This window comes from Hippocampus zosterae, chromosome 16 (genome assembly GCF_025434085.1).
Source record: "Hippocampus zosterae strain Florida chromosome 16, ASM2543408v3, whole genome shotgun sequence".
Lineage (NCBI taxonomy): Eukaryota > Metazoa > Chordata > Actinopteri > Syngnathiformes > Syngnathidae > Hippocampus > Hippocampus zosterae.
Genome location: NC_067466.1, coordinates 8,302,698 through 9,387,993, shown reverse-complemented (window position 1 = coordinate 9,387,993; position 1,085,296 = coordinate 8,302,698). Strand labels below are relative to the sequence as shown.

Below are 1,085,296 nucleotides of genomic sequence, written 5' to 3'. Positions count from 1 at the left end.
AAGGTTGTCATAGTGTTGCTGTGAGATCATAGCACTTACCAAGCATCCAATTAGATTCCTCGGAGGTCAAACATACAAATATATAAAGTTTTTGGAGATGTGGGGCTTGTAGTCCTATATGAAGGGATGACTTAACTACAAGTCTTTAAATGGTTTCCTTCTTTGGCTAGGTGACACCGTGCAATTTCTGGTGTTTTAAAAGCTCGGTTTCATTCCAAGGCTTATCTGGAAAATTGTGACTCTTTCTCAGAGAAGCGCTGAGCTAAATATATTCTGTCACACATTGTGCATAATGTTTGATTGGTTTAACATGTGTCTTTGTGGGTTTGTTAAAGGTCAAAAGAATTCATTCATTTAGGAAGTATAAAAGACATTAACTTTGCCGGAGACGATATCTGCCCAAATACTCTGTCTGTCACGAGTCAGTGGTTTCTTGAAATTTACAAATTGCAGCTTTAAGGCCCAATCTGGAAGTGAGATTGCTCATGTGTGTTGAACAAGATGTTCCAACAGCTGGTACTGCGTTCTGTGTTTTAGTGTGAGACCTTTGACGAGGGAGGGCTGAGGCAAGAAAGATTGGGGGGGGGGGGGGGGGGGGCATTGGGTTGGAATTGACATTTTGTCAATGTGTCTCCATATTGATTTGTCATTTTGACATTTCCAGATTGGGGCTTCAACTTTTGGGTTGTACAGGAAGTAAGCGATATTCAGTCTGTGGCTTGCAACCTGAAATTCAGGCTGCCCATAAAATTTATTTTATCTCATCCGCACTCATGTACATTTGTTTGTCTTCTCTCTAATTATGTGTGTCTCTATGCCCCCCCACACACATACATCTCCAACCCATTTCACTCTTTCCATTTCTTTGCCGCCTCATCGCATCTTCTCCCCCTTTCATTTCATTAACCCATGAATGCCCCATAATGCCGCTTTCCTCTTTCATGCCATCCCATCAAGACTCGTTTTCCCTTTTAGAGTCTTTTATACAAACCCCCAAATGTAAATGATGTATTATGATTAAAATTCTAAGGATATGAATGGTGGGGTGGGGGGATGATATTCTGATATCTCATTTTTACCAGCATTCTTGGTGCCAAGTACTGTGATAAAGTTCCTCTCTTGCTGGCATCCAGTGGACTGCCCGGAGAGGTCCACGCTGACTCTTAAACTGAAGGAATTACCATCATAAAAGTGCCAACCTTTTCATTTTTGTTTTTGTGGTCTCTTCTTTTCGAGAACATGGATTCAAGATATCCTAATTTAAGAAAAGAACATGGAGTTTCCTTAACCTGCATTGCACGATGATGTTTCTTGTTAAGAGTGTGGACAGGAACATTTGGATTATTTTTATTTATTTTTATTTTTTATGAGTTTCGGCTCCATGATTTCTTCATAGATTTATTTCAATTCATTTTCTTATTTCAAAGTCAGCTGCACTTTGTGGTACTTGGACAAATCACAAAAGTATTAAGACGTGAATATTGTGTAAAACTAAACCAGAGTTAATAATTCCTCTTTATTTTTTATTTTGTTTTTGTTTTTTTCCAAATCCTAACAAGAGGCTGTGCCCCATGACCACAAAGACTGATCCCCCCCTCAAGCCTCTTTCTGTTTATTTTGCGCTTTCTCTTTATCTTTTGCCAATGGTGATGTTTGCACAGTCGCTGTCTCTGAATGACAAGAAAAAACTTAATGTTACAGGAAGTAAAAGACAACCACCGGTTAAAAAAAAAAAAGAAGAAGCTTGACATGGCTGTCGTCTACATTAGGTTTGTGTATGTGACCAAAATTAGCCACATGCTTTGCGTGTTTGAAGACTGCCTAACACCTATCTCCCCACCTCTTTTGTTGCTTTCCTCAATCAAGCGGGAGAATGAGATCTATTTATGATGGGTGAGAACCTTGCAAAGTGCATTTCCACATCACTTTCACAACTGAATATCGACATTTCTGAAGAAAACCCAGCGACTTTGAGACTGGACTGAATAGCGATTCAGTGATGTGATGGTGAATAAATGAAACTCACAGCAATCAATGCACAGAGGATGCATTTTTAAAAACCTGATTTCAAAAAAAAATCACTGTTAGGCGTTATTCATAGTACAAAATCAAGGGATTTGGGATTCTCTCAGTGTAAAAGTCGTGCATCCTGTGCGCTGAGGATAACAACACACGGAAGCCCTGGACTGTCATTCCTTGCAGGACTTGAGAGGACCAAAAAAAAAGGATACAAAAAACAACACATGGACAAAATTGTACATTTTTTAAATGTAAGAGGACAAACTGGGATTTGTAAATATTATTTGTCGTTTGGTTTTGATTGACTGGCCGAACTTTGTTTGTGACAGCAGGTGCAAAAGTTTAGATGATTTACTTGATTTTAGCTCTTGTGTATGTTTAATTTGTCTTTTTCTTCTAGAGCTCCTGAGCAAAATTCCCAAAGGTTACGGGCAAATGAGTAGACCTACCTAGGAAAAAAAAAATCAGGTCAGTGTAAGCATAATTAGGAGCTCAGGTAAGGTTTCGTATTGTGGTAATAAAACTACATATGACTGTCCAAGGAATTACACGGGATTATCCCATCAGTTGTGAAGGTAGCTTTTGAATAAAATAAGTCCTTTCGTTGGTTGCAAAACCAAAGAACAGATGAAGGAAACCAGTCTGAAAAGAAGAGATAAGGCAGATATTTGAAATGTGCCCCAAAACCATAAAATATTTCCTGTGATGCTGTTGGGTTAAATTGTTCATGTGTCACATTGTCTTGAATTGTCATACAATATAATCAGTAATGGGGAGGTTGTAAAATCTTTTATGCCCTCTTGGTTTTATTTTCAGGATCTTTTCATGGTGATTGGTTTGCTTATCTTTTGCAATTTTGTCTGCACAATGTTCAGAGGTTGGTTCGAAGTTTGTGTAGCCCCCTCATCTAAAATGGCAAAAGGGAGGGATGTACACGGTCTGGAAAAGCCAACGGGAAACGGAAGCACACTCACCAAGTTTACATGTTTACACAGTTTCGATGCTTGGCATTTGGTCATGAGGAGGGGTGGGGAAAAAAAGCATTGAACATATGGCAATTTATTCTTAGTAGCCTACTACATTTGTTGCTAGAGTGTTAAAAAGAAGGCTTGCACCTGTTTGTCTCGTTCATTTAGTCTGATTCAGTAACATGCTTGAAGCTCCAGATACTGTGAGAGAGCATCATGACCACACGGGGGTTGAAATAATTCAAGTTAATATTTCTATTTCAAATAGAGGCTATTACACACTGTATGTTGTGTATCTGAACTGGAAAACATTAAAAAAACCTAAACCAAAAAAAAAAAAACATTGTTAAACAAATTCTTTGCCATCATCTTCTTTGTGACATTGCTCCGAAGAAAAATAAACAATTGTAGTTCGGAGATATCACTATTTTTGCAAATCTGTTCGACAGCATATTTGTAAAACACACATTGTTAAAGAACTGGATGAATTGATCGAGGTGATGGTTGGATCCCAAAGGACATACTTTGTAGTGTTCTGCCAAGCACACCAGAATGTTCGGAATGTCTTACACTGGCGCACACCATTTTTGTTGCATTCGGTTTGGCAGCTGTCTTTCAGTAATTTTTGGGTACAGAATCCAAAACTGATCTCACTTTTTCCCGCTCACATCAAGTTTTTGCGCTATAGGATCCACCTGGAATAAATGTTTATGTATGTAAATAAAAGACTTTGATTGAATAGTTTGGGGAAAAAAAGCTTTGAAAATAAACCAAAAAAAACAGCAAACAAAAAAATAACTTACTATGCACATGGTTACAAGGTTTCGAGAAAAGACAGCACTAACCCTCTTAATTTCTATACTGCTAGCTTTCTGCTTGCAGATATTGATAATACTGACCTACTGGGAGCTGCACACACCTCTCATCACACCGTCTCTGGAGGGCGAGCTGCGGAGAAAAAAACAAACTTGTGCTATAGACATGCCCGAGAAAAACTGACTGTAATTTTAGTTTCAGCATGTTTTGAATGAACGAACCGTCGATCACAATTTGTAAAATGGCGTCAGTGGCAATTGATCACTCTGATTGGCTGTTAGCTCGCGGATCAATTTATGAGGGAGACGTAGCCTACAAAAGCAAAGCAACGGCAAAAAAAATTGTAAATAATAATAATAATAATTAAAGTCAGCAAAGCATTGCTTTTTAGTTTTTTCCTACTTGTATGGTGAGTACGTTGGGAATTATTCTGTACATGTCCGCATTTTATTTCATGATACCCTAACTGCGGATGTTATGGTAAACAATGACTTCTCGGTTACAGAGAGAACTTTACACTCTCGAGTGAGATGTTCTGTCACCCTGGCCACCCTGCTGAAAAACTTCCCTCATCTTTGTCTCCCCCCCCCCCCCCCCCCTGAATTTTCGAAATTTAAAGTTTGAAATAATCGCCTTGAAATATTGCTTCAATAAGAAGTTGACTCCCTAATTTATGGATGGTGCACACAACATTCATTTCCTTTGTCTGAAGCTCGGCACATTCATCATAAATAGATTATATTGTTCAGATGACTGATGCAGACTTTAGTGGCATAATTTTTCTCCTGCGCTCGAGCCAATTACCTCTGAAGATAATAATGCTTTCCTTGGAAGCAACGCTCCGGAAGTACTGCTCGTTCATCACTAGATGGCAACGTACACCGATCATTCAAGGTAATTTGGCTCCAGCGCAACAAGCTTTTTTTTTTTTAATCGCTAAAGAAACAAATAAATGAAGTAATTTGCATTACAATTGATGGCGCAAAGTAGCACAAAATAATTAAAAGCTTTCATTTCAATATAGAATTGATATATTCTGATGTGAACAACGTTTTATTTTTATTTATTTTTTTAATAGACGCTCAGTGGGCAATAGTTGTGAGATTTCTCTCAGCAAATTAAAAGTAAAATAATTACAGGAAAGGATGATCGTAGAAAATGAATTTAATTGAAATAAGTCATGAATTTGTCACATTTTGGTTTGAATGTCGTCCTTCCTCGGTGTGGAGTATGCTTGTTTTCCCCCCTTGTGTTTTGGTTTTTTTTTTGGGGGGGGGGGGGGGGGGCGCTGTTCCTCCCCTATAGAAAGAAGCCAGATATGGTGGCTCAAACATTTGTTTTTCCTCATGTCCCATCAGGAGGAGGCAACACAGGACACATTGGAGAGATGCATATGCTGTTGTGAGAAAAGATGCCCTCCGAAATTAAAACATCAATTAAGGTTTGAGCGTAGCAAAGGTAAAAAGTATTCATATGCTGTATGTGAAGACGGTTCAGTTCGACTGTATATCATATTTCAAAGCTTGTTGGATTCCATTTGACTGCCATGTTATGTATATCCAAATAATTCACCAACACCACAGCAGGAATTCCGCACTCAGCAACAGGGATGTGCAAAATTCCGCATGCTTAAAATGCTGCCAGTTGAAAAAATGTCTGTTCAGATAAATGCATCACCGGGTTCGCCTACATTAATTCTGATTGCCGTAACTCCAGATTAGATTCAAAAGGCAAGATGGTTGATGGTTGGATGAATAACAATGCTCAGTCACTCTAAATGATTTATTAGGGCTGTGAAGGATTGTTGCTCCCACTCATCTGACGAACAGTTTTCATTGGCATGCGGGCTGAGGGAGAGGGCAGCAAAGGACAGCTACGACAGCACATTTGATTTCTATTACCGGTGAAATACATTTTGGATTTGATCCACAGCATGTTTGATCTTATTAAGGACATTTTGAAAGGGCATGTGCTTCCAAACATCCATTTTCTTCCCCTTATCCAGGGGTTGGATCGTGGGGGCAGCAAGTATAGAGGCCTAGACTTCTCTCTCGCCAGGCGTTTCTGGGTGGTTTTTGGGTGGGCACCCAAGACATTCAGTCAGGAGACTTGCTGCAACTGTTTCCATTCAATGGCCTGAGAAGGCCTCATAGTGAGTTCAGCTCCAGGTTCAAAAAATAAACAGCCACTCTGACACAGTGATGCTTCTGGAAATATAAATAATAAAACACATCCTTAAAAAGATAGACATACAAATGAAAATAATTGTCATAGTATTCTGCCTATTACTGACTGCTGGTGGCAAATTGTGTCACATTTACTCTAAACCCAGCCATCCATCCATTCATCCATCCGTGATGCGTTTTCAATGTATTCGGGGTTTAGGGACTTTTAAAATCATCTTCATTGCGAGAACTTCATAAATAAGTCTTATACCAAGCCAAGTAGCACAAATAGGGAATTTACTACAATTGCATTTGTTATCGTCCTGCAGTAGTTTATATTTTCCACTTGGTGGCAGCGCAGGCTCATTTGTTGAGTGTTCCTGTAGTTTGCTGTGGGAAATACTGTACAGTACAAAAGTAGTTTCTCTATAATGTATGTAATAATATATGAATGGATGGATGGTCATGGTGAACGGTAATTTCGGAGGCATCAACGAAATCAAACACAGTTAAATACTCAACAATCTTCGAACAATAACATTATTCGGGACGAATTAATATTTTCTATTCCCTCAGTTTACATGATTAGATCCCAGTTGATGGTGTCTTTTTATTCGTTGGGTAACTGTTTTACTACCTTTTTCCCGAATCAAGTTTGAACATGCTCAGTAAAAATGCTCCAAAAGATGCGTAGTGGCGCACATTAACCCAGCAGGGGGCCACATACAACACATTTTTTTGGCCTGAGAAGCAGTCTGCGTTCGTTCTGCACCAAGGATTGCTGATTGGTCCACATAATCACATGACTTCTGGTAATACCCAATAGGGATTGAGCGGATCCAGGTTGTTGCTATGGCATTTCAGAGACATCTGATAGCAGTTAGCTTTCCTCTGCATTTCATCCATATTTTTTTCTCACACATCGAGCACTTTCGACCGACACTCTAACAATTTTACGACCCAAAATAGGTGAAATAAGAGTGGGGGTGACGGGTGGTCGGTCCCCTACACATAATCCACGGGGCTAAGTACCACCCCCGGGCCCCCTCCCTTTGCTTCCTGTCATGTGGGCTCAGAAAACACTCGCAGCCCTTCCCATCTGTTGAGACAGTCCGAAAAAATGGCCGAAGCCGTGAATAGTACAACACCAACCCACGAGAGCGAAAATCATTCATGAATTAATATTAAACCACCCCCCCCCCCGCGCCCTCCAAGTATAGAATGTGATGTGTCCCCATCTCACTCTCTGTCGAGAACGATACAATCAAAACAATGGGGAATAATTCTGATTCCATCTGCGTTCGGATGAAAAATGTTCGTGCAATATCCACTTGTAGCTTGTTGATAATGTACAAAGCACATAAGTACACGTGAGGAGATTTGTTGCGGATGTGGAATATACTGTCTGGCATATCTATTTCTCGGTGCTGGCTGTGGTCCAACTCTAAAACACACACGCACACACACGCGCACACACACAAACACACACACACAGACACACACACGCACACACGCACGCGCGCACACACACAAACATATGCACACTAAAATTAAAGGGCCCCACACATGCCCCTCCTCCGCCTCAGTCTTACTACACTAGATCACACATTCTATCCTCTGATTGGTTCATGCCTTGAGATTGGCAGTTTGATGGCCCGCCTTCTTCTGGCTGCTCGGTGAGCCGGAGCGTTGCAGAGCGGATTGGAAACAGGAAGAGGACTCGAGGGGGGGAGAAAAAAGGCACGGTGGAGAGGATCGGGTGAGACAAGGTGGTGAGGAGTGAAAGGGAGGTAAAGGGGTGCAGAGGGGTGTGTGTGGACCAAAAGACAGAAGACAAATAAGAGGTAAAAGTCGACTGCACGCCGGCAACTTGATCGCGTTCGATTTACCACTGCCTTCGAGAACGACACAGTTTACATTGTGCGGTGTAGTAGAGCTATTGGTGTCTGCAAATAAGTGTATGTCCATCCGTGCATTTGACGAGTTTCTTTTAGTCTACCTTTGTGTGTGTGCGTGTGTGTGCGCGTGTGCGTGTGTAAATGTGTGTCATTGTCCTGGGAGACACTGCGGTGTGCTGCACATTCAACACACACATGCAATGTATTCTCACGTGCAAAAGATTTTCACGAACACTGGCTGCTGGGTGTGAATTGAGAAGCGAGTGGTGGCTGACTGGGGCTCAACTATTGCAGCTGCTCAACTTAAACTGTTGACTATATGGTGTATGATGCAGTAATAAAAAGTGACATTGGAACGAGTCCAATATAGTCAAAATGAAACCGATTTATCTATTTTCCTATCTATCTGTCAATCTAATCTGATCATCTATCGAATCGAAAGCTTCCTTGCATATCAATCTCTCTAGTCGTCAATCTAATGCCTCCTTGCAAAACCAGCTGTCTGATGTGCACACACCAACACATGCACGTGCATCCTGCAATGAACTCGCGAACCTGTGTCATTGTCTGCTATACATAGAGTTTTGTACTGTTTTTGGCAAACGACACCCCTCCTTCTCGCCCTTGACCTTGCCTTGGTACATTCCAGTACCCCCTCAGAGGGACGTGCTTTCTGAAGCATACAGCCAGAGAAGCTGCCATTATAGAAGGGGATACAGCAGAGGGAGGAAAGCAAGCCTGCTGGTTATTTTTAGAAATGGCATTGATATTCGGCTCCTACTGTACATTCTCCCAATTGGCTGCCATGCTTTTTTTTAAATTTCAAACACGCAATACAATCATACACTGTGTGTGTGAGATATCTGGGGCAGGCTGTCTGCCTCATCCATGTCAGTGCGGACTGTTGTAGATTCTCGCGTTGTCTCCATCTGTTCTCTTCGTGTCTGCTTTTCGTGTTAGCAACCCTGGAAGTCACTGGAGACATTTGTAGTCTGGTGCGGCCCATCCTTCCTTTTATGGTATTGGATCACAGTTAGCCTTCCTGCATGCACACCCATGCACAGTTGCAAACATGCGTCTCAGTGAGAGATGAACGCATGCCGTGTTGCTCTGCAAACCCAAGCCAGCATTGTCAGATTGCAAGAATTGTTTCATCAGGAAGGGATGAACAAAGACGATGAAAAGGTCGGCAGAAAATCTTTCAACCTGAATGTACCGTTCTCCATCAGCTCACTGCTTTTACTCACATCGACTCTGTCGAAAATGCATATGTTCCCCTGCTCGCTATAGGCCTTCCTATCAACTCTAGGCTAAATTATTATTGGTTGCCAAGGATACAAGGGCACATTGTGCAGGAGAAAGGGGAGGGTGAGGAACCAAGATAGCCATAAAGAGCATTTGTAAGGCGCAGTGTTTAAAAGTAACCATCCTAAATCAAGTTATGATTATAGCAAAAGGCAATAAAGGCTGAGTCACGTGAGGGAAAGATATGAGAGGATGTTTATCCATGTCAAAGTCTACCACCCCTTCATTTTTTCTGTCCTTATGTCATTCTTTGGGGAGAAAACACTCACAAATTGAACAATGCATATCATTGTGTGGATGGATGTGATGCAGAAGAAACAGCACGCTTTATTTGGGAAAAAAAAACTCACTACTGACAATGGTATTTCCTCACCCTGTCTGCTCTGTTTGTCTTTGCCAGAGAATGGAGAGGCGGGCATGTCTATTTAAAGGCAGTTGAGACAGTATGGGTCTGCTGTATTTGCTATTTTGGACTGACCGACTGACTGATTGAGAGCCCATCTCCTTTTTTTGACTCATCTTTCATTGCAAAGGAAAGGTGCTCAATATGTCAGTCATTGGCTTCATCATTAGGAACACAAGATTGGCATCGAATACAAGGCCTGGATCAATATCAAGCATTTCTGTTTACACTGACAAAGATATAGTGATTGTAAAATCCAGACAATTTTACAAGGAATACTAGTTTAACATTATTTTTACTTTAAAATAGCATGCAACTGCACTACATCTTACTCATAAAAAGTTGTAATATCTTGATTGTTATTGAGGGGCTATGAAAAATACAACCATTGTGATGCAATGCTGTGGCTAATACACCACATCTATATCGAGAAAACAATACTGAATTTGATCTTAAGCACTGTACTGCGTAATACATAGGTGTCAAACTCATGGCCCGGGGGCCAGATCTGGCCCACCACATCATTTTATGTGGCCCGCAAAAGCAAATCAAACATGTCAACTTCCATGACGCTTGTTAAAATCTCTAACAACATTTTAAATTATCATATGTAATGAACCAGAGACATATTGTAAACTTATTTTGTAGCCAAACCCCTTACTACCGTAACTTAAACATTCATTCATTCATTCATCTTCCAAGCCGCTTGATCCTCACTAGGGTCGCGGAGGGTGCTGGAGCCCATCCCAGCTGTCTCCGGGCAGTAGGCGGGGGACACCCTGAATCAGTTGCCAGCCAATCGCAGGGCACACAGAAACGAACAACCATCCACGCTCACATTCACACCTAGGGACAATTTAGAGTGTTCAATCAGCCCGCCACGCATGTTTTTGGAATGTGGGAGGAAACCGGAGCTAACTTAAACAATAGTTGAAGAAACCATTTTTTTTTTGTTTCAGTCATAATAGCCCTCCAAGGGAAACGGTAATTAAAATGTGGCCCACGACAAATGTGAGTTTGACATCCCTGGCATAATAACATTGGTCTCTTACTGGCAGTCAATAATGGTGATCACAGTGGCACAAGTGTTTGGCAAATAAAGATTTCAGTCGTGTCACAAATGCATTTATGGCTGTCCAGCTTTAAAGGGGAACCTAAGTCAAAACGTTTTGTAAGATCACTGTAGTAACACGGTATTGTGATTAATATTGCAATTGTGCAATACGAATTAATTAAAAAAATCCACCCGTTTTTGTTTGTTGTACCCCCCACCCCCCATCTCAAGGGGATGCCAGTGCCGAAGGGATGAGATAATGATCGTCGCGACTCGCATGTTGTCTGGGTTTGGTCATGTGACATTTGCAAGCTGAGCCCTTGGGCATTGTGATGTCATTTTTAGTCAGCAACAAGTCGCAATACAAGACAAAATGGCACCCCCCACCCCCCAAGATTAATAAAACAAGTAGATTTTTCTGCTTAATTCATATTCTGCAAACACAGTATCAATCAGAATGCCATGTTTAGAACAGTGGGGGTTCATAGAACATATTATTGCAAATATCATTTTTGACTTGGCTTCCCTTTTAATAACAGAGAGATGACCAGGTGTCCTTTGTGATGGCAGAGCAGGAAAATGGTCAGTGTAGCTCGTGAGCGATAACGTTGGCTGTCCATAGATTTTTAAAAAATTAGTCCTATTGCAATGCACTCTTCCATGCTGACTCTACCGTTTTGAATGTGTTTGTCCGAGTGAGTGGTATGGTCTGCATTTTCCTAACATAAGCCCTCATTGCACGTGACATCATTTGGGCCTCAGAGCCAAATTAGAGATGTATGGCGCTAACCCTGCACAGATGGGTTTAATATTGGTCTCTCACACACACAACGCTGTTGTGTTGAGTCAAACTGGAGCTGACGGTCAACTCCCCTTGTATTTTTGTAACAAGAGTGTGCATTCCACTGTGCAATAGAGAGACTCCAAAACAGATGGAGATATCTGTAGTCGGTGTAATGTTGAATCCTCTCAAGTTTAAAGAACTGTAAGATTAGGTCTTTTTTTTTTATCTGGGAGCCAAAGCATCACATAAAACAAGAAGGAAAAAAAAGGTTGTCGCAAATTCGGGCCAGACGTCTTTTGAACTACTATAGTGTATGGGATCTTCCCTGTACTAAACTAATAATTTTGAAGCTATAGCCAAGTATTACTGGAAATTTAACATTTGTTGGCTGTTTAACATGTATTAATGGTGGGCTCAGACTCAATTACCATACACATTCCACCAAAAAGAACAAGTTCAAGCAAGGTCGAAGTGATGAGCAGTTAGTTAAATTACAGGCAGCGAAAAAAAAGAGTATTGTGGTGACTGGAAGCACCAAACAGGAACGTTTTCTCCGCATGGTGCAGCTGTTTTAGGTCACACGGCAATCAATCGTATATCAAGTGCACACTGAATGTCGCAGAGTCATAATTACATGTGCATGGTAATGTATTGCCGAATTCTGAATGCCTGTTGTGCCTTTTTTCTTCTCCAAGAATAAATCTAAATGAAATGGTCTTTACATGGCCTGAAGCCAAAGCAGGAAAAGATGTCTGGCTTTCAGTTGCTGTAGCAACTGGGTAGAAATTGACTCTTGAAGAGCTTCCTCACTTACCTCATTCACCATTCCCAGTAACACAGTGAGGCTTTTAATGCATGGCTGCAAGACACTATATAAACACACTATACGCAAAAAAAAAAAAAAAACGAAACCAGTGAAGGGATTGCCAACAAGTTGCACGCACACACACACACACACACATATATATATGTGTGTATGTATGTTTATATGGATATAATGTGCAACCCTAGAAAGAATAATTTTTTTTAAATTGCAGATATCCGATGATTGAGCAAATATATATATATATATCGATACATCACTGAGTCATATGTTTGGTCTGTTCAGGTGTGAAGTGGAGGGCCTCCTAAACACAGACAGACTGGTAATTACATAGTATTTTTTTTTTTTGAAGTGCTTCATAGGTGCCACAGGTACTTTGTAGAGATGCTCTAATCAAATCACACGTACTCGCTGCAAATGTCAGGATACACATTTGCATATGATGAAGTGAGATCCAGTAGAAGAGTTGCACCAGAATGTTCCCTTTGCCAAGAAACATTGGTTTTGTCACAGGTCTATAACTTTAACAATGCTGTATGGGGTTTTTTTTAAGCGAGGATGCAATTTATAGTTACCTCTAGTCAATATCACAAGACCCAAATGCTGTTCAACTGAGCAGTAAAGCAGTTTTATTTAATAGCAGGAATGGATGAAATGTCTGATAAGTGTATTTCCAACAGCTTACACTGTTCCAGGACCTGATGTTGTAATTTACTCGCTGCTGTCATTGAATTTCACTGACATGCATAGAAGACCAAGTTATTATTCGCCCTACAGACCATTATTTTTTATCACCAGAACAAAATGAATGGCATATTTTACGAAGATGAGAGATTTGTTTCCTTGCTATCTTAGAGCCCTATTTACACTGATAAATAATGTTTCCAGCAATACTATGTGTAACAAAGCGGGTGAAACAAGTCCTTTGATCCAGTGGTTCATCTTAGTGATGCTTTCTTTGCGTTACCTACCAATAATAAATTCTATAAATCCTTGAGAGCAAAACAACTTGCAACATGTCTGTTGCAGGCTGCATGTATCACCCAGCAGAGCTGTACTCGAGCCGTAAAACATGGCACTCCTATCCAGATGGAGGACCAAGCAGAGGACAATGGGCCCCGGTAAACAGTCGGCCTTGGAGCCAAACACAAAGGTCAGCAACGGCATGACAATACACACGGACACTGAGACCAGAGAGTGAAACCATGTGAGGTTGGATGCTGATAGCAACCATGTTGTGGCTTTGTCTTTAAAAAAATAAAATTAAATAAAATACGAAAATGTGTTCATCATTTGGCACAATTTTGCTCCCAGTGCCAATGGCAAATTTAGCATCAGGTTTAACGCCAGCCTCTGTGGCGTTGATTGAAGAGTGACAGGCAGCGACAGAGGTTGATTAAATTTGACAAGCGCATTCAAGAAGAAGCACTTAGCTCAGCAGCAATTCGGAGGGTCCAGTTTCAACATGAGTGAATGAGCCCACATCATCTCCACTGAGAGAAGCCTCGGCGATGCATTACAAGTGAACTGGTGGATTTTGCTCCGAAAAAATCATACTAACCACTTAATCTTCCATACGATCAGTATATACAAAGGAAGCGCAACACGAGCGGCGAAACTTTACTGTACATTGTGAAAGTTAAATGTGAGTGCATGAACAATCTGTTTATCGGTTGCTGCAGATGCAATGGAGGACGCATTCCAGCCGATCATCTCATCTCACCGTCAAGTCGTCAATACCACAGGTGAAAAGTGAAAAAAGAGTGAAACACTCACCTGGACTCTTTCATTAGATGTTTAGTCATGAAAATGGTGACTGTACACTTGGGCTGCTATAGCTAGCATATAACGTCTAATTTAAACCTTGTTTCAAGCAAGTTATGATGTTATATTATTATGGTTGCCTGATCGAGCTCAGAATTGTTCAAGTATTAAAAATCGGAAGCATATTGATTAAAATGCCTCTTATGCAGGCTAACCCAAATAAGGTGCGTGGTGTGTAAAAGGCCCTTTTTTCCCCCCAACTATGCCTTTTGTTTTTGCAATGATAATCTTCAATTCATCCTCCACCATGATGTTTGTTAATCAGTCTGTTTGTTTTGCCAAGGGGGCAACGGACGGTTCACTATCCCCAAGACAAGGGTTCCTCTAAGGGGCACAGGCAGTCTCTCCACGTTTGGGATGGTAAAGAACAGCCATTTGAGGGTCAGAACTGGCATCACAACTCTGGGCGTTCATTCCACAACCGAGCTGGCACCGACAATGGTTATCTAACAAGACCAGGAGAGCGCTACACAAACTGGGACAGCAATGTCAGCAACTCTTTGGTGAGGCCTTCAGAAGGGGGCTTGTGAAGAAAGTATCTTTTCATGGGAGTAAATGCTGTTTGTTCACTTAACATGACGATGAAAGACTGCGATGTTTCTCATCTTGGCTCTAGCACGGGAGTCCTCGTCTGCACCGCAACAACAGAGAGCCCCAGCTCCCCCCAGAAAGATGGGCTCCCTCAGACTTTCGCAGGACCTTCCCCGGTCGAATGATTAATGACAGGCCCGGGCTTTGGAAACGGCCAGCCTCTCACCAGCGCCAAGACCAAATCCACCAGCATGGTTCACCCCCGCAGCACCCGACATCAACGAGGGAGGAGTGTCCGGCCAAGAGGAGCCGGGACTCAGGTCCTGATCAGGTATATGGTGTTCACCAATCATTAGCTTGACGGTTGGATCCCTCAGTCTTTGCCCAAGAGGAATAATCCCAAATGGCTCGTAATGTTCCAAGTGATAATTGAAGACTGAGAGGCAATTATGATGAAGCCAGGAGAATAGGAAGTAGAAAATGTGTGCTATCGTCCAACCCACTGGGAGTTAACCATGCATTGCACACCATCAGGCAAAAAGTGCTTTTTTATTGCGCCTTTGTATGGGACACATGTATTTGAATGTCTGAAGAACGCACCGTACCATTATTTAGCCCTCTTAAACGCACTTAAATGCGGCATTCTGTTCGTCTGAATGAATATTTGTCCCTCTGTCCAGTCATCTCATCCTGGATCAAGGCATTTTGTTGCCCTTCCACCACCCCCACCTCGCCACCACCGTTGTAACCAAGACAACTGGAAGCCTCCTCATGACACGGCAGGTCCTGGCCCTCCCTCTCACCACAGGACCTCAACAACACATCAACAGGTATACATACTCGCGTACTTCTTTTAAAATTGCCCGGTATTTCAGATTCAATTTATTCTATGTACAGGAGACCTCAAAATCACGCGCTGGAGGACATAGCTTTTGCGACGGTGACCTGGCAGTTCAAAACCAGGGTTGCAGCAGCAGGGCTTCACATCTCGGAACCAGTTATCGAAAAATGTCTTCACCAGCAGAACACACCCGTGTGCCTTACAGCCACCAAAATCCTCACTACCACCCGCAGCGGCACACTCGCCACCTCAGAGCTGAACAGCACAAACCTTTGACACACCGCCTTGAGGAAGAAGAGGAGGACTCAAGGAATCATCTCCGCAAGCAAAGCACAGTACGGAATGTTTTGTTTGAATTGTGATACTATGCGTAAATGTTTTTGTTACCGGCTGGTAGTTTTACATCCACTGTACACTTATTTGGGCTTGTTAAAACTCATTCAGGACAGGCCAATTCCAGACCAAGTCTGAAAAGACGTTTAAAAACGGCTTTGGGAGTGAATGAGTTAAGACATTTTGAGGCTATCCACTGTACACTTATTTGGGCTTGTTAAAACTTACTCAGTACCAGCCACGTCTAGACCAAGTCTGAAAAGACGTTTAAAAACGTCTTTGGGAGTGTATGACTCAAGCCATTTTGAGGCTTTGTGTTTTTTGGCCTTGAATAACTTGTTACCAACACAGCCTTGACCTGAACCCCCGTGGTATGATTGCAAACCAGAATTTGCTCCACGAGTAATCTCAAATCTTAAAAATATACGTATTTACTCTGCAGGAAATTCAGCGTAACATCAGAGGCATTTCAAGAGAGCCAGCCAACTTCAGGCCTTCTGCAGAAGAGCCCCCTAAATATTCCTCCCTTTATTCAAAAGAGTCTGCTCACAGTCCAAGTGTTAGCCCTCCAGTACACAAAGCAGCCGGCAGCAGTCAACAACGTATCCCTGGCCACAGTGGCCAACCAAAAATCCAGGGAAGCCCCACTCACATAGCAAAGTTCAGCTCAACCTCGATCCCATCTCATTCATGTGCAGCTCGTCCCAAATCCAAGTTTTCAGATGTCAAATACAAGGAGACCTCGCAGCATCCGCGCTTGTCTCCGCACGGCAGCTCAAGGATAAACAAGTCAGAAAAGGAGTCGGAAGCCCGAAAAACAGTTGAACTGGTGAAAAGGGAACGATGGGATGATGTCACAAAGGCAAAGAAAAAGGCTGAAGACAGAAAGAAATGGAAGAAAAAAGAACGGAAATTAGCTGAGAAAAAGAAAAAGAGGGATAAGGCAGCAAGAAAGGAAAATAAAATAACTCTGAAAGCTAAAAACGCAGTGAGGGAAACTTATGGCTCCTGTCTTTTTTCTAACTCTTCGGAAGAGGAGCGTCTTTCCACCGGTCAATCTTTTCTTCCTAAGGGTACTTCTCCACCACATATGCCCCAAAACAAGCACGGACACTCACTCCCCACGAGAAACATCCCCAGCCTGACCACAGCCTCATCTCAATCAGCCGAGGGACAAAAATCAGAACCGAACGATACCCTGCCTTCCCTTTTGTATGAAGCCTTAGACCCTCCGAGTGCAGCGTGTTCCGTGAGCATCAATCAGTCGGCCCAAGGCAAAGGGCAAGGTGGACCTCTCCATGCCCCGGATCTCCAGCCCGTGGGTGTGATCGGAAATGGCGAAGTGGGAGAAAACCTCGCTAACACTCCCCCTGTACTCAGCTGGCAGGGCTCACCAGTCTCAGACGTGGGAGACGATGACGACGAGATGGAAAAGGGAATGATAAGCAGACCTGCCCTCCAGCCCAGCTCCATTCAGTGTTTTTCCGCTGGGCCCTTCGAAGACGAGAATATTAACGATGGGTTTCAGGGGTCCGTTGAAAGTAAACCGGCAGATCGTTTGGCACCACGCGATCCACCAAGTACAACTCATCCTATTCTTGAAGAGGAGAAGAAGAAAGAAATGACTGAAAAAGCCGCCTCTCTACATCACGAGATCCATCATAAAGCAGGCCTGGATGACGTCTTCAAGAGCCTGGCCACTTTTCTTAGTGGCCAGAGGACCGCGTGTCGAGGGGGTCCATTTGGGGGTTCTCCTGCTTTGACTGCCGACGGGGTGAAGTTTGCTTCCTCTCTTGCTCGGGGACCAGATATCAACTGTCACCAGCAACAAGATTCTGCCCTCGAGTCACAACCGGCATCATCCTCAGAAACTAATAATCAGTGTAATTTACATTTGGAAAAGTGCAGCGAGACAGTTGAGCGTGAGCCCATCACAGACACCCCCACAGGCAAAATAGAGCAGCCTGATGTTGATGTGAAAGAGAGACGAGAGGCTCACGATGAAGACGTCCAAACCTCTGTTTTGGACCACTCGCTGAGTGCGGAGCTGAGACTGACCGCGACCCACAGCACCTCTTTGGACCACCTCCTTGTCTCGAGCAAAGCCAAGAGGCGAAAGAACGCGGAGAGAAATCAACAGCTGCGGGTCAAAGTTAAGATCAAGAAAGAGAGAAGCACCGTCAGCAACAAATCTAAACGCAGACGTAACAAACACAAATCACCTCCCAGCAAAGATGTGCCAAAAAAGCGAGGGAAACCAGAAAAAGCGAAAGCAAACATCATAAAAAAGATGAAAGGTGATGTCAGCGTGCTTGGAACTGCTGTTTCATCATCAGGAGCCGGAATCTCTGATACTAAAAACAACACAAGCGTGTTAGCAACTCTCAGCGCATCCAAATTGTGCACCAGTACCCCTGCGAGTAAATCTCTTGGCACGCCGACTTCTCTTGACCCACTCAAGCTGAAAATGTTGTCCATGGGCTTTAACAAGGAGTTGAAGGTCCTCTTGGTGAAGATGAAGCTCGACGGCATTCGCACGTTCAACACCGCCAAAGTGGAAGAGCAGAAAATCCCACTTTGTCAGATCACGATCCAAAACTCAGCCGCCGATGTGGTGCGAGCTTGCAAGTAAGTACCCCACCAACCACCCCAAAGATCATTCTTGTTCCTTTTCATCCGAAAGAATAATTCAACACAGTCCCACACTTTTGCTTTCTCCTTTACATCAAAGGGGGGCAAAGGTTAAGGAGAAATTCAAGGAGTCGTACCTGCTTCCTTCCCTTTCTGTGAAACCTAAACTTTCCATCCAGATTCCCATACCGCGGGAAAAGCTCAACCCTCCCACGCCAAGTATCTATGTGAGTCCACACAAGTATCGAGCGTCTCATGTTTTATTCAGTCATAGGCCTTCCATAATGCGGTTGAGATTTGACTGACGCTCTCACGGACGTAACGCGCGTGTGTTATGGAGCTTGGCTATCAGTGCATTTGAATATTCATGTACCAGACCCCACAAAATATTTGAAGCAATCAAAAGATATGAAACGAATAGCGCTCCCGCAGTGTGTTGCGTATGATGTTGCTAAAGGTAGAATTTTGCAGTTGGAGAGCAGGAGGGACGCCTTCTCACCAGTCCTGCTTCAGTTCTGCACCGATCCCAAAAATGCGGTGACTGTCATCAGAGGCCTCGCAGGCTCACTCCGCCTCAGTGAGTTTATACACAACACAAATTCTGAGGCTACCAAGCCAATAATTGCTCTTTATTCTTTGTCATTAGTGTGTGAAACCCGACGGTGCAACACATGCAATCCCTTGAAGACGGATCTCGTGGAAGTTTATCCAGTCATGTCATTTACTTGAAATACTTTATGTGTAAATACTGTATGCGTTATATGTATACACTCGGAGATGATTTTACAAATTAAAAATAGATCTAAGATGATTCCAAGAAGGACTGTGTCTTCGAAACCGTGTCACCGTTTTGGGAAAGATCTAAATCAGTGATCACCAAGCTTTTTGAAAGTGAGATATCCTACTTGGGTACTGATCAATGGAGAGGACGACCATTTTGATACCCATTTGACTTCTTAAATAACACATTTTCTCAGACCATCTTGAACAGTGAATATGATTGTATATTTGATGAATAATTAATGATACTCATTTTGTGTTAAGGATTTCTCACAATGACTGGAAAACAGATAAATATGTGCAACACTAAATCGATCACAACATTTCTAGAAAATGACTGCTCCATCACTGGTAAGCTGTTTATTGTGCAGGCCCGTGGGCTAATCAATTGGTCCTTGGGGGCTAGCCAGTGCCCGTAGGCAACATGTTGGTGACCCTTGATTTAGATCCTTCAAGCAGCATTCCCGTTTTTCACATCTTAAAGATTTTTTTTTTTACATAGCCTTTAACCTAATCACCTGTGAATGTCATGCTCGCACAAATGAACAGAGGGTAACAGCAGGTTTTCACTGGCCTCATCTCAAGTGAAATGTGATCAAGAAATGTCAGATACAAATGTTACTGTGTTTTTTTTTTTCTTTATGTGAGACCTTGGCTTGTTTTCCACCAAATCTCTGGTGGAGGCCAATGCAGAGCATGCCGTGGAGGTGAGGACTCAGGTCCAGCAGCCAGCTGATGAAAACTGGGATTCCCGTGGCTCCACTCAGACGTGGCCCTGCGAGAGCAGCCGCTCACATACCACCATTGCCAAATACGCTCAGTACCAAGCCTCGAGCTTCCAGGAGAGCCTGCAGGTAGGCGTTTTTCCTCGGGGCGCCCACACATGTACTCATCAAGCACGCGGTGTTGAGCTTGGTTTTGTGTCTCATCTCTTGTGCGGATGCAAATTGGAAGATCTGTTCTTATCTTCCGTCATCAGCCATGAAAAAAAATCAAATTAAATATTTGAAAATAGTAATATGCACCTTACACCCGAGGTCAGGGGTCGGCAACCCAAAATATTGAAAGAGCCATATAGGACAAAAAACCCCCCCAAAAAACTAACATGTCTGGAGCCGCAAAAAAATAAAAGCCTTCTATAAAACTTACAATGAAGGAAACACATGCTGTATGTATGTAGGTGACTGGACTGTCTCTGAATTGTTATTCATTCCTTTGTTGTGTCTTCACCAACGCCCCATAGAATTTATTTTGTGATTTCCTCACTTGATTTTTTTGTTTTGGTGCATTATTTTCGCCTTTCTTCGTGTCAGTGCAGTGATCATTAATTTTCGCTTTTCAGAGGTTGTCTTTGAACCCCTCTCGAGTCGAACAAGAAGAGAGAAGGCACGGAGTCGGACGCAGACGTGTCTGTGTTTGTCAAAACTGTTAAAAGCATCAATAAAGTGTACGTTTTAAACAACCAACACCACAGCTCTCCTTTTTCGGAGCTGCAACATGTATCTATATCTATTTTAGCTATATTAGCCTACTATCAAAATCTTTTTCCATTTTCAAACATTTTTTATAAAGCTCCAGGGAGCCACTAGATGTCGATAAAAAGCCGCATGCGGCTCTGGAGCCGTGTGTTGCCGACCCCCGATCTAGGTTGTAAAATTAAGTGGAATGTAATGATGGACAGACTTGTTGCCCTTGACCAACCTGCCAGCTTAGCTCATGTAGACGTTTTATAGGAGGAGAAGGAGAGTGAGAATGAAGAGAAGGAGAGTGAGAATGAAGAGGAAGAAGAGCAAGCTGACCCCTCAAATACGTCATCCACTGCTAAAGCAGGTGTGACATCGACAAGCAGTAAAGGCAGCCCGGCCTCTAATGACATCAAAGCCGCTTCTGCACTCCCCTCCAGCAAAAACTCTGCTGCCAACACATCCAGGTTACCATAAAATATGACATCTGCATTTACGAAAAATAATAATCATAATAAATTTTGAGTTTTCTGATATTCAGACTTTACCTTCCCAGCTCAGAACTGAAGTCTGTCGGAAAGATAATAAAATTTGGGACCAACATAGATCTCTCAGACCCGAAACGGTGAGTTCAAAACACTTCTGGCCAGTCAAGCAATGACAGTAGTTGTTTCACACCATCTGCCATTTTTCTCTAAGGTGGAAACCCCAGCTGCAGGAACTGCTCAAGCTGCCAGCGTTCATGCGAGTGGAGTCAGTCAACAACATGCTCAGTCATGTCGGTCACACAATCCTGGGCATGAACACTGTCCAGCTCTACATGAAAGTTCCAGGCAGCCGGACACCAGGTCGGTGCGGCTTTAATTAATGAGCTCTGTCATATTTGCATTCTGTTCTGTGCTAATGTCTCCGCCGACCAGTAGGCACTTTGTATTGGTGATCCTGTTTGTGCAATGGCCATTAAATTTATTTCACTTTTGCTTCTTTTAGTAAAAAAAAACAACAACAACATCCATAGGTTAAGTGGAAGGTATTTAGTGTAACCTAAATGGGACAGGACCCAAATATGTTACCGTAATGACAGGTCCGACCTACTTTGGACCCCACTCGTCTACACCATCAAAATGGCTGCTGTGAAAAAGTTGATCAAAATTGCCAAGCTAATCGTGGCCTAAGAATTTGTGAATATGAATTAAAACTACCAATCTGTCGGTAAACAAGTAATTTTAGAGAAATGTCTTCCCAAAAGTCTGCGTTGTATCCTGGCTTGGAATAAATAGCCTCTTTGTTGTTGCCATGGCGATATCAAATCTCCTTTTATACAGGTCTGTAACAGTGATGGGCCAGACTGTATCTAACGCCCATGTTCTTTAAGTGTTAGCATCTCCATTTATTCGCCAATTTATTTGGACTCTAGTAAAAGAAAGCAATGTACATTTGGATTGAGGGAGATTTTTTAGCGACACTACGACGGTAGTGTCGTTTGTAGGATCGCTGAAATGGTGGCTGCTAAGTTCCTAATTTATTTGGCCTTTTTTATTTTAATTGGACAAAAGAATCTCTCAGAATCCTCATCCATTTGAGAGAATTGACATTTCTTGTTTTTAATGCTGACGATGCGCAATTGGATGACAAGTTTCAAATGCATTGTTTTGTCCTCAGGTCACCAGGAGAACAACAACTTCTGCTCAGTCAACATAAATATTGGACCAGGTGACTGTGAGTGGTTTGCAGTCCATGAGCACTACTGGGAGGCTATCAACACATTTTGTGAGAAGTGAGTGAGGAGGCATGGTTTGAACGGGAGAAAACATAATCCAACAGTCAGTTTCATAAATTGTACTTGTGCCTCAGGCATGGAGTAGACTACCTCACAGGGTCCTGGTGGCCAGTTCTGGAAGACCTCTACAGTTCCAACATCCCTGTGTACCGTTTCATTCAAAGGCCAGGCGACTTGGTGTGGATCAATGCAGGGACTGTGCACTGGGTCCAAGCAGTGGGCTGGTGTAACAACATCGCCTGGAACGTGGGTCCTTTAAACTGTGAGTAATGTGAACGAACCCATTGAAAACATTATAACACAGCTGCTGTATCGTAATCTCTTTGTCTCAATTGACAAATTTTCAGTTTCCTTCCACTGATCTTGACACCGTGTTTGTTTGCGCTGTTTGTTCTGTTGATTAGCATACCAATATCAACTCGCCCTGGAGCGATACGAGTGGAATGAGCTGAAGAAAGTTAAGTCAATTGTTCCCATGATCCACGTTTCCTGGAATGTGGCTCGCACCATCAAAATCACAGACCATGACACCTTCAAGATGATTAAGTAAGTTTGTTGTTGGTGCTAATCATTTTGTTATTTTTATCACCCGATGTCCTATAATCCACCAAGCAGTACAGTTCGGCTCCGGACTTAACTTTTTACACTTTTTTTTAAACTGTACCCGAGAGGTACTAGCAGCAGTGGTACAGGAGTTTAGAATTAGATCCTGGAGTCTTTTAGCATGATCAATATAGAGAAGTGACTTCCTGATTGACAAGTACAATGGAAATTGAATGGGAAGAACAAATATAGATGTCACAGCGGGTTTAGTCATTCCAAATTGTACTGAGATGAGCTGGACCAAACTATACTGCAAGGTGGGAATGTATAGTTTAAATGTTCCACTCTGTTCCTCCTCTGCCAGACACTGCCTACTGCAGTCCATCAAGCATCTCCAGATATTGAGGGAACAATTGGTGACATCAGGAAAGAAAATCTGTTATCAGAGTCGTTTAAAGGATGAGCCGGCTTACTACTGCAATGAGTGTGACGTCAGTTTCCCCCAACTCATCATTTTCCCCCAATGTTGTCCGCTGTGTAGTTGTGTGTTTGATCGGCTTTATGGTATTTTTGCAGGTGGAGGTGTTCAACATGCTGTTCGTGACCAGTGAACATAGCGCTAAGAAGACCTATGTGGTGCACTGTGAGGACTGCGCCCGTGCTAAGAGCCCATCGTTGACAGGAGTGGTGGTGCTGGAACAGTATCGAACAGAAGAGTTGATGAAAACATACGACAGCTTCACACTGGTCAGTTTCATCATTTTCTATACTGCTTAAGGAGTGAAGTGGACTTGCTCACCACAAGCCCGACATTCTTGCACCATGCTCAGAAACTGTAATGCCAACTTTTGCATTGGAAAAATATGTCGGTAACAGTGCGTATCAAAGTACTAAAATTAAAGCTCAAAAATGTCCGTTGTTTAAACAAAATGGGGTAAATAAAAACAGCATTTTTTACCCATAAAACAATACCTATTTTCATTTTAAAGGTATTGTAGAATGTTTGGTACATGAAAAAAGTAATGAAAGAAATATTAATCTTCTTCCGTTGTAATCATTCATAGGACGCCAGGCTAAAAACGCTTTACTATACATGGTCGTTTTTTTTTCAGCTAAATATGCTTTTTTTTGGCTAAAAATTTCTGCTAAAAGTGCTTTATTATACATGGTCGTTTTTTCGGCTGAAAACGCCTTACTATACATGGTCATTTTTTCAGCTAAAAATGCTTTTATTGCCTGTAAAACGCCTTCCTATACATGGTCGTTTTTTTCGGCTCAAAATTTCTGCTAAAAAAGCCTTACTGTGCATGGTCGTTTTTTGGGGTTAAAAAGCCTTACTATACATGATCGGTTTTTTTGGGCTAAAAACGCCTTCCTATACATGGTTGTTTTTTTTTTTCAGAAAAAAACGCCTTACTATATATACATGGTCAGTTTTTTTCAGCTAAAAATGCTTTTTTTCGGCTAAAGATTTCTGCTAAAAGTGCTTTATTATACATGGTCGTTTTTTTCGGCTAAAAACACCTTACTATACATGGTCGGGTTTTTTTCAGGTAAAACGCCTTACTATACATGGTCATTTTTTTCAGCTAAAAATGCTTTTTTTTGGCTGAAAAACGCCTTCCTATACATGGTCATTTTTTTCGGCTCAAAATTTCAGCTAAAATCGCCTTACTATACATGGTCGTTTTTTTTCGTCTAAATATGGTCATTTTTTTCGGCTAAAAACGCCTTACTGTACATGGTCGTTTTTTGGGTGCAAAAAACGCCTTATTATACACAGTAGTTTTTTTGGGCTCAAAATGCCTTACTATAAATGGTCGCTTTGTTTTTTCAGGTAAAAAACGCCTTACTATACATGGTCATTTTTTTGGGCTCAAAATTTCTGCTAAAAACGCCTCACTACAGATGATCGTTTTTTTTGGGGAAAAAAACGCCTTACTATACATGGTCGTTTTTTTCGGCTAATAATGCCTTACTATACATGGTCACTTTTTTTGGCTCAAAATTTCTGCTGAAAACGCCTCACTACACATGATCGGTTTTTTTTCGCCTCAAAACGCCTTACTATACATGGTCATTTTTTTCGTCTCAAAACGACTTACTATACATGGTCATTTTTTTTTGGCTCAAAATTTCTGCTAAAAACGGCTCACTACACATGATCGTTTTTTTGGGGCAAAAAACGCCTTACTATACATGGTCGTTTTTTAGGGTTAAAAAGCTTTACTATACATGGTTGTTTTTTTCGTCTAAAAACGCCTTACTATACATGGTCGGGGTTTTTTTCCGTCTAAAAACGCCTTACATGGTCGGGGGTTTTTTTTCGGCTCAAAACGCCTTTCTATACATGGTCGTTTTTTGGGGTTAAAAAGCCTTACTATACATGATCGCTTTTTTTCGTCTAAAAACGCCTTACTATACATGGTCGTTTTTTTTTTCATCTAAAAACGCCTTACATGGTTGTTTTTTTGGGCTAAAAACGCCTTAATATACATGGTCGGGTTTTTTTTCGTCTCAAATCACCTTCCTACAGATGGTCGTTTTATTCGGCTAAAAACGCCTTACTATAAATGGTTGTTTTTTGGTTTAAAATGCTTTACTATACATGGTCGTTGTTTTCGGCTAAAAATGTCATCCAAAAATGCCTTACTATACATGGTCGTTTTTTTCGGCTAAAAACGCCATACTATACATGGTCGTTTTTTTCGGGTTAAAACGCCTTTCTATACATGGTCGTTTTTTGGGGTTAAAAAGCCTTACTATACATGGTCGTTTTTTTCGTCTAAAAACGCCTTACACTATACATGGTCGTTTTTTTCGACAAAAAAAGCCTTACTATACATGGTTGTTTTTTTCGGCTAAAAACGCCTTACTACACATGGTCGTTTTTTAGGGTTAAAAGGCTTTACTATACATGGTCGTTTTTTGGGGTTAAAAAGCCTTACTATACATGGTCGTTTTTTTCGTCTAAAAACGCCTTACACTATACATGGTCGTTTTTTGGGCTAAAAACGGCTTACGATACATGGTTGTTTTTTTCGTCTAAAGACGCTTATCGTGTTGGTCAAAGAAAGAAGGGATATGGTTGCAACCTCTGGGGATTGAACATCCAACCACTAGTATGGGACATGTTTTCTCTACCCCTGAGCCACACCACCACATAACTTTTTTTTGTTTGTTTTGTGTTTTCTTCAATAAAGCTGCAAATGGTGGTTAAAGAAAAATGTGACCTTGTTGCAAACACTGGGAATCAAACACCCAACTGCTGGATTTGGGACTTCAGCGTTCCACCACTGAGCTAACCCACCACAATGAAGCTTTGGGTTGTTTTGTGTTTTTCCACAAATAAGTTGTATACTGGGTTTAAAGAGGAGACATTGTTGCAACAACCAGGGATCGAAAACTCAACCTCTGGTGTGGCACTCCAGCACTCTACCACTGAGCCAAAGCACCAAATTGAGCAGTTGGGTTGTGTTTTTTTATTATTCATCGTCGTTTCTTTCGGCTAAACTGACTACTTGGTCGTTTTTTTTTTCCGGCTAAAAACGCCTTAATATACGTGGTCGTTTTTTTTTCTGCTAAAAACTCCTTACACTATACATGGTCGTTTTTTTTCCGGCTAAAAACGCCTTACAATACATGGTCGGTTTTTGGGGCTAAAAACGCCTTACTATACATGGTCATTTTTCTTGGCTCAAAATTTCTGATCAAAAATGCCTTACTATACAAGGGGGTTTTTTTCGGCCAAAAACGCCTTACTATACATGGTCGTTTTTTGGGGTTAAAAAGCCTTACTATACATGGTCGTTTTTTTCGACAAAAAAAGCCTTACTAAACATGATCGCTTTTTTTCGTCTAAAAATGCCTTACTATACATGGTCGTTTTTTTCGTCTAAAAACGCCTTACTATACATGGTCGTTTTTTTTCGTTTAAAAACGCCTTACTATTCATGGTCTTTTTTTTCGGCTCAAAACGCCTTACTATACATGTTTGTTTTTTTCGGCTAAAAACGCCTTACTATACGTGGTCGTTTTTTTGGGTTAAAAAGCCCTGCTATACATTGTCGGTTTTTTCGTCTAAAAACGCCTTACACTATACATGGTTGTTTTTTTCGGCTAAAAACGCCTTACTATACATGGTCGTTTTTTTCGGGTTAAATGCCTTACTATACATGGTCGTTTTTTTCGTCTAAAAACGCCTTACTATACATGGTCGTTTTTTTCCAGCGAAAATTTTCTGCTAAAAACGCCTTACTATATATACATGTTCGTTTTTTTCGCCTAAAAACGCCTTACTACCAGGGTCAGTCGGGCGTGTCATAACTAATTGACCTGTGCCTTACCCTCAATGGCTCAGAGGCTCTATCGAACCCCTGAAACCGATTCACTGAACCCCGAGGGTTCGATCGAACCCAGGTTAAGAACCACTGATCTACTGTCTATTATTTTACACTTCTGTATTTTTTAATAAAATACAGACGTGTTGCATGTACAAGTAAATAAAAAATACCTTAATGATATTAATTGAACAATAAGTGTCATTTTAGCTTTCCCTATTGTAGATTGAGACTGCTTCCCAATGCCATCCACTTGATCATAATATCGTGTCCCGTCATACAGCGCCAATGTCTTTATTCGATTGGATACGCACATGAATTTGCTGTGATTCTGTTTTGCCAGTAGGGGGAACTGCTTCACGCAGCTGATCTGCATATTTGGTCATTCATATTAATCCCAGTCTGGTGATTTTTCTGGATTTGTGACTAACATTAAGATTAGCATGTTGAAGAATATGTCGTCTCATTACAAAGCAAAGCAACTTCGGCTTTCTCCAGATCACATACAGGCAATGACTTAACTCCTGCATTTCTGTAGTTTAGAGATAGATAACGCGTTACCTGACATATTTTGCATACATTGCTGCTCTATTTGTGCAAGGCCGTCAAAGTTTACAAAGTTTACCTTTCTTTCAACTTAACATTCCACAATTCCATTAAAAAAAATTGTAATTGAGCAGCCATGGCCAAAGTGGCTAAAAATGCCGCCCGTCACCCTGGGCCCTGTGGTTCCTTCGAGCAATGAACCGATATCCATGTTCTCGGTGACTCGTTGATTTTATATATTAAGTGGAATATGTTGTATTGCCGCACCTGAGCTTGTTTCCCTTTTTTCTCCCCGCCTCCAGGCTCCATCACCCTTATCGAAATGAGGATGTCGCCATGGCGTCTTTCAGCCACAACCAAAACTAAGGGCAGCACAAATGTTGCCTTGAAGGCAATCGATTCCTGCAAGCACGTTGTGAATCAGCCAATCAGCGTTTACTCTGTTGTTTACATCACACAATAAGGTATAGCTACTCAGCCAATCCAAGTACAGCTCACTGTCTTCCCCATACCAGCTGCAGATTGGACTTGTGCATTGAAATAGAATGACTAGAATGGTAAATTTCATGGAAGGAAAAAAAAAAGTAAGCACTGTTAAGACGGAAAATCAGGTTATTTCCATTCAACGGACTCTGCTGTGATTCAAAAGCGTCAAGTAGCCAATTTTATGTATCAATTCAGGTACTTTTATGCAAATTCCGTTTTCTACACCTTTCTAGTTATTCTATATGTCCATGAATTTGCTGTGATTCTATTGTACCAGCAGGGGAAATCGCTTTCACACATGAGAGGTAGCTGATTGTCACATTTGCGTCATATTGATTCCAGTTTGTGTTGATCTTCAGGTAAACTTGAACATGTTATTCATGCCTGTAAACTCTGAGGTGCTATCTACTCCAATCGTATTCATTGTCAGAACAGTTAAAAAAAAATAATAATTCTACCAGCCTGGAAGTATACACCACATTGGCCTTGTGAACTGTGAGAAGTTGTAATTGGAGTGTAAAACTATGCGGATACACTTTTGTTGAACTAAAAAATAAAATAAAACAAAACGACAAAAAAATGCGGATACACTTTTGTTGAACAAAAAATAAATAAAACAAACGACAAAAAAAAAAGATTTCTCTACGATACGGGTTTGTTAGAGAACTAATATGGCTTCGTAGTTGGGGATCAAACAGTCAATTTAGTCTGTGATACACCTGAAAGCAAATGTGGTGTGGATTTTCTATTTCATTCGTTTGCTATGGGAACATAAGCCCAGTTTTATACCTCTTTGTGTTGCTTGATTCTTGTTTTTTTGTTTGTTTTCTAGATTTAATGAACGTAAATAACTGTACATTGTGAATGACTATGGGATTTAAAAAAACGCAGTGCATAGATGAAGTACAGCGGGGGAGATCACCAATTTTGTTGTGTTTTTTTTTCTTTCGGAGTGACCAGAACACTCTGTGAGACAAGAAGGCCATCCATCACAGTACAGAACTTATTTGATGATTTTCTTATGTACAAATCCATGATGTCACAAGAACTAAGGGAAACATTCTTGTCTCGTCATAAGTTCTCAAGTGTCATTGTGCGCATAAAAATTACTGAAGGTTGATTCCTCTGAACTGGAATGTGGGAGAGGCCTGTTGTATAACATCAGAGTTCAAATATGATTCATCCCCATGCTGTTATTCCTCTATGCACACCATATCATGTACATAGTATATCTGTTTTCTAGTTCACTTGAAATAGTTCTCGTTTGGAATCAAATTTTTTGCAAATGGTCAAATTTGTCATCCTGGGTCTCTTGTTTTTGGTGCTGTTGGGGGGAAAAAAATCTGTCTTGAACTATCCTGATTCACTCTTGTTTTAATTACTGCACTGGGAATTTCTTCCTACTTTTATACCTCTTTTGTTGACAGTTTTTTTGTGGGGTGGGGGTTGCAGAGAAAATTGTAAATTGTGACATTATTTATACTGTACATGCTACATATTTATTGCATATCAAATGGTACTCATTCATGGGGCGACAAGGTATTTTCAAGATGTGGAACGGTGATGACGTGGATAGGGGAAGTGCACTGAGGGGTCAGTGTAATCCCCTTGGTGCTAGACCCCTCTTTGCCTCTGCGCCCCTTCGACTGTCATGTTACGATGTTGAATAAGCAGCGATACAACTCAAGCCAACCTGCTGGTGCTTAGGAACATTTCAACACAGTTTACTGTAACTAAAATCAAATCGTTGTACTGTATCTAACTCATAAATGCTTTTTTCTTTTTTTTTTTTTTCATTAACTGTGTGGATTTCATAATCTCGTGTGGCTATATTGGTGATTTTATGAGCATTAGTAGCTGTAGTTGTAACTCTTGACACTTTTTGCAGAGACTTATAGGGATGTGACTTTTAACGGCCAAGGTTTTGTTTTCTGTACGTGTGTGTGTCTTTTCCTCATCCTGGGTTATTATTTGACAGATGTAATGTTTTATTTTCTCTCTCTCATGATGTTCAATTTCTGCTGCACTTCAAATAGGACATGTAGAAGAAAAACCTGAGCCAGACCTGTCTTAAACCCCTCTGTGATATTTCTGTGACATATTGTATTGTATTGTTCAAGACAATAATAATGTTTTGATAAATTATTCAACAATGCAGTCAATGTATGAGTTATATTTGCTTACGATACGATACACTGGCGAAAAACATCGGTCATACCTCGGTTTTCGATCATAATCCGTTCCACAAGGCTGTTTGAAAAGCGATTTGTTCGAAATCCGAAACTATTTTATTAGCCCGTGATCAGGGGCCAATACACTATGCAGGAATAACAGATTTGCGTAAATCACAACAAACACGTCTGCTCACAATGAACGTAGTGTCCTTGTGTAAGGAAGCCGAGAGGAGTCAAAGTGGCGTTTTCATGTTTGCTCAATTTAGTCGAAAACCGTTTTTCGGTTGTAATCTGTGGCGTAAAAATCCCGAATTTTATGGTCGAAATTTGTTTTTGTCGATTACAGAGTCGTTCAAAATCTGAGATTTGACTGTATATAACTACAGTAACCTATGCGACACAAACGAACCATGAATGATATGCTTTCCTTTACGGGTATGACTTCATACGCCATCACCATAAACGCACACTCAGAACCCTGTCATCTATTGTTACCTTATTTTTTTCTTTCTATTTTTAACATTTACGTCCATCCTGGGGCTTGAAAAAAACAAAATGCCTTGCGCTCCACATCTGGACTGGCTGCGGATGCAGCAAGGGATATCCTGGTTCCAAGGACAGGAAAAATGGTTTTTCCTCTAACAAGCCTGCCCTTGCACAGCCTTCACAGAGAGGCACTGACACATCACTTGCACACAAAAACCTGTTTGTTTGTTTATTGAACATAAAACATATACAGTAATAATTTGACAGAAAATAAGGTAGATAAAATAGTTAAAAAAAAGAAATCAGTCTTCATTCAACACAGTTATGTTCAAGGGAGTAGGAAGAAGTAAAGAACTTATCTAGTCCTACCCCGTTATGTGTTTATATCTTAATAAATCATTTTTAAATCAGAAAAGAAAAAAGTAAGAAAGAAGTCTCCATTAAGGCTCATACTTTACCCTTAACCGTGATATGTTTACAACTTTTGGTTTGTGTCGGGATTATATACATCCACACCGTGGCACTCTTGTGTCAATTTTCTCTTGTATTCATAATGGATATTTCAATACATTTCTCTATTTATCAACTTAGTTCTAATTTATCATTATATTTAATGTTTAGAATTGATCATTTTTACTCTGATTGATGTAGGTTGAAACTTAATAGCAAAAGCATCCAAAATGTTCCAATTGTTTTTTTTTGTTTTTGTTTTTAAACCAACATTGCCTCAGGTGTCTGTTTACACTTTTTCAAGCTGTTAAAAAGTCCCCATCTTCTCCCCAAAGTAAACACTGTACAGTATGTAGTGTATCAGCCCTGTGAAGATGTAAATAAATAAATGATAATGCCCGAAAATTAGGCTTGTTATCATCATACCCATTCACGTCTTTGAACTGAGCCCCCAGTGGCTTCTTATCGGGCCCAAAGTGGCTTTTTTCTCCACCAAATTAGTCGAGCTCTACCCCCGAGCTCATTTCCGTACCCGCAGATCTGTTTTTCATCAAAGGGGTCAACGGTCACCCGCTTTGCCATTCCTGCTGCCGGGAAACAGGCCGACTCTTCGTGCCCTTTTTGTTTTACACCTCAGGCTTCTGTGGGAAGTTTTTTGGGAGGGCGGATTACACCTTCTAAAAGCTCGGCTTCAACAACAACCGCTATAAAAGATGTTCAGCTGCAATTCATCACAAAAACGAACAACAAAGGTGAATGAAGTGCCAAATGATGTGCGTGTGAGGTAGCACACCATGACTCCTCTAATCTATCCACATAAACACTTCTCCCTCCCCCTGGATTCACATCTGGGCTCTGGTGTTATCACACAGAAAGCCTCCAGTGCCCAGACACCAGCCCACTAGGCTTCTCGTGCTCAGGATACGAGTGCGCACGCGCACACGCACACAATCATATCTCAAGCTGGAGTCAGACTGAGGAAACAGAATGCCAGGGAAGGAAGCGTTGAGGTCAGGGGGAAAGCAGATTTCTCCTTAAGTCGACACAGCACCTTTTCTCCGAGAGGGCAGAGGATCTTCAGAGTTGCGACGCCAAGAAGATTAAGTAGTTGCTACTTCACAACGGTAACAAAAGTACCATTTTAGATTCAGTTCAATCGACGCCTTTCCGCGGATATCATCAGCCACTGGAACGGGAATTCCACAGAAGACATTCATCGGGAGGAAATTCTTGAAATTCTCTTCATCCCTGACTTTGCACCCCTCCAACTTCAGGTCCCTTCAGTTTTTGTGGCATCAAAGATCCAGAGAACACATCAACGGGTTTGATTCCACGGTGAGTAGAATTGAACAGAAGATAACACTTTTGAACCTTGAAACCGACCGAAATTATTTTTTGATGATGTTTTTTGTGGAAATGGTTTCAAGTCTATAAAATAAAAGTATTTTGCACATGAATCATTTTGTTGCTAAAAATGAAAGTTAAGTAAAAGTAAAAAGCCTCATGTTCCCAATGCAACCCAAGCATTCACATTCAGATACACGGTAATGTATTTCCCAGCTGTTCGTCTCAATGAGACAATAAAATACCTGCTGTGTAAAAAAAACAAACAAAAAAAACCTAACAAAAAACAAAAAGGAGTCATCAACCGCAAGAACATTGTTCTGACTGATTAGTGATTACAGGAATTTTTCGGCTTCTGCTCAGACTCATTGTTCTCGGTTATCCTGCAGCAGTTTGGAGGTGGGGTTGGCAGAGCCCATTTCCTTGCGCTTCAAACTCCCGTTAGCACTGTGGTGACTTTTCACTCCATCTATACCCCCCGATTTTGACCGCACAAAGTCACCTCATCGAGAGAAAATACGGCACTTTAAATGGATTGGAATAGAAAGGAAGTGAAAAGCACCTCGTGGAGCACGCGTGAAACAATGGACGTGGTAATAAAGCCTGTCACTACGGAATTGGATCAAGCGAATACGATATTGTATTTGACATATTAATTTCTGCAGAAAAATAAAAGGGCTTCATTCTTAACCTGTTCATTGCAAGCCCAGAGGCCCAAATTGTAAATTATTCAAATTTCAACAAGCATTAGTACACTTCCCGACTAAATTCAACGCGTCTTCTTTACTCTGCTGCTGTTCTCCACCAGAAACATGAGTCTGTCACGAAACGGCACATTGGAGAAGACATCGGAGCTGCCCCACTCGGAACCCTACTCCCCCTCAAGAGGGGCCGGGGTGGTGGTGCCCCCACCGTACTCCACGGGAGGGAGCGATGGCCCCGACCCCCCACTGGAGTTGAGGGGCTCTCTGGATTGCTGGGCCTGCTCCGTCCTAGTCACGGCTCAGAATCTGATCATCGCGGCAATAAACGGCTTGTTGGCCGGCATCGTGTTTGGCACCATCCTCACCCCAGCGCTCGTCATGATTATATTTGGCTTCCTCTGCCACTCTACGGTCAGTCTGTTGGTCTCATAAAGCGACGTTCCTCAACATTCGTCTTGCTAAGGCACATCATTTCTACATGACCAAAAAAAAAAACATCTCATTACACACCACCAAACAAAAATGTCACAAACAGCATCGACGCCCAAGGGTACAAAGATACATAAGTTGTGGTAAACATTTGACACTGATTTAGAAATCACTGCGAGAGACCACACTGGCCTCCTGCATGTTAATATATACATGGCCTCCTCCTGTTATATATACATGCAGTACATTTTTCCTCAGTGACTTGATACTGTTTTTTTAAGTTTTCCTGGGACTTTCTGGAGATTAGGTTTGTATCGTTTGCAGCTGTGACTAACAGCTTTGATTACATTGTGCAATGCACAGCAGACCAAGTATGAAATTGAATCAGCACTCCACCAGATATTTTCTTAGGTACAGTTCACCTGGAAAATATCATTGGAGCCGGTATAAGAACTGTATAATGAATTAATTCAAGTATAGTGATCGATTTCATTTTATGTCCACCAATACTGAAAATGCATCTCAGGGGGATGCAGCAGTCATTGACACAAATACAATTGAAATTTATTTTAAATTATTTTTTTTAGGAGATTGGCAAATTAAACAGCCCTCACTGGTTAATAATAACATAACAACATGTGTAAGGATACGATAGCTTCCATGCAGCTTGCTCTGGATCGTATTTGGACAGTGATTCTTAACCATTAAATGTATTATTATTATTATTATTATTATTATTGGACAGCAGCACATTCACGTGTCATACGAGATCAAATTCCGCCATTTTTACATAATTGATCCTAAAATTTTTACTTATTTACAACAAATAATGTATATTTATCCAACAAGCCATATCAGTGACGTACAGTCTCGTAACTAGACTCTAGTGAATCATTACAGAACAGTTCAATACTCCTCCACTAAATGGCAGAAGGTGGAATTGACCCATTAATGTAAAATATGTGCTTTGGCTAGGTCAAGGTTTGGAGACAATGTGCGGTGTTCTCCAGCTAATCACGGAATATAGGGCCTCCCTCGAGCTGCGGGCATGCCCAAATAGGTTTAGAATTGTTGATAGATGTCACAGGACATCAGCAAAAACGTCTTTTGTCTTCAATAAACTCAACAATTCATTTCAACATACTGTAGTTCCTCCGGACCAAGATGCCACAAGATGGCAGAAGAGCACACATTTTGCTTGAATGAATCTCTTACATTAACTTCAACATAGTTCCTTGCTACCATGATGCCACAAAATGATCCTAACGTAATACGTTCATTGCTTTAGCACAAAAACTGAAAATGCCATCCTACTCATGTGCAGGCGTTCACTTCATTAAGTGAAACTAGTGTCCCTAATTAAGTGTACAATGAGAGTATTGATTATGTGGAGCCATATCTTGGGCTTGTAGGTTTAGTCGGCTGATACCTCATGACAAAGCCAATTATCAAGAAAGTTTTATGAAATATGTGAGCGTGCCAGTTTCTGTGTGTTCAAGATACATTTGCAGTGTTTCAAAACTAATTGTGTTGAACAAGTTGTTGAAATGTGTTTGCAATATATGTAATTTTTGTACATATTCAAGCTGTGTACTTTAACGCATTCAGTATCAGCCAATTCTGGACCAAGTCTGAAAAGACGTTTAAAAACGTCTTTGGGAGTGAATGAGTTAATGACAAATGTTTTTTATTTTTTTAATTTTGGTGTCCCTCTATGGGGCGGCTTTCACCCATCACTGGCCGGTCGGATATATAAATATATTGGTAATAACTTGAAGGTTTGTAAATTACAACGGTCAAGCGTTACGGTTTGAAATGAGTCCCGTATAAAGAGTAAGAACTCATGAAAAAGCAACCTAAAGTAACGCTTGTGCATTTGATTGCTTTAGGTGCAGCCGCATGGTACCTCAGTGTACTGTTCAGACCTGTTGGATGATGCGGGTTGTGTTGCGCTGCTGGTCGTCGGCTTTCTCCTGCTCACGCCTCTGCTGGTCCTGGCTCTGGCTGCATTCTGTCGCCTGGCTCGCCACCTCCAACTGGGCATGTGCTTCATTCCTTACAGCAGGGCGGTGTACAAGAACCTACCCCTCGCTCGCAGCAGGGAGGCCGGAGTGGCCGGCTGCTGTGGAATGCCCGAAGCTTCAGAGACGGAGGGGAAGGGCAGCGTTTGGGTGTGATGAGAGGTGACTTCTGAGACCGAGGTTTGATTTTTTTTTATTTTTTATTTTTTTAATGTAGGCTATCCCTGCTGAATGAAGTGGGTCATCGTTTTTTTTTTTTAATCGGTTGTAACACTCAATCCACTACAGTTTGTCATTGCAAATGGATGTTTAGCTAAAAGATTTGTATACTATTTCTGTATTTTATAAGCTATTTTTTCCAATAAAACCTTACTCTGATGTCAAGACTTACAGTATATTGAATAGACAGTGTATAAAAGATGTACTCTACTGTTGTAATAGACTATGAGTAAAAAACGAAATTGCATATACCCTATGCTCAAGCGGCGTCAAATGACAACATTCTTTGCAAAAATGCGCATGTCCAACATGCTAACGGTGGACATATTTTCATTGAAATTGAATTTGACAAGAAATTGGCATGTTGACACCATACAAGATGTATTCATCACAAATCATTCTTGTTGCCAATCACACTTCTCCTAAATAAGTCCATGGAGGGGAATATCTTGCTTCCCTGAAACTATTGCCTATTATCCTTCCTGGTTCACATTCCTCCATGTCATTGCTTGCCGACTGCCTTTTATTTTTTTTTGCCATTTCAGGTCGCCAATTTTCTTTTTTTTTGTTTGCATTTTTGTTCATGACATCCATGGAGGTTTAAAAACATAACCAACCTATTTTTGACACAATAAGGTGTAAAATATAGATACTGGTTTTCATATAAGAAGTTAAAGCAAAAAGTCAAAAGGGAAGACACAATACAAGTAAATATTCATTCATTCATTCATTCATCTTCCGAGCCGCTTGATCCTCACTAGGGTCGCGGGGGGTGCTGGAGCCTATCCCAGCTGTCTTCGGGCAGTAGGCGGGGGACACCCTGAATCGGTTGCCAGCCAATCGCAGGGCACACAACAAGTAAATATAACCTTCAAATTCTACTTCAGCACTGTTACAAAGTACGGAATAACTTCTTACGGCTGATCATTTATTTCTTTAACATTGTGACTGTAGCTTGCACTGGTGTCCAACTCCACTGAACCATCATTCACTTTTTTACTAAAACTGGAATATCTCGCCCATTGATTGATGAAAATTGAAACGATAAGTTATGACGCTAAATCAGTTTTTTTTAATCAACTTTTACAGCCATTAGATGTGCTCCTAAAACTTGATGTGTGCCGTCTCCTAACTCCTCATGGTGGGGTAAAAAAAATAAAAATAAAAATGCTTTAGCCAGAATGACTGACAAAAGGAGTGACAAAAGAGATATAATAATCCTTCATTCATATATAAATTACAGACAATGTTTCAGGATTTGTGTTTCTTCACTGGGGTTATAAATTTACTGTTATGTTTTACTGAGATATTATTATCTCATGTAGATTTGTCTTTTGCATTATACAAGGACTTATTGAGTAATCGTGTTCGGGACAGATGTTTTGAGTTAGCATGGCTGGTTGTTGATGTTTGTCAATAATTTGTGATGTGGGGCTTTGTACGGAGCTGTGAACGCGCCGGGTTGCAGGCTGCCACGGCCATCTTCATCCACTTGACCCATGATGATGTAGTTAGCGCCTGCGGTGAAAAAAACAAAACAATAAGGACCAGATGATTTTATGAGTGTGGGGGGAGGGGGGGGGGGTAGTGCACAAAATATATGACAGATATACGGTATATGTCTGCGTGTACCTCTGCGAAGCAATGGGCACTTCCTGCATTGTGACACCAATCGAACGGACATGGTCTCTCCGACTTGCGTGATACTTAGCCGCCCTGCCTTGTAAGTCCGAATGAGGGATACCCCGATGAGAAGGGTGCCTCGGGGCCCAGGGGCCAGAGAGGTCACCTTCCCGGTGATCACTACAAACACAGTGGGTGTGGTTAGAAGGCAACGTTTCACCTCCAGCAGGTATGAAAGCACAATGGGCGATATGGATTCAGTTACAGTCAAGATCCATGCACTACTGCATTCTTTGTCCTCACTAGTAAGGTTATTCAGCACACTTATTTTTCCCCACCGCTGCCTTTTATTACTCAATGATATTTTTAAACACTAGTAAGACATTTTCGGCATACTAGGACAACTACTGTACATATTACTAATGGTCCAATGGTACTGGTGGGGTCCAGGAGGCAATTAGTGACCTTACTAAGGAGCTGAATGTTTTAAATGGTTACTAGTGCCACTTTTTGCCAACTGGTATGCAGTTACTAGTAAACCACTGTGCTGCACTAGTAACACTGTTAGGCCAAACTAGTAGGAACATATCACACGCTAATAGCCTCCGTTTGATCATTTATTTCATATCCAGGTTAAGATCCGTGAACTAGTACTCTTTAAGCCTAGACAACTCTGAAAATAACTCTGGCATACTGTACTAGTACCGGTAGGTCAGATACATGTTACGAGTGAGGCAAAACTGTGCACTAGATGAGAGCTGCACTGTACTAGTGTTACTGGTGAAGTGCTGTATGTTAACAAGTAGAAGTTTACAATGTAAAGTATTGAATTGAATCATTTGTGAAATATTTTTTGTAAAACTGTCAATCAAATAAAATATCAAAGTACAAAAATTGCACTGGTCAACAGCCAATGTTAAGCAGAGATGGTTATATGTTCCGAAATGAGTTTTTTTTAATGATGATTTCCAAAATGCCAGAGTAATTTTACATGGTTCCACAGTCCATTTAATGTTTTTGAACTGGCAAATGAATTCTAAACATTTTTTCAGATGGGATACATTGTTCTGTTACTTATATGCATAAATATTTTGCATACACATTTTTATATATTTTCTTCTTTTTAAACTTATTTACCCATGACCTTGGCCATTGGTCTGATTTAGAAATCCAACGTGACCCTTGAAAACGAACATTTGCCCACTTCTGGTTTAACGGGTTGACTTACCAAATTCACTGGCACAGAACATGGGCTTGATGGTTCCGTCTCTTTTACACGCTTTGGCACACAGTGGATTCTGAGCGGCTAGAAAAAAAAATAGATCAAATACAGTACACTATAGGATGTCCACAAGTGCATTCCAAAATAGCACAACCTGTCGCTTCACTCACCAAGTCGCCCTCCATTTGGTCTCGAGTCAACCGCTCCCCTGCCCTGGCCCGTGGTACCGGCACCACGTCCATTCGTGGGCCTTACAGGTTTGGGAGTCTTAGTTGGTTCCGGTGCAGGAGGGGGCACATATTTGATTGTGGCGGCAGGTGGCGGCGCTGCAGTCACTGGGACTACACGTACGGTGGGTTTGACATCAGGCTTCACTGGAATGGACTTGGTATCGGCACCGGCGCTGTGCACTACAGCTGCGTCAGAACCACGGGGGATGCTTGTGTAAGTGGCCAGGAATCCATCGGATGTCACACTGAGGTCAGACACGAACTGGACCAGCAGCACGTTGCCGCTTGTAGTGATGGGCCTGCGTAGAAAAAGAGCATGACCAGGAATCTGGGAGTGGTTCAGCAAACGTTGAACTTTGGAACGGGTTCTGTTATTCTTACTGTGGGGCTTGATCGCCACAATATTTTCCTATCAGGCGTGAGTCATCTTTCTCTCCACCATTAAAGAAGGCCACATAGTCGAAGCGGCAATAGGTATCCGCCTCCAAGTTAAACTTGCCAAATTTAACGTGGATTACCTAGTATCCAAACAGAAACGATTAAAACCCAAACGCAGTCGTTTGAAAATGGACTCATGCAGGTTAGGTCGCCAAACCTTATCGGGTTCCACAGTAATGAGCCAAGAGCAGCTGGTTCCCGATGGATATCTCTTGTTGGGCCAGTTTGGTGTCATGATCTCTCCCTGAGATTTTGTTGTCTTTCCCCCACAGAACTGCTCATCTAAAACAATCCACAAAATCGCGAAGTAAGAAAGCAGCAGAATGCAGATCAAGATGCGATCAAAATCCGGCCCCGTGATCCAGTCGTTGACCTCAAAGCGCAGAGGTCATGGGTCCGATCCCGGCTCCGGCCCTCCTGTGTGGAGTCTGCATGTTCTCCCCGGGCCTGGGTGGGTTTTCTCCGGGTACTCCGGTTTCGTCCCACATTCCAAAAACATGCATTTGTGTGTCCTTATGACGGTTTATTCATCACGCAGAAGATGAAAAGTGTGTCAAAAGCCACTGCAAGCACACACTTTTTAGCAGTTTGTCTCAAATGGGGGTGACAAATTACTGCAAAAATGCACAACAAATCTATAATGCTGATAAGATACTAATGTTAACCATCTTATCCTTTATTCGCTCTGTGTGGAATATGGAATGTGGAGAGAAGAAAGAATACTGTTGGTGTTATTTAAAAAAAAAAAGCCAATTTAAAATCTTAGACATCTATATTTGCTGAAATTCACCAAGAGTATCAATATTTACATATAGTTACTGCCACAGCATCTGTTTCCATGCAGCATGCCAACTCATTTGCTGAGCATTGCGACACCATGCTGAAACCACCCATTGACACCGTTAGAGATGAATGAATGCCATGTTGTAATTACAGTGGTTGTCGGTTGCTGTGGTCAGAGAACTGAACTGTTTAATACTAATGCCACTTAATATGGATATTTGGACTGTAAAATTATACATCTCCTTCCCAAGGCGTTGTGTTTTTCCCTTTAGTTACATTATTTATCTCAGTCTCATGTCTTACATCACAAAACCTTGCCATTTAGACAGGGGTGTGTAGACTTTTTATATTCATTGTGTGTATCGATAAAACCAGCAGCAGGAACAAGAGGACCACTTCCACTGTCAAATGAGCTCCGGTACAAGAACTGCGTACATTTTTGTATTGACAGATCAAATAATGGAAAGTTTTGATTGACACTGTTAACCGGTATAATGATTGCTCTTTGCAGTGGTGTAGCACTGCACCCCAAAGAGGGGTGAGTTTTGACATTTTCCTGTTTTTACCTTCTCATACCATCCATCCATCCATCCATTTTCCGATCAGCTTTATACTCATAAGGATTTTCCTAGTCGTCTTTGGGCAGTAGAAGGGGGACACCTGTTCAGGGTGTCCCCCACCTATCCGCACACACAATCACACCTAGGGACAGTTTAGAGTGTTCAATCCGCCTGCCGTACATGTTTTTGGAATGTGGGAGGAAACCGGGGTACCCGGAAAAACCCCACATAGGCCCGGGGAGAATATGCAAACTCGACACAGGAGCCTGGGATCGAACCCACGACTTCTTCACTGTGAGGTCGAGACAAGATTCCTTATTACTTCACTGACTAACCCTTTAATCATGACAACCCGCTGTCTACTGTAGTAACCGCTGTCCCTGAAAAGGTTCAATAATATCGTTCATCTGTTCTGAAAAAACGAGGACCTACCCTCAGCATATGGCGTGGCACCACTGAAGTAGGCCACAAACCCTCGACCGTGGGTCTCTTCATCGGTCACCATGTCCAACATCATCGTATTGGTGGTGGAAATAAGAGCACCGGGCCGGAAAGTGCCACAGAACCGGCCCAGTTTTTGCACCGTGTTGGATTTGCCGTTGTAAACATCCAGGTAGTCGTAGCGACATTGCGAGTCCGCCTCCAGGTCGAAAATCCGGAAGGAGAGCATGACCACTTTATCTTCCGGGACCTGGCAGCCAGAGAAAGATCCAACGGGTCAGATGATAAATGTGAGGCAGTAAGGTGGTGTTTTGACTTGTTACAGGGTGACTCACCGTGATGATCCAGGTGCATTTGCTGTTTGGTTTGTAATGATCCGGGAAGCCTTCACTGCCGACAAATCCCGACTCTGCCACAAGAGATCCTCCACAGAGGAAGACCGGCCTGTGATAAAGGCCATGAGAAGATACGGCAGCATTAACAAGCGTTTGGCAAGGAGACAAGAATTGCATGAATGCATAAACTCAGCCAGCCAGTTTTACAATATTGACAGAAACTTCCATTGGGAGTCTCAAACCTTCGCCAAATGCTGAGGTTTGGAATTCAAAATAAAAAATAAAAAAAGGAGTACTCTGTAAGCCTTTAGCTTGAAATTCTAATGCCTTCCAAGAATTATAATTACCGGTAGAAAGAAAGAAATAGAACAAATACATTCAACTAATCATTTTCAGTTGACTCTTTCAACCCTGTCGTTATTGTGCAATAAACATCTTAAAGAGCTCTGCGGGTGTCATAGATAATTACGCAGAAAGCAGCAGTTTTTTTTTTATACACGTACAGATTTGCAATAGCAGAGTCAGCAAGGGTATGTTTCTTATTTGGTTACTTTGAGGTTAATGCCAGAGGTTTTTTTGTTTTGTTTTGTTTTGTTTTGTTTTGTTTTGTTTTGTTTTGTGGCCAGATATTAGACAAAAAAATACAGAAAATACACAAGAAAGTCGTGTTCGCTGTTGTTACAGTCCATGAAAAAGTTTACACTCAAGATTTTGTTTGAGATTACCAGGATCCTGATACAAAAGGTTACATTCCTTCAAAATGGTGACACATAATAATTATCTCCAGCACAACACTCTTGTGCCACTTTGAGTGTTATTTTCAGCAAAAATGCCCCCGTTTTGTTGACTCAAACTTTGGCCACTGTGTGAATAATTCTGGGCTAAACGGTATGAAGCAAGACAGCAGAAGCCCCCCCCACCCCCCCAAAAAAGAGTCATACACTTGGTGATTACAGCCAAGATGTCCAGAGCTGCAGCCAAGTTTCTCGGATTCGACCCCACGGGTAGAAGCGAAAACATTAACATCTGGTGGCTCAGCCATTGTAGACACACGCACAAAAAAAAAAAAAAAACACCAAAAAACAACAACTCAGCGCCCATTCAAACAAACCAACTGGAAGGATTTCAACTGAAGAGACGGAAAGAATTCAGACGAAGACTCCAGTTTGGAGTGCCCTCATCTACAACATCAACACTGTATAGAACTGCGAGTTCATCTTCTTCACACCTTCTTTCAAAACACACCTTGCGCACACTGTGTGTGACCTCACCTGGTGGAGTTTGTCTGCTGCGCCTCCGTCCATCCCAGCGTCAGAGACAGGAGCAAGGAGATGCCCCACATATGGTCTGCGTACACCATGATGCACTCACTGAGATACTATTTGAAGAGAGAGGGGGAGTTTGCTGCATGAGGCAAGAGGTTCAGGAGCGGGGTTGAAGGAGGAGAAAGACGAGGAGGAGGGTGGGTGGGTGGGTGGAGCGACTTGAGAATCGGCGGGGTTAGATAGTTCTCGAAGGGATAAATATTAAAAGAGTGATGCTAAAGGGACAAAGACTGCGAGAAAAGAGCCTGAAGGGGGGCGATCAGTGGTGGGAGGAAGGGAGTACAAGGCTTTAATCTGAACCAGATGTTTTCGCCATCACATCACAGGTTTTGGATGGAATGCATACATCTCGCGCCGGTGGCTTTTACCTTGACCCGTTTCCCATCCGTGGTGGGTCTTACTTATGGTTACGTAATTCACAAGTTGCTCAGGTTGGAAGCACAGCCTGAAGCTCAATGAGGTGAATCAATCACACAAGCAGGACTCCTAATTTTCATATTCTATTGAGTTGAACTTGTGTTGCTTTTACATTTCTTTTTCCCCGTTCTTGTTATTGATTTTTTTTTCAGCGTTAGAGCAAGTATCAGCTCCTGTGGGATCTTGATTTCATTTTATCATCAAACAAATGTATCCTTACATTGTATCTCCCCAAACCCCAGGATGTCCTTTGACTCCATACAGAGTCTGAGCCAGAGGGCGTCTGTTTACACACACACACACACACACACATCCACCCCCTGCAATCCACCAAGACAACACTACAGTGGAGGAGTTCTCACGCATGAGTCAACTCTTTGGTTGACACTGCTGAGGCCTGGAGCAGGTAAGCTGCTCCAATAAATGCTGTCAAACCAGACACTTTCTTGCACTGCTGACCTACAACCGATTGATCAGAGTCTGGAACCACCAAGGCGGACAGCCAATAAAAACACAAGACACACTTTCCAGAGAGTTAGTGTCTCCAGTTACATGTGGCACATTACTTAAAAGGACGTTTTTTTCCAGTTTTACTCTGATTTAATGTTTCACTTTACAAACTTCATGCAATACTTTCTGTTGTCAAAATAAACGCTAAAGAGGTCCGGTAGAGATACAACTATGTGCCGGTCACTGCTGTGCTGTTTGTCTTCAAAAGGGAAGTCCAGATAAGAGACAGCAGAGGCAGGAATGCAGTGATGATGGCATCCCAGTGAGCGGCCATTGCCAATGCATTGCATGCGTGTGTATTGGGGGAGGGGGAGGACCCAAGTCAAGGCAAGGGGTTCTGCAATAACTCCAGATAGATGTATGATTGGCAAGATTTCATTTAGCCGAGATGCGCAACGAGTGTGAGGGGAGGAGTGAAAAAGAATTCTGAGAATAACAACTTGGAGAAGAACGGATCTGACTCAGCAGCATTAGGAAAGTCATTTTGCTTGTGATGCATTCACAACTGTTACTCCTCCATTTGTTTATTCATCCGTTTTTTTAAACATAGAAAAGGGAAATGAAGACAACTAATTGTCTGAGAATCCCATCTGGTCTCTGTCAGATTGGTTCCACTCAAATTCACTCTAAGTAGATTAAAGCAAAACAAAACAAAAAACCATTATCAACAACGACAACAGCAAAAGTGTTTTTAACTTGTGTCAAGAAAACTGATAATTACACTATGACAGACTTTCAAGAAACATCTGGAGAAAAATCAAGCCCGTCTGACTCTAATCTGAAGAGGAATTGTTTTTTTGTTTTTTTTTCTTCTGAAAGTGCGCCGAGAATCTTGACGTATATCATCTGACATCACCATTAAAGCAACGCCACGTAACGCAGTGTACACACTTCATTTTTCATGTTACCTAACGAGCTTGAGATTTATATTACAAACCTGATTCGTAACATTTAAAATATGTGATATTTAACATCATGTGATGTTTACTTTATGATATACCAGAAATAGCATCTTGGTCGTTCATCCATTTTCATTTAGGTGGGCTGGAGCCTATCCAAGTTGACTTTGGGCACGCTGGGCATTACACTGATGCAATCACATTCTCGGCTATGGACCATTTAGACTCCTCAGACGACTTTGAAGTTGGCTTCACGGCTGCGCTCCCCTTCGTGCAGCTGAGATATAATAATGAGTGTGAAACAGGTGAGACAACCAACCACCACCGTTGCTATGGCAGCCGATCAACGTCCCTGTCTTGATCCAAAGTGGGTGCACTCCTGCTTTTGAATATGCAAATGATGCACACTTTGAACTTAATTTATTCCAATTTTCACCAATCGAATTTTTCATGTTGGGTCTCATTTGAAAGCTGGGGTAGTGGCGAATGTGTTTTTTTAAACTGTAGATACGTGAGGAAAAAAAGACGTCTTCCCTCATGCTAACCCGTGGAAAACATTGCCCTCTACAGACGATAAAGCGCAATTGCGGTCTTTTAAGGTAGAATGCAAAGCGGACTTCGGGGTGGTGGTGGTGGAGGGGAAGGGGGGGGGCGCCTACGTGGGCGGTTCAGCGTGGCAGTCTTAAGGGAATTTAACATGCACGCTTTTGGAAACTTGAGTGAACTGTGACTTGGTGTCGCGCATTTGTCAATTTACTCTGACACCTGGTGGTTAAAACGCAGAGGTACCACCTGGCAGTCTCCATTGGAACATTCCATTGGAACGCATCGGTAAGGAATTCTCCCCCGTGCTTGTTTCTCCCAAAACACGTTCTTTACAAAGTTCGCGCAAAATGTCTCGGGATTTTATCATAGTGTGCAAGTCGTTATAGTGATGTGACCTCTCAGTGTTTTTTTTTTTTTTAGTATTTCAGGATCGTGTCTCTTAGGTCACACCACAGACGATACGACTTGGGCTATTATGAGCTATTTATTTTTTATACTTTGCTTTCAATGTTATCGCGACACCAAACACATATGTGGGCTTTTATGTCTTTACAATCGGGAAACTGGGTTTGTTGGTCATTTATAGATACTTGTGTGTTGGCCAAAGCTGTGTAATTAAGCAGTGTCTTGTAGAGTTCATTCGGTTAACTTGAGGTTATCATTTTTTGTAACACGGTGGTTTAAAGTCATGTAGGTATGCCCCTTGCAAGTGTTTATAAATGTATTTTGCACAGAAAGACGAAGAGAACACCCTTGGCCACAAGACTGTTTTCCAATATACATATATTTTATGATGTTCATCAATATAATAAGACATTGATAGATTTACACTACAATTATTTTATACAATTTAGTTTCCCATTCATTTTTCTCTTCTTTACATGGAGCCAACCTTGTTTCGTTTCTATTTCCATATTCAATGACAGCACAACAAATCTATCAATAAATAAAAGCTAAAACAAAAAGTAAGAATGAAATAAGACGGAGGACATTGCCCATGATCCCCCAGTCGGGTCCCTCCAGTAAGACCAGACAAACAGGGGCAATGCCAGTCCCATAGAGAAATTAAAATCTTTCCTCAAAAATAAATATATTCAGACAAAACAAACAAAAAAACCATACAGCATTGTGTGGATGCAAACAGCAATCTGATGTAAACAGCAGAATTCATCTTAAGCTTTTTGGACAATTGAAGGTAAAAATACGTTTCCCCCTGCTGACTTGAGCGATCTTTACCTCGACCAATCAGTGCTTGCACAAGATTCAGATACATTTGGGAGTTTTGTTTTCTTCCTAAATAATAATAATATTAATAAAAAGTGAGCATACAAAACATCTTTCTATGTAGTTTGTAGAATATTGTAAGCCGTCCAGTGACCATTCAGAAACTCAATAGGTTCCCTCCTAATACTACACTCATCCCATTTGGAGTCATGGTGGAGATTTAGATTTGTTATTAAAACAACAGAGCACGTTTATACTCATTCAACAGTTGATTAGTATGCTTATTTCAAGCTTGAATTACAAGATCACAAAGAAATAAAAGCAGGAACACCCCCACTTCATTGTCGTGAAGTGTTTCAGATCACCCAACAAATGGGGTTGAGTGCAGCTTAAATTTGAGACAGCTGAACATTTCACAAGGATGGCGTCAGGCAATATTCTCACATAGAAGAGATGTGCTCCCCCCGAAAGAATGACAACAACAAACAATTACGTGCCACGCTGTTCAAATATAGGTGCACGCCTTTTTTTCACACGATACAGCAAAGCAACGTGAAGAGACAGCATTCGCTTCATTTTCTCCGTTTGTGATCAAATTGGTTGCGCAATCACAGGACGACAGCTGGATTGATGGAATAACACCTGTCCTACCCCAATCAGTGGTGTCACTTCACCTCAGCAGGATGACGAAAAGGGGCTCGTTATTCATAACGGTGTTCCGCATTTATACATTGCCAATTCCCAATTTTTTTTTGTCCCCTTTTACTGTACATCTTTGTTGACTTTGAAAACAAAACAATATAGGCCCCCCTTTACCCTCAAAACAAGTTCTTATTACGTTTAATGCAGATTTCCATCCGATATTTGGAGCCACTTACCGGTAAATGTTTTTTTCACTATTAAAAGTTGGCAGGAAAAGGTCATGAAAACGAGGTTGTGCTAGGATTAAAGGATCCTGTGTCTAAAATCTGGTTACGGATTCAATAATTTCATTTAGACTTGGAACACACAAGGTGTTCCGAGAATCGATGCATGCGGTCTTTAAATTCTGCTTTAACGTGCATAAGGTCGACTCACTGGCCTCACTGACACGCGCTGCGGTGTGTGTGGCAGTAAGAGGTCCTGGAATTGCAGACAACAAGGTTCGGATCATTTGGGTTAACCTGCTCCACGCCGCTTGTTTTTGATGGCAATCGTCAGCACAAGCCCGGGCATGAGGTCTTTGGTTATCTTTTGTTCTGGTTGTAGGTACACTTGAGAGTGTGATATGGGTTACGTTTTTTTTTTCTTTTGGGGTTGGGGGGGTGGGAGCTTGTGGTCTTGTCAAAGGGTTAGGCCCTCAAATCTCTCCCCACTATCCTTGTGTACTACAGTGGGCAAGGAAACAAGGATGCCTTCAACTCAAGAGATTTAAGCGGCCTAATCTGTCGGGATAAACTGGGGCTATTCCTGGGGTAGAGCTATTCTAACACACACCACATGGATGCACCTGCACATGCGCACAACAGTACGATTCAGAATCAGCAACGAGTAAAAGGTGGTGGATCTACCTAGCTGGCTGCTAACATAAAAACCCCAAGGCTACCAAGTACACATAATGAATACACTTAGTTTGAACTACAGCGGATTATGACGGAGACTGAAAGCTAATGCTAAAGTGTGTTTCTTATTCATCTGGACCTAGTCAGCTAAAACTACAGCAAGTGCACCTATTGCTCAGTTACTCATCAAGTAGCCGATGGGGGCCGTATGTACCACCCCAAACCGCAGAAGCTAATAGTTTTGCAACTGTACACGAAAGGGCGCCGTGACAGACAAGTGCAATGAACAAGAGAAGCTCCCCCCTCCCCTCTGCAGCTTGTTGCTTGGCAGTGTATAACGCACACAGCGGAATTATAAAAAGGAAACGCACACGCCAGACAGAAGGAGAGGAATTTCCTCTTCGTCTGTCTGTTTCGCACAAAAATACACGATAATAAAAAATAGAATCTATTACATTTATGGATGCAAAACCATCGGGACAACCACTTTGGAACACTGCCAAGGAATGCCTTGATATTATTTTTTTTTGTTTTGTTTCAATGCATTTTCAACAGTCAATTTTTAAATTGCAAGCAAGGCTTAACTGTTTCATGTGCTCTTCATACGGAGTTGTGGCTGCACACGTTCGGCCCGGTTATATAGCCCAGTGTGGTAGCGCCATCAAAAACAAGCTGGTTCAGTGCACTTTCAATGCTTTCCGTTCTTTTGACCGACAGTAATTAAAAGTAGATGCCAAGGGCTTTTCGTGTGTGCCCGTTTGACTTGGGAAATGAAGATTCATGTCTGTGATGGTGCCACTAAAAGCATCTACAAACCTGGCAATAGCAAATTAGTTGTAGTAGCCAACATAAATGATTCCTACCACAAGATGACATCCTAATCCCGCTTCCCACCAAATATACCCTTAGACCTTATTGTTTTTTTTTCCCCAGTTGTTTGAATGACTGACTTCGGCCTTTAGTCTCATTGCGCACTTGACATATACTTGCAATTACACATGTGCTATAGTAAGAGCATTTTGCACTAGACTGCAATGAAGGAATGTTTTCGAAATAAGACACTACTTACTTAATTTTAAAAAAAGAAGAAAAAAAAAAGAAACAACTACAGACATTGGTCCAACGGTACTATGGCAGTTTTAAAACGATTGGGCATTCAAGCATGCTGCAAGACACGAGGAAGACGGCCGGAGAGCTGAAGACATAAAGAGACATTAAAGAGAAACGTGGGAAGGGAAAAGACCTCCAAAGGAGATGCAACGGTCAGATTTAAAGGACAGGGAATAATAACCAAGCGATAGTGGAAAAATTCACGCGTTAGTTTGTGTTGATCAATACCTGTGAGCAATAACTTAGACCTGAATGAACTCTCAAGTGATTTCAACCTGGAGATTGCGACTGCTAAAAATCCAAACGGATTTCAGTTCTGCGGCTCACTCTTGGATGTTGCCGCCGTTTCAGAAATACAGCGAAACAAAGAGTAAGCGGGGGGACGGACGGGTGATTAGAACATGCAAGATACACACTTGGATTATTAGGCAGTAGTCGACGCTGAAGCATACAGAAAATGAATACAAAACTTAAAAAATACAAAATGCACACACTCGCACGCACACCTACAAAACAGTATATATCAGAATAAAACTCTACAAATGACTAGATATAGATCAGTCATGTAACAATTATCATTGCCAATCAGTTTCCTTTTCTGTTTTTGCATCGTCACAAATGTTTGGCTCTCGTTATGGCAGGTTAGAGAAGCCGAGAGGACCCGGAACGGGACGCGGGGCCACACACTCACGGGACAAATATTTGACAGGGGTCCAGAGGCGAGGTGGTGGAAATGACTGAACCGTATGGCTCTGAAGGGTTTAGGGGTGTTCTATTGAAGCCAATCGGGAAAGATACATTTACTCATTATCTGTGATTCCTTTTTATCATGAATTTCGGGGTTCCTTCTGAAGCAAGGTCGTTGGGATTAGACTGGGGTAGGAAGTGACTCTTCTTAGGTGCTGAAGTACACTGCAGAAAGCAAGAAACGACATCAGGCATGTCAAAGTCTGTTTCTACACTCTGCAACATACACACCTACTGTACTCTAATATGAACACATTTTAACGATCAAGATAAAAACAATTCTTACCAATAATGACAATGAGGACAATCACGCATATCACACCCAGGATAATCATCATCTAGGGTCAGAAGATAAAAACAAACCAAGTTGTTGATATTGTCACATTATAAAAGTGGTGAAAGGAAAATTGGTCATGCCATCAGGAGAATTTTGTGCTTGAACTGGAAATTACAGTTTACATTTCTCATAAACCTCGAGTACATCCAAGAAATACATTTGTTGCTTATGATGAGCACGTGTGCATGTCCCCACCTTAGCATTCTTCCACCAGTACTTATTCTTCAGTTTTGCAGCGCTGGTCTCAAACTGAGAGGCTCCAGCTTGCAGAGCGTCAGCCCTGTCGTCCAGTTCGGACAGCTTCTGATCACGCTCCAGAACCTTATCCACATTTACACGCATAATATCCACCACCTAGGGAGTGAAACAGCACATCTTGACTGAAAAGATGTGGCTTTCATTTTTTTTTTTTTTTTGCTTTTGCTCAGCAGCTCGCAGTGTACAATAAATGAGGCTCCAAGATGACTTGTGCTCACCTCATCCACCTGTGCCTGTGTTTGCTGCAGACGGCGGTTACTGGTGAGGTTAGGAGGAGCCTGACTCCCTCCCTCTGGTGCAGGGGCTCCAGCTGGGGCAGACCTAATTATGGAAAAAAAAAAACTGTCATTACTCACATATTTGCGGTTCGGCATTTGCAAATTCATGTAGCGATGGATTTTTAAACAGCAATCTAACCTCTAGCTCACCCGTTTGCTTTTTTTGTGTCCAGGCCAAAGCCATATCGAATACAAAAATATATCTTTGGCCCCATCTGGTGGTATCTTTGTGCTATGCAACTATGTTGAACTTGATTTCGTCAGACTTTGCCAATAGAAAAAAAGTGCTTTGCTGCTATCTTGTGGCATCTCTAAGAAATTACAAACCTTTGTTTTTTTGTTCTTGTAATTGCCGCAATAAATGGTGCCACACAGTCTCTGAGAGGTCGAAGGTCAAAGCGTGCTCAGCAGGGAATATCAGCATTGTTTTTTTTATTGCTGTTATTTTAAAATGTTTTTACTTTGCGACTGATTTATTTTTGTTCATTTTCAAACAGGAACATAAACAGCAATGTAGATAGAGCACAGTTCGACAGTTGCGAATAATAAATACAATGTGAGGTCAGACAAGCTTTTAACACAATAAAAATTGCACGGAAAATTCCTTGTTTTGAACCTAATGTGCTTGCCACGCTAAATTTAGCATGCTAGACAATGGTAGGTGAATGGTGGCATAGCTACTCCACCACTGTCAGGCAAAACTGTCAAGAAAGGTCACCTTATCACCAACACGCTTTACTAATCCTTCAACAACATAAAATCCTACTGGATAATTGACCAAATGGTCTGGTCTTCCTTGCATATTATTATTGGCAAGGCTAACAAGTGTTGTTGATACTGTTCATTGATCTAAAAACAACATTCGACAATAACATGAGGCTGCCATAGTAACTTTTTATTCATTGCTGTTTATTTTGTGTTTTTATCGCATCCTGAATTCTACCACTTGAGTTTTATTTTCAGTGAAAATCATTGATATCGGGTGCAGTTACCATGCACAAAATTCAAAATGCCAAATTGTATGTGATTTCTATGAAAAAAACACTGCAAGCATTTCATTCCCTTTCCAAATTTTAATCAGCTCAGATCCTGATGAACAGCAACATCAGATCTCATACTACTGACATTGGAAGATGTCATACAGTATTCCTCTTTGCACAGACATCAGACAATACAAAGTTTATTCTTCAGCTGAATATATTCACCTCCTTTACACTTTCAAATATAGCATTGAGTTAATGGCTCTGGAAAATTTCTGGATCCACACTGTCATTAGTACGATGCGTGACTTTCAGCACTGGAGAGAGACATTTCAGCACTGAACAGCACCACTCCAGTCCGGACCAGTATGACTTGGCTCTCTGTCTATTGTGACCTCTCGGACCTTAAACCTTACATTCCTTTCAATTCTATACAACCAAAACCGCGGTCACACGGCAGCCAGTAAAATATCACGTTCCACGGCCTATAAATACTATGGCTGCCTACAGCAGCAGTTGGGAGGTTCCTTGACGGGAGATTTGATTTCAAGCAAAAATGCTCGACTGAAATTTGATAATAAATCGAGATTTGAAGCAGCAAAGTCAGTATACAAACACGGAGTGGCATATAATGATGCCCGATCAAATTTAAGATTGTGGGCTTTCTTACAAACGTGTACGGTTGATTTAGCCATTTTGTTCTTTACCCTCCATTCATTCATTCAGTTCTACCAAAAGCATTTGCTAATACATGTACTTCAAAAACACCAGACGAGCAACGTTCTAATGGCTAGAGTGCAATATGGTGATATATAATTATAGTTAGCTGTCCACCCTCGCGTATCATCGACGACAGAGAGGCTAGGCTATCCCCACCCCCCGATGCAGGCGGTTGCAAATATCAGGCCCAGGCCTAAATTACAGTTAGTAAAATGACAGTATATGTGACGAGTTGTTTTAAATGTGTCCAGTTGTGTCCCGTGGTTTAGACCCCGAAATGGCCTTGTGATTCACGCCATAAAAAATAAGACGGGCTCCACAATATGCCCTTGATGCTTCTTGAAATAGCTCCATCGTCACCCTCGCCTCAACAACCAAAATTACCAACGACAAATGTTAGACATGGGCAAAATGGTTATTTTATAATCAACGTAGCACCAATGAATAGATTAAGTAGCGTGCGTGCAATGATAAAGACGACGTCCTTTCAAACAGAACCGGTCCAAACTGGAAAAAAATGCGTGCGTGCTGGCTGCAGCTAGCGGCACGAGACGAGGCAGAAAATAAACACGGCTCGTCTCTTTTCACCTAAAAAACGTCAAAAATCAAAATCGCAAACGAGACTTATGTTTGCTCCGTGGGTAGACTGAACTATTATTTCCTGCCATTCGAGTAACATTAACGGACAGCTGTCAAATAAAACATCCGCGCAGCACAATACAAACGAAATAGAGACTGATGATATACTCCATCCAGGTGGTCTCCGGCATCTTTTCGTGGAAACCCCATTCATGCCTCTAAATCCACAAAGAATCAAGCTAAAACGCTGTACTTACATTTTTTGTGGTAGCGTTGGCTAAACAGCTGTGCTGAAATCCGGGCTGCAAATGTTAGCGTTTGCTAAGTGGCTGGCAGATGGATGTGGATTGCCTTGTGCGCTCCTCTCTAGCCTTGTGGCACCCTTTGGATGCTTAGCCTGGCGTTCCCTGCCTATATAGCCGAGGAGGGGCACTGGTTTGGGTCCACCGTCGAGATATGTCCACTTAGCTATTAAAACACTACTTTTCCTCTCCGTATATGACTGCACCAGCAGACTGTTACTGTAGGTGACGGGAGATCGAGCCGTGATGAAGGTATAACATACAGTTAGGATTAGCTGGACAAAGATGGCTCGGTGACGTCAGAAGAGGCGCGTTTCATGTTAATAAAATGGCTAGGGACATCTTGGGAGCTGCTTTATCACTTGTGACAACTCAGTTTTAAACTAAACACGTCCGTATTAACATCGTAGGTGTTTCCCCCTGACAGGTGTTAAGTGTCATAGTTATAGCGCGGTTGGAAGTTCGCAGAAAGCAGTTTATTTTGATCGCCTCGGGATTTGTCAACAAAATGGCGTACCTCGGAAGGGGGCGTGGTGAGCAGCACAGCGGGTGTTCATGGATGCTCACTGCTGATTTGATCAAACACGGAGTGGACCCAGGACAACCCACTTGAAAGCGACTTTACTCATTCTCATTCGGAATGTTATTTGGTGCATTTATTCCTAACTGTGTTGAGGAGGTCAGTACTATGGAAAGCCTCTTGAACACGTTTTCAGCATTCTTAATCCAAAGAGATTTCTTTTGCATCCATTTTCTGCACCATTTATTCTCATTCAGGTCACAGGTGAACTGCAGCCCATCTCAGTTGATTTTTAGATGAGGGTGTTCATCAGCCACTGTAATAGTGCACATGGATAAACAACCAATCACATCCACATTGACAACCAAAGGACAAATTTTGAGTCTTTAGTGAACCTAACACATGTTTTTTGGAATGTGGGTGTAAACCAGAGTACCCGGAGAAAACAACAAAAATATGCAAACTTCGCAAAGGAAGGCCAGAGCCTGGATTTCAACCCCGAATTTCTGAACCGTGATGTGAATGTGAAAATCACTCGGTCACCGTGCTACTGGTTTTCGTGAATAAGTTAAATACTTTATTTTTCTTGATTTGATTTGTTATTACTGGCCCCATCTTGTCATGAATAATAATCAAGCAAATTAATTTTAAATACATGACACCAAATTCCAAATCCCCAGAAAAGTATTGGACAAGTAGCGATATCGCACAAATGTAATAGTAAACATACTGACACAAAATGGAATTGATCAAGAAAATACTGGACATTGTATATTACCATAACTACATCAATTCGCTAAAAGTGTAGCACATGGAAAGAAAAGGACTGTAGCACGTGTGAACCTTATTTTGTGTTTCACAACTTTGAAATACAGACGTTGAATCAAAACAGGGAAATGATGACTTCTGAAAGTTTGAATGCTATTAAACTGTGCTCTTAACATAACTTTTATCACCACTGACCTCAGATCATGGATGTACAGTATTATATATATCGGGCATGTTGAAGGTTCCTGGTCAGTGTTTCAACATTCAATAAAATCAAACAAGCAGTTGCAACAGAGCTGAGAAATTTAATATTTGTAAAAGTGCCTCTAAACTGCCTATTAGGTATACAATTTGATGTGACAGTTTTAACAGGTCAAGTTCTTATTGACTGAAATGGTTTGGAGTCAAAAGTTACATACGCGGCTGGACAAACATATTAATGCCCTGTAGTGATAACTAATGACATTATGACGTTAGGATGTCATATTAAATATAATGATTTGAAAAGGGTGGACTTTTTTCACAGTTACGGTCCTATTTTGTATTCAACCACAATACAACAATCACAGTTGTATGGCAATAAAAGCTTCCTCAAAAGCCTAAAACACAAATAACCGATTGAATTATCAACATTCCTGGTGAAGTTCTCAGTTTTCTGATATAAATCTTTCTAAATATTGCTTTATTTTAAACGCGCACACATGCAAAAAAAAGAATTTCTGACAATAAACATTAACCAAAAATAAACCCCATTCAGACTTGGGATATCACTAACTCAGAGGTTTTGTGTAAGAAGTGATATTGCACTGCTTTAAAAAATAAAACGAATAAGATATCACGCTGGAGTCTAACATCGATCAGTACACCCACGAGACAGGCACCCACTGCGGAGTGGAGGTGACCTGCTCCAAGGTTTCTTCCACGACTTTCACACTCTCGTCAACATCGTTGTTGACAATGATCAGATCAAAGAAGTGTCTGTAGGCCGTCAGGATGGCGTCGGACTCCTTCTGGATCATTGTCAGATTTTCCGTCTAGGATGATAAAATGCAGACGATTAGCTGGTGGAGTCAAATATCCTCGTCGGCTATTAGAATAAGGACGTCTCACCTGAGTAGCCGTGTTGGTGGGTGCAATGAAGACCATAAGAGGGGCAAAATCAGCAGTCCGCAAAACCTTCAACGTCTGCCAAGAAATGAAGAAAAGAATGAAAAATACTGGGGAAAAAATGAGCTAGAATAGTTTTTCATAAATTTATTGCATACGCCTACTGTAATTATGACTTTGTTAATGCATTAGGTTAGGAACAGAAACTATACACGCGCTACCTCAAGATTCAATGTGGTGTAACGGAATTCAGTCAACACTGAGGGCCCAACGAGTACAATACAAACCTGTGGTTCTACATCCAGCAGTGCAATTTTGCCCTGCTCGTGGATCTTCTGGATGGTCTCAATTTTGGTGCCAAACATATTTCCCTGGAAGCTGCCGTACTCAAGCAACGCATTTTCGGAGATGCACTTTGTCATGGCGTCGTTGGAGATGAAATAATATTCCTGCCCATTCTCCTCATCCTTCCGTTGCGTTCTGGTTGTGTCTGTAGATGTAAAGTTAGAATTGTGAAACTCAAATCTCTTCCGTGTTGTGCATACAATTGGTTGATCTTCTGTACTACTTACGTGGAACAGGATAAGAAAATTTCTCCGGATATTTTTTCAGCAATGAATTTTTAATGTGACTCCTGCCTACACCAGGTGCACCTGAAACATCAAATTCAAAACACATTTCATTGCTCTCCAATGATGACCAGCATCAAAATATTGCATGTTATTATTCAAAGATTATTAACTCGTTCAGTGCCGGCCATTTTAAGAATGTTCTTTTTCACTAGAATGAATCAAAAACTCAGATGAGCAGATTAGAAAATGAATGGATGGTTGAATAAAAACTGCACATTTCCAAAGTAGAAGAAGAATGTAACTTACCAATGAGCACCAAAGTTTTCCGTTTGAAAGCAGGGAGCCGGACAACCTCCTCGTAAGAAATCACATCCAACTGGTCAAAAACTGAAATAACGTTTGGTTGTGAGCAAACAACACAATGGTGGGGAAAAAGAAAAAACATGGTCCCGGTTATAAACTCACTTGAGCTGTGCTTAGCCAGGTACTTGTCTTTGCACTTCTTTTTCTTTCCGAAGGGGCTCCAGGACTGACTGTCTTTGGCTTTGCTTTTACTTGCCACTCTCCTGTCGGGGGAAACAAAGTTTTGTGCAACGTGCTGAAACAAGGGTAAAAACAATTGTGTCAAGCCTGAGACGGTCCCAAAACACGTTAACTGCATGAAATACCAATCCTGTGCACGCACAAACATGTTTCAAATCAATGCGAAAATGAATACATGCCAATTGAAGCTTCAAGCTATTTTCTGATGGTTCTAATTCACAAGATTTCAACCACAGCTCAGCTGAATGTTATCATCATCCAATTGTGAAGAATTTTCTTGTGTTCACCAAGATAGGAAGCTTTTCAAAGGAGGAGTACTCATTCTTGCAAAGCATTGATGTGCCATTCATCCGAGCACTTCCCGAGCTTCACAGACTGTCCCGGTGTTGTTCATAGGCCCATAAAGGACCAAATTTGCATGGTATAATATTTACATAATGGCTTTTTTTTAATCTGATCTAATGCTATGAAGATTAGAAACGGTGGCCTTGCAAAAGTATTCCACCCTCTTGAGCTTTTTGTGGCAGAAAGTCAAAAAGAAAAAGTGGAACCAACACATTGGCACGGCAATGTGTGCGCGTGTGTATATATAAGAAGCTTAATGTTCATCATCTAAAAATTATGACATTAAAATGAAATGATATATTTGTCCAACCATTCCTGGAGCTCCGGCGATGGTATTAGTCCAGCGAAGTTGGCAGCACTGCTCTCTACTGTACCCTGCCACCAGTTGGGATCCTGTTTGTTGATGATTTGGATGATGTCACCAGTTTGAAAACGTAGCCCGGCCTCTTTGCACGGGATGAGTTCATCGGTGGAGGGGTCATAGTTAAACTGGGCCCTCATGTACGTCTGCAAATCGAGAGGATAACACAGTGAGTTTGGAAGTGTAGATGAGTACAATTTCATTTTGTGCGTTGCCAGCGTGTAACAAAATAATAATACCGTATTGGCCCGAATATAAGACAGCCCTGATTATAAGACGACCCCCTCTTTTTCACATTTTTAATTTGGTGTTCAAAAAAATACTTTTTGAACACCAAATTAATTTTTATTCAGAAAATAATTACAGCACATCTGAAACAAATTATTCTAACAATATATTTGAGAGAAAAAGCATGTTATTTTGCCTCATTCAAATCTTAATGTCTGAACATTTAAATATGTAAACTAAAATGCACTCGCATTTGTAAATGAATGGTTTCTGGTTTTTGAAATGTAAATTACATCATATCTTCTTCTCAGCTGCCGGTTAACCTGGCCGATCTTCGACCCACTTTTCTCCAGATTGTTTTCTGTTATCTCTTCTATTATTTTCTTCTCTTTTCTTTCTTACCGCAATTTTTAAATTTTTTTTTCTTCGTGCGACCGCTATTTTTATTTTTAAAAATTAAAAAAAAAAAAATAATTATTTTTATTTTGTGACAGGGTTTCGCCTTGGCCTGGAGAGTCAAGTCCAGCATTCGCTTCAATGATATCTGGCGCCATCTAGCGTCGTGAATGGGTATAAGGTCTAGACCCGAATATAAGACGACCCCCACTTTTTAGCATTCGCTTCAATGATATCTGGCGCCATCTAGCGTCGTGAATGGATATAATGTCTAAACTCCGAATATAAGACGACCCCCACTTTTTCAGTCTTATTTCAATGTAAAAAACACAGTCTTATATTCGGGCCAATACAGTAGATGCTTTTATGGTAGAGTGGATACAGACTCTCAGTGTTAACAAAAATAAACATATGTACTACTTGTATGAAATACAGGATTAAAAATACTACACTTATACATATATCCAATGCAAGAGTGCATTGTTGCTTTTACAAAAATTACGAAAAAAAACATTTAGTGTTGATTATCATGGCCAAAGGGATTAAGAAACTCTTCCCAAAGAGTCGCAGTGAGCCGGATCAAATTTGATACAAAAACATGAATTCGGTTTTACATTCTACATTCCCGTTGAAAATTATGAACCATCAAAAGCTTACTGAAATTGAGAGCTGATCTAATAAAATGTATTAATCACTACTATGAATGGGATATTTGAAGGATACTTTGTATTAATGCGGCCGTTGGATTAAACGCGTGAGGAAATATGATATTACTAATAGTACTTAGAGGGTTGAAAGAAACACACTAACTACGATTGTCTTGGCCAGTGTCCACTACTTTAAGAGTCACCTTGGATTTTCATCGATTAAGAGAAGATTCACCTAGCGGGCAAAATGTACAGAAAATAATATCGGAAAAGATAGCAAAGCCATGAATCTGTTAAAATATTTCCCACGCTACTGTTTTGAGGCAAGTTTTCAATGTTTCTAGATTACCTCACAAGCTTTGGAGCGGCTTTTTTGGTTGGAAACAATCTTCATTGTGACTATTCCGTTTGTTTCTTTCTGCAGGAAAAAAAAGGCACAGTTTAATTAATGTGTTTTGCGTGTTTCTCTTAATAACTGCGATGATTAATTGAGTGTTAACTCACCAAAATCTTTTGCAGCTGATCGACTGTTTGGTTAGTCACACTTTTGCCATTGATTTCTGCTATCTCATCCCCTTCGTGCAGGGATCCTGGAAAAAAAGGGAAGAAATGAAATGTATTAACAGCATCACAGCTTGAGGAAAACACAACCATATATCAAAATGTCATGACAGCCCTCTCAGCAAGGGTTTTAACCAAACCCCACTGTCAGGTCAATTTTGATTTACTACCTTGTCTATGTATAAATCCTCCGTGCAAAATTCTTGCTACTGTGCACCTTTGCTTGTCATTCATTTTCAGAGTGACTCCCTGTAGAGAAAAGATGATGTTGAGGGACAAATGAGGGGCAATCAAGCAACATGAATCCACATGGTAAATTTGCTGAAATAAAAATAATGTAGATGTGTTGCAAATATCAGATGTACCATTGGCTCCGAGGGATTTTTTTCAAACATGACTTCTTTCATTTTGGTCAGCTCAGTACCATTCACATATTTGGCACTTCCATTGCTATAGACCTCAGCACCTTTATTCTCAAATGTTTGCATGGCTACCTGCAAAACATAAATAAATAAAAAGCAAGGAGAGAGAGAAAGAGAGAGAAAATATCATTATACTGCAAAAAAAAAGAGAATCTTGCATCAGGATTTTTTTCCTAAAAGTTACAGGGAAAGCCTTTTGCTATTTGCTCATGTTTTATTTGCAGTTTCGACACATGTTATCGGTTGAAAATTAACCCAACATTATAACACCTCATTTAACACATCCAATGACCTGGTCCGACAGGTTCGTGTGGTCATGGATACCACCGTGTCATCAAGGGATCCCGTCAGACAACAGCAGTAAATCGAGAGTACTGTCTTGGATGACAATTACAAATAAGTCATTTTTAAGGCTTCCATTCAATATGGGTTGCAAAGATTAGGTCGGATGTGAATTCATGACCTGCACTTGAAAACTAAATGAACTGGAATCAACATGACTGAAAACTGAAACCCTTGTTTTGCCCCTCCCCCCGCTCCCTCCAAAGGGCAAACAGGGAGGCCTCTAATCAAATCTCCACTGGTTAATAGACAACGGAAACAATATGAAAATCTATTCATTAACACCACAGAGAGTAGGAACTAGATACAGTAGTGACATAAAATTTGAAATGTATTCTATCTTTTGATGTTGGTGAAGACAGTGACAACACTAAATCCCAGATGCTATGAAAGTATGCCCCCTAGCGGTTATATGCACAACAGGGGATGACATAAGAGCTATCAGGTTGGACATTTCAGGCAAGGTCATAAAATATCCATCCATTTTCTGAACTGCTTATCCTCATGAGCACCGCAGGCGTGCTGGAGACTGGTTTAGCAGCCACTAACAGGGAGGTATTATTGAGGTTTCCAAAGAAACAGAAAATATCATTTATAATAAATAAACTACTACAGCCAAACTTCATACTTGGCATCTGAGCATAATGTTCCTTTCTTGTCTTAAACCTGCAGGGAACGGTTGACTGAATGGATGCCTAGTTCCATGCAATGTGATATTTAATTCCCGGCCTTGTGCTATTTGAGTTTAACAGACGGGTGACAGAGGAAAATATTTGCAGTTACATCAAGAGATTGAATGACACTGTGTGAAATCACAAACGTCATACTATACTGGTCCTCAACTGTGTGTGTGGTGCGAATAAGCAAGACCATGTTGAAACCACAAACACTTGGGAATGTTCTGCAAATTTCATCAATAGATGATACTGCCCCGCACAATCCACAGTTATGTGATAATGGACAATGAGTGGAGTGAAAGTCCTTTCTAAATGCCGGTGTTGGGTGTGACCCAGCTATAGGACAAACAACTAGCCTTCAGGAAAGGGAACCTTTTGGTATCCGCTAAGTTGGTCAAAAGCAAGTGCTTCCTGGCCCACTATCTATACCTAATTTACACAAAAGACTGCATCAAGCATGTTTCTGAATAAATAAGAACACACTCTCAACCTAGTTTGACATTAAAAAAAGACCTTTGCATTTAACATGATTAACTATTATTGATCTTTTTTTCCCCCTTCAGATTTTTGGGAGTTGAAAATCAACAATTGGCCTAAAATACAGCTGGACCTTAAAATGGCAAATAATAGCTCTATTGGCTTAAACCCTTCCCCTTAATTTCCCACTTTTGGTGTTCCTGTGATAAACAGCAGCCCTAAAATGCATGTTCCAAATAATCCTCCTAAATGCTGACGTTACTATACTTGCCACTAAGCATATTGCTTAGTTGACTTTTGTTGTTGTTCCCTAGCGATCCTAATGCGACCTTTGACCAACATTATGCTCAGCAGTCTCCAGTGTGACGACCTCACTTACTAAATCAGCATTATGCAGAAGACAAAAGTGCTGAGGTAAGAAAAAAAAAGTTTCCTTCCTTTGTCACATTCCTATGTACCTCACCGCCGAGTTGGCAATTTCAATCGATCTATTTTAACAGATCTTTTAACTAGTTATATTAACATGATTTCTCGTTATGACAATTCTTTGCACCATAATCTATTTAAAATAAACAAGTTGTGTATGTCTCGGACAGACTGCTACCATATGATGCAATCAACAACCACTCACTATAGCCTCAAGAGATCCTACTCTGAGTGGAAAACACTGCAATGCTGTATTCTAAAGTTCACTGAACAAACCACCAAAAGACGATGACGTTATCACAAAAATAAACGTAGATTATTCATGACAGAAACTTGTTTACCCCTCAGCTGTTACAAGATTTCCATGTGTATTTTTGGAAAGCGAGTGCAGAAGTGGGAAAGCTTTGGCCATGTCTGCTGGATCCAGTTCAGGCTGAGTGGGCAACTCAGTTGAGGTGACTCAGCTTTCAACCCAATACATTCTATCATTATCCCCTTTGACTTTTTGGGGCCAAGGTGTTCAATTGTGCTGCAAAAAGGAATATTTCTTCGAATTATCTGAAAGCCAAAACCTTTCCCTCCCCACTTCCAACTGTAAGACAAAACAACAGTCATGTGCTGCACCACATCCCCGGAAGCAAACAGAGAAATCCCGAGTATTTAAAGATGAAATGCAAAAGCGACAACTTACCTTGTCAGTCTTTGGTTTGTTTTGCAGAAGCTGCTCTAGGTAGAGATCGGAGAGGGCTGTCCGGACGGAGTCCACGGGCTCCAATATGACAGTAGGTTCGTTTTTATTGGATTTTAGCGTCATCTTTCAGAAAGAAAGGAGAGGGGGGAAAAAAAATCTGTGAACCCGATTTGCCGCCCTGTGCAAGGTCCGCAAGAGGCTGGCTCGAAAAAAAATGCTGCGAGATAGGAAACGGCTGATAACGAAAGCTGACGATATAATGTCACTCTGATAAAGGTACAAGGTTCTGATCGGTCGCGGGCGATCTCCACGAGAGCCACTGCGGGAACACAGCTGACAGAGCAAGGAAACAGGGGCAGGCTCGTGCTGCCTTCACGTGCTCACCACAAGATCCCAAATTTGAATGTTCACTCTAACACCATGTGAAATTGATTTTTTTATGAAGTTAAATGGGACGCTGCACCGTGTTTTTCTGTGGTAGTGTGTTGTAATGGTTCATATTAAGGCGGTGCGTTTTGTGTTTGCATTTGTACACATGCTTGTATTTGTCATGTTCTAGGACAGGGATAAGCAAATGCTAAAATGGGGCGGGGGGTCAGCAGTGGTACTTGGGGACGACATAGCACCAAGCACTTCCTAACTAGATATATGACAAAAATGCAATTTTAATGCAGATATTGTGGTGCATAAGTGCAAAAGACATGCCCTTAATATATTTCATTTTCATAGTCAGCCTACATTTCTCGATGCATATAAAAAAGATCGACGATCCAAAAATAAAACCTAAAATCCGAAAAAAATACTTGTATAATGTTCCAAGAGCACAATAATCTTCGCATTAGAATTATATAAAAAAGTAACAAGAGAGCCACAGCAGAAGGATGAAAGAGACACATGTCTCTAAACTCGTGAAGATGCAGATCCCTTTTAGATTGAAATATATTTTAATGCACCACCCTCGATGCTTTTTGTTTTAATTTGCACTTTGTTGTTTGTACTACACGATTAATACAAGTGATGTGTGAAATTTGCTGCTGTGATTACTTTAGATCCAGTGCGAGGTATCGCTCTATGACTTATAAACACCACAATTTATTTGTTTCTTCGAACAGCAGATCGTTCTATATGACGAAGTGCAAGCCTCCACAACCATTAACACACGTGCATTACATTTCAAAAGATTGGAACGAGGTACCGAATTAAATGTCCAGTGAAGGGTGGTTCTCATCGCCCGTCTTCGCGACTATAAAAGATCAAATATCCGACTGACATTGAAGGTAGCACGCCGCTGCCGTCTGTCCGAGCCCATGCGAATTATCACAGTCAATATTCTCACAGGGCGGCCCGGTAGTCCAGTGGTTAGCACGTGGGCTTCACAGTGCAGAGGTACCGGGTTCGATTCCAGCTCCGGCCTCCCTGTGTGGAGTTTGCATGTTCTCCCCGGGCCTGCGTGGGTTTTCTCCGGGTGCTCCGGTTTCCTCCCACATTCCAAAAACATGCGTGGCAGGCCGATGGAACACTCTAAATTGTCCCTAGGTGTGAGTGTGAGTGCGACTGGTTGTTCGTCTCTGTGTGCCCTGCGATTGGCTGGCAACCGATTCAGGGTGTCCCCCGCCTACTGCCCGGAGACGGCTGGGACGGGCTCCAGCACCCCCCGCGACCCTAGTGAGGATCAAGCGGTACGGAAGATGAATGAATGAATGAATATTCTCACAATCAAACAGGCCATATTGCAACATTTTACACTTGTCTGGGTGCCAATTCAAAGACAGAGATAAACAGTTTGAAATCAGACAATATTGCAGAATGGAATTCGGAGAATGAATCCAAACACGGATGGGTTGATACCAAATGACAAGGAAAGAATGCCCTCCAGGGTAAAGCGAAAAAAAACCCCGTTTTTTTATATCGATTAACTGCACCAAAGGCTGATTTGACAGAACGTACGAAATTTGACCCTTGACAAGCAAGGATTTATTATTATCCTATGTTGAATTGCATTGTGTGTACTGTACGTGTCTTTTATCAACTTTAAATGTCCATATCGCGTTCAGCGTTTTTCCCCCTCGGAATTTCAAACTCAAATACAAGACCTTTTTAATCTGGGTTAACTGGCGCTGTTTAGTAAAAAAATAAATAAATAAATAAAATCCTGACTATTTGAGGACGTAATCGGAAAATTAGTAAAACACAATAGCCTGTTTTACGGTTTCTGATTCAGTATTGGCAGCAGCGCTCTGGGTACTGTTACAAAACAGTGACATCTTCTGGTCAATACGACTACTACTAATCCAAAAAAAAAACACTACAACAACTATTGTACTACTACGACTAGCCTATTACTGAAACAACCATTGATATTTAAACATGACCAACCACAACTTTGTCCATTTACTAATATCTCAGTTTGGTACGCAACATTACCACACAAAAAAATCTAGTTCTTATACTGTATGTGATTTTTTTAAAGCAGTTCCTAATGGAAATTGGGCCTGTGTCTTTAAGAATATGTTCCAAGTTGCCTTTAGGCCAAAGTACGCCTGCAGGTATTACTGTACCGTTTATGCGAATTCGCTCAGTATGCGCACTCCACTATGCACAAGTACCACGTTATCGATTCGAATCGCATGTAAATTCTAACGAGTTTCATATCTAATCCAGGCCACGCGTTACAACCCCGGTCCACCTGTAACGAGAAATTCGATTTGATGAAAGGAAGCAAAGCGCAAGATAGGAGACAGCGGTGCGGTTAATGAACACATTCGTCAGTCAGTGCCGGGGTGAGTGCGCAGTGCCTCAACAGTTGCATTAAAAAATTCTGAAACTGAGTGCTTTTATTGTGAGAGAGGTGCTGTGCGGGATTAGACATGATCGGGATGCTGAGCAGGAGCATACGAGCCGGTGCTACGCAAAAACAGAGTCTCTGCGCTCTAAACCGGACTACATGGAGAAACAAAAAGCTCGTCCGCGGATACGCTGCCCCACCGGCAACTTTGCACTTACATGAAGACTGTTTGGGTGAGTTCTGGAATATTCGTTGAAAAGACAAAAGCTGCTGTTAACGCTCCTCCTCTTCATGCATGTACCAGAACTCCACTACAGAGGAAGTCGGATGCATTTGGACTACGTCTGGTTGAGGGATCACTGCCGCTCTGACACGTCGTTCAACTTCAAAACAAACCAGAGAAATTTGGACACCGGAAGTATTGACCTCAACATTCGCCCCGATCACAGCACAGTGGAAGATGACCACCTCATCCTTACTTGTAAGGCTATTCTGGTTACAGTACTGCGGCAGTACTACTGTAGTAACTTACTACTGCCAACTATCTATCCACTCATAAACTCAAAGTCCAGTGATCCCTCTCTACTTCGTGATTCACTTCTTGCGGATTCAGTGCATCGCGGATCTTTCAAAAATTTTCACCCCCCAATAAAAAGCGAAAATGCCACAAAAGGGCCACGAGAGGCATCGAAAGTCGGCAAAACAACAGCGAGTCACGTAGAGCAACATATACAGTACTACATTTATATTTAATGATTGTTTACTGTATTATAGATAAAGTACATTTTATATCTATATATAGGTTTTACTGTTCAGTGCTTTCTACCGTCTTTGTTACCGATTAGTTTTACTGTTTATTGTATATGTTAAATTGGTCCATGTACAGCACTTTGTATGCAGCGATGGCTGTTCGAAAGCTATTTAAATACAATGGAATTGAATATATAATATATACAGTATATTAGTACAGTATATAGCATTAAGTAATGTTAATTACTACAGACATACAAACACTTCTTTACTTCTACATGCATGCACACCATTAAATTTGGCCTTATAAATATTATATATACACATGTACATTATAGCTCTACATCCATCAGGGGAATACCTACTTCGTGGATTTTCCTCTTTCGTGGGGCTTTCTGGTCCCCATTAACTGCGATAAGCGAGGGATCACTGTGTATAAATCTAATTTGTAACTCTTCATTGCAATAATTATCTGTGTCAAAGTCAAGTCTACGATAGCCTCCCTCTTTTCTTCCCTGAATTGCCACCATGAGAGCAGTGTGAGCCACAAACTCCCGTCAGGCTGCTGAATAAAAATAACAACAATAATAATAATTAAATGATGTGAAAGACAATTGTAAATAGCACTGCGATTTATCCATTTTGTGTTTATATTGCACTTAATTGAACAGTGTTTGTTGTTTGAGAGTTAAGCTCACTGTTTAAAGGTTAGCGGTGTTCCTTAGGTGTGTTCATTTTAATGTCAAATTAACAGCCAGTTAAAGTTAAATGAGTTTTGATATGCAGTTAAAGTTATTCATTCATTCATCTTCCGAGCCGCTTGATCCCCACTAGGGTCGCGGGGGGTGCTGGAGCCTATCCCAGCTGTCTTCGGGCAGCAGGCGGGGGACACCCTGAATTGTTTGCCAGCCAATCACAGGGCACACAGAGACGAACAAACATCCACGCTCACACTCACACCCAGGGACAATTTAGAGTGTTCAATCAGCCTGCCATGCATGTTTTTGGAATGTGGGAGGAAACCGGAGCACCCGGAGAAAACCCACGCAGGCCCGGGGAGATCATGCAAACTCCACACAGGGAGGCCGGAGCTGGAATCGAACCCGGTAACACTGCACTGTGAAGCCGACGTGCTAACCACTGGACTACCGGGCCGTCCCAGTTAAAGTTACCATTTGGTTAAATTTACTTAAACAGTGGGTAAATAAGAACCAAATTTTGAACAAACAGGCATAGTGTTCTGGAAATCTTCTGTTGTAATGCATCGGTTTGCATCATTTCACATTTGTAGTAGCTTTTTTTTATTTTGTTTTGCGTTTTTCTCTTTTCTTGTTGTTTTTCATTTATGTGTTAGATATTGTAGTTTGCAGCATTCGGCCTATGGCAGTATTGCTTACTTGCAGCGTTTTTGTTTTGCGGTTGTCTTTTAGATCTTTAGATTGTTTGTGTTTGCAGCACATTTGCCCTGTCAACCACCCGTCCTCCCGACATTGTTGTGTCAATCATCCACAACTATCACCTATTCTTACAACATGAAAATGAACATCAGCCTGTTTCAAGGATAACTGCAGTTTCGACAAGCTGAAAACCTGTTTCTCTTCTGGCATGGCCAGTATGTTCGCTTATTTACACCCTCTCCTTCACCTCACATATCAACCACGTCACTCGTTCTGCATATTATCATCTTCGAAACATCCACCGGCTCCGCTCTTCTCTCATTCCTCAGTCCACTGCTATACTTGTACACACCCTTGTCACCTCGCGACTCGATTACTGTAATTCCCTTCTGTTTGGTCTCCCTCAAAAAACCCTCCATAAGCTTCAGCTGGTCCAAAATTCAGCCGCCCGCATTATCACACTCACGCCATACATAAACCATATTACACCTGTCCTTCAACATCTCCACCGGCTCCTCATTTTACACCGCATTCAATATAAAATCCTGCTCCTCACATTCAAATCCATTCATGACCTAGCCCCTCCATACCTATCTGACCTCATCCATATTCCTACGCCTGTCCGCTCTCTTCGTTCCTCCTCCTCTGTCCTCCTCTCTGTCCCCGCTGCTCGCCTCGTCACCATGGGAAATAGAGCCTTCAGTCGCTCTGCTCCAGCAGCTTTGGAACTCACTCCCAGTTGACCTTCGTAATTCAGACTCACTAACACATTTCAAATCCCGCCTCAAAACACATCTATTTCGACAAGCCTATTCACTCAGACCATAAAGCCATTATTTTATTTATTTATTTTTGTTGTATTTTTCCTTATCTTATTTGATGTTGTTTTTAACATTGTACTCGTGATTTTAACTGCTTGTTGTAAGGTGTCCTTGAGTTTCTAGAAAGGCGCCCACAAATAAAATGTATTATTATTATTATTATTATTATTATTATTATTTACCTCACTTGGTAGTTTAACCATTGAAACATGCTTGCCAATGGCATGTTCCATCCTCTGTCAATGCTGATAACTGCATTGCACCGAAAAGGGATGGGCCAACATTCTTCAAGTTGCAATTAACATCCTGTTTAAATCTATCGTGAGTGCAAAGTCAGCTGCACATTTTAGAGGAGACTTTTATTGCTTTGCATTCTTCTGCAGCGTTGCGCCGATGACAGCCATTTGGTGTCGAGAACGTACTTCGCATGCAGCACAATCCGTTTATCTATTCCGGTAATTAACCACACTTTGTACTCTTGACTTTGATATAATAACGCTTTAAACAAAGCATGTGTCAAGCATGTGTGTCAACCAACGTTGTCTTTAAAAGTGCAGCGTCATTCTGATCGTTTTCTGAGCCACACCCTTTGACTCGCTTCCAAATACCGGTAATCATCAAAAGTGAAGTGCCACAAAGATACTTTGTGATTCATATCTGCTGATATGCCCTCTGCTTTAAATATGAGGTCGCTAAACAACGTTTGCTTTTCTGCGCCCTAGGGCCCGGTGGTCATACATCCAAGTACAGCCTTTGCTGGCTAGCTGAGAACAGTTATGAGGGGAAGAAGCAGAGCACCATACAGCCGCGCATTCTTTGGAACGCAGACATCTACAATGACTCCCACGTTGCCTCCTCCAAGTGGGACACATTCATGAGCAGCGATGATGAATTGAAGACGTTTCTGCAGAACTATCTTCTCTATGGGATCGCTTTCGTAGACGATGTCCCTGCTACAGTTGAAGCCACGGAAGCCGTGACTCAGAGAGTTAGTTTAATCAGGTATAAAATACTTTAAAACATTTTTTTTCCTACTTTATTACATGTTTCTTCCTGATATCGGTGACCACATTGCTAAGGAATTGAGCATGTATCCAGACTCGCACATTCCCATATGCATCTGTTGCCGTACTGATCCTCTAGGGAGACGACATATGGAAGAATGTGGTGCTTCACTTCAGATTTTTCCAGGGGAGACACTGCCTACAGCCAGCTGGGTCTTGACCGCCACACTGACACAACTTACTTTCATGAACCATGTGGGTAAGTGGGAGAGGGAATCTTTCTTTAAAGGCACGGTAACATTGTCAATGTGTGCTGCTTGTTACACCTTTTTTTCTCTGCCCCCTCCTCCCCGCCCTCCCTGTAGAATTCAGGTTTTTCACTGTCTAAAGCACGAGGGTACTGGAGGAAGGAATCTGCTTGTTGATGGTTTCTATGCAGCTGAAACCATTCGTCAGCAATCACCAGAACATTTTGAACTGCTTTCGCATGTTCCAATCAGACACGAATTTGTCGAAAGCGATGACGGCCACCATACCCACATGATAGGCGTTGGCCCCATTCTCAATATCTATCCTTGGAATAATGAAGTTTACTTGATTCGGTATGTTGATGATATTATTTTCAAATGTTGTGCCTAATCTGTCGCTGAAGATAACAGTTATATACTATTGGCTATGTATTCAGAAACTCATTTTAAATGATGTGCTTTGATCACTATGATCAGGTCACGGATCACTTAAAAAAAAAAAACGACTCTTGGATACCGCTGCTATTTGATATATAAAAAGTGTTTTTTCTTTGTAGATACAACAACTATGACCGATCCGTGATAAACACGATACCTCACAACGTTGTTCGCCGCTGGTATGTGGCTCATCGACAGTTGACCATGGAACTGAGGCGACCGGAAAATGAGCTGTGGATCAAACTCACTCCAGGAAAAGTAAGACCATTGCCCATTTTTCACCAGTAAATACCCTGTAACAAGAACAAGACGAATGTTACACGCAGATGTGATTGCAATGCAAAATTGACTTTCCCCTCCCTTTCACTTTAGGTGATTTTTATTGACAACTGGCGGGTCATGCATGGCAGGGAGGCTTTCACCGGCGTAAGGCAACTCTGTGGATGCTATCTGAGCAGAGATGACGTTCTAAGCAAGGCACGGGGGTTCGGGCTTCAGGCATGAAGCCAGTCTAAGAGAGCCCCTTAAGCACTTTTCATCTCGCGAAAAGCTTCCAGGCATTAATTGATCTGTTAAGTAAAATCATTAATTACACTGCTTTGTAATTTATATCGATGAATTAAATAGACAGTTGCGACATGAAACCTACACAGGCCAGTGCGGGGTAATCCTCCATGACAACCACGTTAATAATTTCTATTTTTGTGAAAACAGACTTTTTGATACTTACATATACATACACACGAATCTAACGGAGTGTCCTTTGTATGTTTGAAGTGTTGAGGGCAAACAGTTTCAATTGGGGACATTTGCATGCAGAAGCACAAAGATGCAGTCACAGCGCGACTCTTATTCCTTCATTGGCTTTGAAGAGACTGCTGTAATCGTAACCATAGAAACAGCTGAGCATACCGAGGCCCGCTTTGTTGTCCTGGTAATTCAGTGAATGAGAGCAGTCTGTCATCAGGCCGTGCAAGGTGGCCATTTTGATCAATAAGTGCATGTGATGATGTCGCCTTTAGGGGAAAAGGTATTGGAAGGGGGCGGCCCGGTAGTCCAGTGGTTAGCACGTCGGCTTCACAGTGCAGAGGTAACGGGTTCGATTCCAGCTCCGGCCTCCCTGTGTGGAGTTTGCATGTTCTCCCCGGGCCTGCGTGGGTTTTCTCTGGGTGCTCCGGTTTCCTCCCACATTCCAAAAACATGCATGACAGGCTCATTGGACGCTCTAAATTGTCCCTAGGTGTGAGTGTGAGTGCGAATGGCTGTTCGTTTCTGTGTGCCCTGCGATTGGCTGGCAACTGATCCAGGGTGTCCCCCGCCTACTGCCCGAAGACGGCTGGGATAGGCTCCAGCACCCCCCGCCACCCTAGTGAGGATTAAGCGGTTCAGAAAATGGATGGATGGATGGGGTATTGGAAGGAATTCAGAATTTCAAAAGATTTCACACGCAATAATTGAGACGACTGTGTAGAAGGGTAATTGACTACAAATGTAAATATTCAACTCGGATTTCAAACAGGCTGAGCAATGCGTTACCTATTGCATCAGAACAGAAACGGTAGTTAAAATATAACAAAAGAGAGTGGGAGCAGCTGCAACAGCAATGTCCGGAATTGTCTCACCTGATGTGAGATGCATCTTATGTGATTGTTTTTTTTTTTTGGGGGGTGGGGGGGTTAGCACAATCGTTTTTGTATGTTTTGAATGGCTCCCTACAAGAGTTGTTGGTACTATATTGATATTCAATAATAAACATAAAATTCATCCAAATATAATTTTCAGTGCGTGGTGCTTTTGTTAAACAGTTGCTCTTGATTATTATTCGAAATGTTTCACTTAATATCACACCCATTGCTCACCCAATATCAACAGGTGGCCAAAACCTCTCTTTGGGTTATTATTTTGCGAGACTACTGTAAATGATTAAACCAACGTGGTGGTAGTTTCGATGGATAATACCAAACGGGTACAAGATAAGATAAGAAAACCTTTATTAGTCTCGCAATGGAGAAATTCCCAATTTAATTAATGAAGTAATATTACCAAATATATAAATTCTGTACAGGCGCATTTCATTTAAACACATTAAAACCTGCATCAACCACCGAATATTTCATTTGGCTACCGATTATCCACTGAAATATAAATTTGATGACATTTTTCAAGACTCAAAGAGGGTGACAGTGAGTAAGGTCTTTTAAAAGTCAACACAGTCTTTTAAACATGTAGATGTTATGTAGCAGGTGAAGGTGACAGCATTGTGCAATTGATTACCTGTCGATGTCATTTATATGACGCTACTTCGCCAAAAGTTTAGCCACAGCTCATAACTCTGCCTTGCTTGCCTTGTATATCAGTCTGGGTCATGGCTGGTGGTTCAGGAATGAATGTAATTTAATCTCCACCTGGTCGTTATTGGTTGCCTCGAGCTTCTGAAAGTTAAAGCACTGCATCATGCCGCTTATTGCCGGGGGAGGGAATCACTCCCCTGTGATGCATACTTAATAAAGTAAGTTTCACCTTCATCATTTTCACGCAGGACACATAGAAGCCAGCTGATGGAGTGAGGGAGGGGGTAAATCACACAAGATTAATTGTCTATCATTAGCAGAAGGTGACAAAGGTGATTAACGGTGTGAAAAGTGTTGAACAGAGGTGAGTGGAGACTGGACAAGTAGAGGGAGGCTTGTCTTGCTTGTACTACTCATGCATGATAGGTGAGCAAGTTTGAGCCAAGGCCACGCACTGGCAAGTTTGTATGTTTGAGCAGAACTAAACTGTACAATGGAGGATACAGTCTAATTAAATCAATAATACGACTCACTGGTAGGTGATCAGTAATCAGTGACCACCACTGATAAACCATGACACTACACCATGTGCGCTGGGAAAATATAAATGAATCTTTTGACCAAGTAAATTGTTTTTTTGGGGGGGTTGAAAAATTTGTGATTATCCGTCAATCCAGCATGCATGGAGCACAGAGGGCAGAGTGGGTAGGCCCACTCTTACTCCTGCATCTTGAACCCGGATTCCACTTTAGAGCATATTTTCAAAAGCAATGCTCTGACAACACTCGGCATTATAATTCCATGAAAGGCAGATTTGTTTTTATACAGCTTCTGTATGGGATTTTATTAAATGGTCTGGGGTGGGTGTATGTAATTTTGCCTTTGGTGACAATGTCTAATTTTTAACGATTGCATTTGCACTGACTTGAAAAAAAATGGGCATTACCATGGCAACCCGAGATCATCTACTTCGCCTATGACATTCTTGAAGGTCTAGAGTACAACCTTCCACGGTTATATGCTATTGTGAGTTTGACCAATTTTTACAACCGAGGAAGGTGGTAAAAATTAATAGAGAGCCTGGCGGTAAATCGAAAGTGGTTGTGTAACACACAATATAAAGTACATCGTTGAACTTGTGGTGTGACAGAGCAAAGTGTCTGACATTGGAATCATGACGTTATCCTACTAACCAATGTAGTGCATCGGGTGGCTTGATAATAATGAACACATGCATGAATGGTTTCCCAGCCTGCCTTACTGGAGAGCCGACGATAAACTGCATATGCTGAACTGTCTGGTGTAGTGAACTTGGGGGTCTCCTCCCGCTCAAACCAGAGTGCTGCTTTTAGTGTAATTCCTCCACACAGACTCATTCATCCACCCACCATATATACTGTACGTTGTTTCACCACTCAGCAGACTGTAAGGAGTGAATCAGCAATCTGGTCAGCAATGCAATGACCAACTACAAATGTAAATATAGTTTTTTCCCCTAATTCACAATATTTTATCACAAATATTAATAATACATCCTCTTTTCCAAGTAATTGCCGATTTCTCCTTTCTAGGCAGACACTGTGCTGTCAAAACAGATTTTTAAAGACCAAAAGGATGCAGTTCACAAGATAGCCAGCAGGTGACAGAAGAGGCTTTTCGAGTTCGAAAAGTGCGCGTGCAACTGCGCGCGCCAGTGACAGACAGAAGGCGAAGATGCTCATCTTAGCTGAACAAATGCTGATTCCCCTGAACCCCAAAACACCTATCGCCCACCTAACAATATTTCTACAGCTTCTAAAAGAATACATTCAGCGTTCACAAATCCTGACGCTCAATGCGCAAATCACAATGGCACACAGTGGCGTGAAGCATCATCCGACTCGCAAACAACAAGGTACTGCGAGCAAATGCAGTGACACTGAACTATCGTCTTCCATCGGCGTCAAAACGTAAGCAAGTGGTGCTTCTGCCTTAACGATTGACACAACCGTGCAAGTAAACCTGATGAAAAACTGGAGCAGTGACAGTCAGGCGCATGATCTCCTGATTCTTTTGTCGTGTGAGAAATTCACTTCACTGTTGCTATAGGTGACAGAGCATGAATTGTATATGGAGGAGAGCGGGGGAACAGTGGACTTTCTTTTGTGTTGCATCACTATTGTATTCGTTTCCTTTCTAATGGCTTGCAGTTAAAAAAGCATAAAGGAATCATTGTTCCTCAAGGGCACATGGTGAACATTTCCAAGTGATTGTTTTGCCTTACATCTGTGTTCGCAATGTACACAGATGTAAAAGCAATGCTTTTAATAAACTTTTCAGCACACCAAAATGACAAATACTACTACGACAAATAACACCAACTTTTCTTTTTCCTTATATTTCATAGCAGTATGAATCCCCCGTGGCATTATACTGCCCCTTATGGGTCAGTCATGGTACTACGACAGATGTCGTTGGGGCAAGGCTTTGTTGTGGTGTGCTGTGTTGGTCATTTCGAGAATGCCACAAATTTTAAGATCAATTCCACACTTGATGATTATGTACTCATTTTGTGGGGTGTCTCAAATTTAAAAAAAATCCGTTAAAGTTTTGAAAATTACTGTGTGGACACTACACTTTCATTGAAAGATTTTACACTGTTAGAGAGAGTATTTTTTTTTTTGAAACGGCATTCTTGACATTTAATGAAAAGTCGAAGCAGAGAGAATGAGAACTGATTGTTCCCAGGTACCTTCTTTAGTTTCCCCCAGGGGACAATGAGGCTTCCCCAGCACAGCTGTGTGACATTGGCCTTAGACTGTCCTAGGTCTGCCCTGAAGCCTTTTCCTGGAGAGATATGCTCAGATCACCTCACCAGGGTGGCAGTCGTAGCAGATGTCTGAGCCACCTCAACACACTTCAGCCACTTGTATCTGTGACCTTACACTTTTAGTCGCTGCCTTTTGAGCAACTAGTATATTGCGAGCTATGCTTTTTGGCTCTGGCGCATTTGACCAGGATAGGTCAACACAATGCACATGTTGGAGTGGGTTTTCATTGGTTCCTGGAATCGTCACTAACCGGGTCAATACCGACTGGCCTTGTCTGTATGTCACCGATGAACTCCCAACTGATGGAAACACACTTGCATATCTTTGTTCACAGGGTGAAACAAGCGTAGATTACTTGGGCTTCCCGAAATGAGGATATTTATTTCGACCTTTGCTGTAGGAAAAAAGAAAAATCTAAACCTTCTTAAATTTCAAGTGGGTTGTGGCAGTGACGGTATTTTTTACTCGGCACAAATACACTGCATTCGCTCTGGGTCAGTTGACTGGATCACAGGTAATTGCACTTACAGTACATGACGTTAATGAATGATGCCTCGAAGGGGAGTTGTGGCCTTGTAATGGTCACACGGCAAAAACGATATAGAGTAGATGTTAATATTTTATTCGCATCACTGAGTTTCTACTCTTCTACATCTTCTCTCTTTGCAAGCTCTAAGCAGAACGTCATGGCAACACAAATGGCTTGACATTTTATCATGTCGTCGTGGATGAATTTCCCGAAAGGGCTCCATTCATATGACCGGATCCAACTGCTAGCATGTATTGACTGAAAACATTTTGGTGGGCTTTTTCTACCAGCCAAATTAAGGAAACCGGAATATTTACTGTACATGTTGGTTTTCTCTAAATGGAAAAGGTCCAAGCTGTCTTAACATGATTTTAAAATGTAATTATTTTTTTTGTTGCAGTTGTTTAAACAAATGAAATGATTTCACGATAGTCAAAAGTACTCTGTTGGCTGTTTAAACGAACAGAAAGATTCAACGGTATTGAAAGGTACCCTGATGAATAAAAATCTAAACCTTTTTAAAGGTCATAATAGGTAATATAATATATAATATAAAATATATAATATTATATAAAAGTTAATATTCAATAGGTCACTTTTAAGAATCTCTGTCCAGTTTAGGTTCACTCAATGAAGACAATGCATTCAAAGGAAGCATGGTTATCCAAAAAACAAAAAACAGAACCCAAACTCACTAAGCCGAACTGCTGCCACTTTCTTTTCTTTCTTCACAGGAACCACCATCAATTCCTGACCCATGTTAATGCATCTTTTCAATATTTGATGTTGTTATATGGAGTGCTGACAATTGAACACGGAAATGGAAAGCACATTTCATGGTGCTGCTTCAGTGGCTCTGCATCCATCTGCTGAACAGAGTTATGCACTCCAGTTCAGAAAGAGCCGACCCGTGCAAAGAGAAGTACAGGCAAATTCAGCAGCGGCAAGCAAACTCGCTTCCGTTTTCATTCGGTCTCAACCAATGAATTCAAACATGATGATGTTAAAGTATTCCATATGCTACATTGGGAACTATTTCATTATCTTGAAGGTATAAAGATTTCATTTTCTTTTTTGGTTCATCTTGACATGTTCGAAATGATTTATATAGTCCTGGTCCTCTGAAGGTGAACTCACTTAGCAGCGTAATCAACTGTCCAAGTTCTCGGTGCAGGCCGCTGTGAGTAAATTAAACAAAATCAATTAGATGACTCTAAGCTGAACATTAAATCTACTTTACGTCTTGCGAAGGACTTGCAACGTGCCAGACGGTTTAACACACAAAAATCATTTTTTTGGACATAATGAAATGAGTCCTTTTAAGTGTCTCAATAGCCCGTCCTTTCCTTTGAGTACCTTTAGGTGACTTGTTCAAATAAATTGCCTTTCACAGTGGTTAAAGCTAATAGCAGACAAAGTAGTGATGTTACAGTATATGTGTATGTATATATATATATATATATATATATATATATATATATATATATAATATATAATATATTCAATGACCTGCTCACATATTGGTGATACTGACCTCTGGATATGAAGGTCTGGTTATCTCCTTGGAATCAATATGTGACCCCTGACCTTCAATTAGTCTTGCTAATATGTTTTGACTCTCATTGGTCAAAGCTCCACAAGATTAATTAGAGGCATTGATCAACTGTTTGAGAGCTTTTGACCTAATACCATTTCTTTATTTCAATACGCAAATGAGCACATGCACACTGCTGTATCATGTCGGACTGGAGAACAGGCAACTTTAATTCATCTACTTAATTAGGATCTAACTAAGAACAAAACAAGAGCGACAATGAATGGAATGGAGAGGTCTGGAAAACTCACACATGAAGCACAACAGCACGCAAAGCCAATAATGTGACAAGGCGTAGCAGAAGTCAGGGTTCTTAAATATACACCCGAGCTTGATGAGGACATGAGGCGCAGGGAAACGCCCTCCACTCCAGCTGGAGCTGGAACACAATCAATACATGACATGACAGTTTCAATGTGAAAAATCCGGGGTTCATCAACCTTTTTGAAGCTGAGCGCTCGATGCTTACTACAAAGAGCAATCACACACTTCGAAAAAAAAACAAATTGGCTCAACTTATGTTGAATCGTACTACAGGTATTGTTATTATACGTTACATATCACTTCTTCAAAATCCTTCGAAACTCACAATGCCTCATCACTGGAAAGCTATTTTGGGAGCAGAACCTTGGGCTACTCACGTGGTCCTTGGGGGCCACCTGGTGCCCCCGGGAAACACATTGGTGACCCCTGGACTGTCGTTTGTAGAAATGAAGATAATGTTCCTTTTCCCCTCAACTGTGCTGGTACAGGCCTTTCTTTGGCCAGATGCATAATTCATATTAAACCATCCATGTCTCAAAAAAGAAACTATATAAAGCACAAAAAGGGTGAGAATGGGGGAACCATGTCATATATGTCAGTGGCTTCTTTTTGGGAGTTGTTTGCGGATTTTATGTTTCTATTTTCGAGCACTCTCTATTAAAAATGGTATTAGCAATCTGAGCAAAACGGTTTTCCGTGTTTAAGTTGAGGTGAGCAGTAAGCCAATCAAAGTTAATGTTAATGAGAAATCCAGCCATCTCATCGAGCAGGCGTTTCGGACCAAATGGAATCGACCGGAAAAAGGATATGCTGGATATTTTCAACCCAAATGATCTTGCAATTGCAATAAAAAGACATCAACATTTATCATTTAAATTAATAAATGAATACATTGGTGTGGGATGGGATCTTTAAGATAGCTGTGTGTGCCTTACTTCACTTTATCGGTGGATCAGCTTTTGTTTTCTACCAAATAGGTCCATTATCATTAATGAAGAATTTGTACCATTTGAGTTTGGTGGGGTCAGACTTTCCAATAGATTGGTTGTAAAATATGTGGCTCGGCTCAGTCAAGATTGAGAAACCGCTGCAAGAATATGATGTTTGAGTATTGAACTGACGTTAAAGCTATTATCTCAACGCGCCATCATGTGCCTTTAAACGGGGATTTCTGTGCTTGTATGGCTTCTTTTGTTCAAACAGTAGCACCACTGCTGCATCTGTATGCACAGGTCTTTTGCACGAGAGGCCGCAATGAACATCTTGGCGCAAAAATCATTCCAGACGCCTTGAACAGATGACTTTATCAAACCCTTAATTCACAATCCACTGTGGCATGATTCTTGTTAACTTTTAAAAAAGCCCTGGCTGATTTTTTTAATTTATTCATCCATCCATCCATCCATTCATTTTCTGATCCGTTTTATCGTCACAAGGGCTGCGGGCATGCTGGAGCCTATCCCAGCTGTCTTCGGACAGTAGGCGGGGGACACCCTGAACCGGTTGCCAGCCAATCGCCACACACTGACAACCAACCAACCACGCTCACACTCACACTTCGGGACAATTTAGAGTGTTCAATCAGCCTGCCATGCATGTTTTTTTGGAATGTGGGAGGAAACCAGAGTACCCGGAGAAAAGCCACGCAGGCCCGGGGGGAACATGCAAACCTCACACAGGAAGGCCCGGAGCCGGGATCGAACCCACAACCACTGCACTGTGAGATCGACGAGCGAACCATTGGACCACCCGGCCGCGAAGTTATTTATTCATTGGCAAAAATGATTATAAATGCACATAAATGTTAGACTTTCATCCATCCATTTTCTAAACTGCTAATCCTGTTTGAGGTCGCAAGAGGGGGCGTAAAAATGTTGCAAGCATCAGGGTGAAGCTCACCAAGGATGTGTCAGGCCAGCAGTACATCACAGAGATAACACGTGTGTAGTCACTCACATTCGCACTCACGTTCGCACCTTCGAGCCATTCCAAGGTCTCCTGCGGGCGAACCGTGTGGGGAAGAGGCCAAGTAGGCCCGAGATGATTGCGCTTATCAGCCGTCACCAACCTGCTAGCCTACATCTCGACATGTAATGACGCACTGACGTTAGACATCAATAGAAGGCATCTTTGACGTGGAGATTCCTCAATGTTTTTATTGGAAGTTACATTTTAAGGTTGCGGCGCGTGTGTGTGTGCGTGCGTGCATGTGTGTGTGTGTGTGTGTGTGTGTGTTGACAGCCTTCCAACGGACCTCTACGATCAATCTGTGAAATCAATGAGCTGCTTCCACCTGCAGTTCATTGTTTCGCATGAACTACACAACATTTTCGATGTCTCACTCCCACACGAGTTCTTCGCGGCTCTCCGTGCACTCCCATTTCGAGGCTGTTCTGTTCCACTTCACCTTCGGCGCCAAAACACTCCAGTTTGAGTGTGCATCCCGGGGAGAAAAAAAATATATATATGTGAGCATACCTCAATCAGGCAAGAGTGCAAACGCTGACTTGTAATGACGGCGCATTGCCCTTCAACGAAACAAATTAATTATCTGCTACTTAGTATGTCCTCTAATTTTTGACTGCACCCCAAAAAGACTGCAGTGCCACTTTGTCCCCACCTGCAGTAAAAAGTCGATCACTTATCCCGTTAACAACAATTTCATTGGATTCCAATTGGGCACGTTACTCTCGTCGGCTAGAGTTCCTTTGTATCTTTAATGAGGACGGATGGATATAAAGGATATAATATCTCAAGTGCGTACATTTTTTTCAGCCCAATTACCATATTTTCCGGATTATAAGTCGCACAGCCATAAAATGCATAATGAAGAACAAAAACACATATGAGTTGCACTGGAGTATAAGTCGCATTTTGGGGGAAATTTACGTGATAACATACAACCCCAAGAACAGACACGTCGTCTTGAAAGCTAATTTAAAAAAAAAAAAAGAAAACAACATGCTGAAGAAGTGTACAATATGTTAACGTTACATGACGCATAAACGACGAACTGAGAACGTGCCTGGTATGTTCAAGTAACATATTAAGGGTTATTCAGATAACTATAACATAAACAACATGCTAACGCGGTCACCAAACCATCAATGTCACTCCAAATCAGTAAATCCAATGGCATCTTCATCCTCTGTGCCACTTTAAAGCAACTCCAGAGGTAGAAGATGCAGCGCTTCCTCTTATACGTCGCTTACGGCAGACTCATCGTGGTTTTATCAACACAGGTCGAGAGCGGCCTCTTGCGGTTCAATGTGAAATTATATACCGGTAATAATGTTTTAAGAATTTCACACATAAATCACTCCAGAGTATAAGTCGCAAAACTACAAAAAAACTGCGACTTACAGTCCGGAAAATATGGTAAATCCTTTTCCTTAGACTTCTCTTACCGTATATTCTTGTTTGTCTTACTTATGGTGAGCGCCCAGTCGGCCAATCTTAGATAGCTGATGTTTTTACGCATTGTCATCAGATATTTACCTTTTGGGGACTAATACCGCAGGAGAAACCTCAAGGAAAATGAACATGTACGGTAGTGATGTTTTTATTAGTCCTCAAAGGGCAAATGAAAAGACAGCTTTCTTTACTGTATAAGCCTTTATTTGTAAAAAGTCTGTTGTTTGAATGATAACCCTTTTTTTAAATACCACATACTTGAACACCTTGTATTTGTAAAAAAAAATAAAATAAAACCAGAAAGCAAAAACTGAAAAAAACCCACATTTTTTTAAACACCAAAAAAAAAAGCCAATTGACACCATAACATTGACTTGCACTGACAAATTAAATAAATTATACAATATCATACCACACAAACATTGATTTCCATGGGTACCGTTACGCCAAATGAAATCAAACACCTCATTACACAACTGAAATAAGCGCTCCAATGTCAACATAAACACACACGCACACACACACACACACACACACACACACACACACACGCGCAAAAAAAGCATTGTTTTTCTTCCAGTGCCACTTATATCTGATGAATTACATTTTCCTCCTCAAGATGAAACAACAAGGGTAACACCCGAGAACAAATGTAACAAATACACTAAATAATAAACAAACACAGGAATGACACAAATCATTTTCTGATTCATAGTCCAAATTAAATATTAATTAATTTAATTTAATTAATATTAAAATAAAATGGTGGTGTTGTTTTGTTGATTGTTGTGTGTGTGTGTACGCATGTGTGTTTTCCCAATTTCCGTCACAGATGGGAGGTGCACTGATGTGTCACTGGGAAGATTCCGGCGTGTATCACCATAGGGCAATCAACAGACCATAAGAACCAAATGCAGCTTCTTACAAGAAAAAAAAAATACGGGGAACACCCACTCAGTGTAGAATCACATGGCTTACGTCGGACGCTACAGGCGGAGCGTCCTTTACATCCTTTGTAGCTGAAGCGTGACTGAAGTTGATAAGCATCCTGAACCTGATCCAAGCACTTTTCTAAACCGTGTGCTTTGCGATTCACACGAATCCCACCATGGATGATTCCATGTTTACATTTGATCTTAATTCATCTGCTTTTATTAAGAAAGTATTTTTTGTTTTTTTCAGTTTTTTTCCCCTCAAAGCTGGCCGTTAAAAACAAGTGCAATTTGAGCATGTAAACACTGGATTGTTCTTTTCCTCGGTTGTGGTGATGAATCATATGCTGCAGAGTTAAAATAAATAAATAAATAGGACTAGGTCAAGAAAATAATTTTCCAGAAGGCAGGTCATGCAAAATAAAATTGCGGTGTGCACAAAATAATGAATGCACCAACTTAAGTTCTTCCAACAGTGAGAAGTCTGCGTGTCAGCCCGGTCTGGGCTTTGGCGGTTGAAATTCTCCTGCTTCGTTCTGATTCATGCTCGCGTTTTAAAGGGAGATCGCTGCTATTATTCACTTATTCCTTTCATCCGTTTATGAATGGAAGTCATGAAGACAACTTTTTGAGGGAATGTGTTCAAAAGATTGAAGACAAAGCAGAATAGTATTTTTGTACGTTTTGGGGGGGATGGGGCGGATAGGGGAGGGGCTCATTTATACAAATAATTGTGAGGGCCAAATGGTGAGAAGATGGCTATAAAGGTAGACGACTAAATGCATGGTTTCAAGAAACACTTCTTCTTGAAAGAAAGTCATCATTTTACGAGAATAAATTGACGAGAATAATATGACAAAGAAAGCATTGGCCTGCGGTAGGATAACCACTTTAAAACATCTTCTCAAATTTAATCAAAGTTGGTGTTTGTTCCTGACAAAGAACAACACTAACCGCCTCTTTTGTCATTCACTAGTGCAGTACCCGTGCTTATTGATATAACCTGATTTCTAAATGTCAGAGGGAACGTCAGTGTGAGAATGACAACATTTGGCATTAGGACTTTATTCTTTTCATTTTCTTTTTGGCCTCAATATTTTTTAAGGAAAACATTAGATTCTGACAATGGAACTTCACAGGAATCAATTTTCCCTTACGATCCTGGACATAATTGGAGCCGAACAAACATATTTACTTCCGTACACGTTAAGATCTATTGTTGGCAAGGCAGCAGCTGCACGAGGACTTGGCTATGTACCTTGCTTAAGGGCACACATGACGTGTTTTTTAAGGGTTTTTTTGAGTTTTGGAGGAACAGGAAAGAACATCCAACTCACCTTCTTAAGGCATATCCTGCTCCTCTAGCCTCTGTAAGCCAGCTTGGCCATTATGCCCCCCCACCCTCCAAAAAGAATAAAGGGAACACTCGGAGTTACATTGCGCTGTTTAAGTGTTCCCATACACGCACACACACATACAGTTGGTTGACTTGGGGGCACGCAATCCCATTTGCTGACAATGAGCCAAAGCCTTGAGTCAACATTAGCTTTGTACATGGGGGGGCAGGTGAATGTCAACAGTCTCCATAAACTTCATCACTGCGAGAAGACTTGTTGAATTCTCCATTATTTTGTCAACACTGGTGTCTTTTTTTGTTGCCTTTTCTTCTTGATTTTGTTTGCTGAAGTATGCCAATGCTCGAGAAGCTGTCCATGCCATTAGCAGTGAGGCTCGTTGGTATTTCAGAACTGCCGTGTTTTTGTTCATGCATTAAGAAGTATTAAGTGAAAGATATCATATTTACAGTACAATTCACATGTAATTACACATATACACTAGAGGCAAGAAAAATTCACATTGAACTCAGATCAACACTCCCACCCCGGTCCCCCCCCCCCCCCCCCCCGCCCCCTTCCACACTTTGAACACGTGTTAAACGAACAGAAGCTCAATCATGTAGAAAGACATGTACTCATAAATCGTCAAAACATAAGGTCCTCACAGCTTTTGGGATGAATGTGCGAATTCCACACCCAGAAAGCCGCGACAGCTCAAGAAGATCATGTTGATGCATGCATTAAGGGCTGCTTTTGTTCATGTAAAGGAGAGTGAAACATTTGATACTTGAGTTAGTTTTCAAATACAAACACAAATCATACTTTTGCAAACATCCATCTCATTGCCAAAAGACACAATCCTTACCGCCTTTTTCTATATTGACCAATGATACTAGGGACATGGACACTGGAGAGAATAAGAGTGATTATGTATATCTCTGGACACTAATTTGAAATACGCTCTTAAAAAAAACAACAACAAACAAACAAAACCTACCTCACCAAATAGGAAAAACTACATGGTGCTGGGCTGAAATATAGATATTCAAATTACAATTAACAGTATGAAAAAAATGTACTTATGTTAAGAAGCGTGGCAGTAACCGTATTTTCCGCACTGCAAGGCGCTCCTAAAAGCATTCAATTTCCTCAAAAGCCGACACTGCGTCTTATAATCCGATGCATCTTATAGATCGATCAATATTCTGATTTCTTGGACGTAGTATTTTAAATGTTCTGTAAAGCGCTTTGTTACAGCTGCAGCGGCTGCAAGCTCGAAATAAATAAAGCTGAATTATATTCCCATTACTCCATCTAGTGGATGCATAACACAACCGCAGCCACTGCTGTAGCCTCTATTCTATGCGTCTTATAATAAGGTGTGTGCCCTACATATGAAAACAGTTTAAAAATAAGCCACTCGTTGAAGGTGCGCCTTATACTCCGGAAAATACGGTACTTATATGGGAGACGTAAGTCATTTTCATTTGGTTATTTGTTCCCTTCGCTTCAAAATGCAGCCTACACATTTTTGGCTTACAGGATGCACTCATCATCAATAAGATGTCACTGCAAAAAAAATGCAAACAAAGAGAAGTGCCACAACAGCAAGAAGTGGGTTGAGTGTACAAAACCCCCATCTCATAAATTGGTGTGATTGTCTTCCAGTGAGTGTCACATTTTGGAGACATCTAATGCATGCGTACTGAGTGGTTTTTTAGGGGAGGCGTCTTCCCCAAAGTTGTTAATATAGTAGAAAAATGAGTGACTCCGTATGTTAATCCGTTTTCATGTCCTGTAGGTGTAATAGCCAACCGTTGCTGTCCATATCATGGTTATATTTCTTCTAATATATGACGAATAAGAATAATTTTCGCTCAGTATGTGGATTAAAAAGAAAAGAACATAAATGTCTGCTACACTGTGTAGGCCTTTCACCCCCTGAAATGCAGTTGAAGTGTCTTTTTTTTTGGGGGGGGGGGGGGGGGAGTGGACCAGACAAGATTGACAGTTCAATTTTGCAATCTAAATCAAACTCAGAGGCTACATCTTGCATCGCAAAGTACAACGAAACTACTGCAGGACTACTTTTGGTTGTCGTATCGATATGAAGCGATTCCCCGGCACTATTTCACGCCAGCTCGGTGTTATACGTGTGCGTTTGTAGTTCCTTTGACTAGCGGCATAACCTTCTAGTTACGCCGCTCTCCAACAAATCCGATCATGAGGAGATGCTGAACATACAAATAAACCATGAAAAATACATAACAAAACTGTGGTTTGATACGTTGACTGTTGAATATACATACCGGTAATTTTTTTTTTTTTTTAAACTGTGGATTGGTTCCCACGAATCACAGAAAGCAACACATCACTCCCGCCCAGCCCCCCTCCCGTCCCATTTCCTTTTTCACAAAGCAGGAATGACGTCCATAAACGCTGCATCTAAAGAGCATAGAACTCGGTCAACAAGAGAAAATAAACAATACAAATATACCTTCATGTTAATACTTAATGATACAATGTACACAATGTGTTCCCCCCCCAAACAATCAAAATGAGTAATGCAAAACTTTTTATCTCGTAATGCCCTAGCTATAGAGCATTTTTCCGACACTCTGAAATCACAGTATTTTTCAAGACAAAATCATATCTACAATAATCAGCACTTGTTTTAAACCCTAACGAAAAGTAGACCCCGCTGCCCTCCCATCACCTGAAAAGAGAATCTATAAGTTTACGCTGACTCTAATGCACAATTGTGGCGACCAAACATCGCGTGATTGATGTCCGATCAATGGAACGCTACCACTTCAAATGAAATATAAAATTTAACAAAAAATAAAATAAAATAAAGAATTACACGTATTTCAAACAGGTTCGCTGTACATGGTGGAACCAGAGATTTTTCGTGCACTTTGTATTCATGGGCTACATGGGGGGAGGAGAAGGTGAGAGGACTGGGGAGGGGTTCAAGGACCTTGCTCAGCTGATGCCTGACCGGACAAGCCACCACTGATTTCATGAGCTGCAGTAGAGGATTTCTGATTACAAGAAGAATCAATAAAACGTCAATGGGGGCATCTTCTCTCTCGCTCTCTCTCTCTCTCTCTCAAGAGCTTTTGCTTCTCTTTTTTTTTTCCTTCTTCTTCTTTTTCCCATTTTTAGTAGCAAAAATATCATGCAGTCTCTAGTTCCAAAAATCCCTGCGGGGATCTTGCGTTTGTTCATTTGTTTGTTTCAGGAGGAAAAAGGAAGTCAAAGCCTTGAAATTCTTCTCGCATTTTTTTTTAAACATTCAAGTCATCCTATTAATACTTTGTACAACAGACAAGTCTTTTAGTTCTCATGTGTATGCATGTGTGTGTGTCTGTGTGTGTGTGTGGGTGTGTGTGTGTATGTGTATATATAAATATAATATACTGTATAGAAATATGCATATACATATGTTCAACCTGTATGTGTATACATATTTTGGAACTGTATCAAAGCCAATTTAATGTGCTCTCAAAATATGGCCAATGATTCCTAGTGGGATGCACATCAATTCACATAGTACAACCAGTAGATTAGGTTGAAAAATCCAAAAGTGATCGGGAATATGACCCGGGACCACTTGTCAATGGTGCTTACATCTGACAGGTTTGGGATTTTCAACTTGAGCTTGGACGAGCGCCGCCGTAGTCGGCAGTTGGCCCGGCTGCGCATGGCGCTACGATCCAGCGAGTGGTGGCTGAAGCCATCTCGGGGCGCCATTGGCTTCCTGAATTGGACCCCAGAGCTGTCAAAGGACATGACTGAATTCCGAGAGTCACTAACGCTGCTTCCCACGTCAGAGGGCATCACCTCGTTGTTCATTTCCAGAGTGGTGAGGAGAATGTTGCCGTACGCATCCACCTATGACGGCGGCAGAGAGACAGAAGTGTCATTGTGGGCTGTTGCCAAGGAGGAGAGCCAAACTAACCCACTATTATCAAACTTCATTAAATCCCGCAGCATCCCGCAGATTTTGAAAGTCAAGCAAAAAGCAGACGTGAACTGGAATGTTATTTCTAGCATGCTCAAAAATAGCTTTTGCTTTAAGACATAAGTGAATTGCAAACCCTGCTTCCAAAACAGTTGGGATATTATTGGTGAAGGCGGTGATCTGTAAACACGTACACCAATCTATCCGAAACACCATCTTCAGTTGTGTTATGTCCACACAGTACAGTTTTTAGCAACAATGAAGACCAAACTGCAATGTTGACTTTGGTTTGTTAATTCATTCTGATTAATTTTGTTACCTTAAAAAAAAAAAAATAATAACATTCTACACAGACACGTTGGATTTGAAAAGTATTGATGTGTTCATATTTTGAGTGGCTACCAACTAATTTGGAAACAGTTTGGCAGTGAAACAACTTGAAGCAAGTGAATCATAGTGAAGGATGGCCTACAGCTGATATGATTTCTAAATACATGTACCCCAACTTTTCTTTGCTCCTCGAGATACAGATTTCTTCTCTGTGTAAATGATCTGAAGGTGTTGGTTTGAAACGGCACGGAAATGGAGTCCTTGCAATGTGAAAGAAAAAATGAAGAGAACATTAAAACGACTAGCAAATACTGGCAAATAAGCACATTTTCATTTGATTACACAACGCAGTCAACACAGAAAAGCTTAGCATTTCGTATCTTACGCACAGAAACAGGGAAGCGTCATTCAGTCTGACCATTCTACCAGAAATCTCATCACTAGGCCCGTAAGCTTGACCGTGCTGTGTTTTGCTAAGTATGCTAACTGCTAAGGTAGCGAGGTGAGAATGAATGAAGCCCACAGTGACAACCACCTAAATAAGAAATGAGAATGTTTACACCACTGTTGGGCTCAATGAATGGCTAGCTTCATGAAAAGGGGGCTATGCTCGATAAAAACTTAACGCTGCTTGAGAAAAAAGCAATGGATGATGGTTGGTGGATTGACTATGGTCGGGGGGCAACACTGTGCTTTGAAATTACTCCAGTCAGGAATTTAAATACAGTAGCTATCGTAAATATTCACAAATATTCATTTTTTTGTGGGTGCTACTTAAAATCTGACTGACATCGTCGAATATAATGGAGACAGCAGATGAAGATGCAAACCTGTTCCCTTAGGCGCTTCTCTTCGTATCGTGTGCGCTCATTGTTGACTTTATTCAGCCTTTCATTGATTTTCTTCTGTTGTGCCGGGCCCCGGCCAAAGAACACATAATTTACAAAGGCATATTCGAGCAGGGCCAGGAACACAAACACAAAACAGCCCATGAGGTAGACGTCGATGGCTTTCACGTAGGGGATCTTTGGGAGAGTCTCCCTAAGGTGGGTGTTAATTGTTGTCATGGTGAGCACCGTTGTCACACCTGAATGCAGCGGCACGCACACACATACACATACATGGACACATGAATCAGTGCAAGCCACATTTTATCGACTTTCTACAAGACCATCTTACGTTCCGATAGCTAAATACAGTAATCCCTCGTTTATCGCGGTTAATGGGGACCAAAACCACCCGCGATAAATGAAAATCTGCGAAGTAGCGACCCCCCCCTCCATATAGGTACATGTACATAATATTTATAAGGCCAAATTTAATGGTATACATACATGTCAAAGTAAATTTTGAAGTAATTAACATGACTTAATTCTGCATACTGATAGATTTAAACATGTATAAGTTAGTTTATGAATAACAAAATACAGAAACATATACATGTAGTACTATATATGTTGCTCTATGTGACTGTGTTGTTTTGCTGACTTTCGCTGCTTCTCGCGGACCTTTTGCGGACTGTTTGGAAAAATCCGCGGTGCATTGAAGCCATGAGTAATGAACCGCGAAATAGCGAGGGATCACTGTCGTTGAGCAAAACTGAATTCGGCCTTTTATACGGTCATTGTTGCTGATGTGCTTTGTCAACATTTTTCTCACATTTAACCCTTAATGGGTAAGGAATGATTAAATAATAAATAAATATGTCAAAAGCATGCATTGCATTGACATTAATCATTAAAAAAGGCCTTTTTTTAAAAACAAAAATCTATTAATATGCTCTAATATATATACACATACATTTAAAAGTACTGTAAATATTTCAATTGAATTGCTGCTGGAATGAGTAGTATAAACAAAATAGTAATTTGGAATAATTTCCACTGCGTCACTGTGGTTCCGCGGGTGGGGTTTGAATTCAAATGGGGCGAGGGGGCATTTTGAAAGTTTTTCAAATACAATGCATATGGATGCAACTTACCTAGGGCCACCCGAGCTGCAGAGGCATCATAATTGATCCAGAAGGAGACCCAGGATAGAATGGTGATCAAGATGGAGGGCATATATGTCTGCAAGATGAAATATCCAATGTTCCTCTTAATTCTGAAACTCAGCGAAAGCCTCGGATATGAACCTGTAAGCAGAAACAACCGAGTGACGGCGTGGATAAGATCAGGGAAGAATGAAAAGGGGAAAGTGTAAGGCGCTCCAAACCCTACACTTGACAACGTGCAGGGTAGTCATTTCTCCGTTTGTTCAGATGGAGCACTTAATTTCCCCAAAGCGATGGATTCCTTTCCAGGGACAAGTTCGATTCCAATTAAACATGGCACAAAGTCGCAAACACGGCAGATTTTTCTGCAAGCCCCTATCTCAGCAGGCCGCGCCAGCATCCCTCTGAGACTTGTCACAGAGAGCTGCTCGCTCCCTCTGTCCTCTAAACATTACTGAAAGGCCATTTTAAAAGGTGATTGCAATGCACGCCTGCACACGAAAGGACAAAACACATAGTGCTAAGGTAGCATCGTTGGTCATTTTAGTGGATATTTTGCCGAGAAATGTCAAATCGTTGTAGCGCAAGTTCATTTAATTTTTTTTTACTGCGGTTAGATTTAAACAAGCCGGTGCATAAAATGCTGATGCAAAAAGGAAAATAAGCAATCAACCAACATCTCTTAGCTTCAGCTCTACAGACCTGTTTGTAGTTTGCAAAATCAAAGAATTACTCTAAATATCATTAGATTGACGGGTATACGCCATCTATGGTTATACTGCATTTTTTGGGGGGCGGGGGGCACTGAAAGAAGCATGATAGGTTTAATGTCATACAAAAAAAAATAAAAATGCCCACAATGGCGGATGACGTCATCTGCACTGTAAATCTTTGTATGAATCAATACTTTTTGCATACATGCTTGGTTCAAAGTGGGCCAACAATTCCCCGTCAAGCAAGTACATCCAAGATTAATCGTAGCACTAAATGTTCACGAATTACACTTAACTCAAACACGAAAATGACATTTTATCACTGCTTTCGTCTCTTTTGTCCGTGCCAGAATTTCGAGAGGCAAAGCAAGAACATTATTGACACGTTTCAACAAAATGTAGGACAAAAAAAACCCCTCCAGATCAACAGAGCAAAGTTCCTGAAGTTATTGGGACTCAAGACTGCTCCTTGTACAACATAAGAAGAAACTTTTTGTCTCATGTTCGATACCCATACATACTATGATCCACATCCATAATTCAACATGTCATGAAAAAAATATAAGGAATGACATTTTTTGTTAAACCGTCAATAGTTGATAAGAGAGACAAAATGAAAAACAAAACAAAACTGAACTTACCGGTAGTAAACCGTACTTCCTTGGAGACCAAGCGGATGTCCACGATGGAGAACTGAGGTAACTCTAACTTGTCCACACCTGTCACAGCGCTGTCCCCTCCTTGCCAGAAGAACACAATGTCATCTGTGGTGTATCCGTCTGTCACAGGAAGAAAATTGGTGGTGAGGGTGGGGGTGGAGGGGGACACAAGGTCAAGAAATAACCATGAAATGGGACAATGTATCTCGTGAAAGGTGCACAGCGCAGACAACTAGTGGAAGTCCCTCAGACGAATGACGCACTCTGCTCTAAAGTCATTCGGATCCGAGCAGATATCTTGACTTTTGAAAACCATTACACGGAGCAACGATATGACATCCCAGAATGACTTCATGGAGACATTTGTTGTTCCCACAAAAACCTGAACTCTTAGCAAACATACCGTCTGATACAGTTACTCACGCTGGAACTGGAACAGACATTTTGATTCTCGCTACCACCCACACGTGAAGCGCACACACTCCAGCACATAGTTTGTTGCTAGTCACCATCGCTTATTTCCTCATGCGTACTTTCGAACTCTTCTTGTGTCTTGAATGATCTCGTGTACAGCACAGCTACTGTAGCCCCTTGCAAGCTTACATTTTAGCACAAACTATTTGTGCATTACCTTACATTTACGGCTTTATTTTTGAGTGGCATAAATCTTGCGGGCGCATGGCGTACCTCTGTGCGCAGGTGGGTTAGACCTAATGGGAATTTCGCAGAATGGCGGATCTGTGAGAGGTAGTGTTGCGGTCACAGCTAGGGCTGCCAGACAGGACTATTTTACTAGCGGACTAGTCACCGGTAGTCATCCCGATTCATCGACTAGTCGCATCATACGTAAATCGCGGCACATCGCATCAGCAAGCAGGTTGCTCTTATGTATAAAAACCATCATTAGCATACGGCTTGAATTCTTTTAGGCATGCGTAAATAATAAAAAAAAAGAGACAATTAAGATAATAGTTCGTTCCACTTTTAGTCATCTATGCAGCTTGTAGCAAAATTCAGAACACTTAAAATTTAATTTGGAGATGACGCTGTGCGTTTTAGAATGGAACCAAAAACTATATACTGTGACATTATCAATACTATGAGACCCTATTTATAAATATAAAAAGAAATACTTTAGGCATCAAGCATTTTTTATGTAGAAGATAATGAAATCAGATGAGTAAAATCAGGACAGCCCCTCTTCCTCTCACTTGCACGCCACTGCTGCTGGGAGCTTTGCCAATGCAATACTGCCACAGTGCCTTGGACTACCTCACTTTAATATTTCCCACTCGCCCACAAAACCTGCCAAATATTAATAGCCCTTTCTACAGCAACACAATCTCATGCATATAGTTTTCAACACTGTTTCTACCAGCCATCATTACTTCAGCCAAACAAGACACATGGCACGTCGGAACATGAAGTGGGTTTAGGTTTGAGGTGGGATCTTTTCCCAGATAAGCACATGCAGACAAACCTGCAGAAGAACAAAACCACTCTGGTTGTCATAAAGCCTGCCTGCATCACATGTTTAAGCTATCCCGACATCCCTCTCCTGCCTCCCACACGGCATGAATATTCATCAGCATGTGTCAGTTGGCCATCCTGCACAATCTCAGTTGGCCGCACAAGTGAAAGTGATCACAGTTGTAGATTATGTAAATGGGCCAGTACGCGTTCACCGCAGCGCCGTCTCTCAGCGCGGTTCATTTGACGACATTTCACCTTCCAGTAGCGACATGTCCAGACTCGTGGCATTAAATTCATCGATAGGGACCTGGAGTCAATAGCCCTGAATCTCTCTCTGGATGCAAGGTGCCTAATCCATCAAACTGATAAGAGTGCACCGCTCACACTCGCACCGGAATCCCAATCGGAATCAATTAAGAATATTCATGCAATGTTTTAAGCAACAGTCCATTTTATAGATCACAAGGATAAACCATTAGCAACCACAACCACACACATGCAGCGTATTGAGAAGGGAGAGGGCACACAGAGACGAACAACCATCCACGCTCACATTCACACCTATCAGCCTGCCATGCATGTTTTTAGAATGTGGGAGGAAACCAGAGTACCCGGAGAAAACCCAAGCAGGCCCGGGGAGAACATGCAAACTCCACACAGGAAGGCTGAAGCTGGAATTGAACCCGGTACCTCTGCACTATGAAGCCAACGTGCTAACCACTGGACTACCGGGCTGCCCATATATATATATATATATATATATATATATATATATATATGATGATATCAGCAGCTCTAAGGTTTGTTTCCAAAGGTCTTGGTGAGAGCAACGGCTATGCTGGCATTTACTTACAGCTTTCAATTTCCAAGGTGCAGTTCTGTTCATCGAGAGGGTATCGCCTCAAGTCCATCATACAAGCAGCCGTGGTGGTTATTCTGCGGGACAAGACAGAAACAAAACCCGCTTTGAAAAGGTTTCTCGGAAATGCCTGTGAAAAAAGTCACGTCATACGGAAAAGAGCAGCATCCGCTTGAAAAGTAGTAGGTGCATAGAGTGGATAGAGAAAGTCTCCAAACCCCTGTTCAAACGTCATGTTATTGTGATGGATAATTTGTATTTATACTGAATGGTTGGCAAGACACTTATAAAATTTATTTTTCTAATTTAACATTTTTTTTTTGGCACTTTGGTTTTATGTGGGTAAATGTCTCCCATGCTGAAACACTCATGCTTGAAGCCCTGTTTTCTCCAAAATTACTCATGATTGAAAAATTTGAGGCCATAATAGTAAAGATCAGCGATAAATACATTCATTTCATGGCAAAGCAGTGCAAATCTGATCTGAGCAAGATTTCTTCAATTTGCATGGGAAAAAAAACATGACCCACGATAACTTCTAATTATGAGCAACAACTTCATTCGATAATTAAACACAATCAGCAGTGAACTTGGGGTTGAAACTTATACTTTACAACAAAGTAATTGTGTAATTTAGCTCTGCAAACTAATTAGACATCAATGAAACATCCATACTTTTGAACAGCATTGCCCATGATGTCAATCGTGATCGACCTGTTGCTCGCCAAGGGAGTGTGGGTCGATCCCACGGCATAAACTTACTCACTGCCACACCTCCCACTTTTATACTATTGATATTTCCAATAGCTGCCTCTATATATATATACTAGCTGGCTCATCAGCTAGTTCCCGCGGAAGGCTGGTAAGGTGGGCCTTCGGCCCACAAAAGTGTTGTTGCTTGGTTCAACTTTTTGTTCATCTTCATTGCGAAAATAAAGAGATGTTTAGCTCTACTAAATAACTAACAATTTCATTGCAATGCTTGTGGGTAGACAACATTTTTTCGCTAAGATGCCCGCGCGATCGTAGTGAGCCACTGCCTGAGCGGCGCAGTGGCGGCGCGCAGCGGCGCGGTGAAGTAGGTACGTTTTGAAAAGGGACAGACGGAAGGACAGACCGCGTGCGGGACAACGCGCAATATATATATAGATATATATATACATATATATATACCGGTATATATATATATATATACATATATACACAGTATATACCTGTTTACCTGTATATATATTGTGTGTGTGTGTGTATGTGCGTGCAATAAAGATTTTTCCGTTATGGTAAAGACATCCACGGCTTCGTAGCAACCATGCGAGTCTCATCATTTACATGTTGCCCTTCTCATTCTGTAAATATAAGTGCATAAATGGTCCAAAGTACTCTTAACTCTTGTCTTTAAACAATCATTATCAAAGTAATGGCAATTGTTTTGACTCGTTCACAGATCCATACATTTTCACAGAGTCAGTAGCACATTTTATGGGGCCTGTGCTTGATTCACATTTCTTTGCATTGGAGTCTGGTGGGACTCATTGAAGGTTTTCCCCTTTAATGCACATTTTTAAGCACTATGTTCAAGCCTATGCCATTGGCACGTCTTTGTTGTTTTAGACTGATGCAGTGCAGAAATGAGTAAAAATCGAGACCCAAGCACCGAAGCTGATAATATCGGGAGGCAGGAGATGAAGCCTAGTAAACGAAATGTGTGTGACTGGTGTGTGATATTTATTATTCACAATGACACTGAGCTGCATTCTGCTGCACAAGCATTCTGCTGCTCAGACTGCATTTGTTACCACTCTGCTGTGCTACACCTCCCTGCTGCCTTCACAGCACTCCTCCACTGACTGCATACAGCGGGGTGACACACTGCTGATACACTATGAGAGGAGATAACATCAGACCTAATTACATTAATCGGAGAGGTCACTTGGCAATTAGACTTCCCCATGTAAAAAGTTACAAACAAGCAACATCGCCATTAATAACATCGGATAGACTCTATGCACAGAGGGAGATACTGTGTACGGCTACACAATAGCAAAATGCAACTTATCATCAAAACACAAACATACACACACCGGCCGCACCATTCAGTCCACATGCAAGTCGCCCTCAAAAGTTGCTTTTCATTTTCATAGAAGTGCGACTTGAGATGTAAAACTGCATTTTATAATACTGAGAAGTGATTTTCAATCGTTGTCTTATATATATACACCGGTGTGTCCATCAGCGAGCTGCCGTCATTATCTCAGGCCGGCCCGGTTTGTCCAAGTCATCGGCAACAGCCAAATGGCGCAGAGAACGGACTTATCGTGACTATTTCACACGCGGGTGTTGCACGATTGCCATCGAGCCAAATGCTGAAAAAGAGGACTATGACGTATGCTCTTCACATGCAGCATTTACAGTAAGTAGCCACTTTGAATGGCGATGAATCAAAATTGCTGTGATCACATCCGCAATGGCTCGAAATGCCTGAAAATCCCCAAACTCGGTTGAACCTGCCCCTGCGTGCATTTAGGGCCGCGTCTCGCTCCAGATTTGCATTGGGCACAAAAGTGTCCGGCAGCACATCACAACAAAGCAAGTAACAAGGCCACCGAGCACCCAACATAAGAATGAGATATGTCACACAAGACACATAAAATATTGAGATTAAACAAAAGCAGAGTTAAGGGCCTATCCCCCTGTAATCAAAAAGACATCCTGTCAACATAAGCTACTGCTCCCGGTAGCACTATGACGTCGAGTAAGCCTGGCAGCAGCTCGGACTAATGGAGAGAGAAGAATTCTTTACCCCCTTGGCACTCAGAACAAAAGCCCACAATGAATAAAAATGTGCTTATATGTGACAGCTAACAAGTCATGGGAGAGCCAAATGGTGAGTAGGCACATGTTAGGTGCCTCCGAGAGAGGGTTTGGGATTTGGAGAAGTCAGTAGATATGGGTCAACAACAGTCAGTCCCACTCGTGACAGATGGCAGCATGTTCAAATTCAAGGAATCAGACATGAATTTCCAGCGTTGGTGGAGCTCATGAGGATGATGTGCAACGCATTGCATGAAGCTTTTCAGGAATGACTCACGAATGTTAAAAAAACATTCATTCATTCATTCATCTTCCGAGCCGCTCGATCCTCACTAGGGTCGCGGGGGGTGCTGGAGCCTATCCCAGCTGTCTTCGGGCAGCAGGCGGGGGACACCCTGAATTGGTTGCCAGCCAATCGCAGGGCACACAGAGACGAACAACCATCCACGCCCACACTCACACCTAGGGACAATTTTAGAGTGTTCAATCAGCCTGCTATGCATGTTTTTGGAATGTGGGAGGAAACCGGAGCACCCGGAGAAAACCCACGCAGGCCCGGGGAGAACATGCAAACTCCACACAGGGAGGCCGGAGCTGGAATCGAACCCGGTACCTCTGCACTGTAAAGCCGACGTGCTAACCACTGGACTACCGGGCCGCCCTTGGCTAAGATCAAGTCTAGTTAAAAAAACAAAAAACAAAAAAAGCAGCCTAGTGTATTTCTATTCATCAAGTCTGCATTTGTTGTTACAGTCTCGGGTCTGGAGGTGGACTCCAGACGAGGAAGACGATGTCAGATGCATGAGCAACACTTCTGACACCTACACAGTCTGCTGATGCAGCTTGCTTGCTGAGGAAAAGGACTTGGAAAATGGTTTTGTTTGAGCTGTTAAGAGTCATATTTAGAGTTCATAATTTAAGAATTTATTAGCTAAACAGTGTGCCGTTTCTACAATTACATTAGCAGCCAGACATTAATAAGTGGTTCAAAATAAATATATCAACATTTTTCTCACACATCATATTTGGTCATAAGGAATGTTACTTGTCACCGCGTGTCAACGTCCTGCCTATTTAAAGTCTACTCATTCAAAGACTAAGTGTCTAAATTCATTTTAATTCATACTTATACTGAAATATACCTATGCATGGACATGATTGGATTCGAAAAGAAAATCAATACAAATCATATACCAGAGAATTAAAATAGAACAATAATTTTGCGTAGTCATTATGTTTTGTTTGTTTCACTCTTCACTTGCATGGCGCGGCCCGACCAGATGTCTTGCTTCTCTATCCTAATTATATGTATTTCATAATGAATACTCATGACTGATTTGATTGCAAAACCAATGTGTCTAAAAATAATTTTTTTTTAGCCGTGCTTATCTGTGTCACTTCCCGTTCCTTTTAAGCTCACTGCGCAGGGGCTCAGTCCCAGTGGCCATATCGTTTGGGATCACGGGCAAGAGGGGCGGGCGACAATTTTATAGCAATTGATAAAAGAATATTTGGAAGAGGAAGCAAAATAAAGAAAAGATGAATAAACGCAATCCCACCGTTCTGCACAGAGCGATAACAACAAATAAGGCAGCTCCGCAGATGTTGGGAGGAAGAGTTGATGCCAGAACCCGTATTAACAAGAATCGCGTTTCTTGCAGCGCACAATCATCGGATGTGCAAGTGCAGGTGTAATTCCATTTTCTTCTGGCTCGCGTCCAATCTTCTCAGCTCGTGATGCTACTTTTATGGCTCCAGCGGAACCTTGCGTACCCTGAGTGGCGCAGCTGGGAATGTTGATTCAGATTAGGAAGCCATGTGGTTTGGCGCCATTTTGTTCTCTTTTCCGGTTGCTTTATTTTAGGCACAGAATAAAACAGGAATTGCAAGGGGAATTAAGGTTTGAGTCAGTAATTATTTGATTTAATCACATATTCAATCGATTGCAACTGGACTGCTCTGGTGGTCTGGGAAGACGTTTCGGGCACCTCGTTCGACCATCATCAATTCAGCGTTAGCATAAGTGTTCGTTTGGAAACCCAATTATTTATACATTCATTCGGCCATGTCGACTCAGAATTGAGTTAAAGTCTATCTGCAAATATCTTAATTCACAGAGTTGATGCTACTAACGACGAACGTGAGAGGAGCCCCTCGGTTTCTTTTTGGCTTTTCCTCCTCATGGCTGATTCAACTGCTGTGATCTGATCAACTACTGAAACTTGTTGCGCAGTTTAAGTTCAACTCTTTAGTCCGAATTTCCTTCTCTGATTGGGTACATTTCCTCTCTGACAAGTTTTTAATTCATATACGCTATTAATAGGTTCCTCTTCCAATATATATATATATATATATATTTGCTTCCCGGAGAGCATTTGTGACTGCAATTGTTATGTCTCAGTTATCACTTCAGAAATGTTCTTGTCTGGCTTCGGTTTGGTTTTGTTTTAATAGTTGTGATATTGATGACCCCTTTCACAGACCTCTTTGGGCAGAACTGTTTCAAATTTGAGGAAGAATTTATCGACTGTACCTTAAGGCGTACATATTCTGTACAAAGAAGACAACCAGCACAGTAGAGTTGCGATTGATTCAATGCCCTGAGAATACAATGACCTTGATGAATGAGCAAATTCACAGGATGAACAATAAATCATTGTGTCCAATATTAAATGCCGTACAATGTTGAAGTCTTGCATTTATATATATATATATATATATATATATATATATATATATATATATATATATATATATATATATATATATATATATATATATATATATATATATATATATATATATATATATATATATATATATATATATATATATATATCTCCTCGGTGAAGTTCTAGCTGTCAACTTGTGAATTGAGTCCAAGCGAAGCTTGAATATTCATCAAAGAGTTCAACTTCTGGAGCATGATACACCACAACACCGATACCGCATATCAATTGTGCTATTACGTTTATAGCCTTCCAAAGAGTCACAAAAGAAGAAAAGAGAAAACTTATTCCTATCCCATCTCCTTCTTTGTCAGAACAAATTCAGTAATTCAGAGTCTGAACACCGATTGTCACATTAATAATTCATCCCTTCGTGTGATCTAAACCTTGCCACTGCCATTTTATTCATAGAACAAAATATATTTCCAGCTCCATCCACTCCTCTACGGCACTTTATTTTGGAGACTTGTGAAGAAAAGCACGAGTATTAATTCTGATTTTCAAACCTCAGGACACTGTGTTAGTTTTCGTGTTCCTCGAAAGGGATCTTAGATATGTCCCGCTGTGCATTTTTACGATTTATTCAATTGTTAGGATGATTCTTGAACATGCTACGTTTGCTATTTTGTGTGTCATGTAACAGAGAAAAGCAATAATTTTATTCCTGAGCAAGAGCACCTAAGCACTAAAACATAATGGTCATTTCTCCTCAACCTTCAGTCCACCTTGAGTAATGTATGTTTGGGTTTAACATCCATCCATCCATCCATCCATGTTCTGATCCACTTATCCTCACAAGGGACGCGAGGGGTGCTGGAACCTATCCCAGCCGTCTTCGGGGAGTAGGCGGGGGACACCCTGAACTGGTTGCCAGGCAATTGTAGGGCACCCCAGACAAACAACCATCTGCGTTCACAGTCACTCCGAGGGATAATTTTTGGTGTTCAATCAGCCTGCCATGCATGTTTTTGGAATGGCAGTAAAATTCAGAAAAAAGTGGCAGTAAAACCGGAGTACCCGGATAAAACCCACGCAGGCCCGAGGAGAACATGCAAACTCCAACAGGGAGGCCGGAGCTGGAATTGAACCCGGTACCTCTCCACTGTGAGGACAGCGCGCCAACCACTGTTCGTTAAAAACAGACCGTGCAGACCCTTCATCGTGGTTACAGGATGACACTACCACACATACAGTAAATGCACCAAATGCAACATGAAGTTGCTAACTACAGCCGCAATCATAGACAAATTGTTCATTTGTTTGTTCGTTGGCAATCCAAACTGGTCATTTGTGATCCAGTTTTCGGATCTGTACCTAATGCTGTGTGGAGTGAGAGATCACAATGCTTTTACCTCAGTCCGTACAAGACGGTCCCGTCGGGGTGAAGTCGGATCATACGGTTTTTAACTGTCACTCCATGAAGAAATGACTTCTTGTCATTCAGGAAGTAGGTATCCGGGAGCCAAAGCTGATCTGCGACACGGTTATCCAGAGTCAGGTTGAGGTTCAGTTCACCATAGGCCAAACGTTTATCTCGCCAACTTTGCTGGAAATACATTGTGATGGTATAGTCCTGGAAAAGGAGGGAAAATTGAATTGTTAATACATTTGTATGATTAAAATTTCTACTTCATCCTTCAAACAAATGCCAGCTTTCTCTGTCACGCCTCCGCGCATTTCTGAAAGGATTTTTTTCTGGGATCATCCATGTGCCGTCACCAAGTGCCCTTGATGATGTCACAGAGTATGGGAAAGATGGAAAAAATAGAAATCACAGGCAGTCGGGTAAGTTGGGAGGCGGCTACAGCGCGGCAATGTTCTTCGCGCGCAGGAAGTGTCAGATGCTCAGGGCGTTGTCAACAGTTGGGCTGTGACGGTGAAGCAGCCACGAGGTGCCCTGCCACAACTTTCGCCTCTTCTCACACATTAAATGAAGCAAAATCTTTTTGGAGACATGCTGGTTGATCATCTGTCCCGCATTTAAGGAGAAAAACTTGTCATTTGGGTTTGAAGAATGTCGTTAGTGAAACCAGCCATGGAACCTTTTGGACACACCTGCAATGTGCTTTTTTTGTTTTCTTTTTTTTTTTAAGAAATGCTACAAATAGTAGTCAACTTTAAATAAAGTATCTACATAAGCTAATTCATTACTGTATGACCATGCTCATTCATGTGATGTAAGCATTACCACCATGAGAAATGAAAGAAATATGTCATACATATATTCATTTCAAATAATGCACACCATCGTGTGCATTACAGAGTGTTTTCACAATTCATAAGATTATCCATAATGTCATAACAAGTAGAACGCAATGTGACAGTCATGCAACTTTAATCCAGTTTGAATGTTTCATTAAACCTGAAGACAAACATCCACCGGATCCCACATTGTGACTCACCATGTTAACTTCTGAGATGGAATCGATGCTTGCTATGTTGATACTCATCCAAACTATGACCGGATCACCTGAATAAACAAACAAACAAACAAACAAACAAAAAAAGGCGTAAGAAATGTGCATTGTGAAATGTGTATAGTAAAACAAAGGTGGACAGGTTATATGATTGGATAATACATTACGTATTGAAAATAATGTGGCGTGTGCATTCATTGCTCTTAATTGATCAGCAGTGATCATCGCTATATATTTTTCTGTCTATCGCTGAGGTGCATCATCATTTCTTGCATATGCACTGTTCCTTTAAATGCGGGAACGCCGCCGCCACTTAAAATGCTCCGTTGTTTATTACACCGCTTACGCAATGCATTATTCACCATTTGCACATATAGAACAAGTACTGCATGATAATGACATTCTCTAGCACACCGCGCACAATTGCAAAGGTTACCCCTTGCGTACCTGTGATCCACTGTGGCAGCGACAAACTACAATGGGTTGTCGAGAGTGTTCTTAAAAGAGAGAGAAAAAAAAACAAGCTCCTCTGTGGGCCATGAAAGAACGTAAAAAACATGCAGTCATCCACGCTAACGTGCACGCTGGAAATTCATGTCGGGCAAGAACAAAACGATACCTCATTTACATGATTGCAGTGCGCCTTGTAAACAGATACGCACAGCAAGTTGCTTACATGTACAATAAACACTTAAAGCCCGCTTACGTATTCAGACAACTCGCTTTACAAGGAGAATCCATTTGTACCGAGCATGTTAACGAACTTGCAAACAATCAACGGTGGCTGACTTCATGAGAAAGATGCTTCTCGCTCGTCATCATCATCAAGCGGGAACCTTTCGTCCTAATTTCAGAAGGTTATAACAATGTAGGGTATGGATGAAAACTCAAAGTTCCTTCTATAATTGTTTTTTTTTCTGTTACAGTACAGTTCTATTTCACCACCACAGCCACAATAATTAACAAATTATGATCTGGGCAAAGAATAGTTGACTATATAGTGTTTTATGTTATGTGTTGTGTTTATTATTTTACTTTATGTTAACTGTTTTGTAAAGCGCTTTGTTACAGCTGCCGCTGTTGTGAAAGCGCTGTATAAATCAGCATGTATTGTATTATATTGTATATATAATAACTGGTTGGGCAACCCTCAGCAGCAAACACTGAAATCAACCATCGGTTTAAAAACAGTGCACCAGTTTGTGAAAGTATCGAAACATGGAGCCAGCTAATATCAACTATGTAAATTCAGGTCTAAAAAGTACAGGTGGTCTGATCTCGGGAGTGTTCTTTTGTATTAAAGGGAGTCTTGCAGAAAACATGAGGTGATAAGCAACGTATTTTCTGCAAGTACTGCATGTGTAATTTGTCACAAAACATTTGTCCGTCTGTTTATCTGGAAAAAATACAAACAAGTCAACAATACAGGCTTCAATTAACATCACGGAATATAAATAACTCGGTCCCAAGATATTTCAATGGTTGTCATTAGCGGTCGTCAAAAAAATCATCCACGACATGTTGTCTCATGTCCTATTATCCTACTTTCTCCTGCAACCCTTGTCCTCCCATTTCTAAATGCCCTGAAGCTTTGTCATATTCCCTGACCCATCTCTTTGCAAAACTGAAAAAAAAATGGCAGGGGAAAGTAGGACCATTTCCATTGCGCTTTGAGAAGGCAACCAGTAACCGTTTTCCCCAGAGATGTCAAAGTACATTTATTCGCTACATGAAGAGGAAGCGAGAAAGCAAAGTCTCGCTCTCTGCATATTTTGATGCCGCTCTCGCTTTGTTAGCAGAGCCTTTTACAAAAAAAAAAAACAAAGAAGGGGGAAAAAAATCTGTTCGAGCTTCACTTGTGGCTCGCATCTTATTTTGGCTTCTTTAAGATATAACATTATTAGATAGAAGGGGAAAATAAGGAAGCTTGCGTCTACTGCAATTAGTTTGTATTAAGGGAGCAATATTTTTTTTTGCGTAGAGTACAAAAGACGCATTTTTCTTCACAAAGGAGAACCCAATCTCCTTGACGCTAGGCTTCACACGACCCAATTCATCCCCGATCTATCACTAGCTATGTGATTATTATTAAATAGCAGAAACCAAAACTAACGTTGGCTAAAAAGGAGCCCCATGCTAAGTTAAATGGAAACGCCATCAGGAATCCTGATGTTGTTTTCATGCGTACATAAGCCAATTGTACAATTATTTATAATCCATCACTTTGATTGGGGAGAAATGATGTTAGCTTCATCTGTTCCCTTCACATTGTAATCACTTTAGTAGCCCTCAGCCACACGCAATCAATCTGATGCCAAACGGTCATCATCAAATTGATCTCCATCAGAGCTGCAGTCATTAAGGTCCGAGTCCGAGTCAAGTCTGAGTTTGTGCATTGGAGTCTCAAAATGGAGGAGCGCACATTTAGAGACTGCCCGATCATTTGTGTGCCCTGCTCATAGCAGTGCCACCAGGAGGGATGATTACAACAACGATAATAATAATAACAGTAACAATGATAATAATAATAATAATATGTTCTGGGAAGGGCGGCCCGGTAGTCCAGTGGTTAGCACGTTGGCTTCACAGTGCAGAGGTACCGGGCTCGATTCCAGGTCCGGCCTCCCTGTGTGGCGTTTGCATGTTCTCCCCGGGCCTGAGTGGGTTTTCTCCGGGTGCTCCGGTTTCCTCCCACATTCCAAAAACATACATGGCAGGCTGATTGGACGCTCTAAATTGTCCCTAGGTGTGAGTGTGGGCGTGGAAGGTTGTTCGTCTCTGTGTGCCCTGCGATTGGCTGGCAACTGATTCAGGGGGTCCCCCGCCTACTGCCCGCCTACTGAGATAGGCTCCAGCACCCCCCGCGAACCTAGTGAGGATCAAGCGGTTTGGAAAATGGATGGATGTTCTGGGAATTAACTTCTACAAAGTGTGAGAAAGTGTGGGGCCCACCGAATAAAATCAGAATGTGCCGTCACATAACAAAATAAATCCCTACAGGTAACCCCTTTTCTTGTGCACATTCGATTCCTTGTTTTTGTTGTTTTAATCATTATTTGCTCACTTACTGTCTGCATAAACATATTTTATCCGGGCAGCCAGGGCATATCATTGTGATTGAATCTCTCTCATTTGCCATCACCGGTGCCCTTCCAGAGTGGCAAATTTAGTTTCCGCCGCAATATTTTCACAATTCCAATATGCTTTGTTTCAGTAGACACTGCAAAAATCAAAATCAAGCTCGAGTGTATGCAACCGACCTAAAAGTGCCCATGCATGCAACGTCAGCCCAATAGTGATAAGTGCTGTCACGATTTGTCGATAGTAGCTAATGTGGTTCCCGTTATCCTGTCAAACAGTGAGTGTTGCTCATTTGGCCTGCACCCAGCTAAACACTAGATGCTTATATTATATGCTATTATAGATTGGTAGTTGCGGCCGGAGCAACCACGATACAATTGGCATGATCGTTAACGATAAAAGACAACAATAAGCCATAGTATTATATTTGGCACATTTGGACAACCTTAATAACAATTTGGCCATTTTTATAGGTTATGTTTGGATTGGGACTGCCATAGAATCAGTTGATTGACATAATTTTGGTATAATCCAGCGCAGTTCTACATGTTCACACGTGTGCACGTGTTATCTGCTTGATCCATTGCTGAATTGAAAGCAACATTAGGTTGTGAGATCCGAGATCCCACTTTAGTGGACTTTAGCGGACACATCAAGGCGTGGTGTTTGTTCAGGTTAACAGTGTTTATTCAAGCCTCATGTAACATGATAAGTCTGCCATTTGGATAATTACAGGCTTTATCAGTTGTCAAGGGAATCGAGTGCTCGTCTGCCAGGAGAGCGTTTGAATGAGAGAGGAGCACAGGTTGGTGTGAATCCTTCATCACACTACTAACGCTGAGCAGACGTCATGAAATTGAAAGTGTTTGTGCTCAGGAAAAGGAAAAAAACAAAACAAACAAACAAAAAAAAAGGATAGCTGGCGAGCCAAAAGCGTGTGCGGTGAAAGTGCCCTGCTGTTTTCATTTGTTTGGTTTTTGATGAGACATTTTGGACTATCAAAGAGTATTGCTTTAAAAAAAAAATGCCAAGAGTTGTGCCACTTGTAAATGCGATGGGGATTCTAAGCACACTAATGTCTGGATGGAGAAAAAAAGCAATGTTTTGGATTAGGCATCAATGTACAGCAACAAAATATGGACTGTAAATGAAATCTGTTTTAAGAGACAACTGAAGTCTCTTAAAACAACATGGTGCTCGTAAATATCGTCTCCCATCTCCAATCATAAGCATATTTATTCATTGCCGTCTGAGTGAGTCCTGCATGTCACGACGCTTGCATTTTATGCAAACGCATGCTCATTTGGACATGCAATGAGAACGATTTCTTTGAATATAATTCATTTCAAACTGAGAATAGTGTCACTGGTATTTGATTTTTTGGAAAGCCAACTGAAAATACATTTGGTGGACAGCAAAGAAAACACCACTCTGCCTCTTGTTAAAAAAAAACCTCAGAAAATAAACCTATTGCCTAGCAACAGAGCGCTGCGTAGCAACCGTGCAGCATTTTCCCGATAGTGTTGCAAGAGAAGCATGATTTATCTCGTCAAGTGTGTATTTGCTTTTGTTTTCAATGGCGACTGTACTCATGAAGCCCTTTTCTCAAGAATCGAACGACTAAAACAAGATGTTGCACCAAATTCCCCCCCACAAATTTAATACAGTGTTTCACATCAATTATTTCTGCCTCTGCCAAAACAAGAAAAGAATTGCAGGAAAGCACACAGTCGGACGCTGTGATTCAACAAAGACGACATGCTTGAAATCAACAGCTTCTCTTGTACCACAATTTGGGGTATTGTGTATCCATCCTTACACACAAATACAAATACGGATAATTTTTAGTGCTCCTATACAACTTGATGCTATAAAATGATCCATCCATCCATTTTCTATGCCGCTCGTGTTCTTTATGGTCGCAGTTGAGCTGGAGCCTAACTCAGCTGACTGTAGGCAAGGGGCCGGGTACATTTATTGCCAGTCAATCACCTCAACTGTGAATTAGATGTGCAAACTGCTAAATCACACTGTTGCATGCTAAAAACAAACAAACAAACAAAACTAACAAAAAACATCCTTTCCTGTATTAGAAAACAGGGCCTCAAAATGTTGGGTTTAAAAAATTTTGATTTGTATAATTGAATGAATAATGTATGACTACATATCTGATTTTGCTCGGGAGCATGTCACCAGTAACTCACAAAGCAGTTTAATGATCCACCTCGCCATGATAAACGGCATAGTTCGCCCAATTGTCTGGTATGATGTTACAACTCCAGTATTACAAGTAGTCAGTCACATCCATCTTCAAAAAGCCCAGGTAGCGCCATAAAACTACTAAAACCCTAAAACTACTGGCTGATTCCCATTTTTTTTCAATTTCTTCAACATGTCCAACCATGGGCAGTATGAAAACTTTCATTCTGCCCTTAGACGCCACTACAGCACAAAACTCAACCACCTCCTCATCTCTGTGTTTTCTCTCCTAAATTGTGGTTGGTATTACTACCGTAACAATAATTGTGGTCAAATGCCTTTCCAAATTGAGCTACTGTATTTAGGTCAATACAGGCACCTATTGTAAATATGATTAATTTAAAACATGATTCAAATTTTGGTTCCTTAGATATTTCATATTGCCAAAACGAAGACATTTAAGCCTCTTCCGTCATCACGCAAAGAATTGTGGCCAAAGCTTTCCTGAACGGAGAGTTCATCTTAGCCAGATCACCATTTTATCACATGGCTGTCACGTCGCGTGCTCGCCAGCAGGTGGCGGGTTCTCCCGCCGCCTGTTCGGCACACCTGCCCGTTATTTCGGGCTGATTACGTGCCTTTATTAGGCGACTCCGGCAGTCATCTCACTGCCGGAGAATTCCTTACCGTGCCATTGCTCGCTATTTGCTATTCTCGTCGTTCGACCATTTCTCGCTGCCCTATTGCCTTACGGCCCCAATCTTCGCGTACTTCATATTGTGATCTAATTGTTATCTCGGTAGTTCCTCGCCCTTTATCGTTTCGCGAGCGTTTTCGGTTATCTTCCTTATTTTTTCCTGGTTCTTATTTGACCAGCGCTTTCTGTTACCGTTTTCCCTGTTCGGGCTCCTTTTGATATTTATTAAAATCCCTTTGTTCTCACAAGATCTTTTCGTTGTCTGCTTCTCCGGGGATCCACCTCGTTTTTTTCTGTTGTGCACGAGGCGATTTCTCATCGCCCCGGGCTCAACGTGACAGAATTCTCCGGCCACCATGGATCCCGCAGACGCCGAAAAGATCTTGTCCGCTCTTGCTCGGCAAGAGCGGCAAATGAGTCAGCACAGCCAAGCCCTTACGGAACTCAGCGGCGCGGTCTCCATGCTGGCTCATCGGTTCGATGATCTCGAACCTCGCCTTATTCGGGTGGAGGAACGAAGACCACCTTCCGGGCTTCGTCCTACCATCCCGGAGGCTCCCTCCTCGTACCCTACTATGTCGAGGGAGCCCTCGCTTCCACATCCCCCTCGTTACGGGGGTGAGCACGGGCAGTGTGGACACTTTTTACACAACTGCTCGCTCGTTTTTGACCAACAGCCGTCCTCCTATGCCACTGACGCCGCCAAGGTGGCTTATATCATGAGTCTCTTGACAGGTCCGGCGGCATCGTGGGCAATCGCGACCAGCGACGCTAAGCCGAATCTCCGCACCTCCTATCCTGAGTTCGTGGCAGCCTTCCGTCGGGTGTTCCACCATCCCGTGCGGGGCAGAGAGGCGGAGGGGCGGCTGCTCGCCCTGCAGCAGGGAAGGCGTTCGGTCGCTGACTACTCCATCGAGTTCCGGATCCTGGCCGCGCAGAGCGGGTACGACGATCGGGCCCTGTGTGGACTGTTTCGCCGTGGCCTGAACTCATTACTCAAGGACGAGCTGGCGACCCGCGACCACAGCACCGATTTGGAGGAGCTGATCGACCTCGCCCTCCTTATGGACAATCGCCTGAGGGAGCGAGGCCGGGAGCGTGGAGGTGATCGGTATCCGTCCCGCCGCACCACGTACCGTGAGGAACATCGTGGGTTCGGTGATCACTCCCGGGACGAGCCGATGCAGCTGGGCGGCAAGGACGGTGGTGCGGAGGAAGGAAGGCGCCGTCATCGCGACCATGCTACAACAAGCGGCGCCCAACCATCCCCCCGCGCCGCAACCAGCCATCCGGGATCGTCCTTCCACGCTTCTCCCGAGTACTGTGAGTCACGGCCCCGCGCGTCGCCCCCCGAGTCTAGGCGAGTAGACAAGCGACCGGGACACCCCAATAGACTCGAGCTCGAGGCGGAGGTATTCGGCGGTTCTCGGTCAAGACGGGTTCGGGCCCTGGTGGATTCGGGAGCAGATGACTGTTTAATGGACACTAATCTCGCGTCCGAACTGGGGTGCTTTTTAGAGGAGTTGGTTGTGGCGAAGCGGGTGCGTGATCTAGATGGGCGCCTCCTGGCGGTGGTAACGCATCGAACGGAGCCGTTAAAGCTTTCGCTATCCGGTAATCATATGGAGCATCGCCGTTTTTATGTTATGCGGTCCCGGAACGCCCCGATCATCCTCGGTTTACTCTGGCTTCAAACGCATAACCCGGTGATCTCATGGGCGCGCCCCGCTATCGATAGCTGGAGCCCCTATTGTTACCAGCACTGCCTGCAGTCAGCCGTCGGGAGGCACGAACGCGTCACGCCCCCCGAGGAGATCTGCCTTGACGGAGTGCCGGAGTGCTATCGGGACCTTAGGGCGGTCTTTAGCGAGGATCGCGCGCGCTCCTTGCCCCCACACCGCCCCTACGATTGCGCGATAGACCTGCAGGCGGGCGCTCCGTTGCCAACCTCGCGTCTGTATCAGGTATCCCATCCCGAGCGCGAGGCGTTAACGGAGTATATTAACAGCTCGCTCGCTGCAGGTCTCATCAGACCATCACGCTCACCGTTAGGGGCGGGTTTCTTCTTCGTGGGGAAGAAGGATAAGTCCCTACGACCCTGCGTAGACTATCGTGGGTTAAATGAAATTACAATTAAAAATAGATACCCGCTACCCTTGTTGGACTCCGCCTTCGCTCCATTACAAACAGCCACAATATTCTCAAAATTAGACTTACGCAGCGCTTACCACTTGGTTCGCATCCGAGAGGGCGACGAGTGGAAAACCGCGTTTAAGACTCCCCTGGGCCATTTCGAATATCTCGTCATGCCTTTTGGCCTCACAAACGCACCCGCTGTCTTCCAGAACCTCATTAATGACGTGCTCCGGGACATGATCAACATCTTCTGTTTCGTTTATCTTGACGACATTTTAATTTTTTCTCGTTCTCTGCATGAGCACCGGCAACATGTTCGGCTGGTGCTACAACGTTTGCTCGAGAACCGGCTGTTCGTCAAGGCAGAAAAGTGTGAGTTCCATGTTCCCGTAATCTCCTTCCTGGGGTTCATTATAGAACAGGGCAAGCTACGGGCGGACCCCATTAAGACGCGTGCGGTCACTGAATGGCCGGTCCCGTCCAACCGTAAGGAGCTGCAGCGCTTCTTGGGGTTCGCCAACTTCTATAGGCGTTTCATCCGTGGTTACAGCCAGATGGCGCTTCCCCTAACCCGCCTTACTTCGACCAAGATCCCTTTTAAGTGGGACCCTGCCGCGGATGCGGCGTTCGCTCGTCTTAAGGCGGCGTTCACTAGTCCCCCGGTTCTGCAACATCCTGACCCTGACCGCCCTTTCGTCGTAGAGGTGGACGCCTCGGATTCAGGGGTGGGTGCGGTGCTGTCCCAACGCTCCCCAGTCGACCAGAAGCTGCACCCCTGCGCCTTCTTCTCCCGTCGACTCAGTGCCACCGAGTCGAACTACGACGTGGGCAACCGGGAACTGTTGGCTGTGGTCACCGCATTACAGGAGTGGCGGCACTGGCTCGAGGGGGCTAAGGAACCGTTTACCGTATACACGGACCATAAGAACCTCGCCTATCTCCGCTCCGCGAAGAGACTTAACGCCCGTCAGGCCCGGTGGGCCCTCTTCCTCACCAGGTTTGACTTCGTTCTCACCTACTCCCCCGGTTCCAAGAACACTAAGCCTGACGCCCTTTCCCGGCTCCACGAACCTGCGGGGAGGGACCGGTCCCCGGAGACCATCCTCCCGACCCAGTGCATAGTGGGGGCCGTCCAGTGGGAGATTGAGCAGCGGATCCTGTCCGCCCTGGTGGGGGTGCAGGTGCCGGCGGGGTGCCCAGCAGGGAAGCTGTTCGTGCCTCCTGCCCTCCGTTCGGAGGTCCTGCAGTGGGGACACGCATCCAAGGTGGCGTGTCATCCCGGGGTGAACCGGACTGTGCAGCTCGTCGCCCAGCGTTTCTGGTGGCCGGAGCTCCGCCGCGACACGACGGAGTTCGTCAAGGCCTGCACCTCCTGCGCCTGCGGCAAGTCGTCGCATCAGCCTCCGGCGGGACTGCTCCAGCCGCTGCCCATTCCTCCTCGCCCGTGGTCTCACATCGCGGTGGACTTCGTCACGGGCCTGCCGCCTTCCCGGGGCCGGACGGTCGTGCTCACGATCGTGGACCGCTTCTCCAAGGCCGCTCACTTTGTGCCCTTGTCCAGGTTGCCGTCGGCGCTGGAGACCGCCAACCTCCTCATCCAGCACGTCTTCCGTCTCCACGGCATTCCGGCGGACATCGTGTCAGATCGGGGGCCCCAGTTTGTGTCCCGCGTCTGGTAGCGGTTCTGCCGGTCCCTCGGAGCTACGGCCAGCCTGACCTCGGGGTACCACCCTCAGTCCAATGGACAGGCTGAGCGCGCCAACCAGGATCTGGGGGCAGCCCTCCGCTGTGTTTGTCTCCACCGTCCGGCATCCTGGGCTGACCACCTGCCCTGGGTGGAATATGCCCACAACACTCTCGTTTCCTCCGCTACAGGCAGATCGCCGTTCATGACGGCCTACGGTTACCAGCCACCGCTGTTCCCGTCCCAGGAGGGGCAGGTGGAGGTCCCCTCCGTGCAGCACCACCTTAAGCGGGCCCATCACGTGTGGAGGGAGGCCCGGGCTGCGTTGTCCCGCACTGCGTCCCGGAACCGGCGGATCGCTGATCGTCGTCGGCGCCCGGCGCCCTCATATGCGGTGGGAGAAAAGGTGTGGCTGGCTGCGAGGGATCTTCGCCTGGCCGGCTCGTCCGCCAAACTGGGGCCCCGGTTCGCTGGCCCGTTCGAGGTCGAGGCCGTCATCAGCCCCGTCGCGGTCAGGCTCCGGCTGCCGGCCTCCATGAAGGTCCACCCCGTGTTCCACGTCTCCCTGCTCAAGCCTGTGTCTTCCAGCGCCTTGGCGCCCCCTCCCGCTCCGCCGCCGCCCCCGCGGGTGGTCGACGGGGACCCGGTGTACACGGTTCGTGCCATCCTGGACTCTCGGCGCAGGGGCAAGGGCTTCCAGTACCTGGTCGATTGGGAGGGCTACGGGCCGGAGGAGCGGCAATGGGTGCCTCGCTCCTGGATCCTTGACCCGTCCCTTCTGCGCGACTTCCACACTGCTCATCCGTCCAAACCGGGTAGTCCGCCGGGAGGCGTCCATTGAGGGGGGGGTACTGTCACGTCGCGTGCTCGCCAGCAGGTGGCGGGTTCTCCCGCCGCCTGTTCGGCACACCTGCCCGTTATTTCGGGCTGATTACGTGCCTTTATTAGGCGACTCCGGCAGTCATCTCACTGCCGGAGAATTCCTTACCGTGCCATTGCTCGCTATTTGCTATTCTCGTCGTTCGACCATTTCTCGCTGCCCTATTGCCTTACGGCCCCAATCTTCGCGTACTTCATATTGTGATCTAATTGTTATCTCGGTAGTTCCTCGCCCTTTATCGTTTCGCGAGCGTTTTCGGTTATCTTCCTTATTTTTTCCTGGTTCTTATTTGACCAGCGCTTTCTGTTACCGTTTTCCCTGTTCGGGCTCCTTTTGTTATTTATTAAAATCCCTTTGTTCTCACAAGATCTTTTCGTTGTCTGCTTCTCCGGGGATCCACCTCGTTTTTTTCTGTTGTGCACGAGGCGATTTCTCATCGCCCCGGGCTCAACGTGACAATGGCCAACTTACTGAATATAGTGACATTTACAACCACCGGCAAATTTCCACTGGGCTTAAGCGACACGTCATTCCTGGAGAGAAAACCTACGAAGGTGGAAAACGTGTAGGCTGCCATGTAACATGTACATGTCACATCAATTTCAGCAGACGTACAGTCGAGTGTCATGAATCACGGAATGTCAATCTCAAGAACATTTTGTCATTTGGCCTCAAAGTTGAAGTCTTCAGCCAAATATAATAATATAAGATAAGAAAACCTTTAATAGTCTCACAATGGAGAAATTCCCATGCGGCCCACAAATGGCCTTCGTTATCCTAAGAGAGAATATCGTATGCATTGGCACCATAATAGCATTTCTCTGTGCGTGAGGATGGATTGTCAATGTATTTGTAGGACTGTACTACGGAATACTGCATTTTTTTAAGGCATATGGAACTGTTCTTATTGCCCGACGTAAATTACTAAAAGGGCCCTACGTAACATCACTATGGAGTCATGTGTGGTGATAAAATATTAAAACAAGACCCTTCGTGCTTTTAACATGATTAATATATAACTTGACGGTGGCTCATTCAAGGCAGTATAAAAATCACAGCGTCGTATAACTGTCACATCGCGGTCACAATGTTTTCACAACCACATATAAATATTTACAGTGCAGATTAATGCAGAGATTGTTTGTCAAGCTGCAATGTTCAGGCTTAATGCAACAGTCCAAGACATGAGTGCAATGACTTGTACATGCTTTGAATAATATATACCGTTGATGCTATATAGTTGTTATATTCCTGCTTTTTCTGTTGCCCATATGCTGTCGATTGATGAAGCGCCACTTAGGAGGGATTACAATGTCTCAACGTGGACATTTTTCAATGAAATACATTCATTTTGCATTGTCGTCAATTTGAGCTATCGTCGTTTAGCTCCTTGCTAGCATGCCACTTCTCATGGAACGCAATAGACAAAAAGCGAAACAGATGTTTTTTACCCACAAGATATTTCAGATACTGAGTTTTAGTCACAAGGAACATGTACAATGTGTAGCTTTAGATCGAGTAAAAAAAACAAACAAACCAAAAGAACCTTCTAGTACTGTGTTGGATAGCAGTGAAGCTGCTGCATATTGCTGCAGCCAGTATGGCTAAAGGAATGCCGGTGAATAAAGGGAAATCATTAAAGCAGCTCTGACACAGGGAACAGAAAGAGCCAGAACAGAAGGCAAGAGAAAATGATGAGGTAAAGCAAGAGAGCAGAGGCAGTACATCACCACGAGTCACAAAGACAGAGGATAAGTAAAGGTGGCATCATCTTATCGTCCTTTCCTGTCACAAAGCTCAGCACTGATGAATGAAACCTACTTAAGAGTTTTCCGCAGAAAAAAACCACATAATATGACCATTCCTTTGTATTTGCATACACTCATATTTGTCATTGAATTATGAAAGCCATATTAGCCGGGGGGACTTTCCAACTCATAAATCATCATCCCACACAAAGCTTTAATAATGCACCTCAACTTGCTAACGGGTGATTAAAAAAAAGTTGATTTAGTGAGTACCTCAGTACTTCAGCAACGTGAAAGAAAGACATTACAAACGTATATTGGTTATCTGTAATGTGCATTTACAACATACTGGGTGTTGCTGTAAAAGTTGCGCAAAACACTGCTTAAAAATAAGCTTTTATGAATTTAACAATGCTTTGTTTTCATTTCAAGAGTTATCAATTGAACGTGTTTCTTGTGGTTTAGTTGACTGGTTGTCGTGAAACGTCTCAAATAGGGACAAGTGGGGAAGGACGGCCGTCTTTTAGCTGACGCCGTGTTCCTTATCTCATCTCCGGACTCACCTTGCGCCTGCAATAAATCCCATACCGATACCTCATACCACAGCCGGCTAAAGCTACATGAACAATAAAGGTAAGGCGGTTTGCACTACAATCCACCGCAATGTTTACATTTTGGATGGGAAGCATAAACATGTTTATTAATTTATTCAAATGTGACCATCACACTAACTCTGCAAGTAATTAGTGTTGCTGCCTCTTGTTTTGACAAACGTTCTAGTTAAAGTACTTGGATGACCTCATTTTGCTTCAATGTATAATTCAGTCAAGTCAAAACAGCTGCAAACACTTTTAAGAGGAACAATTAGAAATAAAGTTTGTATGAACAAATTGGTCTTTAGGTGTTCGCTCATTATCATACATTTGTATTCATAGACTACAGACCATAGATTATCATCATGTGCGACCATGTCAATCTCATTTCTTTTTGTTTCTCCCCTAATGTCAACGAAAGCCATTTGAACATAAAATGACGAGCCACCAAAAGAACGGACAGCCACGCCGCGCAGGTTGAGATGAAAGAATCTTTGAACGTCACATCACCTCGGGGAAAAAAGAAAAAAAAAAACCGACAACCTGACAAACACAAATCTTTGGATAGCAGAGTCAAAGTGACAAAGAAAAAAATCTAATAAAGTAAAAGAACAAGAATATCTAAAACAAGCAGCGCACAGCAAATGAAAGCAATGGACTCAAATAGCGTGACCGTTGGTCAAGTGTGTTTTCTGTCAAATACACCAAAAGAAGGTGGGATGCGACACTTTCAATTCGAGGAGATAATTACAAACATATGTAAAGCAGTACTGTACTGTATTTACTGTGTCATTGTATTTATTCTATTATGAGAGCAGATCGTACACTGAAGTAATGGTACCATGGCAGACCCTTTCCTTCCCTCAAAACTCACCAACAGCTAATCAAATACCTTCACATCAATCATTTTCCCACTTTCCGTGTTTAATTTTCTTATATTATTTTACCATTGATTCACTTTTATGCATACAGTTGTTAAGTGACGACGGCGTTACATACAAGAGACGTTATGCTTCTATTTATTTATTTTACAGTTTACTGAAATTAATTTCTGAATTAGTAAATTTGCAAATGGCTGTATTGTTGGACTATTTGGTCTGATCTTAAATTAGCTTGTTTTGAGGAGGCAGTCCCATCTCATGTAAATGAGTCACTGGCCCTACACTGTGGATATATAATTCATTTTATGTTCCGATAATAATACACAGTCATCCATATCATGTTAGCTTTATACGCTTTACATCGGGATACCAACATAGGAGAGGCTCGAACATCTATCTGCGGGAAATGTCTGTCAACAGTTTTTCACGCCGCCCTCATCATTGCATTGAACGATGAAACCAAAATTAATCCACACCAGAGACTTTGAATGGAGCCGTTGCTTCTTCAAATTTCCATGTCTGGAAATCCGCGTGCGGCACAAACGTACACACAAATAGTGTCAATGCAACGCGCAAAAAAAAATAAAAAATACACCCAAAAAAATGGTTCTACTGTCCGGTATACGGTTTTGCTAAATACTGTCTCGTCCCCTTCCTCTGTAGAATATCTGCATATGTACATCTGTATGCATTCAACGGTTTTGTATTCATTTCAGTAGAGGTCTAAATTTGACGGATCTGAAAATCAACAAGAAAAAAAAAAACACCTGACCTTGATCTAACAGAAAATCATGCACAGTATTTTCTCTACATAATGTCAACTCAAGCTCCTCTGTAGGATTTGTATGTCATATTTATGTGCAAATCTTATTTATATGCTTGCCTGATAGGGTTCAATCATGGGATGGATTTATAAGTGTGTTTCCCGTTAGTGAGGCTGACAACATCTCTCTGTACTATACATGACGGGCTTTGCCTTGTTTATCTTCCAGATGCAATTGAATGGCTACATCTTGCCCTTGGCCATGACTGTCCTGGCAATGTCAAGGGCACACCTCTCATCAATCACCGCACTTTCAAGATCACATGCGCTAGTGGAGGCCAAAAGGTGGGGAGGGGGAGGTGCCAAATAGGCATGTTCCCTCGCCGATATCCTACCCAGTTGTTATTTATTTATTTATTTTATTTTGCAGTCTGGTGTAAACCATCCTATCGGCATTTTCCACCTCCATTTGAAAGTTGCTGAAAACAACACTCTGAATGGGAGGATGAAGAATTTTCCTTTTCCAACACGCTATCTCAACCCGCCCCTCCCCACCCCCTACCTCCGCCTGCCGACATGCACACCTCATTTAATTCAAATCGAAAATCTAAGCGAAGGGAAAAGCGCCCGGCTTGAGCATTTTCTCCTGTGTTTCCTTTATAATAAATCACCGGGCGTTCTCTTTTCATCAGGATAGATATCACTTGTACGTGACCCAACATCCATTCTGGGATTCTGACAACACACTCCCGTTTTGTGCTGAATAGGCATTACTTTGCTACTGAATTATGACGGCCCATAGGCAAAGCAGACCCACCATTTGACATGCGGCAGCAGACAGCCCGAGAGGTTGCCCTGAGTATTGTAAAAGTGTCGACTGGCCTTGGAAGGACTGGCTGCCGTATATCATTTGCAGCTGCAGCAGCCAGAATGTAAGTTGCCACTAATGTCCTGCAAGTATCAGTTCATACAAACAGAGGAAGCTCGAAAGCCGAGTAGCCCTGTTGTCATCCAAACTGGAACTGGACCAAAGGATGCCATACCTGCAGAAAATATTTAGAATTCGAACCTTCTTCATACATTATATAATATAAGATGACCTGCAGAGACCCCAGAAAAATCTCAGAGGAACTCACTTTAGATAATCAAGGGGAAAAAATTGCTCAGTGAGCATTTTGCGCTTGCAACGTACAGTCGCTTTCAACACTTGCCAAAGAAGGACCAACCTTAAAGACTGTATATGGTGTTTGTATAAAGGATAGGTAAAAAATTAGCTTGTTAATTTTTTTTTGTCCAATCAGATGTCAGCTTCGAAGTGCCACCATTGTCTTATAACCGTGCCACTTTTTCAAATAAAGGTTGTTTTTTTTTAAGTCCATCGGCATAATGTGGCCAAAGCTTACACCCTCCCGCAGCGAGCTACATCTCTTCAGCCTCAACCCCGATCAGCCTAAATGGTGAACTTCCCTCCATTTGTCATATTGCGGTTAAACCCGCTGAAACTTCTTCCCTTCATCTTGACTGGTTAACCTTTCAGTGACAGCGGTTACTACAGTCACGCTGGCTGATGAATCCAAACTGCCCCAGATTTTTACCGTATTGTCGGCACTAAAAGGCTCACCTAAAAGCCTTCCATTTTCTGAAAAGCTCACAGCGCCCCTTATATTCCAATGCGCCTTTTTCATGGTCATTACGCTAATGTTTCAACCCCAAAATGGCTCCTTGCTCGAGACATGCTGACAAAGCAGAGTTCAAACTTAAGGCGATGAGTTACGCAGTTGAACACGGAAATAGAGCAGCGGCAAGAGAGTTCAACGTTAACGAGTCAATGTTATAACTTGCTGTTGGTTAAGTGAACATTGTCGCTGCTTTATTCAATACGTTTTACTGACATTTGATCATTCTGTTGGCATTTTCTTGAGCGTAGCTCCATCTAGTGATGCATTGTAGATTGCGTCTTAGAATGCGATGCGCCCAATGTATGAAAAAAAATTACAAAATAGGCTATCATAATCCAGTGTACCTTTTAGTGTGGAAAATATGTTTGTTGGCAATGGTACAGCTGCTAGGTAAGGTACCAAACGCACGGCCCACCACTGCATTTTATTCATCACAAGTCTTAACTTGTTTTTACACTTGCATGACTGTAACATTGTGATTTTTCCAGTCTAACCCTTGGAACGACAGGAAAAAAAAAGGTTTCAAAAACCAAACCACTCAGAGGTCAACAAGGGCCAAAACAGAGAGAAAAAAAAGGGCTTTGCCGTTGTTCGTATTTTAGAGACAGAAAATGCAAACAAATCTGTGTTGCATTTCGTTTAATGATTATTTTAATGTGTCGGTATAAACAGTGAAGACCGCAACCTTTCGGAAATGGATGACACGCACATGCTTAACGTCGACAACATTTTCTCAGCCCTTTCTGTGTGAACAGGGATTGTTTTGACAATGTTGTCTCGAAGTGGAACTTTTTAAAAACATAAAGATACAGAAACTTATCGTACTCCTCCTGCGTGTACGAGATTGTTTCTTCACATGAAAAACACTCTAGTTGATCAAAAAGCTGCAAACACCGAGCAGTATCTTGTTTTATCTGAGTCAATCCAGCTCGGTTGCAATTCCACACCGTCACCCAATACAAAGTGAGATGAATATACTGTCTGGCTCTCCCTTTTATATTCAGTCAATTATCTGTCAATTCTACACACCAATCTCATAGCTGATCTTTGGTTTCACGGCTACATTTAATGCTTTTCCATTCGAAACAAGATCAAGCTGCAGCTGGGACTCATTTGGGTCAATGGGAAATGAAATCAGAAAAAGCCCCGGCTGGTGAGTGGAAGAGATGGTGGCAGGTGACTATACTTTGGTGTCATGGCCGCAGGCGGAAATTCGGCCAAGACAGATCAGACTGATGGAAAAAATAAAAAGAGACCACTGCTAACAGCCTGAGATCAGGTGGTGACAATTATAGCCTTTTTGTGCCTCACAGATAGAGTTTGGCTCTTGCATTCCTAGTGGCTCTGGCACCTGCTGATGCTTTTTAATGTTCGAAATCATTAAAGTGTCACATGTATGCAAATGCTTTTTCAGCTGGAACCATTAAAGCTTAAGTGCATTGTGATGAATATCTCGTCGAGGCAGAGAAAAGCTGCCCCGTTTCAACATACAGTGTACGGCACACTCGCCCGCACTAAATTGACTTCAGCTGAGTCTCTCTAAAGGGCAGCCGGGTGATATGCATCCACTCGGTCAAATGCAATTTGGCTGTTTTAAAGGCTGCACCTCTGGTCCAATTCGTGCCTCAACGTGTTGTACTGCTTTGACAAACAGGCAAAACGAAAGGAATAAGACACAATCTGACGTGTTTGAATATGATCATGTGAGTTATGTATCAAGTCACCGGCAAAGGTGTCGTCTTAATTCTTTATAGAATTGAAATGAATGACCTCAAAATGGGGTGGCACGGTGTTCGACTGGTTAGCACGTTGGTCTCACAGTGCAGGGGTGCAGGGTTCGATTCCGGCACCGGCCTTCCTGTGCGGAGTTCCCATGTTCTGCGTGGGTTTTCTCTGGGTACTCCGGTTTCCTCACACATTCCAAAAAACATGCATGGCAGGTTGATTTGGACACTCGAAATTGTCTCTGGATGAGAGTCTGAGCGCGGATTGGGTGTTTGTCTATGTGTGCCCTGCGATTGGCTGGCAACCAATTCAGGGTGTACCCCGCCTATTGCCCGGAGAGGCTCCAACACACCCCCAACCATTGTGAGGATACGAGGTTTAGAAAACGGATGGACGGATCTAAAAATAAAGTTATGAAAAAAAAATGGTGGAACTAAAATAGCCTCAGATTCGAATATTGCAAAGCCAATTGTTTTTTAGAATCATTAAAAATAGTATCTCAACTCTCAAGTTTGTTCGGAAACGCAGCAATTAAAACTGAACATTTTGCATTTTTCTGCTGATGTGTGCCACAATGACACAATTACTGTGCTGTAATGTGCCCAGGTTGTGAAACCTGACATCTTATGGTCGAACATATCAGGTCTTATCACTGACATTTAACTAAGAGGAAACGGTGGAAAGAGCCTTCAGTGTCCCTTTACAAGGGCAGGTTACTTGCTCCTGCAACCCAGAAGAAACCCTCAGGGACTCAAATAGTCATCTTGTTCTTGGGTTTTACTCTCAGCAGAGTGATTCATTACCCTGACATTGCAATCCAGGCAGCATACTTTTCTCCCTTCTATGCTGTCTGTCTAAAAGCTACAGAAGTGATCATTTATGAATAAAACTTTAACTGAAACCTTTTCTATATCTTTGCCACTGCAATGCTGCATATTAACCAACGCTATCATGGCCAGTACAAAAATCCGCTTCCATCCACACCAGCACGCAATGCTCTATAAACTACAAAAAACGTGCATCCGACATTTAAACGGTCTCCAGATTTGTTGTCCTTTTTATGGAAGTTTCCAAAAAGCTCAATTAAATGGCTTCTTTTTTTAAAATCGGCTGCACAACTGAAGGAGCGGGCACAGCGTTCAAGCAACAGCGCCAACGGCAACAGTCAAGGACATCTAATTCACATGTAAAGGAAGGTTTCAAGAATTATTCTGGCGCAGTTGCATCATGCTGGATTTTATTACTTATCTACTGGGTAGCATTGAGAACCCGAGTTGACTAAACCTTGCGTCACCTCAGAGTTTAATTAACTCAACTGTTGGGTAGCAGTTGAGCTGACGGCTATATACCAGAACGACAGTTTACAGTAAAGCTAGCAGAGGAATTGTGCAGTTTTCCTGAGTAAGGACATCCGATAACGACAGCAAATTCAATTGGATTAACGATGCAACAGGCCCATAACATACTCGCACCCTTGCAGAATTCCAAAATCCACTACAAGAATTGTATTTGTAGTAAGGAAGACCTGCATGAAAACACAGAGGTCCTGATTTACTAGGATCGCAAATCGCATGCACTGAATAGCATGTTTGCACTAAAAGATTGCACATGCTCTAGGCAACAGATTTGAAGAACGATATTTTTTTAAGACGCTTTCGGCAACTTAGATGATTCTACCAATGAAAATTTGGGGAGTGCATCACAGCCACAAAATTAAGTTGAAAAGTGCAAGCGCCAAACATGACATATTGACAGCTGCTCTGTATCGACTGCTCCAGTGTGCTGTCATAACCAGATGCAGAATTCAAAGGAATTTTGTCATAGGTCATAGGGCATTACTCTTTTGTGTGACTGGCTCCAAATCAGCTCTTACATCATTCAGGATATCACTGAACTGTATTTGCTGCCATCACCTTGCATGTTGGTTTACAGCTGCCTTTCAGAAGTGCTATTTCACAATTGGGGGGGGGGGGGGGGGGGGGGAGATCAGTCTGCAAAATTGCTCTCGGGTTTGATGAATCACAAGACGTGAGCTAAATCAATCAATTTGCATACACTCCAACTAGAATGGGCGAAATGAACTGCGCAGCAATTTGGCAGACTTGATCCTGGTTGTACCCAGTTGACAAGCCAACTTCCACTTCTGTTTACGTCAGCGATCAGGTTTGCGCACCGGGTTTGCAGGCGCAAACCTTTAGAAAATTAGGGCTCCTTGAGAGACACGTCCAATATTTTGGTGATCTCATCAAGCCACGCAAGAAGAGCAACATATTGGAAACAGCTCTCAGGACGTTGCAAGACCCGTTCAAAAGCACAATGATCGGCAAATTGTTCATTTTTCAGAGGCTCCTGGCAACGATGAACCCGTTCATTCATTCATTCATTCATATCGGAAAGAGTTAAAATGCATTCCCTCTTCTAGGACAAAGCCTTTGCCCAGACTGCCTCTTGGACATGTGTCGGCTTGATTTAGATGGGTCTGATGATTGTGAGCAGCCTGATCAGCAGTTATGCTTGAACCACAAAAAGAACCCCCCCCCCTTCCCCACTGTCTGCACATTTAAATATTATCTAAGACAGGTGAATGCTGCCAACTAATATATTTTACACAGACTTGGTTCTCTATAATCATGTTTTAGACTGGCATGCCCAAGCCATATGGATATATTTTTCATGGTTTGCAAAATGAGGGGTGCTGAGGTCGTAAGATCCACTCCAGTACATCAGAAACACGAACATCAGAAGGACAAATTTGAGTATTGCACAGTCTATAGTAAAGACAAAAGATGACCTCATGATGAGATTAGAAGATCATATTTGTGGCCAAAATTGTTTCTCTTTCATTCGTCATATAAATTTGTCAAACACTTGTTTGTCTTTTGAATGAATACACAAATCGGGTTCTCCACTTGTAAATTCGGAGCACCTCACACGAACAAGAATGGAGGAAAATGAGAGTCTTAAGAATTGCCGTTACTAAGAAGAGCAGAGTAGGCAAAATCACAAGTCACTAAACTAACTTTAACACCTGTGTCGTTTGTCCATTGCTATATACATAAATATTTTCTATTCCATCCCACTCAAGTGCTTACTACGGTAATATTTCGACCCCAAAATGGCTCCTTGCTTGAGACATGCTAACAACGCAGAGTTCAAACTTAAGGCGATCGGATACATAGTTGGACACGAAAAGAGAGCAGCGAAGAGAGTTCAACGTTAACCAGTCAAAGTTATAACTTGCTGTTGGTTACGTGGACTGTGTCGCTGCTTTGTTAAATAAGTTTTACTGACATCTGATCATTCTGAACCCATTTCCTTAAGCATAGCTCCATCTAGTGGAGGCATTGTAGATTGCATCTTATAATGCGGTGCGCCCAATGAATGAAAAAAAATGACAAAATAGGGCATTCATTGAAGGTGCGCCTCATAATCCAGTTCACCTTTTAGTGTGGAAAATACGGTAGTTGTAAATATATGCAGTGCATACAAAAGATATGTAAATGTAAATAAATGTCTGGAGTTTACTAATCGGATCATCAAAAGTGGTCGGGGAAAAAAAAAAACCTGATTTAGTGATTTTGTGCCGAGGAACGTGCCCGGGTAAAGCCCCCCAATCAAGCTGCCGCATCCAGTGGTTTTAAACGGGTCAGGGCTGACTGCTTGTACTTGTAACGTTGTGTTCAGATGAAAGGCCTCACACAATTGTCAGCTTACACTTTGGATTACTTTGCATGACATATCAAAGAACAAAGCCATCGCTCTGCAAAATAATTCCGCCAGACCCGCCAACAGAATAGCAATGTACTTCTATCGGGATCAGATCTTATCACTTTACATGACCGAAATGCTCATCAGTGCTTCCTACCCACTAATGTGTCAGAGATGTTGGGAAGCGAAGCACGGCTACGTCTGCATCCATATCACATGACATTTTCCGGATGCTAACAGTTCAATTGCATTATGCAGTTCTTTGCAGACCCGACTGCTTTCCACTGCTGTTCCAAATGATGTTTAGGATATTGTTAAAAAATAGACAACATTTTTTGGGAGATTTCAACAATATCTTAGATTCCATAACCAGAGAGAACAGGCAAATTCTGTCCATGGCAATCCTGATTTAATCTGTAAATGTGAAATAAATCTGGTCGATAATCATCACGCCACACTTTAAGGCATCATTCATTGAATCTCAATTCTGTCGTTTCTGACTTGCTTCAACGTAAATCCTTTCTAAATTCATTTGCTTGGAAGCGATGCCTATAAGATGCGCGCAGAGACGTGCGATCTGAGCAACAGAAGGCTTCAATAAACTTGTTTAGCAGAGAGACATTAAAATTAAATTAATGCGGCAGAACATGCGTGATCATAAAATTTGCAAGCACTAGGAGCTTTATCCCTGACGATACGTTTCCGTTTACTGTACATTCACTTCTGCATTCCTTGCACTCATTTAATTAACGTCACACTTCATTAACGTGTGCTTTTAATGAAAAGTCTGCTTTGCACCACTGTGATTTTTAAAAGCAGCTAAGTGGAAAAAGGTTGCAATACAAATTTTCGCAACTGGGAGGAATGCAAAACTTGCATCTTTCTTGTGCAGTGACCGTATACTATACTGCTCTATAGTAATTTGTGCATGTGCATTTGTGCATCCCTTGGGTCAAAAAAAGTACTATTTCCACTGAAAACAATTGGGTTCATGATAAAAAAAGGGCTTTTTTTTGTCTGTACACAAAATAATGTAAGATGCACCCACAGAATATAATGCAGCTGCTCATCGACAGAGTTTGGTTCTTACAGCCGTGACATAACCTGAATCCATACATAAATTCAAACTAGTCTGCACTTAAACAGTAGCAAAGTTATCATTACAGCGAAACAAAATCATGCTTGCATCAAGAATGTTTTCACAACAGGGGACTTTTCACTGTAGTAAATTTGATCTCAGACGTAAACACGAACACACACAAAAAAAACGTATATGTGTACTTTTTATTTTTATTCCAATAGTGCATAAGTATGAGCATGCACTCATTTGACATTTCATATAGCCAGCGTAGAAAGAAAAAAGGGAAAGAAATTTACGCTCTGCATTCAGCATTTACATTCATTTCTTGCATAATATCTTTTATTTTGCTTCCTCGAGCTTTTATTTTTATTACCTTCATCCTGTCTTCAAGCGTTAAAGCTTTTCTTATCTTAACTCCTTGGTATGCAAAGGTCTGTTTTGTCATCATTTTAGCAATGCATCGTTTGTGCTGCATCTGAAACAAATACTTCCTGTACTACTGAGCATGTGCAAACCAGTGTGGTGGTTGCTGTTGCCGTTTCCGAACGAAGCAGTCGAGTTCGCTATGGCATGCTGAGGTTGGATTATACTTTTGCGAAAGGCTTGTTTTCGTTGTAGTGAATCTAGTTGTGAGGCAAGAGCAGAGAAAAAGATTTTGTATAATGGAACAGGGGGACTTTTTTATTGTAGTGGGAGCAGAAAAGTGGGAATGACTTTCATGCATGAAAATGCACACACTAGGGAGTATTTTCGTTATAGCGGAGTTTCATTGTATATGGTATGCCACTCAAGTTTCGGCTCCAAATATGAAATAAACGTAAAAAACTGAAAACAGAATTGGCGCAAGTCCCAATGTGCTGCGCGACAAGATCCTCATATATCATATTTTCAGAATTTGTTTTTGTTTTCGTTTCATTGAGAGGAGGAACTATGCACAGTTTTTTGGTAATAGCTTAATGTGTGTGTTACAACACATCTCCATGTTTGACCCACTTTTATAGGGCAGCCATCTTTTGGTATGTGAACACATGCATGGTAATGGAATGGTTGCAATCACTTCCGAGCAATGTTTTGCCACAGGCAAGCTCTTGGACAGATTCTCAGAGGAGTGACGCATAGATTACACTGCACGGAAACTTTGATTTGGAAATCCATTTGATCGAAAAGAGCTTGGACCCCCCACCCCCCTCCAGCCCCCCCCCAGTGCAGACAGCCACAACACCTACCTCCAAAATCAGGCCTTAAACGGATGTCATATCCCTTCAGCAACTTGTCCACGGTAGTCTTGGCCACAGACATTCCGGTGCTTCCAGTGGAGCTGGGGGCAGAAACCACAAATGAAAATTTACATATTAACAAAAGGCTGTCATGAGTGTTTGTCATGTGGGCATTTCTTTTGTGAGTTTACAATCTCTAAAATGGACAGAAATACACTGACTGACTGGTTAGAGATACAAATGATAAAGTTGTCCTTTGCAGGTGTAACGGTTGCAATCTTCTGGAAAAAAGATTTTCATACAAGATTTTGGAATCTGTCCCTCTCATTTAAAAATTTATGAGGCCAAAGCTCCATCGGGGTCTGGTTCAGTACTAGTCTCTGTTCTAGTTCATTTCAGATGTTCTTGATATGGTTGAGGTCAGGGTTTTGGAGTTCTAATACAAGCATACCTTGAGGAATTTTGCTATATGCGGTGGGCCACAGTCATGCTGGAAGGTTAACTTGTCCCACATTTTCAAAGTGTCTTGATGAGATAAATAATCAAGAGGTTGTAATCCTAATCGGCTGGGAGGCAATATAACATGAAACGTGTAATTGACATTAATCTTACGTTTGGGGTTCAACCCTTTCATGGACAGCGGTTACTATACTTATTGAGGCATGAAATGGTTAAACCAAAACAATGCAAGTCAAAACTGAAGAGAAATGCACAGCAACAACAACAAAGCATCGGTGAGTTCTGTATCTCCCTAAAGGAGTGGTTCGAGGAAGAGTGAGGGCTGAAGCTTCACTCGACCATCTCATAACATGCACAGGCCCTGATACAGCTCGCTATCATGTATATTTATGTCATCGGTTCAAGCAATGAATATGCAGCTGTCTAGTATTTCTTGTAAGCAGGCCATCCAAAATAGTAAATGTTCCAGTCATAAGGCTGCATTTGCATAATCGCATGCAGGGTTACAATAACCGTTTCACACGATGCTGTCGAGACACAGGTTAGGTTGGCCGGAGCGCGGAGACAGAATATCCAGCATCATTTAGTCAGCACGAGCCTGACTGACATCTTTAACCCTCCCGATACGTTGCTTCTCAGGAATAACAAGACCGCTCCGCAACTTCCGGGCATGTTTAATTCCCCTAAACCGTTAAAAAAATAATAATAAATAAAACAAGAACAAACAAACAAAAATCTTAACACGGCTTGCAAAATGTGTGAAATATATTATTACAAGGTGCATTTTATATGCTGATTATACATTTAGCAGATGTATTAATTAAAAATAAAAAAATGTATTTTATCATAAAATATTTGACCTGCCACTCAACAGGGAGGATAACATTTTTTCCTTAAATTTCATCAACTCAAAAAAGACCGGGGCTCCAGCTAACAGGGTAGGTGTGCAATGGGATTTAGCAACAAGGGAACGGGGTGGGGGATAAAAATACCTCCCCTGGTAGGAAGACGATAGCCAGCGGCTTAGTGAGGGGATACGCTGCTCAATTAGCTCGGATAGGAAGTGCAGCTGTTCATCAAGCTGGATGCTCACACAAAACCTGTGGGTTGGACACCCTAGGGCATCATAACAAGAGGGAGCTGTATGACAACTGACAAGATTGCCCACCTGGCTATTTTCCCCCCTCCCAATTCCGGAATATATTCTAATAGAGATGTCAAAAGATGCAATCAAGCCTTAAGAAATGATTCTTGAGGCGGTGGGTGACTGCAGACAAGGCAAAAGAGCAGGCCATAAGGGATTCACCGTACATCACTGCCTTTAACGACAAAATTAATTGTCGGGGGGCCGGGGTAGGGGGTGGGGGGGGTTCTGCGTGCTGTGATTATGCTTTGTGTGATTCAATGGAAACACTTGAAGGTGAAGATTTAATTGAAATCTCACACAGTGCTTTCTGACTGACGTAGAAGATGACCAATGGGGTTATTTGTCGATTTGTTATAATAATATTCAAATGTTCAATATGCATTATGGAAATAAAGCAACAATGTTTACTGGGATCAGGCCGATGCAATCAACTCATCAGTACCTTCTGCAGCCCCCCCCCCCTCCCACTCCCGCCTCCACGAGGTCTCCCTCTTTAGGTGACTATATTGCATTATAATGCACGGAATTGTGAACATTGCATTTTGGTATCGAGGAGGTGCACACATGGCGCGCGCCACGGCGGCGTCTAACAGCGCGCATTGGAAGCAATGGCACTAATAAGCAGGCCTGGGCACCCCTTTATTGCGATTTGTCACATCTCAGCCTCTGATTGACCGATAATCACATCGATTAGTGTGAAAGGTTTTTTGTTTTTTTTTTCCCGAGTGACGTTTTCTTACCTTTGAATAAAGCATGCGAAGGACAAAGCCGCCAGAGCAGAGAAAATTCCACATAATTTATCTTCTTGACGACCCAACATCTCCACAAATCCTTATTTCTAGTATCTATAATCCAACCAGTCCAGTGGTCCCTCCGGTAAATGCACAAACTAAAAACCGGGCAATGGGGGTTCAATGTCGAGTAAACTAGCCTACATCTACGCATGCGACGTCTTCAAGCGGGCTTCTCGGTGTCAAAAAATCTTAATAATTGGCCCCCGCTATGGAAATCCGTGCAGGTCACAGAGCCCCTCGACCAACACCAACAGATCGGACATCTTGCTCAAAAACAAGCGCACGCACTAAATGTTTTTTTTTTAAAGCCAAAACACTATGTCGAGAAACAGACAGAAAGTAGTCTCAAATCGGTGGATGAAATTTCCCGGTCCAAGTGTGCACAAGAGGCATGTTTGCAGCTGCGGCAGCGGTGCTACGCGGGAAACCAGACGTGCTGTCGTTCAACCTTTATTTCTTTGAGCTGGGAGCGGTGGACCCCAAAAAAAAAAGGAAAAAATGAAATCTTCATTCCCCGCTTGCTCTCTCTTGTCGCTGCTGCAGATGATGATGGAGATCAGCGCAAAGTCACTGAGGGGAAAATGCACATTGGGGAGGAACGGAGGAGGGGGTGGAGAGGGGGGGGGGGGTAAGCAAATGGGTAATATCTGATGCAGACGTCACAGCAGCCTATATATCACCGCTCTCAGAGAAAGAAATTCCCCTAATATGACAACGCGTGGATTCGAGATCCCCCCCTCACAGTTGCGAAGATATTAATGAAGTCCACTTGTCTCCCGTGCGGGTCCAGCCTCAAATGGCGATTGGACACCTTCACGCGGTTCACGACTCGTCTCCTCCTTGAACCACCGCACGAGTGACAGACATCCAAGCATCCAAAGATATGGGGTGCATTTCTCCCCACCCTCCTTCACACCTTTCATCTATTTTAAAAGTTCTCAGCTCCGAAATGAAAATAAATATCCGGCTGGATGGGGAGGAGAAAAGAGGAGGAGGGTGAGTGGGGGTGGGGGTGGGGGGGGACACCTAAGGTGAATTCCTGAGCGACAGCCCGCTCATGCGCTCAATTGCCTGTTCTCTCTGAAATCCATGTTTTAGCGTGGCGCGTGCGTTCTCCCGCTTTTACGTTCACTTTTGTTTCATAGGCGTCAAATACCCCCCCCCCCCCCCGTTTCCCAACTCCCACACGCACGCGCGCGCGCGGAATCTGTGCTTTACGCACGGCGCCCCACAAGAAAACATCAGTGACGTGTTTCAATTTGTCTCCATGAACGGCTGTAAACAACCAAACCTTGGTGGCGACGGCTAACAAGCGAGCGGACGCCACCATTCGAGGAGCATACAAGCTTGTGTTTCATACAGAGGAGGAGGTTTTCTTCTGGGATCGCTTTGCTGTCCAGTTGCTAAGCAACCTCATTCGGCACTGATGCAGTTGTGGTGATTCGAAGGCTATGCGCAAAGGCTCATTTAAATGAATAGACCCGCTCCTGTCACCGCCGTGCATGGTGTCAGTGGGACAAAAGCAGACAGCAACCGATCTACCATGTTTCCATTTTGTTGAGAAAAAAAATAGGAGGGGGGTGGGGGTCTTCGCAATAAGACGGACAGGAAATCAAACTGGCTACAGGGCCGCTATATATACATTCTTTTGTGGATCATCAGCGGACGCTTTCTCGTCACACTTTCATGGAGGTTTTATTTTCAAATCCAACAGTTGTCATCTGTTGCCGGAATTTCTCAACAGCCATTTGCCTTCGTCCGCGTTATTGAGGCACAATTTACATGTGCATGACGAAACAGCATGAGCAAACAAGAAAGGGGGAACACTTGAAACATCAAGTAGCATGTCAAAAGCTCCATGTTTGATCTCATATGAGACAATTCTCCCAGGATCTTTCTGACTCATCAATATGCCTTATCCGGTTTCAACAGTTTTTAACTTTTTACCCAGTACACGCAGTTATGCCTATGTGCCCACAACGTGAGGTTTACCTATAGAATGGAAGCGCTTTATTCATAATTCTGCATTTACAAATATAGAACAAACCCGCAGCAGACGTCGTTCTTGGAACTGTTGACAAAAATTCAAAACCAAAAAGTGGAGCGGAATGATTTTCTTTGGCGGTCAAGATGCTCATTCCGGCTCGTTATCGTGATCCACATCATTTGGCACGACTCACACAGAGCGATGCAGACCGGACAAGACGGAACTTGATCATTGCTAACGAATTAACTTTCAACTTGCACGCACACCAATCGACAACCCTGAACTTGCTGCGACCAAAACAATGCCACTCATGGTCTTCTTATCTTAGCTTTAAGTCTCCATATATATAAAACTGGTTACCATTGAAAGCCACAGACAGGCTTTCAAAGACATGCACATGCAAAAATAATCATCATAATAATAATTGAAAATGAATTGAAAATTGACAAAAGGGCACTTTGGGAATCAATGTAAAAAGGTGTGGGTGCTACAGCGCTCAAAGCCCACCATCTGCACTTCAATGCCAGTGAGTGTTATTTGATTAGTTATGTGATTTTTGAGAGGAATTGTACGCACCATAACGTTGCTTGCAACACTCACTTCCAGCATACCGTAATAATACATATTGATCACAACCAGGAAGCCAAAAGTCTGCAAGGTATACTCAGTTATACCTCTAATATGCTTCTCAGAGTGTGAGAAGTGGTATTTTCCGATGTGGACAAAGTTTGTAAAAACACAGGACGGAAGGGAACGACAGCTGATTTAATACATTAAGGAATGACTTTGTTGTGATTCAAATCTGGGTAAAAGTCTACAGTTTCATGTAATGCCTCCCATGGGAGTAGAGGTTTGTAAAAGTTACTGTACATCAATACCTAGTTAGGACTACCGAGGTGCTCCTACTTTTTAAGCATTTTTGTATGAAATAAATATAATAATGGTGCTTAAAGAAAACACGGTCATGTTGATGTACAAAATAGTTTTTAGTAAACACAACAAGAAACCATTTTCCAAAGGGTATATTCACAAATATTCACAAATTATATTTATATTTATTCAATAATATAGCTGAATAAATTGTGAATATATTCACAAATGTAAATGTTAACGTGGAGTAGGCAACGCTGCTTGTGTCCTAAATTATTACGAGTGTTTGGGATAACATAAATCAAAAGTTATCCAATCACAGAAAAAAATTGACAATCCATCTAATATTATACCAGTCAAAATCTCTGTAATATGACCTACAATGTTATTTTTTTTTTAATGTGACTGTGTTTGTGAATGGTTGTTTGTCTATGTGTGTGGCTGGCAACCGGTTCAGGGTGTCCCCCGCCTACTGCCCAAAGACAGCTGCGACAGGCTCCAGCACGCCCGCGACCCTTGTGAGGATAATCGTTTTGGATCACGGATGGATGGATGAACTTGTTCAACACAATTTTTTTTATATGAAACTATTCCTTGAGTCCAGAATGTTACAGTGGAGAAAATTGGCGCCACAACAGCAATGTAGATGAATACAAAGATAATCCACGAGAATGTTTGTGGTGTACCTGGTCACTTTGTCTGATATTAGCACTCCCTGTCATAATTCGTTAACTGTTGTTGGAATTTATGATCTGGGGATTCAAGATAACGCGTGTGCCATGCTCTCTCCGATTTTGCTTCATTCACATGTTGCATAACATGAGAGTTCCCGGGTCAACCTTGTTGCTCTGATATAAATAGCATCACATGGTTAATGCATTGGTGTCTTCCAGTCATTCGCTTTTCCTCTTTCTATTCAAGTCTGTCAGTCAACCTAGTCGTCTCTGGGAAACATAATGGGTCCTATTTTTGGAGACAGGCACACATGCGCTGGGCGTAAAATTAAGCATATCTTCATCTTCGTACTGGCAATAATCCAGTTGACCAAATTGGGGAATTTGGCAAACCGCACTGCGCTTTGCTTGGCTTTCCGGCAGAAAGAGGGGGTTTTCTATTCCATGCCCTCGGCGTGCCCGACGCTTTGGTTTACAGAAAGTAGACGAGACTTGATACCAGGCGAAAACAGGTCGAAGCTGTGGTACAGGTGGTGTCGTGTGATTTTGGATGGATTTGATCCAGGCTGCGCCGATGTGTGTTGGACGTCAATGTATTTCATTCATAAATAGGACAAATACAGTTAACTAGCATCGAACCCTCTAAATCACTGCAGAAATCAATTAATCCAACGGATTGATCACAGCCAACCCCCCCTGGGTACTACCAGGCTTTTTAGAGGATTTTGACCTTTCGTCGAAGGCAAGGCCCACAAAATATCGTCTTCTATGGCTATATAAACATGGAACCCACCAGAAGAATGATTAGACTCTATTCATTAATGAATTACATTTTTAAGGGGTACTAAACATATTTAGTCATTTTCAGCAGTAAAAACTGAATATTTTGTCCCTCATGAAGATGATAACTTGTACAATTAACACTTTAAAAAACACACTTATGCTAGGTTCACACTGCAGGCAAATGCGACCCAGATTGGATTTTTTTTGCCCGTATGCGACCTGTTACAGATTTTTTTTTTCGTAATCGCCTGAACTGAGTTGGGTGATCATATCTGCAAAGCTGTTTTGGATAACAGTGTCGACTTGATATTTGACTTTAATTTAACTCCACTTGAAACACGAAGCATTAAGTGGTGATAGTCGTAATTCAGCCACACAGACGGCTCATTTGTTAGGAGTGACAATGATGTGACGTCATCTTTAGTAAATGTCTTCCAAGATCAAAAAGCCTCACCTCATTTCCCCAAAATATTTACACCTCATTTCGCATTGCTCCTCCGCTACATGCTGAAGCACATCAAATTGTTTAAACACTACATTGTGAGTGATGTCATGTCGGGTCTCTAAGGGGATGCGTTTGGGTCACACACAAGACAGAGGTTGAATCTAATATACAATGTGAATGCTTATACACACAAAAAAATATAAATTCAGCATTAAGACCTGCGGTGTGAATCGAGCCTTACTGTTGACCGAAAATGACGTCAGTTGTGTTCACTCCCACGCAGCGCAAACACCCATTTCTAACTACGTCATGCCATGAAACTGACCCATGCACATAATTACGCTCCACTTTGCACTAGACTTGTGATTGGCACATGAACGGGGCCCAATATGGTGAATTGACTAATTGATGAGACTGTGCATCTGTGATTTTGTCAAGGAAAAATCTCACACACTACAAAGACACTATGTTTGGTACACCCGATGACTATAATAATAGTGAAAAAAATGATGAAGAGACTTTTATTGATTCCTCATGTTTTACCTTATTTTAATACTAGTTGACCACTGTCTCTTCTGAGTTGCATGTTGGTTGAGAAAAGCTATTCCTCAGAGACAATGAAAATGCATGCGTTGAGTCACCGTTGGACATTCAATCACTGCAGCAGGTGTCTCCAGACAAATGCAACCCATACTCTTAAAATGGGAGTATAGTGACTCACGTTACCAATCAAAATACCTAAAAACACGGTTTCTGTATGGTTTTGACAATGAGAGCTTTCGTGACAGCTGAATTGTATTTGCGTTTAACTATGCGACATTATCTTATTTTTTTCTACATGATTGTTTCTTCTGCGGTGGGCACGGGACTAGGTCAAAACCAGCGCAGCCTTTGGACTGTGCCTTGTGCAGACAAAATGAAGGTTCGACCACAACGTATAACCGCGCCCTGTCGTTGGCATGATGATGAGATGAGGGGCTTTGAACAGCTAGCGCGCAGCTCGAAGCAGGACATCCAAGCAGGCTCCCAGCAATTGTTGCTAAGCTACCAGAAGAAGCCCATTCAAAGTGCTGCTCAGGTATTGCTGGTTAAAGCTGAACTGCAATACAATGTTGCGAATAGCTGCGAGATGTTCAGATAGGATACTTGAACCCCAGAAAATAGGGTTAGGTCAAATTTTCCAAACCCCCCAAAAAAGATTCCATCACATCACATTATCATGGAATCACATAAACAGCTAGAATGATGCATCGTATATTTCCTGCCTAGTATTGATCAAAAAATGCCTAATACGTATAGTCCATGATGTCTGATGGAAATCTTCTTTATTATTTATGACCCGAGAGTGGCACGAATTACATCCATCTGTGACCATTAAATAGAATCATAAAAATGAAAGATGCACCGCTTCAATATTTACTACTTGGTTTTCATGCGCAATTGTTCAACTCAGGAGTCTGATTGCTCCTAACGCAGAGTACCACCGTTCCGATGTAATTCGAAATGAATGTCCTGATTGACCATGGAGTGTTGGCCCTTGACAGAAATCAGTGAAATCAGGCCATTTTTTTTCCTTCTAAAAAAAAAAAAAAATCAATAATGATGGCATGAGCAGCTTGTGCCCAAAGGGGCTCTGGATCACACTAATCAGCCAACATAAAGGTTAGATGTGTCATACCACTGTTGCGTTTAATTCTCACTGGGTATTTCTGTGCCCTTAGAAGTGGAACCAGGAAGTTCAACATCCTACCATTTGGATTTCGACCACATTTTTACCTCAGAGAAAAGGTGTCACACAAAATGTCTCATTGGAGACTTCATCATCGAAAGAATTTTGGTCTTGACACTGGCAAATGGGTAACTTATGAAACAAGTCATGTTATTTGCATTGAAAAAAAAACATCCTTTTTTTCTGCTGTCCTTGAAATGAAAATGTCTAAAGCCTGGCACAACGGACCTTGGCACAGAAAAAAAGAATACCAGCGCCAAAGAGAACATGACTTCCCTTCTACTTCCAGGAATATTATATGCCATCTTTCATAAATAATATCATGTGTTGTAAAAATAGCACACATGAACACATTAGCATCCAGCCCTTATTTCCTAACGGTATTCAAAGTGGGATTTCGGCACGGAGCTCCAATAAGAAAGGGTTAATGAATTCCTCACACAGATAGATATTGCCATGGAAACAGCCGCGTGACTGCTTGCAGCTTGTATACACACAGGAGGGGGAAACAAAACAATGGTGCCAAAGGTATTTTAAAATTCAGAGAGCAGCAGCTTTCCAGTGAACATGGCTGCATTTATTTTAAATGTTTCCCTCAGTCGTAAAGTCTCAGGCATGGTTACCTTGCGCACTCGCACATGCCGCCTCCCTCTTGCACCGGCTCATAATCTTTCAAATTCAAAGCCCGGTGATTGGCATTGGACATTCAATTTGCAAAAGCCACGGAATGAATTCATTCCAAAATATGAGGTCTGAAGGGTGCTGGATGGAAAATAATACCCTGTTCCGTCATTTCCTTTGCAAGAACCGAGAGCATGCACACCCACCTGCATGCGTACATACACTCTCCCGAACGCAATTCCAGCAAAGAATGATTAATTTACAATATGAAACAGACTCGAGTCAATGAGCCTCACAGCTGAGCTAAAAAAGTAGGAGTCGAAGGCTGTGAAGTTGTCGTCAAATCCACAAAATGGATGCACGGTTGCACACACCTCCACTTATACCGTGCAATACTCATTCTTCCCTCATCGTTACACAATCGTGATTTTTTAAAATAGATGCGATATCAACCCTATGCTGTTAATCCAAGAACCTTCTTATAGTGCCATTAGGCATTCTCCTAATAGTGAGTCAATACTCGAGTCTGCCCAAATGGAGTCTCTGCTTGAGTCTGCAAATATGACTCCATTGGTTGGCTTGTGTAGCCCTTCCCCAAATAGCACTCAGTAGCTGAAGGAAAAATAACGGTGTTTCAATTCATAAATATTTTGAGATGCATCGAAAAGCTTTTAAGTGCTCGCAGAGGACTTGGCTTGGTGATGCAAGGAACTGTAGGGGAAGCCATCTTGGAGCAGGTGCTCACTGTAGTATAAACAAATACATTAAAAGGATTAATAGGACTATGAATGCATTGAAACAAAAATAGATGGCCCTTGATTTTTGCGCAAGTGTGTGTGTTTGTGTGTGTGTGTTCATGTCTATTATGAAAGAAAAAGTTCAGTCGCATTTTTTTGGTTCTATTAGAATAAAAGGGGTTCTGCAACTAACTATACTCACTTCATTGTCTGCCGGTCTGCTGTCTGTCTTATTTGTACAGTTTCCCGATTCCTAATTTGAACCTGCGCATGGATATACTTTTTGCTTCCATTACTGAGCCGTACTCATCAAGACTAATTAAAAGAGGTGGACTTCAGAAATCTCCCTCATCACACAGTAGGAGGAACTGCGGTCAAGTGTAATTATACAGCAGTGAGCAGACCATAAATGCATAATAATTTACTAGTAATTCCTTGTGGGACCCAATCCTCTGCTGTGGGTTATTTAATTGACAAGATAGCTTTACAGTTGCCAGAAGTTACAAGATTAGGCAACTATCATAGCTAATCAGAGCAGCACAGAGGAGTATGTCATTAAGAAAATCAGTGGGAGGCTCTGTGACAATGTCAGCCAGGTATGTCAAGTGATCTTATCAGGTTTGCTAAATGAGGCATGCATGGACACGATTAATTTTTAGGGCCAGGCACATATGGTGACATGCAGCAGGGGCCTGTGGAAGGTGATTTCAGTTGAATAATGTCTGCTTCTCTTGGTTAATGGAAAGGTAAGTGGATTTGAAGCTCAACGGTCGTACACAATCTCACTGGCTAACCTCAGTTTCATTTACATTTTGGAGAAATGTCACAGGAAAGAAAAATAATATGTCAATTGGTCAAACTTGGTCAATCATAAATGTTTCATTAATTGTGGAGTAATGAGTTGTTTTCTTCATATTTTTATGTTTAGTATTTGGTAAATAAGTTTGACACTATTTATTAATAGAAACTACAAAACACTGTCACTGTTGGGGTGCAATGGAATGTCAATGTAAGTGAAATGCTCACGAATATTTCCGTAAGTCGAGGGTGAAGCGAGGTCTCACTTTGTGCTGAGGCAGGTTAGACCTTGTGTTGGTATTTTTGCTAACGTGCGAGCGGGAAAAGCAAAGTGCATTCAAAAGAGGGAGTTTTGCGCTGTTGTGGGCGTGAACACAGCCAAGTTGATTTGCATCAAAATGAAGCAGCTACTCTCATTCCCTTTCAAACCCGCATTTGAGAGGTGCACAATCTTTGACATGGCAAAAGCAGAAACTGATATGCTGAAGTCTGTGCAGGAGGTTGAAGCACTGTGAAGTGGGCATTTAGAGATTGCCTTACAGCCCAAACATTCATGTCACCACCCCACTCCAACAAGCCCCCACCAACACACATACATACTTGTGAAAACCACACTGCAGTAGACTTTATAGTTTCCTAAAAAACTGGGGCTGGAGACTATCCCAGGCGTCTTTGGGCAGTAGGCGGGGGACACCCTAAACTGGTTCCTAAGGGAACATTATTTCAATAATTTTATTTGCAGCATGTCAACTACATCACTCTCAGCATATACGGTAGCTTGATGCTATGTAGCAATTACAAAATTCATTTACGATCTTATTAACTTGTGATGGGCGAAAGCAGAAAATGTTCATTCGATATGATACCAATTAATTGTTGGGCCATTTTTTTCCCATACAAAAACCAAAATAGTTACTTTGTGTGATTTTTTTTCCAAACACATGGCAATAACATTTTAGTGCTAGCAAACATTATGAAGCATATGTAAAAGCATACACCTCCAAAGCATACTTGAGCTTCAGAACAGCCACCATTACGATCAAAACAAGAATGAATATACAAAAAAATAGCATTAACATGACTTAAATATGAATGAATTAGACAAAACTAATTTTTCATTCAAATGAAATCTACCTTTGGTGACCGGCAGTATGTCCTGACAGAGAAGCAAATAAACAAGAACTTAAATTATAAGTAATTAAGATAATTATAAATGGAACCACAAAAAATGCCGCCTGTGTGGCTGCATGTCATAAATTCCAGGCCTCGCTGTTGTCTATAGCGCTTATTTACTTTTGAATCAACTACAGATTGAACTTTTACTAAATGTGACTCCCGTTGATACGCCACGGCTGGAGCACATATGGAGACTGTGCCGTGTTTTATAGTGAAGCCATGCAGCTTGACTATTTGACCCCCACGAGACCAGCGGGTAGTAGCAGAGCATTGGGCATTAACAGACACTAAGCTGCAAAGATAAATTATTGTACGGATGCACTACGGCGTAGAACAATGAGCTCAGAGCTGCCGCACTCCAGACATTCAACTGTACAATATGTCCCTGGCTGATACTGCACTAAAGGTCACTCACAGGGGCAGGAACTTAAGCCAGAGAGACATCTGCAGGCCACTGTGACATCGATGTTACCTCACATGAGCAAAGGCTTCATCGCAGCCAATCCATCAGTAAAAAAGCAGGGCATCAATCTCAATCAGGGTAAATCTTTTTAAGGAGCAAGGCTGTGGCATTTCATTGACAGCAAATGATTTTTTTCCCCCATGAAATATCTGTTTTACATTGAAATCCAAATAGCTGCCAGTACAACATAACATCTAAAAGTGTCTGTCCAGGGTCATGGTGCTCTCAGTCTCTAGTTTGCCAGTCGACTTCTACGGCATACCAAATAGGGGCGTTTGATCAACTGAGCCCCGAGACACACAACAAGTGACTTGACCCAGGAGAAATGAAAAATAGAATCCGCGCAATTGTGTCGAGCGACGTTATTGAGAAGGTCCAGTTGCCTTTCATGTTAAAAACAAAGAAATGTGCGCAATAATCACAACTGCGTTTGTGATAGCTCATAATGAGTGTTTTCTGAGAATGCTTTGAAACCTGTAAAGCCTAACATTTGTTGTTGTTGTTGTTGGACCTTTCACTGTGATTTACAATCAACTGTATTACAAATAACATTCGATCAAAGTCAAACCGCAAAGCCAAGAGCAAATATAAATCTTTTCTTTTTTTTACTGCTCCGACAACCAAGGTCAAGGGCATGCTCATCATATTCACCGAATCTCTTTTCACACACACCCGTTATCAAACCTTTCATCTTACAGGATGGCATTTCACCAAAACTCTGAGGGCTAACTAATAAATTTGTGCTGCAGTCGATCAACATCAACATTTGTTTCCAAGGATAGGGGACATACTTTGACAAAATTATTGTGTTTGTAGTTCTAACCTATGCATCAATTGCTAAATTGATCACATTGTCAATAGCATTGTCAATATTGGTCGTCGTTCATAAACTGGCCACTCTTTTCACAGAATTTACATGAAAGTAATGACAGTGGCATTGCCAAAAATGGAAATATTTTATTGTGGTGCATTTGTCATTAGCGACAATTTTTTTCCCCTTCCTCTGATTGAGTTGACCCATCCTCACTTAAATCACACAAGACACAACATTGTCCTTCAACGTCGAGTATATTTCGACAGTGATGAAATCCCTCCCGTGAAAGAAACAACAAATCAGGACTGGTCTGTCAGCAGAGCTCACATTTAAGTCCTAATAGCAATTTCGTCCGAACCCTTGGGATGACATCATAAAACTTTCACGTAGATCCTTCCACAAGAGCAATAGTGGAGACAGTCAATGCCTGTTAAGCATGCTGTCACCGCACATATATTATGGGACGGGTGGGCCTTGTTCAGTGGACCATAGTGCCCCTCCAAATTAATTATCTGGAAGCTTCTCACAGCCTCTCTTGCTCAAACACATTCCCACAAGGAAGTAAAAAGTGGGAGGGGGCAGGAGTGTTGATACCTCGCCAATCCAGTCACAAATGAACAAACGCAGCATTTCCCCCAACGCACCTGGATATTTATACCGAATCGAATTCAAGAGCAGATATCATACTGAAAATGAGCAAAAAGTAGACCACAAGAAGTCCACACTAAAAAGCGTAAATTATTGTATTTGCTCTACTAAAGTGTAAAAAGAAAAAAAAAATCTGTAAACCCCTAAGCGTCCGCCCCAACCAGTTTACTCTCCTCCTGTCAGATTATGAATATTGTATTCCCCAAGCACATTCATACATTATCCAAGTATTATTCAGTTCCTGCTTTTACAGTGAGGGAGAAATGTTATCCTTGAGGTCCCTAATTTTTGTGCCAATATGCAAAACAAATCTCAAGGGTTCGTGAAAATAGAACAGATTCATCCTTCCTGACATGGGTTGTGAGGGAGAAACGGCGTACTGTATATAATGCTACAGGAAGATATACTGTATCATTTCTCAACCTGAAAACATCACATCGGATTGAACAGAAACACCGAAGACTGAAACGCAGTCATGCAAGCCGGGCTGCAGATGATTGTGTTGCATTATTGCTCCATGCAACCGAAAATTCTTTTTTTTTTTTAAACGTTCAGTTGCATACCATTTCCTTTCCTTTTTTTTGTTGTTTTATTTTTCAACGATGCTTGGAAAAAATGCTTCTGTGAGACATCAAATGATTTTTTTTACGATTTAATCAAATGATTGATGAAACCGACACCCCTGACAGACATGGCTAGCTAACAATGCTAGTATACATTTTGCTAAAAATCTATTGGCGAGTTATTCCTCCCTTTATTTTTCATTTTAAAAGTCAAACACTTGTCTGTACGATTCAAGACTGGCCAGGTCAATTTATTCCAATGTTTGCGTGCTCTATGCAAATAGATGACATTCCCTGTACAAACAAGCCACTACTACATTATCCGGTTCATACGCTCACGATCCAAGTAAGCAGAGGCATCAGTCGTTTTCTTGTGACACAATTCAGATGATAGGAGACACAACAAGGCAGCATTATCTGCCCAGTTGTCAAGAAGCTAATTATGCCAACAGTTCTCATGTGTGACGCTAACATATGCACAATTATAGTGGCATATTGCCACTTTCAATTCAGTACTTAACCCTTTTATGGATTTTTGCTGTCGTCTCTTTGTTCCTCTGTGTAGATAATGAATCAAGACGTTGTCCTGGTGAGGAGAGAATTAAGCTGTGTTGACAGTTAACTCTACATGGGCTAATTATTTGAGACACTTTAAAGTTTAGGCGGAACTTTTTCTTAGCCCTATTTTTTTCCAATGGGCTCTAAGATTTTGCGCTGAACTCTAAATAGCAACGTTGAAAAAAAAACTGGAATAATTCTGCTGATATATGTTGCTTTTCCTGATGGAGAGTTTCATAAAATGTCACTTATTCGTGCCCTAAGACATATCTCCATGTCTTTTCAGACTCCACGCATTCAATCCCGGGTACTTATTTATGTATTTTTTCGGGACTTTGTGTATAAAAGGGCCTGAAAAAAGGTGACACTAAATTGAAAGGGGTTTAAAGAAAGTTTTTTAAAAAAATGTTTCATGCAGGGACCACGAGTCTAAACTTGGTATGATTGTGTGAAATGTGATTTTTAGCAGCAAAATCCACCCGTTTTTCTCCACCTCAGGGCGCCACCATTTTGCCACTTGCCGTCAACTGAAAATGATATCACAGTTGCTCAAAGTTTAGGTAATGACCAATCATGGCTCAATTTGCGAACATCATATGCCCAAACACAGAAAACGGCTAAATTCATACTCCACAAATTAAATATTAATTCGAATGCCATGTTTATACTCGTGCAGTCACATATCGTCAAGAAAATTATTGACTTGACTTCTCCTTTAAGGTGAGTAATTTTGATGTTCCCTTACCTTTTCACAAAATCATCATTCCTATATTCTTATTTTTATGATTTATCCAGTCACAAAATGTCAGTGAGAAAATTCCTACTTTGATGCAATTATTTTCGTACACATTAACAATGTAATCTGTTTAACACTTGCTACTCACGTCATATTCCTTGGGGTACCTAATTTTTCCTGCAGTGGTGAAAACCATAAACTGGCCTGAGTCGTCGCAGTCAAATATCAACCTGAACAGGAACAGCTGCAGAGCGCACATCAGGGAATTGGGTGTGTGTGCGTGTGTGTGTGTGTAAGTGTAATTGGCTTCAGCCAAGGGACTTGTGCCATCTCAAAGCAGCTGTGCTGCCCTTTTATAAACAATAAAAGCAATGAACTCATCACTTTAATTCTCCGTAACGTTGTGCAACAAAAAATATTAAAATAATACCCGCTATTGTCAAATGTGTGTATTCATTAGGAAGTAACTATTTTAAATAAGTAATATGGGACTGCCTCAGTAAGAAGTCTCTAGTCCACAAATGACTTGCCTTCTCTCTCTGAGACGGTCAGTGTTGAATTAAGCACAAGCCTGATTATGCATTCTTCCGTAATGTGACCTTCAGTGGCCGCTAATTTAGCAACAGAATCTTCCCTGCGGCTTGTTTATGCTTTACTTGGTGTATATGGAGGCCTATATAGATGATTCACTTTGTACAGTATATTGAAGGCAGGCACGGGGCTCCATGCTAGTATATCTTCCCCACAGGGTCAGTATTTGGACTTCCATATTTTGCCAAGCGTGCCAGGCCTCATGCACGGGGCCAGAAAACGAGGGGCTATTTCTCCAGGCAAGTCCAGGTCTTCTCTACTGGTGTCAAACCAAATGTAAGTTAATTTGTCAATCAAAAAACGTGCCGAGGATTCTGCATTCCTCAAACCCGAGTAAAACACCTCATACATTGTTATCTTATCAAGCAAAGACAAGACATGGGTAGCTCACGGATTGGACAGCATGAGAGAAAGAGACGGAGGGAATGCTTGTCATGGGGAGTTAAGGCTTGCATTAAATCTATTCGCTACATGACAAATGTTTAATAAAGCTATTGCTAATACGTTGTAAACTGGAGCCTTCATTTTTTTTTTTTCGTTCCAGGAACATCAGAATGAGGATTATTCTAATAGGGACGTGTCTGTGCAATCTACTTGTCCGATTGCTTCACTATTTCGAGATGTGTGAAGTATCGCCTGTCCCATGGGCTCTGCGTGGCAAAGATCCTGCGCGGAACCAACAAACTGTGGTACATTTGTGGCTTCTGATCCCATCTGACAAGACCGGGGAAAAAAACGGTGCGAACATAACTGTGCTGATTTGTGCAGATGTGGACAATCCTGGGGGAGTCCGAGGGCACACACACTTCCCTCATGTTCCCTTTGCGTCCTGCTGTTTTCTTTTGTTCCGACAGTCTCTTTGGTGGGCGGAGCCTCCTACGTCGCCCCTGCTTTAAATCGGCTGGGTATTTAAGTGTAGCAGAAGCGGAAGGAAGGTGTCATGTCATCGCACTGCTTTCCGATACTACATTTTCTCTGTTTGTTTCTCGATTATAGTTCATCTAGTATCGAGTTGTTGTATTTACCGTTTGTACTTTTGTCTTGTTTGAATTAAAATTTGAATCTTTTTTTTGACATTGCGCCTTTTTGTGATGCTTCTGCTAGCACCATTTGCGCTCCTGGGGGCAGTGTGCTGCATAGCAAAGAGACTCATATCACTCAGATTTGATGAATAAATGCATATCAGAACAGTGTGATTAAGCTGCAGTGACGTAATTTCTTTTTCACAGAATTCCAAGAATACAGCGGATACCCACATGCTCGTAGTTTGGCACAACTGGACAAGTTGTTTCACGGCGTATCCCACCGTTGTCATTTTACTATTTCTACTCCATTAGCAGCGTTACTTTTTATGCTAATTGTGCAGATGTCATTTTCTTATAAATTGGTTCATATTTGGGTGCAAAATGGAAAAAGAAAGCTGCTGACATGATCTCTTGGGCCTATGGTATATTCGGAGTTATCTTGGACAATCAGAATGTGAAAGACAGGATTGATTTAGAAATCTACTTCCTTCTGCCTGGAGGTATTGATGGACGACTTGCTACACTGCATCTCATTACCAGTATTGATTATGTTATATTTCAGGGAGGGTGGGGGGCTTGTTGTATGATGACCTCAGATACTGCTGTGGAATGCCTGCCTGACTGTCACTCACTTCATGTCAAGGCAGCACACTGGCTACAGTACATTCAAGAGAGAAAGAAACAGGAGATCACATTTTTGCAGGAGAGCATGGCGACGATGTCCGTAATGTCATTTGAGAATGGTCTGAAATCTCAATGTTGTGCAAAAAAAATATATACTGTATATATATATATATTTTTTTTATCTTGGTGAAATTATTTTGATTGCACAACCAATTTTGATGCAACTTGTTCAGAGGTGGTGTTTGTACACTTTTTTGGGGGGGGCTTAGACCAGATTTTAGACACGGCTGACTGTCAACAGCCAACAGCTTTTGCAACATTGCGTTATGATTTAGCTTCATTCAGAAGTTTGATGATCCTCTCTTTTGTTTCAGTTGACACTTCTTGTGTTAAACCCAAGAATCATGTCAGTCCACTTGGTGCAACAGTTCTCCAAGGTGTGATCACTCCTGTTTTACTGTAGACTAACAACAAATGGAATCTGTTGCAGGTGTTAGTTTGGGGAATGGAAATTTCCAGGGTCATTTTACATTTGTCATACTCAAAATTGAATTCCATATTTTCCCACCTCGGCATGGTCTCATAATGCAACTCTTACTGAATACCACATTTCTTTCCGGATTTCTTTTCGTGCTTCTTGGAGCCAGAAAGTTGCCATTTGAAATGATTTTAGTTTTGCGTCATGTCTGTGATCTGCTTTTTTTCTGCAAAATCTACCCAAAAAATAATCATAATGAACATCCTCTGAGACTGGTGATTCCATAATTTTTGCCACCGGGTTGTACGATTTTATTTGGTGGTATGCCGAGAGATTTTCCAATCAACCATATGTGGCTTGGCACAATAAAAGGTTGTGAAAGACGTCTCTAGACGGTGATTATAGTACTTGCCGGTGGTGAGCCGCTTGAAGTACTGTCACTTGGACTATGTCTGATTGCATTTCTATTTGTGTTTGGCATGCGTGGGAGATCCCTGGAAGTTTGACAGATGACGCCACCACCTGGTCCCGCCGGTTCCACCTGCTGACCTCCTGCTAGGTGATGGAGAGGAGGGGTCAGTCTGAACAGTGAAAGGCATATTTTCCAGGCAATCTGGAGGCTCACAGGTGAGCACTTAGTTCCTTGGGGCTATTGGTGATACGAAAGGCGACGCGGAATTAACTTCATTATCTCCCCTGGTATTGTCAGTCTGGGGACGAGCTTATTTGTTCTTCCTTTTCAAGGAGCTACAACGGCCGTTTATTCTAAACATGAGGCCATGTACCACTCCGCTGTTCTTTTCATATATTCCTGTCTTCCGCTCACGTTTCAACGGTGCGCGTACACAGAAGCCCCGGCCTCCATGTTGTGATCATATAGCGCCCATGACTCTCCTCTTCTTTACATATCTGTGTGGGTTTTTCTTGCTCCTCAAGCTTCAGAAGCCTCCGTTGTGAGTCGGTAGCGTCACATGGCCACGTGACCACTAGGATCCCCCACAAGCAGAATAGAATGCCCTCTTTCACAAGTAGACAGCTTGAAAATATTTTAATGATGAGATAACTAATGCCTGGGGACCGTGTGAGGAATGCAAGTGGATACTGTTTTGTTTGCGCTGCTTAAATTGATGTAGCAGAGACGCGAGGGGGTTATGTTTGAATGTAGGCTTGGCGGCAGGAGAATAAGAACAAAAAATATTTCATACAGGAAAACATTTCCAGTAAGCTTATAAGGGGGTTAAATTATATCACAAATTCCAATCAGCAGTACAGTGTGGATGTCAAAAGGGGGTGCCATGCTGCAGTGATTGTCAAGCTATGTTTCTCAGCAGCGTCCAGTACACGGAAGAGGGAAGGGAAAAAAAACGGGAACCCCCGCCCCCCCCCCCCCCCCCATCCCTGAACGAAACAAAGCTGACTCTCTCCTCGTGAAAGTGGGCCTCATAGGGGCAGCAAGCTGCATTGCATGTAGAGTGAGTGCTCGCAAGTGAGGCTTGCACTGGTGTACAGAATGACCCTACAACAGCACATTCATTGCCTCGGAGAGAAACAGACTGCTCCGTCCTCTCATCAAGGGACTCGCTGGGCGGAATGTTTCATGTTGATGAACATGAGGATCCTGGAGTAAGTGTGCCGGAGGGTTGGAGAGGCAACACACAAGAATGTCCACCATCTGGATCAGGGCTACTCCGGTCCATGGGAGCCGCTATCCTGCATGTTCTACATGTTTCCCTCCTTCAACATACCTGATTTAAATGCTCAGGATCATTGTGAGGCTTCTGCAGAGCTTGCTGGTGATTTGATTATTTGAATCGGGGGAGTTGGAGGAGTGAAACATCTGAAACATGCAGCACAGCGGCCCACGAGGATCGGAGTTACCGCCCCTGATTTGAAGGGTAAGTGTTGTCAAATCGGACTCACAAATGACATAAGACTCCAAAAAAAACCAACAACACGAAGGGTATATGAGAGACATAAAAAAGAACGATGCTTGACAATAAAGGCTTGCAATATAGTTGCCATGGAGATGAGCAAATCTCCCAAGCCTCGTCATTTCCCTGACTCCTCCTGCAAACGCTTGGATAAAAATAGACATGGGCAGAGAACAAAGAGCTATTAAAAAAAAAGACAACAAGAGTGTCTGGGGTGAGGGTTGGGGGGGGGGGGGGGTTGCTTCAGGAGAATGGGGTACCGAACCCCCTGATACGGGCTGTTCGGTTCCTATATCACCGATATCAGAGTTTGGTTCACATTGCCGTCAGTCGGTCGAATTTGTTCCCAGTGTGGGTTGGACTCGACCAAGGCTGCCCTTCATCACTGATTCTGTTCATAACCTTTATGGACAGAATTTCTAGGGGCAGCCAAGACGTTGAGGGCGCCCGGTTTGGTTGCCTCAGTACCGCATCTCTGCTTTTTGCAGATGATGTGGTGCTGTTGGCTTCTCCAACACTCACTAGAGCAGTTTGCAGCCGAGTGCGAAGCGGTTGGGAAACAATGGTCATCAGTCGGAAAAGGGTGGAGTGCTCTGGTCCGGGTCGGGTATGGGACCTTACCCCAAGTGGACGAGCTGAAGTATCTTGGGGTCTTGTTCACGATTGAGGGCAAGAGGGAGCGGGAAATCGACAGGTGGATCGGTACATCGTAAGCTGTGATGCGGACATTGGATCGGCCTGTCGTGGTGAGAAAGGAGCTGAGCCAAAAGGTGAAGCTCTCTATTTATCGGTCAGAAAGGAAGAAGTGTTGCCCCCTTTGATTTGATCCCGGATAAGCGGTAGAACATGGATGGATGCTCTGCGCCTGCCCTCAGCCCAAGGGAGGGTCTCTTCTCTTGTTTGTCACCACTTCATTTACATCATCACTTCCAATGAGGCCTGATGATTATTGACATATACGGTCATTTTCATTGCATAAGAAGAAAAAAAAAGACAAGTCTTTGACTGAATTTTTCTTTTCAATTCGATACCGGTACTTGAAATTTGACAATGGTCTTGCAATGAGACAATAAATTGGTTTCACGTGGATACATAATGCATGTCATAAATGTCCCAGGGCTGGAGTCACAAAAGATATACAGTATATTCCAAACGATATATTTCCCCATCGATGTGGGCCAAATAATCAACCAGCACTTCGACATACAGATCCTGTGGTGTTTGCTTCATTCAGTGACAAGAGTTGTGCTGGGGAAAGTGCGTTAGACTTCCTAAATTTTTCATTTGAAATACTGTATATCGTTTGTGATGCCAGTCCTGAATTTTTACTGACACAGCTCACACAGAGGCAAAAAAATGAATTGTAATGATCTCTTTTTTTCTTTTGAATGTCGGATTAACTCTTTTTTTCCGACACAACCGATTTACAAAACAAAAACAAGCCATTGAATTAAAACTTTGGCATATCCTGCTTGGACACTGCTTTATAGTGCCACAAGAAAGAGCACTGTAAATCTCAAAAATAATAATACTAATGACCTTAAGAGTCACACAAACACAACCCTTACCACCAGCCAGAGGGAAAAAAAAGCCAATACTCTTATCAAAATGAAAAAGTTGATGAGACGAGTAAGAATGGCCTGAAATAACAGCAACAACTCCATAAATGAAGGCTAATTGTCTCTCCATGGGTCATTTCTACAATGCACCATTCTTCTCTACAAAATAACTGCCAACCTCCTCCTTTTGGTAGATTTACAGCCAGCATCAGCTACGTGTCTAGATTCCAGACAGCGGAGTTATAATGAATATGTGGATGCGAGCGCCCTTCCTCCTGCCTCACTCTTTTAATCAACTGACGGGAGCAGGCATGGCATGCATTGATCAAACGTGCCCTTGCAGCACCATCTGGTGACCACCACTGAGATTCAGTAAGTCTCCTTGTAGATGATTTGGGGGCGCTCACTCGCACAACCACCACCGTGCACCTTCTTGTAGTACCAGCCTTAGCCTCTGGATGGAGTCATGTTCCCTAGGAAATTCTGTGGAGGGTGGTTTTTTTTCCCTATAAAAATATATTTTCAAAAAATTTAAAAGGAAATTGAGTTGCATTCGTCCTTGGAAATGCAACTCGGATCCTTTCATTTAAAAAAAAGGAAAAAGAAAAAGCCTCCGCTCACCCACTCAAGCATGTGCCTTTATGAAAACGTGGCCTCTCCCAAACCAATACTCAATTTTGAGGAATGAATTCAACACACAAAAAACACAGAACATATCTGTTTAGCCCAAACTGAGTTTGGATATAACACTTTAACCTTAACAACAACGTTTTTTTACACGTCAAGGTTTCCTCCTCGTTCTTGATCATCTCTCTTGTTGCAATGTGCCCCTTTTATGTGTATTTTCAGTACGATAAAATTAGCAATACTTGGTCTGGACTAACAAAGAGAACGGAAATAGAAATGGTTCTTGCCACATGTGTCATTTGCACTTCTTTCCTTGTCTGAGTCTTTTTTTACAGTATCTCATGCCAAATAAAGACGATAGCAAGACACAATGAGAACAAAAGACCGGTGATGAATATTTTGCTCCTCAATTTTGTTCATCAGGCAGTCAACCCAAATACCGGAATGCAAATACTAAACCAAATCACTCGAAACACCTCGCTATGGTACAATACCGTTCTACACGACAGAAAAATCTGCATAATAAACACGTAAATGACTACCCCTTTCCAACAGTGTCAGAATTGGCCTTTGTGTCTCATGGTTAGTAAGCAACAACAGCGCATTAAATAACCTGAATTGTTCTCCCTGATATCGTGTGTCACGAAAGAATGCAAACTGACAAAAGTGTTTCTATTCAAGAAAAAAAATATCTGTAGCATGCACTTCATCCAAAAGATAATTTGTGTTGCCTATTGAGATGAAGCAGAAAGGATTCCAATTTGTGATTTGTGTTTTATGGTTTTCTTCATTTTTGCAGGATTCATGCTTGACCACACTCAGTCCGCATTTTCAAGCACATCGCATTTAAAAACACCGTTGGCAATCTAAGATGGGGGGTTTTGTTGTTGTTGTTTATGCATAGCAAAGTACTGCATTGGACGAAATAAATCAGAATGAATAGAAGAGCTTCACTAAATACTGTAACTGTTTTTTGCCATTCAGGGAATGTGTCCATCCACACAGCACATCGGTCATACAATGAAAAGAAACACCTCTTAGCATGTCTCAACACTCTAATTGCCCAAATTTTATTTTTAATTACAAGCTACACACAGCATACTCTTGCAGGATCCATCACATTTATTCAAGCGATGGAAGCCTGTTCTTTTCCATTTGGTCACTCTCATCGACCACCGCCTGCTTGTCAATTTAGTTCTGATGCTAAGTCACTTCAAAGGCACTCCGGACTTACTTTCTTTACGAAGGACGCATGTCATTTAAAGTCTGCGCATAAACCTGTCGTCCTTGCTTCAAGTCCATTCTTGGTCGGAAGACGTATTACTTGTGACCTCTATATTTTCTCTCGTTCAATGACGTATGGCACTCTAATCAGCTAAAACAGAATGTGATTTACATTTGCTGTTTATTTTTCCTCTCCTGTACCACAGGTTTTAGCCATAGTCAAGGGCACTCTGAACCGACTACATGCAACCTCGCACATACCAGCTCAGACTCTTTCCCTGCCAGAGAGGTAATGATTCACGTCCTTAAAGCCAGCCTCTGCAGTCTGGGATCAGACAGATGCTGATTTGCATCGGGGCAAGGAAAAACTTGGTCCACCATCATAAGAGTCTTTAAAATAAGTCTTGAGATGCGCTTTACTAGGTCCCTCACTTTAAACTTTGTGCCCGGGGGGACCCTATCAGGGGTCCTCACAATTTAGCCCAAATATACTCATCAGTGCCTGCAAACCCCTCCAGTACGATAAGGCTACGGCTCGAGGTGCAGCAGTCAGGATTTATTGTTGCCTGCATTTGAAAAAAAAAAAAAAAAAGAAAAAAACCTTCAGCTCATTTTAGCTTTCATTTTGGACTTTGTTCCCAACCGAGGCCCCAAGACAGCATATATGAGGCTGAAGGCTGGAGTATAAAGGATTACAAGGCTTTCAATATACCATTCTAAAAAAATTGTTAAGTGAAGCTTAATGTGGTCAAGATAAGAACTCCATTTTTTAAAAACTTTGCTAAGAGTGCACTGGCTGGCTGTGTAATTGCAGAAGTTGATTGGGAGTTAAACTGATCTTAACAAAAGGAGATGAAAGCAAGGATACAAACTGCTCAGAAAGGGATAATGTAATGGGAAGAGAAAGACAGAGGCGCCTTTTTCACATGATCATTAAAACGAAAAGAGATTGGTATGGTGTCCTGGTGGGTTAGCTCATTTAACGACCATGAAAGCACAGCTCAGGGGGAAAAAAACAAAAACAAAAACCTGCTGTTTTAGATAAAAACATAAGATGTGATGAGATTCTTCCCAATATTTTTCAATTAACCTTAAATTCATCCCAACTGGACACTTTCTCAGCGAGTATCCTTTAATAATACGTGGAAGGTCGTGCATTTCAAATGTCAATTAATCCACCCCTTAAAAGCTCCACAGGGTGCAATTTTACAAAATAATATACAAATTGTACATGGTGAGGTACATCAATAACTCTTTGTCTTCCACCCATCAACTGCAAGCTTCTACGCTACAACACCAGTTGGAACAGTTCACAATCAATATTAATCTGACCCGATTTCAGTCTGTGATCAAATTTTTCCTCTTTGCTGTGATCAATGATTTTCCATTGAGAAGTATAAGTTCAAATCAAAACAGTTTTTCCAGTGCAAATTTACAACAATGGTGCCTTGAGATAAAAGTTTCATCCAATCGATCTCCAAATATTCATACCTCAAATCATCTTTCCCCATTGAAATGAATGGAAATACAATCGATCCGTCGCAGCCACCCCCGAAAAAACAACCCAAATTATTCTTTAAAACGTGATTTTCTTAAGAAAAATTACGCAGGAACAGGATCACACAGTGTTCACATTTTTACACCTAGTGCACCATCTGAGCTATCAAGGCTCGCTCATGCTTTTGTACTTTGTAATTCACCTCATCTTGTAAACCTCTGCCTAAGTAACAAGACGGACGGCATTTATGTTGAGCGTAAATCATAGTCATAATCGATTATGGACACTTGCAAGTGGCCGTGTCAGACTAAAGATTTGACCTATGTCCAGTTTGACAGAAGTGGAGGCTGATCTTGCCTGCGGTAAGTAATCACACAGCTGACTCGGACCCATTTACTCATCTTGCATTTTGGCAGAGCTGTGCAAAGTGCATTCAGACCAGGGAATGACGTCATCATAAAATCATGGCACAAATTTAAAGTAGCGAATGATTGAGGGAATCTGCGAGCGGAAGGCAAATAATTTGCTTGCTGGTAATTTTGCAAACTTAACAAAATTAGATTAGGAAAATATCTAGTCAAGCGCTGTTATTTATTATGTCTATTGCTGGCATCGGGTGGAACCTCCAAAATCATCACTTTTAGACTGGTCAATAATTGTGTGGACTGACCAAGAGTGTAGATTTATGAAAAAACACTCACTTATAAAAATCACTTGTATAAAAAAACATAAGACCAATTTCAACTGAATCACGAACGCCATGAGAATACTTCCCTGTTTTGACACCTTTGGGCAAAAGAATGTGAGCCAACTCCTTCTCTCGCAATCATTTCCAAGGAATACTGATCATTTGTATTGAATGTCTTCCAGCTTCATGTCTGCCTTTCTCACCTTGACATCACGGCGCCATGCAAGCAGATCCAATTTAGACCAAAGCTGCTTGCTCTTCACATTCTGGGCCCAGAGCCAAAAAGCAATTATTTTGTCCAATCCGAAATGTTATTTAAAAAAGTGTCCTGCAGGGTGATCGTATAGTCACCTCATTATGGAATTACTCATTTGCAGAATATGCAGGACAATCTATTTCTATTAAATGCCAGGCCATGTGAACAGTATCAGCTCTGAACACATGACGATGTTCCCTTCAATGTTTCCAATGTGCTTTGTTGGGTGCAATATGTGGTCATAATCTCCGGGCTGCGAAACGCCCCCCCCCCCCCCCCAAAAGGATCAATTTTCATTTCACCAAACAAAATTGAGCTTCCAGACAAGGCCATATGTATTTTTTCTTTCTTTTTTTTTGGAAGGAGACGATGCATCTCCTTCAAACATTATCTTGATCCGGATGATTTTATTTCATGCAACCACTTCACAAAATAAAATGGATTAAATTTAAAACATTTCTTTCAGTGCACATTGAACACCTCTGAAATTAGTCCTAAACAATTGCTGAACGTAAATGTCATATGTTTACAACAATATTACTGAGGGACATGAGATAACTTTACGATTTAGATTGCAGCCCAACCTCGTTAACAGCGTACCTCGAGGGACATCACAAATCTGTACGTTATAACGGTAATTCGTTGTAACCATTTCTAATAAAATGGCCGCCAACTACGATGTATACACATACACTAATATAGTGTGAACACTTATACGTGTAAAAATATGAAGATCTAATACAGAGTAAACATGTCGATTACAATTTGCAATGTTGTGCAGTATTTGCTGTGAAGTACTTAGATTTGAAAATTCAGAGAAGCGAATTCAGTGATGCAACTTATTTTGAACCTTTCCTTGCAAGCCTTGCTATTCCCTCAACTGCACATAAACGCGTGTCCTAAACATTTTGTCCAACATTTCTTTGCTTATGTTGATGCGGTGGCAGGAATTTAAGAAGACAAAGCCTTTTTATTTGTGCCAGTGCTGCAATGATGTACTTTGACATGTGACATTTGAAAATGGACTTTAAGTCACACATACTCCTCAATTCTGATTATTTGCTCTGACAGCGGGAACACGTTCAGCTCACGGCGAAGGACTTTAGGTGACATTGTTCCATTGATCATGCATTCAACCCAAGCGCTGACAAGATAATTGCTCTGAAGCTTTTTAGAATCAAACTGTACATCCTCTGCTGATCATAAAAAGTCAAGAGCACTCTTGTCACCTTCTTTCTTCCATCATGCCTGTTCATTTCATACTCAATTGATCGTGCAAAAACAAGATGTGCGAAAAATTCATAGTGCTTAAATGCGCACGACTGATTTTAGTTCATTTTAATGGACGCCGGGATAGTGATTACAACAGCTTATACTTTCCGTAAATAGGCCGACATTTGAGGAAACGCAACCCGCCCCTATATCATAAATTACCACCAGCAGCTTTCCCCCCTTGAGATGAATGTTCAGACTGATATCCTAGATACAAAGAAAGTTTTTTTTTTCTCTTCTACCACCGCCAGACATTTGTTCTTTTCTTTTCTTTATCTGTTTGGAGAGATCCTACCTTTTGGCTGTTTACGCAAGCCCTGGTCACATTTTTCAAGCTGCTAACGGCTGGGCTCGGGCTTAAAGCTCAGTGTTTCCTCTCTTTATGCATTTTGCATCCATATGGCTGATCTAAAGCGTTCGACACCATCCCTTGGCACCGAAAGCCCTCCAGAGTAAACAAAGACTTGCTGTTAAAAAAAAAAAAGAGTGGGCGTTTGTTTTCTTTGGCAAGAGAGTGGCTTTCTTTGCGCTCGCATTTCCCCGTGGGTGGACAGAGGCTGACCTAAGTTGTGCTTACTCAATAATTCTTATTTCCTTTCCACCTAAATGTCATAATGATGAATGGTTGTCTCTCAACATTCATCTATTATTCATCACTGTTGGCTTACTTTGAATTACTACTTCAATGTACTGCAGCAAACAGTTGACTTTGCTACTGCCAATGGCATCTCGGGAGAGGTTCTTCAAGAATACTGTATAGCAATGGGGACTTCTAGGATTTTTCTTCATACAGTCTATATTCTTCACCTCACCAATTTTCAAATCCAAACAATTCAAGCGAGTGCTGAAAAGCTGCTTTGTCGGCCACGTTTACTTGAAAAGTTGTAATCACAATTCACTCGTAGCTGGAGAAAAACAAAAAAACAAAAAAAAACACTCCGGACACTACAGTAGTTTAACCATTACTCTACGAATGGGATCCATTTCAACTTCTTGTCTTCTCATCTATCCAGCCAGCTATCCATTTTCTATACTGCATAGCCTGGATCCTATCCCAGCTATCACCGGTAAGTTGCGGAGCACATATACAGACAGACATTGAGTCCCTCTTACATTCCCCGATGTTTGGAAACTGAATCCATGAAAAAAAAGGCATGCAATATACTCACCCAAATTTAACATGGAGTTGATTGATTTATGATTTGAGACTTTCTTCATGTTGTAAATTAATTTTGCTGCCATAACAAGGCGCTTGTGATTGTTGCTCTATTTTGTTTCAATATGTAGAAGCGCCTCTTTCATGATCTATGTGAGTGCTGTATGGGGGGGGGGGGAAGATTTCATGAGGATTTATTTTTCCAGGCAGTCCACCCCCCCATAAATTCTGAATACAGTTCCATCTTAAAATCCACAACACAACCGCTACCTCTTTGAAGACTCCACACTGAGCTAGCCGGCGGGCAGGCAGACGGGGTTCCTCAAAGCCATTGATGCTACATGTATCGAAAAACTGCAGGATCCCTCTGAGGATGAACTTCTAAGAAAAAGATACTACGTGACATTTGTGTGTGTGTGGGGGGGGGGGGCTTCATTTCATGAAAAATCAAATGTTATGATCAAGAATAATCGAAATGAAACGTGTTAGAGCTGCATTCACAGTTGCCTTACAGCAAGAAAAGTGTGTGTTGTTTATATGCTCGCTGCTAGCGTCAAGTCTCTCCATCACACCATCTAAAAAAAAAAAGCATGTATGGGCGTTTAAATACTGTAGTTGTGGATGTGAGAAGTGAGAAGTACAATGCAAATTGGCCAGTGTCAAAAGTTGAAGGACACCATCCAACACAGAATGTCACCGTTGCATTGATTCCACTTCAAAAACAAATTACCCGAGAATGTAACACTGACACGTTTGTTTATATTCCTTTTTTTTTTTTTTTTTGCTGTCATGCAAGTTTTGAAGGTGGCCTGAAAACTCTGCGAGGCCACTCAACAGCCAACAGGTGATTGACGCTTGACCATGATGAAACGTTTGGCCTACCCACCAGTTGTCAAAGTGTCAAAAATGAAGGTTCACGTTCACGCACGGACGGACGGACGGATGATACCCTAACCAGAGAAGGTGTAAAGGTCTTGTCAAATATGTAATGTTCAATATGTCTCTTGATCCTGAAAACGAGATGGCATTTCTTTTTGACCACAGATGTTATCCATATCCCGTTGTAATGATGACCTGAATGCATTTAGAATTCAGGAGGACTTGTTCTCTGTTATCGGGGAACAAGCGGGGGAGACTTTTAGCTAAAATATGTTGACGGCCTTCATTTCAGATATTTTAGGGAAGACCGTTTAAAGCGGGGAAACGCTAATAGGATGAATAAGCTTTCCTATTTACAAGGTGATGAAATCGGAAATGGGTGAAAGCAAAGATGGAGTCCTTGTAATAAGCCAAAGGCCGTGACCATCTGAGCGTGGGTCTGTTAGCAGAATACATACACAATTATTTCGGCTTGAGACGACTTCAGGCTGGTGCTGCCACTCTCAAGGTTCCTCATTAGCGTACCATAAAATCGTTTGGTCCGCATGGTCATGTTACCCATCATTATCACCTCGAAACTTTATGTTCCGTTTAACTGTGATGGGTTTTTACAATGTGGCGTTTACTCTCTCGGGATTTACAGGTCATCATGTCTGGAACATTTGGGAATCTACTCAGCACAAAGTAAAACTATTTTCGCATGAAAGACACCAGGCTGAATAATGAATTGTGCAAGGATGTGTTAAAAACCATCAAACTCTTCCAAAAGCAATTAGCAGCAGGCTTCACAAAGTTTATGTACCAATACCTAAAATAGATGCAGATTAATTAATTGTTGTTGTTTTTTTTAATGACTCATCCACCTCACTAAATGATCTAGTAGACTTACAATATGGTCAGCAGTCCCCAACCTTTTTTGCGCCATGAAATGTTCCACATTTAGTCACATTTTAACAGCCCGTTCTTAGAAACAAATCGAAGCAAACAATTATACAGTAGCTACAACGAAACGTCACGCTCATTGCCGCAGTTCGAATTAGTCGGAGCAGTACAGAGTGTTCCACAACAGGTGCATAAGCCTCGTCTTTCATTCATCCCAGAATGAACATGACATTGTCGGTACAACGAAGAGTTCATACTGAGCAACTGAGCAGCAATTGAGCATATACATAGCACGTGGAGAGGGGCGGGTTGCTTTGCAGTGGCGAGTTACGCAGTGATTGATCTCATCTGACAACATCTTGGCCATCTGCACATACAGGTGGCAAATTAAAAAGGAAAATGCATCAGCGGAACAACTGCACCTTGACATGTCCCTGGCATCAAAGGCCATTCCCTTATTTGGTATTGGAGGCATCTTATCAGCAAGATAATTAGCTGTTCCATTGCCATTTGAGTCCCGGTGACATGAAGGCCAAAGCGTTGACATCATTTCAATCCTTATTATGTGTCAAACCGCTCAGACTTAGAAATGTCAGGAACCAGCAACATGTAGGCGACAGAGTATTCTCCAATACATGTTTATGAGCGTACGGGGAAAAGCTGCTACATAACAAATGGAAAAAAAAAGATCGCCCACAATAAGTGCTCATTGTGAAAACGTGGATTTAACTACCGTGTCACCTAAAAATGACTGTGTTTACTGCCAGGTGCAGCTTGACGGGTATGTGTCTTATTTTAAGCATTACACATCCGCTCTTCATATTGAACTGTTAGAGCAGAGGTGTCAAACTCATTCTTGGCGCGGGCCACATGTTAGTTAGCGTTTCACTTGGAGGGCAAAATGTTTTGAATGCATCTCTTCTTTATTATATACAATACAATACAATACATGCTGATTTATATAGCGAATTTAAAATTTTGTAGATATTTTAGAAAGAATCATGGAAGTTGTCATGTTTGTGCTGCTTTCGCGGGCCACATAAAATGATGCGGCGGGCCAGACCTGGCCCCGGGCCTTGAGTTTGACACCTGTGTGTTAGAGAAACATCCTATCCGATATGTTGGCTCTGTACTGACACAGTGGGCTCTACGTTTGTCGCTGGTATAAAAGGAAATGCTGGCATATTCAGATTTTGCTGCAGGCACTACTCTCGTTGGGGCAATTTGGGAATTTGACTTGCCGCTCTGCGCCACCATGGGTCTTTACATCTAAGGGGCCCCATTTGATGTGTGGCCTGACAACCTGTTGGCTGAACGTTGGACTGAACTTACACCTCGACTGACTATGTCTACCATTTGGCGGGATGGAGGTCAGGTAGTCTAAACATGACTTGAATTCATTTGATTGACGTACAGGCAGTGTTTTTGAGTGTACTATATGTCATTTCATATATTTTAAGATGATCCCAATGGCCGGCATTCAGCTCTGGTTGGGGCGGCAAACTATTAATTATGGTGGGGTAGAGAGCAAGATACATGAAGTCTACCTCATCAGGTTAAAATCAGACAGGGATGAATCTGCCTGCAGTAGGGATGTGCACCAGCTGGCATCCTGGTGGTGGAGCCGCAACACCCGGGAAACAAAAGGAGACCCACCTTGTCCCCTTTTGATTTTTAAATGATCATATATGAAATCTAAATTGTGTTTTGTGGCATGAGTTATCTTGAATAATATGTTTTTTTTCTTAAAACAATGTGAAGACAATTCTTTTTGTTACATCACTAGAAAATTGACTATTGGACTGCAATGAGACCCCCTCCTGTTTTATTCATTTCTGCCGTCACATTTGTGGCCATTCGTTGTAGCGATGACTGCCGCTTGCCAAAGTATGTTTGGACAAAAAAAAATCTCTCTGCTATTCTCTTCCAACTGTTGCTTACAAGGCAATTTTGGGGAGGTATTTGTTAAACTGGGTGATATAAATATGAATAACCGGGATGTGGAGGTTGCGGTAGGCTTCTCCGCACTTTCGTTTCGACTCAACAAATAGAGATCCCTGTGTACACATACGCTTTAACTTCAGCAAGCTAAATTTTGATCAACATTCACTCTTGCGCTTCTTGTCCACAAGCAGGGACTAATTAGCAATAGCAGCCGAGACTCGTACGTATCTCGGTGTCAGTTTTTCCAGAGCTTACAGTATAATTGTTAGCTTGAGGGCACGATTACGTCGGCTTAAATGAATTAATGAAAGGAAGCTAACTGTAGGGCGCTTGCTAACTGTTGAAAAGCATGGAAATGGAACATTATGCTTGATTCATTTTACCATTGCTGCCACATGAAATAGATGTAAGATGTTCTTGCTTTCAGCCATGCACAGGTGCTTGGAGAGGGTTGCATTTGAAAACAGAGAAGGAAAGCGATTAATCATATTTTGTGTTTGCAGAGCATGCGGCATTGATGTTGACAGCCAGAGGGCTTTTTTTTTTTGGCTTAAGGGAATTTTACCTTCAAATAAATACTCAAAGCCTACTTAAACTCTCCCCGGCATAACCATTCGGCACAGTCGATTGATTCTATTTGTTCACCATAGCTCATAGCTAATTTATTACATCCATTAATTACTTTCAGAGTCTCAAAGGGTTTCAGTGAAACACTGTACTAAAATGGAACCCCCCCCCCTCCACCCCCAATCTAAGGCCCACAAAGAGAGCAAAGGGAAGCTCCTTGGAAACTTAATTAAGAGTTAGCAAAAGTGGCAAAAGTAGGCTGCTCTCACTACAGAGTTGCTTCGGTTGAAAAAAAAAAAAGTACGGACTGTGATGTAAGTGGTAACCTAGTAAGAAAGAAAATAGAACATCTTTTGTTTATCAGTTGTATACAATGTCTGTTTTGATAACTAAGCACATTGACATAATACAATACAATACAATACAATACATGCCGATTTATATAGCGCTTTCACAACAGCGGCAGCTGTAACAAAGCGCTTTACAAAACAGTTAACATAAAGTAAAATAATAAACACAACACATAACATAAAACACGGACAGTCATGCAGTTCTAACCACTTTTCCATCACACGCTTTGTTGTTTGAAGCAGTTTGAGATGAAAGAGGAGAGAGTCAAAGTGTCCTTTAACCAGTGGATCAGAGACGTCATGCTCAAAATGTGCACACGTCGGCTACAAGCTACGTTTCAAAGTCAACAAGAAGCTGTAGCATCCATTGACGAAAAAAGAGATTGGTTCACTTCTCCTGTCCCATTGAAAATCATTTCAATTCCAAGCGGCGACTCACGGTTCCAAATACGCATCGGCGCTCTTCGCTAACGCTCCTCTCTCCTCATCCTCAACTTCAGCGGACATCCATCCAGCCGCACCAACGCCAACTGTCCAACAGCGCTGACATAGCCACTGAACAAATCGGGGTTGTGAAAAATGCTGCCCATTACTGGCGCAAAAAACACAAGCGCCCCAGGTCTGTCCAGCACCGACAGTCAATGGCGCCGACATTCCTCCCAATCAAAATCTGTGCTGGTACAGGCGTGCTGCCGAGAAGGCGCAACCACCAAGCACAGATACTGCTCCTTTGACGAATGTCGTGGCCAAAAAGCGCTGAAAACAGTCCATATCAGGTCCACACAATGAAACAACAAACAACATGTGACAAAACAAAAGAAGAAAACAGCAAAAAAAGAACAAAAAAGCAAGGCTCTTGAAGAGCACTTGCCGAAGGCTGCCTACTCGGGCGCCATCTTGAAACATCATAAAGAAACAAATATTTCACTAACTATATTTGATGAAGGAAGAAAATAAGAATTTGTAGCCATGAAATAGCTCAGACAGGGAAACAGGAGACCAGATGTTAAAGAGTGTCAAGTTTCGAAAGTTTGTGCTCGTCTTGAAAATAGACTCAGGGGAAGAGGCGTGGTCTGGGCTTGTTTGGGGTTTGAGTTTGGAGGGCAGTTGCGGCATTATAAAGCCAGCAGCCAACGACATACACGTTACTTTTGTTTTACTACATATGCCACGAACATTTCTGATTGATGCAAACAAATGTCAGTTCATATCTTTTACTTATTTTGGAAATGTGTTATTTCATAACGGGCGGGCACTAGCTTTAACAATAGTCACAGCTAACTTGTTGCCATTTTGGTATATGGAAGCCAATACGAAAGCCTCAGTTCTTCACAATGAGTTCCTGCTGCCCGTCTCATTTTTCTTTCTTTCTGTATTGCTGCTGTAAAACACTTTGAACAAACTGTACAATGCTGCTTGCATGTCTTGATTTGTGTTCTCATATAACCTCACCTTTATATGCAGCATAAAGCACATATCGGGTCAGTGGTTCGTATGGGTTTTCACACACTAGTGAGAGTTGGCACAGTCTCCTATGTTGACGACAAGAACAGAGGGATGACACCTTGCACCCTTGAGCCCAATCTGGAAAGAAGACGAATCTCATCCTTCTTCTTCGAGAGGCTTGTCTCTCTGATTAAACCAAAACATCCCCCAAGGTCACACAAGAGGGAGTAATCTTCTCCCATTTCCTACCCCCCCCCCCTCCCCTTTGCACTGAACTCAAGTGAGGTTGCTAAATCACTCTCAGCTCGGCATCTCTTGTCATCGGTAACCGGACCTAGGACGCCTGCCTCTGAACAAAGCGGAACAAGTGGGCCCATCCTCTGCAGTGTTTTCATCAAGCCGCAAGAAGGAGCCAAAAAAAAAAAAAAAACGGGGGGTGGGGTGATCGGGGGGTGTGCTGCATATGCTCGATACTTGTAACGTTTTGTTGGTTGGGGGGTGGGGGGTCCCTTCCAGTTATCGAGCACATTACAAGGCAACGAGGCAAGCTCTCCCGCAAGCATGCGATGCGCGTCCACGTGGCCGGTGGAGCGCGTGACAGATCAGCGCCGCTAACGCAGCCCCCCGCGGCTTCAGGGTTTGCCCCTCCTGAAGAGCACCAATCTGAGATGGCTACACGGAGGGGGGCGGGAAGGATAGTTTGAGAAGGGCTGAGCTTTTTTTTTCTTTTTTTTTGCGCGCGAGGATGCCAATTTCTCTCTTATTCTATCACTGACAACGAGCCCCAAAATAAACAAAACAAAATAAAGGAATCCTAAAAGGCAGCAGAGAGACATCAGCCGGACCACTCGTCAGAACCTCATTAACTCCAAAGACCGGAGGGGGGGAAAGAAGCAGAAACAGCAGGAAGACGATCTGGTGTTTTTTTTTAATTTTTTATTATTTTTTACAAGTGGTGAGAGCTGCTTTTTTTCCCTTTTCATTCCTTCTGATTGTGTTTTGTTGCGATGCGTTGAAGGTGCCGCACATGTGGCGCTCAGTTAACGTGCACGTTTCGTTCGCATGCAACAACTGCGGCTCGTGGCGCGACTGCGGTGTATGGTTTAACAGGTCTCCTCCGTGCATGCATGCGGCTGTGTTGTCTGTCTGCGTGTGTGGGGAACGGTGTTTTTTTTTCCGCGGTAGGATGTGCTTTGAACGACACTGGATTGAAATGAGCGTATTTTGCAGTGGTGTCCAGCTCGAGCCCACTGACAAACCAATGCGACACTAAAGAAGGTAGAGCTGATGGTGACACGTCCTTAATGGGCAATTAAAAACAACGTGACGACGCAGTGACGCAAATTAAAGGTTGGCGCAAATACTGGAAATGCACATGCGGCACTGTCCTTGTTTGTTTGGAAAGCTGGCAGACGCGACCTGCCGCAACCAGTGACAAGGCTGTTGAGCTAACTTAACCTTGGAACCAAAGCTCCAGCAAAAACACCTCCCCCCCACCCCTGCCCCGATACCCCCTCCCTTTGCTTCACACCGTCTTACACCCATCTTTCGGATCAACACCGCTGAAAACAACATGCGCCTAGTAATGTGTTTGTGAAAGCTCAATGTATTTGGTGTGTAAGGTGAAAAAGGCAAAGGTACTTTAACAACGTTAACGATGACATGCTTTGGATTTATCGCATCCTTGCGGATCAGTGGGCTGCCACTGTGTAGCAACCTGGAATCAGATTGAGGGCTTGGTCAAGGGAAGTGGCTGGAAATTTTATTTTGTTTCTGATGGGAAAGCAGCAAACATAAAGGAAGACAGACATGGGAAAACAAATCCACACAGAAATTTTGAGCCAGAGGTCTTGCTCGCATCTTTTTAGGCGTGCGGTAAAAAAAAAAAGGCTGCTACTTTGAAGAATCAAAATTATCAAATATATCCTGTTTTGATCAACATTTTGTGTTTACAAAATAATTCCATCCATATTTCTTAATTGTGTCAAGGATTTTTTTAAAATAATGTAAAAAAATGTGATTTCAAAGGGTGTTTCCTAACTTTTAACTTGTTCTGTGCATGAGTTTGTTTTGATAGCTGTGCCATTGACGTAATTGGTATCACATCATATTAGAGGTCCAATGAATCCAACGGAGAAATTTGGTTGAGTCAACAACAGAGGTCATTGAGAACTTTATGTTCTTTCGTCATGACATCATAACAATATTAATGACAAGAATGCTGAAAGTCACGTTTGTTTTCCCCACGCTTTCCCCATTTCATTAACACAATTGAAAAAAAAAAATGATCGCGATTCTAAAGATCCACGACTGCCGCACAATTTCCGCCTGCCTTTTGCACATTTGTGAAAAATTACAGAACTAATGTTCCTTATTTTAATGTAGTCTGTCCTGTTGAGATTGACTTAGAAATATTGGTGGTCTCTGAGAAAACATGATGCGAACAAAGGAGTTGGGTGCCGGATTTAAGTGGCGCAAATGTTTGTTCACGCTGTAGAAAGTAGATCCGATGTGAAGTGCAGACATTTCACATTAGGAAGTCTATTCATGCGTATTCTTTGTGCGTATTCACACACATTTGCGAGCGGCCGGGCGCTGGTTTTATTTAACGGCTGTCTTACTAAATCAAGACCATAAGACGTCATTCAACCCCTCCCGCCGAAAAGCATCGTTCATTCCTGCCAGAGTCGCCACATTTTAAACTCCCCCAGGCCTCCTCCCCCACCGTCACATAGTCCTGTTTTACCACCGCTCTAATTTGATGTAGTGCACACTCACACGTTCTACCCCACAGCATCCCTATCAAGTTTGCACACTTCAGGACTCAAAAAGCGATGACTGCTTGCGCTCATGAGTGTGACCGCAAGTGAATGACTTTTCGCAGTCTGTTTTCTTCAGCTGTTGAGACGATGTCTTCTCGCCGGAAATATATGCTAGGGAGCTGATTTATTGTGCGGGCAGGTGATATTTTCCGTGAGACTTCCTGATAAACGTGTTTTGTTTCGGTGACATAGTGTAGCTGAAGTAATTTGCAATGGAAGATGGGTTTGCATGACGATGGGCTCAGGAGATGTACTCAAATCCAACATGTAAGGAATAACACTGGATTTGTTGACGGGATTAACTCTGCTCTATCATTCCTTGAGGCAAGTAAGGACTGATGCAGTAAAAACCGCAGAGCATCTCCAATGATTAGAAGATAAATGTCTCCAAGGGACTTGAGGAAAAACATCCTCTTTGCTCAGAGGGAGAGGCAACTATCCCATACTAAATGAAACGTTTACAACATGTTTCAGAAAAGGCTCGGTAAGCGAAAAACATTGTCAAGATACCCGCATTCTACAAGAGGCTACTTTCTGGGACGAAAGCCACCCGGCTCAAGTAGAAGCGTTAGCCTAATGCATAGCTAATGTCTGATGATGGAAAGGCTGATGCCAGCTGACAGGAGGGAATCACAAGAGCCCTCCAAGTGTATTGAAAACTCCACCGGGATCATGTCAGTCGTGACCAAGAGGCTCTGAGCTGGTGTGAGCATCGCGGCTCTGACAGGCGAGAGATGACCAGAAATGGTACAAAGCAAAACAACGAGCGAGCCAGGCGGTGTTTTATACAAATAACAAGCTATAAGAGGTTTTTTTTTAATCTCACAGTCCATGAATCGATAATATCTTATCAATTCTTTGGTCAATTTGTCAGCAACTGCAACTTGCGTAGTTTCACAGTATTTTGGCAGTGGCAGAGGACTCCTGCCAAGACTAATCTCATGTGAACGCGCATCTCAGCAATTTAGGGAATAAAAGTACTCACCAAAACTCAACGAAACATCTTCAACGAGAGCATAATGAGCGGAGAAAATCAATAGCTATTGATTGATGAGCTGCTGTTGGAGTCGTCACTGTAAGCTGCTCGCTGGCCCCGTTTGAATTTGTGATGGGATTGATTCAAGTGTATTTTACTGGCTTTGGAAGACGAAAACAAAATAATGAGACGTATAATACTCGATTAAATCGATTCACACGGAACAAAAGTTCTTTCAGGATGTAGGGGTCAACTCAGATGTGCCCACAGATGTCCTTTTGTTTATCACAATCGCTGGCGCTTGGTTTGAAGTGCAAAGCAACAGGAGGAAGGACTCGCGGAAAAACACCACACAAAAACCCCCGTTCAAAAGTATTGGAACAGTGAACCTAATGACTTCATTCGTACAGTGCACTGCAACCTTTGCTCATATTCATCTTTTGACCCAAAACTCATTGTCAGTATCGAGCAAAAATAAAGAATTTTGTTCTCGCTTTTAACTCATTCACTCCCAAAGACGTTTTTAAACGTCTTTTCAGACTTGGTCCAGAATTGGCTGGTACTGAATGAGTTAAAATACTTTTCTGATAAGAAGAGGCTATTGAAAATATAATACAGCCTTGCCCTTATTTTCACAAATCATAAACTGCAGAGTCTTCCTCAGACCTTTCGGGTCATAAGTTCAAGATAAAGCCTAAAGCTGCATATCTGGGAAGCTCTACTGCAGAGGCAAAACATCCTCAGGTCCTGCAAAAAAAAAAAAAACCTCACACTTGAAAGGTTGCTGATGGAATATAAATTGCCTGAATTACACAATTCACTGGATATATTTTACCTGCGAGTGGAGCGATCAAAATAAAACTTTCAATATATACATAGGGGTTGCTGCTTTCAGAAAATGGGGAAATTTTACAAACCTCTGACAAGTAAAAATTGAATGGAATACCACCGAATCGATGCATCGTGATCTCAGAAAGGTGCAGTCGTCTGATGTGATAAAAGAGTATCAAGGGCCCAGGAGACATTTTTGAAGATATTATTGTGCCTGCTATTTTAACAACCGGTCTGCATAATAGGTGTGTACTTCGGAAATACATCGCTATATATACAGTATATGCATTAAGTTTCATGAAGCAAAACAGCCAAATGGGTGAGGATATGGTTTTGTGAAGACAACCAACAACTAAAGTGTGTTGAAAAAACGGTTCAGTCCATCTGCCCAGTCCTTGTCCTTCTCAGTCAATGTCTTTGGGCTGTCATGGCCTGAGATGGTTTTCAGGCCCCTCCAGACACCAGTGACATTGCTGGCCTGTAACTGGTCCTCCAATTTCATCCTATTTTCATCCTATCCTGTTTTCACCCTAAAACAAAGACTATATGTAGAGATATTATGGACACTTTTGTGTTTCCTTGAGGGAAATAAAATCACTTTTCATTCACGTTGCATTCTTGCAGCTTTTAAACTACTCCTTGTGATACTTAAGTTAGCCGTGCCAACCCCACTTCTTAATTCGGCGCTCATATTTAAGTCCACGTTGAGAGGTAAAATGTCTCTTGATGTTTGTACGGCACAAAGTCAGATGTATTATTGCTGCTTGGTTTGAGTTTCTCCTTGATGGCAGAATCTTGTGACTAACCTTGTTAGTGCGGCGCTCGGCTTCCCCAGGTTGAAATCCCCCTCAGAGCACATTGCAGGGGGGGGACTGCCTGTTGCTCTCTGACTATCGTCATACTGGACAGCTCTTGCAGGACGAAGAGGAGGGAGGATATTTCTTGCTCGTGAATTCCAATTGCACTAAGTGGTGTTGAGAGGCATCATCATCTTGCTGATGACTACTCTGTTCTGGTCTGTAGATGGTTAGACCAGCGACTTACTTACTACAGACATCAACTAAAACAAACAAACAAACAAATGAAATCATATCTGGTGTATTATTTGTCTGGAAGAATGCTTTTTACCAAAACAACTTTTTAAATAACATGCACCGTCAATTTTTATATGAGTTGTCAAATGTGCCAGATATTGACTTCGCATGCCAAACCACTTATTTGCACGTTGCGTTTGAGTCTTTGGCAGATTGGATGACTGAGGTTTTATCGGTAGCAAACAAAGAAACCATACGAGCCACAATTGCATTGGCAACATTTGACAATTGCGACTTATAACAAATTATCAGCAGCCTCAGCAGAAAGTCGAAAAAAAAATTCGACACGGGCACGACCGGCTCGTACCTACTCCTCATGTTATTAACACGCTACTGAGGGATGGCATTGCACTCCTCAAGCAGGAGTCGTCACACAGTCATCAGCCAATGTGGTCTACAACTTACACGTCGTAGTATTTGATAAAGACCGCTCTGCAGGGCAATGGTTGTCACCTTGGTAATTGGAGCTTGGTACTACCGATGGAGATATGGAATTGCCTTCAGTGATTACAAGCCTTGTTTTTCCGGTGATTGACACGCTAGCCTTTATCGTTACAGTACAATCAGGTCCCTTAATTGTCAGCACCGGGGGGCAACCGGCAGCTTAAAACAAGAATCAATAGCAATAGCACAGGGATGCCCAAACTTTTTGGATCGAAGATCTACCTTTTGATCAACTAACCTCATGGGATCTACCCTTACCGGCGCGCACACGCACACACACACACAAATTTAAGACTTACCTGCTTTATTTTATTTTTTAAATATTTTTTTGTGTGAAAATGAGACTGATTAGTGTGCAGTGTATATTAACACAAAAATATATTACTAACATGTACAAAGACACACAAATGGTTGTTTGTTTTTTTTCTTCTCGACACTCCTCGGATCTACTTGGGACCTGTCTTAGATCTACCGGTAGATCAGGATCTACCTAATGGGCACCCCTGTAATAGCAGAACATGATGTTCGGCATCAGCTTTGAAATGCGCAGCAAATTTCGTGGAATTGCGGCTTCCTACTGAGACGACTTTGTTATTTGTCAACGTTTCTCCATAACACTTTTCGTTCTCCGATTACTTAGGAAGCGCCTTCTCTGACCACTCTCGGTTAAAAAAATAATCACTTAAATGGCTTGTACGAGCCAAATTTCCAAAATCAATGCTTCAAAATTACTGTGACATTTCAAACAATGTGAAAGAATGTAAAGAGCAGTGTGGGCAGCAAAATGGGCGATTTTATCATTTACGTAATTATCTTTCCTGAAAGTGTTGATTATGGAGGGTTTTTGCATCAGTTGCTCACTCTTTGGTTTTCAGAAAATTCCACAAAGATGGTGGCCCCGTTTACGTCAATTGAACTTGATTTGCAGCTGGAAGTTAGCAAGCGACTTTTGTGAGCGTGTAACGAAGTGTTTTGAGATTTTCAAATGGATCTGAAGATCTTGTATACGCCGGGCGCCACAACCACAGCGAAGGGGGCACAGGTGCTCTTGGCTGAATGTTTTCATCAAGAAAACAATTCAACCTCCTGTGTGCGTGGGTGGTCTGACTGCGTGCAATGAATCTTTACATCAAAATTACATTGGGATCTCGCTATATGTCCCGCCTGAGTCAGCATCTGCTCCCGTGGTGCCGCAAAACAATACAAGCCTTGTGTACTGCATATGATGCCCCTCAGAGGTTGCGCTGTAAACTGAGTTTTACGACTTCAATCAAAAATGTGCATTATTTGCTTTAAAACAAGCTTGATTGTGTCCTGAAGGTAATTCACAGGCCTATTAGACCTTTAGGACCAAATCCTGTCGAGCAGTATACCGTAGGTGCCTACTTATTGCTGTTAGTTGTTTATACATGGATTTTCTTACGCAAGTGCCTGCAATGTTTCGCATGTCATTTCAAGTACATGGTGCTTTCAATACTGAAATAATCCCCCCCTTTTTTTTCCAAGGGTGATTTCCCAACTAAGACCGTATTATTATTTTTAATCATAGCCTGCCAGATAACTGCAGGCATTTTAATTGTGCAGCATTTGGCCACAGCCTACACTCTATTGCAGTCGGTAAATAGACAAGCTATTTAGATTACGTCACGATTGCATTGGCATGTTCGAATATGGCACCCCAGATGGGACTCACAACAACAACAAAAATGCTGTTGCCAAGCTAAAACAAAACAATTGGCATGCATATGTGACTATTGCAGTCATGAGTGCTACTTCACAAAATCTCAGCGAAATCACCAGAAATGCCCATTGTAGGAGCTGTGAACGGTCTATGGTGTGATGAAAAAAAAAAAAAAATCAAAAAAAAGTAAAGAGGCCAATCTTTCGAACCTGATGAGTGTTTGGACTGAATAGAATGTAAACAAAAGATGTGCATCTTGGATGTGGAGAAAAGCCTTTCTCCGGTCATCGGAAGGCTGGTTGAAAGAATCTCTGACTCCATTGACATGTTTGCCCAATGATTTATTTGGTTGTGAGTAACTTAATTTCAAATCGAATTTCCACAAACAATTTCCACTTTATTTAACAGCCTGGGTTGCTTTTAATACATCCTCATAGATCACATAAAAGGACACCGTGCAATAATACAGATATATAATCCAATCCAAGCTGTGCAAGTAAATTTGGATTGGCTTGAACTCCCCCTAATGAGGACGATCGGTATAAAAATAGATAAACGGACGGATGATTAAGATCATCCATCTATGCCCACTGCTTTGTTTATGTCTTATCCACCACGCTCTGTCAAAATCGCCAACATCACATAAACCATAACAGCTACCGGCCGATCTATGTTGATAACCACAGTATGAATAATAAAAAGAAACTATATTTGTGTCGCCCAATACCATGTTTGTCCACCTCCCCATGTTTATCGCAGATATTTGTTGCAGATGCACCCACTCAGTCAATGGGGTATGGTTGCCATGGAGTAACACAGGAACAGGAACAAAGAAGTTTTGGGTGGCTTTAAATGAAAATAGGACACAAATAAAGTTTCATATAATGAATTGCAAAGTGGAGAGGGGGTGAGAAAAAGTCAGTGCGGGAATCCGGCGGGCTTGTACTACTTTTATTTTTTTGGTACTCCTTAGCTCATGTAATACTGTATTGCTAGTTAGAACATACAAATCATCACTTCGACAACATTCTGAGGATAATCGATTGACATGGTCCTAGTGCTTTGGCTCATTCAACACTCGTGTTAAAACATAGACTCTATTCTTACTTTTTGGGAAGCTTGTGTCGAAAACTTCGAATCAGAACAAGCCCAGTCTGCTCAGATTTAGTTTAGAACCGTCAGGAGTGTCGTGACTGAAGATACGTTTGGAACGTGCTCAGAGAAAAATCTGATTAGAGCTAAAACGAGAAAACAAATTCATGGTAAAAGGTGGCCTGGTGATTGATTTTGATAGAAAGCTCAGTTGAATTATTTGAAGACAGTGTCCTGACACCAGCAGCTACTACCATCGCCGCAATGTTTGACAGCAGAATGAGGTCGGACAAAAGAGGGCTGTAATGGATAACAATCTTTTGCAATCAGCACGGTTGTCATCTTCCTGTTACCAGGCTGCAAAGAAAGACCTCGGAATTGCCTCGATGTCTATCCGCAAACGCCACAAACAGGCTGAATTGCACGGTCGCAAGGCTCTCGCTCCTGTTTTGATGAGTTTGACTTCATCCCAAGAACGTAAGCATCGTTCTCAGCAAGGACAGGACGGCCACTAGCAACAGCTCAGAATTTATCCTCGAGTAGAACGTAGGGAAAGATTGATGCTCAGTATTTTCGCTTGCTTGACAGCCCCACCCAAAATGTCCTCCTGCCTACCGCCTTTGTCAGATACACTGGCGGTGTTCATCATAGCTTCTGCCCAACCGGCAAACTTCTCCCGAGTGATACTTACTGCACTAGTAGTCAAAGCTGCTTTTATCACAAGACTCACTCTTGCCAGCCGCTCCAGCAGCAGCCCCACACAGAGCATCCAGAATTATGTTCAGCGCAGATACCCTGTCACATTTCCATCGTGGGGCTGATGCCGTCACAGTCCAAGGAGCAGAATGCACTAAGCTGTTTTATACAGTCTGCTGCCAGAGTCTCCGCCAGCATTCGCCTGTGCAGCATCCGGCATCATGCTTTTTGGAGTCATAATCAGTCATGCTCACACAGAGTGCTACACAGCCTCAACACCTGGCGCTGTATCCTCCATGAGACCAAGCAGCCATAGCTGGAGTCACACTTGCCAGAGGCGCCTTCAGCGCCGCCATCATTCATACTTAGTGGGACCCGACCGGCCACACAAAAAGCGACTGCGAATATTTCCTTTGTGAGGGCTCACACCAAGGCCATAAGCTTTATCAGAGTGCCCACAGTTAGTTACCTTTGTCCCGTCCCTCCGGGGGGGTAAAGGAGGTCACAAATTAAAAAATACTATTGAATATCTCCGTGCACCGCATCAGGTTCTTTGCATGAAATTGAGATATGTTTTCTATTCAGGAAGCATAATGTGATGGGAATGGAACGTGATGTGTATTTGGGAATTTGGAGCAGAGACTTTTACATCAACATCAGTTCTTGGGATAAGATTTCTTAAAGCTCTGCTTTCAACTTAAGGTATGAAGCCCATCAGTCATATCCTATTGTATCATATGAGAAAGCGGGTGGGCATCTGGACTAAATTCATTTTGAGTGACAGGGTTTTTGTATGAAAATGGATGCTAAAACTCGGGATAGTACCGGTACATCATATATTTTGAGTGTGGTTGGATATTCGTCAAACCATCTAGATTTGAGCACCAGCTTTGGAACTCCATTTCAACTTTGAAACTTTACTGTTACAGTGCTCCATTTTTTTTAGCCCAGAAACTCAAGTACATTCATGTCCTGTCAATTATAGATATCCAGACGTCGTCATCAAATCAACATGTTAGGATGAGGCAAATATAATTTCAAAGAGCAGTTGAAATTATTTTGTTGAGCCAGTCAAACCCAAACGCTCTTTGCAAGGCCTTAAGCAGTTGCATACCAATTACTGCTATGCTACATAGCTGTCATTCATATCAGCAACGGCCGTAACATCTTGACATTGACTCCAAAATTTAAGCTGTATGACTATGTCTACTTAGTATTATTCTCACCCAAAATTACTATTTGAAAACTAAATTGAAAATAGGATTTCATCTGTCTGTCTGTGTCTGTCTATGCCCGTCAACATTTTTATGTTTGCACAAAAATGATGGAGCTTTAATAGCTTGGCAAAAAAAACAAAACAATATCAACCAATTCCGAAGACTGATAAAATGTCTGTCAAACTGACCTGACATGTTCATCCACAGACCCAAGTTAGACCCGTAATGGAAGGGGACATTAGGAGTCTCTTGATTGATGGAAATGACCCGGAAATCCCATCTGAGAATTACCAGCCCATCTCATCGTCTTGCACTATTGACTCCTAACTCCCACTGCAATCACAGAACGGAGCTTGACGTGTTTGGCTAAAGACTTTGGTGAAAAACCCCCCACCATATATGTTCGTGTTATATGTAGGCCTGTTCAAGTATTTTATGCGTTGAGGGATATGAAAAGGCTCACCAAGGAAGACCGAATAAATGAGTAAAGTAAGGTTGATCTTTCCACACACATGGATCACTGAAGATCCATTCGTAATTACTTATCGGCATATTTCTATTTTATGGAATTAACTCAAACGCTCCCCCACACGTCAACCCCCTTTTTTTTTTTTGCGCCATTGGTTGAGTCGGGTTAAAAATAAATAAATAAATAAATTTATTTAAAAAATAACCCGAATATACTGTATGCATTCATTTTACCATCTTAAAAACAAAAACATCATCATAAAAGGTTCGAACACGCACGATCCGATTTACTTCATCCAAGTAATGTTTCATTAGCAGAAGATTTAGATGCTGTGGTTTTGAGAAGCCAATCTTATTGTGTGACATCGACGGTTCATTAACAAACCTAAATAGTGTGAACGCGTTAATAGCGGAACTTGCTGTTGCTTCTGGACTCATCTCAAAATGTATGGTTAGTGATTTTATTGGATAATAAAAAGTATTCAACCCCTCGGTGCCCAAGTGATTCCGTCCTGTTAATTTATCGCAACCTGGCTAGAAGCCAATGTTCTTGTCGAGAGAGCCTCTTAATAAGGTTACAACATAATAACAGCCGGGGCCATCTTTTTGCTCCCACAAATACCCTTCAGCAGGGATGTATAGGTTTATAATTGTCCTGCAGCAACTCGGACACGGTACCGGTATCGTCAGATTTAAAAATAAATAAAAGTATGATTTGATCAGGATTCCCTCCAGAGAAATGAGGTTTACGCTCTACCAAAGATGTGATACGGCCAGCTCATTCCACACTCTCCGACTGTTCCTGGCAAGCAGTCAAAATAAAACGTGAAATATGTCGTGTTTTTGTTCCGAAAGTGGGCAGTACAAGTTAAGTACAGGCAACAAATTGTCTTTAGTGTTTGTTGCCAACTCCGCAAATTTGTTAGTGTATTTAGTGTCAGTTATACACCTCGAGAGACGACCATTCACAAAAGCGACTGGTGACGATGCCAGCAAAATAATGGTAGCATGATTATTATTATTTTGTGTATGGTGAAGGGAGGAGTGAAAATTTGCTCTGATAATGACAGTCCCAACTTGGAACAACTAAAATGATCAATACCTTATGATTTAGTGGTCAGCGCTCATCCTGTCAGCACACTTTAAAAATGCAAACTCTCAACATTTGGGTGAAGATTTATTAAATGGTGATACCATGTGATATGTAAATGTGTAATTTTATTTTGACTGCGTGGACTTATGATAAACATTTGTGTGTTCTCATGCTAATGAGTTTAAGCCGAAAAGCCTTTTGTGCCTTTCAGGAAAAAAAAATAATAATTGAGGACCGCCTACGGGCAGACTGCTCATCACGTCATCAATCAGTGTTGCATTTCCTAACGCTTCAAAACCAACCAATCCCTCTTTTGAAACTTCTCAAAAACAAAGAGCCCATCCATATTCATTTCCTCACGTACGTCCTCAAACATGTCTGCATTTTTGATTGTTCGTTATTGTGCGGCTAAATTAGCTTCACTTGTATTGGAAAGTCAAAGTACGATAATCACACCATCAATTATTTGAGAATGCAATTACCAAAAACCTGATTCCAGAAATGGATCCAAAATGGAATCATGGGGTTCCTGAGCAGGCTCATCATGAAATAATGACTGCCTTGCAAACAAGTGGCACATGCTGTGACTCATGAATCATGTAAACAACTTTACACCAAAATGCGCCGAAACAAAACATGAGACATCCGTTGCCCGGTGTTGACAAAAACTAAAATAGGCACACGATTCAAAAGTTTTCCCTGGTTTGAAGTGTTTCGGTCCATTTCGAAGGCCTTATCCTTTCTTCCACGAGTGGCCTATTGGGTGCTAAATCGATTGCATGTGATGCATTTGTATTCCCATAGCAACCTCACGGCACCGGATTACTAGGTTGACCGGTAAGATCATTCCCTGCACGCCTCACTTCGATTGTTGAACATTTGCAACCATGCAGGTACCTGTGGTAAATGCATATCATATCAAGAGGATTCAAATCGTTTTTTTTTTTTTCCCAATAGAACGCAACCGCAGCTCACACCCATCCATGCATTCCTCGAGGTGCCCACGTGGAACATTTCATCCAGTCTGGTTAACCACCCAAATAAGCAATAGTTTGCTTCACGCTTTATTCAAAATCCGATGAGGACAAACAACCGAACAGTGATATTCATTCATCCTTCACGTGAGGGGTCCCACTCAGTTGACCATGGAATGCCGCCGGCTTTGAAAGAATCCGGTCTGGTTAAGCCTTTCACAAATATTCCATTTGACATGTTCTTCAAGTCAAAGGTGCTGCTTCGGAATAAATTGTTGGAAAATGCGGCACATGTGAAGAGTATGAACTAAACCTAAGTGAATACTAAATAAAATACTAAATACAATCAAGCGAATGACAAGTTATCAAACTATATGTACAGTACGCTGTTTGTAATTTTTGTAGTTTAATAGCAGGAGGGACTACTGATGCTTGCTTTTGCCTGCTTTTTTTTTCCATCACTGAAATACTGACAGACAGCGATTCTCTTAAACCAAGCAGATAATCACTTGCTTTTCCTCTCATCACTATAACAACGCTAATGCATTTCTTCACTCGACATCAGAATAAATGGTGCACTTTTTCAGCCGCCGTAGTCATTCTTATGTTCATTGCTCAACTGCGGCTATTTTTGTTTACTTCCATTATTGCAAACATGACATTATTATGGTGGGGTTTGGATTCACGCCAAAGGTTCACATGGTGAATTGTTAAGGGAATGAGCAGAAATGTCATCAGGCATAAGGTAACACCTGCACAGGTGGTAAGTGCCAAAGGACGCATTGCACTTCACCATCCCTCCTTCATAAACAGCAACAGATTTCTCCTCCAAAGCCAGCACCTCTCACTTAGTTGAATAGCTGCGTTTTTTTTTTTAAATTATGTTTAAGTGATTTGTATGCAGATTTGCAGCGCGTCGGTGTTGCCGCCGAGCCTAATTGCAAAAGTCATACTGATTTAGCTCATTATTCCATTTATCTGATCGAGTTCCCCCATTCCCAACGGGCGCTGGGTTGCGAACCGGGGTTGTCGTCAGGACACTTACCAAACTACAGCATGTTTATTATCGAGTGTGAGTCGAGCAGAAAATGTACAGCACGCAGGTAAAACTCTTTCAGTTATTCCAGCCCGTCAATGAATAATCGAAAACCTTCCGTAAACAAAGCTATACTGCCTCAAGGAAAGTGTTTTTGGATGAATATGGTTCATTGAACTCGTTGTTGCGACTTGGGCATGTGTCAGGGGACAGATGCCGGTCACTTGTACATTGTATACTTCGCAGAGTTGATAAATAGGCAAGGACTGGTCATATAAGAGATCCGGCAGAAGGTCAAGAGAGTATTTTTGATTGTGTTTTTGAAAATACTGAACTCTGTCAGCAATCTAGATTGACTGTAACCTGGAAGGTACCAAATAATGGCAGTCCACAAAATTCAATGTTGGGAGGGTCACTAAAACTCATGTGTGAGAACATATTACAAGAAAAAAAGCAGTCACAAAAAATATATCTCGGACTAAAATCTTGGAAATTCATCATACCACTTTGTACACCCTCTTCATTAAAGTTCAAAGAATGCTTGTAGAGTGAGATCGAAGCAACCCCGAAAAAGATGCGGCTCTGATCCTTCATCTTCCAGAAAATGATTGACCCAAAACAACAAAGGAGTTCATCAAGTGAGGGGAGGAGTGGAACGTCTGCGAATTGACTTTGGCAGACTAATACTGGCAAAATCAATCGCCGGCCCTAAACCCCAAAGCACATGCATTTCTAACCGCTAAAGCCGACACTAAAGTGAGTGACCTTTCCACCATGAATTCGACCAGTAACCAGTACAACTCAAAAGAAAAAAAATGTTTTGAAGAGACGAAAGGATAAATAACCAACTGCGATAATGTGATTGGAACCGCGCACGGACATTCATATCAGGCATGTGGCCGAGTTCAGAATTAATTAATGGTAGTCAGCACAAACCTCCCATCATTTTAAGTGCCAACGATTAACATCCTGCGAGAGTGACTGCCTTTAACAGCAGCTCCTATACTTTTTGTTCTTCTACTTTCTTTCTTTCATAACTTTGCTGCTGTAAATTGAGAATGTCTCCATTGTGAAACGAATAAAGGTTTTCTTATTCTTATTATTCTCAAAAGTTCAGGTGTTGTCGTCGGCTTTTCCTGACACGACTGTCACCACATTTTACAGCGCAAGTCATAGTCCGCAGAGAGCTTCCGCGGCATCAGAGGGACCGCATTGTTCAAAGGCATCAGTCAGGAGAAGGGCAGACAAGAATTTCGAAGGGCACTAAATAGTCGATGGAACACAGTTGACGACAGTCATCACAAAGTGAGGAAAATATGGCGTAACAAGAACTCGGTGCCCCTCGAAAACTGATGATTGAAACTGGTCAGGGAGGTTGCAGAGAGGCTGAAAACAGTAATGAAGGAGCAGCGGGAATTTGTTGGCAAGGACTGGCTGGTGAGTGCATCACCGAAAGAAAATCATACTGACAGTGTGTGGAGCATGTTTGTAGCGGCATTATGCTTTCTTTTCCGATCGGGCTGTTTTTCTTCAGCGGGAACTGGTCACATACTCAAAATAGAGGGAATTCCAGGATGAACAGTTACAGATATAAATCAGTGCGGGCAAAAAAAAAAAAAAGGCCGGATTTTTGCTTTTTGTGAATTTCATTTGGGATACGAGACATTTTAAATATGGTGACATTTGTGTGCTGCTGATTAATTCTGAACCGAGCCCCAACTCCAATTATGCTTGCGCGATTGTTCATTTTTGCTTTCTCTCTCCAAAACATGGATTTTTTTTTTTTAATTACCCAATTTGTTGTTCCGTTGTACTGGTGGATATGGTTTGGTCATGTTCTGTCTGGTCTCATTTATTGTTATGCCAGAAATCTATTTTCAAACTCAAATGTTTTCATTCTGCAATGAAAATAAAGGAACTAGCGCCACTGTTCAAATATTTAAATGTGTCTCTGTGAAAGTTCCGCTTTCTTTAAAAAAAAAAAAAAATAATTCTCCACAACCCAAGGACATTTACGGTACATTGTTTTGCTTTTGAATGTTATGTGTTGTGTTTATTATTTTATTTCATTTTAACTGTTTCGTTAAGCGCTTAGTTACAGCTGCAGTTGTTGTGAAAACGCTATATAAATCAGCATTATTGTATTGTATTGAATGAGAGCCATTGTCACTCTCCTGACAGATTTGATTTAGCACCAATTCAATAATTTGGCGAATCTCCCAAAATTTGGAGGTGATTAAATATCATCATATTTGATGTACCAGACTTTTGGGGGCCTTTGTTTCACTCTTGTGTGACTGTTCTATCAACTGTCAACAGTATATTCTGAGAAAAATACTCGGGCAAACTTTAGCACAGGGAGTTGAAAATTGCATTCTACTTATTTTGTTTCTGCCCTAAATTGTTCACAAAATCTTATTGTCAGATGGCTCCGGGCTCCAATTACAATATCTGTGAGGAACAAACGTAAATCCTGACAAAACACCAGCAGTGTAACATAACGCGCAAATAGACCAACAGGGAAATAACCCAATAAATTAATCACGTGACTGCCGATATAATTATATAATAGCTTGCATACAAACACTTTAAAAAAGGGGCATATAAAAATAGTCAAAACAACAGTTAGAACAAGGCTACAACAAAAAAAAAAGGGATTTAATTCAGCAACATTTCCCAAATGTAACTTACTTGATAACAAGATTTAAGCTTGTGTCTAATAACAACAGCGAACTAATGAAATCCAAGAGACGGATGAACAACAAAGATAATAAGGTTGAGTTTTAAATTGTAATTATTCATTTCTTTTCAGCCTGATCAACATTATTATCATCGTAATTTGCAGAGGCGCGGGAAAACACAAAAGACTAGAGGCTAGATTGCTTGTTTTATTTTGGAGGGGAAGGGGGGGGGGGTCACCGAGGTTTTCGTTTTGTTGATGACCCCCATCCTTTTTGAGAATTCTTTCAATTTGCTCATTTACTCCCAAACTGACAGACTCCTCATACATATTTTTTCGAGAGGGTCTGAAAATGGCTGACACTGAATGAGTTAAGAGAGCATTTAGCCTTCACCCAGTCCCAAAGGGTCTAATCACTCCTCTTTAATGCCGCAATCTCTTTGCAAACACATACAGTCTCAAAATGCTGAAAAATAAATCGAAAATGCTGTTCCGGCTTTTTGACTATGTCAAATAAAATGAGCTGAGTTTTTGTTATTTATGCCTTTTTCAGCCTGCGAAAAGAAACGACGAGAGAAAAGAACATAAACGTTAACAGTGTGAAATGTTGAGCGCTTGAGGTTTACTGTCACCTGAGGGAAGCTATTTTTAATTTGCCGACAAAAGCATTGTTTTGTTTTTTTTGTTCGCGTCTTCCTTTCTTCTTTTGTTTCCAGAGCAGTCAGAGCCCCAGGAAGTGAGCCCTCGATTTGCATGACAGGCATTGGTAGATCAGGTACGCAACTGTATAAACGGTAGGCCGGCAGCACTCTCTGTGTTTGTTCTCGTCAAATGGAAAGGATTTGCAAGACTTTGCCATATTGCCGTCGAGCAAATTTTCTTTGCATTTTTTTTTCTAACTGGGGCTCGTGTCTGACTCAATCCACATTATTTTTCATTTCTATCATGTTTGCGTATTCATCACCTCATGAGTAAACTGTGCATCTTTTTAATGGGACTTTCTTTTTAACAGTTTAACTTTCTTTTTAACAAAACAGCTGCAAGTTCCAGTGGGAGGGATCGAAGTATATTTTAAAATATTGATGCGTCTCCAGGACATTAAGAAGCCCTGGTCATTTGTGTGCATGAGAAGAAATGATGGTCTGTTCTGTCAGACATTAAAAGCCAAGGAAATGACATCCATGTGTCCGCGGGGTATAATTTGGATTCATTACTCAACATAAAACCTTTAATGGTTAATCATGCAGTATTAGCCTGAACAAAATGCATAAAGGAAGGAGTAAAAATAGCGTTTGTATTTACACACACCTTACAAGATCATTATCTTGATCTAATTGGCTCCTTGTATATCGTTGTTGCATCCACTAGGGATGTTATGTTTTCATCGCCTAGTCTTAAATTATTTCTTTTCTGTCATGAAGATTTCCACAAAATGTTTTAGTGCTGTGTAGTATGAGATGAGGATTTTTGGTACATTCTCAATGAATAAAACAATAACACAATGCAGTCGAACCGCTTTTCAACGTTCCCCGTTTACATTTCCACCCCCATAACGTTCACATTTCAAAGTCCCGATTTGACGTTATTCATTTGCCATTTGCCGATTTTAATTACAACAAACACGTTGATTATATGAGCTTCAATACAACGACCAGATTTTTCCCACAAAATAGTGAAAAGGCCTTCGATACAAGGAACCGTGAGAAGCTAATTGCCGCCGTGACCTCGTTTATGAACAAAAATGTACAGCACGGGATTCCCCTCCGTTGCTTAGCAACACTACTGATCGACTTGTACAGTGTTGTACTTAACGGAGGCACGGCGCACATGCCTGGTAAACAGAAGCAAATCTTGCTGTGTGAAGGCTGAAATTGCCATGTCTAATAAAATCATTTTTTTCTTCATACTGTATATGCGCATTTGTAATTGACGTGTTTATACTGGATTACATATTCCTGTTTTTACATCTATTAACGTATATACTGTGGAGCTATAAACGTTAACGATTTGGTGCTCATCCAAATTTGATTCTTTTGCCTTTCTTAAGTAAGTTACTCTGCAAATGCATGTGGACCAACTTGAGTGTGATAAAATTCTCATTTGCATATCCAGTCAGATGTCAGATGTTCATGAAGTTAATATGGGTGCAACATACACATTCGTCATAGTCTAATAGTGTTTCGTTTTAAAGTGCTACATTGATTAATGAGTCGAAGTTGTTACATGACCACGCTGTAACTCAATTTATTCATATCAAATATATTTTCCCCATTCACATCCAGTAAAATGTTGTTAATATGTTCCAGGCCTCCATAGAAAATGCAATTTTTGTAAAGTGTTTTTGTTCTTGTTTTTGGGGCTGGGGGGGGGGGGGGGGGGTTAAAGGACAACTGTATTGTGATGTATTAAAACCAAAATAAAATACATCAAAAAGAGAATGTAAAGAAATAGGCAGTTTGATCATGTGTTCTTACAGTGTGCATTGTAGTATTTGTGAATTGGATGTGAGCCTTTGGCCTATTGCCTGACACAAAAGCACAATGGCAAAGTGCATTCATTGAAATTATCAGCATGCTCCATACATTACGTTACAAAAGCGGAAAGGATCAATGAAGTGGGCCAAGGCCAAGCCAGGCTTTTAAAAAATGAGCCTTTTACTGAGCCGCCGGTGAATGTAAATGGCCCTCCATTAGGTGACAATATTTTTCATTCTCAGCCTGCTTGGCTGCTCCCTTGACCTAAAAATTAAATTAGTTACTGTTGTTTTTTTTCGCAAACTTTGAGAGAATCACAATCTAATAATGTGTGCCAAAGAGGCCTAATCTAACAGCAAGCACATGATGAACTTGGAGGACGTTGATTTGTGGAATTCTGTTCTACAACGCAATGCAATCAAAGTGCAAATGCAAATCAAAAATACAATCGTATGTTTCTCCGGATATAATCAAGCTGCAATACGACAGCTTCCTCTTAAGCATATTCGCCTAATGGCTGCCAAATGAAGTGTAGAGGGCATTTGACGAAGCAGCAAAGCTATCTATATCGCCAATCATTTGTTTGCTCTTCATGCAATGAGAAGTGCTTTCAGTAACAGAGAAAACGCCGATTTCCCCCGAGGGGACCGTTTGATCCCGCTGGCCGTAAACGGGGCACAATCTCACAAAAGCACAATAAAAGCCTTTAAAGGATAAAACAGCTGCGACAGATGTGCGCTCCAGTGACCGTGCATCTGCTCTGCCGAGGTTGTTTGTTTTTTTTTTCCCCCCTTAGAGATGGCGGTTTTCGACTGCATTCAAAATAGCAAATCCGCCGATTTCTGAGAGCAGCCATGAGAAGAGGTAATTTCATCCGTGTGCAAAGTGTAATATGACTGCCATATTACAGTACACGGCTCGCAATTCAAGAATAATGCTGCATGTGCAATAGTGTTCAAAGGTGACACGGCATCACTGACTGGTTACAAAATCAGGCGTGCAAATTCAGTCTGCTGAGATCCAATACCAAAATCAAGTGGTCCGTTTGGTTTGTGTTGGCAGTAGAGATGGCGGTATGAGAATTATGATCTCTGATAGTGTTGTGATAGAGGAACAAAACCGAACATTTCAAAATACAGTGGTACCTCCACTTACGAAAAGGAATTGATTCTGGAAGAAATTTCTTAACTAGAAAAGTTTGGAAGTCGAGATGAGTTTTCCATGTAAATGTCCTAATTCGTTCCAAGCCCCCCCAAAATTCAGACATAAATGTTTCCTAAAGCACAAAAATGCATCAAAATATGGAACAAATAAAAAACACTTTTTCTGGGCAGTTCATATTTACGTAAAACATTCGGAAAGCCTCAAGGCCCGAGGGTTAAATGACGAGAAAGCTGCGTAGACACACAATATCTACACACATACGATTGAGGTCTCTCTTAGCCAATGGGATGCCAGGATGATGCTCGGGAATAGCCACTGGCAGAGCAACTATATGTATGTTGCGTTCAGGAAACTCGGAGCTGCGAGTACTGTATTTTTTTTACCTTTCATGTCTTGAAATTTCTTTCATAACAAGAGGCAATATTTTCCCGTTGAGACGTTTCGTATCTTGAAAATTTCGTATGAAGAGACGTTTGTAAGTAGTGTTACCACTGTAGTTCTTCTCATGTGTCATTTCTAGTGACTCTATATGTTTTACTCATCAGATACTAATTTGGATGTTTTATATCATTGTGTCTAAAACAAATTTGTGTTTGAAATTGTATTGGACGATTATATTCATCCATTCATTCATCTTCCGAACCGCTTGATCCTCACTAGGGTCGCGGGGGGTGCTGGAGCCTATCCCAGCTGTCTCCGGGCAGCAGGCGGGGGACACCCTGAATCGGTTGCCAGCCAATCACAGGGCACACAGAGACAAACAACCATCCACGCTCACACTCACACCTAGGGACAATTTAGAATGTTTAATCAGCCTGCCATGCATGTTTTTGGGATGTGAGAGGAAACCGGATTACCCGGAGAAAACCCACGCAGGCCCGGGGAGAACATGCAAACTCCACACAGGGAGGCCGGAGTTGGAATCGAACACGGTACCTCTGCACTTTGAAGCCGACGTGCTAACCAATGGACTACTGGGCCGCTCCTGGACGATTATAGACATTTTGAAATTACTTCAAATGATCATGTTGAAAACTCATCTTTCATGGTTGGCGAAATCAAAAATGAAAATTTTGCACTGTTTTCATTTGTCAAGAACTACAAACTGTTAATGTTAGATTTGCCTCCACAAAACGTGTGTGTGTGTTTTTGCATGTGTGTATGTGTGTCTTGGTTATGTTTTTAATAAGCACGTATGCGCCACCGCGTATGTGCATGTTGCCCCGGAGTAAAGAAAACATGCGAGCAGTGAAGCGTATCTTCATAAAACAGCAAACGTCCCCAATATTGTCAACCCGAGATAACTCCGCACTTCTTTCTCTGTGTCATTAACTACATTGTCGATATTTGTGAAAAACAGTTTTGAACACCTCAATCAGAGTTTGTAAAACAACATTAAGATGAAAACGTTGAAGTCAACATGACATCATGGTCTGTCATTTCCCGCAGGAGTCCTCTGTCTAAATTGCTATGGCTGCTGCGTTTTGGAAGCTTGAACGCCCGCACTTGGCCTTGTGGCTCTTCCTCCTATGCCTCAGCATGATTCCGCAAGCCAGGTAGGACAAAATGATCTCCTTTCAGACACTCTCTGTTCCACCGTGTGCATTTTACAGTCTTCCATTCTCTCTGCCAGCTATTGTTTACCTGATGTGTTTTATATCACACCTCATTAATCAAGCTGACTGCTACAACTAGACCTTGTCATCGAGCCAACGTAGAAACTCACCCTACACATCATTAGGTACACTTGTGCAATCTTATCAGATATATCAAATGAAAAGAATTCAATGATACTGAATGGTAGTCAAAATGAAAGTGCAGATACATTTAAACAGACTGCCATGTTAGCTCATATTTTGTTTGCAATATTTCCCCGAAAAGTCATTTTGCCAAATGAAGTCAACGTATCGACATTTGATTTCCGTAATATGTTTTGCTCACACTGTTCTCCTACGAACAATATTGAGAATTTCAATGTTGATTAATACAGAACTTGCGCCACCTAACATTGAAGCAAGGTGAGCCTGTCCTCCCCGTCTAAATTGTGCACTCCATTGCACAGATCTGCTGTACATTTTACTGACTGGTGAATTAATTTGCACTGTGCAGCACACCATAGCTGTGATTGTCCATTCACAGCATTTTTCGCTCCTGCTTCTTGTGCACATTTTTGAATGCGTGTGTGTGTGTTAAGAGTCAGCTAAAAGAAAGACCACCCCTTTGTGTCTAGGTGTCATTCTAATCATGCCCCTTGTAATTTCATGGGAAGAGAATGTGCGCTGGTTGCCATGTTAGCATTGTTGATAAGGCAGGATATTATAGCGCGCGGGAGTGGGGGTAGGAGGGGCCGCAAAATGTAAAGCGGTTTAGAGATTTTGAACGCTGAAGCAAAAGCTCACCAAGCTAATAAGAAGACAGGCTGGGGAAAGAAATCAGAATAGTGTGAAGAAGAAGAAGAGGAAGAAGATCAGCCTCGTTTGCTTTGTCATCGTGCCACATGGTTCTGCCTAGTTATTAGGAGCAAGTTGTGTTGTAATGACTTGGTTACATTTTCAAAGGTATATCACCCCATGCCATGTGATTAAATCATCTTGTATGGGAGATGCACACCATCGATATTGTTGATGATTTGTTGTTTCTTTGAATTTAATCAACTTGAATCGTTTGGAGAACTTAAATGAATAAACATACTGTAGCAAATGCAACAGACATATCATTTCGAATCATTATCCTACTGAATTAGATATGAATATATATACACATCTATATATATTTATGTATATATTTATTTGTTTGTTTATTTTTTGCACCTTTTACAGAATCCCAGGATCCCCACTCTCAGCTTTTCTTGGTATTAAAAACTTGATGTGAGGGTGCGGCAAACGATTGGCAGATTTCATTAATTATGGATAGCCATGTGATTCTTTATGAGAGCAGCATATTAATAACATACAGTATATGAAATGCTGACATCCTTCGGGACCAAAAGAAAAAAAAAAACCCAAAGGTGACATTCCTGCCAGTGGAATCCACGTAGCCAGTGGATTTTATTATTCATGACCAGAGCACAGCACTTTACAAAGGTTTGCAGAAATGGGAATTTCTTTCCATAATTACCTAAACCATAATCAAGTGCACACATTCCTTTCCCAGAAATGTCCACTGTCATTTTTTTTGGTGTTTTGTGCCTTAATAAAAAGAAATTGTAATTAACTAGCTCTTAAAGAAACAGCCTGGGTGCTAGTGATACTGTCTTTACTACGTTGAAGTCGAGTAATACCGAAAGTATGTGGGAATAGTCGTTTATATTTAGAATGTCGGCACATCAGAACACAAAATGTCTCTGGATCAGGAGAGATTCCTCAGTCGGAGAGCTGCCACTTCCGGGGTGCCTTCTGATTCTATCATCAAAATCCAAATCGGCTTTAGTACAGTTGAGGAAGAAGACATTCCAAAGCTGACAAAACCCCTTTGGGGAACTGGCATCCTGCAACTCGGCACGTTTTTCTTGCACATTCAAAAAGTAACCTGACATGCCAGATAGTTTGTTTCACAGAAACGCCTGAGACAGAATTGATTGAATCTGTTTGCAAAAGAATAGGCACGCCGCAAAAAAACTAAGAAGGGAATTGGACAAACGCTTCACCTGTCAAACGGGTCGATCAGATCAACATAGAGAAGAATAGGCTTGGGTGTGTCGGTTGGATTCGCCAGTCAGGAAGAGTCAAAATTTATTTTTTGGGGGGGGGATCAAAAGTGCTAACAGCTCATGTCTTTGGATGTGGGTTAACGATAAAAATGTTGTTAAATCTTCAGGGGTGTCACAATTGTTAAAAACCACATCAAATAAAACCATAGCAGCTGCCTTGAGGACCTGACGGGTCCTCCTTGGCTGCATTCACATCTGTTCTCAGCTTGGAAAGATGCATTTGTAACATTACATCTGCATTAGCCATCTGCCTCACAAAAAATTCATTTAAACTTGGAACAATATTATTCTCCATAAACAATGTATGCATGACAAATCCTCCCAAAAAATGCAATAAGGATGAGAATGCAATGTGTACACTTTCCCTGTAGATGGTTTGTAACATTGGCCAAAATTTTCACCTCGTCTTCCATGAATTATTCACCGATCGGCAGCGAGGGGCAAGACTTTTGCGAGATGACCGGGTCAACAGATAACATTCTGTTTCGGCGCCGCCGTCAAGGTTAATGTCAAGGGTCTTGAGAAGGGTAATTTATTCTCATAGCCGAGCCACTTTGCAGATTGAATGTATCAGGGAAACGGGTGCTACTTTGAATGATGGAGTGAAACTGGAGGGCGGGGGGGGGGGGGGTCGAGGTGAAACTAATGGTAAACATAGTTTATCACAGGTACTGTATATGGGTCAGACAGGAAGTATAGTTTGTATTCTGCACGTACTTCTTCCAATGTGAAAACGTAATCACTTTGGTCGTTTTCTTTTTCACGAGATTTCCAATCTCTTCCGCACTCAGCCCCTTCTTATAATACAGTTATTTTGTTCAGTCTTAAAACCCTAGCAAAACTACAATGTTTCAAGGCTACGCATTAGTGCCAGCATTTCAAACGACGTTACACTCAAGCGGATCGAGAGCTCCATTGTTTTCGTCGGATATCTTGCTTCTCCAAAGAAATTGATTCAGACAGGTGGCAAAAGGGAAAATGTAACGAATCAACAATTCTGCCAGCATCCAGTCACAAAGGATCACGCAAACACAACCTTTCAATTGTTATTCAATGGGATTGAAACCATTTTTCTGCCTGGGGAGACGTCACAATGAATGTTATTGTGATCAACTTATAGGATAGAGTACCACACACTAAATGTCAACTGTACAAATTTTGTGTCATGTTATTGTAATGAAATGAGTCGATCGAGCTACACACAAGTCCATGTTGCCACCATTCAGATCTGAAGTACAGTTCTTGTGCTGACATTTTCTTTATAGGAAGGAAGCCATTAGATCAACTAATTAAATTTTAATGAATTACCGGTAGCTTCTCTGTCATTTCTTTCCACAACACCTTACAAGGGTATCACAAATAAACGTGTGGAATATTTTCAGTATGTTTGCCATGTTGTTTCGTGTAATGTCTTTCAAGAGCTGTTGAATTTTGGGGATTTTTTTTTTTTTGCCCAGTTTTTGAGAGAGATGGTTTTTGATTTGGGTGTGCTGCATCCTGCCCCCCCCCCCCAAAAAAAAATTATTGATATTTTTGGTTTGATTAAACAGCATTAATGGAAAGTTTCTTTGCAAGTGAACACTCGCTTATCACCTACTCATCCAGCCTCCCACCCATATTAAAGACTTTATAGTGTTAAATACACGTGACCAGAGCCCAAACGCTGTCTACATGGAAGGTCACTCAAATGCCATGAATGAAACAGTATGGTTGAATACATGGCTGGAAAAAACAGGTTGTGCAACCTGTGCTATTCTGGCTATATGGAAGCTTTTGATTAAATGGCGGAAAATGTGACCTTAAATATGCTAATGTAGAGAATATGTCTGTGTAATTGTGTATATCTCATCTTCTATTTTGAACTGTAAGACTGCAAAATTGTAACATTGAGAGTTGTGATCATTTATATCACACAAAATTAGAGAATAATCCTTTTACATCATTTCAGCACAAACATTTTTTGTGTGTTTTTGTTTTTATCAGTAAAAAAAATATACTGTTGACATGTTGAGCCATCCTGCATGAAAAATAATTAGATTTTTTTTACAGAGTCGGGTTTTAGGTCGGTTCATAGCATTGTGTATTCCGAAGCTTGCCGAAGTTATAAATGATCCCTTCATTGCTGCTGATGCAGTTGATAGCATCTCTGAAATCCCTGCAGATATGAGCGCTGTGTGTTGCGCCGTGGCTTGCTTCCAAAATCAGAGACGAGATTGATGTTACCTGCAATGATAGCACACATCTCAGATCCTATCTCGCTGTTTGATCATTTCCTGCGGTCGTACGAACGGCTTCTGGCTTTCATTTGTGGTGCCACATCCTCAAATTGCTATTCAGGTGCTCTTGTTGAACCTACACTATAATTTTACAACAACAAAAAAAAGTGTAATTGTAATTAGCATGTGACCATAATTTAAAAAAAAGCCCCAGCTGTGCAGTCAAATATCTGTGGTGCATAAAAGTTACCAAGCCACCAGAGACTTCTGTTTTGAAATAATAGACACTCATTATAAAACTTTCACCCCTCAATCCATTTTCGATGTCTATCCTCACTTGGGTGGCAGGGGAATTGCAGTTTATCACATCTGAATTCAGGCGAGAGGCGTGGTACACAGAGAGACAAAAAAAAATTTTTAAACATTCGCTCTGACACCTAAAGACAATTTAGAGTCTTTGATGAACCTGCTATTGCATGTTTTGGGAATGTTGAGGAAGCCGAACGGTTAATGTAATGTAACCTTGCTTTTTTTTTTTCATTTTGATCATTTATTTCTCTCAAAACAGCCTCATCTCCCGCGAGCCATCTGCCTGTCCGTGGCACACATGCGCATTAGTGGTAATCTGGGTCATCCATGATGCAAACAGCAGCACTGTGACTAATGCAGTGTCATGGCTGACCCCGTGTTCGCAACAGAGTCCAAAAGTTAGGGCGCATTTCACCCAAAATACTTAACGTGACGCAAACCTGGTTTTTCATGGCCTCGGGATAGGGAAGCACAAGCATTTAAAAATAATAATAAAAAAACCACACACTGCGGCTGATGTCGGATTCTATTTCTGACATAGGGACAGATCATGTTTGCAAGATAGCGTTAGCTGGCAGCTAACGATGATCATATTAAGAGCAGTTGCTGACTGGTATGATATGCACTGATGGACTTTTTTCATTCATTTTCCAATCTGTTTTATCCTCACAAGGGCCGCATGGGGGTGCTGGAGCCTATCCCAGCCGTCTTCGGGCGGTTGGCGGGGGACACCCTGAACCGCTTGCCAGCCAATCGCACGGCACATACATGCGAACAACTATCCATGCTCACACACTCACACCTAGGGACAATTTAGAGTGCTCAATCAGCCTGCTATGCGTGTTTTTGGAATGTGGGAGGAAACCAGAGTACCCGGAGAAAACCCGCGCAGGCCCGGGGAGAACATGCAAACTCCACACAGTGAGGCCAGAGCTGCAATTGAACCCGGTACCTCTGCACTCTGAGGTCAACACGCTAACCGCTGGACCACCGAGCCGCCACTGATTGACTTATGATCCCATTAATTGACTAAACCCGAGTATTCTCGGTGACTGGTCGACTAGCCAAATAACCATCTGTGGCAGCCTTATTCATTCATTTGTTTATAATGAGAGGTTTTGGATTAATTCAAGAAAGTCTGAATATTCTCATTAATTCCTGAAATAACATTTCATTACCCTGGCGGAGGTCTGTGCTCTCAAAATGGCCTTTGTCTTCTTGTTGTGTCAGTGTTTGATCCAGGAGTGGCAGTGTGACAGCTGCACAGATAAGAAGGAAGCCGAATAGGCTTTGAGGAGCAGAGAGTACACTCTTCAGTCAACTCCTCTTGAAGTGCCACTTTTCTTTTGCCGGCCATCTTTGAGCATGACATTCAAGATTGATTATAGTCTCGGCCGCGGAAATTAGCATACCGGTGCTGTCAACCCGCAGTCAAAAAAAAACATTGAATGACAAAGCGCCTTATTCATTTTGGGAGCTGCATTTTTGCAACGACCTGTCCAACCGACTCTGCGGCGTATTTATAGTGAAAAGGCTGAGAAATAGAGGGCATACTGTACATGAAAGAAGTAGGCAGTTGACAGTGAATTAAATTAAAGAGGAGCACCATGCCAGGAAGGCTGGATCACAGCTGTTGACTAAGACTTTTGCCCGGGTGTAGACCACGTTTAAAAAGCGCGATTAACTGTGCTATATAAATGAATGATGTCACATAAACACTTCTCTGACTTTGCCAAGCAAACCTCACTTGGAGGGATAATAATGTGACGATGTCAAGTCCACAACAAGCAATTCTAAGCTATCTTCTCCAAGCAATCACAGATAGCAGTTCACCTTGACCCCAAATTTTACTGAGTCATGGTCAGCGATTGTCCGTTTGTCTGGCAATCGAGCCGATTCCATCGTACAGCTTCGAAACACGATTCATGAGCCAAGAAGTCACCTTTCGGCCTTCCCCTTGCTGTTTTCAATTACAAAGTCCCACAAAGGGCTGGTTTTGCTGATAGACTGCTGCCGAATACCATTTCACAAGTGGTTTAAGTCCGCTGGGGTAGGCCTCCAGCATGCCCGCGACCCTTGCGAGGATAAACCGGTTTGGATAATGGATGGATAGAAGTCGGCACAGAGCTTGTATAGGCACAATGACACAATGATGCTGAAAAAGAGTTCGGTTGAAAGGAATGAATTTTCTCATCCCTGTAATGCGAGAAGATACAAAATAAAATGATAATTGGTTGAAGGTGCATTTCATCTTAAATGTATTCCTATTTTCTTTTTCTTTTTAATGGTGCAATATTCAAGTCAGCAAGTCACAGGCAAAAGTCAGCAGTCAGAAATTCCCAGTGGTCACATACTCGAGCAGCATCTATAAAAAATCTTAGAGTGTCTAGGATGGTTTCATGAATGGCTCTTGTGCAAAGGCAGAGTTTATACCCTTTGTTTTATTTTCTTCTTTTTTCTAAGCTCTATAACACGACCATATACTTAAAAAAAATTGTCAAGTGACTACAATGTGCAATGTTGTCTATTTAAAATAACCCAAGAATTTTTATCACCCCCGAAAGAAAATAGAAATAAAAACAGATATAAAGAGCAGGCTTTTATTTGGGGATCCTGAAGGAACAGTTCGATAAATTTAGAAATTATACTCGTTACCCGATCGTCTTCGTGATCACAAGAAGTTTAAATTACATTTCTATGTGGTGATTATTTGCGTTTGGAAAAAAATGATGTTCAGGATTTGAAATATGAAACCGGTACAGGTAGCTCATATTCAACAGATGCAGCTGTTACTGACTGTGGGCATTTGACGAAATGTACTTGTTCATGTTCAGCAATGGGGAGAAATTAATGATCAATTCACAATTACACATTAAATGCCTAGTCACCGGCATGGAAAAACATCAGCCAGAAAGCCGCAATGCCAAATGAAGTACTGGTACTTCACTTTATTATTGGGTCGTGTTTCATTTGATCAAATCTCTCTTGAAATGTCCTGAATTCTGGAAAATCTGGATTATTATTGTCAGATTGACAAAGGTTCATATTATACACAATTTTCAGCGTAACTCTTTAAGTGAAGCCAATATGTTCAGGCAGATTTAAAAAAAAAAATGATAGCAGCATTGCCCCTTGAGTGTACCAAAACTGCTCCGTTAGCAACTGCTGTACAGTAAGTCCTCCATCAGTTGTCCTCCAGTGCATATAATCTTCCTCAACAGGAACTTAGACAACAGAGGAACCGAGCAAAGACAAATCCTTCACATTGTTACGGCTTGAAAAAGCTACATGGCGCCCAATGATAAGAGACAAAGTGTTACATAATGCACTGCGACATAACACGCTGCTGCATAGCTATCAATATGTTGTTGATAGCAGGATCTGGTATGAAAGATTAGCTATGTTGGAAAGGGTAACCCATGCATCATTTTCGGCACGGAATTTATTCCGTGCACAAAAATGATGCGTTAATTAGAACACCCCCACTCCTCCACTCATAGATTCGCAGCTTTTGACGATAGGTGCTTGCAGTTAAATATTTATAATATCCAAACTAGGTCTCCAAAAGCCCCAGCCAGGAATGTTATCAGGTTTCAATATTCTTCCTGCAACGCTTCAAGCGGCCTGGCTAATTAACGTGATTTGATTTCACTCGCCCCAGGTGCTCGACAGTAAAACTCTTCAATAAATCCGTCGGCTGCTACTTTTGTGTTTGAACCTCTCCATTTGTAACACGTCATCTGTGGCTCGTTGGATCACTTTCAGACAGGGCGGACGGAAATCAAAACGTGAAAGCGATGTATCCCAAAGTGGCCACGGGGAAATATTTCAGAATTGAATCGGACAATGCTTGGAAGTATGAAATCGTGTCATTGTTAGCAGTTTTGTAGTCAGCAGTCATGCAGGTTCAAACCATTAATCCAATCTTGGGGGGGATGACATCACACTGCACCAATGGGAGCAACGTTACCAATCGATACCATAAATTAATCACACCGATTTAAGCAATTTCACCTTCCTAGCGGTATTAAACTACATAAGCTCATTAGTGAGCACGAAGCATTGATCCATCACCGTCGACTCTGCTGCTCCAATGCACTGTGTAAAATGGAAAGTGGGAATTCCATTCCACAAGACCTCAGAGTTGGTTTCATGTCATACGGGAAGGGAGGAAGACGCTAATTACTCGGGTGAGACCTGAAATGTTTGTCATCCACAGCGGAACCTCAGAATTTGGAAGCGCCGCTGGAGTCTTGATATTTCTGATTTCAAACAACTTTTTAAGGGCAAATATCCCCCTAAAGTCCCGCCATTTTGAACCACCATCATTCATGAGAATCAAATAATTCTATTTGCCCGCGTTTGCTTTTGTGAGCAGTTTTTTTGGGCAACACATATTTGTTTAAAAAAAAAACTAGAATTATTTTTTTTAATATGTATGTGATGAGTGCTCCGTCTTACAGTTAACTGATTTTTAACCCCTACACTTATCCATAATCCACTGATCCAATAACGTAAAGGCGCAACTTTAAACTTTTTTAGTGGGTTTCACAGCAGTTTTCATTATGTTCAGTTCGACGGAAACAATTGTGTTAAAAATCAGAACAACTGAAGGTCAGCACCACAGAACGGAATGAGTCCAACCAACAGTGGTTCCGATGCGGTCTCGAATCATGTCTGCTTGAATTGAGCACGCCGAGTACAAAATTGCTGGTTTACAAATTGTACCCTCACCCAAGTTGCTCCGAAGGCCGTTCCATCAATTACGGTCACACACCTCCGAGTTGGCTGCGGCATTCGTCTGCCCTGAGAAAGAGTCTCGAACACAAAACATCTCGCCAAGCCAAGTCTGCTTTAAACTCTCACTGCTTCAGTGTGCCAACACGAGACCAAATTCTTAACCTTGTCTGCCTTTCAAACACTTTTCATTTACTCTGTCAATCTTTTAGATTTTTCATCTTTGAAATGGAAATGAGAATATCCATCAGAATTTCGGGTGGAATGAACCAAGCATTGGTTAATTACTGCAAGATGAGAATGATGATTAAGTAAACATGTTTATACAGAGTAATGGTTAAATTAAGATCGCTTCTTTGGAGAAGAGTAAAAGATTTGTCATGCACATTGTAAACCGCAGCACGGTGGAGGGGTAGGGGGGGTAGGCGTTGCAAAACTGCCTCACAGTTTTGAGTGGTTGGGGTTCTAATCCAGCCTGTGATTGCAACTTAGTGGTTAAGATGTAAATTTCTTCAAACTGTATCCATTGCCACTGGAACGATTGCTACTGGTGCATTGGCTGTTTGTTGATTGAGAATTACTTGGATACTTTAGCCCTTCAGGGGATTCGATCTTAATTAAAGTGTGTACTCATTAAATCATCAGCGCTCTAATGATATAATAATGGGATTTCTATACCCCCACAGCTCAGTCCTGATGGATCTTATGAGATTTATGGGCCCTATTTTCATACCAAGCGCAAGTCCATGCAAAGCGCAGTCAAACAGTGCGCACGGGTGGAGGTTTTTTTTCAGACTTTGCATAAGTAAAACTGGGCGTAACGGGCCGCGTTTACCTTTGCGGAATGGGAAGTAGTCTCTCGTTACACTGTGAGGTCCCCATGAAGTGTCCACTCGATTTGAAACACCTTTTGGTATGTTACAGTGCAGTTTAACACCACGGCAAAGTTCAATACAACACTTGGGAGGAACCTAACTGTCCTTTTTTTTTTCTGACAAAGCACAAAAATTGCTGCCAGTGGTATGAAAAGATCCAAACACTCAACCAAGCGAAATTGACTATACAACTGCTTTATCATTTGTTTTGCCATTTACATTTTGAATGTAACTTCTGTCCATTTCTTCCTGAAGTGCCGTCGTTGGACACAGAGAGCCGCTGCCCGATGACAGTAATAATATCACAATTTTCACCCGAATCTTAGACAGACTGTTGGATGGTTATGACAACAGACTACGTCCTGGGCTGGGAGGTAAGACTCATACCGTTGCTACTTTCTATTGCATGTCTGCTAGCACGTTTTGATGGCACGCCGATACGATTGTCCTTTGTGTGAAAGACTCCCGACGTGAGTCGCCTCCATATGTCCGGAGAACGCTAGGCCATTTCAACCAATTCTTCCTCAAAGTGAACCCACATGCTTGAGCAGACTTTTCTCAGTCATTCAGCTGGAATGGTTGTTTCTGCTTCAATGCATGCTGTTAAGGCCACAAGCGTAGCTACCAGGCTGCAAGACCACCAAGCTACGAGACTCCGAAGCCGCAACCAGGCAGGGGAATCTGGCACAATGCATTCAAGTCTCTTATTTATCTTCTTCAGAAAATGCGGGGTCGGCTCTGGTTGAAGCGCTACAGTTAGAGAAAAGCAATCACTGCAAGTGATTTCCTCTTTCAGATTTCTCTCTTATAAAAAGTTGTGCAGCTGCGAAATAGCAATCATAGCACATACGGCGGGAGATAATCATGTGCAAACATCTCTGATAACTGCACTGTATAGAAGTCAAAACGGAATGTAATTTACATTTCAGCAACATCTATTCACTTTGCCATTAATTCTCGGATGCATTGTTGTTAACGGGAGCGGGGGGTGTGGGGGTGGGGCGGGGGGGCAGCGTCATTCTTCCTCTGCGGATGCACGCGATGTAAACCGCTGACGAGACGCGGTGATCATCACGTACTTTGCAAGAACTATTTGCGTCTTCGGGGGTGATTCATGTGGAAGTGGATCGCTTCTCTCATGGGGGGGTATCTTCGCCAAAGGGGAGGGGCTTCACCTGTGGGTGGTCTCTTAGGTCTGGGACATAGTTAACACAAAGTATCTCCTTCGCTTTTGGATAAAAGCCTCATCACTCTCTCTTTGTTGCGCGACTGGGAGAAGCTATTTGTCTCAGCAAGAGCCCAAAAGCCTGCTTCACACATCCGCCCCAAAGGAGCTGATTCAACCCGCAAAGAGGCAGACAAATTTTGGTCTTTCTCTCCTCTTGGCTCTTGTCCTACTTTATGCATTCAAATTGTAAGGTGTTTTTTTTTCTTCACCCCCCTTCTAATTAACACAGCAACTCTTAAAACTGCCGCATGCTGATCGTTTGATCATTTTTGCCATTTGAAAGTTTTCCCTGATATGATATGCAGCGATACATGTGATTATTCCAGAATATGAGCAGAAAAGCAATTTGAGAGACGTAATGGATGATCTCATTTCATCCTCATATTTTGCGATGATTTGTGTCTATACAACGGCATAATAGCAACTATTTGTACCCATTATGAAGAACCGACAGAGCCCCATATGTCAGATGGTACGCTGCTACAGATTATTCCTTCCCCAGCTAGACAAAAAGCACATTATTTGGGGTGGAAGAGGATTTCTTTGTGCTGAAGTAGGGTCTGACCTCAAGCTTTTGGTGGGAGGGGCTGAAGTGGACAAAGCAAGTCTGAACTTTGTAAATGTTGGGATCACTGACCTGAAGTCCATCAGTCATTTGTGCATGTTTTGCCCCTAAGCGTTCCTGCGTCAATTAATCCATGTCTCAAGGACAGTTCAGCTCACTACCGTTAAGACTGAAATGCTCAACCGCCATCAAGTTTGTGTTTCTACTCAGGCACGATAATCAAATAATTGCTCGTTAAGAATGATGCAAATTGTGCGGAATGGATTGCTGTTCAATCGTAAGACCACTGAGACTAAATTGGGTTCAATACTTGCAATTCTTGTCAACCAGCAGTAGCGTGGACTCAGATTGTTTGAAGCCTAAAGAACAGCGTCATTTCAAGACGATCGAAACATGAGTTCACGATATTCACCAAGATGATCCCGTTGGGCAATGTGAATATTTCAGTTATTATCTTGGACTTTCCATCGCAGGGCATTTACTGGTAAAATATGCTTTGGAGGAATAGCATTTAACTGATCAATATGTTTCCAGTCGGTCGATCAAAGAAATGCTGGCAAATGACTTCTTCTTTTTCACCATGGGGTGATTTTGCACCTCATACCAAGTACGAGATTGCGTTATCAATGTTAATAAGCAAATCAAATTTGCTCAGTCGTGCTTTCCCGACATTTTTTTTTTCAGCCCCTGAAGCCTGTTTTACATAGCAACATGAAATTTGGTTACCACTGACTACTATTAAGAGAGCTTAGTTAAATGCTAATTTGCAGGCTTGCTGTACACATGAATAATCCGTTTCGCAAGACTGACTGGAAGAATTGCTCTGAGTTTTGTGTTACGCTCATTTCTCCTTTATTTTATTTTATTTTACAGAGAGCGTCACTGAAGTGAGGACCAACATTTACGTGACAAGTTTTGGGCCCGTGTCAGACACCGACATGGTGAGTATTTTGCCCTCCATCTTCATCGCTTTGATGAAAAGCATTTGCATTTGCGAAATCCAAGTGTAGCTCTTTATGGTTATCAAGCCTTGCAATTGTATTTTTTATTTTTTTTACTGGGCATCAATGCATATTGTACATTTTAAGAGTTTATGATATTCAAAACAATAGACCGCCAATCATTAAGTCAGGCATGTGGTCCACTTCAATCTCTTTAAAAACATAATTACGCAGGCTATAACAAAAATCAACATAGAAAACAATCAAAAGACAATTAGAGCACTGGAAATGCGGTGGGCACATAATGAATGTTGGCAACAATGTGGCGAAATGTTGGAATCGAGAATATCATAAGGAGTTGAATTTACAGCGGATGTATTAGCCATCAGGCAGGTCACTGTGCAATGATAAACTAAATAAGAATCAGCAATGGAATCTTTTTTTTATTTTTTTTTATCAGCAGCAGACCACATAAACGAACCAAACTATCCACTTTATTTGTGAAATTCCATGAGTCATTTCAGAGCCGTGGACGAGTGCCTTTAAACAGCAGACAAAAGAGATCGTTCATTTGTCTGTCTCTCGACGTTATGCAGCTTTTGATGTATTTGATCATGCAACTGTAATTGACCGCCTTGGGGTAAGAAGGTTTTTTTTTTTTTAACTTAAACTCTGAGATGGCTCGACATCTTGTATTATGTAGTTGGATTATTGAGCTTTGTGGAGTTCTTTGGTCTCGCAAGAGGTCCACACAAAGTGCTCTGGTGCAGTTCACGACTGTCAAAGTCAATTTCTATACAAACCCACAAGGATATTTTCAAATAGATATATTACTAAAGATAATTACAACAGCTGAGCAGGTCCAAAAAGTCTTTCGGGAGTCTTCCCTTTCTTTCATTAAAGGAATACTGTATTTGCAGCTGTTCTTGCTAGGACATGTCAAGCAATGCAGGACTTCAAAGTCTCGGCCTTGTTTCAAATCCTATAACGTCGTCTCACATTCTCCTCCACTTATCGTTTATAATAGTTATTTAATTCATGTATTCAAATTTTAAAAAAACAAAAGGTAATTGAAGGCCCCGTACTGTGGAAAGCAAATCCTCCCTTTGCTTAAAGTCTCAGGAAGTCGATATTGTCTTGTATAAACTGTACATACATTAAAACATAACTTGCACCCTTCCATGCTATCTGGATGATGATTCTGAGCCATGAGTTTATTCTTATCACAACAGAGAGCACTTTATCTCTTTTAGCAGATAATACCTTTGAGGTTTTCGAGGCCCACTTTTAGCCCCAATCTTCTATTGTATTCGCATGCCCTATTTGGCAGCACAATGAATCAGTGGCGCAATGCCGGAGCATACAAATGTCATGTAGGGTAGACGACATGTGACACACTGTCAAAAAATAGAGCTACTATTGGAGTCGACTTCACGATACAGTATAACCATCTGGCTGCTCATTGGACTTCAAATTAGCGTAAGGGCAGCAGTAGCTCATTTGCGGGCTCATCTGTAATGCTAAAGTCCCGCTGCAGACAAAATGGAAAAAAATATATAACGTCAAGTCGTTGCAGGGATGCTAATCTTACTGATTACTATCAAGGTGCCCTTGAGCAAGACAGCATCCCCACACTCCGACCTTGGGAGGTGCAGCATTGTTTGTGCTCTCCTTTCACTCTGACATCTCTCCTTTCATGCCTGCATTTGTGTGGTTTGGTTCTCTGTGTGTGGTAAGCGACATAAAAATATACATTCGAGTGAGAGTTTGAATTTCCCCTTGAGGGAATGGAATGAGTATAAAAAAGAAAACGATGCTATGGTACGTTTTCTAGGGGACAACTCCCCATACATTTTAGAGTTATTTTCAAGATCCTCTTATTTGTTTTCAAATCTCTAAATAATCTCGCGCCACTCTGAGCTCATCCGCCCCTACACACCTGCCCGGCGCCTCAGGTCTGTGGACCAGACTTTATTAGAAGTACCGGTACCAAGAACTACACTGAGGCTCTTTTTAAAAAAGCAAACTGACACGTACCAGATAAATATGAAATATGTGCGCCAGAGGTACCTTAACAGCTTTTGACAATTTAAAAGAGTTCCCAGGTGTCTTCATAACTAACATCTGTGACATTTTCCAAAATCCCCAAAAGATCAAGAATTGCAGGACACCTCAATTTTCATCTCCTGTTTTTCCAAACCTGTTTTCAATTGGCGGTCTTAACTCAGGCAAGTTGCCCATGTACTGCTTGGCCAAGGACAAGTCCAGAGTATGTTACTATGACGATTAGGGGTGGAGCTTGGTGTGGTTGCATATGGAACCCCAAGTTTAAAAAAGTTGGTATGAAAGGTTAAGCGTGAAAGGCAGTTTGGATTGTATATTCACGGAATTACGCTCAGTTTGTGTGGCGCATGCGAAACGTTGCCTGCTACAAATGGCGGCTCTTCGCCTAGCCAAGTAATGGGCGGAGTCATGGGTGCTCATGGAGATTTGCCAATGATGTCAAAATATATCGAAATTAAGAATACCTTACAATCATAAAGCAAAATATTTATTTTCACTGTTCATTTTAAGATATGAGGTGTGGTCAGACACTCCGGAGACTCTTTGAATATTAATAAAAGAATTTAAGGAGGGAAAACGGTTATGTAAAATTACATTTAAAAAGACAAGCTGTCTTATCTTCTATTTTCCATCGCAGGTCATTTACTCATAAATTATGCTTTGGATTTCAATAACATTGCTAGAATTACACCGCAACCCTCATGATGATAAACAGATTAGAAAATTCATGGATGATTTATAGATATTCTTTGATAATATGCCACCACTGCATTGTTAGTTGTGAATGTATTTGATATCACTGATCATTTCAGGGGGGTTTTTTTGTCATATTTTAGCCCATAAACATAACATCAAGGCTTCAAGCATTCTGTTTCAAAATCTTCCACTGCCTCATCTCAAAGCAGTACCACAAATGCGCAAGATAAAGTGTAGCCGTGCATGTTGTACTTTTGATGGAGAAAAAAAAAAGTGACCGTTCTTTGTACACATTATAGAGCATTGCATCTATTATTTCAAACCGCCATTTGCAAAAGATTTGAAACTGGTCGTTGAGCAGCGAAAGATTTGAAAATAATAACATGATCCACATTAAAATGGGGAAAATACAAATAGTGGGCCAGAATAACTAGCGGAGCTTGACCCCACATTTCAGTAACGAGCAGGATAAATTGCTGAAATTACAAGAAGGGAGGGCGAGCGGCTTTGTGGATGGGCGTCGCAATTTTTAACCCGAGTTCATCAAACGCGCAAAATGGTTTTGGCCACATTTACAGCGCTCTTAAATGCATGATAATGGCCAAGTTATTTTTAGCTTTTTTCATTTGATTAAAGCGTAGTAGGCTATGGAGACAATGAGCGTTTAGGCACTCGCAAGCAATCGTTTCTTTTCAAAGATAATGAATAAAAATGAAAGAAATTGTTGGCTGCAGCACTCACACTTAAATCTCAATGTGGAAAGTGTTTATACAAGGCTGCTTTTTTAAAAATAAACATTTATATATGTTACTCTACTACTTTAAAAACAAGTGAACATTGCCTGGCATCTTCTCCCTGAACACTCGATGCCTTAGATATCGGAAAATCCGCACGGGCTTTTTGCTGATGCAGTGAATTTCCATCGTATGTCATTTTCCACTCGCCGTTTCCATTTCATTTCCATTTGCTTTATTACCTCAATCTTTCCACCTGAAGTAAACATCAATGTCACAGTTTCATTGCTACGAATCCAGAATGTTTTTTTTTTCTTTCAGTATTTATGGTACCTTCAGGAACAAAACAGAAAATGGCCGGCCCTGAAAACAATTGTGGTTAGACACAAGCATTTTTCTGGATAAGTGAAAATGTCATTGCGCTTTATTCTGGGATTCATCCTCAAGTGCACTATGACCGGTTGTACTAAATGGAACAATCTCCCTCCGGCGACACAATGCCAGGCATCAAACGCTTTCAGAAATTGTTGAAAATGAGTTCCGCAAACAGAATACTCTTTATCCCGGGATCTCTTTTGTTTTTTTTACTGTACATCCACTGATCCAATTACCCATCCCCAACCTCAAATGTTCTAGAAATGCATCACTTCGCACCTGTAGCCTTGACCGAAACCCCAACATGTCACACATCTCTTCTAAAGCAAACCAATCATATGGCGATGAAAGTGACTCTGCAAATAGTAACCAATGTTGTTGAAAGCCGGGGTCCATGAGCTTCGAGTTTACGACCATGCCAAATCTCTGCCTTATGTCAGAACAGGACCGGCCGGGAATGTAGGTTATGGTCTTGACACTGATCTTTCCTAAGTAGGCATTGTTGTGCCCCTTCATCTCTTGAATCTATGTACGTTTCTGTCCTCCCTCCTCCCGATACACATTCCATACACAAGTATGCACGTTGATGCATGCTGAGTATATGAACATTAATATTATCTCCCTTCTCTGTTGGGCCAAATCATGTCATTTAAAATGGTGTTATGAGTGAATAAAATGATATGGAAAAATATAGATATTTTTTTCATAGTTGCCGTACAGCGCCAGTCATTGTTGAATAAGTGTTGCAACTTTTCTGACCCCTCTAGCGCCAACTTTGATGGAAAAGCAACATTGAACTTTACCGATCACTAAGAAATAAACATGAGTGGTATCAATGTTGAATTGTTGTCCCTTTGACAAGAAAGGAGGCCAGTGGAAGCAGACTCAATCGCGATGAACATTTCCAAATAGACGACACCCATTTACTGTATGCTTTGCTAACTACCAAATAGACGGACAACTAAATGGAAATGTGGAGTGGCATAGACAAACCAATATATTTCAAAGAGCACGTTGGAGGGGGGGGGGGGGGGGGGCAGAGCAATTCTCTGTCAATTTCGTCATTCTCCAGACGTCTAGTTCTACCCTTAAGGTACAGTTGGCAAGGCAGCTTTACTTATATAGCATGTTTCATACACAAGACAACTCAATGTGCTTCACACAAGCAAAACCACAACATGTAAATGCTGATACAAACAACCAGCGATCGACATTCAAAAGCCAAAGACAAGAGAAGAAAGGTAGCTTACTCAGAATTATGCGTACATTGAAAACAATTAACCACATTTACAGACAGTCTTACAGGCAATCAAAAACACAGTAAAGACATGAAAAGTAGCTTTATAAAATTACTGACAGTGAAATTGATTGTAATGTTCAAAATACTTTCATCAAAGGTATCAGGGCTGATTTCACTTTTGCAGCTCTTTGATGTTTATTTTTTATTTTTAAACAAAAATCAAGTCTGCGGGAGATTAAAACATGGATAAACGTCTCCTGTTCTGCTGAGAGCATGCAACCCTTCAGTTTGGATATATTTTTTCAGCTGGTAAAAGGCTTAAAAGTCTTTGGAAAGGGGGAAATGGCGGTGTTGGGTTTGTTTGTATTTTTCAACAAAAATGATTGGAGGCTAATGAGGTGGCGGGGTAATGACAAGAAAATGCGTAACAGAATATTGATGCAACCAAAATACCATCATTCATTTTGAAATCCGAACTTGCATTACATTTCAGTGTCTTTGTCAATCGATTGTTGTTGATAGTCAGCCACTTTTTTCCTTTTAGCCCATGTGCAGGAATCATCAATAATACTTTGCTCTGTTCAGTTGGGGTTTTTTTCCCCCCAATGGGGCAAAGAAAATGTTGCTCTCACTTTTCTGATCAACATTCCGCTTCAGACTCCCTGAGTGGTTCAAGGACTTCCCAGAATTAACAGAAAAGTTGGTGTGCATAACATTTCAAAATGAACCGAGCATTAAATTAATGACGGACCTAAAGGCTGAACATGCTTCAGTAGGTTTTTTTTCCTCAAAAAGGTAGTTTTGCAAAGATTAATTATTATAGTATTAGTAATTAATATTATTCGTTTCCCCAGTGTGGGACGAATAAAGGATATCTTATCTTAATAAAATGGAATTCTATGGAATTCCTTATTCTTAGGGTATTTTTATTAGAGCATATCGCGGATATGTCATACAAAGAGAAACACGGGCCTCTTTTTTTTTTAATTGCGGAAATACACGCAGATCATAGAACATGACGCCCTCATTCGTGTGTGTGATATTGAACCTAATTTATATGATGCAATTATATTTTGCAATCTAATCCAAAGCATGTTATGATTAAGTAGGACCAACTGGAGAAGTCATAAAAGAGTGATCAAACCAAACAGGATGTGTTTACTTTTACGGTTATTCATGACAAGTTTTAGGAGACGCCGTTATGGACATTGTCCTTCATTTGTTTACTGAGTTGCGATTATATTTGTGGAGCAAAACGTGCCTTTGGCTAAACACAGTGAAGTGCTAAATGTGTTTACGCCTCAGAGCAGAAAGATGAACACTGAAGATAATTGCAGTTGGAAGGCGTTTCACAATTAGTTGCGACTCGCACACAGGTTTCACACTCGGCGGGGGAAAAATGAATTCAGCGAGAGAATTAGCTACAGCAGAAAGTCGAGATTGACCACCTGACATCAATCAAATCTTTGACTAATCATCGGTGACGCTCAAAGGAAGGGAGATAACGGATGCGCTGCCTCAAGGAAGTGGTGTGTGTCATTATCACGCTGGCGAATGTCATCTCTGGCCTGCTGCGTATTGTCAAGAAGACGACATTGTCACATATTTCACCAATAACAGTGCACAATGAGTTGTAGGGACAACAGATCTTTTCTGGGCAGTAAATCACAACTGCCCCACGAGTTTGTTAACGCAGATAAACAGTGCTAGTGCCAATCAAGTTGTCATTTTACACCGAACAATACATTTACATTATTTTTCTTTACTGTAAAGTAACTTTTTGCCTGTATTTAAAAAGAGAAAGGAGGCTGACTATCTACACCCATCTATTGACATAGACATTCAAATCCATCCATCCATTTTTTGAAACGCTTTATCTTCACATGGGTCGCGGGGCGTGCTGGAGCCTATCACAGCCATTTTCGGCCAGTAGGCGGGGGACACCCTGAACCCGTTGCCGGCCAATGACAGGGCAAAGTGAGACGAACAAACATACGCACTCACACCTAGGGAGAATTTTGAGTGTTCAATCAGCCTGCCATGCATGTTTTTAGAATGTGGGAGGAAACCAGAGTACCCGGGGAAAAGATGCAAACTTCAAATGCCTCAGTGGAAATACCTTGCAGTGTGCATTAAAATGACACTTTGGCTTTCGAACCTCTTTTTGAACGCAAATATAAGAGGCTGAGCAAGGTGCGACTTTGGAGACGTTTTATTTTTACATCAAAACCGGGGAGTAATAACAGAAAGGCGTGCATTATGCCTGTAGAAAAGGCAGACCAAACTGCAAAACAAGTCTGACAAGAAGCAGGCAACAATCAAAAATCCAATAAATGCAGGTATTGCCTCTTAGGTAGCAGAGGTGCAAGATATGGAGGGTGGAGAGCAAGTTGTAGCAATATAACTATAAGATTAGAGCTGCTAGGGCCAGGGGCTGTAAACGTGGGTGGCAGGTTCACACAATATTTTTTTTTTTAAGCAAACGTGCATTTTCATTAAGGCAAGCTGCCAAAACTATTTATTGCACAATTGTGAACTGGCTCTCTGCAAACTAAAAGATGAAGAAGCTAATCAACAAACAGCAACATAATACAAGCTGCATGAGAAGACTAGAAAGGCGCGAATGAACAATTAGGCAATCCTCTGTTAATTCTGTAACAGGATAAGACTCACAAAATGTTTACGCAGTGCAATCCCGACGTTACTTTTAGTTCAATTTAATTTGACGGTAGGAGACAGCGCTGGATAAAATGTCAGCCTTTAAAATGGTTGAGAATGGATTGATCGATCTGAATCTGCTTAATTGTTCTTGAGTACTGCGTTTGGATTGGCAGGAGCACGGAGGGAGAACATGTTTTTGCAAAGAAAATTCTTGACATGAGATTCCCTTTAAAGATTATGTCAAGTTAAAGTGTGTGTCTGTATATATGTGAGTGTAACACTTAAATACTAAATACAGTCCCCTGGAAAAAAAAAAAAAAGCTCGCATTGACAGGCAGGCGAAAAGGAATGTTGTTGTATGTGGTTGGCCCAGTTCTGGAATCATATCTGAATTGAATGGGGATGGGGGGGGGGGGGGGGCGGCAGATTATCAACCTCCGTGAGTTCTGAGAAAAATAGCCTAACGGAAGAGAAGTTACAAGAGAAACGGGGGTCCGGGGGGTTGTCAGTTGATTCAGAGACACGGTGACTAATGTTCCCTTTTCGAGATACTGTAATAACTGCAAGTTAGTTTGATTGCAATCGGGTTTAGACAAGTTACACAGTACTTATGCATGCTAGTCTAAATAAGTTTTTCTTCAAGATTCATGCCTCATGATTTGCAGACGTAGAGAAAAAAACCTTTTGTAATTGAAAATAATTTAATCTAGAATCTAGAATCTCAAAAAAAATCATTAGCACAACTGCCCTCTGGTGTCAGCGTGTGCTCATCCGTTTCTGCTGGCCTGTAGCCATCGTTTGTTTGCGCTGGGCCAGCAGCCCTTATCTTCATCTGATGTTATTAGCAGGATAATTGATGGATTACGTTTGCTTTTTATAGGTATATGTGAAGTGATTGCAAAAAACAAACAAACATGGATTTAAGGTTTAAAGCCAACATTTATCACACTGTTCTTGTTTTTCACTTGGCTCGTAACACCAAATTCATGAACGTGTTATTTTAAAGGCTCGGTGTGAGACAAAGCAGTGTAACTGTTTTAAATTGGTTGGCAGGGTGACGCAAGGTCAGTCACAGCAATTAACATCCCTCCCGCACTGTTTAGAGAGGCCATTCTGATGTGTTGAGCAGAGGCTTTTCAAATCCCCCTGCTGAGGACGGCCTTGTTTTGAAGCCACTTTGAAATGATGACGGTGTTTCTTTGTTTTTTTTTTAACCCACGGAGCAGTCAGTTCCGCATCATTGCTCACCAAGAAGCCTTTGAATGTACCAAAAAAAGCTAAATTATCGATCTCCTGTCTGCACAGCTGCTATACACAGCTAATGAGCGGCTCTGTTGCCAGGACACCAACTCCTTTACATGGAATATGAAAGACATTGCCATTTCCAATGGCTCTGTCCTACTTTGTTCTTATTTTATTTGGAAATTATATTCACCAACACATTCAGACAAATTGTTTGAGCCCAACCGGCACCTTTTTTTTTTGGGTGGCGGGTGGGGGGCGGGGGACTTGGGGTCTTATGCTGCAATGCACACATTGCAGCATAAGGTGAAGCACAACCTGTAATGAATCGAATGACCACCAGGGCAACACTGAAATCTTGGGCAAGCTAAGCAGCCACCGCATCGAAAAAATATGAAGTTGCATTCGTCAGTCTGCACTGCAACAAAACTTGACCGATAACAAAGTACGCCTCAGATACATCAACACTGATCAGGTTATTGTCATATTAAGAAGATCACGTGCCAAGCCTCTGCTGAGTGATGTATCACATGAACATGGCCAGCAAATGTTATGGGGGGATTGGGAGCGGGAGTTCCTGATCGATATCAGTTTGGAAAAGCAAGAAGGTATTCGTTATCGGTATTGTTATTAAATAACCATATCAAAATCCTTTGCAACGGCCTTGCAATAAACAAAATCGTGTCTCCATCGTTGCTATGGCAATAACCTGGCTGCGTGTGACACTGTACCTTGTCCTGTATCTCTTGAGAATCAGTGCCATACCAGCGATTGTCTCACTCTAGTTGAATGTGTCGTCTGATTAATCCTTTACTCTCCGCTCCCCACAGGAGTACACCATCGATGTATTTTTCCGTCAGAGTTGGAGAGATGAGAGACTGAAATTTGACGGGCCCATGCAGGTGTTGCCCCTAAACAACCTCCTTGCCAGTAAGATCTGGACACCTGACACATTTTTCCACAATGGAAAGAAGTCTGTGGCCCACAACATGACAACCCCAAACAAACTTCTGCGACTAGTTGACAATGGCACACTTCTCTACACGATGAGGTAAGACGCTTTATTTATACATGTATATAAAGCATTGGCTTCATCGACATCAATTCTTACAGTATATGCATGTGAGGTTTAGTTCTTCTTTTTGTCCACATGGGGTTGTCGTCCGCACATTCTTCTACATCATGGTAAAGAATGCTAATGTCCTTAAAGGGTGCCTGTAGTCGGAATGACGCGGAAGTGAGCGTTATGGATTTTCTACGTCTTGGCTATTTCCTGGCTGCATTAGCCACTGTGGTATATGGTGATTGTGCCGTTTGAGGCTACCTTTTATTTGCTGTATTTCGTTACTATTTGGTTCATTATGTGAATTCAAAACAGCAACAGTAGCTGTTTCCATCTGCCCTCTATGTACTACCCGTTATAGATTCCAATTCATTATATCTGGTGGTGATAGGCTGTATTCAATTAGCGAGCAATGTACTTTTACCCGAAAGGTGCGGCTGAGTAACTGTCCAGCACTGTGCTGTGCTGTATTGTAATGTACTGTACCGTACTGTACTATCCGATAAAACAAATCCATGATGCAATGAATAAGTACATCCCAATACAGCGAGGGATGGTTGTGTGTTTTTAATCAAATACACACTACGTTTGTTCCAAACACAATGATTTAACGCTCATTTAATGCAAACTTGATTGAAGCCAACGTCGCTTCTAAAATCTAAAACGTGGGATGCTTTATTTTATAAGGATTGTTTACTTTGATGAATTGTTCCATAAACGGATTGACACATTCCTGACACAGCGTTACAAGTCTTGCCAGTGCGTGTAATCAGTAAATAGCACATTGACTTGTTTATATTGATTCCCATTAAACTTAAGGTTGACAAATAAAAGAGACCATAAAAATGCACAGCGGACATTGTATATTGACGAGTGTGTATCTCCTCAACCCCTCTTGACTCATCACCTCCATCCTTCAAGGTTGACCATTCATGCCGAATGCCCCATGCACCTGGAAGACTTCCCCATGGATGCGCACGCCTGTCCCCTGAAATTTGGAAGCTGTAAGTTACACTAACAGCAAAAGCTACAGAAGTGTGTGGACTATGTGGGTGTTTTCACATTCAAATCCATTTGAAAAACAAACTAAAGTCAGCCGTCCGTCTCTTGACTCTCATCTGCTTCCCAGATGCTTACACCAACAATGAGGTGATTTATCTCTGGACACAAGAAGATGAGCGCTCTGTTTCTGTGGCTGAAGATGGTTCCAGGCTCAACCAGTATGACCTACTGGGACACGTTATTGGCAAAGAAACCATAAGTTCCAGTACAGGTACAATGCAGAGAATGAAAAGAATATGCAGCACTGGTTAGCACGGTGCTGTGGTTAGTAGTCACTGGCACATCAGGGTAAAAGGTTTCGTGTCGACCGTGTTTAAATTCTAAAGGCCGTCTGGTTGGCGGTTTGAGATTCCCCAAAAATGTGATGTTTGTCTGTGTTATTTCATGAATCTGTACAGGTCAGGATGGGGACTGATTGTTGAAATTCGGCAGAGCACACCGTCAACACTTCAAAGATGGATTGCGCTGATGGAAAATAAGCTCCGATTTCTTTCCATTTTTCTCCGCGATCCAAAAATCAATCCACATTTCCGTCCAATGAGATGCAATTTTTCCTCAAACCTTTGACAACCTCTGCAGGACGGCAACATTATTTTTATAATATAGGATACTGAAGGCTTTGAAAAACAGTTTTCAGTGGGCTTAGAGTCCTGCCTCAGAGTTCAGAACTGATTATCACAAATGCTAGAATGACCATAAAAGTTGGTCAGAGTTCATCAGTGTATAAACAATGAACAGTAACTATGACTGTGGTGAACAGTACAATGTACAGTTAAAAAAAGTCTTACTGGAATGCCTACATAAACAAAAATTTTTGAACTTTTTTTTCTACAGAAAACAATATCAGGCTCCGTTTTGAATTGTAGCCTAAAATGAACAATTCCAAGGACAACAGAATTGGCATTATGTAGCTGAACCAATGGGATCTAGACAAAAAGCCTTGTGTCGGCACTCAGTTGTTATCTGAGCTCGCTCTGAAGGAGTTTTGGCTACACGGGTCAAGTAACAATTGTAAATCGTCAAGACATGAGGAGTCAAAAGCATTTATCTTTATCTGTAGTTCCGAACAAAGTTTAGAAACAACTTTTAGATGGAGAAACGGATTAGTTGTATGTATTCATCAAAAGGTGTGGCTTTGTTGAATATGGCCTGAAGGTTTCTCAAACTGGGGCCAACAATAAGTCAGATAAGCGGTATAAAAATGGGAGGGATGGATGGAAGCCGAACATCACAGACAATTGTAAGATGTGGAAAGTTTTTTGCTACTTGTGACTCTCAGGAGGCAAGTCACTAGGTTACGGAGCTGCGGCAGGTTTGACGAGCGCTTTGAGACTAAACTAACAATGAAACCGCTTTCTTGCAATGCCCTCTGGCCTGTTTTTCCTTGAAGCAAAAGCTGTGCTGTGGGTGGGCAGAAATTCTACTGAGAACTCTTATGTTTGAGATTATCATTATTGTTGTGCTGTATGGTGGATTGAAGGTAAACTACACCGAGGACAAAGGCTTGTTGAAAGAAGAAAAGTGTTGCTACTAAAGGCCAGCGTGAAGATGGATGTTAAATGATTGCTTTAATAAACATTGCACACGCCAAGAAATGTTTTGCTCTCACAAGTCTTTAAAAGAAAAGTCAGCCAGATTTCTTCTCTTAACTCGTTCACTCCCAAAGACGTTTTTAAACGTCTTTTCAGACTTGGTCCAGAATTGGCTGGCACTGAATGAGTTAAGTACCTAACGGGGAGATAGGGAAGTGAGAATGCTATGGTAACCACGGCATTAATATACTTAATTGAATATGTAGAAATGTTCTTGAATTAATGAAGCAGCGTTTCAGCTTGTGTTGCCCGACGATGTCATATAACAGTTTTAATGATGATCTGCTATGTCTTCATTTTTCGTTTTTCCCCTCTCTCCCTCTCTCTCTCTCTCTCTCTCTCTCTGTTGCTTCTCAGGGGAATATGTAGTGATGACAACATATTTCCATTTGAAAAGGAAAATTGGCTATTTTGTGATCCAAACCTACCTTCCCTGCATCATGACAGTCATCCTGTCACAGGTGTCCTTCTGGTTAAACAGAGAGTCGGTTCCTGCACGCACCGTATTTGGTGAGTGCCATCTTGTGCTTTTATTAACCCAGAATGCACCAAATAACAACTGAAGTCTGAGAGGCTGATGGCCGGGTGAGATGGGGCTTTGAAAGGGTGATATAAGAGCAAAACAAATGTGCACGGATGATTTAATTCAATAGGTGGTAATGATCACATTATACAGTCTCCAGATAATCAATCTAATCGAATCCAAACATTGTCATCACTGTCGCAGACTCAGAGATGAGATGCAATTTTCTCATCCCACTTTCTTTCTGTTGCTATTGTGCTGCTCCTATGAGCGAATTACTTTTATTTATTTATTTTGTTTTTTTTTTTTAATAAAGTACAGTTAAATCTGCAATACATTGTTCTGTACAAGGAACAATATTTGGTCATTAATTGGCACCACAGCTGACTATAGTTGGCAGAATGATGACATTTCAAAATAAAACCTCACAAAATATAATTACTGTAACCAGTGGAACTGGCGACCATGTGGCGAGAACGCCTGCCTCACAGTCGAGGGTTCTTTGTCGGAACCTCTGCTCGGTAGCTTTGCATTTTCTCCCCTTGCTTGTCATGTGCAGGTACCGCGGTTAGTGAAGGCTCCAAATTGCTGATACTTGTGGGTGTGAAACTTTTTTTTAAAAAGGTCTACTCGGTGGGGGGCATTGTTTTTGTTGATGATGAAATGTTGATGGAGACAAAATTGCAACAAATGATTTTTTTGCAAATAGAATATGTTATTCTTTCCAATTGCAGTGTTTCCTTTAGTAGGAACACTTCCCTGATATTTTTTTAAAATTCTTTCCTCAGGGGTCACCACCGTCCTCACCATGACGACCCTAAGCATAAGTGCCCGCAACTCCCTCCCTAAGGTTGCCTATGCCACAGCCATGGACTGGTTCATGGCAGTGTGCTATGCCTTTGTCTTCTCTGCCTTGATTGAGTTTGCCACAGTCAACTACTTCACCAAGCGCAGCTGGGCGTGGGATGGGAAAAAAGAGGGCATGGAGGTCAGGGTGAGTGATTGCTGTTTGAAAATTACACATACTGTAGATACGATAGTGATGAACGTGTCCAGCAAAAAAAATGACAGAATTTAGTCTTCTCTCCTCTCTGGCTCCCCACGTTAATTCCGCCTCGAGTACTCCCATCTTTTACCTTTATATTTTTTTTGAAAACCCCTCTCAGAGCTGCTGAGAATGTTGTAAGTTTACACTGGTGGAGGAACAAGGGCAAATTGGAAACTCGGAGCTACCTCTTAAAGTAACCCAGACTACTCTATAAAGGAGCTTTTATTTATTCATTAACAACCAAATGGAACAAGCACAAGTGGGGCGGACCGTGGAGAGCAGAAACAGAGGTAAACTCCCAAAGACACTAGCCCCAATTTAGGATGGCAGCATATGTTCAAGCCCCATTTTAGTTTGCTTAAACCCATTCTGTCAAGATGAGACAGCATCTTGCCGTACAGCATGCTCATTAAAAAAAATAAAAAAAATCACAGGACGCCGACTAAAAAAGTGAGAGTGCATCGAAATGAATCCCTGGAGGCCAATATTACTTTCACGCACAGATTTGTCAATAGCTTGCGCTCTTTTGTGTGTGAGCGGGGAAGACGGAAGAAGTAATTGGATCAGAGCAAGAAAGTTGAAATATAGATGAGTGGAGAAACATTTTGCTGGAAATAGTTAGCCGGGGAATGCTTTTTGTGTTTCAGTCCATTTAGGAATAAGGACTCTGTTCATGCAAATAATGTGGATGCAAATAACGTGGATGCAATAATAATAATAATAAATAGGGTTCATTCAAATTCAGAACAAAAACAGGAACTCAATGTAGGTAATTGGCACCACTGTTCCAATACTTATGGAGAGGAGTGTATTTCTTCAGTCAATAATAACAATAATAATAATACACAAACTCTTTATCTGACCTCATCAGTTTCAACTTTATCAGTGAGTTATGAGTTGTCATTTGGTGCTCTGAGAGGTTGGCAGGAGACAATTTTGTGGCAGAAATATTTTTTCAGTTTTTCAGAATGAAGCAGAGATAAGGAGTCGGGGCTTGGGGAGAGCTGTTTCTTGTTTTCGTTCTGAGGCTTTGTCTTAATGGCAAATGTCTGCGCTCTCTGGGACAATGCTGAGAATGTAGTTGTCATCATAGATAAACAAGAACAGGGTCACGATGGTTGACAAGACACGCTCCCCCGTAATGCCCCACAAGAATTCTACTACTGGAAAGCAAAATGCTCAGACTACTACTATTTTTTTAACCATCTTACAAAAATAAATACATTGTACGAGGGGGATGGGGCTGTAAGGGGAAAAATACTGTCCGCAGTCATCAGAAGCCGAGTTTCAGCCAACGGAACCAAATGATGACTTCATTTGCCACAGGCTCTTTCTTTTTTCGGTCTGATATGGTGAGCTATAGTCGAGTCAGCGTGTACTCATTTACTTTTGAGGTTACACAGCTCCAGTGGCATGTAATTCCCTCTGGGTCGCTAAACAATCTGTTTAACCAACGGGCTAATTAGCTCACCTCAAGCCAGCGGACGGTGGAATATGGCAGGATGGAAGTCTGTGTATTCTTTGATGAAACGAAAAAAGCAACTTGGGATTCATCAGAGCCGATAGGTGCATTTGGCCATTGTGCAATGGGGATGTCCGACATCAAGCTAGTCTCACATTCAGCCCTTGGGATGTCAGACGAGCGACGAAGACATCGATGCTTGTGACCGCTTTGGCTAGTTGGTGCCGTCGACACTCTTTTGCTGAAGCCTTTGTTGCTGCACGTCCTTCTACTGACATTGTACGGGAATAACCGACAAACTCAGCAGACCTTGGACGTTATACCGTAGCTACAGACAGCAATACAAATTGCAACGTGACCTGATAAAAATACAAAAAAAGTCGAGAGAAATCACCATTCACTTTTTTTTTTAAACCAGAAAAATGTCAAAGGCTCCACAGCTACCAGTTTTGCAAGAGCCTAGAATACACCAAATTAATGACACAACCCGCACTTGTAGATCAGTACTTGAGGCAATCAAATATGTCAACACGTCATCTCGAATCATAAAGAAGGTCAGAATATCGCGAGGCTCGGTCTAACACGTCCACACAAAGCCTTGCAAGTAACTTGACATCAAGTGGCACAATCGCCCTCAGGATGCTTAATCACCCCCCCCCCCAAAAAAAAATATGACATTTGCAGATGCGTTGGATTTACTTCATGTGGCAGAGAACAACCAACATACAAGTACAAAAGAATCGTTGGCTGAAAATATGTAGATGAATAAATCTATAATGTGTCGAATTCCGTAAAGCTGACGCGGTATCACCTAATGAAGACATTAGTGATTCCCGACCAGGGTGCCATTGAACACTCATCGTCAGGGGTGCCGTGGGAAATTATAAAATTTTATTTAACGTAATTTGTCCCGAAACTATTATTCCTTTACCCATTACAAATTTGTTCATCTATCTATGCCAGCGACATAATGTGACAGGCTGTGCAATTTAATACTCTTCCGTTAGATGGCAGAAAACAATCAAATAAGTCCTGGTTTATTGCAAGTATATCAACCTTACAAGTTAATTTGTGGCTAAAACTGCGACAAGATTAGTTTTCCCAGGATTCACAATTTTGTGGTATTTTTGTGAGCTCTTTCGGATGTAAATTGGGTGCCTTGGTTCAATCAGGGTTGGAAAACACTGGATTAGATATCCAGTAAATTACAGCAGAAGAAAAACTGGATTTACAGAAGCGGAAAAGGACTATGTGGCTTGTCTGCTAATTTATTGTGCAAAGAACATTTCTAATGCCGTAGACGTTCAGTTATCTACGAATAGAGCCGTGTACTGTAACATATTACAGTGCCATTAGTTTTGCTACTGAGTAAGCCATTTTTTTGATACCCCCACCCGTCAAAAAAGGCACTGCGGTGCTTTTAGGTGTAGTGGAATCAATGTCCTGGAAATGACATCGGTTAGTTATCTAGAGGGCACTGGTGTGACTTTTGTCTTGTCCAAAATTGACTTGAGTTAAACCCCTTTAGGCCTCCTCACTTTTCTTGTATTCGGTGTTCTTCAGTTTTGCAGAGGAAAGTGGAGGGTCAAAACAATGGCAGCATGAAGGGAAAACAACAATTTCATGGCATGGTGATGTCTACTGCTGATAGTATTGTCACAACAGTCATTCGAAAGCGGTCTATTTTTTATTTCGGTGTACAGTTTGGAATAGTAAACCCCATCGTGTGGATTTCAATAGCTGTGTCATTATTATTATGTTAAGCACCGCCCCATGACCTGACTCTAAGTACGCTGCACTCACACTGACAGAAGGGTGGGACAGGTCAGTTATTGCGGTACCCTTTATATTTTTCAGCAATGGGAATGCAAATATTGTGTAAAGAACGTGATTGCTTGGTAGAAAAGGGGCTTCGCAGTTTCTACACGATGGCGAAACTTTGTGGCGTATCGTCGTGGCCGCATTGTGGCTTTTCAAGATTAAATCTTTGAGTTGATGCGAATATTAGGTCGGACCAAAACATTCAGTGATGAGAACCGCATAAAGAGATGCGCCATGAAGCAATCGGCAGCGGAAACAGGGGACATCAGTTATGCTAATGAAAAGATGGAGTGAAGGAAGGAGAGGGGGAGGGAGGGAAGTAAAGTCAAATGAAGCTGAAAAAGTAGAACAAAAATTAAAGCTGTGGCCTCAAAGTAGACAAAAATAGGGAGCACTGAAATGTACCAGGGACTTTACAAATGGCAAGAGTGGGAAGTAAAGGTGTGAATTGAATGGCCACCTTATTTTATGGGACTTTTGTTTCTCTTTTTTGGATGCCATCTGTTATGCCTTGAACACTCCATATAGTACTAGCACATTTACCGTTAATGCATGTACTTAACATGAAATAGTTGCGTCGGAATGTGCTGTAACCATACATAGAGTGTTGCACATCTGCCATGTTGTGAATATTTAATATTTAGTACATGGTCATCAAGAAAGTTGTAAATGTTCTTAATGCGTAGCATAATTCATATGACACACAGTACAGTGGAACTACGGTACAACACGATCCAATTCAAGGTCGCTGTTTGACCTCCAATTGGTTCAGGCCAACTCGTCTCCATTGTATAACTTGCATGAACTGGACAGGCGATGTTTTAATTTTTGTCAAATGTGAACTTTCTCATGTTGCTGCATAAAAGCGGTTAACCAGTGTTAACAGTTAGCATGCGAGACATAAACACTCAGCTGTAACAGTAATGATGTCGGTGCGATGCCCTCGGTGACTTGCAACGCATGTCACCGGAGGAGGAAGTATTGTACATTCAGCAGGGCTGACATTTCTCAATGTTAAGGCACAAATAAGATGTTCTTCAATTGAAATTCTCATGGGTGTGAGGTGCGAGGATATTCTGAGACTCCGTTACAGCCTCACACACACACACAGCCACTGTATGCACTATAGAAAAGTAAAACTTGCGCCGCCATCAATCTTGCTGCCCTACTTGTCCCCCCCCACCCCACCCACCCACTCCCCACCACCCCCCGACGGTGTGTGCAGCCCGTTTTTAGCGCTGCAAGGATTATGAAATCATCCTATGGTAAAGGTTTGGTAAATAAGTGTATCCCTGTGCAAATTCAGCATGACAGTCTGAAGCTTCCTTTCAACAGAGAGTATAATGGTTTCTCCGTACAAGTACAAAGATGTCAGCTTCTTCTCTCATATAGCCTGTGCCATGTTTGTTTTATCGTGAGTTGTTTGCCTGAAGAGGCCTAGCTGCGTTCATTGATTTGTCAGACATGACTACAGGCATTGTTATCCCCCCTATCCCCCCACCTTTTTTTCAATGCTCTATGCTGCAGCTGACAGCAAAGTCACACGCCAGCTGACCCAGTACAAGTGATGCAAGCGTTTTTTTTGTTTTGTTTTTTTTCCAATGGAAGCACTTTTTATACCATTTCACAGCTGAATAATATGGTCATGACCTCTCTTTTTTTTCTGCAATCAAACCTTGTGTGATGCAGATTTAATGGACAATCGTGGAAAATGTACACGCTAGATTGATGAATAGAGCATGTCATTTGGGTAACTTTTAATATAATTGGTAAACTTTTTTTCTTTTCTACTTTTCTTTTCAGGAACCGTTTCAGGCTAACATGGCCAGGATTAACGATATGGTTAGGCTTTTGTTTTGCTCTTGTGTGTGTCGTGTCTCGTGGTGTTGCTTCTATTTCCTCTTTATGAGTTCAAATGGAAGTATTGTGGAGTCCGCTGCCTTTTCTCCTAACAACTATTGCTGCTTTCTCTTCTTTTCAGAGAAGAGAATCTGCAAGTCTCTCCAAAAAGGCAAACAACACTTTCAACATTGTTGGAACAACCTACGCCATCAACGTAGCAAAAGACCAAGGTTTAACAACCATTTCTAAGAGTGCCGCTACCGGGGCACCGGCCAAACACTCCTATCTCCATAAAATGGACGATCCCTACACAGAAGCCAAGAAGTCTTACAACCGAGTCAGCAAAGTGGACAAGATATCGCGCATCATTTTCCCCATCCTTTTCTTCATCTTCAACTTGGGCTACTGGGCCACATACGTGAACAGGAAGCCGGCAATCATAGAGGCAAACAACCCCAACTGAATTTGATCCAAAATCAATCTTGAATGGGTTTAGGAGAAGGAGAAAGGTTTGATGGAAGCCATGAAAATCTTAACGTGTACGTGTGCGTGTGCGTGTGCGTGTGCATACAGTGGTACCTAATTTGCGAGTGCCCTAACTTAAGAGAGGTTCCGGGTTGGAATGTGGCTTGGTTGATTTATGTTTTTGTTTGTTTATTTTGCTTTGTGTTGAGAGTCAAAATTTCCACGATAAGTGAGCTTCAAATACACTGTCACTCAAGTGAAGTAGGAATAAAAAAAACGAGAACATTTGACGTACAGTAATGCCTGCAAAGTTTACATATGTGTGCAAGGGGGTAGAGGCCAAAGTCACTTTCTGTCATTTATTGAACATAAAAATTGAACATACAAATACAAAATGTCTCATTTTCAAAACTGACTCGAGCGCCTGACGTCCCACAAGGCCGTTTCCCTTCAAGGCCGCAGACACACGAATACTGCAGTGCGTACAGTAATTACACTTCATAAAGCGAGTTTGTTTACTTGCGTTGTATTTTTATTTATACACACACGCACACACAATATATATCTATATATATATATGTGTGTATGTGTGTGTGTGTGTGTTAAATCTCATCAAATCCAATAGAGGAGCTGCCTTTACGAAGATAATATTGCAATTGAGGGTGGTGGTTATGAAGATAATTGTGCTAAGGTTTGTAGTGGTGGCATCATGCCAAAATTGTTTGCCCCAATTTTGCTACTATAGACTGCAAATTTCCCCAATGTGGGACAAATAAAGATTATCTTATCTTATCTTATATCATTTCTGTCATATGTCTTAACTCATTCACTCCCAAAGACGTTTTTAAACGTCTTTTCAGATTTGGTCTAGAATTGGCTTAGAAAAAATAAAACATCTATTTTGCATCACAGCAAACAGTAATTGCCAACATGTTGGTGTGTGCTATCACCTCTGACGCTGTCAATTCAAATGGACCCAAATGGACCCTCCGACAAGCATGAAGGCTTTTAGTATTGTTACGATTGTCATTTCTTGATGAGTTTGTTCGCGCCATTATGACCCCCCCAAAAAAACCTGCACAAAATGTTCTGTTTTGTTTTATGGAGTATTGCTACACAAAATCTACAGCATCATGAAACATTTTGATGCTGACCAGTTTTGTTTGAACAGTCAGTATCTCATCGAATGGAGCCGTCTTCTGGGGCATCCAGGAAAAAAAAATGTCACTGCCCATTATTTGTACAGTGACACATCACAGCCATGAAGTGGAAATTCCCATCCTAAATACAAGAAATTAGCACGCTAACGAACATACGGGCATTCTAGTAAATATCTTTGTAAAGGCAGCATTTTTTAGATTGAGAATTAACACTCTGCACATTCTGTGTATGTGTTGTGATATTTTGCTCGCCCATGAACACGGAGGGGCAAACGCTCACATGAAGCTACCATGGCTGTGAGGGAGTTTAATTTCACGATACCCTCTTTTACACAGTTCGGCAATTTGCTGTTAATGTGTTTCCAAGAGAAAGAAGTACAATGCCAACAAAAGGGAAGGACAGAACACAAAGGTTCTGTGTAAAAGTCTACAAAGGACTAGTGGAATGAGTGGAAATATACAGTAAGCAATCTAAAGCCCCCCCACTGGTGTGGCATCACGCTACCTTTGTTCCGTTCTGTGTAAACAAGCAAAGCGGCGTTGCGGCAGACTCATTTCTACTGCGATGTTATGCAATCTCTGCGTCAAAGAGGACGGTGTTGCAGTTGTTTTCTTCTCTCATTGACAGTAGCTCTGGCCCCGTTTCCTGTTGTGAGTAACAAAGTAGTCCATCGTTGTATCTTGACCGCTTGTCATTTTGTAAAATAGTGAAAATTGTTTTCTCTTTCTCTGTTTTGCAAGCACGTGGTTTCAGGTTGTCATCGTTGCGCCCAGGTGAAAACGGGAATTAATAACATGCATGCACGCACACTCACATTATGCAGAGGATGCAATCCAAGACATCCAAAGAGCTGTTCTATGGTTGCTTACGTGTGGTCTGGGAGTAGGGAGCAGCCCCAGTATAGTGCCATATAGGAACATCATTAATAATCTTCGGTGTCTGGACTTCAACTCAAACTGAATCTCATCAGAGCCAAAGTGGTATCATCCAGAATTGCGGTAGCCTGTGCATTTTCACGTCCAGTGGCTCTAGCTTGCTGATTATGGTTTTGCTTAAAAAGGGAGCCAAGTGCCTTGGTGAAAATACGGACAACATAAATGGGGCGGGGGGGGGGGGGGTTATCTTTTTGTGCTTTTTCACACATTCATAACAAAACGCCATCATTAGCTAAGACTGGAGCCCAGGTTTTTTTTCTGTTTGTCATAGAAATTAATACAATTGGGTGTTTTATACTGTCAATGTATATTAAGAGCGAGAGAAGAAAAAATATTGAGTATATTTTTCCTTATAGTTTTACTAAATTGCATCTGCGCTGTCAGTGGTTACTTGTGTTTTTCTGCCTATCCAAAAAGCAATGTTTTTTTTTTTTTTTACTCAAGCAATTTCTGTACTTGTTGAACAACGTTTCTGTTTTTGTCATAGACAAGCGCTTGCCAAATATACAGATAAGCACTATCAATTTGTATCATTGTAGTGACGCCAGACCTAGTGGGGGAAAATATTTGGTCGATTGCTCATGTACGACACTTTTTTGTTCGTTTATTTCAACCAATAGAACTGAGCAGCAAAGTTGCCTTTATGTTGATACTCAACACATATTATGATCCACTAGCAGTTTTTCTGGAAATGTTGCACCATGCTATTTGTCAAAACATCTTTTGAAACAATTTTCAGGAGTGAATGAAAGAATAATTACAGTAGCAGCCTGTGCTATGCCTCTCTTAAAGTTGTCTTACTGTCGCAAAACAAACAAAAAAAAAAAACAATTACAGTGTATCAGTCAAAACTTAATGCAATCTGTACACGTGTGTCCTCAAAACGCAGCCTCACCTAATGTTATATGCAGTATTCCGCTCAAGCAGCTCTTCGTGTCTGTGTTCTTGTGGTTCAGCCAATTTACTCACCGCTGACCCACTCACAGCCCCCGAGACACCGTCATAAATGAAGAAGGCATATTTATGTGATGTTCATTTACACCAACAAGGTTATGAAAGTGCTTTTTACCCACATTTGCCAGCATGCAAATTTGATGAGTCTGCTTTACCTGCAGCTCGGTAACAAATGTAATCCCTTCATGAAAGTTCGTTCCTAGGTAGCGTCATTCAGAGCATATTTTAAGAAGTGACAACAGGGTCAGCATAAATACAACATAGAGAATATTGTCAGACTACAGTGATCAATGGCTGACTTAGGTTATTTACCAACATTTTTTTTTGGTCACATCATGTTGTGACAGGCGGCACTGGTTTCAGCAACTCCACCCCTGCAGGGATTTTAAATTATTTGACTCTGGTTAATTATGCATTGCGGGGGACTGAAATGAACCATTCCATCTCGGAGAGCAAGTGTCAAAAGTCTCTGTCCTCCAAGGGGATCACAGAAGCCTGTGAGTAGTAGTAGGAGTCTACGTAATCATTTCCAGACAAAACGGAGTCAAATAGAACAGTGTAAAAAAAACATTCTAAACCACTTTTGCATCATGGGGGGAATTTAAGAAGCTGTTCAATATTCGGGAAAAAAGTCCTATGTGTCGAACTTAATCAAGACTTGCATTCAATGATATATGACAGGCCGAGAAAAATGGTATATGACAGGGATAGACGGATTATACAATACAATACAATACAATACATTCTGATTTATATAGCGCTTTCACAACAGCGGCAGCTGTAACAAAGCGCTTTACAAAACAGTTAACATAAAGTAAAATAATAAACACAACACATAACATAAAACACAAACAGTCGTGCAGTCCTAACCACTTTTCCGTCACACGCTTTGTTGTTTGAAGCGGTTTGAGATGAAAGAGGAGAGAATCAAAGTGTCCTTTAACCAGTGGATCAGAGACGTCATGCTCAAAATGAGCACACGTCGGCTACAAGCTAAGTTTCAAAGTCAACAAGAAGCTGTAGCATCCATTGACGAAAAAAGAGATTGGTTCACTTCTCCTGTCCCATGGAAATCCACTTCAATTCCAAGCGGCGACTCACGGTTCCAAATACGCATCGGTGCTCTTCGCCAACGCTCCTCTCTCCTCATCCTCAACTTCAGCGGCCATCCATCCAGCCGCACCGACGCCAACTGTCCAACAGCGCTGACATAGCCACTGAACAAATCGGGGTTGTGAAAAATGCTGCCCATTACTGGCGCAAAAAACACAAGCGCCCCAGGTCTGTCCAGCACCGACAGTCAATGGCGCCGACATTCGTCCCAATCAAAATCTGTGCTGGTACAGGCGTGCTGCCGAGAAGGCGCAACCACCAAGCACAGATACTGCTCCTTTGACGAATGTCGTGGCCAAAAAGCGCTGAAAACAGTCCATATCAGGTCCACACGATCAAACAACAAACAACATGTGACAAAACAAAAGACAAAAACAGCAAAAAAGAACAAAAAAGCAAGGCTCTTGAAGAGCACTTGCCGAAGGCTGCCTACTCGGGCGCCATCTTGGAGAAAAAAAAGAAAAAAAAAAAAAAATTGACTTGATTGACTTTTGTTAAACGTTGTCACCAAATGGGCATTTACATGCCACCTCTAGATGCTTATTAACATAAAAAGTAACACATTGTGACTCTAACCACTGACAGCTGTATATATAGCTTTATGCATTCCTGATATTTTATACAGTATTATTTCCACTGATATGAAGTGGCGTATCAAAAGACAGATGTTCAGTTTGCGATGCACTTATTGACCGAGCGTAACCTTCATTATAATTGCAGTCTTAATGAGATCCAAAAGCAAACAACTGACCTCTACAAAGATTAGAGTTCCGCATCATATGTACCTGGACCTTATTTGGCTTCGTAAGACGGGAAAAGGTGAGAGGTACCTTTCAAAAGGCATGTGAATAAATTTAGAGAATTTATAGATCGACTGGGCAGCCAAAGTAAGACACCGAATGTGGACTTGGTTAATACTGTACATCACAGAATATTCAGGCAATCTACAGATGCTGTACTATGCAAACATGCCCCCTAGGGATCATAACAGAAAGAGGATGTCATCGGAGCGATCTCATTTGACACGTGGTACATTTATGATGACAATGACATCATTTTCATTTTAAAACATGTGGAAGAATAACATCATTTGACACCCACTGACGTGCGTAGGTGTTTTTGATGTACAGATGTTGAATTAGAGATCTCACTAGATTGTGCCAGTACACCAAAAGTTGGGTTGGCAAATGTACCCTGATATCTACAATATGTATGCCTGTATGCAAACACACAATTATGACGTAATTTTGAATTGGTCCAATTGAATACTTTTTGTTTTTCCTCAGTACAGAATCCCAGATTAGCTTTTGCTGCAAATCTTGTTTGTCCGTCTGTGCATGGCAAGAACACTCACTTTTACATCTTTTTGTATGGACATGTTTAGCCCCCGAATTAACACTGAAATGTCCAAACTGAACTGAGAGTCAGTGTTCGTGATCAACTGGATTCGACTGCACTATCGACATGCTTGAGTTTGGTGTGTTTTATCATGTTATTTTCCCAATAGGGCCAGAGTTAACTATAATGAAACCATGTCATTGCACCGAGACACATATGAAAAGTATATGAACATACAGTATAGAGATATTTATGCTATTTAGTACCGCTTACGGGTTACACGACCTAACCTCTAAAATGTTGATGCAATGGATGGGTAGCGCAAATACAGTATATCAAATAATACTGGATAGCTGAGAAAAAAAATGTCGTGAATTTGTAGATATTGTGGACTCAATTCCAATAGTTTGTGAATATGGATATGTCACGTCATTTATTTTTTGAATCGGATAACCGTAGCGCTGTCTCATGTTCGGCTCTGTAACACTGGGTGTTATAGTGTTTTTTATGACGTGCAGTAGATATGATTCACGAGTCTACTAACAAGATCGGTATCTTGTGTGCACTTTTTTTTCAACACTTAACTGTGAATTAGCAGCTGTTTGCAAGCAGAGTTGTACATGCTGTGTTCTCTCTCCTGCAATTCCACTGCATGTCTCATTGAGCGATATAAAGACTTCCTCCACAAAAGACAGCTCCAGGAACATACTGTGGTGGACTCTGTCTTGCTGTTGGGAAGTGGCTCTGTCTATGTGCTCAGTGACTGGACTCTGTATGTTGACTTTTCTCGTTCATGTGCTTACTGTTATGAGATGTAGCAAATGGAAATTTAAATAAAAGGATGTTGTATTTTGTCTTGGAGAACACCCTTTTTTGGTCACTATGAACACATTTGAGTCATGCGAAAGGTACAGTATAGATTTTTTTCTGCTGTGCATCACGAGCATTTTACCATCCGACCGATTAATTAAGGAAAACTATACAGTGTAAACCGAAAGCTTCCTACATGGAAGAAACCAAACACAAATATGTTGCGTACATTTTTCATGAATAATATGCATCTTAAATTATTTATGGTGATCTCCTCATACACTTGTAAAAGAGGAACAAAGTGTGCCCATTATTAATCGTGCTTTTACAAATGAAATCATAATAGAAGCACAAACTGAAGGTGGCGGGAGATTTGATTTTCATGACTTCACATAAGATTTGATCACAAGCTGCTGCATTTTAAGTCAAAATGACATATTCTCGACACTTTTTCTATGACAAGTATGGATGAAATAAGGGCAAAAATCGAGCTTGGGCCCAGTTAATCATTTCGACATTGAGAAATACGGAGGCAGAGTTTTCATACTTCACACCCAAATTCACATCACTAATATCCATCCATCCATTTTCAACACCACTTAACCTGAACAGGGTCGAGGGAGTCGCTGGAGCCTATCCCAGCTGATTTTGGACAAGAGGCAAGCTACTTCCTGAACTGGTGGCCAGTCAGTCGCAGGGCACATATAGATAAAAATGACCATTCACACCCACACGCACACCGAGGGAGAACCGATCCCACGCTGCCTGCACACAAGTCAGGTGAGTGTACCACTACACCATCAGCGACCAAATCACTCATACTTCCCACTAAATATGAACTGAACCCGTCAAGCAAGAGAACTACTGCACTGTGATGGACAGCATTCAAGTAAATGGCAAAATCAATTAAACCTTTGTTGTCATTGTTTCACAATGGAATATTATAATTATACTTTTTTTCACTGCTCAAAGTACAGATGACAACTTCATTCCAAAAGCAACTCATGAGCCAGGTCAGTGGACGCAAGAAAACTTACCTGATCGCTTACAAAAGACGAACAGCAAAGGTTCAAGATCCAATTTCATCAACAAATTGGATTTGCCTGCAGAGTGGGGCGCCGGGGGCGGGACGAGGCAAGCCAACAATCAACAAACAGCTAACATTCAGAACACAACAAATCAGAATCGACAGGACTGAATGCCTGGCAAACAGGTGAAAATAATGAGACAGTGAGCTGCGTACAAATCAATGAAAAGTGTGACGACAAACAGCCAACAGTCGTGATAAACCAAAAAGTGTCACCCTGTCATGGGCTCTTGACACGTGACTTTGAAAGAGAAGAAATGAATTGTACTATTTCGGTTAGCCAATGGAAGCGTAGTGAGAATGTACATGCTTGACATTTACCGTGTAATTTCCTGCAAGTAATGCACACCAGGGGGAAAATGTCAATGAAACAAAGTGCTTCTAAAATCACATTATACACAGCGACAAGACGTGCTATAAGCGCAAATACTGCCTCCAAAGAGGCTGCAATCTCATCGAACGTCGTCAAGAAAAGTAATGGCATGACTCACACAGGAAATTCACATGAAGAGAGATGGCCGCTCTATCACTTTGTGAAGCGCAACAATGTGGCAATATATCTTGTTCCTTGGCATAAGTACCAAGGAACAAGAAAAAAAAAAAGATCACGTCAAATCATCACTGGAATGACAATAATGAAGTGAGCATTCAAATATTAGTTTATGTCACACTTAGCTTCCTTAGTCGCATCCCGGCCCACTCTCATTTTTATCAGCTCATTGTTCTGAAAGTACCGATGCAGAAAAAAAGGGCTTGAAACTGGCCTGCGGGTTTGCCTTCTTCCAGGCTCGCATCAGAAGGCAGTGAATGTGAGAGTGAGCTAGTAGTTCTTCCAAAAAAAGATTTGCATAGAACGACATGAAGACACACAGCAGACAAATGTGACAAAGAAGGCAACAAATCCGTGAATCAAAAATTTGTGCCCCTGACAAGTGGAAAAGGGAAAAGCTCCTGAATCGCTTTCTTGTAAGTTGATTTGAGTAAATTCTGGACTTTAAATCGTATGATTGACAAGGAAGCTGAACTGAAGTCTTGAATCTCAGCTTTCACTCTCAAATTGAGGTAAATGTACCTTTGATTTTGTTTATTGAAGAAAACTGGCATAATTCACTGCATTGCTATTAGCTCTGCAATTTTTTTTTATTCTTCACTCCTTTCATGTCAAGAGGTTGATAGGTCAATGCAATAAACAGTCCTGTGGGGTAATCCAGTGCAGGAAATTAATACATTATTGCTAGTAGTAGTAGCAGTAGTCGGAGTAGCAGAAGTTGGAATAGTCATGACCTCTTGGCAGTTATTTACCACATCGGTTCTCTTTTGTCCATGAGGTCTGTTTGAATTGATAACTTTTTTTCATTTTCTATAACCCCCCCCCCCCCCCTCAAATGAAACAACTGTCTGAATTATCATTAAATTTAAAATAATTGTCTCATTGAAATTATTTCATTCTCTCAGACCTACTCGAACGCGTGTTTGATGGCTTCCTATTATGTCTGCCTGGAATTGCCTCATAAAGTCATAACCATAAACCAGGGAAATAACTGGAGTGCAGGGATCATAGAGAAGATGACAAGTTCCCAATGAAAGTAATTGCTGGAAAATAATTACTTTGCACAGAAGGCCAGCAGTAAGCAGTGGCAAGGGGTTCAAACAAGAGAAGAGAACCGGGAGAGGTCCGAGGTGGGCAGTCACTTCAGAGAGGAATTTTAATGCAAAATATGAATGTTAATACAACTGGCATTGTTTAGGTTGCATTGACTAATGAAATGTATTGTTTAGTGTATTGTATACAGCACTTGATATTAGTACATCAATCCACCAAATGCAGCTCAATTTCAATAGTCGTAGCTCTACTGATTAGCCACTTCAAGCAGGTTGAATTTTATGTTCATATTTAATTCTAGTGTAAAAGGCTCAGCTAATCGACAAAATAATAGATTCTGAAAAGATTTGTTAGTGACAGCAACTACTTCATAACAAATTTCTTGGGTGGAGTTTGAAAGTTTCAGTCATGATAATATACAGACTGGGATTTTAGTTACCGGTACATTTTTAGCTCCTAAGGAAGGGCAAAAAATAAGACCTCTTCAATTGATAAATTGCATTTCAGCCTATAGAAGCTATGTTGTTAATTAACTAATTATCTGAACATGTTAAAAACATAAACTGCATCAACAAAAACGTACGCTACAATGGCTCGTCAATGCTGCTGATATGAGATACAACGATGACACGTCAAGTTAAGTCAAATCAAGTCAAATCAAGTCAACGGTATTTATAGAGCACTTTCAAACAGCCATCGCTGCATACAAAGTTCTGTACATGGAGCGATTTAACATACACAATAAACAGTAAGACGAAATGGTAATAAAGGCGGTAGAAAGCACCAAGCAGTAAAATCATGCTGAGTCGAACGCCAAAGAATACAAGTGGGTCTCTTCAAATTTCATTACAATCACTAATAATAATCACTATATACACACAATATACAGTATATAGATATATATATTTTTTAAAAAATCCTCATCTCACCCATCGGGTGGTGTCCGTCCCTCATTCAGCTCGGGTCCTCTACCAGAGGCCAGGAAGCTTGAGGGTTCTGCGCAGTATCCTTGCTGTTCCCAGCACTGCACATTCCTGGACTGAGATGTCCGATGTTGTTCCCAGGATCTGTTGCAGCCACTCATCTAGTTGGGGGTCACTGCCCCGAGTGCTCCGACCACCACAGGCACGACTGTCACCTTTACCTTCCAGGCTCTCTCCAGCTCCTCTCTGAGCCCTTGGTATTTCTCGAGTTTCTCATGTTCCTTCTTCCTGATGTTTCCATCACTTGGGACCGCTACATCCACTACAACGGCTTTCCTCTGCCCTTTATCTATGATCACGATATCTGGTTGGTTCGCCATTACCATCTTGTCAGTCTGGATCTGGAAGTCCCACAGGATCTTCGCTCTGTCATTCTCCAATACACACATACATATATATATATATATATATATATATGCATACTGCCAAGACACAATAAAGCAGTGCCATGCCACAGAGGGTAGGCATGAGGTGGCTCCCGCAAGGCCCACGTGTTGTCTGGGTTTTTGTCGGGTCAAGACGTGTTTATCAGTACCGGTACGCGTTTCCTTGACAACAAAACAGCCCGGTACTCTGTTCACTGACAGTTTTAATTTTCATTCTTCTTTTTGGAACAGTATGCATCTTGTTGACAATTTGCCAGGTGTCAGAGTCTAGATTATACAAAAATAGCGCATTCCATATTCACTGTTTAAATTTTTTTAACTACGACAAGAGGAATAATTGAAGTGTGCCAATTTAAAGTTCTCTTGGTGTTAAGTTTTGAACAATCCTGTTTCGTCATTCGTGTGGTTTGGCATGTTGCACCATACCATTTTAAAGGCTGCAAGCAGACTGCCTAAGCAATAGGTGTCAAAGTTAGGTCCTGGAGGGCCGCTGTCCTGCATGTTTTCCAAGTCTCCCCGTTGCAACACACCTGATTCAAATGAACAAGTTCAATGTCAGGCTTGCGCAAAGGTTGCTGATGATCTGATCATTTGAATCAGGTGTGTTGCAAAAGGGAGACTTGGAAAACATGCAGGACAGCGACGCTCCAGGACCTGAGTTTGACACCTATGGCCTAAGCAATTCATGAGTGATAGTGTACTTTTAAAGGTAGAAAAATATTTATTTGAGGTCATGTTTTGTTTGGTAAGCAGGTAACCATGTTGAATAACAAAATGTGTGTGTGTGTGTTTGCACAAACCATGTTAGCTATGGTTATGGTTATGCTGGTATGCTATGTATGTTTGCATTTTCACTTTTACCTGTTCAATTATTGGTGAGTTCTTAAAACTCGACCTGATGACAGCACACTTGGTTGAAGAAAGGTCACCAGATGGGGCATCTGTATCTTCTGTCTCTAATAAAAGTAACATCACATGTTACAAGTAAAGTGAAACTTGCATCTGCATCAAGACTTTCAAAATAAAGCTTTACATTCCATGAGATATATTTTGTTTGCATCTCGTATACATTCAATTTGATAAAATCACGAATAGTTTTCTAATACATTTGCTAACAAAGTAGCAGTAGTAGTAGTACATACCTCTTTACGGAAAACCCAAACGCAACACCCGTTGAAAAGTGGCGAAACTTTGCCCACGGCATTGTCTTTCAGGCAAAACAAACTCGACTTATGTCGAAGTCAGTTTTACACTTCTCAAACACATAAAGAAATGGAACAGATTACAACTCGATTGCGATTTGAAACTGAGGGCACGGCACTGAATAAGAGAGAGATTGATTGAAGTTGCCTCAGGTTTACGTAATGACATTGCAAAAGGGCAATGAACGCGGCACAGCACGCCATGTTCAAAGTGATTGTAGCTCAGTCGGAAAGCCAAAATTCAGGGTTTACGTAATGTAGGGCTAGTGGCTAAGCTAGCTCGCTACCTGCCGCTGGTGATGTTGCTAACTCGGGCTCAGACTTTCTGAGAGCAACTAAGCATGCTTGCTTCAAATGATGACGCAATTTAAGGGAAGGTGAATGAGGAGGCAGGCTTCCCGGTTATCCCGGCCGCACAACTATTAACCTTGATGTTATCGGCCGCCTCCTGCAGCTAGCTGGAAGTTTGTCAGTTTGTCATCCGCCCCAGGAGGAGGAGGAGGAGGACTTGGGGGGTTCGGCTAATTAGCTAGCTGAGACAGGGCAAGTACATGTATTCCTCTCCACTTACTGCCAAAGAAAAATCTTGCAGTTCATGTTTCGCCAAGAAGTCAGTGTGACGTCTTTCATTCCGTCTTGTTCGTATCTTTTCCACCACGAGAAGAGGAATATGTCCAGGTATAACATATACAGCCTGTTAGACTGGGTCTACGGTGGGGTGGACCCGAAGTTTGAAGGCAACGGTGGCCCAGAATGTGCCGCCTTCCTCGCGCCCCAGCAGCGCATCAGTGAAAGTCTGGTGGTGCTCCTCATTTCCATAGTGGAGATTGGCGTGGCGTTGAAGAAAATAAACATCTCCAAAGAGTTCAAAGTGGTGGGGAAAGAGTGCACAAGATCAAAGGAGGACAGTGTAGGCAAGAACTTGTTGCTTGTTGCACTATGCATGACTTTTGGAGTAGAGGTGGGGTTCAAATTCGCGACCAAGACTGTGATCTACCTGCTCAATCCGTGCCATGTGGTGACCATGATCCAGGTAAGGATAACATCAATCATACTTGCATTTCCGTTCATGTAACACATAAAGTGTGCAGTGTGGTGGTGTCCAGGACTTGAATTCAATCAACCTACAGGTATTTTAATATTTGGTTACCTGATTTAGAAGACTGAGTATAACAAACACTCCTCCATTATTCATTGCAAAGCCATATAACTGTATTGTTGATTGATTTACCGAATGTTTTACCCTCTATTGGTGTTCCTCCTTCCGCAGAGTGAAAGTTTCTACAAACTTCCCTTCTCATCGACATCGTTATGGTCTTTTGCAATTCCTCTTCTCCCCCCCCCCCGCCCCCCCACTTCCTAGTGAAATACTGTAAATGGGACTCATTTCAGTCCTCTCAAAACTTTTTGATCATCAAACAACAATCCAGACTATCCCTTGACTGAAGTATTGTTAGGTGTTGGATAACATAATGTGGGGTGTAGTTTGTACCATTTTTGCCTTTGTATGTGGATAGCTATGATTCATAAAATGATTATGCATCGGGTTCATATATTAAAAGTGGTAGGATTTTGTACTGCAAAAGGTAATTGTTGTCAGGCCTGTTCTCAAGACAGCTGTTTTCTATGCACTGTTGCCATGAGAGTGGTTTTAGTTGGTTCTACCTGACTGCCTGGCCTGCACCGTACATGATTGCATTTTGTTGTGAAAGGTCATGAATATAACTCAGTACAGTGGTAAATGAATAATGTGGTTATAATTTCATTGAAATTTCACATAGTGATTGATTGATTGATAGTGTGTGGTGATCAAATGGTCAAGAACATTAGTAGGCTTTTAACTGTGAACTTTGCCACATCATTGACCGGATCTGCAAAATAAGAAATTACAGCAAACACAATTTCGTTCACTCCAGGGAGATTCTGTGCTGCCCATAATAATCTAAAATGTATCATTTTATAGAGTGAGATTTTTTTCCCAATTTTCTTTTTTTTGGTGGGGGGGGGGGGTTGTGTTGTTAATCTTGTGTTTGGCTGATTTTTTTTTTCCCCACTGTACTTCAGTGAACATCAATTCTACTCGATTTTGGCTATTCGTGCATAGGGTAGAGGTCACATTAATTGTTTAAATCAGTTATGGACAGATTTATTCGGGTTGTTTTTTTTTTGGTTTTTTGAATCATCAAAAACATGACATTTTGAGAGGGGTGTGTCGACTTTTTTTATATATTCAGTCTAATAATTCAGCTACTAAAATGAAAACGTGAAGTATTCCCCTTTGTGCAAACCAAAGTTATGCTCTCATCATCTTTCAGATTGCTTAGGGTGCAGAGCTTCATTCACCATGTACACAAACAGAAACCTAAGCATTTATATTTTAGCTGTAAAATTGGTTCGGGGGATGCAACTATAAAAATTAATTGTGTCTTTAATGCGACATCAGCGGCGCCACGGATAGTTTGCCAACACTCATGCTTGTGGACAAAACATGGCCAAATTCTTTACTGGAGCTGCTGATGCTCATGCGCAGTCGTGATGAAGTTGGTTAATGGTTGCTGAGATGCTGATGGCTTTTTCCTGAGTCCTGCTCGTGACCTTTTTTTAAAAGAAATGCCAGCAAAGTTGTACCATTTGGAATCTGACACAAACATTTATTATTGGGTGTTATTTATTATAATGTTCGATGAATATTTCTTGAATATCTGAGGGCATGGATATATTTGACTCTCTGTTGCTCCTAAAAAAAACAAATGTACTTCATTTTATATGTTGTACAAAACGTGAGAATAGCATCTCAAGAAAATATTCTATCAAGGTCATGTGATTCACAAGGTTAAAAATTAGAGGTCAAAAGGTGACTAAAATATACACAATTCTTCTCATTGATAGCCAAATTGGAATCCTTGTTGAATTCCTTTTCCAACAATATCTGCTTAATGAAAATTGACCCGGTAGTGCCAGAGAGCTCAGGCTTCAAAGGAAGGTGGTCACGCTCCGATTTGCTAAAAAAGCCCAAATGCGGCGGGCCAAATCTTCCATACCCCTGCTCCGATTGACCTACAATTTGAGATTACGTGTTGTGCCTTCGCTATCAAAAAGTACTCTAAGTTTCATTCAAATCAAAATCTGCTTGGTTCAACTGGTTGTGTGATTTGGCATGCAACGACCCCTTGGAGATTGCGGCATTCCAGGACAAGACAATGAAGTTAATTGGGATATGTGGTGGGAAATGTACTTTTTGATTGCTTTCACACAGATTGTTGGCTCAGTGGAGTGCGAGCCAATCTTTTGTGTGCCGCATATTTCTGAAATATCTCTGTGAGCAAAATCGCATGAAAGTCATTCCATTTTCAATATTTCATTTTTTGTTTTCGTTTCTCAAAATTGTCGCATTGTGTTTGAACACAGTGGTTTCCATGTATTCGAAAAATGAATAAAATAGCACCCACACATCAATGTTCAATCCAATGACTTCAATGCAAACAAATAACACATTTGGGATGTATTCATCCTGACATATCACATCCAAATATCACATTCACACCTGTGGACCATTTAGAATTTTCCACTGATCAACCAACCATGGATGCTCTTTGGAGAAAGAGAACTGGGGCGAGCATGCAAACATCCACAAACGAAAATGCAAACACAGAACCCTTGAGACATGCTAACTAATCCGCCATGCTGCCTACTGACAAAACTTTACATGAAAATCCCCGACATCGATATTCTGGTCAAAGCATTTGTTTGACTCAGAAATGATGTTATCCTGTGAGTGAACGCACACACACAAAGTCATCACAACTTCATGCGACAGCAGCCTCGTCGGGGTTTAATACAAGCTATCACATGATCTCGATCTGTCTTTGCCGCACATCATTTGGAACAGACAGATTAGCCTCATCCTTAAAAAAAAACACTTTAAAAAGCATCTACATTCTTGATAAATGTGTCAGCAGTGACACATGAATCTTTAAGCAGTCAATTTGTGAGCAGACGAGCAAACATCTCTTCTTAGCCGGGACCTTCTGACTCAGAATCAGCTTGCGTAGTCATTTGCATGAAATCCATTTCAGAGTGTAATCTCTTGTGTGTGTGTGGAGACTTCAGCAGCAGAGATGAAGTCGTAGCAAAATCCCAGACTTCCACTGGCATCATGCACTGTAACATGTTGCTATCTCTTGTAAGAGCTGTGGTTGAAGTGATTCAAATTTCAATATCAGACTGAGCACGACCACTGAACAGTGAGCAAACTGACATATCACATCAGAGTACATTAGCATGTCGATCCGTTTTAACATGTTTGACAACAGGTGAAGCTTTGACCTGCATTCCAAATCCCTTTCTTTTTTTTTTCCAGCTCCACAGCACTTAATTATTTATTTCCACCTTTCCCGTTCTTGTGACTTTGTCACGCACACGTTACAAGCCATGTTGTCCTCGTCATCTGTTCCGCACTGATCGGAATGTGCCATTAGTGTGTAACTTTGTGTTTCTCTTCCATAGATTTTTCTGCTGGCCTGCCCGCCATGTAAAACTGCAATGGTGGTGTTTAGGTGAGCTCACCATGGAAACCCATGCAGATCACTCCGCTCAACGGGCCGAAGCCTGAGTCCCCCCCGGTTGCACAATCAATTGAAAGCTGATTTAAGAGCTGCATCAATCGTCTCTCAACGGTCTCATGCAATTTCTAATTGAGATGGAAAAAGAGCTATTTTGACGCACGGTGTTAATTCATGTAAACCAAATGAAGTGGCTGGTTTGTGCGGCCCGAAAATATCCACCCACCCAAAAGGCCGCGCTCGCATTGCCAAATGGTGTGGTTCTAATTTTGAATTGCTCCCCGACTATAATAAACAAGACGAATGTCTCCGGCACCCACCACGGTACAGAAACTGCGCAACTTGAGTTGCAAGCCCCTGTCGCTTGCTGTTCCGTCAGCTCTGCAGCTGAAGTGTGACGCTTCTCCACCCACCACACTGCAGCATGCCGCTTCGCTCTCAGACAACCCCCCCCCCCCCCCCTCCAGCAAGATGAAAACTCGTATGCGGCCCCTGATCTGTTGGACCTCATGTGCAAATGAGAACATGTGACAGCCGTTGTTGGAATCGGCACACACATTCAAAGCCCCCCCCCGGGGTTGTGTTACAGTATTGTCTTAATGGTGGAGCTTATGCACACCCTTGACACATCCTCATTGAACCTGGAATGCGACCCGCGTTTGATCTCACAGCTTCATGTAAAAACGTGCTACTCATGCATGCCTTCAAATATGCGGATTTGTTTGTGAGCGTGTCAAAATTCATCCTATAGATGCAAATGAGAACTAAGTCTTAAGTCCCCGCCCGCCCCGATTTTCCTTTTTTTTTTTTTTCATTTTCAAGTTAGGCCGTACATCTCTGGATCACACCGTGTCTGCATACAGGCAGGATGAAGAATACATTCCTACTTGTCAATCGATAGCTCCAAAGAACATGAATAATCATCATCATCGCGATGGCAATTTATGGACATGGCTGGCCCAAGTAGAACCAACTGCCCCTCCCCCCCCAACCCACTCATACAGGCTGCATGAATCTGAACTGCTCAACTCAAACGTAATGCTGTGACGTGTGCAATGCACAAATAGATTTGCAGAAGTGGTAGACTGGGTCGGTGAGTGTGCAAGCTGTGGTCGGCTCTCATGGCGTCTGAAATCTGCGCAGTTCATTAATGAGCACCCGAGGATGTAATCGTGCAAGCCGATTGTCATGATTGCTTGTGTGCTTTTCTAGGCTGCAGGTCCATATGTTGAATGGCGCTCTCTTGGCTTTAATGTTCCCTGTGGTCAACACCAGGCTGGTAAGCAACCATTAAGCTCAGGCAAGATTATGTACAGTATATATGAATATATATATTTTTGCTTTTCCATGATAACCGCGACCATTGTAAATGGTGTGGGGGATAATCAAAATGACGTCATTCTTTTCTCACAGCCCCCAGGGATGAGAACTAAAGTTTCTATACTACTTCGTCATTAAGTGTGAGGCAAGCACGTCTTGATACCATTATGCCAGCCTAAATGCGTTCGATTGGGCATAGCGTAGTGGCGCTCGCTTTTATATGACTCCCAGTCCAAAGGTTGTAGGTCTGAACCCGAACCCCCGTGACCAATTCACAAATATATCAGGATTCCCAAAACCTGGAAAATGAGTGACCAATTTTGCAGTCATAGAAAACACGCGAAAAATGAGAAAAGCAGTCAAATGTCCCGGAAAAACTCAAGTTGTAATTGATTCTCTGCTAGGTGGGTTGAACAGAAACTGGTTGCACAGAAATGTCTCGTTTCAGCTGCCCCAAATAGACAACATTGAGCCATGGTGGTGTTTCGCGTCATCTGTGCTTCTCGCTTACGCAGTGCCCCATGTGACGCTACCCACCAATTAAATTTCATATTCTCTTTGAAGAGTTCTACTGCCCGGTGTTTCCATATGACCCGTTTGCTCGATTTACCGACTTTACAGTCCCAAGTAAGGATTTAGTTTCTCCAAAGAAGCTGCGAAACTGCCAACTTTCGGTACAATGGTGTTGCTGTTGCACTCTATATAGAGTGTGAAGTTTGTCTATTATCTGGTCTGTTGAGCGACAGAAAGCTGTAGTGGGCGTGCCGTCGCTTTTGTCTGCGGGGCTCCGAGGTGAAATTCATCTCTGGTTTCGGTAGAGCTGCAGCGACCATGACAACGGCTTTGTCATAGTGACGGGAAACAGTCGATGGATTGGGTCACATTTCACTCAGTATTTCATCTTTCATTGTCCGACAGCAGAACCAGAAAATATGTGAAGGGGGGGGCGGGGGATTCGGCTCTGTTAAAATACTAGTTCGGTATGTGCACAGAGAGCACAGCTCCGACTTTTTATGCAGTTTTTCGCTCGTTTTAAGCCCCTGGGTCAGTCATATTTTCAAAGCCCCGGGCTGTGGCGGCGCCATGATTGCTACCGTGGGCTTTGACCTCTCTCCAACCCATGGGCAGCTCATGAGTCGGTAAGCCGTATTCCAGTGTCTTGCTTTACTTAGCATTTAAATTCATTTAGATGTCAACTTCCAAATTAGATCTTATTGCGGCGTTTGCGAACGAGCCATTCTTTTGAATGGTTCTTTTGGTGTGAACAATGACAAACATCCATCGGTGTGAGCGACAGGTGCTTTAGTTTTGTTGCTGTATCATGGCAGACGATGACATCAAATATTCCCCGCCATCATTTCTTCGCTCTGACATTTGTGAGTTCTCCTTTCTGTTGTCTCCTCAGCTGCCATTTGAAAAGGAGATTTACTACATTCAGCACTCCATGCTGTATCTGGTGCCGCTTTACCTTTTCAGGAAAGGAGGTAAGGTGTTGACCTCCACTTGCATCCTCCCTTTATTGACGCCAGACTTTTTTTTCCCCTCTCTCTCTCCTTTGACGTCAGTGCCTGCATCGCCTGTGTCAGTTTAACTGTGGTAGCTGTTCCTCTCCGTGTGCCTTGTTTATGTCTCTCTTGACCTCCTCCTATAAAGGTTACCATCCTACTTGGGAACAAATGTTTTGGGGCTTCACGCAACATTAATAAGATGCCCGGAATAATTGCTTTACCATTTGCATTGGAGAGAGCTACTTAGAGTTTCTCCTTGGCGCCTTCACTTTTCCCTTAATTAACCTTTAGGGAAGCTCAAGCAACATGAAGGCCTCTCTATATCGAGCGGGAGAACTTCATTGCGCACCTGACTAACAGCAGCTTTTTGTGTCATCTAAACTGTCGGTGGGAAATTTTTGTCTAGATGGCACCACCAGGGATTTACACTTGTTCATGCGAAAGTGATTTTAGAAGCGCTGTGTTGGCCAGTTACATCAAGGCTTGTGAACAGCGCAGAAGTTTTTACAGTGTACTTCATTACGCTAATGCACTTGCGTGTGGGGAGAGACACGGTCACTGATGCCCTTTTCAGCCATGGAGTCACTAAAAATTACAGTGACCCCACTCGTGCCGAATAAGCTGTCGGACAGAGATCTCGCACGGACACAAGTACACATTGCAACCAGGTTTAATAGTTCATTAATCTTCCGAACCGTTTTATCTTCACTAGGGTCGCGGGGGTCGCTGGAGCCTATCCCAGCTGTCTTCAGGCAGTATGCACCCCAAATTGGTTGCCAGCCAATCGCAGGGCACACAGAGACAAACAACCATGCACATCCACACCAACACCTAGGGACAATTTAGAGTGTTCAATCAGCCTGCCATGCATATTTTTGGAATGTGGGAGGAAACCGGAGCACCCGGAGAAAACCCACGCAGGCCCGGGGAGAACATGCAAACTCCACACAGGGAGGCCGGACCTGGAATTGAACCTCTGCACTGTGAAGTCAACGTGCTAACCACTGGACTGCCGGGCCGCCCGGTTTAATAGTTCTCAACGGGAATTCAGGCCACAGATCTTCTTTCGAAGATTTGCAATTTGGAAAACAAGGGACGGAAAGCGAGACCAGCCTAAGCTTCATTTCATACATTTTTGTATTGTGATGCAGCAAAACATTAGTAGTATTTTTAAATCTTGCACAAAAGACGTGCGCAATTTTTAAAAAACTAAAATATTAAATCTAATTTAAAAAATTAAGCTAAAGCAAAGCATTTTTGGGGGCCGGGGGGGTCAAAACTAAGAAAACAAAACTGACTGGATACATAAGCTACAGTATTGTCTAATTCAAAAAGCTTTGTGGCAATAAGTTTGTTGTGATTGCAATCGTTTAAAAGTGTACATAGATGGGTCTCTAATATTTTGGCTCCCTTCTTTATATCCTACAAAGCCTTTAAAGTCACTCTTGGTTGTGTGTGAACTGTTTTCTAGTACAGTACAATGAAACAATGATGTGTTGTTGTTTTTTAAGCCAATGGCATATGATACCTTGTACTTGCCACCCTTTATTTTATAATTCAATAAAACTAACAGGAATAGCCAGTTTTACAACATATCCTCTCACTGCTTCTTCAGTGTGTTGTGTGGGATAAAAACTTGCTGAAGATGAACAAATATTTTTTTTCCTCTTGCTGCTTCACAAACATTTCTCATCCTGCCATGATGAATTCATTTTTATCCTCCAAACGCAAATTATTATTTTTTAAACAAATGTGTTTCTCTTCATAGGTGTGTACAAGCCTGAGCCCCTGGGGGACATATGGTGGGCGCTTCTGTCCACAGGCATCCTCTTCCTCTATCACTTCCTCTTCTTACAAGTTCTTGGCCTGGTAAGAGGGCGACCCCTGCTGGTCGAATGTGATAGTTCATGGTCGGCTCTCGTTCTTATAGCTGTACTGTTGTGCGCTTGACCAGGGTCATTGTTTGGTTGAGTGGGGGGGGGGGGGTAATAATGTCACCATACAAATGAGATTATTATTTATTCAAAGTAATTCATCATATAGACCTTTGCTGAGCTGTCCTAATATGTGATCTAAACTGCACCTCTGGGAACTTAATAAGAAATAATTTTGGCATACAATGGCTGGGGGATAGAACAATGCCCTCACGGGAATTGATCCTCCTCAAATCGCGGACAGTGTTTGCTTTCCAATTATTTCACAGAGTGGGCAACATATCAAAAGGTTCAAGCTGTGTGGGTGTAATGGTTCAAGGCGCGATACATTTTTGAATGAATCTTCATCTATGTGACGAAGCACTGGTACTTACTAAAAAAAGTATGTTTCAGAAAATAGTTTTGAATAATGAAATATTTGCATAATGTGCATTTTTGTATCTAAAGGCTCCACTTTATTTACCAAAAAAATGTTCAGAACATTAAGAGAATTTACCCGAGAGCACTTTGGCATCATGTCCCAACCTGTCTTTTCTCCCCGAGGTCACAGAAGTGAACCTCAACAACATGCTATGCCCGGCTGTGTCTGATCCCTTTTACGGACCTTGGTACCGTGTGTGGGCAGCTGGCCACCAGACCCTCCTGACGCTCATCCACGGGAAGGTTCTGACACTGCTCTCGCAACACACGGTTCCCATATGTAGACACCTCCTGGATACGCTGCGGCTGCGCAACAAGAAAGTCGATTGAACCACGATACATGCGAGCCTTTCACTCTCAATGCCTTTTATGTTGCTTTTAGTCCCCATTTTAGTACATCTTTTACAGCGTGTTTTACTGTACTCGATCCCACGTGTCGTCCAAATGTATGCAACTTGCACGCACGAAGTTATGTGGGTATTTTAGGGCTGGCAATTGGGTGGGCTAGTCCTCAGTCAGCTTGATATCTTGAATCATTTTTCCAGAAAAATGCAGGAGATCAAGTTTTTTTCTGATGCTGCCTTTTTTGGGGGGGGGCACCACTTATCTGCTGTTGTCATTCTTCAAGTGGTGAATGTGCAAAAGTTGCTAGTTAATGTATCAGCCATTTTATTTGTATCGAGTGTGTTTGTTGTGCGCTGTAAATGTGAATAAGTCATTACAGGAGTATAGTGGGAGGATGGCCATCAACGATCTGTCAGGGTCGTCATCACGCCACCGTGTTTATGTTGAACGGAAGAAGGGAAAAACTTTTTTGTAAGTCAACAAACATTTTTCCCATCCCCCATCGGCCATCAAGTTAAGTGATGATAAGGGAATATTAACTGTATTATTTCAACACTGTGCTAACTGGAGTTTAGAAGGAACTTGATCAAAAATGTAAACGCCACATTCAAGTTCAATGGGTGCACTAAGACTTGTGTTGTAATTTAATGTCTAATTCAAAAACATTAGGACCACACCAAAAATAAAAAATCAATTGTGCCGTTTTTGTTTGAGATTCTTCTAAATTCCAGTGCAAACATTCAGTCGATGTTGAGATGAATGAGGAATGGTCAGATTATTCTGAGATGTCCTCTGCTGAGGAAGTTGTGCTCTTTTGGTTGATTTGTTGACACGTTTGTCGAGAGAAGAAAAACTGCAGTCATGCCTTGTGAAACTTGAATAGCGCGTTGCTCGATCCTCCTGTTAACATTCGCAAGGAACTGTCAGATACTCCGCCAACACAAACCCCAATTATCTGATAATCTGCATGAGGTCACTTTGGGTAATTTATTGACGATGAAAAGACGGTATTAATATTTCATCAGTCACGTTGTGTATCATTTCAAGTGTGTGTGTATGCGTGTGTGGGATACACCATTGTAGCATATTATACAGTCCGCATATATTGTATTTCAATGTCAAGAAGGGATGCTTTTCTACTCTTAAGGGATTATGTTGGTTTTTAATTAAACTTTTTCTCAGTTGCTCAATGTCTTTGTAATGGTCTTTCCGATCCAAATTCCACATCATGCATTTTAATTGTTCCCATTTTTTAGTTAACATTTTACACCGAAATAGTAACTATCTTGTGGTGCAAAAAAAAAAAAAGTGAAAAAATTTGCTCGATTTTCATAAAAATCGGCATGTTTGTACCTTCATTTTCGATTACTCATCCCTTTTCAGGGTCATGATGACACCTCGATGAGGGTGAGAGGCCGCTTACGCTGCATCATAGTAAAATTTGGGGTGGGAGGGGTCCCGCCCCCTCGCATAAACGTGCAACATCTGTGCTGAAAAACAACAAAACACACTATTGAGTTGACTTTTTATTGAATAAATGATTTTAAAATGTAACAGTTTAAAACTACATTTTCTTCACATCCACTGCTTACATACTCAGATAACCCATCTATGTATATATTCTTTCACCCACCCCACCACAGTTGTATTTTTTTTTTTAAATGTTGCTTGTGTTTTGTATCGGTTTTGCTTTTTTTTTCCCTGTTGGGGGTCTTACTATCTTGATAAAAACGCCCGTTTCAAGTCTTACCACACTAACAGCAATTCAAGGAGAGGAAAGCTCTAGTTCTACAGGGGGTGGGATTTTTTTGTTTTGTTTTTTTAGCTTTCCCGATTCTTTTTTTTTTTTTTAAATCTCCATCAACATTTTCATGTTACTAAAGCAGAGTAAAAACAAGATTCCAAAATCAAAATGACAGAAATTAACATTGGTATGAGGAGTTACGCCAGGCAACCCTCTCAGCCCATCAGGCCACTGGAACTAAAAAAGTTCATTTTGTACAGTGACACACCTTTGAAGTCAAGTGTCTCAAAAATTCATAACATAGAAAACCACTCAAATAATTTTGAAACTAGATTCAAAATATTCTTTTGAAAAGAACTTTTGATGTACAAAAACAGTCAGTTTTTTTTAAATCTCATATAGTAAAAAGTTTCAAACAAGTTTATTGTAGTTCTTATTTCATTTGTCATTATTGATTTTCTTTTTCTCCAACTACTCATCTACTGTATCAGTGCGATTGTACACCAGTGCAGCTACTGGGTCCAGAGTAAAGAAAACTGGTTTTCATTTTTAATGGCATAAAAATAAGGGGGGGGAAAAAAATCCATCTTTTATACAAAGTATAACTGCTGGTCTTGTGGGGGGGGAAACATTTATAAACCCATAAAGCTACGAGGCACACCATGGGAGTTTCATTTTTTTTTTTTGAATTAGAGCAATAACAACAACAAACAAAAGTAGAAAGTAACACATTTGCAACCATTTTAGACCATCCTTGATGCCATGAACGGCTTCAGAAATATTTTCAATGACAAGTCATTGAAACATAGGGTTGCTTAACAAGTCCAGACAGTTGAGCGATCGATACTCACACGCAGACACACAAACGAATGTTTTTCATCAACTGCAGATGTCTTTTTTTTTTTTTTTTTTTTTGGAAGGACAGGAAGTCAGGCTTGAAGAGCAGCATTTTGGACATGGCCGCTAGCATCTTTGGTTCAGTCAAACAGAACATGAACTTCAGCATTGCGCTGAAAAACAACAAGCTGAACTCTGAAGCCTCCCTGGGGAGCCGACGCACACACCTGCTACACCAAACTACGAGGAAAAAAAAGTCCAATATCCAATGAGGTATCAATGCTTTGAAATTGTTCAACAGTACACAAGCATTGTGTCATATGCAAAACTCTCACTTGGGCCTTCCGGTTGGGTTTGAATATTTGGACTTGTCATTTCACAAACGATTCAGCAGCTAGAGAATAACAGGATGTGCTCAAGAGTTGTTGGGGTTTCACTCGTAAAAGCAACATCCAACCTACTGCAAGTGGCAAACGACGCATCAACATGTGAACAGACTACACCATGACGTTGGGCCATGGCGTGTTTACGGGTGGGTAAAAAGAGGTGGCTAACGTGTGACTTCTTGTCCTTTCAAACCTGCACGGATGTTGACACTGGTAGGGACAACGTACGGAAAAATAAAGAAAAAAACGCCTGTTAAACAGATCTGCATATTTCAAGGAGAGTAAAGGTAACACATGTAAGATTCTCTCACAACAGATCTCAGTTGAATGCTAACATTACATTCTGTAGTCTGCTGCTGGGAGTCATCCCGCTTCATTATATGTGAAGGAATATCCGTTTTTCCCATAGGGAACTCATCCCAATAGTTACCCACAATGGATTTGATGAAAGCAGGGGGCTACGTTTTTGTTTCCTTCAATGTTAAAATGTGCCACATTTCGCAGCCATGTATGGAAGAGAAAATCTTACATGTAACATCTTTCTTTTTTTTGATGATATGATGGATGAGTCCGCATGACCAGTCACAAGCTGTGACCACCCCAATATGAGGTCTGATAGCACCATATTTGTCTATTAATGCTCTTAACGGTTCATAAGAGTGTCCAAGCATAATATATACTGTATATCATGGAGAAAACCATAGGTCTCATACTCATACATACATGCAACTTAACACATTGCATGTGTACAAAGACATACTGTATGTTTAAAGAGCATGGTCAATTTGGTTTTGCAGCAGATCATTTCCGGTTGTGCCGTGATCAAATGGAGCAGGAGATTGATGCTCGGTTCAAACTATTGGCTGTTCTTCCCCTTCTTTGACTGTCCAAAGGGGGTGGAGCGCGGTGGAAAGTGTTCAAGTGGCGATGGACAACAACAAACCATCGACCAATCCAGAGGTGCCATGATTGGAACGGGCAAAGTCCGAACCCCACATGACGACAAGAACCGAGCGTCCTCTCCTGGTCCATTTGTTGTTAACGCATTCATTTAAGGCAACACAACTTTAAAACGTCATTTCAGGTGAGCTGTGGATGGGGAGTGCCAAAAGCCCTTGACGTTTTTGCATAAAGAAAAAAGTTGACGAATCTGCCAGTTGGTCAAGGCTGTTACAAAAGATGTTGGTCAAGTAACAAGAACCTCTCAAAAAAAAAAAATCCAGTCGGTCAAACCAAATCAGTCTGCAATGTGACACTAAAGCCGCAGCGGGTGCGCATTTGTGTGGACGTGACGCGCATAAACAACAGTTTGACAGGAAAAGTGTTCTTGGGACTTAATTGACTCCAAGCCCCCGTGTTGCAGACATTCTGTTCACTCCAATTGTGTTGTATTTACACAGATGACAAAATGGAGCGTTTCCTATATAGAATGTAAGTGATACCTCTCAAAATTAAGCTATTGGATATGTCATTATATTTAGAACGCTGCATCTTGAATGGGGAGACGAGGTTTCTTCCGGTACACAAAGACAACATACAAGACATGAGAATATGGCTTTAAAGTTTCCCGGTCACGTGGCTCCCTAGCAGTAAACCACTTGCGCCATTTGAGAAGATGAAAAAAATTATTCACCGCACACATCCTTCCTTGACCGATGTAGAAACAAAAAACATATGTACAGTGATGGAGAGGTCTACCGCAAACTACCAAATAGCAATTTGAAATCCAATAATTCAATTCACTGTTTCTTCACTTCGGGGAGCTAATAATCAATGTCGATATCCACGCACAAATCCATAAACAAAAATTGACAGCTCAAGCAATGAATGCAGCCCAAATGTTACTCAGAGGGCATCACTATCATGTCCTGTAGTTGACGCTTTTGGCATATAAAAAGCCCAATGCATCATTTCTTGACTAAACTACCAGTCTACAAAGCCAACACAACCTCAGCATCAGTCTTTTGTCCTTCCCGCCATTTTCTTTTTTTTTTTTTTGAGAGGGATCAAAGTAAAGACAACTCGGCCATTGAGAATAACAATTGCCCCTGCTACATGGTTGGTATAAAGTTAGGAAAAGAAGACAAAAAAAAGATTAAATGTAAAATACTAGCAAAGCCCAAACAATTTAATAAGCAGGGTTAAATCCACTGAAAGAGACGTCCTTCCATCCACAGAATCAAACACCTATTTAGGCTTGCTGAGCAGGCATGATAATCAAGGTTAAAATGTTAAGAATACAAATGAAGGGCCTTTGTAAGCTGCAAAAACCACAGGGCAAGAAAAACAACAAAAGGAGCCGATTTTTCTTGCCGCGATCAATTGATGCTTTGTAGCAGACCGTTGCCAGGTCGACGTCTTGGGAGACAGCCAGCATGGCAACGGAAACTATCATCATAAAATGGTACAGTAGTAGAAATAGCTAGACCAGGAGGGGGCGGGCTCTCCTGGGAAAAGGTCTGCGGAGAGGTCCAATGATTGGTCATGCGGCTCGCTGTCAGGAATAATGGTTGTAGGGTGGAAGAGGGTGCCCGATGCCATTCTGGTAGTGATGATGTTGGCGGTGGGCTATGTATTCCGCATAGCCCATTGTCATCTTCTCGCTACGGTACCTAAGAAGGGGAAAAGACATACTTTCAGAACAACTTCTTTGAGTGACTTTATTCTTTCACGTTACAAAAACAAACATGACTTTTTTATGGGAATACATCTGTGACGTGACATGCTTTTTGTCATCTCGTATCAACAGCCGGGAGGAGGTAGACATATTTTGGGCATATGAGGCAACGCTCCTCCATCTTCTCATTTCATGGAGACACCCACTGAAGGTGATGTCACGTAATTTTCCGTGCATGGTAAATTAACCATCCGCATGGCGGAATTGCTACAATCGCAAATGTTCACTTAATGTTTCAAGTGGGATTCAAATCAAATTGAAAGATCACAACTCTGAATCAAAACAACTTTGCAGATTCACGGATGACGTCAGTAGTCTCCCTAGAACTCTCTCAACGAAGTCATGAAAGCCAGACTCATCACTGACACAGCAGTATATGAGGTGGGAGGGGAGGCTGGCTCACTTGCATGAATCAAAGTCCGCCCCCACCTAAACAGGTTCATGGTGTGAAAAGCACACAGGGTGTGTAAAGCGTGTCATTATCTTTTGACTGTTGTGGTATTTTGACAGAAGCGTGTCACAGATGTGTCCAGACACCCAGTAACTGTTTGTAACCTGTGTGGGGAAGCGGATGTCCCCTTTACTGTCCGTGCTTCATGCTGGTAATCTGACGTGAGCTTACCTGGTTAACTTAATGGTCTTCCTGAAATCATTTGTGATGGGAGCTTTGTAACCTCCCTTTCGTAGTAAGGAATCTATGGTTTGAATGTGGTCCCAACCTACGGGAGAAAATTGCTTCGTTCCATGAATAAGAGGCACACAGGCATGATATTTATCCATGATCCCAAGTATGTTAAGTGACTTCAATTTTTCATTCAGGTTTCCATCGACACTTAACTCCACTGAACGTGTATTTTGATCGTTTGTTAATCTTACATTATATACAGAGTGAGAAAATTGTTGGTACGCCTCTGGTAATGACATTTAAAAATAACAACGGTCACATTCATTTACTGAAACAGTAATTACTTGAAACCCTTTAAAATAGGCAAATTGACTGATTCGAAGTTTGAAGACACTAGTGATGCTGATGAGAGGACACGCCTTAATTTAACACGTCCCTATGGTCAAATTATTTTCAACATTTTCGAGTGGCAACATCGTTGTTGTCCGGGCCTGTTTCATTAGTTTGTGTTTTGAGAATGATTCTGTTGCCTATGTTTCAAAAGCCCGACTTTCATTAGTTACTTTTCAGGAAATTTGTATTTTACTTGTCTCAGTTTCAAGAAATTTCAGAAACCATGGTAGGTTTTTCCTTTCATTAATAGAGAGGGGTACCAACATTCCCACCTGTATACTATATGTATGCCACCGGTGTTGCCAACTTAGCCACCTTACAGACCTAAAGGAGTAATTACCTTCAAAAAATACACAGTATATTTTGTCACATTTTTTATTACAAGAAATTGAAGAGCTTATAACAAGAAACAAAAAAAATCTTACCTTGCTCCTTTGCAACCTCTGGCAGGTAGGTGGCGGTGCGCTTTGATCCTTTCTCATTGAAAAACTCTATCCTAATACCGTGAACACCCACCTACAAAGACAAAACAGACACTAATTTAGAAAACTGTTTTTAGACAGAATCCATTCAAAAATGACAGTGCGACTCATATTGCCATCCTCACAAATACTGTGGCACTCACCTCCCAGTCAAGGTAATCACCGACGTCTTCAAAGTTGGTGAGAAGTGACACTGAGCAGAAGAGGCGAGGCAGCTCATCCCTTGTCATGGGGGGGAAGCGGCTGTCTTTAAGGGCACTGCAGTCAAAACAAAACAAAGAAAACACCATGAGCATCCAACAGATTCACATTTTGATCACATCTCTCCATTTTACTCCCAAGGGATCGTCAACACAGTTTGTTATGTAAAAACTTAAGTAGGGTGTGGTCATTGGAAATCTGGACACAATCCCAGCAGGCCGACATGGAGACTGGAGCTATGTGTTTGGAAAATCAGATGACCCAGATCGGTGACTACAAGTGGAGAAATTACAAACAATGCGTTCATAGACGCAAAGACAATTTTAAAAATAGATTGTTCTAATACATAAACCCAGCAAACTAACAAAAGGCACATTTGCACGATGGAATCGACTGCAATCTTCAAGTTATACAATGTCTGGTACATGAATACCGAGTATGTTCCCAGAGATCACGTTGTTGAAGGACAGCTCTTACCACATGATTTCCCGATTCGAGCAGATCGGTGGATATAAGGCTAGAACACTATAACGAGTACCCAAATCTTCATATCAACGAAAGACAATAAAAATGCGGCCTGGTGAGAGTGGTGAGCACTGCTGCCTTGTCACAAGGTCGCCGGTTTGCTTCAAACTTGAATCACTCAAAAAAAAAAAACTAGTTCCCCCACTGACTAAAAAAAAAAAAAACAACCCAGTGACGTCAACAAGTGCTTTACTTATACAAGGCACGCACTTCTCATTTTACTAAATAAATAAAAGAGGAGCTTTCTGTCCAATTCACAATATTCCAGGATACAGCACAAAGTATGGTTTTTCGCTGTCGACAGGGATTTGAGGGCGCCGCGAATTTTCGTTGCATGAACACCGCAACATGTACAGTAATGAACAATTGCAATTGTCATATTGTGTCTGTAGAGTATTTTTTTCAATTACATTCTACTCTTTACATTCAATAAATAGCAAAAATGACTTCGAACAACCGATAGACATTTGTTAATATGACTCACCTGGTAAGCGTGTACTCCCTGAGTCCTGAGTGCAGATTCATGGCAGAAAATGTACCTATACAACCCCTCAACCGCTTGTCTCTGCCTATTTTCCATGTGACAAACAGCGGGCTGAAAAACAAAAAGAACAGTATACATGCATTTAAATGGGGATTTGTATACTTTTTGGTGACGAAGGAACAGATCACTGGCCTGTAAAAAGGTCTGTTGAAATCACGGTGCTCATAAAAAAAATAAATTAAAAAGGGTGGGGGGGCGACTGAGAAACAATTTGCACTTGTTTGGGTCGTTGTCTGCGAATGAAATTTGTAAAAGCAACTGTGAAAATGTAGAGTGAACGCCGCTGGTACATCCAAGCGTGCACATCTGGCTTCACGTGACTGAACGAATAGAGAATGCCGTGCCACAAATGCTCATCAACGTGCGCTATTCCGGAAGAACGGTAACTCTGATCCAGGACTGCTTGTGCTTTAAACAATCGATTCGCTTCATAGTCAATGGCACAACCCACAGTGAATTGTACACTTTAAACTTTAAATACTAAGATTTACTGGCACGTGCCAAAAATGATTCAGCAAATGCTCATGTGTCATACTTGGCTACCGCCACAATTTTCCATAAAATGAGCCAACAACCAAATGTTAATTTGAAACTCTGCGCGATCGCACTTTCATGGTCAAGTCTTACAGTTTGACCCTGTCCTCATAAAAACAAACTGGGTCCATGAAATTGAATTTTATTCACACCAGGTGAGATCCTTGACTGCTGACCGACAAGTACTTACAATCAGAACACGGAATTCAGTCATTCATGACAAAACATCTAACGCCCAAACCACACAATGACGCACTTAACATGATTACACAGACGACATTATGTGCTGTTTATTGAGGCTCTTTTCTTACAGTGAGCGCTGGGACTTGCAGGGAAAAGGTTTAACTACCACGACTACTGAGACATGGCCTCTGTTGTCCTTCAGTCTTTCATTTGTGGGAAAGTCAGCGGATATTCCTGTTTTGAAAGGTAAAATTAGTCATGCTTACAAGGTCTGTCAGGGGGAAACATTAGGAGCCGTGTTTTCATGAGGAATGGGAAAATATTGTATGGTAACACCCATTTGTTGATTCCAGAAATTTAAGCTTGTATGTAACAAAAGCATTAAAAACACTAATAATCTTTGTTGTATGTGACAGAATAAACAAACATTTTATTGGTTTTACTGTATTACAGCTCTTCCATACTGATTGGTGTACACACAAGGGATGCAGCGATGCCTATAACAGTGTTGGTTTTGGTGCAGATACCGCACGTCTGTATTCAGGTTAGGAAATAGGGTCAACACTAATGCACAAATACCACTTTACCTGCCTGACATAACTTCAGGCAGGTGGATTAATCAACTGTACACAGGTACTCTGAGATACGCATAGATGACAACATTTGTTTTAAGCTGACTAGAAATTATGCCCTGCAAAATAGACAATTCTGAACTCCAATCAGACCATCTGTAAGCACCAAGTTTCTTGGGCCCCGCTGGCGCTGCTCCGGCCGAGCCAGCCGTGCGCCCGTCACAAGGTCGTTGCAGCAGAGGATGTAAAGACAAGCAAGCGATGGTCTGACTCTGATAAAACATCACTTCAGATGGTCAGTCACAGTTTTATTTGGGTATTCTTAACTCATTCACTCCCAAAGACGTATTTAGACGTCTTTTCAGACTTGGTCTAGAATTGGCTGGTACTGAATGAGTTAAGAAGCAGTTTTGTATTCAAACTCACTTTACACAGAGGTCACATGGAATGGGTAATACAGTAGTACCTTTTCCAGGTTACTCAAAGCACTTAACACTGACTACTTATTCAACTACTGATGTAGCAGGAGCAGCGGGCTGGTTCAGTATCTTGCTCAAGGACAATTCAACATGGTCACAAGGGCCGGGGATCTAACCCACACCCTCTGGGTTTGGAGGCGGGCCACTCTACTACCTGAGCAATCCACATTCTTACTTATTGCACAGCAGACTCAGGTTTTTCTGTGTGTCTTATTTCTTCTTTATCCATGTATTCGTTTTACAGACTGAGAAACGACTTAACTAAAATGCCTTGTTCACAGGCTACATTTAATGAAATGTCTCTCTGCAAAACATGCTGTTGAAATGGACTACAGTACAATCTATTTACTTATTTGAGTGACACATTCTGTGTTTTGATCAATATTTGATTAGTTAAAAAAAAAAGCATTGCTAGACATAATGGCACTATCCAGTATCGGTGAATACCCAGTATGAAAAAGTCTACAGGCAGTCTTATAAATATGTGGTTTGTCTGTATTCAAACACTCAAATTCTATTCTACTTTGGGACTCTACAACTTCATCACAAGTGCTTTACTGGGATACACTAATCTAAAGGACACAATAGGGTTTGGGTTTCTTTACAATACAGTCAGTAACCTCTTACATTCATCAGCAACAAGATAGAGTAACAGAAAGCTAGTAATTTAACATTTCACACATCATTCGACAATCCATGATAAAGTATTCCTGCTCGTGCACTTTTGGTCGAATTCATTCCTGAAAACAGATGCAAAGGATTTTGAATAGCTTCTTCGTGATGGTAAACCATTGCAGACTCAACATATCAGATTACGATCTTTGAATGGGGCGTGCTCAAAAAATGTCCGAAGATCATCGTTAGCTTGGTCATTACGGCATTAAAAAACTCCAAACGATTAAAACAACGATTGACAGTTAACTAGACTTACTCAGGACTGTACATACTCATATTAGACAACATGTTGAAATCGGCAGAGCTTAAAAGTGGCCATGTAATCGGCAAGAACCATCTTTCTTTGTTGTTGACGCTAACGGTAGTTATGAACTCTTTGATTCCACTATACTTATCGAAAACAATACTAATGAAAAAAATATAGATGAATTTGGCGATTTTAAAAAACTGCACTTTTAATATATTGGATGCTAGTTAGCAATCAGTTAATAGTTACAATCTCATTAAGTGCTTCCTCGTCGAGCAAGTGGCACCTCTGAGCGAACCAAAGCAAGCTCTGAATGTAGCAATGTGGAGTTCATTGAATGTGGAGCTAACGGGATTAAAAAGTGCACGAAGGCTAAGCGTGAATATACCGTGGTTTGATATATCAATAAAAAATGTAGGCGTCTGTGTGCGAATGGGCTTCTATGTGACTGAATAAATTACAGTGCAATCTTGCTCGTTCCACCCTTTTTGTTGAGGCATGCTAATAATAGCTAGTAGCCATCAGGTTTAGCTACATTAGCCGGCGATAAAAGAGTTAAAAGGGAACACTATAAATTGTGTCTGGAAGCTACCAGATATACCGGATAAAATATTAAAGCTAGTCTTTCGCGTGTATGAATATTAGTGCTCGTCAAATTGTTTTCCAATGATTTCACGATGAAGTAGTATAGGCCAGTCAGTAAGGTTATCTTCGACTAGGCCCAGAATTCCAACTGGCCACAGTCAAGAGGTTTTCACATTAAAATCGTTCACGTCAAATAATTCTCAGATGTGACAGTTTGTGTCCTGAACTACTCGGACACAAAGGCTAGGAAAGCTGCCGATTAACACATGTCTCGTGTCAGAAGAGCAGTTTTCTTTTGGGCATGCAGCAAAACCAACAAGACAATAAGTTGTGACTTACTAGGGATCGTTTGTAAACCTGGGTGTTCTTGGAGGTTGGTATCCGTACAGATGGCAATAGAGCACGTCAAAGCAGAAGCAGCACATCTCCGCCGAAACGACCATTTTTCTGCCTCCACTTCCCGATCCAGGCCCTGGGCTAAGATTCGGACTGAGACCGGATGAGGTGTAACCGGCCGGGGCTGGCGACAGAGTCGACAGGGCGCTTGTGCCGCCGCTACCACTATGACTACCGCCGCCGCTAACGTTACACCCGGGTCCCCCCAGGCCGTTCGCCCTGCTCACGTTCGGCGCTCCTGCAACAGTCGCCGAGGAGCCAATCCCCAACTCCGATCCACAATGTCCGGTTCCTGCCACCCCGCTTCCCGCCCCCACCCCGCCGGGACCCCCCGACCCGGGCGATCCCGACAGCTTCTGCTTCTTCACCCCGCAGCACCCGGCCGCCATCTTGGAACAATCTGCACCTACACACCGCTTCCGACCCATAACCGTCACCGCGGGAAGGGTGGGGGGACGCCGACCACACGTACAAATCCCTATGCGTTGATACGTATGGCGGACGATTCCCTACTCCGCTGTCACGCTGAGTTTTTTCAAGTCGAACGTCGAAATGGGCGATGTGGTGAGAAAGACTGCAGTGTCACCCTAGCGCTGCTTTAACTAAGCGTGACTTTACAAAGCGAACACAACCATTTTTTCCATATCGGTTTGCTTCGAGCCCAAGCAATACAGTCAACACGACACCCTCCGAGGCTGTCAACTCCGTTGTCAACAAGCATGTAAATTTAGGCCGCGTTTGACAGAAGCCGGGCGGTCCAGATGTAAAGCCGACAGGCAGTGGAACCCCACAGCAAACCTCTTCAACTGGAAGCCTGGAGCTCATGTACGACGTACCCATAAAGCTTCAGCACCGATTGCGCACAGTGTCGTGGACGCTCATTCCTATTCCGCCAGCTTGTTTGCTACTGCCTAGACAACTTCTAATTACACAATACTTCGGTGGGATTCCAGACGCTGGGACCACGCAGACTAAAATGGCATCTGTCAATGCGGGGCTGCCATGGCACAATGGACCGCGTCGGCGCAGAGCAAGACATTTCAGGAACATTAGCGCCCAGTTTGCACCTGCATCACGGTCTGCTCTTGGACCTGACTCAACAGAACCCCTAAGAACACATCCGCGTCAAACGCCGAGCGGAAAGTTTGCGCTAAAGGTTTCTCTCAAGGCTGTCATCCGTTTAAGTGGGTACATAACGAAGCACATTCTCGTCCTTGAGCCGTTCGAAATCCTCGCTGCGCACCCGTCTCTCGACTGCGACCATTCGGTGCCGTTTGGGTAAAGAAAGTCCCGGTGATCGGTCTGTGGGCACAGGCGTCGGTGTCGCTGGTACGACGGAACCGGATTCAGGAAAATAGGTTGCGTCCCCTTGGTACGCAGAGTGCGCATTCTTTTTGGGGGGGCTGGTGGGGGTGCGAGTTAGGAAACGCGCGTTCCTCAAAACAGCGCGTCATTCTTAACTTCCGCGCACGTCTTCGCGCGCGTGCACGAAATCGGGACTAAAATGTATTCAATACTAAAATATTGAGGATCTCGTCTCACTTTGCTCACAAGCAAGCTTAATGTGAAATCTGGGCCTGTTTAATTGAATGCAAAACGGCTATACTCACAGGAAGCCATGACTTATTCTGCTGTATGAATGGCAACTGACACGTATTGTACCTTGTGCTATTTTATGGAATAAATGTTACGTCGCTATACATCACTGGCATAGATCAAACAAACATTATTACTTTAGATATGAGCTGTTTTGTGCTTTTGACTTGCTTCTGGTTGTTTCTTACCATGCCAGGTAATGTTACTTTCCTTGCTTCTGGTTGTCTCTTACCATGCCAGGTAATGTTACTTTCCATTACCATTGCTGGTATGAATGTCTGTGTTACAGTTGATTCACACATTGCTTTTTTCATGTAAAAATATACTGTCATTCAGCTTTTCATGCAAAATATATGCTAGTTACAATAAAACTTGTAGGAAGTAGCTAATACATTTTTTTACAGTTAATGGACGCTGCAGCTTCGTGTTTGCTTTCCAAAATTAGCTTGTGGAAGACGTGCACATTTTCAGCATGACGTCTCTGATCCACTGGTGAAAGGACACTTTGATCCTCTCCTCTTTCATCGATAACTGCTTCAGACAACAAAGTGTATGCAGAAAAGTGGTGAAGGTTGCACGACTGTCTGTGTCCTATGTGTTGTGTTGTGTTATTTTTGTTATTTTGACTTCAAAATGGTGCCGCGTGAGTGGCTGCCTTTCCAGCAGCTCCTATATTTTGTTGTTCTACTTCTTCCTTTCATAACTTTGCTGCTGTGAATCCGGAATTTCTCCATTGCGAGACTAATAAAGGTTTCCTTATCGTATCTTATCTTAATATTACTGAGGATGGGGCGAGATGAAATAAGTTCTCTTTTTCCCAGTCCTTTTCAAGTCAAGTTATAAATAAGTATTGAAAGTTTATTTTGGTTGTCTTGTTCAGGCAGCACGGCGGTCGACTGGTTAGCATGTCCGCCTCACAGTGCAGAAGGTGGGGGTCCAGTTCCGGCCTTCCTGTGTGGTGGTTGCATGTTCTCCCTCCCGCATGGGTTTTTTTCTGGGTACTCCGGTTTCCTCCCACATTCGAAAACCATGCATGGACCAAATCTCCTCTTAATGTACTGTATATTCATGTACCGGTAGTTATATAGCTGTAGGCTATATATACACATTACTTATAGTGTGTATATATGATAATATGGCATCCTTGAGTATATAACGTATTGACATTTTACAGAGTAACTCATTAATCTCATTAGGTTGCACTGGTATACAGTACTTGATGCTGTCCTGTGACTGTATACATTTTGTACCAAATTAAAAGAACAAATGTACTTCTCTAAAAGTAATCTCCAGCGAGCGCTTCTTTCACCTCATATTGCTTCTTCAGCTGGGTTATTTCTGAGTGTGACTTCTCCCATTTCCGTGAAGAGCATTCACGGAAATGGCCTGTCGAGGTCATCCACATTTTCAGTGGATGACCTTGACAGTATCAGATGCTCAGTAGCGTGCTGTTCATAAAACTCAGTCAGCGGGATCAAGGCATTTAATTACAGCGGTTCACGCATCATGTAAGGCATGTGCCTGAAAAAATTACTCATATGCTGTCATCTCTCACACCATGCGGAAATATGACTTCATTGCTCGTTAGGTGGAGCTCAAAAGTGCCTGTCACAGAAGAGAAGGCTGAGGCATACATCTCTCTGGTGAATAATGCTGCAGGTCCTGACACAAGGTCATGACTGTGCTGTAGCCGCCTGTTTCATTAATACATTCCTAAAGAGTAACGTACTGGTGCAGCAGAGAGTAACAGAACATGACAAATGTTGAACATAAATATAGCCGTTTGTGATGACTGGTTGTTATGTATGTAGAACTCTGTTTTCTGTTCAGAGACCTTGTCATCAATTTAACCGGACTCAGCTGTTTTCGCTTCTGGCTTCCAGTGTAATGACCTTTTTCCTCCAGCCAGAACAGCGAGTCACTCTCCATTTTTCATGGTAGGCTGAAAACCCATTTCATCAAGAGGGATGATTTGTCACCCACTTACTTCCTAACAGATCTTTCTCCTCTGTTTGCACTTACATATATATATGCAGAGAAATTCTTCTTTTCTTGGCATGTCTATTTTAAGGCACATAAATGTGACCTGCAAAGATTACAATGCCCACCACCTGAATCATTCTGTTCGAAATGTATCCTGCCCACCATCTGTATTCTTCTCAATCAACCTTTGTTTTTTAAGAAAATTGTTTAACTCTCCAGATTGCCCTCAAATGTATGCTTGAATTGTTTCATCATAATAACAAATGCTGTTCGTTTTGAATGTTTTCAGGAGTAAATGACCCCTTTTAAAAATATTTAGAATTACAAAAAAGACCAAGACTGTTAAATTTTCTAATCCGTTTAACCTCACAAGGATCGCGGGCGTACTGGAGCCTGAATGTGTTCATTCTGACTATACTGTACTGATATTTTTTTAATATCGAATGCTTGTGATTTTACAGGAAAGACAAGCTGCTTGACCGTTTGGTGTCAGTCGTGAAACAAAGCGGCACCTATTCTGCCTCATCACTGAGAGAAGAAGAAAAATACGAAGAAGAAGAAAAAGGGGCGGAGCTCGATGTTTGAAAGTCGCGGGTGAGAACTGCACCCAATTCAAAGGGACTGGCCAATTTACTCAGATTAATAATATTTCGATGATTCAGATGTTTCATGGTAGGCTTTCATTTCGTGAAAGTTTGGTTGGTTGTCTGTCATCTTTAGACGTATCTGTTGGAGAATTTCCGTGAAACTTTCAAGCGTCGCTGGAGAAGAAGCGGAGAGGTAATGCAAAGTTATTGTCTTGTGTTTTTTTCAGCACCAGCACTGCGACAAGTGGTTCGTTTTTCCTCTCTCTTTTCCATTTAAAAACACAAGAAAACCTTTATACATAAATTCATTCAGTAAAGTAATTACGGTACTGTACTATCATCACGGTTGTGAAAAGACAAACATCCCTTTTCCACCTCCGATTTAATGGGTTAAAAATAAATTGTAAGTATATTGTATTTGTTTGTATTTAATGCTTGGATATCTAATTGCTTTATTTTTCTGTTGGTATAATTATTTGTGTAATTACCACTATTTTTCTCCGTGATGATAATATGGCCTCCTTAAGTAGTTAACATGATGTATCACAATGCGAGGGAATCGATGTCTCCCTCCCATTTAGAATGATATCCTAACTCAATGGCCTCTTGTGTGTTTTTAAAGATTATCTAAAGTCTCCATCATGACCAACGAGGATGCAAAGGTGATACCAGTGCGGGTCGCCTTGCGCTGTCGCCCTTTAGTGTCAAAAGAAATCAATGAGGGATGTCAATGCTGTCTCACCTTTGTGCCTGGAGAACCACAGGTCTGTATTCGAAGTTTTATGAACGAGATATTACATTTTATTTCGGTGGTACAATAACATGTACTGAGCCTGATTGTAATCATGACTAATATAAGAACATTCACAGTGAAACACTAGACATGATCACCATCCATTCGTTGTCTGTTGCACTTGTACTCATGATGGTCATGGGGGCTATTTTGGTCACTTTTGGGTAAGAGGCATTGTATACCTTGGAATGGGCGCTTGCCCTTATAGACAACCATACTTACAGCCACGGACAATTTAGAGTCTTCAAATAACCTGACAATCATTTTTGGGGGGGGGGGGGGGGGTTGTGGGAGGAAGCTGGAGTAAACCCATAGAATATGCAAACCCCACACAGGAATGCTTGAGCCGAGATTCATATTAAACCTCAGATCTGTGAGGAAGACATGCTAATCTTTAAGAATGTGACTGTACGCTGTAAAATTAGTATGCTCTGCACAGGACAATTTGTACTTATGGACTGAGTTTTTTCACGTTTGCGATTCATTTTGCATTGATTCTAGGCACTTGCGCGCCTGTTGCATGTTCACTCGCTGACAGTTGTAGCTGTATAAAGCTGCAAAGCATACCTCAGGACTAGTGGTAAAACCACTTATACCAGCAGAGGATTGTGTGACAGCAAAGTGTGTGCAGATAGCTGACATCAGAACACCTTTTTTTGTACATTTAAAAGCATATTCCGCAGCTTTATGTTTCCCCTAAGAGCTCCATGGCTTGTTTTGCATGGAAGTCGGACAGGTGTAGCGCAGCGTCTGGCATGCATTCATTGAGCCAAGTTTCAGTACAGAGCGGCAGAATCAGAATCAGAATCATCTTTATTGGCCAAGTATGTAGAACACACAAGGAATTTGTCTCCGGTATAACACGCTGCACTAGTATCATCGTAAACAACAAAATCATTGAACCTTAAATGAACCATTTTAGAGTAACCAGTAGTTTTGTAGTACCATTTTGTGGTGCAAGAAGAGTGACTATGTCAGTGACTGTTTAAGGAGTTAATGGCTAGAGAATATGTGAAGACTTGTCAAGTGCTGGCACTTGTGAGAAGCTCATCCAATTTGGTGGGCAGGGATCATAGATTTGCAGGGTGAATCTATGGGAGCATTGTTCAAAATTCTTTCTCGCTAGGCGGTGTCTAATTTTTTTTAATTTTAATTCCCCCAGGTGGTGGTTGGCACAGAGAAGGCGTTCACGTACGACTACGTATTTGATCCCACTGTAGAGCAGGAAGAGGTCTTCAGTACTGCTGTGTCCCCTTTATTATGTGGGCTATTTAAAGGTAACTGCATCAATTTAACAAATAAATTAAAGGAGAAAAAAATGACCAAATTAGCCAAGAGGTTTAGAGTCATGTTTTTTTCTTTTGTAGGCTACCACGCCACCGTGCTTGCATATGGACAGACAGGGTCTGGAAAGACCTACTCTATGGGGGGGGCGTACACATCGGCTCAAGAGAATGATCCCTCTGTCGGCGTTATTCCACGAGTTATCAGAACCATCTTTGAGGAAAAGGAAAAGAGGACAGACTGTGAATTCTGCATGGGAGTATCATATCTGGAGGTTGTGACTTTTTTGTGTTTGTGTGAATGAAGATTTCTTTGATGTTCGGAAAGGTTTTTGTTAACACAGCCATTTTTGATTTCCTTTTCTAATCACAGATCTACAATGAGGATGTTTTGGATTTGTTATGTACCTCTAAAGATAAATCTGCTATGAACATCAGGGAAGACCCTAAAGAAGGTATCAAGGTAAATGTTGGACACCCTTAGTCAAAAGTTTTTAGTCAAGTGCTAACAGACAATTTCCAATAATAATACTTTCCAATAGCCATTTTTTGTTTGTCTGAAAGTCATGTCTTTCATGTTCATTTCCAGATTGTTGGGCTAACTGAGAAGCAGGTGGTCTCTGCTCAGGAGATGGTAAGCTGCCTGGAGCTGGGCAACTCCGCTCGCACTGTGGGCTCCACGGCAATGAACGCTGCCTCGTCACGCTCGCATGCCATCTTCACCATCACACTGGAACAGCGCAAAGGGAAAGACAAGTCAGTGTCATTTTGATTGTTTTGTTTGATTCTCAGTCACCGTTGTTCACCTGTATCTTGTTCACTTAAGATTTTAAATTACCTGGACAGGTGCAAGACACAATTTACTCAATCACGAGTCCAGATCAAGGGCTGGATTTATATTTGAAGAATGACAGATGACTTTGACTTTTATTCAACTGCGTTTTTAAAAAAATGCATTTTTTATGTTATCTTTGCAGAGCCGACTCAGTTGTTTCCAAACTGCACCTTGTGGATCTGGCTGGATCAGAGAGGCAGAAAAAAACCAAAGCGGAGGGGGATCGTTTAAAGGAAGGTATTGACACCTTGAAGCCTCTGCCTAGCGCAACCTTGAATTAGATGTGCTGTAGAATAAAATGACTGTGCTTTCAGATTGTGTCCCCAATAACATTTTCATTCTCAGGCATCAGCATCAATCGAGGCCTTTTGGCTTTGGGTAATGTGATCAGTGCCTTAGGGGATGAAAGCAAGAAAAATGCCTTTGTCCCTTACAGAGACTCCAAAATCACGCGCCTGTTACAAGGTGGGCTTTGATTTCTTTTCAGCGTCAGAAAATGTCCTCCCTTTGAGGACCTTCAGATCTCTCTGCAAATATTTGGAACCGGTGATATCCATAATGCCCGTGTTGGCTTAATTCACACTTGTTTTTCATCTTTCAATTGTGTTCATTCAACAAGGGAAGCATTTGAGTTGGCCATTTATTTTTTCTCAAATAAAAATGCATTTCATTCACATTCAGAAAATCGACAGAAATAACTATGAAATTTACAGCCACATCCACATACAACCTACAGTACATAAACATAAATGACCTTTTTGTTGTGCGTCACCAGATTCCCTCGGAGGCAACAGTCACACACTGATGATCGCGTGCATCAGTCCTGCGGACTCGAACTTGGAGGAGACCATCAACACGCTGCGATATGCTGACCGAGCTCGGAAAATAAAAAACAAGCCTGTTGTTAATCTCGACCCCAGAGTGGCAGAAATGAGCCGCTTAAAGCAACAGGTGCACCGAAAGCAGGACACACAGTACACAAGATATTCGGACCCCTTATAAATGTCCAATGTGGTGGCCATTGAGTGAGAGTCCTGACAGTCTTATTGTCCACAGGTTCAGGAATTGCAGGTGATGCTTCTTCATGCCCGTGGAGGAGTGGCACCAATGCTCTCTGGGTAAGCAGGAGCGGAATTGTGTCATGATGGATATTGCTTGACAAAAGCTCATGTTTAGTCAGTTCTGCTCATGTTTTCCCCCTCCCCCACAGGTCAGAGTCTGGTGAGAACGTGAAAAAGTTACTGGAACAGAACCGCAGTCTGCAGGATGAGAACAGCAAATTGAGCAAGGAGCTGAGTGAGACTGCAATACAAACCGCTCTCATGTTTGAGAAGTTCATTATGGTGAGTGAAGAAAGATCTCTCCAAGGTTGCCGACCAATTGACAGGAGGCTGTTGCAGTGAATCTGCATAAAAAGTGATTAATTTGGGACATTTTTTCATTGTGCATTTTAGAAAAATCCCTATTGTTTTTTGCCTGTATTTTGTTATAGACTGAACAAACAAATGAGAAGCTGCAAAGCAAACTCGAACAACTGCAGCGCCATGCAGCGTAAGATTTTCAATCTATACTGTGTATTTTCATTTATTGACTCTAGTTATTTTGTAGATGTCTCAAGGATGTGCTTGATCAATATTACAGCTGCAGAGTCGATCTTGAAAAAGTATTGGAGACACTTGAAGATCAGGAGTTGAAGGAGAACGTTGAGGTGATGAAGAACTTGCAAGGTGTTATCTTGGAGCTCAAGGTATGAACATCGCCACGAACCACAAAAATAAAAATACTGTAATGTTCTTGTGTTCAAAAAATTGGTGAAAGAGAAGGATCTAAAACCAAGTTTGATAAGCTCTAATTTTTTTTTCCTCTAAGCGCGAGAGTGCTGGCATTGCCGCCTCTATCGATGCCATGGCTGCAGGAGCAGACGCACCAGATGGATTGGGCACTAGCTGTACAAATGGAGTACACGAGTCCGCAGCCGTAAGTAGATATATATAATTTTTTTATTCCTCCCTCTCCTCACTATGAAAATATTCAGTGTTGTTTTTATTCCATAACCCTAATTTGTGCTTTTCAAAGAATACCAGTACCCACCTCCCTCCCCCCGGTGTTTTCGAAATGGAAAGTACAATGTGTTACCCACCTTTTCGCATTAGGAAAGCAATGCAACGGCTGGCAAGAACTCACCAGATGGCTTCACAGCCCATCATGCGCTGCAACAGGCCCAACTGTCAAAAGAGCTGATTGAGCTCAACAAAGTGTTGAGCTTGAAGGAGGCATTGGTCAAGAAGATGTGCCAGAATGATAGCCAGCTGGAGTCCGTGCAGTCAGAGCAACAGGTGAGAGAAGTTGATTGACTGGTGATGTCATTCTGCATTTTAAAGTTGGAAGGGGGGCGGGGGGTCTTCACACAGTGTATGATTTTGTGGGGTTTCAGGGTTATTATTTTTTCTTCACTTTTATACTTTTGAGAAAGATCACATCAAAATTTGACGGATGACATTTAACCCGTAGAATAATATGCAGGATCTGCAGATGGCTGTGAATTCTTTGCAAAAGGAGAAAGAGGAACTTGTTTTGGCACTTCAGTCCGCAAAGAAAGACACCAACCACGCTAAGTACGCTTTCAAATGGGCCACCGGGGATATGAATCCTAAGGCATTAATTACATTTTCACATCCTGAAAGCCCTTATCTCACTGAGCGGCGAGTATTTTTAAAAGGCAGCGACTGTTGCATTCTCGCCCGTACTTTTCTTGTCTCCAGGAAATTTTTAAACTGCCTTATAATGAGAAAACTCACTAAAACTGATGGCGAACATCTGGTGAATGTTTTGAAAATATTTGTAACCTTGAACGCACCCTGAAGAACTCTGACTTGAATGTGCATTTTGCAATTTTTTTGCTCCTCAGTGGGACAGTGGCTTTAGTGATGGATTAAGACTCTCCCACTCTTCCATCCTCATCTGACTTGCACACTTCTCCCTTAGGCTGAGCGAACAGCGCAGAAAGCGTCTGCAGGAGCTGGAGGGCCAGCTGGTTGACATGAAGAAGAAGATTTTTGAACAGTCAAAAATGCTCAAACTCAAAGAGTCTTCTGTTCAGAAAGTTAGCAAGCTCATGCAGGAAATACAGGTGAATTAACACGCGCACTAAACATCAACTCATTGGGGTCCGCGGTATAGTATTGCAATCATATATAGCGCTGCTTCATTGTCATAGATGGCAACAGATGGAAGTCATGCAGGTTTTTTTTTTTTTTTGCTTTTTAAGTGACTCAATTTCTCATGGTCCAAAAGTGAACTAATATGTTGTACCTACAGGCGATGAAGTCCCAGCGTACACAGCTAATGAGGCAGATGAGGGATGACTCTGAGAAATTCAGACTCTGGAAGAGTAAAAAGGACAGAGAGGTGCTTCAACTGAAAGAAAAGGTACAGTACATGGATTGTCAGACATAGTGCCAGGATGATCACACATTTTAATCAAAAATGTCTACTTTTTACAGGATCGTAAACGTCAATATGAGTTGCTTAAACTCGAGAGGGATTTTCAGAAACAGGCCAGTGTCCTGCGTCGGAAAACGGAGGAGGTGAAGTTTGCTGTTTACTGTGCAATTTCCCATGTGTGAGCTGCACAAAATTACACATTCAGTTAACGTGTTCCGGATAACTGAACAGGAACTGTGAATGTTTTGACCAACAGGCTGCAGCTGCAAACAAGCGACTGAAAGTTGCTCTGCAGAAACGAAGTGAAGTCGTAGAGAAACGTAAAGACTCTCAGAACAGAGGAATGGAGGTTGCTGCTGTCAGAGTGAAGGTAGTATTTGCTCCTCAACATTTTGTAATGATCAAACATCTTTGATGAAATCATTGCTGCCGCTCATCATTGTAGTAAAGTTTTCCTTCGTGCTGTATCGATACTACACTGCATGTGTCTTTTCCCCGTAGTTAATGTAGCCCGCGGGATGTGTTTCTTCATGTGATCAGAATTGGTTTCTCAGTGAAGTCGAGGTTATGGTTAGCACAGAAGAGGCTCGGCGTCACCTTAATGACCTTCTGGAGGACAGGAAAGTCTTGGCTCAGGAGATAACGCAGCTCAAGCAGCAGATTGATGCCGGCGAGCGACCTGCTGCCAAAATCAGGGTGAGTTATCCCTTGTGTGGGGTTGGATGTCCTTATGTGACTTCCCGTCTTGTTTTGAGATGCATTTACTATATTATCCGGTGTCGTCTTTCCGTAAAGCGTCGGACGCTACTCATCTCTGAATTGGAGACCCAGGGGGCGCTGGAGACACCTCTGACCAAACAAGTGGAGAACTTGAACACAGAAATGGAACTCAGGTGAGTCGTCAGGGAAACGGAATCAATGAAAAATGAACTACAAATCTGTTCATTGGATCAGAACTATTTAGTCTGAAGTGACGCCCCAGAGGAGATGCGCAAAACAGGATGTTTGCTGCTCCATGTAACCACGACTTGAATGTATTTAATTTATGAGCGATTTGCGATTTAACAGAGTGCCATTCATTATTTGAACAGGAATGCCCAGATTGCTGACCTTCAGCAGAAGGTCCTTGCCGCAGACAGTGAGGGGCGTCTGAAACAGCGCATAGATGGCATCACAAGCATTGTTGATGCCAAGTGTGCGGTCAGAGTTCTGATGGCTGAGGTGAGGCTTGCTGGTTGGGGAGAGAGAAATAAAACAAAACACGCAGGCATTAACCTGTACAAAATGTCCTTGTGTCCTTTCAATAAGGACACATTTGTTTGCATAATGTTATAACTTCTATGATCAGACTATAATTTAGTTTTCAGGATTTATGTACCGGGTAATCATGAAATTCACCTTAGGTGTCAAATGTGCTTGAATGTTTTTTTTTTTTTCGGGGGGGGGGGGGGGTCTGCCATTTCTTACTTGGTATTTATTCTCTTTTTTAAATACATTTCTTGAGTAAGAAAATAAATAAAAGTGTGTTTTTCTTCTTCAGCTGGTGTCGGCAAAGACTGTTGCAGCCAAGCTGGAGAGTGACCTCCATCAAGAGAAAGCCAATGGACAAGACCTGACTAAAATGTTGGCTGATGAGCGAGAGGTGATGTCCACCATGGACATGGAGCACCAGCAGCAGCTTGTGGAATTAGAGCAGAGGCATCAAGACAAAGTACCCATCCTCCTTTTTGTTGTGTTTTTTTTACACATTTTATTTTTAAAAATCTCTTTGTCTCCAGCATTTGTTTCTCCACTTCTTCCCTGCAGGTTCAGTGTCTCCTCAACCAACTCCAGAACAAACCTATTTGTCGTGAGTCAGATGAACCAAAGCAGAGAGATGAAGAGAACGACACAAAGGAAAAAGAGCTCCTGCAGCGTCTCAAAGTTCAGGTTAGTCCCTGCACAGTCAGAATTGTGAAAAAGAAACTGCACAACCATTCCTGAATAATTGGATTCCTCGCCTTAGGATGAGGAGCTCCACAAACTGCGTGTTCTGTGCGAGCAGAACCAAAACCTGGTGTTGGAGTATAGACAGGTAAGTGCACAATTTTTTCCAAGTTGTTATTGATGCAAAAAATGCTTTCAAGGGAATTTTGTATAGAGTTGGGGTATGGAATTTTAGAGCAGATTATTCTTTTTATTTGTTTTCCAACGCATTGTCCAACTTCGAAGTGACTAATCCCTCAAAGAAAACTTCGCTATAGGAGGAGGGTGTACAATATGGCGATGAGTCAAATTGGGATTGTTCTTCTTGGCAGTGTGTCTGCTCTGCTGAGTTCCAATCTAATGGCTACTGCCATGATGTATAATGATTTCAACTGGCAAGGAACTCACTCAATGATGGGTAACATCTAAGTGATCATAAAAGTTTTAGCCAAAGTAAAGATTTAGTTTTTTGTTTTGTCCTCCCCACCCCTCACAGAAAGAGGACGAAGAAGATGACTGGCATCCAGAGAAACGGGAGAAGGCACGTAGGACATCCAGGAAACCGAGAACAGGGGTAAGGACTGACTTAATTGCTTTGAGGGTGCTTTCAGGGAATGCTTTCACAAAGAGGTTATGCATTAGTCTGCATGTCTGTAAAGTCAGAAAAGTGATGTAATCCTTGACTTTCAATGTGATCACTTACATCAAAAAGTTGATGGGTATTTTTATTTTATTTTTTCACCTTTTGTATGTTTGTGTTTTGTTTAGTGTTCCTGCAAAGGCAGCTGTAGCAACAAGCACTGTCGTTGCCGTAAAGGGAAGATGACGTGCAGTGAGAACTGCCAGTGTGACCACGCGAAATGTCAAAATATGGACGAGCAAGTTGTCGCTGAGGTTTGTATTGATACAGTGATAATACACTCCCGCACCCCATCATTGGGTGCACCTACACGGTATCCTGTTGGTTTACACCAGTGTTTCTCAAATTGTGGGGCGCGCCCCCCTGGAGTGGCGAGAGGCTCCGTCACGGTTTTTATTTTTTATTTTTTTACTGTCCTAAAATAACGTGCAGTTGCACCTCCACTACGTTAGGGGGCAGTGGCGTGCTGTCATTGGCAGAGTTTGCGCAGGGAGCATTCTCGGGGAGGAAGTATGACGAGGCTTATACAATACATGCTGATTTATATAGCGCTTTCACAACAGCGGCAGCTGTAACAAAGCACTTAACAAAACAGTTAACATAAAGTAAAATAATAAACACAACGCGTAACATTTTTATGTGTGTGTACGGACAGTCGTAAAAAGTCGAAAAAAGAGATTGGTTCACTTCTCCTGTCCCATGGAAATCCAATTCAATTCCAAGCGGCGACTCTCGTTTCCAAATACGCATCGGCGCTCTGCGCCAACGCTCCTCTCTCCTCACCCTCAACTTCAGCAGCCATCCATCCAGCCGCACCAACGCCGACTGTCCAACAGTGCCAACATCTCCACTGAACAAAACGGGGTTGTGAAAAATGCTGCCCATTACAGGCGCAAAAAAAACAAGCGCCCCAGGTCTTATGTAGCGCTTGGCTTCAATGTGACTGCGGTGGCAGACGAGGAAAGATCGATGTGCTTACTGTGTCTAAAAATTTTGTGATGAGATGTTTTCCTCTTCCATGGGGGGGCATGACAGACAATAATTCAGAACCACTCGTTTATACTAAGTTACCCAAGAGGAACAAATTATTTAAACAGCATAATTCACTGTCACAATCGTAAACCTATTCGTAAATTACTGTTTTGTGAAGGCATTTGACATTTGATTATCTGAACATTTTATTTATATAATACATACATACACATACTGATATGGCTTTTGTTCCATCCATACATCCATTTTCGGATCCACTTATCCTTACAATGGTCGCGGGGGTTGCTGAAGCTTATCCCAGCCGTCTTTGGGCAGTAGGCGGGGGACACCCTGAACCGCCTGGCTGCTAGCCAGTCGCAGCGCACACAGAGACAAACAACCATCCACGCTCACACCACACATCGGTACAATGTAGAGTGTTCAATCAGCCTGCCATGCATGTTTTTGGAATGTGGGAGGAAACCGGAGCACCCGGAGAAAACCCACGTAGGCCCAGGGAGAACATGCAAACTCCACACAGGGAGGGCGGAGCTGAATTTGAACCTGTTACCTCTGCACTGTGAGGTCGACATGCTAACCACCTGACTACCGGGCCGCACTGGCTTTGTTTATTTTTATTTTTTTAACTTTTCAAAATCTTTCTTTGGTGTGTGTGTGTGCAATAATTTCCCTTATACGTGTATTTTATTCTAGGATGAAAGCCTGAGCGAAAATGTTTCAAGAGACTCTGCCAGTCCAGATACCACGTTCTTCAATCCGCCATCTTGCACACCAACAAAGAAGGTAAGTGATTCCCCCTCTCAAACCTCAGCTGCACATAATAGGTTGATGAAAACGAGTACCACACACACACACACACACACTCACACACACTTGTAAATGATTGATGTAATGTTTCTTTCAGGTATTAGAGGAAATGGGAGACATGGGGCACGACACCACAGACCTAAAGCTCGTACGCAAGCCTATCTTAAAAGAGGAGGACCAGGATGTGGATCAGGAGGAAGACAGAACGACAATAAGAATCCTCAAGAAGAAGAAACGACTCCTGACAAGTTTTCAGAACAGTTTTTTTTCTGGCTGCACTCCAATCACAGAGGAATCTTCTACTACTTCTATTTAGTTATATAAGTTACATGTCTTTGTGAATGTGGTCCGTCCTTTTATATGTGACTTTCAATCTCGCCGTTTGATTTTGCGGGCAGCAAAATGGACTGTGAACAGTGTCCAATTCTGGACTTTTTATTGCACAATGAGATGATTTAGAAAGCTGCACATTTGAGGAGGGATGGCATGTAACAATGAGGAGTCAATGAACTTAGCCTTAGGTTTGGACCTCCAGTGGAGGATTTTTTTTTTTAATCTTTTTGCTCAACTTGTACTTTTAGCAACAAAGGTTAATAAAATCTTACGGTTAAATCTTGATTTATTTTTTATTCTTAACAATGCAATGCAATTAAGTTTTGATTGAGGGATTCATTTAATAATACGTTTGTAGCGTACAGTGGCGCAGAACTGGACTGCATCATACCGAAAGCTGCTCCTCATATATTTCCTAGGCGTGGAAAGGGGAAAAAGCATGCGTCATTTATGGTTCATTTGTTTCGTACATCACTGCAACCACTATAACAAAACATTTCAATGAATTTATACCTCTGACAAAAGCTACATACACTTTTTTTTTTTTACATATCCACTCAGATGTCGTTTTGTTATCATTGCTGTGTCATGCGTTCTGATCACGGACTGAGCAAAAAATCAGTTTGCAGTACATGTACTGTATATCTTAATGAGGCTCACTGACTATTTATTATTTGCAGGCAAAGGTTTAAGTCTATATCTTCCAAATCTTGATATGTTTGTTTACATTTGAATATTCCTTTCATTCCTACATCCATTGTCCTGCTTGCTCTCCGGCAAAGTTATGCACCACCATGCCAGTTTAAAAATAATTCAATCCGAATGTGATAATTTTTCCATGAATCACTTGCACTTGACACACAGCTAGAGAACATCTGTTATTAGCTGTTGTAGATGGAATGAAATTAAACTATTTTTTTAAATAACCATCACTTAAGATGCCGCACCTTCAAGTTGTGACCAAGTTCTGAATTTTGTGAGACCACAGATACCAAAACGTTTGGTTGATGCACCACCATAACCTTGAAACGTGTTATATTAACTAAAACCATTAACTCTAAGTACAGTGTTTGAGATACTTAGAGTGAACTGCAGGTGTCATGGATTCCCTTTGCTTTTCATAGCAATTGTAACGATTAAGTGTAAGGGGAAAGGACACTTTGATTCTCTCCTCTTTCATCTAGAACTCCTTCAAATGACAAAGCGCATGAGGGAAAGGCGGTTAAGTCTGCACGACTCTCTGTGTTTTTTATGTTATGTGTTGTTTATTATTTTACTTTATGTTAACTGTTTTGTGAAGCGCTTTGTTACAGCTGTAGCTGTTGTGAAAGCGCTGTATCAATCAGGACGTATTGCTTTGTAAGTTTGACATGATATATCGGCGAAAGTCTTCATACAGCATTGAGCATTCATGCCAGGGATCTCACACAAATCTTTTCACATACGCATTGATAGATAAGATCCACAGTAAATATCTGTCCTGTACACAGCAGACCACCATCCTGTGCCTGTTAAATACATTTGCTCATTGCTCAGAAAATTACAGAATTACTGATGTGATGCAGATGTACGCCACTGCTAACTATATCTTGTTTCCTTTTGGGGAAAAAATGAGCTCCCTAACAACAGCTCTGTTTGGAGTGACACGTGACCTGCTCAGCAGGTTACTGGTGTTATCTGGTGTAAATTGCATCTGAAATGATGACCATCAATCCAAAGGTGAAAGACAGTGATTTATCAGTGTCACACATTATTGCTGTGCACATAATCCCTCTCCTCAAGGCGTTGGACTCTGCACTCAAAGCATTGCCATGCCTTGAACTTAAAGATAAGATAACCCGAGAATATGAATGAATATTTACAAGAATGTGTAAATATGACTTCACTTTGCAGTAAAACATTTTAAATTTGCCTCGGTGTTCAAGCTCTGGAGCTTGAATTTTGCTGCTTTTGTTTTGTATCGTTGATTTCATCCACCCTGAAGATAGAAACCCAGTCTCCTGTTTATGACAATATACGTTCAGTTTCGTTATGAATTTGGTGCAGACTTTTTATTTGCTGTATCATCTGATAACAACTCAATCTTAGGCGGCAGGCGCTCATCTGACATGTTTAATATTAATAGCTGAGACACACCTTGAATGAGTGAAACTGTAAAATCTTGTGTTGACTCATCATTTTACAGATAAAATGTGTTTTAGTCATTCAAAATGGCTCCATAACCGACATTTCGATCTCAACCTACCTATTCGGAATTATTGATCTGAAGGATTACCCTCATTCTATTGAGTGGTTTTACTTAATTTTATTTCTATTTGACGCGGCGGAATAGTGGTGACAACGTCTGCCTCAAGGTTGGAATCTCTGTGGAATTTGCATGTTGGTGCTTGCACTCCAACTTCCTCCCACATTGAAAAACGTGCATGTGAGATTAAATTGTCCACCGGTGTGAATGTGAACTGTTGTTTCGAGCCTGCGACTGGTACCCCATCTCTCACCCACATGCATAGATCCCCATCTCACCTGTGACAAGGACAACCCGATCGAAAACAAATGGTTTTGATTATCTAAAATAATCATCAATGAATTTGATAACTGCTTAATTGTTGATTAATCAATTAATTGCTGTACCTCACCTTTAATAGTGCAAATAATAGATTTTTTTGTCCTTTTATTAGAATAACTTGGAAGTCAAACCACGGTCACAGAGGAGATTTTGTTCCACTTTAGAGGTTGCATCAAACACCCCCCCCCCCCTACACAATCGCATCAATTTATTGTGTTCAGTGATCACAGGTCACTTTAAATTGATATGATGTCATGCCTCCAATTGACCATGGGCGTACAAGAGAACCCAACGCAGCAAAAATGTGGATCATGGACTCAACTCACATGCTATGTGGCTGTAAAAAAAAAAAAAAGAAAAAGAAAAGAAAAAAATAGCATGTTTGCAAACATCTACTGAGCTGCAGCAGCCAATCAAATGACTTCTGACAGTTGATGAACTCGTGAGGCGTTCAGTGCATTTTTTTACAGCAAGGACAAAAGAGATGCACTTGAAGCTGGCCATTCCCCGCGTCAGTCAGCGTGGAATCAGGATGTTGGAGAGGGGCAGGGCACAAGGCCTGTCAAATATTTACAGCTCGTGTAATCATTAACCTCCCACCAACCCCTGATCTCTTAAAACGGGGCCTCGGCCTGGTTGTCATTCCTGCTCTGCCATGACTAACTTTGACACCAAAATGGCAGATCTTGCTTCACCACCTACACCCTTGTCCATCCCTGAGCTTGCCTGTTCAGTTACTTTGTCTTCTTCTTCTCTCCAGTTTCTCCAACCTACTGCTGCGGCCTAAATGTGGCCGTGCGGTAACACGCTGCTACACTCCAAACTTTGGCCTCATGTGACACATCTCGGTGAGTACAACTCAAATCGTCTCAACTCAAATCAGCATTTCAAACTAACGTGAACACATCTGATTATTTTCTTCACAGGGATTACGAACAACGCAATTTTATTATTTTAACATTAGTATTTTTTTTGTATGAAAGGAAACATGTATAACACAGATATGATTTTTTAAAAACTTTTTGTAATATTTCAAAAATAATATTTAATTAATGTGCTCTCATTTGATTTTCATTGATTGGCCGGTGAAAGGTTTTCAGGGCTTACCCCGCCTCTCATTTGTTTTAAAATCACATGGTGTAGCTTCACTCGTTATCTTGAACAGAACAAGCGCTTGACAATAAAGAATGATTTATTTATTTGCTTTCAGTTGCATTTCCCCTAAATACATCATGTTTGTTTTCCTCAAAGGAGAAGGAAGCAGATTTTTAAAAAACCAACAAAGAAGCAAAAGTAATTGTAACATTTTTGAACAACGTCAGCAGACTGAGTTTGACTGCAACATCAACAAAGATATTGAGCGGGACAAAGAAGTAATATGTCACAGGGTTTCAAATAGAATAGATTGAACATTGTAGAGAAACATAAATGTCAGCAGGAAGTGCAAAGCCTGCAGTTCACAGGTTAGACACGCCCTTATATTCACATATTGACAGGATTCCTCATGACTGCCACCATAAAATGTTATCTTGTCAAGCTTTGGCCCTTTGGCCACGCTGTTGGTTGACGTTGTCTATTTGAGGCAGTAAAACGGGGAGGAGGAAATTAGCAGGTCAAAGTCACCGACCAGAGGACCATCATCGAAAGCAGATGAAATTCTGACTTAACCTCAGCGAACTGTGAACTTTGGTCTTCATGCGCTTGGTCTCCCGCTCTTCTTTTGGGTTTGTGGCAGGAAAGGGCGACCTCGGTCTCGTCACAGATTTGCCTGGATGAGATTTTTGGTGCTCGCTGGATGTAACAGCAACTCCATGTGGATGTTGGATCAAGTTCCAGTGGAGGTGCTGTTACTTGCAGAAGGTTACCACAGATGACTGCAGCTATTACTGTGAGCTAATTTCTTCAAAGGGTATTTAAAAAAAAAAAAAGAATAATGGGGCACAAGGTGATGACCTATGAATTGACAGCCAGTGATGAGAACTTCTGCCTGTCATTTCTGTAGGCCACTGCTGTGTTTGTCCTTCAGAACATAGAGTAGTTTCTTGCATTATCATCATCCATGTTTGAATTATCTTTGGAGGCCTGCGAGGAGGGCAGAAAGATGTTGTGTTGTCCTTGAATGATTGTTGACCATATCCCAATAAAGTTTGGATATTTTCCTTTCTGAGCTTTTACTGTATTTGTGTGGATGCAGGTTACTCCAATTGGCAAACCATTTAAACATTCAGATTCTTGAAAAATGGACTTTATTATTTTTCATATATTTCGCCCTGTTTGGTACAAACCCGTTACAAATACTCAAGCACCCCCCCCCCCCCCCCGATTTTTTTTGAATATCGTTAACCATATCACGTGACTCACTTGCTGTTTACAGTCAGCTTTGTGTGGAGAGGAAAGAGACATGACTTCCTTCCATTTCCTTGTCCCGTCATTTACCTCATCTCTGCAGTAAACACGCTTCAAAAAGGGGTTTCGACTGGCTTAATGCATCCTGTCGACGAAAGTGGAGAATACAGCAAGAGCACGCAACATTTCCCAACATGCTGGGACCCTTGATGTTCACTGCTCTTACTTAGAAGTTGCTGGTATTACATTTGGTGTGGTATTATATGTATATCTTTACATCCATTGTACACAAGCCAATTATAGTAGAATTTATTTTGGGTGGGTCTGCCTCTGTAATCATTTGAATTTTCAGAAAATCTGAAGTTTGTAAATGTCTGCAAATTGCAGAAAGAAGAGTCATGAAAGAGAAATAGTTGTGATAAGATGATGAAAAACACTAAAATGCTGATTGAGGCAAACCTGTTGACATTTTTGTTCTCCAACTTCTGATTAAATCTATAGTTACAGTTTAGCTTGCCTATGGGGTTTATAGTGAGACATGGACTAAGCAAATGCACTCCTTATATCTTTGGTACACATATAGATCTGTGCATCCATTTCCTATAGCACATTTCCTCACGTGGCTCACGAGTGAGCTGCAGCCTATCCTTGTTGGCTTTGAGCAAGACACCCTTGACGTGTTGCCAATCAATTGCAGAACGTGGTAACTATCAAGTACAGGGCAGGTGATCTGAGCACATGCTATAATATGGCGTTGTAAGCACATACATGCAAGTAGGGCTGTAATGCACATGTTTTTTTGTTGTTGTTGTTGTTGTTTGTGGCAGGACTTGCTCTTGAAATGTGTGAATACTACTTGGTTTTCTGACATTTAGATTACCGGTACCTGAGTTTCGCAATTATTTCATTTCAAACAAAAGAATGCTCTTTGTATTAGAAGTGTGCTTGATAGGTAGATCCAATCACAGCACAGAATTTTGTTTACATTTATGTAAATCATTAAATATCACAAAGTTTCTCCTAGGCGGTCCGGTGGTCGAATGGTTAGCACGTCGGCCTCACAGTGTAGAGGTGCAGGATTTGATTCCGGCTCTGACCTTTGTATGTGGAGTTTGCATGTTCTACCCGTGTCTGTCTGGGTTTTCTCCGGTTACTCTGGTTTCCTCCCACATTTCCTCCATCCCACAGTGGCAGGCTAATGGAACTCTCTAAATTGTCCCAAGGTGTGAGTGAGCGTAGATGGCACTTTGTCTATGTGTGCCTGCAATTGGCTGGCAACCAGTTCAGGGTGTACTCCACCTACTGCCCGATGAAATCTGGGATAGGCTACAGCACGCCCTGCGACCCTTGTGAGGATAAGCAGATGATAAAATGGATGGATGGATTGTTGGATGGATAGGTGGATGAATGGACGTTTCTCCATGCCTTTGTTGCAAGTGTTTTTGGTTGTCTCATTTTGTTGTACCAGTGTTCTTTGTTGAACTTTGTTGGTAGCTATTTTTGTTCAGAACCCTTTTTTTGTCTATTCTTTCCGGGTTCACGTTTCTGGAATCCAATTCTGTCCGGATCTTTCCAGAAATCTGACAGGCATTTTATGAAGTTCAGTCCATTGACTTGCATTTGTTTAAGAGCCTATCTGACACACTCAATATGGTAGAAGTGGTTACGTATGCCAGTAATGGCGCCCTCATTGTACAAACGAATTAATAGACGACATCTAGCGGTAGAGCGGAAGAAGCGCATTTCCCGTCGATAAACGCGGGTAAAACGCTATTCCGGTTTTCAGGAGGACAGTAGAATGGCGTCCAGCAGCGACGTGCCAAATGCTAATGGACGAGAGAACGGGGAACCGGTGGTTAAGCGGTCACGAGAAAACGTCACGCCGGAGTTTCCGTTCCGTTCTCCGAAAGAACCTGCGAACAAAGTGACTGTGGTGCTCGGAGCTCAATGGGGGGACGAGGGCAAAGGAAAAGTTGTGGATCTGCTCGCAATGGATGCGGATATTGTGTGCAGGTGTCAGGTACCAGTTGCGGTCATACTAATTATTACACTTGACACATAAACGAAACATGACATTCATATGTCCTCCGACCAATGAAACGGTCAACGGGTAGAGGCCAGAGAAAGTCGTTTCGGATAACCAGTGGTTAAATATTCCTGACGTCGTTCGGAGGTTCCGACACGCTGCGGTGCTAGCCTCGTTTGCTACCATGTGTTCAACGGTCGATCAAAGCCGCCTCGTTTGAGGGAAACGTGTTGTGCGCAGTGCTAATCTGTCCAAACAGTGTCTTGGTAGAAGTCAAATTGCACAAAGTGCTTCCCCGGCCCCCATACGGGTTCTGTGAAATGAAATGATGTAACACAGCGTGCTTTCGCAGTTCCCGTTGCGCAAGATGTGGCGTTACGTCCCCTTCGTGATCGGAACTCTTGATTTTTTGTTTTTCTCCAGGGTGGCAACAATGCAGGTCATACTGTGGTCGTTGACTCGGTGGAGTACGACTTCCACCTGCTGCCCAGTGGCGTCCTCAACAAGAAGGCTACCTCCTTTATTGGTATATTGGTTCTCTAAATTATTGTGACTGAACTTAATATTCAGGCAAGATGAACACACTACTGTACTAAAAAAAATCCCATGACCTTCATTGCTGACAAAAAATATTTGAAAGGGATTTTATTAAAGTACAATAACCTGGTAGCATAAAACCACACTATTACGTTTTTTTGTTATGTTTTGTTTTTTCAGAAAATCAAACAGGACACTTGACAGCACGTCACCATGTGTTTACAATACAATACAATACAATACATGCTGATTTATATAGCGCTTTCACAACAGCGGCAGCTGTAACAAAGCGCTTAACAAAACAGTTAACATCAAGTAAAACAATAAACACAACACATAACATAAAACACGGACCGTCGTGCAGTCCTAACCACTTTTCCGTCACACGCTTTTATGTAAAAAAGTTAGACACAAATGTATCTGTATTTCTTATAAATATTTAATGTAAATATTTAATGTTCTAGGCAATGGAGTTGTCATACACCTCCCAGGGCTGTTTGCAGAGGCGCAATCTAACCTGAAGAAAGGCAAAGGTAGTTTACAACCGTTTGTATAAATATGCATTTGACGAGTTGTCATGTTCAATAAAGCATTTTTTTCCCCGTCACATGTAGGATTACAAGGATGGGAAGATAGACTCAAGATTTCTGATCGTGCACACATTGGTGAGTATATATATTTTTTTATCTGAAGTATTTTTAAATGTAAAAGTGTCTTATTGCGGGTCCCTCGGTCCACCTCCAGTTTTCAACTTCCATCAGGCTGTCGATGGCATTCAGGAGCAGCAGCGACAGCAGCAAGAAGGGAAAAAGTAATTTTGCTCATTATTTAGAGCATTGATGCCTGAATGTGTGTCATGTCTGCTGGAGGGAGTATGTTCTAAATTGACTTTGTTTCATTTACTGTTGCGTGTTTATCTTTGCTGCAGTTTGGGAACGACCAAAAAAGGTATTGGCCCTGCCTACTCCTCCAAAGCTGCTCGGAATGGCCTGCGTGTCTGTGACCTTGTCTCAGATTTCAAAGTCTTTGAGGACAAGTGAGTAGCAGTGTGTATGCATACAATTGGTTCACGTTTTGGTTTTTGGAACACTCAAGAGGCCCCATACCTTAGGAAAAAGCCAACGTCTGTTCCTATTGCTCTGGAGTAGTTGTGGTAACAAAAACTAGGCTAGTTATTAACTGTAAAAAAATACTCTATTAGATGTACATCATCAACTCCTTTATTTAAAATACAAATTCTGGAAAGTAAAACATAACTTCAAACTTTTCATGTGTACTTCTACTTTGGAGAGAAAAATAATCATACACAGCTTTGTTGCAAGATTTTTTTTGCGCTATTAATGATGATAATAACACATCTGCTAGGCATCTTGGTTGGCATTGCATCGCTTATACTTATATGTATAGGAATGAAGGCATTAACTGGAATGTGTGTTTGTCTTTTTTTAAGGTTCCGCATGTTAGCAGAGCATTTCTTGACAATGTATCCAAACATGAATGTGAACATTGAAGATGAACTGGAACAGTTAAAGGTGAGAGGTGATAGAGTCATACACAGTTTTACTCTGTTCTATCGGGGTTCATCATTTGCGTTTTCATTTGATTGTAGCTTTTTGTGCAAATGTTTTTTTTGTGTGTGTGTGTGTGTTTTTTTGTGGGGCTGAGGTAGTGTATACAGGCAAATATGAATATAGAGTTGTGTGCTTTGAATGTACAGTGGAACCTGTTTTCAGCATGCCGTGTGTCATCGGCTGTGTACATAAGTGACTGTTTTACAGTAAACTTCAATTGGTCTTGTGGGTAAAGTTGGAGTGCCAAAACCAACAAAATGTTTTGACGTATGGTCCTGAAACCATCGTGACAAATGGTGTTCAAGGGGTTTGAGATTTGTTGTCCAAACCTTTTCAAAATAACTTGAACGGTCCCTCTGGTACACTCCGAGTTCGGTTACTGATCATTATCTCCTTTATTTGTACTTAACAATGTACAGTATATTACTGTCGTTGATTTGTGATTGCAATAAGATCAGAAATAAGTTTCCAGACATGTTGCTATTGCGTCTTTCAATTTGTCAATTTCTTCAGGGATATGCAGAGCGACTTCGCCCTCTAGTGACAGATGGTGTGTACTTCATGCACAAAGCTCTTACTGGCCCCAGTAAGAAAATCCTGGTGGAGGGGGCAAACGCCGCACTGCTGGATATTGACTTTGGTGAGTGCCTGGAGGATTGGGGATTTAATCGAGCTGACGTATTAGATGTTTTTGGCTCCTTTAGCTAATACACATGTCTCCACTCAGGCACATATCCTTTTGTGACGTCATCTAACTGCACCGTCGGAGGAGTGTGCACCGGACTTGGCGTGCCGCCGTCACACGTTGGAAGAGTGTATGGCGTCGTCAAGGCCTACACCACCCGGGTGGGCGTTGGCGCGTTCCCAACAGAACAAGATAATGTGAGTCATGATGCATTTGAGGACAGGTTTAAAAAAATACTGTATATACTATTACGGTGTGTACATGGGGTCCCTGCGGATCCTTGAAAACTGCATCACATCTATGAATCTAAAAACAAGGCCTTATGCAAATGTCTTCAAGCCAGCAGTGCATTTTATCTTACAGGAGACAGGGGCACTTTTACAATCGCGAGGTCGCGAGGTTGGCGTGACAACGGGTAGAAAGCGCCGCTGCGGATGGCTGGACTTGATTCTGGTCCGATATGCTCACATGGTCAACGGCTTCTCCGCGTAAGCACACATCACTTCTATGAAACTTCTCCTCTTCATTGCCACAACTGAACTCAAGAGCCTTCAATTTGCAGCATCGCCCTGACCAAACTGGACATTTTGGACACCCTGGCGGAGATCAAAGTGGGTGTAGCCTATAACGTCAATGGGGAACCTCTGCCAAGTTTCCCAGGTAAGTAATCAACCCTCAGATTAATGTCTGCCAGCAGTAGGGCTGGGCAATGAAATGATGTAAAAAAACACTCACCATTATTTTGATCGATATTGGAATCATGTTTAATAAACACCATTATTGATGGATTTCAAAACTTAGTATTTATTCAACTACCATAACTGAACTTCAAATACAACTTGAAAGGGTAACCAGAAAATGCATGAATAACTAAGTAGAATAATGTATTCAAATCCAAATTCACAAGCTGTGTCGCCTGAAGGGCGCATTTTCGCCCGCATGGTGCGACTCGACCTCGCATAGTTAATAGATTCACATCAAGCCTCTGCAAATCACTGTTTGTGGTCCATGAATGCTAAATGAGGAGGAGCCCTTAAAGGCGTCGACGCATCCCCAGCCTGCAAATTGTCTTTGTAGAATTTGAAAACCATGCACGTTCTAATGGGATAGGGTAGCTGGGTCTAATGGAGCCTATCCCAGCTGTCTTCGGTCAGTAGGCGCGGGGGACACACCCTGAATCGGTTGCCAGCCAATCGCAGGGCACACAGAGACAAACAACTCGCAATCACACCTAGGAGGAGAGTTCAATCAGCCTGCCGCGCATGTTTTTGGAACGTGAGAGGAAACCGGAGTACCAGTTTTTTTCCCCAGATTATGAAGAATATATTTAAGATAAGAAAATCTTAATTTATCCCACAGTGGAGAAATTTCCATTTTACAGCATCAATCAAAAAATAAATAAATAAATATTTTTTTACTTTTATAATTACCTGTCTATATGTGTTACTAAAGCCTTTGTTTGTGAATGTTATTTCCTGGACCTCAATGGTTATTTTCTTTCTAGTATTAGTACTGGTGATATTTCTAAAATGAAGTTTATTGTATTTACATTTATGATATTTACAGTAAACTCCAACTGGTGTGTCATTTAACCCACTCAGGATGGACAGAATAACATCGGGCACACACTTAGTGCACACACACCACGCCATTCGGTGCATACATTGTTATTCTTCTAAATGCTTTCCTTTTGAGCTCTTTTTTTGCTGTCTGACTTGCATGCCACAAAGCGAGCCTTTATAAACTTGTGTGGTATTTGGTCATTGTGCAGCAAACATGGACGTTCTGACGCGCGTCACCGTGGAGTACAAGACCTTCCCCGGCTGGTGCCGCAGCACTGAGGCGGCCCGCAGTTTTACCGAGCTGCCGATGCAGGCGCAGAACTACATTCGCTTCATTGAGGACTTTCTGCAAGTGCCAGGTTTGTAAAATGTCATTCTGCATTACCGAGGAGGACCCGAGACGCCGATGCACGTTCACACGTTTATTGGACAAGGTAAACTGGTCAAATGCAAATTGACCTTTTGTTCCTTCTTTTTTCAGTGAAGTGGGTTGGAGTGGGCAAGTCCAGGGAGAGCATGATCAAACTGTACTGATCTGTGGACACAGCTGCTGTCTTCCATATTTGTGGCCAAGACGATGTGGCTTTGCCATCATTTTAGATGTTAACTCCCATCATAATTGAAATCTTTCACCAGCCAGGATCCAAGTGAAACGTTTCTGTTTCGCGGCTTTCAATACCGTAATCCTTCACGAGTGAACTTATACGTTCCATCTGATTGTTTCTTTGTTTTCAGGGTGTCAAGTTTTAAAAGTGGGTGTTACCACTCATTCCTTCTCTCAGTGATTAAACTCCTTTTTTTTCTTTTTTTTTTTAAGCAGTCTGCTTCCCCTTTAACAAAATTTCACACATTTACTAGGTTGTTAGGAGTATCGGACTTTTTTGTTTTTAACTGGGGCGCATTAATGGCAACATGAAAACCCGTTATGGAATATCTGAAAAGTTTTTCTGGGGCTATTTTAAATACATTGAGGTTGTTTGTAACAGTGATTGTTGGAGTGAATATTGTGCTTTTGGAAATCATCTTTAGAACAAAAAAAACAGTATATATAACAGAAATGATGGGTTCAAATAAATCTTTCCATGCCATAATTTTTAAAAAACCAAAAAAAAATGTTGATGTAAATGTAAAAACAAAGAATGACTTATAATACTTCATCCAAATAAGTTTCTTATGCCATTGTCAATAAATGGAAACTTTAAACTCTTTAAATGTCTTATTTCTGGTTTGAGTGATTTAAACCAATAATCCTAATTATTCTTCTTAAAAGCCCAGTGTTTTCTTACAAGAAATCTCTAGAAGTATTCACCCTTCCAGTGTTTTTCTCCTTTCAAATCCTCATGTGCAAAGCCCTCTGTGTAAAAGCTTTTCGATGCCTGGAGGAATTAGATTAAACCCTAAAGTGGTTTCCTCTGGAGATCGATGCTGAGGTGTAATTTAGTCCCGTCTCTCTTAATGCAACCAAGGCCCAATACAGACACTTTTTTTTGCACTAAAAGTGATTCACCCTTCAGTTTAGATCTTAGTTAATTGTTACAATTGAGACTACTGTAAATGTATTTTTTATTTTCATTTTTTTGCCATTTAATAATTTGGTCCTTTACAAGTTATAACTATAGTTTTACCTTTTAACTCTATTTCACAATCCTGAGGGGAAATTGCACTTAATTTCAAAAATATTGTTTTCTTGTCATTGGAGTGGAGAAACGATACGACCATGCATCCTCCCAGAAAAGCTTACCTTTTAAAAACCCCGAAAAGCAAGATTCAGTTTTGTCACACAATACCATTAGGAAAATGGTCTCTTCATGCATTTTTTTTCTTAGTGCACCTTCACTTAAATGAGCAAAGATGCAGACGTTTGCTAACCAATCAATTTCCAGCTTCGAGAAGTCTGCATCATCAAAAATGATCGAAAGAAGAGCGCACAGTTGATGTCTTAATTGAAAATAAAGTGCTCCTAATTGCATGGTCGTCAGGGCCGCCCTCCTGCCTCTTATTTACCGCCATCTTCCTTAGTAAATGTCAACACATTTCTGAATCGGCTACCATTTTTTCTAAAATTCCCGTCGAGCTTTTTCACAGGTGTTCTTTGAAGCATCATTTCCGTTTCTCTTCACTGGATGGACTTTAAGCACAAGCGTGTGGAACTGAGGCTAAGAATCGACAAGTAAGGATTTTTTTTTTCATTTGTTTAATGTGGGGATGCCTTTCTCTGTGTCCTAATTGTAAAAACAAATATATTTGAAGATATTGCAGCAGTACAAGTTGGATACTGTAGTTGGTACCTTTAAGGGACTTAACACTTTTTATCTGTATCATGTACAAAATTAATCCATTTGCATTTTGACAATTTATGACTTCTGAAAGGGACCTTTACGAGAAGTGACGGTCTCTGATTTCGTGTTTTTGTCCTGCAGCATTCCCACAATTTCCATTAATCTAATCTTCTATTTAAATTCAACTGTATTGTATTGACCCAACTTGCCTCCGATCTTTTCACTTCATATGGGCTTTTGTGAGAAGACAGAGAGACAGACAGTCAATCAAAGGCAGACTGGATGAAGTCAGATAAATGTATTTGTCTTGCACATGATCTGTTGAGTGCATGAAATAAATCCAATTTCATCTAAGTACGGTGCCAGGATGGAAATAACATTTTGTACAACTGCAGTGCTGTTTTTGCAGCCCTAGATTTTGCTTTATATATGCGCATATGGGATCACATTGATAAGTTTTGATCACTTTATCAGTATTGCAATAAAAGCAATGCAATACCTGGGAAATCCTTGACATCCAAAACACAATTATGCTTTTGCAATTGACAGTAACCCTAATTTCGGATCAGCACTGCCAAAGAGGTTTTCAGCTGAAAATTAGATGTGGTTCTAGTGTGTAGGTCAAAGTTTACGGCGGAACATTTGCATTTAATCATTTGTTAACTTTTAAATAATGCATATTTGAACAATCACATTTAAGTTTACCATTCTTAAGCAAATAATCATACCCTAAAAATTGGTTCGTCCTCATACATAGACTTTGACACGACTGTCCTTATCAACCGGTCCTACTACGCTCTCCATTTCTCCATATATGTACAAATTTAAGCTCGGACTGCGCCAGTTTATTACACAGCACAGGAGATGTTTACAGACCTGCATCTGACATGGGGTGGGTGGGGAGAATTAATTGTGGTAAATTACTCATTTGTGGGTGGCCACAAAGTAGGTATAATGTGCACACGAAATACTAATTTGTGCTCCTGAAGGAGCTGTGACATTCTATTGGACATCTGGATTAAAAACGAACACAAAAAAATCAAATGCTTCATCTCTGGAGATGGTAAGGTGGAGGGAGAAGCTGGGGCTCGAAACGATGGACGGAAATAGATATGATCAAATTTTATTTTCGGCTGGGGATAAGCAGCAGAGACATTTTGAAAGATCTGGAGGTGCAACCCATTGATGAGAGGAGAATAATGAAATAAATTTAGGACATTGTGAACTGGAGTTTGTGGTGTACGAGATGTGCTCCATTTGCGGACACAGACAACAGAATTTTCTGCACACATAACGTCTCACAGCCAAAGCACTACATTGAAGTCAGTTGATGAGTTTCATTTTGAGAAAAGTACTGCTCAGTTCCTATTTTAGGGTTTGATTTGGTTATGGTTAAAAAAGAAATGTAAAGTATGTGGCACTTCAAAAGTTGTTTCTGGTCGCAGGTCGCATTTGTTCTTTTGCAGTGTGAGGGTCAGTCATGTGATGTGCATAAGGGAGTCAATTGTGGGTTTTTTTTTGCTTTTGTCCATTTCAGACATGACTTAGAAATATGACAGTCACCAATTTATCAGCTGTGATTGTGCTTTCCATTAGACACACACGCACACACACACACATTCTGGTTTCCGTATGTTGTGGAGACTATAGGGATACATTGGTGCTCTTTTGTGGACAGCAGTCGTAATGCTGCATTTTTCCCCATGCTTTTTTGAGGTTACAACGCCGGCTTGAAAAGCGGGCGGGACTTTGTGATGACTACAGCTGACAATGACGGGCTGTGGCCATCGCGACGTTCCGGCCTCTCTGCCTGCTGTCTTGAAGCTCAACATTGGAAGTCTGCCTACAGGCTTCTTATCCTGGACACACAGACAGACCTCGATTAAAATAAGCGTACGACTCACTGAATTTGCGTTTAAGCACACTTTGATTGACATTGACGCCACACACACATACACACACACACACGGCAGCTCTCATTCTTCTCTCTCCTCTATGGAGATAAACAGGTGGAAGAGCTACTAAGTGATGAATGCCATCTAGTGGTGAATGGTGATATTACAATATTACAACTTAACAGGCATGGTGGGGGGGAAGCCTTTTGTAATGTTGCCTGTCCTTACACACACAGACACACACACACCACTCCAGCAATTAAATCAAGCAGTATGTAAGGTTATTAAGACAGGGAGGCTTAGCTGGCTCCTGCACTCGACACCGATCAGACCCCAGTGAATCCCGGCATTGATCCTGCCCAAATACTGTATCGACAGTCAGGCAAAGAGGTGACCACGTGATGCAATGTCCATTTCGTCATTACATTTCATTGTGTGGTGCTTTTTCTCTCTTTGTGTCTCATCCACCTCCTAATGTCAGCTTGATTGAGTATTTTCTCCTCCCTTGTGGGTTCAGCAACAGCCTCCCTCCTCACCCACATTCACGCACACACACTCATGCTGACTACGCAGGCACCCAGCCCATATGTGACCGCCTCAGTTCATCAGTTTGTTGCTGCATGAGGCGACTGCAACTCTGGCTTCTTATTATTCTTCATTTTTAAGGTAGGTGTACTTGTAACAGTGTAATGAGCACATTACGGAACACCTCAGGTGTTAATAGAGGACTATTACAGTCATGGCTCGCATGCAGCTGCATCAGCAACATCTGTAGTGCTGTTGGCACGCAATACGAGCCACTTTGTATTTAGCGTTGTTGGGTGGTGTTTAATCCCACCGTGTCACCGGCTGCTGTTTAGAATTGCTTTTGGCGAGAATGTTACAGTACATGCGGCAATCACACTCATGACATGTCATGAAGCTGCCTGGTTGTGTGAGTGGTGTGATGTCAACTTTTTTTGTTGTAATCTGCTCAATTTGATGTCTCTTGATTCATGTTATCAAGCTGAGAGGGCTGCTGGCCAAAGAGTGTCGGTCTTCAAAGACGTTCTGGATATGATCTGTTTCTGTTTGAGAAATGTACATGCATTCTCAACTGAAATTATTGTCATATTACCAAGCAGGGTTCTCAGTCAAGACACTGCACAGGCTTCCTTTTACACAATTTCATGAACGTCTGTTCATAACGTCTGTTGATGTCATTACTATACAATACACGTGGCAATAACCAAAGATGCTTAAACGTTCATATTGAGTTTGGAATGTAAATATCTGGAGTTGTATGACAATAGGCTTATTTTATCATTGTTTGCGGTAGAGTGGAACTCAACTGGCGTAATGGTGAAATACTCATGTCTTGTCAGTCGATGAGTATCTTGCATTGTTGCGTTACAACCAAAAGGTGTGCGAGTTCAAATCCACACTGTGTTATGTGTGACATTGGAATGTTTATTCCCCCCAGCAGTCCAAAACATCTGTCAGAGAATTGTTTGAGCCCACACATACCCTTAAGTTCAGCGCCATTGGCTCTGATACGTCTCCTCCATTCCAACAGTTGAAATGGCCGAGTGTGACTACGCCCAAAGACTGAGAATTATCCATATTCCGAATGTCATTTGAATGGTTGCCTGTTTGTATGAGCCCCGTTATTGACTGATGATCAATACACGGTCAACCCCGCCTCTCACACTTTGTCTAAGAATTGGCGACTATAACAGTAACAATAATGTAAAAGATGAATGGAAGGATTATTAGCCAATTAATGGATGCACCACAATGCAGTGTCATTGTGCTGCAAGCGCAATGGTAAACATGCTTTTAAATGATTGCCTTTCTGACTATGCACATTCAAAGTGAGTATTATTTTCTCTCCCTGAGAAAATAATACATTATATATTGTATATAATAATACATTTTGAATCAGATCTCATTGCATTGCAATAATGTATTCAAAACAGTGTCCAAGGAGTGCATCTCTGATTCAAAATCTCCTCTATCCCCCGCCTGTAGTGTCCCCTCCAACAGAGTGTGATGTGGATGGGCTCCCCAGTGGTTACGGATCAAGGGAGTCCATCCTCAGGCCTGGTGAAAAGAAAGACTGGAAAAGAAGAAGGCGTGGTCGCGATAACAGGTTTGTCGAGCTACTACGGCGACCTGTCTTTGTTTTGCATGTTCGTAACCACGTCTGTTTGTTCATTTGAGCGGTGATGAAGTTGCTTCTCAGAAGGGGGCGGTAGGGCTCGAGTCATTGCTTTTTGGGGATGTTTCAGCTGCAAAGGCTGGGATCCAGGCCACCCCAACGCAGACCCTGGCAGAGCAAAATCGGGCCCCACATTTGAAGTGACTGGAAGTGCAGCCATGCGCTGCTCCACCCTGCTTGCCATCCTCACAGGGGTGCTACTCTACTTGGTGCTGGGTGCCGTGGTGTTCCGCGCTTTGGAGGCGCCGTTAGAAGAGGGCAAGCACAAGCAGCTGCAGGGGACATGTCAGGAATTCCTGCTGAACTTCACCTGTGTTGGTCCTGACAACCTGCAAGCTCTCATAGAGGTACAGTGCAGATCATTTTATACAACCTCAAATCAACCAAATATAAACTAATGTTAGTAGTTTATATTTGTAATGTAACAAATATAAAAACAATGCAAAGTCCAAGTCAGTGTGGCCACACCACAATCGTTTGCGGCATCGTGCATTCACCGTCCGTCCATTTACATACACACATAATGCAAAACACTTTCTAACAAGGAAAATATTATTGAGTAGAAGAAAACCAAGCAATAATTGGAATTTTGTATTTAAAAACGACAAACAACATTTCCTAAAGTTCAGTTTGTATCAGGTTATCAGGTTTCATCAAACAGGGTCAGCAAATGTATCAAAAGATCTTTCGTGGATCTAAAAGATTCCAAAGATGATTGTTTCTCATCTAGAGTAATATCATATCATAGTTTATGTAGGGAGTATAGAAGTGACCATGTGGAAGTTGTGTTGTATTATTTTACACTAGATTCATTTCTGGACACATTCGTTCTCTTTTGAAGAGTGGGTCTTATTTTGGGGGTCTGTGAGACAGTAGTTAGCGCTTGGCGAAAGACTCTGGAATAGATGATCATCTTAAATGGGATGAGAATTATGATGGGATCTGCCCTGTAAGGAACACCGCCATCTGAAAAGTTCAAGAATTGTTCTAGATCACAGGTGTCAAAGTCAAGGCACAGGGGCCAGATCCGGCCCGCCACATCATTTTATGTGGCCCGTAGGTGCAAGTCATGTATGTCAACTTTCATGATCCTTTGCTAAAATCTGTACCGAAATGTCAAATTGTCATGAGTAATAAATAACGTTGAGATTTTGCATCGGCCCTCCGAGGGAAGCCGTAACTCCGAAGTGGCCCGTGACAAAAAAATTGTTTGACACCGCTGTTCTAGATAATATGACGGCATGTTTTAGAACATAATGGGTTTCAAAATGGCCTCTTCTCATTATACGACGTGCAAAGTGACACACACACACACACACACTGTAATCAGAAACGTGTCTTTGATTGTAAGTAATGATATTTGCCTACTGTGAAATTCATCGTCATTCCTGGGTAAAATCAAATAATTAAATCCGGGAATATGACCCCTGCCACAATTCCACGGTAGGAGGTAGCAGAAGCCATCGGTGCAGGTGTGGATCCGAGCAACAACGTCTCCTTTGTCAGCCAGTGGAGTCTGGCTAGTGCCTTTTTTTTCTCTGGGACAGTCATCACGACTATTGGTGAGTATGCAACTGCAAGGCCGTAAGTCACATCCTGCATGGCGATGCGATAATTGTTTATTTTGATTTTACACATGCAGGTTTTGGAAACATCTCTCCGAAGTCAGAAGGCGGTCAACTATTTTGTATTTTCTACGCCTTGGTTGGAATTCCGTTCTTTGGTATTCTTCTTGCTGGAGTTGGAGACCATCTGGGGACCGGGTTGAGGAAAACGGTTGCCAAAATAGAGAAACTCTTCCTGGTCAGAGCCCAAATGGAACTTGACTTAGACTGCGTGTTGGTTTTGTTTGATCGACTGCACTTTGGTTTCTTTTCTACGGACAGAAATGGCGCATCAGTCAAACCATTGTGCGAGTGATTTCTGCCATCTTGTCCATCCTGCTGGGCTGCCTGCTGTTTGTTGCAGTGCCAATCCTGGTTTTCCAAAAGGTGGAAGGTTGGACACTGCTGGAGTCTGCATACTTTGTCGTCATCACCTTGACAACGGTGGGATTTGGGGACTATGTGGCAGGTAAACTCTACTTAGACGTTCGTACTTTTCGGCCATGTCCATTTTGAGAGACCGAGCTTACTCTTGCATATTTTGCATGACGAAACCTCAGCGAAAAAGTCATTTAAAGTGCCACCTGAGTAACAAAGACAGCTATGCTTCTAAGTTTGGCGTGCATAGTGCGACCATGACTGACAAGCATTTCAGGCTAACTAATTAACCATCAATCTTTTAATTTAAAATAATGTTGCTTTAGGTAGAATGTCTTTACATACCGGTACTTGAACTTAGCATGCCTCTGACTTTTTTGAGCTGATGCACTGGGGCTGGCTAAAATCTTTACAAGTCAACTATAAATACGGCTGTATTTATTTCACTTTGCATTGAGAATTTTCATTCGGACATTACATTTTTTCTAGTATGAGATAAAGTATTTATGGTTCCATCTGCTATTTGGTCTCTTCTGGATCAAATTTGCATTCATGCTGCATGGAAGCATTGCTATAACCCACTGACACTCTTCTTGAAGGGGATTCAGGGCTCGAAGGCAGCGACCACTGGTACAAGCCTTTGGTGTGGTTCTGGATCCTGCTGGGCCTTGCCTACTTTGCATCCATTCTGTCAATGATAGGAAACTGGCTACGAGTTCTCTCGAAGAAGACCAGAGCTGAGGTTTGAATTCCTTCCTGTTGGTTTTATCATTCTCGCTGGTTCCGTCATTTCTAATTTTATGCTTCTGTATTAGATGGAGGAACTGCGAGCCCATGCCACAGACTGGAGCCAAAATATACAGAATATGGATTTTCGAATCTCTGGAAAAATTGATGATCCCTTTAGACGGCGCCGGCGAAGGCGGCGCCATCGCGCTCGCAGCCACGGTCATGGTGCTTCAGCTCCCGGGGCTCCCGAGGGAGAAGATCAGAATGAGAGTGAAACGTATTCAGAATCTTACTCCTCTTATACATCCTCCTATGAGTCAGAGTCTGGAACTGAATCTGAAACCACTCAATCCGATCAGGTGCCCGAAGAAAAGAAGGACCCCCTCTTTTCTCAGCCTCTTGACTATTTTGGGGAGAACCTAGCATTCATTGATGAGTCATCTGATGCTCAGAGTGGTCATTTACATTTAGATACTCAATTGGATTCAAAACCACCAAATCCGAAACACGTCCAACCACACAAAAGAAAGCGTCACAGGAGGCCTGTCCCACAAGGAGGCCTCAAAAATGATCGAATCAAACGATCCAGTCTTGACATGAAGGAGCACAACGGAACCCCACACCCAGTTCCAAATATACCGCCGAAGCCTCAAATATAAAACAAAGCATCGAAAAATATGTTACTAGCACAAGAAAGGCCATAACAATATATCCCTGTTGTGGGACTAATGATGGGATATATTAAGGCAAAAAGTGTGACCAAAACAACAATTGGTTTGTTTGTATTGCATAATACAGACAAATGAAACTGAAGAGTTGAACAAGCTTTGGCCGCATGTGGATTGCAGATGATGCTCGTTTACTTTAGCACGTATGCCTTAATGTGAAAATTGTGAAACGTCTCCATGCCTTTGCTGTCGTTGCTGTCTGTGGAATTGCTGCTCTCTGCTGGGCTGAGAGAGGATCAACAGTTTCTATATATATGATTTTTGTCATTATTTATTTATTATGTAATCATTCCAAGCAATGCAAAAAACATTTTTTTTAAAAACCCAGGAAGGAAAATAAAAAAAATCATCTTAATATTTTGGTGGCACTGACCACAGACACTTGCCTGCCAACGGACTTTGAGTGCTACAGTTGTAGATTTTTGTGGTGGCTCACGGGACTTTTAAAATAACTTCAAAAGACAACATTTGTATTTTGACGGCCTTGTGTGCCAGTGTTACTGCACTCCATATACGGTACGTCCTTTTTACAATAAAATACAACCATTGTGTTTTACACTGTCACACTGTCTACTGTGAAAACTAAGTTCATGATGACATTGCTGACTAATGTCATGTCGACTAGTGGACTGTGACCGTTTCTCATGTATTGTCCAAAACACTCCAGAGATTCCACATGTCAGAGCAGAGTTTTTTTTTTTAAATTGGAGATAACTAGCTCATAATATGATCATGAGGCATGACGTATATTATTGAAACAGATGTAAGCCTGAGTGGATAGTTCTATTCTCCCAACTTTATGACTTTGAAGAAAGACTGCAGTGCAAAGGACCACAAAAGGCATGTCTGGATGATGTGGAAGAACTTGAGAACCCTTCAAACAAATATAAGTAAATTGGCAAACATTCCAATGTATGTCAAAATATTACTTCTGTTATGGCTAAAAAAAAGGTGAGACCAACCCTGTAATCCTCCTTTTTTTTTCATTCCATGTGGGTGTATCACCTAGATGTTCCAATACTTTTGTCCACATTGTGCACGCTGTTGAGGACAAATTAAGCCCAAGCTGCAAGACTGGAATAGCACGCATGCTGACAATAACCACCACTCACGCATCGATGGACTCAAAAGACTCAGAACAATGCAGTATCAATCACAATGCTCTTTCATATTTATATTTTTAAAAAAAGGTGATGATAGTCAGGCACTCCGGAATGAACAGACTGGATCCTAAGTGCCAAGAATGAATTGCTCAAACTCATACGTGGTGGGTACAAGTGGCACATGGAAGAGGGAGCACACACACGCACACACACACACACACACACAGACTAAATATACACAAGAGGTGCATGTGATGATGATTGCAGACAGGTGAAACACTTAGAGCCTGGAAGAGAATACAATAACCATGCCTGGAGATACATTGAGAGAAGTGAGGAAAAAAAATACAACAAAACAAGAAATGAAGATAAGCACCTGAATGAAATTGACACTCAATTGTGTGGGTATTTTGTAAGTACCTTACTCTGGGATTTTTATCTTGATAGAATGTTATTGCTGTGTCTCCATGATATTCCACTTTAAATCTGACATGATAAAACTGGACAACGTTTTTTTTTAAATATTTTTTTTAATCAGAGAGTCAAGTAAACTTTTTTTGATTTTTTTTTTTTGCACTGATTCCTACACTGATTTTTTTCTAGCACATTAGGTTTTAACAAAAAATCATAACAATAATGACATATGCCATATATTAGTATTATTTCTGAATTCAGGATTAGGTTCAGCAACAAGTTGACTTTTTTCTGAAATGTCATAGCTAGAAATTAGGACAGATGGTAAAATCTGTATTGTGCAATGTTTTCAAGGTCAAACTTAAAAACAAAAAATTAAAATGTCTCAAAAACCTGATGTGTTCAGAAAAAACATTTTTTAAATTCAGTGTCAAAATATGTTTCCAGACACACAAAGGCATCTCTGATTAAATTAGCTGTTAACCAGGGCCATTTAAGGCAGTGATTGTCTGAAATTGATCTTTCTACTCCCTATGCAAGCGATATAAAGGGGTGCTTGAGATAAGAGGTAAATGAATTCTGTGATCGCGCTCGTAACTCAAAACACTCAAATCACCATTCCGCACTGAAATGAGTGCAAATGCCATTATTCTAGAAATGTATCCTCCTCAAAGACAGCAAAATGTTGCAGGTGCGCCTGCCTTGGCCACCGAGAGGCAGTATACAGCAGTCATGAATCCGCAAACAAACAAGAACAGAATGCATTCAACTACTGTAAATGACTTAGTAAGGTGATTTGCTATTTGGTCATTTTTGTTGTGGATAAAGAATATCAGCATTGTTATACTATCGATCTTTGTGTGTTGCTCCACCGTTTGTGTTCAAATATCCAACCATTACAATATACAGTATAATATGAATAATATACATCACAAATGCACATAAATTAACCTCGTCTTTATTTGCTGCTATGTTGTTGAATAAGAAAAATGCAGAGATGATGTGAGTAATCGGGTATACCCCCTCCCTCCTACAGCAAATGGGACAGTTTACTGTAGCATGTACAGTATAAAGATGACAGGCAGCCTTCTGGCACGGCGCTCAGGAAGTCAGCAGGCTGTGATGATGTGCGCTGGCAGTGGGTGACCTTTTACTGGAGGACACACACCAACGCACGTGCGCGCACGCGCTCCGCCGCTCGAATGGCATGAATACCACTGCTGCACTCTCCCCGCTGCTGCCACCAGAGGGGGAATACTGACTCGTCTGTACACTTCACTCCTGACCTGCAGTTCGAAACAATATTCTGTCTTTGTGTGTGTATTATTTTAAACAAATCCTATGCTGTTAACCTGCATAGGCTGGGGCTACTAATATATATCTTTTAAATAACTAACTGTTCAAATCAAGATCAACTCCATGGAACAAATCTCGCTGACATTGCAGTGTCGGTCATTACTGTGAACTGACATGTTAGCTTGTGTAAATAGTAAAATCATTCTAATCAGCAGCAAACGTTTAACAGAACACTGAGCCTTATCTTCTCGTGTTCTAGTTTATTTGCTGCTTCTGTCTAGGTTAGGAAAACCGCCGTGCCTTAAAAGCTTCAACGTATGCGCCTACTGACCGAGTAACAATTTGTGTCTGCTCATCAGTATGTGTGTAATGTAGTGTATATAACATGGATTCTATGGTAGCTTTGCTATTATGACTCATTGATGCAGTAATGTGTTTTTCCTGTACAATGGCGTCTTGGTATTTATGTAGTCTATCAGCTGTCACCTGTCTAAGGTCAGGACCTTCTGTAAGAGGCACCCCTGGGAGCCCAGATGGCATTCATAGTATCTGGTTCCAATCTATCTTGTGGCAAAATAGATTGTATAATGCAGTCTGTTATATTATCAAATTTTAGGCAATTTTGATGTCATTCTATAAAACCCGAAGCAGGACCGGTTTTGCCAGGTTTATAATTCACACTGCACCAGCACGATGCAGTCCCGCAGAATTGCAGTGTCTGCAGTAGAGACTCAATGACCTTGCTTCAAGGTCGTAATGACACCACCGTCAGTTTTTCCTCTCGTGTGCGCGCGCCACGACCATCCTGCACCCGCAGCCCATTTCACGCGTGACCACAACGAGGCGCACCTTTGACGCAACTACAGTGTTCCGGGAGGGGGATTAGTTAGGAACACGCAGTAGGCTAAATACAGACAAATGTACATCAACGCATGTTCCTAAATTGTCTTTTGAAATCAAGATATGCCTTTTGTGTTTTATTTATGAAATGGACAATAGTGCCAGTATACCCAAGTGTTTCGGCTTTTGACAAAGCATTACAGTATTGGAAAAATATACCTCTATTTATTTCAGTGAAACGGTTGAAATACTTACAATCGAATCTGTATTAAGGGGAATGAATTTCATGTTGCCTTTTTAGTCACTGCGGTGACGGGGCCAGTGTCACGAGACAGACTGCATAGTTTTCACATGTTCTCTCTTTGCAGCTCTCCAATGTCGATTGTAACAGTAAGAATACAAAAAAATCGTACAGTGGCCTAGGTATAATGTGACATAATCAGGAAGTACATTTATACATATTGTTGCATGTTGCAATTAGTGTAGGTTAATTAATAACTAGGAGAAATCTACAGAAATGAGGAAAACGCATCTGAAATTACTTCACTGCCGTAAGTGTTTATTTTTAGTTGATCTAAAAATTTCTCCAGGAGTTGCTTGCCCTCGTTAAGAAGTCTATGACGCTAGTGGATGACACGTACGTGGAGACGTAGCGGTAAAAGCAGACGCAAATTGCTCAGCGGGAGGAGCCGGGGCACGGGACAGGTCTGACGTCGCTTAGTGTACAAAGTTAGTAAGACTTAAGTCATACCGGAAGTTCATGTTACATACGCTAAAATAAAAAGTTGACCCGTTGCAATTGTAATTGTATTAATCGCTAGGTAATACAGATGTGTGTGCAGTATAAATATATATTATATTATCAAATTTGAAATATGTATATTGCCAACCTGACCAAACCAAAACCTTCAGCGTTAAGCGTCAATTGGATTTTATTCTGAATTGGTCGTAACGGGATGCAGTATTGACTTATTTGAAACTGGACTATGTAAAGACAGATTCAGCTGTGTGAGTCGAAGGTGAGGATTTTAATACCTGTGTCTTGCTACCAAGCAGGCGAAGAAGACCGTGTCGCCCGGAGCTGTCATCACGAATTCCTCGGCCAAGTGACCGTCAGGTGTGACAAACACGATATTGCTTAACAGTGCCGTCAGATCGCTCAAGCGAACGGTGGACTTGCTCGTCCCGCAGAGCTGCTTGGCCCCAGATATAAAACCCGGTTTCTGTTGTTCCTGGTAAGTATCAGAATAAATAGCGGGAATCGGAATATATATTTGTGGTTATCTGCTAGTGGTGCATGTGCTGCCGTTTTTATTCCACGGTAGCTTGATTTGTATGCACGCTGGGCCGAGTGAAGTTGGCGTGGTCACGTTATTGGGGGTAGGGGGCACTAGCCGCTGGGGAATTGATCATTGAGTTGTCTTTCCGTCGATAATTTACTGCAGACACCACATGTGCCTGTGCACAAAAGCACTACTTCTAGACGTCATTAAAGGCCTTAAAGTTTCACAATTAAGCCACAATGTCTTTGAAAGCCCTCCATACAATATTTAAACGGGATGTACTGTTCCTAGGACAGAATATGCAGCCGTTTGATTGCATCCAGATTACGACTAATAAAAATGCAGCGGGCCGTGATTTCCAAGCACTGCCCACTTCTACAACAGTCCAGAGTTGAGGGTCCTTAACTTTCACGTGGTTATCATTTTCTGGGTTAATAGACTTCCTGTCTCACCACACTGACCTCTGAATGTAACCAAGCCTGCTGGTCTTGGATTGAGATCACTGATCTGAAGGTATAATCCACTTTGACAATTAACCTTTCACCGGTTCGAGATCAGTAGGCAAGGTCACCCCTGGGTGCTGTTCCTGGTGGCTGCACGGTGCACAGCATATGCAAACCTCGAAATCACTTTTGAATGCACTTATTTGATGTGTAATCACCGACAAAGACCACTATGTGCCAAGTCAACTTTCATCAAAACAATGTCTCACCTAAAGGACATTGTACTTGACACACATGGAGTTTAAGTGTGTCGGCTTCAGCGTCGGCATTCTGATTGCGTATGCTGCACATGAGGTAATAAATAACTGACAGAGTATTTATGTGTTCTTTTGTCACATTTTTTACAACCAATTAATGATGCAATCCAATATTAGACAGAGCTATGAGCAAACTTCAGCTCCTAACTTAGTATGAGTGAGAGACAAGGTGTTGGCTTTACTGTCTGTCCTTGAAGCATTCCTGTGACTTTGACCTTTGGAGTGTATCACGCAGCATAAGGGGGGCGGTTTGTTGAGTCTTGTCCATAAATCTGAATACATCTTGCGTGTTATACGTTTCAGGGATTATGTCCCATTTTTTTTCTATTCACCAGTGCTTTTCATTGCCTCTGGTCACAACTGATAATGTTTTCAGTGGCAGGATTTACGACTACACGTACGATTCCTGTCTTATGAAACACAAATCTTTCTGCAGAATCCCAAAAACCTATGTAGCATTCAGTACAGACCTTCATTTACGTTGCAGGTGTCCCGATAACAGCTGTCGACAACCTACAGCAGACCCTGGGAATCGCTTACTGTATATAGGCTTCCAGTCCAGCAAACAGGTAATGAACGCTCTATCATACCTACTGGTAGTTGTGGGCATGCCATTCACAGTTTTAAACGTGATGAATCATTTACGTCATATTTATGTAGTAAATTGCAATTTAAAGATCAGAACTGGAAGCGGGGGAATTAGTTACAGTTTAGGGGTTCCTATTGTTGCGCCCATTTTTATGGTATATTGTGCTCTTTTGGGTTTGTTTGTTGGCAAATGATAGTGCGGTATTTGTGTTAGGTTGCTGTCTGCATTGTTTGCGGTCCAAACACTTGCAGAGCTGTATTTCTCAAGTAGTATTAAGATTTGAATGATGTCCCGTGTTGTAACTTATGACATTATTGCATAAGTCTATTATTTCACTGGTGTTGCATGCAGACTGTGAATTATAGAAATATAAATCAGATGTCTATTTCCTGGTTTATGCACTACAAGCTATAATAAGAATCCCTATCTCTGCCAAATAAGCACATGCTGGACCGCTCAATAAATGCTTAATAGCATATGGGTTTTTTTTGTCAACTACTAATACCCGAAACTATCTGGTACTGAAATTTTCTCTCTCTCTCTCTCTCTCTCTCTCTCTCTCTCTCTCTCTCACACACACACGCGCGCGCATTGATGATTTAAATATATAGATTTATGTGCAGCTTTAAAAAATAGATGTAAAGTTGGTCATAAAAACCGCTATACTTTGGGGGATGGGATTTTTCGGGGGAGAATTTGCAAGCTGCCCGTGTGACTCCGACATTGCTGCAAATATGTTGATTGACCACTTAGTATTATGAATTCTCCCAGAGAATCCATGACATCATTCCCTTTCTTTCCATGACATAGCCTTCTTGCAGCGACTCAACCATCCCGAATGTGCTGAGCATTTTATTATTTTGCAGTTCCATTCATTGAGAAATTGTGACGCGGTTATTGAGCATGAAATGAGGTAATCAACAGTAATCAAACAAATTGATGTAATTCTTGTGTGAGCGCTTCACAATTAGCATTCATTGTGAGTTCCCATTTTCCTGCGCAAAACCAAATTCAGTGTTGTCCTCATGTCAGGAAATGCAATTTTAATACATTGTAAAATCCAAGTTATTGAAACAGATGCAAAACTGGAATGTGTAATTGAACGACCTGATTCATTTGTGAGTTATTTGGATATGTGAACCGTGATATTGATTCACTCATTCGCAGCATTTAATAACGGCGTCAAACGGCAAATCTGTATTCAGATTGTTCTAATCGTCTCGGAAGTGTTTGTTGACCAAACAGCTGTTTGACTCGGAGACGTAGCGCCGCTTAGCTTGGCACATAGCAACATTGGAGCTCGTAGCGGGGAGCCGGGATACTGCTTTTCACTTTAGTGGAACGCACCCCGGGGACTTAAGCGCCACGACGGTCTTCCCTATCAGGTAAAACGTAGCCTGGTCTGGGTTAGTGACCAAAATAAATCTCGGGCCAAGAGGATGTAGCGTTGTCACTGTGACTTAACCCTTGGGAAATGCTCGCTAGTTAGCAATGGAAGCTAACTTCCCCGTTTAAAGTGCTCGCTAATGTAAACGCAAATGCTAATGTGTTTGTAAATTTCCTAGATTTTAGTTTCTATGGCGAATCAAAACGCCCGTCAAGTGAATGGAACCGGTTTACATTTGGTGTAATGCCGTTAAAGTGCTTTACTTCGACGGCCGCATCGGATTCGAAATGCTTTTCTGTTGAAGAGGTCGGTGGGTGCAACGATGCGCATGGTAAAGCGCTGACGACAGATTCCACACTAATTCACATTAATTGTAATTTGGAATAATCCATTTTGGTGGGACACGGCCACGACCCACCTCTTAACTACATTCACATGTCTGAGGAGGCAAACTCGGGCCGAAGTTACCAGCTGCGATTGCATGGGATTTAGTGCTGGGTTGATGTATGCAAAACATGCAAAGTTAGTTGTGATTTATATTTTGATTTTGTTGGGATTTAGCATCTAGATAAATCCTTGGGATTTCTATGTGTTGTTATGACACACTACCACCACGGCTAAATTTGTCATTTCTATGAATGACTAGTATTCTTTGGCCCATCACGAACTTGTTTCTAAAATGCCACGTCAAGTAAATGCACTCAGTGTTGACGTCGTAGGCGACTCTTGATGGAATGGTATTGTCTTGAACAGGATTGGATCGATTATCAACACAACTGGAAGACATTTCCCACACAGTGATTTAATTCACTGAAGGCAGGACGTCTCATCCTCCTTACAGTCCAAACGTATTGTGTTTATATTGTTTTAAAAGAGTCAAATAAAATCGTTTTAGGTAGAGTATTTCCAATGTCTAAACTTTGGTTGGAACATATCTGGTTCTTAATGTAAATTTTTTGTCTTTGTTTGGCACAATAGTCTATTGAATTTTCAATCTAACACAAATCGGAGCCCACCTGCTTGCCCCCATTAGATTTTATTACCAAAGACAAGTTTGTCCTTTGCCCATGTCTCTGGAATTTAACCACCACTATTAAGACGTCTACATCTTACTCAAGGTGATTAAGGTATAGATAATAGTCAGTATGTTTATTGGATGTTAAAAGGATGACGCGCTGAGAGACTAAAATCGAGTTCAGTTTTGTATTGTGGCATTGTCTTTGCTTCACGCAAGCCTCCACTTATTGCCAATATAGTCGATTAAAATGCAATAATCCATTGAGCCAAATGATGGACAATACTTCCTCTTTTAACTGGCCTGAACGCTTTCATATTTCTTTTGACCATATTTTTGACGGTGAAGTTTTGCTTTGCAGATGTCCTTCTGCGTCTTATCGCATATACAGTACGGACTTTGTGTGCTTAAGCGTGCTTGCTGTCATTTGACTTTTCCACCCAATGGCAGTTATAGACATTGAGAGTAGGGAAAGTGTTATTGCTGCAGCACTCTTACAGCTTCACACATTATAACATTAGTTATGCGTCTGGAAAGTGAAGAGCGAGTCTGCTTTACGAGCAGCGTGACCTTCATCCAGTCACCTTGGCTATTTTAATTTGCGGAGATGCCAGTGACAAAGACTTCACTCTGGCCTGACTTAAAGACAGTGCCGTTTTAATAGGTGTGGAAGGTTTGGGGTTGGCTGAATCCAATGCGTTGATTTCCATGGCTTTAAAGTAATAGTTGAGAAGATGCACAGAAACAAACGAGGCTTTTCTGTGCCACTCTATTTATTTCTTACTTAAGTGGCAACTCTCGATGAGCGCTACGCCAAGTAATTCAGTAGTGATCAGTATAGTTGGAGGGAGATAAGATAATCCTTCATTAGTCCCACAGTGGGGAAATTTCTAACAGCTTAATGTGGCGAGAGTGCTGCTTGGATATTGGCAGGGTCCTGTCGCTCCTCGCGGAAAGCATTTACACTTTGACCGCCGAGGCTGCCGTCTTGATGATAATGAAAATGTCAAGTTAAAGTTAACCTATTGGACCGCAATGCAGTAACAGTGATTTAATTGTATCATATTGTTTGTATATCTATCATCATTCAATTTTCACTCTGCAATATATTTTTGTTGCACACCGCACATCAAACCAGCCCACACATGCAAGCACAAAAGGAGAGATGTCGGTGTGATGGGCTCCAATAAAGGGTGCTGCACCCTTGAGCTTTAGTTAGTTTGCTGCAGGACTCCTTACTGCTGCGCCAAATACTTTAAAACTGTGATTTACTCTGTATATTTTTTTGCCCTCTAGACAACATGTCTTCCAGGGATCGCCGGTCAGATGTCTACATCAAGGCAGAACCGAGCAGTCCAGAGGGAGGTGGTGGAGGTCGGACGAGTCCCGGCGGGGCCTCCTCTGACTCCTCTCAAAGTGGAGGTGGAGAGGCCAGAGGAGACGGTGCTAAACGCTATTCGCCGCCGCTCTACACACCAGCCTTGCGTTGCCACTTCAAAGACGAGAGTGGAGATGGAGCAGACGAGGGATCCACTGGAAATGGAGCCGGGCGGTGCAAGTATGCCCTGAGCACGTTACCCAAGAGGCTGTGTTTGGTGTGTGGGGATGTGGCTTCAGGCTACCACTACGGCGTGGCTTCGTGCGAAGCCTGCAAAGCTTTCTTCAAGAGAACCATCCAAGGTATGGCTTGAGCTGTAAAACAGCTTTGCCTCATTGTTGATTCTTTTTTTTATGCTGACAATGTCAAGTAAAATATAGTGAAGGCACAATTGTTATTATTTTTATTTATTTTTTAAAGTTTCGCATGGACAGCAGGCTGGTTCAGTAAATGTGCTCATAATGCCGAGGACCAGAATATTTACCGTTTTCATGTTTCATAAATACAAGATGGTGTTTATTCGATGGTAGCATATGTCACAACATCACTCCCGGATAATGCCATGGAGGTAAACATAGTCAACGGATGAGTTCCACAAAACTCAGTTTCCATATTTATATCGGACCACCTCAGATGAATTGAAGCCCAGAAAATGGAACTCTGAATTTTGATAATGGAACTGTCACTTTGCATTGGATGCCCTTAACTCGGAGATGCAGAGATGAACAATTCTTATCAAGGTCAAGGTCATATTTATTTTCAAATATGCTTATGTATGACATGCAGCAACAATGAAATATCTTATGGTTTGCAATTGGCACCTTCTGAAATTTTAAGCCACGAAACAGCCGAAGGTTTAAATGTGGAGCCTTAACAATACATCATTTGAACAGTCCTCTGATTCCAGCCTAGGCTCTGGCTTGCCATTTGACTCGGTCATCCTGAAGTAACTCCTTTGACATCTTAGATGTGTGGTTCAGGTTGTTGTCCTGCTGAAAGATGAACCATCACCCCAGTCTGTAGAAACCTCTGGTGCAGGGTTTCATCCAGGGTGTCTCCGTACATTACTGCATGAATCTTTCCCTCAATTCCGACAAGTTCCCCAGTTCCAGTTGGTAAAGAACATCCCCGCAGAAGCATGCTAGCGCAAACCGTGCTTCACTTTAGGGATGGTTTTGGTCAGGTAATGAGTTGTGCCTGGTTTTCTCCAAGCATTGACACCAGAGAGTTCAATTGTTGTCTCATCAGACCAGAGAATTTAGTCTCACCTTTTAGGCTAATTTCAGCCGGACTGACTTGTGGCTTGTTGGCTCCTTTATGGTTTCTAACCACCATACAGGCCTGATTAGTGGGTTGCTGCAGAGATGGTTGTCTTATTGGAAGGGTCACCTCTTTATACAGATCAGCGCTGGAGTTCTGATAGAATGAGCATTGGGTTCTTGGTCACCTCCCTGGGGGGGGGAACTTCTCCTGAAATTGATCTATTTGGACAAGCAGGCCAACTTTAGGCACATTACCAGTACTTCCAAACTGCTTCCATATATGGGCGAGAGAGGCCACTGCGCTAATTAGGAACGTCAAAGCAGCAAGACATTTTTGTCTACCTGTTACCAGATCTGTGACTTGAGACAATCTTGTCTCAGTCTACAGACAGTGTCTTGAATATGATGCTTGGTGTGTGCCCGGTGTTTGCTGTCAACACTGAACCTCATCCAAGCAGGCGTGCGCCTTTCCAAATCAATTCCAATAAACATATATGCTATTCATGCATTTCATTCGCAAAGTTGTAACAATTGTTCAGCTTGTTTATACACACGTGATGTATTTTGCATTCTGGTGATTGGCGAGGATCATTTTCATTCATTTGTTCTCCCTTCATTAATGATTGACGACTAAAACATCTTCACATTTTCTGTGCTTGCGTGAAGGTAACATTGAATACAGCTGTCCCGCATCGAATGAGTGTGAGATCACCAAAAGGCGCAGAAAGGCTTGCCAGGCATGCCGCTTCACCAAGTGCCTCAAAGTGGGCATGCTGAAAGAGGGTGAGCGGGACTTCCACCAAACCCGGAGCAGATTATCTGACTTTTCACCACTAATCTTTTATTTCAAATTTGTGTTTTCTCAGCATAAAACATTACTTTTAATGTGTCCCGGTGCAGGAGTTCGCCTTGATCGGGTCCGAGGTGGACGGCAGAAGTACAAAAGACGCCCTGAAGTGGAGAATGCAACATACCAGAGTGTCCCTCTATCATTGACTAAGGACAACGAAAAGGGTTTGTTGCAACCAAAGCTCCCTACAGAAAAATTTGAAAGTGCAACGCTGTTTCGCAGACCATAACAAACTCGGGAACAAAACACAACGACAAAAACAAATCCGAATTTTTTTTTTTAAAACAGTGCCACCTACTGTACTGCAGTTGCCCCCCCAGTAAGGCACAACACAACCAAGGACTCCTTCAAACAATTAATTCACCCCCCATCGTATTTTATGAATGACAAAGTAGCCCCTCGCAGAATCAGGCCCATCATTTTATCCTGTGATAGACTCGTGTAGATTCATATCATACGAATATTTCACACTTGTCTGAAATATGATTGCACTGCATACTTATCGCTAGCTTCTCTTGTAATATACCGGTCAAGCCAAGTCACTTTGTGATATTCTTAATTGTGATAATTGTATTGAATTTGTTACTTTAGCAAACAATTTGGGTTTGGTTTTTCACAAATGTTATCCTGATATAATCTGAGTTTAGATGCCTCCGCTACATTTTAAGGCACATGACCTTCTACCGTGAGATTACTTATTTTTCTGTTTGTTTGAGTTTTTTAATCATTATTATTATTATTATTTTGATACAGGTTCTTCAAACATCATCGTGTCCCACCTGTTAGTCGCCGAGCCAGAAAAGTTATTTGCAATGCCTGACCCCCTCCAGCCTGACACGGCCCAGCGCACCCTTACGACCCTTTGCGACCTTGCCGACCGTGAACTGGTCGTCATCATTGGCTGGGCCAAACACATTCCGGGTAAGCGACGCAGAGAGAAAACCGCAGTTGTATGATGGGTAAATTTTCATTCTGTAAATGTGCTGATCGTTCGACCACAACGGTTTTAGCTCTTCCGTATGCCGGAGGAGGTTTTCTTATCAAGTGGAGCTCTATAGCTCTGCCGCCAGGACTTGTTGTTCATGTTAGAAGCTGCTGCCAGTTGTCCTCCTTAACATTCAGAACCTTCACTCTCACTTTTTGTATTTCCCCCGCCAGGCTTCTTGTCTCTGTCGCTAGCAGACCAGATGTCTGTGCTACAGTCCGTTTGGCTGGAGGTGCTGGTGCTGGGTGTTGCGTACCGCTCGCTTGGCTGCGAAGACGAGGTTGTCTTCGCCGAGGATTTTGTCCTTGACGAGGAAATGTCTCGTGTTGCCGGCCTAACGGAGCTAAATGCGGCAATCAGTCAACTTGCCCGACGTTTTCGTGCCCTAAATGTGGACAGAGAGGAGTTTGTCATGCTAAAAGCCATCGCGCTCACTAACTCAGGTACAGTGATGTCGTGTTGTTGTGCAGATGGACGCCCGCAAGTCAATTAAATGAGTTACAATGCAATTGCTACGCGTCGTCAGACTTTTGAGAATTTTCTCGTGTTCTCAGCCCTCTCATAGCAAATTAACCCTTTCAGGTATACCAGTCACTATTGTGGACAGCTTATCATGTTACCAGGGTACAGGGTCAATGAAAGGGTTAATGTACCCCAAAATTACCAAGCGCCTCTGTTAGACAGTCAAACCTCGGTTTTCGAACGTCTCGGTTCTCTGCCAATTCGGTTTTCGACCAAAAAGTTTTGAGTTTTTTTTATACCTCGAATGACGAACAAATTTCGGTTCTCGAACAAACTGAGTGCACTTGAATGCACCACTTGACTCCTCTGGCCTTCCTTATACGAGAAAATGACACTTCCTCGGGTAGATGAGGAAATGACGCTTCCTTGTGTCGCTTTCCATTGTGAGCACACGTGTTCAATAAACATTTTTTTTTCTTCAAAAGAGCGTGGTTTCGGTTTTCGAACAGCCTTCTGGAACGGATTATGGATGAAAACCGAGGTTTGACTGTATACGCTGGCAACAACAAGCAGTAAGCACAATATTGGTATGAATTGGATACTAATATGAAACAGGCACAGGAGACGCTTGTTTAGTTGTACTAACAGTTTCCATGTGAATACAACAACATAAGCATAATTCCCCCACCCGCCCGAAAACAAGTCTTCCTGAGCTCTGCATGTTTTTATGTATAGGTGGAAGTATTCAAGTTTACAGTCAAGTCAGCAGGCCATTTAGAAAAGCAATCCAGTGTTTAGTAAATAAAGGTTAGGGAAAGTTGAGAGACAAAACACAGTGGCTCATTCCATCCTCCCTGTTGCTCTGTCAGACTCTGTTTACATCGAGGATATGGAGGCTGTGCAGAAGCTGCGGGATCTCCTCCACCAGGCCCTACTGGAGCTGGAGTGTCAGCGGCGTCCGGACGATCCCCAGCGAGCCGGGCGACTCCTTTTAACGCTGCCGCTACTGCGGCAGACCGCCGGTCGGGCTCTGACTACTTTCTACAGCATCAAGACCCGTGGCGGTATACCCATGCACAAACTATTTTTGGAGATGCTGGAAGCCATGATGGACTCACCCTGAGAAGGGAGCAAGCGGCAAACGTAGGATGACGCAGAAAGTCGATATGAGTGGGTGAATTGTTTGTCACAAAAGAGGTTTTAATAGAGAATTATTCATGAGAAAAAGGATTCTTTTTCCGTTGTAGCCGACGCCAGGGGAAAAAAAGCGGGGTTTAAAAATAAAGACTGCGCCAGCGCTTAAGTTGTAACTGTCAAAGCTTCAGTGAGCACTGTCAAGTTCCACATTTGTGTGGACAAAAACAGAAAAGCGATACAGCCTGAATGCCAAGTTACTTGCTGTGGCCTCCGTGATGTTTCGTCGTAGCATCATTCTGCAGTTGCATAACCACTGGAGAGAACATGGAAGGCGTCAAGAACTGACTGCAGTCATGTGGCTTTTGAACTTTGGAACGAATGCAACAGTGACTCATGAAAGCCATAACATATCCGAAAAAGACTTGAGGGTCCACTTTAGTACACAGGGTGCATTAATTTACTATAGCTTAGTGCCGTTGAAGGCAGTTTTATTTTATTTCAAAGACTTTTCTCGCAATATGCTCAAAGCAATATAATAATTGATTCTTGTCTGTCACCTTAAAAATGAATCATGGTGTAAGTTACTTCCTAGTTGGTCATGGGCTGGTAGTTTTCCACTCTCAGGACCCCAAGTACTTTTATTTCAGCCACGGATGGGTTTGGACCTGGTATGTGGTGCACATTTTTGGCCAAATCCCAATTATTTTGATTAATACTGTCATCCCAATTATTAAATAACAATTATTCACCATGGTAGGGAAAATACTAGTATTTCGACTGCACTGCTTTTCAACAAACTAAAGAGTTTTTTGTGCAAAATTAAACATATATAGTGTATAATTTAGCAAGGGCTAAGTGAATAAATATTATATTCCATTACTTGCCCGGAATTAGAAAATAATTTGGGCCAAGGCCAAGGATGCTGGTCACTTTCAATGCTTTAGCTCCTCCTGATGGTCTTCATCTCGAATTTTTGCTATACGCTCTTCTCTTGCCAAGACTCAGCAGGCTTTTCTCACTTATTTCAGCATCTTAACAACATCTAAACCATGCGTTAGCTCCCTACTGGTTGGCTGACTATTTGTTGAAAAATTGCTTGATAATTTTGCAGCAGAGCCCACCTTTCTTTGCTGATGATCAGAGTCATTTCATCCTGGCAGGCAGCCCTATAGAGACCTATAAGAATGTGAGAATTTTTGGAACTACTGGTTGGAATGTTGCAGCAGTCTTTTTAAATGTATAATCTTGGAGAAGTGCACATGAAAAGCATGCCACTAAAATCCGCTACTTGGACGGTAAATAAAATATCTGTATCCATCTTTATTTAACCAGCGCTTTCACAACAGCCGCAGCTGTAACAAAGCGCTGTAACAAATATACAACAGAACATAAAACATGGACTGTAGTTCAATCAACAGTAAAGGTACTAAAATTTGTTTGTTAATCCTGTTGGCACATAAAAAATGGCTTCCATATGCGACCAATGGGTTCCACTTTTTTGAGTGAAACACAGAGGTTGGACAAGAAATGCATCTGCCTCATTTGCTGTTTTTCCATACTGTTGTTGTCTTGATATGTGTTCTGGACCTCAGCCATGCTGCTCTGAAAACTGGTCTGACTCGTTCCATCCATGTGCTGTAAGAAGATTTGGTACGTTTTGTGCAGTGAGGAAGTGCATTGCAAAGTACCGGTCATCGGTTGTTTCAATGTGTGGTCTACTTTGTGTTTGTACGTGTCTTTAACTTGTAAAGCGCCTGTCATGGGCTCAGGGCAACTAGAAATGCAACTTATGCAACATTGTGTTTTGAACCCTTGTTTTGACTACAACCCTTAATCCCTACCCGCTATTATTATTTTTTTGTATGGTAGACTTGCAAAATAAGTGACCGTCGTCATGAGGTTCACATTCAATGCATCTGCTGTCCAAATCTGATTCTCCTGAAACCCATGTATGTATGTATGTATGTATATTGGCCAAAGTGCCATTAATCCTTCAGCCATGTACAGTTACAGTAATATAACTAGCAACATGCAATTTATAGTGGAAAGTGACGAAGCCAGCAATGTGACAATTTCTTCTTTACAAAATGTACAGTATTTGTGCTGATTATGGTGTATCGAATATTAACAAAATATTTTCCCCGTGTTCCTTTCTCTGACTTTTAAGGTGTTAACGACAATGAAGTGGATTTATACAACTAAATTTGTGAGATGGAGCTTAAGCTGTTCATTTAGGACATTAGAAGTCCTTTTTTTAACAAACTTTTTTCTCTGAAAGTTGTCATAACAGGGATCAAAATAAAGTTTCCACCACAGTAGTGAGGCTTCATAAGTGTAAGAGTATGCCAAAAAGCCAAATAACTGTTTTTTTTTCACATTTGTGACTTGCTCATTTACAGTACATTAATGATTTTGGGGGTACATAAACTGTTTTTAAAGATCTTGTCCCATAAAGTTGAGCTACTTTTTATTGGTTACAGCTTCTGACTTGCTTACTAACCAAATTTGGAGATGCGTGGAAGAAATGTTGTCATTTTACATGAAGATGGAGTGTCTTCATATTATTACTGTATATTTTAGGTCCATGTTAAGATGGTCATAGGAAACCAATGTCAAATGGAATGGGAGTGATTTGCAGTTTTGCAATTGCAATTATAAAGTAATGTGTGGTTTCTGTGTACATTTAATATAAATTAGCAATACAATAAGTTACCAAAACACACTTGTTTCCTTGTATAGCCGCTGTGAATATTTAGCGTTGCCAGTTCTGAGAAATAGCCACTAAACATTATTTAGAAACTCAAATCAATGTTTGTATTTTGACAGACTATTTAAATGATTAAATTCTATTTTTTACTCAATTTACTATTTGTTGACACTGCTTTATTTTGATGCGTGTTGCTGGTTGTGCATTTCAGTGTAGGCTTTGTTTTCTTTTGAAGTTAGATTAATAGTTTTGATGTCCTTGTCTAAAATGTCCACATTAAAAATCACTGTGAATAAAAGTGATATATTCCACTGTTTGAGGAAACGGGGAGTGGATTATTTGAGGTGCTTTGTGCTGTGAAATAAATGGACACACTACCCACCTCATTTCATTGGTCTCATTTCTACAAGGTTACTGTACATGTGATTACAAACTGCCGTTTAGCATCATACATGCCGGCCATGTTCAGTGCAGATTTACAGAAGTATGTTACTGGTCAATTTTGACCTGGGCCAAGAATACTGTATCCCGATAATTTGACTTTCACGTTATGCACCATGGAGCTTTTCGAAATGTATTTAAAGCGTAGTTACCAAATGTATGAGTAATCCTTGATCGATTAAAAGGAATTGTATTTTTGTTCGCTCCATTGCAAGTACAGTATTTGTTTTTGCAGGTGGAGCTTCCCACAAATTTCGTTTTTTTAAACAGTGGCAAATCTCAAGTTCGGATCAAAACAGCCTCCGTATAATAACCCCCGCACAAAGAAATTACGTTTTAAAATAGATTCATGTTTCTGTAGTTTAGATCAGGGTCATTCAATTTCTGTGTTAACGACAGACATTTAGAGTTAAAACGCCCTAATCTCATGCTTCGTGTAGCTCAACTTTGAAGAAATTTAGCTGCAACGTGCTGCGTTCAATGTCATCGGATGTTTTGGTACTCATCACACGCATCGGCCTCCAGGTAGCAGATGGTGCAGTGTAATTAGGTTTTAGCGTGGGTCTGGCCAATGCGGGTATAAAGGTAAAGGTGCGGCTACAGTTGTCAGTTCTCGTGTGAAGCCAGCTTGGAGGCGTGTCTGTCCTCTCGACAAAAATCTTCTGGCGTCTGGACACGCCTCGTCGTCACTTAAGCTTTATTAAACGCAAGCTAGCATAAATGCTTTCCCTTGCTACTACTGTCATTAAACGCACCCGCGTAGAATATTGTGTGAGATTGATCCACTCGTCTTCTTGTGTCAAAATGCCGATTAAGGTAAGATGTAAATGAACAACATAACAGTTGCTACTTGGCAAATGTATCGTCTTGGCCAGTAACGAACTTGTGTGAACACTGTATTTTGGTAGCTCGTCATGCTAATGACAATGATGTCGTCATGACAGCATTTGCTTGCAATGCACTTGTTTACGACCGTTGTTGTGTTTTTACCTGCAGTTTTTCTTCACCAGCCACCTAATACATGACGTAAACGTTGCTCAAACCAGTATATCCGTACTTTACACTCATTAGGGGTCTCCTGCACGTCTCTGCTAACGAGCAGAGATCGCATTACATGTTACGCACGTTTGTTCAACATCGCATTGTCATGTGTAATATATTGATCACAAAAAACAGTTTCACGGTACATTACTAGTTTTAAGAACGTCGAATTATTTAACTTGAATCACAGATAATTGACGGGTACGCTTTGATATCAGCGCTTAATAAATTGTCAGCATGTGCTGTGCTTTGCATCCATGACAGGCCTGGTCAGAAGAGCTCTGAGCACTGAAGTAAATGTAATGAAAACAAAAACTGTACCACTAATTTGTCAATGTCTGGCTTGATGTTTCGTAAAGCCTTTTCGGCCATTTTAAACAGAGTTGCTGCTTTGTGTTTGTTTTGTCGTCCTCTAGCGACTTTCAATCAGAACTAACATGATTACGAAACAAGTCCACAGCAGCGGTTCTCAAACTTTTTACACAAAGAACCACCGAAACAAATTATCTGTCCAATCCTATACCAAAAAAAGTCAATTTAACATGTTATGTTATATTATGTTTTGCTACTCCAATTTGGCTTGCTCTGATCAACCAAATTTACTTATTTGTGCTCCCAGGTGGGCGACTCTCTTCCTGCAGTGCAAGTCCAAGAAGGTGAACCAGGAAATAAAGTGGCAATGGATCAACTGTTCAAGGGGAAGAAAGGCATCCTATTTGCTGTACCAGGAGCTTTCACCCCTGGCTGCTCCCAGGCAGGCACAAACAGAATTAGTCATCATGTCCTGGCTGTCATAATCCTTGCCAACAGACTTGACTGTTCTCTGCTTTTGCTTTCAGACTCACCTCCCAGGTTTTGTGCAGCAGGCAGCAGATTTGAGGAGTAAAGGCGTACAGGAGGTGGCCTGTGTGTCTGTGAATGATGCTTTTGTCATGGCTGCCTGGGGAAAGGCGCATGGAGCAGATGGAAAGGTCCGCTTTAGAGGAAACATTGTTTTCAGCGCTTACTACCATCTCACTGCCCTTTATTTTTCACTGTGATCAGTAGCTGTGATTATTGATCGAAAATGAATTTATTTATCCCATAGGTTCGAATGCTGGCTGATTCGACTGGAGCATTCACGAAGGTAAACCAAGCCTTGTTGTTGAATACAACTTTTTGGGACCACATTTGCAACATGTTTCTATCTAACTTTGTAGGCTGTGGACTTGTTACTTGACAGTGATCAGATTGTGCAGGCACTTGGAAACAAGAGATCAAAGAGGTAAGGTACACATTGTTTCAGTTTTGCAACAACACTCTGCATGTGTAAGCTTCTTTTTGTCAGTTAAATTAAATATAATATTGAAACCTTCACAAAAAGATGTGATTGTTTTGACACCAGACTGGACCGTAACTTAAAATATACCCACTTCTTTCAGTTGCTATTTAAGTCCAAATGAGTACATGGCTCATGTGTGTTGCAGATATTCAATGCTGGTGGAAGATGGAGTTGTGAAGAAGATCAATGTGGAGCCAGACGGCACTGGGCTGACCTGCAGCCTGGCGCCCACTATCATGTCTGAACTTTAAAACTCTTTTCGAACTTGTCTACCAAACGATACAAGTTGCACTAACTAGTCCAAATCTGCTACAGTGCTTCTCCCACATCCCAAAGAGTACCACAAATGTTACATGAGTGTTCGCTTAAAAATGGAGATGCACAGTCATTAATGCGCACAAATGACAGAGAAGATTATGCAAAATTTAATTATGCTTTGTGCTGTTCTTGCTCATGAATAAAAGTTCCCGAACAGTGACTTGTACATTGTACTTAAATGTTTTAGTGAATATTAAATTGGTATGAGTAGATGCATGATCTTAAAATGGAGAGCACACTGTGGAGAGAACTCAGACAGGGTCAGCAATGGAAGAGAAACCCATGGAAAAGTGCTGCAGAGTCTTGTTTGGGCATGTCGAGGGCAATCCGTCTGGTGAGACACTGAGTCATCAGGTAAACCTGAAATAGGGAGTCATACAGGATGGGTGAGTGGAAAAATAATGGTACATGTAAAGTGCACTGGTGACAAATGGCACCAAACTATGACAACTGTAATAAAATACAAGCCCTGCCCTCAACAAGAAACAACAGAACATGTTCAACTCCAGTGCAACAGATACAATGACACGACCACGGGGTGCTTCAACATTAATGTCTTCCAGAGACAGGATTGGCAAACAGGAATGTATAATTATTATGCAGTCGATATTTTAATAGCGCTTTCACAACAACTGCAGCTGTAGCAAAACGCTTTACAGTAATATAATCGCAACACATTTTGCACGTCGGCCTTTTAGTTTGAAGCGGTTATGGATGAAAGAGGAGAGATGCAAAAGTTTCCTTTCACCAGTGTTCACGGATACGTCATAATTAAAGCAGGCATGGCGTCATACACGTCGGCTACAAGCTAAGTTTGAAAGTAAACACAAAAGCTGTAGCGTCCATCGACAATTAAATTTGGTTCAATTCTCCGGTGCTATTTAGATCCGCTTCAATTACAAGCACCGTCACTCAGTTTTAAACACATCTGCGATTAAGCGGACGCTCATCTTTTGCTCCACCAACAGCATCAACATTTCCGCTGAACAAAACGGGGAAGTGAAAAACGTACAAAAAGCGCGGCGACGACAGTATATTAGCGCCGAACCTCCGCCTCCCTAAAACCAGTGATGGTCCACATGTTGCCGACAAAGGCGCAACCATCAAGCACACTTTTTTCTCATTCGACGAATGACACGGCCAAAACCCGAATTATTATAATCATTATTTGTCCGTTTTCTAATGTCCTTATCCTCACGAGGTTCGCGTCATCATCATCACACCATCATTATCAGTTAGCAATTGTATTTGCTTTTCTTCATTTTTAGTTTTTTTTAATTCATTTACTTCGGCACATTTTCTGTCACCACTCCAGTCCAGTTAGCGGCGGTAATGAGCAATTAACCTATTTTGCCAACTGCCAATTACCACCAAAGAAGAAAAAGACTACGAAGAAGTCGACAAGCAGGAAAAAGAAGCGCGTTGCAAGCACAACTCAGCCAGTTTGAAACTACGACGTGACATCGGACCCAGGAGGTAAGATATTGGCCTCCAACAAAAACCTTTATCTCAACTGCCTCCTTTTGACGTTTGACATCAACGGTAAGAATAAAACATGCACGTTTAAACCTCGTTTACAGCTTAGCTAACATGGGAAGCTCATTCAGACATGATCGTATATGGCGCCTTAATGTGCTCACTCTCACTCAAACAAGATTTTCTGCATATCGAGTAAAAACATAAGTCTGAACATTAAGCATGCTAATAGTCTAATCTTTTCCCACCAACAACTAACTCTATTATATGGTTGAATTCAGCCAGTGTGATTTAATGTCGGCGTTACAAATGATTGCGCGCGCAATTCAAGATGACGACCCCATTGTTGCTCGATCTTAGACGCGAACGAACTTGTCCATCTGATTGAAAATAAAAATAAAAGGTGATGTCAATTCTATCTTGGTGCGTATGCGTGTGTCTGTGTTCAGGGGTATCGTTTTTCGTTAGGGTGCTATGTTAAATAATGACGTGGGCCATGTTGGTCATTGATTTAATATCGGTGATTTGTACACTGATTATTTACAATTTTGGGAAATGTATTTATGCATTATAAATGTACAGTTAAGCAACTGCACAAAAAACATCCAAACGAAAAAGAGCTGCCACATTTATTTGTCTTTGAAAAGACAAAAAAATGCTATGTTTACATGTTGTTTTTTAAAGAAAGATGATCGTAATGCGTTGTGAAATATTAATACACGAACATAACAAAACATAAAGAGAATAATACAGAAATAAATAGTTTTTTTAAATTTATCATTTGGTTTGCTTGTTTGGGAGGCAGCCCAGTGGATCTGCTGTTTAAGTCTCGTCCGCCGCTTATCACATGGTTGTTTGCGATTGATTTGTTTTATATTTTTGTGTTCGACTGTCAGTTCAAGAAATAGCTGAAAGTGCGTCAGTGACTCTGGTGTGTTTTTTTCCCTTCAATTCGCTCACAACACCAAGCAAAAATTCATCCAAGCGACAGCTCGAAACTTGTAAAACCCAAAGGTTGGAGCAAAAACAAGTCAGCTGTATTTGTGACCTCTGTCTTGCAGGTTTGTTTGACTTGTGACCTTCAACAAGGCAGCCATGTCCTCAACATCACAGAAACATCGTGACTTTGTGACCGAGCCAATAGGAGAAAAACCTGTGTTTGCTCTTGGCGGCATTGGTGAGGTCCTTGGCAAAAGACTGGAGGAGAAAGGTTTTGACAAGGTAACACATATTTAGTTTGATTCATAGTATTTTTAAATCTTGTGTATGTACTATCACCATGGAGAGATCCTTGGCTTATGATGGAGTTCCTTTTTTTGTTCCTGTGGATCTGTTTTGCAATTTTTGGGTGCGCAACAGTTTGATAGACTCTGATCTGTGCTTATTTATATTTTAATGGATCTTTACCTGAAAAAGCCATCAGACAGAATGAGGTTTGTGAGGAGACATATGGATGACGGATTTCTTTTAGACCTCTATACGTTTTAATTTAATAACTATTCATAAAGAGAGGGATAGACACACACAAATGATTTATAACCGTTTCCGGTTCTATTCTGTGTTCACCAGGCATACGTCGTCCTTGGACAATTTCTGCTGCTAAAGAAGGACAATGAGCTTTTCCGGGAATGGCTTAAGGACACTTGTGGCGCAAACTCAAAACAACAAGGTGACTGCTTCAACTGCCTTAAAGAATGGTGCGACGCCTTCCTATAAAGCTTCGTCTGTTTCTTTTATATTGTTTTTGTAGTTCAAACTGGCCATCAGCTCTTCGACAGATTTAAATCCATGATATATACGAACAAACACTGCAACACGCGTGAGGTTTATTGAAGTAAACTTTTAATTGTGTACACTGTTGATGATGTCATTTATTATTCATCGTCTGTATCACATTTTAATTAATAGCTCATGAATGATCGAAATAAATTTGGAAGTCAAGTTGTTGCTGAAGTTATTTTACCAGACTTTTCAGGTTTACTTCTGGCATTAGAGTTGCCATTTGATGAATAGTGTAATTCTAGACCGTTGTTAGTTAGCCTGCAAGCTCTTCAGCGAGTTTTGGGGCGGTGATTGCTGCATTTATTGACAAGCCCACATCTGTGTTCGCAAGTTTGGCAAATTAGCTATAGAATAATTTCCTCAGAAAAAAACGGACCCGCCTATTCTCCCTTTCTTCAAGCTTTTTCTATTTACCAATAGATTTGCAAGCAACCTGAAGCTGTTAGCACATCATACTACTGTTATCAACGTGCTCTCGGTACACTGCCGATATTTGAGATTTGATAGATTGGCTGTACATTTGTAAACTGCATTTGAAAAAAGGTAAGCTGACACTTGGCTGAATTTTATGATTAACTCTTGTAATTAACGCAAAATAAAGGATATCTTAAAAGTAGTTTGAGTCTGAGCCTCCAACTTGCTTTGTTAAAAATGTATACAAAATAAGATGCTGATGAATGTTTTAAACTTGAAAGCAATGGACTGCGACATTCGTTACACCTCCACAATATACGATCGAGTCCAAGAACTGGCTGATGTCCTGTCACCATTATAATAAAGCTACTAGTACTTATTTTGAAGTTGCCTGAAACAACACTGCGTCATAAAGGGAGGTTATGACACGAGGGCCTGCTGCATGTGACTGACGCTTGTATGTCCGGCTGTAAATTTTATTATATGCGATTAAGAAAAAGGGAAATTAATGAATTTGGACCTTGTGAATGTATTCTTTTGAATGTTCACTGCAGTGGCTGTTTGTCAAATAAAATCACAACTGAAGGAACACGTTCTCATCACAGGTTTGATTTCAGCGTTAATCTTAACCCATCAGACAAGACAGGTGGATCCCACCTGTAAATTGAAAACAAATCCTTGAGATTGAAATAAAAAATGGAGGTAGAGAGATTGCACTAGTGTGCGCACCCTCATAATTTGCTATGTGGTTGTTTCAAATAACAACAATCGTCGTCGGCACACACCTGCCCTAATCAACATCTAATAAAATTCAGCTGTTCTAGTCGGCTTTTCCTGACATGTTTGGAGTCACATCTTACAGCGCATCTTGTTCAAAGACATCCGTTTGGAGAAAGGTACAAATTACTTTCCAAGGCTTTTGATATACCACGGAACACAGAAGACGGTCATCTAGTGGATAAAACATCGCACCTAAGTGACCAGTTGATGAGAAGATAACTGGTCAGGGACGCCGTGAAGAGCTCAACAGCAACACTGAGGAAGATGCAGCATTTTCTGGCAAGTACTGGCTGTTTAGTAACATACTAACATGTGACATAAAGTGGAATGTTTTGGCTGTAATCGTAAGGGGTATGATTGCAGCGAACACAACATGGCTTAACGACGAAAACACCATGACACACTAGCTACTTTGAAAACACGTTGGAACTTGGCAACATCATGCACTGTGGGTGTTCAGTTGCAACAGAGGGGCGGGCGCACACCGATCTAAATATTGTCCTGGGCTGACAACCGCCCGTTTATAAATTGCAACCCCCCCCCGCCCCCCAACCGATGTTGGACTAACAAACGTTCAAAATGATCTTGCATGTACGCTCTTACTTATTCGTGCCCTTTTATTTGTGTGTATGTAGTACACGAAATTGTCCACCCGATGTCGCTGTTGTTAAGCCAAGGTTGTAGTCGAGATCACCCACGTACACGTTAGTATTTGTTAATTTGATGTCACGTGGCCCAGACCAGTAAAAATGATTGCATCACTGAAATAAATAACGACGGTGATATTCTTCACCTTTTTATACGCATAAAAATATCTGCCCAGCTGTAAAGTCTCCCGAGCAAGAAGTTTACCTGCCAATGTCACACACGAACCCCAACGAGTCGATTTATGTTTCTCCCACTGCCCCGATTTTTAACCTAATTGAGGGATACCACAACAATTCGCCTGGACCATTCTAGGTTCCATTCCCAACAGCGCCAACGGCACGTTACACCCAATTCTACCTGTGCAAATTACTAAAAGAAGGAAAACTGCAAAAACAGTTTCTGATTTCAAAACTAGTTGTCCATGAATTTTATATTCATTTTTTGTCCATGAATTTTATATTCATGGACAACTAGCCATATATCAATCATATGGCTTCACAGTCAGACAAAAATAAAATTGACACCCTTGCTATAAAGCATTCATATTATTATTATTATTATTATTATTATTATTATTATTGGTAGTTCAAACTGAAAGGTACAGTATGTGCATGTGATGTAAACCGTCGTCTGTTACTGATGCTACTGTGTTTGGCTGTGAAACATTTTTTCCTGCAAATGATTGCATTTGTACATGTCCACTGCAGTAGCTGTTTAACAAATGAAACCACAAACGTTGGGAATGCTGTTTCACTACAGGTTTTATTTCAGCGCTTCATGTTCTTTGGTGATGATTTTCCTGTCAAATGTTGCCACTGTCATACAAAATGTTGAAAATATTCGCACAAGGATTCCAAAAATAATGACACCAAAATAACAGTGAAGGGTCAGATGTGTCATTCTTGCCTTTTTAAAATAATCCTAACAAGTTATCAGATGTTTTCTTGGTGAAACTGTTGAAGGATGGGAATGACACAGCACCTAGATTGCAACTGCTCTAGCGTATTTAGTTTTAACATTCTGAATGTATATTTACCCTCATGATCCATTTTATGAGGCACACCTACAGAAAATGATCAGATGTAACACAGGAGCTGTATCAAAAGACGGTTGCAATATATTGGCGCGCAAAAATATTTAAACGGAGTTCATTATGATCCACTGACTGTGACAAATAGCTACAACTGACAGCCACAACAATAAACACTGACAAAAGCAAAAACAGAGGGAAACGTGGACTGTGAATATTGATTAACAAATTCAGGCATATGCAGAAAATGGTTTATAATGTTAGCAATTTAGGGGTATAGCGTATGGCTCATTAGTTTGTGTGGGTGTACCTAATGAAGTGGTGATGGCGTTTGGATGCATGTTTGAATGTTTTTGGTGACTCCAGTGTTTATATAAATCAGTTGACCTTTTGCGCTATACCACATATTGGTATATGTGGTATAGCACTAATCAAATGGTTAGCAGCAAACAGACGCACACGCGATCCGAATCCTCTTTTGACCTGATTACAGCTTACTAATGGCTTTTAAGAACCAATAGCCATTCTTAAAAGTCTAATGTCTGACGAACGTCCCAGATAAACATTTATAATGCTCCCACATGAATGCATCCTCTGAGATATTGTTGATCCAAAGTGAGATTGACATTTTTATAAATGATATGTTTTCTTGTGGATGACAGTTTTAAAAAAAAAAAATTAAATAGGTGTATTTTTTTTCAACCTGGCAACTTTCACTGATGGCTCTTACTCATAATCATTTAAACGGGTAGTTCCTTTTGTATTGGACTGTGTACTGTACACAGGCACCATATGCAAGTACCGTAGTCGATGGTACACATGTACTCTCCATTTGTACTTTTTTTGAAACAAGCCCTGATTGAGCTCAAAGCAGAGCGCAAAAGAATTTCTTCTCCCTGAAAGGGTTCTCCGAAGTGGGCACGGGAGTGATCAGGGGGTCGTCGCAAGCGTGGGCGTCGCAGTACGCCATCAGGTCAGCGGCCGCCTTGGATACCTGCAGAGGGTCAGAGTCATCCTCATGGGCCCGTTGTTTGATGACACTTGCTACGAATTAATTCCCTGTGGTTGTTTGTGTACGTTTAATGCAAAGGTGGAAATCAAATTCTATATCGCATGTAGCAGCCTGCTGATTGAAATCTGCACAGCATCAAGACATTGAAGTTTAGGTTCGCATCACAGCAAAAAAGAAAAAAAAAAGATCTGCTGCTCACTACATTTTTATGGCGTTTCTAATCATTTGGTTACCTTATTTGGATGCACGACACGCAAAATGTCAGCCCCCGCTCTGATTCTGTGCACTTCTCATTTGTAAACGCAAGGTGTGCTCTGCATATGATTAATATCGTCTGGTTTATGAGGAGCTCTGTGTTGCTTTACCTTTATCCTGCAGAAACTAGCCTCGATCTTCAGTTGCTCAACCAGCTTCCTTGCCTGGCCGACACTCATGGTGCTGTTCACTGGGGTGTCTCCTTTCATTCTGAAGACAAACGTAGCAAAAGACAGTCAGGCTTTTAGGAAGACAAAAAAACACGATTTGGTGATCATTTGTCCTGTTGAATTGCATTGATTCATCGCTGCGATGCACAAGGAAGTGTTGCCTTTTCATTGATCTAGTCATATTTGTAAATAAACTCTGTATATAATAGCAACTTTATATCAACCATACATCTCAACGAAGGGCTTACACGAACAAAACAATACACAGCACATAACTCCAGTGTTTCGGCTCAAAAATCTGTCATTACGGTCAATGTGTCATATCGCAGCTGTTACATTAGTCACCTTGTCCCTAAAATCAATCCCACAGTTTCAAATATGTTACACCAACAAGGCTAACTGTTTGAATTGCATTCACCCTGACCCGCACAATTTAACCACAAGCAAGAATAACCACCAGGATGAAATTAACACCCCCGCTGCACAATCCTTCCTCAATGACTCAAAAACATACCAACGTGACTGCAAGTAACAACAGCCGGATTGTTAATAAAGAATGCCAGCCGTGAAGTGAATCTGTTCCAGCCATTGTGGATCTTTCCCCATTGTCTTTTTACCCCTGTCCATCCACCTATTTGTCTCCTTACCCGTATGATATTCCTCTTCAGGTGCAATCTCTTCCCCCCCACCCTCTTGTCTCCCGTTTTGTGGGTCTCTATGGCCTTCTGTCAGCTTTGTGTGTGTGTGTGTGCTGTCAATGTAGCTGGACCCCACCCCTTACAGACGACTGCCTGGATGCTCCTCTGCTCTCAACAGTCCAATGCACTGCAATCCTGCCACAGTAAAATCCGGAGGCTCATCCTCTCCGCAGTGAGTGGTATCTGCCAGATGGAGGAGGGGGAGGCACATCATTGATGAGGTTTTCTTAAGGGGCCGGTGGTGGAACTGACCATATTTGTGGAGGGGGATTTGGAAAATGGGGGAATTTCCCAGTCTTACATGCTGTATCTGCCATGCAACAAAATGGTCTATGCGGGGTTCAGATGTTTGTTATTCGGTGTGAAAATGTAATGTACTTATTGATGTCAGCTCAAAAGGTCTGAATCATCACTGCCCCCCTTCCCCCTCTGTAACGCCCTCCCTCTCCTCTGTTGCTATGGGGACTGCTGCAGTCTACTGTAATGGTTTACAATATCACTTTTTTTTTAACCTCAGGAAATTCTTCTCGTGAGGCTTATTTCAATTCTTTTCGGCACACGCGTGAACTAATCAAAATTTGGTTGATGATGCACTGATAGACTAAATACCATTTATTTCATTTTATAATGAATATCCAAAGTAGTTCGGCAGGGGCTGCTTTACATCGCGAAATAGTGCAAACAGCTCAAGCACTGTCGACACAACAAATGAACAAGTTAATAAGACCAAAGTATTATTTCTTTTGGGGTTGAATGGCTCTGATTATGTCGAGCATGTTTCGTCTCCGTCAGCGAAAACCATTTTTCGCGTGACGAGATGTCGCTCAGAAGGGGGGAAAAACGGCTACACTTGTTTTTCCCCCCTTGCTGTCGTAAGCCATAGACATCATACAGTACACAGCTTGGTGTGGGCAACGTACACCAATGATGCCGCCATATTGGATGTGGTAATATGAAGCGCCTTTCGGCGATTGGTGAAGAAGCGCCTTTCGTTTTATAAATTCTCACCTTTTTGTTTGCAGCCACCAATGTATGCAACACTGTAACAGTGATCCTGTATGACTAACATTTATAAAGGTCAAATTTTAAATTCCTTGTCTTAAATGCTTTGTTTAACAAAAACAAATGCAAATGTTGTGTTTAGCGGTGAAACAAAACGGAATTCCATTAAAGAAGATAATTTCGGGTTTTGTTAGCCCGATTAGATTATAGTTTTAAAAAAATCATCCATTTACCCCTAACATTGGTGTACACCGCCCACTGCCTAAAGACGGCTTGGATAGGCTCCAACACTGCTGCGACCCTCATGAGGATAAGCGCCTCAGATAATGGATGGGTGGATGATAATAATGGTTGATTAAGTAGAACTTGATTACCCTCATGACATGGAGAGCCCGCCATTCCAGAGACTCCTGAGATGACTGATTTATCTGACTTTTGCCTTTACATTCAGACAAAAATAAACGGCTTCACTTTTTAACAAAAAAATAAAATGAACAAGTCTAAACAGACTTATCTCTCTCTGAAATACTAGCCGTACGTTTACGCCTCTTCGAATAACCGTTTTAGATCAAACTTGTGTAAAAGGTCAACATATTGTTGACATTGTGAATCCATGCAGCAGATGGTGCACATCTCTGCCTCGAGGTTATAGTCAATAAAGATTAAACCGTATTGTTGAAAGATTTTCATTTCAGCCCATTTGGGCCATTGATTCTATGATGACTGTTTGAGCACTCACATACTGGATGGGTTTCGGGTGAGTGACTGAGGTGGTGCCATTTCACTCACTTAGTCCCATTTTACAAAATTTCTAAGTGCTGATCATCATTCCAGGTTAGGTAAAACAAGGAGAAAGTCCCGAGTCACAATCTACATGTTAGCATAACCCCGTGATTGTTCAGAAGTTAATTCCAACCAGATACTGAATAGGTCCTGTATCGATGTGCCTGCAGGGGCTTGATCACACAGTTGTAAGTACCATCTTTGTGTTATGCAATTCTAAAGCAAGCAGATGTGGGTGGCATGATGATGATCAAAACCATCAATTACAATTGGCTGTCTGTATTGATGGCACAGTTCAATACTAGACTGTTGGCTCATAGGACATGATTGTTGAGGATGTCCATATCATTATTTTTTTTAAATCTTAACTGCATCCCATTTTTCAAGGAAAACAGACAAATAATGCAAAAATACATATGCATTTTCTTATTTTATTATTACAAGCGAGAGTTCCGATGTGTTCACGAGAAATGAACATGAGCAATGTCCTCATCCAGCCATCCTCTTTTGCGCTGCAATCTAAGAGAATCCTTTATGTGTTATTTAATTCATTTAGAATTGAGGAGGGGGGGGGGGGAATGATGTCCTCAAAGAAATCTTCAGTCGCGCCACAAACATTGGTGCCAGTGTCATTACAGTTTCGAAGAAACACATGTAAAATGTCATAACCTTGCCGGTCAACATACAATGCAGTAGAACAGCCACTGTGCACCGAGCAGGCTGGCATGTTGCACAACACGTTCATCCCGGGATGCAAATTTGGCAGAGTGCCAACCTACCCTCTACTTAGGAGCAAGAATAATAATACAACAATGATATTCCAAAGCACATAGGCACCCATTTAGAATTCCTGGATGCATCGAAAATTTAAAACGATCTGGCATGACTGTGTCCCAGTTGGTGTGGACGAACTTGTGTTACTGTCGACGCTGTGTCCCAATGTTTTGATCTCAAAAATGCAAACTGTATCTTTTGTCCATCAAGACCCCAACAAACCTCATGTTTTGGGGCCACTTTAGAGGTTTCTTAAGACAATGGAGGTTCCAATCTGGGAAAGTTATATTTTCTTCCCCTGCTCCAATTACATTTTTGATTGATGTCGTCCTTTTTTTTTTTGCCATGTGCGGACTGCATGGCTCTGGTGGGAGTGCTGGCATCCTCAGCGTGAGAGTTAATGAGCTGGCTAGTTTGTCTTTCTTGATGATAATTTGATGCTGAAAGAAACCACAATCCCTAATGTCTGCTACATCAACACATTTGCAGCAAATGATTTATCTCGCTCAAGCCATATTACGAGCTTTAAGAAATGTCCCCAAAAAAAGTCTCTTCTTCCCTTCTAATACCTTTTCAAGGAAGACGCTACAGATGGTCCAGCTGCGCAAGTAGTCACACTGAAATGAACACGCAGCTTTGAGGCAGCACAAGTGAGTCATGTGCATAAATTGCTACACTTGTGCCCTTTCCCAACCTGCACCGCTTTTTGTGATAAATGTGACGTACAAAGAAGTCTTGGTGATATAGCAGCATCGTATCAGTCACAGTGCACGTGAAATAATTTTTTGAAAACATTGTCTTAAATAGAACGAGAGAGTACTACAGGGTGAAAAGCGAGACAATCGGAAAGGATTGTAATATAATTATCAGTAGCAGTGGGGGTGCAAATCAATAATGTCAGAAAAGGAGTTGTCCAATTCTGAAAGGAAACGGGTAATAGTTGTTTTTTTTTAGCCCTTCAGTTTCAGCCAAACGTGATATCTGGTACAGAAAAGTAACACATTGATTCAAGATAGGCAAAATCCAAATACAAGTATAACAGGTAAGCAATGCACTGGTTTACAATGTTCTCAAAACGGCTACCGAAGACACATCGACACCTTGCAAATCTTTCAGCTTTACAAGTGCAAAATGGATTCGCTCACACGAGTCTGCGGCCCAAAGAGAATATCTCGACAGTAAGTTCATAAAGCATGAAATTAAACAACTTCCTTCTACCGCCATTTGCATATAAAGTCTGTAAAAAACCACGGAGTGATGACAATAGGCCCTTTTCCAATACGGTCTATCAGCTCGGGGAAGACGGAATTGTTTGTTTGGGTGGTTGATGTGTTTCAAATACTAACACTAAATATAAGAAAAGGTATGACTAGAAGAGCAGTAGTGTAAAAAAAAAAACAACAGTTAGCATGATGAGGAAACATAACCGTAGAAAATATATGCAACCTATATAAAACTGACATTATTAATAAACGTAATAAAAAAATAAATACAAGTATTTCCCGGTCATTGTTCTAATACGGACACAGAGTAAAGACGGTGAAGGCGGTTTGTTTTATTTTTGAGAACTTTTGAATAGGATTTTCAATGTCCGATTTAAAATAGTGCAGTATATACCTGCCGAAAAAACATGCTACGCTTTTTGTGTCTCATAAATAAAAGTCATTTGCGAAACAAAAAAAAACAAAAAAAAAACAACAACAAAAGTTAAGCACAATGTTTTGTACCTAATGTGACTGGATACAATGAACACGTATACCTGTTTGATCATCCAAAAAAAAAATCATCATGCATTAATTTTGACAACATGATTTGAATTAAAAAGAAAATGGCCTGTGGTAAGAAACTACAACAATATATCCCAGCAAAAATATCTTTCTTGGTTCAATTTTAGAATACAGCACAGTGTATAGCATCGGAAATGTGCAAAATAATTAGCGCGCCTTATGAGCAGCTCCGAAAATATCAATTCTGTTCCAATACCAAATTCTTTCTATAAAACGAGTTTACAGTATAAATACATGGACTCACAACAGGAAGCAACTACGGTAGGCCTATATATGGCAAACTCCTGCCGATCAACGCTAAATACAGATGACACTAAATACTTTATAGCCCAATGTTTCAATATCACAAAAGGGGGCTATATTTGCCAGCTTTCTGTGAATGTTGAAAATGCCATGTCTTTCGTTGGTCTGTGTTTTTTTTTCTGACATGAGACCCATAAGATGATGCCAAATGGACCCGATTAAAGTCTCGTTCACAGTAGAAGTGTTCACAGTGAATCATACCTTCTCTAATCAAAGCATCCGTCCGTTATCCGAACAGCTTTGGCCTCACGAGGGTCGAAAAAGCCTTCATAAAACAGTGATGCATCGTCACGAGGCCCACAGTGAGGATAAGGCTGCAAAAGGGCTTCACTGGAAAACAGATGATTCTGGCTCCTTCACTTAATGAATTAAATACAAAGCGCATTTGTTTTGCGGGGTCTCTATAAGGGAGACTTGTAAGCGCCCTGATCAAAACATTGTAAACATTTGAAATGGCTCTTTTACTCTCCTCTGCTATGAAATTCAATTTAGGGAGCACATTGGAGTTGAAATTGTCACCAAGCATGTAAAAAAAAAAAAAAATACAATGAAAGGTGGTTACCATTTTTCCAGTGTGACTGTAGTACCGGACCTTTAGTGTAACTGACCACACCATTACACCAGCGCATGATCGCATCATGTATCCAATATCAATTTAGGATACATCTTCACAATTGATTTTCCAATAATGTTTGATAATTTGATACTATATTACAATTATACCAAGGTCCTTTAAAAAAAAAAACTATATTCAGCCCATGTATGTACCAGTGGCTACAATGTACACCCAACAGTAATCAGTTTGACTGCAAACTACGACGACAAAAACATTCTTTACAACTGTGAAAGTGTCTTCTACACTTAACAATACTGAACATGACTTAATTCATTTTATCTTAGTACAGAATTCTTGATAAAACTTTGTATTAGCTCATATAATGTTGGGCAGATGTACCTAATATCTGAATGCGTTTCCAAATGGCATCACTCGGATAATCAACCATCCTGTGTATAAAGTCACTTCCCAAAAGAACAAAAATCTTTCAACCTTTGTTTGTTGAACCGTGCAATTGAGGATGATGTTATTTTGGTGGTTTTACCTGCCCTTTGGCTGCCTCATACTTCAATATCAGTGCACATCATGTACACTTTGAGCCATTTTTAATGAGATGTTTGTCTCTTCTACAATATAGCTCCCAGATTAATGCTACTCACATCTGCATTAGGTCAATGTGACATTTTAGAAATGACAACTTGATCAACCGATGTGTTAAAGTGCATTGTAATAGTGTTGCTACATGTTGGAACGTATTGTATTAGAGTGGCAATGCAATTTTGCATGCAAGTATGGCTTCTGTTAGGCTACGTTTACTTTCTGTTCCCCGGTGACCAGGGCAGCATCGATTGCCCAAAATGTAGTGCATGATGGGAATTCAGCCAATTTTCCCCCTCTGGATTCAAGTCTTGATAACGTTTCTGACAGTATCTATCCATGACAAGCCATATGGGGAGAGCACTACTTAGTCCTGGAGGCTCAAAGGCGCATGGACTCCAATACAATCCCTCCCAGTCCATCCTGTTCGGATGGGGACCCTCCCATTTGTTAACGTTGTGTCAAGGCTTTTTATGGCTAAAACCTGAAGAACATGCAGCGTTGGAGCTCCCCTACCTAGCCTAGCTCCAGAATCAGCATCAGCACACAAAGCGGCATGTGTACTTCCGCTCAATTCCGCTCAATTTTCCGTCAACAACTACCGGTAATTCATTAATCCATCCCGCACGGTTTCTCATTTGCCCGCAATTGTCGTGGCAATCAAAGGTTAGCACATCCCATCACCAACCCAACGATACAATTTTTGTCAATGGTGGCCTGAAACAGGGCTGCCATGGCCACCTGAGACATAATGTAAACGTAGCCTTAACAGTGTTTGTATGGTTGTTCATGTAAATGACAGGAAGAAATAGGCCTGAAGGGGAAAAACAGAGATATTTCAATACAATGTTCCATCTATATTGGCACATTATCTATAAACAGCATACTGGATGATGATCAAGTTAAATAGCTACTTACATGAGGTCATTTATCAGTTTGTCTCATGTTTCACAGTATAAAAGTGCATTAATTGCCAAACATACCCCCAATTTCCTATTAACTGACTCCTCCAAGCCAAATTTAGTGTGCACCAGCCCCTTTCACACTTGGGTCTCGACGCCATCAAGTTTAGGCATCAGGATGCGAGGAGTCAACCCGGAGTTGAGGTCCCTCTCAAACTCCAAAAGCTGCCCCATGAAGTTTAGATTTGGGGACACCACAGGACGGCGGCTGCGCACGTATTTGTAGGCATCCGTCATTGTCATGAGGGTGTGTTTCATTAGGTAGGCGATGACGATGGTTGCGGAACGGGACACGCCTGCCTGGCAGTGCACCAACACACCCTGTCCACTCTGATATGCTTCCTCTGTGGATGATGGAAAAAAAACAAGGCAATTATACAGTGGAAAGGACAATCTGTCAGGGTTCACAGACTTGCGCATGCACACTCATATGTTCTCACAAATGCAATACACAACCCGATCTATCAACATCTTCATTGGCTTCCACCCAACCCATCTCCGTTGCTTTATTATGGTGCACCTGCAGAATGGGATGTGGTGGCGCCTTGTTGGCTATGAAGCCTGCTCTCAGCAGAATGGCTATAATGCTCCCCCTCCCCACTCCTCATTGACTCCAAATCTATACTGTGATCCCCTTGCAGGAGCTCAGTCTGGAGTTATTATTCCCGCCCTCTCCCTTCTTTTTCTCTTTTCATCTTCAAAAATGGTGCAATGTAAAAGGGGACCTGGAGCACTCCTGTTCTGTACCCCCCCCCCCCCCCAGCCCCCTCCAAAAAAAAGCCAAAGACCTCCTTGAAGATGAGATACCAACATCAAACATTATGCTTTGTTATTGTGGTTGTTGTAAGCACACTGTAGACCGAGACCAGTTTTTAATGCAGTGGTACTTTAACTTATAGTCCAAGCAGAGGTGTCAAATCCGGGTCAGAAAGTGAAAAACCCTTCCACAGTTTGTATTTAGCTATGGGTGGAGACCAAAGGTTAGAATATAACGAGCCAGCTCATTAAAGTGTACAGTGAGGGGACGGCACTCCCACTAGATCCTTGCGGTCTCCGTAAGTGCTTCTTCTCAGCCGGGAAGTAAACGAGCTCCCTGGGAGGTCATTAGCCTGCCGGTTGTGTAGAAGCACCTGTGGCTAAAGCCAAAGTGTTGCAAAGTTTTTACTTGACACATTTGAGTAGGAGTGTTCCAGATCACAGGTTAAGAGCTGTCCTTTAATAGATGTTTTTATTTTATTTTTTTTTTGCTTTGCTTTCTCTGCCAAATACTTGAAAAAGGAGCATACAGCTCGAGTCTGACACACTATTTTGACTTATTACTGAACAGGCGAAACAGTCAAATGAAATTAGTAGAACCATCTCACCGATAAACTCAAAAACCTCCTCAAAGTATTGTCGAAGGTTTTGTTTGCTGTTGTCTGTGGCTGGCAGCCTTTTGTAGTGCAGTCCTGATTTGAGGTGGTAGAGGGGGAGGTGCGTGGTCACATTGACCACATAGCCGATGTTGAGGTGCAACAGCAGATCCAGATCTTGAGCATCCCTCTCATTTCCAAGATACAAGAATGGCAGGATGGCACTGACCACAGCGTTCTCCGCATCAGGAGTCATCGCAGACTCCTCAGACAGTGAGGCGGGTAGCGAAGAGGAGAGTGGCAGAGAAAGGTGCACTGTGGAAGGACAAGACGACATCTTGAGAGAATTGTCCTGCTCAAGTTCGGATACATAAAAGCATATTTTCATCAGTTCTTACTAGCTGGAATTTGATCAACAGGTAACATTTTTTTTAATGATGACCCTGAACACCCTGCCCACCACCTTTTCCAGCTACTCCCCTCAGGCAGACGCTACAGATCCATGCGCACCAAATCCAGTAGACACTTAAACAGCTTCTTCCCTCTAGCCATTAACTCCTTAAACAGTCACTGACGTAGTCACTCTTCTTGTACTACAAAATGGTACTACAAAACTACTGGTTACTCTAAAATGGTTCAATGATTTTGTTGTTTACAATGATGCTAATGCAGCGTGTTATACCTGAGACAAAGTCCTTGTGTGTTCTACATACTTGGCCAATAAAGATGATTCTGATTCTGAACACAGAATGAGGGTAAGAATCTTACTTCTGCTCTTCTCCTCATTTTGGTCTCTGTTGAGCGAGTTCAGAGCCAAATGAAGGGACTGAGCCGATGGTAGAGAATGTCCCCCGTCTCTCTGCCAGGGTTTGGGTTTGATGAGTGTGCTGGGAGCGGACGGAGGAGGCGAAAACGAAACCGGCGACGGTGGAGAAGGGGAGCGGGGTGAGGGCGAACAAGGAAATGGTGTCTCTCGATTGCGTTCAAGAGTGCCCGCCATTCCTGCATCATCTGCTTTATTAAGAAGCCTCCTGAGTGAGCTCCGTTGTTCGTCATATCCCGGTCCGGACCTGCAGCCCAAAAAATCCAGGGCGGCCATCTTGTCTTGTTGCAGTCGCCGCCGGCCAGCATGATCTGTGAGCTGAGCGTGTGCGTACTCCTGCAGGTTTTCACAGTCGAGGCGCATGAGCCCAGTTCTTTTGCTTTCATTTTGGATCTGCCTCGAAGTCGTCTTGCCAACTCCGATTCCTATTCCGGCACAGTGATTCTGTTGGGCTGTAGAATGGGTCATCTTTCTCGCCAGTTCTTCAGGCCAAATAGTTCGTACGCTGTAGTCATCATCGTCAGCTTGGAACATAGAAGCCGAATGAGGTGCTCCAATGCTTCTTCCGAGGGGTTTACCTCTGCGAGGATTGAATGTTACCACGATGGGGTCGCTGCTACAATAGCTGCAGGTGGAGCTACCTGTGTGTGAGGCTTTGGGATTACAGCCCGTGACACAGCTTTGTATTGCCCGAAGAGGGGCAGAAGAGGATATTGGGGTACAAGGCAGGCATCCCCCAACCATTTTCTTCCGAAGAATAGCGGGGCTCTCAAAGTTTCCAGCCTCACTGGAGCAGGAGGCACAGCGGATCGGTTTGAACAGGCTTGTTCGGTGTTCAGACACAGTGCTGTTGGTTGAGGAAGTGTTAGAGGTGGAGGCGGTGGAGAGACACCCTCCAAAATTTCTCAGGCCCATTTCTTTGCCTCCTTTTTTGACTGCACCAACGTTATGAACGCAAGAAAATGAGGTGGAAGAGCTACCTCCACCTCCTTGGCAACTTGAGGCATGTCCTTTAGACCCTCTGCAGCGTACCAACCTCCAGCAACCGCATCCGAAGGGTTGGGTGCAGTCGATGGTGCAGGTGTGGTCGGGACTGGGAAACCCTCCTGTGTGGGAAGTGCACGGGGACAGGGGAAGACCATGAAGAATATGAGGATGGTGGTCCCTGTGGCGGGATGGGCGAGGCTGGCTAAATTGTTGGAAGGAGACGGGGATGTGCGCGGGTTGGGCGGGGGAAGAAGAGGGATGGTTGGAGTTTAGGACGGATGCATGGGGAACAGGGACGGAATTGTGGTGGTAGGGAAGACTGTGATGCACGGTGCCCAGCTTGGAGGTCTTGTGATTCAGTAAAGTGAATTGAGGGTCAGGTCTTTTCAGAAGAAGACTTGTGGTTTCGTTCTCTTTTACATCCCTGAGGTTGTACGGCTGTGCCTGCGCAGGGACAAATTGCAGAACTCCGCCGGCTGACTGCAGCTGACCGTGTCGACTTCGCTGTAATTTGTGTTCGCCTCCACCTGCCCGCTCAGCGCCGCCAGTTCTTCCCCCAGTCTGATCTGAATGCGATGGGGCACATTTTCGCTGCGTACCCTTGGCACTTCCGCTGCGGCCGAGGGAGTTGCTGATTTCTGCTCTCCCACCCTTGTCCAGAGTCAATCTGATATCAATGGTATGTGTGTGGGATGGCAGTCGGGGGCTGAGAGTTACGGTTCCATTGCTGTGGCAGTGGCTTGGGATGTTCCTGTAACCCGGAGGCGCTACGGAATGATCGCCCGGGCTTCTCTGTCCGCGGGAAGATCTGCGTTTGCATTCCAAAGTCAGAGCTTTACAGGTGGGTGGGTAGAAATGAGGCTGGGAAAAGTGAGGGCGAGGCGCACGGGTGATTTGTCCATTGGAAGAGGCGGATATCTGAGATGAGTGATGTGGAACGGCTTGCGGGGAAGCCTCGCACAAGGCAATGTTTTTAGGCCGCTGGATGACCACTATACGCTCGTCGAGAGGAAGAGGAGGCATCTGGGTTCATGGGAAGCTGTCCAGTAAAAAGGAAGAGAGAAGAGGCCAAAGATTAGTCACAACCTTATTGTACATTGATTAAAAATAGAAAAGAAAATGTGGGTCAGACTTTAAATCCCATTTGTTTTGGTCCAAAATTAGGATTGTTTGCCTTTTGGCGTTTAATATTTCAAAAGACCCGTTGCTGTTTCATTGTTGGCACAGCTAGTCAATTATTTATGAAATGTAAAGTCAAACCCCACAAGCACCACAGACAACACAACATTGGACATGTTTTCAGTCTGGTTTTTATGTTCTTATGAGTCACCTCTGGTATCCGAGGCAAATGAAAACATACCAAAGGATCAAACGGGAACAATGTCACATCTCATATTGAATATGAACTTGTCACACAGAATTCTTTCATCATTGGCATCACAAATGCGAGATGAAAATTACACCCACTGGTTTGACCTTAATGGATAATGTTGCAGCAAGGAACGACTACTCCCCTTTGCCATATCCATTTAAATGTGCACATCTGTTTTTTGTCTAGCTTATACCCGAGCCACTTGCCAGAAAACGGAATATTCATCGATATATCAAAAAAGTTGGCAACCCAGCAACAGAGGGTGCCTTCATAATGAAACATTAAATCAGAAAAGGTTGCAAGAGTAAGTTAATCAGGTTGGCAATTGGCTTCCTAAAAGCTTGTTTACAAACATTGAACTTGCAACAACCTTCATCCCTCAGAGGACTCATCAAGTCTTAGGAAGACACATTTGCTGATGTGAAGGAGAATGCCGGACCCCGGGAGGGGGTGGGGTAGGCACCTCTGCTCCGAGTGAGCCGTTTTCCTGCTTGTTTTTAACCGGGGGGTCAAATTCATTTTTGTCACTGGGCCACATTGTAATTATGGTTTCCCTTGGAGGGCTGTTATGAATTTTGGGAAATGATCTAAATGTTGAATCCCCTCCACATATTACATACACAGCGCACAATAAATTAATGAATAACTAGTTTTAAAATCTGAAGTTATTGTGCATGACATATGACAATTAGAAATGTTGGTTCATACTTTAGCAAGCATCATGGAACTTGACATGCTTGATTTGCTTTCGCGGGCCACATAAAATGAGGTGGCAGGCCAGATCTGACCCCAGGTGTCGGATCTTGACTTTGACACCTGTGTGTTAGAAGATTCTCTCTTCCACCACACACCATTCAAATGAACAGCTCATCAGGGAGCTCTGTAAAAGCCCGATAAGGACGCCGATCGTTTGAATCAAGTGTGTTGGAAGAGAGAATCTTGTAAAACAAGCAGGAGTGCAGCTCTCTTGGGCCAGAGCGGCCATGTGATAAATGTCTTCTCCTAAACAAAATGGACCGTTTGCCGCTGTGGAGAAGGTGTGCCACACATAAATATTGTTTATTTTTGACAAAATGCTGCTAACTGATTGGCTCAATCTGAAATGTACATTTGTCTTAGCCTTGATATTAAACAAAAATAAACAGGTCACCACATACACAAAACAATTCAACTTTTCCCCCCACCACGACACGGCACTAATAGATCACAGCTCATTAAAAGGCCACATCCTGTTTATTTGAGACATTTAATCACCGCAATCATCGTCATTAACATTTAATGACTTGTTGCTACAACACACAATAGAAAACCCATCCCGATGAACACGCATGCTGATGAATGGGGATTATCTGTGATATGAAATGACTCCGGGAGTCATTCATCTGTCGATTAAATATTTTTGACCACATTCGCTTCTGTATACTGCGCAAAAGGGCATTTTTTTGTTTTGTTTTTAATTACAGAGGCTTATCGGGCCTGGTATAAAACGATGTTTTGATTGATACAGGTGGCTACAGGTTTTAAATTCCTTGTCAAAATGTTCAGAAATAGCTTTTCTGAAGAGCAACTCTCTGCATCAAGTTTTTATGATGAGATGGTGAGATTGACAGAGTGATGTGACAGCTTCTTTTTTTATTTTAATTTTTTAAACGCTTGTGTTGAAAACGTTATCTTTGTGGTCAAATGGTCAAACATGGCGCAGAGCAAGGGTGGGAAGAGCAAAGCCTTACTCACAAAAAGGATCTTACTCATGACACGATAAAATTACAATATTTTTTGACTGATAAAGGAATGGTAATTTGATAGATAGTAAGAAAACCATCAAATCATCTATCAAATCTATGGAACCGAATGGAAAATCTATATGTGAAAATTGGTAGTTTACCAACAATTAAATGCATTTTTAGAATATTTTGTATCATGTTTAGAAGTGGACTTGTAAACATACAAACACACCTACAGCACATTGAGGAGCCGGGTCATAATAATGTCACCCTGAATTTTTAATGAAAGAAAAGTAAGCTTTCCAACGTCACTTTTTTTTCCCCAAGTAGTGCAAATCAAAACATTGCACTACTTACCGTATTGGCCCTAATAGAAGACGGCCCTGATTATAAGACGACCCCCTCTTTTTCAAGACTCAAGTTTAAAAAAAAAAGAACAAACAAATGATTATAACAATATATTTGCCTCAATCTTAATATCTGAACATTTAAATATGTAAACCAAAGTGCGATCACATTCGTAAATGAATGGCTTCTGGATTTTTATATGTAAATGACATCATAAATTCTCAGCTGCCGGTTAACGTAGCCGATCGTCGACCCACTTTTCTCCAGATTGACGCTACGTTTCTCCATTTTCTGTTTTCTCATCTATTATTTTCTTCTGTCGTCTTTCTTACCGCTATTTTTTAATTTTTCTTCTTTGTGGTACTGCTATTTTTATTTTTATTCTTCGTGACGGGTTCACTTTGGCCTGGGGAGTCAAGTTCAGGATTCGCTTCAATATCTGGCGCCATCTAGCGTCGTGAATGGGTATAATGTCTAGACCCCGAATATAAGACGACTCCTACTTTTTCAGTCTTATTTCAATGCAAAAAACCCGTCTTGTATTCGGGCCAATACGGTATTCAAGATTGTTGGCACTTTGTTTATGACAACAAAAGTGATGACAACAAACTAATGAAGATGGGCTGTGATTTCCTTTTTCTGCAATAGGATGAACAATGCGTATCATAGAAACAAAATGTTAGTTTTTAAAACTGCATGTTTAGTTTTCATCGACCGGTGACAATTTGAATATTCAATTCCGGCGTATGAATACTGCACGACATTGATGATGAGATGATCATAGTCATCGTCTTTGGATGTCCTTTACATTTTTACTTGACACATAATTGCAAACATTACTCCGTTTTTTGGGGGGGTATTTTTTTTAAATCAAATTGACCAATACAATCAATTTTAACATTCTGTCAATTACAATATTTTAACAGCATGTGTGTACATCAGGTTAATTTTCAATTGTTCCCCCTTGCGCCATATTTGAAATGATTCTCTCATGGAGTGTAAGACATGGGGGAAATGTGGAGAGTGGAGAATAAACGGGGAGACGGACTGTATCACACTGTAAAAAAAACACACACACAATGGGGGAAGATAAACAAATCTCAACCGACCCAAAGAGAAGGCAACCTGATCTTTGGCATCCTCATGATCACGTCCATGCACACAGTCTGCTGATGGTGTCCTCATCTTTTGTGTTTTTTTTTTTTTCCCTTTGTCAGCTTAGCCTGTGGTAGAAGGGGGTGGGGGTTACATTGACCCAGATTTGTCATGGTGGAAGCCACTATCTCTCTGATCGCCACTCTCTTACATACTGCCACTGAAGGCCAGCTAGTGGCCTTTTCACTTCCTCATCGCTGTATATTTAGCAGACAGTCATAGTCCCTGAGACAAGGAACACACCAAAAAAGGAAGAAGAAAAAAAAAGGCAATCCAAGCATGCTCTTTGTGTCGTCACTCATGTGACACGGTGATGCAATTAAAGTTGGAAGGAGCGAATTTCAACATGTGAGTGGATAACTAGATTGGCCAGAAGAGTTTCTCTGTTCCATGACCAGACAGTTTAACAAATCAACTCTCAACATTCTTTCAAATCTCCATGTTTCATCCAAATAATGTGATTTCTTTAACCACGTTAAATATTTAGAATAGAATTCATTTGAATGTCAAACATACGAGCCCACATGATTGATCTAAAATAAGTTTGATGCATGGATAATAAACAGTCAGTTAGCAAAAATAAAGCTTTCCCCCCTCATTTACTCGCGAATGTCCAAGTCAATACCCCTGTGGCATTATAGGAAAAAAATGTTTGTTGCATTTATCTTACAAGTACGTTCAAACAAAAAATGTGTCCTCCTCGGGCATTTCCATATTGCGTCATAACTCTAAAAGGTATTTTTGAGGCAAACGCAACACTGCACATCACCCCCCCCAAAAAAATTGTTCTAATGTTGTGGCAAGTAAACAAGTATTGCAATATACAAAAGCAGAAAAACTTGACATTTGAGGCATCTTTCACCGTCGCCGGTGATAGTGGTTCCTTGCCAGCTATCTTGCCATCCTAAATAATAATCTCGCTTGCTTTAATGGTGCCTGAGTTACTCACTAGAGTCTGAAGTGTGTTTATTTATTTATTTCATATATTTTATTGCTTTGCTAACAACAGAAGCAAGAGCAGAACTACAGTGATTATCTCTGCGCATTTGGAGTCATCGATCACAGTGACGATTTCTTGTCATGTCAAGTGCGCTTTCAGAGACGTTGCAGCGTTTGGGGAGGAGAAGCTGTTTTATTTTAGGAACCAATGCTTACCAGGCTTTAAAAGATGAAAGACAATGTTTGTGTTTCTTGGGCCTGCGGCTAAAAGACATTACGAGTACCTGAATGCGCCCAGCATGAAACAGAGGACTCACTATGTGGCTGCAAATAGCAAAAACCAAGGATGTGTTCAATCAATAATGGAAGAAATTACACCATATAGAATCATGTTTTTTAGATTTTATGAAACTAGTTATTAATTTATTTTTCCCCACAGTGGAGGCTTCTTGAGTTGTTTGGAATGACATTAATCAATGTTGCCTCTGCTTAATTGTGTGAGCGTGCGTATGCCTCAAAGCAAACTGGACTGACGAACGTGTCCTGACAATGACCAAAGGACAAAAAAAAAAGTCGCTGCATCCCCTTGTATGAAATGGCGGCGCCGTTTGTAATCTGTGTGAAGTTGCACAGTAATCAGCCTTTGAAAAAAACCGCAACCACATGGAAGAATTTGAATATTCGATGAGTGACCATAGCAACACTTCCCGGTTGTGGTTAATGAGCACTTTGATGGGGTTTGTTGCAAAATCTTCTCTCCTGCAAAATAAATCAAACACCTGGAAGAAAGCTTTGCACCGTTCAGTTTATAAAGCAACAATTATACTTCCACGCACTGTGACAAAGCTTCGCCTTTACACCTGTGTTACAGCACCGTGTCGGGTCTTGACCCAAACATTCGAAGAGCAGAAGTGTCGCTTGCCACAGCAGCGGGACTGTGTGCTGAAGGCCAAAGGCAGCTCGAAGAAAATCGGTAAAAACGTAATATAAATGGTAATAAAAGCCTGGCCGCTGTTCGGCGACTGGACAAAGTGGATTTGGATCAGATGTTGCATCCTAAATGCCTTTTTAACTCTTGGGTTCCCAGCACGTCCCAACCACTCACACTGTACATCTTTTCAGTCATTTAAGTTGAAAGCCGAAACAGAATGTTGAAACGCAATCAGCGCTGCACATTTATCTCGTGAGCCGGGCGCAATGGATGCACACAACCCGCATCAAGTACAAGTGCAGCCGCGATGATACAAAACTGCAAATGTTGATATGTTGAGGATGTCGGAGAGCTTATCAGAAATGCGCCGAGCAGCTAAATGAGAACCAGTGTTGTCTGCAGCCTAAGAAGTTGTGGCCAATGCACTATGAGTCACTTTTAATTATGGCCACAATTAATCATGCCGCTGACTTGCCATCCAAAGCGCACGATACTAATGCAAGGAAAGTCTATATTTTCTCATACTGGAGTAGGCCGCATTTAGAAGACGTTTACTTATTATCTTTCGACTTCAGATTGTGCTATTACAGCAACATCCACAAACTCGGACACCCTGATTAGGAAAGGACAGAGCCGACTCTTCCTACTCAGGAAACTGAGGTCTTTTGGGGTTCAGGGGTCACTCCTTAAGACGTTCTATAACTTGGTGGTGGCCTCGGCCATCTATTATGGCATTGTCTGCTGGTCAGGCAGCATCTCGGCCCGGGACAGAAAGAGACTGGAGCGACTGGTCAGGAAGGCCAGTTCTGTCCTGGGTTGCTCCCTTGACACTCTGGAGGAGGTGGGCAACAGAAGGATGCTAACTAAGCTAAAAGCTATGATGGCCAGTCCCTCCCACCCCTCCAGCCCGCCCTGACAGCACTTGGTAGCTCCTTCAGCCAGAGACTGTTACACCCGCGCTGCAAGAAGGAGAGATACCGACGCTCGTTCCTACCGACTGCTGTCAGGCTGATGAATAAAAAATAACAATCATAACAATAATAATAATTAAATGATGTGAAGGTAAATTGTAAATAGTACTGCGATTTATCCATTTGTGTTCATATTGTATTTAATTGAAAGATGTTTGTTTTTGTGTTTTTTTTTTCTCTACTTCTTTCTACATACATTCTTGCTGCTGGAGGCTGTAAATTTCCCCGTTGTGGGACAAATAAAGGATATCTTATTGTATCTTAACATGAACTGAAGCGAAATGACTGACACCAATGCTACGGGCCACTTTCTGAACGCGTTATGATAATCAGCCCGTGTTTGGCTGCCTCATCAGCACTCATGCCCCTCCATCCCAGCCGACTGAGAGGAAGTCAGAATAATTCCATCACTCACTGCGCCACACTCGGCAGACAATGTGATGGACGTGACCAAACAAAATGACCAAATCTTGTTCTCGCCTCATCCGTACAGTCATCACGGACACAAATTTTGAATAGTTATTCAAATGTGCCCTGCCATTGGCGAGAGACAAGTCTAACGTGTGCCCCGCCGCCCACTCAGTCAGTTGTGGGTCATTGTATTAAGCACTGATGGAATGGATGAATATGACTGATTAATATATAGTGGTACCTATACTTTATGAACGTCTCTTCATACGAAATTTTCAAGTGACGAAACGACTCAACAGGAAAATATTGCCTCGAGTTAAGAAATAATTTTAAAGTTACGAATGGTAAAAATACAGTATGGGCTGCTCCTCGCAGGTCTGTGTTTCCTGAACGCAGCATACTTATAGCCGCTCTGCCATTGGCTATTACCGTGCATCATCCTGGCATCCCATTGGCTAAGAGGGACCTCTACCGTATGCGTCGAAATAGATAGATATGTGTCTATGCAGCGTCCTCATCATTCGCCTCTCGGGCCATAAGGTGTTCCGATAGTTTTACGTAAATGTGAATCACCCAGAAAAAGTGTTCACCAGTCGGGCGATCGCTCACTATGCTGATGTTTCCCTTGGGCAGTTTCAAAGGATTGTTAAAAGACGACAAAAGCAAAAGTCGTTGGATCAGTTCTGTACAAAACGCCAGGCAAAAAACACTTCTGAGAGAGACAAAAGAGGGCATAAATCGCAGGAGGACGCCGTTAAAAGTTCAATGACCGTCATTTTTATTCTTTATTCTTTGTTTTTTGCATTATGCACAACTCGTGTATTGTGCAAGAATCTAATTGTAACATTTATTTGCTACAGATTTTGATGTATTTTTATGCTTTAAAAAACATTTCTGTCGGAATTTGGGGGGGTCTTGGAACGGATTAGGGCATTTACATGGAAAATGCGTCTCTACTTACAAAATATTCTAGGTATGAAATTTCTTCCAGAACCAATTATTTTCGTAAGTAGAGCTACCACTGTATTTCGAATAATTACCAGCCATACTAGTAGAACCGTTCGGCTTTTAAAATAATTGGTCTGCAATCAACCTGTGACCTCAGAGTGCTGAAACATCAATTGGATGTCCAATACATTTAAGTCAGAACTCAATAATTCTTTGCAACCCCTTTTTGAGATGAACTCCACAGGAAAAAAAAGTATTACATGTTGACATTATACATGGGCGATGGTAAGTGGAAGATCATATGAGTTGGTGTGCGTAAAAAACATTCACCGCTAATTTATAGACTAACCACAGCTGGTCAGTACGTCTCATCTGAACCAGAAAAGGGTGACATTTTATTCCCACGAAGAGTTCTGATTCGTCTAATCCGTGGCCATGTTCATAAGAAGAAAGAAATAGTGTGGCCTGATATAGACGACTAAGAATAGCAAGAGAGGAAAAGCTCCTTGGAAAAGAAACGTTGGAATTTTGAGTCCTCTGTCAGATAAAGAAAAAGAAGCCCACAGTCTGCTTTAAAGACTAATCTCCTCTAGGAATGGCTTTCTGAAGCCCCGCTGTCATGGCAAGTTATTGGGAGTTATTGTAACGACTTGACAGTTTAAGTCACATCGCCAAATGCCAATAATATTGATGCTTTCAACAAAGTGCTTCCAGTCCTCATCTATTTCATGACACACTTTGCATACAAACCCCAAATCCCGGAAAATTGGAACATTGTATGCAAAATACAATACAATGATTTGCGAATACTGTACTTTTTGTCAACCTGTATTCAATTGAACACATTACAATTGACTAATATTCAAACTGAGGAAAGTTTTCGGGTTTTTCCCCCCGATTATTAATTCATTTTAAATTTGAGGCGTTCCCCCAAAAACTGGGAAAGTTGAGGAATGAGTGTCATGATTGGGTCTATATTGCCCCCCCCCCCCCCCCCGCCCCTCCCGCCTCCATTCCAGATACAGTATCTGTATTCTTTGCAAATTCGTCACATACAAACGCTTCAGTTCATCAAACCAGACTACGCGGGGAAACACAATGTGCAGTTCCTCAATGCGAATTTAAATTATTAAGGCACAAAAAAGTTTGTGTGGTCATGGAAACTCTGACTTTCCAAACATGCAACTTGTAAGTAGAATGACACGGCCCAATCAACACTCAGCAGCTGCAGGGTATGCAACTGTCAAATATTTCATGAATGTGATGACTAATTGAGTATGTTTATGATGATGGTTGCAGTTTGTCATGGAACTGCACTGAGCAGTCAATTAAAAAATAATAATAAGAATTGTGGGACCACCTCACAAACGAGATGTCGGGGTTCATCCCACATTAATAAGGAATTTTCATTATCTTATCGATAATGTCGTCTTCAGTTCACATGCTGACGATGTTTGTGCCCGACATTTGTAACCTTGCCAGTTAGCATCAATCTACCCTGGGCAGACATAGACAGAAAACCAACCATATGCATAACCATAGTCGTCAGAGAACCAAAAAGTCATGTTTGTGGAATATGGGGAGAAGCCAGGGTACCCAGAGGAATCCCATGGAAGCATAGGGATAAACGCACCATGCTCACAGGAAGAATAGAGATGGGATTTGAACCCAGAAATTCAGAACCAAGGAGGAGACACGGTAACCCCTTGGGTCCACTGTTTTACAATTGGTCACCTTTGCAGTGGATGCTGAATGACTGGCCTGGCAGTCGTGTAATGAAAAGCGCTCTGAGAAGAAAGTGTCTATTTTTTCTTCTGTCTTCTTTCTACCTACATTCTTGCTGCTGGAGGCTGTAAATTTCCCACGTGTGGAACAAATAAAGGATATCTTATCTTATCTAAGAGGCTTAATATCACCAAACTAATTGGATCCATCTCCCTTTTAGTTTTTCTCCCAGTAAGCTCCTTGTTGTGTCTCATTAGCATGACCACAAACATAAGAGGTAATTGTTTGAAATTATTTGTTATTCATGGAAATACAGTACAGTAAATTGAACATATTAGGCTGCTTTTCACACATCCGCTAGGTGTCCCACGACCCGATTTTCCTGAATTAATTGCACGCCCGTCGTGTTGGAGCCTTTTTCTTTCCAACCGTTGACAGAATAAAGCTGCGGTGCGGCTCAAAAACATTCAATTCATATCAACAAAAATGGTGATGAATTAAGAAACGCGCTCACACGATTGCTGACATTCTCCAGTCAATGCATATTCACGCAATTTCAAAAATGTAGCACGCGTGCAACGTTCAATAGAAATGCGTGGACAACACACAAAGCGCGATGTAGATGTGCGGTGAATAGGACCCCCCCCCCCCCACACACACACACACACATGTCACTTAGCGGACCGATACTTTTGCGCACGCAGCCCACCGAACCGGACGTTGACGGTTCGACAAAAAGGGAACGACTTACATCATGAGAGGTAGTCCTGGAGTGCAGTCGTCATTTCGACGCAGCCTCCCCACTCGTCTTCATTCTGGGACCGTTGGATCTGGTCTGATCCAGATGTGTGTGGCGCCGAGGCTGCCCGCGCGTTCGCGTGGACATGGGGCTTCAAAATTAAGAAGAGACTTCAAAATGATAATTTAAAAAATCGATTTAGTTTGCATGAGCAGAAAAAAATAGCGGCATGTGGAGCGCCCTTCCTTGGCCGAGTGAGCGTGTGTCAAAGTGAGCGGCGCGTGCGTTTGGGCACGTGTGTGTGTGCGCGTGTGTGCGCAGGGAGGTGGGCTCTTTTGTCTATGCTGTGCATGACATCATCTCAGGCCAATGGGGGAGCGCACGAGATCAAGAAGAGTCACGGGTGTGCATGTTGAGACACCCAGGCATGCTCACATTCGTCATGATCGTCTTCCGATTATTATTTTTTTTCCCCCTTGCTATTTCAGGTCAATAACGAGACTAGTGAACAGTGAATTCAAATTAAATCGAATTGTTTAGTTTTGGCAGCGGGGTGGTGCTAAACACCAGAGGTGGCAAAAAGTACTCGCGTTCTGCACCGAGGTAGAAAGAGAGATTGTTGTGATTTTGTAACGACTCTTCGAAGTAAGAAAAGGTTTTAAAAATGTGGGGAAAAAACTTTTTTATAACAATAGCTTGATTTTCACCTGCAAGGAGTTTTCAGTGGTGTTTTGTATTATGTTGTGTCATCACTGAAGGCTGAGTCCTTTTCAAATTGTTAATTGCATGACTTCCCAACCAAACAAAAATTCTCTGAGCTAAATGTTTTAATTTGTATGACATGCTCCCCCCAAAAACAAACAACCCCCGCCCCCAAAAAACACTGTTTGTTTCATTAAATGCATGCAACAGCCTCTGCAGTCAGCCAACAAATGATTGATCCGACTTCCTGTGACCGATTGTTTCGCCATTGAGTCGAGCTGTCACTGTTACTGACATAACTTACAATGCACTTTAGCAGCTAAGCGGAGAGGCTGTTTATTTGGAGTGTGTGACTGCTAAATTCTTTTATGCCATTTGGAGGGAATATGTGCCTTTTAGCTTTTGAGTCAATTTTATCCTGAGCTAAAAAATTTTGCTGAATGTTTTTAGTGCCAAAAAAAGAAGTTAAACACAGCTGAGCTGTGTTTTAGCAGGAGTGCATATAATGAAACCCAGGCAAAAACTTTTTTTTTTAAAATCAGCGATGTAAACATAAGTCATAATCCAATTGCTCTGACAAATTCTAATTATCGTATGTAGTCAGCAATCTTTAACCTTCTATGATAGGAAATATTCATTCATTCATTCATTCATTCATCTTCCGTACCGCTTGATCCTCACTAGGGTCGCAGGGGGTGCTAGAGCCCATCCCAGCCGTCTCCGGGCAGTAGGCGGGGGACACCCTGAATCGGTTGCCAGCCAATCGCAGGGCACACATAGACGAACAACCATCCACGCTCACATTCACACCTAGGGACAATTTAGAGTGTTCAATCAGCCTGCCATGCATATTTTTGGAATGTGGGAGGAAACCGGAGCACCCGGAGAAAACCCACGCAGGCCCGGGGAGAACATGCAAACTCCACACAAAATATTTACTTGATATAGTGTATATTCTATTTACATGACATTGTCAGCCCACAGTTTAGTGACGTGGCTTATTATCAGTGTTTCTCGCTCACCAAGAGGGAATCAAATTACTATTCTTAACAAGTGGTCACTTTTCATCAGCGTGTAAAGCCAAAAATGGGCCCCACGGAAATGGTAGCGCTATTGATCATCATACTATTGTTGTGCTTCACAACTGAAATGGTTAGATTTTCAGTCAGATTATTTTAGAATTACCCATCTTGCACTGCATAATAATAATAATAATAATACAATGTCTGAACACCGAAGTGTTTCAGACATTAATTTTGGTCACTTAAAAATACCCCCCCACCCAACAATCTCGTCAAGTCACATTTATTATTTATTGAATTGAATACAAATTTATTGTCATGTGTTGTATGTTCATCTTCCGAGCCGCTTGATCCTCACTAGGGTCGCGGGGGGTGCTGGAGCCTATCCCAGCAGTCATCGGGCAGTAGGCGGGTGACACCCTGAATCGGTCGCCAGCCAATCACAGGGCACACAGAGACGAACAACCATTCGCACTCACACTCACACCTAGGGACAATTTAGTGTGTTCAATCAGCCTGCCACGCATGTCTTTGGAATGTGGGAGGAAACCGGAGCACCCGGAGAAAACCCACGCAGGCCCGGGGAGAACATGCAAACTCCACACAGGGAGGCCGGAGCTGGAATCGAACCCGGTACCTCTGCACTGTGAAGCCGACGTGCTAACCACTGGACTACCGGGCCGCTGTGTTGTATGTGTGAGATATTATTATTTCTCGCATCTCAATTGCGTACCAATGATGTGCTTGACCGTACACACCATGTGAAATCCACTTGCTCACTCCTTTCCCGTCCACGTGACATACGCGGTTGTTGGACAATGATCTCATGCAGGAAATTACGTTATCTCGTCGGATCACAAAGTGTCAGCGGTGCCTCGAGGTCTACTTCGAGAGCATTCGAATCCCAATGATTGAACCGCACCCCAAAATGACACCTAAACACAGGGAATGCAAAACATTTCGCTGAATGTACTTTTGTAGCTCATTTTGTGCTCCTGAATCACTGTGAAAATATATTCTCGTGTTAAATTTGAACTTGGATTCTAATAAAAGATTATGGGGTGCAGTGACGGAGAGCTGACAGTTGGGGTTTTAAGTTGACAAGCATAAAAAGATAAAGTGATAAGGGTCTGTTCCAAATATATATATATATATATCATTTTATATATCATTTTTTTTGTGCTGTCGTTAATTAATAACCAAATGTTTTCAGTGCATCCTTGTGACTCTGGAAATGAAGACAGTGAGGCACAATACATATCTTAAATTACGAACATTTATTTCCATTTTTAATTTTTTTTACATTAAACATGCATAACAATAGGTTTAAATTTGACACCTCGACTGGAATTATTGTGTAAATATGGCTTTACTAAATAAATAAATAAATAGATGAATAAATACATCAGGTAAATACAGTTCATCTTTTGACATGGTACCGTCAATCGCAAACAACAAAACCAGTTCAGTGATTGTGCTTATACTTGATGCAAAAGTGGACTTTTGCCTTTTTTACTGTGCTTTTTCTAAGAGTGATCTTAGTGAATGGTCACAGTGTCTGTATGACACATGAGACATCAAGACACGTCACCGAACATTTTGTGGAACGATTGACCAAATGCCGCTCGCCGATATGTACACCCATATACAAAAAAAAACACACACAAATGTAAACACGCTCAAATTGTTATCACAATTTAAAGCAGGCACTCTGCCCTATGGGGGAACCTTTTTGTTATTGATTGATTTATTTTTATTTTTTTTTCAAGAAAATGTATTTTAACTCGGACTATACCAAACGTGATACAGAAGAAGAGCGTTGAGAGATTACTGCTGAGATTTCACGTTACAGGAGCACATCAACACACCGTTGTTCAAACATTACATATTGCACTTTAAAATAGATTTCCAAAAAACTCTGTCCGATGCGTGCAGAAAAAAAAATTAAGTCTTTCACAAAATCCGCACACACAATGTTCATCTGTTACATGATACACAATGAATATTAAATGTCAAGCTCAAGTAATATGTACCAATGCACACTTTCTTTTTTTTTTTACAGTTACGTTTCCCTCTTTTCATTTAACCGAGTCGCCATCCAATGCACTAGAAAGTCCTATCATAAAAATGTAAAAACTCACAAGAACTGTACAGAAACATAGTTGACAGGAAGCAATATGTCAGGTTATCTGAGATAAATATGTTAAAAGGAATGACTGGATTAACAGCAAGGGAAAATGTATTTAGTTGACTTCTGTGAAAAAAAAAAACCCAACAACAACAGAAAACATTCTGTAAAAACAAGGGGCGGGGCCACATTTGGGCTATTCTCGCCATCTCAGAAGCCGGGCACGTGGCAGTAGGCCTCCAGCGAGGACAGCAAGATGTAAATGAACCACAGGGAGAGGAAGAGGAAGCAGGTGAGGAGCTTGGCTGTCCGTGGGCCTCCGAGCTCGCCGCCTGATATGCTCGGGCGTCGGCGGTAGAGCAGCACCAGCACGCACACCAGTGCCATGATGGTGAAGAGGGTGACCGAGAAGGCCAGGGAGCCCGGGTGAACCTTGAAACTTTTGCCTCTGGTCTTCCAGTAAACGGAGGCGATGGTCCACGCCACCCCGATGCCCAGGAACACATTGACCGCGTTGCTGCCTGTGACGTTCCCGATGGACGCATCAGCATATTGGTCCTGGATTGCGGCCACTTTACTCGCAAATGTGTCTGGAGCGCAAAGATAGGGCAGGAGACAATTTGTGAAATGTAAGTTGTCTGCAGTTTGTCAGACTATGAATACGATACGGAGGAGAGAAAACGGTTGGATGGGTTGTAGCTTTTGCACCTTTTAGGGACAAATGCTTGTAGTTACGTACTTAAGATGGTCACTGCTTTTGAGTTTGTATTCTTATGGCAGGCCAAACCTTAAAGGGACATACAATCTTTATATTTTTATTTTTTGGAAGACTTTTTAATTGCTTCGCGAAGTGCACAAACAAGTGCTTTTTTGGGGTTTTTCTTTTTTTTTTGCAAGCTACACATCTTTTTTTCAAGATAAAAATTAGGTGAAACTTAAAAAAAGAACATGCAATATTTAGATTAAAAAAAGTACTTCATAAATGTTTAGAAAATAATGTACTGTACTTCCAATTATATTACCGACTGTAGTTTGTAGCTGTTCTTCAAAAGCTCACACAATCACTTTATTGTATTGTCTTGAAATGTCAAAGACAACAACATGAATTTAATTCTGAAACTAATGTTTGACCACTCTAAAACAATGGGCAGTTATATAATCTGAAGGGCACTCGAACCGGAAGGCTGATGGCGCTTCTTTCCGTTGCCAAGTTTCATAAACCTCGCCCCCACATGGAGGGGAATAAAAAGCACATCGTGGCATAAGCGAAAGCTTTACACTGATTGTAGTCAGCAGAACTGCGTGTAATCCCGGAGCGCTTCGCATTTACTCCACTGTGCAATTAAAAAACAAAAAAAAATGTATATTGTGTGCAAGAAAAAGCAAGCATTCAGACAACTCTCTTTAAATATTCTCATCGTTGCGGTTATTTAGCCTACTGAGTCACTTGTGCGTCTCTGTGTCTGTATTATAATGTCCCCTGGTGGCCATTGTGCACATATTAGAAGGACCGAGACGGGGAAGACATTTCAATGGGCAAAGCTAGACGAGTGGTTTGCGTTATGGGATGGTCATGTAATTAATTAAATTCAGAAGTCGAGTCGCCGTGGTGCTTTGGCGTCAAATCGAGCTCCTCAACTCACTTTAACAGAGTTCCATGGCACTAAATTCCACAAGGTAACACCAAAAGTAATGCATTTGGCCCCAGGACAAAACAGCAAACGGGTGATTTTTTTTTTCAGGGAATAATAAAGCACAATTACACAGGGGTTCCTGTGCTGCTCGAAGCCACAAGCATGCTATCTATATTTAAATATCTGGTGAGTGTCACAGTCTATGATAGTCTGAAGTAATCCAGCAGTCCTCAATTGCTCGGATAGTTATTGCACTATTCATCAGGCTTGTTTAATTTTTTTATGTAGAGTCACAAAATGTTGCAATCTTCCTGAGTGATGAAAAATGATTCACCCAACCAGGCAACAGATATGGGAGGGGGAATGTGTGGTGTGATTAAATTTATTATAACCTTATTTCCCTTCATTTACCCAATAACATCCATCCATCCATTTTCTTTATCCTTACAAGACTCATGGGCGGGATACTGGAGCCTCATCCCAGCCGTCTTCGGGCAGTAGGCGGGAGACACCCTGGACTGGTTGCCAGTCAATTGCAGGGCACATAGAGACAAACAACCATCCGCGCTCACACTCACCTCAGGACAATTTAGAGTGTTCAATCAGCCTTTCATGCATGTTTTTGGAATGTGGGAGGAAACCGGAGTACCCGGAGAAAACCCACGCAGGCCCGGGAGAACATGCAAATTCCACACAGGGAGGCTGGAGTCGGGATTGAATCCATGACCTCTGCACTGTGAGGTTGACGCGCTAACCACTCGCCCAACGGGCCGCCCTATCCAATAACACCCAAACCAAATTGTGTTAAGCCAAAGCACATTGAAAGCAAAGTTCTAAACAATGTTTGAGATTCAATGACTCAAGGAGAACATGTTAAGACAGAAATGGAGTCAAAGGTCACCCGGTTCTTCCCAAACAGCTGCTCCTGCAGCGGAGGCAAACATCAGTGGGCACCCACCTGGGACAGACGTGCCCAAGGCCACGAACACCACGGCTGTGACCGAGTCCTTCAGGCCGACGGTGCACCCGAAATGAGAGGCCAGATCCCCGGTCACGGCTGTCAGGATGCCAATTAACGAGATGGACACAAAGAAGCAGGCCCAGCCGTTCCAGTACTCGGTGGGTGGGACGAAAGCAAAGAGCACTTTCCAGAAAACTGTCAGGAAATGCATTATGTAATCAAAGCAGGAGGGCAAACGCTCTTCTCCGCTTTCTTCCTCATCGTCATCACCTAGAGGAAAGGTAGAGGAGACTGGAATTAAGACCGAAAAACGTGGACCACACCTGTTACTATTTCAAGTCCTGTGAGTCGGGCATGTAAACATGCTGGTTCATCAGTTGCATCTGAGTAATCAAACATCTGCAGAGATCTGATCTGTGCCGCATTAAAATGACAGATCTTTCCTAATATTGTAGCGAAAGAAGGTAACCGAAAATCTTTGAATGGCACACGGTTGTTCACCATTGCAAAATACAAACTCAACCTATCGTATTGGCCCGAATATAAGACGGCCCTGATTATAAGGCCCCTCTTTTTCAAGACTCGAGTTTGAAAAAAGACTTTTTGAACACCATATTAATTTTTATACCGAAAATAATTACAGTACATCTGAAACAAATGATTATAACAATATATTTGAGAGAAAAAGCATGTTATTTTGCCTCATTCAAATCTTAATGTCTGAACATTTAAATATGTAAACTAAAGTGAAATCACATTTGTAAATGAGTGGCTTCTGGTTTTTGAAATGTAAATTACACCATAACTTCTCCTAAGCTGCTGGTTAACCTGGCCGATCTTTGACCCACCTTTCTCCAGATTTTCTGTTACCTCTTCTATTATTTTCTTCTCTTTTCTTTCTTACTGCTATTTTTATTTTTATTCTTCGTGATAGGGGTTCACTTTGGCCTGGGGAGTCAAGTTCAGCATTCTCTTCAATGATATCTGGCGCCATCTAGCGGCGTGAATGGGTAATATGTCTAGACCCCGAATATAAGACTACCCCCACTTATTTCAATGCAAAAAACACCGTCTTATATTTGTGCCAATACGGTATATAATCAGTTAAGTATTTTAGTGAGAGGGCTTAGTATAAAAGCAGGAGGTGCTCTTTCTATTTATAAACTCTGCACGCACACTTACGTGAACTCGGGGGAGAAAAAGAGTGGAAAGAGCATGTTAAGAAAAATAACACATCGAGCGTGCGAGTCATTTTTTTTGTTGCACTGATATGCACGACTGCCGATCTAAAATGTCATAAAATCCACCTGAAAAGGTATAAAACAAATGCAAAAAAAATGTTTACCACAGTGCAAAAATGGCCATAAATACTTGATGCCCATTAATTGTACAGGCGGGGGAGAGCTGGCAAGTTCAGTTTTTAATGATGGACCACATGCATTTTTAATTAACTGTCTGTCTGGGATGGGAGGGGAGGGGGCAAGAAATGAGCACAGAGCTACAGAAGTGTTTGCTTGCCAAAGTACTAAAATAGCAACAGCGGGTCGAACGGGGGGAAAAAAAATAATGAACATTGAGAGTAATATTTTCTTTTTTGTTTGACCACAGTCTATGATGGTAGCATTTTTAGCATTTAGTAGTGTGTGCTCGAACAAGAATAAGGCAATAAAACAATTACCTTGTGTAGCCCCTTCGAAAAGATAAGGAACATGGTCTAGAAGTGAAAACGTGAAAACAATACTTCTTGCCCCTTGCGCTTTCATGCTTGGTGGAGAAAATAATTTCTTTCAAGTGGATTCTTTTCAAATGGATTCTTGACAAAGTGGAACATTTTGGATACTGGACACGAGGCAAAAATTGTGGCTGGTGAGAAGCAGCTGGCAAACTAAAGCGGGCCCCAGGCAGTATCGACCTCTTCCACAGTTATTGGTGACAGAGGAGTGACGTGTTGAGACAGTTTTTGGACGTACAAACTCACCTGCACTGACAGTGACGGCACTAACAAATTGTTCCCTCCAGCTGCTGCTCCCCACCACCAGTGCCAGGTTCGTCTTTTTAATCAGCTTGTCCACCGTGCTCTGCAGAGAGACAAAAACGGTCATGAAACCGCTGCCTAAAATAACATCCGGATCGCATTAAGGTGTGACAAACGTCGCTTCATATCCACATGGAGTCAACTCCTTCGATTGGAGTGAGAACCAAGTGTCCCCTCTGCCTATTGTCGCGCTTTTATTTGTTTTCCACAAAAATCTCCCTGAAATTGAGAAAGATGACGTGACTTCAATGAAGGAAGTTGGAATGATCGTCGTGATGTCATCAAACTGAACTCGGAGAAGATAGCGCTCGAAAAGAAGGCACACAGGTCGGGGTATTGCATTTCGATTGCACATCTAATCGTAGAGGATTAGATTTAATGGGAGGACTGAAGGACGTACAAAAAAATTATAATCTAATTGCGATTTAGTTTCCCCTCAATATCATGATTGTGATTTAACGAGATTATGTTTTCAAGGTCCTATTCCTGTGTACTTTTTAACAAACACAAGTAATAAATTCATCTGTATTCCAATACACATCCATTCATTTTCCAATCCGTTCATCCTCACAAGGGTCGCGAGTGTGCTGAAATCTATCCCAACTGTCTTCGGGCAGTCGACTGGGGACACCCTGAACTGCTCGCCAGCCAATCGCAGGGCAAACAACCATTCACACTCACGATCACAGCTAGGGACAATTTGGAGTGTTCCATTGACCTGCCGTGCATGTTTTAGGAATGTGGGAGGAAAACTGAGGACCCGGAGAAAACCCACGCAGACACGGGGAGAATATTTAAACTCCACACAGGCTCGCGTGGGTTTTTTCCAGGTACTCCGGTTTCCTCCCACATTCCAAAAACATGCATGGCAGCCTGATTGAACAATCGAAATTGTCCCTAGGTGTGAGTACGGATGGTTGTTCACCTCTGTGTGCCCTGCGATTGGCTGGCAAACGGTTCAGGGTGTCCCCCGCCTACTCCCCGAAGATGGCTGGGACGGGCTCCAGCACCCCCTGCTTCCCTTGTGAGTATAAGCGAATCGGGAAACGGATGGATGGAATTAGTTCTTTACTTACTAAACGCTGAATTGTAGTCTTTTAATCATTACTATGACAACTTTACCAAATTCTACTCAACCTATGTGGCGCAAACGTAAATCGGAAGTCAGATGAGAAAAATAATGCAAACAATGCGTGTAACTTTATCACTTCAACTTTTCATGTTTCATAAAACGATACATGTAAACATGTTGGATCTCACTGAACTTACCGCGACACTACATCAATAAATACATTTGACTTTGATTATCGGTAATTTAATGTTTCAGCAATTTTTGATGGAGTGGAGTCAAGTATTTCGTTTTGTGGTGTGAAATACATTTTTATGGGTCAAAATAGACATCATACAAACGTCGTCGTAAAGCACAAAGGTACCCGAAAGTTAGAGGACTTTAGTAAGTTTGGTTGTGAGTGAAGATATCACTTGCCCCTTTTTTTCCCACTTTTCCCAAAGATAGGAAACGATAAGTGGGAACCATTGTCAGCGTGCATGTGTGCTGGTGAGATTCAGAGATAGAAAGCAAGAGAGACAGATACACGTACTCAAAAGAAACAAGTCAATTGTTATTGCCAATCCCTGTGGGCATTTGCTTGACTGACCGCACTGCGTCACATTGAGACTGAAAGAGGTTGAACAATATCTAATTTGGGGGAACAGAAAAACAACAAGAACATATTCTCTCGGGATAATGCAGCATTCTGCAGCGGTGGATCCGCTGGGGGGGGGGGGGGGGGGGGAATGAAAGGACTGTCATTCATCTAAAGTGCATTTTCACATGAGCTTAATTTAAAATGGTGGTTTTCGGTTTAAAGCTGTTCTGTTCGCTTTGACTCAAAGCAAACTTCACCCCCCACTCACCCCCCACTCACCCCCCTCCCAAAGTCACTTCCAAAGATTTTTCCGGGCATGCGATCATGTGGTAGCATAGCAAGCTATCAAGGAGGATCGCTTTTTGCCATCTACCGTTGCGCCGGAAAAATGGTAAAGATCATGGTGGGCTTTCCCCACACACACACTATTTTTGTCTTTTGTATTTTCAAGAAAAATATGGAAAATTGTTCACATTGCTAATAATAATAAGCCACTTTCATTTCAAATTCATGAATTTCTAATTAATCAATTTGTACAAAAAACAACTTCATATACCGTATACATTTTTTGCATTTTTTAAAAATGTCATTGCTTACAATAAGTAGTCCAGCTCGGACGTCTGCAGTAAACATGCTTTTAAACAAGGATCCCAAATCAAAATTCACCACGGAAACGAGAAACATGCCTTTTGTTTGCATAGTAATCACATCATTCAATCAAAGTCATGGAAATTCGATGCTCCAGTCTCCTCTTCATACAATATGCCCCCAGGAAAAGGGTTCAAGGAACGGATGCGGAATGACAACAACAACAAAAAATCTCTCTTGCGAGTATGTTTCTAGTGAGTAATCACCGTGTCATATGAAAACAAGCGGATTTCTGTCGTCGAGTCGATGCTTGTTAATGTCCAAATCAACTACTGCACATGGATCTTGGGACTTTATTGATGCTGCCAAAAGCAGGCAGGAACCTGAAAGCACGCAGCAAAAGGCATCACTGCCGTGGCTGTTTCACTTCCAGCCGCCCTGATATTGATGCGGAACTGCGTATCCATCCGGTTTCGATGGCGCTTGTCGTGATTGGGGTCGTGGGTGAGCTGGATCCCGTTGCAATTAACTTGGGATGAGAAATGGCGCGCACACCGGAATGGTCGCAAGTCAACTGCAGGCCGCGTTGATAACAGCAGGGGTGGTCGAATTACAAATATTTGTGGCCTCGCTGTCCTTTTCTGGTGACCCGCAGAATTTAGGGGAAAGAAAAAAAAATAATGTTGAAAATGATCCGCGTTGCTATGTAAAAAAAAAAAATAGGAATACAGTGTAATACAAAAAGAAAGGTGCTAGGTGTGTGTGTGTGTGTGTGTGTGTGTGTGTGTGGGCGGGTGTGAAAAGTGTGACGCACACACACATCCCCCATGTGTGCGTTACCGCTGTTACATACTACGGCTCCTGAAAAAATGAAATTAGTTACGATTATAGAAATACAAAGGAACAAATTACAATTACAAGACTAACCAAATTTCTCTCTCTAACGCACCAGTGAATCGAAATCATTCCATTGTCGGTCGCACTCTTTAAAGTGTGCAGTCGTTTTCAAAATGGATTTCTATGACACGCAAGTCAAAGGATAACTTGAATCATGGGTCGCGCCTCTTTTTTTTTTCTGCACGTTGGGTGTGTCAGCACTGTGGACCTGAGAGAGTGTGTAGCTAAAAATTTGCAAGCCAGGTTCGGGGGGGACTCATGCAAAAACTTGAGAATATGGCCCTTGAATTTTTTTATTTCCAGAGCGGCATATAAAAACAATATAAATTTGATGGATTAGTTTTAGTGTGCTGAATGAAATACCGTCAAAGAAAATCAAAGCTTCCTCCATTTGTGTAAAAGATCTACATTTTTATTTTGTGGATCGTGCATTATGGAATGTGCTGTGACTTGTTTTGAAAACTGCTGTACAAATATTATTATTATCATGAACAAACAAACTGTTCTGTCCAAAATTTAAAGTCAATTCAAGTTCAAATGTTGCATTTAAGTTACACTCAGAGCAGCGTAGTTCGCAGCCAAAAGTGGCGTCATCAAAGCGGAAGACTCAGAAGCAGGAAGTAAAGCGATAAATCGTCAACAAGAGAAACACGTGACTGTAGTCGAGTCTAATCCAGCACAAATCCACACACACTTTACGCCTTTGGTAGCATCGTGGTTTCACTGTACTGTCCAAACCAGGCTGAGGCAGTTCACAAACATCCAAATGAATAAAGTAGTCATGCGGACCACAATAAGTACAAACAAACGAATGGCCGATTCGATTCAGTACAAGCGCATGAGTAGCCTGAAGACAGAAGTTGATCCTGCTTCTGAGGAATTACCTTAAATTCGTAGGACTCCTCAATGACCACCTCCAGGCTTGTATGTTCTCCCAGACAAGGGCAGCCCATCTTTGCCACGTCTTCCGGCCCGACTGGCATCTTGTTGTCATTGGTGTCTCCTGCGCAGATCGGACAAGTGTCAATCCGGTTACCCGGGTAGCCCCTGCACATGACGTGCGCATTATGAAGCGCTGGTTCCGCTTATACGGTTGGCTCATAGGGAATTATGAGTCGTGTCAAAAGCTGTTCATGTTAGCTATAGACGGATGGATTCGGAATCCGTGACCTTGTATAATCATAAGTCAAATTCTAAACATCTCCACGAGACGCCCATTTAAAATGAAAAGCACTTTTCTCCCTGCGTGAAGAGGGATGATGCAAAACTGAAAAGATGTCAGGGTTGAATTTGTCCACTGAGGCATGCGCTTGTTTCTCACCGTGTCGCTGTCCCACTTCCAGCAGAATGGGCTCTTCCAAAATAATGGTAAAAGTCTTGTTCTTCTCATACTCCTCATCATCGATGATCTTCACGTTCAGCAGCTTCCTGAAAGTACAAGGTCAAAAAGCCACAGACGCGGATCAATGAATGAGTCCCAATTATTTCAGAAATGGCAACCATTTGACAAGAAGAAGACAAATGCATTTGTTGGCTCACTGCCGGAAAACGGGAGGCTCCTAATGCCAAGTGTGACTTGAAAATCCAAATACAAGCATTTGGAGTCAGAAGCGGCGTAGCCAAGAGGCAGACAACCCACACAATGAATCATGAAGAGCCTGTTACACAGTATGTGAAGATAGCAGCTCGGCACTTGAATAAAATGTCACTAAAAATCTTTCCCAATGATGGAAAACGGCATTTATAAAACTATGAAGCTGGGTGACCGCAACAAAGCCACTAATCTTAATCTGGAAAGGATCAATGTGTCCTGCATTAAAAAAACAACATGAAATGTGAAATAACTGACCTATTCTTTTCTAGATTTGTGATAAAACCAACGCAATCATTCAACAACCCCCTAAATTTGATTCAGTCATCGGATGCCAAAGTGCAGGGGTGTCAAACAAATTTTTACACATTGTAGTTATGGTTTGCCTTGGAGGGCCGTTATGAATTTTGGGAAACCATACACAAATGTTTAATCCCTTCCACATATTACATATACAGCGCACAACAAATTGACTGTTTTATGACTAGTTTTAAAATCAGACGTTAAGAATAATGACGATTTGAAATTTGGGTTCAGACTTTAGCAATCATTGTGGAACTTGACATGCTTGATTTGCTTTCTCGGGCCACATAAAATGATGTTGCGGGCCAGATCTGGCCCCCGGGCCTTGACTTTGACACCCATGCCAAAGTGTTTAAAAAAAACAAAAAAACAGAACTCAACCAATTGGACTCAATCACATGAGTGGGACCCGCTGCCTTTCACTCGAATTTAAGTGGAAGTAACTGAAATAGCGCACGCACACGACAACACACAAATGATGCTCATTATTTTGCTCTCTGCGGAAAGTGGCACACTAAAACAAATCCTTCAGACATCTCCTGGTACATAGCTGCTTGAATCTACAACCGTGAAGCTGCACTGTTCAACTATGACGGACATGCAGTATTTTTCTCAAGTCGCTTCCTTCTCCTGCACACTCTCGCTCTCTCTCTTTCTCTCTCCTTTTTTTCCCACCTCCCTAATGATATGTGGGTGGTGGTTGTCTATTTCCGTCTACACATACACAGCGCGTCCAGGATGCAGCAAACATGCAGGAAGCGCCCTTTTTTTTTCCTCACAGAAGAAAAGCAGATTTATTTTAAACAAGAATGACACGTCAGGGGCAAAGTCATGCCAGTGGGAAGTAAAGAGCCTGGAGGCAACTGTAAGAACTCGGGTGGATTATATTGAGGGACAAAGTGAATTTACTCAGAGGTGCTATGTGTAGATGTTAGTTGGAGACTGTTCCGTAGCAATGGAATGTGTATCGGCAGCATCTGTCATCCCGTCTCTATGGATGATGTTTCCTCATTTGCGTAATGAGATGAACAGGAAGTAAGTGATGATTATCGTTTCCATCTCAAAGAGTCTCCACGCGCAAGATGAATGTCTAAAAGTGAAGTGAAATCAAGACGCTAGCTTGAATGGCTGGAGCTTCATTTGGGTCTCTTCGGAAATCTTTCCGATCAATGAATACACAAAGACCGCAAAGGATTCCAAATTTTCACTGAGCAGTGAGTACAGCAGGCAGCCAAGAAGGAACTGGAGAACATACGGTACTCAAAAACTATCCTTCTGTCAGAGCCGAAAATGATCAGAAGTGAAATTAAAGACCGAACTTGAGTGAAAATCATAACACAAGTACCAAAATATTCATACGTGACACCAATCACTTTAGAGTTCAGAAAAAATAAAAACGATCCACGCTAAAAATGGCAATTGTAATTCCTTCGACTTAGCTGACCAAATTGCAAATGGAACAGTCCTGACTGCCTCAAAAAACTGCACTGGGCTACAATAATCCATTCGACTTCACAGAATATCTGTTATTAATCACCAGACACTCAGCATTGTGATCTATTTGGGACATTGGTAGCGCGCAGGAACATAAATCAGCGGCCATTTGATTTTGTACAAGATGGGCAACAATAATTCTGCCATCCAAAAGTAATAAAGCTCCACGTGCATCATTGTGGCATGTCATTTGCTGTTATGGAGATTGCACTGCATCATACTAAAAGCTCTGTAGCGTATGCTAATTATTTTACCTCATGAGAGGGGGGGGGGGGAATAAAACTAGCCCCGCAGTCATAATTAGTCCGTAAAAATTAAAACATCCCCAACAGTGTCTGTTGTGTAGGATCTGACAAGGCTGCGCTTAATGTGGTGGCCAGTCAGCATATGCGCGTCTCCTCCACGCATACAAACCAGAAGGGACAAGTCAAATGCGGGAAGCATTCCTTGAATACTAAAATTGGCGATCCATTCAAGTAGAGCGTTCAGGGTGTCACCGAGAGCTGACATGAGCTTTATGGATGACGCCACTCAATATTGCTCGTCTTCCAGTCCCGTTTGTCCCTCAGGTCACGGTGAACTTCTCATTACTGAGGCTCTTGTCAGATAGCATCTAGACTGTAAGGTCCCTACTTACAGAGTAGTTCTTATAAGTGGATGTGATTTCATTGAAGATTTGGTCATGTGTGAGGTTTTTCTCTGCAACACAAAGCAAGGTGATGAAAGATTTTTTTTTTGAAAGATAAATGCACTACTCGACTAGAAGTGACCATGAATGAAGACGATTTCCATTTATTGAAGATGAACAACACGCTGAATATCTCAAAGGGATCAAGTGAGGGCGTCGATGCTGGAAATGAGCACTAAAAGCGGCACAGAAACACCGTAAAGAAATAGGTTTCCTATATCCGCAGGCAATGTTAGGATCTTGACACATTTGCGATTGAGCCGGGAAATCAATCATTCGCTGTACATCAAAACTTAGATGGACTGCACTGAGCTTCTTCACGATATGTTGTGTGCGCTCTTCCAACATAAAATCTGAAAAAAATGATTTGTTTATGGTTAATGTTTTTTCCTACTGGAGTAAAGCAGCTTTATTTGTTTGGTAACCCTTCGGCGCATGGAGGTGTGGCTGAGAAGGTCGGGAAAGTGCGTTGGATAACTTTGTTAAAATAAAAATTGCAAATCCACTATCTCTTTTGTGATGTGAGTCCTGGAACTTTTTTGACTCACCTGATACATTCATTCATTCATCTTCCGTACCGCTTGATCCTCACTAGGGTCGCGGGGGGTGCTGGAGCCCATCCCAGCCGTCTCCGGGCAGTAGGCGGGGGACACCCTGAATCGGTTGCCAGCCAATCGCAGGGCTCACCTGATACATATCCATCCATTTTCCGATCCGCTTATCCTTACAAAGATTGCATGGGGTGCTGGAGCCTATCCCAGCCGTCTTTGGGCAGTAGGTGGGGACACCCTGAATCGGTTGCCAGCCAATGGCAGGGCACACGGAGACGAACAACCATCCCCGCTCACACTCACACCTGGGACAATTTAGGACGCTCCATTAACCTGCCATGCATGTTTTTGGAATGTGGGAGGAAACCGGAGCACCCGCAGAAAACCCATGCAGGCCCGGGGAGAACATGCAAACTCCACACAATGAGGCCAGAGCTGGACTTGAACCCGGTACCTCTGCACTGTGTGAGGTCGACGGGCTAGCCACTGGACCACCGGGCCGCCCTTATCCATAATCAATGTTTGAAGGTTTTCCATCTGTCCTGAAACAGGACGGAATTTCTATGGGGAAGACGTCTTTGTGCAATGATTTTGAAGTTCTTGCAATTTGGTAGCATTACCCAACCATGCCCGTAGCGCGCTCCCTTTATCCACATGTGTCTGTTAGTTCACAATGTTATTGATCGGCAACAGCATTAAGCGTGAGGAGTTAAGAACGCTGGCTATTGATTTACCTTTCCAGAAGTGTTCCCCCCTCCATTCACACAGCTTTCATTTTAGCTTATGTAACCGCCCTTGTTATCCACTTTAGCCTCAACCCGTGTGTTGCGGCACACGTACTGAGGCGCTAACAACCGCCCCCCCCCCAAAAAAAAACAGACGCACAAAAGAAAGCCCTACATAAGCATCGCGGGGTCTGTGAAGTGCCTCAAATAATCCATAAACAAAGCATGTAGAACACTTCTCTTGCCAGCTTGTTTATTTTCGCTCAGCGGCTTGCCTGTACAACTTGAACTATTTGCTACACTGCAGAAGCGAGATGTTCATTTCTCATTCCACTAGATTTTCAATGAGTTCAAACTGACTTTGTGGCAACAAAAAAAAAGATGACAAGTATATAACAAGTAGTCTTCTTTTCACACAGTAAAACACATGTGGACAGACGCACAGAATCACAAACGCGCCAAGGTCTTATCCTGGCGTCCGGGAGGCATCGGTAGGTTTACAGAGAAACTTGGATGGATGAAAGCATCCAGCTGCGTGTGAAGGATGAACATAAGCAGCCAGTGCAGCAGGGAGGAAAAGAAGGACAAATATTGCTCACTCCTTGGCCACCTTATTAGGTACACCTGCACAGTCTTGACGAGAGCCTTATCAAACATTTGGCTGTTACAAACGTTTGCCAATGCAAAAATGAACGAATCGGTGGCTTCCGTCAAGCATCTTCATTGCTGAAAGGGGCTCCGGTTTCATCCAGATGTGATGAAGTTGATTGTTTCTGTTCCATGGGAACCAAATGTAATTGGGAGCCATACTATTCAGGATATGATCTGATAAGATTTGACAGTGTTCCAAAATAAGTGCCCCAAAATAATAAGCAGGATATTTCATCCTTCGGGTATATCCATACACTTATTTTCGATAGTATTTGTCCTCATTAGCTTTGCAGATGAGCTGGAATTTATCCATCTGGCTTCGGGTGAGAGTTGGGATACACCCTGGAACAGTCGTCAACCAAATAAAGGCTTCCGCTCTCAACGACACTTTTTTTTCCTTTCTTTTTAACAGCATCAACAAAAGCCTTGCCTCGTAAAATAAATGCACATCCCTACCTACTGTGTATGGGATCTGAATATGACCTGTGTTTGGATGCTGCCTGAAAACAAGCTCATCTGTTCAGTGACACAAAAGGTCACGCACATAAACTGAAAGCAAAGATGCCCTGAGTTCAATCTGCATGTTTCAAGAGGACAGACCGAACGCTTAAAATGAAAAAGATATGATAAAACATTCAGGACCGTCTGGAGCTTGCGCTTAGCTTGAAGCAATAACTCAATTTGATCTTGTTAAAAGATTTAGGTCTGAGAGCAAAACTTTAGTCCGTGCTGTGGTAAATACATTGACTTCATCCACAAGCACTTGGAAAGCAAGAAGAAGCAGAGCACGATGATGCAAACAGACTTTTGGATTTGGATTTTCCGAGGCCGGCGAGAATTTTCACCGGTTCACATGCACTTCCCTTTATGTTCTTGCTTGGATGTGGGATCAGAGGTTGATTTTTGTTGTTGTTGTTGTTGCCTTCCACATTGGTTCCATTGATAAAGAAAGCAAAACCAAACAAGACTGGATGTGGTTCTGTTTACCAGTAATAATCTGATGAACAGTATCGTCTCTGACCTCCAACGCAAATGCAAGGCGCCCGCTGGCCCACAATTTCACTTTGTTGGTTGTATAGTCCACCCTTGACTCATTAAGCACAGCTTGTGTAGTTGTCTGCATTATATGAAGATCATTAGGGAACCGCTCTCAACTTCCGGTAATTGCACTGGATGCTCAGGAAAATATTTTCAGTGCTCCCCTTGGAGCAACATTTGATTTATAGCATTCGAGACACAGCCATTCGATTTTTAAATCGTAAACGTATTCCAAAATGCCACAATTTGGATCCGTTCAAATTTCACCAGCAATGTGAGGACATGACAGTAATTGGGGGGGGGAGATGCGAGTTCTCTGTGCATTCACCTGCCGTGTTTTTCCTCCCTCGCCGCGCTCAGCCAACCCACACAATACTCCCACTCACTAACCCTGCAATCCTGCTTGCGCAGACACATTTATTTGACACGTTATATTCAGTGTTTCTCCCTGTGTCTAAATGCTACTCACGCTTTCGTTTACCATGCTGTAGATCATTTGCCGTTCTTAGCATAAATTTGTTGCTGAAGATGATGACGCAAAAACACGTTCATAGGTACTTCACGCCAATCCTTCTCCAGTTCCTCGGTTCTGTACTGTTTTAATCCCTCCACACTGAAGTGTTGCATAACTTCAGCTTTTTTTTTTTATAAGTTGGCACTTGGTGTTACATTTTGAATGTATGGAAAGTGCAATCCAAATAAATTGGACTTGATAAGTCAACACGAACGTGATGAACGTCGGGTCGGCATCAACGAGTTGACATTTCGATATTCTTTGAGTACAGCACTGTAATTAAAAAATTACAGAGGGGGGTTATGCGATGAAACAATCTATATTCCCTGACGATTGACAGCTCACACACCAAACAATTCATGCAGAAAACACGTTAGCACAATAGAGCGGTGGAGTCGCGTGATGGCATTTTCCACCAGAGGAAAAAATAAATGGCCTTATTATATATACACATAGGTCCTAAAGTCAAACTTTGTGCGACAAAACTCCAAAATCATAATTTTTCGAAACACACGTACTGAATCGGTTTCTTCAACTCAGGTCGCGTGAACAACAACAACAACAGTGGCCTTTTCATGACATAATCCTTGTGCCACATTGTCTAGGCATGAATAATCGATAAAGATTCAGTCCCAATGTTGCACCGGTTCTCTCTCACCTACCAAAGATGAGCATTCAGAAACCGAAATGTAAATCAGTTCAAGCGATGGACTAGTTTCATTCACAAGCTACAAGCACTCGGCCTCCTCAGGCCAAAACACGTCAGTAGCGACCAGTCAAAACGACATTGCGGATCAGTAAAATTAATTGATTGTTCCACTTCTCTGTACAAGTCCCGCAAACATCTCAAAAGGGTTTTCATGTCAAATCTACACTCATCCATAGTCAACCCCCCCCCTCACCATTTTCTTCCTCTTTACATCAGCTATTATCTGCTTCACAATGATATCCTCTCATCCTCCCACAACGGCTCTCTGAATGAGCAAAGTTTTTTCCGAGCCCGCATGTCAACACGTGGGCTCCGATGTTTGATTAAGAGATGCGAAGCAACAGAGGAGGAAACCATCCATCCATAAATTTTCCATAGCGCTCTAGGGAAGCTGGAGTCATTCACATTGTCACCGAGCGGGAAGTAAAACGCCCGCGCGGCGAGTGAGGCGAGTGTACCATCATTAGCGACGAGGAGTAAAGCAAGAAAATAGATTTTGTCACTCACATGGTCTCATCGTTCTGAAACTCCAGCTTGCCGGACACTTCCTCGTAGTCCTCGCCAGCTTTGGCTGTGCCCTCGACAGTGTGGTAAGGCACCGCCACCTTGCCCCTCGCACCGGACGTCCGGTGAACCTTGACCTGCATGTTTCCGACACTTTCGCTGACCCTGGTCGACTTGCTCTCGAACGTAAAGATGCCGGCGTGGTCGTCGTCGTAGATGGTCACCGTGGCGGTGTGAGCGCCGCCCAGGGCGGCTTTCGGCGGGATGTGAGAGGACATGCCGGCCATGCTGTTGCTGGAAGAGAGAGAACGCGGTTCCAGGACGGAGACCTCGGCTCGGTGGACGATGCGGGGGTTGCTGAGGCGCACGTAGAAGTGTTCATCTTCTTCGAAAATGTCATCATCGATCACACCGACGGTGAACTCTTTTGTGGTCTCGCCGGGCTTGAAGACCAAAGTGCCCTCGGCGAACTCATAGTCCGACCCAGCATTGGCGGTGCCATCCTCCGTGCGGTAGTCGACCTATTTGGGCGAAAATATGTCCATTTCAGTGGTCATAAATAATAAGCCGTTGATTCTCAACTCAACTCGGGCTTTCGGTTTCTCACCTTCACGGTGCAGCCGGCTTCTCCTCCGTGCCGGCCGACTGAGAGTTTTAAGGAGCCGCAGTTTTCAAAGCACTGGTAGTGGGAAGGGTCAAACTGCAGGTAGATGGTGTTGGGGTCCTCTTCCTGTCCGCTTGCCTCGTGGCAGCTCACCACCTTCCGAGCCTGATCGGCGGCGTGCTTTTTCAGGATGTTTCCGGCGCCGATCATCATCCGCGTGGCTTGTATGCGGTAGAAGGCTCGGCTCTTCTGTTGCTGGACTAGGACTTGGTAGTTAGCCATTTCGATCAACTGCTCCATATCCTTCTCTGGATGCCTCTGCTTCAGTTCTTTTAGGGTGCGAGCCATCTCCCTTCTCGCTTCCTCCTCTTGGTCCTGCTCCGCGCTCATCCCTCCACCTTCCTCCACACCCTCCAGCATCCCATCCAGAGCCTCTTTGGGGTGAGTGTGCGAGTTGACTCCCTGGCCGTCCATCTCCAAGTCCATTTTGGTGAACATGGCGTCACCTTCCGATTCGATGATAATGCCGCGATTCTTGTCGGCACGGTAGCGTTTGTTGACGTACTTGTAGAAGAGCAGACGGCGGTCTGCGATCCAGGCTTGTAGCACGCAGAGTGGGAAGAAGAGAAAGGTGAGAACTGCCTCCCAAACTTCCACCTCGCCGGGAGAGAAAACGGACAGGATGAGGTATAGCCAGATGTAGGCAAAAATACTCCAGGCGCCAGTGACAAAAAACACCCTGAGGTGCTTTATCTTGCGGGTCTCGTTTTCTGGCACTACGTAGACACAGATGGCTATTATGATGAACATGTTGAACGCAGCACTGCCCACGATGGTGCTCGGACCCAGAGCTCCGGATTCAAAATTATGGCCTACCACCTCAATGACGGACAGAAGGATTTCTGGCGCCGATGACCCTAAAGCCATTAGAGTCAAGTTGGACACGGTCTCGTTCCAAATGCGCACGGTTGTCGTCGTCGTCTCACCGTTGGGCTTCTTGATGGTGATCTCTTTTTCCTGAGAGGTGATGACCTCAATCGATGACATGAAGCGGTCGGCGATGATGGACATGCCCAGGAACATGTATATGAGAGCTGCAAAGTAAACGATGGCTCGAGCCACCTTATCACCCACCACGGGGTTCTGGGGGTTCCACATGGGTAGCACCACGCCGTCAGAGCAGTTATCTTCACTGCTGCAGTTGCCCGCCGGGCTGCCAGAATTGTCATGGCTGGAACTGCCTCGGGACACGTGGGTGACTCCCGGCAGCAGCAGCAGCAGCAGGACGGAGATGTATGCGCAAGGGGTGAAAGATGAAGTCCGCTTTTGCAGAAACATGGTTCTTTGATGATGTTTCTTATTCTTTCAGGTTCAAGTTCCGCGTTTTGTTTACAGGAGCCGCTGCAAAAAGGTGAAGGGGGAGGAGAAGGGGGGACATGGACTCGTGAACAGAATGGACTTGTTCTGGCAGTTAAAGCTGAGACACAGGTTCATTTCATCCGAACATTCGTTGTAAATCTTACTTTGGACACCATGACTGAACTTAGGTACTTACTCAACTAGATATCCGGCGATGTATTAACTCATTCACTCCCAAAGACGTTTTTAAACGTCTTTTCAGACTTGGTCTAGATTTGGCTGGCACTGAATGAGTTAACAAGCTTTAAGGCTCTTAGCTTGTTAATGTCTTTCTTTGGCATTTCAGCTCAGCAACAGCATTGGAAGAGAATTGCAATTCCAGTCCTGAGTGCTATTCCTGAAATAACACTCATACTCTTTTGTATGCAAATGATGTGGGATCCAATAGCTTGGCAGCTTTGGAAACCAGAAATATTGGCACCTACTAATCGTTGAGTCATTGGTGTTGTCCTGCCCCACTCCCACACATGCTGTGTAATGTGGTCATTTTGTGCAAAAGCAGCGGTGGAGATGTTAACCTTTGCACTCGCGGTGCGAACAGGAAAAGTGACTCAGGCTATAATGTATTGTCAAGTTAGATGGGAGGCCAAAAATAAACCCTGGTTAAAAAGAATAATAACCATAAGGAAGAAAAGATCGCGTCTGGATCTGTGACTGTGAACATGGCTTGGCCGTTTTCAATCGGATGAGAATGCCGGGGATTTCATAAAGAGCCGCGTGGATGTGAATACAGCATACATACTTTAAAAGACGGATTTCTGTTCTAAAGCGCTCTTTGTGAGGGGGAAGAGTGTTGCCAGTCCATTTCTCGCTAACATTCGTTCATAGCCTCGTATTGACTTCTTAGTGACCTTTGAGATGGGTATGATTGACCCTATGATTTTTTTTTCCATTCACGCGGAGACCTGGCAAACATGTGACATATTGTAAAAATATATATTTTTTTAATCATCTGAGCTAATCTTTTCCCGCTACGCTTTTTGTGTCTCCTCTTGCTTCTCAATGATTTCGGAAAGATTTAGGTTGTCGGTTTAATTTATAACACGAAAGAGATTTTTGCCTCAGACCATCAGAGTGGTACGGAGCCCCTAAGGGGACATGGAAGGAAAAAAAAAATTGCGAGATCTCGCAAAGAAAGTTTGCAAGATCTCGCAAAGTAATGCGAGATCTCGCAAAGTTTTTATTTCCTTCCAAGTCCCCTTAGGGGCTCCGTAGAGTGGGTCTCCAGCCTACTTTAATAAATTTACCGTGCCACCATTTTCAAAATATAAATACACCACGGAATGAGATCATTCCAGCCTTGAGATACCTTGGGGATTTAGGCTCTTAACATAACGGTAAATGGACTAGAATATGCGTCTGAAAAAGTCATTCGGTCTTTCATCGAGATTTCGGGACGTCCGTAAATGCACGTCTTCACGAAAGCCATTTAAAGTACATCAGAAGAAAATGTACTTGCGGTGTATTTCTTGGCAGCAAAAATGAACATTTGTACAGTTTGAGTGAATAATTCAGATGATAGCCAACGGAACCCAGAGGCTCCACATCATCATCAATATGAACACGGAGAGAAAACTGCACACGGGGGGGGAAGGTATAATCTGAAGCGTCTGATCAAAATTTTAAGACCGTTTCAAAAATAGGTTGCCTGCCTACAGCAAAGAGCATGTGACAATATTACAGCTACGCCATGTGCTCTCATTGACATGCGGCAGGGAAAAAAGCTTGGCAATCTCCACTCTGACCCGCAAGCTCACGTTCGACCCAAGCGTCACATTTCAAGGTGAAGCCAAAATCACAGAGACGTTTTCTTTTTCTCTGTGACACCTCAAAGAGACAACAAACCGGATTGCGTTTGTGCGAGAGCAACAGCATCGATGCCACCACACTGTTGCTCAGATGGTCTCGCACATCAGCACCGCAGACAGCAACTCTGACAAATGCCTGACGCGCTTGCCTCAGGATGTCTTCCGGCGTTTCATCTCTACTTTTAGCAAAACCCATACAGACGCTTTAATGCTTCAAAGGCTTTAAGATTAATCACCCTGAAGAAGAAACAAGAATGGCTGCTTTTTATAGAGAGGAACTCAACCCTGCCAAGTCAAGGAACTGATTTCTGATATTACACGATATATAATCATATCAAATTGAATGCAATTTTTTCAGCACAAATGTTGTGATGGTAACGTTAGCTCGATGGCACACCTTTGCCATGAACAGGTCGCGAAAGCCAAAGAGGTACAACACCAGTGAATTATTATTCGCGGTGTTCACACACTGGAATACCACAAAACAATTTATTCGAGCTATGCCGGGATTTCACATTTCTTCACCCGGCAAGCTAAACATCAAGAAAAATGAACATGGAAAGAAAACACATGACTGAATGATTGAATTCTGCGATGTACTATTTTTTTTATCAAGGCTACACCTGCAGCACTTGATGGCTTCAATTTGAATTGTATTTAATTGTTAAATATATGATCGAAAATGTATTCTGTTACAAAGACAAATTAAATACGTCAATAACAATGCCTCAATAAATACAAAGAACAATTCATTAGTGTTTGAAATAACACAACCACTGCGTAAGGAATTGACATGATATTGCAAAATCCAACAAAGCAAAACAACCCACTCATGGGGACATACGTGAAGTTTTGCTTTTAAAACGGGAATTGCCTACATTTAACACGGCAAGAGCCATTTTGACTCACCTTGCAACAGTTGCTGAGTGAGCTTGCCTCTTTGAAGTTGAGAGCTTCAGAAGTGGAACGTACTTTGCAGTTCTCTGTAGCAAAAAAAAAAAAAACAAGTCTTAGATTAAAAATGTCTTGAGTTTCATTACCACCATAAAGAGACATGAGGGGTTGCCTGGAAGATGATTTAAGAAAGAAACAGCGAATAGATTACGCTTACAGGTAGGAGACAATTGGGAGGGGCAAAAGGGTGAAATCTAAGAGAACGTTGCAGATGCAAGGGGTGGGGGGGGGGTCGATTATTAGCAGCAGGTTGCGCGCGAGAGACTAATTGACGGCTCCATTTGATGCGCACAGCACAGCAGCGCCACATGTGCTCACAGAAAGCTGAAAATCTCAAAGGGGCTCCTTAGCTGCAGATGAGCAGAGGAGGCACAGCCGAAGTGGCGTCCGCACATGCAAGCTGCTTCCCAATGATGTTGGCCGCTTGCGCTTTATGTGTTGGAATTCCTTTCCTATCAAACTTGAAGCCTCCGGATTAGTTCTTCATGTTGCTCCACAGCGATGAAATACCTCCCCCCAAATGTTTTTTTTTCTGTTTAAAAACAAGACACTACACGTTCATCCATCCGCAGCCCGACTGCTGGTGCGTAAAATATGACCGACTCTCTTCTCTTATCGTCTCCTCGGAATGAGTCACAAATCCCGATAAAGTGCCGTTTTATGGAAGGGATTCCGGAGTGTTTTTAAATCCGACAAATCAATAGAGAGCGCTTTTAAAAAATGGGGGTGAGAACGCGAGGAGGAACGCAAAATAAGAGCCAGGCAGCTGGTGCACATGAGAAAAGGCGAGAATGAATGGATGGATGGGGATGGAACGACAACTGCACATCACAAGGAGCAGGGCAAGATGGATAACAAGCTTGGTGGTGGTGGTGGCGGACAAGAAAGGAGGAGTGTGTGGTGTGATGCCGAAAATTAAAAAAAACAAAAAACAAATGCAAGTGTGGAGTCTTACTCTTGCGGTGGGCAGCGCTGGCGCAAGAGGCGAGGAGCGAAAAGGAGGAGAAGCGGTAACACTGCAGTGGAGACAAGGGAGGAGACGCCAACACGGCTCGATCTGGACCTTCTCTGACTGCGCATCAAGAGTCCACAGCGAACCACTCTTTTTTTTTTTTTTACTCCGGTTTGTTTTACATCATCACTCATCGCTCGCTCATTGGGAACCCGTCACCTGTTGACGTCTTAACAGCAAAAGACACACTCGCTATAGCCACTTCATTGGGTACACCTGTATAGTCTAAATAAGATGCCCCCACGCAAGATGTATCCAAAAGTCTGCCTTTCCAAAAAATAATAATAATAATAATAATAAAGCTTCAGGCTGTCTCACGCATGCAGTGGTTGTGGGTTGCAGTGGTGTAAAAACTGCACTGCAACGTTGAGCCTCCCAAGAGGTGTTTTCAATGAAGTGATCATCTCAGAAAAGTGGAAAATGAAACTAAATGATTAGAAACACTCATCAGAACGGTGCAGTGCAATCGGTCAACAACCGCAATCCAACCGCAACACGTTGCACAAACTGGGAACACTTCTGAGCGACCACAACGCAAATAAATTACAAAAGGATGAAGTGGAGTTCGACTCTTGGCTTCAGACTCTTAAGACTAGTTTATATTGTACTTTCAATTTAGTAGTGCTAACAAAGTTATATCTTTCATTCATTCATTCGTTCATCTTCCGATCCGCTTATCCTTACAAAGATTGCAGGGGGTGCTGGAGCCTATCCCAGCTGTGTCCGGGCAGTAGGCGGGGGACACCCTGAACCGTTTGCCAGCCAATCACAGGGCACACAGAGACAAACAACCATCCACGCTCACACTCGCACCTACGGACAATTTAGGACGCTCCATTAACCTGCCATGTATGTTTTTGGAATGTGGGAGGAAACCGGAGCACCCGCAGAAAACCCACTCAGGCCCGGGGAGAACATGCAAACTCCACACAGGGAGGCCGGAGCTGGAATCGAACCCGGTACCTCTGCACTGTGAAGCCGAAGTGCTAACCACTGGACTAGCGGGCCGCCCAAAGTTATATCCGTACCAGATCATTTGTGTAAAATCCGTTGCAAAATTCGCAAAAGTTACAAATTGAGAGGATAATGGTGGAATACGAAAGTGCGTCGCAGGCTTCCTCTTATGTTCCAAAAACATGCTTTTGGTTTTGGAAGATTAAATCCTACCTGTTAACTTGTACGTTTTCCCCATATTTTATACTTTTTTTTTAATCATTTCAAATCACGTACGGCGTATTACAACTTTTATATGGGGGATTAAAAAAAATTGTCAAACCATCTCACAAAGACCATTGGGGCTCAAAGACCATTTTGAAACCAGCAAACCAAAACCAGCAAAATTAATCCTCAATCGTATATATTTTTTTTCAACGCTGCGTACGGTCGGATTGATAAAGCATGATGTGCGCATGTGCGATAAACCGTTGTTTTGCATTTATAAGGGCAGCTATTAGCTGAGGTTGACAGGTATGTTAAATTGTCCATAGGCGTGCATGCAATGCTAGGTTGTCAATATGTTGCACAGCCCAACGTGTACCCCGCCTCAGATCAGTTGCGATAGCCTCACGCTCACTTCGACGATTTTATGAAGACTAGTTTTAAAGAAAATGACTCAACGGATAACTCTGCCATCATAGTCTTTGCAAATCATAAACCGTTACGAATCGGAGACATCAGTCAGCCAACAGTCCTTAACATGAAGCGTGGGCTCATTATCTGGCATCTGTCATTCAGTGGTCGCCGTGAGCCGTTCCTTTTAATAACTGTCAAAAAGGAGCCTTGTTGTTAAGTGCAATAGCATGATTTGATCACGAGCAACGATGACTTCCTATCTGGCTTTGTCTCCAGATCTTCCAGTCTGTGTTGGCCCTCTGTCCATTCTTGTCACTGCCAAAGACAGTCACAGGAACTGATTTGATTTACATGCAGAGCATTTTCAAAATGGTCAACCATGAGTTCAACACAGTAGTTAAGCAAAGCCAACCTACGGGACTTTTGCCACTGCTAGAAATACAGACGTGGATGGGCCAGTGGCCAGATGTCCTCGCGTTGTTCTCAGAAACACGGAGAAACACTTTCTTTTTATTGAGGATTCATGGTGGTCGATTTATGATTGTCATGATCCTGTCTTGTTTTTTTGGGGGGGGCGGGGGGGGTTCAGTCTCCAGCTAGGAAGTAAGGGTCCATAAGTCGGACCTGTCACATCAGGCATTGGTACCAACTGCCTTTAAAAAGCCATGGCTGTCAGATTATTAGCCTTGCTCATGACTCTTGTCTCCCAAGTGCTTAATTTTCTCGATGATCTTGACATTTTTGCCTCATAGCCTTGCCTTGTTTTTCGCTCCTCACTTTTTGCAAGCATTTTTGGTTTGTTCTCGCCTTTTGCTGGTTCTTTGCTACCAACGTCTTTCGTTGTATTTTTGTCAATCTTGCGTTTTTATAAATAGATATATGTTTGTCTACAATTGTGGAATCTTTGTTCTGTCCGGACACCTGACAATTATGAAGTTAAGTTTGAATATTATTTGAATTATTTTCACATTTTTTAGGGATTGGAAATTAAGAAATTTAGATTTGTGGCTATATTTGGCTTAAGATGTCATAATTTTATTTTCTGTCATTGGCACACATGAGAGGCCAAAAATATCGCCACTCAATGTTCAAAATAAACAGAATTAAATGCAGTTTTGTGTAATCTCCGTGGCTGCAGCAGATAAATGGCCAACTGTGTTCGTTGTTCACTCGCCTGTTATTCAATGGCAGCTTAAATAAGTGTAATGGGTTGTACGGTTCTCTTTATGTCTCGTGATTGACTGGCGACCAGTCCAAGGTGAAGTCTGCCTTTGTCCGAAGTCAGCTGAAGATCGACTCCAGCTCCCCGTGACCCTGAACAGGACAAGTGGTATTGAAAACTGATGGGAGAAATATACTCAGTCCTGTTCTAAAGAATTAGAAATCTTCAAAAATGACTTTGACAGTCGGGACTTCACTTTTATCTTAACGTTCTTATTTCGAGATATTTTAGGCAAAAATCAATCTTGGACTCGGATTGTAATCTGCAAACAGCACATAGCCGAAGTAGCCAGTCGAACGGATGGCTTTCATTTGGAGGGAGTTTCATTTCATGGTCAAGGAAACGTCGAGGAGAAATAAAATCGGTGCGAGGGGTCGACTACGAAGTGGTTTGAACATGACGCGAAATGCTTAAATGCGAAAACATCTTCAAAACCTGAAGATGCTTTTCTGAAATAACGACGTGCCGTCTCTCAGGTTAATGAACAGGCGAGGCGTTTGCATACTGGTGCTTCATTTTATTTGCAAAATATACAATTGTCTTTTTCACAAGTACAAAGAAATTACCTGGTTTAAACTGTGTTTCTTTTTCCTGTCGGGAACATTCAAATTGAAATGAGAAGAAGGGAACAAGGAACACAAATTCAGCTTCAGAGGTGAAAGTGATGAATCTTTACCGTTAATCTGCCAATGTAAGTCGATCTTGATATTCAGGATTTACGTTTCTTTGCTTGATGTCCTCAACAGCTTGTGTCATCGATGTCTCCGTGACGACCATCTCGGACGTCTTAGCTTTGAATTTTGTGACATCACCTTGAGAGTTTTGTCACTGGAGCTGAATGACTTTGAGATGATGTACTAAACTAATTTGTCATCACCACCTAAATTCTTTATGTGACATCATCCGAAATAAATTTGCCCTGAAAACTTCACAAATATTTCACCTGTTTAAAATTTGCACTTGACTTTCATTTTCAAAGGTGATGTCCATTCAGCGCAAAATGAAACGACACGTTTCAGCAACATTACTGACTTTGTTTCTGTTGCTATGGTAATGTTTGCGCCACAATGCATCCATACATGGGAGACATTTTTATTGCTGTGGTCCAGTTGAGTTATTTTCTTGGCACATGCGTGCAAGTGCTGGTTGCTGTTCATTTCATTGTCTGCTGTGTCGCTTCGGGCATATGCTGCCAGTACTGTGCAGCTGCCATGTTCTTGTTGCCATGAAGGGCTGACAGCACAGGGAGACAGACACACAATTTTTTTGTGTGTGTGTGTCATTACGATATAAGAGTGCACTCACAATAATTAGACCGACGCAATCTGATTTGATCCATTACAAGATCTGTATCAGGGAGGTCGTTTTTTTAAAATATTTATTTTTATGGTGTGCATGAGTGGGCAACGAAATCGCATCATACTCGGAGTTGATCCCATCTGATTTTGGGCGAATCAGTCAAAGGGCACACAAGAATATATCATCAGAAATTATGAAATATTGCAATGATAGAAAGTCACATGTATGAGTCAAGTGTAATATCTCTGGACTTATTTGAGACTCCCTTTTATTGCTAAAGTACTCACCGAAGGAGCAAAGAACATATTGAGCAAGCGGTCCAAAGGTCATGAGACGTTTAATTGACTTTTTTTTGTGTATGAGCATATAAATGATTCTTCCAACATCGTATAGTTCCCTCAGGATGGGTACATTGCTCGCTGCAATATCCCGCCGCACTTGGTCTTTCAATTCACAAAGCGACTCTTTCAGTCCCACCGAAGCGACGTGGCTGTGGTTAATTGCGTTTCTGTCTGGCTTTAGGATGGAGCGGTCCAGAAGAACTCGCTGCAGATTCTTTTCCAGATTAGCAATATGGATGTTTTTCAATGTATGCATTGTCATAAAAGCAACCTCCAAAGCTGTTGCGCATTAAATTCCACAGCAGGAATTTTGAACTGGTGGTGAGTCATTTTTAATCAGCCCTGTTAGACACCCAATGTGACCATCTGTTGCTGTTTTTCTAGCCAGGATGTCGCCATCTTGTGGTTGATTTAATATCTGTCAGTCTTCATCTGCGACAACAAACTAATTAGAACATTCCTGGGCGCAAACTTTTCCAAGAAGATTAAACGTCAGTGTCAGACTGCACTTTTTTCATCATTACACAAAAAATAAATGCAGCACATTGCACCCTGATAAATGAAAGTGGACGTAGAGAAAATCCAAATGGGTTTTGACGTGTCTTTCTTTGACATAAGATTGAAACCCTATTTAAGTATTAATAACCAAAACGACCCGCAGGTAGTCTTACTGCACTGCCTTATTGCTTGAATCAAGGAAATGCGTTGTCCAATTCTGGCTTTGATCACACAGTTCGAATGCAAATGTGAATCAGAGTTGGCTATTTTTTTATATGTCCCTAAATGTATTTTGGACGCTCATTAAAAAAAAAAAAAATCTTGTTGTTGTTGTGCATATCAGCTTTTTCAATATGTTCTTTGTTTTTTTTCCTCAAGCTATCGAAATTAACATGCGTTGTAATTAATAGCTATGACGTTAAAAAAATCAATCTGTTGCTGAACTTAACCCTGAATTAAAGATTTTTAAGTACGGTACAGTATATTATTATTTGATATATTTTAATTTTATTCATCTTATTATTACTATGAAAATCTGAATGCAAGGAAAAAAACAAAGGCCCAATTTAGAATCAGCTTGATAAATGAGTCAACAAAAGATTACTAGTATCTCTTTCTAAATATTTACAACAACAACAAAAAATGTTGACCGGTGTCATTCTTGTTCGCCCCAAAAATGAATGAGTGCCACTGGTTCTGATCATTTGTCATAATTTAGATGCATGACTAAGCTCTATTAATTACAATTACGTCATAGTGTCTCTCAGAAATAAAGCGCTCAAACAAAGCATCAAGTCATACATTTTCGATACCGGTTACCAATACCGAGTTATGACCGCTAGAGGGCAGACTATAGCCATTTATGGATAATCAGCTTTCTAATGGTTAGAATGAAAAAGCTGTTTCATCTGTGAAGGTGTTCTTTAAGATCGATGGCAGGATATCGGTCAAGACAAGTAACACTTTTCTTGTCAACCGGAAAGTATTTCTGCAGGGCAGCCGGGAAGTCGCCAGTCATCACTTGTGAGAGTTTTAGGAATACATGAATAAATAGAGCGATGACTCTTTGTCGGTTTGATTACTGCGGCCTTTTGATATAGCTCAACAATAGTTCGGTGCTCAAGCGAGATTAGATGGGCGGAACGCAATGTCATGTTCAAGATAGTGGCTGTAATTGACAGGTTTGAAACCGCAGACTCCGATCTCCATCCGTGCATCCATTTTCTATGACGCTAGTCGTCATCAGGGTCACGGGTAACTGTAGCCTCTCCCAACCGTCTTTGGGTACACCCTGGACTGGTCCCTTGCAAATTACACTTTGTCCCATTTCATTGTGGGGAAGTTTTTTAGACAGTGCCATTGCCAAGACACATTGCCATGGCAACACATCGATATTTCTTCATACCAATTGCTTTTATCGGTTCATTTTGGTGTCATCTTTTCTTTTTTCTTTTTTTTTTGTCCGCTGTGTCCGTCATGTCAAGTCAGTTTTAGTCTTTTTCCTCGTGTGTGTTTAGTTACTTTGAACCTTTTTTTTTTTACTTTCATTCAGAGTAGCATGTTTACCTTTTTGTTATTTTGTTTGAGAGAAATTTACAGCACTTTTGAATTGAGCTTTTTGTCCACCATAAAAATTCAGGGATGGGATCTCGAAGGCCTTTGGAGGATAAGATACATATAACACGATATGTAAACACAATCTATGACAAAAACACTCCGCAGTATTTTTACATGCGACACTGTGGTAGGTTGTACAACACAGCTCATCGCTACTTGACCTTTACAGAGTATGTGTATTTTGAGCCCTTTCGCTTTAAACAGAGTAAAAAATACTTGCAATGCAGAGTGATATAATGTGAGACCCTCACCCTTTGAGGATTTGGTGCACCAAGTGCATACAGCTGGTTGGCTATCGTGTTATGTTATTCCACAGAAGGCGGAACTATGCAATGATTGCCAGGAGCTGCTAGTCTCTTACCAGTTGCCACTCATTTCTAGCTTTTAAATCACCATATCGCAGCAGGAGATGGTCATAGTGAGACAATAGAATCAAAGTAATGAAGTTGGGATGGGCCTTTAATGACACCATCATTCATCTCCGAGACTTTTGGGATGTGAGGTTGGAAAATAAGAAGAATTACAGATGAAAAACGCCTGTGCGGAGTGGCTTCAATAATTGCTGAATGGGTACAATAGCGATGCAGACAAAAGGGGAAAAAACATTTTCGGCTTGCCCTGCCCCCCTCATCATTCTCTGGGGGACCAAGCGATAATGGGAATGTATAAATGGTTGAGAGAGAGACAGAGAGAGAGAGAGAGAGAGAGAGAGAGAGAGAGAGAGAGAGAGAGGAGGGGATGGGATGGCACAAGAGGCAGGAGACCCAGAGCGTTGAGATAGGAGAAATAAGAGCAGCAGGGAAAACGGGGTGATGCGATTGGCTGATCCTTCCAATATTGAGCATGATAGAAATACATTTCTCCCGGCGATGGAAACAGACGGGCAGTAGACTCAAAAAATAGATGAAGATACTATTATTTTGTTTTTGTTTTGTTTTCCATCATCGATCTTAAAGAAAGAGAGAACAGGGAGAGCAAAGAGGAGGACCAATTAACTTTGGACGCCCGATGTTGACTTTTGTATTTTTGAAGTCCAAACGAGCACAGATGCGTCCTTTTATTGACATGTTTTTCTTAAGAATCTAACCAGACGGCCAAGCCTCTTTTGAAGGGTTCATGAATGGAGATGGTTTAGGGATGAGAGAAGAGAGTTGTGACATGCTGTCGACCCAAATCGAGCAAGACGTGGACCGAGTGGAATGCTCTGCTCCGTGGCAGACACGTCACCAACCAGATTCAGGTATTCTCCGCTCAGTTCCGAAACCAGTCAACATATCAGTGCATACTTCATGTCTTCTACTGCATATGATCTACTGGAATGTGTGATGCTGACATCATTAGCAATTGAGTTCTAATAACAGCAGAACTTAAATTCATGCTTTCTGTACGGCTTGCAATGATTCCATGATGGACTCTCTCCATTGTTTACACTTAAGGGAAACATGAAGAGACTGCTTGTGTAAACACTGTCAACAATCGGGCAGAATGCTGCACCGGTTGTCTCCGCTCCGAAGCAACAGTTGAACTGAAAGGCCTAAAAGAAAGTTATTCAGTGCCACAAGCCCATAAGCATCTTGGAGAAGAAAAACAATTCTGCTGTTGTCGTTTCACTCATAGTCGCACGTTATAAATACACACGCAGCCATTTGCTCAAAACTCCCAACGAGATTGTGATCTGAATTCAATGAGGATGAGTGCAGGCACTGAAACTATAACTTCCTCTTTTATAGCTGAACATGATTGTTTGAACTCCCTGGATGATCCAGAGTTGCGCCTGAGGGGGCCAAACTGAAAAAAAGACATCTGCCTTGAGAGAAGCAGGGTGCAAGGGAACCACAGACAGAGTGAGGCAAAGGGGGTTTACTTCCCTTTCTCTCTCTCGAACCCGTCTCGTCGTCAGGCTGGCTGGCACCGCCATGGCGTTCACCTTTGCGGCCTTCTGCTACATGCTCACCTTGGTCTTGTGCGCCGCCCTCATCTTCTTTGTCATCTGGCAGGTGAGTACAGCACTTAAGTGCATTCACACTCCGAGTCCCCACACGGGCAAGACAAACACATCCACCCGCGCGCACACGTTGCACAATAGTGACAGCAACACAGCAGAGGCACCTTCTCCAGAAGTGATCAGGTGCATCCGTCCCGTTGATCTCGTAGCGGGTATAAACGTATGTAATTATGTCACTTTGTAGCTCAAGATAGGCTCAGTGTAAAGTAATTGTACAGGTGTCAGGTGCTTTGAAATTCCCCGCGGAAAACATCAAGGGGATATATTGGTCTTGTTAATGGTAAACACCAGAATGGAAAGAGATTCTGATTCAAGTGCAAGTCTCTGAAGTGCTGAAATGTGGACTGCCAAAGAAATGATGATCGTGTATCCACTTTTCCAGCGAATGTGCGAGTTCCGTCGGTACATTGCACGCTATAAGACTGCAGATAACCCGCAGACGTGAATAGGAAAGGTCCAATCTCCAAGGCTTTGCTATCATTTTAAAGTGTAACGCTTCCTCGAAATAGAATCACGGCAGATCAACACGAAGGGCAAATATTTTTTATTTATGATCGCCAGCACAACCCCTTACAATCTTTCAATACATTCTTCACTATTACAGTAGATCCCATTTAATCACCGGGGAATAAAATGTCACACTCCAGTATTTGTGATTTACCGTAAAAGCTTGAATCATAATACAGGTAAATAGAAAATATTAACTTTATGGAGATTATAGACTAACAAGACATCTCATTGGGTAGCATTCATTTGTTATGATACTGCAGCAGTCTTGAAATTGTTGTTGTGAAATAAAGCATGTTACGGCATCATGGCCGTATTAGAAAACGGTTTACTGTACAATTAAATTAATCTACAGGATCAACGTCATAACTTCTCTAGGTTGGGAGGATCTCAGTGCATACTTGTCAACTCATACGGTTTAGCCATAGTTCATACGGATTTTGCAGTGAATCTTACGTATATGGCCGTATCGCACAAATCATACGGATTCTGAAAATGTCCGGGGTTTTTTTTCTTCCCCTGACAGGTAGTTCTGTTTGCTTTCGCCCAGAATGGTGCTTGTCTACTCGAAGGCTTTCATTTCCGGCAACTTTCCAAAAAAGTAATGCAGGAATACAACTCTGAACACAGTAATGCTACTAAGTAGAATGATGATTAGACATTAAACAGACATTGTATTATGGAGATCTACAATAAATATAATTGAACATTTCATGGGGGGGGGGGGGGGTTCTGCCGTTATTTTGACATGTAAAATGCTTTGTTATGTCCTCAGGATTTTTTGCTCTTTATAAGGATTTTTTGGGGTAGTTTATACAGGTTGGCACTCCGAAAAGTTGACAGGTATGTCAGTGTATTGTTCCAAACATAACATTTTAACACATTTGAGATGCCAGTATATTCTTAAATGTATTAATTTAAGCCTATGACCGTGTTGCTCAGGCTAATCAGGGTAAAAAAAAAACATTTAAGAAAAAGAAGAATAGAGAGGCTGATGCTTAGTTTTGAGAGTCAAAATCTGACTAAATTCTCACCGGAGCGGCCTGCGGTTGCCGTGTATGTTGACAACAAACCCGCTCCTCAAACAAGGTGCGTTCACGCCACAGCAAACCGCACATAATGGATTCGGGGAGTCAGCAAAGCACTCCTCTTTATTGCCTGACCGGTATGAATCTGCAGCATTTTTCAGTCAAATTTGCACAGACGTCAGCAAAGGCTTCTGAAGGGGACTTGCAAATACCAAAGCTCCACAACAACAGTCGCTTCTCCAGAGGAGAACATAATATGAACTTCAAAACAGTTGCTACAAATCTGAGGCTGCAAAATGACTAACGTACCGACTGGCTGAATGGTGTGACTACATATTAGTCAGTCGGCGTGTCTGAGCGAGAAAAGCAAGGGGGCGGGTGGGGAGCGGATGTCTGGCTTGCCGTTCAACCGTGTGATTGAAAGGCTTATCAAACGATGATCCTGGACCACCAACCACTAGCACCCCCCACCTAAAATATCTCTATTGAATTCGGCCGTCAGCCAATCAGATGGCTTACTCACTGCATCAGTAACCATGCAACCCACGGCGGGGTTTGCCCTGTTGCTATGGAAACTGTATCTGTTTACAAATGTGGAATTTAAAAAAAAAACGGTGGAGAGAGTCATATAGACTTGCAGTAAAATAAACAGCATGGAAGCCGCGGGAATGCTTGGTGTAAATTTTAGGTTGTGCGCCACACACTCTTCTGGAGAAATATTTTCTATTCATGATTTCCATGAGTTATAGTAATAAACATAGAGCGATGTCCTTAACCCTTATCAAAGATGAACATAATCCTTGTAATGGTAAACCTGATATTGATATTGGACCTGATGGATTGTGCATCTGTACCTAATGTTATGGCCAAATAGATTTCTCTGATTATTTTGAATTTGGATTGTTCATGCATGCAAAACACCTCAGGGGGGGGACATTAAGTGTGGCAAAATAAATCATGCTTTCGGAAACTGAAACTATAAACAGGGCTCAGTATTTAAGTTGTTGCATCAGATTTATGAATGCAACAGTCGGTTTCAATTTAAACTTCCAGTAGGAATGAAAAGTGGCTCCCGACATTGTTACGCCTTTCTTATTGTTTATGAACTGTTAGCACGATGTCCAGTGCATGAAAACAACCTGATAGCATCTGGAAGCGTTCAGCAGTGCAATCTACAGGCACAGAAATGTCAAGAAATTCACGTGTATTATCTTTCAGATTATTGCATTTGATGAACTGCGCACAGACTTCAAAAACCCCATCGACCAGAGCAATCCCACCAGAGCGGTAAGAGACGCCTTGTGTTACTTGTGCAGACAAAAAAGAAGAAAAAAAAAATCTACCTTGAAGTGTCCAAGCACACACAGACGAACAACCATCCACGCTCACACTCACACCGAGGTACGATTTAGAGTGTGCCATTAACCTGCCACGCATGTTTTTGGAATGTGGGAGAAAACCGGAGTACCCGGAGAAAAGCCACGCAGAACATGCAAACTCCACACAGGAAGAGTAGAACTGGAATCGAACTGCACTGTGAGGTCGACGCACTAAACACTGGACTACCAAGCCGCCACAACTGAAACAACAAAGACTTATTTGCATGCAGAGTCAACTTTCAACAATAACATTTGCTCATCGGCTCACTACATTTATAAACCTGATGCAAAATGAGGCCTTTATTTACACGACGGGATCACAAGTTCAGATATTGTGTACGTTTTATCTCAGTCAGTCAGTCAGAACTTTCCAAATCGGAGTCCCAGTTGGGAATTCCTCGCCAAGCAAATGGATTAAAAGCATATCCATGACTTTTGACGACGTAAAACAATGACGACCGCTAAGTTGACACTATTGCGAGTTGGCATCAGCCGAGAGATTCTTCGAGAATGTTCCAGCAACAATGTGAAGCTGCAAAGTGAGAGTGATGAGGAGTGGGAGAGGAAACTGTGAAATCAGGCTGTGGGAGTGTGGAGGTGCGCCAGCCACACTCACACACACACGTAAGCGCGCGCGCACACATACACACACACACACACACACACACACACACACACACACACACACACACACACAGACACACACGTCTTCACTGTTAATTTTCTGATTGGTGCATGCCTGACAATAACCGGATGAAACTTTTTAAGAAAGGACTCTCGTGCTGCATCCGGTTCTTTTTCTTTATTAAAGTTGGACCAACATATATTGTCGACGTCCTGCAGGGATGCACCTTCAGAGAACGATTGATAGGACCTTCGGTAAACAACTCTTGGTTTGGCTTTAGGTACTTGACTTCTTCGAGCAATTGCCACCACATTGTGGTCACTACAAGCTATTGAGACTGACACAGCTTGTATGATTCAGCAGCAGAAAAAGAAAAGATGCGTCATTATTTGTACTTTCATATATTATGCAAGTGTGTTTGAATGTTTTTAAGGTTAAAAAAAGGGCCTGTATGTTTAGCATTAAAAGTAAGAAATGTGAAAGAAGACTACAGTTTTTTTTCTTTGTTTGTGATCCACAGAGGGAAAGGATTCTCAATATTGAGCGAATCTGCAACCTTCTTCGCCGAGTGAGTAATTTCAGCTTTTCACCTGCCACTGCTCGATATCAACATCTGGGAGGGGGACGGGGGGTCATCATTTGTCTCCCCCTCTACTGGGCGCCCCATGACGCATTCTCCATTTCACGTGGAGCCAGCTTCAGTGCTTCACTCCACACCCACACACTGATTCAGAACTCTCATGTTGGGATTTTTCTTCGCCTTTTTACAGACAAGAACCATGAAATCTGTCACATCTGCCAAACGGAGGAAGCCATTTTGATTTTCACTACATGTCTTTTGTTTGGGGTCTTATACAATGTAAAGAACAAAAATACCTGCGTAGGAATAGATATTATCTGTTCCATTGTTATTATTGTTGGGGTTTTTTCTATGTTCAATGTCCTGTAAAGCGCTTTGTTAAAGCTAGGGCTGTTGTGAAAGCGCTTTCTAAATAAAAATGTGTTGTATAACACTGTATTGCAAAATGTATGTCACACAATTGTGAATTACATTGAAAATGAATCCAACATTAATGCGCGTGAACAAGGTCAATATGCTCCCTTTAGGAGCAAATGAAAGCTACAGTGTAGGAAAATCGCACTTCTATTGAGTGTGGAGCTTTTTACCTCATTCAGTACCGGACAATTCTAGACCAAGTCTGAAAAGACGTTTAAAAACGTCTTTGGAAGTGAATGAGTTCATGGTTATCAATGTTGGTAGGCTGTTGTTTGCTCCCACAAAGGCCGCAGAACACCAAACAAAAATGAAAGTCAGCATCATCGGAAACAATCGGATTTCTGTCGTTAAAAAAAATCAGAGGAAGTACATTTTATTTCCAGGCGCTTTCATATTGAGCAGGTCAGGGTGCTAAATAAACTCAACTCGAAATGATTATTCTCCCCCACCGTAATGGAAAACTCTGACTGGAAGTCGAAGGTATACACTCCAATCATATAGAGAAGAACGTGCGGTACCGATAAGAGTCCATGAAACATGAAAAAAATGTGGTCCTTTAAATGTAACACTCCTTACAACACGACTGAAATGGATTCCCTGTATGTTCTGTTTTTAGTTGGTGGTACCAGAATATTCTATCCATGGACTTTTTTGCCTAATGTTCATGTGTGCTGGAGAGTGGGTCACACTTGGCCTAAATATCCCACTACTCTTCTACCATCTGTGGAGGTACACCATCCCCTAACAAAATGCCTTCAAAGAGTTTTTTTTTTTTAAATCCATAGGCTCCAGTTTCTAAGAGAAACTTCTCTTTATATTCTTCCCAGGTTTTTCCATCGACCAGCTGATGGGTCCGAGGTCATGTATGATCCTGTAAGTGTGATGAATGCCGACATCCTTAATTATTGTCAGAAGGAGTCGTGGTGTAAGCTGGGCTTTTATCTCGTCTCTTTCTTCTATTATCTCTACAGGTAGGTCTAACTCTATAAACCTGTATATGACCTAAGGCTGTATTTATACTGGAGGTTTGAATATCCAATTCCGATTCGTCAATGATATCCCACTTTTTTTTTGTGGAACTGAAAATTTACACGAGAGCAGCACGGTGCAACGGTGATTATTGTATATCTGCCTTCCAGTATGGCTTCAAATCTTTGTTTACGTGTTCTCCTGATGCTTGCTTATGTATGACATATATATACATATATATGATGTCTGTGACGTTGGACTGGAAAACAGGTCTCTGGATTCAGAGTGCCCTGGTTAAGATCAAACTTTGAGTATTTTTAGACATTGCTCCCAGCGCGATATTCATGAGCGGTATGGCCATCGGAAATCGAAGACAGGTTCCCTTACTTTGGTAGCGATGTCCGCTATTCTGGTGACTGCGCTCATAATGTTTTATACGGTATATTATTTTCAGGAATATTCACAAATCATCCAGTTTCAATGACCAGAGATCTTTGATCTCTAGATAACTGAGAGAAAACACGCTGATCCGCCGTAAACCTTCCCGTGATCGGCATGTTGACTACGTTTTCAATTTGACATTTTAGAATGGAGTTTGTACGGCATTGTTGGAAGAGATGCAACAGGTCCATAGAATGAGGCTCGCTATGCTAATGCTAATGCTAATGCCGCTGATGTATGTCGTTCCAAATAGGGCTACATGGCCACTTGATTGTGCCACTTGAGCCATACAGTGTAAATGCAGCCTTAAATTTACTTACAGTGTTGTAGGGCTTGCATTATATATAAAAAAATATATCAACTGTCCATTTGTGTTTCTTTATCTTTGTCATGATCGACTCATTGATCAAGCATGGTCTATGCCCTGGTGAGCTTCTAAAAGATTCTCATGCTGAGATCGACAGAAAAGCATCGATAAAGAAAGAACGAGGAGATCAGCTCTTCCGAGTGCCATTGTGAATGTAAAGGTGTTGCCTCCGATCCATTTCGACCACTTTCTTACAAACACTGCAGTGAGACAGATGGACAAAGGAATGGGTGGTGGATGGAAGTAGTGAAGCGGGTGATGGAAAAGGTGCTTGTGATGCCTTTTACGCCTCATTACAAAAAAGCTTAACTAGGAATCTGAAGGGCTGGAGTCATCCCACGCTGCTCTTAATGATCTAGTCTCTTAACTCACTGTGACTCTCTAAACATTTAAGATGGAACACAAAATCTTTGACCTGGATGTGCAAGTGTTTGGTATTTATCCATATTTTGACAGACGCCTCTACTATCCAACCACTGTGTTTCTGCTGTAGTGTGGAGACATTTTATTGTAAAATGGAGAAGCAGGGATATTACAGATCGCTGCATGCAGAGATACTTTCAATCAAGATGTAGAGAAAGCCTTGGCTACCAGGGTCATCGCGGTCATTTTCAAACCGAGAGAATAACAAATAAAAAGCAAGATTCAAGTCTCTATACAGGCAATTCAATTTGAAGTGTATTCTTACCTGGAAGGACATCGTTCCCGTTAAATGCTAGACGCATTTCTTTCCCCTCCACAGTTATGTGCTCACAGATTCAATGCCAAAAGATTGTGCATGAAAAGCATTGTGCCAAAGAACATAGGTAAAGTGAAAAGCAACGATGTGGCTTGAGAAATCCTGTACATTGTCACCGACTGTAAATGCTAAGGCGACATGCCGTGTCTCGGTTTTCACTTTCTTCTTCTTCTTCTTAAAAAAATCTTGGTACAATAATTTTCTTCAAAAGAGAAAAAGAGAAAAGAAAAACAACATCTTGTCTATTTTTTAGTGTGCAGAAACCGCCTTATCTCCATTTAACTTCATGCATTAGCATCAATGCTAGCTATTTTAGCACAGTGACATTTCATGTATGACAAGCAATTAAAAACTCCAAACTAGCAATCTATTAGATTTGATGGCAACGTGTGTGTGTGTGCGTGTGTGTGTGTGTGTTTGTGTGTGTAATAACTGAGTGAGCCACAAGTGACAGTAAGACTCAGTGATAATGATTACATCAGACATGTAAAGAGCCATTCCATCTCGATAATAAAATCAGACACGTGAACTCATTTCTGCTTCATGACCAAGCCTTTGCTCATCTGCTCTTGTTCTCATGTAGTCGTTGAGTGGACTTATTTGTAGATAAGTGATGATTCCATTGTGATTTTGTCAAGCAGTAGGCGTACAGAAATTCAGGGTCCTGATAAAAAAAATGTTTCCGCCCCTGCGGATCAATGTGTGATGAAGAAGTGCTGATCACATGTCTGGTGTTGCTACTTAGGAAAAGGTGTCACAAGTACTTCAGCCTGTCAACATATTTTAACAATGATCAAAATCAACGTAAACATTCACACCACAGTGTAAAACATATTTTGTGGAAGTAAGTGTATGGAAAAGAAAACACATTTTGAATAGACAGCAATACTAGGATTAAAGCCTGACAATGGAATAAATTAAATTTTTGCAAATAATCCAAATAAACTTTGGCTGTGTTACCATGAACAACAATAACTGGATTTTTTAAATTGATTTTCTTCTTGAATGACTGCATACTTCCTTGATGGTGTTGAGACTCTTGGAGAATATTTCTTTCAATTCAGTTTACATGTGACAGAAACTTGAGAGTCAGAAAACATTTTTTTTGCTGCTGTTATAGACTAATATGAAATGTGTGCGATCTTCTGGTGGCATTGCAATGTGGATTTTTGAAATGTGGACATCTGGAGCAAGCCTATAGGTCAACATGAGTTGGTATGGATTTTGAGAGAGATTAACGTGCTACAGAATCTCCCCCTCTCTCATATGTATTGGAATAAAATGAATCCATCCTGAAAAAAAATGTGTGCATTTTTATCCCCCCCCCCACCCCCACTCCCATCTTTAGAATTCCGATATCTTGCAGTTTTTACAGAGGCGTGTAAATGTAGTTGAGGCACAACAATTAATCAATTAATTGAGAGCTAACTGATTATCAAATGAATTGAATTTTGATAATTGAATAATCGTTTCAAGTCCTCGTGAAAAGGAAATTGTCCAAATCTTGGAATTTCTGCCTCTCCACAGTAATATTATCAGACTGGAGTCCTCCATTTTTGTCTCTGTCATTTATCCCAGTAAGACATCTGCTTTTACTTTGGAAAACACAGCTAAGCATTTTGCCTATTTTTGACACATGATGGACCAAACCAGCTACAGAATCAAAAGCAATTTATGTTTCTGCTTTTTCTGCACTGTCAATGTGAAATCATAGATGAACACTGAAAGTCAATGCTTAAATCTGATTCAACGATTCATTGAGAAAAAAATTGGACAGGTGAATCCATAGTTAAAATAATCTTTAGATGCAACCTTTATGCACAGTCAGTTTGATGATAGAATTACAGTATATAGGCTTAATGTTTTTACTTTATTTCACAAATAATGTCCCAGAAAAAAGGTGATCCATGAAGGTCATGACCTCAATCATTTTCAGTCGACAGCAATTGACAGTACAAAGCAAACTGGCTGCCTGGCCTGAGATGGATTCAAATCAGCTGGATTTTTTAACTTAGTTTATATTCCACAAATGCATTATTAGTCACAATATTGTGACATAGAACATTAACTAGTCAAGAATTGTTTTGTTGACTTCCCCTTTTTAAATCTTGGAATAAATGTGTGATTTATTCATTCATTTAATATTTAATTTCCAATCACAGTAATTTTGTGACTTTTGGGGTTGATTTTACAATTCAGAATGGTTCATGTTGACGTGCTTCCCTATTATTTTGCTACTTTGGCAAAAGCTACAGGAATGTTTTTTTTTTTTGTCTCCCCTAAATATCTGTGCCAAAAATGCTTCCCGTCTCACAAGTGATTCGACAGAAACCAACGTGGCAACAAAGCACCTAGCGGATATTTTCCTCCGACTGAAAAAGGACATATCAGTCTCCACTGTCACCATGGAAACCAAATTGTATTAGGCATTCCCTCCGAGGCTTTATGTCAGACACTGAAAAATATAATTCATTTGCACTTTTCATATGCCTGGCAGCATTTCGTGAATACATGCTACATGTTCAGATTACTGCAAGGTCTGTGCATTTCTGAATGCACAGTAAATATCCATAAAAGCATTGCAACAATGCTCGTATGATGTCTTACCGCAGGATACATACGCACACATACCAAATGCATTTGTTTCTCCCATGGCTCACACCGTTTCACACTCATCCCGGGCTCTTCCTTTTTCACCCTCCACACCGCCATCGCAGTCTCAACGCCGCCGTTCCCCTCTCTTCCTACGTCTGCGCTCTCACAGGCACGTTGCCATGGAAACTGGCTACAACTGCGGGGCTCGAAACGGGAAGATTGGCATCCACACTGAATCGCTAATTCATTATTACACAAGACGCTGTCGGACGCCGCATTTCACTCAGGCTGTGCAGACATGAAACATAAGAACATAATGTACGTATGTACAGTAGTAAATTGTGAACAAAGACATTCAAATGACAGAAGTTATAGTGATTTTTTAAATTAATTATTGGAAAAAGTGTGGGGGGGAAAATGAAACAAATTTGTTTTCCCAAATGACTAACGTTTCATTCCTCAGATTTTTTCTTGGGGGGGGCAGATCATGCTTTTCACTTGTCTATTCCACTCACAATATACTGTACTATGCACATACAAGATATGGCAAATCATGACTCTGGATCTGAATTTCTTATGTTTCCACATGTTAAAAACAACAACTATGAAGTCAGCATGAGAGGTTTTGCTGTCAGTATGATGCAATGTGCATGAAAAACATGACACTTACAGAAATACAGTGACAGAATAATACATCCATGAACCATTTCTGCAGCCACCTAGTCCGCATAATGTCCCTCCAGGGTTGTCATTAGCGCTTTGCATATGGAAAAACAAAGGGAAAAAAATAGCTTGAGTGAGGTGTGGGCGAAGCCAGAGGCAAAGTGTACTTAAGTGGGTGCACGGAGGTGACAAATGAAGGTGTCCATCAACACAGTGCCCTCTCCCCTCTATTTGCACGACTCACTGTGTTTGACAGAAATAAATATTTGCTGTCTTCATCCAATGTGATTTGCAATCAGTGGTGGGGAATGAAATGTGTTGTTTTGTAATCAAATGCATTGAGAGGAGCTAATGTATTCATCGTATACCTTTTAAAATATCAATTTTCTGTATTGCCAAACCAGCTCACAGTTTCCTGAAAGTGGAGCCTGTTCCAGCTGGGTGAAATACAGAATACACACGAACTGGTCGCTAGTCCGGGGCACATAAAGATCAACGAGGATTCATACTTGTCACACTTATACACACCATCACTGAATGCGAACATCACTGCCAGCATGGAAATCAGGCATGTCAACAAACACATGCCAGTAACATGTGGCACAATATGAAGTCTTATTCACTTACATGTTTTTTCGGGCTAAAAACGCCCTACTATACATGGTCGTTTTTTTGGGGCTAAAAATGTCTTACTATAGTTTGTCGTTTTTTTCGGGCTAAAAAAGCCTTACAATACTATGTCGTTTTTTTGGGCAAAAAAAGCCTTATTATACATGGTCGTTTTTTTCTAGCTAAAAACGCCTTACCATACATGGTCGGGTTTTTTTCGGCTTAAAAAAAATGCCTTACTATACATAGTCGGTTTTTTCGTCTAAAAACGCCTTCTATACATGGTCGTTTTTTTTCTAGCTAAAAATGCCTTACGATACATGGTCGTTTTTTTCGGGCTATAAACGCCTTACTATACATGGTCGGGTTTTTTTCGGCTTAAAAAAATGCCTTACTATACATAGTCGTTTTTTTTCGGCTAAAAACGCCTTCCAATACATGGTCGTTTTTTTCAGCTAAAAACGCCTTGCGATACATGGTCGGGTTTTTTTCAGCTAAAAAACGCCTTACTATACTATGTCGTTTTTTGGGGGAAAAAATACTGTCGTTTTTTTGGGGCTAAAAACGTCTAACTATACTATGTCGTTTTTTTCGGGCTAAAAACGCCTTACGCCATGGTCGTTTTTTGGGGGCTAAAAACGCCTTACTATACATGGTCGTTTTTTTCGGGCTAAAAACGCCTTACTATCATGGTCGTTTTTTTTTAGCTAAAAACGCCTTACTATACATGGTAGTTTTTTCGGGCTAAAAACCCCTTACTATACATGGTCGTTTAATTCGGGCAAAAAACGCCTTTTTTTAAGGCAAAAAATGCCTTACTATATATGGTCGTTTTTTTGGGGCTAAAAATGCCTTACTATACTTTCTCGTTTTTTTCGGGCTAAAAACACCTTACTATGCTATGACGTTTTTTTCGGGCTAAAAACGCCTTACTATACATGGTCGTTTTTTTCGGGCTAAAAACGCCCTACTATGCATGGTCGTTTTTTGGGCTAAAAACGCCTTACTATACTTTGTCGTTTTTTTTCGGGCTGAAAACGCCTTACATTGTTGGTTTTTTTCCGGGCTAAAAACGCCCTACTATACATGGTCGTTTTTTTCGGGCTAAAAACGCCCTACTATGCATGGTCGTTTTTTGGGCTAAAAACGCCTTACTATACTTTGTCGTTTTTTTTCGGGCTGAAAACGCCTTACATTGTTGGTTTTTTTCCGGGCTAAAAACGCCCTACTATGCATGGTCATTTTTTTGGGCTAAAAACGCCTTACTATGCTTTGTCGGTTTTTTTCGGGCTAAAAACGCCTTACTATACTTTGTCGTTTTTTTTCGGGCTAAGAACGCCTTACTATGTCGTTTTTTTTTCGGGCTAAAAACGCCCTACTATATACATGGTCATTTTTTTGGGCTAAAAACGCCTTACTATACATGGTCGTTTTTGGGGGGCTAAAAATGCCTTACTATACATGGTCGTTTTTTTCGGGCTAAAAACGCCTTACTATACATGGTCGTTTTTTTTCGGGCTAAAAACGCCCTACTATACATGGTCGTTTTTTGGGGGCTAAAAACGCCTTACTATTGTTTGAACATAACAATAGTAAGGCTAAAAACGCCTTACTATACTATGTCGTTTTTATCGGGCTAAAAACGCCTTACTACACATGGTCGTTTTTTGGGGGCTAAAAACGCCCTACTATACATGGTCATTTTTGGGGGGCTAAAAACGGCTTACTATACTATGTTGTTTTTTTCGGGCTAAAAACGCCTTACTATACATGGTCGTTTTTTGGGGGCTAAAGATGCCTTACTATACATGGTCGTTTTTTTCGGGCTAAAAACGCCTTACTATACATGGTCGTTTTTTTCGGGCTAAAAACGCCCTACTATACATGGTCGTTTTTTTGGGGCTAAAAACGCCTTACCATACATGGTCGTTTTTTGGGGGCTAAAAACGCCTTACTATACATGGTCGTTTTTTGGGGGCTAAAAATGCCTTACTATACATGGTCGTTTTTTTCGGGCTAAAAACGCCTTACTATACATGGTCGTTTTTTTTCGGGCTAAAAACGCCCTACTATACATGGTCGTTTTTTTGGGGCTAAAAACGCCTTACTATACTATGTCGTTTTTTTTGGGCTACAAACGCTTTACTATACATGGTCGTTCTTTCGGGCTAAAAACGCCCTACTATACATGGTCGTTTTTTGGGGGCTAAAAACGCCTTACTATACATGGTCGTTTTTTGGGGGCTAAAAATGCCTTACTATACATGGTCGTTTTTTTTTCGGGCTAAAAACGCCTTACTATACATGGTCGTTTTTTTTCGGGCTAAAAACACCCTACTATACATGGTCGTTTTTTTGGGGCTAAAAACGCCTTACTATACATGGTCGTTTTTTGGGGGCTAAAAATGCCTTACTATACATGATCGTTTTTTTCGGGCTAAAAACGCCTTACTATACATGGTCGTTTTTTTTCGGGCTAAAAACGCCCTACTATACATGGTCGTTTTTTTGGGGCTAAAAACGCCTTACTATACATGGTCGTTTTTTTTTCGGGCTAAAAACGCCCTACTATACATGGTCATTTTTTGGGGGCTAAAAACGCCTTACTATATATACTATGTCGTTTTTTTTGGGGCTACAAACGCTTTACTATACATGGTCGTTCTTTCGGGCTAAAAACGTCTTACTATACATGGTCGTTTTTTTTCGGCCAAAAACACCCAACTATACATGGTCGTTGTTTTTAAGCTAAAAACGCCTTACTATACATGGTTGTTTTTTTTTAGCTAAAAACGCCTTACTATACATGGTCATTTTTTTCGGGCTAAAAACGCCTTACTATACATGGTCGTTTTTTTCTAGCTAAAAATGCCTTACTATACATGGTCGTTTTTTTCGGGCTAAAAACGCCTTACTATAAATGATTGTTTTTTTTTTAGCTAAAAACGCCTTACTATATATACATGGTCGTTTTTTTCGGCTAAAAACGCCTTACTACACATTGGCGTTTTTTTCGGGCTAAAAACGCCTTACTATACATGGTCGTTTTTTGGGGGCTAAAAATGCCTTACTGTACATGGTCGTTTTTTTCGAGCTGCAAATGCCTTACATGGTCGTTTTTTTGGGCTAAAAATGCCTTACTATACTTGGTCGTTTTTTGGGGGCTAAAAACGCCTTACTATACATTTTGGGGGGGTTTCGGGCTAAAAACGCCTTACTATACTATGTCGTTTTTTAAGGCAAAAAACGCCTTACTATACATGGTCGTTTTTTTCTAGCTAAAAATGCCTTACTATATACATGGTTGTTTTTTTTAAGCTAAAAACGCCTTAATACACATGGTCTTTTTTTTAAGCTAAAAACGCCTTACTATAAATGATTGTGTTTTTTTTAGCTAAAAACGCCTTACTATACATGGTCGTTTTTTTCGGGCTAAAAACGCCTTACTATAAATGGTTGTTTTTTTTTAGCTAAAAACGCCTTTCTCTACATGGTCGTTTTTTTCTGTTAAAAACGCCTTACTAGATATGGTCGGTTTTTTTCAGCCAAAAATACCATACTATACATGGTCGTTTTTTTGTGTTAAAAACGCCTTACAATACATGGTCGTTTTTTATCGGCTAAAAAGGCTAGACTGTACATGGGCTTTTTTTCAGCTAAAAACGCCTTACGCCATGGTCGTTTTTTTTGTGATAAAACGCCTAAACGTGGTCATTAAAAAGAGCCTTACTGCACATGCAACCTCTGCAGACGAAGGTATCGGACTGGATTCGAAGCCTGCATCTTGCCGCCGTTAAGTTGACGACTTAACCATTGGACCACGGTGGAACTGCTTTGCTGTGTTCATAAGTAACCCAAAAAGGTCTTTACCTACCGGGTCGTAAAGCTAGACATGCAAACTGTGCAGATGGTGGCGGAGACCTGGATTTGAACCCTGCACCTCTGCACTGGAAAGCCGACACAGTAACCAGTCGACCACTGTGGAGCTTATCTACTGAGTTTCCAAGTAACAACCCACTTGCAAATATCACAGAGGAAGGCCAAGATCTAAACCGCTAAACCGAAGTACTAACCAATCAACTATGGGGGCACTGCTCTACTTAGTTTCATAAGTAACAACCCAAACAGATCTTCATGTACAGAGTTGTTCAAAAAACCATCACAAGCAAACTGCAGATGATGCCTGAGACCTGGATTTGAACCCTAAACCTCTGCATTGTTCAGCCAACACATTAACCAGTCAACCAGAGTGGCACTGGTTTATTGCACTGGTAAGTAACAACCCAAAAAGGTCCTCATATACATGGTCGCTCGAAAAACTTAAGATGCCAACTTCACAGAGGAAGGCCAAGACCTGGATTGAGCTTGAAACGCCTTACTATACATGGTCGTTCTTTTTTTGGCAAAAAACGCTTTCTATACCTGGTCATTTTTCCGGTTGAAAACACTTCTGATATATGGTCGTTGTTTTGGTTCACGTATGTGTGTGTGTGTGTGTAAAAAATCAAAACTATTTGTCCAAAGATATAAGGATAGCATTCACTCATTTCATTTATTTGAAAAAATCAAACCATGAGTTGACAGAAATGACAGAAATGTGACATAAAATAGTTCGTCAACATTTGTAGCCACCTAAAGCATTAGGACAAATGCTCACAGAGCAGCACTTTTATCAGAGCCTGACAAGGCTTCTGAATCAAAATAAATGCAAACAACACCAATGGAGGCTTCTTTATTTAACATTTTTCCCCTCGAAGTTTTTTTTCAATCGGCGCATTCATGTGCATTACAAAGGCACCATAGAATCGTTTTTGGATGTAGTCCACCAGTCAGTAAATATAAGGGATGATCCTGTAGGGGACACGTCGACAATATGTTTCCCATGCAAGTCCATACTTGGCTCTGCAGTGTCGCTCGTCGCGGGCCTCACGGTGAATCAGCAAAACGGTGAAATATATCACATAGAAGTATGGCAGAAGATGCGAGAATCCTACCGAAAAGCAGCAGATGGGAAAAGAGGGAAGGAGAATTATTTTTGTATTGAACCTGCACATTTTCTTCTCCGGCTTTACAGTGGGTGGGTGTCATCATTCCGCACTTTTACATGAAAAGGGGTTTTATTTTCCGTTTTCGATCGAACATCCATTTGGTTTGTTCTGTCGGCGGTTGTTCCCGTCCAGCGCATATTCATATTTCTGTCTCTTCAACTTTTGTACTTCTCAGTTACAAAAGCAGTGAAACAATGAGTCACATCATGTTTGTGTCTGCAGTAACAAAGGACTGACAGTCTCCTTTTTTAAAATTTTTTATACGCGCTAGACAGGAACAATGAGACCAGGCCGTCAATGCGTCTAGCATGAGTCGCAACAATTTATCAGTTAATAGAAGGAAGTGAGGGAACGGCTGTGGCTTGCAAACTGCACTACTCTGTCATACTGGAAAGGATCAATCATTGACAATGGGATGTCGTGTCACCACGATGCAGCTGTGGCACTGTCTTCTGCAGGACTACAATAACTGGATTATGAATTGTAGCCATGGGCAAGATTCATTGTTGATCATTTACTTTCCTGAACTTTAACAATTATTGAGCTTTGCCTGGTAAGTATATTTATTGCATATATACATATTTACTGCCAATACCCAGTCGAAAAAAAAAATGAAAAGTGGAACTATCTCTCAGATGCAATTTTCCAGAGATCAATGAACCAATCAACTTATAACTCAAAGAAGTAACGCAGAATGAGGGTGTCGTACAAATATCACGCAAACATGCGGCCGGTGGCCAGAGTGAAGTGAGTGTGTCAAATGTCAACGTGTGCATGCATGATTGGGTGTTTTTACCACAAGGCAGAGACCAAGCCAAGGCCATGAGGAGATCACCCAAGTAATTGGGATGACGAACGAGACCCCACCAACCAGACACCAGCAAACGCTTCCCTGTTGCCGTGGCGATGGTCTCGAGCCCTGCGAGGAGCCGTGGATAATGCAGGAGAGAATGTCGCAATCACTTCAGTTAATGAGCATTTCGCAATCACACTGGCAGACGACCTTGATCAGTCCCTAGCCTCTATTGTGTTATCATTTCACTCAAACTGAGAAGAAAAGAAATATATATACATGAATCTGTAAGGGTTTATTGATTCATTCATAACTTAAAAAATAAAGTAGTTCGTACTGACTTGAAACACTTGGATGTGTGGGGCTTCTCCGGAATTGATTCTTCTGTGAGTTGGATTTTCGGAAAATATAATAGCCAATACCTAATAGCAAGCAAGATTAATTTTACCTTAAGAAAAGAAGATCCGCGACCCTAGTGAGGATCAAGCGGCTCGGAAGATGAATGAATGAATGAAAAGAAGAGCAATAATACATTGAAAAAAAAACTGAATAACAATGCGGTTACCGTTTAAAGTTATTATCGCGGCAACTCCCATTGGACTTAGTGTTTGAGGATGTTCGACCAGAAAGGCCGCCTGCAGGCTGTATGTGAAGGGAACCCAGGCCAGGTCACCAAAGACAAGCATGAAGCCAAAACCATCATGCACAATGTCCATCGTAGTCAAAACCGCCTCCTGTTAGTATGGACAAACGGGACACTGAGAAGCTTTCCGTAATTTCCGGACTAAGTCGCGACTTTTTTCACTGAACCCTGCAGCTTAAATAATGATGCGGTTGATTTATGGATTTTTACGGGCGAACGAATCAATTTAAAGGGCCAATCCCCATTCTAATATGCAAGAGTACAGAGGGGGGGAAAATGCTTTTGAAGGGTGATTTTTTTTTAGGGGGGGGGTATACACAGAACCTGTGCATGTTAATCGCAATGATTATCATTAAAACATTTTTAAAAAATCATGTGTAAATATCCCATACAACATGAACAACTGCAGCTACAAGACAACTGCAGCCTATGGTAGACGTACATTTTTTTTCTTCTTTTTTTTCCAATTAACCGGGTGCATTTTATATTCCAGTGCGTTCAATAGTCCGGAAATAACATTAATTGCCTAAACTTCCAAGTCATGTTCAAATCATCTGTGTCCCACCTCATTCCACAGAGCGTCAGCCACATACAGCAACTGAAAACTGTTGACGAGCATCATGGCGAGTGAGGGAGAGCCTCGAAGCTCCACCTCTTTCATCAGCATACCAAAGTTTAGGACCACCTGAAAGAAATGCAAATAATGTGGACGGATCAAGGCTACAGTATTCCATTTCTCTGTCTCATATTTCAAGTTCGATAAAGAGCAGACGGTGGCTATTTTGCAATAAACAGTATAGCGTGTTGAACTCTGTAAATCTGTGTGTTAGGTCAAAAAGGAGCAAACGTGTTAAGCAGCAGAATGAGGGGTGTTCAGTCAAACACACAAAAAGTGCACAGGTTATAATTTATTCATTTATGCCCTGAATTTAAATCACTTATTTTAAAGCCGCTCCGCAAAGGTCCCGATCTTGAGCAGCTCAGTGGCCCTAGAGCAAAGCTCGAATGACCTCACGTGAACGTCACCTTGCTATGAACCTTCGTATATGAAAAGAGGACATTCATCGATGACAAATCGTCACTGCATTTTTTTTTAATATAATGTTTCACTCCTACTTCATTTTCTCATCAACATTAAACAATATAAATCATCTCAATTTAACTGAGTTTACCCCCTTGTGATTCTTACATGAACTGCAAATGACTCTCACAGTAAACCGCATCCTGGACCAAACAATATCATATATTGATGTTCCATCTGCTCCATGTCACGCTTATGATTGCGTCACGTGCTGAAAAGACTTCAGCAAAGGACACAGATATTTATCGTCGGTTTTCCAGATGCATTTTAGGAATTAAGAGCCTCTTCTAGTCAAGTCTAGTCTCTGTGCCGTGCCATTTAAAAGCAGGGCGAAGGAGAAAGCAGGCAATGCGGCACAAATTTAAAGATGGAGAAAAATGATCAAATGGACAGTTATCAATGCTGACAGAAAATTATGTGGTTACAATGCATCTTAAAGAGATTCTGACTTTTTCTCTTCATTTAAGGGAACACAAAAAAACTTATTTTGACATGTTGGACCACCTTAGAGTATGCAGATGATGCGATGCTACTTTCTGGTTTAAACTTAATGAACAACTCAATTGGAAACAAACAGATTATGAGAGAGAGGTTAAATCACAGAATTTAGCCAACTGGTCTGTATAGCGAGCGATTGTGTTGCGGGCCAGTCATGAATATAAATGGACAGTAATTTACAGGCGGTGAAAAGTACTTAGCAAGGAAAAGATGTTGTCAAGTAAGTACTGTCAGACATTCAACCAAAATCTCCCACACACACTTGGGTGGGAGGTTTTTATGTTCTCTCCTACACAACTCACTCTAAAATGATCTAATAGGCCAAGCCCTGACTGTTTTTACTGTAAGCCCATAAAATGAAGTTAGGCATCATCTCATGAAAAGTATAAGTTACTTACAGAATGAATCAGTGTGTGGTGTCCTAACAAACACTCAATATTTTGAATGCTTATTGGTAATTCACAGGTGCTTCAAAATATTCGCCTAAATCAAATGCTCTTGGTCAGCATGGCAAGAATTCCAATTTGTGATTCTGTCAGTTTGAATTTAAAAAAATATATACCGGTAATCATCGTTTCAAATTGGGCGTGTTGTACAACATCGCCATCTAACGGCAGTAGCCTCAAATAGCAGTCAGAAGACGCAATAATATTTGGCACTGTGCAGCTAATGAGTTCCCTTGGAAGTATTCAATTAATTTGTCATGTAGATATTGGCTTTGATGACGACAAGTAACAAAAATGACAAGTGGTTCTCTTCGTTCTACTTACCCAGCCAATCAGACCTGGTCTGAGCTCACAGAAATATTTCAGGTCAAAATGACCTATACGAGGGTTCAGCTCCCGTCCAATGAAGAAGTCATACAGTGGATTTCCTGGAAAAAAAAAATCAAATAAAAAGTTTTGCTTTATATGTCTCAAAGGTGCATGCAAGAATGTTTTTTTTTAAACCCCTGGATCACACTCTAGGACCGCAACATTACATAACCATCGCGCTCTAAAGAGAAACAAGACCTGTTCAGAAAGGCACTGCATAGTACTAAAATTGTTTTTATATGTCGGTTGACTTGTTCAGATACTTCAAAGGGACAAACATCTCTCTCAGTTCAGCTACTGCAACCAGGATACAGCAAAACAACTTAGCGTACTGGCTGCAAATCCAAACTGTTAGATATGGGGGACGTTCTGCTGATCTCAACAAGAGCTTTATACATCTCATCTCTACCAGGTACCTGAGGGAACAGCTGAACTCTTCAGCACAGAGTGGGAGAAAGAACAGTAACATTGACAGCGGCACTTGGAACTTGGCACTTCTTCCTTATCAAACGATGAACCTTTTGTTCTCTCACCTGTGTTGCCCCCCAAAGCAAGATCATGAGGAGGAGCCCAAAAGGAAGAAAAGTAGAGATAGGCAGAGAGCATGAAGGACACTCCTATTGCACACACAGCCAGAGGCAACATCATCTCGAACAGATGCCCCAAAGGAGCCTTGAACATCAGAAGCAACATCAGCAATGCGCCGCTGATGCACAAGCTATGAAAACCTGCAAGAGAGAAACAAACATAATAAACGTTGTTGGCCTCCAGTGAAAACCTGTACATGGTTATAGACTATTGTTTAGAAATGTAATGTTTGTAGGAGGTTGCAGAGTAAATAAACTGAAGAGATCTAGCATGAAGTGTAGACTAAAAGACATCCACAAACATGATACAGTATCTGTTTGGAGCTTCGGTGAGTTTGCATGCCGTTTGCGTGGGTTTTCCGGCTTCTACCCGCGTTGCCCACAAATACACTTTAGATTAATAGAAGATGCTAAACTGTCTGTATGTGTAATTGTGAATGTGAATGATTGTCAGTGCACGCACACACACATACACTCACACAAATATCTATTTTAAAAAACATACCGTTTATGGGATACTTGAGACGTGTTCCATCCCTAAGCACTAATCCCTCAGATATCTGCAGAAACATTGTAATGGATGATTTTAAAACCTTTTAAGGCATTAAATATACTGTTGGGATTAAAAATCTGTTGTCTGTCTCTTTTCTGTTTACATCATTTTAAACAAAGGTGTTACTAGTGTAACCTGCTTTTTGACTATTTTGTGTGGATTTTTACAGTACGGGTCAAAATGACCCACAACATAATCAATGTGATTTTTTTCAACATAATATGAGGGTTAAACCACTTGTGAACTGTAGTTATGACATTTAAATTTAAAATAATAACAGATCAACTGTTTCACTAGTACTCAGATAATTGTCTTCTCATAGTTCAAAGTATCATCAGTCATCTATACTCTGAGTAGCAGTAGCTCACCAATGCTATATTGTATCACCCTGAACATGTATAATGAGCTTGTTGTACCTTTCCTAATGGTAGCAAATACAGGAGAGCATGCAGAGCTATCCAGCCCAGCAAGAGGAGGGGAGCCAAAGGGTTCCACAGTTGGTCAAGTGAGGGGACGGGAGGGGGCCAGTGGAGGAGAGCTGCATCGGGAGATCGATTGACGCAAATCAGGAAAAGCACCGTCAATGGCAGAAGGACGGGGATGCAAACGGCCCCTGGGGATGAAAAACAGATGCAAGCGGACAGTAACTGAGAAGTGATTCTTATTGTAAATAATTCACGTATCTCAAATTGCAGATGCAACGAGTAGCTCAGTTGTCAGTGGGAGTGCTGCAGTTCACCTCAGTTGTTTTACATTTTGAAGCCTGTGAAGCCTTGAGCTGTCGTATTCAAAGACTGATTTTTTTTTTTGTCTAAAAAGAAGATTGAATCGGACACTCAGATCAATAGAAAAACAGAAATCCCACGCACATCCAGTTGCTGTGATGGATTTACTCTTATATCGTGTCCAATAACAACTACAGCTTGTAACTAGGAGATGACTTTCCGAGACAAATTATTCTGCTGAATGTCAATGTGCGTCCCAATGATTGTGGCGACCATTCGAGGGTGTACCCAGTCTATCACTCAAAGTCAGCTATTGAATGGATGAGTTTCAAGGGATTTCTAAACTGTGTCAAGAGTTATTTTGGGAATTCGCCCAAAATAAGTCACTTACCTAGGGTTCCTCCAAATTCCCTCTCTGTGTTATGGGAAGCCTTGCCGTTTGGTGTTCGACTCTTTGACCTCATTATTAATCTGCTATAAAAACAGAGGAGTAGGTGTAAACAACGAGCAGATGCGGAAATTTTTTTTGATAATTATCCCAAGTTTGTATGTGTGACTATAACGTATCAGTAAAATAATTATAGTTTAACTTTTGGGAATAAACAGAGAACATCCATCCATCCATCCATCCACTCAAATAGTCTGCCCTGTTCTTACATACCGGTACTTTAGAATTGATGAGTATGCGATATGCATTAGAAACAGCAAGTCAAATCGTCTAAGTCGCTTCATTACAAAACGGTGCAAAATTGCGGGTCAAATTACTTCAATTTACTAGTTTTTCTTTCGCTCCTTTCCTAGTTTGAACAAATGGGATTAACACTATTAAAAATATCACAAAGTTAGGTACCTTACTGACGTGGTGTACGGTGCGTAGGCGTATATCCAATAGAAAGTGCAGCGCTCGGGCGGTTTTCGAATGGACCCGCCCCCTCAACGTGGTGCTCGGACGCACCGATAGTCTAGCCAATCACATCGCTTAACTGAATCTGAAGAGGGCGGAAACTAAAGACTTCGTCGAATCAGATCGGTTGCTCGGGTGGCGTCAGCGATTCCCGCAACAATATGCAGAACCTTGGACAGATGTTGTGAAACACCTGCATTTATATAATATAACCGCAATGTAAAGACGTCGAATACGTTGTCAATTGATGCTGTTCACATACTGTATCTATTACAAATATACCGTAATGCGTGACGCTGAAGTTGGCTCCACGGTCGCGCTTCCGTTAATTCAGCTTTGCGTTCCACCATTGTTTCCCAACCAATCCTTATAATAATAATAATAATAATAATACATCTTATTTATAAGCGCCTTTCTTGGGGGTACGTGGAAAGGTTTTCCCTGACCTGGGTCATGTAATGAATTACGTCTCTCTTTTTTTTTCCTTGAAAGGGAAATGTCCAAACAAATACATCTTCGCAATTGAACTCTTTGCTCCACATACAACAAATGTCCTCCAAATCAGCACTATGAAGATTGCAACACATTTATTTATACATTAAATCTGCATTTGAATCATGAATATGTACTAAATATAAAGCAAACTGTTGTAAAGCGTGCGAACACTGCAGATTAATTGACAGTGATGTTAACTAAATGCCAAACATGGTTTGTAAAAAGATATATTAAAAATGGTCTACTTCCTTATCTTTCATTTAGTCATCAGATTGCAGAACCAACCTCATATGTTAATACTCTATTGAACATGGTTTCAGTTTCAGGCTGTCTAGTCTAAAATTCAGTTGAAGTGTTTGGAGTACCTATTGCAACTGTATGAGAAAAAAAATCCTAACAAGAAGTTTTGTACTGATTGAACTTATAGCGTTTGCTTAGTGTTTTATTGATGTCGTGGGAGTTCGATTTGTCTTATAAGGACTGTTTTACTGTATTAACACACTGATGTTATGAATGCTTTCATGAATGTTTTCATGCTATAACGAACATTTCGTAGTACACGAACAAAACAGTAAGATTCCAGTGTTGATAACATCCAGTGGTTATGTGCATGCTCCGATTAACAATTCGGTGGTACACTTTTAACCTTTTTTAACCTCGTTCACAGATAACTTCAATGACGCTCTGCTCCATCGGAGCGGGATCTAGGCAGCGGTGGGCGGAGCTCCCGACGATCTCATCCAGCAGGAAATGTACAAGGTTCTCGTCAGACACAAAACGCCATAAGTACATCTGCAGGTAGTGGCAGTCAACCTGGATTTGCTGCAGCCCATAGCGACCAAAAGTGCGCAGCCGGACGCACTCCAGGAATGTCTTTAAGCTGATTTTGATGATTCCCGTCATCACGGAGACCTGCAACAGAGAAGGAATGACTGCGTGAGTGACCGTGTGCGTACTTGTGAGTGAGAACATAGTGAAGAGCTCAGACCTTATTGAACTCCACTGAGCTGAAGATGTCAATGCGTTCAGAAAATAGCTTGTGTATGTTGCTCAAGAGATTGGTATCCATGGGAGCACTGCAGAGAATCAAACAATATTAAAATGTACTTCCCCCGCAGTCAATCATGGAGCCGTGCAGTGCAGTTCTACACCACTGAAAAAAAACGGTACACTGTCGCAGACTGTTATTCTCTGTGGTAGGTAATCTTTTGCAGTTCATTATTCACTAAATCACCTCTAATGGATTTTTTTTTACCCCCTGAGGAACCTATCCCCAGATGTTTGCTGAAAATTTCAAGAAATTGAATTTATAATAAATACACAAATGAATAAATGCAGATGTTTAAAGTACTGCACCTTGGTGTGTAGCTAGCGGCGTAGCGAGTTTGCTGCCTTGAGCTGCTGTAGACCGAGAAAGTCCTTTTGCTTGAGTCACTACTGTGCGCTTTCCTCACACCTTCCTCATACAAAAGACCCACCTATGGTGGCAAAAAGGATGTTAGGAGGCCTGCTTGAACGACAGAGGGGAGAGGATGGCGTTTCAAGGCCAAATATGTCACCTGCACATCAATCGAGGTGGTGTCCTCTACAACCCTCTTCATCACCGCACGCACATTCCGGGGCTCGATAGTGTTGACCCAGTCTCGTGTTTCGACACTCTTTCTAAGCATCTGGGAAATAATTAGACCCTGGACCTGAAAATGTGAACACAAAGACATCCTGCCTCAATTGAAATAAAGCTTAGTGGTGAGATATTTCGTTGTTATTTGAGATTCATAAGCAAGACTTAAACTCGATCTAGAATATGTAACATAAGAATTCAGGTCCTTTTCTGTTTTCGAATATTTTGTTCCTCTCGCATAGTTCAATAAAATCTCATATTAGAAACAGAACGATACAGTGAAGTTCTAAAACGCTGCTTACGGTAACCACAATATTGAAAATGGCAAGATCAACAAAAACTGAGTGTGATTATCTCTCTAAATGTTTTTATTGGATCTCTCTGGATTGTGAAGGTGAACCCAATGTTGTGACACTGGCTAAAAAACATGCATGCGTGCAGTAATCATTTCCCCAGCAGGAAGAGTGTGAGTACCTTGACGTAGTGGTTCAGTAGTTTCTGTGCTGCCTCCCTGGCTTCTGCACATAGAGCAGTGACGGCCGTTACTGGATTGTGGTGCTGAAAATGTACGAAAAGAAGAAAAATTCAATTAAACAATTTAACACCAAAACCAGTATGTCTAGTTTAACTTGATTATATGAAGTACACGCTATTTATTACCTGTGCCAGAAACTGTTCGTCAGTCAGAGTGAGTATGTAAGAGATTGTAGAGGTTTCATAGTCCAAGCAGAGTCGAGAAAGGAGCAACAGGAGGGCTGGCGGGGTGGACCCTCCTTTGTCTCCTGCACTCTCACAAAACTGACGAGAAGACTGACACACAAACTTGATGAAACCCACAATCAGGCTCTCACGAACACCCTGGCAGCAGAATTCCCCCTACAAGATATAAAAGCAAGGAACCGAAAGATGACGTTGCATTATGAACGGCTAACCAGTCACCGCCAAAATGTCGCCAACAAAAGTAGCTTATGGCGTTTGAAGATTCACCTTAAAGTATGGCTTGTTGGAAAAAGTAATATCCTTGGCTGTGAACAGATGCACCGATGCCAACACGGACTTGATTTGATTTAAGATGGAAGCTGACAGGGAGGAGAGCAGCTCCGGAAGGCTACCTGCACCATCTCTGCCTGAGGCCGGGCCTCCAAAATGAGAGCCGCCCCCCGGAGCAGCCAGCGAGAGGCGAGGTGTCGCTAGGGCCTGCCTCACGTCTGTCAAGCTGTCCGTGTAAAAGCTCTGGAGAGCAGCGAGATACTGCTTGACTCGCTCGGTTGCAGCGCGAACCACAATCTCTGTGCCTTGTTGCGGCACGGAGGAGCCCGGCAGCAGCTTGGATATAGCCTGGAGTCTGCGGAAAAATCGGTCAAGGGCGCGGACCAAGAGGGAGTTATCGGCGACCCCTTTTTCCTCCTTGATCCTTCGTTCCACAAGCGAAAAATACCGAGCGGCCAGATCATCCACGAAGGCGTGCAGCTTGCTGTTTGCCATCTGAGGAATATTCTTGGATGCTAGCTCGCCTTTCTGAGCATGGTTGACGAAAAGTTCTTGATATGATGTAATTACTAAACACAAGCTGCTGACAAATTCATTGCAGCCTCTGTCGATGAACTCCAGGATGTCGGTGTTCGAGGAGGGAGAAGGCAGAGCGCTCGTTTTGGCAGTGCCGTCGGGTGGCGAGCGAGCAGTGACGCTAGGCGATGGCCTCCGTGTGGAAGAATCTTTCACGGCTGGTCCGGGCGGGCTGGGTCTTATCTCAGCTTCCAGGCTTTGCAGGTCCAACTCCAGGCGAGAGCCCGCATGGTTCAGGTATTTCTCACACAGGTCCTCTGCTGGCTCATCCAATTGCAACAGCAGCTCCACGCACTCGGACAGGTCTTTAGCACTCGAGCCACCGTCCCTGTGAGCAAAACAACACACACAGGGAAACAGGACTATTACAGCTACACTAAAACTGTAAAAAATGATGCACATTTCTTTCTTTGTGTAGCACCATATAACTGTTATAAAGTTAAACTTTGAATGGCAACAAAAATATATGAAACAACTTACATTATATAGCCTAGAGTACAGCAAACCCCTCACATCTTGTATTTGGCATTCACAAATTCCCCCTTTTTTTTAAACGTTTCTCCATTATTCACTAGAGAAAAAAAATACCTATTCCTGTTTTGCAGCATCTTGGTGCCAAGGAATTATGTTGAAATGAGTTTAGGAACTTCATGAAGACCAGGCTTTGTTTTGCAGTCATGTTGTGGCACTTGTTAGGCAATTATAAACCTCTCTTGTCGAGGGCATCCATTATGTCACTGATTTACGCTATTTACAGCAGGCTTTGCCCCAAGAACACTCAAGTACTTTCCAGACTACTCAGCCCCCCCACCCCCGACACCAACACACACACAGATTTTGAACCCTGTGGCTTTTAATGTGACATGGTTTATTAACTTTATTATTTTTTATTACTAACGAAATTCAAGACGTTGACAGATGTACCCTTAGTCGAATCACATCTGACCAATGAACCACATCAGAGTGGACCGATGATACTGTCCACCCTTATAGTGAAATTTCATCAGCTATTTGTGGTTGGAGCGCACATGCTCCAGAGCATAATGCGCAAGCATGTGTACTTAGCGGTATATGACTCCAGAAGGAGCAATTGAGAGCAAAAAGAAAAATCTTGAGTTTAATGAGTATGGGGAATAAGTGTCGTCAATATTTTTTGTTTGGCTCCAACTGCCACCATCACTGTCAATGGACGACAGGCGCCGTTATACTCAGAGGACAGCGACCGCAGCAATATCCCCTGCGTCTCCCAAACATGTAACAAACAGGTTGCCAAAGGCTGCACTGCTGCGTGATGACGAAAGCTGTACGAGTTCGTCGGCGAATTTGCCTCTGGGGACAACAGGAGACACCGAATACATTTCTGGGACGCTACTGTGTAACTAGTTGCCATTGGCAATATTTGGAGGGGGAAAAAAAGTATCGACTGGTATTGAAGGTAAATCAAAGCTTTTTTAAAATCCAGCTGTGTAACCTATTTTTTTTTACAAATATCCCATGTTCTAACAGAGATTCGCGGCTCGTAATACCAAGTGGCCAATTTAAATACAAATTTGTTGTCATGGCTAAATTTAACTTTTGCTGATTTCAATCATGCACAGAACACCTCACCAAAGTCAAACAACACAAAATTGCACACTTTCGTACCATCTAGATATCTACCTCCTACAACAGGCTGAAATGTGACAATAAAATTAATAAACTCTACTGACTGTCTAAGAATATGACCCTAAATATATTGTGGGTATGGCCCTTTCTGATTCTGCAGCGTCTTGTCTGTCACTCAATCACATTTGCACTTGAGACGTCAAGGAAACTTACCTGAACTTTTGCCGAAGCTCCTGCGCCAGTTTGTCCATGATGGCATGACAGTCATCCTGGATGCCCTTGAAGGAAGGCATGTGGCTGTATTGCTGCAGCACACACCGAGCACGGCGATGGGAATTCACTGCTTGAGAGTAGGCTTGCAGTTCTAAGCATTTGTTTAATCTGGCAGGCAGTTCAAACAGAAACTGCAACTTTCTTAACAAAGTGTGGACCCCTAAGAAAGTAGTTTTAAAAAAAACAGAACATAAACGTGAAGGCATAACACAACTCACTCAACAAAACGGTGAGGTACCAGTGTGTCACCTGAGAGTTTTGTAATCTGAGCATGCTGGTCTTCAAGGGTACCACTGATGCTAGCACTAAAATCAGTTATTGCTGCCATGTTTGCAGACAGGCAGTCCATTTCATCCTCCATCTTTTTGAAATCATTCTTCATCTTCCTTATGGTGTCTTCAGAAAAATGGGTGAGATTGTTTCTCATTGTATTGTCAACCGGGTAAAGCTTTCAACAGTAATTGGAAGATGGAAGTGAATTCTCTCACCTGTAGCTGATATAAACTTGTTGTAGTTTTCATATACCAGGGTCTGCATGTCACTATCCAATGAACGAATCTGCTTGACCATGCAGGTCTCCTGGTCCATCAGCTCGGCAAGAGAGCATTCTTTTCGAAGCTGAATTGGGACACACAATGCTGACTGGTTAGATTGTTTCTGCTTGATTATCAATGTGATGGTGACGGGAACCCCTGCCTCACCTTGTTTAGGTAGTGCTCTGGGTCAAAATGAGGCCCGTTGATGTCACAGGGATCCAGGGACTGTGACTCTTCGTCTGCCTTTCCTTCTTCGTTAAGCCCGTAGTAGAGCTTCAACATGCCGTGCACCCGACGCTTCCTCCCGGGGTCTTCGGAGGCCGGGGCTTCGGCTTCCATTGCAATCGGCGGCTGGTTGATTGACAAGCAGTTATAAAAGCCTACCTGACAGATGACTACGGTCTAAATAGCGAGGAAGAAAAATCGAATGTTTACCGACCGAAAGCGTGCAAAACAGCTGTGGAATATCCCTGTCGTTTCGCGATTTACATATATGTCAACCGTTTCCAAAAAACAGCCATTTACTCAACAATAGTCAGTAAGAACGTTCTTCCCACAAGCCGAATTGGTATTGCAGCACTTCCGGATGCGTTGCACCGTAGGCGTCGCCACTTCGCCACCAAAGAGTGTGTGCAACCAAGAGAAAAATCCTCACGAAAACAAATCTATCAGCCAATATGGCGATGTGAGCTGTTCCGTTTAAAGTTAGTGGAACACTACTACATCGGTTGTTTTATCAAAACGTTTGAAATAATTTTGTAGCGCTGTGCTGTCATAACAGTGACTTGATTTCAATGTATTTCTCATTTTTATTGAACGTTGCCTCGAAGTGCTGGAACAAGCAACGCTAACATTGCCTGTATTTATTAGTCTCTCTACGTAATATCCAATTACCAAAAGAGACACGGTCCATGAAATAAAATTGGAGTGTAAAAGGGAAAAATTGGGATAATAGTTATTGATTGTGAAGGAGCCATTAAAACGTGTCTTATTATTGAGAGCGTATTCAATATTACTTTTGAGCAATGGGTGGCGGACTTGAAAGAACAGCACTTGGGTGCATTTATGGGTAACTCGGGCATTGTTGAGGAGCGACCTTGTTCCGACCAGCAGCAACAGCAAAAAAAATTGACTCAGCACTCAGAAACAAACTATGACATTTCGGGTGGAAACTTATGCGTGGCCTCACTACATTCCTGTGACGTTAGGAGACAAAGAAATCGGAAAAGTGGAAATTGACCGTAATAGATTGAACACAACTAACGGTAGTGATGCAAGTTTTCCAATTCACAAATCCAAATACTCTACTGGCAATTCCTGGTCACGTGATTCGGCAAGGTGACGTATGCGCGTAAACACAGTGAGCGATGACGCCACACGACCGAGCGATGCGTTCACTGGGCGATGACGTTTTCTGAGAAGAGAAATATACGGCCTTTATACATAGTGACCAGAAATTACGTCGTCATAGGTAACATGTCTGTGGGTTTAATACATAGCTTTGCATGTGAAATTGGCGAATCATGCATTGTTCAGCCAGATTTGGATCGGAACCCGTGACCCTAAGCTGACACAGACTGACACCTTAACTACTGGCTTTACCTGCTCCAATTCAGCAGAGATGGCTGGAGAATTGTACCCCCTTGAGTCCATTCACAATTTCATTGAGAAGACCGTTATCATCGAGAAGCCACAAAGGTAACACGGAACGTTAATAGGATCCGGTGGCATCGACGAAAACAAATTGCTGATCGGAGTAACTAAAAATAACTTCACTTTAGAATTAATACCTTTAATTCTCAGACAGAAATATATTAGTATTAGTATATTAAATGCTAAAGGTGATTTGTTGCAATGTGCTATTTCCAAAGGTATGTGTCAAAGTTCAGGCCGACAGTTCTTGAGGAGACCAAACCCACAAATTATATGAAAACGATGGGGCCAACTAGATTGGACGTGCCCGTCCCTACCAATTACCTGAAAAAGCACTCCAAAGAACCCAAACTACCAGAGAGTGAGTTTTCTGTCATTATTGAATTGTTTACCTTTTGAGTTTATTTTCACTATCCATCCAACCTAAGGTGGGAACCTCTTAACACTTTAACCCGTTTTTTCAAAACTTTATTGAGCGATGGCATAAATTTTATGTTAAAAAAATCATTAGGTTACCCACCCAACAGAAATACCTTAGAAAGTGGATACAAAACATTTAGTTCTTCTGCCTGTTACAATACAACACTGGCAGATGTTATTTATAATAAATTCAGACCAATTAAGTGAAATCGGACAATTTTATGTCACACTGGCTGGAAAGCATTGCTTTTATCAATAGTTTTCATAGAATTTGCTATGATACAACATCCATCTCTCCATTATCTGAACTGCTCACAAGTGTTGTGCTGGAGGCTGCCCGAGCTGACTTAGGCGGGGTATATCCTAAACTTGTTGCCAGCCAATCACAGGGCACACAGACGAACACCCATTCACGCTCACAATCACTCTTGTGGACAATTTAGAGTGATCAATCAACATCCTATGCATGTTTTAGGAATGTGAGAGGAAACCCGAGTACCCGGAGAAAACCCATGCATGAAGTCCAGAGGCCGTAATTGAACCCATGTACTGTGAGACAGATATGCTTGCCAGTCAACCATCATGCCCCCCGATGATACCAACAGTTAATTTTTTTAATGAATTATGATCATTTGTGGTTTAATGGGATGTCAGTAGCTCATTCAAAATGATTTGGGCTTTGGAGACCAGTGATGCAACACTGTTTTTATTAGCCTTTTCACTCTGACATATCTCCTTGCAGGCATCTGCATGTGTGTGATTTGGTTTTAAGCATGGCTTGTAACACAAAATATAGAGCAGAAATAAAATATAAATGGATTATAATGAATATAACAACAACAAAAAACCTTCAAGGTACCCAAGCTTCCTTAAACAATCCAAAAACATGCATATTGGTTTCATTGAAGACCAACTTGTTCACAGTGAAAATGTGAGTGTAAATCGTCTCTATGTGCCCTGCGGTTGACTGCAGTTGATCAACCCAGGGTGCAATTTGCCTCTCACCCAGTCAGATGGAATAGGCTCCACCTAATCCTTAAACCTAAGGAGGAAAAGATTGAAAAGGTGGATAAAAAATGCCACATGTTCACCACGCTTGCTTTAAACAATTGCTATAGTTATTCACGTTAACTTTATTGTCTAGTCAAACAGGTCAAGACTCATTACATCTGTTCATCAAAGAAGCCAGCGGTCCCTTCAGGGCCATTTCTGCCTCCCGTTGCCACCCCTACAAAGAGAAAGACAACCACACCAAAGGGACCCAAACAGACTCCGTGTGTTGTTGACACAAACAAGGGACACAAGGAGTTCCATAATAGAAACTCTGGACTTGTCCCTGTGTACATAAGGAAAAAGGTATTTTCCTCAGATACTTGAGAAAGAAAAAAGTTATTTCTGTTGAGTGCTTTTTGTGGAAAGCAGCAATAGTAAGAGGTTATGATTTGTTTTCAATATCAAACTTTAAAGTTATCCAACTTTGGATCTAATGTTTATTTACTATTTATTGCAGGATTATGGAGAAGTACCAAACTATCTGATGCGCCGCAAAGCAAAACATCAAAAGGCACTGGAAGAGTACAACATTAATCTGAAAAAGCAGGAGGAGCATGAAACCATGAAATATCTTTCTGACATGGAATGTCAGGCCATCGTTGAGGTACATTAGGCTACAAGACAGCCAACTAAATGGCACATAATATTCTATATTGAGAGAACAGACAGAGAGTGATTTTCGACCATTCCTGTTTGCACAATATCTCTAAATCATCCAGCGACCTGGGTCCTCTCCTATTTACTCTCCTCTTTAGCTCAGAATAAGTGTCACAATGGGGTTGATGTCTGAAGAATCCCAATGGGCATGGGAGGAGCTTGATTCTGTTTCTGGTGAAGGCTTTTAATTATGGAGTGCAGTGTAGTTTACAAATAAGTAAGCCAATCATAATGGTAAGATATAAAACATTCCTCTTGTAATGATCAACGTGAGTATGAGTAATGCAATGGTGATTGGCATTACAGATAATACCTCATGCATTTCGGTTTTTGGGATTCATACATGTCACACAATTCTTAAAAGGTCATAAAATGTAAAAACAAATCACCCCTTAACTTTGATATCTGTTAATGCCATGAACTGTATGGTGATACTGGAGTCTTACTGATTTGATTGTGGGCAAGGTTACAATAGACTGAAAATATTGTCGGATCAACATTAACAATGTTTATCTTACTGATGCATTCAAATGCACATAAATCCTTTCACATTTTGAACTGGCTCTCTTTCCAGGACCTGAAGCAGAAATACAATGAGCTGAATGCAGAGTACCAGCGCCTCCCATTTATGATAGACACCCCGTCAATGAAGACTCGTAAGGTACGCCTCGAGGTGGAAATGAAGCAGCTGGAGGATGACATTAAACTCCTTAATCGGTTGGAGTCTATCTGCAAAAACAAGTAGCACACAGATGTGCAAATGGGGTGCCGACCATCTGTGTCATCGACTGAACTCAACTAGCGGACAGTAAAAACGCGAGGTCATGTGGATGATTTCAATTGAATGTTTGAGGACCTGTGCCAGGCAATTCCAACATTGTTGGTCAGAATTAAACTCATTCATTGCCAACCCTGCCAGTTAAATGCATATTTGGCATCAATCGCCATCAATAGCAGTGAATGAGAAATGTATTTTTACATTCTTGCTGGAAGTGGGCTTGTGCTGTTGTTCCTCTTTTGGGGGATGTTGTAATTTTGTTGTCATACAATTAAATATTAAAAATCCAAATGCGCAAATGGATGAGAGTGAATTATCCACTCAGGCTTCACAGTCTGTCCATGCTATTGACTTAACACAATTGGATGGTTGAGTATTTTATGGCTGTCAGTTGTTTTTATTTTTATTTAACTTTTAACAATGTTGTGCCAATGTTGTGTTTTTACTATTTATACTGTGCTTCGGAATTGTTCTGTCAATCTGCTGTTTTGATTGCAAAACAGAAATAAACGAATATTGCTCCCTTCAACCCCCCAAACTTGTATATGTCACACAAGATTTTTAAAATCTGGACTTTAGCCACAATTGCCACAATGCTTACAAAATTGAGTACACAAAACATCTCAGAATTGTGAGACACTTATTTTCGTGCACGGAACTACGATTTTAAATGATTTATGTTCGTTCCTTTTATTACGGTAGTTGCGATGGGTAGTCTTCCTGGTTATCAGTGGGCTGTAAATCTAAATACCTGTAGCTGGGAAAATAACTCGACGTGTAATAAACAGTGCGCTAATTTTGGACCAGAATCGTTGATTTTTTTGTGTGGATATTTTTTTTACTTCAATGAGGAGAAATTTTAGCAACGGTATGCGAAATCGTTGGTATTCTTATACTGTCCAGTATTGTGAAATCGAAAACGTCACATCCGGTTAGTGGCTCAATGGAAGTTGGAACATGTTTACTTTAGGAAGATCCAGTTTGTTCAGGTACCTATGTCTCTTTGTGGTATTGCCGAGCTCCTTTTGCCAACCGGGCATGGGAATGCTCTTCCCCCGGGAGTCGTCTTCTCGAGAAGTGAAGGATCTGAGCGGCCTTTGGAGCTTCAGAGCGGATAAGTCGCCAAACAGGAAGCAAGGCTTCGAGAAGTCTTGGTACAAAAGTCGCCTGGCTGAGGTGAGCGACTCTCACCATGCACCTAACGGACCTTGCTTTTTTGGACAATCAGAAATTTTAACCGACCTAAACCTGACATCACCGAATTGAAAAAAAATGTCAGAGTTTGCAACACAATTCTAAAATTATGTTTCATTACGATGCAGTTGTTTCACCCATCAATGTAATAAAGTTTTACTTAAGTAGACTATATTTTCTAATGTGAATATTAACAACAAACATGCAGGGGTCGCAAAATTAATACAACTCAAGCAATACCTTTTAATGTCATTTATTCCGATTTTGTATTTGATCGTTAAATTGTGTGGCTGGTGGTACACTGTCCATGTCGTGATGTCATTCGATAGACTGGCCCCGTGATAGACATGGCCGTTCCTGCCAGCTTCAACGACATGACACAAGACCCCACATTACGAGACTTCATCGGCTGGGTGTGGTACGAGCGAGAGGTGGTGTTGCCCTCTCGCTGGGTCACAGATGAAGGAACAAGAGTGGTTCTCCGAGTGGGAAGTGCTCACTATTATTCAGTGGTGGTAAGCATGAAAACGTAATAAATCACAGTTATTATTTGTGCTTCATCACTGTTGAGGTGTGTTTACGGTCTGTCAAAATTTTGCAGTGGGTCAACGGGGTGAAAGTGACCGAGCACAACGGTGGCCATCTTCCCTTTGAGGCAGAAATAGGCAGTGTGATCCGAGAGGACCCGACAAGCCCCTGCAGGATAACCATCGCGGTCAACAACACTCTCACTTTAGAGACTCTCCCACCTGGGACCATTCAGTACTTCAATGACCCCACTAAGTAAACGCACTTGCATCTTTACCTACTTCAAGTGCACTGTTTGAAGACAAATTTTGTTTTTCTCCTTGTAATTTATGATGATTTAAGTACAGACTATCACAGAAAAAACAATTGAGAAACAATTGCTGTTGTTAGCTGCTTTACAAATGTATTGGACACGTCGTTTTGCACTTTTCATCTTGACTCACATATTGAATTACTCCACAGGTATCCTGATGGCTTTTTTGTGCAAAACATCAACTTTGATTTCTTCAACTATGCTGGGATTCACCGCCCTGTATTGCTGTACACTACTCCCAAGGCTTACGTAGATGACATCACAGTGGTGACGGACTTCTCGGATAGCACAGGTATCATTTTTGGTCCTTTTTTTTTTAAATCTTATTATCACGCATACACTACACTAAGCAGATACTCAATTAGGTACAACTAAGAATAGAATAGAATCTTTTCAAAGACTATGAGATCATCTTCACTTGGAGCCATGTAGTTTGCAGTGGTGGAGAACTTCACTGCGTCATGCTGGGAGCAGTTTATAAAGACTACTTTAGGTTGAGTGGATTAAGTCATTGCCATTTGTTGACCCTTTAGAGAATTTCTAGAAGTAAACAATATTTTTGCCCCTCTTGTTGGACCAAAATAATATAACTGAAAAAAACCCCTCAGCTAACATATTGTTGAATTAGTTGACAGAATCATTCAATTATTTTTGTAAAGACAGAATTGTTGCTGTTGCTCTTCTGTTCTATCTCACCATATTGTCAAAGTAATGTTGCGGTTCGAGAACCTGTGTACCGAAATCTTCTCTCAGTCTTGTCCGTCCGCAGTAAGTTTCATCCTCTGCGTTTCAGGTCTAGTCAACTACAAGATATCAGTCCAAAATGCTGCTGAGGCCACCGTGAAGGTCACTTTGATGGACAAAGACAGACATTGCGTGGCTTCCTCCAACGAGCTTTCTGGGGTGCTCAAAATCACAGATGTCAAACTCTGGTGGCCGTACTTGATGCACGACAATCCAGCTTATCTTTACTCTTTGGAGGTGGGTCAGCGTTCAGTCACTTTGCCACCTGAATGATCAATGTATTATATATATATTTTTATTGCACCTGAAGGTTCACTTGATGGCAGCAGATGATAGATCAACTTATACAGATGTCTACGCTCTGCCAGTTGGCATCCGCACCGTCCGTGTCACGAGCAGTCAATTCCTCATCAACAACAAGCCCTTCTATTTCCACGGGGTCAATAAGCACGAGGACTCTGACGTGAGTACCACTAGAGGGAGCCAGAGGACCGCTTTATGTCCCACATCGCTACTAAAGTGAAGACTAAAAATATGTATTTTGTCCGGATTAGTGCACAACATGTTGCCTAATGTCACCTGGGATAGGCTTCATTGCATTTACAGTTTTTTTTCTCATGTAAATGTACAAATATATATGTATTTTGTCAGGATGTGTTCAAATATGTGGCTTCACTGTTACGATCCGTAATAATTTTTTTGGTTGTATTGTATGACAGATTCGAGGTAAAGGATTTGACTGGCCCCTGATTGTCAAAGACTTCAACTTAATGAAGTGGTTGGGAGTCAACTCGTTCCGAACCAGCCACTACCCCTATGCGGAGGAGATTCTGCAGATGTGTGATCGCCACGGCATAGTGGTCATCGATGAATGCCCGGGGGTGGGCATCAAAGACATGTAGGTCCAAATTTGTTGTGTCAGTCACCATCGCCCATGAAAACTGTCGTATCATTAACTAGAAATGCAAGACACTCATTGATATTTTTCAGTCTTGATGTTCAAAATACTTTTCGGGACATTGTAACAAGAACTGTACTGGCACTGAAAAAGATTTCGTCTGAAAGATAAAATACAGACACAAAATATTTGATTCAAAAACAGATAACTGGTCTAACCTGTCAATGTCACATCTCTGTTTGTTCAGCTGTTTTTGTTTGGTTTTTTTTACTAAGATGTGCGGTAATAATACAGATTGTGTGTTGCCTAATTGACAGTCGTAGTTTTGGCAACGCCTCCCTGGCCCATCATCTTGATGTCATGGATGAGCTTGTGCGACGGGACAAGAACCATCCCTCTGTGGTCATGTGGTCAGTGGCTAATGAGCCGGCGTCAGAGATGCCTCCTGCTGAATTGTATTTCAAGTGAGTTTTTATCGTCTTTCTGTGAAATTGCGTTCATTATTATATTGAATACCCCCCCCCCCCCCCCACGCACTCCCCCCATGTCCTTAGTAGCCTGCAAGGTGCGCGGTGACCCAAATGGTGCCAAACAGACGCGTGGTCATTGGGTCACCATCACCGTCGGACCCTGTTTCGATGTTGTTGTTGTTTTACGGTGAAGGTTATTCTGCGGTTTGGACTTTGCTTTACTTTCGGGAACATTTTACCAATAGTTATCATAATGAGGGATGGCTTGTTGCGTATTAAAAAGGTAAACAATGAGAAGACCCATTTTTAGATCAACTGCTTTCAAGTGTGAATACAAACGCATGTGTCCATTGTCTTCCGTCAAACTGTTCTCCTTCCAACTGCAGGGTTGAAAAATTGTACAGCGCAGCCTTTTTTGGCAACCCTCTCGACATGACATAAACTGTAACTGCATGCCAGTCCTGTGATTATGATGCATTTGTGACACTAAAATGTGAATTGTATGTGTCCCACAGGACTTTAATAACACATACTAGAGATATGGACCCGACCAGGCCTGTGACTTATGTCACAGATAGTAACTATGCCAGAGACAGAGGGGTGAGTTTGATCAATTTGAGACCTTGCTGATCATTTTTTCACGTCAAAATAGTATTAGCTTTTGTGTATGGGTGAAATATTAGAACTACTGCTATACCAAACAAATTCTCTTTCATAAACTGGTTTTCCAGTCTGGTCTGGAAATATTAGGTCGTCACTTTGTTGTTTTATTTCAAAATCTGTTGTAGAAGTTGATAACAGCAAAACCCTAAGAACTTCCCAAATACCGATTAACGGAAATGTATATTAGTCATACTGACTTGGTTTGAAATGTGCTTCAACCGACGCGTCATGTGAGGGGTAGACGCTGACGTTATGATCACAACTGAGTGGTATTCATTCCTGGGAATTCGTCACATTCCTTTGCTGTTACGTCCGTCGCCTGAAGATGCTGATTTGTGTGAGGGACCACTCATCTGTGAAGGCATCGCAAACATCTGATCAGAACTCAGCTTTTCAGAGAATCAGCTGACTTTCTTCTTTGTAAGGGAAGAGACAGACACTTTTATTTGTCAAATTCAAATTCCTATCACAAAAAGATGCTCCTGAAAAGTGTCAGGTAAATATTCAGGAAAGAACATTTTGCACATGCATGGCATTACATGAACCGTGCACACTTATGTCGTCTGTGCCAAGGCCCCCTACGTGGACGTGATCTGCGTGAACAGTTACTTCTCCTGGTACCATGATCCAGGCCATGTGGAGGTCATCCCGATCCAGCTCAACACCCAGTTCGAGAACTGGTACGGGAAGTACCAGAAGCCCATCATCCAGAGTGAATACGGAGCTGACACGGTGCCGGGCCTTCATAGTGTGAGGAAGCATGAGCAGTCGAGACAGCGAATGTGATCAACGCATGTCGATGCAAGGCAAGATCAGTTACAATTTTTTTTTTCTTTGTCGTCTCCCTGCAGGACCCACCCATGATGTTTACCGAGGAGTACCAGAATGTGGTCCTGCAGAGCTACCACAACGTGTTCGACCAGAAGAGGAAGAAGTATGTCATCGGTGAACTCATCTGGAACTTTGCCGACTTTATGACTGTCCAAGGTACTGCTGCCTGTGCAGAACGCAACACAAGTGCAGTAGTATAAGCTCTTAATGTGAACATTGAATCAATGCATTTATTTGTGTTTATTTTTGGGGGGAGTCATTCATCTTATGTAATGACAGGTTAACCGATTTATTGTAAATAATAAGAGTGCAGTAAAAAATGCATGAATGTATTTCTAATTAGTAGTAGTGGTCTTTCAAACAAAAATTCCACCTGTTGCTGGACCTAACCCTTAATTCATAAATATGACTGAATATATTACTATGTTACATATTATATTATTTTGTTATATTTTAATTTTTATGAAAATTCAGAATCTGTGCAAAAATATCTAGAAAAGTTTACTTGAAATTTTGATTACAAAAAAATAGTAAAAAATAATAATAAAAACTGTTGACCAGTGTTATGTTCAAATAACATTTTTACATAATAAGCAAAGCATATGCTGTAAGTATGAAATTTTAGTCCATTAAAAAAAAGTAATTGAATGGATGGTAATTGAACTCACCCATACAGTGGTGCTGCGCTCAAAACTCAAACCATATTTCCCCATTGAAATGATTGGAAATTCCTTTTTTTTCCGTTATTGCACTCTACGAGCTTCCTGTTCCTTGAATCTTGCAGGGATCACTCGCGTGGTGGGCAACAAGAAAGGCATCTTCAGCAGGCAAAGACAACCCAAAGCAGCGGCCTTCATCTTGAAGGAAAGATACTGGAAGCTCGCAAATGAAACGGGGATGATCCCTTCTTGGTTAAAGTATCCCTGTGGACTCTGACAACCGCGGCGCCAGCGCCAATCATCAACAAATCGACTTGTTTACGGCTTCCCAAACGCATTGAATCACCAGCAAAATTGTTCATATGTGTGATAGTTTCTAACACTTTCAGAAGTGGAATGACCACCTCAATTTTCTTCAGTGTTCATCATTGTCCGGTTATCATTGCATAAAATTGAATGTTAAATTCCAGGAGGTGAAAGATCTGGATTTTTTATTTTTTTAATGGACTCATTTTGCACTGTTTGATAAATTCTGATTTCCAACTTATTTCAAAAAGTTACTGATGTTAAAATGTGTAAAAAAAAAAAAAATTAAAAATGCATTTTTGATCAAGAGACTTGATTTTTTTTAACATGATTACAAATTGTGTTAAAGCACTGTGGAGCATTAAGTTAGGTTATCAAAAGTTTTTATAACTCAACTAAATTCACAAGCAATAATTTGACAAATGGCACAATTGCAAAAATTGAGTTTTGCATGGATCGACATATTTTAGTCATTGATGATGGCGCACGTTGGCGTTCCAGTACACACCTGCTTCACGGGATGCTGTTTATCTTTCAACTGTTCGCCAAATGCTTTCAAAGTCCTACTCAATGGACATTTTAGACAAGATAGTCTTTAGTACAGTACTTGGTATTTGTCTTCATTATTTCCAACTAAAAGAAAAATATATACTGTATATTATATTTTTCATTGAAATGACTTCCACCGAGTTGGTTTCTGAGGGAATGTTTTAATGTTTGATCATTTCCACGACAGTGCCACCGATTTCAATCTTCTCATGTCAGTCTCATCCAGTTTTCCCTTAAAGTTTGAACACGCCCTCCTGCAATTGGGTGTAACACTTTTCCAAGTAAGAAAATACCGCGTTTTATAACACATTTGGCAATACAGAAGCAAACCCAGTAAGTTTTCCTCCACAAGAAAAAAAAAATCCGAAACACACTTTAACGCAAGTTTTTTGTTTTGTTTTTAACTAAAATGATCCAGAACGTTAACAGTCCATACAGCTAAAGGGCCTAAAGATGCAGAACATTGCAATCCTTTTGATGAAACCTGTATACCTTCCTATCATGTCCCACAGGTAGACAAAATTGAACACTTAACAGTGTAGTTTACGTCAGAGATATGGAATGGCCAATTTGCTTGACAGGGATTTAGGTTTGGTCATTTTGGGAGGGGCAATATTTCCGAATTCTCCATTTCAATTGTCAGGGAAGGAAACAAAAGTGCCTGTTACATTGGTCATTTGAAAGGCTATCACTTGCCCGTCTTTTGGCTCAAGGCCTGGTGATCAAACAGAAGGCACTTAAGTTGACAGTGGTGATGCAACTTGCATGGCAGTTATCCTCGGAGCCTCACTCAATATTGAACAAATACAACTGAGAAACATTTTTTTCCTATTTAACATTAAATGCACCCCCCCTCAAAAAAAATCCCTTTACAGCCAAATAGCATAAATATGTGAATCTGTGTTCAAGTAACATGTCATGAATTGCTCACTAAACACAATGTCAAACCCCATCTTCAAAAAAAAAAAAAAAAAAAAGGGGGGGGGTGACCTCATGTTGATTAAAAAAAAAAAGATACACTATGTCAGGAGGATAATTGAAATAACCACGTCATATCATACAAACTGCATGTTTTGGGGAGTGATAGCCACTCAACCACCAAGTGACCGCCGAAAACATTCCACCATGTTTTACATTGGTCTACAAGCTCGCATTTTCTTCAGTGAATTTAAAGCAGTTTCTTTAATATTGAGGTATAACTGTTTTTGTTGTTTTTTTAATACAAATGACATTCTGCTTTGGGACATGGGAAGAGGTTTTGTAACTTTTGTTGGACAGCAATTTGGGGAAAATTGCAATCCGCTCAATCAATCTGAACTGCTCAATTTATTACAGGAAGGAGATGCCTGAAATGACTTTGCTAACGGTTGCTAACATCATACTTGGTGGGGGAAAAAAAAAAAGACAGGCCATCCCTTTACAAAGAAAACTGGCTCATAGCATGCTTCAAATTCTATTTTTAATTGGCTCACTACACAGTTGTGGTCGTGAAAGTATCCAGTGGCCCACAGGAGATTTAAGTGGGGCTTGTGAGTGGGAACGTACGAAGGAGTATTAATCATGTCATACGATGACAATCAAGTCGGGATATTATGAGGAAGAGTCTAAAAATCTGGCTCGGCAGCAGACAAGGTCGTGCTACACATTTCAGCTTCGTTCTCATCAGACTTTCTCACAAAATGAAAAACGTTCATCCCTTTAGCTTCAGTTAAATGATTTTCTTTCATTCCGTGGCCCCAGAACTTCTTGGTTAGAACTGATGCAACTTCTCTGTCAATGGATTACTCGTGGTACGATGGGAAGCGTTCAGCTGTTTATCCCAAACACCCGCTTGCCCTTGTATGGCTTGCCGTTGCCGTTTCAGGACTCCCAACGACTGGTTTTGCTTCTGTTATGTGAATCAACACAGAACACCACCCTCCCCCTCCCCGGCACCTCAAGGTTTGTCCAGCAAATGAACTGTAACTCAGCTGGGCGGCATCACCATTACTTGTTCAATGGACATTGACGCTAACTACCCCAGTGTAGCTGCCTCTGCTACCGCGTCAACTTGAGAAGAGAGTAACACTCAACTGGTATCTTACATTAGAAAAACTGTGAGCCTAAAAAAAATTATAATAATACCACCCTGCACCGGTGACAGGAAAATAACCGAGCAAATGTGGTGGTCGAATTCACCCCCGGTTTCAAATGAAATCAAATGAATGCTTCAGGCACATACGTTTTTCAGTGGGGAACACACAACTCCAGATGTGATGGCACTCGGTGAAAAGAACCTTTTCGGCTTCACAGCGACTTTTTTCGTTGCATGGTCTAGTTTCCCCTTTTTTTGCCAACCAACCTCTCTGGAAATATTGCTCAGCAGCTACAGTATGTACACAATTGGAAAACAAACCAACTCACCCATCTACACACGTTCATTTTTAGTGGTCCTCTTGAAGACAATAACAAAAAGCATACCACAAAGTGTAAACATGAAGGGACCACCCCCCAACAAAAAAAATCTATATTATTGTCAATGTTTTTGTGCCCTCCAAACTCGACATTTCAAGACTCACCTGCAGGCTCTTGGCTGTACTTAACGGTCATTTTGGAATCCAGCGTCTTACTTTTTTTTTAACGCATCTGCTGCGCTTGTCTCATATGAGATCCTTCTTGTTTGAGACAATGTGGCTTGCCACATGCTTTTGTGCAAACGCCTTTCGCTCACTCAGGCTGATGCCTTGTTCTGGTCGCGACGAGAATGTTTCAACAATTTAGAATTTGAAACACTTGAAAATAAAATTACCTCTCGTTCGGAATCCTTCCACAATTGAGAGGTGTCAGGACCAACGAATAGGTTAGATTTCTTCTTTTTGTTGTCGTTTTTTTTGTTGAACACACAGCAGAATGAACATTTGTTTGGAAGCAAGGTCTCCTGGTGGCAGTCAGTCACATTTCTTTTTTGTTTGTCACATTTTCTTGCTGCGCTCGGACAGCTTTAGTCCTGCTTGACTTGAAGCTGCTGCTTCCAGGCCTCGTTCAAGTATACCAGTCGCTTGTAGTTGAGTGTCAAGAGAATGAAGTTCAGCGCATATGTGGTGATGCAGATGATGCACAAGTCCTTCAGGACAAAGTAGAGGATGTAGCCCAGGTAGAGCGAGCCCATCACGGACAAAATGGATGTCGTCATTAGAATGAGGGCAGCCATCGCGCTCACAGTCATTCCTATGGGAACAAAAACACACACAAGTATGTTAGGCATTTTAAACAAGGTTTTTGCCTTTTTTTCCTTTTTTTTTTGGCTGGGCGGTAAATTAGTAGCACATCACTTTCAAAATTATGACCTTTTAGGTTCAAATCTTGGCTCTGGCTTCTCTACACGAGTATTCTCTTGGTACTCCCGCTTACCCACATTTCAAAAATGCAGCGCAAGGTTCTATAAATCATTTTCATAAGTGACAGATTTCGGCTGGGCTTTATACGATCAGGAGTTCAAATAAACTTATTACCGATCTGATTAGAAGTGGAGTTGGGTGATATTGGCAAAAAGAAAGTATTTAATTTGTTTTTTTTAAACGAGAATTTGACTCAACAAAAAATACTGTAAATCTGAACTTGTGTCACAGAACAATTATGAACAGATGTTTCTGAAATACAGCCTTTTTTTTCTTCATCTTCAGCAAAACAGCACAATTACAATTATCGAAAGCAATATTTAACAATGGAGAGATTCAAATTTCGCCCAGGCTATATAATGTGTTTTCATTCATGTTCCGATCTGCTTTATCCTTGCAAGGGTCGCGCACGGGTGATGCTGGAGCCTATCCCAGTCGTCTTTGGGCAGTAGGCGGGGGACACCCTGAACCGGTTGACAGCCAATCACAGGGCACACTTAGACAAACAACCATTTATGCTCACACTCACACCTCGGGACAATTTAGAGTGTTCAATCCAGACATAGCCATGTTACCCATATCCATCACCCAAAAAAAAAAAAAAGGCACGCAGCTGAGAGGATTATCGTCGGTTGGAAATGAAGAAGCACCGCCTTTTAATATACAGTAGACATCTTGACTGAGCCGAAGCCATGAACTGGGCATCTATTGTGTTAGTCTAATGAGTGGTATCTGTTGCAGCTAAAAGGACCTGTTGTTCTGTTTCAGTGCCAGGTGGCCAGATAAACATGCCAAACCAGCATGGCTGAGTCAGCATCACTGTCACCATTTTAAAAGCAGTGTGTGTGTGTGTGTGTGTGTGTGTGTGTGTGTGTGTGTGCGTGTGTGTGTGTGTGTGTGTGTGTGCGCGCGCACTCCTTATCAAATTTGTCACTTCCATGAAATTGAACAGGAAACAGTAACTTTTTTTGATGACTTACTGTGAGTCGGGGGGGTTTGCACCCCCCCCTCCAAAAAAGGGAATTATTAAATGCCGTCTGCTAGTCTCAACGACATGGGCCTGCCACATAAAATGCAAGATTAAATGTCTTATGTCCGTTGAATTTAATTTAAGTTCCGTGAGTAAGACGTTTCTCTGAGGTTCAGCATTAACCGTTGAAGTCCGCACCAATTGTGCAATGACCACAGACATTAAGCAGCAGCATTCGTGATGCTTATCACACTTGCTTACCTAGTAAGAGTTGGAAAGCATAAAAAAGAATTCCATATACACTGTTTGGTTGGTTCAGTGCACTGTCATTTCCAAAAATGGAACCCAAGAGTCCAAATCCTCGACCCCACCTAAAAAAAATAAAAAATAAAAAAGGAAAAATTACACTATATATTCAAATAAGCACATAATAAGATGAAAGAAAATGTACTTACGGAGAAGAGCTTCATAATAACTTGGGAATTCTATTTTCAGTATAATAACCGTGTTTATATTCATATTTAAAAAGTGATTTATTTTTTAAGATATCAAACATCGTTTGGAGAAGCCAGTACAATTGACCAGAGGTTAGGTCTTAGGTTTGGATTCAAATTTCAACTCCCGCCATCTTATGTGGTGTTTGCACGTCCTCCCCTATTTGTGTGGGTTTTATCCGGCTTCTTCTCACAATTGTCGAAATGTCGACTATAATTGGCTGGTGACCATTCCATTCCCCCATTTGCCCGCAGTCAGGTGGGAGAGTATCTCGCTCACTTGTTACCCAAAGGCACAGTTGAAAATGGATGGATGCAAAACCTGAGAAGTTGGAATAATTTCTATTTTAATATCAATTAAAACACATTTTAAACATAGCTGAACTAATCTTTACAGAAATGTCCAAAAAGGCCATTTCATTTTCAATTAAAAACACACTTCTGGGATTTATGATGGTGATTTGGCAAAATGTGTTGATGAACTATTATAAATAAAGTATGAATTAACATAATTTATAATAATATATATAAATTACTTAATCGTCAATTCGAGAGTTATTTTTATGTTATTTTTATTGGGAAATTCTGTCTGGATCTAGAACAACCTCAGTGGGCTTTGGATTCATGAGATCCCACTACACGACTATGTGATATTACTAAATGATTGGTAACAATATGCAAATGTTATCCCTATTGTAACTGAGTGGGAATGAATACCGCATTGGCTGCATGAATGGCATGTGCACACGTGTCAGCCACATTACCACCTCTCATCTTACCGGTAACATTGTTTGTGGTGCAGATTGCGTAAACTAAAATAGGGGTTCACTGTAATTGGAAATCATACACCTAGTATGTTACAAATACAGCACATTTGACAATAAAGTTGTACTTGATACTTGATAACAGGTGGTCTTTTCTTACACATACACGAGGGTCCGGGGTTTACAAGGGACAATTATATGCAAAACAGTTCTTGGCCTTAAATACAAAACAGCCGAATTATGAACCCCAAGTACCAATTGTGGCCTCACAATGTCTTATGTCAGCACTGCCATAAACTAAGGACCTGTATATTGAAACTTGATAGTTCTCATAGCACACATTGACAACGCAGGTCAGTTTCTGTGTTCAAGCACTCATCTTAGCTTGACAGGTTACATTCCAACAATATTTGTTTAGTGTAGAGATTCATTCAAATTGAGTCAGTCTCTAGGTGGAGCTTTATTGGTTTGGTAGCAGTTGTGTGATCACTTTAAGTGGTACAGCAGCTTTAACAGTACAAATGCATGTTGAAATGGTTGACTAGACAAATTAAACATGATTTATGGAATTGTAAAATGACCCTAAAGCAGTCACTTTACTCTATGAGGATATGCTGTTAACGAGTCCTCTACTACGACCTCAAGAGAAGAGGTGCATTCTATCCCATAAGGTGACCAGACGACACTTTTGTGCGCGGGTTGTGACATTAGCTTGCCGGCTAATGACAGCTAACATAAGGGCAACAAAGTTTGTCAATACTAGTACATTTACAGTAAATCTGGTAATTGGCCAAACCCTCAGGTGGAAAGTGAAGGCAACTTTTCCGCCAGAGTTTATTTCCCTTTGGACTTAGTAACGTTCCTTTGTAACACGGGGCATGATATACTCTAATGAACAAATGTAAAGGGGTCAAGCGACAGTAAAATGATAAGCACCGGGCAGTTAGCTCATAGAGCACAGTTAGCTTCATCATGCTAAAATAGCCCGTGAGAGGATTAGCCATCAGTAGATTTGATTTAGGCGCGCTGATCAAAATAAAGGTTGCATTCAGCAAGCTAAACTAGTTAGCCATTGGCTAAGCAGAGCAATTTGTGGGTAGTATTAAGGCAGAAAGCTTCGGCCCGGATTTGCTACAATACCAGTCACATTCATTGGGCGACGAGCGCCACCGTGGGCGCCCTCGGCTAAATTCAAATTACCTTGAGCTGAACACTTTAGAGCAGCTGATGGAGCTGCTGACGTCGCACATAGCCTTATAAGAAGGATCCCGGGCCTTTTCTCTCTCGACGTGGAACGCATAAAGGGACAATAGGATGCCCAGCAGGCAGACCAGCAGCCGGGCTATTCCTTCCCAGCGCGGGGTGGAGACTCTCAGAACGGGCGCCGCCATCACTCCCTCGACTAGCCTAGCCGGAGACACGCAGACATACACAGCACGCTAGTCGGTTGACTCGACTGCGACGTGGAAAGGCGTCGGGACGCGCCACACGGCGAGGGGGCGGGACACGCCGAAGCCGCCGCCGCTGAGGGAAAGGCCCAGAACAAAAACACGCCAACATATCTGTCGAAAGCTGTGAACGCACATACCAACAGAGGGAATAAAAATACATCACACAAGTTTATTTACTTAAGATGACAAGAGAAGATTTACCAACAGCACGCAAACAAATAAATAAACATGCGTGTGTATAAAAAGACTGATATGTTGACGTGTTGTCTTATTATTGTAATATTTAATCGATTTGTTTTTTATCATTCCATCCATTTGTTTTCTAATCCGTTTATCCTCACAAGGGTCGCGGGTGTGCTGGAGCCTAATAGGCTCAACCTATCCCAGCTGTCTTAGTGTCAGTAGTTGGCGGGTACACCCTGAACTGCTTGCCAGTCAATTATAGCGCACTCACAGTCCTGCCATCCATGTTTTTGGAATATGGGAGGAAACCGGACTACCTGGAGAGGCCCACACCGGCACGGGGAGAACATGCAAACGCCACATCTTAAGGCTGGAGCTGCAATCAAACCCTGCACCAATGCACTGTGAGGCAGACGTGCAAACCAGCCGTCCTCCATGCCGTCCCATTTTATCAAGCTATATATTATTTATGTGAGTGAGTGAGTGCGTTTGACTGAGTGAGTGATTGAGGAACAAAAAATTGAAGACAGCATAATCAGCATGCACAACGTGAACTAGCACACAACTAATCGTTCGGGAAAAAAACTTAATAAAAGTAATTTAAAGTGGTACTTGTTCACTATATTGTTTTAAATGCACACATTCACCAAGCAATTAAAACATTTTCGTTTATTTGCTCGTTGAATTTAATGAATGAATGAATGAATGAATGAATTTAATGTAAATTCATACAGATGAGTGAACGTGTGTCACTTTTGCTCTGTCACGTGGGCGATCACGGTCACATGACACAATGTATATCAACACAGTGACACCGTGTGTTTACTGACTCGGGATTCAGATCACACTGAGACGAACGGCGGAGCTTTCAACCTGCACAAATGACGACCGACGTCGAAACACTCTATTCTTTTGAGGAGGCCTACTATGACCAATACGACTATTACAATCTTGTTGAATATTCGTGTCACGTCGGCGGAAAAGGGAGATCCAAGAAAGAAACCGAGCTCAACACCAATCGCCCTTGCCCCGCCGGACACGAAAGGAAGATTGCGACCAAATTTTACAACAGCGAGATGAAACGCAGGAGAACCAAAAGCTCGTCTTCTTAATGTCTCTCGATTGGCTTCCTGGATTGTTTACAGGTAGCGGTGCGTGGTTTGAATCGGTTGACCGTTATGTTGGGTAGCTTTTTCTCTGAAGGCCTTGGGTTTGTTGCAGTCAGCCTGTCAGTTGAACAACAAAGCGACGTTTGTTCGAGTGTGTCAGACGCGTGCTTTTAAAGTATGTGGCCTGGTTAGTGACGTCAGAAGATGTCTTTGTGAAAGCTAAGCACATCTAGGTACAATAAATCAAAACATTGTAGGTCATAATTCTAAACCAATCAAATGAAAAAAATACTTTAAGGGCGCGTGTGAAACTTTTGACGCCGCTGTGTAAACTAGTTAATTGCGTGCACGTTGTAATCTCGAGTTGTCGTTATAGTGTAAAATTGTGTGAAAAACACTTTAGGCTATGAATATAAAACAATCACATAAAAATACTAAGTACGACGGTAGGTAACCGTTATTTTATTTGTGCCACGTTAATATACTGTAGTCTTACACCACTGTGCGAAATATTTGTATCATAATTTGAAGACCCCCATGTTTGATTTCGATACCATGTATTGTTAAGAAATACTATGGCCTAAAAGTGCTTCCATACTAATATTACTGTAATTTATGACTCCTGCAATGGTGATGAACTGACATGCATACAAATTCAGTTTACATTCCCCGGTAGGAATGAAACTCAAAATGTGTTTTATTGTTTTATTTCTACGTAGGTCTGGACCCTACACTGGAATCCTCATGTTGACCGTGGCCAAGAGACTCGTCCTTTTCTGACTGAGTGGCCATGCCCATGCCCAATTATGTGCCATTTGACAGCTGCTCTATTTCTTCCTCCACTGCAACAGGATCTGTTGGTCTCAAATTACACTTGTGCAAGAATAGTTTGTGTTGAGCTAAGTCGGTCAGCCATGTGTGCTTGATTCCTATGTAAAGACAAATGTATTCCTTTCGGGTGGAGAGAAATTTTTTTACTGTATTTTATCGGAATAAAATGGATGTTACTGAAATGAGTTTGTTTTCATACTATAGAATGTAATGATGTAAATGTACTTTATATTTTCTAGTAACGATTTCTGAAGGTCTAAACAAGTAGACCTTCCTATGGCAAGACCTTTAAGCATTTATTGCGCGTCCTACTAACGCACTGTCTTGAATACAAATGTAAGTACTGGTACATTTTTTGCCACCCTAGTAAGATAATTAATCACACAGTAGAACAACGGTCTTACTTGTGATAGTTTGGTGGTAGTGAGGCATATTCCAGCCACGTCTCTGTCCGTATAATGCATAATTTGTCATACAGTGGGTGTGACAGAAGCAACACTCTGCATTATGTATACTGTAAAGTAGAAGCTGGACATAAATCACATGATAAAATTAGTTCAAATGGTACAATCAACTGGATTCTGCAAAGGAGTAAGAATACGTAGTCGCATAGCACAAGACCGCACTTGTTGGTGTTTTGTTTATTTGGGTACAAACCCTTTACGAGTTTACTCCTTTTGCAAGACTTCGGAAGTGACATCTTTGCTTTTATCTTGAAGGGAAGGTTGGCCCGACGTGGTAAAGTGCTTCCGGGTCAGTAACCCGTGTGCCTTCCTCATAAAATATTTTGACTGACTAAATCAACCGTCTTTTATTTCACGGAAACATCGTGTCATGATGCAGCTGTGCAGAGTGTGCAGCGAACCAACGCCCAAATACAGATGCCCAGCCTGCGAAATAAGATAGTGAGTAACGAGCCTTTTTTTAACTCGTTTGCTAAACACGTGTGCACTGTGATCTTTCTGGGTTGGTTGGTTCGCGTTAACAAGTGTTAAATTTAGAGACTAAAATCACAAACTGCAATTTTTTTTCCTTGAAACAGTCACGGATGCAGCCAATCCATGCAAGTGATTTCGACTTTCGCACACAAACTAGTGCCGTTTTTTTGTTGCTGCGATATTATTAAACTAAACGAGTGTCTTGGGTAAATATATAATTACAGGTGAATTTCAATAATTTGGAATAACGTCTAAAAGTGCGCAGTGAATTCATGCATGTCTTACACAATACAGTACTCTATTGATTTACCTTTGGTAATAAATGAGCATAAACATGTGATTTCCCCTTTCAGCTGCTCCCTTTCCTGTTATAAGAAGCATAAAGGTAAGGAACATTGGTTCTAGTGTAAAACGCCAGAATAAATGAGTTATTATGTGATGCGTGACCTGTAATCTATCCTTCCATCAGATTTGTGCCTTCCTGTTAAGCAGCTCATAGCCAATGGAACAAAGGACGCTGTCGGTACTGGTATGATCCACTAAATCTGTAAATATGATCGGAGAAATCAGATTAATAGAAATGATTCATGTAAATCAAACTAAAAGGTGGAGCGATGATGTTGGCATTTCTTATGCTGACTATTGATAATAAATATGTGGTGTACTATTTTTAAGAGAACACAGACCCTCCGACTGCAGACACATGGAGTGTGGATGACCTTCTGCCCGAAGAGGCCATCTCCGATCTCGTACCTCTACAGAGGCTTAAGTTGTTAGGTATGAATTGAAAATTGTTTCATGTATTAATAAATGGATGCTTAAGTTTTAAGTGTGTATAATTTTCAAAGTGTTGAAAGCGTTTAAGATGAGTAAAACTAAGGGAATTTTTTTTCCCTTCATATGGTCTATCATCAATTTTCATTTATTGCGGGTGGTTCAAGAATAGTTCTCCAGTGAAAATTGGGTGTTGACTATACATAAATTCCACACTGGTATACCAGTGATTTTATTTTTGCAAAGGTCAGATGGGAGTAATTGATGGTTTCCAATGTATTCCACAGGTCAATCAAAAGATTTTAAGGACCTTCTTTGCAATCCCCACCTAAGAGAACTATTAAGGACCATAGACGGTGCTGACAGCAAGGAAGAAGCAATGAAAGCAGGTATGCAGGAGCCCTTATTTGTGGAGTTTTCAGATCAATGTTTGAAGGTTGTAGAAAAAGAAGCTCACCCACAGGAGTTTAGCGATGTCATGGACTGGTAACCATCTTGTATTTTCTAAACATACAAAATGATCACGAAAGATGCCGATATCAGGCATTCATGTTGAATATACATTTTTTAATCTTATTTTGTCATTTATTTTTACAAATCAAATAATTCAATTTTTGTATTCAGATTTTCCTCGATAAAGCATGCATACATTAGTCAAAACGTACAATATTCCAATGACAACAAATATTTCAAAATAAATGGATGAAACAAGTTCCAAATATTACACTGGCGTGCAGATTAAAGCAGCAGTCTGATTAACTCTCTTCCTGATTCACATGTAAATTGTTTGGTGTTTGGATGTGCAATATCTGCTTTCTATGTGCAAAAAATGCAAACCCACTTTGATTCTACAAAATACAAGTCAAAGTATGTGTTGACATTTTGTGTGCATGTCAGTCTTTTTCATGATAGAGTACATCATGACAATGACGGTAATAAATAACATCAGCCCATTTTTTGGTTGTCGATTTTCACTCCTCTAAGCTACAACACTTTGTGATTTAAACTCAATGGAAGGCAGCACTGACACAAAATATTTTCCTCAAGTGGCAACATCCATCTGTTTGCAAGAGAAGCACTATTATTATCCAGTGTAGAAAGCTGATAGGGCAATGCAAGCAAATGACACAAGCCATGTCCAAGTGTTAATTTTAGTACATGGTACACAATGGGTCACTAAAAAAATGGACAGCAGCCCACAAATGGCCCCAAGGCTATAGTTTGGAGACCACTGCTCTAAACTCAGTGACCGCTTTACTTTGAGAAGATCCCATGCAAAGCTTCACAACGGCTAGTTAGTGCTGATCAGTGATAAACCAATTCAAATTTAATACATATTGGTCGACTAATGGTAAATTTTTTCATTCAGCTCCTTTTAGAGAACAAGTCGTGCAAAAAGTACTCAACCACTAAACAGTTGGGCGTGCAGTCTAAAGTTGAAACAAAAAAGTTCACCTGAAATGGTTGTAGTGCGCTTAAAACTATAAAAGCTGTTGAACCGTACTGCATTCAAAAGCCACCTTATGCTGAAAAGTAACGTGACAAAATTATTAGAACATTTCCCTCTGTGTCACATGACAACTTTTCTATAAAAGCAGCTTGTACATGGAAGTAGGATGTACTGTTACAAAGTCTTCTCCAACAGGATCTCATTGAAGCCGGTCACATAATTCCTCATCTCTGGCTGGCTGTTTGCATAAAGAAGGGGCGACCGTTGGCAGTGCAGTTTAATAGATCCCTGAAATATTGGAGAAAAGTAATTTCAAAGGAACCGTTACACAAAACAAACAACAACTGAAGAAATTTGTAGAAGAAATTCTAGGCACGCCTCCTCACCCTGGGTTGAGCCCGAATAGAGGCGATTCCCTGCATGTTCTGGTTGGTCTCCACCTTGTACTCTCCTCTCTTGGACGGCAGTTTGAGAGCGGCCACCACAGACATCATCTTGTGAAAGCCCGTGGCCCTCATTGATACTGTGATGGATGGGGGTGAAGGTAAAGCCAGACCCATAGGCCATCCTCGCACAGTGATGGGCTCCTGTATGCTGGACAGCTGCACCGAGCCCTGTTCCCCGATGATGGCGTTTAATTCTGACACGTCTTCCTGCATGATGAGGTCTTCTACATCATCGAGCTCTTCCTTGGCCAATGAATTCATCAATGCCTGATGGGACAACGTGAAAATCACCAATTATTTCCAGCTCACGTGACACCCAGCTCTCCTAAATCGTACCCTCCACTTCCTCCAGGATTTCTGTATAAGTGCTGCAGCTCTGTCCCATCTCTGGATCCGCCTCCTGACAAGCCAAGAACGCACCGCTGCAAGAAGCATAAAAATCACCTGAAAATAACCTTGGTTGTAAAGGACTGCAATGTATCCCGTAAGAGAGATTTAATCTTCAAATGGACCACGTCCTGAAATGAATCAAGAACTCTGACAGTTATTGACATGCACCTAAAAAATTTTTTAAATTGCCTATATATACCACAAGATGGCAGCAAACATTTTTCGAGGCGTCAAAATGAAACTCTTCAATTCAACGTAGTTCCGTGGCACCAATATGGCGGCCAAAGTAACGGTTTTACGATTAAACGATTAGGCCTAAGATCAAAAGCAGCATTGAATGGATGTTAGTATTACTCTATGATGGAAACACTCAAAATGTAAAAATGTTCCTGTATTAAGATTATTGCATCCAAAATTTGTTTCATTACCATAGTCTATTGTTAGCAGCAACACTATTCGAAGAAAAAAACATGTTAGTTTAGCAGATGGCCCAATGTTGTGTCTGACATTTGCTACTTCTGATGAGCTAATCAGGGTGATAAGATGCTTCCTGCTGGTTCTTGTTTGGCCAGCCAGTCGGGTCAAAAGGAGGCAGACAGAGGGAGTGAGCCAAGAGGCCACAGACAGCCCGACCTTACCGAGGCATTATAAGTTTACCTGCTTGGATTAGAGTAGCAGAATGCCGTCGCTCAAGACGTTTGCGTCGTCGGTAGCGCATCCAGCAGCACTGAATGCAGAAAGCACACTTGGAGAGAATCTTCTTCCTCTGATCTTCCAGTAAGTCTAACTGTTGGCCAAACAATGAAAGAACAGAAGACCATCCAATGACAAAGTAGGAATTCATAATACGTTTCATAGGGAGAGGGTGAATTATTTTAACGACTAACCATTGACTGGGTGAGAAAAACTTTAGTCCGCCCACAGTGCACCAAAGATTTTGATTCCCTTCTGATATGTGCCGGATGTTGGAATGCCAGACCAAGTATCCTCTGAACCTCTCGTAGATCCATGTCGTGGTCACAGCTGGCCTTCACTTTTTACACAAGGCAATTTGGAGTTAATAGGGTTGAGAAGAAGAATAATTAAAGGTGTTTGACACACAACATAGAGCGCTTACACACATGGATATTAAATCATACCTGGAAACATGCAAGTGCAAATTAGAAGAGTGCAGTTGTTAAACACTAAAAGGTGCCTTGACAGTGGGTTAAAAACTAACAGAAATTCAAGCACAATTAATAACATTTACACAAGCAAAGCAAGCTCTGATAGCCAGACAATTCGTGCATTTTACTGTACCTGGAAAGTTCAAAAGAAGTTGCAGTTTTTGTTAGATAATCTTGTTTTATTTAAGTGAAACGTCCCAAGGGGAGAACTGAGGGTCAGATTAACTAAGAGTGCTAGCGAGGGAAAATGAGAATAAACCAGAAGACCTAAAGAGAGGAAATAAAATCACTGTCGGCCCCATAGTAAACATGCCAAATTATCCAGTTTTCTTTGAATGATTCAACAACAACTTGGACTTACCATGGTTTTCAACTTCTGATTGGAAACTTGAGTGTTTCAGTATGCATCCATAGCGTTGTATGAAACATTTGAACGGAATCCTGTGAACAACCATATTCGTCAATAAATTACAAGCAATTAAAGCAATAAGAGAAATTGTTTTCACCTTATAGGAAAGCCAGCGGCACTTATATGTATCGTCTCTACAATCCCACAAGCCTCCAATTGCATGATCACCTGACAGCAGATGGCAGCATTTTATGATCATACTTTGTATTTCCCTAACAGGAAAAAGAAATTGTTCCATGTCCAGATTTACCTCCTCCTTTTTAAAGATGAAAGGCTTGCAGTCAGAATTGGGTTTAATGCAGCGAGTGTAGTGAGGAGTTGTGCTGTGGAGGATGCTCATTAAGCTCTGCAGGGAGTTCTGAAGCCACATAAACACCGGTGTCAACTCAAGACTAATTCCGTGTTACGCCAACACCAGTCATCTTAATATCCGAGTTGCTTCTACCTTGAACTTTGAGACTACGGTGACTTTACTGAGCCCCTTGCTTGAGGAGTTGTCAGTTTCCTTTTCTGTGAAGATCTGCTGAAGCAGGGGATTATCTGACATCTGAAGCAGACTGATGATCTCAGGGGCCACTGGATCCTGGAACACAAACGACATCAAATTGAGAGGGACATTATGAATATCCATCCATTTTCAATTCTGCTTGGCCCTATTAAGGTTACGGCTGAGGTTGGTCTTTTGCTATTAGCACTCGGAAATCACTTCGCCAACTTCTATCCCATTGCATGTGCCGTCTGACATCACCGCAACGCTACTTTCGAGTTGAATAGTCTTCAATGCCCACTTCGCTTGGCGCAAAGCGACACGATGTTCCGTCATCACATCCTTGCAGCGCATACACGACGCATGGATTCATCAACGGTGCTCTACCTGAGAGCGGTGTGTAAATGAAGGCCTTGATAGCAGACCTGCTCAATATCAGCACCCATATATGTACCTCATAACCGAGCAGGGATTTTTGGACCTTACTTTGTTTATGGTTGAACAGAAAATACCCTTCACAAAACAGTTCCCACAAAGAACAAAAGCAATCTCACAAATGGAGAAGCTGAATAAATGGATCTACGCGCCGGTAACACACCTTGTTTTTCTCCACCATGCCTTCTATCTTGTAGTTGACTTTGCCAGCGTAATGGGCCACAGTGAAGTGTGGCACTTTGCTGAATTTATCCCAGCTGATGTTGCCGTTGCCAGCAAGCTCCTTCTCCAGACGAATCCTAAGCGCCTTGGCATCCGGGGCTCGATTAAGTCGGCTCTCCTAAAAAAAAAAATGTATTTTATATTTTTTTTAAGGGAGGGTGGGCACCTGACTGCAGGAAAAACAAAAGAAATTATGGAAGGCACCAAACCACAGGATGTTACCTCATCGAGAAGAGAAAACACACTATTAGGGCTTCCTTCGAGGAGATCTAAACAGCTTTGGTTATCTTGGTATTTGACAAAGGACCACTGCAATCCCTCCGACATATAGTCCTCCTTGGAAAAAATGTACACGTCATTGTTAGTTTGCTTCAAGTCGTTTCCATCGAGCAACACAGCGGGTAGTTGTTTGCACTTATGCCTTACGGGCGAGATGTTCTGCATTCGAATCTCTAGTATGAGTTTTATCTAACTTCATCATACATCACGGAAAACGTGGTTATTAGGTTAACCGAAGACTCCCAACTATCTGTACTTGGTAATACTTGTTTTCTATGTGCCCTGCATTTCCCTGGTGACCAGTCCAGGGTGTACCCTGCTACTTCCCCAAAGTCAACTGGGAGAGGTTAACCTGCAACCTTAATGAGAGACAATAAGCGCCACAGATATATTGATTAATAATCCAATGAAATTGATGGTTTTGATTGCATACATGCTGAATATTAAGATTTTTTTAACATGCTATGTTAAAAAAGGAAAAACTGAAGCAAGAGAGTGAAAATAGTGTCACTGATGTCTGAAGCTTGACATCATCATCACCATGGGGGGGGGGGGTAGTACTGTACTGCAAACCAATAATCGGTACCTGCTGAGCTCGAAGATAATGGCTAACAAAGTGCTGCTGGAGTTTTTCATTGGCATAGTTGATACAAAGCTGCTCCAAGCTGTTACTTTGGAAACATTCAAAACCGTATACATCGAGCACACCTGAAACAAAAGACAGATGGAAAAATAATAAGCACGTTGTAGAGTTGAATCTACGAAATAAAGTGTTCTAAAAGTCAATACTTTATCGTCAGTATTGTGACTGCGCTAAAAATGTACCTATGAAGTTGCACCAAGTGGATTTATCAGCACAAATGCTGTTGTTGATAAATGTCACCAGCCATTCAAATAATCTGTGCGGAAAGACAAGCCACATCCTCACTTGTGTTTAACAGAAACAAAAAGACATGGTGGTTTAACATTTGAGCGTTTGATGACAAAACGTCTTGGACACAGAGGGGAAAAAAACTGTCCAGTTGATCATTTGATGATCAACTGCTAGTTCTTACTTGGCATAGACGACTTTGGCAAGGCAGTCTCTCCGCATGCAGCATTCTGCCTGGGAACAGGGTTTGCGTACACTCTGCCTCCCTGCTTTTAACGTCCTCACATCTAGGCATGTCTGAAGCTCCTCAGCAGGAATTTGCAACAGTTCAGCCGCCCTATGCAAGGAGACTGAAACACATGGAGGTGTGTCTCAAAACAAGTGGAACATCCCAGAAACATTCATATATGTTCATATATGAAAAGCAATTGTAAATAGCACTGCGATTTATCCATTTTGTATTTATATTGGACTTAATTCAACGGTGTTTGTTTGTTTTTTCTTCTTTCTACCCACATTCTTGCTACTGGAGGCTGTAAATTTCCCCAGTGTGGGACAAATAAAGGATATCTTATTTTACAATACAATACAATACAATACAATACAATACATGCTGATTTATATAGCGCTTTCACAACAGCGGCAGCTGTAACAAAGCGCTTTACAAAACAGTTAACATCAAGTAAAACAATAAACACAACACATAACATAAAACACAGACAGTCATGCAGTCATAACCACTTTTCCATCACACGCTTTGTTGTTTGAAGCAGTTTTATATGTCACTTGTTTAATTCAGAAACTTAAACATATGTTATACAAACTCTTTGGCATTAAAAATATGTTTATGTAATATTGGAATTTCTTGAGATGCAAATTGTTAGATTCAAGAGAAATTTGTGGATTCCACCCTCACCCCCAAATCATGATGTACTGTATTTTTATAGTGTGTAGTTAAGCAAGAAAACAAGAGTTTCACTTTTTTCATGATATACTCATTGAATGAGATGAATCACCCCCTCTTAAAAATAACGGCCTATTATTTTACGAAGGTGACAACTTCATATTGTTGGTTGAAACATTAACTGTTTAAAAAACCAATGTACTGTTTCTTAAACATTCTTCCCTTTTATAGGGCATGTTTCATGAAATACCTTTGGACTGTTCCTTTATGTCACACGGCTGCGTTTCATCAGCTGAAATTGAGAATTTCACATTGCCCAGATGCAGAATACCAGCTAGCATCTACAATAACAAAACAGATTCCATAAAATATACCTGTAGATGTATTCAGAATAATGGTTCTGCACAAAGCAAAGATTCCCAACACAAACAATTATTATGAAGCTTACCTTAAATATCTGTCTTTGCCTCTGTGTATTTATACGCAAATGGACCATTGCATCAAGTGTCTCTTGAAAACAATCCTCTGCAAGACATTACACACTCAGGGCTGTCAAAATCTCAACAAAATGAATATATAAACTAAAGACCTACCCTCAATCGTTTTTTCGACATTTGGCAGCCACACAAAGTGGTGACCTCGTGACATGTTCCACTCTTTTCTCTGCTCATTCGTGGCTCCTTTCATCATCTGAAAAATAGAATGCCCAATGTGAATGTCTTGAGTTGTCACACCTTGCATAGGCTACATTGGACTTGAAGTTTCCAGCTGCAACTTTAGATGTACAGTATTTCAAGGGGACATATGGAAAATGGGCTCTAAAATTGCTTGTATACAAATAGCTGGTTATCTGGGGTGCCTGCTAACCCATCATGTCTAAATAAAATAAATACATCTTTAGTTATCTGCTGGAAGTGAAAATTTGTCTGCAAACAAGCCAATCTGTATTCCCATTCCACCCCTACCCAACTCGGACAGAAATTTAAGAAGTTCAAATTGAATTGCCCATTTGATTTAGAAGAGATGATCCTTTAGTATTTGTGAGTTGACACAGTATTGTCAAATTTCCTGTATGACTCACCTGGTAAAAGATGTGAAAGTTCCTTTCATTGGCTGGTTGGAAGGCAACTCTGGTCTTCTCCAGTAAATATGTCTGCACAGATGCCCCGACTAAAAGCTGACATCTACACATAAAAACAGATAAATAGGTTTAAACGTTTACCGACGTGCCAACCAGGCACCGTCTGTCGAAATGAACGTTCCTCACAAGCAGCTGTAATTACCTGTCGAGTTGGAGCTGGATGTACTTTCCAAAGCGACTGCTGTTGTTGTTGCGAAGTGTGCACGCATTGCCTGCATGGAAGCCGGAATGTTGACTCTAGTACCGTGCCCAAAAGATGGTTGTCATTTTTAAAAGGATAGCAGCCCAACCGTCATACCGAAAGCTTCCATGATGGGGTTGGAGTCCAGCACTCGCCTCTCAATCCTCTCCACAGTGTCATGACTTTCCACCACTGAGGAGGGGGCTGCCACTGTGGCATAGTATCTCATCAAACAACGAGAAGTCCAAGTCTGTGCAGAAAGGAATATACTCAAGCCTGATAAAAACTTAACAACGTTCCAAATTCTACTGCGCTTTGATAAGCTGTAGCCCTTATTAGCTGACTTTGAGCTACATACAATATAAATAGTAGCGCTAGGCTCCAACAAGCCTTTCTGCCCAGCCCAAAGATGAACAAACCTACTTTACACCAACAACAAATCCATCATATTCACTTAACCTAATGTAGGACTAGGAGAGCATGCAAGCGCCACAGAAATGTCTGAGCCGAGATTGAATCTCTTCTTCAATCACAATCTCGCTCACCACAAAAGGTCTACCTTTCCTGCACCGCTCTCCCCGCTGACCACCAAGGACTGGTTCACTGGCCCCAGCTGGCCCTGAACATTCCTGTAGGCTTCCTCTGCCACGATAAAGATATGTGGCTTGGGCTCCTGCAGAAAGACATTATTTTCTGTTGATATGGTTTTCACTGAAGGGACGCGTGGCTCGGTGAAAGAGAACATAAGAACATGACTGGACAGAGGTCAGAATTACAATTCGCTTGCTTTAAATTGACAACTTTGTGATTATGCTCCAATTAGTCAAAGTTTTTTTTTTACTATCAGCAGATCAATAATCCCCCGCGTGTTGAATTAACAATGAACATTTTTCCCCCGAATGTGCTTGATGCCTTTTAGAGCAGCTATAGAGTTACAAAGACAACAGAGTAAGTGAATCAATAACTTCAGCATTTTTGGGGTAGGTGCTTCCAGCTGTTCCACTCATTGTCAATAGGCTGTTTGACTCTCACTCCTGAACACTTTCATGTGAACATCTGATAAGAGTCACTTCAAATATCCATTGAAATGAAATATCAGCTATCGGACACTTGGACTTGCAGTGCAAATTCGTCCAATGAGGCGCTTACCGGTTGGTTCACTGAAAACATAAGTGACCTGACATCTTGTATGGATGTAAATACCTTGAGCTGGGCAGCATTGTGATATTCTTTCATCACATCCAGGGAGTAAAGCTCAGGGACGGGTTGGAAGGGGTTAAGAGCCACCAAGGTGCAGCCAGCATGGGTGTAAAATACTTGCACGCTATACCTGGCCTGCAGGCATCTCAGCACTGTCAAACAGAAACATTGATGTAGTTTTTTAACATTGTACTCGTGATTTTAACTGCTTGTTGTAAGGTGTCCTTGAGTTTCTAGAAAGGCGCCCACAAATAAAATGTATTATTATTATTTATTATTAGCTTTCTTAAGTTATGAGGAAATGTGCTGCACAATGTAACAGGGTGCCTTGTTTTTTTCCTACAAGCAGAAGTGCTCAATAAAGAACATAATAAAAAGCACTATGTACCCCTGCTAAATTGCAGTTCATCATTCACAGCACCGTTGTGTTTTTTGATGGGACGGGGCAGATCATCAATATTCCTCGACTTCAGTGGACCGCAATTTGTCACCCACTGATTCACCTATTCACAGATTTTTTTCAATATATATATTTTTGTTGGGGTGTGGGTTATACTGCCATACTACAATGTAAGTAAGTATAGGCAAAATATTTTTGTGGATTTGGAATGGCATGCAGGACAAACATAGTACCTGAACAATGTTCAAATTTTTTGTGTGTTGACTTTTGTCCAAAAAAAGCACAAAATGACTTATTATACTTAATGTTGATTTACTTTTAAGCAGATTTGTGCCATCCATTCATAAGATACTGTCATGTACTGTACATAGGTTCAATAAAAACAGACATGCATGAATTTTCTCTATATTTTAAATCCCACTTTTGTCATACATAGGGGTTAAGAAGTGCGTTGTCCTATCTGCCCCCCCAGTAGCGCTGATGAAAAAGTGTGGTCCCCTCCATCATTTATGTTGCCCAACCCTACTAGAAACGCTTTGATGAAAATACACTGTGGCTATTGTTCTTACCGGTTGTTGGCGTCACAGGGTTGACTTTGGTGAGATCATCATATGTGTGCAGCTGAGCTTCACCATCAATAAGAAAGGCAAGAATTTCATCCTCGAATGAATCATTAAGGCATCCATCGCTTGAAGAAACCTCCTGTACAGAACCTTGGACCTGCATAGAGTGAACCTGGACAAAGTATTGATGAATGTAATTTCAGTGTATATTATGTATTATTATTTTGGTCCCATATATTTTGAAAAGTGACTTGTTTGAGCAAATGCTAACAGGTCAAGGTTTTACCAACAGTACATAATGACTTCAACCTGACAACTTCTTTAACCCTCTCTATGATCAGATGGCTTGGCAACCGGGGACTGTCAACAATATCAGCTGTGTGAACAGATGTAGAAGTTAAGCTTTCAATCTATATGAGCTCATAACCTCTGGAATAAGTCAAGCTACAATTGACAAGACTAATTTTTATACACTAAATGTATATGTGCTTCGTGTGCCACTGAGGTACATCGGATGACCAAAATACTTCAATGATAGTAATGCCATCGAGTACATTAAGTTACACCAGTTTTTTTATACAACACTCGAGGATTGTGCGACTACCGGTAACTAATACTGTATTGTGATCGGCACTCAGCAGAGATAACGCCAGTAGTGCAAGCACCAACATGCTGCTCAGTGCTCATATTAGGTACATGTCCCACTTCAGAGTCTAACATGGAAATGAATAATGTTCCCTTAACTCACAGTAACTGAGAAAATTCGCTTTTCTACGACTGTTTTGGATCAACTGCTTCTTCAGACTCCGTGCAAATTCAATTTTGCTGACAAAATTTTCTTTGAAAGGTTGGTGATACAAACTCAAATGGACGCGTTTTTTTCCAAACTTACCACTCCACCTTCCATTGCTGTACTCCGCACTGATATGGCCACTCACAGAAGCTATGGAGTTAGCCTTCATTAAGCCGAGGAGTTGTGATGTACGATAAGGCTGTTAAAACACTGTCAATTTCACTTTGCAACGAATCCTAACTTTTGCCATACTGACAACTTCTTCAAGGGCAACTCCCGTATCGCTTCATGCTGCCCTGTCCCAGCCCGACTGGCTCGCAAGTTCCTGAAGTGCACACGCTTATTCCCGCCTTCTTTCTTATGACGCCACGCACAAATCGAGTCCTTCTTCTTCTTCTTGTGAATTTTGAGGGCGGTTGGTAAACCAACGTTTAGTAAATTACTGCCATCTACCAGACTGGAATGTGAATCCCTGATCTTTATTTCCTATGTGTCTGTTTTGTTTTAATTAAAAAAAAATATACAGTACATGTCCTGTATATTGTTAGGACAAACCTGGGTTCATTACTTTTTCACTGTCATCGTAAATTGACTTGCAATTGTAAATAAATACTCACTCCACTCATTCTCACTATATGGGCTGAAGTGAGGAGCAGAAGTTTGTCAGAAATAAAACTATTCAAGAAGAGTTAATTAAAGAAAAGAGCAAATTTACTGGTCACACTGGTGCGAGTAGATGAAAGTTTTACTTGCGATGCAAATGCTAAAATTAGGGGCAGTGGGGTGAGGACCCCTTCAATTTAATCAACACGCTTAATTGCAGTGACATATTTTCTGTCGGTGTCTTGCTGTCGTATATGTTCACAAATTTCACTGTTATTTATGTTTTACACCTCTGTAAAATCACAGTATAGTTTTGGTAAAAAAAATTGTGGTCCATGCAGTTTTTAGTTCTCTATGTAAATTGAATGGAGTAAAATACACTTTTGTAAAAATGGCTTCAATTAAAACAGCAGTACTGTATTTTACCACTATTGTTGAAAAGGCAACGGCTCTTCCAGCCAGAGAAGCTGACTTTTGCTGAATGAAGATGCTATACAAACGGTTTCGATCAACATTACCTGTAACAGATTGCCTTTTTCAAGTAAATATGCATTGTGTTTCATAAATCTGTGTAACTTTATGTTTCCTTGTATCTCAATGACTGGGTGAAGTTAAGAAAACCCAATTTATATTCCGGAAAGCTGATATTAAGTTTTCTGTAGCGTAATTTTGAACACAAAATTCCAATACAATAAAGTTTCATGAATACAGTATTTACATAAATGTTCAATAAGCGAGCCCTTGTTTATGTGGCATACATGGAAACGGTATTCCATCATGTCAAACTGTTATTAAAATTCTAATAAAATGGAACATTCTCATCATAATCCCAATTCAGTATCATGAAGTCTCAATTTACTTTGTGCTCGCTACATTTTGTAGCACTGTACACATATTCTCATTGTTATTTTACTCGTTTTGGTTTGGTCGCGTAAATTCCCAAATACAGTACAGTATGACGGTAGCGCATAGTTTGTCCACATGGAGCTGCCGTTGAATTTCCGCTGCAGCTCGACTTCCGTATGTTTGAGAAATCAGGACCTGCACTGCAACTATTCCTGCAGCTTGGAAATCTGACTTAGTTTGAGGCAATCTGTCCTCACATACAAATATTTATGTGACTCTGTATCTGGACAAAATCATGGTAAGTAGAGTACTGCAAATAATAATTATGATGAAATCGTTAGGGCAGGACGCAGATGACATTTTCAAGGAGTATTCCGACCTTCAGACGTGGTGGGTTCTTAATAACAAAAGTGAAAGTACAATAGACTTTCGGATGTACGTTAAGTTTGGCCAAGGTAATAAGACCTTCTAATAAAAGCTCTCCAATTTGTTGTTTCGATCGTTTTTTTCCCACCCTCCCAAACCGTCTCAAGTCTTAAGGTTGAATTAATTTATAAGATCATTTAGTCGTCCAGCCATGTGTGAAACTATAATGTTAGAAAGCCCCAAAACCTGCCATGACTAATAGTAAATGCCAAGAGATTCAGCACTATTGTGAACACTTCAGACGTTACTTTAATTGGGTTTATACAAGGAGCAGATAGGTTGTCCTTTTGCACTCAACTTAAATGCTTCGATTGTTTTTTTTCATGTTGTCGATTATTGTTTTATTGTTTGCAGGCCATGTCTCAGAAGGAGCTTAAAGAAGCATTTGTGAGTAATCTCAATGGTACAAGTTTACAGGAAGTGGTCATGGGCTCATTTGTCACACCGCTATGCATCCTCAACCGAGCGCTCATTCTGATCCTCTACCATCAAGCGAAGGGGAATCTACCTCTGCCTTTTCCAAGGATTTCTCACCTGCTCCTTGATTACTCTACGCTGGTCCTTCCCCTCGTCCTGTCTTGCACCATCCTAAGCGATCATCTTCTCCAGGTGGTCTTGAGCTTTGCCTTTGTTTTGTTTTGTGTGCTTTGTCACATCTATAATAGTAAACGTCAAACTTCTCTCAGCACCTTCCTCAACAGGGCTGTTCATTTCAAACAGGTTCCTTTTGTGACCATCTTTAGAGTGATGGTGAATGTGCAAACAGCCATCAGTATTTTGGCTGTCGACTTTCGCGTCTTCCCAAGGCGGTATGCTAAAACAGAAACTTATGGAACAGGTGTTATGGATTATGGTGTTGGAGCATTCATCTTTGCGAATGGTCTGGTGTGCCCTGAAGCACGTGGGAAGAATGTCTACGGATCCAAGATGAAACATATCGGCAAACAGCTCCTGTCCATCTGGCCCCTGGTTGTTCTCGGTGCAGCACGACTTTTTTTTGTCAAACTGAGCGACTACCAAGAGCATGTGACTGAATATGGTGTCCATTGGAATTTTTTCTTCACGTTGGCCCTTGTCAGGGTTCTGACATCCATGGTTTTGGTTGTTGTACCAGCAAAACATTCATGGATTTTGGCCCTTGTCATAAGTTGTGTTTATCAGTTTGCTCTGGATACAACAGGCCTCAAGGCTTTCATCATGCACAACGATGACAGAGAGAAGGACTTCCTACATGCTAACAAGGAGGGCATTTTCTCCATAGCAGGTTATGTTGCCATCTACATGGTAGGGGTGCAGGTAGGATGTTACGTGATGCAGCCAAGATCCCACGTCAGAGAATGGCTCAAAGCAGTTTTTAACCTCCTAATGGGAACTCTCACTCTATTTGCTGCTTTGTGCATATGTCAGACTTTCGTGGAGCCAGTGTCTCGCCGTTTAGCTAATCTCCCTTTCTGCCTGTGGAGTGTTGCTCAATCACTCCTTTTTGTATCATGCATTGGTTTAGTTGATTTAATTGTACTGTTTGCCAAAACAACATCAGGCTGTCAATTTGTACCATCATCATGGAATTCATATTCAGGCTCCCACAAAAAGAAAGATGAGATGGAAGGATTGTGTCTTGTTCAAGCCATCAACAAGAATCAGTTGTTGTATTTCCTGCTCTCAAATGTCCTGACAGGAATGGCCAACACCTTGGTCAACACACTTAATTGCACTGATTTATTTTCTGTATGTGTACTGCTGTTTTACATGTTTACAAACAGCACTGTTGTATATGTTTTACATATCTGTGGAATTACAATAAAATTTTGGTAAAGAAATCATTTTATTGATGGCAATAAATTGTGTTGATTTAAAATGTATTTTTGGATAAAGTATAGTCTTTGCCGGAGGACCGTGGAGAGGTCCCTTTTTGTACAGCTCTTGGGTCAATGTGGGAGGAAATCGGGTGTACCCGGAGCATACATGCAAACTCCCAACAAGAAGGCCTGAGCTGAAATTTGAATACAGAATCGCTTGACTGAGGCAGTCAAAATAACAATTAGGGAACGCAACTGCTGAAGAATAATGTTCTTTGAATTTGTAACTTCACGTGCTTGCTTGTACATGATTCAGTCACAGGTCTACCAAGATACCAAAGTATTTAAAAAAACAAAAATAAAAAAAGTAAACAGTTATCGCTTAATACGATCATATCGAACTGCAAACTGCCTGCGAGTGATGTTCACATTTTTTGAAAACGTTCAAGAAAATGTGGTAGTCAAATATCTGACTCTCCTTGAACGCGACATCATGAAGATGGGGAAGTTGAGGGAGACTTGGATTGTGACGGTACACAGATGCTGCACACAGTACAGCACAGTATATCATCTGCAACAAACCGTATTTTGGCAGATGCGTTGCAGATCAACACGTGGTGAGTACTGAAAACAAGACAAAGAACTTTTAGCTGCATCTACTTTTGGATGCACTGAGTTAATACTTGCGCAATACTTGTGATAAAAAGTTCGTGTTTTTCTTTCAAAACGAAAGTAATAGGTCATCAGTATTATTTTAAGACAATGTTTCATAAGAGACTTTAGCACAGTGCCTAGTTGTGACGTTACATGGAACTGTCTTGCATCTTTCACACTAACACGTCCAACATCTCATTTTATCACATTTATTCTGCAACTTAACAGAAATAAAAAGGAGACGTCTAAACATTGAACTCTCGTTTCACATCGAAAAAGAAACCAACCAAAAAAAAAAAACAAATTAAGTTAAAACAAATGAAGGAATTTTTTTGATAAAATGTAAAGAAAATTAAATTTATAAAAGACAAAGGGGCTCGAGGTTATCTTCCTTGTAGCCTACCCAGACAACAAGCAGATATTGAAACTATATTGACAGTTTTATTTTTCTACCAGTTAGGTCAATTAATCAAGGTTGAAGTCTGTCGTTGATTCTACATCATGCTTCGCCTTTTTTAAAACTATTGACAGTGGATCCCGACGACTTGTATGTTTTCAAATATTTTTTTTTGTCACAAAATCCAGACATCTTAGTCATATATCATTGGCTTTTCTTCAGGGCTACAAATTGCCTCAGTGCCAAGTGTACTTCCCACAGCATTTAACAACAACAGAAAAGCATCCTATACATATTTACGCAATGAGTAAATGTATTTTTCTCAGACAATACTTAACACATAGATGAATAATACAGTGCATCTAAATTTAAAAGTTAATGAAAGGTATATTTCTCAGCCATGATAATGCACAGAATAGTTTTCCAACCTCACTTGCCTCCAGTAAAAAAAAAATCATTTTGATTTTATTTTTTCAGTTTCCAATGTCAATCATGTATTTTATGTTTCTATGTTTTCAGGCCATGTCTCAAAAGCAACTGAAAGAAGCATTTGTCAGTAATCTAAACGGAACACGTTTAGAGGAAGTGGTTGTGGGCTCATTTCTCACGCCGCTATGCATTCTCAACCGAGGACTCATTCTAATTCTCTACCATCAAGCGAAGGGGAATCTGCCTCTGCCTTTTCCAAGGATTTCTCACCTGCTCCTTGATTACTTGGTACTGGTCCTTCCCCTCGTCCTGTCTTGCACCATCCTGAGCGACCATCTTCTCCAGGTGGTCTTGAGCTTTGCTTTTGTTTTGTTATGTGTGCTTTGTCACATCTATAGTAGTAACCCTCAAACATCTCTCAGCAACTTATTCAACAGGACCGTTCATTTCAAACAGGTTCCCTTTGTGACCATCTTTAGAGTGATGGTGAATGTGCAAACAGCCATCAGTATTCTGGCTGTAGACTTTCGAGTCTTCCCAAGGCGGTATGCCAAAACAGAAACTTATGGAACAGGTGTTATGGACTTTGGTGTCGGAGCATTCATCTTTGCAAATGGCCTAGTGTGCCCTGAAGCACGTGGCAAGAGTGTTTATGGCTCCAAGATGAAATATATCTGCAAACAGCTCCTGTCCATCTGGCCCCTAGTTGTTCTCGGTGTAGCACGACTTTTTTTTGTCAAACTGAGGGACTACCAAGAACATGTTACTGAATATGGCGTCCACTGGAATTTTTTCTTCACGTTGGCCATTGTCAGAGTGGTGACCAAAATGCTTTTGCTTGTTGTACCAGCAAAACATTCATGGATTTTGGCCCTTGTCATAGGTTATGTTTATCAGTTTGCTCTGGATACAACATGCCTCAAGGCTTTCATCATGCACAACGATGACAGAGAGAAGGACTTCCTACATGCTAACAAGGAGGGCATTTTCTCCATAGCAGGGTATGTTGCCATCTACATGGCAGGAGTCCAAATAGGATGTTACATCATGCAGCAGAGATCCCTTGTGAGAGATTGGGCCAAAGTAGTTTTTAACCTCCTAATGGGAACTTTTGCACTATTTGCTGCTTTGTACACGTGTCAGACTTTCGTGGAGCCAGTGTCTCGCCGCTTAGCGAATCTACCTTTTTGCCTGTGGAGTGTAGCACTGTCTCTGCTTTTTATATCATCTATTGGCCTCATTGATTTGATCGTACTCTTTTCAAAAAAAGCATCAGGTTGTCACTTTGTACCATCATCATGGAATTCATATTTAGGCACCCAACAAAAGAAAGGTGAGGCTGACTCATTGTGTTTAATTCAAGCTGTCAATCGAAATCAAATGTTGTTTTTCTTGGTTGCAAATCTATTTACAATTCTGACTAATTGCTTTGTGGACACTCTTGGTTCTAGCAGTTTATTTTCAGTATGTTTTTTGTTGTTGTACATGTTCATAAATTGCTTAGTAATACATGTTTTTTACCTCTCTGGGATAACTGTACGATTCTAAAATGTTTGTTTAAATGTCAGGGTTTAATGTGGCAGCTGTCATTTTGAATGATTTAACACCTGAAAACATTTTACTGTCATGATTCTGTTTTGTTTGGATTGCTCCCTCAAAGCAATTATATCTTGTCCAGGGGTTCCTTGTTGTCTCGTTAGTTTGCTTGGATTTAGTTGTCTTTTACAGTCCCATGTTGTTACATTCATGTAACAACAATATATTTCAAGTATGAGGTTTTGTCGAAATCCCCACACCCACGTACCGTCAACGTCAATGATATGACATAGCTCTGGAAGGACACATCAAAACACTCCAAAGAACACACGTATATAAATTATGAAAGGTATGTGTGGAAATTACTGCGGTTGTATTTTCTAAATGGTAGAAACACTTAAATGTCACGTCACGGATCGCTTGGAGACTCTAAATTATGATGAACTCATTTTTCGTTATGATCATTTTTGGATTATGACAGCACCGGTGTGAGGAAGACGTTCTAAAAGTTACGTCTGGTGGCCATCTTGAAATTTGACGCCAGTGACTGAAATAGGCGTTCCACTCCCTTTCCCCCCGCCATGATTTTGGAAAGTCCGACTTCCAAAAGTAACTAGAACGCAGCATCAACTCACGTCAAGCCGCGCTTACTCAGTTGTGCTAAGTAACTTTGCAAAATCGGGTGAGTTCAAACTTTGTGTCCTCCGTAAAATGACATATTTTTATCACAAACCAGAAACATAAAGTACGCGCAATGTTACCGAAAAATGGTGGACAGAAGCTTTGCACGTCTCTACTGGTGAATTTACATTAGCGAGCTCGCTTATGCTAGCGGTGCTGGGCAGCAATGCTAACAAGTGGGTTGCCAGGTTTTCTTGCGTCCACCGGTAACAAAAAAAAAAAAACAATAACAAGGCAAACGATAACGGCATACATTTTTTCTGAATCTACTATAATTTTCGACGTATAGCTATCACACTGCCGCACTGTTACGTCAGCGTGTGAATGGTTCACCAGTGAGGTTAACTCGCCAGCCGATTTAACGTTAGCATGACGTCGCCTCGAAAGCTGCACCCAAGTATCGTCTCCACGACATAAATGCACTTAATGCTTAAAAAACTCAAATAACCTACATTGTATTGGACCATGTCTCCTCTTGGTCATTCCGCTTATTGCTACTTAAACCGCTTAACACTAAATGTAGGTCAAACCAAGCGTAAGTGGTTGTATTCAGCTGTTTACTGCATTGGCAAAGTTAGAAATAATCCGTTGTCTCTGTTTTCTATCAGAAAACACAAACATTGGAGGAAACGTTGTTAATGTCGCTCATGGTGACCTAGAATAGGTTTGCCTTGTCCCGAGTCAATGTTCAATGCATTTACTGTATCTTCCATGTGAAACCTACAGGTGAGCTGTGTTTGAAGGTGGGGGAAACACCATGGCACGTCTGGTAGCAGTATGCAAGGATAATGAAGAGGACTACCCGTTTCTTGCCAGACAGTTTCCTCTGTATATTGATGACTCCTTGACGGTAAGGATCCTTGGATGAGTGTAACTCACATGAAAAATAGGTTTTTAATGTAAGACGTTAGATTATCCCCATGCAGGGGTGTAGTTATGGGTCACTCGTTTATCCAATTACACAAGGGTAGCGGGTCTCATAGAATTTAGGTTTCATACAATTTAGAATTTGCAGTTTACCTATGAAGCATGTTTTTCCATCTAATCCTTCCCGATTGTTATGCATTTAATTGTAATCCATTCTAAGCAAGACTGAGTAATGTACATTATTAGGAGTTCTGATATAATTTCTCTTGTTGACAGATGGTGATGGAATTTTATGATGATTTCATGGATGTAGACAAACAACCAATTAGTAGTTCCCATTGGAAACAATTCACAGAGGTTGGTACATTAGGACTTCTCCCAGCTTTGTTGCATTGCATGCATTTCTCGCTTTAGTTTGAACAGAAATATGTTCCCTCTGCCTTTAGGGTCACTCCAAGTTGAAGCAACAGGACTTGACTGCGGCCTTGTCAGTGGTGTCCAGAGAGGTGTGCAAAGCGTTATCTCAGTTGGTGCCGTGTGTCGGCTGCAGACGTAGTGTGGAGCGGCTGTTCTTCCATTTAGTGGAATCGGGGACCCAACCCTTTGAGCCGCTCACATTGAACCCTACGGGTATGCTGTCTGTCACCAAGGCTTGTTTATCAGATGTAAAGAAGTTGTACAGCCTCCTCTACATCCAAGGGTAACAAATACTTCTTTTCACAGTCTCCATGTGTCCAAAAAGAAATAATTTGTATGTTTAGTAATTCAAATATGGTTTGTTTTGTGACTACACTACCAAAAAAAAAATCATGTTTAATGTCAATTAGGTGACGGTTGTGTATTTTATTTATTTCTTTTTAAACAGGTCAAAGTTGAATGATGTAATTGATGCCATTCCAAAAAGTAAAAAGAGCAGCCGATGCCAGTTACACTCCTTGGACACAAATAAGATCAGACCTGCGCGGTAAGGACATTCTCTTCTCTCTGTCTCGGTCTGTGGGCGTGCAGGCAAATTCCTGTGTTACAACTTTAATAGCAGCAAATCTCTGAAGAACATGGGCTTTCTATTAATCTATAAAATATGACATTCATCAAGAACAATGATGGGGATGAGATTAGTTTGCCCTATTTTGCTATTTTACTGACGGTAATTACAATATGTGGTCCATCTTCTCACTTATGTCACAATATATTTAATGAGTGTTGGTGTGAAAAAGTTGCAATGAGCTGGATGTCACTACAGTATTACACTTTAAACACAACAAAACGTCAAAGCTTGTTTAAAAAAAAGAATTAAATGAAAATGTCGTGCAACATTAAGGTGTTTAATATGACATAAACCACCTGTAACGCATGAAAATGGTTGTCATTACAGTGCAGTGTTTTTTTTATGCATTATATATTTTTTAAATACGCTAATGTTTTTTTTCTCTGTCAAGAATCTGCATGAGCCTCAAAAAATCCATATCGATGGGCCCCTAATTCTAACATCCAAAATGCATTTTCATTTCGACTAAATGTCATTCGCCCTCAATATTTGAATCATACTGTATATGTAACTTAGTGAGATCCTTTGAGCAAGAATTGACTATTGTTTCAACCGTGAAATTATTGTAATGTCAAAATTTTTGACATGCCCTCCTATTTCCAAGATTTTGCTCCTTACTTGCTTTGAGTCAAGGTGAAATTCCAGATGAAAGCTCCTTTTAGCTATCAAGCTCCAAGCATGTGCTCATTCAGTCACTGCTCTCTACAAGTGGGCCAGTTTTTTTCTTTTAAAGTGTGTATTAATTTTATTTGATAATAGTGTTGTGTTCACTTCCAGGGGAAGTTGGATGGATGTTTGGGAGCGGATGTCTCAGGAGTGCAGGGCTGAAGTGTTACTCGTCGATTGTGCCTGTCTTTTAGAGACGCTGGATACACACTTGCAAAAACACGGGTAATGTTTGACTGACACCCTTTATATTCAAAATGTCACTGTCTTTATTTGGGTGTTCGTTGAAAAAACAACTCCCTATTCCGTTCCAGGTTGTGCACTGACTGTAAGACTAAAGTCATGCGGGCATACGATATCCTGATCGGGGAAGTTGATAGCAGTGAGGAGAAGGACTATTGCGCTGCTTTGTATGAGGGATTGTGTTGCTGCCCTTGTGAGCACCACATTCAGGTGTGCTACGAGACGGACTTTATTGCTCGTCTCTTAAGCCGGGCAGAACCTGAATTTGCAGGAGCCTATGAGTAAGTGAACGTTACTCATCTGACAACCTGTGTAATCTGTCATTTGAGCCATTTTGTGTCGTTTGGTCCTTTTAATTACAGAAGGCGACATGCCAAGACCATTGATACTGCACAGGAAGAAGTCTTGACATGTTTAGGCATTCACCTATCTGAGCGTCTGCATAAAATTTGGCAGAAACTACGAGCGGAGGAGCAGACGTGGCAAATATTGTTCCACGTGGGCATTGATGAGTTACGGAAAAGCTTTGAGGTATGTGCTTTGAGATCCATTGAGTTGGTGTCCACGAAGCTGACAAACTGCGCTATGGGATTGTGATAAAATTGCTTATACGGAGAACCATATGTCCCTAGACGGCAGTGGAGAAGATGCAAGGGATCAGTAGGCTTGAGCAGTTTGTCGAGGAGCTGTCGGAGAAGGAGAGAGCAAAACAGCTTAAGCAGGAGAAAAAGAGGCAAAAGCGAAAAAATCGCCGCAGAAACAGGTGTGGCTTGGACATCTTGGATCAGGAAGCAGAGATCAAGGAAAAGGATCTTGATGAGGTAAGCTGAAAATACATTGGCTGGATTTACACTGCAAGTCTGCAAGAGGAAAAACAAAGCGAACAAGTTAAATGATTCCAATACTTTTTTCAACCGGTGTGACAGATAACCTGAACCGCAATAAAAGAAAATTCAATCATGTTGGGGGGATGGGGGGTGTACAACACAACTTGGTTGCATGAATATGCTCACCCACAATATTCGTTCAAATTTTCTATGTGTCTGAGCCTTCACACAAACTCACTGAGCATCCCTTGGATCACAGTGAGCAACATCAGATATGCACATGGCGGTAAAAGCAGTCTCTCACCTGTGCGAAACCCGAGATTTAAAAAACAAAGTCTCATGATGTCAATATGTAAGAATAAAATTCAACCCACCAATATGTTAAAACAGAACAAATCATGTGGGCTGCGTTGGTGGTGAGTGTATGTGTCGATGTATGCTTCAAACTATCGTAGAATAACTGAGTGTGCACCCTTCCACCACTGAAACTCTAAGGGAAGTGGGAATGTTGTAGATTAAACTTGTGTGGAAAGGAAGGAATGGGTTTAGAAATGTAGTGTGCGCGGTGCACATTTAGCATCACCGTATGCGCCGAGAGGGTCAGAGCAGAGGAAAAACTGCTCACCCTCAATATGATGTTGCTGACCTTTGGTTTTTATGAAAGGTTTTTTTTCTGTCCGCGTGGCACATTTCGATGTGACAAATGGCACTATTTGCTCACTCTTCATTGCTAAAATGCCCTAAATCATTCTAATTGTGAGGGCATCTCCTGCGCCGAGTCCGCTTTAAATCACCCCACAAACGTTTAATCAGCTTCAAGTCTGGGCCATTGGCAAAGCTGAATCTGGTGAAGCCATTCTTTTGTTGATTTGGATTTGTGTTGACAAATGACTTATCATTGTCATGCTGCAAGATGAAGTTCCTCTTAATCGTCAGTGAAGGCTTGATGCAGGACTGACTGTTTTTTTTTCTTGTAAGATAAAGCAGTGTAAATTTAGCCATGGCCGCATTTTCATGTAAAATCCTGTCTTAGAGCACCTCCATGCTTTCCCTTTGTTATAGGGGTCTCTCGAGTCCGAGGACGGTACTTGTCCTGCCTGCGATGAGGGGAAGAAAATTCCTTCTAATGCATGCAAATCCTTTAGTTGTTCAGACAAACAGGGTCAACATCCACACAAGACAACCGCCAATCACCCGAAACTCACATTAACAAGTAAGGGAGGGAAACAAGTGTGTATTCTACATCCTTTTTCAATTTCTGCTGGGAGTGATTGCGGTTACTCCTCAAGCATTGAGGGCAGTCAGGGCGGGTCACGAGAAGGTTCTGATGTCGCCTGCTCCGAGGGACTCTGCAACCATGAGGAAGCAGGTCAGATATCAACCGCTTTTTGAAATCCTTTTGGTCAACTGCTGCATCTGAAATCCTTTTGGTCATTGTATTTCCATCATTTCTCTGAAGGTGAGTCCAATGAACACAACTATGCTGATGACAAAAAGGAGGAGGAGGCAACAGACAGCTGTGTTGATTGTTGGCCACACTCTGAGGATAAGCCTCAATGCAAGGGTAAAAAGAAGAAAAGGAAAGGAAGTGGTTTACGTCATAAACGGGTAAGTGAAATCGAATGGGTTCCAAGTTTTGGTTTGAGCCAATGGACCAACCCAAGTACCGTATGTCAAATATGTCAACAGGGACACACACATGAAAGACACACTGTGCCACCATCCAACGTTAGCCGAACCAAAGATCTAAATTCCTCCTCATGTGCTGAGAAGATGGCCAGTTTTGCACAACAGCTACCATGGGCAGTATGTGGAAAGAACCTTAGCCTTAATTCCAGACCATTAGAGGCCAACAAAAGTCTAGCGGACCTCTTGGTAAGTGACAGTCCTCTAGCTAGATTTGGTGTTGTCAAATCCTTGACTCGGGTTGTTCTTTTCTTGCAGGATGATTCAGATGTAACTTCGGATGAGGAGCATTGTCTCACACAGGATGAAATTCAGGCATTTTTAGAAAGAAATGGTTTGTTCTACCGCAACCGTCACAAGTATCGACAGCTACTGAAAGAGAAATTTACTAACTATTGTTGCGCAAGTGACCGGAAGACTGTCTGTTGTCACCACCGGTGTGAATTAAGTGCACAAATGATACTTCAAGAAAAATCATTGTGACTACTGCAAATGCAGGTTGAATTCAGAATTACAAACTTTTTGGTTGATTCTTTGTTGATTTTTTTTAATGGCTGTGATTGGTGTCTGATCTGATCTCAAGTTTGCGCTTACATGATCTGACTCTGATTTCTGACCTCATACCCTTGATTCTCATTGACCAAGCCATCTGACTTGGTGGTGGTTGTACAAGGGTTTTGGATAAGAGCACAGCGGAAACTGAAATCTATCATTGTGAGCCATGACATGCACAGTGTTACAGGAGGGCTTTGGCTCGATGTTTTCTTAGGTGACACTTAAGTATGGTGGTAAATGTTGCACTGTCCAAAATAAATAAAGAGATTATACAGTGAATTAAACATTCGTTTAAAATAAGAAAATGGGTTGTGACAAAACGCGGAGTGAAAATTTAATAAGGTATTTATGGTATTAATCCCCATTCATTTTGTCTTGTCAATGTATTTTTTTAACATTGGCACTGTTAAATTGTATGGTCTTTAACGATGTAACTTAGAAATGTTATTCAATCAATTGGGGGAAATGTGTGGTGCTGTTGAAAATGCAAATTGTTTCTGTTGAATAAAACTCACAAATTGTATCAATGGTATCGATTAATGTTTTTGTTTAGTCTGTATTAAAAGAACATTACCATTAATTGTGAAGTTATGATCCAGTGACCAAAAAACGCAATTATTTTCCGATGCTACTGTGCCGGAGAACAGGAATCGAGTCCTCATGCCTGCCGCCGTTCAAAGTCGAGCAGCGTACAGAACAGTCCAATGCAATGTTTTTAATTCCGGTAGGTGGCGGAAGATTACTAAACCTTGAATAACGGTTGAGCCCGAGAGTCGTTGCAGAAAGTGGGCGGCGACGTGAAGCAAACATTAAACAAGATCAGGGCTCGTGTCATTCAGAGGAGCGCATGGATCTGCCTTCACGAAACGGTGCCACCCCGCATTTGGATGCTGCGTACTCGGGCAGTATCTTGAAGCATCCTAGAAATTGAAGGCGGCGTACATTACACCAAAATACGTCATAGTGTCTGTCGGAACCAGCCGGAACGAAAATCCTTCGGTTCCTGTCCAGTGCCGGCGAGGGCTGCGTTGTTGGTGATGGAGCGGTGGAAAGGCAGAGTGGCCCTGGTGACCGGAGCTTCGGTGGGCATTGGAGCGGCTGTGACCAGGGCACTCGTCCAACAAGGCATGAGGGTGGTCGGGTGTGCCAGAAATGTCGACAAAATTGAGGTATTTCAGTCATATCGCCATCACACGCCTTTAAGGAGCATGCAAAATAGGTGCAAGTAAGTACAGTATCTAGTCACAAGCTAACGCACGTAAACCGCTTGCTAACATTAGCTTTACAAGTTGAGCGAACGTTTGGTGACTGGAAATTTGATTTGTATTTATATGTAAGAGGGGTAGGGGTCAATCATCACTGGCCTTTTATGCGACATTTTCAACAAATGAAACATTTTTTCGAAATACACTTGCAAATCTCGTAATTTCTTGTATTGCTTTTAAATCTGTGTGCACCCACTGGCTATCTATCTATCTATCTATCTATCTATGTATCTATCTATCTATCTATCTATCTATCTATCTATCTATCTATCTATCTATCTATCTATCTATCTATCTATCTATCTATCTATCTATCTATCTATCTATCTATCTATCTATCTATCTATCTAATCTTGTTGGTAGTTGTAGTTTGTTTACCTAGAATAGATGAGAGAATCACAATATTGGTAACACTGCCAGTAAGATGGAGTCGTTATGTTCTCACTGATGTTTAATGAAATGGGGTAGCAACCACCCAAGTGGCATTTGGCACCACACTTCTAATGTGTTCACGTCTTTGTGAGATCATTTTCTTTTGGACGACCTTCTTCAGTGAGGTCACAGAGTTGGGGCAGCTGAACACTGTGAGATATTGCTGTCCACTTCTTGCTGTGATCCCTCAAAACAGGAGATAATGTCTGTGAACTGTGTGCACCAGTAATTGTCAGTGCAATCGATTGTGTCTTCAGGTGTCGGTAATGTCAAATTGCTTCACCGCACTTTGAAATGTAATCTCAAGGTGTTGTTCAGAGGACACTGTGTGATCTGAGAGCTGTCTGGCTGCGCTGAAAATCCCCCCACTTTTCTTAGATTTGAAGGCAGTGGACTATGAATGGATGGAACAATGGATTGGTGTTCAGCACATCTGTCTCACTGTTCTGAGGTTCAAATCTCAGGAAGAGCCTTCCTGTGTGGAGTTTACATGTTCTCTCACCGGCACTCCCATTCACTGAACATACATTGACTTGACTTGACTTGACTTACCAAAAAAAAGTATTTGGTTGTGATTTAACACTAGATACAGTACGTGCCATGGCACTACAGAGACCCGTCCAACTAGTTTTCTTCAAGCAACTACATAGTCCATTTTACATATCATCCCTTTCAATCTGAAAGTTAGGTGGTGAAGCTATGGAAAGTATTTTTTTCCAACAATTATGATACAACAGGCAAAGTTGTTTTCAACATTGTTTTCAACAGGTAATGCTGTGAAGCAAAATACAATGACGTTTCAGATGTCACCTTCTTTTTAATCATCAAATTAAATTACTCCGGCATTTTTTCATTTAATTATAGTCTTTGGCTTCGCGACAGCGACATTCTTGCACACCCCCACTAGGCCATAAGGCATTGCACCTTCCTTATCTTGTCAGCCAATAATTAAGCCTCCCTCTGTCTTAACTCTATCAATGGCGCGCCACAGGTCAACTACACAAGCCGCCCTTTGATGTTCTTTTGCGGTTGTAAAATTGTAGTTTGCTCACCTGCAATTGTTGGCACCTGTTGTACTTCACCTGTCCGATTACGTAACACAAGTAAGGTTAGACATCTCGTTATGAAAGTAATGGACAACGGCATATATTTGGATCCTTTCATAAGTAATGTTTGTATGATTATATAGCTATCTGATCATAGGGTTCCAACCAGTGGGAAATTAAATTTCCGAAAGGGCCATGCAACTCAATTGTGTTAAATTTAAAGTATTTTTATAAAACAGTAAACAGTGTTATTTATAGTATATTATATATAGTATATTATTTTAAATGGGGAAATACAAAGTGAAAAATGAAAAAAAAAATCTTCAGTTATTGTAAAATGACATGTCTATACATATTAACTCAAAATATTGCCCATATCTGACACAAAAAATTAGATGCTTCCTATCTTACCTGAATGACACAATTTTCTTCATCTAATTTAGTCTAGCTTCCTTCTCAACCCACTTTTCTGGTGAAAAAGTACATTCTTGGGGATGGATTTCCTTTTAAGCAAAACCATCTAGTGGTGAACACTCGTCTCTCAACAAAAAAAAGAATATATAGGTTCAGTAAACATTTATTTTCAAAAATTAATCGAGAGCAACTCTTCTTCTAGGTGTGGGTTACCAGTTGTAACTAATTTGTAATGGATTGGGTCAACCAAACCTAACAATTTAAAAAATGGATAGTCCGAATTTAACAAGGGTGTTTATTTTTTTTAGAATGTGCGAGGAGTACTTGGTAAAACCTGTAAGCACGAGGAGAACATGCAAACTCCACACAGGAAGGCCAGAGTTGATATTCAAACCCAGAATCTCAGAGCAGTGAGACAGATCTTCAAAAGTAAATCTCATCTCATTTAATTTCATTAACCTTGCGAATTTCACAAGTTTCGCATATGTGACCAAAATGTTAGGAACATGATGTACGTCATTATCATCCCATTCCTCAGTTTTTGAATGGGTTTCTTTCATTCAAAGTATTTTACAGTAAAATGCTCGTTTTATTTTTGAGTTTTTAACACAGAAAAGTCTGAATTTAGAGTTATGGGTATTTAACGTAATATTATGTCGGCCCACAACATGCTAGGGAGCACTGAGCTCTACTGGATTTAGAACCAGCATAATGAAGAGCAAGAAGAGGCATGAGAAGGTCCCCTACTGAGCTGCAGCAATAATTGGCATTCCCACAGAGCAGAGAAAAAAAATTCTCGTGGTCTTGTATGTTGTACTGCTTCACGTGTGATATTAAAGTAGTAGTTGTTCGTCGCGCCTGCCTGTAGTGTTTTACGTTATACTGTATGTTAGTATCAAGCTAGCTTTCTTGGATGAAATTACAGGAATCAATTTGGTTTGACCAGCTTGGTGTTAAAACAAAATGTTTAATTTTCTTTTGTTTCACAGTCAACTAATTGCGAACGAAGAATCTGGTCTGTATCCCCCTCTCCAGATATTTGCTTTTGCTGTTTTTTGTTTTGTTTTGTTTTTTTGTCTTTATTCTTAATCGTAAAACATAAATGATTCACTTTTCAGTTTTAAGATAAGATATCCTTTATTCGTCCCACAATGGGGAAATTTACAAATTGACAAGCAAACATGCATCCCACCTGAACAACATGCACACGCCCGTACATGCACAGTGAGTGTGACTTGCGCAATTGCCGCCATTCTTACTTGAGTCACATGTCCTCTCCTGTGAATTGTTAACTGCAGCAGTCTGTCATTGCTTCTGGCATGTACTTGTATCACCATCAAACAAGGTCACTGCATTTCAAATCGGAAATAATTCTTCTTTCTTTGTGCAAATAACAGCCGTTATTCTACAGTTGGCTACGTTACAGACTGAACATCCGTACTTGTTTTGGATGAATTCTGGGTTCGAAAATGTTGAAAACTCAATATGATGTAAGAACAATCAATAGCAGGACAGAATGAGTAATTCTTTTTGATGGCAGCTTTGTTCTTGAAACATTGCCGATGTGAGATGTGAGACAAAGGCCAGTATTGTACACTCCCTGCTATGTAAACTGGGCTGTAGCTGAGCCAGAGCGAGCGGGGGGATGCAAGTGTCTGTCACTGAGCAATTGTTCTTCACTTCCTTTTAGTGTGTATTTCATTCACGAGGAGAAATAAAGACGTGTTTGTTCCTTATAATATTAGAAGCGAGCAGATGGAACCATCGTGGCTGTAGATAGTGTCTTAAAATCTTTGTTGCATTTATGTAATTTGGCGCAAAGTGTGGAAAGGAAAGTTTAGTCTAAATTTGTAAGACTTTTTAGAGTAGGCAGGGGTGGGGGGGAACGAGGGGATTGAGGGTTGTGGTCACCATGGGTTTTCGACAGGAATGGGATCGATGGGGCTGCATCCAAGTCGCAGCAATAAACTTTCACTTGAACTCTTTTGAGACGAGTGGAAGACAATTCTCTCCTCTGTGCACACAATGCATTCTCTCAGGTTTGATAGTGACCCAATTGATTGAATTTAAACACTGTGAGAGCTCATGTTAGGAACAGAGTTGCAACATTGACACTTTTTATTTTGTTTGTTTTGCTTTTTAATTCTCTTTAAATTGTCAAAGCTACCAAAATACAGTGGAACCTTTCATTTCAACCTTGGGTGATAGTCGGCCTCTTATTTCTTCAAGTTTCAAATACATTTTTAACAAAACGTGAGACTGCAAATTTAGCAAGACTTCTCCTGTATTAGCATTTAAAGGACTGCATCTGTGTGTTTTAATGTATGTGTGTCTGTGATACAACCGCTTCTGTACCTGTAACTGTAGCATGTGAAACATGTCCCCTGGTTCAAAAGATCCACCGCCCGCAATCCTTTGCAGTGTGTTAACCAGCATAGCCCATATACATAATGTATGTTTCGAATACTTGCTTACCTAGTGACGTGGTGTAAATACAGCTATCATCAAATCTACAATTTGTTCCTTACACATGAACACACACTTAGAGTGTGTGGGACATGGACAAAAAAAATAAGGTAGAATGTATTGCACACAGTGATAAGCTTTCTGATCCATTTGTTAAAGATTATTGATAGTTTCATTTTGTTCAGAGGGCTGATCACAACAAAACTGGTGAATAACTAGTTTTGAATTCAGGCGTCAGTTAGAACTGTTGAAATATTTAAAAAAAAATTTAAAAGGGGGCTTGGGAACACACAAGCTTGAAATATCTCAACATTTTTAAAAGTGAAGAGAAATTGCAATTTCTGTATTTTAGCAGGAAATTTGAAGTCGATGCACAGAATTTGCTTTCGCGGGCCACATAAAATGATGTGGTGGGCCAGATATGACCCCCGGCCTTGAGTTTCATACCCGTGATGTAAAGGTATGGCGGGAGGATCATCATTTGTTTTTATTGGCTTTTATCAGTTGTTTGCCGTAATCTCATGAGTACAGCCGTCTAATGAGGCTGGACAGCCCCGTGACCCCTATAAATTGCCCCCCTTTCGTGCGCTGTCCTCTCTATGCTTATCACTTCGACGTTTAAGCCTTACTGAGCTTGACACTCCCCGCTCGGGCCTCCCGCTATAATAGGTAGGGCGATTCTTGTCCTGGCTTGTTCTAGACACTTGATGCATGTGCACTCATGTCATGTGTGCACTTGCATTGAGGGGCGGTGCTCTGATTTGAGGAAATATGGAAAAACTTCACTTCTCCAACCATGGCATTTGGTTCAGGGATGGTTGTTCGTCTATGTGTGCCCTGCAATTGGCCGGCAACCAGTTCAGGGTGTACCCTCGCCGACTGCCCGAAGACAGCTGGCATAGACTCCAACATCCCCTGTGAGGATAAGCGGATCAGAAAATGCGTGGGTGGATTTATTATTGTGGTTGTAGTTGGCGATGGTGTAGAACTGCACTAATGATACGTGGAGCTGTGTGCAATATGCTGTGGATAAGTTGTGTGAGACGGGCAAAATAGCAAACAATTCGTACTTTTTAGAATGATGTAGTGCTCTTAGAGACTGCTGTGATCTAAAACAGGAAATGAATCGTGAATCAATCAAAACTAAGTAATATGTTCTCGTGGCAGATATGCATGCCTCTTGCATTACAACTCACAACATTTGTGTGTCTTCAGTATGCCGTCACTTTTGAGCGTGTATCGCCAGCAGAGAACAAAGGTTCGAGAATATTGTTTATCTCTAAACATGAACTGTACAAGGTGAGGTTGAGCTCGGTGGGATCCAGTTAAGACTTGAGCTCCCATCAAGTAATAGTACGATTTTGATCTGGGAAGGGCGAGTCTCTATATTACAAACTACTTAAGCTCTCTGCTTGAAAGTATCATCTTACATGCTGAATGATGAGGGAGGGGACTACTGTTGTGGGCATTGGTGATGGCACTCAGGCTGACAATGAAAGTGTGGACAGCAGTCATCAGTACTCGTTTATTTATTTTTTGTTGTAGTTCACAACAAGTGATATGTTCAGGCACTTTCTGAATTTGTGTTACACGTAGTGTAGTTGTTTACGATCAGTTACCCACTGAAAGCCCGAATCAAAATCGCCACGTTCTGGGTGGAGTTCTACGTTCACCCGGAGTCATCTGGGAAAAAGACTGTAGCCCCCTTAGGATCTCTACAAAAAATACATGGACCGTGCTACACATCGAAGAGGACTAAATAAGCAAGTACTGTACTTCTGCAAATGACAAAATACCTCTCGTGAAAGAAAACCTTGAACAGGTTCACGACAATAACAGCAGAATTATCCCAGCCACTTGAGGAGAATGATTTGTGTGATGCATGACCCTGCATGCGTCACATGCCTCATCCATCAGGATGGACTTCAAGCCTCAGCATGTCTCAACTACAAACAAAAGAGGCATTTTTGTCACATGATTACCCTGTGAACATCCCATTAAAGGCCGCTCTCATAGGTGATCCTACTGCTGACACAAAGGTTCCATAGATTGCTTCGCCGCCCTTAGTTCTGATGATTTTGTTTGGGGAAACATAACCTTACCTCACTGGTTGCACCTGTCTGTTATAATGCACCTTCCTCCCCTATCGCTCACATTCAACCTGTCTATCATTGTCATATACCGTCCCTGTCACACTGCACTCAGCACAGCGCAGCGAGGCGCGCCTTCGTCCAACCCATATGCGCCACCACGGCTCAAGGGCACGACGCCATATTGTGAAGGTCGGTGGCATACTCCATAGATACCTGCTGCACCCGAATTGAAAAATACTCAATTCAGATGGATGACGTGCCGTGATGCCATCAAAAATAAATCACACTCTGCTTGTGCACTTTGAAATGGTCATGATGGGGCCGCAGCTCACAGACGAGCCGAAATCTCCCCAAATCAGGCCATGCCATTAGAATTGGATGTGCCTCTATCCTTCTTTTAGCTGCTAGTTGTCTCCTCCTTCTGCCTCATTCCCATTTCACATTATGGACATAGCCAAGGTGCTTTACAAATACATATTTCATCTGTGCTGTATGTTTTACATACAGTACATTTGACAATAAAGTTTGTCCAATATTGCTGATGTAGCCTATGTAAGTCCAAACTGCTGGGGGAAAATCACCAGGCTACTTCCTGTGTGTTCACTTCGCAACGAGCACCAAATATGGGAAAGCTGGTGTCGTGCTGGTGTCATCCCCGCGCCGTCCCGCACAGTACCCCGCGGTGTGCGCTGTGCCACCTCAGCGCAGTATGCTCACGCCTCCTATTCCGTAGAACTTCATATTCTAGTGAGGCTTCTATATGTCCTCAAAATATCAAGTTGTTCCTTGCTCAGTCTACCGTGAGCTCCTGAGAACACCCACTTATCTTTCCCATCTTGATGAGGCGATACCAAGAAAAGTGCCATAAAACCACCGTGTTCAACCTTTAGACCTTTTACTTGCAGTGGATGATAATCGCTCGACTATCCACACCACTGCAAAACTCACCTTTAACCCCATTAGGTTGAGAATTAAGGCAGTACTGATGGCCTAGGCGTTAGCAACATTTGACTCACATTTCTGAAGTCCAGGGTTTGAATCTTGGCCTTCCTGTGTGGAGTCTGCGCACATTCATAGGTTAACAGAAGACTACTAATGATGATGACAATTCACGATGACAGGCAAAATTTGTTTTTGTGTCTGAGTTCGATGAACCGACCAGCGTGTCATTGTTATAACGTTTGGCAGAAGGTCTCCCGCTCTCAGACCTCTTCTGGAAAAATTGTGTATAAACTATGTTTTTAATCCCTTTTTTATCAAAAGCGAGAGCAGTTTTACCTTGTCAGTTCAAGACAAATGCAATTCATCCACTCTCTGTTCAGACACCGTCTCTTAATATTGATCTGGCACACCACTTTCACTGTGTCTGCCTTCTACACTTTTCTCTTTGCTAATGTTCTTTCCACTTCCTCTGAATATGCTTTTTTTTTAGATTCAGAGATGCCCTTTTAACATTATTTATTATTTCTTTCGTGAATTGATCATATTTGACTTGGTCAGAAGTAGTGATAACTTTGTGCATTTATTAGTGGCGTGGTATGGTGTACATACATAAAAAACAGGCTGTCAAAGTAAAGTGTGGTACAAAAAGAAAACAGTTTGTTGTTGTTTTTTTTTGTCGGAACAGAGCTAAGTCAATACCTGGCGCATTAAAATAATGATCTGCCCATTATCTGGCATGTTGTGGCGCAAATCAATAAAACCATGTCACAATGAAATTGTTTGGGGGATTGCACTGTCAATGCAATGGTTTTTAATAAAATCATAGAAATGACATTTTAAAAAATCCATTTTGTCGAGTAGTTGACAAAACAATCAACAGATGGATCGGTTATAAAGTTGCAGCCCTCTAATATGGACAACAACATAATTTCCTTTGCTGGTTTACGTTATTACGTCTGCCTGGGTGCTAATGAAAGGCGCTTGTAAATAAAATGTATTATTATTATTATTATAATGTTGTTCATGTTTTATGGAAATATTACTTATCTTTTTTTTATTATTACTTTTCTCTTTGCTAATGTTCTTTCCACTTCCTCTGAATATGCTTTTTTTTTAGATTCAGAGATGCCCTTTTAACATTATTTATTATTTCTTTCGTGAATTGATCATATTTGACTTGGTCAGAAGTAGTGATAACTTTGTGCATTTATTAGTGGCGTGGTATGGTGTACATACATAAAAAACAGGCTGTCAAAGTAAAGTGTGGTACAAAAAGAAAACAGTTTGTTGTTGTTTTTTTTTGTCGGAACAGAGCTAAGTCAATACCTGGCGCATTAAAATAATGATCTGCCCATTATCTGGCATGTTGTGGCGCAAATCAATAAAACCATGTCACAATGAAATTGTTTGGGGGATTGCACTGTCAATGCAATGGTTTTTAATAAAATCATAGAAATGACATTTTAAAAAATCCATTTTGTCGAGTAGTTGACAAAACAATCAACAGATGGATCGGTTATAAAGTTGCAGCCCTCTAATATGGACAACAACATAATTTCCTTTGCTGGTTTACGTTATTACGTCTGCCTGGGTGCTAATGAAAGGCGCTTGTAAATAAAATGTATTATTATTATTATTATAATGTTGTTCATGTTTTATGGAAATATTACTTATCCCATTTGTGTTCTGCACCGAATTCCATTGTTACATCAGCTTTCCTTGACACTTGAGGCATCTTGCAGAGAGAATGACTCGAGACATGTTTGTGCTTTTCCGTCTTATATTTTTCAAACTTGTCTTGAGAGGTTTGACACTGAACACTCCTGAAGGTATTCAGTTACACTTTGAATGGAGATGAATGATTTGTGTGTGTGTGTGTGTGTGTGTATATGCATTTTCAGGGTTGGCTGTTTATCCGTAGGACCGCATGCTCCAGTGCCATATCAGTAGGTGTGGCCAGTCTGAGGGCCAATCCTGTTTGTGGTTATACAGCTGGTTCCCCAAATTCATCGCGTCCACACACAGAGATTCACAGCCTGAGACTTCCTCTACTTGGAGCTGGATCAAAGCTGGGTGGCTCCTCTGCTGAGTGCCTACTTTAACCTTAATAACATCATTCTCTCGCTCTCAAAAGAATGTCCTGGCCTTGTCTTCTCTCTCTCTCGGATGGTTTGCTTGTTTTTGGCCGTCTGGAGCACAGCATCGCTTTAAAGGTCTCACTCTCTACAGCTGAAACAAGTACTGTCAGTGTTTGAGCGTTTACGCAGATCCGTTTGGCGAATGCCTTCTCTGCGGGTAATCCAGGCTCAACGGCTTAGAGACAGCAAGGAAATCTGCACACTCAAGTGCGAGATGACTTGCTCAATTATCTATATGGTGGGAAAAGTCGAAATTATCCATCAAGACAATACTGGACTTTTTTTTTCTTTAATGGTGTGTGGCAAGTGACATCTCCGTGAAGCTGGTTGGCAATGCCCACATGAGCCATTGACCTTTGACCTAAACTTATATGGAGCAGGTTAAGCCCACTGTGCTGGACAGACAGATGACCTGGTTGATGTACTGTAGCTTCCCAAGCGTGGCATCACGCCATCATTGCTTTCTCACATCCAGTTTTGCTTCAATTGCAGTTTGAAACTGAGCGTAACATGAAAACCTATAAAACGCCGCAATGTCGATTTGAATTTGCTAGATAATGGTTCAGCCTGACTTTAAAGGTTTTTAAAGGTTAGCGTTGTCTCTGATCCAATGTCATTTTCATTTGTGTGTGTGTTTTTTTTTTTTTTAGAAGCTGGCGGCAGAATGTCAGAGCGCAGGATACAGCGGCACACTGATCCCGTACAAGTGTGACCTGTCTAACGAGGAGGAGATCCTCTCCATGTTTTCAGCCATCAAAACGCTCCACAAGGGCGTTGACGTGTGCATCAACAACGCCGGGCTGGCCCACAACGAGCCCCTGCTCAGTGGGAAAACAGAAGGCTGGAGGAATATGATCGACGTGGGTAATCTGCATCGCACATGCACACAAACACATTCATGCTTGCGCTAAAACAAGATGGAGGAACATTCTGAAGACATTTAGAAAAGGACGTTTGTTTGCATGATTGATTTTAGTGGGTGTACCATTTGAGCACAGAAGCAGGAAGCAGTAAAAGTTGTCCGCTGCGTAGTACGGTTTTTACACGCAAGGAGTTGAAGCGGTAGAGCGTAAATCCGTCCATAAAATATGGGGATCCTTGGCTTTGCTCAAACACAGTTGCCCACCCCTCACAGAAAATCTCCTCCTTTTGGCTCTGAGGAGTAAACCTGGCCGAGCAAAGCCCCACTCATGAAAGCCAGCACCATTTCTCTTGTGAGACCCAACCATTCGGATTCACTGAGCTCTTGACCACGAAGGACCCCGTGCTCTACAGTTTCCAGGGTCCAGCATTGGGAACGCTCGTCCATCTGTTGTCATGGCAGCCCAAATGACCGTGCTGTGCCAGTGTATTATATTTAGCCCGTGTTTAATCTGCATGCTGACCCGATTTGGTCACCTTGCCCAGGCTTGCTTCACTGTGGAATTTAACCTTGCGTCCATCAGTTTCGCTACAGAAGCAGCTTAGACGCACAAGCAGGGTGCAAAGGGCAAGTTGTGATGGACCAACATGGATAGGCAGGATAAATTCATTTACTGGCACTCTTAAATACACTAATACACACTTCAATACACTAATTGTACACATCATTCGCACGAGCATGCAACACACTAGTCGAATGACTATCCATCCAACCATCCATTTTCCAAACCGCTTATCCTCACAAGAGGGTGCTGGAACCTATCCCAGCAGTCTTCGGGCAGTCGGAGGGGGACACCCAGAACCAGTACACAGAGACGAACAACTATCCGCGCTCGCACTCACACTAGGGACAATTCAGAATGGAATTGAACCCTGGTACCTATGCACGGTGAGGTCGACGCGCTAACCACTGGACCACCGAATGACGAGGGTTGTAATTATTTTTCTTCATTACTGTCTTCCACTACTGTATTACATTTCCGTGCAGCGGTAGAAGGTCTCGGGTGCTCTAGTAGGGCAACCAAGTTACTTGCGAGTCAAAACTGTGCACTCGTTGACAATTGCGCGCTCGTAGTACCTGTGGCGAAGCGCTACAGTCATAGGTGTCAAACTCCGGTCCTCGAGAGCCATCTTCCTGCATGTTTTCCATCTCGTCCTTTTGCATCACACCTGATTAAAATGATTAGCTCATCAGCAAGCTCTGCAGAAGCCTGATAGCTATCTTTGATGAAGTTCTTTTTATGATCTGCAGGTGAATGTCCTAGCATTGTCCATCTGCACCCGGGAGGCTTACAAATCAATGAAAGAGAGGAATGTAGATGACGGTCACATCATCAATATCAACAGGTACAGTAAGTTGGGATAAGCGCTTCTATGTCTCAGTTCTGAGGTTCATGGTTTGAATCTTGGCTTCAGCCAAGATTATTGTGCAAAAGAAACTAAACTTCCATTTCCCAAACGACTGTTTGACAAGTTTGGTTTGAATTATTTCATTCATTTTTGTTAACTACAAGAACATTGCCCAGCGTTTTGCCCACCGTGCAAAGTTCAGAAGTGTCACTACATCTGCAGTATTGAATCTTTTATTGAGTGTTTGGTTATTTTCAACTTGTACTGTATGTTCCTCCTCCTGTCCCTGTTACAGTATGAGCGGGCATCGATTGGTCCCAAGCGCTGACAAGCATTTCTACTCTGCCACCAAATATGCGGTGACCGCTCTGACTGAGGGAATAAGGCAAGAACTAAGGGAAGCAAACACCCACATCAGAGCCACTGTGAGTGTGTTATGCGTGTCATATGGCGAAAAGTGTGCGATGAAATAAGAGTTGCAAATTGGTGTCCCTTTTTCCTCTTTCCACCCGTGTCTTATCTGCAAATTGGCGGAATTTTCATAGAGGCTGGTCTACTCTTCGCGTTTACACTGTCGCATACCTAAACTATTTTAGAAGTGCAAGAGCTATGTGGGAAGATTTGCTTTTACAAAGATAATAATTGCACTTTGTAAGTCTGACTGACACTAGATGTATTACAAAATCATGTTTATCATTGTAGTTGTAATTAGTGATGCTGGTTGGTTTTGGGTGTTTGTTTGTTTTTTTTTTTGCCCCACAGGCTTCACCAAATTAAGGTTGCGGTAGACAAAATATCAGTGAGAGAGATTTGGCAGTGAGTAGTTTTTGCAGACCACAAGTCACTGTTTTATATGGAACTTGATCACATTTTGTGCTTTTATCGCATTATTTAGATTTCTTCATGAGCCAAAAAAAAAAAAGTAGCATTTTCTGTGAATAGTATGATCAGGCTTTCACTTGTGCATTATATGAAGCATGAAAAGATGTCTGATGGAATACAAAAAAAATTAAAACAGTTCCCGGGTCTTAATAACATATCCTAAGGATCGATATTATCAATATTTTTCAGCCGACAGACGTGTCGCCGACAAACATAGTACAGTATCTCGTAGCCGATTTTGAGTTGTCTTATTACGTCATCGTTCAAGATGTGTGACATGGTCAGCGACGCTATGTCTTTGCTCCATTGGAGTGAGTGTCCGTGAAAGACAATAAAAGCATTTAAACACTTGGAGGCAGCAGCTCAGTGTGTACAGTACCGTATGTGGCGCATGACTAAAAATAAAAATAAAAAAACTCAGGCCCTCACTTGAAAGTGGCCTCGGATCTCGTGCACAGCTGGTCATATCGTTGGCAGAGCAATTTGGCGGGGAGTGGTTATTATGTAAATTGGAGCTGGTACATGACAGTGGGGCGGAAGTACAGACTGACTGGCTCACAGATCCATTTTTAGAACTACAGTATGCAAATAAACAGCACACTTGGGAGGGCAAGCACTCCCCAGGCCTGACTAGTTCTATACGATCCATAGAAAGTCAACCGAGCTTTTCTTAGTCTTAAATTTATTTTCTTTTACCTTTTGTGTAGTGTATATCGCCCGGGATAGTGGAGACTGAATTTGCATTCCGCCACCATAACAATGATCCAGAGAAAGCAGCTGCTGTATACGAGAGTATTAAAGTAAGCAACAACTCTCTTTTACATTTGAAATAGTAGTACTAGTAGTTTAACTTTTTTCCCCCTCTCGAATGTGCAGTGTTTAAAAGCAGACGACATTGCAAACGCGGTCACATTTGTCCTCAGTGCCCCTCCTCATGTCCAGGTAATGTCCTTTCATGTACTTTTGCTTTGTCATCCATATTTCACGGGGTGGATCGCGTTGTTGACGTGTTGTCAATTTGCCCGCAGATTGGAGATATTCAGATGAGGCCAGTCGAGCAGGTGTCCTAGCAGTGAAACGGTAGCAAGACGCTGCAGGAGGAGCCCAAAAGTCAGCGGCCACGGTGACTCATTAGCGACCTCTGCTGTGTGCGGGTGGAAGTTTGGTTGATATAATAAATCGGCTACATTGGTTTTGGATGTAGAGGAACATGAGGAGTCAAGGAGGCTTGGAGGTCAGGGTGTGGACTAAAACCACGGTGAAAATACTACTGAATGCAGCCACGGAGTCGACTCCCAAGTATAACAGGAGTCCATGCTGCGCTGTGTGGTCATTCATATGACCACAACTTTGCAAGAAGACTATGCTATTTGACTGCACATTTTTTTCATACTACATATCTATTTGAAATTAAATGGAATTGGTAATTGGTTGTCTATATTAATTCTTTTATTATTATTTTTATAATTATTTTGACCTCCTGATTAATGACAGGCAGATCTGCTGTCATAGAAAAATAACCCTAGAGTGTACTGTGGTGTTTTCACTTTATTTATCTATTTAGCATTCTGTAAGACCTGCCACCTGTACTTACAATGTCGACATATTCACTTAATTTTTAATTTAAATCTGTCCACTTTTTGCTCCTACGTACGGAGTCAAAAAAGAAGAAAATATACGTAGTAATAATGCATGTGCAATTCCTGCAATCGGACGTTGGGTACCGTAATTTCTCGAGTATAATGTGCATAGCAAGTACACCCAAAATTGCCCTCTCACAGCTGGATTTTCCTTGTACCTATGTGTAATATTGTTGGTATCCATGTTCAAAGAATGAAGTGCAGTATTATCCGCACAGTTGGAGCAATCTGTCGTGCTCGCGGTAGAACTCCAGTAGAGTACTCGTGCATGAGCTCACATTCCTAAAATGAGTCGTCGGTGGTATATGTTGGCCTCATTTGGCCAGCTGGTGTGCGGCGTGGCAGGTGGGAGAAGTTGCAGCATTCGCTAGTTTTTGCAGTGTTGCAAGACGTTTCCAAAGCGAAATGTTAAGAGGAAGTAAATTGGGGGACATTGTTGTCTTGGAAAGTAGGCAGAATATATCAGATGAACAGGAAGAGAGCGTTAGCTTCAATCAGCGAGTATCTTGGCAGACACGTAACACGTTCGTCCGTGATATGGAAGCCAAACCAGTTCTTTGGAAGGGGAACAATTTATTTGATTTTTTTTTTTTTTGTATAGACATTTGTCACATTAGACATAGAGTAACATATCATTTTTGAATTAAATTACACCTTTTCCCCCACAATCCTTTGGTACCAGTATACGTCTACCCAATATGACTTTTTTTTTGTTTTCCATTTTCCTTGTACCTATTTATTGTACTGACCATGGATTTTTTGAATGGCGTTTTTAGAATTTAAAAAATAGGATTACTGTATACTCAAGAAATTATCGTAACTTCTGTCCTGCACTTTGAATTAAATGATTTCTAATGAGTTATTTCAAGGCACAATCCACAGATGGCATATGGAACTATGTACAGTAGGTGTGTGTGCGTGTGCATATATATATATATATATATGCATATATATATATATATATATATATATAATACACACACACACACACACACACACACAAAGTACCTTATGTCATTTCAGTAGGAAATTATTAAACACTTCTGTTGCCTGCCTATATGTATACTAGCAAAGTGGACAGTGTCACTGCCTACACTGTATAAGACTTCATTGTACTCTGTCCATCTAAAACCTATTGCACGCAAAGTGCTATTATTATGATGCTTTACATGCCATAAGATAAGCATGACCTGTGTAACTGATAACAGACGTATCACTTTAATCAGAAACATTGTATTTGATCTAATAAACGAGTCACCCACACTGAAATTGTCCTTGATGGTTTATTTAGCATTCTAGAAGGGATGTAACACAATATGAAAGTTTGGGTAACACTTCATAATCAGTACACATTAATCAGTATTCGTTAAGCATTAGTAAATATTTAACTCATTATTTATAAAGCATGTTTTAGAAAAAGTCTAGTTGTTTTTACTAACTACATACTAATGATTATTCATGTCAGAAAAATGCTTTATGAATGATTAACTCAGTATTTACTTAATGCTCATCAGTATGTACATATTATAAAGCGTTACCAAAGTTTCTGTTCACAAAAATGTTTGCTGTAGAACTGATTTTTGTCATTTGAAATACTATCATCGTTGCATTCGAATGCTACAGTATAGTTAAATACAAACAGAGTACAGTAGAACTACAGTATTTACAACTCATTCCTGCTGTTGCATGTGACATTATAACACTTGATTTCAAGGTAGTAAAACGTTTGAGCCATCACATTTGGACCAAATGTGATGGCTCAAACGATTTGGTGTACTATGCATCAGCATCAAGCATCAGTGCACGCAATGACAATAATTGACACTGATTTGGTCAACACAAAACAATAACCTGACCATTGCCATTCAACAAAGCAAAAAGATCCCTTTAGCTGGCTGGCCTCATTTGGCAGGTTTTATTGTAGCCGGATGCTGTTGCAGATTGCGGTGACGGTTGGGTTTCTATCACTTCCTCCCCTTTCATAGTACGGCATTTTGGACTTATCATTCAGGGCGTATGGTGTGATGGACAACTTGAGTTTCTGTGGAGGAATGGGGGAAATGTACCAACATGTTGATGACATGACGTTTTACATCGTATACAGCACTGTACAAAGGTCATAGGCCACCACTACCTTTGTTGTTTGAATGATCATCCTGAATCAGTAATGTACAGACTACAGTTAGATGGAGTTTTTTTTTTTAAATAAAACACGGTGACCAATTTTATCTGACTAATCACATAAAAGGAGCTTATTGTAACTCATTACCGTACTTTAAAAATATATACAGTACTTATTTAAAATTGTGACATGTAATTCTATCTTTGGCCCGAAGGCAGCAACACATGTTTGTCTTAAATTATGTAAATTTCAAAAATACTAAACGGAGAGTTTTAAACTCGCCTTTATTTTTTCTGAGATTCAGAAGAGATTATTGAATGGCTCCATCCTCTATCACCCTGTGTGTTACGCCTACAGAAAGCAATGGCTCTGGGTTCACTTTATAATATACATCTTTGGGCATGATTATTGATGTATATTGTGAGATGTAATTTAATGGGTTTTTTATGTGTATGCATTTTTTAAAAGTGTATTTAAAGAAAGTACCATATATGCTAGAAAAATATGCCTCGGGAAGATTTAAATGTTTCTGTGTGGGTTTGCCGTATACTGCAAATATTTTGACATCACCTGCACAAAGGAGCCAGGCAGCACCCACAAAGTGTGAATGGTTGCCAGCGGAATCCAAATGATGGAGGCCAGTGCAATGACCCAGCCAAGCCCTTGAGCCCAGGGAGGGAAGACGTAGTCTTCGTAGCGAGCTGGCTTGAACTGGATAATGGAAAAAATGAGGATAACCTGCCCCCACCCCACCCCCAGAAAAGAACCCCATTGAGTATGGATTGTACTCCAGAGTGACATGGTACAACAGCCTGCTGACTTACAGTGACCAGAAAAGGGGCGATGATTTGCCAACACAGTCTGAAGAAGATGCTGGGCCTTTTACTCGTCATCTCTTCCAGGTTGTCGGATAATCGATTCACACCTAAGCACGAGAACAGACAGCTAAATACAATAACGAACACTGAAACATAAAAGTTCACTCCCTAAAAACATACAGGAATGACATAATTTAAGAGACCCACACAATTTTTGTCACTGCATCAATTGAATGGCCCACTGTACTGCTCGTTCTGGTGGGCCTACCTTGGCCACCTACGGGCAGTATAAAACAGATATACTGTTCATTGAGATGTCTCAACTCCTCTCAGCTCATTAGTGCGGCACTAATTAGTCCTTACTCATTAGTCGTTCTTTGTCAAATGTAATGAATAAATAACAGCAAGTACGATCATTTTGTCTGTCTACATGTTATGGCACCACCAAATGGATGCAATTAAACGTAAGCATTAAGGTAGCAGACTGAGATGCTAATGTACTGTATGTGGTTGAAACGACAAAATACAAGGTGTTGAGCTGTGTTGAGTTTGGCAGTAAACTTCAGCTAGGAGTGACAAACAGATTGAAAACTTTTTGAAGAAAAAAATTTGGTTTGGATGAGTTCAGATTGCATAGTTTCATTAAACCCACTTTTCCTTACGAAAAGAACAAACGGCTGATCTACTCACCATAAAGCCAGCAAATGCCTATCACCTCAAAAAATGCAAGGAACATGATGGACACGATGGCAGTGTAATGATCCATCAGCTGGAAAACATAAATCCCCGCCTGCAAAAATATTCATTCTCTATCAACCGTAATCATGAATTTAGCAGCTGTAGGAAAGGACATGTTTTACCTGTGTCACATTCGGGATTCCAAGAAGACACGCGATTCCACAAACTGCAAGAACTAACAGCTCTTTCTTCTTGAAGAACTTCCGCAGACGCTGATCGGATTGATCCATCAGACTGGTCACCATCACTTCAACCATGGCAAACTGGCCAAGTGGAAAGAAAACATTGACTGATGGCTATTTTTTTTCACCTGTATTATTTGGAGTAGGGTGTGATTTTGTCTATACCTCGCTGTCAATTCCGAGGAAAAGCAGCATAGAGAAGAACAACACGGCCCACAGTTGAGGTAGTGGCATACTGGTAAAGGCTTGTGGATAAACAACATATACAAGTCCTGGACCTAGACAACATATAAATGTGCTTATCAAAATAATGTACATTCATTAGTGGCGCATTGTCAGGACCTTCAAAGTCTTCTCTGATGGCCCAAACACTGTCGGAAGCATTGACCGATACGTTTACAACTTACATCAAATGGTAAGAATTTATTTCCAACCGTCTTGTGTCATGGCTGCTCAATTTCCAGCTGTTTTTGTTTGTTTGTTTGTTTTTTGTGTATGTGGAATCACATTTGAGCTTCAATATGTCACCATGTTAATGTAATTTGCCCAGAATATTTTTGATTCAGATTATCTAGTGCTGGCATCAACTACAGTCATGGGGTAAAAATGTGTCTTAATTTTAGAAGCCTACTGGCTGACCTTGTGATGTTGGCATTTTTCTGTCGTTGGATTGCATGGTTCAACTCAGTAACTGATTTTCTGGGGGTGCACTTTAATAGCAGTATGTATGTATCAGTGGTACAGTTATTGATCAATATTGCTTGTGAACAGCTACCTGTATATTGTAGTGTAAATGTTTGGAGGTGCCGTATTGGAAGATAAAAGTAACTGTATATATATCCAGACTCGAAATGTTTGTCTTTTCAGGAATTTCAGCATAGGGGTTTTAAAAAAAATATTGGTACATTATTTAGCAACGTAATGGTGTTATTAAAAGGTGGATTAGGCTACTTTAAATACCCATTGAAGGGTCATGTCTCAACCTCCCAAACACCCTCCATTGAAATGAACACGTTCGGCACTTTTTCTGAATGCTGGATTTGTTTTCTTACTTACCATCCACAGCCAACTGGGCCACCGGAATGCCCTGCAGATGAGACATGTAGCCGAAAGCCGAGAATATGACAAATCCTGACAGAATACTGGTGAGGGAGTTGACGATGGATATCGTCAGTGTGTCCCTGTGTGAAAAGAGAGAAGGCATCTTAGTAGTGCATCTGTTCCAAATGTCACACGAGGAGGGGGGGGGGGGGGGATAGCAAGTGGGGCTTTTACTTTATAATGTTGTTGTTGAAAGTGTTATAGCTGGCCATGGCCATGAGGAAACCAAATCCTATGCCGATGGAGTTGAAGATCTGGGCTGCAGCGTTCACCCAAACCTGCAAGCAGATACACCGAAACATGTATTGGTTCATCACGAACTTGTATGGATATCTGTTTGAGCATTTCTTCAATATGCTTAAAGCCTTCCACATACTATGGACTGGACTATGGATTTCTTTGTACAGCACTATGAGAAAAAAAAATGCTGGAAAAAAAGTGCTGTGCATAAATAAAAATCAAGTTCAAAACTCAATAATAACAACAACAACAAAATAATAAGAATCAATTTGTCTTTCTCACTTCCACTGAGAGTAGCTTGTCCCATTCTGGCACAATGAAGAAGGTTATACCCTGAATTGCCCCGGGAAGCTGCACATTATTGACCAGCAGGGCAATGAGGATAACATAAGGGAGCAACGCTGTGAGGTACACCACCTGTACACAAAACCAAGAAAGTTTTGAAAGAGTTGTTATTCACCTCGCATCGGTGTCATGTCCGCTCACTTTGCCTGTGGATTTGGTTCCCTTGAAGATGCAAAGATAGATGAGGATCCAAGCCAGCACGAGGATAAGGAAAAGGTCCCACCGTATCGCTGCGGCGTCCTCGATTCCCCCTGTTTGCTGCAGCATCTTATATCTTCATAGAAAAATGCATGTCAACAACTTGGATGTAAAACCAATGGAGGGCAGCATGAACTGAGGTAATGTGCTCACTCTGTTTGCGGCGGTAAAAACCTGCCAGCAGACATGGTAGGCCACCACAGGAAGTCAATAAAACAGAGTTTTGAAATTGTTAAAAATTAATCTCCAAAGTTAACTTTGACAACCCTAATAAACATGTATACACTGATTATATTTATAAATTGCCCCCACGTGGCACCAGAATAAGCATTACAATGTCTAGTTGACTAAAACAAACACAAAACATTTTTAGTCTTCAGATTGTAGCCACAGGAAAAAGAAAAATCTTATATTTCAAGACTGTAATGGAAATCATGTGATTCTTTTTGTTGGTTGTTTTTATTATCTATCCTCTTGATTATTGATTGATGTATTTATTTTTGCAGGGCATGGGGGTGCAGGATTCAGCGATGCACCGTCCAAACTGTGCATGCATGCATGCAAAGAGATGTCTAATATTTGCAAATGGCTGTAACTTTAACTTCAGAGTTTTGACCCCACGTATCATTTTCACTGATATCATTCACATGGCGCATGTGATAAGCTTTTCTCCACGCTGTCACCGCTTTCCTTTGTAACTTTTGCCATTTTGAGCAATTGTTTGGATGTTCTCGATGTTGTTCTTGGATTCAATTCAATGCTTGAGTAAAACGATTCAGGCGCGCAACTAAAATGTCTGTGTTGTCCAACAAAGTATGTAACTTTGTTCCACTGTTGCCTTCTACTACTCTTTGACATTTCTGCGCACTAGTAGGACAGCTTTGAAATGCTAGAAGGACAACTACATGTTACTTGTGAGGCTACAAGTGCCCATTTTGGTGCCTTTTTGTTGGGCCTTGTTGCTATTGCAGCACAGTAGTTTACCATTCAGGTAAATTTGTGTACTGGCAGGTCAAAAATGGTAAGAATATGACAACTTCCCACCCCGTAAAACATACTTAAAGAATTCCTGGCTGGCTGGAGATGTATAGTTGCCATTTGTGGCCTGATCTGTACAGTTCGGAGTGTTCCATGTGTTGTTGCAACCCTGCCAGGGAAGCGGCACTTGGAAGGAGCTGAACAGGTAGTACAGGGCCCAAGTAATGACCACGTTGTAGTACGTGCACATGATGAAGGAAATGGCCACGGATGCTATTCCGACACCTGTGCGACAGGAATATGGATTCAGTTAAAACAGTACCACTGCCATCTCTTATGGAAAGCATGTGACAGCCATACCTTTTAAAAGTGGGCAGAGTTGAGCAAGAGCATGGATAGGACCTCTTTTTGTATATTGTCCAATCGTCAACTCCATATGGAGCAGAGGGATCCCCAACACAACCAGCATAAGAAAGTAAGGTACCAGAAATGCACCTGCAGGGGAATGATTTTTAAAAATTAACCTGCATTGAAATCATTTAAAGATCACTTACAGATCGTACAGAGTGTGTCTTAGTCATTACTCACCTCCCCCACTCCTGAAGCAGAGGTAAGGGAACCTCCAAATGTTGCCAAGCCCCACGGCGGAGCCAATGCCCGCTAAGGTGAACTCTATCTGGCTGCTCCATGTCGGTCTGCTCTCTTTCTTGTCCATGCTTGCTAACACTGTCCAAGCGGTTGCTCTACTGGGCCCTCACTCCATAGAAGAGAGGCAGGTAGTTTACGTGACGCTGGTTGACTTCACTTTTTATTATTCTTAATGATTAGCAGAAGGCCTCTGATACTAGTCCAGTCAGTGGCTTGGGAAGAGTTCAATGTTTAATGCCGTCGCAAGCTTTGAATCATTCAACCATCACACTTCCTCACAATGATACTATATCTATTTCTTTATATTTTTAGTTATTTTTTTCTTGTTCTCCCATGGAAAACATGATTCCAAACCGAATGATATGATTTTTGTTGATAGCTAGCTAGATTCTGTCACTTTTTGATGCCAACATATATAGCCTATATTTGATATAGTTCCGATTTTTATATTTGATGTATAATATTCTATTACATTTTATTGTATTTAATAATGATACTACTACTACTACTATTACTACTACTACTACTACTAATAATAATAATAATAATAAATAAAAATAGCAAATGGTGGCCCGGTGGTCCAGTGGGTATCGCATCAACCTTGCAGTGAAGAGGTATTGGGTTAAATTCCAGCTATGGCCTCCCTGTGTGGAGTTTGCATGTTCTCCCTGGGCCTGCGTGGGTTTTCTCCGGGTACTCCAGTTTCCTCTCGCATTCCAAAAACAAACAAACCATGCACGGCAGGCTGATTGAGCACTCAAAATTGTCCGTAGGTATGACAGCTGGGATAGGCTCCAGCAAACCCCGCAACCCTTGAGGCCGCGACCGTGAGGATAAGCGGATTGGAAAATAAATATATGAATGAATGAAAAATAGCGTTATTGCTATTATTATTTGTAATTGCAAAATTGTTTTAAGATTTAAGTGTAGCCTATTATGTTTGTTTTGTTTTGTTTTGTTTCTATTTCATATAAAAATATTATGATGTGTATATTTGTTGCAATGTCTAACAGCCTGTCTTCTTCAGGAACGCTATTTTAAGCATTGTCTCGTGTACTAGCTAATATGTTAAGGATTTCTGTGAACTCACACCTCAAGGAAGTTACAAAGTACATTTTTGACACGTGAGCACTCATACCTGTGTTAGAGTGGAGCATTTTTGACACGTGAGCACCCACACCTATGTTAAAGTGGAGAAATGATAAGCATTATCATTCCTCTGGCAAGTACACTATTGGACCCACCATGATAAGAATCAGCAAACAAATTCAAGCTTGGTCACTGAGAATCCATCCATCCATCCATCCATCCATCCATCTATTCTTTTTGTCATCTGCTTATCCTTCGCGCGCATACTGGAGCCTATCCCAGCAGTCTTCGGGCAGTAGTCGGGGTAAACCCTGAACTTGCCAGTAAATCGCAGGGCACACACATAGACAATCATTCATGCTCACAATCACACCGACGGATCATTTTAGAGTGTTCCGCTCTATGTTTTGGGAATGTGGGAAGAACCCAGAGTACTCTGAGGAAACCCATACGGGCACGGGACGAACATGCAAACTCCACACAGGAAGAAGGCCCGGAGCCAGAATCGAGTCACTGAGAATCGGGATTTGGGATTAAAGAGGTGGGTGAGGATACATTGATACTTTTTGAATTGCTCAAAATAAAACTACAAAGAAGCACGCTGTCCTAGTGCTTTGCATATCTCCCTCACAGTGGGGAAAATCAGGGTGGGAATCTCGCCTCGGGCCCTCCTGTGTGGTGTTTACATGTTCTGCCTGTAAATGATGAATGAATGAAAAACAAAACAAAACAATTAACCGATAAAATTACAAAGGAGCTCATTTTCATGTCATATGGGAAATTGTTTCCCAAGATATCCTGAATGGATCTTTTAAAGTTGGAACAGTTTGAATAGTTGGTCTGGAAGATGTAAACAACAACAAAAATTGTGTAATAATAATAATAACAAAGAATTTTGATGCAAATGAACAAGTCTGGATGCTTTCCTTCAGCTCATCTTGAGCAGAGGACCCTGTACCGAAGTAAACATTTTCTACAATGCTGTTTGCTATTTGTGAGCCATCTGCTGGGCACAGGAGAATACTGCTGAGAAGGGCAGGGGATTCTTGTTCCAACTGTTTTTTTTTTGTTTTTTTTTACACTGCATGTGTTATTTATTGTATGAAGATATAGTGCACATGCACTGTAAAAAAAATCGGAACTTGGCCAATCCAGCTAATTATTTTAACTTGCTGAAGTGAAAATCAAATTTGCCGCATTTCACAAGAGTTTAGAGAACTGGTGTCCCGTGTATTATCCCTCAACTTAAAGATATAAGGAAAAACATTTTAGCAAATTGTTTTGGAACCAACAACTTCCTTGCTTTGATGTGTTGACTAACATTGTTGCTGTAAATGTCGATAATTTATATTTTTATCCAGTCGGGGTACACCCTGAACTTGCCAGTCAATTGCAGGGCACACACATTGACAAATAATCATTCATGCTCACAATCTTATCCCGGTAGTCCAGTGGTTAGCACGTCGGCTTCACAGTGCAGAGGTACCGGGTTCGATTCCAGCTCCGGCCTCCCTGTGTGGAGTTTGCATGTTCTCCCCGGGCCTGCGTGGGTTTTCTCCGGGTGCTCCGGTTTCCTCCCACATTCCAAAAACATGCGTGGCAGGCTGATTGAACACTCTAAAATTATCCCTAGGTGTGATTGTGAGCGTGGATGGTTGTTCGTCTCTGTGTGCCCTGTGATTGGCTGGCGACCGATTCAGGGTGTCACCCGCCTACTGCCCGATGACTGCTGGGATAGGCTCCAGCACCCCCCGCGACCCTAGTGAGGATCAAGCGGTTCGGAAGATGGATGGATGGATGCTCACAATCACACCCCGCCCAATATAAGTTGTACTTTTTTGCAGCGTGTATACCAGCAGTAAGAAGTTAGATTGTGATATATGTAAGTGAAATAAATGCAGTTTATATGAAAGTGATCAATCAACGATTCAAAAGTGCACAGCCATGGAAACAGGTGTTGGCCTGATGCAACATTCTCAGGCCTGCATGAGGCAATGCTATTATACCAACATGCTGGTTCATAGTGGGGGCAATATGGGTCATGTTGTTATAGATCCCTTTATTTTAAGTAAACCTTGGCTGGCATATTGTTGAAGATTTGTATTTACACCTTTTTTATTTGAAGGTGGAACATAATTTGCACACAATTATTCATGTCTTTTTTTCCATCTCTCTCAGGTGCTCTTTTTTACAGACAAAATATATACAACTTCAAGCAATTCAATTAACATCGTTTACATACACACATAAAAAATAATTTTGATGTTAAAATAAAATTATAATAGTAACAACAAAGGAAATAAAGTGATGCATCTTTTAAGACAGGGATATCCTTGAAGTCTTATTTATTTAAATATTTATTTATTAAATATTTCTGAATATACCGCAAATACTGATCGAAATGTTTTATTTAGTATTAGATCAAGACATTTAAAAATAATTCTCTCTCTCTCTCTCCCACAAACGGAAAGACACCTTTACGTCATATCCTCTGTTGTTTGGCCGTTTTTGAAAGACATCTGTTAAAATACCAACGGTCATCAAGGTACCGTATAACAAGGATCTGTGTCGCGAAAAAAAATAAAAGTCCCAACGCTGACGACAAAGCAATCCACACGAACTGACGTTGATCACTGACTATTTTGAAAGTTCCCAGCGGAAGCGCTGAGTGTCGAGGAAAATCGATGCGGGTGTGGGTGCGGCCGTGGCTGGGAGTTGTTTCGCCGATGTTGTGATGAAATAAGTGCTAGGGTTTCGTAGGGGTATAGGGGGAAACGTACATTTAACGTATTCTTTGTCAAGTATTTTTATTAATTTGTCTTAACATGGGAAACTGTCACACCGTTGGACCAAACGAGGCACTTGTGGTTTCAGGTAACGACGAGCGACTCGTGTTTTTTTATTTTAAAGCTCCGCGGCCTTTGCCTAGTTCGAGCTTGACGAGGGGATTTAAGAGGCGGGCCTTGGGGGGCGGTTTCTTTTACCTTCACTCGACGAATACATCTTTACATCGGTTAAAATCAATCTCACTAATAAACACGACACACGTGCATAACATCGATGTAGCCACCTTTGACGAACTGACGTAAAATATTTTTAAAAATCGTAATTCCATCTGCTACCGATTACGTAACATCTTCAAGCGTTTGCGTTCCTCGCCGCTTTTACGGTCTCATAAACGTGATGTCACAAACATTTTCCTCTTTAAATATTCCTATCAACTATAACATAGCGCATGCGTTTTAGTCTACTGGTGTTCGGATGACGATGATTCGTAGCACAGATTGGACTATTTCCTGCTCCTCATGTGCGCTTGTGGTTTTGGTCCGTTTCAAAAATATGCTCGTTTTATGCATTAAAAAACGAAAAACAGGTCAAAGGCTAAGGTGTGTGTGTGTGGGGGGGGGGGGGGCATGCATAGCAGTTGCGCCCCGCCGAGGGAATACAGTTGAATAAATTAGATTAGAGGGGAGAGGCCCATAAAGTCCTCTTGGCATCAGTGCAGCTGGTTGTGCACGACACCGAATGGGAGACGGGCATCAACTGATCTTTATGCAGTTGGACACAAAAACAAATTAAGCCTTCCAACTCTTTTCATTTTGGTGCACTTCCCAGCACAGTCCGTCCATCCATCCATGCAGCCATCATCCCCTGACCCCCTTAACCTCACTAAATAAGCAAAACATTCTGTTAATAAGTGACATTGCCATAATGTATACAATCCACCACTCAGTCTATAGTAACGGTACCGTGTTAGGACAAAAATGGGAACCAAATATTGAACTTATGACTGTCCACAGATCAGCAGGGTTATTTTTTTTCAAGTCTTAAAAAAAATATACAACATATCTTGGCTATTGTGTGTGTACTTGTAGGACAGGAAGGGAACTTCCGTTCCCCGAGAGCCTTATCTTGTCTTATTTTAGTTTTAGTTACTCATCTGAGTCAGGTGTGTTGTTGTATATCTCCCTACAACAACACACCTGACTCAGATGAGTAACAACACACCTGACTCAGATGAGTAGCTTAGCTGTCACTTGTTGTGTTAACTTTGGGAACCGTAAATACCAATAAATGTGTGTTCTTAAACTTGATCATGATGGAAAATAATTTTTCATATCGCCCAGCACTATCTAAAGGTAACTTGGCTCTACCAAAATGATGCACATGGTGGAGGAGTTGTAAGTACTGCTGCCTACCAGCAGGAATGCCCAGGTTGAATTCTAGTGTTGCAACAATGCGTATTGATACCTCAACCGTAGGAATGACAGGAATGGCCTCGGTTGCAAAAATCTTGTACACAACTTTATTTGAAAAGCCTGTTGTAGACCTCTTCATACTAGTGATTTGGCTGCGTGCTATTACACACTTTTGCAAGTGACCCAGCCCAACCAGTTTCCTCTCTCAAATACATTTGAAAACGGCGCAGAGAGAAACTCCGGGATTGAATCATACGTCCCCACCCCCCACTTTTTATAGAATGCAGTCAGGAATGTCAGTTATGCCACCGCTAGCAAGACATAAGCACAGTGTCTCTCGAAAGATTCAAATTTCCATTGACAGGCACTTTATTTTAACCTTCAAGCACATGCCACCCACATCCGTTTATACAAATACCACAGGAATAAGACCATGTGCCTAAAAACGGTTATAGTACTTCTTTGTGCAAGAAAATACTTCTCTACTTGTTACAGCTGCTGAAAAACAACAATGACTGCTTCTTGTTTTTCATAGGAGCTAATGATCAACAAATAGATTTGCAGAAGTCAATGCCATGAAACTGTCATGAGTTAAACACTCTGCTTCATTTTAAATAGTTTGTTCCGCAGTCCAAACTGTCTTCCGTCATATAAAATCTTTTAAGTTTCCAAGCTATATTTGATACTGTGTTGTGGGATCACTTTTGTCTCAGATGCTCAGGGATTATTTTGAAGCAGCCTTCAACAAGCGCTCCGTGGTCCGTGTCCACCTATGCTGCAACAGCACAGCTGCCGTGTCGTCTGCAAATAAATAAATATTTCTTAACCTCTACATAAGTAAATAAATATTTCTTAAACTATATTATTTTAGGTTATATTATTGTAGTGTTTTTACAACAAAATAATCACTCATTCTTTTTCGCAGATATGCACGTGGGGAATCTCCAACATACTGGAGATGAGTGGAAAGCTGCTGATTTCATTTCGCTATTTTCATTTCTACACCTTTATGAGCTAAGATTAGGCCACAAATCGGCAAGATTTTCCCTCAAAAATCCCCATGAACTCATAACACCCAAATACTGGCCTCTGATTAGTCTATTGACTTTCATTCATGTAGCGTAATGTATAATAATCATAGTTATACGCCAGCGCGCTTTAGCAACATGAGTAGGTGATGGCCATGTTGGCAGGGGCGACGTTCCCACAAAGGCAACGCATGGCTTTAGGAAAGATTAAAATCATTCCTTTTTTGGTTATGCTAAAATCTAATTTCTGAAATATGGGTCACTGTGACTCATTTTGCTGTACTGAGTCACATGGTGTTTCTTTCATTTTTTCACATCACATCATCTTTATTTTTTTTAAAAGTGGATAAAGTTAAAAGAAAAATGTGTGATATGTTAATGTTGTGATATTGGTTCACGGGTTCTTGTGATTTTTTTCCCAAAGATATTAGTATGGCATTGAAGGCATATTTTCACAAATGATTATAACTCCATTGTTCAGTAAGTTCTGATACTACCCACAAGAGTCAAAAAGTTAGTTGGCATTTGTATCTTATTTGACAGTATCACACCAGTTTGTTTCATTCAGGAAACACGTGATTGTGAAAGACGTTTGCCTTCCAACCTTGTTGAAGTGGACGTTGTACAACTCATAGATAGATTGTGTTGGGGTAAATATAGGCGGTGTGTGTCTGTAAATATCGGTTAGCTCCTCCCCCTTTTCTGTCAGTAAACATGTGACAGCTGGGAATGCCGCTGAAACACTCACACTGGAGTTAAACCAGACTCAAACGCTTTGTAATGTGTTGCTATAGTGAAGTGCAAACTTTCTTTCACTTTTTCCAAAACTGTTCCTTAAAATAGGATGTCTTTCACGTGTAATGTTTCTCCTGCATTCTGACTTTAGATGTCATTCCCTCAGGAATTATAGGATTGTGTGTGGGTGTGTTTAAACGCTGTAACAGAATTCCAACAGCACCGGTGCTTTTAAATCCTTAAAATGTGCTGCAAAGTTTAGATGAAAGCCATTTGTATGATTACCCAACTGTCGTTTGTGGTTACCTTAGTCAAATTTGCTTGCTTTCACTGTACAAAAAGCTAGTATCATGGCTACATGTGCTCACCTTCAATTTTTACATTTTTTTCTGTACGATTATGGTGACGGTAGGTTCCTGTTGTTTGTGTTGTTCCAAAGGTGGCTGCTGTGGCTCGGATCAGAAAACGTATGTTGTCGGAGGCTGGGCTTGGGCTTGGTGGCTCATCTCGGACATCCAGAGGTAAGAGTGGTCTGTACATTATTCCAACAATACCAGTTGAAACACTTCAAAAAAAACCGCGGTTGGCTGTACAACTGTGATATTTTGCTTCTGTGGGGACCTATCTGACTAGATATGTGCCCTAAATTCCACCATCACGTCGCCATTGTGAATGGTTACATTCAATTGTTTGTCAGGTTTTCGGCAAAAGCAACCAGCAAGTACATCAAAATCAGATTGACAGTGGAGTCATTGTTTAAACTTGTTGATACCTTTTTATTGCTTTCTTGGCAATGTCTCTGTGGTGCATTATTTTCTTATTGATTACGATCTGTATTCAACCGGATGGCCAAAGTGTACATAATACGTTACTCCTTTTTATCCATTTGCTTGTATATTTCCAACTGATGCTATATTCATATTCCATTGTGGCTGAAAGATCTTCCATAAAGATGCAGCATGTTCACCACCGTCAGATGGATTGAGGCTCCAGCTTCACGGATGGCCCTGGAAAACTGCAGATTGGGAATTGGGTTATGTTCTAATTATTCTAACAATCACTTGGCAACCCTACAAGCATTAGACAAAGATAGACAAGATATTTTATTTATTGTCTCAACAGTGGAGATTATAAAAAAAGTGACTGATAATTCACCCATTAAAGTTAACTCTTTGCAGACCTCGCAGTTTAGGATTGTCAAAGCACTCATTCTCCTCTCAGAGCTTCGATTTAATTGCCATTAATGAACTACCTGCTTCAAAACATTTAGTCTGTTTCACTAACGTACGTGGACTAACTTGGCGCTAATATTCATTTGCTTGCGGAGCACCTGGTTTGAATGTATCGTGATCTAATATTTGCTTGTCTCTCTGAGAACCTGCTTTCCCCCGTGTGCGCCTCAGCGCGACTGTGTCCGCTTCAAGTTACCCATTTCCAATTAAGAAGCGCGCTTCAGTGTTGCTTGGAAACGTGATGGTAGACTGCAAAAAACAAAGTCAAGTCAATGCATGAATGGGTTTATTCTGGACATCATTTGTGTGATGGTCACATTTCTTTTTGCTTCTTGGAGGATGACAGCAGAAGGAGAGCACGAGCACTTGAGCTAAAAAGCCTTGTACTTGGTGGGGGGGGGCACACTCTCTTCCCGCTTCTGATGCAACAATCACGTTAATGTTTGGGCCAATGACTCATTGATCCAGCTCTCTCGAAGAGGAGGAGGGAGTGATGTGTGCGCCTCAACTTGACTCTATTGGGGTCAAATCCCTCTGCCGTGTGCTTATTTGTACAGACGTGGATGCTTAAGTCCCTCTTCATTTTAAAAGGACAGTTCTGGTTCTGGTTCTTTTAATTAGAAAATGTAAAAAAAACAAGTAATGATTTTTATTTACAAACTGAATTTTTATTAAAACTAATAATGAGGTCATTAGTTATGAGGTCATATAAGTACAAACCCAAAACCAAAGGAGTCCCTAAAATCCAAATAGCAAAGAAACACAAGGAAACAGGAAACTTGACCAAACTAGAAATATGACTTCCAACCACCTTAATCTGAAAGAAAATGGGGACCTAAATACAAACAAATTGACAAGACAACGAGGTACACTTGGTCATGACACGAGTAATGGGAGGGAGCTGATTGGAGGACATAAGGAACTGGGATGATGAAAACCTGATGATTTGACAACACGTCTTTAAAAAAAAATCTGAATTGCGCTTTTAGTCAATAAAATCATTTTTATATAAGCTAACAACATGGTTGATAATGAAAATATTTAACTCGTCGCAAGTTGTGTTAACCAAATTTGAATATGAGCAAAAACAGCACCCTGTATGCTTAATAATTTGGAACTCACAGTATGCACTTTCATCTCCGTTTCTTAATCTTTGTCCCCCTTTTCTAAACGATTACTAATGGGCAAGTGAATGTTGATCCAAGCTGCAAGGTGCCTTGTTTTTTTGGTAAATACTAGTCACAACAGCACTGACAAAAATAACAAATCTTTGCGGCTGAAGCAGGAGCAGCGGGGATGACTTTGACCTCTTTCTCTTAACCCCGGTGACTGACCTTCCTAACAGCTGTTGTCCAACTTACTGTTTTGCCTCTGCTACTGCGGCCTGCCTTCCTGTCTGCGTAGAATGTCTCTGGAGGTTATGACCATCCTCTGTCGCTGTGAGAATATCGAAACCTCGGAGGGTGTTCCCCTGGATGTGACTGGGGTGGCCCAGGTAAAGTATTTTCAAGAGACCACCCCGACAAAAAAAAACCCCAACAAAAACAGCAGCGGCTGGTGCTCAAGACCAAAAGAAGATGCTGCAAAACTGGCTCAACTAATTAGCTAAAACCTGTTTACTTGCGTGTGAGAGTGTGTGTGTGCGGGCGTGTGCGTGTGAGTGTATGTTCTCCTCTATGTGGCTTCTCTCCTATCGTCAAACGAGGGCAATCAGCAGTCACTAACATTGTCGTGAAGCTGCACTCTGAAAAATATATGGCAACGAATTTGATAGGAATGGCTTGGGAAACGGAGTCATACAATGCGAGTTGAGGTATTCCCGCAGAGCTGCATTTCAAAATGAGTTCAGCAAACCCATTGCAGTGGTTGGTTTCGGGGAGCATCGCATACTCCATTGTTAGTGCTCTGGAGTCCTTGGGTGAATGGTTTCACTTTGTCCTGATTTTTTAATTTTTTTTTTCTCCTTGTGTTCTGGCCCCTCGCTTCATTAGCTTCCCCTTCGAACATGCCTGTTTTTATTTTATTATTTTTTTTCCACATTCTTCACAGGATAACGCTTGAGATTATGACCCTGCAGCCCAAGTGTGAGGATGTAGAGACAGCGGAGGGTGTAGCTATTACTGTCACAGGGGTGGCTCAGGTAAATCACCACACTGCTTCTTTTTGGGAATGCCAGTTCAGACTTACCCCACACCCTCACCCTGTCGTCCCCTGCATCCCAGCAACTTCCTTTGGTCTGGCATCGCCCCATAATCACGTCCGAGGTGGTTTCATACAGAGGGCTCAGATTACCATCCAAACATTTAATTTTTTTTTTTTTGCCTGCCTCCAAGATTTTAGGTCTGCATGCTCTGCCCTCATCGTTGTACAGAGAACGTTGAATGACACGGATGTGGCCAAGCCTACAGTCAGACTTGACAATAGCACTCTAGTCGAGGTTATCGAGTAAAAAGAAGTCCCCCCCTCACATTTCTTCAGATTAGTGACAGCTGAGCAGCCATGATTAGTTTTTTTCATATATAAAGTAAATGTTTTATTTCAAACCTCTTTGCTGCTGTGCAACACATTAGCGGGCACAATAGTTTGTGAATCCCTTATTTCAACGGATGCAGTCTAAATGAGTGTGACAACAAAAAGCTGTCAGCACCTTACCTGCATGTTAATCTCACTCCATGTACATTGCTCCTTGATATTTTTTGGGGTTCGTTTTCAGAATGTGTGATCCTCTTATTCCTATCCTAGAACTTTCAGGGAACTTGAAGCAATATACAATGTAACCATCAACATTTGCGTAACTAGGCAGGATACCGCATAAAAAGAAACGGGCAGTTTGCGGGTTGTTTTATTGGACTCGTCTCTAAGAATCCCCTCTATGCTCTAACAAACTGCAAAATCCATCTGCACCCAAAATGGAACCATTTCTAAACATATTCTTAAAGTGATACCCCCCCCCCCCCAATTTTGCTGCTGTAGACTGCAAATAAAGGTTATCTGATGTTATTTCCCCCTTGAGAATATTTGAATACCGGTACCTATGATGGACTTCTGTATTTCAGTTCTTGATTTGGCTGTTGTTCACTAATTTTGTGTGCATGCCCTTTGCGTGGTTGAAAGGAGATGCCTCATTATCAGTTTATCAGCCCTGTACTGTGTTCAAACCATCGACTGTTCCTCGCTGTGTCTTTTCCTCCATGCATGCTCATGCTGACAACGAGCCCACTGTCTGGAATGACCGCTCACTTTCTCACACTGCTATTAGCCCACAATTTCACTCTGCCTCTGTATTATTGGGCCAAGTGGATACAAAGCCTCTGTAGGGGCTCGTGGCATGCCCTTGAATTATCAGCGTGTTTAGAGGGAATTGCCCATCCACTAAATACTAAAGAGAACTCAAGACTGTTTTACTGTTGCTTTGGTCTTCCTCTTCCAACTTCAGATAATGTCGATAAGATTTGTTGCAACTACAATGTTGTATAATTAATTGGCAGACCGAAACTAATATTTTGTCTGACATCACTCAATTGAAAAAATATATTTTTTTTTTAAATCCAGCAAAAATGTAGACTCTCTCTTTCTATTTTTTTCTGTGCTGTTCAGAAGGAAGTGTAAAAACGTGGTGGTGGGAGGTCAGAGGTCTGCAATTAGGCTCGACACTCACTTTTTCCATCCTACTTTATTTTTGGCTGAGTCTGAGCACAGCTCCCCCTGCTGACTCTTTTGAACTGGTCTGCCGTGTGGTTGTCCATCTTGCACCCTCTGTCGATGTTGACGTGGAATGACCATTACCGCCCCTTAAATTGTGTGTCCTTCAATCCTGGTATGAGTGCATGTTACCCAACCAAATGGTGTAACCACTTGCCTAAGGACCCAGCTCACTTCTCTCTCTTTTGACAGCCCTAGTGGAGTACAGCATCGTCCCCAACCTTTATTTTTTTATTTATTTCATTTCTTTTCTTCGTCATACAAATGAGCTCCTCCTGTCAATGATGTCCCCATTCCCTACCCTTATTTTGTGTGCATGGGTAATAAGCATGAGACATGACAGAAACAATATGTACAAGAAATCATACAGTTACACCAGGAACACATGATTCAACTCATGTAGCATCTCTATTGAGCCAGGGTGACAGAAGGTCATGTCCGTTTGTATGTGGCTGTTTTTAAAAATTCATACTTTCCGAGCTGTGGGGTCAAAACTATCTATTCACACATAACCTGGCTTTAAACAAATCTGATACCACTTGAAAACACCGAAGTTGGCTGTCAAGCATATTTTGGCCAAGAAAAAGCCTGAAAAAGCAACATCAGTTCTTACACATATTCCAACCTTTCTCGGATGATTCCCAGATTGTTCGAAATCGGCCCGTGTCTACATGCAAACACCATAGATGAATGCATTTCTAATTGGCTATGCGTGTTTAAAAGTCATACTCATATCTGTCATTGCACGAAATGAAATTAAAACCACACAAGGCAACATAATCATTAGATAGGTTCTCTTGTTAAATATAGAATAAAATGGCTCAAGATCATGTACCGGTATTTTATAATGTTGCACATTTTTGAACAGCACTAGCCCAAATTTCTGCACATAAACTAGAATTTTTTTGGAGAAAGTCTTCCCTCTGCCTGGGTTTTTCCAAAATCTCATTTTGGGTAGGGGCAAAAACTGCCATTTTTATGAGTGAGGGGGAAAAAAAGGCCAAAACATTTTGAAAAGCGTTTTTGGAAATATCTATGTACACGCGGACATGACGGAAATGACTTAGGCTTGTATTCAATTATTCAATGCAGCAGCTGCTGTTCTGTGGCATGTTTCTGGAAACCAGTCATTTGTAATAAAGCAATAAGACCTGAATGATTTTTTAAGGACCAAATAATTCATATTTTTGCCATATAAAAGTAATAAATGCACATTTGTATTCATTAGTTGTTCTGTGTATGCTCAGCTGACAATGTTTGTCCACACTGACGCCAGGTAAAGGTGATGACAGAAAATGAACTGCTGGGTTACGCCTGCGAGCAGTTCCTGGGGAAGTCTGTCATGGAAATCAAGAGTGTCATCCTGCAGACCCTTGAGGGTCACCTACGTGCCATCCTCGGTAGGTATCGAGGGAGGAGTAAGTTTTTCTTTTTTTTTTAAATTAACATCTGAGGTGAGCCAAAATATTTTGATAATGGCTCCTGGTCTCATATGAGGTAGCAGAGTTGTTACATGCAAGGTCTCTGATCAGTGTGATCGCCAGCAAGTGGGGTCACAACAATACAGGGTTACAAGGTTCTCTCGCCATAGCTCTTTGAACGTTGTATTAATTGTGTCATCACATTATGATGATAACTATAAAAAGCACAACTTGGAACAGGAAACACCAACACTTGTACTCATGTCACCAGGTACCTTAACTGTGGAGCAGATTTACCAGGACAGAGACAAATTTGCCTGTCTGGTCCGAGAGGTGGCCGCACCTGATGTTGGCCGCATGGGCATCGAGATCCTCAGTTTCACCATAAAGGTATGAGACCAGAAAGATTTCTTCATGATTTTTTCTCTTTTTCCAATGGTTGATTTTTGTTTACGTAATGATTACATTCCACAAAGACTTGCCTAGGAAGCAGTTTAGCTTCCTCAGTAATCCGGTTGAGACACAAGAGTGGCTGACAACGAAATTCAGGTTTAAAGTGTATTATTTGTGCTATGTATGATAAATATCTTTCAACGCATGTATGACCAAACTGCTTCTCTTTATTTGGTCGTCAGGACGTGTATGACAAAGTGGAGTACCTAAGCTCGCTGGGCAAAACGCAGACGGCTGCAGTGCAGAGAGATGCTGACATTGGAGTGGCGGAGGCAGAGAGAGACGCTGGCATCAGGGTAGGAGGAATGCGCAATTACAAATGTACCATCATGCTAGAGCCGATTTCAGAGAGCAGAACAAGTTCCCAACACTTTCAGAAACTCGCATCTCTATTTTTATTGTGTTTGTCTACGTGTGTGTGTGTGTGTTTTAAACAGGAAGCTGAGTGCAAGAAGGAAATGATGGATGTTAAGTTCCTGGCAGACACAAAAATGGCAGATTCCAAACGAGAGCTGGAAATGCAGCGAGCCGCCTTCAATCAGGAAGTCAACACAAAGGTATTATTAACACATGATGTGAGCCAAAATAGAGTGAAATCGTGTTTACAGCAGCTGATATGTTTTGGACGCCCCCACAAAAGGTGAAAATGTCCCCTATGGTGAAATAATTTGAAATACTTTTTAAAATGTCGTTTTAAACTTCCCTCTTGCTTTAAACACATTTAATTTTTCATAAGTGCCGTGTTTCATGAAGAACCCTACTCTAAGCTAGCAGCGATGCCAAAGGTATGGAGTTTCATAGCCTGAGTTTCATAACCCTCAAACAAAGCATTCGAGATACAACAGCTCTGTAGCTTCTTCTAGTGCTTCATGGGCTTCTCAAACAATACAACTTTCTTTGACGAGCACGCTGTCAAACAACCTTATGACTCCCAAAATCCTTAAGCCATCTTCTCCTTCAGAAAGCAGAAGCTCAGCTGGCTTATGAGCTGCAAGCAGCCAAAGAGCAGCAGAAGATCCGTCTGGAGGAGATGGAAGTGGAAGTGGTCCAGAGGAAGAAGCAGATCACCATCGAGGAGAAGGAGATTGATCGCACTGACAAGGAGCTCATCGCCACCGTGAAGAGACCGGCGGAGGCTGAAGCTTACAAGATGCAGCAGCTGGCTGAGGGCCAGAAGTGAGTGGGAGCGGTCGCTTGCCTATCACTTAGAGTGAACCTCTGTTGGTGTACGGTTCAATGAAAACGTTGCGTTAAAATCATGAAAATGTGACATTGGCGCTGTTATATTGTAAAGCCCATTTAGCATGTAAGGAAACTCTTCCACCTCCGCTCAACCAAAAAGCACCATGGTGAAAGCTTTCCTTGCCCTCCACCAGGATTAAGAAGGTGCTGACAGCCCAAGCCGAGGCCGAGAAGATTCGCTTCATCGGTGAAGCAGAGGCCGCCTCCATCGAAGCTGTGGGCAAGGCGGAAGCTGAGAAAATGAGGCTGAAGGCTGCAGCCTACCAGCAGTACGGTGAAGCCGCTAAGACCGCTTTGGTCCTGGAAGCACTGCCCAAGGTCCGTTGAATTTATTCATACTCGGTTTTACATGCTGACGTGAATTGCACTGAGTGTTTCTGGACCCGATATAAATGAATACATTCAATGTATATTAATAGGAAATAAAATGGCACTAACATGAAATGCACACCATTGTTGGATTGCACACTGTAAATGCTAAAAGTTGTCCCCTGTGCTGTATTAGATTGCCGGCAAGGTGGCCGCGCCCTTGTCCAGGACCAATGAGATCGTGATCTTGAGCGGCGAAGGCAACCGTGTGACAGGGGAGGTGAACCGTCTGTTAGCCGAGCTCCCAGTTTCTATCAACGCCCTCACTGGGGTGGACGTGACCAAGGTAAGGGTGTTGTTACTCACCAGCTTTAATTTTTGTGTTAATGTCTCTGTAGTCGCATATGTTTGACTGCAAAGTGGTGGAGCCCCCACCCCTCCCCACACACACACACACCCACAAAAATTCAATTATCTTATGCCCTTATGCTTTTACTCCCTACATAACAAAACAATAGTTGTACTTTCTACTCCTTAAAATAGGGTCATTACTATTTTAAACCTGCTGGTTGTTGGCATAAAAAATACAAATTGGGCATTAATCAGTCAATTTAAAAAAACAAACCAAAACATTTTTTTATATATATATATATATATATATATATATACACACACACACACACATATATAGTACATCCCAAATCCAGCACCCTGAGACTGTACGCAAGCCGAAAGGAAGGAGGCCGGGGACTAGTGAGTGTAAGAGCCACTGTCCAGGATGAAACATCCAAGCCCTATGAATACATCAAGGAGAAGACTCCAACGGATGACGTGTTCAGACAATGGGGAACAGAGGATGAGGCGCTGGAAGAGGGACCATCATGGGAGGACAAGCCCCTACACGGGATGTACCACCGGACCGTAACTGAAGTAGCTGATCTCAAGAAGTCCTATCAGTGGCTCGAGAGGGCTGGCCTGAAGGACCGCACATAGGCACTCATCCTGGCTGCTCAGGAGCAGGCCCTGAGCACCAGCGCCATTGAGGCCCAGATATACCACACCAGACAAGACCCACGGTGTAGGTTGTGCAAAGAGGCACCTTAGACGATCCAACACATAACTGCAGGGTGTAAGATGCTGGCAGGGAAAGCCTACATGGAACGTCATAACCAGGTAGCTGGCATAGTCTACCGAAACATCTGTGCGGAGTATGGACTGGAAACTCCAAGGTCAAAATGGGAAACACCTCCGAAGGTGGCGGAGAATGACAGAGCGAAGATCCTTTGGGACTTCCAGATCCAGACTGACAAGATGGTAATGGCGAACCAACCAGATATCGTGATCATAGATAAAGGGCAGAGGAAAGCCGTTGTAGTGGATGTAGCAGTCCCAAGTGATGGAAACATTAGAAAGAAGGAACATGAGAAACTCGAGAAATACCAAGGGCTCAGAGAGGAGCTGGAGAGAGCCTGGAAGGTAAAGGTGACAGTCGTGCCTGTGGTGGTCGGAGCACTCGGGGCAGTGACCCCCAAACTAGATGAGTGGTTGCAACAGATCCCGGGAACAACATCGGACATCTGAGGGGTGAGATGAGGATTTACAATATATATATATATATATATATATATAATGCTCAAAATACCATTTTTGTTTGTTTTTTAAGGTATACGTGATTTTTTGCTGTTTAATAGGTATTAGATTGGCATTTTAGCTACCGGTACTTTATGGGTCAGAAGCGTTTGGTTGCCTCGTTGTCCAGCAGGGGGCACTGCAGGACCTTATACACTCTGATATCCTTTGTCATATCACAGTGACAGAAAGGTCCTATGTTCACGTGTTGTCTGTGGGCTAAGTGCAGGTGTTCTCTGTCCACAGATCCCATTACTGCAGAAGATGAGTGGCCAGACAGCCATCTGATGAATAGCAACCCCCCCTCCGGCATAAACAGTATCTGCCTCAAGCATGACAACACTTTCTCAATCTTCTGACCCACTTATGCAAAACTGCCAGAAACACAGAATGAGATTTGAGATATCTTTTTTTTTTTTATTATGATTTTACTTTCCACCAAATGAAATGAAAGGATGTGGTGTAACCTTTATTTGTTTTATCCCCTTCCTGGTTAGCCAGGAGTTTATCCAGCAGTCTGGTTTAGATCAGCAAGCCAAACAAAAGCGGAGATGCATGCGTTGCGAGGGAACACATGACCACATTTCGAATTTATTTAAATTTATTTAAATTCGAAATGTAGGTGACTTTTAAGAGAGAAAATTCAGATTGTGCTACAGGGTCACAAATTTCATTTCATGTTGAATCTGAGCTGGTGACAATTGGCAGCCTTGTATTCCCTGTGTTTCTTTATCTCTGAGAGAACTTGATCATCCGCTGTTACGCTCACTTGCTCTTCACCCGCTGTGACTGAATTGTGGCTGACATATACAGAACATTACTGTACAAAGATTGTAGAAGTCGAACCGCCATTAGATTGCCATCATCTCGCCTGTCCTCTCATTGTCCCAATGTGCTCATTGACGGTCCAATCATCACTCAAGTGCCCAATACCTATTCCGACAATGCTTTGGCCTCTCCGTGTCATCCTGATCTTCTTTCTGTCACATCTGCCTTTTTTTTTTTACTAACACACAAAAACGTTCTTGAACACCAAGCCACGTTGAGAAAGGGTAGCCTTAAATGAGCCCTGGATGCACGCCAGGCTCACCCATTACTCGTAGAGTATGTTGCGTAGCATGTGGTGGATGCTCTGGGCCATTCCCGCTACTCAAAATATCAATTTTATTTTTCATTTTTTTTGTTCACCTCATCCAACAAATTCTCTCGTGCAAAATAAATGTGAGCAAATGCATCTTTTTTACTTTAGTATCACAGGAATGTTTACACAGTAACACTGTGTTGTGTTTTTAACTGATTAAAAAAAAAGTACTTGGTTTGTTGCCACGACAAAAATAGTTTTACTAACAGTAACCAACAAGTGCTGCATGTGTAACTTCCCTTTGACAAACCTCTGAAAGACACTAATTCAGTCTGTTGCATCATATGTCAAATGAAGTGAATATTGTTCCATTGGCATCTTTGTGTTAGTATTTTTTTTTTATGAAGATGAAATGAAAACACCTTTGTGCTACCTGATGTTGCGTATTCAAATCAAAATACAGTGAGCCTCGACTCAGCAAGGTTTCACTGCATGTGACGAAAGAGGTGCTGGAAATGAGTGGTCCTTCTGTTCTCCATTTTTGGGATGAGGTGTCATTATTGTAACCCGACTTTAATCGCAGATCATTTATCGAGCCGGCTGCTAGCTTCGAAGTGGAATATGCTGATGTAACGCGTTTTGGACACAGTGCCTTTGTCAAAGAAGAGGTCATGAGTGTGCTGTGACAGATTTCAATCACGTAGAGCTAGTAATGAGCTCCCGTTCATTTCCGCTTCCTGCGCTATTCATTGCTCATTGTAACCTGTCGATGTGAACGTTGTACAAGCATACCTGTCTGTTTTAATTTTTGTTCTTCTTGTTCAGCTTTGTGTATTTTATAACATTCAGTGGTAACAACATACATGGGAACACAAACAATATGTAGCTAGACTTAGGTTTTGCTTCTTTTTTTTTTTTTTAATTTTGTCGTTCATATCAAGCACCTGTTTGTATTACGTTATTTGTGACCGGTGTATTCAGCGCAATGAAATTGCAGCTGTGTTCCTCCATGTAGAATTTTGGAGATGTGGATCAAGACCAAACCTTAGACCGACGCCTTAAAAACATCCTTCATTTGTATGTCATAGAAGAAAAAGTCTCTATTATGAATAAGATTTCTATTTACGCTTCTCCGAATTCTCATCTTTTGACAAACTGATCCAGCATGGCATTTGAAGCATGTGTTCATGTTACTCTATGTTGTGCACCATCGTCAAATAAAATATATACGTACCACGACCCTTGAAGATTTCTCTGTGCTTGGGGTGAAATCCATCCATTTTCTGTACAGCCTATGAGATGAGATACACACTGTACTGTGCACATATGAATATCCAACAAAATACACAGCAAAAATAATTGTCCACATTATATAGTTAAATACAATAGAAACATTGTCAGTGCTAATCCTAGCAGTCATTGTAAATATAACGTTGACCGGCTAATGGAAAATTTATTGAGTTCTAAATTTGGGAAAAATATTAAGGCTCAATTGCATCTTCCAACTTTTTTTTAAAAATCTTTCTTTAAATGTGTACTCCTTACACACACAGCACCACTATCTCTTTTTGCATTTTAACTGAACGAATAATCCCCCCAAAAATAAAACCTCAAGTGGATAAAGAATATTTACTGTACAGACACTTCATGTTACCAATGTACCAACCATAGTTCACATCGGCTTGTTCACGGTGCCCGTTTTGTCTGGAATTTTTTTAAATGTTATTTTTAGTAACAGGTTGAATCAGTACTCTATGTACCCCTATTCAAATCCCAGGTTTTGTCATTCAAAAAAAAAAGTGAAAGCAAGATTAAATATTTCAAAAAAATATTTACACTATCAATGTGCCCTCTGAAACCTATAAACTGTACACCTCAATAAAAAATAACATTACTAAATAGTAAACATCATTCGAAATAATTCAATAACTTTCAGTATCATTCGGTACCATTCCACATTTTTCACCAACATATCAGTCCATATAATTATACAATTTTTCAATATCCTTACATATCATTCAATATCAGTCCATATTTCAATATTATTTCATTTTAGCATTTCAGTATTCACACCCAATTTCTCCAGAAATGGGATTTTGTACTTATTATGATCATACTGAGGAACTAAAGCCATCCCTCTTGTGCAACAGTTGTGCAACAGCCATCATACGGCTGACCCCCGCACTGGATAAATAGTGCAGCTGATGGTTGAGTAGGATCAAACTCCATTTGATTTGTATTAAACTTAACAAAAATGTGTTCCTAGATCTACAATACCTCGACAAATATTTTAAAATCCTCCACTAAGCTAAACTAATACAACAAATTAATGGGAGGGGAAATTTGATGGAGGAAAAAAACAAAACAAGAAAAAGAGCCTCTCTCAGCAGATAAAATAGCAAAAGAGCAAACCACCCTGATAGTCTGACATCTTTCTTTATCTGGGCCTGCAGATCCACAAAAATTGCTTCCACGCCCTAACTAAGGAGCGTGTTACCGTGGAAACAGCCAGGCACCATTTAACGTGATGACCAAAGTTATTGAACTATTAGAGAAGCCTTCAAAATATAATTTCATGAATTTAGACCTTACACCCTTCTTGCAGCATTTCTTCATTTGTATGGTGAGAGTAAAAACTCACCAAGAAAGTTTCTAATTGAATATTTTTTTTAATGTTTTGAGCTGTCCCCTTTCATGAAGGAGAATGTGATGCCTCACATATGCAGTTAAAATCTAATCCTTGATTTTCAGAGGGGCAAATCCATTAAGGAAAGAAAGTCAGATAAGAAATCATCATCTGACATATCACGGTATTACATTTTTATCTCCACAAGTATCAGACATTAATCTGTGGGAGTGTCAGATTGCAACTGCGTATTGGAAATTGAACTTTATTACATGCAGGATTTTTTTTCAATAGTTTGCCGGGTTCAGCCGAACAAAATGCCGCTTCAAAGGAACTCTAGTGTTGAATATAGAACAGAGGGTGTTCCTCTAAAACAGCAAGACATTTTGCAGTCTCACCCTACATTTAAAATCTCTTACTTTTGAAGTTCATGTGTAAAATCTGACCCCAAAAAAATTATGTCAGGGTGAAGAATCACAAGCAATGAAAAGGCATTTTATAATCCCAAACACGTGTGGTGTATATTTTCCAGGAAATTTAATAAAACATCCATCCAAAATAGACACAGAGGGCCACTTGCTGTCGACTGAAAATGACATCACAGCTTCTCGGGCCTCAGGTACTGACCAATCACAGCCTAGTTTACAAACATCACATGCCAAACCCAGACAACAGGTGAGCCAAGATTGGTCATTACCTGAGTCCTGAGCAACTGTCATGTCATTTTCAATGAACAGCAACAGGCAAAATGGCCGCACCCTGAGATGGAACTAAAATGTGTAGATTTTGCTCCTTCATTCATATTCCACAAACGTAATATTAATCAAAATGCTGTGTTTGGATATGTGGAGGTGCATAGGACATACTGTAAAGAACATTTTTGAGGGGACATCCCCTTTAAAACATGGGGTGTAAATGTATTCGACTGGCAATTGTAGTGATATGCTCCAGCCTGTTTATACTACTTTCAATCCATTTTTTAACATTTCAATTTTAGTACATCTCTAAGGATTGTCAGTTAGTTGTATTGAATTTTCACTTTTACGTTTACTGTCTGTATATTCATTCATTCATTCATTCATCTTCCGAACCGCTTGATCCTCACTACACTTACTGTGTATTGTACAGACAGTACAATACACTTAAATGGAATCATTCTATTAAAATGTTTTAAAGTTTATAATACACCTCCGCCTTGTATTTGATACAATCCTGTCTTTTAATATTGCACATTTTGGTGGTGACTGGACAGCAAAGTATTTTTTTCCCAATGTTGTACTTGGTGTAAAAAGTTTGCAAACGACTGGCCTAGTCTGTCAGTTATTGCAAATGATATCCATTTTTGGGGGACACCCTTTATTTTTCTCTGTGCAAATGAAGACAGGGTGTGGACAGAGGCAAGCAGGTTTGGACGAGATAAGACACACACACACGCGCGCGCGAGCGCGCATACGCACACACACGCACACACACGCACACAAACACACGCGCCCACACACACTAAGTCCAACCCTCTTGTTATCACATTATGTTAATGAGATTGTGGTAGCCTTCTAATAAGTGGGGGGAACATACGGGGAGCCCACATACGAGCATGGAGATGCTGCTTGCGCAAATGAGTGAGTATGGGACACATCAATAATATTTGATAAATATTTGTAAAAAAGAAGCTTGTGCCCTGGACAGGATATCATCTTATACTGTAAGTTTAATGAAGAGACACTACAGTATAGATGATGTACTATCCAGGGATCATTCCTTCCTCGCACTTGGATGCTTGCTGGACAGACACTTCATGGAGACAGAGAGGGGGGCCGTCAAACCGTTACCATTACTGAGTTTTAGTAATGGTAAGGGTTCTATGGCCCTCGCTCATTATCAGAGGGATCAGAAGAAAAGAGAGCTGTGATGATTCTTTGTGTTTTTAAACGGGTCAAATAAAGTGTTGTAATAAAAAACTGCCTTGTGTGCGTGTGTTGTTTTTAATGAATGGCGAAGGAAAGACAAAGTTGCTGTGTGAGGCGTTCAAGGCCTCTGCAAGTACTGTACTCGTTATGTTGCCAGCTGCGTCCAATCACTTTCGTGTGCCCATAGCGTAGGAAAATTTAAAAGCAATAATTAGGGCTGAAAATGTGGAGGCAAATCGCATATACATCTCCAATGATAAGTCTAGCTAGACCAGGTGTCACCAACATTTTTGAGGGTGAGAGCAACTTCATGTGTACCGATTGTGTGAAGGGCTACCAAATTGATACACGTCTGAAATAACATATTTGTCCAAAATACCTTCAATAATATGAGGATGGGTTATTTTTAATACTTGATGATTTAAATTGTCAGACTTTGATCGTGTTTCGAAATGTCTCACAGTACTGCCAATGTTTGCATTTTTAAATCATAATTTCTACTAGCAAATCACAATGTCCAGGCACTGGCGGGCTACTCAAGTGGTCTTCACGGGCTACCTGGTGCCCGCGGGCACCATGTTGGTGACCACTGAGCTAGACCAATGTTTTTTTCATTCCCTGTGCCGCGAGATATTATCAGGTGTGCCGTGGGAAATTATCCAATATGAATGTATGCCTGTGCGGTCGATCGCCTGGCACGGTAATCATGTAGTACTCTTCCATACCGCAAGGTGACAGCAGCAGCTAGCTTTGAAGCACCTTATGCTTCAAGACAAACGAAGTTTCCGTCGCGAGGCAATACAACGAAAAGTGTCTCTTTCGATTTACTTTTACCGGAGATGCTACGGCACCAACTCCGTTGTGCTTGGTATGTGATGAAACAACGCTATGGTCCCAAGTAAGCTTAAACTTAATCTCCAGATGAAACAACCTTCACTTCGAAACAACATTGTGGAGGACTATATCTTGTCCGCCTGTGTGAATACATGGAGAAACAAGCAACCGCAAAGGTAAACGAAAGAGCCTTGAAAGCAAGTTACCATGTCGCTGAATTCGTGGCTAAATTAAAAAAGTGGCAGAGCAATTAATACTTCCGCCTGCAAAGCCATTGTTAATGAGATGTTCGGACCCGAAGCAGCTAAAGAAATAGCCGGACTGCTGTAAAAACTAAAAACATAGAAGGAATGAGAGCTATTTCTGTGTCTTTTGTCGATTGCTGCCAGGATATATCTGTGTTCATCCAAATCATTTATCACACTTAGTGAGAATAAACATAACCAGGCAAAAGAGGAAGGATGATGAATATCTGACATATAGCACACAAAACATCGAAAATTACGACCTCTGTGACTGGCATGTAGTTGATTCTAGGGCTGAGCAATTAAACTCAAATCAACGTTGCAGTGTATTAGAATGCAATTTTCAAATCGCAAAGGCTGCGAAAATGCTTAATTTCAGTCAGTCTGGAGTTAAGCCACAAAATTCTTTGCATCATTGTTGTCATTTGACTTATGACCGAACAGAAAAAGAACAAATCACACTTTTTTTTACCTGGGGAAAGTAAGTAATTTATTCTTTCTTTTGGGAGATTTGGTGTTTACATATAATCAGGGAGGATAATATTCTATTGGTTTTGCAAAAGCAGTCAATATACTCGATAACATTGGGTGGCTGCCTTGAAAACAGATGGCAGTGAATGAGTTAAGAAGCACCAGATGATGCCCTGCCTCTCGCCCATAATCGGCTGACTGAGGCTCCAGTGAGCCTAATGAGTACAAGTGATGTGAAACATAATTGGTGATTCACTGACTTAATTCAGAAGCAGATTCACGAAGAGCAAAAAAATGTTGAGGCACACCAACATCCATCAACGGTTCTGAAATAGTATCTCTCTCATCTATCCACCTGTTTGTGTCACTCTGTGTGTGTGTGTGTGTGTGTTGGGGGCGGGATTCAGTCCATCACAGAGCGCGTCTGCATACTTAAGTCACCCCCTTCTCTTCATCTTCATCATCACTTTAGCATCTTGACCGACAGCCTCAGCTTGACCTGTCTCAGAAAGATGGACGTCAGCTGTTCGCTCGTCTCTTGGGCGATACGTGCTATCATCTGGCCTGATGTTCCGATCACCATCCTCTGCGCATGAAAAAAAAAGAAAAAAAGTGTGCAAATATCTGATGCGCAGTGGATATATACCGATGCGAGTGCAGACTTAATCACACCAGCGTCTGCTTTTAATACAAAATCTGTTTTTTCCTAAATGACAAAAAAGCAGAAAACATTGCATCTGATATAAAAATGCCAGCTCTCTACTGTACACCCTGGGGTTGCCGCTCCAAATATGACCATCAATTTGACGTGGTTGAGAATGTCGGCCTTCTTCCAAGAATATGAACCTACCATGTGAGTTTCTTTCTTGGTGTGGATCTTCACCAAGATGTTGAGCTGTCCTTTTTCATCCGTGTCCCAAAACTCAATCGACTGAAAGCAGAAAGAGATTCAGGTCCAAATGATCAACATAACATCGGCCAAAAGTGGACTCTGTGCACCAAGGCGAAGCGTAGGCGACTGGGGCCACCACCAGTGTGCGTGACGAAGTGTCATTTGTTACTCACCTGTGTCAATGAATAGGGCACCTCCTGGGGGAGGTTCTCCAAAAACTTCTCTCTGATTATGTTGATGCACATTTCTTCTGGACTTTGATCTGTCAAGACTTCACTGTGGTATTGCCAGGTTCCAGACTTGGCTGCGCTCATGAGGTAGTGCTGTGATAGTCATGTAACGGTACCGTCAGTGCTCGGTAGAAGGCACATTTATTTATTTATTATTACTTTTTTTGCACAACAGCAATGCAATGATAAGATGACGCTTTTGGAATTGTAAGCTACATAATATTTTATACCATGTCTACGTTTTCCAAACCTTGAGTGTCCCCACATCCTCTTTATCCAGGGAAGAGAGCATGAAGACATCCTTGAAGTGTGGCCAGCCCTTCTGGTTCATGAGTGTCTTCAGCTGCTCTTTGGACAGGGCATATTCGTCTCCATCGGCAATGTCCCCGGGCTCAGCGGCGTCCTGGTCCTGCGGCTCTTCCCGATCCCTCCTTCCTGCTAAAGAGGGCTTGATCACTGGTCGGATTCGCAATTTTTGGCCATTCACGACCCCGCATGTCAGCTCGGCTGTGATGTCCAGCAGCTTGTCCTTGATCTTCACCTCGTCCACCTTCAAGACAAAAGATAATAAAGGATGAGGTGGGAAAAAAATCTCTTTGTCCTTTACTTCTTCAGTACTTCTTTTAATGTGTGGCAGTGAGACGATATGGAAATCTATTTTTGAATATTATTACCTTGCCTTCCTTTTGAAAATATTTGTGTTTCTTGATTACAGCACATGTCCATACAAAGCACTGTGTGAACGCACGCAGGAATTAAATGTGCTGCAGCACCCATTAGATTAGTGACCACTTTTTAAAGACAAACGGGTATAAAGCCTGTTTTTTTCCCCTGAAAGCCCCCTGACCAATACCTTGTTGAGGACAAGTACCGCTGGGATGGACGGATGGCGTGCCAGACATTTGAGCACTTCAAAGTCGAGCCTTCTGCACATCCATCTGTCCGACACATCAACCATGACCACAACTGTGAACAGACAGGTACGTTTGTTAAACCTTGATATCTATCCATTATATTTAACAAAAAAAATGCCAATTACAAAAAAATAAATGCTGCCCTACTGAGGTCGGCCTCTGTCACCGTCCTCCAGGGATCCAAAAGCAGAGACTTCTCAAGCTGATGTCTGTCAATGTGCACGTTAGTAAGATTTCACACACAGTGAGAAAATATGACAGAGGTACCTTTTGACTTTCGATGGTGTGGTGAGGCCTGGTGTGTCCAATAAAATCTAAAATAAAACCGTCGGATTCAGCAGTGAGCTTCAATTAATGTAATGTATAGGGAGAGATGCAACGTCTTACAATCTGTGTATCATCCTCTGTTAGGACTCCCAGGGCTCGTTTCCGGGTCGTGTGTACTTTCGTGGAGACAGCAAACACCTTCAATGTAACAAGATATTTATAGATTAAAAAGTACAGTTGCCATTGTGTCTCTCTCATGTCGGTCTTGGTACGACAACAGAACATTTTGAACCTTTTGGGGATGTGCGTATGCCAATTTAGGCCTAAAAGACAGAATTACAAGTTAAAAGTGACCTTTCTGCCAAGAAGCTGGTTGGACAAAGTGGACTTCCCGGCATTCGGAGAACCAATTATTGCCACTTTCAAAACTTTTGAATGTTCAGGTTGATCAGGATGTTTCAGCAGTAATGCCATTTGTTCACCTATCATGAAAACACAAAGACATGTATGATTAAATACATTTGATGACAGCCACACTAGCCCTGAAGGATAGCATGTTCATCTTGGACACATTTATCAAATTACCGGTGCCTGGAGGAACAGAGTTGGGAAGGCGATAATGCCTGTTTTCTGCCTCCGCAATGCTGCCTTTCAGCAGACTGCTCACAAATGCATCCGATGTAAAAGAACAGGCTGGATTGAAGGTAAAACAGTTGATCTTTCTGCAGCAGCATGAAGCATTTCCTGCAAAGACACCAGCAGTTTCTTTACTGCACTGGCAAGTAGCGGACATACGTATCCTGAGACAACTCTTTACTTTGCTTTCTCATGTCCACGTTTAGTGTGGAACACACAATCCCAACAAACAGTACAGTGACTATTTATCACCCCTCAAATAGAAATACAAGTTTGTAGACACCTGTGAAGCTGATTAGAGGATACACCATCGCTGAACTCTGCTCAAATTGCGTTTCACGAGTTACCGGTACTTTTATTTTCTCTCTCTGTGTGTGCGTGCGTGTGTGTGTGTATACGTTGTATTTGGGTTAGGCCAAGGTGCAGTTTGGAAGTCTAGATTAAGTTTGAGTTCAACTTTAAAGTAAATACTGACTCGCGTTGAAAATCTTACGAATGACCATCAAACTTTGGAGAGCTAACCTGTGTTGAGGAGCCATTGCGCAGGTTCCTTTTGATCAGATACGACGAGTCCTCTGGAGAGGACAGCCCAGTCCCTGAAAAAACGCCTGCACACTCTGAGAGCCATTATACGTCTATAAAAATATAGACGAATATTTTTTCGACGCAGCTAGATATGATTAAATGTACGATTAAAATCTGCGTGATTGTATCTCTGTCACACAAACACTGTCAACAGCGCGCCGCCATGTTTGTTTAACCAACGAGGCAAGACTTCCGGTATCAAGATAGTCTTTTCATGAACGACACTGCTCTCTAGCGGCATTAATTAAAACCAGCCAAAACTCTAATGACGGCAAATAAAAGCATTATTTTACGAAATTGAGCTCCATCTATGAGCAACATATTTATCAATGACAATGTCCAACTGAGCAACATTTTTTAATCGAATATTTTTTTAGAATGGCTACTACAGAAAAGATACAGACCTATAATTTGTGAAAAATGTATTGATTTTATTTGTAGAAGCAGATCACTTTGGCCACTTTCATTTTGGTGGGAACGCAGCGTGATTTGAGAGAATTGTTACATATGACTTATAGGGTGCACACTTATATCAATTACTTATTTTCCTATGGTCATGTCATTGACATTCCACTCTCGCTGTTTTGTTCTCAAAACTACTAATAAGGTGGATGAGTGAAAAACAATACCGTTCTAACCGTACTAATACCAATTCATCATGATTGATAGTGTTATTATCATCATTGATAAAACAGTGAGGGAAATTAATTCTGTTTTGTTTCTTTTTAACAAATGAGCTAAGTACAGAGTAATCATTTTTATATTTCTAAATTAAATCAGTAAATATATTCAGAATAATTCATTTTGTTTCCCTTGTTCCTGCTCAATAAAAAAAGCTTACAGTGTTCTCTTTTTTTTGGCAGGAGAAAAGAATTGTCACAAGCACCTTTCCAGCTTGATATGCTCCTCTCCAATCTTGACTAGAGAATGCACTTTTCAATTAAGACTTGACTTGTATCCATCCTTATTCTCCTCTACCATGTTCCTTGCTCATCCTTCATTAATTCAAGTACACATTCATTTTTACACACTGGCTGATGATCACTGATTTAATAGCATCCCACTGAGGCCTCGTTCATATGTATATGTGAGGTTAATCGTCTGACTCAAACAGATACTTTTTGCGGGTTGAAAGATGAAGATAACATGTTGTTTTCATTTGCTGTGCTAAAGGCAGGCTGAGCAGATGTCTCCGCAAACGTCCAAACACGCCGGCTGTTTGTTAGTTCTGGAGGACTTCGCTCAGGGTGCAGCACACCTCCAGTGGGGAAGGATGATGAAGGATATCAGGTAGCTCACAATCTGTCATCATCAAACACGAAAAGCTCTTCAACCACGACCGTGCAAGACAAAAACTGAGCTTTTACCTGACACTTTACTGCAGAATTCAAAGTGAGGCAAAGACCAAAAGGATATTTGAGGATCAGGAAATTTTCGCCCCTCTGCCTTTCTCTCACTCACTCACTCACTCACTCACTCACTCACTCACTCACTCACTCACTCACTCACTCACTCACTCACTCACTCACTCACTCACTCACTCACTCACTCACTCACTCACTCACTCACTCACTCACTCACATTCATTCAAGGCCTGCACCCCCTCAGGGTTTTCCTCCCATGACCGTTTCACGTGGGCGTGAATCGGACTGCTCTCTATGACTGCATTAACTTTGGCCTTCAGGAAGAGCACTCTGGCTAAAAAAGGATTTGCCCACAGACCATTAATCATAAGCTGTAGCCCACATTGCCATTTGAAGAGCACTTGCCAATAAGATTTCACGTGCTTTGATGAAAACCTCGCCGCGCTTCTACATTTCAGTCAATCAATTTGATGTAATTAACGTGCGCCGCGTGACATATATGACAGAACAAGGTGACATCAGGCATCGCATTTTATGCTCCAGTGCTAACACTAGCTGGGATCAGACACGCACTAACTGGCAGTGCCTCCTCGAATAAGACCTGGCTGCTCATGAGGAATAACAAAGTTCACGGAATCATAAGCACATGAGCCAGGGAGGCATGTCATTGAGAGGCAGAAGTGGGGGGGGGAGACAATGTGTCAGTGCATCACAGCATCCATCACACCCTGATTGCATTGAGAGGTGTGATGCCTCACAGCTTGCTGGCTGCAGAGGCCCCACCATCCTTACACATTCATTTTTGTATTTTTTTTACCAATATGCAACTTTTGACTGCTTATCAATCAGACTCCACATCATGTGACAGACCCTTGAGGTCCCTTCACCCAGCAATCACTGTTCTGTCCTTGCACCGGCTACCTTTTTTCTTAAAGCGGCAATTTAACCCCCAAACTAACCGTACAGGTCACACTCACGCTCTGATTGTACAATCTCTTTCACAGCGGGGGAGATCAAGTAAAGACTTCCAATCGATGCAACTTGCCTGCCGAGGGAATCAATAATGACTCCCTTTGAAATCATCAGTCATGTCATCGGTGAATATAAAGAGCATAATTGGGAACGGCGTTCTTTTAACATCGCGTATTGATGTCGTCTTTGCTACGGAGTGAGAGAGCAACATTCTGCATCATTAACTTTGTATTATTTCCTACTGGAGCCTGCTGCTACTGCTGCTTCCCCACCTGCTGAACTTTAAGCGCTGCATGTGATTGGGCTTTCACGCCACATTTATCCTTCTTTCACTCACTGATGTGGAGAGTGAGGCTTGCCGGCAGAATTTAGCAGCACCATTATCATACATGTAATGCAGCCCGGGTGTTGGAAAGTGAGTATTTGGAATAGTTTATTCCAGGAATGTCGGAGAAGTCGGCTACAGGTCTCTCCATCCATCCATTGCCTTGAGGCAAACAAACATTTACTGTCTTTGGACAATTCACTGACAAGGATACAAAAGGGATGATTCACAGGTATCAAAAATGACACGAGACTTTTTCAAAAACGCAAAACTAGAAAAGTACAGTTAAAAACTAGGAACAAAAGCAGTGACAAATATTCTTAGCAAAGCTGGACACACATATAAACTCACAAAGCACAAGAAACAAAAGCATTGACTCTTCATAATGCATTGAATTGTTCCTAAAACGATCAATCAGCGGCAAGGCTGGACTGGCCATCGAGCGTAGCAGCCTAGCGTCATCAGGTGCTGATGTGATGTAATAAACATTTTTGCATTTGATTGTTTTTAAATTAAAAATGTACTTCCTTTTTTCCAGGCCCACAAATCAGAGGGAACAGCCCATCTTGCCATTTACGAAATAGACATTAATGTGAACCAAGCAACATTCTTGACAGAGTAAATCAGTAGTCGGTATTCAAATTCTAGAATATTTTAACATAAAATATTTTATAAAATAATTTCATCCAAATTCTGTGAATAAATGGCAAAAATAAAACAGGTTTTGTGAGGAGCAAGAAGACCTGTTGCATTAGTTTTATTCCTGTCCAAATGTTGACACGTTGTGGAGGACTATTCAACTTTTGTGAAAGTAATTTGGGGTTATTTTTGTGTCGCTGTGATGCCCTCAGTATGTTGTTTCTCCTTTTAACATCACTTTGTGGCAGGAGTTCAAACTGCTTTCTCTCTTTCTGATAATAAACTGACATCAATACTTAGGAGGGGAGTCAATTATTGCAGTAGTCACACAAATATATCTCTTTGATTAAAAGGATTTCTACACATGGGCTTACACAAACACAGCCTTTAATCAAATCGCATAGCGCGTGACACAATTGATTCCTTAAACACATAGTCATGCATTTTTTTCATGTTCTGGATGAGTGCAGGAAGACCGAGAAACTGCACCGAAGCAAGATTATGATGCTTGGTGGCTCCCAATCATGCATAGACAGTTCATTTACTTCCAAACAGAACAAACACCACCAGCCATAAGTGGGTACCAGGGTGAGAAATTTCACGAGCAAGGTTATTTGAGTAGCAGCATGGCTGGAAAAGTGGCTAGCACATCTGCCTCACAGCTCTGAAGCTCGGGTTTGAATCTATGTTCTGCCCTTTTAAAAACAATCACATAACTTAAGTCCCCTAGCCTATTGCTAACAATAACATACATGGGGTAATGATTACCCTATGCAATGATATTGTCACTGTTTAGGCAAAGCACATATATTAATACAAATGGTGGAGCAGCACATGTAGACAGATAATTGAGAACAGTCACAGGCATATATTCCTCATTCTCTGCAAAAGAAAGCCTAATATTGCTGTTGAGAAGTTGTGACATCATCTCCGTCTCCATGTACTGTATATCTGTCCCCTTGGTGGCCAAGGGCCAGAAGGAACAATGAAGGATCATTGAATTGAAGCAAAAAGTGTCACAAAGACCGTTTAATTCTTGACATTCTATTGAATTATGTCATTCCAGTATGTTTTTATAACATTTAATCTTATAGAGTGCTATTTTCCTCATTACTTTAAAAAACCCACTAGTAATTTCAATGAAAAATAATGTGTGATATCAACATTGAGGGGTCCCATTGTCTCCACTATAAATTCCAGAGAAGGATTGTCTTACTCTCCCCTGAATACTACCGTACTCCGCCGCTTTTTATGACTTGACCCCGAACGTATGTCGGGACCTTCGTAGGACCCTCTTTATGCACTTGTAAATACGGTCACAACCCGCCTGTACCTTTAACGACTGGGTAGACGTATCCGTGCAGCGCGCATGCGCCGGAAGTTGCCTGCCGCAGACAGCAGCAGCAGCCGCCGCAGCAGCAGCAGCAGCAGCACAGCAGCAGCAGCAGTGATTCGGGAGCGCAGAGCGACGGGAGTAATTCTGTCCGTTTTGAGCCATGGCGACCAACTAAACGATGCCTTTTGCAGAGGTGGACGGAGAGTAAGTAGTCGTGTTTTAGCCACGCGCTATTCGTGCTCGCGACTCGGTGACACCTGCGCCACAATTGGTCGCACGTTATTTGGGAAAAGGCGAGGAGGAGAGGGCAACAATGGGACTGTGTGTGTACGTTTGAGGCGTGCTAGGAGGTTAGCTAGCCTGGAGGTGGCCACTCAGCTGGCACTCTTACCACTAGCAACCTGCGCTTTTGTAGCTCCTCTACAGTCTCTACGTCTAAGGACCAAGCCGACTGTTTCACGGTGTATTGTGAGTCTAATTTCAACTCGCAATACATTCATGCTAGAAGCAAAGGTGTATTAAATGAAACCGGTTCTTGATTACTACTATAAAGATGCCTAGCTAGTTCTTGTGACAACAGTTGTGGATTTACGACCATTTCCGTGCCAAATCACCTTTATCGTATTTATTCAGTTGTGCCTCACGGGGTCTTGTGTGTTTAAAGTTGCTTGTGTTATTTATGTCGAGGCTTTATTGAGTTATCTCCTTGTATCGGTGCACAGGGAACTGTATGACTGCTATGATGTTCATGATGAGTGAGAAGGGTTTTTATGCACCTGCAAAGGGAAGTGTTAAAGGTGATAACAAAAGGTTGACGTCACCGTGCCGTACATCCACCTCAGAGGAAGAGGAGTGAACGAGAAGGGGTAGTTTGTGGGGAGCAGCCTTTTTTTCCACCACAGCCTTCTAATGGTTTGTGTCTGGACAGAAGAGGTCTGCCTCTGATCAAATTTCGGCTATCCTAAGGGCGCACTTAACTAATGGGATCCTATCGATGTTTTTGCCCCCTCTGAGTCAGATCTTTGCACGGCGGAATGTTAATGCCGCTACTGTTGTTTTTCGGGCAGCTCTGAGTCACGTTTTATTGTAATGTCATGGGGTCTGCATTATTCCCAAGACTGGACTAAGGCTGGGTAATGCAGAAGAACACTTTTCATATTGTGAGATGCTCGAATTGTGTATTTTGAGCTCAATGTGCATTTTATGCCTTAAGTTGGAAAAAAAAGCCTTCATATAGAATGACAGAGCTTAGTTGTTTGACTTTATGACAAGCTGAGATTTGGCCAGAGATGGAGCCTGACCTTGCTAGTCCAAAAGTGCACTTTTGCAACGTAGCTTTCTTCACTTACATTTTCCAAAGAGCAGATAATTAAATTTCAGAGTGTGTCGTCGGGGAAACTCAGGCCCCCAGACTCTGTGCAATTATCGAGTAGAAGGAAGCCTTTTTGCAAGGAGGTGCTATGTTTCCCAGCGCAATGAAGATTAATTAGGTCTTAGAAACAAATGACTCTAAGGCCTCTCCCATCTGCAAAGTGCTGTAATGCCACCTCTACCAAATAAAGCCTTTATAGTCGATGCTAACATCCTTGTTTTGTGAAGCCTGTGTAATTGCAGCTTGGCATTCGCAAATGTATATATTCCCTGATTTTTTGGGGGAACCTATCCTGTTATTTGCTGGAAAACTCACCTAATCGCTGTTTTGTCTCAGGTCAAAGCAACTACAGTATAATTTTAACCCCATTTGTGGGCATCTTGGTTCTGAAGTAATGTGAGGAGTTTAATTACCTGGAGATATTCACTATTTGCGGCACACGGTTCACTGCACACTCCGGTGAAACTTCAAAGGTAGAATATTTCAGGAACCTCCAATTCATCTTCAAAGCTATATTTGTGGTTAATAGAATGAATCTGCTGCAAAGTCAGCCCATTGCCGCCATAATATCAGGCGAGAACCCAAATTTACACGTCCAAAAAAATGCACCACAGGGTATGGCTAATGTTGAATTATTGCCCTGTAAATACGTGTATGGACAAAAATTCTAAGTCCCAAACATGAAACAATCAAATGCAAAACAGAAAGTATGGCAATAAGTGCATGCGTCATGACCACCTATTCTTACACAGGAAGCAAGCCAGTCATTTGTGCTACATTGCTAGCAGCAAGATCTAGCACTTGGTGTTAGCAGTCAGCTCCACTGTTTGGACTTCACTGTCACTTCATAAGGAATGTGTCTGCTGACTTAACCCAACTCCTGGTGAATAGTCTTCACAGAACATCCATCGAAAATTCTCCCAAACACCAGACTTAATGCTTTGACACTGTGTACTCTTGCGTGATAAGCAGTTTGGTCATGAATGACGATGTTTGGCCAGCAACTTTTATATGGGTTCACTCCCAAGTTTTGGTCAGTTTCTGCATGCAGCAATGAATGTTTTCCAACTTTGGTTCAAGCCTGAAAATATGTGCGTTAAGCCTCAATGTCAGGAGCACCTGGTTCGTTTGTTCATGTCACGCCGGTCAGCGCGGTCGAAAATGAGTGCTTTCCGCCAAAGGGAAATGTCAACCGTTCATGAGTCATGTGCTGACTCTTTGACCCATCACCACAAACCGAGAGTCTTTGCTTGAGGGCAGAAAAGTAGTTTGCCTTTGGGCTTTTCTGCCAGCTACTGACACATGTGTCGGAATGTATTGATTCACGGTGGAGGCAGAAGAGGCCTCTTTGCTTTTTAAAGTGCAGCATTGTGGCTTTTTTTTTTGGCCTCGGATGTGTGTATGCATACAGCAAGGCTTCGTAGTCATAAAAATAAATATGAACAGCATACCAAGGTTTAAAACGTCTGTCATGCAAATCTTATCTGCACCTGAAATTTTTGTTACCTTGGATCCAAACAAAATTATCTATGATGAACCTTTACCCCCTTGTCGTTATCAAGATAAGCATAGCAGCCTGGACTTAGGAATTTTTGCATATCTTGAATACGATTTGAAATGTTTCATTGAAACGTGTCATTTTGGACAAATAAATACCATATACAGTACTGTATATTTGGGAGAAAATTGAATGATTTGGAGACTTCTGTCAGTTCCAGAGTCAACTGTCACCATCATAAAATAAGTTTATATAAATGTAAGTCACGTTCTTAAAGGGGAAGTCAAGTCAAATATTTTCTTTTTTCAATTTTATCTTCAATGCGCCCCCACTACTCTAAACACGGTTTTCTGATTAATACTTCATTTGTGAAAACATGAATTGGCAGCAAAATCCTGCCATTTGTATCCATCTCAGGTGGCTTACATTTTGCAATTTAAAATAAGAACACTGGGCTTACATGTGTACGAACAAGTTAACAAATACTCTAATATCAAAATGCTATTTTGTGACATTCTCTTCGACGTGTGAAGCATGCCAGCAGGGAGGATTTAGTTTTTATCACATCATCAGTCAGTAGATTTTCGCCAAGTTTAATGGGAATAATACCCTTTGACAAAAAGAATAAAACAACTGCTTACAAATCAAACTAAGTTGCCATATAAAAAACAGGAAGAGAGTAATGAACTTTCACAGATTTTGCTCATGAACCTTGCGTATGGGCGAGCGACTTGTCAAGTCAACAGTATTTATAGAGCACTTTCAAACAGCCATCGCTGCATACAAAGTGCTGTACAGGGAGCGATTTAACATACATAATAAACAGTAAGACAAATCGGTAATAAAGGCGGTAGAAAGCACCAAGCAGTAAAATCAAGAACAAATCTAAGTCACGCTGAGTCGAACGCCAAAGAATGCAAGTGAGTTTTGAGGACGGCTTTAAAGATGGGCAGCGAGGAGGCTTGCCCCGAATGTTCAGTGGGAGGTCATTCCAGAGAGAGGGACCAGCAACAGAAAAGGCTTGATCCCCTCTGAGCCTCAGTTTAGTGCTTGGTACTTCTAACAAAGACTGGTCCACAGACCTGAGGTGCCGGGCAGGTGTGTAGGGGCGGATGAGCTCAGGGAGATAAGGTGGCGAGAGATTATTCAGAGATTTGAAAACAAAGAAGAAGATCTTGAAAATAACTCTAAAATGAATGGGGAGCCAGTGAAGGGATGCCAGAGTAGGAGTTATATGCTCCCTCTTACGAGTACTAGTCAAGAGGCGAGCAGCGGCATTCTGGACAAGCTGAAGGCGCTTAATGGAGGACTGGCTGACTCCGGTCACTTGAGCCAAATCCTCGGAGCAGTGAGGAGAGGACCATGTGAACCCACACATAGCTCTCCAAATGCTAAATTGACCTGGATTCAACGAAGACCCGACCTATGATTGGTCTCGCAAAGTTAAAAGCAATTGTTCTTGAGTGGCTCCCATTGAGACCCACAGGCTTTATGTCGCAGAAGGCCCCGCACTTGTCAGCAGAACAATCTGCCGCGCAACATAAAGGCCGCGGCAATAAGAGGATCATATCAAAGCCCTACTTTACGTCTTAGGCATCACTACGAGCGGTTCTTGAAACGAATGGGTGGAAGGTACTAAGCGTGTTGAGAACTTGCAGTCACTGTGCTCTCATGAAAAATCAATGATTAAAAGTTCGTCACATGTATATTTTTTTCTCCTCGTTTTATTGTTGACTGAAACAGCCTTGCCAACTAGCACGTTTTGTCGAACAAAAGTGGCGTTTTAATTGGAAATGTGCAACCAGGCTCTCTCCCTAAAACTCATTTCCCTGCAGGGGCCAGTGGATGGTAAATCTCCAGCAGGTGTTGCCTGTGAATTTTATGTGCAAATGTAGGAGATTTTTTTTGTAATTTTCTGCACCTCGGTAGTTTTGGTTGTCCCCATTTTCCCTTTTTCCCGTGTCTCCTCTCTGCTCTGCGGTGTAGGATCCGACATGGAGCAAATGTTTGGTCGGTTTTGGAGACGACAGTGTGAGGGGTCAAAAACAGGTCAGAGAGTTAAAAAAGTGGGAGTGCATGATCCTTGCAAATGGGGTGTTGTGGCCCAGTTGCGCCTGAGCCTCAGAGTAAGGAAGTGACCTGCAGGACTGCGGGTCACATGGCATTTGCTTTGTATTTAGTCAAATGACTTCAGGCACTCGGCCTGCTTTGACACTCCGTGACTTCCTTTGCGATGCATGTTTATTTTGTTTTGAGAGGATTTGCATGTTAGCAAGCCGACTCCAATTAGGGGCAGAAAAAAAAAACAAGCAGCAGCAGCGGCTTTTGCTTTGCTCGGCATATTGTATGATCAACAAACCTGAAGCCCAAAGCCAGGCAGGGCTTCAACCAAACACCCGAGGGGGCTTTTAGCAATTGTTGTGTCTTCATCTCGAGGGTAATCGTGGAAGAATGCATGCCTCACTGTGACATTCATGGCAGAAACAACAGCCATAGCAGCGGGAGGCACGAGGGCATCTCGGTGTGATCAGCCTCGACAGAGTCACTGGAGACAACGGGGCTGTTTATCCGCCTCCCATCAGCAGCAGAGGAGCAGGCCAGATGCGGCGTTCTGTTTATGGCACAAGATAAGGCTGTCTCAATCAGATCACTGAGCCTCTCCACCCCCCAAAATACGCTCTCGCTTTAATAAGAACGGCAAGGCGAGCCCCGTATTACATCCCAGGCAATGCTAATAAATATCAATATCATGTCTGGTGCTACGGTTTTCCAATGTGGACATATCAGGGCATCATTAGCTGGCGCTACAGAGGCTCTGAGGGTGACCCCGGTGTGCGAGGTCACCAACGATGCTGGAACGACGCGCCAGTAAAGCCGCTGCCGGTGGAGTCATACATGCACACTCCACAATGAGTTTAATGTGTCATATTTGGCACAAACGTTCGATAAATCTTCCAGGGGATTAGAAGGGGGTTGGGGGGGAGGAGATGCTGTTGGCTAATTGGGCTTTATTTTTAAGATTTCAAGCGCTTCATTAGAGGCTGAATTTCCCCTCTGGGTGGAATCTTTTTTTTGGGGGGGGGGCTCACAAGCTCAATACGAAAGATCTCAGGATGCGTCACAAGCTTGAAGTTGATTTTTATAATGTAAAGACTTTTGATGAATGGTTTATGTTTTTCACAATCTCAAATTGACATGTGGTAACAATAAGCCTGAAGTATTGACTGGAATTATATTTTTAGCTAAAATGATGACACTGCTAATAAACAATCACTGGCAAAATCCAAAGGGATTTATGGTCACAGGCACTGCCTATTAGCATAACACCTAGCTTCATTTCACAAGCGATTATTTTGAAGAATTGTAGTGAGGCAAACGCGCAGCAGCAAAAAAAAAAAAGGTGCACGCAAACTCTTTCAGGGTGCCCCAAGTGTTCAGACTAAGACACCACAATCGACTCAAGATTTTGTTTTTTTAATTTACAAGAAATCCTTTTCATATTTCAAAAAAAGTGTTTTAATACTACAGGTCCGTGGTTGTATTCTGAGAACTGTTTGCCATGATGTTTGGGGTTCCTGTTAAGATTGCTGGCCTGAATCCTGAACAAACTTCAAACATGAGGATCATCTCATAGGACAACCTTAAAAGGTTGTTGGGAGTTTGACGTCTTTGGTCAGGAAGGCGGCAAAATCGGAACAAAAACAGCCGATTGTATACCCAGCTTGTTTACATTTTTATAATTATTTGCACTCTATTGCATATTCATTAAAAATGATATATTACCAAAAATATTTGGCCCCCGATGTTAGTGTTTTATTTAGTTTTTATTGTTATTTTTTTAAATTAATGTATTCATTCTGTGTTTTCTACAGTAAATATTGTAAGAAATGCTCTGTAAATACGGGGAAAGATATGAGATTTGCTATTTATTACATTTGATTTTTATACCTCTCAAAAAACAACATTGGGATATAAATTGTTGTTCTCAAAGTATCAGGATATAAAATGTTGTCGCATAGCGCATAGGGCCACAGTCAAATTTGCTGTATTTCGCCGTGATGCTTTCGGTATTTAATCATGGGCCGTCTTAAAAGGTCTGACTGGTGGAGGAGGCTGTACTGTAGCTGTGTCAGGGAGCCGCGGAGGCTCCTTTGACAGAGCTGCAGAGGTGAGGAGTCAGTTGGCCCTCTGCCGTGACCCTTCCCCGGGCCCGAGTGTGTGGGTGTGTTTTATTTTTCTGTGTGCGTGCGGTGCGCCGGAGAGCCGGCGGCAGTTAGAATGGGGCTCTTTATAACCTCCTCACCCTCCGGTCCTGTTTGCAGCCATTGTTGGCCACAGTGAATGGTATCTCCGTGCCTTGAAAAGTAACCAGATGACATTCTTCCTGTTGTTGGAAAGGGCCCGGGGTTGTGTTGTGAAAAGCAGCTGAAAGGATAGGCTAAGATTGTGACCTTCACAGGCTAATCTCTGGCACGTCATTCACGGAGCTGTTTCAAGCAAATGCAGACAATCTCGAGACTCGTGGCATCAGCGGCCGGCCTTCTCGATGCCATTGTGAAATTCTACCACTGCAATTGAAAGGCACTTCGCGGGGCTTTAAGCATCAGTGCAAGCGCTTCAACTAGCTGATGTTGTTGATGTCTTCAGCAAGTGGCGTTTTCTGGAATGTGCAGTGGCGCAGTTGTCACTCTGCGGGGGGTGTCGGTGGGGGGGGGGGGGGGGGGTTGAGACGCTGCCTCCAATCATGGTTCATAGTTCAACTCGAGTTATTGTCTTAAAAGAGCACACTTGAAAGCGCCATTAACAGGATGCTCTCTTGCAGGATAAAAGCTGAGCTTTTTGTTTCATGCATCTTTGAGATGGTTTTAAGATGTGAACCTGAGTGATACTTAGTCCTACCTTGAAGCTTTCAATCTAAAATTTAATATGCCGCAACAGTCTTGACTAAATGCGCGATTGCTTACCGTGTGGCATTGAGTGTATTTTATTGTGTTCACTTGGTTGACTTTTTGCGCTAGATAAAAGTTACTTTGACATTTTTTATATGGACCGTATGCACTCTTTGAACTGATCTAAGAGCTTTTGTCACCCTTTGAAAGACACGCACAGGATGTGCCCCCTGTTTAGGGTTAAGATTTGGGTCAGATCTCTCAGAGGAGTCTCCTTTTTTTTTCATGGCAGTCGGGACTGAAGTGGAATATGCCACAGAAAGAAAGCCGTCAAGTTCTTCTGGCGTCTTTTGTCTGACATCTTTCAGCGATGAATGATTGGCATATCTCCTGCCATTTCCCCCCTTTTGTTTGCACCCTTTCAATTTCGGAGCAGATAATAAAATTGGCCATTACGTGTAATGTGTTCACAGCCTGCGAAAGCACAAAACCACAAGGTGGTTTACAAAGGAAGCATCCAGTTAGAAAAGGAAAATGTCAACTTTTATCACACCGCTGCACAACCATTTTGCATTTGTCCCAAAATATCCCCTGAAGTCGTGCTTCATCGGGAGAATGAGATGGCGATGGAAGTGGAGTGGGGGCCCAATTTGAAAGACATTCTTGTAAGTATTCATGTGTAAGGAGTCCCGAGGCAGGTCATGTTGCCGTGTGACAGGCAAGCATTCGTCTTGCCTTGTAGCTCACTTCCCAAGTCTCATTGCGGGGATTTGAGTGTCGGCTTTCTGTAATTAATAGCCACTAGCCTCCGCACCCCATCACAAGACCGGGCACTCGTCTGGTCCGATGGGTGCGACCCATCCACGTCTTTTCTCCCTGTATACATATCGGCCGACTGTGTACATAGAAACACGCCGGCCCGAGCCAAAACAAAGAGCGCCTTAATCATGACTGTGAGTTTCAATGCCGCGGCGCTGATGGAAAGCTTCCCGGTGAAGGATGCGGTTCGTTTTCGTCGACTTTGTGTCGAGCGCCGTTCCACTCGAGTCCTACGCTGTTTAGCGGAAGCTGGCGGCTCTGACGGATCGCCGTCCCGATGGGGAGATTTATCCGGCCAGTACTGCCAACGGCACTGACACCATCATTAGGCTTTGATCAGCCGCAAGTCTGCCAGAGGAAGAGGAGAGAGTAATATTCTTGATCTAATTACTCTGAGACATTTCAGGCAATGTAATATGTGATTTAACCTCTTCTCAGAGGCTATAAAAGGAAGCTGGGTTAATCTTCCTGGCAACCTCGTTTCCACGCAGGGGACAGTGCCTTAAATTTCCCTTTCCCAGGAAGCTGGTAAAAGCCACCGTGACGGTACAGTTTGTGCTCGGAGTGCTTCAACATTGCTCTGACCTTTCTTTTAACGTGAGCAGCGGCGCGCCGTGCGCATTTCCATGCTAAAAAAGCATTTGCGCATCCTCCGGAAAAAATAGATTGTGTTGCGCGGCCTTTTGTTTTCCCCGCTCCGCTCTTTTCACGCTGCGAAATGATGAGTTGTGCAGATTTGATTTGAACAAATAGATTGCAACTGGAATGAGGGGGGGGGGGGGTAAATCAGTCAAACATGGTTAAACAATTCTTCGGACATGAAGAGATTAGTCTTGCTTGCCCTGAGCTCGTCAGAGGCCTTTCTCTCAAGCGCTCGGCTAGGCTTTTAGGGCCAAGGGCCACGGGCTGTGGCCTGCCCTGCTCCGCGGAGAACCACACACTCAGCCCTCAGCATGCTCCATTGCTTCTAAATGCCCCCGCGACTCTCCTCGCTGCCTTTGTGAGCCGGCACGGTTGCAGTGATGGATTAGCAAATGTAATGCAGACTTTTCTATTCATGGCCACCCTCTTTGCAAAGTCTTCCCGGGATCCGTCCCACTCCTTTTTTTAATTTTCCACTCATTAACGGTGTGAATTTGAACTGTACTTTTTCATTGTCGGAAGGATTCCGCTGCGCCGCGGCCATCGTAAATGAAGCCTCTGGGCATCTTGTGCGCTCTGGCTGAGATCTTGGACTTGGTCTTCCATTTTTATGGCTGAGCTCCGATCACACTGATGGATGGTGACCGTGACATGATGATATGTGACATGTGTCAATTTTCTTTTCCGTGTCGGCAAGGATGATATGTACCTGCCTTACTCGGTGTCGCAGTTACATTTTCTTGCCAACCAATCTTGCTAAGATTCAAACTGATAACGTCAGTCGCCACTGAGCAGACAGACCGTTGACCATAGTGGCAACATTTGTATTAAAACTGTTTTGTCAAACAGCTGCGAGCGCAGAACACACAACGTGATAGTCAGAGAGCTAAAAAAATAATTGAATTCATCGATCCAAACGGCCAGCCTTTCTAGACTGGAGCTTTGCTGCGTTCTTACCTGGTTGCAAATATTTCACGGAATATTCTCTGACTTCTGCAGTCCTCTATGAAAGCAATTTGACATCATGTCAAAATTCTCATTGTCATTTAATTTAAAAAAATGGACAGATTGGACAGATGGATTATAAGAATAAATTTCATTACTGAATCCTTTTCAATTGTACAAATTGCAAAAAATGTTTGCATGAGCAGAAAAGTTCTCCCCTACTCCTTCACCCCGCGCTACACGTTGTGGCGTCTTGCACCTGCCTTTCAGACGCATTATTCAAAGACACAAAATCAGCCATCACAGTTCTTCCAAAGTATGATCAATCAAATTACAAGTGCGAAGGGAATATGTATTCTCCTCGCAGGACCTGCAAAATGAAGGATGCGGCAATTTTGCCCATTTTTTTATTATTTTTTTTGCTGACACGATTCTGCGTCTTGCTCAGTTAGTACATCAGCTTCCGCACGTTTTGGTGAGCAATCAACTTTGGGCCTGTTGTAAATATTTTGACAACAAACAAAAAATAACTCTGGTGAAATGACCTGCTTCGAGGGGTGTTTGTGATGCACCAGCACATTTCACAGAATTAGACACAGCCCTAACCACCCATGTGTTTATGCACATTGTAGTACAAAGTCAGGCAATCCATCATCTTAAAAAAAAGTAAAAATCCACATTATACATCGCTAGATAAGAAGAATAAGTGACTTTCAGCTTTTTCTTGTCACTCACTCGATTTATTTGGCACACTTTTTACGCCGGGTGATGTTTGATTATTCACTGTGTCATGATTTTCCCCAAACACGCTACTTCTGCATTTAGGAAAATCTTCATGACCATTTTTTCCCATCAGTTTTATGTCGGGGAGTTTTGAGTTTTGAAGCTGCTTCCTGCTCGCAGTTAGCACAGGCCAATTCTCTCACCCCTCTCTTATCCCCTTGGTCCCTCCTCCACTCTTGTTTGGAGGGTACACTGCTGTGCTCTGAAAAGACCCCAATTAGCAAGACGAGCGGGTCTCCTGAAGGTCACTCCCAAGGCATTGGTGTGAGAACAGAAGACTTCTGGGTGGGTCAGGAGTTATGTCCGTGAGAGTCTCAGCTGGATTTAAAACACAATAAGCACTCTTTCTTGACGTAGCAAATGCTATTTTTTTTTGTTATTGTTGTTTTTCCCCACGTTAAGAAAGTACACGCACGTGACCGTATCTCAAAGATCCGTTTGTCATGAGCTCTTTATCAAAACATGTCTCGGCGTCCAGGCTATCCGGGCCTGATTGATGTCGCCGTCCTTATTGCAGGGAACGGGGGTCGATGGCTGAAATTTGCTGCCGGGTGCATTAATGCTCTGTTCAATGGCGGAGACCTTTGAGCATGCCTCATCAGTCTTGAGTCACTGGCTGGCCGCTGGATGCAAGAAAGTCGGAGGGCGGGATATGTAAAGGAGTTTTATCAGCTGAGCTAATTCGATTACTCATATGACTGTAGCCCTCTCACAGGGGAGAAGGCTTTGATTATCGTTTGGCTTCCTCTGTTCAACCCCCAACATGTACCATTCCTGTGCTAGTGTGGCGATCGGTTGAAGCATTGTGGACTTGACCTATTGCGCGTGTTCCAAAAATAAAATAAGGTTCGATTCACTGTCAAACTACGATTTTAAAAAGCAAAAATAGGTACTGTATTTTCCAGACTATTAAGTCACATTTTTTTTTTTCATAGTTTGGCCGCCCGGGGGTGCGACTTATACTCTGGAGCGACTTATTAACACATTCTTTCATTTGACATGTTATTTTCACAACCGCAAGAGGGGGCTCTAGGCCTGTGTTGATGCTTTCCACATTGACACAAAAAAAGCCTACGATGACCTACGATGAAGTAGAAGAGGAAACACCGTCGCTTCTAACTCCGAAGTTGGCAGAGTTGCTTAAAAAAGTGACACAGAGGATGAAGATTTCATTGGATTTAATGATTTGGTCAACTTGTTAGCATGATCATGCTACAGTTATCTGAATAACTCTTAATATGTTACGTGAACATACCGAGCACATTCTCAGTTCATTGTTTATGCGTCATGTAACGTTAGCGTATCAGACTCTTATTTTTATTTGCCTTCAAAGATGACATGTCTGTTGTTGGTGTTGGATTTTATCACATAAATTTCCTCCCCAAAATGCGACTTATATTCCAGTGCAACTTATGCATGTTTTTTTTGGTTCTTTATTATGCATTTTATGAGTGGTGCGACTTATACTCAGGAGCGATTTATAGTCCGGAAAATACAGTAAGTAAATAAAACCGGTTGGGGATTCGACCGGTTTGACATATCGGAGGCCATTCCCAAAAATTGTGCTGCGATTCTCACATTAGGTCATTTTTGTCTGACCACAACACCGGTGCTTGTGCAGAAGTCGTAATTCTGGTGCCGTGACAACGCCGGTACACAAATGAGCACTTGAGTCGGCCCATAGTACAACAAACTGAGAGGGCCCTTAGAGGATCAGATGCTCCCATGCAGACACGCAGGTGAGATGTTTGCCGTGTCGGGGCCTGTGTTTGCCTGCCTTTCCACCGAGTCATTGGCTGGCTGACCATTGCCCGATGCCCACGACCCCGGCGGGTCTGTTGGCGGGTGAGCCACGTGGCTGACAGGCACCCACAAACAAACTGGAAAGAACCACAAATGTACTGTGATTTGCCAGAGGCAGATGGAACACTTCTTGCTTCCAGGCACATGGAAAAGATCACTTTTAAGTCATGCGCGGAGAAACTGGTTTGGTCTGGCTGCAGGCGAGACTGAATGTCAGAGCTGCCACAGGAGGCGGCTGACCTTACCAACTTTAACGTAGGCCCGGGAAAGAGGCGGATCAGCATGTATGGAACACACGCAGAGCAGGATTTGGAATCGGCACGGACGGATTTGCGCTTTTATAGCCGGAATTGCTACTGTAGCAAACATTTTGCCAAGTTCTCAATGAAAAGCCAACTGACGTGTTGGCTGTTGGAGGACAACTAAGCTTTGTAGAAAGCTTGTTCTTCATGGGAGGCCTAATAAATGTCCCTCTGCCGACCTATGTAACACTGGAAGTTTTTGTTTCTGACACCAAGCCCCTTTTAGGGGAATTTGTTGATACTCAGCGCTTGTCCATTTGCAGAGTTGCTTGGAATGCCCGACCTACGGTCAGGCCAGCTGTGTTCCCGACCAGATCTGCGTTGAACTTCAGAATGCTTCGGACATTTTTCCCTTTTAAATAAGTGCGTGCGTCAGTCGGAAAGAACTGGAAATAGAGGTGGTCTGTGGGGCATTTGTCTCTGCGTCTGTGTGGGAGAGAGATTTGTGAGAACAGCTGCATTGATAGTGTTTTGTTTTGAGAGCACTCAAAGCTGAGGCATAAGCCGTGGGAACACCTGGATTGAGGGGAAATGGTACAGGAGGCAATGGCGGTGTCAGTTCTGCTTTTGGATCTGTACCAAGCAAAATGCACACGCACACACACGCTCTTCTGATGTGTGAGCATAGCCTTGAATCCCAATCAACAGCACTTAACAAAGATTTCCTGTTTCTCCCTTTTAATCGCCGGCTCAATTTGTCACTGGGGTGTCCAATTTCTCGTAAGCGCTTTGAGTGAGGCGAAACATATACGAGGAGCAACACAAAATGGATGCACCTGCTAACAAATGAAAACCTCTCGATCCTAATTTAGCTTGAATCTGCCACCTGGAAAAAATTGACAGCTCTTTTGCTGCCGGCATGTTATTTCCCCATCAACAAGGGAGGAAGCTAGTTTGCTCATTTGAAGAGATTGTGAAGTTTGGGCCCATATCAGGTGACACCTTTCTTCAATTTTTTGGCCTCAACACAAACTTGATATCGGGTCACTGTTTAAGTTCAGTCCAAATATTTTTGGTAGCACAAACGTTCCAAAATTGTGCAGAGCGTCTTGTCGGAAGAGTTGAATCTGCAGCAGGGGGAATCAATACCTTATTTTCTCCCATTTTCACTTCCTGTACATCTAAAAGCCAGATGTCCCGATGCTTGTTTCATGAAGTATGTACACGCTGCATATTTTGATTATATACATGGCTGTGTATTTCTTTAGATCTTTTTCCCGTCTGCCTTCATGGCAGATCAGCAATTCATCACAGCACATTCAAGTTGTAAACAAGTTTATGAAACATCCGTCTGAAGTGTTGTGATTATATCACGCAGACGCCTACACACACACACACATACACGTTTAGATACACACGGCAGCGTAACATGTTTGTTGACGTTTTTTCTGAGCATGCCCTTACAACCCTCCCGCACAGCCCCACACCGGCCGGTATCTGACACCATGTGACTCAGCTCATTGTTGTCTGATGTGACGATTGGGATATGTGATGTTCACTGTGAAGTAGAAAGAAAGCCAGTTACCATTTACTGACAAGAGGGTTAAAATGCCAAAGTGAATCGTGTAATCGCTGCAATAGTTAAACGGAAACAAAATTATTGTCAAATTAAGAATCCCATCTCTACGGCATTACCTACAACGTGCAAACTTGCGAGATCAAAAGATGATTCAATTGATTGCTGCTTTCGTTCGGTGGCTTCCCGCTAGTGGCTAAAGTGCTAATGTTTACATGGGCAGGCCTTCATGCATTCCACTTCATCACTTGGGTGCTACTTGTTCAAATGATTCAACAGGTTTGTTGTGTTGTTTTTAATGCCGTCACTCTGGAGGTACCGCCACAAAAGCGATGAGACGGAACTTCTCTCGTCAAACTAGCTTGATCTTCAGAAGATTACGCCGAGTCATGGCTGCCCGTGAGCTGCACGTTTAGCTGCACTCTTGGTCATTTTTACGATGACTTTCTGTTTACTGTTTCTCCATTTGTTAATTCGGTTCATGGCAACTCTCAAACCAAAGTTAGAAGGAAAAGATTCACTATGATTGGCCGCAGTCACATACAATTCCGCCACGTCCGATGGAGTAAATATGCCCACAACTTATGTAACATTGTGATTCTCAATGATGTAATCAGCAAACCTTCACTTCTATTGCCCTTCAGAAGGTAATGGATGAGGTGGAGGGATGGCTGACGCTACACCTTTTCCTTATTATCAATTAATAAACATTTCTTTGACTCTGCGAGTATGTACCAAATGTGCCGCGGATGAGACTGCTATATTGCGAATGTGTTGTCACCCGCTCGATTTTTCCAGATGGTAATCAACAAATTCTAGTTTTGCTACATTGCCTGTCTTATCATTACCGGTTTTCCACCAAGTGACCAATTACAAAAGAGAGCAACAGGAATTTTTTGGCTGAAACACATTTTGGCATGCATGGAATGTATGTACGTTTTTAGTTAAAGCTGTTCACAATATCACGCAACAGTATCTAAGTTTTCACTTTTTGGCATTCCAAATTGACATACCCATGTGCTGTAATTTTATAGGTAGGTTAGTGTTAGGATTTTTTGTTACTTTTGCAATATTTCTAACGCCGATAGCACTCACACTTGACCCAAACCAACCACACTATCACTGCGGTCACACTCTTGTTCGCTTTGTGTGGGGCCCACCCTGAAATACCCCTTGTGGGGTGGTTTTTGGTGGAATGGGGTGAAAGTAATCTTTCTCAGCTGCTCAGTATAGTGTTGAAGTCAATCATCGTCGAGCGGTACGAAGGCCACAACCCCGCAGTCCATTTGGGCTGCGTCGTAATCGCACGTCAACACTGGACACTTTGCAGGCATAAGCATGTGCGCGTGTTTTTGCAGATAACTATTTCATTGTTTACATCCAAACGAGACACCCCTTTCAGATGTTTGTTCGTTCAGGCTACAGATGGAATTTCTGTTTCGTCAGTCGTAACATGATCCTCAGTGTGATGGCTGTAGTGTTTAGCCAGGTTTATCCTAACCCGGAATGTTTTTTCTTTTTTTGTTTTTTCTGACCGATACCTGTATGAGTACTCACTCTTAACTACTCACAAATACGGATACCAAGTAGCGATACCACTAATACTTCTGATGCATAAAGTTTCAATCAACTTAGTCCTTTACGAATACCCGATATCCTGAAATAAGGCAGGATCGGCCCAGTACTGATGCCTGGTATCAATACTGTTTTTGCACAGCCTCATTTCAGATGTTAGACAGTTTTTGAACCGAGTAAAACAGTCAAGTCAAGTACAACTTTATTGTCAAATAAAGAAGTCTAGGGTGGCTATCCTTTTCTTCATGGTCACAATTTTGTCTGCCTCCTAAAGTGGATCATATCTGAGAGGAGAGTGAGTGTTCAATGAGCTCCCAGCTGCAATCTGAACGGATTGGTAGACAAATAACTCAACTGGGAGCCCTCACTTTGGGTCTACACCCAAATTTCTGCAGGTGTGTCAAACTCATTGGCCTTTTTTTTTTGTTGGCGGTCAGGATTCAGGACACCAAGCATGAAGCCCTGCTCACAAGTTGAGTCTGATCACCTGACCTTGGCCGGACTATGCATGGCTGAGCACATTTTCTTCCACCTTGTACATTTTTAGAACACTTTAGGAAGCCAAGCCGGTTTTAAGTGGCTACTCGTGAGGCGGGGCCTGTATAGAAGAGAGCCCCCCTCAGCTGGCTCACCTCACGCTGCCATCGAGGTAGTTCGGTTAATGGTCTGAAAATGTCCCTGGCCTTGATAGAAAAGCCCGGGCCAAGCCCCTCAGTGCCGCACTCTCTTCCAATCCACTCCTTTAGCCACCACGACTCTCATTTGTTCCGTTTTGGCGCGTGATCAATACTGCCCATGAGTTGGGGGGACGGGGGGGAAGGGGTGTCACAGGATGTAATGGCATCATAGAAGACATTGCGGACTCCATATCAGATGGGATGGGTATCATTAAGATTTTAACGATACTACTAATGATACTGCTTATCGGTCCAGTATTTTAACTTTATTCTTATCTGTGCCTTTTTTTTTGTTTTGAAAAACACCAGAACAAAAATATTAGGCTGAATACTGCTTTATTTATATATATAATCTGTATATATCTCTATATGGCTTGGCAAGATTTTTTTTCAAATTCAGAAAACGTGTCCTAGCATCACACTACTGGGGCCATCTCCTATAAATTATTTTCAAAAAACGTTGTTTGCAATAGCCTGACGGAGGTCATGGCAATATTTTCATTTCTTGTCAACATACTCAAGTGCCGCCGCTCTTTTGCCTTTTGAAAGAATGCTTGAGCATTCACGAGAGAGGAAAAAAAAAAAAGAAAACCTCTATCCTGCTCCCTTTTCTTCCCTTCCTATTCACCCTGCCGGCTGGCAAGAAAAGTACTGTCATTTCTCTTTCTGCCCTAAGAGAATCAACACACTGTAGTTGCATTGAAGTTCTGTTTATTTATTTTTTTCTTGGCTCTATTTCAGACCTATAACCTGGGGGTAAACATGCAATTAAAATAACATCAGCCTGCTTTCAGCAACACACTCCTCTTCCGCAGCAGCAGCAGTAGTAGTTAGCACCAAGCACCGAACAACATGGTGACATGGTTCTCCTAATTGCTTTTGCTTTTAATTGACATAAAAAGCTGTAAATATTGCACCAATGATAAGTTCATCGTCATTTTGTTGTTTTTATCTATTTATAATAGCTGTATGTCGACTTAAAATGAGCTTCTGTGGCTTTTCATTATTTATAAATGCTGGGTGGATTTCATCTGTAATGATTATCAAAGTTGGTTCTCTAAATATTTCCCACATCATCTCTTTTATAAACTTCCGCCTTGTTCTTTAAACAGTATTGCTAAAATAAGGCAAAATGTAGGTCAGCTTTTATGGGAACAATTTGACACAACACGCGACATCCCTCGCACTAGCCGTGCTTCGCTTTTAGTGTTATTGAAAATGCAAGCCTCAGTTCTTCGCCCAATTTTTGTGTTTTTGTAAGTAGCCTGTGGCAACTTGCCGAGTCACCCCTCCTCTCCAAACAAACAAACAAACAAAAAAACTCAGGGAACCCTGTGTCGACTGTCTGTGTAGGGCTGATAGCGTGCGATGCCTGGCTAAACTCCACCAAAGCGATGCCTGCATCACAGGCCCGCTCTGTTGGCTCGGACCCGATGATGAAACTACAAATGAAAATCTATTTCCACAAAAGGCAGAGCGAGTGGTGTCCCAGCATCACAAAGGCTACTAAGCCCCCCCGCACCCCCACCCCCCTCTTCCCTCACCCCTTGTTTGTCTGGAGGAGATGATGGCTGGAGGTTTCAGACCAGACAGAACCCCCTGCCTGGTTGGTCATAGGGCAATCCAGAACAAGAAGAAGCCTGCAGCCAAGTCAGTCAAATGCTGACTACCACCTGCAGAGTGGTGCCAGAGACAGCTCAGTCCCTGTCTGGGTCGTCTGTGTCATAGTGTTCGGAACAGCCATCACTCGAACCTGGTAAAGTTCAATATCACTCGTGATTTATTTCTTTATTTATTTGATTTTTTTAAAAAAATATTTTTATTTATGTAGTTGAAAAAAGGCCGGCGGCCCGGTAGTCCAGTGGTTAGCACGTCGGCTTCACAGTGCAGAGGTACCGGGTTCGATTCCAGCTCCGGCCTCCCTGTGTGGAGTTTGCATGTTCTCCCCGGGCCTGCGTGGGTTTTCTCCGGGTGCTCCGGTTTCCTCCCACATTCCAAAAATATGCATGGCAGGCTGATTGAACATTCTAAATTGTCCCTAGGTGTGAGTGTGAGCGTGGATGGTTGTTCGTCTATGTGTGCCCTGCGATTGGCTGGCAACCGATTCAGGGTGTCCCCCGCCTACTGCCCGGAGACGGCTGGGATGGGCTCCAGCACCCCCCGCGACCCTAGTGAGGATCAAGCGGTACGGAAGATGAATGAATGAATGAATGAATGAATGAAAAAAGGCCATCGAGTGTCAGTCGCCCGGTTCACCTCTCTGTGACACTCCATTTTACATCTTCTGGATATGACCATGAAATAATAAACCCTTATTGTATTCCTTTAAAAAAATATATATTATTTTTTATTTTATTTTATTTTATTTTTTGCGGGTATCAATGCAGTTATACGGTAGCGCAAACCGCTGTCCTTTTCATCGGTCCATTCCACACAAAAGAGACTTCCAGTGAAATCAACAATCGATTTCCATTCGCCACTAATGTGTAACAAGTAAGAAGAAAATGCTGTATGTCCTCCATCGTTGTTGTAATTGTTGTTTTTTATTTATTTTGCTCTGTTCCACCTGATAAGAATTCATGCTATCTTTGTAACACCATCTTATCCTTGACAAGCTCCAGTGAAATGAAAACGGTTCCAAATCGTACCGTGGCGAGCCGTTAGAGGACAGCTTGGTGAAAACGTGACATCAAGTTAGATCCACACGTGAACGTACGAGTTTCTGCGACGGTGGTGTCGATACTGACGGCTGGCTTTCCCCTCCCTCCTTGCTCTGCGCTCTAAGGCGGAGTGTCAGCTGGGGCATTACCATAGGCTGACCTTTGCCGCCGCACTCCACACTGCAGTGTTTTCTGACATTCAGGGGCGCTGTGGGGGAGACAGGAAGAGGGTGGACCGATGGCCCGGTGGCTGTTTTTCGCCTGTAGTGGGTTGGCGTCTGCATGTCCTTTTAACAGACACGGCGCTGGCTGAGCCCGGCATTTTATTTCTCGCGGCATCAATCAAATGCATTTGTCACCGTTTTCGGTTTTGAAAAGCCCGAGCGAAGGCGATGCTGTATTTGATGTGTGGTTTTCTTCCAACATGGGCACCGCTTGTTGCCAGTTATCTTGATGTGAAATCCTGGCACCCTGATAAATGAAAGCTGGAAATCCTGCCGACTGACATCAAGGCGCCGCGTACCTAAAACCTCCTTCCAAGGCTGTGGAAGAAAGAAAAACATATCAAACCAATTAAAGTTAATGCATGGTGACACAGTAAATCGAGAGCAGGGATTGCTGCCATATGGTGGTCCAGGCTGTAAATCAGAAAGCCAGGCAAGGGAGGAGTGAGAGGCTCAGCGACCAGAAAGGGCGCATGCAGCATCAAACAAAATTATCCTATCTATTGTAAGACTGGCACTTTACACCCACCAATCTAATCTTTTTTTTCTCTTCCCCATACACTGTGGCCCTGCAGCCCCCCAAGGTGCAACGCTCGCAGGTATCTGTGTAGAAACGGCAGCTTCATTAAGGCTTGTGTTTTTTTTTCTCCTCTCGCCAGGAGGATTTAAATGAGATGTCGCCCTGACCTTTTTGAGCTACTGCTTTTTAAAGCAAGATCAGCCCTCCCCAAACCTGCCACCTGCCCTTTCTATCTTTCCACCTCTCTCTGTCTCACTTTGTCACCCTTCCCTATACTTCCCTCCTTTCCCCGCAGGGGGGGGGGGGGGGAGGGGGTGAATGACACCTTTAAGCCATCACAGGCATGCCAAGGTTGTTTTGTGGGTAATTGCATCCCTCATAGACTCTGTTTGTCTGCACACACTTGCCACACTCCGCCGATACCGCGCAGTAAAAGGAGAGAGGGCACCAACTCTTTCGACTTAATTTGCTCCCTGACTGTTCTTTAGTGCTGATTAAGCAAGCATCTGTGTTGTTTGCAATCCAGCAGTAAGCCAAGTGGAGCATAGCTAATGCTTTCTCCCTCTGTTTTACATCAGGGTTATTGCACAGAGTGGCAGCCATTTATTGAAGCCGAAGCCTCATTTCTTTCTTTTCACTCCACCCGGGTACGGCTCCCCCTGTCTATTGTCGCAGAAACTTAACGCCTCCCTGGCTCGGTGAGAGCGCGGTATCGATAAGAGACGAGCTTGTCAACACCGGGCCACTTGAGTGTGTCCTTTTAAAATGTAGAGGACTCATCAGCTTGCTCTGCTGCGGGCTTGTAGGGGACTAAGAGGTAAAGTGCAGGTAGCAGTGTCCTACAAGCAGACTAACATGTAGGGCGAAGATGTGTGTGGGGGTGGTTGGGGGATTCTATTTAAACCCGCTTTCCCTCAGGCTCATTTGACTTCTGAGGTTTGATGTTTAATTCAAGTTGTGAACAGCATCAAATGTCACCTTACCTGACGCTCCAGGTGCGAATCAGTGTGTAATTCAACAGACTTCCTAAGGTGTCTGCCTGTGGGGATGCGTTCTTTTAATCAGCGCTGCTTCTGTATTGCTAAGCAACCTAACCAACCCCCTCTTTTTTTTTCTTGCTCTCCGCAGTGTGAGGAGAAGTGCGTGCCCCATGTTGCATTAGTGTCTGTGTGAAATGCTGGCCTGTCTGCCAGGGCCAGGTGACCTCCCCCTCCAGCTTCTCCCCCACACGCAGATGAACACTGGACTTCAGAAATGTAAGTAGTGATGAACCACGAGCACCATCCCACACACAGCAAACCAATCTGTGCCATTCGTGCCAGCATGCCTCCTCAGCCTGGTTCATGTTTTGAGCGAAGGAAAAAAAAATATCACCACGGGCTTCTAGGACCGCAAATTTTAGTTGACCATGAAGGCTAAGAATTCGCATTGCTTAAGATTGCACTCGGTCTTGACGAGCGTCCGGATTTAGGAAGAGAATACGCTCAAGTACACCAGCCACGAGTCTTTTGATATTAAACCGATATTAGGGATTCAGAATGAACAGCAATGAGTATTTACAGGGGGGTGGAAAAGTAGCTTTCATTTTAAACATGTTTTGACAGTAATTTGATATGTGGTGTAATTTAAAGCCGACATACTGAGGATGGCCAAACATCGATTTTTTTTTTTCAAAATAGATACATGGTTTGCTTGTATGCCCATTAGAATTTAGCAAGTAGTATTAATTTTGTGAAAAGGCATGCGTGTCGGACTTTTCCTGAATGCATTCTGTCAAAATAACACCTGTGTTTTCATGGCCGCCGCCGAAGCTTTCTTAAGCCCAATCATAAATGGACTGTCGTAGCGCACCATGCTTTTCCAAATCACTCACATAAATCAGTCACTTGTCAGACATGGATTACAGCTCACGCCGTACGCCGTTCAATCCTAAAAAGTACCTCTCCTCCTTACCCCCACCCCCTTCAGTGAAAACTCAGCGTGACCCATTTCTATGGTGCCTTTTTTTGTGCAAAAAGCTCCAGCTCATCAGGACTGTAATTTCAGAATCCCAGTAATCAGCCAACCCCCTGGGAGATCAGCAAGCATGAGGGAGTCTGCTAAGTGCCAGCGTCTGTTTCCTCACTCGGGCAGGCTTGTGACCATGGTTGCCGCCATCAGTAGGACTGTTTCCATGCTCCAAGACACGTCTGAACTCACAGGGCAAAAATGAAGTTCTGTTTGTTTGTTTTTTTTTCTCCTGTCCAAATCTCTGATCCCTTTTGGTGACGGATCACAGGTTGGACTAGGGTACGAATGGGGAATCAGTTGCCATGTGTTTTGATACCATTGCAGACTAATCGGCTTCCTGTCTGTGTTCTCTGTACAGTTTACTCAGAAAAAAATGGAACAGGGCTTTGACATTCCTGGCAACGTCTCCATGAAAAGAGACATGCTTTGCCACACTGTTAGTCGTCACTTGAAAGCAAATGAATGAGCTCCTGTTTTTGTTTTTTTTCCAATTGAGGACTGTGTACTATAGTCCCACGGAGGCCTGATCTCTCTCCGTAACGCTTTCCTTCAATTTTCACCAAAAGCTCCAAGACCACCAGGCTCGCCACGCTCAGCCACTGCGGAGTCCATGCATAAGAGAAGTCGTTTAAAAGTTACGAGCTAGCAGGTTGCTGTCAGCGGCATGGCCAGAGCAGCTGCTCTACTTATCATTGCGGAGTGCCTGTTCGCAGATGATGGCTGTAAAAGGCAAAGGCTGTCCGAGGAGTCTATCATGTGCCCAGAGATCCAAAGGGGTCACTATGCAAAGGGCTCATCCTGCAGGCAGGATGTCTCAAATACCAGGAAATGGCCCTTGGTCCTCCATTCTTCCAAGCAGAACAAACACAGAACCCGGTAGGGGCCGCTGGGTAGATTTTTTATTGTATTTGATGTATTTATTTTTTTATTTTTTTTGCATCTCACAGAGATCAAAAGCAGTCATCTGTCTCCAGCTCCTTATGATATTTTCCTTTTTGAATGCCTTACTCTGTGGACCTGTCAGCATGACATGCTGTGTTCAGCTGCTTTTGAAGGAGGTGACTACATGCGGCAGACTGAATTCACCGGTCTAATTTAACACCGAAGCTTCAGACTCAATTTCCTCCTCCCGAGTGGGAATTTGCAATTCACAGCAGCGTGAGTGCCCCGGCCCCCCGCCGCTTAAACCATGTTCAATAAAAACAGTGGTTTGAATAAAAGAAGCCCTAATTAGAGCCTGCTGACTGTGCACTTGTGTGCCAACAGCGGGGTAATTAACACGTGGCCAAACTGGGCCCTTTCCCCTGCTCTCCATTGGAAAAGGTGCTTCGTCGAAGATCTCGGATGATGCGCCTGTTGCGACCAGCAGCCGGCAGCAAACTTCACTCATATCCTCGTTAACCCTCCCTTGATACTTAAAGCCCTTAATCTAGGTTTGAGGTGAAGGGTGAAATGCTAAGAAGCAACACTGCCGAGCCCAAATCAACAGCTTTTTTAATTCGGTATACAAAGTGGTGTATGATTGTCATCACGTAGCTCAAGAATACAACTTAGCGTCGTACTTACTGTTTCTCATCTTGCGCACTAACGAAGTACAAAATGAAATGTAGTCTTATGTCGCTTCTTGTAAGACCGACACCAGGCCTGCCTTGACAAATAAAAGTATGCAACTTACGTTGTGACGTATTTAGCCTACCCTATTGTTCAAAACGGGCGGCCCAGTAGTCCAGTGGTTAGCACGTCGGCTTCACAGTTAACCCTCCCTTGATACTTAAAGCCCTTAATCTAGGTTTGAGGTGAAGGGTGAAATGCTAAGAAGCAACACTGCCGAGCCCAAATCAACAGCTTTTTTAATTCGGTATACAAAGTGGTGTATGATTGTCATCACGTAGCTCAAGAATACAACTTAGCGTCGTACTTACTGTTTCTCATCTTGCGCACTAACGAAGTACAAAATGAAATGTAGTCTTATGTCGCTTCTTGTAAGACCGACACCAGGCCTGCCTTGACAAATAAAAGTATGCAACTTACGTTGTGACGTATTTAGCCTACCCTATTGTTCAAAACGGGCGGCCCAGTAGTCCAGTGGTTAGCACGTCGGCTTCACAGTGCGGAGGTACCGGGTTCGATTCCAGCTCCGGCCTCCCTGTGTGGAGTTTGCATGTTCTCCCCGGGTCTGCGTGGGTTTTCTCCGGGTGCTCCGGTTTCCTCCCACATTCCAAAAATATGCATGGCAGGCTGATTGAACACTCTAAATTGTCCCTAGGTGTGAGTGTGAGCGTGGATGGTTGTTCGTCTATGTGTGCCCTGCGATTGGCTGGCAACCGATTCAGGGTGTCCCCCGCCTACTGCCCGGAGACGGCTGGGATGGGCTCCAGCACCCCCCCGCGACCCTAGTGAGGATCAAGCGGTACGGAAGATGAATGAATGAATGAATGAATATTGTTCAAAACGTTTGTAACAGCTCTCTGTCTGTTGTACACCACTGGTAACGACAACATAATCATTTGCATTGATTAATATAAAAGAATAGAAATTGGTTTTAAGACGAATTTTAATAAAGGAGAGCAAGGGGACTTCTCCAGCATGTCTTTGACTTTGGACTTGGCTGTCTTGTTTTCTTTGGCCTTGGCAAGATGAGACTCCTTCACTGAAGGCTCTGAAGTCTGGCCTCCGGGTCATACTCGAAGATCCGTGACTCATCACCCGTGACGACTGTCCCTGGCAAGTCATTATCACTCACGCTGCTATTTGCTTGATGGTCTGACACAGAGGATACGTATGTAAAAGCCAGTGGGAGGAAACGGTATGCAGAGACCTTAGGTCACACGTCGTACTCAAGGGCGATTGTCGAGAAACATCTCAGGTTGGAAAATATATTTCGAGACACCAGTGCTTGAAATCTTCTTTCACTTTATTTTAAGCAACAAAAATATAAAAAGATTGTCACAACAGTGGCAGCATTGAGGCATACAGTTTGCTTTTTCACGAGTCTAAGTTGGGTTTTATTGCCGAGTCCGGTATGTTCTGTATGTCGGCACTGAATAATGTGAGTACCATTTCGCCTTTCTGCAGTCAGCTTTGATGTCACAAAGGCCATTTATCATTAGCAGCAGTTGACAAGTCAGGTCCATCCTCGCCACGTGTCGGCTTCTGTCTTGTGTTTGCTGACGCTGGCATTTATTCAGTGACACGCGTTAGGCCTATGTCATGGTGGGTGTCAAATCCTAGCCGCTTGGCCCAGACCCTGGCAGTAACGAGGCTGCCGTCAGCAGGCTCGACACTTAACTCATTCACTCCCAAAGACGTTTTTAAACGTCTTTTCAGACTTGGTCCAGGATTGGCTGGTACTGAATGAGTTAAGACACAGCAGCCCGCGTCCCACCGCCCCCATGTGCAGAGGCCCATGTACACTCTTCCCTATTGTTTTCCACACCCGAATAAAAGGGGGAATTAATTAGCCGGACGGTGCAGAGGGTTCCGAGCTCCGGAGTTCAGCCCCGTGCCTCAGCCCTCCAGCCGACTCGGCTCACGTTGAGAGTGAGTGGAACAGCCAAGAGCATATGAAAGAACGAGTTGCTGCCAGCAACTGAGACATTTCACCTTGCTGCTCCATCAACTTGGTGTAAACTGCCTACTCTATCTGCTTCACTTTAACCGAATGGGCAAGTCGAATCGTAATAAACGTCAAGTCAGTTCAGTTCAATTTGCCGTGGCACAGTTCAGAACGATTCAATCCTGGTCTTAACACTTACCCTAATTTTCCACTGCAGAGTGTGCCAAGATGATGTGACCGGGCATCATTCCAGCGTGATGAATTGCCGCGTCCACATGGAGATTTTTTTTTTGTCTGTTTGAAGATCTCTGGGTAACTGTTTACATGTGACGTGATCTCTTCTGATCTGCTGGCTACATGCGCCACGACATGAATCAGAACAGCAGCGTGGCACGCAGATCGTCGTAAACATGATATGATTTATAAAGATTGAGTTCAGTCATCTATTTAGCCGAGTAGTTGTGATTGTTTTTCCACTTAATTAAAGCAATAGCTTGATTAAAACAACAACAAAAAGTTACAATTATGGTATTGGCCCGAATATAAGACGGTCCTGATTATAAGGCGACCCCCTCTTTTTCAAGACTCCAGTTTGAAAAAAGACTTTTTGAACACCAAATTAATTTTTATACCGAAAATTTATACTGTAATTAGTACATCTGAAAACAAATGATTATAACTATATTTGAGAGAAAAAGCATGTTATTTTACCTCATTTAAATCTTAATATCTGAACATTTAAATATGTAAGCTAAAGTGCTATCACATTCGAAAATGAATGGCTTCTGGTTTTTGAAATGTAAATCATAACCTCATAACTTCTCCTTAACCTGGCCAATCTTTGCCCCACTTTTCTCCAGATTGTCGCTATGTTTCTCCATTTTCTGTTATCTCTCCTATTATTTTCTTCTCTTCTTTCTTACCGCTATTTTTTATTTTTCTTCTTCCTTATAATGTTATTTTTATTCTTCGTGACAGGGGTTGACTTTGGCCTGGGGTGTCAAGTCTAGCATTCTCGTCAATGATATATGGCGCCATCTAGCGTCGTGAATGGGTATAATGTCTTATTTCAATGCAAAAAACACCATCTTATATTCGGGCCAATACGGTACTTTAAAACAAGATCTTACCATTGCAAAAAAGCTCAGGTAGGCCCCATGTAAACCTGACGATTGACTGGCCAGGTTGATGTTGAAATTGATGCGATTCATCAAAAAAAAAACCAAGTCTCGCTTGTGTCATTTTGTTTCCTCCACTTTGACATTGAAAACAGTCTGCTCAGGGCTCCAACATGTTAGCAAACATCTACATTATCATTTATTTGGTGAATCCATTTAAAATGGGCTCATGGGTGAGCCGCCTTCTCACGCCGTCACGTACAAACACCATCTTGCTCACACTGTCACTTTCAGAGGTTAAATTTAGCCCGGATGCTTAGCAGGTGTAATAAATGTCTGCTCGCTGGAGCCAGCAAAGTCTCCCCGCAGATCAGAGCCTGTGTCTGATTACTCGTCTGCTGTCATGTCGCGCTCGTCGCGTTGTTTATCTTTTTCTCCGATGCAGCCACGGGGGAAGCGTCATTGCCACATAGCCACTTTTTACCTCAGCCCCAATGAGGTTAATTTTTCACCCGCATCTTTTGCTTTGTTTGTTCAACACACGGGTATGGATGACACCAAAAGTACCAAGGCGGTTCTCATTATAAGGGGATGTCCTTTAAGATGTGGGATGGGCATTATGTGATTGAACACGATGGATTTGTCGTTGTGGCTCGTGACCCATCATCAGATTGTGATCTTTTCCACCAAAGAATTCTACTTACAGTGTTTCCAGTCAATAATATTTTCCCCCCCTCTTATTTTTTTTCCGTTATAGGGGACACCACACAAAGGATGAGATCCACTCCTTTCCCAACCCCTGCAGAATTGGATGCCTATGCTAAAAAAGTTGCCAACAACCCCCTCACCATCAAAATCTTCCCCAACAGCGTCAAGGTCCCGCAGCGGAATCACGTCCGGCGTACCGTCAACGGACTGGACACATCGGGCCAGCGCTATAGTCCTTACCCTTCCTCTCAGGCCAGCGCCAAGACTGGCCTCCTGGCCATTGTCAAGGTGCCCGCCGTTAAGGGCATCCTCAAAGATTCCGCCGGCGGCCGAGCGCGCCTGCACCCCGAAGTCATCATGAACCACCTGAGAGGCCCTTACCAAGTGACTTCGACCAGCACTTTAAACCACCGCCACCCGACTCTGCCCAACCTTCCCCAACCTCAGCAGAGCTTAGCCCTGCAACCCCACGACGCACCTCAGACTCTACAGATGCCACTGACTCAGCAGCAGAGCCTCAGACGTGCTCTCGCTGTGGCCCAGCACTCTCAGGGCGCACCTAGACTGCAGACTGTCTCTCAGCACCAAGCCCTCGGCCACCCGCAGGTCCCCTCCGCCGTCCTCCTTCAGCAGCAGCAGCAGCAGCAGCACCTTCTGCAGCAGCCGCCCGGCCCGCAGGGGAGCAGAGAGCTGCCGGATGGCGACGCACCACCTAACGTGACCGTCTCTACCTCAACCATTCCACTCCCGATGGCCATGGGACTGCACCAGGGCCACCAGCCAGACCTGAGCACCATCGTGCACCAGATCAACCAGTTCTGCCAAGCCCGGGCCCAAGGTGCCGGATCAGCCTCCATGTGCGAGGGCCAGATCGCCAACCCCAGCCCCATCAGTCGCAACCTGCTCGTCAGCGCTTGCTCCAGGGTGTCCATGCACAACAACTCCGCTGCTGCCGCTGCCGCCGCCGGCTTCCACCCGCACAACTGCATCCACGGCCCTCAAGAGAAAATCATCATCCAGGCGGGAGCCCACCCTTTACCCAGCATGACCATGAACCACTTGCCTTCCAACCACACGGATCTCAAGCAGCAACAGCACCCTCAACAGCATCTGCACCCGAAAGCCAATCAGCAGCTGCAAGCGAACACACCGCAACAGAAGATGCGCTCTTGGAATCCGCATCAGTTGACCCACGTGCCCCATATTCCCAATGGCTGCAAGCAGCCTACCAGAGAAGCCACCTTCCACTTGAAGGGACTGGCCTACCCCGCAGAGATGTGCGTGGGGCAGCCGTACATGCTGAAGCCCCCTATGGAGAGGCCCACCCCGTCCCCGCCCGTCAACCACAATGGCATGACGGGCCCCGTGGCGCACTACCCCAACGGTCACTACTTCCAGTCTCACATTTGGAACAGCAGCATCCTTCCCACACCCAACAGTGACAGCTCCGGGTCTCAGGACGTAGCCATGCCATTCCACGGGGCGGGCCCGGGGGGCTGCACCGCACTTGAATGTGGGCCCCCGGGGGCTCCCCATTACAGGCTACCGGCGAGCTCCTCCACCTCCTCTGCCCAGACTAATCTGATGCAAACCACAGATTACATGGGTGGGGACTTCCAGACGCCCTACTTCCGCGATCAGAATCTCGGGTTAATGGGCAAGATGCACAGGCCCCCTGTGAGCAGGGTGGGGCCGGAGGTCGGGGATGGGAGAAGCGCTCTCATCCAGCATCCAGGGTACAGATAAGCTATGGCCTTGTCTCCGCAAGTTATCAGACCCCCCCCCCCCCTCCATCACCCCTTTTGTTTAGTCTTAAGAAAACACATGATAACTTGACAATACTGCTAATCTTAAAGAGGGTAAACGAATATATTTAATTCATGAAGAACAGTACTTTTCTTTTTTTGATCAGTCTTGCAAGTGATCAATTGTTTTTTTTTCCTCTCTCTTTGTTTTGGGGTTTGTGAATGCTTCTACCTGGACCATTTAGGAATCATGTTACCGATTTTTTTCCCCCCCCCGCACTTCTGCTGTGTGTCATTCCTGCTTTTTGCTCCACTGTACATGCGTGTGCCTGGGTCTCGACAGATCCTGTGTTAGTTCCACTTGACGCGTATTGCAAGGGTTTCTCAAGTGCAAATAATTCCTCGCCGGAAAAAAAAAGCGGCAACACCTATTGTCGGATGTGCCGCGAGAAAATCTGACTCCGACCTGTCAAGTAGACAAGGGAAATACTTTTTCCGTGCGTAATAATCTTGTTTGAAACAGCAGCCGGAAACGTGTGTGTGTGTGTGTGTGTGTGTGTAAGTACGCAGAGCTTTTACTATTTTCAGATGTCGATATTTATTTGTGTAATAGGACTATTGAAACTTGATTCCTTCCCGTCGCGTACAGACGAACGCAATCGGCTTGTTTGTAACAAAGCAAGGACCCCCGCAGGGAGAGTTTGCGTTGCCATGGCGATGGGCTCTGTCCTGCTACAAATGCTGCAATGAATTCAGGTGTTTTTCAAAAGCCCTGCCGCCGGGCCGGGAAGGCCTCGGCTGCGAGGTTGGGAAAAGTTTCGAGCCGAAAGGTCATAAGCGCTAAAAGACGGCCCGAGTCAAACGAAGACGGCGCTCGGCAAAAATGAGAGCACTCCTTACAGATTGGGTAGAAAACACAACACAGTATTCACATTCCTCCTACTATGTGTGGATGGAGTACACTGGACAACCCCCCCCCCTGCCACCCCCCCCCCAAATAAATCGAAAATAATTTAAAAACAACTGACATCATCACGATTCAGAAGACAGTTGGAGTTTAAAAAAACGCTCCCTTTCCAAAAGTTTTGTTGTCGTTTATGTTGAGCCCTGCGTAAACGGAGCCATTTTCGTTCGCAAAGAATTATTCCGTCAACCCTGACAAATGTATTACTTGAATGTGGAGCTGATCGGTGTTCAAGGCGATACAATCGATGTGAGTACAACGTGTTACTAAATGTCACGTGGGATCGAACCTCGCGCGGTCGAATCCCGAGTGAAAAGTGTGTTTGCTACTGATTGTGATGTGAAGACCAAATTGATCACTTGCAAGATGACACGGACAGAAACAAAGCAGACTTCTTTTTTTTTTACGTTGAAACAGCAAACGCATTGTTTATTTTATTGTACACTGGCTTATCTACTAGACTACTGTAACATTTAAACTTTAATGATTGTGTGAGTGTTGACAGCTCGTGTGTGTGTGTGTGTGTGTGTGTGTTTGGGCGCGCGCACATGTGGTTGTGTGTCTCTGTGTGTTTGGTCACCATTGCGCCCATGTTTTGTTCACCTACAAACCCCTAAAAAGCCTTAATTGTTTGGTCCTTGGACTTTCCTTGAGCATGGTTTTAATGAAAACCCCCAAATAATAATAAGAAGGAAAATGGTAAGAAAACACAGACACAGCAAATTTTGGGGGGGGTTAAAAATTTTTTCCCCCTTCTTTTTATTTTCTATTGAGCAATTTCTTAGACATTTGTTATGGGACGCAAGAGAAGGAATGATGTTAATGATACTGTTTTTAGCAATGTGTAGTTACTGAGCTGTAACCCCCCCAGTTTCAAAGCTTCAGTTTTGCAGTTGTTACTATTTATAATACTTGATTTGCTTGTTATTTAAGTACCCACCCACTCACCCCCCGTTCTGTTGCTGTGAAAAGGAAGAAGGTCCATAGCCTATCTTTTTGTCATTTGAAGACAGATAAGAAGCAAGCAAAGCGCGTGAGAGTTGTGCTACTCTTTTTGTAATATTGTAATAATAAAATAAAGTTCTAATTTATGCTTTTGCATGGGTCTGAGACAATGCTTGGACTATACAATGCGTTCCTTTGCAAACAGGAACAGCGGCATAACATAAATAGACAGGTACCCGCACTCAGTTCTGAGCACCAAATGTGATGCTTGTCACACTAATTGCCGCAGCAATCTCACACCGTTTGATTCAGGCCCGCCACCTCCAAATAGCAACAGGAAGTCGAAGCGAGAGTGTGCGAGATTAAGCTTGCCTGGCTGTGATGAAAAAGAACTTGTATCATGGCTGGAATTAGGACCTTTGTGATTCACTACTGATAACGGCCCTTTTCGTGCTACTCAAACCAAGACTGATGCAAGTGGGTTTTTTTTTTCTTTATGTGCATTGTTGCATGCCTACTAAAGCACGAGCTCCTATTTCACAGACATTTCCTTTCAAAATCAACTCGCATTTGCTATTCAGTCCGTTTCCCGTGTTCACACTGGAAAGTTGCTCATCTCTATGGACTTGGGTCCTCCTCGCCTGATCTCTCCAAATAAGTCTCTCCAGCTCCTCCCTGTGGAACCAAAAAGAAAATCAAGGGGATGAAACGACTCATGATCATGTCAGTGTTTCCTCATTTGTATTGAGCTAGGGCATATATTTGACCTTTGAAACAAAATGTCACCCAAAAACAGGTTTACTTACGTCTCAAAAGTATTCACAAATGTACTTGGTGTGAAATATGGGTCTTCATGCTTGAACACAAAAGGTGTTCATCCTGCGACTCTATTCCGTCGTATGAATAGCAACAGATGGATACACACGTTAGTTGGACCTTTTGCCATCTACTTTAAGGGCATTTAATTGCCCTTCATTCATGTCACTGGCAGAGATAAGTTGGGTGAGGGGGGATACACTATTAGAAGTTCATTTTTGGGTCAATCGAGTGAAATAATTGTGCCACTAGTTGGGAATCACTGATGTATTTATTTATTACCTGTGTTTGTCCGAATCGGCGCGTCGTCTGGCGTGAGCTGTCTCCTTCGATCCCAGTGGCCGGGCTCCTCGTGGACGTTGCCCAGGTGGATGTTCCATTTGTTCCAGTTGACTTCCTCCACTCTGCCACGACAGGAGGAAACATGCTCCAATTAGAGGTCAGTTGTTGTTCAAGATGACTGCAGCGTCACAAGATGCAAGCGTCTTTTTCCTATTCAACATTGATTGACACCTCATTGCCTGCAACAGGTTAACGCGTGACTCAAGTGAGGGCAGCATCGTGAGCAAGTGGTTAGCGGTTCTTGACGGTTCTGAAGTTGGGTGTTCAATCTCAAATTGAGGCCAGTTGCTCACACACACCTACACACTGATGGAAAACACCAAAGTCGACCTGATATTTAGCTTAAAATATATGAAATAAATATCAAACAATACAGCAATAGTAAAACAAAATTAGATTTAGGTAAACGATTGGGGGGCTGAAGATAACCATATTGCTAGATTGGCTTTGTATCTCATGGTGCTTCTCCACAAGGGGGCGCACCTTCCCCATATAAACACCAACGATCGCCAGTCATTAATCATGTTCCATGCTCGTCATTTTTTTTTCTAAACAGATCTCTTTTTTTTTTAACTGTCACTGTCCTGGGGACCTCACCCCACCAGGAACAGACTGCTCTCCGCCCGTATCCTCTACCAACATGGGAAGATCACAGTTATTGTCGTCTATAGTCCCAATAGGCGTCACCCCAGATGAGACAAAGGACAATTTTTGTGATGAGCCAGAAGATGGGTTCCAGGCAGCCCCCACCCATGACATCGTCATTGTCCTCACCTATGCCAACGCCACAATCTCCACCCAAGACCACACCCTCCCGGCTGTAACAGGCCCATTTTTCATCGACAACGAAATGCAACGAAAAGAAGACAGAGGTGATATTGTTTGGTCCCAGTGGCCCTTGTACATTCCATCCTGTAGACTTGGGCCCCCTGTCTCCTTATCTTAAGTCAACAGTCTCAAACTTGGGCCTTAAACTGGACAGTGATTTCAAACTCGATCGGCAAATTGGTGCCGCTGTTAAATCCATGTCATCCGCCTGCCCCAGGAACACCCAACCCGCACCATCTTGGCCTTCAAACCCCAGCAAACTGGCTGGAGATGACCCAGAGGTGCCCCCTGCACTCGCTGGCTTGACGTAATAGCCCAATGTGATCCTGGAACATGGTCAACACCTTGCCCACAACATCCAGATGGAGAGAACTGTTTGCAATAGTTGGCTCTATGCGCCATGAAGTGCAAGAGGGCTAAAGAAAGAAAGAAAAAAAGAAACCGCGGTCAAAATCACAGTCAAAAGCTGACCTGAAACAGCGGCGGCAGTCTTGGTCAGAGGGCGTGCCCAGATTTTTGTCCACCCCACAGCGAAGTCTCTTCCTCACAAACGGCAGCAACCTTTTCTCCATGTCCAGGATGGTGATTGCCCTCTGACAAAACGAAACAAAACAAAACCTGTCAAATCAAAGCTGCTGAGGCCGCGTACGGTATGGCCGACCTGTAATTTCCAGATGCTAGCGCTCTCCGTGGTGATCTTCTCCACCGTGCGGTTCATGAGGGCAATGAGCATGTTCAGCAGCAGGATGTAAGTGAGGATGATGTAAAAGATGAGCAGGACGTAGAAGACCTCTTTGTACTGGTAGTGCTCGGTGAACTCCATGTCACCCATGCCGATGGTAAACTTGAAGAGCTGCAGCGTGGTGTAGGAGATGTTTCGGAAGGTGGGTTTGATGCACTCTGAGTCGGGGTGAAGCGGTCCGAAGAGGCGGCCCCTCTTATCAGTGGTGTTTCTCACAGGGGGCTCAATGAGCAGCGTGACCACGGCTGTGGCACATGATAGAACGTCAACACACGACCTCAAAAAATACTTGGCTCTCCAATTATGACCAATATTTACTCTTTCAATGCTAGCCATTTTTTTAGAGAACCTATCTATTGAGATGCTTGTAAATTTAGAGCATTCAGACTGATTTTTCAAGGCTCACAGAATGTTTTAGTTTATGTAAACACAAACTTCCAAATGTAAGAATAGAATCTATTACAAATTTATTCCATTTTTTTTGTAATCAGCTGTAGAACATGGTTGAGTTTCACCCAAATGATTTTTTGGACCCAAAAATGCCGAAAACATGCAATTTGTCAAAAAGGTAGACAAAGTTTTATGCTAATCGTTTCTGCTTTAATAACGGCCTCAAACATCTGAAGAGTCCTTTTCTTCTCTGAGATAACAACAAGGAAATTGTTCTTTTGATGGCAAAATAATGTATTTTAAATATTCCCCATAGTTAGAATTTGACAAACTTTACAAACGATTTGCACTGTATTTAGTTCTACAGGGTGGCCCACTTAAAAGTAGCCCGGATTTTTTTTTAAATTAAAATATTTTTTTAATTTTTTTCAAAACATGTATTTAATTACGTGAATGTTACAAGTGACCCAAGTCTTTCCAAAACCTGTTTTTATTACTTACAGGTTACAAGAGATGCTGGAAGTGTCCCCCATTGACATCTATACATTTTTGAGCACGGCACAGGATGTTGGCTGATACTGACTGCAGCTCTGCTAAGGTGATGCTTCGGATAGTGTTGGTGATGTTCTGTTTGAGTTCGATCAGGGTATGAGGATTATTTGCGTACACCTTTTCTTTTAAATTCCCCCATAGATAAAAATCGCATGAGGTCAGGTCCGGAGACCGTGGTGGCCATAACCCCTTGCTCACAGTTCGCTCTTCCGTAAAGACTTCATGAATGGATGCCAGTGACATGTGGGACGTGTGACAAGGGGTTATGGCCACCACGGTCTCCGGACCTGACCTCATGCGATTTTTATCTATGGGGGAATTTAAAAGAAAAGGTGTACGCAAATAATCCTCATACCCTGAACGAACTCAAACAGAACATCACCAACACTATCCGAAGCATCACCTTAGCAGAGCTGCAGTCAGTATCAGCCAACATCCTGTGCCGTGCTCAAAAATGTATAGATGTCAATGGGGGACACTTCCAGCATCTCTTGTAACCTGTAAGTAATAAAAACAGGTTTTGGAAAGACTTGGGTCACTTGTAACATTCACGTAATTAAATACATGTTTTGAAAAAAATTAAAAAAATATTTTAATTAAAAAAAAAATCCGGGCTACTTTTAAGTGGGCCACCCTGTAGTAGTAGTATTTAGTCGTGTATGCGGGCGCATGCATGCTTAATAATTAAAACAGAGTTTGCCAAGATATTTCTCCTCTCATTCCGATTTTAAAAAGTTGATTGTCAGTTTCCGTTTCCGTCACCGGTGCTCCTCACTGTGATTCCCATTGACAACATTTCACTTCAGCGGCGCTCAGAGTTAAATTACAGTTGAATAAAAAGCCTAAGTGCTCAACAAAACAAAGGTTTGATTCCTAAAAAGAAAATGTCTGGAAGGGTATTGGGAATGGACCTACCTGCTGAGAATCCAAAGAGAAAGACGACATAAACAAATAGAAAGCGCAGGATATCGCTGAGGATCATCTGCAAGGAGGCAAAAAGCCGTTAGCGCCTCAAAGATCCAAAATTGCTTGCAGAGGGAATTTGCGGTATCGCGCTTGATGTACTTTCTGTATCATGACGCTGTAGATGCCCATGTGTTTGCTGCCCCTAGCGAAGTAGAGCAGGTTGACCCAGCTGAGAGCAAGACATAGCACCAGGAAGCCAAGGTATTCTTGTCTCCCAAATAAATAAAGGCCGGCTGCAGTCAGGAAAAGGACAGCCTGCAAAAAGCTGTAAAAGATCACAGAATGGATTAGAGCATCCAAAAAAAAAAAAACATCCATCCATCCATGAGCTGATTTGCTTTTTTTGTGAAATTCTGCTCGGTGGTGCGCTATGCAATTTTTCTCATGTAAAACAAGAGCGTTGTTTCAATGAATTTTGTCAAATGCATAATCTGTTTGTCGTCCTCCATGAACCAGGAAGTAACCTGCTAACGACCAAACAAACATGATGCTCCACAAGTCTGTCGTGCAGATACTGTTTGAATGAAACTGCATCAGACCTGTGATTGGCTGCCAACCAGTCTAAAGACGCACCCTGCCAAAGTCAGTCAAGCCTCGCAGATAATAGATGGATGGAATGTGACCGTTCGTAAATGATCACACGGGCCATCTGCATTGGATCAGTGTTACTTACAAAAGAATATCATAATATCCATCAATCAGCAAGGTCTGCAGCTTTGGTCGTTTCCTCTTCAGATCTTGTAACTACATATCAAATCTTGATTATATAAATGGCTAAGTTGCCATATGTAAAATAAAAGCAAAAGAGATTGGACAGAGGGAATGGTACGTACCCCCATGAAAAAGAAATAGCCGTTTGCCACAATCATTAGTATCTGTCCTGAAATATACAGGTAACCTGTAGCGCTGTGGTCCAGGGGGAACGGTGTCTGAAGACAACAAAAATGTTAACATGAGCGGAGTTGGGTGACCAAGATTGAGACCACAACAGTCCCCAGCAGCCACCTTTCCATCCTTCTTGTTGTAGGCCACCGCTGTGAAGATGACCAGGTACCCAAAGTAGACCAGAAAGTTGAGACAAAATATTCGGCCCGCAAACCTCTTCCACTTGTCTTCCAGCAGTTGGCGCAAAGGTTCTGTCTGGAGCATCTCATGGCGGTTCTGGGAGCAGACACAAAACATTTAACGGCAATCTAGACTCATGTGAGACGGATTCACGGGGACTCACAGGGATGTCACTGCCATAGACGAGTATTTCCAGGGCTGACTTGTTGTCCGCCGAGTCCACTGAGGCCAAGTCGTACAAGGAGCTCTGGACCGGCCCGTAAACCCACTCGGTGAATTTACGAGACAAATGTTTGGTGTGCCTCTCCTGGAATTCGCGCTGCAGGATGTGTGCAAAAAGCTGCAAAAGAGGAACGTAGTTCAATACTGTAACTTTCGACAGTATGTTGCTGCATTTATCATTCTCAATACAATTCTGTACATTTGTATCTCATTAATTACTTTTTATTTATTTTTATTACTGATTATAGTATTTTATTGAATTATTCCTACTACCGGCAAAATACCGTATTTTTTTTGTTTATCCAGTCATTCGCATTTATTTTATTTTTTACAATATCTGGATGTTGACCGATAATTACGATGCCATTTATTTTTATAAAATACAATTATTTTCAATTTAGAAATGTGTAAATGAAATTCATATCTACAAAATTATACACTCAATCATGTTTTGTCGCGCAATTAATATCGTGGCTTTCAAGCCTTACCCCACTTTTTCCAGTCTTGGCAGCCAGCTTGAGAGGCGTCAGGCCGTTGTTGTTTTCAATCTCTTCCAAGTTGAGTTTGGGCCTCAGCCGCGCCGTGATAGTCAGGATGTGGTCGTACATGCTGGTGATGAATAACTCCGTGTTGTCCTTAGTGTTGTCAGCCACCACCACCAGGGCGTGTAGCACCGTGTTGCCGTGAGAGTCGGGTGCGTTCGCATAGGCCTGCTGGAACTCGTTGTCCAAGAGGTACTCCACCATGTCTGGCTGGTTCGTGCACGCTGCCAGGGACAGAGGGAGCTCACCTGGAGACCGAAAAGAAAATTGTGCTATCATTCTTGGGCTATGTTGACAAAAGGATGAACTGGGAAGGGGTTGGAAATAAGTGTTACAAATGGATGCTACAGGCTACAGTTAGCATGACAATTCTCTTGTGAACTCACCAAAGTAGAAATTGGGGCCTTCATGTGGCTGAAAGAATTTCCCAGAGGCTTTGGCATGGACGTCCGCTCCTTTGCTGAGCAGAAGCTTGACGTAGCTCAGACTCCTCCGCTCAATTGCGATGTGCAATGCCGTCTGCCCTGTTTGTTCATATCGAAACGAATGAACAACTTTGTATGAGTTTTAAGATTGTGGTTGTAGTTGGTTTCCAGTCGCTGATGGTGTATATCTATATTAGCCTTCTATCAAACGTTTTTTCCATTTTCACACATTTTTATAAAGCTCCAGGGAGCCACTAGATGTCGCTAAAGAGCCGCATGCCGACCCCAGGTGCGACACTAACTTTGTCGCAGGCAGCATTGGCTCAGTTCCCACTCAGTGATTGTGTAAATATGCATGTGAACGACTGTCTGTCTCTGTATGTGCCAAGTGACATGGCAACCAGTCCAGGGTGTTGTCCCCCTTTTACCCAAAGATGGCGTCCAGCTGCCCTTATTTAACTCCGAACTTACCTTTATAGTAACGTTCGGTGTAAGCTGCGTTGACAAACTCTTTCAGGTCGCCCGTCCTCTCTGAGATGTCCAATAATAAGTCAACGGTTGGATTCTCGCCGTCTCGGAGGTGCAGGAGGGCCTTCATCAGGGCAGTTTTACCGTACGACTGATCTGTAAGTGTCAAGCAATCAATCAATCGCACACACATTTTCTTCATAGTCTTGTGTGGTCTGTCATTAAAAAAAATTGTTACACGCACACAGAGAGTCGGTGAGTTTCTTCATATTTTGGTGCAGGTACTGGGATAGGCCGTCCAATTTCCTGATATCGCCGCTGGCCGCCGCTTCAAACAGCCTATCGATGTCAAACGTCCGACTATCTCGCTTGCTGTTATCCTGATCCACACCTTGGATCTCCCTTCAAATCAAACACATTGGAATAGAAACGGCAACGTCAGGTTTGTAAGTTTCTATTTTTTTATGATTCTGGGTTAGAGAGACAATTTTATGTTATTCTTGTGCGTCAGAGGTGAATGGGCATTGTTTTGTGTGAGAGATTTTTGTGGGGTGTGAATTTTGGTGGCGAGTATAGGTATTACGTGTGAGGTTTTTGTTTCGTGGGATACGTTTTTGTGGGTATGTAGGAGGTTTTTGGTGTGTGGAAGTATTTTTTGTTTTGTGAGGAATATTCCTGTATGTGTGTGTCGTTTTTTTTATCCTCATGTGATGTTTGTGTTGTGTGAGTGGGTTTTGATGTTTTTGTGAGATGTTTCTTTGCGAAATGTTGGTTGTGTTTGAGCTTTTTTGTTTCATGTTTTGTTCTTATTGAGTGTGAAACGTTTAACTAGGCACGTTTTTTAGGTAATTGGGAGACCTTGTTGTAACATGTGGGAGGTTTTTTGTTAGAATTAGTGTGTGAAAGGTTTTTCCAGTGAGTGCAACAGATTTGTGCTATGAGAGAGTTTTTTGTGTTTCTGTGAGAGGTTTCTTGGTGAGATATGAAACTGTTTTTGATTTGTGAGGCTCTTTTTGGGAGGGGAAGTTTTTTGTGGGTGAAAGTTTTTGCTTTTGACGAGATGTGTGTGAGATGATTAGGCATTTGTTGACTGTGATTTTTTTGTTGTTGTTCAGTTAGATTTTTTTGTGTGTGTGTGTATTTGTGAGAGCTTTTTTGTTACGGTTCTTGGTGAGTAGAAAGGTTGCATCCGATTTTTGTGTGTGTGAGGTTTTCTGTTGTATGATTATTTTTTCAATTATTTCACAGAGAGTTTTCTTTTGACCCATGCAAGTTTTTTTCATCGTGTGTAACAGGTTCTTTTTTGTGTGCGAGAGGTTTATGAGTGAAGTGTGATATAAGAATTTAGATGCACGTACAGGAAGCAAAGTCTCACTTGTTAAAATTGAGATTGAATCGTATTTGAGGTTTGGTGTCCTCCATTTCCTCCTGGTAGTCCGTGTCCATGGGGGCTTTAGGTGCCTCGTGGCCCGCACTTAAAACAGACCCTAGAACATCTTGTTTTGGCGACTTGTGTCGACATTTCTCGGCCTCTGTCCTGTCATCAGCCTCCAGAGAGAAGGCGTACTTTTCGGACTTCTTCATATCCGTACCCAGATGTCTGCAATAATCGTAAAGGAAAAAGCTTTCAAATGAAAGTGTTGAGGTGGTGGTTGAGGGATGATTCATGATAAGCTGGTTTATATGGGTATGTGCATTTTAAACAGAGATTACAGATAGGTGATGAGGTCTCCTGCAAAGTGGGGATGGGATCAAATTCATGCATAAAACAATAACTGATGATGTTTTCATTCGGCGGCAGTTGGCTGAAACGTTAACAAATCCGGCTCACAGTTCTGAGGTTTGAATCTGGGCTCCTGCTTTGATATGTGGCGTGAGCACGTGCTCCCCGTGCTTGCGTGGAGTTTCTTGACTACTGTACTCTGCCCCCACCACATGCACTGTCACCCCTTCTGTTGGCAATGAATTTATCCATCCATCCATTTTCTAAACCACTTATCCTTGTAATGGTCAGGGGTGTGCTAGAGCCTCTCCAGGCTGTCTTCGGGCAGTAGGCGGGGTCCACCCTGAACTGGTTGCCAGCCAAACACAGGGCACACATAGACAAACAACCATTCGCGCTCACACCTATTCTCAATTATGGACTATTTAGAGCGTTCCATTAACCTGTCTTGCATGTAATTGGAATGTGGGAGGAAATCGGAGCACCCGCAGGAAACCCACTCAGGCACAGGGAGAACATGCAAACTCCACACAGGAAGACCATGGGCCGTTACCTCCACACTGTGAGGCGGACATGCTAACCAGTTGAACACCGTGACGCTCCCCTGCCCCAACCCCCCCCCCCCCCCCCCCCCCCAAAAAAAACAAAAACAAATGTAAATGAAGCTAATAAAAAGTGATTATTTCTCTAAACGTGCCTTGCGACTTACTGGCCACCATTCGATGGTGTAGGCCGCCTCTCGCCTCAAATCAGACCTGATGGGCAGCAGCAATGGCGAAGGTGGGTACACACTCACTTCATTAGGAACAAATGCACCATCCTGATTAAACATTCAGCTTTTACAAGTGTATCAAGAGAACCCGTACAAATTAATGGATACACTCTTACAGCATGTACGTGACCTTCAAACATCCATTTTCCATGATGCTCATCCTCTTTAGATTTTTTGGTAGTTTGCACCGCCGAGCCAGTTTACAACACTGTACTCGATAGTTTCCTATGTTGCGTGTACATTGTCATACTTTCAGACTGTTCAATGAAAATAAAACGGGAGAGAAATACTTTCTCTGCTCTTAGCAAAGTATGAGAAGTTGAATTGTATTTGTGGAATGCGGACAAAAGCACACACAGTGAAGTTACCATGACCACAGATCACCTCAGCAGTAGACATGTGATGTTTGCCTTCTACTGCTTAACAAAGAGTTTGTTTATGTATTTAAAAAAAAAAAACATCTTCATGACTGCAGCACACATTGTGTGCTGAGGACATAGCCTTCCTTATACAATCGATCACAATTAATGGGGGTGGGGTAGGGGCTGCAAATTCCCTAGGACAAGTTAAAAAAATATATTATTTTCACCCAAAAAAGCATTATGTAAACGATAATGGGAAGTGATTTTCTTGTTCCCATTTTCTGTTTTAAAATGGGGGAAATAGATGACTCGGCATGAAAACTGAGAGATGCATTAAGAGGAACGTGATAGCGGGTAAGATTTAAATGGAGCAAAGCGATTGAAACGTAATGGAATTTGCATTTGTATTCATTCATTCATAAACCATAAATAGACCACGGACAGAATTTGCTTTGCCACTGTCGTGTGTGTGTGGGCAAAAGCACTTTGCGTACGCTCTGGGTGGAGATAAATATAAATGGAATAAATTGTACTTTTTCAATCGACTTACGACATCTGTAATTAAACACTCACTTTTCAACACAAAAACACGACCACAGTCAGGAATAACGTCCCGAAAACAACAGAAATGTTCTTACTGCCCAGAGACGGCTGGTATAGGCTCCAGCACCCCCCGCGACCCTAATGGGAATCGAGCGGTTCGGAAAATGAATGAATCAATGCTTCCCTCTGATGTCGCAATTTCCTTTGAAATCCAAAGAAACAATTTGAAAATAGTGGGGGAGAAATTAAAAATAATAATGATCTGTGAATTGACTCACCAACACAATGGATCTGAGATTCAACTTGCAGATAGATGATCGTTTTCCTCACATAAAAAAATAACACGATGAGAACACCGTTTGGTCTGCTGCAGACGGTTTGGGGCGGGCAATGTGTCCGAAGATGCTCGCTTAACATAACACGGACAAGAAGAGCGTGAGGAGGGGAGGGTGGGAGGGGGGGGGGGCGGCGATGGCCCGCCCTGGAGAATATCAGAGTACATTAGTGTGGAGCTGTAAGTGCTTGAAATGAGGATGTATTGACTAGCTGTGCACAAGCCCACGCACATACATCAAATCTGACTTGCTGACTGGCTGAAGAACACACACACACATACACACATACTCATACACGTTCCAAAGATAACAAAACTAACCTACCTACACCCCAAAATTGAAAAGGGGCACTATTTTCAAGATAATCCTACAGTAAGTATGATTTAACATGATAAATATTGTCCATGAACTTGATTATCTATTAGTCAGCAATTCATCTGGTACACTCTCGTTACTCACCTAAACGGGGTCCTGATGAAAATGGCTACAGAGCCAGTTTGATGAAGTGTGAAAAATGATTGTAATTAAAATGAAGATGTCCTTTTGGAGTATCCAACTGATCAGGTTGGAAACTCTACACATTCCGATTCAAACGATGAGAGGCTGGGTCTTTGGAAGGAATTAATGCTAAAAAAATTCTTGCACGACAAAAATATTCCTTTTCATCTGTCCATAGTAAAATGTAAACATTTGGCTAGTTCCGAAAGAATCATGTTAGTCTTGCCCCAAAATGTTAATACAGAAAAAAATCTTTATTCTGGCACCGTCACTGATTGTTCTCCAATTTTTGAGACGCAAGGGGAAAAAAAAGAGCCACCACAAGGCGATCCGTTGGTGATTTTTCAGATTGGGGGTGTGGTGAACATCACCAATGATGACCTCAGGGGCACCTTCCAGATCCTTTGATGTCCCACCTACAAAGGTCTATCACTCTCTCTCTCTCCATATATATGTGTATGTATGTACTGTGTATATATATATATATGTATATATATATAAAATATACAGTATATGCACCAAAAATATGAAATGTCCAAATGGTTTTTTTTTTGGTTTGTTACATATTACAATTCATATCGAAGCATCTAGCCGTTTTAATCGAAACGTTAGGTCCTTCTTTCTCCTATAACATTTATAAGCCATGGTTTCCTTTTTAGCCCATTCTGGTTCAAATTACTGTGTGTTTAGTTTCCCTTCAACGTGTCTGTGTTTGCGTGTGCATGTGGGATGATCACTGGTCCCGTGATCACTGTGTGATATTTTTGGCCATGAAGTACAGGCTCACTCAGTGTGGCAACCGGCTACTTCCTGTTGTCTTTGAGACATTACTGTAGTTACAACAGAATTCCCCAGTCATTGTACCACAACAATTAGCACTTGGAATGAAAGTCGTCATTCGGGATAACAGCGAGGGAAAATTGACAACTGGAGGAATGTAACAATGCTAAATGCAAAGCGAATTGAAATTGTCTTTGAGCGTTTGCAATCGCACTCACATGATTTAAAAAATTGGAATAAGGTGATAAATATTAGATCCCACTTTGGGAGGGATTGAATTTATCTCTCGAACCTTCTCTGGGTCATTGAGAAATTCACTGGCCGTCTGAAAGCAGGCATGTGAGGGTGACTTTTTAAGCAGTTCGATGATACTTTGAGGCTGCTCCATTCCTTTTTCCTCATCATCAGCCTCCATTGTCTAGCTTGGACTAGCTCAATGAAGTGACGCTCATTTTGTGCATCTTTGCCTTTGAATTGATGGCACCAAGACTTTATCGCCTTCTGATCACGTCTTTCAATTTCTCATTTTGTAAACCATTCCAGTTCTGATGCAGCTCTAGAAACTTGTCTCTTGACATCTTCTGAAAATACTATTTGCCCAAGATGGGGAGATTAAAATGTATGAAGTTAATTCTTTTGTGCAAAGCTGTTCATCACATGGGTAGCAGCCAATCAGTGGGAGTTGTTGAGATCAAATACTTAATTCACAAAATAAACAAAACCATTTTCATATCGCTTTTTAATGCATTTTTCATTGATTATCTGTCAAATGCCATAATCAATATACAGTACAAGCAATCAATATACATAAAGTGATGAGAAACAAGGTGCCATTCAAATGTGCAATGCTCGAGAACGAATTAATTTCTCAGTGGCATATACCATAGTTGCTTTTGTCCTTTAATCCATAAAATATAACCCAAGCTATTTATTTAAAAAAAGCAGAATAAGACAATTGCCAGCAAAATCTGTAAGGCAGGCACTTCGTTCATTGAACTGTTCCTTTGTCATCTTCAAGAAGCGGCTCAAATTTGTCATTTCACCACAGGAGAAGCGCCATCGGTCGATCCGAGTCGATCGCAGAGGACTAAAGCAACGCCAACAGCAGAGTCAGCATTCTGTCCATATACGACCGATTGAGAAAACACTCTCTCCACTTCCTGTCTGAGCACCTCATTCCGCGCAAGGGCGCTCCCGCTACCAACTATACTCTTGATGCCCGCCTGCCGCAGGCGCTCAGGGGGCATCATGGAGGCCAGGTTCTCCAGGATCCCGCGGCACAGCGCTCTGGTCACATGACCGAGAGAGAGATTACAGGCGGAGATGTTGGTCACTTTAGCCAGAGCGAAAGGGTCGTGCCTCTCTCCCAGAATGGTCGGACTCACTGTGAGGTCGCTGCTTTCTTGCTCCAGAGCACAACCGATCATCTTTTCATATAAAGATTGCTCGCTCAGCTCCACGCCTGCAATGGAGACGAAGTGGAATTGTTACAATGGCAATCATACAATTGACCATCCTTTTCGAATACAGTGAAACTCCTCTACAACAAAATCATGTTTGCAGCAAGAAAATTTTCACAACAGGGGGTTTTTCACTGTAGCAAATTTGATCTCTGATGTAAACACACACACACACAAACGTATGTGTACTCTTTATTTTTATTCCAATAGTGCATAAGTATGAGCATACTCTTTTCTGACACTTCATATAGTCAGTGTACAAAGAAAAAAAGGGAAAGAGATTGCGAAATTTATGATCAGCATTCACTTTCACTTACATACATTTCTTGGATAATGTCTTTTATTTTACTTCCTCAGTCTTTCATTTTGATCACTTTTACCCTCTCTTCCAGTATCAGAGCTCTTCTTGTCTTAGCTGCTTGACATCCAAAGGTCCGTTTTGTCGCCATTTTAGCAATGCAATGTTCTTGCTGCGCCTGAAACTAACAATAACAAATACTTCCTGGACTACTGCGCATGTGTAAACCAGTATGGTGGTTGCTGTTGCCGTTTCCGAACGAAGCAGTAGAGGTCGCTGTTGGATTAGACTTTGTTGTAGTGAATCTCGTCGCGAGGCAAGAGGAGAGAAAAATATTTCGTATAACGCAATAGGGGTTTCTTTTGTTGTATGGGGGGCAGGAAAGTGGGAATGGTGTTAATGCATGAAGATTTTTTCCACACTAGGGGGGATTTTCGCCCATGTAGGTTTCGTTGTCAAGGAGTTTCACTTTACACCACCGCAGAAATGCATGCGTGGGATAACATGATCAATAAAAGTACACACCAAGTTCTTTCATCCAGCCAGTCAACATTTCTACAAACGTGGCCAGCACATTGCCGCCGTTGAGTGACGCCGCCACCGCCAAGTATGACGAGCCGAAGTACGGGAAGAAGGCAATAGAGGATTCGGGCTGTGGTGAGTCGGGAGGTTTGAAGTCAGCTGGCATGGCGAAGGTCAGTTGGGCTGAGGTGCTTATGTTAAGAACTAGGACGTTAAGGGCATAAAACGTGCAGATTTGTGAGTTGGGGTTAAAACAAATGTTGATTACTTCAAGTGCAAGGAACAATGAAGGCAGTTTTTACAAAGTAGATTGAGTGTATGCAGTGCAGGTATTCCCAACCTGTGGTGTGAGATTAAAAATGTAGAACTGTTGGTTAAGATGATAAAAATGAGTATGTACAGTATGTGCCCAGCTTTAGAGGATCCATGTGCGCCAATCTTCGTTCTGTTACACAACTCCAAGATTTTCATGACAAAACCTGACAAAATGTGTTGGAGCATGGCCGATGTGACATTTCCGAAATTGATTCACTGGACAACAGAAAGAGAAGATTACTTCTTTCACCTGCATCTGTCTGTGCACTCAAACAGGAGTACACGGCGCACTGGAAGTCTCCTAGGGCGGCCCCTACTGGCGTGCCAGCGGGAATGCCATGCCAGTCAGAGCGCGTGTGACCCGCCAGCTCACCAGAGGGGACACACTGAGGAAGCAGGTGCAAAGGGAAGCCGGCGCCATTGAGACTAGAAGATGCACGCACACAAAAACACTACTGTTGTCTCACACGATCAGTTTGAACAGAATGCCATGCATTTAGTACTTAAGTTAGACCTAATATTCAGAAAGCTCACACACCGTTAGCACATAAATCAACAATACAAGAAAGACGTTTACATACATGTCCACGTTCCACTGTCCGGCGGATGTGTTGTAGAAACCCCAGCTGGCTGCATTCTGAGGTGTCATGAGACATCGGTCTAACCCACACAGCATGGATACCACATAGTCCTGAATGGTGCCGGCGACAGTGAAGTCCTTTAGGAACTCGGGCCTGCAGAAGAATCACGCTCATATTTAAACTTTACAAGAGAGCCATAATTACGTTGACGTACTGTATGGTCAGGTCCTTAAATAGTGGGACACTGATGCAATTCACATTGTTTTGGCTCTAAACACCCCAACAATATATTTGAAATGAAACAAAACGAGGTGTGCTTAAACTGCTGACTCCTTACTTTTATTTGAGGGTATTTCGATCCAAAACGGATGAACACTTTAGGAATCACAGAAGTATTTAAAAGTACCGGTACATTTTGTTTGTTTCATTTCAAATCCATTGAGGTGGTGTTTAGAGCCAAAAAGATGAGAATTGTGTCCCAATATTTATGGCCCTGAGTGTATGTCTGTTTTGCTCACCTGTGTTTCATGTACCAAAAAATGGTCGCACACCCGAAGCCTGTGGCCACGCTGAGGTGTGAGTTTGGTTTTGGAAGGGAGGACAGGAAACTATTGCTGCAGCGGCCATCTTGCCAGGTGATCAACTGACTGAGGTCCCCTCTGGACCAATCGCAACCTGCAAGCAAAGAAATGTTCATACTTTAGAATCCGTCCGAACTAATATTGCTTTTCACTTTTGTATTAATACAAAGACATCCCTGGGACTCCCATTAATATATTTTGTTGCAAGACAATAGAAAAGTGATTTCAGTCCCCGATTAATTAGTGCAGTATTGTAAAATTGTAATGCGGTGTACTAGTGTTATTTCATGAATAACCAAACATCAGCTTTCCATGATATCCCGTGGCAGTACATATACTGGACAACCATCCTCTATATTAGAATATTAAGTAGCATATAAGTCATAATAACTGTAAATAATTGTATTAAACACCTTCAGAGGCCCAAAACGGAATGGTGGTAACACAGTGTGCCTTCTTGTACAGAATGTCATCGTATTCTAACACTGCGCCAAGCACCAACCGTAAGCTACACCGAGAAACTATATGATACATATTTATGAATACAAATAATATGGAGAAATATAGGACTGGCGAAAAAAGACAACGTGTTTACCGCTCTTTGCATTCCAAAACAAAACCCCGTGCATCTGTCCAGATACCCCGATGCTGCACACATGTTGCAGCTTGTCCTTGGATAGCAGCCCGACGCACCGGTTGAGAGTGTCCAGAATACGCGCGGTATCCTGCTCCTTGGCCTGGACACAAATGTTGACGGCGAATGTTTTTTTAGGTCACTTGTGAGTATGTCGATCACTTACCTTTATCCCGTTTGTATCGGCTATGTCAGAAGCAGTTGCCAAACTCTGGCTTGCAGCGACACTCTTTGAATCGCTTTCTAATAAAACTGCTTTAATCGATGTGGTGCCCACATCTAAACCCAGAATGTACGAATGCATAGTGACAGTCACACACGACCCTCAGGCAACAGATCAACACACTCTTCTTCGTCGGTGTTTGACCCAGTAGCCACACAAGTGTACAGTATTACTGCACCCACTTGGGGCTACTCGTTCAGTAGGTCATTCTAATAAAAATATTTGCGTAGGAAATCCTACATATTTAAAAATATATATTTTCTTCAATTAACAATATATTTGCTGCCTACACAAACTTTAATAAAATCCTACGTTTTATTATGAATGCACCGTTGGCATCCTCATTTGTGATGACGGTAGGTACTTTTTCCAGTTCCCACAATGCACCGCGACTAGCATGGACGGGAACTGACTGGCAAGGACTCCAACTGCAGATTGATAAAAATGAAGGTGGCTTTACCTCACCCATTTTGCTAACATCGCTCGCAGCAGTTCCGCGTTCAAGTTGACGAAGTCATATTTTACACACGATGCATCTGTGATTAAGCTGTAAGGAGCCGAGAAGCCGTTTACCCACCGGTAAGAATCATAGTTAGCATTAGCATGAACACGGCGTTAGCACGGTGGCGCTAGTGATCCTAGATTGCATGTTGTAAGACAGGGTAAAGTCACACACCGCTGGTGTCACCTGTTTTACGACAAATGTTTTTTGGTCTGTCATTTCATGTCAGGATTACACATGACTGTGCTACTGTACGTTGATCAGGTATTTTTGTACACTTTAACTCTATTTATATACAGTATATAGCGACCCATCGACGTATCAAACCGATGAACTGTCCTTTATAGTCAAAAACAAAATTTCTTCCAATACACGGGTGTAGATTGCAACAGCTGTACAGTATCTGTAAAAGAAATGGGCAGCCTTGTTCAAATGCTCTCTTACTGACAACGTAATGGGGTCAACATGAATAGTTTAAAAAATCCCTCCCCGGTCACGTGACCTGTCAATTGTACAACTCAACAGGGGAAAAAAACTAACATCGGAGAGGGTGTTCACACCCTCTTGTAGCTGTGGATATGGCTATATTCTAACCAAGCGCATGCAAATGCATGTTGAATGTGGGAGTGAGTACACCCCCAACACCATTGAATGCCTTTGATGGACCCAAAATAAAGATGATGTAGTAGTAGCCTTTCATTATTGAAGTTACTCTTGCAGCACATGCCAGTCCATAGAGAGCTCTCGTTGAAAGGCAGAGATGGGAAATCTAGCTGCAGAAAGTACAATCCCTGCCACGAACCAGCTGGTTTATTTGACAGTTGGGTTGAAGCACCTGTGGCTAAAGCCAAGCCGTGGCAGTGATTTTACTTTCTGGCCCTGGATTTCACTGTTGAAAGGTAGGAGAAGGGTAAAAATCAAATTCCTAGGCTCTATTTATGTTGTGGAACACAGTGAAGACAGTCACCATCAAGTGGGGGCAATATGGCACAGCTCAGAACTGGATGAATGAAAAATGAGAAGTAAATAAATCAAGGAGGGTGTCATGAGGTCGGAGTTTGTCCTCTTCATATGTCTGAGCCATGGGGTAAGTTGACAAGATTGACGCTTCATCTCAGAAAGAAAACAAGTCCAACTTCATCGTGCAAAAACACACTTGAATTACCCTAACTGGCCAAACCAACTTTGGATTTTTGGGCCATGATAATCATAATGTTTTACGGAAACACAACACTGCTAATCACCAAAAGAACACCACACCAATATGAAAGCAAGTTCTTGAACATTTTTTATTTTCCCCAGTTTTTCAATGTCTATATCATTTGAATTGAACAAATGATATGGTCACATTTAGAGTGGAAAAAATTTAGAAATTATTTAGCCTCATCTCGTTTTTTGACGGGACAAAAACATTTTTGAATAACAGTATTTTTTTGTGTCACTGCATCAAAATTTCTTTGCAAAATGTAAACGCATTGTGCATTCTTTGCAGAAACTTGCCGTACGACCACAGCCAAGATGGCAGCCGTCATAGCCAAACGAGAAGGACCGCAGTTCATCAGCGAAGTAGCCATGAGGGGCAATGCCGCCGTCCTGGACTACTGCCGCACCTCCGTGTCAGCGCTGTCCGGGGCTACCGCCGGTATCCTGGGCCTGACGGGACTGTATGGCTTCATTTTTTACTTTTTGTCCTCCTTCCTCCTGTCTTTGCTGCTCATTCTCAAGGCCGGACGACGATGGAACAAGTGCTTTAAATCCAGGCGGCTCCTCTTCACCGGGGGCCTGGTTGGAGGTCTTTTCACCTACGTCCTCTTCTGGACTTTCCTCTATGGAATGGTGCACGTGTACTAAAATAACCCGCATTCTCCTTAAACTAATTGCATTTTGTTTGAGCTGTAGATGAGCCAAAAATAGATTTTAATGTTATTCCATAATGACCTGCTGACATGACATTTTTCCTTTCTCCTCACACACTCAACAATGCCTTTTAATAACTCCAGGCCTCACCTGATTTATGATACTACCCAGGATTATTATTTGGATGTAGTCTAACAGACAGTAGCACATCATATCCTAAACAAGGTGCAACTATTTGTTGTTGCACCTTTCTGTATCGTCTTGAAGTTCAATACAAAGAAATGTGATTACTGATTGGAATAAATACATCTGTACTTATCTGCATCTGTCAAATCTTTTTTTTCTTTTTTGCTTTACTTGCTATCGAGGCGACATGCATTCATTTGCAGCAATAAGACCTTTGAAAGAATATCGGAATACACTCACATTTGTACAGTCGCACACAATACCAGGCAGACATGTTGAATTTATCGCACGAATCATGGCATCAAGGCATCAGTGAAGTCAATGATGGGCAAATTTGATGTTAAAATTGGACATGGTCCAGGTCGCTTGAAGATGAGCCACAAACATTTTGTGAAATAGGTTAATTAATTGTCAAGAAACTTAGGGACATTTTTAAAAATCAATGATGTTTTCAGCAAATATTTTCAATGCGTATGTAAAATTATTTGTAGTTTTAAGGTGAAGCAACATTTTACCACACATGTATACAATATTTTTACTCATTTTAAGTTTTAAAAGAGGCTAAATCTGTCAAATGTGTGTCACCTCAGTTAACTCTGCTGCATTGAGGCATTTTACTTTATATTCTAAAATGTACTTTTAAATGATCAAGGAAGCATACTGAAGTGACACAACTGGATGGAAAGATGAAGATCCTTGTATGTAGAGGAGGAGCGAAATTTAGCCGGGGTCGCTAGCGGAAGTTAGAGAGCCTTTTTATCGCATATGTTTTTGCTCTGTTGGCACCTTTTGATGTGTGAGACATTTATTTTTAAGGGGAAATGTAAGATGTGTTTGGGGATCATAGCATGTATTAATGGTTTAATAAATAATAAAAATGGGGGAAGCATCAATTTCTCCTCGTTTTTCGGTATTTATAGCGGATAGGGAGGAGGGACCTAGCTCTGGTATGGGTTTTTTTTTTTTACTGTAGTTTTATTACCTCTTGTGAGGCTCAAAGAGGATAGTTCACTCTATTTTCTTTCCTAATTGATTTTAGAATTGGCCAATTTGACCCACAGTATAACAACAGGGTTAATCCACTTTGAATGACAATTTCTCCAGATCAGGTGACTGGCGGCTAGAGTCAGTCAGCACCGTTAAAATCAACTCAAAATATCATGCAAATCGAATGTCAAGGAGTGATTGGCTAAAACAATGGCAATGAATACGCAAAGATTCAGCATGGCATCCGACAAAATGCCAAGGTTGATGTTGAGATGAGTCCTATGTTCATGGAACTGTCGATGATTCCATTTTCCATCAGCCGGCAAATGCAACATTTCTTCCTGTATATCTTTACACAGGTGCAGTTGTCAAGGCGGTCTCTCTGAGCAGGTGACAAGCCAGCAGCCATGTCACTAAAGTGATGAGTGAGTTACAGTTTTTTTTGGTTCCACCTTTCGAGACCACCGCCGCGGGTCATTTTTGCCTTGCAATTCCTTCTATTTTCAATTGTGTGAAACAAATGTGATGTGATGCTTTGGTTCCACACCATGTGGAGAGAGGGTGGAGGTGTACCGCTGGCCGGTGTTACGTGGAATGGTGGGACCCCGCTTGTCCTCTGTTGCCTTGTTTTGAACCTCCATGGCTTCAGTATCATCTATCTGTTTCATGGAGTTGGCAGACCCCTTTTCTGCAGCTGGTTTCCTCGATTTCCTTTCCCTTTCCCGATTCTTCTCTCTGATTGTATTCCGCTCTTTCCTGGAAGAATCAGTGAGGGAGAGGTGAGCCAACGGATTTAAACGTTATCTTTTAAATATCTTTTTATTTAACGAAAAACGTTATCTTTAAAGCCAGGATGAACTACTCCAGTTTGCCAGCGCTTTTCAAAGTGTGAGGTGATACATCTCCACTAGAGGGCGACAGAGGACTTCAAGGGAAAGAGCGTTATGGAAAGTTGCATGAACAGTTTGAGTTTATAATTACGATAACATCCATGGTAATTTGAATGAGCCCTTCTATGGCGTTTCACATTATATGTCTTACTTGCAGAACTGTGAGACGGAGTTAGAAGATCACCAAGTAATACATTGAAGTCTGTTTTAATATGTTTAAATGTGTTGAAAACAGGTGGGAGTACACTTTTTTTTATGCGTCACTATATCGCAGGTGGGTCTGTAATCTATTGTGAGCTAACCATTTCTGAAAATATGTGAGAAAACCGGTCTGAATTACATCCAATATCCATCCTTTTTGACCCTGAAGAGGGTCGCGGGAATTGCTGGAGCCTATCCCAGCTGACTTCGGGCAAAAGGCGGAATAACCCCTGAACTGGTCGCCAGTCAGTCACAGGGCACATGTAGAGAAAAACAACCATACACGGCCACATTCACACCGTCACTGAGTGTCAACCAATCCCATGCCGTACGCACACAAGTCAGGCAAGTGTACTACACCATATAGTGACTACACACGATATTAAATATGAAAAGCAGCAATGTGTGAAGAGATAAGACAATTCTCTAACTTGAAATTTCTTCGCGGAAAGTATCATTGCCCCTACACTCTGAAAAAGGCCTGCAGATACAAATCTTACTTGAAATTGATGATCTCAAATTTCTTGTTTCTATAGAAGGAACTGGTGTTCATCATATACAGTAGGATCATATCACATACAAAGGCTCCCTGCAAGGAGAATGAGACACCGTATACTTTTATTTCATCCCGTGTGACAGTGTTATTCTAACTCAGCGACAATATCATGAAGATAACTCACTATTCCTAGAAGAGCGACACCAGAGCCGATGGCAATTATTGTAGGAATGATGTTGAATTTTCCTGCCTGCAAGGAGTGGAGAAAACAAGGTACATTTAGTGCAGTGGCTATGACTGGAATCCTATTTGTTTCTAATTTCTCCAATTACGGCTACTACCTGGCCGTTGATCATGATGTCAAAACGAATTCCATATACTTTATATAAAGTGCGAAAGGTTTCCCTATTTTGATCCTTATAGTATCTGGCATATCTGCAAGGCAATGGCATCAGGTGGATGAGTTAGAACGAAAACTTGGGATGACTGAGATGATGTACCTGAAGTTGTATCCTGATGTGACGGAGTTGTTCAAACTTATGTCCAAACGGGTGAAGCTGTATTGTGGATTACACTGAGAGTAGTCCTTATCCAAATCGCAGTACCATTCAATTAGGATACCAACAGACCCCCCCTAAAGGGGGAAAAAAAAACACTGATCATTTTTCTTCTTCTCTGCTTTTCTGCAGATGACAGTCATTTTTTAAACTACTGTATAACAATCAAAAAGAAGGGTCTACATCAGGGGTGTCAAACTCGTTTTTGTCGTGACCACATTGTAGTTACGATTTCCCTTTGAGGGCCGTTATGAATTTTGGGAAACCATATAACTGTTTAATCCCTTCCATATATTGCATACACAGCGCACAACAAATTGATCAAAAACTATTTTTACAATCAGGAGTCAAATATAATGACTGTTATTGCGGATTACATATAACAATTTGAAATTTGTGTTCAGATTTTAGCAAGCACCATGGAACTTGACATGCTTGATTTGCTTTCGCGGGCCACTTAAAAGGGTGTGGCGGGCCAGATCTGGCCCCCAGGCCTTGACTTTGACACCAGTGGTCTACATTTTGATTGTCAACCGCCCCATTGTTTCACGTTGCATGAATAGTTTGGTTTACTTTGTTGGAAAAAAAGGAAAGCGGCAGTATTTGTTATTACATTCTGGCGCTTGAGTACCTTTGCAGCCATGTCCTGGAAGTCATGTCCCGCCCACTTGACTAAATCTCCGAGGCGAAAGATGGGACAGTAAGGATGGTCCACTTGGTCATAGGAGCACCTTTTCAAGTAGCTGTCATCAGTGGTGTCAAGAACATTGGACCTAGGATAGTGATGACAGGGGTCATGGCATTTGTGACTCCTCATAAAAAAGGATGTGCATCACTTTTTTTGGGGGGGGGGCTTGTTCTTGATATACTGTCTTTGTTTACCTAAAGGAGCCCACGTGGTGGATTTAAGATCTGTATTGTGATGTCACATTAAAAAGTTCCACACAGCATATTTGTTTTCTATTTAGATCAGAATAATTAGTTTGTGAAGCATGCTTGATTCGAGTTTGGACCTGAATGCTCAGCAACTTAAAAAAAGCTTCGACAGCACATAAGCAGTACCGCATGTCTGTCAGTCAGCCACTAGCATATCGTTGGCACGCCTGCCGTCATTTAAAAGTCGTTACGAGAGCGTGTGGATTTCAACAATGCCACTTAATATCACCTACATCCGGTCAAAAAAGACTACGAGTGTCAGGATGCCGAAGAAGGACGCTTACTTCATTTCAATGAGCGCGTGACATATACATAATTGCCGTGACTAGTGCCATCTGTCCACAGTGGAAAGGGGTGGGGGGGCTTCTCGCGTGACACCTGTCCACAGTTAGGCTCGCTGTCAAGGGCATCTCGCATGACTGTTTCACCGTCTCAGTGAGAGTAATGCACAAGCCGTATTAATAGAAAGCTCCCTGCACCCTAAAGTTATTTAAAACATGCATGGGCTACATAGATTTCTCAGCTCGCTTACTGATCGATGGAATGACGCCCTGAGATCTGAGGCGCACCATCGCTCTTCACCACCTGCGGACACTTACTTGGAAAATTCAAACTTTGGGAACCTGATGAAGTTCTTGATGTAAATGGTGAAGTTTTCGGCTTCGTTCAGTAATGGCACTCTGGGAGGGAATGTCGGAAACGGAGCATTTGTTGAAAAGGATTGGCAGCTTTCTATGGACTGTATTGGCAAAAATAAAATAGATGGTTTGAAAATGTCTTGAGGTACTCACGTGGGTCTTTTGCTGTGTTCTACAGGACACCAGGCATGAATCTCGCAAGTGCCGGTGCTGTTTATACACAAGCCTGTTTTAATTCCTGATGGAGAGAGCAAAGATTCTTTGCTGGGTGGTGGTGAGATAAACAGTCAAATCCCAAATACAAAATGAAAAAAAATGGAGCAGATGCTCATGTGGTAAATGGCCGGCCCGACTGATTTCAGCTCCTGACGTCACTCACTAGGCCACATCCCTTAAAGGCACACGAGACGTGTTTTTTGGATTGGATTGGATAAACGTTATTGTCAAATGTACTGTATGTGTAACATACAGCACAGATGAAATTTCTTCCCTCTCAACAGAAAACAAGAGGAGCCGCTGCGGGTGCCCGCGCCGCTATCACAAGAAAAGTTAACAAAAAAATGACAAAGTAGTACACATGCTTTCACATGGTATTGACAATAAATTGCTCCTCACCATGCCCCGCTACGACAGTCTCCCCCTCGGTGCAGTCATCATCACTCAAGCATTGGCCATCAGGTACCTTGAAACTCTGTGATGCATACATGACACATAAAGTTAATTCAAATGCAGAAATGATGATATTTAGGCATGACAGAATTGGAAGACAATTTTTTTTTTCCATATCATCTGTGTACAACATACGGAAACACGCACATGTTGTGTATAGTTTTCCTGAGACAAAATGTAGCTAGCTATATGCAGTGTTTACAAAATATAATTTATAGTAAATTACCAAATAGCCCATGGGTACGCCTAAATATTTTTACTTTATATTCCCCCCACCCCCAATTTGGTGAGCAGCTACATACCAAAAAAGACAAAAAAAAATTTTTTTTTAACCATATAGCAAAGTGTTTCTTAACCAGTTAGCCTTGCAGCTAACACAGCTACCATGTAAGTCTTGTGCAAAAACACGAACATAAGCACTGATTTGTAACCCACTTATTCAGAGCCGTCTCACTTCAAGTACAGTACTGTAATACCAAAATGTATATATATATATATATATATATTATACTGTATATATACATGTATATATTTGTAAATATATGTTTTTAAGGTGCCTTAGTATCTGTAACAGGGTTGCTCAAAACATAACAAAATATATGGTAACACCGAGCTTTTTCTTCATAGAATCAATTCATTATCCAAATCCGACAAATGTTCTCTTTTTCAAACTGTTGCTCTTTGATTTGTCTTCCAATTCTGAAATGAGCCATTTACGCGTACACTCACCTCGGCACAGAAGCCCAGCCTCTGATTGGGGGTCTCAATGTAATTTGTTACCACGAAGAAAACCTGCTCTCCCTGCACAATACAGTTAAGCTTTTATTCATTGTGATGATGAAGGAAAAGGTTACCGGTAAATGAATTACACACCCCGGAGAAGGTCGATACGGTTAAATCTCATCAGGCAAATGCTGCTGCTGTTAACGACATCAGCCCGCCCAAGTCATAATCCCACTTGACAAGAGCTACAATTGAGGAAAGGTCTGATGTTGGGGGAAGTTTTAATATACGGCGGGCCTACATTTGGTGGAATGACGTAGTCCTCGGCACTCCACAGGTGAAGGCCGCTCTCAGAGCTGTTGGTCAGAGTGACGCCTTTGAGCTTGGTGATGACGGAGGACTGGATGGCCTCCTCTCTTTCCTGGTAGCCCTTCTTCATCACAAACACCCACCTAATGGATGGAGTAACACTTCATCAAACTGCTGCCATGTTATTAATCATCCATCCATTTTTATGTCCTTTTCCTCGTTAGGCCGCAGATGAGCTGGAGCCTGCTTTTGGGCAGGAGGCGGGGTAACACCCCTGGACAGGTCGCCAGCCATTCATAGGGCATATACTGCAGACAAAGAAGCATTCACACCTTTGGGAAATTTACAGTGTGTGTGGGGTTTTTTTCGGAGCCAAGATTCAAACCCAGAACTGCAAGGCAGATGTGCTAACCACCATGGGCAGTCGTGCTGCTTACTCTTTGTCAGACATTTTCTAATCTGGAGCATTCTAATCAGCTATTCATTTTGAACATGGATTTTCTGTTTGTAGTGGAACCAACGCTTTGATTTCACGTTCATAATTTCCTTATATGCTTTGGTATGACATCACACAGTGGTCTGACTTCTCGCTCAGCTTGAAGGGTTACCGAGTTTTTATAATAACGCACACATGCATGCTCTGCCACTTTAACGGAGCAAAGCAAACACACGGGACTTGCACAGGCACAACTATTTTTAACTTTGTGAATCACTTTGCCGAAGGTTAGTTTATGCAAAGCCACCCTTGGACAGAAACAATGGGCCGGGGGCAAAGCATGATTGCACCTTACCCGATTATGTATCCCAGCACGGCCAATTGGTAGATTCGAAACAGTATTCCGATCTTCCTGTTCTCTGCGATGACATACTTTTCCGTCTTGTAGTTCAGGAGGGAAAAGAAGAAGGTGCCCCAGCCGGCCATTTCGGTGGTCGTGTGAGGGAGTGGGGGAGTGAGGAAGTGACACCAGGCAGTGCATGTCCCTTGCTCAGCTGGTTGACTCGTCAGACCCACTGTCACTCAGCATGCTCCTCCAACATGCCCGAAGGCAACATGAGCACACGTCACAATCAACCATTCGACAGTCTTTTAAGGTGGCTTTTGAACTTTACTTCAATATTTTTCTTTGGGGAGGAAAAAAAAACACTTTGTTTGTCAAGAGTGTGCAAAAGGACATGTGAATTAACACAAATAGTTTTAGCATCAATACATTTGAATGCTGAGCCGACCCATAAGCAGCATTTGATTTGGGGGGCTGACTATTTCTGCCAATAGCATTGATCATTGATTATATTATACCTTCTATAAACCCATTGCGGCAGCAGTATTACACTGTACTAATGTTGTTTACATTTCTTTCTCCATGTATGGAAAAAGTAACACGTTAAAAAAAATGTATATGTATTCACTATTGAAGTATATTAGGGGTGTAATGACAATCGGAAAATAAGTTTGCAAGAAAAATGTGAGTTGGTACACAAACTAATGAATCAGTCACAAATTCGCAATGTGGCTTGCACTGGCGGGTGGCCCAATCAGAACATCATAAATTGGTATAAATCGGTTTGATATTCATGATGTATTGTCATTTCTTTGAATTTGATGAACTTCAATAGGGTTTTGTACAGTTCATGTTGCGTGTTAATAAACATGGCTAAGGCTTTACTTCTATCGCTTTAAATGTAATTTGTCACATGTAGAGTACTGACAAAAAAAATCATTACATCATCGCCCATCGAACTGAGAAAATACAAAAGTGCAAACATTAATTATTATTTGTGTAATCTATTGCTCTTGGTCTCGCTCAATATATTATGTGTTTAAATATGTTTGCATTGTTTTCAAAGAGACTTGAAAAGAATATAAGCTGTGTAAGTGTTGTAAAAACCTGCCTAGGTGTATTTAAATAGATTCATTGTTTTTCACGGATTTTCACATATTATTGCAAGACGGTCAGTCACGTAACCCCGGCGATGGAAGGGAGATTAACACATATACAGTAGTGCAGCCCGGAGTTTGCAGTTTTAGGAGCGTACTTTCAGACCTAAATTTTCTCACTCTTGTTTTCTACCACAGTGCCATTTAGCGACGGGGGCGTGTAATTGCCGAGCAGTTTCAGGACAGCTCTTTTTATTTTTATTTTTATTTTTATTTCGATGGGGCGGGGCAGATTACTCGGGCAAATATACGGCGGGCGAGACAAATTATTACTCTACTCCAGTATTGACAACGCAACAATCCAGAAACATGTGTGTTAAAATGGTATCCAATTTTTTATTTTAACATTAATCCCAACAATTGCCAATAATTTGGAAATATTCGTGACTATTCCTTCCTCAAAATCATTTTACCGAGCAATTATGATTAAATAAATTTCATTGTTCACAATGTATGTAGTTTGCATAATGCAATACAATGCATACTTATTTATAGACTATATACAGCATTTTCACAACAGCTGTTGCAATTTTCCCCATTGTGGGATTATTAAAAAATATTATAGTATAAAGTAATAAAGTATAGTCTAGACTTCTCTCTGAAAAAGACCGTGAAAGAGAGACTAATCGATGTAATGATTTGGGTATTCAAAATTGTTTAGACCCCGACCTGATTAGATGACGAGCCTGATCGACATTTACTTTCGAGCCACCAACCAATGGCAAGTCAAAGCAACGATCCATTCATCCAATCAAAATGGGAAGATTTCAGTTGCTATGATGGTTCAAGACATTCCCGGCAAGACAGACCTTAGTGCCATGTAATAATATTAAGTCGCCGAGCAACCCTTGTCAAAAACATACTCATAAAATGTCCTTGAAGTGTAACTTGTGTCAACGAAATAAAAGTTTGAATAGCAAGTTGTGTGCCAGGCAAAGAAGGAACTATTTTTTATGCGGATGGATATTGCCAGTGACGTAAAAAGCCCCAGGTTTATAAAGAATTTTGCCATGACCTCATCACTCACAGAACGATCGCAGAAGGCTACCGGGCGTGAACGACGACTCACACAAACTGAAATATCGTCATTTTATTGTAAGTAGCAAGTTAACAACTCATTTTGTTCGGACCATTGAATCAACTGTCTGTGGACATAATTAAATCGTTTGGGGTTTTTTTTGGTAAACTTTCCGCGAACCTGGTCTTCGTGAGCATTGGCAGCTGTTTGTATTAGTGGACGCATAAACAAAATATTGAACGCTACTTGGGTGTTCCCTTTGGATAAGCGAACTACTGTGTAAAACTTGAATTACAATCCATTTGTGTTGGGATAATTTTCTAGGGCAATAATAGTGACTCAACATTTTCACTGGAAGCGTCCATTATGGGAGGCGTTAGCTGAGCAAAAAGGGAGTTAACAAGGTCTCAAAATGGCGCTGTCCACTGGAATGTTAATAGTGACAACTCTAAGAATCGGCTGGTTGATACAATTAAATTCTTTTTTTTTGTTTGACGTTGTGTGAAATTATCTGATCAAAGATCATGGATTAAATGTTTACATCTAATGAATAATGCACGCACATTTTACTGTACAGGCTTATAAGAGAGTACTTTAACATAGTTGATGTATTTATCTTAGGTGAAAACATGCAGATCTTTGTGAAGACCCTCACTGGCAAGACCATCACCCTCGAGGTTGAGCCCAGTGACACTATCGAGAATGTCAAAGCCAAAATCCAGGACAAGGAAGGCATTCCCCCAGACCAGCAGAGGTTGATCTTTGCTGGCAAACAGCTGGAAGATGGTCGCACCCTGTCTGACTACAACATCCAGAAGGAGTCCACCCTCCATCTTGTCTTGCGTCTGCGAGGTGGCATGCAAATCTTTGTGAAGACCCTCACTGGCAAGACCATCACCCTTGAGGTTGAGCCCAGTGACACCATCGAGAATGTCAAAGCCAAAATCCAAGACAAGGAAGGCATTCCCCCTGACCAGCAGAGGTTGATCTTTGCTGGCAAACAGCTGGAAGATGGTCGCACCCTGTCTGACTACAACATCCAGAAGGAGTCCACCCTCCATCTTGTCTTGCGTCTGCGAGGTGGCATGCAAATCTTTGTGAAGACCCTCACTGGCAAGACCATCACCCTTGAGGTTGAGCCCAGTGACACCATTGAGAATGTGAAGGCCAAAATCCAAGACAAGGAAGGCATTCCCCCTGACCAGCAGAGATTGATCTTTGCTGGCAAACAGCTGGAAGATGGCCGCACCCTCTCTGACTATAATATTCAAAAAGAGTCCACCCTCCATCTTGTCCTGCGTCTCAGGGGTGGCATGCAGATCTTCGTGAAGACCCTCACTGGCAAGACCATCACCCTCGAGGTTGAGCCCAGTGACACCATTGAGAATGTGAAGGCCAAAATCCAAGACAAGGAAGGCATTCCCCCTGACCAGCAGAGGTTGATCTTTGCTGGCAAACAGCTGGAAGATGGCCGCACACTGTCAGACTACAACATCCAGAAAGAGTCCACCCTCCATCTTGTCCTGCGTCTCAGGGGTGGCATGCAGATCTTCGTGAAGACCCTCACTGGCAAGACCATCACCCTCGAGGTTGAGCCCAGTGACACCATCGAGAATGTGAAGGCCAAAATCCAGGACAAGGAAGGCATTCCCCCAGACCAGCAGAGGTTGATCTTTGCTGGCAAACAACTAGAAGATGGTCGCACCCTGTCTGACTACAACATCCAGAAAGAGTCCACCCTCCATCTTGTCTTGCGTCTGCGAGGTGGCATGCAAATCTTTGTGAAGACCCTCACTGGCAAGACCATCACCCTCGAGGTTGAGCCCAGTGACACCATCGAGAATGTCAAAGCCAAAATCCAAGACAAGGAAGGCATTCCCCCAGACCAGCAGAGGTTGATCTTTGCTGGCAAACAACTAGAAGATGGTCGCACCCTGTCCGACTACAACATCCAGAAGGAGTCCACCCTCCATCTTGTCCTGCGTCTCAGGGGTGGCCTGTAATCGATCACAATTCCATATTCATAATCCTCAAGTAAATATAGTGATAATTTCACAGGCATTTGCCATCATGACCAAATGTTCAATGCACATGATTGGAATAAATGATTAAAGCTATTAATTATTTTGGTGTTTACTATTTTTTTTCCTTTACGAGTCTATTTAATCATAAACCTTGCAGATCCAGCTTGGCCTCCTCTGCTATTGAGGTGAAGTTCCACATCTGTACAACAAAGCTGAGCTCTCTCTGCATGTGACATTATTTGGGCCTTCTCACGGGTCAGCGGTGTCGGAATGTTTTCCAGCATTCACTGCGTATAGCAGGGGTGTCAAACTCGGGTCCTGGAGGGCCGCTGTCCTGCATGTTTTCAAAGTCTCCCTGTTGCAACACACCTGATTCAAATGATCAGATCATCAGCAAGCTCTGCGGAAGCCTGACATTGAACCTGTTCGTGACGACGGTGAAACTTATCGCATCGTATCGCCAGAAAATTCCATGTATCGTTTAAGTATCGCATCGCTGGCAGTGGATCGAGATGTGTATCGAATCGTCCTCAGTGCTGAGATTCACATCCCTACAATAGAGTTGTGGTCCGTCTTGCAATTTTTTTCCCTGCTTCCAGCTGATGATTAAAACCACGGTGGGCAGCAAATTTGGACACCACTCCCAACAGGTAGTTGCAGTCGTAGGTCGGGGGTAATGTGCCGCCGCCTCCTCTGGGGGGCGGTGCAAGGCCACTCTTGGATGATAAACATCTCAGTCGTTAAAGTTCTGTTTTTCATATTTTATAAAATGAGCAATTCACATCTTGGATGGACAATTCCAAGTTGCGTGTTACCGGTATATAATTTCCATTCAATTATTGATTTCACGTGACCATTTTAATGATTCATCATACTTTTAATTGGTCTTTTTTACTCGTATTTGCAACATTTCAATGAGTTGCAGTAATACTTATACCTTTTCATTTTGGGGAATGACTTTTTTTGTTTCCAGGTTATTCCATTTCTTTTTGTAACAACTGTTGTGAATAGTGAATCATGTATTGCGAAATGTTCAATGAAGCATACATTTGGATTATTCAAGATATTGTCTGACAAGAATTTAAACTTAATGACACATTTGCTTTAATTAACTATTGCCCCTCAAGTTTATGTGCACATATTCAACACCTCGTCTCATCCACTGGTGAAAGGGCACTTTGATCCCCTTCTTTTTTCTAACTGCTTCAACAAAGTGTATGCAGGAAAAGTGATTAAGATAAAACGATTGTCTTGTTTTGACTTCAAGATGGCACCGCGAGAACAGCTGCCTTTCCGGCAATCCGTGTTCTTCCTTTCATAACTTTGCTGTAAATTGGGAATTTCTCCATTGCAAGACTAATAAAAGGTTTCTTATGTAGCCCACCACTTTAGTTTTCCTAAATGGAAAGAGCACCCTAGGTCTTGCATATTAAATAGCAAGCTAAATATCTCAGTTTACTTTCACTGAACCACTTAATCTCAATTTACTCAAAAAAGAACAGATTGGTTCAATCATTTATTCCAAGAATGCAATGAACATTTGGTCATGGCGAATGCCAAATTCAGAATACTATATTCAACTTTATCAAACGTGAAATTGTGACCAACTACTGGCCACCACGCAGACGCAGGACAAGATGGAGCGTGGACTCCTTCTGGATGTTGTAGTCAGACAGGGTGCGACCATCTTCTAGTTGTTTGCCAGCAAAGATCAACCTCTGCTGGTCTGGGGGAATGCCTTCTTTGTCCTGGATTTTGGCCTTCACATTCTCAATGGTGTCACTGGGCTCAACCTCAAGGGTGATGGTCTTGCCAGTGAGTGTCTTCACGAAGATCTGCATGCCACCCCTGAGACGCAGGACAAGATGGAGGGTGGACTCTTTCTGGATGTTGTAGTCTGACAGTGTGCGGCCATCTTCCAGCTGTTTGCCAGCAAAGATCAACCTCTGCTGGTCAGGGGGAATGCCTTCCTTGTCTTGGATTTTGGCTTTGACATTCTCGATGGTGTCACTGGGCTCAACCTCGAGGGTGATGGTCTTGCCAGTGAGGGTCTTCACAAAGATTTGCATGCCACCTCGCAGACGCAAGACAAGATGGAGGGTGGACTCTTTCTGGATGTTGTAGTCAGACAGGGTGCGACCATCTTCTAGTTGTTTGCCAGCAAAGATCAACCTCTGCTGGTCTGGGGGAATGCCTTCCTTGTCTTGGATTTTGGCCTTCACATTCTCGATGGTGTCACTGGGCTCAACCTCGAGGGTGATGGTCTTGCCAGTGAGGGTCTTCACGAAGATCTGCATGCCACCCCTGAGACGCAGGACAAGATGGAGGGTGGACTCTTTTTGAATATTATAGTCAGAGAGGGTGCGGCCATCTTCCAGCTGTTTGCCAGCAAAGATCAATCTCTGCTGGTCAGGGGGAATGCCTTCCTTGTCCTGGATTTTGGCTTTGACATTCTCGATGGTGTCACTGGGCTCAACCTCGAGGGTGATGGTCTTGCCAGTGAGGGTCTTCACGAAGATCTGCATGCCACCCCTGAGACGCAGGACAAGATGGAGGGTGGACTCTTTTTGAATATTATAGTCTGACAGTGTGCGGCCATCTTCCAGCTGTTTGCCAGCAAAGATCAACCTCTGCTGGTCAGGGGGAATGCCTTCCTTGTCCTGGATTTTAGCTTTGACATTCTCAATGGTGTCACTGGGCTCAACCTCGAGGGTGATGGTCTTGCCAGTGAGGGTCTTCACGAAGATCTGCATGCCACCCCTGAGACGCAGGACAAGATGGAGGGTGGACTCTTTCTGGATGTTGTAGTCTGACAGTGTGCGGCCATCTTCCAGCTGTTTGCCAGCAAAGATCAACCTCTGCTGGTCAGGGGGAATGCCTTCCTTGTCCTGGATTTTAGCTTTGACATTCTCAATGGTGTCACTGGGCTCAACCTCGAGGGTGATGGTCTTTCCAGTGAGGGTCTTCACAAAGATCTGCATGTTTATACCTAAGACAAAAATGTCACGTTAAAAATCATGGCTACAATCAAAAGTCAAATGCGATATTATGGGAGCCATGGTAGATTTATAAATAAATGTATACAAAGAGCCATTTGAAACATAATTTAGTTGTAACAACCAATTGATATTGCGGCGAGGGATGAAAAAGCATCCCTTAACGCTCCAGTAAGACAGCGCCATTTTGAGTTCTTGTTGCAGTTGAACAAAAGGGAGTCTTTGTCGCCGCCCATAATGGACGCCACCATTGGAAATGTCGAGTCACTGCTATTGCCAACAGCTATCCATTGCGTTAAACCATAAAGATCTACGACGACATGCTTATAGCTTGTACAATGTTTGTAAAAGCTAAGATACACCTAAGTCTAAAGAAGCCATTTTTAAAATGTTATGATGTTTAAAACTCAACGGCCAACAGCGCTTACAAAGACCTGGTATGTGAGCTCAACTTTAACCGCCCCCGCAAAAAAAGATATAATTTTACGGAAAAATACACCACAGGTGACTTGCCAGCTCGAACAAAGTACGGGTATAAATGCATAAATTTAGGTAACTTACGATTGGCTGTGAATATATCGGCTCGCTCAACTTCTCGCGTCTTCCACTCAAGTTCTATACAACGGACGCTCAAAATCCCTTTTATATATTAGAGCGCCTGCCACGTCATTGAAGGTATCCATCCGCACTAAATAGTTCCCCTCATTCCCCGGCACACTGCATTTCAGTCCTTTCGGTTTATTTTCGTTTCCATCCGTTACACTTAAAATACATTTTAAGAAGAAAAAAATACAATCAATAATGTGTCTGTCAATAATACAGTCATCAGAAAACGATTACAAAAATGATTGGCATCGCGGACTAATATCACGTGGCAATAAGGTCCTTCTTGCCAGAATTTTCGAGAAGGACCTCCGCTTCTCGAATCTTCTTGCTGTGATTGGATGGCGGGGTTGTTTGTTTGGCTTGTCATTGGTTGCTGAGCGTAAGTAATCTAAATGTCGACGAGTGTTGTCACAACAACAAAGTCCCCAAACAAGACCATTTGAAAAATGATACCTTGCCCTTATTGTTTGTTTCATCATAACTTGACGCATTACTGTGCGAATGTGTTTTTGCGTAGTCTAAACTTGCTTGCTATAAATCACTCGAAATGGCTCTAAGGTGAGATGCCTAAATGTTGCGGTTTCATTTGACCCCAAATGCGTCACTTCTTCGGTGGAAACGTGACTGGTCAACACATGCTACTTAGTCTTGCAATCGGGGCGTGTACAATATTATTTTAGACTTGGAGGGCGGGGGCTTCAACAAATGTCTTCACGTCAATTTAACTTCATACCATAGCTCCCTATTAAAAACATATTTGTGCATTAGGCCCTGAGAAGCAGATGAAAAAAGTAGGCTACTCACGTGTTTTTATTTGGGGTACATGTGCTTAATTAAAAACAAACAAACAAACGTTTTGACTCCTCTGTATAAAAGTACAGAATTTGAATTAGTGCAACTGCATTTTTATTTTTGTATCCATCTGTAATCTGCAAAACCGCTTTTGATAATTTGGGACAATGAATAAACAAATGGTGTTTCTGCTTTTATTCACTTCTTAAATACAGCCATGGAATAATTTACTTTTCATAATCTGTTGTTATTTTTCTTATTAAAGTTCCTGGGACACAGTCTTCCTAGTTGCTGCACCCCCTGTGTTTCTCCACTTCACAGGACACCAAAATTGCAACTGCAGTTGATGTTAAACTATGTCGTTTTTAAGGTACTGTATTCATTCACAGAAGTTGGAAAAAGTAACAAGACTATTTGGACACAGTAAACTAGAAAATACAGGTTTGTTTTCAAATGAATGTTGTAAAGATAAAAAGTTGTCAGAACATCTACTTAAGAGACTACGTTTTTGTATGAGTACTCCGTCTTTCTCCCAACATTACAAACGCAAGCGTGTTGAGTTCATTGAGTACTCTGAATTATCCATAGGTATGAATGTAAATGGTTGTTTGTGCACTTCAGTGTGTGCACTGCCTCGCCCAGACAGCTAAGATTGGCTCAAGTTCACTCATGACCCTAAGGATAATCAATATAGAGAGTAAATGGATAAAAATTACATTATAATTGATGGAATGGATGGATGTATTGTGCAATATAGAAAAATGCTACAAAGCTCTACAGTAAATTGACGCCTAGTCTCCTACTTTACCAGTATGCATGTCATACTAATAAGGGCCAAAGTCAAGTACAGACACCCTCCATTTTGTCATGTAAAGTAATAAAACTTAACCCAAATGCTTTTATATGGATCTGTGGCCTCGTGGATTTCTCAATGTGGGTTATGATATGATAGGACACAGCTCATATTCGTGTATTTGGGTCACAGCACAACATCCAGCAGCATGTCATATGACACCCAACCCGTGCTGTACCACGTCAGAGTTTTCCAACACAGAGCTGTGTGTCAGGCTGAACTAGTTCAACCCCGGAGGAATGTGTTTGTACAAGTCCGCTGTACTTTGCCCACCCTCTTGCTTGGAAATAATTACAGTGGGCCCCAAGAGCGTTCCTGGAAAAAGGCCTATCCCTTGCACTTGTAAAAACGGGTTTATAATGCGAAAGGTATGTATCGACGGCTTTGTATAACAAAGATGTTTAAGATGATCACATTTGAATAGACCTAAAAGGAATCAGTTGCTGTGAATGAGAACATCTTAGTTACGCAAATGACCTGTGATGGACTTTGACGTGGGTACTTGTTGAAGGCGGGGCATCGGAATCCACACCACGTTTCGCAACATACAAGTCAATCTGGTTTGAGCTCAATCTTTCTAAGGTTAGCTAAATACAATTCCCTTTCTCATGTAAATGCTTGCTTGGAATGACGAAAAAATGACTTCCTTCTGACTGTTTCCTGTTGTTTCAGAATGAACCTTGTGAAACATACTGGTGGGTGTCATTGTGGAGCTGTGAGGTTTGAAGTTTGGAGCTCTCCACACCTCCATGTTTTTGATTGCAAGTATGGGTGTTTAATTTTTGTATTTCATGTGGACATAACATGATAGGATTAAAATGGGAAAAAAACAAGATACCAACGTGCAATCATTTAATCCATAGGTGTCAAACTCAGGTCCTGGAAGGTCGCTGTCCTGCATGTTTTCCAAGTCTTCCAACACACCCGATTCAAATGAACAGGTTCAATGTCAGGCTTCCGCAGAGCTTGCTGATGATCTGATCATTTGAATCAGGTGTGTTGCAACAGGCAGACTTGGAAAACATGCAGGATAGCGGCCCCCCAGGTCCTGAATTTGACACCTACAGTCATTTTTGTTTCCCTTTCTTTCTGACCTCTTTGTCGTTTCCAGCTGCAGTATTTGTACAAAGAAAAAAAACCATCATTTCATTGTCCCGAAGTCCAACTTTACTCTTCTACAGGTAGGCAACCCGATTTTCAAAAAGCTTCCAACCTCAAAACAAATCTAAGAGGAACCATGTTTTCAACTCGTCCCTTTGTCTTTTTCTCTTCCAAGGGTGGGGATCATCTGACCACATATACATTTAACACCCACGCAGCAAAGCACACTTTCTGTAAAGTGTGTGGAGTCCAGAGTTTCTACACGCCACGCTCCAACCCTGATGGATATGGTATGAGAGAGAGAACTGTTTACACACCGCATGATGATTCTCACACCATTTCCATGTAATGTGCCCGTAAACATATTTTGTAAACACCAAAGTGATCATGGTGTGAGTTGATTGAGCAACACAAGTAAACAAATTTTAGACCAGTCACATGAACGAATCCACTCCAAAAACTAAAATGAGAACTTGTTGCCCAGTTATGAAATATAGGACACAACCAGTTCGTTTATTTATTTATTTATTTATTTACTTATTTATTTATTTATTTAGTTGTTGTTGTTGTTGCCATTATCTCCTTTTCAGGTGTTGCCCCACACTGTCTGGATCCAGGCACAGTCCAAAGTGTTACAGTAGAGAAATTTGGGGGGGACAAATGGGAAGAAAGCATGAAAGCACACAAGACGATCAGAGACATGTCAAAACAGGAGGGCATCAAACTGGAAGAAATGAAATAATTTTACTGTGGCATAAAAATCGAAACTGTGTTTTTTTTGATCAGCGTAAATACAACACAACGTTTTTTTTTAACAAGAAGAATGAACATAAAAATGATTTTACAAAGCAAAACTGATTCATGTTGTGACTTTTAGGTCATTGCTTTTATTACACTGGTGACCTCATGTGGACTTCATGCACGCAGCATTTCAGCATTTAGTATCAGGGAGTCTATTCTGGTCGGTTGCTAGATGCATTGTGACAACAATGACAGTGTCAAACTTGTCGGGGTTTACTCGCTGTTTCTTGAAATTAAATTATTGTAAATCATGTATACTCCACCAGCAATGTGTTCCTGTGCATACGGTCCATTATTACCCTTTCTATATAAACAGCTAATGCGATTAAAAAAGAGCTACAAGTGAAAAAAAATCTTGGTCACCTTCTAATACATTTTATTAACCTTTGGTCCATGTGGAATCATCTGGAATGTGTTGACGAACATGTAGCGTGAGAAAGTGATGTACAGATACCGAAACCAAACCAGTTGAGTGCGATGACAAAGCATGGCGGCCTGAAAAGATGAACGTTTAGAGATGAGGATAAAACTTGAAAAAATAAACTGTTTTCAGCCAACTGATACTTATTGAGTTCATGTTCAAATCTTACTTTGCACTGCCTGTAGCCCTCTGAGCCTATTATGCAGCTGAGTGATGAGGGAAGTAGCCAGCTGAGAGGAAGTTCCAAGAAGGAAACATATTTCCTGAGCAAGCCGACAGTCACCAAGGAGAGCAAACAGCAGTCTGGGGAACAGGAAGAGACATTTCTTTTTTTGGCGTCAGGTTCACGACCACTGCAGATGATGAATATTGATGTGAACTATTTTCCTGGCACGTTACAGGAACTGAGGACAATGCTGCAATGCTACAAATGAGGCGTCCTCAGATGACCCAAGGTATCAAGTTACATTGGGCACTACACACACACAAAATCTGTCCATCTAATTCGTTCAACATAAAAGATGCATTTAGCTACATTTGATGAGCTTGCTGACTGTTAACCCCTTTTCATTTGCTCTCTTTGATGATGCAACATGCCATTTTTGGGGTCTCCTGAAAAGTGCTGATTAAAAAAAAAAACACAGAAAATAATTCAAGAATTTTTGCTCATATTTACAAGAACCTTGATCATTTGTAGATTCGATAGATGGAGGATAACACGTGAAAACGCTGAATCATGCTTGGGGCTTTTACTTCCCCTTAGAGGACAAGTGAGATGGAAGATGAGTCAGCCAACCCAGTTTAGAAATGTAAAACCCGTTTGAGCATGATTGACGACAGGCCTGCTGGTTTTGAGATGATTCATGGAAGAGTTTGGGGCGTCGACTGCTATCAGTACTGACTAAGCTGTTGCAATGTAATTAACCCTTTTGACCTTAATGGGTCTCAATCTGTTCAGGTGCTGCCCTAGTTCTCATGCATGTTATTTACATTGAGCAAATTATGTTACATTAGGAATAGGCACGGTGATTAGCGTTCTGCCTCACCGTTCTGAAATTTGAAGGTCAAATCTTGGTTCTGGCCTTCCTGTGAGGTGCGTGTTTTCGCTCTATCCAGTTTTACTTGGATACTCTCCGGCTTCCTCCCACGTTTTAAAAACATGCATGTTAGGTTAACCGAAGACTCTTAATTGTCCATTGGTGTGAATGTGAGTATGTATGGTTGTTTGTATGTATATGCCCTGTGATTGATTGACGATTAATCCATGGTGTACCCTGCCTCTTACCCAAAGTCAACTTGGATAGGCTCTCGTTATGGAGACAAGCACTTTTGAGAATGGAAGGAAATTACCGTTTCATTTTTTTAAAAATTTCAATTCAAGTACCGACATGTATGTAAACACGTCAGAAACAATGATCTGCTTTGGAGTGATGATGGGATTATTTTTTTTTTATTGGGCATGTGCGCAGACTACAGAGAGAAAAACTTTTCATCACATCACCGTCTGTAATCTCTGTTCAATTGCTAGTCGATTTAAAAAAATTGCCCGAATCGTCATTAAGGTCAGGTAAATAGAGCATACAAATCACCAAGTTGGCAAGACTGACTGCTTTTGTAAACGCCTCACGTCACTGTTGTTAGATAAGATAAGAAACCCTTTATTAGTCTCGCAATGGAGAAATTCCCAATTCACCGCAGCAAAGTTATGAAAGGAAGAAGTAGAAGAAACAAAACATAGGAGCTGCTGGAAAGGCAGCCACTCTCGCGGCACCATCTTGAAGTCAAAATAACAAAATAACAACATTAGATTGAATTGGGTTAAGTTCCTTTGTATCAAACAAGCACCGCAAATTCCCTTGTCATGAAAGGTGCTATGTAGTGCAAATAAAAATCAATCCCTTGTCGAGACAGTAGCCAGTAAAACGCTTGCAAATGTAGTGTCCACAAGAGGGCGCTATATATTAACAAACAAAACGTACCTTGCACCAAAGCTACATAATGTTATTCATGCTCACGATGTACATTAGACATTTTTCCCAGTGTACTTCAAAGGAAACTAGTAGTATTTATAGTCACAAGTGGAAAAATAAGGTGAAAATACAGTGAAGGGGTCAAATTTACCGTTGGGTACTTGGTCAGTGGAAGCGAGGTGCCTGGAAGAGGAGAAAAAAAAGAACTCAAGTCGTTGAACTGATCCAGGAGGCAAAACACATTGCGTTTGACAATGTGGACAGAAACGACTCGCATCATAGGTTTGTCAGGTTGCAAGATTAGAGATAAGCTTTGCCTTCAGTGATAAAACAGTACATTTATGCAAGGAGAAAAGCTTGTTTGGTAGGACTCCCAAAGCGGTTGGCGGAAACCGTTTGTCCGTGTAACCGTCAGGATTTATTGCTGTTCTCTGAGAGGATTCTGTTGGCCACAAACAGCAGATCTACAAAACCTGGTGAAAATCTGTGTGTGTGGGAGGAGGTATCTTTGTGGGGCACAGTTTTTGGATAGATGATTGTTTTCATGTGCCTTTAATTCCCCCACCCCTCCATGTTGTCTGAGATAAGATGCTGTTTAATAATTAACTGAAGAGAATGTTGGTGGATTAAAAACACCAAAAGCCTTGAAAGTCAGTCTACCTGACAGCTTTATAGATTGCTACGTGATTGCTATGGCCACTCACTCCTCTCCCATCGAAGGTCAGCACCTGAAACAACAAAATGTGTGTCATTGAGTGGGCAGAAGGGCAGAATCAGAGTGTGGACTATTCTACAGGGACAACAATTTTCGCGGGTTATTTTTCAGGTTTCTGACAGTGTCAGTGCTTGGCAGCTGCCACCTGATATTTAGAAGCCTTTTTTTCTGTGTGCTAACCTGAACCCTTGAAGAAGAAGGGGGGGGGGGGGGGGGACTAGGTCGGTAAAAAATATTAGGTGACCCCAAAAAAAAGAGGTAAAAAATGCTCGGAAAAAACTAACTTAAATGTTAAAGGTCATATTCTGTGCTATTTTGTGCTATGCTTTCCACTTGTCTGTTTATATCCTACAGTGAGGTATTCAGTGTTTACATTCTTTTAATCGTTTGCATAATCTATGCGGCTTCTCAGATTTTCACTTTTTATTGAATGGTTGTGATTTATATCTCCTGTACTTGCCCATTGTGCCATGTTAATTTCAAATCATTTTTGACTGCTCCTCCAATCTATTCTGCACATGAGCCCTTTTTGCTGGTGGCTTGGAAGGATGGGTGGAGATGTCATGTTTTGTAGGCTTCTTAAAATGACAACAACAACAAAAAGACCCACAACAGCAGAATGTGACCCTCTCTAAATTCACCTCCCAATTCGCCATTAATAATTAATATTGAAATGCATTTTTGTTTTGCTGCTTCTCTATTCATTGACCTTGTCGCACTACTTTGATCTCCTGTTGAAGTCATAAAAATAATACATTTCATTTCTTGATCACAGGTCTTTGATTCTAAATTTTCCACGTTCCCATTAGCTAATAATACTGCACCGGGATTGATATGAATCTGTCTGTAAACACGCATAATAATAAAATAAATGCCCAGCTTTTATTTGAAGGGAGGCTCCAAATTCAGTCCCGCTTGAACAGAAAAAAGAGGTCGCTTGGCAGGATTTTTATAGAAACCACAAGGAAACAGGTTAAAGGGGCAAGTGAAGCAAATAATTCATGGACTTCTTCAGCGTAACGTAACGTGTATGTTATCACAGGAAAAATCAGAGGAAAGCTATGACTTGAGTTGCACATACCATGTTGAAAGTGTGAGCTCTCAAGTGTTTCGCAATTATCGAAGTGACCAGGGAAATTCTCCATTCTGCTTTGGGATTGTCTGGAAGGTTCCTGGAAGACAACAAAAAAAAGGCACTCTTGGCTTTGCTTGGTTGCAGCGATATTACATCAAGATTTTACTGAGATGCATCATGTCTGGAATGTAACCGCACAGGAGTAATAAAGTGCAAATTGCAACGAGGGTGAGGGAAATGTTGGAAAGTTAGAAGAGCAAGTGGAGAGCAGTGATGGATTAGGTCACAAATCTATACGATGTCAATGCGGGTCATGCTTGGTGGTGTGCGGGGCTCATTGTGTCAGAGTGAGGAGGGGAGGGGCTGCAGTTCAAAAGATAGGCCTGTCCTCACAGACTCCACTCAGACGTTTTGTAACCGCTTCGACATCGCATCATGTGTTTGAATCTTTTGAACAGGACGCCCACAGGCATTCTGGCTCGAATCGACAAGCCATTTCAATTCAGACTCGAGCCAAAGGCAAGAGCTGTTTTTCATTCGGGAATAAATCTGGCTCAGCGTTTTATGGTTTCTTTCCTGGATTGGGGTTACACCCCTCCACCAAGTTCTGCCAAAACCAGCACTTGATTATCTGCTAGCAAAGCGTCCTTGTGCCTTTTCTATTCCAGGACGTCTGTGCCGTCTTTCTCACTACCGCATTTTATTCAGCTGTTATTTTAGGCATTTCGCTGCAGGGTGAGAGGGATGTTGAGAATGAACCAAAGAACACCTGAACTTTCCTCAAGCAGACCGAGTGTTGGCGTCACTATGACAACACAGTAAAATGTCCTAAAATAACCTACCCATCTAGCACTTGTGGATGTCTAATTGCTTGCAGGCGTTTGTGTGCAGTCGCTGAACTTTGGCCCAGTGAGGGGATTTTGTGCATGTGTTAGACAGGTCTTGTTTAGTCTGGTCACATGGACTATTGGCCTGTAGAAAAGTCAGACTGCTGTCTACGAAGTCACAGTGTAGAGTCCAGCAACGGCTGCATACAACACATCTACATAAAATAACAGCTACAGAACCCCCCACCACCCTAAAAAAAAATAGACGCTTAAGGTCCCTTTTACGCTACTTACGACTCACAAAAATGTAGGTCAGCAACATTTGGCGTTTGGGTGAAATCATCAGGAGAGATGCACTATAACCTTAAAAGGTGCACTTAGACCTTTTTGAAACGTATTGAATGAAAGTCTAACTAACTAAAAGCTGAGTGACATGGAAAAAAAATGCATAAAAGGTAAACTGTCTATCCCGGTACACGTAATTTTATATTTCGTGTTTCTCCTTAAAATGACATACAACTAATGGCAATTTTCTGGGATCTTTTTTCTGTTCATTTGTAAAATACACACTTTATATAAACCACAGAAATAACATGAAAATAAGATAAATCAAAATAGAGCAACCATCATGTGGCCAAATAAATACCACTGAAAACATCTTGTGATTTGAACCCTTTTTCAAGGAAAGTGGTAAAGCAACAAAAATAAATAAATGATTAATTAATATATTGATCCTGTAAAGGTGCTAATAAATGAACTGTTTGAAACATTGAGTTTTAGGAACACAAGAGTGGCCGCTTGTTCTGAAGGCCAGACGGTGTTGTTTCAAGACCATTCACTTATTTAAGGACTATATATGTTGTCAAATATATAGTACGGGCCTAAAACACAGGCCGAAATCAGCGATCTTGATTTAAAATCAGTGAGAAACGGCAAGCGGAATCTTGGTTCAGTCATGACATTTGTGCAGTGAGCAGTTCTAATCATTTGCTGGGTGCAGACTGAGGTCAAGCCCGCGCGAGTGGAGAGGCAGTGGAGCGTGCTCCGATCGACCTTGATCACAATGGCCACAAATTGCACTGGGGCCTCAAATTCTGTCAACACAGCTGTCCTATTCATAAACAATAATGGGAAAATCCCATTTTCAAACTGGATTTACATGTCATCTGACATGCTGTCTTCTTAGCGTTACAAGCTACAGTTCTCTGTGAGAGAGGAGAGGGAGAGACTATTGCTATAAAGTACTTCCCCGCAGACATCTCGCTATGCAGCTACATGTACTGGAATAGTTGGGAAGACTGGAAAGGATCAATGGAAGGTTATACTGCAAAACACATTGAGACAGTTATTCTAATAATAGAGCACAGAGCTATTCCCATCAAAGGTGTCCACAACAAGATTTCTGCATCCTTATCCAGCATCCTTACACTAATGAAGCTGCAGCAAGTGAATCTGATTCAGTGATATAGTTAATACAAAGAAATTGCCCCCAGTGGAACTCGCCGGAAATTTTTGTGGACATCGGCAAAGTTCTGAATGCTTTTGGTAGAACACAAACCATCATTTATGAAAATCTGATCACCATTTTTTCCATCAAATGACCACAATATCTAATGGGCAGACCAAACAAGAATCTAGTCTCTTGTTTTTTTCCCTCCTCTCCTTGGTGATAGGTGGAAGCCCAAGACAGAGATGGTTCACATACAGACAAAACACGAGGCCCTCAAACACACACTCATCAAATAGTGTGGAATGACCTACATTACCAGTGCTCTGGTGCTCCGGAGCTTTGCCAAAATGCAGCCAAATACGACTTTGGGATGCGGGGCGGTGCAAGAGTTAGAAGAACAGAGATAGGAAAGAAGTGAGGGGGAGTGAAGTCAGGAGTGAGTGGTGTTGCAGTTTGCAAAGTGCTGATTAAATGTGTGCTCAAACACCAGAATGCACAGAAGGGGAAAATGGGCCACAATCCAACTGCAGACAGCTCTAAGGTCAAAGTTCAGATACAGTCGCGTACACACACGGAGACGCACAAATCCATAGATATTCATATGTAGGCCACAGCCTGGAGGTGCTATGAAACACATTTGCAATGGAAGCTGTGGTCTCACATGAAATATCAAATCCTCTTTTCACACAGTCAAGCATGTGATCACGATGGAGATTCAGAGAAATCGAATATGGAATTCTGAGAACTGATATACTGTGGCAAACATGAAACAGAACCTACAATGGCATGCTAATGTCTGTGCTGCTTACTTGTGGTCTAGAATGGTAATTCTGGAGGATGGTATGCCCAGTTTAGCACAGCTGTTGAAAAGTTCTTGCTTACGTTGAGCACCGTGATTGTAGTAGTTCCCTGCAAACAAATCAGGGTACAATTAAGGTTGCAGGATATCAAAATCTTAGTCATGCGTTATCAAATAAGGCCTGATAGATTTGAGATTTTTAATTAAGAGTTGGAATGCTCAAACTCCGACAGTGCACAATGATGCAGTGGGTCAAATAACTCAAAACCCAACAGTGATTTTAAAAAACCGTTTCAATTTCATCGCACTTGGACATTAGTTAGTTGGTTCAATTATTGCTTTTTTAACATTCACGTTCGCTGTTGCACACGCATGTTTACTGTGCTTGTATTTCTGCTATAAATTAATTTCCAGGGGCCGGCCCGGTGAGCCAGTGGTTAGCGCGTCAACCTCACAGTGAAGCGGTCGTGGGCTCGATCCCTGCTCTGACCCCCCCCCCCCCCCCCCCAATCTCCAAATTTTGGTATTGCAGCTAAATAAAACTAGAAACAAAATAGAATTCAGTAAACACACGATCACTCGTCATAAAAGTAGACTTCATAGAAATGTGGTGTGACTGTACCTTCCGATAAACACAGCAAATGCACGTTGACATTACATTCAACAAGTCGTATGATCGTTGGTCCAAAGAACATGCATTCATCATCCGGATGCGCGGTTACAACGAGACATTCAATATCAGCCCCAGGTGTTTCCAAGCTGATGAAAGCATTGAGCCCATGTTTTAAATCTCGCCGATGTCGATAATAAATGCATTTTAAGCAAACTATGTATGTCACAAATACAATTACAACCAAACACGGGAACATTATTTTTCACCGTACTCATAAACAAACCGTGTCCAAACAAGTCTAGTAAATTCAGTTCCACTTATAAATTACGTGAAATCGTCGAACCAATTCTCAAAAATTATTGAAAAAAATCATTGCTGGCCCTTGTTTAGATATCTTCGTGTCTTATATTCAAAGTAACATACGCTTTTATTGGATACTTCATGAAGATATAAATATTGTATGGACAGTGAAGGCGAAGTTTAGGATAAACAATTATTTTGGACAGAGTTAAAATAAGAAAACGTGTTTTAGTGTGAAATATTTTATTTTCTCATATTAACGCCAAAAAATACAAACAAAACATTCCGTGTTTAGGGGAAATATTTAGCAAACACACAGCTTTATCCTTGCAGATACATAAATAATCACTAGTACAAAATATAACCGTCTCCACAAGAAGCTACCAATAATTTCAATACATTTACAATGCTTAAAAATAATAATAGTCTAGATTTTTAAAAGTATATCATTCAAAATCAAGGTTGCGAATCAAACCAAACAAGAACAGTTTACTTTGACCTGCCAGGACACGAAGCGACAAACGCGGCGCAGCCGAGTCTGCCCAGTCGTCCACTGCCCGTTACTGGCGGATTTCCTTAAAACAATTGCATACGTTTCTTCCTACAGATGCCGTTCCCTTCTTCGGTAAACTCTCCAAATATGAGGTGTGTGGAATTCTTTTTATTTTATTTAACAAAGCAACATGCGCAGGGCAATGCTATTTGAGTGCTCGGTATACGGTGAAATCTGCCTTGCAAGATGGCGACGCAGTTGCGAATTCAAAGGTGAAATATGGATAGGTTAGCTTGCTAACGACAACAACAACAACAACAACAACACCTTAAATATCGTACCCTTTCTGCAGTCGCGTGCGCTTGTTGGTTGTTTATTACTGCGAGGGTGTCTTTTGATCCCCGGGAAATGGTTCTATTGCGGTCGTCGGGCCACCCTCCCAAATAAGCGACAACCAGTACTGCTGTAATGATAAGTAGGCTAGCTTAAAATAGGATGTTAAACAGTTGCAATGTGCAAAGCATCACTGCAGGGGTTTAGATTTAAACACTGATTAAAAGCAGTTATGCCAGAAAACGTCTCTGAAAATCGATTGCTAAAGCTAACCTAATATTCGAAGCACTACTAAGTGACGCTACTTTCAACTATTGAACATTTGTGACTAAAAGTGATCGTTTAATGTTAAAAGTGAGCACAAATTAAAGGATAACGTGAAAGGGAAACTGCTTTAACGTTACAATTTTGAGACGGTCACCATATTCGTGTTGTAACAATCTGTTGAGTTAAAGGTTTAAAAGGACAGCGATGCTCTTTCTCTAAGCAGGAAGTACTGTAGCATTGTATTGTACTGTATTGTTTATGGCGAAATAAAGGAGACTTTTTGCATGCAGGGGAGAGGTCCTGATCCAGGTGCATCACTGAAACAATCTGTTTTTCCTGTTTTTAACAGTCACTGACTCTGGAACAGTCCATATTCTTGTGAGACATTCTGTTACTTACATTCGTACACTTTTATTGAGAGCATACAAGAGTATTTTGAGAGGGGGTTTCAATTCTAACCCGTGTTTGACTCCACTGTAAAAGTATAACTAGAAGGGCTACACAATTAATTGGTCAAATCAACATTGCAATGTAGTAGACTGAAGTCTTTATGAAGACAAAATATTTAAAAAACCAACTGGATGGGAATTGCTATTTTAAACATCACATCATACAGTAGCTAATATATTTAATCACATATTTTTCGATTCATGTAGACAAACACATGGCTCTATGAAGTAAAACATGCATCACATTTAAGGACTTGAACATAATGTATTGAATATGACCTTTAGACCTGTTGCAAATAGACAGCTGACAGAATTTTGGCATCTTCTGTCCAAAGAGTGTTGCCGAAAACGGCCATCCATCCATTCAATTGCTTTATAACTTGTCCTGTCTTGAGCTGGAGCTCATGCCAGCTGCCTTTGGGTGAATTGTGATGAGCAGACTTTAGTGGCCGCTATCCAGTTGCCGGGCATTACCCTGTAAATTGCCCTCATAAATAAATTACCTGACTTATCCTTTACACGCACACTGACATTTAAAGATGTTGATTAAATGCTTCAGCCACCCGTGGGTGTTCTTAATGATGTGTCCATGAAAAAGTTTCTGTAAAATGTAAATGACAGATTCCTGAAAAATGAAGCGATCGTATAACTTCCTTGTTGACCGCAGTAATGTCTTGTCGAGTCAGAGATGGTTATTTTACTACCACAAAATAAGGTCTTGATTCAGCAGACTATTTGTGTGCTGCCAGCTCTGCAATTGTTGGCTCCTTCAACTGTGGGATCATCTGAGGTCTGCCACAAGATCAGTGATGCCACTAACTATTTGACTAACAAAGGTTTTTTTTAGTCGTCACCAAATAAAGGCCCCTTTACCTGACAGATCTACTTTCTACTCGGATCGTCTTTTGTCTGCATTCTGTATTGCAATGTGTGGAGGTGAATCCTGTCACAAAAAGCTAGGCGATTGAATTCCGCACGGTGTCCGACAGGATAGTCTTTCAAGCATGACAATCAATTCCTTTTTTTGTGCTTCTTCTGGGGCAGCCGTGTAACACCGAAATGATAATGAAATGTCCTAGTTTCCCCTTGTCGTCTGCATCATCACGTCTGACACAGAATGACGTCTAGCGCTGACACAGAATAATTGGGATGCCTCAAACTGGCACAGAGGACTATTTTTGTACTCCTTGGCCATGTCCAACAACTTGGTATGGCTAGATGGGTAAATCTCTTTGAGCGCCCTAACCTCCCGTTTCGATGGAGGAATTCCCAACAACAGTAAAGAGAGATGAAATGATTATTGCTCGTGATTATTTGTCATTGAATCGATAAGGTGCCGCTACTTAATGCATGCTGCTGCAAGGTTTATGGAAGTGGAAAATGTTGTGTCATATAAGCAGGTCTCGAAGTCGTTGAGACTAAAATCAAAAGCCCCACCGCTGGTCGGTCGGCAACTCAGTTTTTGACAGAGCTGATTGACAGATGACAGACTTCTTGAATGGGAAATGGAAATGGGATGTCTCTTACATAGCACTTTCTACCTTTGGTATGCAAAGCACTTTACACAGTTTCCTCCTTTACTTTCTGATGACACAACATCAGGAGCAACTTGTATCTTGTATCTTGCTCAAGGACACTTTGACAAGGCCTGAGATTGAACCCCCAATCTCCGGGTTGGGAGATGACCACTGAGCCATGCTGCCCCCATCCTTGAAGATCAGTTGAAAACTAAATGTGGTCTTCTTCCTGTTTATTTTCTTGGGACCATTAAGAAAAGAGCACCGCCTTTCATTGTTTCCTGTGATGTGTTTTGCTATGCTTGGAATTTTCTGCACGTGAATACAAACAGAACCGGGGGGAAATGGGCATTGTTTGTCAATCCATCAACCGCTTCCAGTCAGAGAAATCGATCTGCAGGTGTGAAAACAACCTACGGGATGCACACACAAAAAGAAAGTTAAAGGGAAGGTCATTTTTTGAATGAAGATCCGGCTAATACTAGACAGCCTGACTGATTTTAATGCTTCATGTACATTTCTGAGAAACAAAATCAATCCAGGTTGATGTCAAATCAAGTTAATTTATTGAAAGGCTGGTTTTGCTCCTGCGCACTGCAGCTGCACACTAACCCAGAGCTTTTTTTTCCCCTTTCCATGTGCCAGTTGCTATCAAAATGCATAAATAGTTGTATTCAATTCAGAAGCCTCACTTGACCATGATCAAAATGCTTACCTTACAAAATAAAAGAATATTTCAGAAGACATGAACAATTCCACTCATCAATTCCAAACTCATTGCGTCAAATGTTGTGTGCATACTTCTCACAGCTAATGTTCTGTAGAATAGGTAATACCACACCACTCAAATTCTACACTTACAATTTCCTCAACCATACTTTCATTAGCCTACTCTTACTTCACACCAGAATGCATTATTCTCCTCGTAAAGATATATTGACGTAAACATTTAAATGTGACCTTTGCTATCTGGCCATAGGTGGTTTGTATCCTGGAACATGGTGTAGCTCAGCCAACAGTGAAGCAGCAGCGGCCCACTTGCACTGAGTCAGGATGTCCAGTAGCTCCGGGAGCTACCCCCCGAGCCAGGGGAGCTTCAGCAGTGAGCAGAGCCGTTACCCATCCCATTCTGTCCAGTACACCTTCAGCGGCACGCGGCACCAACAAGTAAGACTTTGCATCTATTGGTTCGCCCATAAATGATTTGTATCTAAATAAAATTGGGAGATGCTTTTTATTTTGGTCCTACACAATCTGTATTTATTAAATTTGATTTACAGTGGAACCTTTGAAGTAGAATGACCGCACGATGCCGGGGACAGGGTTTGCATTCACGTTTTAAACATTTTTTTGGGATCATGCAATTTATCTTAATAATTTTCTATTGATATCGACCACGTCATCAGGATATCGGGATACATACTTGGCGTACAATTGGCCGGGACAACGAAACATGATCATCGACACTTAACTCATTCAGTACCAGCCAATTCTGGACCAAGTCTGAAAAGACGTTTAAATACCTCTTTGGGAGTGAATTAGTTAATAATATGTGCGCCGATATAATTTCCTTCACTTGTGTTCAGACATTCTGATAAAGCACCGAAGCAACTTCCTTTGATCGGTTATAAGCGCAATGGCGAGGTGACTAGCAGACAGCATGAACGCTGGACAACGCCGCAATTGCTGGTCAGGGGTGGCTTCGGCCGAGAGCAATCTTCGTGTGTGACAACGAATCACCTTGCGTTTCCATCTTTTTTGGTCACCTCTTTCTTTGCTGCTGCTATCAACCATATCCAAATGTGCCAACAAAACTTTTTATATGAACAGTATATGAAAATTCAAAATGCAACTACGGCTCCGATTTGAATTCTTTGAAAAAACTTTTTTGGTACGCGCCGCACACATCCGCTGCGCGCCGAAAGCGAGAGAGCAGTGCACAGTTTCTCACGGGTTCAGCTTAGGAGGGCACATTGCTTATGTTTGATACCAACATGAGACCAAACAAATATGTGGAGCTAGGTTCATGGTGAGTTTGAATCTCTGTGTTTGAACGTCGACATTAATGGGAGCTGTATGATTGAGGGTAAGAGAGCAAACGCGCAATGTCCCATCAATGTTGTCCCCGTGGTTACTGGGTCTGTTTTGGGAAGGTGTGAAAAGAAGTACTACATTTTATTTTATTAGGTGAAATCCATTGGGATTATTATAGGATTATTATTACTATTATTAGGGATATTACATAGCGAATAGAGATGTTGCTGCTTTTGAATACGTGACATTTATATCCAGCACTCTGCTATTAACTTTAACCAAAGTGAGAACTGGACATGTGTCCCAGCTACTTTTGGAGGCCCGATTTCCGAGAAGCTTACTTCCACAGAAAGTTTCAGCAGTTCATTTCTGGGCATTTTCATTTGTTTGCACAGATCTGGAACAAAACTGGAGTTTTGTCATAATTCTTGTAACTGCGTTTGCTTGTTCAGGTTTTTGTGGAGGTCATGGCATGCTGATAACTGTTATGTGTTCTTTTCAGTTATTTTTTTTTTCCCTGTTAAACTTGGTGAATACAATACAATCGAAGATTGGAATGAAGATCTTCTGGCTTTGCTCCTTTTTGTTGTTAAAAATATCGTTTAAGAATAATGTCTTTTTTGACATAACAGATTTCTCATGTTTTATTCTCATGTTTTCTCCCATCTGAGTCAGACGTGTGTTGTAATTGCTTCAAACATTTTTGGAAAATGTGGTTCATGAAATTCAGCCCAGCCTTTACTGTTTTGATTTCCTTTTGTAATTGTTGTCCTCCACAAAATGATGAAATAAGCTTGCCTTTGGCCCAAGTCCGCTGTGACCACATCCGCTACATCCGTATAGCTTGATTATAATCAGTCTCTGATCTTTTTAATCTCTTGAGCAACGATTGCCCTCCAGATTATTGTCTGTCCTATGGAATAACCTGGTTGCAGTAAAAGATATCTGACCCAACATGGACAAGACATGCACAAGTTATTTTTCTTCAGTTATCCATCCATCTATTAGTCCATTCTCTATCGCTTATCCTGTTCATGGTCGCAACATGAGCTGTGTGTTTGAGCTGACATGAATTCAAGAGTGGAAGATACGGATTGTCCTAACTGACTTTGGGTGAGGGGCAGGTACATTGCAGACTTAATCACCAGTCAATCAAAGGTTCTTGTTGATGCTGCCGGTGCCAGCGTGGATCTTGGTCATATCCATTAACCCTGATCAGCAAAACCACATCACCTGCATTTGCACGAGCCAAACCAAAATATCCGTTGGGATTAATAAGTTTCTGTATCGATTACTCGTTTCAATGTACAATAAGTCTATTGCAAGCTATATTGCGTCGGAACATGGAAGTATGATGAAGTCATATCCGCTGTTGGCTCGTTCGCAGTTTCAATAGTTGCCTATTTCCGCATCCATTAACACTGAAATCATTATTTATGAGGGGGCTTTCCAATAATTTGCGTTCAAACTTAGCTCGGAACAGACACGCGCACATATTCAGCATGACGTCACTGATCCACTGGTGAAAGGACACTTTGATCCTCTTTCATCCATAACGGCTTCAAACAACAAAGTGGATGCAGAAAAAGTGGTTAAGATTGCATGACTGTCTGTGTCTTATGGGTTGTGTTGTATTATTTTGCCATTTTATGTTAGCTGTGCAGTTGATGGTGGCACGGGTACCCGCAGCGGCTCCTCTCTCTCTCCTGTGGTTGAGAGGAAATAAATTTCATCTATGTTGCACATAGAGCATATTTGACAATAAAGTTGACTTGAGTTGATAACATGGTCTGACCCAATGTCATAGAAGTTGGTTTCAAATGTCGCAACGGCAATGCATGTCAAAATGTCGTTTGTGATGTCCCCGTGTGTTGCTTTCAGGATTTTACCGTCCCAGATTATCGTACTCACTTGCAGGATCCGCAGGGTCGAAGACGACCATCTTTACTCTCTGAATTCCACCCTGGGACTGAAAGGTAGTGATTCTCCTCATCTGTGTAGTATCCGGTATTCATGCCCCAAGTTAATGCATTTTTTTTCTTCTGTTCTGCAGGCCTCCAGAGAGACGGCATGGATACGAACAGCAGTTCCACTCCATCACTACCCAGGCTGAACATGAGGCACTGGAGACTAAGCGCCCACGCATGGAGTCTATTTCTGAGGCTCACATCACCCGCACCTCTTCTTCTGCTGGGGGTATTCTCTTGCCCATGCACCACACACTACAGGATAGCCTCAGAGCCACCGTGGAGGTGAAAAAGGTAAACCCTCTTGCCATTTATCAAACTTGATGAACTCTCTCTCATGTTCACTGCGAGGATTTTATTTTTTATTTTTTGCTGTTGTCAAGAGTTGTGCAACAGCAATTTTCAGTTCAATGCTAAAGAAGTTAAAGCACACTATTATGATGAGCATTACTTGTGTTATTTCATTCAATTTCTTCGTCTATTATAATTCTGCAATTGCCTTGAACATCTGTGTTCTACAATATCTTTAAGAAGTTCATCTATTTATCCCCCCATGCCCCACCACCACCCCTCAGGAGTCACCGTACAGTGTGAAAGTGGAATGCCCTTCTCCAGGAGGACCTGCATTACATCTTGGGGAAGAACATGACACGTCTCCTTCCAAGCTATCTAAGGAGGAGCTGATTCAGAGTATGGACCGCGTGGATCGAGAGATTGCTAAAGTGGAGCAGCAGATTTTCAAGCTGAAGAAAAAGCAAGTTAGTCGGCTTCATTCTCTTAACTTGCAACAGAAATCGTTTTTGTGTTTTCGTGAATAAGAAAGGATAAGAGTTTAATACGGCTGGGAAATCAAACATTGGTACATGGTATCGAGGTCACCTACCAAGGGATTCAAGCAACCTTTTGAAAAGGGAGCTTGGATCATATGCCACAACATTACAGTTTGTAGGCTTCTCCAAATTAATTCAGATCACATCTTGAAAGTTTTGTCCTGATTGTATCAATATATATTTTACGTTCCCTGTCATGGTTTAAGCGCTAAAATAGTTTCAGGGGGAAAAAAAATCCAGATGGAATTTGTCATTTGTATTATGATCTGCACATCATTATTACGTTGGAGTGTTGAGGGCCAATTCTCTATAACCAATAGTATATTCATTTAACAAGGAGAATACGCATAAATAACTTCAGTTATTTACTTTTAGTTACTGGCGGGACTTTTATATTATCTAATCATCCTGTTAGTTTTGAATCAGTTTTTCTCTGTATAGTCCCGCTATCTTTTTTGGAATTCTCCCTCATTTGATAAGAATGTAAGACGGGCTTTGCTGGGAGTGAATACATTCAAGTATGAATTCCCGCAAGACTTTCAGGGATGTATTTGGTCGGGGCATTTCAGGAACTGCTAATCTCAACTGTGTAACCTGGCCGTGTACATAACCTTTAGCTTGTAAACATTGACCAATCAAACATTCATCAGTTCAACTTGTCTCGCACCATCAACATGACCTCAGCACCTGACCCTTGAGTCTTTGTATTTTATACATGAACAGGCATGTTGAGAGCAATCCGATTATGCCAGCATGTTTTGCTCTTCTCAGAGGTTCAGATCACATCACTGCAGGATGGATGGAAAATCAAACCACATTTGAGTCCAGAAATAGATAAAAGGACCCTGCCTGTATCAGTCTTGTTGTATTTTGTGAATTTTTCTTAACTTGATGTTTTATATTGTCGCTGTTGTCTCCTAGCAACAACTGGAGGAGGAAGCTGCAAAACCCGTGGAGCCAGAAAAGCCAGTGACCCCTCCCCCAGTGGAACACAAGCATCGCAGCATAGTCCAAATCATCTACGATGAGAACAGGGTGAGGTGTCTGTTTTGAATACCATGACGTATTAGCAACTACCCTTCACGGGGTTAACCTTTGTGAACTGACCCTCTGGCAAATTGAGCAGACCAGCACACCTTTTGCATTTCATCGACAATCGTTCTGATATTGTCGAGAAAAATCATTTTCATGTTCATTTATGCCAGTTAGCTTTTGTTAGTTATTAGGATGTGTGAAATAAAATGCACTGACAGGCTTTGCTTTGTGTTTGAGCTGAACAAGGGGAAAGGTTACTATAGTTCATGTCTGTCACGGGGAGCTGCTGCAAGACACGCCTTTCTTCCCTGTCAACAGTTAACCCTTTGGACTGACCCAGTTTAGTCATAAGCATGTTTTACTGTCCCAGATTTCAACTGAGTTAACGTTTTAAGTCTTTATTTTTACAGATCACAAATTGTGTTTCAAAATAGATTAAAAAAAGGCCATATTTGACTTGTCTGCCTGTTGCCTTAACTTCACTTACCTCCATGCCGCAGTGAAACCTCGTTTATCACTGACCCACAAGTGACGGGGGCTAATCAGTTTTAGAGAAAGACCCTATTTAAAAAAATAAATATTTTTTAAGAACAGTTTACCCTTCTCATAAGCCTGAAAAAGATTTAAACTGATTTAAATGCATTTTTGAAGTATTTCTTTGCACTTGGGAAACCACTCTCGCAATAGGACTCCTTTATTTCGCTTTTTTGGGAGGAAAAATACAAATGGATTGCTTTAACATCTCTAATACAGTGTGAATTCACTGTAGTTTTGTTTAACTGACCATTTATCCTCATGTAATGTTGGTAACTTGGTATTATTATCCGATGTTTCAATTTTTCTAGAAAAAAGCTGAAGAGGCCCATAAAATACTGGAAGGTCTTGGTCCCAAGGTTGAACTGGTATGGCCCTGAATGATTTATATCACACTTTTGTAATTCCTAGCTAGTCAGTCATTTAGAAATTACCTTATGCGAATATTTAATGATGGGTTTCTCTTCTGTTTGCACCGCCTAGCCCCTGTACAATCAACCATCAGACACAAAAGTTTACCATGACAACATTAAAACGTGAGTACATCACAAAACTCTGGGTCTTCATGATTGCAGAAGAAATACAGTGCAGGAAATATCTCAGATGACGAATGTTTTAAGATCAATGTGATAAAACCCACGTGACCCTGTGCAATCGAATTTGTCCCGTCACCTGATTAATTTTGCTCATCGGGATAGTAAAGGAAAGTAAAAAACTGCGTGTGGTTATAAGCCATGTATGATTTTTTTCAAAAAAAGAGGGGGGGAAATGCCCACATTGTTGGCTGTTGACAATTTTCAATCTAATCTTCTCAAGAGAGTTTTAATGAGCAAACCTACTAACTAAAGAAAAATATATATTTTTAAATTTTGCCTTCTTTGTAAAAATAACTTTGTGTCAACACAATTAAAAATAATGAATGTGTTTTTCTATAGAAATCAGGTCATGAGGAAGAAGCTGATTCTCTTTTTTAAGAGAAGGAACCATGCTCGTAAACAAAGGGTAAGTGGTTCTGCTTTTGTTGAGCATTTTGGAAAGTCCAGGGGTTACGTACCCTCTGATATTATTTTCGCAAATAGGTTTTGCGTCACAAATCCAGACTTTTTGAAAGCAGAATTTAGTTGGATGACTCTGGCACACATTAAAGAGCAATGAGGTCAACAAAAATGACACAGTCGTTGATGCTTGTGCTCCAACTTGTTCTATTAGTGTTTCCAAAAATGTATGGCCATGGTCTATATTCTTTATCCTCTTTGCGGTTATAGAAGTCCTAGCTAAAGCCAATCCCAGTTGATTTAAGGCAAAATGTGAGCTACTTGAGGATTCTTACATTTTAATTTGTTATGCTGTCAGTTTCAAACCAAATGCTTGGACGTATTCATTTCATGGTTAAGATGCCAGTAAACGGAACCCCCACGCCCAAAAAATGGTTTTATACGAAGGAATGCACTCCAACTGTCGCTGTTATCAGAAACCCCATCATACTTTTCTCTACAGCTGCACTCAAATGTTCAGTGAATATCACCCTTTTTCAAGCCGTTGGCTGTCTGACAGCCTTTTGGAGTCTGAACAATTGTAGGGAGCTTGTGGCCTCATGCCAAGAGGAAAGAAAGAGAGAATTGTTTGTTTCTTTTTCTTGTGTGGAAATGTGGATGCATTGTCCTCCCAATCCAAATATCTTCCCATATCGCCAATTTAACTGTTAAGTCCCTGGAAATAAGATTTCAGTGTTATTTTTTTTCATTGGATGTAAAAGGGGATAATTAGTATGATAATTTACACGTTATTTTGTCACGGCACAGAGAACTCGTACATGATGATAAAGAAGATTGACTGCAATCACACAGGAATGGTCACTTGAAATAGATTTCTCGTGTCGGATGAAAAAAATGGCTTGTATAGAAAAGAGCACCACAAAGCCTCAACGTTGCCTCAGCATGTTGCTAACTTAAGTTTTCCTCAGTCGTATGTTTAAGAGCCAGTCTTGGTCGTCATTGTGATCACTTCACAGATAACCATATTGATGGCAATCCACTCACATCTGTGAATTTTCTGAAGGTTTTCCTTTTGGTTTTTTTTGGTCTTGTTATTCATTGCAGCCTTGTTGCGACGTTGCTTGAACTGTAGTATTTAAGATAACAGGGTTGCCCGTATTCTCTTTCTGTCATTTTGCCTTCTCAATAATTTTAGCAGTGTACTCGTTAAAATTAAACCTCAGCATTACTTTAAAGCAGACCAAAAATGTTTACCCTGCACTTGGTTTGGCTCATTCCATTATCTGACAACCCAAAGGCCTGAGGCTCAGTCTTTGTTTAGTTCTGATGCTGTCTACTCAGGAACAGAAGATCTGCCAACGATATGACCAGCTGATGGAAGCTTGGGAGAAAAAGGTGGAGCGCATGGAAAACAACCCCAGGCGCAAAGCCAAGGAAAGCAGAACACGGGAGTACTACGAAAGGCAATTCCCTGAGATCCGGAAGCAGAGAGAGCAGCAGGAGCGTTTCCAGAGGTGAAAAGCTCGATATACACTGGATGTAACCTTTAACACAACACAGTTGCTGCAGCACAGTATTCATTTTTGCCCAAGGAACTATCTGGGACATTGCACCCTTTTGCCTCCTGACTTTCCATCTCTACAGTGAATTGTTAGTTTTCACAAGAAATGGGGTGGAGTTGTTTTCATACTGACTGAAGCACATAAGTGGCTTTGGGAATACAAATGAATGCGCTCCTATAAATTTGATTGGCTTAATGGTTGCTACGTCCCACACACTTGAATAAAACAATCTCCCCTGTGTGGTTCAATAAAAGATGACATGCAGCACCAAGCTCAACTAAAGCAATAATAGAACAGGCATGAAATTAGATTCTGTCGAGCAGTCCTCTGATGTCACCTTCTTGGAAGGTCTTAATCAGAACCAGATGGGAGTTTCCTCCTTTGACGATGATCGGCTTTCATGCTGTGTAAAATCAACAAGTGATCTACAAGAAACAAAGATACAATTGTAATTTCACACATTACATGCCTCTGCTTTTACTAGGGTTGGCCAGAGAGGAACGGGTCTCTCCGCAACGATCGCTCGAAGCGAGCATGAGATTTCTGAAATTATTGATGGTCTTTCGGAACAGGAGGTGGGTAAAAATCCAAATTAAAAAACATCTTGAGCATTAGTGTATGGCGCCGACAATTGTGAAGAAAAAAACAAGTCACATTTCATGAGCTGTATCTTTTTTTATGCATGTAGTATGTATGCATACTGTTGGTTAAAATCCACCGATGATCCGAACCGCTTTTCCTCACGAGGTGGCTTTGTATTGATCTTCATTTTTTTTGGAACCGATAAAGACTTACCACGACATGTCCATGTGTCACAGAACAACGAAAAACAGATGAGACAGCTATCAGTCATCCCTCCCATGATGTATGACTCCGAGCAGAGGCGAGTGAAGTTCATCAACATGAATGGCTTGATGGATGACGCCATGAAGGTGTACAAAGCCCGACAGTTCATGAATGTTTGGACCGAACATGAAAAGGAGATCTTTAAAGACAAGTGGGTTTTTATGGTCTTATTATAAGATGTCATGGATAGTACCTGTATTAAGTACAGTCCACTTTACAATGACACAACGCCATCTCTTGGCAGGTTTGTCCAGCATCCTAAGAACTTTGGCCTGATTGCTTCCTATCTAGAAAGAAAGGTGAATCAGACAGTTGTTTGATTGATATGTGCAATAATGTTATTTATTTTAACGAAGAGACAAAGGAGTCCAAGCCCATGCTTGAATAATTCCATTGCTTGTATCGGTATCGTGTGTTCACGTGGACATGCTTTCCGTCGATTTTCAGTGTGTTGCTGACTGTGTCCTGTACTACTACTTGACCAAGAAGAACAACAACTACAAGACGCTGGTGAGACGCAACTATGGCAGACGGAGGGGAAGGAACCAGGTACTCCTGCAAATGTGTTCAATATTTGCCTATGGTGTAGCTGACTGATCTATGGCAGCATGAAAAGGAAGATCAACATTGAACCAATATTACAGGTGCCAAGTGTCATTGTTTTAGTTTTACTTGATTGAAATTCGAAATGTAAGCGTTGTAAATAGGAGTGTGCATTTCTGATAAAAGGCAGTTGGACACGTATCTCGCGTGATATGACACGTGATATGATTTTAGTGATACATTTTTGAGTGAAACGATTCGATTCGGTTCGAGTCAGTGAGATTACGATTCGTTTCATCAGCAACATCAAACCGAGCTGTTATAAAAAGATGGTTATGTATCTTGGTACATGGAGTGCCATCCGTTTCAATTCAGTTTGGTTCAATCCAAATTGGATTTTCCGATTCCAATCGGTTTTCATTAGACCCCTTATCGTAAAGGTCAACTGTCACTAATATTGATCGGGTTTATTTGAGTGTTTAGCTCGGTTACAATCTCACTCAGCCACCATCGCATATTGTACTTATTTTTTCAACACAATATTTGACACAGCTTTTGTGAGCATTATTTTTTGGAATGTGGCGATCCATTGACAAGTTTTGTACAAATCAATGCAATTTACAATGAGAGGTGTAACTCTATGCTTCAAAAGTTGTATTTTTAAGCATGGCACATGGTACTTTTGTAGTCCTAATGTTACAATGACATAGTTTGAAAGTGGATTTTAAACTTGCGTCCTTATGCTACCTACTGTCCCTGCGGAAAAAAGTCCAAAGTGAGATTATTTTTTCATTTGCCACAAACACCACAACCCATGTCCATGGTCTTTCGTTCGAGAATGTTTTTCCCCGCCAAAATTTAGTGTAAAAACTGTCCCGTGTCTTTGAACACAGATTATTGCAAAGCATTCCCTCCTCCAACGCGTTCTTTTTCTTATTATAATAATTTTCACTATTTGTCAAATAATCCTTTAACTCATTCACTCCCGAAGACGTTTGTAAACGTCTTTTCAGACTTGGTCCAAAATTGGCTGGTACTGAATGAGTTAATAACAACTAATATAACAGCATTGCTAATGTCTTGCAGACAGTCCCGCTAAGTTGCAGGGAGTTCAAGTTAAATTAGACTGAGAACACTCGTATTTTCAAAGGGAAGGAAGAGTGAAAAAGCAAGCGCTGTAGAAAACAGGAAGAACAACTGGAATTTAGGGGGAGGAACCTCACGCAACAGAGTCAGTGCTGGCTGCGAATCTACCGAGGGCTTCTCGCTCTGGTTTTCCATTTCCTCGTCTCCACAGTTCTTATGACAGACAAAGCCCTTAAACCCGCCCCCTCTGAACAAACCGCTCACTTGGTACAGCCCAGCCATCTGACAGGCCCCGAAACTCACCATGTTGCTTCGAGTGCCAGTCAAAGAAGACTGGTGACAGGGATTTCCTTGAATGACCCTGCTTAGATGAGTGCATTCATGTGAGCTGGACGATTCTTTCGGCTGCTTAAGTGGCCCCGCTGAAACACTTTCCCGGACTACGTGCAACAGTGCCTTGGCCCGGCAGCCCTTCTTTGGTGCTGTCCTGCCCCTCTCTCACAGATATGGGAGCGCTACAGGGTAGAGACACATTTACAGCACCCGTAAGATGTGGCTCTCAGCAGAGAAAAGAGCTTTTTATGGTCAACCAATGAGCTTGCAGGTATGTTTACTAGCTTTGAAACCACCTTAACACTAGATTTCCTATCTCCTGAGTCTTGTTCTTTTGGCTGTTTTATTTTGCGAGAGCAAATGAGAGCAGGCATCTTGAAACTGCATCGCAGCTATTTTTAGACGGGCTTTCTAGGAAATCCGCAGACAGGGCCCGTCATGAAATGTTGGCATGTCTGCTCATGTTGCGCGATGAGTTTGGAGAAGACCATTTTCTGAGTTGTTGCAGCATTGTATACTCCCCGAGTGAAAGTTATAATATTCCATTGCGGAGATCACTTTGTGGTATTCGTAGTCCGCATGCCGGAAGCAGACCCAAGCCACACCCCCAGTGTGTCTATACGCAAAAGCTGCATATTTCTGTGTGACGGTGATGAATGTCTTATTTTGATTCAGCAGAAAACGATGCTTTCATTGTGGACTACAGAAAAATGATATTCGCTGTTGTTGATAACTTTCTTCACAGTGCGGCTACCGTCTCGTGATTTAGAATGTTTTTAACACACACCATTTCTGGAAAGCAGTCATTTCATTTTCAGCGGTTATACACGCAATCTGCTACTTTTAGCATTTTGGTAGTTGCGAGAAGCGTTGTTCGCTTGGAAAGGAAAGACTGTCATGACATGCTTTACAAAAGGAAACAAGACTTGTGAATCAGCAAATCTGAAAGCCATTCCGTCTTGCCAAGGAAGGTCTTCATTTAAAAATACCGAATCACCGCAGAGTCTCATTTTGTCAAAACATCTGTCTCGAGGCCCTTTACAAAATGTTGGAGACCAAGCAGGAATGCCACAGTTCTCAAATCGCCCCCAAAGCAAACACTTGAGCGCTCGATGCGCCAACCACAACAGCATCCCGCTGAAGAACAAGTTTGGTCTCGGGTCTTGAAACCGATTGCAAAATATTTCGGAATGGTCAAGCGCCAAAACATACAAGCTGTTATTGACAGGAAATGAGTACAGAGGTAACATCATAGTCCCAAATTGGATGCTGGCCTCCCCGCATACATTAACCTAGATTCTCAACTTGGACTCTGCAGTTTTCCTTGAATAATAAGAACTCGGCATCTGTATTGTTGTGATGCAAAACCCAAACACTGATTGATTATCTGAATCTATGCTCTGTGATTTCAATTCTACAAGTGCTGAACATATCAACCCAAATTTGACAGATGCGTCAAGACTCCTAAACGTGGTTGAGTCAGTACAATAATGATTTTTGATGAATAGTCGCTCAACAGATGAAGACAATGCAGATAATCCCCCGACAGGCATTGTTTTTGTTTTCATGTGCTATAACGGTTAAGACAAGCACATTATTTGGCCCCCATCTGGTAGATATTTGGGATATTTTGCTTGGCTTGTTTGAGGAGTATGCAAAGTAACACGAGGGGGTAAGAGGAGTCTCAAACTTGCTCACATGAATGTTGTAAACTGCTTTTAATTACGATTGAGGATATTGGATTATTTGTACTTCCTGTCCCCCTTTTTTGTGGAAGACTTGATGCGTGTCACTGCCCGCCAACATTTCGTGGCTGCGCACACTTCCGTGAAACCGTGTCAGTCGACAAGCCCGTCAAATGTTCAAGACAGCCCTTTAAGAGAGCATCCCTGTTGTAATGGAAACACAAATCCCTGCCGTGCTTGTATGACGCACAAACAACTCGGCAACCAGCATTGTAGCATTGGGGGGGGGGGGACACTAGCGCAGGCATAAAAACCCTAATGAGATGGAAAGAGAATAATAAATCCGAAACTTTTTTGAATAATTTATGCCATCCACTGAAGAGCATGAAGGTATCGACAGCAGAAGTGTTGTCAGACTGGTGGTATTGTTTTAAGCTGTTCTTGTTTGCAAAGACAGAAAATGACAATATGTAGTGGTAATGAGATGAATTCATTCTGAGCAACGGATTCATTTTTAGATGGCAGACTATTATCCTCGGCAAATCCTTTTTGTACACCTCTAGTAACCAAATAAACGCACGATCCGTAATGCCGAAATGCTGCAAATTAACCCGCTTTCCTTTTGTTTCTGTTTGCAGCAAATCACACGCCCCGCACAAGAAGAGAAGTCCGAAGATAAAAACGAAGAGGACAAATCGGAGAAGCTAGAGAAAAAAGAAGATGAGGAAAAGAAGGACGAGGAAGAGAAAGACGAAAAGGAGGAATCCAGGTGACTTGTGAAAATAGTGCATTTGTCCCTGCGTCAATTTAGGCACAAGGTATCACTACCTACCATTAGTTTTATTGTCCTCTGATCCTCTAATATACATGTGCCGTAGGATTGAGCGTTACAGTGCAGGGCCTGTATTTGCAGAGTCAACTGTGGATAGATGTTTTTTTTTTTCCCAAGAAGTCTCTAAAACAGTTTTTTCCTTCTTGAAAACCACAGGGACATTGGCAAGGACAAAGACAAGTGTGACGGTGGGGAGGACGAAGACGGAAAGGAGCAAAACACGCCGCGTGGCAGGAAGACCGCCAACAGCCAGGGCCGACGCAAGGGAAGGATCACCACTCGCTCCATGGCCAACGAGGCCGCCACCATGGCGGCGGAGGAAGCACCTCCCCCTGCTTCTTCAGAGGCCGCCGCGCCAGATCCTCCGCAGCTCCCTAAATCTGATACAGCTCAGAAGTCCATAAAGGAACCGATGAAACCGCCTACTCCGGGAGCTTCGCTGGATGCAAAAGGTGAACCCAAAATCAGCACACCGTAAAAGGCCAGAAATACTGAATAATCATACTGCACCGAGATCTTTCGATAACACCATTGGGTGTTTATGTTGAGATGACAGTCACGCATAGCTAAAATGATGCCAAGCAGACGTTAATAGGCAGAAAATTAGGTCGCTGTCCTTGTCTTTAAGTAAACAGACACGCTGAATATCCCTCAGTGTTGTCTATCCATCACCATGGCAGTGTGCTGCTCCAACGGTTGTTATGGTACTCGGTCACACATCTTCAATTTCACCCTCACAAGCGCCGTCACTCCAATGGTGACCGCTTCGGTTCTCAGGTATCCAAGCCCCTTATCTGTTAATCTTGTTTCGGCGCTAATCTGTATCATCTGTCCCATGTTTGCGAAGTACATCTCTTGACGCCTGCTCCCTCCCTCCAATGTCTGTCGAGCTCTACATCAGCTCATACAATGTTATGCAAGGTCTGTCCTTTCATGTGATTAATTAACGCGCTAGTGTGGCCTCCCGTCCCTTGAACCCTCTGACCTCTGGCCGTGTTCCGCGCGTGAAATACCTTTGACTGTAATCTCTCTCAGTGATTACACTGGGGCTTTTGTGTGTTGCTTTCTTCCTCTGCAACCACGTTGCTGCTAAAAGGGAAGCTATGGGCCAGACAAGGTCAAGAGGAGATTTTTGTGGGGGGGCACGTCGGTTCATCTCATTATTTGAAGTTGTAATGGAAAGTGGAGGGTGCACAAGAGGGTGAGCACTTGTCCTGAGGTGAGACTATATGCTGTCGGCAGAAACCTCTGCGGCCAATGACCACCCAGAAGAGCCTGTCACGAGGAGAACATGTGATTTTCGCCGCTGCAGGTCAAAGCAAAGTTGAATAGACTAGCATGTGATTCGTATAACTCAGTGCAGGGTGGAGAGACGTTGGTTGGAGACATCCGTACGATAATTGCCCCCCCCCCCCCCGCCCCCATTTTTGGGGAGGGGGCAAGCGCACTGTAAATGCCAAGGGTTTATCCGCGTCTATATCGGTCCAAATGTTTACACAGTTTCAATCCACACGACAGACGAGACTGAGCCAGAGTTCACTTCAATGTTAGGAGCTCACTTCTGTGAATTTTGTGTGCGCGCGTGCGCAGGCGTGTCGTCGGTGGCGTGACAAACTATGCAGCCATGTCAAGGCAAGTGGGAGTGTGTATCAGTCCGTGTGTGTTTGTATGACACACAAGGGTTGGGACGGCATGGCTGTTCTGTCTTTTAGCCTCCATCCAAGGCCATTTCCATTCTACTTTCTGGCACTACGTCATCTCACCTAAGGACCTCCCCTTGTGGATTATAGCGGATGACGGCTGTTTTTTTTTTCTTTCACTTGGGGGTGGGGTGGGGGTGAGGGTGTACGAGGTGGGGAATGACCTAGAGCGACAGTGGGAGTGAGAGGGAGTAGCTCTCAGCAGCTTGTGAATGTAAACAGATTATTAGATTAGAGGCCATGAGAAGAAGCCGGCTGGAAAGAGGACAGCCTCTCTGTCTGCTTCTCTCTCTCTCTCTCTCTCGCTCTCTCGCGTGCGCTCTCGCTCCCTTACACCAATACTCTCCCCTCCATTTCTCTTGTCAGTGCTAATGGGGCTGGGTCTCTTTGCCTTCTGATTTAGCTGGCGCTGGCGAAACTGGAGAAACTTCTCGCTGGACCGAGGAGGAGATGGAGGTCGCCAAAAAAGGTAACGCTTTGATTATTTACGTTCTTTAGCTCTCTTGACTTTCTTTCTGTGACCGTTGCTATTCCTTGTTTTTTCCACTCCCCCTCACGATTCTGTGAAGGTACCTTGCCCTACCCATTTCAAACACTCCGGCAAGAAAGAACGTGATCATGAACCCAGAAAAGAATGAATGTGCATGTTCAATACGCCAGGAATGGTTGCAGGGTGTCTCATTTATTTCCGAATTTCATTTAGCTGGACTGCTTAGCTGGCGTCCTAGAAATTATCAATTTTAATCTAGAATACTATTGGAATTGCTCACTTGCTCAGAATAGACAAATTATAAAAGAAGTCATATGCTATGCGTTCAAATGCATTCCTGTTCTTTTAGTCCAAATTTTCTAACGGAACCGGTAGATTTATAGATAATTTGCATGAATTGAAGTGTGAAGTCTTACCAGTATTCAGGTTTGTGTTTCAGACACGCATGTGAACTCGAGTGCATCGACTAAAGAGGCCTGTTAACCTTTGCTCATTGTACAATTAAGAGGGTTTTGAAATCACATGCTATATGTTCTCGGTTTTCCACCTTGCATTGCAAGTAAAAGTTGTAATCTGCTGCACTATTTCAGCACAGGCTTTGCAAGTTACATGAACAATTTCCTGGGAGGAAAGAAACTTGTCTCGAGAAAGGAGAACCTGACAAGAAGTTTTTTTTTTTCATAATTTCAATCGATCAATCAAATTGAATGATAGAATGATTGTTTGAAACAAAGCATTCTGTCTAGGGATGTCCCGATGACATATTTTTTCCGACTGATGATTTTTATAGACAGTTGAATGGACTTGATTTTCAGGATCTGTTGATTCACTTTTGCAATGCATTGAGAAAAAAAAAAGTGTGCAAATTGTCACAATTGTATTTTTTTCCCATTTCAATTCAGGCATTCCAACATTATGTTATGTTATGTTTTTATTTGTGCAGAAATGGTTGAACCCAAACCAAACATGTTGTTGTACTTAAGGATTATTTTGCTGCACAGCCGTTTTTAGTAGTTTAGCTAAGAGTGATGCAAGAATTCATTTTTAAATCGAATGCAGTACAGGATCTATACAATCTATACCACAAATTTCTTGTCGTACAGATCCGGCTTTCAACTTTAAAAATATTTAGGTCAGACATGTCAGTCTTTTAAGACATTGGTGATAACAACCACACTGCGTTTTGTGGTAAAATGGCTCTCGTTTTTTTTCCATCAGGTTTAGTTGAGCACGGGCGAAATTGGACGGCCATCGCCAAAATGGTGGGCACCAAAAGTGAGGCACAGTGCAAAAACTTCTATTTCAATTACAAGCGACGACACAATCTGGACAACCTGCTGCAGCAACATAAGCAGGTAAGACATTTGGCGTCGCCCGACGTGGAATGCCATTTAAATTGCCGTGTACAAATACGAGGAGTGACTTTTTGTCTTTCTCTGCCACGCAGGACACGCGACGGGCTCGTGGCGAAAGGTCTCAAGGTGAAGGTCTAACCACAGCGTCGCCCGAGGATGATGACGACAATGCAGATGACAGTGAAGGTTAGAGCAACAGATGATACAAAGCACGTGCTCGCTTTTAACCCGCCACGCTTTGACACCTTGGTTTAGACTTTTATGACTGATTATCTCAGCTAGTCCGAGGGCTCATAGGAACAAGGACATAAAGTGTTTGAATTTGTCCTTGTATTGTGAACCCGCATCATTTCAAATTGCTAAGGATAGAGGAATAAAAGACGAAGCCTGGCGTAGAGCTCGGAAGACCCGATGCAACTTGTTTGCTGATTTGGCACATCGAGACCCAATTTGAATGAATGCCCGTGTAATGAATGCGCCACGGGTTTTAATGAGAGAAAGAATGATAAGAGGCTAGGGGAAGATAAAAGATACCACTTGTAGTAGTGGCGCCTGTTGCATAACCTTTATTGCCTGTAAAGAACCAAGAAATCCCGCTGCTTGAACACAGTGTGCTGGGGCCACATGTTTGATTCAACAGGTCTGACATCCTTTTGTTGTTGTGTTCACAAGATGCTCATAGAGTGAGACCAGAGAGACCACTGTGCGTGTGATCAGTCTTCCACAAATAGATGAATATCGGCGAGTCACGAACGCGTTCACGTGATATGTTTTAATTTGAAAATGCAAACTAATTCCATCGCTGGGGCAACAGCAGGAGCTCAGAAGCATTTTTTTCCCATGCTCATTTGACCGTTTTGAAGACTGAAACTGCCCTCTAATTTGCTTTGCAATCACCATCTTCTCATGTGACACTTTTTTTTTTGTGGTTGGCCTGTAAGAACGGTATCATTTCGGTGTCCGTTGAGATCATTTTGTAGGTTCAGCTTTCTGAGTTAGGGGATCAAATGCATCGACAAAATGTTGCGTTGTCAGTGCTGCAACTACAAAGCCAAATAATACAAACCATGTTGATTATTTTTAATGCAGAGTGCGACTCTTAGGTCTCACCATTATTTTAAATCGGCGTTAATTGGAGGACACAGATTTTTTTTTAAAACAATCATGAGTGTGTAAAAGTGTTTTGTCTCCGCTTTGTTGTGTCTTTGGGGCCTTGAGTTGAGCTGAGCTAGCCAAACACTGATGTGATGTGATGTGTCACATGTGCTATTTCTTGGAAAGAAATGCGTGTAGTAGAAGCAGCATGGTGGTTTATTATGCCACTTTTTTTCAGTGCCGTCAAATTGTAAATCTCTTGTCTCAAATCTGTACTCTGTTCATTCCAAATCACAGTAAATCTTTTTACCTGTCAAGTGTTATGTTAAAGCATTGTTTGACGTGTTTATTTTCCTCCTCTTGCCTCTCCAGGAGGTGACAATAGCTCTGATACAGAGAGTGCTCCCTCCCCCTCTCAAACCGACCCCACAAAGTCTGCTGACTCCAAAAGAGCGGACGGAGCTGCTGGCGATGCTCAGACCTCCGATCAAGATCCGGTTCCCGTCAGCAATGCTAAAACCTCTGACCCCTTATACGGGGGCCTGTGTGTCAAGGAAGAGAAAAGCCCAGAGGGTGAGCCGACTTCTCATGAGGAAAAAAGCAGAGTGGCTTCCTACTCCGGTGTGGTCCATCCAAAAACGGAACCCCAAGATGTGGACATGAAATCAGTTGAGATTAAAATGGAGCCCGAGGTCAAGGAGAAAGGAGAGAAAGGAGAACATGGCGAGCGTCAGAAGGAGCTCCACTCCGATAATGACTCCAGCGCCACCTGCAGTGCTGATGAAGATGTGGAAGCTGAACCTGAAAGACAGAGGTATGGTTTTCTTTGTCACTATATCAATGACTGATGTCAACGATTGTCAGAGATTCATGCTTCATGTTGCTCTCGCAGAATACTTTCTATGGAGAAGCCGTCTTTGCTCAACCCCGCAGGCACGGTCTTGGTGTCTTCACCCAAGCAAACCTCGCACAACCTCCAGCAGATGCATCAGCGGGCAGCTGCCATTCCACCAATGGCAAGTGATTTAGATTGGAAATACACTAGCTGCTTGTAAATGCAATTATGAAATCGGAGAGTAAAGATGTGCAAAAAGTGTATTATGAAGTCATATTTCCATCATGCTGCAGTTGCCAGACGATTTGAATCAACATTTCTCTTATTTCTGTCACAAGGTACCTGGTCCCTATGGCCATAGTCCGGTGCCCATCAGTGGTTTTGCCATGTTGCAACATCAGATCAAAGCAGTGCATGCGTCTGCACACCACGAGGAGAAGCAGAGGCAGGACCAGGGAGACCTGGAGCGCAGACCGCCCTTCAATACCCGCAGCCCGAGTCTGGTTGACAGAGATGGTAGGAGGGAAAAAAAAGCCCCATTTTGTTCTATTTCGCCTCTCTCTTGTTCAGAGCTCTTTTAGCTGCATGTGCTGCTGCTGTTTGCAACCGACTATTTAAAGTGGATGCTTTTTTTTCCAGGCCGTGTTTATTTTTGTACCTTTTTTTTTTAAGTTAACCCTTGGGGTTGGTCTTGCCTGTTGTACTGCTGCTCAGCCTGAATCCACACAAAGAAGGTGCTTTCTGATGCAAACACAAAGAGTTTCAGCCTGTCTTGACGCTATGCTTGAGATTGCCTTGAATGTAGAAAGGAGGTTGTGGGGACTTGTGACTTGACTGAGTCCAAATAGGCCGGTTGCTGCAGTACACAAGATCATTTCTGAAGGGCAAGGAGCGAAGCCACTCTTGTCGGCTGCGTAATAGCTTCATGCAAAGCTTTTAGCACCCTTAAGTCAGCGTGCCGTAAAAGTGACACGGCTGTCAGCAAATCCCTGGGCTGTGAGAGAACGACTTCTGTTGCAAAAGTTTCAGTAGCCAAGTAGCCAAGAATGAATGGTGTTTGCGCCCTTTTCATCTGGGTCACACTCAATGCTTCAGGGCAAGGAGTTCTCCTATTTAAAAGTGGTCGTCTTTCCCTTTGTCCTTATACCTGTGCACTGCAGGTAAGCCCCTACCCTACATGCCTTATGACATGACGTTGGCTTTGGACCAGGAGGCCCTTTCTGGTCAGCCAGGCTTCCCTTACAGACCCCCTCGCAGGGATCTAATCAAGTCCGCACCCCAACCTGATCCCAACATCCCAAATGCTTTCCGCTACAGTGTGCCGCCAGGTAAAAGCACACATCCTCATCTTACTCTCTTCCCCCCCATTGCCTGCTCTCTCAGGCGCCTTCAAAAACATTCTACTTTCCCCTCCTAATGCTATAAAGACTCCCTTTACTGAGCTAAGACTTATTAGTCTCATGTTTTGAGACAATTCTATCTGTGAAAGGGCTTCAGGGCAGAATCCATGAAAACGTTTTCACTTCTTTTTTCCCCCCCACCTATTGGCCAATTTAAAACTTGACTGTGTGTTAAGATGTTAAATTATCAGACTAGAAAAGAGAAATCCTGTGGTGCTTTTGGAACCTCAAATATTAGGCTCGTCGGCAATTGAGTATTCAGTACAGTACTACAATTGATTTCATTTCACTGTTCGAAATGTTACATTGGTGGCACCTAATTCTCCAGTCTAAAAACATACAATTGTCCAATATTACTGCACCCAGGCGCGATTTCTGTTACCGTAATGGCATCTGTAGCGAGCAATGGAAAAAGCAGTCTCGTCTGATGGGTTCAGGTTGAACTTAAAAATGTTGGGGTGAGGACCGCCAGTAGCAGGCGTCCACCGAGGAGCTGCTGGCACATCGTCACGTCTCCAACCTCCACCAGCACTGCTTTGCAGTAATACGTCAAACCATATTTTTGCCACTTTGCAGTCTAAACTGAACACAAAACCTTTACATCTTCATCTTCCATTTTCATAAAATCACATGAAATTAATAGAACACATTTTTGAAGTAATAAAACATGACAGAATGACAACTAAATAAAAATGTGAATCGTTTTTAAAAACAAATCTGCTATTAAAAAAATATTCTCATTTAAATGGATTTTAGATGATGACTGAAGAAAAGAATAGCCGTGTCAATATTTGAAACTCTCAGCAATGCATTCATTGTCGAAAAACAAATCGAAAATGTCCCTGACCCAAAGTGAGCAGAACAAAAGCTGAAATGCCTTTTTAGGACTTTTTGTTCCTCAGAACAGTATTGCCTATAAATGGTGTCTGCATGACAGCTGAAACATTGAATAACATGCATCTGTAGCACATTTTCTAAACCTTCATCTTCGACCACTAATAGTCTCTTCCAGTCAACAGCAAGCCACTTTGTGATTGAATTTGCAAGTTTGTCCAATGTTGATGTACTACTTGTGGTCCTGAAGCAGTCGCCGAGTTTGGTTTGCTTCAAACTCATACCGGAACTGCTCGCACTAACAGCTCTGGTGCTATTTGTGCTCGCCGCAACATGCTTTGCATTTATTGAAAGCAGGGGTGAGACTTGCGAGCACCAGGAAGCCCCCATGGCCTCATGAATCGCAGGTGGTTCTCTTCTAAAAATATCTCACCAGTGATGGCACACTGTGATTTTCTAGGAATATTATAGAAATGAAAACTGAAAAGTGAGCACCGGCTTAGATTAAAAAAAAATAAGTACTTGATATTCATCTGTATCCTAATTATTATGAGAAAGTATTTTCATAATTTTTGTCTTCATTGAAATGAATATCATGAATTGTTAATAACACACAATGATCATACTATATAGCATGAACAAATTTCAGCGTGTATCAAAGTGATAGCCATTTGCACTAATGAGTACCCAAAAGGTAGCGTACTATTAGCTGTAGCAACACAGTCGAGTCATATTCATAGCACTTGTCAGTGGTCCTTTACTGACCTGTCGGTTTTTGTTTCATTGTGTAGTTGTTTTTTGTTCAGGGGGGTTGGGTGGCACGCTGGTAAAACCAGATTCCTTTGATTGCACTGTTTGGAACATCCTCAGCAGCGCTAAAATGAATCGGGACATGATTGGCTTTGTCACTCTATTGGCATGGTGACTACTTATCATCAGCTCCTCACATGCAAATACGGAACTCTTCGGGACTCAGTGAATGCATTTTATGCTAGTTGGAGAGTTTCTCTCTTATGTTAGGAAATTGAGTTTGTCTGATATCCCTGACTGGTTGATTTACTTGGTGCAGTTATCTTTGTACCTGTTCTCCCAACCGGACTGGACTAGTCCGTTGTCATTTTGAAGGTATGGATAAGTATTGGTGGTTTTTGGGTCACATAAGTTCCTTACTTAAATTGAACTCTAAATTGAACTTGTGTGTCTTAAATATGCCACAATACATACATAACCATGACACGAATAGCCACGTACAACCAACAATTAAGGTCCATCCCCAAATAAGCAAATCTTTGAATGATGAAGATGACTGCTCACTTCAGCTTAGTATCAAAATCATGAAACTCTTCACCCCTCCAAGGGGGTGTCTTCCCCCCCCCCAAACCCCTTACAAATGTCAATGCTTTACATTTCAAGATGTCAGTGGAGTACCAATTCACGCATCATTGTATTTTTATTTTTTTTGGAGGGGGGTATGGGGTATTTGGAGTGGGAGTTGTCCTGTGTGGCAGCACTTATGGCACATAAAGGTAATGGCCACACTTTCCACCTCAGAGATTTATGAAGATTATTTTCTCACCAGCATGAATGCCATCCAAGTTGGAAGTGGAAGAAGTTTGTTGCAGTTGTTTTGGGGGGGGGGGGGATGAAGAGTAAAGAACATATGAAGTATGCAATATCTGTGTGGTATCCAGGAACACTTAAGCTTTCCCAGATCAGAGTTAATGTTGCAGTGGTTGGTAATGTGAAAGGACGCAGGAAAATTGCACTTAGTGCAGGTCTTGCATTAGCAACCAGATTCTGGCTTTGGCCAGCTAAAAGTTGGCTGCCATACAGTAATGTGTGCACTGCAATGAGAGGAGGTTGTGCTGTATGGAAGTGATGTCACAACCTGCACTGTTAACCATTGCCGTTTTCCACCATTGCTTTTGTGTCCTAATGTAATCTCCCACTAAAGTGAGGGGTTTGTGCAATTCTTGGGTTTGATGTCTCCAAGTCCTGCAGCTGAAGCCAAGTTCAATGTTGGCGCCTCTGTCTCTTGTTACACACATTGGGAATGGGTGAGGATGGAGTCTTACAGTTGTGGTGCAGGAAAGGTTTGTGGCTCTTCGGGTTTGTTATGGTGTGGAAGACCACTCTTTCAATATACAATGGATAAAATCAAACAAAAGTAAAAAAAAAGTCTGCACACCCTTGTGCAAATGTCTGTTTCATGTGAGATTAAAATTGCCAATTGTCATGGTACCTTTGAGAGCAAATGGTCGAAGATCACACATTAAATTGGTTGTAAAAAAAAACAAAAAAAGAAGCGTTAGCTCTGATTTTGATTCTAATGTTGTAGATTGTCGAATTAAATGTTTTGTAATCCATGTTATCTGATACTCAGCAAGACTGACCGTTTTTTTTTCCTCTTCTAATATTCTCTTCAGTCCTCCACCCAGCCCCCAACCAGCTGATCCAAAGTCTGCCCGATGGAGCACGGATGGCTTTCAGCAGACCCAGTCGACCGCCTAACATTCCCTCTCCCCCTCCTCTCATTCCAACCACCAAACCCACTGACAAACCGTCCTTCATTCATGGGGGCTCAATATCTCAGGTAAGAAGAGCGTGCAGACGGGCACAATGGTAGTCAGGACTTTTTTTTCTATTATTTTGTTCATCTACACGTTTTATTGCACATTTAAATTTCTGGCTTTTCTCAATACAAATAAGTCGATCTGATCATGGCGTGTCCGCTATTTTAGGGAACACCAGGCACATACCTGCCTTCACATGCCATCTATGGGCCTGACGGGAGTAAGAACATTGTGGGCTCCATCTCTTTGGGCCTGCCTCGACACCAAGATCACAACAAATCTGGTAGGCAATCCACATTTAGCTGCAGTTGTGCTCAAAATGATTTCTTTGCCATTGCCAATTCAGGCCACAACTCAAGATTATTTCAAGGCGCGAGAGAGTAATTTGCAGTGACTCAAGACCATTTCCAAATAACACAGCACAAGGAATATTACGAGCATCCATTGTTCTGTGAAAGTTATCTTGCAAGTAAATGTTCACTAGGCATTGACGAATTTTGAGAAAGTGGTTCTGATGTCATTACTTTTTGCTTTTTTTGTTGTAATGTACACTTAAAACTTTTGTAAGGACGAAGTTAACCTACTTTTGCAGGTCCATCAATACATGATGGTCGAGGAAATCCGTCTAAAATGGGCGACAACCTGGCTTTCAGAGGATCAATCACTCAGGTAAAGATGACGAGATGGCAAAAGTATTCAATTGTGTTCCTTCTGAACGATGTTCCTTTATGTTTTTTTTTTTCTTCTTCTTCCTTTTCCAGGGCACACCAGCCCTTTCCCAATCTACTGTTGCTGCTGACCTGCTGAAGGGCACCATCACAAAACTGGCCACAGAAGACTTGGGTAACTCTGATAAGGCGAGGGACCAGCTGGCTAAAGGTCATGTTATTTATGAGGGCAAGAGTGGTCACATCCTCTCTTATGATGGTGAGCACTCTGACTAGTTTTTAACAATGCGTGGATGTAGCCCGTGAACAAATACACAGATGTAATTTTAATAGTATTTGTCCAAAAGCCATCAAGAACCCAAGGGAAAATACCCACAGCCCCAGAACTGGCCTTGAGTTGAAACGCACTTATGACATGATGGAGGGACCCATCAGCAGGGGCCACCCTGGCAGGGAGGGAGCTCCATTTGAAGGTACAGTACTTTGGTGCGATTGTACAAATTGATTTGAATACAACTTTATTGTCAAATGTGCTTTACATATATGTAACATATAGCACAAATGCATACATTGTACATTATTGACTGTGTCTAATTGCCAATTCTGTATCACCAAGACTGAGCCTGTTTGTGCACAGGTTTGATAAGCAGAGCTTTGCCCAGAGAGGGCCTCCATGGAGATTCTAAAGACCGACAAATAATCACTGGCTCGATCATGCAAGGTAACAAATTACAAAGTTGCCCATTTTTGTTGGGTGCTTAAGAAGAAATAAAATGTGCGCTTTTCACCTTTTAGGAACACCTAGAACGGCTGCAGAATCATACGAAGATGTTATGAAATATGGGAAGCAGATTAAAAGAGAGAGCCCACCTATCCGCTCCTTTGACGGAGGAATTGGCAAAGGAAAGCCCTATGAGGGAGTTAATACCATCAAAGAGACTGGACGCTCCATTCATGAAATCCCTCGACAGGACCAGTCTGGCCAGGACCTCAGAAAGACCCCTGACCTCTCTGATAGGAGGGTCATAGAAGGTTCCATGTCTCAGGTTAGACTTTTTCAGACAGTGGATTGTTTATGTCTGTCATTCAATTTCCCTAGAACTCATTTCATGCCAAAACGTAAAAATACATTTGCAAAAACCCTATCATTTAGTGCCAAAACATAGAAACACATTTTGGGTATTGTTTTTAATTAAAAATAAATAAAGGGCTTCACTCACCTCCTCAGTCAGTATCGGGGCTGTGGCAATGTTTCAGTCTGATAAATAACCACTAGATGGCAGGAGTGGCTTTGATCAGAACTTGGTCCACACAGTGCGAGTGGCTTTGGGTGTGGCACTGTGACCGTTTTCTGCATGCCTTCAAAAATTTGTCAAAATGGTAAAAAAAAAATACCTGGCACCGCCTCTCCTTATTTGAGAAAAACGGCTGGCATTAAATTAGTTAATTTCATTTTATAACAATTGGCAAGGTAACTGAAGTTTTTCGGACATGTTTGGTTCGATCTTACGGTATGATCATGATCTGCGTTTCTCCTAGATTCACTCTCTGAACCAACCTACAATCAAGCACAATGTTAAGTCCCTTATCACCAGTCCCAGTAAGCTTCCCCACGGCCTACCCCAGCTTGAGGCCATGGAAAGAAGCAAGTACGAGGAGAGCAAGGCAGTCCGCCACACCTCAGTGGTCAACTCCACCACCTCTGTCCTGCGCTCCACACACCAAGAAGCTGCAAAATCTCAGCTCAGCCCAGGCATGTACGAGGACGCCAATGCTCGCAGGACCCCTGTGAACTACAGCTCCAATTCCGTGACCAGAGGTTCACCCATGCTTGGACGTTCATCAGACGGTATTTGCCACACGCAACATTTTCACAATACCGTATTGGCCCGAATATAAGACGGCCCTGATAATAAGACGACCCCCTCTTTGTCAAGACTTAAGTTTGAAAAAAGACTTTTTGAACACCAAATTAATTTGTATACAGAAAATAATTACAGTACATCTGAAACAAATGATTATAACAAGATGTTTGAGAGAAAAAGCATGTTATTTTGCCTCATTCAAATCTAAAGTGCAATCACATTCGTCAATGCTTCTGGTTTTTGAAATGTAAATTGCATTATAACTTCTCAGCTGCCGGTTAACCTGGCCGATCTTTGACCCCCTTTTCTTCAGATTGTCACGACGTTTCTCCATTTTCTGTCATCTCTTCTATTATTTTTTTCTCTTTTCCTTCTTACCGCTATTTTTTTAATTTTCTTCTTCGTGCTACCGCTATTTTTATTCTTCGTGGCAGGGGTTCACTTTGGCCTCAGTCAAGTTCAGCATACGCTTCAATGATATCTGGCGCCATCTAGCGTCGTGAATGGGTATAATGTCTAGACCCCGAATATAAGACGACCCCCACTTTTTCAGTCTTCTTTCAATGCAAAAAACACCGTTTTATATTCAGGCCAATACAGTAATTTGAATGTCAGCAATCTAGTCAGTATGATGCCATTTCTATCATAATTGGTGAGCCTTACTTGATCACAAAGGTTGTCTATCCCTCTCACCCACAAAGGAGCAAAATCTGGTGCACATGAAAGAAAGAACGCCATGACCCCCACGCAGAGGGAAAGTGTCCCAGCCAAGTCCCCAGTGGCAGGTGGCGACCCCAGGGCTTCTCACAGCCCCTTCGACCCTCACCACCGGACGGTTGTTCCAGGGGAAGTGTACCGAGCCCACCTGCCTCCACATCTTGACCCCAGTATTGCCTTCCACCGAGTGATTGATCCTGGTATTTTGTTTGAAATCCCTTACATTACATTAGAATCACCGCTCATATACAGTCAATACTTTGCTTTCCGAATCGATTTTCTGACTGGCTTTGTACACTTTCCATAGTGAGCCCTGCTATTGTTATCCTTGAAGTGACGTCACACTTCCGGATTTGATTCACTTTGGGAAAAGTTTGTCGAATTTACGAAATCGAAATTATTTTTTCATGTATTTTGCTTAATTACTTGACTCGTGACAAAAACATATTTCATTTGAGATTTTCTAAAATTACTTCACAGCTGACCTTTAAATTATCAAATGACAAAAAAACCCTTTAGTACTACGTGTGGGCTGCATGTCACATTGTGCTTAAATTGCCATGTGGGCATTTTCTTTCCAAGTTGGCCCTGTTAGCTAAATTTGTGTACCAATGTTCCACTTTGCATGGTATTACCTAAAGCTGTAAAAACTTTTCTAAGCAGGGAAATGTTAAAGGGTGGAGGTAGCTTAATGTCATTGTGTAGCGCCTGTTTGATATTTCTTGACCGAGCCTTTCTTGTACGGAATAGGAAGCACGTGCAGCGTTGTTTGGTGCTGGAAAAAAGTTCAGCAGTGAATACAGATCATGTGGATTTGAATCATTTCCCTCCTACACTCCACTGTTTTGCAGCCTTCATGTTTCCCAGACAACCATCTCCAACTGGCTACCACAACACATACCAGCTATACACCATGGAAAACACGCGGCAGACCATCCTCAACGATTACATCACTTCTCAGCAGATGCAAGTCATCCCCCGACCTGATATGCCCCGTGGGGTGTCACCGCGGGAACAGGCTGTTTCTATCCCGTACCCAGCTGGAGCTCGAGGTATGGTTCTCCACCAGCTGGCACTCTCGTGCCCGGAGAAGACACCCTGGTTGGGAGGGGCCCTAGTTTGCACACTTTGTTGCTGTGACATAGTAGTGGATACCTTTTGCAGATGTCCAGAAGCAAATGACCTCTTCGACATTTTGCTTATTTTAAATATGGCTGCAATACATCCGGCTCTGTTTTAACAATTGATAGCTGTGATTAAAAAAAAAATCCACTCTGCAAGTGGTTGCCTCGTCTTGAAACTTTCTCGCAGCCCAGCTTTCCTATTACCAAACTTTTTGGTCGCACTGACAGATGATGGTGATGGGTTTATGCAGTGCTAGTACCGGTACATTGAGAACAAATGATTTGGTTTCTATTGTTCACCATTGGCCCTTTGCTTCTGTCTGTAAAAGGGATAATTGATCTAGCCCAGATGCCTCCAACTATCCTGTTGCCTCACCCTGGGGGAACAGGTACTCCCACTTTGGAACGTATCGCCTACCTCCCTGGAGCTCAACCCCCTTTCACTACTAGGGCTTTCAACCCAACCTCCATATCGCCAGGTGAGGATTCCATCCCCAATACTTACACGCCATCTTCCGTTAATTTCCTCGCTGCAATCTTGTGTTCCTTCACGCCTCTCATGGTGTGCAGACCCTCACAAGGGAATCCAAGGTCAGTTCTTTCCTGTCCAGACTAAGTGTGTAAGCATAAGTCATGAATGATCTAGTCAAAAATAGACAGTAGAGTTCCCAAATCAGTTGACTCATTCAGTACCAGCCAATTCTGGACCAAGTCTGAAAAGACGTTGAAAATCGTCTTTGGGAGTGAATGAGTTAAGAAGCTTCTTGTAGTGGTTATGCATGGTGCAACACATTTTTTGTTTACAGTGAAACTTTGTGCCTGGGTCGTGACATGACAGGTGTGCATGAGTGCAGGCCACCAGAGGTGCGAACTGTTAGAAAATGCATGCCGAGACATGCTACTATTATCTCTGCAGGAAGCTTCGTGATGTCACCCTGCACATTTGCTCGCAGCTAACCTCTATGGTGCCTTTTTTGTACCATTTCATTTTTTGATTATGTACCATTGATTCTGGGAACATTCTTTACGCCCATCAGAAACTGAAAGAATTGACAGCGTGACCAGCGCAACGAGTTTATCTCTTCAATGCAGGTGCATCGAGGGGGCTTTGAAATCGCTATACATTTCAACAAACACGTCAGTCCATCATCATTATATCAGTGGCCTTAAAAAAGCTCCAGATACGATCGTTTATTAGGAAACTTTTTTTTAAATAATGACGGGCCTTACAGTTGGCGAACAATTTAATACTTCCGCTTCGCCCCCAAAAATCCCATTTGCGTGTGGTATAATTGATAAATAAACCCGCCTGTCTTCATTTTACTCTTAGGTCACCAAGCCCAGCTTGCCGCCGCCGCTGCCGCAAGTGCGGAGAGGGAAAGAGAACGTGACCGTGAGCAACAGGAGAAGGAGAGGGAAAAAGAAAGGGAGCAGCGGGATCGAGAAATGCGAGAGCGGGCGAACGATTACATTCGTGGAGGTGAGCGTATTCTCATGAATTAATATTTTTAACATAAATGTTCTCCTTTCGCTTCACCTAGTTTATTTCTAAAAGCAAAGGCACGATATCACCAGAACATTAGCCCGATGATTGACATTGTTCGAATGTGCATTTTGTTTTGATCAGGTGGCGTTGAGCAACCAGGCCGGCCAGGAAGCCGAGGCTATCTGCATTCTCCTTCCCCTTCACTCAGAACCCAGGAAGTGGTTGTTCAACAGCGACCAAGCATCTTTCAGGGCAAGAGTGTTATCACTTCTTTAATGTAAGTCAAACCAACTTAATCTGATCTCCATTCACCCCAACAGCTCTGTTGACAGTATTCATTTAGCATGCCTTTCACATGTGATCTCAATTTCAAATAAAAAGGAAATGGAATGCATGACTACAATAAATGCACCATTGCTTAAAGGGGTCTCTGAAAACGCTCCCAATTTTATTTTTAGGCCTCATTCCTCATCAGCAACAGCAGCAGCGCAGAGTAACTCTCGCTACAGTACTGCAGCTGACGCACTGGCCGCTTTGGTGGACATTGCCGCTTCTGCCCCACCCGTGGATGTGGCCAAAGTGAAGGAGAGCAAACGGGATGAGCGGGATGACGACTTGTGTTCGGCAGCTCGGAGAACAGCAAGCATCTCGGAACAGCAGCAGGAGCCAGACCGGCGATCCGTACCATATGGTGCTATGTCTCTTCCGGGAGGAAAGCCCCACCCAGCGTACCCCGAGGGTGTTGGCGTGAAAGATAAAGGGCCACAAACCTCAAAGTCCCGCATTGAGGAAGAGCTTCGAACCCATGGAAAAACGACCATTACGACTGGTAACTTCATTGATTTCATCATCACCCGAAAGATCGCTTCAGAAAAAGACTCCCGAGAGCGAAGCTCTCAAAGCTCGGACTCCACAAGTAGCTGTGAGTTGATGAGAAGTCATCGCAACCTGTGTTATCAACTGAGAAATATGCAGCATTTGTATCTATCAAGATTACCACATTTTCAAAACATTTTTTTAATACACCATCCAGTGTCATCAAACCGATACGACAACACTGGCGGAGGAGCCATTGAAGTGATAAGTCCTGCTAGTTCCCCAGTCCACTCCCAACAGGAAAAAATGGACGAAGGCCAGCAGACGGCAGGTACGACCACGCACATGGTAGTAAGTGGACAAGCCAATGCCAGAATCCACACAGCGTCAAAATTATACATACAGGCTCAAATATAGACACGACGACAGGATATTTTGCTTGAATGTGCCTTCGCGAGTGTCATCTCTGCCAGACACATTTTGTATGTTTCACAAAGTTTCGAGCATAATTCAAGATGGATATTTGACCACTTTCCTTTGGCAGAATTTTGAAAGTTCATTTAGAAATGTAATTTTGCTAAGGGTCTGCTAAATTTCAATGGAGCCAACGCATTGAAGAGAACACCCAGGGCCACCCAGATATCGGCAACTAACCAGTCAGAGGGAAGCTGTTGGCTAGATAAAACTGAGGAGAGCAAGGACAAATAAACTTGTGGCTCTTACAGACCCAAGCAAAGCAAAGATTATTTACATACACAATATTTATTCATATTAATGAGAAAATGGACCATTCAAAATCAGTTATTTCCGACCACCCAGAATAGTTTTGAAAAAGGACATCCTGCTCATTTCCAACCCAAATTATCTTGCAAACCCAAGAAAAGGATATCACAGACTCCCTTTTGTTACGCTAAATGGTCCCCTTTTAAAATTTAAGATGGATCCTATATAATCATTCCACCAAAGAAAAAGAAATACAATCGATGTCAAGTGCTGATGTCAAATCAATGCATTACTTCACCCTGACTCACTCCACGTCATTAATGCTGTGTTCCCGAACCCGATTAGCTGGCATGCGGGTTTATGACTTGAGTCGATACCGGCCTTTGGCAGATCCACCACAACCCAGTTCCCAGCATCCCCCTTCATCCCAGGCTGACAGCTATTCTCAAATCCCCAAGACGCATCGGGTCATGACCTTGGCAGACCACATTTCGGTAGGAAACACGCATGACATACTGTAAACTGGATATACCATTTAGATGAAAACTGACCTGGTTTTGTAATCCTTCCCTTTTGTGCCACGCAGCATATTATAACGCAAGACTTTGCGCGGAATCAAGACGCCGTGTCCTCTTCAGCCTCCACCACATTCCAGAGCACGATGCCACCCGTGTCTTCGTCGAATCGAGCCAAGGTGCCCAGCCGCTACAGCCCTGAGAATCAAATCCAGCCCCCGCATCATCACCGTCCCCCCAGCAGGGTTTCCCCGGAGAACACCACAGACAAACCCAGATCCCGGTACAGAAACGGTCATTTTATCATTGAATCATCGGGGCGAGACAAAATGATCACCCATAATCGCGACAACTTGCCCGGGATCTTTTTTGCATTTTCCAGGCCTGGTAAGTCTCCAGAGAGAGGTGGCAGGCAGATGGAGAACTATGAACCCATCTCACCACCGCAGAGCTACCAAGGCTTGGAAAAGCAGGAGACGGGTGGCCCTGCACCCCAAAGGCGAGAGGCGGAAAACTCTGAGATCAGGTACGTGAGCTGCACAGACCAGAATGCGGGGAAAAAACAAACAAACAAACAAACAAATGAAACGATTTGCTGATTATTTTTCAAGGAGTGACTTACGGTCCCCTGGGAGTGTCAGTTATCTGCCGGCCTTCTTCACCAAACTAGAGAACACCTCACCTATGGTGAAATCCAAAAAGCAAGAGATCTTTCGTAAGTTGAACTCCACCTCTGGTGTTGGTGATTCTGATGTTGGTAAGTGGGGCTTCTTGTCTTCATTTCGCCTTAACCCGCAATGCATGCACCCCAGGGTGAAACAAGTTGTGTGTGTGTGCGCAAGGGAGGGCACGTGTGTCGTCCGTCTTCACTGGCTCTATTTGACTTTCAAGCTCATCAAACCATGTCGTTACTTTGTTGTATTAGTTTGTGATTTTCAACAGCTAATCGTGTCTTACAGGAAATGCTCAGCCAGGAACAGAGATTTTCAACCTGCCCGCTGTCACCAGCTCCAGTAAGTAACAAAGATACGTTTGAATGTGGTTATTTTAAATAATCCACCCATGATCTCGTGAGCTGAAGTCTGGGATCGGCTCCAGCACGACAGCAAAGAGCTTCTATTTGGTCGGGATCAACATTTCTCATTGTATATTTTGTCGCATTGTGATTTCTAGGCAACATCAACCCGAGGAACCACTCCTTCAGTGACCCTGCCAGTAACCTGGGCCTGGAGGACATAATCCGTAAAGCCTTAATGGGTAACTTGGAGGACAGACCGGAGGAGCACCAAGGCACCATTAGCAACTCATCCAACGCAAGCAGTGACACCCGCCAGGAGGCCAGCCCGTCACCAAGCATAGGTACATGCTTATTGCTAACTCAGCCTTTACCAGGGGTGGCCAAGGTATGTTGTATGGGCTGAATATGAGGCTCAATGTATTCTTCAGTTTGTCCCACTGATCATTTACAGCACAGATGTTCAACACGCGAGGACCTGATTCCTGCTTGCCACATCATTTTATGTGGCCCACTTCATGCTTTTTGCTGAATTCTATACCCAAATTGCAAAATGTCTTCATTTTTATATTGACATCACTTAATTTTGTTAACTTCAGCTACTGCATGCAATTTTGTGACCAAACCTCTTTTTCCAAATGAACTGAAACAGATAGGAACTATTTTCCTTGACTTCTGATTTCAAAACGAGCCATCCATCAATTTGTTGTTTATGATAAGGTAATTATACATCTCAGTGGTTTCAGAGTCAAATTGGCCCTGTGGGAGAAACCGTAAACTCCATGTGGTTGTGGCCCGACAGAAAATTTTGACACCATTGAAATAAAATTTTATAACATAAAATAAACTACCTCTTAGAGTATTTTATTTCTAAATAATTGGTTTGTTATGATTTAAGTTAAGTCCTAACATTTTAAAATACTTTAACAAATTATTTAACTCTTTAAATCATGCAACAAATAAAATAGCTTTATGCGCAAAAATTGGGTAAACCTTTTTTTTTTTACTTCATTGGATAATTTTATTGGTTTATTGTAAATAATGAAGCTATAGAATTTCTAAATTATTGGTTGATGAAAAAGTGTAAGCTGGAAGAATGGAATTTTTCTGTACATTTTCTAAGTGATAAAAAACAAATATAATCTATGAATAAATGGTCCATCTGCCCATTTGTAGAGAATCATATGTGGCCGTTGTGCACAAATGCTTGCTCTGGCTTAGTCTATACATGACATGCTTTTCAGGGGGGGGAAAAAAAATTAACATGTTGCTCCTTGGCCACACCCACAGTGAAGCAGAAGCAGGGCAACAAAGCCAACAGCCGGAAGTCAAAGTCTCCTAACCTGGGTCAGGCCTACTTGGGAGGAGATCGCCCCTCCTCAGTGTCCTCCGTACACTCCGAGGGAGACTATCACAGACAAGCACAAGCCCAATCCCAATGGAGTTGGGATGACCGACCTTCGTCGGCAGGTCAGTCAGTCAGGTCTGTTTAATGCTGGATTAAGGCATTCTCAAATGTCATTTCCGTACATACCGTCTTTCTCGTTCCAGGTTCCATGCAGTTTCCTTACAACCCACTGACCATGCGCATAATGAGCAGTACACCACCCACCTCCATATCTTCCCCCTCCATCCAGAGTCAGCAGCAGCCACAGCAGCCACCTCCGACTGGCGCTCCAGTGGGACAACAGCGTGTGTGGCCGCCTCTGATGTCGGAGCAATACGAGGCCCTGTCGGACAGCGATGACTGAGCCTGGCCCACACGAAGGGATTAAAAGAGACCCAAGATGAGGCGTATCTCTTCCACCCCCTCCAGGACACAAAAGTGTCACGTAGACAGGATGATGTCCAATTCTTTCCTGGTGCTATGGCGCCCCCTAGCTGTAAGCTAAGTGTACAAGCAGCCGACGAGTGACTGGGCTCTCCCGAGACTCACTTTTGGTTTGGAAGCCGCACCCAGTCTGGTGGGGAGGTGAACCCGACTGAGGGGATGACTTGTGATATAGTGAAGCTGATATGTAAAAAGAGACTTTGTTTAATTTCTGTAAAGATATAACTCATCTTCAAAAAAAATCATTTTATGTAAATAGAATAACATTTTTGCAGTGTTTTTCTCAACTTGATTATTTCTTATTTTAATCCACTCTATTGCTAAGTGAAGAAGGTGTGTGATCTTGAAAGCCACCAATGTTTTTTCCCTGGCTCCTTTCCCAAACCAGCGTCCACCTTGACGTGTGATTTATTGTTGCTCATGTGACACAACGGAGGTGGTTTCTCCCTGCGGCACTGTCTGGATACGAAAAACATCCAAGGACACGCATTGCTCAAAATTTAAACCGTTTTGATATTTGGTTATGTTCACGCCCCGTGTGTGTGTGTGTGTGTGTCATTTTCAACCAAAAAAAGTGGATAGAATCCATCCCTCCTCAGTACGTTCGAGACAGGAAAATGTCTTCGAGGAAACTTGTGAACACTGGTCTCAGAACTAAAGAGTGACGCGAATGAGGAATAGCGTGACCCTGTCTGATAAATGAAGTGAGCCAACCCCCGCCACCACCACCCCCACTCCCCCAACCCCATAAAATTGACAGGGGTAACATGTTGCTGTTTCTGCTGTTTCCATCATGTTCAAAATGTTGTGCTCTAAAATTTTGTCACAGTTTAAACCGATCTGGAACATTTGTTTTGCCCCCTCCCCTCTCACATTGTTTTGCCATGCCTTGTGACTTGAGAGGGGAAAAAGGCAGCTTTAACTAGTTTTCTCAGAGAGATTCTTCAGTGTTTATTTCCATTTTATTTCCCTATTGTACCTTTTTTAATAAGTCTCAGAAACAATCAGTCGCAAATTATGACCCACTTTACCAAACAAAATGGTCTGCACCATATTTGCACTTTTTTGTTTTGTAACAAACAAAAGGCGTACTACCTGCTGTCTGCATATTCACGAATAATTGGTAGTATTCTGCATTTTTTTCTCCCACCACTCGCAGACCTTAATAGTTTTTCACCTGTTTCATCATTCTGCAATCCTTAATGGTAACTGTACTTCTGAGTGCATGGTACCATATTATCTTTGAGATTGCAATTGTATTTCCATGATGTTAAATAATGGGACTGAAACAAGCCACATTGCAAATGTCATCTTCAACTTTCACTTTGCTATTTTCAAGTCTCTCATCCTCCATACTGGATGTGTTTTGTCACCCGTTAAAAAAGCTTTTCAATTGTCTCACAACACATGTTCAGATGATTCTATTCTGGCAGTTTCCATGTATTTGTTTGTTTTTGTGTCCTGTTTAGATGGGATGGTTGCTGTTTACAAAGGCATTGGCAGAAAATGTTTACAAACTTGAATTTCCTAGAAAGCTGACTTGAAGCCGAAAAAGAATTGGAGCATCTTCTCAAGCTAGAAAACCCGCGTGACATTTTTTTGTCTTTTAAATTCAAACTTGAAAACGTATCCACTTTGATGTTGAAATGCAATGATTGTATGGCACAATGTCTTTTAGTTGGCTATTACAAGAGTTCAGACCAATCAAATAAAGTGGTTCTTTTTTTTTCCACGACAGAAAAATATCAGTCCTTGTAGCAACACTCTTCTTGTTCCATATGGCCTCATCAGTCGTTTGTCAATGAGGTGTACACATTAATTTTTATGTTCACTTTGTGCAAAGAAAGCCAACACATAACAGAAGAACAGTAAATGCCTTCTTTAAAAAACTGAATTTGCTTAAGTAAAACAGCTTAGAGTGGATAATGTTACAATAATATCCTTGCATTTCTAAATTCATGTAACTTGATTCACTCGGGGATGGCAATTTTCCGCGGATACGCGGAAATCAGCCGTTTTATTTCTTAAATGGATCATTTTTGTGAATCGTCTAAATCCGTTGAGAAATTTTTAGGCGGGGTCAGGTACCTTATCGTAGAGTTTTTACGAGATTGTAAACAGCCCTGCGATTGTACGTGTATGATGTCTTACCTATTGTGATTGGTCGCCCCGTCCAGGCCACGCCCCCTTTGTGTTTTTTTCATTACTAGCCATTGCCATCCATGTACCTTTTCCATATTTACAAGGTAGAGGTATATTTCACAGGATATAACAATAAACACACTGACAATGTCAATATTTTCTGTTTAATTATGTCTTGACTGGAGGTCTAGAAGAACAGTGTTGAAGAAGCCAGCTGCGACGGCAACGTAACTGGAACATGTACTGTACGGAAATCACAACGTGGTCCATCGCTCTAGCGCGAGTAATGAGACGTCATTAACCATGACAGTCATTCAGGGTAAAACGTTTATATGCATCTATGTATGTGCACGCGCGTGTGCCATTGGCAACATAAGATGGCTGCCCTATGGCTTGAACCGGGAGTCCATTCATAAGCCCTAACCGGAAATGTTTAACCGGAGGACGTATTCCATTGGCCGGATGACTTCCGGAAATAGACGTTTTAATGTAGAAAAATGACCGCCGTCCTACCTGCAGTGGCAGAACAGCTTTTTCGAGATATCCGTAAAACATACCAGGAAACTGCTCAAAGTAAGTTGGTAGATGCATTGAAAGTGCCTTCAGAAATACTTTCGGAGCACGGACCGGTTCATTGAGACTGTTTGGAAACTCGGTGCTTTAGTCTAATTTCCTGTCTGGAAATTCAAAGTGCACCAAAAACGGAGTACCAGTGCGCTCACGATGCGCTCTGACTGAGAACACGGGGCGCTAGTGCAACATGCAGTTCAAATGGAAGTTATTTCAAGCACGAGCTTCTGATTGGCCGAGAACGTAGGCTGCTTTAGGAAATTAATGGGGAACGGAGCACACTCTGCCTCTCCGAACACACGCACTGTCAGAGTAGTGCACGGGTGGTTTATTCCAACCGCAACAAAGTCGGTTTACAGTAGTTCCATTTTTATTCAAATTCGTTTGACATACCTTCGCGCAAATTGAATTTGTTTGGAATTAAAATAAAGTTACTTGTTCTACTTTTTAAATGTCACGATTCAAGCGAATACTACCAAGTCTGACCTGTTTAAATAAATGTCTTGAATTGTCTGTTTTACAACGAGATTAAGTTTCGTATTTGTAGCTGTAGAAGGCGCTGCTGTTTCATATTCCTCACTCAATGAGCGTAAATCATTTTCACCTTCGTATAATTATTCATTCATTCGAGAACAACTTCATCAGACTTGAGGTAACTTATGTGAATAGTAGAAAAAGTCAAATAAAAAAATCGTCATCGCTGCGTGATTCTTAATGGAACCTTCAATATTGTACATAACGTTTTTGGAACGTGTTGCAGCCATAAAATTCTTAGTTAAGAATAATAGTTAATAAATTAATGATTGTTTACTAAAAACAAGAACGTTTTTGGTTTGAACATTACATATCATGGAATATAGTCAATTAAACATAGATTGAACATGATTTGCAAATCATTGTATCCTGTTTTTAATTGTATTGAACACACAGTCCCAACTTCTTTGGAATTGAATTTGTACTGTTAAACTATTACGCTTGATGCTTAGCTCCTCTGTTGTGTTAATTGTGCAAGTGACGCATAGGACCGAAACAAGCTAGAATTCACAATAAAATGTAATCATTGAAATGTATCATATGATATCATGAATATACAGGGCCAGTACCGGTTCTGGCAGGACCACCCCATCTTGGCTCATGTTGGCCCAGACAGGGCCACCACCCATAAAGGCATAATAAGGGACCAATTAGATTTTAGGATTAGATTTTGTCCCAACTGGCCTGATTACTAGAAGCTGAAGAATATCAGCTAGGGATGATAATTGTGACTATAGGAGTCGCAGCGGTGTCATTATGTTCATGTTTTTCTTTTGCAGTTCCTGATGACTTACTGATTGCGTAAGTACTAATTCTCCAAACTAATCTTGGCTCGTGACAAGTCCAGGGTGTTCCCTGCCTCTTGCCCAAAGTCACCTCAGATAGCGCCACTGTGCTATGTCCTTTTAGAAAATGGATCGTGTGCATGTTTGTTTTTAAATTTAAACTCAGTAGTCATTCACCCGAGAGTGATCTTTTCTGAAAAGTCTTACAGTGACAAATATTAGCTGAAACACAAAGTCATTCCGATGCTCATACCAAGACGTTCCCAGCTGTGTTTGACTTCTTGCGAATTGAAGTTCACTGTCCGGCTTTGGAACCACATCCTCTCTCTTAGTCAGCATACTTTGGTTTAGCTGCTCTTCATATTTTACCCTCGTGAGTAAATCTTCCCAAATGTACACTGAAGACTGGTCTGACGAAAACAGCTTTTTATAAATAAGCCGACATTTTTCATGTGTCCGTGACGTCAATCACAAACAAATGAATTCATCCTTCATTTATCCCATCCATCCGTTTTCAAGAGCCCTTGCCCTCATCAGGGTTGCGGTTGACTTGGAGGCTAACCCAGCTGACTTTGGAGAATAGGCGTGGTACACGCTGGACTGGTGGCTCGTGAGATTTCGTCTTCAATGAGTGTTCCATGCATGTGTTTGCAATACAGAAACAGCAAAAGCTAACCGCCGTTGAACCATGCCATCCTCGTTTGCATCATCAAAGAAAGAAATAACACTGCTGCGCAATACGATACAATACATCTTCATTTATATCGCGCTTTCACAGCAGCTGTAACAAAGTGCTTTACAGAACACTTAACATAAAATAGCACAAATAATATAACAGGACACATAGTGTGAAACATGGAGAGTCATTCCTCTGCACGCATCTTGTTGTTTGATGGAGTTCTAGATGAAAGAGGAGAGAATCAATATACTGTTAAGTAAAAAAAAAGGGGGAAATAGTTATTGTTAATGATTGTCCCCTCTCATTGTCTGTTTCTTGTTTATTAGGCTGAGGTTTGTTTTCGGGACCTGCGCAGTACAAGCTTTGGATCTCGTGGACCAACGCTCCGTGACCTGTCTGTCATCGCCGAGTGGACGTAAGGCCTTCCAGGTAGCTTGCATCCTCTTAGTGACACCAGACAAATCGGGGTCGCAAAATGCGCAACGGTTCTCAGCTTGTTAGAACTGCAAGACAAAATGTTGATGGAAACTCGTACCTCATATATCCTCCCAGGGAGCAGAGTAGATGTCTTATTTCTGATTCCTAGCCCTTATAAATCCAATTTTTGGGCAATCTTCAATCACTTAAATAATGTTTGGTCAATTTATTGATGAATGTTTGGCACTCCTCTAGGAAGATACTGTACGGTAAATCAATTTCTTTGTTCCATTGTGCCTTTTAAAAAAATTATTTCTTTTGAAAAATATCTTGTTGGCACAGCGCTCAATCCTTGTATTTGTTTTAGCAGATTAAGACTCAAGAGTCTTTTATCATACGCACAGTAAAAAGCAAGAGTTTTGCAAAGACAAATGATGTGCAAATATTGGTCCTGTAGGTATTGAGGAAATTATGTGCAAATATTGTTACTATAGATAAGACACAGAGGGCAATGTGTAAAAAAATGGGGAGATGAGAGTTTAGTCCAGTGAAAACAGCATGTCATCGTGTAATGGACATTAAAATAAAAAATAACCCCCAAAAAATCAGATTTTTAACTTTTTACCATTCCGGAACATCATTGATTGTTAGAAATAATTTAGTGTATGTACTTGTAGTTTTTTATTTTATTTTATTTTTTACTTTTCATGTAACAGCTGACCTCAAGTGATCTCCTCAGGGGAAAAAAATGGAGAGAAAGAATGTGATGAAAGAAAGTGGGCAATCCGCTTTGGCTGTGGTCACCATGACCATCATTTCCTGTCAACTCCTTCAAGTTTGTAAAGCAGACGGGAGCAACTCTAAATTCCAGTGCTGCTAAATACAAAAATGTATTGTCTCCTTTTTTGGAACGTTTTTATCTGGCCTTTTTGTTTTCGCATTATTTCAAGTCTCTGACAAGACCCACCCACCCCTCCCTCATCCTATTCTTTTGTCCAATGTCGGTAGCTCAGAATCGCTCAAAATAAAGACATTGATCATTTCAACAAAAAAATGTGCTGGAACTTGTCAGGACCTTTTGATCCTCTCGCTCTCTTAAAGTCGCTTGCTCGGCTCTTTTCTCTTGCCTCTAATGTTTGTTTATTACAACTCAAGACTCCTTATGCAGTTTAAACATGCCTTTATCTTACTGGAAGCCTGTCTGGCGTGTGCTCTCTTGGCACTCCATCAAATGGTGAAATAGAAGTTGATACGTCACCCACTTCATTACGTTGGTCATTTCCTGTTAACACATTTCTGGAGTGAAGTCGTTTGTGCCTGCTGTCGTCATAATGCATTCTCTTCTTTCCTCCGCGGGAATGAGTCGGGCATGAGAAGGTGACATTTTACTGCTGGGATTTTTCGCCTGGTCTCCGACAAATGTTCGTTGGCATTCTCATCAGGAATGCTGCAATGAGTGCAGTCGAGAAGAAGTGGTCAATATACAGTAGTCAGAACTATAGGAGCCGTGTTAGCGGCTCATTTTGCTACATTTCTTCAACAATAACTATTATTAATATTGCAATAAAGTCAGGCACAGCGCATCGACCTCACAGTGCGGATATCGTGGGTTCGATCCCGGTGTCGGCCTTCCTTTGTGCAGTTTGCATGCCTGCGTGGGTTTTCTCCGGGTACTCCGGTCTCCTCCCACATTCCAAAAACATGCATGGTAGGCTGATTGAACACTCAAAATTGTCCCTTGGTGTGAGTGTGAGCGCGGATGGTTGTTCGTCTCTGTGTGCCCTTCGATTGGCTGGCAACCACTTCAGGGTGCGATAGGCTCGAGCACGGCCCGCCACCCTTGTGAGGATAAAGCAGATCAGAAAATGGATGGATGGATAATAGTGTAATAGTCATTGACAATGTAATGGTTCTCTCACCGGACTTCCGTGGATGCCGAATGTGAATGTGAATGGCTGTCTTGTCTGGCGACCAGCCTCGGGTGCAGTCCGACTTTTGCCTGAAATCAACTGGGATAGGCTAAAGTGAATTTTACGAGTTTGTCATAGCAGTGAGTTAGTCAGTTTGTAAGGTTGAGTGTTGGCTTTTTTAGTCCAAGTTAGTGACTTAATTTGTGAGTTCTTTTGTGTGTCAGTTAGCAAAATTACTCAAAAATGACCATAACGTTTTACTGCGGATTCATATAAAGTAGGGGGTGTCAAACTCATTTTTGTCGCAGTGCTCTGGAGTCACGTATTCCCTCAGAGGGCCACGAAAATGTTGAATTGTCTTATCGCATTATTCATTTATTGTTCAAGTTACTGGAGGGTAGCCAAATTATTGCAGAATCTCAACATTATTTATGGCACATGACAATTTGACATTTCGGGACAAGGATCATGCAAATTGACACACATTTTCTTTTGCGGGCTAGATCTGGTCTTGAGTTCCACACCTGTGAAATCAAGCTTTTGTCGTTAAAGGTCAAGTGGGGTAACAGCCAATCAGGTCCAGCAGATGAAGCGGCGGTGAAAGAAAAAAGCTTGTTGATGCGTCAAATGGAGAAAACCACATTTGGCAGTCTCGTGTGGTTGTGGTCGGTGTGACCCAAAACTTCCCGTAAACTCCTTCAGGTTCCTGAAATACGTAAAAGGGATGACTAAAATAAGTGCTACTGAATTCAGAAATACATCGCATTGTTTTTGGAACCGGTTCAGGGAGTTTTGTTGGTTCTGAGGTCAACATAGTCACTTCTGCCTTGTTCCGTTCTCAGTCCACCTCCTCGGTCCAGGAATGTTTTTCTCCCCATCTTGAGTCAGTGTGACAACAGAATTGGCAGCACGTGGCTGGTTATCATTACCCACAGGAAGTGCAGTAAAATGCTTGTGTTGTCGCCTTGTACAATAGTGATGAAAACCGTTTCATCACTATTGTCTAATACCGCAAAACAATATTGTCGCCGTTAATGACACACATTTCTGGATGTTACAGAATCTCTGTCAGTTTAGGTTGCCTTAATAAAACCTTTGCCGATGACTGTGACCATCACCACCCTGATTGCCAGATAGGAGGAGCGTTGAACTGTTTTCAAGCCATTGTACATTTCTCTACCCACTTTCACCAAAGTACATTTTTGAATACAGTGAAACTCCTCTACAACGAAACCTACATGGGCGGAAATACCCCCTAATGTGAAGAAATCTTCATGCGTTAACACCATTCCCACTTTCCTGCCCCCCCATGCAACGACCCCCCTGTTGCGTTATACAAAATCTTTTTCTCTGCTCTTGCCTCACGACGAGATTCACTACAATGAAGTCTAATCCAACAGCGACCTCTACTGCTTTGTTCGGAAACGGCAACAGCAACCACAACACTGGTTTACACATGTGCAGTAGTCCAGGAAGTATTTATCGTTAGTTTCAGACGCAGCAAGAACCTTGCATTGCTAAAATGGCTACAAAACGGACCTTTGGATGTCAAGCAGCTAAGACTAGAAGAGCTCTGACTCTGGATGAGAGGGTAAAAGTGATCAAAATGAAAGACGGAGGAAGCAAAATAAAAGACATTATCCAAGAAATTGATATACGTGAAAGTGAATGCTGATCGTAAATTTCGCAATTTCTTTCCCTTTTTTTTTTCTATTTACACTGCCTATATGAAGTGTCAAATAAGTGTGTGCTCGTACTTATGCACTATTGGAATAAAAATAAAGAGGGTACACATACGTTTGTATGTGTGTGTGTGTGTGTGTGTGTTTACATCTGAGATCAAATTTGCTACAGTGAAACCCCCCCTGTTGTGAAACATTTCTTGCTGCAAACATTTCGTTGTAGAGGAGTTTAACTGTAGAAGACTTTACAATGTCATTGTTTGATGCAATTACAGTGATCTGCCATTTGCCGGCAAGCAGTTCAGGGTGTCCCCCGCCTACTGCTCGAAGACAGCTAGCTGGGGATAGAAGACAGCTAGCTGGGGATAGGCTCCAGCACGCCCGCGACAAGTGCACCCAATTCATAATTTTTTAGATTTTGAGCTGCCGAGTGATCTCATTTTTGTCATGGTAAGAGAAAAGATTGAGAGTGCGCTTAAGACCCCCACCGCGAAATGGTTGTAACAAACCTCACAAGTTCCAGCCACCATCAATTCACATGGCTTTCCTTGCAATGGAAGGACAATATCAGTCGATCGCAGTAATGCGTCATTAAGATGTTTTGATAACTTATGCGGTTCATATTTTATGCCAGAATCCACTCAAGACACACAAAGCAACACAGGCCTCTCGATGTTGATGTCATCAATTTAGGTCTTGAAGCATGTTTATGAGTCTTCTGATGCCAAAGAGCAGCACGTTGACGCACAGCGCAGGCTCTTTGTGAATCACAATGACGCCCCCGCAAGTACTTTAAATTTCCTTCAATGCCTGTTTTTGTTGATGTTCTTCTGGACGCTCCCATAAGAGCCAAATTTCCAGGACAAAGCTGGAGCTTTTGTGAGGCTTGAACTCTCGCCGTTCCCTCTGCGGCGATTGAATGGCCGCACTTGATGCCATGTGTGCCGAGCTTTACTGCACGCGGCCCAGCAAATCCACGTGATGTGTGACACCGGAGTTGAACAAACAGAACCGGGAACCGTGAGGTCGTTTTCAACTACGTCGGTTCTTGTTTGAGCATTTCTTGGCTTCGTTTCACAGTTCTCCCGCTTCTCGCTGCATCCTGCCTCGCACACTGCTCTATTCATCGATACCGAGGTCCGTGTCATTGTTTCTTTTGTGTCTAATTTATAACGCGGTGTCACGTCGGACAAACGAGGTGTTTATGCCTCTGTAGGTCACCGGGCATGGTAATTTATGGATGCCCCGGAGAATAATTGAGCCTGCTCTCAGGAGGTGTTCATTATCATGTCAAGCTGTTCTACAGGCCGAGGGCCTGATTATCAAGAGTTTACCGTGCAAAAAGGGGCGCAAATCCGATGGCGCTTGCAAACAAATGCGAAAGCTGATCTACTAACAGGACTCAATGCTATGACTGCATCTCTCAAACCTGCTAATTTGCTAGAATTCATTTTGCGCATTGAAGGGGAGATTATGCAAACCGATCTCATGTGCATTAGATTATTTGACATTTTATTTTAAATAAATTTCACAAGTTGGTGAAAATCATCATGGTAACCTAAAATGATGTCACCACTTTTGGTATATTGGTTGCCAACAGCGCATGTAACCTTTTAGAGTGAATGAACACACAATTTAGTATCCGCTCTTTGGGATCTTCGTAAATCCTCCTCAACGTTCTCTTGGTAACGTGAATTACTGTCCGCAGGAGACGCTTGAAGGAGAGGGAGAGAGCCACCCGGCCGGTGGTCGTTAGACCAGCAGGCACATCATGTTGGACTATTACCATATTGTCCGCACTATAAGGTGCACCGAAAATTCTTCCATTTTCTTGAAAGCTCCCAGCGCGCCTTAAAATCCGGTGCGCCTTGTTTATGGTCATTACGGTAACACGTCGACACCCCCCCCGCCCCCCCCCCAAGATGGCTCGCTTACAATATTATAACTTGCTGTTGGTTCAGTGAACTGTGTCGCTGCTTTATTGGATAAGTTTTTGTTGTGGCTCAGAAAAAGGAGAACTGTGGTGTTGTTTTTGTAAAACGCACACTTTTTTAATGGTTTTCACAGTCTCAACAAATACAGGTACGTCTTTGTCCGTGTCCCTGCCTTCTCTTCTTCCGTTCGACTCAAGAGGCTTTCACGAGCGCCCCCGAAAACGTAAATTAACGATTCCCTCAATGAAACTACGAAAATCAAAACAGAAAATCAAGCGAGGAAATCACAAAATAAATTCTACAGCCCCCCCCTACAGAATTTATTTTCTGATTTCCTCGTTTGTGAATACAGTACACAACAAAGGAATAAATAACTTTTGAGACAGTCTAGTCTCCTATGGTTTACTGACATCTGATCGTTCTGTTGTAGCTACGCTCAAGGAAATGCAAAAATTAATTCTGTAGGGGGCTATAGAATTTATTTTGTGATTTCCTCGCTTGATTTTCTGTTTTGATGCATTCTTTTCAATTTTCGTAGTTTCATTGAAGTAATCGTTAATTTATGATTTTCGGAGGCGGTCATGAACGCCTCTCAAGTCAAACGGAAGGAGCGTAGCGCCATCCAGTGGATACATTGTACATTGCGTCTTATAATCCAGTGCCTCCAATATATGAAAAAATTACAAACTAGGCCATTCATTGAAGGTGCGCCTTTTAGTGCGGAAAATACGGTAGTTGTTTCTTCCCCATCTCCTCCAAATAACTTGAGATGATGATTTACTTACTGGACATTTTACTGTGTTTTACGCTCCAACGGCGAGTAAATGCAGCAACATTTTATTCGACGAGTAGCGTGCATAATGACACGCATTGAAAATCGGTAAAAAGTTTCAAGCTGCCTTTTGAGGTTATTTTTAATTTTCGGCGTTCAGCCTTGCCTGACGTTTGTGGGCCACAGGGATGCAATAAAACATGTTTTTCTTCCTGCCGCTCCCTACGTCCACTGTGTTTGCTGATCCTTTACTCCACTCTGGTCCTCTCTGAGCATCCAAATATGGCCGGAATACTGCAGTTACTGAATGAAGTTGCGGTGATCTATTGTGTTGCTTAGGAGAGGAGGCGTACACCCTCGACCGGTCGGCAGAAAAATTCCATCCATTTTAGTAAATGGGATGATTTTCTTACAGGTCATAGGAGCCTCGGGGAGTTTATATACTTGCTTCACATCCTGCCACTACTGCCCGTGTCCCGCCTTTGCCTACACGGTCCTCCGGAGGAATGAAGGCCTATTGGTGAGGATCTCAACAGGAAGACAAACATTCATGTCAAACCCCACCTCAGGAACACACACGTGACATATATCACAGGCCGCAGTTCATCTCATCTTTTTTTTTTTTTAACGTGCACAGCTGTCCGACAACTATTGTATTCTGGCGTGGAAAAAAAGGGAAAAAAACATGCAATGTCTATAGTGAGACAAAGCAGTTGAAATGTGGACAACAGATGTTTTGTGGTCGGGTGATATTTGGGCCATGTGGCCATCTGTCCTTTAAAAATTATTATTATTACTGTATTTAAAAAATTATTTTTTTTACTTGAACTGTATCTTTAAATATTTGCAAACAAGCACCACCTTTCCTCTTTTTAGCATTAGGAATTCTGTGTGTAAAAAAAATCGATAGAACAACTACTACTCCAGACATCAACCAAGAAGGTTTTGGGATTGTGTGTGTTTGGAGCGTGATCCCAGCGTGTTTGAGATCCAGCGAGATTGATCGTGACGTAAGCTGGCGGCACAATATTGTCGTTTCAGGCCTTCTGCTGACTCCACAGCGACTGAGGAAATACCGACCTAGGCCCCCGTACCTCCGACATGGACAGAGGGAGGAATAGAAGTACTTCCAAATATGTGATGAGAATACAAAGGATGGCGAGCTAGTGATTAGCACTTCTGCCTGAGGTTTGGGTTAGGAATCTTGGTTTGGGTCTTCTTGTGTGGAATTTGCAATGATTGATGATAGCCAATGATCGTTTAACAAGATAATATTTGAATAATATGGCCAATATAAATGATACATTTTAAGAAAGAAAGAAAGTCAAGCGCCTCCCGACTCTGAATCTGTTTTCACAGTTAGAGTGATTCCAAATATGTGCCCATTCATCTCTTATTTAATGATCTGAACACTTTTACATCTTTAGACATCTTGTAATAATCCCAATGTGCTGATTAGGGTCTTCTTTCACTAACCTTGAGTCCCATTTCAGTTGAATCTGACTGATCTCATTTCAGTGCTTTGCCAACGTGTTCACATCTGCGTAGTAGTTTTGAGAAATGTCACAGTGGTGGAAGGCAGTTGGGGGGGAAAAAACCTCACTGGTGAGACATCGCAGTAGTCGTTCCAGAAGTGCACTCAACTGTCTTATTGGTGAGAATCCAAAAACAAGGAAGCAGCGGTCTTTGAGTGGGAGGTGGGGTACACCCTAAACTGGTCACCGGTGAATCGCAGGTCACAGTCACACGTATGGAGAATGTAACGCCAGAAGAATATGCAAATTCCAGCCAAGAAAGCAAAAGCCTAGATTTGAACCCTGAACCTCAGGACTGTGAGGCAAAAGTGTGTAAACACTCGCTTTGAATTCTTGTCAGATATTTGGAAGTACTAGTCCTTCCACCTCTATCCTGTCCAAGCTATGGACTGGGACATTTTGGTCAATTCTGTTTCCGGCTTGGTGGGGTGTGGGAAAATGACAAAATAAAAATCCCCTTTTCCAGCATGACTCATGAAAAAGTCCATAAAGGCCTTGTGAGCTAGAATACATTTTATGATTTCTTCCACATTTAATACGGCTTGCAACAACTTTAACATTAATTCAAGCAAAGTAGTTCCACATTTGGCAAACAAGTCAAGCCCGTCTGCAAAGTCCCTCAACTTCTATGTCATGACCGTCACGTGTTCCTTTCATTGTGACACACGCCATCACTGTTATGACTCTGCTGTGCTCTTTTGTTGCAGTGCAAACACATCCTGGCGGTGTACCTGTGCGAGGCCATGGGTGCGACCCACATGCAAAGTGCGTCGGACGAACAGATGACAGCGCTGCTCAGCGGGACCCTTTTGTGAGTCCCCACCGAATCTCCACGTGTATGCCGCTGGTGATCGGGGAGGGAATGGAAAACCATTCCAGTGCGTTTCTTATCACTAGCTGTCGGGCGCCATTATTTTTTGGGCCCCCTTTAAACGGTTCCGGGGAAATATCTGTCTGTTGACTGCAGTTGCGCTGCTTTCTTTTTAGCTTCCTCGTTGGGAAACCTTGAGACACCGCGTGCTTAGTACATGTTGGTTTTCCACTTAAAAAAAAAAAAAAACACTTTGTCAAAATACTGCACATAAATGTGACTTTCATGCACAATCGCAACAAAGCCGTCGGTCACAAAATATTTGACCGTAAATACATACAGATTGCTCCCAGAGTTGAATAATCACACATAATGCTAAAGGTCAGGATAGTTGATTTGGATCAATTTAATGGTTATGTCACCAAAAAAACATTTTGCAAAAAGCGTAACACACATGTATATACAGTACATACACAACATTACAGTGCAGTTACAGTATCGCTGTCTCCATTGGAATGTTGACACACCCACGCTATATTTAGCCCTTTACATCACCCAAAGAGGGGAGACATGTCAATGTTTGGAGCCTTGAAATAAAGGAAATGACATTAAAAAAAAAAAAAGCAAGCGCAATGTCAATTTCTTTCTTCGACTTTCTTTTGGCCTTTTAGTTGCAACAGGCGCTGGAGTTCCTGTCGTGGAACAGATGTTCTTCCTCGTCTTGGAAAAAATCATTTCAAGTTGGAACACAATTTTGTACGTGGGTGCTGAGTGTTGACCACACCCAGCAAAAAAAATAAATAAAAATACAAGAAAAAAAACTGATTCAGTAGAAAAAAAGCACTGCAGCTACACCATTAGGTGTGGTTCAATAACCCCATTAGTGTTCCCTACTTCACTTTCACCTCATTTCTCATTTATCTGATTACCGTTCGTGGGAGTTAATACGACTTAATGAAATTTGGGGGGAGGGGGGCTAATACAGTTAGGTCTCAAATAGGAAACGTCGTAGCATAGTTTTGTTTACAACAACATATTTTGAAGCTAGTAAAACCCTGCAGGATTTCTGCATTTAAACCCAGAGGATAAATCCAGTTCAACCGATTTTGATGATATGACTGATTGTATCTACCTGCTAATTGTTGAGGGGGGTATCTTTTAGCTGTGGTGGTTTCGAAGACATTGTGGCATGAGAGATACATACAGTAGCACGATGACTTTCATGGACAAGTTAGAGAGGCGAATGAACACACACACACACACACACACACACACAAGCACAGAGAGAACATGCAAACTCTACATTGTAAGGCTTGAGCTCAGATTTAACACCTGAATTTCAGAACTGTTAGGCAAAAGTACGAAACACTAGGCTTACCCTACTATGGGTGGGAAGAAAATGTCAAAATAGTCGGAATACAAATAAGTTCTCCAAAAGTAGCAAATATCTCCTCTTTCATTCATTTTGTCACTTTGACCCAGAATATACAAATTTAACAGCTACAAATTTACATTAACTCCAAATTTGGGTAAGGATCAATTTAAACCTAACTGTATACAGTCATACCTCGGTTTTCGACCATAATCTGTTCCAGAAGGCTGTTTGAAAACCGATTAGTTCGAAAACCGAAACCATGCTTTAAAACAAAACAAATAAATTATTGAACACGTTTGTTCACAATGGAACGCTACACGAGGATGTGTCACTTCCTTGTCCACACGATGAAGCGTCACTTCATCGTTTAAGGAAGGCGAGAGGAGTCAAGTGACGCATTCAAGTGCGCTCAGTTTGTTCGAGAACCGAAATTTGGTCGTCAGCCGAGACAGAAAAAAAACTCGAAATTTTTGGTCGAGAACAGCGACATTCAAAAACCGAGGTTTGACTGTAGTTGATTTACTCTATAAAACTAATTTTCCTTTTTAAATGAGTTGACCTGTAAGAGAGATGCACGTGGCCATAGGAAACAGCTCAAGAGACGACAACACCCTTATTCTCAGTATTGAAGGTTCAACAAGCGGAAACACTGTGTGAGCGAGCTGGGGAGGGTGATCAGAAATAACCAGAGAAGTACTTCTATTGTACCTATTCAGGTCCACAAGTAATACAGAGTAGTACGGGTCCAGACTCACCGAGTTCAAATTCACAGAGATGCATTACGGTAATAAATAAACACTTGCACAGACTCTTGGCAGTACAAAAAAAAGAAAAACAGGACTGTTGCAGTTCTATCAGGGCTTCTTCCGAACCATAAATAACATTTTAGAATGTTTCAAAGTTTGGCTCCCGTTCACAGTCCGGCACATCCAGGTAGTGTTAACGTTGTTCGACGACGACAAATCCTCAAGGCGTGTTTGACATCATATACCCTGCTTGTGTAAACATCATTCAGTGGAAATAGTGGCGCGTCTTATAGCAGGGGATCGATCGTCATGTGTATCTGGTCTCTCGTGCGCCTGCTGCCATTGGAGCTGACGCAGAGCTCCTCTTTGCGGCACAGCACGTGCCGTTCCAGGATCTTGCGGAAGGTGTTTCTGAAGTCCTGGATGCGGTAGGCGTAGATGATGGGGTTGACGGCCGAGTTGGCGTGGGACAGAATGATGGCCAAGTACATGACCTCGTCGGGCTTGACCAGCTTCTTGTAGAAGAGCGTGAGGCAGTTGAGGATGTGGACGGGCAGCCAGCAGATGGCGAAGAGCCCCACGATGATGGACAGCGACTTGGCGGCGCGGATCTCCCGCTGCAACAGGCCGTGATGTTGGTTGTCGCCGTTGGACACGCACTTGAGCTCGATCTGCCTCAGCTGCATCCTGGCCACCGTGAAGATCTTCATGTAGATGCCCAGCATGATGAGGAGTGGCAGCAGCACGCACACAAAGAAATTAAAGTAGACCATGTACTCCATGTCCACCACGCTCTCAAAGAAACACCTGAGCTCGCAACTCCACGGTCGTGAGAGTCCGCCTTTCGGCCCCGCGTCCGGTTGCCTGTTCGTACTGTTGTGCCCGCCGGTAGCGTTGACATTCCTGCAACTCGAGTGTTTGACGTTCCAGCCGAAGAAAGGGACCAGCCCGATGACAAAGGATAGGATCCATAAAATAGCAATGATCTCTCTGGCCGTCTTTCCTGTCATCAACTCCTTGTACCTGCATTTCAAGAAAAAAAAAGTAAAAATTTACTTCTGGGGATCCTCAGCAAACTATAGGAGAAAAAGGTATGGTAAGTTATCTCCATCAATTTTCCTACTCGGCCACGTCCAGGGAAGTAGTGTAATCACAGGAACATCAATCTTTTGCGAGATGGTCTCATAGCCTTTACTTTTAACATGCTTATCTATGATTTTCTTACTCATCTCATGAGACAACTCTCTCCTTTGCATCCTCTGTGCCAGGTTTAGTGTGGTACACACACCACGTCCCCATACAGCACAGCATACCTGTCAACTTGTACGTTTCCCCAGTTTTTTTAATCATTTCAAATCATGTACGGCGTATTACAACTTTTATACGAAAAAAAAACCCCAAAAAACAATTGTGAACCGATCTCACAAAGACCATTTTGGGTCAAATCCAGATCACCTGCTGGTAGCCAACGGCAATGCCGTCGTCGATCACTACTATTGTCACGGCAAACCAGCAAAAGTAATCCTCAATCGTATATTTTTTTTCATCGCTGTGTACGGTTAGGATTGATAAAGCATGATGTATAAGCTGTTGTAAGGGTTTTTGTGGCTTTGTAAGGGGAATCGTAATCATTTATAAGCGCAGCTATTAGCCGAGGTTGACAGGTATGAGCGCAGTGACTCCTTTTAACTCTTTGAATAGGTTGGATGGCGAGCTGGTATAACAATTTTAATCTATGATGTTAATTGGAGGACACCTTGTGTACCCGCAACACAGTTATGACGTTCAGGTTTCGAATGTCTCGCCTTCATGTGTGGCGTTTACATGTTCTACCCGTGCTTGCCCGTGTTTATCCAGCTTGCATTGCAAAATAAAGCATGTTGAGTTCACGGAAGATTCTTCACTTGTCCGTCTGTGAAACGGTGAATGTGAATAGATGGTTGTTTAAATGCGCCCTGCTGTATGTCGAGAGGGTCAAGGTTGCTGGGCTAAGCTCCAGCTCACCCGTGACCCTAAAGCGGATAAGCACGATTGAAAATGGATGCATTTGCCAGTCGTGTTTCCTGGCTTGGGGCTGGTCTGTAAATCAGCCCCATCATCCAGACAAAGACTAAATGTGCTGGATGGGCATTTGTGCACTGTCGGTGTGCCTTCACTGTATACGATATGGTATTAATGTTGCTAAAAGAGAACTGACCCACTCCCAACTTTGCAACATTTCCTCAATAATAGTCCACGCTGTGCTCACTTGTGTTGCCAAAGCAATCGGTTACGCAAACGATAACCTCAATGACTAAATATTCAATCACCTGCACTTATTTCAACCCTTCTTGGTGCTCCCTCTGATTCTTATTGTGTGTCATTTTCATTTTCTGTCTGAATTCACTCCGCTGATCCCACCTTGTTGCGTTGAAATTCATGTCGCCTAAAAGCTAGGCTCTTCGAATGTGCAAACTCAAGCGGCTAATCAAGCAGATTATTAGTGCTCAGCAGGAGCTCAAAGGACAAATGGCACGTCCCGGTCGCCGGCATCCTCTGAACCCGACAGGCTGTTTCCTGATGTGACGTCAGGCGAACACATGCTTAATGAGACACACATGCTGACACACACGTAGCACCAAACAATCCTTATGACCTCTGCAACTTCCCAAGAGATGCCGTTGACTCCGACTCCCAAATCATCAGCTGTCACTCTAAGGGGGATATTACGAGCCGATTGTTCACACGTATCACTCTGCAAAAAAAAAAATATATATATATATATATATATATATATATATAAATTTGATGTGAAATGTGAACACTTGACTCTCTTAAAGGGGATATCTAAGCACGACATTTCGATTTGTGAAATGTTAATTAAGCAGCAATCATTTTTATCCATCTCAGGGGGAGGCCATTTTGCCACTTACTGCCGACTGAAAATGACATCACAGTTGCTCAGGGCTCAGGTGATGAACAATCACGGCTACCTTGTTTTCTGAGTGTAGTTGCGTGACTTCACAAGTTGAGCCGATATGTTTTAACAACAAAAATACTATACCCCCACTTGCCTCAAAATTGGTTCATTCCACCAAATCCTGTCAATATGCTGTCTTCCGATGATATGCAGTCATGGTTTAAGCACTTCGCTGAAACCAGAACATGTGAAACATTTCTTAACTTCCACTACCCAATACCGACAAACTATTATCAGTACCAATGCTCATTTTTTGCTGCATGTAGAAGATGAAGCTAAGGTGCTACCGACAATCTCAATGACTGTATGGGCACATAGACCCAAAATGTCAAATTTGGCCGCAGTTTGCGCTTCAGAGTGTGACATTACAAGATCAGATAAAGAAAAGGTGTGATAAAAACGACTTAAGGCAAAAGTAAATTTAAATAGAAAAAAAGTGCCTAGAGGAAGTTATACGTTTAGCCAGAATATCATTAGCCTGATTGAGTCCAATGTCTGCTTCCTAATAACTGCAAAAGAGCCAATTGGGGACTTAGAGGACCCGTGTGGCATGTGAGCTCTGCCCCGTGGTCGACAACACCCCCACCTCACCAGCCAGGACTGCGTGTGGCCTCCTGGGGAGGGACATGAATTATATACCACACTGAAGCTGCTATGCACCTGTTCTTCTCTATCTTCTGCTTGCTTGGTTAAGCTTGTATGCGACAAACCCTCACCCTCCACCCCCGCCCTCACAAACCCAGGGAGTGGCTGGCTAGTCGCATTGGTGACTGGATTAGTTGTTGCATGACGACAGCTCGCTGGCATCTGTCTTTGCTGTGTTTTTTTTTCTTGGGTGGTGGGCGGGGGGTTGGGGGGGGGCATGCATTACTAAACCATAAAGCATCTTTCAATGCCCTGAGGTCAGGAAGCTCTGCCAGGCCTCACACACACACCAATCTTGATTTTATTTCACTAGCTGAAGCTTCTATGGCAACTGCAGGCTCAACTCATCCTGTATGCAAAAGATGGACACAAGTTGTATCACAAGTACAGTTGCAAAATTCCCATAATCGCATCATTCCCCAACAAATAACAATTTGGAGTATTTCTAAAATTCCCCATCTTAAATTCCTATTAAGATTGAATGGAAAAAGATCAGAAATTGTCCTCCCCTTTGCCAGCTTTTGTCATTCCCAAAATGATCTATTTTCTGGAGATCCCACCAAACTTCATGTTTGTTTAACACTAACATTTCATCCTACAAAAAATAGCAACCGCCTGTGGACTGACCAATGGTAAGGATTTGTGAAAAAAAATACAAAATTCACCAAATTTGGGCAAAAGACTCATGCATCAATGTTAATTCATTGCAGAACCTTCTGGTGAGGACAGCTTGGCTGCCGGGCGGCAGTATAATGGAGTCATGCAGACAAATAAAGAAGAGCTGACAAAGTAAGTGACTGAATGATCAACAATAATGTTACACGATTTTCATAGAAGAAAAAGAATTATACCGGTATTATTGTTCTATTAACTGTCTACCTGTGTTGCTGCACTGTTTGTGTTCAGGTTTTCATTATAGTACCACCTCATGGATTCTATTCGCTTGCTTTCCATTTATTAACTTTATGGACTGATTTACAGAACAATCCATTGATAAATTACAGTTGCCTATGTGCATAAACATTCAAAATAATTGCAATCCACTAAAATATACATAGTTGAGAGCATGAGAGGCCTAACGAACCCAACTTTGTCCATCAACACGACTATGGCTCCCACAAATGGAATAAACAGTGAGTATTGTCTGCTGGGTCAATATGTATTAAAAGGGTATTTAAAGAGTGCAACAATATACAACAGCGGCAGGGTCTTTTTGTACGTGATGCAAAACGGGAAGACAGGTCCCCAAGGGGAGCGTCCATTGTGTGTGTGTGTGCATGTGTGTGTGTGCGCATGTGTGTGCACATGCATGCATGTCGCCTGTCCCAGGAGGCTGAAAACATCTGGCCTGGGCTTTTTCCTTGCACTACAACCATCTGTAAAAACATTTTATCAAAGAGCGAATCCATACCCCAAATAGCTGTAGACTGCACGCACACGCACACAAATATACACAGTATACCATGTGTGTGTCATTGTGTAATTTGAGCCACACTGATCTTTTTAGTGGGCATGTGGCAAGGGTAGAAGGCCTTTTAGAGCCCACCAACATCATGTCATGGCTATTAATGTATATGGAGTGTGTCTGTTGTGAGTGGTGTTAGAAAGCGTTGGGCGATTTCCGCTAAGTATCCGGAAAGTCTATGGGAGGTTAGGGTAAGGAATTATTCCAAATTGGGAAACGTAATGGAGATGAGCCGGGACTTGAGGTAAAATGAAGTAATCGGGGTACTTGAACGAAATCTGCTCGTGTTTGTCAGGATGGTGCTAAAATGTATTTTCCCGACTGATATTTAAGTTCCCCATTACGAGCCATCTGATCATGTTAATTCTTGTTCCCCACAGAAAATTTCCAACTTAGAATTCCTCAGAATTTAGCAACCCTTTATGTGAGTCACTTTTGGCATAATCATTTTACTTTCATGATTTCTACACAGGCAGAGTGGGTTCCTTTCCCACTCAGTGTTTGTCTAAAAATGAGTATGAGATGTTGTCTGTCTGGATATGCATTGTTTGTTTAACTGGCAGAAGATACAATTAACCTTTGTATCCACCTGTTGCCAGTCAAAAAGCAAAATAATAGTTTTGTGTTGATCTAATCAGGCCCAGATTTCTCACCAAGTACAACTGTGACAATATTACCAATATTTCCGTTCATATTCTTTTTGTGATATTTGCTCAAACAGTCAAGTCGCTTTAGCGTTAGCTGTGGTGCTAATACAGTTGGCAATGAGGCTAACCCAGTTGTTTGTTGTTGAACAAACAAACAGTGGTTGAAAATGTTTATTAGTTCGCTCCCTGCCTTTCAGTATTTTATAGTTTCCTGGTTTGATGTGTTTATTTATTTAATCTTTGTGTGTATGTGTCCTTTAATATACTTTATAGTCGCTGTCTGATGATAAGCCAGCTATCCAATTTGGATTTTCTCTCGAGAGCAGTGCGTGTTTGTGTCTATCTATCTATCTAGATATCTATCTATATATATATAGATATCTAGATAGATATCTATCTAGATAGATAGATAGATCGATAGATATACACACATTAGCATTTAGAAGGGCTGCTATTTTTTAATGCCATTGGACAATTGAATTGCTAGACTGATATTCACATTGACGTGATGCCATCACAAAGGAATGATCAAGTTTGATGGTCTGCTGCCAAAAGCACATCAATAGCCATGATGCCCGCAAGCCAGAAGTTGAGCTTCGCCGTGTTTGTTTACGAACGAGACATTTATACTTCTTGTCCCTTATCTAATCATATTGCAGAATTTCAACTGCATTTTAGTGTCTTTTTTTTATCTTGTTTAACTAGCTTTAAACAAAGGTTTCAGACAAAATGTGGCAAGATTTACACACACAACTTGTGCTAAAGTGTAGTTGAGTTGGGTTTTTTTTCTATTGTGTGACATGTTTCTATAGGGAAATCTAAACAAATAAAAGCTCAAATAACTTGATGGAATGGATTGTGTTCAATGTCCAAAACTACATGGATGCATTTGCAAAGCCACAAAGTTGACTTTCCTCCCAACCATTTGCCAGCATTTGAGGCAAATGGAAATGACAGCCCATCTCGGTCAAAGAGCCCCACGGCAGGGCACACTCAACAGTGCGTTAGCTTTTAGACGAGCAGAGAAACCACAGGAACCGTTGTGCACACGATCTCCTTATCCATCGCTTTTTCATTCACGCCTCTTTGATGAGCTAATGTATGCAGATTTGTGATTGCAAAGTCAAAACAGCCTTCAGTCGGACTTGTATAGTGAGTGCTGCAAATATGCCACTTCTGGATGTGACAACGCAGTCCAACCGATTGACTCAAACTCCGGAACTTTAACTGTGGGGAATCAAACTACTGGAGAATTTTGGTATACTGTACTTCCTTCTTCATTGGGCTGAACAACTGAACAATTAATGAAATTCACATTTTCATCGCACTGATTTGAAAGAAAGAAAAAAAATTCAAACTGCAAAGGTTGTAATTGTGGGCACGGCGGGATGCTTCTAATATAAATGCATATTTCATTTATTTATTCATTTATAGAGTGTCGAGATAGGTTTGGTGGTTGAGATGTGCAGCCTACATTGTGCAGTTCATGTACGGTGTTACTGGTTCATGAAAGTTCAAGTTAAAAAGGCGCAGATTTGTTTGCATTATTGTTGCAATGTGCTTGCTCAGTCATTGGGGTCATTGTCATCCCTCAAGGTTTGAATCAAGGCAACTGGATCATTCCTGGTTGTTGAATTGATTGCATTCCCCCCGCCCCCCGGGTCCCCAAAGATTTTGGAAATTATGCTTTTCTGCGAACAATTTGGACGTCGTCCAGTGCTTTTATGAGCGACGGCACCGCAAACTGGTGCATCAGATAACTTGTTTTTGATGAACACTGACCACACCCATCTTGACTCAGCCATCACCTTCACACCACTTTCTCTGAGCATCTCACATGAAGCTCTTCATAAAAACAAGGGTCAGAAAAAAGACACCAAACAGTTTCAGAGCTACTTTCTGCTATGTTTACTTTTTTTTTTTAATTGCATGAAGAAATTAACCCAAAATATTGCCACATTGTCATCTGCTTTTCGTGTATTTTTTTTAATCTTGTTTGCACAAGGGTGTTGATTCAAGCAAGTATTTCTAATAACACAAATATGTACATTACATTACATGCACATTAACATGTGTGTCAAGCCTTTACATTTAATGCTAATGAATGCTACATTGCTCCATCAATATGATTAATACCGGTAAAATCTTTTTTCTTAATTATTTGCAACATTCTGTTTAGGATACACAGAAAACATTTCCCATTACAGGACAGGGTTCATTCTGGGCTAGCGCGTTGGTTAAGTGGTTAGTAGATTTGATTCACCGTTTCGAGGTTCGGGGTTCAAATGTCAGTTTCGACGTTCCCCCTAAACAAGTTGGGTTCATTAAAGACTCAAAACTGTCCAATTGTGTGAACGTGAGTAGAGAATAATTGCTTATCTAAACGTGCCCTGCGATTGATTGGCAATCAGTCCACGGGTGTACTTTGCCTCCTACTGAAAGCCAGCTGGAATACGATCCAGTTTCCCACGACCCAGATGAGAATAAAGATGGATGAAATAATAAACTCATACATTTATGAGAATGGAGTTGTGAAACTCTATCAGTATTTTTTTTTCTTTTCTGCGTGGCTCAGATTTAATTCCTCATCAATGAATGCTGGTCTTGTATTTGTTGCGAGTCCATTGGTTTGTTTTCTATATCATGACACACAAGTGCAGAGAAAAATAAGGAACAACGAGGGTGAAGCAACTTCTCCCTCCACAGCATGCTCCTCACTCACCTGAGAGGGATTTTGACCGCCAGGTATCTGTCGATGGCGATGGCGAGCAGACTGAAAATGGAGCTCTGGGTGAGAACCAGGACGAAGCAGGCTAGGAAGAGGCAGCCGTAGAAGTCCAGTCGGATGCCGATGCTGATGGTGATGGCGAAAGGGATGGCCAGGCAGCCCACCAGGATGTCCGCCACGGCCAAGGATACCAGGAAATAGTTGGTGGCGTTCTTCAGGGTGGTGTTGATGGCCACGGCCCAGCACACTAGAACGTTGCCGGAGATGGAGAGGAGAGCAATGACCACTTCAATGACGATGTAAAACGTCTTTATTCCTTCCTCATTCATTCTTCTGAGACGAGGAGCCTCCTACAAGTCGACAAGCAGGGCGCAAGTCTTTGGGTTTGGATCGAAGAATAGTCCACGAAGGTGAGCTGCTAAATTGGCCATCTGAAAGTTAGAGAAAGAAAAGAAATGATGAAGCATCAAAATCAGAGGCTGTTGCTTTAATGCGTTTGCTTGCTGCTTTCCTTACCGTTGCATCGTCTGTGGGCGCGTCCACGCCACGAGTGGCCTCCGAGTGAAGACTTTGCTGTGTGGCGCAAGTTTCCCCACAGACGGCACTTTTCAAGTCGAGGAGGAACACCAGCGTAAGAAGCGTGCAAGCCACGCCCCCTCACGCTCTCTCTCTCTCTCTCTCCCGACACAGACACACACACACAGACGCGCACTACTCAGTGAAATGTAAACCTATGACGATAAAAGAGGAATCCCAAGATACAGCGCCACAGAGCCGTGCGTAATTACGCGCGGATACAGCTAAACACTCGAGGTACACACTCCCACGCGCGAGACACGTCCCTGCTTTCCATCGCGGCAATGCGAGAGACAGAAACTGGCAGCTTAAGTAGTCCCAAGGAAATGAGGCAGGTGAAGTACAAAATAATTCGGATGCAACCGGAGCTTTCGTTAAAGGTGAAGGGAATATGCACAAGCAGGTCTAAACACTGGTCAGTTCGGACGGGGGTCGGCAACCCACGGCCCTAGAGCCGCATGCAGCTCTTCAGTGACTCGCATCCCGAGTAATAAGAGGATGTGTACACTTGTGCAACCACATCATCTCCCCCTTTTGAACGCAACAGTTTTCTTTTTAAATTGAGCAATACATGTTATGGTCGGGATTAATGGTGGGACATTTTCAAATGATTCATCTTAGATTAAAAAATATATATATATATATATATTTAAATAAACCCCCAAAACATGCCATTTGAAATTGGATGTGTAGAATTTCTATACAATATGCGCACCATCCGTACTTGTTGAGTTTTATAAATTGAGTCATGGCACATTAATGATTTGAGATTTCGTGAAGCACGATATTCCCCATCCATTAAAGAGAATTGAATGATTCGTCGTGTCGCGTCAGGCTACATGGCACGAGCTTCTGACAGAAAAAAAAAACAATCTGTGTCCAATCTGAAATAACGCTTACAATACATGAATGGTCTATTTCCCGTATGTATTAGCTAATTTATTATTTTATTGTTTCAAGCAAAGCTTTGGGAACTTATTGTTTTGATTGTGTTATCTGTTTTCTCAGTAAGAGCATGATGCAGTTTCGGAAGCGGGGAACTATTTTGTGTGCAATTGACAGTAAAAACAGTTTATTTTTACCTTTGTAATGATACAAATAAGTACATTTCAGCCTTTTTTAACTAAAGGCAATAAATCTATACTTCTTTGATCAGTCTTTTTTTAACACTAGTATTTGTATTTCCACTTAAGGGTAGCGTCTACTTTTGCTACCTTTTCACAAAAAGCCTTGAACCAAAAACCAAGTCAATAAAATATCTTATTTCTATGACAGTCAGCTGAACAAGAGGAGCCAAATTGTGCCCTCCTCACCGCTGGGATGCTTTAAATGAGTGTTAATAATGAATACAAATTGACATTCCTTTATTCATGCAACAGCTCTTAAAATGAATGAGTGCACACGTTTGTCCATGTGTTGACTCCTCAGGATGCACGTAAATAAATAAATGGTTTACTTCCAAAGCGACAATATGTGCTGAGAAGAATAGGAAAATATGTCAAATATGTCAATGTCCCTATCGGGGTGCAATTACACAGAGTTCCGATATTAAATCAAGCCACAACACCGTTGCTGCGAATGTCTCCCAATAGTTTTGGTATACAAAGCACAGTGGCCCTTTGATGGAAAACTAATTCTTGTAACGATTCCAGGATACACATGGCAGTGCGTCTTGGAAAATACAAGCAGTCAATTTCCACTGCTCCATGTTGTATAACGCCCAGCAAGTGGATGACGCTTTGAAAGCACCGTAGCCTACACTTTGGACATTCATCATTTGGCACACCATTTGAAAGTCACGGAACACTTAGAATTTTTTAAAGGTATTTTTGCTTTGTTTGGCTTTCGTGAGGGGGGAAAAAAAACATCATAATGAATCTGAGACGCACTGCAGCCTTTGTCTTGTGACTGTGCCCTTGATGTTGTCAGTTTCATCAAACACTCTGTGTGAAATTTGAAATTCAGCATCTTTTGAAAGAAGAGTTAAAAAAAAGAAACACTAAACGGTTGGACATGCGCATTCAAAAGTTTAGAAGGTCCATTGAAATGCAAAGGTTCAAGTGCATTTCAGATTCACCTGAAAGTTTCACCCAAAGTGGACTTTTCTTTCACCCCATGTCTTCAACTTTTCACCTGTAACAGTAGAAATGTGCGACGTGGCCACATTGTGGTTGAACATTTTGCAGTAGAAAGCAGCTACTCTGAAATGGATGGGCCCAAGTGTCCAGCACCAAACGGGAGGCGAGGAAAGTCTGTCGGGAAGGCGAATGTACTGCAGATGCCAGTCAGGTCTCAAAGTACTTGTAGATCTGAGAGACGTACTGCATGACGCTCTGCCAGTCGGGTCGGTCGGTCTTCATCAGCTCCTCGATGTTCTGCTCAGAGGAAAACACCGATGCACCATCAGATACTGAACCAGATTAGTAGTAGATCATTTTCGCACATTATTTTTGTGGTGCTCCAAATTATGTCTTGAACCACGCAATGAGAATGCACCTCGAAAGGATTTCAACATCACCAACAACATGGCTATCATCCGACAACTCCGTGAGTCTCACAATACTAAATAAGTTGACAGTAAAAATACAAAAACAATAATGGACAAGCACAGATGCACACAATCATGTTTTGGTTTTTCATTTCCTTAACAGCCATGGTGAACATAATGTGCTCCTCATGACTGCCTGATCCAAAGGAAGCCTTGTGTGGGTTTTCTCCGACTTCTTTCCGCATTCTAAAAGCATGCTCTAAATGTTAATTGATGTAACAAGTGGCTCTAGAAAATGGATGAATGGGCCTTCTTGTATACAACATTTAGGTAAAAATGTTACTGAAAGACTTGTCGATAGAGTTCATAAAGGTTTTATGATGCCGACATCTCCTGCAAGAAAAATGGATTCCAAATCCAATCGGAGTTCAGTTTTAAAGGTTCCCATTGCATTAAGTTCGACAAGAAAAAGATGAACATTTCCAAACTTGTAGCCAGATGTACCACAAAAAAAAAAAAAAAAAGTGAACTGTGGTCAGGATGGAACATTCTTTCGCATTACACAGTCCTCATGGGGCTTCTGTCTCTTGCAGATACAGAAACGGCTCATTTAGTCACACGATAAATGAGCTGCTTATTTAACTGATTTTTGGACTGAATTTAAATCACTTTCACGTGTTGTATGCTATACCCTGAGATAAAACACTGCTGTTGTCCATGGTGATAAGGTGGAATGTAAAAATGTACATCCCTCCAAAAAAGACACATCATCATCACTCATAGCTGGATTATCAAGAAAAAAATATCTATTTGTTCCCCACTGGCTGATGACACACTCGTTCTTTTAAACCCGTCCCTTCGACATCTGTACTTCCTGTAAATCTGGCTTCAAAAGTAGCCGGACAGCCAGGCAACATGAATGCACAAATTTACATTTCTGGCATTTCGTGCTCGTAATGCGGCAGGTTGCTTTTCTGCTGTCAAACAGATGAGAGGGGACCCCACTCGCGCAGTCCTGATAAAACAGATTTGGGATGGTTTGAAGGAACTCAGACTAAACAGCTGGGCGGAAGAATTCAAGGCTCTTGTGGAAGAGACCAGTCGGATGATGAAATTGCAGCGGGAGGTCCAGTTAAAGTTCAATATCATCAACTCATTTGGGCAATTATTTTCTGACAAACTACGACTGAATAGTGATGCTGGAGAAGACATTTTGACAATTGGGAAAAACAATTGGGTCAAAAATAACCCAACTATCGGTCTAAAAGGGACCACCTGCTACTTGGTCCATCTTTTTTTAATGTATTTCTTTATTTTATTAATTTTTTTATGAAACAGACATCAAACTTTGGGTGCTGATTTGTGCAATAACCTATCATAAGTGTTTATTTATTTTTACTTTTTAACCCAACTGTTTTAAGAGTGTACATACTAAAAAAAGGGTGTGTTAGGGAGGGGCCAGCCAGGCAGCCTTTTTCAGCCAGCGTCTCACACCTGAGGCTCGCCTGCTAATCACTCACCTGTAGCTCGTTAGGGCTGAGATAAGTTGGCCCCCTAACTAGTCCTCAGCACAAGTTCGTGCCACAACCTCATGCAATGAGCTCTGGTAAGCATCGCCTGAATTTTTCGTTTCCTGTGCAGATACCCCCCCCCCCCCCCCCGCCCCATCCCTGTGGATTCCTCGTGCGTCTCCCTTGAACTTTAAGTAAATCTCTGTTTGATTTTTTTTTTTTTTTTTGTGAGATGACTTTCCAAAGGCTGTAATAAACAACTGCAAGTTTTTGGCTTACACCGTTCATGTCTGTTGTTGTGCGATTGGGGTCACATACAAACCCTAACATGCTGGGTTGGTTTCTGAACCAGCAGATTGGTCTACTTTAATCCAAGGATGGGTTAAATATTTCAACCCATCAGAAAAATTCCAAAATTGGATTTGGGTGCCCTGAAGAGTTGTAGGAGGGTCGCCATTTTGGAGTTTTGGGCTGTGTAATGAAGTTTAATGTAAAATTCTTTGAGAATGTCCAGTTGGGTCCTGAGTCAAGACCTTTTACGCTGTATGCCAATTCCAAGTCAAGCATGTCAAGTTCCATGATGCTTGCTGAAGTCTGAACCAAAATTACAAATTGTCATATGCAATCCACAATCGCAGTCATTATTTTTGACTTCTGATTTTTAAAACTAGTTCTCCATCAATTTGTTGTGCGCTGTGTATGTATTGTGTAGGTGATTATACGGTTGTCCAAAATTCATAACGGCCCTTCAAGGGAAACCGCAACTACAATGTAGCCTGCGACAAAAGCAAGTTTGACACCCCCTGCATTAGAACCATCGCTGGATTAGCTATTTCCTCCAATTTGGGTTACATTTAAACCTGCGGTTTTAAAAGTGCAATAAGACCTAGGACTATCCAGCAATACAAAAGTAGCTATGCGAAAGCACAACCGGGAGTCAAGTAGCCCCATAAAGCATCTGACAAATGCCTATTCTGAGTGAAATTGATAAACGTTTGTGCCATTCCAACTCACCAGGGAAGGTTTGATGCCAATGCTCTCGGCAGCCTGAAAAGCCAGAGTCAGATTCCGGATCTGAAGGAAGAATTAATCACATTGTCACATTTCCACGCCACTCATTGGATTGCAACAAAAACAGAAGAAGCACACACAAGAAGCAGTCGACGGTATGGTTGCATAAAGGTGTAAAAATACATATAAAATGGCGACACGGGTGACATTTTGGTAAGATTATTAGGTCGATGCAAAGGAAATTGGAACTGGGTATTGTCCAGTTTGGTTCCAATTCTAATCTTAAAAAATAAATAAATTCCTCCAATCTGTCTGCATTTTTGGCCCACGTCATAATCCCAAGTACCCTTACAAACACAGCCTTTGAAAATGTCCTGCACTTTGTCCCCTGGCTTGCCCCACTTATCCCATAAACTGAAGCTTGCGAGCTCCTGAACTCATGATGGTTGCCTTCAAACTGGCCGGTCCATTTTCGAATTATGAAATACTCCGCTACAAATGATATTCTTCAATCCGTTCTGATGCAGTCTGACTGGAAAAGAGCATGTTTGCCTGTGACCTATCCAAACCCCGAGGCCATCGATTACAATCTTGGGTAAAAACATCTGATGATAAAGGGCAAGAGGGGGCAGTAATGAGATTAGGGGAAGGACAGATTACACTGGAAAGAGCTGCTTGGCTGTTTGGGGCCCCGAGGGTGAAGTCCCTCAGCAAGAGTTATTAAAGTCAACTCCTGTCTATTGAATTATTCAACACGGTGGCAGCGCCGTGTCTCCGTCATCAGCTTAATGTAACGCGCATGACTCATTTGTCACTTAGAATGAATAAAGTGCAGGTGTCGGACATTTCTATTAATGCAGCTGCCACAGGACAGGTATGCTGCTCGGATCCATGTGAGTAGCAACACACAAGTCTTTGGTTCTCTCCAAACCATTAAAAAGTCCAGTAGCTAACTTTATAAAGGAAGTATGTCGCGCGGTTTAACGGTGGAAATAAATAAACAAATGTTTCTCAGATATGAGCGCCGAATGCCTGATTGAAGTTCAAAAGCGATTAACGATACCCTCTGGATATATTTGAATTTTTTTTCCGGGAATGTCATAACATTGGTCCCATGAAAAGATTGGCTTGTCAAAACTTCAAATCGGAAAGATCTTTGTAACCTTGATGACATGACAACTATGCATTCACTTGTAAATATTGACGCCCGTGAGAAACGGAAGACTGGATCCAACTATGCAAGGGAGTCGCTATCTTTAGAGTATCTACAGTAGGTATGTACAGTAGACACAGGATTTGTAAATATTGTTCACTTTATCTTTCACTACAACCCCGCCATAAAAATACAAAACAAATGCGAGCTTTTGCATCCCCATGCATTCATACAGTACTGGCATGTGTTAAGTCAGCTGACTTTAAACGTATGCAAGAAGGGATAAAGTCAGTCATTACTGTGTGTGTCTGTATGTCTTCCTGTACCTTATCTTGACTGATGAGTTCCTGGTAGGGGATGTGAGCGGGCAAATATGTGTGCAGGAGGGCACAAAACGCCAAGCCATCGCTCCAACTGCTGCTGAAGTTGGTCACATCAATATTCTGTAAAAAAAAAAAAGACAAAGGTCACTGAAAAAAACCCAAAGACAAAATGACAAAAATCTGAAAGCTTCAAGGAGAGGCCATAAAAGCAGCTGTCCTCGAACAACAATTCCTGTGGTTCTTAATGGGACATTAATGCATTTGTAGGATGTTAACGGATCTTCTTGGATCCCCTTTTAATCCTCTGGTGTGCTTTGTGATTTCCCCTCAGTGACAAGCATGCACAGAAGCATGTTACGGGGCCATGAAAGCATATGTCAGGAGGGCAGTACAGACGGACGAAGGTAAGGTCACGTTTTAAGAATACTTAATGCGGTTACGTGTCTTTTGGAGCACATGTTTGTGGTATTTATTTATTTATTAATTTATTGGTGATGTGAATTTTCCCTTTCCCCTTTTTCTGCATAGCCTAATGCTGGCTTCTGAGGTGTTCAGTTTGTATATATGAAATGGACTTGCTTCCAGGATGACATCAGAGTCATCAAGTGGGCGATAAGATTGTCTACTCTCCTTAAAAAAACAGAAATGTGTAATCACTGTAACCTTATGCACACTTGAAACATTTAATTCAGTGATTCGTTGGCGTACCACTAGAGGGAGCATGCATAATGCCAGTTGTACTGGTACCCCCGCTTTAAGAATGACTGACGGAAGAAACAAACTGGTTTTCTAAAGTGTGCCGTTGAGGGGGCGTGGCCTAAAGTGACCGCGGTTCATCCAGTATTAGCATCAGCCCCATTCTCCTTGCAAGTATTTTCATTTTGTATTTTGTGTGCATGATTGGCAAAAATCAGAGATGTGAATACATCTGTGAAGCTGAGCCCCATTGTTTAACCGTCGAGATGTTCTGTATATGTCTTCGAGTCAGCGTTACAGCCCGGCGACAAGTGACAGATTAGACGATTGTTTACGGACGCTTTCAAGCTGCCGGTCATCCGTCTGTGCCCCGAGGTCCAGAGTCCAGTTGATTTTCATTCCAAATATCTAATCAGAGGATTGATCCAAACCAGTGACTGCAGGCCAATGCAATTAGCGACCTGATTGGACACCAAAATGGCACAGCTCCTTGGGGGAAACGACTGCACAAACAAAATCGCTGCTTTCAGCCCTCACGACCATGAATAATGCCTTAACTCCTAATGAGACGCATTTGGCTTCCTCGGAATGTCCCGCCATCTTAAAAAAAAACAAAAAAACAACACACACACACGAAATGAGGTTGATCAAACAGATAATGCAAGAGAGAGGCGGTTATGCTTCAGTGTTATATATATCCATTCCATCCATTTTCTAAACTGCTCATCCCATTCGGGGTTGCGGAAAGCTGGAGCCGATCACGGCTGATTTTGGCCAAAAGTCAACGTACACCCTTGACGGGTCACTCAAAGGGCACTTATAAAGAGCGACGACATTTCCCATGGAAGCCAGCCATCTGAAACTGTCCACTATCAGCAATGTTGGACAGTAACCAAATCGTTACTCACATGCTGGAGTACTTGTTCAGTTTGGATGATTCGTACTTGATTTTCCTGATTCGCCCCCTCATTGTACTTTGACGCCAAACATTTCTATAAGGTCAATTTCTCTTCATATTGTTATCACACGATGTGTGCAAGTTGCCGGAGATGCCGTTGATACATCCGGCGTTCAGTTTGCGCGGTGACCTTTTAGGTAAAATGGAAGCCAACGAGGAAGGAATATGTCCCGCGGCAATGCACCTCAAAAAATGGAATCATGCTTCTCGTCTCCCTCCACGTGGCCATATCCTAAATTCGACTTTGGTACTCACAAGGCGTTGTTTACTACACACAGGACAGACTGTTTTGTACTTTGCATACTTTGGCATTTATATTTTAAAAGCAAGTACTTCTGTACTTTTTACATTGAATTTATCCAATTGTACTTTAAATTTGAGTAGCATTTGACCATGAGAATCTGTAGTACGATTTGCTGTGCACTTTATCCGAAGCTTCCCTAAAAGGTAAGAATTTATTTTTAATACCCGTGTGAGCCTCACATGGCTGAAAGGATCTGTGTGAACATGACTTCCTCATTTTCGACGCTGGCTCTGGCTGACTTGAGGATCTCTGGTCATATGATGTCACGATGGATTTATTTGAAAAGGTCCATTTGATTTCTGACAGCATGTCAAGGCAAAAACAATCAAAGATGACAATAGCGGCTTCAACCCACGGGCACAAACAGAGCCCGCATTATAGAAATGGGAACCCGGTACTTAAAATTCTAGACGGAACCGGGCGATTGAGGAGATGCACTCGGTCCATGTTTGAATGGATGCTTTTTGTGTCACATTAACGTCATCAAAAGCTAAGAACACATGGATTTCAAATCAATGCGCTTAACCCTTTCATGCACTCTGTAACCTGATAACACGATAAAACTGTCCACTGTAGAAACTGCTGCGCCTGAAAGCGTTCATCTTAGCATTCCAGTTGGCAAGGTAGAAAGTGAAAGTGGTTCGCCTTCGCCCCCAACCATTCATCAGTCACGGCGTCTGTTGAATCTGACGTGTGCAGTCATGGCAGGCCTCATGACCTAACTACTCCATCTTGCTGCATAGGTAGCCCTTTAGGACTGAAATGATGGCCTGAAGTGGGTGGGGATAATAGAGGCCAGCAGTGGTTGTGGCGTTTCGGGAGAGTGGCATGCATGCTAAAACAGCAGTAGACAAGAGCAGCTCGCTGGGCGCCGGCTCAGAAAAGCAAACACGGCATCAAGCGACAGGAAGCGTCTAGCTTGTCACAAAAGGCAGAGCCATGTTTTTTTTTTTTCCTCCGGGGTCAGAAGAGAGAAGGGGATTGCTCACAGGGAGGACTGGGCCGGCGATGAAGAACAGAACTTGTTAAAGTTGCTTGGAGGCCTTTGGTCAATCGAAACGCTGATATGATTAACTTGCACGGCTTTAATTTTAGCAGCCGATAAACTTCAAAAGTCCTGCCGGTCAGCATGTTTAAGGCCAGAGAATGTGAGACACTTTGCTCCAAATTATTACCTAATCTCTCTGAAACTATTTGGGTGACTAATAGTGTGAATACATAAGTGCTTCATTGTACACATTGTTTTTTCATCTATATGTAGTTAATGAAAACTTACCCCAAAAAAACACTACACAGAAAAAAATGTGTTGAATTTACTGAATTTTATTTTTTTCCTCTGGCTGCACAAAATAGAATTATCTGAATTTAGATGCATCATTTTAATTGGCTGCAACTGTATAGTCCACTTAAAAAAATGTGTCTGGATCCAGATGATTTTATTTTGCGCACCCACTTGACGAAATAAAAATAAATTCATCACGGCATTTTTTCCCCCCCGTGTAAAATCCAAATACATTTTCATTCACATTTTCTTTCATAAAATAAAAGTGCTTAGAAAGAAAGATCTTACCTTTATAAGATTAACTGAACTGTAATTGGGTATTGCTGTATGTCTGTACAGAAGGAATTGAAGCTTACTTTATTAAACAATATTAAGAGACTTTTGTATAGCACTCAACATATACTCTGCATATTTAAAAAAAATCTAATGCTAAAACTACAAACAAATGAAAACCAAGCACTTTCAAAAGCAAGAATAAAAATTGACAAAGCCGCTCTGAAAAATAATGAAAACTAAATGGAATAAAAAAAAGTCAGAACTACAAATAAATGAACTTTAATGAAAACTTCTCCAAAGCTACAGTTTTATCACCCAGGTGGCCATGTAAAAGGCTAATTAAAATAGATTAAGTCTGCGTAAAAATAAAGGCACACTTTTAAAACACATTGACAACTGATTTGAACAATAGAGAAAACAGCAACCATAAAACAGAGTAAGCACTGTACGTATTGTAGCGCCTGTGTACATGCATGTGCCTTTAAGAGGCGGTGCCTAGAGGCTTCCATATGATGTCAGTGGGTCTTAGATGTCCTCATTATGTTTGTTTAACTGTTCCTCTGGCATTCAATAAATGGTTGTAAAGTCAGTCAAGATACTACCACATACTGTTACGATACCGAGCTGTTGATATCAGATGTAAAAGTGTAAAAGGAAAAAAAGGCTGGAAACAGTGACACGTGCGGTTTAAAAAAAATGCCATCAGACTAAAAGGATGAATGCAGGAGACATCGGCCTGAGAGGCTCATGTGACGGATGAGCTTGGTATGTTTCCTGTCAGACAATCACTTTACCTCACCACCCACGAGCACAACCACAACAGCGACCAGGCAAAAAAAAAAAAAGGCATGACAAAAGGACGGACAAATCAAAAATCAAAGTATAGAAACATGAACAAGAAATGACAGTCACAAAGTTTGACTCCCTTGCGGCACTCTAATATCCAATATTGTTGTATTGCGATATTCGACGGAGTACCGTCACACACATGAGGTCATCACAACTTCCCATGCGCTAAAACTTTACGCTATATGTACCGGAGTCTGGCAAAACCACACCCACCTAGGGGAGCCACTCAGCAAAATCCTGGACCTGTTTTTGTATTGGACGTTAATCTGCCCTTCAGGAAACGTTTCGTATAACCCAATTTTCCTTGAATTACATAGCACAGCATTTCCTGCTATTGTTATAATGGGGTGATTTAACAGAAGCAGTGGTCTCGATACTGAGTCAGCACATGAGCGGGTGTCTCAAAAGGCTCTTGTTCTTGTTAAAGCCAGACAACTGCCGCTTTAACGGTGACTCTGCAATTAAAAATTAAAAAAAGTTTCCAGCTATTTATGATGCATTTACACCAGTGACCCAGATCGCTATTCACTTACCGGTACTCTATTCCTGCGTTCCTGAAGTGGCAACAGCTGAATTATAAAGGACCCGTGCTTCAGGAGTGGTGGGTCACAGTCCAAATAAAAAAAGAATGGCACCTAGTCTGCTTCCTAACTATTGTCGGGGTGCCCTTGTGAAAGGCCTCTGAACCTCTTCTCCAGCAGAAAGGTCAAGAGTGTTGGTGTCGTTTCTCTTGAGGCGTTATAATCAATATAAATTTACACACACAAATTTACACTAATGATTGAACATTGTTTTCTCATTTGGTGTCTGATCTCCATTCCTTCCACTCCTGGGGGGTGGTCCGTTCCTGTCTTTCTATGGTTTTGTGTGTCTGCGCGTGTGTGTGAGAGAAAACCGTTTCCCAGAAAGGGGCCGGATGAGCTGTGCTCTGAAAGGCCCAGCTGGGCCTAACATTTCGAGCCTTTGCTCATTGTTCCCATCTTAAACAAATAGGGCCTTTATTTTTGTTTGGCTTGGAGGGTTAATGAGAAAATGTGTCTGCCGTCTAAAACGGGCATCAAAGTGCCTGATAAATAGAAAGGAGACAAAATGTGTATTCCAGGAAGCACGGCGCACAACAATCAAATCCAAACACGTCGAGCATCACGCTTTGTTTTCGTAACAACGTCAAGTTGAGACGGGCAGAGTCATCCATCTCTTGATTGATGATTGTTAAGTCAGGGCAGGTATACGAAGAGCGAAAAAAAAAATAGATATTTTGTCATTAAAATGAATTATATATGTATATATATATATGCATATATATATACATATATATATATATAATATGAATATAAATACAAAATACACTTCATCTATCTTCTGCCTTATAAAATGAATATTAAATAAGGCATTTAAACTAATTTTCTAATAAACTAAGTGATTTTTTTTTCATAATTATTATCGAGAACCTTAAAAAAGGACCATGTTTGCTCTCATGCAGTGAGGCAGAGATATTTTACATCTTACTCAACAATCTCAAAGTACATCCTTAAATAGTGGCTGTACATGAACGCAGGAGACACCGGCCTTCGGCCTTCTGGTGGAAGAACATGAAATGGTTCTGCTTGTCACTACACGTCGCTAGCATAGATGATGAGCGGCGATGTCATTTGTAGTACGTACATGAAAACTGTTCAGAGTTTTTTTTTTTAATGAAACAGTAAGCCAAAGTATCACAAATTCTGAGTTGACCTCTCCTTTCATCAAGTTTTTTTTTTTTTTCTGCTCTCAGACACATTCGGTAAATAAGCATGCGTGTTTGGACAGCCCTATGTAAGATGATAGGACACAATCGGTTCACAAGCTCCGCTGTGCTCCCTGTTCCTCTTGTGATGATGACAGCCCCTCCTCCCATTCCACACACACTTACCGCTATGTCTCCTGCTCCATTATTGATTCAAGTATGTGTGACATCACGCTTTGTACGCAGATATAATCACACAGATTTTCTTTGTACATCACCGCGCACACGTTTCCCGTTGCACTTTGCAATTAGGCTCCTGTCTGACGGAAAATTTTGCCAAGAGTCCAAATATATTGGAAACGCTGGCAGTTTGTTGGTAACATGCACTCTCCCGTTAGCCCTTTGAGGGACAGCAGTTGCTTCAGTGGACAGTTTATCATGTTATCAGGTTGCAGGGAGCATAAAAGGGGTTAAAAAAATTCAATGAAAAAAAAACATTATTAGTATGCACAGTTTTAAGATTTCCACGATCTTCCTTGATTTAACATGTAACCGTAGTAAATTAAAAAAAAATTGTTGACGCGGGTGAAATCTGACACAGGAGAACCTCAGTTTTAAACTGTACAAAAACCCCCACAACATTTTTAATGTCATTGTTGTGTATTTTGGGTCACTTCAGGAAATGTGAAAAGACTGTCTTTTAGAATATTTGTAGAGCTGTGACATTGGACTGGAAGAATATATAAGGATTAAACGGTACGTTCAATTCCGTAGCACAGGGGTGTCAAACTAATTTTTGTCGTGGGCCACATTGTAGTTCGGGTTTCCCTTGGAGGGCTGTTTTGGGATTTCCCAAAAGGGAAACCATATAAATGTTTACTCACCTCCACATATTATATACACAGCGCACAACAAATTGATAGCTAATTAGTTTTAAAATCAGAAGTCAAGAATAATGACTTTTATTGTGGATTACATTCAACAATTTGAAATTTGGGTTCAGACTTTAGCAAGCATCATGGAACTTGACATGCTTGATTTGCTTTCGCGGGCCACATAAAATGATGTGGCGGGCCAGATCTGGTCCCTGTGCCTTGACTTTGACACCTGTGACGTAGCATGACGACAATATTTTGTTTGTGGTTGACATCCAAAATTTTATTTGTCTTGGACAAATTCAAGAGCTTCATGGTTGAACTATTGCAACTTTGAGTCTGGAGCCAAGAAAAGTTTTTTAATGTAAATGTACTGCTAACTGCACTGACCTTATCACAGTCCAACATGGCCTTGACAGACGACCACGAATCATCCTGCTAGTTTGTCCTTTTGTCCAGAGATGCACACAATATGACAGATCTGTGGCACCGTGCGATTCAAGTGTCTGTAATTAGTGCCTTCCAATGGACGGAGGGTTCACTGGAACAACTTGACCTTTCGCAAGATGTCGAAACCCGAAGTGGCATTAGACAGTGAACATACCACCCCCCACCCCCCCGCCCCGCCGCAATTAACTGGGGTTCACTTCAGTTTGGATACTAACTGTTGCATAAACGCGATACTTCACAAAAGTAAATAAAGCGCGCTAACATCCGTACTTGGAGCAAACACATGCAAAATCGGAGACTCCGCACCTGACCTAAACATTTTTTTGCGCTCTCTATCAATCCCAGTTGCATTTCTCTCCTCCTGGATGGGCAAAGTAAATGTGCAACAAAGTCAGAGAAGGAAACGGGAATTCATCATGCAACTATCCGACCAGTCAGAAAGTCTTCAGAGTATACCTGTAAGAGCGTTACAATGGCTGTGAAAGTGGAGGTTCTTGTCTGATTATCGGGGACAGAGTCCAATTACAGGTTAAGCTCATTGCGGATGTGGACTAAATCCATAAACGCTCGGATCACAGTCTGAATCAACGACGAGCGCCTCCGAGGGGGAAGAGATTTTATCGAGCAAAACTGAAAGGGAGAATGTCAAATCTTCTTTGAGTATTCTTCAGACTTGCAAATAATGACACTCGGCTTCTGTTAGAGGAAGCCATTGGGGCTGGGGAGGCTAAAATGGTGCCAGGCCTGACTCGCCTCGAGCATTATATCTGAGGAATGCAGGGAGGGTACGCTGTGCGGGGACATCAGAACAGCTGCGACTTGACTAAATCTTTTTAATCCTGTCTAAACTGGTTTCCTAAGCTTGATTTTTGTGGACACTGGGAACATCAGGCCGCACTGATCTCTGTTTTCAATGACAGCCTTCCGAGACAGCTGTTTTTAAACTGATTTACGTTAATTGGCCTCCATCTAAAAATCAAATTCAATTCCACATATGAGCTGTCTCGTGTTTCATGTAGTACACCACACACATTTGCGTGAAACTCTGTCCTAATGGGCCAGCATCTTATCAGGCGTGCTATTAGAGTGTGCTCGCTGGTCAACCTTATTAGGCAACATGTTGTCATCACAGAGCATTCTGTTTTATCAACACGTACACACACACACACACACACAGCGTGGCTACCATACTTTAGAGGAGGGAGATGTCTCGTATGGCCGATTAATAATATTTATTGCAATGTTAGGCTACGTTTGTATTATTACAATCATGACATGGCAGATGTGCTATCGTTGGTTCAGGTTCGGGACGGACGCTGAAGTTTGAACATGCGCAGAAAGCTCATGTCTGGTGTAGGTGAGGAAGGATGAGTTAAAAATGTCTTTGAAATACTCTAATAAAATTTATCTTCACTTAAAATGGTATTATGTGTAATTAATCAGCCGTTTTTAACTAATTACAATGGATGAATGAAAATGAAATGAATAAATTATTTGTTTTAATGATAATTGACCAGTGATGCAATGAGATAAATTAAAAAAAATAGATGAATACATTTTTGATGGACCAATTTGGGGTGAGGGGATGTAAAAATTAATGCAACAAATATTTATACAATGGTGCCCATGAGCAACATTTTCCACACGTGAGGTCTAGCCCCCGTGACGTTCTATGAAATGAACTAAGAAAGCAAAAAATAATCATTTAAAAAAATGGCCTGCAGACAAACAAAGAGCGAAAGATAAAAGATAAGTGCAGTACACAATCACACATGTATTAATTCAGGATGTCTGTAATACTGCTTAACTGTTTTCCTTGCTCTGACATTTCCTTGAGATATGAAAGCTATATGGATTGCACTACTATACAGATTTATACCTCAAAACCTTTGAGGTGGCACAAACTTTTGAGGACATTTTAAAAAGTAATAGAAAAGTGATAGAAGGAGAAACTCATAGTACTGTACCTTAAAACCCAAAATTGACTAGTGGGAGGGGAACATAAATAAGTATCCGACCCTGTTTTTGTTTTGGAAAAACTTTTACATGCGTGGCACAAATTAATCCAATTCGTTAAACAACTTTTCAATCCATTGAGGAAAAATTGCCCACGAAATGATCAGCGAGGCAGTGAAAAGTGAACGCGGCTGCGCTCCACTCGGACGTGAGAAAGATCTTTGACCTGTGATCCCTACCGGATAGCCTTGTGTTTTCTTCTGGCACCACTTCAGTAGAGCGTTCCTCTTAGATCCCCCATACTCCCGTGCGAGTGCAGCCAAGGGGTCCGTACTTTCCACACCATCACGAGGGAAACACAGACCACAAGTACACAGTGAGAGAGAGACAGACGGTTTGAGAAGAGATACGTCTATTTGTGTCAAATGTAGTGCAAATATCTTTCTTGGATTACAGCTCTGACCGTGCAGTTAACACTCCCCCAATATGAATGGGCTGCATGTTTTGGCAACAGTTGAAAAATGAATAATGATGAAACTAAGAAACACACACAGAGTATATAAGCTGCGCGACACAAATATTGTTCCCAAGGTCATCGCGGTGGTGTTTGTGTTGTATCTGGAGCCATGGGAAGACCACGAGCGCCCGGTCATTGCTCTCAAAATGGTAAACATGTCACGCCACTTGGCTGCCAAATTCACTCGTTCTCGCCTTGAGGCGTCGCTTAACATTGCAAGATTTGCAGAAGGATATAGACGCACATTCATCACAGAGCAGTAATATTTTCTTGCATCATCATTCAAATATCAGACAGAAAACGGGAATAAGCCACTGCTGTTTGGACGGGTCCACAATAATAACACTTGAGTGACAATTACCGTATTGGCCCGAATATAAGACGGCCCTGATTATAAGAAGACCCCCTCTTTTTCAAAATTCAAGTTTGAAAAAACACTTTTTGAACACCAAATTAATTTTTATACAGAAAATAATTACAGTACATCTGAAATAAATGATTATAACAATATATTTGAGAGAAAAAGCATATTTTGCCTCATTCAAATCTTAATAACTGAACATTTAAATATGTACAGTAAACTAAAGTGCAATCACATTTGTAAATGAATGGCTTCTGGTTTTTGAAATGTAAATGACATCATAACTTCTCCTCAGCTGCCGGTTAACCTGGCCGATCTTCGACCCGCTTTTCCCCAGATTGTCGCTACGTTTCTCCATTTTCTGTTATCACTTCTATAATTTTCTTCTCTTTTCTTTCTTACCGCTTTTTCTTTTTTGTGCTACCACTATTTTTATTTTTATTCTTCGTGACAGGGGTTCACTTTGGCCTGGGGAGTCAAGTTCAGAATTCGCTTCAATTGTATCTGGCGCCATCTAGCGTCGTGAATGGGTATAATTTCTAGACCCCGAATATAAGACGACCCCCACTTTTCAGTCTTATTTCAATGCAAAAAACACAGTCTTATATTCGCGCCAATACGGTATTGTCCAAGTGAAAAGCACCGTAGAATGTTTTAATATCGCTGCAGATGCATGGATGGGGAACATGGGACACAACACTGGTTAGACGGGTTGTCAGTGTCAACAGTAGGATTGCGAAAGCGAAGGTGTGTCTAGACTGAGGGTTGCCAAAGTAGAAGTGGTCACTCGGCCTGACTGTGACAACATAGGGGTTTTCAAAACTCAAACACAGCACAATGTCTATACGCCTACGAAATGCCAACAGCACTCGTCTACCTTAAATGATATCCGGAGCAGTTGTGTTTGACCAGCAGAAACACAACCGCATCTCTAATGGTTTGAGTGAGCTGTTTGAGTTGTGCTCAGCTTGGGAAAAAAGGACAGCTGCCAGCGTCATTTGAGTTGTTTGTGGTCCCTCTTTGCTCAAGGAACATTGAATCAATTTTGAAAAGTACACATACAATAATGATTGAGGAAGTAAACATTTTGACATTGAGTGCATTTTCCCTTTCAACTAAAGGAAATCCGAACTAAACAAAACGCTTTTCTGAACTTAAATGAGGACACCATCATCTTAAAAAATCCTGTAAAAATCTTTGCATGTATGATTGTGTTTGGATGAAATATTCGAGAATATTCCTGACCCACCTGAACATGCTGTTGGCCTGGTTGCAGCCAAGAGACGATGTGTGGCTTCTCAGAGAAGCAGGGCTTTTGAATATCGACTCCAGGGATGGACTTTTCCTCATCAGAATGTTCGGTTTGGTGTTTTTTCCACAGCTTGAAATTTTACCTTTGGGAATCAGAGTACAGAGTTTTCAGACACTCCTCATCCTGTACAGTATTTTGGATGGAGCACATTTGACATCTTGCTAACATACATACTGCTTGCATACTTTGCTACTTGAGCATATGAGAGAAGTAACCACATATGCTCCCTTGGACAAAAAAGACATCAAGCTACCCTCTGAAAGATTGGCAATCCTTTTTGCTTGACAAAGTGTGACACAAAAACATTTGACCTTTTTGTCTCGACGTGGTCTGTCTTGTGTTGCTAGGTTACTAGCCTCAACCTATGATTTGTGTCCAATTGGACTTTTGTGGAATACGGCTGTCCACATAGTGTGAATAATAACAATGATAACAACACAACATTAAAAAATGATAAGGACCATCCGTGTTACATACTGTGAGGATGAACAAAGTCTCCATGACTGATTCTTTTTTCCAACAACTTTGACAAGGGCTTTATATACGACTGCCTCTGGAAGAAACAAAACGGACCATATCAAATAATGATTGAGGAAGCAACAATCATACACAGTTGTTTTCCAGTGAGCCAAAGGTCAGCATTGCAGAAGGGACAAACGTACATAAATAATATTACCGGTAAGTCACGTCACACTTTCCCCCTGGCCATGCACGAGCCTATCAAAGCGAGACAGTAGCCGCCTTATAGCAGCAGCCGCCGTAGGGAAGGTTTCGGAGCTAAATTGTCCTGTGCTAACCTGGATTGGCGAGACTGCAGCAGCCGGTGCGGTCCGCATCGGGATTCCACTTAGAGGGCTTCTAGATGAGCCGTGGATTTGAACTGTGAGGCCTGGTCCGTCTGAGAGAAATAAGAGCAGAACCATACAGAGAAAGAATTGATGAATTCATTATTAAACAAACAAACAAAAAACATTTTACTGTATTCTTCATGAAAACAATGTGTGTATAGTTTTATTGCTTCAATACCAGAGAGAAGCCGAAAAACTTAACTGAGGTTAATTCAGGTCACACTTAACTCGCAGTTTGCAAAGAACCTATGGCTACATTGATGATAAAGTACCATTTCACTTGTTCTCCACAAAAGATGTGCCGGCGTTGCGGGATTGTATTTCCGTGTGTGTGTCAGTGTGTGTAGTGTTGCTCACTCTGTCCACCAGCATCAGATGACTTCATGAGAGACTTGACATTAGCTCCTGGCTCCATGTTGGCATTGCCGTTGGCGTCAGCGTTTGGGCTTGTGCTCACACCGTGCCACTTACGGCTACCGTCACAAGTGGACTGTCTTACATCATCGCCTTGAGACCTGACAAACACAATGAAGAAAATTGTACAGTGAATAGCTCATGTTGTAAACTGTCTGCTCCAGTTGCATTTTGAAGTTACAAACTGGATTGGAAAGTGAAAAAAAAACCCAACGGTTCCAGACAAAATGTCCGTGGTCGTAACATTGGACTCCATAATATAGGCTGACAGAGACACATCTTTACTGGCATAATATAATTTATTTGTGAATTGTTACGAATGACAAATAACATTTTTATAGAAGCATTTATGCAGTCTTTGTGGTCTTCTTCATATATGGCTTTATTCAACAAAAAGTGCGCACATGACCATCTTTCTTTAACCTCTGCCAAAAGGTTTATCTTTTGTTGTGTTGATTTTTCTTAGCAAGAATTGAATGTATTTTTGTTGTTGTTTGCAAATTGCCCCTCCGTCAAGAACCTCCCCCCCAAAAAAACAAACAAACAGATGTTTTAACTTGGCCATCAAGACAACAACAAATGTAGGAATCACAGTATGTATCGTATACAGAAGAGAATAAATCTGGAAAAACAAATGGGATTCCTAGCACAACCTGAGATCTTGTAACAATGTGGCCTTCAGAAGTATTTAAACACTCCATTGGTAGCATTTGGCTCATAGAAGACAAACCTTTGACAGATGACATCTCGTTCAACCTCCTAATTCACATTGTGTTACAAACCCTTTCAGTAACGTTGCACAGTAATGTCACGTACACTTTATTAATGCTTTTTTTTACTCAAAAGGCAGTAGAAATAACTTTGAGGTTTGTTTGTTTCTGCATTTTTTGTTAATATAAACTTATCAATGTAATCTAATTTTTGGCAACAGGCAAACCTGGATGAGCAAGTACTGTACGCTTACTGTAGATGCGATATGGTGTTAAAAAGCGCCACCTATTGGCATAATATGGCATTGCATTCTTTTAGACACGAGAGATGAAACGCATTGAGCGTCACTCATTAACCGAAACGAAAGTGCACGTTTGTCCCACACTTTTAGGTCCATATTGTGCACACAAGATGAACACATAAATAATACAAATAATGTAAAAAAATTACAAACATTGTCAAGGGTATTATGATCGGGCAAAAGTAATTTGTGCAATCCTTGGTGCAACATCCCATTTGTCATGGCGATACAATATTTAATAATGTGTGGCTTTCATGGTAATATGTTTAAAGAACCACAAACAGTGTTTGATGACAGGATCTTGGATATTTTCAGTAAATTAAAATAGGAAACACTTCATATGTGACAAGTACAACTCGGCTTTGAAAGGCACACTTAACTCTGTCGTGTAACAAGGTATTAACGCCAATACTGTAACGAGAAAATTACAAACGGTACATTAAATGAAAAAATAAAAAAACTAAATACAAACCATCCAAAACATGTATGCGGGTACATTTCAAAGACATGTAGAAAATGTAAACCGTAATGTCTAAGCTGCGAAACAGAGCGTACCCATTTTGCACTGTTTGTTGTCTAACATGTTTCCTTTCTAAATTTTAAGTGCATCAATGTCGCCTGATCTCCACAAGGCGCTGAAATGAACATCACTAGTGTCCTTCGACAGCCGTCTTGGTATCAAATGTTGCTCCAGGGACAATTCTGTAAACAGAAAGACCGGGATCAACACGTTTTATTTTAAAAACTCTTGGCTTGTAATTGATGAAAGTAAAATTACAGACCTTAAGAGCTCGGATGATTTTTAAATCAGATTGTAACCAAAGGTCAACCCCATGCATAAACCATTAGGTCATTAAGGAAGTCTGAAATGTCTAATGATAAAGATGCGACACAATTCGGATAACTGAGACATTGCCTGAAATCATTATCCGATCATGCTATGCACACCAGCCGCTGATGGAAAATCTCGGGCTAATTCTTACAGAGAACAGCAGGTGGCACAAGAGACATTCGTTTGAATAGAACGAGGACAAGCGCTGCAAAATAAATGCATAAAAAAAAAAGGGCTGTCCTGCGGGTGCCTCTGGACCTAGTGTAGTGAAGGACAGGTGTCAAACAATCTGAAGATGAGAAAAGCCTCGACAAAGATAAGGACTTGAGATGAGAGAAGCAGCAGCAGCACACAAGCCAGGAGAGGCAGGCGAAGGAGGGCTGGGAACTCACCTGGTCTTTACATAGAGAGTCTTGTCAAAAAGACATCTTTGTGAGGCCGCTGGAGGTGGGGGAACGGACGCAGCGCAACAGCTAATCTTGGGGCAAGCTGACTGATTCTACAACCGGTGATGTAATGGATTGATGAGGACGACACGAAAACGTCATGTTATTTAAAAAGACAACTGAACAGGTGTGCAGACATGGATGAAGGAGTGGCTTCATGGGTGTTGACGCAATGACGGGACAAGCAAATCAACATGGCACCACAGCAGCTAGGCTAAGAACAGATTGCCAAAGAAATGAGTGAAAGAGGGACAGGGTGAGTGTTGAAAGCCCTGGTTTCATCCCAGTTACATTATGTTAGGCAAATACAAGCCAATGAGTACTTCCGTTTATGAACAACTGCTGCCGAGCTCCAGAACAAAGACACTATGACTGCATCTTAAATGGATTCATTCCAAGATAAATGATAATTGCAGTATTGTTTGTGTGCTGCGTCAGTGCATGAATGCGTAGAAGATGTGGCACTCTAGCTGCATTCTCATTCTCTCGTGCTTGTGGATAGTCAGGTCGCAGTGTCTTTGCCTGGCAGTGGGGCAATGTCACCAAAGAAAGAAGCCAAAAAGTAGAGACAGATAAAACCCGGGAACTAAACTCAGAAATGTTTTAATCACGTGGAATCGGAACATTTGAGCTAAATTAGGTTTACTCTAAAACCTGCTTGATGGGGCATAGTCAGGCGATACGGTAATAGATGACGGGATGTTTGCAAGCATTTGTTCCATTAGGAGTGGAGGATTGGGAATGTATTTATACTTTCGATTCAACGGGAATTTGGGACTGGTCTGCCTTGAAACAAAAGCACAGCATTCCATTGCTGCTAAACTAGCGAGGACTGTGAGAGGTGACTATTGTACCTGACACCTTGTAGGGCTTCCAGGTCTAAAGAAAGCTTGGCACTGCGATCCTGCTCCTCCTGCAGCTGCCTTCGGAGTGTACGCAGCTCCTGTTGAGCCTCCACCTTGATGTCATTGGCAACCACCACTGCTGTCTGGAGATCAGCCTGGAACTGATGCCACTCATCTTTTTCTTCCTTGAAGAAAATTAAAAACGTCTGCTTTCAAAAGATTTTATATTAAGTCCGTTTTAGAAAGAGGCAAAAAAGCGGCAGAGAAGATGCTGGTTAGGGTAGCAGTTTTAAAACGGATGATAACAGACCAGTGAGAATCCCGAACACATCACCGAACGCTCTTACCTTCATCTGCCTGCTGACAACTTTCAGTTGACGTTCCGCTTCAAATTTCTGCTCCTCGAATTTTTTAACAAGATCTGCAAACACAAATGAAATGTCTTTGACGGCAACTTCTCAACGTTTGCGAGACTCAACACGAAGCGGGCTAGTTAGCGACAGCATTCATCATTCAAAGGCGCAGGGGGCGCCAGGTATGGAAATGAAAGTAAAGCATCACGAACATAGCGTATCATCTCTTACTCAATAAGTGGTCAGAGATGGGGAGTCGAAGAGCTAAATTAACAACGCGAGTGAAACGTACTCTCCAAGTCGAGGACTGTTTGATTAGTGTGGAGGTTGATTGCCCGCTGTTGCTCCACCTGGTCCTCCAGTTCAAAGATGGTCTCCTTCATGTCCTTCACTTGTTTCTCAGCCACCATACCCGCCTCCTCCAAGGCACTCAACCGCTTGGTGAGCTCCTCCTCCCTCATCTCCGCTCTCTCCTGGACCTGCTGACCTTTGGCCTCCACCTGTGCGTGCATTTCCGAGTTAAGGATCTGAACAGAGATGGGTACTGCATATACATGCTTTAGATTTACAGTGGTCCTTCAATTCTTCTTGTTTAAAAAAACAAAACGCCCACATACCTTGGACATGCTGGCTTGTACGTGCTCGGTCTCATCGTGGGCCCGCAGCAGGTCCTGCCTCAGCTGTGTCAGGTCCAGCTCCAGTCGGTCTCTCTCAGCGTGGGCTGTCTTGAGTAGGCGCTGCAGCTCGGTACTGTCACTGGCGCTCTGCATAGCCTTCAGCTCACCCACCTTTTGCCTCTCAATGTCCACCTGCGCCTTCAGCCTACTATTTTCCACTCGGAGACAGTCGGCCGCCGCTCTCTGCTCTTCCGCGGACTGCGCGGCTTCGCCCCTGGCTTCCAGCTCGCGGCTCAGTTGGCCGTGTAGCCTGTCCATCTCTTCTCGCAGGCCGTGTACCTGGCCCTGCGCCTCCTGGTGTTCCTCCTCCAGAGCTCGCAGGCTGCTCGTTAACTGCTGCTGGATGTTCACCAGCTTCTCCCGTTCAAAGCGGGAGCTTTCAACCAGCTCGGCGTACCTTTGCTCGAGCTCAACAAGTCGAGGACCTTGGCTCCTGAACTCGTCCTCACTCTGGGCCTGCTCCTGAAGTCGGCTAGCCAGCGCCTCGTTCTTCTGGGAGAGCAGCTCTAAACGTTCTCTCTGCTGCTGGAGTGAGGTCTGCAGGAGGCTCTTCTCCTCAGCCAGACGCTCATTCTCCGTCGTCAGCTCTTGCACCACTTGCTGCTGGTCGGCGAGCTCCTGCAGAGTGGCCTGCAGCTCTTCCGCAGTGCTGTGGTGGTTTTCCTCCATCTTGTGGATCTGTTCCGTTAGGCTCTGTACAGACACATGATGCCCACCGGCGATGGCCTCACCACTGAAATTGCTGCTACCGGATTCGGAACGTGGGATTTTCTCAAACTCCGACGAGTCGGGTGAAGGCGAGTCTTTAACGGAGCTGGAGTAGATGGATGTTTTAATGAGACTGGCACTTGGGCTGGAATCTGACGGTAGGCCATTGTGAGGTTTAGGAGGGCTGCCGGATAATGGTAACATCTCAAAAGAGAGAAGCCTTCTCTTTAGCACTTGGTTCTCCTCTCGGAGGTTTGCTAGCTCTCTCTGAAACTTTGCATTCTTTTCCTTGAGCTCCTGAACCAGGACAAGAGTCTCTGCGAGCTTTCCCTCTTGTTCCGCGGACAGATCTTGAGGCGATACAGAGACAGGCGATGGCAATGGTGAAGAAGTGGAAGCTTTATTTTTGCCGCGTTGCAACTCGACGCGGAGATTGCTGATCTCCAAATCTTTAGCCTTGACTTCAGCCAGCAGCTCTTTAACCTGACATTCCAGGAGGCCCCTTTCTTGGCCTTCTGCTTCTCCACGACACTTTGTTGAGCTACGCGTTTGCTTTGTCAGGGTGGAGAGGCTTGAAGTGCTGGCACTGGAAACAATCCTCTTACTGGACGCGCTCCTCAACTGGTCCCGCAGGGAAATGCGGTCCCTTGTTATTGAAGATGGGATTTCTCTTGGGGCTGGGATACCAGACTTCTTCGTTGCTTGACAACCTGTGACACACACCGAAATGATTCACGTCAGGAAACAATCCAAAGCTTGCAGCGAATTTGGAGCTCTCCGGCTCATTTACTCTTTTAGGCTGTAAACGCTAACCAAATGAGGATTGGGAGGGGAGGGTAAGGCGGGGGTCGGCAACACGCGGCTCCAGAGCCACATGCGGCTCTTTAGCGACATCTAGTGGCTCCCTGGAGCTTTATAAAAATATGTTTGAGAATGGAAAAATATTTTGATAGTAAGCTAATACAGCTCAAACATGTTGCAGCTCCGAAAAAGGAGAGCTGTGGTGTTGTTTTTTTTAAAAAGGTACACTTTATTGATGCTTTTAACAGACACGTCTGTGTCCGACTTCATGCCTTCTTCTCGTTCGACTCGAGAGGCGTTTAAAGACAGCCTCCGAAAAACGGAAATTAACAATCACTTCACTGACACTAAGAAAAGCGAAAATAATGCACCAAAACAACAAAAAATCAAGCGAGGAAATTACAAAAAAAAATTCTATGGGGGCGTTTGTGAACACACAACAAAGGAATGAATAACAAACAATTCTGAAGACAGTCCAGTCTCCTACATACATATAGCATGTGTTTCCTTCATTGTAAATTTTATAGAAGGCTTTTTTTTCTTTCTTTTTTTTTGCGGCTCCAGACATTTTTGGGTTTTTTTTTTTGTCCTATATGGCCCTTTCAACATTTTGGGTTGCCGACCCCTGGGGTCAGGAGATGGTAGACAATAAAGTAAAATCATACAGTACTGACGGTGTGTGTGTGTGTGTGTGTCTGTGTGTGGAACTCAACTCAACTGTATTTATAGAGCACTTTCAGACAGCCATCGCTGCATACAAAGTGCCGTACATGGAGCAACTCACGTATACAACAGTAAAGCATCAAATCGGTAACAAAGACTGTCGAAAGCACCGAACTGCATATTGCCAAATAAAAGCCGCTACATTCAGATCTTAACAAAATAGTAAATCAATCTTATATGGATTAAACATAATTAGGAACGATAAAACGAATTGGCAAAGAGACTCATTACAACCAGTTGTTTAGATTACATCAATGAAACTAACTGGAGAGGAAGTGGGTCACATTTTGGCACTCCTATCTGTCCGTGCGCTTTGTTACGTCTTCCCGTGTGCCCTATTCAGACATTGTTTACCGTTTTGACAATACAGGCATCTGCCCGGCATTGTCTCACGCTTGCTCTCTTGCGTTCATGCATCATTACAGCAGAGCGTGACTGTGACATTTCAAAAGGCACTAATGTGGGTCACAAGCATACGCCTATTCCAGACTCGATCTGAATCGCGACAAGTATTTTCTTGTACGTTTTTAGGCTCATCAACAAACAGTGACGCAGACAGGGGTGACTTGGCTCAGTGATTTGTCCACCCCCGGTCCAGAGAGTTAATTCATGCATTAAAAAACTCACCCTCTCTCTCTCCACTCTCATTTGCATCAATCAAATCCACATCGCGTAGCAAAGAGACACAATACAGAGTAAAGGACGGGCAGTCTAAATTCTAAAACATCAAACATACATTAACAACTACCTATAGATTTCAATGTCTAGTTTTGAGAGGACATACTTCAAAATGGTGTGTTTTAAAGGAGTTTGTCATTAATTGATAAAATATCCTTTATTTGTCCCACAATGGGGAAATTGCAATCAGAATTCAGAAAGGAAAACACTGGGTAGGGAGAGGGAAAAAATGTCGCTTTGTCAAGATTATATTTGACTGAATAAACTCCATCAGAAGCTGCCTAAAGCCTTTTTTCCATTCCCGGTTCGTGCTGATGACTTTGAAAGAATCAAAGGTTCTTTCAGGGAAGCTTTAGAGACATTACCTTGTGAGGATTTAAAGCTGACGTAGGAAATAACCACATGTGGCAGAAGAGGAAAATTAAGCACACGTCACCTTGCTGCCAACAGATTATTTTGTTTCAATTCACTTCAGTTCTTGGCGACTTCCATTGTTCTAACATGGAGTCACATTTCAGCAGGCTGCATCGAAGATGACTTGAATCCACGAGCGGAGGAATGAGGGCAACGTTCAACACTTTTTCACTGACCGTATACAAATAGACATCCAGATTTGAATATACACCATGCAAATGTTACGAATGCGTATTTGCAATGCACTGACACCTAATCATGCTCAAACAATAGACCACATAAGAAAATCAGTTGGAGTTTATGGCCACTTGCCATTTTGTCATTCGACACAGACAAAGAGGTTCTTGTGTGAAAAAGAAAGTGCGGAGAGTCTGATGTGCAGTTTAGACTGAGTTCTCCTTTTGTGTGTGCCCGAAAGTAAGGCACAAGACTGTGGGACAGCCTTCTATTCCTCCCTCATATTTGTATCGCTCACTTCTTTAACCATCATGTTGCCACAGTTTGAGGTGCACCCTTTGCAGTGAATCAGAGTCATGCTTGGCGCTGACAAGGCAGCAGAATGCTGCACCTAATTATCGAGTATAGTTTGCACGATTGTAAAAACTGTCCGACATAAGAAAAGAATACTTGGATCTAACTTTTTTTCTGTTTTTGATTTGTATTCAATTGAAAATGATGCTTTGAACCAAATTGCGAATTGAATTTGAGATAAAGTAATACATAGAACTGTAAAAAATTCCAGCTTTTCTATTTTTTTGGGGGGGGGGCTTAGATTTTTTTAGTTCAATGAAACATTTTTTCCAGTTAGAGCATAATAGTAACAGCAAAGAAGACATTAGCTTTATTCTTCCTAATGAAGATAAGCTTTTCAATCAAATGAGAAGCTCTGAAGCTGGACTGAGTCCAACAACATTCAGTTAACTGCAGCCTGCTGGCCAGCCTCGAAGTGGAGGGCAAAGTGCTCAAAATCTTTCATTTCCAGATCAGGAGGGTCATGGATGAAAAGCCACCATGAATTAATGACTGCACGCGGTTAAGTGTCAGCCAATTGGCACCTGAAGTGCCTTCATTAGAACCATGACAAACAAACTCATATGGAAGAATGCATCTGCATTGTCCGCCCTCTTTTGTTGCAAAAAGTATGGTGGTCTTTCCTTTTGTCGGAGTGACAAGACCATGAAATGGGTCAACAGGCGCCTATCAGTCAGAAACTGAGACCCACGGGCATTTCTGTCCTCAGACTGGAATCAAGAGATTCCAATGGGGCTCGGGAACGAGGCTGCATGACACACTGACTGAGTACAGATTAGTCAGGGTGGTTAAAAGCATTGCTGGAGCCCAATGGGCAGCGAAAGGGAAAACAAAATCTAATCAACAGCAATTATAATTTCTTGACAAACGCATGACAACAAAGTCTATTAATAAAATGTGCAGCATTTAATAAATATTGATTAAAATTTAGCAGGCTGCTTCTATTATATTTTTACAGCATTAAAAAAACAAAAAATCCCTTCTAAGGACCTGTTACACTATGAAGATAGCACATACTGATAGCATGAGAGATTAATTGGGTCTCCCACTGAGGGAACAAACATTCTGCTATATATGAAAAAGGCTGATAATATTTTGACCTTTGTCCTCTCACCAATTCAAAACCGCGCTTGTTTTTGCAGCACAAAAGGAAGTATAACAGGAAAACCGGAACAGCTGACCCGTGTCAACAAGTTAGTGTCACTGGAGGACATGCTGGATGGGCCGTGATGTGCTGGGGATGAACAATGGTCGCGTGAATATCTTTATCACAATCCATGTCTCAATCATGACTTTATAGACCAGCTTTTGAGATTCAGAGTCTATTAACGACAGTATTTAGGAGTTTGATATTTTATGCATAAAGTTGTCACAAAAAATGGTGCTGAAGACGAGCGGTTATTGTAGCTCATGTACACTGAAAAGAGTATAATTTTTTTTAGTGTATAAGTACAATAGCACTGTTTTTGAGAAAGTCTTTATCTTGGCCACTGCTTTCCAAAAGCATCATTTTGCATTTGCTTATGGACAAAAGGTCAAAATTCATGTAAAATAATAAGGAAAAAAAAGAGCGGCTGGTTTGTTTATGGTGCCAACTAAACTTAATGGAAAGTACAAATGAGACAACTTCCTCAGTGCGAGGGCAATCGCAGTTTGGTCAAAGTTGCTTCCTCTTGAACGTGAGCCTCCCCACTCAACTCATTGGAAATGATCCAAAAACGTGTCCATTGGAAACATTCTCTCTTTTGTGCCAGTGTGTCAAAACAAATCCAATTCTTTACTGAAAGTAAAACAAATGCAAGGGTTACTATTACAGTGTCATCTCATTATAGTTTCGTATTGTCTTGAGACACCAATCATAAATTTGTCAAGAGGAGGTTAACGGAAATGTCAAAATGGAAAACATTTTAGGACTTCTGGGCAGAGGATAAACGTCAGCGTACATCTGGTGGGGAGGAGACACCAAATGTAGATTCAAAATAAAACGATGCCTTCCCACAGAACTCAACCAAGTGGATGGCAGGTAGAATTGATCACCCTTGCACATGAATTGAACATTCATGTCTCGTTTAAGAACATGCTTGACTTCTTGATGAAACTCCTTTCAGCTTGTCATTATTTTTTTAAGCTATTACTTATGTCATTGTACAATTTGGAACATGCTTGTGATTGGGTCATAGTCGAGAGTGATTCCTAATGAGCACACTAAATAGAGAATATTGATTGATAGGCAAATGCGCATTTGGAATAAACTAGAAATGCTCTCAACCTGACACCAACTCTATTGGTTGCGACCTGGATCTATGATTCCGAAAAAAATATTTTATAGGCCCATAATCATTCTCGGGCGGACCGGTGAGACGGTGGTTAGTGCGTCGACCTCACAGTGCAGAGGCCCTGGGTTCAATCCCAGCTCCGGCCTTCCTGTGTGGAGTTTGCATGTTCTCCCCGGGCCTGCATGGCTTTTCTCCGGGTACTCCGGTTTCCTCCCACATTCGAAAAACGTACATGGCAGGCTAATTGAACACTCTAAATTGTCCCTAAGTGTGGGTGTGAGCGTGGATGGATGTTCGTCTCGGTGTGCCCTGTGATTGGCTGACAACCAGTTCAGGGTGTCCCCCTCCTATTGCCCGAAGACAGCTGGAATGGGCTCCAGTACCCGCCGCCACCCTTGTGAGAATAAGCGGATCGGAAAATAAATGAATGAATGATCAGTGTCTGCCTTAAAAAAATTGAATGGCACGGTCACACTTTTGTAACTTCTAAAATAATCTGATATAAATTACGTTAGAATTGTGTGGATGTCAAATTTCTAATAGACATTTAATACATATTGGGAGCCCATATCGTAAAACCATCTGAGAATAGAAAAATAACCGCTCACCACTGCTAAATGTGGTATGGTAAGCGGACCCCCCCAATGAAAAAAACAGAACACCCCAAAAAACAATGACATTCCAATGACAACATGATAACATTCTTTACTCCCCAACTTTGGAAAGAAAGCAGCATACTTTGAAATATCGCAGCTCCTATTAAAGCATCCCAATCACTTGTGTCGAGAAACCACAGATGTGCGAAATTTCCATTTTTGACCATGAGAAAGCTCAGGACAATCCGATTGACCTCACAAGACAAATATGTTTGAACGTTTTTCCTCAGCTCACATGGCTACAAGAGACAGAATAACAGCCCTGAAAATAGACGCGTGATGTTATTGGACTATAATTTGGTGTCGATTCATCAGCAGCTGACAGCATGTGGACCACAGTCGACTGTATAGTCTGGGCCACGGTGTTGGTAATCTCGCGGGGAGACAGAAAGGCTCGGTGTTGCCGCAGTCATTGTCGACTGGATGTGATAATGACAGTCTTAACGTTGCAGAAGATAACTCAGCCTTTCACTTGACAAAAGAGCAACGTCCACCATATTTGAATACATTTCTTCTCCTCTCGCAACTGTTATACACTATACCTGCGGGTTCCAGCTGCCAAATATCAGATTTGGTCATGGATCTTCAACACAAACCTTAAGTAGAGATCAATAGAGAAGCGATGGATGGCTTCAGGTCTGTTCCAGATATTTGGTTTTTGTCTGCGCATACTTATACTGGTTAGAGGTACAGTCAAACCTTGGTTTTCCAACGTCTTTGTTATCGACCAAATCGGATTTCGACCAAGAAAATTTGCGATTTTTACGCCTCAGATTACGACCGAAAACCGGTTTTCGACCAAACTGAGCAAACCCGAATACGCCACTCGACTCCTCTCGGCTTCCTTACACGAGGAAGACTCTTTTGAGCAGATGTGTATGTTGTGATTTTCACAAATCTGACAGTTATATATTTTTTTGTCATTTCTGCATAGTGTATTAGCCCCTAATCATGGGCTAATAAAATAGTTTCGGAATTTCGAACAAATTGCTTTTCGAACAGCCTTCTGGAACGGATTATGGTTGAAAACCGAGGTATGACCATATAACCAACGTAAAAACCAGAGAGCAACCTATGGGGGGAGAGGAGTGAGTAAATTTGAAGCTGTCAGTCAGCCACCGCACAAACTTTGGCCCGTATCATTTTATATGCCCAGAATAAGAAACTACTGCTGTCATAAATTATAGGTGTCAAAAAAGTTGACTAAGGAAAACAGCAGCCTCTGCCAACAAAATGTTTTTGAGAGCTGTCAAGAAAGGCTCTGAAACAACAGTTTGTCACGTCAGCAACAACCTCCCAGAGGCAGGACCGAAGTTCATCAGCATGGACCAAAGAGATGTCGTGCTGGAGGATGCAAACCACGGATTAGCAAAAACGGTGCGAAGCTACGTTGAAATACATAATAATGTTGTACCCCTAAAAACTGTGAGGAAGGAAGAAAAATAAAATACTACAACAAGCAAGCTCATGATTAAGTGGCACCCAACAATATTCAAATGATCAACAATAATAATTTCCAAGAATCAGTCTTGGTTGTTGTTGTTGCATATTCCAATCAAACCATGATGTTTTGTACATGGTACTCATTTAGACAAGCAATACTAGCTGGCTTTGCACCATTTGTGTTCAATGTGCTTGAACAAACGCCGCCTTTCACCACGAGCATTTGTTTCTCATCTTCAAGAAATGCAGTACAAAACAAATTGGTAAAGCTCGAGCCACTGCTGTTCATGCAAATATTGCGCATTTTTGCACTACTACTACAGAGCAATGCTATATTTGATCAGGATTTGTGTTTTGTTTGACATTTGTCCACAGCAAGACAATGGGGGGGGGGGGGGGGTGTTACATGACATTTTGAGCCCATTTACACTTGCGATGAGCTTTACTGAAATGGATATCTGGCCCGGGCACATTCTGCTCAGGACGGCGAAGAGATGTGGGAGTGCTGAATCTAGCTCCTGTAGCAGCTTCTCTTAGGCTGACTGGCAGACCAAGCGGGTACTCCTTCTTCTGCCCTACTTCCAATAACTACACAGAGGTGCACAAACGGACCTATCGTAACTGAACGCAGCTACGAAAATGGGCAACGTGTCATCGTGCTTGATGTCAAAAGAAAAGCTTACAAACCATTCATGGCTTCAGTAGCTCCGGGGCATTTCTACCATTACTCATCAGTCAGAACTTGTCTTTCAGACATGCAGTAACACATGACGCACAAGTTCGTCGGCCTACGATCATCAAGTCGAGTCGTCTACGTGGAACCAAACAAATTATCTACACGAAGGTGTGTCGGACAAAAGGTACACCTAAAGCCAGACCTGTGTTGGTTTCCTCCTGTCTTCCCGCTTGGTTCCCCATGTTGGTCCGATCTGCGACTCCCACACTCGGCGCAGTGAGGATAAATCCAACAATTTGTAGCTGCGGGGGAGTGATGTATGCGTGTGTGGGGTGGCGTCAGCGTGGTCGCATTTGTTCAGCATCCACAATCCAGCCGGCACTCGGTCACAGTGGAGAACAGTAGAGAAGAAATATCAAATTCTTCCAATTCTTCTTCTTCCCCCCGCTACGGATCTTCTTTTGATGCGATCCTTTCCCGGGACTGTGTGAGCGTGTTTGTGTGAATGCGCATGTGTTGCTGAGGCAGACTACGTGTCCTGACAGCGGGTGGCTTCCACTGTGTGTCAAAAGCGCGAGAGCGTGCAGATCCTCCACAAGGGTGACAGCATGCCTATGCTGGCAGGCGGGTATGCAGGCAGCATCATATGCACATCATTATTGCTGCGATAACAACTGGATCGGGAGGTGTGGCTTCTCATACTCTCATACAAACACTCTCTTTCTCTCTTTCTCACACACACACGCACACACGCACAATTACGCGGCACCTCCTACTAGAACAAACGATGGTAACCATTCCTCACGCTTCTCGGTACTTAACTCATTCCCCCACATTCTGTCTGCCGAGTTAAGCAGCCATGTGAGGACCCACTCGGGGAAAGCTGGAGGGTTGTATAACTTCATATTTCCTTGTATAATAACCTCTTTTTGGAACCAAATTTTCTGTGGCGGGATTATCAAAAGATGATGAACAACAGATGCTATTATTAGACAAAAGATCACAGTGGCCACTCGAACCGCAGCAGATTGTTATAAATAATCACGAAATAACTGGAGCAGTTGTCTCAGTCAGTAATACAGCAAATGTAAGTTTTAAGTGGAATTGTTATTTTTGGTTCATGCGGATTAGATTTCTGAAATACTGCAGTGGCTCTTGGTCTTTTCCCGCCCACGTCCATTTCGACAGTCAACCTCAGTACTGCTTCCAAGCGTCTTCATCGGTCTTCTGCGTGTTACATAAAGTCTGATTTCCATCTGCCTCTCTTAATATACTGCTTTCGCCTCCATTTAGATCAGCACATCCACCTTGGTCAACAAACCTATCCCTAATCCTGCTAAGAATGTTCTCCTCACCGCAGGAACCCCATCTCTGCTGGCACAACAGGCCTCTGTCAAAATGTGGTAAGACATTCCCAATCTGTCATGCCTATCTATAGACTGGAGGGTCACAAGTGTTGCAAGTGTCCTGAAGACAAGTCACAAAATTCCAGCAGTGACAATGTGTCTGCAAGTATGCCAGTGTTTACGCATTCCATTTGTAATAATCCCTTTTGAACCTGTGTATGTATAATAAACAGGTTGAGAGTATCATTCGTGCGCGTTTTGGGGAAAGTAATAGTGGAGAAATAAATGAAAGTTCATTTTCTGGTTATATTTGTACAATATAGCAAGGACAACCACCCACTATCTTTAATTAATACCCTTTTTTAGTGCTTGTGTCAGTGTGTGTCGATCATGGATGAGTGCGTATGCAGCCTGAGTCATCCCAGTGGACTGAGGCGTGTGTGATTAATTCATCCGGCAGAGATATGAGGGCCTCGAGAACCATATTGACAGGGACCATGTCTGGTATCTCAGAATTAGTTAATACAAGCCAAATATACTCCAGGTCAATAAAATTCCTAACTCACGTCACTCGGGCTGATTATATCTCGTTTTGTCTTTAGTTTTATTGCAATTTAAACACACACGAACTGATCGGGTCCCCAAAAAGATGTTTTGGGTTGAATATGTTCTCATTCAAGTACTGTATATGCAGGGAATGCGAGGACATGTAGCTCAAAAGAAATCATACGGAGTCAATATAAATGTATCAATGTGTTTTGGTCAAAATATTGAAATGTGACGGTTAATTTCAGGTGATCGGTGGACAGGACAGACATGTTACAGTTACTCTTTCTTGCGTCTATAAATGACTATGCGCAGTATAAAAAAATGTGATCGTGCAATGTTCAAAAAGGTGCAAGTTATCAGTCAACCAGATTATATGGGCTGAATCAAAACTAACTCACGGCAGACAAACAATTTCACAAAATTTAAGCTTGACTCAGGAATGACTGATGCACATGAAAGAAGAAAATGTAGATTCAAATGGTTTTCAATGTACTGGATATTTGTACCCTCACAAGGTTTGTTCTTTATAGAGTGGGACAGTCTGTGTCCTTGCACTCTCCACAGGGACTCCTCCTCCGATGAAAGCTTGACTGAATTATTGATGAGGCATTTTAAATAAGTCATCAGAAACCGATTGTCTGACAGCATGGTAGAATTGGTAAAGTGCCAGATCTGGATCCATTAACAAAAATAACAGATTGGAAATCCTGCTGTGGGCCAGGTTAATCTTATTCACATTTGTGGTGTTAACCTCATCTTCAGGCATAGGATTCTGGCTGTTGAAATCAAATAGGATCCGGGAATAATTGTTGAATGAAATATTTTCGTAGAGATTATCTTGGTGTATCGTATTGGCCTGAATATAAGACAGTGTGTTTTGTATTGAAATAAGACTTATATTCGGGGTCTAGACATTATACCCATTCACGACGCTAGATGGCGCCAGATCTCATTAAAGCGAATGCTGAACTTGACTCCCCAGGCCAAAGCAAACCCCGTCACGAAGAATAAAAATAAAAATAGCGGTAGCACGAAGAAGAAAAATAAAAAAATATCTGGAATAAAGAAAACAGAAGAAAATGATAGAAGAGATAACTGAAAATGGAGAAACGTAGTGACAATCTGGAGAAAAGTGGGTCGAAGATTGGCCAAGTTAACCGGCAGCTGAGGAGAAGTTATGATGTAATTTACATTTCAAAAACCAGAAGCCATTCAATTACGAATGTGATTGCACTTTAGTTTACATATTTAAATCTTCAGATATTAAGATTTTAATGAGGCAAAAGAACATGCTTTTTCTCTCAAATACCTGTATATTCTTATAATCAATCATTTGTTTCAGATGTACTGTAATTATTTTCTGTATAAAAATGAATTTGGTGTTCAAGAAGTCTTTTGTCAAATTTGAGACTTGAAAAAGAGGGGGTCGTCTTATAATCAGGGCCGTCTTATATTCGAGCCAATACGCTAGTTAGACAAACATAAGACTTCACCTTGAGCACGGGCAATGTCAAGGCCAAGTCCAAATCAATACTCACTGTCCACCTCCAAAATCAATCGATCCAATTAAATGAATGCTAAGAAACGAGTGCTATAATGACACATAAACATAACAACTAAACACTCATTTTCTGTCTTAATAATCTTTTAAAGTGTGTGTAAAGTTTGGAGCTTTAGTGCATGTTTGGACTATGACATGTGACTTCTCTCACACACACACACACTTAAAATAGGCATACTTACATGGAAAATACATGTTATAGTTCTTTTCTGCCACATACTATTAAAAAAAGCATTAAAAATAATATATAGGTGAGTGGAAATACAAATGCAACCTGTTATTTTGCTTCTAGTGGAATCCTAAATTAGCATCGAAAGAAAACAGCACCTCATTTCTAACAGAACACAATTCTGCCGAAGAGCAGCAACAACAACATTCCTTTACACAACCAATAAGATTTTCTTCATGACAAAGAATTATTCAGTGAGATTCATTTCCTTGATGATGACTGCTTACCCGAAATTGGTTCACAAAACTAGGCCAATGTGAGTATACGAGTCGTGATGAATTTATAATGCACACTCCTCGCTTCAGTAAGAAAATAGCAATGCAAAATAACATTTTCATAATTAGCAATAATTCAGTGCCCCCCCCCCCCCCGCTCCAGAAATGCAAACCCTACTTAACCGTGGTTTTACATCTCGTTTGAAGTCTCAACCAAATTATATTTACCTCAGAAAACCAGCCCCAAGAGGAAGAACTGCACTGCATCTTAGAATCCACTTTGTGGATGAATCACTAAAAGCAAAGTCAGAATCAAGGACGGTGTTCCGAATTATTGCTGTCAAGTATAATAATGAGCATTTTCTATCTTCATATGAAAACTATAAATTAAAATGGAATCTTTTCAACCTGCCCTGTGTAAAATAATCATAATAATAATAATAATGCTCGGCCCGAAACCTACCAGCAAGCCGCCTTTGAATGACTCAAACAAACAAAAAAGAAAGTTTTGGAGTGGCTCATGTACACTAAATCTGAACTTAAATCCAACTCAGATCGGGTGGTGTGACACAGTTTTGGGTTGAAAACTCTCCAATAATACTGGGATAAAACAATTCTCCGAAGAAGAGGGGGCTATAATTCCTCCAAATCGATGTGAAAGACTCATCACCAGTTATCGCAAATTCATTTATTTCGGCTGAAATTATTTTACACTGTGGACCAGATGGTTTTGGATTATTTCCCCCCTTAACCCTGGAGAACCCACGGGTCTGATTTGGTACCCGTAAATCCCAAAGGGTCAAATTTGGCCCGAATCCTAAATTAGGATTAAAGCATTGAATATTTGAAATATATAATAGTCATTTAATGTATGATTCATCATTTTCCAAAGAAGAAAAGTGTGCTTGGGTTTAAAGATAAAGTTGCAATTTAGAAACTGTATTTTATTCTAACTTGTTTTTGCGAGATATTAAAATGTGTGTGGTGATCTGAAAACTTAAGCATGCAAATGTACGTCATGTGCCTTAAAGTAAATAGTTAAAATAAAAGGTGTTGTGTTTCAGCAAAAGGCAACAACGAACAGACAGTAATTCCTTTTGAAAAATAGACATATTTTTTGCGTATTTGTAATGAAAAACATCACCCGCTCAAACATCCAAGTAAATGTCAGAGGAGCAGAATGAATGTTTCCAGTCTCTCTATTTTGGAATAAATAAATCCTCTGAGAACCAAAACATTGCACCACACTGCAGCCAACCATGAAAAATGTCATGCGCTGAAAATGGAGAGCGCTTGCTCTGAATGCTCAGAATTAGTGAGTATGGCCCTCTGGTGGCTGAAATGGGAAACTACAGTATCCCACAAGAGTACACAAGACTTTTTGTCCATCCATTGAATATAAGAACCGCTTTATCCTCACTAGGGTCGCGGGTGTACTGGAGCCTACCCCAGCTGACTCCAGATAGTCGATGAGGTACACTCTGAACTGGTTGTCAGACGATCCCAGGGCACACATACACAAACAACCTCAATTCCCCCTCACAATCACACCAATGGATCATTTAAAGTGATCAATTAACCTACTGTGCATGTTTTTGGAACAATGGAGGTTCAATATATCCTTTTAGAGGGCAGTAATGTCAAAATGACACCTCCCTACAACGTTAAGTAGTCAGCGTACAGCTTGCACAATGTGCACATACCGTCCCCTCACAATAACTCAACACGCAGTCATTGAAGGTCTACACTGCCTTCACAGTAGTCCCATGAAAAAACAAACACGTACCGGTCATCAAATATGTGAGTGGGTGGAATCACTTTTTTTAAGGCACTGTATGATGAACACAAACCCTAACGAGGAACGTTGAAAACACACAGACAAAAATTACATAACTGCATAACGCTGGGGCTTTTCAGAATTATTGAAAATTTGATGACATGTCTGGCTCACCAGCGAGAGAACGGTGGCGGGCCTCGGGAAGATCCGAGATGGCTCCGGTGGTCACAGTCTTCTTCATGCGCAAGCCGGAGGCAGCAGCTCCCAGTGCAGGCTTTGTCAGAGCATCATCACTGTTGGCTCGTTTAAGCTGAAAACAGAACCGCTGTTAGTACCAGTAACATGAGTGAGTAACAAGTTTAGTTTTGGGCTTCACCCTGCTGAGTCGCTGGTCCGAGGCTAGCGTGTTGGACGATCTGGAAGTCCTCATTCCTGTGGAGGTGGTGGTGGAGCATGAAGTAGAGGGAGCTAAAGAAGCCTGCTTCGCCCGCTCCTGGAATCCCGCCTTGGGCAGCCCCAACTTGGTGGCACCCGTTTTCATCATGACTGTCTTATAGTTGGCTACACCTGAGGGGTGGGGGGGGGGGGGGATAATTTGAATGTCTATAAAGGGTAAAATGAAGGCATTCCTGTCAATCCTTTAAAATAGTTATCCTGAAGCAATGCAAATAGATAATTTACTCGTAATTTTCAAATTGGGGTCCTCATACCTCATAACTTGCAGTCCGCAGAAAAATTATTTTAAAATAGTGTATTACTCCAAATCAGCATCAATCAGTGCAGCAATCAAACCACAGTAAACTGAATAAATAAAGTATCTACTCAAGAACAAAAAATTACTCCTCCCTTCTTTAGCTATGGGCCAGTTAAAAATGTTTGTGATGCATCACGTGAATCTGACATTGCTGCAGGCATGTGGCCTTTCCCACACTGTTCTCATATAGATTGTACGGGTGGGGCAAGGCTAGCTACATTTGCAAAATATTTGCGGCTTAGAAGCAGATATCACAGGTTAAAAGTTCCCAACATGTCAATAGGTCTCTGCTTTTCCAAGGTGCAAATAGGCACCGTGTCTTCGGCAAGGCTCAGCACGACTGACTGTCCTTTCTTTTCATATGGAGAACAAAGTTCAAATGATTTTTGGCTCCTGTTTAAGGCTGCATGTCGCTTTTTAGAAAAATGGTTCCTAGAGGGAACAACGAGAGCTACTTTGTTAATGAACTGCACTTTTGTGAAGTCTCTTGGCATCCATGCCGTTAGTGGAAGCGGTGCTTTCAGTTAGCAACAATGGATAAATACTCAATTGAATCAAAATGAATTTGGTCAGGTTGCTTGATGTTCAAAAGGTCATGAATGTTGGGTTTGAAAGCGGAAAAAAAGAAGCATTTGGACCACCACGTGGGTAGATATATTTATCTGGCATTGGGAGAATGTCCCTGGAAAAAACTGCTACGCTGTAAGTGGCGCCTGAACAAAAGGTTGAAGAATCACTTCTTCTATCAAATCTGACTGCGATTGGCTGGCAACCGATTCAGGGTGTCCCCGGCCTACTGCCCGAAGACAGATGGGATAGGCTCCAGCACCGCCCACGACGCTAGTGAGGATCAAGCGGTTCGGAAAATGACAGAATGAATGAATCAAATCTGAAGTTTGAGCCTTTGTCCTTTGTGTGGCAGTATAGAGCTAAACAGCAAGACACTGTGATATCATTTTAGCATCAACTTGCCTGTTCCTGCAAATACTACACAGATAAAACTGAAAAGCAGCAATGTATTTCCTTTCGAATAATAGGCAACACATTTGCTTCCTCAGAGCAAATGCAAAAAACATTAGCAAAACAAAGAAAAAAAATCATGCAAGAATAGCCAGAGGGTAGAAACTTAAGTCAATAATACCCTGTTTGAAGTTCCAACAAAATCCTCCCCGTGTCGGACAATAATAAGCTTCACCTGACAGGTACGCTTGCGAGCGACATTTACACAAGCGGCATTTTAGGAACTACAGTGAGTTGGCTGCCAGAGTCGCTCTATTTTCCTACTCCAACAGGATGTGGTCACAGGCTGTGACAGAGAGAGGTTTGCCTTCAGCGTCTACAAATGAACGATAGCCAGCTGGCGAAATCAGAAGTGGGATATAGAAGGAAAGTTGGGAGTGCACTTAACAGAGGAGACGTATGGTTCATAGTTGTTTACAGCCATAGGGATGATGGCTGTCATTGATCAGGGCAGCAGTAACTTGATCGTTCCTGTGAGGAAATCCTGCCGTCTGCCATTTAAGGACAGCCCGCATACGCGTAAATGCATTTGTATACTTGAGTAGGCCGATTGGATGACTTTTTCCCTCTTCAGATTGAAACAATGTTTTGTAGCACTGTAAGATGGCGCCTGACTACTCACCTTCTACTACTTTCAGAGCTAGCACTTTTTTTTTTACATATAAATTGTTTTTATTTCAAATGATCACTTTGACAACATTCCTAGTTTATCATAATGGCCCATCACTTGTAAGCTATTTTTAGAACAGACTTGCGGGCCACTCATGTGGTCCTTACGGCCTGCCAGGTGCCCGCTGGCACCATGTTGGTGACCTCTGCTGTTAACCCTTTCATCCTCACCTCTGAGCGACACTAGGATCAGAATTAGTATGTTTTTGAGTGAAGTCTTCGCAGGAAGACAAACTAGTCATCCTTCAAGGGGACTTGAACCAAGAATAATTTCTTCTCTGAACTATTTTCAACTACATGCGTAATTTGACTGGAATGTGGTCACCGTGGGGCGGCCCGGTAGTCCAGTGGTTAGCACATCGGCTTCACAGTGCAGAGGTACCGGGTTCGATTCGAGCTCCGGCCTCCCTGTGTGGAGTTTGCATGTTCTCCCCGGGCCTCCGTGGGTTTTCTCTGGGTGCTCCGGTTTCATTCCATCCATTTTCCGAACCGCTTGATCCTCCTTAGGGTCGCGGGGGGTGCTGGAGCCTATCCCAGCCGTCTTCGGGCAATAGGCGGAGGAAACCCTGAATCAGTTGCCAGCCAATCGCAGGGCACACAGAGACGAACAACCATCCACGCCCACACTCACACCTCGGGACAATTTAGAGAGTACAATCAGCCTGCCATGCATGTTTTTGGGTCTGAACCATGCCCTTCCTACAACCTTCTGTGTCAATATAAGGCCAACTCCTCTGGAGCCAAAATTGTGTCCCACTTACTTTGCGGTGGCCTAGTTAAGAACCCAGATGTCTCGGAGACAACCTGGGATGAGCCAAGAACTCCGCTTTAGTATTAGAAAACGATCGCTGTGAGGTTTCCTCATGGGATCAATATATTATTCTAGATATACGGTATAAATTCAAGGTATACCTGGTACAACACCATGGACCATGATCATTGTTTCTTAACACCACCACAAAACCCAACATATTTATGACACCCAGTATGAACAAGGCTTGTAAAAAAAAGTTAATGCAAATTTGCTCTTTTGACTGCAGCGATATGTACTGTCCTATAACCTATGCTACGCTGCCTCAAAATGAGGCTAAGTAGCTGCTCCTGAACTGAAACGCTACGATAGGAAGCGTCAAGGGTCAGCGAGAGCACTTATCTCCTTGGGTGTGGATCGAACAATCTTCCACATCTGATCTTGAGGAGTGTGGATTGTTTGCAGACAGGACAGGGCGGTGTATTGTACTCGCAGAAGGAAGCTCATACATTCATATACTGGCTAATAGATTTAAATACACGAGGTGGTTGACTTGCTGACAGGATGTTTCACCCCCTGACATTTAAGCTCTGCTCTCATATATTTTTACAGTATCTTCCATTCTGATAGTTCTTAGCACACAACAGCTTTTTGTATGAACGGAAGCTATATTCCCACAGAAGTATGGAAATGCCGGAAATCCAGGTGAAATCCCACGGAAACGGTTGTGTTGACATAAAAAAAAACAAAAACCACAGAGTGCTCTTGCTGTGAGGCTGACGGAGCTGTAAAATGATGACTCATGTTCAGCCTGCATCGTCACAGTCTTCTCTTCATACATGCTCATCTTCCCTGCCTGACCCAATTGATCGTGGGATAACGTTCAACCGGGCAGACATAACTGAACAAATGTGACATAAGCATCAGACAGTAATGTTTTCACAGCCATTGTAGAATAATGGAAAAACGACGACTACTCCTGCTCGGTGACTCATCTGAGAACGCCGTTCTGCCTCAAATTTGTACAGCGCACTCTGCGCCAGACAGACGTGAGAAACCTGGCAGAAATAGGGCTTGCACGTTTGCAACTTATATCAAATAACTTGAAGCTCTTTCCAATTTTCCTATTACAATATAACACCTGCCAATAGCACGCTAACGACAGTGATGAGAATCCCACGATAATGACCACGATGATTTTCAAAAAGTATTTCGCCACAAACTGAACTAGCCAGATCATTTTCTAGGACTATTTCTTCCTCTGCATACTGGAGCCTCAAAACTCAAAACATAAGTAAGGAAAAGGAAGTACACTTTGTGTTGCGCCATACCCAGACACAACAGTTTGCATGACTTCGAGATGAGCATATGATATACATCTCTTAACAAATGTAGTATATTTGATTTACAATTCCTTCGCCAATGTTCCTTAATGTGAGCGTAGGTCACTTTTTTACGCTCTTCCATTGCGGTGTGATTAAGATCCCACATCTGATGGTATGCTAAAGCTCTAGCATGTGGGTGGAATGCAAACTGTTTTTTGGCGAGGAATGAAACGGCCCGTAGATTGTGGCGAGAAGCTAAAAAAATGCTCTGACCACACCCCTACTCCACGGCACAAATGGTTCACAACAGAGCTACGTTAACACACCCCACACACTTGGAAAAAACAACTCGGTATTCACTCAAAAGAAATTAATAGGCCCGACTGCTGCTGCTGATCCAAAGGACATGTTGGCCGATAGACTGTTGGCTACAGTGAGTGAAATCCAGATACTTTGTCAAACCCTTTTGCTCCTCAATTCAAAGCCATCTCCCTGCGGGGCTGCAGCGCTACCAGGTTGTTTTAAATATTTCTCAAATATTGACCCATGAGTCAAGTATTCCAAAGTATATAGGAAGAGGAGTCTTGCCAAAAGTGCGGTTGTCTGGAAAAAAATTGAGTAAAACTATTGTTTTTGATTTCCATATGGACCCCTTCCCCCCACTCGATAGTCGTGTTCGTTTTTTTTTTTTTTTTTTTTTTGCTACACCCCTAATAGGAATATGTTTCCATAACATTCAATCTTTCCATATATTTTATATATTCCATGTAAGTGGAATGGGTCAATCAAGCCATTTGACCGATTGGTCAAATAGGTGCTGCTGCATTACTGATGCCAGAGGCAGAGAGGATTGGCAGGACTATTCCCAAGAATCCTGGGAAGAAAAAAATATCATAAGCACTGCTGTCCAAGTCCTTTTCACTTGATCACCCTATAAAATTAAAAAAGGGGAAAAAAAGAGCTTTCTCACATTCCCCACATGGGGTGTAAACACCATGCATGCAGAATGGTGGTGATTCAGCTGAGTGGGTGGGTGGCTTTTCAGTTCTGCTTTTCCATGGCAATTGCACCTAAAAACCACATTTTCCACAACTATACACATAATAGCAACACTGTGGTCACAGAGTAAAGATGCTGACACATTCTATGTCAGTTTCTGAGTTTCAGTGAGCAAAACAACTCTCTCGTGTTGTGGCCCACTTTCGCACAGACGATCCTCCTGTGATGCAAACGTTAATACCAACTCGTTCTAACAATTCACAATGACAATACCATAAAAGTTGGGAGCCAACATTATTTGTTACAACAACAGAACATCCAAAAATGAGATCAAATTCTGGCACGTGAGTACTTTAAAGACTGCACCGGTTTTAATACAACACTGCCATAGTATTTTAAATGCATGCTTTAAGTATGAATAGTGTCTGACCCCTTCAGCATTTGTATAGCAGCAGGTCTCGGGAGGTGGTCTTCTCAGAGTCATGAGCTCAGCTAAAATGAGAGTAGAAGAATGTGTTATAAACCTGGTTGTGCGAGACGCTCTCTATTTGCCCTCTGTGTTCCTCCTAAGTCTGGTGAGTGATGCGCAACCGGACGCAAAACTCTTCCAAAATAATCAACGAGGAAGTTGAAGAATGCATGGAAAGTTGAGAGCACGCAAAGATTAACCTGCCAATAATTTTAGTGCAGCGACAAGTGATTTGGACTGAGAGCTGTTCGCACTGGCTCGAATCGACTCGAGGCCTTTCTCACTGGAGTATTTGTGCCCTTTTCCACTTCCATGTGGGCTCTCTCTGGGTTCTCCAGCTTCCTCCCACAGACCTACATAATTCAGATGGTTGCTTGTCTCTGCATGTGTGCATGGCGACAAACCTCAGTTGCACTCTGCTTCTCATTCACGGCGGCTCTTCTGCAGTATTGGATGAATTCACGGAGTATCGTAACAGTGCTCGTCAAGTATGCGTGTGGGTTTTTTTTTTCCAGGTGGAGACATTATTTTCTTAGTTAACACAAAAACCTTACAGATCAGTTTACAATTGCATTTAGTATCTAGCACATACCAACATAACACCTTCTATAAACAAGCATCAATCAAAATTAATTTGTCGGTGATCTATTCTTCATTTCAAGTTTAGTAGTTAGCGTAATACTGCAAATAAGAGAAACTGAGTAGCATTCACAGTAAATGGCTAATGCAGCGGCGTAGCTACGTGATGGCCGGCCTCCCGCCCCTCCCCCAGAGAATTTGAAATTGAGAGTTTTGTTTCATTGTGATTTTTCGATCTGACTTGAATGAATGGGCCAACCGCGGTATGCAAAACGGTGTCGACCTTGAGTGACAATCAGTCACTCTGTTTGGCTGTTAGCTAGCAAACCAGTGCATGACACAGAACAGAACTATGAAATAGTGCTCGAAAGCAAAGAAATGGATAATAAAATGGCCTTATCTCGAAAATGAAGCTCAGCAACCCCAACTGTAAAATCTCAACATTCATTATTTGGTTAATTCTGCGATTGCCTGGCAACCGGTTCAGGGTGTCCCCTGCTTACTGCCCAAAGAAAGCTGGGATAGGCTGCAGCACCCCCCGCGACCATTGTGAGGATAAAGTGGATCGGCAAATGGATGGATGGATGTTTGTTTGGTTAATGCATGGGATTAATTCAATTCATACTTAGCCAAACACATGCTTCAATGATCCTTGCTATGCAGTATGATGCATGCTTAATCGTATGCCTCGCACTAACCGATGTATTAGACCAGTGGTTCCTTGACCTTGTTAGAGTTACCGAATCCAGCCAGTTCATATGCACATTCACGGAACCCTTCTTTAGTGAAAAATAAAATTTTTTTTTTTTTTTACAAATTCAAGACACAAAAAAACACACATTTATTAAAAACAGAAAAGTAAATACAATGACATGGCCTAAGTATGTATATATACAGTACATAATATATATATAATTTTTTTTTTCATTGTACAATGTACGATCACGACAGTCAGACGTTGACCACTGAGCGAACTAAATTTCCCGCAGCACCGATTGGACAAGCAATGTAACGTGATCATCCGCAACCAGTGATGGCCAAACGGGTGTGTCATAACTCATTGACATGTTGAGTCGGGTGTGTCTTAACCTCCATGGCAGAGGCTCCGTCGAACCCCTGAGATCGATTCACCGAACCCCTAGGGTTTGATCGAACCTAGCTCAAGAACCACTTTATGAGACTAATCACATCAGCAGTCATATTCATGCAAGCAGTTACTAAAATTCTAATGTAAAGCTCTAGAGGCTGTGTTTCAAATTTATTCTAGCCGGGCTCCCCAGAGGCCGTGGCTTCCTGCTCCGATGGTGTTAAACTTGGAGTCTGATAAACAGCCTCAACCACATTGCAGAAACTTCAGCTGCTTTCCTGTGCGTGTTTGGAGTGAGTGGGCGGATTCCATAGAAACACTTGCACAGCATCCATGAAAAAAAAAAAAAGCTTGGTGACTTTCCACAATGGAGCATCGTAATGCACGGGTCAGGCCAAGGAGAGTTCCACTCCAGCTTTTTGCGAGCAGAACACTTCAAAAATGCCCTCTTCCATTTCCATTTGATCTCTACCTCTCAAATATTTCCGATTTTTTTTCTCTACCGGTGCTCACATTACACTACAACTTGCTTGTCCTGTTTACCGAGAAGAGACAACAGAATAATATCAAAGCATCTGTCACTATTAAGACATTCATACTCCGTATATTCAGGCAAGTGCAAGTGCAAAAACAAGACATGTTGGTTTCACATCAAATGTGGCCCTGATGATCCATTTAAGAATCAACATTCCTTGGACCATGCTTGTCAAGTATGTTTTATGTTGTTGTTGTTTTGCAGGTGGGGAAATGATTGTCTCCCAGTTAATCCAAACATCTGGCAGATGGGAAAAATACAGATTGACAGTTTGACCTACAGGCTATTGTAAAATCTTGGAAATGGTCCCCCCAAGATTTTCCAAATGATTGAATACTGCATTTGAATGCAAGTAGTCATTCTTTCTCCTTCTGTTCCATCTTCTCTCAACTCAACTCTACTGTATTTATAGAGCACTTTCAAACAGCCGTTGCTGCATACAAAGTGCTGGTCTTTTTCTAAATTAAAACTTTCTCCAATTTAATGAAAGGAATTTAAATTCAGTAGCTTGCCACCAAAGGTGGCTTTCCGGCGTCCTGGCAATTCTGTCATCACATTCACTGCTTTGCCTAAAAGTGAGTCACTGTCCCCACTGAAGAAAATATTTCAGATGAAATTATTAATGTTGTTATATAACTAAAGTACTGTATCAACATTCACAGTGGCGCTATTGTTAAAGTCACTGCTATCCATTTCTGTATTTGCTTTTGCTCAAGGGCAGGGCCATAACAAGTCAGTGTATATGATTTATTACATCATCCTCCTACCACATTTCATAATAGCCAGCCTTCCATCCTCTGTACCACATCACAAGGTCACATCATCGCTGCATGTAGATGAAGGACTCGAGCACCACAGCGACTAGTTCTCTACTCGGTCCCTTCCTGTGCTGTTAAAATTTTCCCATGGAGGAGTCGAAGACATTCACTGAGGAGGAATCTTGAATTCCTTGAGGATCAGACGATCATATTCAATTCCTGCCACGGTGAACAGTTTTCCAGACCACTCGGCATTGTATTATGCCACATAACTGTATGTGCAACTCAACGTGGGTGCTTCCCAGATAGCCCATATGCTATAAATAGGAAGCAAATGACAGGAACTGCCTGGGTAATGATTCAAACAGAGGATGAGAGGAGCCAAAGGAAAAAAAATAATACAGAGGCTCACGTCTCCAGTTTCCACAAGGACACGCCGAGTCTAGTGCAATATGTTTCGACACACAATTATCAAATAAAGACGAATGTGGCAGTATTGTACATGTAACGTGAAAATAATCACCTCGAACATTGACAGAAGTAGCTTTATGACACACGCAATACGGTCCCATCGTGTTAATATTGGTTTCTCTTCAATGTGTTTTGTCCCAAAAAGCAGACGTCCGACTATTTGCACTTCTGGTGTGGTTAACCATAAAGGCGGGAGAAGAGTCTCTATTTAGCTCTAAACAATGATTACATTGACCACACTGTAATACTTGGTGCATATACTGTGTGTGTGTGTGTGTGTGTATATATATATATATATATATATATATATATATATATATATATATATATATATATATATATATATAATATATATTTTTTTTCCCCCTCGGATATTTTCAAAAGTAGCAAGAGATAATTGAAAGCTCTCATTTGTTGCCCAGTTGGGTTCCTCAAAATACGCCTGCAGGATACATTCCATGCCAAGCCTCCTCCTCAAACACAACAGTGGAATATAAACTCACTCAGAATTAGTGAACAGGTTCCAAACAGTCTCTTCACAATTTAAAACATTTATCGCAAATGCAATTGATGAGATCAGATTGTTTTGCGTGTACTTTTTCTTTTTTTTTTTAAGCGTATTTGGTACTGTTCAATAAACCCATAAAAAATGGGTACTCCTCAAGAAAAGGCACAGTGTGTGTTGTAGTTTATTGAAACAATATCACATATGCTCCATAATAACGTCCACAGATTTGGCAATTCTTTTGATACTGTAATCACATTGTTGAATTGCACAGAGACTGTAAGGACACCGCGACCATTACTGTACTCCATTTATGCCAGTTTGTCATGAAAATTCACACAATCCATAATAATTCACGTCAGGTAGTAGCAAAAGAGACGTTTTAAGACAAAAAGTACAGCTTTCCACCCATTCACAGCATGCGGTACTAAATTGCCGGAGACACACCTCTGTGGTCATGCCAAATGAGTTGCTGAGTGAAAGAAAATTTGCCTTTAAAAACGTGAACAGCAAGCATTCACTGACAAAGCACATTAAACCCAACACTGCCTTAATTTAGAAGCTTCTCTAGTAAAAAACACAAACAGTTGGATCGCCACATTAACAAGAAAAGACACTATAAAGTGTGACAGGAATTTAAACGCTAGTAGTTTGCATCTAGAGCAGAGATGGGCAAATGGCAGCCTGTGGGCGGCATGCAACCAGAATTTGAGTACCCCTTGATTAATCTGCCCTGAGGCCCCCCCCCCCCAAAATATATATAAATATAATTTAGAAACCCCCAAAACTCAAGGAGCGCTGATAAACATTCAATATATGTTTTCCACAAAAAGCAGGAGGTAAATGGGGAACAGACATCCTGGAAAAAAGGGGAAAAAATATTGAAACAAATTCACCCCCCACCCCACCCCCCGGCAAAAAGTGCTGATTTGCGTATGCCGAACTGCAAATAGGCGACTGTAGTTTTAAGTTGTAATATCATCATTCACCAATAGATGGCAGAAATGGCTTAGTTGCACTTTCACTGGATTACTGCTTATTCACTTATTACTGCCCGATACATGAGTTGGCCTATCATTCCTAATCTTTTTTTTTCTTCCACATTTGGAATAATAAGGGCAAACAGTCATAACATTAAACTTCGGACTGACTTGATTTTTGCACTTTGCTGTTCATCAGTAATGTGCCTTCCTTGAATAGTAATTTGTATGCAAGAGAAACCTTTGTACTGGGAAAAAATAATCTGAAAAAAAAAATCACAGTATTTGGTTATTTTGTACTTTGTTGTTTGTTAGAAACCATTTGTTGATGGGTTGGGATAGTGGATCGTTTATACATGCACTATAAAGTGTATCAGCAAAAAAAAAAAAAGAAATTTATTAAAAGCACATATTTTGCACATATACACTTATTGTGCCCATATCTAAAATAGTATTTTTGTTGTTACTGATCATTTGAATCAGGTGTCTTGCAACAGGGGGAGTTGGAAAAACATGCAGGAGAGCGGCACTCCAGGGCCTGAATTTGAAACCTATGATCTAAAACATGTCCCCAGGCTCAGTAAAGCTTGTGAAACAAGTGAATTAGAGCACCGTAGTGTCAATCAAGTCAAATGTGTCCCATAAGGTCAATATAAAGATTCCGTTCTAACAGCCATTCGGTTACGCATTGGCACAAGTGGACATCAAGAGCGTTTCCCGTCATTGGCGTCTGCTTGCCTTATGCCATTGAAATATTATATTTCCATAAATCGAACATGCACGTCTCCGGTTACGAGCCATCTGTCATTCGAGTTAAATTAACGTCGCTGCAGCTTTACCGTTCTCAATTGCCCCATCACACACGGAAGGCAAAGTTAAAACAATTTGACACAAGAAAAGCGATAGATTATCGTGTAATCCAAGGACATGAAAGAGAGACACAAGATTGTGTTATCTGCTCTACTCACCTGTTCTGCCGTACAGAGGTGCTGCTGCTGTTGTCCGAGCAGGATGCGGCCGCCGCGACTGCCTGGACTCACCAAGTAGCAGCTGGCCGCCGGATAGGTGGAGCGCGTGGCGCAGTACTCGATTGATTTATGGGAAATGTAGTCTAAGTGGGTCTCCACTGCGTCGTGCTGGTCGAACCGATCTGCAGTTCTACAAACCTCAGCTGTTATTTAAAATATAGTTTAGACAAAGTAAAATAACTAATTAACAGTACGCGAATAACCCTGACCACCGTGTAATATTGAATGTGCTGATATGAAACCCGTGTACAAATAATTACTCCTCTTGTGACGTAAAAAAACCTTTTAATTGTTGTTTGATAATTGTTTTAAAATTATGATGATTTCAACCGTATTAATTTCAAAATCAAATGAACAAGCCTCCAAATTTATTACAAATGGAACGAATCTGCCTCTGCTCCTTCAAAACTACATTTACCTAATGCGCTGTCATTGACAAACATGGCGGCCTCCACGAGAGCTGCAGAACCTTACGTCTCTGATTCTAAAAGTTCTCCTCCAGCTGGTCCGAGCATGGAAAGCCCAGTGATTCAGTACAGTATGGTCCTGGATTATCTTATCGGGGACAAGAGGACCGTGAAGGACTTGAACCCCGGTGTCATGGGGGGACTCCCAGTGCCTCCTAAAAGCGAGGAGCAGAAGAGAATAGAGAGGGCAATGGAGAGCTGCGCTTTCAAGTCTATTTTGGCCTGCGTTGGAGGTACAGTAAATATAATTAACCTTTTCAAGTCATCGTGCCTAAAATGAAACACATTTGTGGACACATCAGTGTTTGTCTTCTATCATTGCTTCTGCCGGCCACTGTCTGACACTCAGTTGTGCGTAATGGTGATCGAAGCTGAGATGCACTTTGAACAATAGAAAACGGTAAAATAATAAAATCATCCAACAAATGACATTCAATTAATCGATAAATTGACCAGCCCAAGTTGGAACAAATTAATTTCAGAGTACATAGATGATTCGTTCGTATGTTATAAACAGGTCCATGTTTTGATTGATTTTATTATTATTGTCATGAAAGGTTACATTCCTAATATCTACCAAGTCTGTGTTTCCATCTTTTATTGTTTGTTTTGCACAGGATTTGTCCTCGGGGGAGCGTTTGGTGTTTTCACTGCAGGCATAGACACCAATGTTGGTTTTGATCCCAAGGACCCGCTGAGGACCCCCACAGCACGAGAAGTCCTCAAAGACATGGGCCAGAGGGGCATGTCCTACGCAAAGAACTTTGCCATCGTGGGTGCCATGTTCTCCTGTACAGAATGCATCATAGAATCGGTATGATAACACGACAAGTCTTTATTTTGTGCACATCATGCAGGATACAGCAAAACATCACTTCCTAAATATGCGTAAAACTCAGCACTTTGACATTGATAAATAAAACATTTACATACTGATAACCTCATTGTCAATTGTATGTCATGTTGTTCATTTTGTGATTTTAAGTCTGTGAAATGGACCTTGAAAATGCCATTCCACCTATGTTGTTGGATTTCATTTAGAGATAAAATTACATTAAGTTAATTATATAGAAAATATTTTTCACAAACTTGGCATGATTTGACGGCACCGATGAATGATGGCACAGAGGATGTCATAAAGCATAGAATATTTTTAATAACACATTTCCTCACCTTCTTTTTTTAACAGCCCAGTGTAACCAAAGTAATGTTTTTTTTTCATCCTCTCCACATAATCTTCTTTAGGACAAAACAAAAAGGCCCAAAATAAAAGCTAAACATGTGAAGACTATGATTTGTGCACCGACGTATCAAGTGATGTAATACATGGCATGTATTACATGCAGATTAAAATCCCTGTAACATGAAAATAAATGTATTTGAAATTTGACATACAAACACATTGACATGCTGAAAACAAATGTAATAGCATAGCTCCACAATTGAGTACCGTAATATGTAGTTCTTAAGAAGTCTTTGCACACATTTTCAGCAATTATCTTCAATTATGTACAATGCATTTAGAAAAAAACTTCTGAAATGCACTTGACCTGGGCTGCGGAGTTCATTTCCTCCAACATTCAGATGTGATCAAATAATGAATTAATAAATAATCTATCAGTCTTTCTCTTCCATGTTTTGCCAGATCAATTTTAATGTCTTATAACGGACTGGGACACAGTGGTTACATTTGTCCAATTTTATTTACAGCACAGAGGCAAATCTGACTGGAAGAATGCCGTGTATAGTGGCTGTATAACTGGAGGAGCAATCGGGTTTCGTGGTATGTAATGCCATATAGATGATGTACTGTATGTAATACTTTTTTTCTCATATCGACTTTTTTGGGGGGGCTCTGTTTTTTTTTCCCCCACACTTGTAGCTGGTCTGAAGGCCGGTGTCCTAGGATGTGGAGGCTTTGCTGCTTTTTCTGCAGCCATTGAGTATTATCTGCGGTGATCCTCGAAAGTGACTCTGTGGACAAAGAATTAGTCCCTCCGGACAAGCCTGTACAGACCAACTGTAAGGGATCATGACACAATTGGCCTGCAAATGGGAACGTGGTGCAGCAGCCAACTTGAATTCATGATTGGTTGGATTCCTGTGATTGCTATAAGGGGACAGAAAAACATACTTACTAATGCATTGTTTTCTGATTGTTGGCAGATCAGTGTGTTGACTTCTGTCAATATGTTAAGAATGATGAGTTGGGGAGAAACACTGGCCACCTTCTTGTCATTCTTCTTTTCAGTTAGCAATGTTAATAAGAGTATTTATATGAAGACATTTTGGTCATTTGAGAAGGTTTATTTTCCAATTTACAGGAATCTGTGACCACAAAACAGCTCATTGCGGTAAAGATGTTTTCTTTTTATATTTTTAAGTCATGTTTGTCATATATTGTGACGTGTCATAAACATTAAATTCCCATTAGAAAGTCGTGAGTACATTCTTTAAATGAAGACCTCTGATTTGGAGCATTTGAAGAATTGCACAATTTTGAAGAACAAAATCCGGAATTGCCAAACTGTGGTGGGATTGGGCAAACATCTGGGGGAGCAACACTGATGGTCTCTACAATTTACTTGCAAAGTAACAAAAAATGAGACTCAGCAAGGAGGTACAGTAAGCACTTTCCCCAAGAATTTCTTGTGTATTAACGTTGTGAAAGAAATCCCATGAAAACACCATCTGCACAAGCTTGCTCCACCCAGCATCAGTACTTTTTTGTCTCTGCTTCCCTCATGTGGCCATTTTTGGATACGAGGTCAAACCGGAGCACAACACAGCGGAGTATTGGCCTCTGTCCAGACCAGGGCAACCACACTCTGAATCGCACCCTGATAAAATTTGAGGCCCTACAAAAATACATGGTGACAAGAGGACAATAACAATTATCTGTTTATGCGTAAAGGTCATTTACGACTGATAAATCTACAGGTGAGTGTTTGTTTGTATATCAGCGCAATTGTAAACGTGGCCATTAGAGGGTCGTTACAGCTCGAATATCAACGGCTGACCACCGTCGAAGAAAATGAGTCGGCATTATTATTAAATAAATGTGGCACGGCAGATGAGATGAGTAGCTAATCATTTTCACCAATATACACGTGATAACGGGGAGTAATAGTGCATTTGAAAGTATACTTTTTGAACGAGTCAAATAAGCACCATCGAAAATGTAAGTACAGTAATAGCTTTTTGGTCTGTAGCTTGGGTGGAGCCACATAGAAAAAAACATTCTTACGTCACAGACGTGAAGCCATTACTGAAGTTTGATAGGGTGTTTATTTGACCGAGTGAAAAAACATCACTGGGGGGTTCCGCGAGAGTGGCTGCCTTTCCAGCAGCTCCTATATTTTGTCGTTCTACTTCTTCCTTTCATAACTTTGCTGCTGTGAATTGGGAATTTCTCCATTGCGAGACTAATAAAGGTTTTCTTATCTTATTTGACTCGTCAAAGCAACAGGGGTTTTGACAGTAAAATAAAAACAAATCTCAGCAGCGGGTCTCTATGGCAAGCCATTTGAGCATTTATTCCAAATCCTTGATATCAGACATGAGTGTGTTACAATTAATAAATAAATGCTCAAATGACTTGCCATTGTAAGGACTCACTCTTCTGTCACGCCCCTCCCTCACTACTTGAGGGTGCTTCGTTTTATACACCTCACAAGCAGCGGGAACTGCTGGGTGAGAGAAGTCGGAAAACGTCGGTTTGATCGGCATTCACTGCAAAAAAAAAAGCGCAGCTTCACCAACTAATCACGAAAGCAATGGCTACAGAAAGAGAAAACTCAGACGCTGAGATAACAGTCACGCTTTCTGATGAGGAAGATAACGACGTTTTCATTGATTCCACGAGCGATGAGGAGGATTTGTGGTGCTTGTCATCCGATGAAAGGTAGAGTTTGTCATGCCGTTTCATTTTAAACTCAATTTTAACTGTCGTATGGACTTGTTTAGAAATAAGGTGCCTAATGTAATTTGCCACATGCGCGTCTGTGAGAAGCTACGTTGGATAGTAGCACAATCTCACACAAGGGTGTCAAACTATCGCGCGTTACAGTTACGGTTGCCCCCGCTCGGGGGACGGAGGGGGTCACAACGGTGCAACGACTTTGCATTGTTAAATTGTAAACACACTTTTACGATGGCAACTCGAATTCGTGCCTTTAAAAACGTATCCGTCCATTCATTTTCCACACTACTTATCCTCTTAATTGTCGCGGGGGGGGGGGGCGGGGGGGGGGGGTGCTGGAGCCGATCTCTCTGACATTGGGCGAAGAGCAGGCTCGTTAGTCACAGGGGACTAGTGATGGGAATTCCGGCTCCTTTTAGAGAGCCGGCTCTTTTGGTTCGGCTCCCTAAAGGCTCCCAAATGGCTCCTCAGTTTTTTTGTTGCTTAAATAAATGTAATACCAAAAATAACGTAAAATTATGTGTAAAATTAATTACTAATGCAAAAAATAGACATTATATCAAATATTTATTATTTATATTCTTCTGAACATACTCAACATGGAGTGTTACAAAAATAACAAAGTACAAAGACCCATTTCAAAACAAGGTCGTCAAAAAGGTCCAACCTCTGAATGTGTATATTTATAAGCTTTTAACTATTTACAGTCAAACAACATAAGTAAGCTTTGAATACCACACAACAAATTATAAATTAAAATTTGTAAAACAAAAAGAAAAAAAGCAGCATCCAGGTCAAGGTTTTAGCTTGTCTTTAGCGAAGATTGGCATGAAGAAAAACCAAGTGCCTCAGCTTTGAGGGGTTGATCCTGTTTCTCTTCTCTTAATATTTGCCCTGTTTTGGAGAAGATTCTCTCTGAGGGGACAGTTGTTGCGACAAGACACAGCCAACACAAAATGGATGAAAATCCCTTTCAATCATTTTACCCAGTTCCTCGTCAATTGTGTTCTGTTTTGCTGGTTTTATAGCTTTTTGCATAAAGTGGCTCATAGAGTTCTGGGTTGTACATCTAGGCAGTTGTGAAATTGCAGCAGCAGCAACAGTTGCAGACACCCTAGCACCTTCATTAATAGCTGGTTCCCTTGCGTGTCTTTTCTCTTCAAATTGTACTGATGGGTGGACATTTCTGATGTGCCTTTGCAGGTTATTTTTGGAGCCTGATCTATGGGATATTTTAACCTTGCACAGTCTACACGCTGCCTTTGAACTGTCAATTAAATTGCGTGACTAGATGATACTTATAGGATACTATCTCATTATGACAATTTTCGCCAACCACCAATAGTTAAGCAAATATGCTGTAAAAGCACAAATGATGGCATTCCTTCCTCGTTTGGCTTCATCTGACAAGCCCAGGAGTTAAATCGAAACGTAATGATTAAATATGAATAATACCTCCACAATAAAAGCTCAATGAGACCAGACTGTATTTATCCTATGAAATGAACTCGTGTTCACCAAGATTATACTGATGATAACTCCCTAAAATAACATACATTTGGAGAAACTTTATTTTGGTGTAGGACTTTTTACTTTGTTTTTCTCTAGTGTCTGTAGCCAGGTCAGCACTGCAAATGAGAATCTGTTCTCACTTGTTTTACCTGGCTCAAGATGAATGGATTAATGGGTGAATTGTAGCTACTACAGTCAGTAATAAAGGAGCTCTTTGACTGCTCCGTCATGTTCGCTTACATAAAGGCCTCCACATTTTGATTTCGATGTAAAATGTACTGTAGGTGTGCCATTTAATATTAGACAGTCAATTGCAGCAAACGTACAAAAAGTGACAAGAAATCCTCGCGATAGTTCAAAAATATTGCTTGAAGCTGAAGATACAGTGACAAAATGCCTTATATTTTCATCTTGAGCCGCTTTAGAAAACACACCACAGATGTCACATAGGCAGCTACAGTAGTTGAAAAGTTCAAAAAGTTTGATTACGGTCAAGAATGGTAAGCGACCACACATTTGAGGAAAATTAAAATGTTTCACATCATTAAACACATTTAAATATCTAAAAAAAAAAAAATCTCACCTGCAGGATTTTCTGGAGACTGCAGCTTTTATGATTCCCTTAATCACAGCAAGCCATCCAGGTCCTGAAATAACAAAGCAGGCCCAGACCATCACTTTGCCTATGCCATGTTTGACTCTTGCCATTTTATTTTTGTACCAAAAGCTTTATTTTCACACCGAATGTAACGGGCGTTTATACATTTAAACTTTTGTCTTGTCAGTCACCCTAATATTTCTTCAGAAGTCATGGAAATCATCAAGATGTTTCTGAGCCAGCGTGAGATTAGCATTTTGAGTTTTTTTTTTTTTTTTTGCAGCAGGGCCTTTGCCTTGGAGCTCTTCCATGGATACCATTTTTGTCCAAGGTCTTTCATATGATTGAGACATAGACACTGACCTTAACTGAATCCAGTGAGGCCTTCATACATTTAGGTGTTTTGTTTTTTTTGTTTTTTTTCTCAGTGGTTTTGCCTAACTAATCCTGGGTAGGTTAATTAGTGTTCCCACTTTGCTCTATTTGTTGATATTGGCTATTACTGTGTTTCTATGGAGACCCAAAGCCTTGAAAATTGCTCAGTACCCTTTTCAGACAGATAAATTTCAATCACATTTTTAGTTACAAGCCCAGATAATTTTCCCTCAAGGGTTTTTGTGGTTAAAAAAAGTTCAAAGCTCTCCAACATTATGCACCATTTGAACATTTAATTCAGCGATTTTTTTTAATTAGAAAATTTCTGCTAGCTAGCAAATAGTTGGATTTAGAACTAAATACATGTTTTTTGTTGTTGTTGGTTTTTCTACAGTGTGGATTACCACGATGATACTGATGATGTGGACTATCAGCCACCAACAGCCACCACCAGTGCCCGGCTGCGACGTGACGCCACCCGGCACTCCTCCACCACAGTCCTTCAGAAAGAGCCATTGACGTCTTCACCAGTGCCATCATCTGCAATTAAACGCAAGAAGACCGTGCAGAAATCAGCCCACAAGAAGCGCCACATGTTTGAATCTAAAGAGAGGTGGCGCTGCAAGGAGGAGAGTGACATCAATCCAAAGCCTCCCCCCTTCACACCTGCCAGAACCCCTGGACCTACGTTTGACACCTCGGTCCAGTGGTCCCCCCTGGCTCTTTTTCAGCTTTTTTTCAGTACATCAGTTGTTCGCACAATTATCGACAATACAAATGCAAATGCAGAGAAAAAACAGGCGAAGGCAAAGACATTCCGCTGGAAATTGCTCACTGAGCCTGAGTTCTACGTCTTCATTGCTGTTGTCATTTTCACTGGCATTGTCAAAGTCCCTGACAGGGATGACTACTGGACGAAAAGATGGCCATACAACTTCAGCTTCCCAAGAAACGCCATGAGCAGGGACCGCTTTGAGGCCATATTGTGGTCACTGCACCTCAGCGACCCAAAAAACAATAATAAAAAGGAGAGTCGAAAAGGTATACGCTTACACGATCGGCTGTTCAAAATCAAGCCGCTTTACACAGACATTGTTTCAGCATGCAAAGCTAATTTTCAACCCCACAAGAACATTTCGATCAATCAGACAGTGGTGCCCTCAGCTCAGATCACCGCCAAACAACGACGTACAAAGGGCAAAGCATCGGCACTGGGTTTCAAACTGTTAATTTTGGCAGACTCTCTTACTGCATACAGGTGGAACTTCTTTGTTTGCTCCGAGAAGACCGTGTCTTCCACCATTGGTCAGGGTCTGCGTGACCGAACAATCATGGACATTGTGGACCCGTCCCGGCTGGGAGGGGGCTATCGACTTTTCGTAAACAATTTTTACTCCAGTCCCACCCTCTTTAGGGACCTTCAGAAAGCCAACATTGGATGTTGTGGCCCCATCAGAAAGAATCAAGTTGGTTTTCCCAAGACTACGGAAAATGATCTTCCCGCAAAGGCTGAAAAGGGAGACCTGCGATGGTTGAGGAAGGCTGACCTCCTCTTTGTCAAGTGGATGGGCCCACAAAAAGTCACCATGTGCTCTTCGCTCCACGTGGCATGCAGTGGGCAGACCATGAAGAGCAAAGTCAAAGTGAACGGTGGGCGCCAAATGAAAAGAATCACAATTCCTGATGCCGTCCAGGACTACAATCGCCATAAGGGGGGTGCGGATCTGTCCGGCGATTACACTGTCCATCACAACACCAAAAAGTGGTACAAAACTTTTTTTTTCCATTTTGTGGAGATTGCAGTCGTCAATTCCTTCATCCTACACGAGGAGCTGATTTCTCTCCAGAACAAACCCACAATGCAAAAGCCACTGACTGAGCAGGTCTTCCGCGAGAGGCTGGCTGCAAGCATGCTCGAGCTGGATGGAAAGACGACAGCACCACCGACACCAGCATCACCGACACCATCACCACCACCAGCCGGAGGAGCAGAAGCAGCCCAAGTCACCTGCATGCCCACATTTTTTCAAGGTAATTGTAGGAAATACTGCAAGAGGTGTCATGCTCTGGGTATGACCAGGGTCAAGACAAAAGTGTACTGCAGGAAGTGTGAGGTCCCACTTTGCTTGGCCCAGAAAAAAAAACTGCTTTCAACTCTGGCATGATGAGCAACATTGAAAGGACAGGGAGTCCCCCCCCACCCTCCCCAAAATAAAAAAAATGAATTGAATATAACTTTATTGTCAAATGTGCTGTATGTATGTGTAACATACAGCACAGATTAAATTTCTTCGCTCTCAACATAACACATAAAACAAATATTTTATTCATTCGAAATATGAATATCTGCAGAATTCCTAAACCTCCTGGGTTGTGTCGTGACAATCTTGTGTGTCGGGAGAGATCACCAGGGGCACTTTATGAAATTATTTGATTTCACTTAATTTGTCAGAAAAATATTAATTGTAAAGATATCGTCGTTCATCTATGTCAGGGACATATAGTGCCAGGCGGAGCGATTAAAAGGTCTTCCATAAAATGGCAGAAGGTACAATAACAAGTGTAACCACATCTGTTGTCAATTATGCAACAGAGTAGGTCATGACTTACTGCGAGTACAATTAATTAAACGCGTCCAAATTTCACAGTGTGAGGAAATTGAAATGAGGTCAGCAACTTTCAACATTCATAGGACATTAGAATTTGTGATATTTTTAATTGGTGGTGTGCCTTAAGATTTTCTAATCTGAAATACAAGCCATGGGTCCATAATTTAAACACTCAACTGTATTTATAGAGCACTTTTATAAAACAACTTTATCTATAAAATAACCATTGCTGTACACAAAGTGCTGTACATGGAGCAAAAAACAATTCAACACCAAACATTCATTCATTCATTCATCTTCCGAGCCGCTTGATCCTCACTAGGGTCGCGGGGGGTGCCGGAGCCCATCCCAGCTGTCTCCGGGCAGTAGGCGGGGGACACCCCGAATCGGTCGCCAACCAATCGCAGGGCACACAGAGACGAACAACCATCCACGCTCACACTCACACCTAGGGACAATTCAGAGTGTTCAATCAGCCTGCCATGCATATTTTTGGAATGTGGGAGGAAACCCATGCAGGCCCGGGGAGAACATGCAAACTCCACACAGGGAGGCCGGAGCTGGAATCGAACCCGGTACCTCTGCACTGTGAAGCCGACGTGCTAACCACTGGACTACCGGGCCGCCCAACACCAAACAATAAGACAATAAATTAAAAACAAAGTCAAAAGAAAATTCAAACAGCAAAGCTAAAAGATAAGTCTCATGCTGAGTCAGAAGTCAAAGAATAAAAATGAGTTCTAAAATGAGTTGCACGAAATGAGTTCTTGCACTTAATGTCGGTTAGCTGTTCAGCAGTTTTGTGCCGTCCTCGAATGATTATGAATGTATTAATGAAATAAGAGCACAGACTATGTCCATATTTATAATGGTATTTTTATCATACTTTTTTCTTTTCTCCTATTTGTTCATTTTTATATTTGTTCATTTATATTTGTACATTTGTTATGTATTTTTTGTTTTCTGCTTCCAGTTTTATATTGCATGAATTCAATTTAAATTTCATTTTTTTGCAAGCATTATTTAATCCTTTCTATATTCATCTTGATACTTTAGTTTTTGACCATAATGTTTATTTGGACAATGTTTGTGTTATAATGGTCTAATATTTTTTGTTAAAATCCTCATATGCATTACGATGTTATTTTATTTGTATACAGTACAATATCCCAGTTATTGTTCTAATCTAGTAAGTCCTTTTTGAAAAAAATCGATGGTTTTCTCTGTCCTAACACTTCTATGCAGAGGTATCTTGCTTTGTTTTTATGTAATTATCATAAACAGGGAACATGTAATATGGTCACCAATGTCATTTGCCAATTATGCACTTAATGTATTATCTAATCCACTGAAAATATATAATCAATTAAAGTTGTAAAAGGTTTCTACCGGAGGAAAATCCTTTGCCATCAATGGCGTGTGGAAAAACACAATATTACATAAAAAAGGTGTGTAGAATTTCAAAGGATGGTTGGCTCTTTCTAAAAAAAAATGTTTGTAAAAATCTACAGTATATAAATACAAGGTTACCAGATGAATTTATTTTAAAAGGGTTTATTAATCCTGTGGTACATTCCACATTATACAGTGCAATAATTTTATACCCAAGCCTGTATCACCACAAATACAAGATATTGATTTGCAACATTTCAATTCAATGGAAACCGTCTCCCCCCCCCAAAAAAGACAATTTATGTGGTCCTGATTTTCATCGTTAACACCAATGCACCATGCAATTCTTGTTTAATCTTTTCCGACTGCATGGGTCTCTTTGGGCCTGTCGATGCGGTACATGAACTCCGCAGGTACGAAGTAGCCCAAGTATTCCACGCTGTCAGGTGTGGTGTCGATGTAGTAGTGGCCACCTTCTCCATGAGGACTGAAGCAGTGGGTGTGCTCCACACGTAAGTCAAGTCCCTTAATACAAAACACGCAAATGATCATTGAAACAGACAATTTGGTGGTTCACAGCAGCATTGTTTTCACCAATGCAGTGATTCCCAACTACTCTGCCCGTGGTACAATAGGCTGTGAGAGACTACTACAAAGAACAGTGTTTGTTCATCTGCAGTATGTCAGGACAAGTGTGACAGACGGGCAGAACAATTAAATGCTCTGTCACTAGATCACGGGTGTCAAACTCAAGGCCCGCATCATTTTATGTACACAAAAGTAAATTAAGTGTATCCACTTCATGTTTGTTGCTAAAATACCAAAATCGTAAATTGTCAGAACTTTCCAGAACATTGAACTACTGCAATCGTTTTATTTTGTTACCAAATGCCCCCTTTAAAAAAATAAAACCAATGGTGATGAAATACTTTTTGTACAGTAGTAGTACATGCATTTATTGATGATGATATACTCACAGGATCTTTGGATACAAGCACCGACTGGCAGATGAGTGGGGCTTTCACCTCAAAGTGTTTGAGCCAGCTGTTGACCTCTTCGTTTGAAGTGAGCGGACACGCCGAGAACTCTCTGGGCTGTGCAGAAACGGTAAGCATGAGTCTCACTCTGACCATTTTTCTATGCAGGGAATTGCTCATTTAAAGGAGACATCGTTCAACATTCATTTTCTGACTATTTAAAACAGTTCCGTGTCGAAATAGAACTCTCTGTCATGACACGTTTTTGTCAAAATGCCCCCCCCCCACCCCCACAAAAAAACTAAGGATTTTAGGTAACACTTCATACCCCATTGCTGTGTTACTGAAATGAGCGCATTTATGAGGCAGTACGGATTTCATCACAAGCAAGTGACTGCGGATCTAAAAAAGGAACTGCGAAATGCCCTCACGGAGGCAGCACATGGTCATCCAAGTCACATTTTGCGTTGTCAGTGGCGTAACAGACAACTCACCACCCAACTCACCACACGCCCCCACCCTCACCACATGGACAATTTGTCAACACACAACACATCAATGACTTAATCCTAATCTGTCCCTCCAACAAAAGTCTTTGCATCAATGCGCTGTTTGTTGCAGTAAGGCGGAAGCGCAGAACATCCTGACAAATGGGGGACTGTTCTTCTATTGGCACATTCAAGATTTAGTTTCTAGTATAATTTTCCACTTGATGGGTGGACAGGGACTCAAGAGACCCAAGGATTTACATACAAAAATCAAAGAGTTCATAATATGTCCCCTTTAATGTCTTTTAAAGATGTTGCGTTAAAATGCTCACATATACCATTATGTGGATTTTAGCTTTCCCCTTCTGGATGATGAAGGTCCCCCCCAGAGCCAGGCTTTTATCAGGGTAGTGAACCTCCAGAGTCTTTCTCAAGGCCGTCACAATACTGTGATCTCCCGTTCTTCTCTTGGCCCGCACCTCAATGACCTGCGGACAGGAGGAGACGCTTGTCTCATTTTACATCGTCAATTTGCTCTTCGCAATGTTTCAATTGATGCCAGTGTTAAGTGCGACGGGGATGAAGTTCGTGCACAAGCGCCCCCTTGTGGAATCATTCTCACAGCGCAACTTGCACACCCACTTGAGGTCAACATGTCCCAGGAACGTTTTATTGGGGGAAGAGATCATACAAAGACATCATTCTTGCAATAGCAAGATTTTTTTTTGGGGTGGGGGGGGGCTTAATACTTTGCTGTTACTGTACTCGTAGTAGTTATAATCATGATCATCACCTTTCCTGGCCTCCCCTCACAAGCATAAAGGTTCCCCAGCAGTCCAAAGTTGCAGTCAGAGAATTTGTCGCTGTATCTTTCTTGCAGACACTGGCCATCCACTGGATTGATGGAGGAGAAGTAGCTGCTATTCACTGCGGGTCTTCCGTCTGCTTCAGTCAGAACCAGCGGAATCAACTGGGATAGCAAATACAGTATTTATAATATACATCAAAGCTCAGTTTGCTGTTTTTAAAAGTGAAAAAAAAACCCCAAATCATTTAGATATTCATTTCTTGTCCAAATCGTCATATATTTTCATGGAATAGGACAACATATAATGGCTAGAACTATCAATTTAATAATAAAACAATCACAAAATTAACACTTAAGTGCTGTTTAGAGTCTTCAACAAATCTAACACATTTTCGGAATGTGGGAAAAGGCCGGAAAAAAACGACTAAGATTAAGTTTGGGCATTGCTTTTTTGCCAACTCTTATTACAGAAGATGATACCACACAAGACCTCTAAATCAGATCTTTGTGGTTTCACTGTATTATGTGAATTACAAAACAAACAGTGACAGCTCTAAAATGGTGTTGGTGCATTGCTGAAAATTTAGGGGACTACCTCTGCATTCATTCCCACAATCCTCGAGGAAACGGCTCCTGCACCAAGCATGAATGCCCCTGGTAGCTCCAACTCCCTTGATAAAGTATTCATGTCATACTCCTAATAAGAAGAATATGTCAAGATAATCAATCTGACAACACACAAGCAGCAGTCGGGCCCAGCAAATGTTATGGCATCTCTGGGTGATTTAGAAGACAACAGTACCTTGTGCTTTTGAACCAGAGGAACCAGGTATGGTACTCCTCCCACATCTATGACCCGAGGATTTCCACACAAACCTGAAGGATTAAGTAAACATCACATGAACAAAAGTGCACACATTTAAATGGAATATTTAATGTGTGTCACGAGTGGTTTGACAGCGGCCCGGTAGTCCAGTGGTTAGCATGTCGACTTCACAGTGCAGAGGTACCAGGTTCAATTCCAGCTCCGGCCTCCCTGTGTGGAGTTTGCATGTTCTTCCCGGGCCTGCGTGGGTTTTCTCTGGGGGATCCGGTTTCCTCTCACATCCCAAAAACATGCATGGCAGGCTGATTGAACTCTCTGAAATTGTCCCTAGGTGTGATTGTGGGCGTGCATGGTTGTTCGTCTCTGTGTGGCCTGCAATTGGCTGGCAACCGATTCAGGGTGTCCCCGCCTACTGCCCGAAGACAGCTGGGATAGGCTCCAGCACCCCGCCCCCCCGCGACCCAAGTCAAGCGGTTCGGAAAATGGATGGATGGATGGATGGATGGATGGAGTGGTTTGACATTGGGTATAAAATAATCTTACCCTTAACAGGAAAGTTGAACGGCTCCTTAGTGAGATCAGGACATTCCACAACACTCACTTTAATTTCTGCAAAGTTATCTTCCAGCCCTGTTTGAAGTACTGCAAACAGAAATAATTGTTTGGTTCGCTCCTCTGACCACGTACTGTGTCAATTATGTTTAAGTCCTTACCACTACGCAGTTCCTCTAGGTCTGGAACATGCAGCTGAGCCTTTTCAGTTTTGCGAACGAATGCCATGACTGAGTTTGAGTGCGGGGTTGGTGACCAGATCGAAAAACTGAAATAGTGGGTGGTGACTGTCTCGGAGTAAAGTACGAATCAAAGAGTAAATAAAGCAACGAGAGTATATCTTTTACGCGTGCAATAGACCTGCACAGCAAGGTTAGGCCTTTAAAAAATATGTACAGATTTCTTCCATGGCTTGAATCGCTATTAACGTTTGTGCAGTTTCATGTTAATTTTGTTCCTATGGTGCTTTTAAAATCGATTCAGTGGGGTGCGTATCTCGTGTAATGTTTTAAAAGTCCACATAACTTGTAGACGAAAAAAAAACAGACGTGTGAGGGAGTCATCTTGATATTTTTGTTTTTTTTTTGTGGTCATTGTTAAGGAAGTCACATGATGGCGCTCAAACTACTTCCGTGTTTGTCCGGAAGCACGCGTACTGTCCGTAAAATGTACTAATCGGAAACGCTCTGTCCCATTGTTTGAGTAGTATAAACGAAAGGTCGTCATAATTTAGCTATTATTTGAATGCCGACTATTATGAACATCCAGCAGTTTCCGAAATAAATTAGATTCAGGACCAACTAACGATCTAAACATAGCCCAAAATGTCAGAGACACACAATAATGTTGGTTTAACTCAGTCTGACGCCCTGACTGACGAAATATCAGCAGGTCACATCGTCCTGGAAAGGTCTCCTCCCGATTATGTGAAGAAAATATCGCAGTACCTCGAGCGCTCGGCGGGACCGAGTAGCCAAAATGGAAAACCTGAAGTGCCCCCTGAAGTCGACAGGTAAACATATTTAGCAACATGCACGGCACGTAACCAAACCAAAATATCATAAAAAAGTGTATACAGCGATGCCTTAGATGCTTCTTTCCACACTGAAATGAATATAAATGTCTTAATTCGTTTGTGTTTTTTGGGGGGGAGGGGCGGGGCATTTTATTTTCATGAGAAAATCGCACTATAACATTATTTTGTTACACTTTCTCCTTTGTAACAGTTTTCTGTTCATTCTGGTATGTGTGCCTTGAACACTTGGGGTGTTTACCACAGATAGGCGGGTAGACTGTACTTGGCTTCTCAGTGTGGAAGCAATACAGAGGATAAAAAATATTCACCAGTGACTATTAGTTTGCACCCACTCATAGTTTGCACTCACAAGTGAAAGCAATACATTGCCGAAACGAAGACTCAGATCTTGAAAAACATAGCTTCTCTCTCATTGCACTAGTGAACTCTGCTTTGCATTATTGACCCTGACCTCATCTTAAGGACACAACTTCCTTAGCAGCATCCTTATATGTGAATTTGTGATTTCTTTACAGTGACTCGGGGGACAGCCTATTTATAACACAGTTGCCTGTGCCTCAGCCCATGAGAACAGTCAGACGCCGGAAATCATCACGACACTCTTTTACCACCGAGCTGGAGGACAGTGAGGGGGACATTTCGTCCTCTCAGAGTGATGCCGCTGACCATGAGACAAGCAGAAAGAAGAGAAAGAAAAGAAAGATAACACTCCCAAAATACAACTTCTCTTTTCTCACGGAAAGGAAATGGAAGTCCAGATGCACAAATTTAACCAGCAAACAGAATCTAAAATTTCATGTAAGGATCATTCAGGGTCGTATATTTGTCTTAATATTTGAAGTATTTTATTTTATTTTTTTTCTGTTTCCAGAATAATGTGATGGGGGGCTTCTTTAAATGTGTCGAGTTGTGGCAGCGAGCAGAGGATTTATATGAAGGTCAACCAACAGTTGACCAAGATGATGAGGACATATTGCCCTTGACGGAGTGAGTTTCTTTACATTATTACATGTAGTCATCAATTATACTCGGTCATTTTTGTTATTCATTAACTTGCCATTAGTCATATTCCCAATTAGGAGGGCCGACTTCAGTTTGTCATTGCACTTCCGAGCGACTGGATTATTTTGGCAAAAATGAAGCGATAGCTAAGTACTGTACAGATATTAACACATTTTCACAATATGTGCTTTATTTTCCATGTTGAGAACCTGACCAGTGTTACGTTTATTTTGTAAATGATTTGAATGAAAGCAATTGTGGCATTAATGGTTTTGTTTAAGTACAATTGCAAACATATATCTGAACTCTTGCAGAGATGAAGGAGAAGACAAATCTGGTGACGAAGACATCAAAGTGGTGGTAAGCAAACTGTCACTCTCAACGAAAATGATGGAGGGAATTAATGTGATGAAAATGTACAACCATGTAAGATTCAGACATTAAACACGCACACATTTGACAATTTATGTTTTCATGTTTTTTGTATTTGACACCATGTGTCAAATACAAATATCAAAACGTTTTTCAACTTTTTTTTTTACTGTCATGACAAAATTCGAATTGTTTTGTTTTATTCACATTACTTGCCTCATTTGTACACTCGTATTACTGTGAAGAAAAAGAATCCTGTTTTGTTGACAAAGGTTTTATCACACTGACAGTTTCATGATTGGACTGATTATTTTTCATTTACTGTGGGAAAAGTTGTTTTGATAGACATTCCTGAATATACCGTGTCTAAACTTAGAGGTTCCAGTTAAAGTGCTTTCATGCTATATCACCAATGTTAAGCTAATTATTTTGGGGTAGTTTTACAGTATAGTTACTGGAATGCCCTTGAATGTGGGAAAGGAGAGCCAAAGTTAATGATGCACTTTTCAATCTGACAACTGAAATGCATAAAGACAATGCACGCACTGATGCGGGAGCTGTTGATGAAAACAACTCACGCCAAGGCCCTCAGAAATAGACTCGCCAATTGTTTATGTGCTCTATGCTTGCAGTTCTTTTGTGTTTTCAAATATGTACTGGACCCTAAAAATGAATAATTGAATCAATAACTTGTATGTTTTATGTTGCAGGAAAAAAAACGTTTTCTGGCAAAATCCAAAATCAAGTGGCAGCAAGCCTGGCACACACCACTACCAAGTACCAAGCAACATGAGGAGGAAGAAGGAGCCGTTACTCAAGAAAGGGAGAAAACAGATCAAATATCAAGTGAGGTGCCCACGTCCAGTATGGCTTTGGCGAAAGACAAAAACGATGAACCACTCAGAATCAAGTTGGTGCAAACCCGAACACTGAGACGCAAGAGGACTCTTTTCCCCGAAGACGCAGCAGAACCTGTTGATGCGGAAACTACACCCACGACTGCAACACCCATAACCTTGGAATGCACAGATGACACTGCACAAGCACCACAGGCTTATGATGAGCTGGTTCTTCATGGAAACAAAATGTCCAATTTTTCACATGTTACAAACACTCAGCCGACAGAAGATGATAACGCAGAAGCCAGCGTCGTCGCCTCGGTAAAAATGAAAGAAAATAAGAGACAAGAAGTGCTGGTTAACTTGGAGCTTGACCACAGCGTACAAGAAGATGCCAAGTCTTCCCTCAGTCGAGATGAGCTGACAGAGAAAAACAAGCTAAGAGAGGTTGAAGACGACTCCTGTGTAGTCAGCGAACCTCTCAGTGATGAGAGGCAGTTGAAAAAGAAGAAAAAAAAGAAATCGCATCAGGAACCAAGGACTCTAGACACTCTTGCAGCTTCTCAAAAAACTGCAAAAAGACAATGTAACAAGTTTCCTGAAGATGACGTTGGTGATAAAAGTGAAGAAAAGATGTCTTCCTGTCTATCTGAGGGAGGAGACACATTCAAAAGAAGTGACGACAACGACGTGCAACCGGTTAGCAAGAAAAAGAAGAAAAAAAAATCACGCACAACGATCCCACCAATCGACGAGTTTGTGTGTGGACTGGCCAACAAAAACGATCGGACCTCTTCCTTCCTTGATGCTGATGTGGAGGAAAGCAGTGCTGCTTTAGAGGCAGAATTACACCATGCGCTCAAGAAAAAGAGAAAGAAAAAGTCGTCCGGCCACCGCAGCACAGAAGATTTTGTGGGCGCATCGTCTCACTCTGCTTTGCCCGTTAAGGTGGTCTCGGAAAGTAAAAAGAAGCGTCCAGACAGTCAAGTTGTGACTCTTGTGGAGAGAAACGAAAGCACAGCTGGTTCTGCGTTTTTGAAACCCGATGAGGGCCAGGTAAAGAAGAAGCCGAAAGATCAAGCGCAATTCGGAGAGCTCAATTTACCACTTAATCAAGCTCATCATGCTGACGATGCTACGTCTAATGAAGCACCGGGCATGCCCGAAGATGAGGAAGCACCGGATATGGCCGAAGATGACACAGTAAATTATTTAAAAGACAGGAAGAGGAGGAAGAAGAAGAAGAAGGAGAGAGAAAAACTGCTTACAAGTAAGGCTGAACTTGAGGAGGACTTGATGTGTGATGACGGCGTTCAACACAAAAAGAGAAAGAACGACAGACATTCACTCACACCCAATCTCACCCCTGTGACATCAGAGACTGATTCCCTGTTTCAATTGTCCCCATCAGATAGTGTCAAGAAAAAGAAGCACAAAAAGAGTGGCCTCACACGCCATCTGTATCGTTAACGAGAGGGTTTCTTTTAAATGTGGTGGGGGAGGGGGGGTTCTCCCCAATATTGATCGTTTTGATTGGTATGGATTCAATGCCATTCAAAAATAAACTCACCTTCAACAAATGCCAATGGTACATAGAATATGCGTATATGTTCAGTATCATTAACGTGTGCATTGTGGTTATCTGTAATCATGTACTGTATTTTCAGTTTATGAAACATGAGACCAAGATTTTTCCCAAGATGGCGCCCGAGTAGGCAGCCTTCGGCAAGTGCTCTTCAAGAGCCTTGCTTTTTTGTTCTTTTTTGCTGTTTTTGTCTTTTGTTTTGTCACATGTTGTTTGTTGTTTGATCGTGTGGACCTGATATGGACTGTTTTCAGCGCTTTTTGGCCACAACATTCGTCAAAGGAGCAGTATCTGTGCTTGGTGGTTGCGCCTTCTCGGCAGCACGCCTGTACCAGCACAGATTTTGATTGGGACGAATGTCGGCGCCATTGACTGTCGGTGCTGGACAGACCTGGGGCGCTTGTGTTTTTTGCGCCAGTAATGGGCAGCATTTTTCACAACCCCGATTTGTTCAGTGGCTATGTCAGCGCTGTTGGACAGTTGGCGTCGGTGCGGCTGGATGGATGGCCGCTGAAGTTGAGGATGAGGAGAGAGGAGCGTTGGCGAAGAGCACCGATGCGTATTTGGAACCGTGAGTCGCCGCTTGGAATTGAAGTGGATTTCCATGGGACAGGAGAAGTGAACCAATCTCTTTTTTCGCCAATGGATGCTACAGCTTCTTGTTGACTTTGAAACTTAGCTTGTAGCCGACGTGTGCTCATTTTGAGCATGACGTCTCTGATCCACTGGTTAAAGGACACTTTGATTCTCTCCTCTTTCATCTCAAACCGCTTCAAACAACAAAGCGTGTGACGGAAAAGTGGTTAGGACTGCACGACTGTTTGTGTTTTATGTTATGTGTTGTGTTTATTATTTTACTTACTTTACTTGTTAACTGTTTTGTAAAGCGCTTTGTTACAGCTGCCGCTGTTGTGAAAGCGCTATATAAATCAGAATGTATTGTATTGTATTGTATGATCAATGGTTAACCCCTCCCCCCCCCAAAAAAATACACCACACATACAGTAAATATACAGTACAAGGTCCAAGCTATTGCCGTGTGTGTGTGTTTTTTTAGTAGGGTACTAAATTGAATGAAAAAAATAATTTAAAACCCAAAAAATCTGCTCTAAAATGAATTAAAACCGACTGAGTTTAAAAATAAAAATTCAAGATGAAAGATGAAATAAAATGTAACTATAATGTAAAAAAAAAAAAAAAGCAAAAACGATCAAAACCCCGGAGCTGGATCAGGCTCCAGCTCACCGCCGACCCCAAATGAAAACAAACACTGAAATGTGGATGGATCAATAATGATGATGTCATTCTGGGTTCCTGCACCCAAAAAAAAAAAAGAAAAGTGGCTGCTGCCAGCTATTGAAAAGGGATTTGGAAAGTGTCCCTTCAAAAACCGCAAGCTGCACAGTTTTATGGCAATTGCTGCTGCAATGTTTACAAGTAAAGCTTTGCAGAAGCTCATTCCTCAGGTTAATATTTAATACTGTCCCCCCCTTTATAGGTAAAACATTTTCAGAGACTTTATCACCAAAATGTGACACAAATTTAATTATTGTCTGGCTATTTACAGTCCTGAAATCTTAAAAGTATGAGAATTGTGGTTGTAAGTTGCTTTTATATTTTGGCCCCTTCACGCTGTCAATTCTTTCACCAAGATTATTAGAACTAGCGCTGGTGACGTCAGTTTTAGAGCTTTTACGCCAACAGCATTCCCTTTTTTCTTTTTCTTTTGTTGTTTTATATTGATTGAAAGCAAGAACAATGGATATAAACATTGTACAACAATATATAGTAGAAATACGTGTACGCACGACATAATAGTATTTTTGTCGAGTGTGATGTAGCTTTAAGATGAAGGGAATCAGAGGATGTAACGTCCTTTCGTTCTGTCATGTCCTTAACTGTACAGCGTCGTACTCTCTTATTTTGAAAGGACTTCTCCGGAAATGTATTAGTGGCATATGTCTTCTGGAATATTTTCCACCTTACATTGGTGAGGCGGGGTGTTCCGAACTGCAGTTCAGATGGATATTATGTCGTTCGGGGCGGCAGATACCAATGAGCATCCGACCATCATACGCAAGCGCAGAACCACAGCCAGCGTTTAAAAAAAACGCTGAGAAGTGCCAAGCTCCGGCTGGAAACTTTTCTTGTTTTTTCTGAGCTCGCGAAGACCACTCACTTCGTCCCAATTTATCCAGCTATGTCTTCCTTCTACAACATCAGCGCGCGTTTCAACGAGGCCCGGAGAGTGGCGATCTTCGGTGGGACTCACGGGAACGAGATGTCCGGTGTGACGCTCGTTAACCTGTGGATGAAAAACGGCGCCGAGATCCAAAGGAAGACTGTCGACACTAAACCTTTCATCACCAACCCCAGGGCTGTGGAGAAATGCGCCAGATACGTGGACACGGACCTCAACCGAGCTTTCACTCCAGAAAACCTCAGGTAAAACGCGGCTCGAAATTATTGGATGCTCCAAACTGTCTAGTTCGAACTCTCTTCCTGTTTATGAAAAGCCTGCGAATAATGGTCACACGTTCAACATCCATGTGATGTTTATTGTTAGTGAATTGCAATGCTCACATGCAATAACGTAAATGCAAGGGGAGCTCTATTAAAACGACGTGATGCGTTATTATCAACCGAATTAGATAACCCACAGAATGGACTTTAATCAGATTGAGGCATGGACAAGATCGCCTAGATTAGAGTGTTGTGCCACGCAATGTTTCCATCTTCCAGCATCAATAATATCCAAGTCTGGTCAGAGACAGAGAGGGAGGCCCGCCTCCGGGTCCTCAGCTGACCGGCAGTCAGCACAGAAACGTGAGCAAAACGTGACCGAGCTGCAAAACATTTTAAAACGACCGTCCCCATTAATCATCCCCTATTCACAGTGTCCTTAAATGCGCTCCTCTTCGTGTGCACTATTGCGGAATTGAAGTCTTATGCAAAGCCTAGCTGGCACACGCAGTCAAGAGAGCATGCAACATCAGACTAACGTGGTTGGGTAACAACATCACAAACCCCACAACCTCCCGCCCGAGGTTTCCCAAAGTATTATCACGAAATGACATCCCCGAGTGGTGTTACTGATGCCGTTGTTCATGTTCTGTTTCCTACAAGTCAAGTCAACTTTATTGTCAAATGTGCTACATGCGCAACATACAGCACAGATGAAATTACATTCCTCAGGGGAGAGAGAGGGAGTGCCCTCAAGAGTTATCTGCTCCAAAGGATTCATCAAAAGTAGAGGAGCACGCTGAACTAATCGTTAACTTGTGCCCCATTTAGTTCTAGTTGAACTTGTGCCTCGTTATTCTAAGGTTCAAGGTTTGAGTCTCTTGGAGTTTGCATGCGCTTGTACTTCGGGTTCACCATACCTTTCAAAAACATGCATGCTAGGTTAGTGAAAGACTAAAATGTACATTAAACCCATGGAGGTTGCGAACATTTACTAGTGTTTCACAGTCTGGGATTTTTAAAACTTATTGTTGTTTTTGTTTTGATTTGGGGTTTTCCAGTTCAGTTTTCAGAACGGCTTTGTTAATTGTTTTTTCACCCCCCCCATGTCTCCTTTTAGTTTGTTTTTAGTTTTAGTATCAGTTTTTTTAAATATGTCGTATGCAACATTTAAAAAAACTGTTAGATGGATGCATGGGCAGGTAAATAGAATAACCAATATCATATCATCACATACACATGAAATTTGACTTCTGTTCTGAGCCATCACAGTAATGGACACAGCAAACAGACACTGTTAGTAGCACATACTGGACTCTTGGGTTACTTCAGCGCTAGGGAATCACTGTCTTGCTCTACTGCATGTCAGCTCGATGTCCGAGGGATGTTGGGGTGGGGGGTAGACTATAGAACTGGGGTCCCCACAGTGGCAGGCAATTATCTTAGCCCACTTAACCTAGCCACAGGCACACAGGGCCGAGCTGAAATAAAACCATTTACAATCAACCCTGAAAGCTCATGTGAAATGAATTGACAAAAATAACAGGCAAAACACTTTTTCGCTGTAAGTGTAGTTTTGACTTGATAAGCGCAAATGTTAAATCCAGGTCGTTTTTTTTAAAGAAAACACAATTTAAATTATTTTTTTTTCAATTCTAGTTTTAGTTATTTTGTTTATTTTCATTAAATGTAATGACCTCGTGCCTCGCCTCTCGCCCCAGGATGGGCTCCAACGCACTCACTTTGATCTTCAAGTTTAGAAACACTTTGATGTTTCTCCAGAAGCCAACATAAGAAGCTTAGCTTCTTGCTAAAAACAACCTGAGATGCATTTTTAAAAAATCCGAAATAGACTGACAACTTCAAATTCATTTTTTTGTTTTCGACTATGCGCTTTCACAGCTCATCAACAGCCACTCTGCTTGTGTGCCCATGCACGGGAACCCTGGACAAAAGCAGGTCATCACTGAAAATAGAGATACAAAGTGCAGATGTGTGCACGCAGAGACAATATGGGCGGGAGAGATGCTGTTGTACAGTAATTTACAGAACGTCCTAGACGTGGTGGCATTTTGAAATACATTAAAAGAGATAAGCGAGACAAAAATAAACAGCAGGGGGCGTCCGAACATGCTTCGTAAGGAGCACATACAGTACTGTACCACAGAGGCGAGGAATACATTTCATACAGGAAGGCCACCGTCCCATACAGCTCATACTTTATAAGCTTGGGTTTCCGAATTAAAACTGGACGAGTGAGTGTCATGAGCACGATCCGTGAGGAAACAGCAGGCCTTCAAAAGTACATCGAACCCATAGACAACATTCTGAGTACATGCCTCAAGCAACAGAGGGCCATTAAGGAGAAGGAGCCAGATGGACTGTCATGGAAAGATAAGCCCCAGCATGGCATGGACCCCTGACAAATTGAGAAAGTGGCTGACATTGAGAAAACATACCAGTGGCTGGAAAAGGTTGGGCAAAAAAAGACGGCATGGAGGCACTAATCATGGTAGCACAGGAACAGGACCTAAAAACAAGCTCAACGTCAGACAGGACCCCAGGTGCAGGCTGTGCAAAGAAGCCGCAGAGATGTTGCAGCATATTATAGCCGGGTGTAAGATACTGGCAGGCATACATGGCGCAGAATAACCAGGTAGAAGGTACAGTGTACCTGAACATTGGTGCCAATTATGAGAACAACCATGCCAAGATTCTGAGGGACTTCCACATCCAGACTGACAAACTGGTGATAGCCAACGAGCCTGACATAATGGAGTTGGATAAACAGAACCACCCTCGATGTGTGGCGCATCCCATGTTTGAGTTGTTGTGGAATGAAGAATGTTGTGCAGGGGCTCCTCATTTTACAACAGATTTGCGTTCCCACGATGCCGACGAAAACCAGAATTTGTATGCAAGTCAGAACAGGCCGTGGGCTGTCATCGTCTGGGTTTCGACATTGTTTGTCACATTATTTGATTCACTGCTTGCAGGGCTCTTAGTGTTTTTCAGGATCATCCATTTACAAAAATGGAATTACTTTCCTTGATTGCGAAAACCATTGTGTAGCTTTTGGCTGCCTTGCTTCGTTTCCCTGCAGTGTATGTGCGGCATAATGAAGTGCAAGTGTCAACTTGCACCAAATGCAAATGCTGTCAATAATAGTGTATTAATGATGTGTGTACTTCAGCGCTTCAGGGGGCAAGGAGTTGCCGTACGAGGTGCAGAGAGCTCAGGAGATCAACAGGCTATTTGGGCCTAAAGGAAGCCCGGAGGCCTACGATGTCATTTTTGATCTCCACAACACCACGTCCAACATGGGCTGCACTCTCATTCTGGAGAATTCCAAAGATCACTTCAATCTGCAGATGATGAACTACATCAAGGTTTGCGAAATAAATACATATATATACTATATATATATATTTAAGCTTCAAAGGTGGCGCCTCAAGATGACTTGAGGCCACTCGGTGTTAAAGAGTTAATATGTATTACTGTCTCAAAGTCTCGACAAAGAGATTTAGTCAGCGGTTTCACTTCTCCTTTAGGTCTTAAACAAACAAACGAGGTTATGTCATTAGTTATTACTTGGCCCGATGAGACATTAGTTACTCTCAGGGGCGTCACTAGGTTTCATGGATTGGGGAGCTGGGGACCCCAGAAGATCCACAGATGGACAGATTTTAAAATAATATGATACAGTGTAAAAGTTTAAAGTGACCATTACATTCAATGTGTTATTTCAGTTTGTTTTGTAATACGTTACACGGACATAGTAAGTATGTTTTACAAAATTAACCACAAAACTAGCTTTCGTGTGCCACATAAAATGAGGTGGCGGGCCGAATCTGACCCTTGGGCCTTGGGTTTGGGTGCCGTTTTCCTCATTTCCCACGTTTTTTGTACCGGTCCTATGTGTTCCATTTTACAACGTATTTTTTAAATAATATTTTTTGGGTGTGTTGCAGAGAGCCTTCGCCCCCGCCAGTTGTCTCGTTTTACTGAACGAACATCCCCTTCTGAAGTATTCCACTTCCCGCTCCGTCGCGAAACATCCCGTCGGTGAGTCTCTCAGACGCAAGCAGCTATGCGCTTGTAAAAGCGGGAAGAGAAGCCACAATCGTAGTAATTTTTGTTTTAGGCTTGGAAGTGGGTCCTCAGCCTCAAGGCGTTTTGAGAAGTAACATATTTGAAGCTATGAGGGTCATGCTGAAACATGCCTTGGACTTCATCGATTTGTTTAACGAAGGTAAGACAAACATTGCATCGCCGTCCTGAGTCTCAGGGTTCACCCTTTAACGCCCTTCATGCACAAGTAAACATAACCTACTGTACATCGGGATTTTTTTTTCTCAAATGTTTTTATTAGTCTTTAGGCATGAAAAAAAATAATGGCAGTGAATGGCAACACACATAAGGGTCCATTGTAGTGGCTGATGCACAACTGTTGAGATTAATTAATATAAGAGAAAATAACATTTGAATAGCTGTCCACTTTAGGAACCGCTGTATAGTAATAACAATCATCATCATCAATTGCACGCCCCTTATTTTTATTTATTCATGAGGTAAAAGCCAAAAATACCCTAAAAAAGAAATTGTAAAAAAAAAACATTTAATCCACTTAATTCAGGGGTGTCAAACTCATTCTAATCACGGGCCAATTTGGAGTTACGTCTTCCCTCGGAGGTTCCATTATGACAGTGAAACCACAAAATGATTACTTGTACGCAACAAATTAATAGACTACCAACTTTGAAATAAGTCAAGTCGACTCTAATAGTTTTTTCAATTATTACGTAAGTGTAAACAGGTTAGCAAAATCTCAACATTATTTATTACACATTTTCAGTACAGATTTTAGCAAGTTGACACACATGAAGTTGCTTTCGCGGGCCACATAAAATGACCTTGCAGGCCGGATCTGCCCCCCAGGCCTTGACTTTGACACCTGTGATTTAATTGATTGTTGATGTTTCCCGTAATCAAGCGAGGAAATGTAGTATATGACGAATGACCTCCTGATAGCAGGTTCTTCTGGGTCAACTTGTACGATTGTTAAGTTTAGTTTTGCTGTTCATAAATTGTTATGCAATTACATAATAAGCAGTCTATTTTTTCCATCTGCATGCCTCCTAGTCTAACAAGACGCACAATGAGAGATGACAAGTTGCCCCTGGGTGAATCACCAATTCACCCACGTGTACCTGCACAAGGGCCTCTAAACTAGCTCGGTGGCGATCCCCCGGCATGGTACAGCTCGTACAGTGTTTACTTGCAGTGAGGGAACCATTTCCCAGCCCTTTTTTGTTAACAAGCCATGTAAGCCAAGTGTGAGTCGCAGCTCCGCAGTCTGTTGCTTTTTCTCAAACTGGGCTTCTGTTCAATAGCGTGCTTGTTTGGAGCCGCTCAACTTCCGGCTTTAGTGCCAATGGTGTGGTAATCATCTGTCCCCAGTCCACATTGGCACTTTGAATGTTGTGACTTGGTGATGAATCAATGTTCCTGCTCTCTGAAGCTGAGCCGCATGAAGAAAGAATTTGTCAGGTGTACAAAGTGCCACTTAAAAAGCATTTGGATTTATTACATCGCTTCAATTGTTTTTTGTTTTTTTTTCAAAACTTTTCCCTGTTTTTCATATGGAGTAAAATGTAATGCTTTGGCAATGTTGACTTTTGAGATGCACATTAGCAGCTATGAGGAGTTTTTATTAGCCTCGCTTTCCTTTTTATTCCCCCGTAGTCATAAAACCAGTTTGGGTTTGACCTATTGTGGTAACATTGCAACTGACCCGCGGTTCTCTCGTGTTTTTTTACCACTCACGATGGAGCATTTGTTTATGCTTGTCGTCATATCCTAATTGAAGGGATTGGCCCCACAAAAAAAAATGCTGGTACTATATTGGACAGCCAATGCAACTGGAAATTAAGATGAGTGACCTTAAAACAAACAAAAATTGGGCATGGAACAACCTTTGATGATCCTGGTGAGGCCTGGCTGGTGGTAATGACTTGAATCCGTAAAGTACTTTGAGTTACAAATGTCAGTGTGCTTCTGAACTACCGTCGAGGTACAGCATTAACCCTCCCCTTAAGTAAGGTCATGGTGCGAAGCACCGTCTGTGCGCCCTTTCATTCTGACTTCTTCCCTGTGCGGTGTGCAAAGTAAAATCCCCTTGAGGCATCGTAATCGGCATGATACAGTCAATAAATAAAGATACAGTCATAAATAAGGCCTAAGCCTGTGAGGCCTTATTTATGATGCCATTTTTATTAATTAATTGAATAAAGAGGCTCTTGTCATGTTAAGAATATGGTTTGCTCTGTGTCCTTTAGGCATGGAATTTCCGTCCTGCACTGTGGAAGTTTTCCGGGTTTCAGAGAGCGTTGACTACCCCAGAGATGCCAATGGAAACATTATCGCCATGGTCCATCCCAATCTACAGGTAAGAAGAACAAAAAAAAAACCTATGGCAAAATAGGAAATGCGAACTTGGTGTTTGTTGTGAAAACAGTATATTGTTACATTGAGCCACACACTCAAGTCACCTCACCCCGTTGCTGTGCTGCGATTGTTTTTGTTGTAGGACTGCGACTGGGAACCACTGAACCCGGGTGACCCAATGTTCCAAACATTTGATGGGAAGACCATCCCCTACCAAGGCACCGGCACTGTTTATCCCACGTTTATTAATGAGGCAGCCTATTACGAAAAACAGCAGGCATTTGTTACCACTAGGCGAGAAACTTTGGTGGCAAGTGCCATTAGAAAAGCATAAAAAAACAAAACGGATTTCGAGTGAGCATGCGTGCCACCGCAACTATTTGTATATATCTTTTGCACTTTTTTCCCCCCACATAACCGATTCCATCTTCTTCTCAATGGTTTTATTTTTTTTGTGCTCTTACTTGCATCAAATCAATTAACTATGCAAAGATCATGTGGACGTTCCAAAGGCTTTTCTGTGACAAGTCTTTAATCTGCAGATTTAGGATAAAGTATACCGTGGTTATTTATGATACAGATGTTATTTAAAACATTACTTTTGATTAAATCCTTTTATGAAGATTAAATCTTGAGATTAATCATGAAATACCTGCTTAGTTTCTGCTTCATGATTAGCTGCTCTATATTTCCTTTTTATGCTCAGGAACCCAATTGAGGATCTTAACCTGCAATCTTTGACCCCAAGCTGTAGTGATTCGTCTTCCCCTCGGATATATTTGTAACATACTGGGAGGCTATTTGTGGCCTTTGAAACTACCTGCCTGTAACTCCTGTGGTGGCATCTACGGTGCTCTCCTATTGTTGCCTTAAAAAGAGACCTAATTGCACTGCCAAATTGAAGTGTAGACGGGTTGGATAACAACATACACGTATTTTAATCATAGTATATGCCTCTTCCCTCTCTACACAATGAAAAAAAGTAATATATGTCTATTTTGGTATTCTTGTGCTAGTTTGAAGTGCTGTGTAGCTCTTAACAAGGCAGATGTGAATTGTTTTTCCATGTTTTCAGGTCTTTGTCGTCATCAAGGTTATCCCTGTGGTCTTATAGTCTCTTGTTGTCATACTGTTTCATAATTATATGTGTTACCACGGTCTCTACGACAACGAAAGTTGACTGTCCTTTCAATCCTGTGGAAATAATCCTCAAAAAAATAAATGTAAAATATTGATGCTGTCATCTTCATGTGATGTTGTGAGGTTGTGTTTCAGTGTACAGCACCACAAGCCACATGAGGGCGTCACACGACCACAAATTGAAGCGGCCCCAATCTGAACAAATGCAAACCATCCATGCATCCATCCATTTCCTGCTCCACTTATCCTCACAAGCAATGACAGGCAATGTACTTCAGCCCAACTAATTGAAATTCACAAAAACAACATTGATTTATTTTTTTTATGATGATGATGATGATGATGATTATTATTTTTTTGGTAAGCCGCCCCGCAGAAAGGAAGTCTTAAACAGATCTCAGACTTTGCTGAAGAACTGAAAGTTATTGCCAGACTTCCTGCTATATCACTGCAGGGGTTTATGATTCATATTTAGTAAGCTTAGGAATGATAAGGCCTTCTTTCAGATATGCTTTGATGATCCTGGAAAGAGATGCATTATGGTAGAAGATTAAGTCAAGCATTCAAATACAGGATCTACTTCCATCTATTTCACCCTCAGCTTTACAGTGGAATTTATCCCCTTGCTCACTTTTATGTGACGTCTCCATTTTTGTCAAAATCAAAACGCCCATGATGAAAATTGTGCTTTTACAATTAATCAGAATAATGAGCCCAAGTGTAGGTTGCTGATCCCTTTAATTGTTTCAGTAACCTGATGACGACAGTTCATTTCCATATTGAATTCAAGTACAATTGTGCTCATGCCATGTTTAGGGTACTTGTCGAGTCATCCTTAGAATAAAGTCAGTTGCTTTCATAGTACCTGGGATTTTTCGGTACCCTGGAATAATAGCGTTCCAGATGAAAGCGCGATACGTGGCCGCCTCTTCTTTGCGTGATTTTTCTTGCAAGATTCTGTATTGAACCCTTTGGTAATCTTGACAATTCACAGTGCGTGTTTATTTTCTAACAGTATTAAATAGATTTTTATAAAGTGAGCCTTTATCTTGAGAGCCAATCTTGGAAATGCATCACAAAGTCAACCATATTTGATGTTTTAAAACCGGTGTCAAGTGTAATGTCCAAAAACACCTGCTTATGTATTTGTTCGTGAAATACATTTGACCAATTAGCTTTTGAAGGCAACACGGCCGATACAGGAAGTGTTGAAACTTTTCGCCAAGACAAAACTACATCATCACACAAGGTGCACGCCTTTTGTCTGTCATTTGATTGTGGACGAGGTCTAAAGATGGTCGTTAAGTGGTCAGTTTGACAGGGACGGACTGTACTTTCTCGCTTGACGTTTTCGTCATAGACGTTCGGTGAGAACACTGCGATAGTTGCAACGTTTTGCACCGCTTAACTGCATTTGGCCGTGAGCCGGGCGTGAACGACAACACGATGTGGGAGCAAGAGGAATTTGCCAAACACTGGCGTAATGAATTTCCCGACGGTGAAGTCCCACAAATGAACTTAAATTCGATCGAGGACATCGAGTCGCAGCTGGAGGCTTCGAAAGTCAACCTGAAGCGGCTGCAAAAGGCTCTGTCCGAGGAGAAATTCAAGGTGATCTACCTGCAGACCACCATGGCGCGACAGAGAAAAAACGACGCGGAAAGTTGTCACGGCAAAGACGTCAACTTTAACGCCGACACTTTCGTGACTCCCAAGATTGGAAACTTGAGGATATCTCAGCGACAGGGCGATGGCTGCGACGGTAAAACGTACCAAGTGTCTGACACGGGAGATGGGAAGCTCCAGTCAGCTAACGCGGCAAGTAATTCGTTCAGCCGGGAGCGGAGCAGGTTCAGCGGCAAGACAGGCAAGCCCGTTCCCATCCCCGTTCCACCTCGGAAGCCGAGCAATCCGAGACGAAATCCTCCCGGCCTCTCTCAAACGAGAAATAATGATGACAACAGCGACAAGGAGTTTGAAGATTTGGAGCTGAACGAGAATTTTGTCAGGAATAACCTGTTGGTACCAAAGGCTGGGATTAGAAACAACCAGAAGACGCCCAGCATCCATCACCCGGACACCCTGCGGCCTTTTCGCCTGAGTCGAGACTTGGACTCGGGGGACGACAGTCGGATGTCGCCGCCCTTCCTGCACATTGGACGTGGCTCAGGCTGCAGCACCCCAGACAGGAGTTGTGATGGCTACCTCAGCTCAGAGCATGACGACTCCTCTTCTGCAGGTACTGTACTGACAACAAAGTATGAGGGCATGATTCGTGATTGTCAAGGCCCGACCTTGGGTAAAGGCTTGGTTTTTCATCTATCTCATATGGTCTATTTCAACTTTATATCCCAGCCACACGGTGCAGTGCACATTGTCTCTTCAATTTTTAGTGGAGGACTGCCTTTGATACCTTTGCCATCTCTCAATACCACCACTATCATGCCACAATGATCGAAGTCATCAATACATTTCAAAATGAAGCACACGACTGGACCACACGCACCATCTGAAGCAGTTCAAAATCAATTCTTGCATGCAATGTAATTGCAGACTCAAAAATTCTCAACAATTTTTCCAATATCTGAACTGCTTATCCTCATTGAGGTTGTGGGCAGCTTTATTTTCTGACATATTTCAAATCATGCACTAACTCAATCATTCCCAAACATAGGGAATGATATGTGCCAATCTGATATGTGCCAATCTGAAAGCTGAAAACGATTCAAACGATTGCTTCAGCCTCACTTTTTACTTCCTCAAGAGATTGTCCGCATGACATGAGTCAAGTGCTGCTGATCCACAAAGGGATGTGAATAGAATTGAGGAAGACTTTTAGGAGCAGACAATGTTTGTTGTGACACATGGGTTCCCTATTTTTAAAAATATTTTGAGGGCCGCAAATGAATTTATAGTAGGCTGGTATCCTCAATAGTTTCTTCTCATGTTTTTGGTTGTATTTGAAGCAGTCCGAATGCTTGGAAACAAAGCATCGTAGCTTTACGCTCATGTGGTGTGTGACACTATTCTCAGCTCAACTCAAGTGTATTTATGGAGCACTTCAGAACAACCACCGCTGTATACAAAGTGCTGTACACGGTGCAAAAACACGTCATAGAACAATAAATGAATACCAAAGACAGTAGAAAGCACAAAAAAGAGTAAAATTAAAAATCAACTCTTATGTTGATGCTATTTTTACAACCCTCATCAAAGACTTTAATGCTCAAAATGTGAGGCACATATTTGAATTTTATTTCAAATATGACTCCGAGCAGGGTACAAACATAACAACAACTGGGCCTAATTTGAGAATTTTTAATTTCGAGAAGTATAACCTTTTTTTTTTTTGCTCCCATCTTTGTAGACCAACAAGACATTTTTTTTGCATTCTGTGCTCTGAAAATTCGACTCATCATTATTAAGTCTTGGTTGTTGTTGACGACAATGAGATGTGTGGGAAGTTGTCGGAATAGTCGGAGGCATTTTATAGTCCGTGTCCACTTGGCTGTCGTAGCAACAGTAGATGTCGAGCTCATGGTCACCGAGCAACAGCAGTGAGCTCACACCAGGCAGGAATCTTGTTCATGTTGGCGGGGCCTACGTCATCCATCACGTCATGCGTGTCCTGAACTACAGAATGCAGAACGTCTTCCCCTGCTTTTTGGGGTCTTGAGTCACAGCACAGTGTTATTTCTAATATGGAGCCATTATCCAACATCACTAATCTTAGTGTGAGTAGCCATGCTATTGTGCAGCAGATGTAATGTACTGTGGTTTGCTCTGACAGCACTTTGCCAGCAGGACTGTCGACAACGTGTTAATGAAAAATGCCATTATAAAATCTTTATTAACTCTGTAAGGAAAAAAATACACATTTCTTATTTAGCTTATAAGATAGGCGAGTATCGGCCTTGTTTCAAGGTGTCAGGTACATTTGAAGCCATTTTACGATTTGGCTTTTTCAATTCTCACACAATGCCCATTATAAGGTTTACATAAAAGCCTAGCAGGAACTGACTTTGATGGTCGTATTTTACGCACAGCCTGAAGTTACAGTTTGTTTTAAAAAAAAAAAAAAAAACTGCGGCATATATAACCAAACAAATGTCACTTAAATGAGACATTTTCAGCTACTACCATCTAAAACATCGCCTTAAATAAATGTATTGCGGCATGCAATGCTTTCTGGGAATAGAGTGTCTGTAACGTCTTATGAAAAAAACAAATATTTGACTGAGAAGATTCTGGATAGATTTTGACAACATTCCTCAGTGTTCTAAACTGGGATGCAAGGAGTTGACATATCGCTAGGCAGTATTGGTAAGGTTATGTTGACTAATTTCCTAACCAGCTGATTATATAGAACTTGGAAATCTCTCAATGTGCAGTTTTTGAATGATAAGGGCAATAAACAATTTTTGGCTCAAGAGCGGCGAGAGTTTGCTACATGTCACACATTTCTTCTTCCCCTTGGTCAACGTTCTCTCTCTACCTCTCTCTACCCTCTCGCACGAGCAAAACTTGTTCAGACTCGACTTGTCTGGGACTTGAAGTGCAACAGGGGAACAGGGAGAGCTGGTTTGGAGTGTGTTTTTTTGTACAGGTTTCATTATTTTTTAAATCGTTGAACATTTTAAATTAACACTCGAGGGGGAAAAAATATTTTTGTGAGGAAAAAAACAATCACAGATTAATTTAAAGGCTATATCACCAAGCTCTTTCATGGCGTGCAAGCATTGTCATGATTTTTTTATTGGATTTCGGTTTTAGACCAAAGAATGAGAAATGAGCGTTGAGAATGTTAAAATGTTATTTAAAAGATTGCCTGTACAGCTATAAGGTTTAACGATGGTAGTTTGATAATGGATTAGTTTTGACTGTTGGAAAAATTGGTTCAAATTTGAGATAAATTGGAGGTCCACTAGAAGAATTTGATTGAACTTTGGTGGTTCCATAAGCAAATCACAAAAGTATAACTGCACACAGGGCGAGTAGGATGACTGTAGTAGTTTACGCTGCACCTGTCTTGGCAACGTTACGAAAAGGGTGTGCAAGGATGCTCATTGGCTTACCAAAGAATGTAACTCAAATCTATTCTGCATCTGTATATGACTGATTTCCTGTCTAGAATTTACTCTAAAATGTTTTTCAGGTAAAGGTATCAGCCCTTTTAATTCTGTGGTGTGTTGGAGACGCACGCGTGTGTGTGGGTGTTGAATCTTATGAATGTTAATTTGTATGCCGCTGCTGTGCCGGAAGGCAGACAGGATGCCTCAGTGGTGACACTGAGATGCTGGCTTTTGCAGCATCAGCTTGGATGCACGACAGAGTGTTTGAGTGCAGGAAGCATTGTTCTGCATCTGAAGTGTGAAATGCACAGGTGCTGCTTTCCATGCAAAAACAAACAAAAAAAAGTCCTATCTCGTGTGTGGTGCGATGTATGACATATGTGTTTACAGGGTTTAGTGGTGCTTGCTCACAAGTAAGAATTTGCCCGTGTTTCTTATTATTGCTTGACTGTTGGTGTCAACGCCACTTCCAGTAGTCAGCGGGCTTGATCGGCATGTTGAAACAGAATTGCAGTGGCTTGTCAGAGATCGGGCTCTTTTGGCGCTCTGCTTGATGACAAACTTTGAACTCTTTTTATGACCCCTTCCACTTGATGAGTTTAGCTTTTCGTTTTCATCCCCATCCTTGGATTAGCTTTATTTCTCCATATAAATGTTGGGCCCCCGACCCCGCAGCTTTAAACCGAATCAACTCCCTCATAAATGACAGAAATACAGCGGTGCCTTGAGATATAAGTTTAATTTATTCCGAAACCACATTCATAACATGAAGCACATAACATCTTTACCCATTGAAATGACTGGAAATTAAAATAATCTCTCCCAGCCTTTCCAAAAATCAACACGTGATTGCCCAAACTTTTTGGATCGAAGATCTACTTTTTGATCAACTAACCTCACGGGATCTACCCTTACCGGTGCGCGCACGCACACACACACACACACAAATTTAAGATTTACCTGCTTTATTTTATTTTTTAAATATATTTTTTAGTGAAAATGAGACTGATTAGTGTGCAGTGTATATTAACACAAAAAATATATTACTAACATGTACAAAGACACACAAATGGTCGTTTGTTTTTTTTCTTCTCGACACTCCTCGGATCTACTTGGGACCTGTCTTAGATCTACCGGTAGATCAGGATCTACCTAATGGGCACCCCTGTTGTAGTGTGTCTTAATGAGTAAAGAAAACACCCAATAATATTGTACTTTATGCAAACATACAGCAATGATAATTAAATACAATGAAATGGGATTAATAAAATGGCTCAACTTCTCTTTGAGCTCATCAGTTCTTCACTATTTCTCACTCAATAAAATATAGAGGGCATTGGCAGTTCATTTCTCAGTGTTTCATGTTAGTGCTGAACCATTTGTGTTCAACCTATTGTTTAGTGTTATTAATAACATATGGACCCAAAACGCAATTTTTAAAAAGTCTAGCCCGGAGACGTTATGAAAAGCTTCATAACGTCTCCGGGACTCGGTGCAAGCTGAAAAATTGAATATGATTTCCGTGCAGCTGCTTCCGTTCTCCTTTTCGACACTATTTCCCATACACCCTCTTGCACTAACGCTCTTTTAAAATCTGTGTCAAATTTGAAGTTAGAGTGAAAGAGGCGGCCAAGGGTGTCTTCCTATTTTCTTGTCAGTTGACTGATTCACTCTTGGTCGCTTCCTTGTGTAACGACCAAACCCTTTTGTGTCACTTCGTCTTTACCGTGAGTTACGACTTTTTTTTTTTCTTCTTTTTAACATTTTTTTTTCTTAATAACATAGAAGCCGCCTGTAATTTGAACACCCTTTTAGGATAGACACTTTTGAAACAGGCACACATTTTTGTGACACTACACTTGTAGGTTGAGGTCAACCCACTGTCATGCGTGACGTCATATGAGAGGAGAATTCAGCTCAGTAAGCATCCTGAAGGATTAATTTATTAATAAATTAAAGAATTACTTTTTATGGGGTTTTATGCTTTTATTTTGGGATGCTGTTGCATCACATTAAGGCATCACTGACCGCAAATAAGAAAAGTGGCAGGGTAATTGTAAAATCGTTACTAATTGCAAATGTGGTAATTCCTATTACTACTATTGGAACGTGTTGAACAGGGGTGCCCATTACGTCGATCCTGATCTACCGGTAGATCTAAAACAGGTCCCAAGTAGATCCGAAGAGTGTCGAGGAGAAAAAAAACAAATCAATCATTTGTGTGTCTTTGTACATGTTAGTAATATATTTTTTGTGTTAATGTACGCTGCACCATAATCATCCTATCAGTCTCCTTTTCACAAAATAAATATCTAAAAAATAAAATAAAGCAGGTAAATCTTGAATTTATGGTGGCGCGTGATGACGTCACCGGAAGTTGTTTGCGCTCAGCAGTCTGCAATTGCAGCTTGTGACCAGAGCTGTTGCGATCTATCTTTTATCGACATTATTCTCATTCAGAGTTTGCTTTGTGTACAATTCACCGAGGGCACGGGCAAAGAATAGGAATCTAGGAGGGCCCAGGGAAGCACTTTAAAACGGTACGTGTGAGCTGCGACAGTTAACAGGCTGCAAAAGTTAACCGCCTGCCTCAGTTTCAGGCTGTTTCTCATCATGGTGTGTATGTGCGTGTGCGTGTGTGTGTTTGTGTGTGTGTGTGTGTGTGTGTGCGTGTGCGTGTGCGTGCCGGTAAGGGCAGATCCCGTGAGGTTAATTGATCGAAAAGTAGATCTTCGGTCCAAAAAGTTTGGGCACTTCGGGTGTAGAATAATCACTAATAGAATAAAATGAACAGAATATATGCAACATAATCACACTTTAGTCGTAGCACGAACTGTAATTTCATATGAAAGAGCCCTGAAGAAATGACAGTCTTATTTTTTTTTTTTAGGTATAATAATTCGTGCTTCTCAGATGTCAGTGCTTAGAATCTTGTTTTCAGTGTAGGGGATTTCTGGAATGACTGAGTCATGACGGTAACCTTGGCCAGACCAGTGAGGAAAATGTTTTTATGTGTTGCATGAATCATCACCTCGATGACAGGAGACTTGGCTTCGACCTTGTCTCCCTGTCAACTCCATGCACATTGCTTGTGTTTTCCTTTGACATACCGCGTTTCTACAGCCGTAGCATCTTGACAGCCTTTGTCCATTTCAACGAAGCATGTCTTTTTTTAATTTTCTTATTTTTAGCTTCATTCAAGTGTTCTTGTTTAAAAAAATCCATCAGGCAGTAGTGGAGCGTAAGGAAGTGACGTACGCTCAGTTGTTTGAAGGGGTTCTAGATGAAAAAAGAGTGAATCCAAATCTCCTTTCATCAGTGATTCAGAGAAATCATGACTCAAACCGGCATGATGTCACACACACGTCTGCTACAAGCTAAGTTGGAAAGTAAACGCCAGTCCGGTGATGAATACAGATATTGAGCCAATTCTCCTGTCCTTTTGATATGATTAGATAAGATAACCTTTATATGTGATAAGACAAACGTGCAGAACGGCTAGCTCACAGACACATCTTACGATGAAGGTAAATCACAAAATATTTTAAATTTGAATATATAATAGATTGGAAAGACCTCAAAAAGAGGGAAAAAAACTATTTGTATATAAACAAAAAGAAACATTTCCTGATTTGTCATGTCATCCAGGAAATGTGTCCACCACCATCTAACTTTTATAATTGCATCATACAACAATTTCATTGGAGACAAAGTAAAAAGACAGATTTGGAACATTTGGATGTAGACATTTTGAAGGAAGCCTTTGTCACAATTACCGGTAAACAATTAAAATCATAGCATGCTAAAAGATGGTTGCCGTCTGTGTAGTGTTGCGAGATACATGTAAAGAATGCGGTTGCTGTGCAGTTATCTATCCAACAATGTCTGTGTGGCAGAAAGAAAAGACCTGGTGGGTGTCGGGTCACAGGAGTGGCTTTTAAAAGTAACAAGAGGATCCAATTTTGAAACACTAGCTATGTAGTATTGAATTCCAGGGCCAAATATAAAGAACTGCTGTTTTTGCAAAGCATCATTCCTTTATTTTGATTTCTTGTACATGTCCATCTTCCTGCAAAATTCAAAGCATACCTCATTTTCTCTTGTTCCTCCACCAAGGGCCGCACAGGAAAAATCGACGGATGCCAAGGCCGCTTCTTTCTTCTTCACTAGGCACACACCAAAAATTCAGTCAAATATAGCCCAAAAATATATTTTAGGTGGGCGGCCCGGTAGTCCAGTGGTTAGCACGTCGGCTTCACAGTGCAGAGGTTCCGGGTTCGATTCCAGCTCCACACAGGGAGGCCCCCTGTGTGGAGTTTGCATGTTCTCCCCGGGCCTGCGTGGGTTTTCTCCGGGTGCTCCGGTTTCCTCCCACATTCCAAAAACATGCGTGGCAGGCTGATTGAACACTCTAAATTGTCCCTAGGTGCGAGTGTGAGTGCGAATGGTTGTTTGTCTCTGTGTGCCCTGTGATTGGCTGGCAACCGATTCAGGGTGTCCCCCGCCTACTGCCCGGAGACAGCTGGGATAGGCTCCAGCACCCCCCGCGACCCTAGTGAGGATCAAGCGGCTCGGAAGATGGATGGATGGATGGATATATTTTAGGTTTTTGAACCAAACATTTTTTTGTCATTGCAACAACATTCCGAAACCGGATGTTGTGACGATTCATGCAAAATATTTTAAAGCAAGCCTTCAAGCTTCTGGGTGGACTAAACAATATAAAACCTCGGTCGTACTCCTAGCTGATTGCGGAGTCGGCTTGAAGGTTGGGGTCAGATTTGGCTGAAGAAAAAAAAAAGTGGCCTACACTGAAGTCAGGTGAATGTACTCCCTCTCCACCATCAGTGAGTCTTATAGGTAAAGATGTGTAATGCACGTCGACTTCACAGTGCTGGGGTACCGGGTTCGATTCCAGCTCCGACCTCCCTGTGTGGAGTTTGCTTGTTCCCCCCGGTCCTGCATGGGTTTTCTCCAGGTCCTCCGGTTTCCTCCCACATTCCAAAAAAATGTGTGGCAGGCTAATTGAACACTCTAAATTGTCCCTAGGTGTGAGTGTGGGCGTGCGTGGTTGTTTGTCTCTGTGTGCCCTGCGATTGGCTGGCAACCAATTCGCGGTGTCCCCCGCCTACTGCCCGAAGGCAGCTTGGGTGGGCTCCAGCTACCCCCGCGACCCGGTTCGGAAGATGTGCAAAGCACACATACATTTGTGTTAGACTTTATGTACATTTATTTTTAAAATCTGCAATGTCACATCTTTTTGTGAATGGTGATATGACAAATGGGGAATGATTTTTGGGTGGCCCGCAGCCCCGGAATCTTTCACTTCAGTGAGCACCAGCAAAATTCTGTCTCCATCTTCGGGAAAAAAAAAAGCACTCGGTACTAATATGCCAATCTTTCAAGGCGTGTTTACTGTGTCAGAAGTAAGAAGTACAATGCGGGCAAACTTGACGCAAGCCATGTCACGTGTTCTCTCTAGAACTTGTGTATGCCGTGGAGTGCTTAAAAAAACCAAAACAAAGGGAAACCTGTTCTTGATAAGCAAGTGTTGATCAAATTGTGTCATCTACTAGTCACATTCCACAGGTTTACATGTGTCAATCACTTGTGCCGATCAACTAAATAGTAGCCTCGTTGAGGCTACTTACGGGAAGTGTTTATTTATTTATTTAGTTGATCTCATCTTGCTCAGATTAAGTGTTTGGCTGTGAATGCAAACCTCAAAGTCAGCATGTATGGCGTTTTTTACTTGGGGGGGGGGGGGTCTCACACAACCACTTGTTTTCATTCTGACGGTGTAGTCGCCAATCTTTATGAACTTGTGTTGGCAGAAACTAGACACGAGAGGGCAGTAGTTGACCACATGGACAATATACAGTCCTGTAAATGGCCAAGTTTGTCTCCATTGCTTGTTTTGTGAACTATTTACTACACGTGATGTGCTTTTGTAAGAGGCATGATGAGTAAGTAAGAAGGACATACAGGCGCTATATAAACAACACGAGGTGTTCAGCAGAGCATGTGTTTACGCCACCTACCAAACCGGAGCTGATTTAGTTTATTCCAACAATGACCCCGATAGATCAAAGATAAGACAAGACCAAAATAATTATGCTGGCATGAGACAAATAATTGCTCTCTTACTGGGATCCCACACTGTTTAAAACCTGATGTTGTCACGTAACTACACAGAAGGAAGACTTCTTCATGCACGTGCCATCAAAATCATCCCAAGGGCCCTTTTGTGCTATTTCACATATTAAAAAAAAGAAAGAAAAGCCAGGTGCCAGACAAAAACCCCCCACCACAGATAATTGCACGAACTCTCATTTAACAAGCAGACATTCATCACTGGTGCACTCAGAGCTTTTTAATAATGTATCGTCATTCCTACCCCCAACCTTCCTTGTACTAAAACAAAGGGAAATGGGTGAAGACCATCTACTCGTCACTCGTCTCCAAGGAGTGTTTACGCTTCCTCACAAAGCCCTCGGTGCATGTCAGTGAGGCAAATGCTATCTTGACGAAGCTTTGGCCTGTGATCAATTGAATGATAGTTTTAATTGTGATCGATCAAGTGTAAAATCACGGCATCATTTTCACATGCTTAAATTTAGCCTGCAAATGAACATATGGAGCACACCCCAGTTCATGACCTGTTCTGACAGTTAGTTTTGTTGATACTGTTAAATCAAGTTGTGTTTAGGATTTGATGATTATTCATATACCTGTTCGGCGGACAAGAGACCTACATTGTGCTTCGGTGTGTGGCTTCCCAAAAATGGGCAATTGCTTATTCTCTACTTCTCAGTGTCTGCTCTTTGTGGATACTCTTGTCCTGTTGTGGTTGGATAAACAAACAAAAATACAGTGAGAGATACCTCGACTTACAAGTGACTCAAATTACGAGTTTTGTTTTTTTCCCCAGATACAAGCCATCTCTTAGCTGATGAGCTTCATCACATAGGGCACAGGTGTCAAACTCAAGGTCCGGGGGCCAGATCCGGCCTGTCACATCACTTTATTTGGCCCGCGAAAGCAAATCATGTGTCAACTTCCATGATGCTTGTTAAAATCTGTGCCGAAATGTCAAATTGTCACATGTAATAAATAACGTTGAGATTTTGCAATAATTTTGTTACCCTGTTCGCACTCACTCAACAATCATTGACCAAACTATTATATATTGATTTGACTAATTTCAAAACTGGTAATCCATCTCAATGTGTTGTGTACAAGTAATAATATTTAAACATTTATCTGGTTTCACTGTCGTAATGGCCCTCCGAGAGAAGACATAACCCCAACTTGGCCCGTTACAAAAACAAGTTTGACACCCCTGACATAGGGGAAAAAAGTCTTCCAAAAAGGTGGTTCAATGCTCAATGTTATTGAGATTCCCAATTTAAGGTAAAAAGAAACATTATCCATGTTGCAGTGAACAAAGCCAGTTGCTCTGCTATCTTAATGCTAACTTCAAATGGGAAACACCATAGACGGGTTCACAGAGCTAGCATCTTGCGGTAGTTAGCCATCTTTCTGTTTTGCTCTTGCTCGACTTCATGAAGCATTTTCAAAGCCTTTTCACATGCATGGCATAAATTGCTCTCCTCTTCCCGTGTGTGCACCTCCACCGTCTTTCACATAAATGAACAAGTCCGTTACATTGGAAAACCTTTGAAGAGTTGAGTGGGGGGATGGCAAGCTTGTGTCAAGCAGAGATTTTTTTTACATGTATCTTTTTTTTTTTTTAAATTCTCATCTCCCAGTCAGTATTCCAAAGAGAAGCTGAGAGGAGCAGGTGGGTGAGACTGGGGCAAATGTGGGGTGGTGACTGGAAAATTAGGGCTATTAACAGACACCCTTTTGCCCCTGGGGGGAAAGAGTCGAAATATTGGGGAAACATCGGATGGATGAGTGGATGCGCTTTGGGTCGGCGCAGTGGGGCGCGGGTAATATGTCGGTGGGAGGATGGCGGATGGTGTTTTGATTGGCTGGTGAGCCGCCGTGTGGCCTAATTACACACATGCACACACTTATCTCTCTGTAGCCTACAAGACTGTTATGTGTTAAATTGTTCTGTTAAAAAACAGCATAGTAATTTGTGGGCTTTTTTTTTCACTGTATCTAATTGCAATAAAAAACATTCTGGTTGTGCACTGGGAATAAAAAAAAATGTTTTGAGTATTACTATTTATTTTTGACAAGTAATCTCGTCATGGTCTAGTTAGTACTTGGCATCGTCACAAAGACAGCGTTTGTGGACTTGTGTGAGAAAAAGCACAAGCACCTGTTTGATACGGCTGTCGATGTGTGCATAAATGCTTCCGATATGCTTCAAAACCTTGAGAATCTTTCATGGCGCACCACTTTGACTTAAATCATTATTTAGCAGAAAGGGGTGGGTGAATAAACGTATTTTCTAAGAGAGTTTATGCTTTTGGAATTGGGGTTTAACCATCTGCAATTTAAATGTGGCTGCCTTTGCATTAACAATGAGGCCCTGCCCGCATGCACAGAGGCATTGGGGAAGTGGTGACCTTTTTACATGAAATGAAATTTTATTCTGTCTTTTCATGGTGTTACAAAGATCCAGTCAAAGAGTTTATCTGCAACCGGACAGTTGCACCTTACCTGGCTGTGTACATTTTAAGAGTCAGAGTTGATTGTCCCAGATTTAAAACAAAGGATGCATACAGTAGCTAAATGTATTTTTGATGAAGCGCCTCTCTGTTGTTTTACCTCTTCACTTGGATGGCATGTCCCTTTTTATAAATCTCCATGTGTGTGTGGATTCTTCATAAAACATGCTTAGGTTTTGTCCCCCCCCCTCCCCCCTCATATTTAACATAAACGTGTCTTCCAAAATGCCTTGGCAGACTTACCGCGTGTTTTCTCCAGCTGGCTCAAAAGAGCAGACAAAGAGCGATGCTCGGAGCCTGCTTGCTGGTAGAGGTGGGGCAGCCCAGGGAGGGGGTCCTCTTGTCAGCCTTTGTGTCCTAATTGAAGTTTTTAGAGAGGGTCGATGCGGGGGAGGATGGTAGTTTGTGGGACGGGGCAGGGGTTTGAAGTGAGGCTTTAATATTAGTCTCTGGTTTTGATGTTTGTCAAAATGAGTATTGGGTTTGGTCTTTGGTAAATAATGGCAACATCAGCATTTTATCGAGCACCCAAACACGTGTATTTTATTACTTAAGGTTCATAAAGTTCACTGCCGAGCCAAGATCAATAAACTACTGTATGGAAATAATAGTTAAAGCCCACCAAGCAGTACACATTTGCACTCATCTTCTCTGTCTGGGAACCAAATAATGAATATTTTACTACCCAAGGCTTAGGTGATAGATATTTGTCACTTTCAGGAATTGATATATTTTCTTTTTCTAAAAACAAAAAGTAAAAAAAGAGAACATACCAAACAATTTCTGCGAAAGTCAACAGAACTTGAAGTTCAGTTTTTGGAAGTGTCAACCACTTTATAGTGTCCTTTATTGCCAAATGCAGGACTGAAATGGGACCATATCAACCAATTGTTCTTTTATATTATTATTATTATAACATACAGTACATCGAGATATATATATATTTTTTTACATATTTAACAGTTACATAATTACATAATTTTTCTCCTCTATTTTCTTTATGTCTAAAATTTAAGAGTGAAAAGCACCTGTTCATTTAAAAAAAAGAGAGAGAGAGAGAAAAACAACCAACCACCACCACCCGAAACAAATTAGGAAACGGGAAAATCTGGACCATAAACTAAACCTGTTTGTTTGGACACATGAGAAAAAGCACTCAAAATGTAATGCGTCACCTCTGAATACCGCCTCTTCTTGAAGACTGAGAGCAAAAGGAGAGAGAGAGAGCGAGAGTAAGGGGTGCATGTGAGAGCGAGCAAGCCAGAGAGAGAGAGAGGAGTGCTTCTCTTTTCCCCTAGCAACGGTAGGCTTTGGTTGTTTCCAGCCTGTTGTTTTTTGCTCCCTGTCTCTGGACTACACACACGCACACACTCATACACTCCTTTGGCTCGCTTGCTCGTCTGCCTCTTGGACCCCCAGGGTGTCTCTTGACATTTCATCCCAAATTCACGTTGAGCTCTTTCCTCCGAGATGAAAGCTTTATCGCAAGGATAAGATCCGGAAGAGAGTCACGGCAAATAGCCGCAACTTAAAACAGGGCGGACGGAGCGGAGGAATAGCGGGGCGACTGACTCGGCTCGGGGGAGAGCGAAGGAAGGTAGAGGAAAGGAGGATGGAGCCCCTTAGTGCGCATGGCCTGCCTCGACTCTCCTGGATTGACACCCTGTATAGCAGTAGGTACCCGTCCGTCTATTTACCCCTCAATACATCACCTCCCATTTGTCACAGTGCGTTTCTTTGCGCTCGCGCTCCTTCTCCATCTCCTACACTACTCGGGTGCTCGTTTGTCTGAGACTACAGTTACATCCACTCCTTACAGTGGGAGCGGAGCACTTTTCTTCGGACTTCCAATTAGCGTGCATTACTGTAGTTGTCCATAACAACCCCGTTGACTCGACTGCCCCCATTCCTGGCTAGCGCTAACGTCTCATTCCTCCTGGCACTTTGCTGCCAAAAGCAAGGCACGTTCTGTCGGATGTTGAATTTTTAATCCAACCCTTATTGCTCTGACCACTGTGTTATTTCTCTGACATATTTCTTATACTTGGCTACACATAGGCAGAGCATCAGCTGTGAGGAGTGATTCCCTCCTCGTAATTCACTCACTTTGCCTCCGGATTAAGCTTGAACGAGTTTTGAGTGAACTGTTGAATAGCTTCATTAAGAACTGTCCTCGATAATAACAATTGGGGATAGACCTTATTTTTTTTAACTAGAATCCTATGTCGCATTTTAACCAAAGGTAGAATCTTAGTCGATGATTATATCTTTTCGTGCTGGAAATAATAAATACTTGTTGTGCCTAATCCGGAACTAGCATTACACAAAAGTAGCATGACTGCTGCTTTTCTTCTTCGTCCTCTTCTTCTTCTTGTACCTTTTTTGGGGCATTTGTCAAGTACTTACCACCATCTTGGCACGTTACAGGAGGTGGCCATTTGTCAACTGCCAAAAGAAAGTGAACATGACGATGAAACGGGAATTTTGGGTGCTCATCTCGGCCCTTATTTTAATATATACAAGCCGCATATGAGTGTAAGTGGCTGGTCCTGCCAAACTATGAAAAAAAATTGCCATTTATTGTCCCCCCCCCCCCCCAAAAAATAAAACAATACCTGTACTCTGACTCAAACATTCTCTGATACTGCGACACCAATACCGCAACATCAGCCTTGAGGGTGAGGATTTTACTGTATAACCTTGATCAAATGTAGAGGAATTCAACCATCAATTAATGAATATAATTCTTTAGAGTTCAGATTTGTATGCAATTATCTCCCTCAAAAGGATCTGAAGTTGTTTCCGTACCAGTGTCATAGCACATTAATGTTGCGTGGGGGAGTTGTCATGGAGGACGTCTGTGTTTGTAGCACAGGTTCCTATAGCTAATGTTATACTGTTCTTCAGCCCGCAAATGAGTTGAAATTGAATCGTTGATGCTGGTTGCTACCAAATATTCTACTCATTTTGCCTCAGAAACTATTAACCAACAATCATTTCCATCCCAGTGAAAACATTCTTAACAATCACTCAATTGATTATTTGGTTGTTATGACCCACCCCTAACAACAATATATCATCCATCCATCCATTTTCCAAACCGCTTAATCCTCACCAGGGTCACCGGGGGTGCTGGAACCTATCCCAGCCGTCTTCGGGCAGTAGGCAGGGGACACCCTGAACCGGTTGCCAGCCAATCGCAGGGCACACAGAGACGAACAACCATGCGAACTCACACTCACACCTAGGGACAATTTTTAGCGTGTTCAATCAGCCTGCCATGCATGTTTTTGGAACGTGGGAGGAAACCAGAGTACCCGGAGAAAACCCACGCAGGCCCGGGGAGAACATGCAAACTCCACATAGGGAGGCCGGAGCTGGAATTGAAGCCGGTACCTCTGCACTGTGAAGCCGACGTGCTAACCACTGGACTACCGGGCCGCCCTAACAATATATCATGCATGACATAATAGAGGTTGTATACTATTTCATCATGGATGCAGCAAGGTTTTGATCTATAGTAAGCGCCCCTTCTACTTTCAGCCTTATGTTAAATTATGCTAATTTTGAGCTGATGCATTTTTCGCTTGTGACAATGGTATTAATAATTTCTTTGTTTGGAAATTAATATGTATCATGAGTAGAACTGTTTCTTTTAAAGTTGAGCTTCTATACATATATATATATATATATATATATATATATATATATATATATATATATATATATCTCACAGAAGCAAAGTTGTCAGTTTTGTGGATAAATCACACACAAAAAAAGATATATATATATCAATAACCGTGAATGTTTCATTGCCCCAGATTACCTCGTTGCCTAACCTTCCATTTGGGAGCTTTTAAAAAAAAAAAAGTAGGTTAAGGTCACAACCAAATTTTTCAACAATGGGGATCATTGCGTTTAGTTGCTGTACTATTTTGGCATATTGCTATTTTCATTCCAGTATGGCTAATGTTCTAATTCACACTTTAAATTATGTGAGAGGCTGGATGTGAACAATAGTATGTGCATTCTTAACAATTATAACAGCATTTACAATGCAAGCTTTACTTTGAGCTCTTTTTAAGCACACAGTCTTGAATGCACCTGACATTTCATCCTCCTTTTGCCATCCACACCTCCTATATCACATACACGTGCCTCTATCGCTGAGTCTTCCACAGACCAGAATGATAGAATTACCCTACTGGCTTTTAGCTTCTCAAGACTACTCTTCAGGCTTCCTCTGTTCTGTTCTGTTGCCCCTGAATCACTCTGTAGAACATGACTCCAGTGTGGTTGTAAATGGTGTGTACCAGTAATACACTTCCTGAAACAAAAGGTATGGACGAAAGATGCGTCTGTTGCAGATTTCCTGCCGTGCGGCGCAAGTTCCATCCGTCCAGCATTAATGGCTCAATCTTAAACCGTGACCACACATCTCTAAGTCGCTGTGTAAAGTGATCTATCGCTTATTTTCAAATCACTATGTGTGGTATAAACAACATGCCGCAATATGCTTACATCTGAGAAGGGAAACATTTTAGAATTATTGTAGGTCAAAACATTGGAGTTGTGTGAGTAAGATTTTATTTTATCTTTATTTTTTTACATTTGGGTACCCCGCGATTGACTGGTGGATCATTTAGTCATTTACTGTATATGGAACCCGAGTGAGGACAATGAGGGTGGATAGGTGCAACATGATAACACCCCATGCAAGAATGATATTATTTAACTTATTCCAAAAGAAGGAAAGAAGATGGATAGATGGCTAAATTCATCTTCTAGAATCGCGTGTTTCTGCTGCTTGTAGTTCAAGACAATCCTTGAAAAAGAAAAAAAAACATGGCCCCTGCGATGAATGGGGATTCACTGGAGTTTAGTCAAGTTTGTAATGGCATAGATAAAAGTTGTGTGTGGTACTGCTTTTTCCGTTGAGCTGGAGTACTTAATCAAATATGTCTCAATGCATTTTCCCTGACATTTTTTCCTATTTCAGCGAATAAGGTGCTTTTCCCAATGCCTCATTCAAATCTCACTCCGACAGTCCTTTTATAGTTTTTCCCATGCTGCACCTACAACGAATATTTTCCAGAGGCTGCCAAACCTTTGTTCCTGTCAGCAGCCCATCATCTGTGATAAATGCAGCCAACCTCACTACTGCTCCTGGCTGACTTTGACCCAGTCCTAGTTCTGTCTCTAAGTGTTTAATGTTCGCAGTTATTTGGCTGGCACGTGACCTGCGACTGCAAACAGCATTTCTGAACAGCGTCCCAGCAGAGCCACGGCGAATCACATTCATCTCACCCCACAAAATCAATTTGGAACAAATCACCCTCTCAATTCATGCCTCAATCTTTTTTTTAGCAGCCCATGGCTTTAACCTTGATGGCAACGCCATTGATCGCAGATCATAATCTCATAGCGTTCCTGAATATGTCAATTACGAACACGATAACCCAACCACTTTCAAACCTCTCAGATTAATCTTAAAAACAAATTGAAACTAGATTGAATGTCAACTTCTGGTACTGAAGTTCCTTACTTATGGCATAACGCGTGCAGTTCCAAGTTATAACTTGGTATACCGTGCCATTTAACCCATGCCATGATTGCGCTCGTTTAATTTTTCCAGATGCATCTTCTCACCTCCATTATTCCGATCAATAGATGAAGCAAATGTCTGCATGGTAGCTATAGAAACAGATATTCAGGTTGTATACACACACACGCACTGCGACTCCAATGGAGAAAGTCTTTTTGTCAGCCCAAAGCAGAGTTATGTAATACCATAATCTGGACTGCCGCGACCATGCAAGGCTTTTCTGCTTTGTCTTGTAGCATCTTCCTCCCTCCCATCGGTCCTTTCTTACATAATCCACTTTGATGTCTAATTTTCGCACAACACTAAGAGCATTTTTTTATATGCTGTGGAGAAATGCTGACAATTTTGTGTATATTTTAAAAAAATATATATTTTACCTAGAATGTAATCACTTCTTCCATAGTGCGTGCCACCCCAACACAAACATTTTTTTTTTAGATAGAAATTGATGATGAGGTGTTTGTTCAATCTTGTTAAGCACCAACAAAGAAGAAATTGTGATTAAAATAATACAGTTTGCGGATGAATTAAAGTAATAATATAAATTAGAATCAAGGCTTCTCAAACAGTGTCAATCTAAAGCGGATTATTATCCATTCAAAGTCTGAATTATTATTTGGTTCTGATATGGGATCTCACTTGATCAGCGCAGGTTTACCAAATAGGTGCAACATGTTACTACAGTTGAGACAGCCATGTTAAATTATGCTATGGTCCCAACCAAGCCCCCCCCAAGGAGTGTGTGCGCAGTTGAAAAGAGTGACGGCCAGATGTGGAACAAAGTCAAAACTCTAATTTGGCTGCTCCGTCTTCTGGACTCTCTGCCAAGATGATGCGCCTCTGAACCAAGTCTGTCAGGGTTCATTCAGTGACAACCATATGAATAATAGATGCTTCTTTTCACTCAGCTGGTTTTGTCGTTATCCTTCCATGAAAACATACAGCAAATAAAACCGTGTGTGTGACTGTTGTGCTGAATTGATTTCAGAAATATTCGGGGTTTGTTATGCTTTCAGTTGTTCCTGTTGCAGTCTGTGACGATTACATCAGGATCCTCTTGAATACATCGTGCAGCCAAATTAAATGGCTTCTTTTATATATTGTGGTGGCCCACTTGCCGCCTTGACCTTTTCCTCTTCCCAACTCTGACAAAGGGCTTTAAAAAAATAATTATTTAAGTGCCTTTGAAATGACTATAATGGTGAAAAAAGGTGATGCCCGCCACACGCATGATCAGTTCTACAACTATACATGTAGAGTCCCATTTGCTGATTAAAAAAAAAAAAAAGGACGGCTAATTAAATGAGCCTAAAACCTTTTTTTTAGAAAAAAAATCTAATTGTTCAGGAAAAACAGCCCAGCAGTGGTACTGTCAATTCAGTGCTAACCAATTCACAGCCGGAAGAACTACATGGGAGCAGCTCCTCAAGGCAGCATATTTTGTTCAATGTGACACTGGCATTGAAATAGAATGACATAAAAAAAACACCAAAAAGAAACGATGCATTGATTTACTCTCTTAATTATCCCCATCGTCTATCAAGGTCATCTGATCAAAAGATCACCACAAATATAAACTTTTCCGAGGAGGATAAGGTTAAGATTTTTGCTCTGGCACTTAAGTAGGTTCTACTGTAGCTATCAGTATAATCTTTATACGTTTCTCAATGGCATTTTCAATGTTCTATCGTCACATGGGTGATGCTCTGAAAATCCTTTGTTATGCCTGATGTTCGAGGGTGTGTCATGTGTCTGTGTATTTCTGCTGTTGTGATGATCTTTGGGGGAATAACACTATGCCCTCGGGGACTGGGGCACCGTGTGTGTGTGTGCGCGTGTGTGTGTGTGTGTGTGTGTGTGTGTTTTCTGTTATGTTAGATGGCAGCCATCGTCAAAGGTGATCATCGTAACTGCCAACCATCTTCTTTTGCCATCCATGCCACGTTCCCTTCAGCCAATGGGCTCATAGGAGCATCGCCCTTCCCGACCAATGGCGCAACCAATGTGTTTACATGCTCCCGGAAGGCAAGCGCCTTGATTAAGTATTCAGGGTAGTCGAGCGGAATGAAGAGGATGGGGGTGAAGGGGGGTGGGAGGGGGGTGAAAGGGGGTGATAGAGAGAGAGAGAGCAAGAATCAGCTCAAGAGAGATGAGGCTATTACGAGTTGAGAGAGTTGATGGATGGTTTCGAGCAACATTTGACCAAACATCTATACCTTAGGTTATTTATTAGTTCAGGTGTTCTGAAAAATGAGACTGAAATTCATAACTACTTAGGGAATCACAGATCTAAATCTTGCTCTGTAAATGCTTGCTCTAGCATTCCGCTATTTGAAGTTAATTTTGAATTAATGATTGATGGCCTCAGTGTAGCTTGGCCTTCTGTTGCCCGTAAGTTGGCCCGTCTATCGCGGTCGGGCATCGCTGCTTGCATCCAGACTGCCGCAAGAAATTTCAGCCTCATCAAGGTTCATTTTCCTTTGGAGCGGTATGTGATAAATGGATGGCGTCATGATGACAGCGTGTTTTCCCTGGCATCCTCTCAGTCCCCTTTATTTGTAAGTGACCACTTAACCTTCATCTTTGTCGCTGGAACACGCTCAAAATCAATGTTGAGACACGCACACAAGGCTGTTCCTTTCTGTGTCCAGTGCACTAACAAGCTCATACCAGAAGAGCTTCTCGTCTGTATGCCTTTAGTTGAGCAGCCGCACTCTGAGGCCTCAATATCCTACTTTAAAGTGATGGGTTCTGTTCAAATAGATAGACTTCTAAAGACAAAGATCCTCTTTATTGTTATTGTTTGACTCTCCTTGCTTGAAACCAGTGGTTAACAAAGTCAAAATTTGAATACAAACAAATTAAATTTAAATGAGTAACGAACGCAACCCCCCCCAATAAAATAAAATAAAAATAGAAAAACTCCACACAGGGAGCAAAAAGTCAAATGAGCTACACATGCCACCCATGCCACAATAATAATAATAAATAGAAAAGGCAACACAGTCAACAATGCACAAAAAAAGCAATGGAAAACAAGAAGCCACACCGGTGGTCATAAACAAAAATAAGACGCATAGGAAGTCAAGAAGTCAAAAAATGCCATTTTAAATAGGACTCAGAATATTAATGCAATGCAATGTCTGTGTTTTTGTAAACCAAAAGAAATCAATCTGCATAAATTCGGGGATATTGCAAGACATGTTTGCACCAATGACCGGCCAACCCTCTTGTCCAAATTGGCTAACTGTCCAAAGTATTTTTATTTTTTTTAAACAAAAGGAAATCCCCTTGTGCCTTAATGCTCAAGAAAAGCGCCAATATTTTGATCATCTTTTGTTGGTGATGATGTCTGCGAACACAGACTGGCAAATACGAATACCTCCACTGTGATTGATTCAACCTAGGTGGTTGTCTTTGCAGTACAGTAATCCCTCGCTATTTCGCGGTTCATTTATCGTGGCTTCAGTGCATCGCGGATGTTTTCAAACATATTCATAATTGTTTTTTTAATATATACATGGAGTACAGTACATTATATGTTGCTCTATGTGACTCGCTGTTGTTTTGCAGTTCCTCACGGACCGTTTGCGGGCTTAAATGTATTTTTTTAAACCTGTGTATGTTTATTGGTCGCTACTTTGCGGATTTTCGTTTATCGCGGGTGGTTTTGGTCCCCATTAACCGCGATAAGCGAGGGATTACTATACTGAGTGCGTTTGGAATTTTACTCTTCCGTTTTAACATCAGAGCTTAGCATCTGGTTTCTCCCGACTCGTTTTCATATGGTGCTACAGGACTCCTTGCTCTTGGTGTCATCTTACTTCTGCGTAGTATTCAAATTGAGCGAGTGAGTGTAGTAAGCAGACAGCGCAATCATCAGTGGCGTTGCCCGCAGGGCTGTCGACAGATGCTTTAATTTTAATAGATTCCCTCATTCTTGTTCTCCCTTGCACAGTTTGAGACCCTTTCCATTAGTGCGTCGAAACGACTGTGGTCTCGATGCCCACACGCTAAATCTGCTGAACGGCACAGACTGTGCTCCATGTGGGCGTTTTCCCGGCTTGTAATAGCTCTTGCATCACAAACAGTTGGGCACGAATGAGAACCATAAAGATGAAATGGTATTACAATAATGGATAAGCATTGTGTTAGGTAAAAAAAAAAAAAAGAGGAACTTGAACGCTCTTCCACACATGACAGTTCTCATCTAAGGAAGAATGCGCTTGGAACCAAGCAGCGTGAACCCTTGGGATTTCGAGTAGCCAATTACAATGTATAGCGACTGGCTGCCATGGGGTTTGGGTTGCACGTGTCAGGGGGTAAGAGCAAATCATGCGTGGAATAGGTTGTCTTATCTCTGTTTACCTACAGGCATATGGCCCATGAAGATATTCAGCCGATTTATTCGAAGAGGCGTTTCAGTCCTGTCAGTACCAGTACTTCCTTTAGCGCTCGTCAATCCGGTATCCGATGTGTATGAGTCACAGCAGCCTATTGACCTCTGAAGTGCACTTAGCATATTTCTATCAAAGCTCTATAGGTAGCCCATTATCACCTCGATCATGAGTCGGAAATGAATGAATATCTTAAGTGCGGGTCTATTTCAGAGGTTTTCAAAACACTGCTTCTAGCAATGAAATGTACATTTTGACCACTTGTGCTATCGTATAGAATCGAATGCAAAAGCTGTATCACATAAAATCATGACTTTACAAATATACAATTATCAAATTTGATTGAGAGTGTCAGATGGGTGTTAACTATTCTTGTGGTTTGCAATGATGATTGCATTCTACAGGGAGCTTTGTCTTATATTTCCGTTGCCAATTTAGCAACATGAGTGTGTCATCATATTCAAAACAGTTATCTGTTTGAGGTACTGCAGAAAACACTCACATAAACTGCAGTCAGTGCAATTAACATATTGTTAAAAAAAACTTGGTGTCAATCAAAACTAAGCATTACTGCCTATTTAAACGCATTTTTTTCATATAGCCATATAAGTTATTTTTTAATATTTTTATTAGTAACCCCCCATGGATAGCTTCCTTGGAAAGTACGTACAATTCTTATTCAATGTTCCCTATGCGTGAATGTGTCCATTACTGTTGGTGCCAGTTTGAGAGTGGTAACACGGAGTTTGTGAATGAAAGTTTTATTCATGTGCCAATGTATTGAGATTGATCGCTGCCGAGATGTCTCATTGGGCAAGTGGCCTGCAATGTGTACTGCTATGGCTCCACTAAGACTTGCAGCTATTTGTCGTCCACTGTTGTGTATGTATGTGCGTGCGTGTGTGTTTTCCTGAATAGACAGATGTTTGAGCACCTGGTGATTCACAAGTCTGCTACAGTGGAAATAAAATGCAGGGGAAGCTGAATAAAGCAGCAAATTAGGTGTAAGTGGGTTTAAAAAAAAGTTTAAATCCCTTGCCAAGAGCCTCATTATGAGTAGCTGAAACTGCAATTTACAGGATAGATGTCTTACTTTTAACTGACTGAATCTCCCATTGTTCGCATTCTCATGTTTTAAGGTGGTTTTACAACATTTGTTCGTTAGCCTCAGTCCCATATCATGTTATTGCTGTAGAAATACTGCACCATGATGAGCATTGTAAAAGTTCCAGGATGTACAGACAGACTTTCATAAAGAATTTTAATTTCCCCAGTGTCACCTCCTGATTGATGACCATATGACAGTGATGTGGAGCACCCACGTCAGCCATTCAACACTCACATAGTCACATTCATTTTTTACTATACTGGCTGGAAAATTGCAGTAGGCATATTATTGGGTTTCCGATACAGTAATGGCCAAAAAGAGTTTATGATGTATTGCATATCAGTCGATATAATAATAGAAAATGTATTAAATGAGTTTAAGATAAACTCAAATTAAAACACAACTACCCAAAGGAAAAAAAAACATATTGTTCAAAATATCTGGTTGAAAACTTGATTGTCAAGGAATGTACACTCTCGTATACGTGTATGTACAAAGTTCAATCCAGTGTAATGTTTGCGTTCATGCTCCTCAAGCAATGCAGTTTAAAAAAAAACAACATGAAAATCTGGACTATGGCCAAATGAGGAGGGTCCCGCCCTTCCCTATCTCTGGTTGGCTGAGACCATGATATATGTCACTTGATGAATTAAAGAGTCAGGCTTTGATGCTTTGTGAGTCAAGGAGGCTGGTTGATGTGGTTGCAACCTTCGATTTTTTTCAGTTGCACCATCGTGACTTCGCCAATTACCGGTACTTAAAGCTAACGTGCATGTTTTTGGAATGTGTGAGGAAGTCGGAGTACCTGGAAAAACCTGTGCAAGCACGGGTAGAGCAGCAAACTCTGCACATGAAGGCTGGAGCCGTGATACGAGCTGTGAGATGACTTGCTAACCACTATTTCAATGTGTTACCAGTACGGGTGTAAAGATATATTTTTTTTTGACCAATGCGATTAAAATCGATATAAGGCCTAACGATTTGACAAAAAATTTGATATTGCTTTTTTTTTTTTTTAAACAGTACAATTTGATATGATAAAGTGCGTCATATAGCTGAACAGTATTCAATATTTTCTTGTGTGGGACAATTTTTTTTTTTTTATCATAGCTACTTATCCAAACGTGCGGCGCAGGCATGATGGAGCCTATTCCAGCTGTCTTCGGGCAATTGGTGGCATATATCGTGAACTGTTTTGTGTTCGCACAAACATCATCACAAGCAGTTTCTTAGGGCAATTTTTCGTGTTTACTCTCATTGTAATTTTTAAACCGTGTGCTAGGTGTGACTTTCCTTAGTTCATATGCAAATGACAGATGTGGGGATTTCTTTTATTTGAGTATGACTAGGGGTTGATCTGGTGACATTGGCTTGTGATGTGTGTCAGACGGCCGGGTGCTGGACATTCTTGGCACTCTAATGTGTGACAGTCTGTCATCCCAACGGTACCAGAGCAGCCTGTTTGCAGGGGCCATTGGCCATCTCAGCCGACAGTGTGAAAAGGGCAAGGGTGTTTCCTCACTGGATACAGTTCAGCCTGTGTGTGGTTGGTCAGCATTCCAGTGAACAATCAAAATGGACTGAGCCTCTGCTAAAACGGATGAATGCTGTAGAACTCAACTGCTACTGTGTTCTGCTCAGGAGAAAAAGCTTAGTAAAGCCTCTCCAATGAAGTTTATATGACGTTAACCAGAAACTCTCAACCCTTGCATTCTCCCACCAGTAAATACACTTTTAGATAAGCAGTTGATGCGTATGTGCTCCATGCAAATTAGTGTCATTATGTCGTTTTGCAGCAGTGTGTGAACGGGGTTCATTAATTTTCATTGAGAATTTCTCCATTGTGAGACAAATAAAGATTATTTTTATCTGATCTTAACTGACAGCTTGTCACCTGAGCGTTTGTAGTCACGCGTGCCTATTTCAAGCTGCTGCAAAGATGTTGGTGCTGTTTGCATTCATACATCAATACTGCACCTGTCAAGGCTATGGCACAGATGGGAGCACAAATTGACTTGCGTATTATGCTTTGTCATCTCCTTTATGTATTTATTTATATCTGTATTATTATGTATAATATTTGATATGGATTCACTTAAACACCCAAATAATGTTGACATAAAATTGTATTCTTTGTTTTTTTTGTTTGTTTGTTTGTTTTTTTACTGCCATCGTGTTTGAATATTCCATCGTCATAAACACAAACCTTGACTTTGTTATTCCTACTTTGCTAGCAAAATGTCCCCTTTCTTTCATAGGGAAATGTCAACTCTGTATTGCGCTTTCTGACAGATTTTAACTACAACACAGATGGCTACGAAGGGGACGGCACGGAGGATGGCAAGTCTCAAGATGGCTCGGAGACACTGCCCTATATAGATGAATCCCCCACCATGTCTCCCCAGCTGTGCACACCCCAAGGACCGGATGGAGTAATGGTCTGCCCCACACCGCCGGAGGGTCTTCTTCCTGGGGTAAGAGAGCGCACACACACTTACCATGTCACACAGTAAGATAATTTGCTAGTTCCTTGGGACCGAAAGAGTGTTGTAAAGAGTCAACGCATCACATTTTGAGGTGAAATCACTTGCGGCCATTGATCACCATTAGGTTTTCGTTGTTATTATCGTTAGAAGTGTCACATTGGATTTATTCACTCCGGTGTCTCTTGTGGGCTGTCAATCGTTTCTTCCTCGAAGCAAAGCACCAGCTTGAGACCTTCTGTAATTGTTAGCGATTAGCCACATTAGCTGGAGTGCCTGTAGCGCATTGCAGGTGGTTCTTGCAGATCAGCAGGAAATTACCAGTCATGCAGATGGGCAAGGAGGCCACAAGCATCAATTTGCCAGTTGGAGTGTAAAGCCATTCATATTTGGTCGCAAACTTCCAGTTAACTGACTTAGACATTTTGCTAATCCTACCTCGCCAAACCATGAATAATGCGCTGTAAGTTTCACTTCTTTCCAAATGTCATCTATATTCTAAATGAGCTACATTTTGTTTTGTGACCAATAAACTGCTACTGACTCATTCCCGATTTGATTCAAATCACAACACTTGTGTGACGATTGGATTTAATATCACAATTATTGATTTAATTATACCACGTTTTGTGATTCAATATCATGGCTATTCATATTTGTCTCAAACAATACATTGTTTTCTTATAGCATTTTAAAACAATCCTTAACAACATAAACCATAAACAATACATACTTCAATCATTGCAGCCAGATGACGCCCTCCCTCAAATCATGACCACTTTTGTACTTGAATGCGTGAGAAACAAATGTGAAATCTCTGTGGATGTGACTATATCTTCAAATACCTCAACAGCCCTATTATTTGTTTGATATGAAGCAAATGGAATTGATGTCTTCCTCTGTCTTTTTATTGATCATCACGCTCTTCCTTAATCTCCTGCTCTCTTCAATCAGCCTATGCATTTAATTCTTAAATCTCTGCTCCCTAGTTGGGGGGCAAAGAAAGGCGCTCGATATTTGCTCATGATAAGCAGTGTAGATTAACAGAGTAAAAGTAATGAAACCATAAGTGGTTAGGACTGCACGATGGTCTGTGTTTTATGTTATGTGTTGTGTTTATTATTTTACTTCATGTTAACTGTTTTATTAAGCGCTTTGTTACAGCTGCCGCTGTTGTGAACGCGCTATATAAATCAGCATGTATTGTATTGTATATATGAGCTGGTTTTTTATTTTAAACTGTGCCTCCATCTAGTGGATTGATGTGGTAAAGGCGGACCAGAAAGCGCTTCAAAACTAAATCGTGTTAGCCGAATAGTTTAAAATAAAATAAGAATAATCCTTTGTGCAAAATAAGATAATAACTTGAGGTGCTTGAAATTTCTTGACATTTCTCTCTGCTGTATAGACTGGTTCTGTCCCCGGCATGCAAACATTCTGCATGACATGTATTTATTTATTTATTTTTTTTGTGGAAATTTGATCAATCTATCCATGTAAGGACATTGAGAACAGATTATCATTCACATTGCTGACTTGACTGCAGACATCAGTAAAACAAAGCAAACTACAAACTGTATAATTTTAATGTACACACAATTGTACACAAAACAAGAAACATGCACTTAACATAAAATAATAATAATACAATCATATGCCATCTGCACAAGTCTCATCTTCAATCAAAATAACCCATAGCTCCCGTCAAATTTGCACTTTGCAAACAGGAGGTCCTTTTTTTCCCCTCGTGCCATGCATGTTGGTTGAAGCTTAGCTGTAGAAGAGCGAGTAGCAAGATTGTCTCCTTTAACCATGATGATGTTGCCATCACATTGTGCAGGACATGACTCACATTTGCTACAAGCCCAGTTTATTTGTGAACAAGCAACTGTAGTTTTCTAACAGTGGATATTTCGACCCATGGCCATATAACTCGCATTACAGCAAGATTTGGCCAGTTTTCTTATTTTCGTTCATAACTAATTCACTCCCAAAGATGTTTTAAACGTCTTTTCAGACTTGGTCTAGAATTGGCTGGTACTGAATGAGTTAACTCATTGTTCACAGCATACGCTGCATGAAGGCACACAAAACAAGGCAAGACAAGGAAATTTTACTTCAAAACAAAAGCATCTCTTCCAGACGACTCTACATACCATCTCTTAGGTTAAACAAATGTTACACTTCACTTAGTTACACTACCTTCTGTAAATAGCTCCTGCAAAGATGTGGTAGAACTGGAGAACTAGTTAAGATTTTGCAACTTTAGTTTGCACAAATGGCTTGCAAATGAGGTTTGGGTCAAATATTTGTGTGTGCATGTGTGTGAGGGCGAAGGGATATGGGTTTAATATGTAGGGAAGCTGGCAGAGCAATAAGTGGATCCCCCTTCTATAAAGGGTAAAATGCAGGAGGAGAGCTTCTGCGAAATGGACAGTGTTCCTTCACGCCAACACGTCTTAAGTCTTGCTTTCGCTTTTAATTGTGTAAGTGTATCCTATACTTGTGTGAAATTGTTACCAATTGACCTAGTGCAGTATGTGACCTGTCATGAGAATTTGCTTGCTGTAGTTGCACATGATCTGCGCCCAGCTCGGAGGCTTATAGGCAAGCAGATCAATAGCAAGACACCCGAGTGTGAACGTGTGAGTAGTAACGGGAGTAAAATAGAGTAACAGGCAAGAATGCAGTGGTGAGTGAAACTGTGGTTACACAATGAGGAAGTGGCTTTTTGCCCGAGAAAAATGAAGAAACAAATTGTTCCCCGAGTGAAGTAGGATAGTAAAAACGAAACCACCTCTGCTGCCATCAAGGAAGTGGAGGCATATGCTCTCTTGAGGATGGGGGTGGGGGTGGGGGGTGGACGTGAAGGGAGGGAAGTCTTCATCGACCATCGTGGAACAGTGGCACTACACACACATGCACACCAGGAAGCCCAGCAGAGGAAGGGGGTGGGGTTTAGTAGGCGGGGTCATTTGTCTTTCACTCTCGCCGTCCAGACGAGTTGCTCGGTGTGAAAACACCGATGTGTCTGGGCAGGCCCCGTTGAAGGCAAACACAGGCAGAAAGAGGAGAGCGCAGGAGCAGAGAAAGAAACATGGAGGAGGAAGAGGAGGAAGTGCTGTGCTATCTGGACAGGGTGCTGGAGGAGGAGGTGTTTGAATATGGAGATGAGGAAGTGGAGTCCATCACTCCGCTACACAGGCAATTCAAGGTGAGACAGCTGGCTGCAGGAAAACACACATGCTTCCCAGCCTGGTTATACATAGTGACACGGCGCTATGTCTTATTTTCTATGGAGTGCGCTGCAGCGTGGGCCTTGGAAACAACTACACAGTATGTGTGTGACGTCTCAGGGTGGCCTGATGAGGCAGAGCACATGCCTCCTTGCAGCTGCTTTTTTTAAGAGGCTGATGTGAAAAGCGTCACTGGAAATGGCCTATAGAGGAGCAGGTTGTTGTGGAATTATACTCTTGTCTCGCCTTCGTACTGCACAGTGGCTCTCTTTGTAATGCTGAGGGAAAATATTCCCTCAACTGGGGTGGGAAAAAAAAAAAAAAACTTCCGGTCTTTTCTCATCCTGCTGCCACATGCTTGTCACCAAAGGAATGACCTTTACACGTCGCCAACACATTGCGATCCTTTTTTAATGGAGGACATCTATGGAGTCACTTGTGTTACCGATTACAGAGACACGTAGAAGGTGGTTTTGTGACAGCACAGCTTTAGGACCTCCTGAGCAACTCTGTTTTTTGGAAACCCCGTGAGATTTGAGCTCCAGCTAGGGGGGTTTCATCTGCTCCTTAAGTCATGCACCATTTTTATTGAAATCAAACCAAGCAGACTTAGTTATCACAAATAGTCTCTGAAAGAAGAAAAAAAAACCATTTGCTTTCTATCTATCAATCTTGCTAATCTGTCCTGTTCATTGGTTCTTTCTTTTCATTTTTATTTTTTTGTTTAAACCAGTACCAATGAACACCTACAAAAAGATCGCCTACCACTAGTGTAAAGACTAACATAAAAATACAATAGCATATAAAGACAGTGCTAAAAAGCAGAGACTTTATATCTAAAATATGTTTGATGTTATCAAGTTCAAGTCAAATTTATTGTCAAATGTGCTACATGTGCAACATACAGCACAGATTACTTTCCACAGGAGAGAGAGGAGCCGCTGCGGGTGCCCGCACCGCTAAATTATTGTAAGATACATTAACTTTTAAGCACATTTTGAACATTCATGCTTTGCTGAAATACAGGGAAAAACTTTTTAATGATGCCCATTAATTAATATACAGTATATTGCGTGTAAAAGTTAAACACAAATTACACCAAAATAATTGATTCAAAACAAACGGTTAAAAGTTCAATTCAACTGAACTGTATTACCATTGTAGGGCGGCCCGGTAGTCCAGTGGTTAGCACGTCGGCTTCACAGTGCAGAGGTACCGGGTTCGATTCCAGCTCCGGCCTCCCTGTGTGGAGTTTGCATGTTCTCCCCGGGCCTGCGTGGGTTTTCTCCGGGTGCTCCGGTTTCCTCCCACATTCCAAAAATATGCATGGCAGGCTGATCGAACACTCTAAATTGTCCCTAGGTGTGAGTGTGAGTGTGGATGGTTGTTCGTCTATGTGTGCCCTGCGATTGGCTGGCAACCGATTCAGGGTGTCCCCTGCCTACTGCCCGGAGACGGCTGGAATGGGCTCCAGCACCCCCCGCGACCCTAGTGAGGATCAAGCGGTACAGAAGATGAATGAATGAATGTATTACCATTGTACTGTATTAGAATAAAAAGAAAAAAAATCCACAATCATCAGCACCAACTTGCAGTAATGTGAACAATAATCACGGCTAGATTATTACTAATCGTCACATGAAGGGTCAGAAAATCTATATATTTTTTCCATGGGAAATATTCAATATTGAAGAAACCAAAAATGTACAAAAAAATGTTAGATTTTGCAGCATGCTCTTTCTGGTGTAAAATATGAGTATCATGTTGATGTTATAACCGCTGAAATTTAAATCAACAGTGCCATCAAGGATGATTCACAAATTTAAATTAACGTTTCCATGCATTTCTGTCTATTACAAAACACCCTATTTGTTGTAACGTAGACTGCAGTGTCAGAAAGCGCAGTTTGAAATAGCAAAATGATACCCGACACCTTTTATTACCACACTGATACCATTGTATGGCTTGAACTATGTTAATGAATAATCTCCCACTGCACAATTCGTTGCTCTTTGTCCTCCATTGAGGACGTATGTGACACTTCAGAGACAATTTGCTTTATTGCATTCAACTGTGGTCATGGCATGCAGTGATCCACTGATTAATCGTGGCTTTTTGTGTGTGCGTGTGCGTGTGCGTGAGAAAGATTGCACATAAACACGCATCTGCAAACCAAGTGCCCTGGAGGCAAAAACACTGTCCATATGGTGTGAATGCGAAAGATTTGTAGTCCTTGGTTTGACTCTCAGGTTCAAAACAAAACCAACAGAAAACATTGCAGATGTAATGAAATCTAACATGAATGATGTAATATATACCAGAAGAGCTGTGGAAAACTGCCCAATTTGGATTGGATAATGAATTCTGATCAACCTCCTGAAGGGCCATTCTACTAAGTGAGAAATGTGGATGCTTTCAGTTAGCTTGGCCGTGGTAACCTGATGTGGAAATGAGCCACTTGAGTGGTGACTAAAATGAGTCCTGGGCAAAAATAGGTTTCAAAAGTGTCATATATTTTACGGTGTATTAATGTAATCTGACTAAATGATTTTGTTTTGTCCTACAGGGAGACATTGAGAAAGGACTAGAGATGAAGAAGCTGGTGCTCTCTGGTTTCTTGGCCAGTGAGGAGATCTACATTAACCAACTGGAGGCTCTGCTATTGGTAAAACGCACAAAAACATCATTCTTCTGCGACATCATTTTGCTTGGAACCAATTCTTTACCATTCGTGATGCATATTTTTTGTTTGTTTGTTTCTTAATATACAACTCAAGCCAAAATTATTCATACTTTAGCTCAGACCGCAGGAGGAATTTGAAACGGTAACACTATGGAAGACATTGGAGGGGCGTCTTGGGGAGAAATGTATGAATTATCACAGAGTTTGGCAGGAGACTCATTATGATGCAGCCATGTTCTACAATAATAAATATATTACAAAATAAATTCCTCTCTGACAGTAGCAATCAAACTGAGCATCACCATAAAAGGAAGACTTTAATATTGCTCTTATATCGAGTCAAGTGTACTGAATGTTATGGCCGCTAAGCTTATTTCTGCTCTGTTGCTGTGTAACTCTATGAACACATTATGACCACGTGATCAATGTTCTCAGAGAGTCACAATCACCTTCATTTCATATTTCCTTAATGAGAGAATGTCTAAAAATAGGGTGTGATCACACTTGCTTTGTAGCTCGCGCGTCTCTAAATGATTGTCAAAGCGATGGCACCCTGAACAAAAGTCACAGTTGGGCTCACTGTTATTTGACACCAATAACGATTGACTTGCGCTGACTGGGTCTCTGTGTTGTCCTTATCCAGCCGATGCGTCCCCTGAAAGCCACGGCGACCACCTCGCAGCCCGTCCTTACCATCCAGCAGGTCGAGACCATCTTCTATAAAATCCAGGACATCTTTGAGATCCACAAGGAATTCTACGACGCGCTCTTGCCCAACATCCGACAATGGGATGAGAAGGTCACTGTAGGCCATCTGTTCCAGAAACTGGTGAGTGCAATATTGGTCGACTCAAGGGAGTTGGTTTGTGGGCATGTAAATCAGGTGCAAGTGCTTTGTCAATCCATCTTGACTGTAAAACTATCATTATGTCTGCAATGTTTGTTTAGGGATGGCCATCTTGATGCTTTATGTCCATAGTTCCGGTACTAATCAATGGATCCATTCATTTTGTTTAACATTATTTTTAAATGGTGGGAGATAATAACGAAAATGCTGTTCCACAAATATATGTTTCAATATATATACAGTACGGGCGGCCCGGTAGTCCAGTGGTTAGCACGTCGGCTTCACAGTGCAGAGGTACTGGGTTCGATTCCAGCTCCGGCCTCCCTGTGTGGAGCTTGCATGTTCTCCCCAGGCCTGCGTGGGTTTTCTCCGGGTGCTCCGGTTTCCTCCCACATTCCAAAAATATGCGTGGCAGGCTGATTGAACACTCTAAATTGTCCCTAGGTGTGAGTGTGAGTGCGAATCGTTGTTCGTTTCTGTGTGCCCTGCGATTGGCTGGCAACCGATTCAGGGTGTCCCCCGCCTACTGCCCGAAGACAGCTGGGATAGGCTCCAGCACCCCCCGCGACCCTAGTGAGGATCAAGCGGCTTGGAAGATGAATGAATGAATATATATACAGTATATATACAGGTATATATTCCCCCCCCCCCCCCCCCCCCAACAATGATACCGAATCCACACTGCCTGCGCTGAATTCGTCATTTGGCTTCAATTGTTTCAATTCCTGATTATCAATTCCAGACTATCAACAAAATTCTTCAGCAACACAACTTCTTCTTTTCGTGCACGTCATGCACAAGTGACACCAGTACTGTTGTTGCTACTGTAATCCGTATCACCCGCCACGCTGTTAACTCCTGGAGTTGCGCTGCTAAGTGACACCCATTAGTGTTGTCTTCAGTCCCCATCTGTGCTGCGTGCATGGACATACAGTATCATGCGTGTCGCATTTAGTCAGCGTGGTGATGCCACATTGCAGATGGCAGTCATTAATTGACCTATTCCTCATTTTTGCTCATCAGTAACGTGCCCTCGGAGGACAAAGGGGGCAACATTAGTGAAAACAGTCTCAAAAAAGAAAAGGAAAAAGACAGCTATTGCTCCAACTTTTCTCAACCCCCCACCAAGAAAAAAGGGATGTCAGCTGCAGCCTCAGATTTAATTGGACCCACTAACTTATGAAATCTTCTACAGAATAAAGGCAGGGCTGATATATTGCAGGCGTTCATCAATGATTTAACACTTGCACTTGCACAGATACTCACTGAAATCCGTGCAAGAGTTCATTCCGAACTCAATAGCCCTCTATTTTCCATGTTACATTCTTAAGGGGAAGAGGAAGGAAAGTAGAAGAATCATTCACTCTATTCATTTGCATCCAAATTCCCGATTCAAAGGGGCATGCTGTCTTTCGTACAAGCCTTTTAGCTTGGGGCATATTCATGCAGCGCCGGTCTGAAACTTGCGTTGAAATGAGCATGTAGTGCATCTAAGAGGGGATGTTAACGAAAAGGAAGCGAATCAGCAGAGAAGGACAATGGGAAATTAGCCGACGCAACGACAAACTGTAAATGTGTATTAAAAAAAAAGAAAGGTTGACTTTTATTATTTGCGTGACAATCTGTTTCACACTATTGTTTTTTTTAAAATCTTTTATTGCATTCAAACATCCCGGTTTTGTGCTTCAAAAAATGTAATTGCATGAAATGAGTTTAGAAAATATGCAGTATGAACAAAAATTCATGTTTAATTATTGCAAATGTCTGTTTTGGATTGAGCCAGCCTGATAAAAAAAACGAAGATGGTCGTGCACTTTTCCGGCTCTGATGATTCTCCTACATTGCAATACATACATTTTGGGTTTTTTATGCATGTCCGACTCGCAATTCTGAGATTCAGATAGTTTGGCTTCATTCTAAAACAACATGCAGACTCTATTAGGTTAATTGAAGAGTCTAGTGTAGTGTGCTTCTGACTCGATGTCAGCTGAGATCGATCCAGCTCACCCACAACCCTGTGGGCCAACAAGACACTCGTCCGACTTCATCAGGCTTTGAAAGACTTCCGAATGCCTTTTGATACCATGTAGCAACTGTATGATGTCATATTCCAGCAGTTCATTGTTTTGGTTTCCATTGGCCATTGAACAATAGAGGCCAAAAGCCCCATTCTCCTGAGTACCTTAAAGTCTTTTTTTTTTTTTAATTTGCTCTAGGCCAGCCAGTTGGGAGTATACAAAGCCTTTGTAGACAATTATAAGGTGGCACTGGAGACAGCAGAGAAATGCAGCCAGGCCAACAGCCAGTTCCAGAAGATATCTGAGGTTTGTTATTCTTTTGACCTTATTAAATATCAACATTAGTCATTTATTTACAGTACCATGAATATTTTGTTTTCATAGTGCATAGATCCGAGTGGACAAATCCTCAGTAGAATGGGGGAGGAGAAAATATATTTCACGTAGATGTGACGCAGTGAAGCGAAGGAGACTTAGTTCAAGCAGACTTTTTTCCCAACAGGAAACCATGTTGATAGGAATGTGAGTTTGTTGTTGAATTGGATTTCGTGATGTAAAAATATTTAATGGAAGGATGTAAGCCATGTGACGCAAATAAGGTTTTTTATTTTTTTATGAATTTTTGTTTTATTATTACTAGCATTGACATTTCAATTGGTGTAGAGTTGCTCTCCATCACACCGCGTATTTTGTTAATTATCCTCAAAAATCATTCTGACTCTCCTTTTCTCTTCCAGAATCTCAAAGTGAAAAGTCCTAAAGACTCAAAAGATTGTACTTCGACAGTCACAATGGAAGGTCAGTGTTGTCCGTCTGTCTCTTAACGTGCATGAACACATTTGGGCCGATATGCCGCTTTAAGGCTTCAGCCCTGCCCCTTTCTAATCGTGTATGCAGTGAGGGCTTGGCGAAGCGCACACACACACACACACATACACACCCTCTCTCTTGAGTCTGTGTCTGGAAAAGTCGGCAGTATGCAGGAGTATTGAGAGGAGATGATGGAGGTGCTTCTGGTCCTTAGGCTGTGTTGTAACTGCACGTACGGTAAAGACGGCATGAATATTTTGATGAGGCAGTGTTTTTAATTTTGCGTGCAATGATTTTATCGATTGGTTGAAAGATTTGATGAGATTTGAACGATGCAGATTATTTACAAATGTTGGCTTTTTGCTGATGTTTAAAACTTAGGGTCTATAGCCTTTGGCTAGTTATATGAATTGCTCTGATGTATTGTATTCTGTACAGCATAGCATACTTTATGGTTTATCAAGTACAGTATATCATCACTGTCGGGAGGTAACCTCATATGTATGCCCAAATATGGTCAATTTTACAGAATTTATACAGGTGGTCTGACCTGAAATATTATGTATCAATTTAAAGTGGTGAAAATAACTTGAGAGCAAATGTATTAACTCCTTGACTACTCATCTGTGCCAAATGTGTTGTCAAACTCAAGTCACCTCAAAATTGAAAGTCTGCATGTTTTTAGCCCCCTCTGCAATTGCTAATAGTTCCCTGAAGGAGAGGAACAAACTTTACGTGTTTGTAAAGTTTTCTAGGGTCCAATTAAATCCTAGGCTAAATCCATTACATATTGCCTCAATGATGATATGTGGCAACAGAGAGTATTTGCTTTCATTGCGGCTTGCATTGATTCATATATTACAATGCATCTTTTAGGCAGGTGAGACTTGTGTCTACCTCGTCACCTTCCCATTCTCGGAGATGAGTGGAGCTCATTCCAAGTGAAAACACGTCATTCAATAAAGCTCGTACAAATAGAATAACAATCAGCTGTTTTGTCCTCTGTCTAAGAAGTTCATTCAAATAGCATCACATGACCGATCCTCCTCTACGTCTATGCAAATGTACACTTGTTCGTGCTCACATCTTGTAATTGCATCGATGCGAGCTGTTACATCACCATCTCACCAATGCTGCTTTTTACCCTTTTCTCTATGTCCCTTCCTCACCCTCCACCCGGTCTGACACAGAGGACTCCATGTCTTGGCAAATATTAAAAGCTGTCTATATTTTTATATTCCAATTGACAGGTTATGTGCTGTAGAATTTGGATACATTTTGAACCTTAACAAAACAACTAGTAATCCGCCGCAATCTTGATTTTCTGCAGTTGAGTGTTGATGAGATGTCCCTACATACCGTCCATGCTAGATTTCTTAAACTATGATGTCATTGCTGCTGTCGTAGTTATTTATTTACATGTTGTATAAAAATGTGATACACAATGAACCCTCATCAATTTGTCAGGTCAAATTCATATCAGTGTTGCATATTGTAGCATCATGGTGCCAAGGAACTATGTTGAAGGGAGTGAGGAGCTTCATATAGGCAAAAGTCGTACTTTGCTGCCATCTTTTATGTCAATCATAAACCTTTTTTTGAGGGGGGAGGGGTCACTCGTCAATTTTTGCTTATTTATCTTGGCAGGGCTGGCCCTATAGCCACTGCACTTCAATTGAGACTACCTGAACTTTGTTACAGATACTTGAGATCAACTCACTCACTCACTCACTCACTCACTCTCACTCAGCGTACAGTCCTTTGAAGGAGACTGACTGCCTGACAATTGGCCTGAGGGTGGTGGATCTTCAAAGATAATTAGCAAGGCATTTGGAAAAAAAATCCCTCCGGCCTTGTGCTGGGGAGCTTTCGTACGTGTTTGCATACTGTATATGTGTATCTGAGGTAGATCTGAGCCTGAATAAGTGTGTACATATGGGAGCAGATCTGATCAGGGTCCCAGTAGGTTTTCACGCTCTCATATGTCCGTATTGAAGTAGAAGAAAGGAGACAGAAAGAAGTGGAGAGACAGCTTATCTCTCACCACTGAGCTTCTCTGAAAGTGATGTTTAGTGGACATGATGGGTGTAATGTTCAAGAGGAACTGCAGCTGTGCTTTACATCTCAGTGGCAGCAGAACATGACCTTCCCTGCATAATGAAGTCTCACTCCTTCGCTGTGTTTCACCTTGTTAGCCTCTCTGGTGTTTAAAAAAGGTGGCTTGAAATCTCCCAATTGATCAGCTTGATTGATAGGTTGGAACTTTAGATTTCTATTTTTTTAATGTCCTTGTGTGTTGTTTTCATATTACTCTTATGTTTTGGTTAGATGATTCATATACCTTTTAAACATAACATGCCATACTTACTACATCCAAAACCTATGAAAGCAAAAAAAAATCTCAGTGGTAGAGTGCAGGCCTCAATGTAGTTATAGTTTCAAGAATTATCCCTTGTGTATTTAAAACATTTATTCTAGCTTGTATTTAACACTGCCACTTAGTTCAGCCTTTCAGTTCACTACCTCAATGCTAATGCTAATTAGCAACAGATTTATCACAAGCGATGATCCAGTTGTAGATAGTCATTATAATGCTAGTTGGTCATATTCTTTATCCCCTGTGAAGAATGACAAACATTAGTGCCGTGGCGATGAGCTGTGAGGAGTTGAGATGATTTTCCTCGAATATAATAATAGAGTGTGGAGGCTTACCTAATTATGTCAACATCACTTAGCTCGTTTGCTGCCCATCTTCCCTTTTTTGTGTTTTTCTGTGGGTGTTTCTCACCTTGAGGTGTCAAAGCGGCTGTTCTTCACACTACCTTAACAGCAAAGCGGATCCCGCGTCAGGCTGCCAATTGTGTGCGCGCGTGAGTGCTTGTATGTACGCGTGTGTGCACTCATCCCCCCTCTACTCACCTCATCAGATGTGTTTATCCAATTAAAATCTTTTGAATTACTTTATTTCAAAGTTACCGGGTCAAGTGCATGTCTAGAGGACACTTGAGTGTGACGTTAGTTTTATTTGATAAATTGTGACCAAACGTGACCTTTGGCTTCTTCTCTCCGTATAGCTCTTCTTTATAAACCCATTGACCGTGTGACAAGGAGCACCCTAGTTCTTCACGTGAGTACCGGTACACCCTTTATAACAGGGTTTATCATGGATTTACATTGAAGATCCGAGTGTTGGGTTTGTTTTTTTCAAACTTTGGTGTATGCACTGCAGGACTTGCTGAAACACACGCCAAAGGACCATCCAGACTTCCCCCTCCTGCAGGATGCTCTGCGGATATCTCAGAATTTTCTCTCCTCCATCAATGAGGAAATTGACCCTCGCAGAACTGCTGTCACCACGCCCAAAGGAGAGGTGCGCTTTAATCCCAGACAACCTCTTTTTTATGGCTCGCACGAATGCCATGTTTCATTCCAATTTGCTCAGGCTCGTCAGCTGGTGAAAGATGGCTTCCTTGTGGAGGTGTCAGAAAGCTCCAGGAAGCTACGCCACGTCTTCCTCTTCACCGACCTGCTGCTCTGTGCCAAAATGAAGAAGACCTCTGTTGGGTGAGCTTCCTTCCATGTTTTTTTTATCCACATTGTGTGTAATGTTCTGTACATATATATTATATATGCATGTACTTAGACATATGATGACTGATTTGCTGATTTTTTTTTTCCACCATCACTTTGTCTCCCCGCAGTCGTCACCAGCAATATGAGTGCAAGTGGTACATCCCTCTGGCAGATTTGACTTTCCAAACCCTGGACGAGTCTGACTCTTGCCATAGTATCCAAGTCCTCCCTGAGCATGAGATTGAAGAGATGAAGATAAAGATATCACTCTTAAAGAGTGAGATACAAAAAGAGAAGGTAAGCTGTGCGCTTATATATTAGTTCCCTCAGGAGTCCGCTGAGAACAATTCTGATTCTATGGAGAGCAAATCTTAGTTCCATGGCTTGAAATTCGATTTTCCACAGGCATTAGAAATATATATATCTAAAGGCAAATTAATGTACCAATGAAGTAAGAATTCTAGAAAAATTATCTGCAAAACCAAAACACCTTGGAACATTCTGGAAATAAAATAATAATATTAATAATAATTTAAAAAATAATGTCCTTTATTTCCATTAATTATAAAGTGCAACTATTTCACCAAACTCTGGCTTTGAGGCAGAGCAAGTGCTATTAGTGACAGCAAGTGACATTTTACTGTGACATCTAGGTGGTGGGATGAAAACTAAATATAAATGTAATATTCTGCACCTCGCCCTTATTTTTGCTGACTATTTTTAATTTTCAGCAGAGAGCTTTGAAATCCGCAGTAAATTCCTACGGTACTATTATATGAAGTTGGGTCTAATTCCAGCAATAAAATACAAGAGACAGTCTGCGTCAGACTCAGCTTTCTACTTGGACACTCTTTACATTTATGTGGCTTACTACTAGTAATCTTTTCAAAACAATTCCTATGATTGCTTATCCATAAATGACCAATGCAGTTCCTATGGAAAGCTATTTTGTGCATTTTTTTTCGATATCTTTGTTATCCATCTTATCCTCACTACTGAAACAATTAGCAGACCAATAGAATGACTCCGGCATGCCACTACAAGTGTCTTACTAGTAAATAACTAGTAAATTCAGACAGTAACAGTCGGAAAATTACTAGTTAATTTTCAGACATACAGTAATGTTGCCCTGAAGGGGAGCACAGAGTTCCTGTTATCCCGCTTGCATATGGTGCTAAAGTCTCCCACTCAGGGCACATGGAGCAAACACGCCTTCTATTTCCAGCCAGGGGATAGAACATCTGATAGAACACTGACTGACTCACGGCTTCCTGGGGAAGATCTGTGAATTCATGTTCCCTCGGTCCACTGAGAATAAATAACGTGATTAGCAGTTGAATTTGAGACATGTGCAGGTGTTCCCACAAAATAGGAAACGGTCACATGAGGCCAATAACAACTGTGCATTTTTTTTTGGTGGGGGGGGGGATTTTGAGGACTTACTAAACATTGAATGTAAAAAAGAGGGTTGACTCAATCCCTCGGGCAAAGTTAAGTAAGGAAAAAGAAACAGAATTAAAGTCTTGAACCACCATTCTGAAGAATCATTTCAATGCTGTCAGTTGTAGTAGCCTACAGTTTGTAGCCTATTACAGCATTTTCAGTCATTTGATTTTATATTATAATTAAAATTTGAACTAATAGTTACTGGTCATTCCAACTTAAACTTTACATTGGTTTGGTTCAACATACCTGACAATCCAAAAAGGTGTGTCCAAATATATACAGCATATATATATATATATATATATATTTTTTTTTTTTTGGGGGTGTGGGTTGTTTTAGAAAGCACCAAAGGGTCAGAACCGCGTGGAGCGCCTAAGGAAGAAGATGAACGAACAGGAATCCTGGCTGCTGCTCCACTCCCCCACAATCCCCTTCCGCCTTCACAACAAACATGGCAAGGTTAGTTCTCTGTCATCATAGATTGCTGCAGGGCTCCGGTATAACCACTAGATAGAGCCATACATCAAGACGATTGACTTTTAATGCGAATGGTTCTCATGCAGAGCTACCTGTTCCTGCTCTCCTCTGATTATGAGAGGTCAGAATGGCGGGAAAGCATTCAGAAGCTCCAAAAGAAAGGTGATATTCATCCAAATACAATTGTTGATTTATACTTAATGAAAGAAGTGCGCCACTAACTACAGTGTGTATTCTGTGTATTTTCAGACCTTCAGGCGTGTGTATTAAGTTCAGTAGAGTTGCAGGTCCTTACTAGCTCCTGTTTCAAACTCCGAACTGTCCACAATATTCCTGTCACCAGTAATAAAGATGGTAAGACACATGCTCATTTCAATAAATTCTTGTTTTTCCAACACTGAATAACCCCCAAAACGCAGGTGGCAGAGTGGAGGTTAACACATATTTTTATCCATTTGCTGGCATTCACAATGTGGCGTACTGTGTCAAACTGTTGGCCGACACTGAGCTCTCAGTCTATATATTTGTTTTTGCTGCACATTCCTACATTGTCGTGCTTTCGGGAGACTGGCATTAGAGCCATCTGGTTGACCTCCTCTGACATCCCTGAATGCCACAAGTGTCTCTGCTTTCACATTGATAGACATACTGTCTCAGTCTACAACATGCACAAAATGACCCCCAACCTAGAGTGCAAAGGCCTCTGCAAACTCGAACAGATCACCCATTATGTTCAATCCCCAACTGAAAACAAAACATTTTTGACTTAATAATGTTTACCGTACTGTGTATATATTTCCGCCATGTTCTCTGGGTTACCCTTAATAGTATATTTGTAAATGATTGAAATAAATCAATAATCCAGCAACCCTTAAAATGAAGTGTCTACTCAGAGCATTGCAGGGCCCAAGACGATTTATATACCTAAATATTTTCTATCAAATATTTACTATAAAATGTGACTGTTTTAGTGTGACTGATTGTGTCATGGTGCACTGGCCTGACTTATGTGCGGGCAGCGTGGGATCGGTTCCCACTCAGTGATGTTGTGAATGTGTGTATGGTTGCTCGTCTCTATACAGTATGTGCCCTGTAACTGACTGGTAACCAGTTCCAGGGTTAGTCCGCCTTTTGCTCAAAGTCAGCTGGGATAGGCTCCAACAACCCCCGCGACCATATTCAGGATAAGCGGTGTTGGAAGTGGATGGATGGATGTGAATGTATTAGTTAAAAAAACATGTGCACCATGTGCGATGTCGCCCTCTTCTGGCTGCATGGGATAAATAAAAAAAACGTTCAAACACACATTTGCTATGAAAGGTTATGAGGCATTCATGTTTTTGGGATGTGGAAGGAAAGCACAGTACATGGAGAAATCACGCACATCTATGGCGATTAAAACATGTGTCTCCTGACTTCAAGGCAGATGCACCGCTCATCGTAAAACCAACATGGAGACAAACGCACATGCATGCACAATGACATGGGCTACACAGAGCACAGTAGTGGTTCAAATTGAGACCAGCTGGTCAAGGAATGTTCTCATACAGTAATTAACTGATTGGATAACCTTGCAGAGGCCCAAAATTGGAAAGTTGTTTCAGTATATTTGTCCTATGACTGAGAAAATAGTTAAAGCGTTCCTCTTGTTTATATTTAAGTATTTTCCATTAAAAAAACATTTAGTGAGTGCAAGACTGCTTAGTATGTTGCATCACAGTCAGAGGTCCTGTATTTGCTTAGGCCTTTCTTTGTGGCATTTGAATGTTCGAGGTCAAGGGTCAGACTTTGCCACCCCTTGCACATTTTTTTCTGTTGGCATCCTCCATATTTTAGCAATGAAATGTGAGCATGGCTTGCATCAAATTTCAACTTGTTCCAACTGTTTTTAAAAAAGTAGGAAATATTTAATGTTACAAGCAGTTCAATTAAAATGTGTCACATTTAAAATTTTAACTAAGCAAATGTGAGTGATACAACATTTTTTTTTCACCCGTGTTCTTGACTGATGAAATAGGAAATGGATATATGGTACGGATAACTGACAGCTCTTTAAGCCCCTTCCAAGCTGAACATTTGAACCCTCGTCTTGTGATTGACACTCACTTAAAACAACTCTGACATAAATTCGTAACCGTTAATGCGAAGGGTCACCCAAAACCGTTCACAGGCACCCACATTGGCACATATATAAAAATCTGTGTTTTCAAGTCAATGTGATGCTTTTATGCCCAGATGAAGAGACTCCAGGCTTGTACGGCTTCCTTCACGTCATCGTCCACTCTGCCAAAGGGTTCAAGGAGTCAGCCAGTAAGTGCACCAACTTTTGTTCTTCACCACACCCGTCGTGCACACACTATAGCTCTGCATACTCCTTGCACGCAGCTGCTATGGCTAGCATGCTGGCACACACATGAGCCAGTCAATCATTGTGTTGTGCACGTGTTGTTTTCATCAGGCGATGGCCACGTAGAGGAGGCAGAGGACAGAAAGGCGAGGATTGGGCGGTCGGTGTGGCGGGGAGGGGCTGTTGAGTAGAATAGTGGAACCCTCACTAGAATGTTTGTGATTTTTTTTCCCCCCCCCTCAGACGGCAGGATGAAAAGTTTAAATAATCACAGTCAGGCATAATTTCATAAATAGAGCTCGGATGTGTTCGGATCGGTGTTCACATTGCAGACGCGTCACATAAGTAGGCGTTTAATTACCCACAACGGAAGGCGGCCCAGATGAGATTGGGAACAAATTCCGAGATGTACTGTTCACACTGCATGAAAAACATCACAAAACATGTCACATATCGGCCAAAAAATCTCAATTGAGCTGCAGTGTGAAAATAAGACTAGTTTTTGTCTTTTAAATTTTTAATCCTACTTCCTGTCTCATTTTGCATCCTGTTTTTATCGCGCAGACAGCTGTGTGTGCGTGTGTGTGTTTGATGTTTCCAAGTCTGCACAGAGGCTATTTCAGATGTGCCACAAATGGACAGCTGGTGTTTCGGTGCACATTGTACGCGCGCGCGCGCACACACACACACACGCACACACACACACACACGCACACACACACACACACACACATTGAGTTTAAATATCAAATAACGTGAAACTAGACAGTAAAAGATGATTTCCTCAGTTGCCATGACAGCTGTGAGTGTATGAAAGCCGCCCGCAAGAATGTTCCGGCTAATGGATTGGAGCGCAATCTCCTCAGAAGGCCTTTTTGATCCTTGGTAGAGAGCCAAGAGGCGAGATGGTTACAACGAGGAAATATCTGGTGTTGACCATCATAATGTTCCTTGCTCTCACAATGTCTTGATCAGTGGCAGAAGTTGATGAAGACATTTTTTTTTGCATCTTTTTAACATGTCTTTTAACGCTACCAACTACAGTCTTCGGTTTATTGATGGGATCCAAATCCATGTGCATTCTTGCTGTTAATTAAGGGTTTTAGCATGGCTGTTGCGTTTTTGTTGTTGTTGTTGTTGTTGTTGATGTCTCCTTCATCATTTCTACTTGAGACGTTCCCTTAGTTAGAAAGCCACACTTCCTGCACAACTAAAGATAACAACACACGAGTTTGGTTGGTGGCAATGCACATGATACTACAGTCAGCATGTCTAATAGCGGCCAATTTTCACGATTTCCGAGTGTTGAGAAAGCATGTAGTCAGATAATCCTGTTGCGTGTTTTTGTTTGTTTGTGAAGTCGCACATGCATCTAAATGATTGTCGTTTTCCTGTGGGAATTGGCTTTTCATTTAGCTCAGGGTAAGGGAGACAAACTAGGTCACAGAAGCAGAAGCGAGATGTCGTACCTCTCAAATAATAACTCCTGTATTCTATAAAAACATGACCTGGTAAAGTGAGAGTTTGTCTCTTAGTTCATTTTTCTGCGTGTATGCGAGTCAAATGAGGGATATTGATGCAAATTAACCCAATGAAAGTGGACTTGGCCGTGCTACACAATTGGTCCCGTTAATTACCGCAAATTAAAGTTCACATTTGGCCATTGACAAAATGGATATCAATCTGTTTTTTTGTTTTGGTCATGGCACATCCCGAATCAAAATGCGTAATTCACTCCTAATTGGATTAAAACCATGGTCGCCTGGATTACTGTTTGCTGTGTTCTGTGCTATTATTAGTTTTCCAAAAATTCAATTATGACGGTTTGCTAACAATTTTCCCCAGTCACGCCAGGCAGATAATGGTGCGATTCAGTGGCTGGTTCTTCGAGCTATAAAGCTTCTTCTTCGTTTAGCGGGCTGTCACTTGTCAACCCATTCTACAGAGCCTTAAGTTTGACCCGGCATTCAACACAACCTGAGGCTAAGCTTAGCGTCCTGTATTAGAACACACAACGAGGCTACAGCCCTGAGTCAAGTGAGATGGAAAAGGATGGTATCCATTAACCTCTCTTTTAAGGGTTCAGAGACCTCATGCAGACCAATTCATCCCCCTCAGAGTCAGCCTCGGGTTGACCTGCCAGGGAAATAGAAATTCATCAAGTTCCGGGACACTTTGAGTTTGTCCTACTTTGTTTTGGAGTACTCTAGACAGACACACACACACAAATTATTTCCCTGACCTTTGAGTCCAATATTTGGGCAGAGAAATGCATTTCAGAGAAATATTGGGAGTTCTGCACATAAAAGCCTTCTGTCTTAAACACAACCCTTTTTTTCCCTGGAATGTTTCTTTCAAATTTAATGTGAGTTGTGTATTTGAGGTGTCCACCATAAAGTGACAGTCGTGCTTCTGTTTGTTAAAGTGTACGACAACAAATCAGTTTATTAAATATCTCCCACGTGGCCACACTGAATTCCCCCTCTGATGAACTTCCCTCATATCATCACCACTAATCTTCCTCCCTCTGAGTAATTATGGGCGCTTTTCAGGATGCTAAGAAAACAAGCAGGCGGAACCAGACTAGATGGAATGAAGTTCATTATATTGGACAGTCCTGTTATTTTCTGAAAGTATTTGACTTTTTTTCACAAGGATGATAATACTGTACTTGTTGTCTCATATATTCAAGCAAACCAACATTATATTGCTTCTAATTTCTAGAACATTCTTTCAAGAAAGATGCTAAGTGCTTCATGCTGCTTGTTGCTTGTTGTTCCAGTTTACTGGAAAAATAAAAATTAAACCAAGAGAATGATGCATTGTGTATTTGACCCGCCCCCCCCCCCAAAAAAAAATCATTGATTTTGACAAACATCCGCTAGCTTATTGGTAACACATGCTACAAAACACAATAAACGGTGTTGTAGTAACCCTTTAAGCCACATATATTTTCATACAAAGAGTGCAGCCACACATGTCGGCAGACAATATCACAGAGGCTGGTACAGATTAATAGCATTTCCATTTATTTCAGTGGGCAAAGGTGTTTTGAGTTATGGGCATAGTCACAGTTAAATTAAACATATAAATCAACTACTGTATTTGCTTACTGGAATGCCCTGGCACGTGGGAAAGGAGAGTTAGAGTGGCTAATGCAACAGTAAAACACACTCACATAGAAACTGCTGTCAGCCACAGTTCTCACTCACTCGAACGTCACACCCCCACACCTCCAAGCCACGCCTCTTAAAGGCATATACACGTTCATAGATGATTAAATTCACACAATATTGCCTTTACATCTTATGCTTGCAATTTACTGTTTTGCATTTAAATATAATTAAAATGTGTGCGTGTTTAAAAAAAAATAGTGTGCTAAAAATGTATTTCTTCAGTGCTTTTGATCAGGTCGCTTAATACCACATGTATTCACGTTTTGCGGGTGGATCTGGAATGTATCTCTTGCAATAAACCTGGGTTCCCCGTATAAACATTCTCCGTCAGGCTTGCGAAGTGTTTATATATCTATGAGGTTTCAGCACACGCGCGCACATGCACACCCCACATCCCTTCTTCCGTCTGTACATCCTTCGCTCAATCTCGACCGCTCTCCCGGTGAAAGGTCGAGCCATACGTCTTTCCATCCATCATCACGTCAGGAGGAGTCTTACCCGAGGGAGCAGGTCGAGGATACGGGACGTATAGACAGGCAGGACAGCAACGCAGCCTGCAAGAATTGCTACAACAGCATTTAAAAAACACACACACACATTAACCAAAATAATTGCTTCATTCAAGGGACAAGAGGGGCCTGATCCCAGGAGAGGGACACTCACGATGAGCGTGTACACTGACTGAAAAATGACGCCTTTCCGCTCACAGAATACAGTAAATTGACACTTCAAGGACTACTCGTACTTGAGTTTGATGCGACAAACCTCCTTTTCTCGATTGTATTATTTTACTTCCACTTCTGCCTGTGTTCATATGAGACAATAAAGATGATGTGCATCATGAGAAGTGATTACAATCATCGTTTACTTAAAAGCAACCCCTGGTGTCAATTTAAATAGTCCCGTTGCTTTCTCAGCTCGCTACTTTATTACTTTCTCAGCGCATCCTACTTTATTACCGTCACATCACCTTCATTGGATTACGATGAGTGAATCTCATCTAATTACTGAATATGATCTCATGACAATATGGTGGCTATCAAAAGTAAAAGCATGATATGAACTCATTCAATTTTCAGACCCTTTAAAGTCTTGGGGGGGGGGGGGGGGTGAAAACAATATAAATAAGTACCGGTACCTAGGATTGAATGTGTGCAGTCTGAAAAGACAGAAATATGCTTTTGGGACTTTTTTTTCAGGTCAATATGAATGTCATTGAGTATTAAGTAATACCTTTTTATATCTTCACTGCCCTGTGAAAATCGTTGCAAGCCTACAAATTGATTTTGATTAAGATGCACTTAGTGTAAAATCTGCCAATTAATCATCCTCTTCGTTTCCTTCTAGACCTGTACTGCACCCTCGAAGTTGATTCTTATGGATACTTTGTGAGCAAAGCTAAGACCAGAGTCTTCAGAGACACCGCCGAACCTCAGTGGAATGAAGTCAGTGGAAAAAATAAATAAAAGAATAATACGTTCTTCAGGTTTTCAGCTTGACCTTGCCGGCGCTTTATTAACCGTCCTCGTGTCCTTCAACAGGAGTTTGAGATTGAGCTGGAGGGGTCCCAGTTCTTGCGAATCCTGTGCTATGAGAAGTGTTACGACAAGAGCATGCTCAACAAGGATGACAATGAGATCGTGGATAAGATCATGGGCAAAGGGCAAGTTCAGGTAAGAGAGGAGGAGCCACCAGTGACCCCACCCCCCCTCACCCCCAAAAATTCGAGACGCTTGTGTGTCGTTCTTGGGGAGATTTCCCAAACATGTGACTCCTTTTTGATTGGCTGTTTAGCCTCTTAGCACAATGGCGCGGTTTTGGAGTGGTTAGCCTCTACTTTCTCTAGTTGGAGTAAGAGAGCCTGAAAGCCACTTTTGCCAAATAGGATTTCCCCAATCCTTGTTGTGAGAAATATACAATAAAAATCCCTTTTGGGGAGTTGTAAACCATCTACCGCCTCCACAATGGAATCTTCGTGGTTACTTGGAGGCTAAATGCTCTCCCTTCTTTCGTATAGGATGAGGGGTTTTTTTCAGAGCCCCCTACAGAGGAGTCATGTGTGAGTTTTTCCATAAGGGAAATGTCGGTTGGTCAAGTGAAGCCTGCCTATTGTCATGTTCCCCCTCGATTATAGCAAATTGCTATCATTTGCTTCAGCTTCACCTCATGATCTCCTCTGAGGGTTGTAAGTACCTCTTATCGTCAGTTTAAATGAATTTCAACATTGAGCTCGTTATTGGTGAGCCTGGATGTCAAACTTGAGCAGATCATCTGATTCGGTGAAACTGTTTCAATGTTTGTTACTTCAGCGAGATCGGTGACAGTTTGACAGCTGACGTATTTATGTCGAACTCGACGGAAAGTGGGGCAAGCATTAGATCACCCACATGACTTGTGTGTGAAAGGAAAGCTTCAACTCCAAAATGATGCCTTGACGCGCGTGGGCTGCTTCTCATTAAGCATATTTCGGTTTGGAAAACAACTTCAACAAACTCCCAACGTTTCCTGTTTTCTCTGCGCTGCTTATGCGGATCTTTGTCTCATCCTGTGAGTCACTTGTACAGCACACATCGTGTACATTATGGCTGTCGTTTAGGAAACATTCGGTTCACAAGCTTCACTCGCTATCATGACCCGAGGTTTATTTTAAGTAGGACTATTCATGTTTTTTGTCATGAGGATTCATTCGAATTATAATGCCACCTCTAAAGCTGAACGCTGTGGTTATATATATACTTTTTTGAGGAATTCAGCAAATCATGTCATACCTCAGTTCGGTGAGTATCGGCAGATTAATTTTGTAAGTGTTTTGCTTCTCCTCTGGCCTTTGTGGGCTTTTCACTACATCTCCCCCCCCCCCCCCCCCCCCCCCCCCTCAAAGGAACAGCCAGCCATAGCAAGAGAAGGAACAGCTTGAAAGGTCAAAAAGAGAAAATGCACCCCCAGTTAAGTGAGGTGGGGTCACATTCAAAGCAGTAACACTGCAGTACTACAGTTACATTTGCTGCTTACCAAATTTAAGACTTAGTGGGTTGTGGCTTGTGCATGTTTTTAATTACAGTGGTTAACATTTGACTATAGAATATTTGTTTTAAAAAAAAGTTTGAGTGATGACGCTTCAGAGTCTTTTGCCTTTGCATTATCCCTGTGTTGTGAACGATGAGATTTTTCTGTTAAGTGATTAATTGCACTTTTACAACTGTTTAAATAGTTAAAATATTCTTTAGAATAGTTTTACTTCTATTACTTCCTTTGAGAAATTCAGGATTCAAACAAATTCAGAAGTCACCTACATTGTCTTGGCCGCCAGTCACAGAGACAAAAGTTGCTGGGAACATCCACTTCTAGCCAACAACAGAGGGGGGTGGGGGGAGCAAATAAATACACCACATGTTTGAGACATAAAATGAAGACGGAGCGAGGGAGAGAACGGAGGGCCATGTCCCAAACCCTTGAGAGGGTGGGAACAGCGTGCGCCTGATTATGTGAGTGGGAAGTTTTAGAGAAACAAAATGATTCGCTTTCGGAAGATGTTCTTCGCTGGTCTCTCAGTACTGTGTGTAGTACATGGACATTTTGGGCATTGCTGTCTTGATGAAACAACCTGAGTTTTGTTCGGTTTTTTAATTTATTTCTGGTACCTCTACTTACGAACCTTGCTTCATACGAACTTTTCAAGTTATGAAACGCGTCAACAGGAAAATATTGCCTCTTGTTACGAAAGAAATGTCAAGATACAAAAGGTAAAAATACAGCATGGACTGCTGCTCGCATCTCTGAGTTTCCTGAATGCAACATAGAGCAGCTCTGCCGTTGGCATCATCATGGCATCCCATTGACTAAGAGAGACCTCTATCGTATGTGTCTGTGTGTAGATCAGGGGTGTCAAACGCATTTCACATTGTCGGCCACATACAGCCTGGTTAGATGTAAAGTGGGCCGGACCATTAAAATTATACCATACTCTGCTATAAATAACCAAAACAATGTCTTTCCTTTGTTTTGGTCTAAAGAAGCACAAGAACATTAGGAAAATGTTGAAATGTAATAAACAGATCTTTTACAAAACATTTCATGAAGCTCCTTAGATTTCCTTAGACAAATGTGCAATTTACTTTTATCATGCACATATATCTATTGCAACGATCCCACTGATTGTACAAAGGCGCACAACTTTAACAAGTAATTCGTATTGAAAAATATAGTAATGCACTTTTAATATTAAACGAGATTTACAAAGAAAGGAATGTTTAAACCATGTACAGAGAAAATCTAAATGTAATCCCTGCCTACACCTTACAAACCAAAGAGAAAGCTATTAAATGTGTAAATAAAAAGTATTCACATGTCCTTGATAGTGTTTGCTGTGTTGGATCTGTCTCAGTGACAGACTGAGGCTGCTGTCTTCTCTGATCAAAACAATGTTGTCTTTTACTCTGTAAACAATGTGTCACCCTAGCGGATACTCCATGAATTGCATCGTATAAAAAATATTAATTCCGTGTCTTATGCATTTTTTCACTTTTAAATTATCCTGCGGGCCTGATCAAACCTTCTTGCGGGCCGGTTCTGGCCTGCGGACCGTATGTTTGATAGACCTGGTGTAGATGGATAGACGTGTCTATAAAGCCTCCTCTTCATTCGCCCCTCGGGCCATGAGGCACTCCAATAGTTTTATGTACATTTGAATCAACCAGAAAAGAGTGTTCACCTGTCGGTTGATTGCTCACTATGCTGATGTTTGCTTTGGACATTTTTCGAACGATTGTCAAAAGCCGACAAAAGCAAACGTCCATGGATCAGTTCTTTGCTAAACGCCATGCAAAAGCCACTTCTGAGAGAGACTTAATAGGGCTAAAAAGATGAGGACGGAGTTAAAAGTTAAATGGCCATCATTTTTATTCTTTACTCTATTCTTTGTTTGTCTACATTCTGCACAACTCATTTAATGTGCAATAATTTATTTGGAACATGTATTTGTTACATATTTTGGTGCATTTTTATGTCTGAATTTTGGGGGCGCTTGGAACAGATTAGGGCCTTTCCATGGAAACCACGTCTCTACTTGCAAAATGTTCTAGTAAAGAAATTTCTTCCAGAACCAATTAATTTCGTAAATAGAGGTACCACGTAGCTTTTCCATTTTATAAATTTATTTCTTTTGTGAAAAGCACCAATGGATAAAACAAAATAATAGCATTCCATACTTATGTGTGTGCTGTGACAGACATTTGTCCGGAGTGCAGATACTTTCACTCAAGCTGTTTGCTTTCTTGGTGAAGTCAAGTTAAGAAGGGGGCCTTCAATGTTTTGCTTTCCTCTCCCGAGACCTTCATAAACTTGTGGATTAGTGACTGACCGTAAATGGGCATATTGTACTGAAGCTCTCTTTTTTTCTTTTTTTTTCTTCTTCGCCCCACCTCATACTCCTTTTTCTTCACTTTAAACTGATGAGGATCTCTCACGGGATACCTTCAAAGCAGCATTTCCCCCCGTCCCCCTGAAAATGGTTAAATGGACAATTTGTGATGTCCACCGGTGACGACATCTATGCAACACTTTGTTTCGATTGAACGGCTGGTCTGCACGGAGAAATCATTTCTTTGCAGCCCTTCAGCCCGTGACATCGCCTGAGCAGATAACCTCTGCCCCCCGGGGTCACAGTGTTAATCCTTCTCTGATCAGCAGCAAGGTCGGATGACACACCTCCCTTGCGTCCATCAAAACGTTAGCCTCAAAGGTTTCTCACTGATCCATATCAGCTCTCCAGGTTGCCAGTCAAAGGAAAGAGCTGTCTCCACTTTGTGATGACTTTGGCATTTTGCCACTCATCTCCCCTTGGCTATAGGTTCTGTATATCCACAGTGACCTTTCTTTGTAATACAAACCTAACACATTTGAAAACTTGAATGGCATTTAACAGAGTGCAGACCACCGCCATGCTGGAATTAGTAACAGCGGTGGATTTAGCGAGGGTTCCCCCCGTGAGCAGGCTGCTTCCTGGTTAACGGGCGGTTGACATTTTTACAGTTCAGCACTGATGTGACTCAAGAGTGAAATTCTTCCTCGGCAATCCACACAATCTCTCAGTCTTTTAGCCTCATCCCTAGAGGAGGTAATTCGCAGAAAGAACTGGGATCAGATCAAAGGATCAGTTTAATGATGAGCACAGATGGGGAAGCACCAGCAATATATTTCACTTGCTGTGAAGCTTTTTTGTGTGCTTTGAACAACAGGTTAAAGTTACTCTTTTCATCACCTTTAAACGGAAAATTGTATCTTGTATATTTATTTGTCATTTAAGTTTTATTTGGTCTGATCTGATTTCTGGAGCCTGATTAAAATTTTTATGGTACAACATCATTACAGCATCATAAATATGTTGGTGGGTTAGTTATCGACAGACATACATGCAAACATGTGCAGTTGCTGGTCTCCTGTACCCCGAAGTGCACTCATTCAAACTCAAGCACTTTGCAAGTTGTCCCAAGTGACACAGGCGTGTGACTTGTCATGCTTTTCTTCAGAGGACAAGTTGCGTAACCGTTCAAGATCCAAATCCCAGAACTCTGTGTAGCTGCGAACCGTCTTATCGCTCAGTGTCCGCGATGCTTTTATCTCAGTAACCCGACGCTCACACGCACCCCATTCCAGCGTCCCTTTGGGCTCTCTTCTTGTGTCTTTTCTGTCTTGTTTTATCAGGGGGGGGGGCATGTGGGTTGCCTTTAAAAGTGGCCAGTGACCACAAATTGGCAGGTAGCAGGTGAACGGCTAATCCCAAAGCAGCCTTTACAAGCCTTTCAGATATCAAAGGTGATCCCACGTTTTGTTTTTTTTGTTGTTTTTTTTGTTGTTTTTTTTTCTGAGTGCATGTCTGTTCTGTGTCTGTAAAGACATGACATGTTCTTTGCTGCATTATGTCTGGCACATAGACATGTCAAATGACCCATGTTGCATTTCCAGTTCTGGTATGTCTCCCAACCAACCTACGCGACCTACAACACCCCTAAAAACACCACCTGGGGTTGTTTTTATGGCTTGTATTTGGGTTGAGTGCGTGTCAACCCTGCACCTCCCGGCATCTGCAGCGTTAATGGGCCCAATAAGCCGTAATCTGACCAGTTTCCCGGAGATAATGAGAGCCAGATAAGGCAAGGAAAAGAGAAAGAAGCACTGAACTTGTTTGCCAAGGGCTTCTTGAAGCCCCCTCTTCGAAGTGCAGGAGCAGGACAGGCATGCACACATTAGCTGCCGTGACTGTAAAAGTACGGGTGCAAAAGGGTTGTAAAGTTGGTGGTGAGCATCTGTCTGCACTCTCATTCCCACTTAAGTGCCGTCGTCTTAAGCATTAGGCGCAGGGATTGACATTTACATGCTTTGTGAAGGTTTTATTGGTGAAAGGGTCCGCAGTTTGGCTAATTGCACATCATTGTCTTGTGAAGCTTGTAGATAAACGAATCATGTGTAAACAGAAGACCCTATTTCTCAAACAAACATCAGGTTAATAACACGGTACCAGTTGTGAATAGTCTAAGCGTTGCAATTTTGTCATTAAAGCATGCCAGTCGGAGCGTTTGCATGTGTTAATCGTGTCGTGTCTTTTTTTTTTTTAACCTGCTGTCATTTCAAGCTGTGATCTGTCATGTTTCCAGGCAACAAATAGATGATAGCTACGAACACACACACACACACACACACACACACACACACACACACACACACACACACACACATACACACACACACACAGCTGTCAGCAACACGAAGAGCTTGGACTACGTGGAGTCACCCTCCTACATTCGGATAAGGCTGTATTGTTAATGATGTCAAACACAGCCTACTGAATTATCTGGTGTTGATTTAAATGCACCTCCTTTTTCATTGTGTGTGTGTGTGTGTGTGTGTGCGTGTTAGGTAGCTTTTTTTTTACATTTGGGTATTATTGTAGTTGAGAAAAGTTTTTACTGTGAATTTGTTTCCACTGTTTTTAATGTGGCCTATCTGTCAGTGATTTGGAGTCGTTTCCCCTCAAAGAAGCCTCACTGTGAAAGCCCTGGCCTTGGTTATACTTTGTCCATCCAACTTAAAATGAGCGCATTCTGCCTTGAAGGATTTATAGGCTTTAAGTAACTACATGCTTTGCTGCAAGCATTTTTTGATCATAGTACGGTATATCCTTCACTTGTCCTCACTTGTCCTCTAACCCTATATTAGGAATAGGCCTTTGCGTATGTGTCCTTGATTTTAATAGAGGAAAATCAATAATTGTCTAGTGTGCTATTGGACACAAATATGCTTTTTACTCTCCCATTTTGGGCAGTAAATGTCACATTTTATTGATATTGTAGATCGGCCAAAAGTAAAAAGTCATGTTGAAATCGCATTTCAGAAGCTGTTCTGCATCTGAGGACCCTGTGTAATGCGTTGAACATGTAAAAAAAAAAAAAAAAAGCAATTTAAATGCCAAAGCAGCTCTCCGCAAGACATTGCTCACCCCCCTCTCCTTTTTCCACAGACATCCATTTGTTTTGCCAACTATTTCAGATTGAAGCACTCAATCTCCCCAAGAATAATGGATGAAAATCCAGAGACGTTAAAGGCAAGCTGACCAAGTAATTGGTCCTCATTATACCATTGCATAATCTCGAAGAGAGATTGACTGCAGATGTCTGCTTTCTGAGCATGCCGCACGTGGTGCTGGGGCAGCGAGAGGAGGAAAACAATTGGAACGAGAGCCCCAGATGGTGGCAAATTATGGTATGCAGAGAGTTAAAGTGAGAACAAAGGAGCCCATCACAGCAAAAGAAATGAAATGCTCTCCGGAGAGACTCTGTGACTCCCTTTTTCACATTCACCAGCGACCTTTTTTTTGTCTTGCCGAGTCTTTGTACGAAAGGTAATTGGAAACAGTCGAAAGCGGGGCCAGTTTATACAATGACCGTCATCTTTGCGCTTGTCAAATTCTTTGCTCAGATAACTCGGACAGAAAGACCTTCAGTTAAGCCATGTATTACGTTTTACATTTTCCTTTTTTTGGGGGGGGGTAATCAGTCAGCTGGACTGCCTTATTAAAATTTCCCATAGCTCTTCTTATTGTCTCAGTTGATAAAGCGTCCTGATGAGATTAATAGTGTGGTCGGGGGAAATGGAGCAGGACATTGACATGCTCACACTTTGATTATCCTTTTGTCATGACACAGCAGTGAGGTTGCTGTTAGCAAAGTACTTAGCAAGTCATTCTTAATTAACTTTCACTGTAGCAGAACCTTTGCTGTCATGATTACCTTCAATCGGTATAATTCTTTGGCTGTGACATTGGTAGGCCTCTTTCCCACCACAGCACCATTCTGGAGAAGCAAAAGCTCATTTCATGCACTTGACTGCCAGCGTGCGGCGAGGATCTGTGAAATCCTTCCCCTGTAGATCAGCGGTCACACACACCAAACAGTTAGTAATGGCATTTGCCATTGGAAGACTATTCTTGTCTCTGTGTTGTGCTTTCTCATGGGATTTTGGTCGTCATTGACTTTTCAATTTGACATTCACCCATTTTTATGATTTGCCCAAAGACGAAGAGAGACAGTGCTGTCCCAACATAGACAGTCGATTCTGGCTTTCATTTTGCCAAAATATTTGCATGTGATTAATATCTTTGGCCGACATTTGCCCTTGGCTGCTTTTATTTTGATTTTTACAAAACAATCCCTGAAGAAGAAATGTAAACACTCAATCCCCTCTTCGTGGTGAAAACTCGATCCTGCATATGATGAGCTCTGGCTCTGCACGTTATTATGTCCGTAGTTGGACTGCAAGATTTTTGTTTAGTAATGAGAAATAGTGTGCCAAACAGAACCTATATTCACCATCTGGCCACAACATCTGCCTTTACAACGATAACGGTTGTATAATTGCAGTGGTGAGAAATGGAGACCTGTATCTAATAAAATCTACAAGAGTTCAAATAAACAGCAAGGATGCGCATCTCCATCGTGGTTATCCTACATCTCAATACAATGACAAAAATGAGTTACTATCTGATCATGAGATTGCAAGACAAAAGGATTCTCTCCAATGAAGTAGTGACATGATTCGACAGATTTTGAGCAACAGTATATACAATACAATACAATACAATACAATACAATACAATACAATACAATACATGCTGATTTATATAGCGCAACAGCGGCAGCTGTAACAAAGCGCTTAACAAAACGGTTAACATAAAGTAAAATAATAAACACAACACATAACATAAAACACGGACAGTCATGCAGTTCTAAACACGTTATAAATATAACATGACACAAAAAAGGATTGGAGGGTATGTGTGTGTGTGTGGAGGGGCGGGGGGGGGGGGGCGAGTGGCCGGATGATGGACAAGAACAATGAGCACAACAACAGTCGCATCAACAACAGTAAATCGAAGCCTCTGACAGAGATGAGTCATTTCAAGTCAAGCCCGAGCCATCCTTGACGATAAGCTTCATCATCCTAAAAAGTTTGAAGTTTACTCTTGGGGAATTGAGAGAGAGGATATCTTCATTCTGGACTGTGTCAGGAGCCTCATAGCTAACCGCTCCCCCTCCAAGTGTACTTTGATGCATTTTTGGAAACACCAGTAATTCTAAACTCTGGGAGCTTAGCGTTCTACTCGGTTGATAAGTCGTCTCAATCTCTTTCGGGCAAGATTGTGCCTTTCTGTGTAGAGCTTTGCATGTTTAGGAGAAGGAGCTCAAATTCAATTAAGATCACAGAGGAGATGAAACGATCATAGCAAAAAAAAGTGTACCCCACCCAGGGGCGCAGTGAGTGAGAAAAACATTCTAAGGGCAGTGACGTGCGGTGAGATTTATGACTGATGAGGCACTGACTCCTCTGCAGTCGGCTATAAAACCAAAAAGATTAGCCCGTATTTTTGAATATTTATTTTCAATTATTCTTCAATTAATTCCACACGGTTCAAAAATGTGTGCAAGAAAAACAAAAACACTTAGCTCCCTTTATATTAATAGAGAGAATGGATGGATGGATGTTATTATAAAGCCCCAATTCTAAAATTACCCACGTCTGGTTTAAGACTTTGCCTACCCTGCCTGCAGTGAGTGAATGCTCCTGCTGGAAGAGCCCTCGAAAACTGTTTTCACTTTGCAACTTTGAAGTGCTGGGGCCCAAGAGGATGTTTTTTTTTCATGGGGTCTTAACCCACCGGCTGTACCTTTTGACCCGGTCTCTCATCCAAAGGTATTTTTTTTGAATGGTGTTTGAAATATGCCATTTATTCCACATCAAGCTAAGCATGCTTTTATGGGGCTTCTTTTGCACAGCGAGGCACGAGCTGGGCCAGAAAAGGGCCGATCCCAAACGGTGTCTTGTGTGGGAAAATAATGGTTCAAGCAAGAATTTATATTGGTTAATTATTTCATATGTCCCAATATTTTGACATTGGATAAAGGTTCCATTGTTGGTATGATTACAATTATCACGACACTGCGATGCAACCGCACACGATACTGCTTGATAGTCTATCACACAATAAGTGACTGAATTCAAGTTAAGCGTTTACCCTTCGGTGAAGAAAAAAAAAAGTAGTCAAGTGTCAGACATTATTGGTTAGCTGGAGGTGCCTCAGCTGTTATATTTGCTGTGTTGCTGTTCTGTTTGTGCATGAACGGCGGCATTGTTGGGCTAACTTCTGCTCAGATGTCCCCCAGTCATGTTACTGTCTTCATGGGTGAGTCATAAAAGACAAACATCCACACTGAAAGGGCCTTGAAGCCACCGTGACAAAGTACAAGTTCAATGGGAACTACAGTTCACCAAGTGTTGACTTGCGCATAAGTTCGGCTTCCCTCGGTGGACAAAATCTCAACGTTATTTATTACCCGTGACAATTTGACATTCCAGTACAGATTTCAGCAAGAATCATGAAAGTTGACACGCATTATTTGCTCCCGTGGGCCACATAGAATGACGTAGGGGGCCGGATTTGACCCCCGGGCCTTGACTTTGACACCTGTGATCTATAGGAAATGTACAGTAGACACCCAGCGGGTGCAACTTGTGTCAGCACTTGGTCTCATTAAACATCACATTCATGCACTTTAAATGCGGTGATGTCAAGGTAACTGGAATTTCCTGCTTTGTTTGCGTACATCACTGAGATGTTTGCCAAGTCTGCGTACATCACTGAGATGTTTGCCAAGTCTTCATTCTGCATGCATTTGCTGCGATCCAGCTTTTCAAGTCCTAAATGTATCACTTGTTGGATCACGATCAAGTGAATAGGCTTTTGTAGTCCTAGCTGGGATGTCCAACTCTGATGCTAAAATAAGATCACAATTCAGTTAAGATATACTTTATTTGTCCCGCAATGGGGAAATTACAATCAAAATTCAGAAAGGAAAACGCTGGATAGGGAGAGGGAAAAAAATCACGCTCGAACTATCCTCTTCCGAGGATAATTTAAGTCCAGGATAAAAAAGAGCCTAGCACATAAATAAGCATTTGACAGTTACAACAAGTCACAAAACATAACATGTAATAAGGGGGGAAGATGAATAGAGCCGCTCCCGTCGGTTGGATTTTGCGATAGAACAGAAAGCTGCCAACACCAAATAGCTGTTATCAAAAGGCCAACAATGTAGATGTCTTCCACATCCTCCACGGACAGTACTGCCAGGCACACCGGTCTCCACTTTCTCCATGGATCCAGGGCGTATCCGGCAGCAAGTGTCCCCGGAGGGCAAGCAGGCTCCCCACTGCCCGCTCTTTTCGTCGAAATTTTTTTTTCCATTTCCGATGCATCGAGAGACCAGCCAACTAATTCCATGGTTAGTTCTTCGGATGAAAAATACGGTAGGAGGCTAGGAAAAAAGTTAGACAAAGACAGCACAAGGACTAAGTGGCGAGCACGGAAAGGGTGGGGTGAGGGCAGGAGGAGCAGTGCAAAAAGCGTCCGCCTTCGTCGAGAACCAAGCAATTACCGGTAGTGTTTTTAGAGTCTTCAGTCACAGCAGCACGGCATTCTAATCTAGTACAACCTGCAAGGCAAAAATAATTATAGATGAATCACTCATTGCTTAAACTTACTGTACATTCTGGTAAGTGTCACTGAAAATGGATTGGAGGTGAATGATGCGGCCTCGTTTCTTTCTCGTTGATTGTAGCCAGTGAATTATTAGCATGTGGGAGTTCTGTCCTATAGCACTTGATCATTGATCAACTAGAGGTAATCAGACGGTTTGATCCCTGGTCTGCGTTGTCTCACATCATTTTGATAAATTGTTACCACAAGTGCTATTAGTTCCAATTATGTTTTCCTTGTGCAATGAGCCAGTTGTCACATGGAGGATGAATACAACTCTCCCTAAATTGTCTTTGGGGATGTTTTCAAGTTGTCAGCTGTTTAATAAAAAAAAAGAAAAATTAGGGCAAGTCGTTGCAGTTACCCAATTTCAATTGGTCACACAAAATCCAGCTGCGGTGCTGTGAATCAAACTGACACCGCTTGTCACGTTTCAAGCATTCTGCACACGTTAAGGAATGCTCGTCTGGATGTCTTGCGCATTTCTTATTCGAATCCACTTGCACAGCGCCAGCGAGACATTCCTGCAACGCACACCATCCGACCAAAGTTGAGCAATGCAAGCGATGAACAATAAAGCAGTTGAAATTGCTCGGGAGAACATCACGGCCCTCTTATCTCAAGTGGTCGCTTTCCATCACTTGAAGCAGCCTGTTGCATAACCACGGTGGTGCAATGATGATATCGCAGCGCTCTTTTCTCAAATGTCCCCGGCAGACGCATCAAATGTGTCGAACTGGCACAGGCGATATCTCGAGTGCGTACCTGTTCTCTCTTTCAGTGAGCGGAGTGGGCGTTTATAAGGTCTATTTGTCGGAGTCGCACAATGGCTGAATTATGTAATGTGTTGCGTTTCAGCATGTGCAGAGGAGGTGTTTGGGTATATTGAATCTTATTGGCCCACTCCAGGATGTTTGATGAAGTCGGCGTGATGTGGGCAGGTCAGAAGGCCACTCATTTTTTTTCCTCCCCCGACCGGCATCCTCGCTTGTTTTCATGCAAAAATCCAAACATCAAATAGGAGTTGTCGAGACAAAGCCAAACGGACGTGGAGATAAACTCAGGCCAAGAGTTAAGCTCCTCCTTGACAGCCTGGTGAGGTTGTCTTTGCGTGTCATTTCCAGATTGGTCGTCATAGCAACAAACATATCCCAGTGCTTGACGGGTGCCTATTGTCCTCACAAGACTCTTTTCATTTGTTCACTTGATTTTTGTCTGACACAGACTTCATGGTTGACCCCAGACCTGTTTTTGTCCCCGGGTTTTAAATGGGTTACTGGCTAAAGACAAAAGGCAGCTTAGAAAGCGGATATGGGTTAGGCAACAAATTACTGACCCGGATGAAGAAAATGATTGCTGCTGCTTTACAGTGCATCTGTTAATGAGGAGCTTCACCGCCTTCCATTTTGATGTAACCGACGACACATGAGCACGCACTGGGTCACTGGGTCACACCGTGTGACTGACTGGTCTTAATATCACCATAATTGTGACTGTGGAGAAGAGCCCGCTGTGCATGGAAAGATCCACTTTTTTAATTATTTCAAGATATGGTGTGTTGCAGATAATTTTGTCTTTAATCTGTAAAATCAAGATGAGGATTAAGAAGGCAGACGTGACGAGGCTTGGCCCATGTGACCGGCCTCTGAGTGTGTTGTTGAAGGGTGCTGCGTTCATCACGGAATCCAAGTGGTATCTTGACTTGAGGGTTCAAATCGATGCATTTGTATATTAAATCGATGTTCCTTGGTCAAATGAAGTGAAATCCAACGAATCTGATCACTTTTCCATAAGCACTCCATTGCGTAATCCGTTCACCTCTTCCTCACTATTCCCTCGCTGCCTCCCTAGTCTGTTCTCATGCAATCTTCCAGGTGGCTGCATGCAGTCACTCGCAGTTTGACTCTCCAGAATAAATAATTCAAGCAGGTCAATCGCGTGTCATCCTCGGAAGCTAACCTCGCTTCCTCTCTTCATCACTCGAAATGGGTCACGCTGTACAGACGGCCCGGTCCCAGTGTGCAAGAGGGTCGGACGCGAACATACCCAGTCACTACTTCAGTCCAGTGAGTGAAACAAACCGTTACAAGGAAGGTCGTGATTATGTGCTCGATCAGTGGATTATGATCCATTTGTTTTTTCTGACTGAAAACAAGTCAGATGCCTTGCAATTATGTGCGGCTTCACCGCAGCGTGATCATAGTCGAACCAGCATGACGACGTGCAAAATAAAAGGCCTAAAGAGAGATGCTTGAATAAATCACACTGAAAGGAATATTTATAAAGGGCTTCACACAGATGTGAACTGATTGTATGAATGGTGGCTTTGTCAGGACTGCCTGACTAAAAATGCTATTCTGTCTCTCTGTCAATTGATCTGCCTTGTTTTTGTACCACGCCACGGATGGAATTGACATATTTGATTTACAATAACGTAAGTGTCATTTCTTTTTATTCTTTTATTTTATTTTTTTTATAGAAGATGCACAACTGTCGTATTGGTTTTGATTTCTCCCGTGCGCACAGGCCGGCATTCCAAATGACTCTGGGTTAAATTTACACCCTTGACGGGTCGCCAGCCAATCACAGGTTATTACCATACAAACGTTAAGATGTAAAGCAGTCGACTCACCACTTGAAGCCAAAATAGGCTCGGGAGATACATGCGGTGAAGATGTAATCAGTGGATCAATTGAACTAGTGTTCCTAGTGTAATAGTTTAGCGGAGAAGTAGGTTGGAAGATGATTTTTTTGAATTAATACAGACTGCTGCTTGAAAGCCGTAATCACGAGTCACACATCGCTTATTCGTAGGGTCCCTTGACAGCTCATAGCATGGGATTGTTTTTGGGTGTACTTTTTTTTTTTTGGGCCAATTCACTGTCAAAAATTGCGCCCCGATGAGATTTAACAACAAATAACTTGAGCCGGAGTGTTTTCTCAATCTGTTGGGGTGTGCCAATCGTGTTTGGAATGGAATCCAAATGGCTCAGCTGAACACAATGCGGTTAATTTATTGGTCAACACTGCAGTGTGGCAATAGGAATGGAACGGGAAGAATCCAAACTGTTCCCTACAAGCAACGAAAGAAAACGCTGAAAGTGCTGAACCGAGCAACTTGTATTCTTTTTTTCGCAGCATGCTATGTGCACTGCAACCCGGCACAAATTAAGTGAATGTTGACTACATACTCTTCAAATAAAATCAAAATAATACATTTGTCTCGCGCTTCTCCTGTTGTTTCCTCACCACACCCTGCAACCAGAGAGAGGCTAATGAAAGCCTCTTCCTCTTTTCTTGCTTCCTCCCTTGCCTTTGTTCCGTGTGTTCCAAAGTGCTTAATAAATGATCGAGCTGTTAATCTGTTGAAGATCACCCCCAAAAGGCATAGATGAAAAGAAAAACGGAATCATCTGAAGAAAACCCTGAGGCTGATTCCCCCACCCTGTCAAACCTGCTGTGCGCTCCCGTTTAGTACCTTGAAGGGGGCTCCCTTGATAGACCCCCCCACTCCCATGCTCACACACACACAAACACAAACTTGTGTTTAAACAAAAGCAGCAGGAATGAACTATGATCAGTTGTACTTGCGAGGTTAATTTGTTCAGTGGTTTTGTGGTTAAGGCAAATTACTTGTACCCCGTTCAAATGAATTGAAATGACATGATTTTTAGCTCAAAAATGCAAACTTTTTAAAAACAAACACATTTTTAATGAAGAAAAATACCACAGTCTTGTAAAAAAGAGCCATTTTTTTTTTTGCGGGAGGGAGATTGTTGCTATTTAATCTGTTACGTGCCGTTTCCTTTCTGTGATTTGTTGGCGACCAATTCAGGCGAGAACCCCACCGGGTCAACTTGCAGCAGCTCCTGCTCACCTACTACGAGTCCGTGACCCGAGTAAGGATGATCAGTTTTGAAAATAAAGTAGTTGGGTGGAGGTTTCCGCTCTTATTTACTTGTTGCTATTCATGTGAGGATTAAAAGAGGATGGATATCATGCGATTTCATTTAAAATATTTTTTGTTATATATACCTGTGTATATATATATTTTTTTTCTCTGTTCTGCTTAAATGACCAAAGCGAATTCTGAACGAGAAGATGTCAGGAGCTCAAACCCCTGTCTCCACCATCATAAAAGTGGGCGAGGACCGTTCCATATTAATGTTTGAGGAGGTGCAACTGTTAAATCGATCATTAATTCATATCTGCTCGTGAGTGTCATTGAGCCAGTAAGAGGGAGTCGAGACGGTGTCTCGGCAGTCGCAGATGGAATTTGGAGTAGAAACCAGCAACCAGTTCACGACCCCCCCCCCCCACCCTCCTCCCCTTCCGTCATCATATGGAGCGGCTTTACGAGGGCTCGTGCCACACCGCCAATCTATTATTAAGAAGGAAGACGGGACCTGATGTCAGGGCATTCAGGGCACTAGGGGATGAGCCATCTGCTCTTTCACCTTTCGATGATGTGAGCAAATCAATCAGTTTTGTAGAAAGTATATTTAGAGCGCCTGGTGTCGAATTGGTTAACATTTTGGAACAACAGATTTGACCGTAGAAACACTCTGGGATCAAAATGTCACCATCATAAAAAAAACATTGTTTTATTGTACAGTGTGTTCCAAAAAATGTGTTTTAAAAAGCTTTGATGGATTGCAGGAGAGGTTGTGTCATTTTCTTACTATTGACATCTTTGTGACTTCTCCATACTGAATTGTGCGACCTGATGAGAGTTTGACTTTAGGGGTTTCGCTGTACTCAGTTGACACGAATTACAAGTAAAGAAGTAAAAAAAAAAACAAATCAGCCAATTGTTTGAATAGCCAACCAACCGCTAAAACGAAGTAGCATAAAATAGCCTGGTGGAGACAAATATTATCTTGGCACACTGCTTTCATGTTAATCGTCTGCAATTTAAAAAAAAAATCTTGTTGGGTGTAACTGTTGCTTTGGTGGTCTGTCTAGACTTTTCTTGTACGTACGGCGGTGTGAGCCACAGTGTTCTGTCAACATGTCTGTCGTTGCGCCGTACAGTACGTGGGCTTGTTTATAAGAGGATAAATATTGACTGATCAGAAAGCAAAGTGGGCGGGAATCACCTGATGGTGGATGTGCGTTCACTCTGTGATGTTGATGCGGAAGGGCATATTGGACTCTGGTTGACCCTGTTTTATAGACGACTGAAAGAGTGAAGACTGGCAAGTAGTCTCACCTTGACATGAGAGTAAAAGCGGGTCCGTGAATTATTCTTTGATGACTCCTCACATGAACAGAATCAAGAGTTGAAATGGCGAAGATGACATATCATTGCAACGCAGTCATGTTTTTGTCCACCTTTAACTCATTCACTCCCAAAGACGTTTTTAAACGTCTTTTCAGACTTGGCGTCTTTACGGACTTCCAGAATTGGCTGGTACTGAATGTGTTAACTGGAAAATGTTCTGATTTCAGTTTAAGTGACGCTATGAATGCCCACATTTCATTGAACAAATGTTGACATTTCTACACACATTTTCAACCGTACGGCGAAAGGGATTTTTGACTTGAGAGTTTCAACTGTTCTCACTTGGAATTGAGGGTCAGACTGCCGCTGACTCATCTCTTTAGCGCATTGTTATTTATTGATACTTGTTAACCTGTCAATGAGTGGAAATACCCATTTCATCCAAACCGTGGCACCGAGTGTGGAGTTTGCTTCCAAGCTTCTTCAACTGTTCTGCCCAGAACTGCTTTTTACATTTTGGGGGGTTGTTCAAATGTTTTTCTAAATGAATTTGGGTTTTGCGAAGGAAAGTTAAGATGCTTGCCCGGACTGGCTGCTGTGCCTCAACAAGTTGTCCAATCCGAAGAAAGAGGCCTTGGTTAAGGGGGTCTTATAAAAGACTAGCTTTAGGCTATTCATTGTCATGGAAAGCTAACAAGTCACACCGCTTGAGCCTCGGACTTGTGTTGTCAACACCATTATATTTAGAAGTTGAAATCTCATATCTGGTTTATGGATGTAAAATGCTATTGTGATCAAAACAAGCATTTAGATGATAGACATGCATATCAATTATTTTTCCACAGTTTTTTTCTAATCTGACCCAAAAATATCTCATGTCTCCCTTGGGGTTTTCTTCCCTCTCATTTTCCCCCCCACCAAAGATTGTTTTCCCAGACATTCTTTCCAAAAAGTGACGCATGGAGTGTGTGTGTCTACGACTTTCAAATGTTGGGGGTTAAAAATACACTCGAGCAGGGGTTGACTGAGGTCTCCTTGGTGCAAACCAGACACACTCATCGTCCAACTTTTCGCTTGCCATTTATCGTCAGTGTGCAACCCGATTTTTTGACAATATTTTTTCACGTCTGCTGCGGGCTAACGGAAATGATGATTAATTTTTTTTTTTTAATTCTGGTCATTTTTAGATGTGGGCCAATGGGAATTGGGGATTGACATCAACAGGGTGGGTGTTTATTTATTTAGAAAGTGAGCGTCCGTAAAGATAAAGATAAAGTGGAAGCATTTAAAACTCATCGAGGCAGACTTTGCGTACGGACACGTCACCAAACACAAATATCACCCGCACCTCCACCGTCACAATTGTACGACCTCGGCCGCATTCAACTCTCGAACTTCCGCTCTTCACTGGAGGGCTGTGTTTGACATTCGAAGGCGTCATACGACCAGCTAACTCATTAAGACTGTTCAGCCCAACAGTGAGACTTTGAAAGCACCCTGGTGTCTTTTCTTGAGTGGAATATTTTGCCCTCTGGTAGAAAAGGAATGTGAGTCAGTGGATGGAGATGGAGTTCGACAGGCATGTCCAGCCCCCCTCCCCATTGATCCATTCAGACGCCTTTTTGAGAACAGACTGCCCTTTCTGAATAAAGACGGTGATTTGCGTTTGACGTGTCTTGGAAGATGTGAGCCGGTGCGTGCATGCCGGACGTCTGCGGATGACTTTTCAATGTCAGCAGACAGGCGTAGCGTAAAAGGTTTAAAGCACATTCATGGTGACTGACTTCCAAAGTGCGGGAAGGACCTCTGGAAATGAGGAAACTATTGCAGCATGGTTGAGGAAGTCATCTGCAACAAAAGGCGTAAGTAATAGATGGGCAGCGAGGAAGAGGGGGCAGGAAAAGCAAGAAAGCTGGGTTCGTTATAACCCTTTCAGGGACAGCGGTCACTACAGTATGTTATCAGATTACAGGTTATCATTATTGGTGCATGAAAGGGTTCAACGCATTTCCACAAGAAAAGCAGCAGGGATGCTGTTCATATTCATTATTCCCACCCAGCCCATTTCCCCGTTAGACATCATATCAGGCTTTTTTTTCTGCGTCACATCGCTGGCTGCTCACTTCCCGACTGTGGCGACCAACTCTGGGAAAGGTTGACATAAAGGTCAAATGGCTGAACAACAACACTGTACGGCACTGCGCTCTCACTCTCTCTCATTGAGGGCCTTTGCCCCCCACCCCCTCACTCACTCACCCTCTATTTTGGAGGTGTGTCTACCAACATCTGGAGAAGCTAAGCCGCTTCAGTGGCCGGGGCACATTCACTCCCCCGATCTCCCGCCCCGTTTCCCTCTCTTTTGCTCGCTCCCTCTCTCACTCCGGCACGCTTGCGCTATCAGTGCTGGTAGTCAAACCGAACACAGCGAGGAGATGCTGGCAGCTGACTGTGGATCAAGCTCCTAGGTGGAATTATTTGCCAAGCTTATTAGGAAACCATGGCAACATATTGTCCTGAAGCTATTTCTCTTTTGGCCATTTTTGAAATGAAGATCTAACAGAATATATTGGAGACTTTTTTTTTTGCTTCTTTGCTTCAATCATCACATCAGGAGGTTCCATTGATTTGTATTAGGCTACGCAGAGCTTCATCCTCCGCCCTCCTCTTTTGTAGTCGCACTTCTTCCACCTGCGTCTGTTGGAAGAGGGCACCTGAGGTTTTTGGGATGACGGATATCCTCGTGTCGGATGTTAACCTGAACTCGCTGTGCGAGCATCTGGAGCAGCAGTGCTGCGTGGACGAGAATCAGCACAACCTGTCCAGCCAGCCGCAGACCCCTGTACTCAAGAGACACACCAACACCGGGGCCAAGCTATGGGGTCGCGTCCGCAGCAAACTGCTCAGACAAAAGGTTTCTGACCAGCATACGCGCTCCGCTCTGTTATATCTCGCTTCTATTCATCACTTTGTCACCTCCATCTGTCTACTTTTTCATTTAGTGGTGTCATTCAGTACAGATTGCTCTATTGTTCTTATCATCTGGTCTATTCAACTCACGCGAATAGACCATCCAAGTCAGTTTCTCAATCACACCGACATGAGCAGCTTTTTTTGGTATAGAAATTGAATTCAGATTGCATCAGTCATTTCAAAATGTCGATGGATCGTTTTTGTGAATGGCTTTGGCTGCCACCGCCACAATTGTGAATGCAGTCTTTTCACATGCCAAATTAACTTTGGGAAGTCATGATTTGTAAAATTGAACCAATGTTTTGATTTTTACAAGCAGGGGGTGAAACTCTTAACATATGGTTTGTTGAACGTATTTCGAGGGCACCTGTCAAGCATGTGGCATTTCTTCCCCGTTGTCATTCGAGTGAAAGATTAGAGCCCCCTTGTGGTCAATTGAAGTAGTGCCACCCCTTCGCCAGAGTTGAACCATTCCCCTTTGGCATTTCACATGCCGCGCTTTGTTCGTTATTAATTGTCACGTGCACATTTGCCGCCACATGTTTTTCATGCAACTGACTTCCCAAGGGGAAGCTTTTGTCTTTGCAGCTAACTGGTTTCTCGCTCAGGAGTTTTGTTGCTTTGGGTATAGAAGAAGAATGAAAACTTTTGACAACAATTCTCTCAAATTTTAAGGAGGCATACATAAACGTTAACACCGAAATGGGATGAAATGATTGCGTCTTAAAAACAGGCATACGTGCTCTGACCCACAGAAACTCACCTAAATACGCAGACGGCATGAGGAAGTGTATTTCATTGGAGGCAAAGTGTGTGTAAGCGGTCACCCGTGCTGGGCGAACACCCATGTGAAGGTCCCATTCATCAGCTCACGTCTATTCAAAGAGCCTTTTGAAAAGCTTTTTTTTTTTTTTAATGACTATACTTGCTGTGCTTCACTTCGTTTCTGAGCTCAGTTACCTTTTGATCCTATCAACTCTGCTACAATTCTTTCTTTCTTCCCACCCCCATCCCACATGTCAGCTTCGGCATGATGGAGATTGCTCTTTGACAGAGGATCGTCTACCTTCTGTGTTTAAAAAAAAAAAAAAAAAGAGCATGCCTCCCCCCTGCTGCGGGGTTTAAAAATGCTCTGAGACTGGTAATCCTGCATAAGGCCCTGTGTTGGAATGCTACCTATGGGATGCCATTTGTTACTCTCACATAGCGAAATACGTTCAAACTAAAATTTCCAGAATAGCTCAGTGCAGCGCTAAACCACTGTGAAAACAGTATTAAAAAAAAAGCAGTCACTGTAGAGTATTTTTATAGAACAGGTCAAGTTAATCGGAGGCCGACAGGAATTTAGTTCCTCAGCTCCAAGCACTTGCTTATTAAGACAATAGTGAGAGTTGACATGAAGAGGATGGAAGGTCAGCCTTTGAAAAAAAATGAGATGAAAATGAAACCGTGTGAATGTGCCGAACTGACACAAATTCTGATGATGCTCGCATTCAATTGTTGCCGGCCGGGGATTTGACTCTCTGTCGGACTTCACGTTCTCTGCCCGATGACCTGTTTGCTGGATTTGTTTTTATTTTCTTTGTGCACTTTCAACCAGCTTAGGGTTGAGAACAATAGAGCCGTGGTAGCGGCTTACCCGTGGAAGACAACCACATTCCAGCGTTTTTATCCGCAGTTATTCCACTTTCTGCCCCTCCTGCGTTTTTAGCCCAAATGCTCTTTTGTTTTCATATTTTGATGAGTGCTGATGATTCAGTGGAATCTTGCTTCGCAAATTGAGAAATGCAATTCACTCATCCGACCGTCGAACAAAGTTTGGTGTAACTAGTTTTTATTGATATGGAGCGAGAAATAAAAACGGTGCAATATAGGAATGAATGAAAACAGACTTTATTGTGGAGAAATAACACAACTTGTTGATAAATTTAAAATACGTGAGGCACAAAGCCGTGCAGCGTGAGAAAAAGCACAGAATTCCGCCACAATTTCCAAACTTTTCCTGAACCAAAAATAGTCCATGAACCGATGTATTTTTTGTTATCGAATCTTATCATAAAGTGTGAAATTTGTAAACCATAGCTCCATTGTATTTGGGTTTCGGTCCTCTCCTCCTGGATCGTCACCGGATGAACTTTTACAAACACAGCACTTCCCCCAAGTGCAGAGTTGCCCAACATTTTTGGACCCCAAATCTACTTTTCAAACTTAAAGCAAAGAAACGAATCCAGAAATTGAAAGGAACTGATTCGTTTTGGAAGACTTCATAACAGCTGCTCATACCTTACTTTAAAATCCAAGGTAATGGCCAACAGATAAATTGTTGTCTGCCATGTGACTTGATCATTTCTGCCTGAATTGGATCAGAGGCATCTCAAAAACCAAATTTTGCTTTGGTTTGTATGTCCGACCTCAGGATATTAAGATTAAGATTAAGATTAAGAAAACCTTTATTAGTCTCGCAATGGAGAAATTCCAGATTCACAGCAGCAAAGTTATGAAAGGAAAAAGTAGAACAACAAAAAATAGGAGCTGCTGGAAAGGCAGCCACTCTCGCGGCGCCATTTTGAAGTCAAAATAACAAAAATAACACAAGACAACACATAGGACAGAGACAGTCGTGCAATCTTCATATATGATATCCAGCTCAAGTCGTACATGTCGGCATGTTGTTTTTGGCATCTGCCATCGAACTGGCAAGTATTGTCCCTCCTCCTCAATGAATTTGTCAACCGCACAGAGAAACTTTACCTCCGGATTACCTCATAGCTTCTACATGGTGTTATGTTTGGTGAACGCCGCAAGCACACCGAACGAACACAGGTCACACAATGTTCTCGCCAGCCCGCAAAGTGGAAAATGAAACATTGCTGGCTATCGCTCCATCCCAAGATCTTGAAGACTCATCAGTCGAACAATGCAGCCCTGATTTTGCTGTCTTGCTTAAAAATATGATTGCTGCTTCGACTGAACTAAATGAAACCAAGGAGTCGTTGATTATGTTGCATGTACCCAAATTCGTCAGTTTCTGCAGTTTGCTCGTAGGATAACTCTCCATTGTCTGTGCATCGGCACTCTTTATCACCCAGGCTGTGGGAGGCTCCATGTTACGTAAAAAGCGTAATGCGTGCCTGTATGTTGGTTTGTGCACAGCCTATAAGAGAATCTCCCCGTGCCCGGAGCGATAATGGCGGTGGGCAAATCAAAAGCCTCGGCCGGCTCAAAGCCCTCGCCGATTGGCCCAGGCGGCAATGTGGCGGAAGACGGCATCATAGTAACCAAGTTAAAGCGCTCACATGGCCAGGGTGACATCAGTCGCGGTTGCTGCCTCACATGTAAACATGCTGATGCGGTTTGCGTCGCTAAAAATAGTTGTGTTGCCTACAGTTTGTGAAGAATATGAGCGGGATGTGTCACATCTGGTGCAAGGCTCTCATTGGTCCTGCGAGCCTCAGGAAAGAAGCTGTGCTGTTTGAGCATTATATCTAATGAAGGGACTCATCATAAGCTCTCTGGAGCTAATGAATAGTCAAGCAGAACGATGTGATGGAATGAAAACAATTAATCCAGCATATTTAAAGACTCACATGCAGTTTGATTGATTGAACGGAGACTGCGTTATGTTCTCTTTCTGCATTTTATTGTTTCCTAGTGTCGCTTCAGATGTGAATCCTGCACATGTGCGCTATCCTTATAACAACACATAAAGGTGCGAGCAATTGGTGAACAGGATCTGACACTTATTTTTCGTGGCAACTCCTCAAAATTATGCCATTCTCCTCCCACATTAATTTGTGTAAGCCAAAAATTCAAAATGTGACTCATTTGGGAAAATTCACTCATGGGAGTTAAAGTCTGAGGCCGACTACTCTTAAAAATGGCTACTTCAAACCCAAAATGGCCTTCATTTTCAAAGAAGGTGTTTTGTGTCATGCAAGACATTGGTTTACAATTCTGGAGGGTACTGGGACTTATGTTTTGTGCGTGTGTTTTTTTTTCTTGTCTTGTTTGACTTAGGGGGCTTTGGAAGCTGATTCATCACTCAGAATTAAGGACCGACCACTCAGTTCACCACTGAAGCCATGCTAAATTGTTTGCTAGAATCCTCAAAAAAGTGAAAGTAAAAGAAAGTTCTTGTCTGAGCAGCTATATTAAAGTGTTTGTTTTTCGGTGAGGGTCACTCAGTGTAAGCGCTGCCTGCTATCGGATCCACTTTTGTTTTTACAAGCCTATTGGAAAGCATTCATTTTTAATCAGGCAGATATATTTTTGTTTTGTTTTTCAATGACCTGTCTTCTTGGCGGTGTACGAGAAGCATCATCTCGTAGTAATGGCTGTGTAAAAGACGCTGTTGCAATGATTACAAGTCACTCATCTCAAACCCAATCCCTACTGGGAAAACATACAATGGTATTTTTACGAGTCAATGAAATATGCTCCCTGAGAACGTGGAATGGCGGAAGGCTAATGCTGCCCATAAGTGTGTATTTGTGTGCCAAACTTCCTAATTAGAGGCTCTGTTGTGTTGACATAATGTAGTACAGTAGTACAGACACTATAACAGACTGTAATCATGGATGAAGTAATCGCTAATTATATTTCATAGGGTGTGCCTCCCTTGCAAGGCTGCCATGTTTTGCCACCATCTTTCTGGTCTGAATACCCGAAGGCTACAAACTTAGCAAGCGTAGTTCCTCAACATCATGACTACAGTATGTGTAACAAATGCTAAGCAGTTACTTTGTCACGTGGGGAATACTAAAGGTTTGTGATATTTTGGTTGCACTTCTGTAGAAGAAATTCGCGGTGTAATTGCAACGTTTGGTCTCTCTGTGGCACCATAGTGTGCGTGATTCAAAATACATGCGCTTCCAGCGTAGGTCATTGCATTCTATTATTGCACCACTAGATGGTGCTACAGTATACACACTATACCGTTACACAGTGGAAAAGATTTTGTTTTTGCTAATATGGCTTGGAATCGTAAACCAAGATGTTGCTTGTGTTTCGACTGTGGAATGGTGACAGATTCATCACCTACGCCGATGGTGTTACTCACGATACAGGGAACTACCCAGTGCAACAAGTGACAAAAAAAATGAACATGACGTAGCATCCAAAAAATGTTGAAGGGGGCAAAAAAATGTGTTACCTGTAAGTAATCACTTTCGACCACAAAGCTCGGTCAATTCACAGAGGTTCATGGTGTCTCTTAAATGTTGACTGGCAACGATTCAAGGCCATTAACTGTTAAATCTGCAGTGAAACTCATTGTTTGGTTCATCTTTTTTTTTTAATATTAAATACAGTATGTACTTCAGCAGTATAATAAATAATTGGGAGATCCCCACAGGTTTTCTGAACATGCATTTTGAGTTGATTTATGTTTCCAGTATTGCAACTCAGTAACGCGATTTTGGCTGAATGTTTATCGGAAAGAAACTCAGCCATTGCACAGAATCAACATCAGATCTCTTTTGTGACCGTAATCTGATGATGTGAAGAAGCAACAGGGTTCCATGTGATAATGCACCTTTATCCAGCCAGCATGTTTAGTATCGCTGAAAATCTTTCTGTCTCTGTTGTGTCTTCCAGCTGGATCCTCAGACAGTGCAGTCCAAGAACTGGCACATGGACGTCATTGAGATGAACGGGGTAAGATGTGACATGTCAAGCAAAATCGCTTTTGGTAGATTTTCTGAAAGCCAATCCGTCTCCCGATATCGTTAAGTCTGGAGCTATGTTTTAGCAGTTGACTAAAAGCCTCAAATATTAAATTATCTTGACTGACTGCAGAATATTTGAGTCACGGGGGCCCAGCTGTGGGCGCTTACATACTCAACTCAACATTTTTCTTTTCTTTTTTTTTTCTTTTTTTTGGTCTTTAGATAAAGGTGGAATTCTCAATGAAGTTTACAAGTAGGGACCTGAGCTTGAAGAGGACGCCATCCAAAAAACAGAGTGGTGTGTTTGGAGTGAAAATCAACGTGGTAACTAAGTACGTACCGCATATGTCTGTTTATTCAAATAGAAATGTCTTTTAACCTTTGGAGTGACTCCTTTTCTGATCAATGAGGCTCATCACGATGACTTAGTGCAATAATAGAGGAAAGGTCCAGTTCCTCCGAATGTCCGATGAGAAACTTAGACGCTCTTCTGCTTAAACCAAAACTCTGTCGTGTATATCACGTAATCCAAGTTTGCGCTCTCCCTCCTGTCGCAACTACAACAAATGACCCCGCCCCCCCAACCCCTCCATTTAAAACTGTACTTAACTCATTCAGTACCAGCCAATTCTAGACCAAGTCTGAAAAGACGTTTAAAAGCGTCTTTGGGAGTGAATGAGTTAAGGTGTCGTTTTCCGGCTGTGTCACATAAGAAATGCCCAAAATGGCGACAGCAATCGTCCAGATGTGTGCAATGATGTGTGTTGACGTTTGCAGGCGCGAGCGCTCCAAGGTGCCTTACATCGTCCGCCAGTGCATTGAGGAAGTGGAGAAGAGGGGCATCGATGAGGTGGGAATCTACAGGATCTCAGGGGTGGCCACGGACATCCAGGCCCTCAAAACGGCATTTGATACTAGTAAGAAGTCTCTCTCTCTCTCTCTCTCTCTCTCTCTCTCTCTCTCTCTCTCTCTCTCTCTCTCTCTCTCTCTCTCTCTCTCTCTCTCTCTCTCTCTCTCTCTCTCTCTCTCGCTCTCTCTCGCTCTCTCATCTTATTTGATTTTAATGACAAAGATGAAATCTACTCAAAAATATTCTTGACAGTACTGTATTCTATGTGTCCCCACAAGTCTAAACATAGTTTTCTATAGAATATGATTTAAGCAGAAAAATATTTTTGCCACGTACTCTCACTTGCCATCGACTGAAAATAACATCACAGTGCCTAAGGGCTCAGCTTGCCAATGTCACATGACTAAACCCAGAAAACAGGTGAGTCGTGACAGTTACCTCCACTTTTAGACAATGTGATGTCATTTTCAGTCGACAGAAAACTCTGTGTAGACTAGTGGGGGTGCAGAGAACATAAGAAAAATTTGGACTTGACGGCCCTTTTAAGTCACACGCCTGTAAAATGAGCTTAATATTCCTCTCAATGAGTATATGACCTTGACTTCTATTTTCTACAGCATCAGTTTACAACATTAGAGGCGTCATATCATTTTTTTTTTTCTTTGTGAGACCGAGTGACTGGTCTTTACCGACACAACTTCCTTTTATCAAAACAGAAGTGTTTGTTTGGAAACGTTGGCCAGGTGGGGAAATGGTACTGAACCGTGTTGCGATTTATACGAAATGGTAGGACTGAAGTTGTGCATTATGTAAGCGCCTCCTCACATCATTTTACATCACCGAGCGCCAAGTGTCGTCTTTCATTTTAGTGTGCCTTTATTGAGCTCGCCTGCATGAGTTGCCGCCCAGGCATTTTTGAGAGGTGATATCATCCCTCTAGAGTACACAAAGCAGCTCTTGTTGTCGGGAGTTTTGGGGCTGAGTTTGTAACCGGGCCTGGCTGACCCCTAGATACCAAAGACATCCTGGTGATGCTGAGTGACATGGACATCAACGCCATCGCAGGAACCCTCAAGCTGTACTTCAGGGAGCTGCCGGAACCTTTGCTCACCGACCGCCTCTACCCGGCCTTTATGGAGGGAATATGTGAGACAGGTTTTCACCTCTGCGCGGGACCTTTGAGCTGGACACAACCTGATGCGATGTGTTTGTTCTCTCGTCTGTTCTGCAGCTCTGTCCGACCCCGCAGCCAAGGAAAACTGCATGATGCACCTCCTACGCTCGCTGCCCGACCCCAACATCATGACCTTCCTCACTCTGCTGGAGCACCTCAAACGGTACATTCTTTTCACCCGCCTCCCATTGATTATATATTGACCATCGCACGCGATGAACCTCTCACAGTACGGAAGTCACAAGTGTATTTTTACGGAACAAGAATGACTCGGATGAAGCCGGTCATTTTCACCATTCTCTGAGCGCGGCCATTTTGTTCCATACCGCTTTCTGCTGTTGAGCTAAATTGACATCAAAGTGTCCTCGGACTTGTAAACGTCACCTGACTGAACTCAGAAAACAGGTGAGCCGTGAAGCGAGCCTGAGGGCACTTTGACATCAATTTCAGTCCACAATAGAGCAGTTCAGGACAAAATGGCCGCGCAGAGAGATTGATGAAAATGGATGGATTAATCTGCTTCATTTCTTAACTCGCAAACACAAACAGAATATGATGGTTTGATGTGCGGGGGCACATCGAACATTGCAAACACAAGTTTTGCCATTAGTTCACCTTAAAAAGCAAACAAAATAAAAACAGCCACGGGTAAATGGATAATCGTACCGCAAATGGCGTTGAAAAAAATGCTATCATTACTTGGTTGCCATCATAAAGAGACCATACAATTTAATGGTAGTTAGTTGCCATACGGTGATCATATTTAACAGCCATCTTTTTTGTTTGTCTTGGTAAAGTCTGATATTGGATTTAGCTCTTGTACCAGATCTCACTGGACCGTATAAGTGACCCTAATATTTTGGCTGTGTATCTGAACGCTCGCCTCGTTTGACTCCACAGGGTGGCGGAGAAGGAGCCCCTGAACAAGATGTCCCTCCATAACTTGGCCACAGTATTTGGCCCCACTCTACTCAGACCCTCCGAGTCCGAGAGCACCAAGGGACAAAATATTACCTCTGTGTCTGACATCTGGTCACATGACGTTATGGCACAGGTAATCCCCACGTGCACGTCAAGCGCCGCCATGTGTTTCTCTCTTTGCATCGTGACAGCAACAGCTGCGGTAAAAAGAGCTCGCTCATGATTGCTTATTTGTTGAATTCACCAATTATGTATCATAGCCCACCAGTGAGCACAGGGAGCCGTTGGTTTATGATACTGCCGTGCAAGATTTCTGCGTGAATACAATCTGAGAATCTGTCACCACACATCAAAAAAAGGCCTGCTCAGCTACTGCTGTGCATATACGTTATGTGCATATTCTCTCCCCCCCATTTCAGTACAGTGCCGCATTTCCAAATCGGGTTACATTGTCGTCGTTGGAACAGCAATCCGTCATAAATTCTGCCGTTATGGTCATGATCAAGGCTGGAACTTGAGATTTCACGCACTCGCTGTTTGATGGGTTCTTGCCTAAAAATAAGCTTGGTCAGTCTAGTAAGTTTCCAAATTAATTTCCCGTCCACAAAGTTTTAGTGTGTCTCGGGGCCATGCTGCTATCTGCATCATTTTCCTGTTCATTCATGTCATTTTGAGACCTCAAAAAGACCCGAAATTTAGTAAACAATCCTAAAATAGTATTACATGTACAGAGAAAACCTCATCGATCTGTTCCAGGAAGTCATTGTTTGTCTTGCAGCTCACTTAAGGGCTTTGTGTGGTATTTATTTATTTATATATTTTTTTCTTTTTTAAAAGAAGCGAACAAAACGACTGGATGTTAGCTCAAACTGGCACATAAGTGAAGCGCGCAGTCCTCTCTGGAGTCTCATAATGTAATAAACGGAGAGTGCTTATTGCACATTACATTATTTCGAATTGTCCTGGTTCTTTTTGCAGCACATAATCCAACAGTAAATCAAATGAGATCATGATCTGTAGCGAAAAAAAAAATATATGATGCTGCAGAACTTGCAATGTCAAACCCCGTTCCGATTTTATTGCGTGTTTGTCCAGGTGCAAGTGCTTCTCTACTACCTGCAGCATCCTCCCATCTCCTTTGCTGAGCTCAAGCGGAACACGCTCTACTTCTCCACCGACGTTTGAGCCCATCTTCGCCTCTGTCGGACCGGAGAATGAGGGACTGTGTAGGAGTCCTCTTACCTCGCCTCTCCTGCAAGCGGGCATCTCGTCTTGACTGTACAGCACCCACAATCCCATCCCCTTAACTCTGAGCACCCCCCCTACCCCCGCCCCGGTTAGGAAGGTGGTGACATTTTTGTGGTCTTCTCGATATAAAGGGGGGTTCGCTCTGGTTCAGTTTGGTGGGAGAGGAGGGGTTTCGGAGGCCACAGCCTGGCGCCGTGGCACATGATCAAGCCCGTGGACGTGGCATCAAGCTTTGTCCCCCTGCTCAGAGACATTCCACAAAGACCACATTTATGTTTTATAATAATTTAGTCGTTTCCTTTTGCTGTCTTTCTGGCTTTGCGCATGTGGAGGAGGAGGAGACCTGTGTCTGCCAGTTTGAGTGTGTGCGAGCGAATGTGCAGGACTGCAAGAATGAATGGCTGGCAAGAGTGTCCTTTTCTTAAACAGACATTCCCTCCCCACTGATTCTTGGCCAGATTATCCCTATTTATTTTAAATATCTATATATATAAATATCTGTGCCTGTACAGTTCTGTGCAACTAGAGAGATGCTCTAAGGAGTGTGTTTTTGAAGTCTATTCAGGTTGTGATGTTATTTTTTAGTCCGATTTTTCTCACTCACCATATTCATGGTTGGCAAATTGTACAGAAATATTCACCGCAGAAGCTCTGCCATTTTGTTACCCACCACTTTGTCGAGGAAAAAGTGAGCTTAGTTGGGACTCGATAGGGGGGTACAAACAATGAATGAAACCCCTTGCTTTTTTTTTTTCCTCTTCGTGTTATATTACAAGCCTGTTCCAAGCATCTCACTGCACTAGTATAATCAATAGGAAGATTTGCATAGCCCTCATTGCATGTTCAGCTCGTAATTGAAATTAGGCTAAGAAACGCAAAGATGGGTTGTGTGAACGAAAGCCCTTTTATGCTTTGTACAAAGCCAACCTTTCTGTTGTCAGGCCTGCAACATGTTGAAAAATTCCTGCAAAAACTGAGAGTAAGACTATTTGGTATTTTTCATAATATAAATTTGAAAATGTTGTATTTTACTTCCTTTGCGAAGAATTTAAGTATACTGTACTGTAATTTTGAGGATAAATGTAAATGTGAAAGTTTTCCCCTTTTTCTAGTGAAATAAAAGACAGACAAACTCATTTTGTGATGATGATTGACAGTTATTTACCAACGTAGCTGTGGATCCCACACTAAATTAAAAAAAAAAAATCAACATGGCATTTTGTCACGAATGACTTGTGGCAAGTTGTCATGTCATAAATAAAACTAGAGACGTTTAATTCTACATGGTAATCTAGAGTATTCATTTTCTACCGCTTATCCTTGCCAGGGCCAAGGGTGAGCTACAACTTTGATTGGTCGCCACACATAGACAACCATTCACACATTTTTAATATTCATTCCAGTTGAACAGATGCCTGTAAATCTCAAACATTTTAGGGTAATTCTGATCGGAAAAAAACTTACTTTTAACAATATACAATAAACAGCAGCACTGTAAAGTGGAACAAACTAGAAAATATTTATCCTTTGAAAGAAGTCATTCCAGATGTGCAAACAATATAATGCCAGCAACAACTTTTAGTGACCTCACATTGATAATCAAATCTGTCCATTTCAGAACCATCCTTTCTTTTACAATATTTAGCAAATGATTACTCCCCAAAATGTGCCTTTTGAGCACCCCTCCACCATCCATGTAAATTATATTTCAGTACTTCTCAAACTCAGATGCTGATGGCCTCGATGAACAGTAACTTGGGGTTCAAATCATATTTAACTACGTGCAAATCTGGATCAGTGTGTCAATAAAATAAACAAACTAAACCATATACTGTACACCTAATAAAGTGTCTTCTAAATTAAATTGCCAACGTTTCCGTATTGTTTTTCCTCTCTAACCTACACAAACATCACCCTCTTCTGATCAAACTCACGCAGTGCTGCTGCGTCAACGAGGCGCGCAAAATTCTGAAGTCAACCTTTCTATCGTGCGGCTACATACAGTACTATACTGCTGAAAGTGGTATCTTTAAGTACATTGAAATGCGATGCGTTTGCGTTCATGATAATGCATCATTTTTTCGCAGAAACGTAAATTAAAAATAGTAGACAATATAATACACTGCATAGTCAATTCACAAAACTAAATATTCCGCTTTTCCTTTTGCTGTGTTTTTATGATCAACTGCAGTCCTGACAGGGGAGTAACGCTTAAAAATATCCTAAAAATGTAATATTATTGCACACAAATTAGAAAAATCAAAAGTCCCTGTTCGCTTAACACCATTTTTATTACGCCCTATGACATTGCACATTGCATTTTATTGGTGTATGAAGAACAAACCCATTGCTAATGGTGGTAATCTTTGCCAAATACATGTGTCATGGTAGTTTCTCCTTTGTAAGGATATTGGCTGGCAACCGGTCCTTTTCCAGCTGCCTGAAAACAGCCTGGATAGCCGACAGCAACCCTGCGACCTACGTAAGGATATGCGAGTCAGATGATGGATGGATGGATGGATGGATGGATGGATAAAAGTGTTTTTATGCAGCTAACTCACGTTCATGTTATCATTTGTCACAGATTTACTAAATCCGGTTTATATTGGCACAAACTAAAGTAAGGTGGAATAATAGGTTCATGATCTCTGTTGAATTGGGCCTGTCTGCACTTAAAACAAACCAAACAAAAACGATACAACATATTTTTTTTGCAAATTATTTTCCTCAAGCTACAGCGCACTTGTACAGTACTGTAAATGCGAAGCAAATAATGACCCTCTTCTAACTACATTTCCCACAATGCTCACGTTCCAGTATCCCGGAAGTTGGACGTTTATTGACAACATGGCTGCTGATCTGGCTGTGGCTTTGACAAAAATTGGAATTTGACAGCGTTCACCGGGTGTACACACGCACACTATTTCCATGTGTTGAGTGTACAGTGCGCATTTATTCGAATGACGGGACCTGCCAACTCACGGGATGGTGTCAGTGAGCTGAGGAAACGTTCCGAGTAATCCCGTCATGTCGTTTTTCAAGCGGAAAGGTGAGGAAGCATTCTCAGCTGCAACGTCAACTGTAGCGAGCTACTTGGAAGAGAAAGCGAGGGAGAAAACGGACCATTAACTTATATCTTATGTCAACTTAGCCAAGTGTAATATTTTGTCACAAGATAATGGTTCAATTCTTGGTTCGGTGAATGCCTGCAGTGCGCCGGCTTGGGTAGTAAGGCATTTCAATGGTTAGCTTCCGAGTAGCCTCCCCATCATCATTATCGTTGCTTGATATAATGCAGCTCCAGTCCACGGCCACCAGGAAATAAAATGTCGAGAAAAAAAAGTTAAATGTTTATAATAACATGGTTAATATTCTATTTTAAAACTGTACCCGTGAAGGTCTGCTATGACAGGTAAGATAAGATAAGATATCCTTTATTCGTCCCCCCCAAAAAAAAGGATATATATATATATAAAGGAGGTAGTTTCCCTCTATGTCACGTGAACGACATCCTGCATACTACATCTTTGTTATCATTATTTTATCACATTCAAGAATATTTTCCAGTGTTGTGAAGACAAATTCAAAAGCGTGACATCCACAAAAACTAAAAGGTCCTTCTCAACAAGTCAAATTCATTGTAGTTATTCTGGTATTTAGCCGGCCTTGGTTCATCTTCTAAGTATATTGGCAAAGACTCCTTCAAGAGGGAAAATAAATGGAGACGGTGGCCTCCAAAAACTAATCATCTTGTGATTGTTGAGGAACTCACGCTACAATGGCGAGAGGAAATATTTTCCCCATAGCCTACAAGAATTAAATGCTGCTGACTCAGCAGCTCTACCGTTGGAGGAAATGTGAAGAAAAGACCTCTTTGTCATATGGTGACTACAGTGGCTTTGAGAAAGTCAGTGTTTTCTTGGGGCCGTTATTTTATTTTTTACAAGCAGAGTGTTTGAACTCATTGTGTGCTTCTTGTTGGTCACAAGAAAAAAATCAATTTTAAAGTCCATTGTCAATCTACATATGCACAGGTCTTTGCTTTTAGCCACTTATTGTTTTCCAAAAGAAATATAAGTGGCAAATGTGCATAAAATTTGGGACTATTTGTAGTGCAACCCAAATTTCCTAGAAAAATATGCCTCGAGGGCCAAAAAGTAACTTGTGATGTCATGCTGTCAGGCTGATGAATAAAAAATAACAATCATAATAATAATAATAATTAAATGATGTGAAGGTAAATTGTAAATAGTACTGCGATTTATCCATTTGTGTTCATATTGTATTTAATTGAAAGATGTTTGTTGTTGTTTTTTTTTTTCTCTTCTTCTTTCTACATACATTCTTGCTGCTGGAGGCTGTAAATTTCCCCATTGTGGGACAAATAAAGGATATCTTATCTTATCTTAAAATCTTGCAAGGCCTGAGCTCAGTAAGGAATACACTACCACGTATCGTCCTAACTTTGGAATGAAATGTTTTTCTATGATGCACCGATTGAATACTTTTGTCACAAGTTTCACACATCCTATCAGTGCCTGTTATGAGCATCCTCTGGACTGGTGCTCTGTTGGTGCTTTTCTATTTGAGACTCATCGCCTGCCCCTCTGCTTTATCGAAAGACACGATTGCAGATTCTCTGTAATGCCTGCCATGGTCTGTTCATTCTAAGACCTCTCAATGTTGGTACGTGAGAGGCCAGTGCAGTGAGCTGGACTGAGAGGTCTTTCACATACAAGTCCCGTTTCCCAGTTTTCATTGCTCCCCAGCAAATGGTTTGTTTGCATTCCTTAGCGTATTTTACTTTCCTGTTGGAATTAGGCAACTAGGGTCATGTTACCTTTTTGTTATTCTTTCTGAAGACACCAAGACTACACATTGCCGTCCCTGTTCACAGGTCTCGGCCTTAATTACAAAAAAAAAGAAAAAGAAAAAAAAGAATGCTCTCCTTGTTATAGCAATGATTTGTCATTTCTCCCAACAGCCAAAAGCAAAGAACCTGAGAGAGTGACCGACGCAAAAGTCAACAGAGGTGAGTTCATCATTACTCAATGGCAATACACACATCTTGTTTATGAGCAATATATGAAAATAGGCTGCAAGAACTAAGTGTACCTTCCAGTTTTTCCTTATTGTCCTTTTCAATTTTCTGTGAATCCCCCGGTCAAAGGTCTCGGCAGCCCTCACTCCGCATCACCGCCACTGAAGAACAACCATGCCATCCAGGAAGCTGCGGGGCCCAGCCATGTGGCCATCAGCGCCATCTCTGCCAACATGGACTCGTTCGCCCGCGGTCGCACAGCCATCCTCAAGAAACAGCCCAGCCACATGGAAGCTGCGCACTTTGGTGATCTCGGTATGTACCCTGAATTCTTCTGCTGTTCATAGCGCTTATCGATACTCTTTAAACTGAGCTCTTATGGTTCATACACTGAAGTCTCGTCTTGTTATTATTGGTTTGAAATCCCCCATTTTTGTTTTAACTTTAGAGGTGTATAAAAAAAATTTGTACCTACGTCTGTGTTGTCCAGTGGAAAAAAAACTGCACTGATTGATCTATGACTCTGTGATGTGGTGAATGGCTAGTGTAGAAAACATGGGCTGGGCAACACAGAGGTGGAAGAACCTGTACCACAGCCTATGCCACAAAATATAACAGAAACAGGCTGCAAGAAAAATAAGAGTTGTTGAGTGATTGATAAATGGGCGGTGATAGTATGCAGAGAATTGAAGTGAAAATGTGAACTTTTGCCATATGGTGAGCCAACCAATGAAGTCGAAGCAGCATTTTGCCTCCTGTTTTGCTGTGACGAAAGGTCCCAAAAGACCTGGAATGACTAATAACCTCTCTCAATAATAAACGCGGCCTTGCGTTTGCTCTGTAGTCCTCATTCGGGCACATTCTTTTGATTTCATCACTTAAGAATGCCTGACGACATTCAAGCAATCGCTCGTCATTCACAACATAGAGTTTGCTGCTCGTATGTCATCTGTCATGTCACACTAACAAAACATTCCATCTCACTTTTTTCGAGTCCAGTGTGAGCTGCATAGTTACATGGAGCAGTGCACTCCAGTCGATTCTCTGGCCCACAAAAAAAGCCGATCAAGCTTTCAGGAACTTCACAAAACAGAATTACGTGTTCAGAAAACAAACCAAATGCAGGAAATGGATATTTATTATTAATTCCCCCGCCACCTCCTGCCCCTGAATTTTGGAAGCTGTAAAGTAAGTAGATTACTGTAGTTCCTTTTCTAATCACTGCCTAAATGCAAGTCATAGAGTCATATGAGTGCCTGTGGAAAAATATTTAACTACTTGCTGTGAAAACTGAAAGTTGTAATGCCATAACTATATTCTTATGTCTCATTGCAAAAATGAACTTTTGGAAGTCTACCGCTCAGTCCAAAAAAAAGAAAATAGCCGTTTTGTCATTTTCTTGTTACAAAATAGTTTGTTAAACAAACACTAATTTTAATTTACACTAGTGAATGAAATACTGTACTTTTATCAATGAGAATATCTTTCTCATAAAAGTTTGATTTGAGTACTTCATTTTGGAAAAAGTCAAACTCACATTCTATCGATTCAGTCAAAATGCCTCAGACCAGCAAGCCCCCTTTTTGTTGACGCGTTTGTGTGTCTCAGGTCATTCCAGTGTGAACTATCAGCCCCAGGAGACCCGCTCACGGCTCTCCAAGACCGTGGACCAAGTGCTTCGGGACAATGTGGCGATCCCCCATTACATGCGTTTTATGGAGCGTCATGGTGCCGACCACCTGGTTCGCTTCTGGCTGGAGGCTGAGAGTTTCCGCTCCACCAGCTGGTCGTGGGTCCGAGCGCACAGCCTCAACTCTGTCAAACACAGCACATTGGCTGAACCCGTCGCCGGCTCCGGAGATGGTTCCGACTTGCCGGAGCTCCCCCAGCACAACTCCCATGACCTGGAATGGAACAGCGCAGGAGTCACGGCGCAGCCCGAGCAGCCGGACCCCTCCTGTACCGACGTAGGCCTGCAACCCGGCACCCCTCGAGCCGAAACTCCTAGCAGGCAGACTCCGTCCAGGACCGGGACCCCTTCCAAAGGGCAGTCAAACATCAGCCTGCGAGATCTCTCTGAAAAACTCATGAGAAGTAAGCCTGATTGCTTTTATGTCTGCCCATCTTTGAGATTTTTGTATGTCTTTCCTCAAGGTGAGATAGAAACTCTATGCACATGGAAGGCTGCCAATGAGCAATTGTTCAACTACTTTGTGGAATGACACACAAGATAACAGTCAACCACAAATAAATTGTTTTAAAAAAAACTTCCATCCATCCATTTTCACGAGGGTCGCGGGTGTGCTAGAGCCGATCACAGCTGCCTTCGGGCAATAGGCGGGGGACACCCTGAACTGGTTGCCAGCCAATTACAGGGCACACATAAACATACAACCATTCACACTCACACCTAGAAACAATTAAAGTGTTCCATTAACCTGCCATGCATGTTTGTGGAATGTGGGAGGACTACCCAGAGAAAATTCTGAACACATGTCAAAGAATATGTATTCCATTATATCCATGTTCACATTGGCTATGAAACACTGTTGCAGTGGACATTCAGGATCCCTTCAATGCATTTTGGCAGCACGGTGCAATTAGCGGTTAGCTTGAGTGCCTCGCAGCCAGCAGGTCTGGTTTCAAATCTCTGTTGTGGCGTTGGCTTGTTCTCTCTGTGAATCTCTTGCTCGTCACCCATTAGCGCTCGCATACCAAATACAGGCTTCTTAGGTTGAATTGAAGACTCAATGTTGTCCACAGATGTTTCCTTAAAAAAATATGTATATGGAAATCGATATTGTCAAATTAATTCATAGGGCTCTCTTGTTTTAGGTATCGAAAAAGATGCAGTTACCATCTTCACCAAGTACGTCTCCCCGGATGCTGTGAGGCCCATCCCAATCACTGAACAGATCCGAAATGACATCGTTGGTAAGATTGGAATGAATTCTTCGGAGTGGTCAAGATAACTTCTAACTCTGTTTCTGCTCTTTTTGTGTTTAGCTAAGATTTGCGGCGAGGATGGCATGGTGGACCCAAATTGCTTTGTCATTGCACAGTCGGTCGTCTTCACCATCTTGGAGCAACAGTAAGCCACCGGTGGAGTTAATAGTCACACAAGCCTCCGTGGTTCGAGTTTGGTGTGCACGGTTAGAGTTTAACCAATTTCCCTTAATGTATTCCCAGATACTTTCTTGAATTCCTGCGGAGTCACCATTTCTGTAAATACCAGATTGAAGTGTTGACGAGTGGCTCCGTGTTCCTGGCTGACATTTTGTTCTGTGAGTCGGCTCTCTTCTACTTCTCTGAGGTGAGTCGGCCCCAAAGGTTCCCAAAACATCACTCTGTTGTCTGCCACAATAAACCTGTGCAAACCTCTCTGCGCATTCATCGCAGTTGGAATTGCTTGTTTCTTCCCGACATTCATCTTTGTGATAACAGATCATGTCTTGCACAACGTATTGCATCACTTCCTGGTTACTTTTTGGGGGTTTTGCATAGCAACACAAACTGACAAAACTGTCATAGAGTGGAGGGTGCTGATTAAGGCTGTTCAGCGTCACTCAGTAAATGCTGTACATGAACCGCATTGACGACATTGGTGTGAGCATTATTTTTTATGACAACACTTTTTAACAATTACTGACATAGTTTATAGCGCCAGTAAAATATTTTGGCAGTGATGGCATAAAATCCCCTTCTGAATGTGCTTTAGAATCAACCGCTTTTAGTCATTTTTAGATGGCACAAAGGTCAGCTCCACAAACACAAAACATTCCTTGTTAGTTATGAAGGGTGTTGTTATGGAAAGTTTCAATAAAATATTCTCTCACCCCCCACACCCCCCCCCGCTCTATCTTTGCAGTACATGGAAAAGGAAGAGGCGATGAATGTACTGCAGTTCTGGCTCGCGGCTGACAACTTCCAAAACCAGCTAGCAGCAAAGAAGGGCCAGTATGATGGCCAGGAGGCCCAAAATGACGCCATGATCCTTTATGACAAGTAAAACTGCTTATGAAAGCAATTTAATACACCTCCAGACTAAAGGTTTTATGTGTTTGCTTTATGAGAAATCATCTTGTTTATTTCTTAGGTATTTCTCACTACAAGCTACAAACCCTCTGGGATTTGGCGACTCGGTACGCATGGAGATTGAGTCGAACATCTGCCGGGAGGGGGGCCCTCTGCCTGAATGCTTTACCACTCCACTTAGACAAGCCTGGACCACCATGGAGAAGGTACAGGAGAAGTCTGCTCCATTTTGAATGGGGCTCCTCATATAGTTGCACGAGCTACGGCAATTCCAGGGATACATTATTAACCCATGTAGATCGTTTAAAAAGAAAAAATAACTGTCGGTCAAGTACTCATTTTTGATACGTGCTGTCATATCCCAAAGACCAAAATAGTTAATACACCACATTTCCTATCTTGTTGAAATTGGTTTCTTGATGGCTTGGCAGGCACCCAGCCATCAAGCCAACTATTTGCAAGCGAGCAAATATATTTTTTTCCCTCTCGTTGTATACTCTTTAACTCTTTCATTCCACAAGACACTTTTTAAAATTAGGCCCCGCCTACCAAGGACGTACTTGTACGTCTAAGTCCTTTTTTTTGCATCATAGAGAGGAGGAGGGTCTAATGCAATCTGTGAATGAGAATAAGCCGTTTGCATTGTAAATCATGTAAAAAAGCGACCACTAGGTGGCAGTGGTGCCTCACGTGATTGAAATGCACACTTTTATAAAAAGCTCTTTTTCTCAGTTTTTTGCCCAGGAATCGCCATTTTGATTAAACTTAGCCATTTTGTAATGCCGATTGCTGAAGAATGAAAAAAGATAGAAACAAAAGTTTAATTTTTCTGGTGAAAGAAGAGAGTCCAAACTTTATTTTGGTAGGCTCCATGTTTATATAGCATTAGAACCAAATATTCAAGAGCAATCAAAATCCAGTAAAACGCTGGGATTGAGGGGGTTGCTCCAGTGAAAATGGCTGGCCTTGAATGAGTGAAGAGTCCCCCTTGTTGCGCATGCGTTCAGGTGTATATGCCAGGCTTCCTGTCCAGTAACCTTTACTACATGTACCTGAGTGACCTCCTCAATTCGGTGCGGGCGGACGAGTTTGTGAATGTCAACACTCCAGGTCAGGGTGCCGCGGCGGACAACGAGCAGCGCTCAAGTTCAAGTGTCAGCGAGGCCTCCTTGATGCAGGTGACCCCCAAAAACCCTCAAGCACTCTGGGGCGGGCCTGATATTTCATGACATTTAGAAATCGGACAATCTTTGATCGTGCCAAAGAGGAACAATTTTTGTGTTTAAGGAGAAAGAAATGCAATGTCGCATGTCGCGCTCTGACGTATTTTGAACACGGTATCTCCATGACAGTCCGGCGCCAAAAAGGCAGCGATAAAGATCTTGAAAAACTTCGATGAGGCCATCACGGTTGATGTGGCCAGTCTTGACCCCGAATCTTTGTACCAGAGGCCATACGCTGGGTGAGTGGCGTCGCTTAAATATTGTTATTATTCTACTACATTACATTGCTTATCTTACATGTTTTCTGAATATCTCTTTCCTGTCTCACCATTTCAATCCTGACCCGTACAGTGGAAAAAAAAACTGATAACTAAAGCCACATAGAATCATTCCAAAGCTTTCAATGCATTTTCGTTTTATTTTAAGGAATGGTGTAGGCCAGGGGTGCCCATTAGGTAGATCCTGATCTACCGGTAGATCTAAGACAGGTCCCAAGTAGATCCGAAGAGTGTCGAGGAGAAGAAAAAAACAACTACCATTTGTGTGTCTTTGTACATGTTCGTAACATATTTTTTTGGTGTTCATGTACTCTGAACCCTAATCATCTTATCAGTCTCATTTTCACCAAAAAATATTTTAAAAAAGAAAATAAAGCAGGTAAATAGGGCACGGGCAAAGAATAGGAATCTAGGAGGGCCCAGGGAAGCACTTTAAAACAGTACGTGTGAGCTACAATAGTTAACAGGCTGCAAAAGTGCGTCGCATGCCTCAGTTTCAAGCTGTTTCTCATCATGGCATGCGTGTGTGTGTGTGTGTGCGTGTGTGTGTGTGTGTGTGTGTGTGTGTGTGTGTGTGTGTGTGTGTGTGTGTGTGTGCGCATGCGCGCGTGCGTGCGTGCCGGTAAGGGTAGATCCCGGAAGGTTAGTTGATCGAAAAGTTTGGGCACCCCTAGTGTAGGCTCTTTACAGAAGTGCCCATACCCTAAAACTAATCCTTTATAAAGTAGTTACATTGTCTTTAATTACAGTATTGAGTCTTTATGATCAGACAATATTTTGACCATTCTTCAGGCCGAACATATTACCAATTGGATCTAGATCTGGGCTCTGAATCTGGATCTGTGCTTTAAATCCGACACAAGTGGTTGTCTTTTGGTTAGCACCACTCTTTATTTTTGTCTTATTTGTCCTTCTCTTCAGAAAGATGACATTCGGGAGAGTGAATGAGTTGGGCCAATTTATCAGGGAGGCAGAACCAGAACCAGACGTGAAGAAATCCAAAGGTACCATGCACTCTTACTCATTTTCCTCCACCTCGCAAGGCATTTTACATGTAATCATTTTACGCAGCAAGCGATGTTGCCTCCTTGTCCAACTCGTCCTTTGTTCCAATTTAGGCTTCATGTTCTCACAAGCCATGAAGAAATGGGTCCAAGGTAACTCAAATGAGGTGAGACCGCAGCAAAGCTTCTTCAAATGCACCTTGACATAACGTCGCATCTGTGACAAGGCACTTAATGAGACCGTAGCGTAGACTCGGATCGAAAAGATGAATGAAAGTTGATATCTGTAAAATCTTGATTGAAGGCTCAGGAGGAAATGGCCTGGCAGATAGCGAAAATGATTGTCAACGATGTTGTGCAGTCAAACCTTGACAGTCCTGGCAAGTCCACGAAGGTATATATATATTTTAAAAAAATAATAATAATTCTCACTCAACATGTTCCACGACAGTTGAAATTATTTGTTTTGTACTTTGTCTCTTTTCTCTCCATGCAGTTGTGACCCCATGAAGACGATCCCCCTGCAAATGCTGGCCAATTATACACATGGCTTACCCTGTAACAAAGTGGAAGTACTGTACCTCATTGTTTCAACTCCATAACAATATGAAGGTGCGCAGTGGTCAGTTTAAGTGAAGCCCTTGCATCACATGACGGGGGCGTCTTTCCAATTCAGTCTGGTACCTTAAAGCAACCTCGCAGAAAGACAAAGCATGTCTGCTAACGGTGCAAGCAAAACTGTTGCAGACTCTCGTTGCGTTGTCTTATGTCGGACCTTCGGAGGATGTCACGCAGACTGAATTCCGCGCATTTCCTCACGACACACCTCCCCATGCCTTTTGTTTTTAATGAGCATTCCCTGTTTTTAGAAGACGTTTTTCTTAAGCCAAATAACAGTATGGAGCGTTCGCCCTTTTACATATGCACACACTCCCTTTAGTAGCCTGCCTGTCCAATGGTGAATTATGTAAAGAGGAAATTTATTTGGAGAGGATCTGCAAATGACAATGAGAGAGAGGAAGACCTGGTACCTCTTGCGTTAAACCTCTTGGCACTTTTTATGAGCATAGAATACAATTAAAAACAACAACTCTGTGATGAATTCAAATGCTCCACTTGTTCTAAATGATATATATCGCTACATGTAAATATGTATAATGTAGACTGGTTTCTCCCATACATAAATGTCAGTACTTTTTTTATGGTGACCGCTGTTATGTTGTTTTTTTTTTCTCTCCTGTATGCATCTCAGAAACAACTGGACATTTGCTCAATGAATTAACTTTTTTTTTAGCCTTACTGAGGTGTGGAAAAGAACCAGAAAGGAGTTTTGGTACCATGTACCTCTGATGTTTTTCAATATGTATGTGCACCTAATCTAAATCTATTTAAATTGTTTGATTTAAATACATACGTTGTCAATGGTTTTGTCTCTGCTCCTTTTATTGTATTTTTAAAAAATCATAACACACTCCTAGGTTCACCGACATACAATGTTTCAAGGGTACAAATTTAGACAAAGGTACATTTCAAACACTTTTTCAACCATTAAAGTGACTTGTAAATTGTACAAAATTTGAAAAAAAACGATATTTTTTTTCCCAGGAGGGGCAAACAACATTTTTGTCGTCACATCGTACAACACAAGCCATCGTCCACCGATTATTGTTGAAAGGTATCGGACAGGAAAATGGGAAAAAAATTCGAAGGTGTTACATCCCTTGGAAGACAGTGCAGACAGTAATCAACAAGTGGACAAAATATTATCTAGAGCTTGATGTCCCCCCGAAATAGATGAAAATAAACAATAAGAAAACTAGTCACGCATGCTGCCTTGAAGCTAACAACATTTCAGGAGCTACAGCAGCAGTTTCTAGTAAGTACTGGCGTTAAATTGCCCAACACGGCAGTTGTCCGTTCTTCGTAGGGTTGCAAGTTTAAGCCTTATCTGACCATGAAAATCATCCAAGTCAGGCTACATTTTGTAAAAAAAAACATACTTGAAATCTCCAAACGTCTGATTAAACCAAGGCTAATCCGTTTTTTTGGTTGGTTCCTGCACACACCTGTACTATTTTCGTGATAGTAACGAATCTGTGATGTCTGCAGTTGTCCAGACGGGGGAGGTGTTGACCTTTGTGAATCACTAAGCAAATCATTGATGGTTTCTGGCTATACAATTCGACCACTAAAAACGAAATCATATACTTTATCTGTCGAGTCTATATACTTTATCTTTTAAAAACACTCCATATTAAACTATTTAGAAAGCATAGCCGACGTTACTGGCTTATTCTGAGATGAGTACTGTGAAAAACATCAAATATGAAAGTGTCAACAATTTTGCTCGAGTGTGTAACATTTAATTCGGTTTAAGAATGTGTTTTTGTTTAGGGCGGGGGGGGGGGGCAACTGCTGTCAGGTAAGTTTAAACAGACTCTGTAAAATCATATCAGAAACGGGATTTGCTTCAGAGTAAAAGCTAGATGCGTGGATAAAATTATAACAAATAAATTCATAATATTGGGAAAGAGTCGCTGATGGTGTAGTGAGTGATACACTCGCCTGACTTATTGGCGGGCAACGTGCAATCGCTCCCCACTCAGTGACGGTGTGGATGTGGGTGTGAATGGTTGTTTTTCTCTAATATGTGCCCTGCGACTGACTCGCGACCGGTTCAGGGTGTAGTCTGCCTTCCGCCCGAAGTCGGCTAGGATAGAATCCAGCAACTCCCCGCCGACCGTCTGTTAAGAATAAGCACTGTTGAAAAAGGATGGGGGTGGGCGTGGATATTGGAAAAAGTATGTGTGTGGGGGGGGGGGGGGGGGGGTATATTTTGTGGATATTCGCAATTGGCTGGCAACCAGTTCAGGGTGTCCCCCGCCTACTGCCCGAAGACAGCTGGGATGGGCTCCAGCACCCCCCGCGACCCTAGTGAGGATAAAAGCGGTTCGGAAAATGAATGAATGAATGAATGAAAAAGACGCTTTACCAGCGCACACACACGCACACAGAAACAAACGTACACAAACTAACACAAAATTCTTGATTAGAAAACACTCGATGATCGCCTAATGTTATACAGACGATAGATATATAATTAGGTAGATAGATAGATAGATAGATAGATAGATTGATTGATTGATTGATTGATTGATTGATTGATTGATTGATTGATTGATTGATTGATTGATTGATTGATTGATGTAATTTAAAACATATCGAGAAAGTCGTATCGTATTAAAATAGCTCTGGTTAAGTTTTATTTTGAAGATGTCTTCCGGAAAAGCAATGTGTGCGACCACATTTAATTGCCGTGGTCCGGGCGTAGTCTGGAAGGAACGCAAAGTGCACGGTTTTCCACGCTTGGACCGGACCAGACGGGGACGCCCAGGAGGCGGAGACCCACGGACTGGGGTGTCATTGGTTCTGAACGAGAGCGCTCAATCACCTGCGTGGAGGCACCACAGCTGCGCTCCCACTTGTGGGTGTGACAAACATTTCGTGCGCGCGGCGTGGGACACTGCATGACTTGTTTTTTTTATTGTGCTGCTACCATTTGGAGATTTGGGGATTCGCCTCCCCGCTCAAGAAGCTGTTGACGCAAAGAGACACGAACGGGCTCGGCGGGACTTCCACGCCGGATCGACTTCCGTGGATTGAGGATGTTTGGCAAATGTAGTGCACCGGAGCACAGGTAGACTTTGACTTTTGCGTCTGTGAGCTCCAAATGCATTTGCTCCTCCTGGGACGGGAGAAGAACGAAGAAGAAGAAGAAGCCGGGTGTGGAGTCAGTTTGTTTACGGGCTTTGCGCCCCGCGTCGCCACCACCATGTTCAGCTGCGTGGGCTGCTTCTGGGTGCTCCTTTCTTCAGCTCTGGTCGCCGTGTGCAGTTTCAGTTTCATCTCTCCTGCGTGGATTGTGAAGGAGCAGCCGAGGACCACCAATCACCATCATCACCATCAACATTATCATCACAAGGAGTCCGTGAGCTTCGGCTTACTGTGGCACTGCTCCGAGTCTCTGGACCACATGTATCGCTGTTACACCTTTGGAGGGCTGGGCAAATTTGCTGAGATCCCGTCCAGTTCGTGGCAGGTAAGATAATGAACACGCACATCATTGTCATCATTATCGTCACCGTCACCGTCACGTGGGTGCGTGACAGAGAACACTATGAAAAAACATTGCACTGGCAAAAGTGCAGGAGTTGGATTGATTTCATAGAGCAGCACAGTGACGTGGTAGTTTGCATATCTGCCTCATGGTGGATTTTGGGTTCGAATCTCAGCTGAGGCCTGTTTTCCTTGCGCTTGCGTGGCTTTTTTCTCGGCTTCATCCAGACTTCCATGTGGGCATCTTGTGTTCACTTCCACTGAATGGTTGAATGAGTGGGTGTCTAGATGTCAAAAATGGGATCAATGCAAACTCCTTACCAGATTGGCGACCTCTATCCACCCTGATTTACTTACTCCTACAAAAGAAAGCATATTTTAACATTGCCTTTAATTTACGTTTAAGATAACTTCAAACCATTTAAAATAAAACAACAGATTTTTTTTATGACTCTCCGGTTACTGTCAAACAAATCCTGCAAGTGACTTGCTGTTGTGACACCGAAATGGACAAACCCAAGAGCATCAACTTGACCTGTCTTTCTCTTTCTCCGCCCTCTGTTTTTCTTTCCATGTTCTCTGGTTTGCTTTGCTCATGTTTACAAAGTTATCTGGGGTCAAATTTGCCTACTGGACCCTGAATGGGATAAATAAACACTATGGAAAACAGATTGTTGGGTAAATTACTGTATCTAAAATCTATGCATCCTAGTAAAAAAGGAAAATGAATACTGAGTGCCGGTTAAAATGAACATATAAACAAACTGAAATCCAGTTTCAAGTACCAACTTCAGTACAACAAGAAACCAGCACATTAACTAGTTTGCAAAAAATGCCCGACTTTGACTCATACTAAAGGTTGGAGGTGAGCGCTTTGGTTAAGCAGCAGATACTCCGATGACAATGGGATGACTGTTTGAACCCCTCTAGTCTTGAACTCCTCAGTGCAAGTCTTTCTAAATAAAGAAGCGCGACGGTGCTTACAAGTCAACTCTGGAGCTATGATTTATGCATGAATGGATATTAGCATTTGAAAGGGAAATGTTAATAAGCTGCTGCTTGAGTGACTGTAGTGCAATTATTTGCAAACAGAAGCCAATGCAACACAGGTAAACAGGTGTACATTCAATGGGGGTGGGGGCGGGGGTGGTGGTGGGGGGGGGTTCTTGGGTCAGAAACAAACTTGACAGGCTTCTGTTAAAATTATTTGACACTTGAGACAAGTACACACAGCTAGCAAAAAAAAAAAAAAGAATGAAAGAGATGATTGGTATTGTTATTGCTATGCCAGCAATGGAGAGCTACTCATTTGACAAATGTTTCCTGGTGCCTAAACCCTTCCAAGCACTTGGAATGTAATTTCACCACTCGGTGAAGCAGAATAACTTGTAAGAAGGGAGCAAAATCATGTAATAAATTTCACTTACGATTTCTTTATCTGGCCGCTTTTGTCTCGGCCTTTATGAAAATAAATGTTAACTGAAGAAAAGGTTAGTAAAGCCATTGTCCAATCAATCATATTATGCATATTTTTTTTTCTTCTGAATAACTACATCTCAATTCTCAATAATTCTGCCAACCATATGAGATTCATTGTTTATCAATCATATCAGAAGCAATTGATCCAAAATGGCTACTTGGCTGAAATGAGCAGAGGGGGCTTTCGATTCAGTCCAAATAAGTTTGCTTCCAAAAGAAGGCAAATATGACAAAACTACCCTGCACCTTTGACAGTTGCCACTCAACCAACAGGCCTCAGACAGACAAACACGTGTTGTACACGTACGGGCGAGCAGAAAATGATGAGGTGATGGCTTGAGTAGCGACAGATTGATGTACATGGTATTCTCTAGAGCAGGGGTGCCCATTACGTCGATACTGATCGACCGGTAGATCTAAGACATGACCCAAGTAGATCCGAGGAGCGTAGAGGAGAAAAAACAAACAACCATTTGTGTGTCTTTGTACATGTTTGTAATATCTTTTTTGTGTTCATATACGCTGCATCCTAATCATCCTATCAGTCTCATTTTCACAAAAAAATATTTAAAAAAATAAAATAAAGCAGGTAAATATTGATCCTACGATGGTGCTTGTTTACATCACCGGAACTTGTTAGCGCCCAGCAGTCTGCAATTGCAGCTTGTGATCTGAGCTGTTGTGCTATTATCTTATATCGTCATTATTCTCATTCAGTGTTTGCTTCGTGTATAATTCACCGAGGGCACAGGCAAAGAATAGCAATCTAGGAGGGCCCAAGGAAGCACTTTAAAATGGTATGTGTGAGCTACAATAGTTAACACGCCGCAGAAGTGCATCGTATGCCTCCGTGTCAGGCTGTTTCTCATCATGGAGTGCGTGTGTGCGTGCGCGTGCGCGGTAAGGGGCGATCCCGGGAGGTTGGTTGATTGAAAAGTAGATCTTCGGTCTAAAAAGTTTGGGCACCTCTGCTCTAGAGAAATTATTTTGCCCCCAGTGATTGTATTACAATGCAGTGTAGTGCCCCTTGTTGTGGAAGTAGTTAAAACCACCCAAATTGCATTACAGTGCAGTGCCCCTAGTGGCAGAAGTCGTTAAAACCACCCAAAAAATCAGTGGGGTCGCCATTTTGATTCATAACATTGGAGAGGTATGATCACATCCACTTCCATTGTCTTTCTTTTGACAAGTTCAAGAATAATCTTTTTACTTTTCTGCCCTAACAATGCTGGTGAGGAATTGAGTAGCAATAGATTGACGTGCATGGTAGTCTCTCAAGAAATAAAGGGTCAAGTCCAAGGTTTATTTTCACATTTAAATCCGGTAAGCACTGACCAAAGTGCTGTAGATATGAACCCTTTCATGCACCCGCTGACCCGATGACATGATAAGCTGTCCACTGTAGCAACCGTTGTTCCCGAAAGGGTTAACTCATTCAGTATCAGCCAATTCTGGACCAAGTCTGAAAAGACGTTTAAATACGTCATTGGGAGTGAATGAGTTAAAAGACGAGAGGTGGCTTCCTCCTGGAGTCACACGATGCAGTGCCAACCACACACGACCACTCTGTGACAAGTACAGCACTGAAACAGAATTCCTTGGACGACCATCATGATTCGCTTCTGAAATTTACTGTAACACATCACCCTCCTCCCTGTAGCCATGAACTCTTTACGGGCAACCGCTACGGTGACAGCCCTTTGTGTGAAAGCGTGTCTGCCTGTGGGAAATCATGCTACGGGGTCGAATGCACATGTTGTATTCCCTCCTCTCCCCGGGGAGTCACGCCCCCACTCCCTCCGCCCAGCACATCGAGACAAAGACCGATTTTTCTTGACCAGCGGCTTCATTCTGCTACAGTGGCGACACGCAACCTCAAAGTGTGGCCCGTCTTGCTAAGACGAGCAGACGCGCTACTACCGAGTGGGTAATCAAAACATATCGACGTGCGCGCTGCCTACCGGAGGCACCATTGATTCTGTAATTAGTGAGGTCACGAGGAGTAATGGTTGAGGGACACCGGAGGAAAAACAGCAAGAGATTAACTTTCTAAACTTAATTCAATCCATGAGATGTCCAAATGAGCTGTTTTCCAATTTGAGTCTGCATCAGTATCGGGTTGTCCGTGGAGATTACGCAACATAATCTACCTCTTAATACAGCCGTTATCACGTTGCGATGATCGAAATCAATAATATGCTACAAATTGATTTTATAAAAAAGATTGTTAGAGATTGGAAAAAGGTGATATAAGGCCCGATTATTAGTATGCGTTAGAGATGAATGATTTTGATAATTAATCGATTAGCGCTGCCCCCAAGAGATTGGTTCACTTCTCCTGTCCCATGGAAATCAATGAATTCATCTGTACCCCCCACCCCCCCAAAAAAAGTTATCAGATTTATTATGCATAGTTTTGATCTTAAAGTTTCACGGTGCCACGCATGTTTTTGGAATGTGGGAGGAAACCGGAGCACCCGGAGAAAACCCACGCAGGCCCGGGGAGAACATGCAAACTCCACACAGGGAGGCCGGAGCTGGAATCGAACCCGGTACCTCTGCACTGTGAAGCCGACGTGCTAACCACTGGACGACCGGGCCGCCCCTATCATACCATATCTATATGTATATATATAAAATCTGAAAACAAATATTTATTAACCATTTCAGGCACACTATAACATGATAAGCTGTCCACTGTAGTAACCGCTATCCTTAGAAGGGTTAAAAGAAAAACATTTTTTTGAACCTGCACCCTTTGGAAAATTACTATGAGTGCCCCCTGCAAAAGTTTGTGCAAGTGTACCAAGTGAAATGTATGGGAGTGAGCTGGGCTTTGTTTCAGCTGATACCACAAAACGTTCCCTCCTCCCCCGGGTACCTTGAAGCCTAGCAGGTGCAGCCCCGTCCTAGTTTACTCACTGATCCATAGCCCAGCTAAGGATCAGCGTGGAGAAAGAACGAGAGCCACCGTCAGGTCAGCCGTTGTGTTTTACGGTCATCCCTTCCACCGAGTTGTTTTTCACATGGTTGATTTCGAGCAGGGCTGCACATCATCCTGCTGCCGGTGAGGCCATGTTGCCTGGCATTGCGAAAAGTGACGGCTTTATGACACCGACGCATCCACGACTGCAGACTCATCCTAATATATATCAGGCCTTTTCCGGGGTTGCTTTGGTTGTATGTTTACTTTGACTCGCACATAAACTGCCGAAATTATTGCTGAAATCTGGCTATGGTGTCGCTTGCACTTGGAACGGGACATGAATTGACATACACTGAATGAGCTCTTATCATTTAGCACATACACACTAAGGTCACACAAAATCAATGTCAGCTGGGATTTTTACCGACACGCAGTTTACAACGATCAATTGAAGACACAAAAAAAACTATTTCAGCATCCAGGTTCTTCTACAGTTCTCTCATTGGAGGATTAATCCATATAGCAAGTTTGTTAAAATTGTGCATTCACCTCCAGCGGTGTCGATTGATGAAACACACACCAAAAAAGTTGTTGATGATTCTGTTTTGGCTCGCCCAGCTATACACGTGGGTGAGAAATTGGAAGTGCAGAGAAGCGTGTGTCCAGATGATGGATAGAATGAGCCATGTGGCGAGCGGACAAACACGGCCGTCTGCATTTTCTATCCATCTAAGCGAAATAGAGAGGAAATCAGTCCTGCTGCTGAGCAGGAGAAGGATTGATGATGTGGCCTGATGGATTGATGTTACTTGCAATGTATGATTGTTTTTTTTTTTTTTTTTTACCTGCTTTGGGCATTTTCAGGTGCACCTTCAAAAGTCACTGAAAGTGCGATGATGTTTACTAACAGACATGGAATATTTCAAATGCACTAGGGTTGAATGATTTTGAAAAGTAATCGACTGTAATTGAGCACCCCCCCCCCCCCCCGACCAATATTGCAATTCAACCCTTTCATGCGCAAATAACAACCTAATAAGCTGTCCACAGTAATAACCGCTGTCCCTGAAAGGGTTCATATGTGATTATGGATATTTGTGGCAATGTATTCATGAGTGCATGTATCAAACAAGTTCTGAAACATTGAAGAGTGTTTGTGTTGTTGTTGTTTTTTGTTTGGCTTTGGTGTGCTATTGGCGACCAACAGTATGATCAGCCCTGTGCTGTTCGACGCAACGTATGTCTTTTCTGGTGGTGGTGTGTGTGTGTGTGTGTGTGTGTGTGTGTGTGTGTGGGCGGGGGGGGGGGGGTGCAGTGCAAGGGCATGGGATTAGCCCTTCCCTCACCAATAGCTGCTGAGTCAGCGAGCTTTGGCAGGCCACCTTCCATTCGTTAAGCAGCCTGTCACTTCGACTGCTTCACTCTGGATAGTTTATGTATTGATTTAACCGGGAACGGTCATCCCTGTTTTCTAAGATAAATGATGGCTCACTCTGCTTGTAGCAAGCCGCGCGTGTGTGTGTGTGTGTGTGTGTGTGTGTGTGGTCCTCGATAAAACACCCTCGATTGACAGAGTAAACAATTTACAACTTTAATTTGGTCAATCTATATCCACTTTCCATCATGATGTGACACGCTGGAAGGGGGAAGGGGGGTCTGGGTGAGTACGGGGAGAGGGGCGGGATCAATGCTGCTTAGAGGCGATGCGTCTACTGATGACTGTTGCACTGTTTTTTTTGTTTTTTTTTCCTCACAAATCCTGCAAGATCAAACCATAAGACTCTTCGGATGATGCCAAGCTCCCAAGCATAACTCCACCGTCAAATCCTCACAGTGAGCTGTGTGGCTTCAGGAAAGGGGGAAAAAAAAAGTCCCATGCGTCTCAACTTTCAAAAATCTATAAAAGGAAATGTCACTGGATTTGAGGTATCGTTCATCGTGACTACTTGGACAGTTTGGACAGTCTTTGGTCGGGAAAAGTAGAGGTTGGTTCGGACAATATTTGGATGAGCAAATGATTCCTCTCAGTTGTGGGCTCAGTTGAGCAGCAGCGAGTTCCAACAACTTTGGCTTCTGGCACTTGTCCATGAAGAGTAGAGTAATAAAGATGATTTTTAGCCAGTGATGTTGAGATTTCATTTGTTGTTGTTTTCCAGAGCATATAGCAAACACAATCAGAGAAGTAGAAATGTTACATTAAATCCATGCATTGACGAAGCTGTGTTTAGGAAAGTCGTCTATAATGTCATATTTCAAAAGGTGTCCGTTTTTTATATGACATAGAACACGCTGGGGTCACCATCCTTTAAACCTCAGCGTAAAATCAAAATCCACATTTTAATTATCGCCTCGTCAAGATGTTTTTCTAGAACCTAAATCAACATCGGTTCTCACTTTCAATCTTTTTTTATTGTTGATTTTGCTCGCCCAGGGTCACCGAAGTTGCAAATAATCGTGCTACAAATCAGATCAATCTTTCAGAATCAAACCAGCTTTTCAAAATCAGTGCAGCAATTTCAATCCCTTTCCCGTCATTCAAAGTGATCTTTATGAGTGGCCCGCTGCGCCATGACACATTTTCGCCATGTTCAATTGCAATGATCAGCATGTTTAGGTTCATTACATCATTCGTACCCGCGAGGGCTCGTTGGTCAGACTAGACTACTTAAAATGCAAGCGGCTGCTTTTTTCCGGAATGGAGGAAGGCACTTGATCAAAGTGATGCAACTTTGGGCTGGAGCTGGTAATGCGCCCTTGCTTGATAACGTCCACTTTTCAATTGAGCTTGAGTTGAAAAAAGATGTAAAAGGCGAAGAGGAGTTCTGATCTTATTTTTCACTGACAAGATGAAAGAAGTGCAAATTAGTGACTGTACATCCGACCTCCTTGCCTTTTCCACACTTGTTCTGCAAAGGGGGGTCGGGGAGTTTGCCGCATTGTGTGTAATATGGATTGACCTTACGAGCTGGTGAAATGAACCCCAAGTGGGAGGAAGCATATAGAGCTTTCGCTATTTACTTTGGCACTGTATGCATGAATTATGAAATGTGCACTCAGGCCCGGTGCTGGTGCAGATCATGCATACATTTAACAGAGCACTGTGCGTCCTTTTGTAGGGTGTGAGGGGGCTTGAAGAGGAGCCTGCAGCAAAGCCCTTTTCACTCTCCGCTGGAGTGCCCCCCCGCCCCCGCCTCCGGCCACCTCTGTAGTTTAACCATCCAGACAAGTGTCGTTTTAAAAACTCATTCAGTACCAGCCAATTCTAGATCAAGTCTGAAAAGACGTTTCAAAACGTCTTTGGGAGTGAATGAGTTAAACTCGTCAGAAAGTTTTTCACGACATTTTCGAATTCCATTCCAAAGCCGTCGGAGCGAGAGTAGCAAAATCAAAGGACCCTCTTTTACATTCGGCGCCCACTTTTAACACCTGTTGCTGCGGTGTTACACCAAGCACACAATTTAGCGCCGGCTCTTAGGATCTTCGCCAATCAGGCCGTACATTTCCTACAAGTGTGAAAATAAACAGTCGACTGTCTCGATGTCTATCTGTGTGCATGTTAGAACGTTTGTTCCCCGCTCGGAGCCCGCAACAACAGCAGCAGTCGACAAAATGAATTGGATGGATGTTTGTGGTGATTACACTTTGATGACTGCCAACAGGACGGAGTGCACTTGAGCATCAAGCAGTGGCTGCTCGACGTGCAAGATACGGACCGTAGTGTTGTTATGCCAGCATGAAAGAGGACCAAGAAAAGGCGAAGTGCCCCCCCCCCACCCCCCAATCTTCCTCGACACTCTCTCATCTCATCTCGCAGTTCTCTCCCGCTCGCTGCTTTCTCTCCTCCTTTGGGTGGCTAACGTTTGAAGTGAGCAGATGCGATGTTTCGAACGAGTTCTGCCGGGCTGATTGTTTGGATGCCAAAAGTGCATTTGCTGGAATTAGCGAAATGCGCTTCCTTTCTTGCAGTTTCAATTTTCCTCTTAATATGTGGTTATTTGTCATTTGTGTCTTATTAGGAGCCGGTCGCAAGGCCAGGGGAACGGGGGAGGAGGGGGTGGCATCAAAGTATCAGTTGCGCTCTCATACCATTGCGAAGTCCTTCTGAGAAATCGGAGAAAGGAGGAATTTTTGCCTGAGGTTCGTCTTCTCCTTTGAGTACCCACCAGCCCACCACCAGCAGCCTATTATGAGAGCTGAATAAATCTCCGAGGTTGTCATCATTAAATCGGGCCGGGGGGGTCTCCGTACATTTCAATCCGGTTATCTGATCCTCTCATCTAGTCCCATCCACCTTTGTGATCTATAATAAAGGAGGCGAGAGGAGAAAACAAGCCGAGAGAGCGCCCTAGTGGACCTGATTATTCTCTTTTTTTTAAAATCCTACTTTCCCACACATCAACACACACCTTCCCGTCGCTTCTCCAAAAGATAGTTTTGTGAAATACGGCTTTCATATTCCATCTTTCGGGTATGGCTGATGATTCAAGTTCAAGTCAACTTTATTGTCAAAAGTGCTCTATGTCAGGGGTCCCCAAACGCCGGTCCGCGGACCGATAGTGGTCCGCGGGGCATTTGGTGCCGGGCCGCACAATAAGAACTTACATTAATTCCGTTGTTATTTATTTTTGAATACGAAAGATATTTTATTTTGAAAAATTACCCGGTTCTCCGTTACTCTTAACGCACGTCAAATCACGCTTCTCCGTCACGTGAGTCTTGCTAAATGATTCAAATGAACTGCTGGAGATCGCAAATGACTTCGGCCTTAATAGTGCGCTCGAGACAACAACTCTGCTGGTGTTCTGGATTCAAGTTATGGCTGCATACTCTGAGATCGCCACAATAGCACTGTTGCTATTTCCGACATGCTACCTGTGTGAGGCGGGGGGGGGGGGGGTTTGTGCAGCAACAACGACTAAAATAAAATTATGAAGTAGACTCGACATAAAACACACCCTTCAGGTGTCATTGTCTCCTATTACCCCGAGATGGGGTCATATATTATTTTGTCGTATTTATCCGCCACACCTTACATGCCGGTCCATGAAAATATTGTCTGATATAAAGCGGTCCGTGGGGCAAAAAAGGTTGAGGACCCCTGCTCTATGTGCACCATACAGCACAGATGAAATTTCTTTCCTCTCAATCACAGGAGAGAGAGGAGCCGCTGCGGGTGCCCGCACCGCCATCAACAACATGATGATGACGATGATGACTAATTGTGTTTCATTTCTGTCGGGTTTCCAATTGCGTGCTTTCGAACAGAAAACTTTCTTCTATCTTGAATTTCCAATAGCTGCCTTCGACTCCCCTTCGCTCTTTAGTGTGTCTACTTCCAACCCACCAAAAGTGTCTCTGTGTTGTTTCGGTTCCTTTCGCTAAACTGTAGCACCTGGCGGGAATGTGACTTGAGGTACCAGATGGCGATCGCACAGCTGTGCAATGATGACAATCGTCCATTTGAGTTGCAAAGTCAATTTTGTTGTTTTTATCCGCAGTGTTGATGGTGGTCAAATGTGCTTGCTCTCTGGTCTCAGTGCTGCAGGAAACGCTCACAATTGTTTTTTTTTTTTATTGTTTGCTCCACAGTCTGTTTCTGGGCAGGGGGTGCTCACTGTGGCCAGATGGTCATTTGGACATCGGTCACGCAATTTATGATGAAACAATAAAGGAAGCCATTTTATCAGCCTTGAAATATTGGACTGCTATGTGCTTTCATTGCATTGTGGCTGGGATGTTTTCGTCATTGGCGCGGTCACGCTAGCTGCTGAAGTTCACATGAAAGGTGTTTGGTGTTGTTGAGATCAAATTCTTTGCCAATGTATCTATGAATGGATTTTGCTTACATTGGGCTCCGGTAACTCTGGTGTCGGATGGAGGTCACCTGTCACCCTGAACAGGATAAGATGTAGAACATGGAAGGAACTTTGAAGGTCAGTACATGAAACACACTTAATTCACCACTTAATGAATGTAAGACTTGCATACCGTGGAAAACTGGACCACGAAAACTTCTGATGTGCTAATTGCATTAACGCCGGAGGAGGTGCGAAACTCCGGAGCGATTTAACCAGCAAAATGATTGCGTTTTGCAATCAATCAGTTTGTTGGCACTCAGCAACTCCACTCCACGCCGTAACGCCGCACGGCTGAGTTGCTGTGTCTCTGAAAGGATTGCGCTTAGCAAATTGACTAAAAGTGGGATCGTTTTACAGCAATCGGCTCCAATTTAGTGAGCACTTTAACATGACCCCCACTCCCCCCAAATGTTTCCGAAGGCACCATTGCGAGGGCCTGCTTTTATAAATCTCTGGACTGGATGACTTTGACAATTTAAAACTGCGGCTCGGTGCTTTTATACAAGCATTTGTAAAATAAAAAGTGCTGCAACAGAGAGCTTGTTCCCTGCACACTTGGAGCTCTGTGAATCTCTGTTTCATAAGATGATCCCCCTTTGGGACAGGAGTGACACGCAACTGTTACCTCGTTTTGCACTGGAGCTAAGGTGAAACCAGAGCTGTGCTTAATGGAAGTCGTAAGGTACAATTCTGACAGCTTGGCTAGCGACCTGAAACATTTTAGAGTGAACCTCTTTCCAGGGATAATGGAAAATGGTGCTGCATTGACAGTCCTGAATATCTAGCATTAATTATTGGGAGTCTTTTTTTTTTCCTTCCATTTGACTGCATTAATATTTGGATCTGTTGAAGCAAAAGAAATCACCTTAAGAAGGATTGTGCGAATCCATTCTTGTCGCAAAAGGTTATGGTAACATATCACAGAGCACCTTTTGCGCAGGCTTAATTTGTTGTCTACAGGTGGTGCAGCAGGTGGCTGTGAGTCGATCAGGCACAGATGCAGTAAGGGAACTGTGGGCACATTTGCTTTTTTCCATTGCATCCCAGATTCCAGAAAACCAACTCGTGCTGATCCGGCAAAATGTCGAGTTCGGTGTCCGTGTGCGAGATACGTGTTAGGTTAAAAAGCCTTATAGGCTTTATTTGGTGTTGAGTATTTTTAGTAGGCGTTAAATAAGTCGAGCAGTTTGTAGCTTCCGATGTAGAGTTTTACGGTGCTTAACCTCCGTGGTCTGCAAGATCAATAGCATCATGTTCATTATACAATAGCAATCAATTAAATGAAGAGAATTCCTTGGTTGCAAATGTTTCCCGCTATTGATTTGTTTAGGGGTGATTCCCCAGTCTTGCATACTTGTTATCATTTCTATGCATTCAGTGGCGACACTGTTTGGGGGAAAACAACACCAAGTGACGGCACTAAGCACGTTTTCATGTGATATGAGACGAAGGAGGTGTCACTTTGCAGAACACGACCATTCTTTCAACGTCCCTTGGTGAAAACAGAAGTGATATTTCAAGCGATCGATCCGGTTACATGTTTACAATGCTGTTTCAATAAGCACTGTTAATGCAATATGATTGTCGAGAGAAATCCAATCCAGTTAAAAAAATATCGATGGCCAGCGTGACCACTTTTGTCAGGTTTGGGACCATGTTTGTTTTATGCTCGGGATAATGCAAAAAGTATGTTTGCTTGGACAGTGTGCTTAAAATTGTGCTTAACATTCAAGCATGACTTTTTAAAAAAAAAAACTGTAGTTGTTTTCAAAACGGCAAGTTGGCAGTTTTGTAATCTGGTTTGCCAGACAATGTGGGGTAGAGCTTAGCAAACAAGAGTAAATGTTCGCAGTCGCCACTTTGCCGACAAAACTTCACAACTGCAGTCATAGCGTTCGCACGGGCCAAACCTGGCTCATGCAAACCTTGCCACCCCAACATCTGGCAGCAGCCAGACACTGTGTGGGGTTTGCGTGTGTTTGCCAGTGTGCGGGCAAAGCGCTTCTAAATGTCACATCCGATCTGCGGGCTGTCCCTGAGGCCCAAACGGACACTCCATCCACTTGTCAGGTGATTAATCTCCACTTATCCTCTCCATCCTGTATTCTAGTCAGTGTGTACACACACACTGGCTGGCGAGGCGTTTGCAGGCCAGTCACACACACATGCAAGCACACATTTTGAATACATTGCGTACGATATTTTGAACGTCATTTAGAGGTGGGGGCTGATTATTTTTTTTCCTATTCATGCTTTCAGTTGTGTGTGTGATTGAGTTGAGCAAGCAAAAGAAAAGAGGAATATAGTAATCCCTCGTTTATCGTGGTCAATGGGGACCAAAATCGCCCGCGATAAATGAAAATCCGCGAAGTAGCGACCAATTAACATATACATTTAAAAAAAATGCCCCACGTGGTCCTTTGCGCTTGAGCAGAGCGCACTAACACACACACACACACACAGGCCAGCTATCCCATAGCATGGCAAAGTGCTTATGATTCATCAATTAAGGATGATTAGACAATTAAGGATGGAAGAGACCTGCTTTTGTTCTGATAAGCCTCCCCTTCTCTCGCTCTCTCTCTCTCAGCCACAACACACACCACACACACACAGACACGTGCAAGCACTGCAGGCACACGCTATAGCAGCATCGTATTGGACACTGATTAAAGATCAAAGAGTAACCCACGTGATAAGACAGAAGATGCACAGCCAATCAACCTGGCTTTACATCTTCTCAGCCCCCCCACCCCACATGTACTGTATATGTTGCTCGATGTGACTCACTGTTGTTTTGCTGACTTTCACAGCTTCTCGCGGACCTTTTGTGGACTTTTTGCGGACTTCAAAAAAATGTATGTATATGTATATATATATATATATATATATATATATATATATATATATATATATATATGTTTGAAAAAATCCGTCATGCACCGAAGCCGCGATAAACGAACCGCGAAATAGCGAGGGATCACTGTAACAGACAAAAGTGCCGCAAAGTGATCTCTGCTGACGGTGCCGTAGGTTGAGTCGAGCAGAGACACCGTTAGGTGGTTTTGGAAAGCTGCATCGCAGTGCTAATGGGCTTCGAGAGCCTGAGTGTCAAAGCTGCCGTTTGAGTGTGTCCACTCTGCTGAGCGCAGAAAACACGGCGGACAAATACACACCGAACGAGACGGCTTTTGGCTGCAGAGTACTCGAACTACACACAGACCATTAAAACAATTGCAGTGAAGTTGTCACGCCTGCTTATAAGCGCAGCTGCACTAATGTCCCTCCCCTCTTGCCGTCCATTAAGACGAGTCATTAGAAAGCGCTGTTTATTCCTCTTCAGAGGATCGTCAGCCGCCTCACTTTGGCAATGAAAGCAACGCCGCTTTCCACCGCAACAATCAAGGCTCAGAATGACTGTTTAATGATATCGACATTTACTGAGTCCCAGTTGAGGACACGATAAAATTTCACTGCACTGCTTAGTAGAATCATTGTCTTCCTTCATCTTCCTGGCGGTCCCTTTATTACTTAAAAGTAGCGTGGTGGTGTGTTTGTGCGCATTTATTAGTCTCCAGTATACACACGATGCGTTTATTGCAGGCAACTAATGAACTTGCTTGATGAAGAAGTCATGTTTTCTAACTCACAACGCGTGCCGTCAGTGCTTGTTTGAACAACAGTGTTTGTATGTTTACGTTGATAGTGGCAGAGGTACCGGCAGTTATTGTCTGATAGGGTTACTTCCCGAGGATAATTAGTGTTCTTGTTCACAAATTTTCCTCCCTTTCTTTGCCAGCTGTTGCAGGTGTACTCCCACTTCTCCACACGTCATTACAACCTATTTAGGAAGCATTTCACACAATTGAACTCGCTCAGACTTAACGTCAGTGCCAGTCGCAGCAAGGTTGCTTAGAATGCTCGTGAGTAAACGTGTTAATGAGTTTGTTATAGTGCAACAGAGGCATGCATGTAGCTGATTAATTACCATTAATTAAAATGCGGGCTGGTTTCTGGAAAAAATAATTCAATTGGGGTTTCAAAGCCAGTTTTGCTCTTGACACTGCAATATACAGAGCGCCCACAAAAACATGGCCTCATTTTAAAAACTGAAAATTAATAAAGTAGACTTGATTGGAATGTTCTTTCATGCTTAGTAGCTACTGATGCATGAATTAACACTGTTTCAATTGGTGCAGAGTAGCATTGCACACGCTCGGTTTGTGCCTCTCTGGTCTACACTATACCTAACTCGATGTTTATTTTTTAGGAATCCACTAACAGTGTACATCCGTACAATACTCAATATTATAAAAAGGCTCTTATACTACACACTGATACCACATGACCAAGTTTAATTTACAAAATGAAATTTCATATATTAGTACTTCCTATCAGAAAGTATTAAAATGTAAGTACCTGTACTTGTATGCACCCCTATGGTGTTTTGTGTGTGTGTGTATTTGATGTTCTCAAGTAGCGATTGATACAGTGCATTCCTGGACCACTCCAGATTAAAATCATATTATTGGCTTCGCTCAACCAAAACATAGCATTTGATACTGTTTTTTGAGGACATTTGTTTTCCCCTTTGGTATTTGTGAATGTTAATCAGCTAAATTTAAATGAGGACGGTGGGAAAAAAACACGATACATTTTTCCTGTAAAATTTAATGGAATATTTTTTTTCAACTGCCAGCGCCAAATGATCAATCGGGTTGTTCGCTCTCAATTTCATTAAAGCATCATAACGTGGCATACATTGATTTAATGGCTGTAGAACTCAAATAATTGGATGTTGCTGTCTCCTCCCATTTTGGCTCCATTTCCCATCTGAGACATGATTGATGTTTTAATGCGTCACTGTGCGTTGTAGGCAGTATTCAAGGGGCTGCGGGCAGAAGGAAGAAATTGTTGCGCATAAATGAATATCACCGAAGTGTAAAAAGGCAGCAGAACAAAGAGCACAGAAGATAACGGCTCCTTTTGTGAGGTTGCTGTTTCATCACTTCGTTATCTTCAGTCAATTGCTTACATTGGAACGAGAGAGCCACAAGTGAGACAAAAAATATTCTTGATTACATCTTTCTACCTGCTGCGGCGTTTCAGTTTTTACTCGCCGTCTCTTCACACTTGATTAACATGATTATTTTGCAATAAAAGACCATGCATCTGCTTTTCAAACAGCAGATTTTCTATTGGGAATAATGAGAGTAACACAGTAGGAATGAGCTCTGGTTCCACATTCTTAGTTTTTACTGATTGTGGCATGAGATTAGCGTGCGGCAGAGCTGTTAGTGTGTGATCTTTCCTTTGCAAAAAAAAAAAAGTCAATCTCGGCTCTAAAACTTGTGCCACAATGGCTGCTGGTGATGTGACAGACGTGAGTGGAAAGGGCTTGAAAGCAGAGTGGCTTTCCCATCTTGCAAGACAACTTAATTAGCCAGTTCTGGCTCTTTGGCACAGGAGCCGTGATGTTGCTGGCAGCCATTCTGATGATTCTTTTGACCTTTTATTTTTTTCGTTGTGGGCCAAACGTGTTAGATTTCCACCTTATGCTTTCTGGAACAATGTTCACATCAGGGTGACACATCAGTTATTGGGTGCCGGGTTACTAAGTCAACGACCATAACAGTCCAACTCGAGGACAGCATAAGCAGAAGGACAACACCTTATTACACTTCCCTGTACAGTTGTTTGTGCATGATGATAAAACTCGGGTATCTCATTCACGGTTGAGTGCAAATTCGACACACCTCACCCTGAAGATGAGTAGCCACAGGAAACCGAAGTACCCAGAAAAAAGGCTCGCGGGCACGGGCGAGAACATGCAAACTCCAGACAGGAACGTTCTCATCAGTCGACATCGTGCCATCCATGCATGAACTCATTTTGTGACGTTTTTTTCCCCCCTCCACCAAAATAAACACTTTGAAAATGTTAATTTTATTCAGGTGGTGAATGGTGCAATTACAACTTAAAACTGCAATCGACCCCTGCATATATACTCGCACGTTCACATTTTTTTCCCCTGTATTAAAAAATATATATGTTAGTTATTTTGCTGAAAATGTAGATTAAACATTTTGATTAAAAAAAACATATATACAGGTATATATATATATATATATATATATTAGTTTTTCTGGAGATATAGTAAAGGGACTGAGTGTGGTTGGGGGCCACATGCAGCGCCCGCGAGCCGCCATCCCCAACAGCCATCATGATAATATCCATTGTTGATATGCAACGGTTAATCCTATATTCAACTGCAACGTTAAAAGCGTAATTCCACATCGTTATCAGTCGGCAGAGAAGTCCCATTTTTGATGTTGAAGATATCGAGCCTTTTCTGTGTGCACAATGTATTTTGACAAGACGAGAGTAAGTTTCCCAAAAGAAAACAATTGTTTCCCCTGCTCGCAGTTCAATCTGCGATTAAAAAAAAGGGAATGTTAAAGTCCTGATTTGAGCTGCATTTCCGATGACATTTTAATTGACTCTTTAACTGATGTTACAGCGCTTCCTCGGTCTATTTCCTTCCTTTTTGCTTGCAGCAAGTGTGTGATTAAGCGGCGGTATAATGAGGAGGGGCAGCACCCTGTTGTTTGACAACCGGGAGCAGTCTTCAAGCCGAGACAACCGTTAACCTGTCGCATTACACAACAGGCTTCGAGCAAAACACGTTTAGCTGTCGCAAAGTTGACTTTTTGTTTTTTTCCGAACATGATTCAAATGGCTTTGCGTGTGTTTGTTCCTCAGACCAGCGCTGTGTTGTGCTCGGGAGGGTGCGCCCTGCTGGCCGTCAGCTCCCTGTTGGCCATCATCACCATCTTCCTGCCCAGCGGAGGATGTGAGAGGAGGATCTGCACCCTGGCTGGATACATGCAGATGGCTGCAGGTCGGCGCACACTCAAAATACATTTTTTTTTTCTTTTGTCAATGCAGTACGCATTCTCAGAAGCTAAGATGATGGAAAAATGACTAAACTGGAGTATTTTCCAACTTTTATTGAACCAAGGTACATATTTTTAAAACACAGAAAGTTGATCTATAGGTTAATTAGCTCCCTTATGCCCTCTAGTGGAAGAGCATTTAATTGTTCTGCCTGTCACTGTGCATCGCTGGCGTAAATAAATTAAATGTACCGTATTTGCCCCGAATATAAGACGGCCCGGATTATAAGACGACCCCCTCTTTTTCAAGACTCAAGTTTGAAAAAAGACTACTTGAACACCAAATTAATTTTTATGCAGAAAATAATTACAGTACATCTGAAACAAATGATTATAACAATATATTTGAGAGATAAAGCATGTTATTTTGCTTCATTCAAATCTTAATAACAGAACATTTAAATGTGTAAACTAAAGTGCAATAACATTTGTAAATGAATGGCTCCTGGTGTTTGAAATGTAAATTACATCGTAACTTCTACTCAGCTGCCGGTTAACCTGGCCGATTTTCGACCCACTTTTCTCTGGATTGTCGCTACGTTTCTCCATTTTCTGTTATCTTTTCTCTTATTTTCTTCTCTTTTATTTCTTACCACTATTTTTAATTTTTCTTCTTCGTGTTACCGCTATTTTTTATTTTTATTCTTCGTGACAAGGGTTCACTTTGGCCTGGGGAGTCAAGTTTAGCATTCGCTTCAATGATATCTGGCGCCATCTAGCGTCGTGAATGGGTATAACGTCTAGACCCCTAATATAAGACGACCCCCACTTTTTCAATCTTATTTCAATGCAAAAAACACAGTCTTATATTCGGGCCAATACGGTACGTTATTTGTGACGATGTAAATTAAGACGGTCGGATTATTTAAATTAACTTGGATCATATGCTTCAGCACACCTGATTTCTCTCACACTGATGTACCAAAGCACACTGATTGGGAATCACTCCTGTTGATAATAAAATATCCATTAGTTAAGCACTAATATCGTGCAACACAAAATAATTAGAGGTCTTGCTCCGCTTAGTTGCAACCCAACAAAACACATTCATCTGTTCCAAAACCAAACGTTACAGTTGCGAGACGTACTAAAACTGCACTTTGACAATAACACCCACGAAATGAATAAAATAATGAAACGGCGAAAGTAAAGGAGCGACTGGAGGGGAGCTGCTGCTAAGCAACCGGCGTGTGCACGTCCTCGTGTTCAAGTGAGGCCAAGGCAGATTTAGAAGACTGATGTACACAGACAATCACACCTCTTTGAGATCAGGTCCTTAGTTCAGGGCTGCGTGGGACTTTTCTTTCGCCACTGCTTTCATTCCCGTTGAGAAAGAGTTGCGTTCACAAAACATGATCTTATTGCCTTAAAAAAAATGCTCACTTCGTAGCTTTCAGTCTTGACTCGACTGTTTACATAATCAACCTATGTCAGTAGTGTTTTATCAAGCTAGCCAGTTATGTTTCTCACTCTTCACAACAATTTGGATGATATTATTGTTATAAAATAGTGTTGTGGTTATAGTTTTTCGGTATCATTATGGGTAAAACTGTCATACAGGCGATTCTTGACCTTTTTCAAGGGGTCTTCAATCGCTGGCGGTTTGTTAGTCGTAGCAGCACTCGGTCCCGATCGAGCTAATCCCCGCATGCGGCATTCACTCATCAGAGACTGATTCGTTGCGACGGATGAATATGTATTGAATGCACTGCCGCTTTCACATCACACAGTTGCCGGAGTGTTTTCAAGTGGAGCTCAGTCTCCCAAACCTTCCTCACATCAGCGTCGCTGTGGGAAGGTCACAAGGAGTTTGCGGCCAAGTACAAGACTCGTAAGAGTGTGTGTGTGTGTGTGTGTCTTAGTCTGCTTCGTGTTGAAGTTCTCTGTGTGTTTTGTCAGACTTTACGAAATAAACAAATGCGAGTGTGGAATGGCGGGCCTTTAGTTTTGTTTTTCAGCTCTTGTTCTTGTGGCTAACACAACATGGGTATCCTTTTTTTTTAACATGCTGGAAAAGTGTTCAAACCATGAAATATCTGATTGAATCTAAATTAACAGCAACGTCTGCCCCATTTTGCTTAAAAAAATGGTATGATCTACCACATCTCTTCCATCATCGAGTTCTGAAGAATACCTTGCGGTCATATGGATTGGTGGTCTAAGTACCTTACTTAAACCAGGATATGTGTGTCGATTACTAACCTTCTGCTACTCGATTATAATAATTATACATTTTATTTATAAGTGCCTTTCAAGACACCCAAGGACACCAACGCGTTCAATGGTAGGTCCTTGTATGTTACATTAGTTACAAGTTATCTGACTTTTTTTTTTTGCGAGGAAAGGCAGACGGGAAAGAAGGTCAGACACTACTGTGGTCCTTTTGAACCGGAACGAGAGAAGCAAGCTGTCGCCATATTGCAATGTGTTAATAATATTACAGCTAAGGTGTGTGATGGGCGCATTTTTTTTTTCCTCGAGTGGCAAAAGTGCAAATCTTTGTGAGCTTACCTCCTAGGAATGCTGTGGAATTTAAAGGTTATAGTTAGCTGTCTGAAACTCTGTTATCTCACCAGTAGCAAAGGTCACTGTCGCACTTTACAATGATGTCAGAGATGCAGTAAATGTACTGGCTGTCCAGAAAAGATAGCATCACTACTCTGACCTTGTACAGTAAAACTCCTCTACAACGAAACCTACATGGGCGAAAATACCCCCTAGTGTGAAAGAATTTTCATGCATGAAAGCCATTCCCACTTTTCTGCTCCCCCTACAACGAAGTCCCCCTGTTCCGTTGTACGAAATCTTTTTCTCTGCTCTTACCGCGCAACGAGATTCACTACAAGGAAAACAAGCCTTCCGCAAAAGTCTAATCCAACCTCAGCATGCCACAGCGACCTCTACTGCTTCGTTCGGAAACGGCAACAGCAACCACCACACTGGTTTACACATGCACAGTAGTACAGGAAGTACAGTATTTGTTTCAGGCGCAGCACGAACGTTGCATTGCTAAAATGGCGACAAGACGGACCTTACCATACCAAGGAGTTAAAAGAAAAGCTTTAACGCTTGAAGACAGGATAAAGGTAATAAAAATGACAGATGGAGGAAGCAAAATAAGACATTGATCGTAAATTTCGCAATTTCTTACCTTTTTTTTCTACGGTGGCTATATGAGGTGTGAAATAAGTGTATGCTCATATTTATGCACTAAAGGCACTTATAAATAAAATGTATTATTATTATTATTACTATTGGAATAAAAATTAAAAGTACACATACTATATATGTTTTTTGTGTGTCTGTGTTTACGTCTCAGATAAACTTGTTTGTGAAAAATTTCTTGCTGCAAACATGATTTTGTTGTAGAGGAGTTTCACTGTAATTAAAGTGGGGGGGAGTCACACTTCCTCCAAGACATGTCATTTCAAATGAACACATGAACCCACAGCAGGCAGCGATGATTTTGACCGGGCCTTTATCAAGGTGCAGAGAAAAGGAGGTGAACTTCCTTAGCCCTCCACTTGTTTGGACTGACGATCCTCCTCGCAAGTAGTTCAAACGTGTGCTCCATCAATGTTTTATGCTCCAAGTGAGGGAGGCAGGACACTGCTGTATGCTAAAGCGGGAGCTTTTCTACTTTCATGTATATTTTATAGGCCTGCTCTTTTTAGTGGTCAGGAACCATTGCATCTGATGCTTATGTAGCACGTGTACAGCTTTTTGTACAGTGAGACTGTTTTTGCCATCAAAATGCGGTTTGGTAATCAAGTCTCTTAAGGCTAATGTGAAGGTTAAGGTGCAGGGTTTCATTTGTGGATTGCGGTCACCTGCTTTATTTGTCAGAAGACACACTTTTTCTTAAAGGTGCATTTATGCACTTTGTTTTGCAACGAGGTTGCTTGAATTGGATCGTGAAAACGACCATTTGCTGAATTTAAGTTTGCGCGGAATTCCGTTAATGGACCTCAACGTGTGTCAAGTGTTCGGAAAATGCTCTCTGCAATTTATTGTATTATATTGACGGGGAAATAAAAGGAGCGAAGGGCCATGTTTCATCGTGTTTTTCTTTGTTCAGTTATTCATGTTATTTTTAATATCCTACGAACGTGCACTGTTTTTATCAAGGTATATGCTCATCCATCCACCCTTCCATTTTCTAATCTTACAATATGTTGTGTTGATACCAGCGTATGATTCTTGCCAACAATGACTCACTCAAATCCTCACATTTAAAAAAAAAAAAAAATCATTATCACCACCGAAAGGTCTTTTGCTTCAGGCCTTCCTGGCCCATTGTTTATTTATTTTTATTGATGTGGCTGCAGGTAAGAGTTTTCCAGTTCAAAGAAAATATTTTAGAGTGAAAATGGTTCTTTGGGAGCTTCACGGGTCTTGACATCAGAGAAAGCCGCGGGTAGCTGCATTTGTCTGCTGCTCAAAAAAATATGCTCTTGTATTTTTTTTTCTTTTCTTGCTGGAGTAATCAAGTACCGTAAGTGTGGTTTGCTTCTTCTGAAACTGCACTAGCTTGCGTTGTTTGCGATTTGGAGAGATCCAAGTCTAACTATTATTTTCTGCACCTAAAAAGGACCGGCGGTGAAATTTGCATGACCTGAAGTGCTGGCTTCGGCAACCTAAATCATCTTTCGGGAAGTGCTTAACAACTATAAACAAGAACTAGAGTTGTACTAAATGTTATTATGTACAAATTGTGCACTTTTACGGGATGTTCTTCCATTCGGCAGGAAGTTCACCGGGCTTAAAACCTCAAATAAATAAATAAATATCTGTCGATTCTATGTTGAACTTTTTTTTTTCAAATTCAATTTGACACAGTGTCTGGCCCTGGCTTTGAAGGAGTCATCCTAAGCAATAACAGCGTGAAGGAATTTTCCACCGTATTCCCCTCCAAGTTCAACTGTAACTTCGGGGGATATATATAAACATATATTTTTTTTAACTTGCAGACTTCCCTCCATGTGCAACGCACTGAAACTGTGTCCTCTCGTCTCAGTTCTCATCAGAGGAAGTTATTTTGCGCTTTCACTTTCATTCCAGGCTGCTTAAAGGGGTAAAATGTATTTGTGTGTTTGTGTGTGTATGTGTGTATTCTGTGTTATTTTGCTGGTCTGCTGAGGAAGCCCAGCCTGCTGTGTCAGCGCTCCCTTGAGCAAAGCTGCTATGCAGATGTCCTCCGAAGCGTGGTGATGAAAATAGGAAGTCGCTTTGATCAAAGCACCTGCTGCGTTTTTTTTCCCCCTCTCTCAGCGCCGGTTGTCGCTGCCTGAGCCCATATGGTACCACGCCAGCTGTCAATCATTCCCCCGATACAGACGAACGCGCGTACCATATCAAGCAGGATGAAAGCTGCAGAGTCTATTAGCACAACCTACGCCTCCTTCAACTGTTAAACACTCGATTTTTTTTTCCCTCTCACCGTTGCCTGAGGAAGGAGGATTAGCCAGTGCTCATGTCAAGACGATACTTTTTTTTTTACTTTATCGATCCCTTTTATAAAGCGTAACCATTCCTGACTTTTCTCCTCTGCGACTTGTGATGCTATCAAATGTTAGCAAGTGAGTCTTTGAAGCTTTTCTCAACCGCTGTACTCTGAGCGATAAATTGGTGCGTTGAGGGAGAGTATTCATTTTTACTTAACCAGCTATATTTTACTTAGCACAAATAATGTGTCTTTGCTCAACTATCTATGCCAGGGACATATAGTGACAAGTAGAAGAATGAAATGCTCTTCCACTAGATGGCAGTCAGGCGTAATTTACATGTATACTCACTTTTTGGAACATTTTTGTTTACTCCTGTACTAGGAGATTTTTGCGGGGAATGTTCAAAGTCAAATACTGTACAGTCATACCTCGGTTTTTGACCATAATCCGTTCCAAAAGGCTGTTCGAAAACCGAATTGTTCGAACACCGAAACCACACTTTTTTTTGGTTGTACTTTTTGGAACACGTCTGTTCACAATGGAACGCTACACAAGGAAGCGTCACTTCTTCACACGAGGAAGCGTCACTTCCTCGTGTAAGGAAGGCGAGAGGAGCCAAGTGACGCATTCAAGTGCCCTCAGTTTGTTCGAGAACTCAAATTCGGTTGACATCCGAGGCATAAAAAAACTCGGGATTTTTGGTCGAAAACCGATTTGGTCGAGAACAGAGACGTTCGAAAACCAAGGTTTGACTGTATGTGCATTGGCCGATTTTAAAGAGTTATTCTTGATCCGTGGGTATTTTGACAAATGCATGTCACAGACATTTTACTCAGACAATTGAGAACTGCAAAAATTGTGGACAAAAAAAAAATTTCTTAGTTTAATTCTGGATTTTAAATTTTCGGGCAAAGTGCTCTGCCCTTCCTGAAAGGCATCTAGCTCATTCAGTATGATGTGTGTGCGTGTGTGCGGGAGAGAGTGAAGCAAGTTGTTCTGAATCCTGACCTGACAACCCCTCCGTGTGCTTTCTTCTTCATCTTATTCCCCACTTGCATGTCCTCCCCGCAATCAGAACCACCAAGCTCTTTTGACACTTTCCCTTTCAATCACGTTCCCATCCATTTCCTTCTATTTCGTCATGAGTCAGTTGGTTTGCCTGTTGCCTTTTTTTTTTTGTTTTTTTTTACAGTGTTTGTGAATGAGCAGACCTCAATGACGTTTGTATAACCAATATGTGTGTTTACACAGCATTAGCATTGGCATATATCTGATTACGGATACGTATCTGATTTTCATGTACATTTAGAAGAGGTCTGAGCATGACCAATTCCATTTTCTTATCCAAATACGCCACTATGGCGCATATGTGAATTATGTCACTTGACAACAAAAACAAGAGAAAAAAAATCGAGTTCTGTCACTTGAACCCAGCCGTTTAAATCATTTGCAAACCTTATGTTGATGTGCAGTTGTATCACTCTGGAAGCAATGGCAAGTTAATTAATTATGTGGAAAACATAAATTTTGCACTAACGCTCCATTTAGGCATAGAGGTATGGCAGGCAATGTAGTTAGGTTTGCTAATCTGTCATAAATTTTTACCATTCGTAATCCTGCTTCAATTTGCGGGACGATTTTCTTTGCGATTTGGATTTTGTACCAGGATGCTCACAACTAAATGAGACATTCTGTGAATTATCGTCCATCGGCACTCCGATTCGGAGCCCTGTGACATGAGATAATGTTCATCTTCTTGAGACTGCTTGAATGTTTTAATGGGGCTGCAAATATGTCCAGCGGACGTGTTGAACGTTTGAAAATGAAATGTTTGTCTACGGACGAAATGAAGCATCACGCCACTAAATATTCATGATTTCTATTGAAATCTCCCTTTTCTGACTAATTTATGAGGTTTGCAGCTTGGAGCGTCGGCTTGTGTACTCTGTGCCTTTGTGAGATATGGAGGAAAACCCATGCAACTGTACAGAATGTAGACTACATTAAAAGCAACACTGCAGCTTGTATAATATGTCAACACACTGTTTTAAAGGTGAAGAGGATTATCCTGCCGGTCAACCCTTGCTTATGCTTACAACGCTAGCATGCCACCAGTGTTGTGTAATAGCAGCTGACCAAGGGGGCAAAGGTTGATTCAGATGAGAGAGGTGCAACATTTTCACACCCGCTTGATTTGGCCTCCTTTTCAAACTGCTATGAAAGCCCCCATCATACACACACAGAACAGACGCTCAAAAAAAGAGAGCCTATACATATTACATGAGCCCTCCACCTCTGAAAACCTCAATGCTCCCCCTTTTGGCAACTTCAATCAGACACAATGAGATGAGGTAGAAGGCACATTCGACATTTCGGAGGAAAGATGCAGAAAGAGATGTCTTCACCTCTGTCATAGGTTGAGGCAGGCTTGGTGCTAACACCATGCTAGCTAGCTAGCAACAAGCTTTGGCTGGCTACTAGTGCAGCTAAACAAGTTGCGGTGTTGCTATTAAGTCCGTAGTCACTACCTGCATGATGGTGAATAAGGCCCTCTTCTGACAAATAAGACAAAGATGATGCTAATTGCTAAGCTAAGCTATGATTGACAGGTACCGGTAATTGGATGATTGAGTACACTTTTCACAGACATTTGGCTGGAACCACGTTGAAGCGGAGCCGATCCAACATTGGAAGCAAAATCAAATTAATAAGTGGACTCTGGAGAAAAAATTGATTTGCTAAACGGAACGGGAAAATGGAAATGAATTAACTTTCGCTACGCCGTACATCAGCCAGAAGGAGTGGCCTGTAAACTTATAAGTATATTAATATAGTATAAAATATTTATAACATCATCACTGCAGTGTTGTTTGTTTTCACAATATAGTCCTAAATGCTAAATTACCTCACAACACATTCTGAAATTTTAAACTGATTTATATTCATTTGAAATTGCCCCGATGAAAATGTTTCACATGAAGTATAATATTGCAGTGACTTACTGTAATATTAAATGTAATTTTTCGGAATAAAATTTCAGCCTGATTTATGATGAGCACTTAGGCTCGCTACACTACCGTATCTTAATGTTGGTCATGATGGTGGCACTTGTAGGGTTTTTTTAAAGGTGGTACTTGGTGTCAGAAATTTGACAAGCACTGTTTTAGAGACATCTGAGAATCGGGCCCCTGCTGGCTTTCATTGTAAAGGGGGTTGGTGCATCCCTCATTTAAGATCTCTCCCTAATATTTTTATGACCTCCTGTAATTCAATAGTATGATGCAGCATAGAGCTCCCCATCAGTACAAGCCACCAGAATAATAGTCATTTTGGTAATGGTCTTCCTCTAAGACGAACTAAGTTAGCTCATTTGCGAGTGCTGACAGTGCCTTTGCGGATGTGCCTCATCTTGTGGTCTGTGAGTGTACATCAAATATAGTACAGCTGCACCGTGTTGGCGTGGGTCTCTCCAGAAATTCCCACTCGCGCCTGTTAGATAAAAAGAGCAGCCTGGATGAGTCATTGTTGTGACTGCAGTTGCAGAATTGCACCTGCTTTACTTCTCCAGCCTGGGCCGTCAGCCATAAACACACTTGCGCTTGTGCGCGCGCACGTTGATGTGCACTTTGCTCTTACTCCCGTTTGTCATTTTCCTCTCTTCCTCCTTATATGTGATTGATCGTGTGCTCAAAGCCTTCTCTTGAGTGTCTGCTGATGAGCTTGGTTTTCTTTGCGCTGTCTGGTGCAGTTTGCACTGTGAGGAGTTAGGACTGCAGTGCTGGCTACACATCATACAGAGTTACTGATCCAGCAATGCTGCTCAGTTAGTCTTGTGTTGTTGTTGTTATTGTTGTGGTTGAAGTTTGTGTTGTTTTGTGTACTGAGATGGTGTTTGGATTTAAATGCAAGATATCTTTTCCAAAATGAACTCATTTGAGACGGCACTAGTGAATGTTTTAATGGGTATGTGATCCAAGAGGCAATATAAGCTTCGTTGCAGACTGTTCAACACATCGTCAATTCCTTTTAATTTATACTGCATTTGACAAGGTGGCAAACCTCAAAGCTTTGAATAACAGTTAGGCATTCGTTTTGTCACCAAGATGCTTTAGGTAAGCTTTTCTAGGGAGCAAATAACAACAAATTCATAGATTGTTCGTTTTGAAATCAGTCAAGGTAATTATAATAGTTTGTTCGATTATTGTTCGAGTGTAAACTGAGTAACAAAATTATTGCAAAATTATTATAATCTCCGCGTTACTTATTGCGCATGACAATTTGACATTTCGGGACAGATTGTAGCAAGTTGACACAAATAATTTGCTTTTGCAGGCAACATAAAATGACCTGGCGGGCCGGATCTGGCCCCTGGGCCTTGAGTTTGACACCTGTGTCCTCGCATCTAGAAAACACGTGCTGAATCTCAAAATGTTGTGCCGTCAGACAAAATGAACATAACTAGCACCCCCACCCAAAAAATAACCTACACTGAAAAAAAAACAGTGTGTTGAAATTACCCAATTTTATTTCGTCAGGTGGGCGCACAAAATAAATAAATGCACACATCTGTATCCAGATACAGTTTTTAAGTAGACTATCCATCTACTTAAACATGCAGCCACATCGATTGTGTGTCGCCACTTGACAAAATAAGCTGGAGTAAATTCAACACACCCTTTTTGTTTGTTTGTTTTGCGTAAGAATTGTCTGGTAACACTTTGTCCAGAATATATCAGGATTTTTATTTTTGTTGCCGAATAATTGCGCAAAATGATACTTGGATCAAGACAGTTTTTAAGTGAAAAATGGTGCCATCTTCGCTGGACTGTTATTTTAAGTCATGCCGTTGTTTCTGAGTTACGACTAGAAAATGAGGCTGTCGACCCCCGCCTAATTGTATGAATCCTATTAACACTGTCAGCACAGCAGGATGTTTTACATGCTAATATATTTTGGCACGTTTGCATGCTAATAAATCATACATGAAGCATAACATGAATTTAGGGCTACTACTACCGTATAGTCACACCAATTAGTTGCCTCAATCTAAAATCTTCATTTTAGCGAGACCTCTCAGACTATTCCACGCATGACCGTGCCTCAGTGCAAAAAGTGAGGTTTTCAGATGTCTGTTTTGGATTCATTTGTGTGGTTACACCTTTTGGAGGAACTCTCGGAGAGCATCTTTCTAGAGGAGAGCAGGTTTGGGATAAGGGTGAACAATTCCACATTAAAAAAAAAAGTTTTCAAATGCTGCTTTTTTTTTTAAAAAAACAAGTGTATCCTTATGTACTTGACCTGATAATGTCTAGTCCGACATGACGTTTACTTACGCTATCAGCCGTGCGCGACAACTACCATTGTTATGACTGCTACAGCTGACATTGAGCGGTGTGGAGATGGATGTTTGCTTTCAAGCTTGCAATTTACTCCGTTCCGACCAGAGATGATACACAAGAGCGAGAGGGCCCAATGAAATCTCCCCCCACTTTGTCCTGACATGTTCCATTGCCTCAAATCTCTGATAGCATAATTGAGAGGATACGTCACAGCAGGGGAACAAATGTGGAACGCAGAATCTGCTCCCCCTTGGTTATTGTTTTGCACTCTGACGGTTGAAACTGAACAGAAGGTTCAAGAGCATGTGAAGTCTAAATGTGATGCCATCGCCACAGCCGTGGCATTCCTCAATTACACGGCACATTGTTTCACCTTGTTTTATCTTTGCTCTGGAACAGCCTCGGTGGACGTCAGGGGAACCTTGTTGAAGAAACGATTCCCTGCATTGTGACATAATTGTACATGTTCCTCGAAACCAAATCAAGAAAAGGCACGTTTGTTTGTAATAAAGTCAGCTTGACATTCAGGTTGTGATTAAATTCATGACAGTCATAATTGAGGTCGAATTAGCACTGAGTCGTGATTTGTAGCCTAGCTCCTGCAACCTCTTTTCCATATTTCGAAACACTTGGTATTATTTTTCTGAAGGCTGATCAATGATCGCTTCAGATGTACGGTTTTTCAAAATGTTTATTTTGACCAATGTTCATGCCAGATTTTTTTTTCCTGCGCTCCCTTTATTTACAGACAGGTGCAGTCACAATGGGATGCTGATTATCTGATGTTTACACTTGAGCCTTTTCAGACTATTCTTATGAAAGACTTTTGATGCATTCATGACTCCCGCTGTTTGTCAGTGTGGTCTAGGTCTGTTTACTCTGTTTGCAGTTAGCCACTCGCTTTCATCATGACTGGAATCCCCCGCCCCCCACACCACCCTCCGCCCCTCTCCTGCTTCTCAGCTTCCAGCCCAAGCATGTCAGATACAAGATGCAGAATGTTTTTGAGTTGAGTTCCAGTAGGCTGTTTTTTTTTTTCTTTTTGGGGGTGAGGTGTTCGTCTGGTGATGAGCTTTACTGTGTTTGCGTCAAACATACCATTTGGTTAGTTTTTTGTTTTTTTTTATACAATATTTTGCCAGCCTTTGATGTTTCCTTTTGTAAGTTGAGGCGTATGTCGTCCCACCCTACCCCAAAACCCAAATATCTGAAGATGATGGGAGATTGTAGTTTCATGGACGAAACAGCCATCACTTGCCAAAAATGTCTGCACCTCCTTCAATTTTGTTGTCAGCCTCTTGGTAGTCTTTGTGACCCGTTTTCTTTTTGTCTCTTCAGCAATTTTTGAGGGACGCCAAGTTTCCAGAATCGGCATCATCTTTATTAGCCAAGTTGTTCTAGTTATTGGTCACATTTATTGTGGATCATGCTTTTAAGTTGTTTGATCTGGGTCTTCTTTTTTCATCATAAAAATCTGGCATTGGAACAGGAGTGTGTTGACTTTTTTTGCAGGGGCTTAAAACGGCTTTGACCCTCTCCACACGTCGCACTGACAATCAACACATTTTGGGGATCCATTCTAAAAGTCATGCAGCGCGTAGAATGAAAGTGCTGTGTGGCACTTGGACATTTCTGAAACAGAATTACAGCTTGTCACAAAAACTGAGACAACCGAACAGCCTCATTGAAGTAAAATGGCTTCAGTGAGAAGAAAGAGGGTTATTTCTCTGTCAGAAGACCTGATCATCATCATCATCTCGGCTTGTTACAACAGCATGCCGCTGCTCACTGGCCATCACTCTTTCACCCGGAGTTGCAGAAGAAAATTGGAGCATCAAAAGGGAGAGGGAGAGAACACGGTGTCGAAAGCAAGGGGTCGCATGCAATTATCTGCCTGATGCCTTACTTATTTGCCACAAAGATGAGTGTAACGAGGGAATAATGCACGCTTGCCGTTTTATCTCCAGATTATGTTCCCATCTTGCCTTCCTTCTTTCAAGTATTCCTTTTGTACGCCCGCCCAGCTCCCCGTCCACCATCGCTTTATCTTCCATCCCACTCCCCGTCCTTGTGCATCATTTCCTCAAATTGAAACGTGCCTGTTGTTGTCCATTCCCGTCCGCAACTGAAAATAAGTGTGATTCGTTTTCTCTGTGGAGTGCCTCTTTGTCATCTTTGTTCGAGTCTGTTCTCGCATTTGTATCCGAGCGTATCTCACAAACACTTCAGATGCTCGATAGAAGAGGGCGGCCATTGATCTCCTTGTCCCATGACTGCTGCGTACTTTCTGTGAGTGATTGGCTCCGTTCATCTCCGTTGCGTCACTGTCTTCTTTTAATTGCTTGGCTGTGACTCTATTAGCGTCATCCAGTGTAATTAACATGCCCTCAGGGGGCGGAAATGTAACGTCCCCGCCTTATAGACTTGTTTTGCAGCACTATCTGATGCAGTCAATTCGTATCTTGAACGATAATTTATAGCCACAAACGAACCCAGATTTGACAATTCATGTTCATAAATGTAAGCTAACCGTGTCAAGTGGCCATGTTTTGCAGCAGCTTTGTCATCGGTATACCCAGGTGCGGGTGTGAAAAGCCATAAGGAGCAGATAAATATTAATGGCACTCAGTCCCACTTTGAAGCCTTTTAATCACCTTGCAACCAAGGCTTCCGTTTATTTGCTCGCTTGTATCGTTGCGCTGAGAGCCAAAATAATCAAACATCTCTCTGTGGGGGGACTACTGTACATCTTCAAGAACAATTGAGGCAAAATCAACAATGCTGTGATTCCCAAAGTATTATCGGGCGGAACCCTCGTATCTCCAAAACTTTCACTTTTGTCTGTATGTAAGAAGCTTTGGACATTTTCACGCATGTGATGCCAAGAGGGTTCACGTTTCAATGAGTCAACCCAATACAATGAGCTACAGAATCTGGAATAAATGACAATCCACTTGAAATTGGCATTTTAGCTACCAGCCATAATCCTGTGATCAAATCAAAAGATGAGGTGTTTTGGGATACACAGGGGTTGTTTGTAAAGTGAGTCGTCGGTGTATTTGTGACTACGGCCTCCAGCTCAAGGTGACGTGATCAAGGTGAGGAGTGTCGTGGTATGAGGTAATGGGCAGGCTTCCCAGACAATGATTTTAGAGGACTGTTGCGCTTCCTGTGATGTGACTGCAAATGCACTCCCAAGTCAACGAGCGCATGACTCGCACACAAAGATGAGCGAGCGGAAACACACCCGTCGTTCACTCCTCTTTCTTCCTCTGTTTGTGCATGGGTAGCATTGTCTCCCTCTTATCCCTGATCATCTGAGACGCTGCTGGTTTGGATCGGGCTCGAAATGTGAACCTCCCACTAACCCAGGAAGGGAGCGTGAGGGTTGAGGGGGGGTGCTTTAAATGAAGCAAAATGGAACACAAGAACATGGAACAGAGAATGATACTACACATTCAACTACAGTGAAACTCCTCCACAACGAAACCTATAGCCCCTAGTGTGAAAAAATACCCCCTAGTGTGAAAAAATCTTCATGCATTAACACCATTCCCACTCCTTCCCCCCATACAACGAAAAAAAACCCCTGTTGCGTATGAAATCTTTTTCTCTGCTCTTACCTCGCGGCAATATTCACTACAACGGAGTCTAATCCAACAGTGACCTCTACTGCTTTGTTCGGAAACGGCAACAGCAACTACCACATTGGTTTACACATGCGCAGTAGTCCAGGAAGTATTTGTTATTGTTAGTTTCAGACGCAGCAAGAACGTTGCATTGCTAAAATGGCTACAAAACGGACCTTTGGATGTCAAGCAGCTAAGACAGGAAGAGCTTTGACGCTGGAAGAGAGGGTAAAAGTGATCAAAATGAAAGACGGAGGAAGCAAAATAAAAGACATTATCCAAGAAATTGATGTAAGTGAAAGGGATTGTAAATTTCGCAATTTCTTTCCCTTTTTTCTTTTTACACTGACTATATGAAGTGTCAAATAAGTGCATGCTCATACTATTGGAATAAAAATAGAATACACATACATTTGTGTTTGTGTGTGTGTGTTTACATCTGAGATCAAATTTGCTACAGTGACGCCCTGTTGTGAAAAATTTCTTGCTGCAAACATGATTTCGTTGTAGAGGAGTTTCACTGTACATTGAAAGTGAGCTAGATTCATTCCATCCATCCATTTTCTACCGCTTATCCGGGGTCGGTCGCGGGGGCAGCAGCTTTAGCGGGGAAGTCCAGACTTCCCTCTCCCCAGCCACTTCTTCTAGCTCTTCCCAGAGGATCCCGAGGCGTTCCCAGGCCAGTTGGGTGACATAGTCTCTCCAGCGTGTCCTGGGTGATCCCCGTGGCGTCCTGCCGGTGGGACATGCCCGGAACATCTCACCAGGAAAGCGTTCAGGAGGCATCCTAATCAGATGCCCGAGCCACCTCATCTGGTTCCTCTTGATGTGGAGGAGAAGCGGCTCGACTCTGATCCCCTCCCGGATTACTGAGATTCTCGCCTTATCTCTAAGGGAAAACCCGGACACCCTGTGGAGAAAACTCATTTCGGCCGCTTGTATCCAGGATCTTGTTCTTTCGGTCACGACAAGTTTCATTTGTTCACTCTAATAAGTAGTCACTCCAATGTTGTTTCCCAGTGACTAAATCCCTCGATCCCTGAGCACACACAAGCGTGCCCTTTCCGGGCCACAGAATGTTTGGTCAACTCCATCAAATAGTGCAGAGGCTCCGGACCATGTAACAGGTGCCCGGGTGTGTGTATATGCTCCCCGCGGTATTGGCTAAAGTCACAATCCAATGAGCAAAAACACACTTACATGGACAAACATCCAACGGAACAAACTAAAGTAATTGGTTCCAAATTCTCTTTCAGTCTTTACGAATATAGAAACCGACAGTACATCTGGCGTTAAAAAAATCAGTAGAAAATGGAATCCTTCATGATTTTACTCCACTGGGCTAAATTGGATTGAAGATGTCCTTTGCATTTTTGGAGGCGGGAGGGGCGGGGTGAGTACAATTTCTTGTCCTTGTGCTGAAAACCTATAGTCACCCATTAGTTTTTCTGATATTTTCACCGTTCCAAGTCATTTTACGCTAAGGCCTGGGAGTTGCCGATCCACTCCACTCCCCGGCTACTTTTTGAAATCGAAAAATTGGAGCCAGTGGTTGGTGATGACGTAATTCCTATGGGAAATAGTATTCAGTAACCAGTCTGTCTGTTGAGCAGATTACAGCCCAAAGATTTCCTTCACAAACACCACGCTTGGCTTGACTGATTCACAGAAAGCGTGTGTGCCTGCAATCCGCACGGGCCCAATACAACGTTGGCAGGCACACTTCTAAATCACACATTATCAAAAGTGTCTATGCGGACATTCCTAATGAGGGCTGTCATGTAGCCAAGTGATAAGGAGTGTTTTGCAGATTAACTGTCATCAGTATTGCAAACTCAGCATCACTGCCAAACCAATAAAAAAAAAAAAGCGGTGCAGGGGAATGGATTAATGCTCCGCATGCAGATGATCAGCGAGCAGACTGAGCCTTCTCGTGATAATGCAGAGTTGTTGCCAATTTCGCCGATCAAATTCAATTCCAAGTTTCCTCTTCATGGCCCTTGCTGATTTTCAGCGAGCGTACAATTGTCTCATCTTGTTGCTGTGAAAAGCCTTCAGCCAGGCTCGATCAATCGCCTTCGAGTGGGCCAGTGAACAACAACCACCGCCAACCTAGAAGAAGCTAATCCACAGTCATGGCAACCCCGTCATTTAGGTACCGGTGATAAACCCGAACTGCTTTACAGTCTAGCTCAGATTCGGTTCCAGTTTGCAAATCTCGAGATCACAACACTGAATCCACGATTGTTTCTTTCTGTAACTCTCCAACACGAGGCCAATTGTCTCGTTTCACTCTTGTTGCTCCGGTCGATTGGATTTTCTCTTCGAACCGGCCGCACTGTCATTTCTCTTCTTTCGCTTACCCTTCTCCTCAAGATATTTCTCATTCTTTGCTGCTTTATGGGAACACGCCACATAGTTTGCCAGGTGATAATATCTGGGAGGTGTCACCGTATTGCTTCTCGCTTGTTTTATGAAGCCACAGTGAATCAAAGGAGAAGCTAGCCCGGCTTTACTTTTGTCCCTCTATGAGTCGAGGAGTGTTTGTCCCAACAATTTTCTTTTTCCTTCACGGTACTGAAGTTATTGATGCGGTCTCACCGAGTGATGGCTTCCTTTTCCGATGAGGGACAGATAGTCACAGCTCATCGAGAGCTCCCAGAAGCAAAGGAGAAATAATCAAATCCAACTCCAAGCGACATCACATCCATGACTGCCGCAAGCAAAAAGACGGGATGCAAGTGGCACTGTGTGTGGGTGCGAGTTGTGTGCATGTGAGCTTGGGGTAGGGGTGGGGGAGGCAGACAAAAGGACTGTGGAACATCTGGATGCCGGTGATAGCTCTGCTCTCACGCTTTACGAGCCAAATTAATCAAACCTGTTGGGTAGACTGTTTAGTGTGTGTGTGTGTGTGTGTGGAAGAGGGAGAGTGAGTGTGCCATCTATTAAGAGTCGCTTCACATCCTGGCCGCCCATGTGTAGACATATAGTCATCCAGGGAGGGTGGCAGGATGGAGAGAGGAGAAATGATGGATAGGAGAAGAGATGGAGGGAACATCTACTGTAAAATAGCGGGTTGACTTTTTCGGGGTGACTGCGCTGTGTGTATGAGGAAGGCCTGGTGAAAAAGCCACGACATTCTTGTTCATATTTGAATCTGTTTGAAATTCACTCGATGCTTTGGTCGCGTCTCCTGCCGCTTTTCACGATGTCTTCTGTACGTCATATCGCCGTGAATCGCAGGTACTTGCATTTGCAGATGTTCACATCGCCCGATTCGTTTTGCTATTTATATGCGAGGCATGATGTTGGGAGCGGGGTTTTAATAGTTTGGCATTTTTCATGATACTGTGATATCGTTGGTTTTGTTGTTGTCATAAATCGAGCAGTGAAACGATATTTTATGTTCATAAAGTGAACTAAAACGACTTAGATTTAGAGCTTTGCCAATGAATATCATACTTGATCTTTTGCGGTTCATTTTAAACAAGGGCCACATTTTAGTTACCGTTTCTCCGTTATGACTGAAACCATATAAAGAAGTCAGGAATAATGGTTTAGTCCACTTTTGTTTAGGTTTCTGTCATGACGGGTTTGGTAACAAGAAAATGCTTACAATATCGTTCTTATTTATTACAGATGGGAATTTTAAACGTTGGTAGAGATTTTAGCTAGCATCGTGGAAGTTGACATGTTTGATTTGCCTTTGCGGGCCATGTAAAATGAGGTGGCGGACCGGATCTGGCCCCCGGGCCTGGACTTTGACACCTGTGATTTTAACCCTGGAGAACCCTTTTCTTCTTTGGAAAATGATGAATTATACATTAAATGACTGCTATATGTTCACTAAACACCCAAATATGTTTTTTCAAACCTTAATCCTAATTTAGGATCTAAGGGTCAATATTTAAGGAATAGCAGAATTAAGGATCAAGGATATAAGCAATCACAGAATTTATAGGGGCCAAATTTGACTCAGTGGGTTCTCCAGGGTTAAATGACATCACACACACAGAAACTGGAAGATTTGGACAATAGCCCATAGCATACGTTGTGGACATGTACAGCTGTGTTTCCGATTTGTCATCCTTCCGATAGACCAGGTAACAGTGATGGCTGATATTGAATTAAGCCTTTCACCGTCCTAACCCTCCTCCTCCTCTCGTGTGGGAAGGTATAAATGATCATAGAACCGGGAAGCTTTCCAAATGGCAACGGCTTTAATTGAGAAAAATGAAAGGGACACCGGTATGATTCATTTATCTAAATAGAGGGTGCGAGGGATGCGGAGGGTCGACCCCAGCCACCGTTATTCATCCACCCCCACTTTCCTTCTTTGAGCCGCTGGCTCTGAGGGGAATGTGTGAAAATTTCAATATCATCCAGTCTGGATAATAAATCAATTTGAGGAATCGCTCCGCTCACCTTAATTATGTTTTGCCCTGGAGATAATCAAACAGTTAGACTGTTGGATGTATGAAATTTGTGTTGTATTCCAGGCAGAGTGATGAGTGACCATAGCAAAGGGCTGACCTTCTAATGAACCACTCATTAGTGACCTCATTAGTTACCGCCTCCCATGGTTGAAATCACTGACGGGGCCAGGCTTGCAGATCTGCTTAAATCACCCCAGCGCTCCGATTTCCATGTCCTCTTTAAACTTAAAGTTCCCGAGTTGGCCAAAGGTTAATGTGGGTCCTCTTCACCGGCAGCACTGCCTCCCGGCAGCAGCGGCCTCCTCTTCCCGTCCCCAATAGACGACCTGGCTTTATCTGTGATTAGGTGTCGAGCGGGGGCGGGGGGGGGGGGGACATTTATTCCAGATTAATGCATTCATCTTCCGCTTGCGGGCGATGATGGCACAATATATCTAAGGGAAAAGAGAGCTGTTGCAGAAAATGGAATCATTCATTCCTATCCAAAGCACTTTGTCCCCCCCCCCCCCCCCTTTCTTCCCCACGGTAACATCCTGTCGGACCATGTTTGACCGACACTTTAAGGAAAATGTTAATGAGTCTTCTTCACCCAAATTTTAGTTTTAAGCATTCCTCCTAGATCGAGCACAACTTGTGTTAACGCAGAAAAATATAAATATTAAAAAGTCTCAATTTGAGGGATTTTTTTAACCCCTTTCATCAATGTAATGTGAAAACATTGGAAGTCGCTTTGCCTTAGTGACATTTTTTCCAATTCATCGGGCATGGTGCTATCAAACTTAAAGGAGGTAAAAAAATAAGAATAATAAATGGAAGAAAATAAGGAGCCGACCTTGCTTTTGCAGCTACAATAGCTTTCATATTTCTTAGGAAGAACATCTGCAACATTATGGTGTGCATCTGCGGCAATTTGCGAGCTCACAGTTGTTGGAACTGAAATAGCGCCTGGCTCGCAGTCTCTGTTGTAGTTGATTTCAAAGCTGATTTATTGTTTCCAGGGTGACATTCAAGATCAAAACTCATTCGAGCACACATTACAGACCTCTGCGTATTGGGGAAAAGTCATGTCGGAGAAAGGATCTTCCCCAAATTGTGCCCGCAATGTGCAGAAGCATACGATTTGTAAAACATCTAAAATATCGGCTGGAATCCCATTTTTCTTTTACCGCTGTGTTCTCACTTGGTGATATCAACAGTCAATTTGTTTTTGAAAATAATGCAAACAATGCTGAGATGAATACTGAAAATTTGTTTGCATCTAAAGCGAGGAGGCGATATGTTTTTTTGTTGTATTTTGGTATGTTTTTCAACGTGCTGCTGATGAACCAAATCACCTTATGTTTGGTTTCGGATGGTGTCTGGAGAGCAATCTTTCGTCTCCATCATCAGGAGCTCATTCGTTCTCATTATCTCTCATAGTATTCGGTTCTGTGCTATCTAGGTGGAATTGATCACATTGACACACATGTCAAGTTGGTCGATTGTTGTTTTTTTCCTTCAAGCTTGTGGCCTACTGAGGTCGGGTTCATTTTGTGTTTTTGTCCTCCGTGAGTGTTTTTGTTGTTCAATTGCACAATTGCCAGATAGAGATTTTATCTTCTTGCTTTTGATAGTTTTCAGTGAAGACAAGGAGGCACATCCAGGCAGCCAGGGAGGAAGCCTGGTCATCAAAGGAAGGCCGATTGACGCTGAGTAAGGTTTAGTGTTGTCAAGTTTGACCTCTGGCAAACTGTTTGATGGAGTTCTCAAGGTAGCAGAGGGTATCCGAACTGAGCAGCGGTGATGCAGTCGGAACTTGCTATGACATTACGAAAAAAGCGAATATTGGCCGTTCTCACCAGCTGGATGATTAATCACTGAGACCCTCATCTTATATCAACCTGCCTACGTCAATGTTGATAAACATTTTTTTTAAATAAAATTGATGGATCTCTTTATGTATGTGAATCGGCTTTTAGCATTCACTCTTTAGAAACGGGGATGAAAGATTTTAACCAAATTTATTATTATTAGTTATTATTATACTCCCATCCTTAACTTTTTTTTTCAAGTCGTCCCCGCAGGGAACAAGCAAGTGCTTGTTTTCAAGGACGATGTCTCCCCACTGGAACATTTTGATTCCCAACTCATTAAAATTGCTCTGTAAAAAGGCTCGCAAATTCATAAGGCTTCTTGCGCAGCAATTTTCTGCGCACGATCTCACTGTAGTCCCAAGAAATATTGCCACGGGCTTTGTACTTTTTACAGTGTGATTAGATTTACAACTCATTCTGCATACGAGGCATTGTAGTTTTTTTTTTTGACGGCATTAGCACAATGCCTCAAGAGTATAGTTTAATTGCACCGAGTTGCAAGCCTGCATTTTTCAGAGGTTTGCGTAGTTAGCGATGATGACCAATGACTGTTTAGCAAGTAGAACCTCTCAGGATCAACACAATCCATTCCAGAGCTCTTGTTGACCTCTGAAAAAACTGAATTCTTACAGTCGCAATCATCAACTTGAAATGGAAAAGTGAGTTTACCGTAAACTCTCCGGGATTATGAAGGCATAATGCCAAGCTGATTTAAGTTGAAAATCACCTCTCACTTTTACATTTTCCAAAATTTTTTGCACAAGTCCTAAAGTGAAAGTTAACCTTTGCAGCCGTCAACCACAAACCTGTCTACTTTAAAAACATTGACAATGATGCACAAGTCTTGGTGTCATGTGACACGGTCCAAAAACCAACCAGATGCTGTGTGGTTCGCACAAACGGAGACTCAGATAAAGTACGAAACAAAAAAAAATAGATATATTTAGAGAAAAACAAAGGTCCGACAAAGTACCAACTAAAATAACTGGCAAGCAAGAGACAGGAAAACCAAACACGAACAAACGGCACGGTAAATTTGACACCCGAAAGTACACAAAACGAAAGGGCAAGAATCCAAACACGCAAATCTTAAATCAGTGGAGAATGACTTGAAAAGCAAAATACAAAACAAAACTCTAGCGGAAAAAGAATAACTACGAACGTGAACATGAAGTCTACAAGAGCAGAACAGTGAGCAAAGTCAATAATCGTACGGAGCGAAGTCTTTATATGTACAGTTGAATAGAATGAGATCGGGTGCAACTCTGGAGAGAACGCCCTCCACTCCAGCAGCTGGAGCTAAAACCATGACATCATGTAGTTCCCTTTTTTTTGGGGTGGGGGACCTTGTCAAGTGGTCTTGTGAGGGACACTGAGATGATAGGACAATTCTATTCAATGATTTTACCATTTGCCTGCCTTTCCTTTCGTGAGTGCTTATAGAAACGGATTTTTATTTTTCTTTCCTGAAAATGTGAGTCACTGTCCACCGTGCCACTGGACTGTGTTATTGTGCCTGTCGCCAGATATTAGAAAACATGAGAGACTTTAAAAACGCCTGATCTGACAGACTTATTTAGTCAAGCGACACGCTCACCTGTCAACTCATTCTCATGACACGTTCTCGGAGCCGCTCCGTCCTCACAACGTAAATTCCGCAGCTGCTCTCCCTATTATTGTTCGCCATCGTGGCGTGCTGTGTACATACCACCATATTCACCAACATCGCATGTGCGTGAGTGGGGAAGCAGCTGTTCGTCTGTCGGGTCCGAATATAGCACCAACGATGTTGTTAGGACTTGAGCACAGCGGATTCACACGTTCACAGAGATGTCATCAACAAGGGCGCCGGTGCTCGTCTGTGGCAGACGCGTACACACATCACATCAATGCGCGTTCAGTTTCGTCAGCAGAGCTAACGCAGCGAATCCAGGCAATTGCCTCGGACCCCGAGCTGAAGGGGACACCCGCCATTCTCCGCTATCAATGACAAAACATTTGCACCAATTTAGACACCACAACGACGACGTGTCGGGAATCCCCCACATAGGTCTGCTAACTCGATTCTCTTCGTGCTACAACTTTGATGTCGTATCTGTCTTTGACTTGATTTTCCATTTAATGGAGGCCATTTGGATGTTTGTTTTGGTTTGATTTTTGAAGGGCCAGAATCGGCTGATGTAATATGCCCGCCGATTAATCGATTGGGTCCTATAAATATGTTTGAATCGACTAGATTAATTCATTCATTCATCTTCCAAGCCGCTTGATCCTCACTTGGGTCGTGGGGGGTGCTGGAGCCTATCCCAGCTGTCTTCGGGCAGTAGGCGGGGGACACCCTGAATCGGTTGCCAGCCAATCGCAGGGCACACAGAAACGAACAACCATTCACAGTCACACCTAGGGACAATTTAGAGTGTTCAATCAGCCTGCCACGCATGTTTTTGGAATGTGGGAGGAAACCGGAGCACCCGGAGAAAACCCATGCAGGCCCGGGGAGAACATGCAAACTCCACAGAGGGAGGCCGGAGCTGGAATCGAACCCGGTACCTCTGCACTGTGAAGCCGACGTGCTAACCACTGGACTACCGGGCCACTATTCGACTAGATTTTATATTTCATTTATTTCATAAGATATCTTTGCTAATCCATCATCGATATCATGAAGGAGGCAGGGATGGTCGACTGGTCGGCACGTCCGGCTCACAGTGCAGAGGTCCAGAGTTCGATTCAGCTCCGGCCTCCCTGTGTGGAGTTTGCATGTTCTCCCAGTGTCTGCGTGGGTTTTCTCTGGGTGCTCGGGTTTCCTCCCACATTCCAGAAACATTCGTGGCAGGTTGATGGAATACTCGAAATTGTCCCTAGGTGTGAGTGTGAGCGCGAATGATTGTTTGTCTAAGTGTACCCTGTGATTGGCTCGCAACCAGTTCACCCGCCTACTGCCCTAAGACAGCTGGGATAGGCTCCAGCACGCCCGCAACCCTTGTGAGGTTAAGCGGATTAGAAAATGGATGGATGGATGATGGGGGGCTCCATGGTCCTTCTGGCCAGGGGCTCTCTGGCTTTCGGTTGTCATACCGCTGTGGTGTTGCACTGTTCCACTTTAGTCATTGTCGTCCAAAATAAATATATAGTGGAGTTCATATTATGCCGTCCACCATTGGTAATGCATTTTCAAAGTCATACTGCATCCACATCAATATTTAATGCGTTTACTTATCAGTGCTGCTTATATTGTAATTATGAATTGGTGATTAGTCAAGAGAATGTTCTTCCTCTGTACTCATTAAAGTCCACAGAAGGTATTAAACTGAATTGTGTGTAAAGTTGTCTTTGCTACTTGTTCACTGTGAGGCTCCAGCTTAGCGACAGTTAATTGGAATGTAGCGCCCAGTAATTGAAGGTCACACCTTTGTGCTAGCTGCCATCCAGAAGAAAGGTTCCTCTTGAGGAGAGCTGTTCGCGCGCTCAGAGGATTTTCCTGAAACCTAATTTTAATACTCAGTGATGGAATCAACTTGCGCGTCAACTAAGACATTATAAACGACATTTCATATGGTAAATGGCGAAATCTATTCTTTAGAGAGAAGCAAAGAACGTGCCGTTCATCGCTAGGTTGCTAATGGCTACAATTGTGCTCATATCTTTTGCATGCTGTCGACAGGATGCTTGTGAAGGAATACCGCACTGCCTTGCACACACACACACGCACATGCACACACACACACATCTGGAGCTGCTGCTCTGTTGGACAAAGATAACCGAGTTACTTTCAATGGAACTTTCGGGTTTTCTTGATGATGGTGCAACTCTCAAAATATAGACATAGTTAAAATAACACCTTTTGACGGTGTCAATCAAAATGGAGTGTGTTTGAAGAGTCCACCGCGGCAGGTACATGATGGATGGCTGTTGAGCAGACTTGGAATAAAAGACAATTTGGGAATTACAGTGTGAGGGGTGCACTGCAACGGGCAGATCTGTGTGTGTGAAGGAAAGACAAAGAAAGTGAAGGAAGAAAAACCTCCAGGGAAGAATCCGCCGTAATTAGGAAAAACAAGAGAAGCTAAAGTGGATTAAATGCTGGAGATTATTTGCAGCTACCACAGCATCATGGATACAAGTGCCAGGAGCCTCTGCGGGTCGGGCAGGAGAAGACCAGCTGGAGGGGGGTAAAAAAAAAAAAAAGCCTCAGGCTATGATTTGCACAAAGGAATTTAGCAGAATTGTATGGAATACTTTCTGCATTATTAAAACCCATTAAAGTCAGGAGAATGAGAATGTCTATTAACATAAAAGTGAATTTAGACCCTGGAGGGGACAGGCCCACCGATAGAAATTCATCACCTCCAAAATTATCAAAATGAATTAGAGATGAGCTTGCAGAGTAAGACGGTCCATTATCACATCGATTAGGAGTATTAAACCAAGACTATACAACGCGTTCCAAAATATGCAAGCGTAGGCATTAAGATATGTTTTACTTTAATTCTGCTCAGCTAAGATTCGATAGTTTCAATTCAGATCCTCCTCCCCACCGCGAAATGTTCTAGCTTGACCCTCATTTTCTTTCTTCTTTCTGTCCTCTTCCAAAAGCAATGTCGTCCTCATTGTTGCCAATAACGTTTCCATCTCTCGCTCCCTTTTTTTTTCCCCTACGTCTTGCCGCTTTCTTCCTTCTGGGCTGTGATAATTATTTATTCCCATACCACTTGAAGTGGGGCAAGATGTATGGCGCGGAAGGCTTGAGTGGTTTTTAAGGAGCAAATTGAATTAGAATTGGTGACCGGTGCCCTTGTCCAAGGACAAAAAGCACATGCATATCCTTATATACTCCTGTGCATGACTTCAATGGAAAGGAATTGCTTGTGGTGGCTGCACGTCCCCCCCAATTCAAACCTTGATCTGACCGCTTGCCCTATTAGCAAGGTCTTCAATATCCTTTATGGCTCAGTTTCGAGCCCTGCACCCCTACGCACATGCATTTTTATCAAATGAAGCCATCTCGGTCCTTCATTGCAGGAATGCCTCTGCAACATTTGCCCCGCTCTGTGTCGCTGAGCCTTTTGGATTACGTGCGGTCATTTTATAAGAACTGAACAGCATTGTGGAGCTTAAACTATATTATGTAGGATTTATCTAGATGGGTGACCCACACTGAATTACACGTGCAGAATATTGTTGCGTCCTTTCACTTGTAGGGGGCGGGGGGGTTTTACTTCTAAATTCTACTGAAATGTTGCATACACTCCACTGACTAACTTTCCGCTCTTTACACGCGTTAGTGGCTACAGGACAAAGCAGGGCTCAGGAAAGCGACCTCTTTTATGCTGAGGCCTAAAATGGTCCCGACCCAGAAGAAGAAGGTGCAGTTTTGCATGGTAATAGGCTGATGGTTTGTATGGATGCAAGTCTGAGACTTGCTGGCAATCACACAGATCCTGAATGTGAAAGAGGCCGGTCCTGGATGCTCCATGGCTAATTGTGTTATCCGGAGAAAGTTTAGGTTGGCCTGTTCCCAGGCATTGATTGCGAGCACTAAATTGAAGCCTTTTCAGGGCTAGGTAGAATGGCTACTGGTCTCTGAATGGACCATTCTACAAACACAGAAAAGCTTCAAGACAAAAAAGGAGAAAAAAAAGGATAAACACGACAATTAGATTGGTCAAAGTTGGTTGGCAAACATTTTCCTGAATGGTGTTGCCGTTGAATCTGTGGCCCTGCTAAAACAGGCAATACTTCCCTTGAAAAATAAATGAAGCTGTTTCAAATCTAACAATTATTCACTATGCTCCAAATGATCTTTTGATTGTATTGATTCATGTTTAAAATCGATGCTTACCACTGTGCCACACAGCACTTATAGAACATGATCCACTTGGGACATTTTGTCAACAACCCCGTCATCTTCATTAAGAGAATGACTAGACCTTTTATGTTGAACAAGGTACTGTTCCTGTACTCACGTGGTACCAATACATACTATAAGGTATGCCTTTGTAATCCAGTATTGATTGAATAGCTTAAATAATTGTTGCTTAGATGAAAGATGTGCACTCATGCTAATCAAGACTCACAAACCTCGCCATTGTGCAGGTGCATGCTATATTTTGTAGCTCTCTCTTGAAAAGACAATTTAGACATACCGTACCATTATTTTAGTCGTTCTCAGTATACAAGAAAACCGCAGAGAGTTGTATCATTTTCAAGACAACACAGACATAAAGCATGTTTATACGTGATAAATATAGGGGATTCAGTTTCAGCTAAGCTATGCTGAACGTTAAAGTAAAACTTTTTGGCTTTTTAGGAGTTAAAACGGCTACAGGCAGCTGCTACCGTGCTCCCTCTAGACCGGGAGTCGGCAATACGCGGCTCCAGAGAGATGTCGCTCTTTAGCGACATCTAGTGGCTCCCTGGAGCTTCATAAAAAAAATTGAAAATGGAAAAAAGATTTTGATAGTAGGCTAATATAGCTCAAATAGATATAGATACATGTTGCAGCTCCGAAAAAGGAGAGTTGTGGTGGTGTTGTTGTTTTTTTTTAAAAAACACTTTATTTACATGTACACTTTATTTATGCTTTTAACATGGACCAATGAATTTTACTGGACCAAAGCGCAGTTTAAATAACATGACTGACTGACAATGACAGTTTGGTTCAGCTTGAAAACGTGACAGAAAGGTGCCCAATCGCTGATGGATGACGAATAATGGACTGGCACCCCTGATATTGAAAATATACTTTTTTTAATGAGAATTTTGGTCCAAAAGATTGTGCAAGACCTAAACAAGTGTCCTTTGTGAATATAAAGGAGAGACCAAGTTTTAAGAGCAATCATTTTTTTTTATCCATACGCAGCTAGGCCTTTTTGAGGGTGTGAGCTGATTGGCTCTGTATACAGTAAATACTGTATAGTACTGTAAGTACTGTACTGTAGTCCGCATTTGTCATATGTATGGTCTTGTCTTGACATTTTGTCTTTTTTCACGGTAGCAATTTAGGCTGACCATGTCATGCTCAAAGTAGAAGCCGAAGCTCATCCGTCCTATCAAAGTGGCTGTCTCGCAGACAATTTGGTGGCTTGCTAAGATGAAGGTGATGAAGATGACGCCTACCTTGCTACCTGTGTCATTTCCTCCCCCTCAACTTCACCAACCTTGGGGACTGGGCTATTTAGCCATAGACATCCTTGAGCCTAGCTGTGTTTATGTCTTTCCTAACCTTTTTAAAAATGTTCAGCCCGGGCATTGCCTTCGTTTATAATAACCATCCATCTTTGTCTGGCTGGCAAATGCAAGCCCTGAAAGACATAATCGGATTGTGGGGGACATTAAACAGCGAATAGCTACAGTCATTGGCCAACCTGCGACTAACCAGGTTTAGAGGGCAGGGGGTGCATGAGGGTGGGGGCACATTTGTCAAGTGTCAAGGCTGAGACCTGAAAACCAGATTCAGACCCGTGGTGGACACTTGCTCCCTCGTCTTGGGAATTGACACAAGCGGTTGAGGATGAGGAGGGGGCGGGGTACTGTGCCATTTTATTTGCTGTCATGCTGGATGGATGATTTAATAGGATTCTTAAACTGAGATCGTCTATAAAATATCCACTCAACTGAGAGTGCAAGTGTTGTCACAAATCTAGAAGTGTTTATATTGACAAGAGGAAATCAAGAGTGAGTACCTCGGCTCTGCCAACTACTGAAATTTCCTTTCGGCGTTGTTTGTTCTCGAAACAGGATGGGAAGAAATCAGATGCGGGCGACATCGCAATGCCTTCATCTCAAACGACAGATATGGTCCGGCATTGTCTCGAGCTCTTGTGAATGTCAATGCATCACATGCCACAGACGGATAAAGCTGAGGCCCAGCTCTTTTTTTTCTTTCTTTCTTTAATTACATACCGTCCCCATGCTCATATCTCATGATATGAGTAATGAGGGTCGACAACGAGATGCCGTCCGTTTTTCCAAGTGTCACCCGTAGACAAGCGGGCTTGTTTTCATGTGTGTCTGAGCGCATAAGGAGGGGAAACGGTGATCGGTAATCATTTGCAAAGGGAAAACGTGGCGCCTCATCAATCACAGTGTTCATTAAAGGTTACATCGCCACATCTGAGCAAATGTATTAGGCCATGGTGAAAGGAATATAAAAAAAATGTAATTATCCGTTATCATCAGCCCGAGGAGCCTTGGCATAATTGGGCGTTCTTTTTATTTCAAGTTGATTTGTTCTTGCTCTCTTTTGGGATTAATCCCATCAGACAACCATTATGCTGTTCATTAGCCAACAGGCCATTAAAAAAACACTGGGCCCAGTACAGAACCTGAAGATGAAAGTGGCAAGTGAACACTGATTCACATTTACGTAAAACTATCGGAACACATCATGGCCCGAGGGGCGAATGACGAGGACGCTGCACAGACACCTATCTACCTATTTATCTGTCTACACACACAGACACATACGATAGAGGTCTCTCTCTTAGCCATCTCTCCTCTTTCGTCTCAAACTGCTTCAAACAACAAAGCGTGTGACGGAAATGTGGTTAGGACTGCACGACTGTCCCGTGTTTTATGTTGTGTTGTGTTCATTTATTTTACTTTGTTAACTGTTTTGTTAAGTGCTTTGTTACAGCTGCCGCTGTTGTGAAAGCGCTATGTAAATCAGCATGTATTGTATTGTATTGTCATGGGATGACAGGAAGATGCTCAGTAATAGCCAATGGCAGAGCAGCTATCAGTATGTTGCGTTCAGGAAACTCGGAGCTGCGAGAATCAGCGCACACTGTATCTTTCCCTTTCGTAACTTGACAATTTCGTATATGAAGAGACATTCGTCAGTAGAGGTACCACTGTACTAGAAATTTCCTCATGCTCATTTGATGAACGTGAACGTTCCAATGATATTTGATCTTTTTTTTTCTTCACTTCTCTTAAGGCAGGGGTGTCCAAACTTTTTGCCAAGGGGGCCAGATTTTATGTGGTAAAATGTCGGGGGGCCGACCTTGGCTGACATTCTTTACATTGAACAACAATATTGTTCAACAAATTTTAGTAAGCCAGTCTGTTTCACATTTCCATTTTTATTTTAATTTCAACAATCTTAAGAATTTCTTTTGGTTCATTTGAAACAGGTATATCACATGCAACTGCTTATTCACTTGACTTTTTCTTAAACAGAAGTCTCCTGAGTGCAAATTGATTGATTTGAAACATAAAATGTATCACCATGACTTTTCAATAGTCACAAAACCTTTGACTCGAATAACAGGGAAACGAACAAGCAATACACATATCCACAACTGCAAGGATCATTTGAAATATGACATATTAGTCAATACAAACACGGAGTGATGTCTTGTTAACTCGTGAGTGATGCCCTCTAGTGTCTAAATGCTATTACTCATTTAGTGGATGCTATTACTCATTTAACCACTAGAGGGAAGCAGTACTCTATGAAACATCACTCACCAGTCTACGAGACCTCAGTCAATGCAACACGTGTTCCATTGCGCCCAACCTGCGGGCCAGACGGCACTGATTTTATGACAGGGGCTGAGGGCCGGATGAAATTCGACCGCGGGCCGGATTTGGCCCACGGGCCGGACTTTGAACATGGCTGTCTTAAGGCTTCACTGTCACGTTTAGTGTCTATTCATTCACGTTTAGTGTCTATTCATAAACACTCATGTTCACACTGTCCAATTTTCTGACAACTTTCTGCCAATTAGCGTGTGCACTTACTCCATCCTGCGTCCATTTTTCCTCCCATTAATTCTGCATGTGTTCAGATGAGTCCCACGCATGCTGCGTCTGTCCGTTTTTTTTCTTTAAGAGTCCTTTGATTCTTTAAAAAAAAAAAAACATCGAATGAAAGCGACTTCAGTCCCCATGCAGTTTTTCTATTAAACAACGGCATCTGCCATAGTTGTTACCTTTAGCGCCTGCTGTAAATACACATCAGGATGACACATTCTATGCTACGTCTGTCAGTGCCATCTGTATTTATTGTGCTTGGGCGACTGTGTTAACATAGCATTTTCTGACGTCCAGCAGAAAATCGCCCAGGCTGGCAGTCATGTTGAATTACAAAGATGAGGGAAGGACTAGGTGGCCTCTCTTCCCACCGTTGAAGCTGCTAATGAACTGGAATTTCACTTTGTCTCGCCGACTTCACACACTGACTGTAAAACGGCAAAAAGACAGCGGAGGAGAATCGTAGAAAAGGGCTAAAGAAAAAAAAAAAACGGGATGGGGGTTGAGACTGCAAGAGGACGAAAGCCAAGTGAAAATCCATATACATGATTTATATGAGTGCGACTGTGCGCAGCAGGCAGAAGTTATCTTTTATTTATGAGGGCATCAGCGGCAAAGCGCCCAGATGTTAAGCTGTGCGGGGATCTCATCTCGCCCGTTGCTCTCTGGCGGTAAAACTTAGAAGGTGCGTGTGTGCGTGCTGCTGGGAAGGGCTGTCGAAGCATGAGTGTGTTTGTAAGCGCGTGGCATGAGACAGACAAAGCTTGAAGTTACATAGTTGTCACTGTGAGCAGGATCCTTCAAGCTACTGCTCAGTTTGCTACGATTTGTTAATGAGTGAAGGAGAGAGTAATGGGGTCATTTACGGGATTGGCTCGTTTGCTGCTCTTCTATCACTCATAGACAGAAGACACTTGTTTTCTCCTCTGTCAACGGCGCATCAAAGAGGCTCTGAAGATCCATTATGGAAATGAAGCCTTCATTGTCAACCCACAGAAGACATCATCATCATCAATCTAACCTCACATTAACACCGCCTGGATATAAAGAATTGGTCATGCGTACAAATAGCTCCAATAAGAATCCGTGGATGTTGTCAACAGTGCAGCTCACATCCAAACATTGCTTCGAAGTCTTCTATCAAGCTTCCCGTTTGACCTCAGGCACTTTGCATCGACGGAGACAGACATTCGAAAAATGTCTTGTTCAGATGGAGGAAGAAAATTGAAATTGAAATTAATCAAAACCACAACGTTGTTAATTCCCGTGCAAGAAGTGCCAGGCCGTGACTTAAATGACAATCCCGTCAAATAATCACACTGGTTCCCATGCCAGTCATGAAGTTCTCGCAATGTTATGACCCATCTCTTGTCAGTTTCAATACTGCGCTAGTACTTGAGACTTCAAGAGATGTCAAAATCTCATCTTCAGGAACATAGAGAAGGACAGAGAATGCAACTACTTCTTCCTATAAAGTATTCCCATCCTATAATATGTCCTCAGATAGACATTAAAATAGCGGGCAAAACAATATGGGTGCCCTGGAAACGGGACAATTACAGCCGATAATTGGTCTCTCAACCACAGCTCAGTTATTCCGAAATGAAGCAGTTGGTTACAATAATTGCCGGTAATATCACACATTTAACATGCATTTAACATATAACCTTATTAGCCTTTCATATTAAAATGCAGTTTTTAATTATTTCCATCAGCAATTACAAGAACATGAAAAATGCTGTGCCAAAGTGTTGCATAATGTCAGTTTGGGATTTCACTGCACTGTATATTCATTTGTATTCATTTTTTCCCCCAAAGTGGCATAAAAGGATCACTGAGAAAATCCGTTTTCCACATGATCAATCTGGCGCACCTGAGATTCAGCAGGCTATGGCATTTTCACGTCAGTCTACGCCGCAGACGAAAGCTCCTGACACATAGTGATGATTGTCTTGTGCGCGTGCACGCCACCTCAACCAGCAAGTTGAATGGGGAAGGCCAGACTGAGATACTCCTTAGTTGTTGTTGAAAGCTGTTATGCAGAAGCTCTTGAAACGTTGATATTTTATTCCACCACACAGCCGACAGTTTTACTGTTGACTGAAATATGTACATTTATTTTGATGGATTTTTTCATTTTTTGGCCAAAAAAAAAAAAGTAAAATGAAAAATGTACAATATAAATATCCTACGCTGCACGTCTTTATCAAAGAACAAGAAACCGCAAGAGTGTGACGTTCCATCTGCAATGTTAACATCAAGATACAGTAGCTGATATTAACGTGTAGCCAAACTTATTATATGAGCGGGTGGAATATCTGCCTCTGTGATATTTATGACCCATAGAACCCTCAACATCATAATGTTCTCAGGCTTCGCACGCTATCCTAAGGCCCAGCGGGGATTCCATTTCAGCACTCCAATAACAGAAAATGCCTGAATGCCCTCCCGACCTCTTGGTCGAGCCATTGTGGTGGGCCATTAGATATATTACGAGCAACGTTGCAATACTTATGTGTGATAAAAGAGAGACAAATAATCTTCTAGTTTCAGTCTTAGCATGCAGCCGCAAACTGCAGGAAGGGAGTTACTCGCTGCGCCCCAAAGACGCACAAGGAAACGTAAGTGGCTTAAAACAGGGCTCAACATAGACAGACAGGCAACAATAACTCACACACGGGCACAAATTAACAACGCCGAAGAAAACGGCGCTTCCTCGGGAGAAAGAAGCCCTCCTGTCATTTGTCAGCGTTTGCTTTGAGACGACGCGAGGTCATTTGCATTTCCTTTCTGAGTACGCAGAAGTCAATACAAATGCGGAAAATGAGGAAATCAAAAATGCTTTTATCCATCAATAAAGGCACGTTGCCTATCTGGTCCATTATGAAGACGCGCAAAGTGACAGGAGCAGCCGACTGAGTGTCGCTACGTGTTGTGTTTTTCTGTCTCTTCTCTGTTGGAACACGGACTTGATTGATTGATGCATGTTTTTAATCATTGAAGCCCACGCACCATTTTAGATCCAGACAGAGTGTTGGGGGAAACGGAAATAACAGGAACTCAAAACGCAGGGTGAAATGGACCCCCGATGTTGAAGACACCATACATCGGTTAGTAAGCGTGTTGCATTTTGATTGAAACCATGCATGGCTAATGGGCTTGGCAGACGACTGACTGATTGCGGGTCACAAGCCAAGGATGCAGGCACGGGGAGGCTCACAAATCTGCACATGCGCCGCCGTTGTCGAGGTGTTGCCAACCGGCAACATCTGGATCGAGGGGCATCTGCAGCGTCCCGCATCATCATCACTGGTTTCTCCGTCTTTAGAGCAGGGACCTGGCCTAGCGTGGGACGTTAGCTGCCAAAGCAGATGGTGCTTTCAGTTAGTACAGGCCATGGATGAGATGTGCCGAGGCCAGGATGCGGCTGATGGACGAGCAGCCACATGCTTTGGCTTGCAGTGGGTACACACACTGGACAAATTTACTTAGTGATGAAGTGTAATTTGGGATTCGTAACCATGCGGTTTGGGCATCCATTGTGGGAGGCTTGAGAACTCGTACCCTGGACAGGGAAGCCACGCCGGTAGAGGGCGCTATGGTGCTGCCAGCTTCGTGACATTGAAAGGGTATAAAAAGTAGATTTGTTTTTGAGATGAGCAGGATAAATATTATGCAGTTACCGATGAGTAAAAAGGATTCTCTTTTGACTGGCGTCTCAAATGTGCAGGCAGGCATGCTGAATTCCATCACCAATACATTTAAACCCAGTTACCGTTAAAGCTAATGTCACTTCCTGTCGGGATCTGGGTGCCTCCTGCCTTCGACGGCAACTTGCCCCATCCAATGTGGCCGCCGTGCAGATGTAGACACTCGCGATGTGACAAATAGTTTAAGGCACGCATGCTTTGCTTCTTATTTGGAGAACTGTGCGAATGAGTGGGTCTTTGTTTGGGGTGGTGGGACAACGGGTGCTCATAAATACTTTGAATCGTTTTAATGTTTAAAATGTGTGTGATTTTTAATGTGGTTTATCAATCTCGGTAAGTTTGCTGGTTCTGGAACTTATCCCCTGCAATGGGAGTTCATTATACCAAGGTGCCAAAATCGGGGTGGGGGGCATTGGTAATGGGGGGGGGGGGGTGTCAGGAATTCCTTAAAACCCTTGCATTTTTGCTGAGTAAAGCTATTTGTCAGTTCATTTGTTAGCAAGCTCTACTTGTTAGTTAGCGGAAGATGATTTAAAGACCGCCATGCTCTTATGCTCTAAAAATGCAGATTTAAACGTGCAATCATTCGCGCAGACTTCCAAATCTCTGATTACACTCAAAAGAGGTGATATGCTGGTGTGTGAAGGTGATTTTTTTTTTAAGGTTAAGTAGATGCACAGCATTTAAGTTGATTATGTTAATTTTCCATTTCGAGCTCCCGGCATCTCTGAGTGCACTTGCGCATGCCAAACATGTTGCCATTGGGTCACCTCTGAGGCATCGGTCCTGCAGCGCCTCTCTCTGGCTCTGTTCCCGAAGCGCTTTCCAAATTCATCAATAAATGAATCACGCAATACAGCTCGAGCCATTTGACGCATCGATAGAAATGTCGACGTTAACTGGATGGAGAGACTTTAATCTGTCGGCAGCGGTTGAGCTGTGGGATAAGCGAGCCTCGGAGGGCTTCTTTTTGGGTGCGGCACAAAATAAAGGCAATAACGGTAATATGGTGCAAGTTTGACTGAAAAGTAATTTTGCATCATCATTGCCAATTTCATGCGCCGAATATGTCTGCAAATCACTTCCCATTAGTCAAGATGCGCTCAAAATGGAACTGAGGGAGGAAATTAATTGTGACGGGTAACACAATCCACACAGACGTAACACTAGATTGCACACCGTTTCTTATTTCGTGCACATTTGTCAAATCTGGCTTTAGCAACGGTCCATTGTTTACGATCCGCGTTGAGGAAATGCATACCTGTGGATTACTGTCAACAACCGACAGTCGTATTCTAGTTGACCCACAAATTTGGACAAAGCCGAGAGCTGCGGTGAATGCAGGCTTGCAGGCGACATTTGATCGGCGGACGCATCACCGAAGCTTCTTTTGAGGCCGTATTGTGTGAGCTCACTGGCGGATTGCCGAGAAGAGACCGATGGTTTCATAGCAGATTTTACAGCATGCTAATGGACAATTAGACATGTTGTGACAAAAGTGTCATGGTGATTCTCATTATATGCTATTCAGTACTCCTGCAGTGCCATCATGTTCCGCTGAGGCGAATTGAGGTGCCATGAATAGTTGTCAGCGTTTCACTCGAGGGCCTTTTATTTTATGTTTCATTTATTTGAACTGCGTTGGCTACTTATTATTAGCCACAGTAATTGGATTCTCGATAATTAGGACAGTCCCATTCTCACTCTGCGCAGACTTGACTCCAGGGGCCTTACCGGTCCTTTTGAAATACTTTTGTTGTCTTAGGTCCACACCAAGGCGACAAATACATGTCCTTCTCTTTGTTTAAGACTGAAAAGAAATGAGCGTGGTTTTTTTTTTCTTTTTCTGCTGTTGCTACGTGACGAAGCAGAGCTACTTTAAGAGTTAACAATAAGCCGATTGGAGTTCGAGACCAGCTAGCCCGTCTCCGATTTTAAATGAATTTCAGGGCCATTGCACGTAAAAAGGTTTTGAGCATCTGTTATTGTTAATTAAAGTATTCAGTACTTTTGAATAGGAGTCTATCTCCACGGCAACTCATAATGTGGCAATATTTACCCACTCTTTCATGCAAAAAGTGCCCTGAATCTGAGATTGCAAGGGTATCTCTTTTTTTTCATGGCCCTTGCTGGGCATAGCAGACAAAGCAATTTCGAAGATGATGCCCCCCAGCAGCACAGACGAATGCCCCCTCAACATGTGCATTCATCCACTAAGAGCAATCGACGTGCCCCGACAATTTTTCGTCAACGGGGGGGTTGCACCTTCAAAATGCGCACTGATGGGCAATCTGTCAGTCCTCCTGTTCCTGTCTTCCCCGTTAGGTGGCGCTCTCTTATTTTTTTATGTTCCTTAGGTGGGTTGAAACTGATTTTTTTTTTTTTCGTGGTAGAACAGAAAGTTGTCTCAATAGACAATTTAGCAGCTGCTCAAATTCGCTCCAACTATTGTGTGTTGTCTTGTATGTTTATTTGTATGCTATTTTAACCATGTAGTGAGTTTTATATATGATGTCACCCTCAAACCACAATACATACAGTATCACACCCGTACATATCCTTGAAATACTGCCATTAATTAATTTAGCCTCTGTGTGTGTGTGTGTGTGCTTGTGTGCATGTGTGTGTGTGTGTGTGCTTGTGTGTGTGTGTGTGTGTGTGCTTGTGTGCTTGTGGTGCTACCCTAATGAAGTCTGCTGTAACCAAGGATGTTCTTTTACCACATTAGCACTTCACTCCCTTGTGTCTCAGTGGTCGTCTTTATTACGCAGCCGGGTCATCTTTTTGTCTTGGTCACCGAAGCCTTCGTTTCGAGGTCTGAAAGCACGACATCGATCCCAAAGAGAGATGGAGGCCGTTTGTCTGCTCAGAAGAAATTGAGGTAGATTTGTTTGTGGCTCCTTAGTTTACAGTTGACATATTGAATGAAGCAGCATGGTGACCTGGTGGTTGGCACGTCTGCCAGTCGAGACGGCCGCCTGCCTGTGTGGGGTTTAAATGTTCTCCGCATTCTCGTGTTGTTTGTCTGCAGGTCAACCGGCTCCCTCCCACTCTCTCCTAACATGCGCCCATCAGTGTGAATGTGAGCGTGAAGTGTTGTTTAGATATCCGGCATCTTGCTCACACTGTCAGCTTGAAGATTAAATATTAAACGGAAACAAATGGACGCATGCGCAGAATTTGGATTCATAAATGTCTCCCTCAAAAGGCCTGTCCTGTTGATCCATGCCACGCCCCTACGGGGCGCGTTCTCTTGTAATAAACTTAATCTGCAGATCAAATGACCCGGCAGGGATCGCCGACCCTTTTGAAACTGAGATCTACCAAACGAACACATTCGTAACAAACCAAAACAGTCGGGCCGAATGATTTGGGTGGTTTAAAATATATAGTTTAATGGCGAAGCAGAGGTCAAGTTCCCTCTATTTTAGCCTATCACTTGCCCGTACACCTGTAATTAAAAGTGGCTTAATTCGGTGGGACTCCACAGCAAAGTCATGGCTCCTAATGCATTTCATGACACTCCTGCATTGTGTACCGAGCAAGGATATGACCAATACGCATGCATGCGCCTGTCCCTGCTGCTGGTCTGAGAATGTCGAGGCTGAAGGTAATGTTTTTCCATTTCTCCTTAATGCCAGTAGGTCAGGGAGTGTCGACTGGGCAGAACTTCATTACAGAAGCCCAGCAGGCCCCCCGACATCTCCTGTAGGGATTCATTATATTGCTGCTCCAACCAAAACCCACCTCATGTTCAGCAACTTGCAATGTTCATAAAGGTTTTCCGTGTAATGTCAGGGAACTCAGGGCGAGAATTCGCTTTGCACAGTGTCTTCATATTTTCACTTTGCTATGAGAGGTTGTATGTAGGTAGAAGCAGTTGCACAAGTATCGTTAATCCCTTTCGGGTACAGCGGCTACTTCAGTGGACAGTTTATCATGTTATCAGGTTGCAGGGTGCATGAAAGGGTTAATGCAATCAAAAGCTATTCGACTTCCGATAAATGACCATCATGCAGGGGCAAATTAGACGTATTTGCAAGTGTCTCTAAAAATGTGACATTAAGAAAGCCTCTGCGCTTTTCACAGATTAAAAAAAAATTATGAATACTGGATACTTGCTTATCTATATTTCAAAGGGGCATTCAGCTCCCAAATTTTCTTCACAATATGTTCTATGCACCTTCATGCAGCTAAAAAACAAAAAAAATACAACATTCATAAGCAGCAAAACTCACCCGTTTTTATCCCTCTCCGGGGGCTGCCATTTTGACACTTTCTGTCGACTGAAAACGACTTCACAGTTGCTCTGGGCTCAGGTAACAACAAATCAAGGCTCATGTGTATCCTGAAGCTGACGCATCAAGTCTTGGATTTGTATTCATTATGATCAAGCCATTCCTGATGGGAAGGGCTTGTACTGACGCTTGTTTTCGGTAGGCTTCTGCCTTCTGTGCAACTTGAAATTATGGTATTGTGTAATTTTTGCCCCCCTTCAATTCACAATTCGGTACTGGTACCAGTATTTATTGCATCACTAGATAACATCTTTTCAGCACAAACCTATTTGATAACAGCGAGTGTGGTTACTTTTATTTCATAAAAAAGATCTCTAAAGTGCAATTCATTGTAGTTTACACTTACATGCATACTGAGCGTCGCCTTTGGAACAGACGTAAACTTGAATTGTCAGTGGTCACAACTGACATTCTTGGTTGGGCCTGAGATGGTGACTCAACCTGTCTAGTTTTTTTAGCCCAGAGCTAAGGGCTGTCGACATGATAAACTCACTTCATGTCACACAAGGTGGCCCGCCACTGACATACATACAAACATGCCCAGAAACGTTTTGTTTGGTTATTTATTTTATTGTTTGAACATGGACTGCTTGCTCTTGCTACTTGATTGATGACTTCAATGTAATTGCCACTTTCTCTCTAGTATTACTATTATTTATTTTGCCATTCATGCATGTGAAGTCCTCTGTCTCCAATGCTAATTTGAATATATATGGGGGGGGTGGATTGAACTACAGATTAGGTTTGGTTAAGTCGCACATTGACACAAACCACATGTGCGCTCTGGGTTACCTCATAAGGGATAAGGGAGTCAAGGACAAGCAATTTGTCTGAGCTTTGAATTAATTTGTAGTATAAAAAAAGATGGGGATATGGAAATGCAAGTGATTAAGTTGATTGATTGGATGCAGCGTGTGAGATTCACGTGTCATCATCGCTACAGTGCTCCCAGGATGGAGATTCACCAACACAGGCAGAGTTCAGATGCCTCAGCGTGCACCGGGAGCATTTGTCATTCCTTTTTTTTCCTTCTCCTAACACATTTGTTGCAGTTGCGCTCAACCGGTTACGTATTAGCAATCAATCAATTATCCCTCTTAGGTCAAGAAACACATTTTTTAGTTTGAAATGCACATGTAAATATTTTGGCACCTGGTAACCATCTATCTATTCACAACTCATTTGCATAGACTATGGGGACCGATACAAATGCTGTCATGTTTTTACAACTATACTGTAGTTCTTGGCTTAGCCTGGATTTGCAAGGCAAGGTGAAGTCTTATGTTTGTCTAACTAGCGTATTGGCCCGAATATAAGACGGCCCTGATTATGAGACAACCCCCTCTTTTTCAAGACTAAAGTTTGAAAAAATACATTTTGAACACCAAATTAATTTTTATAGAGAAAATAATTTTTATTTGTATTCTTCATGACAGGGGTTCGCTTTGGCCTGCTGCAGCATTCGCTTCAATTATCTGGCGCCACCTAGCGTCGTGAAAGGGTATAACGTCGAGATCCCGAATATAAGACGACCCCCACTTTTTCAGTCTTATTTAAATGCAAAAAACATCGTCTTGTATTCGGGCCAATACGGTATATTCCCAATAGTTTTAACTCTACAAAGTAGTAAACACCGATGTACAAATTGTTTGTTTGTCTGACCAAATATTGACTCGCCCAAATACACGCTCCCCTGTCATCCATGTCTACATGACAGTCCATTCGGCAGTCTGAGTGACTCTGTGATAAACAGACCAATTACCAAGATGTGATTGACCAGTCCACTGGCAGACCTGCTCATTCTAAAGATAGCAGAGACCTTTTTATTGCCCTGCTAATCTCTCCTATCACTCTGTATTTTATTTCCTCCTCATCTTCTCTTCTCCTTTCGCCAGCCCCTCACCCCCCACCCCACCCCACACCTTGTGTACAGAGCTCAAGGTCATCCGATTTTTTCCCCTCTCCACTGTCATCAGTGGCCAGTGAGCATGGACAAATTTAGCAGACGGTCTTAGAATGTCGATCTTCTTTGGGTTAAAAGTCATATTCCTGCACAGGACTTTGGGCTTGATTAGCTTGTCTTTATTGTTTAGGGTATTTTCCAGCTTTGTCAACTTTATTGATATGCAGTACATGTTCTGCTCGTGGGATCAGAAACTGTTGGGATCGCTACTCTAGTATTTTTTTTTTTAATTGAATGGATGAAAATGAAGTGGCACAATCAAGCTGAAAGAGACTAAGTAGCTAAGTTTGGGATATGAATGAAACATAATTGTAACTGGTATTTAGCATTTCAAAATTATTTACATCTGTCAATTTTGAAAAAAAAAAGCAATCTTTTGTACCAAGCTATGAAAAGCTTGTTACCCTCAGCATACCTTAAAACATCATCATTTAGTTTACTACTTTACTTGGGAATGAATGAATTCAAACAGCAAACATTACCGTAGCATGCTCAAGAAGGTGGCAGTAATGCACCAAAAGTTTGCCAATTGCCAAAAGAATGTGGAAAAAGAATTGGATTCAGAAGTTGTAGTCGTCATGCCAACAAATGTGTCACACATCGCTCGTTTAGCATTTGGCTTCCGCCACATGAATTTATTATTCAAACCACCAAAAGTCACAATGATCGAGCAGGATTGTACCTTTGGCCGCAATGCGACGTGGGATTCCAGTTAAGGGTAAGTCATTTTAAACCAAAAAGTAAAACCTTTCCATAGTTAGGATCTGAAGTTTTGTCTAACCACTCTGAGAGTCTCTGTGTGAGAGGCAGGGTGCGCTCCCCTCCCATTAATTTCCAAATGCAGCCTGGCTTATGAACCAATCAGCAGCTTGTATTTGATCCGTTTCCATCTGTATTGCCTTGAGACACTGGGTTCCGGCACTCATTTTTTGTGGCACTCCGAATAATAGAATGACACATTTGAACAATGCTCTGAGTTTCCAAACGGTCACAGTGAAGCAGTGTGTGTTTAAAAGCGTATTTACAAACACATCTACGATTAGTGTCCTTTTCACTTATACTTGCTTCTTGACTACTTTATACATTTGCATGAATCTTAGCAACACAATTTTCTTCTGTTCCTTTCACTCTCGCAAAGAAAACACATGTGAGTTACCTCTTCCGTTCTGGAACACGAAGGTACTTGTACAATTGTCATTAGCCTAATTTCCCACAGGCTTAATGATCCTAGCTGTGTGCAGACTCGACCATGTCACATTAGGTTGGAATCCCTGCTGTTTACGCTCACGTCCCGGATTACCACTTGAAAATTTATCACCACAGGAGACAAACTCCTCGTTAATTTTAAAACTTTCCTTACCCTTTCCTCACCTTGACGCAATATTGAGGGTGAAAAGAGAGGCGATCAGAATAGATGAACATTTAGATGCAGAACTTTTGGGGGACCATGTGTATGTCACTGTCCGCATAGTTGTGTCATCTTTTGCCTGTCCTTTGTTTGAGTCAGTGCAATGTCTTCCGCACTGCAATACTTCGTGCTTCATGTTGTCATACAGGACATTAAGAGGAAATATGAGCAATGCGGCTGCGTGGGGAACATAAAGGATCCCTTTCCATCTTACATTCGCCTGTGGATAGAGAGACACATTGAAATACTCCTTGTGCGAGGCCAGTGAAAATGGCAATTTCCTTCAGCCATATCACAAAGGTGCTTTTCTTTTTTTTTATTTTATTTTTTATGTTGTCCGTGTGGAACAGTCACATCTGCAGTAAACACAGTTGATTACAGTCTAAATTGCATTTTTTCATATTTTTCATTTAACTTGATGTAAGGTTGAGATTTTGGAGTGCGTCAGTTGGGATCTTTGACCATTTTTCGAGAATTACATTTACATGGGCAGATGGTGCACTAAATTTAAACTTCCAGGAGATACAGTACATCTTGTGAATTTTGAAAATATTCAAAGCTGCATACTGAGAATAGGACATTCAAATGACTTTTTTGAAATATTTTTTTAATAAACTTTGTGTCTGGAATAATCCGGATAGGGGTGGATCCCACAAACATAGACAAGGATAAGATCTAAGTTTAAAAACAAAAAAAAAGGTTGATTTACAAAACGCAAGACTGACGAAGTACAACTCGGGACGCTGTTCACAAAGAACCAGGAGAATTCGCAACAAACCAAAGGCGCTTGCAAAAGACAAGCAACGAGAAAACGTAGATTACTAGTTAACTCAAAGGCCAAGAGAAAGACAAACACGATAATACAAAACTGAGATAACATAGTAAAAAAAAATACAAGAGAAACACAATGAACTACGTGGCAAAACTGTGAGGCAAAAATCAAGAACATCTAGAAAACTGAAGCACCTGGAACCAGTCATGAGCAAGGTTTAATAATCTGACTGCCACACACTGAAAAACAAACAGGACGGGATCATGACACGTTGCTTTATAACTGAAAAGAAAAATGTTCAATAGAATAGAGAACAGCAATATCTGTGGTGATTTTTTTTTTATACTTGTACAGCTTAACGCAATTACCGGTACTCAAACATACAGCCCAGTCGAACTGCAATTTTGTCACAATGTAGTTTATTACTATTAATTCCCGAACACATCCATAAATTCCCATTACTCTCCCTGCAAATATCCCGACTTTTACTACCTAGCATGCTAATTGATCTCATTCACAACTGATGAACAAGTGCCCTTCTTCCATTACTTTTTTGGTGTGTACAGTATATGGGTCAGTTCCCGCCCCAGGCTGTTGCTGTAAATCAACACCTCATTTACATCAGCTCGCCGGATCACATCTGGGTTGTTGTTATGATCCGCAGGGGTGGGAAAGGCAGCGAACAACTCACCTGTGTTATTTATAGTAGCTGCTCGCTGTGAAACCAATAACGGGAAAAACAAGGTGAAACGAAAAAGAGGAAAAACAGTCGCTATAATGTACCGCTCGAGGCTCGGGTTTGTAATTAAGGGGGACTTCTCAGCAATGTACTACATGTTTCTTTACATTGTGTTCCAGCGTGACAAATGTGCCCAAACAGCGCTTTGATGCCAATCCGGTTGTTCCATAGTCTGATACCAATGATTCTTCTGAAGAAGCGGATATCCTGCATACAGTATACTAATAAATACATAACATATAATAATATACTGTTGTGTGTATTTGTCAAAAATATACATGTCGACTTAATAACTCCCTTTGTCAGACCAAAAATAATCAAATGCTATCCCAATAGCACGCAGCTGAAGAAAACAAAATACAGGTCATGACACATCAGTTACTTCAGTGCATATGATAAATACTGTTTTGAGGACAGGATATGCGATCTTTTGTTGTCTTATGCTCAGTATTACTATTAGATTGGAATGATAATGTTGCAAATAATATCTGAGGAAAGGATAGAGGTCAGGTAAAATAATGGGTTGCTTCCGCATGTATATGCATTACATTTTGTGTTGATGTGGTTAAGGTGGTGTCATCAAACATCTTTGTGGCTACAGGAGGCATCAATCTTGTGTGGGTGTCGCGTGATTTTATTCTTGTCTTGACAGAAGTAGCAGCAGGTACTGTAAGTTTTGCTAAGAACACACACAGAGTGGGAACTGGCTGTGCAAAGTGTGCTTAAATAACTAGAAGACGAGAATGGTTGATTGGTTCATCAAATCTATCCTTTTTAGACTGCCAAAAAAATAAATAAATGACTCATTACTTCTGTCTGAGGTTGTTTTTTTTTCATATCCAGACTGATTGATTCCAGGTCATGCAAATGTTACCAATTAAATATTCTAATCATATTCGGTCCTGTGGACCATTTTTTGGAATCTTTGATCCGAGTCAAAAATTTAAAGTTGACGTCCGTTCGTCTGTTTGTTTAATTTAAATTAGATTTTTAGATTAATTGAAAAAAAATGTTTTTCATTTTATTTTTATGATTACCCAACAATAGAGAATGAGGAGTCAAGAGATTTTTTTTGTGATGCTCTATTTTCTGCACGTCATAAATATGTACTCTCTTATTTTTGAACGTCTTTGCAGTGCTGTTTCTTCTGTCCTCATTATACAGCACTTCAAAGGACATGTCATGGACTGAAGGGTACACTCAAGACAGCAAGTTAGATAATTACGCTGCCAGTCTTTTCTCAGATCCTCACAGAGATTTTACAACATGATATTGTTTCAGTGGTGAATCATTCTCCTTTAATACACGGTTACAGCGGGAGCCACTGTATCGTTGTCTAGACAGGCGTCTTTGTTTGGGTCGGTACACTGTATTTTTTTTTTAATGTTACATGGAATCGAACTGGATGCCACACTCCCTTAGTTTAATCGTCGGAGCCCAGTATACCTGTTTTCAAAAGTAATATACATGATAATTTTAAAAATATAAGGTCATAGGTGGCTTCAGAATTTTTGCTATTTCTATTGATAGCCTCAGGCCTTTGGCACATGTGTGTGACACATGAGCGAGATTATTATTTGGGTGTGTTGATGTTTTTGTAAGAACCCGTTGCTGTGTAAGATGTGATGAAATTGATTCAGCGCCACGCATGGTCGCCGAGTTATCACACATCTTCCTGTGCCACAAACTCATTCAATCTCCATCTCGCTTCTGTGAACCTGCTTGACCGGCTTGCGCAGCAGCTTTCCATTTCTCGCTCTGCCACTGAGAAAGGGATTCAAGGTTAATTTAATTCATTTATTTGGCTTGACTGTCATGACTGACTGTATTGCAGTGCTACGCGATTTTGATTGAAATCTAGATTTTTCATTCGCGTATCAACATCTTTCGAAAAAAAAGGATGAACCATGCTCAATGGAATGGAGTGACATCTGTTCACAGGTGGATGTTGGAGCCTTGCCATCATGCACATTTGACTTCAGTAGTTGGGGAAAAGTAAATGAAGTGTTTTGTTGCCCATGAATCCATTTATGTTGAATTTCTCCTCGAGGCATTGTAATTTGTATCATAATCAAATTCATAAATTAACCAAGTATTCAGTCTGAAGGACGGCATCGCAAGAATACAACTCCACATTAGTTCCTGCCATTATCTTTTTATGATCCTCGTGTTCTCTCATCAATCTGATTAAGGTTGACAACATTCACTCCAGATCTCAACTTGTATTCCTCTTTCGGTCTGCTGTGTGAAGTTCACATCCAATCCAATGTGGTTGCACATCCTTGCACAAGCAATAAAAAATACTTCACCCACCCTGCATCACATCGCATCACATCATGTCAGCCCCTTTCATCACACTGTCCATTGCTTTTTGGATTAGACCAGCAGGTCATGAACAGAGTTTTCAAAAAAAATAACATCATTCTTGTTTTCAATGGAAAACATAAAACTCACTTGTCTTTTCTGTCAGTCAGACAACATTGAATTTGATGTTGAGTGGAACCTATGCTGTAATTGAGGTTTGTCATGTCATCTGAGATGGTTTTCAAAGCTTGCCTCTTTAAAGATTTTACAGCCAGCAAGGATAAGATTTTTCTCTGATCCGGACAACCACTAAAATACTTTTCTGTTTCCACAACAAGGCATTTCTAGCTCCTGACATGACATGAATGGGGGTTACTTTGACGGTGATGTCGTCTATTTTGACAGTTTTCAGACGTAAAGCTAAACAAGAACAACAAAACAAAACAAAGGCCACTGTGCCCCTGAATGAACCCTGAGACTGGGATTGGCAATATTTATTTTCCTCTCATCCATCCTTCTAAATCCTTCCTCTGGAGAATCCCAAAGAGTGCAATCGGAACATCGCTGTTGGCCTCCTTATAGTTCCCTTCTACTATCATTTTATTTGATACAAAAACTGCTATTCGACTCAGGCTCCATGTTGGGATTGTTTTCTAAGTGAGCATCTCTCCCTTCAACTCGAGAAGCCGATGTCAAATTGAAACAAAGATGCATACATTTCACACTGCAAGCCCAAGCTTTACCAGCGCACCAATAGCTCTCGATAACTAAAACCACAAAGACACCTGACATTAACCGGAAAGCCAGCCAGAGCTCAGGATGACTGAGTGGCAATGATAGCGGGAAGGAGAGTCGATAACCGCGCTGGGTGCTTTGGGCCATGAAACATTTGGATTGTCATTTGAATGTTACTATTTTAATAACAACAAATAGCTATAAAGAGAGAAAACATGGTAAAGCAGATCTATAAATGTAAAGGTTTTTTAAAAATGTATCCTCATTAATGTTGTCCTTCATTTCATTGTGTGTCATGTCTGAGGTCTATTTGATTTTCACATTATGTAATAATGTACTCTATTACTGTAAACACTCCTGATGAAAATGTTGGTTGTACAGTACACTTGACTCGCGTTTCCAATGAACCTTTATTGCTAAATCTCTACTGCCCCCATGTGGTTATCCAGTTCACTACACTTTTCGATTCAAAAAAAGGTGCTGCAAGTGACCTCTAGATTGGATACTTATTGTGTGTTTAATGTGTTGTACAGTAGTTGGTAAATGTCCTTTTTCCAAGAACCTAACCCTAACCTTTCGACTTATATTTCTGCACCTATTCATTTCGTTAGTCAATATCCTGTCAAAAAATAGCATTAAGCATCTCCAAATTTTTATTTTAATATATTTTGTAGTGCCCATTATCCTCATCATCAAGCATCTTTCTAATGTGTACGATTTAATGCGTTCTTGTCTGTGCCCTCTGTGCAGTGTTTATCATGGCTGCAGGACTGCTGGTGTACCCATTTGGGCTCAACTCTTCGCTCGTCAGGTCCTTTTGCGGAGACTCGGACGTCTACAATGCCGGCGAGTGCCAAATTGGCTGGGGGTACATGTTGGCCATTGTGGGAGTGCTGCTCACCATCTTTTTGCCCTTTTTTGCCAAATATGCACCAAAGGAGCAGCTGTCTCCCACCCCTTTGCCCGCTCTCTTATAATATTTCTTTCGCTGAGCTGCCTTTAACTAAAAGACCGATGCTTTTTTTTGGGGGGGGGGGGGGTAAAAAAGCTGCTCTGAAATGCAGTGGGAAAACTGGCTCTTTTGTGCATTGTCTTCCTATGTGTGATATGTAAAATGACTTCAGTTAGGTTTCATATAAACATGTTTACCAGCTTGTAAACACTTAAACTCAGCCATTTTCCATGAAGATGTTGTCCAGTGTTGAAGGGGCATTTAATGTAATAATGATTGCAGCATTTTTGCCCTTCTTTTGTGGGTCAGATGTCAAGATGACGGGAACATGAACTATTCCAAAACAAACGGGACATATGTGCACAAAGGAATTGCAAACACAACTTGATGTGGAATTTTTTTCCCCACATCAGAAATCAATTATTCAAGAAAGTTCTGAGGAGTATGATACAAGGACAGCTTTTTGTTTTTAACTCAAGGACATTTACCTGAGGGAACTGCACATACGAACAAAAAAGCAAACCGAATTGAAGTTTAACGTTCTGAAAATGGCTAGAAATTGAACTCTGGCCTACTAAAGGATCAAGAGGAGCTTTCTCTGCGATGCTACTTTTTGTGACTATCATGTAAAAAAAAAAAAGGGTCAACACTGATTTTGCTGTGTCTTTTTTAACGGATGCATAACAACAGATCTTGGTTTCTCAGTAGCGTTGTCCAAAATGTTTGTGTATGTGACTCGCTTGTTAAATGTAAGCAATCGCCTGTTGTCTACAGCAAACACAACTAAATTACGGATAAATCAAACAAACAAACAAACAAACAAAAGGCAGTGAGATTTGAGGAGTTTTTTTCCAAAACAAATGCATGAGAAGACGGACGGACGTAAATGATAGAATAACTTGCTGTCGATTATAATGTGATGTGACCAATTTGTGCCTTTGACAAAGACAAATGTTCAATACCGTTATCAGGTTGTCGTTTCCACCATCACAGCATTTCTACATAAGAAAAAAAAAATGTGGAATACGTTTTTTTTCTTCTTCCTTCACATGTTTGATGCAGTATCATACCATTCCGATGTGAAACTAAATTAGAGGCGATAAAGGAGTTGTGTTTTACAATCCGTGTAATGGTGAGAAGAGCAAATCAGGTAGTTCAATTATGGAGAAGTGAAAAATCTTTTTAAATTGCTGTTGTTATAAAGGTTGCAACATAACGTCTGATCTTATTTCTTGGAATCCTTGATCTCTGACCCTTTTGAGTGGTAAAGCCAAGAGTTGTACAAATCAAACCTTTCTTATCCGAGCACATTATTCTAGCGTGTGTATGTGTGAGGTGACGGCGGGATTGGAACGCTGCTCTTTCATGGCCCTACTTGTCTTAAAATACGGTAAAAATGCCAGCGTGCTCCCACAAGACTGCTACTTCAGCAGTTACTTTCCCCGCACACTGCCACTTCATCAAGCTAAATTTCCTTTTAAGTGCGTGTGTTCATACATTGTTTTGTATTAAATGTGGATGGGTTTAACTTTCAACATTCGGGTCCCTGTCTCGAGCGGAAGAAATGCTCATTTTAAGAGTGCCATATTGAAAAAAGAGGTTGTGAAGAACAACCGTTTGGACCTCATACTGTGGGACTGACCGGTGGGATTGCAACGGGTCTGTTTTGCCCTCCTTTTTGTTTAAAACCTCTTTGTGTAAAGACTCTCAGCACTGGTGAACGTGTTTTGGTAGGTTAGACTTTTTTTTTCTCCTTTGTTGTAGCTGTAAATAAGATTACTGTACAGTACTTGATATATCGTCGGTCTTAACTGCCTGTTTTTGAAATTGTATTTGGAGCGATGACTTTGTTGTGTTTGCAGTAATCTGTTAACATCGTTTGCTGGTCTGTGGTTTTCTTTGTAATAAAAATACTCAATGATTTTTGGTCACATTAATTTCCTTTAAATGAAATGCCAAGAAAGATACAAGAATATAATCAAAACAACCAAGTGAATGCAACTGTGTAAATATTCTTGTTTTCATACAACAGAATGAAGACAACATAAACTAATATTTTAAACCTTTGATAAAAAAATAAATGTATATAACGCTATAAAACAATAACCATGTGAAAATATTGCTATTTGCTTTTCCGACACTTTCAGTTGTCAGGCTTCATGAAGTAATCTGACGAGTTTGCGCATGTGAGTGTCGCAGGCTTTGATGGCCTCCTGAGCATTTCTGACCTCTGAAGGCTTGGCTGCTCGAATTGACACACACACCAGGACATCTCTGACGCGGTCATAGTTACCGACACAGCGGTGAACTTGACCACGGATAAGGCGAGGCAGCTCTTGCTCCTGAAAAAAAAAAAAAAAAAACACAATAACTCAAGTTGTTGCATTGTTTTTTTCCAAAATGACACAATTTGGGGGGGTCAGACATCCAGAATGAAGCACCGAGTACTGTGTAATGCATTTTCCAAACTCACGTTTTCATAGAAGAGACACTGCACGACCACTTTGCCATCTCTCAACAGGAAGTTTTTGGCTCCATGGTGACCAATTGTGACAGCGGAATCAAGAGTGGCTGATGGGAGAGCACATGCTGGAATGTTGACGGTTGTGAGATGAGAGGAGAGGTAACAGTGATCCATAAGCAACTAACCAAATATCTCAAAAAAATACGTGACTTTGTCTTTAAACTGACTCCAGTGTTTCATGCCGTCGATGACTGCAGTCAAAATCCTGAGTGAGTTGTCAAACGGTTCTTTTTTTGGAACACTTTTCTGCTTCAACAAAGGAAAAATAGTACAAAAAATACAAAGATTGCATCGACTATTTAATCTACTGACATAGTGCATGTTAAGTGTTTGATACCGTTTGAGTTTCTCGTGTCAATTGGGGTGGACTTGCACTCCTTTTCCCCACAAACGTGGGCTTCTGCGGTCCAAAACTGCTCGTAAAATTCCATTGGTTTTGTGTCTGAGCAGCTTGCCCGCTAGGTGGACCGACGGGGCGAGGCAGAGATCCGAACTGTGCGGGATTAGCCGGCCTACAAGATGATTGTTGGCTCATCTGAGAGAACCCGCGATGAGGTGTCTGCTGGCTTGAGGCATTCTGACTGCTGGGACATGTTTGATACTGGTTCTGTCTGGTAGCGAATATTAATCCGGAAGCCTGTTGTCTCTGAAGGTTGCCAGGTGTTCCCATCTTCAAACTGAGAATGAAACAAAACTCTAATCCAAATTTACAACAACTGATCGCAATGTTGATGTTATACATAAGGTGTGTGCTGCCATTCATGGCAATGGCAACAGACAAAACCCACTTTGTACTTCCAGCTTTGTACGGATGTGGTAAAGGCGCGTAAGATCTCATCGTTGGTGCAGGTTGATAGCTGCCATGTTGTGGAGACTGAGTAGATCGTGCCATGTCCTGTTTGTTCCACTGGTGACTTGGATGAACGTCATAAGAGGAACCTGAGGCCTGGTAAGACCCATATGCACCTGAGGAGAAAGTAATTCTCAAGAAACACTTTGTTAAAGGTAGATTTTGCTTGTGAGCAGCCAGTCGTTCCATAATGTTGGTAAGTAACATTCAGTTTAATGCCCTCACATTAGTGATGTTTTTCGAGGGTCCTCTGGTGAAAGGGTACTTACTATCCTAGTTTATGACACATTCATCTTTCTCACTGGGTGTTCTGAGACACTTGCAGTAAAAGTCAACAGAGCCTGAATGAATACTTCACCTGATGCACCACAAGGAGCAGGTGAGCTGTTGGGTGGCATGAATTCGGTGTGAGAGAAAAAGTTATTCTCAGAAGGAGTCGACGTCAGAGGAATTCGATTTCTTTTCTTCTGATTGAATAGCGGCACGGGGAGGCAGCCTGATTGAGACAGAGGGGACAACAAAGCTTATGTACCGGGTTCAATTCCAGCTCCAGCTTCCCTGTGTGGATATTGCATGTTCTCCCCGGGCCTGCGTGGGTTTCTCTGGGTACTCCGGTTTCCCCCTACATTCCAAAACGATGAATGGCAGGCTGATTGAACACTCAAAATTGTCCCTAGGTGTGGGTGTGAGCGCAAATGGTTGTTTGTCTCTGTGTACCCCGCAATTGGCTGGCAACCGGTTCAGGGTGTCCCCCGCCTACTGCCCGAATACAGCTCGGATAGGCTCCAGCACCCCCCGCGACCCTTGTGTGGATAAACGGATCGGAAAATGAATGAGTAAATGCTTTGTAAAACGCTTTGTTACAACTGCAGCTGTTGTGAAAGTGCTATATAAATCAGGATGTATTGTATTGCTGAGGTTAAAAAAAATATTTTGTTGCCATGTACCTAATGTTAGCCTTCTTGAATAACACACATTGTCTCGAGGTGTGAATGTGTGTGAACTGTATGTCTTCCGTAATTGAAGAAAATTCTTAAATCGAAGGGTTTTAAACATTCTTTCAAACCTGCTGTCGGTCTGCATTGCAGATTGTCATTCCTTTTCATCCTTGTTGTTCAAAGACATCAGCTGGAATCCTGAAATTCATTGAATGAATGTGGCAAACCAATTTACAGGTTAATATATGGACAGGCAATTATCGATTTTGATCTATGTTCGCTGGCTATGCTAGGTAGCTGTGTCTGACATTCAGCTTTGGTGTTACAACAATTTTAAAAAGGGTTAACGTTCAACAGCTGTGATGGTTAAAGAATAAGAAACACCAACACATTGAAATGTATTTGACAAATAAACAATGTCAATAGGACGTAAACGTTTCATATCATTATTATTAGCAAAACCACCTCCGGTTCAGCGTCTGGGAAAGCAAATCGCGCCAAAAAGCAGTGCGGACTGTCAGTTGAACATAATGTGGTGCCTTCAGGCTCTAACAATAAAATCCGGCATTCATCACACAACATATAAGTGTTTGTCGAAAATACGGTACGCCTCGAATGGTACAATACAATTATTTTCAGCATTATAAAAATCACACTCAACTATAAATCGGTCTCTCAAAAACAGCAAAATTGTTCCTGGGTATGTTTCACGGTCCAAAAGTATCAGAAACATACACACTAAGATCACAATAAATTTTCAATCGATCTTCAATTGAATTGATTTTCAATCAATTGAAGTTTCGCAATGAAATTTATTGGGTCAGTTTGACATTCGGGTTTTATCAATGGAGAGATCAATATCCAACCAAAACTTCATTTTCAGCAAATATATTCATCAAAGGGGAATGGGGTTTGTGGAATGGATTATCATCATCTCTACACCATTTATGTTTTGTACTATTGTAAACAAGGACCACAAAGCTATTTCCTTCAGACCTGAGTATCTTGGTTCGGCAAGAAAATCTTTCTCGACTTTTGCAGCGTAAAAACGCGTTTCCACCTCCTTCGGGAAGTTTCCAGGCGTCATCTACAAATATTGCAAATGCGGATTTGTGACAGCTAAAAACTGGCGACCTACACGTTGTTGAGGGGGGCGGCGCTAGTCCTCACAGTAGTTTCTGGAAGGAACCTCATGCTTGCAACATGGAGAAAGTGAGTCTTTTACAAATCTTGCATTATCTGTTTCTCCGAGCCATACATTTATCCCTTTCCCTTATTATTTTTGTTGATTCACTTCACATTTCAAGTGTCTGAGAATAGCGCAGATACGTGTGTGTGTCCTGAAACACTGTTATCGGTCAGCAACGTTAGCTCGATTGTCCGTGGCTTGAGGTTAGCCATCAGCTAGTAACACGCTGTAGCTGCCTGGTTTGACCGGGCTTTCACTTGAGATTTAATACTTGTTTTTGTGCCAACGTTTAGGACCAACTATTCTTGAATTTGCCAATGTAAGCGGGTACGTTTCTTGTTCACTGTGAGGGCACAATGTGTAAGTCATTGTGGTCCACAGGGTTCGATGTCAAAGTCAAGCAAACACGTCAATCTGATGAGCTATGATTTACCATCATAATCAGCCTTGTTGTTTACTAAAGCAGTATAGTTTGCGTTGTGACCTGTCGTTCAATTTTGTGTCAATATGCCATTGCAAGTATAAGCACACTGTGTTGGTGAACAACTACGGTAGTTAGCTAGCTATCCATGGTGCAATGGTTGTTGAAACTCTAACAGCATTAAATGACACATTTCTTAATTTTTATTAAAATGTTAAATCTAAGATCTGGTGTGTATCGTAGTACTCATTTGAACTCACGTGCCGAAGAAGCATTTTGGTTGAAGTAGTCAACCGCCTGTGCTCTGTCCGCAAGATCTTTCTAGATGCACAAGGGGCTGCATTCATGAGCACATTGTTTTTCTTGTACCCGCCTTTTACCGTTCGCAATGAAAATACTCACCAGCGCCGTTTTAATTTAAGGAGTATTTTACAAAGGTAACACTGGCGTAAAAACAAAAATAAACAAAAAACATTACATGCAAAAAGTGTGCTCCACTTTACTCGCCTGAAGAGGGCACAATCGTTATACAGTATTTGAGTGTATCAGGTTAGCTCGTGTGAGCTAGCACTTGTCTTGCTATGCAGTGTCTTGAATTCATTTTAATATTTTTTCTTCTGAGCAGTCTGTGACATTAGATTATCATATCTATCTATCAATAGATAGTGTATGATCAAATTAAAGCCATATTCTGTCACTTGTTGCACCTGTCTGACATGAACAGATGCCCGTTGCCTATCTCTTGCCACTGGCAGCTGTTCACATATAATGCACTACATTGGAGAAAATCAGCACGTGTTTTTCTTAACGATACAAATGTATTTTTTTAAAAAACATGACCAGCTGCGTCTATTATTGTCAGTTTATGTGTTTCATTTATTTACCACCTACAGGTGTCTGCATTGAAAGACCAAGGCAACAAAGCACTGAGTGCAGGAAATATTGATGAGGCGATACGCTGCTACACTGAAGCCGTGACGCTTGACCCCAAAAACCATGTCCTCTTCAGCAACCGCTCAGCTGCCTATGCCAAAAAAGGCAATTATCAAAAGGCTCTCGAAGATGCTTGTGAGACCATCAAGATAAAGCCAGACTGGGGCAAGGTGAGGTGATTTGTGTTTAGTAGTAATCCTTTTGACAATACATTTGTCGTAGTAATCTTAATTGGTGAACAATCTCCTTCTTTATCAACAAGGGTTACTCTCGTAAAGCTGCAGCACAGGAATTTCTTGGACGACTCGAGCATGCAAAAGCGACGTACCAAGAGGGCATCCGACATGAGCCAAACAATCAGCAGCTGAAGGAGGGTTTACAGAACATTGAGGCCCGCCTCGCAGGTAGGTCTTTCTATCGCCCCACAGAAAGGGACCATAATTAGGATGAGAGTTGCAAGGGTTTATTTACACTTTCAATTAAAGTGAAGAGAATCATAAGACCGTCACCAAAAGATAGTGCTATCTATTCTGATTTCTGATGTCTTCTAATAGCAGAAAGATGATATTTGTGTTGGATCCAAAGCAAACATTTGCTTTTACTTTTGGATAGAAATTAACAAAGTTCCCATTTTTTCTGACAATGACTGAATCTTAATTAATTTATCCTTGTGCATTTTAAATAAAATATTTTTGAACAAATGGGCTAAAATTCAAACATGTTTTAAAAAATCCTATTCATGAATTATTCAACAAAATAATTGCCATCTGAATCGAGTATTAAAATTATTATTTGCAGCCCTACTTCAAATTCATCATTTTGTCTTTAATTTCTGGTCTACAAAACATACCCGATTAAAAGCCACAACAGCTATTTAGCTATGATTACAAATACCATATGTATATATATTTGGCGCCTCACTTTATTAGCTGTGTTTATAACATAGCATATTTGCAAAGAAAGAGGTCGCAGGTGGAGCCCTCTTCACTGTTGGCATAGAACAGCCCCTTCCTACTTACACATTTTCAGAGTCTCTCTTGTCGCACGAGGCAATTTCACAGAAGAACTTGCGCAGTCCTCTTCAGCATGCAGCCGTCCAAGACTTTTGACACTCGTTGCTAATGTTTTTTTTTTTAAACACTGTTCCACGCTGTCAGGATCCATTGGCAAACTTCAGCAGTCGTTGCTTTTGTAAGCGGTAAAGTGAATGGCCGCACAGGATTGCCTTATAGATGGAGCGTTCCTAAAATGACTGATGTGAATATTCCGTTTGAGGACAGACCCAAACAGTCCACTGTGACATGTTCCTTCGTTTTATTGGACAGATGTGTCAAGGCTATTGGCAAATCTATTAGCGGTGACATTTAAAGCCGCAGGGTTCTAATGTGGAAAAAAGTAACGGCTGTAGCGCAGAAATGACAGGACACACTGTGCCACACGATTCCACCTCAATATGTACACACCATCGTAAATGCACATCGTTTTTGACTTAGCAGACTTTGCTTATGATTACCAATGTTTTGTATTTCAGAAAAATCAATGATGAACCCTTTCGCCATGCCTAACATGTATCAAAAGCTGGAGAATGATCCTCGAACCCGTGAGCTCTTGGCAGATCCAAGCTACAAAGAGCTCCTGGAGCAACTCAGGAGCAACCCGTCGGCGCTTGGCACGTATGTGCTTTATTTTGTGTATTTTTAAGACCGATACTAGTAGGAGAACTCAACTCTTGGGTAGTCACCGAAACCACTAGCACTTTTGATACATAACAATCTAGATATCCCAATTGACAATTTTCCTTAAAACTGCATGGACAGTGAGGGCACATTATCATCGCTTTTTCAGTTTGTTCATAAAATACAGATTTTGTTTAGAAAACACACAAAAATGAATTTATATAATTCGATAAAATAATCCAGTGGCCACTCGACAGAAAACAGTCCTAATTGAAATATCTGGTTGCATAACTTCTTTTCAAGGAATACAGAGCAAAAAAAATCAATTGACTCCAACAGTCCTCGACCAAGGTGGGGGGTCGGCAACCCGTGGCCCCAGCGGCTCCCTGAAGCTTTTTCAAAAATGTTTGACAATGATGAAAAACATGGGGGAGGGAAATATATTTTTAACCTGGTTTCTGTCAGAGGACAAACATGGCACAACAATTCTTAACGTGAGCTACGACAGTTAACATGCTGCAAAAGTGCATCCGATGCCTCGATCATCTTAGGGGCCATTATGGCTGTTGCTCATTATGGCATGCCTGTGTATGCACGTGTGCGGTAACAGATCAGTTGCGGGTGGTTGGTTGATTTTAAATGGCAATCAAAAATCATCTAATCACGGATATAGCCAAATTATGAGTGTTACATTTGATTTATAGGAAGTTACAAGATAAAAGGGTGATGACCACACTCTCTGTGCTGCTGGGACTAAACTTGTCCGGAATGGATGAAGAAGACGAGCCCACTCCTCCTCCTCCTACTTCTACTACCACCAAACCTAAAGAGACACAGCCTCCCCCTTCCGTAAACGATGACCTTCCTGAGAACAAGAGAAATGTAAGTCAGTCAATCAAGTTTTGGCCAAGAGGTCGTCACTAACTGTTAGTTTGTCATTTTGTGTTAATTGTCCGCTTTGCATGTTTAATAGGCATTGAAAGAAAAGGAACTTGGGAACGCTGCCTATAAGAACAAGGACTTTGATACCGCGCTGAAGCATTACGAAGAAGCGATCAAGCACGATCCAACCAACATGGCTTATATTTCAAATCAAGCTGGTATGTACTTTGACGGTTTTGTGAATGTCAAATACAAATGTGCTCTTATTTTCAGCGTTGTGAAATGGCTCGCTCCAACCTTTTTTAATACAGAACTGCCATTTCAGATGTACGTTTTCAGTTGAAATGTTCTTTTCGCGATCCCTTTAGCCGTGTACTTCGAGAAGGGTGATTTTGAGAAGTGCAGGGAGCTCTGTGAGAAGGCCATTGACGTGGGTAGAGAGAACCGAGAAGACTACAGACAAATCGCCAAGTGAGTTTTTCCAAGTTGTTTCTCTGTCGTTTTTGAAGCAATTTACCCAACTGTTAAATCCTAAAGTGTCTTCAGCGATTTGGAAATTGCTAAATGTTGTTTGGATAGGATAAATTGTGCATTGACCACAGAAATATATCTTGGCATCCAATGATTAAAATATACACAATTCACCACAGCTTTTATTTGGTTATAGCGGTAACAACTTTCTGATGGAAGTACTCTACACTTTGTAGAATGTGTTCCCTTCAGTGGTTGAACGTCTTTGTTTTTCAGTTTTCATTTCGGGTGCTTTAACTCGGATTTAGAAACGCACAAGGAGTGATCTTTGGAAATAAGTTTTGTTTTTTAATATACGTCTCGTTCTTCTGTTTTTAAAGGGCACTGGCAAGGATTGGCAACTCATACTTCAAGCAAGAAAAGTACAAAGAAGCGGTTCAGTATTTCAACAAGAGTTTAACTGAGCATCGCACCCCTGATGTCTTGAAAAAGTGTCAACAGGTGCATTGTCCTCATTTATTCCATCATTTTACATAGTTTACAGTTTCGTGTACACCCAACATTTTCTCCGCGATGTTCAAGCTTCAGATTAAGGTGATGTCTAAGGACTACTCCAAAAATAAATTCCAGCCACTCATGCATGTTTCGTCCTGATTCTGCAGGCAGAGAAGATCCTGAAAGAGTTGGAGAAACAAGCCTACATTAATCCCGATTTGGCGCTGGAGGAGAAGAACAAGGGAAATGAAGCCTTCCAGAAGGGTTTGTGTAACCGCTTGTGCACACCTTGCCGTACTTTTTTTTTCTTTTTAGATGATTAACTTAGGTGTTTTGTGCCTTGCAGGAGACTATCCTCTCGCCATGAAACATTACACCGAGGCCATCAAAAGAAACCCAATCGATGCAAAACTCTTCAGTAACCGAGCTGCCTGCTACACTAAGCTGTTGGAGTTTCAACTTGCCCTGAAGGTGTGCTATTCAACATTGCCAAACACTGGGTTTTTAGATCAGATCATTTGAAAAGTGTGAGAAAAATTAACGCAACTCTTTGTTGATCAGGATTGTGAGGAGTGCATCACACTTGACCCGACATTCAGTGAGTTGAACACCATCATTCCTTAGTGGCGCTCATGCTCGATTTTAAGTAATGTACCTGCCAAGAAAGTTTTGTTTTACGTGACCATTTACGGAATGTGTCAACAGTTAAAGGCTACACACGCAAAGCAGCTGCTTTGGAAGCAATGAAAGATTTTTCCAAAGCTATGGATGTGTACCAGAAGGCTTTGGAGCTTGATTCTTCTTCAAAGGTATTTTAGTCTGGTTTTATACTAAAAAGCTTAAGCAACACTCTCCCCCACCCACCCTTTCTTTTTGATAACAATGTAAAGATAACAAAAACACATGACATCAAGTATAAAGTACAACTTTATCGTCATGATACCTCAAGTCAGACTTGGGCCTCTTCCAAACGTGGGTACAGTTAGAAACATAGTATATCCACCACAACGACATCAACCAGTAGATCAGATGTACCTTGTCAAATATATTTGTATGTGTAGTGGGAATGACTTTTATCTTTTGCATTGTCCACTCAGGAAGCCACAGAAGGGTTACAGCGCTGCATGATGAGTCAGGCAATGAGGAACGACAGTCCTGAGGAAGTAAAGCAAAGAGCCATGGCCGATCCTGAGGTGCAGCAGATTATGTCGGACCCCGCTATGCGCATGATACTTGAGCAAATGCAGAAGGACCCTCAGGCGCTCAGCGAGTAAGTTTCACAACTTTGGTTTATTTTACCGCATCTGCATTTTGAACGGTTTCATAAAAATATGATGGCTCTTATCCCCCACCCCACCCCCCTTTCTTTACTTCAGCCACTTAAAGAATCCTGTCATTGCAAAGAAAATTCAGAAACTCCTGGATGTCGGACTCATTGCCATTCACTGATGTGGCACAAGCCAAGATAAGAAGAAATGCCCCCAAAAGGGGACGAAATGCAAAATCTCACTTTTTTTTGCCGTCAAAATTATGCTCTGTGGTCTCATTTAACAGTGTGGGTTTTTTAATGTTTTTTTTCCAAGTCCTGACACTTTTAAACTTTTTTTTTTTTGGTGTGGCCATTTTGACACCAGATTCATGAGATCTGCCTAAATCAAAAGATGGATGGACATCTTACTATATACTGTATCAGATCCATTGGTGTTTTAAAGCACATGACTCGCTGTGAAGCGGAGTATGCTTTTCCCTTAAAACAAGAAAATTGAGAATAATTTTCACAGTCACATGTCAGTCACAAATTGGAGTTGTTTGCTTTGAATGGCTTGACTCAACACGGTGCTTCAAAATTAAAGTATCAATGGGTTTGCCTCTTCCCCCCTTTTTTGTCATCTCTTTAACTTCAGCTGCATCCAATGATCTCTATAATGGGTCTATTGTATGATTGTGGGCAATTTATATCACTTTAGTCTCACTTAAATATCAGCTGTTCAGATGATTAAAATTAATACAGCAGCTGCTGGTTTTTTGTTTGTTTTTTACACATACAATCAAATACTTACAGCTCTGATTTCTTGCAAACTGATTCTGACTTACAGATAATGAAAATATAAAATTCAGTGTCTCATAAAATTAGATTTTTTTAAAGTTCATTTGCAAAGTCATGGTGTCATACACTAAACTAATTACTGTAGCTGAACACCCGCAAAGCTTTCCGAAGCCTTTAAATGGTGTCTCAGTGGGTCAGTCGTCTACACACTTGTGGCAAAGTGTTCTGACTTTGCCGATGTGCAGAAGACAGTCTTTGTAGTTGGTTGCTCCTATGCTGCATGCATGCATATTCATCGACAGTTGAGTGGGGGGGGGACGGGGGGTGGAAGTAAAAGGTGCAAAAGCGAGAACCATGCCTTTGAGGACATTGTCATGCAAAAAAAAAAATAACTAAATATTTGTGGGAGTTTCATATGGAGTGGACTGAGTGCGTACACTGAGAATTCCTAGTCATAAGGTTTTCATGTCACATTTCTGCTGTCAAGCAACTCACAGATGTCAGAAGTGCCTAACCTGAGCTAAGGAGAAAAAGAATCTTGCTCAATGGTTCAACGTCCTCTTCAGACGAATTTGAAATTTGCATTTTATTTGGAAATCAAGGTCCCAAAGTCTGGAGAATGAAGGAAGACGTACAGAATTGGCATTGCTTGATGTCCCGAAGTTGTACAGGCAGTTAGTGATGATTAAGTCTGTCATGTCACATGCTGGTATTAGTCCAGTTTGTTTTTTGAAGTTGAGCACTTGTTGGTGAAAATATTTTTGGGGGTGCTGATTTCATTTTCCAGGAAGCTTGCACCAGACCCAACAAGGGTGATGATCACAAAATAATCTTCATTCTTGGAAATGAAGCTACATATGGGTTTTAATTTATGAGATGATAAACAAAAATATTTTAAGTTTTTGGTGGTATTAAAATTTTTAAAAATGTTTTTTTCGTTCCATTTCTGAGAGATTTGGGATTTGACACATCCACCGTGGCCCCGCCCATATTTTTCATAGTCACGTGACGAGCATCGCCCAGGTTGTGTCGAAAGCATCCTGCTATTAGCACTTAGCTCGCAGCTGATCAAACATCAAGTGATGTGATGATAGTTCTTGAAAAAAATGGAGGAAACGTGAATAAGGCTCTGGCGGAGGCAGAGAAGAAAGGGAGCCCCTCCTCCAGCATGGCCTTTATCGCCGAGACCCGAGGAGGTTATTTATCCAGAAAACACTAGCCCCGGCTAACGCTACAAAGTTTCACGGACAACAAGAGCCATTTGCTAGCTAGAATTCAGGTTGTCAATCTACTTACTACCGCACAGATTGTCTGCGAGCCATTTGGCATATTTTAGCGATTTTTAGCGACATGTGGAATCATATTCACATTTGATCAGTCTCAAAGGAGCGCTAACGTGAATGCGAGTGAATATACATTGACAACTCTTTAGCAACTAAAGCTAACGCCGTTTCTTAAACTTTGAGTGTAATAATACGTGCATTACCAAAAGAAACAGTCTCACCTTCCGTAGAGAAATTATTGACCGACACTGTTCCATAATCAGAATGCAAGTGGTTTTACAGCTGCTTTGTCGTGATAAAAACAGCAGAATGCCAAACACCGGGATTAATACAAGGGCGGCGTGTTTGTGCGCATCTGTCCGTTCATTCCTCTAATCCTCGTCGTCTCCACAATCCAACAACACTAAATCAATTAGCTGCGCAGAGTAGAATATCGCTAATATCAAACAAGTGTCTTACAATTCATCTCAGTTCGTGCAGGGAAAACTACTCGGGCTCAAGTTATGTCGGGGGACACGTCAGATAGTAGTGATGACTCCGATACACAGGCAAATGAAAGAGCCTGTACCGTCAAGCATCACATCACCAATGGTAAGTCAATATTCTGATCGTGTATTTTATCGATCACTGCCTCGGCATTATTGAGAGCACTGCTGGAAATCGAGATGACACAAGCCCAAGCGTAAAGCTGTGTGGAAAGACTGTATGAATCACAAAAAGCAGTGTTTTGCATTCAATTCTTAAATTTTCAGCGTTGACGTGTCTGTATGTTTAGTTTAGCTCCAGAAATCTCATTCTGGCCCCAAAATGTTCATTTTAGATTATGACATTTCACTAGTAAGCGTTATTTAAAAGACAGTTATTTGTTAATGTGACCTGAAAATAAAACTGAATTCTTCCACCTACAAATAACATTTGTTGAACATAAACATTGTTATAAACCATTAGGGGATGCATTGTCTTCTCTGGTCTTCTATGATATTTTTGTCATTTTTTTATATCACTTGCCGACATAACACAAAAACTTGTTACATATTGTTAATACATCTGTGCAAAACTGCACTTCTTCAGTACCAGATTGTGTATAAACAATAAATGCCAACTCTCTTCTCCCGCTTTTGCCACCAGCTAACCTCACAGGACACACTGAGAAGGTCGGCATGGAGAATTTTGAGCTCCTCAAAGTGTTGGGCACTGGAGGTAAAAAGACTTGTATTGGCAGCAATACGCAACGCCCATTCATGATGAAATACTGTACATCCTTCATTTGCAATAACCCGTGATACTTTTTGTCTTAAAAGGGGAAATCAACCCCCAAATTTTCTTTACAAGAATTTGTTCTCTGCAGCACTACTACGGTAGTCTAAACACGGCATTCTAATTAATGTGGCCTGTGAAGAATAAGAGTTAAACAATAAAATTCACACATTTTTGTCCATTTTGCTGTTTTGCCACTTGACATCGACTGAAAATGACATCAGAGTTGTTCAGGGCTTAGGTAACAACTATGGCTGAGCTTCAGAAAACGGGTGAGCCGTGATTGGTCATAACCTGAGCCCAGAGAAACTGGGATGTAATTTTCAGTCGACAAAATGTGGTAAAATGGCCGCCCGTTGAGATGTCTTTTTGGATTGACTTCTCCTTTAAACTCTCTGTCTCTCTCGCTCTCTCTGTCTCTCTCTCTCTCTCTCTCTCTCTCTCTCTCTCTCTCTCTCTCTCTCTCTCTCTCTCTCTCTCTCTCTCGCTCTCCGTCCCTCTCTCCCTCTCATACACACACTCTCTCTCTCTCTTCTCTCTCTCTATACAGTATATAATTTAATTTTTTTTACTGCATTTGAGAGATATAGTGGTCAGAGAAGAAAGGTCTCAGTAGGTGTTTTATATTAAGCTCACAAAAAATAGGAGCAAAAATGTAAGCGTTTGTGTTTGTATTTTCGTTACATTTATTGTGGGCTCGATGATTTTCAATCAGAGGCAAAAGTGAGTTGTAGCCAGGGCATTATCGTAGCTATGCTTGAATGACACCACACTGGAGTATACGTGATGGTGATTTTTATGATCATCTTCATATCACAAGCAAACCATGCAATTAGAGAACAATACAAACTTGTTAGAATTCTGTTTTGTGATGGCCCATCTCCCAATTAAATACAATCATCTTAAGTTGTTAATTTCTGTCTTACTTGAAGTAACTGATTGTTCTAAAATGTGTGTTTATATCCAGCGTATGGAAAAGTGTTTTTAGTGAGGAAGAACAGTGGTCACGATGCAGGCCAGCTATATGCGATGAAGGTAAGCCTAAAAGTCCAAGTATGTTTGGCTTCGTAGATCCAGAGAGAGTCTTAAATTGGCCACTCATTTCCCAAGGCTTGAAAGGGCAAACTACATACAGTGGAGAGAAAAAAAGGCACCCACCGCAAAATGTTCCATTGTTAATGTGACCTACAAATTGTACCACTCAACATGGTTGTTTGTTTTTTTTTTTTATTGGCTATTTTTATTTTTTTTGGGGGGTGGGCAATAATTGTGCCAACAACCAAACTTGGGCAATGTGTGACCGATCAACACTGCCATAACTACTTGCTATAACTTAATTTGGTTTTGAATCCATTCAGTATTTCATGTCATAAAGCCCAAATTAATTTTCGAACGACAACTCCTCAGGTGCTAAAGAAAGCGGCTATCGTTCAGAAGGCCAAGACCACTGAACATACTCGCACCGAGAGGCAGGTGCTGGAGCATATTCGCCAGTCGCCCTTTTTAGTCACACTTCATTATGCCTTTCAGACACAGAGCAAGCTGCACCTCATCCTGGGTGAGTGGAGGTCACTGAACCAAACAAAATGTTTTTCTATATTTATTTTTCCTTTAGAACCTATATGGATATTTTTTCCTTGGCAGATAATTTTGCTAAATATCTATTATGCGTCTTTCTGTCTGTAGACTATGTGAGTGGAGGGGAGATGTTCACTCATTTGTATCAGCAAGATCACTTTTCTGAGGAGGCGGTGCGCATTTATATTGGAGAAATAATCCTGGCTTTGGAGCATCTGCACAAGGTTTGTGTTCCCTTGTACATCAATGTGCAGGTAATGGATTTCAATACAGTAGGGCAGTGGGAAGATGAGCTTCGAGATAGTGTATGCTTGCCTAATTTTAAGTGGACAATATTGTATCTTCAAAGAATGTTATATACTGAAGCAAACTGTTCAACATTTCATCGACCTTATTTAACTGTGGTATGGTCACCACCAAACACTTAATAAATATAACCACAAAAGCTGTCTTTTTTTTTTAGGCTTGGTTTTCTTTTTTTATACAGTATCCTTTGCCTACCTACTGTTTTAACCATCAATGTAATTGACGTGTTGTGTTTGTGCAGCTCGGGATTGTGTACCGTGACATCAAATTGGAAAATATTCTCCTGGACAGTGAAGGTCATGTGGTATTGACAGATTTCGGACTCAGCAAAGAATTTCTGCAGGAAGAGGTATTGTACAGAAACACAATGTGGATGATCATTGGTATTGCAAGCTGTTAATGCTTGCGGTCCTATTTTTCGTCGGAAAAGTTTTTTTTTTTACTGTATTTTTTCATTCCCTTATCTTGTAGAAGGAAAGAACCTATTCTTTCTGCGGCACCATTGAGTACATGGCGCCTGAAATCATCAGGGGGAAAACAGGCCATGGCAAGGTAGGTTTGTAGTTGTAAAAGAAAGTAGCAAACAGTAGTTTATTGTACACATTGAAATTCTACATACACGCCTTAAGATCAGATAAACCTTTATTTGTCTCACAATGGAGAAACTCACAATTTACAGCAGCAACATTTGGAGATAAGAAAGTAGAAAAAAATATCAAGTATTTGCATGCACAAAATAAATAAAAAAAAATGAACTGTACACAGTACAGAATGCAATATAAAATGTGAGATATAAGCATATATGCAACTGCATATATGCTGCATAAGCTGGCTGTGCTCTTTACAATGGGTGTGTGGGGAAGAGTCCAGGTTTTCACGTGCGTTTATTCAGTAGCCTAACAGCAGTCGGCAGGAACGAGCAGCGGTACCTTTCCTTCTTGCAGTGCGGGTGTATCAATCTCTGGCTGAAGGAGCTGCCTAGTGGTTCGACGTTTCATGAATATCATGAACACAGTAGATTAGCAGTTACCTCTTCTGCCTCACAGTGGAGTACCGGTAGTTCTGGGTTTGAGACTCGGCTCGGCCTTCCTATGTGGGAGTTTGTGAGTTCTCTCCTTGTTGGCTGGGCTTTTCTCAGGGTATGCGGCGTCCTCCCGTAATCCAGAAATATGCCTGTTGGGTTCACGGAAAAACTATAAATTGTCCTTAGGTGTGACCTTGAATGTGGAAAAAAAGGTGTTTATCCTTGTATGCCCGGCGACAACTAGCCACCTACAGGCAAAATCACCAGGTTCTTGCTCACCCACAAGCCAGATGAGGGCAAGTGTTATGCTAAATTCATAGTTGGGTGTTTTGGTATCATCTTTAAGGTGGAGTATCTTGAAGCCGCCAGCTAAATATAAGATTTGACGGTTTCAATCAATGAATCACCATACTGCACCATAAATTATTCCAATATAATATTTTAGTTTTCCCACAGAAGACAATAATTAACGACGAGACATTCACGTCTGCAAAAGTTGTTGGTTTCACCTTCATTTGATGTTTGCAGTCAGTAGATTGGTGGAGCCTTGGAATCCTGATGTTCGAGCTGCTGACGGGAGCGTCTCCATTTACTTTGGAGGGAGAGAGGAACTCGCAGAGCGAGGTCTCAAAGTAAGTTGTCCATAAATCGAGCCAATGTGGTTTCATGAGAATTTAGCAAAAAAATTAAACGGCATCCACTCATCACACAATCATGACAATACTTGCTGTAACTCTATTTGGACGTGCAATACCTGCATTGATGCATGCTCAAAAGATGGAACTACTGCACTGTGCTGCACCAATGTGCCAGACATCCCGCGCCAAACATTATTGCCATGGAAATGCGATACAGTTTTACCCTGTTTGGAACCTAGTCTCAGTTACTGTCTAAGAACCTTCCTATTTGCTATTTTATGCACAGGACAAAGCATTAAAAAAGGTACTGCTTTGGTGTCTTCTTGATGCCAAGCAACTACTGTATGTTGAGTAAAGTTGAGGAGCTTTTTTTAGAGTCATTTCCTGCCATCTCGATGCATCTTTTTTACCAATCACTGCAATATTATATTCAATTTAACAGAGGTGCTTAATTTCAACAAAAGTAGTGCTTTTTGCATCATTATGGCATTTTGAGACAATTGTAAACCTTTTTGCCGGCATCAATTTCTTAGAGCAGGGATCAGTTTTTCACCGGAGAACACTGTATTTGACATGTAAGTAATAGCGGTTTGGTTTAAGGTTGGAGTGCTTGTGAAAACATCGAAGCTAAAAGTAACGTAACTTTCAACTTGTTCTGTCCCACGCTTCTCAGACGTATTCTTCGCTGTGATCCACCATTCCCCTCGATGATTGGACCCACTGCTCAGGACCTCATCAGGAAGCTGTTGGTGAAGGATCCTCACAAGCGGCTCGGTTCTGGACCGCGTGGCGCTGCAGACATCAAGACTCACGCTTTTTTCAAGGTTCTACTTCTTAAGGGAGCCTCAAATGATGCTCTCTTTTATTTTGTGCATAACACGTGGAATATGGTTTTCCGAACAGGGACTGAACTGGGACGATCTTGCCCAGAAAAAGATTTCAAGCCCGTTCAAGCCTGAGCTGAAGAGTGAACTTGATGTGGGGAACTTTGCGGAGGAGTTCACGGGGATGGATCCAGTCTACTCTCCAGCGAGCACACCGCCGAGCACCGACCGCCTCTTCCAGGTCAGTCCTTGTTGACCAAATTAGGAGCTGTAAAATAACAGCGCTCGCCAATATAAACTACCATACTCACAAAAAGATGAGGCTACTTGGCTTTCGGATGAAATTTGCACTTGAATCTAAAATGAACCGTTTCAGGTGAACTTCAGCCTGTAAACTTTTAAATGCACATGTCCCACAAACTGTTGAATGTTACAGTACTTTTCGCACAATCTTCCAAGCAGGTGAAATCCTTTTTGTGAGTAGTGTCAAAAATAATCTGGTGAACACGACTACTCATGCTTTTTTTTTTCTCTCCCATAGCACACTGTTTAAAGTTGGCAACACTTAAACCCACCTAACATCTCTTGTGTTATCCCAGGGCTACTCCTTTATTGCACCTTCCATCCTGTTCAATAAAAATGCTGTAATGGGAGACTTTTTGGAATCCCAGGTTCCCGCCGACCGACCAGGTTCTGCTTCTGTCCAGCGTAGTGCAATGTTAGCGGTATGCAACGTTCCCCCAAATTTTTTTTAAAAATCATAATTCTTTGTACTTTATCGTAGCGGTGACACTATATTCTCTTATTCATATTTTTAGGAATCACAGTTTTTTCTGAACTATGAGCTGTGCCTCCAGGGGCCACCGTTAGGTGAGGGGAGTTTCTCTGTGTGCAGACAATGCACACATAAGCAAAGTGGCCTTGAGTATGCAGTCAAAATTGTCAGCCGCAGGTGAGGTCAAGGTCTCCAATAATTTTTATTAAAATGCAGTTGTTGGTTGTTTTGGTCTTGAATCCTCGGTGATGGATGGTCGCCCACTATGCAGCTATTCCCATATATGCCTACTTTTACCTCTCTTTGTTTTCATGTCTTTCAGTAAATGAAGCAAATGTTTTATCTTCCTCAGAATGGAGGTCAACACGCAGAGGGAGATTGCTGCTTTGAGGCAATGTGAGGCTCACCCAAATATTGTTAAGCTCCACGATGTCCATACAGATCAGGTAAATTGGCAAAATGTATTTTATTATTTTGTTAAAGCTTAGTCTGGGGTGGCCTGGTGATCCATTGGTTTGCGCGTCAACCTCAATGCAGAGTTCAATTCCAGCTCTGGCCTCCCTGTGTTGAATTTGCATGTTCTCCCCAGGCCTGCGTGGGTTTTCACCGGGTATTCCGGTTTCCTCCCACATTCCAAAAAACTTGCATGGCAGGCTGATTGAACACTCAAAATTATCCCAAAGTGTGATTGTGAGCATGAATGGTTGTTCGTCTCTGTGTGCCCCGCAATTGGCTGGCAACCGGTTCAGGGTGTTCCCCGCCTACTGCCCGAAGACAGCTGGGATCGGCTCCAGCACCCCCCGCGACCCTTGTGAGGATAAGCGGATCGGAAAATGAATGAATAAAGTTTAGTCTGAGGTATCGAAAGGTACCGAACATTAGTGGTACAATGCATTGAAGGGTGGGGAAGGACACAATGTTATTTTTTAGTTGAATGAAAAATGTCACTTGAGTGTCACGAATAGAATGTGAAAAACACAAAACAAAACAAAAATGTAATAAACAGCCGGCAGCAAGAAGAATGAACACAATGTGCCGGATGACCCTAAATTTTTGCCCCCTCGGTGTTGTCTTTGCTAAATTAATTGACAGGCTGCAATTGTGCTGTTTTGACGTCATGCTTTTCCTTGTCTGGCTGGTGTCCGTTAAATTACGGTAGTTTGTTTCTAAATCAATCCATTAGGAGCTGAACTGAACTATACTGCATATCAGAGTCGTTTGTTTGACACGGTCTTCTTCTTCTCTCAGTACCACACCTACTTAGTGATGGAGCTTCTACGTGGAGGCGAGCTGCTTGAAAGGATCAAGAAAAAGAAATTATTTGGTGAAGCAGAAGCCAGCCAGCTGCTGCAGAGCCTGGTCTCAGCTGTCAGTTTCATGCATGAGGCGGGAGTCGTGCACCGAGACCTAAAACCAGAGGTGCAACAGTATAAATGAAAATTTAAAAACGCTGCTCAAACATTTGTGCTTGATGGAGCCCTTGCTGGATTTGCAAAATCATAATCAACACAATTCCTTCATCGCAGTAGATTAAGATATGATAAAGTGTGTTTCGGCAAATAAAAGTAAACTTTTGCCTTGCTTTTTCAAGGAAGAGGACATTTATCACACGACAAATTTTTAAAATAGTCTCTATTTCTTTCCCTTTCAGAACGTGTTATTTACAGATGAGAGCGAGAACTCTGTTCTCAAAGTTATCGATTTTGGATTCGCCCGATTGTGTCCTGCTGGCAGCGCCCCCCTGCAGACGCCGTGCTTCACACTGCAGTACGCTGCACCTGAACTTTTTGAGAGTGCGGGGTATGACAAAGCCTGCGACCTCTGGAGTCTTGGGGTCATCCTGGTAATCTCGACGTAAAAATGACTGATTGCGAGACATCTGCCAGATTAGCCCGGACCCTGACCTCCATCTGTGTGTATTTTATCAGTACACCATGCTGTCAGGCCAGGTGCCGTTCCAGAGCGAGGAGGTGGGGATGACGTCGTCTTATGCTGCCGATATCATGCAAAAGATTAAAGAAGGTGATTTCTCCTTGGATGGGGAGCCGTGGAAGGGTGTGTCAGAAGATGCAAAAGAACTTGTTAAAGGTATGAAATCAGCTTTGGGTAAATGAACCACTCTTTCACTCTCTGCCTGCATTGTGGATTTCAATTTCATTTTTAGACAATATATATATATATATTTTCAATTCCATCACACCCTTTTTAGAGTTATTACTCTTAGTGGTGGGCATACTTTTGAAACCTTAATTAACCCTTAGATGCATATGTGGGTCAAAAATGACCCGATGAGGTTTTTTTCATGAATTATCTTTGGACTGAAAATTTATTATAATTTCATATTCCAGGTATTCCTCAAAAAACATGTTTTTTATATAATGTCATTCACAATTTTAACTTACATTTTATACATTTTAAGAAATTTCAGTTTTTGTCTTGCTACCCAAAGTTTCCATAAATGGGTCAAAAGTGACCCGTGTACATTTTCTATGGAGTCCAATGGGAACCACTGATTCGAATTGACTTTGGCTGTCAGCAATACATTGACTGCGGACTGGGCAGACTATACTATCAGAAATGAACCCCTCAGGAAAATTATTTTACACTGTAAGAGCTGATACGTCAAAGTATTATCTTCATATAAAATTGTTTGTGTGTTGTTCATGACTATGATTTATCTACAAATTGGCCTTCCGCCTGGAAACAGATCATATGGCAGTCTTTTGCTATGTATGGTACCTGTTCCTGGTCAACTGCAGACAGCAATTCATCCCCAGTGATTGTGTCACTGTCGATGAACAGCTTGTGCCATTCAGGGGAAGGTGCAAGTTTCTAGCCAAGCAAGCTTGCCAAGTATGGCCTAAAGATCTTCTGGGTTTGTGATGCACGCATCCCCTATGCAATAAATGGTATAGTTTACACGGGGAGACAACCAGGGGAAGACGTTCAGAAGAATCTGGGAGAAAATATTGTCCAGCAGCTGTGTGGTAGATTTAGAAACACCGGTCGCAACATCACCATGGATAACTTTTTCACCAGTGTGCCACTCGCGCAGCATCTCCTGGAGAAGGAGCTCACTATTGTGGGGACTCTATGTCAGAACAAGCCAGACATCCCTACTCTGATGAAGCTTTCCAAGTCCAGGGAGGTTTACAGCACAGAGTTTGGATTCAATGATAGCCTTACCATGGTCAGCTATGTCAGAAAGAAAGGAAAAGCTGTTGTGCTCCTGAGCACGATGCACCACGACAAAGCAGTGGATGAACATAGCAAAAAGAAAAAAAAACCCAGAAGTGATCAAATTTTACAATGAGACAAATGGAGGTGTAGACACCATTGACCAGATGGTTGGCAACTACCCGTGCAAGCGACAAATACAGAGGTGGCCCATGGTGCAATGGTACAACTTAATTGACATCGGCACCCTAAATGTCTACACCTTTTTCATGGCTCAGCACCCAGATTTCAAGAGTGGCATCACCAATGCACGACGGCTGTTCCTCAAAGAGCTGTCAAAGGAGCTTGTCACACCCTACATGAGGAGTCGACTGGAAAGCTGCACCCAACTGCAAATCCCGATTATTGAAGCAATGAAAAGGTGCGGGGTGACAAAAGCCACCACTAAGGCACAGGAAAGAAATACACAGGGCCAACCAAAGTGAAAAAGGTGTCAGATCTGCCCAAGTAACAAAGATCGCAAAGTCAGCAATAGGTGTGGGAAATGCAATGTACCTGTGTGCAATGATCACTGCCAGAAAGGCAAAACAGGCAATGCAGACAGACAGACAGACAGACAGACAGACAGACAGACAGACAGACAGACAGACAGACAGACAGACAGACAGACAGACAGACAGACAGACAGACAGACAGACAGACAGACAGACAGACAGACAGACAGACAGACAGACAGACAGACAGACAGACAGACAGACAGACAGACAGACAGACAGACAGACAGACAGACAGACAGACAGACAGACAGACAGACAGACAGACAGACAGACAGACAGACAGACAGACAGACAGACAGACAGACAGACAGACAGACAGACAGACAGACAGACAGACAGACAGACAGACAAAATGGATGTTCACATTTTTCTATTGCTGTTCTGGGTAATTTTTATTTTTCAAAAATGTTAAAAAATTTAAAATAAAGATATTTCAAACATGAAATCATTCCTGTATGGTCCTAAATATATTACTAAATTTTATACAAGTGATTATTCTTAACCAAAATGACAAAAATGTCATTAAAAAAGCATTAATTTTATTATGGGTCATTTTTCACCCACCTATGGAAGAGTGTAGGGGCCAGTCACTCATGCATCTAAGGGTTAAGAATGTGTAATTGATTGAAATTAACAGGTCAATATGTTCAAGGGTTTTGTGTGTTTTTAATTCAACCAAATCCCATTCACAATTTTGCCACATGCAGAAATAAAAAAAAGAAAAAGAAAAAAACATGATGACCTCAACCCTTCAAATCTCTCATGATTGAAGGGCTACTGACAGTGGACCCCGAAAGGCGACTCAAACTCTCCGATCTGAAAGAAAATGGCTGGCTCCAGGGTGGAGCGTCCATGTCCACCACACCTTTGTGCACTCCAGATGTGCTTGAGTCCAGCGGGCCCACCGTGCGCACTTTTGTGAACGCCACTTACAAGGTAACAATTTGCACTTTTTGGCAAATGTCTCATAAAAACAACAACAACCACAACAAAAAGTGAGTTTTCCCTCACACTTTTTGTCATTTTCCTGTCGCCAGGCTTTCAACCGTGGTAAGAGAGAGGGCTTCTTTCTAAAGAGCGTTGACAATGCCCCCCTTGCAAAACGGCGGAAACTCAAAATGACAAGTACAGGCGTAGAGACCCGATGGAGTTCTTCCTCTTCATCCTCCTCTTCTTCCACTTCCTCCTCTGCCTCTGCAAAAGCATCAAAAGCACAGCCAAAGCAAACTGTCAGCCCAAAGCAGAGCTAGCCCTGGTTTGGCAAACACATAAAGAATATGTCATGCAGACTTGCTCAGACGAGTTAAAAAAATGTACAGATGAAACAAAGTATTGGTTTAACTAAGGTGGTTTTCAACGTAATGTTGAATTCCATTGTATTACAATGTGACTGGGGATAAAAATTGTCAGTGTGCCACATTTTCCTGTGAATTACTAACGCTATCAAGCTCTCGCTGGGATGCGAAGATGCAGAGAATTGCAGAATGTGGCCTCGAGGAAATGCATTAAATATACACGCTTAGTATTTCCTCAGCATCCATCAGTAACCTCAGACACTTAAAATCCGTTTCAAAATGGAGATATGTCTGTTTCCACCAAGGAAAAAACAGCGCCTGACTTTATAGGGTTAAAGGGAAAAACGAGCCATTTAGAGCAGAAGCCATATTCACGAGTCAGTCAGAATTGAAGCGAGTGAATACACACGTTTACACAAAGCAGATGCAATGGTGATATCTGTAACGTACTGCTTTAATAATAATCAATATGGGGGTGTACAATTTTACAGCTGATGAGGGCAGAAGTTTAGCGTCTGATTTTACAAGTGTTCTGGTTCCTTTTTGGGGTTATTTTTCCGATTTAGGCTGTTCAATAAAAGTTTGCACGTTGGGCTGAGAATGTAAATGATCAAAACAGAGCTTCAGAACCTTTAATGTCGTATATAGGAAAAGACACGCTATTTAAAAAAAAAAATTGAAAGATGAATTGTCTGCTTACAGAGACTTTTTAAATTCACTGCAGCTTAAAATATTTTACTTTACCATCAACTTTTTTAAAACTTTACCAAAAGAAGAGTTTAATTTTCAGTGTTGGCTGCTTCCACAAATGTCCTGGTGGAGCAAACGTGAGGGCGGTTGTGATTTAACTTGCTGTAAATGTTTTTGCCTTAAGTACTGGTCAATTTCAAGCATGCATATCTTGTTGTTAAAAAAACGTTATCTTAAATTTGGCTTGATTAAAAATATCAAGGTATGTGTTCGTACTCTTGTCCTGCCGGAGAGGTGCAGCAGCAGTCCAGTGACTTCTTCAACTGAAATGATTTTACAGCTCTGGTTTTAAACAATCGCATTTTTAAATGATCACAATGAGACACTTAATTATGACTTTAATTTGGATCTCTGGAAACCACTCTGTGAGATCAGCTGTATATACTTTGATTTACAAAGACAAATTAGTTTTCATAATTGAAACTTTTCATGGTATATTAGTGTCCTCGTCTATTTTTTTTTTTTTACATGTTGCACAGTCATTTTATCAATAAAATCCATTTCAGCTTTAAAGGTGCTTTCACTGATATTTATTATGTGTAATTGGCTTTAAAGCTGTGGTAATGGGATGCATATTAAATGGGCTTTTGTGGACCCGGACTGTGAATGAGTGTGTGAATGTGTGTGGTGCGGGGTGATCACTTGTGGTGTCATCCGTGTACCAAATGAAGCAGCATTGAATGATTTTGTTCCTTAAGTTGTTTGCTGCCTTAGTCTCATTTTTTTGTTTTCATTCTAAACGAAATCGGATGTTTATGAGCATTTCACTCAAACTGTGCTGAGTGGTGTGGATAGTTTTGTACTAAATGATTTTCAATGTCCTGTTTTTCCATTTTATCTTTATTTTTTTTGTAACTTGACTATTGTATTGCGATGCACTGTCATTGATGTAACTGGGAGTTATTTGCACCAAGACCATTGGTTTTGCTGCAAAATAAATATTACTTTGGAATAGATGTTTTCTTTGTCTTGTTTTAGCTCAACCGTTTTGACTGTACATTAAGTTGCCTGTGTTGGGTGCAGGTTGTCGTTTAATGTGTGCTCCACAGTACATTAATTCTGACCTTTCTTGGCTCTTTGGCGCTTGGTTAACACATTCACTTGAAAGGACACACAATACCTGTAGGGGGAGCGCAAGAGCAAAAAGTATCGGTTCCCCTCCATAACGTAAGAGATCTTGGGGTGAGGGAATCTGTCATCTTAGGTAAATGTGGACCTGCCGTTATTGTTAAAAAAAATAATGGCATGTTTGTTATAATATTACCAGATTGTTTTTCTTTTGTGGTGTTGTGTTTTTGTGCAGGTTCCATTTTGAGGTTCATCGTTCACATCTCCGGCCTTCCTGTGTGCAGGTTGCGGCACGAAAGAGGAAAGTTGAAGAAGCAGTGGACCCTCAGGGCCAGCAAGGCCTTCTCTGCTGGCCTAAACATTCATACAATAACATAAATTTAATTCATGTTATTTTATTTTCATAAATATGTTATTTCCACTTAGTTGAGGGGCTTTCAATGTTATTTTAAATAACATTGAAAGCCACTTGATAAATAACTTGTTTATTATGGTAGAGAGTGGCCCGGTAGTCCAGTGGTTAGCACGTTGGCTTCACAGTGCAGAGGTACCGGGTTCGATTCCAGCTCCGGCCTCCCTGTGTGGAGTTTGCATGTTCTCCCCGGGTCTGCGTGGGTTTTCTCCGGGTGCTCCGGTTTCCTCCCACATTCCAAAAACATGCATGGCAGGCTGATTGGACGCTCTAAATTGTCCCTAGGTGTGAGTGTGAGCGTGGATGGTTGTTTGTCTCTGTGTGCCCTGTGATTGGCTGGCAACCGATTCAGGGTGTCCCCCGCCTACTGCCCGGAGACATCTGGGATAGGCTCCAGCACCCCCCGCGACCCTAGTGAGGATCAAGCGGTTCGGAAGATGAATGAATGAATGAATTATGGTAGAGATTTTAACCAATCATATTTCAGCTAGCTTGTGTTGCCAGGTAAATTAAATTTGCTCGGGGCTTCAGATTAAACAGAGCACAGTGCGCTGTAAATGAACGGGCACAGTCAGGTTGCAATAGCCAATCATATCACGAGTCTGCGCACCGGGGCCAGCGAGAATGCCTTACGTCGAGACTGGGCGTGCGCGTTTGGTGATTGGATTCGCGCCTCCGAGAGGGAGCTATCACTGCACTTTAACCCCAAATGGCCGAAGAAGAAGACGTTGATCTTGTTGCAGAGCTACTTTCCACACAAATTTCAAGACGGAATTTCCTCGAAAAGCTGGATTTTGTGTGAAGAGGTCACCTCACTCATGCGCTAGCTAGCCTGTCCCAGCAAGGAAAAGGGTTGTTCTGTCATTTTCAGACGAGCAATTATGAACGGTACCCGTGGCTCACAGCCTCTGAGAAACGCTGCAAATTGTACTGCTGTTGGAAATACCGATTGCTTGCAACGGACCGATTTGGTGTTTGGAGCCACACTGGATTTACCCATTTAAGTTGTTTTACCAAGGCAGCAAGGAAACATCAGAGCACGGCTGGGCACTTACGAACTACGGTGCGTTTAAAAACGTTTGGGGACATTCGCGTAGATGTGCAGCTCAGTGAACAGGCACTGCATTGGTGAGTAAATGAATTTTATTTTACATTTCCTGTTGTAGTTTTATTTCGTTAGTGTTAAATCAATGGTAACGAAATAAAATGACAAAGATACAAAAATGTATCAAATAAATCTGCTCACCTGCAATATATAATGGCGCATTGAAGTCATCTTCGTGCACGAAAGTTCGTTCAATCTCAGCTGCTCAACATTTTCAGTTATTTGCTGTTGTATCGACGATTTTCAAAATGCAAATGATCTGTTGACTTTATTTTCAAAGAATAGTTTGTTTTGTTATTGTTTGGTTGGTGTCTTATATGAAACTGCGACATTGCGCAATTTATTGGATAGACTTGTTGAAGATCACGCAGCGTAATTTGGGTGGCATTTTATTTAGTATTTTTAAATCATCTTTTTATTTTTGACAATATCTATAAATTTAGTTTCCCGCTCTTAATTGTAAATGCATACTTGATGGTTTTAAATGCTCCTGAAATTAAGTGCTGCTTGACGAGCCTATACTGTATTGTGTTAATGTATGTGACGTCACTGAAGGCCTAAGGTTGAAATGCACGGCCCGCCACTGGGAAGGCGTTATTGTATTTAAACAAATATGAACGAGAACGTTTATTCTCTTTGGTGTTTTTCAGCAGCTGGATAATTCGAATGAGGAATCACTAAAGAAGAAAAAGGTCCGAGTGATATTTGAACAGATGGTGATGAAGTCATTACCGTACTTAACGGTTCATTAGTGATTTATCTTCCCATGCATGATTAGTGCGACTAAAGGGGTACTTGGATCATGAATGAAGTGTGTTTTAAATCCTTTGTAACGAAGCACATTTGTGGCCGGTACAGTAGGAAATAGTTGAGCAGTGGTGAGCACATTTGCTTTCACTTCTACGCTGTGGGTTTTGAATCGGTCTCGATCGGTCGTTCTGCAACTATCGACAGATACACCAAACGTGACATCGTAGTACGAGCCGGCGGGAAGTGATTGACATGCTTTGCAGCGCGCACATTGATTGTAGGCTTGCCAATGGATTCTGTGCTACACTTGAGAAGTGCACAACATCTCCAAGCGGACTGCGTAGGCAGCAAAAGGCTGCTGTTACCACTCCAGCCATCTCTTACCCGCACGGGCACCCATCGAAGGACAAGTGCTCACAAGAAGAAGCACTTTTACTCATAAAACTTTCATGAACCACTCTGAAAACGATCCCAAATCAGAGGTGAAACATTAAAGGCTTCTTGTCTCAACTTAAAGGTGGATACAGAAACTCTGATACGATCCACTCTGAGCTTCGCGACTACATGCGATGTCCTAACAACTGATGTGTACGCCTGATGAAATTTTAAACAGTCAAGTGTTTTTCATTGAGGGCCCCCAACGCTCGAATTGTTCGCTTTCAAGTCTTGTGTGCACTGATGCCCTCGTCCATGGCACTGAGCCCCATAAACTCCACTCCACCGGGGGTCAGTAGGCTTCTTGGCACTAACATCCCGAAAGCCACTACGAGCAATTGTTAAGTGATATAGTGTCTGATATAATGTGTCGTGCAGCATTTAATCAAATTAATTTTTGAGTGGATAATTAATAATATATTGAGTGGATAATAAAGTAGTATATTGAGCATGACAAAGACAGATCTGGATGGATCATTTGAGAACATAGTCAGCAGGATCTTCATGCCATTAAGTTGCTTCCTGGCACGATTTCAGAGCTTGCGTGTATAGAAATGAAAGATAAAACACTATGAACAATCCATTAGGATTCAAGGAACTGAAATGTGTGGGCCGGATGTACCCGTTATGAGGTCAGAGAACCACGTGAGTTTTGCAAATTAATCAGAAAAATGAACAATTGCAATGCCATTTTAAAAAGTGCCACCTAATATAACTTGATTGTAATTAAATCTACATTCACAGTGGCTATAGTTGCATGACTGCAGTTTCATTTTTTTTATATCTGTTTGGCTTGTGCATGTACATCACATGAAAAATGTATGTCACATCATTGTACTAGAAACAGGAGTGCAATCTTATAGTTTCAGGTTTGACGCCGGGAGATAGACGGAAAATCACGAACAGAAAAAGACCAAGTAAGAAAAGATTTTATTATGAATCCCTAAATATGGCCAATGTCTTTTGGGTTGATTTCTCATTTGGGTATTTTAAAATCAATCGTCTTGTTGCTTTTCTTTTGTGGCCAAATGATTACCTGAAAAATAAAGCAGACACAAAGATACTTTTTCCGTGTATGCTCTCATGTCAATTTCACTGCATCATATAGTCCATCCATCCATCCATCCATCATCTACCGCTTATCCGGGGCCGGGTCGCGGGGGCAACAGCTTTAGCAGGGAAGCCCAGACTTCCCTCTCCCTAGCTACTTCGTCCAGCTCTCCCCGGAGGATCCCGAGTCATTCCCAGGCAAGCTGGGTGACATAGTCTCTCCAGCGTGTCCTGGGTCTTCCTCGGGGTCTCCTCCCGGTGAGGCATGACCGGAACACCTCACCGGGGAGGCGCTCAGGAGGCATCCGAATCAGATGCCCAAGCCACCTCATCTGGCTCCTCTCAATATGGAGGAGAAGCGGCTCGACTCTGAGCCCCTCCCGGATGACCAAGCTTCTCACCTTAAATCATATAGTGAAACCCCCAAAATATGTGATTGGCTACATAAAACTAATTAACAAGACAATGTTGTTGACATCCATCCATACAGTTTCTGAACCACCTTTACCATTATTGTCATGTGATGAGGCAGCCTCTATTTTTGCATCATGTGTTTTTTTTTACTCTCGGCAACAAAAAAAAAGCATATAATGGCACCGAAATTTTTTTTTTCTGGTGGGCGTGACCCAGTAAATCTACACCAAAAAAAAAGCAAAAACCAGGAAGTGGTGATTGGGGAAGTGATGACAGCTGACGCAGCACCATTATGCTGGAAAAAAAAACAACAGGAGAGGTGAAATCAATAGAGAATGAGAGGTAATCACAAACAGAAAACAAAACAGTCATATTCTTTTTTATTTTATGATGGAAATGTAATACTTGCATGGACTTCATGTGATAATTTCTTAATATAATGAACTTGATGAATTCATTTTCCTGTCTAGTGCCCAACCTCCCTCAATAAGTCCTTTTGAAAACCCCGTGTTACAAATTAGTTTATCACCTAAGGGCCAACAGAAGTTAAAGCTGCCATTAATTAGTATGTCCAAGAGGTCCGCAGTTCAAATCCCCTGGCAGCTTTTGGGCTATTCGTCCGTGCGGGTGGCATGGTTGCAAGGGAAAAGGAGCCACTTTATTCACATGACTTGCAGAGGGCATCGGAGGATAGAAAGCTTGCGTTTGAAGATGAGCAGTGTGTGCGTATGACTTCATTTGCCCTGCAACCTTTGTTCTCCTCGGACCCAGTGGCATTTACACAGGCAACCTTTTTTTTTTTTTTTTTTTTTAGTGGCAGCCGACCCACGTGAACAGATTTTGACATACAGATCCTCATGTGCTACCAGAGTAGCCGACTACATGGCACTGAGTTGTTTGTCCTTTAAAATCTTGGGGGAAAAAGTCGACACGATGAAGTCCAATGCAGAGCTAAATCAAACAATCTTCCATTACAAAGATAATGTCGGGGTTTGATCGGCGCTGCCTGTGTTGTAATCGCCTAGCTGAGGATGCTGTCAATTATTTTTTGCGAAGTGAAATTTTGTGACGACGCGAGATTTGTTGGAGATTGAGAGAAAGGTGCAGAGCCAATATTGGATTTTTATAGCGAAATCGGTCATGCAAAATTCTTGAATATACTTGTATGCATGTGAATTTCTGACTTCATTGCTGTTCAATGTTGACCGCTGAGATTGTGCTGTGATTTCGTTAAATGAACGAAGACAAGATAAATCCGTCACGGAAAGAGAATCGGTAATATTTGCTTGTTCTAGTTTTGTACTGATTTTCTTGTGCAAATTTGATGCTGCTGACCCAATTTGTTGGTCGAGATTTTCTCTACCGAGTGCCATTCATATTTAATACTAGTTTATGGAACGGAAGGAGCCATAGAAAGACACAAAGATTTTCCTTTCGATTTGTCTTTACCGTAGACATGTTCTCCTTTGCACTAAAAGAGCCTCCGCAAAGCGATTATCAGAGTAAATTGATTCAGAAGCCTAAAAGGTTTTTCCAACTCTCGCAGTTTCCAAACAGGCTCCCGACATCTTTTACTCTCAATTCAATTGACCTCACCCTGCCCGCTGGATCACCGTGGCTCCTCCCACTGATTTTCTTTTTCCATCATCTCCCAGCTTCTGCTTGAAATGAGGTTTTTCATTACCTTCCCTCACACGTCCATCTTCAAGGCATCGTGACGTTCTGGTACAACTGCCGCTGACATCTTATTTGCTGAAAGTAATTCGCGCCGCAAAGAGAGTGACACGGCTGAACGCCACTGACCCGTTGCGCGCCGCCTGGTGTACTGCTATTATCATGAGTTGCTAACTGCTGGCTACAAGTTTTGCTGTGATTGAAAATTTTCACCGGTGACCGGTGTCTCCAAGTGTCCTATTACGACCTTTCACAACAAATCGAGCAAAAAGAAAAATTCCATTCCATAGCATAAAGCGAGATCCAGATGGTCTCTGTATCCTATTGCAGTGTTCGCGCTTTCTCTCATGTTTATCAGTGGCTAAAAAGCAAAGCGTGGGGAGTCTATGTGGCTAAAATAAGTAAGTGCAGTCAATGACTGGGCCGATCATTTCCATACGCTGTCTTTCATTTATTGGTAGAGTGGCCAGGGCAAATACATTCCTCCTTGCCAATCGAACTATGTTGTTCGTGGTTCAGCAAAAAACAAATGGACAGATATGCTATCTTTGTGGCACCTCAAAAGCTTGTTTCCCGATCACAATTTTTTTTCATTGAAATTAGTGAGTCACGGGTGCAAGGGTCTTAATCCCCTGGTGTGCGGGTATAAGGCCAAAATTGTGTGCATTTTTTTTTCTTTCTAGCAATTACCCAGTTCAGTCACATTTGAAAATGTCACTCGATGTGCAGCAAGCCTAACAGGCCAATTTCTTCGTCAGTAGTCCACTTGAACAAGGTTCTTAAAAAAAAAAAAAAAAAGTATTGGAAAAGTAAACATGACAACTGCAGTAGAGGTGCTTTTAGGGCACACCAAGAAACTCAATCAAATGTGACGGAACTGAACAGATGTGAACATTTGTTGATGCCACGCACACATCTACTGATCTCCAGTTATGGAAAACACTGCTACTCTTGGAGTTTTAGTTTTTTTTGGTTTGGTTTTAATCACGAAGAAACTTTTCCACATGGGTATACTGCACAGTAGTATTTTAGTGTAACATCAAGCACGTAGCTGATTGTTCAGGAAGATTGCGAGAATCAAGTCGAGAGTGTGTAAATTGGAAAGGCCGTGACGATTGCCCCATTTACTGTCTACACTTCTGCATTTTGCAAACACTCTTGGTGTGTGTGATCCACAAGATCGAGTTATAGGTCAAAAGGTAAAGTCATTAAAATATTCACTAAAAGTCTTAATTATGGTCGATTTGGATTTCTTGTAGAATTTCCTTTCCAACAATACCCGTTTTGCGAATACTAAAGCAGTTTATGAGATGTAAGGGTTCAAAGAAAGGTGGCCCCGCCCCTTTCTGCCCCCAAACCGCTCCACCGATTGACCTAAAATCTGAGATTTCGTATGACAGCACTATCAAGAAGTACAGCAAGTTTGATGCAAATAAAAATATGCATGGTTAAAAAATTCCAATTAATTTATTCGGGTGGGGTGGGGTTCGTTACGGAATGGTTATTACCGCACTTTACTTTTTAGCCAAGGTTACTTTGGAAATTATAGATTGTTCCTGTATTATTGTAAAACACAATATGCAATTTATTGTCTTAGTATGTTACATCTGTGACATTGCGACACCGTTCACTTCCGATTCAAAATTTTTATTTCATCGCCTGTGAAAACTAATTGGACACTTCAGGAGCCTATTGTTGACGTCTGCGCTTGTGGGCCTTTGCGAGGTAAACTTTGAAAGAAATTACGAGGCCGCCTTTGGAAAGAAAATCTCTCCCATAGAATAGAAATAAGCGAATCACAATGCAAGGACGGTGGAATTTTTTTTTGGTTTCTCTAATATAAATTATAAAACCTCAAGCTCGCTCGCTTGCTCTCTCTCTCAGTTCCATGTCCTTGCTATCGGATCTCACAGGGCTGTGAGCAGTTTATTAAAAATGGAAGTCATTCCAAATGAGCCTGTATCTCTCAACCCTTTCAAGAAATCTTAATAGATCCAGCATATCTCTGACAAGGTTAAACGCTTCAGGAAGCTGCAAGAAGCCGTAACAGACTTCACCAGATCCTGGAGAGAGAGAGGAAGACCAGCCGTCACGTAGCATAGATTATTCTGTAACAGTTGGACACCGACATGGATTAGTACAGGCGCGACATGCGCCCACTATCACCAACACAATCTTTATGCTCAAATCAAAAATTATGGACGCTTAATCGCGATACCTTTTTAATAATTTCAGTGATCATCTCAAGTGTTTGATGCCGTGCGGGATTGCTGTTGCTACCATTTCACGAAGGAAAAAAAAACTTTTGTCCCCATCCCGTTGGGTTGCTTCTCTTGAGACCACATTGCGAATGTATGAAATGTTCAAGCTTTGATGTACTACCACTTCCAGTCCACATGGCTCATGTGTCCTTCACATGACACCACTCAGGATGACTTCAGGCCCATTAGCTTGGAATAACTCCAAGCAGTGGAATTTGTGAAAACAGTGCGCTGTGTCACAACATGACATACCGTGAATAAAACATGATCTTTGTTTGCCGAAGAGTGCCGTTAAAGTCTTTGGGATTAGCTGCTCGGCTGCATCTTTAATGACATGCAGACACGTTTCCATGTATTATGGATACATGTGATCCAAGGAGGCTTGCACATGTTATACAAACTGTGTTCAATTTGAGCTATATTTAGAGTGAGATAAATTTAGAACACAATGAAGTGTGATATTCAGTGATACTTGTGATGGGTAGAATGATCTTAAGTAGTTTTTGTGATGTCAATTCAATGGAGGCAAAATGAAGTGCAGTACCTAGCTGTAACGGGCGAGGCGCTGTTGAGTCAGCCTGAACGAGATGGTGCAGAAGAAGAAATAAAGGGAGGACTTGATTTTTGGTTGCTTGTGATTAAATTGTTTGAAAATACTGTAGTACGTATGAATTTGGGGTTTTTTTTCATGGAAAACCAGAGAAACTGATGTACATGCTCAAATTAAGTAAATTCGAATGATCTTTTTTCACTGTTTTCGAAGTAACGTCAAAAGAACATGGTGACATTAGTCACAGTTTCAAAACATAACAATAGGTTCAGAGAGAAGCTATTCCTATCCATTGAAAATAATAGTTGAAACATACAATGAATCAATTAGTTGATTGTTGTTTTCGGGAATGTAAGCAAATGTTCATCCCTCAATTGAGAAATTCATCTCCTCACAAAGATCACGTTTTCTGGTAAAACGTATTAAGCTAGCAATTTAGTAGCAGTCAACTTTAAATTAAAAATCACCCTCGCCCCTCCCCAAAAAGATGTTGACTTATAGAAAACATGAAATACAACACATTTACATTTTTGAGCAGCCATAAAACAACTCTCTTTTGAGAGAGGGAGCTTTAATGAACATCGCGATGAGCAGTTAGCAAGCACAGAGTGCATTCAAACGGACACAAGATGTAATTTCAAGTTAAGTGTTGTTGTACTGCACTTCCTCCTTTAGGCGTCAGGCTATTTGGATACGGAGGCAGGCAATGGCCAGTCTGCCTTTTAGGACAGAGGGCTTTCAAAAAGGACAACCTGTCATTCGTTATTATGTCTCTCTGTGATCTGGGTCAAGCCCTTGAAATGCATGAGTGCATTTACAGGCGCACGCAAGACTGACGCTCGGCGCACACAAACGGCGTTTCAGGCAAAATACAATAACTCTATTGTGGAGTCGTGCACTGCTCTTATTAAGAGTCTCTAAACTGCTCTTTAGCCAACGCTGATGTATACGGCGGCTATCGGGAGTGCCCGCAGCGATCGGTCAGGCCTCGCCTCATATGTGCTGAAGATGTCAAAGGTGCCGAAGGAGACCCGGAATGCATTCTTGCCCTTGCGCAAAACAGTGAAGCACTGTAATTAGATTATTTTACATGCTGCAGGAGGATTGAGCCACAGAAGGGCTGAATATGTAAATGTTAATATGCGCACGTGTGCACATGCTCAAAAAGGATAGACAGCAAGGGTTGGTGGTAAATGGTTGACACCGAGGGAAGAATTTTGTGCTGTGGTGGATTTATTATTAATTTAGTTACACTGTGTAGTCCTTCACTGTTCGTTTCATGTTCCAGTTCTTGCACGAATAGTTTTACACTGTTGTGTAACTTTTACTGAAATGAGTCGGAAAACAGAAACCATTATTTTCTGTGCTCTCTTCCACCTCATGTTGTGGATGTTTGGATGTTCATTTTCTCTAGAAGGCTTTCTCGTCCTCATTATAGTTGCAAGGGAGCTGGAGCCTATCCCAGCTTGCTATGAGCGAGAGGATACCCAGGACTGATAACTAGTCTGATCACAGTGCACGCAAACATACAAATAGTCACACTAACATTTAGACCTCAGGACACGGCGTTCTTTGAGCATGTAGGTGGCAGTTAGAGTACCGGGAGAACATTTGAAAATCAACACCGAATCCCAAAATTCAAGTTTCTGTGTCATGCCGACAATGTTTTACCCCAACAGGGAAACGATCAACTAAACAAACAAGCTTTTGAAAAATTCACAAATCATATTCCTCGTCTGCTCCGCTAAAAGCTTTTGCCATTGAGGAAGAGAAATGTGAATTTGATTGTGCCAGTGCACTCACTCCTTTGTTTTGGCTGGCCATTGATGCACCCGCTGTCTGTGAGGACACTACGGGTGATCTATGAGGAGCAAAAAAAAAAAAAAAGCTCTCGGCTTTTGAACAAGCAATATGTGCTGATTTTATCTCTCAACAGCGCTGCTATAATGGTACTGTACCGCATGTCGCGAGCCTGAGTAAAGTCAGCTCAGCCATGTGGAAAATCACACCCTTAATTGGAACCATCAAAATGCATTCTTTAATGAAAATGACTTTGGTAGTTGGGGGGGGGGGGGGGGGGGGACTGAAGCTTCATTCTTAAAAAATAAAAATCACCCGCTCGATCATGACAGTGTGCTGTTGACATTGCGCAGTTTCTCATATAGTTACGATTGTGACCAACAAATTCCTACAGCATACTGTCATCATTTAAGGAACCATGTTCTTTTCTCAATTTAAAATAATGGCCAGGTGTCTTAAAAAAAGGTATGATACAATCTTCTGTCCGCCCCCCTCGCCCCAAAAAATTTTATATATATATATATAATATAAAATGTGCTATTGATGCTGGTTTCAAAGAGATTTTTTTTGGATACAGATCCTCTTTTGGATTGCAACCCATTCATACGGTTACTACATCCTACGTGATGCTTCTATTGCTCTTTTTTTCTTCTCATTGCACAACTGAAAGGCATGCAATGAATAGAATCAAACGACCCACAAGGACAAACAAAATGTGCTGAACATAACTTATTGGCAATAGCGAGCCATTGACAGCTGCCGCGGCTGTAGTTGACTGATTCCACTCTGCTCAATGTAGTGTGAATGAATCCGATGAATGTTATCACGCTGTAATGGACCACTACCCTTTGTGGTTGGGTTAAACGCTTTGTTGATTCCATGAATAGGAAACGGGGATACAACTCCAACAACGACAAGTCCAACTCTTTACTCACCTCAGTTTGACCGCTTTTCATTACCCGACGTCAATTCAACAAATGTGTATACTAATGTGATGAACTTCTTTGCCCATTATTGACTGACAAAAGGCACCACGACTGGAATAATACTTATATTGAGGCCAGGCAGAAAAATTGAAATGTACTTCAAACTTTTTTCAAGCTTACTGTAAATAATTCTTATTCTATATATATAATAATATATGCTCCACACAACTCCTGACTTTTCGATTCAGCATAACATTTGAAATATTATTGGACCAATATGTTTATTGTATTTTAGCATCAGGTGAGATTTTTATCTTCCTGATGCCTTTTTGCCTAGTCTAGCTAATAAAATACACGAAAGATCATTTGATATATGAAACTAAAGATAAAGGTAGTATTCTTTGAGAAAAAAAACTGTAATATGACAAGCATAACAAGGAAGAAATGCAGCAGACCGCAGTATATTTCTCATCTGACTGAAATTCGTTTGTCGGGATAGGAGGTCCTATTTTATGTCAATAAACCCCTGACTACCCTGCCCCCACCCCCGCACTCTGCAAATGGGTTGATGCAGAAGCTGCCTTTTGTTACCATGACAACTGGGTTGGAGCTGCTACTTCTCAACAGGCTCAGAGTCCGAAGAGAGACATGAGCCTCCTCGGAAACGTAAAGGCATCGTTTGTGTTTTCACTCATCGTGGCAGCACTTCACCACCAAGCTGCCGAATTACACCACAGGAAAACACAAAAACACACCGCACTCTGGCCATCATGTTAAAATGTCAGACCTTTTCCTAAAACCTTGCGCCCAAACGAGGTGTCCTGTCTGGTCCATCAATATTATGACCTCTGAACCAGTTGGTGGTCTTGACGACAGAAAACGTATAAAGCTAGTTATTTTCTCACATTCTTCAATGTTTGTATTATGACATTATGCATTTGATTTAATTCGGCAAACCAACTATAAGCCACTTCCTCACGAGGTGAGCAGCAGCCATCCTTGAAGCAAGAAATTATTAGCGATGCACAAAAAGCTCTCTTGTTTTTGTACCGCTTCACTTGTTCAACGAACCCTGCTGATCCTGAACGTTAATGAACAAATAATGTTCAAGGTCAACACAGCTCTCGGCGCCTCTGTCTGCATCAGAAAGCTAATTGGAGGAATGCTGATGTCAAAGCAGTGTTGTTAGCAGTGAGTCCTTGTAAATACTCTTTTGCAAATTGCTAATTGCGAATGCACCATTTGGAAAGAGCTATTGTTCTTGTTAGTCAATCCCATACGCTTTTTGGAAACGCGGCTCGTACTGAATCGTACATAACTATAAAAATAGACCTTTTCGCACTTAACATGGATATTTTTGTGCTCTTTCAATCATGATAAAATGCCGCCCAAATGCGCTGCTCCTTTTAAGGCTTCTGGCAGACAGCCGAAGCGCCTGAAGAAGGTTATGGCGCTACAGGAGAAGTTAAATCTCATGGTAATGAACAAAGAAGAAATGGTTATGCCGCAGTATCCCGCCACTACGGCACGAACGCGGGTACCGTACGGTACTAAAGAAGAACGGAGCCGCCACGCGAAAGATCGTACAAGCTTTTATCGTATAGTTATAATGTAGTGCTAAGATGGTTACGATTGTGCAAAATCAGCTCATTATAAGGATGGAGTCTGAGGAGAAAGCAAATAAACTATTGTATATAGTGTTCCCACGCTATAATGTGGTTCATTAAACGCTTCCCCTTGGGATGCAACGACACAATATCCAAAGTGAAAATCCCGACACGAAACTGTCTTTGAAATGGCGGAATTGTTTGTGCCGCCAATGCGGATACAGCCGTAAGAACTCAAAGCGCTATTAAACTTAATAAAGTATTATTAATATTATTTAGAAAATATGTACACTATATGGGGCGGTCCAGTGGTTAGCACGTCTGCCTCAGCTCCAGCCTTCAGATGTTCTCCCCGTGCCTCTGTGGGTTTTCCCCGGGTAGTCGGGTTTCCTCCCACATTCCAAAAACATGCATGGCAGGTTAATGGAACACTCGAAATTGTGATTGTGAGTGTGAATGGTAGTTTGTCTATGTGTGCCCAGTGATTGGTTAGCAAGCAGTTCCGGGTGCACCCGCCTACTGCCTGAAGACGCCCGGGATAGATGAGATGTTACTGTATTCTAATTCTGCTCCCCGACAGGAAGCCGATACGCTCTGCTATGCTGCAATTTATTAACCAGGGAAATGATCTTCAAGTATTTTCTTTGACATGCATTTTGACATCTAACTCTCCCGCTGAATCTAATGAGCAATTAATAATTTCTTATTGTTTTCCATTACTTGATATATTTAAACCTCTTGATATTTACTGACTTGGAATGTTTATTGTAAGGCGTTTGTGATTTTGACTTTGGTTTAATCAAGTGTGTTGTTCTAATTTTGGATGCCCTTGTTTTCATGCCCGTGTACCGTATAGGACGGCGTTGTTAGTTTTATGCGTGATGATGACAAATCTGAGAGTAGCTTGGCTTTCAACCAACTCGCGTTTGTTGTGTCGGAATCATTGTACAGGCTCAACTTGACTTTTTTTTGGGGGGGTGGGGGGTTATGTTTTCAATTGAACATAAAAACGTCTGCTGTGTTCATTTTTCAAATATCAATAATGTTCTCTCATGCTGTGTGAAGGCCCCGCTTTAGAGGCTCAAGCTCCGCGGTTGTTTTTCTTGGCTATCTTGACGTAAGTGTTTTAGCCGGCTCATTAAGGTATTGTGTCTCACCTCCTTGCGGTTTCTAAAATGTCAGTAAGAACCATTGTAGCAGTTGTGAATGGGCTCAATGGAGGTTATTGATGCCAGAGTTTTACTCCTGTCGTGCACAGTTTTAAGGCGGGGCGGGGGGTGGGCTTCAAAGTTTAAGAAAACACCACAATAAATTTACACGTCATATTGAGTCATTGTATTAGGTGAGTTATTGGCCGAGCGGTGCCTCAAAGTGTTAATTAGCTGACAGTAATGACAAACTGTCATTTCTTGGCACGATTCTGCCGGCATGGTTCAAAGCCTCCGTCATAAATGTCTTCGTAAGACATCCGTTTTGGCAAAGGATTTGAACATTACCACTACATGGAGGACAACAAGGCTATCGAAGTCGGACATTTTTGACATTCATGAACTCCTCTCTGTGGATGATACACAACCGATGAAAGGCAGAAGACAGCAATGCAGTAAAATCAGTGTTTGTTCTTGTGCAGGCTTCATTGAACCGCCTCCATTTGTCCATTTTCTAAATGACTTATTTTTGTTCAGGGTCGCGAGGAGAGGAATCGTCGGGTGAAAGGCAGGCTACACACTTGGGCTGTTTGGCAGTCACTCGCAGGTAGTGTTGCCACCGTTCTTCCGGAAAAAAAAAAGTAACTTGATGATGTTTCTTATGACTTTAAAAAGCACAGTGAAGCTTTGAACGCCATCCCTGTAAATAACATCCATAGAAGCTCCACCCCCTTACTCCCACTATCTGCTTCTCCCATTTACCCAACGGGAGGATGAGCTATAAATTAAAGCGGGGAATTACCGCTAACAGTTGGAATAAATTAAGGCACTTTTGCGTCTGTAAACACTGTAACAGTGTCTGACTGCATAATTACACTCCTGCTCCCACTGAGACGGCATAAAGGGAGGGGAGATAAGGCAGCAAAAGCGGCATGGATGGAAAATGGTGACAGTGGGGAAGAGAATAATGAACTAAATCAGTCACACGCGCGGTCAAATATTACACCCTCCTTTTCCGGGTCCTGCATGCTGAGCTCTCCTCCAGACTAGAGGGGAAAGGTGACTTTGAAGGTGATCATCCCAGTCACCCCTTAGTTCCTCATATTTACCATACTGCAAACAAATCTCTGGTCTCATTGTCAGATCCAGTTTAATGTTTCAATAAGAAACCAACCCAAAACCCAAATGCATGCCAAATGACACTCAGGTGGCTATTTAGAGGTCTAATTACAATTTGTTGACGCTAAATTATATTTACTACCACAGTGGCTCATGGACTGACATCCAATCGATTGCAAAAGAATCAAGGAAAGGAGTTGAGGGCATCTGCCAAAGCAACAACAGCAACGCATCAGTCGTCTTTCAAAGCCAAAACAATAAAGTCATCGGGAGGTGTGGGGGCGGGGGAAGCATTTTGTTGGCGATTGCTGTTGTTTGTTATGTCATTTTTTTCAATTATTGTTATGGTGGACCTGATGGTATTTTTTTACTAAGCAGCATGAGCTCCAGAGATTTTAGTGTCAATTTCTGATATAAAAAGTTTCATGTACCGTATTGGGCTGAATATAAGACGGCCCGGATTATAAGGCGACCCCCCCCCCCTCTTTTTCAAGACTCAAGTTTGAAAAGAGACTTTTCGAAAACCAAATTAATTTTTATACAGAAAATAATTACAGTACATCTGAAACAAATGATTATAAGAATATACAGGTATTTGAGAGAAAAAGCATGTTCTTTTGCCTCATTCAAATCTTAATATCTGAACATTTAAATATGTAAACTAAAGTGCAATCACATTCGCAAATGAATGGCTTCTGGTTCTTGAACTGTAAATGACATCATAACTTCGCCTCAGCTGCTGTTTAACCTGGCCGATCTTCGACCCACTTTTCTCCAGATTGTCGCTATGTTTCTCCATTTTCTGTTATCTCTTCTATTATTTTCTTCTCGTTTCTTTCTTAACGCTATTTTTATTTTTCTTCTTCGTGCTACCGCTATTTTTATTTTTATTCTTATTGTTCGTGACAGGGGTTCACTTTGACCTGGGAAGTAGAGTTCAGCATTCGCTTCAATTATATCTGGCGCCACCCAGCGTCGTGAAAGGGTATAACGTCTAGACCCCGAATATAAGACGACCCCCACTTTTTTCAGTCTTATTTCAATGCAAAAACACCGTCTTATGTTCGGGTTAATACGGTATTATTTACCCACGACAAGTTATGTCTCTCTGATTATGTAGGTCTATCTATTCCAGCAAGGTTCTGTATAGTGACAGGCAAACCATTTATGTGCTCTTCCACTACATGACATTCATCAAACATAATCATAGCTTTGTGTCCAACTGGCCCAAATTTCACACAAAGGAAATTTGTGAGTAGTTTGAGGTGAGACCGTCAATTTTTCTGTACATTTCAGTACAGTACGCCCATTGTGGTTTAGTGGTGTGTCATGAGATGTTTTTCATGTAAATGATGTGCTTTGGCTTAACAGAGGTTGGGTAAAAAATAATTATTTATTCCCGTTGGAAGAGAAATTGGGGCAAAAAAATGCTTTGATGACAAGATAGCGGACTAGTTTTCGCAGCATTTAACTGGTGCTCTACTGTCATCATCTGATTTAAAGCAGCCCGTCTGTCTTATCGCTAGCGGCGTGTTCAGTTCGCACAATTTGATGCAACAAAGTGACTCATCTTGACAAACACAAGCAGGGGCAGTGTAAAGGGAGAAAGTCATCACGACTGTTGCGGGCCAGAGCCAGTGGCAGGCTCTAGATTCTATTATTTACAATTGATGGGACCCAAAGTTGTTGGGGTTTTTTTCTTTTTATTTCATGGGGACTTAAATCCCTGCCGGTGCCCCTAAACACAAGCAACGCAATCCTCACATTTTTAGACATTATGACAACAATCTAGTCACAAGGAGCTCTTTCACTGTGCCCAGTTGATGATGATTCAGTGTGCCATTCAACTTTGTTTGGGTCACGGGTTTGTGTCATCCATCTCCCACTGACTCACTGCAAAAAGTCACTTCGGCTGCTCCCGTGGCTAATGTTATCATCGTCGTTACGCTGTTGTACCCTAATGTCCCGTTGCAATGCTCTCCTTCATACAGAGATATAAACTTGACAGATGCACCATAAGCACAAGAGTAGCTCCATTTTCATTTTCTAGACCTGCTGAATCATTGATATGCTGATGCTCTGCATTGTGCTTTCAGAGGCATTCTGAGCTTTAAGAGTTGTACAGTATCGTCTTTTGTGAGGTATTTTTGCTTGTCTTCCCAAAATTAAAAGCTTACTTTTTTTTTCACAATGAACACTAGCTAGCAAATCAAAATAGATGACATGATGGGAAAAAGCCTCCCAACATATAATTACACAAGCCGATTCCTATCGAGCTTTCAAGATGACAGGTCTTGCTTTTAATCAAGCAAGGCGTCAGATCTAAGTGGTAGCCGGAGCTCCATCCAGTGGGAATTGTACTACACGCCACCTCAGTCTGCCTGGTCACACCTTGAGTGAAGAGTAGTCCACATCACTCGCGAGACTGTGCAGATGTGCAGCCACTTTGGAGATATGTGCAATGATTAAACAAAAGCACAATTGCGGAACAAAACCCAACTGGGTTTTGTGGGCGCGCATGTGTATGTGTGTGTGCCAATGCAAATCCTATCGTGTGATGCGATTCCGATTCAGTATGTGTCTAGGCATAGAAAACGGAGACGGAGAGGAGGGAGAGAGGGAAAGAAAGGGGAGCGGGGGAGAGAGAGCGAGAGAGCTGTGTGCCTCTTTCACCATTAATCCTCTCCATCCTTTACGCTTCAGTCTGCCTCTTCTCTCGGAGGGAAATAAAAGCACGTTTCTGCGTCTCTTGAGCGTTTTCCCCACCTCTCCTCTGTGACAATAGAGCGCCATCATTTTTTATTTTTTTTTGCAATCCCAAAAGGGCACGCGCGAGCGAGCGCGGCTGGCTCCGGCGACGAAATGCCATAAGAAGTTGGCCAGTGCACGCTTTTTATTATTTTTTTTACGAGTATGTAGGCAGTCCAGTGCCGCATCGAGGAGATTCAGGGGCGGAGGGAGCATCGCTGCCACACAGGAGAAGCTGGCAACTCGCGATCACGCCGACCAAACCAGTCGCCGATGCACCGGAGCACTCCTAATCGAGCTGGGGACAACATATGGGAATACAACTAGCAGAGCTCGCTGGCTCGGGTGAACCGTGAGGGACCCGTGACGCGAGAATCTTTGCACCCAAGACAGAAAGAGAGCGACAGCATCCTCGCCTTTACCCCTCCGGTAGGTGATAACTTGATTGACGTGCGTGCACTGCCAATATTATGTTCGCCATTCCATCTGACCAAATTCTCACCTTCTTTTGTGCATTCAAACAGATGTCACTATTTGCCAGATTTTTTTTTTTGTGTTGCTGCTGTGTGGCGGGGAAAAAAGCCAGTGAAACAATCCATTCGACTCTTTTTGCATGTGCCCGACCACTTGATTGAGGGTGCAGGGTTAGCTGTCGGGTTTGACAGTGTGAACCGAATAGGCCCGTTGTTGGATTTACGTTCATTTTTTAAAAAAAGCAGAGAAGATGCATGACACTGAATCATCAAAATATAACTTGACGTTTGAGTGCAGCCCATTTGGTGAAGGAAAGTTGGATATTGGTTGAGCCAATAAAAAAAAAAAAACGACATCAACCTGTCACTGGTATAGGCATAAATTCGAATACGGTTGGTCACATGTGTTTCGGTTGATGCCTCTCCTTAAAAGCCACGCCCCCAAAGGCAGGTAGCCGTTTGATTGCTGTGATCGACGTTACCGGAACGACTGCATAAATCAGTCATGCAGCAGCGCCCCGCTCCCTGTCACCATTAACTTATCATTAAGACTGTAAAACCGTCCGATTTTTATGACACTGACGGTTGAAATCAGCAACGATGGTCAATCAGATCAACAGGGACGGGCTTTGTGTTTGCTGAATCAGCAAAAAAAATTTTTTTAATTGGAAACGTCAGTTTCAGTGCATCTTGGTTTGTCTCAATGCAAAAAAAAAAAAAACAAATGTAGAGACAGGTTGATTTGTAGCACAAATATGCAGAGATTAAATCCAATTCATAATGATTGTCTCATCATGATCACAGAAAGCTCTATATCATGATTGACAGGTCAAATGAGCACTTCCAATAAAAAAAAAATAGGAATGAAGAATTGTGTGTGAATAAAGGACTGCAGTAGCTTGAAGCAAGCTTGCTGAAATAACTTGACTTAACATGCATGTACATACATAGCGAACGGGGTGTTAGACAAACAGATGGCGTCTCCAAAGGAGACCATCTTGTGAAAGTTGGATGAGATATTCTCCGACGGGCAACCCTTGGACGTTGGGTGGGGGACTGGCAGCCACAGAGAGCAGCTTTAATTACTGGGATCTTAAAAAATAAAATCCTGAGCTGCACCTCGGCTGCCATGCTGCAGAGTGCTGCTGAATTGATTTGCATGCTTTATTCATACATCAATAGATTTGCAAGCAATTGAAATTTGCAATTGTAAGAGGAGCTCAGAATGAAAGCTACCCGGTCATTAGTCAGTCTTGTCTTTGCATCTCATTACTAAAGCAACACTCAGTCGAGCGAAAACCTCCGCTAAGGTTGAACTGTTAACAAACTGAAACAAAAATGTGCTGTGTTGCATAAGTCTTAGCCGTATGCAGTCATAGGCTAATTCCTGGTTTATGTGAATTATAAAAGAGCGGGCACAGCATTGATTTCATTTCTTACACACGTGCTGTTCCAGAGACACTAGATGGCTTCGGCAACTTACTGTGCTTTCGTTTTCATCGAAGTCCAGTTGGAATCTCCCATAGGTGCGGTTCAGTTGGGCACGTTGAAACAAAGCTCGCAAACATTGGTGCGGATCACCCAGGCTCAACCGCGAGCAATATGCTACAACCTGCATACGAGGGCATCCATTTCTAGCCTAAACAACTCTATATGATGTGATGCAGCGTGCGTGGTACGATTAAGTCATTTTGGCAATAGCAGCGGCGGCTAACAGGATCATAAGGTTGTCGGGGGCGGGGGTCAGACATCTTGACACTTGAAATGATGCGTGTTCTGCAAACACATTGAGAACATCTGGACAGCATTCTCGACGTACTGGATTACATTTCAATTATTGACATCATTCTATGTTATCATTTTTTATTTACTTGGCATCCTGTTGAAGATTAGACTATTGTAAAAAAAAAGAAGAGCTGTAATCAAAATCGTTGGTGGTCTTCAGAATTGGCTGTTAATTCATCCGTCAAACTGCAAAGATACTCGAGTTATTGACACTTTTGACGCTTGACCGATGGCCAGGTGGCATTTCCGTGGCATATTTCCTACAAGTTGTATCGACATGGTTGTACACGATGGGAAAAAGTAAATTGTGCTTTTAAGTTTTCCGAGGAACAAGATAGCGCCACACTTAACAAGGGTGCTGGATACCTTGTTTACATTTAGTAAGTGTCAAGCTTGCCCCGAAGCACCTTGACTATATCAGACAGAACGGATGCAGTTTGAACGTTAGCAAACTGCAAAGCGTCTGTCCTCTTGTCAGCGCTTCTTAATCACGCTGGGAATATCTCAACTTCCTTGCCTTCTTAAGTCATAACATCAGAGACATTTTATCCATGACAACAGCGTCATTTTCACAACTCAAGTGACCTTTGTTGCCAGGGAAAAAGGATGGTTGGTGTGGGTGACGTCAGGCATATTAAATCAGAGCAGTCTATGGATATCAATACTCTCTTCATCCTTGGATTTTAAAATTAAATGAATGGCTCGCTTGAAATATTTATATTTAAAATGGAGCGGGTAAGAGAGAGTATGCGATCCAAGTGCTCGTATTTTCTATCTATGACTTTGAATCTAATACCAGATTTGAAACATGTTTTTGTGTATGTAGCTTGTGTGGCTCAATGTACATTTTTTTTCCCCCAGAATTTTTTATTTATTTTTATCTTGATTTCCTTTTTAACTGCAAGCCTGCGTTTCATATACCGGTAATCGTTCTATCACGTCCTTTGACATGCTGACACAGTTGTCGCTGTAAAGTCTCTGATTGCTGGACTGGAGATTGAGAGTGCAGATTGTTTGTGGTAAAAACACACATTCACATTATATAATATACGTGGCCCGGTGGGCCAGTGGTTAGGGTGTCAACATCACAGTGTAGAGGTACGGATTCGATTCCAGCTCCTTCCTGTGTGGAATTTGCATGTTCTCCCAGTGCCTGCGTGGGTTTTCTCCGGGTATTCCGGTTTCCTCCCACATTCCAAAAACATCCATGGCAGGTTAATGGAACACTCGAAATTGTCCCTAAGTGTGATTGTGAGTGCGAATGGTAGTTTGCCTATATGTGCCTTACGATTGGCTGGCAACCAGGTTCAGGGTGTTCTCCGCTTACTGCCCGAAGACAGCTGCGATAGGCTCCAGCACACCCCACGACCCTTGTGAAGATACTCTGATGGGAAAATGGATGGATGGATATATCTATCTATTTATCTATCTAATATATATATATTTCTTGAGAGCTCTGGAAGTCCGGATAGAAATGTTCTGTTCCCGTTATTGTGCTTGCCTGACAAGAAGAGTCGGACTGTGTAATGGCTCACTCGCTTGACTTTCATACAGTACAGTTCTATTTTTATTATGTGGGTGAATGGTGACCAGTCCAGGGTGTAGTCAGCCTTTCGCCCCAAATCAGATGGGAAAGGCTCCAGCTCTCTGCAGTCCATAACATGATACGCAAAGAGTTTGTACAATTTAGGATTTTTTCACTACCACATTAGTTTCGAATCAAATCACACCAAGGTGTGATTGGTGCAGGCTTTCAATATTAATTAAAGAGCTTATAAATGACAAAATTACTGTCATTTTATATGGCGTGTCACCATTTTGAAGGGCTCAATAATATCTCTGCATTTGAATAGGTTAATTGGCCAAGTGCGATATCATCCCATTGTCCACACATTTCTAGAACTCACCGAAAGATGTATTTCACAATGTGCGTGTGAATGTTTTTTGAATTTTCAGAAGGACGCGGATGTTGTCACGCATTCATTGTCATGAGGCTCGTCATAGCGTTTGCATTCACTGGTTTTGCTGTTCAAATAAAAGCCATTCCTGGGCAATTTGCAGCAGCAGAAACGCTGCTTTTTTCCGCTTTGCTTTAAAGTCGTAGGGAGAGGAGGACGGGAAGAGAGAGGAAAAAGAGGTTGCTACCCTTGCTACAGGCGTCTGTGCTGAGCTGGACAGCTTCCATATTAGACCTTGGTGACAAATTCATCTGCAGCACATTTGCAGGGTAAACAGCTTATTGAAGTACAAGTTGGGCTAGACCTCCAGCCAAACGAGCAGCGTTTCTTTTCAAAACAGCCCTCTCACTTTTTCACAGAATACATTTTTTTCTTCCTGATCCCTTTCTTCCTCGCCTATTGCTTGATTTCTATGGGAGTCGAGGCATCACATCCTCTTCCCTATTAGTATATTTCATTGCAGAAAAAGACTTGGCAATGCTGCCTTTCATAGATTTATTCAGACATGAACTGTACAACCTGCCGCCATCCTGTGCAGCAGACGTGACTTTTATGAGTGCTATTTATTTGGCAGATTTGGGGAGTGGCTCTATTAGCAAACCTAAATCCTTCCTCGGTAAATGAATAAAAATGGGGAAAACAGTCCTCTGTTTAGTTTGATGATTATTAGTTCGTATAAGTTTTAGTTCTGTCAAGATTATTTTTGTTCAGATCCACTGTCAGACATGTGCACATAGCCCATTCATACTGTATTAAATAAAAAGATATGCTTCCTCAATATTGATCGAAACTGTCAGACAGGTATTCATTGAATCACAAAACGTTGGTTGCAACAGCGGCTGTGATGTCAGGGCCTTTGAAAGTCTTCTATTAAGGCCCAAACATGATCAGAAGTTTAAATACATGAAATTCTCTTCTTGACCTCACATTGACCTTTATCATCTGTGGATTTGAGTTAAATTGTGACAGAGTTTGACAAATTTGCTGTACATGCAAATGAAAGACAAGAGCTGCTCCATGACTGAGATTAATGTTGAATCCGGACATCCCCACAAACGACGAGCAACAGAATCTTTTTTTTTCCCCCCCTCCAAATTGTAATTACGTAGTTCCCATCTGCACACCAAATTTTCCACTTGACCTCAGTGAAGTCCGTCGATGCAGAAAGCGGGCACGCCTCCCAACATTTTGTCCAACAGAAATGCAGACTCATCCATGCACATGTCTTACAAAAATGGACGAGGACTACTGAGGCTGACAGTTACCCATAAATTCTGTGTGCTGTTACAGCCACACCGACCAAATACGTAGACCACTTGAGATTCTGATCGGATCGATTTTTAAGTTGAATCTCACAAAGATGAGAGATGGATCAATTTCAGGAAAAAAAAGAGCAAGCATCAGCTACCTTCCCTCCCCTGCCCTGTTTCACTCTTGCAGTATGTGCACGTCCTTCCCCCAGCTGCAATGCTGATATATAACCACTTACTGTGGTTTTAGGCATTGCCTCTGACAAATAGTGATTTATTCAACTTTCATTTTTTTTGGAGGGGGCGGAAGGTTCTAATTTTGTAGTGGGATGTCATCATCACGATTGGTACAGAATCGATTGTATCTTTTGAAAATGTATTCCAAAATGGTACATTTCAGCTCAGCTTTCGGTTAGTATTGGCGTATTGTTTTCATTGCGGCGTATGAACCGAATCAAGCTTTGCGCTGGCTTCCTAAACACTCTTTGTCAGTGACTCCGTAAATTATTTAAGCCGTTTTGCATCATCGGAATCTAATGAAATCATGCATTTACTGGAGCTGACGTTTGATTATATAATGCACTACGTGGATGTTGAACACAGCTCAATTCTAAACTTTTAGCCTATTGAATATTAATCGATTGGCATGCCCAGATGTGCGATAATCAAGACTCAAGTAAAGATTCATATTAAATGGAAAGTCTTCGTAGCAAAAAATACGGAGCATTTTTGTGCTAAAACATCCTGACACACACCGCTGTAATTTATCTGACATTGTGTGACTCCAGTGAGTCACGCAGAAACCGCCTCTGGCCTTATCATTACTGATACTATTATTGTCGGAAAAACAAAACAATGTGGTATTTAGTCGCATTTGCACCTGTAGCGAAATCTAAGTGTACGTTTTAACAGTTTCATTCTCTTGCCTCTCACAATCATTACAGTGGAGCATCGAAAGCTCAGGTTAAAGAAAAAATATGCCTCACGTTGGATTTATTTTTCGAGACAATAACTCAAGCTCTTTCAACCCTGCACTTGATGATGCTGACTTCTTGTAACTTTTTCGCCGTACATTTTTTGACATCGTAATGACTTCAAGTCGTGGGAGACATGCTGAAGTCTTGGCAAAAATCAGGCATGATAAGGTTACGTTGAGCTATATGAAAGGATAGTTCGACCAGCTAGTTTTATATGACTTTTGAGGTACATTTTTACCACAAAGGTCCCGTCATTTTCCCATATTCCTCCAACGATCTCTGCCCAAATCTAAGAGACGGTTTTACCGATGCTAGCGCTAACAATACATTATTTTTAACTCATTCACTCCCAAAGACGTTTTTAAACGTCTTTTCAGGCTTGGTCCAGAATTGGCTGGAACTGAATGAGTTAAATGCCTTTGCACCAATAAATGTGGCCTCACTCTCCCGGCCTGCAGTGCTGTGCGTAGGAGTTAAACGATTCACGACGCACTGATTACACCATGATAACATTTCTAGTGGGTCGTACTGCTGTTTTTGTATTGGAATTATTCTTAATAATGTTTTTGCGATTAAACGACTTCGTCGCCTGCTTCTCTTTGTAATTCGCGATGCAGCATATTATCAGCGATAGCATTGGCAGCTAACAAGATAAGGTAGCGGTTGATGCTACACTGGAAAAAAAAATGGTGTGTTGAATTTACGCCGTTTTATTTAGTCTTTGGTTTCGTGTTGCAATCACGTCGCCGCCCAAATGAGCATAATGCGTTTGAGTCTTGCTTATTAAGCAAATGCAGATATTTGCTGATATGCTGTAAAAAGCATTTGAAAGGATTCATTGCAAGTTTGTTTTAAAGCCAGCTAAAATTTGCCTTTAGGGAGTTGAGCGGGGGTGGGTGCGGACCATCTTATTGCACAGAGGGGAAAGTCTACCCTAATTAGTTGGGTGCATGATGTAATGAATACTTTAATAGGCTGTGGGTAAACCTGTTGTCCTTTGCAAGCAAAGCAGCACACACGAAACACACATTGTACTGTGTGCTTACACTCACGGTGAAGTGATTTCAATACGTGCATTTGAATAACGATGCTACGACCCGCATATTTAGTGGTCCCATTTTCCATTAACGTGAGAAATTATTCTCTTTACTTTGTCTCATTCTCCCCTTTTTCCTTCAGCATTGTATTCACCCCTCCTGCCCTCCCCTCAGAAGTCAACCTCTCTCCTTCTAGCTGCCATGTTTTTTTTTTTTGTTATCGTCAAAGAGAAAATGAGAAAGCATGAGAGCGAGAGGACGCCTCGGGGCTCGTGTCCTCGCATCTTCACCACTCTCTTCATCTTCCACCCCTCCCCTTTTGTTCTTTATCTTCCATCTATGTGAGTGACAGCTGGCAGCCAGTAGGGTACAGTGGCCATGCCAACCCAAGTGCACATTTTTGCCAAGTGACTTGAGAAAATGCACACTTGAGCGTGAGTGCCTCGCGCGTGCTGGAGCTGAGAATCCCTCCCCGCATGTACTTGATTGGTTTACTTTAACACGTGAGCACGCTGTTCCTCACATATTTTGTGATATGCTAAAAGACGGGAAATGTTTGTTCAGAGTAAAACCAGTAAAGTCAATGTTATGAGTGCAAGGCAGATAGATGCTGTGAAATCGACCTTTAACCCTTTCATGCACCCTGTAACATAAGGTGTCCTCTGTAGTAACCGCTGTAGTAATCTGAAAGGGTTAAAAATGGGAAGGCATAGATAAGAATGGATTTCAAAAACTACACTAGACTAAAAATTTAGCTAGATTATCCCATTAATTACAAAAACAAACAAAACAGTGGTCGAAACTAAAGTGTGCAGGTAGACTAGTCTCAAATACGGCAGAAAATAAATTGATCGGACTGCATCTGTCCAAGTCTGCTGAACAACAATAAAATACTTTATAATGCCGCTTTTTCTTTTATCTTTTGATCTGCCTCAATAATCTAACAAATTTAAAATGAAAATAGGGTTTTTACAGTTTTAGATGAGATTAAAATATAGATTAATTAGATTAATGAATTACAGACCCTAATTAATTCATCACACTTTTTTTAATCGCATGACAGCACGACTAGATACATGATAACAGCTGCACAAGCTAATATTTTGATAACCAAACATGCATTCGTTGTTAAGTTTTTCATAATAGTGATGTAGAATTGATAGCTGTATCTAATTTGGTGGTCAACCAGATATACTTGCTCACGAAAACATTGCAAACAGCTCTCGGTATGATGCAGTGCAGTTCTACCATGCCGCACGTTACAACCACAACCAGCGGCATACTGTTAAATCACACAAATATCGCTTTGACACTGTTGACCGGCATGTTGCGTCATCGTCGTCGGAATCAGTTATACTTCTCGCACAAGATCTTTCAACTTCTGTAATGTTGTGGCCACTTGGCATATGCTCTCTTAAATATTTCGAATTAGTGGAGGTGGTATTTATTTATTTAGTTATGTACTGTATATATTTTTGTCAGGAAAAAAAACAAGCAAGAATTTGATGACGCACTTGCATTGGATTGCATTGCGAGAGTGATCATAATTTTGTGCCATATTTCTAAATATGTAACAAGAAAGCTTTCATTTTTCTGTTTTTTCTTCATTATATACGCTCCATAGCCTTAAACGTCATCTCCGGCAATTTGCAAGGCCGAGCTTTTCGCTTGTATTCAGTATTCTGAATTGCCCAAATGGTCATATTATTGTGGTGGATTGGCGTACATTCCCTTTTGGTCATGATTTCATAAAGTTGTTATTCATTACTTTTTGAAAAATGCCACAAGTACCTCTGTGGTGTTATAACTGCTTTCTTGCTCACGTCGGCCTTTTCTCATCTCCTCTATTAAAGACTTGTGCTTCAGGGTTTATAGCACAAAGTAAAAAGGGGACTCTTGTAATTATCCTGCAATATGCAAACAGCACCTTCTATTATACAAACAGCGTTTGCCTGCCCCCCCCCCGTGCAAAAACTCTCACGCTTCACACTAGATAACACATGGCAGATGCCAAGATGAGTCTTGGTGAAAATCAAACTGGCGAATAGCGTTTGCCGTGATTACGCTTTCATAATTTTCACCTTCTCCGAGTGTTCCCCGGGAGTATAAAGCCTTTCTTTTCCACTCTGCCACCCCACATCGGAAAGCGATTTGGGTCAGGATCTGTCATTGACGTCGACTGTACACAACCAGAGAAAATCCGAGATCTTATTAGTGTTTTGTGGAAGCGAGATTGAGGAATTTCACAACAATTTACAGGAAGCGAAGAGGTCAGTGATTGCAAAGAAAACGGACACGAGATTAAAAGGAACACACAGTGGAGAAAAAAAAAAACAAGCGGGAATGACATGCACTCACTGGATATCGAAGTGTAATCTAGGATTACTTCAGTGCAGAAGGAGGGCATGTCCACCCAAAGGCACAAATAGAAAAAAAAAAAAAAAGGACGCAACACGCGGACTTGAACCTCATGGGATAAAGCCCTGATGAAAAAACACGAGTGTCGATTGCTTTGCTTCAGAGACACACACATACACACACACACACACACACACACACACACACACACACACACAAATGCACATTTTGTGAGGGCCTTACAACCCATATTTCCATTGATAGAAATCTAATACATGAATGTTGATCTTCCACTGATTAGAATTAACGTTATCAGTGCAAAACATGGCGAAAGAAACACTTCACCGTCGCAAATATGTACCTCGCACAAGACGACTTTTAATACGTGTGACGGCGTTTTGCTAGGATACTGTGAAACTGTTCTATGACGCCTGCTGAGACTGGTGATAATTGGGGATACAAGACACTTACAGAGACACCATTATTACTTCCTTATCTCTGAGCGGCAACAATGAACCCATTAACTCATAGTCAGAGACCTGATCGGTTAAAAAAAATGTAATAACTGGTGCTCGGCTTCATTCATTTTAAACCGAAAGCATTTGGAATGTGAATATTTTCTTCTTTGTCTTGGAAGACAGCGAATGGCTTTTTAAACGACGGTCGGGCAAGACTAGCGCCTTTTGTGATTCTCCATTTTTCATGACGTGCTGACAATATGGAACAGAGCAAAAGTGACTGGAAATTGAAGGGAGTTCAGTTTTGTCTTGACTGCGGGTCTTGTTTTGACAGAGGCTGAATTTATCGATGTCCGGTAGTGTTCATCTCATGAGAAACCTCTGCGGTGTAACAACAGTGCCGAATTCCTCTTCTAAGCAGCAAAAACTTTCCTGTTTTATGAGAATGTACAATTGATGACATTGGTCTATTGAAAGTGAGTCATTATGAGTTTTTTTGCCATAGTTGTATCGCTCAGTCGCATATACAGTAGAAGGGTCCCAAGGATATTCATGTTTTGTACTAGGTTAGGACACGAGTTTGTTGCAATAAAGAGCTTGCGGACTCTTTGTTACAAGGCCCTGCAGAGCGGGAGTGCGGAGCAAGGGTGGTGATGGTGGCTGATGAAAGAGCTGCAATGGCGGTTACACTTTACAAGTCAACTTTAATTTAAGATATTTCAAGCCTGGAGATTTTTTTTTTTGGTGTGACATCTCTTGCAGGTGCGCAGTCTGGAAGTGAAAATGTTTGCGCCAAAGCCATCTAAGCAACTTTTCTGGACATTAATATGCGCACTGGGGCACAGACCAAAAGGTAGTAATGTATAATTGTTCCCAGTGTCTAAAATGAAGAATAACTATTCACCAGAAGCTTCTCATCCAAAAGCTTGATGAATTATTTAATCGATTAAATATTTGATCCATCCACAGTGAAAATGGAAATCGCGTTAGAGAACAAGACACTGAGTTGTTCATTTTAGCGTGATTAGTAAAGCTATTCACGAGGGTGCGCAGGGCTCGAAAGAATTGCTGATGCTCATTCTGAGGGATCTGACTTCAGGCGAGAAACAACACGGCAAGGCCAAGCTCAGACCTCAAAGTGTTTTTGAGGATGGAAAAAAAAAAACATCAACATGGCCGATGACCTCAATAGGCGTGATATTCAGACTTCAACAATGATGTTTCCGTGCTGCGATTAATTCTGAAATCGAGTATAGCAAATATATATACAGTATATACTTGTTATGACATTTCATAATATGCAGCTGGCAGTTGCGCAACATGAGACTTCTTCGTACCAAAAGACATTCGGCTGCATCGATTTGCTCTGAATTCAAAAGTAGAAATTCCAACTTTGAGGAGCGTTGTAACTTTCTGGGTCAGAGATTGAAGGCACATCAAGAGACAGGCTGGCAAAGGAAAAAAAAAAACCAAGACAAATTATTTGTATTTCATATGCTGAGCCTCAGCTATTGATTCCCCGAAGAGCCTTTCTGGGTTACAAGCGTGAGATCTGAGATCAAGCACGACATGCATTAGTCACAACATGGCACATCATTGATTTATTCATGCCTTTTAGATGATGCACGATATTTCTGTATGCATGTATATAAAATACAAATCATACCTAAAACAATAAACAGCTCTTCAAGGTCAAATTCGGAAATTTGGACCAACGCGTAGGTCGTGAGTCTCTCATGATTGTCGTACGCGTACCACGCTTGGAATCACTGCAGTTTTCGATCCTTGTCAGTACCGCGACAACTTTCAATCAAGCAACGCAGGAGAAATGAGTCTCAGGTGAGACCCACCGGTTTCTCGCCTCTGTTTACTACCCGAGTCTCCAAAATTGGCCGGTTCGCCCTTGTCATCCCGATGTGATGTCATTCATGCAGCAACACAGGAAAAAAGATTTTGGCAACGCCGTCTTTTACAAACAATGAAAAGTGGACTTCTGTTATCTTTATGAAGTCGTGTTATTTATTTTCATCAAATTTGATGCACATCTGCTATGAAATAATGTGTCATCAATCTTGTGTTTACGGCGACGAGCAATGCAGAAAGTAGTTCTCTTCCTGTTTTGTGAAAAAAAAAAATCACAAAACAAAAATAACATTCGAGTTCGCGTTGTCGCAAAATTGCACCGCGCTGCTTCAGCACACAGCAGCATTAAAGTGGTTACACCCCTGCAGTCATTTACGTCACACTTAGATTTCAGTGGTCATTGGGATTGCTTTTTACGAGCCCACCGATCAATCTGTCCCGTAATTCTATCCGCTAGTCAATCATGTTTGAAATGAATAATTCAGACCATCAGAGAAAGCTCAGTGAAATTGTTCATGAGTGAGGTGCTGAACTACAACATGAGTCCAATATGCTCTAAATGTGACTGGATCAGAAGCATGAAACTTAATATTTGGGGCATCTCTATGCTGGGGTGAGCCACATGATAAAGAACTTACAGAAAATCTCTCTAGGTGGCCAACTCGAAGTGGACAAAGAACCAAATGCATTTGCCTGCAGTTCTCATGTCCATGTCGGGTCATGATGTTAAAAAAAAACTGACAAAAGACTTGAGAGGATGCTGTTTATCGTCACTCAACATTAAAAGTCAAGTTGAAACCAAAACTATGGATGGATGGGTACAAAAAACGATCAGGGGCCCCAAAAATCTTCAACGTTAAAAACTTGACTCGGGGTTAAGATGCTGAATGTGTCATTTCGATGCCCAGCGTGAGTTCCTCTGGACCGCCAAAACAAAACAGGATTTATTGTATTCAGGATTAGGGCCGCATTAAACTGTATAAAGAAGACGAGCTCGACAGGGGGTCAGACTCGGCACAAACAACAGTTTTTAAATCGTGGCAAACAACTACTCAGCGTGCATGATTAGCTCCACTTTTTGTGTTGTTCTTATCATTCAGCGAAGGGGATACAGTCACCGAAGATAACCTTGTCTGTGTTTTCTGTGAGAAGAAAGCAAAAGGAGCCATTGAGTGTACAGCCTTATCTTTCTAGCTCTAATAGGGCACTCATCCAGTCACCACTGGAATTTATTTATTTTTTTGTTAGGGGATGACAACAATAGATTCAGAATTGTTTATCTAACAAATATAGTATGTGTGTCCTTTGTTGCTATACAACTCTGGAGGTGTAGCAGGAAGAAGCTGTAACAAAGAAATGAGCTTGAGTACTCAGTGAAGAGTTGGAATAGGCCAGCAATGCGCTTCATCCAACCTTTCGATGTCAGTCTAGCACAGGGGTCGGCAACCCAAAATGTTGAAAGAGCCATATAGGACCAAAAAAAAAAAATGTTTGGAGCCGCAAAAAAATAAAGGCCTTCTAAAAACTTGTTTTATGCTGAGAGGGAAGCAATTGTTACATTGTTACATATACATACAGCACATTTGACAATAAAGTTGTATTCAATTCAATTACAATGAAGGAAACACATGCTGTATGTATGTAGGAGACTGGACTGTCTCAGAATTGTTTGTCATTCATTCCTTTGTTGCGCGTTCACAAACTCCCCCATATAATTTATTTTGTGATTTCCTCGCTTGACTTTTTGTTTTGGTCCATTATTTTCACTTTTCTTAGTGTCAGTGAAGTGATCATGAATTTCCAATTTCGGAGGCTGTCTTTGAACGCCTCTCAAGTTGAACGAGAAGAGAGAAGGCACGGAGTCGCACACAAATGTGTGTGTGTTTGTCGAGACTGTTAAAAGCATAAATAAAGTGTACATTTAAAAAACAACACCACAGCTCTCCTTTTTCAGAGCTGCAACATGTATCTATATCTATTTGAGCTATATTAGCCTCCTATCAAAATCTTTTTCCATTTTCAAACATTTTTTATAAAGCTCCTGGGAGCTACTAGATGTTGCTAAAAAGCCAAATGCGGCTCTGGAGCCGCGTATTGCCAACACCCAGTCTAGTAGAACTGAACAGCAGCCCAGTACTCACAGTTCCTTCATTTCCCAACTCGTAATTGTCGACGAGTGCGAGAAAGAAAAGATTGCAAGTAGTCAATGTTTAAAAAAAAAAAAGAAAAAAATGCGCCCAGCCTTGCTTTGCTTAAAACCCGAAATTGGGTCGCAAGACCGGCTCATCGCAGCCATAAGAGCCTGTTGCAGCACCCACACTAGATCGCATTACAGCGACACGTCTTGCAGCATGGATGCCCTGTCAGGCAGCTGTAACCAGCAGCCCAGATGGACGGGCTCACCGCCGCTACTCATTTCCTCCCCCACACGACACCAACACCTCATCTCCATCCCTTGCCCCCTGAGCAGCACTCTCCCCTTTTCCTCTCCTTCAGACATGCGCTTAGTGAAATGAAACGATGCTCAGTCGCACCGAAAACATTTCGGAGGGTTGACGCCGTTTAATATACAGATGTCAGTCATGAAATATGTACGTCTGCGTATCACAATGCGCTGTGTGATTAATGAGCCTTTTAGAAAATTGCAGTAAATACGATTGTCAGATTTATTTTGGTGACAGAACAAGAGTTTCCGACGCCCCCGTTTGAAAAATTCCTCCCATGTACTTTTTCAGTGGGTCAATCACAATTAGGCACAAGGCCATGGCAGACTTCCAGTGCACAAATAAGAGAAAATAAACTCTTGTGATATTGAGGGGGATGGGGGGGGGGGTGTGGGTGAACTGGGAGAAGCTTGTTAGCTCGGAGCTGCATCAAGAATACAAGGACATAAAGGGAGATAATCTCACTTCCACTGGTGCAAACTACGAGATGGCTATTGGAGTATTGCGCTACAGTCAGTGAAGTAGAAGCACTGCAGTGGGCGTTGGTACGACGTGAAGTTCGTCATCAGTGGATGGAGAACAAGCAAAGAAATCCCTGCAGCAAATTTACAGACCAAATACTTTTACACATATCCTGATCCTTTTAATAAGCATTTTTTGTTCATTATAGTCCCTGAAGAAACCGCACTACATTTTCAGAGAAGCCATTTTGGACCGTCATTGCTGGAGATGCAATTAATAATTATGGCCCTTGCTCCATTTAGGTGGAGCAAACCCTGCTATCATGCGCGCCAGCTTCCAGAAACTGCAGTGCAAAGAAATAAAACTGGACCATAAATTATTATAATCACTTGTATGAATATAATACATTTACATACCATATGAGTGCTTATGAAAAAATCTCAAGACGGATTACAACATTAAAAAAAATCACTTTTACTGTTCATATTGGTGATATGTTTACATGTCTTGTAAAAGAAGAATGGATTTTTTTCCATTCTTCTTTTACAAGACATGTAAAAAAAACTTTTTCAGGACATCCGTAGTATATGTCAAGACAAAGGGATCAGCATGTCTTCCTCAGAGCAGCAAACATGTCAAATGATAAAGATTATACATGATAACCTCTACCAAGCGCAGAGGTGTGAGGTATTGTTTTAATCTGCTTTGGTTTACTTATTATGGTCACTTAAAACAAACAAACAAAAACCTACCATGAAAATTCTTGTTGAGCTGTCAAACTACTGGATGTTAAAATAAAATGAGACAAAACAAAAACATTGCTTGATCATCCAATAAAATCCAGAGAAGATAGTAGTGTGAATGATGAAAAAAAATCTGATAAAACCCAAATACCCCATCCTGTGCCTGATCAGTTTACTGCTTCTCTTTGTGGCAGGGCAGCAAATTTATTGACGTGACCCTAGAGAACTTAATAAATATGTCAAAATTGTCCATAGCACGAAGTGGAAAAAAACAGAGAGAGAAGGGGAAGAAAAAGGTCCGGTTATTGCTCCTCTTGGTTTAGCCAATTAGATGTTGCAATAATTTTTGATTCCAATTTTGAATCAAAAGTTTGATTCCAGCTCCTGTGTGGAATTTGCATGTTCTTCCCATGCCTGCATGGGTTTTCTCCGGGTACTCCGGTTTCCTCCCACATTCCAAAACCATGCATGGCAGGTTAATGGAAGACTCAAAAATGTCCCTAAGTGTAAGTGTGAGCGCGGATGGTAGTTTGTCTTTGTGTGCCCTGCGATTGGCTGGCAAGCAGTTCAGGGTGTCCCCCGCCTACTGCCCTACTGGATCAGAAAATGGATGGATGTTGCAATAGCAAGTCCCGCGCATGATTTGTCATGAAGTGAAAAAAAAATCAATCTTATATTTCAAATTGTGTGTCATTGAATCTCATTATTTTAAGGCAACGTTAAAAAGGATCCAATTCAATTTCTTTTTAAAGTGCATGTAACTCATCGACGGAGCGCCGCGCCGCATAAAATTTTGAAAATACAATACAATACAATACAATACATGCTGATTTATATAGCGCTTTCACAACGGCGGCAGCTGTAACAAAGCGCTTTACAAAACAGTTAACATAAAGTAAAATAATAAACACAACACATAACATAAAACACGGACAGTCGTGCAGTCCTAACCACTTTTCCGTCACACGCTTTGTTGTTTGACCATTTGTTTGAAAATGGGTGCCACATTGCTACTGAGCCCCACGACGAGTCGGAAGGCGATTCATTCATTCATCCTCCAAACCGCAACCGAAGGAGATCTTCCAACCATTTGAGCCTTTAAGCGGATGCGCTGTATTTTGGGCGCACGAGCATGTAGGGATGTGCAGGCATAACCTTGATTGTACATACTCAATGATTTGTATTTTTCTCATTCAAATTTGGCAGGGTGGTTCACGACTCTCTTCTCCGTGCTGTGTCAAATTTAAAAGACGTTTTTATTTTCTCTCTTCAGGCACTTTAATGATGATTTTGGTGTAGTGATCCACTCACTTGACTTGAGTGCAAACAGTTGTTAATCTCTGTATATGCCCTGTGATTAAATGGTGACCACTCCAGGGTTTAGTCTGCCTTTCATCCAAAGCCAGCCGGGATATGGGCTCCAGCTGTCTACAACCCCGAACAGGGTAATCAATTATACAAAATGAATGGATGGATGTTCATTCATTTTCATCTCCTCCCGCATTCTTGTCCCTGTACATGCTGCTAATTGTAGACTCGGCGAGTGGCTACAGTGTGGTCGAACAAACACAAGGTCAACAGTTCAACCTTCATGGAGGTCTTTGCTCTATTGAGTAGTTGACTGAACGTTTACCTACTGCAAGGAAGGTAGTGGGAAAAAAATATGTATACAGAACAGCAATTATACCTTTCGGAGGTTTTTTGGAATGTCACCTTGATCAAATTAGATTTTTGCTGGCATCATAAAATTGGACTCGGGGGACTGTGGATAATCTGAGGCCATCTGAGGAAACCTGTTTAATTTCTCTCTCTCTCTCTCTCCATCCACAGTGGACGTTGCCACAGGAAAGTAACGTTTCTCCTTCCTGTCTTTGTTTCTGCTGCTCTCCATTTGTCAAGCCACTCGATGCTTCATGCATTTTCTTTATTTCCACCGACTGTAAGGGCAGCCCTAGGGATATGTCAGCATGCAGATCCATTAAATTATTAGACCTCGTTTATTATTAACTCTGTTGCATACAAAACTGGACGTGAGCTTTTAATATTCATGCCGGATGACTGTTCCCAACAGATGCTAACGGGACCAAGTGGGATTAGATAAATGCAGTCAAGTGCAGAACACGGCGAGCCAAACATACGTTTTGACAGCTAGCGTTTTCATAATTAGTGCTGTTACAGGTCATCATAAAGACACGCTCGTGCATACACGTACACATCCTGTTTAGTGATGCGTTGTGAATTCATAACTGGTAATCAATTCATGAAATGGCCCCCCCAAAAAATGGTCATGCCTCAGTTTTCGACCATAATCCGTTCCATAAGGCTCTTCGAAAAGTCTGATTTGTTCGAAAACCAAAACCACGCTCTTTAAAAAAAAAAATCTTTATTGAACACGTCTGCTCACAATGAATGCTATACGAGGAAGTGTCACTTCCTCGTCTACCCGAGGAAGCGTCACTTCCTCGTGTAAGGAAAGCGGGAGGAGTCAAGTGGCGCATTCAAGTGCGCTCAATTTGGTTGAGAACCAATTTTCGGTCGTAATCCGAGGCATAAAAAGCTTGAAATTTTTGGATGAAAACCGATTCGGTCGAGAACAGAGATATTTGAAAACGGAGGTTTGACTGTAATGTTAAATGTTCTCTGGTCAGCGTTCTGTACCAGGTTCAGGTGCTGCTTTGTGATAACTCTCCACTGGAGGTAACTAACGGGTTAAAGCATGACAATTGGTGGCTGGTGAGAGTGAGTGTGCCAAGAATATGCAGGACATGAAAGAACATGCCTTGTTCTGAAGGAGCCATAACCACAAATGGCCAGAGAGTGCTAATATAATCTGCCGTGTTCTTGTGGGGCTGTAAATTTGTCATCAAACGAGGCCGTCCAGTGAGTCATTCCGAAGATTAGTTTCTTTTCTGGATTTGCTCTGTGCCTCTTTGCTTAATTTCCTCTCTTTCTTTGTCCCCGGCATGTTGACCTTGTCTCTTTTTTTTCCACCTTGCTCCATTGTCAGACTGTCCACAATGTATGCGATGCGTACGCTGGTGGAGCAGTGAGCTGTCCAGCACGTAAATTGCCTGTTTATGTCCAGTCATTGCATCAATTACGCTTATACAGCATTACGATGAGTGTGTGCATGTGTGTGTTTGTGAGATGTTTGTAGAATACAGAAATCTTTAAGAAAGTGTCGTCGTGGGCAGGTTTGCACACATTCGTAGCAGTAAAGCCGTGTTTCAGTTCATATATGTGAGGGAAATTGTATATATTCAGTAAGTGTTCATTACATGAAGGTTGCCTGAAAGACCAGCAACATGACGGTTCCTTCTCTGGGGAGGAGGGGCGTGTCCCTGACAGGCTCCGATGATTCGTGGAGGTTTTGTGGGCAGAATTTGTCAAACACCGGCAGCCAAGGGCCCGCGACGGAGACTCTTCAATTTGTCTCATACCAATTCAACCTCAGTGCATCAAACGTGCACATTTGCAGAGGTGAACATGTTTTCGATTATGAACACGACACCACAGCTGCAGTATCACTTATTTCTAAATATTCCAATGGTCAGTTTTAATCGACATTATCAGAAAGGTACATTATGTTAATGATGTGTTTCAACTAGACGTGGATGGTTGTTCGTCTCTGTGTGCCGCCCTGCGATTGGCTGGCAACCGGTTCAGGGTGTCCCCAGCCTACTGCCCGAAGACGGCTGAGATAGGCTCCAGCGACCCCTGTGAGGATAAAGCGGATTGGAAAATGGATGCATGGACATCATTACAGGAAATACATTTATTACAGTGGTGATGAAATATTACATAAATAGCTAAATATTACAAACCACTCCTCAGAACGACGATTTGTAGTTCTCCGAGACAGTACAGGAAACAATGACACCAGCATAAAACTCATGTTTTGGATCTCACTAGATAATATGTGTTTAAGTAATGTTATTGTCTGTGAGTAAATTTTGCGCCACTAGTGGTCATGTGCTTGGTAAATTTGTTTAACCCTTTTATGCACCCTGTAACCTGATAACATGATAAGAGGATTGGATTGGAAACAACTTAAAAATGTGCATACAGCACAGATGTAATTTCTTCCCTCTCAACATAAAACAAGCTGTCCACTGTAGTAACCTCTGTTCCCGAAATGACTATAATGATATTTTTATTAACAAGACTGATTTAGCGGGATCACCAAAAATCTGCAAAAGTCTTCAAACAATCATTATTTTGCCCCACGATGATGAGCATATTAGATTTGTGCACCTGAAAATCCATGGGTTAGAAGGAACTACTTTTCATTCGCCGCTGAAAAGCCAATCAAACTAGCCTGGCTCATTACTGTCAAGAGCAGAGGGCATGAAAAACACGCATGACAGATTTAGTGGCCTCAATCCCCTCTGGGACGCGCGCACAGCTTTATTGAAAGGGAAACAATTTATCACAAGGCAATTCATCTGTGGTTAACTTTTAATTAATGTTGGAAGATGATGACTTTTAATATGGCTAGTCTTGCCCGGTGCCTTGCCTGCTCGGTTTGTTTCTCTTCCAGGAACTCCACGTCCCTTTTTCACAATTTGCATTGCAATCCTGAAAGCAACGGGAAGTAAGGAACACTGTGGTTGCATTTCGTCAGCATTGCACACTGGTGGCTTGAACGTTGCCTCACAGTGCAGAGTTTGGGATTCAAATCTAGGAGTGGAATTTGCATGTTCTCGTTGTACTTGTGTGGGAGGTTTTTTTTTTTCGTTGTTTTTTTTTTTTAGGGGGAGGCGGAGTGCCAGCTTCTTCCCACACTCCCACCATTATGCATATTAATTAATCATGGGCTCAAAGTTGCCCATAAGTGTGAAGAAGAGTATGGTTCTTGTTCGTTTAAATGTGCCCTGCGATTGGCTAGCGATCAGTGCAGCGCATCTCTCGCCCAAAGCTAGGATAGGCTACAGCTCACCCATGACCCTCATGAGGATATGTGGGATAAAAAAATGGGTGAATGAACACTTGTACTCTAGCTTTAGAAATGTAGCAGATTTGTACAAGCAGAACACTCGACTGCGAGCTGTAACGTCGGAATCCTTGCTAGCTTTGACACAACACTAGCTGTATTACTAACACTAATACTGTATGACCGGTGGCGGCTCGTCGATCGAAGGTGCTAGGGCACTGCCACGCCATGCACGGTGGTCGCAACATTACTCTCCTTGAACACAAAATACAGTGTGTAATAAAGAGGATCATAATAAATAAATATTTCCCCAAGTTCTGTACTATATGTATTTTTAGATGAACAAGGTACAGCGTATTTAGTTGTTGATGAGTGAAGTTGGGTTTATCACTGATTTTATGATGTACTTCCAGTTCGGAACTCACACATTTACTCAGTGGGCTCTGTTATCGTATACGGCACATGCGGGTATGCAGGCCCAATCCTCGCCTTGCCTGTTTGGGAATTTGGCTGAGAGCTCCGGTGTGGAGAGCTTGTGTCATTCTCAATAGATTGACTGCTGGCCTTATGCAATTTTGGTGAATTTCAGAGTCGAAAGATTATGTGCTCCATGGATGATATTTCTCTCATGGATATGACGATAGCGAGCATCCTGAATCATTGTAGAAAGAAATTAATTGAATGGATTATGATTAGGGTGGCGCGGTGGGCGAATGGTTGGCACATCGGCCTCGCCACGCAGAGGTACATGATTCGATTCCAGCTCCGGCCTTCCTGTGTGGAGCTTGCATGTTCTCCCCTTGCCTCTGTGGGTTTTCTTCGGGTACTCCGGTTTCCTCTCACATTCCTAAAACATGCAATGGCAGGTTAATGGAACACTCTAAATTGTCCCTAGGTGTGATTGTGAGTGCGACTGGTTATTTGTCTATGTGTGTGATGCGATTGGCTGGCAACTGGTTCCGGGTGTCCCCCACCTATGGCCCGAAGACGGCTGGGAAAGGCTCCAGCATGCTATGCGACCCCTGTGAGGAAAAGTGGGTCAGAAAATGGATGAATGAATGAATGGATGGATGGATTATTGTTGTTTTTATTAGTAGTAGTCGTCGTCGGAATAGTAGTAGTAATACTAGCAGTATGTGATTAGTGGTGGAATTTTTATTATAGTTTTGAAATCATCCAACTGGCCGGCACATAGCTGCGGAGGGGCCACATTAATGACTGTAGGTGGGGATAGCTCGGTACTGGTACTAGGTACTCATCTGCTGTCGCAAATTTAGACTGCGCGCCATGCCAGATTTGAGCTGGTCAGGAAAATGGAGTCCCTTGACTCGCACAATTAGTTACCCTGCGCTGTCGGTCCTCTTCAATGCAGTGAGGCCACAGGTCGGAAACGCTTCAGCAGATGCGCTCACCACTCAGTCACTAAGCCCCAAATTGAGAAAATGAGAATCATCATCATCACCGTCCAGGTTGCTCTGGTAACAGGAGACTATTCAAGAATGGCATTGAAACTTGAAACATGTATATTCATTCGTACATAGTACTGCTTCAAAGTTTCGTTTGTCTTCTTCCTCATCTGTTTTTCCTCCTTCGTTTCCACAGCTTCTCTAAGAACTCTCCACTCTATATTCCTTTCATGCTTACATTAGTTTCACTGGCCAGCTCCTGAGGCTCAGTCCCTGCCAATATTTGTGTTTGGGTGAAAGCTGCACCCTATTTCCTGCATTTTATCATCTCCCTGTACCAGCTCATTTATTGCCTTCTTTATTCATACCCCCCCCCCTTTTTTTTGGCCTTCTCCTCCCTTCTTGTCTGCCCTGAATTAACAACATTGAGGATGAAAATAAAAAGCTCTCGTGAATGAGCACAGCGGAGGACGAACCGATGGGGAGGGCTCAAAAACAGAGCAAATTGGACAGTCATGAGTGCCGGAGTGTGCTTCGATAAAGAGCCACGATATATAGGTAAACCAAGTCCCAATGATTGATGTTGGATAAAATTAAAAATCTGCAATAACGACAAAGAGTAGGATTAGCATTGCATACCGCATCTTCGTATCTCTTAATTAACTATGTGAAAGCCTTCTTATGAGGACAGATGTGCTTCTTAGTTCAAATAGGAACAGAGAATGCTCTTTCACTTGTCATTGAGAAGGAGCTGAAAGAAAAAAAAAGTCAAACAGCCAATCGGTGAATAAGAAGGCGCGAGAACACTTCAGGCCAATGACAAAGAAATGTCCAAGCCAACTGCTCATATGAATTCATCACATTTTTGTGCTTTTCTTGCCTTCATAATGTGTCATCTCTGACACCGCAGACTACACTGCTCTCTTCCACTTCGTCACTGAATAGACATTATGTGCTGCCACATTAAAAGTCTGATCACTCTCGGTGTGTGTGTGTGTGTGTGTGTGTGTGTGTGTGTGTGTGTGTGTCAAATCATCCCAGCTTCGCTTTGTGCACATCTATCACTGTAAAATCACAGTGAGCTACAAACCACTTACAGCAGGCGTGAACGTTTGAATCTTTTATGAGGATGTGCTGTAATAACAGACCTGTGCAACAAAATCCTCCGTTTGGAGAGCAGGCCATTTAGGAAATACAGATGATCCCGGCTCTTGAACATGTCCTCCAAACAATATTTGATTTCATCACATTGCCAGTGAACACGCTTTAGCTCATTAACGACACCGCAAAGATGTTGGAGTCTGACAAAAAAAAAAAAACAGCGACTCCGTAGATGTTCAAAGACGATTAAATCCCATTTTCAACTGACCCCAGCGAGTGTTTTCCTCAACGTGCCTCAAACTCATGCCAGCCAATATTTCTCCTAAATGTATTTTAGTTTTCAGGGGAGCAACTACAATTCAATAAGTCGTGTTTATTTTGCCAGATTCTCGGCGGGTGCGCAAGTGACAGTTTTGGACTTCCCATTGGCATCGTTCTGTCGTACACCTGGGGACTTTTACCACACATTACGAGCCTTGGCATTTTATCTGTTTCACAATAATATGAAACACTTCTCAATATTTAGCAAGAAACGAGAAAATTATACCCACTTTTTTGAGCAACAACAATGGAGTTTATGCGCAGTATTTTAGTCTGTAAAGTGCCTTATTATGGATGCAGCTGTTGTGAAAGCGCTCGATAAATAAACATGAGTTGAGTTGAGAGGCTTTGTACTGTAAGGAATTCCTAAATGAGGCTTGGGAACTGACAATTATTGGCTTTTAAGAACTGAACATTATACACACATGCAAAACAGTAATTAAAAAAAAACACCTAATAGCATGATATAGTTATCTAACTATATAATAAAAACTGCAAAACGTCTCATTTTGTTTGTAAAAGCATTATTTTTCATCGGTTTTACTTGAAGATGCAAGTGCAACTATTTAATGAAATAATAACGGGATAATTCATGACCTCCGGCAAAATCAAATACATGTACGGAATTATCCAAAATGCATTTATGGTGTAAATCATTTCAAACTGATCCTACCCATTGACACTTTGGAATAGGTTTCAGTTCATTCTGTTCATTGATGTGTTTGCTTCCATTCACTGGAAATGCTCTTGTAAATAATTTACAAGCAATAGGTGGTTCTTTGCGTGAAGTAAAGCTGCCATTAAAGTTGAGCCTTGCGCAGAGAAATTCAAAAGGCAACGAAATAGACGAGGACTGATATTTTCAATTTAGTCGCAAGTGGTCCTTATAACCTCCTCGTCATATCAGAAATCCACTTTATTTAGAATGGATACCAGCCAATCACCCCGAGTGATTTCATAGAAAGTCAAAGTAGCTACAAGTGAGAGCTATAATATTATAATACAGTCAAAACTCTTTTCAACATACCCCATTTATGTTTTCATGCCGATTTTGCTTACAAGGAACGCCTTATATAACGTATACTTCATTGTGACGAGCAGATTCTTCCCACAAAATTGCGAAAAGGCCTTTGCTAACTGCCACCGCTGCCTTGGTTATGAACTAAATGCACAATACAGGATTCCCTTCTGTTGCTTAGCAATGCGACTGACCAACTCGGTTCATTGTTGTACTTCATGCCGTAACTCATGGAGGCACAGCGCAGTCCCGAGTACATGTCTGTCATGATTTTCTTTGTGACCAACAGGTGGCACTGTAGGGCTCCCGCTGCAGCTGCACACCTGCTGGTCGTTATGTAATTAGTTGTTTAAAAGGACTCCCGGCATGACCACTCAGGGTCGGGTCATTGTTGGTTCCTGTAATGTTTGTTTCGGTCGTGGTTTTTGTTTGATATTTTGGATTCTTTTTGTTATGACTTTTTTTGTTTTAGATTTAGTTCTCTTTGTATTTCTTTAATACAATTTGTCAAGTTCATCCTGCTCCTCCCTCCTGCCTGCTTTTTGGGGTCTTCCCACCACCTCGCAACGTGACAATGTCTGGGAAACGGAAGGAAATGTCGCTGTCTATGAAGGCTGAAATTGTCTCTCACTTTCGAAAGGGAGTCGACCAGACGTCGTTGGCACCTATGGCGGCTAATATTAGCTGACTGAATCTTTTCGGAGATGAAGCAGGAACGCTAAAGTTGTTTGTTTCATGTCTTCATATGTAATTGACATGTTTATACTGCGGACGTTGTATCAGTCTGTCGTGGTACAGGAGCTGAGCCAAAGGGCGAAGCTCTCAATTTACCGGCCGATCTACATCCCAACCCTCATCTATGGTCACGAGCAATGGGTCGTGACCGAAAGAACGAGATCCCGGATACAAGCCGCCGAAATAAGTTTTCTCCGCAGGGTGTCCGGGCTCTCCCTTTGAGATAAAGTGAGAAGCTCAGTCATCCGGGAGGGGCTCAGAGTCGAGCCGCTTCTCCTCCACATCGAGAGGAGCCAGATGAGGTGGCTTGGGCATCTGATTCGGATGCTTCCTGAACGCCTCCCTGGTGAGGTGTTCTGGGCATGTCCCACCGGCAGGAGACCCAGAGGGACGACCCAGGACACGCTGGAGAGACTATGTCACCCAGCTGGCCTGCGAACGCCTCGGGATCCCCCGAGGAGAGCTGGAAGAAGTAGCTAGGGAGAGGGAAGTCTGGGCTTCCCTGCTAAAGCTGCTGACTCCGCAACCCAACCCCCGGATAAGTGGTAGAAGATGGATGGATGGATGGATGGATGGATGTTTATACTGAATTACATGTTCATGTTTTTCCATCTATAAAGGCTCCTACTGCATTATACAGAGTAGTTGGCGAGCATTTTATTGTAAATGGTGACAGCGGACGACCATTGTACAGATTCATTATATCACTCGAGGTACATTGTAGGTTGTAGGTTGGACTGTAGAAATAAAAACTGCGGGGCCCCCATCAGTCACTTTCAGTAAATAGGCTACACCGGGAAAACTACAGGACTGTCCCGATGTCTTTTTGTACGTGTAAATCTAGGGACCGATGCCATGTTATTAATAGCAGATAAATAGCACACAACAAAAATCCCATCCCAGAAATGCATGTTAGTTTAACAGAAGACTCCCAATTTCCCATATGGGTGAATTGGAACGTGGAATTGGAACTCTGGCCATCAGTCCAGTGTCGTCGCTCAGTGAGGTGGGCTCGTCTCCACTTACTTGCGACTCTTAAAATGACCCTCATGAAAATGGCCGGTCGGATGCTTTCGTAATTGAATCATTGCTCTGAAGTCTGTATTAAATGTAAAGTTGGAATTGGAGAATCAGGAGCCAAGTGGGTGGGGTATAGGGGTGTTAAACACCACCAGCATCTGTTCCCCTGTTACTCTGCCCTTCATGCAGAGTTGCCACTTACCGCTAATAATCGCAAGCCCAAGCATAACAGCAAACATAATAGCGAATAAATATATTATAGTATGACCGTAGACTGCGACATAAGGATGCTTGAATGTGACCAGTGGCTGTTAAAGCACCAAATGTCTTTTCCGCGAGACTGAGCAGCACAATGCATACTTAACCGTGCATCCCAGATGCTGTGTAGCGGCAGCATCCATGCGGTCACGTTTCATAGCCGGGAGAACACACCTCATGCTGTCCTTACTCGCAACACTCCTTTGGCACCAATTTTAAACATGCAGACGCAGAGAGGTTCCTCTGAGACTTTATAGGTAATTACTATTCTTCCTGTAAATCGCACCGGCACAGGAGATGTCACCGTTATTCAAATAAAATGGCTAAAGATATTTTCATTTTCACAGTCGCGATTGCTGTGAAAGTGTCCGGTCGCCTGTAGCTTTGTTTTTCCAATTTCTTTTTTTCACAGCAGACATTTCGACATAGAAACAGAACACACAGTAAATAGTTACAGTTCGGAATGGATTATAGCAATACTTCTCAATGTGGGATACAAGTACGTATCGCTAGTAGAATTCAAGCTCATTCTGGTAGTACCCGAAAGAATCCCTGCTCAAGTGCAGTTCGTTTGTATTTCACTTTTTAGTACAATTTTCCTATATTGAGGCGCAGTGTTAATATCCAACTGCAAATTATGTTACTGTAACTTGCGATTGTTATTTTCATGAACACTCATGCCTACTATGTCATTGTTTAAAATATATATATATATATATACTCATTATGGTGGTACTTGGAGCGCTCTGATAGCTTAAGAATGACTGATTATAGAAACAAACACCCCCCCCCAAAAAAACAAAAACGATTTCCTGTGAAAGTTAACGTTTGTTAAAACCCTTAAAATTTTCAGCCACCGCAAAACGACCATATAAACCAGCAGCGTCAAACTAATTTTTTATCTTGGGCCACTCTGGGGTTACGTCTTCCCTCGGAGGGCTGTTACGACAGTCAAACCAAATAATTTTTTGATCAACGCATCGTAGGATAACTTTAAAAAATGTACAGATTATGAGTTTTGAAGTAAATCAGCTATTTGTTTGTTGTTTGATCAATTGTTCAAGTGAGTGTAAATGTCAACGTTATTTATTACCCATAACGATTTGGGTCCAGATTTTAGGAAGGATCATGGAACTTGACACACGTGATTTGCTTTTGCGGGCCACATAAAATGACGTGGTGGGCCTTCGGTTAGCCACACGTGATATAAACTAACGGTCTGTCCCTTATACAGGCACATGACGTTTGCTCCCTTTTAATTCAGCCTGAATTAGAATCATCTTGACCCACAATGTAAAAATAAATGTGGCCACAAATGAGAATGCCACACCCACATTCCTTTGAGGCAAATATGGACAGCTGGAACCTACGGATGACAAATGAACGATTACGCAGTCCAACAAGTATGAATGTAAAGTAGATTGTTGTTCAGCCAAAAACGCCTTAAAATATATATGACATGAAATTCAAAAACCTCTTCATGAGACCTTCGGGTGGTTGATTCTGTAGCCGTCGACAAAGACCAAGTTATTTTTTTCCAACTATCAAATTCATTTAGGCAACCCCAGGTGGCAGACAAAGAGTCCGTCTGAGTCAGCGCATTTTCCTACACGGCGCATCTGCAATTTCAGCTCGAGCGACCTGCTCGGGATTGAGCGCGCCAATGCCATGTTGATTGACGGCTCTTGTTAATGGTAGGATTTCTGGGAGGAGAACAGCAGGTTAGTGTCAAGGTCAATCGGGAGGCGTTTGGCAGAAATCCAATGGGAGATTTCGAGAAGAAAATTGGAAACACGCAACCCTGCTTGTGAGTCAGAGTGGTGAAGCAAAAGGTCAGTTTGGGTGTGTGTGGATGTGGTGACAGCATCAAGTAGAGGGCTTGTGGTGAGAGATGGCTTATACAATGTTTTCAACTGCTGCGGAGTCAACTTCACTCCAAGTAACAATGATACTTTCGTTTTTGATCAGTCTGCTGAATATGATTGCTCCATTTATTGTTCAAGGTCACCAACCAGCGAAACAAATCCCGCCGTTTTCCCCCAAACGCGTGTGCTGCTTTTAGCATAAATGCTGCAAATAAAAGCTTCCGCCCTCTCGGAAAAAAGCTAAGTATATCCCACACTTACTGAACTAAGCTTCAATGAGGTACAGTACACCCATTTTGCAAATACACTTTATAATTTACAAAACAACACAATATAATCACCAGAATAAAAAAGAAAAAACAATGAAATATATATTCTCTCATTTCGATCCACATGATTTTATTTTGCGCAACCACATGACAAATCTCCTTTAAATCTCCTTTTCTTCTTGCTTGCTTCACTTCATTTCAATGTGGCTCTCGTCTTTCTCCGGGTTACATTTTTCACAGAGCAGACACTGTACAGTTCTTTTACATGTTGGGGGTGAAGCTGCTGACACTTTTAGCATCGTAGATAATTGGTTGAAAGTTCAGTAGCACACACATAACACAACAGGACACTCCCAAATCCCCATTACCATAGTGCAGATCGAATAAAAATGAAAAATGACTCAAATGATGGCGAAGTTCCCGAACACACGAATGAACCGAATAGATAACGACGATGGCGGAGAACTAATTTGGCTGCACTAATCGAGAGGCAGTGGTGCACACGAGGGAAGACAATGCAACACAGGACACACCCTCCTTTTACTGAAAGGAACAGTGGTTAATCTTTGCAGGTGGCGGCACACCTGAAACGAGTTGCTAAACGGGGTCACTCTCACCTGCACTGATTGGTCGGCCAAGCTGTGAACAAGGGCGACCAATCAGCAAAGAGCAAGAGGAGAGCTGACACACACACGCACAACACAAAAAACCCCGAAATAAACGGTCACCAAATATCGTAGACCGTAACAGATACACCCCTAGTCCCGTGAGTAGGAGTGGCAGATGCTTGATTTGCATAATAGGTGTTTTTGCAGTCAGAGGCCAAATCTTTGAGGAAGGTTATATTGATTGAATACTGTGATACCGTCACATTTTAGCAAAGGTAACCAACTCGGAAGTGTTTCTTTGAACTCACTTTGGTCGGACTTTTGTGAAGAGGCTTTCATCAACTAAGCGGAAATGAGAGCAACATGACGTTTGATGGAAAATCTAATGACTTTTCAAGTGGTCCTACAGTTTATCTTTATAATTGGTATTAAAAATCACATCGAGAAAATTCAATAAGCATTCGCAAAGCTTTGGCAAACACCGATTTATTTCCAAGAGAGCGTAATGAAAGTTTAAGACTAAATCATGTAATCCCCACCCACCCCCAAAAAATAAAGACCTAAGAACTACTTTGCCGTATGTGACATGTGCAATATAGCATACTTGACAGGCGATGGCCTGCAGAGAGATCAGTAATGCCATTACAGTTTAATTCCGGAATGTGACATTTTGACACTTGATTTACATTGACGGTCAACTGTGATCCCCTTGTGATTTTATCTGCCATCACTTTCTCTACAGAGCGCCCATCTGACACCAGCGGCAGCATCTCATTGACATAAAAACAGAAAATAAAAAGACTCCAGAGAGCTTCTGCGGCTGATAGTGGCAACACACATCCAAACAACACCTCGTGTATCACACTTTATGGACGACGTGTCAACAGGAGCTGGAGAAGACACAGCTGGCACACTTTAAAGAATCGCTTGTGGGGAGTAGCACTGGGTGGCAAATGTAGAGCAAATGGCACCGAAAGAAAGGTATGGCTGTTTTTTTTCTCTCTCAAAATTATGTGAATAGCTTGTAATGTTGGAGCAGATTTTACATTGAAATATTTGTTACACCGCATTCAATATAAAATCCTGCTCCTCACATTCAAATCCATTCATAACCTAGCCCCTCCATACCTATCTGACCTCATCCATATTCCTACGCCTGTCCGCTCTCTTCGTTCCTCCTCCTCTGTCCTCCTCTCTGTCCCCCCTGCTCGCCTCGTCACCATGGGAAATAGAGCCTTCAGTCGCTCTGCTCCCCAGCTTTGGAACTCACTCCCAGCTGACCTTCGTAATTCAGACTCACTAACACATTTCAAATCCAGCCTCAAAACACATCTGTTTCGACAAGCCTATTCACTCAGACCATAAAGCCATTATTTTATTTATTTATTTATTTTTGTTGTATTTATTTTTTCTTATTTGATGTTGTTTTTAACATTGTACTCGTGATTTTAACTGCTTGTTGTAAGGTGTCCTTGAGTTTCTAGAAAGGCGCCCACAAATAAAATGTATTATTATTATTATTATGTCCTTAGATTATTGCGAATCTAAAAATGGGATTCGGGATTTTATTAACCCATTTAATGAAAATTGGCTGTCCACATTTAGTTGTACAAAGTACTTGCATGCACCTTGAATACAGATGCAATGGTACCTCTACTTACGAACTTAATTGGTTCTGGAAGAAATTTCTTAGCTAGAATATTTTGTAAGTAGAGACGCATTTTCCATGTAAATGTCCTAATCCGTTCCAAGCCCCGCCCCCAAAAAATAAAGATGTTTTCTAAACCATAAAAATGCATTGAAATCTGTAACAAATATATGTTACGATTAGATTATTGCACGATAAACGAGAGTTGTACATAATGTAAAAAAAAACCTAAGAAAATGGTCATTTAACTTTTAACTGGGTCTTCATCGTTTGTTGCCCTCTTTTATTCATGTTCTCTCTCAGAAGTGGTTTTTGCCTGGCTTTTTGGAAAGAACTGATCCAAGGACGTTTGCTTTTGTCAACTTTTAACAATCCTTCGAAAATGTTCAAGGCAAACATCAGCATAGTGAGCGATCGCCGGACTGGTCACCACTTTCTCTGGATGATTAATATTTACGTAAAATTGTCGGAATACCTCGTAGCCCAAGGAGTGAATGACGAGAACTTTGCGTCGACATCTCTCTCTATCTACACACATTGACACATATGGTCAGAGGTCCCTTTTAGCCAATGGGATGCCAGGAAGATGTTAGGTAATAGCCAATGGCAGAGCAGCTATAAGTATGTTGCATTCAGGAAACTCGGAGCGATCAGCCCATACTGTAATATCACCTTTTCATATCTTGAAATTTCTTTCGGAACGAGACAATATTTTCCTGCCGAGGCATTTCATAACGTGAACATTTCAAATGAAGAGACGTTCGTAAGTAGAGGTATCACTGTAGTGTTAAGATTTTTATTTTTTATTTTTTGGACAGTGTGAGAATTCATGTAAGAATATTTTTATTATGGTGGGTGTATTTGGTAATTCCCCTTTTGTAAGGTATGCAAAATATGGTGATTAAAATATTGCCACTGTCAATGAATATGACACAAGCTACAACCACCATGGGAATCGAATTAGAGATTTCAACAAGAGAGGGTTAATATTTTCAAGTTACCTCATTATTATGAACTAAATTGTATCAGAGTGTTACTCATTTTCAGCCAATATTTTTGGTTGTTTTACAAAAAGAGGAGGAAAAGAGGAAATACATTTTCAATAGGAAAATTGTGATTGTAATCAAGCTGTAAAGAGAACGCTTTCATTCAACCAGATGGCAAGAGTCGTGAATGTCGTTCGACGATAAGCTTTTGGAGATCTCCGAGTTCATCAAGTATTCATAGTGCTGACGCAGTACATGGTGTTCTTTGTGCTGTGAAGCAAAAAAAAAACAACAAAAAAAACAATGGGTCTGTTTTCATGCCAAAGTGAACACAACAAATGCCCTCAGGGCAATATTCTTGCTCTGAGAAAGAAATACAATCATTGAATGTTGGAAGATGACTGTAGCAATACGGTTTTCACCTCATAGGTTTGATTTTAGTTTTCTTTTTTTTTCTCTTTTTTTAGTTTTTTTTTTTTTAAGAGAGAATTCTCTTACATTGATGACGTGTCTAAAAACAGCAGGTGCGGTTTTGAGCGGGTTGGGAACCTTATTTTGAAGGTTTTCCAGCTGTTTTTTTTCAGCACGTCCCACAAGGAAGTGTGACAGTTCTGACGAAGGCTGTAGTGACAGCTGAAACTTTCCGCAAAGGAAAGATAATTCTTTCCTTTGGAAAAAAAGTTTTTTTTTCCAAATAATCAAAATTTGAAATGAGTGCAGCAGACTAACATCAAGCTCGCATTGAACTAAACTGTGTCCTGTGATAACTGGACTTGTTAATCTATTTTTATCCGTCAATTATTTGATCACACGGGCAGGATTTGGAAAAGTCTAGAATTCTTTCCTGATCTTATTCGTATGTAATTCATGTTGTGGGGGGTGAAAGTGAGATTATATGATTTCTTTAATAAATAAAAGTGTGTGTGTGTTATGAGTGCTTATCAACCGTGCGAGGCAGATTTAAGATTAGCAAATAGAAAACGATGATGAAAATAGCAAATAGAAGTTGTACGGATGAAAGTCGATATAGGAGAAGACCCCATGCTGTGGAGTCACTGCCACACTTGTGATAATCTTTTCTGAGCCCAAAAAGAAACTTAATTGTTTATTAATCTACTGCTCTCTGCGCCGCAGCGCTCCTACATTGGGCTAAAATAATGTTCGAGTACCCATGAACCCAAACTGCATGCAGACAGTGGTTATCTTGAAAAATAAACATAAAAATCAGTCTTGCTCGCAGAACTCAAGCTTCTGCAAATGTACATGAATTAGATTTATTGATTTAATGACTCTGCTATTAATTTTCCAAGTCACATTACTGTTGTCGTTTCCGTTTGGATCACATTTGATTAGACAGAAGGAGATTGAATGTTATTTGCCAGCATTTATTGTTTCGGCCTCTGAAGAGGAGCCATTTGTTCTCTTTAAGATTTCAGTTTGGAAGATTTAAAGGCTGTCTAAAATGGCATCAGCCAAATGTTGCTTTTAGAGAGAGTTGACATCAAGAAAGATCTCTTTGTAGACGTAAAACAAACAAGGAAATTATGCAAGGAAATGAAGCACAAAAACAGTTTTGACTGTTCCCAAATTAAATCCCAGTGATAAGTAAATTGAACAAAAACAAAAAAAACAGTGTATTGTTGGATGTATCCTCACTCCCATCGGCTAAGTACTCTTTCACCTCCAAATTGTTGAGATGAGTTTGTTAATAAACCACAATTAGAAAAGATACAAATACCCAAATCGAATAGAATAGCCTCAACTAAAAAGTATTATTTTCTTTTATCGTCATATTTACATAATCTTGACGCACGATAACCACAACCTTGGCTTGACGGGAGAAGACACTGTACCATTGCCACAGCATTTACTTAAAATAGAGCGTTTTTTTGGTGTTGTTTTTTTACCGTCTTCAGAATGAACAATTTCCTCTAATTTATGTTAGCACTAAAGCACATACGAGCCAAATGAGCTCCGGATGTAGACTTAGAGGGGAGGTGATCAAAGAGTGAATTATGATCCCTGGCAGGAGTGACACATCTAAAGTTTATTTGCAGGCTTGTCTGCCAAGCTTGCATGCATATGACGCCGATGGGGGCTGAGCAAGAAGATCCTCCATTCTGTAATCTCAAGGCTAGTGACCAAACTGGCATTTTCTGAAGGTGCACGAATACCTTATTAATATTTAAAGTACGAGCATGTAGTTATTTTACTTTATTGCCATAACCATGGCAACCCCAGATCCCTGACTTTTGTGGTCTAGAATATGGGCGGAACATCAAAGATGCCTCTTTGTGTTGTTCATATTTGTCCTGAAATTGTTGTTCTCAATCGTGCTAATCCAATCCCTCCACCCATAATCCCACAAACTAACAAACGTGATGAGCGCACGCTGAAGCCACGTGGAAGCATCCTCGCCTTTTGTATTGCGCTTACATGTAGTACAGTTTGAGTAAAATCCTCTCCCACCCCCACGCAATGTCAGATTAGTTCTCCTCATTGTACGCATCTTTCTGCAGCGCACCATGTCCCGTTTGAGGGATTTACCTGTAATCTGCCCGTCTCGGGGAAGAAAAACCGAGCCGTAAGAATTTAGAGGTAGCAAACATAGAAGTCGACTGGTGGCGCTACTGACAGCACAAGTTACAGGAGAATTCAGATGCAGTGAAGAATGTTGCAGTGCTCTTCAACTAAAAATCAAGTCACTTAAGGGCTCTCGGAGCTGCGCACTCCCCAATGAGAACCCCCCCCCCCCCCACACACACACACTTTCCCCAAAACACAAAGTTGCGCTCATGTAGAGCGTTTAGTTCCCCTTTAATACAGAGAATGGCAAAACTGTTCAGGCACAGAATGAATACACAACTCCTAACATTTGAATGTAATGAATGAAAATGAAGACTTTCATCATGCTTCAGGGGAGAAAAACGGTCGTTCTCATTTATGCCTTGTTTCTCTGCCGATTCAAAGCCATTTTCTACCCTCCAAGTACAGTCCATGATTGCAAAACAGCTACGCTATTATAAGAAGAAAAAACATACCCACACGCACACAAACCAAATGAATAGGCCACACACTCTTGGCTTTTTAATGTTTCCCCAACTCACATCCCTTGATTTATTTCTGTCATCACCGACACTGTCATGTTTTCTGTCCTCCTTTCCCCATGTACAATCTGTCCATCGACAAGAAAATACATAAACATTGCATGTAAGATAAGCTGCGGGCTTGCTATTATCTTTTCCCTGCCGTCGGTAAATTGGATCTCCTGACCCCTCTTGTCATCTAAAATCTCATTCTGTCTCTCTATGGGGGGGTCTTAATGGTGAATAGGATTCAAAGGTCCTCACTCAAAGCTTCTTTCGCTCACTCGCTCCACTTTTTTGCCTTTTTCCTAATTTGTAAATTGATGCAGTCTTGGGTTGCAGTATTAGATTGGGGGAGGGGGGGTCGTTCTGTGTCCTGTATTCACCCTGAGGCGACTGTCTGTCTGCTGAGCATATTACCCCACATCCCGGGCTGCTTTGCTCCTCATGTGCACGGAGCTGAAATATAGACAGAAACTGGATATGCACATTGTCCACATATGGGTCAGTGTCCACAAATTCATCATGCATGGTCAGTCAATCACTCAAGTGCATTTCAACCACAAACATCCAAATACCGTACAAAGCCGCAATCACAAAGAGTTGCCATGTGCATTTCCAGCAACATTGTCAAATGTAAGAGGTCAAATATAGATGCAAAAAATAGTCATTCTGTATTTTTTTGCAACGCATAATCAGAGAATCACTGGTCAGTTTTGAGTATTTCCCCTTCCTTTTGAAAGACTGCTATATCCCACAATGGCTTTCTGAGCAATTCTTTTTTGGGCTTTGCTTTTTGGAAAATTATTTTTTTTTTCAGTTTTATTTTTTCTCTTTTAATGGAATTTTTTTCTGTTTGGAATAAGTTTGTTTTTCCAAAAACATTTTTTTTTTGGCAGGAAGACATTAAAAAAATTAGAACATTAAAAAAAACGGAATAAAAATATTTCATAAAACAGGAAAATAAATTCAGCGACATATACAAACTGAAAAGAAATTCCAAAAAACAAAGCCCAAAATAAACAAAAAAATTAGATTACGTAAAATTGCGGATTAGGTAAATATATACTGTGTGTGTGTGTGTGTGTGTGTGTTTTGGGGGGCAAGGGGGTTCCCTGATGGTCATGGAAGCCGATCTATGTACCCCACTTAAAATGTCTTGAGTATTTTAATGTAAATTCCCAACAGAGCTGACATTCCTATGGCCAATTACCGTACTGTTCTTACACCCTCGAGAATACGATAATCTACATGAGCGCTGACTGACTCTGTTAGATCACTCGGATTTATGAAGGAATCAATACTACAACGTGAGTGTGTCTGTTGCTGTGTGAGCCATAAAGGTCTGATGAAAGACACTGGTTGTTGACGACTCTAAAGGGCTCAAGTTGTCATTGTCCCTGTGTTGTACTACAGCAGTTTTCAAAGCACTGCATCGAAACTGAATTATGGAAAAATCGTGCTCACAGGTACGATTGTGCAGAGTCTAGATAGGCACACTGACTGCAAGTAATGATGTGCATAATCATACCATTAGATATGAGCAACAGACTACTCCACGTGGTTCAAAGAGCGGCAACAGCACTCCTCCTCACAAGAAGAGGGCTCAGGTACCTTTAAAGTCTGTGGTCGAGTGTCAGAAGAAAAATAAAATGGAAAATCATGACCACTTTTGAGGACCTAATAGGAATTGGCAAAGAGGTTTCATTTGTAACCATCTCATCGTAAGACACTTTCAAAAGCAACAGCTGCATCTTAAAAGTAATCCGGCAATTATATTAACGTACATCGTTCAATCGTATATGTAGTTGTTTGGTTAAGCAATAATAACACTTCTCAGTATGGTGAAGTACAATTTTTTTTCCCACCGCTTATAGGTAAATCTTCATTGAACTAGTGAATTGTGTGTGTGTGTGTGTGTGTGTGTGTCTCTCCACTCTCTCGCTTTTCTCTTTTCTTTTTTTTTTTTTTACTTTCGACTCCTATGAAAAATGTAATTTATTTTAAGTTCCGCCCATGCAGGATATCCGCATTCACTTTGACATTACTTTGTAAGCTGAAATATTTAATTATGCATACTTTTTAAATGTGACACTTCATTATGGCGACTTTTTTTTCAATCAGAAATAGCCTTCGGCTCACCTAAATGATGAAATTAAACTCTTGTGCATTGTCTTCCTTTTTATATAATGAAAAGTGCCTTGAGCTCTGTCTAGCTAATGGAGCCATCTGCTAGCAACTCCTGGAGACTCTCAAGTTCTCTTAAATAATTTAGAGTATTCTTAAGTCTTCATATCTATCAACGTGGGGAACGTAATTCTAAATGTAGAACTGAATTTGTCAATTTGAGTTTTAAGACTTTGCTGTTCTCTCCGCTTTGCACATTCAGTGGAATAGAAAATACAAGGGGGAGTCCAATTCTGTCATGATTACTTAAGTCAAAAAGGCCATTTGCAGTAAGTTTTAATTTGATGGTCTGGCTTTGTTCCGGGACCTGTCTTGCCTTGAGTGTACACAGAGAGCCTTGGTCAGGGAAAGTTACATGAGGAAAAACAACAACAACACTGACATGACAATGATTAGGTCTGATACAGCGTGGAAGAGTGGAGGTGGAGTGGAGGAAGAATATTGCGGCATTTAAAGAAAACGGAAACTAACGGAATATAAAAATGAAGTGACAATGAATTATCCAATTCAATATCGGGGGAAGGTAATACCTTGTTTGTCAGATGATATACAATAGCAAGCCTGACAGCTAAACTCTGATTTTATGACTGCAGAGGTGGCCTTCTGAAAAATGATTATTAACTGTGCTCTTATCTTTGTTTACTTTGCTATTAATCCTTGGCACAATGATGATGGAACTCCGCAACAGACGATTTGTTACACACGACAGATGGTTGATGAAATGAACAATGGTGTTTTTCCTACAAAATGTTTATCACTAGTTTAGATGTTTCACATGTAGTTTTTATTCCAGGTGACAACAAGTCAGTATTTATTTATTTTTTCCAATCTTTGCTAACTGTAACTTCTCTTTATCTTATAGGTCACTGGATTCCACCTCACTGCAGCAGTTTGAGGCTTAAAAAAAAAGACCACAACATCAACAATCCCTTTACTCACCGTCATGGCAACTTTTGGTGTCGTTAAATTGGAGGCAGGACTGCCATTGCTTTTTCTTTGTTTGACAATAGCTGTGTGTGTGCTTGAGTTCACCGCGGCCGCAATACAAGGATACATTGGCGAAAAAGACGCCATTTGCCCATCTGTGTGTAGATGCGATGAAGACTTTATCTACTGCAATGATCGTGGCCTGAGCTCCATCCCCTCACTGCCTGCTTCCGCATCGGTCCTTTACCTTCAAAACAACCAGATAAATAACCCAGGCCTTCCGACTTCCCTGGAACGCCAGCTCACTGTACGTGTCGTCTACCTCTATGATAACGAACTGGATGAATTCCCCGTGCACTTGCCACCATCTGTCCGTGAGCTGCATTTGCAAGACAATAACATCCGCACCATTCCTCGTACTGCTCTGGCACGGATGCCTCTTCTGGAGAAGCTGCACTTGGACGACAACTCTATTTCCACCGTCAGCATTGAGGATCAGGCTTTTGCCGACAACCCGCGATTGCGCCTGCTTTTCCTTTCCCGGAATCACCTATCCAGCATTCCCTCAGGTTTGCCTGCCTCGCTGGAAGAACTCCGTCTGGACGACAACCGGATCTCCACCATCCCGACACATGCCTTCCGTGGTCTCAGCTCACTGAGATGTCTTGTTTTGGATGGGAATCTTTTGGCAAATCAGCGCATCGCCGATGACACATTCTCACGTCTCTCCAACCTGACAGAGTTGTCCTTGGTCCGTAATTCCCTCCAGACCCCGCCTGTCAACCTTCCTAAAGACCATCTTCAGCGCCTCTCGCTGCAGGAGAATGCCCTGATTCACATGCCCCGAGGTTCTTTGGATGGCATGCGCAGGCTACAAAGACTGGACCTCTCTGGAAATAACCTAACGACTCTGCCGCGGGGACTGTTCAAAGACCTGGATAATTTAGGTCAACTCCTGGTGCGAGGTAATCCTTGGCACTGTGGCTGTAACCTACGTTGGCTATATGATTGGTTACATGCCCGTGGGAACTCAATCACAGTGAGAGGTCTCACTTGCCATGGGCCTGAAAGGGTTCGTGAAATGGCCTTGAAAGATCTGGCTACTGAGATGGAGGAATGTGAAGTGGTGAGGTCAACTGGGACTAAAGACAGAGCAGGTCTCGGTGTAGGAGAGGTTTCTACCACCAACACACCTCCCCAGGGGTCCCTCTTCACCCTCCGGTCAAAGCGACCTGGTTTGGGACTTCCTGACTCTGGCTTGGACTACACTCTCAGCAGCAGTGGTGTCGGAAAGAGTTTGGCTCTCAATGTTAAGCCCCTCTCTCATAATAGTGTCCGTGTTACCTGGAGTGTAGCACAACCAAGTTCGTCCTTCAGGCTCAGTTGGCTCCGACTAGGTATCGGTAATGCCATGGGCTCAATCACCGAGACGTTGGTCCGGGGCGATCGCCGGGAATATCTGCTGACCTCCTTGCAACCACGCTCGAGCTACATCATCTGCATGGTGCCCATGCCTGCCAGTTCGGAGAATAAAGAGGGGATTCCAGGAGAAGCTGACGCCGATGAAGCTCAGGTATGCGCAAAAGCTGAAACGTCTGATCCGAGTCCATTGGAGGAAGACGAAGATGATAATTCGCTGCCTTTGACTGTGCTGCCTCTGACGGGGATTATTGGTGGAGCGACTGCAATTGTATCTTTGGCACTTATTTTTGCCATCTTTTGCTGGTATGGCCACAGGAGTGGTCACTTGTGTTCCCGAGACCATTACACTCGTAAAAGCTCCCGCAAAAGCAAGAATTACGATGACTACATTGAGTCAGGAACCAAGAAGGACAATACCATATTAGAGATCCGCGGTCCCGGGTTACAGATGACACCAATGGCGGCTTGCAAGCCAATGCAGCCCAAACCCCTACAAGAGGATTACATCATTCATACCATATTCCCATCGAATGGCACTGGCCTCTACAAAGGTGCCAATCACATGTCCAATGCAAGGCACAGCACCAACAGGGGTTATAGAGAAGGAGGAATCCCAGATATAGACTACAGTTACACATGATGTACTTCACCAGATCCTGACCACAGAATCATTGGCAAACTCTCTCAGATGCACAATATTCCTCCACATGACAACTTCAGAAGCACCCTTCTGTGCCTTTGACTTCTGGTCTCCCATTCCATATTACCTGTGGTTTTCTGCACTAGGAAATACAGTATAGGATTATCCGGACCTGAAACTGTGCGAGAACAATTCACTGCAGAGAGCAGACATAATATCCTTTGTGTAACACAGTGGACCATTTCTTGACATCATAGTAATGGCCCATGTATGTTTTAATTGTGTATGCTCCCTCTCTGTGACATGTAAGCAAAGAATGTATCACACCGTGGAAAGATTGGGATGATAGTGGAGACTGACTTATTCGTTTCTCAAACAGCAGCCGCTATCCAAATGGAAGTTATGTTCAACAGACATTTCCCATTCTCAACTCCTTTTCGTGCATCAGTTACAGTTATAAGATTTGATCAAATCATTGTTCCAAAAGCCTCAATTCTATCGTTGTGCCCGACCAGCTATCCAGTGAAAGGGCTTTGTAAAGCTGTGAATTGTTCTATTTCAAAAAAAGAAAGAAAAAAGAAAGAACCACTTGTCTTAAAGTTAATCTTGTCATTACCTTGTTCAGTTTTGGGTAGGTTGGAGATCTTTCTGTCACTGGTCAACCTTGGTGAAATCGCAGATCATTCATAATTAAGCGTCACTGTCTTGCACGAATGTCATGGGATGACACATTAGTGTGTAGATAATTACATTTGGTATTGATTGGCTTGTGTGTTCTTTGTTTCTAAACTCTTGATTTTTCGATATGCCATGTTGCATAGCTTCTTATTCATGTTTTTTTTGTGTGTGTGTTTTCACTGAAATGTTTTTTTAACTGTACACCCTCACATTTGTCACTATCTATGAAAACCACTTTTGAGAAAGTGAATTATTTTATCTAAAGAGAAACACAAGTCTCTGGGTTTCTACAGTATAGTGTATGTAATTTTTACACCTCCAATGCATCAACTTCAATTAGGCATTTGGGGAATTCTGCTGATTACACTTCACCTGTAGACATCCATATTCTGAAAGTAACAAATTTACTTCGGGGGGCTTCTCATAAGCTTCCTGTATGAGACAAATCGCTGGGGGTTGGGGGAGGGGTGAGGCATGGCATTGGATTTACAGCCACGAGCAAGCAAGTGGATAGACGGGTGGAGTCGTTCAAAGAGGGTGTGATAAGCAAGGTTTATTGGTGTTTGTTTTTGGGAGGGTAAAAGACTCGTTTTGACATTTTTATGACCGAGTGGCACTTAAAATGTATTAGCACTTAGGAAAGAAGGGGAATAAATGTAATGAGAGATACGATAGCGGGTAAAGTTACTTCTCCAGGCACTGACAAAGACACAAAATTGATAGCTTTGTCATGATGAAGTTCACCCATGCATCAATATGTTTGTCATTCACAAATTGCTGTGAATTGGGCCTCGGGCTTAATGTTGTTTACTACCATGTTACTTTCCAAGGGGAAACCAATTGTGCTTCCTTGATTGTTTGTCTACCACAGCTTTACTGTGGACTCCGACAACATGTCAGAGCAATTTATCATACTATTTGCACCCAAAAGCTAGAAATAGCAATTCACTGGCCTGGATCGTTCTACTGAAAAAAAATGTTGATATTCCTTCATTTCGAAATGAGAAATGTGCTTACTAATGGATTTGCTATTTAGCGGGGGCTGCCATTGATTCAGTCTGAAATTGTTTATGGTGTAAAGAAGAAAAACGCCACAGGGTGTTTCAGCTACATTCACACGATAGGGCAACTCTTCCGATGGCTGTATTTGTCAATATGAAAAAGAGAGTTATTGAAAAACATGTACAGAAGATTCAGAGGGAGAGATTCTATCATGCCATTGAATAGATTAAAAAATAACGATTGATTACCTCCAAGAGTTGATCAAAGAAATGCCCATCCCTAATACATACCTTTGCATCATTTGTATAAATATAACCATACCTACGGTCACACCATTTTTTTCTCAATTTGTAGAAGGTAAAGGGTGCCATAAATTTGCATAAAATGTCGATGTGAAATCAAATGGATTTGTGTGACAGCAGATGGTATCAATAAAGGTTTTCTAATCTTTTGTTCTTACTCAACATTGTCATTTCACATGATGCCTACGACGACACGACTTCTGGAAATGAAAAAAATATATATATCACTATCCGTGGATGCATTTTTACAAAAGTACAAATGAAGCGCAATGAACCAGCGGCAACCACAAACGTGGGAGGTTTTTAAATGGCGCTGAGTAGAGATCATTTTGTCTGTATGAGAAGTGTGAGACTCCACTTCAAATGAAGAACTCAAATCGAGACATTGCTGGGGGATTTTGAGGGCGAGTTGGACGTTTCACCATCATTTGGTAACTTGAACATGGATGGAAAATAATTGTGCTAAGTCAGCAAATATAAATGAAGTTATTTGTACAAATACTCACCATTGTGTTATGAGGGGCAAATCCCAATCGAATCAATTACAAATCCTCGAAAACATTTGATGTTTTGTAAAATGCAAAAAAATCAAATAAAAATACTGATTTGTAAATCCTTTTCAATCTATATTCAATTGAAAACAAAACCATGATATTTAATGTTCAAACTCATCAACTTTGTCAGGTGTTTTTGGGGGGTTGTTTTATTTTGGTTTTTGTTTTTTGGGGGTTTTTTTCAAATATTCACTCATTTTGAATTTGATGCCTGCAATAGGTTCCAAAAAAGCTGGGACAGACACATGCTTTCACTTAGAAATGCGTTTAGCAACTAAGGCCACCAATGCTGAAGCATTCTTGCTTGACATTTAAACTTCAGTTTCTCAACAGTCCGGTTTTCACATTATGCTCTTTCAATGCATTAAACATTATCAGTGGGATACAGGTTTGGACTGCTGGCAGGTCTTTTACTACGAAGCCATCCTGTTGTAACACGCACAAAGTGTGGCTTTGTATTCGTCTTGATGTTGCGTGGATAGCGGCATACGTTGCTCCAAAACCTCTGCGTACCTTTCAGCATTAATGGCCATGAGGACACAATGTCCAGTGTCTCCTAAAACAGTTTTAAATGTGTACCCATCCGATCACAACACCTTTTTCCATTTTGCGTGAGTCCAGCAAAGCCACCGACGTTTCTGAGTGTTGTTCGTATATGGCTTTCCCTTCGCATGGAAGAGTTTTTAGATATCATTTTATAAATGTGCCAGCAAACTTTGTTAATCGCAAATGGTTTTCATTCAAAAATGAGAGAATGTTTGTAAAACAGCTCCCCCATTCATCTCTTTGTATTTCGTAAATGTCTTTGTAGTGCATTTACAGTACTTGAATACGAGTTGAAAAGGAATTGCAAAAAAAATTTGTTCCGTTCTTTTGTACGGATACATAATGAGAGCTGTGAACCACTTTCTTTCTTTTTGTGGGTAGACTGCACACAATTTGTCATTTTTTTAATGGCATATGACTGTACTGTGTGTGAGTGGCAATGGCTATATTTTCTCCTCTGTACACACTAAGCAATTATTGTGCTGTAATGAGAAATCCAGTGCGTTAGTGTCATCTCTACTTGTGTCACATGAATCATATTAATGTATTTGGCTTGGATAAACAAAACGGTCCAATACACTTCAAAGCAAGAAAACCACAAACTATAAGAACTTAAGAAGAATAAAATGCCACCAAAGTGTTTCAGTTTGTTTAATTTTAGTCATTTTCCTTCATGAACTTGTTTTTTGGGCAACGTTAATTTGATTGCCTTATAACCATCGCCGACATTTCTTCCCGAGCCACAGGCTCATTGTAGGTGTGAGCAAGAATCAGGTGCTGAGAAGCATCGTAAACAGTTTGTAATGGCAACAAACATCCCCCCCGCAGAGCACCATAAGTTAATTAGATTTGCAGCCCTTCAAGACCAACGTGTGCATTCATACCAAACACAACACAAATTAATTAAACAACATTGAAAAACGATTGTTTACCAGTAATCCTTATAGGAAGCCTCCCACAAAAAGCAGTTGGATTACAGCAAGTGTTTGCTGTGTGGAAGTCTGTTGGAAATGAAACTGCAAAAAGACTACAATAATACAAAATAATCATGGTGAATATTCCCAATTTTCACAAATGTTCCATTCTGAAAACTATTCACAGTTAAGTTAACATTTTAAACATTGTGTACGTGGTAGCTTGTAGCGAAATGGAGTACATTCTAATCCACGATTACAACTCTGTATATACCCGGAGGCTTATTGTGTAAAAGTACAAAAAGAATGTTTTGTTGAAATGAAAAAACAATAATGAAAATCGATCGTTTATACATTCATAGGTCCAAGGATGGGTTGTTCATCTTTTGTCACGTTCTCATGTACATTCTCAGTATGGAAAAAAAATAACTTGAATTTTGGGAATGGTATGAATAATGACTTTACTGCATATATAATGGCACTGTTTCCCTCTGTATTTGCCCATTTCGCAAGATGTGTGTTGCTGTCTCAAACATCTTACTCTCAGAGAGGGAAGGATATCCTGCCACGGTCAGTCACGTGAGAGCTTAAGTGACTGTGACCCGAAGAATGGGTAGCGAAGTAACCTATTTCTGGCAACACTACTGACAATTTAAAACCGTCTCTTATTAATCTCATTGTACTGTGAGGAGGAAAAAAAAACAACAGGAAATTAGAAATGAAAAATATGTCAGTTGAAACGAGGCCAACCCAGAATATTGCGCAGAGAGGGATAATAAAAGTACAGTTATGCGTTGATAATTATAGAAACAAATAATTGAGGGAACAAATAGGTAAGGGTTAGGGACATTTCAATTGTGGATTAGGTAGAGCTGCCTTTAAACCCTAAATACTTACTCTACTTTTTTTCCAGATTAATTGTGTGTTGTTGTTTCAATTATCTTGCTTGAGTTTTTATTTCCTTTGATACCCAAAATCTACTGGAGCGCAAATCACTTGTGCATAATAAGTTCAGTTCAAGTTCTTAAATCGCAAAGACTGAAACAGTGCTTTAGATGGGTACAGCGTTCTGTAGAGTGAATAGCTACTTTACAATTGTATCAAGGAACAAAAATGTTTTTAAGGGGTCTTGGAGAGTCGTTTGATCACGCCACAGTCATTCAGTTACAGGAAAACTGCAGCAGTTGCTGTCGCAAAGAATGGAAGCAAGTGACTGTACGGCAAGTTTTATCTGTGTGTTTGTCACATCCCAATGACATGGGATTGTAATTTTGAGTTTTGTTAAAAAAAAAAAGTATACTTAACTGTTATGTAGTGAATCATTCTGCAGTCGTTTTATCGTACAATGGACCCCCGCTATTCACAGAAGAGCAAAAATTAGCGTCATTACAGCCATTATAAATGCATTGAAAAATTAAAACAACATTCATTCATTCATCTTCCGAGCCGCTCGATCCTCACTAGGGTCGCGGGGGGTGCTGGAGCCTATCCCAGCCGTCTTCGGTCAGTAGGCGGGGGACACCCTGAATCAGTTGCCAGCCAATCGCAGGGCACACAGAGACGAACAACCATCCACACCCACACTCACACCTAGGTACAATTTAGAGCGTCCAATCAGCCTGCCATGCATGTTTTTGGAATGTGGGAGGAAACCGGAGCACCCGGAGAAAACCCACGCAGGCCCGGGGAGAACCTGCAAACTCCACACAGGGAGGCCAGAGCTGGAATTGAACCCGGCACCTATGCACTGTTAAGCCGACGTGCTAACCACTGACTACCGGGCCGCCCTAAATCAACATTGCTGTGAAAAATATATATATTTATCACAGTGCCGAACAGCGAGTATGCGGGGCTCCACTGCAGTTCATTGTGTGTATTTGCAAATGACGCTTGTGCCACTGAATGATTCCACTATTTGTTGGGCACAACACAAACACCACCAAGGTAAAAAGAATTATTTTATTTGAAAAATATATCACTGCTTAGTGAATTAAAACAAGCTGTGGAATGAAAAAAATGCTTTTTGGGAGGGGGGGGGGGTCAAGATGTAAATGTGCTGTTGCCCATTCATTAAAGGTTTTTTAATTTTTCCGTCTTCCTTGTTATTTTGTTTTGAATAACTAAGTCACACCTCTTTTTTTTCTTCCTGTCCTACGTCTACTGTATCTATTTGTATTTTATGAAAGGTTAGAAAATCTGAGTAATCGTTCTCTACACCAGGGGTGACTGAAATCGGATAAAGAAGTCAAGAATAACAGTTTGTGCAACTATTGTTTAAGTTACTGTCATGAGGTGTTCAGCACCAACAAAATGCTTAAAATGTCTCCCTTAATTTATTAAATATGAGAATTTTAAATGTTGGTACATATTTTGGCAAGGAAGTTGCCATGTTTGATTTGTTTTCGTGGGCCACATAAAATGATGTGGTGGACCAGATCTGGCCCCCGGGCCTTGATTTTGACACATGTGCTCTACACGATCCAATGTTATATTTGATTGCAAAATTGCTCCAGTCCGATATTGCATTCACTTCATTTGTTGGAATACAGTAACTTCTTTGCATGGACTGTATATATTTTGCCGGTATGGTATTGTATATCATTTTATAGCACTGTATTGCATATTTTATGTTGTTTGCAGGTTGATATGTCCTTGTGTCTTTTAGGCATCAGCCCAGCTGTGACCATAATTGCGACTCCTGTAATGTCGCCACCACCTCATTTCCTGCACAGGTATAAGTATTTTCTCCGACATCTGCCTCATTTTGTGTTGTACACACGAGCATTTGGTCCACATAAATGGCACCATTTATGGAGAAGCGGCTGCCAAATGTGTGTGCGGGGTTTTGCGGGAAGAATGAACGATAGCCCCATTAACAATGTGCTGAAGAGAGCTTTTTTTATGTTAAAAATTGAGCACTGTTCCGATTGAATATTGAAAAGAGTTTGTTTCTGTGATTCATTAAGTGTAGGTACTCCTAAGAGAGGGGTGACGAGAATCAGAAGACTGCAAACCCAACAAAATGAGTTCCCCCATTGTTGTTTGGACTTATGCATTGTCATGCTGAACATTTAGTGCATGCACATCCTGTTTTCAAAGATAATTTGATTCTCCGCAGGAAAATGCTGGTTGAAATGGAGCCTGTTCTCAGGTTCCTAATTGCATTTGTCATGTAGACGGTTTACAAAAACCACACGGTCTCATGTAAACCGCCCCTCAATTGTGCCCAACAAGTCAACAAGAATAGAACGAATGACTAATAAAAACATATGATGGTCAGATGTTCATCTCTGTCCACAGCAAACACTCCGCATGTTCTGGTGAAGTTCTGTCCACCTAACTAATTTATTTTTATCTTTTTTACTTCAACCTTTTGCCGCGTCATTTTCCGTTGTTGGTATCACTTCGGCGCTCACATGTTCTTTCGGTTCAATAAAATTTGTAAAAAGTGCTCTCCTTGTTTAGTTGCACTGGAATCCCCCACAGCATATGCGCACAACTCTGACATTCTCCCCTAAAATGAGAAAAATATAATATCGGCGATAATAATGGTACGCTACTAGCCGTTTTGCTATCTTCTTTATTTTAGAAACGATCTGCCATTTCCACGAGTGGTTTCTATCAGTTATTTCCCTGAACCAATTTTTAGGCTGTTGAATTTGCAAGCTTATTAAACTTCGGTCCGTCCAAACATGATGTAAGATCCAATAAAAGCCAAACCGCTTGGGAGGTGACGCCATAATGGCATCATAAAGGCAACAGTTCATACCATCCATGTGCCACTTTGAATGAACGCTTTCTCTTTGATTTAATTACATAATGAATCATTTAAAAAACATGGGGGGTGGGGCATAGGTGAGGCGGGGGTGGGGCAGGGGTGGGGGGAAGGGTAGAATTCTCACGTGACCTCGACGCCCTTTCTGTTACCCTCAGAGCCTGAATAACAAATAACTATTCACAACCAACTGTCCTTGAAGTGTTTCTGCAGCGTGTTGTTTTATGTTCCATTATTTTAGCAAGCAATTACAGGCGGGGTGGCTACCATTCCGCCCAAGGTTCCCCGCAATATTTTTGACATATTCATAGAAGTGTTGTGACATTCTCCAGGAAGAACTCGGTGCGTGGGGAGCGTTGATTTAACGTGTAGATTTGGTGTCTCGTAAATTGAAGCCCCCTTGAGACTTTACGGTGATTACATTCAATCCGAAGAAACGATAACAGCCCAGAGCAGCTCTTGCTCTTCCGTGTACATTGTTTGTACCTCGCCTTTATCAAATATAAGCATGGCCTGAAAACAAATCATTCCGACTAGTCTATTTGCTTGAGAGTGAACAGTTTTTCAGAAATAACCAAATCAATCGTTGCTTTGAAAAAGTGTCAGGAGTTGTAGTGGCTCGCGTTGCTGTGAAACAGTGATGTTTTATCTGCCACTTTGGTCATTGAGCGCAATTGACTAGGCCGGTCTAAGTGCATCAGACCTCTCCCGTCTTTTATAAGATTACGGGCTACAAAATTAAATAGAAGCATGTGCAAAGGTTGGGGTGGGGTGGGGGGCTAGGAAGGCAGGGCTGAGGTAATGTCACAGTTTCTGATCTTTATTGGGAGAGGCAAATAAGTGTGCCGTGTGCACAACCACTCGCGCACACGCGCACACACACACACACACACAATTGCCCTGTATTGATTACTTGTTAAAAACAAAAAACAGTTGAGGTCAGCAGGCACATGTCTGAATTTCTTTCTCTCTGTCTCTCACACTCCATTTGTCTCTGTCAGATTCAATACTCTCCTTGACCCATCAGGGGGTCTCGCTTTAGCCACGGTTACAGTTCCGTTCTTCAGGGCTACTCTTACACTCTGCTGTTTGCCTGAGTCTTTCTCTTCACCCTTCATTGATACACACCAAGGCGGCAAACAATTTTCAGAACTCATCAAAATCACAAGCGATTTTATCAGCATTGTCAGTGAAAGGAACCTTCACAACTTGTACCGGTAATTTTATGTCAGTCCAGTGATGCAGCAGGATACAAATGGTCATAATAAAAATGAAATATTTCGCGGTCTGTCCTTCCGTCTGTCCCTTTTCAAAACGTACCTACTTCACCGCGCCGCCACTGCGCCGCTCATGCAGTGGCTCACTACGATCGTGCGGGCATCTTAGCGAAAAAATGTTGTCTACCCACAAGCATTGCAATGAAATTGTTAGTTATTTAGTAGAGCTAAACATCTCTTTATTTTCGCGATAAGCAATGAAGATGAACAAAAAGTTGAACCAAGCAACAACACTTTTGTGGGTCGAAGGTCCACCTTACCAGCCTTCCGCAGGAACTAGCTGATGAGCCGCCCGGAGGGCGGCGAACCAGCTAGTAGGTCATATAGGCCATATAATAACAATTTATTCAATTATTGTTTAAGTTTCTGTAATGAGGAGTTTGATCACAAGAAAATGGTTACAATATGTCTCTAATGTATTACAGTAAATATGAAAAGTTTTAAATTTTGGTAGAGATTTTAGCAAACATCTTGGAAGGGGACATGCTTGATTTGCTTTCGCGGGCCACATAATATGATGTGGCGCGCCAGATCTGGCCCCCGGGACTTGAGTTTGACACCTGTGCTGTAGACAGATTCATACCCATCTGACAATCCCCATGGGTGCCAGGGATGGGGAATATCTTGCATCTCCGACACTGTTACCTCTGTCATTAATGCTCCTTGGTTCACGTTCTGTGTTGCTGCTGTCCCTGTTTTTACTGTATTTCATAGCGCTATAACAGGTCATTTTTTTGACTGTCAATACTACTTCAGATTTCAAGGCTGCAAGCACGCTTGAATATAAGCCTCGCAGATAGAGCTGATACCTGATCGATAATAGTCAGACGACCAATCAGTCATTGATTCCTCAGTCTAGCCCCCCCAGCCCCCACTCCCAAACCGACAACCTATCTAATCACTGCACTTCACTCCCAACTGCCACAGCTGCAGGGCTCATTTGTCCTCCAGTGTTGGTGTCATTTGTCTTCACGTTTGCCTTCCATCTGATAGTTCAAATGCTTTACAGATGCTCTTTAGAGCTGTCACTGATTTATGTGTCCTTGACCTTCCACTTCTAATTCATGCTCATCTGGCCGTAGATTAAAAAAAAAGTCTTCTCTCTTATCTAATTACTTGAGATGGTTCTCGAGTGCAAATGCAATCCTTCCCCAAACATTGCAACTCGTAAAAATCAGATGAATGTCACTTAAAAGTTTGAATTCGTTATTTATTTTGAACAAATATAAAAGCTTGCATCTACATGCGGCACGGCATTTCCTTGGTGTGATTCTGGGGGAAAAAAGCATTTGGATTAATAATGGCTGCACTTGTCCAAGATGTGATGGTCCCTTCCTTTTACAGCAACGCTGTTTGAATTCTTACAACACCCGAGGTGTCTATCAGGGATGTTCCAGTGTTTTTATGACCATCGTTTCCTATACTTACAATCCTTCACTATCTCATTCCCCTCATTTGCATTCACATTTTGCACATTTGGCAGGCACAGGTCTCTGGAGTGACTAGAAATGTTGCTCATTACCACAATCTCATCGGTTTAAATGAACATACCACGTTTAGCAAAGATCAATTTATTTCCATGATGAGATAACCATCAGTAGATGAAATGTTACCCCAGACAAAAAAGGTTCTTCAATCACATTAACTTATGTAAATGAAGTCGAGCGGATTAATTACATTCAAATAATCGCCCATTTAAAAAAACAAAAAATAAAAAACATCATCATATAAATTTACATACCACTGTTTGTGATGAAATTATGTTTTTGGGTGAAAGGAACTCTCTATGTGTGCTAAGGATAAAACCAAAATGCATATCCTTTGCATAGTCTTTGTCCAGGCCATTCTTACGTTGACGAACCAGTAGGTCCTCCATCTGCTGGCGGAACCCCAAAATACAATTGGGACACAGTAGTCATATTTTGTTACAGTAGTCAGTATTTATCATGAAGAGATGTTGTTTTGCGTGGGATTACAATAAAACACAATGCAGCGGGATTATTTTCTCGAAAGGGGGTCTGAGAAAATAATTTATTTAAGAATGTAAAAGGAAATGCTGGAAGGGATTTGCTGGGGCTACTCAGATTTCGGACAGGGTTGCGTCATCCCTGGCACAATGACTATATGTCTGAGCAAAAATCATCATGAACTCGTTGGATTAATAAATGGGTGTTGTTTTGTTTTTGAAAAACTTGGAAGGGCACACAATTTTATTTTTCCCCCTTAATCTAAACATCCATCCATCAATTCTCCAGGAGGGTATTGGGCGTGCTGGAGCCAATCCAATATATATAGACATAGACAAACACCCAGAAATACTCACATTCACATTTATGGTCAGTTTACAGTCTTCAATCAACCTAACCTACTTGTCCATATTCAATACATGGTTATCCATCATTGTAAATTCAAAGGATATTACCAGTATTCTTGAGGCAAAACATATTGTGTTTTCTGAAAAGATTAAACAAATCAAACATTTCGAAATGAAAACAAGATTATGATAAATATTCTTCATTAATCACGTTCTACAACTGTCGAGCCACTTCACACATTTCGAACCAGATTATAACCATTCACCTGTTAATGGGAATGTTATTTCTTTTTTTAACCTCATTCAGGACATCTTGGGAACTATTTTCCAAATTCCATCTCGCATTCCAAAAATTCCACATTTTACACATTAACACACTGCATTTCGCTCAATATACATTGAAACAATTCCACGGCATTGCAGTGCGGATTCAGCTCTTCAGCAATTGTCTTTCTGACATTATCCCTTCGGAAAAAAAACCTCGTCACTTGACGCACTATACACTCCACGGCAATAGGTGGCGCCCGTTCTTCTGACATGCAAAAAAAGAAGTGGCTTCAAAGCGGAAGAGACGTGGCACAACAGAAGCAGGAAGTTTATTCATGTCAGCTCCCTCGCATCATTCGTTCTTTCACATTTCCACATAAAACAGAGTGAATGTCATCCTTACAACGTTCCCTAAAGCCACCGGGACTTGATTGAAGTCTGTCTTACAGGTTAGTGTCCCGTTGACGGTTAATGTTTGGATTGCTTCTGCTCAATTAGCGAGCATACTTGGCATGCTAAGTAGACATAGTCTGAGGAGCCAATGCCTAAATGTCACGTTGACACGCTTGGTACATTTAAAACTAAGGCAAGTAAACGCTGGCGAAGCCTAAGGCGATGTAAACGTTGTATTAATAAAATGTAGTCATTGATAACCTACGGCTCGTCAGACTACAGTATTGCAGTTACTAAAATGTATAATAAAACTGAAGGTATGCCATATGGCTTAAGTGAACCGTATTAGTATATTACATTTGACTGACTTGTAATTGTTAAAAAGAGCTAACGGATAGGATAAGTTAAAATAATATTTGCTTTGAAGATTAGATTGAGTAGTGCTGCAGCATGACGCTATATTAGAGTAGTACCAAAGTAATACTGTATGCATTGAGTACTGTCTTCGACCACTTACCTGACAATGTCAATAACAGTGTAGAATTAAGTTTTGTTACCATGTTCTCTGTATGTTGGTGAGGGGAAAATGACATTTCCGTTTTCCCCACAGGGGGCTATGGGTCTGTGCAAGTGTCCAAAGAGAAAGGTGACCAATTTATTCTGCTTTGAGCATCGTGTAAATGTGTGCGAGCATTGCCTCGTCTCCAACCACAACAAGGTCAGTGAGAGAAAAAATGATGCATAAACATTTACATATTCATCATCATAATTAATCATTAGTTTTTTTTCCCCCTGTGCTCCTTTCAGTGCATTGTACAGTCATATCTGCAATGGCTTCAGGACAGTGATTATAATCCAAACTGTCCTCTGTGCAATAATCCTCTGATTTCTGAAGACACCGTCAGGCTCATCTGCTATGGTGAAATTTCTGTCCTTTTCATTCTACAGCAGACCATTTTGTGATGTGTGAAAGAAAAGCAATAATGTGGGAATGAAATCTACTATTCATTCACATCTAGCTTTTTACATTGTCTTGCACCAACCTAAAGCATCATTCACGTTGCTATGTTCCTCATTATTTGAATTGAATTGTGTGACCATTCCGTTGATTTTTTTTTCTCTCCCACCCCCCTCCCCCCCACAGATGTTTTTCACTGGACTTGTCTTAACAACTTGGCATCCCGCCTGCCCCTCCATACGGCGCCAGCGGGTTACCAGTGTCCCAGCTGTCAGGGTCCAGTGTTTCCCCCTTCCAACCTGGCCAGCCCGATTGCTGATGTGCTTAAAGAGCAGTTGTCTTCTGTTAACTGGGCAAGAGCGGGTTTAGGGTTGCCACTGGTAAGGAGTAGGACTTATAGAGTACACTATATTAACTGAGAATGAAATGTTGACTTTTCATTTGTATGGGGATCAAATGTGCTCTCATGAGCCACTCCATTAGGCAAACCTTCTAATGAGAGCTTGTACAACAATGGTAAAACTCTATTATGTCTTCCAGCGATGTACAAATATACTGCATCACGTTGAGATGTGATATCAATGAACTATTCAAAACAATTTCCATATAATTTCAAATGTGTCTGCCACAGAGTTCAAAGGGCCTGGCTTTGATTCTAGTCTCATGCTTTCGTGTGTAGAGGCTGCACGTTTTAACCGTTCATGTGTAGGATTCCGGCGTCTCCCACAGTCCAAAAACATGCTTGTCAGGTTAACTGAAGACTAAAGCAGGAGTGTCAAACTCATTTTCATCACGAGCAACATTGTAGATATGGCTTGACTCAATTGAATGGAAATGATCTTTTTCAAGTCATACCTTTGTGCACCTAATAATGTGTCCATACTAAAGTGTGTATATTTTCATAATCCAATCCAGGTTGACGAGCCAGTCGATATACTTCAGGAAGTTACAGCAAATGATGTTACAGACTACACTGACTGGTCCTCATTTGATGGTGAGTCCACAATGCCTTTGTTTTTGCAGTTTTAATTTCTTGATTGGTCCACTCCCTTTCTCTCTTTGCGGTTACAGCACAAGAACAAAGTCACATTTACCACAGCCACTCCCACAATGCCAGCCTCAGCCAAGCGCCTGTTTCATCCCCAGCAGGGGACAACTTTGGGTTTCCGCATAAGAATGGGGATACGCATAGTCAAGATCACTCGGTTGTCAACTTTCCAGAAGACACAACATGCGACACGATTACTATTCACGCAGGTAAAGAGAGAGAAAAAAGAGTGTCTGAAATACTACTGGCCTTGTGTTTTTCCTTTTCTTCACCAATGAGATTATACTCTGTTCTTCAGTGCGTCTTTGTGTGTGCAACCTTCCTTTATGCATTAAAATCTGAGGATGCAGCTATTGTCTCACTCATTAACAGGTTTTTTTTAAAATTCGTTTAATCCTGCAGTACTTTAGATTGGCAATCAATACAAAATATTGTTCTTCAGGGTCGTCGCCAAGAAAGATCTATGACACGAGGGACAACAGCTCAGTCACACAGATTGACTTTGATGATGACAAGTACAGACGACGACCAACATTGAGCTGGTTTGCGCGAATTCTGAAGTAAGTTCCATAGTGTGGGATTCTCTACCATTTTAAACTATTGTAGTTAATGTATCATGGACTCTGGGTTGGTTGTCTTTCAGGAACTGTACAGGCACAAAACGGACATCTCTGACCTGGAAACAGAGGGTCTTCATGTTCCTTTTGGTTGGTGTGCTGGGATTCTTTACTTTGATTATAATAATGGCTAAACTTGGACGTGCCTCAGCTGGTTCAGACCCAAATTTAGATCCACTTCTAAACCCACACATTCGTGTGGGCAAAAACTGAAATGAGGCATTGATTACCAATTTTTACCCAACCTTGTGTCAAAAACCCATATAGCCACTGTAGTACACGATTTGCCCAGCAGAGAGAGACGTTTACCCACCAGGAACTGAGAAATGGAGGCCATTTCTCATTCATGAAAGTTCTTCCTATTAAGGACCTACAAAGGTGTATTCAGGTGAATAGGTCTGATGGAAGCAATATTTATATTTACCAGTAGACTGACTAATAGCAAATATGGAATCTTAAACTATGATGAGATGAGATAAACTATGATGTATATAATTGTGAATGTAAAAAAAACACTTCCACATTAGTTGCAAAAGTGCAGTGCATCGAAACTGGAGTCAAAACACACCTAATTATGAACATATGTTTGAAAATTGAGTGCTTTTAAATACGTAATTTATGTTCATCTTTATGCTCTTTTTTTTTTTTTTGATTGTCCATTAAATGGGAATACTGCAGAATTTTGTCATTGTGGTGCCTATTCATTAACCACTTCAAAAACAACATCACTCCAAAAGCTGTCCTTACAACAGCCTACACTGTAAGATTTAAAATGATGAACCATTGACAGTTCATTACACAGAATATTTTGTTCGTTGATATCCTATGGCAAGACGAGGAGGTCAAACTGGCCTGGAGGAATTAACTCACTGTGGTGAACAAGAGAGTGGAGTCTGGATCTAACAGAGTTTTATGTTCTCTGGGGGAATTTATTGAACTTACTAGAAGCGATAGCTGTTTATAATTTTCCCTCACCCCCACTTTGTCAAAGGCTGATGCTGCCACCTACATGCTACACAGAAGGTACAATGCATTTGGTGTTTTAGTGGCTATTTTTTTGCAGGTACCATTTGGCCACACTTTTGCAATTTTGGACAAATGGTTCAACCCAATACAATGTGTTATGAAAAAAGTGGAATTAAGTTGTCTGAGTTACTTTATTTTTTGTGTGTCTGTATGCGTGTCTTAAGTGCAATCACGTGGTCAAGGTAATTTAATGGTGGAAAATGTTTTGAAATGATACCGGCCTCATTTTTCTATATCACTAAAACTTGGCATTTGAGCAAATGTACAGATGTTTGATACCCACGGTGTTTGTCTCCCGATAATCCACCATATCCAGAATGCTGCATCGTGTGCTATACATTTGATAATATGAAGCATTGACTCATGCTGTTCTGTGGTTTGACTTTTAAGAACCCCAAGCAAGGCGAGTTGGGAATATTCACAGGTACGTCATGTTTGCACCGCATGGTTTCTTTTGTTTAGCTCTTCCAATTTTCCATTGCAGTAGCCTAACCGTTACTGGAGGTTTTCGCATTGATAGCGAGTGGATCGGAGCCATGTTCCATTGATGTAGGGAAAGGTGCCCTTGGCGATGGTTATTAATATACTTTCTGCAGAGTGACAAAGAATGCATATATCTGTTTTGTCTCTCACAAGGCTTGTGGTAAATTCCTTTTGGATTTTCCTCAACATTGCAGCTTTAATTAATGCCACATTTTATGCTTGGGTTGCCATTCTATTGGAGTTCAATGCATTTCTCACTAACTTTGAGTGTTAGCTTGCCAATTGCACTGACATAATCGGGGCATACTGATCAATAGGTTGCCACGTTCATTCAGTAAGCATCGCTGTTTGCAGTCTATACTCCTTTCTTCTCCCACAATGCTATTCGCTGTTGAAACATCATCATGACATCCAAACAGTGATGTTAATGTATTGGTTTTTTTTTATTTTTTTTATTCTGTCTCATAGATAACCAGTTTTTCCTCATTCTGTGCTACTAAAGAGCCTCACAACTGACCCATGTCATTGGGTAACACTATTGAATTGTGTGTGTGTGCGTGCGTGTGTGTGTCGCTCACGCCTCACTGTTCAAATGGAAAGGGAATGACACACAATGTCATTCAGCTTCTGGCACAAAGTATCAGTGAACATCTCTTTGCGCTTCATCTGGCTAGCCGCTCTGTGACTGTAAGTAAACACAGTAGATGTATGAATGAATTGGTTGATTGAATTGAGTAAAAAAATGAATTGATTCATCCCGTGACTGCTTTGTAATTGAATCTTCATACAAACAAGTGAATTTATCTTCACTCCGTCTAAGTTATTTATTTGAATCTAAGTTAATGACTTGTTGGCATGTATAGTGTTTGCGAAATCCTTTCTCGTGTTTCATGTTTTCTGCAGCAGAGCGATGTTTGTATATTTGTGGAAAGCAAAAAAAAAAAGTTGAATGTTTATAAAATTCATTTCAATTTTCATAAATGGCTTGCACCTGACAACTAATTATTTCACCCTTTCTATCAGGCTAACGGACGATTTTTAGGGTAGAAAAAAAAAGAGAAATGTGTGACCCTCAACAGAAAGTCAAGAACAAAAAAACAGATGCCCAATCTCAAAAAATGAAACACCACCATCACTCCAAACAAAACCGCCGTCACCCGCATCATCATCAGCAGACGTTCCGTCAGTCAGATGAAGATGACCAAGAGTGAGTAAATTATACTACACACAGCCCGCACTTTGCTATTCATTTCAATTGCAAAGTATTTCAATTATTATTATTATTGTAATTTCGTCATTTTAAAACCAATGTTCTATTTTCGAAATAGCACTCATTCAACAGCGGAGGACAGCTTGCTCAGCGATCACCTCCCCCATCATCAACATCCTCATCGTTACCGCCACAGGCCGAACCATGGCCGGCTCTCCCTTTCCGAAACTTCTTTCGCATCTTCATATGATTCCTCTTCATCCACTTTCTCCTCTTCATCGGCAACGGACTCCTCTTCTTCGGCTTCTTCATCATCCAACTCCTCCTCTACCTCGGCATCTTCCTCGAGTCTGTCATTCGAGAGCAGCAGCGAAGGTTCAGATAGATTCCTCCTTAGGAGGCCTCAACATTCCCAGTCTTGTACAAACATTTATGAGAAGTACAACGAAGATGGAGACGACACAGCACCTTTGATTGGTAGCAGGGGTCATGCAGGTAAGCAGAAACGGGCAGAGAGAAAGTCTTCTCACAACAGCGCCAAGCAAGGCACCCAGAAGAAAACACAGGAGAGTACAAGTTTCCGCAAATCCAAATCGATGGAGGCCCTCACTTGCCCACCAGAAAAAGAGGGGCACGCAAACGACGAAGAACGGGAGAAGAAAAGAAACGAAGTCAGAAAGAATTTAATGAAGGAGAAAATGAAGTTCTCCGCCTTCCTCAATGAGATCACTCGACAAGTGCTCAGCCCAATGAGACTCACCACGCTGGGTGTCACAGATGCTCAGAAAACAAGCAGCACAGAACCCACCTCTGTTCGATCCAATAAGTCTGAGATCAATACAGGCAGGAGCCGACAGCAAAGCAGTCGACCCGTCAGCGCGGACTCGGTTGACTCCCGCCGGTCTTCTCATGCTCATCTTTCAAAGTCAAAATCGTCCCAGCACCACCACCGTAGTCACCGCTCTCCGGACTCACCCGATCACATGCAAGCTAAGCCCAGAAGCTGCACTGACATAAACTGTTTGGAAAGACATCCGTCATGCTCTCAAACTTCTCAGCATTGCTCGCAATCACCATGTTGTAAACGGCACCGCCGTCGGAACCAAGAAGATCATATTCAACGGTGTTATCATCATAGCCTCCGACGCAGCCCGAGTCATCACGGACACCCCCGCGACAAAAGTCCTTATCATCATCATCGTAGATGCTACAGTCCTGTCTTTTATCCCAATCATGGAGATTCCGACAGTTCAAGTTATCGTCATGACAAACGTTCTCCCCGCAATCACCACGACGGAGGCCGCTACAGCAGTTTAACTCATCCCCATCGCACCGACTACCATGACCCGGCTATTTACTCGCAGGGTGAACATCATTCCCGCTATCTCCATGGATACCACAATCATGGTAATGTTCCTCGCTGTGAAGAGCACCACAACCGAGCCTCCACTCATCAAATTCGCAATAGCAAAGATCATCACCGTAGCAATCAACTAAATACAAAACGCCCGACCACACCGCGTCACGGAAACCAAGCCCACAGCTGTGACCAAAGCGACAAGCCACACTCAAAACATCACCGTGGAGACCACCGTGGCCTTGTTCAGCATCACAGTTTAAAGGACCAACATCACCACGGCATTCCTCACAGTGATCATCCTAATCGTCACCATGGAGATCAACGCAGTGGGATCCAGCAGCACAACCAGCGTGTCCATGGGGATGGAGGGCACCGTCCTCACCAGAGAGCCCAACAACTTGGAGACCATCATGGGCCAGGTTATCAACATCAACAACGTGGAAGCCACCATAGTCCCAACCATCAGCATCAACACGGCGACGACCACAAGGACGTGCACCAACCTGATGACGAAGAGAGCCAGAATTCCTATCAAGAGCACCGCTATGGAGCTCACCACAGTCCAAACCGTCTCCATTATCATGGAGACAAACACAGTCCAAACCATGAGGATCACCACAGTAATTTGCATCAACATAGTCACAGAGAACAACAAAGTGCAGGGCACCAGCGCAGAGACCATCACAGTCCAAACGGCCAACACCACAGCAGAGATCATACCGGTTCTCATCGTCAGCATCACCGTGGCGAACACAAAAATTCAAATAGTCATCACCAGCATGAGGGTCACCATAGTCGCACCCATGAAAACCCTCATGGGGATCCAAGTCATCATGAGCCACATCAAAACAAACGCCTCTCCAAAAATGAGCCGGAACATGAGGACAAGCACAATGACATGAATAGACGGTCTGCTGCCAGTCTGCCTCCACACCAGAAGAAGGGAGTTCTTTCCTGCAAATTGGATTCAACAAAGAAGATGACCAGCCCTTCCGGTCGAGATGAGGAACAAACTGACTTCACCGGCCCATCAGTACCGCAAGTATGCCATCAACATCTTGTAAAACAAGGTACCATGCTCTGTAAAGTTGACACTTGCCCATGGTTCAAATGGAATTTCTGAATTCCAGTGAGTCCACTATCAAGTCACTCATTACCCCTTCCAGGGACAGCGGTTACATTGGACCGCTTATCAGGTTACAGGTTATCATGATTTCTGCACGAAAGGGTTAAGTTCCCTTTGTTGCTGTATCCTAAAGGTTAAATCAATATTTTCCATGTTCAGCTTGTTGATTATAGGGTGATGCAAGGGTTTGAATAATTTCACTCCATATTGATTGCTCAGTGTGCATCTCATTGCTGTCACATTACACTTTACGGTTCTCCCAACTATAATTGAGCCAAAGCACCCATTTTACATAAAAAAAAAGATTAAGATTAAGAAAAAAGCCAACCCACCAAATAAAAATATTACTAAAAGTAAGAATACTAAAAAATCTCAATGTACCCACAAATTGGCCTGTTTTTAGTCAACACAGAGACGACATATTCGCAAGAAGCAATCTGTTGGATGGGATGGCAAGAGGTGGATTCTCGAGTTTATTTTAACATCTGCCATCGATTAGAATTGTCATTGTAAGTTGCTCCCATAAACAGATGAGCAAAGATATATTTGTCATCAAATGAACTTTCAGACCATTGCAAACTCATTCACTCCCAAAGACATATTTAAATGTCTTTTCAGACTCCACACATTCAATCCCCGCTACTTATTTATATATTTTTTTTCAAGGTATAGAAGGGTCTGAAAACAGCTGGTACCGAATTAGTCAAGTGAAATTGGATAACTTTATACCTCTGATAATCTCTCATCGCACTCTGATTGGAAATCGCGACCTAATTGACGGTTCTTTTGCTTCTCTCGCTTCTGATAAGTGCTTATTTTGAGCGATGTCTTTTTCTCCTCAATGCAGGAAACAACACATGAAGTGGACAAGATTATGTAAGTGTGGTTAAATGAGCTTGGTGTCGGTAGTGTAAGCATTTTGGACAAGTCGGTGAATAAGAGGTCATGCAAACATGCCGATACATCGCATGTTTTTCTTCGTCTGTCTCATTTCCCCTTGCAGGATCCTGCAGGAAGATCACGAAGGTCTTCAACAGAGTTACTTGAAGTCAGAAGTCCAGATGGAGTCCTTTGGAGAATTTTTAAACAGCCATAAGCTTCTGGAAGAGGAGCTGCAGAGGACGCGTGTGGAACTGAGCAACCTCACGGAGAGTTTTAAAATGTAAACAGACATTCAAATGACAGCTGTCCGCCGTTATTTGCAAAGCTTTGTGTCAACGAGATCTCTCTGTTTCCTTTTGTCTTGTTCTTAGACTCCATGAGAACTGTTCATCCACACAACAAACAAATAGCCTGTTGGAGCAAAAACTCAATTCTGTGGTAATTATTATTATTTTTTGTCCCAAATATGAATCGTCCCATGCACTTTGACATTTTATTCATACCACCTTTTTGACAGACAAAGAGCATGGAAGGAGAGCGCGAGAGGTTGAGCCGACGAATTTCAGCATTGACAGAAAAACTGGCTGGTGCAAAATATGCCAACAATGCGGACACATTACATGTAAGACCGTAAAGACTTTCAGTGGACATAATGGGGGTGGGGGGGGGGGGGGGCGCTCATCCATCAGTGCGGTATTTCTAGTTTCTTATTTGGTTCTCATTTTTATGTCTAACCGTTAATGATGATGAAGATGATCATAATACTGTACTCAGTTTTGATTGACATTGTCACAAAAGTATTGATGTTTATTACGATGTGGTTTGCAGCGGTGAGAGCACACAGAAAGATTTCAGAATATCGGGACTATTTCCCACCTCTCATGAAACTAAATAAGTAAAAATTGACGCGCCTTTTAATTTTACACAGTCATGTTTGACATCACTGCAAGATTCAACCATAAAAATATAATCGTTGAATAGATCAGATTTAATTTTGAGTTTGTTTGTGTTTTGCACATTCCAGCACCACTGTGATGCTGAATAGGATAAGTAGTCTAAAATGGATTTATTGACGGTTCTCAGACAGTCTTGAAGGCAAAAAGAGTCGAAAGCTTTCTGGATACAGTCCCATACATATACGCGTTTCTTATTGTTTTTATTTGCACCTTAAGGCAGAATTTAAACACGGCTTGTGTTTTGGAAGTCATTATATTGTGAATGTGTTGAAATGCTTCCTTGGCCCTCAATGCTCTCATTTTCAGGTGAATTCTGCGCTCGACAAAACCAACGACCATTTTCATCCGGATGATGCCATCAGTCAGGTTATGCTCCCTCTGGCGCCACCTCCAGTTCAGTTCATGGACAGCCACAACTATGAAAAGGTCAAGGCCGCAGGACAAGAACAATGCCTGGGTTCGGTTCCCGAGGAGGAGGAGTCCGACTGGTCAGAAATCGGGGAAGAGATCCCACGATTTATACTGACAAGCTCAAACAGAAGCCAAGCCTGGATGCACAGGGAAGGAAACGCGGACAAAGACAGCGAATCAGGTGGTGAGGAAATTGTCCGATATCAATCTCCCCGACCTCTGCAGGTACCTCATTTCCAGTTCACCATCCACAATGAGATTTTACCTGCCCCACCAGCCAATGCTTGCCTCTCAAGTATGACAGGTGAGAACACATTTCGGATCACCGCCAGTCAGAACCTCGGCTCGACCATGCTGATCAGGTCAACGAGCTTGGAGGAAATCCCGCTTGCTTGCCATCAAATGCCGAAGGAGCTGAGAGGCACGGAGGCCATGATGGATCTCCACCACTCTGGGGATGAAGCGAGTGACGATATGGATAATGAGATCATTCATCATTGGAGAACAAACAACAAGAGGGATGGAAGGTCATCAGAGGTCGATAGCGCTCCGTGCAGTCTGCAGTATGTCGAACAGATGCTCAACCAGTTCATGTGTGAGCCTCAGCGCGGCGAAGGAATATGTCAGAGCAGATGGGAAATGCACGGCTGGACAGGAGGAATTGCGGAGGAGGTATTAGGAGGGGAGCAAACACAACTGTGATCCCCAAAAGTTCTTCACACTTCCTGAGCTCAAATACAAGCTGAAGTTTACCGAGCAGGATAGTTCAATGAAGCGCAACCCCCGGACCATAAGAACAAGCAAGGCAAATAAGAACCAGAAATAATACTCAATTTGGTTTGTGCTGACAAGTTTGGGGTTAATGTTGGTCACAGTGATACAATGTATCATATTGAAAAAGTCTACATTTAATCAGATTCACTGACGGCTCTAAACTGAGCATAAAGACAAATGCATGTGTATTCCTAATAATATGCAGTTTACTTTAACTAGGTTGTTTCCTTTCCAGTCCATTTAGCAGAATCGAGAATATGAATATGGCCTATTTGCTTTGTTGAAATCCCATTGTATTTTTGAATGTAGAATTCATGTACAGAAAAAATTTAATCATTACCTTTGAAAGTGAAGCATCCATCCATCCATGTATTTACTAATCCACTGATCCTCACGAGGGTCACGGGTGTGCTAGATTCTCCCAACTGTCTTTGGGCAGCTGAACTGGTTGCTAGCCAAACGCAGGGTACACACAGACAAATAACCATTTGCGCTCACAATCACACCGAGAGACAATTTAGAGTGCTCCCTTAACCTGCTTTGCACGTTTTGTGACTTTGGGAGGAAACCAAAGTACCTTGAGAAAACCCACGCAGGGAGAACACGCGAGCAGGCCGGTGCCTGGAATCGAACCCTGGACCTCTAGATTGTGAAGTGGACGTGCGAACCAGACGACTGCCACGCCACCTGAGAGTGAAGCAAAATGCTAAAATACCTTCAAGACGCTTGTAAATAAGTACCGGTAGTCCAATTGTGATATTAAGTGGTATTTAGAAGCGTGGTAAGTGACAGGATGAGCATTTTGTTCTGTATGTTGTATTTTTCTCGATATTCTGTATAAATGCAAACTGAAGAAATGAAAATATTGGTGTTGTTCTGTGCAAATATGTTTCCTCTGTCATAGTAACAATACCAAGCCTGTCAGGAGAATTATGCACCAGATAAGTCATCCGCTCTGGCCATGTCATTAAAGTAATCCAATGCCATAAATAAAGACACTATTAAACATTCATTTGGAATGTAATGGACAGGTGATGTGCCTTTTTTTTTGTCTTTTAGCCATCCCCTGAACAGATTCAAATTCCCCTTTGTGCTTCTGTGTCAGCTCTGTAATCGACAGGTGAGCTGAAAAGGACAACCCCACCTCTCTCCTAGCGTCAGCTGAGATACGCCACCCCTCTGACCCTGCACGGGTGCATTGGGTATTCATAATGGATATTCTGAAATGTCTTTTGTTTTTTTCTATGCAGTGGTGTGTCCAAGTCTGCGTTGAGCAACAGTTGTGTTGTTTTATCGAATGTTTTCACAGAAGTCATGTTGATATGAATAGAAGGTTCTACATACTATAGGTTAAAAAAATAGATGGCTTCTGCCGGTGTTCAATGATGCAGAGACTATCAATTCTTGTTCCTGACATGATGAAATGGTAATATCAGTGCTGTGTCCTGAGGGTAGCATGGAATATCACACAATTTCCTTAGGGGAGATCTTTTAAAACATGAACTGATCTCTGGGGGGGGAAGTGTTACAGTTGTGAATGCTGCTTGTTGTCTTTCTATACGGTAATTGTTTTTTCCTCAACGACACAATTGGGTCTTAAAATGGTCAAATATGTGAAAGAATTCCCCCCCAAAATTGTTGCATGTGGTTTGTACTGATTTATGCTGACTGGTCGATTAAATCAGAGTTCTTGAAAAGTCACATGTATAGTGAGCCATGTAAAATGTATTTTGACTCAGGTGTAACTAACTACAGAGCATGGTTCTTTGCCCTTTACAAGGATACATTCTTCAGTACGGTACAGTGTGCATTCACATTTTGTCACGTAATGGCTCATTGTGTCAGTATCTTGTGTTCTCAAATCCACTTTGTCAACTTTCTCCGCCCTCTGAGTACGATGGATGCTGAGCAGACAATAGCCTGGATTCCCTGACCAATTTAATAGGATAGGCAGGCATTAGCATTAAGTTGCTCCCAGCATTCAGGTTTGCCAAATCCACTGTGTGGCACCCTGGGAGCTACACAGTGGTCGATTGCTTATTTGTGGACTTTTTTTTCAGCACCTTTTGGGGAAACAACTAAGGTGAAGTTGAATGCATTAATGCTTGTAAATTGGGTTATTGTAGGTGTCGCATTTTAGAAACGTGATCCTCAAAGATTTCACACCAATGTCTTATTTTTGTATCTGGTCTTAGTTTGTTCTTACATTAGTTGCATTGCTGTTGCAGTTGCATGTTTTCAAAAATTTAAATCTCAAGGTTTTCCGCTTTCTTACTCTTTCAACCAATCAGACGAGAACAGCCTCGTCCCTGCGTGCTGTCGCCGTTCTCCTTCCCCTACTCCCCCCGGTAAGACTCGGAGCCCTCCGCCGCAACCATGGTGGTGATGAAGATGAAGTTCCCCTTTCAGAAAAGGGTAAAGCTGGCTCAGGGACTGTGGCTCCTCTCATGGTGTGCCACAGTAGCTGGGGCCATCACCTTCACCCTTGGGTGCATCCTCAAGGCAGAGCTACGCAGGAGGGCAGAGGTAGGCCATTTATTGTTTCTGATTTACAGTATTGCACAAGTATTTGTGTTTTTGACATTTCGGCGCTTAACGCGGGAAACCATTAAACACTTGTACTTATAGCTTTTGTAGAAGTGCTAATTTTATTATTTCCATTGGACAAAATATCACATGCATCAGATTTTGCCAGGCTGGAAGAAGCTTTTGACCTGATATAGGAATTGTAACAAAAAAAGGGTAAAATGTCAACCAAGGTTCATTTCAATGTCACATTAAAATCTTGTCCTTCAAATGTGGAGACCAGTGACCCACTTTGAATCCTTATTCATTATCTGATAAGCCATATCCTGATCATCTTAATCACATTAATCCCTCAACTTTAACAGGATCGTTTTTCTCTTGTCTTTTCATGTGTATTTTAATTACAGTATACTTTGCATTGATCTATGCACAACAACAGCTGAATATATGCAAACCATCCCATACATAATGAATTTTAACAGGATGACAAACATCCACAGGGTAAGCTGTGGATGTTTGTAAACGTAGAAGCTTCCAAATAAACATTTAACTCAAACCAGAAATATGGACCAAAAAAGCTTTTCTTCTGGTTTGATTTATGTTGAATGTATAAACTGGAGTACGATGGCTTTTGGAATCCTGTGATTTCATTCTATTTTATGTATTGTATGTTATATATTATATAACATAATATAGATGATATTACCGTATATATATTATATATTCTATTTTTACTCTTGTACAGGTAATGGATAATTCAGACATACATATCGTGCCCAACACCCTCATGATAGTTGGTCTGGCCTCCTTGGGTATCAACTACTTTGCATCAAAGATCTGTCAGGATGCCCTGGACGCTGGCCGATTTCCTCGCTGGAAGACCTTTTTGAAGCCCTACTTTGCCGTCTCTTGTTTCTTCACTGTCCTCATGCTGCTAGCGGTCATCATGAGCTATGCGATGAAAGGCAATCTGGAGTCTTCTCTGAAGGTGGGCCTGAGAAATGGCATTCGCTTCTACAAAGACACAGACACCCCAGGACGCTGCTTTCAGAAGCAGAACATCGATCGCTTGCAGATGGACTTTCAGTGTTGTGGAAACAACGACCACAAGGACTGGTTTGAGGTCCAGTGGATCAGCAACCGCTACCTTGATTTCAACTCCAAGGAAGTGAAAGTGTAAGTCATGTGTGTGTGTGTGAGACACATTACACAATGGATGAAATGGATAATCAACAAACGATTCGTTTTCCCAGGCGCGTCAAAAGCAATGTTGATGGACGATATTTGGTCGACGGCGTCCCATTCAGTTGTTGTAATCCCACTTCTCCTCGACCGTGCATTCAGTATCACCTCACCAACAATTCCGCTCATTATAATTATGAGTATGAAACAGAGGAACTCAACATCTACCTGCGGGGCTGCAGGGAAGCCTTGGTCAACTACTACATGGGCCTGATGAACACCATTGGGGCTGGAGTACTGTCAGTCTTCCTCTTGCAGGTATTTCGAGAGAGACGCCTGGCAATAAAATGTGCAGAGTTGGTGATTGATTCTTATTGTGCACAAAAACGATCATTTTTATTGCTGATGCCTCTTCATTCCCAGGGTTCCGTGCTGGTGAGTTTGCGCTTCCTGCAGACCGCTATGGAGGCTGTAGCAGGGAAGGAGAACACAGAAATTGAGACTGAAGGATACTTACTGGAGAAAGGACTGAAGGACACCTTCATGGAGTACTTTGATCCTCTTCTCAAGTTTCTGTTGCTGAAAAACCAGGTGCAGGAGGGCACTCCTGCAGGCACAACAGCCCCAGCTTCCTCCTAAACATTGGGGTTGGTCACGCATGTGTATATACTTTTTACGAAGGGAATGAAAAACATTAAAATCCTGAATAATATCGTCTCCTTCCTAAAATTGTGGCATATGTCGGGGGGGGGGGGGGGATCAAAATATGACTTTGCCCATTATTTTAAGAAGGAGACAATATTATGAAAATCTGTTGGGGCGGGTGGGGGGGTAGAATTTGTATTTCCAGTGGACCATCAAATTAAAGTACATCAAAATATTTCACATTCCTCTCCAAATTGTATAAAGTGAATCTATGCATTCTCTATTGAATGCATGCCTTGCAGCAGAATATAGACAAGAAACATGTATTTTGCTCGTTTTGTTATTTTGTTATTTTGATATTTGTGATTCTCTTCTGCTCTACTCCCACAAATACTTTTAGTTTCTCCTAGCCTACATTATATGATCCAGGGCTCACCGCAGACACATTACACCAGTAAAATTGTCACAAAAATATCATAATTATGGTTATGAATACACAGGTCATTTTTGCCTTCTAGCGGATGTGCATTTAATTCTTCTGGCTGTCACTATAAATCTCTGGTATGGATAGATGAATAAAGATACATTATTTATAACTAGATGTGCCATAGCACAGTGGTTTGGAATCATCATTACAAAAAAAAGTACTGATTCAAGTATTTTTGTGGGGGAAAGTAGAATAATAGAGGGGGCTCAAGAATTAAAATTTGAATGTCGTACTATATGCATAAATACTGTATATATAAATATATATATTGTTATAAATATAAATAATCCGCTCCCGCACAACTCTAATTGCCCCACGGGGATAAATAAAGTTTTCTGAATCTGAATACAGTAGACCAGGGGTGTCAAACTCATTTGTGTCACAGTATTGCAGTTACGGTTTCCCTTAGAGGGCCATTATAAATGTTTAATCACCTCCACATATTACATACACAGCGCACAACAAATTGATGGATAACTAATTTTAAAATCAGAAGTGAAGAATAATGACTGTTATTGTGGATTACATATGACAATTTGAAATTTTGGTTCAGACTTTAGCAAGCATCATGGAACTTGACATGCTAGATTTGCTTTCGCGGACCACATAAAATGATGTGGCGGACCAGATCTGGCCCCCGGGCCTTGACTTTGATACCTGTGCAGGAAACTCATTTATTCCAGCTGTTACTTTGACAGTTATAATTCAAATGTATTTCAATTTCATGTCCTTTTTTAAAAACTATCAGACATGTCATGCACCGTTAAATGATGCATTATATCTGGCTCCTGTAATGTGAACAATGGGATTAAAAAAAAAACCGATTAAACTACTTCAGTAATGCATTGGAAGCCATTAAGAGTGTCTTCTAACGTGACCCCTCTGTAAAACCTGTTAATCTCATTTGTTAATATGACACCTGCTGCCCTTGCAGTCTTAAATTGTCATTGCATTACAGAACTAATTCTTCTTACTGTATGTGTTGTCGTATAATGTTGTAAATAAAGGTCACAATAATACTGTGCTGTGATGAAATAAATTGTATTTCCGAATGGGGAATAACAAAGTTTATTAATTTGGGTTAATTAATTGGAGACAATTGATAGCTATTTTATTAAAAAGGCTTTTATAAAACATGTTTGGGAGTCTGCACTGACCAAATTCCAGTTTACAAACTCCAAAAGAGATCCAAGATTTTGTCCTCTATTTTTTCCTGTCAATTTCAATCTACCCGGATAATATGATGATGATTAAGGGAAGTTGGGCTCATCGTACAATTCAACATTCACAAATGTTTGGCCCTCACTGGGATACAAGGACATTTTTGGAACCCGTTTGAGTCCTGCTGGTGAAAAAAAGTTTCATGGCAACTTGTTGTTGGAAAGATGTTCGTCAGCATCCCTACAACGTGAGCAATTAAGTTGCTTTTGAGCAAGACCCTGATCCCACTGGTCCTGAGTTGAAGATGTGCAACACTGCACTCCCCTTTTGCTCTGATCAGCTTTTTTGTATGTACAGTATGTTATCTGGTTTCGAGGTGGTCAATGAAATCATAGAGTATGATAAATACGAAATATACAAATTAAAAATTGTATACGTTACAATTTGATAATGAGTATTATATTTATTTATTATATATTGGTGCGTATTTCCACTTTGACTCCGTTTTACTGCAAGACTATATCGGGTTACTTCATAATTATAGCTGCAGCGACGTCGGGCTCATGTGATGTATGACGTCATGTCCACTGCCTACCGGAAGCAATCTGACTATTTTCTATTCGTCATTTCCGAACCAATTTAGTCTAGCTTTGAATCATTCCATTAAACCGCACTCTGTGCGTTTATTTCGGGTTATGTTGTAACGTGTTCTATTACATACAGTTTTGAACACGATTTTGGGCGTTTGAAAGGCGCTGTCACGCCCAGTAGTGAGCCGTTCAGAAAAAAACCGATTCGTTCGTCACTCGATCGCTCGGTAACAATCGTGCTTGTCCGGAAAGCTAGTTTCAGACAAGCTGTCGGCGAGGTAGTAAATCAGTGGTATGCGAAAGTGTCTAATGATTTAAGCTACCTTACTTCATGCCCACAGACGACAGAGGAGTGGAGCACCAACTACACTCAAATTGACAGGTTGGTCGACCACTACGAAATATTGCTCTTCCACTAGCACTTAACAGTTTAGGCTGCATGCTAACATAATTAACGCTAATAGTTTTAATGTTGTTTTTTGTTGTTTGTTTGCTTTTTTAAGTCTAAGGCCTACCAGCTGGGTGAACGAATGCTATTGCAGTAACATGTAAAGACTGTTTTGTACTCTCTTGGCACTTCGTTTAGAATCCTTAAGTTGACTGAGTCTGAATGCTTCATCCTTGAACAATTGTTTGACCGTATATGGACACTCGGTAGAATTCGTTTCCCAATGTTTATCTCGCTAGCCATTGTTGCCGGCCTTAAATAACGCTTCGCACAAGTTAGCTGGAAGTATTATGGCGATGAACCAAGTCCTGTGGAATCCCTTGTTGATGGGCAGACGAACAGTGACACATTGAGACTAAACGATAAATCCACGTCAACAAGTTATCATTGCTTAACCGAGGTGTTTGTTTCCGTCTCCATGCCGACAGTCACAGAAATATAACTTAATTAATGTACTGGAAAAGATGCTTCCCTGTTTTGAAATAACGTCATCGCACAACTAATCGTCATAGCCTACAGCTATTTACTGCGGTCAGGCCAGCCTCCACTTGAAAAATTGATGTTAAGTCAGTGCCGCCAGCGAGCGGCATTTTTAATTAGCGTTGGTATTATTCGTCGGGGGCGAAACGTTTGACAATCCCTGGCTTAAATAATGCATTGATATGCTCACAGGTTTTTCGCGAGTGGAAGTCTAACTCAAGACCTCTCTTTGTGTTTCAGATTTGAGATGGAAGGAGATGTATGTAGCTTCCCCCCAGAGTCGTCAGATGACCGCTCACAAAGAGGAAGCGTAGCTTCTTCTGCTACACTCTCCCACTGTATGTGAAATGTGTAAATCATCATGTGAAATACTCATCAGGACATATATTTTATATGTATTTTAACTGTGTTTTCCTCCCAGCTCAAGATGTGCTCATATACCTGTTTGGTGACAGCGCGGTACACTTATCAGTAGAAGCGCTCGGCAATGTTACTGTGCAGGAGTTGGGTCGTTCTGTTCGAGAGGCTCTTCATGTTCCTGAGTGTGCACAGGATGCCTTTGCCTTCTGGCTGTCTTCTCCCCTCCTTGGTAAAAAAAACATACTGTACATACGTACATCCTTGTCAGTTCTGTTCTCACTTTAATTTTTTTTTAATTTACAGAATATTGCCTTTTTTTAATGTTATTTTAATCCATCCATCCATTTTCTGATCCGCTTTATCCTCACAAGGGTCACGGGGCATGCTGGAGCCTCATGGAGTACTCTGTGAATAGCCACGCAGGCAGGGGAGAACATACAAACCTCACACAGGGAGGCCAGATCGAACCCACTGCCTCTGCACTGTTAGATCGACACGCTAAAATCGACCATTTTTAAGTGAGCATAAGAACAAGAAATTGGAGACTCACTAATTGCTGAGGTCTTGTAAATTAAACAAAAATAAAATGTGGCTTTGCCCAACTTGCATTGTTCTGTTCTCATGATTTTAACATTAACTTGAATTACTTTTTTGTGAACACACAACTTATTTGCAATTACTGGGCCATGTTTGCGGAAGTGTAGCACATAAGCGACAAAAAGGAAATATCGGCGGTGGGTTCAATCCTGAGTCCCTGTGACCATGTCCAAGTGTCCTTGAGTAAGTTACTGCTGATGCTGCATCATCAGTAGGTGACTGAGGAAACAACGTGAAAGCGTTTGGCGTACCTTGAAGGTCAAAATGGACTACATGTGACGGCCCATTTACTATTCTCGGACAGGAACTGTCAGATGCACGGCCTTGTGAGTAGTTGGCATAATCAAGTTGAATTAGCCACAAGTTGCCACAATTTGTCTCCCTTGTGGTATAAAGTAAGCACCACAGGATTTATTTGTAGTTTGCCAGTCAATTGTCTTGCCCTATGGCAAAACTCGCAGTGGACGATGCGATCAGCTTGACATTGGAGTTTGACCGCTTCTTCCTTGGCAACATCAAACTCCTCCACCTAATTGTTTGGCGTTTGGTCTCTGAATCTTAATGGAAGAGCCGCAACTTTTCACTGGTACTTTTTTAGATGCCAAGGAGGAACCAGATTCTTGGGGGGAAACCAAGGTTTGGTGTTATGCTTGACGAAAGAAAAAGAAAATGGTGACTATTTTTCATTTGGTATCCTGAGCGCAACTTTGATTTGTCATTTTCAGCCAGAGGAGATCAAGTCAACAAATGCAATTATCTTGAACTTACAATTTGACAGGGTATGAATTGTGAAGACACACCTACAATCTGTACAAAGACTCTATAACCTATGAATCCATATGAGGGAAAATGAAATGCAAATTGAGATTTTTTTGTAATTTTAACTGCTTTTATTTTCCTACACACAGGAACTTTACAAATACAGATGTATCCGATCATCTTGTGTGCTTCTTATTTTTTTCAACAGAGCTGCAGTTAAAGGCAAGGCACCAACCGTACAAGGTGTGTCGCCAGTGGCAAGACTTGCTGTATCGCTTCACAGAAGCCTCAGAGGAAGACATTTCACAAGGTGAAAAGTGGACTCAAGCCTTTCTTTTTTTGTCTTGTGTTAAATGATGATGTTTTGAACATTTTTAATGTTGAAATGTGATTTCATGCTCAGAATGAAAAAGAGGATCTAATAGTGTGGATGTTTCAGAATTTTTACGTTCAAATATAGATACATAAAAAGTGACTTTAAGTCTTTGTAAAAGTAGTATGACAAGTCTATCCAATTTACTCAGTAATATCACCTCACCTTCATGCACTCAAGGATTTCCCCTTTTCACTCTTCAGATGAGCCCTGCCTCCAGTATCGTCGGAATGTGTTTTATCCCAAATTTAAAGAGCTGCAGGTATTTATTGGTCTTTATCCCCAGTGAAGGATGGATTTTTTTGTATTAAAAGCAGTGTGTAGAGCAACATGATTCAGTTTTAATGCCTCTTTCTGTTTAATCAATCGCAACCATGTTCTTCAGATAGAAGATGAGGGAGTGCTACGACTTTTATATGAAGAAGCCAAGCACAATATCATCACTGGACGATACCCCTGCGATCCTGAACATTGGGCCTCTCTTGGAGGCTTATCTCTTGCTCTTGATGAGGGGACAGGCCTGGAAAGGCAGAAATTGACCTCTGCTATACGGTAAGTAAAGGCTGGGCTATTCGCAGTCAACGGACGTTTTCAGGCTTTTCTGCTATGAATGAGTCTTCTGTCACGATTCAGAAATGCCACCTCACACTTGCATTCTCCTGTCCCTCAACGCAGATAATGTTCATCCATCTGAATAGGGTACACTCTGTGCTAGTGGGCAGGCAATTGAAGAGTCCCAAATCTGATTATCAATTACAACTTGCACTGGATGAAAGCAATTTGAGGTCCACAAAATTTGAGAGTATTTGCAGTAATTGTTCGATTCATTAACTGCATTTGTATGTTTCCGTGACTTTGCTTTATTGCCACAGATACACATTTCAAATTAAATAGTTAATTATTGTTGTTAAAAAAAAACGTTTTCCTGTACTCTATTAGTACAGCTGGATCTCGCTGCATACACAGTTAATTTGTGTATGGCATGTTCCAAGCTACAAAAATCACATTGTGGACGCAAAGCTAATTTTTGTGATGAAAGATCATGTGATAAGACATGGTATTTTTTTAACATAATGATGCACATGGAATTTGTCATGGCTATATAAGTGGTGACAGACGGTCGGCTGCTCATGAAAACTAATTACAGAACGCGCACACTCCCTTGGACCCCGTTATGGAAATTCACAGGCGTTTTGTATAAAGGCCAATGCTTTTTGTGTGAGGAGGAGGCACTCGCCACTGCATCACTCCACTATTTTCTACAGATTTCAAGTATCAATGGATTATCTTTTTCCCAACAGTAATAGTAGCTTTCTGAGGGTGGGATTGAGGCACTAAAATATTAGAGGCCTGACACATCACTTTAACACGGGAATTTTGGGAATAATTGTGTGCTTTTAAGATAACACTTAACTCTCGACGCAGGCTAAAATAGTATTTATTTTGGATTTGTGAGGAGTAGCTTTTTTTTTGTTGTTGTCACAAATAGTTAATAAAACTGTAGTTTCTCCACTTCCCCACTGGGTAGTGCAATTCTCCTTACACTCAGAAGATTGTACTGCGATGCACTTGCCGAAAAAATTATATGTATGTATTTCTTATTAATGGAATACTATACTGTATATGAAAATATCTGAATGCCTGGAGAAATGTTTGTTCATTCAAATACAGTATGAAAGTGTTCTATTATTGATGCTGAATTCGTCCACCCGCAGGGAGAAGAAGCTGTCTTCTTTCCTACCAACACATGTGGCCATGGCGAGTGGAGGTTTATTCTCGACGCTCAGAGGGAAGTCAAGCCGTCAGGCAGGGTTGGAGCAAAGACTTTTGGAAGAGTACCGAAAGATCAACTTATCTGGAGACTGTCCGCAAGACCCAGAGCTTATACATCAGTACCTGAGAACATGTCACTCTCTTCCTTATTATGGGTAAGAGATCCTTTCATTAAAAAAAAAAGGTGACATCTCAGAGAATTGACAACTTTAGGAACTGTTAAAACAGGTGTGCTTTTTTTGATGGGGAGATTGACAAACCTGCCCAAGGAATCCTGCAGAGGGTCAAACGCAAAGCTGTCATAGTCGGGATCTCGCTGGAGGGAGTTTATGTGATGGACATCAAGGACAAAGTGGGTGCTCTTTGTCTGATTTGTGAAATACATAAGGCACTTTCCATTTCCCACCCATAACACTAACTGCTCTTCTTGGATATATGTCATTGCAGCATGTGCTTCTCGGCCTGCGCTTCTATGAGCTTTCCTGGGACCACAGCTCCCCCGAGGAGGAAGGGGACTCGCACATCTTATGGCTTGAGTTTGATGGCGACGAAGATGGTACTCCGGTTAACAAGTTGCTGAAAATTTACTCCAAACAAGTAAGTATGTTATGTTCATTAATTTTGTCCAGGTCTATCATTATTTCATGGCTAGCAGAGTCCAGGGTTTAATTGTTGTTGAACGTACTGACTGATGTCAAACACAGGCGTAGCACAAGCAAACACAAGTTAAAAAAAAACGTGTGTGTGTGTATACGCAGATGTAACACGGCTGCACTGACCTGTAATAATAATAACATAATCATTTCATTTCTTAAAACTCACCTACTCCGCAGTGATTTTAAACACTTTTACACATTTTTGCATTATTTTCTTTTTCAAAATGTGTGTTGGTGAGGTCTTGCATAATTATCCCTCTTTTACATCCTCCTATAAGGTCTTGATTTCATCATGTGTAGGTGATGCATTCATGGGCCACACAAAATGAAGGCTCGGCTGAACTGTCTGTTGCACATCTGTTGGTCAGGCGGAGCTCATGAGTGGCTTCATCGAGTTTTGCGTGGAGCTTCGGTCAGTGTCTGAGGGAGGAGCTGCAGCGGAAATAGATGGTGATTCAAGTCGGTCACAACAAGCCTCTGGTAAAGATGACGGTGACAAGCATGGACGTGGGGGGCGGCGTGGGATGTTGCGCCGGCAGAGCAGCGTGGTGTGCAGCCGAGTCCATTCGCTTAACACCATAAACTATGTTGACAATGGTGAGTCTTCCTCCTCGATCACAATGCAGAGATGAATCAGCATCCCAAGAGTTAATTCAACTTTTGTCTATTCTTTTTGTCTCTCCAGGAAAAGAAATCAAATGCTTAAAGCCCAAAAGAGCTGCATCCTTTTTCACGCGACAGACATCCGGGCCCATGTACTCTTCTGTGCAAGTAACAGAGAGCTCAGAGCAGGGTTAAGATTTTCCACCTGCAGCACTGCCACCCATTCACAAGACCAAAACAGACCATTTAAAAAGACGTTTGACTGGGGATGGACACAAAACACATTAACACTGGACCAAGTGAGAGATCTTATGATGACCATATTTATCTTCTGATGTATATATTTTGCATACATGTTAATGTGAACACCCAAGTGACTTGATAAGGATCACAAGTGCTGACAACAGCCGAACATACGAAGGAGAAAAGCCTTGATGAAATAACAGCTACTGGTGACTATCGTGTGAACCTAAAAACTTCTCTTCGGCATAACAGCTGACTTACCTCGATTTCCTTTGAAACCCTCGATAACCTGAGTAACTCATTATGACCACATACTATGCCTAGTATGAACGCTTATCCTGAGAAATTTTGGGAAACATCCTTTCAAGTCTCTTGTTTGCTTCTTTTTAAGCTGTCAGTGCCTTGTTCCAGAAGGTCAGCTCGGACACATTCATTCATTCATTCATCTTCCGAGCCGCTTGATCCTCACTAGGGTCACGGGGGGTGCTGGAGCCTATCCCAGCTGTCTCTGGGCCGTAGGCGGGGGACACCCTGAATCGGTTGCCAGCCAATCGCAGGGCACACAGAAACGAACAACCATTCGCACTCACACTCACACCTAGGGACAATTTAGAATGTTCAATCAGCCTGCCACGCATGTTTTTGGAATGTGGGAGGAAACCGGAGCACCCAGAGAAAACCCAGGCAGGCCCGGGGAGAACATGCAAACTCCACACAGGGAGACCGGAGCTGGAATCGAACCCGGTACCTCCGCACTGTGAAGCCGACGTGCTAACCACTGGACTACCGGGCCGCCCAAGCTCGGACACAATACTATGATCATGATTTTTTCAATATTATTATTTTTTTGGGGGGGGGTGACTACGGCAGGTCAATCAATCTTTGCTGACTTGGGCACTATGTGATGAAATCAACAGCAGGTGACATTCTCAGAATGCAGACGGACAAGTTCACTAAATATTTAATCATAACATTTGCTTGATCATGTCTTTTCATTGCAAAAAAAATGTAACAAGCTGATGGGACTGGGCTTTTATATGTGCCTTGTGTTAAACAACAAAACCTCATGAAAGGGGCATCAAACAGAGTAGACATCAAGTTCCTTCCTTCATTTCCAGGCAACCAACTCCATATTTGTATTTTTCTACGCTTGGAGAGGTTTGCTATGTTATGTATCCAACCTGTCATAATTAAAGGTGTTGTTAATAATTTTATGCATGTCACATTGTAGACTAGGCATTCCAATGTGTTGACATGAAAGATAAGGCTGACCTGTTTAGACATTTTCTTTGTTAGGGGTCGTACTCAAGACTGGAGTCGCGCGTTTCCTCTTCGGCAGTCACTATGCAGAAGCTTGCAGAAGTTCCTTTCATGTTTTGTGTTACGTTTGTTCCTTCAGATGGCTATCGTGCGCTGCAGCAGTCAATGGAGTTTGGCTTTTGTCTGACCGGTGCACTGTGGACTTTCGGGGGTATTTCCCACATTTAACTTACTCTCGGCAGTAGAAAGACATGGAATTGCTGTCAGTCATTCAGCCAGTGATTTCTTCTGCTTTTGATGATTAGCCTTTTTTTCCCCCCCAACATTTGCACTTCGTACTGAGTGAGTGTAGAGAAGTCGTTGAGACCACACCACACTTAAGAACAAGATGTAAGTTACTGGCGTTTACTGAATAACACTGTATATATTATACACACACACACACACACATATATATATGTGTGTGTGTATTTAAATACACTTTTTCAGGTGACCATCCAGTGTTGTCTTTTTTTTTTTTCAAGCTACGCAAGATGGCAATGCTAATGTCCTACTTAATGGTGCCGAAAAAAACGGCCATGTAGAATAAGGTGTTTTTTGCTGAAAAATTGACCAGGTACAGAAAGGCGTTTTTAGACGAAAAAAAACGACCATGTATAGTCTGCCGTTTTTCGTCGAAAAAAAAACAACCATGTATATACTCAGGCGTTTTTAACAAAAAAATGACCATGTATAGCAAGGCCTTTTGAGTTGAAAAAAAACGGCCATGTATAGTAAGGCGTTTTTAACACAAAAACAACGACCATGTATAGTAAGGCGTTTTTGGCCAAAAAAAAACCCGACCATGTATAGTAAGGCGTTTTTGACACAAAAAAAGCCAACCATGTATAGTAAGGTGTTTTTTGTCGGAAAAAAAACACCATGTAGTCAGGCATTTTTTAACAAAAAAAGACCATGTATAGTAAGGCGTTTTTAACACAAAAAACCGACCATGTATATATAGTAAGGCGTTTTATACACAAAAAACCCGACCATGTATAGTAAGGCGTTTTTAACAAAAAAAGAACGACCAAATAAAGTAAGGCGTTTTTAGCCGGAAAAAAAACGAAATTAATATATAGTCAGGCGGTTTTAGCCCGAAAAAACGACCATGTATAGGAAGGTGTTTTTAGCCCTAAAACACGACAGTATAATAGGCCTTAGTACCGAAAAAAAACAACCATGTATATTAAGCCGTTTTTCGCCCGAAAAAAAACCCGGCCATGTATAGTAAGGCGTTTTTAGCCCAAAAAAACGACCATGTATAGTAAGGCGTTTTTAACAAAAAAAGAACGACCAAATAAAGTAAGGCGTTTTTAGCCGAAAAAACCCGAAATAGTATATAGTCAGGCGGTTTTAGCCCGAAAAAACGACCATGTATAGTAAGGTGCTTTTAGCCCTAAAACACGACAGTATAATAGGCCTTTGTACCGAAAAAAAACGACCATGTATAGTAAGGCGTTTTTAGCCGAAAAAAACGACTATGCATAGTAAGGCATTTTTAGCCCGAAAAAAACGATCATGTATTGTCAGGCGTTTTTAGCCCGAAGAAACGACATAGTATAATACGGCGTTTTTAGCCCGAAAAAAACGACATGTATAGTAAGGCGTTTTTAGCCAAAAAAAACGAAATAGTATATAGTCAGGTGTTTTTAGCCCGAAAAAATGACATAGTATAGTAAAGCGTTTGTAGCCCAAAAAAAACGACCATGTATAGTAAGGCGTTTTTCGCCTGAAAAAAAAGCGGCCATGTATAGTCAGGCGTTTCCGAAAAACCGACCATGTATAGTAAGGCGTTTTTAGCCAAAAAAAAGGAATAGTATATAGTCAGGCGTTTTTAGCCCGAAAAAACGACATAGTATAGTAAAGCGTTTGTAGCCCAAAAAAACGACCATGTAGAGTAAGGCGTTTTTCGGCTGAAAAAAAACCCGGCCACGTATAGTCAGGCGTTTCCGAAAAAACGACCATGTATGGTCAGTCATTTTTAGCCCGAAAAAACGACCATGTATAGTAAGGCGTTTTTCGGCTAAAAAACTCCGACCATGTATAGTAAGGCGTTTTTAGCCCGAAAAAAACGACCCTGTATAGTAAGGCATTTTTAGCTGAAAAAAACAACCCTGTATAGTCAGGCGTTTTTAGCCCGAAGAAACGACATAGTATAGTACGGCGTTTTTAGCCCGAAAAAAACGACATGTATAGAAAGGCCTTTTTAGCCAAAAAAAAACAACCAGGTATTGGAAAGCCTTTTTAGCACAAAAAATGACCATGGTCAAAAACATGGTTGTTTGAACCAGGGTTGCCTGGACTGAACACCTGGATGTGTACCGCTCCACCGCCAGTGACAGTGACTTCATATGCGCTGTCGGCATGTTTGACATGCATTACGAAAGGTTTGCAGGAAAAAGGAACTTCATGTTTGGTGTTGTATTTGAACACAACATGAGCAGGGTTCAAACTAGGGTTGTCTGGATCAAACACATGCATGTGTACTCTTACACCACCAGTTACTATGACTTGTCCAGCACTATAGGCATATTAGTAATGCACTAGGGAGGGTTTACAGTAATGAAGCAAAGCTTTTGGTGTATTTTATTTTCACATGTGAGCAGGATTTGAACCGAGGGAACCTGAGCCGGAAGCCAGCGCGTGTGCCTCTACACTACAACACATGGTCAATTTTCTTAGGCGAAAAAGGCCTTACTATACTATGTCGTTTTTTTCGGATAAAACCCGCCTTGCATGGTCGTTTTTTTTTTCGGCTGAAAACACCTTACTCGTAACGACCATGTATAGTAAGGCGTTTTTAGCCCGAAAAAATGACATAGTATAGTAAGCCGTTTTTGATTTGAAAAAAAAATTACATAGTATATAGTAAGGCGTTTTGTTTTTAGACCGAAAAAAAAGATAGTATAGTAAGGCGTTTTTGGGCCGAAAAAAACGACCATGCGTTTTTGGCCAGAAAAAAACGACATAGTATAGTAAGGCGTTTTTAGGCCCGAAAAACACGACATAGTATAGTAAGGCGTTTTTGGCCCGAAAAAAATTACATAGTATAGTAAGGCGTGTTTAGGCCCGAAAAACACGACATAGTATAGTAAGGCGTTTTTGGCCCGAAAAAAATAACATAGTATAGTAAGGCGTGTTTAGGCCCGAAAAACACGACATAGTATAGTAAGGCGTTTTTGGGCCGAAAAAAACGACCATGTGTTTTTGGCCAGAAAAAAACGACATAGTACAGTAAGGCGTTTTTTAGCCCGAAAAACAGGACATAGTATAGTTAGGCGTTTTTGATCTGAAAAATAGGTTTGCAGGAAAAAGGAACTTCATGCTTGGTGTTGTATTTTCACACATCACTGAGCGGGGTTCAAACTGTGGTTGTTTGGACCAGACACCTGCATGTGTACCCCTACACCACCAGTGACAATGACTAGTCCTGCACTATAGGCGTATTTGGAATGCACTAGGGAGGGTTTGCAGTAAATAGAAGCAAAGTAGTTAGTGCATTTTATTTTCACGTGACCGAGTGGGATTTGAACCGAGGCTGCCTGAGCCAAAAGTCAGGTCATGTTCCTCTAAACTACAACACACAGTCAATTTGCTGGTCGAAAAAGGCTTTACTATTGTGGTATATGGTTTTTGCTGCTTCGCTGGTCTTCAAAAAACACTCGGTGATCGGGGGCTGTTTCCCGACGAATGAGCACTTCAGGGACCACGACTGATTGGGAAAAGATTTTATTCAACCAATGTCAGAGTGAAGTCTTTCCAAAAAGTTGAGTGGCCCAAGGCATGGATGTAAAAAAGCCCCCCAACCCCTGTCAGGCCTGTATCTTTTATACCTGGCAAGGAGCTGATGTCATGGCTTTGTGCACCAGCTGCGGTTTTCAATCTACTAGTTTACTTCAGTCCTAAAAAGGAGATCTTGACCAGCGCTGTTGGTGATGGACGACAACAGCCACTTTACCTTATTATAGGATTGCACACATTGCTGAAACTGAATTCTCCCTGACCAGCAAATATAGAATAGAATCGTGTCACTGAGGCCAGGTGGACATTCTAAGGCCACCTACAGGAATAGAGAGGGAATTTCAAATTACACTTCACTATACTATGTCGGTTTTTTTTTTCTGCCAAAAAGCACCTTGCTATACATGGTCATTTTTTTCGGCTGAAAACGCCTTACTCGTAACGACCATGTATTGTCAGGTGTTTTTAGGACTAAAAAAAACACATTGTATAGTAAGGCGTTTTTAGCTGGGAAAAAAACAACCATGTATAGGTAAGAGTTTTTAGCCCGAAAAAAACGACCATGTATAGTAAGGCGTTTTTAACACAAAAAATGACCATGGATAGTCAGGTGTTTTTAGCCCAAAAAACATGATTATATGAACCAGGGTTGCCTGGACTGAACACCTGGATGTGTACCTCACCACCACCAGTGACAGTGACTTCATTTGCACTGTTGGCATATTTGATGCACTACGAAAGGTTTGCAGGAAAAAAGTAACTTAGTGCTGTATTTTCACACATCACTGAGCGGGGTTGGGGTTGTCTGGCCCAAACACCTGCATGTGTACCCCTACACCACCAGTGACTGTGACTGCCCCTGCACTATAGGCGTATTTGGAATGCACAAGGAAGGGTTTTGCAGTAAAAAGAAGCAAAGCATTTAGTGTATTTTATTTACACAGGTGACTGAGCGGGGTTTGAACCAAGAGCCTGGACCGAAAGCCGGCGCGTGTGCCTCTTTTTTAGGGTAAAAAGGCCTTAATATACATGGTCAGTTTTTCTGGCAAAAAATTTAATATACATGGTCGTTTTTCTCGAGCTAAAAATGCCTGACTATACTATCTCGTTTTTTTCGGGCTAAAAACGCCTTATTATACATGGTCGTTTTTTTTCGAGTGAAAAACGCCTTACTATACTATGTTGTTTTTTCGGGCTAAAAACTCCTGACTATACATGGTCATTTTTTTTGGGCTAGCCTTACTATATCTTCGGGCTAAAACCCCTTACTACCCATGGTCGTTTTCTTCGGGCTAAAAATGCCTTAATATGTACATGGTGTTTTTTTTTGGGCGAAAAACGCCTTTATATACATGGTTGTTTTTTTCGGGCTAAAAACGCCTTACTATAGTCGTTTTTTTTCGGCTAAAAAGGCCTTTCTGTACTGTCGTTTTGTTCGAGCGAAAAAGGCCTTACTATACATGGTCGTTTTTTCGGGCTAAAACGCCTGACTATACATGGTCGTTTTTTTCAGGCTAAAAATGCCTTTCCTCCCATGGACGTTTTTTGCGGCTAAAAACACCTTACTATACATGGTTGTTTTTGGGGGCAAAAAACGCTATAGTAAGGCATTTGAAGACTTTTTTTCTGTGCTAAAAAGCCTAACTCCACATCAATGCCATTTGACTTTTGTGGCTATGGCAAGCCCACCAAAATCACCAATTTGACCAAATGTTCGCAGAGCCTTTGCAACCAAAATAGCTATGTAAGCCATTACATACCAAATTTCTCCAAATTGATTTTTTTTTCCAAAATCGATCTCATTTGGAAGCTGGCAAAGTTTTAGAGTGTAAAACAATTGAGAAACTCACTGCCATTTTACTGCTGTGCCAATGGGAGTCCACCAAATACACCAACTTGACCAAAACTTAGTACTATATAGCCTCTACAGCCAAAATGGCGACAGAGGACTTTTCAAACCAACTTTATTCCATTTTTTTTCCAATCTAATTTTTCAAAATGGATGTCACTGGAAAGTTGGGTATGGGTCGAGTATGAAACGGGTCAAAAAGTCAACGTCATTTCACTTTTATATCAAAATACTTTTTATACCACCAAAATCAACAACTTGACCCAAAGTGGATGCAACCCCTGCGTTGGGAATACCAATATTGCACATCTATTTTCTGATCCGCTTATCCTGACGAGGGTCGCGGGGCATGCTTGAGCCTTTCCCTGCTGTCGTCCGGCAGTAAGCAGGGTCCACAAACAACCATCCACGCTCACACTCACATCTAGGGACAATTTAGTGTTCCAGTAACCTGCCATTCCATGGTTTTGGAATGTGGGAGGAAACCGTAGTACCCGAAGAAAACCCACACAGGCACAGAAAGAGAAAAAAAAATCTAGCATGCACATGCTCATTTTGGTGAAGACATGGGGCAGGCTCCTGCACTACTTGTTAAAAACCAATGTTTCAAGGAGTTCAATGTCAGACTCCAGCTGTTGCATCTCCCCCTCCAGTCGCGTCTTACGGTTCTTCAACATCGGTGTGTCTATGACAAATGGCAGGCGCTGGTAGGACGTGTTCAGCTTTCCGAGTTTCTTCTTCAGGTCCTAAGATTGTGGAGAAAAAAAAGTATTACTGCTGAACAGAGCAACAAAAAAATGTTTAAAATGTCAAACAAAATGTGGGACTTCAAACCGCCATCATCATGGACAATGACCACAAATCTTGTGAGATATCAACTCAGTGAGCATCTTCTAAAACGATAATTCCACAAGCGTCTTTAGTTTTTTTCCATGTGATTTTATGATTTTGTGATACTGCCCACACACGAACACCCATGATGACAAAGGATGTCACAAAACTGACTATCAAGAAACCAACAATAACTCATTTCGTCTGGGTTTTTTTCCCCCGCAAAATCCAACACACTCAAAATTGTAATATTATTGTACAATGTTAGTCCCGCATATTTCAAAATCCGCAAGACCTGAAGCCTATGACTCATGATGTAGAACAGGGTAATCTAAGACACCTAACCCCACTCAGACATTCAAATTCAAAACCATTTTCAGGTTACTGTTTGTTAACTGAATATTTTTGGACATTTTTTTTGTTTGGTTACTAAAAACAAATAAACAACAATAATGCAATGTCACATATCATTACCATATCAAGATTTCTTTGCAACAATATGTTCTATGGGCAGCTGTTAGTCCAAACACCATATTCTTAATTAATATTGCATTCGTGGAATAAGAACTAAGCAGAGAAATAACACATTTTTATCCATCTAAGACAGGGGACGGCAACACACGGCTCCAGAGCCGCATGCAGCTCTTTGGCGACATCTAGTGGCTCCCTGGAACTTTATAAAAAATGTTTGAAAATGGAAAAAGCTTTTGATAGTCGGCTAATATAGCTCAAATAGATATAGATACATGTTATAGCTCAGGAAAAGGAGAGCTATTGTGTTGTTTTTAAAAAAATGTTCTTTATTTATGCTTTTAACAGTCTCGACAAACAGACACGTCAGCGTCCGACTCCATGCCTTCTCTCTTCTCGTTCGACTTGAGAGGCGTTTGAAGACAGCCTCCGAAAAACGGAAATTAATGATCACTTCACTGACACTAAGAAAAGTGAAAATAATGCACCAAAACAAAAAAATCAAGCGAGGATATCACAAAATAAATTCTATGGGGGCGTTGGTGAAGACGCAACAAAGGAATGAATAACAAACAATTCTGAGACAGTCCAGTCTCCTACATACATACAGCATGTATTCATTCATTCAATCATCTTCCGAACCGCTTCATTCTCAGTAGGGTCGCGGGGGTGCTGTAGCCTAGGCGGCGGACACCCCGAACTGGTAGCCAGCCAATCGCAGGAGAGCTTGTGTGTGTTCCTTCATTGTAAGTTTTATAGAAGGCTTTTATTTTTTTGCGACTGCGGACATACAGTTTGTTATTTGTTATTTTTGTCCTAAATGGCTCTTTCAACATTTTGGGTTGCCGACCCCTGATCTAAGAGGATTGACATTTTGTACTGTTCTGCCACCTGCTGTCGACTGATATTTACATCACAATGCACATGGGCTGGCTTTGGAAACATCATGTAAAAGAAAATGCTTGAAAAATCTGGCATTTTACGTCTATTGTGATCAATTACCTCAATGATTTCACGACACTCCTCCTCTGTCAGGTTTTCGATTTCCGGCTCCTCTGGTTTCGTCACCTCAATCATACTTTTCTCCTCCAGAGACTTTGGGTGCTTTCCTTTGCGCCGCAGTAGATATGCGGGTATCTCACCATAATCCTTCAATATAAACAAGCCCCAACATCACGTTTCTAAAAAGTAGATTTTCAATCCGAGCCCTATCCTATACATGATTCTAATATATTTTTGCGTGCTGGTAAATGTTCTCTATATGAAAATACCTTTTTCCTGATGTACACAGGCACAAGTCCGGAGAGTTTATTATGAAACTCCTTGTGCCCCTTGTTGGTGTCAACAATACAAAGAGGCGGCTTGGGCACCTTTGTCGATGCTGTAAACATCCTTTTTGCCGGGAGGCCAGCGGGGAGCAGAAAAGACCCCGCTGACACCAGTGGCTTCTTTGAGGCGCTGGTACAAAACACATTCCTGACATGTGATTTGACTGGAAAAAATAAGATAGGTGAGAAAAGAACAATCAACACTCAAAAGATGCATCACAATTCAATAGTGTGTTGTTAATACAGTACTCACTATCGGGCAACTTTGATTCAAGTGAGAACTTTGTCAGGTAGTTTGCTGGATGCTGCAGCTCAATTACTGTTGTCGTTACGTTATTTTGCCTTGAGCTGGACACATACCTGAAAAAAATTGCACAATAGTTTCATTCTCGAAGCGTTGCTATTAAAACTAGCACTGTAATCTATTTGCTCGATATTTCTTATTATTCACACACACACACACACACACACAAACAAAATACATTAAAAATATGCCAAAATAAGCTTAAAACTGTCAAGAAAGCCACCTGTGTGCCCAACCAAATTTATACATGTAAACTCGCTTTCACTCCAATTGGTCAACAATGTCGTCAAAAGTACATTGGAAAAAAATGGTCACCAAATAAAATTAAGTCTATTTAATTCACAATTTTTTTTCAGTGTCGGTAATGTACAACATTTTGGGTGATTAAAATAAATACCAAAAAACAGCCAGGAATATCCAGTAGTTTTTTTCCTCCCCTCGGTGAAATAAGTGTGCGCACGTTACCTCTTTGGTTTCTCCATGACAACATTATTTTGAATGAAATTATGAATTGTGTCCTGTGGGTACATTTCCCCAATGCAACTCAACGGGATGACTCCAATAAGCAAGCACTCATGCAAGCTTGCTGGTTCCGATCCAAACACCTTTGAGCAACGAAGGCTGGGGGGGAGGGGAAAAAACGTCCCCATGTAATGTTGTGTAACGAATCTGACAATTGACGATGCCGTGTTGTGTCTGTGTATTAAGGCGAGCCGCGCTGTACGCGTCCCAAGCCAGCTTCGTCCGACCGCATGACGTCGACGTTTTTCTCTGTGTATTAAGGGTGCGAGTTGAAATCCTAATGACCGAACGAGTCAATGATGTCCCTCGATCGTTAATAGGTAAAAAAAAGAAAAAAAGAAAAGACTTCAATTTAATTTCAATGAGTTTAATTACTGCGTGAGAAAAATATCAATTTACCCCGGAGTCTCTGCTGCGAATTATTTTGAACTGCGGTAAAACTGTTATGTGTCAAACTCATTTTATTTAAGTTAGCCTTACTCTGTTGAAATGTGCTTCAATGCCGTTTTAATTAATTCTTCAATTTTGCCAGCACTACAAATTAAAACGGTGAATGTACGTAAATGCACCTATTGCACATACGTTTGTTTTCTTCGTGAAACACGCAGCAGCATAGTCATGATAAATATATGTATTAAATACACTTCTGGGCTATAAGTATTAAATAATGACATGAAAAACAATAAGTTCGACGATGGCGGTCTGACTTAGCGATATGTTCTTCGTGTATAGTTTTACATCACACAGTTCACGCCGCTTGTAATCTTGAAACAAACCTCGTAAACCGAGGACCGATTTTATACATATTATTCTTCCCTGTAATATGGTGGTGGGGGGCATAATAAGTCGCGATAATACGATTTTGACGAGAAAGTAAACCATCCGGACTCATTGGGCATCTTCCTGATTTATTTGATGTTTAGTCGGACTGCAATAATTCAAATTCGACACAAGGTGGCGCCAAATCCAAAGCTAAAATACTCCAAATACTTTTTCAAATGTTCACGCTTGGAGCAATCCCAGGTAATCACAATGTCCCATGGCCGGTGAGGAATATTTTAAAGGGGGCTATCAATGTGGTCCCTGTAGGGGGCCTCCCTTGTAATCTGCGGAAGTCATTTTAATTGCAATATGCCATTCGTTACGTTTCTGTTGATAGTGCATGACAATAAACTTCTTGAAACCGACCTAATTGAATAGCGAGGTTCACAGTCGGCCTCTTAATTTACTTTGAGTTTGTGCTTACTTTACTTGGACATTAAAGTCTGACAGTTTTGTTTGCGATTCCCTCCTTGTAGAATTTGTTTCCCCTGCTAAATCAACATCATGACGTTCTAATATAATCTAGAGTGTTTTATATGAATATTGGGAAACCCGTCGTAAACACAAAGATAATCAAAGCCGCCGAGTGAAACATTTTAGTAAGCTCAAGTCATGCTTTCTGGGACTGGATGGTGGAATTAAATTTATAGGGCCTCTAAATCAGGTTTGTGTTTCACACAGGGACAATCTCATCTAAACAATTCATGCGACTGACATCTTGCTGACATGAATGCAAGGTTAATGGTCACTTCTCTTTTCATTTCCTGTGCTAAGAGACTTTCAAGTCAGTTTCCCACCAATTCGTTTCAAATGAGCCAAAATTTAAAAAAAATAACTATTTTGGGTGCTTTTAATTAGATTCCCTTGTGTTCAACATACACAGCAATGCTTAGTGCGTCACTCTTGGACTCTGTCTTCAGGAATGTATGCTTGCAAATTGAAATGAGAAATCGTCGCGACAGATTGTCAAATTTAGGGACAAGAACCACTTCATGTTTCTATACATTTGATTTTCACTTTAGCAGACAATGGGGATTACTTTTGTTATGAAAGTTAATTTGATCACAACAAGCATGCTAGTTTTAGACCAAAAAAAGGGCTATCCTTGTAATTTGTGTTGAACAACTGACTACTTTGAGTAATTAAATGACGATAAAGTCACCACATTAGGAACATCTTTACTGTCCTTCCATTCATCCATGTCCAGCTTTTACTGCTCGTCCTCACGAGGAGCCCCCTGTAGCTGACTTTGGGTGAACCGCAGAGTGCACACAAGGGTCATTCTAGAATTGGACGACATGTTGCCATCTGACATCCCCACACGAATTTTCTAAGACGCCACGCATAAGGTCCAGAAACATAGTATAGCTTGTATTATTGAAACATGTCGGTTCATCACAGATTGATTTTAAATCGGCATTATATTCTACTCTGAAGGTGAATGTCAACCTACACATGCACCACTCCCAAACCTTTCCCATCTCGAGGAAGAGGTAAAAAAGTGAGCAACATGACTCAGCATGAATGACATCAAGCTGACCATAACTAGTACTAAACCAAGTCTTCTATTTTTCACATTAAAAAAAATGTTTTTAACCATCATGGAGTTTGTCACTCAAAGTAGTGCAAACCAGTTACTCATAAGAAAAAAAAAAGATTCAGTCTCGAACCTCAGAACTGGAAGCAGACTTGCGCTATCTATCTATATATATATTGCGCGTCGTCCCACACACGGTCTGTCCTTCCGTCTGTCCATTTTCAAAACGTCCCTACCACACCGCGCCGCCACTGTGCCGCTCAGGCAGTGGCTCACTACGATCGCGCGGGCATCTTAGCGAAAAAATGTTGTCTACCCACAAGCATTGCAATGAAATTGTTAGTTATTTAGTAGAGCTAAACATCTCTTTATTTTCGCGATAAGCAATGAAGATGAACAAAAAGTTGAACCAGGCAACAACACTTTTGTGGGCCGAAGGCCCGCCTTACCAGCCTTCCGCAGGAACTAGCTGATGAGCCGCCCGGAGGGCGGCGAACCAGCTAGTTATTTATATCCAGCAAGAGCTCTTTCAACCAAATTAACCATGTAGTACGTATGCCAATGCAAACAACAGCCAAAACAATAAATACTTTACTTAGCAGTCTCAATGTCAGTCAAACATTATCTTTTGTTATATAAGTTAATTAAATTGTTCCGGTGATGATTCTAATTCTATAATTCATGAGGCAAGTTGTTTTGTCTGGGTGGAATAAGTTAAAGCTCTACTGTGCAAAGTTCCAGGAAAAGCAAAACTCCAAAGTTAAAATAACAGTATGCACAGGAAAGTGAGTCAAATGAATCAGGCCATATGACTACTAATAAGACACAGGAAACTGATGCGTGACCAAAACCTGGGGACTAACTCACACAAAGACAGCTGGGAAGATGCCAAGAAAAAAAACGTTTACAGGCGTGCACAACTCCACGAGGAAGAGGAGAGAAACAGGAAGACATGCACAAGTAAAAACTCCCAATTAGTTTTTTTCACTGTAGAACAAAAATTGGTGCTGGTCTAGGGTGTTCAGACAGACTGGAACTGATGAAATGAGGCACAAACAGCCAAAGGCAAGTAAATGGAGAGGAAAGAGGCCAACAGAGTCGGGATCAAAGATTTTTTGTGGGTACACTTCTGAGCTCACCAATTGGAGGACCCCCCCCCCCCCCCCCCCACACACACACACAGAATAATTAGTTAGTTTTGCCTATGGTGATCTGCAAAAAGGCTCCAGTTCACCCGTGAACCAAATGATGATACGCGACAATACGCGCGTAAATAGGTGGTTGGATGAAGGTATTTGAGTGCATGTCATGTCCTTAGCACAACAGCAGCAATAGCTCTAATTTTTGCTAACTTAATGGATCATTAGACAATTTGTTTTCAAATATTGATTACTGTGTATATTTTCCAGGCAAGGTTATAATAGCTTTAAAAAGCACTTCACAGATGCTCCGTATATTTAAAAAACTTGAAGACCTGGGACGGGTCCTGGTTCATAGACAGATAATATTCCACAACCCACTGGTAGCACAACAACAAACAGGGGACAGGCAAACAAAAGGGGGAGGAGCCTTGTCGTCGGGAACAGAAGGCTGAGGCGAGTACCGGAGATAAAAAATACGGCGAGGCAGAAAGGACAGAGGCAGGCCTAGTCTTGGATGGAAGGTCATTCTGAAGAAGTGCTGAAAAGTTGCATGAGGGCGCTAGTACAATCGCCGAAAGAGCAAGTGAGCAGGGGGGCCTTAAAAAGTGGCCGAGTGCTGATTTGAAATAGCTTTGTGAGTAGCGTGGCTAATGAGGTGCTTGTGGCTGACAGGCAGAGTGGGAGAAGTGAAAACAATGGCGACAGATTGTGAAAGACATCCGAACCGCTCGGTGCCAATTATTCATGAACAAACAAAATCACAAACTTGACGGTGACGTTTTTTTCCCCTGCAAACGCACTTTATATAGTGTGCGTTTTTCACCATCTATATTCATAAGACGAGGACCACCAAGTGGCTGCTCTTGAATCATCAATGTGTTCCAAAAGGATCGAGCAGTGAGAAACACTACGGTAAGCTTTTCCGTCAGCAGCCACTTTTAAATGTCAAACGCAATGAAAGCATCCCAGTCACATTCTCACCCGATTGGAAAATAAGCCCATAATTGAGAGCGTCGTTGGCACTTAACCTCATGAGGTGTCTAATATTAGCTCGCGTTAGATTAGGCTCCGAGTTGAACATTATAAATGGCTGTGTAAATGTGTTACGAGGGCAGGAATGCAGGAAATGGTTTGTCATTTCAGGTCAGTCTTTTCTTATCAACACAGGCATTATTGCGTATCTATTGTGGCGCGTTAACTCTTCAAACGTCTTTACACTCATTATGTCATATCCCCCCCACCCTCCCAAAAAAAAGCATACATATATTTTCCTCCCGTGTATTGAGCAGTGTCAGAAACCGGTCGGGTATAGCCACATTGGGGAGACGAGGGGGATGCAATATTATGACAGATTGATTGTGTGGGCGCATGCACGATTGAGTGGAAGACATTTCGGAAGTCCCGCTGTGCCACACTGCCAACGCGTTTCTCTGCCAAGACGCAGACTGTGATCAAGAGCCTGCTTTCGTCTCAAGCGCTCCACATTTCATCCCGCTTTGCTTGTTTTGACAGCGGATATTCACGTTGAGTCACATTTTGTATCACCCTAACATTTGACAAAACTGAACAAAAGAAAGATGGGCTCAATATCTTTTGATTCTTTCTTAGCTTGTGTTATTTCTGTTATTTTGACTTCAAAATGGCGCCGCGAGAGTGGCTGCCTTTCCAGCAGCTCCTATATTTTGTTGTTCTACTTCTTACTTTCATAACTTTGCTGCTGTGAATTGTGAATTTCTCCATTGTGAGACTAATAAAGGTTTTCTTCTTCTTCTATTTCTTGAGATAAGTTGTAATATGTCTGACATTCATTTGTCATCAGAGCCCAAGGATATCGGAATCGTGCAAATGACTACGGTTTTGGTCTCATTGCAACTTTTATGTCTCTAATGAGAGCAGCAACGCCGTAATTGATCTCTTGTGTCGTTTTAATAACAGCTGAGTACAAGCGGCTGCGAGAGGCCGCAATGAAAAAGATGCATGATAGTACGACATCAAGGAGAGAGCTGCAGACGGAACCTCGATCGATTTCAACTCCAACACAAATTCCTGCCCTTGTCCAAACAATACAGCAGAAAGCAGCGTTGGGTTTTAACAACGCTGTATTGGAACGACTTGAAGGCTTGGTCACACACGCTATAGTATAAAAGGTAAAATATTTTTTGATTACATGCAGGCCACCGAATCAACAAATTCCCCTTGTCTTTGCTCATGTCCTGTTTGCTGAAGGCATTTTCAGAAAATCTTGTCCGATGAACACTACTTGAATAGAGATACAGTGGCACCGCTACTTACGAACGTCTCTTCATACGAAATTTTCAAGTTACGAAACGCCTCAACAGGAATATATTGCCTCTCGTTACGAAAGAAATTTCAAGATACGAAAGGTAAAAATACATTATGGGCTGCTACTCGGAGCTCCGAGTTTCCTGAACGCAACACACTCACAGCTTGTCTGCCATTGGCTATTACCGAGCATCTTCCTGGCATCCCATTGGCTAAGAGAGACCTCTGTCGTATGTGTGTCGATAGATCTGTGTCTATGCAGCATCATCTTCATTCACCCCTCGGACCATGAAGCGCAATGATAGTTTTATGTAAATATGAGTCACCCAGAAAAAGTTCACCTGTCGGGCGATCGCTCACTCTGCTGATGTTTGCCTTGGCCGTTTTCGAAGGATTGTTAAAAGCGACAAAAGCAAACGTCCTTGGATCAGTTCTTAAAAATCGCCAGGCAAAAAACACTTCTGAGAGAGAATTAAGAGGGCAAAAAAAGAGTATGCAGTACAAAGTTAAATGAACATTTTTATTCTTTACCCTATTCTTTGTTTTTTACATTATACACAACTCTCGTGTATTACGCAATAATGTAATTGTAACATGTATTTGTTACCGTACATATATTGATGCATTTTTTTATGCTTTAGAAAACATGTTTGACTTTTGGAGGACTTGGAACGGATTAGGGCATTTACATGGAAAACGGGTCTCTACTTTCTAGTTAAGAAATTTCTCCCAGAACCAATTAATTTTGTAAGTAGAGGTACCACTGTAAATGAATGACAATGCAAATACTTCTCAAGAATGGCTGATTGCAACTAGTTTTGCTCCGATTCAAAATCGAAAACCGTGGATGAACGTCATTACAATGTTGCAAATGTAACGGCCAATCCCCCCCAAAATAAAACACCATATCACATGATCCGTGATGACAAAATTACAATTTTGTAAGATCCGACCAGCCGCCACCAAGTCATTCTAATACAGGCTAAACACTGCATGAAGATACATTCAATCTAAAGCAATATATCTTGATGATGGTGCTTGCACAGTACAGGGTATAGCAGAGGCATCTGCAGATACACATAAACATCCAGAGATGGGTCCCCCTCCGCCCCCCCCAAAACAATTCGAGAGACATGATAATGGTTTTCAGCAGAGACATGAAAACAAGGCCTTTTTCATCCTCCCTGACTCCCTGAAGCAAGAACATTCACAGTAATAGGAGGTGGGTAATGTCTACCAATTTGTTCTCACAGTGGTGTGGTGAAAATGTGTAAGAGGGGGGTGGCTAAGCCCGAGGATGAGATAGAATTCAGGCTAACGGCATTCCTCATATTTTCCCCTTTCTGTCCTCATGTGGAAATACGGGCGCTGAATAATTCATTGCCCGTGGGAGGTGAATAATGAATACGTGCGAACAATTAATCCATGCATGCCGATGAGATGGAGAAAATGAGGGCTTCCCCTGCTCAGTGTTCTCTCACCTGCATGTCTTGCCAAAAAAAAAAAGAAAAAAAAGCGAAAGAAACACATTAAAAGGCTCCGCTAGATAAACTAAAATAGCTCACTTTCATTTCGCGGGGCTTGTTCTATCCGTACGGTGGGCTACATCTCCAACACACTACACCCACGTGCTTGTGTGGCCCCCTGCAAAGCACTCTGACTATCAGAGTTTGAAGTGAAAAGGAGAATCGGCTTCAAAGAAGTGAATAATGCATCAGGGAAGCATCGTGCGGAGTCGTGTCTACTAGCTGGGGTTTCCTCTGCAGGGTGTGACAGTGCATTTGAGGTTTACCTCCCTTGTAGTGTGTGTGTGTGTGTGTATGAGTGCGCGGGGTTCTCAGTCTGACGTTACAAATATGTACAGGTACATCTACACTATGCATGTGCGGTTATTTGATTTGATTTTTTGCAGCGCTTCCAATGTTAAAAGTCTTCCCACGCAATGCCCTTTGCTACGCATGCCGATTCTAAATATACACCTCACATGCATGTACAGAAGCAACAAACCCTCAGGCAAGACAAAAGAGCTGGCTGCACATTTGCTGATTGAAATAACGTACGTAGGAAGGTCATCATCATTTATGCATCATTAAAAACACCGGAGAGCAGTTTGTGTCCTGTCACGTCTTTAAATTCTCGTGCTCGAGTGTGTGTCAGAGCACATCAAATATTACAGAACAGAGAATGTCCTTGGTAGAAGTCTTAATTAGTTCTTATGAAAGTCAGAGCTCCCACTTTATTGACTGACTCTCAGATTTAGACTTAGATTTGCTCTTGATTTTACTGCTTGGTGCTTTCTACCGCCTTTATTACCGATTCGTCTTACTGTTTATTGTGTATGTTAAATCGCTCCATGTACAGCACTTTGTATGCAGCGATGGCTGTTTGAAAGTGCTCTATAAATACTGTTGACTTGACTTGACTTGACTTGACTCGAGGCACTTTTTTCAGCAGGTGCCGCAGCGATGATTCACACGACACATCGTGAAGTAATGCTGAGGTGTAAATCTTTAGAACCTGCAATGCAGGTCACATATTCACTGAAGGCAAAACAGGGGCTGGAAGAAATGGATACAGGTTCACTATAAAAGGACCCTTTGTGGCCAAAAGCACCACCTTTTTTTCAACTCAGGACAACTGATAGAAAACACAGTTGATAGTTCTCTTCGACAAAGTTACTTATCTGCCCACTCATCGACAGACTAACATTTTGTCACCTTATTGTGTATTGATAGTGAGGATTGTAATTTGAAGTGCCACATGACTCGTATTGAGCAGTTTCTCCTATATTTACTGACTTACGAACCAAAGTGTTAGAAAATCGTCAGCATGACACAGTGAGTTTGTCTTCCGCATGACCGGGATCGGGTTGCGGGGGTAGCAACTGTAGCATGGAAACTGAGACTCCTCTCCCTACACTTCCGGGGTGATCCCGAGGTGTTCCTTGGCCAGCCTAGTGACTCTTGCAGCGTTGGGACATCCTCTGACGTTCGTCCTAGTAGAACGAGCTGCTATATGCTTCACTAGGGTGGGTGTCCAGCAGGCATCTGAATCAGATGCCCATGCCACCTCAGAACCAAATAATCAAATAATAGATAATCAATCAAAAGCAGAAACACAATAGGCTGCCAAACCGAATGCCCTCAATGCCTTGGCTGTGTCAAAAATTCTGTCCAGAGATGTCAAGGAAAGAATCTGTGACAAAGGACAGCGGAGTCCAACCCTCTCTGGAAACATAGCTAATTTACGACTAGCAATGTCGACCAAACTCTGACATGTCTAAACACCCCACATTAATTAATGAGTCTCTGGAATTTCTTCTCGAATTCCACAAAGTAGACTAGTTGGGGCAAACTCCAAAGGTCCACTGTTCCACGACCAGGATGAAAATCACGCTGCTTCTCCCAGATCTGAGATTCAACTTCCTGATGGAGCTTCCTTCTCCAGAACCCCCAAACAGACCTTACTAAGGAGGGCTTAGGAGTGTCATAGTTGGTCTACCAATCCACAGGCACTTTCTCTGAATTCCATATGATGTTGTAAAGACGTTTCAACCAAGATAGCAGCCAACCACCCAGAACCTTGATAAACTACAGGGGAGACTTATCCACGGACGTGGCCAGATCATCAAATAACTTCTTAACCACTTTGGTGACTTCAACCACAAGAATTTGCTTCCTCAAAGGAAGGCATGTCGATGGAATTGAGGAGGTACTCATCCTGAGACGTTGGACCAGAAATGACCTCCAACCCATCCGGAAGCCATTTTGCATGGCTTCACCAAACTCCTCCAAAAGTTGAGTTTTTGCCTCAGCGACCACCAAAACTGTCTTGTCTGCCGCTACCAATCAGCTGCCTATGGAGGCTTACTGGCTAAAAAGGGCCAACAGGACTCCTTCAGGAGCTTGACAGCATCCCTCATCGCCGGTCTCCACCGACAGGTTCCGCAATTGCTGCCATGAGAAGCATCAACTGCTTTATGGCCACAGCTCCGGTCGGCTTCCTAAATAATGGAGGTACGGAACATGGGTCACTTGGACTCAATGAGGCAGGCGAACCCAAAAGCAAATAGTGGCAGAAGCATGTGACAGCTGAAGAACCATTAAAGACATTATAACTCTCTCAAAACACACCATGGTGTGTGGTTGTACTCGCGATGGCCAAACGCAGCACACAAAACACAGAATATCTCCCACTACAATCCAGGCGGCATCTGCTTCAGAGCATCCAAACTGCAGCAAAATACAAACAAGATGAAAAAATAGTACAGTGGTGCCTTGAGGTACAAGTGACCTGACTTGTGAGTTTATATATTCTTTATACTCTGCAAAGAATGGCTAATATTATTGCTGTAGTGAATGGCTGAGAGAGGAGCTGATTCTCCATTATGACACATCTGCATGTCTGTCTTTTATTAAGTATATTACAACATAGTTCTTTTCTTCTATTTAATTATTATATATATTTTTTCCTTGTGGGAATGGCATTTTCATAAAACAACAACGACATAGTTTCTCTCAATACCCCGACTAAAAAGGACAGGAATGCTGCAATGTCACCAAAATGCCCATTCATCCATTTATTGTTCCGATTATCCTGTTCAGGGTTGTCATGAGCTGAAGCCTTTCCCGGTGATTTTGGTGAGAGGCAGATTACACCCCGGGATTGGTCAGCAGTCACTACAGGTCACATAGAGAAAAGGGGAGACAACCATTCTCATTCAGTTTACACCTATGGACAATTTACAGTCTTCAATTAATTTAACAGGCATGATAATGGAATGTGGAAGGAAGCCGGCATCCCGGGAAAAAAATCCACACAAGAACGCAGGAAATTCCATACAGGAAGGCCGGTGCCGAGATTCAAATCCAAGACCTCTTGACCTGGGGGGGTCAGACATGCGAACCTCTGTGCCTACCAAAATATCTTTTTTTTTTTTTTTTAATGAAATGAGGCTGGCTGGCGACCAGTTGAAGGTGTAGTCTGCCTGTTACTCAAAGTCGGGGCTGTGATACACCCAAGGTCTCCGTGACGCAGAACAGGATGAAAGGATGGAGAATGGATAGATGTGGTCACACTGATATGGTCACTATTGTTTGGCCCTGTACTGGTTGTCAATCTCATTTTAGCAATATCAATTGCTAAAATGCTCAACGCTGATTGATTATTATGATGAAAAATACACAGAAATATGACTGCAATTAACTTCGAGAACACAAATTATGACAAACGTGAGAATTGTGCCTGGCCTAAAGCGACAAAATGAAGGAAAACTGAGCAGATGGATGATTGACGTTACTTGTTTTGGTTGTTCGTTATGAGTAATTTCAATGCTGGATCTTTTTTTTTTTTTTTTGGAGCTGTTCATCAGGGTGAGGACAGACTGTTCTGATTGCTTCAGTTTTAACCGACGGGCGGTCTGTTCTCCTGGTGTGGGTCAGCGCCTTGGGGGTCTTCAGCTGACAAAATAAACCAGTGTTCCCAATGTCCACGTCCGCAAAGCTGGCCAACAAGTATCTCCGATCGCATTCCCCAATGTAACCTCATTACACTCGGGGAGAAGACAATGAGATAAATCAGAAATGTTTCCCCACCGCTGTGTCACTGGACCTATTTATATTGTCCCTGACTTTCTCCTGTGATGTCGCCTGTGACTCAAGTGCTTCACAAGCAGGAAGAGGAAGCGACATGTTGGATTGTGTGCAAGAGTCACTTGTACACTTATCAAAAGACCTCCTAACTACTTCTCTCCAGATGACACAATACAGACACAAACACGGAGGATGTGTGCAGATTTTATTTTATTTTTTTTGTGGTTATTGTGTTGTTAGGAGCACCCGTGTTACGAACACACCCAAATTCTTTTGCCGGGAAAACAGGGCACATGGCACATATCAGACTATTAATTTACCGGTAAGTCAAAATAGACGTCACAAGCGACAGTAGAACAATATGAAGAACTCCGGTACAATGACGGCCTCGAAGGAAAATCCTTTAGATTGACATAATTCCTCCTAAAATAATTGTCACCCATGACACGAATGAGGGATCGGGGTGTTTCTAGGATCAAGAGTTTAGAGGTGCTCTACTCCCGGCAAGATAAATTTCACTAATTGGAACATTTCAAATCAAATGTACCCCTCGTACAAGAAGTGTCCTAAAATGAGTCATAATGGAAAGACCGTCAGTCACACCTTGGCTTTAAAATGAACACGCACATAACAGCTAGCGTAGCTGCTATCTTTCCATCTCAAACAGAGGAGAAAGGTGCTGTCCCTAACAACCTGAAACGTTTTCCTACCTAGACAACAATGTCAAGTGACGCCTATCAAACAACATTAATGGTAGGCTACGACTAAATGCAGAAACAGTGAGGAATTGTGGTCAGAATAGTGTGCTAGCATTGAGCGGTACAACCCCCATTTCCTGGTTTAAGCCTGATACTTATATGACAAACTATCTTTTAGGCAATGGGGACACGCTGTATTTTTTTTGTTGTTAAAATATTACATCTCAGAGGAGGACCATATGATTGGACACTCCTGTAATTAATATTAAAAGAACATCAAGTAAACAACATCAAATCTCCCAAATTTTAGGGATGCTAGGCCCCAATTTAGGTGTGCTTGAGCATCACCCCCAAAAATACTGCGTGAGTTTTTTTTCCAGTGCGAACGTAATTTGAGAAAAACTGCACTGAAATTGTGCTTAGAGGTTAGCGGTGGCGTGTGATCGGTCCAGCGTGGAGCCTCCCTCTCGCCCATGTCATCTGGACTAGGCTCCAATACACCCGTGACCTCGATAAGGATAAGAGAAAATGGCCGGATGAATCGATAAAGGAATTTATAGGGAACCTTCGAGGCGACTTGGGCACGAGCCAAGTTCCATGTAGTCTCTGATTTGTATAAACAGTTTTTATTTTATGAGTTTGGCATCGTGTTTCAGGTCATCCCAGGTAAACGATGTTTACCTCTAAGCCCACATCCTTTTCTGGTATGCGTTAAGACAAAACTTGGAGAGGATAGGCCACTTCATTGGCTTTTCCATCCATTGTTGCTCTTCTCCATAAAGTGATTTTACCATTCAAATTAGGTCAAATGCAAACTATTCCTAGAGTGGGATTGAGGGCTGACGTCAAATGTCAGGCGAGAGATGAATTGTCAAGATGTGTGTATACTAATGAATAGTGATCCTATCTAACATGTACGATGCGGATCAGTTCCTTTACGAACGAAGTTACTTTTTATATTGTTCTTAGCATTACCGTGGGGATTTCCTTGCTCATTTCTTGTGCCAGCAACAACTTAACGAGAGTGGCTTGATGAGCGTTGTGATCTTATCAGAAGAGGCAGATGGTGGTGCCAGCACAATGCAGGACACCGCATTGACGCTGGGCACGGCTTTTGCTCCGAGTCGGAGCAGGTTGTCGCGCCTCACCTAACAGTCGACCTGCGCTGAACTGTTTTGACCTTTAGCCCTACCCCCCACGCCCCCATGCCGCCCTTCCCCGCCTTCCCTGCCAAACGGCAGCGTGCTATGAATGGTTGTGCCGTGACGTGACACAGGTTTGTTCCCATTGTCCCGGAGTGGACACAACGTCTCTACCTCTTCCTTTTGGTCATTTCAGGAGTCTGCCATACAAGCTACATCTCGACGCTTTTCCTGTGTTTTCAGACAGGCAAGCATCCACTTTACAATATCAAACAGAAGAATCACTTGTAAGATTAGTCACCTGATGACCTTCTGGGAAAGTCTGTAGGTGAGTTTCACACTATGTTCAAAGAAAATATGCCGATCTCCTGGAAATTTGCCCCGAGTCTTAGAATCTGCTCGATGGATCATGCGGCAAGATGACCACAGAACGTGAGCAAACGTCAAACATTTGATGGCCTTTTGAACAGTACAATATTTAGGACAAACATGATCAATGGAGAGAACATTTTGACCTACGCTATTACGCTCTTGTTTATGTTCGCTAAAACGGACCGTCCCTCCGCGAATGCGATAAACCTTTGGTCATGCGTGCTCTTATCTGACAAGACAACACACGCCTCATTGTTTACTTTCAACTTGTACATGGTAGGAAATGTACCCTATGTCAGCGGCAAAGTGGGGCAACACTATTGGGACACAGTGACGCATGCACAACGTATATAATGATATGCAAATGTAATACTTCTGTTTTTAATCTATCCATTTTCCATGCCGCTTATTTTGTTCAAGGTCGTCATGGAGCTGTAGTTTAGTTCAACTGACTTCGGGGCAAACGGCAGACTTCACGCTGGACTGGTCGGCAATCAACGCATGCTTTACCAACGGTGAATACCTCTCAGAGAGGGTACATTAAAACCAAGAATTCCAGCGGCACCTCTACCTACGAACGTCTCGAAAGCTAAAAATACAGTACGGCTTGACGCTCGCTGCTCCAAGTTTCCTGAATGCAACATACTTATAGCTGCTCTGCCATTGGCTATTACAGAGCATCTTTCTGGCATCCCATTGGCTAAGAGGGACCTCTGCTGTATAATGTGTCTGTGTGTTGATAGATGGATAGATAGATAGATAGATAGATAGATAGATAGATAGATAGATAGATAGATAGATAGATAGATAGATAGATAGATAGATAGATAGATAGATAGATAGATAGATAGATAGATAGATAGATAGATAGATAGATAGATAGATAGATAGATAGATAGATAGATAGATAGATAGATAGATAGATAGATAGATAGATAGGCGAAAACCACTTCTGAGAGAGAACATGAACTATTCATCCATCCATTTTCTGAACCGCTTTGTCCTTACTAGGGTCACGGGGGGTGCTGAAAAATGCCTCTCTACTTGCAAAATTGTCTAGTTGAGAAATTTCTTCCAGAACCAATTAACTTCATAAGTAGACGTAGAAGCAGAGATTTGTCGACGGTTATTGGTTTGGATTTTCATGGCCATCATGTCGCGACAAGTCTGCAATGTCAGGTGACTTATGGATGCCGGACGTTGTCACCTTTGAGATTTTCATTTGCCGCGGGGGAAATATGCAGTAAGGAACGGCAATCGTGAGAAAACCGCAGCCTTGTGCACTGACCACCCCCGATAAGCACGCCGGGGTGAAACTTCTGTACTTGCAATAAGCCAGGAATGTACATTTGAATTACACTGAGCCGTCTGTCAGGTGTCCGTTTTCCGTATTTGTATTAACGTTATGAAATAATGTGAAATCAGGCTGCGATGTATTGTTTTCCTTATCTCCTGTTCTCTCACACGTCAACTTCCCCCCACAAGTGAAAACAAACATGATTCTGGGTGTCTCTCCCACATCCTCCCCATGGGCTGAGCGTATGTGATGTCACTGTTCCGTCCCTACCTACCTCCTATAGACAGCCTCATCACCAACAGTATGTTCTCCTGTCGTGCGGGCAAAAGGGCGACGCGCTCGCTGTTCACACAATGGGGTGGAGGCTCGAGGTCGGCAGTTCAGTGCTGAGCTTTCTCCATCTGCGGCAAAACAAACATTTGCAAAAAGAATCTTTGGTGAGTGCAAAGATGATAAACTTCACCTTGGCGTCAAACTCCATGAATGGTGTTTTGGGAATTGTGCTTGCTGTACATTGCTAAACATCTCATCAGCGCTAACCAGGATGCTTTCCTTTGTATGGTTATCATCAATATTGATTTTTTTTTTAACGCAGATTTTCATTTTTTTTTTTAATGCTGCTTTAACCTTTTCGGGGACAGCGGTCACTAGAGCGGACAGCTTATCATGTTATCAATTTACAAGGTGCATGAAAGGGTTAAAGTGCTTCATTTGAATCTCCAAGCCAGAACCCATCACACATCATTCCCTTCCCCACACCCCCAATCAGGGTGTGATGGACACGAGTGTGTAATGACACAATCTATCCCTACAATATATAATGACAGACAGAACCTTTGAATATTCTTCCATTGTAGAATAAATTCATGCGAGTACTGTATATCAGCGTTGCGATCAATTAAACAGGCCCAGATTTCAAACAGAGAGTGCATTTATCAGGAAATTGAGATGAGATCATGATCATGTCAGTATTCATACTTTGGTGACATTTTTGTTTGGTGCTGTGCCATGAGATTTCTCTACTGCGAATTGGGAGCCTCGACTCAAGTAAAGATGGGAAACACAATGATTTAGGAGACTGGTCAAATTCTGGTCATCTTTCCTCCCTACTTAGCATCCCCCCGAAGCTAAATTTATGTCTTGTTTGATTTAACGCTGCCAAATGGACCATGAAAATGATCGTGGGGCACATGGGGGGAGGTCAGGAGGGGTTCATAGTCTTCTTTTGCCCTTTTGTACTTTGTTAGTAATTTTGCTCAAACCAATCCAAAAAGCGAGGCCAAGCACATTTTCCTCGAGGAAACTGTTCCTCCGTTGTGTGAGTTTTGTCCATTGAGGATTGTCATCGGCAGCGTTGTTTCTCAACTATGATCAAATATTATTATGTAAGTGCTGGCGAGAGCACTTAACGTGCACTTAATGTCTGAATCACAGTCCTTGTTTAACGCTGCCTTAAATGCTGCGCAAGGGGATACTCGCAGCTCGTATCTTACTGAGCAGTGGAGGTTTGCGACTATAGCGAATGCTGTTAGCGAGCGTTTGCGACCTTGAACGAACCCTGATGAAAAAAAACTGAATTTGCTCACTAACCTTCGCTGCTCAGTGAGATACGGCCGTCATTTGATTGACGGCGTTACTGCAATTATTCATACGAGATGATCAGTGCAGCTTGCAATGGTAGCACAGTAAATGCTTCGAATATCTCCTTTCATGAATGAGGATTTTTTTTCTTCCTTGTAAGATTAGGCTATTTTAAAAATTTGGTGGTAGATTGTCTATCTAGGTTGGCACATTACCTGCTGTTTGTGGATCCATCAAACAAGAATAGTGTGAAAACAACAAATGTCACACAGGCAGGTCGGACCCACCACATCAATGACGCATGCTGAAAAGATGTTCTCCGTCAATCATGTGCTTTTCTAATTCTCCTCAGTGCCATCTTCCATAACGACAGTTTCCACCCCTAATTTACGGCGCACCTGCTTACAAGTACTTAATTTGGGATTTCATCAAGTGAATTCCAATTCTCGTGAGAATGAAAGCTAATCGAGATGCCTTGGGTCTGTCTAAGTGATGTTTTCCACATCGCCGTCACAAGGAGTCCTCCGTGTCACCATCAAGGAGGCGGAGGAATCATTGGAGTAAAACGCAAGTCCAACCATTGGTTTCAAAGCAGCAGAATTGGAGTCAAAAACGTATCAAATAAAAATAAAAAGAAAATTCTTTGTGAGGTCTGAAGAGTGACGCCCCACTTCCCCAAATAAACAATGCCACGTTTTTCTTTTTTTCTTCTTCTTTTCAGTTAGAGACAAAATCTCATCCCATTGTGGAGAATAATTGAGGGCAGGATGTGTAAATGATAAATATTAATAATCCGTGGGGCTAATGTTTTGAGAGTCGCTCATCTGGTAGGGGAAGAAAACCCAAACACGATTCCAAAAATGTATGTGGGGTCGTGGGAAGGACAATATTAGGCAAAAAAAACTAAACAAAACAATGTTTCTATGGGTGGATATTTATTTGAATTATTCACCCCAAAAAATGATATCAGAACGAAAAATACATTCAATTCTCTTTTTGATGCTATCTTTTGCATACGTGTAGTATGCAGAGAAAAGCATGAAGGACATGTGACTTCTCGACATATCCCTCGCTATGAATAGATACAATACTTGGCGAAAATGTGAATGAAAGCAAAGCCTTTCATGAATTTTGCATCTCTCTGTGTGCATCCTGGTGTGGCTCTGTGTTTCTATCTTTCTGTGCACTGGAAAAAAAAAATACAATAAAAATACAGAAATTGGTTGACAACCCAACATTTTAAAGATTCCCGTGGGAAATTTTGTTCCCTGTCTTGCCTGTCAGAAGCGGCCTCTGATCAACGAGCTCACGGTTTTAAAAACTTTATGAAGCTAGCAAATCTAATTGCGGGTTCTTCGGATTCCTCCTCTATTCCAAAACCAGAAGTATTAAATATTCATAAGAAAGAAAACGCACCAGGCAAGAGAGTATGCAAACACATTTTGCATTGTACTTCATTTCTTTTGTCTTTATTAGCATATTCTAGATAGACGATGTGGTTGCAGAAACGTGATAGCTGTCTGTGCGGGAATTCTAAAAGCCGGTTGGATATTTTGACACTCATCATCTTGTTTCGTAGTTTATTGCGTCATTAGTTTTAACTTTTTACTGAGGGTTAAATTGCTACACAATCAGCATGGTGTAGGTTTTTTTTCCTCCTCTCTCCATCAACACAGGCTCCACTATACAGTATCTGCTGTGACAATACAATACAATACAATACATGCTGATTTATATAGCGCTTTCACAACAGCGGCAGCTGTAACAAAGCGCTTTACAAAACATTCATTCATTCATTCATTCATTCATTCATCTTCAGAGCCGCTTGATCCTCACTAGGGTCGCGGGGGGTGCTGGAGCCTATCCCAGCTGTCTTCGGGCAGTAGGCGGGGGACACCCTGAATCGGTTGCCAGCCAATCGCAGGGCACACAGAGACGAACAACCATTCGCACTCACACTCACACCCAGGGACAATTTAGAGTGTTCAATCAGCCTGCCACGCATGTTTTTGGAATGTGGGAGGAAACCGGAGCACCCGGAGAAAACCCACGCAGGCCCGGGGAGAACATGCAAACTCCACACAGGGAGGCCGGAGCTGGAATCGAACCCGGTACCTCTGCACTGTGAAGCCGACGTGCTAACCACTGGACTACCGGGCCGCCGCTTTACAAAACAGTTAACATAAAGTAAAATAATAAACACAACACATAACATAAAACACGGACAGTCGTGCAGTCCTAACCACTTTTCCGTCACACGCTTTGTTGTTTGAAGCAGTTTGAGATGAAAGAGGAGAGAATCAAAGTGTCCTTTAACCGGTGGATCAGAGACGTCTTGCTCAAAATGTGCACACGTCGGCTACAAGCTAAGTTTCAAAGTCAACAAGAAGATGAAGCATCCATTGACGATAAAAGAGATTGGTTCACTTCTCCTGTCCCATGGAAATCCATTTCAATTCCAAGCGGCGACTCACGGTTCCAAATACGCATCGGCGCTCTTCGCCAACGCTCCTCTATCCTCATCCTCAACTTCAGCGGCCATCCATCCAGCCGCACCAACGCCAACTGTCCAACAGCGCTGACATAGCCACTGAACAAATCGGGGTTGGGAAAAATGCTGCCCATTACTGGCGCAAAAAACACAAGCGCCCCAGGTCTGTCCAGCACCGACAGTCAATGGCGCCGACATTCCTCCCAATCAAAATCTGTGCTGGTACAGGCGTGCTGCCGAGAAGGCGCGACCACCAAGCACAGATACTGCTCCTTTGACGAATGTCGTGGCCAAAAAAGCGCTGAAAACAGTCCATATCAGGTCCACACAATGAAACAACAAACAACATGTGACAAAACAAAACACAAAAACAGCAAAAAAGAACAAAAAATTAAGGCTCTAGAAGAGCACTTGCCGAAGGCTGCCTACTCGGGCGCCATCTTGAAAAAAAAAACACACACGACAAAACACTACTACTACTAATAATAATAATATGACTACTTTTAACCCTTTCGGGGACAGCGGTTACTGTACATGGGTGTCAAACTCATTTTTGTTGTGGGCCAAATTTTAATTACCTTTTCCCTTGGAGGGCCGTTATGACTGAAACCAAACTTTAAATAAGTCAATAATAACGGTTTAATCAACTATTGTTTTAAGTTACTGTCATGAGGGGTTTGGTTACAATAAAATGCTTACAGTATGTCTCTTATTTATTACATCGGAGAATTTTGGTCGAGATTATAGCAAGCATCGTGGAAGTTGACATGTTTGATTTGCATTCGCGGGCCACATAAAATGATGTAGCAGGCCAGATCTGGCCCTCGGACCTTGAGTTTCACACCTGTGGCTTATAATTAATAGTTCATAAATGGATTACTACCAATACAATCTGCATAGAAAACAATATTTACTGGTCCAATGCATTTAAACAAACAAACTCCGAGATTATTTGGCTCACGACCTGGCAACCATGAATTAATTCGGCCCTCAATGAGAACTCATTGTCGAAACCTGGTCTAACTGTATCGTACTTGTTATATTTAGGGTCTCTAGTAAACTGGAATATCTGACCTGTAAAAGCTTTCCATGGTCATTAACTGGACTGCTGAAGTCACATCATATTCCATTGCATATGTGTATCACGTCACCAACGGTCCCCACAAGCATCAGCGGGTCATCTTTTTGATGCTGATAAAAGCTGCTGTATGTGCAGCATCATACCAGCTGAATCATTTGGTTGGAGGACAAGAGGGACAGAGCAAGTGGTGCTGAGTGGGCTTTGCCAGGATGACCCACTGAAAGAACGCCTTGACCAAATTCAAGTCACAGTCTGGAATGATTTTAACTTCAGAGGGTGACCGATGAAAGAACGGTGGCGGACGAGTGACTAGCAGCTCATTCTTTCATGCGTGGGACCCCAGATCAACAATTAGGACACAGACTAGTGTTTAGCTTGCACGTTAAGAAATTGTACCAAGGGTCTTGGCCTAGTGAAGTGTCTCCTGTATTTGGATTGAATTTGCTTTATTTTAAAGTTGCTATCTTTCACTGATGTACAGGTACATACCGTACAGTACTTCTGATTTGTTCAAGTACATTGCACTTGGGGAAGCAAGGTGCAATGAACCCAATTATCCCTTGCTCGTGCTTTAAAGGCACAAACAACCCTGAACAAGCACTTTTTTTTTTTGAAGCTCCAAAATCAGCACAAATTCAACAGAAGGAGAAAGAAGCCCCCCCGGCGCAAGAAAACAGCTGAATGAAGCTAAAGCTGACATTTGAGAGGATGGCTGTGTCCACAACCACACGGTGCTGGAAATGTGTGCGTGTTTCTGTGTGTGTGTGTGTGTGTGTGTGTGTGAGCACGTAATGAATCACGATCATAACATTACAAAGGAAGTCCAATAAAGTTTCTTTCCAATCAAACACTGTAGTTGGATGACTATTGCCTTTGTGGAATACAGCACGCCATAAAATGACATCCCAGTATCTCATGGCGCGGTTAATGATCAATCGCAGCTCAAATGTCTTCTGAGATTTGTTATGTGACATTCCCGCGGTGAACTGCGATTGGCAGTTACCCGCGCCCTGAGCAACTTGCGATGTCCTTTTCAGTCGACAGCAAATGGTAAAATGGCCGCCCCCTTCCTTGGGATGAATAAAAACATTCATTTTGGATGATAGCGATGCATTCATTCCCTTTGAAACCGAAGTGCTCGTCGATTTCAAACGGAACGGATGGGTGGCCAGGACGTATACACGCAAACAACGCTCCTGTCTGCGATTTGAACGATTCACCACAGTCGAACGAATGACCACCTGCCGAGATGTAATTCACAGCGTTCGGAAAGAAGAAGGAAGCTATTCCTTTTTAGCTTCCCGTTTTGGAAGGATGTCAGGACTCAGAAGTGTGCTCTGTGTGCGCCCTTGTGTGCACTTTTAGCTGTTCTCGTGGGAAAGGTGCTGTAATAATATATGGAAGACCTTTTTGAAGGTCAGCCCTCTCTGCAGCTTTGTGGAGCTTGAAAATGTACGAGGACGGTGAAAGATGACAAAAAGTCGACATTTGTGAAAAGCACATGAGTGGAAGCGACCTATGGGATTCTATGTCAAGTTTCAAGCCCTTGTATGTCACACAACTTTGACATGAAATCTACTGCAACGGAATGAAGAATTTAGTCTTCTCCGGTGTGGCATCTTGTATAGCAATTTAGAATATTGTCTCCCCTTCATGTCTGTGGCACGCTTTCATCAGAAAACTCTGCCCCAAGTCAGCTCTGTCTCGCGCAAATGAGCCAGCTCCGATTCCGCCTGGTGGAAAAAGAAATAAATAAAACGGGATTTTGTTACCATGGCAACCAAGGGAGGACCCCGAGCTTTGCAACTAGAGAGGCTTTCGCAAGCCTGCCTCTCATCATCTTGCCGAACAGTGGATGCGCGTGGGAAGGGGTAACAGTTTGCTTCTACTAGCGGTAGCGGAGCTCAGACTGTGTGAGGAAAAACACGGGGCCATAAAAAAAAAATTCTTCAATCACAAAAGCATTTAAACTTGCAGAGGCAGCACTTCATACACTGTGCTACATGTACGTGGCGCAGGGCCATCACCAAACAGCAGCTGTTGCTTGAGATTGGCTCCGGATTTTTGCCTACTGAAATACAGTATGTACAAAATAATAATGTATCTGGTAAAAGGGTAATTCCCCATTGAAGGTGTTTGTCCCCCCTCCCACCCCTATCCCTCAAATTGTAGTTCATGCAACATATCCATACATCCATTACGTCACTGATCCTATACGAAAAGCCGGAGGCTATCGCAGTTTGACTTTGGATGAAAGGTAGACTTACACTCTCAGTCAATCATTCCCATTTCCACCATCACTGATTGGGATGTGAACTCTTGTAGCCTGCGCTGAAGCTAATCTACCACCGACGACCATCAGTGACCGTTTAAAATCAATTTTCTAAAAAGAAGCCATAGCGGGGCATGATGTGAGACTGTTAGCATTATGAGCCAAATTACAGCACACAACCATGGAGCAAATACCGTCCAAGATGTGGACGGTGCACCACTGTGCATTAGGTGAGCTGTCACATTTTTCCAACGTATTGGGTAAACGTGTAAGATTTTTTTTTTTTTTCATAATCCGAAGTTTTTCTTGTCCGACTTTATTCATTCATTCATTTTCCGATCCCCTTTATCCTCAACAAGGGCGGGTGCTGGAACCTATCCCAGCTGTCTTCGGGCAGTCGGCAGGGGACACCCTGAACCGGTTGCCAGCCAATTGCAGGGCACACTCACACCTTGGGGCAATTTTGAGTTTTCCATCAGCTTGCCATGCATGTTTTTGGAATGTGGGAATAAACCGGAGTACCCGGAGAAAACCCACGCAAATGTTGACTCAGTATAATACAGCGACACATTTGTTCTTTTTTTTTACTCTCTGACCTGTGCAGACTATAAAGATGCCTTGTTGGTGGCAGATGGATGAGTCCTAAGTCCACTGCAAATTGGCCAAAGTGGCCAAAGTTGGCCAAATCGGTACAGCGTAGTTAAGGCAACTATTTGACTAGTTGACTCATCGCTTTCTACTGCCTGTCTACTCCCGCATCACAATTATGGGAAAAACATAATTACCATAGAAAAATACCATTAACTGGACACAGTCGACACTACATCATTTGAAATTGTTCAGAATGAATATTAACCAAATTAAATGAGAAAAACATGACACATTGAAATGAAATGCATCATACTCGTCAGTGACGCTGATTATCAGAAGCGTTAATTTGAACAGATCCCTTCGGAGATGTTTCGCTTATTAAAATTGGCTGTAAACTATCAAGTATTACTCATATCAACCGATCAGAGGGCGGGAAAGTGACAACATTATCGAAGTCCGGCCAGTCTGTCCCCGTGATGACACATTTTTAAATCTGATTAATGAGAGAAACCGTCCCATTTTGAATCTTGTTTTAGTTACATTGGCAAGCATTGCGGATGTTCAAATTACAACATACACAAGTACTGAAAAGCAGTGGAGCCAAAAGAATAAGAACAGACCATTGAGAATAAATCAACCCAATTTCAAGGGACAAGTATTAGAATTTAGGATTGAAATGTTTGTCCGTGCTTATTACGTTTTTTTTTTTTTTTGGCCCACAGAAAAGGCCCAGCTGACCCTGATTATTTTGACACTATTATACCATCAAGGGCACAATCACGAATGTGCATGTGCATGTATGCGTGCGTGGGTTCGTGCGTGACAACTAGTGGTGAGGACAGATCAGATCCAGTTGAAGACAATACATTTTGGTTCTTGGAAAGCACAATGTAAATACTGGCGTTTTCTTCTGTGACTTTTTTTTTCTCTCAGAAAAAGACCCTCACCCCTTGTTGGCCTGTAGAACAATGCCAGCGAGAGCAAACAATTTGCCGTTGTTTCAAAATGAATAACTTGTGTGATGTTAACCTTGTTCGTGTTTGGGACTGCTCCGACTTGCCTGATATCATTTATCTCGGATTGCGATAAGGCGCTTTGTATTAGTGGTTACACATATTAGATCAGGTGGTGCATTCATGTTTTGTTCGATATGGGAATTAATTGAATTGAATGAAGCCGTGCCGTCAGCATGGCAGTGAACCACTACACAAACAGCGACCAAGTGCAATATTTGTCAAGTGACAAATCACTAATCTGAAGGTGAGAAGAATAACGCATGTGTCCAAACTGAAAGTTATGGCAAAATAAGGAGGTCTTTGTTGGAGACAGGTGCCCATTTGTTTCAAAATGTACAAGTCATCCTGGTGCAGAGTTTTGCAATCTCTTGCAATGTGCCGCAGTCTATTTTTTTATTATTATTTTTTTATGAGCACAGCGCAAACATAAAGCACGATGATAGCAGCTGGTGTCGGGCCACTTCTGTGACAATGTTGCACGCTACAAAATACGTCACACTGTCATATCATGTCATCAGTCAGGAAGGCAAAGTCACACAGCCTCAGCGGATTCCCGAAACCCACGCCGACAGCACACCGTATACTGTATTCATTTTTTTTTTCAAAATAAAAATGAGCCGTGAAGCAGACGAGCATCTCTTAAACAGCGAGCTGCCTTAAAACGAAAACAAAAAAATCTTCATCTCCCAAGCCTTTGCTGAGTTATTCAGACGTTTACTGGCAAACTTGAGCTGTGTGCCACAAAGGCACCCAACAATCTAGGGGGGGGGGGGGATCAGAATTCTAACTGGGTTGTATGTCAGGAAATCACTACTCTATTCCCCTCCAAAAAATAAAAGCATATGCTATAACTTCCATCCATCCATTTTCCGAAACGCTTAATCCTCACCAGGGTCGCAGGGGTGCTGGAGCCTATCCCAGCCGTCTTCGGGCAGTAGGCGGGGGACACCCTGAATCAGTTGCCAGCCAATCGCAGGGCACACAGAGACGAACAACCATCCACGCTCACACTAACACCTAGGGACAATTTAGAGCGTCCAATCAGCCTGCCATGCATGTTTTTGGAATGTGGGAGGAAACCGGAGCACCCGGAGAAAACCCACGCAGGCTCGGGGAGAACATGCAAACTCCACACAGGGAGGCCGGGGCTGGAATCGAACCCAGTACTTCTGCACTGTGAAGCCGACGTGCTAACCACTGGACTACCGGGCCGCTCCCCTATAACTTTTGTGTGTGTGTTTTTTTTTTCTTTGAGATGATAGTCCGTCTTACAACAAAGTCAATAAAAAAAACATAAAAGTGGGATATGGTTAATTCCATTACAAGTGAGCAAACTGGGCGTCGACCTGACAGTGCAGAGGTTGTGGGTTCAATTCCAGCTGTGGCCTCACTGCGTGGAGTTTGTGTGTTCTCCCCGGGCCTGCGTGGGTTTTCTGCGGGTACTCCGGTTTCCTCCCACATTCCAAAAACATGCATGGCAGGCTGATGGAACGCTCCAAATTGCCCCTAGGTGTGAGTGTGAGCATGGATGGTTGTTCGTCTCTGTGTGCCCTGCGATTGCCTGGCAACCGGTTCAGGGTGTCCCCCGCCTACTGCCCGAAGACAATTGGGATAGGTTAAACCCCCCCACCCCCACCCCATTGCGACCCTTGTGAGGATAAGCGGATCGAAAAATGGATGGATGGATGGTGAGCAAACTTCAGCAGGAGAATTATTTCCCGCTTTTTGGCATGTGAAGAAGGCTTTTTACTATTTCTAACCTTTCAAATGTAATTTCACCCGATCCCGTCGATCATGCAATCATTAATATTGAAAACGGAGTCGCTAATGGTGTCGTGCCTCCCTCGCACGCTGCATGAGTTGAGTTCCGACTCACTGATGATGGCGCCCGTCTCTCTCTTTGTCCCCTGTGATTGGCTGTGAGCTTCTGACTCCAAGTCAGCTGGTCAACTTGATCCCCGCCCGCTTGAACGAGCTAACGGGTGTTCTAAATGGATGGATGAACCCATTGAGGAATGAAAAACAGAAATATCCATCAAGTAAAACATGATTAGAAGATTTACCGGACGCTCTCTTTTTAAGCTCCAAACCTGCTGCGATGTTAGCTACACCTACAGAAATTCTGCCTGTTGCTAATATTTACAACCTTTCCGCATCTCCACGTCTTCTATTCCATTCCAGAACTTGTTTCTAAAAGGAACAATGATAGTGGTCAAAGTACCCCTGCTGCTCATATGACTGCCGAGCACACAACCAAATTAACGTTTAAGGCCGTTGTGTTCATTCTGACCTCACCGACCTTTTGACCTGTCCCGCCATTGACGCTCAAGAGTCCTTGAAAGGGGGAACCGGCCTTTTGAAACGTTTTTTTGTTTCCTCCCTCAAGTCATTGTTCCGGCCAGTGAGATCAGAAGGCTTCAAGTTGCTGTACACACTTGCCGGTCTTTTTTTTTAGCGGCGCATGTAAACTGATGTTATCTGCTGTGGAGAGCTGGCAGCCAGCGGTGTATGAAGTCATCACGGGGGCAAAGCCAAACTCATTCATGGGGGGGGCCTTCCACATCCGTGTACCGCACGGACAAAAGTTTGATTTTCACCTCAAAACAAGAAATCATGATTGTCACCGGCGAAAATGTGAAGGGTGCGGTGTGTTCGCTGTAGTAACCGCTGTCCCTGAGAGGCTTAATAAATATACCCCAATTTTAGTTTAAATGAAAGGAAGCCAAACTGGGATACACATATCGACTATGAGACAACATTTTGGCATTTTCATCCTCCACTAAATACCTGTCAACAAGAAATTTGGACCAACTACTGTCAAGGCCTTTCAACCTACCTGAAATTGTCCTCTTGATGAACTCATGACATGGAACGCATGGAAGTAGTGACATAATTGAGTTATATGATGAAGGTGTTTGGCTAGGAAAGAGGAAAGTGCCTCTGTTTTCCCCAAAAGAGAATAGCATTATTTGTCACAGACATTGGCGGAATGAAGTCGTTCACAGGACATCGAATAACGGTGGCGGACGGGTATTGTAGCCTCTGCCAGATAGTCAACTTCCTCAGCTTTGATGCCCAGTCTTTCCCGACTCATAAGTGGTAAGAAGTCCTAACAGGGATGCACAGGAAGCTTTCCTTACCTGCACGTGTATCGCCGAGAGGCCGATGTCTTCCTGCGTCTTTACATCACAGAGAGCCTTTTGATTCCTTAATGGTGGCAAACACAAAAGAAGGGAAGGACGAGATCATTAATAACTCGAAAGGTGATAGGATTTTGTAAACAACATGCGTGATTTGTAGTTGTGGTTGTGTAAATAGTCCGCTGTATGACACCAGCGCTCGGACACAAGGGGAGGATCCGTGCACATAGTTCGACGGTTGTTGTCATCCATATTTCATGGCTTACATCTTGATATTTTGTAAATGCGACACAACATTATTGGTGTGAGTCATATTAGCCATTTTGTAAACAGCACACAAAATGTAGTGGTTGATTTTTCACAACAGTCTTTGTTGAACATTTATGATTGACGAGAATCACTCAACACACCCCAGGATTATCGCTCATGATAATCTTTTAAAGACATCCAAGTATTAGGCCTACGACAGGGGAATGCTCAAAAAAGGCCTGTTTGCCGGGATGTGTGTAACCATCTTAAAATGAAAAGAAAAAACACTCACACACAAGTATTCACCAGTAAGGAATCATATTTGCGTTGTCTAATCATTTCTTAAAACTCTATATGTGGGAACTGACTACGGTGCATGTCCTTTATGAACATGCAAGTATGTTAGCAAAATACACCCGTAACAACACAAACAATAAAATGCAAAAATATATGGTCCAAAAACTGCAGCATACACTACAGGTCTATCAATAATATACAGTAAAACAAGACGCGTCACAGAATTAGGACTATTTGCAACAAAATGAGATTAGTAACCGACCTGATGTTTTTTCTTTCCCTCGATCACCACACAAGGCAGCATTGCTCAGCTGATGTCATGCAAAGAACTTTCGAAGCCAGCCACGGGACGCTTCGAAGTCCTCTATCCCATAGGTGTCAAACTCAGGTCCTGGAGGGCCGCTGTACGGCATGTTTTCCAAATCTCCCTGCTGCAAAACCTGATTCAAATGATCAGATCATCAGCAAGCGCTGCAGAAATATAATATATATAATATATATATACATACATATACAGTATATATATATATATATATATATATATAATATGTGTTGTTTTTTTTTACTTAACCATATTAATCATTTCCAACGTGCCTGTGGCTACAAACTGAAGCGTGAAAGAGATTCTTTACTCCCGCTGATTTGAATGCATGAAAGTTGGCGTCCATGCGGTCACTGAACGGGGTTATCGTTGCCATCGGATTCTCAAGAATCTTCTGAAGCAGCCTGGAGAAGCTTGCAAAGGATGCGTGAGGGCCATGTTTGAACCTGGGGACAAGAATGAAAGATTTCACATAGTCTGCTTTTCTTGACATTCGTTTCCTCTCTTCGTGTTCGCCGCTCATGGAGAAATTGAGCTACGGTGGTGAGGGCAATCCACTTTTTTTCTTGATAATCTCATTACAGCAACAGCCTGTCAATTATAACATTCAGAACAAGAGAGGTACTCGAAATTTGTTTCAACACTTTTTGTTTGGAGTCTTGTAGGGGAAAAACTCCTTTAACAACCGATGGTGCTAAATTAGTAGTGACTAACAGTAATGTAACGATGACTGAAGCATGAAGAGAATTGTTCATGAAACACGAACTTTCTGTTATTAACACCACTAAAAGGCGGGGCTTAACCGATACATGGGGGCCGAGGGAGGATTTTTAGAATATCAAATTCGCGAGGGGCTCAGCTGGGACAGTTGGGAGTTTTATGACAGGGTTGTAATTTACTTGCATATCGGAGTTAAAAATTAAAAAAGGAAAAGTGTGTTGACCATTATGAAAGTTGTGCTTATTATTATCCTGATTTTTTTAAACATAAAAATGAGGTCAGACTTACATTTATTTTATTTGACAACTGTACAACAGCACAGTTTAGTAAATAAAGTGGTTCTCTTTTTGGCTACCAATAGGTCAATTTCTTTTATGAGAAATAATTTGCACCGACAAAGAGGCTGTTCATTAAAAAGGCATATATTTATTGTTGAACATTAACAAATACTTTAGATCACCAATGAAATGTTTCACAAGTTCACATCCTCAAACGCGTACGACCCGATATATATGACTGTTTGCAAGACATAAATAATACCAAAATGCATTTCATATCAATAGACACATTCAGTGCATAAAATACATGTGAATCATGTGCATTAGAACGGCTTAGAAATATAAGTTAATGCATCACGAAACTATGGAAAAAAATATATACAGCTTCGTTGGTCATCACAACAAATGTGGCTGGCAGATGGCACTCATCTCCCATCAGAACGCATAAGCGGCCCCGCAGGATGATCACAGAGGAGTCCGTAGGGTGTAATTCAGTCAGTAGCACTCAATGCAGCAGACCCAGTAACAGTCCGAAATGAGAGGAGGGACGCTTGAGGAGTGTGCGTCTGAATTTAAATTGTGCTTCCTCAAACGGCAATCATGAAGATGTGCTGACCCACGGAAATTTCGGCTGTGGGCAATGCAGGAATATAATGAATTTGATTTTGCTGCCCGCTTCTATGAGTCGCTCCTTTTATCCCCGTCCGACAGTCCCTCCATCTTCCCATCATAACATTTAAGGTGTCACAGTAGGCCTCAGATTGTGGGACGTGATCCCCCAGCATGGGCTCAGAATCACAAAAAATAGTGAAGATTGTCAACACCTGCCTGTCGCTCCACCTGCCTGGACTTTGAGATGAGGTTAAAAAAAAGAAAGAACAACGGCCACATACTGATTTGACCGCTGGCTCGGACACTGAGCTTGTTTGTCTGACTCACTTGTGCTATTAATAGCGCTGTTCAGTTCTAATGTGCCATTGAGAAAGAACGAGGCATCACGTGCCCCGTTCACAAGATCGGAGCCACTCACACTGATATGAGCAGAGACTAAATAGGCTTGACATTGTTCAAGGTGGCCGAACCAAAGTGCATGAGGATGTGTTTGTGGGAGTCGTTTTGATGATGCTGTGAAATATCAGGGCAGGGGTCTGACTGCACTGGCCACTGAGTACTCCATGGCACATTCGTAAGGCGGACGTATGACCTACTGATTCACTCTGCATGCATGCATGCATGCATGCATATTGACCCTTATACACCTCCAAGGTGTCCTCCTAACACCTTTATCATCCGTGTCATAAGGGGGGGTGGGTCCCCTAGGTGAGTCATGCATGCACTACGACGTGTGTAACCATTTTGTAGACCATGTGGCGATGGTGTCGCAAAACTAAGACTGATGTTTAATGTTCATGAGTGTCGCAGTGCAGCAGAGGCGCCTTGCTCTTAATAGAGCCGGGACAGTCCCAAGGCCGTAGCCAGGGCAGCTATGAGGAGGTTGGAGCTGACCAAGAGCACTGCACCTCCAGATCGATACACCTGGCGGCCATTCAGGGGCTGCACTGGCCTGAAGGTTCCCACCATTGGTTTCCCGTCGCGGAACTTGAGCTCCGAAAAAGCCCGCAGCTGAAGGAAAAAGAAAAAAACACATCAAAAGTCTCAGACGAAGATAGCGCATCAATATTTCTTTAAAGTGTATCACAATGTGCTTTTTAGATCACAATGTATTATTGGATTTGAAAATATTTTTTAAATGTTTATCGTGGGGTTCCACAGGGCTCTGTGCTTGGACAACTAGTATTCACATTGTTCCCGTATATCATATTATATTATGTTATATACACAGAGATTCATTATCCATGTGCGTTTGTGTATATTGTACATGTTTTTATGAGTTGCATGTTTTTATCAGTGTAACCTCACGAGACAGAAACAATTACTCAAGCAGACATGAAAAGCGGGTCATCTAATGCTGACTCTCTGCGGACTGAAGACAGTTATGTTTTATCAGCAAAATCATTTCACTCCCACATTAATCTGCCCCCCACACCCCTCCCCCCACACACACATTTGTGTTCTGCTTGTTATTTCTTTTCACACATCCTAACCTGTTCAAAGCTCAATGGGATGGAGTTCTCGAACAAGGTCCAAACCACAGCCTCGATGCAGCCCGGTGTGGTCAGAGATCCCCGATAGCGGTAAAACGAGGTCAGGTTGTGCTCAGGTGGAATCAGCTGCGCCAAGGAGGTAGGAGGCAGGGAGGTATTGGCGTCTGGGGAAAAAAAGAACATGAGGACTATGGCAAAGTGTTTAAGCTTAACTTCCTTTCATTGGAGTACCTACTTGCGTTTTTGATGGCTCGCAGAGCACTGATGAAGGAATCATACTTTCGGTTTGCACTGTTGGACACCTTGAAAATGGGAAATAGCAGATTTCATCTTGGCTGAATTTCTACTTTACTGACTTTGTGATTTTGAAAAAGCATGAGATTCAAATTATTACCTCATAGAAAAAACCCAGAACTGCGACTCCTTCTGGATCTGCCAGTGCGGTTATCAGATCCGTGTAGTGATGCTTCATGTGCACTATATGCAGCTGCATGACAAAAGTCAGAATGTGACGAAAAAACTGTCGCAGCTTTATCAGTCTGAAGAATTTCAAAATTAGGTGGACAAAAAGTTGCAGTCGAACAAAAGCTTCGACAATCTAAGACTGACTTATCAAACACCTGTCATGGCTGCTCGAACAAATCTGTAAAATTGGCTATTGACTGAGGTGGTTGTGACCAGCTCGATGTAATTCTCCCTTATTTGGATCAAATAATAATTTTAACTTCTCTTAAATAACTGTCCTTTTGCGTAAACATTTCAGAATCATTTGGTAAGTACATTTGAACAGAATATCATTTTGGCAATTGTGGATGTTACCATTACTCACTTACTTTAGTGGAAGGGAATATGATTGCGCAGTCAAGGCACTTTGAATGTTTTAGCTTTAATACCTATGCTACAAATTTTTAAATAGTTTCTCACAGTGATTTCAAGAAATAAAGAAAAAGAAGAAATACTCTTTATGTGGGGGCATATGAACACAAATGCAATTCACGATGACATAGGGATTTTTTTTCTCTGAACAAAAATAAAAGATGGCAGCATTTTCTCTTGCAAATGTAAATTTACTAAACGGCGATGCTCCTGTATGCCTAATTTGCATTATAACCGCCGCCAGACTGAGTCTCTTCAGCCGTGAGTTGACAAGTAATCGCTCAAGTCCAGCTGGCTGAGCAAATGAACATATCTCAAAAACTCGAGTAAAGAGATTGAAGGACACATCAAACTATCTTTGATTAAATTTGCTGTTGACCAGTAAGTGATATTGAGTACAAGATTTGGAAACTAAACTCAAACAATAATCCCGACCCATTAGAAATTTTTGCAAACACAGCTAACATGGTTAAAAAAAAGAATAGACGACGATGAAAAGAGGTGTACACAAATGGCCAGCACAGAGCCTTTTTTTTAAAAATGATTGGTAAGGTACCTCCATGGGGTACTGCTCCCCGTCAATGGTATGTTCAGAACCAGGCCCGCCGTTGATGCCCCAATGCAGGTGGAACTGGACGGCTTTGTAGGTGCTTGGCAGTCCTCCTCCCGAGATGGTGCTGACGTGAGGAACTCCAACTTGAACTAGAGAAGACAAACGCGTCAGCACCGCATCCTGACTTCGACCCCCACCTCCCCCCCTTCCACTGACTCGACACTCACCTGAGTGCCCGTTATTCTTGATGGTGCCTCGAAAGCTCTGCTGGTAGTTTGTGAACTCAAACGGAGTCAGACGTTCGTCTTTCAGGGTCTTTCTGGTGACGACGTTGATGGGGGATTGGGATTTTCCAGCGCAGTCACTGTTTGCGTGGTTCCACTTGTCTGGCCCTGAAAGGCAAAGGCACTTCAAAGCTGATGAAAAGCTCTCAGTTTGGCGTTTTCTTAAATGACAAGAAAAGTGATTGAAATCAAGTTTACCATTGCATTCTTGCGCGCAGGTGAACTGGGACTGATAACACCAGTCTGAAAGAGAAAGTGAAAACAAAATATGATGTGGACAGTTCATTATTTTAAGACACTTAATCTGTCAAGTGCTCATCTATATTTAACTCCGTTCTTATAACCAACCATACAAATGCCAAACACACCGGATCCGTTATTATATTCTCAAATATCTTTCCTTCCTATCAGAAATAAACACAGAATCTCTTACATGAGTGGGGACACGCTCTCACATGGTTTGTTGGTGAAGTTTATTAATATTTTACAATTGGAGTGCACGTTGCCTTCCCATATACTCTGAGATAAATAGCTGCCGCTATCTGAGCAATCAAATATTTATATATATTAAAAAAAACACACATGCCATTGAAAAAAAAATTGCAGGAGGCACTCCTGGTCTGTTATTAGAATTGTATGAAGCATTGGAGAAGGAAGTCATTGCCATGTCGACCTTTTCCTCTCGCGCAGGCACAATAATGGTTGCTAAAAAAACAAACTCCCGAAAGCACTTGTGCAGTGGCAGGCATTGTGATTCATGTCAAACCTATCAAGTTCCTGGTTGTGATCTTATCCACTCGAAATGATTGGAGCTTGTTTATTTTACTAATATGGCAAAGACAGCAAGTGTTTATTGTACGTTTTATTTTGGATTGTACTATTACAATACAGTTTATTTTATTTTGAATTACATTGGTCCACGGCAAATTTCAATCCGAGATGGCTTTGTGTCCCTAAACATATTTTTGACTCGCATTTCAAATAAATAATGAATAACGCGATGTTCCCCTGGAACATCGCGTTTAGGCTTTTTTTTCTTTTTTTTTTTAGATAAATAGACCAACGTATACAAATGAGATTTTTAAAAAAGAAGTCATTTTTGATAATACGTGTTTCAAGTATAAAAGAACCACTTTTATCTTGTGTAAAAGTGGTTCTTTTACACAAGATAAAACCACTATCTTTTTTTACACAAGATAAAACCACTATCTTGTGGTTAAAACCACTAGTCCCTTTAAGCAAACAAAAAAAGAATGTAATGTACCTGTGGAGTCACATATTTGCGAATCTCCACCCCCTCCCTTACTCCCCTCATCGTATTATTATTACTTTGGATGTTTCATGGTTTTATGTGATTCCCCTTTTTCATGGAAAAAGTGTGAATGTTTATCATTGTTTATTGTAGAATTCATTGGGTTTGTTTAAAAAAAAAAGTTGTCCAGTTCCCCATCCCCTGATCTATGTACAAAGATTCCCTTATCCATTTTATTCACTTGAATGGGGGTAAACATGTGTGTGGCTCCGAATGAGGCAGTTCAGTTCTACAACCCCAATAAATGACATGTTTTGAACAAACTTTCCAACAATCCATCCATTTTCAACACCGCTTATCCTGAACAGAGTCGTGGAAATGGGGTAGGGGGTTCGCTGGAGCTTATCCCACCTGATTTTGGGCGGAGGACAGACGGCACTGTGAACTGGTAGCCATGTCAGTCGAACAGCCATTCACACCATCACAGAGTGTGAACCACCTAGTTTATCACTACACCATCACCGACACCGAGCTAACTTTACTTTTGTAAATGCAGTGGTTACTATACTTTACTACAATCAAGCTCAGCGCATTGTGCGTGTTCTATAAAAAGTGACTTCCAACAGTTATTTGAGTCCAGCCAATCAAATCACTGTCCGCACAGTTGTCGGCCAATGAGAGGACGTTACGAATGTGCCGGGCGTCTGGTCGAAGAACAACATCAACACATTGTCATTGTAGCTGCGAGGAAACTTGGAGGGGTGGAAAACCGACAAAAGGAACACGGCAGGAAGAGCAAACATTTAATTAAGCCAGCCCCCCCAACACTGCCACCCCTTTTTGTGCGTGTAATTAAAACATCGCATGGGGGGGAAAAAAACATCAACACACTACTTCCGGTCCCCTGCGGTCTCACGTCGCGTTGGGGAAACGTCAGACGGCAGACATGGAGACTGAATTGCTGAATTGTCCCATCCACCACACGAACTATACGTTTTCTCACGGAGCATCTAACCAAGATCAACTGCATTGGCGTTGCCGACTCACTTTATTTACACAAAATAAACGAAACACGTGCCGGAGCCCCTCCCCCTTCTTTTTTTCCCACCCACCCGAACGAGGAGGGCAATTCACCATTGCGCTCTCAATCATGGAAATAATCGTTTAACCACTAAATGATCGATTACAATAACAGCGACAAACAATATATATTCATAGATAAATAAATGCGAAAGTCATTCGGAGCATCAAACCGTATGCCCAATCATGAGTTTTTAGAATATTGCGTTTTTGTCCGGGTTTGAACACAATGTAACAGAATATTCGTTATTCATTTGTATAATTGCTCGTATTAGATTAACTGAAACACTTGTAGGATTGGCACTCGAAAGAGGCACATAGTAACCAAAATTTGGGTCATTCGTACGCCATTGCAAATTACAATAAACGTGCGTGTTGTGGAGAATAGCTATAACACCGCAATAGTAAAACAATGTTATTGCTGAATGCAGTTAAAACGTTAAGACCAACTCCATGCATTTGGATTTCAAATTTAAAATAATAAATAGCGCATTTATGGCGCATTTACGGCGAACTGAGTTGATAAAATATTAAGTTCTAACTTTTTTTTTTGCCCCCGATCAAACGACCAGATTACACTTCGTACATTAGAACTGGAGTACCAAAGTAAATGGACTTTGGTGGAAAGCACCCCCGTGAGAAGGTTCTGCCGCAGAAAGGGAGCACACGTCATTGGCTCATGCGCAGGTGCACCATCGAAAGAGAGAGAGAGAAAAAAAAGAGCGCGCGTCGAGCGAGAGTGAGGAGAGAATCTGAGGACCAATTCCCCCCTCATTGGGTGTCTGGACCGGCTCGGTCCAGGGTATGAGAAAAGGACAGGGATATGATGAGACACGCAGCTGGTCAGCGCGTGTCAAGCACGGACAATACAGAGATGGACGGCACAGGTGCGGTGGGCACAAGATGGGCTCGCCCCTGTAGGGGGGAACTCATTCATTTATGTGGTCCTTTCCTCTATTGGTTTACTGTCATTAAAAAAAAGACAAAGAAAAAAAGTGATTCATGCACTAAATTTATTTTCATTCCGTTTTAAAAAAAAGATATTGATTTCACAAAACGTTGGATCTGTTGATACATTATATTTTTGGATTACATATGCTCCCAGTCAGCATTAATGACGCTGTAAATCATATGCAATTTAAATATATATATATGAAGAGAACTCACACATAAAAAGAAACCTATTAAAAGGGTTATACTGTATTCAACAAATGGAAAAAATAAAATCAGGTAAACTGGCAATGAATAAACAAGCCCAAATAAACACATGATTGCCATGAATGGGGCATGCAGGTTCGCTCACCAGCAGCACCGCTGCAGAGGCTCCAGGAGGATGCCAGGAGGACGGCCACCAAGGTGAGATGCTGCATGTTGGCGGAGGTGAAGGCAACGCAATGACTCGTTCGTGGTCGCATCGTTGCAGGGGGGTCTTATACTTATCCATCAGCATGCCACGCAGGAAATGGAGAGGTTGGCCCCGCCCTCTTCGACAGGCATCTTCCTTCCCATCAATGAACAACTCGGTGAGATTGTCGTTAAGTGAAGCAATTAAGCTGCTGATAAGTGAGGTGTGGAGTTAATAACCAATACGGCTATATTATGGTTTCACAATGACTTCAAATAAAACTCAAGACCAATTAATTTATGACAATGACGACAGCTACCGAGGGTGCCCTCATCGTGAATTATTAATCCAATTTAATGAGTGCAGTGGAAAAGTTCTGATTCAGGAAGGATAATGTACTGTATACTTAAAAAGCTGGGTTCATGCCGGTTATGTTTAAAGTTCTGTGTGTGTATAAAGGCTTTCGTGCGGGGGAGATATTACAATACTATACATAATTGCGTATCGCAGGGAGGGAGCCCTTCCTTTGTAACATTCTTGGTCGTACAGAATGACTTTGCCACTTTGTGGACAGCGTGGACATGACTTCTGATAAGGAAGTTTACTCACTCAGGTACACTCGGGAGGATGAGAAATGAGGAATCATGCCATGACGTCTTGATTTGGTGAAGGTGTCCTGGCCACGTTCCAACACACAAGTGGCACCAGTTTCTACTGACACTACTGTGGAATGGCGTCATCTGTTGGCCAAAGAGAAAATTACACCCACCCCCAAAAGAAAGCCGGCGTGCTGTAGGATTTTTAAAAACAAAAGCAGGGATTATTTAATTCTATCCATGCTTTGTGACTCTACACAGCATAAGAGTTTTACTTTTAGAATTAGACGAGTGACATCAAGTTTTCCGCGTTATTGCAATTTATTGAGATGCACTTTTGGTCACCGTTCACAACATTAAGAGCACCTGCACAACCAAATACGAATGCAATCTTGCGGTGAGGGATGCATTGTTTATTGTGGTTATGTAACTGCACTATTCCTCACATAGAGAACCGTTTAAATTTTGTTGACATCAAAAGCAAAAACACTTTCTTGATGAAGGCCAGTTCAACACCACAGCAAACCACTAGCTTAATGAAAAAAAAACTGCATACTGGTATTGGTAATGCAGTATTTGATACAGCTCTGGTCTTGCCAATGAGTGCATTTGAATTGGTAAAATGTATACAAGAGATGAGACATCACGACATACACTTTCATATGTCTTCTTCACATTTGTCCATTTTGCCAATTCTTTAAATCTTAAAGCCCTTTGGTGACATCATTAGACTGGAACATACGCAATGACGTACCTTTGCATCTCTGTGGTGACTTGCAGACGAGTTCCATCACTGTAGAAAACATTTTGCACCTTTTTTTATATAAGGAAAATAAACAAGCTAGGAAACAGATCCATCATATAATCTTTTATCTTCGCCACTGGGAATTGACTTTTATGTGCAATTCTTCACAACAGCTATTCATGATTTAATGACTGGTATTTGCCACCGCCATGGATCAGATTTCACGATGTATGTTACAGTTGAGAACATTTGTCTAAAAGAGATGTTAATGCCATCTGAAGAAAAACTCAAATCATTAGGTCAGCTAATATAGTGACATATCATCCAGTGAAATCATTAGAAGTATATGTGAAACTTTAGCAGCTAAACATCTGTACCATGAACACACAGGAGGAGTCAAATAGTAATCTGCTGCCATGTATGGAAAGGAAAAATTTGCAATTGAAAAAAAAAATTATGGCACAATTGAACTCCCAGTTGACACAGACAAGTATGTTGTAAATTGGAGGAACTGTGGTCGCCCTCTCCGACTGAGCAAAAGAACTGTCAATCATTAGTTTCAGTCTTTCTTCCTTGAAGTGCCAATCAGGAGGACAATGAGGCTTTTGGGGGGCCTTTCAGTCAGAGGTATGGCAGACCCTCTTGGAAAATTCTCCGTCATTTCCCAGAAATACCCTCAATGACTTTCTATAAGGACCTCACAGAAACATGCCGTGCACCAAAACGCACCCCAACACACTTGAAATACCAACACACACAGACAGTGTCGCTTTAGTGTGCCTCGCGCAGAGCCTTCCAGCACCAAAACGTAGCCGCAAGAGCGTCACTGAATATTCGGCCGCATTGACTGTGCATACACTTAATTCGAAAAACACAAATAAGACTCACCGAATGCACTGCGTTTTACATTCAAAGATACAATGGCAAAGTTCACAGCAGATCTCTCCCTTTCGCTCAAGTTTGGTCTCAGGATTCCCTTCAATATACAACGACATTTACAGGTGCACAAAATAAGAATACAAAATTAGACTTTTAAATACAATAGCAGCAATTCTTTTTTTTCCAAGCAGAAAGCCTCCAGTAGATCAGGTAAAGGCTTGGAGTTGCCGACCGATTGTCCCTCTGAAGTGTGACGACCGCAACTACATGGAGAGCGCAGGTTCTCGGAACTTACGGCGAGCTCCAAAAAGGGGTACACCACAAGAGAGTGCTGCCGTACTGCAAGCCGAAATATCCTCTGTCCAGGAGGTTGTCCTGTGACATACCCTCACATACCACAGTGCACCCCAATTTTCAGACACCATCTCCTCATCACCTCCCAAACACCATCAAAGCAAAGATCCACAGCCGGTTTGGGGCGACACCTCCTGAGTCCCCCAAAAAAAGGACAAGACCCGACAGGAGACGCTCCCCTCAACTTGAAGCTGTGGCGATGGCCTTTTTGAACTGCTGGCTGCGGATCTCGCGGGTTCGGGACTCGAGGAGCAGGTCGTGGCAGGTGTTGCACACCAGTACCGGGTCGTACAGCTGCTGGTCCGGGATGGGGAGCTTGAGATGACAACAATCTTTACAGAACACGTTGCCGCAGTTCCTACAAAGAGGCGACAAAAAGTAGCTGTGGACAAAACATGACAACAGGACTGCTCTCTGTGAGCTGATGACTGCATGCTGCTTTTACTTGCAAAATACAAACAATGTCCTAAAGAAATGTTATTTAAAAGTAAATCCAAACTGTAACAACCCTGCTATAATCACACATCTGGAAGGTTATTTTGCAGTATAACGGTACTTTGATTTATGAGAGGGTCGCACACTAAAAAACATCCGTCATCATCAGATTACATTGGTCACCTCAAAGTAAAAGTTGCATTACAAACGGTTTAATTAATTAATCTCAAAGTTTGGTCTCTGACACAGGTCAAGGGTCTTGCAACAGAAAAATGACCCAAAATACATCGCTAAAAAATGCACTCAAGAATGGCTACGAGCAAAACATTGGACAACTGAACTGAAGAAGAGGCCTTCTATGAGCCCTGATTTAAATGCGACTGAATATCTGCGGAAGAAGATGGAACGTGGTTTGGAGAAAGCACATTTGATAACTCGGGTAGTTTGCTCATTAAGAGTAAGTCAAAATACCCAAAGAGAGGTGCAGAAGATTTGGAAAGACAGATTGCCCAAAAACGTTGTACAACAAGTGTACCATGACTTTTGTTCGGGCCTGTTTCACCATTTAAAGAGAATTCTGTGAATCCACAATTTAAAAAGCCACCTGATTTTCATTGGTTAATTTTCAGTGAATCCTTACTTTTGTCAGATTCAAGATGTTTCTGAGACCACTACGGGGCTTTTCTTTCATCAACGGAGTGATACAGACATTTTTTTCCACGTGTATGTATCGGGAAAGACTTCGAAGGATGCTTAATATCTGGCACAAGCTTCCTACCCACCCTGCTACTCTCTCTGTAAAAGTCCCAACTGCGTTCCCCCAATGTAACAAAGGACGGCTTTTTCTTTTGGAAAAAACAGAAGACTTCCTTTTTCCGAGCCAAAGAAACCACTTAATCGGATGAAAAGTATGCCACGACTTTCCGCTGCGTTCTTCTTAGCACAGAACGCAGCGCGCACACGTATTATTTTTGTATTATGTATTATGTTTTAACCAAAATTTAAAATGTGTGAGACCCGACACATCAGGGAAATAAATTGTCTTTGGTAGTACACTTGAGAAGATTTAAAAATAAATAAATAAATAAGTTACAGGTACAATAATTTTTGTCCACATTTGTATCACATTTTTAAAAAATAATTGTGTGTGAACCACCATTCAAAAGCAATGTCTGATAAATTTGAATTCATCGTTACTTTTGTCAGACTCAAGTTTATTCTGTAACAGTTTTCTTTTCCTCAACAGGGACGTGCCAACAATGTCGACTATTTGCGTGTGTGTCAGGAAAGACTTGCAGTCAAAGGCTGTTTATTGGTTGGCACAAGCTACGATACCTGCTCACCGCTTCTCTTACAGTAAATATCCCCTAAGATAGCATTTCCTTATGTGACAAAGAACGGCTTACTCAGAGGAAAGATGATTCTACCCCGCCCCCCAGCTGATAAGGGAATATGTTTAAAATATCAAATCAAATCTGTGTTTTGATGAATACGCAAATGCCAAAGCGCAAATACTGTACATGGGGCTTTCATCTATTGAAGACTTAACTTATAAGGATAATGTCATTAGGCAGGGTCATTTTTCCTGTACTGAAAGAAAACAATTGAAACAAAAAAGGAAACCACACCACTGATTTTATCAGAGAACATATAGGGATTTGTTACGTACTTTTTTTTTTGTTGACAAGAAATCATTTTTGTGTGCTTGTGTGAAAGGAAAAATAGCGAAGTCCCACCTGCAGTGGTGACGCCTCTTGGCTATCCAGAACTCAGAGTCACAGTTGAAACAATGAGAGGCCATGTGGTCAGGCACCCACCTCGTGACCTACACACACATACATTTAGATGATTAGAGGGGACATAAAAGCCATTACAGGGTGAAAGGGAGGGAGAAAAGACGTGGAAAGTGTGGACTGAAATGGGTGCTGACCTCTGTGTCCTTGCTCTCCACTCGATCCCAGCTGCCCTCAGAGAGTCGGTCTTCACTCTGGGTGGACAGAGAGTCTTCCTCGGGACTGTTGTCCGATTCCCGTAAACACGTCTGAAAGCGTAGCAAGGCACAAAGGAGGTTTTCTTGAAACGTTCACAAATAAGGGTGTCTGGCTCAAGTGCGAAGAGGAGGAAAAAAAAACACTAACGATATCATCCTCGTAGTCGATGTCGGGCTCTGAGGGAGGGGTGCTGTATTGTTTGCTCTCCAATCTCATCCGCAACTGTCGCACCTGCTGACGCAATACCTCTACTTCCTGTTTGTAGCCTGCCTCGATCTGACGCAGTCTTTGCTGCACGGCATCCATGGGCACCGGCAGCCCGTCGTCGTCAAGGTACGCTGGAGTTTGCGGCGGGAGAGGGGAGCAGGAGAGGGAGGGCGAAGGGTATGATATGGCTGGCAGCTGGTGGCACACTAGTGAGCAGCTGTTGACCAAAGCTGTGTTCAGGCTGGTGAACCCCGCCACGCTTCTTGCTGCAGACGGCCATCCGGGCTGCACGGGGCTGCTGGGACAACAAAGAGCCTCCTTGCGGCAGCACTGGGGACCGCTGGCGAGGGCAAAGCCTTGCGAGCGAAGAAGCTTGTAGGCAAGTCTGCGACTCTGGTAGGCGTTAGACTGCAGAGAGCGGCTGGCACCGTGAGTGGCACCGCCGCAAGCGGACTGCATTAGGCCCTGAACGCTCTCCCAATGGGGGCCCATAAGCGACATGTCTGACAGCGGACTCTGGGAGATGAGATGGCGAGCGGCTCCCTGGATGCAGTCCATTGGAGATGCTGCAGCGGGTAACGTTTGATCTCTTCCTTTGACAAGGTCTGTTAGCCCCTCTTTGCGTGGCTCAGCTGACACATGCGCCCCTTGCTGCTCCTCATCCGTAAAATGATTCAGAGTAAGACCATTGCTCTGCGGGTGAGGCAGGGTGTGGGAAAGTTCTCCTTGATCTGTAAGAGTCTCAGTGGAGTCCTCCATGGGAACCAGTGGCTTTAGAAGCTTCAGAGTCATGAGGTCATCAGACTCCAAGAGGCCATCAGACTCCAAGTGGCCATTTTCCTGGCTGTCAAGCAGGGAGCCGAGTAGAGTGGCTGCAGCTGGTATGGCGTCCTGACTCAGTGGTAAGCACGGCTCTGATTTAGGAGTGGCCGGTGTGGTGCTCTCAGCAGTCGCAGATTGTCTCGAGGCCTCCAACAAAGGGGTTGGACGAGGGGGAGAGATAGTTGTATGTGTAGAATCTTGCTGCAGGACAGGAGCAAGAAATGGAGTGTGAGCCTGCATAATGTCAGAAGCTAGGGGGACAGGAGGAAGCGGTAGGGGCTGAGTGGTGAGACACGGCTCCTCTGGTGCATCTTCGCCACATTCAGCACCTGAGCCATCTGATGCCTTGGTAGGACTCAGCTGTGGAATTTTCTCATCGCCATCGTCAGACGCCATCTCATCAGAGCAGTCGTCTGCAGCTGGACTGTCCGGGGCGAGCGTGGCCTCCAAGGCAGGGCGATCCTCCTGGCAATGCTGATTAAGATTGGGGTCACTGGATGTCCGTGTTAGGGGCATCCCATTCTCAAAAGCCGACAGAAGGTTGTCCATGGAGCGGGTCTTGGGAAGTCTAGAAATCAACATAATTCATAATTCATATATTTTACTTGATATAGTTACTACCTGTTACTACCATACTTCTTGTTACTGTAAGCTGGGAGCCCTCATATAACCAGAATCTCTTTCTTTATTCTGGTTATATGAATAAAGAAAGATTAATTTATAGATGTTCATTGAGAACGTTTTCTAAGTTTGCATCCCAAGGAGAAACCACATTCATAGGGAGCCGAAAAAGTTTTAGAAACTCTGCTTTCATAAATAACAGTGCGAAGGAAAATTGTGCAAGTAACATTGAATCCAGGAGGTGAAATTCGCATCAAAATCTACCTGTCAAGTGAACGGGAGCCAAGTTCATCCCCTGTGACACTCGGGGACAAGTAGAGTTCCATAGATTCGTCCACAGCAGTGCAAGGGGAGGAGGTGGGGAGGTAAACTGCTGTCCACAGTTGTAATGCGCGCGTGTGGCAGACAGGCTGCAGCACCTTCAAGTTAAACAAGTCAAGTTAAGTCAACAGTATTTCTCGAGCACTTTCAAACAGCCATCGCTGCATACAAAGTGCTGTACATGGAGCAATTTAACATGCACAATAAACAGACAAATCGGTAATAAAGGCGGTAGAAAGCACCAAACAGTAAAATCAAGAACAAATCTAAGTCATGCTGAGTCGAATGCCAAAGAATACAAGTGAGTTTTGAGGAGGGCTTTGAAGATGGGCAGCGAGGATGCTTGCCGAATGTTCAGTGGGAGGTCATTCCAGAGAGAGGGACCAGCAACAGAAAAGGCTCGATCCCCTCTGAGGCTCAGTTTAGTTCTCGGTACTACCAATAATGTCTGGTCCACAGACCTGAGGCGCCGGGCAGGTGTGTAGGGGCGGATGAGCTCAGAGAGGTAAGGTGGCGCGAGATTATTCAGAGATTTGAAAACAAAGAGGAGGATCTTGAAAATAACTCTAAAATGAATGGGGAGCCAGCTGAAGGCATTTAATTGAGGACTGGCTGACTTCAAAGTAAAGGGCATTGCAGTAATCGAGCCGGGATGTGACAAAGGAATGAACTACTGTCTCCAAGTGTTCATGTGAGAGGAGAGGTTTTATTTAGCCAGCTGTCTAAGGTGAAAGAAGCTGGATTTAACAACGGCACCAATTTGCCGATCGAGTTTGAAATCACTGTCCAGTTTAAGGCCCAAGTTTGAGACCGTTGATTTCAAATAAGGAGACAGGGGGCCCAAGTCTACAGGATGGAATGTACAAGGGCCACTGGGACCAAACAATATCACCTCTGTCTTCTTTTCGTTGAATTTCAAGAAATTTTGAACAGTGAAAATAAACCACATAAGACCAATAGGTGGCAGTATATCACCTTAGGAATTGACTACTCTAAGAAGCAAAGAAATGCTAACTTCTTTAGCATGTGCTGAAAATAGCTTTGGTAAGTCTGTTCAATTGATCTAACTCCAAGAAGATTGTTTTTGTAAAGGTAGAATTGTAACAGCCCGAATGGATTGCCAGCTGAAATTAGGTATTTTGTAGGCTGAATCGTAACACCTCCCCAGTATGCCCCAGTGTCTCAATAAAATGGGAAAGAACATTAACAGAAGTGATTTTAGAAAGATTCCAGAGAAAAATGTAACAAAAGTGTAAAAAACTGACCATGTCATGGCTTGGGATGTAGAGAAAGTTCTGAAAGTTCTTGTTTCCTGTGCGAAGCAAGGACCAGACGGAGCAGGTGCGTTTGTAAATGTTCCTTGCCTCTCTCTCACGAGCATTGTTACAAAGGAAGGTACCATATAGACATGAGTACGTATGTTGCACCAACTTGACCTGCATAAAAAGACATAAGAAATAGAACCAAGAATTACACCTGCGATGATTGTGTTGTTCACGCCGTACAAAATTTTCATGTCCTTTCAAAAAACGCCAAGCAAGTCTCCTTTGTATATTGATGACAACAGACCATGATTAGAAAGGCAAAACGGCGCATGACGACCACCCACCAAGAAGGCCTCGTTGAACTCAAACAGGCAGGGGAACTGTTTGAGCAGCTGGTGAACACAGTCAAGCCACTGCAGAAAGACGGGACACTGCTCGCTAACATCGTCAGCGTTCTCCTGGTGGCCACAGCGGTCCCCAAACTTGTGACCGTAGTCCAACCAATCAGTCTCTACAAGTAACTGGAAACCCTGTGGATCACGTGGCTGTCAGTACATCATAATGTGGAGAAATGTAACAATCTATATCAGGGGTCACCGACATAATGACCATGTCACGGGCCTGTTTGAAAAATAACTCACCAATAATGGAACATAATTTTCTAAGAATGTTGTCGAAGCAACCATTAGAAGATGTAAACACATTTATGGAAATAAAGCCTCGCGTATTGACATTTAACTGCTTCCTAATTATTATGAGAAATCATGGATGGTGCACCGTCTTCACATATGTCATTAATAATAAAATAACATGACTGAATATAATTTGAGGAAATGTGTAATTTCAGAAGTGTATCATACTATTAGCCTGTTAATCAGTACCCAAGGAGAAGCTCTCACTTTCAAAAAGGTTGCTGACCACTGATCTACATATTGTTTCAATGGTCAAAGAGAAAAGTACACCGGGCAGACAGACCATCACCTCAAGTGTTCTGTAGTAAGGATCCAAAAGGATTTTTGCCAGGGCAACAATCTGGGGTGTACGGTCCCATCCATCTGAACAGTGCACAAGGACAGGACGACCTTCTCTCTCCAGTGAGGAACACACCAAGGTGGCCGCCTTCAACATTACAGACAGGTGCTGCAGCCAACGGGTGCTCTCCAGAGCTGAAAGCCAGCTAGGAAAAAGAACAGATGACTCACCTTAAGAGAAGAGACTCCTTAACCAACATATGGACTGTCACAAGTTAAATTCCTGAAGACAAGACATTGAATAGATGCGGCCAATCAGGGGTTGGAAAAAATTAACCCAGGGACACGATACGGCCGTTTTTAATCATGCATTAAATACTTCTGGCATGAATTTAGTTTTCCCCCTCAAATTAGTTAATGACAATCTATCCATTCATATATCGTATAAGAGACCTTTTTTTCCCCCAAATGAACTCACTTCAACAGATTCTACATAAAATACAACAAATAAGAATGCTATATTTTATTCAATAAAATGGAAAAAGTTTCCTCACATCTGTACTAGACTGACTTAAGGAGAAGGGCAGAACTGCTGCCCCTATGTAAAGTATATGGAAGCCCTCCTGCGTCATTGGATGCCGAAACGATCTCAACAAGCTTGAATGAAAAACAATGCGGCATCACAGTTTCATGTACAAACCGCCACAGACAAAAACACTCGAGTGAACACTGCGGTCAACAGAAACACATGACTCCAATGTCTGAGTGACCAGACAGACAGCTGGCCCACTCAGCAAGAATGAGATTGGACCCGAGGCAGCCTCTCCATCTCTTGGCGTGGAGCTTTTCCGCGGTGGGGGTGAGAGCAATTCACAAAGGGGGGGAGGGAGAAAGGGGGACACCGCAGCAGACACTCAAATCAAAAGGTCAAACGGGTCGACTTACTTTCCTGGATCAGGTATCTGACTGCAGACTGTCCTCAAGGCTTGAAAACTGTTCCGGATGGCGTGGATGTTGGCCATTCCCATAAACATCACCTCACAGTTAGGGTAATACTCTGAGCACAAACAATGATAATGTCACACACGGGGATGTCGTGCATTTTTGTAAAGCGTTCACCTTTCACAGATCTAAGTTATGGAGGGTCACAAAAAAACAAAATACTACGTAAATACTACGTTCTATGTACCCTACACCGCAGTGTGTACATAAATGGCAGAGCGTCACACTGTGACATAACAGTCCTTTGAAGAGTTGACAAAAATCAAAAACAGCTGCCAGTATTGTGCAAAAACGACATTAGAAGAACTCAAAACACACATTTTGCCATTTTGTAGTAAATAAACATATTCAGAGAAAAACAGAATTGTTTTTTTCTGGGTGGCCCCATTTTTGTAATTTGTTTACTGTCATATTCCTTTTCTTTGTTTAATTTACTAGCTGGTTACAGTGTGTTGCTATTTAAAACAAACACACAAGCCAGTTCGGGGTTTAGTCTTACAAAGCATACAAACACACACCGAATTAACTATAATAAGTGGTGGAAAGTACAATTCGTTTGAAAATAAGTGCATGTATATTAGTGAACAAATACTAACTACTTGAATGAAACAAATTAGAAATCGACCTACACCTAACGCATGCCACAATCTTAAGGAAATCTGCGAAAGTCTTGTTTTTCTGCACACTTTGACAGGGACGGAAAGGGTCAAGTTCAATTATTATGAAACATTTTTTTACTCTGTACTAGAGAGTTACTAGATATTTAAAGGTTAAAATTTGACACTCGAAACTTAGTGATGATGTTTCTGTTATTGCTTGAAGACAACTTAAAAAATAATAATCATATTAAAGACAACAACTTCCTTCATTGAACTGCGTTTTTACTTCTTAGAGTCCACCTGAACAGCTACATGCGCCCGTTTTAACAATGGCGGTGATGAATGTGGCAGGCACAGTGAGTAATTTGATCAATTAATAGTACTAACCTTCACACTCACAGCCTCCACCTTTTGCACGGTTGGCCACTGCAGCAGTGTACGAGCGAGCATCCAGAATCAGCAGCTTCTGTCGCACAGTGTTGTCATCACAACCTGAACTACCGGTCAGTGAAGAGTCTGATGACACAAGATAAAGACACCATTTGTGTTATTATTCGCAGATGACGTTATTGGATGCAATCAGCAGTCAGAGGAAGGGAGAATAAAGGAATCTCGGAAGTCACAGGGGACATTTAGGAGAATACTGATTATTCATATGTGCTGTTGGTATAAACTATTGGCCAGCAGAAAAAAAATCCCCAGTTAATAAAATTAAATGCAAAATAAATACAATCACAACAGCATATAGACACTGAATAATGCATTTGATCAATTACTAGTTGGTATAAATTGAGGCTGCTTTTAAATTGCTCCCACCTCTGACCCTCATGATGATAAGCGGTTTGAATAATGGTTAAATATTGAGAATCTTCCTCACACTTCTGCCTGGTAAATGTATTGAAATATAAACAAACTACCGTATTGGCCCGAATATAAGATGGTGTTTTTTTGCATTGAAATAAAGTTGGAGTCGTCTTATATTTGGGGTCTAGACATTATACCCATTCACGACGTTAGATGGCGCCAGATATCATTGAAGTGAATGCTGAACTTGACTCCCCAGGCCAAAGCAACCCGTGTCACGAATAATTAAAAAAATAGCGGTAGCACGAAGAAGAAAAATAAAAAATTACGGTAAGAAAGAAAAGAGAAGAAAATTATAGAAGAGATAACAGAAAATGGAGAAACAAGCGACGATCTGGAGAAAAGCGGGTCGAAGATCGGCCAGGTTAACGTGCAGCTGAGGAGAACTTTTGATGTAATTTACATTTCAAAAACCAGAAGCCATTAATTTACGAATGTGATTGCACTTTAGTTTACATATTTAAATTTTCATATATTAAGATTTGAACGAGGCAAAATAACATGCTTTTTCTCTCAAATATATTGTTATAATCATTTGTTTCAGATGTACTGTAATTATTTTCTGTATCAAAATTAATTTGGTGTTCAAAAAGTCTTTTCTCCAAACTTGAGTCTTGAAAAAGAAGGGGTCTTCTTATAATCAGGGCAGTCTTATATTCGGGTAAATACGGTATCCTGTTGAATAATCACTGAATAAATTGATTGTGGTGGTTTGCATTCTTGTCAAGTAAAATAGTCAAATCATGCTGGGTTGGTAGAATATACAGCTGTAAATAATGACACTTTACCAAAATCACTGTCAGATGAGTCGGGCGCTTCTCCACGTTGCTGGCAGGGAGGTGCACCACAAGTACCCTTGGCTCCTGAATCCATTTGACAAGCTTTGGCAATGGATGTCACCAGGTACTCATCATCCGTATTTCTCCAGCCCCACCAGCTGATCTCAGGCTGGCTGCAGCGTGCAATCACTGCCCCGTTCTTCTGGTGTCTGGAAATCAAGATTGGGGTCATAAAATTGTCGTCCCTGAAAACGTAAATTGCAGATTAAACTAACTGACCTGTAGACCACTACGGGAATCCTCTTCCACGATCTGAAGGAAGCCACACTCTCTAGCTCTTTGTCAGTTATCCATATTGGAACAAGAAGCTTCTGTGGGTAACTGGAGCAAAGCCTGAAGACACAAAATGTAGTTTGAAACTTCATATTATACAGCAAGAGAGCTTGAGTGGGCAGTGATTCAACTCGAGGGGAAAAAAAACAGCAGAAAAAACATGCATTTTCATTAACATATTTTTGTTACCAAAAATGTACTTTCTAAAAAAAATGTTCAATCACCTGTTAAAGCTGTCAAAGGGGGAGGGAAGAGACAATCAAACACTGTGCCGAATCATGTGGCTCAGCATGTTGTGGCTTGTTTAATTCACACATTCTCCTGTTTGCATAAAGACACTGTACATGCCTGAGGAAATGAATATAATACGGTCTCTCTTACGGTGATGTGGCATTCTTGTAGTGTTACACTCAAACTCTTTTATTCTAATTGCCGCATACAGGAATGGCATTTATGTAAGTGTGTTAAAGACTAGACTTGGTTAAAGGTGGCAACCCAGCGATGCTTTTGTCATAAGCAGGCTAGACGAGTCCAACAAGTGTATATATTGTCACAAATAGTTGAATGGACCATCTTGCCTCCACTCCCACAGTCATAGCCATGATACTGTAAGCAAACAATGCGAGGTGAATTGCATGGTCTTTGTCGCTGAAGCAAATGACAGGCTTTCCGAATGAATGCAGCCAGTTTAAAAGCCACTCAGAGAGAATGGATTGGAAAGTGGTGACTGTCAGGACTAATTCATTCACAGAAGACGAAAAGTAACAGAAAAGAAATGCTGAACTGTCGAAGTCATCCTGACTGCTTGCGTTTTATAAGGGGGAGTTAGCAGCGGGCTCGCTTGCACACCCACATCGAAAATAAGTCAATGTTTGCTATCCTGTCACAAATCAACCAGAGTTTTACTATGCATCACATCAATGCCATATTAGCAATCTAAGATGCTAAACTTGTCACAGGGAATTAGGAAAAAAATGAAAACATTTAATCACATTTTGGCGTAATACCAAAAATAAATTAGACCCCTCTACAGAACAGCACACGGCAGTCACAAACACTGAATGTCCATGAATAGCCAAACAAACCACTCAATCATTTTAATTCTCATGCTGTCATTTAACATGATGAGAGATGACATGCTATTTATGGATGCAACATATGTGACATACTTGTAGTTGCAATTAATGGATGATACCCTCCAGATGTTTTGCGTGTCAAAGCCCATTCTTTTAACCTCCATCTCCATTCTCTGACGCACGTGATCACCTGCAGACAAATGGAACAAAGATACATACTTCAGGGGGGGGCTTTCGAAGGTCATATTGTCTCAACATATTGTAAAAAGAACATTATCATTTATGATTGCAATGCGTCTGAATGTGCGCGCTTGTACAGACCTGGGCGACAAAGATGAACATGCTGATCCTCATCATCAGCACTGCCTCCCAGACACCATGCATGATAGGCCAGGGCAAAGAGGTCTTCGAGTCGTGATGGGTGAGCTATGGCCCTGCTCAGACGCTTGACCCAGTCCTGACACTGCTTGAAAGTGGTGAAGTGGCACCTACAATGCATAAGGCAAGTGTTTGATATCCATTATATCACATACCCACTTAAATCGAAGCCTTCAGATAATGACACCACTAGCACATCTGATTAATTGATAGAAAGTGGCAAGTTAGCAAGAGGCACTTAAGTAGCAATTATTCTATAAATACCCATAAGAGATGTCTTAAAACAAGGCAACGGGATCCAAAATATTTCCCCATCATCCAATGTCCTCCATATTTTCTTCTGTTTACCTGACAACTTTGGAGTCTTTGCAGATAATGTGCAGCTGGGCCATGTCTCTGCTCTCCACGCTCTCGATCAGCCTGAGGGGCACCTGTAGGGGGAGACAAAGAGCATGTGTAAATGGACCTGGCTGACCGCTGACAGAGAACAAAGCACAGAGACAAAGATGACCACCTTCAGGTCGGGAATAGACCAATCAAAGCAAGGCCTTTTCCATCACACTTTCAAGGCCTCCATCACACAAAGCAGCAAGTATAGACCTGACTTTGCCCAAAGGAACAACAAGACGCCTAAATAATAAATGTGTGTCATGAAGGAAGGTGCTTGGGTTGTCCCAAATCTGTCTGAATTTCCTGCACAAAAACCGAGCAGTGTCGCGGAAAACTGTAGCATGTCAGTTTTTCATATGGATACAAGATGCAATGCATCCTTGCATTGGAAAGGAAAGCGTGCCAGTTTTTGGGCAAGGGGTGCTTTAACACGAGGTACTCACAGATATTTCATTGTCCACATCTGGGTAGGTCTAAAGCACAGCAACAACATGGAGCACACAGAGAGGGAGGACACAAGACAAGAGGAAATGGAAAATTAATTAAAACCAGGGGAAAAATAAGGAATGACAAGTTAAAAGGGAAAGAAAACATGAGTTTGAAGGATTCCAGATAACAGAGCGCATGACGCAGTGTGGTACTTGCCACGTGACCACATGACCTTGCCAAATTGAAATCATGGAGGGATAGACAAACATGGACAGGAGCAAAGGGCAACAAAACAGCTTGAAAGAATGAGAATAACCTGTGAATGGGAGTGTGGAGGAGAGGTCATTGATTGTTGAAATTAAAGCAAATGTTTGTCATTGCTGTAAGAGTTAAAGTCGCTAGTCTGTCTGATGGCCGTCTGATTTTTTTTTTGTCCTTGCCATCTGTTGTAAAAATGACAGCGTTTCTGGCAAATGTGTCAAGGATTCGTGAAGGAGAAGTTTAATGTCATCAGGATGTTTTAAAGGCTGGATTTATAATGCACGGTACAAATGACAACTCCAATTTTGTACTACCAAGTGGGGCAATTGCTTCAATTGGTGACGTTTACACATCCATGATTGCTGAAACCAGACCCACATGTGCACACAGGAAGGGGGAAAAGAAAAACGAAAAAAAAAAAAAAAAAAAGAAAACCAAATATACATACACACAATATACAGAGAAGTATTTCATCATGAAAGGGCTACAATTACATTCTATGACTTTAATTTATTAAACACCCCAAAATAATTCCACCAAGCAATTATAGATATTTGTGTGTGTGTGTGTAAATATATAGTTTTTTGGGGGAGGGTGGGGGGGACTGCTACTTTACAGCTTTTTGTTAAAAGGTGAACATTGGATAGTAGACCTTTTCAAAATGTTGTGGTGGTGCTCTTCGAGTCTTCACAAGAATAAGGAGCACTGAGCAGCAGCCCAATCACATCTCCACTTTCGAAACAAGAGCACACTGTAGTAAGGTAAAAATGTTTAAAGCAGCTACTTGCTCACAAATTGGACTTGAACACATAGCAGAGTGAAACAAACCATTTTTGCCCGTGCCGTGGCAAGCCATCTGACATACCTAAAGTGTGACTTAGTGTCTCGTGCATTGATGAAGGCAGCAAGTTGCCGTGAGAACTACATGTGAATTGCAAAACGCGTTGACTATCGACACTTCATATGTATTTTGCAGTACTAGTACAGGTCCACACATGAGCAGGATGCTCTTCCTGGATTACTACTTCGCACTACCTGTGTCCCGAGTCCTGCACAGAGGGAGCTGAGGGAAATCCACCCCTCAGGAGCAGCATCCAATGATAATTGATAAAATTTCGGACTTGCAAACTGCTTATTGCGAGCCTTGTACATGTACCGGTATGTCCATATTGGTGGATTTAGTACATACCCGTAGTACTAGATTTATCACAAAGTAATTCTTTTGTACGAGTTAAGTCATTGAGGTGGACTTACATTGATGACCGACTCCTTGAATTTGATGTGGAGTCTGTAGTTAGAAATGGCAATGACAGCCTCATCTGCATGGCCGAGATATTCCACCCCTTCCCCCTGAAGAACTGGAAAGGGGACCTATCAAGACAACACATATATATTATATTAACACAACTACATAGCAACAAAGCATCAACAGTGATTAGGAAAAAGGCCATTGTGCCATTTACACCTCCAAAATCAGGTTTTTAACGGCAATGTGCAAGTTGGCAATATTGTATTTGGATTTTTATCTTATTTTGTTCAGAAATTACGAGCGGCGGCACGGTCGTTGACTGGTTAGCTCATTCACCTCACAGTGCAGAAGTGCAGGGTTCGATTCCAGCTCCCGCTTTCCTGTGTGGAGTTTGCATGTTCTCCCCGTGCCTGTGTGGGTTTTCTCCTGGTAACCCCCCCCCCCCGACCCCCACTCCCATTCCAAAAATCATGCATGCTCAATGGCACGCTCTGAGCCTCTTATGTACTGTGGCGGCATTCTGGCACAGGGTACATTTAATCTATGCAGTCGACAATAAAATCTCAAGACTACAAAAGGCATCTTACAGAGGAATTTGTTACCCATTGTCAGAAAGCTTGCTCTCAGTAGCAGGTCACGGGTATTGCAACAGGACTATGATCCAAAACACACAGCTAAAAACATCCAAAACATTGGAACAATATCTATCCTGAAGTGAGGGAGAGGCAGTCTCTGAATCGAATAGAGGGGTACCAACAATTTTGTCCACTGACGCAGAAGACTATTGCTTTGGCGAACAATTTCCTGTCCTGTCTTTTTTTGAAGAGTTGAAAAGTGTGATCATTTGTCGTCTGTCAGTGAATTCAGAGTTTAATATACTTCAAATCTCCTTAAATATAAAAAGCCAAGATGCATTGTCAGTGTGCCATCAATGTTGAACCCGACATTTTGCCTGCACCGACAAGTCTTCCTCTATCAACGTGACATCAGGGAATGAGCAATTTCAAGCCCAGTCCCGCCGTTTGGCTGATGGAGAGACCATGCAATGCCGAGTCACGCAGGGAGGACCCACTGATGTGGAGGATATGCAGCAGACAGCAGAGCAGATGGGGATTATTGTAAAATATTTGAAAATCAAGACTGCTTTAACTGGCTGAACAGCACAGTCTTAGTTAAAATCACAAAGGAAAGTCAATACGTGTTTGGATTACACATTAAACCACAATTGTTTTAAGACTGACCATAAATGCTATGGTTTGGAGGAAAGTCTTCAGCATAGTGCATTAAACTGTCGCCGCACCCGCTGTTGCATCTGCACTGTGTGTGTGCACATTGGTTGGATGCACGTGAAAACAGCTTAACCTGGGAATTGGAACACATGCTGCACCGAGACCGAAACAGCCAAATATAGGCAGTCAGATGGCCGACACTAGCGACTCAGATACGCACGGAGGTCCCTATTTAATGACATCAAAAAGTTTATCGAAAAGATAAAACATTTAAACAACATACAGATTCATGTCTGGGTCTAATCATGTTGACGGTGAAATATCTAGATTCTTTGCAGTTTGGAAAAAAACAACAACCTGTGTGCGAGTTCACACATAGCCAATTGAATTTAGTATTGATTCGACAGCAGCAGAAATGAGAATGTCGGTCTTCGGTCTTTGTGCTACTCTGCAAACGAGACCAAAAGATGTCCTGCTGAGAGTACCATCGTTAACATGTTGTACAGCCTGACAGCATTCAACCAGCTGCACTCCAAAAGTAGATGGATGAGTCACAGAGGCCTGCGAGTGCAGCAGAAGATAGGATTGCATGTCCTCCATAACACTTCGGCAGCAGAAATAATTAATTTAGAAAAAGGGTGAGTGAGAATATAAGTGCAAGTGAGAGAGAGAGAGAGAGAGAGAGAGAGAGAGAGAGAGACTCATAAATAACAGTGACTTGTGAGTCGTGACTTCCGGTTGAGGGAGCTGGCCAATCAGAACATGCAAGTCTGCATACACAGCTGCACGCATGCATGCATCACAGCTGCTGCCTTAGCAGAGTGTGCTAAACCATATATTTAATGGGGGATTGCCAGCTAGAAAACTGAGGTGTCAGTGAAAGTAACAGTGGGAGTGCCTTCACAGAAACAAAGACAATATGAGAGCCCGTGTGCAAGGGAAGAGGGTAAGCAACATGACTGGGCAGACAAATGAAATGGGACCCGTTTCAAAATGACCAAAATGAGAACAAGTAACAGCAGAACCTGTTGTATTCTTGCCACATTCCACCTTATTTGACGTGTTGACTTTTGATCCAATTAAAGAATACTGAGTGACTAAATAAGTTGGATGCAATGTGTAGCATAGAAGGCACCCTCCCTGCACTGCACTGGGCAATCATGAAAAAAAAATAAATACCCCTACACAACAAGTGATTGATCCTCGAACACAAACGGCTTGCTGCTGCAGAAAAACACCATGCGTGTTGATGAGAGATACTTGCCACATTTCGTTTTTTTTTTAAATGACCAAGCACTTCGCATGTGTTACAGTCCACATAGACAAAGCAGTATATTTGCTTAACCTGTTATCAAATTACCTGAGCATGGCAGACTTTACACACTGTTCATTTTGTTGTAATCTCTGGCCTATCTCCATGCTCTAGCATGTTCCTGCGTGTGTGCAACAACCACCTGCAGGCAAAACTCAGCGCATGATTTATGTACCCTTTAAAAAGTGCAACCACTGACTGCACCTCTTCGATTGAATAACAGACCCATTGCTAGAAAATTATGTGGGTAGGATAAGAAAAAGAGAACTGTACCACTCAAAAAAAGTATCACTCATGCAGGTGTGCCCTGTGTGCTCAACAGTATGTGGATTGTACATTTCTTGTGTTTGCACTTTGTTTTTCCATCAACATATTTTATTTAATGACTTTAGATTGAGAAGAGGGGGCGACAATAACTATTCAAATACTTTTCTTTGAATTAGTGCTGCCACATGCAAGGGCAGATGTTTTCTTAGCCACTGTTTTTGTGCAACTTTGTTTTTGTGAAAGACGACAGAAAAACTACCGTACATTGCCACTGAGACTTGCGGATGGGTCTGGCACAGGCAGAGGAAAAATAGTTTTTGTGCAGATCCAGAACACTGGCAGTGAGTGCCAACCACTTGGAGTTCAATGCTGACCATACAGTGGACTACCACATAGTCGCGATTCAGCTCGTCTGCATTCAACTACCAGCCCTGTGCATACCCTCCACAAATTGGGCAGTGGGTCCACTGTAAAATAATCTTTCAACTTTGCAACACCTGAGCAAATTTCATTTCAGGAAAACTCAATCCCAGACGTCAAAACTGCTGTTATATTACAAATGTGCAGATCATCTAACATTGCTCACTTAAATCTACAACATTACATTTAAAATGCTGCCTCTATTTGCCTGTTGACTCATTTACGTCATTGTATGTTTGAAGTCGCAAAAATATGACATGGTCGTCCCTGCCTTCATCATTGAGTGACAAAACCCAACAGAGTTGGTAGATTTTCAGCTACAATAAGCTAGACTTCAATCAGATCTAGCCAGCTAATGTGAACGCGCCGACTCAACAGCTGTTCTCATCAGTTGCCGGCGTTAACGGCTGGTGGCTAACAGCTAGCTGCCTTGGCCCTTCGCCCAGGGTGCAACCACTGGGCCGGCGCCCGCCCCCGACAATCAGTGGACTACTTTTCAAAGGCAGCCTTTCCCCAAACATTCGCACGTTGTCTCGAAACAAAGCCAAATGTCACTAATGACAGAGGTGACACCCTGATTTTCGCCCCCCCAAAAATCGTCAGAAAAGTCGATTAATCCAAAATGGGTTCCATTTGCAAGCATTCATCATTCAGTGAGATACGGGTTTCAGGTCGCTCAGTAGACGCTCTATTTTAATCCACGGGAATGTAGCTTTAAGTGGTTAGCAAGTCAACTGAACTTAAAGCAGTGTTTGTCAAGAGTTTAGCTAAATGTTGTTCCATTTACCTGAAGACTTTCATCCTCTTTCACCAGCTCCTTCTGGGGGAATAGATCCTTGGCCTTGATGTACTCCAGACTGGGAGGCCCCTCTTCACCCTACAAATAAACAGTTCAAATAAATGTCACCATTTACTGTAGGTTGACACATTATTGGAGGGAAAAAAATCTCACTACAGGTTAGTTAAAGAGTAAATTTAAAGACAAATACCCTGCAATATAAACAATACAATACATGCTGATTTATATAGCGCTTTTACAACAGCGGCAGCTGCAACAAAGCGCTTAACAAAACCGTTAAAGTAAAACAACAAACACAACACATAACATAAAACACGCGCAGTCGTGCAGTCCTAACCACTTTTCCGTCACACGCTTTGTGTTTGAATCAGTTTGAGATGAAAGAGGACAGAAGGACAAGAGTGGTCATTGAGCGAAGGAATGTCAGTCCAAATCAAATAAGGTTAATATGTTTCCAGTGTTCATCAGGGCGCTTGGCCTTTGATGTGGAATATACCCCAGGCAGAAAATTTCACAAGATGCACTTGCTGCCCACAAATGTCACGCAAGTGATTAAACATTGACCACGAGAGACCAAAAATTCAATCTCAAACATGGGACAAAAAAAAAAGGAAAAAAGGTGCCGCCAACACTGGCTAAAGCATCCTGACAATCCTAAATAAAGTTGCTGATTCTGAAGATAATTAACACTAGGCTTGCACAATGTTGAATCCTGCAGTAGCGATATTCATAATGGACCTCAAGAAATGACATTTTTGCTTTCAAAAGAACTTCAATGATTTCATGGGGCAAACTAATCAAGCTCAATGTATTCTAATAGTCATGCTCGAGGATACCTTTCACCTATTGAATGGTCATGTGCATTTTAGGTTGTGTCCGATTGGTCAGTCACATGATATCATATAATTCCATATGAAAATTATTGCACATCAGAATGAGAACATCGCAAGAGTCAGTGACACTGAAACCTATCCTATCATCACTTAGAGAGAACAACAAAGTCAGAGGCAAGGTGCCTCGGTTTGACAAGATTCAAGAAGAGACATCCCTACCTCCCCAATATGGAGCACAGCTGGCTCGAGCACAAGTTGCTTTTTTTTTTTGCCTCGTCACTGCTGTTAGCCTGCAAAGCCTCCCCCCACCTTAGTCCAAACACAAATGGAAGCGCTGAATCTGGGAGGGATGTGCATATAAGCAAATGGCTCTCTTCAAATATCAACGCCAGAGTTAAAGGTACATGTCTCAATACTCTGATAACAGTGACAGGTTACAACTAGAAGGATTGCAGGCCAGATCAGTTAAGAGATTCAAGTACCAATACTGTCATTAAAAAAAAAAACAACAACAACAACAACAACTTGAAAATCAAATAATCGGTGCAGACACAAGGTAGCAGGGCGAGATGGAGAAACAAAGGCCCGGGTGCAAGAATAAGTGTCTAGTTGCCATGGCAACAGCAATTGCTTGATGTGAAATAATTTAAAGAGAGAAAAAAAAAATCTGTCCTTATTCAAAAGATTACTAAAATTTGAATGAGGCTTTGTGAGCAGATTACAGAACCACCATCTGATGCCTATGTTACATCGCGAACGTGCACTCTGCAAGTGTATATTTCTGAAATACTGCTGTGCTCATAAATAAGGGAGATGAGGGTTGGCACATTTCCCAAGATATAAGGAGAAGCAGTCATCGAGTATAGATGAACGGCAAAAAGAAAAGAAAAATGAAATAAAAGTAAAATGAAATTGAAGACCAATCAGAAAACCATATTCTTCAGAAGAGCCAGGCCGTGCTGCAGACAACATTAATGGGTCAAGACAGAGCATGAGAAATCTTTCCAAATGCACCTCTCTGCCCATCCCTTCTCATGCAAAATAAATATTTCATAGACCACAGTGTACTGAATGTTCTGTCCAACTACAACCGCACAATTTGAATTACATATAAGACCGGAAAAAACTGGAGACTACGGTTCCAAAAAGTATGATACAAACAATTCATCTTTAACAAGAGTCGAGGAACAAACTATGCAGAATAAATCCATCCATTCGTTTTCTTTGTCGCTTGTCCTTATTTGGGTCGTAGACGAGCTGCATTTGATTTTGGAGCATACCCTGGACTGGTCGCCAGTCATTCTGAAGGGCCACATAGACAAAGCAACTGTTCTCACAATTTATAGATCTCAACTGATTGAAGTCGAGATTTGAACTTCGCATTTTTGAACAGTGAAGCAGACAAACAGACCACTAGCGTGCCATGCTTCCTATTAAACGGTAACCACTGTATCCTTCACTGGTGCCCATCAGCCTATAAAATATTTCAAATTTAATACCAACAACTCAATAAAAACTATTTTTATAGCTCCTTTTGGTCCTGCGAGCATGTTGTAGAAAAAGTGAATGGAGGCATTTTATAGCAGCAGTCAGACTAGAAGGGTGGTGACTGTGAGAGCAATATGCTACATCCTAATTTCACAAGAGCACAGGCAGAGTGTTCATCCATTTAGAAGGGCACGGATATAAATTATACAGCCAGTGACGCGGAAGAAGAACTGATGACTCAGCAAAAGCGGAACAGCAGACGTTTGACAAGCATCATAAAATAGTGAAATGAAATGGTTGCTCGAATGTGGTAACAGAGACAAACCAATGATTTCCTTAAACATGGCCAATGATAAAGTCGATTAATTCAAACAAAAGCATTGCCATTAGTGTGGATTAACGTTGAGCACCAGCGTGCTCGATTATTGCTCAGAGGGATCACACATCGCAAGCCGACAAGCAATTTCTTCAGCAGAGGTGAAAGCAAAATGTCGCCACAAACCACTTCTGGTATCCCCTCAAGTGAGGAAGCAAGCGCAATGTTTGTTTTTTTTTCTTTGTTTAATTGTAAATTGATTCAGATGAGTTCGTTCGCCAAGTTTGTCTCCTTCCGGTATCAATAGCAGAAAGATTGTGGCAAAACATGTTAGCCTCCTACAAGGTGAGACACAACCCATGAAATATAAATGAGCAATTATTATGCTTATGTTAAAAAAAAGAATGCTGCAGTGATAACATACCTTCTTTGCATATTCTTGAAATTAAGTGTTTTTCAATGAATGAACAATGAAAAAAAAAATTTCACAAAATTTGACACAGTCCCTTTAAAACTTTACCTGCACAGTATTTTATGATTCTTTTTTTAAATAAACAGTTTGACTTGGCAGTAAATTAATTAACTTTACATCATATTCTATGGAACTATTTTGAAATGACCTTTCAGTCAACTTGCATTACAAGTGCCACTGTATGGGAAAACACATGTGAATGAGCATTTCAACAACTTATAAAGGCAAAGTCCGTTTTTAATTGGACAGTGATGAAAAGTGACAGTATTTTATCTATATATAAATTTATGAGTTTATTTTTAAGATTGCCCAGGAGTTTTCATAACAGGTCTGTGACATGCATTCATTAAAAAACACCTTTGACCGACAATTATAGGACCCTTTAGTTACCCTAACTCTTGCCCTGCTGAAATGAGTCAGTCTTCGTCATGCCTCATGCAACAGAGAGGAGGGTGGAGCCTTGCGACGAGAGCTTCTTCTCTTTGAGGGAGCAGAGCCCAGAGTGTTGGGAAAGAAAGCAGTTGCTCGAAAAGACAATAAAACATATTCACTTGTGGAGACAGTTCTACATTGTACTTCGTCTAAGGGGCGAATTGACAAATCGTGATGTCACATCTTGGCAAAACCAATAACGGCCTCGTCACAGACGTTTTGAAATATAGGCAAAGGTGATCGTTGGACAGGCACTCCACACAACCAGCAATTTGCATAAGCAGTTAGTCAATTTTCCCCTCTAAATTTGAAAATAAAACACATTTATGTAACTTTTTGTAGTAGAAGAATTCAAACAAAACTTGAAGTCACACAAAACAAATAGTCAGAGGCCTACTAGCAGTCCTACGGATAAACATCACATAGGAGCAAGAGTCTTGTTCCTACACTGGAAAACAAAAGTTTGTCTAATTTACTCAATTTGATTTCATCAATACGGTTCACAAAATAATCTGGATCCATATATATATTTTCAGTAGATGGAGAGTCTACTTAAAAAAAAAAAACGAATAGAGGCGGTGTACAGTCTACTTAAAAAAATGTACCTGGGTGCAGAAACTAATTTGTGCAGTAACTGAAAATAAAATTGAGTAATTTCAACAAAGCATTCTTTTCAGTTTAACCCTCCTCAGCTTTTTCACCATCAGGACCAAAGATGGAAACTAAGTGAACCACCTGTTCTGTATCAGTCATTGTCACTTACATCCCGACACTCCTAACTCTTGTTTTTGTACTGCAGCGAAAACACATGAGCATGAAAGCTGAAAGCGCAACTCCTCTGATCTGAACAGCACACATTTCAACCACCGGCCTTCTGCCATCCAATCAGGATTAGCAGTCAGACAGCTCAGAATCCCAACACCCAACGCAGTGGCATGAAAACGTTTAACAGAAAAGGGTTTTTCATCATCACCGTACACATGTGGAAGACACTTCTAGATGGAGTCTGTCATGGTTACTCAATAACTGCAACTGCAGAGCTCACGTGTATCGAACAGCATCAAAACCCGCCCTCCCCTTCAGTGATTGGCAGGCAGGCCACTAGCAAGTTAGGGTGAGTTGGGCGTTGAGAAACAAATATCAAAAATCAAAGTCACTAATATATATATATATATTTTTTTTAATGCAATGAATAAATAAACACAGATGGACTTACAAAGCAATTGAGCATGGAGCAGGATGCTCTTCCTGCAACGCTCATGACGAGGTGACGTGGGGCTGTGCTGGGATGACACGCAGCCTATGGAGGAGCAGCACGACCATTGCACGAGGAGCCGGCACCATCATTCCTCTCCTCAACCGGATCCTCTTTACTCGTCTTCCACCACAAATCCCTCCACTTACCTTTCTGTCAGTCCCCCCTCCTCACCTAATTTACCACTTCTCGGAGTGCTGTGAGACTACACGCCAGTGCCCGGCTCTTAAATCAGGGCTTCATCGTACCACACCACACCACACCCCCCCATAGCCATGTGTCAAGACGGGCTCTGCTGTAAAAGAACGGTGGCTTGAAAGAATGGCCCAATGGTCCATGAAGATACAAAAAGAGAAGAAAAAAAAGGTAGCAGTCCAACGGGTCAGCAGAGCTGAAGGGAAAACAAAAGGGTTGAGATGACTGCAGATGGAAGCGCCGTGAGCTGTAGTAAGTGTAAGGAGGAGGGGAAAAAAAACAAGGTGCGTGAGAGATGGTACGGCAGAACGAGATGCCAGCCAAGCTCCGCCCTCTGCATTAGCATCAACATCCCTCTCTCATAATCACACGCTCACATTTCTCCTCTTGTCTCCCTCTCATCTCTGTACTCCTCCCCCACTCCCTCCTTGTTCACCCTTCACCGACATCTCATAAATATGCCGCTCCCCTCAGCAACGAGGCAAGGTACAGCACACACTAGCGCCGGCGCACAGAGGAACGCTCATGTGCATGCGCCATCCGACATGCTGCCCCAATGATGAAGCGTAAAGCTGTCAGTCAAGGCGGTGCTGAAAAAAAACCCACCCTCATAAATAGAGCACCCCGGTTGGACAACCGCACATTATTTGATAGCATGTGATTTGGGGTGGGGGGGGGGGGAGAAAAAATTGCATTGCAGTGGCTAGGAAAGGGAGGGGTAGCTGTGTAAAGTGACTATGCGGAGAACTCCAGTGACACAGCATTCTCCAAACACCACGTCTTCCTGTCCCTTCGCTAATGAAAAATTGTGGCTGACAAGCAGTCTATTGCTTTCAGCAACAGCATATTCCTATTCAGAAGGTCACCGTATTTCAATGGTGCTTACATTGTCCCATACCACAAAGGGGGACACCCGCATCATCCGTCACTGGCAGTCGTGACATCCGCGCGCCATCAATTGTATGACCCGACATTATTTAACACACAGGACATATTCACCATATGTACCGTCTGCACAATAGGTGTACGCGACTGGCAAAATAGTACAAAGATAGTTTTGCTGTCGTGAATACAATTAAGCTCTGTGTGCAAAGCCGTAACTGTATGGATGCTTTGCATTTTACAATTTCAGTCGAGTGCTCCCAGTTAAGAATATACATAAGAACATCCATAGTCCCTGGATAAGGTCCGATCATACACCGCCCAAAACACAAGACCTTTCCTCAGTCCAAGATTGTTCATTCTAATATAATGCATGCTAACAGACCATCAGAAAAACCAAATGCCATATATTTCCTGTTTTTTTTTTATATGTATGGGATTAGGTAATATGATACTGTGTATCTAAAAGGTAGGCATTGTTGCAGGATCGTCTCTCCAGGCATCCATCCATCCGTTTTCTGTCCTACTTTTTATCAGGGTGAGCTGGAGCCTGTCCCAGCTGATGGAGAGGAGGGGCACACCCTCAACTGGTCATCAGCCAATCATACACAAAGATTCACACTCATACATCAGGTGCGAAAATGAACAGCAAATTTGTCTTCCCGTTTCTCATGTCTTAGTTTAGGAAAGCAGGAAACCTGTCTGGATAACGTTATGGCACCGCTATCGACAACTGTACTGTATGTGAATTTGAACATGCACTACCAGTGAGGCCCCTCTGCAAAACATTTACTACATCAAGCCACAATCTGGAACTTTTTCCACAAATTAAGTTAGCTGCTACAATAATTGCAGAACCTGTCCGATGCAAAGAACTGCACTGAGCTTGATATGACCCAAATTGTAGTCAAGCATTCAAGGATAAAACTACAGGATGTTCGCTTTATTAACTGGGAGGCCAATTCCTGGTGACATATTACCTCTACCAAGGAGGTTATGTTGGGATGCATTGCCTTCCAGTTGGATTCCACGTAAACTAATGAAATGGTCCTATTAGTTTGTAGAAGATTTGAGCTCAATGACGGAGAATTAAGTATGGGTGGACAAAAACATAGAGCACTACACATACAGGTGACTCAGGTTGACCGGCAAAACAAACTCCCATCCCACAGTAGCCCGTCCTACGAAGCAATAAGGGATAGCGTTACCGCACAGTGCATTCTAACTCTCGAGGCGGAATAAAGGAACACCATTGTGCTAGCTTCCCTGCAACAAAATGAACTCAATACTTCCCTGATTGTTTCGGTGAGAACACTGAAAGCAATTAATCGCTGCTTCACAAGACTGGATTAAAAGGATCCTATAACCAATGGAGCAAAATGTCTTCTAATCCCACCTGAAAGAACATGACCCAAGACAACTGAGAAGGGAAATTATCATCATCAGTGATTGTACAGTAGTTTGGTGATCTCACACAGTTTATGAAAGATTTGTATTTTATCTAAAATATATTTTAAAAAAAAAAGAAGGCTTCAAATATTGCTTTCCACTTTCCAAACCCACCTGAAGTGCAGCTACGAAGATAAAGGATAGCATAGCATTACGGTTGAGACACGTTTAAAACTGAACGGCAGGACAGGCCTAACCCTGGACAAACTCAAGTGAATGAGCTCTCATTTATATGCCCGGCTGGACACATTATTTGCCTATCAGCCGCGCCGTCAATTAAACCAACTGCTTGATTGTGTGCCCCATAAAAGCAAAGCGCTGGGCGGCCCGCCACGTTTGCATTCTGTCCACCCAGTTGACCGGAACTTTGGGACACATATGCTCCTCCCACACCTCCCCTTTTGTATTGAATAAAAGCTGTGCCTATGAGTCTTTTTAAATAATTTGTGCCTCATCTGGCTACCATTAGCTCTCTCTTGACGTGCTGGCCGAGAAAGGGGGCGAGGACACTGGCTTTGTCTTTTGATGATGATGGTGCCTTTCCTTTCAATGAGGAAATTGGGAACATGTACTAAAAAGCATAAAAAGCATACGCATTTAATCATCTCCCCTGAGAGTAGTTTTTCATTTCGGTTTTCCAACCGTGACCCCTGAATCCTTATATATTTGCTACTGCCAGTAGTGAATCAAGATGCATTACAGGAAACGTATTTACAAAAATGCAGCGACGCCGTGCCTCGAGGGCTTGCATATGACACGGGAAAGATACATGATTTTTTTTTTCCCCAATCATCTACAAACATTAAAACTCCAACAAGCGTTGTTGGAACACGATCAGATAAACTGGACGTATTTACATCAATAGCATCGTGTAATAGATGCGCATGCAGCTACAGTATTTAAAGCAGCAACTGTACTCACCCAGCTACTTCCAGTATTTTCTGGGTTAAAGTATCAGTAACTGAAGAGCAATCAGAGACTGGAGGACTCTCTATTGTGTTGGGAGAGCCTAATGGGTGAGTTGTATTTACCTAAAATTGAAGATTACGTCACATTGGCAATATTTAACAAGGCGTTAACATCGCCGCCATTCACATACAGACATGATGTCAACATCTGTCCACTCGCAAGAAATTCCAACACCCATTTATTTGTCCATTCGTTTAAGATGATGTTAACATCTGTCTGTCCATTCATATAATTGTATTTCTGCGATTGGCTAGCAACCAGTTCGGGGTATACCTACTGCTCTAAGAAAGCTGGGATAGGCTGTGAATGTTGTGCGACTTTCAATGAGTGCTCCGCTGAACTGACTGAGGTCATGCTGACATGCTGCTTAAATAGAGGAAAGGCTGAAAGGGAAATGTGCATTGAAAGTTTAAAAAAAAAAAAAGTAAAGCCTTTTGCTAAACATGTTACAACACAGGGCATTTTGTTTGGGCATGTGAAAGTAGAGTGCCACTTCCTGTTTTAGGGCAGCGCGTCCCGGAATTTTTTTTTTTTTTTAATGTGCAGAAAACACATGGTTAAGTAGAAGACGCATTTGGAACAAACAGCCGCACCAGCTTCCTCATTGGCTTACCATGCTGAAGACGGTAGGTGTGGGTGCTCCTCGTCCCGCCCTCTCCTCCAGTCTACTGGGCTTGGTCTTGCCACTGACAAGTCCTGCCAACAGAGGAAAAATAAATAAACTTTATGATCCAGTGGGTGTGTGCGGAAAGATGCCTATGTGTGGGTGGCTGAGTTGTGTGCATGTGATTGCAAAGAAGCTACAACGAGAAGTGCCCTTCCCTGATACAGAATCAAATTTGGCACTAAAATCATCAAATAATTCACAAGATATGAAAAGGGCAAAATAGCTGCTGGAAACTACAAGAAGTCATTAGAGAGGAGAGCAAGTTCACCTCGAGACAGAACATCCAGTATTGCAGAGAGATGTGCAGGTTAATGCATGTTAAGGTCTGGAGCCAAGGGACTAAATTCCATCTTACAATTCCACACCCAGCACACAAATTGGTGCGCTCACGTGGATGTCTGCAATCTAATGACACCATGCTCCTGAAAATCATTCGAAAAATTGGATAGCTCCTACGAGAATTTTGAACCGCTACACTGACCTTGAAAGAGAGGCGTGAGGGTAATCTGATAATTCTGTTCATTGGAACCTCTTAAAGTGAAAAAATTCAGAATTTGATGACAATTCCCCTGAAAAAAACAAGTCTCTAAAATCTCAAAACCTTGAGCTTGAACCACCGCCACGGATTTTTGCAACACATATTCATTCAAACAGATGGACTGCAGTCAAGAATGACGTCACCCGGGGTGTCAACATATCGCCTCAGCACATGTCACAAGAGTTCAGCTCAGTGACCTACTGAGGCTGAAACGCACAAAATTGGACATCTACAAATCATAATGAGGCCTCTTCCAAATGTGGATGAAAATTTGGTATGTTCCGTGTCTGCCACTCTGAGTGCTGTGTAAATGCATAAACTGGAGATATGAACCTACAGTGACAACTTTGACAATAAAATATACTCCAAATACTGCATATTAAGAGGTGTGTGTGTGTGTGTAACAGCGTAACCAGAAGGTTACGCTGTTAGCTAAAGCTTCGCTGTTATTGCCTGTGACTTTCGGGTTCTTTGGTCATCTCGCTAACAGAAACTCAATGCAGCTCTGCTTATCTTGCACACAGCAACCACTGTTAAACAACAGTGGGACAGAAGTGTAAAATGGTTCACTCACAGCGTTTTTCAAAAATAAGCCGATTCACTTGGTGGTTTCATTTCACTCCAATAGATCAAACTATGTAAATGTACCATTTAGATTGAACAGACTTGAGTGTTTAATGTCAACAGTGGCTTACTTTCTTTTTCTTAACACGTGACATTAAGAATCTTTCTTTAAACATAGACTTTTTTTTAAGGTTTTATGTCGGCAAGGTTAATTATACCGAGTTCCACCAGTCCAAAGTTTGGCAGTGCATTGAGCTGAACAGATCAGTTCACCAGAATGTATCATATCACACACATAGGCAGCCAGACATAACATGCACACTGTTCACTGTAATGTGCCTTGACCTCGATGGTGCGTGGAAGCAACATGCTGAGCACAAGGACAACTTTAAACTCGACATTTTTCAGAGTACAGAGCTGAGGTCTCACTTCCCTATGTTTCCCCATCAGACACGCCCCCTTCCACACACGGCGCTACGGAGAGGAAAAAATAAACTGCCTCACCAACATGCCAAAACTCGGCGTAAACTTCTTACCCTCGACAAAGAGCAGAATCCTTCTGTCCCAAGAGTTCTTTGCAGAAAACTTTGACAACTTAATTGTTTGTTAAAATCTCAAAGCCTTTCAAAGTAGCAGTCGCTGCAGTCGCTGAAATACACGCACACACTCACGTACACACACACCGAGTAATCCAGGGCATGACACACCTCCCTCCCTCTCCTTGTGTCTAGTACTTACTCTGGCTTCCCTCCCACTCTTTCAGGGCCAGATTTGCCAAATGTGACTGAGGCAATTCTACTGGGCATTCAACTCACTTCCACTTATAACTCAAGAATCAACAGGAAAGGCCTCTATTGTAAGCAGACCAAGGAAAGCAACATGCAGTCAAGCAGAAACATTAGTTCACATTTTTACAATTTAAATAGCAACAATGCAATGTGTGTGCAATATATGCTTTGAATGCAGCTGCCTCAATAAATATGTGGAAATGGTCATCTTAATAATTCCATTCAAATTGTGAACGCCATACATGATACAGATTCCCTACACACAGTGATATACTGTATACATATTTTTTATAACTTTGATAAATATAGCTGTGAGCATATCAAAACTCCAAATATGGCATCAAGAAATTAGAAGATTAAATATACATGTTTTCCAAAATAGAAATCAGGTTGGAATCCTCCTGAAAAGTGATTTTCAATATATTTAATTTGAAAAATAAGTACAATCTTTCCACCATTTTGCATAAATAGGCATTGTTGGATTAGACAATTTTCCCTCTGGGATAATTTCAGCAGTGTTTCCCAACCTGTATTCAGCCAAGGCACACATTTCTCTTTCGAAGAAATCTCACGACACAACACTGAACAAAACGATTCAGAGAAAGTGGATATACGGGTTAACTATGTAGCATCTGTTGTCTAGTGCAGTGATTATCAACGAGTAAGTTATGGAAATGCGTCTTTATTCATTTTTAACTCTGCACAATACCTGATAAATGTAGTAAGTTCCGTTATACGTGTACGTCACTCACCAGGTGCCCCTCACCACCGACAAACAACAGGTGTGAACGTGTAAAAAACGATGTGAAGTTTATAGACTTGTCAAGAGAAAGTGAAACCATATTTTATACAGCAGCTGACCCGCCAATACCGAAAGGACGATAAGAGGACAAAGCAAAAGTAAATGACCGAACTGAAATGTTTGCAAACGTTAGCATATCAAGCTAGTTACCGGCCCCGAGGACTAGTTGACTAGGAATGTATTTTTTGATACACACTCAAATTTCAAAGCGGCACTTTATTCAAGTCTCCAAACACATGCGCGAAAACCTGCAAAAATGTCACGTGTCTAAAGTTTATTGTCGATCGGCTTATTTTAAAAGTTAAATCAAGTTACTCACTCGAACAGAATCAGCTGACACGACGGTGACTCAGTAGACTACCCAACTTCCGCATTCTTGTGCGATGACAACTGAATGAGCCAACCATGAGAGAGAAAACTAGGTCGTATAGCCCAATTGCGATGAACAATCATGATAGCCAATGATAATCGACAATACTAAATAGTCAGCTCACACACACCCACAGCAAAGCCAATCGTGTGTCAACAGAAGCCCGGTACCCACCAATAGAAAATCACAGCGCGGCAGACTCCCTTGTCCACCGTACGCTACACTGTAAATCAAGCCAGGCACGCGCACGACAAAATAGTAGACGTTGTCCAAAACGTAGACATGTGTGAAATTAAGTTCAAGTCAAGTAAAGCCACTTTGCAAATTGAAGCGTTATAATTCTTATCTGAATTTCTTATTAGCGTAATTTATAATCACTATTTGTGGAATCTATGTCGCTTGACATTACCTTAAAAGTCGGCAATGTTTGACACGGCTTCTTTGGACATTGATTATCACTTATTGTAATGGTTAACTCAATATGCATCGAGATAGTTACTATCAAAACTAATAGGAAAAAATGGCACGCTTGAGCATTTAAGATAAGCGTATGCCCAATACAGAGATGTTTGCACTGGCTCACGCAGTAATTGATAAAATTATGATTTATGGCGTCAGCATGTATTGTATTGTATTGTATTGTCTGTCATAGGCATGGGGCGTTATTTTTGTTGTTTGTCCTTAGTTACAGAAGGGAACTGACCTAGAATGCTCCCCAGTACAAGTCAGCAGCCACAAGACACTGCACGTCAACACGGCGTAGTTTGATTTCGTCCAGTGAGGTTTTTTATCCTAAAAGGAAATCGTGTGGCATTTGTCACATTACTTTAAACACAACATGAACTAAAATTAAATAAAATATGGTTCCGATTTATTTGTATGTTTTGCAGACCCTTTGATTAATCGATTTAATTCACACGACAATTCTGCTCCTAAACAAACAAAATATTACTCGTTCATTAATTCACTGACCTCTCGTTTCATGCACGTTGCGCCCTCTGGTGACAAGTCAAGTCAACTGTATTTATAGAGCACTTTCAAACAGCCATCGCTGCAAACAAAGTGCTGTACATGGAGCAATTTGACATTTACAATAAACAGTAAAACTAATAGATAATAAAGACGGTAGAAAGCACCGAATAGTAAAACCAAGAACAAATCTAAGTTATATTGAGTCGAATGCCAAAGAATCAGTGGCGGGCCGTGCATTTCAACCGTCGGCCTTCAGTGATGTCACATACATTAACACAATACAGTATAGGCTCGTCAAGCAGCACTTAATTTCAGGCGCATTTAAAACCATCAAGTATGCATTTATAATTAAGAGCCGGAAACTAAATTTATAGATATTGTCAAAAATAAAAAGATTTAAAAATACTACATAAAATGCCACCCAAATTACGCTGTGATCTTCAACAAGTCTGTCCAATAAATTGCGCAATGTCGCAGTTTCATACAAGACACCAACCAAACAATAACAAAACAAACTATTCTTTGAAAATAAACAGATAATTTGCATTTTGAGAATCGGCTATACAACAGCAAATAACTGACAATGTTGAGCAGCTGATATTGAACGAACTTTTGTGCACGAAGGTGACTACAATGCGCCATTATAAATTGCAGGTGAGCAGATTTATTTGATACACTTTTGTATGTTTGTCATTTTATTTCGTTACCATTAATTTAATACTAACGCAATAAAATGACAAGAAGAAATGTAAAATAAAATTCATTTACTCACCAATGTAGTGCCTGTTCACTGAGCTGTCCCCAAACGTTTTTAAACGCACCGTAAACGCTCTGATGTTTCCTTGCTGCCTTGGTAAAACAACTTCAATGGGTAAATCCAGTGAGGCTCCAAACACCAAATCGGTCCGTTCCAAGCAATAGGCATTCCCAGCAGTACCATTTGCAGCGTTTCTCAGGGGCTGTGAGCCACGGGTGCCGTTCATAATTGCTCGCCTGAAAACGACGGACAAACCCTTTTCTTTGCTGGGACAGGCTAGCTAGCGCAGGAGTTGGGCGACCTCTTCGCACAATATCCAACTTTTCGTGGAAGGTCCGTCTTGAAAATTGTGTGGAAAGTAGTTCTACAACCAGATCAACGTCTTCTTCTTCGGCCATTTTGGGTTAAAATGCAGTGATAGCTCTCTCTAGCAGGCGCTCATCCAATGACCGAACGCGCACGTCCAGTCTCGACATAAGGCATTCCAGCTGGCCCCGGTCCGCAGACTCCATGATCTGATTGGCTATTGCAAGAACTGTGCCCGTTCACTTACAGCGCACAGTGGCCTGCTCTGTTTAAATTGAAGGCCCAGAGCAAGTTAAATTTACCTGGCAATACAAGCGAGCTGAAATATGATTGGTTAAACACTCTTCCATAATAAAAAAGTTATTCATCAAGTGGCTTTTAATGTTATTTCAATGTTATTTTAAATAACATTGAAAGCCACTCGACTAAGTGGAAATAATATGACGTAAAGAATACAGAGAATAATTTTGTTTACATATTTATGAAAATAAAATAACATGAATTAAATGTATGTAATTGGAGGAATGTTTAGGCCAGCAGAGAAGGCCTTGCTGGCCCTGAGGGTCCGCCACTGCAAAGAATACAAGTGAGTTTTGAGGAGGGTTTTGAAGATAGGCTGCGAGGAGGCTTGCTGAATGTTCAGTGGGATGTCAGTCCAGGGACCAGAGAGAGAGAGAGGGACCAGCAACAGAAAAGGAAAGAAGTTAGTTTTAGACAGTAAAGTGGTTAAGACGGTGACAGAAACACCAAATCCAGTAGACACTTAAACAGCTTCTTCCCTCTAGCCATTAACTCCTTAAACAGTCACTGACATAGTCACTCTTCTTGCACCACAAAATGGTACTACAAAACTACTGGTATGGTTCTAAAATGGTTCAATGATTTTGTTGTTTACGATGATACTAGTGCAGCGTGTTATACCGGAGACAAATTCCTTGTGTGTTCTACATACTTGGCCAATAAAGATGATTCTGATTCTGATTCTGAGAAACACAATCTGAATGTAAATCGGTCATATTCTGGCATTTACAGTTTTTAAAATGAAAAGATTACAGCACTCAATCATCCGTGGTAACTGAGCGTGCCATCTCTTGTAACATGACTACATGTGCTCTTTGTACAGGTAATAACCCATGTTGGGAAAGTGGAACCCCTGCCTCACTGGAAGTGAATTTGGTGGAGAGCAATGTCCAACGTGGGTGCATTTCTGCCTTTTTCGCATTTTTCTGTCCCGCTCCGTCAACCATGTGTGCCAAATAAACAGTTCAATTTATTGACAGGACAACACGAAATTACAAAATGCAGCTCGGGTTTGTTATTTTTTTTATGCGCTGCATACACGCGGGGAGGGTGAGAGCAGTGCGGAATTGCTCACGTGCGCATATTAGAAGGAACATTGCCCTGCAGTATACAGTGCTCTCTTATCACTTATTTGATTGACAAATCGTTAAATATCCACATGTTAGAGTTCTCTCAAGACTCCGACAATGGATATACACTACAGGAATTTGAGATGGAGATATTCCCAATGTGTGCCATCTTCAGCGTGTCGGTCGTCGCAAAGGTTCTGAACAGAATCGGACCCGACAAACGTAGATTCAGGGAAGTTGATCTAACTAAAATATTTGTTTCTAAAAAAAAAAAAATGGGCAGAAGGCCAACAACGTACAAATAATTACACTGGAATAATGCGACGAAAACAAAAAGCGCTTGCACAAAGCAAGGAAAAATACCAACGAAAATAGCTTGTCACAAAAGCACAATAAAGAACAAACCGTGGATACACTTAAACAGACCAATCGAGTTACGTGAATAAAAGCAAGGTCAAGAGCCAA

General features: G+C 41.9%; 66 protein-coding genes and 8 long non-coding RNA genes across 169 annotated transcripts; 46 read left to right on the top strand and 28 right to left on the bottom strand.

Moving 5' to 3' along the window:
• Positions 1-7,641: 7,641 nt before the first annotated feature.
• Positions 7,642-30,490, top strand: LOC127588729 (lysine-specific demethylase 6B-like). Of its 2 annotated transcripts, XM_052047560.1 has the most exons (20): positions 7,643-7,812; positions 13,265-13,388; positions 13,918-13,980; positions 14,343-14,562; positions 14,676-14,921; positions 15,271-15,420; positions 15,488-15,766; positions 16,207-18,392; positions 18,496-18,622; positions 18,867-18,972; positions 19,824-20,029; positions 20,909-21,105; positions 21,195-21,263; positions 21,338-21,486; positions 22,301-22,415; positions 22,493-22,680; positions 22,823-22,964; positions 23,326-23,452; positions 23,538-23,708; positions 28,150-30,490. In XM_052047560.1, exons 2-20 carry the CDS (start codon positions 13,270-13,272, stop codon positions 28,171-28,173), a joined length of 4,884 nt encoding a protein of 1,627 aa, XP_051903520.1. In that variant the 5' UTR covers positions 7,643-7,812; positions 13,265-13,269; the 3' UTR covers positions 28,174-30,490. The 2 variants fall into 2 exon arrangements, with proteins under 2 accessions (XP_051903521.1, XP_051903520.1); XM_052047561.1 differs by lacking the exons at positions 23,326-23,452; positions 28,150-30,490 and having other exon boundaries at positions 7,642-7,812; positions 23,538-23,701.
• Positions 30,491-32,335: 1,845 nt separating this feature from the next.
• Positions 32,336-36,319, top strand: tmem88a (transmembrane protein 88 a). The gene is made up of 3 exons (XM_052047563.1): positions 32,336-32,778; positions 33,596-33,902; positions 35,810-36,319. Exons 2-3 carry the CDS (start codon positions 33,600-33,602, stop codon positions 36,095-36,097), a joined length of 591 nt encoding a protein of 196 aa, XP_051903523.1. The 5' UTR covers positions 32,336-32,778; positions 33,596-33,599; the 3' UTR covers positions 36,098-36,319.
• A 1,039-nt stretch (positions 36,320-37,358) lies between these two features.
• pcolcea (procollagen C-endopeptidase enhancer a) lies at positions 37,359-43,234 on the bottom strand. The gene is made up of 9 exons (XM_052047562.1): positions 43,064-43,234; positions 41,793-41,901; positions 41,449-41,707; positions 39,831-39,955; positions 39,617-39,753; positions 39,176-39,534; positions 39,012-39,089; positions 37,793-37,963; positions 37,359-37,678 (listed from the first exon to the last, which is right to left on the bottom strand). Exons 1-9 carry the CDS (start codon positions 43,150-43,152, stop codon positions 37,548-37,550), a joined length of 1,458 nt encoding a protein of 485 aa, XP_051903522.1. The 5' UTR covers positions 43,153-43,234; the 3' UTR covers positions 37,359-37,547.
• Positions 43,235-44,558: 1,324 nt separating this feature from the next.
• Positions 44,559-48,358, top strand: LOC127588727 (uncharacterized). The gene is made up of 2 exons (XR_007959172.1): positions 44,559-45,566; positions 48,268-48,358. It is a non-coding gene; the product is annotated as an uncharacterized LOC127588727 (long non-coding RNA).
• vamp2 (vesicle-associated membrane protein 2) lies at positions 48,010-54,034 on the bottom strand. The gene is made up of 5 exons (XM_052047559.1): positions 53,521-54,034; positions 50,925-51,027; positions 50,644-50,802; positions 50,398-50,449; positions 48,010-50,276 (listed from the first exon to the last, which is right to left on the bottom strand). Coding segments are annotated over exons 1-5 (333 nt in total). The 5' UTR covers positions 53,523-54,034; the 3' UTR covers positions 48,010-50,259.
• A 1,104-nt stretch (positions 54,035-55,138) lies between these two features.
• mpp1 (MAGUK p55 scaffold protein 1) lies at positions 55,139-65,791 on the bottom strand. The gene is made up of 13 exons (XM_052047557.1): positions 65,652-65,791; positions 62,649-62,771; positions 59,979-60,107; positions 59,784-59,862; positions 59,557-59,642; positions 59,402-59,470; positions 57,731-57,927; positions 56,998-57,098; positions 56,839-56,919; positions 56,533-56,613; positions 56,248-56,450; positions 55,964-56,038; positions 55,139-55,887 (listed from the first exon to the last, which is right to left on the bottom strand). The coding sequence occupies exons 1-13, from the start codon at positions 65,724-65,726 to the stop codon at positions 55,711-55,713; spliced, it is 1,476 nt and encodes a 491-aa protein (XP_051903517.1). The 5' UTR covers positions 65,727-65,791; the 3' UTR covers positions 55,139-55,710.
• Positions 62,593-63,492, top strand: LOC127588728 (uncharacterized). The gene is made up of 2 exons (XR_007959173.1): positions 62,593-62,739; positions 62,925-63,492. It is a non-coding gene; the product is annotated as an uncharacterized LOC127588728 (long non-coding RNA).
• tmlhe (trimethyllysine hydroxylase, epsilon) lies at positions 64,362-71,866 on the top strand. The gene is made up of 7 exons (XM_052047558.1): positions 64,362-65,666; positions 65,738-65,914; positions 69,124-69,403; positions 69,545-69,664; positions 69,771-70,007; positions 70,211-70,349; positions 70,464-71,866. Exons 1-7 carry the CDS (start codon positions 65,516-65,518, stop codon positions 70,593-70,595), a joined length of 1,236 nt encoding a protein of 411 aa, XP_051903518.1. The 5' UTR covers positions 64,362-65,515; the 3' UTR covers positions 70,596-71,866.
• Positions 71,867-82,607: 10,741 nt separating this feature from the next.
• gabrb4 (gamma-aminobutyric acid type A receptor subunit beta4) lies at positions 82,608-128,793 on the bottom strand. 2 transcript variants are annotated; one of them, XM_052047411.1, is made up of 10 exons: positions 127,632-128,790; positions 125,295-125,386; positions 101,199-101,266; positions 100,149-100,369; positions 93,251-93,333; positions 90,907-91,044; positions 89,541-89,693; positions 88,390-88,646; positions 87,730-87,819; positions 82,608-87,159 (listed from the first exon to the last, which is right to left on the bottom strand). In XM_052047411.1, the coding sequence occupies exons 1-10, from the start codon at positions 127,709-127,711 to the stop codon at positions 86,806-86,808; spliced, it is 1,536 nt and encodes a 511-aa protein (XP_051903371.1). In that variant the 5' UTR covers positions 127,712-128,790; the 3' UTR covers positions 82,608-86,805. The 2 variants fall into 2 exon arrangements, with proteins under 2 accessions (XP_051903371.1, XP_051903372.1); XM_052047412.1 differs by lacking the exon at positions 87,730-87,819 and having other exon boundaries at positions 127,632-128,793.
• Positions 128,794-154,322: 25,529 nt separating this feature from the next.
• On the bottom strand, positions 154,323-165,955 carry LOC127588631 (uncharacterized). Its single transcript, XR_007959139.1, has 3 exons — positions 165,716-165,955; positions 154,487-154,594; positions 154,323-154,376 (listed from the first exon to the last, which is right to left on the bottom strand). It is a non-coding gene; the product is annotated as an uncharacterized LOC127588631 (long non-coding RNA).
• On the top strand, positions 160,787-218,423 carry LOC127588623 (gamma-aminobutyric acid receptor subunit alpha-3-like). Of its 5 annotated transcripts, none has more exons than XM_052047415.1 (11): positions 160,787-161,236; positions 182,476-182,582; positions 193,128-193,246; positions 195,539-195,606; positions 205,449-205,669; positions 206,603-206,685; positions 206,811-206,954; positions 208,693-208,845; positions 209,647-209,846; positions 214,993-215,031; positions 215,171-218,423. In XM_052047415.1, the coding sequence occupies exons 2-11, from the start codon at positions 182,497-182,499 to the stop codon at positions 215,492-215,494; spliced, it is 1,437 nt and encodes a 478-aa protein (XP_051903375.1). In that variant the 5' UTR covers positions 160,787-161,236; positions 182,476-182,496; the 3' UTR covers positions 215,495-218,423. The 5 variants fall into 5 exon arrangements, with proteins under 5 accessions (XP_051903375.1, XP_051903377.1, XP_051903376.1 ...); XM_052047413.1 differs by having other exon boundaries at positions 160,788-161,236; positions 209,647-209,852; XM_052047414.1 differs by having other exon boundaries at positions 160,788-161,239; positions 209,647-209,852.
• Positions 218,424-227,338: 8,915 nt separating this feature from the next.
• On the top strand, positions 227,339-238,347 carry LOC127588630 (transmembrane protein 164). The gene is made up of 6 exons (XM_052047426.1): positions 227,339-228,101; positions 231,575-231,624; positions 232,843-232,909; positions 234,356-234,434; positions 236,227-236,327; positions 236,936-238,347. The coding sequence occupies exons 1-6, from the start codon at positions 227,664-227,666 to the stop codon at positions 237,140-237,142; spliced, it is 942 nt and encodes a 313-aa protein (XP_051903386.1). The 5' UTR covers positions 227,339-227,663; the 3' UTR covers positions 237,143-238,347.
• Positions 238,348-240,169: 1,822 nt separating this feature from the next.
• Positions 240,170-250,636, bottom strand: ammecr1 (AMMECR nuclear protein 1). 2 transcript variants are annotated; one of them, XM_052047424.1, is made up of 6 exons: positions 249,186-250,633; positions 245,512-245,622; positions 244,445-244,559; positions 244,245-244,335; positions 243,424-243,520; positions 240,170-242,736 (listed from the first exon to the last, which is right to left on the bottom strand). In XM_052047424.1, the coding sequence occupies exons 1-6, from the start codon at positions 249,668-249,670 to the stop codon at positions 242,622-242,624; spliced, it is 1,014 nt and encodes a 337-aa protein (XP_051903384.1). In that variant the 5' UTR covers positions 249,671-250,633; the 3' UTR covers positions 240,170-242,621. The 2 variants fall into 2 exon arrangements, with proteins under 2 accessions (XP_051903384.1, XP_051903385.1); XM_052047425.1 differs by lacking the exon at positions 243,424-243,520 and having other exon boundaries at positions 249,186-250,636.
• A 2,659-nt stretch (positions 250,637-253,295) lies between these two features.
• Positions 253,296-264,780, top strand: kif4 (kinesin family member 4). 2 transcript variants are annotated; one of them, XM_052047410.1, is made up of 31 exons: positions 253,296-253,415; positions 253,542-253,601; positions 254,031-254,172; positions 255,364-255,478; positions 255,569-255,759; positions 255,858-255,947; positions 256,074-256,240; positions 256,462-256,556; positions 256,665-256,784; positions 257,095-257,270; positions 257,376-257,437; positions 257,530-257,662; positions 257,812-257,870; positions 257,961-258,066; positions 258,189-258,296; positions 258,473-258,655; positions 258,843-258,934; positions 259,305-259,449; positions 259,638-259,748; positions 259,823-259,906; positions 260,020-260,133; positions 260,304-260,459; positions 260,559-260,656; positions 260,855-260,984; positions 261,304-261,474; positions 261,570-261,692; positions 261,769-261,837; positions 262,225-262,302; positions 262,497-262,622; positions 264,055-264,144; positions 264,266-264,780. In XM_052047410.1, the coding sequence occupies exons 1-31, from the start codon at positions 253,399-253,401 to the stop codon at positions 264,482-264,484; spliced, it is 3,630 nt and encodes a 1,209-aa protein (XP_051903370.1). In that variant the 5' UTR covers positions 253,296-253,398; the 3' UTR covers positions 264,485-264,780. The 2 variants fall into 2 exon arrangements, with proteins under 2 accessions (XP_051903370.1, XP_051903369.1); XM_052047409.1 differs by having other exon boundaries at positions 258,831-258,934.
• A 6,368-nt stretch (positions 264,781-271,148) lies between these two features.
• On the top strand, positions 271,149-277,006 carry adssl (adenylosuccinate synthase, like). Its single transcript, XM_052047418.1, has 13 exons — positions 271,149-271,433; positions 271,863-271,965; positions 272,441-272,509; positions 272,591-272,641; positions 272,721-272,787; positions 272,905-273,012; positions 273,427-273,508; positions 274,061-274,187; positions 274,275-274,429; positions 274,596-274,720; positions 274,795-274,892; positions 276,004-276,153; positions 276,276-277,006. The coding sequence occupies exons 1-13, from the start codon at positions 271,212-271,214 to the stop codon at positions 276,326-276,328; spliced, it is 1,410 nt and encodes a 469-aa protein (XP_051903378.1). The 5' UTR covers positions 271,149-271,211; the 3' UTR covers positions 276,329-277,006.
• A 3,460-nt stretch (positions 277,007-280,466) lies between these two features.
• Positions 280,467-285,921, top strand: LOC127588627 (potassium channel subfamily K member 4). The gene is made up of 8 exons (XM_052047423.1): positions 280,467-280,634; positions 281,979-282,099; positions 282,239-282,515; positions 283,616-283,730; positions 283,811-283,971; positions 284,055-284,241; positions 284,750-284,892; positions 284,966-285,921. Exons 3-8 carry the CDS (start codon positions 282,327-282,329, stop codon positions 285,536-285,538), a joined length of 1,368 nt encoding a protein of 455 aa, XP_051903383.1. The 5' UTR covers positions 280,467-280,634; positions 281,979-282,099; positions 282,239-282,326; the 3' UTR covers positions 285,539-285,921.
• Positions 285,922-290,222: 4,301 nt separating this feature from the next.
• esrra (estrogen-related receptor alpha) lies at positions 290,223-301,526 on the top strand. 3 transcript variants are annotated; one of them, XM_052047421.1, is made up of 8 exons: positions 290,223-290,495; positions 291,791-291,872; positions 295,591-295,974; positions 297,601-297,717; positions 297,835-297,948; positions 298,538-298,705; positions 298,943-299,212; positions 300,101-301,526. In XM_052047421.1, exons 3-8 carry the CDS (start codon positions 295,596-295,598, stop codon positions 300,352-300,354), a joined length of 1,302 nt encoding a protein of 433 aa, XP_051903381.1. In that variant the 5' UTR covers positions 290,223-290,495; positions 291,791-291,872; positions 295,591-295,595; the 3' UTR covers positions 300,355-301,526. The 3 variants fall into 3 exon arrangements, with proteins under 3 accessions (XP_051903381.1, XP_051903382.1, XP_051903379.1); XM_052047422.1 differs by lacking the exons at positions 290,223-290,495; positions 291,791-291,872 and adding an exon at positions 293,013-293,277; XM_052047419.1 differs by lacking the exons at positions 290,223-290,495; positions 291,791-291,872 and adding an exon at positions 293,349-293,610.
• A 2,521-nt stretch (positions 301,527-304,047) lies between these two features.
• prdx5 (peroxiredoxin 5) lies at positions 304,048-306,356 on the top strand. Its single transcript, XM_052046377.1, has 6 exons — positions 304,048-304,332; positions 305,177-305,311; positions 305,397-305,528; positions 305,645-305,683; positions 305,757-305,821; positions 306,024-306,356. Exons 1-6 carry the CDS (start codon positions 304,237-304,239, stop codon positions 306,127-306,129), a joined length of 573 nt encoding a protein of 190 aa, XP_051902337.1. The 5' UTR covers positions 304,048-304,236; the 3' UTR covers positions 306,130-306,356.
• A 1,179-nt stretch (positions 306,357-307,535) lies between these two features.
• banf1 (BAF nuclear assembly factor 1) lies at positions 307,536-309,613 on the top strand. Of its 2 annotated transcripts, none has more exons than XM_052046378.1 (3): positions 307,536-307,672; positions 308,734-308,893; positions 309,242-309,613. In XM_052046378.1, the coding sequence occupies exons 2-3, from the start codon at positions 308,768-308,770 to the stop codon at positions 309,386-309,388; spliced, it is 273 nt and encodes a 90-aa protein (XP_051902338.1). In that variant the 5' UTR covers positions 307,536-307,672; positions 308,734-308,767; the 3' UTR covers positions 309,389-309,613. The 2 variants fall into 2 exon arrangements, with proteins under 2 accessions (XP_051902338.1, XP_051902339.1); XM_052046379.1 differs by having other exon boundaries at positions 307,571-307,738.
• Positions 309,614-312,039: 2,426 nt separating this feature from the next.
• Positions 312,040-314,660, bottom strand: gng3 (guanine nucleotide binding protein (G protein), gamma 3). Of its 4 annotated transcripts, none has more exons than XM_052046450.1 (4): positions 314,538-314,660; positions 313,704-313,803; positions 312,755-313,320; positions 312,040-312,721 (listed from the first exon to the last, which is right to left on the bottom strand). In XM_052046450.1, the coding sequence occupies exons 2-3, from the start codon at positions 313,800-313,802 to the stop codon at positions 313,192-313,194; spliced, it is 228 nt and encodes a 75-aa protein (XP_051902410.1). In that variant the 5' UTR covers position 313,803; positions 314,538-314,660; the 3' UTR covers positions 312,040-312,721; positions 312,755-313,191. The 4 variants fall into 4 exon arrangements, with proteins under 4 accessions (XP_051902410.1, XP_051902408.1, XP_051902409.1 ...); XM_052046448.1 differs by having other exon boundaries at positions 314,545-314,654; XM_052046449.1 differs by having other exon boundaries at positions 314,411-314,619.
• Positions 314,661-317,960: 3,300 nt separating this feature from the next.
• si:dkey-175m17.7 (uncharacterized) lies at positions 317,961-335,806 on the bottom strand. 3 transcript variants are annotated; one of them, XM_052046321.1, is made up of 4 exons: positions 335,663-335,806; positions 323,346-325,426; positions 322,590-322,892; positions 317,961-321,569 (listed from the first exon to the last, which is right to left on the bottom strand). In XM_052046321.1, exons 2-4 carry the CDS (start codon positions 325,408-325,410, stop codon positions 321,304-321,306), a joined length of 2,634 nt encoding a protein of 877 aa, XP_051902281.1. In that variant the 5' UTR covers positions 325,411-325,426; positions 335,663-335,806; the 3' UTR covers positions 317,961-321,303. The 3 variants fall into 3 exon arrangements, with proteins under 3 accessions (XP_051902281.1, XP_051902283.1, XP_051902282.1); XM_052046323.1 differs by lacking the exon at positions 335,663-335,806 and adding an exon at positions 328,957-329,054; XM_052046322.1 differs by lacking the exon at positions 335,663-335,806 and adding an exon at positions 328,941-329,046.
• A 3,313-nt stretch (positions 335,807-339,119) lies between these two features.
• slc8a4a (solute carrier family 8 member 4a) lies at positions 339,120-361,727 on the bottom strand. The gene is made up of 8 exons (XM_052046320.1): positions 360,775-361,727; positions 356,642-358,039; positions 356,038-356,555; positions 348,588-348,694; positions 348,151-348,269; positions 344,076-344,175; positions 342,095-342,367; positions 339,120-340,092 (listed from the first exon to the last, which is right to left on the bottom strand). Exons 2-8 carry the CDS (start codon positions 357,974-357,976, stop codon positions 339,713-339,715), a joined length of 2,832 nt encoding a protein of 943 aa, XP_051902280.1. The 5' UTR covers positions 357,977-358,039; positions 360,775-361,727; the 3' UTR covers positions 339,120-339,712.
• A 7,371-nt stretch (positions 361,728-369,098) lies between these two features.
• cnih2 (cornichon family AMPA receptor auxiliary protein 2) lies at positions 369,099-378,302 on the top strand. Of its 2 annotated transcripts, none has more exons than XM_052046425.1 (7): positions 369,099-369,620; positions 370,281-370,377; positions 373,139-373,207; positions 374,445-374,492; positions 375,538-375,650; positions 375,749-375,892; positions 376,743-378,302. In XM_052046425.1, exons 1-7 carry the CDS (start codon positions 369,580-369,582, stop codon positions 376,768-376,770), a joined length of 540 nt encoding a protein of 179 aa, XP_051902385.1. In that variant the 5' UTR covers positions 369,099-369,579; the 3' UTR covers positions 376,771-378,302. The 2 variants fall into 2 exon arrangements, with proteins under 2 accessions (XP_051902385.1, XP_051902386.1); XM_052046426.1 differs by having other exon boundaries at positions 369,100-369,620; positions 370,111-370,377.
• A 7,529-nt stretch (positions 378,303-385,831) lies between these two features.
• On the bottom strand, positions 385,832-393,003 carry tm7sf2 (transmembrane 7 superfamily member 2). Of its 2 annotated transcripts, none has more exons than XM_052047403.1 (11): positions 392,898-393,003; positions 392,439-392,521; positions 391,739-391,935; positions 391,275-391,329; positions 390,716-390,910; positions 390,138-390,241; positions 388,354-388,473; positions 387,711-387,879; positions 387,487-387,567; positions 387,149-387,271; positions 385,832-386,294 (listed from the first exon to the last, which is right to left on the bottom strand). In XM_052047403.1, the coding sequence occupies exons 2-11, from the start codon at positions 392,509-392,511 to the stop codon at positions 386,134-386,136; spliced, it is 1,278 nt and encodes a 425-aa protein (XP_051903363.1). In that variant the 5' UTR covers positions 392,512-392,521; positions 392,898-393,003; the 3' UTR covers positions 385,832-386,133. The 2 variants fall into 2 exon arrangements, with proteins under 2 accessions (XP_051903363.1, XP_051903364.1); XM_052047404.1 differs by having other exon boundaries at positions 392,439-392,518; positions 392,898-392,975.
• A 520-nt stretch (positions 393,004-393,523) lies between these two features.
• On the bottom strand, positions 393,524-399,662 carry vps51 (VPS51 subunit of GARP complex). Of its 2 annotated transcripts, XM_052047393.1 has the most exons (12): positions 399,487-399,662; positions 399,213-399,398; positions 399,000-399,129; positions 398,761-398,907; positions 398,452-398,671; positions 396,055-396,961; positions 395,728-395,943; positions 395,542-395,625; positions 395,006-395,140; positions 394,803-394,924; positions 394,435-394,522; positions 393,524-394,358 (listed from the first exon to the last, which is right to left on the bottom strand). In XM_052047393.1, the coding sequence occupies exons 2-12, from the start codon at positions 399,384-399,386 to the stop codon at positions 394,098-394,100; spliced, it is 2,484 nt and encodes an 827-aa protein (XP_051903353.1). In that variant the 5' UTR covers positions 399,387-399,398; positions 399,487-399,662; the 3' UTR covers positions 393,524-394,097. The 2 variants fall into 2 exon arrangements, with proteins under 2 accessions (XP_051903353.1, XP_051903352.1); XM_052047392.1 differs by having other exon boundaries at positions 399,213-399,662.
• Positions 399,663-400,421: 759 nt separating this feature from the next.
• LOC127588617 (enkurin-like) lies at positions 400,422-403,597 on the top strand. The gene is made up of 5 exons (XM_052047406.1): positions 400,422-400,745; positions 400,919-401,061; positions 402,265-402,476; positions 402,631-402,777; positions 403,405-403,597. Exons 1-5 carry the CDS (start codon positions 400,669-400,671, stop codon positions 403,573-403,575), a joined length of 750 nt encoding a protein of 249 aa, XP_051903366.1. The 5' UTR covers positions 400,422-400,668; the 3' UTR covers positions 403,576-403,597.
• A 923-nt stretch (positions 403,598-404,520) lies between these two features.
• Positions 404,521-411,627, top strand: gusb (glucuronidase, beta). The gene is made up of 12 exons (XM_052047397.1): positions 404,521-404,784; positions 405,132-405,317; positions 405,404-405,585; positions 405,793-405,935; positions 406,437-406,624; positions 406,698-406,850; positions 407,107-407,285; positions 407,603-407,749; positions 408,271-408,355; positions 408,992-409,168; positions 409,270-409,405; positions 410,034-411,627. Exons 1-12 carry the CDS (start codon positions 404,566-404,568, stop codon positions 410,183-410,185), a joined length of 1,947 nt encoding a protein of 648 aa, XP_051903357.1. The 5' UTR covers positions 404,521-404,565; the 3' UTR covers positions 410,186-411,627.
• vkorc1l1 (vitamin K epoxide reductase complex, subunit 1-like 1) lies at positions 410,905-417,857 on the bottom strand. The gene is made up of 3 exons (XM_052047407.1): positions 417,569-417,857; positions 415,372-415,481; positions 410,905-413,970 (listed from the first exon to the last, which is right to left on the bottom strand). Exons 1-3 carry the CDS (start codon positions 417,757-417,759, stop codon positions 413,744-413,746), a joined length of 528 nt encoding a protein of 175 aa, XP_051903367.1. The 5' UTR covers positions 417,760-417,857; the 3' UTR covers positions 410,905-413,743.
• Positions 417,858-420,655: 2,798 nt separating this feature from the next.
• znhit3 (zinc finger, HIT-type containing 3) lies at positions 420,656-422,607 on the top strand. Its single transcript, XM_052047408.1, has 5 exons — positions 420,656-420,847; positions 421,234-421,265; positions 421,350-421,409; positions 421,556-421,657; positions 421,942-422,607. The coding sequence occupies exons 1-5, from the start codon at positions 420,777-420,779 to the stop codon at positions 422,142-422,144; spliced, it is 468 nt and encodes a 155-aa protein (XP_051903368.1). The 5' UTR covers positions 420,656-420,776; the 3' UTR covers positions 422,145-422,607.
• Positions 422,121-433,348, bottom strand: LOC127588605 (unconventional myosin-XIX). The gene is made up of 24 exons (XM_052047391.1): positions 433,091-433,348; positions 432,205-432,370; positions 431,239-431,387; positions 430,595-430,708; positions 430,153-430,285; positions 429,997-430,066; positions 429,795-429,897; positions 429,307-429,403; positions 429,162-429,238; positions 428,964-429,054; positions 427,994-428,159; positions 427,764-427,837; positions 427,525-427,646; positions 426,882-426,995; positions 426,601-426,777; positions 425,961-426,098; positions 425,766-425,873; positions 425,613-425,683; positions 425,468-425,547; positions 424,828-424,973; positions 424,598-424,727; positions 423,887-423,972; positions 423,491-423,817; positions 422,121-423,392 (listed from the first exon to the last, which is right to left on the bottom strand). The coding sequence occupies exons 1-24, from the start codon at positions 433,103-433,105 to the stop codon at positions 423,279-423,281; spliced, it is 2,868 nt and encodes a 955-aa protein (XP_051903351.1). The 5' UTR covers positions 433,106-433,348; the 3' UTR covers positions 422,121-423,278.
• A 1,223-nt stretch (positions 433,349-434,571) lies between these two features.
• Positions 434,572-436,689, top strand: LOC127588611 (phosphatidylinositol-glycan biosynthesis class W protein-like). Its single transcript, XM_052047399.1, has 2 exons — positions 434,572-434,738; positions 435,221-436,689. Exons 1-2 carry the CDS (start codon positions 434,736-434,738, stop codon positions 436,679-436,681), a joined length of 1,464 nt encoding a protein of 487 aa, XP_051903359.1. The 5' UTR covers positions 434,572-434,735; the 3' UTR covers positions 436,682-436,689.
• Positions 436,690-437,206: 517 nt separating this feature from the next.
• Positions 437,207-439,817, top strand: LOC127588612 (phosphatidylinositol-glycan biosynthesis class W protein-like). Its single transcript, XM_052047400.1, has 2 exons — positions 437,207-437,282; positions 438,236-439,817. Exon 2 carries the CDS (start codon positions 438,239-438,241, stop codon positions 439,691-439,693), a length of 1,455 nt encoding a protein of 484 aa, XP_051903360.1. The 5' UTR covers positions 437,207-437,282; positions 438,236-438,238; the 3' UTR covers positions 439,694-439,817.
• ggnbp2 (gametogenetin binding protein 2) lies at positions 438,333-446,782 on the top strand. 3 transcript variants are annotated; one of them, XM_052047395.1, is made up of 13 exons: positions 438,333-438,490; positions 441,089-441,212; positions 441,506-441,586; positions 441,676-441,929; positions 442,095-442,193; positions 443,055-443,168; positions 443,258-443,467; positions 443,549-443,717; positions 443,819-444,007; positions 445,076-445,382; positions 445,473-445,621; positions 445,703-445,888; positions 445,958-446,782. In XM_052047395.1, the coding sequence occupies exons 2-13, from the start codon at positions 441,120-441,122 to the stop codon at positions 446,180-446,182; spliced, it is 2,076 nt and encodes a 691-aa protein (XP_051903355.1). In that variant the 5' UTR covers positions 438,333-438,490; positions 441,089-441,119; the 3' UTR covers positions 446,183-446,782. The 3 variants fall into 3 exon arrangements, with proteins under 3 accessions (XP_051903355.1, XP_051903354.1, XP_051903356.1); XM_052047394.1 differs by lacking the exon at positions 438,333-438,490 and adding an exon at positions 440,195-440,363; XM_052047396.1 differs by lacking the exon at positions 438,333-438,490 and adding an exon at positions 440,713-440,897.
• A 253-nt stretch (positions 446,783-447,035) lies between these two features.
• dhrs11a (dehydrogenase/reductase 11a) lies at positions 447,036-463,106 on the top strand. Its single transcript, XM_052047405.1, has 7 exons — positions 447,036-447,423; positions 457,701-457,910; positions 459,224-459,318; positions 459,617-459,746; positions 460,911-461,003; positions 461,080-461,145; positions 461,232-463,106. Exons 1-7 carry the CDS (start codon positions 447,292-447,294, stop codon positions 461,271-461,273), a joined length of 768 nt encoding a protein of 255 aa, XP_051903365.1. The 5' UTR covers positions 447,036-447,291; the 3' UTR covers positions 461,274-463,106.
• A 645-nt stretch (positions 463,107-463,751) lies between these two features.
• On the bottom strand, positions 463,752-469,480 carry si:ch211-283g2.1 (sodium- and chloride-dependent GABA transporter ine). Its single transcript, XM_052047398.1, has 13 exons — positions 469,154-469,480; positions 468,926-469,060; positions 468,646-468,850; positions 467,531-467,663; positions 467,327-467,461; positions 466,979-467,082; positions 466,760-466,884; positions 465,869-465,981; positions 465,644-465,784; positions 465,474-465,573; positions 464,790-464,890; positions 464,536-464,703; positions 463,752-463,884 (listed from the first exon to the last, which is right to left on the bottom strand). Exons 1-13 carry the CDS (start codon positions 469,278-469,280, stop codon positions 463,759-463,761), a joined length of 1,713 nt encoding a protein of 570 aa, XP_051903358.1. The 5' UTR covers positions 469,281-469,480; the 3' UTR covers positions 463,752-463,758.
• Positions 469,481-472,980: 3,500 nt separating this feature from the next.
• On the top strand, positions 472,981-488,563 carry LOC127588614 (flotillin-2a). Of its 2 annotated transcripts, none has more exons than XM_052047402.1 (11): positions 472,981-473,176; positions 476,704-476,785; positions 478,901-478,991; positions 482,475-482,598; positions 482,891-483,009; positions 483,255-483,368; positions 483,510-483,629; positions 484,034-484,248; positions 484,449-484,632; positions 484,820-484,969; positions 486,499-488,563. In XM_052047402.1, the coding sequence occupies exons 1-11, from the start codon at positions 473,128-473,130 to the stop codon at positions 486,538-486,540; spliced, it is 1,290 nt and encodes a 429-aa protein (XP_051903362.1). In that variant the 5' UTR covers positions 472,981-473,127; the 3' UTR covers positions 486,541-488,563. The 2 variants fall into 2 exon arrangements, with proteins under 2 accessions (XP_051903362.1, XP_051903361.1); XM_052047401.1 differs by lacking the exon at positions 478,901-478,991 and adding an exon at positions 479,546-479,636 and having other exon boundaries at positions 472,984-473,176.
• A 4,844-nt stretch (positions 488,564-493,407) lies between these two features.
• eral1 (Era-like 12S mitochondrial rRNA chaperone 1) lies at positions 493,408-497,129 on the bottom strand. The gene is made up of 11 exons (XM_052046400.1): positions 496,878-497,129; positions 496,305-496,463; positions 496,074-496,201; positions 495,840-495,917; positions 495,720-495,766; positions 495,600-495,661; positions 495,392-495,504; positions 494,789-495,088; positions 494,482-494,631; positions 494,267-494,347; positions 493,408-494,002 (listed from the first exon to the last, which is right to left on the bottom strand). The coding sequence occupies exons 1-11, from the start codon at positions 496,981-496,983 to the stop codon at positions 493,880-493,882; spliced, it is 1,347 nt and encodes a 448-aa protein (XP_051902360.1). The 5' UTR covers positions 496,984-497,129; the 3' UTR covers positions 493,408-493,879.
• Positions 495,387-500,540, top strand: LOC127587931 (uncharacterized). Its single transcript, XR_007958918.1, has 2 exons — positions 495,387-495,518; positions 498,114-500,540. It is a non-coding gene; the product is annotated as an uncharacterized LOC127587931 (long non-coding RNA).
• A 1,076-nt stretch (positions 500,541-501,616) lies between these two features.
• Positions 501,617-531,918, top strand: fam222ba (family with sequence similarity 222 member Ba). Its single transcript, XM_052047846.1, has 3 exons — positions 501,617-501,780; positions 522,930-523,057; positions 529,243-531,918. The coding sequence occupies exons 2-3, from the start codon at positions 522,976-522,978 to the stop codon at positions 530,937-530,939; spliced, it is 1,779 nt and encodes a 592-aa protein (XP_051903806.1). The 5' UTR covers positions 501,617-501,780; positions 522,930-522,975; the 3' UTR covers positions 530,940-531,918.
• Positions 531,919-533,358: 1,440 nt separating this feature from the next.
• On the bottom strand, positions 533,359-544,748 carry trpv1 (transient receptor potential cation channel, subfamily V, member 1). Of its 2 annotated transcripts, none has more exons than XM_052047825.1 (16): positions 544,400-544,748; positions 541,581-541,805; positions 540,450-540,607; positions 540,209-540,361; positions 539,699-539,836; positions 539,259-539,560; positions 538,712-538,888; positions 538,489-538,644; positions 538,317-538,412; positions 538,157-538,227; positions 537,583-537,748; positions 537,433-537,499; positions 535,495-535,820; positions 535,305-535,426; positions 533,946-534,067; positions 533,359-533,522 (listed from the first exon to the last, which is right to left on the bottom strand). In XM_052047825.1, exons 2-16 carry the CDS (start codon positions 541,787-541,789, stop codon positions 533,443-533,445), a joined length of 2,343 nt encoding a protein of 780 aa, XP_051903785.1. In that variant the 5' UTR covers positions 541,790-541,805; positions 544,400-544,748; the 3' UTR covers positions 533,359-533,442. The 2 variants fall into 2 exon arrangements, with proteins under 2 accessions (XP_051903785.1, XP_051903784.1); XM_052047824.1 differs by lacking the exon at positions 544,400-544,748 and adding an exon at positions 543,884-544,362.
• A 1,200-nt stretch (positions 544,749-545,948) lies between these two features.
• Positions 545,949-549,921, bottom strand: shpk (sedoheptulokinase). Of its 2 annotated transcripts, XM_052047903.1 has the most exons (7): positions 549,776-549,921; positions 549,571-549,712; positions 548,913-549,069; positions 548,395-548,547; positions 548,064-548,239; positions 547,502-547,702; positions 545,949-546,680 (listed from the first exon to the last, which is right to left on the bottom strand). In XM_052047903.1, the coding sequence occupies exons 1-7, from the start codon at positions 549,911-549,913 to the stop codon at positions 546,253-546,255; spliced, it is 1,395 nt and encodes a 464-aa protein (XP_051903863.1). In that variant the 5' UTR covers positions 549,914-549,921; the 3' UTR covers positions 545,949-546,252. The 2 variants fall into 2 exon arrangements, with proteins under 2 accessions (XP_051903863.1, XP_051903864.1); XM_052047904.1 differs by lacking the exon at positions 547,502-547,702.
• On the top strand, positions 548,902-550,129 carry LOC127588962 (uncharacterized). Its single transcript, XR_007959241.1, has 2 exons — positions 548,902-549,029; positions 549,613-550,129. It is a non-coding gene; the product is annotated as an uncharacterized LOC127588962 (long non-coding RNA).
• A 1,007-nt stretch (positions 550,130-551,136) lies between these two features.
• Positions 551,137-552,509, top strand: emc6 (ER membrane protein complex subunit 6). The gene has a single exon (XM_052047982.1). It carries the CDS (start codon positions 551,853-551,855, stop codon positions 552,183-552,185), a length of 333 nt encoding a protein of 110 aa, XP_051903942.1. The 5' UTR covers positions 551,137-551,852; the 3' UTR covers positions 552,186-552,509.
• On the bottom strand, positions 552,232-559,851 carry p2rx5 (purinergic receptor P2X, ligand-gated ion channel, 5). The gene is made up of 12 exons (XM_052047929.1): positions 559,575-559,851; positions 558,776-558,926; positions 558,481-558,552; positions 557,698-557,773; positions 557,236-557,320; positions 557,044-557,124; positions 556,140-556,281; positions 555,452-555,585; positions 555,293-555,386; positions 555,136-555,201; positions 554,956-555,044; positions 552,232-554,120 (listed from the first exon to the last, which is right to left on the bottom strand). The coding sequence occupies exons 1-12, from the start codon at positions 559,703-559,705 to the stop codon at positions 553,868-553,870; spliced, it is 1,374 nt and encodes a 457-aa protein (XP_051903889.1). The 5' UTR covers positions 559,706-559,851; the 3' UTR covers positions 552,232-553,867.
• A 1,812-nt stretch (positions 559,852-561,663) lies between these two features.
• Positions 561,664-563,854, top strand: LOC127588896 (polyubiquitin-B). Of its 34 annotated transcripts, XM_052047879.1 has the most exons (5): positions 561,664-561,814; positions 562,359-562,719; positions 562,948-563,098; positions 563,327-563,403; positions 563,632-563,854. In XM_052047879.1, the coding sequence occupies exons 1-5, from the start codon at positions 561,673-561,675 to the stop codon at positions 563,738-563,740; spliced, it is 840 nt and encodes a 279-aa protein (XP_051903839.1). In that variant the 5' UTR covers positions 561,664-561,672; the 3' UTR covers positions 563,741-563,854. The 34 variants fall into 34 exon arrangements, with proteins under 34 accessions (XP_051903839.1, XP_051903847.1, XP_051903846.1 ...); XM_052047887.1 differs by lacking the exons at positions 562,948-563,098; positions 563,327-563,403 and adding an exon at positions 563,099-563,175 and having other exon boundaries at positions 562,359-562,414; positions 563,404-563,854; XM_052047886.1 differs by lacking the exons at positions 562,948-563,098; positions 563,327-563,403 and having other exon boundaries at positions 562,359-562,414; positions 562,643-562,719; positions 563,404-563,854.
• Positions 563,855-565,267: 1,413 nt separating this feature from the next.
• LOC127588911 (polyubiquitin-B) lies at positions 565,268-567,485 on the bottom strand. Of its 13 annotated transcripts, none has more exons than XM_052047924.1 (4): positions 567,319-567,484; positions 566,239-566,750; positions 565,706-565,782; positions 565,268-565,477 (listed from the first exon to the last, which is right to left on the bottom strand). In XM_052047924.1, exons 2-4 carry the CDS (start codon positions 566,740-566,742, stop codon positions 565,369-565,371), a joined length of 690 nt encoding a protein of 229 aa, XP_051903884.1. In that variant the 5' UTR covers positions 566,743-566,750; positions 567,319-567,484; the 3' UTR covers positions 565,268-565,368. The 13 variants fall into 13 exon arrangements, with proteins under 13 accessions (XP_051903884.1, XP_051903887.1, XP_051903886.1 ...); XM_052047927.1 differs by lacking the exon at positions 565,706-565,782 and adding an exon at positions 566,184-566,238 and having other exon boundaries at positions 565,268-565,499; positions 566,467-566,750; XM_052047926.1 differs by having other exon boundaries at positions 566,467-566,750.
• Positions 567,486-567,945: 460 nt separating this feature from the next.
• On the top strand, positions 567,946-571,471 carry cenpv (centromere protein V). Of its 3 annotated transcripts, XM_052047969.1 has the most exons (6): positions 568,579-569,376; positions 569,520-569,590; positions 569,681-569,773; positions 570,120-570,189; positions 570,285-570,399; positions 570,700-571,471. In XM_052047969.1, the coding sequence occupies exons 1-6, from the start codon at positions 569,248-569,250 to the stop codon at positions 570,849-570,851; spliced, it is 630 nt and encodes a 209-aa protein (XP_051903929.1). In that variant the 5' UTR covers positions 568,579-569,247; the 3' UTR covers positions 570,852-571,471. The 3 variants fall into 3 exon arrangements, with proteins under 3 accessions (XP_051903930.1, XP_051903929.1, XP_051903931.1); XM_052047970.1 differs by lacking the exons at positions 568,579-569,376; positions 569,520-569,590 and adding an exon at positions 567,946-568,525; XM_052047971.1 differs by lacking the exon at positions 568,579-569,376 and having other exon boundaries at positions 569,474-569,590.
• Positions 570,667-579,074, bottom strand: pigl (phosphatidylinositol glycan anchor biosynthesis, class L). 2 transcript variants are annotated; one of them, XM_052047963.1, is made up of 8 exons: positions 578,790-579,074; positions 578,178-578,277; positions 575,098-575,188; positions 573,962-574,029; positions 573,453-573,484; positions 571,501-571,634; positions 571,274-571,405; positions 570,667-570,716 (listed from the first exon to the last, which is right to left on the bottom strand). In XM_052047963.1, exons 1-7 carry the CDS (start codon positions 579,034-579,036, stop codon positions 571,277-571,279), a joined length of 801 nt encoding a protein of 266 aa, XP_051903923.1. In that variant the 5' UTR covers positions 579,037-579,074; the 3' UTR covers positions 570,667-570,716; positions 571,274-571,276. The 2 variants fall into 2 exon arrangements, with proteins under 2 accessions (XP_051903923.1, XP_051903922.1); XM_052047962.1 differs by lacking the exon at positions 570,667-570,716 and having other exon boundaries at positions 570,833-571,405.
• A 492-nt stretch (positions 579,075-579,566) lies between these two features.
• ncor1 (nuclear receptor corepressor 1) lies at positions 579,567-619,211 on the top strand. Of its 5 annotated transcripts, none has more exons than XM_052047704.1 (46): positions 579,567-579,725; positions 583,119-583,306; positions 586,055-586,149; positions 586,227-586,434; positions 586,716-586,898; positions 587,892-588,005; positions 588,851-588,907; positions 589,023-589,075; positions 589,475-589,541; positions 590,876-591,048; positions 591,581-591,671; positions 591,915-592,093; positions 592,187-592,241; positions 592,390-592,491; positions 596,228-596,358; positions 596,578-596,873; positions 598,525-598,590; positions 599,830-599,966; positions 600,059-600,152; positions 601,434-601,875; positions 601,954-602,077; positions 602,235-602,412; positions 603,057-603,224; positions 606,557-606,723; positions 606,872-606,986; positions 607,296-607,372; positions 607,465-607,630; positions 607,719-607,844; positions 608,009-608,092; positions 608,167-608,417; positions 608,911-609,220; positions 609,938-610,153; positions 610,805-611,005; positions 611,467-611,556; positions 612,408-612,557; positions 612,705-612,840; positions 613,022-613,485; positions 613,597-613,710; positions 614,448-614,596; positions 614,689-614,900; positions 615,000-615,143; positions 615,229-615,374; positions 615,577-615,630; positions 615,791-615,976; positions 616,923-617,102; positions 617,184-619,211. In XM_052047704.1, the coding sequence occupies exons 2-46, from the start codon at positions 583,193-583,195 to the stop codon at positions 617,381-617,383; spliced, it is 7,065 nt and encodes a 2,354-aa protein (XP_051903664.1). In that variant the 5' UTR covers positions 579,567-579,725; positions 583,119-583,192; the 3' UTR covers positions 617,384-619,211. The 5 variants fall into 5 exon arrangements, with proteins under 5 accessions (XP_051903664.1, XP_051903663.1, XP_051903662.1 ...); XM_052047703.1 differs by having other exon boundaries at positions 611,407-611,556; positions 615,229-615,332; XM_052047702.1 differs by having other exon boundaries at positions 611,407-611,556.
• LOC127588966 (uncharacterized) lies at positions 619,036-619,807 on the bottom strand. Its single transcript, XR_007959244.1, has 2 exons — positions 619,692-619,807; positions 619,036-619,436 (listed from the first exon to the last, which is right to left on the bottom strand). It is a non-coding gene; the product is annotated as an uncharacterized LOC127588966 (long non-coding RNA).
• Positions 619,808-620,035: 228 nt separating this feature from the next.
• On the top strand, positions 620,036-639,379 carry zswim7 (zinc finger, SWIM-type containing 7). Of its 2 annotated transcripts, XM_052047978.1 has the most exons (7): positions 620,036-620,178; positions 621,489-621,510; positions 622,500-622,602; positions 629,304-629,408; positions 631,131-631,234; positions 637,568-637,591; positions 637,670-639,379. In XM_052047978.1, coding segments are annotated over exons 1-7 (435 nt in total). In that variant the 5' UTR covers positions 620,036-620,102; the 3' UTR covers positions 637,671-639,379. The 2 variants fall into 2 exon arrangements, with proteins under 2 accessions (XP_051903938.1, XP_051903939.1); XM_052047979.1 differs by lacking the exon at positions 637,568-637,591 and having other exon boundaries at positions 637,670-639,049.
• On the bottom strand, positions 631,617-642,919 carry adora2b (adenosine A2b receptor). The gene is made up of 3 exons (XM_052047950.1): positions 642,316-642,919; positions 641,794-642,230; positions 631,617-634,378 (listed from the first exon to the last, which is right to left on the bottom strand). Exons 2-3 carry the CDS (start codon positions 642,126-642,128, stop codon positions 633,643-633,645), a joined length of 1,071 nt encoding a protein of 356 aa, XP_051903910.1. The 5' UTR covers positions 642,129-642,230; positions 642,316-642,919; the 3' UTR covers positions 631,617-633,642.
• On the top strand, positions 642,294-676,159 carry LOC127588961 (uncharacterized). The gene is made up of 3 exons (XR_007959240.1): positions 642,294-642,430; positions 649,193-649,265; positions 676,050-676,159. It is a non-coding gene; the product is annotated as an uncharacterized LOC127588961 (long non-coding RNA).
• Positions 643,723-692,390, bottom strand: specc1 (sperm antigen with calponin homology and coiled-coil domains 1). Of its 3 annotated transcripts, none has more exons than XM_052047816.1 (15): positions 692,304-692,390; positions 680,810-681,000; positions 680,608-680,743; positions 665,791-667,268; positions 665,466-665,673; positions 665,168-665,241; positions 664,830-665,005; positions 661,629-661,786; positions 661,221-661,321; positions 660,901-660,976; positions 660,361-660,505; positions 658,473-658,566; positions 648,865-648,981; positions 647,389-647,448; positions 643,723-644,750 (listed from the first exon to the last, which is right to left on the bottom strand). In XM_052047816.1, the coding sequence occupies exons 2-15, from the start codon at positions 680,975-680,977 to the stop codon at positions 644,661-644,663; spliced, it is 3,081 nt and encodes a 1,026-aa protein (XP_051903776.1). In that variant the 5' UTR covers positions 680,978-681,000; positions 692,304-692,390; the 3' UTR covers positions 643,723-644,660. The 3 variants fall into 3 exon arrangements, with proteins under 3 accessions (XP_051903776.1, XP_051903775.1, XP_051903777.1); XM_052047815.1 differs by lacking the exon at positions 692,304-692,390 and adding an exon at positions 682,329-683,186; XM_052047817.1 differs by lacking the exons at positions 680,608-680,743; positions 680,810-681,000; positions 692,304-692,390 and adding an exon at positions 674,959-675,401.
• A 292-nt stretch (positions 692,391-692,682) lies between these two features.
• Positions 692,683-695,267, top strand: timm22 (translocase of inner mitochondrial membrane 22 homolog (yeast)). The gene is made up of 4 exons (XM_052047973.1): positions 692,683-693,063; positions 693,448-693,644; positions 694,541-694,613; positions 694,713-695,267. The coding sequence occupies exons 1-4, from the start codon at positions 692,805-692,807 to the stop codon at positions 694,787-694,789; spliced, it is 606 nt and encodes a 201-aa protein (XP_051903933.1). The 5' UTR covers positions 692,683-692,804; the 3' UTR covers positions 694,790-695,267.
• Positions 695,268-696,503: 1,236 nt separating this feature from the next.
• Positions 696,504-703,518, top strand: LOC127588882 (piggyBac transposable element-derived protein 4-like). The gene is made up of 2 exons (XM_052047839.1): positions 696,504-696,734; positions 699,632-703,518. Exons 1-2 carry the CDS (start codon positions 696,607-696,609, stop codon positions 701,400-701,402), a joined length of 1,899 nt encoding a protein of 632 aa, XP_051903799.1. The 5' UTR covers positions 696,504-696,606; the 3' UTR covers positions 701,403-703,518.
• On the bottom strand, positions 703,385-707,214 carry c16h11orf54 (chromosome 16 C11orf54 homolog). Its single transcript, XM_052047959.1, has 8 exons — positions 707,051-707,214; positions 706,881-706,979; positions 706,314-706,387; positions 706,107-706,208; positions 705,497-705,673; positions 705,042-705,191; positions 704,216-704,332; positions 703,385-703,763 (listed from the first exon to the last, which is right to left on the bottom strand). Exons 1-8 carry the CDS (start codon positions 707,115-707,117, stop codon positions 703,590-703,592), a joined length of 960 nt encoding a protein of 319 aa, XP_051903919.1. The 5' UTR covers positions 707,118-707,214; the 3' UTR covers positions 703,385-703,589.
• A 291-nt stretch (positions 707,215-707,505) lies between these two features.
• On the top strand, positions 707,506-711,719 carry pho (phoenix). The gene is made up of 5 exons (XM_052047826.1): positions 707,506-707,901; positions 708,441-708,723; positions 708,797-708,912; positions 709,242-709,287; positions 710,010-711,719. The coding sequence occupies exons 1-5, from the start codon at positions 707,714-707,716 to the stop codon at positions 711,606-711,608; spliced, it is 2,232 nt and encodes a 743-aa protein (XP_051903786.1). The 5' UTR covers positions 707,506-707,713; the 3' UTR covers positions 711,609-711,719.
• A 1,932-nt stretch (positions 711,720-713,651) lies between these two features.
• aspa (aspartoacylase) lies at positions 713,652-721,868 on the top strand. Its single transcript, XM_052047960.1, has 6 exons — positions 713,652-714,168; positions 717,380-717,575; positions 718,158-718,251; positions 718,331-718,438; positions 720,525-720,634; positions 720,776-721,868. Exons 1-6 carry the CDS (start codon positions 713,924-713,926, stop codon positions 720,965-720,967), a joined length of 945 nt encoding a protein of 314 aa, XP_051903920.1. The 5' UTR covers positions 713,652-713,923; the 3' UTR covers positions 720,968-721,868.
• A 1,110-nt stretch (positions 721,869-722,978) lies between these two features.
• Positions 722,979-801,972, top strand: abr (ABR activator of RhoGEF and GTPase). Of its 10 annotated transcripts, none has more exons than XM_052047756.1 (23): positions 722,979-724,012; positions 748,911-749,074; positions 754,886-754,984; positions 755,646-755,831; positions 758,066-758,173; positions 758,605-758,665; positions 761,752-761,804; positions 761,907-762,047; positions 762,120-762,241; positions 762,379-762,547; positions 764,036-764,155; positions 764,260-764,335; positions 764,423-764,527; positions 766,409-766,483; positions 771,044-771,141; positions 771,238-771,369; positions 796,573-796,632; positions 796,866-796,975; positions 797,421-797,560; positions 798,505-798,639; positions 798,725-798,830; positions 799,568-799,790; positions 800,684-801,972. In XM_052047756.1, exons 1-23 carry the CDS (start codon positions 723,220-723,222, stop codon positions 800,771-800,773), a joined length of 3,366 nt encoding a protein of 1,121 aa, XP_051903716.1. In that variant the 5' UTR covers positions 722,979-723,219; the 3' UTR covers positions 800,774-801,972. The 10 variants fall into 10 exon arrangements, with proteins under 10 accessions (XP_051903716.1, XP_051903715.1, XP_051903717.1 ...); XM_052047755.1 differs by having other exon boundaries at positions 748,893-749,074; XM_052047757.1 differs by having other exon boundaries at positions 722,981-724,012; positions 748,893-749,074; positions 799,568-799,721.
• Positions 801,973-803,303: 1,331 nt separating this feature from the next.
• On the top strand, positions 803,304-813,841 carry akap10 (A kinase (PRKA) anchor protein 10). The gene is made up of 16 exons (XM_052047845.1): positions 803,304-803,318; positions 803,654-803,885; positions 805,821-805,868; positions 806,007-806,192; positions 807,486-807,971; positions 808,713-808,811; positions 808,884-808,968; positions 809,067-809,190; positions 809,746-809,882; positions 809,974-810,118; positions 810,920-811,090; positions 811,265-811,374; positions 812,335-812,417; positions 812,532-812,584; positions 812,722-812,811; positions 812,914-813,841. Exons 2-16 carry the CDS (start codon positions 803,864-803,866, stop codon positions 812,917-812,919), a joined length of 1,845 nt encoding a protein of 614 aa, XP_051903805.1. The 5' UTR covers positions 803,304-803,318; positions 803,654-803,863; the 3' UTR covers positions 812,920-813,841.
• Positions 803,892-805,762, top strand: LOC127588963 (uncharacterized). The gene is made up of 3 exons (XR_007959242.1): positions 803,892-804,248; positions 804,317-805,000; positions 805,227-805,762. It is a non-coding gene; the product is annotated as an uncharacterized LOC127588963 (long non-coding RNA).
• A 1,804-nt stretch (positions 813,842-815,645) lies between the features above and the next one.
• LOC127588940 (LHFPL tetraspan subfamily member 7 protein) lies at positions 815,646-881,813 on the top strand. The gene is made up of 3 exons (XM_052047966.1): positions 815,646-816,516; positions 833,559-833,697; positions 880,895-881,813. Exons 1-3 carry the CDS (start codon positions 816,148-816,150, stop codon positions 881,119-881,121), a joined length of 735 nt encoding a protein of 244 aa, XP_051903926.1. The 5' UTR covers positions 815,646-816,147; the 3' UTR covers positions 881,122-881,813.
• A 1,201-nt stretch (positions 881,814-883,014) lies between these two features.
• LOC127588921 (spermatogenesis-associated protein 22) lies at positions 883,015-886,577 on the bottom strand. 2 transcript variants are annotated; one of them, XM_052047948.1, is made up of 8 exons: positions 886,547-886,577; positions 885,537-885,606; positions 884,829-884,966; positions 884,409-884,586; positions 883,958-884,297; positions 883,746-883,866; positions 883,570-883,667; positions 883,015-883,438 (listed from the first exon to the last, which is right to left on the bottom strand). In XM_052047948.1, exons 2-8 carry the CDS (start codon positions 885,574-885,576, stop codon positions 883,247-883,249), a joined length of 1,107 nt encoding a protein of 368 aa, XP_051903908.1. In that variant the 5' UTR covers positions 885,577-885,606; positions 886,547-886,577; the 3' UTR covers positions 883,015-883,246. The 2 variants fall into 2 exon arrangements, with proteins under 2 accessions (XP_051903908.1, XP_051903907.1); XM_052047947.1 differs by lacking the exon at positions 886,547-886,577 and adding an exon at positions 886,405-886,453.
• Positions 886,494-893,348, top strand: stip1 (stress-induced phosphoprotein 1). Its single transcript, XM_052047853.1, has 14 exons — positions 886,494-886,620; positions 887,912-888,121; positions 888,214-888,355; positions 889,483-889,624; positions 890,332-890,509; positions 890,601-890,727; positions 890,878-890,980; positions 891,361-891,481; positions 891,643-891,739; positions 891,822-891,946; positions 892,037-892,073; positions 892,181-892,284; positions 892,573-892,745; positions 892,852-893,348. The coding sequence occupies exons 1-14, from the start codon at positions 886,612-886,614 to the stop codon at positions 892,922-892,924; spliced, it is 1,641 nt and encodes a 546-aa protein (XP_051903813.1). The 5' UTR covers positions 886,494-886,611; the 3' UTR covers positions 892,925-893,348.
• A 1,165-nt stretch (positions 893,349-894,513) lies between these two features.
• Positions 894,514-907,942, top strand: rps6ka4 (ribosomal protein S6 kinase, polypeptide 4). The gene is made up of 18 exons (XM_052047823.1): positions 894,514-895,396; positions 895,934-896,005; positions 897,030-897,097; positions 897,470-897,620; positions 897,749-897,864; positions 898,188-898,295; positions 898,418-898,498; positions 899,499-899,602; positions 900,282-900,432; positions 900,512-900,673; positions 901,032-901,157; positions 901,251-901,384; positions 901,560-901,653; positions 902,456-902,626; positions 902,859-903,050; positions 903,136-903,295; positions 905,714-905,877; positions 905,979-907,942. The coding sequence occupies exons 1-18, from the start codon at positions 895,309-895,311 to the stop codon at positions 906,189-906,191; spliced, it is 2,355 nt and encodes a 784-aa protein (XP_051903783.1). The 5' UTR covers positions 894,514-895,308; the 3' UTR covers positions 906,192-907,942.
• A 17,941-nt stretch (positions 907,943-925,883) lies between these two features.
• Positions 925,884-968,423, top strand: flrt1a (fibronectin leucine rich transmembrane protein 1a). The gene is made up of 3 exons (XM_052047833.1): positions 925,884-926,482; positions 956,138-956,376; positions 964,165-968,423. Exon 3 carries the CDS (start codon positions 964,246-964,248, stop codon positions 966,289-966,291), a length of 2,046 nt encoding a protein of 681 aa, XP_051903793.1. The 5' UTR covers positions 925,884-926,482; positions 956,138-956,376; positions 964,165-964,245; the 3' UTR covers positions 966,292-968,423.
• A 9,780-nt stretch (positions 968,424-978,203) lies between these two features.
• On the top strand, positions 978,204-981,616 carry zfpl1 (zinc finger protein-like 1). The gene is made up of 8 exons (XM_052047957.1): positions 978,204-978,369; positions 978,924-979,031; positions 979,121-979,232; positions 979,458-979,651; positions 980,187-980,265; positions 980,343-980,528; positions 980,762-980,879; positions 980,963-981,616. Exons 2-8 carry the CDS (start codon positions 978,930-978,932, stop codon positions 981,147-981,149), a joined length of 978 nt encoding a protein of 325 aa, XP_051903917.1. The 5' UTR covers positions 978,204-978,369; positions 978,924-978,929; the 3' UTR covers positions 981,150-981,616.
• Positions 981,617-982,143: 527 nt separating this feature from the next.
• si:dkey-273o13.3 (filaggrin) lies at positions 982,144-990,188 on the top strand. Of its 2 annotated transcripts, none has more exons than XM_052047747.1 (8): positions 982,144-983,132; positions 983,469-983,652; positions 983,774-986,057; positions 986,989-987,017; positions 987,145-987,303; positions 987,395-987,461; positions 987,541-987,645; positions 988,286-990,188. In XM_052047747.1, the coding sequence occupies exons 2-8, from the start codon at positions 983,507-983,509 to the stop codon at positions 989,090-989,092; spliced, it is 3,597 nt and encodes a 1,198-aa protein (XP_051903707.1). In that variant the 5' UTR covers positions 982,144-983,132; positions 983,469-983,506; the 3' UTR covers positions 989,093-990,188. The 2 variants fall into 2 exon arrangements, with proteins under 2 accessions (XP_051903707.1, XP_051903706.1); XM_052047746.1 differs by having other exon boundaries at positions 982,144-983,136.
• Positions 990,189-991,097: 909 nt separating this feature from the next.
• rom1a (retinal outer segment membrane protein 1a) lies at positions 991,098-994,357 on the top strand. The gene is made up of 5 exons (XM_052047952.1): positions 991,098-991,247; positions 991,456-991,690; positions 992,436-992,866; positions 992,944-993,190; positions 993,296-994,357. Exons 2-5 carry the CDS (start codon positions 991,541-991,543, stop codon positions 993,509-993,511), a joined length of 1,044 nt encoding a protein of 347 aa, XP_051903912.1. The 5' UTR covers positions 991,098-991,247; positions 991,456-991,540; the 3' UTR covers positions 993,512-994,357.
• Positions 994,358-995,748: 1,391 nt separating this feature from the next.
• Positions 995,749-1,003,256, top strand: frmd8 (FERM domain containing 8). The gene is made up of 11 exons (XM_052047902.1): positions 995,749-996,137; positions 996,924-997,021; positions 997,105-997,272; positions 998,608-998,709; positions 998,976-999,034; positions 999,158-999,324; positions 1,000,488-1,000,700; positions 1,000,774-1,000,897; positions 1,000,993-1,001,142; positions 1,001,570-1,001,798; positions 1,001,887-1,003,256. Exons 2-11 carry the CDS (start codon positions 996,931-996,933, stop codon positions 1,001,997-1,001,999), a joined length of 1,416 nt encoding a protein of 471 aa, XP_051903862.1. The 5' UTR covers positions 995,749-996,137; positions 996,924-996,930; the 3' UTR covers positions 1,002,000-1,003,256.
• Positions 1,003,257-1,009,141: 5,885 nt separating this feature from the next.
• LOC127588941 (enkurin-like) lies at positions 1,009,142-1,012,471 on the bottom strand. Its single transcript, XM_052047967.1, has 5 exons — positions 1,012,339-1,012,471; positions 1,011,823-1,011,929; positions 1,011,513-1,011,733; positions 1,011,244-1,011,390; positions 1,009,142-1,009,685 (listed from the first exon to the last, which is right to left on the bottom strand). Exons 1-5 carry the CDS (start codon positions 1,012,401-1,012,403, stop codon positions 1,009,524-1,009,526), a joined length of 702 nt encoding a protein of 233 aa, XP_051903927.1. The 5' UTR covers positions 1,012,404-1,012,471; the 3' UTR covers positions 1,009,142-1,009,523.
• Positions 1,012,472-1,041,445: 28,974 nt separating this feature from the next.
• ca4a (carbonic anhydrase IV a) lies at positions 1,041,446-1,048,927 on the bottom strand. Its single transcript, XM_052047958.1, has 8 exons — positions 1,048,771-1,048,927; positions 1,045,334-1,045,378; positions 1,045,079-1,045,243; positions 1,044,855-1,045,000; positions 1,043,817-1,043,909; positions 1,043,658-1,043,724; positions 1,043,423-1,043,586; positions 1,041,446-1,042,940 (listed from the first exon to the last, which is right to left on the bottom strand). Exons 1-8 carry the CDS (start codon positions 1,048,880-1,048,882, stop codon positions 1,042,761-1,042,763), a joined length of 972 nt encoding a protein of 323 aa, XP_051903918.1. The 5' UTR covers positions 1,048,883-1,048,927; the 3' UTR covers positions 1,041,446-1,042,760.
• A 1,336-nt stretch (positions 1,048,928-1,050,263) lies between these two features.
• On the bottom strand, positions 1,050,264-1,081,490 carry mtmr4 (myotubularin related protein 4). 6 transcript variants are annotated; one of them, XM_052047740.1, is made up of 20 exons: positions 1,081,376-1,081,490; positions 1,078,311-1,078,393; positions 1,069,395-1,069,484; positions 1,065,385-1,065,501; positions 1,063,884-1,063,913; positions 1,063,399-1,063,481; positions 1,062,994-1,063,160; positions 1,062,766-1,062,862; positions 1,061,543-1,061,656; positions 1,061,273-1,061,472; positions 1,060,008-1,060,136; positions 1,058,965-1,059,076; positions 1,058,030-1,058,225; positions 1,057,393-1,057,578; positions 1,057,049-1,057,219; positions 1,055,727-1,055,881; positions 1,053,960-1,055,409; positions 1,053,752-1,053,862; positions 1,053,558-1,053,646; positions 1,050,264-1,051,744 (listed from the first exon to the last, which is right to left on the bottom strand). In XM_052047740.1, exons 2-20 carry the CDS (start codon positions 1,078,311-1,078,313, stop codon positions 1,051,567-1,051,569), a joined length of 3,678 nt encoding a protein of 1,225 aa, XP_051903700.1. In that variant the 5' UTR covers positions 1,078,314-1,078,393; positions 1,081,376-1,081,490; the 3' UTR covers positions 1,050,264-1,051,566. The 6 variants fall into 6 exon arrangements, with proteins under 6 accessions (XP_051903700.1, XP_051903702.1, XP_051903703.1 ...); XM_052047742.1 differs by having other exon boundaries at positions 1,081,372-1,081,427; XM_052047743.1 differs by lacking the exon at positions 1,081,376-1,081,490 and adding an exon at positions 1,079,971-1,080,172.
• Positions 1,081,491-1,085,296: the final 3,806 nt, after the last annotated feature.

Excerpts from the sequence above, each read along its gene's own strand:
- LOC127588729 (XM_052047560.1), top strand. The coding sequence starts at position 13,270 with ATGTATCACCCAGCAGAGCTGTACTCGAGCCGTAAAACATGGCACTCC. Across the intron at positions 15,767-16,206 it reads ATCTCCGCAAGCAAAGCACA|GAAATTCAGCGTAACATCAG; the intron begins GTACGGAATGTT and ends TTTACTCTGCAG. Across the intron at positions 22,681-22,822 it reads GAACGTGGGTCCTTTAAACT|CATACCAATATCAACTCGCC; the intron begins GTGAGTAATGTG and ends TCTGTTGATTAG.
- tmem88a (XM_052047563.1), top strand. The coding sequence starts at position 33,600 with ATGAGTCTGTCACGAAACGGCACATTGGAGAAGACATCGGAGCTGCCC. Across the intron at positions 33,903-35,809 it reads GCTTCCTCTGCCACTCTACG|GTGCAGCCGCATGGTACCTC; the intron begins GTCAGTCTGTTG and ends TGATTGCTTTAG.
- pcolcea (XM_052047562.1), bottom strand. The coding sequence starts at position 43,152 with ATGGTGTACGCAGACCATATGTGGGGCATCTCCTTGCTCCTGTCTCTG. Across the intron at positions 41,902-43,063 it reads CAGCAGACAAACTCCACCAG|GCCGGTCTTCCTCTGTGGAG; the intron begins GTGAGGTCACAC and ends CCTTTATCACAG. Across the intron at positions 41,708-41,792 it reads AATGCACCTGGATCATCACG|GTCCCGGAAGATAAAGTGGT; the intron begins GTGAGTCACCCT and ends TCTGGCTGCCAG.
- vamp2 (XM_052047559.1), bottom strand. Across the intron at positions 50,803-50,924 it reads CACAGGCACAGGTGGATGAG|GTGGTGGATATTATGCGTGT; the intron begins GTGAGCACAAGT and ends TTCACTCCCTAG. Across the intron at positions 50,450-50,643 it reads ACTGGTGGAAGAATGCTAAG|ATGATGATTATCCTGGGTGT; the intron begins GTGGGGACATGC and ends TTCTGACCCTAG.
- tmlhe (XM_052047558.1), top strand. The coding sequence starts at position 65,516 with ATGATCGGGATGCTGAGCAGGAGCATACGAGCCGGTGCTACGCAAAAA. Across the intron at positions 69,665-69,770 it reads TACTTTCATGAACCATGTGG|AATTCAGGTTTTTCACTGTC; the intron begins GTAAGTGGGAGA and ends CCCTCCCTGTAG. Across the intron at positions 70,350-70,463 it reads TCAAACTCACTCCAGGAAAA|GTGATTTTTATTGACAACTG; the intron begins GTAAGACCATTG and ends CTTTCACTTTAG.
- mpp1 (XM_052047557.1), bottom strand. The coding sequence starts at position 65,726 with ATGAAGAGGAGGAGCGTTAACAGCAGCTTTTGTCTTTTCAACGAATAT. Across the intron at positions 59,863-59,978 it reads AAAATCCCTCGGAGCCAATG|GGAGTCACTCTGAAAATGAA; the intron begins GTACATCTGATA and ends TTTTCTCTACAG. Across the intron at positions 56,039-56,247 it reads TGCTGGATGTAGAACCACAG|ACGTTGAAGGTTTTGCGGAC; the intron begins GTTTGTATTGTA and ends ATTTCTTGGCAG.
- gabrb4 (XM_052047411.1), bottom strand. The coding sequence starts at position 127,711 with ATGTTGGGTCGTCAAGAAGATAAATTATGTGGAATTTTCTCTGCTCTG. Across the intron at positions 89,694-90,906 it reads GGAAGTACGGTTTACTACCG|GTTCATATCCGAGGCTTTCG; the intron begins GTAAGTTCAGTT and ends TTCTGCTTACAG. Across the intron at positions 87,160-87,729 it reads AGGAGCAAAGAAAAGTTGGG|GTGGATGCGTACGGCAACAT; the intron begins GTACATGTATTT and ends CCGCCGTCATAG.
- LOC127588623 (XM_052047413.1), top strand. The coding sequence starts at position 182,497 with ATGGCTGCTGCGTTTTGGAAGCTTGAACGCCCGCACTTGGCCTTGTGG. Across the intron at positions 206,955-208,692 it reads AACCATAAGTTCCAGTACAG|GGGAATATGTAGTGATGACA; the intron begins GTACAATGCAGA and ends GTTGCTTCTCAG. Across the intron at positions 209,853-214,992 it reads AAGAGGGCATGGAGGTCAGG|GAACCGTTTCAGGCTAACAT; the intron begins GTGAGTGATTGC and ends TTTTCTTTTCAG.
- LOC127588630 (XM_052047426.1), top strand. The coding sequence starts at position 227,664 with ATGTTTCGCCAAGAAGTCAGTGTGACGTCTTTCATTCCGTCTTGTTCG. Across the intron at positions 234,435-236,226 it reads TTACCTTTTCAGGAAAGGAG|GTGTGTACAAGCCTGAGCCC; the intron begins GTAAGGTGTTGA and ends TTCTCTTCATAG. Across the intron at positions 236,328-236,935 it reads TCTTACAAGTTCTTGGCCTG|GTCACAGAAGTGAACCTCAA; the intron begins GTAAGAGGGCGA and ends TTTCTCCCCGAG.
- ammecr1 (XM_052047424.1), bottom strand. The coding sequence starts at position 249,670 with ATGGGTCGGAAGCGGTGTGTAGGTGCAGATTGTTCCAAGATGGCGGCC. Across the intron at positions 244,336-244,444 it reads GTGATTACCTTGACTGGGAG|GTGGGTGTTCACGGTATTAG; the intron begins GTGAGTGCCACA and ends TTGTCTTTGTAG. Across the intron at positions 242,737-243,423 it reads AAGACCATTAAGTTAACCAG|GTACCGTAGCGAGAAGATGA; the intron begins GTAAGCTCACGT and ends TCCCCTTCTTAG.
- kif4 (XM_052047409.1), top strand. Across the intron at positions 261,693-261,768 it reads TGCAGCGTCTCAAAGTTCAG|GATGAGGAGCTCCACAAACT; the intron begins GTTAGTCCCTGC and ends TCCTCGCCTTAG. Across the intron at positions 262,303-262,496 it reads CCAGGAAACCGAGAACAGGG|TGTTCCTGCAAAGGCAGCTG; the intron begins GTAAGGACTGAC and ends TGTTTTGTTTAG.
- adssl (XM_052047418.1), top strand. The coding sequence starts at position 271,212 with ATGGCGTCCAGCAGCGACGTGCCAAATGCTAATGGACGAGAGAACGGG. Across the intron at positions 271,966-272,440 it reads GAAGGCTACCTCCTTTATTG|GCAATGGAGTTGTCATACAC; the intron begins GTATATTGGTTC and ends TTAATGTTCTAG. Across the intron at positions 273,013-273,426 it reads TTCAAAGTCTTTGAGGACAA|GTTCCGCATGTTAGCAGAGC; the intron begins GTGAGTAGCAGT and ends TCTTTTTTTAAG.
- LOC127588627 (XM_052047423.1), top strand. The coding sequence starts at position 282,327 with ATGCGCTGCTCCACCCTGCTTGCCATCCTCACAGGGGTGCTACTCTAC. Across the intron at positions 283,972-284,054 it reads AAATAGAGAAACTCTTCCTG|AAATGGCGCATCAGTCAAAC; the intron begins GTCAGAGCCCAA and ends TTCTACGGACAG. Across the intron at positions 284,242-284,749 it reads ATTTGGGGACTATGTGGCAG|GGGATTCAGGGCTCGAAGGC; the intron begins GTAAACTCTACT and ends CTCTTCTTGAAG.
- esrra (XM_052047419.1), top strand. The coding sequence starts at position 293,523 with ATGCCGTTAAAGTGCTTTACTTCGACGGCCGCATCGGATTCGAAATGC. Across the intron at positions 297,949-298,537 it reads GACTAAGGACAACGAAAAGG|GTTCTTCAAACATCATCGTG; the intron begins GTTTGTTGCAAC and ends ATTTTGATACAG. Across the intron at positions 298,706-298,942 it reads CTGGGCCAAACACATTCCGG|GCTTCTTGTCTCTGTCGCTA; the intron begins GTAAGCGACGCA and ends TTCCCCCGCCAG.
- prdx5 (XM_052046377.1), top strand. The coding sequence starts at position 304,237 with ATGCTTTCCCTTGCTACTACTGTCATTAAACGCACCCGCGTAGAATAT. Across the intron at positions 304,333-305,176 it reads GTGTCAAAATGCCGATTAAG|GTGGGCGACTCTCTTCCTGC; the intron begins GTAAGATGTAAA and ends TTGTGCTCCCAG. Across the intron at positions 305,684-305,756 it reads CGACTGGAGCATTCACGAAG|GCTGTGGACTTGTTACTTGA; the intron begins GTAAACCAAGCC and ends CTAACTTTGTAG.
- banf1 (XM_052046378.1), top strand. The coding sequence starts at position 308,768 with ATGTCCTCAACATCACAGAAACATCGTGACTTTGTGACCGAGCCAATA. Across the intron at positions 308,894-309,241 it reads AGGAGAAAGGTTTTGACAAG|GCATACGTCGTCCTTGGACA; the intron begins GTAACACATATT and ends TGTGTTCACCAG.
- gng3 (XM_052046450.1), bottom strand. The coding sequence starts at position 313,802 with ATGAAAGGAGACACCCCAGTGAACAGCACCATGAGTGTCGGCCAGGCA. Across the intron at positions 313,321-313,703 it reads CTAGTTTCTGCAGGATAAAG|GTATCCAAGGCGGCCGCTGA; the intron begins GTAAAGCAACAC and ends GACCCTCTGCAG.
- si:dkey-175m17.7 (XM_052046321.1), bottom strand. The coding sequence starts at position 325,410 with ATGCCTCCTCTTCCTCTCGACGAGCGTATAGTGGTCATCCAGCGGCCT. Across the intron at positions 322,893-323,345 it reads AAATGAGGAGAAGAGCAGAA|TGCACCTTTCTCTGCCACTC; the intron begins GTAAGATTCTTA and ends GTCCTTCCACAG. Across the intron at positions 321,570-322,589 it reads GGAGGTTTTTGAGTTTATCG|AGGAAGCATATCAGAGTGGA; the intron begins GTGAGATGGTTC and ends CATCATCCACAG.
- slc8a4a (XM_052046320.1), bottom strand. The coding sequence starts at position 357,976 with ATGTTTCTGCAAAAGCGGACTTCATCTTTCACCCCTTGCGCATACATC. Across the intron at positions 344,176-348,150 it reads AGGAGTCCTACGAATTTAAG|AGCACGGTGGACAAGCTGAT; the intron begins GTAATTCCTCAG and ends GTCTCTCTGCAG. Across the intron at positions 342,368-344,075 it reads TGCCGTCACTGTCAGTGCAG|GTGATGACGATGAGGAAGAA; the intron begins GTGAGTTTGTAC and ends CCTTTCCTCTAG.
- cnih2 (XM_052046425.1), top strand. The coding sequence starts at position 369,580 with ATGCTCTGCTCCGTGGCAGACACGTCACCAACCAGATTCAG. Across the intron at positions 373,208-374,444 it reads AGAGCAATCCCACCAGAGCG|AGGGAAAGGATTCTCAATAT; the intron begins GTAAGAGACGCC and ends TGTGATCCACAG. Across the intron at positions 375,893-376,742 it reads TTCTTCTATTATCTCTACAG|CATGGTCTATGCCCTGGTGA; the intron begins GTAGGTCTAACT and ends TCATTGATCAAG.
- tm7sf2 (XM_052047403.1), bottom strand. The coding sequence starts at position 392,511 with ATGAGGTCAAAGAGTCGAACACCAAACGGCAAGGCTTCCCATAACACA. Across the intron at positions 391,330-391,738 it reads ATTTGCTACCATTAGGAAAG|ATATCTGAGGGATTAGTGCT; the intron begins GTACAACAAGCT and ends ATGTTTCTGCAG. Across the intron at positions 387,880-388,353 it reads CTGACGCTCTGTGGAATGAG|GAGGCGGTTTTGACTACGAT; the intron begins GTGGGACACAGA and ends CCATACTAACAG.
- vps51 (XM_052047392.1), bottom strand. The coding sequence starts at position 399,386 with ATGGAAGCCGAAGCCCCGGCCTCCGAAGACCCCGGGAGGAAGCGTCGG. Across the intron at positions 395,944-396,054 it reads CCAACAAGCCATACTTTAAG|GGGGAATTCTGCTGCCAGGG; the intron begins GTGAATCTTCAA and ends TATATCTTGTAG. Across the intron at positions 395,141-395,541 it reads TACTGAACCACTACGTCAAG|GTCCAGGGTCTAATTATTTC; the intron begins GTACTCACACTC and ends TCACATTTTCAG.
- LOC127588617 (XM_052047406.1), top strand. The coding sequence starts at position 400,669 with ATGGCTGGAGAATTGTACCCCCTTGAGTCCATTCACAATTTCATTGAG. Across the intron at positions 400,746-400,918 it reads ATCATCGAGAAGCCACAAAG|GTATGTGTCAAAGTTCAGGC; the intron begins GTAACACGGAAC and ends CTATTTCCAAAG. Across the intron at positions 401,062-402,264 it reads AGAACCCAAACTACCAGAGA|TCAAACAGGTCAAGACTCAT; the intron begins GTGAGTTTTCTG and ends TTTATTGTCTAG.
- gusb (XM_052047397.1), top strand. The coding sequence starts at position 404,566 with ATGTTTACTTTAGGAAGATCCAGTTTGTTCAGGTACCTATGTCTCTTT. Across the intron at positions 404,785-405,131 it reads ACAAAAGTCGCCTGGCTGAG|ACTGGCCCCGTGATAGACAT; the intron begins GTGAGCGACTCT and ends GTCATTCGATAG. Across the intron at positions 406,851-407,106 it reads ATAAGCACGAGGACTCTGAC|ATTCGAGGTAAAGGATTTGA; the intron begins GTGAGTACCACT and ends ATTGTATGACAG.
- vkorc1l1 (XM_052047407.1), bottom strand. The coding sequence starts at position 417,759 with ATGGCGGCGCCCGTTCTGAGAGTCTCCACCCCGCGCTGGGAAGGAATA. Across the intron at positions 415,482-417,568 it reads TCTAAAGTGTTCAGCTCAAG|GTGGGGTCGAGGATTTGGAC; the intron begins GTAATTTGAATT and ends TATTTTTTTTAG. Across the intron at positions 413,971-415,371 it reads TGCTTTCCAACTCTTACTAG|GAATGACTGTGAGCGCGATG; the intron begins GTAAGCAAGTGT and ends TTGTTCCCATAG.
- znhit3 (XM_052047408.1), top strand. The coding sequence starts at position 420,777 with ATGATGCAGCTGTGCAGAGTGTGCAGCGAACCAACGCCCAAATACAGA. Across the intron at positions 420,848-421,233 it reads CCAGCCTGCGAAATAAGATA|CTGCTCCCTTTCCTGTTATA; the intron begins GTGAGTAACGAG and ends TTCCCCTTTCAG. Across the intron at positions 421,658-421,941 it reads ACAGAGGCTTAAGTTGTTAG|GTCAATCAAAAGATTTTAAG; the intron begins GTATGAATTGAA and ends TGTATTCCACAG.
- LOC127588605 (XM_052047391.1), bottom strand. Across the intron at positions 430,709-431,238 it reads ACAATGCTGCCCAGCTCAAG|GAGCCCAAGCCACATATCTT; the intron begins GTATTTACATCC and ends GTCTTTCTGCAG. Across the intron at positions 429,055-429,161 it reads GGCAAAGACAGATATTTAAG|ATGCTAGCTGGTATTCTGCA; the intron begins GTAAGCTTCATA and ends TTGTTATTGTAG.
- LOC127588612 (XM_052047400.1), top strand. The coding sequence starts at position 438,239 with ATGTCTCAAAAGCAACTGAAAGAAGCATTTGTCAGTAATCTAAACGGA.
- ggnbp2 (XM_052047395.1), top strand. The coding sequence starts at position 441,120 with ATGGCACGTCTGGTAGCAGTATGCAAGGATAATGAAGAGGACTACCCG. Across the intron at positions 441,930-442,094 it reads AGCCTCCTCTACATCCAAGG|GTCAAAGTTGAATGATGTAA; the intron begins GTAACAAATACT and ends CTTTTTAAACAG. Across the intron at positions 445,622-445,702 it reads GTGGTTTACGTCATAAACGG|GGACACACACATGAAAGACA; the intron begins GTAAGTGAAATC and ends ATATGTCAACAG.
- dhrs11a (XM_052047405.1), top strand. The coding sequence starts at position 447,292 with ATGGAGCGGTGGAAAGGCAGAGTGGCCCTGGTGACCGGAGCTTCGGTG. Across the intron at positions 447,424-457,700 it reads GAAATGTCGACAAAATTGAG|AAGCTGGCGGCAGAATGTCA; the intron begins GTATTTCAGTCA and ends TTTTTTTTTTAG. Across the intron at positions 461,146-461,231 it reads GTGCCCCTCCTCATGTCCAG|ATTGGAGATATTCAGATGAG; the intron begins GTAATGTCCTTT and ends ATTTGCCCGCAG.
- si:ch211-283g2.1 (XM_052047398.1), bottom strand. The coding sequence starts at position 469,280 with ATGGACAAGAAAGAGAGCAGACCGACATGGAGCAGCCAGATAGAGTTC. Across the intron at positions 469,061-469,153 it reads CTGCTTCAGGAGTGGGGGAG|GTGCATTTCTGGTACCTTAC; the intron begins GTGAGTAATGAC and ends ATTCCCCTGCAG. Across the intron at positions 466,885-466,978 it reads TTCAACAACAACATTATAAA|GGACACACTGACGATATCCA; the intron begins GTAAAAGCCCCA and ends CTTTTCACACAG.
- LOC127588614 (XM_052047402.1), top strand. The coding sequence starts at position 473,128 with ATGGGAAACTGTCACACCGTTGGACCAAACGAGGCACTTGTGGTTTCA. Across the intron at positions 482,599-482,890 it reads TCACCTACGTGCCATCCTCG|GTACCTTAACTGTGGAGCAG; the intron begins GTAGGTATCGAG and ends TCATGTCACCAG. Across the intron at positions 483,010-483,254 it reads TCCTCAGTTTCACCATAAAG|GACGTGTATGACAAAGTGGA; the intron begins GTATGAGACCAG and ends TTTGGTCGTCAG.
- eral1 (XM_052046400.1), bottom strand. The coding sequence starts at position 496,983 with ATGGCTCTCAGAGTGTGCAGGCGTTTTTTCAGGGACTGGGCTGTCCTC. Across the intron at positions 496,464-496,877 it reads GCAATGGCTCCTCAACACAG|GAAATGCTTCATGCTGCTGC; the intron begins GTTAGCTCTCCA and ends GTGTCTTTGCAG. Across the intron at positions 495,767-495,839 it reads CAGAGGATGATACACAGATT|ATTTTATTGGACACACCAGG; the intron begins GTAAGACGTTGC and ends GTTTTATTTTAG.
- fam222ba (XM_052047846.1), top strand. The coding sequence starts at position 522,976 with ATGCTGGCCTGTCTGCCAGGGCCAGGTGACCTCCCCCTCCAGCTTCTC. Across the intron at positions 523,058-529,242 it reads GAACACTGGACTTCAGAAAT|GGGACACCACACAAAGGATG; the intron begins GTAAGTAGTGAT and ends TTTCCGTTATAG.
- trpv1 (XM_052047825.1), bottom strand. The coding sequence starts at position 541,789 with ATGAAGAAGTCCGAAAAGTACGCCTTCTCTCTGGAGGCTGATGACAGG. Across the intron at positions 538,889-539,258 it reads CCAAGACTGGAAAAAGTGGG|CTTTTTGCACACATCCTGCA; the intron begins GTAAGGCTTGAA and ends CCTCTTTTGCAG. Across the intron at positions 537,749-538,156 it reads GGATATTATGATATTCTTTT|CTTTTTGCAGGCTGTCCTTT; the intron begins GTAAGTAACACT and ends GATCTTTTACAG.
- shpk (XM_052047903.1), bottom strand. The coding sequence starts at position 549,913 with ATGCATTCGTACATTCTGGGTTTAGATGTGGGCACCACATCGATTAAA. Across the intron at positions 549,070-549,570 it reads GTTTTGGAATGCAAAGAGCG|GTTGCGATTGGTCCAGAGGG; the intron begins GTAAACACGTTG and ends CTTTGCTTGCAG. Across the intron at positions 546,681-547,501 it reads TGGCTGGATGAAAGAACTTG|GCGTGGAGCTGAGCGAGCAA; the intron begins GTGTGTACTTTT and ends TCTCCATTGCAG.
- emc6 (XM_052047982.1), top strand. The coding sequence starts at position 551,853 with ATGGCAGCCGTCATAGCCAAACGAGAAGGACCGCAGTTCATCAGCGAA.
- p2rx5 (XM_052047929.1), bottom strand. The coding sequence starts at position 559,705 with ATGGCCGGCTGGGGCACCTTCTTCTTTTCCCTCCTGAACTACAAGACG. Across the intron at positions 557,321-557,697 it reads GACTGTCGTAGCGGGGCATG|GAATTAAAACAGGCTTGTGT; the intron begins GTGAGGAGCAAT and ends TCTCTCCATCAG. Across the intron at positions 555,045-555,135 it reads GTGTCGCTCTTCTAGGAATA|GGAGCCTTTGTATGTGATAT; the intron begins GTGAGTTATCTT and ends TTCTCCTTGCAG.
- LOC127588896 (XM_052047858.1), top strand. The coding sequence starts at position 561,673 with ATGCGGATGGATATTGCCAGTGACGTAAAAAGCCCCAGGTTTATAAAG. Across the intron at positions 561,815-562,358 it reads TGAAATATCGTCATTTTATT|GTGAAAACATGCAGATCTTT; the intron begins GTAAGTAGCAAG and ends TATTTATCTTAG.
- LOC127588911 (XM_052047916.1), bottom strand. The coding sequence starts at position 566,742 with ATGCAGATCTTTGTGAAGACCCTCACTGGAAAGACCATCACCCTCGAG.
- cenpv (XM_052047969.1), top strand. The coding sequence starts at position 569,248 with ATGTGTTTGTACAAGTCCGCTGTACTTTGCCCACCCTCTTGCTTGGAA. Across the intron at positions 569,591-569,680 it reads TTGAGCTCAATCTTTCTAAG|AATGAACCTTGTGAAACATA; the intron begins GTTAGCTAAATA and ends CTGTTGTTTCAG. Across the intron at positions 569,774-570,119 it reads CTCCATGTTTTTGATTGCAA|CTGCAGTATTTGTACAAAGA; the intron begins GTATGGGTGTTT and ends TGTCGTTTCCAG.
- pigl (XM_052047963.1), bottom strand. The coding sequence starts at position 579,036 with ATGTTCCCGTGTTTGGTTGTAATTGTATTTGTGACATACATAGTTTGC. Across the intron at positions 578,278-578,789 it reads TTTGCTGTGTTTATCGGAAG|GGAACTACTACAATCACGGT; the intron begins GTACAGTCACAC and ends ATTTGTTTGCAG. Across the intron at positions 575,189-578,177 it reads ATTACCATTCTAGACCACAA|GAACCTTCCAGACAATCCCA; the intron begins GTAAGCAGCACA and ends GTTGTCTTCCAG.
- ncor1 (XM_052047702.1), top strand. The coding sequence starts at position 583,193 with ATGTCCAGTAGCTCCGGGAGCTACCCCCCGAGCCAGGGGAGCTTCAGC. Across the intron at positions 583,307-586,054 it reads GCGGCACGCGGCACCAACAA|GATTTTACCGTCCCAGATTA; the intron begins GTAAGACTTTGC and ends TGTTGCTTTCAG. Across the intron at positions 606,724-606,871 it reads ATGGGGGCTCAATATCTCAG|GGAACACCAGGCACATACCT; the intron begins GTAAGAAGAGCG and ends CCGCTATTTTAG.
- zswim7 (XM_052047978.1), top strand. The coding sequence starts at position 620,103 with ATGACCGCCGTCCTACCTGCAGTGGCAGAACAGCTTTTTCGAGATATC. Across the intron at positions 621,511-622,499 it reads CCTGATGACTTACTGATTGC|GCTGAGGTTTGTTTTCGGGA; the intron begins GTAAGTACTAAT and ends CTTGTTTATTAG. Across the intron at positions 622,603-629,303 it reads GTGGACGTAAGGCCTTCCAG|GTCATAGGAGCCTCGGGGAG; the intron begins GTAGCTTGCATC and ends ATTTTCTTACAG.
- adora2b (XM_052047950.1), bottom strand. The coding sequence starts at position 642,128 with ATGAATGAGGAAGGAATAAAGACGTTTTACATCGTCATTGAAGTGGTC. Across the intron at positions 634,379-641,793 it reads GCGGTCAAAATCCCTCTCAG|GTACAAGGAGTTGATGACAG; the intron begins GTGAGTGAGGAG and ends CTTGAAATGCAG.
- specc1 (XM_052047816.1), bottom strand. The coding sequence starts at position 680,977 with ATGATGAAAACGGGTGCCACCAAGTTGGGGCTGCCCAAGGCGGGATTC. Across the intron at positions 680,744-680,809 it reads CGGACCAGCGACTCAGCAGG|CTTAAACGAGCCAACAGTGA; the intron begins GTGAAGCCCAAA and ends TTCTGTTTTCAG. Across the intron at positions 665,242-665,465 it reads AACAGTCCTCGACTTGGAGA|ATCTTGTTAAAAAATTCGAG; the intron begins GTACGTTTCACT and ends TTGTGTTTGCAG.
- timm22 (XM_052047973.1), top strand. The coding sequence starts at position 692,805 with ATGGCGGCCTCCACGAGAGCTGCAGAACCTTACGTCTCTGATTCTAAA. Across the intron at positions 693,064-693,447 it reads TATTTTGGCCTGCGTTGGAG|GATTTGTCCTCGGGGGAGCG; the intron begins GTACAGTAAATA and ends TGTTTTGCACAG. Across the intron at positions 694,614-694,712 it reads AGGAGCAATCGGGTTTCGTG|CTGGTCTGAAGGCCGGTGTC; the intron begins GTATGTAATGCC and ends CCACACTTGTAG.
- LOC127588882 (XM_052047839.1), top strand. The coding sequence starts at position 696,607 with ATGGCTACAGAAAGAGAAAACTCAGACGCTGAGATAACAGTCACGCTT. Across the intron at positions 696,735-699,631 it reads TGCTTGTCATCCGATGAAAG|TGTGGATTACCACGATGATA; the intron begins GTAGAGTTTGTC and ends GTTTTTCTACAG.
- c16h11orf54 (XM_052047959.1), bottom strand. The coding sequence starts at position 707,117 with ATGGCATTCGTTCGCAAAACTGAAAAGGCTCAGCTGCATGTTCCAGAC. Across the intron at positions 706,209-706,313 it reads CTCTGGTTCAAAAGCACAAG|GAGTATGACATGAATACTTT; the intron begins GTACTGTTGTCT and ends TCTTCTTATTAG. Across the intron at positions 705,674-706,106 it reads TTGTGGGAATGAATGCAGAG|TTGATTCCGCTGGTTCTGAC; the intron begins GTAGTCCCCTAA and ends TTGCTATCCCAG.
- pho (XM_052047826.1), top strand. The coding sequence starts at position 707,714 with ATGTCAGAGACACACAATAATGTTGGTTTAACTCAGTCTGACGCCCTG. Across the intron at positions 707,902-708,440 it reads GTGCCCCCTGAAGTCGACAG|TGACTCGGGGGACAGCCTAT; the intron begins GTAAACATATTT and ends ATTTCTTTACAG. Across the intron at positions 708,913-709,241 it reads GACATATTGCCCTTGACGGA|AGATGAAGGAGAAGACAAAT; the intron begins GTGAGTTTCTTT and ends GAACTCTTGCAG.
- aspa (XM_052047960.1), top strand. The coding sequence starts at position 713,924 with ATGTCTTCCTTCTACAACATCAGCGCGCGTTTCAACGAGGCCCGGAGA. Across the intron at positions 717,576-718,157 it reads AGATGATGAACTACATCAAG|AGAGCCTTCGCCCCCGCCAG; the intron begins GTTTGCGAAATA and ends GGTGTGTTGCAG. Across the intron at positions 718,439-720,524 it reads CATCGATTTGTTTAACGAAG|GCATGGAATTTCCGTCCTGC; the intron begins GTAAGACAAACA and ends TGTGTCCTTTAG.
- abr (XM_052047755.1), top strand. The coding sequence starts at position 723,220 with ATGTGGGAGCAAGAGGAATTTGCCAAACACTGGCGTAATGAATTTCCC. Across the intron at positions 758,174-758,604 it reads AGTTCCAGAAGATATCTGAG|AATCTCAAAGTGAAAAGTCC; the intron begins GTTTGTTATTCT and ends TTTCTCTTCCAG. Across the intron at positions 796,633-796,865 it reads ACGTCATTGAGATGAACGGG|ATAAAGGTGGAATTCTCAAT; the intron begins GTAAGATGTGAC and ends TTTGGTCTTTAG.
- akap10 (XM_052047845.1), top strand. The coding sequence starts at position 803,864 with ATGTCGTTTTTCAAGCGGAAAG. Across the intron at positions 805,869-806,006 it reads CGACGCAAAAGTCAACAGAG|GTCTCGGCAGCCCTCACTCC; the intron begins GTGAGTTCATCA and ends CCCCGGTCAAAG. Across the intron at positions 811,375-812,334 it reads TACCAGAGGCCATACGCTGG|AAAGATGACATTCGGGAGAG; the intron begins GTGAGTGGCGTC and ends CCTTCTCTTCAG.
- LOC127588940 (XM_052047966.1), top strand. The coding sequence starts at position 816,148 with ATGCATTTGCTCCTCCTGGGACGGGAGAAGAACGAAGAAGAAGAAGAA. Across the intron at positions 816,517-833,558 it reads TCCCGTCCAGTTCGTGGCAG|ACCAGCGCTGTGTTGTGCTC; the intron begins GTAAGATAATGA and ends TTTGTTCCTCAG. Across the intron at positions 833,698-880,894 it reads ATACATGCAGATGGCTGCAG|TGTTTATCATGGCTGCAGGA; the intron begins GTCGGCGCACAC and ends CCCTCTGTGCAG.
- LOC127588921 (XM_052047948.1), bottom strand. The coding sequence starts at position 885,576 with ATGAAAAGGAATGACAATCTGCAATGCAGACCGACAGCAG. Across the intron at positions 884,967-885,536 it reads GCAATGCAGACCGACAGCAG|GCTGCCTCCCCGTGCCGCTA; the intron begins GTTTGAAAGAAT and ends TGTCTCAATCAG. Across the intron at positions 884,587-884,828 it reads TGCTCCTTGTGGTGCATCAG|GTGCATATGGGTCTTACCAG; the intron begins GTGAAGTATTCA and ends CTTTCTCCTCAG.
- stip1 (XM_052047853.1), top strand. Across the intron at positions 889,625-890,331 it reads AACCCGTCGGCGCTTGGCAC|GAAGTTACAAGATAAAAGGG; the intron begins GTATGTGCTTTA and ends TTTGATTTATAG. Across the intron at positions 891,482-891,642 it reads TCTTGAAAAAGTGTCAACAG|GCAGAGAAGATCCTGAAAGA; the intron begins GTGCATTGTCCT and ends CTGATTCTGCAG.
- rps6ka4 (XM_052047823.1), top strand. The coding sequence starts at position 895,309 with ATGTCGGGGGACACGTCAGATAGTAGTGATGACTCCGATACACAGGCA. Across the intron at positions 901,385-901,559 it reads GTCAAAATTGTCAGCCGCAG|AATGGAGGTCAACACGCAGA; the intron begins GTGAGGTCAAGG and ends TATCTTCCTCAG. Across the intron at positions 905,878-905,978 it reads TTGTGAACGCCACTTACAAG|GCTTTCAACCGTGGTAAGAG; the intron begins GTAACAATTTGC and ends TCCTGTCGCCAG.
- flrt1a (XM_052047833.1), top strand. The coding sequence starts at position 964,246 with ATGGCAACTTTTGGTGTCGTTAAATTGGAGGCAGGACTGCCATTGCTT.
- zfpl1 (XM_052047957.1), top strand. The coding sequence starts at position 978,930 with ATGGGTCTGTGCAAGTGTCCAAAGAGAAAGGTGACCAATTTATTCTGC. Across the intron at positions 979,652-980,186 it reads CGGGTTTAGGGTTGCCACTG|GTTGACGAGCCAGTCGATAT; the intron begins GTAAGGAGTAGG and ends AATCCAATCCAG. Across the intron at positions 980,529-980,761 it reads CACGATTACTATTCACGCAG|GGTCGTCGCCAAGAAAGATC; the intron begins GTAAAGAGAGAG and ends ATTGTTCTTCAG.
- si:dkey-273o13.3 (XM_052047747.1), top strand. The coding sequence starts at position 983,507 with ATGTGTGACCCTCAACAGAAAGTCAAGAACAAAAAAACAGATGCCCAA. Across the intron at positions 986,058-986,988 it reads CCGGCCCATCAGTACCGCAA|GAAACAACACATGAAGTGGA; the intron begins GTATGCCATCAA and ends TCCTCAATGCAG. Across the intron at positions 987,462-987,540 it reads AGCAAAAACTCAATTCTGTG|ACAAAGAGCATGGAAGGAGA; the intron begins GTAATTATTATT and ends CCTTTTTGACAG.
- rom1a (XM_052047952.1), top strand. The coding sequence starts at position 991,541 with ATGGTGGTGATGAAGATGAAGTTCCCCTTTCAGAAAAGGGTAAAGCTG. Across the intron at positions 992,867-992,943 it reads AACTCCAAGGAAGTGAAAGT|GCGCGTCAAAAGCAATGTTG; the intron begins GTAAGTCATGTG and ends TCGTTTTCCCAG. Across the intron at positions 993,191-993,295 it reads TGTCAGTCTTCCTCTTGCAG|GGTTCCGTGCTGGTGAGTTT; the intron begins GTATTTCGAGAG and ends CTTCATTCCCAG.
- frmd8 (XM_052047902.1), top strand. The coding sequence starts at position 996,931 with ATGGAAGGAGATGTATGTAGCTTCCCCCCAGAGTCGTCAGATGACCGC. Across the intron at positions 997,022-997,104 it reads TTCTGCTACACTCTCCCACT|CTCAAGATGTGCTCATATAC; the intron begins GTATGTGAAATG and ends TTTTCCTCCCAG. Across the intron at positions 999,035-999,157 it reads CCAAATTTAAAGAGCTGCAG|ATAGAAGATGAGGGAGTGCT; the intron begins GTATTTATTGGT and ends CATGTTCTTCAG.
- LOC127588941 (XM_052047967.1), bottom strand. The coding sequence starts at position 1,012,403 with ATGTACCCACAGGACACAATTCATAATTTCATTCAAAATAATGTTGTC. Across the intron at positions 1,011,391-1,011,512 it reads CTGTGTACATCAGGAAAAAG|GATTATGGTGAGATACCCGC; the intron begins GTATTTTCATAT and ends TTTATATTGAAG. Across the intron at positions 1,009,686-1,011,243 it reads AGTGTCGTGAAATCATTGAG|GACCTGAAGAAGAAACTCGG; the intron begins GTAATTGATCAC and ends CCACAATCTTAG.
- ca4a (XM_052047958.1), bottom strand. The coding sequence starts at position 1,048,882 with ATGCGACCACGAACGAGTCATTGCGTTGCCTTCACCTCCGCCAACATG. Across the intron at positions 1,045,379-1,048,770 it reads CCTCTGCAGCGGTGCTGCTG|ACTGGTGTTATCAGTCCCAG; the intron begins GTGAGCGAACCT and ends TTTCTCTTTCAG. Across the intron at positions 1,043,725-1,043,816 it reads TTCTGGGTTTTTTCTATGAG|GTGTCCAACAGTGCAAACCG; the intron begins GTAATAATTTGA and ends CCCATTTTCAAG.
- mtmr4 (XM_052047738.1), bottom strand. The coding sequence starts at position 1,074,208 with ATGAGCGTTGCAGGAAGAGCATCCTGCTCCATGCTCAATTGCTTT. Across the intron at positions 1,065,502-1,069,394 it reads AAGAGGATGAAAGTCTTCAG|GTCCCCTTTCCAGTTCTTCA; the intron begins GTAAATGGAACA and ends TTGTCTTGATAG. Across the intron at positions 1,063,914-1,065,384 it reads TCAAGGAGTCGGTCATCAAT|ACCTACCCAGATGTGGACAA; the intron begins GTAAGTCCACCT and ends GCTGTGCTTTAG.